This window comes from Schistocerca piceifrons, chromosome 4 (assembly GCF_021461385.2).
Source record: "Schistocerca piceifrons isolate TAMUIC-IGC-003096 chromosome 4, iqSchPice1.1, whole genome shotgun sequence".
NCBI classification, from domain to species: domain Eukaryota; kingdom Metazoa; phylum Arthropoda; class Insecta; order Orthoptera; family Acrididae; genus Schistocerca; species Schistocerca piceifrons.
This window is the reverse complement of record NC_060141.1, coordinates 543,623,920-544,777,352: the sequence shown is the minus strand read 5'-3', so window position 1 is coordinate 544,777,352 and position 1,153,433 is coordinate 543,623,920. Positions and strand designations below refer to the sequence as shown.

Sequence of the window (1,153,433 nt, the reverse complement as noted above, 5' to 3'; positions counted from 1 at the left end):
TTTTACGCACAGCACGACCACTGGTTGTAATCCAGGAAGCGAGTACGCATAAGATCATAACTCTCAACGCCTAAAAAAAACGGCTAGTCAGTCGTTGCAACATTGTGCAAAAAGATGGAATCATTCCTCTGGCACAAAATCCGAAAATACACCATCAGTCAACAAAAATGTTGTCCCATCAATGTCGGCAGCTATTCAGAAAACATATACTCTTGTTTGCTGGATCCTTCTCATTTTTAGTAACAAAAAATAAAAGTTCATTCTTTTGAGAGTATAAGTGCTTAAGTGGACTAAATAGCACTGCTTTTTATAATTTTGTGCTGCATAGCTAACATATTACTGGCGGCTTAGTTTTTCGGTGTCCGTATGAGCAATTATCTTACTAAATTTTATATCCGTAGTTACAAAACCAGTAGGAAATAAAAACTCGAACTCGGGTCTCTGTCGTGTAATACGGTCGTTGTAGGTTAAGTAAGCAATGTAAAGGCTATTAGGTCGACTCCACTGGTTCCACGACATTTTTGTCTGTCAGTTAAGGTGGGCTGTACTTCCGGGAGGACTCCGAGTGTGTTTATATGTGTGTGGTTCGTGTCAGGATGTCCTGGATCTCAAATGAAAGACTGTTAAAGGCATACCACTTCCAATAGCATCACGTCTAATAAATCACTGTAATGTTCAAACTAGCCTCTGCGTTTGTGAATACTTTACTGTTAATTATCTTCCTTTATACAGGATGGTCAGAAACAGTCTGAAAACATTGTAACGCTGTTCGAGGGTAGGATGTGGTGAGAAATGATTGCGAAGGAAGAAATTCCATATAGTTGCGCCGTTTCTGAGTTAATTAGCATTGAAGTTGCCGATCAGGCCGTTGCGCACGTAAATTGAAGCGGTTCGCCAGATCCAGTTAATGTTAGTTGTTCTCATAGCGAAAATGATAGCGCACGAGACCGCTCAGCCTTTGGCTCTTGTTCGATCCTTACTACCGTCCCATGTAAAATTTTTATATCGCTCTCTTTTTCGATTACAGTAAACCAATGAAGAACACGTTCTGTGGCGGGCAGTTTGAATTATCGCGCGCAACGCCCTGATTGGCTAACTTCAGTGCTAATTAATTCGGAATTTTTTCTTAACAGTTATTTATCAGCATGACTTACCCTTCAACACCCTTAAAAGCTTCTCAAGCTGTTTCTGACCGCCGTGTGTAACATTTAACTTATAGAGACCTGTAAATAATGTAGTCAATTTCTTCAAGATACGGGGTACGAATCTACCTCTGCTTGTATACCCTGCAAACCACTGTGAAGTCCACGGCAGAGGTATTTCCCATTGTACCACGTATTAAGGATTCTTGCCGTTCCATTCGCGTGTGGAGCGGAGAAAAACGATTGTTTAAACGTGTTGTGTGTTCTTTATTTTTTTGAACTCTCCGCACTTGCACATGTACAAGTTGTATAGTTTAATTGCCATCTTTGGCAACTGTAATAAAAGTCCTATTCAGACGAGACCAGGCGCGTTTCGCTTTATTTTAAAGCAATATAATTTTTTTCTCTTACAATTTCGTTTGTTTGTATTATTAACAGCTCGCATGCTTCACTTATTTTAAAACAGATTTTATTCTAGAATGAGATTTTCATTCTGCAGCGGAGTGTACAGTGATATGAAACTTCCTGGGAGACTTCAACTGTGTGCCGGACCGAGACTCGAACTCGGGATCTTTGCCTTTCGCGGGCAAGTACTCTACCATCTGAGCTACCCAAGCACGACTCACGCCCCGTCCTCAAAGCTTTGGTCCCGAGTTCGAGTCTCGGTTCGGCACACAGTTTTAGTCTGCCAGGAAGCTTCATACCAGCGCACACTCCGCTGCAGAGTGAAAATCTCATTCTAGAAACATCTCCCAGGCTGTTTGCTAAGCCGTGTCTCCACAATATTCTTTCTTCCAGGAGCGCTAGTTCTGCAAGTTTCGCAGAAGAGCTTCTGGGAAATTTGGAAGGTAGGAGACGGGACACTGGCGGAATTAAAGCTGTGAGGACGGGGCGTGAGTCGTTCTTGGATAGCTTTTAGCCGGCACGGTAGCTCAGCGTGTTCGGTCAGAGGGTTAACAGCCCTCTGTAATAAAAAAACTGAGTTCATGGATCAATGACGAACTTAAACGGATGTCTTACGACGTTCGCCACGAGCACAAGCAACGAACGTAAACGAACAAAACGAGATTAAAAAAAAAAAAGAGAGCTGGTTGGCCTCTGTAATAAAAAAAACTGAGTAAAAGGAACAAAAACGAACTTGAACGGATTTCATGTGGCGTCCGCGACGACAAAATAAAATAAATAAATGGTAGTGCACTTGCCCGCGTAAGGCAAAGGTCTCGAGTTTCGGTCGGCGCACAGTTTTAGTCTGCCAGAAAGCTTCAGTTTTTATTCTTTTCGTTACTCACGGTTTTTTGTGTTTTATTCCATTCATCTTCATCTTCCACATGTATGTGTCCAGTATTTGCATTTGCAAATTGCACTTTCATTGCACTACATACATTACACTTTTGTGCACTCTCTTCTCGCCATTTTGCGTGTCTTGTTTTGTTATTGTGGATTGCGTTCGTGTTTTGTTTCTGCTTTTAGTGATCGAGGCGTCTGCTGTCGATCTGTTAGTGTTTATATTTTCTAACAATGTAGAGAGAGGGAGAGAGAGAGCCAGAGAGAGAGAGAGAGGGAGAGATAGCGTGGGTGTATGTGTGTGGGGGCGGGGGGGGGGAGGGAGGAGGGAGAGAGAGAGAGAGAGAGAGAGAGAGAGAGAGAGATTACATTTTTTAAACTTTTTAATTATTTTATTTATTTATTTATTTTTATTAATATTTTTTGTTTAATATGCTTTTTTATTTAAGCGGGCGGTGTTTATCTTTGTGTGTGTGTGTGTGTGTGTGTGTGTGTGTGTGTGTGTGTGTGTGCGTGTGCGGGTGTGAAGGGAGCTAATACGTCCTATCTACGTTTTCTTGTAGGTGTAGTACGTTTTCTTGTAGGTGTAGGAGATGTTTGTTACATTTGCTAAAGACGGCAATTAACCTATACAACTCGGATTGTTTAAAAGTCTCTGTGCGCTCTGTACTTCACCTGATATTGTCTCTCTGTCCGTACGGGAGTCATACGTAGGGAGTTGCAATGTTTTCCTGCCTTACTTGAAACACTGCAGGCTCTCTGAAGGAAGTTGGTGTCTACATTCAAAAGTCTGTCCATTCATATTTTTCAGCACGTCCATGACGCTCTCCCGAGGGACAAAAAAATCTAGTGCTGCCCTTCTTTGCATGCATTAAATACCCCCTATTAGTCCTATATGGTATTGGTCCTACACATTTCAGCAGTACTCTAGGAGGGGTCGCACGAGTGTCTACAGGACTTATTGAATTTTCCCAATATCCCACCAATGAACCAAACAATTTATTCATAAATGTCTGTCCTGATCATATGTGTTATACAACTCACATTATCGATTTCGAGTTACTGCCAACATAAATCTGTCCCAAATATGAAACATGAGAACAGAAAATCATTAATGTGTCAAAAAGGCTAAATACACTGAAAACCTAGGAATACTTGAAAGTAAAGCCTTATATACCAGTCAAACGTACCATTAAAAGTATTCAGATACAAATATCACCGTAGAATAATCTGTGCACATGGGTACACAAAAGTGCTGGTAATGGTCTGGGAGCGTCATACACAAACAATTACGCCAGTAGGTGGCAAGAGCGCTGCGCCACATAACTGTTCATTATCAAACAATCTGCCATTTAAAATAGTACATGCAATGTAATTAATGAAAATAATTAAATACGGCCGGCGGGAGTGGCCGAGCGGTTGAAGGCCCTACGGTCTGGAACCGCACGACCGCTACGGTCGCAGGTTCGAATCCTGCCTCGGGCATGGATGTGTGTGATGTCCTTAGGTTAGTTAGGTTTAAGTAGTTCTAAGTTCTAGGGGACTTATGACCACAGCAGTTGAGTCCCATAGTGCTCAGAGCCATTTGAACCATTTTTTTAATTAAATACGACAAACAGCGCGTCTAACTATGAAATACAAAACACAGAAATAAAACCCATACTTGGAAGCTGAATAAAACATGCAAAAGGTGAAAGAATATTAATAGAAACCTACTGGCATGACACTGTAAATAATATAACACTGCGTGAAGCTTAGAATATATGGTTGCTAACCACGTTATCTTTCAAGTTTTCCTGCGTGTTCTGTATATTTAGCCTTTTTGTCATATTGTTGCTTTTCTCTGTTTCACATTTGGAGCACATCTGATGATGGTAATAAGCTGAAACTGGTAATGTGAATTACCCATGTGATCAAGACTGGCATTTATAAATGAAGTGCCAGACGTGATGGCGGATTCGTTTGAATACTACTTGTCTTCAATGGACACAACAGAACAGTACCGCCGACTTTCCCTACGATTGAAGGTAGGTGAACATTCCACTTCACTCCCAAAAAATTGTTGTACTCGGGTGTTTGTTGACTGATTCCAATTGTGACTCTGATATTTTAGTCGTTGGGTCGGCCTACTACATTTCTGTATTTCGTTAACTCCAAAGTTTAACATTTCTGAACATCTTAAGCGACTTATCAATCTTTGTACAACTTCGAAACTTACCTTTTTTACTGACGTTTCTTCTTTACACAGACATGCATCAATTAAGAAAATTCAGAGGTCGCCATTAATATAGTCTGCCAGGTCGTCTACATCCACACAAATACTCCGAAAGCCATCTGGTGGTGAGTGGCGGAAGTACTGTCACTATCTGAAATCCTCCCCCCCCCTCCCCCTTTCTCCTTCCCTGTTCTATTAGCGAATAGTGCTCGAGAAGAATGATTGCCGGTAAACCTCTGTATTAGGTCTAATTTCTCGAATTTCCTCGTGTGTTCATTTCGCGAGACGTATGTGGGACGAAGTAACATATTCTCCGAGTCTTCTGGAAAGTAGTTGTTGTGATCTTCAGTCCTGAGACTGATTTGATGCAGCTCTTCATGCTACCCTATCCTGTGCAAGCTTCTTCATCTCCCAGTACTTACTGCAGCCTACATCCTTTTGAATCTGCGTAGTGTATTGATCTCTTGGTCTCCCTCTACGATTTTTACCCTTCACGATGCCCTCCAATGCTAAATTTGTGATCCCTTGATGACTCAGAACATGTCCTACTAACCGGTCCCTTCTTTTTGTCAAGCTGTGCCACAAACTCCTCTTCTCCCCAATTCTATTCAATACTTCATCATTAGTTATGTGATCTACCCATCTATTCTTCAGCATTCTTCTGTAGCACCACATTTCGAAAGCTTCTATTCTCTTCTTGTCCAATATTTATCGTCCATGTTTCACTTCCATACATGGATACACTCCATACAAATACTTTCAGAAACGACTTCCTGACACTTAAATCTATACTCGATGTTAACAAATTTCTCTTCTTCAGAAACGCTTTCCTTGCCATTACCAGTCTACATTTTATATCTTCTCTACTTCGACCATCATCAGTTATTTTGCTCCACAAATAGCAAAACTCGTTTACTACTTTAAGTGTCTCATTTCCTAATCTAATTCCCTCAGCATCACCCGACTTAATTCGACTACATTCCATTATCCTCGTTTTGCTTTTGTTGATGTTCATCTTATATCCTCCTTTCAAGATACTGTCCATTCCGTTCAACTGCTCTTCCAAGTCCTTTGCTGTCTCTGATACAATTACAATGTCATCGGCGAACCTCAAAGTTTTTATTTCTTCTCCATGGATTTTAATACCTACTCCGAACTTTTCTTTTGTTTCCTTTACTGCTTGCTCAATATACAGATTGAATAGCATCGGGGAGAGGCTACAACTCTGGAAAGTACTATCTCAAAATTTCAATAGCAAACCACTCCGTGCTGCACAACGCCTCTCTTGTAGTGTCTGCCACTGGAGTTTGTTGAGCGTCTGTGTAACTCTGACGCACCGACTAAACGACTCTGTGACGAAACGCACCGCTCTTCATAGGATCTTCTCTATCTCTTCCATTAGCCCTATCTGATTGGCTCCCAGAGTTATGAGCAATACTCAAGAATCGACCGAAAAAGTGTTTTGTAAATCACTTCTTTCGTAGATAAGATATCTTTTCTTAAGATTCTTCCTATGAATCTCAGTGTAGCATCTGTTTGTCCTACTGCTTGTTTTATTCGGTCATTCCACTTGAGATCGCCCCGAATGATTAGTCCTAGATATTTAACGGTAAATACTGTATCCAGTAATTTGCCATCAATGGCGCAATTGTACAGTAGTGGATTTCTTCTCCTATGTATGTGCTATATGCTACGTTTATTTATGTTCAGGGTCACCTGTCAATCCCTGCACCATTCATTAAAATACAACACGAACTTCATTGGTTCCAAGCAACTTCCCTGAAGTTATTTCACATCTGTAGATGACTCTCTATCCAATACAATATGCTGCGCCCCGTCGACCCTTAAAGCCTCAATCTAGTCACAAATTTCGTTTGATGCCCCATATGATCGTATTTCGTTAATAAGCGTTGGTTTAAGGAAGTCATGAAAAACTGCATCCAGCCTACTGCCTTTATCCATGACTTTCAGACAGTCGTTTGAGAAAAACGCGAGTTTCACGTGATCCTGCTGGTTGGCATGGAGTAGGACATTACTTTAAGATTCCTCATTATGTCCTAACATTCTACAAAATATGAATGTCAGTAATGCCGGACAGTAGTTTGTTGGATCAGTTTGTTGGATCACTTCTGCTCCATGTTAATTTCTCACTGCTAAAACCAGTGAAAGAATGGTCATGCCCTCCGTCGCTTCTTCTTCCACAGTTTCAACTGTCTGAAATTTCGTTCCTCTCAATGCCGATTTCAGTTTTATGAACAGAAAAGTGTCACACGGAGCAATATTTGGTAATTAGTGTGGATGGTCCGACACAGCGATCCCATGCTTACCTAAAAACAACTTGACAACGTAGCATGGGACGAGGAGTTGTTCTGGTGCAAAATCTACGATCTGTTTTTCCACAATTCTGGTCATTTTCTTCTTACTCGTTCGCTGAGCATGGGCTGGACTTCAATATAATGTTTCTCATTTACAGTTCGACCTTCAGGCAGCCAGTTCACGTACACAGTCCCACAGACGTCGAACAACACAATTATCATTACTTTTGAATACATTATGGGAGTGACAATGATCAATATTTTATAAATATTTACTATTAAAAACATCTTGGTCACAATTTATTTAGTACGGTGACCGGTTTCGACCACTACTGTGGTCATCTTCAAACCAATGAGTAAGAACCTCCTCCAACTAGAGAATCACTACTAAAAGTAGTTGAAGGAGGTTCTCACTCACTGGTGTGAATATGACCACAGTAGTGGTCAAAACCGGTCACCGTACTAAATAAATTGTGATCAAGACTGTGTTTAATAGTAAATACAATTATCATTGCTCTGAATTGTCATTAGAGCTTTCTTCAGCGCACTGGTTCCCTCTTAGTTTCCAGATCTTAAGTGACCGCTATTCATTACATATTATTATTTATTCAAGAAATTTCGGTTACTTTTTGATGGTTTTCAGTCTCAGCACCAACATTCATTGAAGAGTGTTCTTGTTCAGGCATCAGGTTTTGGGCACCATTTTTGATAAAACAATCCTCGTGTGAAAATAATCGTGTAAAATCTGCAAAAATGTTTCTTGTCGATTTTTACGATATCAGCAACCGCACGAGAACACAATCGATGGTCTTTTGAGGTTTAATCTCCAATTTTTTTCCATGTATTCGTCCATTGTTCACGTTGAGGGTCGGCCTGGACGTGACTCATCTTCAACCTCTTCTCGCCCCGCTTCGAACCGCTCAAACCACTCAGAACCTCGAGTATGCAAAAGCCATTCGTAACTGTACACATGCTTTAACAAAGAATGGGACTCTGTGACGCAGTTTCCACGTTTCAGTAAAAATGTCCTATTAATCTGTTACCCACGTTGAACACCTGTAAAGTGAATTAAAAACTTGAAGAGATTTTTATTTACTGACACGTAACTACTTGCCGTATGTGTTGTACTTTTCACACACTAGTCTTCTGAAATCCTGTATATACTCGTATATCTTGACTGACAGACGTCCACCGACGGGGTGGCAGGAGCGGGGGCCGGGGGGGGGAGGGGGGGGGGAGATGTTGCCAGCTACCCTATCATGTCCAAGCTGCGTAACCAGCTTTCCCATATCCATTTCCATCTGTATTTATATCCTGTAAGAATTTTTATATACTGTACAGTGCATGGCAGAGGGTGCGTCGTACCAAAATTATCGATTATATTTCCTATTCAAAAATGGTTCAAATGGCTCTTAACACTATGGACTTAACATCTGAGGTCATCAGTCCCCTAGACTTAGAACTACTTAAACCTAACTAAACTAAGGACATCACACACATCCATGCCCGAGGCAGGATTCGAACCTGCGACCGTAGCAGCAGCGCGGTTCCGGACTGAAGCGCCTAGGACCGCTCGGCCACAGCGGCCGGCTTTATTTCCTATTCCAACAATGTATTGAGTCTGGGGAAAATGACTGACTGTTGTATTGACCTCTGTACATATGCTTGTCTCTGTTATTTTCATGATCCCTACATGAGATATACAATGGTGGTAGCATAACAGTCAGTCTATTTGAATATACACTATGTGGTCAAAAGTATCCGGACACCCCCAAAAACATACTTTTTCATATTAGGTGCATTGTGGTGCCACCTACTGCCAGGTACTCCATATCAGCGACTTCAGTAGTCATTAGACATCGTGAGAGAGCAAATGGGGTGCCCCGCGGAACTCGCGGACTTTGAACGTGGCCTGGTGATTGGATGTCATTTGTGTCATACGTCTCTATGCTAGATTTCCACACTCCTAAACATCCCTAGGTGCACTGTTTCCGATGTGATAGTGAAGTGGAAACGTGAAGGGACACGTACAGCACAGAAGCGCACAGGCCGACCTCGTCTGTTGACTGACAGAGACCGTCGATAGTTGAAGAGGGTAGTAATGTGTAATAGCCAGACATCTATGCAGACCATCACACAGGAATTCCAAACTGCATCAGGATCCACTACAAGTACTATGACAGTTAGGCAGGAGGTGGAAAAACTTGACTTTCATGGTCGAGCGGCTGCTCATAAGCCACACATCACGCCAGTAAATGTCAAACGACGCCTCGCTTGGTGTAAGGAGCGTAAACATTGGACGACCGAACAGTGGAAAAACGTTGCGTGGAGTGACGAATCACGGTACACAATGTGCCGATCCGATGGCAGGGTGTGGGTATGGCGAAAGGCCGGTGAACGTCACCTGCCAGGGTGCGTAGTGCCAACAGTAAAATTCGGAGGCGGTGGAGTTATGGTGTGGTCGTGTTTATGATGGAGGTCCCTGCACCCCTTGTTGTTTTGCGTGCCACTATCACAGCACAGGCCTACATTGATGTCTTAGGCACCTTCTTGCTTCCCACTGTTGAAGAACAATTCGGGAATTACTATTGCATCTTTCAAAACGTTCGAGCACCTGTTCACAATGCACGGCCTGTGGCGGAGTGGTTACACGACAGTGACATCCCTGTAATGGACTGGCCTGCACAGAGTCCTGGCCTGAATCCTACAGAATACCTTTGAGATGTTTTGGAACGCCGGCTTCGTGCCAGGCCTCACCGACCGACATCGATACCTCAGTGTAGCACTCCGTGAAGAATGGTCTGCCATTCCCAAAGAAACTTTCCAGCACGTGATTGAACGTATGACTGCGAGAGTGGAAGCTGTCATCAAGACTAAGGGTGGGCCGACACCATATTGAATTTCAGCATTAACGATGGCAGGCGCCACGAACATGTAAGTCATTTTCAACCAGGTATGCGGATACTTTTGATCACGTAGTGTAGGTTGCTTAAATTTACGCGGTAGGGTTTCATGAGAGCTACGACGTCTTTCCCATTTAAGTTCTCGGAGAATTTCTGTCACACTTTCGTATGAACTATACCGGTCTTCTACGATCGTAATACAGCATCTCTGAATTCGTTCGATGTCTGTCACGTCTATTTGATAAGAACTTGAAACACTGGAACAATACTCTAGAATTGGTCGCACTTGCGTCTTGTACGCGATGCCCTTTGCAGACGCGTTGCATTCTCCCAGAACCCTTCCAGTAAATCTGAGGCTTCCATTCGCCTTTCCTAATAGTGATGTAACGTGATTGTCCCATTTCATATCGATTCTTAGTTTTACCCCTAAACACTAAATGTGATGTGACGTTCTTAAGGTGTTCACCGGTAATCTTATCTTATATTATCGGATACTTTCTCTTTGTTAAGTGCTATACCTTACATTTATCCACAGTTAAAGAGAGCTGTCATTCGTTACACAAAGTAGAAATATTATCCAAATCATTCTACAATTCAGTACGATTGTCCAGCAATCGTGCCGTCCGATGTAGCCATTTGTTTCACGACTCAGATCGTGTGAGCACCTTTTCCGCTAGTTTCAGAGCTTAGGATATTCCAGAGTTTGAGAACCTTCAGGTAACACTCAGGCACGTCTTCCCCAATTTCCTATACTATTCGCCATTAAAATTTCAACAAAATTTAACAAACGTCAAATTTGAATAAAGGATACTAGGTGCTTGGATATGCAAAAGATAAGCATCTCAGTTGATGCCTCGCAAACTAGGTAGGAGTGACATGGTCTCCATTCATGTAATGAAAGGTTACACAGTGAGTTTTTCATTTGCAAATCACATTTGACTGTTGTATGGTTTCGAGAAGATCGTGTTATGCCCCCTGCAAAAAGGAGAGACGTCCACCAACGCATTCTGGAATTCGACAGCGCTGGACTCGCATTCGGGAGGACGACGATTCAATCCCGCGTCCGGCCATCCTGATTTAGGTTTGCCGTGATTTCCCTAAATCGCTCCAGGCAAATGCCGGGATGGTTCCTTTCAAAGGGCACGGCCGACTTCCTTCCCCGTCCTTCCCTAATCCGATGAGACCGATGACCTCGCTGTCTGGTCTCCTTCCCCGAAACAACCAACCAACCAACCAATTCGACAGTGGCGCAGTCATGGCTATGGAGAATGCAGTTTATCGTCCAGCAATATTGCTGACCCCGTTGGTCGGGGTCTCAGGACCGTCATGTGAATATGAAATCTATGGTTTCACGAGGGCCATACTCAACGCCATGTAGGAATTCAGCCACCCCACGCCATTATCGCCCTAGAGGACAGATATATTACATGCCGACTGCTCCGGGTCGTACAGCCAAGTCACTTAGCTTGCGTCTAGAGATGGGTCGAACTCGTTCATTCCCATGAACTACTTCATTCATTTCACTCTTTGCCTTGAAGCGTTCAAATGAAGTAGTTCATTCATGAAGTACGGAAGCCTGGCGAACTTGCCCAGTTCGCCGCTCAGCCGCGGCTGCGCTCGCTTCGCCTCGCTCGTACAATAAAGCTTCGTAATACTTCTAATTTTACCAACAGATGGCCGAACTATCCAGTAACGAACACGCAACGTTTTACGCTTTTACAGCGTCTGAGTTATCTTAAATAGAGCATGGTCGAGGGGGACAAAGGAAAGATAAACAGATGAGCCTGTCACATATACAGAAGGTATTACATTTAATCTTGCTCGACATTTTCTCATGAAGCGCCCAAAAAAGTCTTTATCTGCCAAATTAAACATTATTTGTTGTATTCATGGACTGAAAACTAGGGCTAGCAACGAAATGCAGTCCAATTTTATGTTCCTTTTAAAACTTAATCCAAAATAGAATGAGTATGTTTACCACTGTCACTAAGTCTATATACCTGCGTTAAGTAATTATTCAGAAGTTTTCCTGTAGATTTTATTTTTGTTGAGAATAATAACCCTTCAGATTCAAAACGTAAACTGTCACCTGTAGTCATTGGTACGATTTCACGTAAAATTCCTCTTTCAGTGTTACTAACAAACCTCTTATTTTCATGTTGGCTGTACATGCTCACACAGCCAGCCTCTTCGTTTGTATCTTTAATATTCATTTGTCTGCAAGCGCTGCCAACGGTAGGCTACCCGTAGACGCGAAGTTTAACTGCACAAATAGTCACGGGTAATGATGTCAGCACTGCAGGAAGCAGCTGACGCTGCCTTCCTCTCGCCCCTCACATCCCCAACCCCTCCTAAGCCGATCTTTACCCACAAACACCGCGCGATTCGTCGACAGGCAGTAGAGGGAGGGCTGAAGTGAAGGGAGAATGAGTGGCGTAGCGCCGATGTAGTGGGAGAGGGGGAGAGAGTGAGTGAACTAGAAAAAAGTGTGGAGTGTGCTATCTGTGAAGAGTTTGAAGTACCAGTTCATTGAAATTGAGTGGTTAGTTCACACTTCACTGGAGTGAAGCGTTCATTTGAACGACTCATTCACGAGCTCCCCATCACTACTTGCGTCCGGAAATGACTGTTTGCAGTAGCAGCATTCCTTGTTGCGGCAGTAAAGAGAGGAATGCCGACAGTGGTGCGTCCAACGACAACCTTGGCCACAGGAGTGGCATCACGTCCTCTTTTCAGACGAATTCCAGTTCTGTGTAGACCAACACGACGTACAGATAAGTGAGTGAAAGCTCCAAGATGAACGAACCTGGACAGATTCTATTTGCCGTCATCATAGTGTATTGCGTGGCGGTATGGGTTCTCAATGCGTACACAAAAAGGTCACCTCGGGTTTGATAACCAGTAATTTAAACAGCAGGCGTTATATTTCTCTTGTCGTAAGTCTGGTGGCTGTTCTGTCTTCGATATCTCCATGATGCTATTTTTCAACAAGATGGAACACTAGATCAAATGTTTACCATACTGTCTTTTCCTGCCTTGACACAAAAAGTGTTCCGCGTCTACCTTGGCCAACGCGTTCTCAAGATCTTCCATACACTGAAAACGTCTGGTCATGTGTTACCCAGAATCTGGCACACCACTACTCTCCAGGCACTTCGACTGATGATCTCTAGTATTAAGATGAAGCAGAATGGAATGATGTAGGGGAGAGCCGGACAAAGTAACCAAGGTGGGAAAAGTGGCCATTGGCGTCCTGGGGGATATAAGGTGCTGTCATGGCGCGGGAAATGCTTCAGTGTATTCTCACTGGAAAGCACAGTCACCGAATGAAGTCTAAGCTGTTTGCTGTGCCTCTTCTGAGAGTTATATTTTTTGGTTTTTAGTTATCCATATCCAAGGCAACTAGTCAGTTTTTGTATTTATCGTGAAAAGGGAACGGGACTTCCGTCTTTTGAATGAAATTGTGTTTAAAGTGTCATATCTTGACTATATAATCCTTCTTTAGTTACTGGCATTTCGGTGACGCTATTAGAGAGAACACAGATGAGGCCCAAGCGGCAATATCGACGGGGCTTCTGCCCACTTTGTATAGAGGGAAAACAAAAAGCAGTGGCCGAAAGAAGGGCTCCGCGGCGAAACTTACAGCAAGGCCTTAAAACAGTATTCTAAAAGCGGTAAATAAAGAAAGAGTAGAAAAAGAAAATAAAAATAAGGGAAAATGGAAAAGAAGAGAAGACAGTAAGAAGAAGAATGAGAAGGACATGAAACCTAGACCTAGAAGAGGTCTTTTTGGCGAAAACGATGAAGACAGAGAGTGCTTGTACTGCGAAAAAAAAAAAGTTTAATTCAAGGCCAGAAGAGCAGTGGATTTACTGCCAATTGTGCTCCCTTTGGGCCCACAAACTCTGTACAGGAGTTGAGGAACAAAGTTTGCCTTTTATTTGTGAAAAGTGTAAATAATTTAATTCGTATCATGTTTCACAATAAAATGTAGGGCAAACTCGACAAATTTCGTAGTACGGCTAATTTCGCAGTACCATACATATCCTTTCACTGCAAAATTATACAAGCTGATTTTAAGTACGCACATTCCACCACAGGTGGCAGCACCTATCAGAAAACAGCTACCGGAGCGCATTCTTGTGGTTGTAGAAGAACTTTTTCCAGTGTGGTTGAGAATATTTTCAATGTAGCACGTGTTCGGTGACAGATTTCTGGTTTTTTATCGATACTGCCGATATAATCTGAAGTATTTGTTACCTTTCCATCACACACCACTCATATCTTACAGCTGTGTGGTGTGTCCATGTTTGGTCCTCTAAAAATGGGTTGGAAAAGGAATGTGAGAGACTTTATGAAAACTTGTGGTTACAAACCTACAAGAGCGGATTTTTACCACCTGTTCAACAAGTCCGTGGACGAAACTATAACTCCAGCCGCCATCAAAAGCGGTATTTCTAAGACTGGAATGTATTGATGGATTCTGCACAGTCCTCTGTTTAATTTAAGGTCTTATTCACCATTTTGACACCAATAGTTTGCTCGTAATGCACTTTCGCCGGTACTGAATTTCTTAATGATTTCGTGCCATTGGCGGGCGTATGAAGCATTCGAGCAGCGCGCTAATCAAGTAAAAGAACGAATTTTACATGTTGTTATGCCGAATTAAAGTGCTTTCATGATTTAAATGCAATACTGACATTCGTAAAGGAAGGCTTAAGGTATTTATCGATTTAATTTGTTACAGATGTCTAAACCTAGAGGCAAATATGGAAAACAGTACAGCAGAAAGGACTTGGAAGAAGCTGTACGAAGGGTGTTAAACGATGGCTGGTCAGCTTATAGATCCAGTAAAGATTTTGGCATACCTTACAATACCCTAAAGGATAGACTAAGAGTTGGCAACTGCAGGCTGTGCTCCTGCAGGCTGTGCTCTCGTGAAAAAGGGGCGCCCCTTCTTTTTAACGAAGGAAGAGGAAACTAAGTTGGTGAAGTATGCAACTGAAATGCAAGAACTGGGTTTCGGATTGTCGGCGAGTGATATGCGTTATTACACTCACAAATTAGCATCAAAGAGACCTGAAGGGAACCCATTTGGGGAAGAAAGAGACAAGGCCAGATGAGACTGGTGGACTTCATTTAAAAAACGATATGACTTAAGCTCATTTCAGCCGGAAAATCTATCATATCATAGGGCCGCAGCTTCGAATTGTTCTACTCTGAACGATTTTTATGATGTGCTAAGTGGTGTGTATGAGAAAACAGGGTTCAGAACGAAGCCAAATCAAATTTGGAACCTAGATGAAGCGAGATTTTCAATACTGAATAAGCTGAGCAAAATTGTTTCACCAAAAGGAGCGAAGCGTGTCCACCGCAGACAACTGCTGAAAAGCGGGAGGCCACAACACTTGTGATTGCTGCCAATGCTATGGGACAAACAGTGCCTCCTATGTTTATTTTCAAGGGGATTCGTGTCACCGATAGCTTGAAGGAAAATGCTCCTCCATTCAGCTAAGTAGCAGTGTCAAAAAGTGGCTGTTAAATTCGAAAATTTTCTTGGAGTTCTTGAAGCACTTCATTAATCACATTCCTCCCACTTGTTTTGTTCTGCTATTGATTCAGAATAGAAACTGGCATTATTTTTGTTACCTTTCCATCACACACCACTCAGATCTTACAGCTGTGTGATGTGTCCATGATTAGTCCTGTAACAATGGCTTGGAAAAGGAATATGAGAGACTTTATGAAAACTTGTGGTTACAAGCCTACAAGAGCGGAATTTTACCATCTGTTCAAGAAGTCCATGGACGAAACTATAAATCCAGCCGCCATCAAGAGTGGTTTTTCTAAGACTTAAGACTGGAATTTTTCTCATGAATAGAGATGCCATTCCGGATATTGCTTTGAAGCTTTCCCAAGTTCATGAGACCTTTAATGCTGGGCAAGTAGAGCTACCTGAAAGAACAGTAGATGGATGCATATCAGCAGAGCAAGAAGAAGCTGTTGATAATGTGCCACCTGAGATAGATGCATCATCAGATCAAACTGAAAATATCCAGGAGGAAATTAACATGCCTCTTCCAAAATCAATAAAATCATGGAGAAAGAAGAAACATGCAGCTACCTCAACCAGAGCTATTGCTGACGAAGGCATGTTGGTTGCAATAGGTCTAAAGACCGCTGAAGAAAGGGAAGCAGACAGAGAAAATGCCAAATCAAAGGGGAATGTTCCTGCAGAAAGGCAACAAGGAAAAGTAAGCACCTCAAAAGCTAGAATGGGGAAACGGCATGCGTGCGCACAAGAAGTTCCTGTAACAAGACGATGTATGTCTGTACAGAGAAGATTAATAAGAAATGTAGGAAAGGATGACAAAATTTGTTCATCGTGTGGTTGAAATTACAAAGATGATAATGATGGCCGAGAGTGGATTTGTTGTTTGAAGTGCGAGTGCTGGTTTCGTCTGTCTTGCCAAAGGCTGAAGGCGTACTGTGCTTAGTTCACATGCCGTTTATACACTAAGGCTGATTCTGACAAACTTGAATCACATTTCCGATTTTATGAACTAACTTCAATTACATTTCCGATTTTAAGATTTTGTATGACTGCAGTAATGAAATATTATTTATTTTTATGTTAAAGTATGTAATTAATTAATGGTACCTTTGATTACATTACTTATAATAATTTAGTAATAGTAAATACAGTAAGTGTTAACTGTATGGTGTGTTTGGTTACATTATATCATGTTCTGATAACTCAAAAGTATTTTTTTAGAATTATAACTGCTACTGCGAAATTACCCGAGTAGTGTTGTGAAATTGCCCAAGTTCTTATCAATACGGTAAGTCAGCACTACATTAAGAAAGCTCCTTTGTATCTGAAATTTAACTTCCAATAATTAACATTTATACCATCAGATTATACCACTTTTACTTATCATTTGATACAAAAATTTCATTTTAATATATTTATTTTAAATACTAGAGGCAAAAAACCTTAATACTGCGAAATTAGCAGAGTTTGCCCTATTTAGTTCTTTGTCAAAACAGTTTTTATCCTTTATTTTTGAATTTAACACTAAGAGACCAATTTCTGCTCATGACAGACAAAGTGGCCATTTCGCCACTCTGTGAAAGTTGAATTGTTTAAAGTACTGATTATGATCCTAAGGTAATTAAACTATTCTATTTATACTTCAGTAGCTGCTGACTATAGTCACTCTTTCCTGTGCATTCTCGGGCACTGCTACTCAGCATAAAAAATAGGAATTCCTTAGTCTGGTCATTTTGCCCCACTCTCCCCTTCCTGTGTCTGTTATCCAAGCTCAGTTTGATTTGGTACCTATCTGTACTACAGCCAATGTTATTTCCAGAAGTGGCAGCTCAAGGTACCACATTTTGCACCCTATATACCCCCCCCCCCAAAAAAAACACATACAGATTTAAATATGTGTCCTTCCTATTAATCTGCATACCCAATAATTAAAATTTCGTTATTTGTTATCCTTCCAAGTGGAAATTTGTCGTAAGGACTATGGGACCAAACTGCTGAGGTCATCGGTCCCTAGGCCTATGAACTACTTAATCTAACTTAAACTAACTTACGCTAAGGACAACACACACACCCAAGCCCAAGGGAGGACTTGATCCTCCGACGGGGGCAGCCGTGCGAACTGTGACAAGATGCCTTTGACCACGTGGCCCTTTCTAGCGGCTAAGTTGTAATGGCCAGCATTCCATTTTTGTTGTCTATTATTGTGAAACTGTCAGGCAGTGCCGTTGCGTGTTTCCTGATATTGGACGAGATTGTGATAATCTTGGTTGTGTTTCAAAGTGTTGCAACAAATCTTTCTCAGTTTATGAAGGTTTTACAGTTTCTACTCTGAAACTGTTTATTTGTATTGTGTTTCCAGTTATTTTCATATTTTTCTTGATCTGTAAACACCATCACTTACAAACGATAAATATGGATCATCTAAATCAGAATCCAACTTTCTCAGTCGTTCTTCATTACTGAAACCAGTCGTTATACGAAATTTACAATTTTATGACGTCCCAGATGGTAAGATATCCATTTGAGTTAAAACATTTCATGTTATACGATAATACTGATCTTACTGTTAGTAACAAAGCTAAATTATTGTTCAAGTGTACGATGGATATAGAGTGATGCTGAAATTTAATAATTAATAACCAAGTTCTAAATATGTTTTGTAAAAGACATCAAAACCTTTCAATAAGGTATTGTACCTGATTTCCTGCATACCAAGATCAACTCAGTTAAGAAGTACAAGTTAATACACAGAATAGCTAGAAATATACAGCACGTAGGAGTGCAAGTACCCATAGCTGCGACCATGACTCAACTGACAATATCTCCCGACACAAGACTGTATCTAGATCCCATTCAGTTCCAAGGTGTCCAATCTTAATTTTCACGAAGCTATCACAAAAAATATTTGAAACTTGTGTCATTTCTCAATGTCATCTCCAAGCTGCGGTAGACATCGTTACAAACTTGATGACATGATTCCACGGCCAGAGTGAACGCTTCTTAAGGAGCCTGTTTTGACTACTGGAAAATCGCTGCTGTAATAGCGACACAACTGGAGAATATGCAACCATGGAGTGTGTCTTTCATCGTTGCAAAAACTCAGAAATCGTTAGAAGCCAGTTAGGGGAATAAGAAGTAGAAAGAAACGACCTCAAAGTTGTTTCTGCGAATAAGGTTCCGAGTCAGGTTCGCCCAAAGTGCTGGTGCAATGACTTTCTGAAAGAGCATTCGTGTTGCCTTTTCTGGAATTTTTTCTCGCAATGCTTGGAAGAGCTTGTACTTCGTGACATCTTAATACCTCACACCTGTAATCGTAGTGTCCTTTGGAACACAGTATATAAGGGTTATGCCATCACTGTCCCGAAACATGGCCACCATCAGTTTTTCAGCGCTGTTCCTTATCTGAATTTTTTTATGTATGGTTACGAGTCTTTGTGCTTCCACTGACCTGACTGAAGCTGCAATGTAAATTTTTAATAACGGCATCCAACTCTCATGCATTGGCAAAACTGCTTTTAAGAAAGTCCCATTCATGCTGTTATCAAGTTTCAATCCAAATAGACACCATCCAAACAGACCTTGAAGGCCAACTGTACCGACCGGCCGCCGTGTCATCCTCAGCGATTAGGCATTGCCAGATGCAGATACAGAGTGGTATGTGGTCAACATGCTGTTCTCCTGACCGTTCTCAGTTTACGTGACCAGTGTCGTTACTTCTCAATCAAGTAGTTCCTCCATGGGCCTCATAAGGGTTGAATGCACCCCACTTGCCAACAGTATGCGGCAGACCCAGACTGTGACCCATCCAAGTGTTAGCCAAGCCCGACAGCCCTTAACTTTAGTGATCTGATGGGAACCGATGTTACCACTACGGCAAGGCCATTGTAATCAAATGTCAATACCGCCTGGCAAAATGAGATGCACGCAGGAGTGAGTATGTCCATCAAGCTTTCATAGCACCCACCTGGCGCACACTTTCCGCATTTTCAGGACATCATGCAAAATTGTGTGCACAAATACCAAGGAAATTCTTTCGCACTCAGTGACAGTCCTGCAAAACGACTGTATCCACTCGTGTAATCATGATATCAAACCGGTTACTGCGAGGCCACACTTTCGATTTGCTGTCACATGAGGTTATGTGTGCCGTACAGTGCTGCCATATGTATCATGTATACATAAAGAGTGTCTGCGTATTTTTAGCCAAATCGCATGTCTCTGTCTGCTCCTAGAACTGAAGGAAAAAACTGGAGCCATTAGAACGTGAACAGATCTTGTACAGGCAACGTGGCATCCACATCATAGGTTTCATCAACAAGCCGAATGCGACTGTGACTGCGTTATGAGCACGGCATCAGAGAATTGCGGAGCTGGCGGATGTGGCGAACAAAGGGCGTCCCATGTGAAACATTGCTGTATATGTTGGTGGCCTCATGGCACACGGCAAAAAGTGCTGGTAAATAACATACCTCTAAAATTTCTAAAAATCATTGGGGGAAGCGGCAACTAAACAACGGTTCAATTTGACCTGTAGAATCCATGACACTTTTTCTTGTTTGTTAATATTCTTTATTCAGCAAAAACACTACACACATAAATGGGCCGGTCAGAGTGGCCGAGCGGTTCTAGGCGCTTCAGTGTGGAACCGCGCGACCGCTACGGTCGCAGGTTCGAATCCTGCCTCGGGCATGGATGTGTGTGCTGTCCTTAGGTTAGTTAGGTTTAAGTAGTTCTAGGGGACTGATGACCTCAGCAGTTAAGTCCCATAGTGCTCAGAGCCATTTGAACCACATAAATGAAAATCTAATCATCACATTAAAAGTGAGTTTCTATTCTTCAGTGTCTTTGACAAATTTTCTTCTTCTACAACCGTTCAATTACGTTTTCTAAAGTTCAACGTTTGCACTTGATTAATCATATACAATATCTCTCCTTAAGTTAAAAATAATAGTGAAAATGCAAGTATGATACATGTCATGGCTACCACCTGTAAAGCGTACTATGTCGCAGTAGTACAGAAACGGTAACATCAGCCGCAACCATTACATATATATATATATATATATATATATATATATATATATATATATGTGTGTGTGTGTGTGTGTGTGTGTGTGTGTGTGTGTGTGTTCTTCCGAATGTCTTATGTCTCCGGCGTTTAGACTGCAGTGCGACAATTGTCATGGCTACCACCTGTAAAGCGTACTATGTCGCGACATAGTACGCTTTACAGGTGGTAGCCATGACAATTGTCGCACTGCAGTCTAAACGCCGGAGACATAAGACATTCGGAAGAACACCACCCTCACAGTCCCGAAATAGCAAGAACAGAAAAATGCGAAAACTAAAGTACAGCTCATTCAAGCAAGCTGCTGACAGGAATCAGATACAGAAGAATGGGACAGAAAATTGAGGGTTTACAGATGACGATCAGTTTAGTTTTGGAAAAGGTAAAAACAACAGAGCGTCAATCTGACGTTGCACCTTATAATGGAAGCAAGACTTAAGGAAAATCAGAACATTTCGTAGGATTACTTAAACGATAAAAAAAACTTCTTTCAATATAATATGGTACAAGATATTTGAAAAACTCAGAAAAATAGGTATAAGCTGCAAAGAATGAAGGGTAGTATGCACTATGTAGAAGAACTATAAGGGGGAACAACAACAATGGATAACCAAAAACAAAGGGCTCGGATTACAAATGCTGTAAGAAAGGGCTGTAGCTGTCCACCACTACTATTCATTCTATACATCAAAGAAGTAATGATGGGAATAAAAAAAGAGGTTCAGGAGTGGGGTTAAAGTTCAGAATGAAAGGATATAAATGATAAGATTCGCTGATGACATTACCATCTTCAGAGAAAGAGAAGGAGAATTATGGGATCTGTTGAACGGAATGAATAGTCCAATTTGTACAGGATATGGAATGAGGATAACCCAAAGAAATACGAAAGTAATGAGTCGTAACAGAAATGAAACTAACGAAAAAAGTTAACATTGAAATTGGTGACCACGGAGTCTGTGAAGTGAAGCATTTCTGCAACCTTGAATGCAAACTGACACATAACGGATGAAGTAAAGAGTACATAAAACGCAGATTAGGACAGACGAAAAGGGAATTTCTGGCCAAAAGAAGTATACCATCATCAAATATAGCCCTTAATATGAAGAAGAAACTTGTGAGAACGTACACTTGCAGCCCAGTGAAGTGAATCATGGATTGTGGGAAAACTAGAAAAGAAGAGAATCGAATTGTTTGCAGTGTGAAAGTACAGAATGTTGAAATTTAAGTAGACTGATAAAATAACAAATGAGGAAGTGCTCTGCAGAATCGGTGAGAAAAGGAACGTGTGGAGAACACTGACTAGAAGAGAGGACAAGATGGAAGGACATGTGTTAAGACATCATGAAATAACTGCCATGGCACTAGAGCAGCGGTGGCCAAGAATTGTGCCATTCACTGGCAAGAGTGCCACAACGCTCAACATGGCTAGCACATTACCCCCACCACCACACTATGCTGTCTGACCGCAAAGAGAGGGAAGAGGGAAAAACTGCGAACGCGCTATATTTGAATAGCATACGATTTGTTTTTATATTTCATATTTCTTAACAACACAGATCAAAAGCAAAACAAATTTTCAGTATTATTCTATTATTTTTTGTGCGCTGAAGATATAGTTTTTTTTCTGATACAAACTATTGGATAAAGAAAAACGCAGTCAATTTCACAGATTTTCGCACTCAGATTGCCACATAATCGTGTCTTATTTAGTTTCGTAATCGAGAAAACGTCTTTCACACACATGTTTTTCGAAAAACCTGAGAAAAGTAATGTAAACGTCCTAGATAGTTTTAATACGAAAGGTATTTGTCTTTAAAACGGGTATTACGTTGCGCACATGCCTGGGGGCGCTTTCAACTGAAACGGCAAACGGTCCCGAAAACAGCTCGAAAACAGATGTAAAATTGTCAGTGTCCTCAAAATGTTTAGAAAACTGTCCTTGTAATTCTTTCAGTACCACAACCAACTGTTAAAACCTCGCGTTTTCTTTAATGCCGGTGACCAGAGGGAACTCGTCTATTTTTGTCAGAATAGCTCCCTTCGGCAACACGATTTTCGTTTTAAATGCTTCCCCACTATATCAAAAAGAAGTTCTTTCTCACCCTGCAGCGTCTTACTGTGGGCAAGATCAAGTCCACTTAAAATTGGAGGTCTGGAATTCATTCCGGATCTTCTAATATTCGCTCCTTACAATCCTTTTTCCTTCATAAATTCAAAAATAGTCAGTTTGTATCGAAAAATCCTTCCAGGCATATCCTTGACTTAACCGACGTACTTTGCAGTAATAATTTGAAGTCTCCATATTCTTCATTCAGTTGCAATGAAATAATGCGTGCGACATCAGAAAATTTAGTACGCGTACCACCACTTTCTGCACGCGCTCCATGCCTGTAAAATTAGCACGAAGTGCTCCTGGACGTATAGTGTGGAGTCCTGCCCTCTCGTCGCTTGTAGGGTGCCTAAAGGATGCTGCGTTCTCAGAATGCTATACAACAATTTAAGCAAATCAGATTAATAGTTTTTATTACAATAAAGAAGACAGACAATACTTAACTCTGTATTTACAAGATCGTGTCGCAAGCAATGCGCGAAATGCAAATAAGTCAGAGTCCTTTGCTATATACACACACATCAAAAAAACGTCTTGCGTCACGTCGGTTCCGAGAGTTCCGGAACCTGTACAGAAAATTGGAATAGAGATCAACATAAACATCATTTCCGCCCTTTTTATTGCTCATGAAAAATTGCTGACCACTCTAGTCGAGCGATGTCGTTATCCTGAAGGAAGTCATTCACAAGATCTGCACGATGAGAGCACGAATTGTCATCCATGAAGACGAATGCCTTGCCAATATGCTGCCCATACGGTTCCACTATCGGTCAGAGGATGGCCGTTACGGGGCCTTCCATGACCACCAGCGGCGTACGTCGGCCCTATATAATGCCACCCCAAAACAGCAGGGAACCTCCACCTGGCTGCACTCGCTGGACAGTGTGTCTAAGGCGTTCAGCCTGACCAGGTTGCCTCCAAACACGTCTCTGACGATTGTCTGGTTGAACGGATAGGCGACACTCATCGGTGAAGAGAACGTGATGCCAATCCTGAGCGGTCCATTCGGCATGTTGTTGGGCCAATCTGTACCGCGCCGCATGGTGTCGTGGTTGCAAAGATGGACCTCGCCATGGACGTCGGGAGTGAAGCTGCACATCATGCATCTTATTGCGCACACACACACCCATGCCCGAGGGAGGACTCAAACCTCCGCCGGAACCAGCCGCACAGTCCATAACTGCAGCGCCTGAGACCGCTCGGCTAATCCCGCGCTGCTGTCAGGGTTCCTCCGAGTCAAAATCCGTAGGTTGCGGTCATCCACTGCAGTAGTCGCCCTAGGGCGGCCTGAGCGAGGCATGTCATCGACAGTTCCTGTCTCTCTGTATCTCCTCCTTGTCCGAACACCATCGCTTTGGTTCCTCCGAGACGCCTGGACACTTCTCTTGTTGAGAGCCCGTCCTGGCACAAAGTAACCATGCGGACGCGTTCGAACCGCGGCATTGAGCGTCTAGGCATGGTTTAACTACAAACAACACGAGCCGTGTACCTCCTTCCTGGCGGAATGACTGGAAGTGATCAGCTGTCGGACCCCCTCCGTATATATACGCTGCTTATGCATGGTTGTCTACATGTTTGGGCGGGTTTAGTGACATCTCTGAACAGTCAAAGGGACTGTGTCTGTGATACAATATCGACAGTCAACGTCTATCTTCAGGAGTTCTGGGAACCGGGTGATGCAAAACTTCTTTTGATGTGTGTATATGCAGCAAGTAATAAGGCCTTCAAGACAGCTGAATTCTGTAAAATTATTTGAGGAAGACTGAAGTTCGCACACCTCGATTCCTTCAGCGCAGTACATCGCCAACCGGCGTCGCGAAAGTGACCAAAGAATTGAAATGTGTGTTCTTATAGGACAACTATCCAAGGAGTTCCACCCAATAATATCCAAACAGCAGACTCTGTACGCAATTTATTAAATTGCCAATACTAAACTTTTAAATAACAACAAATTCATATAACTTACAGAACTTAACAAATGGTTAAAAGAGTGAGCTTTAAAAACAATAACGTTAGCTTGCCACCATAAAATCAAAGAATCTTTTACAATAGTGCTTTTAGAGTCCACGCAAAAGACAAAATCCAATAATAAGTTAATTTGGCATTACAATTTAAAAAGATTTATATAAAAAAAACTTTGAGAAAGATAATGGCTCTTGACACCATCAAATGAAAGATGCGCAACACACAACCAATAAATATAATAACAAAATAATAATTTGATACAACCAAAGGGCGGGGGAACTCCCACCGCAATCACAGGCGAGCAAGCTCTCAACACTTCGGAGCCTTCCCACTAGAAACGGTCCCCGAAATAAACTGCTGAGAGCTCCGCGACATGCCTCCCACAACTGCCCACCACTTACGCACCTTGGTTATGTTCTGTAACACGCGACAGATAATATCAACACAAGATAAAATTCAAAAATACAATATAACATCCCGACAGCACATGATAACCACGGCGCCGTTAACGCGGGCGCTCTTAATAAGTGCCGGAAGCCAACAGACACAAATCTCAATAAAAAATTCTCGCTTCTTAAAACGAAACAATAAAAGTCAAGCGCACATGAATAGTCAAACCACAGTCTTAGAAGTGCCTTAACGACACCAAGCGCAACTATTCCACCAAGTTTATAATAACACACTGAGAAATATACAGAACATGCCACTAAATGCTGTTACACAACCAAATTGACGAGATCGTGTTGTTCAGGTCCCAGAAGACCACATATACCAAGCAGCAGTAATTCACTATGTATATACTGTACAAAACCGCCCTTCTTAGGCAGACTTTATCCAACACATCGAATGCCAAATATACCATACATGAACTCCGGGCAGGACTCCAATTGAGCAGATAAGTTAGTACCAACAAATGTCGTAACGAGCAACACACATACAGCAAAAAGCTCCAACAACGCCGTCCCACATCAGAATGAAGTTGAGAAACCGCTGCTGGAGCTTCCAGGGCAAAATCTGACGAGCCAACCGAGCCCACACCCTAACCTGGCAGACGACTCCAAAATTCAGCAACTAGTTGTCTCCGGGCCAGGCAAGAAGAACAAGTACGCCGACTCCAATTAATCACCACCGCATGGCCAGCACAGCGGCGAGTCGCCTCCGCCCCAGACCACTCTGCTCATATTGCGAGGCACAACAACCTTAGCGCTAGTCACTAGCAGGTCAGGCAGAGCGAACTTCACGTTCCGTGCAATACCCGGAAACCGACTACCCTCTCGCTTTCCGCGGGCCACCGCAAACACACGCCAGCGACGTCATAGCAGATCGCCACCGGAGCGCCACCCGCACCAGGACAGCGAACTATAATCGATTACAGCGCGCGCTCTGAACAAGATCACAGGATAGCGGCGCGCGCCATATCAAGAATGTCATGTACATTCTGGCTCACCGTCAGGCGCGGGGCCGAATCAGTCGGCCGCCCCACGCTGCTGCCTCGTTATGTAACAGGAGATGTTTCCCGCGCTGGGTCAAGTCGCCTCGAGCTGGCCTCCGCTACGTGGTAACTAGAGGTGGGTCGAACTCGTTCATTCCCGTGAACTACTTCATTCTTTTCACTCTTAGCCGTGAAGCGTTCAAATGAAGTAGTTCATTCACGAAGTACGGAAGCCTGGCGAAGTTGCCCAGTTCGCCGCTCAGCCGCGGCTACGCTCGCATCGCCTCGCTCGTACAAAAAGCTTCGTAATACTTCATAATTTTACCAACAGATGGCCGAACTATGCAGTAACGTGCACGCAACGTTTTACGCTCTTACAGCGTCTGAGCTAACTTAAATAGAGCATGGTCGAAGGGGACAAAGGAAAGATAAAGCCTGTCACATATAAAGAAGGTATTACATTTAATCTTGCTCGACATTTTCTCATGAAGCGCCCAAAAAAGTCTTTATCTGCCAAGTGAAACATTATTTGTTGTATTCATGGACTGAAAACTAGGGCTACAAACGAAATGCATTCCAGTTTTATGTTCCTTTTAAAATTTAATCCAAAATAGAATGTGTATGTTTACCACTGTCACAAAGTCTATATATCTACGTTAGGTAATTATTCAGAAGTTTTCCTGTAGATTTTATTTTTGTTGAGAATAATAACCCTCCAGATTCAAAACAGTTTAAACTGTCACCTGCACTCATTGGTACGATTTCAGGTAAAATCCCTCTTTCAGTGTTATTAACAAACCTTTTATTTTCATGTTGGCTGTGCGTGCTCACACAGCCAGCCTCTTCGTTTGCATCTGTAATATTCATTGGTCCGCAAGATGTCAGGAAGCAGCTGACGCTGCCTTCCCCTCGCCCCTCACCTCCACAACCCCTCACAAACCTATCATTTCCCACAAACGCCGCGCGATTCGTCGACAGGCAGTAGAGGGGGAACTGAAGTGAAGAGAGAATGAGTGACGTAGCGCCGATGTAGTGAGAGAGGGGAAGAGAGTGAGTGAACTAGAAAGAAGTGTGGAGTGTGCCATCTGTGAAGAGTTTGAAGTACCAGTTCATTGAAATTGAGTGGTTAGTTCACACTTCACTGGAGTGAAGCGTTCATTTGAACGACTCATTCACGAGCTCCCCATCACTAGTGGTAACCCGCTTTTGCTGCGCACTGTTACGACGTTATATGGTTGAAGTATCAGACAAGTCAGAAGACGCAGCCTCTCTCCACCCCCCCCCCCTTCCAAAAAAAAAAACAAATCAGAACAAAATGAAACAGGTCCGGATGTAGCCGAGGAGTCGTTGTGTTGCAGAGGGTGCTGCGTGCGACCGCTGCCGTGCTTCCCGTTCCCGAACCCGCCGAACTGCCCGCCGTGCCAGCCGAGCGCGGTGCTGACTTGCAAGCCGCGGTGCTGCCCGCCGCCGTGCTGCCCGCCGTACCCTTGCCCGCCCCTGCTGTGCCCGCCGTGCCGGCCCAAGCCGCGCTGCTGCCCGCCCAAGGGCTGCCTGCCGTGCACGGCGCCCACCTGCCCCAGCAACCAGGTGTGCGTCAAGCCGCCGCCCTGCCCGCGGCCCTCGTGCACGCCGCTCTGCATGCCCGTCTACGCGCCGCGCGCTCCCAGGGTGCCGTGCGTCGACCAGCGGCCCCGCATCGTCAACGTCGCCGTGCACGAAGTCCGGCCCAGCTCCGCCCTCAAGTTCGTCTACTTCAACACAGCTCCCGGCCTGGATTTCTGCCAGCAGGTAAGCTTCAAAACTTATAAAATTACACGTTTTCCCATTTCAGTGGTTTTCTCCCAGTACTTACTGGCTTGACGCGTTTCGACAGCGTGCTGCCATCAAGTACCAAAAGTAGCGGTTACACGCGCCATTATTTACGGTAATGAGTAGTCGCAGTTATGTTACTGCCAATATTGCTGCAGTGCGGCCGCAATAAACAACTACACTCCTGGGAATTGAAATAAGAACACCGTGAATTCATTGTCCCAGGAAGGGGAAACTTTATTGACACATTCCTGGGGTCAGATACATCACATGATCACACTGACAGAACCACAGGCACATAGACACAGGCAACAGAGCATGCACAATGTCGGCACTAGTACAGTGTATATCCACCTTTCGCAGCAATGCAGGCTGCTATTCTCCCATGGAGACGATCGTAGAGATGCTGTATGTAGTCCTGTGGAACGGCTTGCCATGCCATTTCCACCTGGCGCCTCAGTTGGACCAGCGTTCGTGCTGGACGTGCAGACCGCGTGAGACGACGCTTCATCCAGTCCCAAACATGCTCAATGGGGGACAGATCCGGAGATCTTGCTGGCCAGGGTAGTTGACTTACACCTTCTAGAGCACGTTGGGTGGCACGGGATACATGCGGACGTGCATTGTCCTGTTGGAACAGCAAGTTCCCTTGCCGGTCTAGGAATGGTAGAACGATGGGTTCGATGACGGTTTGGATGTACCGTGCACTATTCAGTGTCCCCTCGACGATCACCAGTGGTGTACGGCCAGTGTAGGAGATCGCTCCCCACACCATGATGCCGGGTGTTGGCCCTGTGTGCCTCGGTCGTATGCACTCCTGATTGTGGCTCTCACCTGCACGGCGCCAAACACGCATACGACCATCATTGGCACCAAGGCAGAAGCGACTCTCATCGCTGAAGACGACACGTCTCCATTCGTCCCTCCATTCACGCCTGTGGCGACACCACTGGAGGCGGGCTGCACGATGTTGGGGCGTGAGCGGAAGACGGCCTAACGGTGTGCGGGACCGTAGCCCAGCTTCATGGAGACGGTTGCGAATGGTCCTCGCCGATACCCCAGGAGCAACAATGTCCCTAATTTGCTGGGAAGTGGCGGTGCGGTCCCCTACGGCACTGCGTAGGATCCTACGGTCTTGGCGTGCATCCGTGCGTCGCTGCGGTCCGGTCCCAGGTCGACGGGCACGTGCACCTTCCGCCGACCACTAGCGACAACATCGATGTACTGTGGAGACCTCACGCCCCACGTGTTGAGCAATTCGGCGGTACGTCCACCCGGCCTCCCGCATGCCCACTATACGCCCTCGCTCAAAGTCCGTCAACTGCACATACGGTTCACGTCCACGCTGTCGCGGCATGCTACCAGTGTTAAAGACTGCGATGGAGCTCCGTATGTCACGGCAAACTGGCTGACACTGACGGCGGCGGTGCACAAATGCTGCGCAGCTAGCGCCATTCGACGGCCAACACCGCGGTTCCTAGTGTGTCCGCTGTGCTGTGCGTGTGATCATTGCTTGTACAGCCCTCTCGCAGTGTCCGGAGCAAGTATGGTGGGTCTGACACACCGGTGTCAATGTGTTCTTTTTTCCATTTCCAGGAGTGTATATTGTGGTACATATGAGCAATATTGCTCATGGAGCAGGCTGTGCCGAAGTAAGACCATGGTGGAGAATAAATCGGAAGGGTGCGTCATATACACGCTGTTAAAAAAGTACAGGGTGTCCGAAAAGTCTTTCCCTGATTACAGAAATTGATAACTCAGGCTAGAAGTAAGATACAAATATGGAACTAGTGTCTAATTGTTTACAAACTATCAACGTTTTCTTCACACATCAGTAAACTTCCACATGAGCACCCTTGGTAGCACGTAGCACATCTAGGCGATATTCAATTTCCGTCCACACATTATCCAGCATCACTGGAGGGATCGATTCAACGACTGTGGTTATCCGTTGCCGCACAGTTTCGACATCTGGTACACGTGTTCGGTAGACCTCGTCCTTGACATAACCTTATAAAAAGAAGTCTAATGAGGTTACGTCAGGAGAGCGTGGAGGCCAAACTGTTGGCCCATCACGACCAATCCATCGCCCAGGAAAGGTCATATCGAGATAGGCACGGACGTCCAAACCCCAATGAGGTGGCACATCGTCTTGCTGAAACAAGACATCGGGGTGATACTGAAGCAGCTGAGGAACAGCATACAGTTGCAACATGTCCAGATACACTGCAGATGTGATGGTAGCCTCAGCGAAGAAGAATGGCCCGATAATTCGATCGTGCAATAGCGCGCACCAAACATTCACCTTTGGACTGCCTCTGGTGCACTCCATGACCTCGCCAGGGGGTTGTGAACCCAAAATGCGCACATTATGGCGATTCACTACTCCACTGACAAAAAAGGTCGCTTCGTCGGAAAAGGCAATTCGTCTGAGATAACCATCATCATCCTCAATACGTGATAGCATTTCGACCGCAAAGTCATATCGACTTGTACTGTCATTGGGCCACAAAACCTGAACGATTTGCACTTTGTATGCACGAAACAATAAACGTTTGTTTAAAATGTCATGGAGAGTGCTTTTTGGCATCTGTAATTCACGTGAGGCCCTGCGCACCGATTTCTTCGGACTTCGCAGAAAAGACTGCCTTACGGCTTCCACCCTGTCTGCTGAGGTTCTTGGTCGACCAGACCTCGGAAGGTCAGCAACCGATGCTGTGTTCTTAAACTTCTCATACCAGACTTTAACGCTCTTGACATCAGGTGGATTCCTTCCAAATGTTGTCTGCAAGTGTCTCTGAACTGTGGTTGGTGATCGTGTCTCATGGTACCACAGGACACACTGGGCCTTCTCCTGATTGGTTGACATGGCTTCTTGAGCACTGCACCTCATCCACTACTTACATACTGCGAACCTAAAGCAGAAAAAAACTTTGATAGTAGTAAACAATTCCACACAAGTTTCATATTTGTATCTTACTTCTAGCCTGAGTTATCAATTTATGTAATGAGGGAAAGTCTTTTCGGACACCCTGTATATTCTATTTTGAGAGATGATAGTATCGACCAAAACAATACAAAAATGCTCAATAAACATGGACTTCAAAATGTATACCTTGAAAGTTACAGTCTTTTTCATCTTCGCTACTGTAAAACATCTCTTCTACTGCAGGTTCCTCGGTATTAAAAGACCCATAGAATCCGGTAAACAAAGGAGATCGCATTCCCCTGTTATTGCCCATGGATAAAGACTGCAGTACACATCTGTTACTGTTGTTACCCTACACTGCATTCACAGTTCTGGTTAAGTGCAGCTCATACATTACTTCAGATGGAAGTAGTTTGTGATTTGGTAAGTTTGTGAAAACGCAAAGATAACACAACACTATCAAAACAAGTTATCACAACACAAACTGGTCCCTTTAGATGTAATATATGCGCTGCACTCACCCAGAACTGCGAATACAGTTTACAGCAACAACACTAACAGAGGTTTATTGCGTGCTTTATCCTTGCCAATTTTCACGAGGTGCATTTCAGCTGTATATATTCTTACTTGTGAAAAAACCCGTTTCTAACTATATTTTTGAGAAACCTGTGTGGAATGTGCAATATACTTTTCGCAAAAATGTTAACATGGCATGAGGAATGAACGCACAATGGAACATGACGTACTACCAAAAACGCTTTTAAAGCTCTGAAGATGACAGTCTTACCTGCCGAAACTGGTCAATAAAAAACAGCTTTGAATGCTTTCTTGGCTATAAAAAATGTTTTTTTTATTCTCTTCTTAACCGAACGGCTTACCATCCACGTTTCAATAGACGTTAACAAGTTTCTCTTTTTCAGAAATGCTTTTCGTGCTATAGCCAGTCTGAAATTTATGTCCTGTCTACACTTCGGCAATCATCACCTCTTTTGCTGCCCAAATAGCAAAACTCATCTATTACTTTTAGTATCTCACTTCTAAAAACTAATTCATAAAAAAAATCGCTTGGTGTCATTCAACTACAGTCCGTCATTCTTCTTTTACTGTTGTTGATGTTCATCTTTATAACTTCTTTTCAAGACACTACAGCCGGCCGTGGTGGCCAAGTGGTTAAAGGCGCTACAGTCTGGAACCGCGCGACCGCTACGGTCGCAGGTTCGAATCCTGCCTCGGGCATGGATGTGCGTGATGTCCTTAGGTTAGTTAGGTTTAAGTAGTTCTAAGTTCTAGGAGACTGATGACCTTAGAAGTTAAGTCCCATAGTGCTCAGAGCCATTTGAACCATTTGAACCATCAAGACACTACTGATTCCATTCAACTGCTCTTCCAACTTCATTGTTGCCTCTAACAAAATTACAATGTCATCGGTAAATCTCGTAGTTTTTATTTCTTGATCCTGAACTTTAATTCCTTCTCCAAATTTTTCCTGGGTTTCCCCTTACTGCATGCTAAAGGTACAAATTGAGTAATATCGGCGATAGGCTACAATCCTGTATCCTCTCTTCTCACTCACAAGGCATTTCGCGTCCTTCGGCTCCTGTAATTGCACTCTGGTTCCTGTACAAGTTGCAAACCGCCTTTCCCTTCTTGTGTTTTATTCTTGCTGCTTTAGAACTTCAAAGAGTTTATTTCAATCAACACTGTCAAATATTTTCCCTAAATCTAAACATATTGAAACTTATTCGCCATTCGTTAATCTATCTTCTGAGTCGTAGGCTCAGCAATGCCTCTCATTTTCCTGCATTTCTCTGGAACCCAATCTGGTCATCCCCGATGCAGGCTCCTACCAGTTTTTCCATTTTTCTGTAAATAATTGGTGTCAGTATTTTGAAAACATGGTTTATTAAACTAACAGTTCGGATATATTCACAGCTGTTATCACCTGACTTCTTTGGACTCGTGTCTGTAAAAGTTTTAATTATCACCTCGAGAAAATCAAGCTACGACCATGAAGCAATTGCTGGTGTTTGTCCTTCTTAACAATATGACACATTTCTGCCAACGATCGATGACTTGGTGCAGACCTTTGCTGTTAGTGGAGACCTTGGGTGTAGAAATCGTCATTTCGGATGTCCAAGGAACGGTCCACATTGAAATCACTGCTTCGTAATCCTGAAAACGCATGTCACATAAATGTTTCTTCATTCGAGGAAAGAGAAGGAATACACTGGGAGCCTTGTCAGTGTGATGCGGGGGCGAGCTAAGAACCGATAGCCCAAAGAAACAGCATATGTAACTGTGTCCTGTGCAGAATTAGTTGGGGCATTGTCGTAGAGTCCCTCAGACAGCTTTCGGCGCCCCTTTGTCGTGATAACCTGGTCAGCGACGCTTCTGTTTCGCTTTGCGCCTTATGAGCATTATCACATCATAAAAGTCCCATAAAACACAGCGTCAATTGCCTAGTTATGGTAATGTCTTCGTCCTTTTTGGACGGCAGTGAATATATATCCTTCCGCTGCTTGCTTTGTCCTTTATTTCGGGGCCGTAAGTGATACACCCAGCGCTTGTCGACAGTGATTTGGAGGCTGAAGAACTAATGTGAATTGTCTTGACCCAGCTGCAACATTTGCGCTTCTTCCAGGACTCGACGACCGTTTCGAATGGGTGTGAGCAATCGCGGAACCAGCGGGCGACGAGCCTTCGTCATGTTCAAAATGTCGTGCAAGATACTGAAAACGGATTTCTGAGTGAGTCTCACGTTTTCCACTATCGTCTCGATTGTGATACACCAGTCTTCGAACACCAGGGCTCCCTCATACGTTCCCAGTTTGTTCATAGAGAGATGGTCTGCATCTTCGTTACTCGTCGTTCAGAATGGAAACGTCTGCATTGTTGCCGTACACTTCCATCAATTCAGCATAGATTTTTGCAGTGTCGTTCTCCTTCAAATTCAAAAAACGAACTACACATCTCGGTGATTCACTTTGTCAGTGGGCTGCACCGTTTTGATTTAGCTCCTCTTGCGTCGTGGGGACTACAGTGTTTGCCGGCCGGTGTGGCCGAGCGGTTCTAGGTGCTTCAGTCTGGAACCGCGCGACCGCTACAGCCGCAGGTTCGAATCCTGCCTCGGGCATGGATGTGTGTGATGTCCTTAGGTTAGTTAGGTTTAAGTAGTTCTACGTTCTACGGGACTGATGACCTCTGATGTTAAGTCCCATAGTGCTCAGAGCCTGTACCACTATTATGGATGGTTATATAGGCAGCATGGCTCAGTATTTGTGCAGAAGACTTCCAACGACTTGTTGATTCAATGCCACGTACAGCTGCTGCACTATGTCGGGCAGAAGGAGATCCGACACGATATTAGGACGTATCCCATGACTTGTCTGCCCTTTGTATATCAGTCTAGATACAAAGTGAAATATAATTTTATATTAATATATTTCGAAGTAAATTTATTTTAAATGCTAGAGCGGTTATCTGAAGATTACGTAAAACACGACTACTGGCTTTGATTCGACAAGTCATTGGCATATTTTCGGAGGTATGATCTCTACTTATAGATCCCGCAATTCCCCCTCTCGGTACATTTTTTTTATTTGAAACGGATCTGTGTTTCGCATTCCCAACATCAGTAACGCAAAAAAGTTCGAAAATTATACGGTATTGAACCTTGTGCCTTATGCCACAAAAATACTAACCAAGATTAGCTACCACCAAGTAGAAAAGAAAACAGAAGAAAGCCTGCAGACATATCAGTCTGGATCTGGAAAGGAAATCCGTTCTGAATACAATGAAGGAGTGTTAGAAGCTCAAAAAATAAATAAATAAAATAAAACTATTCTTGAGCGCTTCCACAGACCATGATAATGCGTTTGCTACTTAATTGGAATAAAATGTTCAAATTGATGAAGAATACATTGATACACAGTTGGGGCATAAGACTAACTCTACAGCTGTACAAGAACCAAAGCGCCGCCACGGCGAGGAAGGACAGCATTTACAGGAGTCAAAAGCAAGCAGCCAAGAGACGGCTATCTCCAACGCCATTCAGTTTGTTCGTATAATGTGCAAAGAAGCAATGTTCAGAAACCAATAGCACTGGGATAACCGTTACCGGGGAATTCATCAAAAAGACTAGTTTTCCAGATGATGGTTCCCTGCCGACCAGAAAAGAAGACTAACCGTAAAAGAGCCTTCAGTAAATTAATGGAATTTATAGAGTGATCATGGTACATCGTCCAACATGTGTTTGTACAACGAAAGAGGATGGGAGAATATAACAAGACGTTCCCCTTCCTAGAGCTGCAACAGAAAGAGAGTCACTGGCATCGAGAGAAAGCGACCGAGCCGGAAGGAACAAACAGACTGCGGTTGACTCAGGAGATTAGTGGCGTAGCGACCGTGAAGTGCCATCTCAAGAATAAGCGCTCTGCGCTTCTGCCGCTGTTCTCCGATGAAAAGCAGTCGCCGATGACGGAGTAGGATTCCTGTTACTGTCCTGATGAATTTTCTCTGCTTCAGAGCACAGCTTACCCGCAACTCGTCAGACAAGAAAAAAGCGTGTTATTAATATCGACAGATTTACTTTCACAGTTCACGAACATCATTGCAATTATGCGTAATTATTTCGCAAAACGAATGGCGAAAGAGGCGTTCATTTCAAAAATAATTCAAATTCCTACTGAATACTGCAGCAAAAATACAGGGAAGTCCTAAGGCGTACCAAACAAGCGTCAGGGAAGGTTTTCCCTACTAGGGAAAAATGATGAGCATCGTAAACCGAATTCACATCCTACACTGTCATACAAACAGACGTAGTAATCCAGCATTAGGCTGAGGAAAGTCAGAACTTGTAATGTGTATCGACCGGCAGCAAATACACCAAGCGCAATATTACCGTGCAGTCTCGAAAGTATTTCGCCGTTCGCCGCTACTCTCCTTGCAAATAAAAATGCTAGATGAATCGAAGTTCTAAAAGCTTCCAGTAGCATTGTAGCTTTAATTCTGCTAGTTTTCTGACCGGTGAGAGGTGACACAGAATGTTGCTTGGGGTCCATTACTTGTTCTCGGATGGCAGACGCAGATGTAGTTACAATGTGTCTGGTGCACAGTACTGCGATTCTCCTTTGCGGTGGTCGGACTTGGTCGACAAGAACCTTGACCAAGAGTATGCCAGCCATCACGTTACCGTCCAGGCTAACATCGAGCCACTGTCACATCCCAATGCCCCTCAAATGTGGATATTGCACGATTCGACCTGCCGGCCAAATGGTGACCCACAATGGGGTCTCTTTCCATCTTTGCCACGTGCTGATCAGCTGTCCCACACGATCGCGCGGATCTCTGTTGTGCTTCACCATGATCGATCAAACTTATAGACCCTTTCGGGCCATATAACAACACTAATGCACTCTGGTGACCGTCCTACCTGTCACAGATAATTATAACACTAAATCATTTACATAACAGCCGATGGTTTGTACGTGTACGAAGTTACATTTTACTGCTTTTTTTCTAGCAGTGTATTATAAAGAGCTATCTTTAGTACATTACGCGGTTAATAAAAACAATGTTCAATACTTTTTGCGAGAAGTTGTGATCGTTTCCTTCGCAAAGACTAAGGTGAGCTATAATATTAAGACTAGTTATGTAACACAACACAGTAGACGATTGGGCCTTGCGATAATGGGAGTGATGTGTTTAAGTATGAAACTGAAAGAGTTATTAAGCAATTCGAAGAAAGTCTGGTTTACGCAGAAAGATAAAAATAACTGTAAAACGCATAAGCATACATTTTTGTTAATAATTCGTCTAAACCCAACAAAACTGTATTATTTACAATTGTCATATTGTTTTCCTACTTCCACCATGTAATCACAAGCGCTGTACGAAGCACCTCTCCCGATTACGCCAAATTTCTCATGCGGTGAAGAAACAGATATAAATCACGCGCGCCGGCCGATGTGGCCGTGCGGTTCTAGGCGCGTCAGTCTGGAACCGCGTGACTGCTACGGTCGCAGGTTCGAATCCTGCCTCGGGCATGGATGTGTGTGATGTCCTTAGGTTAGTTGGGTTTAAATAGTTCTAAGTTCTAGGGGACTGATGACCACAGATGTTAAGTCCCATAGTGCTCAGAGCCATTTGAACCATTTTTTAGCCATAAATCACGCCTTGTCTGTATGTAAAAATATTGCCCACGAAAGTCTGCACTTCACAAATAAACTCGTTAGCTAGAATTCTGAACTACCAACTTCCCTGAGCCAATCTGTCGATACCCAGAAACCAAGTATTACACAGCAATGTATAATCGTTTTGGAAACATTGTAATTAACCGTACGATGACGAACACTTGTGTTTCATGTATTATACGACAGTCAATTCAAAAGTCCTGCACACTGTGCATGTGCGACCGTTATCGTGGAGTGATCACGTTGAAATTCGTGTCAGTTGTGAGCGAGACTTTAGGCATGACAGTTGCATATGTGTTTGACGGTTTGTATGGCTACATCGTGAGTAATTCAGTTTTAAAATGGAAGATCAAACTGAGTCAGGTGAGATAACACTTAGTGACCAGCGTCCCTACTTCAAAATCGAATCCCTACGTGGAAAGAACCCAACGGAAATTTACAACGCTTTGAGAGAGATGTGTGGCAGTAGTGTACTGATTCGAAACACAGTATCATAATGTCTGCTCGTTTCCGTGCAGGTGGGGTAAGAACTGTGGACAACCCAAGAAGTGGAAGGCCGTCAACCGCAACAGACTACATCTCTCAGGTCATTGTTGATGATATTTTGAGAGCCGATCGCCGAAAAACATGTGAAGAAATTGCGTATGAGGCCGGAAGAGCTGTCACTTCAGTCTGCAGAATCGCAACTGAAAAGTTAAAGATGAGAAAAGTTGCTGCCATACTGTTTACGCATCATCTAAGTGAAGAACAGAAAGCAGGTCGCAAAAGAATCGCAGAGGAATTGCTTCAACGTTGCAGAACAAAGGCAGAACGGTTTCCGAAAAGGATTTTTGTACTTGATGAAACCTGGATACGAGATTTTGAGCTAGAAGTGATGTCTCAGTCGTTACAGTGCAAAAGAATTAAAAATGAATCGTCACCCACAAGCAAATACTTCATAATTAAAATCTGTTCCATACTGTCATATACATAGTAACCAGAATGAATTAATGAAATCCAAAGATTCTTGTCTCTGAAGCATCTGTTTTCACTGGGTTTTTATATCCTAAGAATGGTATTTGTTGTTGTAATATTCAGTCCGGAGACTGGTTTTATGGGGCTCTCCCAGCTAATCTATTCTGTGTAAACCTCCTCACCTCATCATAACTAATGCAGCCCACCTACCTCGATCCTCATTACTGTAGTCAGGCCTTGTTCTCCCTCTACATATCCCATCACTCCCAAGATGACGAATCCTTTATGTTTCAGGATGTCTCCTATCAACTGACCCCTTCTTTTGGTCAATTTTGTGGCGTACGTTTACTTTTTCCTCAGTTCTATGCAGTACCTCCTCATAAGTTATGCGATCTACTCATCATCTGCTTGAATTCGACTACAAGCCGTTATGCTTGTTTTGCTTTTGTTGATGTTCATCTCATATCCTCCTTTCAAGACACTGTACATTCCATTTAAGTACTCTTCCAAGTCCTTTTTTGCCTCTGAACGGAGTTACGATGTCATCAGCAAACCTCAAAGATTTTATTTCTTTTCCCTGAGCTTTAATTACAAATCCAAATTTCTCTTTGGTGCCCTTTACCACTTACTCAACGTACAGACTGAATAACATTGCCGGCCGCGGCTGCTACTGTCGCAGGTTCGAATCCTGCCTCGGACATGGATGTGTGTGATGTCCTTCAGTCTAGGGGACTGATGACCTCAGATGTTAAGTCCCATAGTGCTTAGAGCCATTTGAACAACACTGGGGATAGACTACAAGTCTGTCTCACTCGCGTTTCAACCAGTGCTTCCCTTCCATCCCCCTCGACTCACACGTGCCGCTTGGTTCCTGTACAACCTTACGCATTCTGTGCTTTATCCCCGCCACCCTCAGAATTTCAAAGAGTGTATTGGTTCAAATGGCTCTGAGCACTATGGGACTTAACTTCTGAGGTCATCAGTCCCCTAGAACGTAGAACTACTTAAATCTAACTAACCTAAAGACATCACACACATCCATGCCCTAGGCAGAATTCGAACCTGCGACCTTAGCGGTCGCGCGGTTGCAGACTGAAGCGCCTAGAACCGCTCGGCCACAACGGCCGGCATGGATGAAGCTAAAGCTATTTCTATACCTAATTTTATCGAAATCTGTTCAGCGGCTTGGTTGTGAAGACATATCAGACAGAGTTACATTTCCGTTAATATTATTAGCATTGATATAACTTTCAATTGCGACATTTTTCCTGTGATCCGATTTTAATTAAATAAAGCCTACAAGGTTCCCAGGCTACAGCCAAGTCACCTGTGACAACAATATGAAAGAAAATAGTGTGTTAAAAACAGGCAAACAGACAAATATGGTGGTTTTAGATAAAACTGGAAATCACGATATCCGATTTCAAATAAATAAAGCCTATACGGTATGGGAGATATGATACTGCGTGAAGAGTTTGACAGAGCACTGAAAGACCTGAGTCGAAACAAGGCCCCCGGAGTAGACAACATTCCATTAGAACTACTGACAGCCTTGGGAGAGCCAGTCCTGACAAAACTCTACCATCCGGTGAGCAAGATGTATGAGACAGGCGAAATACCCTCAGACTTCAAGAAGAATATAATAATTCCAATCCCAAAGAAAACAGGTGTTGACAGATGTGAAAATTACCGAACTATGAGTTGAATAAGTCACAGCTGCAAAATACTAACGCGAATTCTTTACAGACGAATGGAAAAACTGGTAGAAGCCGACCTCGGGGAAGATCAGTTTGGATTCCGTAGAAATATTGGAACACGTGTGGCAATACTGACCCTACGACTTATCTTAGAAGAAAGGTTAAGGAAAGGCAAACCTACGTTTCTAGCATTTTTAGACTTAGGGAAACTTTTGACAATGTTGATTGGAATACTCTCTTTCAAATTCTGAAGGTGGCAGGGATAAAATACAGGGAGCGGAAGGCTATTTGCAATTTGTACAGAAACCAGATGGCAGTTATAAGAGTCGAGGGGTATGAAAGGGAAGCAGTGGTTCGGAAGGGGGTGAGACAGGGTTGTAGCCTGTCCCCGATGTTATTCAATCTGTATATTGAGCAAGCAATAAAGGAAACAAAAGAAAAGTTCGGAGTAGGTATTAAAATCATGGAGAAGAAATAAAAACTTTGAGGTTCGCCGATGACATTGTAATTCTGTCAGAGACAGCAAAGGACTTGGAAGAGCAGTTGAACGGAATGGACAGTGTCTTGAAAGGAGGGTATAAGATGAACATCACCAAAATCAAAACGAGGATAATGGAATGTAGTCGAATTAAGTCGGGTGATACTGAGGGAACTAGATTAGGAAATGAGACACTTAAAGTAGTAAAGGAGTTTTGCTATTTGGGGAGCAAAATAACTGATGATGTTCGAAGTAGAGAGGATATAAAATGTAGACTGGCAATGGCAAGGAAAGCGTTTCTGAAGAAGAGAAAGTTGTTAACATCGAGTATAGATTTAAGTGTCAGGAAGTCGTTTCTGAAAGTATTTCTATGGAGTGTAGCCATGTATGGAAGTGAAACGTGGACGATAAATAGTTTAGACAAGAAGAGACTAGAAGCTTTCGAAATGTCGTGCTACAGAAGAATGCTGAAGATTAGATGGGTAGATCACATAACTAATGAGGAGGTATTAAATAGAATTGGGGAGAAGAGGAGCTTGTGGCACAACTTGACTAGAAGAAGGGATCGGTTGGTAGGACATGTTCTGAGACATCGAGGGATCACCAGTTTAGTATTGGAGGGCAGCGTGGAGGGTAAAAATCGTAGAGGGAGACCAAGAGATGAATACACTAAGCAGATTCAGAAGGATGTAGGCTGCAGTAGGTACTGGGAGATGAAGAAGCTTGCACAGGATGGAGTAGCATGGAGAGCTGCACCAAACCAGTCTCAGGACTGAAGACCACAACAACAACACATACGGTGCCCCAAACTTAACTCAAATTACCTGTGAAAATCCCATGAAAATTCGTCTAGCAGTTTTGGATAAGAGTGTTCAAACAGATAGACATGAGAGTTTTATAGATTTATTGTTGGTATAGATTAGATACCGATGTCAAATGTAGTTTGTGCAATACGACTTGCTTGAGATTTGTTGACTGACAAATGTATTTCTGTTGCAGCCGCTTAAACTCAGCTACTGCTGCTGTCGAGCTACTAGGATTCACGACTGGGTGCAGTGAGTCTTTTCCAAAGGACTGTCGTCATTTGCGAACGAGAAGATATCGTGTGAATAATATTTGGCAATTGTATTTGTGTATTAACGTAAGTAGAAGCGTATGTTTCCTGTGGAGAATAAAGTAAATTTTGAAGTGCGTCCACTAGCACCTTCGTTCTCATTGTTTAATGTAGCAAGCAATAAGTGGACAACTCTTCCGACTCCGTGTGTGTGTGTGTGTGTGTGTATGTGTGTGTGCCATAGCGTTTAAGACGCTCAAATACCTCAACAATTTCTTTCACCTTACCGTGAGAGAGGCCGGCCGGAGTGGCCGAGCGGTTCTAGGCGCTACAGTCTGGAACCGCGCAACCGCTACGGTCGCAGGTTCGAATCCTGCCTCGGGCATGGCTGTGTGTGATGTGTCCTTAGGTTAGTTAGGTTTAAGTAGTTCTAAGTTCTAGGGGACTGATGACCACAACAGTTAAGTCCCATAGTGCTCAGAGCCATTTGAACCATTTACTGTGAGAGAAGCTTTTTCTTTTTCATTGTATATCAAATCTCGACTGAAGCCATGAAGAAACCGTGGTCTGGAATTCAAAATAACATCTCGAACAGCCTTGTGGCTGTTCGCTATATTGCAAATTATTGGCAACCTAGGGCATGAATACTTCGCAAGACCGAAAACAATCTCTGCGTCTTGAAATTCTAATAACAGTATACTTTGCATACATGAACTAGTTTACACTTCAAGTATGCAGGGAACCTCATCAGTATTAGCATATGACACACCAAACAACAGGTTTCAAAGTCTCAAAGTCTCTGTTGCAGTCATGTTAGAACATAAGCAGTTGCTCAGTGGAAACGATGTGACACACTGAGTAAGAAACATAATTACTCCTCCACCTGTTGTGTTAAATCTGACCAAAATCATGTAGATGTTGCTGCTTTTGTTCTCTTTTAACCGAACAAACGTGGCGATAGGGGTGGTAGAAATTTAAATGGCTGTCTGACATCCGATTCCCAATTGACAGGAACATTTCGGCTTACCTGCTAATCTTCTCATATCTTGACTGTAGCCAGAATCGGCCCTCATCTCTTCTAGAAGGGGTTTCTGATTATTAATTAAAGGGTTGTAGAAGGCAACATGGGAATTCTGCAGACCAGAAGTCGGACAGATCTGCTAATATACACTGAAACGCCATGCGCTTGGTTCGGCAACGCCTGTCTAAGACTACAAGTGCCGGACGCAGATGTTAGATCGGTTACTGCTGCTACAATGGCAGGTTATAAAGCTTTCAGTGAGTTTGAACGTGGTGTTACAGACGGCGCACGAGCGATGGGACACAGTATCTCCGAGGTAGCGATGAAGTGGGGATTTTTCCTGTACAACCATTTCACGAGTGTACCGTGACTATCAGGAATCCACTAAAACACCAAATCTCCGACATTGCTGCGGCCAGAAAAAAAGATTTTGCAGGAACGGGACCAACGAGGGCAGAAGACAATCGTTCAGTGTGACAGAAGTGCAACCCTTCAGCAAATTGCTGCAGATTTCAATGCTGGGCCATCAATAAATGACAGCGTGCGAACCATTCAACAAAATATCATCGATATGGGCTTTCGGAGCCGAAGCCCATTCGTTTACCCTTGATGACTGCACGACACAAAGCTTTACGCCTCGCATGGGTCCGTCAACACCGACATTGGACTCTTGATGACTGGAAACATGTTGCCTGGTCGGACGAGTCTCGTTTCAAATTGTAACGATCGGATGGACGTGTACGGGTATGGAGACAACCTCATAAATCCATGGACCCGGCATGTCAGCAGGGGACTGTCCAAGCTAGTGGAGGCTCTGTAATTGTGTGGGGTGTGTGCAGTTGGAGTGATATGGGACCCCCGATACGTCTAGATACCAATCTGATTGGTGACACGTACGTAAGTGTCCTGTCTGATCACCTGCATCCATTCATGTCCATTGTGCATTCCGACGGACTTGAGCAATTCCCGCAGGGCTATGCGACACCCCACAAATCCAGAATTGCTATCGAATGGTTCCGCGAACACCCTTCTAAGTTTAAACTCTTCCTCTGACCACCAAACTCGCCAGACATGAACATTATTGAGCATATTTGGGATCTCTTGTCTCCAGCCCCTCGTACTCTTACGGATTGATGGACAGCCCCACAGGATTCGTGATGTCAGTTTTCTCCAGCACTACTTCAGACATTACTTGAGCCCATGCCATGTCTTGATGCGGCACCTCTGCGTGCCCCTGGGGGTCCTACACGATATTAGGCAGGTGTACCAGTTTATTTGGTTCTTCAGTGGGTTTCCATAAACACACATGGAAATGCGAGGTAGTCTGTTACTATTAAAATATCGGATACTACACTCACAGGAATAGCGCAAAGCTGACAGGTAAATGTCCTGCTGCAGGACAAAACAAAGGGAACAATTTACACACGAACGATCGTCCTGTTAACTCGTCCGGCCCTTGATCAGAGAGAGTGGACGTACACTGGGAGATAGTGACACGAGAAAGGATAAACTGAAGCCAGGGCAGGGGCAGTAAATACTACTATCGAGCAAGCACAAAGACATACAAGTGGCAGCTACATCTGTGCTACTGAAATCCACGGACCTGCTCCAACTACCACTGCAAGCAACTGAGGATGAGACAGCCTCTCCCGCCAGTTTTTTTACTGAGAGTATCGCAGCCTTGTAAGCGTGTACCGGCAGAAAGAGGAGCCAACCTAACCAGAGTGACTGTTCAGTTTTGTTCCGGTCAGGAAGGCCTGGTCTCACGTTTCCGAAGATGATTTCCTAAAAGTAGTGGAAACTCGTCGAAAGGGGAAGGACAGACTGGTGTCCCTCCGCCACGAAGAAGCTGTGGTCTGGAATTCAAAATAACGGCTCGAACAGCCTTTGTGACTGTTCACTAATTTGCAAATTATTAGCAGTATTTAAATCAAGGCTGGAAACATTACTCCGCCCCCACTGGACAACAGGCCTCTGGTTAAGCAAACCTACAGTGATGTCTGACTGCCTGGGAAAATTAGCTTGATATGGTTTGTCGATTAATTCATCGTGTTTCTAGAATATTAATCGGATCGACCTTGCGATATATCAAATGATTCGTAAATTAGCGTATAGTCAGAAAGTCAAAATATATTTTGTGATGATACTCTCTCTTTGCAGGAGAGGTGGATTGGATGGCGGTCATTCCTGCTGCACACCTTGTGGTAGACTAGAGAAAAGTCCCTGCTCTCCAGTCTGCATTCTTTCCATTAGTTAGTGTGATACTGGAAAAAAAATCATTAAATCCATGTCCTCGTTTTTCTTAAGCAATCGTAATCTTTCTTAAGTATTTAACCATAATAGCAGCTAGTCAATCATAACCCTGTAAAATGCGGGCCCAAGTTTTGTAAATCTTTCGTGGGTCGTACTTTCGCTTTATAACATGGACTTTTCACAGCCGAAAGCTTCCTGTTGAACATTTACAGTGTTTAAACATTGTATGCCTGCCCCTGAGTGCCAAAACCCGGCCAGAGTGGCCGAGCGGTTAAAGGCGCTACAGTCTGGAACCGCACGACCGCTACGGTCGCAGGTTCGAATCCTGCCTCGGGCATGGCTGTGTGTGATGTGTCCTTAGGTTAGTTAGGTTTAAGTAGTTCTAAGTTCTAGGGGACTGATGACCACAGCAGTTAAGTCCCATAGTGCTCAGAGCCATTTGAACCATTTACTGTGAGAGAAGCTTTTTCTTTTTCATTGTATATCAAATCTCGACTGAAGCCATGAAGAAACCGTGGTCTGGAATTCAAAATAACATCTCGAACAGCCTTGTGGCTGTTCGCTATGTTGCAAATTATTGGCAACCTAGGGCATGAATACTTCGCAAGACCGAAAACAATCTCTGCGTCTTGAAATTCTAATAACAGTATACTTTGCATACATGAACTGGTTTACACTTCAAGTATGCAGGGAACCTCATCAGTATTAGCATATGACACACCAAACAACAGGTTTCAAAGTCTCAAAGTCTCTGTTGCAGTCATGTTAGAACATAAGCAGTTGCTCAGTGGAAACGATGTGACACACTGAGTAAGAAACATAATTACTCCTCCACCTGTTGTGTTAAATCTGACCAAAATCATGTAGATGTTGCTGCTTTTGTTCTCTTTTAACCGAACAAACGTGGCGATAGGGGTGGTAGAAATTTAAATGGCTGTCTGACATCCGATTCCCAATTGACAGGAACATTTCGGCTTACCTGCTAATCTTCTCATATCTTGACTGTAGCCAGAATCGGCCCTCATCTCTTCTAGAAGGGGTTTCTGATTATTAATTAAAGGGTTGTAGAAGGCAACATGGGAATTCTGCAGACCAGAAGTCGGACAGATCTGCTAATATACACTGAAATGCCATGCGCTTGGTTCGGCAACGCCTGTCTAAGACTACAAGTGCCTGACGCAGATGTTAGATCGGTTACTGCTGCTACAATGGCAGGTTATAAAGATTTCAGTGAGTTTGAACGTGGTGTTACAGACGGCGCACGAGCGATGGGACACAGTATCTCCGAGGTAGCGATGAAGTGGGGATTTTTCCTGTACAACCATTTCACGAGTGTACCGTGACTATCAGGAATCCACTAAAACACCAAATCTCCGACATTGCTGCGGCCAGAAAAAAAGATTTTGCAGGAACGGGACCAACGAGGGCAGAAGACAATCGTTCAGTGTGACAGAAGTGCAACCCTTCAGCAAATTGCTGCAGATTTCAATGCTGGGCCATCAATAAATGACAGCGTGCGAACCATTCAACAAAATATCATCGATATGGGCTTTCGGAGCCGAAGCCCATTCGTTTACCCTTGATGACTGCACGACACAAAGCTTTACGCCTCGCATGGGTCCGTCAACACCGACATTGGACTCTTGATGACTGGAAACATGTTGCCTGGTCGGACGAGTCTCGTTTCAAATTGTAACGATCGGATGGATGTGTACGGGTATGGAGACAACCTCATAAATCCATGGACCCGGCATGTCAGCAGGGGACTGTCCAAGCTAGTGGAGGCTCTGTAATTGTGTGGGGTGTGTGCAGTTGGAGTGATATGGGACCCCCGATACGTCTAGATACCAATCTGATTGGTGACACGTACGTAAGTGTCCTGTCTGATCACCTGCATCCATTCATGTCCATTGTGCATTCCGACGGACTTGAGCAATTCCCGCAGGGCTATGCGACACCCCACAAATCCAGAATTGCTATCGAATGGTTCCGCGAACACCCTTCTAAGTTTAAACTCTTCCTCTGACCACCAAACTCGCCAGACATGAACATTATTGAGCATATTTGGGATCTCTTGTCTCCAGCCCCTCGTACTCTTACGGATTGATGGACAGCCCCACAGGATTCGTGATGTCAGTTCTCTCCAGCACTACTTCAGACATTACTTGAGCCCATGCCATGTCTTGATGCGGCACCTCTGCGTGCCCCTGGGGGTCCTACACGATATTAGGCAGGTGTACCAGTTTATTTGGTTCTTCAGTGGGTTTCCATAAACACACATGGAAATGCGAGGTAGTCTGTTACTATTAAAATATCGGATACTACACTCACAGGAATAGCGCAAAGCTGACAGGTAAATGTCCTGCTGCAGGACAAAACAAAGGGAACAATTTACACACGAACGATCGTCCTGTTAACTCGTCCGGCCCTTGATCAGAGAGAGTGGACGTACACTGGGAGATAGTGACACGAGAAAGGATAAACTGAAGCCAGGGCAGGGGCAGTAAATACTACTATCGAGCAAGCACAAAGACATACAAGTGGCAGCTACATCTGTGCTACTGAAATCCACGGACCTGCTCCAACTACCACTGCAAGCAACTGAGGATGAGACAGCCTCTCCCGCCAGTTTTTTTACTGAGAGTATCGCAGCCTTGTAAGCGTGTACCGGCAGAAAGAGGAGCCAACCTAACCAGAGTGACTGTTCAGTTTTGTTCCGGTCAGGAAGGCCTGGTCTCACGTTTCCGAAGATGATTTCCTAAAAGTAGTGGAAACTCGTCGAAAGGGGAAGGACAGACTGGTGTCCCTCCGCCACGAAGAAGCTGTGGTCTGGAATTCAAAATAACGGCTCGAACAGCCTTTGTGACTGTTCACTAATTTGCAAATTATTAGCAGTATTTAAATCAAGGCTGGAAACATTACTCCGCCCCCACTGGACAACAGGCCTCTGGTTAAGCAAACCTACAGTGATGTCTGACTGCCTGGGAAAATTAGCTTGATATGGTTTGTCGATTAATTCATCGTGTTTCTAGAATATTAATCGGATCGACCTTGCGATGTATCAAATGATTCGTAAATTAGCGTATAGTCAGAAAGTCAAAATATATTTTGTTATGATACTCTCTCTTTGCAGGAGAGGTGGATTGGATGGCGGTCATTCCTGCTGCACACCTTGTGGTAGACTAGAGAAAAGTCCCTGCTCTCCAGTCTGCATTCTTTCCATTAGTTAGTGTGATACTGGAAAAAAAATCATTAAATCCATGTCCTCGTTTTTCTTAAGCAATCGTAATCTTTCTTAAGTATTTAACCATAATAGCAGCTAGTCAATCATAACCCTGTAAAATGCGGGCCCAAGTTTTGTAAATCTTTCGTGGGTCGTACTTTCGCTTTATAACATGGACTTTTCACAGCCGAAAGCTTCCTGTTGAACATTTACAGTGTTTAAACATTGTATGCCTGCCCCTGAGTGCCAAAACCCGGCCAGAGTGGCCGAGCGGTTAAAGGCGCTACAGTCTGGAACCGCACGACCGCTACGGTCGCAGGTTCGAATCCTGCCTCGGGCATGGACGTGTGTGATGTCCTTATTTTAGTTAGGTTTAAGTAGTTCTAAGTTCTAGGGGACTTATGACCACAGCAGTTGAGTCGCATAGTGCTCAGAGCCATTTGAACCATTTTTTTTGAGTGCCAAAAATCTGAATTCCCATAAACATTAAGTTAAATTTTTGCTCTAGTTTCTAAGTCAAGGAAAAATACCCAACGAAACTCTTAACTACTGAACTTCACGTCGATCAGTGATTGCACCTCAGTAAATACTTCCTGGTAATTCTCTGTTACTGGGTACGTGAGACTACGGATCGCAGGAGGATGAAAGGCCTGCTGATATGCACGTTTTGGTGGCATTTAACGAACTAAATCGCTGCATGGAAAACGTTTATCCACAGCGGTGGGGCGTACTCCTCAACTGCGTTTAACATAGAACACATCCTAATACTGTCGTAACTCAGGGATCATCATAATTCTGCAAGACTAAGGAACGCAACCTGTATATGCAATTGCTCGCATAGAAAGATTCAAATTCACAGAGAAGTTGAAAGAAAAATTCAGTGCTTTTCATTATCATATTCGGCTTGTGACTCACACCTAAAAGAACCACTAAAGTAAACTGGGCGCACGCTGCATGAAGTGACTCGCGGATGACTGAAAAATGAGTTCTGTTCCGTCTGAATCGTAAGTAAAACGGTAGCGAAATTTCACTCGCGAGAATCCCTCAGTGCTAGTAACGATAGGAGTTAATTGTTATGGAGATTCCTAATTCAAAACTGAAGTAACTCCCATCCAGATCGCCGTTCAGGCGCACACAGAAGCGGCGTGTCATACTTACAGAAGAGCGACTCACTGCTGCGACTCGTCTCCTCCGCGCCCCCATTACTTCTTCCTAAAATCCAAATTGCATCGCGTCTGGTGATGGGGCAATCGACGGGGTTTTAACAAACTAATAGCCAGTCGATATTTTTTTCGTTCACTCGGTTTTTTCAGTCGAATGAAACAATCGAATGAAATTAGTCTCTGCTAAAAGAATGTTTTCATCACTCCCTAGGTTTCATGAATCGTGACTAGGGTTGCCAACTCTTTCAGAGACAAATCACATTTTAAGGAGAAGTGAAAGAAAGTACATATCTAAAAATGAAGCAATTTCAAAATTTATATATTTATTTAGTTAATTACGAGTTTTTTCGTACTTCTCGGTGTTGGTGTTAAGAGGTTAATTACTGGTGCTAGGTTAAAAAATTTATACTGAAATAAATTGCCAGTTACTCTCTTGTAACTCTTCAGGCTTTCCCGGCGAGATCTTGACATGTGGAATAATCGGGTCTACTGCCGGATGTTTGTGTCGCTCTGGCACAATATTTCGGCCACGTAACTCGTTGCCTTCTTCAGGTGCTACCTGAGACTGCCGTGTTGGAGGATCTTGTCCAGTATTTATGCCCAGAGGGCGCTGGGTGCTCTCTTTGCCGTTCGCGCCCGCCTGGCGCTGCTTGTAATGTGTTGTCTCTTCCCCGGTGTTCCCTAGGACGTCCGCGCCCGATTTGGGCGCCATCTGTGGCAGGTCTCTCACGCCTGTCCTGTGTCGGGCGTTCCGTTTGCGGTACGAGGGGTCCTTCGGCTGTGCAACTCACCGAGTCTGCCGACCGTGCAAGGAACTCCCGAGAAGACGAGTCGCGGCCTGTCCCCCCTTTGTACGTCAAGTGCAAAGGCGGGTGGACAGCGCTGTTCGACACCATGACGAATTGCGCTCGGAACGAGGTGGTCTACGGGTCTCTCGATACAGACTCGCTGATCTGCGTTCGAGCCGCAAACGTGGCCGACCACAGGGCGATCAAGGTCGCAGTGGCCGACCAAATCGTCGACGCGCCGCCGGCGCGTGAGAAGGCACCTTCCGTAGGAAGGATGAAGACGACTAAGGCACTCCTCAGGGGGTTGCCTTGGTGCTGTGATGAGGCAGCGGTCCGGGAAGGGCTGCTGCGAGCCGGGTTTGGTAATGCAGCCGCAAGGTTGCACAACCGGACCAACAGGAAGAGGGCGCCGCTCTATGCCGTGACCGTGCAAACGGTCGACGGCGGGAGCGACATCTTCGACTTGCGGAAGTTGCTGGCCTTTCCGGTTACGACGGAGGCTCTCCCGACCGCCATGGACCCTCAGCCCCAGTGCTTCAGGTGCCAGGGCGAGGGCCATGTTGCGAAGTATTGCCGCAACGCGGCGCGGTGCGTCAAGTGCTCAGGTGAGCACGACAGCCGCGCCTGCGACCGCGGCAGCAACGCTCTGCCGACTTTTGTCCGGTGTGGCGGCCCGCACGTCGCCAGTTGGCGCGGTTGTGCGGCTTTCTCAAGCCGCAACCGTGTCGGGGGCGGCGAAGCGGCCGCGGCCGCACCGACGCAGCAGCAGAAGAGAAGACGACGTCGGAAACGGCGTAGGGCGCAGAATAGCCCGGTGCAGCTGACGGACGGCGCAGCAGCAGATCCACCTGCCAGGGGCAGGGACGGCCGCTCGGAAACGGGCAGCCAGGACGCAGCTCGCCCTCCTGCGAAGAGATGTGACCTCGAACTCGGCACCGCCGTGAAGGAGGCCACAGCAGCCCTCAAAGCCGTCATGGCGGCGGAGAGGGCTGCCTTCGCAGCCGCCGTGGCTGCAGAGAGGGAAGAGGCCTTGAGACAACTGCGAGCAGTCTTCGCCCAAGGCCTCAGTGCAGTCGTACCTGCAAACACTCCTGCGACCTCGCATAAGGACGTTCGCGCGCCTATCCCAGCTTTTGTTCCAGCAGCACCGCAGGTGAGAGGCGCGAATAAGACAACCGCCGCCCCAGAGGAGCCGGTGGCGACGCCGCCCCCAGGGGACCGAGAAGACAGAAAGGCAGCCGTCATCGCGCAAGCACGAGCGAACGGCGTGCAACTCTCTGACGCTGAAGCGGCGCGGATCACTGGACAAGCGGAGCAGCTCACAGCTGCAATGCAGAAGGGCTGCGCCGTGCAGTAGAGGAGGACGCTGTACGGTAGCCGATCGCCGTCGTTCTGCGCCAGCCTGATGAAGCTGCACCAAGTCACTGACGACAAGGCACAGCAGAGGGCCTAACAGCAGCGCATGCGTTGCCGCGCCGAACTTTTATGTTACAGGGAGGAAGCCACTGCGGCCGGCCCAGGAGACTACAAGCGAGCCCAGCCGCAGCACCGGACTGACCCAGCTAACGACCACGCAGTACATAGGTAACGTCGCACGATACCTCACGCTAACCACCCCTCACCTTGCATGCTCTGTCGCAGCTAGCAAGCCGCTACTGCCCTTACTACCCGTCCTACTGTCGCAGAGGTTTTTTTCCCTTGGCGCTGGCCTTGGCACTTTTTTTCCTCTGCCCTTACAACCGCTACCCTTCAATCGTTTTCGACCACTTCTATCTCCTGATGGACCATGTTAATGAGTAATCCTACCCAGACGCATGGACAACATCACAGACTGCATCCTGTGACGCCTGATTCAAAAACTAACATGTTTACGGAGGTGACAGTAGAACTTTTGTGTTGGTCACCACGTTGGTGCGGGCGTGGAGGGGACCCATCCTTTGTGAAATCCAACACGGCAGTCTCAGGTAGCACCTGAAGAGGGCAACGAGTTACGTGGCCGAAATATTGTGCCAGAGCGACACAAACATCCAGCAGTAGACCCGATTATTCCACATGTCAGTTACTCTCTTGTTTAAATTTACTGAATCCCTGCCTCTCTCTTCCCGCTAGTTTGCACCCATCACCGATAGTTCTATTTCCATATATGCTAAACTGATGTGAACAGACTCCATATAAGATACATTTCTTTTTAATTCTTTGGAGACTTAATCACTTGCGTTTTAAACATATAGTGTCACTTGTCAGAAGATTTTTTTGTGAGAAATGTTTCTCATAATTCGTTTATTTCCTCTGAATTTCTTTAATACAGTTACAGAATATGAATCATCTTTGCAGAAACGGTATACCGTACTGAACTTATCTTGAGGATTAGTCTTTACCCAGACATATGATTTTTTCCATCCCTCGCCACTGAGAGATTCGGCATATTGATGCAGACACAAAGTTCACTATTGAGAAAACGCCTGTTCATAAAAACAGACGAAAAATTGAACTAAAAGCTACTTATTGGCATTCAATAAGAGGCAGATATCGGAACGTCATTAACAGCGACGACAGGCAAGAACAAAGAGACGTCAACAATAATGATTTAACAATAGCAAAAAGATCGAATGTTTCCGCTCAGAACTGAATGCCTCAGACCGCGTCGTCTGTTTTCATTCGGATGCTCCCACAGCCTGGCTCCACTCAAAAGAATGAACGAATAATTCAACCATACTTCAAAGTACAAACGAATGAGTCGATTGTTTTCCACCAACCGATTGAATTCATTGTTTTCATTCGGTTATTCGAATCACTGGTCGGCTTTCGTACCCAAAGCAAACAAACCGGGTGTGGGCGCAGTGACCAATCACCCAGTTGAAGTTGCCAGTAGTAGTAGGCGTTGCCTCCAGTCAGAAGACAGGAAAGACAATGCCTGGTTCTTTCGCCTCAGAATTTTCCACTCTGTTTAACGTCCAAAATTCGAACATGGCGTCCTAAGCACGTGGATCAAGAGGAACGAGTCCTGCAGCTGCACATTTAAAACGTTTGTCAGACAGCTGTTGCGACTGCCTGGCGCCACGCCACGGCTTCGAAGATTGCTTTCAACCGCCTTTCCCACACTGCTACTGTAAGCTTAAATCAGGACTCAAGTATTTCTTCTGGATTCACCCAGTCGCATGCGTTGTACTTACGTCTACATTCATGCAGTCCAGCGATCATTCGTGTTTAGAACAGGTGGTTACAGGTAAGCAGTGTGCTGAATATCAGATGAAGTAAAGATGAGAACAAAACGCGGTCGGTCACTGTCAGCGTGATCTTCGTCCTAGGCATGTAAAAATACTGGAAAATGCAGGCAGAGATAAGACGTTCTACCTGCTTGATCAAAGCATGTGATTTTAAAGCCACAAAACTGTATGAAAGGTGGAAACCAAAAAATCATAAAATTACAAAATTATATGAAACATGGGTTGATTGACAACTTTCACCTGCTCTTGAAGTCTTCGAGTTGGTTCTTTTGCGTTACGTGTTGCTTAAGCATTGTGTCCAAAGTCCTATTGTATTTCAGAGAGGATAAGATGTTTAATGTAGTTTGTCACTGAATTTATTTATTTCAGAATCGCAATTTCGTCGCGTTGCCATTCTGAAGCGATTCCATTTAATGATACACTCCATATTGAGTTATCACGTGAAAATGACACACATGCAGAAACTGTGACTGTGAGATAAATTAGTTCTCTGACAGTACAAGCAAAAAGAACCTGTTGTAGTTTCTCAGATACTTAAAGAGTGGTGTCACTGATTAATTCGGCTATTTTAATGTTATTTCAGTTGGTTTAACACTAATAAAGAGACTGAAAATATGAGTATGATCTTCTTAGTTTTCAAGCCGCGTCAGCTCGAATAAAATTCTCGTGCTTTCGAGGGTCATCTCCGCTATCGTCGTCGGGAGTAAAACCACTGACTAACAAAGTTACCACATTTTTCCTGTTATATAGGCACGACTGCGGCCTCTGGCACCAATCAGAGGGGGCGGAAACGAGGCGTGTGCGGAAGCTGATTGGGCAGGTCATAGCAGCTCTGACCCGCCGCAGACTTCAGGTGTCGCGAGAGGCCGGACCCCCTCCCCGCATACAAGCGTCAAGCATTCGTCGTTGCTTTTTTCGACATCCAAGGCCCGCCCCCACGCCCTACTAAGTGTGTACTCCTGGTCTCTGTTAAAACTGTTGTTTCATTTTAATCTCCGTGGCCTCTTTTGTAACAGAATCCCAGTATGTCGACGCATGAGCCAAGACTCTCATGTTTTCAAATTGTATTTTGTGCCCGTTTCCCAAGAAATGCTCATCTATGGTCCTCCCCCTTTGCTTAAAGTGTCGCTTGTGCTCTGTATAACGCTCTTCAACTGTGCGAATTGTCTGATCTATACAGAGGCTGCCGCATTCGCAAGCTACACCACACACACCGGGCACCGATGATGTATCCGTCTTGAACAAGGCTCAGCATATCTCGTATCTTTGGGAGGGGGGGGGGGGGGCGGAGAACTGGTCTCAGTCCATGTCTCTGCAGCCCACGGCCTAACTTCCTGCTCGTTGCTCCACAGTTTGGCAGGAAAGTAGCCGGCTTGGCCTCTTCTGCCTATCCACAAGGCGCCCTTCTTCCATGTTGCTTGAAAGCTCTTCCAATGTCTCTCTTGCTACAGCCATTCTCTCTGAACACATGTCACAAGTGCCGCAATTCAGACTCTTGGTGGTCGTCGTTTTAAATAAGTTTTCCTCTGTGTGACAACGTTTCAAAAACGCGGAGTGGCCAATAGCTTGTAAACTTAGCTCCCCACACAAATACCGAGAGTGGCCAGTGGTGTGCAAGGTAGCCCCCCCACCTGAAAATGCGAGGTGGTCAATGGCGTGCAGACTTGGCTCCCCTCACCGGGCCATTTTAATTTTTATAATTCAGTTGCGCGAGTGCAGTCATTTACCGTCTGTACATCCGTTTACTACGAAGCGCCGCCAGCAGCAGCAGCGAGGCAGAAGGATTCTATCAGTAAGTATCTTTCAGTTTCCGTTTCTTGCTGTAATAATATGGGTATTTTGCATGCGCGCGTAACAGCTCTCCAACTTAATACTGCTTCCTTGCATGTGCATTTTACAGGCGTTCACGCATAAATTGATAACTTTTATACTTAGTTTGTTGTTATTGTTACAGATGAGAATGGAAGTTCCTGCTTGCACCGCAGCAGCAGCAGCAGTCACTGTCCACAAGATGTCTGCGGACCTGGTCTCATTCGACTAGGATGTAGCACAGCCAGAGCAACAGCAGGATGGCACAAAGGGCTACTACATAAACTGGCACATCCTCACCAAAATGATAACATTAGCTGTATTGGTTAAAAACAGTCTTGGTTGCAATATGGTTTTTTTATTTTTCAACGACGCGTTTCGCCTTATTTAGGCATCTTCAGGTAATCTTTTCTAGATGGACGCGAGAGGCACGAAGATCTGCATAACGCGTTCCCGCGTTACAGGAACGCGTTATGCAGATCTTCGTGCCTCTCGCTTCCATCTAGAGAAGATAACCTGAAGATGCCTAAATAAGGCGAAACGCGTCGTTGAAAAATAAAAAAACTAAAATTGCAACCAAGACTGTTTTTAACCAATACTGTTAAGCAGTGGTTTGCTGTATGCCACATATGGATTGGAAGAATTTCTACATTAGCTGTAAGCCAAATCAAAAGCAGAGAGTGCGAAGTCATATTTGGAGACCTGACGTCAAACGCATTCACACCACTGGTAGTGGTATCACAAGGAGCAGTAGTATCACTACCTCTACACGGAAACGCCAGAGAAACTGGTATAGGCATGCTGTTCAAATACAGAGATATCTAAACAGGCAGAATACGGCGCTGCGGTCGGCAACGCCTAATAAGACAAGTGTCTGGCGCAGTTGTTAGAACGCTTACCACTGCTACAACGACAGATTATCAACAATTAAGTGAGTTTCAACGTGGTGTTACAGTCGGCGCACGAGTGGTGGGACACAGCATCACCGAGGTAGCGATGAAGTGGGGATTTTCCTGTACGACCATTTCACGAGTGTACCGTAAATATTATGAATCCACTAAAACACCAAATCTCCAACATCGCTGCGTCCGGAAAAAAAAGAAGAACGGGTCCGTCGACGACAGAAGACAATCGTTCAGTGTGACAGAAGGGCAACCCTTCCGCAAATTGCTTCACATTTAAGTGCAGGCCCATAAACAAATGTCAGCGTGTGAACCATTCTACGAAACATCATCGATATGGTCTTTCGGAGCCGAAGTCCACAGGTGTACCCTTGATGACTGCGCGTCACAAAGCTTTACTCCTCGAATGGGCCCGTCAACACCGACATTGGACTCTTGATGACTGGAAAAATGTTGCCTGTTCAGACGAGTCTCGTTTCAAACTGTATCGAGCGGAGGGACGTCTATGGATATGGAGACAACCTCACGATTCCATGGACCCTGCATGTCAGCGGGGGACTGTTCAAGCTGATGGAGGCTCTGTAATGGTGTAGGACGTGTGCAGTTGGAGTGATACGGGACTTCTGATACATTTAGATACGACTCTGACAGGTTACATGTACGGAAAAACCCTGTCTGATCACCTGCATCCATTCATGTCCATTGTGCATTCCGACGGACTTGGGCAATTCCAGCAGTACAATGCGACATCCCACACATCCAGAATTGCTACAGAGTGGCTCCAGGAACACTCTTCTAATTTTAAACACTTCCACTGGCCACCAAATTCCCCAGCCACGAACATTATTGAGAATATCTGGGATGCCTTGCAACGTGCTATTCAGAAGAGATCTCCACTCCCTCTTACTCTTACGGATTTATGAATAGCCCTGCAGGATTCATGGTGTCAGTTCCCTCCAGCACTATTTCAGACATTAGTCAAGTCCATGAGACGTCGTGTTGCGGCACTTGTGCTCGCAGGTGCGCTACACTATATTAGATTGGTGTACCAGTTTCTTTGGCTCTTCAATGTATAAGCACTTTACACGTCAGACATACCCCTTGCCAACAACAGAAGAAAGCGTGCTTCTGTTTGCAGATGGCACCGCCTATTTGATAACTGTAAACCGAATAACATCCACCACCACAAACGAATCAAAAGTATACTTAAGAAAGGTAGAAAAATAGAAGGAAAATTGGCAAATCGAGCCGAATCCAACACAGATTCAAACAATATTGTACCGCCACAGACACCTTCGGAGGAACAAAGAATATAATGAAAGGGTTATTCACCTAACGTCATAGGATACTTCCCTAAGCTAAACAACACTGCCACATACGTAGGACTACGCCTGGGCCAAAATCTAAATTGAAAATCCCACCTACAATACTTGGAGAAGACAACAGCTTGCGAGGCAAGTGCAAGGGAAGTTTCACAGCTGTAGCATAAAGGCCGCTGTCCACAAGTACAAAACATACGTAAGACCTATGTTAGAATATGTAGCACCAGCACTGGTAGATATAAACAGAAATATCACATAGAAACTATATGCTACAAGAAGACCAGTAATGCGAAGTTTTGCAAAACTGCCATACTGGACCAGCAACCAAGAAACACATAGGACAACAAAAACAATACCTCTCTAAACTTGACTTGCAAACCTTAGAGCAAGATACAGAAGATGTATATAGTACAAGACTGTCCAGACATGGAAACTATAACACCAACAACAAAACCACCAACAACCACGAAACCAAAACAAAAATATATCAACCAGCCAGAACACCTTCACAAGATATAAGCAAAATACTCCGAGAATAACTCCTCACAATGCTGTCATTAACAGAGGGAGAACAAAGTTCAGACCACCTGAATGAACGGCACCACCGGAACCCTCACCTCCCCGTGAACTGTCACCACAGAAGAACAACATGAAAACACAAAATATCAAAAATGTAAATGTAAAATCGACCGAATCAACTGTCCCATACAAAGCCAGAACAAAACAATAAAAATAAAATAACAAACAAATAAAAAGAACAGAGATGACAAAACACAATCTGTAAAGAAACAATCGTAATTATAAGACAAATACAAGAAGAAACCTAATATTTGAGCGTTCCCAGATATTCACATGGAGAATGAATTACATTTTCGCCAGCACAGCATCTGCCTCTACCTTTGCATTTCTATCCTATGACATCTTAACGTAGCCAATAGTGGATAACTGACTGAATTTCAAAGAAAGTAATTTAATATCTTCAATTATAATTTTCAGTTTCGGGTATACAGTTTGTTGAGGTAGCAGTTTTTCTTGTTGGTAACATGTAATTCTTTTTATTTGTTTGGGATGATAAAATGAGAATTTAAAAGGGAGGAAAGATAACCATTCCGTCATTACAACTTATATAATGTACATGATCATATTATTTTTAAATTAATTTTATTGACGTTTTGTAGCAAATAATACAGCTATTACAATTGCTTAGGTTAGTAATTTAAGATAAATTTGAAGCACAATTCCATTTCATTCATATATAAAATTACAATCACAAATTCGGTACATTATATATCAGAGCTCTACCTCTGTCTTGTAAGTAACATACTAGTAAACTATAGATTTTGAGATCGTTTGCACTCATTGTTTTAATATTTGTTGTTAAAGGAATCTTTTTTTCAAGGTTTGGTCCAGAGTTTATTCCGATGTGAAGCATATTTGGAATATCCTAAAATGCTATGGTCTAGATCTCCGTTGTCTTCTGGATTTTCCACTGCATAAGGGAGAGTATATCTCTAAAATCCTTTAGAGGAGTGCAGGGAAACATGTATGTCTCAATCTTATTCTAGTAATTGATGTTACATAACTCCGAGAGATTTTTCTGACTGTACCACGGATTTTTTTGTATATTGCACAGGATTGTAGTACGAAAACCCCTTTTTCTGCTGTGATGTTTGCTACTGCTATTCCTCCTTTTTTGATACATGAAGAAAATCAGAATACGGAAGCTGTGTAAACATCGGGTCCACGTCTTTGATGCTTTCTTTTGCAACACCATCTAATTCTTCATCATCCCGAATACCTGAGTGCCCCTTTACCCATATTAGATGTACGGATTTATTTTGGTTATTAATTGTACCACTGCGTGTATACAACTGTTATCAGCTTTTCACTTTCGATGCTCTTATTGCTCTAAAACACAATCATAGTATATTATTACAGCATTACTTCTAAACATCATCTTTGGCTCCGTTTACTGAAATGAAAACATTTGCATCTCAGGTATCAAATGGAAGTGCGCGATGATTAAGTACCCACTTGCCAACCAAACGAACGTATTGATAGTGATGTATCTGCTGACTGGGCCGACGGTAGCATTTAACAGCCAGTGTGCTTCCACTGGTTTTGTCACCTTCTGTTACCGTGATTACAGTTGCTATAAAACTCACCCTGAACCTTATTCGATACTTGCAGTTTTTGCGAGGCAGTTAGACTGCGCACCACGGTACCTACTGGTTTGCGGTTCATTATGCACTGTAATGTCTGGCTTGGAAATGCTCCACGCAACAGAGAATGTGAGGACAGCGACAATGCTAATGAAGTAACAGAAAGAAAAAAAAAACGAGAAGATACATCTGCCAGTAAGAGCTAAGGGAACTGTCATTCATGTCAAAGGAACGCAAGTAAAGTCGTATTTCATGTTTCGTATATATATGAAGGATTAACGGTCTTTTATTGTATTGTTTTATTGATCCTCTTAACCATTTTTGTACATAGGTACAAACTGATATGAGACAAGACAACTTTGTGAGAAGATGAGATGAAACAACATGAATTAATGTTATAATTCTGAACTGCATACATATTGCAAACATATGAGTCTACATACAAAAGCTGTAAACAGTGTGGTCATAGTTTATGAAGTGTCGGCAGAAGTGCCAACACCGTGTTGTTTGAGGAAGCCGAAATGCACGCTATAAGCTCACGCAGGATGGCGTGAGGTCTGAAACAGGATACGTAATGAATGCTATAAAGAAAAGTACGTAGCTGCTGGAATACTTAACTTTAATCCACAATTGGCGAACATTGGTCTTGTTACTGTACATGCTTCATTAGATACATACCAAAGGATAAATGGCGCCTTGCTAGGTCGTAGCAATTGACTTAGCTGAAGGCTATGCTAACTATCGTCTCGGCAAATGAGAGTCTTCGTCAGTGTCTGTTGCTAGCTACGTCGGCTGTACAACTGGGGCGAGTGCTAGTAAGTCTCTCTAGACCTGCCGTGTGGCGGCGCTCGGTCTGCAATCACTGATAGTGGTGACACGCGGGTCCGACGTATACTAGCGGACCGCGGCCGATTTAAAAGCTACCACCTAGCAAGTGTGGTGTCTGGCGGTGACACCACAGTTTACAACATCTTTCTTGCACGAGAGACAACCATACACATAGTCATCATACTCTGACCATGAATTTACAATTAATCTATTTTTAAAAGAAGTTCGTAGCTTTTCCAGTATCATTGTCACCATAGTTTACAACTGTAGCTTTTTGTATGAAAGACACAAATTTGAAACTAAAAAATATTTACAATTTGTATGACATGATGAAAACGTGTTCTATGTTGTTCTACTCCTTTATGCTAACAAATATTTATTTATATTGTAATTATACTGTAAGTACATTTACTGAGGAGGTAGTTGTGCACAGATCCTTGAATTCTGCAAATTTGTTTCTGTGTTCCACACTTCACAAAATCTACAGACACTTTCTCTCAACATTTATTATAACAATAAAGTGCACATTTAGGTTTTAACCTGATAGATTCTCAGCTACATCTTAATAACAGCTGTTTTAAATGCTGAAATATCTTCGATCAACATGATGCAACAAGGTAGTTCGTTGTACAGCTTGTTTCCTGCTTGGAATGGTTCATTTTGTCGCACTGTTGTATTCGAATACTGAACATGTATTAGTATATTCCGATTTCTTCTTGTGCTATGAGAAGGAATACGCTGGTTTCTAACTACAAGTTGGTCATTATCATATAAGATTCTCCTAATAAAAAGTACCACTTGCAAAGCATTTAAACAAGGCAACTGAAAGACTTGAAGGTTTTTGAATGAAGACTTCCCCGAGCTTCTGGGAGATGTCCTTTCCATAGCTCGTACAACTCTCTTTTGGGCTGTGGAACAATTTTCGCTAGCGCTCCTATTTCCCCAGAAGATTACCCCACACTGCAGCAAAGAGTCTGTTTTGCCAAAGCACACAACTTTTGTTGTTTCCTTTGATTTGCAACTTGAAGGAATTCTTATGTAGTAACAGATGGTGTTCAGTGTATTGATTACGTGTCTTGTATACTGAACCCAGCTCAGGTCCTCCTGGATTCATACTGCAAGAAACTTTGTAGTATTTATATTTGCCAAGTTTCTGATGAACAACTCTGGAGGTGGGGCTAACGGTTGCTTATTCTGTACTGTGCATAGATTAATAGTAACCGTTTTTGGGGCATTTATTATTGGACTGTTTGCAAAACCCCAGTTTGTAAACGGAAGATCAATATAACCTGGTTTCTGAGGAAGTATTTTCTATTGCTGGTAGGAAGTGGAAGTTAGTTAATATAGCTTTACAGATACCAGCATAGAAAAAGTTGCAAACGAGTCTAAGACCACCTATGAAGGAAAGATATGGATTGCCTGCATGGCTAATCAAGAAGATGCAGTGCATTATTTACAACTAACGGTGATCGTAAATTTTATTCAAACACACACATCACGGAACACTTCAGTCATAGGTCCCAGAACACTTTTGTGTTGGGAAGTTCACGAAATTTCATTAAGAACGTGAGCAATATATTAAATGCAAAGCAAGAAGAAATTAATAATTGTCGACGCAGAGATCTGATTGACGTATAGAGCTGTTTTCCTTAGCAACGGGGTCCAACAGCCGAGATTAGCCCGCAGTGAAAAAGCCATTACCAGTCCTGTTGTATAAAAATGAAGAAAAATCACCTAATCGATGAGCTGTCGTTAAATCTATCAACTACAATTACGTCGAAGAAAAATTTATTTCGTCCACGGATCGGAAGATCGGCGACTAAAACTTCAGGGCTGCAATTCTGTCATCACTTCCACAAAGATTGCCCAGCAGCCGACGGAACTGGCACGTCTGCTACTCATCCGCCTAAGGCAAAAGTGTCAATATAACAGTATATAAACATCGTGTCATCTTACACACAGGCACACAACACCCGACTAGAGTGAATATTTGGCAGACGATTACCACATCGCTTACGTACACTGAGGTTACAAAAGTCATGGGATACCTCTTAACATGGTGTCGGACCTCCTTTTGCCTGGCGTAGTGCAGCGACTCGGCGTGCAATGGCGTCAACAAGTCGTTGGAAGTCCTCTGCAGAAATACTGAACCACGCTGCCTCTATAGCCTTCCATTAATGCGGAAGTGTAGCTGATGCAGGATTTTGTGGCGGACTGCCCTCTCGATTATGTCCCCATAATTGTTCGATGGCATTCAAGTCGGGCGATCTGGATGGCCAATCATTCGCTCGAAGTGTCCAGAATGTTCTTCAAACCAATCACAAACAATTGTGGCCCTGAGGCGTAGCCTTGGAGGCGGTTAAGTGGGAAATGCGTCTTAGAGCTGGATAGAGGCAGACGGTGACGCGAGACTGGACGCGCACGTAGTTTATGTATCAGCCGATAGTGGACAATATTGGATAGGGGGACTGTGATTTTAGTTCCGATTGTGCGCACTAGAGTGCACTAAAGTAATAGAATGTTTTTCATAAACTGTTCTGGTATTTTCATAAAGTATTATGTCTTTTTGTGTAGGTAAAATGTTATAAATGTGTTTCAGCAGTATGAATGATGCGTGAGTGTCGTTTAAGGTTAATATGAAGATAATTGTTTAACGAGTTATGTAGTGGGATTTAGTGTGGGAACATTTCGAAGAAGTATGGATGTGGACAAAGGGGATTTTTGTAGAATAGATTTGTAAAGTAAGTTTATGGTAAATGGAAAGTTAATTCAGGTATAAATAACAATAGTAAATAACTTTATGCATAAACAAAACTTCAGCATCTTAGATAATTGTAAAAAGTGCAGTCGTTAGGTTTACTATTTTGCGATTGGTTATTGATGAAAAGCGCGTATTGACGCGGGAGAATGTTGTTTTGCTATTGGCCGTTGAGTAAACTGACCAATGGTAAAGCGATATTCTTCGCGCGCCTTTCTCTGCTGGTAGAGAAGACTTAAGAGTATTCTACAGAAGAGTGGGAGCCTAGCCGCGAAACAGTTCGGACGTGTGTAATAGTAGTTCCGATGGAAACGATAAGTTGCCGGATCTAGCAGTGTTTCATACATCAAAAGTGTGAGGAATAATTATTCAGATGGGCGTGTAGAAATTTCGGATTTTTTAAAGTGAATTTTGTGGCGAGAAAAGACATATATCCCGCGTGGCGTATTGAGCAAGTCGGTGGCTAAAAACTGTGACTGCATTTGGTACCGACAGAGTTAATATTTGGCGAACATTATCAATCAAAAACAATCAGTATTTTTGTAGCTATTACGTTTTCGGGAAATGTAACACCATAAACTTGCTAACGTGAGTGAAAGGGATTGTGAGTGACTGTGTTAAGACTAGCACGGGCGTAGCAGTGATACTTGTTCACCTCAGTTTCAGAATACATTAATTGAGGACAAAATTTCCAGCCTTTCATTTCGTGTGAAAACTTTCTCCCGAAACGTAGATTAGTGACTTTTAATTGCAGCCTGATTCACGTCGAAGTACAGTAGGTTTCGCTCGGCTTCCCTACTGGTGATACGCTGAGACAATGTTCACAGGTAGGTGCAGGTTCGTCGTAAAAGGGACGGAAGGAACCGCGCCGCCGCAGCCTGATGACATGACATCGTTATTTGGGAACATGAAGTCCATGAATGGCTGCAAATGGTCTCAAAGTAGCCGAGAATATTCACTTTCGGTCAATGTTTGGTTCAGTTTGACCAGAGGACCCAGTCCATTCCATGTAAACACAGCCCATACCATTATTGAGCTACCACCAGCTTGCACAGTGCCTTGTTGACAACTTGGGTCCACGGCTTTGTGGGGTCTCCGCCACACTCGAACCCTACCATCAGCTCTTACCAACGGGAATCAGGACTCATCTGACCAGGCCACGGTTTTCCAGGTCTATAGTCCAACCGATATGGTCACGAGCCCAGGAGAGACACTGTAGGCGATGTCGTGATTTTAGTACGTTGCCATAGCCCATTAACGCCAAATTCCATCGCACTGTCCTAACGGATACGCTCCTCTTACGTCCCACATTGATTTCTGTGGTCATTTCACGCAATGTTGCTTGTCTATTAGCAATGACAACGCTAAGCAAATGCCGCTGCTCTCGGTCGTTAAGTGAAAGCCGTCGGCTACTGTTTTGCCCATTGTGAGAGGTAATACCTGAAATCTGGTATGTTGGGCACACTCTTGACACTGTCGATCTCGGAACTGAATTCCATAACGATTTCCGAAATCGAAAGTGTCATGCGTCAAGCTTCTATATTCCGCGTTCAAAGGCGTCGTGTGGCCATAATCCCGTCGGACATCTTTTAAGGTTAATCACCTGAGAAGACACGACAGCTGCACAAATGCGCTGCCTTTTTATACCTTGTGTACGCGATACTGCCGCCATCTGTATATGTGCATATCGTCTCCCATGACTAGTCACCGCAGTGTAATATGTGCCTGGGCAACGATAATCCAACCTACACCTGACCTCGAGAAGCTAAACAGATTCTTATCGTATAGTGTAACGACTCATGACAGACTACCAAAGGAACCGCGCCAACCCGTCAACACCGATTTCATCCAAGTGAGTGGTAAACAAGGCTTGGGCAGGAATGAAAGCGACAAAAGAGGGAGCTCCAGTTGACCAAAAGTTAGAAGAAAATAGCATTTGGGTGACTGGAAAGATGGCGCAGTGGAAAGAGGCCAGAACAGTAATCGATACTACTGTGTTCCATATGCGTAAATGTTTTAATTTCAATTTTTATGTTACTCGCGCTGCAAGTAAACTGTAATAATGCTCAATGTATTTGATTTATTAATATTTTCATAAAAGGCATGAAAAGAAAAGGCAGAGGAAAAATCACGATTGCGAATATTTTTCGAGAATGGATTTGTAATGGGTACACGAGAAATTCCTATAAAAAACTAGATACTTTTATTATTCAGTATTTCATGATTTACGCCTGCTGTGGTAATATTCACCGCAAGAAGAGGGGAAGGAGTAATTTTCTCGGTATCTTCACACGTTGTAAACGAAGCATTTTTACAATGATATGTTGTTTTAAAGTTTCTATATAAAAACGAGCTTAGTTTACATTCATAAATGGCTCTCTTTCATCGCACTGTTTGGCAGTACACAACGTCTAACGCATCATTTCTTCTTATGTTGCTGAGGAATCCTCGTGATGTACGTACAGTGGAATGAATGTATTTGATACAGTCTTCTCGGGATGTGATTTGATTTGCGAAGCTTTTTGATAAAATTCTTTAGCTGACGATAAAAATAAACATGGCAGGGTTGTCCTAGAGGTGTGAATTTTGGGAAATCATTTTAATATTGCACGACGTGAATCCTTCTTCATCTTGAAAAATCTTGTCATGTAAGTGTGGATTTGTTTGTCCTCCCTACTAATCAGTTAACAGAAGAAATTTGTTCTCCTGCACATAAGGTTTCATTCAATCATATACCATATACTGAGAGCATTACCTCTGATTATTTGCCCTCTGATTATTTGCTGTGTACATAACGTAAGAATTAAAAATAATAAAGTTTACCCGTATGAACTCTGTGGCGTTGCGCTTCATGTCACGTCTTGGTTAAGTGACAGTAGCGGGTAGATAGCTTCGGACATTGAGTCATGGTTATCAGATGACAAATGCGCTCCTATCCAGTAGCTAGCTGCATGTAGTTATGACTGTGGCCGAAAGGTATCAGCTTCTTATGGACTACGGAATTATCAAGTAGTTAAAAGATATTTTGGAAACAAAACTGTAGTTAATGTGATTATTGCGACTGATTGATATCTATTAACTGAGTACACGTTGGTGTGAGAACCGTGATTGTACAGAGAAAGTGAAGTACACACACAGGGGAATTTTGTAATGTACAACTAGCCAGTTTTGGGACTGGGAAAACAATAAATTTTTTACGATAATTCTGTTATTTAAAGAGAGAGTTATTTTGTTTTTCGAGGAGTTTCTAAATTTGTTCATTTAGTAAATTGTTCATATATCCTATTAAGCTGTGATTGGTCAAATGCTAAAAAAGCGGGATTGCGCGGTTTAATACTAATATCGGATTGGCTATGATGTGTATCGGACAGTCACAGTACTGTGGATTCGCGCGTGTTTTGTGGGTTAAAGAATTGCCTTGAGAGGTCTAAACAGTCAGTTCGGAGCTCAGCCGTCATCATGTTCCATGCGGATCGCTCTGAATACGTGTGATAATTTTGCAGAATAATGATTAAACTTGCCCTTGGAGTGCTGCAAAGTGGAGGCGAACGTGTGAGAAAAATGAACACGTAAAATTCCGATTTTAATATGTAAGCTGTGACTTCTGAATAACCAAACATCGGCGTGGCATGTTACACAAGCAGTGACCACTAATCGAAAATTCGTAGTGGTCAAATTGTGTAATATGAAAGCAAGCATTCTGTCACAGACAATCCGTTTGGTAATCCTTTTGAATACGGGTTTGGTCAATTACCATAAGCTGACTATTACGAGCGACTGATTTTGTGTGAATGTTGAACTTAATATTAGCACGGCCTTGGCTAATATATCGAAGTTTTCACTCACAAACCACCTTTCAATGAATCGTTCAGTTAACCTGATATTGACAAACATTTGTTGCAACCGTTGTATCCGCATAATGCTGTTGACTCTACTACAGTAAAGGAACATCGTTTTTAACGGGGAAGGCATCTTGATTGGACTACAGCAGAAGAAATCACCGCAAGGTGAGTGAACTTTATTTCTGTACGACGAGTACATAGCAACTGCGATGTTACAAGTTGCTTCCACGACCCTGGATTAACGTACTGTAGGTACTCATTCCGCTACGCCATCCGCTGCTTGGGAACAGTTCTAACGTGCAGTAAATGGCTCGTGCCTCGACCGACTGGTAAGAATCCTCAGGAACGAGTAGACGTATCAAGTTTAAATTTATGCCACATGTTGAAGTCTATGGTCCCTAGATAATGTAAATATTTTAAGCTTCTAAGTCAGTTTAAACAAAAGATACGGCTACTTATGTCACATATTTTGGTACTCTAAAACTGACGCATCAAAACCTATTGGGTCAATCTCGTTGACCTGGGATCATGAAATTTGACAACAAGCAAGTTTTTACAGTACAAGTAAAGGGAAAAAACCGAACCTGTTAATTTGTAATAATACCACAAGGAAAACATTTCTTTTGTCATTTGTTATTCGACTTCAAATTTGAAATTAAAACATTCTCTAAACTCTTGGTGCCGTTGGGATCGATATCTTGCCAGTACCAGTGTCGATAACAGGCAAAAATCGACAGTATATACGATTCCAGGAATTGATAAACTATCTATATACATAATTAAGTTTGTACGGAACCCTCAGTTTGCGAATCCTACTCACACCTGACAAGGACGAACCCAGGATTTTGGCAAACGGGGCAGGGGATTCAATTTATTAAAGAGGATCTTAAAAAGGCTCATTTTTTCATTTATTCTGAAAACACTTTTATTTATCTTTTTTATGTACATAATTTGCTTTCGGGTGGCCTTTATGCAAACATTACTTTGTCTATAAATTTAAGCAAGAAAACTTTTCCTTAAAAAAGTATAACAGTTGATAGATATAGCTGGGGAATACCCAAATGCACAATTAAATATCCCTTTATGGTACCTTTGATCTTCTGCCAAACGCATTAAGATTCTAATATAAAGTATTGCCTCTTTGCTAAAAAAACACAACTCGGTCCTCTAATACAAGATTCACTATCGCACAGCAGAGGTATTACAGGTATAACGTTGGGTTGAATAACTTATAAGGTTAACCAGGTTCAAATCTCTTTTGACAATAGTTATCTCTCCCCTGCAACAATCTTGTATTTATAGTTATGACTTACCAAAAAACCAAGTCAGAATTCCTTCAGCCATCGAAGCTTCCCAGGTTCCTTGGTTCAACTTGAAATTTTATTAAAGTATCTTCCATTCCAATAAATTCCTCGCTTTCCTTATGTTATCACGCACTTTTTTTATAAAAATATTATTTCAACAGTGAATCTGAGACTGCAGCAACCAAAGTTATTTATTAAGCAATAATGAATACACACATACTATGAGCTACAGTTACGGGATCTTAACATTGATTATTCGCGCATTGATTTCAACTGGTCTTACAATGTATGCGACCTCATAAATCAGGTTGTATTTATCCATGGTTATACAGCATTGATGCTAATCAAGCCCTCTACGATAATCAACGTACGGCGTTTATGTAACGTTAGAGTTGTGACGCTTGGACTTAACTGTTCGAAAGAAATTACAAATAAGACATCTCACAGCAGAACGTAGTTCTTGTAGTAAAACTTGGAGACATGATATGTCAGTACGTTCTTGAAAGAGATGTTCGGTTCGTTTTCGATGCTGCTCATTTCATTTAAGCAACTTTAAGCGATTTGGAATCTTTAAAAGGGAAGAAAGGAATTTGGAATGATTTGGCTCTGAATTCTAGTACGGGACCAACCACGGCATTTGCCTAAACTGAAAATGGGAAACCACAGAAAATCATTTTCAAGGCTGCCGGCGGATTGATTCCCCTCCAAATCCAGGGAAGGCTAACTCAGAGCAATAACGGTCGGTGGAGAATTTGGTGAAAACTGAGTGTTGTACATCGATTCAAAATAAAATAATATGCTTCATAATAAAAGATTCTGATATTGCACGATTTTCCTTTAACTGTGCTCGATTGTCATTTGGAAGTCAATGAACACATGCATATTTTAAGATTTAACTGTGCGTGGAATTTCTGACTTCAGTTATTATAATATTACTAGAGCGTAAATAGGTTCTTGGCAAAGGGCAAGGGGGGGGGGGGGGAGGGGGATGTGCACAAGGCGTGGACGAACTGAAGCAGCACGCTGAAAAAATCTTTCAGAAACGAACGAGCTACAGAGTGTATGTCGTCACACACCCATTCCGCTCTCCATAAACCGCTCCCCATTGTTCCGTCTCCGAACTGATTTTCATAACTGTGTACCGTCCTGGTGATCTGACTGGGCGATATTTTGATACTAGTGATATAATCGTCCTCCCCCCCATGAACCATGGACCTTGCCGTTGGTGGGGAGGCTTGCGTGCCTCAGCGATACAGATAGCCGTACCGTAGGTGCAACCACAACGGAGGGGTATCTGTTGAGAGGCCAGACAAACGTGTGGTTCCTGAAGAGGGGCAGCAGCCTTTTCAGTAGCTGCAAGGGCAACAGTCTGGATGATTGACTGATCTGGCCTTGTAACAATAACCAAAACGGCCTTGCTGTGCTGGTACTGCGAACGGCTGAAAGCAAGGGGAAACTACAGCCGTAATTTTTCCCGAGGGCATGCAGCTTTACTGTATGATTACATGATGATGGCGTCCTCTTGGGTAAAATATTCCGGAGGTAAAATAGTCCCCCATTCGGATCTCCGGGCGGGGACTACTCAAGAGGATGTCGTTATCAGGAGAAAGAAAACTGGCGTTCTACGGATCGGAGCGTGGAATGTCAGATCCCTTAATCGGGCAGGTAGGTTAGAAAATTTAAAAAGGGAAATGGATAGGTTGAAGTTAGATATAGTGGGAATTAGTGAAGTTCGATGGCAGAAGGAACAAGACTTCTGGTCAGGTGACTACAGGGTTATAAACACAAAATCAAATAGGGGTAATGCAGGAGTAGGTTTAATAATGAATAGGAAAATAGGAATGCGGGTAAGCTACTACAAACAGCATAGTGAACGCATTATTGTGGCCAAGATAGATACGAAGCCCACGCCTACTACAGTAGTACAAGTTTATATGCCAACTAGCTCTGCAGATGACGAAGAAATTGAAGAAATGTATGATGAAATAAAAGAAATTATTCAGATTGTGAAGGGAGACGAAAATTTAATAGTCATGGGTGACTGGAATTCGAGTGTAGGAAAAGGGAGAGAAAGAAACATAGTAGGTGAATATGGATTGGGGGACAGAAATGAAAGAGGAAGCCGCCTGGTCGAATTTTGCACAGAGCACAACATAATCATAACTAACACTTGGTTTAAGAATCATGAAAGAAGGTTGTATACATGGAAGAACCCTGGAGATACTAAAAGGTATCAGATAGATTATATAATGGTAAGACAGAGATTTAGGAACCAGGTTTTAAATTGTAAGACATTTCCAGGGGCAGATGTGGACTCTGACCACAATCTATTGGTTGTGACCTGTAGATTAAAACTGAAGAAACTGCAAAAAGGTGGGAATTTAAGGAGATGGGACCTGGATAAACTAAAAGAACCAGAGGTTGTACAGAGATTCAGGGAGAGCATAAGGGAGCAATTGACAGGAATGGGGGAAATAAATACAGTAGAAGAAGAATGGGTAGCTTTGAGGGATGAAGTAGTGAAGGCAGCAGAGGATCAAGTAGGTAAAAAGACGAGGGCTAGTAGAAATCCTTGGGTAACAGAAGAAATATTGAATTTAATTGATGAAAGGAGAAAATATAAAAATGCAGTAAGTGAAACAGGCAAAAAGGAATACAAACGTCTCAAAAATGAGATCGACAGGAAGTGCAAAATGGCTAAGCAGGGATGGCTAGAGGACAAATGTAAGGATGTAGAGGCCTATCTCACTAGGGGTAAGATAGATACCGCCTACAGGAAAATTAAAGAGACCTTTGGAGATAAGAGAACGACTTGTATGAATATCAAGAGCTCAGATGGAAACCCAGTTCTAAGCAAAGAAGGGAAAGCAGAAAGGTGGAAGGAGTATATAGAGGGTCTATACAAGGGCGATGTACTTGAGGACAATATTATGGAAATGGAAGAGGATGTAGATGAAGATGAAATGGGAGATATGATACTGCGTGAAGAGTTTGACAGAGCACTGAAAGATCTGAGTCGAAACAAGGCTCCCGGAGTAGACAATATTCCATTGGAACTACTGACGGCCGTGGGAGAGCCAGTCCTGACAAAACTCTACCATCTGGTGAGCAAGATGTATGAAACAGGCGAAATACCCTCAGACTTCAAGAAGAATATAATAATTCCAATCCCAAAGAAAGCAGGTGTTGACAGATGTGAAAATTACCGAACTATCAGCTTAATAAGTCACAGCTGCAAAATACTAACACGAATTCTTTACAGACGAATGGAAAAACTAGTAGAAGCCAACCTCGGGGAAGATCAGTTTGGATTCCGTAGAAACACTGGAACACGTGAGGCAATACTGACCTTACGACTTATCTTAGAAGAAAGATTAAGGAAAGGCAAACCTACGTTTCTAGCATTTGTAGACTTAGAGAAAGCTTTTGACAATGTTGAGTGGAATACTCTCTTTCAAATTCTAAAGGTGGCAGGGGTAAAATACAGGGAGCGAAAGGCTATTTACAATTTGTACAGAAACCAGATGGCAGTTATAAGAGTCGAGGGACATGAAAGGGAAGCAGTGGTTGGGAAGGGAGTAAGACAGGGTTGTAGCCTCTCCCCGATGTTGTTCAATCTGTATATTGAGCAAGCAGTAAAGGAAACAAAAGAAAAATTCGGAGTAGGTATTAAAATTCATGGAGAAGAAATAAAAACTTTGAGGTTCGCCGATGACATTGTAATTCTGTCAGAGACAGCAAAGGACTTGGAAGAGCAGTTGAATGGAATGGACAGTGTCTTGAAAGGAGGATATAAGATGAACATCAACAAAAGCAAAACAAGGATAATGGAATGTAGTCTAATTAATTCGGGTGATGCTGAGGGAATTAGATTAGGAAATGAGGCACTTAAAGTAGTAAAGGAGTTTTGCTATTTGGGGAGCAAAATAACTGATGATGGTCGAAGTAGAGAGGATATAAAATGTAGGCTGGCAATGGCAAGGAAAGCGTTTCTGAAGAAGAGAAATTTGTTAACATCCAGTATAGATTTAAGTGTCAGGAAGTCATTTCTGAAAGTATTCGTATGGAGTGTAGCCATGTATGGAAGTGAAACATGGACGATAAATAGTTTGGACAAGAAGAGAATAGAAGCTTTCGAAATGTGGTGCTACAGAAGAATGCTGAAGATTAGATGGGTAGATCACATAACTAATGAGGAAGTATTGAATAGGATTGGGGAGAAGAGAAGTTTGTGGCACAACTTGACCAGAAGAAGGGATCGGTTGGTAGGACATGTTCTGAGGCATCAAGGGATCACCAATTTAGTATTGGAGGGCAGCGTGGAGGGTAAAAATCGTAGAGGGAGACCAAGAGATGAATACACTAAGCAGATTCAGAAGGATGTAGGTTGCAGTAGGTACTGGGAGATGAAAAAGCTTGCACAGGATAGAGTAGCATGGAGAGCTGCATCAAACCAGTCTCAGGACTGAAGACCACAACAACAACAACAGATATAATCGTGAGCAATTGTTCGAAAGAAATGCAACCATCGCCCGTTTGGGCGATATTTTTGTTGATCAGCGCGATTTTTAGGCGACTAAGGCAAATTCAAATGTATTTTTATGCACTGAGTTTAATTTAATGTTACCTGTTATCATGTTTACCGCTCTGCTGCCTTCTGAAATACTGAAATATTGCAACACGAAAGTTCTACCAGCCTCCAAATAACGACAACAGTGCTAAAATTAAACTGCTGTAGATAGGTAATTAGGCTATTATAGGTATGTTGCATATTTGTAACTTTCTCTTCTTCTTTATTGTTACAAATTTATCCGTACCTAGAAATTATTACAAAAGCACTCAGCACAAAAACAATAAACAGCAGCACTTACATTAAATTCAACTGCGTGTACGAACTGAACTGATTAATAAAACAGCTGAGCGCAATGAAGGCCAACAATGAACAGCATTTGGCCTTGGCTACTGTAGGGATGGGCGACAGACAATGTTGTTGTTGTTGTGGTCTTCAGTCCTGAGACTGGTTTGATGCAGCTCTCCATGCTACTCTATCCTGTGCAAGCCTCTTCATCTCCCAGTACCTACTGCAGCCTACATCCTTCTGAATCTGCTTAGTATATTCATCTCTTGGTCTCCCTCTACGATTTTTACCCTCCACGCTGCCCTCCAATACTAAATTGGTGATCCCTCGATGTCTCAGAACATGTCCTACCAACCGATCCCTTCTTCTAGTCAAGTTGTGCCACATGGTCCTCTTCTCCCCAATTCTATTCAATACCTCCTCATTAATTATGTGATCTACCCATCTAAACTTCAGTATTGTTCTGTAGCACCACATTTCGAAAGCTTCTATTCTCTTCTTGTCTAAACTATTTTTCGTCCACGTTTCACTTCCATACATGGCCACACTCCATACAAATACTTTCAGAAACGACTTCCTGACATTTAAATCTATACTCGATGTTAACAAATTTCTCTTCTTCAGAAACGCTTTTCTTGCCATTGCAAGTCTACATTTTATATCCTTTCTACTTCGACCATCATCAATTATTTTGCTACCCAAATAGCAAAACTCATTTACTACTTTAAGTGTCTCATTTCCTAATCTAGTTCCCTCAGCATCACCCGACTTAATTCGACTACATTCCATTATCCTCGTTTTGCTTTTGTTGATGTTCATCTTATACCCTCCTTTCAAGACACTGTCCATTCAGTTCAACTGCTCTTCCAAGTACTTTGCTGTATCTGACAGAATTACAATGTCATCGGCGAACCTCAAAGTTTTTATTTCTTCTCCATGGATTTTAATACCTACTCCGAACTTTTCATTTGTTTCCTTTATTGCTTGCTCAATATACAGATTGAATAGCATCGGGGATAGGCTACAACCCTGTCTCACCCCCTTCCGAACCACTGCTTCCCTTTCATACCCCTCGACTCATATAACTGCCATCTGGTTTCTGTACAAATTATAAATAGCCTTTCGCTCCCTGTATTTTACCCCTGCCACCTTCAGAATTTGAAAGAGAGTATTCCAATCAACATTGTCAAAAGCTTTCTCTAAGTCTACAAATGCTGGGTTTGCCTTTCCTTAATCTTTCTTCTAAGATAAGTCGTAGGGTCAGTATTGCCTCACGTGTTCCAACATTTCTATGGAATCCAAACTGATCTTCCCCGAGGTCGGCTTCCATCAGTTTTTCCATTCGGACAGACAATAGTGCTATCGATATAAAGAGTTTAAATCTATCGGCGGCGGTATTTACTGTCGGTTGTGCGTAACCCTTTTTTCATCGTATGATTGAAAATCAAAATATTTTCAATCTTGCTACACCCCAACTAGGTCGTGCGTAATTTCATTTAGACGATGGGGGAAGGGAGGGCGGTTCCAGGCCCTGGACCCCCTCTTTGACTACGTCCTTGCACCCAACCAATTTTTTTTCCCCTAAACGCCTGATCTCTGGAGCTCCTACTTTTCTGTTACTTTAATGTCTGGCTTGTACGATAAATTTGGACGAAATCAGTGATGTTTCGTAGGTGACGTTCCCTTGTAAGCTGAAAATACATGTCATTTATTTCCCTATAATGCTGTCAAAATGAGTCTGCATTAGTCCCTTCGTTATTCGTTGCAAGAAAGTAAAGTTGTTCAATGGTATCGGTATTTTCGTAGCTAAAATTATGCTAAAGACGTGAGTAACAATGACAGTCGTGCTTGCAAAGCTATGGTGTCTAAGCTGTATATGTAGAGTAACGGTGATGGTAAGATGTGTCACTTGCTGTCAACTGTCTTGTGTTAGTGGGACTGTAGGAGTGAAGGGTCTGAAAATGTAAAAATGCATTCGGTTATCGCGATGCATACTCTTAACAATTACTGGCGTACTGCATTTCATTGTTAAAATTAAGATGCCTCAGTTCGCTGTTTGTTGTGCATGGTGTATTTCTAGCCGTACAGTTAGTCCACAAACGTTTGAAATAGTTTGTTTTCGTGAAAGTTAAAAGCGGAAATGAGCGCAACCGGAGATCGCGAAAAAGTAAAATACACTCAAATTTACAAAACTGAGTGGGAAAGTGAAGCTAAGTTTAAGAGTTAGCTACAACGTTGTAAAAAGGGTGTCTGAAAGTGAAATAAATATTTCTTTAAGAGGGAAATTACTCGTGGCAGAACAACTCAGAAGTATATGCGACGTGCTGCAAGACTGGTAAAGCAGAAAACTAACTTCATTTTCATTCCAAGACGCAAATCTGTACAACAAAACATATCTTTCAACATTATGGAATATTTGCTTGCATTATAAAAGTCAGTATGTTCCGATTCAGAGATGTAAAGCAGATTTTTGAAACATTATAAGTAGGCCTTCTTTGGATAGCTTACGTCTATCATCAGGAGTCTAGCTATAAAGTTTCGACAGCATCTCTGAGACACTCTCCCACAGGTCAAATAAACATGTGACTATTCATGCTGCCCTTCTCTGTATACGTTCCGTATCCCCTGGTAGACTTATTTGGTACGGGTCCCACGAGTGACTTGTGAGCAATATATTTTGTAGACGATTGCGCTTTCTCAGTATTCTACCAATAAACCTAAGTCTACCCACCTGCTACACCCACGATTGAACCTATGTGATCATTCCATTTTATATCCCTACAAAATGTTACACGCAGATATTTGTATGAGTTGGCCAATTCGAATAGTGACTCATTGATATTGTAGTCATAGGATACTATGTTTTTTTCGTTTTGTGAAGTGCACAATTTTACTTTCTGAACATTTGAAAAAAGTTGCCAATTTTTGCACTACTTTCAAATGTTATCAAGGTTTTCCTGAATATTTATGCAGCTTCTTTCAGACTGTACTTCATTACAGATAGCTGCATCATGTGCAAAAAGTCTTGGGTTAACATTAATGTTGTCCGGAAGATCATTAATATATAACATGAACAGTAAGAGTCCCAACATACTCCCCTTGGGCAGACCCGAATTTACGTTTAAATCTGATGACGACTCTCCATCCAAGATAACACGCTGCATCCTTCCTATCAAAAAATCCTCCATCCAGTCAGAAATTTTGCTTGATATCCCATAAGATAGTACTTTTGACAATAACCGTAGGTGTGGTACTGAGTCAAACGTTTTTCGGAAATCAAGAAATACTGCATCTATCTGACTGTCTTGGGTCAAAGCTTTCTATATGTCACGTGAAAAAAGTACAAATTGGGTTTCGTATAATCAGGAATCCATGCCAGCTGACACTCTGTTCGAGATATCTCATTATGTTTGAGCCCAAAATATCTTTTAAGATTCCACAACAAATCGATGTCAAGGATAATGGGCGGTAGCTTTGTGGATCTCTCCTGGCCTTCTTGTTTACAGGTGTGACCCGTGCTTTCTTCCAACTACTGGGCACAGTTTTTTGTTCGAGGGATTTTAACAGAGGGGCTAATTCAGCCGGAAATTCTATATAGAATCAGACAGGAATTAAAAAAAAACATCGTTCAAATGGCTTTAAGCACTATGGGACTTAACATCTGAGGTCATCTGTCCCCTAGAACTTAGAACTACTTAAACCTATCTAATCTAACCTAAGGACAACACACGCATCCATGCCCGAGGCAGGATTCGAACCTGCGACCGTAGCAGCAGCGCGGTTCCGGACTGAAGCGCCTAGAACCGCTCGGCCACATCAGACCCTATTTCAGCTGTTCCTCAACACCAAAAACACTAACACTTATTTCACTTATCGTTTCAGTGGTACGAGGATTAAATTGGGGCAATTCTCCTGGATTTTCCTTAATAATGTCCGAATATATCATTGCTAGCGTGCTGCTCGACATGGTCAAGTCGATTAAATGTCTACTCTAGGCGTAACGTCGCAAAGTAGTATGAAATGGAAGGAGCATGTAAGGATAGTAGTACTGAAACGAATGGTCGACTTCAGTTTATTGGACAAAGTGTGGTTCACCTGTAAAGGATGCCGTATACAGGGCAATAGTGCGACCAATCGTGGAGTTGTACTCGAGTGTTCGGGAACTACACCACGTCGGATTAAAGGAAAGCATCCAAAAAATTCAAAGGCGGGCAGTTAGATTTGTTACCGGCAGGTTCGAACAACATGCAACTGCTACAGAGATGCTTCGGGAACCCAAACAGGGATTACTGGAGGGAAGACGACGTCCTTTTCGAGGAGCACAGTTGAGAAAATTTAGAGAACAGGCATTTGAGGGTGACCGCAGAACAATTCTACTGCCGCCAACGTACATTCCGCGCACGGACCACGAAGATAAGATACGAGAAATTAGGGCTTGTAAAGAGCCTTAGTGTGAAAATCGCACCCAGCCATAAATCTGTGAAATTCGCACACAGTTTTGCTGGAAGCTACCTGATCAAGGGCAGAGCCTACCTGCGCTCCCGGGATTTGTCATCCACCGGAATCGATTGCTGTGGGGCACGGCCTACATGCATTCGGGAACTCCTCGTCCACTCAAGTGACTGACCGCTTGGCTAGTCACTATCAGTGTGAGACTAACTTTCGGAGTGTTCAGCTCGTTCGCCTTGTGTCTCTGTGTGCTTATACGTTACATATGGAACTTTCAACAACTACCCACGGTAAATCATGTGCCCACTATGATGGTTACTTATACTTCGTAAAGAGAACCGAAGCAGATGGGATTGTGATATGGCGCTGTTCGAAACATAGAACAACATATTGCCGAGGAATGCTTAAACCAAAGACTCTGTCGTGCTTACTTCAAACGATCATCAATGTGGGGCACCGGATGTCGCTCGCTTATAAGTAAAAAATTCTTTGAATCAGGAGAAGAAGAGATCATAAGAGAAAGAGACTTCGATTCCTAAAATATATATCGAAGAGTTACGCGAACTGCACAATCGAATGTATGATATTGTTACCGAAATGCCAGAACAGCAAGCAATGAAGCAATGAAGAATACATGCATGGGCGAAATCGCACGGCAATCAGAAAGAGCCAGAAACACGACAAGAAGTTGATTTCCAAGCAGAATTACTAACCATGAATGATGGCAGCAGTTTTCTCTTGAGTGATGGCAGCTATGGAGACAGGATCATAGTTTTTAGCGGAAAAGCAGGAAGAGAGGCTCTAAAGACTAAACAAGACGTTTTTCATGGATGAGACCTTCAAATGCTGCAGCAAGCAGTTTTCACAAATATACAGGGTGAAAAGTATTTAAACCGACAAACTCTGGGAGGTTGTAGGGGGCATCAAAACAAATATTTTTCCCTAATGTCATTTTTTCCTATGAGGAGTATTTAAACCGGTAGAGAAAGATTTCTCTGGCGGCAAATTAATTAAACTAACAAACACTTTTCAATTTTGGTATGGCCAAGAGACAACACATAAACACAACCCAATTTCAATTACAGTAGATTTTCAAAAATGCCTCCATTGACACGTAAACAAAGGTTACATCGTCGGATCGTGTTCTGTCTGACACGGGCAAAAACCTCAGGAGTATCCTGAATTGATCCTGCTGTTGCTACTATCCGGGCAACCAGATGCTCTTCTGATGCAACAGGAGTTGCGTAAACAAGGTTGCGCATCTCTTCCCACACAAAAAAGTCCACTTCGACTGAAATGTTCTGGCGTCCCGTCATGTTGGAACCACATGTGTTGTCTTGTAGGGAGTGGGACGTCTTCCAGCAATTCTGGCAATGCTCTGGCGAGAAAATTGTAATAGTGCCTGCCATTTAATGGCCTGGGTACTAGATACGGCCCAATTAAACAGTCTCCAACAACACCGACCCACACATTAACGAAGAACCGCATTTGATGATCGCTAGTAACAGTTACTGCAAACTTGCGAATTGTGCATGTTGAAGACTCCATCGCGCCCAACGTTGCTTCATCGGTAAACAACACAGAGGATGGAAATGTAGGATGCATTTCACACTGTTCCAGGTACCACTGCGAAAACTGCGCTCTGGGTGGATAATCAACTGGTTCCAGGTTGTGGACACGCTGTAAGTGAAATGGACGTAACAATTGCTCTCGAAGGACTGTTCTTACATTCTTCTGATTCGTCCCAATGTTACGTGCAATTGCAAGAGTGCCGATTGAAGGATCCCGCTCCACATGCTGCAAGACAGCTTCCTCAATTTGCAGCGTTCTTACCGTGTGACGGCGTCCCTGTCCAGGTAATCTGCTAAATGACCCGGTCTCACGCAGACGTTGGTACACAGCAGCAAAGGTCGTATGATGCGGGATACGGCGATTAGGATATTGTTGTTGATAAACCCGCTGTGCAGCTCGTGCGTTGTGGTGCGCTAGATAGTATGCACCAACCATTTCAGTGTACTCACTCCAGCTGTATCGCTCCATATGTAAACAAAGACAATGCATTACTACACTGATGGACAGCAGTTGCCTACAACTGAAGAGCGCAATACGCCCTCTAACAACTGAAGATCGTAATACGGCCTCTAACAACTGAATGGCGTAATACGGCCTCCACCGGTTTAAATAATCTTCATAGGAAAAATTGGCATTAGGGAAAAACATTTGTTTTGATGTCCTCTACAACCTTCTAGAGTTTGTCGGTTTAAATACTTTTCACCCTGTATACTATTCGTGCAGACTACGGAAGTTCAAATTATGAAACAAACATCTATCCGGTGGCTTTTGCATTATTACCAAACAAAAGAAAAGAAACATATATCCGTCTTTTCCGCGATGTTGTGGATAATGTATCAGAATGGAAATCTAATAATGTCACCGTTGATTTCGAATCAGCTGCGATTTCCGCGCTAAAAGTTGTGATCTCGTCGGTTCAGCTGCATGGCTGCCATTTCCGTATGAAGAAATCTCTCTGGGGGAAAGTGCAAGACTTGGGATTTACTTGTGAATACAGAGAAAACGAAGAAGTAAGGCTGCAAATTCGCGTGCGCGCTGCTCTGGGTTTCCTTAGACCTGAAGATGTCTGCCATGGCTGGCTCGTGATACATTCACAAGCACCGGATATCGCCAAGCATTCTCAGTTTTTCGATTATTTTGTAGCTAGATGGTTGGAAAATGACAAAAACCCGACCAGTCTTTGGAGCTGCTACAGACGGCGCCATCGAACAGCCAACACTGTAGAAGGTTGGCACAACAAAATTAATAATCTTCTCGGAAAACCGAATCCTAAAATTAAAAACATGATTGAGTGTATGAAGACAGAAGCAGAGAACTCGGTATGTGCATTAATGATGATGTTTGGTTTGTGGGGCGCTCAACTACGCAGTCATCAGCGCCCGTACAAATTCCCAATTTCTACACAGTTCAGTTTTTGCACAATCCAATCCCGTCACGAATGATGATGATGATGAAATGATGAGGACAACACAGAAAATCCCTAACCCAGCCGGGAATCGGACCCGGGACCGCGTGATCCAGAGTCAGTAACGCTAGGCACTAGACCACGAGCTATGGATGAGTGCACTGATGAGGTGAAAATTAAATATGGAAGGCAAACGAAAGAAAACAGCTTATACGGAACTTGATGAAAGACTGGAAAAAACATTAGAAAAGTATGAAGAGGATGGTGACATCAGGGCTTGTTTAAAGCAATCTCCTATGTCCAAAAATTTGAATGAAGCCATATGTTAGTGTTGGACGATATATATGAAAAGAATGTACAAAATGTAAATACTCATAGTAATTTACAAATTTAAAAATAAAATATAAAATTTAAAAAATTAAATACAAAAAATAAAAAATACAAAAAAACTGATTTTAAACACGCCTAAATGACAGTTTGCTCTTGCCATTTAGCCAGCCCAAAGCCTGAATAAAGTGTGATGGGAGTCTGTTTATTACGAAAAATCCAGAGACACAACATTATCACTATCTACAAGAAACGACGATTCATGCATGGAGTACCATGACTGATTGTTTGATGTTTTTTTTATTTTCTCTCTGACGCAATCACAAAATTTTCACATATCAGCCAAAGTCGTCCATCTCCAGAAACAATGTAAAACATATATATAAAACTACAAACATATAATTTAAAAATCGTATTCTTCTACTTGTCAAAAGCATACTTTAAAACAAACAAAATAAAGTATGGCTCATAATTACGGATGGTATATTATGTATATGAAATGTAAATTACATAACATGCGTTGTCGCATGTGCGAAAATGAAGGCGCCATGTACAAGGGCTGCGCGTATGTAGCGCTAGGTGTTACGTGAGAAGCGGTGTACAGCTAATTTCATCTATATTCGTGCCTAACCCTGGAGTTACAGTTAGTATGACAACGCGTCTCAAAGACATCCCATGCACCATATGCTCATCCACGGGACCATATTTTACTTTATGTTTATTTTAAAGTGTTCTTTGTGAAAGAGAAGTGGTTATATCTTTAAATTCTGTGTTTGTAAATTGGTTTTTCTGTTTTAGATCGTAGTCTCTGAAAATACCGTACTAAGAAAAAATCATCTAACAGAAAAAATGATCAATTCTCATAATAAATACTGTGGCATTACGAATCTTATTCGATCATCACTAGTCCTCTTCATCTGTAAACCACGTAAAAGTACGTTTACGTGGACTGTAAAGATTGGCTATTGCTGAAAATATAGGCCGGCAGTATTGTCTGGCAATATCACAGCCACACGAATTACAGCCAAATGTATGGCAATATTGCCGGCCACTGTCGCCCGGCAATGTTTGCGGCAAAATCCGGTTTCGAATATTCCGTTTAAAAGTAATTAGTCCGAGAATTGGTAAAACCAATACCATTATTATCTGCTATATACGAGTTGCAACCGCTCAGTTTTCGGGTAGTGGGGGTTGATACAGGGGTGTGATATTTCTCTTTCAAGAGCTGAAAAAATACATTTTTAAAAGTTTACACCAGAGCTGCTAGCAGCTAGGTATTAAGTGTTGGCTAACGAGTTTCGGGCATGGTCTATTTTCAGATGCCACCTGTTACAAAGAATAAAATTTGTAATGAGTCGATACGTCGAATGTGGATAATAAATGCAGCCTACCAGTAATAGTATGGTTCATATGGTAACTACTTTCGTAATTTGTATTTAAGATGTGTTTGGTGTGAACAGTTCTATTTATGTCATAACACTTACATGTATGTCAGATCCGCGTTAATACTATGTCACGATTGTAGTTACACCTTACTGTATTGTGTTAACATATCTGCATAATATACACTCCTGGAAATGGAAAAAAGAACACATTGACACCGGTGTGTCAGACCCACCATACTTGCTCCGGACACTGCGAGAGGGCTGTACAAGCAATGATCACACGCACGGCACAGCGGACACACCAGGAACCGCGGTGTTGGCCGTCGAATGGCGCTAGCTGCGCAGCATTTGTGCACCGCCGCCGTCAGTGTCAGCCAGTTTGCCGTGGCATACGGAGCTCCATCGCAGTCTTCAACACTGGTAGCATGCCGCGACAGCGTGGACGTGAACCGTATGTGCAGTTGACGGACTTTGAGCGAGGGCGTATAGTGGGCATGCGGGAGGCCGGGTGGACGTACCGCCGAATTGCTCAACACGTGGGGCGTGAGGTCTCCACAGTACATCGATGTTGTCGCCAGTGGTCGGCGGAAGTTGCACGTGCCCGTCGACCTGGGACCGGACCGCAGCGACGCACGGATGCACGCCAAGACCGTAGGATCCTACGCAGTGCCGTAGGGGACCGCACCGCCACTTCCCAGCAAATTAGGGCCACTGTTGTTCCTGGGGTATCGGCGAGGACCATTCGCAACCGTCTCCATGAAGCTGGGCTACGGTCCCGCACACCGTTAGGCTGTCTTCCGCTCACGCCCCAACATCGTGCAGCCCGCCTCCAGTGGTGTCGCGACAGGCGTGAATGGAGGGACGAATGGAGTCGTGTCGTCTTCAGCGATGAGAGTCGCTTCTGCCTTGGTGCCAATGATGGTCGTATGCGTGTTTGGCGCCGTGCAGGTGAGCGCCACAATCAGGACTGCATACGACCGAGGCACACTGGGCCAACACCCGGCATCATGGTGTGGAGAGCGATCTCCTACACTGGCCGTACACCACTGGTGATCGTCGAGGGGCACTGAATAGTGCACGGTACATCCAAACCGTCATCGAACCCATCGTTCTACCATTCCTAGACCGGCAAGGGAGAATAGCAGCCTGCATTGCTGCGAAATGTGGATATACACTGTACTAGTGCCGACATTGTGCATGCTCTGTTGCCTGTGTCTATGTGCCTGTGGTTCTGTCAGTGTGATCATGTGATGTATCTGACCCCAGGAATGTGTCAATAAAGTTTCCCCTTCCTGGGACAATGAATTCACGGTGTTCTTATTTCAATTTCCAGGAGAGTATATTTTCCTTAATTGTTGTGCCTTCGTTGCCCAGCATGATGTGATTCACATGACAACGATATTTTATATACAAGGGAGAAGTTCCTCAATGAACTACACTGTGTGTCATGGTGGCTTATTTATTGCGAATATTGTCACAATGACAGATGTTGATGCAACGAATTTTATTATGTCTTACATAATTTTTGATGTATTCAATTTGAAACATCTTTATTTAAATGTGTGTATGTCTGTACTTAAATTGCTGAATGACTGAGAAGATGAAACTTTTACGTTATTTGATTCTGAAACAGCTGAGTAAAACTGAATGTACTGAACGTACTTTCTCTTTACTTTTTCTTATCATGTCAACACTGACCCACAATATTCTAGCGCAACGTAATCTGACCTCAAAAAAATTACAACCTGACTTCAAATGATTAATTCAAAAGACGGGCCCTGACTAAAAAGAAATTCTAACAATAACCTATACATTTCATTAAGCACTTACCTCACAAAAATCTTCATTACGCGAACTACTGCAATACAGCAAGTGTCAATATTGCCAGCTAAATAAAAGATTCTAACTACTAAAGCCACTAACTACTAATAGGCATGTGGTTAGCAAAGGAAAGATTTTGTTTCAAACCAAATAATGTATCTTTTACCCTAATAATGTGACATCCGGTTCAGACAAGAGTATAAATCGTCATTGACATCTAGTACAAACGTATATAATCATGAATAATATTCAATCTCCAAGTCAAACCTGTAGAGATCATTAGCCGCTGCTAACACTTCGGACCTCTACCCTCCATCAATGCTAACTTCTCACATCTAACATCCGTCACTGCTGGCTGTTCACCACCATATGAACACCAGTACTTCCATCTCTGCTGGCGACTAACTTCCAACTTCCCAACACTACTGGCGATTAACTTCCAATAACGAGTCCAATCAACCACAGAGCCTCTTACAAAGGAAGCGCATTCAGAGATCCAATGCAAAGCGCTACACAGCGCTGCCAACACAGAACCAGCCTACTTACATAGCCCCCATGCTCCCCACAAAAAAATTTTACTAATTATTTTGGGCAGTGGTCAGGATCAATTTGTTAAAATTTTTTATATTAACAATATCAAATAGATCAAATGCACATAATTATTAATGCACTGTTGGTCAAAAGCAAAAATTGTACTCACAATCCCTAAAGACAGTTCTAATCATTTATCAGAGTAGTTGTCTATGACAATTTTATGTACAAAATCTGAGCAGAAGAATAAAATACACACGCAAGTAGTGGATCACCATGCAGTCTTGTAGAAGTGTTGTCCTCCCAACGGAAACACAGTGCTGACTCTTGACATGAAGATTGCTAATGGGCCACAACAGAGCATACCCACAGCAGAGTCAGTCGAAGTCTTGAAGAATATTTGTAGAATTGGTAGATCACCACAGAGCAGACTCACACTCACAGCATTTCTTGTAGAGATTATGGTAGTAGTGAGCCACCAAGGGTGCAGACCCACTGTAATCCTTGTAGAGATGGCCAGCAGCCATCCATTGCGACTGTGCAGGTGCACAATCACAACTGAAGAGTCTTGCGGATAATAAAGCAAGTCCTTAAACCACCACTTGTGCACTTTTGTTTTGTTTGGAAATGTCCTTAGAACCAGTAATACTGTTAACTAGTCCCTTGCTGTATTATCAACACAAGTCCAAACACTAACACAGACATTTAGCATCTTAGATTTTACACATACAGTATGACCAACAGAAATGTGTGCAGTAAAATGAATCCCTACTATTTACTTAATTTGAAGAACTGGTGTCTATACAGTTCACAATTTTATGGCGTAGGAACACAATATAAATGTACAGAAAACATCATTAAAGAACATGATAATACAGATAACATTTATAGAAATACAGGCTTTTAAAGGAATAGGAATAAGCATATACATGAGTATTCCAGGAATTGTGACAAAATAAATGAAAAATGAGGATATCCATTGAAATACTACCTCAACACACGGGCTTTAAAAGAAAACAGAACAGAATAAATAATGTCTAAACATCTTTCCAAAGTAAAGAATATTTTAGATTTGAGGATAACAGTATTCCTCATCATAGTAAATGCAGCTTAGTACTATAAGAGAAAAAATCAATTAATCTTATCAGGTAAATACACAGAGACAGGAAGAACACGGATACACGTGGGTACACATAAACACAGAGCGTCATAACACAAAAGGAAAGGACAGGGTTTGTTTTCAGTGTAACATGTGGTACTGCAGTACTTGTCATAATTTCCAATCAAAACTTCGTTTTCCCACAGATCTTTTCTACTTATTTCAACATTTGTTCCCACAAAGTAAAATCCTATTTAAGCATGCTTTCTGTATTTACTTTCACATATTTCTTACCTCATCATTTATTTTCCATTATCAAACCAAATAATGTTTTTTTTACCTTAATAATGTGACATCCAGTTCAGACAAGAGTATAAATCGTCATTGACATCTAGTACAAACGTATATAATCATGAATAATATTCAATCTCCAAGTCGAACCTGTACAGATCGTTAGCCTACGCTAGCACTTCATACCTCTACCCTCCATCAATACTAACTTCTCACATCTAACATCCGTCACTGCTGGCTGTTCACCTCCATATGCCCAACAGTACTTCCATCACTGCTGGCGACTAGCTTCCAACTGCCCAACACTACTGGCGATTAACTTCCAACAACGAGTCCAACCAGCCACAGAGTCTGTTACAAAGAAAGCGCAGTCAGAAATCCAATGCAAAGCGCTACACAGCGCTGCCAATACAGACGCAGCCCACTTACATGTTTACTACGCGATTGTATTAAGATCAATGACTAAGTCCATTGTAAGACAGTGTTCCATCTCGTCACAGTTGCGCGATAAATATTTCATTTCCTTTCAGCACCATTTGAAATCAAGAATATTGTTTAATTTGTATTTCGATGAATTACACGTACAATTGTATTCTGCTGTTGCAGTTCTCACTGTATAGATTGCGATTCATATGCTGATTAAGGTACTCTTGAAGGTTTCTATGCATCGTTTGTAGTCGCGTATTTGCTGATTAATGCGTAATGGAATGCCTTTCATGTGCTGATTAAGGTGCTATGGAAATTTTCTATGATTTTTCTGCTGCGCTATTCTATTTGTTGCTTTAACATTTCTTCCGGGAGCTTGGTCGTGTGACTGTAGATTTGTACAGGTATTTCATCTAGCATGTCCATCAATTACCCTTTGAAGACATCTGTAAAGTAGTGAACTTTCTCGCGATATTTTCATTGGAGTGTGTATTATTCTCTGAGGTGTGTGCTGAAAATTGAAAAGTTATTTTCGCTTCTGCTTATGTATCCAGTATATCTCGTTTTAAGCGGACGTGGAGCTAACCGGGCTGTATGTCTACGCTTCGCTTTCATTGAGTTAAGTAGGCTGTTTATGTTTTCTCTATGTAAGTAGGCTGTTTATGTTTTCTTATTGGCAACGTTACAAGTAGGCTGTTTATGTTTTCTTATTGGCAACGTTACGTAGCGCTCAATATGAAAATCACTGGCTGTGCTGTGTGCAGTCTGTGGCTAGTTTGCATTGTTGTCTGCCATTGTAGTGTTAGGCAGCTGGCTGTGAACAGCGCGTAGCGTTGCGCAGTTGGAGGTGAGCCGCCAGCAGTGGTGGATGTGGGGAGAGAGATGGCGGAGTTTAGTAATTTGTCATGAACTGCCATATTTATATATGATGATATCAAGGTAAATACATTGTTTGTTCTCTATTAATGTCTTTCATTTGCTAACTATCCCTATCAGTAGTTAGTGCCTTCCATAGTTTGGATCTTTTATTTAGCTGGCAGTAGTGGCGCTCGCTGTATTGCAGTAGCTTGAGCAGCGAAGATTTTTGTGAGGTAAGTGATTTGTGAAACGTATAGTTTAATGTTAGTCAGGGCCATTCTTTTGTAGGGAATTTTGAAAGTCAGATTGCGTTGCGCTAACAAAATATTGTGTGTCAGTTTAAGCATAGTCATGTAGAATTGTTCAAAAAGGGGACGTTTCATATGTCGACCCTTAGCCTAGGATACCTCACTGGAATCTTCTGATTTTTCTTGTAGTTTGTGTAATTGGTGTAAATGCATGTAGATTTGCACCAAGTATTTCGCAGCTGCGCTGGCAATTAAGTAGACATTATTTCCATTGCTATGTTATTTTATTTTGCTCTTCAAATTGTGCTTTTCTGTGTTATCGTGTGAAGTATTGTGACAATTATGGCGTGTGAAAAACGTAATACTAGGCTCCAAAGTAAACTGAGAAATGACAGTGAAGACGAAGGCAGTGTGTTAGCGCCGCAGAGTAATGATTTAACTAATGTTCAAAGTAGTAATTTGGTAATTGCGCATAGGGAAATGGAGCGGGCGGCAAACAATGGTGTAGACAGTGAAACAGGTAGTGAACAGGGAAGCGTTATCGATCGATTGGTCGGCAACAGCTCGCTTCAGGAATCGGGAATGACAGAACACAATATTGCAAATACTGCAGACTCAGGTTTTGGGTTCTCACCGTTTTCTCAAATGAGTCAAGACACATTTTCCGCTTGTCAAAATGTGAATGTTGCCGGTGCAACTTCACTGCCGAAAAGCACTGAGGAACATGTTTCAGACACCAGTGCATTGTTATTACAATTAATGCAACAAATGGGACAAAAGCTTGAAAAGTTAGACACAGTGGAACAAAATCTCAAGAAGTTAGACACAATGGAACAACACCAGAGACAAACACAGCAACAGTTAGACACAATGGAACAAAATCAGAGACAAACACAGCAACAGCTTCAAAAGTTAGACTCATTGGAACAAACTCTTGAACAAACGCGTGAAGATTTAACTACTGAGTTACATAACATTGAATCGAAATGTCAAAAAGTCTGTAATGACGTAAAAACGCAAATTTGTGAGCATTTTCAACCTATTTTTTCGCGGCATGAAAAGGCATTACAGAATCACGAAGCAGCCATAAAAGAACTGCAAATTATTGTTCATGAAAATCATGAGACCTTGCAAGCTAAATTTGACTCAGTTGCATCTACCGATTCGGTTACGCAACTTGCAAAAACTCAGGAAAACTTTAAGGACACAGTAGATACTCTGAAACTTGGTTCAGAAAAACACACTGAGGAAATAAGTACACTATCGGAGAAAGTAGCCGAACTTTTGGATCAGTTCACTAATTTATCTACGAAGGTAGATGATAATCTGATTGACGCAAGACCGGTAGTCTTTAATGACACAGAAGAGTGCGAACAAATTAGGAAATTCAAACAAAATCAGAATCAAATTAATACGCAACACCAAAGAGAAATCCGGGAAGTACAAGATCAGCTGACTCAGGTAATACAAGAATTACGTATTTCAGAGGCCACTCGCGCTCCAATACGGGAAGAGGGACTTAGAAACACGGAAAAGCCGCAAAATAATAACACAGGGCATTTCGGAAGTTATGAAAGAAATTGGCAATGTGCACCGAATTTTGAGATGGAACGGCCGACACGACCTAACAATGACCGATATGCGACTCGCCGACATGACGATTTTGACTATAAGCTGTTCATTACTACACGTAAATTCAAAACATTTAAGAATTCTGGGAACGACATTCACCCACAAGCATGGCTCCATCAATTCTCTCATTGTTTTCCTCCCAACTGGTCGTTGGAACACAGATTAGAATTTATGTGTGGCTACTTAGAGAATGAACCAGCTGTAAGAATGCGATCGGTCATTCACGATTGCCACAGTGAAGGAGAATTTTACCATGTCTTCCTCTCAGCATATTGGTCTCAAGCCAAACAAGACCGCGTAAAACATGGCATCATAATGATGAAACATTTCGAACAATCTGAATTCTCCAGTCTTGTGAAATATTTTGAAGACATGTTGCACAAGAATCAGTACCTGACAAACCCATACAGCCCCTCAGAACTCATCCGCATTTGCTTACTCAAATTGCCTGAACATTTACGGCATATTATTTTAGCAGGACGTTGCAAAGATGACATTGAAGCTTTTCAGGGACTGTTACAAGAATTAGAAATCGACACAGACAGTCGCGGGATGCGAAAACAGGAAAACAATCACTACAGGTCACATCCGTCACAATTCCGTGACGATAGAAACAATAACTGGACACGACAAGTCTATTCTTACAACGCAAATCGTGACCAAAACAGACACCACCCGTACGACAACCGTTGGCAGAGTAATAATAGTTACAGAGAAAGATCGCATTTCCGTAGTAATGACTATCACAGAGACAATCAGAGAAACAGACAATATGGGAACCAAAACAAGTATTATCAAGGGAGGCAGAATAACTTCAGACGCAACAGTTCGGCGCAGAGTTACGATTCAGGGAGAAATTCTCCACCACATGACCGACAAACAAGAAACTATGTAAACTACCGACAAAACGACAGACGTGAATTTCATCAGAACTGGCGGGATTCTAACAGAGCTGGGCCCTCTCGGCAAGGCGAATTTGTAGAAGTTAGGTCTCCTAATCCCAATAACGACGCGCGCCAACAAAGAGACAGACAATGACTCGCACCGCAGGCAGCCGCGTGCGCCGGCTGGCTCAGAGAAAAATAACAAAGACGCGAACCTTGAGAAAAGATTTAGCATTCTTTACCGATGTAAACAACATGATAATTGCTTTGAAGCTGAAAGTCTGCGTACTAGGAAGAGTAAAGGATTGCACTACACTTCACATGTAAAACCGCTTACTGAGAGATAATCTGCTTTTTAACTTTGTCTTTGCCATAAAACTTTCCACTTTACATTACTAGTATGCTTTGAAAGACTTAAGAAACTGTTAACCTGCAACAATGTTTGAAGTTAAATATCCAATCTAGAACCTAGGGAACATTTTTAAATAGAAATTACAAATGCATTGTTATAGTGAACAGACGACACAGTGTTGTTATTTGTACATTCTTGCTTGTTAGTTGCACGATTATGGAACGACTATAAGGCTTACATACTTAGAACATTTACCAGTACTGCTAATGAGATTTTAATGCAACATTTTGGTTTATTTGAAAATACATTCTGAATTTAAAGTGCTTTCTGAGAGATACCAGATGACACAGAGGTTAGTTTATGTGACAGCTACACGATTTTTATCACGACGCTACTAATGAGTGACAATTTACAATGTTGCTTTTGCGGTGTATCTGTTTTATATCTGCACAGTTTTCTGAATTCTTCTGGAAAGAAAAACATGTTTTAGTAGTAACTTTTGTGGTATAGCAACAATGAGACAGCCTTTTTCGTGGCACAACATTACGTTACTGTACACTACTTTCTTCATCACGCCAATAAGCATAATAACTACGATATCTATACGCAAAGCATTTCACTTTTGCTTATCATGAGGTAAGTACATTGGCTTCTGCAGAACTTAGCTTTCGGAGGAAAATAACTACGACACTTCCACAGAGATTATCTTACAACAAGATGCACATTTAGCGCTACAGGACACGCATTTCAGTGATCAATTTTATACTTAAAACATTTATTTTTAAAGATTTTTGAATTACAAAGAAAGTTTTCCGTGATGTATTTCATTCCATTGGTGTAATCTGTAACACCTGAGGGTATAATGACATTAATCCTCAGGGGGGGTACACGCTTACTTTGTGTACCATGTGTGTGGCAACCACATGGAACCCTAGCTAATATGGTATTTGCTTATACAACTTTACACATCGGTACCTTATTTCTCTAACACACAAATTACACAGCTATCTGATCATTTAACTGAGAGAGACAAACATTTGTTTTACTACATCAGTGACACATGTTTACGCAATTATACAGTTGGATAACTTCACACTTATGAAACTGTATTTTGTCTGTACTTTGTAAACTGTTCATATTTTTTCGGAATCATTGTGATACTATGAGAGCTTTGAATGATGTATTTGGTATGAGATCATGATTTTTAAAGTACGTTTGAGGCAGCTGACACTTTTGACATGAGCAGAGAATTTTTTTAGGCTTAGAAGTTATTGGAGGAAGTTACGACGATTTTGAGATTTGACTGAAGTGTTATGATGTTATTATTACGATGACGATGTGTATTATGTTGTTGAGGAATGTTTATTATGCTATGTATTTCTCACGATGAAATATTGAAGAAGTGTCGACGAATATGTATATGTATAATGAGGTAAGGAATAATGAGTAGTGTTTAGGGACTCTGATTTATGAAAAGGATGTTGGAAACCAAGAAACGTACTTTAAGAGTTATGAAATGTGTGACTGTATCACAATGCTGACAAATAATTTTTTTGGACACTTATATTTATAGGATTTTGTTTCTACAGATTTGCAACGCTAATTCTTGACCTGTGAAATATTTTTATATGAGACTGCCACGGTAGCAGAAACTGCTGTCGTAAATATTTCCGTACGAAAGTTAAGTGACCACCTGCACGTAATGCGTCACGGGCACCCAGCTGTGTCAGACGCCTGGAGAAAAAGCCATTATTGCGAGCCCTTTTCAGCGGCACAGGTAGAACAAAAAAAAAAAGGGGAGGCCATTATCCTTGGAAATATTCTTACATCTGCAAACCTGATAATGACAAGTGTCTTTCTCCGAGAGTTGAGTGCTACTGACTTACGAAATGCCACATGACTATTGAATGATATTTTTATGCTTTGCTTTTCATAATTGCTTATTTCATTTGATATCTGGTTTCCAGCTGTGTTGCAGCATTGCTTTTATAAAATGAAATGCATTTGCTAATGTGAACACTTTCTGTCAACAGATCTATTAAATAATTATTTTATGATCCACATTCTTTAAAAAAGGAGCACTTGGAAAGGAAAGAACAATAAGAAGGAACTAGTAACAGTAACACATAATTTTCTTTTCAAGTACATGGTAATATTTCTTTTTACAATCAGTTGTTGTGGTGCACCACTTTAATTACATAGACATTAAGATGTGAATATACATTTCCCTTATCTGCATTGTTATCTTTAGTGTATTATTTTTTTTGCTTGAGTTATGTCATGTTTAGATATCTGCTGTTTGCCAGGCATAGTGCTACTGAACTTTATTTTGTGTTACTCTGCTAAGCCAAATTTATTTTTTTGTTGCTGCACATTGGCTCATATTAGTTGTAATGTTACATTGCTTGGTAATTTAGATTTACTGTAGCTTGCTTTGCAATTTTCCAATTTTTTGGTCATTGCTGTTTGTGTTACTTATTTTGTGCTGCTGCATTGCCTCGTCCCTTAGTTTAGCATCTGAGCTCAGTAGATTTAAGTTAGCTTAAGAGGGGGTAGCCTCTAAGAGAATGAGTTGCGATGAATTGGAAGAAATGCATTGAGAAAACAGGTTTAGGTAGGATTTTCTTGGAAATAAATGTTGAGGTAAGAAATGTGTGAACATATAAATACAGAAAGCATGCTTAGATAGAATTTTTTTGGTGGAAACAAAGGATGAAATAAGAGGAAAGATATATGAAGTTTTGGGTTGGACTGCAGTACCAAATGTTACACTGAAAACGAACCCTGTCCTTTCCTATTGGTGTTATCCCACTATGTGTTTGTGTACCCTTGAGTATTTGTTTTCTTCCTGTCTCTGTGTAGTTTCATAGAATTTTTTCTTCTTTTAATATTAAGCTACATTCACTATGATGAGGAATACTGTTATCCTCGAATATAATTGGCATTAATAATATGTTATTTACTTTGTAAAGATGTTAGACATTATTAATTCTGTTCTGTTCAATGCTCATGTGTGAAGTTGATGTTTCAAAAGTTATTGTGATCCTTTATGTATGTACTCATGTCATAATTCCACTGATGTATATGTTAGTTCGATTCTTTTGTAAAGCCTGTACTACAAATGTTATCTGTATTATTATGTTTTTAATGATGTGTTTTGTACCTTTGTTGTTGTATTCTTATGTTATAAAATTGTAATTGTCACCAGTTCATGATATTATTAACTTGTTAGTTACATTTCACTGCACACGTTTCTGTTGGTCATAGTATATGGACAATATGTGAGAAGTAGGGACTGTTAGTGTTTGCACGTGTGTTAATAATTCAGCAAGGGACTGGATAACAGCATTGCTGGTTCTAAGGACAATTCCAAAAACTTTGTGAGCGCACAAGTGGTGGTTATGGACTTGCTACATTATCCGCAAGACTCTTTGATGGTGATTGTGCACCTGCACAGTCGCAACAGATGGCTGCTGGCCATTTCTACAAGGACTACAGTGGGTCTACACCTTTGCTGACTCACCAGTACCATTATTTCTACAAGGCCTGCAGTGGGTCTGCACCTCTGGTGGCCCACCATTACCGTAATCTCTACCAGGACTACAGTGGGTCTGCTCTGTGATGACCTACCTACAATATTCTTCAAAACGTCGAATGAACTCTGCTGTGGGTTTGCTCCATTGTGGCCCATTACCTATCAGCATGTCAAGAGTCAGCACTGTCTTTCCGTTGGAAGGACAACACTGCTTCTTCAAGACTCCATGGAAATCCACTACTTCCGTGTGCATTTTCTTTTACTGCTCAGACTTTGAGAAAAACACTGCTATTCTCCTGTTATGTACGATTAGGACTGTCGTTATGGACCGTGAGAAAATTTGAGCTTTTGACCAACATAATATCAATAAGTGTGTGCATTTGATTTCTTTGTTATTGTAATTACGATGGTGAAAAATTTTAACAAATATGTATTGGCCACTGCCCAAAAATATTTTGTAAAATTTTTTGTGGGGAGCATGGGGGCTATGTAAGTAGGCTGTTTATGTTTTCTCTATGTAAGTAGGCTGTTTATGTTTTCTTATTGGCAACGTTACAAGTAGGCTGTTTATGTTTTCTTATTGGCAACGTTACGTAGCGCTCAATATGAAAATCACTGGCTGTGCTGTGTGCAGTCTGTGGCTAGTTTGCATTGTTGTCTGCCATTGTAGTGTTAGGCAGCTGGCTGTGAACAGCGCGTAGCGTTGCGCAGTTGGAGGTGAGCTGCCAGCAGTGGTGGATGTGGGGAGAGAGATGGCGGAGTTTAGTAATTTGTCATGAACTGCCATATTTATATATGATGATATCAAGGTAAATACATTGTTTGTTCTCTATTAATGTCTTTCATTTGCTAACTATCCCTATCAGTAGTTAGTGCCTTCCATAGTTTGGATCTTTTATTTAGCTGGCAGTAGTGGCGCTCGCTGTATTGCAGTAGCTTGAGCAGCGAAGATTTTTGTGAGGTAAGTGATTTGTGAAACGTATAGTTTAATGTTAGTCAGGGCCATTCTTTTGTAGGGAATTTTGAAAGTCAGATTGCGTTGCGCTAACAAAATATTGTGTGTCAGTTTAAGCACAGTCGTGTATAAATTGTTCAAAAAGGGGACGTTTCAGAGTGTTACTCTTGATCTACAACGCGAAGGAAGTTGCGGTTTTGTACCAACACTGAATGACATTAACTAAAGCTGTGCAAGGAAAGCTATTTAATTATCTGTTATAGTTTAAGAAATACGACATTCTGTATAATAGACGGTTCACATTGGAGGCATTTGGTGAACATAGCTCAAATCATTGTGAAGATATATGTACCTAACGTCCGGAAAATGTAGTTTAGAGAGAATGAGAAAAGGAATCTTTTCTTACGCTGGACCGTTAGTGCTGACTTTCGCAATCCTGTCAGCTTCAACTACTTGCTGACAATCTTTGGCATTCAACACAGCTATCATATTATTTCCTGGTTGGATGCCTAGTAACTTGTCCATTAGTTTTGTCTTGTATGAATATAGTAACTGTTCTCGAAAGAACAGATACTATTGATGACCGTGCAGCTTCTCTAGAATAAATGATAATTAATTGAAAACCCTCAGCTGCCGACAGGTGTTGTTGATATACATCGATGGAGACAGCTGAAAATGCGTGCCCTAACTGGGACTCGAACCCGAAATCTTCTGCTTACATGGCAGACACTCTATCCATCTGAGCCACCGAGGACACAGATGAATAGCGCGAATGCAGGGACTTATCCCTTGCATGCTTCCCGTGAGACCCACATTCCCAGCTGTCCACAATCTACATACGTAATGTTCCTAATAGATGGGAGAAGTATCTATTAGGAACATTACGCATGTAGATTGTGGACAGCTGGGAATGTGGGTCTCACGGAAAGCGTTCAAGGGATAAGTCCCTGCAGTCACGCTATCCTCTGTGTCCTCGGTGGCTCAGATGGATGCCGGCACGGTAGCTCAGCGTGTTCGGTCAGAGGGCTGGGTGCTCTCTGTAATAAAAAAGCTGAGTCAAGAAATCAACGATCAACTTGAACGGATGTCTTGTGACGAATTGTATCGAAAAAAAAGATGGATAGAGCGTCTGCCATGTAAGCAGGGGATCCCAGGTTTGAGTCCCGGTCGGAGCAAACATTTTCAGCTGTCCCCATCAAGGTATGGCAACGACACCTGTCGGCAGCTGAGGGTTTCAATTAATTATCAGTTTTGTCTTTCTAATTACACCATCACTGAAACAGATGGCAGCATCCATTACACCTAAATACTGTCAATCGAGCAAACACTGTTTTTGGTACTCTTTGCCACACGCAGCTGTGAAACTCTCATTAGGGTTTGGTGTATGGTGTAGACATCTGCTATGTAATTTTGTATCTGAAAGGTCCCTGTATATTAGCTTAATTGTTTCCATGACTGTGGCAGGCAATAAATGTTTATGGTGATATTCCTTGCCCGTCGCTTGAGCACGGCTGTTTCGCAGACATTTGTTCAAAGACCAAACCAACAATTGAAAAGTAGATAAAAAGTACATTTTTGGAAACGGGAGAAATTTGCCTTACAGATGGTGACAAAAATATGCTTTCGAAAATTTCAGTTATTTCACGTGCAGGTCCCCTTAAAAGTCTGTCTGTCAAACTTATGCTTTATTACATTCGTTGGATTCGTTTTTTTAAATGCCAGAATAGTTACATAGTCATGTTTTGACTACTTTATAAATGATGTTGGTGCTGAGTGCTTTTCTGTCAAAATTGCGATAATTTCTGCAATAAATAAGCCAGCGTAATCCATTGAGAACAAATTCTCCACTGTAAATAAAATATCGTTGTCACGTGCATCACATCATGTTGGGTAATGAAGGTACCACAATTAAATATATATATTGCACATACCTTAAAATAACGCGGCACAGTAAGGCATACAATTGTGACATCTTCAAACGCAGATCTGGGATACATTCAACTGTGGTGACATAAATAGAAATGTCCACACCAAACACATCCTAAATACAAAATACGTAAATAGTTACCATATGAACCATATTATTTATGATATCTTTATGATATATAATCGACGTATCCACTCGTAACAGATTTTCTGTGTAAGAAGTATCTCGTGAAAATGGATGAAGTCCGAAACTAGTCAACCAACACTAAATAATTAATTAGCAACTTCGTTGTAAATGTTTAAAAATGTCTTTTCTTCCACATTTTGAAGCTGTCAGACGTAACGCACTGAAAAATCTTGTATCTTTAAAGTTCATTTCTCATCCGTATGCTTCTTGGTACAAGGCATTTGCAATGCTTTGGTGAAAGGACTCAAAGAATTTATTAAAATAGTAGACCAGAGTTGACCAGAGTTGTAGGGTGTGCAAAGTAATGTATACAAGTATCGCAGTAAAATAATAACAGTCGACTAGTTGATGCCCATTTAAAAAGCGTGATGAAGCTTCAAAAACGTTCAGGCGACTTAATAACCGAAGTAGAATACAATTTCTGTTCAGTACTTCAGAATTCGCTCTTGTATACATTACTTTTTGTTTCTTTCGCTCTAGTTGTAGATTATCACGTTCATGGATTTCCCGTTGATTGTCTCGTTTGCCCAATTTTACATACCTGTAGTTGCTTCTGTATTCTTAGAGCAGTGGTTCGTGTAATTCATTAGACGAACCTGATCTCCAAGAACGAAATAATGCTGTTTCACGTGACTTGACATTGCAACACTGTCTGCTAAGGAAGAAGAATCAAAGCTGAGAGTGAAAGGCAAACACATGCAGACAAGAACTGAGACGGATATGGCCTGGACATTGACGCGTTGCAGCAATGTTGCTGGCAACATTATTGTGGCCACACATTTCCGTAAAATGAGGCCTTCGGCTCTCCTACCTGCCGAGAAAATTGTAGCGAAATGCAGGAAGATCTGCAGCGGATAGGCACTTGGTGCAGGGAGTGGCAACTGACCCTTAACATAGACAAATGTAATGTATTGCGAATACATAGAAAGAAGGATCCTCTATTGTATGATTATATGATAGCGGAACAAACACTGGTAGCAGTTACTTCTGTAAAATATCTGGGAGTATGCGTGCGGAACGATTTGAAGTGGAATGATCATATAAAATTAATTGTTGGTAAGGCGGGTACCAGGTTGAGATTCATTGGGAGAGTGCTTAGAAAATGTAGTCCATCAACAAAGGAGGTGGCTTACAAAACACTCGTTCGACCTATACTTGAGTATTGCTTATCAGTGTGGGATCCGTACCAGATCGGTCTGACGGAGGATATAGAGAAGATCCAAAGAAGAGCGGCGCGTTTCGTCACAGGGTTATTTGGTAACCGTGATAGCGTTACGGAGATGTTTAATAAACTCAAGTGGCAGACTCTGCAAGAGAGGCGCTCTGCATCGCGGTGTAGCTTGCTCGCCAGGTTTCGAGAGGGTGCGTTTCTGGATGAGGTATCGAATATATTGCTTCCCCCTACTTATACCTCCCGAGGAGATCACGAATGTAAAATTAGAGAGATTAGAGCGCGCACGGAGGCTTTCAGACAGCCGTTCTTCCCGCGAACCATACGCGACTGGAACAGGAAAGGGAGGTAGTGACAGTGGCACGTAAAGTGCCCTCCGCCACACACCGTTGGGTGGCTTGCGGAGTATAAATGTAGATGTAGATGTAGTGGCGATACTACCTGCCGAGCGAAGATCGGACAGAGAGATTAGAGGACCTTTCATAGACCTTTTCTGGGTGCGAATTTCAGGACACCTAGAGACCGTCGTGTTTCCCCCGTTCTGTTTGCGAGCGGAACGGGAAAGGAAATGCCCAGCTATGTTATTGGGCACCCTCCGCCGCGCACTATATTGTGGCTTGTGGAGTATGTACGTCGACGTAAATGAACATTCGACAATAGAGTTAAGTACTTTGGTACCCTCAACTTCAGTTCCCGCCGCATTCGCGAGTGTCTGGACATTAACTTGGTGCCACGAACAGCCTTTACAAACAACCAGAATTTTTTGGATTTTGTGAAAGGTTATCTGACAGTATTCTGCTACGGTGGTCACTGAAGGCTTCCTGCATTGCTCTCTTGACAGGTAAACGCGTAGTCTTTGTTTCTTTATAAGTTTCCTTCTACCATGAAGCGTCTCTCCCATTATGAACTGTTGTATTAGGCGCATATCTATCCAGTGCAAGGTCAACTATTCTCTTAATTTTGAACTATAGTTGCTGTGTATCATTAGTTTCAAACCTACGGGGTCCGCAGCTCGTGGTCCTAGTGGCTAGCGTTGGTGCCTCTGGATCATGGGGTCCCAGGTTCGATTCCCGGCCGCGCTGGGGATTTTCTCCGCCCGGGGACTGGATGTTTGTGTTGTCTACATCATCATTCGTGAAAGTGGCTAGATTGGACTGTGTAAATAGTGGAAATTTGTACGGGCGCTGATGACCGCACAGTGGAGTGCCCCGCAAACCAAACATCATAACCAACCTACGGTAATTACCCCCTGAGGGGTAATATTTTCTGACGGGGAAAAAGGCCCTATTACGGGTCGTCCACGAAGGAAAATAACAATATTTTTAAAAGGTAACTGTTTCTGGAGACTCTAATACTGATTTCGTGAGTTATGAATAATAGTATTTTTCAAATACTAGCATTAAGACGTGACAATGTGGTGGAAGTTACAGCTTGTGAAAAGGATGTATGAGCAGCGTGTTCTTCACACAATCCACCCACTACAAGTAAACTTTGCACTTCGTACCATGCATATATGATAGCAAAACAGACATACGTCACATGTCTAAATGCCGGCCGCGGTGGTCTAGTGGTTCTAGGCGCGCAGTCCGGAACCGCGGGACTGCTACGGTCGCAGGTTCGAATCCTGCCTCGGGCATGGATGTGTGTGATGTCCTTACGTTAGTTAGGTTTAATTAGTTCTAAGTTCTAGGCGACTGATGACCTCAGAAGTTAAGTCGCATAGTGCTCAGAGCCATTTGAACATGTCTAAATATCTCATGAAAACGTATTCCCCAAATTGTAAGCAGTCTCAGCAAAGGACTATAAATTGCTTCATTATTCACATCACAACAATTATACGAACCAATTGACAGTACAACACAACAGTAAGTTTACAGTGATTACTATAATGCTATAGGGCCTACACAGTGAACATTGGCAGCCTGAGTTCTTTCAATATCTGCCATATCAGCCTATGTGGGCTGCTTGCTCTTTTCTGAAAAGGAGTTGTAAGCAGCACTCGTGATGCACTGAGAACTGTTTCATCATTCTGTAAAAAACGTTTTCGTAACTAAGTCGTATCAGTTGTCTCATTGACTCATTAGTTCCAGATTTAATAAAATTTTCACTAACTAAATATCAGCTACCTTTAGTCAAACTAAAAACAGAAGTGTTCAAAGAAGATTCTTTTTCATTCTTTAGCTTAGCTACGTGTTAATGTTCATAATATGGCGAGACCTTGGGAGGGGGGGGGGGGGGGGGGTTTGGGGAAGGGGAGGAGGGGAACTAGCTGGTATCTGATTGCACTCAGGGGTAAGGATCTCAAAAAGGTTGGAAACCTCCACTCTACATGCTCTTCCTGTGCAGAAAGTTTCAAGTTCCTCACTGAGATATGGCTATTGCTTTTTTATCTGATTGGCTGAACATATGTCTTCCTACTAGTTTCAGTAATCCCTGTCGCTACAGCCGCATAATGGTGACTGATGCCAACGTCGATGTGCATAAGTTTAAAGAGGTCAGATCTGTTTGTTGCCATTAGATCTAATATATTTCCATTATGAATGGGGTTACGAGCTATCTGTTCTAGGTCATTTTCAAAGAAGACATTTAGTTATCTTTCACAGATGTCTTATCTCTCCCACCACTAAAAAAACTAATTTTCCCAAATAATTGTTGGATGATTAAAGTCTCCACCGATCTTAGAGGAACTTAACGTACAAGCGAACTGAGGTTTTTCTTTAAAGTTTTCGGTTACATCAGGAGGTGAGCGTGGTGGGCAGTAGATGGATCGAATTACCAATAAAATGTCGCTAAAAAGAGACCTGATCGCATAAATATTTTGTTTAAAGTGGTGACCGGATTCGATCTATTATACTTAGATCATTTTAAAATCTTGTACTGTGCAAAGAGAATAGTAAACCAGCTTAGAGGTAAAACATAACAATAAAGCGAAACAGTTATACAATATAACTGCTATGAGTAATACAACCCTGAGTGTGACAGGAGTTGGACTGGCTCAGCAGGCTGCTCTAAAGAAATGTAATCGACCACTGACTGCGTTTTTTTCATTTTGTTTATTTGTTTATGTGCTGGTGAACAGGCCCATCGGCTTCGTCGGTTTTCCGTGCATGAGTTGATTTTAGGTCGAGCTGTTAGGACACAATTTATTTCACTTTTCAAAAATGGTTCAAATGGCTCTGAGCACTATGGGACTTAACTTCTGAGGTCATCAGTCCCCCAGAACTTAGAACTACTTAAACCTAACTGACCTAAGGACATCACACATATCCATGCCCGAGGCAGGATTCGAACCTGTGATCGTAGTTCACTTTTCACTTTGTGGGACATGGCCGTAATTTATTCGAACATAAGTTCGTCAGCCAGCAGCCACTGTGTTTGTGAAGGCTTAGTTTTGTTGGGATTCTGTGCCTGTGGAGGCTTAGTCGTGTTTTTCTTTTGGTGTTTCGTTATGTGAGCGAGAAGCATCTTGGAGCAACTGCAGAATCCGCCTGCAGATGATGTCCATCTCGCCCCGAATTCTCTTCTCGATTCTGCCGTTTATCCCAATCGCCGAGTGTGGTGTGACTGGGGAGGCAGGCGTCTCTTGTGTGGCGGCCTCCGACCTCTGCTGAGGGAAGACCGCCCTCTCGGATCTCGCTGCGGGTGGGGTGAGCTGTTGCTCGGCATCGGGTAGCGGCTGCTCTGCTGGCCTATTGTGGCAGACAGATGCTGACGCGTTCGTCGGTAGCTTTGCGACAACTTTGCCGACACACTGCAGATATGTGAGAGCCGGCGATGCTGGCTGCGTTGTTCTTTGGTCCCTCGTCGTGGGAGTAGCGTGCGGCCCGATCCCGGCGGTGGCGGTATTCACCAGCTGGAGGATTTCATCTACGGCTGTCATCGAGGCAGCCACGAACTGCTGCGACAGCCGTCCGATTGTCCCTGCCACCCTTTCGCGGATCGCCGAATGCTCCGTCGTCGTGTTGGCGTCGCCAGCTTATGGGGCGGGATCTCGTGGTGTAGAAGGTAGAGCAAGAGCGGGAAGTGTGGTCGTGTGGGCCTTCTTTCTGCGCTTGCGTCGGGGCTTCTTTTCGGGGCGCAAACCTGTTACGTACGGGCAGCAGCGATAGCTGGCCACGTGTCCGCCGCCGCAGTTGACGCATGTCGGTGGGGCGGCGCGAGGCTGGGAGCAAGCGCGCTTATCATGCGCACGTGCACACTTCGAGCATGGCTCGGCGTTACGGCAACACTTCGCTACGTGGCTCAGTTGGTGGCAGAGGAAGCAATGCTCAGTCTTTTCCACGTCCGGGGGCGTTGGCGTGATTTCGACTTCGAACCGCATCAGCCTCCGGACACGGAAGATGTCTTCGTTCTTTTTGTGCGAGGCGGGGCCTTCGAACAGATATACCGGCGGCCGATTCGTGCTTGTTGCCGGGCAGAGGTCAGCCTCACCGCAGAATCTGAGCTCGCTCAGCGCCCGAGTAACCTCCAATGTTGACACGAGCCAGGGAAGTCCACGTACGGTCGCCCTCACAGTCTCGCGCCATCTGAGGCCCCTGAGTACATTTTCAGTGACCAGGTACTCAGCCAGAAGCTCCTTGGCCGCGTCATGTGCTTCTTGGGAGCCAAAGGACAACGACAGTACTCCGCCGTCGCCCCACGTCCTAGCGCAGTAATCTCCACATGTCGCCTCGGCGATAGCGGCTTCCAAGTCAGTCCACGTCCTATCCCCTGTGTATTTCACATGTAGGACAGGAGGTGTGGCGTTACTGGAGTTGGTAGAGCCTTTCGAGGCCGTTTCGCTGGTAGTTGCAACCTCATCTCTGGAGACGATCATGCGAGTTGTGGCCGTGTAAGACACCTCCGCCTGATCTGTAGACGTGTCGGCCTGCCGCTTGCGTCGGCGTTTCCCAGACCTCTTATTGTCTGGCATAACGCGCTTCATCAGGACAATTTACTCAATCGGAGTAACTCGCTATTCCACAGCTCCCCGTTCAGCGTACGGCACGTGCTGTACCAACGGCTTCAGCGGCTGTGTCGGGTGGTTAAATAGTGATAGGCCCTCCCCCTGCCTCCATCGTGATGTCATTACTGGCCAATGGCTATAATCGCCAGTATAAGTAATAAAATCTGGTCTTAAAATATACTGACTTGTCCGTTAAAGTAAAAAACGAGAACAGTTATTCATTTTAAACTAAAACTGCGTATATAACAGTCAAAATGTGGATTAAAAACTTCGTTAACCACGTTAATGGTCGTGTAAGCGTTGGATGCCCTCTGCAGGTGACAGACAGATGGTAGGACGCTAGCTTGGTTACTATGGAAATGACACTTTACATCGATTCTTCTGTAGACCAAAGATGTTGTGAAGGCTGGCTGGTACAAAGGACTCCACCAGTAACCATGGAGACGATGAAAGAATCGATTGTACATCGATCATTGGTGAAACTGAAAGATACCGCTGTAATATGCAGTCAGAATGCGTTTATATGCATCAAATTATATGCTGGCTCCGTTATAAAATGTCCGTAATTACATTGCTGAAATTAAATTAAAATACAGAGTACACTGCCGGCAAGTGAGATGTGTGTACAAACACTAACATCAGTTATTACATAAAAGTACGAATAAGATAGAAAAACAGCTGTGTATATAACAGTTAAAATGTGGATAAAATGAGCGCAATTACATAGTTAAAATTAAATTAAATTAAAATACGGAATAAATTGCCAGTAAAAGAGCTGCATATACAAACAACATACACTATCGTCATTATTAGGTAAAGGGTTGCTTGATGACGACGAAAAATATCAAAATAGCCGCCTAAAATGTGTTCTAGTGTAGACTGTGAAAACAATGAGACACAATTTGCCAAGTGAATTTTAAATGTACTTGTGCAGCAAGAGAAAATACATAATCCCATGACTTATTTAAATGATGCTACCTACTTAGTTTCCATAGTTGCTGTAGGTGCCGTTAAGAATAACTGATGTAAATTGTCTGGAATTACAATGCGTACCTTGCCAATACAGGCGTGAGTAAAAAACACAAGCATTACCACTGCACACAGGTACATAACTAAAAGCCTACAGCACTTGGAGAAACGAAGTTGCAAGATAATCTGTAACGTCTAAGATATTAATAAGCACAGACGGAAGCAGTATTAACTGCATTTTAACGTAAACATGTATGGGGTCAAGTAAAATATAAATTCTTTTTCGTAAGGGAAACTGGAAGATGACCACTGAGAACGGGAAGAGTTAAGGATATTTCAGAGTAGATCATCGAATAAACCGAAGAAAACTTTTTCTCTAAAATTCAGTTGTTCCTTAAGAAGACCCTCCGACTCATTACCGGCAGTGTACTCTGTATTTTAATCTTACTTTGTACATACAGCGGTATCTTTCAGTTTCACGAATGATCGATAACGATCGATTCTTAAATCGTCTCCATGGTTACTGGTGGCATCCTTTGCACCAGTCATCCTTCACAACATCTTTGGTCTATAGAGGAATCGATGTAAAATGTCGTTTCCATATTTACCAAGATTGAGTCGTACCATCTGTCTGTCACCTGCAGAGGGCAACCGTCGCTCGCACAGTGTCATTGTTAACGAAGTTTTATCCACGTTTTAACCGTTATATATGCAGTTTTAGTTTAAAATAAATACATTTTCGTTCTTTTTACTTTAATGGACAAAATCAATGTATTTTAGGAGTAGCTTTTATTACTTATACTGACGATTCGTAGCCATTGGTCAGTAACGATGCCACGTTGGAGGCAGGGGGGGGGAGGGGTACTCAATCACATGCGGCTCAACCACAGTCAGCTCTATCTAGAGCAGGCTGGTTAGCCAGCCGAGCACCTGTCACCATCATGAGTGTATTATTCGCAGTAGTTATATTTTATAACAATTTCGGTTTACTATTATGATGACGTTGTTACCTCTAAACTGGTCTACGGTCCTATTTGCACAGTGCAAGGTCTTGAAGATGATCTAAGAGCAATAAATCGAAACCGGTCACCAGTTTAAATACAATATTTATGCGATCAAGACTGATTCTAGCAAAATCTTATTTATATACCTGAGATAACCCTATAACAGCGTTCAAGGAAAAAATTGATGCAATTACCGTTTTTATGCTCACCCGTGATACTGAGTTCTGCCCAAACAATCTTGCAGGAAGCTTCAGTTTCTCGGTGGATTTGAATTTCTTTTCTACAGCGATAAATACACCACCTCCATTATCCACTAGCCTATCCTCTCGATATATACCTTTCTACCCAAAAACCTCGCTGCTCTCAGTTTCAGGTTTCAGTCAACTTTCTGTACCTAGTATCATGTGAGCTTCACTGCTTTTCAGGAGTGTTTCACACTTTGTTGCGAACGCTTCGGCATTTAAATATCAGGATTTTAAGACTCTCACCTATGGAGAGGGCAGTCCGCAGCTCGTGGTCTTGCGGTAGCGTTCTCGTTTCCCGTTGGTGCCCCGGGTTCGATTCCCGGCGGGTCAAGGATTTTTTCCTGCCGGGTTCGATTCCCGGCGGAGTCAAGGATTTTTTCTGCCTCGAGATGACTGTTCTCTGAGAGGAGCACAGGTGAGCCAGGCTTTTAAGCAACTACCCTCCAGACGTTCCCGAACTTTCTGCAGACCGCGCTGGACGCCGCCTTCAAGAACCGACAGACGCCGCCGCGGCCCCCGCCACACCACCCCCTCCTCTAACACTCACGCCCTCGTCTTTGCTGCCGGAGACACCCTCTAACACTCCCACGATGACATCTTTAAAGTGTGTACGTGTGTAAAACGTGTGCTGCGCATATACAGTGTTTCCCCGAGTGAAATAGTGCGACACAAAATAATTCCGTCACCCCACTGGGAAAAGGTCTTAATGATACAATAAAAGCTCTTATTGTGCTCAGTTATAGTGCACATCAAGTTATAGCACCAACAAATCAGAGAAACGTCACACGCCACAAAGAATAATCACAAATAAGCTTTTTTTTAAAAAAAAAAATGAGTTCGTGGCCCTATAAAAATATTAAGAGTTGCAAAGATTCCTTTTTTTATCGTATGTCACTGCTCCTCACTCTCTCTCTCTCTCTCTCTCTCTCTCTCTCTCTCTCTCTCTCCCTCCCTCTCTTTTTCTCTCAACCACCATTCCATGACTAGCTCTCGCTAAATCATATATGGCTCCTTCCTGTTTTATATCCATATATATATATATATATATATATATATATATATATATATATATATATATATAGTCATGTTCATTGTTCATTAGATGTATGTCATAGTCAGTAAGCTAAAATTACAAACAACGCTTAAGAAAAGCCACCTTATGGCGCCAGATCAATTCTCTCCCTAATTATAGCAATTTTGCAGTGACAGCATAAACAGATTCAAAACGTCAAAACAAGAACTGAAAGAAAAACTCAGTGCCCCTTCGCCATAGACGCCTAAAGGATTAGAACTAAAACAATAGCCACAGTACCTTCACTAATCAATTAGGAAGCGAGCAAAATGTAACAAAATAGTTTATTTGAATGCCAAATTCGTGTATCAGAAAGCAACTACAGAGAAAGAAAAGAAAAAGACTCTCGAACTATATGGAAAATGTACACAAGAAACTTAAGACATATTTTCATCTGCACAAATGTATTGTTAACTTGTAAATAAAAGTTTATTACGTTACAAGAAAAAAAGGTGTTGTTGTGTCGTTTTCACCATCATCATTCATCCCCATTACGGTCGGAGGAAGGCAAACTACCTCCGCTGGCGGTGCGGGTCTCCTGCATCGTCCCCTAAGCTCCTCGGAGTATGGGACGTCATCATCATCATGGGGTGGGGGAGGGGAGTTAGATTCATTTTGGATCTTCTGGGTCTCCTACAGCTGTCGTTATCTAGAGTAGTTGGAGAGTCAGCTGATGTAAAAAAACTTTTGTGTGTACCCCACACGCAGTCAGTCAGGTTGGTAGCAGCCTCTGACATGTAGTGCACACCTGATCAATTTAGGGGGACACTACAGTTAACTCTCAACCCTGCGGCGCAAGCCCAGGAAGTCGCAGCCTAGCTTACCATAGAACCTTCGAAGTCTCTGGTTCAGTCCTTCCACTCAATTCAGAGGCCTGGGGGTCATGATCAGTTCTGGGAACAATGTTGTAGATGGTGCCCTTGGTTAAAACTCGGTGCGCAACGCTGGTCTTCTATTAGTAGCTAGAATGATCAAAGTATGACCTTGGAGCACAAACAGACAATGTGCCAGTACATGACTCTAGGGAGATCTTCCAAATTCACCGATTCGCAGCAGTTGCCAATCGTTTGACGGTAGTTAGGGCGATTTCCAGCTGCTTATGAACATCAATTATCTCATCCCCTGCTGGATAACACATTCGCAGTGGCTGGTGCAACGTTTTACAGTAGTAATAAAATTTGTGAGTTGTTACCAGAGTGGATATAGGACATGGAAAGGTAGGGGATGCATTTTTAGATCTCATTCCAATAACTGAGGCCTACAGCGTTAATGTTTACAACAACCTGATTGAATGCTTTAGCTTCAACAATATACCGTACGAGGGAAACCTATTACGTTTTGCTGGCGATGGAACTAATTTCATGATGGGCAAGCACAACTCCCTGTTTACCTTTCTGAAAACAGATAACCCTCATATGTTCACAATTAAGTGAGTACGCCGTTCTTCTAATCTGTTCTCCTCTTACGCTTGTGAAAAACTGCCAAAGGGCCCATGAAGATCTGGTTGGCGATATATTCAATTACTTTCATAATAACACTAAGCGCATAGCTGTATTACAGCAGCTTCAAGATATTGTGAGCTCAAACTGCACAAATTGCTACATCCAAACCAAACGAGGTCGTTGTCCCTTCAAGCGAAAGTTTCTCGAATGTTAGAGCAAAATTATGCTCTTGTTCTTTTCTTCGCCCAAGCTGGCTCAGAAGATGGTTACATACAGCTTGCACCATTTTTCAGAAACTGAAATGCCCTTATTATAAGCTATATTTAGGGTTCTTACAATTCGTTCCACATATTTTCAATCAACTGTATAAGTAAATACACAGCGAAGAGCCGCAAATACCTACATTAAGACACAGTATTTCTTCTTCACTGCTTATCTTACTTGGCTGTTATGCCAAACCTTAATATCTGCAGTCCTCGAATTTGGAGATAATACAATACAAAGTGTGGGTCCTACCGACTCGTCTCTTGCAGGGTGCCTAAAGGATGCTGCCTTCTCGGATAGCTATACAACAATTCAAGAAAAATCACGTTAATAGTTTTTATTACAATAAAGAAGATTGACAATACTTAACTCTGGATTTACGAGTTGTCGCAAGCGATGGGCTACATGCAAATAAGTCAGTGTCCTTCACTATATACAAAGTCCATGTAAGCAATGGATATGGATCACTATTAACTGCTTCATTGGTGTCCGTCTTCTACTGTCGCTTTACTGTCTGCCTAGGCTGGCAGGAGCGGCACTTATACCGTTTTCGTGTAGAGGCCGCTCCTGTCGTGGTAAGGTCCTAATCAGCGTACCATTGACCGACGACGTCTCACAGCCTTCTCTGCTCTTGCGTTCTTCATCTTCGTGCCGGCGCTTGTGGTTACGTCGGAACGCAAACAGCCTCATACCTTTATTTCTCTTGAAGACATGTGTTTCGTTGCAAAGATGCAGATAACCTTAGAAAAAAATTCGAGTCAGTATATTAAGGAGGTCGAGCTACATTGCTTCAATTTTTATATTGAGGCAGTCCAGCAAATTTTATCCCATTTCTCTTTTCCAGATCCTGCAATTAATTCACTGGAAGTACTGGATCAAGTTCATAGCTTCCAATCATTACACCCAGTTGCGGCGTATTTTCCAAGTATTGTGACTAGTGACGAACTTCAGCAATTGATACTGAATGGAGTCTACTCGGGAACTCCGAAGCTGCACACAACTCTAATATCAGGGTACAGGAATTTTGGAAATCTGTGAAGACTAAAGTGGACGCTGACTCAAAGCCCGTGTATCCTGTACTGAGCAATTTTGTATTGTGCTTGCAGTGTTCCCCACTCTCGTGCTGCACTAGAAAAAGTATTTTCTGCTGTTAAGCCAATGAAGACCAAAAGCAGAAATAAGTTATCTACCAAAACATTATGTGGGTTATTGCGCACACACACAGATTCATAAAAAAATTCAGAGTGTTTTTCCTTTGAAACTAAAAGTTCAACGATAAGGAGACATAACAGTGCTAGGTATGCCTACAGTGAGGAACAATAAACACACTTTTCAATCTTTCGTGGAAAAACTTGATGGCGGATATAAATGGCGGGAGATTTTTATCTGTTTCCATATACTGTATAATAAGCATTGTTACAGACTTCGCAGTTAATACTTCAGCTTAACTATATGAATAAGTGAATTGTGGGTGTCAAAATAATTCCGGTAGATAAGTGAAATGTCTCATAAAGCACAGGAATAAAAATCTTTGATGCCGCTCTCCATGCTACTCTATCCTGTGCAAGCTTCATCTCAAAGTAATTACTGCAACCTACATCCTTCTGAATCTGCTCAGTGTATTCATCTCTTGGTCTCCCTCTATGATTTTTACCTCCACCAATACTAAACTGGTGATCTCTTGATACCTCAGAACATGTCCTACCAACCGACCCTACTTCTAGTCAATTTGTGCCACAAATTCCTCTTCACCCCAATTTTGTTCAGTACCTCCTCATTAGTTACGTGATCTAACCATCTAATCTTCAGCATTCTTCTGTAGCACCACATTTCGAAAGTTTCCATTCTTGTCTAAACTATTTATCGTCCATGTTTCACTTTCACTCCATACAAATACTTTCAGAAACGACTTCCTGACACTTAAATCTATACTCGATGTTAACAAATTTCTCTTCTTCAGAATCGCATTCCTTGTCATTGCCAGTCTATATTCTATGTTTCTGTACTTCGACCATTATCAGCTATTTTATTCCCAAATAGCAAAACTCATTGGCTGCTTTAAATGACTCAGTTCCTAAGCTATTTCCCTCAGCATCACCTGATTTAATTTGACTACATTCCATTATCCTTGTTTTGCTTTTGTTGAAGTTCATCCTACATCCTCCTTTCAAGACATTGTTCCTTCCGTTCAACTCCTCTTCCAGGTCCTTTTCTGCTCCGACAGAATTACAATGTCATCGACGAACCTCGAAGTTTTTATTTCTTCTACATGATTTTTAATTCCTACTCCAAATTTTTCTTTTGTTTCCTTTACTGCTTACTCAATATACAGACTGAATACCATGGGGGATAGGCTACAACCCTGTCTCACTCCCTTCCCAACCACTGCTTCCCTTTCATGCCCCTCGGCTCTTATAACTGCCATCTGATTTCTGTACAAATTGTAAATGGTCTTTCGCTCCCTGTATTTGAGCCCTGCCACCTTCAGAATTTGAAAGAGAGTATTCCAGTCAACATTGTCAAAATTATTACATAAAGAGGTACGTAGGTACATTGTGAAACAACTGTAGTAGTAATTTCCTAAATTAAATCGATTTTTGCATATATACTATATTTATTAACATGTAATAGTGGATTATTAGCATGGAGATTGGGCTATCCGATACCTACTGCTACCTGTTGCGTTTTCGAGTTCCTATCTCCTTGTTTAAAGACTTTTGCATCCGGTTACGTTGCAGGCACAATGATTCAGCTTCCCGTCGACGTAGGAACGTGGTAAGCTATGCAAGAAAATCTGGTGATCTGTGTTTAATCCAAACTAGCTGTGTCTGTTGTGGAGTAGTTTAAAAGTGTGCGTATACAAAAAGCATTGATGGCAGAATGTGTGTGTGTGTGTGTGTGTGTGTCACAATCCTTCGTACTGCTGTAGGAGAAGAATAGTTGCAAATTATTATTATTATTATTATTATTATTTTTTTTTTTTTTTTTTTTTTTTTTTTTTTTTTTTTTTTTTTTTTTTTGCAGTAGTGACTAGAGGCAAGGAGGCGCACTTTCCAGATTTGTTTCAGAGTTCGAGTGAACAGAGCGCTAAAATGAATGTAAATAAGGCAGAACTGAACACTAAATTAGACACTACAAACGCAAGTATCAAAGCTCAAAGTATGAATACCGAAAAGACGTTGATCGAGACAAAGGAACGAACAGTTATTGAATTATACAATAGGTTAGAAATCGTAAGTTCTGATTACAAAGATAAAACAGATAGACGGGTCCAGGACTCGAGGAACAAATTGCCGAGTCTCGCAGAGAACACTTAAAAATTAACAAAATATCGGAATCAGAATCTACTATAGAAACAATACCAAGGGAGTTACCTTTTGGCGTATCTCTACGGTTTAATTTCATGGTAAATTCATTAATTACAGGGTTTGATGAGTTAAATATTGAATCAAAACAGAGGCGATTGTCAGTCTGGATGTTCCAAATCAAGACACAGGTTTTGGTCAGGCAGACGTTTCGTGTTCCACTTAATCAACTTTGGATGCGTGTAGCGCCGATTTACCCGAACACTCACCTCCTTGGCTAGAAATTATGGTCAATTAATCTATTTGGGAAAGTTTATCTGATTTTTCATGCACGATTACGGTTTCTTTGAGGTAGCATTTGACAAATTTTTGTCGAAAATTTCGACATCATTATTTGGATTTTTGTCTTACGGTTTATAAAAATGGCTCTGAGCACTATGGGACTTAACTTCTGAGGTCATCAGTCCTCTAGAACTTAGAACTACTTAAACATAACTAACCCAAGGACATCACACACATCCATGCCAGAGGCAGTATTCGAACCTGCGACCGTAGCGGTCGCGCGGTTCCAGACTGTAGCGCCTAGAACCGTTCGGTCACTCCGGCCGGCCTACGCTTTATATCTTTTTTCTGACAGGTCTGGTGTTTACTAAGATTATACACTGTGCAGCCAGAACATTATGACCACCGAACTATCGATATAAACACGTCCAGGCGATAGTAGGGCCACCTTGCGAGGGACGACTGCTAGTCAGACACGATCGGTACATGCAGTATCAGTGAGCGTGCTGTCCGTGATTACAATGGGGAAGTCGCGCGACCTATCTGAGTTTGACCTAGGGCGGATTGTGATGGCTCAGAGGCTCGGCACGAGCATTTCGGAAACTAGATGGCTTGTATGTGTTTGAGGAGTGGAGTGGTGTCTTCAAGAACTGACGGAAATCAAGGCGAAACCTCGTACAGACGTTGTGGGGTTAGGTGGCCACCCCTCATTACAAATTTCGGACACGCGGCGAACTGTGGCGGAACTAATATCAGACATTAATTCTGGCCAGAGTACAAGTGTGTCTGAACACACAGTGTACCGAACACTAGTAACGATGTACGTCCGCAGCCGACGACACATACATGTGCCAATGTTAAAACCACGACATCGGCAACTAGGACTGAAATGGGCACGTGACCATCGGCACTGGACGTTGGCGCAGTGGCAGGGCGTTGCATGGTCAGCTGAATCCTGATACCTTCTCCACCATGCCGATAAGAGGGCGCGAATCAGTCGTCTTCCACGGGAACAGCTGCTCGACACCCGTACTATGGGACGGAAAAAAGCTGGCGGCGGACCCATTATGCACTGGGGAACATTCACATGGGCGTTCAAGAGTCCAGTGGAGCTCGTGAAAGACACCATGATGGCCAAGGAGTATCGTACACTGGTTGCAGACCACGTAAGACCTTCATGACGATCATGTTTCCCTATGGCAGTGGTATTTTTGAACAAGATAATGCGCCATGTCACAAGGCAACGAGTGTGATGGAGTGGTTCGAGGAACACAGTGGCGGGTTCCAGTTGATGTGGTGCCCCCCCTCCCCAACCCACCAGATATTTACTTAATGAACACATCTGGGATGTGACTGAACGTGGCGTCACAGCTCATCGCCCCCCTTCCTGGACTTTATGGGAATTTGGTGATTTGTGTGTGCAGATGTGGTGCCAACTCTCTCCAGCGACCTACCGAGGCCCCATTGCGTCGCGGCGCCGCTGTTATCCGTGCTAAAGGTGGACATACCAGCTATTAGGTAGGTGGTCATAATGTTCTACTGATCAGCGTATATTGATATTCATAAGACTAACAAAGACAGGTCTCCAGTGGTGGGATCAAATTTTTGAAATCAGATAAACTGTGATGCAGGTTAAGAGCCCAGATATCACATCCTACAGCCATTCATCCTGGTGGGCCCTCGTTTGCGAGTAACTGACAAAGTGTTTCGGATTTTTGCGTGACCCTCAGTAACGTTAAAATTCTTTGACGTAATGGTTCTGTGGTGCAATGGACAAGGTAAGGGCATTACATGTAGGAGGTTGTGGGTTCGAATCTTGTCAGGCGCATTAGATTTTTGCATTTCTAAACCTTTATCGAAATGACTTTGGTCATTAACCTTATGAAATTGATTTAAATCTTATTTTTTTATTTTCATTTCTTTGTCACAGAATTGCAATAACCATATGAACTTTTCCATTTGTTTCATTTTTTCTTTATATCTTCCTTTTCTCACTCGGAATTTATTGAGTGTGAATTTAATTATATTTATCTATTACAATGTTCAGTTATTTGAAAATTCCTATCTATCATTTAAAAAGAAAATACGTAATAACCTATTTATACTGACTGTGGAAATACTTGAAAGGCGTTTTACGTTGCAAGACGCTTAAGTTATTTTGAAAGGAAAACATCAAATATTTAAAACATAGCACGGTGGACGAAGTAACACAGAAGGATTTACAAATAAAACAAAATTCAAGCAAAATGAGGAATAGATATAATGAATGCAATAACCTGGATGAAAAAAACAGGATGATAAAACAAAAGAAAGTAAATTGAAATTAATACATAAAATTAATTGAAACACATGAACAAAGATTTCAAGTGGGTGAAGAATGATAGGCAGAAAAATGAGAGCAAATGAAGTTGATATGATTAAAGCGATATGACAAAGCCATGAAAATAAAAAACATTGAAATTAGTTAACTGAATGAAAATGATCAGTCATTTCGATAATTATTTGAAAATTTAATGCACCTAACGATTCGAATCCAATCCTTGTGCAAGTGAGACCCTTACCCTATCCATTACACCATGCAACCAGACTATGTAAGGCGACTTTTTTAACGCGGGCGTCACGCAAAATTCCGAAATTATTTTTGTTCGTCAGTTACTCGGAAATGAGGGCCCCCCAGGGTGTGTGTATGCAGTGTGTGTGATAGCTGGGAGCCTAACCTGCGTAACTGTATACATGGTTTCAAAAACGTTGATCCCACCGCTGAGGACCTCTCCGAGAAATGATTTACTGTTAACTTTTAATAACTTAATTACTTTGGAGAAGTATGTCGTTCATGTAACCTACCACTTTGGGGAAAAATATGTGTTGCGCGACTTTCTGACCAGTGAATAGTGTTTGCGACGTTTTAAAGTATCTATTTAATTAGTTGAGTAATTTGAAATTGCATATTGTTAAAAAGTTTTTGTATTTTACATGCACGAGCGTTTGGATGGACGCAGCATGTCTGCAAGACAGCTTGACTGAGCTTTCCGTTACGTGGCGATTTGCTGTGGGCTTCGGAGTCTTTAAGGGGATCACACCCTGCCTATCTAACTCATGTTAATTTAGGCACGTATTTGACCCGTTTCTGAAAAAACTATTTGATGCAGGACCTTAATATTTTTACTGTATGTTACATGATGATAATAGAGTCAACTGTACTAAAATATAATTTATTCATTTTTTAGTTTTTAAGAAATACTTTTGTAAATTTATTAACAAAAATTAATTTTTTTCTGCAGAAAATAGTTTTTTGTAAACTTCCTAATGGGGGATATTAATGAATGTAGTACCAGCGGTGGCTTTTTATGTTATACAGGGTCTCTGAAAATTTCATTCATTTATCTATGATAGTTTCTGATATAATGGGGCATATGTACTGACAATTTTAGTTTGTGGGAAATTGACTTTAAAGAAAAAAATTTTGAAATTTTTTACTTACAGTTAACTAAAACTGTCCTGGTGCATTTGATGGTCCTTCTTTGGCCTCTAGTAAATCTTCCAGCTTCTTTTTCACCTTCCTGGATGTTTGTCTTGCTTTCTTGGCCATATTAGGTGCAGATCTGTCTGCATTGGCTATCCTCATTTTATCGCAATATTGCAGCCCAGTGATCGTATTTTCACCAGGATTAATTCCCAGCTTTTTCAGTACCCAACCCTTTCCAATATTACCACAATTGAATGTAATAACAGCATCATGAACTTATAGTTTCATTGTATGCATACCAACAAATACAGTTTTAGCAAGGCGGTTCCAAATTATGCTGTTGAAACATTCATTTGGGTTCTGTGTCTGCCTATGTAGACAATTCCTTAGAAGATCAGGATGAGTTAAGTCTCTGAAAGTAAGTTTAATTGCTGTTATAACAGGAGCAGGAAGAGAATGCTGGTGAGAATAAAATTCTCCAGTTGCCTGAGCCCTATTGTATTTGCACCACGAATTTTCTCCTGATGGACACAATCCATGACATGGCTTATCATTAGTAAAAGACTTATGGAAGAATATGGCCCAAACACCTCTCTTCATTACCTCCAGATTTTCTTTATTTCTCCTAATTGCCTGCCTATAGTATACCTGCAAGTTTTCTATTTCAGTTTTAGTTAACCGACCCTGTCCGGTCAACAATTTTCCATCTTCTAATTTTTTTTTCCTCTCATATCAACAGTTAGTTTTCTCAGCCTTGTTGCCAAACGTTTTTGAACATGGCCTACAAATTCTATTTTGCTAATAATGGCATCTCCATATGGTTTAGAGTTCACCATATTGTTGTATAGCTTACTGTCACCATAGCCCAAATATTTGGTGTACCGTATGCCTCTTGTTTCTACGGAGCAATGAAATATTTGTTGTACTCCATGAACTTCCATACCACCACTTGTTCCTCTAAAATTAGCCACACAGTTCTGTTCTTTATGTTCATTGACTTTACAACATTTGCAATATTTAGACATTATCTCCACATCTAACACTTTACCGTGGCAGTCACTACTCCATTCAGAGAAGTATGTCCTCTTTTCTGCCAACTTCCATCAAGTGCAACTGCAATATCCAAACTTCCATCATTTTCTTCCACTGCTTCCCTAGCAGCCAGTTTCATGCTTTCCTCACTGGGCTCACATACAGCTTTCTCTAATATTGCAGTCAGTTTTTCAAATTTATTTGGTGGTTGATGTAAGTTCATCACTGAACAAAATGTTCTCCCTGCAGCCATGCCCTTGGCAATGGATCGTAAAGCATAAACTGATCTAGTATTGATTTCATAAAGGGCCACTTGCATCTGGTTTTGAAGAACTCACAAATGAAATCACAGCTGAGCATTTAGCGCAAATTAAATCCAGAGCAATTGCTAGGCCTTTTCTCCCACTGGCACTCTCACAAATTTTCACACTCTGTGACTCACCACACTGTCTACATTGTACAAATTTAGAAATTACATCTGATAATATTCTCAAATTTATAATAATGTTACTGCACCCCTTGTCACTTACAGTAAATTCGTTGTAACTCTCTTGAAATGGTGAGAGCTTCTTTTATGGTGCACTTGTTGAAGAATTACGATTAGAAACATCGTTGCCAGGCGACATAACCTCTTGTACAGAAAGCTTTCTAAACTTGCTTCCTCTAAATTGTCGTTTCTTGAAAATGCTTTTATGTTTCGTCATCTTCAATAAACACAACAAAACACACGTAAACAAACACTGCAAACGTGAGTATAACAACTACTCCCTAACGTGCAATGTAGGGGATATAAAGATCTAAAATATATGCAGAAAAGTGGGTGACAGAAAAGTGGGCATGGCACATAAACACACATGGTAGGATAATGCTCTTTAAATGCTCAAAAAGAATTTTTTTCAGGAAAATCCTTTCCAGAGTACTTAAATAAAACCTTCATCTATCGAAATATGATGAAAACCAAAAATCGATTTTTTTCGACCTGAACCACGGTGGGGTCCCCTTAAGATGCACGAAGCACCGTAGAACAGAATTATCATAACAATGCGGATGATGTCAGAGAGAAACAAGATACCTGTCAGTACAAGCTATAATTCATGTCTAGCAGAACGCATGTAATGTCATAGTTCATGTTTAATGTATTTGTGAAGTATTACAGTCTTTCGAAGGGAAGATAGATATAATCTGATTTTTAAGAAAGTACTTTCTAGTAGGTATAAATCTGACGTTTGATAAGAAAGCCTTACAAATGTCAGCGCAAAAAAAATTGCAGATGAGGCAAAATCCACGTACGAAAGAAAGACAAGGATAACCTGCACGGCTAATCACGAAGATGCAATGCATTATTTAAAAGTAACAGCGATATAAATTTTGTCCAAGCATACACACATTTCAGATCACAGAACGTTTCAGTAGACAAAGAGCTGCAGCCAGTGATTCCGTATATACAGTGTGAGATAAATAGTATTTCTACGCTTTGGATGCCGCTGAAGACTAGCTGCCAAGTGACCTGAATTATTAGGTTGATGCAGTTAAGATTGTAGAATTTTTCCATAAGTTTAATGAACACAACAGATACACATAACAGAGACTGTTTACAACAGTCTGCAAACGCTGGGAATTACATTTCGATTCCGCGACTGTAGAAATCACGCGATTTTGAGGCGAAGAACTCGTTCAGCCGTCTTCGGAGCGCATTTTCATCTGGAAAGGAAGTTATTTGAAGGTTGTTTGATAGAGAGCTGAAAAGGTGAAAATCTGAGAGCGGAAGATCAGGTGAGTAAGGTGGGCGCGGAATGACTTTACAATCCAACTCTGTGTTGTATTTTTTGTCAGTCTGATAGAATGTGGGCAGGCGTTATCGTGGAGTAGCACGTCTACGTTCAGTCTTCCTGATTGCTGTTCTTGGACTGCGTCAGCAATACGCCTCAGTTGTAGACAATAAATGTTAGTAGTTATAGAGGCACCAGCAGCCTCGCCAGGCCGCCACAGCGCCCCGTGGAGCCAGCGCCCGCCTGCAATGCTCCGTGTCTTTGCGAATTCTGCCTGCTTCTTATTTTCTTCATGTCTGATCACTACCCTAAATGATGCTGCAGGATGGTTCACACCGGGGAAGCAATTCGTAGTACACCACACCGTTACTGTTTCTTGGCTGCTCGCGGATCTTTCTACGAGGAGTTGCTGCTCTGTTCCAAGACGCCATTTCTCGTCACCAATAACGATACAGAATAGGATTTGTCGGTGTTGTTCACGAGCCAATGGATGAGGAGCAAGCGGTGATGCACTGATTTTTGTGATTTTGGCATAAATCAGTGGTCATCGAACAGTGGCCCGAGTGCTGCATGCGGCCCGTTATCAGGTATTCGTGCGGTCCGCGATTCCCGGCGTATGTTATTGTAATATGCATCTAGCACCGTTAGTGTCAATGTTAAAACCTTCTGAAGCGGGCAGTTTTCCTGCTCAGTAACAAACAAAAATAGTTACAGAGACACTAATATTTTAATTAACGTTGGTGAATTCGATCGTGGGGTCAGAGACTGTGAGGGGGGAATGTCTTATTGTCTGTTTTCCAGTATTGAAAATCCAAGGGAGTGCGCCACTAGTACCTATCAGCTGCTACGTCATAAATTTTAAACGGAAGTAACAACGATTTGTAAATATACGTTACAGAGAAATCTTCAAATGCGGTGCACGCTTATACCTAGCAAGGAATATGAAAGTAAATTAAGGCTGTTGTAGTCCAACCCAATAAGTAGAAGAGAAACGACACTGGAAACATTTAGTAAGCATTTGTGATCGTGTCACATATTGTGTAATGCATTTAAATATAAGTGGAATTACTATTCTTAGTCAGTTTATCATCCGGTCATACAGATACTCCGTCAACCGATTACATTGTCACAACTTTGAGAGTGCTGAGGTTGGTAGCAACCTGAAACAGAACTGTCGACGCGAAGTGTTCCGAATAGCGCAGAATTTTAACGATCTTACGGCTGGCGGGCATCTTATCATGTACTTACGTGTAGGTTACCAGTTAATGAGAATGTAGTATTTAAAAGATCGTCATCAAACCGTGAAGGATTTACTGAACGTGGAAAGTCTCTAATGTCAAAATGGTCTTCCTTGATACGAGGAAAACCATTTTCTTGCCGTGTTCTGTCAAGTGGCATTATCCCCGAATACTTTCCTGTGCATATACTTGAAAAAATTACTTGATATGTTTTCTGTAATGTGTAAAAAACATTGACGTTTTATTTGTGAAGTGTATCGAATCAAAAATGTTCAATGTATGTGAATTCCTAAGGGACCAGACTGCTCAGGTCATCGGTCCCTAGACTTACACACTACTTAAACTAACTTATGCTAGGAACAACACACACACCCATACCCTCCGGCGGGAGGGGCGAAGTGACTCGAGTGAAAAGGACAAACACAATAAGCATCTGTGTAAACAATGGTTGAAGAAGACAATTTACACTTTGTTAGTTTTCATTTGTCTGATAAAAAGGAAGACAGTGTACTTTTTGGAGTAGTACCGCTCACCTAGCAAGATGTACTCTTCGTACGTTCCATATTAAGATGTCTGTAATAAGTACAACAATTGTTAATTTATCTAAATCGTTTTCATAATACAAAATGTTATTTGCTACTATTGAAATTATCTTTTATTTATGGAGAATTGTATCCTTTCCTGCAGTAGCTAAAAATTTAATTAGTTTCTGTCTTACCCTATTGTTGCTCGCCATTACGGTCGGCACAACTATTTTTGGTAATTTCGGCTCTTCTATCCCAGATGTTATTAAAATAACTAATTGAGACTAGGCATTTATGAAAATATTAAAGTGTCTCCATCATTATTTTCATTTTCTGGTGCACGCTTTGTCGTACTAGGCCACAAATACCGAGAACGTTATTTTTCACGTAGACGCAATTATAGAGAAAGCTATAACTAAATACTCTTCATGCACTTTTGTAACAAACCAGTGCGCTACTAATAAATACGTACAAATCCTAAGCTTCAAACTCTGAGATCAAAAAGAGATCATGTTCATATGTTTTTGTTGCTTTGGTGTGCAATAACGTATCTACACGATAACGTAACTTCAGTAAAAGGAAATAATTATAATCAGCTATTTGGCATACCGAAGTGTTTGCTATAATAAGTCTGTGTTAACATTCTTACAGTTTAAAAGATTTTAAGATCTGTGATAAAAATAATTAATCATTATCTACGTAGAAGATTATTTCATATTTTACAGTTATGCTACACACAGATCATTCGTTCACATTTACACACACAATACTGCTGCCGTCACGCTGTCACCCCTCTAATGAACTCAAATAGAAAAATATCTGAAATGCTGATTTTCTAGCGTCCACACTCCACTCACTGCCTCCAAATAAGAAAATAAGAATACGTAAACCTGCTATGAACTACAGGGTTATTACAAATGATTGAAGCGATTTCACAGCTCTACAATAACTTTATTATTTGAGATATTTTCATAATGCTTTGCACACACATACAACAACTCAAAAAGTTTTTTTAGGCATTCACAAATGTTCGATATGTGCCCCTTTAGTGATTCGGCAGACATCAAGCCGGTAATCAAGTTCCTCCCACACTCGGCGCAGCATGTCCCCATCAATGAGTTCGAAAGCATTGTTGATGCGAGCTCGCAGTTCTGGCACGTTTCTTGGTAGAGGAGGTTTAAACACTGAATCTTTCACATCACTATGCGTGAAACTTGCCCGCACGCGTTCAACCGTTTCTTCGCTCACTGCAGGCCGACCCGTTGATTTCCCCTTACAGAGGCATCCAGAAGCTTTAAACTGCGCATACCATCGCCGAATGGAGTTAGCAGTTGGTGGATCTTTGTTGAACTTCGTCCTGAAGTGTCGTTGCACTGTTATGACTGATTGATGTGAGTGCATTTCAAACACGACATACGCTTTCTCGGCTCCTGTCGCCATTTTGTCTCACTGCGCTCTCGAGCGCTCTGGCGGCAGAAACCTGAAGTGCGGCTTCAACCGAACAAAACTTTATGAGTTTCTCTACGTATCTGTAGTGTGTCGTGACCATATGTCAATGAATGGAGCTACAGTGAATTTATGAAATCGCTTCAATCATTTGTAATAGCCCTGTACAAGTAAAAAATGACAATCGGTAAATAAACCCACAGCAACAGGAATATCAATATGCAAAACAAAAACTGTAAGAACTTATTATGAATCAGCTAATAATTGCACCAGATGAGGTATGTTACTTTGCAAATCTCTCTCTCTCTCTATGTTGGTATGTTCCATCTCCATGGAAATAAAACAAGATCCCAAGTGATCAAACATAAGGTTCCTGGTTTAACAGGATATGGGCGCTTGTACCACAAGCAAAAAAGATCGGTTTTGTTCAATAATGTAAAGTTCTTCTCAGAGTTTTATTGTTGTATTTCCATAGGAAATTGTTCAAGCAAATATCCAGTAAAGAAGGCTGCTGCTTTCTTCAGAAATGTAAAGCTCTTATCAAGCATTTATTGTTACACTTCCATTGGAAATTGGCCAGGCAAATATCCGATGAAATAATTACGTTGTACAGCAACAGTAAATTACCAGCATCATATAAGACTGAAAAAAAGTGGAACAGCTTGCTTAAATGTAACCACAGGGGAACTGTATATGCTACAAAGTGATAAGCTGTTTCTACATTGGAAAATCTACATACATACTGTGCAAACAACCGTAAAGCGCGTGGCAGAGGACTCTTAGCATGGTACCACAGGTAAGGTTTCTACCTGTGTGTCGAGCAGGAGAAGAATGCTCAAATGCCTGAGTGTGTGTGTGTGTGTGTGTGTGTGTGTGTGTGTGTGTGTGTGTGTGTGTGCTGTAACTGTTCTAATCTTGTCTAATGGGTTCCACGAGCACATTGAAAGCAGTCTCCTTTGTAGACTAACTGCATTTTCCCAAAGTCCTGCCGGTAATTTACAAGAATGATTGCCTATCGAAGTCGCGGGGTCCAAACGATACATACCGAACGTGCGATCCTAAATCGATCACGCGACTCTGGTGGCGGGCGTTATGATCTATTATTTGTGATCATCATTTTTATCTTTTTTCCGTCGTTCCCTTAATTGCTCTATATTACGTACCTCCTCGAATTATTTGTGAGTTGGTAGGCAAACGCAGACGAATTATGTCGGTAGTGAGTGGAATGTCTGGTGTTCATGAAGTTTCTTCGTTGGATTCTCTCACATGGAAAAATCTAATTCTATGCTTATCCAGCGTAGGTAATTGTTTGACTTTTTGTCGCCAAGTATGGAGTACTACCGGACGAGGAAAGGAGGGACTATGTAGACTGTGGTAATGCGAAGTGGGTAAAACTTCGTAAGAAGAGTTTCGATGCTGAAATACCGTTGCAATTTCATTGCGGACAGTGCGGAAAACGAACGAGTACCAGGAAGAATAAATTGTTCAACTCTTCCAAATTATCTATCCAGACCAGCGTAATTCTTCTATCTTGATGGATTCCAGACGCCATCTTGCAAGCATGGAAAACTGACTTATCTGCTAATACTGTGTGCGACTATTGCGGGTTTTGCCAAGAAGTGTGTTACGTGGTAGTGACGAACGACAGTGTACCGATTGGTGAACTGAGTAAAGTTGTTGAAGTGGACGAATCTCACATTGCAAGAAGGAAGAATAAGAGGGGATGGCCTTCAAAGAGTGAAATCGACCATATTTGGGTATTCAGTGGAATAGAACGAGAGTCCCGGAAGAGTTTCGTTGTCAGAGTACTGTCCAGAGACAAGGTCACTTAGAGCATCTACCCATATTCTTGCGTGATATTGGTAGAGTTCACCCAGATTATGGCAAAAAGGGAATTGTTCCCTTAGCGTACACAACATGTGGACTTTCACATGACGGCAGAACCGAAGACGAGTAAGGTAAGTCGTCTCCTTGTAATTACAAGTATTTATGAAATGCTCTTCTTTTGTCATTACTGTAGTGACCACCGTAAACATACTCATATAGCCCGCCACCAGAGTCGTACGATCGATTTAGGATCGAACGTTCGATATGTATCGCTGACTTCGATAGGTAATAATTCTTGATAATTACCGTCTTGCCAATGAACCATATTCTGCCACTTGCCTTACCTATCCCTACAAATTGTTGCACTAAGTTACTTGTATAAGTCAACTAATTCTAGCTGTGAATAATTTGTCATAGGGTAGTACTGTTGCACAACATATTCAACTCCCCAGGTGTGTATATAATTTTCTAGTTATTACTTTGTGCAGACGACAGAGCGTCATGTCCGACTCGTACTGTGTGTCACCATCTGGGTCACACAAAGATTGTCAATGTTGCACGAGGCAGGGAGCCGCTTGTAATACGTTCCCACGCCGAGCCGAACCGTAATCAAAGAGCGCAAACGGCGCAGGGTGACAGCTCCCAATGCGTCGTTCTGTGAGTTATGCAATACGGTGCCATAAAATGAAACCCCCGCGTTCAGCCGCTCCACGCGATCCCAGCTCTGACAGGAAGTGTGAAGGCAAAGGGAACGAACAATAACTGAGACATCACGGTGGGGAAAAATCTGCTTACACCTCCAGATGCAGTCAATCTGGGTAACGTTTTGTCAGTCAAGGTATATTTGTACCACTTCACAATTTCTGTTTCAAATGGCTGGTGTTCCACTTACTGGCATTATTTTGTTCTAAAAGCAGTAGAGGTAATAAAATTGTTACGTTCAGAACGAAATAATGCAAGTATTAGAGACGCCTACGATTTGAAACAAAACTTGTAGGTGGTACAAAGATACCTTGACTGATAAAAGATTACACCGACTGACCGTAATGAGGGCAAAAGACCGCATCGCCAGTCACGATAACGTTATGTCCACCTTAAATACAATCGTTTCAGAAGCCTCAGACTCAGTGTCTGACCATCCCGTTTGCGTCTCTGAATGACAGTCTCCCTGGTTACAGGATAGCTTTGTTGGCGAATCGCGATATGCAGCCTGTTGCCGAGGGAAGACTTTGCCTCCGAGCGTCCAGCCAGCCGGCTGTGGAACGTAGCTGCTGAAAGCTGCCACTGTGGTTTGGTCACCTCTATGAGTGATAGTATATTTGGACGACCCTGGGTCTTCCCCTGGTGAAGGGCCAACCACGTGAGTGAACGCTATTGCCTACAACCTGCTGGGCGAGGCACTTGAGTACTGTACCGCATTAGTGGCTGTTCGTAATTCGTCTCCCGGCCTGTATGCTTTGTTGCTGATTTGGGTCCTGGGCTTCAAATTTGACACCCTCCATCGTGATATGCCATTGCTACCCGCTTAAGCGCTTGTCCGTCTTGGAGAGCGCCCCACACACGTAACTGGCGAGCCACGGTAGGCTTACGCCTACAGACTCCTGTTTCGGCTACCTGCATGACATCACCGCTTCGTCCTGACCGCAGCCGATTAAGCACTGTGTCCACACTCCTTGTTGCACTCGAGTGTGCGAATTAGCACGCCTTCCGCCGCAATGGAGAATACAGTCAACACTGTAAAGCCACAAGTAATAAATATGTTTATAGACAGCGTTGTTTCACTCTTGTCTTGGGCGTATGACAGCCACCCACACCAGCTCCTGAGCACGACTGTAGTGCCGCCACCTCATCTGCTCAGCCTCCAAGCCCACTAAAACTCCTGGCCCAAAGGGTGACCGCTCATTGTGCTTTATTTTTCATTTCGTGAAATGCGTAATTTAATTTTCCTTTCAATTTAATGCAAGTTGCTAGTCTTTGCACAACTGTGAAATGTTTTCAAGATCTGACTGAGATTTTTTATTTAATTTTTAAGGGAACAGTCAGTCATCTTCACAGTCAGTCATCTTCACAGAAGTGTTGTCTAATCAGCACATACGTACAGAAAAGAACCACAGATGCTTGAAAAAGTGTGGAGGATTGTGTGCTGAGCTTTGCACCAAAGTGTTGCCTCAATGCATCTCGTATTTAATGGTACCTGTTCAAAAGAAACAGTGATAGCCTGCAAAACTGTAGAAAATAATGATGGAAAAAGGTTCACAACAATAGAGTTCCGTGACAAACGTAAAAAGAATGATTCTTTATGCACTCAGTTCAAAGAAGTTTTGTGGTTCGATATGGCAAATGTTATTGCTGCGAAATGAAAGTAAAAAAACCCTAACAAAATAATCAAAAGATCAAAATCAAGCGAAAAAAGTGTGGCTAGTTCAAGATAGTGCATTGTTAGCTCCACCAGGCAGGAGGTGTGCTTTGTTGATGCTGCACATTTTCGCAATTTTAACTGAAATAACTGATGCTGTGGTCGCCGTCTTCCAAATGCCACTATAGAAACTGTCACAGAATCAGTGAAGTAAAAAATCCATGCAATTTGCACGTTTATATGTAAAAGTCAGATTCTAAATTTTCCTGTGTGTGAGACCACGTGTAGATTGTAAAAGAGACTTTGAAATCTCAGCTGTTGAGTTAGTGTCCTGGAAAAGTATTATTTTATGTGCGTATCATCTCCTGTTAGCAACATGTTTCTTTTTAAACAGCTGGAACTTGTTTCAGGCAAACTCAAAATAACTGGGAAAGCGGAGGTACTGTCTGGAGATTTTAATATTGACTATCTGAGTCACAACGCTCACAGAGAAAAGTTCTTAAATACTATAAAAACCTACACTCTGTGTATGACCGTTAACTCTCCAACACATGTACCAGAAACTAGTGTCACACTCCTTGATGAGATATGTGTAAAAATGGACAAGTGTACATCAGAAAACTTTTATAATGGCTACAGTGACCACCATTCGCAATTACTAACCATACTTGTAAAACACATTTCGACCAGTGTGCAAAATACTACCCATAAAAGGAGTTATACTCAGAAAAATATTAAACAATTCCTGTATCTAATCAGTGAACAATCTTGGAGAAAGATATATGATATCTCTTACCACTGAAAAGATGGAAAATTTTTTGAACATTTTGTAACATAACTTTGATATAGCTTTTCTAAAAAGAAAATTGATTTCGAGAAGCACAGACATATCCAAAAACTGTATTACATCAGGTTTTAGAATACAATGCAAAAGGAAACCGAAACTTTCTCTGGTCTCATACACCAACAGCAGTCTGGAATTTCTTAGTTATTTCAAAAAACAAAATTAGTTTTGAAACCTGTCATTAAAGAGGCAAAGAAAAAGGAATTTCCAGATTTATTATGAGGTCATCCAATAAAACTAAGCTCATGTGGGAAGCTGTGCACAACCTTATGGGGAAGAAAACACACAAAAATATTGTGTTAATCACAGGATGGAAAAAATGTCACTGATCCTAGGGCACCTGCAAATAATTTCAGTTCATTTTATGCAAGTATCGCTGATAAATCAGTGAAAGATAAAATTTGGTAATACACCCAATACAACGCTGAATGAGCTATACTCACATTTTTCAGTCCCGTATGCCCAACTGAACTCCTAAACACCATCAATTCACTAAAGATTAATCTTTCAGCTGGTACTGATGATATTCTGAGTTGCACAATACAAATACCAGCAAGACACATACTCCTTTATTAGATATGAGCGGTTCATCTTTGTCAAGTGGTGTCTTCTCAAAGCAACTAAAAACAGCAAACGTAATACCCTTATATGAAAAAGTGATCAGTATTGGAGGAATCAACAGGCCTATGTCACTACTGTCGTGGTTTCCAAAAATTACTAAAAAAAGTGGTCCTTTCACAGTTAACTACATTCTTCAACAAGAATATTATCATTTCTGATGTCAACATGGCTTAAGGCCACAGCAATCAACCGAAACAGCTACTTTCAAACTAATAAATCATTTCGTAAATGCGCGGGACAATCACAGAACTATATCAGATTTGTTCTGAGAAATTAACAAAAGCTTTTGATGTTACTGATCAATCTGTGCTCCTGAGAAAGCTTGAACAATATTGTGTAAGAGACAAGTGGATTAAATCATATTTGGAACGTCGCTCTCGTGTAACAGAAATAAAATACATGGAAGGAAATGAATTCCGCGTACACCAAACACGGGATAAGTCTTGGTGTTCCACAATTTTCAAGTCTATAGCAATTTCTTTTTTTGGTATACATTAATGATTTCCCGTTACATGTTAGGGATTCAGAAACAGTGCTGTTTGTAAATGTCACCAATTTAATGATTGGAGGAAATAAAGAAGAATATCTTACTGCATTTGCAAAAGACATTATGAAAGAAGTAGCTGACTGGTTTAGCAGAAACGGGCTTATAGTTAATACCCAGAACTCTGTACTCATGAATTTTCACACAGGTCAAAATAAAAATGTGTATACATGACCAAAACATTAACGCTGTTACTGAAACTAAATTTCATGGGACTCTTATCGACGAAAATCTTAAGTGGAGCTCTCATATCACATTCCTAAATTCAAAACTACCAAAAATGAGCTATGTAGTAACAATTCTTTGTAAGATTACTAGGGCAGAAATGGCTAGGGCTGCATACTTCGGTCATGTACATTCAGTACTGAAATATGGTATCACTTCCTGGGTAAATGCACACCAAACCAAAACAGTTTTCAGGAAGCAAAAGGCAAGTATAAGAATAATGAAACAAGCGAGCAGCAGAAAACCATGCAAATCTTTCTTTAAAAATCTAAAAATATTACCCCTTTCCTGCATTTATATATTCGAAATAGTTCTGCATGTCAAAAAAAATATACTGAGAAAAGAAAACCTTTTTCCTCAAAACAAAATTGTCCATGGTTACATTACCAGGTCAGACAGTGATATATATATATATATATATATATATATATATATATATATATATATATATATATATATATGGGTTGCCACCAATATATATATATATATATTAGCGATTGCAGCACTAAAACGATGTATATCATGTATGAACAAACCTGTACAACATATTACCAAGACATAAAATCTCTTTCTGAAGTACAAAACATTAAAATGTTTGTGACAGCCTACCCACTGCAAAGCTACTATTATTCAGTTTCAGAGTATATTATTCATGAAAAAACGTAATTCATAATTTTAATCGTAAAAATAAGTAATAAATGTAAAGTATTTTAGTCAAATTTGTAATTATTTACTGTATGGATCCACTTTGTTACAAAAATTTAAATGACATATGCTTGGAGACGTAAAACCAACAGCTAGAAAGGTTTCCTGTCCAACGTCTTGTATACGATATGTGTACTGAAAAAGATTTATGTGGACAAATAAATAAATAAATACCTATCAATATCCTCTTTCAATAATTTTGGTTGTGATGGAGTCCCTTGACTTTGCTATTATCACTAAAAAGTTTAAAAAAACACACATACAAACCTATGACATGTCTCTACTATGGCAGCTCAAGGTACAGGGTAACAGTTATTGAACTATACGAAATACAATCGTCATAACTTCTGAACGGTTTGCGTTAGGACGTTCAAACTGCACGACTGGCCACGGGGCATTCGGGAATTAGTATACCCATGTATGGTTTGCTTTAGCGACGAAGCCCACTTTCATTTTGGTGGGTTGCCACTAAAATAAACTGGCGCATTCGTGAGACAGAATTCGCATTTCGCGATCGAGAAGATATTCGAAAATGATTTCATCCCCATTATCCAAAGTGACCCTGATTTCGACAAGATGTGGTTCAAGCAAGACGGAGCTCGGCCCCATCGAAGCAGGAGAGTGTTTGATGTCCTGGAGGGGCACTTTGGGGACCCAATTCTGGCTCTGGGTTATCCATAGACCATGGCTCTGGAGTACCCATAGACCGCTGGCATGGGCCTCGATTAGCCCCCATATTCCCCAGATCTGGACACAGGCGACTCCTTTTTGTGGGGCTATATTAAAGACAAGGTGTACAGCAATAACCCCAAAACCATTGCTGAGCTGAATACAGCCATTCAGAAGGTCATCGACAGAGTCGATGTTCCGACACTTCAGCGGGTCATGCAGAATTTCACTATTCGTCTGTGTGCCACATCATCGCCAATGACGGCAGGCACATCGAACATGTCATAACCTAAATCGAATATCTGTAGTGACGTTTACGTGTCGAATAAATTGTGTGCACGCCTTAGTTTGTAACTGATTTACGTTATTTTTCATATAGTTCAGTAATTGTTACCCTGTATATCCCTCATCCAGGAAGTTGATTTTGGGTTTATTTTAATACTAGCTAAGTACCCAGTGTTGCCTAGTTAGGTATTTATTTCAGTTCTATAAGTCAATCTCCTCCTTCCCCCTCTCTCCCTGTCCATCTCCTCTAGTCACTCCCCACCCCCTCCACCACTCAATTCTCTGCTCATCTCTTCCTTTCCCTTTCTATGTCCTTATGTCCTTCTGCTACTCTCGTCTCTGTCTGTCTACCCCCCCCCCCCCCCCCGCCCCCAATACTCTGGCCCTCCCCTCCTTTCCATTTTCCATTTCTCTCTGTGCTGTATAACGATATAATTTTGTATATGAAAATAGTAACTGTTCTCGAAAGAACAGATACCATTGATGACCGTGCAGCTTCTCTCGAATAACTGATAATTAATTGAAACCCTCAGCTGCGAACAGGTGTTGCTGATATACCTCGGTGGGGACAGCTGAAAATGTGTGCCCCGACCACGGCTCGAACCCGGGATCTCCTCCTTACATGGCAGACGCTCTATCCATCTGAGCCACCGAGGATACAGAGGAATAGTGCGACTGCAGGGAATTATCCCTTGCACGCTTCCCGTGAAACCCACATTCCCAACTGTCCACAATCTACATACGTAATCTACCTAATAGATATTTGCCCATCCACTCATTACTCGCATACACTAAGGTAACGATTCCCGTAAGAGTTCGGGCAACCTGTGCGCATTCGCACACATTTTCAGCTGTCCCCACTGAGGTATATCAGCAACACCTGTCCGCAGCGGAGGGTTTCAATTAATTATCATGTATTCTAGAGAAGATGCACGGTCATCAATGGTAACTGTAGTTTTGAGAACAGTTACTATCTTCATATATATAGTTAAAGGCTCCCAGCCATTGACCTACGTCTGTGCAAAGGCGCACAGGTTGCCCGAATTGTCATCTTAGTGTGCGCGAGTTATGAGTGGATGGGCAAATACCTATTAGGTACATTACGTATGTAAATTGTGGACAGTTGGGAATGTGGGTCTCACGGGAAGCGTGCAAGGGATAATTCCCTACAGTCGTGCTATTCCACTGTGTCCTCGTTGGATCAGATGCCAGCACGGTAGTTCAGCGTGTTCGGTCAGAGGGTTAGCTGCCTTCTGTAATAAAGAAACTGAGTTAATAGATCAACGACGAACTGAAAAGGGTGTCTTGCGACGTCCGCCCCGAGCAGCTGCAACGAACGAACACGAACAAAATGAAAAAGCCGGCACGGTAGCTCAGCGTGTTCGGTCAGAGAGCTGGTTGGCCTCTGTAATAATAATAATAATAATAATAAAACTGAGTGAAAGGATCAACAACGAACGTGAACGGATGTCATGTGACGTCCGCAACGACCAAACACAACGCTCAACAAGGAATAAAATGCAAATAAGTATATAAGATCGATAGAGCGTCTGCCCGGTAAGCAGGAGATCCCGGGTTCGAGTCGCGGTCGGGGCACAAATTTTCAGCTGTCCCCACCGAGGTATATCAGCAACACCTGTCCGCGGCTGAGGTTTTCAATTAATCATCATATAATTTTGTAGCTACATTCAGCAGCATATGCGCATACTGTCAGCTAAATGTGTTCCAAATTAAACTGGTGTGAAAGAAGGAATAATCCAAACGTCACGCACATTGTGGCAGTTTTACACGCATCTCAGTCTTTATGACATCGTATCTCCTGAACTGTGTGCCTTACAGTGATATAATTTTGCCCTATATTCAGCGCTACATGTGGACACTGTCTGCAGGATGTGTCATACAGTCAGAAGTAATAAATTGCAACGTCGTGCCTGATGCGACAGTTTTACTGCATGAACAGCGAAAATGTAGTAAGCGATAAACTATTTCACTTCATCGTTTTGTGCGGTTGTGAGCGTGAGAAATTTTCATAAGGGTTTGAAATTTTGTGTGAAGTCCGTTACGAATCCCTAATTGCTCACCATTGCAAATCACTAAGTGCTCTCGTTGTCAAATATCGGATATTGTACATAGCAGCAACATATTATACAACATGTACATTAGGCAACAAATAGTGTGGAACTATGGATTGAACACATTGAAGATTGTATAACCATTGTATCCATTACTTTGAATCGTGCCACGCCTCTCACATCAATCAAGAAAACCATTTCTACAAATATGATAACGTTCAAAAGCCAAATACGTAGCAAATATTTTCCCTTAATTCGCGTAACATTCTTCGAATCAATATCTTGCATAACACACTTTCTAAAGTAGTTTATGTTCTTCGTCAGGGTTCAAGCTATCTTCTTACCAAATTTCACTGAAATCAGTTGGTGTCTGAGTAACAAAATTTAAACGTCATGCATGATGCGGCAGCTTTTCCGCATCTCAGTAGTAATGATATCATATATCCTAAATCCGCGCAGCGATTCTTCCCAATCAGTAAAGTGATGTATGTACCAAGTCTGGTTGAAATCCGTCCAGTTGTTTCGGAGGAGATGTGGAACATACACTCATTTTTATAACATGTATTAATATCGTTTTTCCATGAGCCGATTTTGATGAAATACAGCCTATACCGATCCCCATAGCTACGCTGAAGTTACCAGGGAAAATCCCATAACAATCCTTCTAGTAGTTTGGAGATTAGCGTGTTCAGACGGATAGACAAGAAAGTTTTAATGAAACTTTAAATAACGATATATTTTTTCCCGTAATCTGATTTTGATGAATCGAAGCCTTTACGGTGCCCCAAACTGCTCAAGTAAATAGCTATAAAAATCGTCTAGTAGTTTTGCAGATCAGCACGTCCAAATACAGACACGACGGTTTTACAGATTTACTGTTAGCATAGATTATTGCAATGTTATTAACAGACTAGCCAAAAATTAAACGTAAACAATATCACACAGCATTACCAAGCTCTACAAAAGATGCTCGAAAATTTCTGCAATGCTCGTCAAACTGGGGAATGCGGCCCGAATCAAGTATTCGTGCGGCCTGTGGTTATCAGTCGTATTTTGCAGGTAATATGCACTAGCAACCGGCCCCTAAAAGGTCAACTAACTTAAGACCGCCTTAACAATATAGTTTTCCTGCTCAGGAACAAACAAAAATACTTGCCGTACGGAGACAGCAATATTTTACGATGTGCTAAATTTTAATTCGTCCGTGATGAGTAAAATAAGCCCTTACCCCAGGGGCAGAAGGATAGATACCGTGGCCTCTACGGGGTTAGACGGCATGAGGCGGGAAATGTTTTATTGTGTGTCCTCCAGAACTGACAACTCACGAGCGAGCGTGACTTATCGATCAGCTGCTGTGGTATATATAAATTTTAACATGGAAGCAACACGGATTCGTGAATGTGCATAATAAAGACGATCACCTTCATACACTCCTGGAAATGGAAAAAAGAACACATTGACACCGGTGTGTCAGACCCACCATACTTGCTCCGGACACTGCGAGAGGGCTGTACAAGCAATGATCACACGCACGGCACAGCGGACACACCAGGAACCGCGGTGTTGGCCGTCGAATGGCGCTAGCTGCGCAGCATTTGTGCACCACCGCCGTCAGTGTCAGCCAGTTTGCCGTGGCATACGGAGCTCCATCGCAGTCTTTAACACTGGTAGCATGCCGCGACAGTGTGGACGTGAACCGTATGTGCAGTTGACGGACTTTGAGCATGTGGGCATGCGGGAGGCTGGGTGGACGTACCGCCGAATTGCTCAACACGTGGGGCGTGAGGTCTCCACAGTACATCGATGTTGTCGCCAGTGGTCGGCGGAAGGTGCACGTGCCCGTCGACCTGGGACCGGACCGCAGCGACGCACGGATGCACGCCAAGACCGTAGGATCCTACGCAGTGCCGTAGGGGACCGCACCGCCACTTCCCAGCAAATTAGGGACACTGTTGCTCCTGGGGTATCGGCGAGGACCATTCGCAACCGTCTCCATGAAGCTGGGCTACGGTCCCGCACACCGTTAGGCCGTCTTCCGCTCACGCCTCAACATCGTGCAGCCCGCCTCCAGTGGTGTCGCGACAGGCGTGAATGGAGGGACGAATGGAGACGTGTCGTCTTCAGCAATGAGAGTCGCTTCTGCCTTGGTGCCAATGATGGTCGTATGCGTGTTTGGCGCTGTGCAGGTGAGCGCCACAATCAGGACTGCATACGACCGAGGCACACAGGGCCAACACCCGGCATCATGGTGTGGGGAGCGATCTCCTACACTGGCCGTACACCATTGGTGATCGTCGAGGGGACACTGAATAGTGCACGGTACATCCAAACCGTCATCGAACCCATCGTTCTATTATTCCTAGACCGGCAAGGGAACTTGCTGTTCCAACAGGACAATGCACGTCCGCATGTATCCCGTGCCACCCAACGTGCTCTAGAAGGTGTAAGTCAACTACCCTGGCCAGCAAGATCTCCGGATCTGTCCCCCATTGAGCATGTTTGGGACTGGATGAAGCGTCGTCTCACGCGGTCTGCACGTCCAGCACGAACGCTGGTCCAACTGAGGCGCCAGGTGGAAATGTCATGGCAAGCCGTTCCACAGGACTACATCCAGCATCTCTACGATCGTCTCCATGGGAGAATAGCAGCCTGCATTGCTGCGAAAGGTGGATATACACTGTACTAGTGCCGACATTGTGCATGCTCTGTTGCCTGTGTCTATGTGCCTGTGGTTCTGTCAGTGTGATCATGTGATGTATCTGACCCCAGGAATGTGTCAATAAAGTTTCCCCTTCCTGGGACAATGAATTCACGGTGTTCTTATTTCAATTTCCAGGAGTGTATGTTGTACATATCTGTAGCAAGGAATATGAAATTAAATTAAGCTTGTTGTAACACAACGCATTGAGTAGAAGAAAAATGACATTCAAAACATATAGTAAACATTTTTGACCGTTTCTCAAATTGCATAATGTATTTAAATATCAATACAAATACTGTTATCAATGAATTAATCGTAACACAACAGTTATTCATCAAGCGATTATAGTGTCACATCTTTCGGATCACTGTGGGTGGAAACAGTCTGAAACCAAATAGCCTATAAAGATAGGCTATTTGCTGAAACTGACTGAAACAAACAAATAGAATCAAAGAGAACAGCCAGCACGAAGTGTCCCGAATGGTGGCGACTTTTAACGATCAATATTAAGGGCGTGGGTCGGCGGCTAACTATCAGGCCCGTATCATAGTCAATTGGCATTTCATAACATATTAATTCATGTGTATTACCTTTTAAGAATACGGTCGGTACATTGCAACCACAGAGCCACTCCACTGTGTCAGTATTGGCTCTTGAGCGAAATAGTATGATGACCACTGTTCTAGATGGACAAGTCACAATCTAATTTAATCCATGTTTAGACCCATCCATTTATCAAAGTAGTCAAACATTTTGATTTCTTCCTGTCAGGCTTATTATGGGTGTTGATCAGTTTAGTATCAAATACGTCAAAACATAAAGAAAAAGTTAAAAACATTTATATGGTATAATTTTTCTTGAGGAATAAGAACGGATGATTGCTTCAAGGAAATTCGTACAGTGCTTGGAGAAAAATGTCCACATAAATCTACTGTATTCAGATGACTCATGGTGTTTCAGAATGTAGCCAGAGTTTTAATTATGCTTTCTGCTTCTATCAAATCCGTTATCAAACACATTAGAAGTATCAATGGAGGGAGCCACCAACTCCCATTGCTCTTATGTACTGTGGGACTATGCTCCACATAATTTATTAAGTTGTATTGAACATATTTAAAAACTTCATTATTTACATTGCCTACGTCTGCACCGTGAGGTTCATAAGAGCAGGATCACATTAAATTTTGTAATTAGTGGCTATCAAGTAGCTTGACAAGGAATCAGACATCACATTGTGACTCATGGTGAATAGAATGTTTAAAAAAATAGAAAGGGGTACTACTTGCTCTGTCAATAACACCATTACCGTTGATGAAATCTGGATTTGCTTGAGCAATATTCCAATCAAGTTGCAAATTGTGTCGGATTTGGGAAGTACTGGTGAATCTGTTACACTCTTAAATCCATCTGTGTGAAGAAGAAATAATGAGTGTTTCCTTCACCAAATGGGGAAAGTGGAAACATATAAAATATTCATCAAAAAATGATAATTGGAACATTCCCTACCTTAAGTCATATACCAAGACCTGACTGATAGTTTTATTATTATGAGAATGTTCCAATGTATCAACACAGGTAACGTAAGCCCTTGTAACCCTCCAGTAACATACATTGCCTTCAGCTGTAGGATAAAAACAAATTGTGTTAACAACAGTTTTTCCATGCTACAAATAACATAACAAATGTTCTTTATAAAGGATAATTGTTGAATGTTAAGAATTATGAAAGTTACTGATGAACATTACTTTTTCACACTTGATTATTTGTAGTATAGGTAGTGGTATTCTGTTCTTAATACACAGTCATCGCAAAATTATAGTAAAATGAAAGAAATTAAGGGATTAATTTGTATTTAATAACTCAGTAAAGACACATAAAAAGATGACATAAATGGTAATGGTTAACGTTCATTTTGAACATACAACTGACAGAAAATTAGAATCCAAACATCACAGGTGCTGTTAGCTTGGTGCTTCTTTACCACTGTTGAATATAATCCAAAGAGTTAAGCCTGAGTGGAACATGTGGACAACACCTGTGTTCTATAGTTGGCCTTGCACCGAACCGTTTTGTGTTCCTCCGGCCGCTGCTAGGTGGTAGAACTCCTGGGTACATAAGATCGTAACATCGTGGTGGATAGCCTGGCTTGCAATATCCTATTGGAGGATGACACAGCTTGCAGTCTACCTCAGCTCTATGTTCTGGACAGACTGTTGGACAGCGTGGAAAGTAGTTCTTCAAGACTCTTTCATATGCTTCTTTGCCGGCATTCGGATTGTATCGCCGGCAACATGTCATGTTATAACATTGCTGGAAAATCAAGCAGCAACTTATGAAGTATTAGTATGTGAAAAAATATGACTGCAATATAGTTTACATATGATTTACTAAGTGCACTCAATAAACACTTATGAACTTACAAAATTAGGCACCAGTTAAGTGAAAATATGCACCTTATTTTAAAGTCGTCAGTTTATGAGTATTATTTTAATATTGCCGTACTCATGGTGAGTCTAGCCACAGCTAGGGGACAGGAATCTTGGGTACATAAAATATTAACATCGTGGTGGGTAGCACGGCTTGCAATGCACTATTGGAGGATGACACATCTTGCAGTCTACCTCAGCTCTATGTTCTGGACAGACTGTTGGACAGCGTGGTAAGTAGGTTTTTAATACTCTCTCATATGCTTCTTTCCCAGCATTTGGATTGTAACGTCGCCAAGGTGTTTTGTTATAACATGCCTGAAAAATCAAGCAGCAGCTTACGAAGTATTCTGACATGAAAAAATGTGATTGCAGTATAATTTACATATGATTTACTAAGTGCACTTAATAAACACTTCAAAACTACAAAATTAAACACCAATTAAGAGAAACTATGCATCTCATATTGCAGTCACCAATTTTTGAATATCGTTTTAATATTGCCATATACATGGTGATTCTGTAAAAGTTTGTTAAAAACAATGAAGAAACTGTAAATGTCTTGCTGCATATATTTTCATAAGAAACACAGAGCCTACGAAGCCAGGTGGATATACAGAAATGAAATGCCTGCTGACCTTGTGGGCTGTTCATATTATTTCAATTGCTTTAATTTCATTCATACATTACAACACTAACATTCACAATATTCAGCAGAGAATAACCAGTTCCTGTTTAATTATTACAGAATAACCCTGTATTGAATCTTTGCAACGAGCTAGTAAAATTATGTGTGTACAAGGTTTAAGAGAGATGACTAGTCAGTATTATATCAAAAATAATTTACCTAATATCGCCGCTGACAGTATTCTACATCGGGACGATTGGTATCCCTGATGAAACGAAGTTCACTAGTAGGTCGAATTTCATGTACCATAGTATTGGTGATGAGTGGTACACCTATTAGGTCGGGGGGACCCACACAACGGCAGAATCGCTGTAATAAGGGGTTATTTACTAGCTCTGTCCATTATTTAGAGGAAAGATTCACTAGTGTTGTAAAGTCATACAGTTTCTCAGTGAATCTTACTGTACAACAAACAATATCACAAATTTTTTGCAGAGTATTTCTCTCTTTTAATCAAAATGACTGATCACTGATTTTGCACAGAATGTTTCCGATAGGGGATGAAATTTTTCATTTTGTTTGTAATAAAATTACATCTATTTCTCAGACAGCATAACTTCACATCTGTAAACAGAATACTACATAATCACCTGCCTTAGGAAATGTCTCTCTTAAGTTAACTGTCACACCCCGACACACAATTTAAGAAATAGTCACATGAGTAGTAGAGATTTGTAAAAGCAAATGTAGTGACAAAAGAAGTTAAGTTGACTCCGAACCTGTTAAGACATATGCCAAGGAAGTGAAACTTGCATGCTTAAGAGTTCACAAACATTTCCAAAAGCTGTGGATTCATTGTCTCATTTTGTCTGTCTGCTTCTGGTTGGTATGGCTTTTTTTCCATCTTGATATGATACAGAGTTTTTGCAGTTTTGTATTATACTTCTCTGGTGTTGTCAGCTTTCTCTTTTCTCCTCATTAATTGCAATATGTCTTTTTTCCTTGAGCGGTCATGATTTTTTGAACCACTATGTGATCTCATAAGTACAATATCTTAACGGTTTCTTTTTTCAAGCAGCAGTGTTAATACATTACTTAATACTGAAATTTATGTGTATTTATGTCACAATTGATTTTATTCTTTCCATTGTCTCACAATTTAAAATCTCCTATCACCTCCAATTTACTATTTGTTGTTCTTGTATCTTTTACATACACATGTAGGAGTACTTATGAACTTAGTGCATATGTGATGGCAGTTTATAATTAATACCATGTGAAGTGTATCTGTAGTACCTTTGTAGTTATCTCAAATCATTCTTCAGAAATAGATAGTATTTGACAATAGTTACATGACAGTCAAAGTTCATGCTCTGAGAGTGATATTTCTGACATTTTCTGATAGATCTACTCTTCTTCGGGGAAACTAAAATTTCTTGCTACATCATGTACATATGCTTATCTCCATTCCACAAAAGAGACTTATGTAGCAGATGTGTTACTGTCTCTTTGTAGTAATAAGGGAACTGTCATGAAGAGCAGTTACAAATAAATGGAAATAGACACTTAAATTTTCTCACTAAGTTATAAACATGACACTGATAATGAAAAGGATTCATAGTGCAGATATTCTGTGACTATAGTTTGCAAAACATTACTCTTTCACTCAGTAAAACTAAAGTACAACTTCAGAAAGCCAAGATCGTTATTGTACAGCATTTATTGTGGCGACCAGTTTTAGCAAAATACACACATTAAAAAAAATAAAAATTGCATCACCTAAGTTCTGAGAGTTCTGAAACCTGTATAGAAAACTGGAATAGAGATCAACATAAACATCACTTCCGCCATTTTTATTACTCATGGAAACCACACATTGCATGTTGTACATCCATACTGCAAGACCTTCAGAGGTGGTGGTCCAGATTGCTGTACACACCGGTACCCCTTGCATTGATGCATGGCTGTATTTGTTGGGGCATACTATCCATGAGTTCATCATGGCACTGTTGGTCCAGATGCCCCACTCTTCAACAGCAATTCGGCATAGATCTCTCAGAGTGGTTGGTGGGTCACGTCATCCATAAACAGCCCTTTTCAATCCATCCCCGGCATGTTTGATTGGGTTCATGTCTGGAGAACATACTGGCCACTCTAGTCGAGCGATGTCGTTATCCGAAGGAAATCATTCACAAGATGTACATGATGGGGACGCGAATTATCATCCATGAAACTGAGTGCCTCACCAATGTGCTGCTGATATGGTCGCACTATCGGTCAGAGGATGGCATTCATGTATCGTAGAGCCATTGCGAAGCGTTCCATGACCACAAGCGGCTTACATTGGCCCAACATAAGGCCATCACAAAACAGCACAGAACCTCCACCCTGCTGCATCCACTGGACAGTGTGTCTAAGGCGTTTAGCCTGACCGGGTTGTGTCCAAACACGTACCCGACGAATGTCTCGTTGAAGGCATATACGACGCTCATCGGTGAAGAGAATGTGATGCCAATCCTGAGCGGTCCATTTGGCATGTTGTTGGGTCCATCTGTACCACGCTGCATGGTGTCATGTTTGCAAAGATGGACCTCGCCATGAACGTTGAGAGTGGTGTTGTGCATCATGTAGCCTATTGCACACAGTTTGAGTCGTAACACGACGTCCTTTGGCTGCACGAAAAGCATTATTCAACATGGTGCCGTTGCTGTCAGGGTTCCTCCAAGCCATAATCCATAGGTAGCACTCATCCACTGCAGTAGTAGCCCTTGGGCTACCTGAGTGAGGCATGTCATCGACAGGTTTTGTCTCTTTGTATCTCCTCCATGTCTGAACAACATCACTTCGGTTCACTCTGAGATGCCTGGACACTTCCCTTGTTGAGAGCCCTTCCTGGCACAAAGTAACAATGCGGACGTGATCAAACAGTCGTATTGACCATCTAGGCATGGCTGAACTACACACAACATGAGCTGTGTTCCTCTTTCCTGGTGGAATGACTGGTACTTTCGGCTGTTGACCCCCTCCATCTAACAGGCACTCCTAATGCATGGTTGTTTACATCTTTGGGCAGGTTTAGTGACGTCACTGAACAGTGAAAGGGACTGTGCTTGTGATACAATATCCACAGTCAACATCTGTCTTCAGGATTTCTGGGAGCTGTAGTGATGCAAAACTTGTTTTGATGTGTGTGCATTACCATCATCAGCTCTTCTGCAGTACATTTCACTGAACCTTGATCAAATGCATACTATACCATATTGTGTGTGGCGTGTTTTTTTAAGTAAGTACCGCTTTGAAATTAAAAACAGACGTGCTAAGACATCTCAATAATTTTATTTTTACATGAAAGCCTGTACCTCAATCTACTTTTTTGCATAATTTACGTCAATATTGAGGCACTTGTCACAACGTTGTACCAGTTCTTGAATACCCTCCTCATAGAAGTCTGCCACCTGACTTGTTAACCACTGCATCAGCACTGTTTTGACTTCATCATCGCCTTGAAGACGCTGACCACCCAGGCGTTTCTTCAAGTGCAGGAACAGATGGTAGTCACTGGGCGCAAGATCGGGGCTGTACAGAGGATGATCTTGAGTTTCCCATCGAAAAGATGTGATGAGACCTTTGGTCTGATTCACCACATGCTGACGGGCATTTTCTTGCAGCAAAATGATTCCCTTGCTCAACTTCCATGGAGCATGTTTCATGTTTCATCGCCCATAACAATTTGGCTTGAGAAATCATCACCGTCGTCGTGGTACCACTCAAGGAAAGTCATTGCACTGTCTAAATGTTTGGTTTTGTGCACGTCCGTCAACATTTTCGGTACCCAATGAACACACAATTTTCAGTAATTCAAGTGCTCGGTCACAATGCCATACAAAACACTACGAGAAACATTAGGAAAGTCATCCCAAAAGGAGGAAATAGTAAAGCGTCTGTTTTCTCTCACCTTATTGTCCACTTCCTGCACCAGACTTTCATTAACGACCGAAGGACGCCCACTCCATTGTTCACCATGCACATTTGTGCGGCATCTTTAAATGCTCTCACCCACTTTCTTACCATCCCATCACTCACAAGGTTTTCTATGTAAACTGCACAGATCTCATGACGAATATCGATCGCTTTTAGGCCTTTAGCACTAAGAAATCTTATAACAGCCCGTACTTCACAGTCGGCGCGACTCACAATTATTGGAGGCATCTTAAACACTCAGTACACAACGTAAACAACGAAGAATAAGACTGTAATGGCGTCAGTGTGTAGATTAAGGTACAGGCTTTCATGTAAAAATAAAATTATTGAGATATATTAGCACGTCTTTTTTTAATTTCAAAACGTTACTTACTTAAAAAAACACGCCTTGTATCATGCAATGATATTTCATAAACAGGAGAACAGTAGTATATCAGCAAGTCAGACATAAAATAACTACTAATAAATAATTATAACATATTCTGAAACAATGGAAAATCCAGGATGGAATGGAACAATATAATGAAAAGGATAGTTGCTGCTCACAATACAGCGGAGATGCTGAGTTGCAGAACGGCGCAACAAAAAGACTGTCAGACATACAATAACTACTAATAAATAATTATAACATATTATGAAACAATGGAAGATCCCGGATGGAATGGAACAATATAATGAAAAGGATAGTTGCTGCTCACAATACAGCAGAGATGCTGAGTTGCAGAACGGCACAACAAAAAGACTGTCACACAATTAGCTTTTGGCCAACAAAGCCCTTGTCAAAATTAGTCAGAATACACACATGCACACACACACACACACACACACACACACACACACACACACACACAGACAGAGCCACACACACACACACACTCATGCAAACACAACCCACACACATATGACTGCAGTCTCTGGCAGCTGGAGCCAGACTGTGAGCAGCAGGGCATTATAGGAGAGGCAACTGTGTGGGGGTAAGGAGGAGACTGGGGCAGGGAGAGTAAAGGATAGCAGGGTATGGGTGGGTGTAGTAAAGTGCTGCTGGGAGCGTGCAGAGACGAGGTGGAGAGTGGAGCAGCTACGTACAGTCGGGAGGTTAGATGGCGGGCGGGGCGAGGGGGGGGGGGGGGGGGGGGAGAAGAAAAAAGACTAGGTGCATTGGTGGAATAGAGGGCTGTGTAGGGCTGGAATGGGAACAGGGAAGGGGCTAGATGGATGGATGGTAACCCTCCTGGTCTCAACCTTTGTTAGTCATTGTTCTTACCCATCTAGCCCCTTCCCTGTACCCATTCCAGCACTACACAGCATTCAGTTCCACCAACACACCCAGTCATTTTGCTTCTCTGCCCTTCTGCTAACCCTCCTCCCCCCCCCCCCCCCCCCCCTCTGTCTAACCTCCCAACTGCACCTAGCTGCCCCACCTTGTCCCTGCATGCTCTCTGTAGCACTTCACTGTCCCCCACCCCTACCCTGCTATCCCTTCCCCACCCCACCCCAGCCGCCTCCTTACCCCCACCTGGTTGCCTCTCCCATAACGCCCTGCTTCTTGCAGTCTGGCTCCAGCTGCCAGAGACTGTGGTCAAGTGTGTGTGAGTTGTGTGTGTGTGTGTGTGTGTGTGTGTGTGTGTGTGTGTGTGTGTGCGCGCGTGTTGGCCAAAAGCTAACTGTGTGACAGTCTTTTTGTTGTACCTTTCTGCGACCCAGCATCTCCGCTATATGGTGAGTAGAAACTAACCTTTTCATTAAATTATTACATATTATGTTTGCTTGCTGATATTCTATTGTTCTCATGTTCATGAAATATTGTTCCATGATATGATACAATGTAAAATGCGTTTAATCAAGATTCACTGAAATGTACTGCAGAAGATCTGATAGGGCTCCTACAGAGGAATATAGACAGTCGTTTTTCCCTTGCTGTATTTGCGAGTGGAACAGAAAAAGAAATGACTAGTAGTGGTATAGGGCACACTGTGCCATGCACCGTACGGTGGCTTGTAGAGTATTTGTGTAGATGTAGATAATGGCAACATAGTTTGCTGAAACTGGCCATCACAAAAAATGCTGTACAACAGCGATCTTAGCTGTATGAAGTTGTACTTCTGTTTCTACGTTAATCTATATTACCCCCAACTTGATCATTTCAACCATATAAGTTTTTCACTTGGGTTTTTTAGTTATCAGTTTTTTGTCATTGTATGACGGCATCTTTAGAAAGGTGTTGGTCAAGTCTGTCTTTCCATTCTTGTATGTCTGTTTCAGTGCTTCATTTATTATTACCTTGGTGTGAATGAAAAAGTAAACTCTAAGTGTGGCGGAGGGTAAGCTGAACAAACTTTGTATTCTTATAATGTTAGTTGTATTCCAAACTTAACATACATGTAGCATTGTGTATTAAAATGGTGGAGGCTTACACAGTTCAATAACAGAGAAAAATGATTTGAGGCTGTCAGGCTTGAAAATCTACATCTACTGCTATACCCATACTCTGCAAATCACTATGAAGGATATGGCAGTGGGTGCCTCCCACTGTACAGGTTATTATGGCTTCTTTCCATTCATTTCATATATGGGACACAGGGAAGAATGATGGCTTAACCTTTTAAATGGGCATGACGGATATATCCGTCCATGCTCTACTATTGCACAGTGGGTTCGACGGATATATCCGTCCACTGCGTTCTGTGGCTAGTAGCTAGTGGCAATGACGAGTTATCGGCCTGCCGTTGACACTGTGGTATTAGTTGAGCTTCGTCCACTAGATGACAGCTCTTGTCATGCAACACAGCGTGTTCTAGGCTAGTTATAACATTGTCCACCCGAGCGCACGTCGAGAAAATGCGTCCTGTGAAGCAGCCGCAAAAGCGCGCCTTTTTCGTCTGTGTTTACCGCAGCGTTAGTGAGTGATCTTTTGCAGTGGCGAAAAGAAGTCGATTATAAGACTCGGAGATTGAGAAGCTGCTTTTAGAAAGTGACGATAATTTCAGTGACAAATCTGAAAGTTTTCAAGATACAGATGTTCGGGCTAGTGAAAGTGACTTCGATTCAGAAACATCTGACGACGAGACACTACTGCAGCAGACGGTACGTGTTTTGTGGATGATGCTTTGTGCACAATGATAGCGGAACAGACGGACTTATATGCAGAGCAGTTCACAGCTTCTCATCCCAATTTAGCAGCACGCTCCAGGGTTCACAGTTGGCAGAATACTACACGAGACGAGGTGAAAACACTTATTGTAATGCTTGTACTTCAAGGAATTCTTCACAAATCAGACCACAAAATGTACTTTTCAAAGAGGGAATCAATTGACACACATTTCTTCAGGAAAGTGATGAGTAAAAAGCGGTTTCATCTTCTATTGAAATTCCTCCACTTTGCTGACAATATCTCATATGATTCACTAGGCACTATCAGCACAAAACTATTCAAAATTCACCCCATTATGGAGCATCTGTGGCGTAAATTCAGATCAGTGTACATGCCAGAAAGGAACTTCACCGTTGACGAATCTTTGTTGCTCTGGAAAGGATGGCTTGGATGGAAGCAATATATTCCATCAAAGCGTAGCAGATTTGGCATCAAATTGTACGAACTCTGTGAAAGCAGTTCCGGGTATGTATGGGACTTTATTGTTTACACCGGAAAGGACACTAATTATGGTAGCCATTATCCAGACGAAAAAATAACCTCTCGAATTGTTTTGGAGCTTACACACGATCTGCTCGGGAAAGGCCACTGTATTTATCTTGACAACTGGTACACCAGTACAGATTTGGTGGACAAACTAACCAGCAATAACACCGATGTTGTCGGCACAATGCGGCAAAACAGGAATGGGTTCCCTGACTTCGTAAAAAAGGAAAAACTGAAGAAAGGGGAGTACATAACAGGGTACAAATGCAAGTAGATGGTAATGAAATGGAAAGACAAAAGAGACGCTGTTATGGTCAGTACCTTCCATGACGATACATTTGTAAATGTAAACTCGAAGAATGGAATCGTTCAAAAGCCACAAGTTGTCGTTGACTACGACAAGAATATGGGGGGCGTGGATAGGTGCGATTCTCAGTTACAAAGCTACCAGATGGCCAGAAGTAGGCTGAAAAAATACTATCAGAAGCTTTTCCGCCACTTGTTGGACATTGCATGCTACAATGCATACGTTCTGTACAAGAAGCATGGTGGCGAACAAAGTAGAATGAGCTTCCTGATTAGTTTTGGTGAACAGTTGACCATATCTCCACCACATCAAGGGACATCAGTAGGACGCCCACCTCGAACACCAAAAGCGACACTCCTTACAGCCAGGCATTTTCCAGACCTTCTGCCACCCACAACGAAGAAAAGACCAACAAGGAGTTGTGTGGTGTGTACGAGAAAAGACCTTCGCAAAGAGGCTTCATACTGGTGCGCAGAATGCGAAGTTTCCTTGTGTGCAGCACCTTGTTTTAAAATGTTTCACACTGAAAACGATGTGTAATATTGTGAAAATACAGTTTTGTTAACTTCTGCAATATATTTTATTCATTTCCACCCAGTATCAATTTACATTCAACAATGAAAACGCAAAGGAAAACATGAGAACAGTGCGCAGCACCACCGCGAACGGGCGCGCTGGTGTACATTACCCACTGTGGAAGAGGCGCGCGCATGCAAACTACCCACTTAACAGGTTACACACCTCTGTGAATGCTGTAAAATCTGATCTGTCTACACAATCCCTAGCAGACCAATGTGTAGGGGGTAGTAATACATTTCAACATTCATCACTTGAAACTGGAGCTTGAAACTCTGTAAGTATGCTTTCATGAGATAGTTCACTTTATTTTCAAATATCTACCAGTGCAGTGTCATCAGCATCTCTGTGACACCCAATGGTCAACAAATCTGTGATCATTTGTTCTACCCTTCTTTACTTTCATTTAGCATCTCCAGTTAGTCATATCTGGTAATGGTTCATATACTTGAGCAGTATTATAGGCTGGGTCACTACTCTGATATCCTGATCCGAGAGATTGAACAGCCTGCCAGAAGGCATGGACATAGACAACAGCTGCTAGCTGACAGCACTACAACAGGCGAGCCCTCCTGTCTGTGCCATAGTGCTGTGAGTGGGCCATGCAAGCCTATTGGCATGGAAGGCGGCCCTATAAAGCTGGCAGCACAGGGGCTCAGTCATGTTCTGACTGCGCCCTGGTATCATATGTTGTACTCATTGTTGTTTGGTTCCTTATCTTGCGACATCTAGCCTCTCGATTTGGTTCACTCTTTGGCTTGCCATATTGTTGTGTTGGTCCATAGCTGTTGTTGCCGTTGTCATCTTCATTGTTGTCCATAGCTGTTGTCTTTCTGTGGTTTTGGCAACTCACCGTCGACACCCTCGACTGGTCAGCCAATGTCTCCAAGGTATTCAGATTCTGGTTACTGGAATTGGTGAGGAGATAAAAGATTCCCGGTGCATTATGGACACGAAACTTGTACAGCTCATGGAAAAGCAACAATAACAGCTGCCCCTGCAGAGCAATTGCTACAGCAGTTCCAGCAGCAAACGGGCCTTTTGTGTAAGGAAATGCAGCTGCTGCTGGACCGATTATGGGAACAAGGTTCACAACCCGTCCTGACTGTGGTCACTTCCCAGACAGAGTCCCACCAACCCACATTTCTGCCATTTAACAATACCAATGAGGATTGGGACACATATTTGCAGTGTCTGAAACAGCACTTCGCAGTTTTTCGGGTTTCTGATGACGCTCTATAATGGTCGCTCTCCCTTTCTTGGGCTTCACTGGAGACAGTTTTCTTACTTAAGAAGTGCACTCCCCTTTCAAACACCATGGCACTCACTTTTGAGGAAATGTGTTTGTTGCTGTCGACCTATCACTCACAATGGTTCCATACTGTTGCATCATGCCTCGATTTCGACCAATACCACAAGCAAGTGGGCCAGTCTTATCAGACGTGGGTGACAGATTTGCAAGGTCTGGGTGATTGTTGTGATTTTACCTGTGCCAACCCATCATGCAAAACCTCAAATGGCAATTCCCTGATCTGTAACATCATGATCCAAATTGGCTCCCATTTCAGAAGTTCGCACTGCAGCCCTGAAGCTTGACATTCCTTCCTTGGACAACAAACTGAAAATCACGCACTCTTTCAAGACTGCGCAAGCAGCAAATGAACGTCTTATGGTCTGCCCCCAGATCGCTGTGGTTCAACCACCGCCATGGGGATGGAATTCTCACAAGCTTTCTTCCCGACAGTAGCTTAGTGATTTGTCTCTTTTGCGTGTATCAATGCACTTTTGGGTGTATCAATGACGGCTGAGCAGCCAATCCAGCTGTGTCGGCGCAAAAAGTGGGGTCAGTCATCTTTTCATGACTGTTTTGTGATACACCAATGGGCAGACTGCCCTGGTTGTTGGGTCACTGCACCCATTGTGGCAAGGATGGACATCTCCAAACTGTCTGCCATCTGCCGTCAAGTCAGGTTAACCCCACTTCTGACTAGCGTCATGGGGCGATGCATGAACTTCAGGCCATTCCCCAGGGCAATCCTGGCGCCCCCAAGTTGTTTATTGATCTCACAATCATTCGTCAGGATGTTCGCTTCCAAGTTGAGATGGGAGCAAGGTTTCCCAGGTCAATATCCCAACATGCACTCATCTGGGTTACCCAGCGTTGGCCCTGCCCTCTCGCAATTTGGTTGTGTATGGTGACAGCTCTGTTCCCCTCAGAAGTCAATTCACCACTATGGCAACATACAAGATGGTTATATGGTGACTAACACTGTATGTTGTCATCAGTCATTCCACTGGCAACATTTTCGGCCTGGATAGTTCCTCACTGATTGGGTTCTCCATCACGGAGACACAGTCCCTTCCAGGAAGTTGGTGACCTCTGTGCCTCTTTTGCATCCTTGTTTGAGCCAGGCCTGGGGTGTGCCACGAATTTTGAGGCACATATTTCTTTACATCTGGATGGAGTGCCCTGTTTCTGTCGAGCACGTCCTCTTCCTGTCTCCTTATGGACGGAAGTTAGGCTCGAACCCGATCTTCTTCATGATGCTGGGGTAATAGAACCGGTCAAAACTAGTGCTTGGGCCACACCCCTGGTCGTGGTCAAGAAACCAAATGGCTCCCTCTGGCCTTGTGGCGATTTTAAGTCGACAGTCAGATGCCCAAGCTCTGGTGGAAACCCACCCATACCACATGAAGAGGTCCTTCTCTCCAAGCTTGTTGGAGGTGAATGTTTTTCTAAAATAGACCTTGCTGATGCTTGCTTAAGATTCCACTAATGAGGAATCACAGTGCATTGTCGTCATCAATAAGCCATTTGGCTTATACAAATACAAGTTTTTGCCTTTTGGGATCTCTTCTGCTCCAGTGATCTTCCAGAGATACCTGGAACAGTTAACCAACTCCATCCCTGCGTGTAGCAATTACCTTAATGACTTAACTGTTACAGGTACTATGTGGTTAAACCACCTGCTTAAGCAATGTACGCTCTTTACTACGTTGCGTGATGCAGGGCTTAAGTACCAATTGCACAAATGCCAGTTTTTCCAGGAACAAGTGGTCTTCTTCAGCCACTTGTTCACCAAATACATAATTTAGCCCATTGACCATAATGTTGCTGCTATTGACTCTCTCCCAGGTCCCCAAAACCTACAGGAGATGCTTTTTTTTGGGAAAAAGTGAATTATTATTCTAAGTTCCTTCCACAGGCAGCACACATTATGCATCCTCTCAACCACTTGCGGAAGAAAGGTGTTCTGTTTCAGTGGTCAGCGACCTGTGAACAGGCCTTCACACAGCTGAAGCGCATGTTACGGTCTGTACACTGCCTTACACCCTTTTCCCCATCACACCCCTTGTTATGGTGGCAGATTTTTCTCCCTATGGCATTGGTGCAGTCCTGGCACACTGTAATGATGATGGTACAGAGCAAACCATCGTGTACGTCTGACATCTACCTAACTCAGTTACTCCCAGTTCGAGAAAGGGATCATATTTTCTGTGAAGAAATTGCAGGTGTACCTTTTGGATCCCAGTTTACTCTCGTTACAGACTGTAAACTGCCAGTAGCACTCTTGAGCCACACTCTCAGCTTTCAGAGTGGTCCACCCAAAGAATCCAATGTTGGGCTCTTTTCCTTTGCTCCAACAATTACACCATCAAATAAAAGCCTAATGCACAGCATGCAAACGTGGATGCCCCATCACGTTTGCCCTCAGGCCCAGACCCAGCATTTGACCATCTGGAGCTCTCGTGTTTTCACATTGCCATGGATGTGTGTCCCATTAGTGCAACTCAAGTTGTGGCAGACACGCACCTTGATCCTATCCTGCAGTGTGTCGAACATTATGTGCTCCTTGGATGACCCACTTGTTTTTTGAAGTCAGCTGCTCCCGAGCTCTGGGCCTGGGCCCACCTCCCCCATCATTTGTCCATTGTCTCGACGTGGAGGTGAGTACCTACTGTGTTGTAATCCCAATTATCTTACGCGCTCACATTTTGGGACTCCTCCATCGTGGGCACTGGGGTATGTCACAGATGAAAGCCCTTTCCTGGCGACCTGTCTACTGGCCAGGCGTGAACAAAGACATGGAGGCTATTATTTGACCCTGTTCCACCTGTGCTCGCATTGGGCTGCTCCGCCTCAGTCTTTTGCCCCCTGGACTACATCCCGTCACCCTTGGGATCGCATTCACATAGATTTTTTGGGCCCCTTCCTCAGCTCAGTGTAGCTTATTGTTGTGGACGCTTATTCAAACTGCCCCTCTGTTGTCAGCATGGCGTCCACCACCACAGCTGCCATGCTCAATGCCCTTCTGCAGATTTTTGCCATTGAAAGGCTTCCCCATACTATCGTAACAGACAACGTGCCCCAGTTCACAACTACGGCCTTCAAACAGTTCTGTGTTGCTAGTGGCATCGAACACCTACATAGCCATCTGTTTCTGCCTTCCTCCAATGGTGAACCAGAGTGGATGGTGTGCACATTTAAGCAACAAATGTTGAAGGCCATGGGTGTGTTTAACATGACAGTGGCACTCATCATGTTCCTGAGCACCTGTCCATGACCTTAGACCAGCAGAACTCCTCTATGGTCAACAGCCATGTACCCTTTTCCATCTCCTGGCACCCCAGCCCAAGGAACCCCAGACCCAACACACCAGACGGTACCCTCCTGGTTCCGCTGTTTGGGTGCCTTCCTATGGGGCAGAACCCTCATGGCTGCCAGCTACGGTAGTGGCCACTCATGAGCGGTGTCTTATGACAGTTGATAACCTGAAAGGTTTGGAGCATCAGCATTTGAACCAACTCTGTCCCCATCCTCAGCCTACCCCTCCAGCAGAGGGTTGCTCTCAGTTTGAGTCACCACCCTCACACATCCCTCCATCTCGTGAGTACCATTTTGACTCCAGGACCCTGTCAGCAGCTCCAGTAGGTACAGGTATGGAGGTCAAGACATTACCACAGCCTTCACCGGCTCCATGGTCATCCCCCACTCTGCAGTTCCCCAGCACAATGCCCAAAGTCCATGCTCCTTCTCCCAGCTAGCAGCCTCCATTGACAGGGCACCACCCGTTCATCTCCCAAAATATCGGCCAGGGCGCTTCAGGCTCTATGTGCCCATTTCAGGCAGGAGGTATCTGGTGTCCCACTCCAACACTTTGGACAGCCTGCCAGAAGACACGGACATAGATGACAGCCGCTAGGCAGAGCCCCTATGAACAGGCGATCACTGCTGTCACCGCCGTAGTGTTGTGCAAGGGCCACACCCGCTGTGCCAACCTACTGGTGCTAACAGTGGCCTATCAAGCCAGCAGCACAGGGGCTCAGATGTCAGTCATGTTCTGACTGCACCCTGGTACCATGTGATGTACTCATCATTGTTCAGTTCCTAATCTTCCTATGTCTAGGCTCTCGATTTGGTTCACTCTTTGGACTTGGCTTACTGTCATACCCATCCATACCTGGTGTTGTTGTCATATTTGTTGTTGTCCATAGTTGTCTTTCTGCGGTTTTGATGACTCACCATCTACGCCCTTGGCCAGTTGGCCAGTGTCTCCAAGTCATGTCTGATTGTGGCTAGTAGAAAATGAGTGTTTTGTAAGAAAGTAGAGTGATTACATTTCCCTACTACCACTGAACCAAAGTCTGCCACATGCTTTACCTATGACTGAGAGTATGTAATCATTCAGTTTCATATGTCTAAGAATTGTTACAACCAGATATTAGTATGAGTTGATTAATTCCATTTGTGGCTCATTGATATTTTAGTCTAAGGATACTACATTTTTTCTTTTTCTGAAGTGCACAAATTTACATTTCTGAACATTTAAAACAAGCTTTCATACTTTTCACCACTCTGAAACCTTATCAACATCTGACTGAACATTCTGGCTGCTTTTTTCTGAAAGTACTTCATTAAACGAGGGTAAGTCAATTATTATCTGCAATTTAGTTTTATTACATTTATTTTGGTAGTACTGTAGTCTTACATTCATGACGAATGTTGTGTTTATATGTTGTTACATCTTTGCAGTTATCAAGCTGATATCTTAGTTTCGTTATCGCTGCTGTGCTGTTAATCATGGCTGCTTTGCTGTCTACTTGCAACAAAGATGAGCAACGTTCAGTGATCCATTTTTTGTGGTCAGAAGACATATCAGGGGCTGAAATTCATCAAAAACTTTCGGTACAATACGGGAACAGTGTTTTTCTACAATGGAGTGTCTACGAATGGATTGAAAAATTCCGAAATGGTCACACAAGTGTTACGCATGGTGAAGGAGGTGGACGACCATTTACTGCCACAAGTGAAGAAACCATTGAATGTTCATGTGAAATGATTCTCTTAAACATACGATTAACTACTGACAAAGTGGTCACAGTTCTGCCTATGAAATCATCAACAACAGACTTGGGTTTCATAAATTTTGTGCAAGATGGGTCCCAAAACAACTCACACAGTTGCATAAACTAATGCACTTGGACATCTGCAAAAAACATTTGGATCACTATGGTAACGAAGGGGACAACTTCTTGGACAGGATCATTACTGGTGATGAGACATGGATCCATCATTACAAGCCAGAGAGTAAATGGCAGAGTATGGAATGGAAACATCCAAATTCACTATGCAAGAAAAAGTTCAAGACCCAACTGTCCACAGAAAAACTGACGCTTATGGTTTTTTGGGACACACAAGGTCCAGTACTGGAACATTATGGGGAAAGGGGCACAACGACAAATTGTGTACATTACAGTGAGATGCTTACTGCCAGGCTAAAGCCTGTAATTCAAAGCAAACACCATGGATTGCTGTCAAAAGGTGTTGTGTTGTTGCATGACAATGCCCATCTGCATACTGCTGCCCACACTGCTGAAACGCTCCAGAAACTGCAATTTGAAGTTTTGTGTCATCCTCCATATAGTCCTGATCTTGCCCCTTCTATCACTTGTTTGATCCACTTAGTCAGTCACTAAGGGGCCATTGATTTGCCTCGGACGAAGCAGTGAAAGAAGTGGTGCATTCCTGGTTCACTGCTGAACTGAGAACCTTCTTTTATGTGGCATCAGGAAGCTTGTACAATGATGGACCAAGTGCTTTGAAATGCAAGGAGACTATGTCGAAAAATTATGTTCTTGTAAGTTTCATATTTGATTACAATAAAATTTTATAACTTCTTTGTGGATAATAATGGACTTACCCTCGTAGATAACCACATTACTTGCGAAAAGTCCGAGGATACTATTATCATTGTCAGCAATGTTATAATTTACAGTCTGAACAGCAAGAGTCTCAACACACTTCCCTGGTGCGCACCTGGAGGTGGCATCCTCCCTATGAAGAAATCCTCAGTCCAGTCACAAATTTTGCTGGATACCCCTTACAATGGTGCTTTCAATAATAAGCATAAGTTTGGTACTGAGCCAAATGCTTGCTGGAAGGCATGAAATACTGCATCTACTTAGCTATTTTGACTCATAGATTTCAGTATATCTTGTGAGAAAAACAAGTGTTGGGTCTCACATGCAAGATTGATGCATAAGGAACCCAAGCTTGTGGCAATGGAGGAGGTCCTTCTGTTCAAGACACCTGATGCATTTTTAGCTCAGAATATATTCTAAAATTCTACAGTAAATGGATATCAAGGATATTGGACAGTAGTATATTGGGTGATAACTTTGTGGATCACTTCTGATACCGTTCTAAAGGTGCTAACACAGCTTCACATTTGGTAAAGAATCTGACAAGGATTCTATCGGGTCCTAGACCTTTGTTCATTTTTAATAATTTCAGTTGTTTCTCAATGAATGGATGAGATATGGTTAGCATATTGGATTCACATTTGTGAGGACAACAGTTCAAATCCCCAAATGGCCATCCAGAGTTAGGTTTTCTGTGATTCCCTAAACTGCTCCAGGCAAATCCCAGGATGGTTTCTTTGAAAAAGGCACAGATGGTTTCCCTCCCCATTCTTTCATAATCTGAGCTTGTGCTCAGTCTCTAATGACTGCACTGTCGATGGGATGTTAAACTCTAATCTTACATTCTTCCTGTTGTCTCTCAACATGGCTGACACAATATCTATTTTACTCCTCTGAGTATGCCTCAAGAATTAAACTGAGGTAATACTATTGGATTTTTCTTTGCAAGGGAACATTTTAAAACAGAGTTTGACATTTTTGCTTTTGTTTTGCTACCCTCAATTCCTGCTCCTATCTTGTCCATTAGTATGTTCACACTAACTTTGGTACGTACCACTAACAGCCCAACCAGACTTCCTTTGGATGTTGTGAGAGATTTTTCAACAATATTCTGTGACAGTAGCTGTAAAGTCTTCATGCATTGCCCTCTTGACAGCCAAACACATTTAATTTAACATCTTTCTATCTGTAGACCAAGGCTTTGTTTTACACCTATTATGCAGTAATCTGTTACTTTAAAAATTTCTTTACAGTGGTAGTCTACCATGGAGGGCTCTTCCATCATCAACCATTCTATCAAGTGCATCATCAACTGTTCTTTTAAACTTGAACTGCACTTCTACATGATCCTGTTCAGTGGTAAATGTTTCAGATCCCTCTTTTATCTGATCTGCTAAACATATCAATCTTTCCACATGTTTTAGTTATCTGTTGTACTGTGGTAATAATCTAAAACTGTATCTTGGTTGCTGATAGCAATTTCAATCTGGACATCCTCAAAGTGATCAGGTTTGTATGTTGCCATTAGAACTAATGCATTTCCATTGTGAGTGAACTTTGGACCTATCTGTTCTAGGTATTTTCTAGAGAAAACGTTTAGTAATGTTCCAGAGGATGTTTTCCCATGCCCACCACTTACAAAACTGTAATTTTCTACTTTGACAAAAACATAATCTTCACTTCCTGTCAGCCTATTCTTTGGTACACTTCTATCAATACTGGGTTTTAACCAGCTTTCTTCCCTAGTTTTACAATGAATTCCACTGCAAATTCTGGCTCATTGTGGCAAATGCTTTGGCAGTTAAATCACTAGGATATCAATACTTTCACCTGAGGTAGGCACTGCTTTGGACCTTACTCTGATACAGCTCCCCTACTGCTGTCGTTAGCTGGACTGGCCGAGAGTTGCCTAATCTAAATAACCGTTGTGTGCACCCTGCACGCAGTTAGTTGCTTGGGTTGCAACCTCTGATGTTTAGTGCATACCTGAACCATCTAGGAAGATTCTACCATTCTCAGCCCTATGGGACAAATCTAGGAAGTCACAGAATAGCTTTAAAAGCTCTACTTCAAGCTTTCCACTAAACTCAGAATCATGGAGTCACTATCAGTCCAGGGATCATTATGGCAGATTGTGATCGTCATTAAAACTCTGTGAGCAAGGCTGGTCTCAAGCTTCTCTGCCAGTCACTGGAATATCCAATTATGACCTTGGAGTCCAAACAACAGGCATGTCCATTTGAAATATTACATGTTTTATGTTTCTTACACCACACATTATTACAACTGATTTATGGTGTCACTATGTAGCATTATGAATATTTCTTGCAATGGCTGTGTTGTGGGTTGCACATGATCTGCACTATAACAGCCAGTCAATTGACTGTTTCAGTCAGGATGCAACAAATCTGTTGCATAAGTAACAATATTAAAATTCCCTGAATATTCCAGGTAATTGAGCATTACTTAATATGAACTACTGGTACTTACTGAAATGCCTTCTTAAAACAGAGAATGAGTGGTAACTAATTTCTTGTTGGCAAATCTTTTGCAGTTTTAAACATGAAATATAACACAGTTATCTGATGCTGCTTTTGCAAAGGGTCATCTGTCACAGTTCAGGAATAAAGGCATTTTGGAATGCATTACAAATATTTTTACCTTGGTTTAAGAAAACTAGTGTGCAAGTCTCCAGCCTTCATATTTGAAAATAACTGGGGTTTCGCATTTATGTGGCAGCTTCTGTATCTAGATGTCCTGATTTTTGTGGGATGTCCCAATTTTTATGGGTGTCATGACTCATGCCGAGTAAACTTTATGTGAAACACTACATATAACAACTTTTGACAAGTGCTTCCAAACCGACTTTCTGAAGGAATTCATGTCAGTAAGTTCGAATGTGGTGTGCCAGGTCGTCATCAGCCGACAAACTAAACAGGCTCCTCAGTACATGCTCAAAATGTACATTTCACAAACACTCAATAGCATGGCTTCCACTGCTGCATTATTATCACCATGCCATTAGTTTCTGAACAGTGTTTCATCTTATACTCCCACTTGCCCATTGTCTAGCTGCATCTTCCCTTGTCGCACCAGTTAGCACTTCTTTTACTTGTGCTGAAGCATGTCAGAAATTTTTTATTACCAGCCTAAACTTGGTACTTTTTATGACATAACAGTACTTTTGACTGCAGTTGCACCAGGGCACCTACTCTGTTCATTATACATCATATGGAAATAATCATCTAATGACAAAAGGTTTATGGCCTGTTTTTTTAATGACCCAACCTTTATGTCCATATCTCATTGATTTTCTAACTACCAGTCCTTAATCCCCATTTTCTGCTGACAGGATCTGAGAATACTAGTGGCAACATTCTCTTATGATTCATTTGGCAGCACTGCTCTATAATGTGCAATATTCCTATATTTTGCACACTCTTACACAGGGAAACAACCTGAAAGGAGCAATATAGAGAGAAAGAAACATGTCTTTTTTAAAGCACATCAGCAGTGTAGTGACCATCACTCTTTTTCTCTCCTACAATTCCTTGTGATTCATAGTAGCAGATTTGTTGTTTAGCCTAAAGACTGGTCTGATACAGCTCTTCACTGTAGTATATACTGTGCAATTCTCTTCCATCCCTGCAGACCTGTTGCAATCTATATCAATTTTAGCCTGCTTTCTGTAGTCAAGCCTTGGTCTATCTGTACAATTTTTACCCCCATGCTTCCCTCCATTATAAAATTATTGATACCTTGATGCTACAGGATGTGTTCTGTCAACCTACCAGTTATTTTTGTCAAGTTGTGCCACAAAGTTCTTCTCTCCCTAATTTGATTCAGTACCTCTTTCTTACTTACTCAGTCTACCCATCCAATCTTCAGCATTCATCTGTAGCACATTTTAAAAGTGTTTGTTCTCTTATTGCCTGTGGGCTATTGTTTATTTTCTATGTTTCATATCCATTTAAGGCTACACTGCAGTCAAATAGTTTTAAAGAAGCCTTCTTAACTCTTTGGTTTTTGTTAGATGCCAACATACTTCTCTTTTTCAGCAGATTTCCTCATTACTGTCTATCTGCATTTTGTATCCTCTTTACTTCTGCCATTTTAAGTTGTTTTTTTTTAACTTTTTCACTGCTTTTAGTGTTCTATTTCTTAATCTTGCTCCAAACTGCCTGACTTCATTCATTTATACTTCATTACTCTTGTTTTAATCTTGTTCATGTCCATTTTACAATCACTTTTCAAGACACTATACATTCTGTTCAACTGATCTTTCAAGAACTTTGCCACCTCTGACAGGATTGCAATGTCATCAATGAACCTCAAAGTTTTTGTTTCTCCTCATTGAACTTCCTGTTCCATATTTCTCTTCCTTTTTCTCTGCTGTTTGCTCTATACACTCTTAACAACATGAGTGCCTTTTCCATATTTCTCTACCTTTTTCTTTGCGGTTTGCTCTATACTGTCTTAATAACATGAATGATGGGTTACAACCCTGTCTGACTGCCTTTTCAATTATTGCCTTCCTCCTTTTTTGATTGATTCTGGTCTTTGCTGAAGTTGTAGGTAATCTTTTACTTCCTTCATTTGATCCTTACTATCTTCAGAATTTCAAAGAATGTACTCCAGTCAGCATCTTCAGAAGCTCTTTTTTGGATCTAAAATGCTTTAAGTCTAAGTTTGTATTCAATCTATCTTCCAGCACCCAGACTGATCTTCCCACAGGTTGACCTCTACCAATCATTCCATTCTTCTTTGGATAGTCAATGTGTTAGCATTTGCAACCATAATTTTTGAGCCGATGGTTTGGTAATACTTGCACCTGTCAGCATCTGCCTTCTTTGGTATTCATGTTACTACCTTTTCCTTTAAGTCTGAGCATATTTTGCCTGTCTCATATATCCCTCATACCAGGCGGAACAATTATGTCAAAGTTAGTTCTCACATGCATCTTGCTAACTCTGCATTCCCCATCTCATTTTCATCCAATAACTCTTTCCTTTCCTAAATACTCCCTTGAGGTACCTTTCCTTTATGTATCCCCTTTAAAAATTCCCACTGTGGGAATGTTAGGGTCACTGGCCAGAGAAAATGGCTCATAGTCCTATCTGATGGTTGACGGTAGCAGTTCAGTTTTCTCTATGACTCAAGTGTGTTATATCGTGTATTCTTGTATGTACCAAGTTTCTATAAAATAAAGTGTGTTGTGTACTCCATAACACTGTGATGTTTATCATTCACTATCACTACATACTGGAGTTCCATGTCAGCGTTGCCAATGTGGAACTGCAGTACATTGTGATAGTGAACAATGGACGACACAGTGATACAGAGTATGCTACACACTTTATAGAAATTTGTTACGCACAAGAATAGATGACATAACATACTCAAGCCACAGAGTGAACTGAAATGCTACCATCAATTGTCAGAGATAAGAATGAGTCATTTTCTCTGGCCAGTGATACTAACATTCCAGACCTACACTGTTCAAACCTTCTCTTCTTTGATTAGTACTCGCCTACCCTCTGAGTTCTTGAGGTTCACACAGCTGTTTCTCCTTGTGATAGCCCTTTCTACCTTGGCCAGCACAAACACACAAATCAGTTTGTAAAAACATTTTCAGTCAGTCACATTTGTCTGTGCCTGCTAGTATGACTGCATTTTGGGTTTGATCTGTTGGTGTCATACTGCTCTACAAAAAAAGTTCACTAGATAGGCAAATGTCTCAACACAGCAAGATAAGATATTTCACTGTACTGTTTAATTAACAATGATACTAATGTTTTCTGATCAAAAGATGTAAAACCACAAATCCACATTCTTCTATATCTCTTCAAAGTCTGCTGTTTATTGTGTAACAAATAATGCATAGCATTATGTTTAAATTTTACTGTCCACATGCAAAATCATCTATTTATTAATTCTAAACTAAGAAACGTTAAGGGGAGTTGGAACGCCCTATCCCAACAACGTTAAATTTAGTGACTTGGCTTCCTTGTATTTCAAGAACCACTGTAGATATTGACATGAAACTTTTACAGGACATTAAACTGTATGCTCTGAGTCTACTGAACTACAATAATTGCATTTCAGCGACTGCTTTCAGAAATAAAATTTCTTAATTACGCAGTTAACAGTTTGTGTACCTTTTTGTAAGTTATCCTAAATAATTTTAATTATACATAACATTATGTTCTTCTTTTAGTTCAGTAGACTCAGGATATGTATATTATTACTCTGTGAAAATTTGAATACTCTACTCACAGTGGTTTCTGAGAATTAGGGGAAAATGCAACAGAAAATGTAAATTTGCAGGAACTGCTTCTAAAGTTTCAAAAGACTGTAAATCACTTTATATATATATATATATATATATATATATAAACAAAGATGAGGTGACTTACCGAACGAAAGTGCTGGCAGGTCGATAGACACACAAACAAACACAAGCATACACACAGAATTCAAGCTTTCGCAACAAATTGTTGCCTCATCAGGAAAGAGGGAAGGAGAGGGAAAGACGAAAGGAAATGGGTTTTAAGGGAGAGGGTAAGGAGTCATTCCAATCCCGGGAGCGGAAAGACTTACCTTAGGGGGAAAAAAGGACAGGTATACACTCGCACACACACACATATCCATCCACACATCTGTATGCGGTAATTGCACCATGAATCAGGTCCAGGAGGACAAAGGTGTTGTACTGGTTTTTCATCAGTTAACAGTCTGTGGAAGAAGGTAACCTAAACTGCCTGCTTCGTTTTCAACAAATCCTCAGTATTATTTCTAATGGCCATCCTATAATACTGCCGTAGTTCATCAATCATTTTGTCTGTCAGCCTGTCTCTTATGGTTTTCCCATCATCAGAAAGTTTCTTGTCTCTCAAACTTTGTTTAAACTTCAACCTTGTGCCCATCCTCTTCTGGGCATGACCAACACAATTCAGTTTTGTCATAATCTTCTCACCATAAGGCTGAGTGGCTACTACACTGTTATATGCTTTTGAGTCTCCATCACCTAAGAACTTAGTGTAACACATTCCCCTTTTGTTCACAGATCAAATAAAAATTTCAGTAGCTGCAGTGGCCTCCATACCACCACTTGTTCCTTCATAATTTTTGTCACAGGTATGCCCTTCTTCATTCCCTAATTTACACTTATAACAATGTTTGGTTAAAATCTGGAAGTTTATTATCTTTCCAGTATCCACACTGGTCACTGTAGCAACAGAATTCTTAGAACTGTAGCTACACTTCTGCCAAGTGTCATCAAAAGCTACTGGTATGTCAGTCATACCATTATTTATTTCGACAGCTTTGATTGCAGTACACTTCATTGACTCACATGCAACAGATTCCACAGCAGCTCCAAAAATCCTTAATACTTGTCGATTTTACAAGGTGGGCATGGTATATTCATCACAGCACACATTGTTTCTGCTACAGTGTGTCCTTTGCCAATAGCTCTCAATCCATAAAACCACCTAACATTTACTTCAAAATAATTATCTTTAGACTTATTAGTATTCCAAAATTAAAGAGTATATTTACAACTGGCACAATTAATAATAAGTTTCCTTGCTAGTCCATTTGATACCTCACTGTCTTCATGTAAAGTAATTAGCCCTCTATATATTTTATAACACGCACATTCACCTAACACACTTGTTAGGATGTGTAAATCTATCAGAATATAACCTAACTTACCATTTACATCACATTCGTTTTGAGAAAATTGTGTATACAATGTTTTATTTTAATCTTTGAAGCACTAATGGGTGTTTCTCTAGATACCGTATTTACTCGAATCTAAGCCGCACTCGAATCTAAGCCGCACCTGAAAAATTAGACTCGAAATCAAGAAAAAAAAAATTCCCGAATCTAAGCCGCACCTGAAATTTGAGACTCGAAATTCAAGGGGAGAGAAAAGTTTTGGCCGCACCTCCAAATCGAAACATAGTTGGTCCATTGTAATATGAGACACAATTTAGGTCGAATGAATGACGATACAGCTACAGCAGGCTCGAGTCGTAAGCTTAGCAGTTAACCTTTACTAGGTAGCCATTGCTATGCGTCACGCGCTCCGTCCGTACATATACGAGTACCTTTCCTTTTTCACGTGTTACGTCTGGTTTGAATTAATTGCTTATTTTGCTTTGATCTGGTAAGTGCCGTTCTGTTTGTTATAGGTGTTTGCGTCACTCCAAGCTGAAAATGCATTACTGTACTGTGTCATGAATTGTTTGTCGCATGCTGATAATGAGTGTTTACGGCCTGTCCCTGCTCGCGGCATGGCTTGTTTTCGTGCGCGCTACCGCCGCTTACAATTAAAAAAGAGAGGAATTGTTTCATTAGCAAAACAATGGCAAGAGACTGCTATTTGTTGTTACTTACACTGCTGCTTACTTTGATAATTATCAACAAGAACCAAATAATATATTGCTTTTGATAGAAGACGTTCTGAACGAGAGTTTAGCGAAAATTTTTCTCCGTTTGAAAATCTTTGCAGACGCCTCTTTAGTACATTACATTCTGCACAGAAATTAGTCATCTTAGATTTAAAAATCTAGTCAATTGTCGTGCTTCATTTCTGCCTGTATCACTATTCGGCATAAGAATAATACGAATATAAACATATCATGATATGTATATTCTTCCGCGTTTGCTGTTGTCTCGCCCTAGTTTCGTAGTTTATTCGGCAGATAGGATTTAAATGAGATAGCAGCAAACACGAAAGAATACACGGCAAAACGTTTATATTCGTATTATTCTTATGGCGAAGAGAATACTGTATGTGATTCACAATTCATAAAAGTTCCTATTAGCAACCATCTCTTCTCACAGGTAGGAATAAATTCAGAACTTAGTGTTGGCCATATTGACAAACATCCCAAACAGTCTTGCCAGTCGGATTTTCGTACTACATTGAAATGCTGCTACATTCGAAGATGAACGATACGGAATTTGTATTTACTTCGTTGGATAATGTATAAAATGCAGTGGTCCAAACTCGGGGCGGAGAAGAAGGCTTGTCTTCCACCCTTTTTTTTAATTTATTTACTGACGCGGAGATTTTGGCGCTAGTATTTATCTTTGTGCTGCAAAGCATGCCTATGCAGCGCTACATATATTCGACGGCAAAGTCATTTGTGGCGGCACCTACCAACATTTTTCAGAACTTCCGCTTACTTTGCACTCGATTCTAAGCCGCAGGCGGTTTTTTGGATTACAAAAACCGGAAAAAAGTGCGGCTTAGATTCGAGTAAATACGGTACTGACGATTTTGCCTGTATTTCATTTTCTGTAACTTCACATGGCACATGTTCAACACAGTGTTTCCCTTTATTCGAAAATCTGTTACCATGAAACCCATGTTTCTTAAAAAGACTTTGTTTTGGCATCGTACCTTACTTTTTGAGAGATTTACCAACCTATTCGTCACTTTTCCTCAGAAAAACGTTAGCACTTTGACATACAACACGTGTTTATACTATGAAACGATACGATACTGTATTTGACAGTGCTACCAAATAAAACACGTAATTTAACCTTTATAACACAGTAATCTACAGCCTTCTATATAAAAAATTACTGATTTTTTAGATCTTGAAGTAATGCACATAAAAATTTTAACATCTTCAACCGATGTAGATTATATTTAAAAAATATACTTCTCACACGAGTTTATATATCATTTTATTTGGAAAATTGTAAATTTTTTAATGAGAAATCTGAAAACGTGAAAAACAAAAATTCTGCTCTAACTCTCCATAATTAAAATTCTTTTCACGTTACAAAGAATTTATTCCATGTGGGATATTATTGCTTTTGCTTCTCATATGCCAACTGTTAAATTATTTTGTCTGAAGCTGAAATACTTGGTATGTTGAACAAAATACCAAACATCAATAATTTGTCTGAAGACATCAGTGCTAATGTGGATTGTACATTTCAACTGTGAATGACAGTATTATGAAAAGGATAGACTGCTATTCACCACATAGTGGAGATGTTTAAGTCGCCAACAGGCTCAACAAAAAGACTGCCAAACAAACAAGCTTTCAGACAGAAGGCCTTCTTCTGAATTAGACAACATACATAAACATGATCATGCAAACGCAACACACACACAACCACTGTCTGTCACAGTGGTCATGTGTGTGAGTTGTGTCTGCATGAATGTGTGTGTGTGTGTGTGTGTGTGTGTGTGTGTGTGTGTGTGTATTGTATAGTTCAGAAGAAGGCTTTTTGCCCAAGAGCTTGTTTGTTTGGCAGTCTTTTTGTTGTGTCTGACTGTGACTCAGCATCTCCACTATATGGTGAGTAGTAATCTATCATTTGCATAATATTGTAATTATTTAATTGTCAATGAATGGACAAGAAGATTATCTCAAAAGCAATAATGAATCGGAAACATTTTTTGCTGTGCCACAATCATCACCATGAGTGAAACATTCTGTGCATACTCATGACAATGTGTGATATGAGACGAGTCTCAGGAAGTGAATCGTCAGTATCTAAATTGAGGATGACACAGTGGAAACGCTTGCGGAGACAGACTGATTTTACTGTGAACAGTTTTCTTTATGACAGTGCTTCCAATGTGAATGTAAAGTACATGTTAGTTTGTTCTATGTATTTTTTAATATTTTAGTGTACGTCACGTAATGGAAATATTGTATTTTTCTTTCAGGATCAAGGGATACTGAAAAGCCCTTTGCAGTAGTGGTTTCAGCACTTCTCTGTAGATTTCCTTATTTATGTATCAAAATTCACAGATTTATGTTCACCAGCAGTAGTAGTAAACCATTACTTAAAAATGATTTTTAGCATTACCATTTCTTTGGCGTAAATGAAATAGTGCGTGTGATTTAATATACTAGAATTTTAATGTATTGGCACAAAAGATTTAGTGTCCCAATAATATCCAGCATTATGTCTCGTGGCAGAATTCTTTCCTTCAGAAATCATTTTCATTTTGTAGATATTAACACAGTGAACATGGTTCAAGAATCATAAAAGAAGGTTGTATACATGGAAGAATCCTGGAGTTACTAAAGGTTTCAGATAGATTATATAATGGTAGGACAGATTTAGGAACCAGGTTTTAAATTGTAGAACATTTCCAGGGGCAGATGTGGACTCTGACCACAATATATTGGTTATGAACTGTAGATTAAAGCTGAAGAAATTGCAAAAAGGTGGGAATTTAAGGAGATGGGACCTGGATAAACTGACTAAACCAGAGGTTGTACAGAGTTTCAGGGAGAGCATAAGAGAACAATTGGCAGGAATGGGGGAAAGAAATACAATAGAAGACGAATGGGTAGCTCTGAGGGATCAAGTAGTGAAGGCAGCAGAGGATCAAGTAGGTAAAAAGACGAGGGCTGGTAGAAATCCTTGGGTAACAGAAGAAATATTTAATTTAATTGATGAAAGGAGAGAATATAAAAATGCAGTAAATGAAGCAGGCAAAAAGGAATACAAACGTCTCAAAAATGAGATCGACAGGAAGTGCAAAATGGCTAAGCAGGCATGGCTAGAGGACAAATGTAAGGATGTAGAGGCTTATCTCACTAGGGGTAAGATAGATACTGCCTACGGGCAGCTTTGGAGAAAAGAGAGCCACTTGTATGAATATCAAGAGCTTAGATGGAAACCCAGTTCTAAGCAAAGAGGGGAAAGCAGAAAGGTGGAAGGAGTATATAGAGGGTCTATACAAGGGCAATGTACTTGAGGGCAATATTATGGAAATGGAAGAGGATGTAGATGAAGATGAAATGGGAGATACAATACTGCGTGAAGAGTTTGACAGAGCACTGAAAGACCTGAGTTGAAACAAGGCCTCGGGAGTAGACAACATTCCATTAGAACTACTGACGGCCTTGGGAGAGCCAGTCCTAACACAACTCTACCATCTGGTGAGCAAGATGTATGAGACAGGCGAAATAACCTCAGACTTCAAGAAGAATATAATAATTCCAATCCCAAAGAAAGCAGGTGTTGACAGATGTGAAAATTACCGAACTATCAGTTTAATAAGTCACAGCTGCAAAATAATAACGCGAATTATTTATAGACAAATGGAAAAACTGGTAGAAGTCGACCTCGGGGAAGATCAGTTTGGATTCCATAGAAATGTTGGAACATGTGAGGCAATACTGACCTTACGACTTATCTTAGAAGGAAGATTAAGGAAAGTCAAACCTACGTTTCTAGCATTTGTAGACTTAGAAAAAGCTTTTGACAATGTTGACTGGAATACTCTCTTTCAAATTCTAAAGGTGACAGGGGTAAAACACAGGGAGCGAAAGGCTATTTACAATTTGTACAGAAACCAGATGGCTGTTATAAGAGTCGAGGGGCATGAAAGGGAAGCAGTGGTTGGGAAGGGAGTGAGACAGGGTTGTAGCCTCTCCCCAATGTTATTCAATCTCTATATTGAGCAAGCAGTGAAGGAAACAAAAGAAAAATTTGGAGTAGGTATTAAAATCCATGGAGAAGAAATAAAAACTTTAAGGTTCGCCAATGACATTGTAATTCTGTCAGAGACAGCAAAGGACTTGGAAGAGCAGTTGAACAGAATGGACAGTGTCTTGAAAGGAGGATATAAGATGAACATCAACAAAAGCAAAACAAGGATAATGGAATGTAGTCGAATTAAGTTGGGTGATGCTGAGGGAATTAGGTTATGAAATGAGACACTTAAAGTAGTAAAGGAGTTTTGCTATTTGGGGAGCAAAATAACTGATGATGGTCGAAGTAGAGAGGATATAAAATGTAGACTGGCAATGGCAAGGGAACCGTTTCTGAAGAAGAGAAATTTGTTAACATCGAGTATAGATTTAAGTGTCGAGAAATCGTTTCTGAAAGTATTTATATGGAGTGTAGCCATGTATGGAAGTGAAACGTGGACAATAAATAGTTTGGACAAGAAGAGAATAGAAGCTTTCGAAATGTGGTGCTACAGAAGAATGTTGAAGATTAGGTGGGTAGATCACGTAACTAATGAGGAGGTATTGAATAGGATTGGGGAGAAGAGAAGTTTGTGGCACAACTTGACTAGAAGAAGGGATCGGTTGGTAGGACATGTCCTGAGGCATCAAGGGATCACAAATTTAGCATTGGAGGGCAGTGTGGAGGGTTAAAATCGTATAGGGAGACCAAGAGAGGAATACACTAACAAGGGAACCTCCCCATCGCACCCCCCCTCAGATTTAGTTATAAGTTGGCACAGTGGATAGGCCTTGAAAAACTGAACACAGAGCAATCGAGAAAACAGGAAGAAGTTATGTGGAACCATGAAAAAATAAGCAAAATATACAAACTGAGTAGTCCATGTGCAAGATAGCCAACATCAAGGATATTGTGAGGTAAGGAGCGCCGTGGTCCCGTGGTTAGTGTGAGCACCTGTGGAACGAGAGATTATTGGTTCAAGTCTTCCCTCCAGTGAAAATTTTAATTTCTTTATTTTCGCAAAGTTATGATCTGTCCGTTCATTCATTGACGTCCCTGTTCACTGTAATAAGTTTAGTGTCTGTGTTTTGCGACCGCACCGCAAAACCGTGCGATTAGTAGACGAAAGGACGTGCCTCTCCGATGGGAACCGAAAACATTTGATCGCAAGGTCATAGGTCAACCGATTCCTCCACAGGAAAACATGTCTGATATATTCTATACGACACTGGTGACGGCATGTGCTCCACATGACAGGAATATGTTGTCGACCCACCTAACCTGTACACTTGGCGAATGGGTAAAAAGATTCTTCTACCTTTCCCGATTTAGGTTTTCTTGTGGATGTGATAATCACTCCAAAAAGTGATGAAAACATAAGTGTTTGTCACATAAACTGCAACAAATGAATGCAACAGTTTCACAGACGCACAATTTTCCTTGTGCTCTGTCAAAACATATGTTTTTAACGTTTTCAAATTTTTCTGTGTGTAGACCGTCAAATCCTGCATATGTCCAAGCAAATCTGAACATGTCCTGGAATTTTGGAGAGCGAAGTTGATTATGTGTGAGTGCCTGAACTTTGATAATTGTGTGAAAATAAAAAATTAAACTTTTCACTCGAGGGTAGACTTGAATAAGGACCTCTCGTTCCGCAAATGCTCACGCTAACCATGGGACCACGGCGCTCCTGAGCTCACATATTACTTGATGTTGCCTATCCTGCACATGGACTACTCAGTTTTTATATTTTGCTTTTTTTTTCATAGTTCCACACAACTTCTTCCTGTTTTCTCGACTGATCTGTGTTCAGTTTATCAAGGCCTATCCACTGTGCCAACTTATAACTAAATCTGAGGGGGGTGCGATGGGGAGGTTCCCTTGTAAGCAGATTCGGAAGGATGTAGGTTGCAGTAGGTACTGGGAGATGAAGGAGCTTGCACGGGGTAGAGTAGCACGGAGAGCTGCTTCAAACCAGTCTCAGGACTGAAGACCACAACAAATAAACAACAACAAAGTGAATAAAGATGTGAAAAGAAAGTTCAGATAATAATCAGCCCTGTTATAAACTTTTGTATAAACATTTATAGAAATTATAAATCGTAGTCCATCAATGAGCAGATGAGTCAATTTTCAGGAGAGTGTCACTTTAAAATAATCCTATACATGTTAGTTTTAACAGTGTTGTGACTACATCAACTTCTGGTCTTGTAATGTACTATGAAATGTACAAAGAATCCTCAACAAATCTGGGTGATGGAGAACTGGGACTTGGTCCTTCCATTGTTCACCTGCTGCCACAGACCATTCTTTCTGGAAACTTGATTCTAAATTAAAAAGAGGAGAATCAGTACAGACATCCCCAAGGCTGTGGCTAAGCCATGTCTCTGCAATATCCTTTCTTTCAGGAGTGCTAGTTCTGCAGGTTTCGCAGGAGAGCTTCTGTAAAGTTTGGAAGGTAGGAGGCGAGGTACTGGCGGAAGTAAAGCTGTGAGGACGGGCCGTGGGTCGTGCTTGGGTAGCACAGTTGGTAGAGCACTTGCCCATGAAAGGCAATGGTCCCGAGTTCGAGCCTCGGTCCGGCACAGTTTTAATCTGCCAGGAAGTTTCAACTTATTAGCTCTCTTGAAGCAACTTACAGATGGTTCTTTGTCTTTTGTTAATGTATAGCTTCACTTGTTCCACCTCAATGACAGTTCTCCTTTGTCATGGGATTTATAAACAACGATGAATGAATGAATTTAATTAATTGATGCATTTTTTCAGGTGCCAGACTGGGAGGATATTGCAACTCTTACCTTGGTGCACTAAGTTCATCTTTTTGATGGAAGTGTGGCTTTATTGAAAACTCCTCCATCATTCTGGCATTCTATTTCAAAATAACTTTATTTTGATAGGCAATATGTCATGAAGCATAATGACCATGTAGGATGCAAAAAGTTTAGAGTTGAGTACATAGACTTGTTTAAGCCTAACTTTGACTGGAAATTGCTCTGAGGTATAACTTCATGCAGAAGTTGATTTACCATACCATAATTCTTTGATCAGTACTACTGATATGCAGAGCAACAAAAGTGTTCTGAATTCATTGTAATTCAGACACAATGCAAAAGGCTTTTACTAGGTCACAGAACAGTAGGAAAAGCTATATCTGTTGTTTTCTCCATTTGTATTGTAGATTTCCGTCACAAAATATGATGTCAATGGTGTCTCTGGAGGAGCAAAATCCTCAATGAGACACAGGAAATAATTTTTTCTAGACAAGTCTGAAGCATGTTCTGCAGAATATTATTAAAGGGTTTTTGTCATAGAAATTAGAGATATATCACTATAAATGACATATACACCATCCAACAATAAATTTGAGACCAATTCTACTCCTGGTATAAAAGCGGCATCAGTGCAGTAACTACAGCGGCAGCATGAACTGACAACTGTAATGAATTGAAATGCAGTCAACCAGTCAGCTGTGACCACAATGCGTTAAGTAGAGGATGTGCAGCTATAATATGTCAACAATGTTGGGTCACAAATTTCAATGGAGCAACATGCATTGATAATATTTCACATTTTACTCAGTGACTCAGCTATGGAGACATTGAGTCCATGAAAAAGGCTAATAATGAAAATTGTTTAGGTCATGCATGAGTGTTCAAGTTTTTTGAATGTTTTAAAGGAGGACAGGTGTTGCGTGAGAACAATGAGAGGTCATCCACTTCATGTTCATCTGACAAACTTTGAGAATATTTATGATATTTTGAAAAGCAACCATCATCTCTCATGAGGTCTATTGCTGAAGAACTGAAAATTTCTAAATCAATCAATGGAAAATCCAGGATGGATATAGCGGAGATGCTATTCGCAGATGGCACAACAAAACGACTGTCACAAAATAAGCTTTCAGCCAACAAGGCCGACACACACACACACACACACACACACACACACAAATGTATCTCTCACACACACACAACCACAGTCTCCAGAATATTTTAAAGCTGATAAAGGTGTGTACAAGGTTTGTCCAAAACACATTAGTTCCTGAACAAAACAACAATGTGCGGATGCTTGCTATGTCTTGACTGAAATTAAAAACATGGACAGTTCTTTTCTGGATAAAATCATCAAGTGTGATAAGACACATTGTCATCAATATGAACAACAAATTCCAGAATGGGTTTGTGATGGTTAATCAAGAACAAAGATGGTGCAAATGACAAAACTGCAAGTAAAGGCAGTGCTCATCACCTTTTTTATGTTCATTGTGTTATCCACAGGAGCTTTGTTACAACTAGCAGCATTGAAAATTCGCCATATTATTTGGGTGTCATGGATCAGTTTTGCAAGATGATGCAGAGGAAACAACTGCAACAATGGAAGGACAAGGATTGCTTCTTGCTGCATGACAATGTGACTGCTCATGCAGAGTCAGTTGTAGTGCAATTTTTAGTGAAAAACAAGTGCCAGTTCTCAACCATCCTCCATGTTCCCCTTATCTGGCACTGAGTTACCTTCTTTTATCCCCAAAACTGCACCTACAAAACTGGCTACACGGCAAACACATGGTGCTTGAGATAGAAATATGTCTGGATGGTGGGTGGCTCCTACTACTCAACTCTATCAGACTTGTTAAAATGTCAGTCACAAAATTATTATTATTGTTATTCAAACCACCTTTGACAAACTGAACATTGCAGTTCAAGGTCTGAAGATGATTTGTAGAGGAGACTGAAATTGGTATTCACTAACAAAAGAAATTGTGATAATTTGGTATTCACTAACAAAAGAAATTGTGATCCAGGTGATGTTTGTTCATTTATTATAACAACTGAGACAACAATTTCTGAGGAATGGCATCAGTTACAAGACAGTCACAATGTTTATTCAGGTATTGGAAGACTTCCATGGAAAAGCTAATTATCTGATTAAGTAGTATTTGCTATGGATAATGTATTGAGTTATTGTTCTTTTGTGTGCTTATTCACACATGTGGCATTCTTTTCTTGGCCGTGTTACATGGGAAATCTTTGTTATGTACAAATTATTTATTAAAATAATTAAAAATGCATTTTTCTTTTAGTTGTCTTTAGTAACATTTTTCATGAGGTCAGTATATTACCTGAAATTTTTATCTATATTTTGTTGACTAAATTTTGTTCCATTTGCAAATCACGTTGGTTATATTGTCGAAGTGTTGACTCTTCATGTGAATTTCTGCACTTTGTTTTTTTTTTATGGTATGTTGCTATTGATAACACGAAGTGTCATCACCCATGATGATTTTTTCCAAAAGAGAATTGTCCATTTTTTGCGTTTCAGTCAAGTTGCACAGTCAAGTTGCAGCAGGTGCCCATGTGTCATTCGGCAGTCAATGTATGTGGGACAAACTTTGGACACTCATCTCTTCTTCAAAACATTCTGGAGAATGTCTTGATCACTTGATTTAGAGGTGTGATTTATGACACAACTATGCTGACACACTACGGCCACACGTCTACTGCTTAACACTGCCTGTTCACAACTGACTGGTTTGAATGCACATTTTCTGATTACAGTTGTTAGTTCGAAATGCCATCATAGTTACTGCACTGACATTGCTTATGCTCCAGATATAACAACAGTCTCAGATCTTTCTGGATGGATGGTATATATCTAAGAAAGCTTTCTATATTGAATAGTTACTCTTTGGCTGTGAGATAAAGTGCTCTCTAGTCTCTATAGAGTTTCTTTACTTTCGCATAACATTTTGCTAAGTTCCCCATACTTCCATTTTAGTTCTTTAACATAGTCCTTTGCAGTGGCAGTTGGTCCCCGAACAACGCATAAGCAAGCTTCCCTTTTCATCACTGATGAAATCTAAAAGTTTACTTGTTGCTTTTTATAAACCAATCTCATCTTTTCTTTTTCTCAAACACAATTGTTTCAACGGAACTTGCAAGATACCAGTAATTCAAGGGATAGTGTATTTCAGCTGCTCAACATTTGCCATGTTGATGGTATAGTGTCAGTGAGCACACTAAATGTGACAACAGAGGTTATCACATCACACTACTAGTGAAGTAGTAGTAGTAGTGAGCATTTACTCCAGTGCAAGAGGACTATTGCAGGAGCCTTGAGGAAGTGCTCACTCCTACTATATTCTGGTGTAGCCATCAGCTGGGCTCTTGAAAATGCCTTGAGGGGTCAAAAGTGGTTTAACCAATAAACAGTGATGTGACAATTAACTGATAACCTCTGTAGCCAGCTGAACTTCTTTCATATTGACTGTGATATGAGATAGCTGGTCTAAAATAGTTTGGCACACTGTGGTGACAGTTTCATACTAAAGTCTTAAAGTTTTGGATTTTTTGTTTGAGATGCTGATGAAATGAACACAAACTATCAGCGGACAGGGAACCTGAAATATCTGATACGAAGTCTTTGGTCTTTATAAGCATCATTGTTCCTTGTAGTTATTATGATGCTGCATTGTTGAGTGCTGCCAGTTCTGGAGCATTGATGCATCTGCTTAGCCTTTAAGCATTCTGGTAAACTTAACTAAATGGCCTGAATGTGTGATCAACAACAAGCTGAGTAGTCCTTGGCTTTACAGTTTCCTGCTTCTTGATGAACTGCGACACTTGTCCACCAGCAAGTGATAAGATGTACAAAACTAATAAAGCTGTGGTAGAGTTTATATGAAGACTACTTGTGTAAAAAGCCTTGAAAAAGTAAGGGCAAAAAATTAAATGCATGTAAAGGGAAGGCGAGCTCCTAAGATAAAAAAGAAGTGAACAGTGAAAGTGAAATCAAATCCCCCACTCCCTTACAATCTGTGTTAGCAATGAGTGAAAAACATCTTTCTTCACAATATGTAAAAAGGAGCGATAAATGCCAGTCACCACAGATGATGCATTGTCAATAAAAATGAAACATTTCTAGTGCAGCTCTCTCTTAAACTGTAGCATGCTTAAGATATAATAATAACAATAATAATAATAGTTATGTTTTGGAATGTCTAACAAAATTCATAATAATCTGTACACCATATCACATTATAGCTCCAGTCGCTGTCCATGTGACTTTTTTTCTGTTTTGGGCTATTCAGTTTGACAAATCTGATGCAGTTTCCAAGAAATTTGAGGCATCTGAAGGGCTTAACAAAGAATGGCCTGAATGTGTGATCAATAATAAGCTGAAATACTTCAGGAAGTGTATTTGAGAAGAAGACTATTTAAGAATGAACATGTAAATATGAAAGAGAATGATAAACATTTATGAGAAAAATGCCTATCTCAGCCATTCTTGAACAACTGTCACGTGTGTGTGTGTGTGTGTGTGTGTGTGTGTGTGTGTGTGTGTGTGTGTGTGTGTGTAAAATTTCTTAATAATTTATGACAAGAGATCTCTTACCGTGCAACGGGCAGGATTGCAACGAGGTACACAGTATCTGCAAGAAATAAACAATGAAAATTACAATTACAATTGTCAAAATGCACAGAGAATAAAACAAACAGCACCAATGTTTTTAAATTGTGTGTTTGATTTATAGTGTAATCCTGATCAGCTACAGGCTTGATTTCTAATCCATTATAGATATTTTAAAAATCAAAACAGAATTGCTTTTGTTTCACAAAAGGTATGACTAATATACAAAAACAGAACACGCTTTGAAACTCTATGGGAACCAGAGGCTGCTGGAAATGTACTTCATAATAATTTTGTGAAGGATGTAACCATATAAGAAATACAGCATTTATGTAAAATTAAGCAATCTTAATAACTTCAGATAAAATAGTATATGGTGTAATATTATTCTGCAATAAATCAAGTACAGTATGTCCAATGTAACAACAGCTCACGTCAGTAAAAGGCACATTCATCACTGAAAAACATTAAATTATTAAAAATTATAAAAATTGCAACTACTGAAGCCGTGACAATTAACCAAACCTATCATATGGTCAGAAGATCAGGTGAGAAGGAACCAGTAAACAGTTTATTGCTAACAGAGTGTGGATGCTTTTAGCCTGGATGTACTGAGTTTCAGTTGTACATTCACTCATCAAATACTGCAAGGACTGACTAAACAATAAACCAGTTGTAGTTTGTGTAAATCAAATTTTGCTAGAAAACGAATTTTTTTATGAATGAGTGGTACAGCAAGTAACTAGTTTCTCTAGAGTAACAAAAATTATGTGGACACTTATATTGCTTTATATAAATCAACTAATGGATGGACAGGGGCCGGCCGGAGTGGCCGTGCGGTTCTAGGCACTACAGTCTGGAATCGAGCGACCACTACAGTCGCAGGTTCGAATCCTGCCTCGGGCATGGATGCGTGTGATGTCCTTAGGTTAATTAGGTTTAATTAGTTCTAAGTTCTAGGCGACTGATGACCTCAGAAGTTAAGTCGCATAGTGCTCAGAGCCATTTGAACCAAACCGTGGACAGGGAAGTGTTATCTCAGTGAAACAGTTATGCTGCAGAGGGGGTGGCATGGGGGAAGGATAATTAATGGAAGGAAGTAACGAGTGCTTTGATCTTACTTCCACCACAGTTTCTCATGTGTGTGAATGAGCTTTAATTAGCATATAATTTAGAGCTAGTCCTTCACACTGATGAAATAACTATTTCAGTAAATTATATGTACAGTCATAGTAAAAATGTAACTAAAGGTTTTAAAGGAAATATTTTTCTGTAAATTATCTACACCTGAAGCCCTTTTTTTAAAAAATAGTGGCAACACCACTAATAAATACGATGCATAGCCAGAATTTAGGAGGTAGGCAGAATCAAATGTGGAATTGGTAATTGTAGGCTGCTATCAGTGTTGATGAGCTTCAGCAAAATTTAGTTGCGTTTAAGATTATTGATCATGAAGTTTTCTTGCACAATTTAAGTAGTTAAGAATTAGAGGCAAATCTAAAAAAAGAAATAAAGCACAAAAACAGAGAAACACTCAGAATTTTAAGTTTTACAGCATTGTGCAAAGAATCAGATATGAGTCAGTTCTGGAAACAGTCTTATTTCTCTGTTCAGTGTAAATGACTTGGCAGAAAAAAAATAACTGTTATAACCACAGTACCATCTGCAGATGACACAAATATTCTAATTAGATCAAACAAAGAGGAAATTCTGCAGAAAGCTGCAACAGTGGTAATGAAAAATTTAGCATAGTAGTTCAGAACTCCACCACAGCCGGTCCCAAGTCCGGGGCCTCATTTCGCAAGTGATGAGGAAGGAGGAGGGGGAGGAGTAACACCTTGTTAAAAAACCTGGGTCCATCTGGCTCCGGATGGTAGCACCCTGCAAGGGCCCCTGCCTAGGGTTACTAGGTGAAACCTGGTCAACGGTCTCAAAGGCGGAAGAGGAAGTTCAGATTCCCAACAGCGGAGCGAGCGAAAGAACTACCTCCAGGACTCACAATCTTGGTTGTATATTTTGTGGCCTTTGCGCCACACCCAAAATAACTTTCATCAATCATGGAAGTGTGTGATGTAAACTATTTTACCCCAGGTGGACGATCCAACGTATGCCAGTACGTCAGCAGACATTCAGATTCTGGGGAGTCTGCAACATTGCACAAAGACAAGTCGGAGTGTCTTGGAATCTCATCCAAATTTCAACATAGGCAATCAACCTACCTAGCAACTTTCAATGCAAACTCATTGTTGAAAACTGGAAAACTAAAACATCTAACAGGTACGCTAAAGAACCACAATGTACTCATAACAGCCATTCAAGAAACACGATACATGGATACAGATACCTTCGATTCCGAAGGTTTTAGGATATACAAAGGGAAAGTGGGACCGAGAGTAATGAAAAATGTACCACATCTTGGGACAGCCTTTATAATCAACAAACAATCTTGAACTCAATAGTTGGCTTTGATTCCCAATCAAAAAGAATCTCAAGTCTTACATTCACAAGCACAAACAAAATCTACACAATTATCAATTCACATGCCCCTATAAATGAGGATAACAGGAAAAACAAAGAAAAAGTGGAGTCCTTTTGGAATCATCTAGATGACATTATTCAGAAAATTCCAGATAAAAATATCATCATTCTTCTTGGAGATTTTAATGCACAGATTGGTAGAGAAAAATAGTTGGAAACTATCCTGCACACAAGAGAACAAACAGAAATGGTGTGAGACTAATAGAACTTTGCCAAGCACACAATTTAATTCTTAAATCCACAGCTTTCAAGAAACCACCACAAAAGACATGGGTATCCCCAAATCCTAGCCTTGGGGAATTTCAACTTGATCATGTGGCAATCAAGAAGATTTCTGGCAAAGAAATCATGAATGTTAGGGTACTCAGGGGTGCAAACTTGGATTCAGGCCACTACCTTTCTAAAATTAAGTTCAAAGTCATCCCAAACAGGAAACGCAGCATGAAACAAATTAAGGGTCAGAAGTATAGCACAGAAAAGATATTAAAATCAGATGAATTCACAAAAACAACAGAAACCATTCAGACACAAAGCTGGGGGGATATCAAGGAAAACCTCATTACTACAGCTGAACAGATAGCACCTAACAAAAAAAGTAAAAAACATGCCTGGTGGTCGCTGGAATGTGATGCCCTCATTGAAACAAGAAAACAGACATGGCAAAATTGGCAATCACAGAAAACAGAAGAAAGTAGACTGAATTTGATTACAGTTAGAAAACTGGTAGATAAAAATATAAAAAGGATTAAGAAGACACTTGAAAACAAAACTCTCCTCCAAATTGATGAAGAATTTGCTAAAAACAACACAAGAAGCTTTTACAGAACTTTCAAACAAAGGTTATCAAGATACAAAGCACCCACCCTCCAATTTCGAGATGTAAATGGGACCATCGCTCACAACAACACGGAAAATTGCAAAATACTAGCAGGCTACTTTGAGAAACTCTTGAATTGTGAACCCATCCTTGAAAAATTTGAATCCATCCCAAACAACCGTGAGAAGCCGGATTCAGAACCACCGACAACTGAAGAACTACAGAAGGTCATTTCAGAATTTAAAAACAACAAGGCGTCCGGAGAAAATCAAATAGTGGCCGAACTATGGAAAAAGGCTGACAAAAATGCAGTTATATCCCTAAAGTGTGTTTTCAATCAAATCTGGAAAGAAGAAGAGGTCCCTGCAGAATGGACAACAGCTCTCATCCACCCTATCCACAAGAAAGGTTTGAAGACAGACCCCAACAATTAGAGAGGAATATCACTGCTGGATATAACGTACAAGATTCTTTCTAAAGTCCTTTTGAACAGGGCAGAGCCGCAATTGGATCCGCAAATCGGGGAATACCAGGCAGGTTTTAGAAAGGGTAGATCATGTTCGGAACAAATACTAAACCTCAAAAATATTATGCCATACCAAAAATCAAGGGCAAAGACATACGCAATCTCCTTCATTGATTTCAAAAAGGCATATGATTTGATTGATAAAGAATCTCTGTTATCAGTCCTGGAAGAAATGGGTTTGGATAAGAAAACAACTAATATTATAAAAGCGACCCTTACAAATACATTCTCGAAAGTTAAATTTATGGGCGAACTATCGGAACCCTTTGAAATAAAAATGGGAGTGGGTTCAGGGCGATGGGCTCTCACTGTTGCTGTTCAATTGTGTGCTTGAGAAAGTAGTCAGAGAATGGAACACAAATATTAAGAGTGGTATAAGACTGGGTTGCAAAAAGAAGAACCTTAAAGTAAATTGCATTGCTTTTGCAGATGATATGGCCCTGTTTGCTGAAACAATGGAAGAAGCACGGGAGCAAATCCTTGAATTAAAGAAACAAGCAGCTAAAACTGGTCTTCACATCTCCTTTGAAAAAACTAAGGTATTGACAAACATCAAGCACTCATGTAAATACCTCTAAGCTCAAGAACAGAAGATTGAAATAGTAAAAGAATTCAAATATCTCAGAGAATGGATTAGTTGGAATGCTGGGGAAAGCAAAGCAATGGAATCCAGAAAAAATAAACTTGAATTGGCCTTCCAACTAACAAAAAATACATACAACAAAAAATCCCTTTCATGGGGGTCCAAAATTACACATTACAAGACAGTGATTAAGCCAGAAGCACTGTATGCAGCAGAAACACTTAACATGAATCTCAAAGGCCAAATAAAGAAACTTGAAGTAAAGGAAAGAAAAATTTTAAGAAAAATCATTGGGCCAAAATTTCAAGACAATAAGATTATATACATCAAAAATGAAACCCTCTACAAGAAAATTGAAAAACTTTCAGATTCTATGGGAAAAAGGAGAATAAATTTTTATGGTTATCTTCTCAGAATGAATTCCAACAGATTAACTAAACAAATCTTTGACTTCTTCCGTAACCGAAAAACGAAGCCCAACTGGTTTAAAGAAACTGAGAAAGACCTAGTGGAATTCAAGATTTCAGAAAATTCACTTATTGATCGAACTGCTAAATTACTAAAGATGAAAACATAAGGTTCCAAGACAAATCCACACAAAAGGCCAAACCCTTCATCTCGGAAGAAGAGAGGAGAAGAAGATCAGAAAGAATGAAGAAATACTGGGCCCTAAGAAAAGAACAACGCACAAAGAAATGATTGAGCCAGCGTACCCCAAAGAGGGTGAAACGAAAGAAGAGAGTTCAGAACTAACAGGCTCTTCATAAATAAATAAAAAAAAAACTGTGGCAATTAACTCCCCTACCACACAAAACCTGCTTCCTGCAAAATCTGTTTTTATTATTGATGGGGAAAAAGTTGCAAATGTGCGTGATACATAGATTTTAGGCTTATACATTCAGGATTGAAGATGCACCTTAGTGATATAAATAAAAAAACTGGATACACTCACATACGCTGTTAGAATTCTGACACAAAATACAAGCTGTGGAGGCAATGTGCCATGGCAGCACACACACAGTCATCATGATGTATGAATTATTTTTGGGAAGAATATCACAATTTGAATAAAAGAAAAACATTTTAAAATACAAATAAAGATTATCAGAGTGATAAAGGAAGCTAAATGGAGAGAGTCCTGCAGATAAAAATTTAAAAATGTGAAAATATTGCCTCTGCCTTGTTTGTATGTGTAGGAAATAGTAGTATTTCCATAAGAGAGCATCTTAAAAGAAGAAAGTGGTTTCAAACATAACTAGGATCTCCACTCACTTTAATGTAGGCAGAAGCTTAACCTACATGTAAACATTATAATTACAAATATATGCAAAAGTTTATTATGCTTTAAGAATTTTATGTGATGTTTGTCAATGATTATCTTGTTGACAACTCTTTAACATTTAAGAGTTTTAATCACAACTTAATTGTATAATTATAAGCACCTTGGTATAAACATCTTCTTCCAAATGCATGTTTTCTGATTTATCTGTTATGTACTGACACTTTTAAAAAGACACATACAGTCCATCATCTTTATACACTGCAGTAAATTGTTGTACAACATTTAGAGGTTCTTTGTTAATTTTAGCCTACTTTCTTCTATACGATAAACATTTTTTCTTCTTGTATTATGTTCATGATATTCTCCATTGCATTGCTGTTAGTCTGTAAGATGATAATTGTTTCATAGATATATAATGGTGCTACTGTTAAGATACTCAGCTCCCTGAATTTATTTCTGCAGGATTCTCTAGGTGATACTTTTGTAATGCATTGTACAGGTCTCTTTTGTAATCTTAATAAAGAGAGAGGAAGAGAGAGAGAGAACTCATCACTTTTGAAAACAAAGTACTAAGAAAAATATATGGACCAGTGAAAGAAAATGAACAGTGCAGAATAAGGAAAAATAGAGAACTCAACAATTACATATGCTACCTGACATCATAGTGAGTGTGAAAACTAGAGACTCAGGTGGTAGGGACATATCAGGAGGTGAGGGGAGAACACAGTAATAAAGGCAGTGATGGCTGGAGAAGCCAAAGGAACGAGATCACTAGGATGGCCGAGAACGAGATTGAAGGATAATACCATGGGAGACATGCAGATACTGGGTGCGGGAGATGAATATACAAATGGCAGGAACAGGTGGCAATCTGGAATGAGAGAGGCCAAGGAATAATAACTTAGATCTAATGATGTTATGTATAGCTCCTAAAAATCTTCCCCGAGCTTGGATTCCCATTATAATCTCTTTTTCAATAAGGTTTTGTTGGTTGATGTTGACACTGAGGTAAGTAAATGTGTCTGTCTTCTATATTGTTGGGTTCCCGACTGTTAGGTGGTTTGGTCCTAACTGAGCTCTTCTTCCTATTATCATGAACTTTGTTTTGTTTTCATTTATACTTGGACGTACTTTCATAGCTTCTTCCATGAGTACAGTTCCCATTTTCTCCTGGTCTTCCATCCTCTTTCCTCTCAGCACTATATCTTCTGCAAAAGCCAGAAAATCTATCTTTTTCACTATGGTGACTCATGCAGATTCTTGTGTTACTCTCCTCAGGGTGTCGTTGAGAGCCAAACTTGACAGGGCTGGTGATATAATATTTTCCTGTCTCACTTCTGTTTTTACCTCAAATGTTTCTGAGAACTCCCCCTGTACTTTCACTCTGCACTTTGATTCCATCACACACATTTTAGTTATCTTTATCAGTTTGTCTGGTATCCCACACTCTGCCATTATCCTCCACATCTCCTCTGTTACTATACTGTCATATGCTTTGTTAAAGTCTATAAACCACACCTGGGAGGAAGATGGTGGTCCCAAGCCCAAATAAAGTGGGAGGGTTAATTGTTGGACTAACTATTCAATACTGTAAAAGACTGGAGGCTTCCTATGCACTCACACCCAGACTCATATTGGAACAGACATTACAAAAAATGACCCAATCTTATGAATGAAGGATTGCAAATAAGAACATGGAATGTAAGAACACTGTATGCTGCAGGACAAAGATACTTGATGAAGAACTAACAGAGTACAAGACTGATATTACAGCCATGAAGGAGATAAGATGGCCTGAACAAGGCATGCACAGGGAGGAAAACTATACTACCATATACAACTGAAACAAACATGGTCCCCATATATTTGGGACAGTATTTGTGGTACATAATAAAATAATTATCAATGTAAAGACACTAGAACATGTCAATGAAATGATATGCTAAATCAGACTCAAAGGTAAATGCAGGTTGTTACAAAAAGGTACGGCCAAACTTTCAGGAAACATTCCTCACACACAAATAAAGAAATGATGTTACGTGGACATGTGTCCGGAAATGCTTAATATCCATGTTAGAGCTCATTTCAATTTCGTCAGTATGTACTGTACTTCCTCGATTCACCGCCAGTTGGCCCAATTGAAGGAAGGTAATGTTGACTTCGGTGCTTGTGTTGACATGCGACTCATTGCTCTACAGTAGTAGCATCAAGCACATCAGTACGTTACATCAACAGGTTAGTGTTCATCACGAACGTGGTTTTGCAGTCAGTGCAATGTTTACAAATGCAGAGTTGACAGATGCCCATTTGATGTATGGATTAGCACAGGGCAATAGCCGTGGCACGGTACATTTGTATCGAGACAGATTTCCAGAATGAACGTGTTCCGACAGGAAGACATTCGAAGCAATTGATCGGCGTCTTAGGGAGCACGGAATATTCCAGCCTATGACTCGCGACTGGGGAAGACCTAGAACGATGAGGACACCTGCAATGGACGAGGCAATTTTTCGTGCAGTTGATGATAACCCTAATGTCAGCGTCAGAGAAGTTGCTGCTGTACAAGGCAACGTTAACCACATCACTGTATGGAGAGTGCTACAGGAGAACCAGTTGTTTCCGTACCATGTACAGTGTGTGCAGGCACTATCAGCAGCTGATTGGCCTCCACGGGTACACTTCTGCGAATGGTTCATCCAACAATGTGTCAATCCTCATTTCAGTGCAAATTTTCTCTTTACGGATGAGGCTTCATTCCAACGTGATCAAATTGTAAATTTTCACAATCAACATGTGTGCGCTGACGAGAATCCGCACGCAATTGTGCAATCACGTCATCAACATAGATTTTCTGTGAACGTTTGGGCAGGCATTGTTGGTGATGTCTTGATTGGGCCCCATGTTCTTCCACCTATGCCCAATGGAGCACATTTCATGATTTCATACGGGATACTCTACCTGTGCTGCTAGAACGTGTGCCTTTACAAGTACAACACAACATGTGGTTCATGCATGATGGAGCTCCTGCACATTTCAGTCAAAGTGTTCGTACGCTTCTCAACAACAGATTCAGTGACCGATGAAGTTCTAAGAGGCGGACCAATTCCATGGTCTCCACGCTCTCCTGACCTCAACCCTCTTGACTTTCATTTGTGGGGGCATTTGAAAGCTCTTGTCTACGCAACCCCAGTACCAAATGTAGAGACTGTTCGTGCTCGTATTGTGGACGGCTGTGATACAATACGCCATTCTCCAGGGCTTCATCATCGCATCAGGGATTCCATGCGACGGAGGGTGGATGCATGTATCCTCGCTAACGAAGGACATTTTGAACATTTCCTGTAACATAGTGTTTGAAGTCACGCTGGTACGTTCTGTTGCTGTGTGTTTCCATTCCATGATTAATGTGATTTGAAGAGAAGTAATAAAATGAGCTCTAACATGGAAAGTAAGCATTTCTGGACACATGTCCACATAACATATTTTCTTTCTTTGTGTGTGAGGAATGTTTTCTGAAAGTTTGGCTGTACCTTTTTGTAACACCCTGTGTAGAAACATCTCTTAGTAAGTGCCCATTCCCCAACTGAGGACAAGGAGAAAGACATAAAAGACTAATTCTATGACACCTTAGACCAGATGTGCTCCAGGTTACCATAATATGACATCAAAATTGTCCTGCAAGACTTAAATGCCAAAGTAGGAGAAGAACACCAATGGCAACAATATATATTCACTTTCATCTTGTACACTGAATCAAATGAAAATGGTATAAGATTCATCAAGCTTGCCACAGCTAGAAACATGAAAATAGTCAGTACATCATTTCCCCAATGGATGGGCTAACTAGGAACCAAATAGACACTGTGTTGATACACAAAAAACGTAAGAAGGCAGTAACGGATGCTGGGACAATGAGAGGGACTGAGATAGGATCAGACCATTTTCCAATGCTAATAAAGATGAGGCAATCATTACCAAAACAACCAAGTAAGAGCAACAGTGGTAAAAGAACCCAATGATAGGATGTGAGTAGGCTAAAAGAAAAGAAGGTGAATTAATGGTTAAAGATTAAGCTTAGAAATAGATCCACAGAATTAGAGAATGAAACAATAGGAAAGATATCAGTACAAAATGGAACAAGATAACAACAGTTATAAAGAAGACAGCACAGAAACTATTAGGAGATAACAATAATAGCAGTATCAAGTGCAAACCATAGTTCAATAAAACAGGTAGAAAAGCAGTTCAGGCCAGGAAGACAGCCAGACAGGCAATGATGAGCAATAACAAATATGAAAACCAAATAAAATACAGGACAGCCATGAGAGAAATGAAGAGAACAATCAGGCAAGAGAAAAGGTCATTCATAAAAAAAGAAATAGAGAAGGCAGAGGAGGACTATAGCCAGAACAATAGTGAACATCTTTATAGGCAATGAGAAGCTATAGAAAGGAGTACAGAGCTAAGCCTGTAATAATGAAGGATGAGAATGGAAAACTGATCACTACAAATGAAGGGCATGTAGAAAAATGGCAGAGATTCTTCATAGAGCTGCTGAACAACCTAGTAGACACCTACGACAATAAAAACAGGGCAGAAAACAACCAGAATATAAAACCATTAGCCGAAGTACCAACTCTGAGAGACGTGAAGCAGGCAATAAAAAGGCTGAAAAATGGGAAGGTCCCAGGCATAGACATGACATTAGCAGAGCTCGTCAAAGAAGGGACAGACAAGACGTATGAATGGTTAGCTGAATTGGTTAAAAAGGTGTGGAGCAAGAAAGTAATGCAAGAGGAATGGAAAACATGCTGTATGTCCCATATACAAGAAGAGAGACAAAATGTTAACACAGAATTATAGAGGGATACCTCTACTATACATACGCTAGAAAATAAGATTAAGAATTATACTGAGCAGGCTCATCTCATACACTGAAGGAATAGTAAGCCTCAAAAGTAAAAAACGAGAGAGTTAGCAACCAACAGATTTATGAGAAATGCATTTGAAAACTGTGGACAAATACTCACGCTTTGGTGACTTAAGAGCACTACAGTTGAAGACTGCCAACTTCTCTAACTACTGCCCAATTTCATTGTTAACAAGTCTTTCAAAAATCCTTGAGAAACTTATGTACAATAGAATCATGGCTCACCTTAATAAATATAACATCCTTAATAAAAATCAGTTTGGATTCCAAAAGGGTGTTTCAACTGAAGAACCCATTTTCTCATTTGTCAACCAACTCCTTGAATCAATAAACAAGAAAATGTCACCAGTTGGAATCTTTTGTGATCTGTCAAAAGCATTTGATTATGTAGATCACAAGATTCTACTAAGAAAGGCTGTATGGCTTAAAAGATAAAGTAGGGAAGTGGTTTGAGTCGTATCTAGATGACAGAAAACAGAAGGTAGTATTAAACAATTGTGCAAAGGCACCTACCAGCTCTGATCGGGGTACATTAAAATGTGGAGTGCCGCAGGGCTCAGTGTTTGGTCCCTTACTTTTCTTAATCTTTGTAAATGACCTCCCATGATGTGTGACCTAAGAAGCACACTTCACCCTATTTGCAGATGACACAACCATTATGATTCACAAGGTACCCAACTGCAGTCTAGAGAACACTGCAACCACTATATTCCAAGAAGTTCTAGATTGGTTCACTGCAAATGGTCTGTCCCTCAATGTTAATAAGACTCATTTCATTCAGTTTCAAACAGTAAAAAAAAAATTGGAAAATGTTAAAATAAAATGTGGAGACAAAGAAATAGTGAAAGTTGTATCTTCCAAATTTCTGGGTTTATGTATTGATAACAAACTAAACTGACCTACGTAAAATTGCAATGTGTTTGTGACATGGAAACAATCAAAACTGCATATGTTGGTTATTTCCATTCACTTATGGCATATAACATCATATTCTGGGGAAATCAACCAAAAGCAAATAAAGTCTTTGTTGCACAGAAGAGAGTTATCAGGATTATGAATAGAGTGCATACTAGATCTTCTTGCAGAAATTTATTCAAACAGCTGGGGATCATCACCATGCCTTGTCAATACATCTTGTCACTAATGTGCTTTGTGAACAAAAATTATGCAATTTACAAAATGAGTAGTGCATACCATGATCACAATACAAGAAGCAAACATAATCTTCACACAGATTTAAAAAATCTCAGCATGGTACAGAAAGGAGTTCATTATTCAAGTACAAAAGTGTTCAGTAAACTTCCTGTCCATATCAAATCAGTCATCGGGGATCTTACTAAATTCAAAACGGAGCTAAAACTTTATCTTTTGGATAATTCTTTCTATTCTTTACAGGAATTCTTTGATAATGTGTAATACTTCTTGAATTTGTGTTTAATTTCATGCATTTCTAATAGAACTGATTATGTAGATTAGTAAATCACTTGTTGGCAGAATATTCAGAATATTTTTTAGATGAATTACTTTAAATTTGTTTATGTGATCATTTATGTCATTACTGCACTATTATTTATACAGTCGTCTATGTCATTACTGTAGTATTATCTGTGTTGTTATCTGAATTTTTGTGTGTAATTATATGACTTGTGGATGTCCTTTTTCATATATCTGCTTGTATATGTTAAACTGGTTGCCTCATGATCATCTACTTGTGGCTATTACTGTAATAACCTGACACATTCTACATCCTAGCGATGCATTTGCGTCAATGATCCACGGAACTCAAAAATAAATAAATAAATCTGAACAACAGAAAAAAGACAGCTCAGTTGCAACTCCTCAAAAAACTACTAGAACCTGAGTGAAGTTTTGTATACATTTTTAAATAATTTACAAATTATGGAAATGAAAACTAACAAACCTTCAGAAAACTACTAAAAATATCTCTTAACATTGTAGGGAAAGGTAGATTGCTACTTACCATCCACATCAAAACTGGTATCAGTGACCATGACATGGTTGTGTCTACAATGATTACCAAATTATAAAGGGCAACCAAAACAAGCAGAAAGATATATATGTTGAGTACACTTAATAAAAAAATCAATAATGTCATATATTAATGAAGAACTTGAAACTTAAAGCACAGGGCAGGAGTGTATGGAGAAACTATGGCTCAAGGTTAAAAGAATAGTTGACCACATTCTGGGTAGATATGTACACAGTAGAACAGTGGATAATGGGAGGGAACCTCCACAGTGTACAGTCACTGTAAAGAATTTTTTAAAGAAATAGGCAGTACTGTATAATAGACATAAAACCAAGCATAGGGCTATAAATAGAGAGATACTGAATGAAACATGTTTGACTGTCAAAGAGAGCAATGCATTATGCCTCCAATGACTATCGTAGCAGAATATTGTCAAATGATCTTTCACAGAACCCAATGAAATTCTGGCCCTTTGCAAAGACTGTTAGTGGCACCTAGTCAATGAGAGAGGAACTGAAACTGAGGGTAGCAAAGCAAAAGATGAAATGCTTAACAACATTTTCAAATGTTCCTTTACAAAGGAAAACCCAGGAGAATTGTCCCAATTTAATCCTTGTACCACTGAAAAGATGAATGAACTAAGTATTAGTGTCAGTGGTGTTGAGAAGCAGCTGAAATCATTAAAATTGAAGAAAGCTCCAGGGCCCAATTGGAATCCCTGTCAGATTCTATAGCGAATTTGTGGCTGAGTTAGCCCCTCTTCTAACTGTAATCTATCATAGATCCAACAAAAAACACGCCTAGTTCTTGGAAAAAAGCACAGGTCATACCTGTCTACAAGAAGGGTAGTAGAAGTGATCCATAAAACTAGTGTCTAATATCCTTGACATCAATTTGTTGTATAATCTTAGAATGTATTCTCAACTCAAACATAATGACATATCTTGAACAGAATAACCTCATCAATACCAACCACCCCGGATTCCGAAAACTTCAATCATGTGAAACTCAACTCACACTTTTCTCACATGACATACTGAAAGTTTTGGTTCAAGGCAGTGGGGTAGATGCAGTATCTCTTGGTTTCTGAAAAGTGCTTGACTCAGTACTGCACCTATGTGTATTGTAAAAAATATGATCATATGGGGTATCAAGTGAAATTTGTGACTGGACTGAGAACTTTCTGGGTGAGAGGATGCAGCATGTTATTTTGGATGGAGGGTCATCATCAGATACGGAAGTAACTACAGGTGTACCAGAGGAAGTGCATTGGAACCTTGCTGTTCATGTTGTATATTAATGGCCTTGCAGACAATATTAATATTAACATCAGGCTTTTTGTAGATGATGCCATTATCTATAAAGAAGTACTATCTGAAAGAAACTGCATAAATATTCAGTCAGATCTTGATAAGATTTCAAAGTACTGCAGAGATTGGCAATTTGTTTTAAATGGTCAAAATGTAAAATCGTCCATTTCAAGAAACAAAAAACTAGTATCCTACGCCTATAATATCAATGAGTCACTGTTGGAATCGGTCAACTCATACAAATACTTGAGTGTAATACAGGATGTATCAAAAAGAATCATCTGATTTAGCACATCTATATCTCTGAAACTAATAAACATATACAATGAATTTTGAGTTTTGTTGAATGGGAATGTCTATAATTTTTTTTCACACTTTTTCATAGGTGTTCAATATGACCCCCTAGATATGCATGGCATATGTCAATGCGGTATTCAAATTGTTCCCACACTGCAGCGAGCATATCTTGAGTTACAGCCTCCACAGCTGCTGCTGTGCAATGTCTCAGTCCATTCATTGTTGTTGGTAATGGAGGCACATAAACAGAGTCTTTTACAATCCCCCACATGAAATAATCACATACAGTCAGATCTGGTGACCTTGGAGGCCAGTAATGTAAGACTGAATCATTTGGTCCAGTGCAACTGAGCCATCATTCAGTAACCCTTTGATTTTAAAATTCCTGAAATTCCAGATGCCAGTGTGGCGGTGCCCCATCCTGTTGGTAAATGAAGTTGTTCGAATCAACCTCCAAATGTGGGAAAAGAAAGTTCTCAAGCATATCAAGATATGTGCTTCCTGTAACAGTGCTCTTGGCAAAGAAAAATTGACCCTACACAGTTTCCTGTGAAACTGCATAAAACAAATTAAATTTTGGAGAGTCCTCCTCATGTTGTACAACTTCATTAGCTTGTTCTGCACCCATATTCTCACATTATGACGGTTCACCTTTGCATTTAAATGGAATGCTGCTTTGTCACTAAACACTAAGCATGGAAGAAAACTGTTATCATCCATCTTGCCCAGTTCAAAATTACAGAACCCCACACGTTGTTACCTTCACAAAGTGCTTGCAGTAGCTGAATTTTGAATTGTTTCATGTGTAAACATTGATGCAACCACACCAGGTGGACATCGAGGGCATGTTGTGCTGTCAAGCTGCACGGTGAACAGATTTCTGTGGACTCCTTGTGAAACTATGGCAGATGTGTTCGACATCTGTGTCAGACTCTCAAGGATGGCCTGGCGTTTTCCCTTTACACAAACAACCTGTTTCTCACAACTGTTCATGCTATCGTCTAATGTTCTGTCCTGTAAGAGGAGCCACACCATAACTAGTACAAATGTCATGCTGAACAGTTATTACTGACCCACACTGTGCACAAAACTATTTCTGTTGTCCAGACACCACTTTTACAAGAACTGAGCACACTGCCTAGTGGGAACCATGTAAAGCTCTAGAGTTTGCTCTTTCCAACAGTACGCTGCTCGTGCACATAACTCAAACAACATAATAGTTATGATTTTTTTACCTCGGATTATTCTTTTTGATACACCCTGCACTTTGAAGGGATAAGAAATGGAATGATCACATAGGCTCAGTCATGGGTAAAGCAAGCGGCAGATTTCAGTTTATTCAATGGAATACTGGGGAAGTGCAATCAATCTACATAGGAGATGGCGTACAAATCAATTGTGTGACCCATTCTAGAATATTGTTCAAGTGTGTGAGACCCCTACCAAATAGGACTAACAGGAGATATTGAATGTATACAGAGAAGGGCAGCACAAAAGGTCACGGGTTTAAGTCATGGGAGAGTATTACAGAAATACTGAAAGAACTAAACTAGAAGACTCTTGAAGATAGATGTAAACTATTCTGTAAAATTCTATTAACAGAGTTTCAAGAACCAACTTTGAATGACGACTCTAGGAGTATACTACAACCTCCTGCAAATCCCTCACATAGATATCATGATGATAAGATTAGAAACGATTACTAAATGTACAGAGGCATTCAAACAAGCATTCTTCCTGTGTTCCACATTTGAATTTAATGGGAAGAAACCCCGATAACTGGTACCTTGGGACGTACCCTTTACCATGCATTTCAGGATGGTATGAAGAGCATAGATGTAGATGTAGAAAGATAATATGATAAGTTGCAGGCAGGCACAAGAGGTTCTGTTGCCCACCCAACCTCCACAACACCCTAGTCTATTCCTATGCCACTCCCAATCCCAACTCTTTGCCACAAGGATCATATCCTTATGAAAGACCCAGGTGCAGGACCTGCCCAATCCACCTACTCAGCACTACCTATTCCACTCTTGGCACAGGTTTATCCTACCCCATAAGCGGCTGTGCCACCTGCAAAAGCAGCAGTGTCATTTACCAGCTCTGCTGCAATCATTGCACAGCTTTTTATATTGCTATGACTACCAACCAGCTGTCCACCAGGATGAACGGCCGCCACCAAACTGTGGTCAAGAGCAAAATAGGCCATCCAGTGGCACAACATGCAGGTGTACTTAACATCCTTGATTTCAATAGCTGCTTCACTACCCGACCCATCTGGATACTCCCCTCCACAACCAGCTTTTCTGAACTGCTCAGATGGGAGTTATCCTTACACTACATTTTCCACTTCCATAATTATCATGGTCTCAACATGCGGTAACATATTGTGCCCATATCCTCCACCCAAAAGTTTCCACCTCCAATGTTCTATCACCTCCTCCCCATTCCCGTCTCCCACACTCTTTGTTTGCCACCTCCTGCCAACGGACCTGCCCATCTTTTCCTACTCTGTTTTCCCCACCTCCCTGCACCACAACCTCCTGACACTGAGCCTGTTGGCATTCTAGTCCCTGTACACTTCGCCAGACAGCACCCCTCTCTTCACCCACCCAAACATTGCTATTCCTTCCTCTTTCCCTTCCCTGTCTCCTCCACATTGCTGCTACCATCCCACGGGATAGTTACCTTCTGGTCCGAGCTGCCAGAGCTGGCGAACAAGTGTGCATGAGGTGTGCTTACTGTGTAAATGAATGGTGTGTGTTTCTCTTTTTCCATCGAAGTCTGTGCCCGAAAGCTTGTTTGTTAAGTGTCTTTTAATTGTGCCTGCTATCTAGAGTTTCCATTGTTCGAAGAAGTATCTCTTAAGTACTGCAAAAATCGCTGCAGAAATTGCATTAAGCATGACAGTGTCTTGAGTGAAGAAAAGAAAGTCTTGACGCTGTAACAGTCTCCTGAAATCTGGAAACAGATCGTCGCCGTCATTTAATACCTATTTCTCGCATATAAGCCTAGTAGGGGAGAATTTTATACAGTCTGGAGGATAGCTGGGCCGCTAGATTTGTTACCGGTGGATTCGAACAACACGGAAGTATTATGGAGATACTTCGCAAACGCAAATGGGAATACCTGGATGGAAGGCGACGTTTTTCCACGAGACACTATTGACAAAATGTAGGCAACCATTTTGAAGCTGATTGCAGAACGATTCTACTGGCCCCAGCGTACATTTCGCGTGCTACTAAAATGAAGAGAAATTAGGAGTCGGATGGGGGCACATACTATAGATAGTCGCCGTTCCCTCGATCTATTTGCTGTGGAACAGAAAAGGAAATGGCCAGTGTGGTACAAGGTACCCACCGCCACGCACCATCGTAGATACAGTGTACCAATGAACACATGATGTGGTCGGTGTTTCAATCTAGTGATCAATTTAAGAAGCACATGCAGGAACGCCGGTTAGAGTCCTGCATAAGCAGTTTTTTATGTTGAGTAAAATTTTGTATATTTTTAAAACTAGTTAAATAACATGGGGTCGGTTAAGCCGTACATCTTCAGTCGTGGACCGTCTTGTACCTTGAAGCGGAAGAAGGTGTTCTACCATAGAACACATGATATTTGCTAGGCTGACCAAACGTCCCGGTTTTGCCGGGTCAGTCCCGGTTTTCGCATAAACGGCCTGGTGTCCCGAGAAAATCATTAGGGACACATATTTGTCCCTGATTTCAATCGAGAAACAAAATGCGTGCAATAATATTTCTCATTGAGCTAAATATTTGTGAAAAACACATTTGTAGAAGTAGAAAGTAATAGAAATATGTATTTTCACAATATATACCGCATTTGGCTTAACTCATCTTATGCCTGAAGAAAGTAAGAGATTACCTTGAAAAGAAAAGCAGATATTACCTTTCCCCACCCCTATCTTACCAACTTTTTATGGCCCTCAAGACAAGTAAAACCAGAGCCAAAGGAGGTGTAAAGGACCATTACTTAAACTATTTTTCCTAACGGGACTGCAACCATATGGCAGTTAATTTTGTGAAGAACGTGAGCAGTGTAGCGTGTGTCAGCTTACTGAATATTGTTTGGCATGCTTGTCCTAACAGTCTGTAATAGAATGAGAGGGGGAGCATTGTTGGCAGATTTCACTCACTGATTGACAAAATTTCAAGTCCACCGATTACTGCAACAACTTACAACACTTCTGTCTCAGAAATTAAAGTCGGCGGATGATCAACTGTACGGACAAAGTTATTAGTCACCTACTATAGTTAGTAGTCAGTGAATGTATTAAAATCAGAAAGTGTGGTGGCTGGTCAAAATGCCGTTGTGGGAATGTTCAATTAATGAAACTTTAAAGAAAGAATTTCCTTTTCTTGAAGAAAGGGAAATGACTGATAATGATGAGTGCACGGCATGCAGATCGGGTTTTTCATTACGTCACAGTGGGAGAAGTGACATAAGCGATCACCTCCAAAAGAAGAAGCACAGGAAGCGTCATCGGGATTTACAAGCAGCTGGAAGATGAATTTGTTTAAGAGAAACGCTCCGGGAATTCCTGAATTAAAAGTGACTGCTGAAAATGGTACGTTTACGTATCATACCGTCTATGACAATCATACATTTCGATCAAATGACTGTACTTCTTTGATTTTTACGCTTTTCGACAGGTCTAAATATTGTTGTGCTAAAAATCTAAAACTAAAATTGAAGTAATTGTTGTTACTGTGTTTGCCTTCCATGCTCTTACAGTAATCGCTAACGAACTACTCAAAAGCAAAATATGTTTCTATAATGACTGCTGCATCAAATCACAAAGCAATGATTCCTTTAGTGGTTCTGGCATAAAGTCAAAGTTTTGGATATTAGCGATGTTTCAAACGAAGCAGCTGATACACGAGTTCAGTTTATTGAGAAAAAAAAAAAAAAATTTGCCGGCCGCGGTGGTCGTGCGGTTCTAGGCGCTCCAGTCCGGAGCCGCGGTGCTGCTACGGTCGCAGGTTCGAATCCTGCCTCGGGCATGGATGTGTGTGATGTCCTTAGGTTAGTTAGGTTTAAGTAGTTCTAAGTTCTAGGGGACTGATGACCACAGCAGTTGAGTCCCATAGTGCTCAGAGCCATTTGAGCCATTTGAGAAAATTTTGGCAATTGTGGTTTAATGGACAAAGTAATTGGATTTTTCTGCAGACAGTGCAAAGACCAGTTTTCGGGTATCCAACCGTAATGGAACATGTAATACAGATGATTACGAGAAACTCCAGGCAGAATTAAATAAATAATTTGTTGGTGTTGGCTGTAGTGTTCATGTTTTGCACAATAGTGTTCCGTCACCAGTAGATGATCTGCCAATTGATGTTGAGGTGATTCTGTTCAAAATTTAGAAATATTTTGAAACATATACTGTCAGAAACCACGCCTTAAAAGGCACGGATTGAAAGACTGCATATGGGAGATTGGCGTGTCATAGCATCTTGAAAGAAAATTCAGGAACTACTCCATATTGAAAGCGGAATGTTTCTGACGACAGTGTAGTAAGTTCATGGCGTCTTATTCTTGATAGATCAATACTGAAACACATAAAGCACTGTACGGAAACGGAAGCAAAACGTATTCTAAGAAACGAACTGTGGCGTGTAAGTGTGAAAGAACTGGAGGCCTTCATTGCCTTATTGTATGCTCGCGGTGTTCTTGGAGCCAATAGCACTGAACTTGGCGAACTGCTGTCTGGAAAGTGGAGGCTACCATTCGTCAGTGATACAATGGGGAGAAATTGTTCTCGGGATATTATAAGATTTTTGTTCTTTAACGTTAACGTTAGAAAAACAAGGTTCAGATAGCTTGAAGACAGGTAAATTTGCGTTACCGTAATAAGTTTGGAACAAATTCATTGAAAATTGTCAGTTGACATATATTCCAGGTGAAAATCTGACTGCTGATGAGCAGCTTTTCAAAAAACAATAAAAAATAAATAAAAAAGCCCTGAGTGCAGTATATGCCCAACAAACCAAATAATTTTAGTGTGAACCTTTGGCTTCTTGTGGATGTTGACTCAAAGTTTCTGTACAATGGATTCCCTTTCCTGTTCTACGAAAAGACGACCTCAGACTACAGGACGAGAGACTTCCCGAAAGTGCAGTAACGAAGCTGATGGAGTCGTTTGAATAGAAGGAGCGAAAAGTGAATACAGACAACATTTTTACAACAGTGACACTGGGCAATAAGTTGAAAAGTAATGGTACCAGCATTGTTGGAACAATTACACGATCAAGGAGAGAAATTTCTAATGCTGTGAAGGCTATGGAAGCTCGTCTTTAGAACTCAGCTCTCCTGAAACGTTCCAATGGCACTCTTAAAGAGTGACAAGGTAAACGAAACAAGAATGTCCTTGTGCATAGAACTTTGCGCTCAGTAGTTGAGCTTCAGGCTAGAGCTAGCCCCAAAAGAATTCTGGAAACAATTGACTTCTACAACAATACAACATATGGTTTTGACGTGGTAGATCAAATGATAATAAGATATACTGTTCGAGCCGGTATATGTATATGGCCAGTTCATGTATTTCATAACATTCTTGATTTATCGCTCGCTGAAATTACAGAGGAGCTTCGTTTGGGGTACTTGGGCTCGAAACCTATGTTGGTGGAAACAGAACCAGAACTTGGAAAGCCTGTGGAAGGAAATAAAATGCGGGGGCAATGTCAGATGAAGCAGTGCAGGAATAAGGCAAGCAATATCTGCACAAAGTGCAAACGGTGAGTGTGTGGTTCTTGCTAAAAGAACATAACTAAGGAGGTGGTTCCTGCTATTAAAGATACATGATTCACAACACTGTGTGCAAATACACTGAAGAAAAAGTAAGATCAAGGACAACGCATTTTACAGATATGTTATAGAATTTGTACGCGCAAAGTTGACACTCGGCGCGGTGGCTGATGGGAGCGGCTACAAAGGCATTTCCCATTTACAGACAGTCCCTTCAGCAAGCACTCCAAGTGTCAACTTTGCGCATTTGGCAAACATGGTTCATGACTTTAATTGCACTAAATAAAATATTACAATAATGTATAATATGATAATGAGTGCCTAACATTTGTGTCACCTTCTATAGGCTACTAAAAGAATTTGAAAGAACAACCGTGTTTATTAGATAAAATCGTTTCTAAAAGAAACAAATTCGTGTTTTTTTAACAAATGGGATATTATTAATTTTGCGATAAAATTATATAATTTGCCTCATTTTAGTATTAGAGTCCATAGTTAATGTTTTCTAAAATTAGTAATACATACATGAAACGATGATAATAAGACGATAATAATAACTGAAATACAGTGGTCAAGATGACAGCATCGGCGGTTATAGGTATACAATATGTTCCAGAGGTTCTAGCATTAAGACGACCGCTCACGATAAGCGGGAAATACGAATTCGAGTCCCACTCCGGCACAAATTTTCATTGTCGCCATTCCAATACACGACCCAAGGTGGTTCATATTCACAGCTGCGAATACATTTCCTGCAGAAGCAGTCTCTGCTAAGTCACAGAAAAACACGTTGATTGTCTTCTTGTTGCCTTGCAGAGAGTCCTGGATATTTTCTGAGGACTTAAGTTGTACTTTTTGTCCCTTGACAACTGCCCTCAGACTGTGCTAAATTTCTTCTCTAATAGCTCTTCCCCATTATATTTGACATATTTAGCAGATCAGTTAGAAGTTTTTGTTGCTACCATTAAAGGAATTGAGACTCGAAATATCTCACTCGTCATAACAGCAGTTAACGAAATGTTGAAAACTCTTGTGAAAGAAGAAATCACTAAACAGAAACTGTTTTATTCAACTCATTCGAAACATTTTTGATGACTACATAAAAAAGTGGATATCTTTTTGGCCAGTACTCAGTTCGACATTCAGGATCTATCTTGGATTCATTGCGACACACTTCCACATTGGCTTCATGTTCAGGATTCACTTAGGTTATTATCTGCCTGCTTTCAAAGAGAATTCAATATTCGATGAGTTTGGACATTTTAGAAGACAATGGAACGGCGTATCAAAGATTGGGTGACGAAGAAAACGCCCCTCAATAGTCTATTTAAAAAAATATGAAATTTGTAATGTTTCCTTGAAAAATGTAGAGAAAATTGTTAATTTTGCGTTACATCTGCCAGGTAAAAATGCTGCAGTACAAAGGATTTTTAGTTGTAGTGGCCTGATAAAAACGGCTGGGCTGGTTTTGATACAATGACAGCTATTATTATTGAGAAAACTAGTTTCAGTCTCTTTTGCACACAGTTTTACGGGTAGGCCTATCTTCTTTCAGACAAGGAACTGCTAGGATCAGTTCACTCATCTGATAAATTTAGCAAAGAAGGTAGTAGGATGAAATGTACAATTTGTATTTTGTTAGTAATATTTTTAGGATTAACAAATTGTAATTACTTACAACAGTAAGAGACTAAACATTGTAGAAAATATATCCAGCCTATTATAATAAAAAAATATATCATAGTTTTTAATTTCTGGAGAAAAGAATTTTTATGTATAAAGCATATACATTTTCCTTTCCAATTCACAAAATAGAGATGGGCCTACATCCTTGCTATGGGTTTTTCGGCTGCTATGTCATCATAGACCTATTAAGGATTTCAAAATATTACGATAACTCACAAGAAAGGTAATCAAGTGTATTAATGATACGCTAACTTCCAAGAAGCCTTGGGTATCAAAATCGCGCTCTCATTGCGGTTGGTACATATCGAACGCCCAACCTTCGAGTCACACTGAGTTAACGGATCAGCATTTCTTAATTATATCATGAGAGTTGGTAGGTGGATCAACATAAATAAGAGTCGCTCGTTTAATACATTAATCCACCTATCTTCTTCCGTGATTTAATTAAAAAACATTGCTTCACCTACTTCCTTCCATGGTTCAATTCAAGAACATGACTATTCACAATGTTATACCACATTCTCTTCCCAGACTTCCCGCCTCGACAGTTAACTGTTCGATACATATATCGCTCGCAGTGCGGATGCGACTTCGACAGCAAGGCTCCTTGGAGATCACCAAAAAGTTTAACACTTCCCTGCCTCTGTTATTTAGGTGCTGTTTTTAGCCATAGTCGCCTTCGTGTTTTCTGTCGCATTTCGTCACAATAAACGCAGCACAAATTGCCGATGGAGAAAGATATGCATATCAGACTGTTTGAAAAATGAGGCAACGCGTGGACACGAGAGCGCATAGGCTTACAATATCTTACGTTCCATTGATTTTGGTCTCACGCGTCTGCGCTTGCGCCCGAGAAAAGAGGCATCTTTATGTCGATCTGTTCGTGAAGATGACTAGACGAGTGCGTCTTGATTGGGGCTGATAATATTGTGGTTCCTATCCGGCAGATTTTGTTGGTCGAATTCCGGTCGTGAACGTCTCTTCCACCACAGGAACACGAACGGGTTACGTCTGCTAACGAAAAATGGTTGCAAAACACGATAGCACAGATGAAGCGCCCCAACGACTCAAAAGATAAAGAAAGACGGTTTTCAGATTCTGGCTACACTCTGACATGTAAGGAACGGAAGCAGACTGCCAGATTTATTTTAATTGGGCAAAAGAAAACGTTATCCTTATGTATTAACTTTTACGTAGACTGAGTTTCAATTTCTTGTTCTTCAGTGCAATAGTCATGAGAGAATGAAAGTGTAAGACTCCAAAGAAGATTTTACAACGTAAATTTTCCTTTCGACAGATTCTTCCTGCAGTGCATTGGCGATACTTTGAGCGTAGAAAATTCGTACATCATCTTCATAGGATTTCCCCTTCATTATAAAATATATTATGAAACTACTTACCCAGGCATGATGGTGTACGATACTCTTACAGATTTCCTTAAAGCCAAAAAGATGTTAGATTAAAACTTTTAATTTAGATGAACGGCCAAAATGTTGTTGCTGGCGACGCCGGCTGAACCGATGTAACTATTGAAACAACCGCTACATCGCCAAAGAACTCATATCACTGTTTTACGTGCCATGGTAAGTCTCATGGAAACTGCACGTCACATAATTATTCTAGCGAAACTATGATATTAAAAAAATAATTTTTTCGTCCACAAGATTTTCCCTCTTCTGATTTACTGTCAGATATTTCTGATAGATATTTAGATTTTTTTTTTTTTTTTTTTACGTGTAACTTTTATTCGACATCCACATCTCAGATAGGTTGCGCAAATTTGCTGTTGACGTGCTTCATACGCTGCAGTTCTCTCCATGATATTCGTTTAGCATATATTTAAGGCATAAAAGTACGTGGTATTATATACACATCAAATAAGTTTTGCATCACCTCGGTCCGAGAGTTCCGGAACCTGTACAGAAAATTGCAATAAAATTTCCGCCCTTTTTATTGCTCATTAAAACCACACACAACGTGTTGCACCACCACACAGCGACACCTTCAGAGGTCATGGTCCAGATTGCTGTACACAGTGGTACCTCTAATACCCAGTAGCACGTCCCCTTGCATTGATGCAGGCCTGTATTCGTCGTGGCATACTTTCCACAAGCTCATCAAGGCACTGTTGGTCCAGATTGTCCCACTCCTCAACGGCGATTCGTCGTAGATCCCTCAGAGTGGTTGGTGGGTCACGTCATCCATAAACATCCATTTTCAATTCTGTTCGATAGGGACCATGTCTGGAGAACACTCTAGTCGAGCGATGTCGTTATCCTGAAGTAAGTCATTCACAAGATGTGCGCAATGGGGGCGTGAATTGTCGTCCATGAAGACGAATGCCTCGCCAATATGCTGTTGGTATGGTTGCACTATCGGTTGGAGTATGGCATTCTCGTAACGTACAGCTGTTACGTCGCCTTTCATGACCACCAGCGGCGTACGTCGATCCCACATAATGCCACCCCAAAACATCAGGGAACCTACTCCCTGCAATCGCTGGACAGTGTGTCTAAGGCGTCCAGCCTGACTGAGTTGCCTCCAAACACGTCTCCGACGATTGTCTGGTTGAAGACATATTCGACACTCATCGGTTAAAAGAAGGTATGCCAATCCTGAGCGGTCCATTAGGCATGTCGTTGGGCTCATCTGTACTGCGCTGCATGGTGTCGTGGTTGCAAAGATGGACCTCTTCATGGTCGTCAGGAGTGAAGTTGCGCATCATCAGCCTATTGCGCACAGTTTGAGTCGTAACACGATGTCCTGTGGCTGCACAAAAAGCATTATTCAACATGGTGGAGTTGCTGTCAGGGTTTCTCCGAGACATAATCCGAAGGTAGCGGTCATCCACTACAGTAGTTGCCTTTGGGCAGCCTGATTGAGGCATGTCTTCGACATTTCCTGTCTCTCTGTATTTCCTCCACGTCCGAACAACATCGCTTTGTTTCACTCCGAGACGCCTGGACACTTCCCTTGTTGAGATCCCTTCCTGGCACAAAGTAACAATGCGGACGCGGTGGAACAGCAGTATTGACCGTCTAGGCATGGTTGAACTACAGACAAGACGAGCCGTGTACCTCCTTCCTGGTGGAATGACTGCAACTAATCGGCTGTGGAACCCCCTCCATCTAATAGGCGCTGTTCGTGAATGGTCGTTTACATCTTTGGGCGGGTTTAGTGACATCTCTGAACAGTCCAAGGGGCTGTGTCTGTGATACAATATCCACAGTAAACGTCTATCTTCAGGAGTTCTGGGAACCGGGGTGAAGCAAAAATTTTTTTTGATGTGTGTGCTATAAGAACACTTATTTTTTAGCGTTATGTCCCTTTCAATTGTTTATTGACGATGCTTGTTGCAGATGCTGACAAAAATTATTATCTTCTGGTTAAGCACATTTGTACGGAGATGAATGCCACTATTCAAAATATTACCATGTCTTTGAAAGCTTGGCTCTCTAAGGAAGATTTCAAGTATTAATTAACCATCTCGTTTGCAATTAATTCCTTGTTCACTGGGTCATCCTCACTGTCAGTCGAATCGTGAACTACCCTCCGGCCTGATTCATCTCAGGTGGTAGACAATAATATAATGAAACGCCACAAACCTTCATATTACCATGCCTAATACGGGATAGAAAAATCTTTGGCATTGAAAACAGCTCTCTAACTGGATAAATACAGGTTTCAAGGAAAAGTAGTGCCAAGTTCAGGTAATTATGATAGAGGTGGCTAGTGACCACACACCCCTCTCCGCAAAGTAGTCTATAAAGGATCAATAATATTGAGATCTGGTGACACTGATGGCCAGAAGAGATGCGACAGTTCACCCCTTTGCTCAAAAACCAGGCTTGGGCTGTGTGAGCTGTGTGAGCAACGGTCCTGTCGTCTTGGACCACAGCATCACCATTGGGTAACAAATATTATACCTGATCAGCCAAAATAGTCACACAATCCTTAGCAGTAATGCGACCATGGGAGTAACCATGGGATCCATGGAATACCACGATATTCTATAGCTACATACATACTCCACAAGCCATCGTATCATGTGTGGCGGAGGGTACCTTGTACCACTACTAGTCACTTCCTTTTCTGTTCCACCTGCAAATAGTGCGCGGGTAAAACAGCGCCTACATGTCTCCGTATGAACCTTTAACATGTCTTATCTTCGCGGTCCTTACGTGATATGTACGTTGGCGGCAGCAGCATAGTACTGCAGTCAGCTTCAAATCCCGGTTCTCTAAATTTTGTCAACAGTGTTCCACGAAAAGAATGTCGTCTTCCCTCCAGGAATTCCCACTTGAGGTCATGAAGCATCTCTCTAATACCCGTGTGTTGATCGAAACTACCGGTAACAAATCTAGCAGCCCGCCTCTGAATTGCTTCAATGTTTCCCTTAAATCCGACCTGGCGGCGATCCCAAACACTAGAGTAGTACTCAAAAATGAGATGCATTAGTGTTCTATATTCGGTCTCCTTTACAGAATAACCGAAGTCGACCAGTCACGTTCCCTACTACGGCCGTTACGTACTACTCCCATTTCATATCCCTCTGCAATGTTATGCCAAGATAGGTAATCGAAGTGGCTGTAACAGACCCTAGGCCTTAAACTACTTATGCTATTTTCGAACGTTACATGACTGTTTTTCCTACTCATCTGCATTAACTTACATTTGTCTCCATATAGAGCAAGCTGCCATTCATCACACCAGCTAGAAATTTTGTCTAAGTCATCTCGCCTTCTCCTACAGTCACTCAGCTTCGACAACTTCCCGTACACTACAAGATCATCAGCAAACAGTCGCTGCACGTCCGGTCCGTCACATCATTTATTTATACAGAGAATAAGAGTCGTCCTATCACACTTCCCTGCTGCATACCTGACGATATCCTTGTCTCTGATGAACATTCGCCGTCGAGGAGAACGTAGTGGGGTCTATTACTAAAGAAGTCTTCGAGCCACTCACTTATCTGGGAACCTGTTCTATATGCTCGTACATTTGTTAACAGTTTTCAGTGGGGCACCATGTCAAATGCTTTCCGGAAATCTAGGAAAATGGAATCTGCCTGGTCCCCTTTATCTATGGTTCGCAGGACATGTATCATGTGGTGCCAGATTATCACTGAGCCCTTGCCATGTTTCACGCTTGGGACGTAAACTCTGCCAGAAGTTGGAAACAGTATGAAGCAAGACTCATCTTTCCAAATAACAGTCTTCCATTTCTCCACAGTCATGTTTTATGGCTGCGGCACCACATTTTCCTTTTATGACAATTGCATCAATGATGTGTGGTTTTGGAATTCAAGCTCGCCCAGCACTTCCTTCCTTATGGGGCCCCCTTCGTGTTGCTTCGGTACTGACAGGCTCCCGCATGCGACATTCAGTTGTGCTGTGACTTTTTCTGCTGTCGACTTCTTATGTTTCATCACAGTCATCTTCAATGACCATCCATCAGGATCACTCGACGCACGCCTTCGTCCGCGTTGACTTAGCAGGTGATGTTTTTCCACTTCCCAGTATGCAGCATGAATTTCGATGCATTCTCTCTTGAAACACCAGATACTCCTGTTCACTCGGTTACGGAAGCACTCACAATACGAGCACCAACAGTTTACTAACTTTCGAATTTAGTTAGCTCCGGCATCATGCATGCACAACTACACACAACGCTGTTCTGACCACGGCTGACATTTGAGACGTATTAGGACACTGCACAGGTGCTCTTCGTGGTCAAACCCAACAGCGCAAGCCGCCGCTTCTTCACCTGCATTTATGTTCAGGCATGCATTTATCGAGGTGATTCAATATTTTTGTCCACTCTTAATTTAATTTTCAACCGGATCTTTGGTTTTAAACCTTAGGTGAATGAGTATTACTGTAGTCAAAGGCAAGCTCTTTTTTACGAAAGAGAAGCACTGATTTAGTGCGACAAGTAGTTTGCTTTTCATTGCCTCAGCAGCATGATTTTGATGATCGCTATTTTTATCATCATTAATTATTGTAGATCTCTGAAAATTTTGGATTGCGTTTAATTTTCTATTTTACATTGCCACCAACGGTATCACCATTGACATGCAGGGTTTGTCCAAAGAGATTTCCAGAGCGGCTTGGCGAAAGCACTGTAAAACGTTGTCTATATCTGTCACGAAAATTCATTCTCCGTTGATGATGCCCCGTATTGTTCCCTTTTCAATACGGTATACAGTTCAAACGAGTGTTTACACATACCTACAAACGTTATAGTATTAAGTACGTGCCATTCCAACGTTTTGCGATATCTTTAAAAAGCTTATGTTCTGGTAAATTTAGTGTGTGTGTGTTTTTTTTAATGTGGTAAGATATTTTTGTTCCATTCTGTGAAAATGTCCTACTACTAGACGACTTTTTATATCAGTTCTTCACCTTGCATTGTATATCCCAGAATACAATACCAATTGCAGGTTGCCTGTTTGACGACTTCCAGGGGCAACAAAAATTTGATTTTTTGCGTAATTATTGGCTGAATTTAAAAATTTAAAATGCTGACGTAATATACTCATTAACAGGTATAATCTTCCCAGAATGAGATTTTCACTCTGCAGCGGAGTGTGCGCTGATGTGAATCTTCCTGGCGGATTAAAACTGGTTGCCCGACCAAGACTCGAACTCGAGACCTTTGCCTTTCGCGGGCAAGTGCTCTACCAACTGAACTACCGAAGCACGACTCACGCCCGGTACTCACAGCTTTGCTTCTGCCAGTATCTCGTCTCCTACCTTCCAAGCTTTACAGAAGCTCTCCTGCCTCGTCTCCTACCTTCCAAACTTTACAGAAGCTCTCCTGCGCAGGAGAGCTTCTGTAAAGTTTGGAAGGTAGGAGACGAGATACTGGCAGAAGCAAAGCTGTGAGTACCGGGCGTGAGTCGTGCTTCGGTAGTTCAGTTGGTAGAGCACTTGCCCGCGAAAAGCAAAGGTACCGAGTTCGAGTCTCGGTCGGGCACACAGTTTTAATCTGCCAGGAAGTTTCAGGTATAATCTTATGTTAATAATTTAACACAAGTATTACATTTAGGAACGGCGTGTTTGTCTTGAGGCAGCTTACTGGTAACTGATGGCACGCAAATATCCGGACTTCGTTCATCCAGTATTTGAGAATGAGACTACTTTTGACTTCCAACCAGTTTTACACATAATTTAAAGTCTTTTCTAAACTTCTTCTCGCTGACATGCCAGCCCCTCCCCCTACACACACACACACACACACACACACACACACACACACAAAAGAAAGGAAAGAAGTTCATCGCGTACTGCATTTTCGATGTTCGACCAGCATCAGGCACAACGTATTTTATCTCATATTAGTTTGTTGTCTAATACTAATTGGTTTTATCAAACATTCTTTATTTTCTGATTTATGGCACTACTTCAGATTGAGTGTCAGGACTTTGCTTGTCTGTTCCACAGTGAGGTGACAAAAGTCATGGGATAACAATATGCACATATATAAAAGGCAATAGTATAGCGTACACAAGGCATACAAGGGCATTGCATTGGAGGAGCTGTTATTTGTATTCGGCTGATTTACGTGAAAAGATGTAAATCGTCATTATGGCTACTCGACAGGAATTAGCAGTCTTTGAACGCGGAATGGTAACTAGAGCTAGAGGTATCGGACACTCCATTTCGGATATTGTTAGGGAATTTAATATTCCGAGATCCACAGTGTCAAGAGTGTACTGAGAATACCACCTCTCACCACAGACAACAAGTCTAAGAAGCCCCTCACTTAACGCCCGAGATCACCAGCGTTTGCATAGAATTGTCAGTGTTAACAGACAAGCAGCACTGACTGAAATAACCGCAGAAATCAATGTAGGACGTACGACAAACGTTAGGACAGTGTGGCGAAATTTGGTGTTAATGGGTTATGGCTCCAGACGACCAACGCTAGTTCCTTTGGTAACAGCACGACATCGCTTGCAGCGTCTTTCCTGGACTTGTGACCATATCGTTTGAAACCCAGACGACTGGAAAACCGTGGCCTGGTCACATGAGTCCCAATTTCAGCTGGTAAGAGCTTACGATAGGTTTTGAGCGTGGCGCATACCCCACGAAACCATGTGCCGAAGCTGTCAAGAAAATACTGTGCAAACTGGTGGCGGCTCCGTAATGTTGTAGGCTGTGTTTACATAGAATAGACTGGATCTTCTGGTCGAATTGAACGGATCATTGACTTGAAATGGTTATGTTCGGCTACTTGGATACAATTTGCAGCCATTCATGGACTTCATATTCCCAAACAACAATGGAATTCTTTGGATGAGAATTCGCCTTGCCACCGGACCACAGTTGTTCACGACTGGTTTGAAGCATGTTCTGGACAATTCGAGCGAATGATTAGGCCATCGCTGGCCAGTGTGGTCGAGCAGTTCTAGGCGCTTCAGTCTGGAACCGCGCGACCGCTACGGTCGCAGGTTCGAATCCTGCCTTGGGCATGGATGAGTGCGACCTCCTTAGGTTAGTTAGGTTTAAGTAGTTCTAAGTTCTAGGGGACTGACGACCTCAGATGTTAAGTCCCATAGTGCTCAGAGCCATTTGATTTGATTAGACCATCCACATCGCCTGACATGAATCCCATCAAATAGTTATGGAACATAATCGAGAGGTCAGTTGTTGCACAAAATCCTGCACCGGCAACATTTTCGCTGTTATGGACGGCTATGGAGGCAGCAGAGCTTAATATTTCTGCCGGTGTCTTCCAACGATTTGTTCAGTTCATGCCACGTCGAGTTGCTACGCTACACAGGGCAGAAGGAGATCCGACACTATATTAGGAGGTATCCAATGACTTCTGTCCCCTTAGTGTATATCTGTATCTATAATCCACAGGGTCTACTTCTGGTATCACGAACTGATCCACAGGGCTACGCTACACAGGGCAGAAGGAGATCCGACACTATATTAGGAGGTATCCAATGACTTCTGTCCCCTTAGTGTATATCTGCATCTACACTCCTGGAAATGGAAAAAAGAACACATTGACACCGGTGTGTCAGACCCACCATACTTGCTCCGGACACTGCGAGAGGGCTGTACAAGCAATGATCACACGCACGGCACAGCGGACACACCAGGAACCGCGGTGTTGGCCGTCGAATGGCGCTAGCTGCGCAGCATTTGTGCACCGCCGCCGTCAGTGTCAGCCAGTTTGCCGTGGCATACGGAGCTCCATCGCAGTCTTTAACACTGGTAGCATGCTGCGACAGCGTGGACGTGAACCGTATGCGCAGTTGACGGACTTTGAGCGAGGGCGTATAGTGGGCATGCGGGAGGCCGGGTGGACGTACCGCCGAATTGCTCAACACGTGGGGCGTGAGGTCTCCACAGTACATCGATGTTGTCGCCAGTGGTCGGCGGAAGGTGCACTTGCCCGTCGACCTGGGACCGGACCGCAGCGACGCACGGATGCACGCCAAGACCGTAGGATCCTACGCAGTGCCGTAGGGGACCGCACCGCCACTTCCCAGCAAATTAGGGACACTGTTGCTCCTGGGGTATCGGCGAGGACCATTCGCAACCGTCTCCATGAAGCTGGGCTACGGTCCCGCACACCGTTAGGCCGTCTTCCGCTCACGCCCCAACATCGTGCAGCCCGCCTCCAGTGGTGTCGCGACAGGCGTGAATGGAGGGACGAATGGAGACGTGTCGTCTTCAGCGATGAGAGTCGCTTCTGCCTTGTTGCCAATGATGGTCGTATGCGTGTTTGGCGCCGTGCAGGTGAGCGCCACAATCAGGACTGCATACGACCGAGGCACACAGGGCCAACACCCGGCATCATGGTGTGGGGAGCGATCTCCTACACTGGCCGTACACCACTGGTGATCGTCGAGGGGACACTGAATAGTGCACGGTACATCCAAACCGTCATCGAACCCATCGTTCTACCATTCCTAGACCGGCAAGGGAACTTGCTGTTCCAACAGGACAATGCACGTCCGCATGTATCCCGTGCCACCCAACGTGCTCTAGAAGGTGTAAGTCAACTACCCTGGCCAGCAAGATCTCCGGATCTGTCCCCCATTGAGCATGTTTGGGACTGGATGAACCGTCGTCTCACGCGGTCTGCACGTCCAGCACGAACGCTGGTCCAACTGAGGCGCCAGGTGGAAATGGCATGGCAAGCCGTTCCACAGGACTACATCCAGCATCTCTACGATCGTCTCCATGGGAGAATAGCAGCCTGCATTGCTGCGAAAGGTGGATATACACTGTACTAGTGCCGACATTGTGCATGCTCTGTTGCCGGTGTCTATGTGCCTGTGGTTCTGTCAGTGTGATCATGTGATGTATCTGACCCCAGGAATGTGTCAATAAAGTTTCCCCTTCCTGGGACAATGAATTCACGGTGTTCTTATTTCAATTTCCAGGAGTGTATAATCCACAGGGTCTACTTCTGGTACCACGAACTGATCCACCCCTTCCAAGGATCCAAGGAGGCCCAATCCCTCGAGAAGGGGAGCGCCATGGCCTTCCCCCCCCCCCTCCCCCCCACCCCTACTAGCTCTCACGGAAAGGAAAAAGTGTAGTACAGTTCGATGATTTTCCTTGAAAAATGATTTAAAAGTCGGTATTACGCAGGTTTTAAAAGGGATGGTACTGAAATTTTTTTATGGCTACTTACAAGTCGCCATTCGTCCTTCAAAATGTTAAAAATATTTCATACCCCCCTCCCCCCCCCCAATTTGCCTCTTCCCCCCATACAAACTAGCGTATGGGCGTCCTTGGCCCCTTCCCTGTTCCACTGGCAAATGGTGCGGTGATTGTTGGTAAGCCTTTGTATTAGTTCTAATTTTTCGAGTTTTCTCGTTGTGGTCATTTCGCGAGACGTATGTGAAAGGCAGTAACATGTTGTCAGAGTCTTCCCGGAAAGTACTCTCTCGAAATTTCAATAGTAAACACTTCACGATACACGCCTCTCTTGTTGCGTCTGCCTGGAGTTTGTTCCACATCTCAATAACGCTCTCGCATGGACTAAACAATCCCGTGACCAAACAAGCTGCTATTCGTCGGATCTTCTATCAGTCCCACTTGGTAAGGGTCCCAGGCTAATGATAACTAATGATAACAGTCAATAATCGGTCAAACAAAGGCCTTGTGAGTCACTTTTTTAAATGATGAATGACATTTCCCTTAGATTTTTCCTCTGAATCTGTCCAACTATTTGTTTCATGTGTGTCATTCCACTTAAGATCGGTCTGAGGTGATACACCTAGATATCTTATGGTAGGTACCGTTTCCAGCAATTTAACCTCGATCGTGTAGTGGATTTCTTTTCCAATGTATACGCAATATGTTACATTTATTTACAATCAGTGTCAGTTGCCAGTTCGTGCACCGTTCGTGAGCCCTCTACATGTAGGTCCTTCTTATAGACAACTGCATCAACTGTGAACAGCCGTTAAGAGCTCCCCGTGACATTCTATTAGGTCATTATATACACTGCAAGCACTGTAAACAGTATCAGACGTATCATACTTCTTTGCAGTATCCCAGAAATTACCCTTACATCTGTCGATTTTGTTCCGTTAAGAGCGAGTTCTGTATGCAAGGAAGTCTTAAATTCAATCGCAAATCTGGTCCGATACTCGGTAAGCTTGCATTTTTCATTTCACTTACGGGCAGTGCAGGACGGTGTCAAATGTCTTTCTGAACTCGAGGAACACAGCATCAACCTGAGCGCCGATGCCTACAGTGCTGTACATCTTATGGAGGAATAGAGCAAGCTGAGTTTCACTAGGTATTCGCTTGCAGAATCCATGTTGATTTTTTATAGGGAAGATTGTCTTTCTCCAAAAACGTCGTAATTCTTGCGCATAATACATGTTCTGTAATTCAACAACTGATTGACGTCAACGGTATAGGCATTATGTGCATCTGTCCATCGACCGTTCGTGAAAACGGGGAGGTCCAGAGTGCTTTCTCCATTAGCTAGGTACCCTACGCTGCTCCAGCGACTACGATAAACTGATGCTAGAAGGGGAGCGAGTTCTTTCGCATGATCTCTACAGAATCTTACAGGCATCTGATCGTCCTCATGTCTTTCCACTACAGGGCAATTGCGGTTGTATTTCTGTTCCGCCATCAGTTATTTCAATATCTGTCATTTCGAAGTTCATAGGATGATTGGAAGAAAGGACCACATTATGATCCTCCGCCGTGAAACAATTTCGGAAGACCGAATTCAGTATTTCGGCCTACTCTCTGTCATTTTTCATTTTGGTGGCATTAATGTCAATGAGTGACTGCACAGTTGATTTCAGACCACTTATTGATTTTACGTATGGCCCAAATCTCCTACAGCTTTTAGCCTGATCGGTTGACAAAATTTTACTTCTAAAGTCATTGAAAGCTTCTCTGATTGTACTCCTTACACTAATTTCAGCTACGTTCACTTTTGTTTGGCAGCTAGTTCTTGACTTCTCTTGAATCTGTGATGAAGAGCTCTTATTGTTTACGTAGCAGTTTCCTAACATAACTATTAATCCACGGTGGATTTTCCCACTTACCTTAAAATTTTGCTTGATACATACTTGCTCAAGGTGTATGGAACGATGCTTTTGAATTTTTTCCATTACTGTTCCACAGCTTCGTCCCAGCACTGAATGTTTGATGCTGGCTAAGACAGATACTCTGCAATTTGTATTCTGTCACTTGTGCTAAGCTAAAATATTTTCCTACCTTTCTGAACATTCCTTGTAACCTTAATCATAAATGCTATCACCGCCTTATGTTAACAGATTCAATAAGTTCAGGACTGTTTTTTGCTAGGAGGTCTAGGACAATACCTTCATGAGTTGGTATTCTATCTATGTATTCGAAGTAATTTTCGGACAAGTGTTCAGAATAATGTCACACGAATCCCTGTCTGTGGCACCAGTTTTGCTAGCATGACTCTCTTGATCTATACATGGCAAGTTGAAGTCACACCCATTTACAACGGCATGGCCAGAAAAGTTGCTAAGGATATTCTGCATTTTCTCTCTGAAGTGCTCTACGACTACAAATCCTGACCTAGGCAGTCTACTAAAGCACCCGATTACCGTTTTTGACCCATCTTTGATGCTTAACTTCAACCGGATTAATTCTATTTGAAATCTATGGTAACTTCACTAGATATTATCGCAATCTTTGCTTCAATAAATATGACAGCACCATTGACGACTAACCTGTCCTTACGATAAATATTCCAGTTTGAATTTATGATTTCGTTGCTGTTCACTTCCAGTTTCAACAAACTTTCTGTTACCAATACTATCTGGGCATTACAACCTCGAATAAGCACTACTAATTCCAGGACCTTACCATGGATGCTCCTGCAGTTTTAATATCATATAAACCTTTTCTATCTTTGATATGCGGGACAAGCATTCTCTGAGAATAATGCAATTGTAAATGTAAATTTATTTATCCTGTAGATCATACATTGTGTGCAGAGATGTGCATGATGATACAGAACAAGTAAAAATGGTTAAAATGATGATGATCGTATAATCTTATAATGATGCAAATGTTCATATAATACGTATGTAATGCAAGGAAACAGAAAAGTGTGTGGGTGGATATCTTGTGAAAAATTCAGAATTGCATAATATTTCTAAATAAGATCACATTATTAAGGGAAAGAAACATATAAGCAAATAATAAAGAAATTCAAAAGTGCCATATACATTTAAAAATCCATTAGTAAAGTAAAACTGTAGTGTTGGCAGAAGAGCCAACACCGTGTTGTTAGAGGAGGCCGAAATGCACGCTTTTAAGCTCCCGCAGACTGGCGTGAGGTCTGGAACAGTTAAGGGAATTAATAGTAGCAAATAAAGTACGTAGTTGATGTAATACTTAACTTTAATCCATAATTGGAGAACATCGCTCTTGACGGTACATTTTTTATAATTTCAATATTAACTGGTAATGGTGCCTTGCTAGGTCGTAGCAATTGACGTAGCTGAAGGCTATGCTAACTATCGTCTCGGCAAATGAGAGCGTAATTGTCAGTGAACCTTTCCTAGCAAAGTCGGCTGTACAACTGGGGCGAGTGCTAGTAAGTCTCTCTAGACCTGCCGTGTGGCGGCGCTCGGTCTGCAATCACTGACAGTGGCGACACGCGGGTCCGGCGGATACTAATGGACCGCGGCCGATTTAAAGGCTACCACCTAGCAAGTGTGGTGTCTGGCGGTGACACCACAAAAACATTAAAGGTGAGACACTTCTGTATTCAGGTGTTCAATTTACATACAAAATACAGAACATGGACAGAATAAATAACAAGAAAATTCAAAAATATACATTAAAAATACTTTACTAATAGGAAAACACATTTCTTTATTACAAAGTTTAGGTTTTTGTACAAATGCATGGACAGAAAAAGTAACAATTTGAACAGACTCACATCGTATATAAGAAGAATGCATAGCACATGAACAGTAAAAATAACAGTTTAAACAGATTTACATTGTATAAAGAAGATGAGCTCTGAGGAGGAATTAGAGTTTTGTTTCAAGAAATGCAGTAATACAGCAAAAACAATGATTTAATAAAATTTATTTTAGTTTTGTTCTCATTTCCTTCAGATTATTAATTGTCTTGATCTCTGATGGGAGATAGTTGTAAATTTTTATGCCCATATATTTAGCACCATCAGCATATAATTTGGTGCTGTGTGCCATAATTTTTAACTGTGATTTGTTTCTAGTGTCGTGAGTGTGGCAACCTAGATTTCTGTGTAGGGCTCCTAAACACTGAGCTACAAAGAAATCAGTTCCATATGGTAAGATTTTTAATGCTTTAAACAGAGGTTTACAGTGTTCAGTTCTGTTTTTTTTTATGTCATTATTCTGGCCATTTGTTTTTGTAATTTGAAAATTGCACACGATTCAGAACTATTTCCCCAGAATATTAGGCTATAGCTCATGACGAATTGAAGCAGAGCATGGCTATGTGGGCTTCAAAGTGTCAACAGTGGCTGAATCTTTTATTGATCTGAGTAGGCAGCATATTTTGCTGAACTACTTTGCAACTGTCTCTAGATGCAGTTTCCAGTAGAGTCCAAGCAATTTGGTGTCCTGCACACTGACAATTTCATCTTTGCCTATATGTATATCTGCATTGAAGGGGGTAATATTCTGCCTTTTGTGAAAGTTCATGTTTACAGTTTTCTGAGTGTTTATTAGCAGTCTGTTTGCCTCAGACCAAGATTTTATGTGACAGGTGGTTTCATTGACTGTTTATTGAAGCACATCTTCTCTGTTGGATATTAAAATATTTGTATCATCAGCATACAAAAAAGAGCTAGCATTAGGGTTGTTTTCTGGGAGGTCACTGAGTCCAAGAACAGACCCCTGTGGGAAACCACAAGTTATATTTAGGGTTTCTGTCCTGCAAAAGGTAGAATCCTTGGGGTTTCTGAGTTCTACATATTGCCTCCTTTCACTTGGATAGCTACTAAACCCTATTGTGGACAGTACCACATATTCCAAATTTCTCAAGTTTTGCAAGGAGCACCTTATGGTTGACCACATCAAAAGCTTTATATCGGTCAAGGTATGTGCCAACAACAGGCTATTAATGATCAGTTAGACTTGAGCACTTATCTTAAAACTCATACAGTGCATTTATGTTAACCTAGTTTTGCGAAAACCATACTGAGAAGATTTTCAATGTTGTTGGAGTTTAAAAACTATTCTAATCTTGTGGAAACAAAGCATCCAAAAATTTTTGAAAATGCAGATAATACTGCAATAAGCCTATAATGCTCCATGGCAGTGTTCTCTCCTTTCTTCTACAGTGGTATAATTCTAGAAATTTTTAACTGGTCAGGAAATGTTCCATTCTCAAAAGAGGTGTTAATGATATTAGACACAGAGGCCTACAGATAAAACTGGAACACTTTTTAAGTAAAAAGCAAGGTGCCTTATCATGGCCAGCAGAGAATATATTTTTGATTCTTTTCCTTATAATATCCTCTATTTCACAAGGTGTTGCAGGAGATAGGAAAATGTAGTTCAAAGGAATATTGTTGTTACGATGAGTGTGTATAGTGTTTCAACAATCAGGCAATACATTTTTTAAATTTCTGAAAAATATTTGCTAAAACCATTGGCAATATTATGTATATTTTATGTTTTTTGTCCTTCTATGTTCAATTTAAATTTATCCGCTGTGGTTCTCTTTCTTCCAGTTCGGTTGTTTATTATACCCTATCCTGTCGCAGATTTGTTAGCGGAGTTCCTAATGGTATTGTCATTGTGGTGATTTATCTCTGAAATTCATCTCTCATCCCTGCAAATTCATCTCTGATCCCCTCAGAAGAGAAAATTACCCAACTGTGGTGATGCTGAAGTTGGGATGCATGCAAGATATAAATGGGACTAATAAACAACCACTAAAATCTGTTTTGTATAGTTCTCACCATAGCCTGATATCGCAAGATCATCAAGCTCTTAAAACAGAACTAAATAATTACTTGTCACTACAGATTAGGCATTCAAAAAACGCACTGCAAGAAATAAATATGCCAGCTCTAAATGTAAATAAACACTAGTCATTCAGAAAAAAACCAGCTAATGTTCACTCCTTGACAGAAGCTCCTTTGAAAAAGACACTGAGGTAAACTAAATGCTGGCATACTAACTAGGGATGTGTAGTTCATGAATGAACTGGTTCAAATGAACTGATCCGGGAAAGGAACCATTCAGATCGGTCTTTGTTTTAATGAACTATTGTTCTCTAGTTCTTTACCCCTCCATACCCATACCTACTGGTAGTTAGAATGCACATGTGTGAATCTCCCATTGGTATTCAGCACACTTGACTAGTCCACTCCCACAAACTAAGCTTCTGAACCGCAAACTATGTCAGATTGGAAGAGCAGAACCATTCCGATAGTTTATGTAGTTCAGTTCAGTCTCCCATTCCAATTACTCTAGACCTCACTCTTGAATTCCAGTTCATCCCTTGATAGCTAAAACAGGGATAATTTTAATGCAGTTGTTCAGTAACAAATAAATAAATAAATAAAAATAAATTTTGTGGGCAATAAAAGTGCTCTTATTTATTGGTACTTTCAGATTAAAAATGAACTATCCTCCCGTTCCTTGACCCGGAACCCATGCATCCAAACTCCTAGGCAGTGAACAGCGAACTATGGACTGAGAACTGTGTTGGATTGGAAAATCGGAACCATTCCATTAGTTCACTTAGTTCAGTCTTCAGTTTCGATATTCTAGGCCCCACACTCGCATCAAATTCATCACTATTACGTCTATAATAGACATAGTTTTCTTGCAGTTCTTTATTAAACTTGCATCTCCCCTCACACGGAGAGGTACACAGGTTTTCAAACTATCCATCTCATTGTGTTAGATAGGATTCCAGACATCACACTCTGCAGCCATTCATCCTAGTGGACCTTCATTTCTGAGTAATCAACGAAAAAAGCTTTCAGAATTTCGCTTGCTTTTCCAGAGCCATGACATCTGCAGTATTGTTCCAGTTGGCTGTGTGGCATAGTGTTTAAGATGTTTGCCTGATGTACACAGCATTGTTCCAATTGGCTGCATAGCGTAGTGTTTCAGATATTTGCCTGAAATACAGAAGCTTGTGGGTTCGAAACTCATTAGGAGCTTCAAATTTTTTTTATTTTTAAATCTTTAGGGAAATAATTTTGATCATTATTTTCTTTCAGTTAATTGGTCTAAATGTAATTTTATCATTTCTAATCCTTTACAGCATCATATGCATCATTGTACTGACTGCTTCATTTGCTCTCATTATCCACCAACCAATCTTTTTTCATTCGGAATCTTTGTGTTGAATCCTGCTTAGTCGTTGAATATGGGGTGTCTAGAAAACTCACTTTCTGGATCGCTAGACAACAATTTGAACAGATCATATTAATGAGTTTTATTATGAAAAATAATTGACAATGCTTATCTTTGAGAATTACATAGCTGTATTGCAAGCGAAGGGCAACATCCAAAATAAGCAAGTTTCTTCAGTATAGAAAATGCTACCTGGTACAAGTGATATAACTAGTCTTGAAGCTACTCTTGAACTGAGCCACAACCAATCATGTGTGGCTCTTATGTTCTCTTTGAATAGAGGCCGCTGCTGTCACGTTGTCATCCTGGAGAGGGGTCGAGCAGTGTGCAACTGGCTGATGTCTTCTTCACAGCCCTCTCTGCTTTCTGGTTCCCAACTGGCATGCCGGCACTTGACTTTACACTGTAACATTCCTCCCCCCACCCCCAAAGTGAAGGACCATCGTTGTGAATAGGGAGCATGACAACAGTGGGGGAGGCAGAAGCATGGATGCTGCGATGGACTGGAAGCTGTGCCTGCAGGGGAAGGCAACCTCGAGTCATACCCAGCCATCTTTCCCTTAGAAAACTACCAGAATGGCACATGTCCACATCCTGAGCCCATAACCAGATACAGAAGGTGTCAGTTGCTGTGGTGTGGTCAGGTCCAGCTCCATCTGTTGGACGAGAGGAGGTGCTAAGTTATTTTAATTTGAGCCAGTAGGTTTTAACATTTTTTTTAAAAATGTTGAAGATAATAAGTTGCCGTCTCTTCATCTATGAATAGATGATGAATGCAGCTAGCCGCTAATTTTGTGTAATGTCTTGTCTGTATAGACGTGTATCTGTTGCCTTTAAGATCCCTTCACCTTCACACATAAATCTATACAGTAAAGCAAGGGCCTCCCATTTCTTGGCTGATCCGTGATAAGACAGGCGAAAAGTTAGACTAATGGAGGATTATTAGTATTATCTCTATTTTCATTCGCTCTCTCTCTTTCTCTCCTTTATCTATGTACAGTTTTTAATATAATATTTTATTACGTGAAATCAGCCAAATAGAATCTTTGGTAGAGTCCTTCATCTTGGTAATCAGCAGCTGGCTTGCTGTAAGAGATCTTTACATTTATTATTACTGTTAAACACAGCATTCAGTCGGGAGAATCAATCGTGTGAACAATTTATTCCTTTTACGAAAGATTGTGAATTCCAGATGTGTACGAAGCCTTTTTGGACGATTTAACACAGACTCAGTGATTGCAGGCTCTCTTCGACACAGCTGAAACTTCTCCACTAATTACAGGGCCAACATGATCATCAAATGATTCAGAAAACTCATTCGTTCATTCACTCCAGAACAAAAAAGTCACAAACCTTATTTATGAAGGAAATTGTGTATTAAATCCATCTCCATTTCATGTCCAGATCTCCGGTGATTCCACGTCTTAATTATTTCCTGTTTACAGTCTCTTTCTCTTCAAACAAACTGCTAGCGGCACAAATGTTAATTGGCTCGCTTTAGCGAGAAGAAAAGCAGAATATGTATCTCTCAGAAACACGTCAATCCCTCAACAGATACTCCAGAAGCTGTCCTAGTTACCACTCTAACAACCATGGAGAATGCATATATGCATCTCTGTTATTTCAAAGAATAAACGCACTAGAAAATACTTTGGCGTCGTCGAGCTGTCGCCACATATGTTACGAGAAAATCAGATCAGATACTTTTCCAAAGTGAATGAATGTGGATGGTTTGATTGACGATGATTAATTGGTGCATGGTAGAGGGTATTTTCTGTGAGGACATTACAAGGTGTATGAGAAAAACTATTCGAAAGTTATCTGTTTATGAAAATCAAAACAATGAACCTAGCAACAGATGTTTATCTGCACCTGACTGTCAGCTGGTGACATAAGAATATTATTACTGGACTGGACTGCGACTACAATGAGTGGGACATGAGATAAGTACTGTTTTATTCTTTTATTATGATTCTGTGCAGTGACTGCAGTAGGGCTTCATGTATATTTTTTTTCTGTTATTGTTCTGTGGAAAAAATCGTACCAAGATGATGAAAGAAGAGTAAGTTTCAGACAGTCAGGTAGGGAATGATTCAGGGTCTGAACAAATATACGAAAATTAATTCTCAAGGGGAAATGTGATACTTGAACACATTACGAACAGATAGTGAACTGGACTATAAAATAGACAACTCAGATAAGAACTGAGTAATAAAACTGAAAACTGAAGTTTCAAAGTAAGAGATAGAAATCTGGGTGACTTAGACAGATAAAAAAACTGAAAACTCAAACAGTGAACTGAAATGTAAGTTAACTAATAAAATTGAAGAGTCAAAAAAATGTGGTTGATTATCAAAATTGACAGAAGCAGTGTCAACATTTGTGGTGGGGGGGGTGGGGGGGTGGGGGGGGGGGGTTAACAAGTGATGAATGAGTTAAAATCTGAGAAGCTCAATAACTGTGTGCGGGGCGGGGGGGGGGGGGGGGCACAGAGTGAGGGGGAGGGCAAAATCCCTGGGATCCAAGCCTCATGGAAGACCCAAGTCTCTCAAGGGATCAGATCCCCCAGGGTCCTATGTCAAAAATCAGACTGCTATTATAAAATAATTTTTGTATCATATTATAAATAAAAAAACATTACCTAGCACCAGCATAGCCAGTCTTATTTCTTCCTTTCCTTTTCAGGGTTAGGAGACTTACAGGACAATAGCATAAAATTCCATTTCGTGTTTAACCTTGAATGCACTAAAACCACCTTGTGCTTTCTTTAAATGTTGTTGGAAATCCTACCAATACATATCTCCAACAAATTTACACGGCAAGAGCTGGTAAACATCATTACAATTTGGTAGATCTAGCGATAAAATTCAAAGATAAGGCAATTCTGATTCCATCACAAGATGATTTTACATGAAAAACGAGTATGCAAACATAAAAATTTGTATTTGTATGTAGTGGTCCTGGAAAAGTTGTAAAGGTGAAGAAATGAAATGACATGAAAGATCTACATTGGCCATGCTGATGCTCAGAAGTAAAGAGATAATCTTCTATTTTTGTTTGTCTGTAGAGCAGCCAACTTACATTGGTAGTTTCAAGTGATTGATGTAGCATCATTTCTTGCTCAAAGAGGCTCACAAAACTGGAGATCCAAATAATGAAAATTTCCTCAGAATATTAAACCTCTTGAAACACTATGCAAGGTTAGAGACCGACAAGAGTCTGAAAAGTGTTTACAAGTGCTTTATCTGTCACATGATACTCAGAATTTATTTATATCTAGTTGTGCCCATCATGTCAGCGGTGCCATCTTGAAAGCAAGGGAGAATGAGAAGTATTATTCAATTATTGTTGATGCAACTCCTAATTCAAATCATACTGAACAAATAACATTCATCCTGCATTATATTTATTCCAAGAAGGAAATTGATAAATATGAAATAAATTAACAGTTTTTGGAATCCACAGAGTGTAATCAGAAAACGTGAGTTGTTAGTGCACATTTAGTTCGATCAATACTAAATTCCTATCACTGAATGCCCCATCAAGTTTATGATAACAGAAGTAATATTAGATAGTCGTATAAAGAAGCTCAGACAAATTTTCTTCAGTGAAATCCTCTTGCAAAGTTTTCTCTGCATGTTGTTATAGCCTTATGTGGAGTACATGCAGCTGGGAATTGTTATGAAGCAAATACTGTTTTCAGAGTATTCAACCTCTTTATGACCAGTTCAGTAACAGCCCACAATGACAGGACATTCTGAAACAGTGCTGGAAGTTCCTTATATTCCATGTCTGATACCTGTTGGACTGCTCAGATTAACGATGCAATACCAATTGCAGTTCACTCGGACAAGATTGCCATTGCTGTTGAAACTCTCAGTATGTTTAATTTGTTAACTGAAATATATTCTGTTGTACAGGATGTTTTGGATTATGTGATATAATTTGTTTAATCATGGCACCAATTGACTACAAGCTCGAAATACTACCATTGATGTTGAGGTAAGACACATTGAAAGCTTATTAAAAGACTTGAAATATCTCTGCAAAAATTGAGACACCATTTTCCCTGATTTAAAGTAGTTGCCAGTGCAATTAATATCGATCCTGCATTTCCTGAGGTGGGCACTAAGAAGAGAGAATAATTTTATGTTGAAGCCAAGTATGAAGTGACAGATGTAAATTCAGAAAATTTATTCAAATTAAATGTATTTTATATCATTATTGACGATCTAGTGTCTAACTTGAAAACCCAATTTGAAACAGTGAAGATTTTAGACGTACTTAAAGATGACTGGCAATCACATCACTAAGGCATGCAACTTATTTATCAATGAGTACCATTATGATGTCACAACAGGTTTATAAGAAAAAATTAAATATTTGGAAACAACTTATGAGTCAAACTCTGAATACATTACTTTGAAACCATTAGAATTCTTGAATAAGATGCATAAGCTTAAAATTGTTAGCCTTGTAGCTGTCACTGCCAAATGTAGATGTTGGAATGCAGTACAGGAATGTTGGACATGGATGGAAACTGGAAGGATGCGCAGTATTAAAACTCGGCCATGATCTTAAAGAGTTTTATTATTCCTAGCTACAGTGCCTTGTTCCCCTCTGTCTGCGTCACAGGGTCCCACGATGCCGAGGATGTCACTTCACTGTCTGTGAAACAGCTTTGCGTGGAAGGGCTACCCCAGCGACCCGTGCAACGTACTGCGGCATGCCAGCCATGTACAGCCATGGTTTTTGATGATGTCAGGATGCGCCAGCAGCTGACTCAGCGGCCTTTGTCCCCGTTGCCTCAGCTCCGCTCGCTAGGGGCTGCAGGGCGGCCCGCTGTGTGCTTCTTCGCCGTCGTGGTTAAGCTCACAGGCGACAACAAGCGCCTGCGATCTGACAGCCAAATCTGTGGCCCTCACCTCAGGGTGTCTCTGGCATGTGTTGGGAGCCAACAAGACTGACCGCGGTAGTGAGCCATCAAGTGGCCCACAGCTGGCTGGCTGCGGACCCCGTGTTGGCTTCAGAGGGTCGAACCAGCGATCCGCCATGGACTGGAACACTGGCGCCCCATCTGCTGCTTTGTGTAGCCAGTGATGTGACACACCCCGCCATCCAGGAGAGCTGCCACACTTGAATCCACCTTGCTAGAAATCCAGTACCTATTTATCTGCAGCTGTGCACCTCTGGTTTGCTAATGTGCCACTCCGAGTCACGTACTCATAACACCTAGATTGCACCAGTGGGCCCTCTTCTGCCTGTAACTTGCACCATGCAAACCGCTGCATTTACTCTTTTCAGCAGTTCGATGGCCCTTAGCCCTGTGGCCTCCATTCTACTTTGCAACCACTAGTAAGCGTAATTTACTGTCAACAGGCCCGCACCTGGCTGTAACATGTGCATTCAGAAATATTGCACCAAACTCAACTTTTTCCTACCTTAAACGGTGGTGCTGCTACATTATTCCCCCCTTTGGAAAGAGCTGGTCCCCAGGTCGACCTCTAACTACTCTTAAACATTTTTGGGTTGGCATGTACATATGACATGCTGTGAAAAAGAAAAATTGTGACAGTTGTAAGGATGAAATTACAAAGCTCAGCGAACGTGTGTCTAGTTTACAATTTATTATCAGTTCCTTGAAGATGGGTATCAAGAAACTTAAAGAAGTAAAAAGTGAATGGAACATGACAAAATCGCGCCATGAAAGTACAAATATGTCAGAGATTTAGACGGAAGTGAAGTACAAAAGATGCAAACAGATAATACAAGATACAGAAAACGATGAAAGAAATATAAATGTAGTGAACGAAAATTACTTCCAAGCTCTTTCGACTACGGATGTGACAGTGCTGTTAACAGTTCGAGTGTACCATGTGGAAAATCAAACAACTTTGGAATATTTCAGCAGCAGTTAGGCAAACAATCATATGCGAAAGTGCTCACAAAAAATCTTTCACCATTAAGCTGTTCTACTAAGACAATATCAACGTGTGTCAACAAAAAAAGACATAATAAATAGTGCCAAACAAGACTTCACTTACTGCACAGGTAGGCAGAAAACAGATAATCTCAGAACAGCAAGTTCCAGTAAAATTGAACTGTATGCCGACAGCAAAGGACGAAATATAGCCACTGAATTTCGGTGTACAAGCAGTCAGAATTTTAATCTTAGTTGTACAATAAAACCAGGAGCAAAATTCAGTGCTGCCACATCAATGAGTTAAGAAAAAAATTCCTCATTGAGCAAAAAAGACTTTTCCATCTTCCTGGCGGGATCAAATGATGTCGCTAGGAACGAAAGAAACGATCTCTTAATCTCGCTAAAAAGAAAACTGTATGAGCTGAGAGCCACACTGTTACGACTTGATAGAATGGTCCAGTGTAAATAAAGAAAATGAAACTGCAAACAAAGAGATGCAAAATATTTGCAAGTGGTTTGAAAATATAACATTTGTTTACATCAGCAATTTAGGGAAAAGATTTCACACAACATACAGTTCTCATCTAAATGTATTTGGAAAAAACGTAATAGTAACAAAAATTTTAGAACTAGTAAATAAAATCTCAAATGTGCAGTGTGATGATAGAAAAGTCATATCTCTTGTGGATAGGAAGTGTGTGTTACCTGGAGACTCAAGTGTGAAATCTGCTGTCAGTGAAGCTACACCTCTCCAAGACAAATGTGAAATTTTATTAATGCAAGTGAACACCCCAAATGTTAACAATTCACAGAAAGGCACAGCAGTTGTGGAACAACAAACACCAGAAATAAGTGAAACAGCAGTACCACCATCATTATCATCAGAAGCAGAAACAGCAGCAACAACAGCAGCAGCAGTAGCAGAACCAACAACTGGAGCAGCAACACAGAAATGCTTAAGGAGGAGCCAAAGGAAAAATACATCTGTGTCATTCAGTGATAATTTTTTATGGTTTCAAGCCAAGAAGAAAATAAAAATGTGAAAAAAAGCCTGCTAACTCATAGATAAGTCACAACAACATCTTATTTTTAAGCATTCAGGGTCTTGAAAGTAAAGTTGAAATTCCGGAGGAGTCATTGCCATAGAATAAGTATTCTTTCTTGTGTCCATCTGAACATTGGCTTAAACCAGAACAAATACAATACTATGTACCAGAAGGTTATAAACATGGAATCAGTTTTTGCAGATCTCAGTACTGTAATGGTGGTACTGTTATCTATGTTTCAAATGAAATAGAGTGTAGAGCACTAGATCTTAGTTGGGTATGTGTAGAGAAACACTTTGAAATTACCAGGATCATATGTGATATAATGAAACTTATCATAGTATATATCTACCATTCCCCTGACTCAGATGATAAAACTTTTTTAGATAATTTAGACAGTGTACTCTGCTACATAACAAAGAGGAAACAATATGTAACTGCAATTGGGGGAGACTTTAATTCAAGCTTTGATGTAACATGTAACAAACCCAGTGTAAATAAGTTACTGAATATGCTGAGGCAGCACAACTTCCATCATGTAAATTCAGAACCAACAAAACTAAAAGCGTGCTTGGGTAATGCTTTTGTCAACTGTGCTCATGATATGTACTCCATCAAGGTAAAGGAATTTGTTTTCTCGGACCACTCCAAGTTAACAGTAGAGTTAAGACATTTTATAAAAGAGGATGAGAGCAAGGCTGCACGAAAGTTAACAAAATATAATACTTTAATATTAACAAAACACAATCTCAGAAAACTAACACACCAGCTGAGCATAACTAACTGGGACAAATTATTTCAAAACTGTGATTCCAGTGCCCAAACAGTTTATGAAACATTCCACAGTTAAGTACTTTAAAAGCCCATCTTGTTCAAAAGAAATATCATAAAACAAGAAAGGGTAAATTGTGGTACACCAAAGAACTGGAGAATCTAAAAAATAAGCTACTGCTGTTGAAGCGCCTTGGCAAAGTAAATAATTCTAATGAAATTAAGGATCTCAAAAAAAAAAAAAAAAAAAAAAAAACACTAAGAAACTGTATAAGAAAGAGTTACAATTGGCGAAACAAAGATACAACACAAATCTCATAAAAAATAGTAAAAACCAATGCAAAACAGCCTGGTCAGTAATTAATACTGTTAAAGGGGAAGTCAGAAACTTTGACAAGACAGTCCCAATACCAGCAGATACATTCATCAAATATTTTGTAAGCTGTGCTGATGATATCAAAAAGTTGACCAGTAAACCCAGTGTAACATATATAGATTATCTTAAGAGTGCAAACCTAAATCATAATAGGACCAGATCATCATTGAAACACTTTAAAGAGGTACGCCAACATGAAGTTCTTAAAATAGTCAAAAAAAAAAAGAAATGAAAAATTCATACAGTACAGATATTTTTAATATGTCAAACAATCTATTGAAAGAAATCGTACATTATATTGCAGCACCATTAGCATATTCTATAAACCTGTGTCTCATAGAAGGGGTTTTCCCTGATCCTCTCAAACTATCCAAGGTGACTCCAGTCTTTAAGAAAGGTATCAAATCAGATTCAGCAAACTACAGATCAATTTCACTATTTCCAGTACTAGGAAAAGTCTTTCAAGGCATAATATATCAGCAGATGTATGAGTACCTAGAACTAAATGATATGTTAAGTGCATCACAGTTTGGCTACAGAAAATAAAGGTCAGATATACATGCCATAGAGCTCTTAGTCAGAGACATTTTAGCAGCACTCGAGGACCATGCTCACACACAGGTAACCTTATGTGATCTGAGCAAAGCCTTTGACTGTGTTGACCACTCACTTTTGCTCTCTAAACTCGAGTAGTATGGAATATGTGATAAAAGTTTAAAACTCATCAAATCATACCTCAATAAAAGGAAACAGGTGGTGAGTTCAGGAAGTCATCAGTCAAACACACTCGAGGTTCGACACAGAGTGCTGCAGGGATCTAAATTGGGACCACTTCTCTTGCTTGTACACATAAATGTCTTACCAGGAAATATACATGTAAAGACATATATGTATGCAGATGACACAACTTTTCTATCGGTAATCCATGTATTTGATAACCTTGTAAGTGGTATGAAATTGGCAAAAGAAAATGCAACATCATGGTTTAATGCAAATGGTCAATCAATAAGGAAAAGACTCAGAATATGTGGTTCAGTCTATCAAAGACTACAAAAATAGAAAAACAAAAGGCAAAGTTTTCAGGTATCATACTTGACAACAGTCTAACATGGAACTCTCATGTTGATCACATAGTGGTTAGGTTGTCAATAGTTATATATTTGTTGAAGAGACTGATGTGTTGTGTGACATTTGAGTACATAAGGACAGCGTACTTTGCCTTTTTTCAATCTGTTTTAAGGTATGGGTTAATACTCTGGGGGAAGCAGCAGAAAAATAAATGAAATTATGGTGTTCCAGAAGAAAGCAATCAGTGTAATGGCTAAAGTAGATAATAAGACACATTATAAACCACTGTTCATTGAATACAGAATTTTAACAGTTATTAATTTATATATTCTTGACAGTGTTAACAACATACTTGCTGAAGGCATGACTACTATACAAGAACCTGTACTTCTCTGCTGTTCCATAAAATAGATTAGCTAAAACTAACAATAGTCATACTGACAAATTATTTAAAGAAAACGTATGTAACTTCTTGTTAACTAATCCATTCTATTCATTAGAAGAATTTTTAGAAATGCCCAATATCAACTTAAATATGTAAAAATTTATTTTGTAAAATTAATAGGTGAAGTGGACTGACAAAGTCTATTGCATGTAATAATGCTAAATGACCAATAAAGAATCTGAATCTGAACGTGTTTACTACTACTATTAGAAAACTTAGATGTGGTCTAATTCTCTTAAAACATGTGACATGAGACAAAACGTAAAAATTCCTTAATGGATGACCACTCCACTTAAAGCTCAATCAACTCCTTACCTACCCGTCTTACGTCCTCAGTATCCAATCCAGTGGGATTTGGACTACCATCAGTATGAAAACAACACACAACAAAGTTAAGGCTGCAATGGCACTTGGCACAGAGGTGCTCAAAATGATTGTTACTAGTCGTTGCCTTTCCCCATATTGAGAAACATGCTGCACAAGGTGTTCAGCTGATATGCGCCCCTCTTGCTCTGAAATGAACTGGTTTACAGATCTCAACAGACCTGTCTCCAGAGTTTGATTTAACAATGTCAGATTCTGCCTTGGCAAAGCCTCTTAAGTTGCTTCTGGCCAGTACAGCTGTGGCTGTGTAACATTCAATTGTGTGACTCCTGAAACTGATTCTGGCAGATGGAAGGTTGGTCCTATTACGTTACATGCAGTTCCATTGATTAAAATTCCACTCCTCTCGAGCTATATATGTTTCACTTCTGCAAATACTCCCTGCTCAAAGCAACTTGATACTACTATCCCATTTCTGTAGGTGGAGAAAATCCAATGCATCCCGACCCGTTGCAAGCTCAACTTTGGCTTCGCAATGTCCCTTGGACAGTCTATTTCTTTCCTCCTGGCTAAAAATAACTGCACCGTGCACATGTCCGGATTGGTACTTATCACCCTGGCTGGACATACTGTTACCTTCCCTCTATGCCAGCTCCATAATTCCTCTCTCGTCATCTTGGTTGAACCAGCTGTTAACTGCCGAGATCAGCAATACCTACTCAGTTCTTGCTTCTACAAACTTGCTCAACGCTCCCCTTTTCAGTGATCTGAGGACAGGGATTACCATCGCCCTTCCTCCCTCTTCAAAAAGAATGCTGTCCCCAGCAGGCTCACAATACTCAAAAACACACACAACATATGAAAATACAATGCCTAATTAATCTACACAAACCTAGTGATACATAACAAGAAAACAAAAAAAACTGCAAATACTCTACTACTTTCTGGATTGCAAAGCACATGGTACATCTTGCTGTACTCTATCTTCCTGGTTTTCCCTGTGCTTAACACCTCTCTCCGCTCTCTCTTTCTTCCTCTTCCCTTTCTGTGACATGTCTGGAATCACATCCGGACAACCCTTCAATGGCTGCAACTGCCCAATGTGTACTATCATTGTTCTAGTTGGCAGCTGAAGCTTAACATTAACGGGGGATGTGGTTTCAACTACTTGGTATGGCCCTTGATACCTTGTGACAAACTTCTTCGTTTTCCCTTTTGGCATGTAGGGGCTGGACAGCATTAACCATTGCCCTACTCTGTACTACAGTAAACTTCTTTTCTGCTTCACTGCTTCACTGCATCTTCCTGCCTCTCCAAAGCCTTCATATTCACCTGTTTCCAAACATCCTGAATTGTCCTTGCAAATTTACGTACATATTCACCAGTCCTTCCTTTCTGTAGCTTCACTAAATCAATCGGAGACACCATTTTTTGCCATTACACTACCTCAAATGAAGACAAACCAGTGTTGGTATGCATTTTTGCATTGTATGTGCATATAATATGCTTCAAATACTTGTCCCACTGACGGTGATATGAACCCACATAAAAACTCAGCATCTTCCTTATTGTTCTGTGTACCCGTTCTGTCATTCCATTCACCTGTGGATGCAACGTGCCCATCCTTAACTTCTTTATGTTCAGCAATTTATACAGTTCCTTCATTAAATCTGACATGAATTTGGTCCCTTGGTTAGTAATTATTGTCTCCAGTACACCAAACTTCAAAATCCAGTTGTTTATTAATGCTTTCGCCACTACTGCTGACTGTTGATTTGGCATAGCCACCATCTCCACATACCTCGAAAAACGGTCTATTATTGTCAGAACAAATCTGTTCCCTGATGGTGTTCGACTGAAAGGTCCTAAGACATCAATTCCCAGCTTAGAAAATGGACATGTCGCTTCCGGCAATCATTGCAGCTGTATCTGTTTCCAAATCAAATTTGCTCTCTGCGCACATGTTATACAATTTTTGACATACATCCAGATCTACTTTCCTACCCCTCCATGAATACCTCTCTGCCACTCTCCTATTTGTCGCTCTACTCCCACCATGACCAGATAACACGTGATCCTGTGCTTCTTTTAAAACCTCATCTCTCAGCTTCACTGGCACTACTACCCTTGGACCCAACTTCATTTCCCTGCACAGAAGATCGACGTACATATTAAATTGTGGCTGTGTCCGATACAATTTACAATCGTTGTCAGTGTCCTGTAATTCTTGCCATACTGTTAGGTCATAACCTATACTTTTGCCACCTTTCTACTCAGTGTATCCACATTACCATGCTCCTTCCCAGGCTTGTGCACCACTTCGTAGTTGAATTTACTAAGCCTCATAGCCCACCTAGCGATTCTAGTGGACGGATCCTTCAACCCCAACAAGCACTTCAACACAGCATTATCTGTCACTACCATAAATTTTCTCCCATATAAATAACATTTAAAATATGTGATTCCTTAGATTATGCTAAGCATCTCCCTCTCTGTTGTTGAATAATTCCTCTCTGCTGCATTCAGCTGCCTAGACACATGGGCTACAGGATGTTCTTTCCCATCAATTTCCGTCCTAAGAACACACCCTAATGCTTGATTGGATGCATCGCATTCTAGAATAAATTCCTTTTCAAAATCTGGAAACACAAGAACCGGACTTCATGTTAACACTTCTTTCAGTTCGTCAAACACTTTATGACACTCTTCTGTCCACTCAAATTTCATACCCTTCCATAACAAACGTGTCAGTGGCTGTGGTAAATCTGCAAAACCCTTCATGAACTTTCAATTGAAATTGCAAATTCCGACGAATGATTGCACTTCCTTAACTGTTTTCAGCTCAGCTCCCCAAAATTCCTTACAGCCTGTACCAACCTTGGATCTGTTCACACTCCGCCCTTACTGATGATATGACCTAAATATTTCACTTCTTCCAATGCAAAATGACACTTCTCCAGGCTCAACGTCAAACGAGCTGCTCTTAACCTCATAAAGACTTCCCTTAACTGCTGTCTATGTTGTTCCATACTACTTGAAAACACTATAACGTCATCCAAATAGACAAGACACTATCGTGGTTTCAATCCCCTCAAGACAATGTCTAGCAACCTCTGAAATGTTACTGGAGCATTTTTCAGACAGAATGGCATTCTGATGTACTGGTAATGGCCTCCAGGTGTAGAGAAAGCAGTTTTTGGGTGATGCTCTGGAGCCACCTCTAACTGATGATAACAACTTGTCCAATCCATCGTAGAAAAGTACTGGCACTGACCTAAGTGATCCAATGTGTCCAATATGTTTGGAATGGGGTATGCGTCCATTACTGTCTTATTATTGAGGTATTGGTAGTCACACAGAACATGTATTTCTTAGTGCCACTTTTTTTTAGGCACAACAACAATGCCCGCTCCCCAGCAACTATTACTATGCTCTATAATACTGTCCGCAAACTGCTGATCAATGAAATGCTCCACAATCAGCTGCAAATACCTTAGCATTCTCTATGGTTTATGGTAAACAGGTGCTTCCTTCTCTGTTGGTATCGTGTTGAACTAGTGAAGTTGCTGGTAATGGCCCTTGCGGTAAAAACAAATCCTTAAATTCCCACAACAATTCTTCCATATGTTCTTTTTCTCCTCCTTTCAAATGCTTAACTTTGTTACACAATGCAGTTCCATCAGCAGTTAGTGGTTGATCGCTACACCTACCTCTCAAACACCAGTATTCGTCATCCGGTACATCAAAATTCGCTACTAAAACCCCTTTTCCGAAATTCACGTCCAAAGTACTAAAATTATCCACGTTCACGTTCATGGGGACTACTGGCCCATCATTTCCCTCTTGCACGCGTACAATACTACGTTTCACAAAACAACCTAAAGGATCCAAAACTTCATTATCCTCCAATGGTTCAATAACACATACCGTACCCACAGGAAGATTTGACTGTACACTTACTCACTCACCCAGTGCCACTAGACACACACTCATGCAAATTAAGCCTTAATGCTAATGTATGCGGCTCAATTGGTTTGTTCATTACGTTGAACACCCCTTGTGACAGCTCTGCATTGACAACAGTTTCCCCTAGCTTAAATAACATTTCACCAAACTCCACAGTTCATTGTCTGAGGTGAATTTTGGCATGATGTTGATGCAAGAAATCTACTCCTAAGATGATGTCGTAGCCCTCACTTACCCATGGTACTTTCTCTATGTATGCATCAAATCTGACTTTCCCTATGTGAAAGTCAAACAGCACTGACCCCAAAGGTGTGATCTCCTTATCCCCCACTCCACGAGACCTATAATGTGGTGTGTCTAAATTCCTTTGGCCCATTAAACCCTTAGTAGCCCCTGACACTTGCGCTCTTGTGTCCAACAAAATCTTAAACTTTTTAGTAACTATGAATCCTACCACTGAACATTCCACCTCTGCATACATATTTGTAGCATTGAAATTAAATGGGGCCCCCCTTAGGTGGGTCTTGAGCCCCCTTTGCCATTTAACAATTGTCCACCTCTACAGACCCCCTTTGCCATTTAACAATTGTCCACCTCTACAGACCCCCTTTGCCATTTAACAATTGTCCACCTCTACTAACTCCACTTCTCCATCCTTCACACTGCTGACTTCCACCTCTTCCACTATTTCTCAGTGACTGGGTGCATTGCCTCTGCACATGTCCTGTACTACCACACTTATAACATTTTATACCCAGTGTCAACACTGTTTGCCTCTAGTGGACCCCTGTTGCCACATCTATTTCCTCACATTGAATTGCCAGCTGAATGGCCAATACAAATCTTTCGGAGTCTCTTCATACACTTTCCGCTCCATATTCGCCAGTAACCCCCTCTAAAATACATCAAGTGCCTTTTGCTCGGACTCCTGCAACAGAACAACATTCACTTCATTGCTCTGACCTAACTTGTAAGTATATTCATTAATTTCTCTTATTCTGTCCGCAAATTTCTCTATCATCTCCCTCTGTCTCTTCGTCATTGTACTCAACCTCTCCCTAAAGTACTGAGCACTATTCTGTTTCTTGTACCTCTGTAAAATCCCCTCTTTCAACTGCTTAAACTGTCCTGACTTTCTTAAGGCCTGAGAACACCTTACATATGTCTTCGCTCCACTCGTTAATCTAATCTTGGCCACATGTAACAACTGTTCATCCGACCAACCATTCATCACAGCTGAAGTTTCCAAGTCCTCCACAAACAATAACACATCCTCAGATGCCTTGCCAGAAAACAGAATAATCAAACTTGCAGCAGCTGGAGCAATCTCCTGCTGCAGCACCCTAGCCTACAACTGATCATATGCGTTTTCCCACTCACTCCTAGATGTCAATTCACTTCTCAGTTGCATATTGTCTGCTGTCAATTGTGCTACCTTTTCCAACAAAATCCGTACCGCTTCTGGTTCTGACACACCTCGCATCCCTGACTCTGCCATTGTGTTGCTTTCGTTCCCAGTTACTCCCATTTTGACCTATAAAATCCCAAAGAAACAAAACATTTAACAACACGAATAAACCGACTTCCCACAGCTCAGGATCTCATCTTACGTTTTACGCAACGGTTTAATAGGGGAGATAAATAAAACATCATACTCATCCCAATACAAAAGTAACATAAAAAAGGCACTTTTTGTATAATACTGTATTTAACACTTCAATAATCACTCTTTACACATATTTCCATATATACAAATATTACACTGTATCACACAGTATTAATTCACTAGTTCAGTTAATAAATAAAATGAGACATAAATAAAGTAATTAGTAATCACCAATGAGTATTTTTGTTACGGTATTTGATTTTCATTGGTTTCAATTTTACAGCAACAGTCACTCAGCTTGACACAGTAAGCTGCAATTCTGACCACTGTCTGAACTACGACTGCTGACATACATTTTTTATAAAGACAAAATTAGGTAAAGCAAAGATAATACAAGTGTAAATAAAATAATGCTGCGGTACAGATCACAAACAAATGTCCATTATAACAGTACAAAATCAGTAAATAAATCACACTGCATAAGTTAATTGTTTTTCTTTTTATAATAGGCATTTTCACAGTCATGTATCAGTCTTATACCTCTTCTTGAAAGAGAAGAGAAAAAGTCATTAAGAAACAAAGAAAACAATCTTCCATTTTAGGAACTTATTCTGAAAATAAATGATGCTACAGTTAAAGACAAAAATCTTTCTAAAATTAAAAAATATTTGCCAGTTTTGCTCTATTTTAAAGTTATTAAACTGGAATGTCAGAACTACAGTTTCAATAAAAATGTGCCTGTACTCTTTCATAAAATCCTGAGATCTGGTTCCTCCACCCTGCCTTCCAAATTACTGACAAAATGTTAACACTGTGAGAAACTTGCAATGCCGAAGCAGTCAGCTGTGGATCACATAAAAGACAATCTATCAGTGAGATCTGTTATTCATGTTCAACATGACACATATTACCAATACATGTGAATGTACAATTGGAGAATCATGAGACAAGCAAAATAATGATTTTATTTCCCAGTTCAGAGGACCTGGAAAGATAAAATTGCAAACTAGAAAATATAAATCAATTTTAAGGCACTTGAGGAAAGTACAATTGACACTATTCAGTAGTGAACAAGGCTTTTCTCATTTTCATTACAATAAAAAGCATTATGCATGTCATTAAGAACACTACAATCAAAACTTTCAGGGATGACAAAGATCTTCTGTTCACTTCAGGAGTGGTAACCATATCGTGAACATCATCCACCCCTTCATCAGTAAGATCCACCTCTGCTGCTTCAGGAATGCATGGCAAGTAATAAACTGGTCTTCAGACACAGTCACCACCATCTGGTGACAAGTCGTACCTGCTGCGGAGCTTCCACAAGCGAACCGAGTTATCACTGCAAACAAAACAAAAGGATAAATTTTAAAACAATTAAGAAATGTACAATTGGACAAACTTTGAGCATTTATTGATCCATTAAATATTTTATGGAATTCCTGTGGTGTAGGTGCAATTAATTATTAAGATTGTTTTACAAGTACTGTTCTAAAAGAACAGCAATATAACTGAACACAAATTGCAGTAACAATGGAATGTTCATTCTGGTGCAACTTCTTCACAGACTCCAAATTAATTGTATGTTACGTAGATTTATATTTAGTCTGTTCTGAGACATTTTGGGAATTAATAAAATTTTAACTTCAAAGTAAGTAACCATCAAAATCACATTCATTATGAGTAACAAATGCTCACACTCCTAAAGGAGTAAAACATAGCTGTAAGTTCTCACACGACAGGTTCAGAAGGCTTTATGCATATGTTAACGAGTTAAATAACTGCTCTGAAGCTCAAAACAAGGAGTCAGCTTCAGTACTCTCTAAGTGCTTCTCTGACAGTCAGAGTTTTGTCTTTAAAATTATTCTGTTCTGTCCCTTAGTTATTAATTATATTTCATACGAGACTTTTCCACTGTCATAATAAAAACTATTTTTAGTATTTTCTTTAAATTTTCCATATGACATAGTATCAATTAGTTGTACTTTATATTTATCTCAGTTACATGTGACTGAGAAACGATTATTGTTATTTACAAGCACCTTTTCAGTTCTAGCTCTAGTGTCACATGGTTTTTACACAACAAACAAAGAATGAGGAGTTGAAATCTGATCAACAGAGGTTCCTGCGAGTGTACACTAAATCTGTAACTGTGACTACATAAAAATGAGCATGTTGCAGGCTAGTTAAGGGGAAAGTATGTTGTCTTAGAATGCCCATGGCATAAGCGATTTGCCTTCAGAATCTCATCGACTGAACAACTATTGCCTCTGACTCCACAGGTGTTGTATGGCACCTTGTCTCCAAATCACTTTGCGACTCCTCCTCCTTTTCTTTCTGCTTGGTCAAGAAATAATCATCCTTGGAGCAAGCAAAATATTTACTGCCCATATCCAAAATACGCAGCTGTTTGAAAGATGATCTGAGTTTTATCAATTATTGTCTTATCATTAGTACTGGAAATTGTATCCCATACTTCCTAAACACATCATTTTGCTGTGTAACGTTCATCTGATAGGTGTCACTACACAGAAATGACTTCTCCACCTACAGTTACATGCATTTTGTGTGTTGCAAGTATTGCTATTGCCAATTTTAATAACAAAAATGGGTAATCTCCACACACAAATTAACATACAAAACAATTCATGACGTTATAGATTGAAAACTTAAGAATTTATAATGCAGTATTCAAAAACCAAAACAGCAGTCTGCTAAATTATTGTGACGTATTTGAATTGCTTACTGGTGCAAGGAAGACTATTATATTTCTTCAAATCTGTTCCCTCATTTTTATCCTCTCTGTATTCAACAAGCAACTATAACTTCAAATAGAACATCAGGCCCCGACGTTCGCTTTTTGACAAAGAAAACTACAAAGGTACTAAAAGGTTGATTCCAAAATAATATTTTATGTTATGTTTTGCTTATCTGACACTATGATCTTTGCTTGATAAAACTAGTTAAAAAGCAAAATTCAAATTATCTTTCCAAACAGATTTCTTTTCATGTATATGCAACAAAGCTCTATTGTTAATGGCATCACGTTTCAGTCAAAGTTTTACAATAAATGTTAAAAGTTACATATACATTAAAAATTATTTGGTCGGAGCAACTAACCACTCCACAAGCAAAACTGACAGTGAATGCAGCCATGACTGTCAATGCACAAAAAATGAACTACTACACATGGTACATGGTGTCATGCATGATGTAAGCATGAAACATAACTCTTCAAGTATCAAGTTATTTCACTTATTAAAAGGTAAACAAAAATCCAAGATGAAGCAAACACATCTAGAAAACCATAAATAATCACATTATTTTGAAAAATGAACAAAATTTCTTCAATAAAATTGTTTTAATTAATTATTTGCACTTCAATAAAACAGCCATTGCAAACATTCATGACGAAAAAGAGAAAAAACTACTGATACATCTAACCTCGTGCAAATATTACTAATACAATGTCATACCAGGTCATTCAACAGAAGAATATTGTAATAAATTCTCTAAGGTACACAAAAAAGTGCCATGTGAAACAATTAAGCTATTTACAGTATATTGGATACATTTTGCTCCAAAATAGAATGATACATACAGACACTTTGAAGCAGAACTATATAACATTTTATTCTATTATAATTTTTACAAATTTATTATCTTCTTACAAATGAAAAAAAATATGTAAGACCAAACCTGACTAAAATGACAGACAGTGCAATTTATTTGTGTCATGAGTGAAATAAAATGAGGGCTTTTGCAAAACAATTATTTTGGGTCTCTTTAAACATCTATATGCCTTCTAGTGAATTACAGATATTCGTGTACAGCCTTGTCAAACACAGAAATACACAAACTTGCGAGACTAATAGCAGAGAGTGTGTGTGTGTGTGTGTGTGTGTGTGTGTGTGTGTGTGTGTGTGGAGGGGGGGGGGGAGGGGGTTATTTCTTTCTGAACCTCTTCAGTCTCTTCATTTTAAAAATCTAGAGGAATTTCCAGTTTGAAACATCATCACTGACTTTAAATGGAGGTACAAAGACAAATTTGATGATACAGTGAGTTACACCAACAACTTCATAGCTGCAGAGTTTGACAATGACTACGGTACTTTACTGTTTCTACGAAGGGACTACAGTAACTTGCAACACTGATGGAGATACAATATACTGCCATGTGGTTGAAATGAAGGCAGGCTGTATATCAGTTTCTGCACTTCAATCAAATGGGATTTACATCTCACAGAAGCTGTCCTTAAGACATTAAACAGTAACTTCTACCCTGAAGAGCCAATACACTTGCCTAATGTCGTGCAGGACCATGCGAGCATGCAGAACTACCACATGATGTGGCATGGACTTGACTAATGTCTGAAGTAGTGCTGGAGGGAACTGACACCATGAATCCTGCAGGGCTGTCCATAAATTCATACAAGTATGAGGGGATGGAGATCTCTTCTGAACAGCACATTGCAAAGCGTCCCAGATATGCTCAATAATTTTCATGTCTGGGGAGCTTGGTGGCCGATGAAGTGTTCCTGGAACCACTCTATATTAATTCTGGACGTGTAGGGTGTTGCATTGTCCTGCTGGAATTGCCCAAGTCCATTAGAATGCACAATGGAGATGAATTGATGCAGGTATCAGACAGGATGCTTACATACGTGTCACCTGTCATGAGTCTTGTCTAGATGCATCAAGGGTCCCATATCACTCCAACTGCACATGCCCCATACCATTACAGAGCTTCCACCAGCTTGAACAGTCCCCTGCTGTTATGCAGGGTCCATTGATTCATGAGCTTGTCTCCACACCTTTATACATCCATCTGCTCGATACAATTTATCAATGATGTTTCCTTGATTGGTTCAATTGCTGACACTTGTTGATGGTCCATCACTGAAATCTGCAGCAATTTGCAGAAAGGTTGCACTTCTGTCACACTGAATGATTCTTTTCACTCGGCGTCGGTCCCGTTCTTACATGATCTTATTCCAGCTGCAGCAAATTCAGAGGTTTGATGTTTTACCACATTCTTGATATTCAGTGTACGCTCACGGAATGCTTGTATGGGAAAATTCTCACTTCGTTGTTACCTAGGAGAAGCGCTCATGCGCTGACTATAACACCACGTTCAAACTCACTTAAATCTTGATAACCTTCCATTGTAGCAGCAGTAGCCGACCTGACAACTGCACCAAACACCTGTTGTCTTATATAGGCACTGCCGACCGCAGCAAAGTATTCTGCCTTTTTACATATCTCTTGTGTTTGATTACACATGCCTATACCAGTTTCTTTGGCATTTCAGTGTACTATACTTAACCTTACCACAGACTGGATGTCGAAAGAGGACAACAGTTGTTCTTTACAACTTTTATATTGAGGAAGTTTTCATTTATATCCTGAAAGCTGTGAATTTTAAAACCTTCTTTGTTATATAGTTTCAAGAATACCAAACAAAATGATGTAGTACATAATTTACACTCAGAACAAAAAAAAATAAATTAAAGAATGACATTTACATTAACTCACTAGTTCTATGCAGTATTGAAGATACTGGACTCAGGTCAATGCATTTATACTAATACTGACATAACTGTATGACCATGGTATCCATCTTCGTAAGCACTACATAGTCTATCAGAGTACCTAATTTTTGATGTAATATAAGATGACTCCTGAGAAATAAAACTTGTAAGATTTGTGCCTGTTACAATTAGTGAAATAAATAGGGATTAAAAAAATTTTTTTAAATGGGATAATGTAAAAATTTTAAGTCCTGTTAATAATTAAATAATTAAGCTGAAGCACAGGCTTGGATTGTGCAAGCATATGGAATGAAATCAGCTGTACCCTTTCCAAAGGAACTGTCTCACAATTTCCATGCTGCACTTTAGGGAAAACACAGAAAATCTAAATCAGGACGGCCAAATGGGGATTTGAACCCTGCTCCTCCTGAAAGTGAGTGCTATGTCTTTACCACTGTGCCACCATATCACATGAAAATAATGTACAAGGTTATTCAAGTTTATCAGTCCTACAAGTAATTTACAGTAAACACTGTCATTAAAACTTTCAGTGCAGTATGCACTGTATCAAGGGATGAACTGTTATACTGAATAGGCAATCCAGTACAATCTATACATGGAGTTTATGACACACCAGAAAAAAAGAATGATAAAGTAACTACAAGCAGTTCTGCACACAAAAAATAGTTGAACTATTGTAGCAGATGTATTTGAGTGGAAACTGGCAACATCAAGATGCTGTCTGTCATTAAATGAACAGTTATACAAAAAATATTATCTGGCCCTCTTTGGAGAAATTATATACGGCATTGTAATTTGGCACTTTGAAAATCACAAAAATACAGTATTAAAGAGAAAATACATTATTTTAAATTTGATGTTACTTTAAAGAAATCAGATAATTTGGGTAGTCTCACTGTTCAAGCATTAAGTGTATACACCTCATTTAAAACTTTTTAATGAATTCTGAGCTTTTTCATGACTTTTCACACTGATATAATGCCTGCACACATTGATTGCACATTAAAGTTTTACTTAGTTTAGGTGTTTCAAGATTCAAGTCATGATCACCATCTCCATAGCCATCATGGTCCACCTTTTTGATCATCACTGTGTTGTTGGCATACATCAGCAACAATCTCCTCATTCTGTAGTTCTGAAAATATGGTGAGATTATCATCTAAATGCATAAAACTGCCGAAATCTGCACCCTCCAGTAGAGCTAGCTCATTACCGGACGTGACTTCATCATCATCACCACCATCACCATCACCAATAGCAGTCTCTTCCGGAAAGGCACCAGCTTTACAGAAACAGTTGTTGATTGTGGACAATGACACCAGCTCCCAGGCATTCAAAATAAATTCCTTGGCTTGTAGTGAGTTAATGAAGAGATTTTCATTGCCTGCACCAATCAGCGTTATCAATGTTGAACCAGCTTTTTTGTCAATAATGCACTTTGAAATTTGCAATAATAGCCAAATCAAGCAGCTATGGAACACTGGTACAGTTTGGAGTTAAAAATTCCACTCAAACATTTTCCAAAATTAATTTAGGGTGGATATCTGCACCCTGATCCATAAGACCAGGACGCTTTCCCCCCCCCCCCCCCCCCCCCCCTCATGTCCATTTTTAATCACTGTTCCATTAAAATTACAGTCATCCAAGAATTTTTATTGGCTTCATATTCTGTAGGTTTCTTCTTTAGACCTTTGAAACAACCCAGAGGCTTAGATTTTCTTATCACAAGTGGGGGAAGTTTGTCAGATCCATCTACATTAATGGTGAGAAGAACTGTAATATGAGTTTTACTATTCTTCCCTCCATGGCGTGAATCACCATTTTCTGCTAATGTTTTACTAGGAAGCAGACAGTAGACTAGGCCAATCTGATCACAGCTGTAGATGTTTTGAGGTTGATAATCCCTTAAGATACCCGGCAGAACCTCATCAATTCAGCACTGCACAGTGATGTCATCCACAGCTTTCGATCTGTCAGAAATTGTTCTCCCTATGATTCCATGGCAATCTTTAAATCCTGTAAATGACTGTACTTACTGTAGTATAGGCAATTCATACGTTTGAAGCAATTCCAGATTTTCCTTTTGCTGTTCTCCATGGATGATCGAAAGCAACTGAACGATATAAACACTGTCCAACAATAAATGTTGGCTGGCAACTTTTAAGTTCTTGACTGTTACCACAAAAGGAATTCTCGGATTGCAGACAACAATGCCAGGAGTGTCTTTGTTTCCATGCCACCAACTCTTGTCAACCCACCCACCCTCGTCGACTGTGTCTTTGTCCCTTGTCACTGCAGTGCCGCCCACTTGCTGTACTTGCATATGTCAACAAAAGAAAGGAAAATATCACATTGTTTCTTTTCAAACAATGCTCATTACAATTATTCAAAACTCATTTTACTTCATTAGAATTTGTTATGTATAAGAGCGAATTACATAAAAATGCATTACGTGTATATAAAGTTTACTTAACACATTTTTAAATTATATTTTACTGGGAATGACAAAACTTAATGTATGAATAAGTATTATGTACACTGGAGTTACTTATAAAACATGTTCAACTGTAATACCGTAAGCAGTGAATACAGTGAAGCAGTCAACAGACGAAACAAAGAGTAATGATTACTATTTTCTCCAAATTCAATACTTCACATTTTCTTTTATCTCAAGGCCTCAGATATTACCTTTGTAAACTTTCGGTCCATCTTTTTATTTTTCATAAAGGCAGTCATTAACAAACCACAGTTCTTAAAAAAATGTCAGTATTCGATGTCATACTGTACAAACTACTAAGCTGCAATCAAATTTTCCCTTTAAAATGCATTTGTAGCGTTTTGTTCTGTGAAGGGTTATATAAAGTACTGGTAGAGCTTGTGGCACAAGGTTGTGCCCAACCTATTGGCCTCACTGCACGCAGAGTGTTGACTTTGTTTGCTACGGTTCTAGGAGGGGGAAGATGGCCGACCCATCACCTTTGCCACCATTTACCGAAGGAAAGATCCCTGGTACTAAATTTATTGCAGTTTGAGGGTACTTGGGTCCATCCTGGAAGGGTCAGAACAATGGGAAATCCCTTCCTCTATCCAGGATAGAATCCAGGACCCCTGCCTGATGCTGCAGTTTAGCGCTTTACCCACTAGATCACCATGGCCATATGAAAGATTATACACACATCAAAAGAAGTTTTGCATCACCTCAGTTGCGAGAATTCTGGAACCTGCATAGAAAATTGGAAGAGAGATAAACATCACTTCCGCCCTTTTTATTGCTCATTAAAATGACACATTGCATGCTGTACCACCATACTGTGAGACCTTCAGAGGTGGTGGACCAGATTGCTGTAAACGCCAGTACCTCTCATACCCAGCATAACATGTCCTCTTGCATTGATGCACGCCTGTATTCATCATGGCATACTATCCAAACGTTCATCAAGGTACTGTTGGTCCAGATTGTCCCACTCCTCAACGGCGATTTGGCATAGATCCCTCAGAATGGTTTGTGGGTCATGTCGTCCATAAACAGCCCTTTTCAATCTATCCCAGGCATGTTCAATAGGGTTCATGTCTGGAGAACATGCTGGCCACTCTAGTCAAGCGATGTTGTTATCCTGAAGGAAGTCATTCACAAGATGTGCATGATGGGGGGTGTGAATTGTCGTCCATGAAGATGAATACACTTCCCCCATGAACCACAGACCTTGCCGTTGGTGGGGAGGCTTGCGTGCCTCAGCGATATAGATAGCCATACCATAGGTGCAACCACATCGGAGGAGTATATGTTGAGAGGCCAGACAAATGAATGGTTCCTGAAGAGGGGCAAGCATCTTATCAGTAGCTGCAGGGGCAACAGTCTGGATGATTGACTGATCTGGCCTTGTAACACTAACCAAAATGGCCTTGCTGTGCTGGTACTGCGAACGGCTGAAAGCAAGGGGAAACTACGGCCGTAATTTTTCCCTAGGGCATGCAGCTTTACTGTATGGATAAATGATGATGGCGTCCTCTTGGGAAAAATATTCCGGAGGTAAAATAGTCCCCCATTCGGATCTCCGGGCGGGGATTACTCAAGAGGACGTCGTTATCAGGAGAAAGAAAACTGGTGTTCTATGGATCGGAGCATGGAATGTCAGATCCCTTAATCGGGCAGGTAGAGTAGAAAACTTAAAAAGGGAAATTGATAGGTTAACGTTAGGTGCAGTGGGAATTAGTGAAGTTTGGTGGTCAGGTGAATACAGGGGTATAAATACAAAATCAAATAGGGGTAATGCAGGAGTAGGTTTAATAATGAATAAAAAAATAGTAGTTCGGGTAAGCTATTACAAACAACATAGTGAATGCATTATTGTGGCCAAGATAGACATGAAGCCCACACCTACGACAGTAGTACAAGTCTATAAGCCATCTAGCTCTGTAGATGACGAAGAAATTGATGAAATGTATGATGAGATAAAAGAAATTATTCAGATAGTGAAGGGAGACAAAAATTTAATAGTCATGGGTGACTGGAATTCGGTAGTAGGAAAAGGGATAGAAGGAAACGTAGTAGGTGAATATGGATTGGGGCTAAGAAATGAGAGAGGAAGCCGCCTGGTAGAATTTTGCACAGAGCACAACTTAATAATAGCTAACACTTGGTTCAAGAATCATAAAAGAAGGTTGTATACATGGAATTCGGTAGTAGGAAAAGGGATAGAAGGAAACGTAGTAGGTGAATATGGATTGGGGCTAAGAAATGAGAGAGGAAGCCGCCTGGTAGAATTTTGCACAGAGCACAACTTAATAATAGCTAACACTTGGTTCAAGAATCATAAAAGAAGGTTGTATACATGGAAGAAGCCTGGAGATACTGACAGATTTCAGATTGATTATATAATGGTAAGACAGAGATTTAGGAACCAGGTTTTAAATTGTAAGACATTTCCAGGGGCAGATGTGGACTCTGACCACAATCTATTGGTTATGAACTGCAGATTAAAACTGAAGAAACTGCAAAAAGGTGGGAATTTAAGGAGTTGGGACCTGGATAAACTGAAACAACCAGAGGTTGTACAGAGTTTCAGGGAGAGCGTAAGGGAACAAATGGCAGGAATGGGGGAAAGAAATACAGTAGAAGAAGAATGGGTAGCTTTGAGGGATGAAATAGCGAAGGCACCAGAGCAGAGGATCAAGTAAGTAAAAAGATGAGGGCTAGTAGAAATCCTTGGGTAACAGAAGATATATATTGAATTTAATTGATGAAAGGAGAAAATATAAAAATGCAGTAAATGAAGCAGGCAAAAAGGAATACAAACGTCTCAAAAATGAGATCAACAGGAAGTGCAAAATGGCTGAGCAGGGATGGCTAGAGGAGAAATATAAGGTTGTAGAGGCATATCTCACTAGGGGTAAAATAGATACTGCCTACAGAAAAATTAAAGAGACCATTGGAGAAGAGAGAATCACTTGCATGAATAGCAAAAGAGCTCAGATGGAAACCCAGTTCTAAGCAAAGAAGGGAAAGCAGAAAGGCGGAAGGAGTATGTAGATGGTCTATACAAGGGTGATGTAATTGAGGACAATATTATGGAAATGGAAGAGAATGTAGATGAAGATGAAATAGGAGATATGATACTGCATGAAGACAGAGCACTGAAAGACCTAAGTCAAAACAAGGCCCTGGGAGTTGACAACATTCCATTTGAACTACTGACAGCGTTGGTAGAGCCAGGCCTAACAAAACTCTACCATCTACTGAGCAAGTTGTATGAGACAGGTGAAATACCTTCAGACTTCAAGAAGAATATAATAATTCCAATCCCAAAGAAAGCAGGTGTTTACAGATGTGACAATTACTGAACTATCAGTTTAATAAGTAATGGCTACAAAATACTAACGCGAATTCTTTACAGAACGGATAAACTGGTATAAGCTGACCTCAGTTTGGATTCCATAGAAATATGGGAACACGTGAGGCAATACTGACCCTACGACTTATCTTAGAAGCTAGATTAAGAAAAGGTGAAATTATGTTTCTAGCATTAGTAGACTTGGAGAAAGCTTTTGACAATGTTGACTGGAATACTCTCTTTCAAATTCTGAAGGTGGCAGGGGTAAAATACAGAGAGCGAAAGGTTATTTACAATTTGTACAGAAACCAGATGGCAGTTATAAGAGTTGAGGGGCATGAAAGGGAAGCAGCTGTTGGGAAGGGAGTGAGACAGGGTTGTAGCCTCTCCCCGATGTTATTCAACCTGTATATTGAGAAAGCAGTAAAGGAAACAAAAGAAAGATTTGGAGTAGGAATTGAAATCCATGGAGAAGAAGAAAAAACTTTGACGTTCGCCGATCAGATTGTAATAATGTCAGAGACAGCAAAGGACCTGGAAACACAGTTGAACAAAATGGACGGTGTCTTGAAAGGAGGATATAAGATGAACGTCAACAAAAGCAAAACAAGGATAATGGAGTGTAGTCGAATTAAGTTAGGTGATGCTGAGGGAATCAGATTAGGAAATGAGGCACTTAAAGTAGTAAAGGAGTTTTGCTATTTGGGGAGCAAAATAACTGATGATGGTTGAAGTAGAGAGGACATAAAATGTAGACTGGCAATGGCAAGGAAAGCGTTTCTGAAGAAGAGAAATTTGTTAACATCGAGTATAGATTTAAGTGTCAGGAAGCCATTTCTGAAAGTATTTGTATGGAGTGTAACCATGTATGGAAGTGAAACATGGACGATAAATAGTTTGGACAAGAAGAGAATGAAGCTTTCGAAATGTGGTGCTACAGAAGAATGCTGAAGATTAGATGGGTGGATCATAACTAATGAGGAGGTACTGAATAGGATTGGGGAGAAGAGAAGTTTGTGGCACAACTTGACTAGAAGAAGGGATCGGTTGGTAGGACATGTTCCAAGGCATCAAGTGATCACCAATTTAGTATTGGAGGGCAGCGTGGAGGGTAAAAATCATATAGGGAGACCAAGAGGTGAATACACTAAGCAGATTCAGAAGGATGTAGGCTGCAGTACGTACTGGGAGATTAAGAAGCTTGCACAGGATAGAGTAGCATGGAGAGCTGCATCAAACCAATCTCAGGAGTGAAGACAACAACAACAACAACAACAACAAGATGAATACCTCGCCAATATGCTGCCAATATGGTTGCACTATCACTCAGAGGACGGCATTCACGTATCGTACAGCTGTTATGGTGCCTTCCATGACCACCAGCGGCACATGTCGGCCTCACATAATGCCACCCCAAAACATTAGGGAACCTCCACCTTGCTGCACTCACTGGACAGTGTGTCTAAGGTGTTCAGCCAGACCAGGTTACCTCTAAACACATCTCTGACGATTGTCTGGTTGAAGGCATATGTGACACTCATCGGTGAAGAGAACGTGATACCAATCCTGAGTGGTCCATTCGGCATGTTGTTGGGTCCATCTGTACCACACTGCATGGTGTCATGGTTCAAAGATGGACCTCGCCATGGACGTTGGGAGTGAAGTTGCACATCATGCAGCCTGCTGCACACAGTTTGAGTTGTAACATGAAATCCTGTGGCTGCACGAAGAGCATTATTCAACATGGTGGCATTGCTGTCAGGGTCCCTCCGAGCCATAATCTGTAGGGATTGACTGTCTAGGCATGGTTAAACTACAGACAACACGAGCCGTTTACCTCCCTCCTAGTGGAATGACTGGAACTGATCGGCTGTCGGACCCCCTCCATCTAATAGGCACTGCTCATGCAAGGTTGTTTACACCTTTGGTTGTGTTTAGTGACATCTCTGAACAGTCAAAGGGACTGTGTCTGTGGTACAATATCCACAGTCAACGTCTATGTTCAGGGGTTCTGGGAACCGGGGTGATGCAGAACTTTTTTTGATGTGTATATATGGCACAAAACCTGCTTTGTACAGACACTTGCTAACATGCACTTGGATGATGGTACTTCATGCCAAGATAAAAGGTTCAAATCCCGATGGAAGTAAAATTCCCATCATGAGTTTTTGGCTGGCTATGAGACAAGAGATGCTTTTGTTAAGTGCATATCACCAAACACTTCGCCAGTGTCCTAAATTAAATTAAAACATCTGTGCAGTGTCTTCTTCTTCTTCTCCTTCTCCTTCTCCTTCTCCTCCAAACAGCTGCCATAATGCAGAATTTACTAGTAGGTGTCATAAGAGGTATATCCACTAGTATAAATGGAGTTGTAGGATTTGTCCTGTCAGTAGAGAAGCAGTAACAGCGGAATGGGTCAGCTAGGAGAGCTCAATGATTTCAAACATGGACTAGTCACAGAATATCACCTGAGTAACAAATCTGTCAGGGACATTTCAACCTTTCTAATGCTGCCCAAGGTGACTTTTGGTGATGTGACTGTAGTGGAAATGTGGAGGAACAACCACAGCTAAACTGAGATTAGGCAGAACTCTTGTACTGATGGGCAGAGAGAGTGAAACACTGGGGAAGGTGGTTGTAAAAAATGGCATGAAATTGGTAAAATGAATCATTCTTAAGGGTTACAGTTCTATCAGCAGTCCAGCTGGCACTATGAGTGTGCATGGGGAGTTAAAAAGAATAGGATACTATGGCTGAGCAGCTACTTGTGAGGCACACAATTCTACAGCCTATACTAAGAGATGCTTCAAGCGGTGAAAGAGTGACATCACTGGATAGTGGATGACTGGAAATGAGAGATGAATCACATTACACCCTGAGGTTATCTGATAGAAGGGTTTAATTTTGGCAGGTACCTGAAGAATGTTACCTGCTGCCATGTCATGCCAACAGTGAAGTACAAAGGGGGTAGCATTGTGATGTGGAGATGTTTTCCATGGTCAGAGTGTGGTCCCCTTATTGTGCTTAAGAGAGTGCTAAATGTGGAAGAATATGGGCACATTTTACAGCATTGTGTACTGCGTACAGTAGAGGAACAGTTCTGAGACAATGACTGATTTCACCCTGTTATAAAGCAGCAACCGTGAGACAACAATGTGCTGACAATAACATTTCTGAAATGGGGTGACTGTCCCGAGTCCTGACCTGAACCCAATGCAATACCTTTGGGACGAGTTAGAACTTTGACTTCATCCAAGACCCCCCAGAGTCCAAGAGACCCTCCTCTGGTTTCGGGTCTTGAGGAGGGAATGGGCTGCCACTTCTTTATTCAGAAACCTCATTGAAAGTGTGTCCAGAACAGTTCAAGCTAACAAGGGCAAAGGACAGGCACTACCATATACTAATATGGTGTCCGGATACTTTTGAAAAACTAGTGTACACATTTAAGAGGGAATATCAACTTCATAAAAAAAGTGCCATTTCATGTGAAGGAAGGAAATCTTCCCAGTAAGAGGGTTTAAACTACCTCTCACAGCCTCTTAACTAACAATGCCACAAAGTTGCACGTATTAAAATTATTTACCCATATGTCATTCTCATTACTTAAAATGAAAAATGCTGTGTATAGTGCTGTTAATTAATGGAATTACTACTTAATACATTCTTGAAACTCATGATTTAGCTTAATAAAACTATGTGTGTGTAAGCAAATAATTACTTCACACGAAATAATAGTCATTGCTGAGACCATAAAATCATAGAAACAGCAATAGTAAAATAGCATTAACAAGCTAACACAGTAATAAAGCATCCAAGTAGCACATGAATGCCCTAATCTGCAAAGCAAAACATTCTCCCTATGTCTGTCATGAACATTATGTACCTCAAATAAATATAAAAATAAAATAAACCATAAAATTTATTGCTAAACAGCATTCTCGGTTACACTCATAATTACATATACTTGTCAGCCATACATATTCACACAATGATTAGTGTTTTACAACAATTAAATTTCATTGTAAATGCACTCATGGTTAATAAAATGATGTCATGCTCAGAAATGTGTTATTACAACTTATGATTGCAAAACACTTTATCTAAGCAATGTTGCAATGGATGCTTCATGAAGTGAAATAACTGACTTTGCAAGACATAAAAAAGGCATACATGCAAGGAAATCAATGGTTTAAATGATTGTAATTAATAGTCTGACATCTGCAAACAACTATTATTTGATGCAGTTCAAGACATACTGCCACTCATACTTCAGTGAAACAACCATGAATATTTAGCAATGCATAACGTGCAAGAATGCACACAAGAATCACCTGCTATGTAATAAAACAAATTACATCTTAAAGCTTAGAGTGATTACTTAGGCATGGTGTAAAATGCAGGTCAGTAAAATTTACAAAAATATGTATACAAGAATTGCTATTACAGGAAAGAGAAACGCAGAGCAAAAGCACTGATTGAGGTTTTAACCACTAATAAACATGCAGTTCCACTGAGGAGAGAAAGTAGAATCACTTGCCATTAGTCTTCAGCTTTTGTTGATTGTGCTGTATTTTCATGCGAATCAGACATTTCACCTCACATACTTAATAAGTCATGTATGATGTTTATATGATTGAAGAGATGGGCGTTTTCACATTTATTCATAATGTAACAAAAATTTAAATAATAAAAAGGAAAACGGCTCTGTATACTAATAAAGAAAAAACTGTACTACAGCACTATAATAATGCTAATTACAACTTTAACAGCAGTATTGTGGATTTTCCAACAAATGGTGCTGTTGAAAACCAACTGCGTTACTGAACATTAAGCATTATGAACAAAATAAGCCAAAACAAAATAAAATATAGTTGTGAACAAACAACCTTCACATACAAACTAGTCTTTTTCGCTGGGCATAAGATAAAATTGCCAACATTCACCCCACTGTTAAACTCTTCAGCACTTAACTTTTTATGATTGTTATACATCTCATAATTCACATGCCATTCCATAATGTTCATTATACTTTCTGATGAACACTAGCTCCATATGTTCATATATTTACATGAGCATCAGTAAATATTAAACAGACAGACAAAGGAGATGATCATGATGAAGTCAACAGCAACAATAAAACACTACCTCAACCTCCGAAGAGGCATTTTGTTGTGTGTGTGTGTGTGTGTGTGTGTGTGTGTGTGTGTGTGTGTGTAGGCATCCATCCCTCTCCCTCCCTGCAGACATGCACATTCATAACGTCTTACATTTCATACAACAGTTTATATCAAAGCTGCAGCTCTGTTTCACTCCACAGTTTCCTCTTTCTTTTTTTAATTTCCAAATGCTTATAATTACAATATTTATTTAATGTTTCTGTTGGACACGCAATGATCATTTCCTTTGTTGGAAACTTCTTTTTTTCTGCCCTCTCTTATGTGTAACACTATCACTTTCACATTTCTCTTGCAGTTATAATTAACTGATGACAGCTATAAAAGGCATGGACTGTTTTAAAAGTTAATTTCAAAAATAAACACACAAAGTTAACAGTACAGAAAACACAAAACTTATCTTCAAACAAATATTCATTATTAGCAAATTCTGATTATTGATATGTAAGTTCAACAAAGTTCGATCATTTAATGATATGACTATAAATTTAATATCTAGAAAATCAGCATTTTGTTTACATTTCATAAACTAGTAATTTTGCTTATTTTATTTAACACACATTTACAAGCTATAAATGAAATATTTTATTTCATCTTTCACATAGGAAAAAGTATCCTTGAACTACCAGATGTATGTTAGTCTACAAAACAAAAAATTTCCGTGGTCCCGTTAATTCCCATGACCAGTGATTAATGCACCTGTTCAATACAGACTGAAGCAAGTCCTCCTCCCACTCCTAACCTTCTGCCAACCCTCCAAATCCTGCTCGCATCACATGGACAGCCACACTTCTAACTTACATAAGCCACCAATCAATTAGATCTTATGTTTTCCAATAACTGTTGAGTGTGATCAGTAATAGCTTATTTGTCACATTAAGCAGTTTTGATAAGTGGTACATTTCCTAGTAAAAACAACATTCATTTTGAATATTAATTTTTAAAAAATAAAAGAGTACAGGGAAGCCTTTAGAATATTCTTCAAAGAATTCCAAGAACATCTTGTTTTCATCAATATTAGATATACTAATTTTATTTTTCAATCACTTATGCCTGAATTCTCGAAGATGACTTAACCTGAATGCCAATATAAAACTGTAAAACAGACTTTCAACTCTGTGGTGTAACTGACAGAGATTTTACTTTCACCTCTTCCTTCTTAAATGCTGTACTGTATGCTAGTCTTTGGCTCACCATTTCTATCTCCCTTCTTTTTTGCATTTCCACGTTTCCCTTCCTCAACAGTGTTTGTAAGCTTCATGACTCTCAATGACGCAAAAATTTGTTACCCCTAATGATATTTTAACAATCTAAAAAAAAAGCCATAATTTACACATTAATTCAAAATGTATCCCAATTTATTGCAACCATGCTGCTAGTTCAAGCACATTCAGTTATGGATTTGTGGTAGCTCTTCTGTCTCCAATACAGGGGCTAGGACCAAGTACTTTTTACATTATACACACTATGAATGAGAATAGACAAAGTCTTTAAGAACTACGTAAAAAACATAACTTATGAACTACGACTCATTCAGTTTTAAGTTTTGTAACACTGCATAAATGGTATTCTATTTATTATTGTCAAGATTACAAAAAATGAAGCCATCTTTTGCCAAAGACTGAAGCAGAAAGCAAGACAAAGCTTGTAAAATAACAGTGGAGGAGCTTAGTCTACAAGCCAATGAAGAAGGAATAGCCTTCTGCATGGACAGACAGTAGAAAGAAAACAAAAAAACACCCCCTTTGCATTAAACAATGTTACATGCAGAATGGACAGCACAATCGTCTTCCATTCCTTCTTTCTTTTCCTGTAACATTATCCATCCCTCATATAACGCATCCTCTGAGTATTATGATATCATTTCCTCATTACCAGAATGTGTGTTTTATCATCCATAACAATAAAGTAAAATAAGGAAGCTTCATATTTCATTGAAAACATAACAAGTAGCAACAGTTGCAGTAGTAGTAGTAGTAGTAGTAGTAGTAGTAGTAGCAGTTTTAGTAGTCATAATAGTAACAACAACAACAAAAGCAATAGAAGAGCAGATACTAATATGAGAAAGCAGATGCTTTCAAGCTTGCAGAACAAACTTATTTTCTCTCAAACACATAAAGGAAAAAATAAAATTAGGTTTTAAATCACTTAGTGTCTTTGTTTCACATGAAACAAATGGGTGAGCATGACAATGGCTTGCTAGTGCCAGAGTACAAAACAACTGGAAAGAATTCATTTAACAGTAATTATTGCCAGGGACAAAAATATCTCTTATGCTTGTGCTACTGTAAAAGACAGTCACATTTACACAGCCTTTCCAGGTTGGCTTTCAAAATTGCTGCAACAGTCTGTTTTGTGGGAAAAAAAGGAATATTGACTGCAGTAGTGATGAAGTAAATAGTTTTTATCTTATTACATTCTTATTTCAGAAGCCCTACTAATAACTTAACATAAACTTTATGGCAGTAGCTGTCCTATTATTATTATTATTATTATTATAAATTACCATATAACAGTAAATGAACCTGCATAACATTTTTGACCAACTAGTATTTTCTGTGGAAAGAAAATCAATTTGTGGTATCAGGCACCATGCCATGTCTCTTTAGGATTAAAACATGTATCTGAAAAAAAAGAAGCTTTTATCTGCAAGGTAATGGAAAATATTGGAATGTAGCCGTACATTAGGTGTGTGTGTTTCTAGCTCGAAAAAGAAGTTATCCATACATTAGGTGTATGTGTGTGTGTGTGTGTGTGTGTGTGTGTGTGTGTGTGTAGCTCGAAAAAGTATTGATCCAAAAGCTAGCTAAATTCTTAGTGTAGTTTTTGTTGATCAATTAATACCGCTATCACTTGGTGAGTAGTTACCTTCACTCCTGAACATATCTCTGATTAAGTTAAAACTTATAAATATATATAAATAATCATATTCATCTTGTGGGCTATTCTAGTTTTGCTTCACAGATCAGAACATTCTTCATTCTCATGCTCTGTATAAACTAGTGAAAGGATAGACAGCAAGACTGTGGCAAAAAAATAATGATCTTCTCAGAAGCCACCATATGGTGGAAGCAAAAGACAAAGAGAAAAATCAGTAACCAACACTTATTTCTTTAAGCACTTCAACAGTCTGTCTTCAATTTTTTCATGTTTGTCACATTTCCAATAATTTTCTTTCACCTTTTGGTTTCTTTTCATCTTTTGGTTTCTTAGATTCAGATGAAGGAGAAACTATGAAATTCAACAATATTTTGGGAAGTATACATTGCTGCTCACTGTAAAAATGACGCATTGAGCTGCTGACAGGCTCAACAAAAAGATTGATACAAAGCCTTCTTCAGAAAGGAGAAAACACACACACACACACACACACACACACACACACACACAAGAAAGCACACTTTACACATTACGTCTATGTTCAGCTGCTCCATCCAGAATCAATGGTGTTATGTTGAACGGAAGCAGCAGTCCTGAGTGGGGTGGGGGAAGGGGCTGTGATAGCATGGTATAGGTTGGGTGGGGGCAGGGGGGAGATGTGAGGAGCAGAAAAGGGGAAATGACTGGAGAGTACATTGGCAGAGAGTAGTGTACAATGAGGGTGGAAGTATGTGAACTGGGAGAAGGTGATAGGACAGAGGGGGCAAGAACTGTTGGGTGGAGGATGTGGGGACAATACTTTACAGTAAGTTGAGGCCAGGATGATTTTATGAGTGGAGACTGTGTTGTAAGAGAAACTCCCATCTGCAAAGTTCAGAAAAACTGGTGGTGAAACGCAGGGTCAAGATGGCCTGGGTTGTGAAGCAGCCATCCAAATCAAGCATGTTAAGTTCAGCTGCATACTATGCCAGGGTGGGCCACCCTGCTCTTTGCCACAGACTAACGGTAGCCATTCATCCTGGTAGACAGCTGGCCATCTGCATCCTCCTCTCCACCACTAACTTTTCTGAACAGCACAGATGGGAGTTATCTTACAACACACTCTCTGCTTCCGAATTCAATATAGCAGTAACTTAACTGTCCCCACACCCTCCACCCAACAGTTTATACCCCATCTCTCATATCACCTCCTCCCAATTCATGTCCCCTCACTCTCATTGTGCTCTCCGCTATCTGCCATTGCACCTACCCATCCTTTCCCATTCTCTGCTGCTCTCCTTTTCCACTTCCCGTTCCCTGCCCCAAAGCCTCCTGATGCATTATGTGGCAGCCTTGACCTGCTGCCATCTAGTACCTGCACGCTCTGCCAGGCAGCACTGACTCCTCTTCCCCCACTCCCCGCCCCACCCCCATCCTGCTATCCCTCCCCCTTCCCTCTTCACTCCAGATTGCTGCTTCCACTTGACGTGACACCATTGCATTCTGGCTGGAGATAGTGGTCACGTGTTGCATGAGGTGTGTGTGCTTGTGTGTATTCCTTTCTGAAGAAGGCTTTAGCTGAAAGCTCTGTGTGTAACAGTCTTTTCAAGCCTCTCTGCAACTCAGTGGGTCCTATTTGCAGAGATAAGTGATCTATTCTTTTCATAACATTTTTGATACTCCAACCTGGACTTTCCATTGTATACACTTTGAAATTCAGTATCAATATTTTCATATAATCGTTTGGAACAGTGCAACCATGTTAACTAAATACACCGTAAGTTGTAATGGTCCAATAATGCAGCTGGTTTGAAAAGGCATATCCTCCAATTTACTTCTATTTATGTGTTACAATTAATCATTAACTTTTATCATTTAACAAAATTTCTGATTCTTGGACTAAATATTTTAAAATCAGATGTATTACAAGCAAAATTTAAACATAATTTCAGCATATAGACATTTCATACTCTCATGTTTGGAAAGACTACAGCACAAATGTTGAAAATCAATCTCAGGAAGATCAAATTAAATCAGTCCAAGACCCTAGGAAAGACAGTCCGTAAATTTATTTCATTATAAATTTCTTCCACTTCATTAAATGGGCAGAATGAGTGTTCATTAAACATCCAATGACTTTTTCATCACACATTTCCTATCATGGACATTTATTTTTCACAAAAACCAGTTTTTGTTGTGGAAGCAAAATATGATTACCTATTTCTTACATTTCAATCAGATGGAATTTATTTCCCTCTAAAAGGTGACTCATCAACAAAAATAATCAGTTTGAATTATATTTCCACTAAGAGATGAGTATGAAATGTCTACTTACAAAATATCACCATTCTAGAGTCCCAATTTTTTCAACTATAATCAAAGAGCTAACAGTTACAATACTCCAACAGCTTTTCAACTTTTGTTGCACTATTTGCACTCATATTCATGAATGCTGAGTGACCTTTGGTGGTTTCAAACCTAATATGAAAACTTATCCACGTTATGGTGCACCTATACCACAGATACCTTTGACAGAATTAGTGCCTCTTCATAAATGTGAATCTAATTTGTGTGTGTGTGTGTGTGTGTGTGTGTGTGTGTGTGTGTGTGTGTGTAAAAAATAGATGTAAGTGTCTTGTTTTGAATTTGTTTCACATCTGACCACTATAGCCCACTTTGCCATAAAAATCTGAATGTAGCACTTTTTGCAAAATGTTTTGATGGCTTACTAATTATAACAAATATGAATTTTTACTTAGCTATAGCACTGTTTTGTTTCTCAAGATGTGCACTATATCGATGCAGTTTTCATTAACACATACTCAGGATGCCAATTTGCTGCAAACATTATCCAGGTTTTACACAGAACTGTACTCTGTATTTGTAGAATTAATTTTTATCTTGTGTGAAAACACTGCTGTTTACAAGGAAAAAAACTGGACAACCGTCAAAATTTAACTGGGAGATTATAATTAAATTTCACTGTATTTAAACATTTTACACACATCACTGAATATATGATTTATGCTGCAAAGTTCCCAGTTGCATTTATACTACTCTAACATGGCCTTACAATTATGCAAATACACATACATAGGAAATAGGAAATTATTTTACACATAGAGTTTAAACAAGCAAACACACTGATCAAACGCCCATCTCTACAGATATAAGTACTGTCAATCAGAGACAGTGTAGAGGCATTTAAGAGTTATCAAAGTGAAAGTTCAAACACTTGACCAGTAGACATTGTCATTGAAGAAAACTGTGGTGACCTCCAGATCTTGACTTCTCCCGAACTGTAAGAAGTGCAAAGATTGCAGACTTACCATACTTAAAGCAGAAAAAAATATTACATGAGTCAGTACACTGGAAAACGTGTTAATAGTATCTTAGAATGCATCTGGTCCAGACATATTTTCACGGGCAAGTAAATAAATACTTTATTAAATATCTCCTTCAGCTGATACAGTACAGAAAAGGCTCAGAATTTCAAAAATGGGCACAGTATGTTGGCATATTGTTTATTTCCTTAAAGTAACTGTTTCTCAATTTCTGAGAAACATTTTATCTTCTTCATCATCATCATCATCATCATCATCATCTGCATGTCAAATAATAAAGTAGCAATCTAACATACATCCACTCCCCCGGTTACGTTCTTGTACAGTTTCAGCTTGAAAACACGTTAAAATGCAACAGAAAATTAGTTTTTTTCCCCCCACATCAAAATGCTGCTGCAGGTACCTATGTTCATAGTAAATGTTGCTTCTGTAATACCTTCACTATTGTAAAGGAGTGTAGTACTGACTGCAAATCTTACTCATTTGCATGGTTTCTGAACATTATTCTTTTACCTTTTTCAATTTACAAACTTTGACTTCTCAATTTTGTCTATGTATTATTCTGAAAATGTAATATTACTTCATTACAGAAAAAAACTGCCAACCAATTGTTTTATGTGCCCAGAGGTGCCTCTGTGTGTGTGTGTGTGTGTGTGTGTGTACTGCTGACAAAGGCCTTAATGGCCGAAATCTATGAGTGTGTGAATCTTTTTATTGTGCCTATCGTGACTCAGCATCTCCGCTATATGGTGAGTAGCAACTTTCCTTCTCTGGCATTGTTACATTCCATCCTGGATTTTCCATTGTTTGGTAGTAATATATCTTAATTCATAGTGTTATTCTAGCAAGGATTTTCTATTGTTGGTCTACTTAATAAATTGCACAGTCATGAACGTAGCCAGCAGCAGCTGTTTCATGGGTGTTAGGAAATTAGTCAGTTCAAGTTACTGATTCAGAAGTTACAGTTGAACATACCATTACTTTGATAAATACTACATCACATATAAAGTGTTTAGGTCAGAGTTTCTCTTTTCCAGTAATTTATGACAAAGGACAGTGAAGAGGATAGCACTCCCATAAAACTTACTATATATCTTTTGTTTAGCACATTAACCCAAAAGAACAGAAACAATTAATTATAATTTAAAGGAACAAGAGTTGCTGGTTAGTTGCTTATCATAACAGTGATTTAACCTGTCTTCTCATTAGATTCGATATTCTTTCAAACGTATTTTAGTCGAATGGTCACTTTTTCATCTCTGTATTTTTGTTTTATTTTACAATCTCTCACCTAATTCATTAAATTTCTGACAATTTACTTTGTCAAACTTTCATAGCTCCGCTTTTAAGATGTTTGACCAATATTTCCTCCAGCACTCCACTTTCTGTTTGTGAATTTTATTTCCTTCAACAATTCTTGCTTTACTCTTCCTCAATTTGTTTATGATGGTATTTGCTGAATGGGATCTGGTTTCTCTTTTGATGTTCTGTTAATTTTCACCATCAGAACAGTTATGAAGTAATCAAATAAGTGTCTTACTGGTTTTAGCCTTCAATTAGACATTAGTTCAGCACATAATTACCTTCAAGATTCTTGAGATGCCAATCCTTGTCCACATGAGTAACATCACATTTTCTTGCTCATTATTATGTTTGATAGTCATTTAACTAAATGACATTTTTACTCTTTAACTGTTTCCAATCCTATTTTTATTCTCACTGCAATCTCCCCAACTCCTACTCATTTTATGTGGGTACGGATATAAGGTGTTATGGGTTATTAAGTTACTGTTTTTTAAAACACTAAAAGCAACAGGACATCACCTGATAACTTTATTATTTTTAACACTAGTTCCTAAACTACATTTGTGTTTGTTTACGGTTATTTACAATTTGAAACTTCCTGTCAGATTAAAACTGTGTGCCGGACCAAGACTCGAACTCTGGACCATTGCCATTCGCGGGCAAAGTGCTTTGCAGGAGAGCTTCTGTGAAGTTTGGAAGGTAGGAGACGAGGTACTGGCGGAATCGAAGCTGTGAGGATGGGGTGTGAGTAGTGCTTGGGTAGCTCAGTTGGTAGAGCACTTGCCCGTGAAAGGCAAAGGTCCCAAGTTCAAGTCTCAGTCCGGCACACAGTTTTAATCTGCCAGGAAGTTTCATTTCAGCGCACACTCCACTGCAGAGTGAAAATTTCATTCTATTTACAATTTCTTTCTGTATGCTACTTCTTAAAACATTCTCCTGGATTAAGTCCATGTTTCCTCTTGCATGCTTTGCAGCAGAAAATTGTTTCTCTTCTTCCTCTTTACTCCTTGCATTTGCTGCAGAACATGCAATCCTTTGTTATTTTTCTGCATCTTGCTGTATACAATGCATCTTCCCATTTAGTCTTTTCTCAGAGTCAGAAGATGATGGTCTTCCTCTTTTCTTTGAATTTGTATTTGTCACCTGGCCAACTAGCTATCTCACTAGATTTCTTTTGTACAAAAAGTGAGTTTGCAGTTGTTCTCCACAGTCATTTCTGTCTATTGAGCAAAAAATTTAGCTGTTCACTACAGCAACTCCAATCAGCTAGAAGAACAATTTTTTCCACAACTTGTATGACAGTCTTGTAAAACCATAGACCCACAGCACTGATGCACTGATCAGTCCTGTCCACTGCTCCCTAAACTTCATGTATTCCAAAATAACAGTGAGTTTCAGGAACTGCACAGGCTCTTTCTTTCTGTAACCAGTGATCAATTGAGTTTGAGAACCACAGAATGTACTCAACACAGTTACTAACCTCTTCACATGCAATGAAAGACACACCATTTTCATCTAACTTTGACAGGCATATAACTCATATTCAGAAACTTAGGTCTTCTTCAAATCACGTGAAAAATCCTCGCTAGAAGGCATCACTGTACCTGTCCATTTTGTGCAATTTCTGAGCAAGTTGAGGACTTGTGTAGAACATGTCAGTAAAAATGTGACAGCCTGGACCAGCAGCACAAGCTAGCAATTGCTGCACCAAATAAACCACTATTCAGATTGCAAAAGGTAAACCACAATGAATTAGACTTCTCACATTCCATATTGTGGAAAGAAAACTGCACAATCATTTTCAGAATCACCCAGACAGAAAACTCACAAACACCCACTTCATAAGCTTCTTTGGATTCTAGCACTTGAATTCTTTGTTCGAATCCTACTGTGCTCTCATCTATAGCCATATTTCTTTTTGGTATGTAAGGTTCTTTGCATTTACAGTCAATACACTAACATTCTTCACCTTGCCCCCCCCTCGTACGTTGACGTCCCTGAGCTATGACAGGTGCAACTAATGCAGCATCCGAAGTATTTGGAAAAAGAAAAAACCAGACAAGAAAAAACATCTTTGACAAGTGGAGTTTGTTCTAGCCAGTGGTCTGTAAAATAGCCAGTTAATTCTGCCTTCAAATTCATGGCCATGTCCAATATTACACCAAGGAAAGCCTTCAATTCTTATAATGTAATATCACTCTATAAGTGTCATATTGAGTGGAGTGACTCTATATATTTTCTTTTCATAAATATTTGTAGCATTCAGAATTTCACTAATAAGGCTGTCAGTGAGAAACAGTTGGAAATACTCAAGTTTGCATTTTGGTCAAACATCATGAGAAATGGTGAAATCTTGTTGCGTGACAGAAATAGGAAACTTCATGTGACCACCCTCGCCATCACAATTAATTTTCCAAGTATTTACTACATGCTATTTCTCTTCATCTCTGTCCACTTCGCCAGTATATTCTGATTCACTAGAACCAATATCATTGCACATGGCTGAAGTTTCTTCCCAATCATTTTCATCACTAAATTCTCCTTTGTCCTCAATGTCTTTGAAAAGCCACCTCATAATATCACCACCACTTACATGATTTATACAGGCCATTATCACACTATAAATGTTGGCTGCAACATGCTTTGAGGTGTCAGATCTTCATACTAAGTGCTGCTATGTGATTACCAAATTCCAATAATTGAGCAAGTGGAAAGGACAACAATGGAAACATGTCAATCATCATTTGACATCGGAGTCATAGCGGAAAATCGTAATGTCGGACTAGTTCAACAGTAGAACAGAAAGGGTTAAGAGATTATAAGTGACGGTGAACATTTGTAACAAGTTAAAACTGTGTGTTGAGCGTATCACAAATACAGATCATTGCTTCATGGGTGATGCACTACCATTTGTACCATCCAAACACAGACTTGGGGTCAGACATGAAGTTTAGTCATGCTACTAATTCTTTCCTTACCTTCCCTACCCTACAGCAGCTCTCTCATGATACTGTAAGACCACCACCTCATTGAAAAAGGAGTGCAGGAAATTAAGTTAGTTATATGTTTAAGGTTTAAGTCTGTCTTTTGGGATTACTCAGACAGTGCACTACCTGGGAAAGACAGGTGTGGGAAAACTATCACAAATATGTAGGACTTTACACCATATCCTAACTGTAATAACAATAATCTGCAGTATTAGTCTTTCCATTTCTTTTATTGTTTTGGATGCATCCAAATAAACTGAAATCAGTCTTCAGTCAACGAAAGTTTTGGAATCTCTTTGAGAACTCACAATGAAATGTTTCAAATACTTAAACATAGTCATTCATGCCAGGTCCACAAAATACTGCTTCCAGTTCTGGGAAACATTAAATGTTATTAACTTGAAGATGATTTTTCCATAGGATTAATTTTTGTTTGCAAGTATCAATTTTGTCAACCATACTTGAAACAAAATGATTCTCCCTTGCATTAAGAGACTTAATGAATTCAAATAATTGCTGATGTTGACTGTTAAAGATTTTGTCACTACTCTACCTAACCATAATTAGGTATTTTCCCTAATGGCTGCTTCAGTTCAACCAGCACTCACTTGCAACAGTCAGAAGCCAAGTGCATCATACTATCTTTGTAGTTGTAATTGACATTCCAGTGAGTGTTTTCCCAGCTCATAATAGTGCAGTGGTATATTAAGCACTTTGCACGGCCTTCAAACTATACAAAAAGTAAAGTAATTCCCATTTCGCAATGAATGATGTAGCTAATGCACTTTTTCTTTTTTTTAGGTAAGTGCTTATACCACCACAGTATTACTAATGCAGAAAATAAAACTAATTTAACACAAGCATATTGGTAACAAATTGCTTGCTGTGTGACAAGACAACTGTCTTCTCTAGTGGCGTATGGCTGTAGTCTTGTTGGTCTTTTCCCTCCTCACTCCCAAGCCCCCAAGTGCTAGGCATGAGTACACCCAGAGCATTTGTGCCGACAGAGCACTGTTTGGCCAGGCCTGGACTAGACAGAACAACCTGAATGTAAATATTTATTTTTTTCAAGAATGTAAAAAACATGATGCCGATGTTAATACATGTACTGCAATTCACAGGCATACTTTCATTTTCAACAGAACCTAAAATTTTGCATCCCCTACAGAACCAACTATAAACAATGCATAGGTTTTTCAGTTCTCAAAACCTTCTTCTAGGAGATAAGTCATTGAGATAATCCATGGCAAATGGCCTCAAATACAATTACAAACATATCTGTGCTATTAATACATAGTTAAAGTAAAAAATTTAGCACCAATGTCGACTGAGTTTTCAGCACGTTAATACTGCTTAAGAGAGCATAGTATGATCAGCAAGATACTTAAAAATTGGAAAAAAGTGCCTGTTTATGAGACAGCATGGCTGCAATCTTGTAGTTTGCATGAAGCTTTAATAAACTGTCAACACTATGAACATAAAAAGCAAAGATAGAGCAATAAAGGGATGTGGAAAGAACTGTCTAGAGGATTGATTAAATAAACATCCTAACACTAGTCACACCAATGCACTTAATGAATCATGCATTTATTTTATAACAACATTTTAAAGGTTGGTATGTCCCATCAACACTTCATCATTTAAGCTGGCACACTAGGTCAATTACTAGGTGTGTGTGTGTGTGTGTGTGTGTGTGTGTGTGTGTGTGTGTGGGCGCGCGCGAGCGCGCACGCGCGTTACCCGTCCTTTTTCCCCCTAAGGTAAGTCTTTCCGCTCCCGAGATTGTTGGAATGACTTCTTACCCTCTCCCTTAAAACCCACTTCCTTTCGTCTTTCCCTCTCCTTCCCTCTTTCCTGATGAGGCAACAGTTTGTTGCAAAATCTTGAATTTTGTGTGTATGTTTGTGTTTGTTTGTGTGTCTATCGACCTGCCAGCGCTTTCGTTCGGTAAGTCACATCATCTTTGTTTTTAGATATATTTTTCCCATGTGGAATGTTTCCCTCTATTAATTCATAGAAAAAATAGTAACTATCACAGCAATGGAAACAGTCTATATTCCAAGTGCAAATGGAACAAGAGAGATGTAAAGCATCCTACATTGGGGGGGTGTGTTCAGCTGGTACTACGTAGCTGCACAGGTAGGAGTGTGTGCGTGTGTGTGTGTGTGTGCGTGTGTGTGTGTGTGTGTGTGTGTGTGTGTGTCTCAATATCACTTACTCCTAAAGTACTTACATTCTGCCAGAACTACTCTGCCACATTTATTTATATAATATTTACTTTACAGATACCTACTGCATATATGCATCTGCAAGGGGCTGCCCCCTCCTGGAATCTGGGGTATGCAATTTCTTTTTGTTAAAAAACTCACTCACATTTCTAGCAATGCTTGTCTGCAATTGTAGTAAACCAGAGATTTAGACATACTGTGTGTGATGGGAAATACTGTAGCTCTACCAATTACTATATTACTCAGATTTGTTTGGTTGTAACACATTTATTGGATATTATATTGTTTCCTTGGTATGGTGGCAGTTTCAGTAGTGTCTTATGTGAATGGGTGCAAAACTTTCCAGAACACAGCCAAAATAAAGAGTCTTCAATCTTTTCTGTATCACTCTATCATGCACACCTTATAAAACTGAAGAAAAGGACTTAGCCAATGCCTGGTGCAGAAAGTCAGGCTATCCCAGCACATTATAAACATGATGTGTACCTACCCACCTCCCATTCCCACAAGTATACCTCTCATCTTCCTGCACAATATAACCACAATGGTAATTGACTGCTTTCCTATAGACACAGGAGACTCTTAAAGGCTTGCTGAGTCTACATTTGGTTCTGAACCACATAGCTATTGCTGAAGACTCTTAAAGACACTATGCTTTGCATTAAGTGTACATTTATACATTTGAAGACCAAACTGAGTCAGTCAAGAAGAAAGAAAGAATGTTAAATTTCAACTTCAAAAGAACATGCCTTCTCCAGGCATTGGGACCTTCGCACACTTTATAGTATTAAAAATATTGTTAATAACTCATTGGATACTTTGGCTCTACTCGAAACAAAATGTAATTCCAGAACACTGATTTCTAAGCTGGCACTCACATTCATATTAATAATATAAAAACATGAAATTATCATATACTAATGGAATACAGTTACCATTTATGTACAAAAGTAATCCACCTTAAAAAAATATTGATAGGACACATGACAATCATTCGAGTACAATTAAGATCTGTAAACACAGTATCAATTTTAGTTCTTCGGGCAATACATGTTCTGTAACTGAATCAGTCGTCTAAAATATTTCAATTTTAAAATCTTGCTGCCCTCTTGGAGAAATTTCGTGGATGCCCATAATATCGATCCCAACAAAAAAAAAAAAAATACTATCCATTCCAAAAATAATAAAACTGTCACAAGATACACTTGATTATTTTCAAATAGGCATTTGAAATCAAAATTAATCTGATTACCAGTTGTAAAAATCTACAATTCCAATACATGGATATGAACAGAAAGATAAGTGACAGACACATTTCAAACACCTGTAAAAATTATTTGCATCAAAACACATTTTAACAAACAGAAATATGGATATTATTCCAGAATATCTCATTCTGGAAACATCCCCCAGGCTGTGGCTAAGCCATGTCTCCGCTGTATCCTTTCTCTCAGGAGAGCTAGTCCTGCAAGGTTCATAGGAGAGCTCCTGTAAAGTTTGGAAGGTAGGAGACGACATACTGGCACAAGTAAAGCTGTGAGTGCCGGGCGTGAGTCGTGCTTCGGTAGCTCAGATGGTAGAGCACTTGCCCGCGAAAGGCAAAGGTCCCGAGTTCGAGTCTCAGTCGGGCACACAGTTTTAATCTGCCAGGAAGTTTCATGGATATTATTGATTTTACTACACAAAATGGGGAGGAGAAGAGGGAGATGTATATATAACATAGGGACTAATTCCATGTGGGAAAAATATCTATAAAAACAAAGATGCTGTAACTTGCCAAACGAAAGCGTTGGTATGTTGATAGAGACACTAAAAAACACACAAACACACACAAAAATTTCAAGCTTTCGCAACCCAAGGTTGCTTCATCAGGAGAGAGGGAAGGAGAGGGAAAGATGAAAGGATGTGGGTATTAAGGGAGAGGGTAAGGAGTCATTCCAATCCCGGGAGTGGAAAGACTTACCTTAGGGGGAAAAAAAGACAGGTATACACTCTCACGCGCACACACACACACACACACACACACACACACACACACACACACATATCCATCCGCACATATACAGACACAGGCAGACGTGTAAATGCAAAGAGGTTGGGCAGAGATGTCAGTCGAGGCGGAAGTACAGAGGCAAAGATGTTGTTCAACGACAGGTGAGGTACGAGCGGCAGCAACTTGAAATTAGCGGAGGTTGAGGCCTGGTAGGTAATGGGAAGAGAGAATATATTGAAGGGCAAGTTCCCATCTCCAGAGTTCTGATAGGTTGGTGTCAGTTGGAAGTATCCAGATAACCAGGACGGTGTAACACTGTGCCAAAATGTGCTGGCCGTGCACCAAGGCATGTTTAGCCACAGGGTGATCCTCATTACCAACAAACACTGTCTGCCTGTGTCCGTTCATGCGAATGGAGAGTTTGTTGCCTGTCATTCCCACATAGAAGGCTTCACAGTGTAGGTATGTCAGTTGGTAAATCACGTGGGTGCTTTCACATGTGGCTCTGCCTTTGATCGTGTACATCTACCGGGTTACAGGAAGTCCCATGCACCCTCCCACCACCACCTACTCCGCTAATTTCAAGTTGCTGCCGCTCGTACCTCATCTGTCATTCAACAACATCTTTGCCTCTGTACTTCCACCTTGACTGACATCTGTGGACGGATATATGTGTGTGTGTGTGTGTGTGTGTGTGTGTGTGTGTGTGTGTACCTGTCCCTTTTTCCCCCTAAGGTAAGTCTTTCTGCTCCCGGGATTGGAATGACTCCTTACCCTTTCCCTCTCCTTCCCTCTTTCCTGATGAATCAACCGTGGGTTGCGAAAGCTTGAATTTTGTGTGGGGGCTTGTGTCTCTATCAACATACCAATGCTTTTGTTTGCTAAGTTACATCATCTTTGTTTTTATATATATATATTTTCCCACATGGAATGTTTCCCTCTATTATATATATACATACACCACAAAAAGGAATTATCCAAATAGGATAGAAATTGATAGATGCGATATACATGTACAGACAAACAAATGTTTGCAATTTCAGACAAATCTGCACGATTTATTCAAGAGAAAGAGCTTCACAAATTGAGCAACTCAATAACAAGTTGGTCCACCTCTGGCCCTTATAGAAGCAGTTATTCAGTTGGGCATTAACTGTAAGAGTTTTTGGATGTCCTCTTGAGGGATATCTGGCCAAATTCTGTCGAATTGTCATATCGGATCATAAAAATCACAAGCTGGTTGGAGGTTCCTGCCCAAACTGCTCCAAATGCTCTCAGTTGGGGAGAGAGCTGGTGACCTCGCTAGCTGCAACAGTGTTTAGCAAGTACAAAGACCAGCAGTAGCAAACCCCTCTGTGCACAGGCAGGCATTATCTTGCTGAAATGTATACCCAGGATGGCTTGCCATTGAGAGTTACTTAACAGGTGTAGAATGTCATCAACATGCAACTGTGCTGTAAGGGTGCCACAGGTGGTAACCAAAGGTGTCCTGATATTAAAAAATGGCACCCCAGATCATCACTACTTGTTGTCAGACCGTATGGTGGGCGACAATCAGGTTGGTATTCACCACTGACAGAGGAGTCTCCAGACACATCTTTGCTGGTCATCAGGGCTCAATTCAAAGTTAGGCTCATCAGTAAAGACAGATCTATTCCATCCAATGAGATTCCAGGCCAAATGTGCCCAACAACACTACAGTGGTGTACAGAGGTCGATGGTAGTCACTGCAAGGGGCGCTGTGAACTCAGCCTCCTTTCTGTGAAGTTAATGGTACTTGGGCTCACTGAAACACCAGTTGCTTGTTGGACTGATGATAATGACGAAAAACTGGGGCTCTGAGCGACTCTGACAATTGCTCAGTCCTTATGTTCCATAATCTCTCTAGGTCAACTGCTTCCTATTTAATGCTGTGTTCTGCCATGGTTCACCTGTTCCTGCCAACTTCGTCAAATAGTGCAATCACTCCTTTGAAATGTCGAGCGATTCACCAATTACTCCAGCCAGCTTGTTTGAGCCCAACTATACGTCCTCTAACAAAGGATGATATCTGCATATATTGTTCATGTACCTGTTTGCACGACATAGTTATTGTCCAACTGAGCACCCAGAACGAAATATGCAAAGACGTCATTCATGCCTTCGTACTGATATGTCTCATGTTTACTATCAATCCCAGCTGCATCACAGAACTGCGCTGCAGCATCACACATTCACCCATTGCCTGGCAAAGTTTACAATTTTACATTTTCAACAATGTAGGAAAAGATGATTGCTAATTACCATAAATACGACAAGTCAAGTTGCAGGCAGGCACAATTAAAAGACACTCACACGTGGCTTTTGGCCACAGCCTTTCTCAATACACACACACACACACACACACACACACACACACACAAACACAAACACACGACCGCCAAATCCCTCCAGCATCTCAGGCTGGTGTGATGTGATGTGATGGTGCGCGTGCGTGTGGGTTTTTTTTTTTTTTTTTTTTCCTACTGGCAAAGGCTGGGGCCAAAAGCTACATGCGAGTGTCTTTTAATTGAGCCTATAACTTGAAGTGTCTTCTTTATGGTAAGTAGCAATCTATCTTTTCCTACATTGTTGATATTCGTACCTCGAGTTTCCGTTGTTTGGATTTTGCTTCTTCTGTAGATACCTATATAAATATCAATTTTTGACTAATTTTGCTACTTCTTTCATGCTGTTTTTTTCCCCCACAGAAGATGATACAGAAAAAGTAGTACATAGTTATTAACTACACAGTTACTCACTTTATGCATTATGTCAATGAGGCATAAAAGTAGTCAGCAGGTTACACACACGTTGTATTTAAGAGTCTTTAATCTGAACATTGAACAAGTTGTGAAGGAAAGGTAGTAGAAATTCTGAAAGGGAATTAAAATTCAGGAAGGAGAAATAAAAACTTTGCACTTTGCCAATGACACTAATTCTGTCAGACAGCAAAGGATCAGAAGTGCAACTGAACAGAATGGACAGTATCTTGAGAGAAGGAGATAAATTGAACATTAACAAAGGAAAACAAGGGTAATGCAATATAGTCAACTTAAATCACGCAATACAAAAGAATTAGATTAGGAAAAGAGACACTAAAGTAGTAGATGAGTCTTGCTGTTCGGGAAGTAAAATATGAGGGGCGTTCAACAAATAATGCAACTCATTTTTTCTGAAATGGATTGATTTTATTCAAAATTCCAATACACCATATTATTCCCTACTCTTTTGGCTACGAAATCTTATTTTTCAATGTAACTTCGTTCAATGTGATGGCCTTATACCACCTTCCTGGGAGAGAGTGTACGCCCACACACTACCACTCTACTGGTCAACATCAGAGCCAATGTCTTGCAGCATCAATAACCTCCCCACCATCCATGCAGTGCTTCCCACAGAGTTCATTCTTCATTGGGCACTACAATACACTTCTGAGTAATTGTTGTGCCTTGAGGGAAGACATCAAACAGTAACACCTTCAGAGTCCCAGAAGATCATTACCAACTAAGAGTGCAGCTTTGAACTTTTCCTTCAGAGGAGAGGTGGCATTGCAGCAGTCCATGGATTGCCATTTTGTTTCTGGTTTGAAATACCAAACCCTTGTTTCATCACCTGTGATAATGTTCAACTAAAAATTGTCATAACCAACCTCATAACACACAAGCAATTTGAATAGGTGGTCCTTTGTTGCTCTTTATGGTCGTCTGTTGGGTGGTGAGGAACCCAGTGGACAAACACCTTTGAGCACCGTAACTTGTGGACGATTGTGTCTGCACTACCAACAGAGACATCCAGTTGTGCAGCGAGTGTTTGACTGTGATTCACCGATCACCTAAAATGAGAGTTCTGCAGCCAACAATGCAAGAGTCACAGCTGTGTACAGCCGACCGATGTGCAGGAGATCAGACTAGTTTGTGCCACCTGGTTACAATGATGAAAGACACCTTGCCCAGTGATTCGTGATGCGTTTTTTCACTGCCAGGTCTCTGTAAACATTCTTGAAGCATCTACAAATACCTGTGATAAACTGGTTTTCCACCCAAAGAAACTCAATAACCAATAACCAACATAGTCCGAGAATAGAGCTCTAACTGGGGAGAAATCACATGTGGTTCCCTGGAGCTCAGTTTTAGATTACTTTGTTCCTCATATATTTGAACAATCTTCTGTCTAGTATACAACAAGCGGGATTAGTTCTTTTTGCAAATGATACTTCTATTGCAATCAGTCCAAGCATATATGCAAAAACACAAGACACTGTAAACAAAGTTCTTAAAAGTATGAGTGTGATTGACTGGCTTTCTGTGAATGGTCTCACCCTCAATTTTAGAAAGACACGATATATTCAGTTCTGCACATCTAGGGTTCCTACACCAATGACAAATGCAACAGATGGTGAGGAAATAATAAATAGCATGGAAACTTCAAAATTTGAAGGTGTCAATTTGATGAGAATTTAAATGGGAAAAAGCACATTTTGTAACTCCTCAAACAACATAGTTCAGCCACATTTGCACTTACAACCACTGCAAATCTCAGGGAGATACTATCAGTAAGTTGACATATTTTTCATATTTTCAGTCAATAATGTCATACTGAATAATGCTCTGGGTTAACTACTCTTTAAGAAAGAAAGCCTTCATGTTTAAGTAGTTGGGCATTCTGACTACTGCTTCGCAGTATATTTATTCCCTCATGAAGTTTGTTGTAAACAATCCACTAAACTTTAAAAGGAACAATGATGTACAGAATTACAACAATGGAAGGAAAAATTTAAGATTATCTGCAGCACAAAAAGCAGAGTGCACAATGCTGCAACTAAAATTTTTGTTCATTTACCCAGTGACATAAAATGTCTGGCTGACAACAAAGTAAAATTTGAAAACAAACTGAGAAAGTTTCTCCTTGACAGCTCCTTCTATTCTGTAGTAGAACTTCTATTACCATAACGCGTAAAAGGTGGTAGGCAGGAATTACTAACTCTCATCTATATGTCTTTTTTTTGTTTTTGTATTAAAAAAACATTTTAGAAATGTTCAGGATGTAACCATACATACAAGTTAATTTAAAATGTGAGTTTAAAATGACTTGTTCAACATCATCCAATCTACCATGGGAAATGATCCATGGAACATGCAACTAACTAACCAACTAACTGGCAGCTCTCTGCTTGGAATGAAGGTACGTTACTGACACCATTTTGAAGGCTATGTACAGCACTGCCACTTATCAAAACTACAGGAAACTGCAGAGGCTGAACTGTAAGTATCCCACAACACATTCTGAATTTTTCTACCTGAAATTGGCAAAGGAAAAAATGTGATACATTATTTATTGAATGCCCCTCGTAATTGATAACAGCTGAAGTAGGTAGGATATAAAATGTAGGATGACAAAGGCAAGAAAAGTAATTCTGAAGAAGAGAAATTTGTTAATACCAAACATAAATTTAAGTCTTAAGAAGTGCTTTCTGAATTCATTTGTCAGGGGTGTAGCCTTGTATGGAAGAAAAACATGGATGATAAGCAGTTCAGAAAAGAAAAGAACTGGAGCTTTATAAATGTGGTGCAACAGCAGAATGCTACAAATTAGTTGGTTAGATAATGTAACTAATGAGGAGGTAGTGACTGGAATTGGCGAGAAAATAAATTTGTGGCATAACTTGATTAAAAAAGGTATCAAACAATGGAAAATCCAGAATGGAATGTAACAATATTATGAAAAGGTTAGTTGCTACTCACCATATATCAGATATGCTGAGTAACAGATAGGCACAACAAAAAGACTGTCGCAAAATGAACTTGGTCTCTGGCAGCTAAAGCTATACTACAAGTAGCAGCGCATGATGGAGAGGCAACCAGGTGGGGGTAAGGAGCAGGCTGGGACGGGGAGATGGAGGGGTAGCAGGGTAGGGGTGGGAGTCGGTGAAGTGTGGCTAGTGGGAGCACACAGGGACGAGATCAAGAGAGGATAGGGTAGCTACGCACAGTTGGGAGGTAAGACGGAGGGTGGGGGAGAGGCAAGGGTAGCAGAAAAGGAGAGAAAATAAAAAGACTGGGTGTGTTGGTGGAACAGAGGGCTGTGTAGTGCTGGAATGGGAACAAGGAAGGGGCTAGATGGGGAAGGACAATGACTAATGAAGGTTGAGGCCAGGAGGGTTATGGGAACTTAGGATATATTGCACGAAGAGTTCCCACCTGTGCAGTTCAGGAATCCAGATGGCACAGGATGTGAAACAGTCTTTGAAATGAAGAACATCATGCTGGGCAGTGTGCTCTGCAACAGGGTGGTCAGCTGTTTCTCGGCCACAGTTTGTCGGTGGTCACCATGTGGACAGACACCTTGTTGGTTGTCATGCCCACATAGAATGCAGAACAGTGGTTGCAGCTGAGCTTTTAGATCACGACTGGTCTCACAGGCAGCCCTACCTTTGATGGGATAGGTGATGTTTGTGACCAGACTGGAGCAGACAGTGGTGGGAGGATGTATGGGACAGGTCTTGCATCAGGGGTACGAGTCATGAGACAAGGGGTTGTGAGCAGGGACTGTGTAGGGATTGACAAGGATATTGTGTAGGTCTGGTGGGTGGTTGCATAATACCACTGGTGGGGGGGGGGGGGGTTCGGAAAGGTAATGCGTAGGACATTTTTTATTTCAGGGCACGACGAGTGATATTCTGCCACCCACCAAACCTACAAAATATCCTCATCAATCCCTACACAACCCCTGGTCCCAACCCCTTGCCACCCTGGTACTATCAGCACTTCACGGCCCCCCCCCCCCCCCACACCAATTACCCTGCTATCCCTCGCTATCCTTGCCCCAGCCTCCTCCCTATCCCCACCCAGTTATACCTCTCCCATCATGCGCTGCTACTCGTATTCTGGCTTCAGCTGCCAGAGACTATGGTCATGTGTGTTTGAGTTGCATTAGTGTGTGTGTGTGTGTGTGTGTGTGTGTGTGTGTGTGTGTGTGTGTGTGTGTGTGTGGTGTCTATTTTTGACATAGGCCTTGTTGGCCAAAAGCTCATTTTGTGACAGTCTTTTTGTTGTGCCCACCAGCAACTCAGCATATCTGCTAATACTGATTAGCAACTATCCTTTTCATAATATCTGTGTTGATCCATCATGGACAGGGAACATCAGCTGGTTAAGTAATTGTCAATGTCTATGAAATGCTCCAACAGGCCTGTAACTAAGATGTTATTTTATTTTATTTTGATGAAAACCAGTTTGGTACTCCACTATGCCCTCTTCAAACCCCTGTATAGTAAAATATTATACATGCAGTGTATTTCAGGGTACACAAAGCAAGCTTACAGAAAATGACAGGTAATCATAAAAGCGTTTAAAAGCTGCAAAATGAAAGTAATGGCATTAAACCAAATCTCTGTGTACATCCAGTGCAATATACTACAACATGCATACATATTTGTTAGTCATAAAACCACTGATTTACAAGAGAACATGTAAAAACATTAAAAAGATCAGAACTAGACAGTATACAATCAGGAGCTCTTCTGAAACAAAGCTTGCCTTAAAAAAAATATTAAAATAATAATAATAATAATTCTATATAATGCTTATAGATGAGGAAACCCATAGTATCTGTGAGGACTTATCTTCTTTTAAAGTAAAAGCTCACACAATAATCTATGAAATACAATAATATACATATTTATGGCCTAGGCACTGGTGATATAATTAGTTGTCACACCATCAAAAAAAACTTGCTAAGAATATTCACAAAGGTTATACAGCAAATCGAAATAAAAAGATACGATTTATAAAGAAGTTACTGGCCATGCTTTGAGTAGCATTGTTCATTCCACAAATACTTTATAATATGGTTCCAGGTAATAAACACTTTTTCGTGCGCCATCGGTGCCCTCTTGGGCATGTAAATACGTTACTCACTTTGTGGGATTCAACTTTGATGATACAGTGGTCTTTGCACACTCACTTATCTTTTACCTTTTTCCATACCCTCATTATCTATCGCGACAACTTGCTATGTCTTATTATTTAGATGGACTCATCATCTGGAGATAGCTCATTAGGGTATTTCCTCACACCCCCAGAGAAATAGTAGGACACTGTCAGATGAGTACTTTGAGGACTCCCCTTCGTTAAACAGGATTTGAGATCCTTATTGGTATGTTTCACTGTGGTAATGCCGACCTGTTAAATGATATAAAGGATACCAAATCATATCTTTTTATTTTGATTTGCTGTACAACCTAGGCCCATAAGGTACTTGTGAATATTCTTAGCATGCTCTTTGCATGCTGTTTTTCTCTTAATTATGTCATCTGCCATTGGGTTTTGCGTCAAGTTTTTTTTTTTTTTTTTTTTTTTTTTTTTTTTGAGATTTGGTTTAATGCCACTACTTTCATTATGTAGCTTTAAGTGCTTTTATGATTACCCGCCATTTTCTGTAAGGCTGCTTTGTACAACCTGGTATACACTACATGTATACTCTTTTACTATGCAGAGGCCTGATGATGGCATAATGGAATGCCAAAACTGGTTGTCATCAAAATAAAGTAAAATAACATATTAGTTGCGTGGCTGTTGGAGAATTTCATTGATATTGATAATTTTCATAACACTGCTAAAAAGGGGATCAGCTGATACAACATATGCTGAGACATCTAGGAATCATCAGTTTAGTATTGGAGGGAATGAAAAGAAAAAAGAGAGAGAGAGGGGGGGGATTACGGAAGGAAATCAAGAGATGAGTACAGTACGCAGAATCAAATGGGTGGGGGTTGCAGCAGTTATTTGGAGATGAAGATGCTTGCACATGATAGAGAAGCATGGAGAGCTGCATGAAACCAGTCTTCAGACTGAAGACCACAACAAACACAGCATAAAACATGCTGTGAACATCGTACATCAATTAAACATGTATTTAGATTCTATAGCTTATTGTTACTTCTTATTGGTAGTTTTACCACCTTCATCTCTGTTTTATTTCTATGTTTAAGTATAGCTATTTGATAAGCACATTAAAAAGCTATCTGCAACCTAATCATTTTATTTCTTGTAGGGACTGAAGTCCTATTATCTATTACATACATTAATATTACTATAATCCTTTTTTAATGAGGTACACAAAAATCTGCATCCTTTTGACGACATTTGCTCTTTATCTGTTATTTCCATACAGGGGTGCTTGAGAATGGGGCTGCAATCCATAAAGTTATAGGGGTGGAGAGAGTGGGTGTGGGGGGCGGAGAGAGAGTTGCAGCTGCGGAACTGTGCTTTCAAGGGGAAAATAGCAACATTATTGTCACACAGTGGCTATTTACATGCTAGAAAGTCTGAGATTGAGTGGAAGAAAACATATATATAGTTCCAATCTCTGCTATTTTGTGTGTTCATTTTCATGTGACAGTCTTTAAGCTATGTTAGCTGGTCATGGTTGCAACCATATGTTCTGTAAATATGTAAGAACTGAAAAACAAAGTGTTTAATTAACAGATAGAAAATGTTCAAAATGTACAAACAGTAACCAATGTGAATGACTCATTACCATAGGATCCCTATACTAGACTCCATTAATTTGCTATTGTGTTATTCTATTACAGTTTACTTAAACCAGACTCAGAAATCCTTTTTTTTTTTTTTTTTTTTTTTACGTAAATGTTTTAATTCCAACAAATTTATAAAATCTGATGAAATGTTGTGACCGTTTATTACTCTTTTCTGTCCCTTCATATCACAAATGTTGATTATTTTAATCCTCGAGCAGGCACAACGTTTTTCATAAAAAAAGCGGGTGCATGGCATACCTTGTATGCATGTAAGGAATAACTGTCTTTTATGTTACCAACGTGAACATATATGAGCAAAATCACTGTTCAATGAAACAATATAAAACCAATCTTAAATTATGTGAGCTAAAGCATTGTTAAATAAACAATAATAAAATAAACTTTCATTATATCACTCTGTTGCCACAGACAGGTGTTACCCCACAGTAATGACCCACTCAAAGCATTAAGTAGTGTTTTTGCATCAGATCCCAACCAACTGCTTATTCAATTACTAATTATCTTGCAGACAACAGCCTCATTGTAGGATTGTGCTGCTAGCCCATAATGTGGGTCATTTTCTTTCACAAACCATAAATTTTTCCTCACTCAGCTCGCTCAACTGCAAGCGTTACAAAACGATTTATTGTTTAGGTAACACAGTGATAATGAGGGGAGATGTACAGGCTCATAATTGTGAAATAACAATGGAACGGTGCAGAACAATTTTATTTGTGGTTGGTACACTTAATACATACATGTACCTGCTTGAAGGTTAATGTTAGTGTGCCCACTTTAAGGTCAATGTTAAACTTGCTATGGTCAGGCTATATCTATTTCTGAGGGAACTGCATATTTGTTCACAAGTCTGCCTTTTGAATCGTATGATTATTGTGCAACTTTGGATAAATACAAACAGCCTCCCCCCCCCCCCTCCTTCCCACCTCCCCCGCCCCCCCCCACCACACACACACACACACACACACACACACACACACACACACACACACACACACCGCATGCACTGCTGTACAGTGCTAGTCTTGTTACACTCAAAACTAAAAATGTGAATAACAGTTCTGCAAATTCATTTATTTCAAATTAAGTACAAAATGAGACTTCCTTCACTTAATATGGGTGTAATTTTTATTATTTTTTTAAAAAAGAAGGCTAAACTGTTGTCAAAAAACACTAATCTGACTCCACGAATAAGGTGAAATTCTTATTTGGTGTTACCATTGGTTCCCAAGCAGTTTCTTTCTGGTGACTGACTTAATAATCAAGTACTACCTTGTATATTACACTGTGCAATTCACTTATGGGGTCACTTTTTCAAGAACATGTTATTGTCTCCCATTGCAACACAGAAGTTTAAAATTTGGCTCAAATTTACCAACAAGCTTCCTCTGCAAGGGTGCAAAAGTGTGGTGTCCTGTGACATGACCATCAGGCTTGGCAACACATCAAACAGCATGATTTTGACACATACAAAGAAAGGCCACAGCTCAGAAATTCATTCGAGGTCCACATGTTTCATGGTTGCAAACGACAGTTTGCAGTGCGATGAGCAGTAGGAAGACATTCTCGACAAATGTTGACACTGCTGACAACCCCCCCCCCCCTCCTCTCCCCAGATGATTCAACCATTCTCTAAGCACATTGTGGGCATGCAGCCCTATTGAACATGATCACACCCCACAGGAGTGTAGTGCATCCACAAGCTTTTGCTCTGGTGTACAGTGTGGAGCCACAAGGGACCATTCAGAACCATTCAATGAAATTTGAACATGATCCAGAATAGCAAACAGTGTTTATGATTTTCAGCTCTCTTGTTTCACACCTTCCTGGGCTGTGATCATGGGGGGAGCAACATTGACACATGCATGAATAAAATAGCAAAGTGTCCCTCTAAGATCCTCAATTCAGCAACACCCTTGGTGCCACACGCACCCCTTTATTGCGCACTTTAAAAAGCACCTGTACAGATACAGCCAGCACTCACTGATTACCAGGTGCTTTTATGACAGGCAACCATTTCGACACCCCAAGTTGAGTAGTGCTGTGTCGCTGAGCTAGTGAGCTAGTCAAAAGTGATGCCAGTCATGCTGGCACCTATAAATCAATGACTGGCTCTCTCTCTCTCTCTCTCTCTCTCTCTCTCTCTCTCTCTCTCTCTCTCTCTGTAGAGATACATTTTTAAAGGGCTCAAGGGGGGGGGGGGGGGGCTTAGAGGGTCCCTTTGCCATTTATTTGCACATGTGTTATTGTTGCACTCCCTTGTAACGACATCACAGGAGAGCGCAAAACATGAGAGCTGAAAAAGTATAACACCTCTTGCTGCTTTGGATCATGTTCAAATTTTGTTGAATGGTTTTGAATGGTCCCTCATCATTCCACCCTGTACACCAGAGCAAAACTCATGGTTGCACTACACTCTTGATCGTGTATAATGTGGCTGCATGTCCACGGTGTCCTTCGAGAATAGTTGAATCATCTGGGCGGTGCCAGCAGTGTCAAAGGTTGTCAAAAAAATCTTCCTATTGCTAGTCACACTGAACTGTTGTTTTTTATCATGAAATGTGTGGAAATCAATGCCTCAAGGGAAAGGGTGGTTTCATCGATGCCTTTTATGCCAGCCCTAAGGGCCAGCCCTGAGACCTTCTTGTGTTGCTACTGAGCAGAAGTGTGTGTGAAATGTTTTCCTCAGCCACACATAAGAAAACTGTGTTACTTCTTACTTGGACCCTTACATACCTTCTCTGAACACACTTTTGGTAATTTATAACAAAATAATGTGATGAAACAATTTTTTCACCTACAGGACATAAGATAAATACTGTACAATGGCCATCCGCACAGTATTCTTTCTTAAGCAGTCTTCTAAATTTACATAGGTAAATGCCAGGTTCCAAATTCACATGTCACTCTAACATCTCCTCAGAGAAATAAAAAAAGGCATAACTGATGTTCTGAACCAAAAGTGTGGGAGATTTTCGTTTGGTTCACCTTTTGAATAATGGGTACATGATGTACGATGCATAGATCTGTAATTATGTTCCTAGACGGTGTCATGTAGATACAATTTGGGAGCTTGAATTTTAAACTTAAAAACTTAATAAAAGTACCCACATCAGTAGAAAAATGAACAAAGTAATTTCAATAATAAAGCCCTTACAAAGTATTATCTAAAGGTGTTATGTTGTTTCCTCTCCCTATTTCTCAACTTTTCCTTTATTGAGGTTTCTTTTTCTGCTCGTCCACACTTAAATAATAATAGCTTGATTTATATTAGCTGTTAGTGTATACCTGTGACTGCCTGCAACGGTTTACCTACATGAGAATGTTTCTTCAACTGCTACCAGTGTGTTGTCTATCTTAGCTGCACCAAAAGTTAATTTTTTACTATCTTTCACTTTGAGAAAAATATCAATTTACGTTGTAAATCAATTTATGTTGTAAATATTTTAAACATTTGTGATTTAAAAGTTACCAACTTTATACTACTATGCAGTTAACAGCAACCTTCAGTTCCACCCATCAGAAGGCAGGTATGTGTACAACCGTGAATGCCTATCCTGGCCTGTTCAGTTGTACTTTGAAGAACATTATATGTATTGCATTCATGTGTTTGTAGTTGTGTATAGAAGTTAGTTTGATTTAGGGCCTGTCATAAAATTGTGTGTGTGTGTGTGTGTGTGTGTGTGTGTGTGTGTGTGTGTGAGAGAGAGAAAAAATATATATATATATATAGACAGAGAGAGAGAGAGAGAGAGAGAGAGAGAGAGAGAGAGAGAGAGAGAGAAATCATTTCACTATTCCACTATATTTTTAAAATAATAACGAGGGCTTACCTAGAGGCTGTGAAAATATGTGAAGAGTTCGTGGTAATGGCATTAATAGGAGATCCATGAGCTTTCATTTCTCCCAATAAGCTGCAAGTGTCTGCTGACCACAGTTTAACCATGCCTGCACGGCAAACTGACAAGAGGATTTGACCACCGGGCATGAATGTCAGTCCACATACCCAATCCTTATGAGCGCCATTTAAACTCTATAAACAAAAAATTATCATTCAAACACTGAAAGAATCTGGAAAGGTAAAATATAGTTTACTGCAGTATTATGAAAATTATTCACATAATGCACTAAAAAATGCCTACAACTTAACAGATATTTACAGCAAGTTTGTCAAATTAATTAGATAATCCAAGCACACCTCCATGACTGACTCATACTCTCAATCACTTGTGTGTCTCTCCTATCACTTTTGAATGTCTTAACCAGATGTTCTCAGTCTTGCCATATGAACATTACCAATAAGTCCTGGCACGATAAGATACAGCAATACCACCCGCTAGCCTGGGGCCTACATAAGCAAAAAGGTGCAACAGCTTCATTAGCCTGTTGTGCTGAAGTTAATGCAGGTCAACAGTAGACTTCTGAAACTGGTCATGTGCAACATCAAACATGCACATGCACTCACAAACTAATGCAAGGAATATGGTGGTCATATGCCAGTCTCTCAGCAACCCATCACCGGCTGTTTACAGTATGTGAGACATCTGAAGAACATGTTGGATAGGACAACAGCAGAACACCCTCTGTATCGAGATCGATAAAGACAGAATGGATAATGTGTATTCTTGCATTATCTTCTTGAAAGATAATATCATAAAGGCCTCAAAGATACTGCATGGCCAGATGTCAGAAATGTAATGTCTGCTGTCAAAATTACCAACTGTAAATACCTAATGGCACTCCATGTGCTGTGCCACTCCTGCAGTCAGTGTTATTGCTGCATCCTCCACTGTCATCATGTCTCTCTGCACTGTTCTCTCAGGGAAGCTGTAACAGTGGCTGCCTTGTTGATAGTTGGTGCTGCTCCAGGAGTCAATGCACTATCTGTGTGGGTACTTACATAACAGCATACCAGCCCATTTCCTGACTAAAGGTGCAAGTCGCGACTATCATGTCGTGCAGCTAGGAGAATAATATGTCTGTCCTCTCAGAAGATAGTCACAAGGGGCTACTGAGATCTTTCATGGAACTGAATATGGCCCTTCTGAACCCATTGATTGCATATCCACATAGTTCTGGGATTCCGAGCAACGTGTGCAGCAATATTGTAGAATGATAAACAACGGCCTTGACAGACCATCATACAGAGAAGAGAAAAGTTGGCCCTCAGTTTTAAAGAATATAGCACAAGATCTATTTTTTTGCTTAGTTTGAATAAAATAGAAAGAAACATTCCACATGGGAAAATATATTAAAAAACAAAGATGCTGTGACTTACCAAACGAGAAAGCACTGGTAGATAAGACACAATAAAAAACACACACACACAAATTTCAAGCTTTCGCAACCCACGGTTGCTTCATCAGGGAAGAGGGAAGGAGAGGGAAAGATGAAAGGATGTGGGTTTTAAGGGAGAGGGTAAGGAGTCATTCCAATCCCGGGAGCGGAAAGATTTACCTTAGGGGGAAAAAGGAACAGGTATACACTCGCCCCCCCCCCCCCCCGCCCCACACACACACACACACACACACACACACACACACAGTCGACTGGCCATTGGCCATATTAACTGTATATATGGGGTGTTGTGAACAGTGATAGTAAAGAAATGTGAAACACAACTGTGCACCTGTCAGCTACATTACTTACAGTAATCAGTGTGTGCCATTTGGTAAAGGGTTGGGAGCAGGGGTTGTATAGGGATGGACAAGTATATTGCACAGGTTCGGTGGATGGCAGAATACCACTGTGGGAGGGGTGGGAAGTATTGTGGGAAGGACATTTCTCATTTCAGGACATGACAAGACGTAGCTGAAACCCTGGCAGAGAATGTAATTAAGTTCCTCCAATCTTGGGTGGTACTGATTTACAAGGGGAATGCTCTTCTGTGACTGGCAGTGAGATTTTGGGAGGCAGTGGGAGACTGGAAAGATAAGGCATGGTAGATTTGTTTTTGTACAAGATTGAGAAGATAATTATGGTCTGTGAAGGCTTCAGTGAGACCCTCAGTATAGTTTGAGAGGAACCGCTTGTCACTGCCGATACGATGACCATGGGTTTCTAGGCTGTATGGAAGGGAGCTTTTGGTATGGAAAGGGTGGCAGCTGCCAAAGTGGAGGATTGCTAGAGGTTAGTAGGTTTGATATGGACAGAGGTATTGATGTAGCCGTATTTGAGGTGGAGGTCAACAGTGAGGAGGACCAAGTGAATCAAATGGGGGAGAAGTCACTGGGGTTCTAGAGGAATGTGTATAGTGTGTCCTCTCACCCTTGATCCAAATCTCAAAGATGTCATCAAAGAATCTGAACCAGGTGAGGGGTTTAGGATTCTGGGTGTTCAGAAAGATTCCGCTAGATGACCCATGAATAGGTTGGCATACAACAGTGCCATACAAGAGCCCATAGACGTACCCTGGATTTGTTTGTACGTAGTGCCTTCAAAGGAGAACTAATTGTGGGTGAGGATACAGTATGGAGGTTGCTGGTTTGGAATCTGTCAGGCATTGATAAACGTAGTGTTTAATAGCGGTAAGGCCATGGCCATTAGGGATGTTAATGTAAAGGAAGGTGACATCAATAGAGGCAAGCAGGGAAACTTGTGGTAAAGGAATAGGAGCTGTGGATAGTCGGTGGAGGAAATGGTTAGTACCTTTTGTATAGGAGGGTATGTTCTGGGTAATAGGTTGAAGGTGTTGGTCTACGAGAGCAGAGATTCTCTCAGTGGGGGGGAGAGAAACCGGCCACAATCGGGCATCCTAAGTGGTTGGGTTCATGGACTTTAGGAAGCATGTAGAAGATAGACATGCAGGGAGTGGTAGGGGTGAGCAGAGAGATGGTCTCTGGGGAGGGGTTCCAGGATGGGCCTAGGATTTGAGGAGAGAGTGGAGATCCTGCTGGATTTCTGGAATCGGATCTTTGTGGCAAGGTTTGTAGGTGGAGTTCAAAACAACAGTGGTGGAGCCTTTGTTCACAGGTAGTATTATAAGGTCGGGATCAGTTTTTAGATGGTGGATTGTGGTTCTTCCTGCAGATATAAGGTTGGTTAGCCCGATGAGGGATTTGTGGAATGATGGTGAGGCAAGGTTCGAGGTTAAGAAAATCTGGAAAGTTAACAGGGTGTGATCTGGGGGCAGTGCATGTCTGTCATCTATTTTTAACAAAGGCCTTGCTGGCCGAAAGCTCATTTGTAACAGTCTTTTTGTTGTGCCAATTTGCAACTCAGCATATCTGCCGTAAGGTGAGTAGCAACTTTCCTTTTCGCAATCAACCAACAAAGCTGTTCCAGGTATGAACAGCCTTCCACCAAACCAACAGGAATACCACTTGATGGTGCCAAATTGAAACTCGGCAAACAAGTATGTAGTGAGTGCTGGAGGGTACACATTATGTTGTCCTGTGTTCTTCTAGTCTTGCTGTTCCATTCACAAATGGTGGATAAGAACAACTACAACTGCTGGTACACTTGTGAATAAGTACATATGTCTATAATGTTACTTCCAACTATTATGAGATATTTATGTAGAAGAAAGTGAAATACTTCTCGATTGGACTTGGAATGTTTGGTAATGCAAACAAAGCATTCTTTCAATTCACGTAGATTTCAGAAGACATCTAAGATAGCCTCTTTCCACTCTAACCTACCTGGTTTCAATAGCACTTTTAGCTATGAGTGTTGATACAAAATGTTTAATTATTGTGATGATTTAAATACTAGTCTCCTGGACCTAATGGTATCTGTTATCAACTGCTGGCCTACAATGAAAATGTCTCCACATCAGCCATCCCCCGAATGTGGGTCATCCAGTCTCATCTAAAATTATCCAAAGGCTCTGCTAGTCACTGGTACATGAGCCACATCTAGTCCTGATGTAACTGTAGCAATTGGCACCTTCCTGCTGGAGTCTACTGCAGGCTGACATCAACCAACTCCTGGGTGTCTCCACAGGGTTTTCTGATAGCAGACTGCACTTTGATGCCTTCTGCACCTGATTCACTGTAAGCTGCTGGCTGCATTTACACCTAATGGCATGTCCAGCCGACACCCAAATGCAGCTGTGCATCAGACTTCTGCAGCCCTGATGTAGCAGCATACTCACCAAGGCATTCACACCGTTCCTTTGTTGTGGCAGCCTTTCCAGCCAGGCAACGCTGTTGCCATCTCATGCTGCTCTGTGCATCACTGGGCAAACACAGCCTCCAAGGGTCATCGCATACCACTACGACACTGTCTACATTGTCTGTATCAATTCTGCTGAATAAACATGTTGTTACCATTGCATTTTTGATTCCGTTATGCCTGAGGAACTGGTTTTCATATCTGCTGCCCAGTCAACCATCCTGCATCTTCATCATGGTATATTATGAAGTCAGTGAGCCTGGCCTCTAATAAGACTGATCATTTAAGCATGTCTTGTGAGCTGTTCTGGATAGCTCAAGGAGTAAGACTATAGCCTATGAAATACAGGATTTCACATTCAAATCCTGGTGGCATGTACTTCAATCGATCAGTAAATTCATGCTTCTTGTATGTCTGACAGATGATTCTGATGTAACTGAAATAAGACCTAATTATGCCTGTAGCTATCATATATCCACTGACATAAAAATATTTACTCTATTAAAAATACAAAAATAAAATAAAAACTAGATGTAAGTAAATTCATGAAATAGGAAAGTTTCCTTCATGTTATACACAGGTCATTCAATAAAACAGTCGCAGACACAGATACACTTGTCAGTCATTCTTACTGAACAGAATTGCAAGTGAATGACCACAATATTTAAGGTACTCGACAACATTAGTCTCTATGACCTCCACTCCTCTTTCACAGTTTACACTATTTTCCCTCAGCAATACCTACTGTACAGATTATTATCAATATGATATTTCAATTCATACTCATTTTTGTTCCTGATTTACAGTATTTTAACAGCTCTCCTAAGAAGTAGCAACAGCATATTCATTCTCTGCAGTTAGCACAATGAGGAAGCATGCATAAATATCTCTACCAGGACAGCTGATTTTACTTGCTCGATTGCACAATTAACATTAGCTTTAGTCACACTTGTGGAAATTGTTAACGTTTGGTTTCACATATAGTTTAGAAAACTTGTATTTGTTGATGTCTCACAGTTAACTATCACTGTGATATAGTCAGCAACACCAAGTTCTTTCTCCATTAGAAAACTTCTGCTCCCTCTACTCTCAGATTCACTGACTACTTTACCACTTTACCACAGAATGCAAACCATTTGGCTGCACCGACCACAGGTATAATCATGATGAAACACAGTTAATAGAGGGGTATTAAGCTGTTGGTTCTATCCTGCAGAAACACTCAGATTATACAAAAAGTTTGAGTGATCACAGTTTGTAATGGTCTGATAATCTGTGTGAACATCCCAAAATGCACTCCTACAAGAGGCAGTGTTGAATAACATGCCGCATAAGGCATCACGTTTTCCGTCAGATATCAAGCCGAATATTTACATTGTCAACAAATTTTGATTTCTGTAATTTGTTACACTATTTCTGAGAAAGGTGCTCAGAGTAACGTAAGTGTCTATCTGGATCCATAGTTACGTCTATCTTGTTAGATGAACATCACTAAAATACTGGGTTATGAAGATTTTCTCATATTGTGATTTTGCTTATAAGAATGGTTGCACCAGTTACTGAACTGATTGTTACATGACTCTTCAAGTTCTCACACCAATACAAATTATATCCATTTGTCAAAACCAAAATCTCTTCCCTTCTCCAGCATGTTTTCTTGCATCAGAACTGTCCATATCTGACAATATCAATGTTTCCTTCATTTTCCTTCTATTGGGATAATCACAGTATATTTTAGCTGCCCTTCCATTTTGTCTCCATATCAGGATACTATCAAACTTAAAATATTGACTTACATGATATGCCTGCAGACAATCTCATGTTAGCAATGATAGTCTCATCTATGATGCTCTACTTTCAGGGATATCATTACCCCTAAAGCACTACTGTTAACTGTGTTTCGGTTCAGCGGAAATGGTATTAAATGAGTTATGTAGTTTAAAAGATATCTTGAAAGTAAATTATTGATGGTACCTGTATGAGTTCTTGCTTAGACAAATCCCACTTCTTTATGCACATATCACGTGACCCAGAAAATAAAATATCTCCCCTAATTGCCAGAGACTGGATTCCATCATAGTGTGGAGGATTCAGATTCATTTTAGGCTGGAAGACATTCGAACTCCCTCTGTTCACTTCAAAAACCTGTGAATGAAAATAAGTAAAGCTATATAATCTCTTCCATTACAAAATTATTGAAAAAAAGTTAAAGAACAAGCAAATATTACTTTTATATAATGATCTTTGGATCCTGTTACAACAATATCCTCATCTTCTGACAGTTTTCCGACTGCCAAACACATTACAGCAGCTTGGTGACCGCCAACAAGTTTTCCCACTGGCTCATATCTGCAAAAACAGTAAAATAGTTTGCTCAGTCACCAAAGAACCATAACACTGAAGAAAATAAGTACATAGAGTTTTTTTTTTATTTATTTATTTTTTTTTTTTTATTTTGCAGTTGATCAGATATTCTAATATTCTAAGCCAATACCTCATTTAATCAGGGTTTCATGTTTACTATCTTCATCATACTACAAAACATGCTTCAATTTTGATAGAAACAACTGAAAATAACTGTTTTTTACATCCTCTGATTCCTAACACTCCCACAGAATATGTGCATCACCTTGACTTAAACTTGCACTTCTGACAATTTTGTCTGTACTTGCTTCTTGCTTTTCTCTGCACTGCTAGTATTTTTTCTCACATCTGAGTCTATTTTGAGTTTATCCTTTGTTCTTATATGGCTTATCCACTGTCTTTAAAAAAAATCACTTCACTTTTCCATAATATTAACTTCCGGTTTGTTTCCCTTCCACCTTTCAGCCTTCTCTTCTTTGCTTAGTACTGTCCTGCCACCTGAGATCTCGTTATCTATACAGGCACTCCTATTATCTACAAAGGACTACTCAGTTGTGAGAGTGATCTTTGAACAGATATCCCACTGATGTGGTTGCCCCTATGGTACAGCTATACTACACTGCAAGGTATACCCAGGTATAGCCACAACTTTGTAGCGATTAACAGCAGAGAAATTGAGGAAGATGAAAAAAGTAGTGTGTGTTGAAGTAGAAGAGCAGAAAGATGGGAGAGAGAGAGAGTCAATACTAAAATTCCTTAGCTCAGTGACCAGTCAACAAAAATAAAAGAGTTGAGAACTGTTTGGTTCAAATAATTAAGGTGGGTCTGGACACCAAAGTTATTGTATGGGCAGAGGCAAGAATCTTAGAGATATCTCAGTAAATACTGCAGCTTAGTGATGAAAGAAGAAAATTCAGGACTGCTAAAACTAAGACAGGAAGCCAGCATTATAAGCTGCTCCAAAATAAAATTAACAGTAAGTGCAAAGAGGTTAAATCAGAATCATGAGGGAGACTACTGAAGAAACTGAGAAAAAGATTACTGCAGAAAAAAATCAATACATCTTACAGGAAAATCATGCACAACTCTGAAGACATGAAAAGTAAATGTAATTGAGTGACATTAATGTTGTCTAGACAACTACTACTGCACAGAGAGCAACAAGAATAAAGAAGTTTCCAACAGAAACTGTCATATAATGGCTATGCAAGTGAAGAACAGTCAAGGGAAGAGCTCAATGAAAAACCATTACCAGTAGAAGGGAAATATTTGTGGTTCATAAATAATTAGTTTGGTACTGGAAGATTAGTAAAAGAGTAAGACTGTAGAGATAGACAATGACTGGAACATGAAAAAACTAATTTCAGATAATGTTGGCCGTAACAGCTGCACACAGATGAAAAAGATTAGTACAGGAAAGAAAGAGATGGAAGATAGCATCAAAGTAGCTGAAAGATTAAGATTTTAAAAAGAAATTTAGAAAATGGTAAAGTAATGTAGCAATTATCAAGTACGCAATGACTATTGCTGGTAGTTAAATTTAATATCATTTCCTTTCCTACCACAATGAAGAATGAGTACTTTTTTCTAATAGTGAGGAAATCCTTACAGGGACAGACTGATGGTAAACAGATCCGATGATCTTTTGCTTTGATCGATAACAATTCCCCCCCCCCTCCCCCCCAATACATGTAAAGATGATTTTATCTTATATCAGGCTCTGGAGTCTCTACTCAAGTGTATTTGGAAAAATTAAATGTGGCAGTAGCTTACTGAAAGACATGTGTAAATAATTACTTTAAATCATTAAGTGATCAATATTATCAAACTTGACCTCTTCATTTACTGAAGGCTGTAGCTGCCCACTGTAGTAAACACAAACATTGTTGTCTCTGAAAAATCATTACTTCATATAGGTATTATCCATGCCACTTAATCAAATGAAGTCAAAATGCTACAGCCTCTTGTATGTGACTTGTCACAGGCTCAATACCCCCACAGCAGTAACAGAAAGAAAAGTAGTCATCGAGACAACAGTTAATTTGAACATCCCTGTCACGTACTAAGCAAGGCTTTATTGCTCTCTCTCTCTCTCTCTCTCTCTCTCTCTCTCTCTCTCTCTCTCTCTCTCTCACACACACACACACACACACACACAGTGCTGTAAAAAGTGAAACACTTCTAAATGCAAAAATTAGGCTAGAACCAGTCATAAATCAAATCATTAACTTTTTCATTCCTAATGAAGCATTGAATGAACTGAAACACAAGTCATATGGCAGTTGTAATGTACTACAATATCATTAATTTAACCAAAACCAAAAGGAAATTGCTGCTTATTTAAAGGCTACAGGACTCACACTAAGAAGTTTTTAACTCTTTGAGTTTCTCACAAAAACTGTAACAGAAAAACAACACAACTCCATACAGTTATATTTAGTTTTTGTGCCCCGTAAAAGTATTTGCTAGAAGCAACCAGTTGAGAAAAATGTGATCAATACTGTTTTCATCTGTCTCAAGGAAATTCATCATAATTCCATAGCCTCTTCATATAGACTAATACTCTTATCTTCAGAAGGAAGATAAACTGAATTTTCTGGTATTTCAAATTACAACTCACACTCCTGTATCCTTCTCTGCATCTACAACAAAGGTCTACAGTATCTCTACAATGAATGCACCAATGAAGTCAGTTACAAAAGGAAGATTTATGCAAGGATACTGGAGTTCAACAGATGCACACAGAACTCTCTAAGAACAATTTCATTACATACTGACTTGAACATAATATGTGAAATGTGGAAAGTGAATAAAAAGAGATGGTGAGATGGTAAGACAAGAACAAGACACTTTAATAGATGGCAAGAAATATTCAGTGCAGAGCTAATTTTACAGGCAGTAATTAAACTGTAGAAAGAAACAAACCCTTACTTTCTGAGATCCCATACACGCACACGATCCGAGGCTGCAGTATACAGCACTGTTCCACAATGGTTAAGTGCTACATCATTGAGGGGCATTTCACCCACTGGAGCCTGCAGCATTCTTGATGGAGTTGAAAATCCAACAGGTCCATCTGCTGTCATACCTGACGAGCTACAGAAAGAAAATGAAACATCATATAGTACAATACACAAGTAGAGAGAAAACCACAATATACAGGGTGATTCAAAAAGAATACCACAACTTTAAAAATGTGTATTTAATGAAAGAAACATAATATAACCTTCTGTTATACATCATTACAAAGAGTATTTAAAAAGGTTTTTTTTTCACTCAAAAACAAGTTCAGAGATGTTCAATATGGCCCCCTCCAGACACACGAGCAATATCAACCCGATACTCCAACTCGTTCCACACTCTCTGTAGCATATCAGGCGTAACAGTTTGGATAGCTGCTGTTATTTCTCGTTTCAAATCATCAATGGTGGCTGGGAGAGGTGGCCGAAACACCATATCCTTAACATACCCCCATAAGAAAAAATCGCAGGGGTAAGATCAGGGCTTCTTGGAGGCCAGTGATGACGTACTCTGTCACGGGCTGCCTGGCGGCCGATCCATCGCCTCGGGCAGTTGACATTCAGATAGTTACGGACAGATAAGTGCCAATGTGGTGGCGCTCCATCCTGCTGAAATATGAATTGTTGTGCTTCTTGTTGGAGCTGAGGGAACAGCCAATTCTCTAATATCTCCAGATACTGTAGTCCAGTTACAGTAGCACCTTCGAAGAAAAAGGGATCAAAAACTTTATTGGCTGAAATGGCGAACAAATGTACAACTAAATGAAACTTTATAGCTCCCTTAATTCGCCGACAGATAGTGCTTAGCTCTGACTTTTGTCGTTGCAGAGTTTTAAATTCCTAAAGTTGTGGTATTCTTTTTGAATCACCCTGTATTTTCAATATCTTGCAATTTGAAAGAAGAACAAAGATAAATATCAGTTCATTCTGTACTTTATTTACACCCAAAGTGTAAGCAAGGGAAAAGCGTTCAAAAATGGTTCAAATGGCTCTGAGCACTATGGGACTTTCTGGGGTCATCAGTCCCCTAGAACTTAGAACTACTTAAACCTAACTAACCTAAGGACATCGCACACATCCATTCCTGAGGCAGGATTTGAACCTGCGATCGTAGCGGTTGCAGTTCCAGATTGAAGCACCTAGAACCGCTCGGCGACACCGGCCAGCCAAAAAGTGTTCATTGAGGTCAAGTTAATTTGGTGCAAATAAATTGTGTTACCTTCTTTGTTGATATTATGCTACTTAAGAATCTCTTTCAACTGAGTCCCTTAATGAATAAAAGGCTTATTGTTCAGGTGCAGTATTTTATTATTTAGGAGAGACTTTAAGAGTATGTACCTAGCATAGTCACTTAAGCAATCACATATTTGTATACATCGGCTCCCGCCAGAGTGCTAAACTATTTTACATGAAACCCAGGGAAAGTAAACCAGCCACTGAAAGTCCTCACACAAACCATCAAAATCATTACAAGCAGTCAGTAACAGGGTTACAATAATTTCTCTATTGCAGTTGAAAAGTTGATGCAGAAACTGGCAACTAGCATGGAAAAGAAATTAGTGTAAAATTCATTGAAACCAACATATGTAAACTATGCTCCCTGAAAAACTGCTGTTATAATTATAATGTACTACAATTTTTAGTAGCTACAATAACATGCAAAAGTATAGCATTAGACTACAAAAAAATTGGAGCTGCTGTTTTTGTTGCAGCAACACATATCCAATGAGATAGAAATTGAAGCTGCAAGTGAGATTGTATAGCAAAGACTCAGTATCAAGGATGAGCATTAACTTTTAATTGGATCCTTCTACTGAACACCTGCCTCACTCTCAGATGTAAATGAAAATTTCAGAAGAAATTAAGTTTGCTAGTACACACATTCCCAATGATTCAGTCTTCATTGGAGGAGACTTTAATGAACCACCAATTAATTGGGATAGTTAAAGTTTTGTAATAGGTGGTGTGGTAATACTTGAGAAAAATTACGAAATGCTCTCAGAAAACTAATGAGAACATATGGTTTGGGGACCCACACATGATAGCAACATACAAGACCTAATTGCAACAAATATACTTTAGGCCTTCGAGGATGACCATATTGAAACTGGTATCAGTGACCACGAGGCAGGAGCATCTGAACTGTGGCTCAACTTTAAAAGAACACTTGGCTACACCCAGGTCAGATATGCACCTAGGATGAGCCATTATGGTAGGGAGCCTCCATGGTATACGGTCACTGTAAAGAACCAGTGGCTTTTGCATAATACTTGTAAAAGCATTGTGCCTTCGACAGAGATACTGAATGATAAAATATTTGGCACACACAAGGCACTGTATGAAGAAGCCTTCAATGACTGCCATAGACAAATTTTATCAAAAGATCTCTCACAAAACCCAAAGAAATTTGGATCATGTGTAAAGGCTATCTGTGGTACAAAAGTGTGTATCCAGATGCTCTAGAGTGATACAGGAACCGAAATTGAGGGAAACACAGCAGAACCAGAATTGCTGCAATACATTTCCAAATACTTCTTTACTAAGGAAGATACAGCTATAATGCCACAGTTTATCTTTCACATCTCTCCAAGGACAAATTATACACATTTTAGTGCCAGTGGCATCGAAGAACAGTTAAAACTGCAAGAAGTAAACAAGGTAACAGGGCATGATGGAATTTATGTCAGATTTTATACAGAATTTCAGCTTAGTTGCCTCCCAGTTTAGCCATAACATACAGTAGATCCATAACAATGGAAATTCCTGAAAGGATAATAAATAAATCACACACACACACACACACACACACACACGGCTGTGGCTGCAATGAGACTGACTGTTGATTATCAGCAGCAGTTGTCCAAGTAAGAGAGATGGGGATGGGTAGGGAGTGATGCCCAAGGTGGGGAGTGGTAGTGGTATGGTGTGAGACAGGTCTTTCGACATATGGCTCAGTGGCTGCATGAAAAAATGAAAGGATTTCAATTGGTAGAGCATATAATAGATAGAAAAAGAGGGAGAACGGTGGGCAGGAAGGGTAGGAAAGGAGAAGAAGGTGAAGATGATGAGGAATACAGGGAGTAGGGAGGGAAGACTGGAAAAGTGGGAGGGGAGGAGAGAAGAGAATACATGCCTGAGGGGAGGGGAGGGGAGGGGAGAAAGGGTGATGGGAGACAGCAGTTGATGAGCTAGATGGGAAAGGAGTGGGGTGGACAGAGGAGAGAAGGGAAAGGTAAGGTGAGATGAGGTGAGGTGAGGCAATGGCAAACAGGTTAGCAGAGGTGTAGGTCAGGGGGATTGCTAAAGTGCAGCATAAGCTAGAGAGACAATGTCCACCTGCCTAATTCAGAGAAACTAGTGCTGAAAGGGAGTATCCAAATGGCTTGGATAATGAAGCAACTATTGAATTCATTTGCATTGTGATGTGCAGCTTGTTCAGCAACTAGATGGTCATGGTTGTGGTTTGCCACAGTTTGGCAGTGGCCATTCATGCAAGTAGACAGTTGGTTACTTGCCATGTGCACACACAAGCTGCATAGTAATTGCAGCATAGCTACTCTTAGATGTGGCCCTGGCATTTATAGGGTAGGAAATGCCTGTGATTGGACTGCTGCAGGAGTTGGTCCATGGGTGTATAGGACACGGCTTACACATAAGGTCGAAACAAAGGTGTCATCAGGTGTGCCATAGGGAAGTGTGACAGGATCACTATTGTTTCCTACATACATAAATGATCTAATGGATAGGGTCACCAGCATTCTTGCAACTATTCACTAATGAATTTGTAGTGTATGATACAGTATCTTCTTTTAGCGATTGTGGAGAATACAAGATGACTTGGACAGAATTTCTATTTGATTTGATGAATGGCAGCTTGCTCAAAATCTGGAAAAATGAGATCAATGCCAATGAGTATGAAAAACAGTCTCATTATGTTTGAATATAGAATTACTGGTGAGCTATTCACTATAGTCATTTAAATTAAATTTCTAGGTATAAAGCTGGGAAGTGATTTGAAATGAAGCAAGCATGTAATACCAGCTGCAGGAAATAGTTATAGGGAAAGCAAATGGTCTGCTTAGGTTTATCAAGAGAATTCTAAAAAAGTGTAGCTCATCTGTAAAAGAGGTGCATACATAACCCACGTTACAACCCATTCTAGAATGCTGCTCAAATGTTTGATATCCCCTCCAAGACAGATTAAAAGAAGATATTAAAGCAATTCAGAGGTGTGCTGCTAGATTTATTACCAATAGGTTCATTCAGCATGCAAATAAAATGGAAATGCTCCTTAAACTCAAATGGGACTTAGTGGAGGGAGAAAACCATTCTTTTCATAAAACACTATTCATAAAGTTTAGGAACCAGCATCTGTGACAGACTGCAAAATGATGTAACTGTCACCAGCATACATCTTGCATAAGGATCACAAAGATGGAATATGAGAAATCAGGGTTCCATGTGGAAGCACAGAGACAGTCATTTCTCCACTGCTCTATTTATGAATTGAACAAGGAATAGAGTGGTTATTAGCGGTACAAGTATATGGTGGTTCCCAAAGTATGTATGTGGATGTGGAATATTCAGTTATATCTTAATAAGATTTCAAAATCAGTATAGGCAACATAACCATCTGGAGAGACTCAGCAGTTATTTAGATTATTAAGGTAATACTCATTTATTGTTCCATCTCATTGCACATTTATACTTTGATTATATATTTCAATCACTCTGGATCATCTTCAGATTTAAAACAAAGTAAAACTAAATATGTACCATCTAATATTTTTTTTTTAATATTGTACAATGAGTAGAAAAGACAAGAATTTTACATGAACTACAATTTACCTAAGTAGCTGCATCAGCAATCTGGTTTGTCTACTCAGAACCACGTATGAGAGTACTGAGTTTTGTAACTGCAGTCAATGTTTTAAACAGGTATATGTTGGAGATAGGGGGAAGGGGAAACGGAATGAGGCCGATTAGGGGAGGTGAAAGGAAGCAGGGAGGGGTGGTGGGAATATCTTGAGTTTAAAAAAAAAGGTCATGCTAAAATTATGCAACACATAATTAAAGAAAATTCTTGATGAAACACAAATAGTGTAGAACAACGGGTACACAAAATGTAATCAGCATAAAACAGTGAAATTACAAAATGGAGCAAGGAAGGACTGAGATTGAGCAAAGAAGACATGGGGGTGAGGAGAGGAGGCAGAAGGAGGGATAGTGGCAGGGATGTTAAGGGTTTTGCAAAAAATCAATAACGTAAAAAACCTTCTGTTAAGATAACAGAATGGATGCATAAAACCATAAATGGTGGCTAACATAGTAGATTATAAAAGTGGAAATAGTCGCGAAAACTGAATTAGTAGCTGAAGATACTCAAAGTATAAACATTGAAAGTATAAAGTCGCAAGTTCCTGCGATGAAAGTATGAAAATAAAATTGTAGAAAAATTATTTGCATTAAAATATTAAAAGTACAGCCCTATAAGAGTGAACACATAAACAGTGAAAGACACAAAGATAACAAATTATGCAAGTGGGATTATGTCGAAGGCCTAGGACTGCATGAATATTATGAATTTTAAAAAAAGCATTGAAACTATAAAGCTGTAAAAATGTGTAAAAATATATAAAAAATAATTTATAAAAGTGAAACTATGTGCTGCACTTAAAGTCATGAGGAACAGGGTGTGGCAATTATCGTTAATTGCATTTGCTTCTATTTGATGGCACTGTACAGCGTGCAGTTTTGCAGTATGTATGCTGCATGTTGCCCTGCTGCTAGGTCACTGTGAGCCAATGCACTGTGCTGTTTCTTCTCAGTGAGTGGGGCTGTCGATCCCACATGTGCTGCAATGAAATGGGCAGTTGGAAGAGGCTCTCAAAGTTTCTAGAAAATACACCGTTAATAAAAGCATTCTGCTGACTTAATGTGTTGTCAGGCACTTGTAGACAGTAGCATGCTTTAATTTTAGGGGATGCTCACCAAACACAGTTTTGTTACTATGAACTGAAACATGCCCTTTGAAGCGTATTTCAAACATCCTGCCTGTTTGACCTATGTCAACTTTTGGACAGATTCCACACTTTAATTTATAAGCACTTGCTGCCATTAATTTTGGGGTTTTTCTATTCACATGGTGCATCAGTGTGAAGCAAATAATGTCATTAGTTTTAAACCCTATATGCAAATTGGTGTTACAAAGTTTCCTAGCAATAACTTCTGAAACCCAGCCTTTTTAACTAATGGGCATGTACAAAAATTTCTTCCTGTTTACATGTCAGTGTGCTGCCACCGATTTTACATTGTTGTTATTTTTCAATTTTCTCTAGTAATTTAGTTATTGTTGAGATTGGATAACTGTTGTTCACAGAAAAGTGCTTTCTAATAGTGATTCTTCATTCCTCTCATGCTCGCTTAGTGGCAGTTTTAATAACTTATTCATCACAGATTGAAAATCAATAATATTATGAAAACAAACAGTTGAAACTTGAAACTTCCTGGCAGATTAAAACTGCGTGCCGGACCAAGACTCAAACTCATGACCTTTGCCTTTCGCAGGCAAGTGCTCTATAATCTGAGCTACCCAAGCACGACTCACAACCCATCCTCACAGTTTCAATTCTGCCAGTACCTGATCTCCTACCTTCCAAACTTCACAGAAGCTCTTCTGCAAATCTTGCAGAACTAGCACTCCTGAAAGAAAGGGTATTGTGGAGACATGGCTTAGCCACAGCCTGGGGGATGTTTCCAGAATGAGGTTTTCACTCTGCAGTGGAGTGTGCACTGATATGAAACTTCCTGGCAGATTAAAACTGTGTTCAGGACCAAGACTCGAACTCGGGACCTCCTTTCTTCCAGCAGTGCTAGTTCTACAAGATTCGCAAAAGAGCTTCTGTGAAGTTTGAAAGGTAGGAGACGAGGTACTAGCAGAATTGAAACTGTAAGGATGGGTCGTGAGTCACACTTGGGTAGCTCAGATGGTAGAGCACTTGCCCGCGAAAGGCAAAGGTCTCAAATTCGAGTCTCAGTCCGGGACACAGTTTTAATCTGCCAGGAAGTTTCATATCCGTGTACACTCCACTGCAGAGTGAAAATCTCATTCTGAAAACAACACACACACACACACACACACACACACACACACACACACACACGTGCGCACGCGCGACCACACGACCACAATCTCTGGCAGATGAAACCATATGCAATTTACATTCTATGCATCCACTGCTCTACACTATTAGTGTTTCAATGAGAATTTTTACAAAACTGCATGTTCCATAATTTTAGCACAACTTCTCTTGTTAACCTCATGACATCCCCACCACCCCCTCCCTAATTCCTTTCACCTGCCCCAATCAGCCCTTCCCCCTCCCCCCTACTTCACCTTATACTTATTTAAAACACTGACCACAGTTGCAAAAAAACAGTACTGTGATATGTAGTTCTGTGTAGCCAGGACAGGTTTCTGACGCAACTACTTAGGAAAATTCTACACTTATGTAAAATTCTTATCTTTTCTACTTACTGTAAAATATTAGATGGTACATAATCGAACAATGGAAACTCCACACAGCAACATAAGAAAATACAGATTGCTACTCACCATAAAAAAGACACACTAAGTTGCAGACAAGCACAATTAAAAGACACTTACACAAAGTATTTGACCACAGCCTTCATCAGCAAAAGAGAAACAGAGGGGCGCACACCAATCATACACACAACCAAGCACATCTCATGCTCACATGAGTGTCAACTCCAACACCTCAGGTCTTAATGGGCATTTGCGCATTCGGGTCAGGGCATTCGGGGGTGAGTTGCTGGTGTTGACAGTCATGTGTCCTGAGGTGTGCTTGCTTGTGTGTATCAATGGTGTAAGTGAGCCTCTGTTTCTCTTTTGCTGATGAAGGCTATTGCTGAAAGCTTTGTGTAAGTGTCTTAACTGTGCCTGTCTGCAACTTAATGTGTCTTCATAAGATGGTATATATTTAGATTTACTTTGTATATCTAAAAACAAAGATGGTTATAATAGAGGGAAACATTCCACGTAGGAAATATATATCTAAAAACAAAGATGATGTTACTTACCAAATGAAAGTGCTGGCAGGTCGACAGACACACAAACAAACACATCCAGTGTGGATGGATATGTGTGTGTGTGTGCGCGCGAGTGTATACCCGTCCTTTTTTCCTTTTTTCGCCCCTAAGGTAAGCCTTCCCGCTCCCGGGATTGGAATGACTCCTTACCCTCTCCCTTAAAACCCACATCCTTTCGTCTTTCCCTCTCCTTCCCTCTTTCCTGATGAGGCAACAGTTTGTTGCGAAAGCTTGAATTTTGCGTGTATGTTTGTGTTTGTTTGTGTGTCTGTCGACCTGCCAGCACTTTCATTTGGTAAGTCACATCATCTTTGTTTTTAGATATATTTTTCCCACGTGGAATGTTTCCCTCTATTATATTAATATCATAGATTTACTTTGTTGTAGATATGAAGATGGTCCAGAGTGAACTGATCAAAAATCTGCAACTAAGACAGAACAATAAATGAGAATTACCTTAGACTTCAAAACAGTATTAATTTTGGCCATGTGCTTTAAATGTTCACAAATGTAAAACTGTGAACATCACTAGATGTAAAAACATTGTATTCTGTAACTATGATATCAATTAGTCACTGCTGGAATCATTCAACTTATAACAATACCTGTGCTCTACCACTTCATTTTTAAAAGAGAAAACCGCCATTCGACTGTATATTATTATATTTATCTTTTGTAATTTTAGACTTCATTTTACTGGCAGGATACTGGAAAAACGCAGTCAGTCTACGAAGGAGACTGAACACATGACATTTGTACATTCCATCTCAGAATATTGCTCAAGGGTGTGGGACCATATTTCTTGTGAACACAGCCTTTTTACAGGTTACCTTCACAATGAAACTTAACTGCCTCAGTGGGAAATGGTCAAAACGTTCAACATGCACCAAATACAAGTGAATATTTTCAGCCTAAAGTTTGTCTTTTCAGAAAATTGGTACTTTGATATGCATTTCAGTGAACTGTTAGTTGTTTTGGATGATAATATGATTTTTTGTCTTTGTTTAAAACAATTTTTTGAACAAACAGAAGCGAGTAACATCCAATATTAACACCAAAGTATGAGGTACTTCATTGTCTATGTAATATAAAATGGCTCCTCTCCTGCGCATTTCCCTTGTCTCTGAATATGAGATATGAGTTTTATTTTTCACAAATTTCATATTTAAATGATATTTATAATATATCTCACTATTCTTTAATTATACAAATTGCCTATGAATAAACCTGTCACATTAGCTTAGGCTGAAACATAACTTACCATAAAGTTTTAATACATTTAGCTCCTCTGTCTCTGAGGTCCCAGACTTTCACATAGGCTGAGGATACACTATACACCAGGCGGGACTCTTCATGATACTTAACTGAAACAACATTGTTTGGATGACCACGAAGTGACTGTCTTTCAACACCAGTTTGTAAATCCCAGATTTTTACTGTGCGATCTGGAAAAGAAGTGATTGTGCTGTTGATCATTTTGAAGGAAAAAAATTACACAAATTAGAATTTGAATAAATATAACAAGTTATAAATAAACAATATTTTAAAGGGTGGAAATTCAGGACTATATCCCTTTTGTGGAACATAAAAGGAGAAAGATTTTTTGTTCAATCTTTCAAACAAATGTTAACACACTTTCATAACAAAGTGTACTTTCATCTGCAGTTAATCCAGCAACAGAAGAAAGAGTACAGCAAGAAAATGGTGAATGGAACACTATTATTAAGCATCTCCAGTAAACGAAGAATGTATAAATGAATAGAAAGTCCCAAGTACAAAACAAGGGGGAAAATAGACAAGTTTCTGTCAAGTTCTCTCATTATCTACTAATACTGGGTCACATGATAAAAATCACTGGCCAACAGAAATGCCACGAATGTAGTCAAAATACAGTTATGTAATTTAATGATTGTGTGCTAGATCAGTTATGGTTAATATGAAGAAAGGAGCGATTTATTTTGCTTCTCAGTGTTGCATCCTCTCCTTATTCACAAAATTTGATTAAAAAAAGTAAGCCTTTTTATCGTTATTACTTATTAATAGATTTGTGCACATGTTGGTGATTGTGAAGTATAAACACACAGAACTTACCTTTGGAGGCACTGAACAGCAAGTCATCAGTAGCATATACAGAGAGTACGGCACGTGAATGCCCTTCTGCAACATGAGTACAGATTAATGGAGCTTTCGCATTTACCTGTGAGGGCAAGCAAAACCATTAGCACACATTTATTTTCTCTGAAAATCAGCAATACACCATCCTTTTTGCCATAGAGTGCTACAATGAACATAACAGGGTAAAGTAAAAACGCATTGGAAATTCTGTTTGCATTGGTATTACATCATTAATACTGGTTTCACCACCTTCTTTACACACCTTCAAAATCGTAGGAAGCAAAAAAAAGGTTAAGCATTTAGTGACACTATCCAACAAGAAGGTGTGTGTGTGTGTGTGTGTGTGTGTGTGTGTGTGTGTGTGTATTGCTTACAAGCGCTCAATGGTGAGGTTATCAGCACCCTTACATGTATTAAAGGAAACAGATGTGGATAAAATGACCAAAATTGTTTTCACACAGTGAGGAAGAAATCTATAAAATGACACTCATTCACTCCCACTTAACTCACATTGGTACACACAATCACGCTATCCCACACATCTGAAGATAACGGAGAAGGGTGAAAGGTGCTATACCTGGGATTACAACAGAAACAAAAAAGAGAACGCCTACAAGAAAGGCACAGGGAAATTTGACTGGCTGACCACTTACAGAAAACATGTGTTACCCTGTTAACACATTAAGAACATCCCCCTAAAATTTTAGGACACGAGACAGACAGACCAAAAAACCATAAAACTCTCACCACAGTTGTTCGAACATACTTAAAAATAGGGTGGATCTTTCAGCAAATCTGCTGCCAACCTCTGGTCAGAAAATGAAACACAACCTAATGAAACATGGCACAACTGATCTATATGCCACTAGCACCACATATTGAAGGGTTCTCTCACCAGAGCAAGAAGCCATGGTTCATAGGGCTGTGGCCTGTGGGAAGACAAGTAACAAGAACCTCGTCCCATCTGTGCAGCTGGAAGGAAATATGCCAGCACTGCGTTGTGGGCTTTACTAGATGGAGTTTACTGTCTGTCACTTCCAGCCACTCATCTTCCCATCAAAGTATGACTCTGTATCTTAACAGTGAGACGAGTGTGTGCAGCAGGCTGGCACACTGAGCTAATGAAGGATCACAACACATCTCTCTGGCTTCTACATTTGCCTTTTCATTCCTGGTAAAATCCATTTGCCCTGGCACCCAGCATAAGGACACCACTTTCCCAGCCACTGTAGCAGAAGCAGGACATCCTCGATATCCTAGTCTACTCCATGAGCTGGATACAAGTGTTGCAGAGACTGAAGGGCACTCACAGAATTAAAATGGATGAAGAATTTAGCAAGCATGGCACATCTATCTGCTCCAGTGCCATTGCAGATAGCTTGGATCAAATATATTGAACTCTGGAGGTAATTGAATCTTCAGGACACAATTTGGTAAAACACTGAGCAACCAACTGAGTCCCACTGTTTGGACCTATCCATGGAGACAGTTACATAGTTATGGCACTGGTTTAAAATGTTGGAAAATATTATATTAAAAACAGAAGCAGGAGTGCAATCTCTCCTGTACTGCACTAAATCTAAAATTACTCTGGGCCCTGCAGTAACCAAGGATGCAGTTGGCTAAAACCCCGGATTTGAGCCTGTATGTGATCCATACCAAGGGTCTCCAGCACACACTTCAAATGGACCCCAAATGGCCTCGTTGGCCACAGATGATTCATAAAGAGGTGTTCCATAGCTGGATCAGCATTGGTGTGGTGTGCTGGAGAAGTGGGAGCACCGAGGAGTTGACACACCTTTGCCTCAGCTGGTCTTGTAAGTGCCGTGGCCACCCAGATCCCCTCACAGTGAACAGTACCAACAATTTTCAGGTACGAAAGCATTGTTGACCCAAAAACTCTGCACTCACAGTCCAGCCACGATCAAACAAAGACCCTATAAAACTTGAGCAGAAAGACACTTCACAATGTTCAGTGCCTCCTGGGCCCTTGCCTTCAGGTCTGGTAACCACGACAGTTTGGAGTCAAAATGAGGCCCCAAAACCCTGCACAGAGTCTTTAAAAGAGAGAATGTTGTTCCACACACACAATTCAGATAAATTAAAACTACAACGTTAACAATTAAACTGAACACACACACACTCTTCTCTGCAGAAAACATAAAACCAGTCTTTGTAGACCATCCCTCCAGCCTCCAAGTTGCAACTGACAGGTTGCTGTCGCAATACTGGATGAGGGACAGCACACTGGAAAACCTTCCACAAATAAGGAGTATTGTATGGGACCCCTCACGGTAAACATGATACTTTTTATGGATATGGCAAAGAAAAGATGGTAACACTTAAAACACTGCCCTGAAGAACACCATTCTATTGCTTGAAACTATTCGACAGCACATTACCAACTCAATACCAAAAAACGCACTTTGATAAGAAGAACTGAATAAAGATGGGGAGCTGGCCACAGAAGCCCCACTGGTAGAACTGCCCTAAAATACGGTGTCTCCAAATAGTATCGAATGCTTCACTAATTTAAAAAAATATACCTACGCAATGCTGTTTACTTAGGAAAGCCTGCTGGATAGCCACTTCTACTAAGATCAAGTGGTCGACAAATCTCTTTAAGCCATACAGAGCAATTTAGGAGCTGCCTCGTTGCCAACCTCTATTACAGATGACAGTTAACCATTCACTCCAAGGTCTTTCCTACAAAGCTCGTTAAGGTTTCACTCCAGTAACTATTGGAACACATTTGGCCCTTTCCTGGTTTGAGAAGAGCTGTCAAAACAGCCTTCCTCCATGAGCTGGGAAAGCTGCCTGTTTGCCTTATCAAATTAAATCATCATAATATTTCCACATCATGCCATATCGGATTTGGTCATGATCAGCTGTAGTATTGCAACCCACAGACAGCTCCCACGTGGAGAATGGGCACTTGTAGGACTTCAAATTGTTAGACCTGAAGTCCAATTCACCCATTTCCATGGTGGCACAGTAATAGCAGAATTCTGGATCCTGGCTAGCAGTGTGCAATAGTCAGCACAAAATGCTCTGCCATCGTCTGTGCGATATCTGTAGGTGGTGTTTGGAGATGCCTCTGAGTCAACAGTGCTGTTATAGGCAACTGATTGCCTTTACCAGGAATCCTTCTGATGGCTTCCCATACTTCTGTAGAACATGTGGAATGATTGATGGGTGCCTGCCATGAACTTGATGACGCATCAAGGCTTTGCCCTTGCTAAACAGAAGGTTGCAAGGTTTTCTGCCATTGATAAGCTCTTAAACTGTCACAGAGCAGCACACCTGACCCTAATGACTGAACAGCAATCATCATTCCACCAAGGGACACGTGGTCTCCAAGTGCGATGGAGAAGTCACCAGCAAGTGGATTGCCCGTGTGATGTAGTTCACCCAATCCTGGATGCCGGTGCGGCATTCAAACACAGCCAGCTGGCTCAACAGCATCCAGTTGGCTCTGCTGATCATTCACTGTAGTTGCATCCTTTCAGGGAGAGCTCTATCCAGTAGGCGAGCGCAGAGTGGGAAGTCGTCACTGGAATGAAGGTGGTCAATGATGTCCCGCTGAGTCTGGAAGGGCTCGAGAGCAGACAGAGAAGTCTATGGTTGAGAATGACCCAGTAGGTACACAAAAATGAATGGAAGTGCCTGTGTTGAGGATGCACAGCTCGTGAGCTGTCATGAGCTTTCCAAAACCCAACCCCAAGGACAAGTAGAGGCTGAGCCCTACGATACATGATGGCCATTGAAGTCTCACCAGTACGAGATATGGTCAGGATAGTTGTTGAATACAATCCGTTAATGCCTCAGAATCAATTGCATAGTGCACAGGTAAATGTAGTGAGCAAACATGTATTTCAGCTGTAATCGATTGCAGGTCAGTAGCTAGGGGGAGAGCACATAAGTGTTGCACTTTATTGACAAATATAGAAAACCCTCCCTCGGCCCTTTCCTCAGCGTTGGATGCTTTAAAGTTCTTTTCCTGCAAACAAAAGCACAGGGGACATCTTGTGCTGGAAGTTTCAGTCCCTCTACACATGTCCTAAACCCATTACATTCCAAAGTTGGATGGGAGCCATCTGCCATGGGGATAGCACCATCATCCTGATTTTCTGCCAGGGAGAAGAGCCCGAAAGGGGTGGAGACTCAATTGTGGTATGAGATGATTGCCCCAGCCTGACATCAAGATCCATTGCCTCTGAAGAAGATTAGAGAGAAGTCAGAGAGGATGACATCAACATTGTTGGACAGTGTACTTTCCATCTCCATCAGCGGACGATCTGTGCTTTTGACTTTGACTTTTTGGTCCGAGTAGGCTTCGGAGTCACAACCGTAGAAGTGGTAGAGGTAGCACTGGACAGTGAACCAGACAATCTTTGGAAGGACAGGGAGTTCCACACCATCAGCAACCATGGCTTTTTGTTAAATTCTGGGAAAGTGGCAGGCTTTAAAATAACTGCAACAGCATAAGTGGCTCTGCAACACAGGTACTAGTACTGACAATAGCAGCTTCCATTTGTGCACTGGTAGCATTGGTTTTCTGGACTGGCTGTTTAAGAATGGATTCAAAGGAAGCAGCAAATGTATGCCTTGTATATCTTTGGCCTTGTATATCTTTCTGGCATCACTATACAGGTTGTGCTTTGTCATTTTTATCTCCTGGACCCATTCTTCAAGAAAGACACAACTCGGGAACCCTGGGGTTGTTAAGCCTGTACTCAGCAAACAAATGTTGAGCCCATGAGGGCATTATCCAACCAAAAGGCAATAACACAAGAGCTACTGACCATAACTGCCACTACATAATAATAAATCAATACTCCATTCCCTCATACCAAAGCTGGCACATTCTGTTTAATTGAGATTAGGGATTCTTTGAAGTGACAAGAACTGCTCCACGCAATGAAGTAGCAAAACTGCACTATACAAAATTAAAATAATGGACATTTGCAGTAGAATTTTATTTTTGGATTTAATTTGTGCATAGCTATAATGTTGTAGGAAGAATCAATAAATGTGAGAAGAACCTCAAGGATGATGATGATGTCATCGTCATCACAGCATCGATTACGTTTACTGCTGTTGCAACACAAAGTACATTTAACAAGAAGATGCTACAAAAACAACATACGGCCGAAATATCTGTGAAGACAAAATAAATTATGCTGTTTGGATACAAGCATGATACAACTATGGACAAAATGAACGCCACCTGCAAAGCTTAAACATAGAAATTTGCCCAAATAATTACCTTAGTTGAGGACTGCAATGCCAAAATGTGTCATTAAAACAGTCAGCAAGGAAACCATGCACAGTGTAGCTATCTAAAGTTTGTCAATATGAAATGTCAGCATCCACTCAATGTCGAATGGACTACTCTTTGAACACAAATTGTCTACTATTCAGTCACACATTCATTTGACTCTTTATGGATAGGACTTCATACTGAAGAAATAGTTCATAAGCACACGCTAATAGAATCCTTTTTCCTTCAGTAGCTGTCACAGCACCATGTGTGTGAAAGTGTGAATCATAAACAAATTCTGGAGTACCACATACAGCCAGCATTGCTGGATACACGGATGTAGGATATTTCAGTTATCCTTCACAAGGATATATGTATCATACGATATGATACAAGACAAACATGAATATATGTGGGAGTTGGGCTTGGCAATTGTTTTAACTCTAAGACCAAGGCTCAAAAGCAAAATTAAGCAGACAGACAGCTAGTAACTCCAGAAGTATCAACATGAGCTTCATTTCAATACCAACCTTTACCCATGCGGCTGCACAGTAGGCATGCAGTCTCACCATTTAATTGCCCTATGCTGGATACATATATTTGAATATGCACAAGTATAACATATTTGATCAGTCATTTAAAAACTGCTATGTTTAAGTTCTTATGAGACTGGTATGTTTAAGTTCTTAGCAAATACTTGCTTTTTCCAGTGGATTACACAAGTTCGGGTAAGCACTCGCCTTATCTTGCTTGCAAAATATAGTCAGAAGTTCAACTGCAGGTGACAAATGCCATATGGTTCATTTATCTCTACACCGCACTTGGAATGTAACATTTGCTCATCGTAAGTGAAGCACAAAGTTTTTGAGATATTAGCTCAGATACTCCAAAGGTGAGAAGACATCACAACCTCAAAAATAAAAAAAATAAATAAAAAAAGTACTTTTTAATAAATTTGTCATCAGTTATGTGAGCAGCAAGAAGAACAAACATTTCCATATTATAAAGAACTTTTATCTTGTAACTGGTCTTTTCAGTAACATTAGAAGCAATGTAACATCTCAGATACTGACAGATTCCACAAATAATGTCAATAAAATTACTTGTTTGACTACTTTCTCTTCATCTAATAACCCAATGACATTTGACGTGGAATTGACAATCATCTTTTTAATAGTGTTTGGGGATGAAATACCACTATCCCATTGTTTTCTTTGCCAGATAGGGAATGCAGTCCAAAATTCGACAGCACTACAACACTTGTAGAAACATGGAATAGATATTCTACACAGCCCCTCTTCAATGAACTGTGTTTCTACGGGATTTTCAGCATATGCAAAATGCAAACTTTGATATCATGGTGCTTCTGCTGCAACAAGCAAAGAAGATTTACCTTAACAAGGTAGATCAGGTGGACGGAAGAGCCAAGCAGATGACGGTTTAGGCCTGTGTTCATTTTGGAGTCTGGAAACAAGTGTCATTGTGAATTGGAGCCCAAACAGGCAAGCTACACAAATGTTCTGGAGTATCTCTGGCCACAATCACAGAATGATTAACAACATATTTCATTCAAAAACAAACTTAATACAATTACTGTGCGGTGTTTTACCACCAATAGTTGTTTTATTTTATTGTTAATGATTAACTTTATAGGCATTTTGGATATTTTACTATTCAGATTTTATGTTCACTATCCAGCCAACAATGCCTAAATCCAAAATAGTAAAAAGAAAAATAAAGAAACAGTCGACTTTGTAGTAGACCATCATCAGCCAACAGTTAGGACAGCAGCTATGTTGGCATCGAGGTAATACCAAATTATATCAGTCAGAACCATTAAATATTTCCTGGACACCCACATCACTGTTGTCTATGATGGTCTATTAATCTAAGTGCTAGCAATATTAACATTAAATAAACATGTTGAGATGGTTTATTACAACTGCTGTAGTTCTATAGACATTGCTTCTAAAATTATCAAAATCCAGTAACACACACTGTTCTACAGCCATGCCCAACAGTGTCTGCTGAAGTATGCACAGAACTTATTGCAACAGAGGAGTAGCTGTTGATCAGCTCTTAACTGAATGAACCAGGATTTTCAAATCAACTGACTGCCAAAGTACATCATTAGCACAGGTCAGTGAGCCACTGAAAGGACAACATATTCCTCATTTAGCTGTCAAGAGCTTTATTTTTGCTATTGCAATGTTTATGTTATTGCCATTATCAAGCACCTACACACTGAAATTTATCAGGAATAAAATGTATCTGGGAGATGACAACACACTGAACAATAAGATCAAAAAAGTTCTGACTCTCATATGTTTAGTAGTAATTGGTGCCATGCCATGATGCACACTGTTTTCTATTAAGACTGGTGAAAGAAGGAAGATTAGAATTTAACATCCCCTTGACACCGAGGTCATTAGAGATGGAACACAAGCTCAGATTGTTTCAAATGACATGGACAGAAATTGGCTGTGCCCTTTCAAAGGATCCATCCCAGCATTTGCCTGAAGCAATTTAGGGAAATCATTGGAAACCTAAATCTGGATGGTCACATGCGGATTTGAATTGTCATTCTTTTGAATGCATGTCCAGTGTGCTAACCACTGTGTCACCTAGCTCATTGTGTTCAGACTGTTATCATCTCCCCATTATGTTACTTATGTCTTGCTGATATTGCTGTTTAGTAAATCTGTGAGGTGCATAAGACTCTCATTATTATCTTCACTACCATTCTGTGAGTTTACTTTGTATAGCTACATTTATGTTTCAAACTGCACAAGAAACAGCATGAGTTGAAGCAGTTACGTTTATTTAGTTATATTTACCAAGTCAGTGGTCACATCTGTCACTTCCATTGAAAGTAGGCTTTTTGTCATTTGCAACAACATCCTTCATGCTCAAACACATTTTGAACTTGTAGCATTATAATGCTATGTACGTATTGTGTGTTAACAGGGTTAGAATTTTAATCTTATATGTTAAGTGGTTGTAAATAGGGACATAACACAACAAGGTCACCATTATTCATAGCTTATATCTGTACAGTTACATTGCACTAGTAATTTGTCAGCAGTGCAATTAGCACATTCTTGAGGTTACTTTTCAGATTATTGTTGTCACCCTAACATGTTTTTATGTCTTCACAATACATTTATATGTGCTCGATAATGGCATAAATTTTGAAATTGCAATAGCTAAAATAAAATCATTCACAGCCCTACGTGGAATATGAGACCCCTTTCAATAATTTACGTAGGCTGTTGATCCATGTTAAAGCAAGTTCAATGAATGTTACCAATACACAAAAGATAGGAAACAGCGATAGCACTTCACATTATCAATTCTTTTCATTTTTTCTTTTTCCTATTTTAATTTGCGTAACTTTACTTTTACATCTCACTGACAGCTATACATCACAAACTACTTCCATGGCTCAATAAAGTTTTGCAATATGAATTAACCTTGGTTTCATTTGATGTTTGATTACATTATTTTTAAAAAAGTACAGGGGATGGGGGAGAAAGGGGATAACATAGAAGCTTAACTCAGGAATGCCTGAAGTGCTTCCAATCAAATTTAGTCTATACATGACCAATTATCTGTATACTTGTTTGTATAAAAATATTAGGGAAAGAAGAAGTGACTTGCAAAAATATTTGATAACGACCAATATTAGCATCAAATCCATAGTTTTTCAAGGTTGCCAGACTACTTCATTACTGTTACAATAATATTTCACCCCCTTAGTTGGGAGCAAGTGTGTGTGTGTGTGGGGGGGGGGGGGGGGGGGGGGGGATGATGATGGCACTTGCAAATACAATAACATATTAGCATATCTCTGTAATGACTGAATGAAATTCTACCAAAACTGGCAGACATTTCACGTAATACGTAAGAAAAATTAGTTATAGTAAGACAGTCCTTGCACAACTGTGGCCGAGGGTTTGAGGCGAAAAGACGTTACAAAAGCATAAATCAGGAGTGCCTGGAGGTGTTTCAACCATAACTGAATTATACACAACTCAACTCATTACTTGCATAAAAATGCTGTGGCGGTAACATACCCCCACTACTGCTAGGGGCAAGTGGGATTAACCTGTAGAAATGTCTGAAAATGACCTATTGGTACTTCTTTCCTGTAAGTAGCTGAATTTGAAGAATTTGAAAATATGAAGTGCTCTCCGTCTTTTATTTGCATTGTTCAATGTGTCATCTATATTGTGAGAATGAGCACTGAAGCGAGCCAATAATTTTGTTAGTGTGTTTAATGATGAAAGATCATGCTACATGGCTCAATATTACAGATACATTTTAGATTATCTCTCGAGCTGCATGGTGTGAAACAGTGGTGAATCAGGCAGTTGCCAGTGACAGTACTTTTTTAGAAACAAGAGTCAGTTACTGGCTGAATTACAATTTTCCTCAGAATTAGAGGAAAATGCAAGCTGATATTCGCTAGAAATATGGATGAATTATGTGTACAAGTATGTGTCAAATATATTAAATATTTGTGATATACCTATGACATATGCTATTTGAATTTCCCAGTAACACAAGTGGGCTTTCGAATTTCCCTCCATTTTGAACTTGGCCCAAGTGGGCTAGTTCCACCACCTTGGACTATCAGAGGGGTGGGGAGAAGAGGAAATCTTGCAATGCTGCACATCATAGAGGAAAGTACATCATCGGCAATTTGGTAACAAAGTGACTGCAACAAACTTGCGGGTATACCTTTCTATGATTACGTAACGGATTTCTATCATTACTTCACTGAACTGTTGACCACAACTTGCCTATCAAAAGTCGGCACAAACATGCTTGAAGCTCACCTGGATGGCAGAAAGCACTTATTGGTGTTACTAGTTCAATCTGACACTGCTTAGTTATAACAGTATGGGCATCAGTCACAACTGTCATTGTGTCTGAACACCAAAGGAGAGGCATGACACAAGATGCTGTGAGTACTGCAGAGGTCGAACTACACAGGGCTCTGATCTAGATTACACCTGTGGGTGGAGTATAGATGGTTAACATGCTTGAACTTCTTGCTGACAGCATTCAACCTATGACAACTAGATCAATAGTTAAAATATTGTGCAAAATGATGCAACTGTCAGCCTGGTGGGATGATCTGAAATACATAATTTTCATTTGGTTTTTGATGCTCTAAAAGCAGACATGTTTGTAGAACAATTTATAGGACTGGATTCTACCTCTTTTACAAAAAGCAAAGTCTCCTTACTTTAATTTTCTCATCCAAATGATGTGGAATGCTCATGATACTGCACATCATTCTTATGGAAAATCATGCAAATCTTTGTTTCATCCTAGATTTATGATATGCACTGTTAAAGATCAAGGAAGACAACAAAATCTTTAAACACTCCACATTTCTAATGATGTACAATGAAACTATGTTCTGCAAAAGCAAATAGAACCAGTCCTATAATCTATCAAAATATATCTAAATGACTACTCTGCAATTCACATTTAAATATGTGGCAGAGGGTTCTTTCAACAACTTTCAGACCATTTCTCTAGTGTTCCTCCGTTTAACAGCTCATAGGAAAAATGAATACTTCACTCTTTCTGCATGCTTGGTTGATGACTGTAAAATATTTTCAAATTCAGGGGAGAAAGCTGCTGGCTGAAATTTTGTGAAAAGATCTCACCACAATGAAAAATGTCTGTTTTAATGATTGCCACCCCAACCCATCTATCATTTCCATGACAATCTCTCTCTTATTTCACGATAATACAGTATAAGCTGCCCTTCTTTGGGCTTTTTCGATGTCCTCTGTCAATCCTATCTGATAAAGATCCCATGCTGCACAACAATACTTTAGCAGACGATGGACAAATTTAGTGTAGAAGTCTCTTTAGTAGGCCTCTCAACCTGTTGCATCTTTAAGCATCCTGTCAATAAAACAATCTCTGGTTTGCCTTCCCCAAAATATTATCTATGTGGCTGTTCCAATTTAGGTTGTTCATAACTGTAATTCCTAGTATTTAATTGAACTGACAGCCTTTAAATTTGAGTGATTTATCGTATAACCAGTATTCAACAGATTTCAACAATCTGTTGAGAAAGCCAAAGAAATTACAACTGCTGTAGAAGGTGGAACCCAAAAATTTTGGGACTGGTGCTGCCATCTGGAAAGTAGGAGTAGTAGATCTTTGCACCGCTAGGTGGCGAGAGCTGCATATCTGATGAGTCGGTGTGCGGAGTGGCATTCAGCTGGGAGGACGTGTTGCATGTCCCCACTGATTTCCGTAATACTCTGTGTTTGGTGTGTGGCGATCTTACAATTAGTTGAAGTGTGCACGGACCTTCATCTGATGATTCAACCTTCTTGTCATGGGTTATTACTGGCGAAGAGAGCTGGATTTACGGTTATGACCCAGAGACAAAGCAACAATCGTCCCAGTGGAAGAGCATGATCATCATTTTCTTTGATACCAAGGGAATTGTGCACAATGAGTTCATCCCACCCAACCAAACACTGAATTCCGCATACTACTGTGACGTTTTGAGACGGCTCCGTGAAAACGTGTGGCAACGACAGCCCAAACTTTGGTGTCAATGGAACTGGCTGCTGCATCATGACAAACGCCATCACACGTTCTTGCTCACCAGGACCTTTTTGGCAAAAAACAACATGGTGGTTGTACCCCACCCACCATACTCACCAGATTTGGCACCTTACGACTTTGCACTATTCCCTAAACTGAAACTCAAGTTGAAAGGCCATCGGTTTGACACTCTAGAGAGGATTCAAGAAACATCACTGACAGTAAGATGTCCAGCCATATTAGCCCTGTTAACAATGTAATATTGCTGCATCAGATTTCACAGGTGCGAAGAAGATGAAGAGGAAGGATAAGGAGAAAGCATGTGTTTCATAGTGTCTTGTTCATTAATATCTCCAACCAAAATTTCGTCAATACATTCCAATCTATAAAGGATGTAACAAAAACATAAAGCACAAATTGCAGGACACATTCCTTACACATAGACAAAGAAATTATGTTATATGAACATGGGTCTTGAAATGCTTTGTTTCCATGTTACAACTCATTTGATCCAACTCCTTGATCATGGGAAACACACATGAACAGAATGCACCAGCATACCATACACAAGTCCTTCTCACAGGACATGTTCACTATGCCCTCTGATGGCATCAATACATGCATCAACCTGCCATGATAGTATATCTCTGATGCACTGATGTATCCCTCGAGTACTGCATATCATCTTGCAGCCTTCCACAATATGGGCACAGTACTCTGAACATCTTGTACAGGGATTCCATACACAAGAGCTTTCAAATGGCCCGACATATAAAAGTTCAGTGGGTTTAGGACCACAGAGTGTGGAGGCCAGGCAATAACAGTTTCTGTGACTGATGGATAGGTCGAAAAAACCAACTGCCCAGCCTCCACACTCTCCCGACCTAAACCCAATGGGCTTTATTTGTGGGGGTGAGGTAAGTTTCTGTATGTGTTGCCTTTTAAATAAAAGGTTTTCAGGTCTGTGCCTGTGTTGTCATGTTATTTCTCTTGCCAGTGAAGTTATATCCAAACATATGAGTAATCAAAAAGTTAATGGAGATCAAGAAAATCATCGTGAGAGAGTGAACTGCCAAATTAAACATCATCATTAATAAATAACAAAAATAAGTGTATATATGTAAGGCATGAACATTTGCTAACATTGATCTGCAAATTCAAAGTACTAAATTAATATCATACCTTCCCCTGGTATACACTGATGACACCTTCCCCAATCTGCTGATCACTTGAAGCTGTAGTCCCAGACGTAAGGCGAGAAAACACGTTTTCCTCACGACTGTTGGTACGCCGGTATGTTGGGGGAGAGTTAGGTGGGCTTGCATCTAGACCCTGATCCCTGCTCAAGCCCAAGCATGCGTGCAGGCACACACATAGAAGCCTTGTGTTAGTTTGTGGTAGAACAAACATTCTCACAATGTTAAGCATTAACTAATGGCACAAAACAAAAGGACAATGGAACAATCATCAGCATATTAGTGGCAGCACACTGTTATACTCAGTTCAATTGTTTGTCACACATATTTTAAAGCTGCTCTCTAAGCTGAAAACAAACAGGTTATGGATAATTCTGTCATTCAATGGGAAGTTAATAGCACAGTTGAGTAGCTCAAATGTTTTCCAAAAAATTTTTGTAATTAGTTTATCACACAGCTAGTCAGGTGCGTAAGTGTTTGACTGAATGATCATGTTTCTTAATAAGTACATTCCCCCACACAAAGAATGATGTTTTTGGAGCATCATCCATTTCATAATTTAATTTGTCACACTGTCCATTCAGTTGTTTGAGCATGTGACTGAAAAATTATGCATCTTAGTTTTCCTTCGCTGTACTACACTCCAAGCTGCAAAATTCTCTTTAAAAGTGCAATGATGTGAAAAGAATCATTCTGTTCACCATTGTCACAGTATTAAACAAAACATTTTTTAAACTGGTTATTAGACAGAGAAAATATATATATACACACTCTTTTATTGCATTTATGACACTTTTCACTTAAGAATTCTAATTTTCCACCAGTTCTGGGAGAAATTTGTTATCTTTAAAGGCAACTGACAAAATAATACAGCACATTTTACAGAATCTGAAGGATGGAAGTCACACAAGTAAAATTACTGGAAACTTCAAAATAAATGTTTGTACACCTACAAGCACAGAATACTCGTATGCATCTTAACATTAATCCTGTGATGCTGCTGTTTGTACACACAATGTCCATAACCAGCTAAATAAAATCACAATTTCTACCAGGTATACTACCGTAATATTTAGGATTCTTCTGACATTCTGATCATGATTTCAATTCATGCAAAACATTATGAAATAAAGAATGTCAATTTTTAACATATATTTAGGGAGTTAAATAACAAAACGATCTAATATCAGCATTATATGTAATTTTTTACCATCATTCAATGATATACATATAGTACAGTCTGCTAAATATATTTACAAAATTAACAGATTAATCATGTCAGCATGTGAATTCCATTATGGATGTAGCAACACTTAACTTATTTAAAAAAAATAATTGTTCAGAAAACTTTCACAATAACACAATGAAATAATTTCACAGTATAATTGCAGACTGCAAGCTAAACCAGTGGTTACTTTCAAAATACTACACTGTGTCGAGAAAGAAAAGGAAAAAAGGGGGGGGGGGGGTTTCCAAGAGGCCAAGTAGGGAGGGGCAGACCTATGAAACCCCCTTGACAGTACAACGACATAATAACTAGTTCTTTTACTTAAAGGTTTTCATCAACTGGTGGTTTACAAATCAGAAATGCTGATGCTTTGTTACATACAAACTGATGTTAACAGAGTAGGCAGAAGACAGAATGAGAATATCCAGTTTCCAAAAAAATGCAGTAAAATGACAGTTAAGTGAAAGGGATTTGCATTGTTAGTAGCTTGACAGAAGAGCAATAGTAAAAAGAAAATTTCTGCTTCATTTGTTTAAGAGTCAAAATGTATGCCAGCAAAGGATAAGATTGCAGATAATGTTTCATACAAGAAATCAAAACAGAAGAACAGTACAACTACATGGAAGGATAAATGTTAATGTTTGCTGTGAAACAAACACCATCAGGAAATAGATAATCAGATACTCAGATCACTGTGGAAATACCAAAAAATATTCTCTCTCCGCTTTTAAGACTATTGTTTGCCATACCTGGTCGTACAATAGCAAATATATTTTCTTTCTAAAATTTTACTTTTTTAAGGCCTAAACCAGTGTGATTTAAGTCCCAAAAAACTGCCAACTTCAGGAAATACTCTTACAAATGAGCCGATCAGGCACATCTCATATGCACTCAGACAACTGTTTTACTACCAGCTCCAATCCATTTAATTTATACAGGCTGTTATGTAAAATCTGTTAGCAATAACCCAAAGCATCCAAGTGAGGTTCTGACCATTTGCACTCAATACAAAAGAAACCAAATTTTATTATGTTATGTACAACACAAATTTTGTATGCAGGATGAGATATGATAGCAAAATGGAAGCATTACTTTCAGATTACAAGTGTGGAATACCAATTCTTCAGTGACAAAGTGTAATAACTAAATCCATTTCACAAGATATGTCATCGGTGCCACCGAGGAAGCATGCGAAGTTGATGCATGCTGGTTATGCCACAATTAATTGTAATTGAAATGCTTATAGTACCATGTTTTGGAAAATTTGGGTAACTTTTAAGCTATAGTGTGTGTTTCTGACATGATTAAATAAATAAAACAAGATATTACAGCAAACTGATCATATTTCATCTGAATTATCCACACAATGTCTGCTTCCTCTTTATTCTTCATGTAACGTGTGGCACCTACAACATTTAATTGCTAAACAAGGACATATAACTTAGCGACTTCTTTGCCAGTATTACAGTGATTGGTATCACGGGTTAAATATCACAATCTGAATGTGAAGTGATTACCGGAATACTGAACCACTTCAATATAGTTTTACCAGATGGGACGAGCCTTTTTTATGTTAGACAGAAGAACAGCTAGCTGCCCATCTTCTTGTTTTCTTCTAATTATTACAGTGGAACACAGTTCTACAAACCAGCTTTTAATATTAGCAAGGCTAAGCTCAGAAAGCTAAATAAGATATTTTTTAATCTACTACCTCCTATATTCAATACAAAAAGCTTGTTGTGATAAACAGTTTCACAGCAACAACAATGGCTTCAACCACAAAAATATCTACAAACTAATTTTTAAGCAGCCTTTCATGATAAAGGAGCACACTGCTTAATACTGTTATAGCACTCATTTTACTATTTTACTGTCACTATATTTCTCACTAGCATAAGTCTTCACAACCATTTTATGTAAGTCATGCACTTACTACAGTTATTCAAGCATGCACCACTCCCACTTACATTGATCCCGGTTTGCCAAGCAAATTGCTCTGCAATGTGTTAAATGTACGGCGTGTAGTTCGAGGAGAAGTGGATTCCTGGCGGTCATAAGTTTTACGGCCTGCCACTGGTGAGGGCTTCGGTAGCTCAGTCTTAGTTACCAAATTTCTGGAGGAAAGATAACAGCTGTTAAAACCTTTTTGTCAGCGGATGACTGCATGTTAAAAAGTGGCCAAATATTAATGCTCTTGTGAGATTAGCTTGAAACACAATAAAAAAAGCAACAATCACGACAACCAAACATAACCTCCCCTCAATTTCTCTACAGACAAGTTCTCTTCATTAGTACAGGAATTCAACTGTGAAACGTAAACAGCATTCTCAGTTACAAAATCAAAATAAGCTGCTTACATTCTGTACAGATTTGCCCCCTCATGTCATTCAGATACAATATAGCCTTAATGCAGAATGAAAAGGCAACACACCCTTTTCTTTCAATTAGTGGAAATTGTCCCAGTTTCATGCTTTTGCAGTATAATTAGTGGATGAGCAATTGTTTATAACAACCAGAGTTTCTCACAAATGTTTTATCAAGTTGTTGCTCAACTTTGCAAGTGGAGGTACTTCTTGGAAAAACATTATTATATATTTTCTTTATTATTCTTGAAATATGGTTCAGCATAATAGAGTTACTCTCAGTGGACACTCCGTACCTAATGACTTTCTTCCTCCATTATAGAGTACAATGTTTCAGATGCACTCACTTGCAGTTATCACACTTTTTGTTTTAATACAATGCAATATGCAAACTCTTTTCCTGTGTTGAAAATGAAATTAAACTTAAACAAACTAGACAAGTGGGTAAACAAAACCCTTTTACAAACAAATGCTGAACAAGAAACTGCATCATCATCGTCTAAAAACCATTCATAATCACGAGCACAACAAAGTGCCCCCAGAAATATCATCTCGATGAGGATGACACTATTGTTTCGAAACATGTTTAGGACATAAGGAAAAAATTTTAATAATTTTACTTTGTTAGGGATATCTCCACTCTGAATTATGAGAAGAGGTAGCTTCTGTTCATAATTATTGTTCACTTTATTGATCTTGTACAGAATACCTAATGAAAATGTCTGTAATGGCAACATTTTGGACCAACTGTAAACATAGATACCTATCCCACTCCAGCAAACTTTCATGCTTTATTAGAACTGTTAATGACAGGAATTAAAACTGAAATAAGCAGAGGGATTATTGCAGAGATTAGGAGCAAAAATTAGAAATTTCATTCACTGTAATCACAAAGAATTACAATAGCCAGCATGGTACAAACTTTTTATGGGAATCTACATGTCAGCATGGGCAACTTTTTTTTCAGTGCGCATATTGCACCTAATCCGGCCCAAAACTATGTGACATTTGCAGGGACACAGTGTAATACTCAAAGTAACTTACTACAATATTAACAATTTTAGTAAACACTATCTGTTGGAGCCTACAACTTTCACCATTGATGTTATACTGTGGTCATCTCTCTCTGCTATTGTGTTTAGGTCCACTGTCAATATTTCAGTGAAGATGTGCTGCCTTCTCGGATCATGAGAAACTGCACAAAATCCTCACACTGAGAATCTTATGCCATCCAGAGTAAGGGAAGAACTCCACATGAAGTACTCTTATCCCACTAAAAGTAGATTGTTTAGCTGTCTTCTGGGCAGTTATTCCAGTCAATCAGTTGTCAACCTGTTTTGCTGTGGACACATCATATCATGACATCAGTATAAATGAGAGAACAACTTCATTTTTTTTATATCTGCTCCAGGCAACAGCTCTCCGTATTTCAGTACCCTGTAGTACGCTTATCTATGATGCTGAATATTAGACAGTTGTTTAGGATATATGGAAGCATATATGCATATTTTCTATTACATAACAAACAACTGATGGAAACACACACAGCGGGAGTACCTTTGTGGCAAAGCAACAATGTTCAAGACACAGAGGTAGTATTAGGATACTAACAATCACATCTTATTATTGAAATGAAGTCTTCATATTTTTATTGGGTTAAACATTTTTCTATTGAAAGAAATTGGTTTGGACTTTTTCATGCAAATGCCAATTTTTAACAACAATATTATAGACAGTAAACAATAAAAAATCCAGGATGGAATAATGATAACACTACAAAAAGGATAGATTGCTACGTACCATATACAGAAGATGTGAAGTTGCAGACAGGCGCAATGAAAAGACAGTTACACATCTAAGCTTTCAGCCAAAAGGCCTTCTCCCAAAGTAAAAAACACATGTAAATTCACATAAGTACAAATCACATACAAGACACTGTCTCTGTCCACATTAGCCAGAGACAGTGGTTATATGTGTGTGAGCTGTCCTTTTGTGAATGTGTGTGTTTGTGTTTGTATTTTGTACTTCGGAAGAATGCCTTTTGGCCAGAAGCTTAGATGTATAGCAGTCTTTTCACTGAGGATGTGTGTGGCTCAACATCTCCTCTGTATGGTGAGTAGCAATGCATTCTTTTCATACTACTTTTTATTCAAACCTGAATTTTCTAATGTTTGTAAATGCCAATTTTTTTGTATTTTTCTTCCCTGTATTGTAGGTACGTTCCATCAGTGGTCCAGACAATTGAAAAGTAAATGAACAAACAGAATATTAGCCAACAGTGTTGGAATTACTACAGATATTTTTGACAAAAATTAAATGTATAAAAGAATAAAACGATTACAAAACCATCTATTCTATCCCAAAGAAACATATCTGTTAACTGGATTACAACCTGCGAACACAAAATGGAAATACTGTAACAAAATCTAATCTCTAGATATTAGCACACTGCAGAGAACAAAATTAATTATTTCCAAACAAAAATAATTCATATTAAATTATCCCTTATAAGAATACTAACCAACAGGAGGCTGCTGTTTACCTGGGCAATACATACATGCTGTTAAGTTGAAAAACATTCTCGCTCGCACTCTCCAACAAACAATCATGAACTACCTCATGCACAGTTTATTACTGTAGCGACCCTGAATGGTATCCTCCATTTGTAAAGAAATGGCAACTATCGCACAACAGTTTTAAAATAAAGTGTAGTGCCACAGACAGAGATACATAAAATGGGCATGTGCATGTGTCAAAAGGGCAACACACGAAGCTTCAATGACTACTGTAGCAGAACTTTATTGTAAGAACTCCCACGAAACCCAAAGAAATTATGGGTGACACTGGAACCAAAACTGAGGATAGCAAATCAAAAGCAAAAATAATAAATTCAGTTTACAAATGGTCTTGTACAAAAGAAGAACCTGGAGTACTGGTCTAGTTTAATTCCTGCACTACTGATGAGAGGCCTATAGACTTAGTATCAATTGCATTGCGAAACAGCTCTAAAGAGAAAAGGCCAATGGTACAGACCCAACAGAATTCCTGTCAGCTTTTATACAGAACCATTATATACAGTTATTTCTTGAACAAATCCCTGTACCCAGTATTTGGCAAAAGAAATCACAGATTACTGTCATCTACAAGACGGGTTGCAGACATGACCCACAAAACTATCACGCAACAGCAAAGACATACATCTGTTGTAGAATCTCAAACGTAATGAGGTATCTTTAACAGAATGACCTTCTCCAAGCCACCAAGATGGATTCGACAAACATTGATCACACGAAACCCAACTTTCACTTTTCTAGGGATGGATTACGCTATTAATTATGAGTAATAGGTTCTAATACTCCAGTTCCACTCGAAAATAGGTTCCAGGAAGCTATTAATTAATTAATATGTTCCACATAAGAATGCTGAAACCCACAAAACAAGAAAACAGGATCAAAGTACAGTCATATGGACTACCAAGCAAAATTTGTAAGTACACTGAGAATTTCTTGTTAAGGAGGATACCTTGGACAAAGTGTCATCAACAGATGGCACAACTTCACACGTTTGCCAGGGAGGTATATTGAGACTCTTGTTCATGTTGCATATTAAGGACCTGGTACACAATATTAACAGCAGTCTCTCACATTCTGTGTGTGATGTGGGTATCTAAGCACAAGTACTATCTGAAGAAAATTGTACAAACAACTTGTCATACCTTGCTAAGATTTCAAAATGGTACAGAGATTGGGAGCTTACTCTATATACTCAGAATTGTCAAACTGTGGTCATCATAAGAATCAAAAATGTACTGTTCTATGACTCCCGTGTTAGTGAGTCACAACTGGAACCATTCGTCTCCTGTGAGCAGTTGGGTGATTAGTATCTGAAATGGAATGAGAACTTCTGCTCAATCAAAAGTAAAACAGGTGGCAGGCTTTGGTTCACTGGTTGAATACTACGGAAATGTAATCAGCCCACAAATGACACAGCTTACAAAACTTGTGTAACTCATCCTAGAATTCTGCTGAAGTGTTTGGGACCCACCGAAAGAAGACCGGAGGAGTTACTGAAGGTATATATAAGAGGGCAGCATAAAGGATCACAAGTTTGTTTGACACACTGGAGATGTTATGGTAATTATGAGAAACCTGAACTGGGAGACACTTGCAGATGTATGTCATATACCTTGTGAAAGCTTACAAAGCTTCAAACATCGGTATCCAGGGAGAAATCTATGAAATACCACAGACTGCCACATACCACTCTGGCAGGAACTGCAAAGATACAATTAGACTGCTTGCAACACACAGAGCGGCATTTGCACAGTTTTCTTTTTCATGCTGTATAGTCACATGAAAAGGGCAGAAACCGTAATATGTGATAAAAAATGTGAAGTACCTTTTTCCATGCACTTTACAACGATTTCCATAGTATCAATGTAGATGCATATACCTGGTGATTATTTGCCGTAAAACCAATACAGATCAATGTACAGATTTTGGAAAAAAGTGACTGACATTACCATCATTTTTTGAAGGTTTTGAGTCACCCTTAAGGAACAACCAAAACTACTAGGCAGGCTGGTATCTGTTTCACAGTTACCTACAAGAACAGATAGTCCACATATTCAAAGGATGATGATCCATCTTGCAAAGGACGGCACTACTTTATTGACATTACTGCTTCAGATTCTCTCTTTTTGAAAGTAATTATAGCTCAAACTGAAAAATTTCACATGCTAGGATTAACACACTAGAGGAAAAATTCATCAAAACAAACAATGTTGTGAATGATTATGATAGGCTGCATGGAATAAAGTGAAGTGAATAGATGGAGGAGAGGAACAGGTGGAATAGTAGGTGCTTATGATTGGAAGGAGAAACAGCATTGGTCGTATTTTTTGTTTTTGTTTTATTATCCGCAAAATCGATTTTCGGTCACTTAGTGACCATCCTCAGTGCTAGCAGTTAAAAATTTCACATAACGATCAGAGGGTATAAACCAGAAAATCACAACTACACCTGCGTATGAACGTAACACTTGGTAGGAACATAGCTGTAATATACAATTAAAATTGGTAGGCACTGGTATCAACAAGCTTAGAGCGATCACATAAACTGAGGCCGCTGTTTACATGCACCAGTTCAGCAGAGCTCAGTGTGACAGGGCTTGGAACGCCCTCTATGTGACGTGTCACGTGAAGACTTAATAGTAATGGTTTTGCGAGATATTAACACAAAATAACTCTTGTGCATTTGTGAATCATGAAGTAATTCAAATTTAAAATGTACGTAAAACACATAGCAGACGAAGAGGGAAGGAAACATCTAAAATACATTGGCATATTGTTTTTAAAAAAAACAAACTTACAAAACGTAAAACAGATCGATAATAAGTTGTCAGAGTGCAGGACAGGTAAAGGAGAAAAAGACAATGAAAAAGAATAATATATGAATAACACGAAATTAGGTATAACACAGGTTTTCAAAAAACATAATACCCACCATCTGGCGTGGGAAGTTAGAGGTACAACGTGCGTGATTTATGCAAAATGTTACGTTAAGACTAAGGAGTCAAATATATAAAAAATAGTAATAGTATGAAACTGCCATTACATAATAATTAAAATGCCGTGAAACACAATGTTCATTACAAAAAAGTTTGTAGGTGTGGATAAACAATTTTGTTACCATATTTAACCAACATGATGATGTACGTCTCGTTTGTCCCCTTGGACAAGCTAGCATTATTATAACAGTGGTTATACGCTTCCGCATAAGCACTGGGTCAGAACCCATACATACATGACATCAAATATACACGGTTGCTTACTGTAAAACATGGCACCCACCATTTGGCGTGGGAAGTTAGAAGTATATCGTTCTTGATTTACGTAAATATTATGTTAAAACTGAGAAGTCAAATATATAAAAATAGTAATATTACGAAAATGCCACTAAGTAACAATTCAAAAGCCATTAAACAATATAATTAACAAAAAAGGTTTGAGGGTGTAGAGTAATAATTTTGTTATCATATTTAACGACGTCATAATGTACATATCATTCGTCCCATCACTGGTTGTACGCTTCCACATCAGCACTGGGTCAGAACCCATTCATACATTCACAGGTTGATGAAACAGTAATAAAATTGCCAAGCAACCGGTTTTGAATACTAATAAAAATAATTTGATTTTACATAACTTATAGTTACAGTGGGACCCATATGACATGTAAGCAGACTTAAGAAGTATCTATAGTTCTAATTGTGTTGTTGAAATAAATTTAAATACAAGGTGCGAACAAGTAGTATACATCATACATCGAGAAACCATCATGAGGAAGGACAGGTAATAGTACCACTTATACCAGAAATATACATCGTACTTTAGAGAAATTAAAAACAGGCTATGCACGATATCCAGCACTTATTCAAACAGAAAAGGAATTGTTAACATACATTAAAAATAATTACGTAAAAGTGAAAACCGGTTCATATCACTTTGTGTCAGCACCTAAGAGATGTCGACTGTAGTAAAATTATGTTCAGTAGGCATCCATAAGTTCTAAAAATTAAGGTACAAAAGGGAGCATACTTTTTAAAAACTGAAAGTAGTAATGTTATTAGAACAAACTGAAACATGTGTGTCTATATGTTGAGATAGTTGGAATAGCAGCCATTGTAGGTGTTCTCGTAGCAACTATGACTGAGGCGTTGTATATAAGGGATAACAAGCAACTGACTACAAATTGCTAATTGTGATAATTGGCAACAAGTTGCTGACTTTTTTCATAGGATATCAGAGAAGCATTCCCAAAAATGTGTGCTTCTCGATATTGTTTGCTCGTTAAGTAGCGCGATATCTGGAGATTTCTGATGGCAAAAGATCTCCATGTCTTCCATAAGGTCGAGAAAGGATCCTTTTTTACCCTTGTGCAACAACTTCAATTGCGATGTCAAATCTGGAGTTGTATAACCAGTAGCTACCAGATGGGCTGCAAAATTCGATTTTTCTGCAATATCTTTCCTCTCAAGTGCAACGTGCTCACAGAACCTTGTTTCTAATTTTCTTCCGGTTTGCCCTATGTAACCTGCATTACAAGTGGCACACATAAGTTTGTAAACACCTGATTCGTGCAAGACATTGCGTTCATGAATGTTATTCATTAAAAGCATGCCTGTCTGTTCGTCATTGAGAAACCTACATTAATATTTCTCTTCTTTAATACTCTGGCAATTATATTGCTAATGGGACCATAGAAAGGCAAAGTCATAAATTTTTGATTTTTAGTTTCGCTTGTCTCATTCTGACTTAAATTATCTTTACTATATTTTTTGGATACCATCCCATAAATGTCCAAGATGTATTTCAACGGGTAGTATTTTAAATTTATTTCAATAACACAATTAGAACTATAGATACTTCTTAAGTCTGCTTACATGTCATATGGGTCCCACTGTAAGTATAAGTTATGTAAAATCAAATTTTTTTATTAGTCTTCAAAACCGGTTGCTTGGCAGTTTTATTACTGTTTTATCAACCTGTGAATGTATGAATGGGTTCTGACCCAGTGCTGATATGGAAGCGTACAAACAGTGATGGGACGAATGATATGTACATTATCATGTCATTAAATATGATAAAATTGTTACTCTACACCCTCAAACCTTTTTTGTTGTTGTAATTAATATTGTTTAATGGCATTTGAATTGTTACTTAGTGGTATTTTCGTAATATTACTATTTTTATATATTTGACTTCTCAGTTTTAACATAATATTTACGTAAATCAAGAACGATATACTTCTAACTTCCCACACCAAATGGTGGGTGCTATGTTTTACAGTAAGCAACCGTGTATATTTGATGTCATGTATGTATGGGTTCTGACCCAGTGCTTATGCGGAAGCGTATAACCACTGTTATAATAATGCTAGCTTGTCCAAGGGGACATCATCATGTCGGTTAAATATGATAACAAAATTGTTTATCCACACCTACCAACTTTTTTGTAATGAACATTGTGTTTCACGGCATTTTAATTATTATGTAATGGCAGTTTCATACTATTACTATTTTTTATATATTTGACTCCTTAGTCTTAACGTAACATTTTGCGTAAATCACGCACGTTGTACCTCTAACTTCCCATGCCAGATGGTGGGTATTATGTTTTTTTAAAAACCTGTGTTATACCTCATTTTGTGTTATTCATATATTATTCTTTTTCATTGTCTTTTTCTCCTTTACCTGTCCTGCACTCTGACAACTTATTATCGATCTGTTTTATGTTTTGTAAGTTTGTTTTTTTAAAAACAATACGCCAATGTATTTTAGATGTTTCCTTCCCCCTTCGTCTGCTATGTGTTTTACGTACATTTTAAATTTGAATTACTTCATGATTCACAAGTGCACAAGAGTTATTTTGTGTTAATATCTCGCAAAACCAGTAATATTAAGTCTTCACGTGACACGTCACACCGAGGTCTGCTGAACTGGTGCATGTAAACAGTGGCCTCAGTTTATGTGATCGCTCTAAGCTTGTTGATACCGGTGCCAACCAATTTTAATTGTATATTACAGGTATGTTCCTACCAACTGTTATGTTCATATGCAGGTGTAGTTGTGATTTTCTGGTTTATACTCTCTGATCGTTATGTGAAATTTGTAGCTGCTAGCACTGAGGATGGTCACTAAGTGACCAAAAATCAATTTTGCAGATGATAAAACAAAACAAAAAAATATGACCAATGCTGTTTCTCCTTCCAATTATATCCATTATATGGTGGTGGTGCACAGAACACTCCATGGAGTCGCCAATCAATAGTAGGTGTAGTTACTGCTTGTGTCACTAACTTCTCCTTCCTGACCTCTAAAGCACAAAAATAACAATTTGTAGTTGCAATGTCTGAATGGGAGAGAAAATGGGTAGTAGTATTTTCTAAAATGTTGCCTATGGTTTTATCTCACATAAATATTAATTTGCAACCCAGTATGTGACTTTTAAGTTTACGAAATGTCAAAAAAAATAAGGCTAATGAAGATTTCTAGATGTTTAATCTAATTATGACTATAAAATTAACAGTTTAGTAAGGTGATCTGATCCAGAGAAAACTTTTCTAAATTTATCTTAAAGAGCACAATTGAGGATTACTTTATGTACTCAATAAACCAAATCTCTTCAAACTGTTTAATGAAATAATTTGTAGCTAAGGCAAAACCATTCTTCAGCTCTGTTCAATGTGTTTTGTCAGTTTCACTCCCTCATTATGAAGTACTATGACTTCTTTAAATATATTTTTAAATGTCCCAGAGTTTTTTCTATTCTCACTCAGAAGACAGAACTATTTAATCGACGGCACTATGGAAAAAAGAACTTCTCTCTACACAGAAAACAAATATGTTAGCAGAAATTTAAACCATATATACTACTAAAAACACACATGTAAAAACAGGAACATATCAGTTCTGGGCAGTGACAGATTTTTTACATGTGCACACACAGGAGGGGAGAGAGGGAAAAAGGGGAAGGGGTCAGAGAGAGAGAGAGAGAGAGAGAGAGAGAGAGAGAGAGAGAGAGAGAGAGAGAGAGAGAGAGGTGGGGGGTTACAGAATTCCTGTGGGAAGGGCAGCATTCACAAAGCAGATTGTTGGCCTAGGAAGAGGGGAAATAAGTTAATGACTTAGAAGAAGAAAAAGGTAACCCAGTGAAAGACACAACTGAAACTATGTAAACAAATAAGCACGTCACTGACACTATTACACTAAAACAATAATAATAATAATATCCACAAAACAAAGCATCAACTATTGGAAACTACTTTTGGTACAATCAAACTCTAAGTGACAGTTTATTGTCTCCATCAAAAACAGTATTGGCCATGTTCCATTCTGCTGAAAACAATGTAGATTGGTTAAAAACAATTTGATGAAGTTAGCTGAATTCCTACTCTGAATTTTAAATCCCACACAGAAAACTAGTTTTAAAATCTTTTGTGCAATTTTGAGTTTTTTTTTACTCCACTAGAAACTAAGAGGAAGTAAAGTGATCTTATTTGTCCTTGTATACAGAAAAATTCATCAGGTGATTTAGTAAGCAATATTAATCACAGCAATCCTGCAATACAACAGGTGTTAGCATGCTACAGATGAGGTGTCAGATTTCAGAAATTTGTTAAAGGACAAAACTTCATTTCTCAATATCAGTCACCTTTGAGATGCATAATGACTTTAAACAGTCATTCCTCCTCCTCTCTAGAATCCAAAAGGCTATTCTAAATGTTTGGCCTAAACTACAGATAGTGAGAAGCTTCAATGCATTTCAGAATGTATGCAGTTGCAATGATTACTGTACAAAGACACCAACACCAGAGCTGAGATGGTATGCTGCAAGTAATAAACAGAAAATATGTAAGATACATTGACTATTTCATTTTGTACTTAGGTTTCAAGCAGCCATGTGACACATTTACATGGTAAATACTGTATGGTAATACTGAACAATGCTAAAAAATACTCTCATAAATACCAACCTGAAATTTTTACACCTATTAAATTCCACATATTAAAATATTTTTCACACCATACAGATAGTCTAAAAATTAGCGTACTCAACTGACAACTTTCATTTGATTATTTTTTCCTTGTGGTTTCATCCTACAGAAACTGGAAACATGAAACAGAAACTAAGGAACATGAACAAAGGTAAACAATGGAAGCTTTCTACCTCCTTGTAAGCAATCTTTGGAACAGAAGATATGAAAAAAGCCTAGGAAGCAAGAATGAGTTGTAATGAAGAAATAATCCATTCAAAACAACAGTAATCACAGTAGACAGAGTAGAAATTAAGACAATAGTTCTTCATAATATCGTCAAAATGTTTAAGTAGGCAAATTATTTACTGATGTTGCTGGCACCTGTGAGACCATCATCCACCAAAGAAATGAAATCCCCCCCCGACACACACACACACACACACACACACACACACACACACACACACACACAGAAAGAGAGAGAGAGAGAGAGAGATGATGAGGGGATATATGGAAAGCCAGAGGAAAGACAGATGCACAGTTACATAAAGACAGAAGCAGGCACATACACAGCAAACTGACTCACTTCAGTGAACCAGGAGCACTTGGTACTCGACTAATAGCTTTGTCTGGTGGAGGCATCAAGTTTTCTTCAGTTGGTTCATCTTGTGATTGGACCTCAGGAGCAGATGTAGTCATTGCATCTGGTGGGTACAACAGTTCTTCTGGGAGTCTTGTTTTTCTTCGTATTTTTGATGTTCTGGTCTGCACAGGCCTCACATTACCATTGCACCTGCAACAAATAATAAAAAACACTTTATCTCTCTCTCTCTCTCTCTCGCTCTCTCACTCACACACACACACACACACACACACACACACACACACACACACACACACACACACACACACACATAAAGAGACAGATGGAGAGAGAGTATTAATTTGTCTGTGCATCCTGACATGAATTCATAGCCATACTGACGATAAAAAAGAAGCAGCTGTAAGGAAGTAATAACAATGGAGTACAGCATGTCATTCTCAATTGAGAGGAGTCTTCCGAAGTAAGAGCGATTTCAGGTGTGCCGCAGGGGAGTGTCGTAGGATCGTTGCTATTCACAATACATATAAATGACCTTGTGGATAACATCAGAAGTTCACTGTGGCTTTTTGCGGATGATGCTGTAGTATATCGAGAGATGTTGTAACAATGGAAAATTGTACTGAAATGCAGGAGGATCTGCAACCAATTGACGCATTGTGCAAAATGGCTCTGAGCACTATGCGACTTAACTTCTGAGGTCATCAGTTGCCTAGAACTTAGAACTAATTAAACCTAACTAACCGAAGGACATCACACACATCCATGCCTAAGGCAGGGTTCAAACCTGCAACCGTAGCAGTCGCTTGGCTCCAGAATGTAGTGCCTAGAACCGCACGGCCACTCCGGTCGGCTCGTATTGTGCAGGGAATGGCAACTGAATCTCAATGCAGACAAGCGTAATGTGCTGTGAATACATAGAAAGAAAGATCCTTTATTATTTAGCTACAATATAGCAGGTCAGCAACTGGAACAGTTAATTCCATAAATTATCTGGGAGTAGTCATTAGGAGTGATTTAAAATGGAATGACCATATAAAGTTGATCGTCGGTAAAGCAGATGCCAGACTGAGATTCATTGGAAGAATCCTAAGGAAATGCAGTCCATAAACAAAGGAAGTAGGTTAAAGCACACTTGTTTGCCAACTGCTTGAATACTGCTCACCGGTGTGGGATCCGTACCGGATAGGGTTGATAGAAGAGATAGAGAAGATCCAATGGAGAGCAGTACGCTTCGTTACAGGATCATTTAGTAATCGTGAAAGTGTTACGGAGATGATAGATGAACTCCAGTGGAAGACCCTGCAAGAGAGATGCTCAGTACCTTGTTATGGGCTTTTGTTGAAGTTTCGAGAACATACCTTCACCGAGGAGTCAAGCAGTATATCGCTCCCTCCTACGTATAGCTCGCGAAGAGACCATGAGGATAAAATCAGAGAGATTAGAGCCCACACAGAGTCATACCGACAATCTTTCTTTCCAAGAACAATACAAGACTGACAAAATAAATCTTGGGTGAACAGCCTGGTATGAGTGTGCATAGGACACAATATTTCGGCAATCTACCACATTGCCATCATCAAGTGCACTGATGTACTGACCGGCGGTGGGCTGGCGCCAGGTATATCTAGGACAATCCCCCTCCTGCTCCTCCCTCAGGCACTTCCTAAGAGTCGGTGCGCCCCGCGCGGGGTCCAGGTACAGCGTCCATTCTCCCACCGTCTGGCCGCTGCGTCCTAGGCCTTCTCATTCAGGAGGGTCTGCCGGCACCACCTCTCGTTATTCTTCCCTCCTCCCCCGAAGTCAGTACACTCTGGGAAATATCCTTTTTCTCCTTAATCTGGGTGATCGTGGGTTCTCATGCCTTGCTAAGGATGTAACCACTATCACGATTTAGTTGTGGCTCCCTTACTCTGATCTCTATGGCTTCTTTAATGACACAGTCCCAGTATTTGGAAGTCTGTGTCAGGACTTTGGTTTGGCCATAATCCATGCTGTGGAGTTCTGACAGGCAATGCTCAGTGATTCCCAACTTACTGGGCTGTTGCAGTCTAGTGCTACAGCAGCAAGTGAACATGTGACCAGCTTCCCTGTTTCTGAGATACTTGTCCCCACAAGCTAGACCAACACAACCCAATCATTGTCAGATTAACTGACATCAGTGCATTTCCTCATTTATCATCCGTATCTCTGTCAGAATATTTCCCCCATTTGTCTCCATTTCACTTATACACCGCATTCACCTGGTTATAAAATAAGATTATTTCCTGAATTCATCATTCAAAAAATACAAGGTCAAGGCAGATTAAGCTCTGGTTGCTGGGGTCAATGAGGGGTCACCTCACATTTGAAGATGAAGCTTTGGTAGTTGAGGTCATGGACAGATTTAATTTCACAATTTCAGAAGTGTGGCATAGGGTGTGGTGGCACCAGTTTGGCCGAACGGAGAGTGGAGTGGGTGTATTGGTGAGTGGGAAGAGACTTTCATCCCGCTGCCAACAATGAGAATGCATCCTACATACCTTACTTTCTTTGAGTGTAACACATTTAAACTGCAATTCGTTTGAATCTAAATGTTTTCCAATTGGTCTGAAGCAGCCCACATGAATTCCTCTCCTGCACTTACTTCTTCATCTTAGAGTAGCACTTGCTCCCTACATCCTCAATTATTTGTTGGATCTATTTCAACCTCTGTCTTCCCCTACAGTTTTTACCATCTACAGCTCCCTTTCGTACCATGGAGATTATTCCCTGGTGTCTTAACAGAAGTCATATTATTCGTTCCTTTCTTCACTGATGCTGTGGTGAATCTCCTCATTCCTTATAAGTCTACCTAATTTTTCAACATCCTTCTATAGCCTTATATCTGAAACATTTCAATTCTGATCTGTTTCAGTTTTCCCATTGTCCATGATTCACTACCATACAACACACTGCTCTGAATGTACAATTTCAGAAATTTCTTCCTCAAATTAAGGCCTATGTTTGATGCCAGTGGATTTATCTTGGCCAGGAATGCCCTCTTTGCCTTGCTTCATCCATCATGGGCTGTTTTGCTTCCAAGCTACAGCAGTCCTTAACTTAATGATCACCAATTTTGATGTTAAGTTTCAGGCTATTCTCATTCTGCTTCCTATCATTACTTTCATCTTTTCATGGTTTACTCTCAATCTATCAACAAAAGCAAAACGAGGATAATGGAATGTAGTCGAATTAAATCGGGTGATGCTGAGGGAATTAGATTAGGAAATGAGACACTTAAACTAGTAAAGGAATTTTGCTATTTGGGGAGCAAAATAACTGATGATGGTCGAAGTAGAGAGGATATAAAATGTAGACTGGCAATGGCAAGGAAAGCATTTCTGAAGAAGAGAAATTTGTTAACATCGAGTATAGATTTAAGTGTCAGGAAGTCGTTTCTGAAAGTATTTGTATGGAGTGTATCCATGTATGGAAGAGAAACATGGATGATAAATAGTTTGGACAGGAAGAGAATAGAAGCTTTCAAAATGTAGTGCTACAGAAGAATGCTGAAGATTAGATGGGTAGATCACATAACCAATGAGGAAGTATTGAATAGGATTGGGGAGAAGAGAAGTTTGTGGCACAACTTGACTAGAAGAAGGGATCGGTTGGTAGGACATGTGACGAGGCATCAAGGGTTCACCAATTTAGTATTGGAGGGCAGTGTGGAGGGTAAAAATCGTAGAGGGAGACCAAGAGATGAATACACTAAGCAGACTCAGAAGGATGTATGTTGCAGTAGGTACTGGGAGATGAAGAAGCTTGCACAGGATAGATTAGCATGGAGAGCTGCATCAAACCAGTCTCAGGACTGAAGACCACAACAACAACAACAACAACAACAACAACTCTCAATCTGTATTCTGTACTCATTAGACTGTTCATACCATTCAAAAGATCCTGTAATTCCTCTTCAGCTTCACTGAGAACAGCGATGTCATCAGTGAATCTTACCAATGGTAACCTTTCATGTTGAACTTCAACCCCACTCCTGAGCCTTTCTAGCTTTCCAGTCATTGCCTCTTCAATTTACAGATTGGTACTTGTATAAATTATATAATACCAGTCTTCCCCCCCCCCCCCCCCCCACACACACACACACACACACACACACACACACACACACACACACACACACACACACATACATACATACCATCATCATCTAATAGAACCTCAGTTTTCTTTTCCATTCTTCTATACATTATTTTTGTCACCATCTTGGACACATGAGCTGTTATCTGACGGTGCAATAGTTCTCGCACTTATCTGATTTTGTGAGCTTCAGAATTGGGTGGATGATATTGTCACATAGTGGAAGGTGTAAGTAGATGAATGGCGAACACTCACTTCACTTAACGAAGGTTTATTCAGCACTTGCACATACAAGAGCGTGGAGCGAACTGCCTCCAGCCAGAACACATACGGTATATATACAGCTACAGATCATTCCAGCACAATGATTCTTGTCATTTGTGGATACTTCTAGAATGTACTCAAACCGAATATAGAAATTAAAATTTTTCAGTTCAGGTGAGTTTCGAACTCATGACTCTCCATGCAACAATCTAGTATCATAACCACTACACTACGGCAACTGTGCTAATCAGCTTCTTCTGCAAAGATATTTTCTTTGAAAGTCTGATAATATGTTGCCAGTCCCATAGATTCTACACATCAACTTGGGTAGTCATTTGGTTGCCACTCTTCCCCCCCACCCCCACCACCTCCCCACCCCACTCCCTATCTATCCCATCTACCTTATTTGATTTTAGGTCTTACAAAGCTCTTTTAAACTCCATTTCTAATAGTGCACCCCTCTCTCATGACTACTGATTCCTCTTTCTTCTTTTATCATGTCGTCAGAAAAGTCCTCCCCGTCATCGGGGCCTACAATGTACTCTTTCCAACTATCTAGTTGGAAAGAGTACATTGTAGCCCTCTATGACGGGGAGGACTTGTCTGATGACATGATAAAAGTCCTCTCCTCTGTGTTTAACAGTGGAATTCTCATTGCACTCCTAATGTTGCCATCCTTGTTTTTTAATTACATTGAGGGCTGTTTCGAGTTTTCTACATGCCGAATCATTCCCTCCGACAATCATTTCTTTTTTGGTTTTTTGAAATTTTTCATGCAGCCATTTCACCTTATCTCCCTTGCACTTCCTATTTATTTCATTCCTAAGTGACTTGTGTATCTGTATTCCTGAATTTCCAGGAAAATTTTTGTACTTCCTTCTTACATCAGTCAATTGAAGTATTTCTTCTGTTATCCACGGTTTCGTGGCCGTTACCTTCCCTGTACCTGTATCTATCCATCCAACATCCGTGACTGTCCTTTTTAGAGATGTCCACTCCTCAAATGAACTGGCTACTCCAGTATTCCTTATCGCACTACCAATATCCCTAGGATACTCACTACTTCAGTATCTCACTTCCTTCCATATTTATTCTTCCGGAGTCTTACTACGTTACTTCTGACATTCCATGCTCCGACTCATAGAACATTATTCTGTCATTGATTATTCCATCTTTTCCTCACAGTCACCTCCCCCTTGGCAGACCCTTCCAAGAGAACTGAAAGTAGGAATAAGCCAGAATCTTTTGTCAATGGAGAGATCACCATGACACTTTTTCCAGTTACAGGCCACATGTCGCCTGAATACACATTATGTGTGTCTTTAATGCAGTGGTCTCCATTACCTTCTGCACCCTCATGTAGCTGATCACTGCTGATTCTTGCGCCTTTTGAGGGCTGTTTCCAATCCCACAGACAAGAGAGTGCCCTGAACGTCTGTCTCTTTCTCTACCTCCTTTGACAAGGCCATTGGTAGTATGGGGTCCACATAGACTAAATTTATAAATGGACAAATAATGGGGATTAGGTCAGGTAATGACAAACCATCAAAGGTTGATGACAATGAGCATACTGTAGTAGGGAATCACCACTTAAACGGCAATCGCTAAAAAGATGGTGTCGAATACACAATCTAGATAAAATGATCTCCTCGTGACAAGAAGGCCAACAGGTCAGCCAAGCCATTGGGAGAGGTTTAATTCCCCAGAGCTTGTTTACGTGAAGAGAAGACCACTGGTGATGCCAAAATGACACTATCTGCCGACATATGGCAACATGGAGATCATCCAAAGGAATGGAAGAGCTAGCAGGCCAAGGCAGGATGACTGCAGCCTCGGCAGCAACAGCAGCAGATGCCTCATTTCTCTTTAGATTGACGTGACCAGGAAACCACATGAACATCATGGTGGCCCCTTGATAGTGAGCAGGTGTAAGTTTTCTTGGTTCCGTTGCACAAAGGAATGTACTGTATACAGTACACAGAGGCTCTGAAGAGAGAATCATAGCACATAACACCATTAAAAAGCCTGTTTCGTCTGATATGCTGGGTGGCCTGATAAGAGGATGAAGAGCTCTGCTGTAAAAACTGAGCAGTGTTCTGGAAGCCGATACCAAAAATGGTTGCTGCCAGTGACGAATGCACACCCGACACCACACTCAGTCTTAGAGACATCAGTGTACACAAAGATGCTATCGCTAAGTGGATGAAGGTCGAGAAACTTACAGCAATAGATCGAATTTGGAAAAATGTCTTTGGGAAGTGAATGAAGTCTAAGATGAACACATGCCCCTTCACAAAGCCAAAACAGTGAAGGGTTCACACCCGGAACGTGGCACATAGCATGAATTTAAGTTGCCAGAGCAGTAGCCGGAAGTGAACTCTGGGAAGTAACAGGGTGTACCCCATATTGGTAGTCAAGGGAGTCATTGAAAAAGGTGGCATAGGATGGGTGGATGGGCATGAAGGAAAAATGGCATGTGTATCCACTGAGGACAACATCATGCTGGTATGACAGTGGTAATTTGGCAGCTTCTGCATAATGACTCCCAACCAGGCTAGTGTAAGAGGTGCCAGAGGCCAAACAGATTCCAAAATGGCGGATTGTATTAAGGCAGCATAAGATGGATGGTCATGCAGATGAATAAACCAAACATCCTACTCTAGTTTTGAATGGACAAGGGATCAGTATAAACAGAGGAGTGTGGAACAATCTGCACCTCAAAAAGTCCCGCTTAGGACACGGAGGACACTGAAGGACTGGGTACAGCGTGCAGCGAGGTAAGACACGTGGGAGGAGCAATGAAGTTTCCTATTATGCATGAGCCCCAGGAATGTTGGTAGTTTCAGCAAATAGAACAGCAACAGGCCCAAGTTACGAAGACAGTGGAAGGAAGGCATTGTGTCATCAGAAATTCATACAAACGGTTTTGTTAGTGGAAAAATGAAACCCATTGTTGATAACCCATGAGCAAAAATGATCAAGACATTGCTGAAGATGCTACTCAAGGAGACAAGTCTGTGGAGAACTGCAACAGACCACAAAGTCATCGACAAAAAGGGAGCCAGAGATTCAGTCTGATTATGCTGTAAGAAAAGTAAATTGTAGCACCTGATAATGGATGCAAAACACAGGCTAACTGCTAACAAATGTGGATCTACATCTATAATCTGCAAACCACCATGAGATGCATGGCAGGGGATATATCTCATTGTACCAGTTATTAGGGTTATTAGGGTCCATTCATGTATGGAGCACAGGAATAATGACTGTTTATAGACACCTCTGTGTGTGTGTGTGTGTGTGTGTGTGTGTGTGTGTGTGTGTGTGCAGTAATTATTCTAATCTTATCCTCATGATCCCCATGCGAGCGAAACATAGGTGGTTTGGTACATTCTTAGAGTAATCATTTAAATCCGGTTCTTGAAACTTTGTTAATAGGGTTTATCACGATAGTTTACATCTATCTTCAAGAGTCTTCCAGTTCAGTTCCTTCAGTATCTCTGTGACACTCTCCCACAGATTAAACAAACCTCAGAGTATTCATGCTCCCCCTCTCTGTATACATTCAGAATCCCCTGGTAGTCATATCTGGTATGGGTCCCACACACCTGAGCAATATTCTAGAACTGATCACACAAATGATTGTAAGCAATCTTTTTGTACATTGATTGCACTGCCCCAGTATTTTACCAATAAAGTGAAGTCTACGACCTGCTTTACCCACTATTGAATCTATCATTTCATTTCATATACCTACAAACTGTCACACCCAGCTATTTGTATGAGTTGGCTGATTCCAACTGTGACTCAATGATAGTACTGTCATAGGATACTTGAACAATGGAAAATCCAGGATAGAATGTAACAATATTATGAAAAGGAAAGTTGTTACTCACCATGTAGTGGAGATGCTGAGTCGCAGTTAGGCACAACAAAAAGACTGTCACAAATAAGCTTCTGGCCAGCAAGGCCCTCACTCACTAACTCTCTCACTCTCTCTCTCTCTCTCTCTCTCTCTCTCTCTCTCTCTCTCTCTCATGCAAACCTAACTCACCCACATGACTGTAGTCTCTAGCAACTGAAGCCACACTGCGAGCAGCAGCACCAGTGCATGATGGGCTGCTGAGTAGCAAGCAGGGACGAGGTGTAGAGACGGTATGGCAGCCACAGAAGTATGTGGCTTCAGTTGCCAGAGGCTGCAGTTATGTGTGAGAGTTGTGTTTTGTTTGCACGTACGCACGTGTGTGTGGGGTTGTTTTTTTTTTTTTTTTTTGACGAAGGCCTTTCTGGCCGAAAGGTTATTTGTGACATTTTTTGTTTTGCCTATCTGTGACTCAGCATCTCAACTATATGATGAGTAGCAACTTTTCTTTTTATAATATTGTCATAGGATACTGTTTTTTTCCACTTTGTGAAGTGCAAAATTTTACATCTATGAATATTAGAGCAAGTTGCCAATCTATGCACCACTCTGAAATCTTATGAAGATCTGACTGAATATTTATGCAGCTTCTTTCAGGTAGTGCTTCATTGCACATAACTGCAACAGTTCCAAAAAGCCTGATTTCACTATTAACGTGTCTGCAAGATCATTAATACACAACATGAACAGCAAGGGTCCCAATACACTTCCCTGGGGCACATCCATAGTTACTTCTACATCTGACAATAACGCACTATCCAACATGACATGCTGTATCCTCCCTACCAAATATTCCTCAACGCAGTGACAAATTTCACTTGTTACCCCAAGTTATCATACTATTGACAATAAGAATAGGTGTAGCACCAAGTCAAATGCTTCATAAGCTGCAACATCATCGCGAAAAAACAGTGACCCGTATATGTAATAAGTTTCCTTTAATTTACGTCTATGGTAACAAACTTTTTGTTAACAGATTACCAGTTTCAGTCCTTATTGATCATCATCAGATCTGCAGCAAAAATGGGAAAAACATAAACACACTCGCAAACTGTATGCAGCTTAAGAACAATACATAGACCATAATGAAATGTAGTACTGACAAAATTCACATTTAAATATGAAGAGGCATACCTGTTTCATAAAAACAAAGTCCTAATGTATTGCAGCCATAGTAGCATCGTTAAATGTTAAATGCGGAATCAGCACCAGCATTGTCAAATACATATAAATAACATCACATGCACGAGTCATGTTTTCAGTAGTACTACTATTTAAAACAAGCTGCTGTACAGTAGCCACAAGATGTTTGTGTTGTAAGTTCATCAGATGTCGCTAATGTCGGCATACACTAGTTTTCAATAATTAATTGTAACAGCGAAAGTAAAAGGGGATACAATAGCTGAAGTCTGTAATAAGCTTATAATGTATAAAAGGCATTGCAGTAATAAAAAGCAATAGAAAGAAGAACATGACAAAAGTAATATTGTTAAAAAGTAGAAGAGTTAAAAAACAGTGGTTGGCATGTGCTCTAGTGCCAATATTCTAGATAATGACGTAAATATTAAACACCGTTGATAGTGTAACAGGTAATATTAAACAACCATAAAAAGGAGCCACAAATGAAAGAAAGCATAGTGCTGCAGATAATCTGCACCCTCTGTTAGCACTAACGCCAGAATTCCGCACAGGCGGGAAGTGGTTGGAGGAACGTGACCGGCAGAGGGCCCCTCTTACCCTGTGGTACTCCATTGCATGAAAAGAATGATGAAATTCCATAACAGTGGATGATCCACATTATCTGATTAATGTAGTCAATGAAATGAAATGCTTTTCAGAAATCAAGAAATGCTGCATCTACCTGCATGCCTTGATGCAAATTTTTCAGTAAGTCAAGTGAGAAAAGTACGAGTTGGTTTTCACATGATTATTGTTTTCAAAATCCATGCTGGTTGGCACTGAGGCCATTCTATTCAAGATACCTCATTATGTTTGAGCTCAGAATATGTTCCAAGATTCTACAACAAACTGATGTCAAGGATATTGGATGGTAGTTTTGTGGATCACTTCTACTACCATTCTTGTGGAAGGGTGTGACCTGTGCCTCTTTCAAAGAAGTGGGCATGGTTTTTTGTTTGAGGGATCTATGACAGATTATAGTTAGAAGAGGGACTAACTCAACCACAAATTCAGCATAGAATCTGGCCGGGATTCCATCGGGACCTGGAGCTTTGTTTAGTTTTAACTATTTCAGCTGTTTCTCAACACCACTGACACTAACACTTGATTCATTCATTCTTTTCAGTGATACAAGGATTGGACTGGTGCAATTCTCGCGGATTTTCCTTTGTAAAGGAACTTTTGAAAATGGAGTTAAGCATTTCGGTTTTTGCTTGGCTACCCTCAATTTCAGTTTCTGTCTCATTCACTGGGAACTGGCCATTAACTTTGGTGCCACTAACAACGTTTACATACAACGAGAATTTCTTTGGGTACTGTGAAAGATCACTTGACAATATTCTGCTATGGTAGTCGCTGAAGACATCATGCAATGCTCTCTTGACAGCCAAATGTTTTTCTTTCACTATCTACAGCCCTACACTTTTTTTTTTTTTTTTTTTTTACACCTATTACACAGTAATTTCTGTTTCTTTATAAGTTTCTTTACAGTGGCTGTATACCTTGGAGGTTCCCTCCCATTATTAACTATTCACTGGGTACATATCTATCCTGCGCATGGGCATCTACTCTTCTGAACTTGAGCCAGAGATCTACTACATGCATCTGTCCTGTGCTGAAAGTTTCAATTTCCTCTCTGAGATACGACAATACTGATTTTTTATCTAGTTTACAGAACATATGTATCTTCTGTTTCTTGTGTGTCTATCGACCTGCCAGCACTTTCGTTTGGTAAGTCACATCATCTTTGTTTTTAGATATATTTTTCCCACGTGGAATGTTGCCCTCTATTATATTCATATCATTAATTTGAACCCAACAATTACGTTTGTTATTGTCACTGTTGCATTTCGAAATCTTTCCTGTCATCTTATTTTCTCTTTCTGTTTTCACAAGTAGTTTCACTTTGTATTCACCTTCTCCTCTTTACCGAATCTACCATACAATTTTATCCCGCCTATATATACTCAATAATACGTAACCCACTTCCAAACCATAGCCTAAAAATTTTTTATCCGCTTTCAACACTACCGCTGCTATGAAATCCACCGTTTCCAGTTCACAAACAGTTCCTTTCAGCTATTAAACAGCCATTTCGGCGAGTTCTAATAACTTTCACTTTTTTCCATTTCCGTTTTTCCCACATCACTGATCTTTTTTAGCCGCTTCCCACAGGTTTTAACGTCATTATTTCCTCGTCAGACAATTGTTAGCCTCATTTTCACAATCTGCCACCACAAAACCACTCCTTTTAATACATTTACACGCAGTTTTTTCGAAATTTTCCCGAATTGCTCCACCCTTTAACGTGTTTTGGCGGAAACACAACCACCTAACCTTTCTGCACATCGTTGTCTATCAACCCAAGTTCACCACAGGATCAACATAGCCCAGCTATGACCAACACTTTTTCCCCTTTTTTCACACCAGATCTCCAGTTGCTTTCTAGTTCACCTTTATCTCTCCCCATACATTTTTATTTTCATTTTCATTTCAGCCTCATGTTACACTTTCCACCTTCTAATACCATGTCACCCTCACAACATCCCCACATCAACCCCATTAAGTTTTATTTACATTCCCTCTGCAAACATGCCTTCGCCCTAGCCAGATTACACTCCCATATTTTATTTTCTCAGGCTTGTCTGACATTTGGCATTACCCCCAAAGGCCTCACACTTAAAGTTCCCATCTCTGGCTGCAACCCTTCTTTCCATCACTCCCTATACCAGTTCCAAACTGATCAATCCATTGCCCTCACCCACCTAATCCTTCACCTACACATCAACTCAGCCAATGAACACACCTGTCAACTCCTATCCTTAATAAATGTCCTCAATCTTTCCTCTCCCACATCCACACCGGCTGTTCAGAGCATCCTCCTACAGGCCAACCACAAATTAGAACAGCATGCCACCCTCCACCTCAAAAAACTATCCAATCTCCTGGTTTCCCACCTCCGGAAAGGCAACTCACTCACCCTTCACAACTGTCAACCTCCTCTCATTGCACACAGACCCAGTCCCTCCCATCCACTCAATCTCCCAGTTCCAGCTCCACTTCCCCCAAAACCTCAAAATTCCAATCAACACAATTTGAAACCACAACACCCTAATCCAGTAGTTAACCTTTCCTCCAAACCTCTCTCCCAATCCGAAACCTCTGTCCTATCCAAAGGCCTCACCTTCAGCCCCACTCCCAGATTCAACCAAACAGCTGCCACCCATTCCACATCAAACGGTCCCTTCCCTACAGCCTAGGTCTTCGTGGCAAACGAATTTGCTCCAGTCCGGAATCCCTGAACCATTACACCAATAACCTGAAAACAGCTTTCGCATCCCGCAACTACCCTCCCGACCTGGTACAGAAGCAAATAACCAGAGCCACTTCCTCATCTCCTCAAAACCAGAACCTCCCACAGAAGAACTCCAAAAGTGCCCCACTTGTGACAGGATACTTTCCGGGACTGGATCAGACTCTGAATGTAGCTCTCCAGCAGGGATACGACTTCCTCAAATCCTGCCCTGAAATGAGATCCATCCTTCATTAAATCCTCCCCACTCCACCAAGAGTGTCTTTCTGCTGTCCACCTAACCTTCGTAACCTCTTAGTTCATCCCTATGAAATCCCCAAACCACCTTCCCTACCCTCTGGGTCCTACCATTGTAACCGCCCCCGGTGTAAAACCTGTCCATGCATCCTCCCACCACCACTTACTCCAGTCCTGTAACCCGGAAGGTGTACACGATCAAAGGCAGAGCCACGTGTGAAAGCACCCACGTGATTTACCAACTGACCTGCCTACACTGTGAGGCTTTCTATGTGGGAATGACTAGCAACAAACTGTCCATTCGCAAGAATGGACACAGGCAGACATTGTTTGTTGGTAATGAGGATCACCCTTGGCTAAACATGCCTTGGTGCATGGCCAGCACATCTTGGCACAGTGTTACACCGTCCGGGTTATCTGGATACTTCGCACTAACACCAACCTGTCAGAGCTCCGGAGATGGGAACTTGCCCTTCAGTATATCCTCTCTTCTTGTTATCCTCCAGGCCTCAATCTCCGCTAATTTCAATTTGCCGCCGCTCATACCTCACCTGTCTTTCAAAAACATCTTTGCCTCTGTACTTCTGCCTCGACTGGTGTCTATCGACCTGCCAGCACTTTCGTTTGATAAATCACATCATCTTTGTTTTTAGATATATTTTTCCCACGTGGAATGTTTCCCTCTATTATATTCATCTTTGTTTTTAGATATATAAACTTACAGTTTCCACTACAATCTCACTGCTATCAATTTGAACACCCACAACACAATCAGGTAGCATTAAATTTGTGTTGTGCAGTGGTCATAATGTTTAAGCTCATCAATGTGTGTAAAATAATGTTTATCATTTACATCTTAGGTATATCAGTGTAAAAGCAACAACTGAATAAGCATCAAAAAAATTATTAAATCACATCATCTTTGTTTTTAGATATATTTTTCCCACGTGGAATGTTTCCCTCTATTATATTCATCTTTGTTTTTAGATATATAAACTTACAGTTTCCACTACAATCTCACTGCTATCAATTTGAACACCCACAACACAATCAGGTAGCATTAAATTTGTGTTGTGCAGTGGTCATAATGTTTAAGCTCATCAATGTGTGTAAAATAATGTTTATCATTTACATCTTAGGTATATCAGTGTAAAAGCAACAACTGAATAAGCATCAAAAAAATTATATAAAGTAACAAATCTTGCAAAACTATACAAATCGTGAGCAGATATGATATAAAGCCTTACACACATACACATAAAAACACACAAACTATTTATGTTACCACTGAGTGAAATTCTTTGAGTTAGGAAGCACTTTTTAAACAGTATGTCACACTTCACTGCTCAGAATGTTTGCTGTATAGTGAACAGTTGTCTTTAATCACACCTATATAAGCTGAAATGTATGGGATTCCTATGACAAGAATTGTTTGTGGATTCACTGTATTTTAACAGAAAGAAATTGCGTAAGAGCTATCACCAATTTATCATGTATAGTGTCAGTTCTGAGGCATTAACTGTCAGAAGATAAATTCATTATATTATTGTCCAAGTAATAGAGCATTCAGATTCTGAACAGACTTATTACATGTGTAATTCAGTGTTCAACACTATTACATGTGTAATTAAATGGTCAATAAGACTGTTGAAGGCACAGCTAGCCTTTAACTGAACTTACGTATCTGTAGGTGAGTTAGATCTTGTGGATGGTACAGAACTGTCTGTTGAGGCAGCCGTAGTTTGTCCATTACCCATCGTTGAACTGTACATATCCAAATCAAGACCATGAGTCCTCAAAACATGTTGCAGTAATTGTTCTTGTACACTATTTTCTTGTGCTTTCTGCAAATACAAAAATAATTAAATGGTAGGAGGTACAGTATGATTAATTAAAATTTTAAATTTACATTTTTTCAAAAAAGGTATTAAAATTTTAATTATTTATTGCACATCACTTGTGTAGTATACAATAACGATCAACACTACACTGAAAGAACAGAGATGATTGATTGGTTGATCATGTTCACATGCTTGTAAATTGTTTCTTCAAAATGAACAAGATTCCCCAAAAAGGGCATACTTTTTATTCCATATATTGCCTGCAAGTGTATAGGCCATTGTACTCTTTTCTCAACTGCAAAATAACTGCAGTAACTCTGTCAATAGGATAGTCCAATACCTCTCTCTCTCAGTTCTGTACAGGTTGATTAAATGATTTACTTATTTATTTGTGGGAACAATTACAGAATCTCAATATACCTGACTTACTTATAAATAATTGATGCAAATGATAATTACCTGCTTCTGTGATAGACACTCTTTAATGCTATAAGATCACTTATTAATAAGATACTCCTTTAAACCCAGATCAAAGGAGCTTTCCTTAAACTTTTTAGGTGGTTTGGAAGGCTTTTATGCAATCTGATTCCTAAGTGACAAATGCTGCTATCTACAACTTTTACATTATGTCTTGGCAGCAAGTAATCACAACTTCCCAGTGTTATAAACATGTACATTTTTGGTTAAATTATTGTATTACTTACATTCTAAAATTAGGTGTGCTGCCTTAGAAATGTCTATTGATAGCAGCGTATGTAATTTTTTACTCTCTGGCATCCCTATACATGACTCATTATATCCAAGATAGCACAGAACTTATTTTTAAAATAATAATAATAATAAAGATTAATGCTTGATTTGTAAGCTGGCTGCAGTTCGTCCCCATGCTTCAATTTCACACAATGCTCTCACACCACTGAATTGACCATAAAGGACCAGATAACACAATTAGTTTGATGTGACAGCCTTGTCTGCCCTGTCTCACACTATATGACTTCCAAGAAAATTTTAGATGATCTACTTGGCTTGAGAACTAAGACAGATGTAGCCATCAGATGCATTACTCTTATCATGCTGGTGAACATGTGATGAAAGATCTCATACTAATTTTACACATGCCATGAAATAAATGGTGAATTTAACACTTGTGAGATAATCAGAGCTGCTTTTTTGTTTTCTGTATCATTTATCATTAACACATGTATTACAGACATTACAGTTTACAGAGAGTAAGGTGGTTAGGACAAGGGACAAAGTTACTATCAATACAATAGTTTTTCATGGTAGGCATGAACAACAGTGATTATATAGTGTGGGAGTTGTCTAACAAATGTATCACAGAACTTATGATAGAATTTGAGACAATATGCAAATAAATAGCATACCTGATGACACATCTGATGATGCAGTGCAGATGGTTCAACATCACACTAATCAACACTCCTAAAAGATCTCTGCCCATGAATATAATTCTTGTAGTATTCTATTATACAGCAATATAATTCTTGTAGTATTATTCTATTGCACAGCTGTAGTTGGTACATTCCAATGAACAATAAGAAAACAACATTTCATATGAGATATCGAACAAAAACTAAGTGCTTAGCAGTTGTTCTAGATTTGAGAATCAAGTCATCTATAGCATGTTCTCCCACAAGTAGATTTGTCTAGGAGCATGGACTTCATAAGACAAAAAAAGTAGATAAAGTGTTCATTAACAACAGATTCCAGAACAGTATTAACTTTGCTAATCAGATCACTTTCTGATCACTGGTATAACAGACATTAAACTGTAAACTAAGTTTGGGTATGGTGATAGAAGACCATCAGGTACAAAAATGAGGAAATTAAAAGAAAATGGATTAAGGTTTAAGTTCCAACAGCAAAAAAGGAGATAGTTTGGCTTCAAAGAATCAGATGAAATGGTAGGTGGATGGTATCAGCAAAGGCAACTATTAGAGAATAATGAAAACAGATGCAGCTGAAATCAGAAGGAAGACGAGACAAATGGTTACTGGATGTAATAAGCAAGGAGGTGGAGGGTAGGAAAGTTTCACTGAAGCCAGAAGAGAAACGGCAAGTTTAACATGTAACACAAAGAATATATTGTATTATTAAGGAACAAACCTCTTTCAGTTGGGCTTCCATTTCCTTCAGACAGAGTTCTTTCTGTGCTGCAGCATAACCTTGATTTATTGTCAGATTATATAACTTTTGTATTATATATTGTGCTTCTTCAACATTGTTCACACTCTGCATTAATGGTGCTATGTCCTGAAAAGAAAATAGTGTATCTGAAATATATTTTGTTAAGTGCTACAACATCTACTAACGATTTCAATTTGTGAATTTTGAGATTCTTTACTTTTATCCTCATTCATGAAACAGATATGATCTTGCCTTCTGCCAGAATAAAACCAACAATATAAAACATCTCTAGAAAATTACACAAAAAGGTAATGAATCAGAAAGCAATAAAGGGGACTGCAAAAACTTCTATAAATTATTAAAGTCACCTTCATTAAAAGATGAAATGAAGTACACAACACACAGGACCACTGATGTACCAAATTAAACTATTTCCTGAAGGTTTACAAACCCAATACTCCAAATAACCAACAGAAGTAGCCAATCACAACGAAGAAGAACTACTTCACTATTAACACTGAAATTCACAGTCAATATGAAAGCCTATGAATAGGCTAACTCACAACTGGCTTCTGACCTGAGATACTTGTCAGTAACATCAACAACAGAAAATGGTTCAAATGGCTCTGAGCACTATGAGACTTAGCATCTGAGGTTATCAGTCCCAGGCTGTAGCGCCTAGAACCGCTCGGCCACTCTGCCTGGCCATCAACAACAGAACTTTATAATGAAATTGTATGTTCAAACTAATAAAGAGTAATTTAGTGGTATTGGTATTATGAACAGATGACATAATTATTTAATAAAAGAAGAAGGATACACCTGAATTACACATCTATACAGTTGTTGTTATTTTTGTTGTGGTCATCCGTCCTGAGACTGGTTTGATGCAGCTCTCCATGCTACTCTATCCTGTGCAAGCTTCTTCATCTCCCAGTACCTACTGCAACCTACATCCTTCTGAATCAGCTTAGTGTATTTGTCTCTTGGTCTCCGTCTACGATTTTTACCCATCACACTGCCCTCCAATGCTAAATTTGTGATCCCCTGATGCCTCAGAACATGTCCTACCAACCGGTCCCTTCTTCTTATCAAGTTGTGCCACGAACTCCTCTCCCCCCCTCCCCCCCCCCCCAATTCTATTCAATACCTCCTCATTAGTTATGTGATCCATTTCAAAAGCTTCTATTCTCTTCTTGTCCAAACTATTTATCCTCCATGTTTCACTTCCATACATGGCTACACTCCATACAAATACTTTCAGAAATGACTTCCTGACACTTAAATCTATACTCGATGTTAACAAATTTCTCTTCTTCAGAAATGCTTTCCTTGCCATTGCCAGTCTACATTTTATATCCTCTCTACTTCGACCATCATCAGTGATTTTGCTCCCCAAATAGCAAAACTCCTTTACTACTTCAAGTGTCTCATTTCCTAATTTAATTCCCTCAGCATCACCAGACTTAATTCGACTACATTCCATTATCCTCGTTTTGCTTTTGTTGATGTTCATCTTATATCCTCCTTTCAAGACACTGTCCATTACGTTCAACTGCTCTTCCAAGTCCTTTGAGGTTTGCTGATGACATTGTAATTCTGTCAGAGACAGCAAAGCTTTTATTTCTTCTCCGTGGATTTTAATACCTACACCAAATTTTTCTTTTGTTTCATTTACTGCTTGCTCAATATACAGATTGAATAACATCGGGGAGAGGCTACAACCCTGTCTCACTCCCTTCCCAACCACTGCTTCCCTTTCGTGCCCCTCGACTCTTACAACTACCATCTGCTTTCTGTACAAATTGTAAATAGGCTTTCACTCCCTGTATTTTACCCCTGCCACCTTTAGAATTTGAAAGAGAGTATTCCAGTCAACATTGTCAAAAGCTTTCTCTAAGTCTACAAATGCTAGAAATGTAGGTTTGCCTTTCCTTAATCTTTCTTCTAAGATATGTCGTAGGGTCAGTATTGCCTCACATGTTCCAACATTTCTACGGAATCCAAACTGATCTTCCCCGAGGTCAGCTTCTACCAGTTTTTCCATTTGTCTGTAAAGAATTCGTGTTAGTATTTTGCAGCTGTGACTTATTAAACTGATAGTTCGGTAATTTTCACATCTGTCTACACCTGCTTTATTTGGGATTGTAATTATTATATTCTTCTTGAAGTCTGAGGGTATTTCACCTGTGTCATACATCTTGCTCACCACATGGTAGAGTTTTGTCAGGACTGGCTCTCCCAAGGTCGTCAGTAGTTCCAATGGAATGTTGTCTACCACTGTGGCCTTGTTTTGACTCAGGTCTTTCAGTGCTCTGTCAAACTCTTCACGCAGTATGATATCTCCCATTTCATCTTCATCTACATCCTCTTCCATTTCTATAATATTGTCCTGAAGATATCGCCCTTGTATAGACCCTCTATATACTCCTTCCACCTTTATGCTTCCCCTTCTTTGCTTAGAACTGTGTTTCCATCTGAGCTCTTGATATTCATGTGTCAAATACAATCCAATATGACTGACAATGAAACTCAGTTTTCACCACACAGAAAAAAATAAACATTTTTTTAAATATGGTGGATACCCTCCAACAAAAGTAAAACCATTGACAACCATTTCAATCACCCAATGCCGCAAACTTTCAAGGTTTGGATACAAACAATATTTTGGATATGGAGGACTTAAATTTTTTGGGACATACATAGAAATCCTTCAGAGAAAACAACACACAATTGTGAAAAAACTAAATTTAAAAAAATAATAAAGTAAATTAAGCAAACACACAGAAAAAGTAACAGCCATAACAAAGAATCAGGAAAACTGAAACATGATAAACAGAGATAATGCAACAGAACATGAAGACTTTAAAAGAAACTACACACAGCTCTTACATGGAAGAAGGAAAAAAAAAAGAACAACAAACGGCATACTGCACACTTAACACACTACAGTGTAAGATATCTTTGCCTTAAAATTATTTTTGGGTAACCGAGTAGTGGCTAGTATGCCAAACTGGTGTTGTGGCTGGAGTGCTGAGATGTAAGGAAATAGTTTGAAAGTTTGTGAATGGCCTGAGAGCTAAAGTGTTCAAATTTATATTCTGAAAAAAGGGCAAGTTTCAGTATAATAGACAGTGTTTTAGACTGAATTTCTGTGTGTGAAGAATTATTTCTTTCTTTCTGATTATCAATGAGCTCTACGACTTAGTGATCATCTGCCTTGTATTTATTCCTCCCCGTACAGATTTGAGCCTTACAACAGAAATATCTCTGGACCAACAAAACATCCAGAGACAAATTTGACACAGTTTGCTTCTATCAGTTAAAATGTGGTTTATGACATTTTGACTAGACAGATACAACAATTTTAAATTATAAAAATATGTATTCTGAGCACTTCAGGGCACTAAAAAGTGATAGTATGCACTCCATCTTATCACATCACCACAGAGGATGATTGCCTCATTGTGCAGGTAAGAAAACTAACAATGTGATAAAATTTTCACATGCAGTGAAAGAACTGATAAATGATTACACAACTACACAACAATATGTCATGAATCACTCTTTGCCACATTTTATTAACTACAAACAGACACCTTCAGAAAAAAAGTGAAGTTCAAGCACGGTCTATTATTCAGAATCCTCCTACCCATTCCTCCTATCTCTGTGCTGCTTTTTTAACGTACACGCTCACACGCTATCACAAATCATTGTTACACTTGCTTGGTACACACTCTGATCAATGTTCAAAACTAGTGCTCTATTAGAAAAAAAAAAATGTGTACTGTCAGCAGCAGCTGTAGTTGTTGTAGTAGTAGTAGTAGTAGTAGTAGTGGTAGTGTTCTAACATATCTCATCAGGTGTATTGCCTGATGTCTGTCTGTATTTATTTTATCAAAGTCCAGTATAGTATAACAAAAATATGTGAAGGACAGATTGCTACTCACCGTACACAGGAGGTGCTGAGTCACAGACAGGCACAAAGGAAAAGAATACTGGAAACATTTAAGCTTTCAGCCAAATACATTCCTCAGAAGGAGAATTCACACAACTACTACTTTCACAAACATCTGCTCTCTTCAGGTGCTACGGCCCGGCTGTGACTGCACTTGACATGAGTAGCAGTATGCTGGTTAGGTGTTGGTGTTAAGAAAGAGGCATGCAGTGGGTATGGGGGGGGGGGGGGGTGGGAGTGGTTAGCAGGGTAGGGGTGGGGGGACAGTGTCAGGGGTTGAGGATAATTATTTTGTTGTTATTACCTTAGCATCTTCAATTTGCATCACATTTTGTTGCGACTCTTGGATAACTTCTTGTATGTATGAAATTGTTGCATTAATATTTTGTATTTGTTCATCAAGATCCATCAGTGCCAGAGTGTTCCCTCTTTCTTCCTCAAATCTTCTTCTGCGTTTTAAATCTTCAAGTGAATGACAGAGTGATTCTCTCTCTTGCAGATTTCTGTAATTTATACATAAAGAACTACATATTTGTGCAACTGTGTATAGAAATTAATTACGGTCAGAATGGATCAGTGTTGAAATCTTCTTAGAGAATAAAAATGTGTTTCAATTTAAAGGCAGTTTGTATCTTTTTATGTAGGATGTTGTGATACAACTTGCTTCTAAATCATGCAGTGAATTTTTGGAACTTCAGTATCATCCTATAGAAGATCAAACTCCAAGCAGTAAACCTGAGACAATTAGAGTATTTAAAGAGCTCAAGCTGCTGCAGGTAGAAATAGGTCATTTGTCTAGATTAAGGTCAAACTTGCACAATCAGGCAAAATATTTAGAAGACACTGTACGTTTACAAGTTTTTATCTACGCCTCCAAACACTGCAGTGATTCATTTATTGTACAAACAAACTGAAGATATTTGGGGCATCCTGGCTGTGTAGTCAGCATAAATCAGAGGATTAAAATAAGGCTACGATGATTACTGTGTTGTGTCAAAGGGAGTATCAGCATCCATTTATTTTAAGCCTAGTTTGAGGCTCAGTAATTTGATACAAAATTTATGGTAAGTACTTAAACAGAAAACACTGGCAAGTAATATTGGAGAACCATGAAACCATTTGGACCAATTACACATTTGAGTATAATTTTTCATACATTACTGTGAATACACCTCACATTAATGTGAAGATCTTAATACTTTCCAACAGGTGTGACAAGCAATGAGCAAACTGTGTGACTGAACAAACATAAAGAGGTCAGAAAATTGATCTAGATAATGGAATGATAGGAAGGGCTGCAGTTAATGCAGCATCTGTCCACATCAACTTGAACATCTGCTCCTGTATGTTCCTGTTAAGTGGCTACATGCAAGATCAGCCACCAAAAGCACTCTGTGTAACTGAAGCACTGTGTTCAATCCCTCAGATTTGTAGATTTTTTGCAAAGCCATTTTAGGGAAAATCTTCTGAAGACATACAAATGCAAAATAAGTAACAGACAATCAACTGCAAAGCAAAAAATTTCACCTTGTACAGGACAAGGTTAACTAACCATAATAACCACTTTTATGTTATGAATTGTTGAACCATATGAAGATTCCTAAAGGGAAATGAAGAATTTCTTCTGTCAATATTAGAAAGTGAAAAGTCAAATGATGCATCTATATAAGTGTTATGCTTATCAAGACATGTCACTAGTAAGTAACAAAAATTAGAGGCTCTCCTTTAAGGTGAGAAGCCAGTACTATACTACTGTGGAAAAGAAAAGAAATTGTGACTGTACACAAAGAGCAAATTCAAATCTCAAGCTCCATATCTGAACAAATCTTTTTCTTTAAGTTATACACCCATATTACTGAATTTTGGAACAAACAAGCTAGTACTCTTAACTGTAGGCAGGCATCTCAGTTGCACAGATTAAACTCTGTTAAGGAACTGGAGGGTGTAACAATAAGATTATGTAAAAACAAATAGAACATGCAGTTTCTAATATCTAGGACTGTCTTGTTCAACACAGTAACATTTCTACGCACAACAGGGATTAATAGAGCAACAGACATTGGCAACTTTGTTGCATATATAAATGGCTGCATGAATTGCAGAATGTTGTTGTTGTTGTGGTCTTCAGTCCTGAGACTGGTTTGATGCAGCTCTCCATGCTACTCTATCCTGTGCAAGCTTCTTCATCTCCCAGTACCTACTGCAACCTACATCCTTCTGAATCTGCTTAGTGTATTCATCTCTTGGTCTCCCTCTACGATTTTTACCCTCCACGCTGCCCTCCAATGCTAAATTTGTGATCCCTTGATGCCTCAAAATGTCTCCTACCAACCGATCCCTTCTTTTAATCAAGTTGTGCCACAAACTTCTCTTCTCCCCAATCCTATTCAATACCTCCTCATTAGTTATGTGATCTACCCATCTAATCTTCAGCATTCTTCTGTAGCACCACATTTCGAAAGCTTCTATTCTCTTCTTGTCCAAACTAGTTATCATCCATGTTTCACTTCCATACATGGCTACACTCCATTCAAATACTTTCAGAAACAACTTCCTGACACTTAAATCTATACTCGATGTTAACAAATTTCTCTTCTTCAGAAACGCTTTCCTTGCCATTGCCAGTCTACATTTTATATCCTCTCTACTTCGACCATCATCAGTTATTTTACTCCCTAAATAGCAAAATTCCTTTACTACTTTAAGTGTCTCGTTTCCTAATCTAATTCCCTCACCATCACCCGATTTAATTTGACTACATTCCATTATCCTCGTTTTGCTTTTGTTGATGTTCATCTTATATCCTCCTTTCAAGACACTGTCCATTACGTTCAACTGCTCTTGCAAGTCCTTTGCTGTCTCTGACAGAATTACAATGTCATCAGCGAACCTCAAAGTTTTTACTTCTTCTCCATGAATTTTAATACCTACTCCGAATTTTTCTTTTGTTTCCTTTACTGCTTGCTCAATATACAGATTGAATAACATCGGGGAGAGGCTACAACCCTGTCTCACTCCTTTCCCAACCACTGCTTCCTTTTCATGCCCCTCGACTCTTATAACTGCCATCTGGTTTCTGTACAAATTGTAAATAGCCTTTCGCTCCCTGTATTTTACCCCTGCCACCTTCAGAATTTGAAAGAGAGTATTCCAGTTGACACTGTCAAAAGCTTTCTCTAAGTCTACAAATGCTAGAAACGTAGGTTTGCCTTTCCTTAATCTTTCTTCTAAGAAAAGTCGTAAGGTTAGTATTGCCTCACGTGATCCAACATTTCTACGGAATCCAAACTGATCTTCCCCGAGGTCTGCTTCTACCAGTTTTTCCATTCGTTTGTAAAGAATTCGCGTTAGTATTTTGCAGCTGTGACTTATTAAAATGATAGTTCGGTAATTTTCACATCTGTCAACACCTGCTTTCTTTGGGATTGTAATTATTATATTCTTCTTGAAGACTGAGGGTATTTTGCCTGTCTCATACATCTTGCTCACCAGATGGTAGAGTTTTGTCATGACTGGCTCTCCCAAGGCCATCAGTAGTTCTAATGGAATGTTGTCTACTCCCGGGGCCTTGTTTCGACTCAGGTCTTTCAGTGCTCCGTCAAACTTTTCACGCAGTATCTTATCTCCCATTTTGTCTTCATCTACATCCTCTTCCATTTCCATAATATTGTCCTCAAGTACATCGCCCTTGTACAAACCCTCTATATACTCCTCCCACCTTTCTGCCTTCCCTTCTTTGCTTAGAACTGGGTTGCCATCTGAGCTCTTGATATTCATACAAGCGGTTCTCTTCTCTCCAAAGGTCTCTTTAATTTTCCTGTAGGCAGTATCTATCTTACCCCTAGTGAGACAAGCCTCTACATCCTTACATTTGTCCTCTAGCCATCCTTGCTTAGCCATTTTGCACTTCCTGTCGATATCATTATTGAGACGTTTGTATTCCTTTTTGCTTGCTTCATTTACTGCATTTTTATATTTTCTCCTTTCATCAATTAAATTCAATATTTCTTCTGTTACCCAAGGATTTCTACTTGCCCTTCTCTTTTTACCTACTTGATCGTCTGCTGCCTTCACTACTTCATCCCTCAGAGCTACCCATTCTTCTTCTACTGTATTTCTTTCCCCCATTCTTGTCAATTGTTCCCTTATGCTCTCCCTGAAACTCTTTACAACCTCTGGTTCTTTCAGTATATCCAGGTCCCATCTCCTTAAATTCCCACTTTTTGCAGCTTCTTCAGTTTCAATCTGCAGTTCATAACCAATAGATTGTGGTCAGAATCCACATCTGCCCCTGGAAATGTGTTACAATTTAAAACCTGGTTCATAAATATCTGTCTTACCATTATATAATCTATCTGATACCTTTTAGTATCTCCAGGATTCTTCCAGGTATACAACCTTCTTTTATGATTCTTGAACCAAGTGTTAGCTATGATTAAGTTATGCTCTGTGCAAAATTCTACCAGACGGCTTCATTTCACCCCCCCCCCCCCCCCCCCCGCCAATCCATATTCACCTACTATGCTACTATGTTTCCTTCTCTCCCTTTTCCTACTGACGAATTCCAGTCACCCATGACTATTAAATTTTCGTCTCCCTTCACTACCTGAATAATTTCTTTTATCTCATCATACATTTCATCTATTTCTTCATCATCTGCAGAGCTAGTTGGCATATAAACTTGTACTACTGTAGTAGGCATGGGCTTTGTGTCTATCTTGGCCACAGTAATGCGTTCACTATGCTGTTTGTAGTAGCTAACCAGTACTCCTATTTTTTTACTCATTGTTAAACCTTCTCCTGCATTACCCCTATTTGATTTTGTATTTATAACGCTGTAATCACCTGACCAAAAGTCTTGTTCCTCCTGCCACCGAACTTCACTAATTCCCACTATATCTAACTTTAACCTATCCATTTCCCTTTTTAAATTTTCTAACCTACCTGCCCAATTAAGGGATCTGACATTCCACGCTCCGATCCGTAAAACGCCAGTTTTCTTTCTCCTGATAACGACGTCCTCTTGAGTAGTCCCCGCCCGGAGATCCGAATGGGGAACTATTTTACCTCCAGAATATTTTACCCAAGAGGACGCCATCATCATTTAATCATACAGTAAAGCTGCATGTCTCGGGAAAAATTACGGCTGTAGTTTCCCCTTGCTTTCAGCCGTTCGCAGTACCAGCACAGCAAGGCCGTTTTGGTTAATGTTACAAGGCCAGATCAGTCAATCATCCAGACTGTTGCCCCTGCAACTACTGAAAAGGCTGCTGCCCCTCTTCAGGAACCACATGTTTGTCTGGCCTCTCAACAGATACCCCTCCGTTGTGGTTGCACCTACGGTACGGCCATCTGTATCGCTGAGGCACGCAAGCCTCCCCACCAACGGCAAGGTCCATGGTTCATGGGGGGGGAATTGCAGAATGTCAGTACATAATGATTAAAGAAGAGTAAAACATTCTCCACAACTAGTTTTATATAAAAAAGGGAAATACTGTGAAAGATGAACAAAGGTACTGACACACTCACTCAAAATACAGACAGAAAATGTGCAAATTGGACTATGGGAAACTCTGTACCGCCCAGATATTGTAGATGCAAAATTCAATTCTTTCTTAAATATACAAGTATTCTAACAGCACTTTAAATTCAGTTCTCCATTAATGCAGGCAAAAGTAAATTCAAGCAAAAGTGGAAAGAAAATGCTGTTATCATCTAGACTCGATCAGTTGTTTCCCAGGAAGAAAGAATTTAATTTAATCAAAAAAATAAAATGGGATCTTTATTAGCCTTTAAATATACCTAGAGGTAGGGTAGTAACTGGAGGATGTAGTTTATTGTGTAGCTTCAAGCTATTTATAACTCCAGTGGGGTAGTGACAGTCTTGAAAACACTATGTCTAACTAGTTGATACTATTACAGAAAAAAATAGTATATGATGGTACTGAAGATTAACTGTTACATTTACTTAGTTCTTATCTAAACAAAAGGCAACGGTTAGTACACATCAATAAGAAGAACTGAGAATTCACGAAAATAATGAGGCATTCCACAGGACACTGTTCTCGGGCTCTTCCTGCTTACTGTGTGCGTTAATAATGTCTTGCATCATATGACCTATGATAATGACACATGGGGTAAAAAGCCAAAAGGGATCTCTTGTTGGCAAAGTCAATTGTTCACTGATATCATAAAAAGTGTTTTGCCTCAAAATTATCAGTGTTGGATTTTTTTTTCAACTTAATACACTTTACATCATCCTCTACAAACTACAATCAATAATAAAACAATTTTGAATAGATAAAATAGTCAAGTTCATCATTAAAGTAGTGCATGTTGAGCCTTGAGATAGGTACCTCTTTTTGTTTATGGAAAAATAATATGAGCCGACTAGAGATCCTTTTTAAATAATGGACTATGGCAATAAGCTTCACTTTGAAAACTACTCTCTCCTGAATGCTACTGTTACTGGTTTCTCTCAACAAAAGAAAGTTTCCTGATAACATTATGTCTGCCCCAATTACAGGTCCCTTTTCCTTTGTGGATTTACAAGCCAGTAATATTGCTGATATTCAGACTCCAGTTCTGCACATTTTTTTAATTACTTATTATGAATGGTTATTTATTTTAAACATTTATCATGCTGTATCTAGCTTTTGTAAACAAATATTTGTAAGCATGCAAACTGAAACTGATTAGTCGAACAACACAACTGATGGCATTTGTTTCTCACTTGTCTGCTGATTGTCTAGCTAAAATTAAAATTGATTACAAAGTTTAATGTGTCTACTTATGATTGACTGATGTGTGTCTACTAGAAATGAGTGAAGATAATGTTCTAGATATATTAAATACGACAGGTTTCAATGATTACAATACGCAATAATTATAACAACATCAGTGATGAAGATTATAAAGTGTACGCAGATTATTTTTCGGAAAGATGTTTTTGCAGTGATGAATCAAACACAGATGAAGACCTGCCTGAATAACAAGAATCAATTAACCTTTCAGGATTTCTTTGTCAAAAAACATTCCAAATGTGGATGACCTTTCAGCAAGTAACTCCAACAATCTTGTTAGTATAGATGATGATATAGCTGAAATATAAGGAACTCTTAATGTTCAAGAGGTAATTGATGAAATGATGGTGGGAATAATCTGGTCACAATTGATAACTGTGCTGATTTAGTTGACAGTTTTGATGTTGAAAATGATCATAGCCTTATGCCAAATTTTCTAGAAAATGGCTGTGGATATAAAGAAAATTTTTGACAATTACTTTCTGCTAATGACTTTTTGCTAATGTACTATGAATGCTCTGAAATCTATTATTACTAAGACAATGTTAATACAAACATTGAAAAAGTTTTTCCGTAACCCCGGTTCCCAGAACTCATGAAGATAGACATTGTCTGTAGATACTGTATCACAGACACAGTCCCTTTGACTGTTCATAGAGGTCACTAAACTCACCCAAATACGTAAACAACCACGCATGAGCAGCACCTGTTAGATGGAGGGGGTCTGACAGCTGATCAGTTCCAGTCATTCCATCAGGAAGGAGGTACATGGCTCACATCGTCTGTAGTTCAACCATGCCTAAGACAGTCAATACCATCGTTCCATCGCGTCCGCATTGTTACTTTGTACCAGTAAGGGCTCTCAACAAGGAAGTGTCCAAATGTCTCAGAGTGAAATAAAGCAATGTTGTTCGGACATGGAGGAGAAGCCTCGCTAAGACCGCCCAAGGACAACTACTGCAGTGGATGACCACTACCTATGGATTATGGCTCTGAGGAACCCTGACAGGAGCCCCACCATGTCGAATAATGCTTTTTATGCAGCCACAGGACGTCATGATACAACTCAACAGGCTGCCTGATGCGCAACTTCACTCCCGAAGTCCATGGTGAGGTCCATCTTTGCAACCATGACAACATGCAGCGCAGTACAGATGGGCCCAACAACATGCCGAATGGACTGCTCAGGATTGGCATCACATTCTCTTCACCAACAAGTGTCGCATTTGCCTTCAACCAGACAATCGTCGGAGATGTGTCTGGAGGCAACCCGGTCAGGGTGAACACCTTAAACACATTGTCCTTTTTTCCTCCTAAGGCAAGTCTTTCCGCTCCCGGGATTGGAGTGACTCCTTATCCTCTCACTTAAAACCCACATCCTTTCATCTTTCATAAATATTCAGAGCAGCATATGTCTCCTCTTTGTCGGACTTTGTTGACTGCACTGAAAAATCAATACCAACAACTAATGCTAATTGCACCTTGAGGATTGGAACTGAAAATGATGAGCTTCTTGTAAAAATACATGACCGGTTAAATTTTTTCACAACAATGGAGCTAAGAAAGTGTGACACAGTACTTTTAGTTCAATGTAGAGAACCAAGGTAAAGTGTGTTGCAAAATCAACACTGCAGGGAACGTGTTCATGTAGCAGATATTCCTATTATATGATGGACCTCACAGATTTCCCAATGAAATGACTCTGGAACGAATGACAAGGAAACATCAAGACTGTCTTCAATTCATCACACCATACTGCAAACATGAGTTCAAAAATGTTTTATGTTCACAAGTTGAATTTGAACCTGCTGCTGAAATTAACAGTAATGCAGCTGCCAATCGTAAGCCTAATTATCCTTAAGCACTTCCTGGACCCTCAAAGTAGCATCAAAAAAGCTCCATTTAAGGTGTCAAATTGAATAGTTGTGGAACACTATTAAACACTGTTTAAAAGAGGTCATTTGAAGCTATATTTTGGTATTAAATTAATTTCTTAAATGTAAAATATAAAGGCTCTTTATTACTTTGAACTTTTGAATGCATTTTCCTCAGTATGACCATTTACATTTAATAACATTTAATCATCATTATTCAGAATTTAATGCTTAAGTTGAAAATATAAATAAATCAGAAACAAAAATAGAGGTCTCTTTTTGCTTTCCACCTCACATATGACATTTATCGCATCACATGAGAACTTGGATGTAGTGACACAGCTGAGAGTAATAACCAGTGGTGCAAAGCTAACCAGCTATCTGTAAATGAGCCAACACATTTATTTTAATCTATTGCCACAATAGGGGGGGGGGGGGGGGGAGGGGTGTGTGTGTGTGTGTGTGTGTGTGTGTGTGTGTGTGAGAGAGAGAGAGAGAGTTGGGAGAGGGCAAAAAAGAAACTGGATTCCTGGGTTCCAAGCACAGTATATGCATCTACCAATTCATGAATAGCCTTACTTGTGCCACATGCCTGAAGATTCTCTTCATAAGGTACTTATAAAAAAAGTACAATGGGTAACTGATTGATTGAACAAGTGAATGGCTTAATGCACTGTGCAATGAATCAAATTCAAAGAGAAAATACGGCAAAGACATTTGCGGGCCACATCATTTTGGCTATACTGCATCCAAAATGAAATTAAATAATGTAACTGTGTATTGCAGCTCATTATTATGAAATCCATTCCAGCAATGTAGTGCTCGCATAAGCAACTGAATTAAAGACAACTGGTCTGCTGAAGAAAGAAAGACAAAGCACTCGTCACCACAAAACTACAATGGTTTTGTCGTCTGAAGTGGGTGGTATGTCAGTGACATATTCAGCAAGTACAGGATAGGCTGTAAGCACAGTATCAGTTTGTTTAATGAAGATTAAATTGTGAATGCCACACTGTCTCATTCAAGTAATGGACTTTCTGTATGTCACTATGTCAAAGGTCTATTGTGAATATCTCCTATTCAGGGAAAACTGCTTCAGCCATGGGAAACAACATATTGAAGACAAGGTTTGTTGTCCGATATTGTGGATTGTAACAGTGAGTACACAGGCTACAATGCCGAAGAATCACTTATAAAATGGAGCACAGCAATGTGAGCAAACCCATACCACTAGAATTGATAATTACACATGTACCCATGTCCATATGTCACAGACAAGAAATACTAATAATGGGAAATGGTTGCCTGGGTGCAATGCACATTGAAGGCAGTGTATGAGTATGTCAAAAACTACATGGAGTGAGCTATTTGACTGGCCAACAGGCACCATTAAGATGGGGGAAGGGGAGTATTTTACCCTACACTATATCCTGTACAGCTACTTGCATATAACCTGACACAGAGTGAAATGGCGCCCCATATGTCTGCCATAATCTATCTCTGGAAATCACTACCGGAAATTACTGTCAAATCACAATGACGTACTTCCTCACCTGTGGTTTACTGCGTGTGACTAGTGTCTAGCTAGAGAGGTGTGTAGGAACAGTGGCCAATCATAGCATAGCTTTAGTGGAGAAGTGTGGATTGTTGTCTTGATGCCTTGGCTGCATCACTTATCTTACAAGTTAATGTGAAGTTTTGCATTTAATTTCAGTGTTCACAATGCAATATCAATGTTTATCCAAAAGGTGATGTTTCTTGGTTTCGTGTGTCGAGTTGGGAGAACAACAATCAACCGCATCGTGGCGGTTATGGAAAAATAATTTGGACTGGTATGATCCTAATTACAAGTTCTAAATGAAAGAAACACATATTGTTTTGACTGGCTGAATATCACGAGCGCAGGGTACTTTCTCGTTTGTATATCGTACCCGAAAGTTTATGGAGCATCTGAATCATGATGCGGTCACACGCATGCTCGTGTTATAAGCTACTGAAGTGTTTAGTACTGATGGAAGAACTGTGCCAATTGTCGACTGATAAAACATCCATTGAACAGTGATTATTTTGTGTTCTACTCACCGTGTTTTTGCATTGGATGCCAACATTTAGACAGCAACTTCATACATCACAATGGACACGTACTTTGAGTACAAATACTGATCATGTCCATTGTGGAATAATGAAACTGTAAACATAGTAGCCCCATCCTTGTGAGTGTTTAACAGAATACAGTGAATTCTACCAGATCAACTTGGTATAGTTGGTGTGAGTGGCTCCTCTCCCTGCTAGACAATAGTTATTACAGGACATATCATAGCAGGCAGTGCAGAGAACAGCAGATCAAATGCCACAGGAAGGACCAGGTGCATGGGTTTAGGCACATGGTGTTAAATATCCAGCCCCATCCTGTGTTTAGGGAGTGCTGTACAGTCTACAGTGCTAAAGGCTAGCTTTTATTAGCAGTGCATATCTACCCCCTTTCCTTCCGGTCATGTTACATGGTGACATGCATTTCCAGGACTTGTAATCTTCGGTGATGAGGTGCAGATTTATTCGAAAATGGAAACAGTGAATAACGTGTAGAAACAATGACCCTATTTTGGATTGTTGTGTGACGTCAGACAGGCTGAGAATGTGCTGCGGACCAAGGAGTTTAAGTTACAGTAATTCTATTTGTCTGTTACAGAGTGCAGTCCAAAGACCCTGTGTTAAGAGAGTAATTCTACTGCTGCATGCTACATCATCTGTGACATGGGTGGCACCTATGAGCAACACAAACAACTACAAGCATACCACTGCTGCATTTCACCGACCGGCCAGTGGGTGGCAGTGCTGATCGACATAGCGACACGGGGAGCTGGTATGAAGTCAGGACCGAGCAAGTCAAGGGGCAGTCAACAACGTAAGTCTTATGCAGTATTGTGATTCCTCGCGCATTTAAAGGATACTTTAAGGTAACTGATTGGCAATGCAGACTCTGTCTAGCGAATTTCATGCAAATGGTGTTAAACGATTACAGTGGAAGCACTTTGCAAAACTGACGTCATGATCTGTTAACAGGTACTAGATCACAATGGAGACTTATTTAAATAATCTCAGGGAATGCAGCCAATGGTGATATAATACAGTGGAGGCAACTTATCGTATTGACATTACACTGATATTGGTCAATTAGGGTAGTAAAGTTAAAGGTCATTTCCCAGTCCTGCTGCAGTAGCCCAAGCAATATGCTTATATAATGCTGTAGCAGCAGTGAATATTTTGTGTAAATATAAGTGTACTTTTGTGACATTGATTCTGTGCGTGTCTGGTGCACTTCTTAGCATGAAAAATGGCGCTGAAGAGATACGGCATAGTCAATTGACTTATTGTTTTGCTCCTTTTCCATTGATTGTGTGACTTAAATAATTCATGATGTCAGACAATGAGATCAATGCAGCAGCAATAGTCAGGAATGTAGATGGAGATTCGTCAGGTGAAAACAGTCCGAAGGAGAAGAACGTTCAAGATAATAGTACTGAAATATCAAGAGATTCTGGTATGGGAGACACTAGTTTGTCGGTTGAAATGGGAAGCTCTGGTGCTATGTCATCACCAATCATAGCTACAGCCAGATGAGAGAAGTGTGGGCCTGACTCTGACGTGTTCATAACATTAATGAGTATGCTGAAGAAGAGATTCGAGGAAACCAATAGGCAGCTTGACCAAGCTAAAAGGCAGATTGACCAAACCAAAACCAAGAGGTAGATAGAAGAAACTAGTAAGCAAATGAAGGATGACAATGATCGAATGGAGGCAGCCATAAAAAAAAGTGGAAGACGAGTTTAATAACAAAGTAGAAAGACTTATGTCTCAATTAGATCAACATGTCTTAGAGCAGGCAAAACATTTTGGCAAGGTTGAAGCTGAAGTCAGCAAGGTAAAAGAGGAACTCAGCAAAAGGGTTGAGGTCCATGATATGGAATTTGAAAGACTGGATGAGGAAGTGCAGGAGCGTAAACACAAGGCGCAAGCTGTTGTACTGAATCAAGATGCTTATGTACGCTGTGTTGAGCGGGTGTGCAATGAAGTATCCAAAACCCAGTCACTTGTGAGTCAACAGGTTAAAAATGCAATAAAATTGTTACTGTGCAATGGAGGTGTAACAGGAGGCAGCACACTTGGCATACAAAATGACGAGGTCTTTCTTAGTGTTGGGAATTTTAGGAATTTTGATCCGAATGGAAAATGGCATCCGAGGGACTATTTAGACCAATTTAAGGGTGTGCTACCTGAACTGTGGAATGAACAGTGGAAGATACGCTTGTTGCATCGAGAATAGAAGGCAAAGCTGGTACCTGGAGAATGAGAACAGGACAAAAATCTGAGAGATATGTGGAGTTTAAGAGGGAGTTTTTAAAACAATATTGGTCTCTCTAAAGGCAGAATGATGTGCAAAACAGCTTATACCAAGGCATAAGGTTTGATAGAGGTCGCAACTGGACCCTAAAGAAGTTTTTCCAAGACTATTATGAAAGAAACCTATATTTACATGAGCCAATCAAGCTGGAGGCAACGGTATCTTTGATCATATGTAAACTACCAGTTTCAAGAGAAGTTGCTGGCAATTCCTGAGAACAATGTAGAGGTGATTAAGTCAGCTTTAGGACAGCTAGATACACTACGTGAACAACGAGGAACTGAAGAAGGTGGGCATAATAGAGATGTGCCAAGGAACAGTGAGAGGAATGCTGGTACATGATCGTGTAATGATAAAGAGTATAGTGGTCAGCATTGGAATCAAGAGGATGACAGAAGATTTGAACACAGTTTTGTCATGGAGGTCGCCGAGGACAATGAGGTGGGTACAGACACCACAACAACACAGAGCACATGTCAATTCAGGAAGCTGAGTCAGATGTCAGGATGCGGACAACAACCATTATATGTTATGGCATAATACGAGTGCAGAAAACTAGATTAAGTTTCTGATGCAGCCCAGTCAGGGACAAATGACATAGGGCCAGCAACTATGTCGATATGCAAGATAAGAGAGACAAGCGGTGTTATCGATGACTTGATGGAGGAAAACAGTGAAGAACCTGATGAGATAGTACAGCCTGTAGTAGAAGCGGATATTTTTGGAACACGAATATATGTTTTAGTTGACTCAGGTAGCCAAGTCAATGCTGTGTGCCAAAACTATATACCAAGAGCAGGGAAGAAACATACCAAACTTTCCAGTGCATGGTATACGTATTATGAGTTCTGTGGGTGTGAAAAGAAAAGTAATGAAGGAGCAAATCTTAATCACGATGAGGGGGTTAATTGTAAGGATTATGATGCAGCAGCACTTGTGGTGCCAGGGTTAGCATTACCCGTAATTTTGGGTGTTGACTGGTTAACAAAGCATAACGTTTGTCTGAATTTTGAGAGAGGTTGTGCTGAAGTGGAAAGGAAAGGAAAGGAAACGAAGCTGTCATTGACTTTAAAGGGAGAATCAATATTAGGGAACTGGTAGGAATGACTTGAGTTATGCTGTTTAACTGATTTGCAATTAGCACCACAGAGTAAAGGGAAGACTCAGCAGCATTATGCAAAAAGCAGTGGAGATGGAAAGGCAAGGCAGACACAGAAGATCTTGAATGTTTTTTTGAGCAGAAACTCTAGTTCCTAGAACAACAAAACCAGGAAGAAATGGAAGGTCTGATAGAGACCCTGAAGAAGTACAAGTGAGTTTTTTCAAATGAGCTAGGGGTGATAAAAGATGGCAGAATGTAAACTGCAGGTGAGGGAACATGTTCCATATTTTGTATGACCATAAACGTCAGGCAGTGGAGGAAGAGATTCAGAAGATAAGGATGAAGATTATCAAACGGTCAACTAGTCAGCATGATAAACTGCTATTTGTGGTAGAGAAACGTAATGGTGATGTCAGAATTGACTGGATGCATGCCCAGTAAATAAGATAATAATTCCACACTGGTATGGATCAGAAAACTTAGACAAGTTACTTCAGAATTGTCATGGGGCAAAAGTGTTTAGTAGTATTGCTCTGAGATTGGGGTATTGGCAGATCCCCCATCACAAGAATTCTGGGCAATATACCACATTCCTGTATGGAGGAATGAGCTACCAATACCGTGTGCTACTGTTTGGTCTGAAAATTTCTACCTCCACTTTTGTGAGATCAATGGACAAGGTTCTTGGTGAACATGTAATTAAAAAGGTGACTGTCTTTGTTGATGATATTTCAATTGCAACACAGACTTGGGAAGAACGTATGAGAGTAATCAAAGAGGTGCTCACAGCCTTTGAAAGACCAGGTGTCACAGCAAACTTAGAGAAGTCAGAATTCGGCAAGGACGAAATCCGGTTTGTAGGACATTTTCAATGCACAAGGAATCAAGCCTGAATGCAAAATTACAAGCAGTTGAAGATTTTCCAGCTCCGCATTGTAAAAAACAGCTAAGAGGATTCCTCGGGTTATGTGGTTGGTATAGGAAGTTCGTTAGTGGGCAGTTGCTTAACAACCCACACCTCTTGAACTTGTTGAAGAAAAAGGTGTTTTGGGAATGGACTGAGGAGTGCCAGCAGGCATTTGAGGAGATTAAGCAACAGCTATGTGATCCACAATTAATTTCACACCTGGATTTGAATAAATAATTTTACCTGGCCTGTGATAGTTCGGATTTTAAATTGGGCGTGCATTTGTATTAAGTGGATGAGGCTGATCCCAAAAACATTAAGACCATTGCATTTGCAAGCTGGGTCCTGACAGGATGTTAAAGACAATGAACTATAACAACTTGCAGTCCTATGGGGATTTAACAAATTCTGATACTATTTGGCACGCAGAGTCACAGTCCACAAGGCGTTGTCTTTCCTGCTTGAGAGCAATCTACATCTTAGATGCCTCACTAGATGGGCGCTCACCTTGCAAGCGTATATGTTTAGCATTTTCTACCGACCTGGAAACCAAAATATCATACCAGATGAACTTTCGAGGATGCCACCAGGTGTTGAAAATGTCAATGTGAGTAGTCCACAAGGGGTGGAATTGAACATTAATTTGATAAAAGGCATTCAATATGAATCCTTTGTGACCAAGCTGCTGAAGAACATTAGAAGGGAACAGCGTCAAGATCCTGCAGTGAAGAGTGTCAAGGTGAAGTATGGCTGTGCAGGGAAGAGAAATCGAGGAGGTACTACTTGACTAATTAAAATATTCTGTATCAGCATGTGGATGAGTCATCACAAAACTTGAGGTTGTTTATTACAGAACATGCAATCAAACAGCTGGTGTGGTACACACATTTCAGTAATGCCCATTTTGGTGCAGATAAGTGTTTAGAGAAACTCAAGGAGGAGTGTATATTTTTTTTAGTATGAATATCAAGATTCACAAGATTATACAAACATGTAATGTATGTCGGAAGGCAAAGACAACTACTGTCAGGCATCACGGATATTGTGGCAGTCTATTTACTCTGTGCTCTGCCGAAATCCTGTGGCAATTGCACACAACGTATGGTAATAATAGAGGTGTGTTCGAAATATGTGAAGTTCTAACGACTAAGGAGAGCAAATGGTAAGGTAATGTCCAGTAAATTGGAGAACTGTTACTTTGTAAAATGTCGAACAAGTCTTAATAGCAAAATACAGACTGGCATCCAATCTGGCAGTGAGAATTATTAAGGAAGTGAACTGCATGTGTCATACTTATTGCCACTGCAAGCACAGCAAAGGGAAGGATTGTTTAGAGGACTTCAAAGCAGTAATCAACAGTATGCCTCATGCCATGCCGGGATTCGCACCATGTGAAATTCTACTTAACCAGACACCTGAAAGTATATTTTCTGAGCCTTTGGTTAACTCCCCAGCCACAGACTGAACGTGGGATGAAAAGTTAGAGTTAGCCATGGAACAGTTATGTAAGAATGCTCAGCAGAGAAAGGAGAAGCGCGACACAATAGTGCAGTCCATCAGGTATAAGGTAGGAGATCTTGTGTTAATTAAGACTCATATGCATTCAAGCCAGGTAAGTAGAAAGATACAGAAGTTCCACCATGTCTACAAGGGTTTGAGTATCAAGTGTCAAGCCGTAAAGTCTGGTAGACATGAGGGCAAACATAATGTGGAAAACATTAAACCATATTATGAGCAGTATTGAAAACTAATATGTTTAAAGTCCTAAACAAAATGTAAGGTAACATAATTCACTGTGTATATGATTATATAGTTATAAATATAATAGAGGGAAACATTCCACGTGGGAAAAATATATTTAAAAACAAATATGATGTGACTTACCATATGAAAGCGCTAACAGGTCGATAGATACACAAAATTCAAGCTTTCGCAACCAATGGTTGCTTCGTCAGGAAAGAGGGAAGGAGAGGGGAAGATGAAAGGATATGGGTTTTAAGGGAGAAGGTAAGGAGTCATTCCAATCCCGGGAGCGGAAAGACTTACCTTAGGGGGAAGAAAAGGACGGGTATACACTAGCGCGCGCACACACACACACACACACACACACACACACACACACACACATCCATCCGCACATACACAGACACAGACACACCCACATCCTTTCATCTTCCCCTCTCCTTCCCTCTTTCCTGACAGAGCAACCATTGGTTGCAAAAGCTTGAATTTTGTGTGTATGTATGTGTTTGTTTGTGTATCTATCGACCTGCCAGCGCTTTCGTATGGTAAGTCACATCATCTTTGTTTTTGAATATATAATTATATAGTTAATATAATAGAGGGAAACATTCCACGTGGGAAAAAATACATCAAAGAACAAAGATGATGTGACTTACCAAACGAAAGCGCTGGCAGGTCGAAAGACACACAAACAAACACAAACATACACACAAAATTCAAGCTTTCGCAACAAACTGTTGCCTCATCAGGAAAGAGGGAAGGAGAGGGAAAGACGAAAGGATGTGGGTTTTAAGGGAGAGGGTGTGTGTGTGTGTGTGTGTGTGTGTGTGTGTGTGTGTGTGTGTATACCTGCCCTTTTTTCCCCCCTAAGGCAAGTCTTTCTGCTCCCTTGATTGGAATGACTCCTTACCCTCTCCCTTAAAACCCACATCCTTTCATCTTTCCCTCTCCTTCCCTCTTTCCTGACAAAGCAACCGTGGGTTGCGAAAGCTTGAATTTTGTGTGTGTGATTGTGTTTGTTTGTGTGTCTATCAACATGCCAACGCTTTCGCTTGGTAAGTTACATCATCTTTGTTATTTGATTATATAGTTAATTGTTTATGTAGACTGACAACTTTTGAACAGTATGAATAAGTGTTTATTTCTTATGGGAGCTGAGTGGTGGCACCGAGTTAAAGTAATATTTTTGGGTAGTACTGATAAGTGTTAACATGCTACGTGATTTGGCATTATGTTCATGTTTCGAGTATTTTATAGAGTTTGTTCTATATGTGTAGTTTTTTTATGTAAAGCTAGATGGGTGTGTTCCAAATTGTCAATATGATTCTTAATGTGGTTAACTTGCAGAATCGCTCCAACATGGAGTCTAGCTGCTATCGTGCTTAGGCATTATTATGTATATTTTCAGTGGACACAATATCTGCAGTGTGCACAGGCTCATTTTAAGTTTTGTAGATATTAGTTTAATTCATGTATTCTTGTAAAAGTTAGTAGAGCAAATTTTAACGCCAACTACATATGAGTAGATATCAGCTGAAGATATGATGCATAGGTCAAGAGTAGGTCAACACTGAAAAGGGACTGTTATGTTTGTTTCATGTGCACGATGGACGGATTACTACAAGATGAGAGTGGTGTCTGACATCTAGTTGTTAGAGTTCAGTATTGCTGTGTCCGCGGTCATTTAATCTATGACTGCGAGATAGCAGCACTGCAACAGATCAACCCTTTCTCCACTTTTCCATGTAATGAATGCCCTAGGGGTGCAGTGCTGTGAGTAATGAAGATTTTTTTGTGTGTGGATGACTAAGTGCTGATGTGTAACAGCAAAAAAACTTTTTCTTGTTCTGAGGGTGCCAGCGGTGTATTTAAAATCACTGTGTTAATGTAGCGTTTATGCATGTATACGTTCTTTATCAGGAACTTAAATGATATTGTATTTTGCTTTTGTATTTTTCTTTAGCTGCACTGTAGGTCAGTTCATAAGCATTTACCATTTCTTTGTATGTACTATAACATTACATTTCTTAACATGTGTTTGCATGTCATGGTATGGCTTTGCGGTAATCAGTCGAGTTTGACACTATCTGAGGGATGGTGTGTTCCACCAAACTCCTCCCCCCCGCCCCTCCCCAAATCATCACCACCAGAGAGGTTTCATTTTTTGTTTTCTTTTTGCAATTCTCTACTAGAATTCAAAAACTTCTCTCTGCAGGAATGTAAGCAAAAGAATTGTATCGTTCACTATTAATAGTCACCTCTCTACTGAGTGCAGAGGAACGGTTGGGAGTCAAGGTGTAGGTTTTGTGGAGTGTGGGCGAGTGTTGTGTTGATGTCATGGCTGCAGCACATATCTTACAAGTTATTGAAAATGTTTGCCACACAAGTTTTGCATTTAATTTCAGTGTTTATGATGGAGTATCCATGTTTATCCAAAAGGTGATGTGTGTCAGTTTCATGTGTCATGTCGGGAGAACAACAATCAACTGCATCGCGACGGTTACAGAAAAATAATGTGGACTGGTATGATCCTAATTGCAAGTCCTAAGTGAAAGAAACATATATTGTTTTGACTGACTGAATATCACGAGCAGAGGTACTTTCTCGTTTGTAATCACACCCGAAATTTTATGGAGCATCCGAATTGTGATTCAATCACATGCGTGCTCTTGTTATAAGCTATTCAATTGTTTATTTTTGTTGTAAGAACTGTGCCAATTGTGAACTGATAAAACATCCATTAAACAGTGATTATTTTGTGTTCTATGCACCTTGTTTTAGACAGCAACCTTGTACATCACAACAAACATGTACTTTGAGTACAAATACTGATGACATCCATTGTGGAATAATTTTAACTGTGAACAGTGCAGCCCCACCCTGTGCAAGTGTTTGGTAGAATACAGTGAATTCTACCAGATCAACTTGGTATTGTTGGTGTGAATGGCTCCTCTCCCAGCTAGACAATAGTTATTACAGGTCACATCACAACAGGCAGTGCACAGAGGAGTAAATCAACCATCATGGGACAGACCAGGTACATGGGTTTAGGCACACGGTCATTAAATATCCAGCGCCATCCCTGTGTCTAGAGAGTGTTGTATAGTCTCGAGTGCTGAAGGCTAGCTTTTATTATTACTGCATATCTACCCCCTTTCCTCCTGGATGTATTAGACTATGCCATCACTCCTGAATTATGTCGCAACAGTTTCAGGGCGTGAACCACATTGAGTGCATCTAAGGCATCATCAAATGAGACTTGTGCACCTCCATGTAATCCTCACGAGTTTTGGGTGGCAGTTTAATGTTCCTGGATGAAGATAGCTGTCTAACTCAAGTTATGATGCAACACCACTGCCATCAGATTGAAATGGGATGTTACAATGTTAAGCACACATCTCTAATGCAGTGGATTTTCCTCTTCCTCTAAAGGATTTAAGCTACTGACTGTTTCATCTTGACAAATGTTTCTTTCCTTCTCCACTTACATCTTCCCAGAGACTGCTTCTTTGAGGTGTGAATCAAAGAGCTGCTTTTGTAAGTCTATAATATCCATGCTTTCTCAATCGGCATCTGTATTCCTGCATTCTGATGTTCACTGCTTCAAATTTTAATCCCTGTCATATTTTCAGTCCCAAACACACAACAATGAGCTCAAACATTATGACCACTGCCCACCAAGTGACTGAATGGCACTTGGTTGTGTAGCAGGCATGTGATATTAAGGAAAGAAACAGAGTGGAGGTAAATGGGGAATCATTATAGTGCTGCTATGGGCCTAAAGGGACATCCACCAACACAAACAACTTTATAATTGTGGGCTCTGCAAGATCCATGAGCTATTTTATATTAATGTGACAAACCCTAATTCTAGGGCTATATTTTATTTTTGACACATTGATCTATGCCGACAATTGTAAAAACGGCGATGGTACATTAGTCCTTACTAATGTAAAATGGTTACCTTCTGAAGAAGACAAATTTATATTTGTCGAAACCTAGGTAAAGAATTTCTTTATCCATTGCAACTGGTTGGCTGTTTATAATTTTATTAGGTGAAACCATTGCTGTTGTGCAGCTATGTTTAAAATATAAACAACTTTGACAAAATGCACATTACATCCTCGTACCTGCAAACAAGCCTCTGACACAGCAAAACTGGTTGGCTGTTCACATGTAACATGCTACTGTCAAGAGCATCTATTGAAATTGATTGAAGGACAGTGAAACCCACAAGTAGGTGACAAAGTCTTTTATGTCCACACCTCTATCACAGAATGTAGAGCTTGCAGTCTAGCCCACTATGTGAAATAGGATAAGTGACAAACTGTGGCAGATCTGACAGAGTACACTACTGGTGCAGACAGAGGTGTTACGGAGCACACTGTTCAGTGCAAATAGTTGAACATGGTGCTCCACAACGATGGATCCCTGTGTGTTCCTGAGCTGATCCAATAACAATGACAATTATAACTGCAGCATAAGATCATCACAATTGGACATGCACTGCACCACAGATCCAGGCCAGTGGCAGCAGTATTGTGGTATGGTGAACATTCACCTGGGCTTCCAGGGGACCCATGGAAGTAACTGAAGGCACCACATCAAACGTGGACTACATGAACATTATTACACAACACCCACACGCCTTCATGCTTGATGCCTTCCCTAATGGCAACAGCAACTTCCAGCAGAGTAATTGTCCAAGTCACAAGGCCAGAACCACGTTACAAGATTTCAGGTTCACAATAGTAAACTCATTTTGATATCTTGGTCACAAAATTTGCCTGTTCTGAACCCGGCAGAATACATATGGGTCACTATTGGGTGCCAGAGCTCTGTGGCCACAAATCACCGCCCATAATTTATGGAATTGTGTGACCTGTACATGAACATCTAGTGCCACATTCCAGAAACCTTTCAAGGACTTCCGAAATCCATGCCATTTAGAATCGTTACTGTACTGCAATTCAAAGGTGAACCAACACATTACTAAGCATGTGGTCATAATGTTTTGGCTCATCTGCGTATCTTCCTTCACATATCCTTTAATCCTCCTTAAGAATCCACTTCACAGTCCTGCACTCTAGTCATTTTCTCTTTTTGGCATTCATCTTACTCAGACAAATGCAATGAGTAGAAAATGAGAACAGGCTTTCACTGATATGCAAATGAAGAATGAATTATGGAATGACTCTCAGTAATTGCAGTCAATTTCTCTTACCTTTCCATATCTCGTTCAATGACTGCTACTGTCTGCTTGTTTATGGCATTCTGACTGATAGTTTTCTCAAGTTCCTGCCACTTCTGTTTAGCTTCTTTTGGAGAAAAATGTAGTTTCCTGGCTACTGAAACACAATTAATTCAATCAAACTTATACAGTGCACAAAAACCATAAATAATATAATGTAGAACAGGTGCCTTTAACATTTTTGAGGACTTAAGTAATAGAAGAACAACAAAATGTAGAGCATGTAGTAGGCTTTTGTGATAAACGTGAAAGCAAAATTCAGAACACTTTGAAGAAATTTTATAGAAAAGTTACAGATTGAAAGTTTAGTAGATTTAGAAATGCATACCATTTCTGCCACCAACACGACCTGCTGCCTTGTTGCTCAGTCCTCCTCGAGCTATCCTCCGCAATGCTGACACTTCCTCTTGTTTCCTTCGTAACACTACTTCTTTCATTCGCTTTTCTGCTTCAAGAGATTTTATCAAATTTTCATGCTTCCTTGATGCTTTCCGCAGTTGTGCTATTTCTCTATTACGGCGTAATTCAGCTTCCTTATGCCTTGAAGTCTCCTCTTTCATCTTGTTCAGCAGCTTAACCTGAAAGCAAAAATTTATAATCATGAATTACAACACTCAATTCAAATTTTTGTTATCAGCAGACATGGCAATTTTGAGGTAATTATGAGTAGTATTCAAAAGAAAATATACAAAATAACACTGTGGGTGTAATTGAAGTCTTTATTCAAAAGTAATCACCAGAGCCCTGAGCACAATGGTCACACTGTTTCATGAGCCAAAGGATTCTCAGTTCCCAGCATTCATGTGGCTGTGATAGGAGACAGTCCTCCACTGTGTCCTTCAGTTTGTGTTGAGCTGAAGCATTTCCCTTTGAGACGGACTTTTTGCAGACCAAACGTATGGAAGTCACAGGGCAAAATGTCCCAGCTTTATGGCAGATGCTTGAACTGTTCCTACTTGAACTTTGCCATTCCACTTTGCGTAACATTGGTATCATGGGGATGAATGTTATTGTGGAGCAGAATCACTCTCTCCATGAACAGCCCAGGCTGTTTGCTTCTGATGGACTTGCATAGGATATGGTTTATCTCACAGTGTACACTATTGTAACTGGTTTTTCTGTGAGTATCAGAACTTTAATGTCGAAAAACTTGGTGACGATCACCTTGCCTGCTGAGAGCACAAATTTGAATTTTTTAGAAGAAGATGACACATTTGTGTCCCTAGATGTCTCCCTACATTATCCCAAAGCAACATGCACCAAATTTCAACTGGTTTGGTTGTTGACGATTTGTACCTTTTCATTTTAACTCATACTAATTAGTTCAATAAAAACAAATTGTCCAGGACCCAGGATTGGAGTGACTCCTTACCCTCTCCCTTAAAACCCACATCCTTTCGTCTTTCCCTCTCCTTCCCTCTTTCCTGATGAAGCAACCGTTGGTTGTGAAAGTTTGAAATTTTGTGTATGTGTTTGTATGTTTTTTATTGCGTCTATCTACCAGCGCTTTCCCGTTTGCTAAGTCATGGAATCTTTGTTTTTAATATATTTTTCCCATGTGGTATGTTTCTTTCTATTTTATTCATATAATTTAAGTTTATAGATAGTTTGATGCAAAATGAAATGAAAATAAATGAAGAACAAACTGGAAATTAAGATCCACCCCCCCCTCCCAAATTAAGAAATTTCATTATTTAGAGTGCATAGTTTCCCTAAGACTTAAATAATAGATAATAATGCACTTCAGTATTTCATACAGATTATCATTGAAACTTAATAGAATTATTAAGTAAAATTATGTTATTGAAACTAACAAGTGAAAACATTTATTGAGTAGGTCTATGTAAGTGAGGCAGTGAAACAAAATTGGTTTCTAAAAGAGAACAACACAAATCTAACAAGACAACACACATCAGCCCACAAGGCAATTAGAGGATTTTGAAAATGCTACTGAACATACAGGGACAAGATTGAGTGCCTAGAAGAAATAACTGAACACACTGTGCTGATGCAGACACTTTTCACATCTGCAAGTTCTTTTTTAAGGGTTCTGAGTTGATTCTTCATTCTGAGCTTGTACTTGCGTCAAGCTGTGGCTGTGGAAGTGGGCATTTGGGTGCCTGTCTGGTTGTATTTGTAAATGTGTGCACTTCTGCTAGAAAAAGAACTAGTGCTCGAAAGCTAGGGCGACTGCTGTCTTCCGTTGTGTGTTTCAGTGCTCCAGACATCAATTCACTGTAGATGAATATTTGCCTTTCCCTTATTTTACGTATTGCACCATCCAGGAGTTTCCATTGTTGTTATAAATTAGGAAAAAGATTTGCACACTAAATCAAGGTAGCTAGATAAAGATTTTAATCTTGTTCCTTCAAAATTCTCATTCTGTACAATCTATGTCTTGATCACATCTACATCTACATCTACATCTACATCTACATCCATACTCCGCAAGCCAACTGAGGGTGTGTGGTAGAGAGTACCCTGAGTACCTCTATCGGTTCTCCCTTCTATTCCAGTCTCGTATTGTTCGTGGAAAGAAGGATTGTCGGTATGCTTCTGTGTGGGCTCTAATCCTCTGATTTTATCCTCATGGTCTCTTTGTGAGATATACGTGGGAGGGAGCAATATACTGCTTGACTCTTGGGTGAAAGTATGTTCCCGAAACTTTAACAAAAGCCCGTACCGAGCTACTGAGCGTCTCTCCTTCAGAGTCTTCCACTGGAGTTTATGTATCATCTCCGTAACACTTTCGCGATTACCAAATGATCCTGTAACGAAGCAGGCTGCTCTCCATTGGATCTTCTCTATCTCTTCTGTCAACCCTATCTGGTATGGATCCCACACTGCTGAGCAGTATTCAAGCAGTGGGCGAACAAGCTTACTGTAACCTACTTCCTTTGTTTTTGGATTGCATTTCCTTAGGATTCTTCCAATGAATCTCAGTCTGGCATCTGCTTTACCGACGATCAACTTTATATGATCATTCCATTTTAAATCACTCCTAATGCGTACTGCCAGATAATTTATAGAATTAACTGCTTCCAGCTGCTGACCTGCTATTTTGTAGCTAAATGATAAGGGATCTATCTTTCTATGTATTCACAGCACATTACACTTGTCTACATTGAGATTCAATTGGCATTCCCTGCACCATGTGTCAATTCGCTGCAGATCCTCCTGCATTTCGGTACAATTTTCCATTGTTACAACCTCTTGATACACCACCACTGCATCATCTGCAAAAAGCCTCAGTGAACTTCCGATGTCATCCACAAGGTCATTTATGTATATTGTGAATAGCAAAGGTCCTATGACACTCCCCTGTGGCACACCTGAAATCACTCTTACTTCGGAAGACTTCTCTCCATTGAGAATGACATGCTGCGTTCTGTTATCTAGGAACTCTTCAATCCAATCACACAATTGGTCTGATAGTCCATATGCTCTTACTTTGTTCATTGAACGACTGTGGGGAACTGTATCGAACGCCTTGCGGAAGTCAAGAAACACGGCATCTACCTGTGAACCCCTGTCTATGGCCCTCTGAGTCTCGTGGACATCAGCACCACAGCTCTATAGTCTTAGGTAGACTTGGTCTTAACATAACAGATACAGGTCCACACAATGCACTGTACAGCTATTGAAAACATACAGTTAAACTCAAGACACAAATTATTTGTTACCTTTGTCCTTTTCATATCTGCAAGTTCATTTTTAAGAGTTCTGAGTTGATTCTCATGTTGAGTCTGAGCTTGCAGCAACCTTGCATGCTCCTTTTTGGCTGAATTCAGACGTTTCAGTTCCTTCTGCATATCACTGAGTTTCTTTTCATATTCATCACGAACTTTCTTGACCTTTTCAGTTGGTTCCTTTGACTGGTTGCCTGTATGAAAAAATGCAGTTAAATGCAATTTGAAAATATATGAGAACACATTCACCATACAAAATGAACACAAGAAATAAAAGCTATGAAGTGGACACTAAATCTCCCACCATTCTTAGAAAGGATGTACAATTCATTGTGCTCTGAATTACCCCTAACTTTAAATTGTCTTCGGTAAATTAGGTTGGATGGATTTCGTTTTCCTTCACTAATATCTTCCATATCTATTTCACATGGATCACAAGTTATGGAGTGCAGACTCAAATTATAAACAATGGAGAAGAAAACTGGCCATGCCCTTTATATAGGAATCATCCTGGCATTTGCCTGGAGCAATTTAAGGGACTCATGGAAAATCTAATCCTGGATGGCCAGATGGGGATTTAAACCATCATCCTACCAAATGTGATACTAGTATGTGAGTGAGGAAGTACTTCCAGTAATATAAAAAAAAAGTGAGGCTGGCTGCACTGTTATTCTCATTGCTCCAATTTCTGTACAGGGTGTCTGGCAATTAACTAGGTATGTGAATAAATTCTACATTTATAATGCTAATTTATTGAAATTAATATCATGCACATAGCGTTATATAAAAATGACGGCACCTGTGGCATCAAACAATCATCTCAAATGGCTAGGTATGGAATCAACAGTTATCTGGAAGGAGTGGGATATTGCTGGTAACCTCCTGAATCTGTGGTTCCAGTTCTTCCAATGTGCTAGGTTTTGTCTGGCATACCTCACATTATACACAACCACATAAAAGGAACTCATGTGGAGTCATGTCTGGACTTCCTGCAGGCTACTCTTGAGATTCATGTTTTCCCAGCCAATGCCCTAGAAACTTCTCACCCAACCACGCATGCACTTCACTTGCAAAGTGAGGTGATGCGCCATCACGCATAAAATAATGTCTTCGAAATTATCCCATGCAGATATTGAGGGGCCAAACAATATTTTTCGAGCATCCACAGATAGTGTTCTGCATTCATTGCATCACAGGTGATAAATGGCCCAGTAAAATTTGTGGCAGTCATTCCTCACCACACTGTCACTTTTCGGCAGGACTGTATCTTCTCCACCCTAACACCAGTATCCCATTCCACCGAATAGTGGCAACTGTGTTGATTTAGAGAACCTCCCATATGGAATACACCTCATCACTCAGGAAGATGTTCTTAAACAATTGGGACCAAACTTCATGCCAACTCAACATTGATTCCCCATACTCCATTTGACTATCACTGTCTTCCTGTGTCAGCTGCTGCACATGACGAGGTTCCCATATATGAAAACCCAATTCATTATGTAACATCTCATGTACCATGTACCCTGTTAGTCCACTTTCATTTGCAGCCTAGCATGTTGATTTGAAAGGGCTGCATACAAATAATTCCTTCACAGTTTTAACTTTATCATCAGATTGAGACATGGATGGGAAGACAGTTTTTTTTTTTTTTTTTTTTTTTTTTTTTTTTTTTTTTTTTTTTTTTTTTTTTTTTTTTTTAACCAGCCCACGGTTATTAACTTTCAGTGACAATTCTTTATTGTCTCTAGACAAATTGTGGCACTCACTTCACTTATCACATGCCACCACCTCTGCACCAGGACATCAGAATTCCACACTTCATAACATGCAGCAATTCGTGCTCACTGTTGAACAGTCAGGAAATTGACCATCTTTCCATTTGCTGTGTGCAGCTCCTCTCGCAGAAACTGTGAAGTGAAGAGAGTGAGAGGAAGGAGAGGAAATGAGGGAAATGAAACAAATGCCAAGCACGGAATATAAGTCTGGCATAGCAGCCATATGTTTGCATGGTAACAGTGCCAGTATGGCAAAATAACCTCCGAGCCAAATCGTCCCTGCCCGTGCCGTGACTACAGAAATCCAGACATTGTTGAACAATCTATATGTACACACTATTTCCATTATGATTCCATTGATATCAAAACTTTTACAGCCATTTTATAATATCTAGTTTTTTTTAGGACTACATTTTATCTATAGAATTAATTTTTATTGAAACTGGTTTCTGAATGTTACTCTCTTAATTCCTCTATAGGCATGATGGTCTTTTCACAGTATATAAAACTGTCTGAGCCCAATTCATTGCTCCACAATGTACACATTAATCCCTAAATATTTTCAATTTCACAAATAAATGTGGTAAAGTGAATACGTCCTATAAGATGGCTATACAGTTCCAAAAGAATAACTAGCTGCTCATTTACATTATCTCTTGTGCATAATTTAGCAGTTTAAACATCATTACTCTATTTGCAAAAATCAGAGTAAGTCACATTTAAAGAGTATAATGGTGTTAAAACCTCTTCAAACTCTTGCTGTGAATTCACTTTTGTAAGAAGAATAGTGTTTGTTCACAACAAAGAATAAATTCATTTGCAGCAATTCTCTTTTTAAAAAATGCAAAATATACATTGATTTTTAAGTAACTGTACAATGAAGTGCGCATTCTCCATTCAAATTTCATACTGCAGCAAAACACCATATGGCAAACTGTGATACAGCTTACTGTAACATAATTCCTGTTGCCAGTAGGGAGCAGGCACACATATCAGAGTGACAAAATGTACTATTCCACATTCTGTCATAAGGGTTCAAACAGTATTGCTGAGATTGCGAACCACACTAGGTATGAAAATTTGCACTGTGTTACGACCAACTTTTGAACAGTACTTGTCTAACTGCTAAATGTGACACTGATTTACATTTGGAAACAAGACTGTAGATTGTTTCCAGTCAATAAGACTGCAGTATTGGGCAACAGAAACGCATTTATCTGTGGGTGTCAGTGACAAAAATTACTGCATGGAAAACATGTATCTCATGGTATAAAGTGTAAGAGAACAACTTTGCAATGCAAGTAAGTCATTTCCCTTTTCAAAACAATTTATATTACATTCACTGTATCTTTTTATTGTCTTCAACCACTCATCAATCCTCCCCCTCCTCCTCCTCCTCCTCCCCCTCCCCCCCCCCCCCATACTTGATATGCTTTTTGCCATTGAGAACATTCACTCTATTAGCTGTAAAACCTCCTGGCCTTTCAGGTTAGTCTTCACTTATTGGACATAAGGCAAAATCATATGATGTAACAGCAATGTTATAACGAAGGTACTCCAAAATTTGGAAATCTCTTATATCTTGTCAATGTAGTTGTTTTAAGATTTATACTGCTGAGTTTTACTGATGACATTGTCAGTATTTGGACCTCTGTTTGCACAAATGATTTTACAAATATCTGCAATTTGAGGGAGGCATTGTTCCAAGTAACATTTTCCAGTGGCTGATTTTGAAATACAAGACCTAAATTTTACAAACTTCTTTTCCTAAAAAAAAAAAAAAGAGCACTACTACTTTTTTACTGTGATCTCATTCTGTTTTTCAACTGTTGCAACACTGTGGTAGTAAACTGAGTTTTTATTGCCTACAATAAGGTTTCCACATACTGAGATGATCATTTTTGAATACAAATTTGTGATAGCCATAGGGACAGTTATTATTCACTGACCACTAGCCCCTAGTCTCATTTCAGCTTAATTTTATGTAATCTGCAATTTATAGAAAGATTTTCTTTTTCGCCTGACTAATGTAATACACTGAGAATAGTTTTACTTACCAGAAGTCAGCAGGAATTATCTGTCTCACTTTCAACTTAGTATTGGAAACATAACGAACTCTTAAAATAATCACAAATTTAAATAATAATAATAATAATAGTAACAGTATTCTATTACTGGGACCTGCCTACTTTAAATCAGATTCCATAATATCGTATTTGGCAGGGGCACAAAGACTACATAATGGACAGTGCTCGATTAAAGAAACAGAATGCATTTCAAATTTGGTATTATCAAAGAACTTTAAAAATTACGAGGATGGATAAAGTATGAAATGAAGATGGGTCTATAATATAGGCAAGAAAAGAAGTCTATGGAACAAAATTACGAGAAGATTGGACAGACTACTGAGACATCTGAGACATCTATTGGAATAGTTGACCAACCTTGTGTGGGAAGGAGTTGGAAAGAGAGGAAAAATGCTAGGAACAAACCATGACTTTATAAACCAGCTCATAAAGAATACTGGGTGTAACAAAAGTATGGAACATCCAGAATGGAATAACAATAGTATAGAAAGGATAAATTATTACTCACCGCATAGAGGAGGCAATGAGTCACACACAGCCACAGTAAAAAGCATACTAGAAATATTTAAGCTTTCAGACAACATCCTTACTCAGAAGTAGAACTCTTAACATTTACACAATTTACACAACATGACTGCTGTCTCTGGCCTCTGGTGGTCCTTAGTGGCTGGAGACAGCAGCCATGCATGTGCAATGTGAGAGTGTTCTACATCTCAGGAAAGATATTGTCCATAAACATAAATATTTCTAATATGCTTTTCATTGTGCCTGTCTGTGACTCAACTCATGCTCTATGTGGTGAATAGCGATCTATCCTCTCTCTGCAATAATTACATAAAGATGAAAACACAATGAGATAGGAAAAGGTGGAGAACAGTATCGAATCACCTAAAGAATAACTCTCCCAGCACATCAGCCAATCCCAGAATAATAAGAGATGATAAGAAGCTCTTTAGAAGTATTATGATGCAACAGATGAGTGGCACGACTTCAGCACTTGAGGCACAACTGCCTTTCATAACGCACAGTAACCAGGAAATTGAAAGTCCACACAAAGGAAGAACTGATGGGATAACTGCTTGACGTGATACTTGAGAACCTCACCATGTAGGAATGCATGCTATGGTAGTCTCAAGGGAACACACTGTTATCCCACACGGTTCATGCACTGTCAGAACAACTGTTTGCTATGCAAGTGTTGAGGGGTAAAGATAATAAAGGTTCTCATTGTTGACAAATATGAATACTCCTCATCAAGCCCTCTTCCCACAGATGCCATCCTTTTGGTGTAGGCTATAAACTCTTAGCACAGGCGCACCAGTACCTTTTAAATGAATGTCTTTGAGATGAAGACACAAGATGTATTGCCTGTACTCAAAGCCGCATTTCCTCTGTATGAATCCTGAGCCAATTTATGTTTCACTGCATGGGAAGAAGGTTAAAGTTGTCAATGTCCTATCACTGATAAGGTCATTATACACTGAGCACAATTTTGGATCGAGAATGGTTAGGGAACAAAATTGGCTGGCCTTTCAAAAGAACTGTCCCAGCATTTGCCTTAAGTGATTTAGGGAAACTATAGAAAACATGCATCTAGATGGCCATATGGGGATTTGAATTTTCATCCTGCAGAATGTGAGTCCACATTGCTCTAAGTTTCATCCTCCCAAATGGGAGTCTGCCTTGTTCTCAGTACTTCACTGGAGTGAGGAGATGGAGGAGGAGGAGGAGGAGGAGGAGGAGGAGGAGGCGGCGGCTCACACGTGTCTTCCCTCTATAACACATGTATGTTGTTTCCAACATAACCACCACCTTCAGTTTGACACACTCAATATTAGTACAATGATTTACAGGTCATCGCATAACAATTACCTTCTCTGATGGAGGTGCATTCAGAATCATATGATACAAACTGACAAGTGATAAATCAGTAACATGAAATAACCATACACTAGTGTAATACCACTATTGATACCTTGTCCTTGTCTTCCCAATTATGAAAACATAACTTATGCTGTTTTAACTTACTGAATGAGGCTAGCACTTTATCCCGTTCTTCTTGTGTGACCCTGATACGTTCCTGCAACTGCATCATCTTGTCTTCATAGTGCTGGCGCATAGTGTGTATTCTGCGCTGTGACAGCTCTAATTCTTCTATTAGCTTCTGTTTGATGTTTATCTCTGAAGTGAGTTCTGCTAACTTAAGACCAAATTCTTCATTTTCAGCTTCTCCTATATCAAATGGAAAGAAATTGTGATACTAATAAATGATTATAATTGTTGAAGTGAAACTATGTTTCAAGTACTATTACCCTGCTTCCCACTTCATTTATTTCAAGCGTATCACGAGAAAATGTAATCAGCAATGACATAGTTAAAGCTTCCCGTCACATGCAAATATTTTTATTAAATGTACAGTGCACTAAAAATACTGATATGTGCCATTAAAAGCAACTCATTGTCACTAAAAAGAATGTGCTAAAAATTAGAGAGAACACAAAAATTAATTAGAAGTGCATAAATAGTGTACTTTTAAATTTTACTAAATCGCATATACCCACCTTTCTCTTCCGTATCAGTACTGCTGCTGTCACTTGCGTCATCATTCTCTGCTCAAAGAAATGAAAGGAACTTCAGGAATCAAAACAATGTGACAGAATTAAAGTCTTTGAAACAGTGTATACCGTTACAACTTCTTCCACTTTAAATAATATAGAACAACCTACCTTTCTCTTCACTGTCACTCTCACTATCTGCATCATCATTCCCATTTTTCTGGCCATCGTTTGATGTTTCATCATCAATTTTACTTTTTGCTAGCAATTCAATATCCTTTAACAAATCTTTCTTTGCTTCAGAAAGGAGATTATCTACAGATGTTACGTCACCAGGAGATATATCGAAGTGTCCTGGAAGAACAGAGATATGGGAAACTTAAATGACCTCCAGAATATAAAAGATAAGAATTATTTAGATTTCATACAACAGCAGTTATAGGAGTAATTCCTTCTCCTCCTCCTCATTCTTAGTCTTCTTCTTCTGTTTGATAATTTTTAAGACCTACTTCTTTAGTAACACTAACCCCTCCCAATCATTATGTGAATCAGTTACTGTAGATAAATTTCAAGGCAACTTTTAAGTTTCAGTGAACTTAATTACTTGCAAACAGTTTCCTCTGCAAGTCATTGATTAATCTGCTAAGTGACACAGCAGAATTTTCGTTTTTGCACTCGATTCATTTAAATTGTAAAAAGCAACTTTTTAGGTGTTTCTTTTTAGTTTTCTTTCCCAGTATAAAATTCTCAGGAAGAAAGAGTCACATATCCCTCACATCACACAGTAAATAACTCTTTGTTCTAATCTCATCATTGTAATTATCAAGGATTATGGACTGCATTTTGAGAGAGACTAAACATTATAATAAAATTTCATCACCTATACAAACAAATTTGGCTACTCTAGTTTTTCCACCTCTAGCTCGAAGTTACATACAAGACTCCACATAGTTAGAGGAAGGACTGCATCAATTTGCATGAACTGCCGTACTGATGTTATTAACATGACATCATTTAGCAATGCTGAATGTGCAGTAGATAAGATGTTTGCCTACCTGACATGGCAACATGAGGACTCAGTGACATTTTAGGTGGTTGCCTTTTGCGGAGTTGCTGACATATGGCTTCAGATTCCAACAATTTTGCTCTCAGGTCCTCTATCTCTTTAAGATAACCCTGTATCATTTCTGTGATGTCTGAAGTTTCACCTGTACATAAATAATACGAAATTTACTTTTATAGCATGAGCACATATAATAGGCTTTACAGTCACCACTTATTGGTTCCAATTCATACCTGAGCCAACCCAAGATCCCACAGCTCTCTCAGCCAAAAGCTGTGTGTTCTTGTTGCTGAGAGCATCTATTGTTTCCTGCATGGCTTTCACTCTGGTTCTCAGATTGTTGATCTCACTTTGTAACATTATGTTTTCATGGTACATATCATTTACAGATTCAACACCATCTTCACCAACAATTCTTTTCCCCTGAAAATTTATAGTTAATTTAAATATGGATTCTCTGCATTGTACAGAAGCAATTATAGCGAGAATTTTCTACAACTTACCGAGTACACTGTATTTTGCTCTCACATTCTGTCTTTTATTAATTAAGTTAACCTTTAGGATTCTGATGCCTACGCATATTATAAAACAATATTATAAGAGTCACTGATGCTACCTTCATGAAGCTGCAGCATTTATTGCCCAATTTATACATCTAACTGATGATGTTTCAACTGCAAACATTGTTTAGGGAAGTTTAATTATGGTTTTATCAAAAACCAGAAGGTCATTGGCATACTTCTTATTGAAATAATTTGGAAAAAATCAGTTTACATGCTGCATATGCATGATTTGTTTGCAAGTATGGGTACATATCAGTCCTTTACAGATTACTGAACAGCACACTGGCTTAAAATGAATAAGAATGTACCAAATAATAATTCAGATGAAAAAACTACAATAAGGATATTGTTAGCAACAGAGTCCTACAATTATTGGGGGGGGGGGGGGGGGGGGGGGGGGGGGGAGTAACTGATACAGACATGGAACCAAGATATTGAGTTTTATTATGATTCAGAGATATTTCAAAATCTTTCTTTTGTACGGTGGAAGATTACAGGTTGGTACTAACACTTCATATATCGTTGGATAAGAAATATATAATAGTAGCATCTAAATAAGTCAATAACTCACATTCTAGCATAGAATTCTTCTGTTCTAGCATAGAATTCTTCTGTTACTTTCTCTCTCATAGCTTTAATTACAATGTTTGTGTCATCTACAAATTATAATGCCGAAATCATCTTGTCCTTACCGAATTACTTATTCACTTCATCATTCATTTGCTTGCTCAAAATAATCACAAATCTTTTTTCAACAACAATCAAAGACAGCAGACCCTCATTTCATTCTCATTGCAGGTGGACACCTCTTGTCCTGGGGTCTGAGTGTCCTGCCCTTCCTTTTTAATATCTCCACTCTACTCCTCTCCCTTCCCCAAGGACGGAAATAATAGTTCCAAAAGCTAAGATAGTGTCATCTCTTTTACTTTCATGTGTATATTTATCAGCAGTATTAAACAGTTGCCTCCTTAAGGCAAGTACTGGCCAGAAATTTTCCTATTTTCCCATAGCCATTGTTTATTAATGAATGAGAGTTAACTTATTAGTCAGTAATACTACTTATTTAACTTCGCACACACTTTATTATTCTTTTAAGGTTCATGTGTCAGCACTCTTTAATTAAAAAACTTGGCTGTGTAATAGAAACAGTTGTCCAGAAGAATAGTTTTAGCCTTGACTAAAAATATCTGCATTGCTAAAGGCCAGATATTTTAGGTTTTTGGACAATAATGATCTTTGTGGCTGCTGGCTGCATACTGGACTACTTCCTGTTCCACTTATAGCTGCAGTAAGGAGGAAAGTAATTTTTTCATAGTGTTGAAGCTGTGGATACTTCTCAAACTATGTGGATTTACTCTACATTTCCCCCCCCTCTCTCCCCCCCCCCCACCCCCCACACACACACGCACACATACACACAGGTGAAGGATTAGTCAGAATGCATAAACCTTGAAGAGCCACTCCAAGATGACTGTCAATATATATAACATATTATCCTCACTGCTCACTTTCCTGCAATCAATACTTTCTTTTTAAGTGTGTGTCACCCCAGAAAATTGTCCCATTAAGAGATTAATGAATGGAAATATGCAAGATTTATATATAAGTCTGCTCATTTATGAGGCTGCTATAACTGAAGATAAAATCTTCTACATAATTAGATGTTCCTCTCCAATTCTCTTCTTCAGAATCAACATTTCAATTCACTTATCCTGTAGAATATTACAGCAGAAGAACTGAGTAGGTAAAAGGTAGTAATGCGGGGGGTTGCTGGTTTGAGAAGGATGATAAGGTCGGGTTGGTTTTCAGGTTACAGACAGCTGTGTGTTCCATAGAAGTGACGTTGGACAAACTTAGGAGGGATTTAGGAAAGAAAAATAAGGCCAGGTTGGAAGTGAGGAATTCCTGGAAGATAACTAGGGGATGACTACATGGAAGGGGAGGTGGATCACAGTTTGAAGGAGGTTGGAACCGCTTTAAAAAAAAGGTTCTATGTGGACTATTGTCAGTGGGTTGCATGGTGAAAAAACATTTGCACTATAGAGAATGAGTAAAGGAAAGAAGTTCTTTTACAAGTCCGGTATGGCTGAACTCAGCTTAAGGGCTATGGGTGAGGCCTTTAGAAAGAACTGAGACTTCTGCAAACATCAGTGGTTTGGCAGAAAGGTTGACAACTATGTTATGGGACAATTTTTTTTTTTTTTAAGAAAAGTGTGTTTCGTGGAGGCAGGAGGAAGTTTATGGCAATATGGAAGGTGGATAAGTTAGTAGGGTTTGTTCGGAAAATTATGAAGATTGACGAGGGGGTTGGATCTGAGTGGTAGGCTCTTCCTTGGGTATAGATAATCCCATGCGTGGGTAAGATGGGAGTAGCTAGGTCAGTTTCCTCAGATGGTGCTGGGAATGCTGTTCCAATTGTTTAAGGGCAAGAGAGTCTATTGCAGCAACAGAATTCCGCAATCCCCCAGTCCTATACCTCCACGAACTCACCTTACCTTTTTCCTCCTCTCTTCTGTCCACACCACTCCTTTCCCATATGGATCGTGTACTGCCTTCTCCAACTGCTCTTCCTATCCCTCCCTTCCAAGCAGGCGCACACACACTCCCTCCCTCCCCCCCCCCCCTTCCTCCTCCTCCCCCCCACCCCCCCAATCAGTTTCAGTTTCATAGATACTGCGAGCATGTATGTTTGTAAGTGGGTGGTTGTGTGCGAGAATGTTTGTTCTCTTACTAGAAAAAGAGCAAGAACTCTAAAGCTAGTGTTAAGTGTTTTCTATTGTGTGTTTCTGCGCACCATGCACCAGTCCTCCATAGTTAAGTGGTTGTCTTTCCCTTATTTCATAGATTTAAACAAACAGTTATAAATTATTTACAGAATAACCTGAATGAGGATGATAAAACAAAGCTTTTTTTCATCTGTACACAAACAATTATTGTCAGCACGAGTGAATTTCCCATTATCCTATCAATCCGTATGCTTGTTTAGTGACATTTTGGTAACTTACTGTGTTTAAGTCTGTCATTTGACTAATGTAGGATTACAGCTCCAGGGGTGAATAATGTTGTAATGTTCACTAGGTTTTCAGCAGTTCTGATTATGGCATATAAAACAGAATAAAGCCAGTTATTATTACTATGCTCAAAATTGAATAACGTGTCATGGGATTGCTAATAAACCACTAGTATTTGTTGTATATATCTGAACGGTATGAATGTTTTATTATCCTTATCTCATGAATAGTAGTCATGTTTTAAGTTGCAGTACTGAGTTAGCCAGTGGTCACATGGTCAAGTCTTTAAATAGATAGCCAGGGTACATCTCAGGGTCTTTCGTCTTCCGGTCAGTGAGGTTGGATTTGGTAAGGAATTGTTTGGCCAGAGTTCTTGGCACTTAGTGTTACTCAGACTTAAAAATATTTTGGATATCTGGCAGTTCAGGACATATAATTCTATCAGTGTGCACCAGTTCAGGACTTAGATATATTTATGGACTCTTTAGTGTGGGTGGTCATAGACATCATTGTATGTTATCTTGAATCTGTACCATCCTTTGCAACAAGCTATCTGAGAGCACCATTTGAATATATTTCTGTGAGATCTGAATGAACAAAGAATCAAAGATTAATCCTTTGGTAGTAGCCCACATTACCATCCTACAGGATCCTAATCTTAATGTTTCCCTTTTAACAATGTCAATCAGTATACTGATTTTAATTATACCACTATTTGTCATTGATAACCAAGATGCCTGATGAATGATCCATGCTTCTACAAGGACTTGAAACAACCGTGATGACCAAACTTTTTTGATCAGAAGAACCATATTCAAATATAAGGTCAAGTGCTCACCCCCGATGGTTAGGTAGCGACGAATTGATTCTGACTGGCAAGTAATTTCCCATTATCATCACTTGAGCCCCCACTGAAGTTGCAAAAGATGCAGTCGAGAAACTATGTCAAGATGCTGACTTGTTTGTTTTCCAGAAGTAACAATTGTTTCTGAAACTAGCAATTATACAAGGAGTAAAAGTTGCTGAACATAGTTGTTTGAGGAGCTCAGTAGTATTTTCCTTGATTTCAAGTCATCATTAGTATGTACACCTAAACATTTCTAGCACTCTCACTCATATGCTATATTAATTGTTGGTGGTGTTTTATTTCTTTTACGCAATTTAATATAGTATTTTTCCCAATAATTCTAAAAAACATATTCTTAGCATTTTCTCCTGTCGCTTTCTCTCTGACAGACTTGTGGTTGTCTACAAATTATATTGCTTATGTCATTTCCTCCTCAGTCAGTCATTCAAAATCATCAGAAGTCTCTTTTCTCTGCGAGTCACAATTTTTCAAATATTATATCAAATTTTGCAACAGCATATATCCCAAAACAGGATACAAAAATAAAATGTGATAAATTTCATTCAAGAATTACGATTAACACTTACTTTTAATGCAGCAATCTGTTTTAGAAGTCAGGCTTTCACAAGCATGCATAAAGCTCATTATGTTACACTTTTCTCCAAAACACTATTAACAAGAATAAAACACCCTTACAAACCTGTTTGTATTCCAACAGTTCTAGCTGCAGTTGCTGTATTTCCTGCCGCAGTAGTACTATTGTTCGTGATGACTTATCTTGATTAATAACAACCCTATTTTTAATGTTCCTTGCTCTATTTGCGTAATTCAGTGTGTTTAGTGTTTCCATAAAGTCTCTGTCACTTGGTGAGACACAAGCAATCATAACTGTCCGGCTGTTACCTAGAAGATAAAATACATTTTTTTTATATATTTACTATGTACACAACTAACACTGAGAAGAAATGAACTTTCACCCTGTCCACAGCCAGAAAAATAGATAACCATCATTAATTATGGAGCTTTCATGTTGCCTTACCTCCAAGTGAATCTTGCAGTAACCTTGTGAGCTTGGAATCTCTATATGGTACATGTGTGACTTTCCTCGATTTATCTCCAAGAGCAGATATCACATTGCCTAAAGCAAGCTGGGGAAAAATAATGGTGTAAAGCTGGATTTAATACTCAAAAACGAAAAATATAATATGTAATACTAGGGTTATTTACACGAGGCCATGCGCACCGCGCGCGCGCTACACACACACACACACACACACACACACACACACACACACACACAGAGAGAGAGAGAGAGAGAGAGAGAGAGAGAGAGAGAGAGAGAGTCACTTTATTGAAGATACAAATATACTGTCTTGTTCCAATAATGACTTAGGTCAATGTTTTACAAAATAATGTTTAACATAGATGGTAGTAATTAGTTTTTTGAATGGTAATTACAATAATGATAAAAGTAAACAATGCATGTCTGTATGATGTGGCTCTATACCAAACTACTTTATAGACACATAATTGTAATATGTCAAAAATTTCATTTTGTTCATTGCTATGTCAGGTAACTGTATTTTTTAGAATTACTGAATACTGCCATCATTAAAAACCACCTACAGCATGCCCGCCTGGCAAGATATAAAATGCTGAGGTTGCAGTTCAATTAGGCAGGTGGACATGGAGTGGGCATTGTGTCAGGCTGGGTGGTTGCAGTGAGAAAGAAGCATTAAGCAGGACAAGGGGCTAGGAATGGGTGGCAACTGACTGAGGAAGGTAGTGGGTGTGCAAGGTAAGAACATGGGAGAATGGTGTGGTAGCTGCATAGGCTTGGTATGTGACACAGAGGTACTGAAGCCAGTGGGGTTTGGCACATGATGAGTACGACATAGAGGACTGGATTGGCAGGAGGTGACAGGACAGACGGAGGGGACACTGTTGGGTGAAGAAAGTGGGGACAGTGGGTTAGCAGAGGCTGAGGCCATGAGGATTATGGGAATGAAGGGTGTGTTGCAAGTATAATGCCCATCCATGTGTTCAAAAATGCTGATGTTTGAGAGAAGGGTCCAGACTGCACAGACTTCAGAACAGTAACTGAACTCTTAGCATGTTTTGTTCAACAGAGTTGACATTAGGTGACAAGGTGGGTTGCTTCTTTGCAGCTGATTATTGGGGGTTGGTATAATCCACTGCGAAGGAGCACAACTCTTATCGACCAACTTCATTCCACACTGGAACAGCTGAACCACATCCTTTTGCATGACTGATTATTTATCACCGTGACCAGGAATGAGGGACATCCTATCCGAGATCCACCACACCTCTCCCACAGTGGTATTCCATTGCCCACTCAACCCACACAACATCCTCATCCATCCCTATGTCAGTTTCACTCCCAACTCACTGCTACAGGTGTCTCATTGAAAGATCCAGGTAGTTTTAAATGCTTGATCTACTCACCCTGAACAACCTACTCCAGTCCTGTCACAGACTCACCCATCACAGGCAGGTCCACCTGTGAAAGCATCTGTGAAATCAACTGCACAGCAATCACTGCACAGTATTTTTACCATCCAGTGGCACAACATGGCACTATGCAAAAAACATACTGGATTTCAATTGCTACTTCACAACCGATGCTATCTGGATCATTCCCTCTAACAACAGCTTTTAAGAGCTACTTAATTCCAAGATATTCTTGCAACACATTCTTCGCTTCCATAGTTCTCCTGACCTCAAATTCCATCCTATATCTACATCCAAACTCTGCAAGATAGGATATAGTGCTTGGCACAGGGTACCCTGTACCACTACAAATCATTTATTTCCCTGTTCCACTTGCAAATATTGTGATGGAAATGCAACAATCTAAGTGTCTACGTTCAACTCCCAATTTCTCTCATCTAATCTTTATGGTCCTTATACAAAATAATGTAGGACGGCAGCAGTAGACTCTTCCAGGAGTCAGCTTTAAATACTGGTTCTCTAAATTTTCTCAATAGCATTCCTTGAAAAGGATATCGCTTTCTCTACATGGATTCCCAATTGGGCTCTTGAAGCAACTCCATAACACTTGCATGCTGACTGAAGCTACTGGTAACAAAACTAGCAGCTCACCTTCCAACAAACGAAAGTCTACCATCCGCCTTCCCCACTACAATCCTCACACACTTGTTCCACTCCATATCGCTTTGCAATGTTTTGTCTACACATTTAATTGCCATGATTGTGTCAAGTAGCACACTACTAATGCTGTATTCAAACATTATGAGCTTGTTTCTCCTAGTAATCTGCATGAACTGACGTTTTTCTACTTTTACAGCTAGCTTCCATTCATCACACCATCTAGAAATGTTGTTCAAGACATCTTGTATCATCCTACAGTCACTTAACTACAACAGCTTCCCATACATCACAGCATTATCAACAAATAGCCACAGACTGCAGATCACCCTGTCCATCAGATCATTTATGTATGTATAAAATAAAAGTGCTCCTACCACACTTTCCTGAGACACTCTGATGATACCCTTGTAACTGATGAACACTTGCTGTTGAGGACAATGTTCTGTGTTCAATTACTTAAAAAGTCTTCCGGCCATTTGAATATCTGGGAACCTATTCCACATGCTCGTACCTTCATTAACAGTTTACAGTGGAGGACTGTGTCAAACTAGAAATTTGGAATCCACACATTTCCCTTTATCCATGGTTTGCAGGATATCATTTGAGATAAGGGTAAGTTGAGTTTCGCAGGAGCAGTGCTTTCTGAAACCATTTGTGGACAGAAACTTTTCCATCTCAAGGAACTTCGCATTCAAGAAATCTGCAGTAAACTGATGTTAAGGATATTGGTCTGCAATTTGAAGGTCAGTTCTTTTACCCTTCTTATATACAGGAGTCACTTGCACTTTTTGCCATTGCTTGGGGCTTTGTGCTGGGTGAGATATTTATGATAAATGCAAGCTAAGTAACGGGACAGTGCAGTGGAGTACTCTTTGTAAAACAGAACTGGGATTCCATCCAGACCTGGAGACTTTATTTTTTGCAACTCTTTCAGTTGCCTATTACTATGTCCTCCACACGAGAGTCTGTAAGATGATCAAATGACAGTATGTTTGTACGATCCTTCTGCATTAAATGTTTAGCTTTCTTTTTGAAATCTTCTATTGCTACACCAGACTGGTCAACAAGTGACTGGATAAAAGCCTGCAACCTGCTTAGCAATTTTATATAGGACCAAAATTTTCTCAGATCCTCAGCAAGATCTTTTGCTACAGTATGACAGTGGTAGCAATTGTAAGATTCACACTTCACACATCACTCTTTTTACAAGTCCATGAATCTCTACTAATTTTTGGATGTCATCTTTTGTGTATTCTCTTTTGAATCTGGAGTGTAACAGTCTTTGCTTCCTCAGAACTTTCAGAATTTTGTTATTAAACCATGGTGGTTCTTTTCTGTCCTTAATCCGTCACTCAGCACATACCGGTACCTCTCCAGAGTGCGTTTTACACTCTGTTTAAACTTCACCCATAATTTGTCAACATCCATCATACTGGGACTAAATGATGTCCATGCATTGTCTAAATGGGATGCTAACAACTGCTTATCTGCTCTCTCTAGCAAAAATACTCTCCCAGCCTTCCTGACTGATTTATTATCTTTAGTAGCCATTGTCACTATGATGACATTGTGATCACAAATCCCTGTCTCCATACTGACATCACTCATAACATCAAGTCTGTTTGCAGTGTCAAGGTATAGGATATACCCATTGTGTGCAGTCTCTCTAACTAGCTGCTCACGATAGTTTCCAAAAAATTTGTTCAAAAGTACTTCACAAGACTGCTTGCTCATACCTGTTGCAATGAACCCATGGGTGTCTGATTCTATACTCTGTAGGTTTAAGCCACCTCCAACTAATATTGCATGATCTGGGTACTTCCATACTACTGAGTTTTCTTTGATACCAAGGCAATTGTGCACAAAGAACTCATCCCACCCAACCAAACAGTGAATTCCGCGTACTACTGTGAGACTTTGCAACGGATCCATGAAAACGTGCAGCGATGACAGCCCAAACTTTGGCATCAAGGGAACTTGCTGCTGCATCACGACAACACGCCCTGTCACAGGTCCTTGCTCACCAGGACCTTTTTGGCAAAAAACAACATGTCGGTTGTACCCCACCCACCGTACTCGCCAGATTTGGCACCTTGCGACTTTGTGCTATTCCCAACACTGAAACTCAAGTTGAAAGTCCATCAGTTCGACACTCTAGAGAGGATTCAAGAAGCATCGCTGGTGGTGATAAACACCCTCAAGAACAGGACTTCCAGAAAACGTTTCACCAGTGGCAGAAGCACTGGGACAGTGCGTTCATGTGGATAGGAACTATCCGAGGGTGATGGTGACCATTAGTCCAAAGGTAAGGTTTTCAAAAGGTGATTGCACCAGTCCTGAATATTTCGGATAGCACCTCATACTTGTCTAGACAACTTCACGGCCACACTCAAATTCGACCTCAATAAAGAGAATATTTTTGTTGATCTCAATGAACACTCTCCCCCTCCCTCCCTCCCTCCTCCTCCTCTACGGGATCTAATCTGTCTTTCCAATATACATTCCATGATTTGCTAAATATTTTGTAATTTTCTACTTCAGGTCTCGGGCATCTCTCAGTCCCAAGAACAATCTGAAAGTGAGTAATTTACTGGAAGCCAGGAAATTCTGGAACTTTGTTACTCCTCAACCCAACAGATTCCCCCTCACTCTGTACTGTTCCGCCATGCCAGCCTACGCCTCCATGCATCCTCATGGTGCGTTGAACATCACTGGCTCTAGTACCCATCTGCCACATGCCTAGCCCATGCACCTGCCAACCCAACCCAAACCTCCTTCACTCCCATCTTGCACCCTTGGTACCTCCCTCCAAGCCATTAGCCACCAGTCACCAATCCCATCTCCTGCTTCCTACTTCTTTCTTCCTCCACTCAACTCACTCAACACCATCTCCACCCCCAGCACACCTGCTGAACTGCAACCTCAGCACTGTCCGTTCACCCAGCACAATGCAGATGCACCTCTCGACAACTCAACGCCTATGTTAAATAGCTACATCCTGCCAGATATTTCCCACAGTTTTTATATATATGTGGGTTCATGCACGATGGAGCTCCTGCACATTTCTGTCGAAGTGTTCGTACACTTCTCAACAACAGATTCGGTGACCGATGGAGTTCTAAGAGGCGGACCAATCCCATGGTCTCCACGCTCTCCTGACCTCAACCCTCTTGACTTTCATTTGTGGGGGCATTTGAAAGCTCTTGTCTACGCAACCCCGGTACCAAATGTAGAGACTCTTTGTGCTCGTATTTTGGACGGCTGTGATACAATACGCCATTCTCCAGGGCTGCATCAGCGCATCAGGGATTCCATGCGACGGAGGGTGGATGCATGTATCCTTGCTAACGGAGGACATTTTGAACATTTCCTGTAACAAAGTGTTTGAAGTAACGCTGGTATGTTCTGTTGCTGTGTGTTTCCATTCCATGATAAATGTGATTTGAAGAGAAGTAATAAAATGAGCTCTAACATGGAAAGTAAGCATTTCCGGACACATGTCCACATAACATATTTTCTTTCTTTGTGTATGAGGAATGTTTCCTGAAAGTTTGGCCGTACCTTTTTGTAACACCCTGTATATTATCACCTTTGTGAATTGCTCCCTTGCAGGAGATATATATATATATATATATATATATTATAATAGAGAGAAACATTCCACGTTGGAAAAATATATCTAAAAACAAAGATGATGTGACTTACCAAATGAAAGTGCTGGCAGGTCGACAGACACACAAACAAACACAAACATACACACAAAATTCAAGCTTTCGCAACGAACTGTTGCCTCATCAGGAAAGAGGGAAGGAGAGGGAAAGACGAAAGGATGTGGGTTTTAAAACACACACACACACACACACATATATTGCAAGTTTATAAAATGTTTTTCAATATTGCAAGTTAATATAATGTTTTTCAATAAACTGTTTTGTCTCTCTAACATCAGTGTGTTCAAGGACTCTTAATAACTACGGTATGTATAAAATGTTACAATTTATTCATTACTCACGAGTCCACAGTTGATTGATATCCCTTCTCTAGCTCTTTCTCCAGTGGCACCAGTTCTTTTCAGACGTTCTGAACCAGCCAGATCCACAAAATGAAATTTGGCTGTTAATGTCTCGAACTCTTTTCCACCGTCTGTTGGATTTTCATCATCATCATCTGTCTAAAGTACAGAATATTAGAGTTTACGGATGTATCAAAGAATAATAATCCATATAACCTCAGACTATCTTCATATAGTTGTATAATTAACCTTTACACAAATAAAGCTGCTTTGCTCTATTTTTTTTAATTACTCTTTAAGGCAAGCAGTTACTTATTAGAATTTGTCTATACACTGTTTTGATGTTTATAATAATAGATCCAAATTTTATGAATATATCTAGCAGTAGCAGTGAAAGATAAGCATTCAGTGGAGGTGAATTAAATCCTGTGACTATTTGTTTGATAACTGGTGCACAAGTACAATGGATCACCACATTAGTTAGACTGCTATGTGGGAGGAAGCAACAAGTTTTGTTTCCAATTACCTCTACTTTCACGAGCCTTTGCTGTTTGATGTGTAGGGTAAATATTGCATGTGATCTTGAAGACTGAGCATTCATCTGTGTGCTAGCAGTGGTTCTTGATAAAGCACCTAACCTAAGGCACTGTAAAGCCTCTTCTGCCGAGGAGACAGATTTCATTGTTACACCAACAACATAAATACCACCTTCTGCATCTTCATGAATTTTTATACCAGTTTTTCCCTGAAAACAATAATTTAAAGAAAATAACACAAGAAATTCAAATAAGGCTTTATGTAATTATTTCCTTGTACATACTCAATACATTTTAGTTTAATAATAAATACTGCAGTGAGTCTGGAAATTGTGTCTCACCTTTGTGAACTGCTCCCTTGCAGGATCAAACAAGTCAATTATTTCTTCATTGTAAAGCTCCATGAACTGTGCCATAATTTTAAATTCTGGTGGTGGCTGTCCCATCTCTTTTGCTTTCTCCACTCTCGAGGCAATGCCATTAAATAAATGATTAATAGCTCTTGGTATAATTCCCACCTGCGATGGGTCAACTTCAACATCAAATCCCGTCCCCATAGTGTAAGTCTTCCCTGAGCCAGTCTGAAGTAAAGAAGTATATAATATATTATTCTCTGCAGTATAGTGTATAATGGTAACATACTAGTGCACGGGCATAAAAATGTTTAATTTATTCTCTCTCAAACAGCTAGCTAAGAAAGTGTGAGGTCATTTTTCTTAGTGAAAAAAGGATTGAGCATAAAAAGTAGTAGATTTAATATTTTATAATAACTAAGCAATTTACAAAATAAAGGCTCATTCAGGTCCGTAAATCTGAAAGTTAATCACTGAAATGATCAATGGTTCACAATGACATTAATTTACTGGAACAAAATACACAGTTAAATTTAAGAAGTGAGAACCTAATGCAAGGTAAGCAGTGAAGACAGAAACTGAATTGGCATATATATAAATCATCACAGGAATGTCTCTTTAATTACCACTGGATTGTTGGATAGTTGGTTGATTGGTGGCTAAAGAACTAAACAGTGATGTTATCAGTCCTTAAGCCAAGAGAGCATTCATTCTGAGATAGTGACATCGGTCTGAAATTTGAACAGAGTATCAGAGTACACAGGAGCTGTAAAAACTGGGGTGTTTAAGACAAGACTGATGCCAGAGCTGAGAAATAATTTCCAGTGCAGACAGCAGAGCAAATGAGGGACTGCCTTTCACCACTCACTAACCCAACTGAAGACAGGACAGTGGCAGAGAGAATGGCTTCTAGATGGAAGACTCATAATAGTAAAAGTGAGAAGGTCAAAAATATAATGTAAATCAGTTGGAAAACAGAAGAAAGAAATAATCTGTCAAGTAGGTGGGTGGGGCAAGGTGAGTGTCCCCTGGCCTCTCCATGCAATAGGAAACATACCTCCCCAACCCATTATAAGCGAAACACTATAGAGGGAAAGAGCACCAATTATCATAACAGAAAACAGGGTGTGGTCAAAAAGAGCTGACTGCCTCTAAAAGCAATTAAAACAAGATTACAAAAGGGATGACTGATGTAGCTGGAGAAGGTGGTATTTCAAGGATGCCTCAGGCCTAGCATGCGGCAGGAGATGCCCAACCCCACGACCCCACCCCCACACCAAAAATAGTTTGTTACATTGTATCTTGAGAACAGAAATCACTTTCACAAAAAATAATCAAGAAACAGTTCGACGACCAAGCGAGGTGGCGCAGTGGTTAGTACACTGGACTCACATTTTGGAGGATGACGGTTCAATCCCGCGTCCGGCCATCCTGATTTAGGTTTTCCGTGATTTCCCTAAATCGCTCCAGGCAAATGCCGGGATGGTTCCTTTGAAAGGGCACGGCTGACTTCCTCCATGTCCTTCCCTAATCCGATGAGACCAATGACCTCGTAGTTTGGTCTCTTCCCCTAAAAACAACAACAACAGTTCGACTGCCCACGAGTCGCCTGTATGTACTAGAGGAAAAGAATCCTGAAGATCACACTTACCCTGGAGAGCCAGAAGGAGGGGGCATTCCACCAGAACGAACCACTATCTGTAATGCTCCACAACCACAACATGAGGGTGGCTCATTACATAAAATATAACAATGGGTTAACCTGGTATAATAGACGCAGAAGCAATACAGGATTCCTTCCAAGCAGAATGGAAGGAGGAGTGTAGTGCTGCAGTATTCTCCTAGATGGTGTGGAGGGGACAGTAGCCCATGAGTAGTTGTTTCATTGAGGGATGAGATATCTTATATGCACTTGCAAATCTGCACTAGGAATCACCAAAGCCAACATTCACTGAGTAATCACTTCTCTAGCCAAATGGTCAGCTAATTCATTCTCTGGGATGACTTGGGACCCAGACAAAATCAATTGAACAGCAAGCATGACTATGGTCCGAGAGGAGGTCATAAACAGCTCACCACAGGGTGACAGGAGTAATACAGATCAATGGCCTGGATCCCTGCTCACTGAGTCACTAGAAACTAAAATGCAGCCTAGGGGCATTTGCCCAACAAAATGTAGAGCTCTGATAATGGCTAACACATCTGTCGTAAAAGCACTCAAACGTCCTGTCAACTAATGTTGTTCCTAGTCAGCGTTGGTTTTAGGGCCAATAGTATTAATGACCATGGTATCCTGATAGTCCTGAATAACTGGAAGGAACAGACACCGAAAGGTCATGGGAGTGACTGACACTTTAGGACCTTTAAATAAATCAATATTAATTCTCAGTCTGGATATTAATAAAGGTGGGGTGTGCAGGAAAACATGGGGAGGATGGAAGGACATTCAAAGGAAGCTGAGTGGAGGTCCCAGTACAGGGGCATTCCTACTGGTAATCCCCCAACCAAGGGCAGGTGTAAGGGATTCAATGTTCCTCTCATGTAAAAGAAACCGGTAAGTTGGATGATTAGAAAATTGTTGGCTGGTGATTGCATAAGTGAGCAATAGTCGGTACAGTCAGAACTGAAGAAGGAAGAAAATCACTTGGGCAAGTAGGCGTGCTAAAGGACTAGTACAGAAGGTGCCAGTGGCTAGTCTTATTCCATGATGAAGGAGCAAGTAATGTGATCCACACTGCAAGAGGTGTCAATAATGAAGCAGAGAACATTAAGCTTCCACATGCAGTTCGTCTTTAGTGATGAATATGGAGCAGCCAAGTTAGCTTTTTATCAAAGGAGAGTCCCAAAACTCAGGACTATGAGAATGTACAAGTGGTGGGTACACAAATAGGTTTGGGATCAGGATGGACCACAATACGATGCACAAATGCATGACTTCCGTTTTCACTGGTGAGAAACTGAAACCGTGGAGAAGGATTCAAGCTGAGACACTCTGGATGACAACTCGGAGTTGGTGTTCAGCCAAGACTGAAGAATAAGAGCTACACCAAATGCAAAATTTGTAGATGTACAGTGCAGGGATGACCAGGGGTCCAATGGAGAACACTACCCAATCGATGGCAAGGAGGAAGAGTAACACTCTTACCTGCAAGAAAACATTTTCTTGAATATCTAGGCGGCTGAGAGATAATCAGTTCTAACCCAAAACAACCGCTGGGACAAAAACTGTCAAATAAAAATTGATGGGTTGGCTGAAGAGGCCCAGTGATTGAGGGTAAGTAAAATGTGTGTTGCATGCACTATGAAGATCAAAAAACTGTCAGGTGGTGTCGGCATTTAGAAAATGCCTGTCTGATTGACATTTCCAACCTAAACAGATGATTGGCTGTGGATTGTCCATCCCAGAAACCAAAAGGGTACAAAAGGCGACATAAATGCATTGCAACCGGTGGGCTACTATCCTTTCAAGCAGTTTGCAGAGTACGTTGGTGAGGCTAATCTGTCGGTAGCTGTGAAGGATTCTTGGGTCTTTGTCTGGGTTAAGCACTGGGACAATGTTACTACGTCAACATTGCAAAGGGAAGATACATTTGTGTGTCAAATACAGCTGAAGACCCTGAATAGGTGGAAGATGTGAGTAACATTCAGATGTTGAATCATCTCATTATGAATCACGCCTGGAGCCACATTATGTGATGAAGCAAGAGTGTGAAACACTTCCTCAACAGTCGAAGGTGGGGGTTGAACCATTGGGAGATGTCTTTAACTAGTAGTTTGTGTGTTTGAAAGGTTGCTGGAAAAGAAGAGGATGCCAATGCTGTCACGAAGTGGGACACAAGGTGTTCAGTAAGAACAAATACTTACAAATATCATCCTGAAGGATGATACCTGAAGGTATTTTTCATCTTTACTGTCCCAGAAGACTACAGAGCTTGGTCCAAGCCTAGGATCATGAGTCAAATGTTACCAAAGACGTGACAGAGCTCCCAGCATTCTTTGTCACTGCATTGAAGTAGATAGTGAGCTTTGATGCAAACAAAAAAAAAAATAAACAATCCAAGTTCTGGCCCCAGACTGGCCAATCCTCCTCCTCCTCCTCCTACCCACATGCTGCAGCTCCTTGATCCATCGGATGATGCAAAAGTGTGCGTGATTTACGACGGCGGCCGAGTTTAGGTTCGTTCTGCGCATCTGACGTCACAAAACACAGTCAGCCAATGAACAGAGAACGACGTTGCCAGAGCTTGACTGCAGTGCAGACCACGGACGAGTGGCTTCAGTTTCAGAAACCTTCGGTTATAAATAAAGTAATTAAACAAAAGCAATGTCTTGATAGCAGACTTTCTTTTATAGAAAGCTTGGAAAAAGCATTCTTTATACCAATTGCTTCATATTCTATTAATTAATTAAACCAAACAAGCAATTAGCCTCCTAATTCAGGAGATAGCAAGGAAAGGTGTTTGTATCATTCTCACGAACCGCTTTTTCGAAATAAAGAACAGCGGTAATTGTTTATTTCCTATTGTACTTCGACGAAACGTGAATAATTTATAGTCATATCATCAGTGTTTGTCGGTATTTTTCATGACATTCTACAGTCCTCCAGGAGTTTATTCAAATGATGAGCTGCGTTGGTGTAATGGTTAAGGTATTTGACTACAAAGTGAAAGGTTGTGTGTTCAAACCCTATTCGGTTCTTAATATTTTGTTTATTTAAAAACAATATCGAGGTGCCTTACTTCATGAATTTTATTTGTTTGAATGTGATTTTTTGAAATTTCTAGATCTCTTTGTCTCTTCATTATAATCATAATAAGTTTTCGGTTTTTTCTAATTTTGTCCTCCAATATTTCGAAAAGGCACACATACAATATTCATGTTATCTGTTTTGTTTGTATATCTTCTCTTCCGCAGTCGCTGTTTTACTATTCATATTGAAATATATTCTTTGCGACAGTGTTAAAAGTATTATTTATAGCAGAATTTCGGCTCGTACGTTGCCGAGTTACTTGATTGTCTGACGCAATTCTTTGCTTCGCTGCTTTGGCAACATCATCATATTCAATGTTTTCGTCAACTGATCTATGTTTTGGCAAGTATTTGCTGTCCATTGTGACAAACACAAATTTTTTGCGCGTTGCGCCTCACTGACAATATATTTTAGTGTCTACGTTTTATTACGTCCACAATTCAGTTTTGTGTACTTCACCAATTTTGTTTTAATCAGAACTTTTTAGAAAAAAGCGAAATGACTCTGGTATAAACAAAAGTTTTATTACAGTCGCGAAAGATGGAATATTTCTCAATATTACATACGACACCTATCTGGTACTTAAATTAAATGAGATATTGTTATAAAGTAAATTTTATATGAAATTTTGGTATATTGTCCAATTTCATTCTGAACATTGTGGCAACTAAAACGACCATACGGAAAGTATACGCTATGGACTTTTACCTCTGCAAACTCTTCAAAATTTCGTGCAATGGTTTACTACATTTAATGCTGCACAATAACTGCATTGAACATCGAAACAAAATTAAGTCATTTATGGGGGGGGGGGGAGGTATCACTCAAGAAGAAGCGTAAAAATAAAATTTTTGGGCCAAATAGTTTTTGTGACTCGAATGATAAGTGTGTCAAAGCAGTCGGAACACCATGTGTCTGCACAGGCGAGCAGTGCTGTGATGACAAAATCGCGCACAGTGCGGAATGCGGGGAGTACGTCTCTGTAGCAGCGAAAGGGTTAATGCGGCCGTGGTGGCTTTACTTCATAAACTGTGCGCTCCCCCCTAAACGTAAGTTTGCGAACTATACTATACTATACTATAGCGCTGCTTCTTTTGGCGTGTGCGTCGTTTGCAACTGGCAACGCAGCAGTCTCCCGCGTCTGGGCGGCCATGCGCGAGCTGCCAAGATAAAACAATTCAACTATAGTCCTCTGATCTGTGGGTTTTTATGGAGATAAGTAAAAAGAGGGAGCCATGAGTGGGAGGGGGGGTGGGGCAGTTGTAGATCCATTTGGAGAAAACTAAGTGGGAGGGGGTGATAGCTGTCATTTTTGCATAATTTGGTATCTCGACAGGATGTAGACGTTCGTTTTTCTTTCTCACCTCAGTAAATGACAGGGAATCAGATGATTTATAAACATATTTTCCTTTCTTTTTGCATACTGGGTAAATTGGTGAATATGGAGGAGGATGATGCATACAACTGGTACACAAAGGGGTTTGCTCGCAAGGATGATCTTCACGGAGTGATCAACCGCAGCTTTCGCATTTTGAGTCTGTCGTGCAGTGGGATGACGTACAGCTAAAGCATAAGAGTCAGAAACACTTTGTGAGCGGTGGGATAAAGTTTCGCGTCATTCCTGTACATCATGACTAATTTTTTCCCGGAGAATGAAAAAAATTCCTATAGAAACCAAGATTGAAGCACATGCACCTGTTTGATTATTCTTAGGACCAAGACTGAGGAGCATGCATCTGTTCGATTATCCTTGGGACCTTTTTGGATGCATTGGACTGTGTGTACATCTCACCTTTTCAGATTAGTTCTTAGCGTGTTGGCTGTTTGGAGTGTTAAATGTCTGTAAAAGCTAACTCTTAGAACCATCTTCAAAATTTCATTTGCAGCAGTAGTCACCCAGTAATTCATGTCTGAAGACCTCTAGATTGTGCAGCAGAGGAGGCTTTAATCAATTGTGATCCACTGTGTGTTTTTTGAAATGAGTAAGCTACTCCAAATTTATCTTCTATATGTTCCATAAATGAAAGAATGGTTTCATCACTGAAAGTATCTCCATCCAACCAAGGGCTCTCCCAACAGGTGTCACACAGCTGCAGTAAATGTCACCTGGCATGAGAGCCACTGGCATGCGTCCTAGTGTCCCAAGAAGACAGGTCACTATTCATTGGCGTGCATTGGAAGCTGGCAGCACAGGCATCACAGTTGTGGTCCCTGTATTGTCAGGGGACTTGAACGAAATGGTACATTAATGACCCCATCACATCAGGTTCACTAACATATGGGTGTTTAAGTATGGAGTGGAGTTTCCATTGTCACTGTGTGCAGATGATCTTTTGAACTGTAGCCAGTTAGTGCTACTCAAGGCATCCACCACAATTGGTTCACATACTCGAAAATTTAGATGACGGAAGGTCAAACTTAAAAGTGGACCAAATATTACTTCAGCCAAAAAGTGATGTAAAGGAAATGGATAAAGATGTGAATGAAAGAAAGCATAATCTAGTCAACATCAAAGACTGTCACCATGGTACAAAGGCTAAGAGAAGTATGGAACCATAAAAGGTGGAATCTTTTGTGGTTTTCTGTATAACAGTTTATTCTACTTTCTTTTCTTGGTGAATGTGTGTTTGGAAAAAAGAAGAAGAAGAAGAAATCATAGTTGTCATACTATCAGCATTCACAGGAAAGAATCCGAAATACATTCATGTAATAATATTATTATTGCAATCACTAACTCTTGTTTCTTTATATCCCATAAGTAGTTTTGTAGCTAAACACTCATTTTCTGCTAACTGTTTTTAGCGATTTAAAAGGCACTAAGTATTGTACTACACCATTTGTGTACACAATAATGCAAATCAATAATATATTGGTTTTCACAGCCATTTTTTCCTTATCACTTTCACTAACATTTACTCACAATTGTCATGCAGTGGGCTTTTTATTGGCATGAGCTGTAGCACAGATGTATAAAGAAGCGTGTTCCAAGTATCTGAAGATGAGCAATTATCAACTCCAAAACTAGTTATGCAATTTAAAACTGTGTGACTGGTTGTTGTTAACATAATAAAACATAAAATTACATTCCACAGTCACAGAGTTCAGTGTGATTCCAAACTTATACAACAAAAAATCAGTTCATCTTTAAAATAGATTGCTGACACGGAGCAAAATCGGATAGGCATGTAATAATTTTTGAAGTGGATGTGTGTTGTGTACCATTACAGTTTTCTGTTGCAACTGGTTTAGGTAATAAGCTGAATACTGATCTTGATGGCTCATAGTTGTCTGCCTGTATTTTTAAGTATTTGTAATTAGTCGAATTTTGGTTAATGTGTGCTATGCTGGGCTAACAAAACTGACCTTTTGAGCAATGTATCCCTGTTTTGCAATCACAGTAAACGGTTACTTAGCCGTTTTGAAAGATTGTAGATTTAAGATGTTGGTAAGATGCTAGCTAAATATCCTGCACCCTCTTCACCTACAATGTTTATCTGAAGTTCAAGCAGAAAGAACACACTGTTATAGAATTTATTCTTATAATTGAAAGTGCAAATGCAGCAGTGAGAGTGGAACCTGCTGGAATCCCAGAGGCAATACAGTACAATCTGCATTTGCAAGCTATATTCTGTGAGGATACACAACACTTTCACATTCAAGAATCATTTGTGAATATTGTGGAACTCGAGCTAAACAATGTTCTGGTGACAATGAAAATTTGTGCTGGACCAGGACTTTAACCTGTATTTACTGCATTACCTACGAGGTCGTCTTAAGTGCTTCCGCTATCTGTGCATGCTCCCTGGACAGATCCGAACTTCCATGTGTCTACATCCTGTGTCTAAATCCTGTGATCAAATAGACATTGTGAATCTTGCACAGGGAGAGACCTATGATTAAAGTGGTGGTCCTATTTTTAGGCATTAATTACTATATTGCAGTGCCTGCATCATTTCGATGAACTCTGCAATGTCTTTCAGAAATGTTCTTGCATGCATGCAAGGCTGTAACTTAATCACACATCCCCTGCACACTATTCACAGTACCTGTGTTAGTATAGAATGCACACAGAACTGGAGATGGGCAGTCAACATCTGAACTGATTCAAAGAACCAGATATTTTTAAAGAGTGAATTATGGATGATTAGGAAGAATGAGTGGGATGAAAATTCTAGAATAGGCTGCTGCAACAGTGGCCCACCCTGCATCCTTAATAAATGTTTCCAAAGCTACAAAAAATGCATACACCACATGCACCTGTGGATTTTCACACTTTACTATTACATAAAGCTTTCTCCTCCATGAAAACAGAAAATAAAGAAAGCTCCATTTCTTTCTATTTATTGGCTGGTGGGCAGTATCCATTCAGCTATCTTAGTAGTAATACTATGACAATATGAAAGTAAACACTTTACCCAGTCTGAAAGTCGAAACAAAATATTCAACCCAGCTAGGAATCGAATCTGGGCACCTTCGCTTCACTATCTGCCATACTGACCACACAGCTACTGGGACAAAAGAAAGAAGTACTTCAGGACATTACATTAAGGCAGAAAGCACTTCCAGCATCATGTTTCCACTCTTGAGTTCAAAAGAATATCTCAAATTTCAGAAGTTCAATACTTTTGAGTGAGTTGTTACTTCTTGTCCTCGACTTAGCACCTGACTCTGAATGTGTTGCGAGTGATCATAAAAGCTGTTGTCTTCAGCTACTGTGCGGTCAGAGGGTATCGCAAAGTGATCCAGGAATCACTCCCCTTCACACAGCTTAGGCTCCCCACCACTCTCACCAATCATATATTAGGCTGTCTCACTAGCTCACTGCTCTCCCCACCACTCTCAGGAATCAGACTGCAAAATAGCTCTCTAGCTCACTACTTCACACCACTCTTACAGATCAGATTGCAAGCTAGCTCGCTGCACCCCGCCGAGGCAACTAGCTCTCACGGTCAAGATCGCTTGGAGCAGCAGACCACATGGCGACTTGAGACGTCACTCCATTCTCTGTGCTCTTGGCATAATGATGCAGCTTGCAACTCGCTTTCTTAACTTAGCACCTCTCCATCCGAGTTCAGCTATTTATTCTTTGTATCCTTATTTGATTTGTTCTAGGCGTCCTCTTCTAGTGTTGTTGCTCTTGTTTTCTTGTAGTGCGGGAGTTCTTGTTAGGTGTTCTGTTATGTCTTCTTCTATGACTGTTGCACTTATAGTTGCTGTTGTTGGTGTGTTGGTAGCCTTTATGAAGGTTTTAATTACTTTGGATAGGTGGGATACTAAATATAATGGTATGCACAACACACAATTATTTTAACATACATGATAGTCCAAGTATAAAGGTTGTTTCAGGAGAAATGGTCAATATTCAGAGGAACTATCATTTGAAGCAAAAACCTAAATATGGACATATGCCCTATTCGAAATAGTTTCTGAAATGCAATATATTTAAAGTTACTTTTGTATGTTTTTCTTGAGCAAAACGAAATCTGCAGCCTCTAGCAAAACTTGTTGCAGTATAAAATTAAACTACATTAAATTTCCTTTAGAAAGGTCCAATTCATTTTTTCTCAAAGGCTCACAAGTTGCATGAAGAGAGCGAAAGAATTGAGGTGTAGGTAAGCCAGTTGCAGTAGTTTCCCGATCTGATATGCCATGTGCCCTACATCAAATTATTTGTCTCAACTTCATCTAGACCACTATGGAAATGAAGACCCATGCTTCTTGACAGAGCGTAAAGGAACGATACGCCAGACCCACACCACCACACTAGGCAAGCTTCTAATGGAAATGGTTTGCCGTTGCCTTCCTCCGACCATAATGGGGATGGATGGATGCTGATGATGACAACACCACCCAGTCATGTCGGGGCAGGTAAAAATCCCTGACCCTGCTGGAAATCGAAGCCGGGATCCAGTGCTCGGGAAGCGAGAACACTACCGTGAGATCACGAGCTGTGGACTACACTACTATGGTATGTTGTAAACAATTACAATGTACTGAACAATAAAGAAAATAAGTAACAATGTAAATTAAATATGTTCTGCCTCCAATACCATTCAGAATAGTGCATATGTCCACATGAAGTATTTTGCTTCAAACGATAGTTCCTGTCATGTCCCTGAATATTGACCAGTCATCCTGGGCCAACCAGTATACTAAGTTTAATTTCTTATTTATTCATTTAACCTGAACAGATTAATGCCATCAGGAGTCCTCTTACATCAGACCGGAGTTTTTATGTAATTATAAAACTTATTTACATCACAATTACTTAAAAAATCGTAATATTTTTAATATGATATCTCTTCTTCTCTCTGCATATATTAGCCATTTGTCTGTTATGCCTTGTAGGTTGAAATTGTTGATTTTCCTCAGTATTCCTAAGTATCTTCTGTTCACTTGGTAATAATTATCATAAAGTTTTGTAATCTGTCATCTTCCATTCTTCTGACACATTCCTTCTAGTTGTTTCTGTATTCTTTAACCTGGTCATTCAGGTTTCTCACTCTCAGCTTTTTTCTGATGTCCTCGTTCACTCTCCAGTCAGACAATGTACCCAGCTACTATTCTTAGCAATCGGGTCTTTAGTGCTTGCATTCTGATGGGAACGAGTGTTTCTGCTAGGTAAGAGATTCAATGTCTAGGGAGCAGTAGTGGGCCAACAACAAACTTGATCATCTGAACCGTAATGTCATGCTGTGCAGTATATGCTGAGCTAAAGGATATTTTGACAGCATTGTCAGGCCAAGAAAGAATTTTTCGCTACTACTATCATTCACTTCCACAAAGTAATCAATAAGTCTATGTTTTGTTTACAGTTTGTTGAAGGTTATTTCCAAAGTTAAGTAATGGTTTAATTCCTTGAAGGACAATGTGATCAGCTGCAGCTTCTACTTTGCCTACTCTTTGCTAGATCACAGAAGCTTTCCCATAGAACATCTGGTCTTTATGTTTAGGTTAATGTATTGCCATGTCTTTGTTTCTCTCATATGATTGACTCTGTTAGCTTTCTGGTTGTAACCAATTTTATTTTCAATGGTAGGAAGTCGCTTGTAAGCCTGATGTGTTGTGTCTTCAAGATTCATGAACTTTTTTCGCTCTTCTGTTAGCCAAGGTACAGTTTCCAGTCTTTGGAGGGGCATATTTATCGCGTAATACAGTTAGTTGGGTAATAAATCCATGGAGTTGGTCTTTCACGTCCAGGATTGGTATGCAAAATTTGGTATCCCAAATTATCTGTTGTGCCTCCACTACAAGTTCAGGCACACAGATACTCTTAAAGTCTCTGCAGGTTGGCACAGTTTATTCCTTACATATTTTACAGAGTAATGTCATGAATATTATGTTGTAAGCTGATATTCCAGGTACGTATATCTTTGCTTCTGGATTTCGTAGCAAATATATGTATGGGTGCCTGACTATAGTTTGCATTTTGGATAGGTGCAAGGTGAAATACTGTTTCATTTGAAGAGGAAACTACACACTTTAATTTGACAGTGAAAGGGGGGAATATTTATGTTAGTGTTCCTACCATTACTTATATCCTCCTAAGTCTAATCGAATTTTGACAGGTCAGTTCTGAAACAAGATATCCCACGTACTTTCTGACGTATGTAGAGGACGCATATTAGGCAAATTTTCTTAAGGAATTTGATATTTACAACATATATTTGACTTGTTTGTCTTCATTAGTAATGGATGTGAGAAACACAGTCAACAATAAGTTACGGCGTTTGTAAGCCACTACTCAACCTGCTCATCTGTAACTTCTGTGGTGTCTTAGGACAGTGGAGTCTATATTTAGGGAACTGGAGAGCATGCTTGGCTTGAGCCAGATGTTCACTTCATTAGAAGAAAGGCATGGTATTCTGAAATATATAGCGGAATTCGTCAAAATGAGTTGAAAGTGATGAGCAACTATATTCTACAGTAGCATTACAGACACACTGGTAGAGCTAGTGGCTGCATGAATAGACAAGTTCGTAGCTCCTATAGCACAGGCTTTAAGAGTTCAAATGAACTGCTTTTTTCCAGTCTTTATCTGCACCATTATCCTGCCAGCTTTTGGTCAAACACTATGTAGTCAAAATTCAGATATCACATTACTCAAAATTTTTCTTTCAGCAGTGAATTCTTCGCATATTATCAGGTTTGCCTTCGCGAGTTTCTTAATCACTGTAATTGTTTCACGCCGTTTTTTATATGATACAAACTTCACACGATTGTGGGTCTAGGTTTCGCAGATCACTACGTTCTACATCCTACACTATAACTTCTGATTGTAGAATGTGCTGCATGTATATCTGTTCTCACTTCAAGCTTTTACAATTTGAAATGGCTATGTTAATAGTAAATATTTTAATTTTAGAAATGTACTTTTCAGTGTAGCACAACAATATGTCATCCACATTGCCTTCATCTAGAAGAATTACGAGCCATGTTCGGTACCATTTTACCAAAATGGAAGGAACGGGAAAATGCGGCTACGGGTCAGCAGATAATTGCCATTGCCATGGGCTGTGGTCATCATCAAACCTGAAGAGACATCTAAAATCGAAGCATCCTACAGTACCTCTGGAACGATGTGGATCGCGAAGCCGATGAAGGTCGCAATCGATCGATGCAGAAATTCGAGAATTCATTTCTCGTGAACTGTCGTCACTGAGATCTGCTTCCACCTAGGGTGAAGGCATCCACCCAGCCACACAAATGACTGTCAAGCTGCATCCAGCCCATTAGTGTCGTCAAGTTCTGGACCAAGTTCTGATTTTTTCCTTTTGCGGTGCCCTCACCCTCAACTGCCCTTCATTTACAACAACCAGTAAGTAATTTATATAATTAAACAAGTCAAAACATGTAAAAACGTTGTCAAACTCTCTAATACCCAGTTTGCACCACGAGTTATTTGATAAAATTAAAAATGATTTGACCACCGCAACGACAGTCTGTCTCGGCAAGACTCACCGGAGGAGAAACACCCCTCTGAAGATGTCCAGCGCAGCTCTGGACGAAACGTTAGGAGCTGAAGAGTTTCATGGACCACGACCTTACATCCCGGAAGGTTTACCAGAAGATAAGCCTTTAAGGATTTTGAAAGTTTTCCATGAGGTAACCAAAGCAGTGTCCTACGAGGAAACAGTCTCTCTTTTAAAAATGAAAATCTTGCCAAGATGAATGAAACAGTAACTAAAATCTTTTAAAGACAAAAATAAAGATTATACTCAAGAAATAGCGAGTGGTTGATCATTTTCGTAAAGCGTTATCAGAGTGGTTTGGGGTTACCTCCAACAATGAACTGGTTAGTCAGGCGATGTTGCTGGACCCCCAATTCAAAGGCAAGGATTTTCAGACCACAAAGCACTCCAGGACTGCTAAGCGGAGGATAATGCAGAAATATAGGCGTTGGTTGTTTAACAAGATACAATAAGAGCTCATTTCTCAACCAGTTATCACTGTGACACATGAGGCTACTTCATCTGAGAAGAGTTCAATGAAACTACTCGTATTAGTCAGCTGCAAGGAAGTCAAGACCCAGAAAAAACAGCAACTGCCAAACTGGACAAATATTTAGTGGAGGGATATTTGCCTAAATACAGCAATCCCTTAAATTGGCGGGAAACAAGAAAACTGCTGTGACCAGCACTGTTTTATTTATTTATTTTATTTATCCATCCGTTGACAATAAATATTGTATGGATGTTGTCAAGGGTACATGTAAGCCATTTCAAAGAAATGGGACACAAACAATATATATACGTAAAAAAGTACAAAACAAAATAATACAATACCCTCAGACTTCAAGAAGAATATAATAATTCCAATCCCAAAGAAAGCAGGTGTTGACAGATGTGAAAATTACCGAACTATCAGCTTAATAAGTCACAGCTGCAAAATACTAACACGAATTCTTTACAGACGAATGGAAAAACTAGTAGAAGCCAACCTCGGGGAAGATCAGTTTGGATTCCGTAGAAACACTGGAACACGTGAGGCAATACTGACCTTACGACTTATCTTAGAAGAAAGATTAAGGAAAGGCAAACCTACGTTTCTAGCATTTGTAGACTTAGAGAAAGCTTTTGACAATGTTGACTGGAATACTCTCTTTCAAATTCTAAAGGTGGCAGGGGTAAAATACAGGGAGCGAAAGGCTATTTACAATTTGTACAGAAACCAGATGGCAGTTATAAGAGTCGAGGGACATGAAAGGGAAGCAGTGGTTGGGAAGGGAGTAAGACAGGGTTGTAGCCTCTCCCCGATGTTGTTCAATCTGTAAATTGAGCAAGCAGTAAAGGAAACAAAAGAAAAATTCGGAGTAGGTATTAAAATTCATGGAGAAGAAATAAAAACTTTGAGGTTCGCCGATGACATTGTAATTCTGTCAGAGACAGCAAAGGACTTGGAAGAGCAGTTGAATGGAATGGACAGTGTCTTGAAAGGAGGATATAAGATGAACATCAACAAAAGCAAAACAAGGATAACGGAATGTAGTCAAATTAAATCGGGTGATGGTGAGGGAATTAGATTAGGAAATGACACACTTAAAGTAGTAAAGGAGTTTTGCTATTTGGGGAGCAAAATAACTGATGATGGTCGAAGTAGAGAGGATATAAAATGTAGGCTGGCAATGGCAAGGAAAGCGTTTCTGAAGAAGGGAAATTTGTTAACATCCAGTATTGATTTAAGTGTCAGGAAGTCATTTCTGAAAGTATTCGTATGGAGTGTAGCCATGTATGGAAGTGAAACATGGACGATAAGTAGTTTGGACAAGAAGAGAATAGAAGCTTTCGAAATGTGGTGCTACAGAAGAATGCTGAAGATTAGATGGGTAGATCACATAATTAATGAGGAAGTATTGAATAGGATTGGGGAGAAGAGAAGTTTGTGGCACAACTTGACCAGAAGAAGGGATCGGTTGGTAGGACATGTTCTGAGGCATCAAGGGATCACTAATTTAGTATTGGAGGGCAGCGTGGAGGGTAAAAATCGTAGAGGGAGACCAAGAGATGAATACACTAAGCAGATTCAGAAGGATGTAGGTTGCAGTAGGTACTGGGAGATGAAAAAGCTTGCACAAGATAGAGTAGCATGGAGAGCTGCATCAAACCAGTCTCAGGACTGAAGACCACAACAACAACAACGATGAAATTAATAATAATACAATGAAATTAATATAGCCTACATACACCCGTGCTTGTTATTTTAAATGCATAGTCTGTTTTTCATAAGGCTTTAGTTTTGTCCTCCCTAAACGGCAAGTCCTTATATACACAACACTGCTTAAGTATATACTTACATCACACAACAGCTGTCCTTTAAGTATGTAAATGTAATGAATGATTAGGTAATGAATGATTAGGTACAGATAGAGTATTTTCCATTTTGCCTTTATAAATATCATCACAAAAAATTTATTAACCTACATAGTCATTTACAGAATAAAAATATTGTTCTACTTGAAATTTTTTAAATTCGGTTTTAAATTTGTTATCCTCTTCTTACTGCCTGATGTTGACTGGCAGTGCGTAGTACAGTTTTGCACCGATATGGCTCACATGCCTTTGTGTATTCGTTCTTTTTGTTCGTGTATTCGTTCTTTTTGTTCGCTGAGTAAGGAGTGCTGCGCTATTACGGGTATTGTAGTTATGAAAGTCGGCATTTGTCTGAAAATCTGCAATGTGGGTCCTGACATACAGTATACATTTGTATATGTATAATGATGGTATAGTAAGTGTTCTAAGCTTTCTGAAGAAGAAAAAAAAAAAGTTTTAGGCGCCCTGTTGAGGAACCCCAAAATATTATTCCGTATGTGGCAAGAGCCTGAAAATAGTCGAAATATGCCATTCTGGCACCCTCTAAGGTACAAACATTTGCAATAATTCTGAGGGCAAAACAGGCTGAATTAAGTTTCTGTGCAAGTTTTATTACGTGGTCATTAAAATTTAAGTTTTCATCCACATGAATCCCCAGCAATTTTGTGGCTGTCACTCTGTCTTAAGGCTTTGTCACCCCACACCAGATCGAGATTTATATTTTGACATCTTTTCCCAAACTGCTTATAATTTGTTTTATTTACATTCAATATCAACCTGTTTGCATTGAGCCAAGAATGGATGTAATTTAGTACTTTATCAGCAGTTGTTGGTAGCAATTGCTTTGGTGCACTTATTATCACAGCCGGCCGGAGTGGCCGTGCGGTTCTGGGCGCTACACTCTGGAGCCGAGCGACCGCTACAGTCGCAGGTTCCAATCCTGCCTCGGGCATGGATGTGTGTGATGTCCTTAGGTTAGTTAGGTTTAATTAGTTCTAAGTTCTAGGCGACTGATGACCTCAGCAGTTAAGTCGCATAGTGCTCAGAGCCATTTGAACCATTTGAACTTATTATCACACTAGTATCATCTGCAAATATTATTGCTTTGGCTGCATCATCTGAGGCGTGAAAATCATTTATATAGACAAGAAACAATATGGGCCCTAGGATGCTGCCTTGTGGTACTCCTATTTCTACATTTTTTGCCTCTGATATCAACTGGTTCTAAAAGAATTATGTATCATAGGAACATCAGTGGCCTATGAAGGAATATTTTCAAAAGCAGGCAAAATGTGCACTAAGAGAAAGAGACATTGACTAAAATTGGTAAAATTTCATTTATAAATGACAACTGTCATCAAGCGCCGGCACGTCGGCCTGAAACGTTACAGCAGAGAGGGCTGTGACAGGACGTCAGCAATTGATACGCTGACTAGGACGACACCACGACAGGAGCGGCCCCTATACGAAGGGAATGTAAGCGCCGCTCCCCCTAGCCGCGGACGCACTGGAAGACGAGCCGTGATATACACATTATAGCAGTGACTTGTGAACTGTATTATTTGCTTGCATGGAAGTTGTATACATCGAAGTGCACTGATTATTTGAACGTCGCGATTTGCTTGCGATCCATCTTTATAAATACGTAAAGTATTATCTATTTAACTTACTGTAATAAACTCAATTAATAAGATTTGCTTGAATTATTGTCTAGCTATCCGAGAAAATAGCTTCCTAGGCACCCTATATTAAAAGAGTGAGAAGGATACCACGTTGGCCGGAACAACAATATTTATTAATTTTTTTCTTTATGGGAACACATCATACAGTAATACTAACTGTAAGTCATGCTGCAGATAAACTTCAATTACAGCTGTTATAATTTTTGTATTTTTTTCCAATAAAAGAATCAACACATAACAAAAGAGTAGTCTTCATTCTTAAAATTTTTCTGCTTGATAAAAAATATTTAGGATTTTGTTATATATTTTTACAGCAAACGAAATTTAAAACGCCTATATCTGAAAATTACTAGGGACAAAATTATTACTCCTCTTTATATGTTCTTTGAAAAGCCCAAATCAGATAAAAATACAGATTTAGTGACCTAAATTAAAAAGGCAATCTTTCTTCTACTTATTTTTGTGGTGGATGTGAGTGCTGAGTCATGAAAAAGAGCTAGTTCAGTTCAGTGCGTCACCAGTTCAAAACTGATCTGTGAAAAGAATAGTTTTGCCAATCTATACGCAGAATGGTAACATACGGAAGTTTGGATTTGGCCGGGTCAAAGTGGCAAAGCGGGGAGTTCGCATCACGGTCCGGCACAAATTTTCATTGTCACTAATACAATGTGTATCTGGAATTTCGCCCTGTTCACAAATACAAATATAATTCTTACGTTCCGTACACCTGATGAGTGCAGCAGTGCCTGTTCCTTCAGATATGCATGCTCGTCTGAAGGAATCTAGATATAATGCCTTGACTTTCTTCATAAGTCTCTCACTGTTCGAGATTCAACATATGATTCTTATACCTCATACAGCTGATGGTCGTAGTAATGCCTGTTCCTTCAGACATGCGGGCATATCTGAAAGACGTTGCACGGTACATTGAAAAAACAGAGGCACTGCAATATGGGACTTTCACATTCAGACCAGATGTATAGTATGGCATCAAAGTTACCAGACATGTTCAAGGACAAAACGTATGTAGTTTGCATTATTATCTTGCATCTGCTGATCCAAGCGTAACACCATCACTTTTCTCTAGTAGATTCCCATATTATGATGCCAAACATTAGAACTATGCTAGTCTCACAATGACTGTCACTCAGTCCTTCACTGCGCAAAGATTTCGAACTTACTTGCCCATATGCCAGTACTGTTGCATTGTATCCTTCCAAGGAACCATCAACCAAACTGCTGACACAGGTACCATAAATTTCATCTTGCATTACAGGCATATCAAATACATAGTCATATGTGAATGCCTTATCCGAGCCCAGAGTCACCTGCGGCTCTCCTGGGGTCACAGCAGTACATACACGACACATGTCTATTACTTCTCGAGGAATCTGTGGTCGGATTCTGAAACAAAAATAAGAAGCATGCTCAGTATTCAAAAATAGATTACTTTTCTGCAGAGCTATGAGTAAAAGTTATTTTAAAGGAACTAACGTAGATGAATTATATTCTACCGGCTAAAAAAGTACGTAATTGGAAGTATCTCAATATTTAGTGCAGTGTAACTTTTTTAGGTGTCAAGGAGGGGGTGTGAGTTGAATGTTCTGTCAACAAGTAGGTGATATCACTGAGGTGCCAGTTCATAAGATGTACATTGTAAAGGGTAAACAGTGGATTTTGATAATGTTTTGAAGACAACTTAGACAAAAATTATTTAAACACGTTCAAAGCCATAAGAATAACGCTCAGAAAATTTATTAGGCGTTATAGATAAAACATTTAATGTGGGGGAGAAAGATAGGGGAGACAAGGAAAGAGTATGTGGTATACCCTTAAAAGGTCTAAGAACAATTCCAGTGACCTCTAAAAGTTTAGCCCCCAGTAGGCCTAACGGTCTCCGTCTCGGATACTTTTACGACCACTGTTCTTTGACCATGTTACATGGTTGCAGGCGGTACACCATTCCTCGCAGACACATCGGATCGACAACGGTAAAACAGCAACAAATCGGGAGGTTCATTCACGTACGCACAAGATAGCTCCTTCCTGCCATGTCTCCACAGTAACACATCTTACTGCGCTGCTTCCACTCATATGGCTGCCTTTTACCATTTCTACAACTTCTACAGAGCTCCAAAGCGATGAGCGTGCTCTTTTAAGGTAGTGACCAATATTTTGTCCCGCGATCTTAATTAAGAAACTATGTGTAAATATTTCTAGTGACTTTGTATGGTACGGAGAATAAACGTGTGAGCAACGTTGCTGCGCTATCTGCAGTGGGTGTCATTGGCGCTTCCGGAGATGCATTTGACGATTTTGGCTACAGCTGCCACTGCCTCACGAGCTATGAGCTATATACGCCAACATTCCGCGCGCCAGGTGTTTACTACGTACCGCGTCCTTGCAGGGAACGTTTCAGAACTCGCTTCGTGTCCTTTACAGGCAGTGAGTGACGCAGTGCGCACTACGAAGCTGTTTGCAACAGAACTTGTGACGACAACAACGGTGGGATGCTGCACAGATCGTAATTCTTACGCCTAGTGAGTGCCTGCAGAACAGTCAAATGAGTGTTCGACAACCAAATAAGCGGCAGAACACTTATTAGTTCAAGAGAAGTGTGTGTGTGTGTGTGTGTGTGTGTGTGTGTGTTTTATAGAAGTCCTCCCTTAAATTTCGGGTATGCAGCCGCGCAAACAAAATTTCTTACATTGATATATAGGCCGCGTGTCGTCTGAGGATGGAAGACATTTTATTTGCACGGCTGCATGCCCGAAATTTAATGGACTATTCATTAGAAATACCGTTCAATATCGGATATAGTACAATCAGTAACAACAGAGGTTGGCAAAAAAAGATGTTGAACTGAATGTTCAAAATTGATTCGTGTGCTAATGGGTTGGAAACCGCATGTGATCGACCTTTTTGTTTTGGTCATCAGTCTACTGACTGGTTTGATGCGGCCCGCCACGAATTCCTTTCCTGTGCTAACCTCTTCATCTCAGAGTAGCACTTGCAACCTACGTCCTCAATTATTTGCTTGACGTATTCCAATCTCTGTCTTCCTCTACAGTTTTTGCCCTGTACAGCTCCCTCTAGTACCATGGAAGTCATTCCCTCATGTCTTAGCAGATGTCCTATCATCCTGTCCCTTCTCCTTATCAGTGTTTTCCACATATTCCTTTACTCTCCGATTCTGCGTAGAACCTCCTCATTCCTTACCTTATCAGTCTACCTAATTTTCAACATTCGTCTATAGCACCACATCTCAAATGCTTCGATTCTCTTCTGTTGCCGGCCGAAGTGGCCGTGCGGTTAAAGGCGCTGCAGTCTGGAACCGCAAGACCGCTACGGTCGCAGGTTCGAATCCTGCCTCGGGCATCGTTGTTTGTGATGTCCTTAGGTTAGTTAGGTTTAACTAGTTCTAAGTTCTAGGGGACTAATGACCTCAGCAGTTGAGTCCCATAGTACTCAGAGCCATTTGAACCATCTCTTCTGTTCCGGTTTTCCCACAGTCCATGTTTCACTACCATACAATGCTGTACTCCAGACGTACATCCTCAGAAATTTCTTCCTCAAATTAAGGCTGGTATTTGATATTAGTAGACTTCTCTTGGCCAGAAATGCCTTTTTTGCCATGGCGAGTCTGCTTTTGATGTCCTCCTTGCTCCGTCCGTCATTGGTTATTTTACTGCCTAGGTAGCAGAATTCCTTAACTTCATTGACTTCGTGAACATCAATCCTGATGTTAAGTTTCTCGCTGTTCTCATTTCTACTACTTCTCATTACCTTCGTCTTTCTCCGATTTACTCTCAAACCATACTGTGTACTCATTAGACTGTTCATTCCGTTCAGCAGATCATTTAATTCTTCTTCACTTTCACTCAGGATAGCAATGTCATCAGCGAATCGTATCATTGATATCCTTTCACCTTGTGTTTTAATTCCACTACTGAACCTTTCTTTTGTTTCCATCATTGCTTCCTCGATGTACAGATTGAAGAGTAGGGGAGAAAAGCTACAGCCTTGTCTTACACCCTTCTTAATACGAGCACTTCGTTCTTGATCGTCCACTCTTATTATTCCCTCTTGGTTGTTGTACATATTGTATATGACCCGTCTCTCCCTATAGCTTACCCCTACTTTTTTCAGAATCTCGAACAGCTTGCACCATTTTATATTGTCGAACGCTTTTTCCAGGTCGACAAATCCTATGAAAGTGTCTTGATTTTTCTTTAGCCTTGCTTCCATTATTAGCCGTAACGTCAGAATTGCCTCTCTCGTCCCTTTACTTTTCCTAAAGCCAAACTGATCCTCACCTAGCGCATTCTCAATTTTCTTTTCCATTTTTCTGTATATTATTCTTGTAAGCAGCTTCGATGCATGAGCTGTTAAGCTGATTGTGCGATAATTCTCGCACTTGTCAGCTCTTGCCGCCTTCGGAATTGTGTGGATGACGCTTTTCCGAAAGTCAGATGGTATATCGCCAGACTCATATTCTACACACCAACGTGAATAGTCGTTTTGTTGCCACTTCCCCCAATGATTTTAGAAATTCTGATGGAATGTTATCTATCCCTTCTGCCTTATTTGACCGTAAGTCCTCCAAAGCTCTTTTAAATTCCGATTCTAATACTGGATCCCCTATCTCTTCTAAATCGACTCCTGTTTCTTCTTCTATCACATCAGATAAATCTTCACCCTCATAGAGGCTTTCAATGTATTCTTTCCACGTATCTGCTCTCTCCTCTGCATTTAACAGTGGAATTCCCGTTGCACTCTTAATGTTACCACCGTTGCTTTTAATGTCACCAAAGGTTGTTTTGACTTTCCTGTATGCTGAGCCTGTCCTTCCGACAATCATATCTTTTTCGATGTCTTCACATTTTTCCTGCAGCCATTTCGTCTTAGCTTCCCTGCACTTCCTATTTATTTCATTCCTCAGCGACTTGTATTTCTGTATTCCTGATTTTCCCGGAACATGTTTGTACTTCCTCCTTTCATCAATCAACTGAAGTATTTCTTCTGTTACCCATGGTTTCTTCGCAGCTACCTTCTTTGTACCTATGTTTTCCTTCCCAACTTCTGTGATGGCCCTTTTTAGAGATGTCCATTCCTCTTCAACTGTACTGCCTACTGCGCTATTCCTCATTGCTGTATCTATAGCGTTAGAGAACTTCAAACGTATCTCGTCATTCCTTAGTACTTCCGTATCCCACTTCTTTGCGTATTGATTCTTCCTGACTAATGTCTTGAACTTCAGCCTACTCTTCATCACTACAATATTGTGATCTGAGTCTATATCTGCTCCTGGGTACGCCTTACAATCCAGTATCTGATTTCGGAATCTCTGTCTGACCATGATGTAATCTAATTGAAATCTTCCCGTATCTCCCGGCCTTTTCCAAGTATACCTCCTCCTCTTGTGATTCTTGAACAGGGTATTCGCTATTACTAGCTGAAACTTCTTACAGAACTCGATTAGTCTTTCTCCTCTTTCATTCCTCGTCCCAAGCCCATATTCTCCTGTAACCTTTTCTTCTACTCCTTCCCCTACAACTGCATTCCAGTCGCCCATGACTATTAGATTTTCGTCCCCCTTTACATACTGCATTACCCTTTCAATATCCTCATACACTTTCTCTATCTGTTCATCTTCAGCTTGCGACGTCGGCATGTATACCTGAACTATCGTTGTCGGTGTTGGTCTGCTGTCGATTCTGATTAGAACAACCCGATCACTGAACTGTTCACAGTAACACACCATCTGACCTACCTTGCCATTCGTAACGAATCCTAAACCTGTTATACCATTTTCTGCTGCTGTTGATATTACCCGATACTCATCTGACCAGAAATCCTTGTCTTCCTTCCACTTCACTTCACTTCGACCTACACAACCACAATGATACCACCAGCAAGGTACCTTGGAACGCACACTTTCAGGAACTCATCTGATACAGGATGTTTTGGTGCAGCTCCACACGAAGTGTTCGTTTCATGGCAACGTTGCGTCGGAAATGGATCTGTCCTGCATCCTCGAACCTCATGCAGGGGTCGCTACTTCTAATGACTTCGTCGCCTATAGGACGCTCACCCCTTACTTCCCTATTTATGAACAGGTTTCCTAAAAATAGCTACCAATCACAATTTTTAATAATTTTGTTAATTATTTAATACTGTACTTGTTTCGACGTATAACACTACCAAGCAAAAAAACGGCAGTACAAAAGTATCTAACAAATGTACGTAGATCTTGAAGTACTAGTAATAGTTTTCTGTCTTTGCTTGTGTTTTGGTCTGTTCTGATCATTTGAAATGGCTGTCTTTTTGAGGCGTCTTCACTGTCGTCCATTGTTGTGGCTGTTCTGTTCATCTGAAATGGCTGTCTTCTTGTGGCGTCTTCACTTTCGTCCATTGTTGTGGCTGTCTGCATTTTTGCTGCCCATTGTTAACACACTTGTGACGAGCATACACTGAAGAGCGTGGAGGAGATGAGAGAAATCTTACTTGTGAGCCTTGAGGCTGTGTCCACTCTCCACAGCAATTGTCTGTGTTACATGGGAAGGCGAGAAAAGCTGATAACAGCTTTGTGAAGGTGTCAATTTTTCTCAAAACGACGTTTGTCTAACGACAAGATCATCGAAAAAGTTGCAATAATTGTCATTTACTGCGATTTGTCTATTAGTAAAAATGTAATACATCAAAAATTAAACTTCAAACTCAAACCGAAATCATTATATTTGTTTGACAACTGCTTCTACTCCACATAATATTTTAAATGTGTATAATGCGCGTATGTAGGTGTGTTTCACTGCAGTTCAATGGAAAATAACTATGCATAAAAAAGAATTACTGGTAGCACAGACTAGTACAAAAGACTATCGTAAAAGTTGTCACTATGATATCGTATTTTTCGGTGTCAACAAGCATTATGAGTTTAAACTAACTCGTTCGACACTACAGTGGGAGAACGCATTTATGATCCATTGAACAAGCTAACAATTAACAATCTTCTCTAAGTAACTCGACGGAATGCTGACCGATAACGTCGAAAACTACCGATGTCTCGACAGGTAACCATCCCTTTCATTTTATGGCATTTTGCAACTCGTGACAGGAATTTACATGTCGAAACACTGGAGTTTTTGACGAAGTTATCCAGCCGCATTCTCGGGAGTAATACAAGAGAATGGGAAAAGCTTAACTCTCTCTTGGGCAATCAGTTTAACATTATAGTTTGAATGCTTCACAGTCTTCATATTCCTAATCAATAACAGCTAGGAAGTTCTCATGCAATTGATATGACTAAAATGTTTCTAAACCACGAGTGTTCAAAGCCAAGAAAGATCATTACTTCACTGTGTTTCAAAGTCTACATCGTAATACCATCTGCTATCTGAGTCCATGCCCGAACCATCTGATGATAAATTTAGGATGATGCGTTCAAGACTTTTATCCATCTTCACCTCCTTGTGAAAGTCTTATTTCCGAAACTTTCCAGCGTGACACACACTGTGTGCCCTTGCCTGAAGGGGGATGTCGTCTATTGCTTCATGCACAAGTCACTACTGTTTTTCTTACACATAAATAAAAGTTTACTCTCAGGAACCATATCAGAAGAAGAGCATGCAGAACAAGTATCCGAGAATCTTCTTCTATGGGAACTTTAAAACCGCCAGTCCCATCATTCATTTTCCAGCAGGTATTCATGGAATGATTCTGATTCACCAATGTTTCACCAAGGTAATACACTGTAGAACTACTTCCTCGTCTTGTATCTTGCGTCTTTATAACGGACGTCGTTCTTGCTAGGTATTTTAAAATTATTTGCATTGACGAAGCGCTACCTTTGAAGCCAGTCTGCTCATGCATAATTCTGAAAAGTTTTTGTGATGTTACATATTCCCTTCTCTTATACATTTCAAACATGGAGCGTTTTAAAACTTCGTTGTCAAAACCACCTACTTGTGTCACAGGTTTCTTGCGATTTAGATGATTTTCAGGCGACACTAAAACAAATTTTCCTGGGGTTTCTACAGCTCCGACACTTTTGTTTACTATTTTCTATACAGTTCTCTTGCTAACACGTGCTTCTGCAGTTCGTTCTTGAGTCTCCAAAATGTCAAAAACTGAAGTACCGATTTCAGTTTCACATTTGAAGAAGTTGTAAATGCGGGACGTACACCTTGTGGACGGCTTGTGAAGCATCTTTCTTGCTTCTGCATGATTACTCTGCAATTCACAATTGTATGGCACAGCGTTCGTAGAACCACCTTCAAGTTATTCCCCCTTTCGAATAGCGCGCAGGAAACACGACCGCTTTAATCTTTCCCTGCGAGCTCTAATTTCTTTTATTTTATTATGATGATCAGTCCTCCACTACGTAGATGGGTGCCAACAAAGTATTTTCACACCCAGAGGAGAAAGGTGACGACTGAATCTTCATGAGAAACTCCTGACAACGAAAAACGCCATTGTTTCCATCACTGCCACCCCAACGCGCTTATGATATCCGAGGCAGTCCCTCCCCTACTTTGCGAAAATACGAAATGAGCTGCCCTTCTTTTAACTTTTTCTACCAATCCGATCTGCTATGGATCCCATCCCCAACAGCAGTAATCTAGAAGAGGATGGAAAAACATACTGTAAGTAGTTCTTCAGTAGACCTGCTGCATTTTATGATTGTTCTGCCAATAAACCGCAGTCTTTGGATTGTTTTGCACAACGCTATCTATGTGATGGTTGCATTTTAAGTTATTCGTAATTGTAATCCGTAAGTATTTAATTGAATTTACAGCCTTTAGAATGGTTTATTTTATCCTGTTAACTGAATTCACTCATGTGAATGACTTCAGACTTTTCATTATTTAGTTTCAATTGCCACTTTTCTCACCATACAGATATCTTGTCTAAGTCGTTTTCTAATTTGTTTTAATCTCTGATGACTTTGTAAGAAATGAGGGCTGCTCAGATTGTTTCCCACACCGTTTATTACATCGGAAACAGAGGAGCGCCTGTAACACTTCCTTGCAAACGTCTGATATCACTTCTGTCTTATTCGATGATTTTCGTCGATTACTACATACAGTAGGAAATCACGAATCCAGTTGCACAATTACGACAACACTCCAAAGACATGTAATTTAATTAAAGTTGCTTGGCGTCACGTGACACGGCAACAGCGCAGCATTCGGGAGAGACTCTCACAGTCTAGTTTGTAACTCGCAGCTAGCCGCTCGGAAAGAGAATGAACTTTGTTGGCTGCTAAACTGTTAATGGTTGGAGATGCGCAGAACGGCTGAAAATAGAGCCGCCTTCCAACATGACGCGAACTATAATATCGTGTTAGAGCCCCCGCCAACACGCACAAGTGCCTCCACTAATGTCTGAAATAGTGCTGGAGAGAACTGGCCCCATGAATCCCGCAGGGCTGTCCGGAAATCCGTAAGAGAACGAGAGGGTAAATATCTCTTCTGAACAGCACGTTGCAAGGCATCCCGGACATGCTCAATAAAGTTCATGTCTGGCGGCCAGTAGAAGTGTTCAAACCAGAGGAAGTGTTTTAACTCAGAAGAGTGTTCCTGGAACGACTCTCTAGCAATTCTGGGCGTGCGGGGTGTCGCATTGTCCAGCTGGACTTGCCCAATTCCGTTGGAATACACAATGGACATGAATGGATGCAGGTGATCAGACAGGATGCTTACATACGTGTCACCTTTCAGAGTCGTATCAGGGGTCCCATATCACTAACTGCACATGCCCCGCACCATTACAGAGCCTCCACCTGCTTTAACAGTCTCCTTCTGACATGCAGGGGCCATATTGATTCATGAGGTTGTCTCCATACCCGAACAAGTCGATCCACTTGATACAACTACAATAGGGGGGAGGGGGGGGGGCAGCTTATTACAGAGTAAAAAGCCATCGGTCAACCTGGTTTGCAGGATGGTACATTTCTGCCAAGAGAGGCGCAGCGAAGAACGTCACGTTGTGGGGCATCTCCTTGATCGCACGAAGTTTATTAGACATAGGGATGCCCCCCCCCCCCCCCCAAGAGTCGGGCCATGTCTGAGCTACCAGTGAGGTCACGGAAAATGGGGAGGGTAGGGGGTAGGTGGCTGCAAGTTCTCTTGACTTGATGCCACTTCGTAGACTTCTGGGGGTCCGTCGCTAGTAATTTATCCAAACAGCTCCCCCGTTTTTACCGAGGCTGGGTGGATCCCTTCACGTAGTTTTCCACCAATTATCGAATCTAGCTCCGAGTCACTATCCGGAAACGCTCCCCACTGAATCACGAAAGCAGTCATTCCGCCACGCATGGATGCGTACGCGTCGAAAGATTATCTGTATTTTGTGAAGATGATTTTATACGTTTGTTTTCTTCTTATTCGCTTTGAAAAGCAAACGAAAACATGTAAAACTCTTTTTTTAAAATTAGGACACCGAAAGTTTGCCACATTTGGCCGTTACTTTAGTAAAATCAATTCTCTGTTTATACATCACTTGTAGGCCGATATGAGAAGTTGTGCTGTCGTTCACAAGTACTAAAATGTTATGGACTGTACAATCTGCGAAAATTAAGCGACTAAAATGTGGAATTTATTTAAACTGAAAACGCATATTGCTATTTTATTTGAAAGCTAAGTTACAATTATAGCGTTGTACTTTTACGATTGTTTGAATCTACTGCCCACACTGCTACGGAAAAAAAGCTAGAAAAACGGCATCAGGTGACATTGGCCGACTACACACTTGATGTCGGTATCACAAGTGCACTGGCTTAAAGCTGTGTATTTGCATGTTGCAACCCGTGTCTAAAGCCTTGCTGCTTTTATAATTAATGCTGATACTATGTTATTAACACATAAATCACACTGCGTTGGAAGGACTCCTGGGATATTATCGTCATGCCGTTGGTGAAGTAATCCCCTAAGGCAACGCTGTGACTACACTGACAGGCTCCCAAACTTCGGTACTGATATTACGAAACTTGGAAAGGCTTTTAAACCAAGCGATGGTGTCACCTTCAAAGATCGTCACGAAATCGCGCAACCTGCCGCTCCTAGCCAACACTATTAAGTCACGGCTTGTCGTCACTGCAGCAGGCGGTGACGTTTTCAAGTATACAAACGCAGCCTTGCCTTTCGCCGCTGAGAAGACGTGGCACCATTCCTACGATTTCCTTAGTTACTGCTAGAGGATGCTTCTACATCACAAGGCTGTGACTAATGCCAGGTTATAGGAATTCTTATGACTGTAGTCTTCTCGCAAGACGTATCCAATTAACATTTCAAAAAAACAGTAAAAGAGCTTAGCATAATCGCGGATAGGCATCCAGATTGGAAAGAACTCTTGCTTTTTGCAGGAAATCTCTCGTGCCTACAGTAAATCCAAATATTAAGAAGAATATTTTCAACTCAAAATTTACTGCAGTTTTTAGTCCCACCAAATCGTTACAATTGTGATGTGCTTCAACACGGCAGAAATGGCGAAAATTTCACATAACTCGGGCTAGCGATCAGACGACTCGAGCTAGCGATGAATGCTTGCGTAAGGTATGTGTGCTACATTTGGCCGTTTGATCACATCAGTCCGGCCTACACTCTGGTTAGATGTGACAGGGTAGGTAGAGTGATTTTCGCTTCGCTCTGCTTACTTCATCGGTTTCTTAGTCAGCAGTGCCGTCAGCATCTCTCCTCACGTATTAGATACCTAATGTCATTCAGCGACTGAAATACCAGATAGAATATGCCTAGGATCTTGGCTGTACCTTTGCACAGCACTAAGTTTTTCTCCATCTCCTTTTCCATTTCAACCATACGACTATGGAACGAATTACCCTGCTACCCGCGTCGTATTCAAAACCATGCCGCAGACGAGAGGCGATTAAAGCTTTAATATTTTGTCATCGACGTAACTTCCGTCTCTATGCTTTTTTTCATCTCCATTTCTGTTTCCTTCTTTTTGTCTCAACTGCTTATCTTACCCTGTTACTTTTCGCTCTGCCTATGACTAGTAAACACTTCACATTGATTCCTTTCGCACTGCTGTCAGGAGTTTCTTATTGTATGATAGCGGAGCAAACACTGGTAGCAGTTACTTCTGTAAAATATCTGGGCGTATGACTACGGAACGATTTGAAGTGGAATGATCATATAAAATTAATTGTTGGTAAGGCGGGTGCCAGGTTGAGATTCATTGGGAGAGTCCTTAGAAAATGTGGTCCATCAACAAAGGAGGTGGCTTACAAAACACTCGTTCGACCTATTCTTGAGTATTGCTCATCAGTGAGGGATCCGATTTTGCACAACACAAACACATAATTTTTAACCCGTATTTTTGGGGTTTGTTTTGCAGATATACTCTAAAAGAACAGCGTCCACGAAAACCTACTAGCATTTCAAAATCAACTGTTACAAATTGTAAGCAGATATAATATGTTGCGGAGTTCGACATTAACTTGTTAAACAATTCAGAAATAGCTGCCAACTTGTCATTTGATTGTTTTCTCTGTTCCCTTGTCGCTCTGTTATCAAATCCGATAACAGACAGAAGAAAAAGAAACCGTTCCTTGGACACTGTTGCTCTAAATATTGGTCTTCCTGTTAGCTGCGTAGCAAAAAGCGAGTCTGCATTCTCATGATCAGATTTACAAGCAACTTGTGAGAGAAATCAATCCGAAAAAAACTCGTTTCTTCTAGACACACAAGTCGCAGTCACAACATAATTTGCACTCACTTCAGAAATTTGTGCGTTTCTGTGCTCTACTATAGTGTTCAGCATATCATCTGTAATAAGCAGAGACCATGCTTCAAGTGGTATAGAAGGCTTACATTGGCCAGCAGGACCAATCAGTCCCTGTAATTTAACAATAATATTAGATTTTCTCGTTCTAGAACTACTGGGCGGGTTTCGCGACCATTTAAACCTGTTTTGTTTCGCGACCATTTAAACCTGTTTTTCCCATAGTAGTCTTGTGAGACATCCAAATCAGAAATTGTTGTGTCTGTATTGTGAGCACTGTGTTCACTTTCGCAATCACTTGTATTGGAATCATGTTCCTGGTTTCGTTCTACTCTGTAACAAACAATGTCACGACTTGCACTAACACGTTTCCTTGAAGACAATTGACTTCTAAGAGAAGACATACAATCTTTGGCGCAAGAGAGGCGTCATTCCAGAGACAAATAAGATAATGTTTATGCTGGGGTAAAAACTGACCCTACGATAGTAACTGGGGGTTAATGCATGCAGGCACTTCACGGTAATTGCTAGTTTTATTTAGACAGAACTGGAATGAAGTAAGAAATGGTCGTGGCCGTTGTTTTGCATATTGTGCTGTGTTCGAGGTTTACTTAAAACAAATTCATAAAATGTGGTGATGCAAACTGACAATGCAGAAATGACTGAAGTTTAACAATACTCTCCCGCTGACGAACTTGTTATAATAAACAGCTAAAGAAATTACACTGACCGATAGGTTTCTGAAAAATGCTACAAGCTGTTGAAAAAATTTTTATCTATAGGATGAATCATACTATTAGGTCTGGGTGGATCCGAATTATATCGTCTTTTCGTGGTGTTCCTAAAGACAGAGGTGTCGTTATGTCCAGGGCTATGAGCCCGGCAAAAACAATGATTTATTGTCTGCAAATCGTAAGAAGACGTTTCGGATGTAGCACTGAAAATTATTCTCTCCCAGATTTTGCTACGTCGATAATAAGATTTTTGCAAGTAAGCACCCTTTTTTTAAAAAATTTTTGGTCCTAACTTGCCTCGATGTTCCGGAAGACAGTTATAATGCTTGGGAAACGATAGTGGTATACGAATGCGTCACAGCATTCATCGACTGCACAAGCAACACTGCCTTTTTCTCGATCGAAACGATGAAGTGCGATTTGCCCGAAACCTGACCGATTGGCTTTATATGCAGTACTTTTAAGGGATGACAAGAAACTTCGTCTTCAAGCCAGCTACGAATTTTTTCTATAGTATTACCTATCAACGACATTTCCCCTATACATTTACCGAAGTAAACCTCATAATTGCGCAAATCCTTCTTCCATGCGAATCCCTGACCTTTTTTAACCCTGCACTGCTACTGGTGGGTCTCCCGGACCCTGACTTGCGTGAGCGATTCGTTTTCGTTAGGTTCACAACACTGCACACGAGCAGCGTTCCTTGTAGCTTCCTACCTTACACAGCTGTGCCATTTGCTCGTCAAGTGACGGCGGAAGTCCACTATCAAGGAGTGCTTGTAGCGTGTTTGGGTCTGCCAGACCTACCACATCAAGTAGGCAAGTACTTGTTGGAGCTACAGGACCCAGAGTAGCAATGGTGGTATCATTTGTCCTAACACAAATACGTTCGTAGCGCACATTCAAATTGCTGAATCAGCCTATTTATTTCAGACGAGGGCTATAATGCATATAACAGAAGATCTGTGTAACAATGCACTGCGAAATGAAATCGTTAGTGACGAATCAGACGACGAAGGTGCAGACGTAGACGTCGAACTATATAGTGAACACGATACGGAAAGCGACGCAAGTGGGAATGACAGTGATAGATATCAGAACGATAAGAAATATTTTGTTAGTAGGGACAAGCGTACCAAATGGATGAAAGACATTCCTACTCCTCGTATCAGAAGGATGTCACATAATATTGTGTCATACATTCCTGGTGTGAGAGGACTGACAAAGAATGAAAGGTTTACAAATATGGTGGCTGTTTTTCACGGATGAAATAATGGATACAGTAGTGATACATACTAATCAATCTATCGAATCCGCTAAGACGAGATACTCTTCGTCTCAGACCTTCATTCATGAGATAGATAAATGTGAAATTGAAGCATTTCTTGGTCTGTTCTATTTGGGTGGAATCTACAAGGTTCGTAGGTTTAATTTAGCAGAATTCTGGAACAGAGATGGAGCAGGACTGGAATTATTCTACTCTACGATGACTCTACAGAGATTCAGGTTTCTGGCAGTGTCAGATTTGACGATAAGTCAACGAGGTCCGACAGGCGGAAATAGGATAAATTGGCTCCTATGCGAAATATATTTGACTTGTTCCCAAAAACTGCATAGAACACTATTCTCTTGGGGAATATGTCACTGTAGATGAAATGCTTGTCAAATTTCGAGGACGATGTAGTTTTCGAGTGTACATTCCTTCCAAACCTGGCAAATACGGAATAAAAGTGTTCGATCTAGCTGATGCAAGAACGGCGTCCACGTCAAATTTGGAAGTTTATTTAGGTGAGCAGCCAGATGAACCGTATAAGTTGATGTCGTCAAAAGGTTGTGTAATCATATTTCCAAAACATCAAGGAACATAACAATGGATAACTGGTTTACGAGCTGTGAACTGGCCCTGTCACTTCTGAAAGACAGTAAATTAACACTTTCGGGAACAGTGAGGAAGATCAAGACGGAAATTTCCCCAGAATTCGTGAACACAAGAGGTAGAAATGCTTTTACAAATATCTTTGGCTTTCAGAAGACGTGCACATTAGTGAATTATGTACCAAAGAAAAACACGTGCCTACTTCTAGTGAGTACTATGCACCATGACAACAAAATAGATACAACAACTGGGGCAGAAATGAAGCCGGAAATAACTCGGTAGAGTGCTACTAAAGGTGGGGTAGATTTAGCAGATCAGATGTGTGCCACCTATGATGCAGCAAGGACAACTGAAAGGTTGCCGTTGGCCTTATTCTCGTGCTTATTGAATGTAGCAGGCATAAATAGTATCATCTTCAGAGCTAACAACCATGGGGAGACCAAGAGGAGAGACTTTCTGAAATCACTTGGGAAGATTCTTGTCAGAGGCCAATTACTACACAGGGCTGGCAGTAAGCAAATCAACCGACCTCTCAAGAGATCATATATTTATATGGGTATGGTGTCTGTTCTTTCGGACATGTCCGAAAGAACAGACGCCATATCCATATAAATATATAGTTCTGGCAGTACCGACCATGACCTCCTCCTCCTGTGCGGATGCACACATATTCCCTGAACTCTTACGGGACTTGATAAGAATGTCTTCCACGAGTAATGAGTGTGTTGGGGTGGGACACTACAAATGTATTGTGTGGAGATGAGAATGTGGGTCTCGCGGGAGGCGTGCGCGAGATAGTTCCTGCAGTCGCGCTATCCTCTGTGCCCTCGGTGGCTCAGATGGGTTCGCCGGCACGGTAGCTCAGCGTGTTCGGTCAGAGGGTTAGCAGCCCTCCGTAATAAAGAAATGAGATAATGGATAGACGACGAACTGAAACGGGTGTCTTGTGACGTCCGCCCCGAGCAGATGCAACGAACTAAAACGAACAAAATGAGATATAAAAACAAATAAAAAAGATGGATATAGCGTCTGCCACGTAAGCAGGAGATCCCGGGTTCGAATCCCGGTCGGGGCACACATTTTCTCCTGTCCCCGTTGATATATATCAACGCCCATTAGCAGTTGAAGGTATTAATATCATTCTAATTTCGTTCTCAAGAGATTTGTCAACAGACTGGTGGGGGTCGAACAGCAAGACGATGGGAGTGTGTGAACCAGAGTACGGTGCCTAAGAGAGGACGGTGCTATGGGTGTCAAGATATCAAAACACAATATATTTGTTACAAATGCTCTAAGTTTACCAAAAACGACATGTGGAAACAGTACGTTCAAAAGACATAGTGGAGACTCCGTTTACTTACACCGTTTTCGTACGTGTTTTCTACTCGTCTGTTCACATTTGGTTTGGTTTTCGTAGCTTTCATTGTTCTACTTCGTGTGCTATGACACACAACAGTCACATTGTGTAACCATTTAACAAATCAGACTGATTCGCAGGTCGGGTCTGTGAGACCTCTCGTAGCAACAGTGGTACAAACGAAAACAGTAGAAACGCAGGGTTAAACAGGTCGAAGAAGCCTGGAATTCAGAAGTGTTCATCTCACTTGCAATTCACAGGGCCCAGTCTTGTTGGTCACCTGGTAACGGTGCTCTGATTCTCTCGATCAGTTCTAAATCTTTCGAATAGTTTTTCTTTCATACTTTTGTGAGTTTCGTAATTTATTTAAGTCATTCTTCCATTTATACAATTCATGTTCAGATTTTACGAAACTAAATCGGCTTTGCACACTGCTTGTGTAGAACAGTTTTCTCCCTCCGTTTAAGCAAAGAAATTACAGCCATTCTTTCTCACAGAAAGCAGTTATTGTACTTGTTTTCTTTGTGCTTGGAAAGTAATCTGTTTTTGTTCTGGACTTTAATTAGCATAACAATCATTCATCGATCCACAATTCATGGATCCGTCAGAGTTATTTCCGTTTGCTCTAATGTTTCCACAATTTCTAACGCAAATATCGACATCATTTGAATGAACGTCTAAGAAATTAACTAATTAAGTAAAACTTAATGTAGGACTTCAGGAAAGGTAAGTGATTTTGATTGCATACGACGTTCTTCATACTGTCTTTAATCCATGCAAGGTTGAGAACAATAAATGGATTTCATATTACTGTGAAACTCTGGAACCTGTACAAAACAGATGGTATTAGTTAGTCTATATGAAGAAATTACAAAGAAAATTAATTCAGTTTTATCTCCATTGTTAACACCTAGAGATACCGCAAGGGCAATACTCATTATTATGGACATTAAATGAGATACAAATTCGAGGGAATAGTAACTGTGAGTAATTATGTCACAGAACGTATCAAAGGAAACTGAAATTCTGCTTTACAAATTACTATCGCGTTGGGCCATGTTATCTGTTAACCGATGTGACGTCAACCAAGGATGTGTGCCCGCGGTATTGCGCATGTGCTGCCTGCTACCGCTACGGCGGAGGTATACATTTTTCCAGCTGCCTGGTGAGATAAGAATTTGACAAATTTCAAATAAAAAAAAAAAAAAACTTGCAGTGTGTCTCAGCAACTAAAATTTTGTCATAGTGTTTCTTTCGGTGTATTCTTCCCGAATAAAAAAGTTTCAGGGCAGGTTGCGACCTATCGGATTGGACACTTCCCTTGTATTAAGCTTATGATTCGTAATTCTCTTTGTGCCCTGAGCATCCGCTCTGTGTGTCTTTCAGAGAAAACAACAATAAGATAATTTACACCAACTACTTCCTCTGAATCGGCAGAGTAATTTTTTCTTTTTTTCTTTTTTAGACAAGATATTTTTGCCCACATTAAACTAATAGTGAAAGGATCAAACCTTTCCCTACACCTTTCCATTCAAATACTCTGATATTTCTTCCGATAGCATGACATTACAGACTATGCCACACGATCATTTCATTTTTCATTTCACAGACTACTTTTCAGTGATAGCGGTGGTACTGAAACAAAAGCATCGACAGTACATATCGGAACGTTCCTAGTAAGAACCAGTTTGCTTTAAATTTAACAAATTCTTTCTTAAAAAGAAGAGCAACTGATGTACGTGCATCATCATTTCTAAAGTCCAGAGCAAGGGCGGGTGTCGCGTAGGCGCGCTCACTGCGCATATTCTGAACTCGTAGCTAATCGACTTAGTTACACGGTTTGTCACGCAGTCGCCCAAGTTCTGTGTATTTGCGGCCATTACGTAAGTACCTGCACTTTGCAGTCGTCCTACAAGAGAGTCAAATATTGACTCGTGCCTCGAGCAACTTTCCCCGCTCTCCTGACCGTCCCTCTGTGACGAGACATTTCTAAATACGAATATATTTTGTAACACATGAGCACATACTCAGGCTGAAGTACTAACGCTTTCAGTCAGCGGCTGTACGCTGAAAAATTCTAATGGAACACTGCGGTGATGACACAGCCCGCAGAGAAATGGTGTCACAGTAAAAGAGGGAAACTTAAAATACGCTATTTACAAAACGTTCTTTGATAGGAGTTGGAAACCGTGTGGTTGACCGGGAAACAGATGTCCGGCCTTCCCAGATAAGCAAATCAAACACACTCCGCGAACCAAGTTGGAATTTAAAGTTTCCCATTTCTCCACATTTCATGGTCGTGCGGTTCTAGGAGCTACAGTCTGGAGCCGAGCGACCGCTACGGTCGCAGGTTCGAATCCCGCCTCGGGCATGGATGTTAGGTTAGTTAGGTTTAATTAGTTCTAAGTTCTAGGCGACTGATGACCTCAGAAGTTAAGTCGCATTTTTTCCACATTTCACACACAAGTTCTCTTGCATGTACTCTTGAAAGAAAATATACCGCGAACAAATGGCTCAGGCGCAGATAAAGCGACAAGTAAACCTTTGAGGGTGTTTTGCCTGAGCAGCTCAGTCCATAATACCTGCCAAAGGCAAAGTTCCGGGTTTGAGTCCCGGTCCGGCACAAATTTACTTCAATATATACACCTGTAGGCGTGTGTAGTGTGGATCTGTTCCACACAGATCTGTAGTCCCGGGGTTCAGTTATCCGCTCCCATGACTTTGTGACTATGCCTTCTTTACTCTATGATAATGAATTGTAATTTCGAAAATGCCGAGTTGCACCATGGCCTCGAATCTACGTTAAGCTGTTGCGGACCCGTATAATTGGCTAAGTCAGTTCAAAGGTTCGAGGTAGGCAAAGAGCAAATCGCCTCCAATAGGCCCGTGTCTTGAATGAAGGTTTGTAGTGTTCGAAACAACCTTCGGTTTGTGGGTGGTTTTACCATGCACCTACTGGGTGTATCACGGCGCTGAAAGAAGTACTTTGAGATAAAGAATGACACTTGGGAATATTTTAATTTTTATTGACATAAACAACTTAGAACTTATAATGGAACGTTAAGCTCCTGTAGCAACTGTTCAAGGGGACGGCCAGCTATCTAGATGCATATTTTACATCGGCACATACTGTATAATCTGACTGCACTCTCTCAAATTTTGCTGTTGTATGTTGTACAATGCGACACGCTGCTAGCGTCTACCAACCAGTTCCTCTTGACTTTCTGGTGGGGTTTCATACACCAACGTTTTGTAACCCTATAGCGAAAAATCCATAGGAATTAAATCCGGCGATCGCAACAGCCATAGGGCAAGACCTTCCCTTCAACGGTGTAAACGGGCATTAATAACAAAGTTTGAAACCGCACCACGTAAGTAGGCGTAAAGGCCTGTTATTGGTTGATTACACGATTTCCGAACCACCACAAGAAACAGTCACATTCATTATCTGGGAGTATGCGTAAATAGCGGTTTAATGTGAAACGACCACACAAAACTAATCACAGATAAGGTAGATGCCGTGTCAGCTCCATTGAAATAATCCTAAGAAAATTTGGTCTATCCACAAATAAAGGTATTACGCTCCTTCAACCGTTACTTGAATAATGCTTGTGAGTCTAGAATCCGTAACAATGAAGACTAATAGAGGAAATAGAGAAGATGCGAAGAAGAGCAGTAGGTTTTGATGCAGGTTCATTCAGCAAGCGTCACGGGGATGCACGGCAGACACTGCAAGAGAGGCATTCTGAAGTTCCGAGAATGTATTGTACAACACGAGGCAGGCATGATATTGCTTCCTACTACGTGTATTTCTCGAAATGATCAAGAATGTAAAATTAGAGAGGTTCGGGCTCACACGGAGGCTTATCAGCAACGGTTCTTACCGCGAACCATTCGTGGCTTGAACAGGAGAAGTGGGAAGTGACAATGATACTGCAAAACTGTCCAGAAAACAGCGTCGTGTTGGTTAACAAACAAGAACGGAAATCACGTGGCCGTGAAGTCTCCCAATCGTACAGTTCGGGCATATGCCTAGCGCCTGTAAGTCACATGAAACATAAATCAGTAGCACAGCAGATGCAAGAATACGACGGCAGACATCTGGTGTCTGTTATGAAGGAAAATCTTGAACTCCTTTAGGATGAGTTTAGAAGGCTGGAACTGACAAAAATAACAAGGCAGTGAAGGGCTTTGCGATGTCGCTGTTCGGGACTGCTCTTCTGTCCAAGTAATTTACCCTGGAATGAATACACAAGGATTTACTGAATGATTAATTTGGGTCTGGGAAATGATGATGAGGAACCTCAGGCTGCAGAAGAAGAAAATGTGCATGCTGAACTGCCATCAGTTGAAGGAGCTAAATGTGTGCTACTGCTAAAGACAATATCATTCCTCATTCTATGAATGCTGTAATTTATGACTGCAATTATCTGTCACATTAATGTCATTTCATTGTAAGCAAGCCATTTTTGTTAGTGTTTTTGTGGAATAAAAAAAAAAAGGAAGTCCCTTCAGTTCATCGACTGACCGCAATATCCTGCGCATCGTACTCTTAACTTTCGTAGTTATCACCGTCCACGCGTTCAAAAACTCATTTCGGAGTTTTCATGTACTCTTATCACTTTTCAAGTGAATATGCTTATATTTTGAATTGCTTACAAAGCGCAGATGTCGGTTCACGACACCCCTAAAAGTCTAAAAATCCCGAGGAAATCGGGACATCTGGCGACAACACCTCTACAAACCTCACGTAGGTTAGATGACTTGCAGGGAAGCAGTTTGCAGTGTTGTAATGAGTGTGGCTTGGGAACGGAGGAAGCTCCAGGGCAAGGGATAACCCGCAAGCACGCCGCGTCCACGTCCTGGTCATTAGCGCGCGCGTCGCCTCAGGCCCCCAATTAGCGACCGCGTCCCGTCAACACCAACCGGCCTGCGACGTGCTTATCTCGCAGGAGACAACACCAGTGCAGATCTCGAGCGCACTGCAGTGCGATAACGACGACAGAACTGAATGAGCCCAGTATGAAGCCCCGCGCGCTGCAAGAAGGCGTCCCTTCTCAGTTCTGTAGTCTTTAACGCCGGAAACTGGAACGTTCTTGGTGCCTTCGGGGGGTACTTTTGAAACAACAACAATAGACGCTACTTTCAGTATGGCAAGAACCGTATCACAGTGCTCTCACTGATAAGTTTGCACATTCTTTTTATCTCTTCTTCACGCATCTTCTGATGATTCATCTGATCAAAACAGACCATTAAATGATGAAAAAAATTGCAATCGAATATTATTTTGGATTGCTCAAGTTCTTGAACACTGGATCGCTGTAGCCTAATATGTGAGGACGTCACGCTAAGTACAGGGTCTTGTCAGGAGGTCCTTCATCACTGACAGAAAAGCCACTCTTTCCCTTTGAAATTTGCGAAAATCAGTGGCATACCTACCACGAAACTAGTTAATAATGTACTGCTTGTTATCAAGAAACTTAGCCGCCTACGAATAAGGGTTTACAATTTGAACCTTATCCTGTGTGTAAATTTGCGTGTGTTTTAACAGTCCGAGGCCTATACGGTGTGGCGCTTTTAATGCGACAGACTTCATAATCATGAAAGTGCACTCATTATCCAAGAGTCACTTTCATATAATGCCAAATTATTATTCAACTACATGTCAATATTCAATAGCAATTGATCTCTTTTATTCCAGAGTCTTCTTGTTTGTGCCAGTTCGCTTTTGATGTCTCCGACCATATTGTGTAATGATGAATGATTCTTCCACTACGTCGATTTGGAAATTCCTGACAGAGTAAAACACTATGATATGCTGGGACTCTTAACCCGACGCTTACGTTTCACTGACTAAGCTACATAGGCCATAGTCGGTTAAGAAATAAAGCCGTTTTAGCTGTAACATGCTACTACTGGTTTCACAGCACTTACAATTGCATCTTCAGATGCAAATTGGAGTCAAATCATGATACACATCACACACACTCTAAGACAAAGAAAATGAGGACCACGATCAAATTATCCGAGTGTGTCGGAAATCGGTAGATGTGATGTTACATGTACAGGCAAATAAATGATCACAATTTCAGAAGAATTGTATGATTTATCCAACAGAAAGAGCTTCACAAATTGGGCAAGAGAATAACGCACTGGTCCATATATGGCCCTTATGAAAGCAGTTATACGGCTTGACATTGATTCACGGAGTTGTTGGATGTCCTCCTAAAAGATATCATGCCAAATTATGTCCAAATGCCCCTTTGGATCGTCAAAATCCCGAGCTCGTTGGAGGAGCCTGCTCGTAATGCTCCGAACGTTCTCAACGGAAGAGAGAAGAGACAACCTTGCTGGCCAAGACAGTGTTTGGCAAGCACAAAGAAAAGCAGCAGAAACTCTCGCCGTGTGCAGGCGGGCACTGTCTTGCTGAAATGTAAGCGCTGGATGGCTCGGCATGAAGGGCAACAAGACGGGGCGCAGGATACCGTTGGCTTACCGCTGCGCTGTAAAGGTGCCGCGGATGACAACCAAAGGGGTCTTAGTACCAAAAGGGTAGCACCCCAGATCATCACTCGTGGTTGTCGGACTGTATGGGCGACATCAGGTTGGGACCGATGTCTCTAGGAGTCTGGTCCCTTCACTCCAACCAACCAACCTCAGGTTGGTATCCACCACTGCCCACAGCATCTCCAGGCACGTCTTCGCTGGTCACCGAGGCTCAGTTCGAAGCGGGACTCCTCACTGAAGACTATTCTACTCCAGTCAATGTGATTTCAGGGCGAAGACGTACCTGAAGATGCCATGGACAGCGATGAGGTACCAACCTGACTGTCGCCCGTCAGACGGCCCGACAACCCGCAGTGCCAGTTAATAGCAGAACGGAGTACTTTGGTTGTCACCCACGGCACCGTTACAGCACAGCGGGACGGGGGGGGGGGGGGGATGTTCTAAGTGCCACTCTGGGCAAGCATTTCAGCAAGGCCCCATCTTGGCCAGCAAGGTTGCCACATCTTTTCCTAACTGAGCACGTTTGAAGCATTATGGGAAGAGTCCTCCAGCCATCTCTTGATTTTGGCTAAGTAACGCGACAACTGGGCAGAATTTGGCAAATATCCCTCAGGAGGGTATCCAACAACTCCGCCAATCAATAAATGCTTGAATAAAAGCCAGAGGCGGACCAACGCGTTATTGACTTAGTCAATTTGTGAAGCTCTTTCTCTTGAATGAATTAACTTTTTCGGAAGTCTTAACCATTTGTTTGATCTACAGATTTCTGTCTCCTCTGGATAATTACTTCGGTGTGCGTCTTTTTTGGTTCTAATGGCTTTGAGCACTATGGGACTTAACATCTGAGGTCATCAGTCCCCTAGAACTCAGAACTACTTAAACCTAACTAACCTAAGGACATCACACACATCCATGCCCGAGGCAGGATTCGAACCTGCGACCGTAGCGATCGCGCGGTTCCGGACTGAAGCGCCTAGAACCTCTCGGCCACTCCGGCCAGCCGTCTTTTTTGCTTTAAGAGCATATTACGGGAAGACACAGCGTTCATAGTCAGTCCGAAGCAATTGATATCCTCAAAAAAGGCCTATGACCTAAAAGTAGTACGATATGGTGGAGAAAGCTCCGATAAAGCCGAACGTGTCACCATGTAGAGGTGAACGCCGACTATCACACGCTATCTAGGTGACAGTCCACTAGCTAAGTATGTGATAGCGGGCGTTCACCTCATGCTGACGTTCGGTTTCAGTGGCGTGTTCTCCACCATATCTTACTACTTTTAGGATATACACCTGTTTTGCGAATTATCTATTCCATCGGGCTGACTATTCCAGTAATACGTTTTGTGTATCATGACTTGAGTCCAATTTGCACGCGAAGATGCAATTGTAAGTGCTGCGAAACCGGTAGTGCCTACGAATAAATGAATTTTACAGCTGAATCGGATTATTTTTCTGAACATATCGTGGTTGTGGTTGCCCAAACTATAAAAGCTTTTTGTGATGAAATACTGCCTCCTTAAATGTTAATATACCTATAGAGAAAATTTCAAAGGCGGTCCAGGGGAAGTTCAGCGTTAAAACAGGTAAACGCCCGGTGCTTTAAGCGTAGAAGAAATATCTGCCTACAGAGCAGACTGAGAAAGCAGCTCCTCGCCTACAGTGCTAATTGCAGCGGTTCAGCACGGGACGGCGGCGGCGGTCGCTGCAGGGAACGGATTGCAGAGTCCATTTGCAGGCGCAGCACGCGGCCGGCGACTCAAAGCAAAGAGAAGCGAAACGGAACGGAACGGGACGGGAGAGAGAGGACAGAGAGCGAAGCGGCGTCCTCTGCAAGCGGTGGACCAACCTGGCGCGACGTGCGCCGCCTGCCGAGCTGCACAGGCCAGCTGCGAGCCGCGGGCCGGTGACGGTGACGTTACTGCCGCAGACACATCTGTGTCACCCAACCGAGTCCACTACATTTATTCATCACAACGTCCTTTCCTTCTCCGTGGCCAAGAGGTTCCCAAAGATGGTTGCCAACGCGAAGCTGCACGGCTTCAACTCGCCTGGTGACCAACTCGGCATCAACTGATGGCTTTATGAACAGGTGGTTTGAAACAGAATGTAAAAAGTTGTACTCAATAATTCAAAAAAATGTCGGAAAGGTAGAAAATGTCACTGACTTGGAGGGGATGGGGGGAGAATCACAAAGGCAGTCCCACAGGGTTCAATTTAGGGTCTACCCCTACCCCTTATACAGTATTTCACAATATATATAAATGACCTAGTAGATTATGAAGTTCCAAGCGGCTTTTCGAGGATGATGCTGTAGTATACAGAGAAGTTGCAGCACTAGAAAATTGTAGCGAAATGCAGGAAGATCTGCAGCGGATAGGCACTTGGTGCAGGGAGTGGCAACTGACCCTTAACGTAGACAAATGTAATGTATTGCGAATACATAGAAAGAAGGATTCTTTATGGTATGATTATACGATAGCAGAACAAACACTGGTCGCAGTTACTTATGTAAAATATCTGGGAGTATGCGTACAGAACGATTTGAAGTGGAATGATCATATAAAATTAATTGTTGGTAAGGAGGGTGCCAGGTTGAGATTCATTGGGAGAGTCCTTAGAAAATGTAGTCCGTCTACAAAGGAGGTGGCTTAAAAAAACATTCGTTCGACCTTTACTTGAGTACTGCTCATCAGTGTGGGAGCCATACCAGGTCGGGCTCACGGAGGAGATAGAGAAGATCCAAAGAAGAGCGGCACGTTTCGTCACAGGGTTATTTGGTAAGCGTGATAGCGTTACGGAGATGTTTAGCAAACTCAAGTGGCAGACTCTGCAAGAGAGGCGCTCTGCATCGCGGTGTAGCTTGCTGTCCAGGTTTCGAGAGGGTGCGTTTCTGGATGAGGTATCGAATATATTGCTTCCCCCTACTTATACCTCCCGAGGAGATCACGAATGTAAAATTAGAGAGATTAGAGCGCGCACGGAGGCTTTCCGGCAGTCGTTCTTCCCGCGAATCTTACGCGACTGGAACAGGAAAGGGAGGTAATGACAGTTGCACGTAAAGTGCCCTCCGCCACACATCGTTGGGTGGCTTGTGGAGTATAAATGTAGATGTAGATACATTGCTAGAAAAAAGTACACCCGGAAGAACCACTTTGATTTTGATCCGATGACGTCACATGCCACCTGGGGGGGAGTATGTGTACTGATAATGGTTTCAACATCGTCCGCCAAGAGATAGCGCAGTGGCGTTGCCGGGACAGCGCCATCTGTGTTTAATAGGGAATGCTCATACCCGAAAGTCCCCGTGTGGTGCAAATGTATGAAGCATATAAGCTAGGATAGCAACATTAGTGCAGTACTGCAGCGATCATCCACTCTGGGCCAGCCCGGTGCCAGGGGCATGTTCACCTGGATTAGCTCGGTGAACACGGCCAACAATGTAGGTTTATACAAACGCTGGCACACCTGTAACGCAGCAGGTGGAGTAGACTAGCATAAGTAGCAAAAACAGTCAAACATTGGTAACCTAAAACATAGCAGTAGTGTCCATAGTGTATGAGTAAAAGAACTAACATTCTTAGAAATAAGTTGCAGTAATAATAATTGTGTTGTATCAATTAGCACCCACTAATGTTTTAGGTGGTGGGTTGTTCATGTATCATATATATTGAAGAATAAAGAATTTTTTTTTATGTACGAAGCAAACTGGTAACCATGCCATGGAGACGCACTCGCGCATCCTACAGTCAACTGAGTGAGGTTGGAAGGGTCAAATGGTCGTCTTCCGAGTGGCGGGATGGTCATTTCGGAGAACACACGCGTAGACGATGTTCTGGACGTCCACGATTCACAGATGCCCGCCGGGATCGTCGTATTGTGAGGCCAGCAGTGGCAGACCGTACTGTTACCATAGAACAGACAAGAGGGCTTGCGGGCTCAGATGTCAACGCAAACTGTTGCGAACCGGTTATTAGCTGTGGGACTACGAGCAGGCAGACCTCTAGCCCGTCTTCCACTCACACCACACTATCGACGTACACAGCTCTACTAATGCCGTCAGAGGATCACTTGGAAGATGGAATGGCGCGCCATGGTCTTCAGCAATGAAAGCAGATTCAGCATGCACGCAAGTTCAAATGGTTCTGAGCACTATGGGACTTAACATCTGAGGTCATCATTCCCTTAGAACTTAGAACTACTTAAACCTAACTAATCTAAGGACATCACACACATCCATGCCCGAGGCAGGATTCGAACCTGCGGCCGTAGCGGTCGCGCGGTTCCAGACTGAAGCGCCTAGAACCGCTCGTCCACAGCGGCCGGCTGCACGCAAGTGACGGTCGTTTGCGCGTACGACGTAGAGTGTTATGTCGTAGAGTGCATTCGTCCAACACACACTGATCCCACCCCAGGCCTTATGGTCTCGGGTGCGATAAGCTACAACTCTCTTTTACCTTTGCTATTTTTCGAGGAGCCGCTAACCAGCACTCGGTACACGCAGAATGTTGTCAGACCCATTCTTTTACCGTTCTTGCAACAGAAAAGTGATGGGTTGTTCCAACAGGATAATGCTCGTCCACGACTGCCTGTGAAACTCAAAGTGTTCTGCAACACGTGCGGCAACTTTCCTGGCCATCACTATCTCCGAATAGTGTTGGATAATATGATGGGACGAGAAGTGACTCATGCGACTCATCAATAAACAATTCTTACAGAACAGCTCGAGCTGACGATCGACTGGGTACGAGAGTTACCGCCTGCATTATCGCCCGTGGAGCTAAGCCACGTAATAATTTTGGTGTTTCAGCGCGGGTCGATACCTGTTACCTCGGAACCGCTTGTGCTATTGAACGGTAAATGTAATCATTTCATGTACTCCAAATGCACTGTTTTAACAATAAATCTTGAGTGTATTGGAAACCTATAAAAGAGTGTACTAATTTTTTCCGGCAGTGTAAGTGATGACCTTCCACTTAACATTCAACAAGCAAAATTGGTCTTTCTGCAGACGATACTAAAGTTATAAAAAATCGCGTAACAGAGAAAGCAACAGAAGAGCTGTTAAATCATATTTTCCAAACAATTATTAATTGGTTCTCTGAAAACTGAGTGTAATATTTTTTACTGAGTCATTTCAACAATTGGTTTAGTACATGAGCAGGAGTCAGTAAAATGAGTAGAATGCTCAAAATTTTTAGGCGTACATACTGACAGAAACTTGAGTTGGAAGACGTATATTACTAAGTTTCTCAAACAATTACGTTCCGCTAGTTTTGCGCTTGGTGTGCTGACCACATTCTCCTCCATATCCTCATCCAATGACGCCTGGACCGGCCGATGTGGCCGAACGGTTTTAGGCGCTTCAGTCTGGAACTGCGCGACCGCTACGGCCGCAGGTTCGAATCCTGCCTCGGGCGTGGATGTGTGTGATGTCCTTAGGTTAGGTTTAAGTAGTCCTAAGTTCTAGGGGACTGATGACCTTAGATGTGAAGTCCTATAGTGCTCAGAGCCATTTGAACCATTTTTTAGCCGTCGTTTAAGCTGTCAGTGCTCAGAAAGGAGTTCAATATGCAGCAACCAAAAATTTTTGATCATTTTCCCAACAACATAAAATTTCTAATAGGTAGCGAAGCAAGTTTTAAATCTAATTTAAAATCATTTCTCTTGGACAACTCGTTCTATTCCGTTGACGAATTTCTACTAAGGTGAATTTCTACTTAAGAACTAGTAGCCAGTTAAAAAGAATGATAATACTAATCATGTATACATATCCTGACAATTGACTCATTCCACATCATTTCGATAAACTAATCGTTCAATTGATCTGTGCAGCATGTGATTAGCTAATGTGATGGAAAGTTTGGGTATATGCTCCTCACATGATCTTTAAATTGTGATCCCATTTTTATAAATTCTACTAAAATAATAATAAAAATTAGAAGCACAAGAACCGAGAAACCGATACTGGACTCTTCCATCTCCTCCGCCAAAGCGGACCCCCAGATTCTTGGCTCTGCATTCCCCTGAACGCTAGTGGAGCCAAGTGTAAACTGTAGTTTATGCTTCCACCACTTTGTAGCAGTGTGCACTTGTTATTACTCCTATATATGAGCAGGTAAGCCTTTCAACACATGTGCGTTGCGTTCTTGAATAGAAAGGTTTAAGGTTAATGTTTATGATAACAGGTTACATTTAGACGTCTGATTGAAAATTTGTGTGTTAGCAAAATGTAGGCTGTAGCTGCGTAAACTGGACCTCCCATTTGGTTCGGACCTCCCATTTGGTTCGACCGCTCTCCTTACTCTGTCAGTTTTGAAGTCTGTATTAGTACACATTCTTGCAAATTCCACGGCGATAATGAGGAAGGCTGACCACAGAAAGTGCAGTCCTTGTAGAATGACTGACGCTATCGGAGCAGTTAAGCAAAGGGATGTGTGTTGGAAGAAGGCCACGAAACAGTTTGATGTTGCAAAAGCAACACTTCCGTGGCTGTCCAGCATGAAGCACGGCACATCAGAAGAAGCAGCCAGCCAGACCTACAACTCTGGGTAAATATCTTGAAAAAGAGCTGATTTAATATTGTCTTGCTATGGAAGCTTCTTTCTTTCTCTCTCTGTGCTTAATCCCAATGACTTGTGAAAAATGGCCGTACAATTTGCAGAGAGGCATAATATTCAACATCCTTTCACAGACGAAATTGTTGGCGACAAGCGGCTTCCTTAAATGTCAAAAAACCTGTCAGGAAGAAAGGCTACAGGAGCACCCAATAACAGGGCTCAGCAAAGGAACCACTTAAAAATTCTATAACCTTCTGGAAGACATTATCCAATACTTACTTTGCACTAGGTTACGTTTTCTCTAATTTAATACATTTTCTCAATGTTGTTTAGTGCTATTTTGCTTATTTTTAGAACAGGCCCGATTTTGGTAACTATTTTTCAAACTTGCTAAGTTTAAATTTTTTGAATTTTTTTCGTAATTACTTGTAATGATTTTTTAAGAGAAAAATGTAAATGGTGCTTAACATTATAAAGTATATATTGTACACTTTTAAAGCATAATATTTTAGTATATTCTATTTAAAAAATAAAAACAAAACTGTGGTCTTGTTTTGAGCACTTTCCATCTAATAAAAAATAAAACCCAATCGAGTCCTGCCCCTGAGGGGAGAAATGTATGAGACATTCCTGCTGAAAGCATTTTCTGGAAGGCCACATTAAGTAAATAGAAACGTCAAATTAAAAAAAAAAAAAGAAATTAAAAGCAAAGGCGTCAGCATTAAGACTTTTAACGAAGCATTGTGTTCGTAATGTCAGCAATCGCGTCATTTTGAGTTTATGGCAGAATTTGTATCTGTGAAAGTACACACTTCTGTGCTTAATTTTCGTTCATCTTCCATGTTTGTTAAAAACAACGTAGTGAGTTAAGTCTTCTCCTTGCTGCACTTTTGTCTCCAGACCGCCACCACCCAGAAAGGTTCTATACGATTTATTATGTGTAAACTGATTTTAATTACATTATTATATTAATTATATAAGTATATATTTATTAATATTCATTTAACGTTTTCATTTATTATCAAAGTAATGCACTCCTACTAAACTTTAAGTCTGTGTTTCCATGTTCCAGCTAAGAAAACCGTTGGAAGTGGACGGTTTGCTAATGTGATTGTCGCGCGTCATCAACACGCGACTGGATGTACATTTACTTCTAAATCACGGTCTTACGTCACCAAGCTTTTCCATCTTCCAAAGACGAGACCTGAGCCTGACTTTGAGAGGAGTCTGAAATCTCAGGTAAACGAGTTTTCAGTGAACGCAGCAGGATTTAAACACAAAAATTCTACCTATTCATGGTATCCTCGTGCTCGCGCTATCGTCAGTAAGAGGTGTCTCACCTCTTGAACAATTAACATTCAAAATTTTACTTTTCATTTTGTGCGATACATGCAACAGACTGTTTGATCTAACAGAAGAAGAAATGGGACTTGATTTGAAACACTGTATATAATCTACGAAACTGGTGACACATCAGACTGCAGTAAAAACGGAAAGACGACATAATAAGCAGCTTGCACAAGCTAAGATGGCATTTCTAGCCAAACGAGATTTGTTAGTATCAAACATCGTCCTTAAACTCAAGATGAAAGTTATGAAAATTTACATCTGGGGCAAAGAATAGTATGGTAGGGCATCATGGACAATGGGAAAACTGGAAAGGAAGAAAATTGAACCACTGAGATGTATTGCTATACAAAAATCTTCAAAATTAGTTACACTAGTGACCGAACGAGGAAATGAACATGTGGAAAACATGGAGAATGTGGGGCTGGATGATGGTGCATCAGAAAGTGACTTCTATGGAACTAGAGCCAGCTGTGAAGGGTAAAAGCTGTACGAAAAGGCAGAAATTGAAATAAATCCAACAAATAATTAAGGACGTTGACTGCAGGTGCTGGTCCGAGATGAAGAGGTTGGCACAGGAGCGGAAGTGACGGTGAGCCCCATATCAAAGCAAGTCAGAAGACTGCTGATGTCACAAAAGTCAAGTAAGGCTTCCTCAATGCCAGAGCTCTACAGTTAAGGAACTGTACATGATCTGACTTCGAGATGGCATAAAGCCTGCACGTGCATCAATCAAGAGCCTTTAAACGTCGTGGCATGAAATCAAAGAGAACCATAATATATTCCTGGCTAATCTCCTCCGACGCCGGTGCACAATGAATATGCGATGGAGTATGTGAGTCGAATTCCTGAATTAGCGAATCCGTCACCTGTGAGAGAAGATATGTTTCCGCAGGCCTTCCTTACCAGTAATGTGCCCGTCATCTCCGAAGTCCTATCGCTTCAACGAAGACTGTCCTGACTGCAACGAAAGTAGTGGAGGACAGGTTTAGACACTGAAGTTTCAAACCAGTACATGAGAAAATAGTCGTCGGAATTGTATACGTGGCAAAACTGTCCTGCTGAATGACATATCAAATTTGGACGAGATTACATTAACGTAACACAAAGGCGAGATTTTAATACGGTCATTTCATTTCTTTCTGCTTAACCTGCTTGGTATTCTCGTGAAATACTGAGAACCGAAATCTGCATGTTCTGGCGAGGATTTCAATCTCTGTCCTCCCGAATGCGAATACAATGCACTTACAACTTCATCGCACCGCTTTGTCAGGAAAGAGAAGATCGACGGCGGGATTGTAATGTAATTATATGCCTCAAGATCCAACACAAGAACGATTGCTGTGCAAGATCGATAATGACTGATTTCTGCGAACTGAAGTCTCTTTCTCTATTTTCTGTAATATATGTAGGTCTACTTAGAATTGATTTTGATAGTATATTACTTCTTTGGCAGACATGGGTTCACAAATGATTCAGCAGTGACGTATTCGAACCACCGGATCATCCTATTTGGCACTATTTTTTAACAGAGCTTGTACAATATCCTCCAAGAGCGTGCCCAGAACTGGAGTTAATAGGGTGGTAGGGGGGGGGGGGGGAGCTGGGGCAAAGTAACTAACTAAAAACTATTGGAAAATTGTATATGAATCACTAAATATACTAACGCTACCACTTTATAGCACTTACTTCCTACCTAAAAAAAATGCTTAACTAAGAGACTGGACTGTGCCGCTAAAGCGGAGTTGTTGAACGCAGTTTTCCGAAATTCCTTCACCAGGGAAGACGAATGGAATATTCCAGAATTTGAAACACGAACAGCTGCTAGCATGAGTTTCTTAGAAGTAGATACCTTAGGGGTTGCGAAGCAACTCAAATCGCTTGATACGGGCATGTCTTCAGGTCCAGATTGTATACCGATTAGGTTCCTTTCAGATTACGCTGATACAATAGCTCCCTACTTAGCAATCATATAAAACCGCTCGCTCACCGATAGATCTGTACCTACAGACTGGAAAATTGCGCAGGTCGCACCAGAAGGTAGTAGGAGACCTACATCATTGACGTCGGTTTGCAGTAGGGTTATACTGTATTCAAACATTATGAATCACGTCGAAGGGAACGATCTATTGATACGCAATCAGCATGGTTTCAGAAAACATCGTTCTTGTGTAATGCAGCTAGCTCTTTATTCGCACGAAGTAATGGCCGCTATTGACAGGGGATCTCAAATCGATTCCGTATTTCTAGATTTCCGGAAAGCTTTTGACACCGTTCCTCACAAGCGACTGCTAATCAAGCAGCGGGCCTATGGGGTATCGTCTCAGTTGTACGACTGGATTCGTGATTTCCTGTCAGGAAGGTCGCAGTTCGTTCTAATAGACGGCAAAGCATCGAGTAAAACTGAAGTGATATCAGGTGTTCCCCAGGGAAGCGTCCTGGGACCTCTGCTGTTCCTGATCTATATAAATGACCTGGGTGACAATCTGAGCAGTTCTCTTAGGTTGTTCGCAGATGATGCTGTAATTTACCGTCTAGTAAGGTCATCCGAAGACCAGCATCAGTTGCAAATCGATTTAGAAAAGATTGCTGTATGGTGTGGCAGGTGGCAGTTGGCAGTTGACGCTAAATAACGGAAAGTGTGAGGTGATCCACATGAGTTCCAAAAGAAATCCGTTGGAATTCGATTACTCGATAAATAGTACAATTCTCAAGGCTGTCAATTCAACTAAGTACCTGGGTGTTAAAATTACGAACAACTTCAGTTGGAAAGACCACATAGATAATATTGTAGCGAAGGCGAGCCAAAGGTTGCGTTTCATTGGCAGGACACTTAGAAGATGCAACAAGTCCACTAAAGAGACAGCTTTTGCTACACTCGTTCGTCCTCTGTTAGAATATTGCTGCGCGGTGTGGGATCCTTACCAGGTGGGATTGACGGGGGACATCGAAAGGGTGCAAAAAAAGGGCAGCTCGTTTTGTATTATCACGTAATAGGGGAGAGAGTGTGGCAGATATGATACGCGAGTTGGGATGGAAGTCATTAAAGCAAAGACTTTTTTCGTCGCGGCGAGATCTATTTACGAAATTTCAGTCACCAACTTTATCTTCCGAATGCGAAAATATTTTGTTGAGCCCAACCTACATAGGTAGGAATGATCAAAACAAAATAAGAGAAATCAGAGCTCGAACAGAAAGGTTTAGGAGTTCGTTTTTCCCGCGCGCTGTTCGGGAGTGGAATGGTAGAGAGATAGTATGATTGCGATTCGATGAACCCTCTGCCAAGCACTTAAATGTGAATTGTAGAGTAATCATGTAGATGTAGATGATGTAGATGCGTTGTCGTGTGTTGTGTTCCCACAAGTGTCGTCTCTAGTTTGTATGATAAATCTGACAGACAGGTAACGTTCTGTCTGACAAAAAAGTTAACACAACACCTAGAAAAAGAGGAGAAGGAATGGATATAAAACTTCAAGGGCTGAGAGGATATGTGATGTTATTTCAGTGAGTACAAAAATCAAGTCAAATTCACAAAAAACTTGAGTGTGTGACTTTATCAGTATGAGGTTACACCCCATCTGGCCTGTATGCACGTGCTGATTCGGTTGGGAAGTATGTCATAAAGCCGTTGTATCCTCTTCTGAGGCAAGCTGGCCCTTGAACTGTTGCAACTGGTCTATGATGTCGTGGATACTGGCCCTGGGACGGACATAACGTCCGAGCACATATCTTCAGTCGGGGGATCTTGCTGGACACGGGAGTACCTCAGCATCAGAGAGAAGGCTCGGTGCCATGGGTCTACAGGCGTCTGTTGAAAGATGTCATCATGATACCGTCGAATGAGAGGTAACACCTGAGTACGTAGAATGTGCATGACGTACCGCTGAAGCTACAAAATACCGTCAGTCCCTACCAGCCGTGTGCTGAAGTCCAACGATGGCTACCCTCACCAACAGACCAGAAATAGCACTGATGTGCTTCTCCAAATCTCTGGAAGAATGGACCTCTCCGCGGGTGGCTGCCATACTCGCCGACGTTCATTCGAGGTAGTACAGAACCGCAAGTCATAGTTGAATACAATGCGACGCCATTCGTCAGCAGTCCACGCTTCCCTGTGATGGCACCACCCCAAACGCAGCCACAACAAGCGGTGTCAACGGCAGCCTACGCATAGGATGGTAATTCCCTACACCGGCAGCTGCTATTCTCCGACCAGCGCTGAAGGGTGTCTACTATTTGCTCCAGGTCAGCAGTAGCAGATGTCAAGGATTTACAATGCATAAAATGCGTTTGACGATCAGCTGCTTGCACTGTAAACCCAAATATCGACCGGTTTCAGTCACAGAGCATCTTCACGGATTAGGGTTAGAACAGTTTAAGCTGCTACGGTCGCAGGTTCGAATCCTGCCTCGGGCATGGATGTGTGTGATGTCCTTAGGTTAGTTAGGTTTAAGTGGTTCTAAGTTCTAGGGGACTGATGACCATGGATGTTAAGTCCCGTAGTGCTCAGAGCCATTTTTGAACAGTTTAAGCCACAACATCACATCTGTCATTACTTAAATAATGGCCACGTCTCATGCGTATAGCATGTCATGGAAATTTGTGGTAAGTTTCGATGAGACCAAATCGCTGATATCATCGGCCCCTAGGCTTACACACTACTTAATCTAACGTATGCTAAGGCTCTGAGCACTATGGGACTTAACATCTATGGTCATCAGTCCCCTAGAACTTAGAACTACTTAAACCTAACTAACCTAAGGACAGCACACAACACCCAGCCATCACGAGGCAGAGAAAATCCCTGACCCCGCCGGGAATCGAACCCGGGAACCCGGGCGTGGGAAGCGAGAACGCTACCGCACGACCACGAGATGCGGGCTAACGTATGCTAAGGACAAAACACAAACACAAACACAAACACAAACACAAACACAAACACAAACACACACACACACACACACACACACACACACACACACACACACACACACACACGCCCGAGAGAGGACTAACTTCGATGGGGGAGCCGCCCGAACCGTGACAAGGCGCCTGGACCGCGCGGCTACCCCGCGCGGCAGCATATCATGCATTCAAGTATACAACACAGAACTTTTAGAAGCAAACATACTAGTAACAATCGTTAACAAAGCAGATCATGGTGAGACAAGCATTATATACATTACTTGACGGCTGTTGATAGTCACCTTCAAAATGGTTCAAATGGCTCTGAGCACTATGGGACTTACCTACTGTGGTCATCAGTCCCCTAGAACTTAGAACTACTTAAACCTAACTAACCTAAGGACATCACACACATCCATGCCCGAGGCAGGATTCGAACCTGCGACCGTAGCAGCCCCGCGGTTCCGGACTGAGCGCCTAGAACCGCTAGACCACCGCGGCCGGCGATAGTCACCTTCCAAAAAGGGGTTACGATGTGCTTGGTGCACAAGGCTGCAGTCCTTCCTTGTGGTGGTGAGACGTTGTCGACCGGAACATTGACGAAGAGTATGTCTGCTCTCACGTTCCAACATGGGGCCAGTGTCACACCTGAATTTCTCCACCAAAAAAAACACAATGAGGCACATTTAACTCTATGAGCTGCTGATAACGCTGTCTCATTCGAAAGCACGGCATCTCCGTGTTCTTCACAGTGATCATTCAACACCTGACGCTGTTCGCGCTCCTTATATACCCTACTGGGTCCATAGTTCGATTAAAATGACTTGACAGTCCCACTTAACGCGTTGGAGCTGGTTTCCTTCAGCCAGAGCGCTAAACGGTCCGCTCGAAACGTTCGCCGTTGCCAAACTGCCACAACAACTTTTTGTCAGTCATTTTTTTCTTGATGTGTTTGGATCCCAAACATGGGTCTGCTACATTTATTTCGTATTTCATCATACATGACAATCATACCAAAAACAAAACACACACACACACACACACACACACACACACACACACACACACATAAACACAACGATGCTAATGAAGTACACAAGTTTCATAAGCAGAAATGATCACTACTGGATCCTTCCGCACAATACGCGATTCAGCGTCACTTATACGTTTACAATGATCACAGACATCGAATCGCATTACATAAGCTTTGCACAACATTGCGTGAAACCAAATTTTTGAAGGCCGCAATTCATCTTTACAATTGAAGCACAGCAGTCATAAATACGAGTATCAGTATTTTACGCAGCAGTGTCGAAGATCGTAGGTTCGAATCTCATCAAACAAATCGATTTTTTTAATTTTTAAATCAACAGATTTTCATTATTAGTTTTATTGTGTTAAAATGAAATTTAAATGTAATTTCTATATTTCTCATCCTTTGCCGCGTCATTTTCAACACGGTTTTGATTTATTTGCTATTATTTTTCTTCGTATCATTCTTTTTCGTTTGGAATATGCCTGTGTCGCCCATAATCTGCAACCAACTGCCAACGAAGACTGCTCATCGGTTGGTAACGCAGCAGCTCATGTAACTAGTGTGAGGGCAGTTTCAGGCAACCAACAATAGCGCGAAATTACAGTTTGCTTTTAGCGATGAAGTTGAAATTTTTCTGTCTTGAGTTTGCTCCTAGACGTTAGCTTTAACCGCCGTCAACAAAGCGATCGTGATTAGGTTTGGACACGACTTTAAATTCAGGACTATAAAACGCGTCGTCTACCGCACCTGAGTCACTGGTCAATTAAAATCACCTGTCGACAGAGCATCTGGCATTTCCGATATACCTCGCTGCGTCCGCTTCCAACATTTCTCCCCGTTACACATTAATAGCGTTTGTGAAGTAACCAGCCGTGTTTGTGTGTCACCAAAGCAGAGTGGTAGCCGGCAGCCGCTATGGCAACACTGTAACGGCAAGTGACAGACGTCAGCTATCAAGTAATTTTAACTGGACTATAGTAACAACACTAGAACCGAACAACACTAATGCACTCTGACGGCCGTACAACTTGCTACAAATGTTTGCAACTTCAATCATATACACATCCGCCGATGGTGTGTAGGTGTACGAAGTTACATCGACAACCGACCATATCTTTTGGAAGCTTCCCTTTTTTCTCTCTGGCAGTGTTAAGCGAAAACCTTTTCAATTTTTACTCCTTTATGGCACTGGCTGGTCACACGAGAGAAACTTACTTCTAGCTATGTGCAGCGGTGCATGATGAGAGTCCAGTTTGCCAAGATAATTTTTGTTCTGTAAGTGGAGGCACCTACCCTCCCCTGCCCCTTGTTGGAGACGCCTTATCAATTGAGCTAAAGTATCGGGTTGGAGCATCAATTCGTAGCCCTTTTCCGGAAGTTTAATAAACACAACAAATACACGTAACAGAGACATTAGTCATCAGTAACACATTCTCCTTCACTATTCACAACAGTTTATCAACGCTGAGGTAAGATTCCTATCCCGCGACTGTAGAAATCACGTTATTCTGAGGCGAAGAACACCATGTTTGTCAGTCCGGAACCGCGCGGCTGCTACGGTCGCAGGTTCGAATCCTGCCTCGGGTGTTGATGTGTGTTATGTCCTTAAGTTAGTTAGGTTTACGTAGTTCTAAATCTAGGGGACCGATGGCCTCAGATGTTAAGTCCCATAGTGCTTAGAGCCATTTGAACCATTCTGAACCACCATGGTTGGTGAAATCTTATGGGACTTAACTGCTAAGGCCATCAGTCCCTAAGCTTGCGCACTACTTAACCTAAATTATCCTTAGGACAAACACATACACCATGCCCGAGGGAGGACTCGAACTTCCGCCGGGACCAGGTGCACAGTCCATGACTGCAGCGCCTAAGACCGCGCGGCTAATCCCGCGCGGCAAAAGGTGCAAATTTGAGGGCGCAAGATCAGGTGAATAGCATGAGTGTGTAATGACTACGCACACAAACTGATGTATTGTATGACGTTTTTTGTCTGTCTAGCAGAATGCTGGCGGGCGTTATCGTGGAGCAGCTTCACTTCATACAGTCTTCCTGGTTGTTCTTAAGAGTGCATCAGGAAGACTTCTCAGTTGTTGACAAAAATGTCACCAGTGATGGTTAGACTTCGGGGAAGCAATTCGTAGTACACCACATCGTCGCTGTTCCACCAGATGCATAATGTTATCTTCTATGGATGCGCGCAGGTCTTTGTACGGGTAGATGCTGCTTTGTTTAGGGTGACCCATTTCTTCCTTAGTATGAAGACATCATTTCTTTTTACCAGTAATGACAGAAGATAGTAATGGTCGATATTGTTCATGAGCCAATGGGTGACGAACAAGCAGAGGCACACACATATATACACCCGTAGATTTTTGCGATTTTGGCTCAGAGCATGCGGTACACATACAGCCAGATTTTTAACATTCCCCTTGCATGCAAATGTCACACGATGGTGGAATGATCACAGTTCATCACATTTGACAGTTCTCGAGTACACGGACTGTTCAACTGTGTGTGAATTCCTAAGGGACCAAACTGATGTCATCAGTCCGTAGGCTCACACACTACTTAAAGTAACTTTAAACTAGCTTATACTAAGAACACACACACACATCCATGCCGGAGGGAGGACTCTAACCTCCAGCGGGAGGGGCCATGCAAACCGCGTCATGGCGCCTCAAACCGCGTCGCCACTCCGCGCGACGAGTACACTGACATGGGTCATTGTGGATTAATGCATTTAAACGATTTTCATCAAACCCCGAAGGTCTTCCTGAGCGCGGAGAGTCACTAATACCAAAACGAGAAAATTTTCTTGACGTGCTCCGTCCAGTTAACATTATCCCCATATAGGGCACAAATGTTTCTGGCTGTCTCCGCCGCTGCCATCCATCTATTGAACACAAACACACGCATATGTTGGAAATTTTCAGATTTCTACACTTGGCACTCCATTTCTAGGCTCCGCAGTTCCACTCACTATCACCAAATGACAATATGTAAACTCAAATAGTAACTACAAATAAAACATTACAATGGATATATAAACCCATAGCAACAGGAATACCAACATGCAAAACAAAAGCGCTACGAACTTATGCACCAACCTTATAGATTTGCAGTGTTCGTCTCAAAGGGAGCAAAGCTCGGATTGGGGAAGGTAATCTTCCGACTCTTTTACAAACGAACGATACTGGAATTGAGGAGTTTGGCCCAAGGAGGAGGCACCCCAGACTTTTTGGCTCTATTGAGTTGAACATTCTATCACATACAAAAAAAAGACCTTTCGTTTGGTGCAAGAAAGAGGCGGCTCCACCCACTAGCTTCAGAGAAATCCAACAAATGGAGCTGCCTGTACTCCGAGTTTGCATGAAAACAGAGGCAGCTCCAGGAGTTGCCTCGTTCTTCCCCCAAACAATAGCAGGAAGGAGGTTGTGTTACGTATTGTCCAGCAAACCGGTGTAAACATCGCTCGTTTCATGTCCCTTAAGTGGACCAGAGATTTACTTTTCACTTTGCTGACACGTTGAAGAAATTTTTTGCCAAGAGCCCTTATGTATCTTATCGAACAAGAAAAGAGGAAAATATTTAATCACGAAGTACAAAATATTCCTCTATGAACAGTCATACATCGGTAAAGGGATTATTCAAGGCAGTGCAACCGTAGGGATGACTGTCTTCGATAATGTGCAAATTTGCAACCAAGGACCTGCGAGTCTCGTAACAATGGACCAACTTCATCAAGCTTATGATTGTCTCATCCCGCTTAAAGGCCAAAAGTCTGAAGATGTCAAAGAGCTGGCCAGAAAGTATGTTGGGCAAAACGAAATGTGGCTTTACGACCAGTTGACGTCAGATGCTTCAAACGATCTTGAGGTGACTGAAGAGGAGCTAGAAGACCGAAGAAGAACTGTAGAATTAATGTACTACGCCAATAATGTTGTACTTTCTTTATTAATGAATGCTTTTTAAACTGAAATACGGTTAATTATGAAGAAAATGTCCATACAAAGAGTTTTTAATTCACTTTGGAGCAAAACGGAGGCAGCTCCAAAATTCAAAACTCTATTGCACGTACCTGAGTGCATGCATTTGTCTGTATTCTCGTCAGTAGTATTAGATACAACTTTTTCGTTTTGGTGAAAACTGAATTTTTGAAACTTTTTTTTAATTTGCCACAAACTGGAAAAAGTGGAGCTGCCTCCTTCCTGCACTAAACCCTTCAATTCCTTCTGTTATAGTCATGCTCCTGCCTCCTCCCTCCTCCCCCCCCCCTCTCTCTGTCTAACACATTATGTTAATGTCGTCATACACTGCAAACCTGAATGGCATCGTATGACGCAGTACCTACCGCCTTATCATTATAACAGCGCGGCTTTTGCCATAAAACACAAATACGCCCTGCGGGAAGACTGGAAACAATGCAGGAGCGGCCTTTAACAACAGGTCTCCGACCTAGGCGGCGGCAGCGGCGGCGGCGGCAGCTGTTGCTTTCAGAGCCACCGCCGCGAAAGGCAAACACCGCGGCGCCCGTGACGCACGGCCCGCGGCAACACATGCAACGCGCGCCCGCTGTTAACGTACCAAGGCTGCGCTGACTCGCTTACCGCTCTTCACAGGCCTTTTGCTTTGTTTACAGTGCAATGGCCTTACGCTGACGCTCTCGCCGAAGATGACACTCAAATGCGAGCAAAGAAATGTCGTACATAATCATATGAAGCAGCTCACAGGAGAATGTACATCTACTAGTAACACTGACCACTTCATCCAAGTAGTGGTGTTATGTGATATTCGACCTGAATACTGGTTTGATGCAGGCTTCCACGCTAGTCTATCCCGTGCAAGCCTCTTCATCTCTGCATAACAACTGCAACATACATTCATTCGAACGCTGGTTCCTCTTCACTTTTTTACCCCCGCACACTTCCCTCCTGCAACAAACTGACTGATTCCTTGACGCCTCAGGGTGTGTCCTGTCTCCTGACCTCTTTTTGTTAGTCAAGTTGTACCACAAATTTCATTTCTGCTGCTGATTAGTTATCTGATGTACCCATCGAATCTAGAGTATTTTTCTAGAATATCACGCTTCTGCCAATGCTTTTTTTCTTCTTGTCTCTACTACTTATCGTCGAGTTTTACTTCCGTAAAAAGGCTGCACTCCATGGCAATACCTTCAGGAAAGACTTTCTAATACATAATTATATTCAATGTTAGCAGTCTTTTTTTATTTTTTCTGAAAAGTTTCTCTTGCTATTGTCTGCTATTTATATCCTCTCTACTTCGGAAAATTTTGGAAATTTGTGGTAAGCTTCTATGGGACCAAACTGCTGAGGTCATAGCTCCCAGACGAAGGACAAAACACACACACACACTATATATATATATATATGCCCGAGGGAGGAGTCTATCCTCCGACGGGAGAGGCCGCACGAACCGTGACAAGGCGCCTTAGACCACGCGTCTCTACTTCGGCCATCGTCACTTATTTTGCTGTCAAAATAACAAAACCGATCTACTATGTTTAGTTTCTAAATGCTTAAGCTAATTCCTTATCTGACTACATTCCATTACCACTGCTTTATTTCTGTCGTTATTCGTCTTACATTCTCTTTTCAAGTTTATATCCACTTCGTTCAACCTGATCATCTTAAGTCCCTTGCTGTCTCTGACACAATTACAGTTTTATGGGCATACCTTAAAGTTTGCCTTTCTTGTTTCCACATTTCTCCTTCGTTTTCTTCACTACTTGCTAAATGTATGGACTGAATAACAACATCAGGGACAGGCTCACTCCTTTCGTAACTACTGCTTCCCTTTCATATTCATACATCTAGGCAGGGTTGCAAAATTGAACTGGCTCGGAAAATATATCAGGAACGATAAGATAGGCAACCCAACTTACAACATCAGCCCTGTGTGGAGATGATTACCAATCTTCAGGTGCGTAAAATATTTTCCGACACAGTTTTACATTGTCTAGTCACACTTTTGTTGCAAACAAGATGTAGACATTTTGATTACTGTTAAGGTTTGAGTGGTTTTCAATTACGCAAACTTGTACAAGCTTGGTATAACAAGCGCACCCTTGAAAGTGTAGGGTTATACAAGAAAGCGCCAGTTCCGGATGTCTTCGTAGCGCCTTTATGTAGAGCGATATGAACAAATCAGTCGCAAATATTTGGAGGTTATTCGAACGTGTTAAAACCAACCATGTTCGTGGAGCTACAAACGGAACGCCCATCACTAAAGTGCACTTTTAAAAGAAAATGTAGCGACTGACTCTTCTGTAACAAAGATATTAACTCAATGATAAATGCTTTGAGAACGAAATAAAGTAACTGGTAGTAGTCGCGAGAGATTATAAAGCTGTTGTCAGTTTTACGCGTGTAGTTTCAAGAGACTATTTTTCTCTTTAATTCAAGAATTTACGAACGCGCATTCTTGAAATATGTTTCTTCGTTCATTCTGTGATAGATAAGTTGATCACATACACATACGTACGCATATGTACATTTTCAACTCACTAGGAACATTAACATGGGAAAACAAGTTTCGTTTCGTTAACCTCTATGCCTGAGGTCAGAGCACATACTGTACCACTTATGGCCTTCAACTTTGTTTTCACACCTCAATGGGAATAAAGCCTCAAAAGCGACCGCGACGTCGGCAGGGTTCGAGACATACGAACAGCATACTGATGTTTGTATAGGGGTGTTTGGACTGTGTGGATGCGAAAAGAACACGGGCAATGCTTAATCGCAGGCCGCGGTGGTCTCGCGGTTCTAGGCGCGCAGTCCGGAACCGTGCGACTGCTACGGTCGCAGGTTCGAATCCTGCCTCGGGCATGGATGTGTGTGGTGTCCTTAGGTTAGTTAGGTTTAAGTAGTTCTAAGTTCTAGGGGACTGATGACCACAGCAGTTGAGTCCCATAGTGCTCAGAGTCATTTTTGAATGCTTAATCATGAAAACATGTCAACCTTGAACTTACACGTGTGTGTAATCCTTATTCCAGAGTACAAGTTACTCTGGAACTAAGCTGCAGCGTCAGTACACACTATGCTAATGGATAGTTTTCTTCACTTCCGAACAGCCAGGTAATGTCATTTAAGACCTTACTACGATTTCACAGTAGATACAGAAGTATGAGAAATGGTATAAATCTATCCACTTTGTTCATATGCGAATTGATATTATTTATAACATTTTTTGCCATTTTCTATTATCAAGGTTTTACTCTAGGCCGTGCGAAGCACGAGAGCGGTTCTGTAGCCTTTCCAGACTCCCAGTATTTCTGTGGCAGAGCAGTGCGACAGCCCTGTTCTGCTTGGATGTGGATCAGTTTCATTTCCACAGCTTCATCTGCACTATCGCCGCTCAGCTGAATTGTCGTGCCGAATTACATCTACAGAAGTTCGGATTTTGTTTACAAGCTCCGCGTCCTGGTCCTGCCGGCAGTTCAGTACCAGCAGGCCGCCATGTCGACAATGGTGCCATTCGGATGCCGCACAGATGAGCATGGAGCCAGCACACTGCTCTCCCGGCCGTTGTCAGCATTCCAGACGTCGGGGCCGCTCCTTCTCGTCACACAAGCAGCTTCTGAACTGGCATCATGACGCTGAGTGCACACCGTTCCAGAGCTCCCACCCAGTAAAAATCTCTGGCACTACTGGGAACTTAATCAGGGTCCTTCGTACAATCCTCAGCCACGCTGAGGCGGACTTATTATTTTATTTTTCTCTGTGTATTTCAAGCGCAATCATATTGTACAGTACGCTTTAGGCATACACATGTCGAGCAAAGTAGTGAGGAATGGAGTAGACCCGCCAGGGCACAAGCAGACAGCATCTCAGGTTTAATTAAAGTCAAGTTGACAAGCAAACGCGGCACGAAGCCAGAATGAATGTAACAAGAGTAATGCGGTAAATGCTCAGTGAATGTCGTGAGGAAAATTGGGCGCATTTGATTTTATCTCCCAAGGCGTTTCGACTTAATGAATATCCAGTTAACAAAAGTTGTTCAGTAATCATACTCACAAGGGAACCTCCCAATCGCACCCACCTCAGATTTAGTTATAAGTTGGCACAGTGGATAGGCCTTGAAAAACTGAACACAGATCAGTCGAGAAAACAGGAAGAAGTTGTGCGGAACTATGAAAAAATAAGCAAAATATACAAACTGAGTAGTCCATGCGCAACATAGGCATCAACAAGGATGAGCAAGCTCATGGGTGCCGTGGTCCCGTGGTTAGCGTGAGCAGCTGCGGAACGAGAGGTCGTTGGTTCAAGCCTTCCCTCGGGTGAAAAGTTTAACTTTTTAATTTTCAGTTTATGTGACAAACGCTCATGTTTTCATCATGTGACAAACGCTTATGTTTTCATCACTTTTTTGGGGGTGATTATCACATCCACAACAAACCTAAATCGGGCAAGGTAGAAGAATCTTTTTACCTATTCGCCAAGTGTACAAGTTAGGTGAGTCGACAAGATATTCCTGTCATATGACGCACATGCCGTCGCCAGTGTCGTATAGAATATATCAGACGTGTTTTCCTGTGGAGGAATCGGTTGACCTATGACCTTGCGATCAAATGTTTTCGGTTCCCATTGGAGAGGCACGTCCTTTCGTCTACTAATCGCACGGTTTTGCGGTGCAGTCGCAAAACACAGACACTAAACCTATTACAGTGAACAGAGACGTCAATGAACGAACGGACAGATCATAACTTTGCGAAAATAAAGAAAGTAAAAATTCTCACCCGAGGGAAGAATTGAACCAAGGACCTCTCAGTCCGCAGCAGCTCACGCTAACCACGAGACCACGGCGCTCCTGAGTTCGCACTAGCCACGATGTTGCTTATCTTTCACATGGACTACTCAGTTTGTATATTTTGCTTATTTTTTCATAGTTCCATACAACTTCTTCCTGTTTTCTCGATTGATCTGTGTTTAGTTTTTCAAGGCCTATCGAATGTGCCAACCTATAACTAAATCTGAGGGGGGTGCGATGGGGAGGTTCCCTTGCGAGGATGACAACGACGAAAAAACACTGAATTCGGTCGTCCGAAACTGTTACACTAAGGAAAATCATCGCATCAATGCTGAAATGAAATAAGTTTGGATAACTGAACACAGAATAAAATATATCTACAATCGCTGAACACAGAGAAGTCGACTAGTCCTGATGGGATATCTACACGATTCTATATGTGAAGTACCGTGCATTGCTTCATGTAGCGATTAATTATTGCCTTCTGGAGCAATGAAATGTTACATGCTAATTAAAAAAGTCCACAGTTTATTTCTGTTCTCAGGAATTCGTGAAAGGACGCAGAACTACAAGCTTAAATCGATCGATCAAATCAGTCAGTTTTAGTGTTTTCGATCACTTTTGATACATAATACATTTTTTTGAGACCTAAGATCTTCACAATATGGGTAACCACTAATTCCGCTAACAGTGATCTTGTGGAAAACTCTACTCACCCAAGACATCAAGAGCACGATCAGGGCTCTGTTCCTCCACTACCGGAAAGCGTTCAGTATTGTTATATTCCGTACCATTGTGAACAGAATTTGAGCTTCCACGTACCGAAACGGATTTGTGATTGGCTATAGGATTTCCCAGCAGACTGAACTCAACACATGATTCTTATCGGAGAAAAACTGACAAGAGACAGTTACTCCCGGCGTACCCCAAGAGAGAGTTACAACGGCGATAACATACAAAACCTACAGGTTTCACGCAGCCAGACAGCCAGCCAGCCAGCAAAGCCTTCAAATACCACGAGCAAGATTTCCTTACTCTCTCTCTAGCTACATGCTAACTGTTAGTCTTACAGAAAAATGAACAGAACCTTTTTGTAGGAAATTCAGTGTAGTCAAAAGTTGTGCTGAGACGAGTTTTCCCTCGAGGCCATAGTTTACGAATTGTTCAAGAAAAACGTACAAAACTGACCTTAAAAAGTGTTTTTCTTGAGTGACTCGAAAACTGTGGCCTACACCGAAAATGTACCCCAGCACAAAATTTAACTACATTAAAATTCCTTCAAAAAGGTTTTTTTTTTTTTTTTTGGTAAGACTAACAGTTAGCACGTATTGAGCGAGGGAATATGAAATATCATCCTTAGTTCTTGAAGGTGAACGGTCTGCCCGACGGTTTAAAAAAAAACTATCGATATGAGCCAGCACGGCTCAACCTACCCGACACTTTTTCGCAGCACGCTCTCATTTTCACTGTGCATGTTCTGAAAACAAAACAGAAGGAAATTGCCCGCGCCCTTTCAGAATCAATCACGCTGACTGAGCCTTCAACGACACGGGAAAATCTACACATGGACGGCGATTTGAGCCTCACTCCCTGAAGAATGCAACTCCATTATGGTAACTACTGCAGCATTTCGTTATGGCGAAGAAACTCCGGTGTGACGAAGTCATAGAAAATGATGTACTAACCCAGTTGGACAGTGGTGGGGGGAGGTTGTCTCCCTGGTGTCGCTAAAGGAAAGATCACGACCCTTGGGAAACAGTGAGAAGCATTGAGGAAGACTGGACAGGAAAATAACTCATGCTCCTTCTGTATGCACGTCCATTGTTTTAAAAAGACAACTCCACCCAGCTTGATGTTGCTAACGGAGGTATTTCCGAAAACGTTACGTGGCAAAGTTTCAGCCTTTTCCGTAAATCTACCCTGTTGCTTCCTAATCCGGGGACTATACTGATCACTGTTCAGTGTTGCGGTCAAACACCAGCATCTGACAAGCACGAGAGAGAGAGAGAGAGAGAGAGAGAGAGAGAGAGAGAGAGAGAGAGAGAGAACTATACATTTATGTCTGAAGCAACATCTGGTTCACTAGGAACACGCACGGATTGATTGCGATGTCTCTACGCTTTTCCTTATAGAAGTGCAAGTGCCAAGCATTTACATCTACATCTACATGGATACTCTGCACATCACATTTAAGTGCCTTGCAGAGTGTTCATCGAACCACCTTCACAATAATTCTCTATTATTCCAATCTCGAACAGCGCGCACAAAAAGGAACACCTATATCTTTCCGTGCGAGCTCTGATTTCCCTTAGTTTATTATGATGATCGTTTCTCCCTACGTAGGTCGGCGTTAACAAAATATTTTCGCAGTCGGAGGAGAAAATTGGTGATTGGAATTTAGTGAGAAGATACTGCCGCAACGAAAAACGCCTTTGATTTAATGATGTCCATCCCAAATACGGTATCATTTCAGTGACACTCCCTCCCCTATTTCGCGATAATACAAAGCGTGCTGCCCTTCTTTGAATTTTATCCATGTACTCCGTTAATCATATCTGGTAAGGATCCCAAACCGCGCAGCAGTATTCTAAAACAAGAGGGACAAGCGTAGTGTAGGCAGTCTCTTTGGTAGATCTGTTACGTTTTCTAAGCCTCCCGCCAATAAAACGGAGAAAATATTGAGGGAAGGTTAACCAAAGACTGTGTGTTGCTTCCAGTTTAAGTTGTTCGTAATTCTAATTCCTTGGTATTTAGTAGAATTTACGGCCTTTAGGTTTGATTGATTTATCGTGTAACCGAAGTTTAACGGATTTCTTTTAGCACTCTTGTGGATGACCTCAAGCTTTTCGTTGTTTAGGGTCAACTGCCAATTTTTGCACCATACATATCTTTTCTAAATCGTTTTACAATTTCTTTTTATATTCTGTTGGCTTTACTAGTCGATAAACGACAGCATCATTTGCAAACAACCGAAGATAGCTGCTCAGATTGCCTCCTAAATCGTTTCTATAGATAAGGAACAGCAAAGAGCCTATGACACTACCTCGGGGAACGCCAAAAATCATATGTTTTACTCGATGACTTTCCGCCAATTCTAGCAACTGTGATGTCTCTGGCAGGAAATCATGAATCTAGTCACATAATTGAGACGATATTCCATAAGCACGCAATTTAAAAAAAAAAAAAAATGGTTCAAATGGCTCTGAGCACTATGGGACTGAACTTCTGAGGTCATCAGTCCACTAGAACTCAGAACTACTTAAACCCAACTAACCTAAGGACATCACCCACATCCATGCCCGAGGCAGGATTCGAACCTGCGACCGTAGCGGTCACGCGGTTCCAGACTGTAGCGCCTAGAACCGCTCGGCCACCCCGGCCGGCGCAATTTCACTACAAGCCGTTTGTGTGGTACAGTGTCCAAAAGGTTCTGGATATCTAGAAATACGGAGTCAATTTTAAATCCCTTGTCAATAGCACTCAACAGTTCATGTGAGTAAGGAGCTAGTTGTGATTCAGAAGAACGATGTTTGCTAAATCGATGTTGACTGTGTTTCAATAGACATTCTCTTCGAAGTAATTTTATTATGTTCGAACATAATACATGTTCCAAAATACTGCTGCATATCGACGTTAATGATATGGGCCTCTAAATTAGGGGATTACTCCTGCTACGTTTCTTGAAAAGTATGGAGCTATTGGATCAGCATACTCTGAAAGGAACTAAGATGTATACGGTCTGGACCAGAAGACTTGCTTTTCTTAAGTGATTTAAGTTACTTCACTACTCCGAGGATATTTACTTCTACGTTACTCATGTTGGCAGTTGTTCTTGATTTGAATTCTGGAATATTTACTTCGTCTTGTTTTGTGAAGGCATTTCGGAAAGCTGTGTTTAGTAACTCTGTTTTGGCAGCACTGTCGTCGATAGTATCTCCACTGCTATCGCGCAGAGAAGGCATTGATTGTGTCTTGCCGCTAGCATACTTCACATACGACCAGAATCTCTTTGGAATTTCTGCCAGGTTTCGAGACAAAGTTTCCTTGTGGAAACTACGTATTATAAGCATCTCACATTGAAGTCCGCGCTAAATTTCGAGCTTCTGTAAAAGATCTCCAATCTATGGGATTTGCATCTGCTTAAATTTGGCATGTTTTTTTTTTTCGTTGTTTCTGCAACAGTGTTCTGACCCGTTTTGTGTACCAAAGAGGATCAGCTCCGTCGTTTGTTAATTTATTTGGTATAAATCTCGCAATTACTGTCGATACTATTTCTTTGAATTCAAGTCACATTTGGTCTACATTTATATCGTTAATTTGGAAGGAGTGAAAATTATCTCTCAGGCAGGCACCAAATGAATTTTTATCTGCTTTTTTGAATAGGTGTATTTTTCGTTCATTTTTGGAGGGTTTGGGTGTTACAATATTCAATCTCGCAACGACAATCCTGTGTTCACTAACCCCTGTATCCGTTTTGATGCTCATTATTGACTCTGGATTATTTGTTGCTAAGAGCACAAGTGTGTGGGCTCATGGCTAACTGTTCGAAATAATTTTCAGAGAATGCGTTTCGCACAATTTCGGATGATGTTTCATGCGTACCTCCGGAATTAAACATGTGTGTCACACGAATGATGTTTTCTAAATCCGTATTGACTATGTTTCAATAGGCTGTTTTCTTCGATGTAATTTATAATGTTCGGGCAGAATACCTGTTCCAAAATACTGATGCATATCGACGTTAATGATATGGGCCTCTAATTTCGTAGATTACTCCTATATCCTGTCTTGAATACTGATGTAACCCGTGCAACTTTCCAGTCTTTGGGTATGGATCCTTCGACGAGCGAACGGTTGTATATGTTGTTAAGTATGGAGCTATTGTTATCACCTGAGAGCGAACATGCATTTTGAGTCTGTTGTACGGTTTTTAACTTTTCATCACGTCAGGACGCAAAATTAGATCTCTCTACCTTTCTGAGAAGCCGTTCTTCTAGGAGCCCGGTTGCATTAAGGTTTTCTTCGCGGCATGTTTCACAATTCGCCTGGAATAATGAGCCGACAGAGACACGTGTGTGATGCCGCCGGCAACGGGGCTCCGTTAATTTAGCAAGTTATTCTCGTTGCTTCCTCAGCGTACTGTGGGCGACGACCTCTAGCGCCCGCAGGCGATGACATACGTATGTGAACAGCGATAGTGAGGGGCGGTTACTATCTGGTAACCGGCCGGAAGGTGTCAGTCCTCGCAAAACATTATCAATGCGGGCTCACAGGGCACGGCGAGCGAGATCGCACAAAGAAAAGTGTTGTGAAACGCTGACTATCCGAAACTCAAGCTATTCATTGCTGCCTTCCCGGATCAATATCGATGGCAAATTTAGGCGGCAATATCCGAAACAGAACCCCTTAAAAGTCAAATGTTTCATTTTTTGGTGAAAAAATGAATAAACCAATTCTCAACAGACTCCAGGAATTCCTTTTTTTTCGTACTCGTTTAAACAATTTCTACATTCGCTCTGTCACTCTGTAACAAGACTTCCAATACCAAAGTCTTACTGGGGTAAAACTTCACTCGAAGGGAAATCGAACTCGCGTCTTTGCCGTCCGTGGTCAAAGGACTACATGCGAGCGATTCACATACGCCTTAGGGATGGAAAAGGATCTGCCAGTGCCAGCTAAATATTCTCGTAGAGCCTACAACAGCAATCACTTCAATACAATAGGACCATCTAATTAGAATTCATCAATTTAAATTAGTTACTCACTGGAAAAAGAGGAAGATTTAAAATAATAGGTGCTAGTCTTTGATGTTCCACTGTTGTCAGTGACAACATGGTAATTCTTCAAGGGACAATGTACAATTAAGCGCAAGAGAAAACTCGTAAAAAGAAAAATATAACGTCAGAATTGACAAATTCTTTCTAAAGCTGAGAAACTTATCAGAGCTGGCAGACATATCTTTAATGCAAGTATTTCTGAAGAAGGTACACTAAGTGTTGTTCTATTCATCTAACGAGAGAAACCTCAAAACGTGCCGTGGCAGTAACATTATAACGAAAATGGCGATCTGCATCATTTCTAGTGCGTTTCAAAAAGTTTTTATCGTGATGTGTCGTACACAAGAAATGAACAGAAGTCTGCTGCAGGCTTAAGCTTAGAGTCGGTCCTTGATAAGTGTTCAGACGGTTCAACTGGAAGAACCCTTTTCCAGGAGCCTGTCGTGCCGCTTTCTTGTGCAGTATCATTTCCTATGATCAACATCGTGTGTAGCCCAAGCGAACAAGAATTTCATTTTTACTGTCGCTAAAATTGGTAGGCCTGAAAACTGGAATAACATCTCTCACAGCAGGACTTGCGTAATCGTTTAAGTTTAAATCGTTTAGGCCAACTTTTATCCATTCCGAGCTTTAACTGAGACCGCACCATTACACTCACGTAATCAAAGCCTCAATGAAGAGGCTAAAGGACCGCTATGCATTCATTTGCCCAGAAATACGAAGCAGAAAAGATCACCTAATTGCACAACGTGGATTTCAAGCCAATTGGCGACTAATTTTTCGCATGTACAAAGTGTTCCGTTGTATCATTTCCGAAGGTTAGTTACAGAAACTTTGTGATCGAATATCGTGGCAATGGAGATAACCATTAAGATCAACAAATTAAAAATAGTCTTCTTCCTCCAAATACCATTCGGCACCTCCATGAATGCTATAACAATTACAATTCGCTCCTCGTTAAAATGACAGACAGATGGCAGAACACGGTTGTGCAGCAGCTTTTGTATACTGGTTCTCACTCGGTTGTCAGCTACTTCAACTAACAGATCTATTTATGAGCGTGATCGAAACGTTTCAAAGCTCACAGAAGCTCTTCTAGCTCATACTGTTCCCTCACATGTCGACCTGTTGGAAAGATTACGGAGGTGGTACGATGGGTTACGCGATTTATACACAGCAAATAAATTATTGAAAAACACATTTAAACCAGAAAAAGATTATGAATTCTGTATTCACAGCCGGTTTCGATCTTCAGACTCTTTCAGTTATCCTAGCCAAGCCAGACAGGCCATACTACTACTACTACTACTACTACTACTACTACTAGTATATCAACAGAGGAAATCAGAATTGAATACCCGAAGATGATACGTGGAAACCAGTTGTGAACCAAAGAATTAATTAATTATTTATTTATCAACTGCTTTTGATGTGTCTTTTTTCCGAATAGTTACGAGTTGTGGGCATCACGTTCACATAATAAGAAGTTCACTTGACCAGGTAACACATTTGTACTCCTCCAGGGATTTTGTCCATTTCACTTCGCACACTACAAATGAACATTTTGTACGCAAAACTGAGTAAGGAGGTCTTGAAGCAACTCTGTTTGGAATTTAAGTGTGATGCATTTTCACCAGCGTTTTCTGTCAGGACCGAGCAGGAATGGTTAGAGACTACGTCGTGCAGTAATACAGTCTTAAAAAAGAAAAAAAGTCAGAAAAACACGCCTACGAAGGAATGGTCCTTATGGGATGGAGATCGGTAGACAGGCAAATAAATTTTCACAATTTCAAAAAAAACTATGATTTATTCAAGAGTAAGAGCTTCGCAAACGAAGCAAGTCAGTTGGTCCACCTCTGGCGATTATGCAAGCAGTTATTGACAGAGTTTTTTGATGTCCTCCAGAGTGATATCGTGCCAAATTTTGTCCAACTGGCGCGTTAGGTCGTCCATAACCCGACCTGGTTGGAGAACCCCGCCCGTAATGCTCCAAACGTTCTCAATCGGGGAGATATCCGGCGACCATGATGGCCAAGATAGGGTGAGAGTCTGGTTGGTATCCCATCACTATCCGGGCCTCTCCAGATGCATTTTCACTGGTGTTCAGGGCTCCGTTCGAAGCGGGACTCATCACTGCAGACAGTCCTACACCAGGAAATGAGATTCCTGGCCGAAGACATGTCTGGAGACGCCCCAGCTGGCGGTGGAACACCAACCAGTGTGTCACCTGCCATACTGCCAGACAACCAGGAGTGATGGTCTGGGGTCCCATTTCTTTTCATAGCAGAACCCCTTTGGATGTCATCCACAGCACCCTTACAGTACAGCGGTAGGTCGACAGTATTCAAGGTACCCTTTTGTTGACCTTCATAGTAAGCCATCCTGGGCTTATAGTTCAGGAAGATAATGCTCACCTGCCCATGGCGAAAGTTCCTACTGCTCGTCTTCGTGCTTGCCAAACCGTACCATGGACAGCAAGTCGCCAATCTGAACTGAGAACATTTGGAGCACTGTGGGCAAACCCTTCCAACCAGCTCGGGATTTTGACGATGTAACGCCCGAATTGGCACTATGTTCCTCAACAGAATATCCAACAACTCTGTTAATCCATATGAAGCCGAGTAACTGCTTGTGGAAGGGCCAAAGATGGACCAAGGCGCTATTGACTTGCTGAACGTGTGAAGATGTTTCTGTTGAATAAACCATCTCAGCTCTCTGAAATTGAAATAATTTGTTTGTCTTTATATGTACCTTACATATACTGATTTCCGCCCCATTGGGATAATTTCTTCGTGATGTGTCTTTTTTTTTGTCTTAAGAATACTTCGCTTTCTGGATCTTTGTCCTACATTTACATTCTGCAAGTAACCTTAAGGAATATACAGGAGGGTACTTTGTGCATCAGTATTATTTTCCTCCTTTCCTGACCCATCCTCGAATGCGGGCAGAATGAATATCGATAAGCGTGTATAAGAGCACTTAATCCGATTTTACAGTCATGGTCACTTTGTGAAATATTTGTGGGAGAAAGTACTAAGTGGCTTGCTGCTTCTTGGAGCACATATTTGGCCATTGCCGATAAAGCAGTACGGCAGCACGTATCATTGGTACTGTGGAATCTGCCAACCTCCACAAAATGATCATTAATACTGCTGAATTCAATTACTCCGTTGCCTCGCCGTTGCGACCCATGTTACACTGGCTGTAGGGGACAAGCTAGTTATTACACCTCCTAGGACGCACTGGAGTAATCTACACTTCAGGAACAGTTGCAATCCGATGTGCCTTTGTCTGTGGCATATGTAGGCGACTAAAATTAGGTACTAATCACGCCAAGCTTGTCCACGAAATTTCTGTCTGGAAAGAAAATAGCCAAGCAGAAAGCACGTTCCAGGTAGAAGAAACCCACCTATTTATAGTATGGTAACCCGATTGGTCTAAATTGCAATTATCGTAGACAGATTTTTGTCGTGTCTTTCGAACAGTGATGCAGCCCGCGACTTCTTCGCTTGCGAAAACCTCTTCGTCTCAAGAATAACAGGGCGAAACGTCCTCTACTACTTGTCGGACCAACATCGATCTCTGTCTTCCCCAACAGGTTTCGCCCTCTAGGGCTCCCTCAAGTATCATGAAAAGTTAATCCTAGAAAAGTCGTATCACCCTGTCCCCTCTCCTTGCCAATGTTTTCCATATGTCCATTTCTTCGCAGATTCTGCGGAGCATCACATTCCTTATCAGTACACCACATTTTCACTGCCCTTATGTAAATTCTTTTCCGGTTTGCACACAATCCATGGTTCACTTCCAACAACGTTGTCCTCCAAACGTACTTGCTTAGAAATTTCTTCCTCAAATTAAGACACAATATACTTGTAGTAGTGTCTTATTTTAGAGGGGAATGCTGCTTTCGCTGACCTATTCGCTGATCTGGTCTGTCATGCGTTATTTTGCTTCTAAGAAAGCAGAATTCCTTCATTTCATCCCTAATTTTATAATTTTATCGGTAATCTCATTTCTGCTACTCCTCACTATCTTTGTTGTTCTTTGCTTTACTCCATATTCTGTGCTCATTACCCTGTTCATACCAGGCAGCAGATCTAGTGGCAACTGTGAAAAAGCCGGCCGTAGTGGCCGAGCGGTTCTAGGCGCTTCAGATGGGAACCGCCCTGCTGATACGGTCGCAGGTTCGAATCCTGCCTCGGGCATGGATGTGGGTGATGTCCTTAGGTTAGTTAGATTTAAGTAGTCCGAAGTTTAGGGGACTGATGACCTTAGATGTTAAGTCCCACAGTGCTCAGAACCATTTGAACTGTGAAAAACATCGAGGATAGAAATGGCACCAGCTAATATCATAGGTGCGTACATGCATACTAGTCTATAAGTAATCGTGTCAACAACTGTAAAAACTCTGTAAACATTGCATTGTTATTAATAATTATGTCAGCCCATTTTAAATAACAGAGGTTTAAGTGTAACAAATTTATTTAAAAGTGTACGTAAAAAACGCACAATAATACTTCCGAGGGTACAGTCAAGCCAGACGCTAGAATAAATTGTTGAACCAAGTGCGGTCGGACTGTAAACCCGTGGACGACGTTGAAGCTTCACCAACTGACCAACCAAGACGCACAAAGAAAAGTATCCGATGGAAGGTCATATGGTCAGAAGTGTACGCCTTAGCTAACAACTAAGTAATCACAGAAAAGGTCTAGTGAAGCAGATATCTCACTAATGATAGCCGGCCAGTGTGGCCGAGCGGTTCTAGGCGCTACAGCCTGCCTCGGGCATGGCTGTGTGTGGTGTCCTTAGGTTAGTTATGTTTAAGTAGTTCTAAGATCTAGGGGACTGATGACTTCAGAAGTTAAGTCCCATAGTGCTCAGAGCCATTTGCACCAGTTCACTAATGATAATTATATAATGTGTTAACTATGAAACCTGGCATTTTTCGCCTGACAGATTATGAAGGTGGAGGCATTCTTTACGGCAGTTGATCTATGTCTACTAAGATTCAAGAACTGGGAAAACAATACGTACATTTTCTTTCCTCGTGGGAAAAGAACTTTTATTCGTTACAAAACACTACGTGCAAAGACACGTGAATAACGAGGTGACGCACTGTTGCGTTACCCAAGTGGAAACGCTAACTTTCTAGACGTGTCACGAGAGTTACGGCTCTTGTGGAGTCGTTATCGCGGTTAACACGAACGTGAGGTGACTTTGTCCTTCCACGCAGCTGACGAACTGAAGCACTACCATATCACTGGTACTGTATTTTCAGTATATATCATTCAAGAAGTTTTGACAAGCTGAGTGTTAACATTACGCTACCATCCCTAGAATTAAAATTCTTCTTTCTTAAGCATTCGGCTTTTACTATTTCAAATAACCTAGATTACTGTACGTGAGACTTTCTCCAAAGTTTGTAACTCAGTCAGGCAGTCATGACAGCAGTTTTCACGAGGTTATTGGTAAACTTGCTGAAAATTTAACGACTCGTATTAGAATTTCTTTATTCCCATTTCCAAGTAACCATGAAATGTTCTTGAGACACGGGGCCTACGATTTCAGCCTCAAACGACTTTGTATTGTTGCCCGCAGGCGGGAAAGTAGCGCTCACTTTTGTTTCTTTGTTTACTTATTTTTTAGAGTCAAAGACTACTTACCTACTTAAATAACCAAACCTGTTCCAATGCAGCCTACTTCTTGTGTACTGGTAGAAACCCATTATCTTGAGCACAGGGCACCAAAGCTCAATATGAGAGTCAAAACGAGCATTTAGCATATTCTGACACCACATCTTTTACAATTAGTACTTCACGCCTCTCGTTTACAGAATGTTAACTGAAGACTTATTGTTTTACATTATTTGCGGAAACTCATGACAGCTGTGTCTCAGTTCTCGATTTTCCAGAACCCACTGTTCTAACCATCTTTTTCAACCAATATGTACAATACGATATTGCAGTGCCTGTGTTATTCTGAACAAAAATGGAAACTTCCTTAGGACATGTATGCGTGTGCAAATGAACGGGCATTGCGGGTACAACAGCCGTTATGAAATACATGAATTGTGTTTGCAGTTCCGAATATGGACAACCATCAGCTGTAGAATGGAATGACGACAGTGAAAATTTGTGCCGAACCGGGACCCGGGTCCAGATTTCCCGCTTATCGCGAGCGGTCGCCTTACCATCTGGCTATCCGTGCACGGCAAACTTCTGTAGGTCGTCAGCCATTTCCCGATAAGGAGGAAATCCGCGTTCCAGCACAAATTTTCACTGTCGTCCTTCCATTCTATAGCTGATGGTTGTCCATATCCGCAATTATGAATACACTTAATGTAATATGTACAATGTCGAATCCTATTCGAGAATGGGTGACAAATCCTTACTGACTATAGAATATGAATTTTGCTGTGTTTCATGAAACTCGGTTGAGGAAAATGTAGAGACAGGCCCAAATGGAACGCCCACTGTATACGTTGTTCTTTTGACGTTATAGTTGTCCATTCGCACAAGTAGTCACTTAGCAACATATTACTACAAAGTTTCACTAGTTGCTGTAACTTGAGAGTCAAGCGTGATTAGAACGGAGTGGAAGGGCGTTCATCAGACGAAAATCGATATAAAGTTTACATCCATTACAGTAGAACAGTTTTAACAGCACTGGATTCATACTCAAGGCGAATCATGTAAATACAGCATGACACAGTTATTTGCCTTTTATTCTAAACGAGTACCTCTGTCGAAGAATGCTTACTGTAAATGTGTTCTTTTGTGCTATAGAAAAACTTGTAGCAACAGATGGCAAGAATGAGACATAAGAATATCATAAAATTTATGTCAGAGTTATACTTCTTTGGGGGTGGAAGATTTGTCCCCTACTGCTAACGTTTGCATTCGTTTTATACTCAAGATGGTACATGCAGACACCGAATAACTTCCGTAATTTGCCTTTTTTTCTGTCATTTTGAGTTAAAGCTTAAAATCCACAAAAGCCGTGAATATCTCTTGATAATGTCAGTATTGATGCTTCTTTTTCTTTACCATCGCCGTATCGATACAATTTCATGGCGTACATAACTGTAATGGAAGCACATATAGCACTGAAACGTTTCCACGCTCACAGAATGTCTGTGATACATTCTTCAGTCTGCCGGATTATTCGGGATCATCACGTCTGAATTGCTTCAAACTGTTCCTTTAATGTGAAGTGTGCTTCTAGATTACGTTAATATAGGTATAATTTTTTTCCATATATCCATAATGAGGTCTTCAAAGATGTAGAATACGTTATGAAGCAAGCATACATAATACGAATAGAGAGAAAGAGAGAGAGAGAGAGAGATATGCTAATGTCCCTTTCACAGATGCCAAGCCAAATGGGTCTCATTGGTATGCCGTAAGTCAAAAAATCTTTGACATATGTTAATTTAAGAGAAATTAACAATTTTAACACGACACGTGTGAATGTACGACACATTGAGGTGCTTTGCTTATGATAGCTACTACGCAATTGTAGCAACGCATCACCACGGAGAAAAATCAGTTTACAACACTTATTTACACTCACCATTCGCATTGAATTCTGGTCCGGCACATTCCTTTTTCTTCTTCTTCTTCTTCTTCTTCTTCTTCTTCTTCTTCTTCCGTTACGGCTTCTGTAGGACCACGGGTAGCCCCTTTGTGGACTGCATTTTCCTCTTCTTCTCCCAGAACCTCTTCATTCTCTCTCTTCTTCTCTCTCGCTCTTTTTCAGAGATCTTCAGTGCCCTTTTCTCCTGTCGGCTCCACTGGTGACACACTAATCTTTTCTGTATTCTTCTCTGTCGTTGATCTCCGGCATATTGGTTGGTGTATATTTGTTCCTCCAATTTTCCTTTCCTTCAACCTTCATCCCCAATTCCAACCAGTCCTTCCGAAGTTCAACAACCCACTTGATTCCTGTCTTTCCCCATGTCCTCCCTGTCGTATCCCACACTCTTCGTCATTCTGTTCCATACTCATCCTAATTACATGTCCAGCAAACCTTGCCCTTTCGAGTTTGACTTCCCCAGATATTGTTCTCATGTTCCGGTACAGTTCTTCCCTAGGTCTTCGCATCCATCTCTCTCCACCTCTTTTGGAACCTAGTATTTTTCTCTAGTTGTTCTGCCCCATTTCTTCCTAGTGTAATCGTCTCAGCAGCATATAATACTGCATCCCTCGCCGTGCCTTGTAGTGGCTTATCTTTGCCTCTGTGGAGGCAAACCTGTTACGAAGCATGAAATCAGTACGCATTCTGCTGCAGAGTGAATTTCATTTTGGAAATATTGTTACCAGCCGGTTCGACCAGTGTGTAGCTTCTACAGCCTGTGGGAATAAACTAAGAAAGACTGAGGCTTATACAAAAGGCATGTAAGCCTTCTATTTTCTCCTCGAGCCATCTGCGAGTGAAACGAAGTGACTAGCAATCACATGAGCAAGACAGTGCACCCTGTCATAAAGCGGCATCTGTGAGTCAATGGTTAGTCGACAGTAACATTCCTGACATGGACTGGTCTGTCCAGTCTGGCCTGAATCTTATGGGACACCTTTGCGATTATAATGTCGACTTCGTTCCATACCTCAGCGTCGGACCTTATCTAGTTTCGGCTCTTGAGGAAAAACGATGCCTCCGCAACCATTCAGGCACTTCACTGAAAGTGTCCCCATCCGACATGAAGCCGTCATAAAAGGATAAGGGTGAACACACCTCATATTAAAGCAATGCATGTTCGGATACTTACGATCAGCTGATATATGTAGACATCCACATCGACATACATAATTCGCAAGCCACCGTACGGTGTGTGGCGGAGGGACCCCGTACCACTACACGTCATTTCCTTTCTGGTTCCACTCGGAAATGAAGTGATGGAAAAACGACCGTCTATACACCTCCGTATGAGCCCTCAGTTCTCGTATCTTACCTTCGTGTCCAAGCGAAATGTATGTTCGTGGAAGTAGATGCGTTCTGCAGTCAGCTTCAAATGCCGGTTCCCTGAATTTTCTCAATAGTATCCCTCGAAAAGAAAGTTGCCTCCCCTCCAGGGATTCCCATTTGAGTTCCCGAAGCATCTCCGTAGCACCTGTTCGAACCTACCGGTAACAAATCTAGCAGCCCTCCTCTCAATTGCTGCAATGTCTTCCTTCAATCCGACTTGCTGCGGATCCCAAACACTCGAATAGTACTCAAGAACAGGTCGCACTAGCCTCTTATATGCGATCTCCCTTACAGATGAACCACACTTCCTCAACACAATCCAAAAGTGGACCATTCACCTTCACTACAATCCTTAACGCTCGTTCCATTTCATGTATCTTTACAAACATACGCCCAGATATTTAAACGACGTGACTGTATCAAGCAGGACACTGTACATACTGTATCCAAACATTACGGGTTTGTTTTTCCTACCCATCCGCATTAACTTGCATTTTCCTACATTTTGAGCCAGCTACCATTCATTATACCAACTAGAAATTTTGTCTAAGTCGTTTTGTATACCCCTACAGTCGATCGACTTCGACAATTTCTCGTACACTACAGCAACATCAGCAAACAACCGCAGGTTGCTGCCCATTCTGTCCGCCAGATCATTTATGTATACAGAAAATAATAGGGGTCCTATCGCACTTCCCTGATGTACTCCTGACGATACCCTTGTCTCTGATGGACACTCGCCGTCGAAGGAACATACTGGGTTCTATTACTAAATCTTTCACCACTCACATTTCGGCGACTTACTGCATATGCTCGTAGCTTTGTTAACAGTCGGCACTGTCAGTGCCGACCTTTGCGGAAGCATTATCAATAATTATACATCCCTTCTGCGCTTGATATAAAACACTATCACTATGAATTAGAGTCGTGCACACAGGAAGGCGAGGAAAGTGCGTCGCATACGGTCGCTGCGACGTGGGCCCCTTGGCGCCACGGGGCATCGATCGCGGACCGCCGGTCGCCGGCTCCGCAGCTGCCCTTGCCCCAGCACAGCTCTGGACTCTGCCGTCTCTCCGGGTCATCGATCCGTGGCTTGCGTTCCGCACTGTGGAAAGGTGCCACCGGACCCCCGCCCACTTTTCTCCGACGCCCTCCTTGCTTCTCTGTGTCTTGTTCTTTTCGCGACTCTCCTCCACCGTAACCCAGCGACGATGCCCAACCGCCTGGCGCAAAGCCAGTCAGGCGGGCAAAATAGCCATTAGCACGTATTGACTGCCATTTCCAGAAATGAGGATGGGAAAGAGGAAAGCAGTAATGACTACGGGAAAAGAAAAAGCCATGGAACTAGTATGATGTCTTCTATCTGACGTCAATGTTCCCATGTTTATGCAATACTTTTAACAGATTGTCAGTTTTTGCTAACACGTTTCGACTGCATGTTGTCATCATCAGGTGCTCTACAGTTGCATATACATTACATTAATCTGAAGTATGGTCAGTATTATTTCTTGGGTGTGACAGTGAGGTTATGCACCAAAATTTAAACTTGTAGAGTAAAATACATTTATTTTAGTGTGTGTGTGTGTGTGTGTGTGTGTGTGTGTGTGTGTGTGTGTGTGTGTATGTGTGTGTGAGTGAGAGAGTGAGAGAGAGAGAGAGAGAGAGAGAGAGAGAGAGAGAGAGAGAGAGAGAGAGAGTGAGTGTCTAAATCTTATCTTTAGTGTATTTACTTACATTTTTGGTGGAAATTTATGCACGTAAATACACTAATGAAATGTTTTGTACGTACAACTAACTCACGGTAAACCCTAAAGTAAATACACATTTCTGTACAGAGTTAAATTACGATACACAATCTGACTGGCACACCCAAGAAATAATACTTCAGATTAATGTATTGTATTGAAAGGAGTCTACTGGGGCACATTTGTATGTGGCACCTGAATATGATACTAATATTAAATTCAACCTAAAATGAAACTAGTATATTATAAACGATGTATGTCTCCGATGGACTTTATAATGGGGATCGCTGACTGTGTACGACCGCAGAGCCGAAGATACTGCTTATGTTTTGAGATTGTAGTGTTGGAGTAGAGGGAGCTTGGCGCACAGTTCAAATGGCTCTGAGCACTATGGGACTTAATATCTGTGGTCATCAGTCTCCTAGAACTTAGAACTACTTAAACCTAACTAACCTAAGGACATCACACACATCCATGCCCGAGGCAGGATTCGAACCTGCGACCGTAGCAGTCTGGAGCACAGTACTAGGTAGCTGTCTGTGAGTGAAAGAGTATGGAGTAAGCAGTTTGTGGTGTCTGTAAAGCCAACAAGTGTTAGATTAGTGTAGGAATTACGTGAACATGAGAGCAGAAGTCTTCTCGCGAGCAAGGTAAAGATGTTAAATATTTATCACTCTTGATTTGCCAGCGCGTTAGTATACATGAGTTGGCTGGTAACTATCAATTGTTTAGTAACCCCAGGATGTACGTAAACTGATTTGATGTAAAGGCTAGTTAGAGATTTTCATTTTGTAATGTTTCTAAGATTTGTTAACACAGCTATGTGTAATTTGAGGATTTGTATTTATGCCTTTTTGGTGAACTTAGGTAATACTTGCTGTATAAATCTCGTTGTTTGTGAATCAGTTAGCAAAAAGATGTAATTTTTCTGAGTAATGTAATTTCAATTGTCAGATGTTTTTGAAAAGCCTAACTTAACTTGCAATATAATTTCAATAAAGCTCAGTGATAGTAATTCACCACAATCAGTACCGCCTCCCTGTCCAGGTCATATGTTTTTGAAAAACATCGGATTTTTCTTAAATGTTTTCATCTATCAGCCAAAACAATTTCATGTATATTTCAAAGTATTACGGCCAGCATTGCACACCGCTGAGCCCGTAGCTAGCATATTTATATTCTTTCATGAGAAACCAGAATATATCGCGTTCCACCGTTGCTACTTCAGACGTAAGACAATTTAATTGCCGCGCGGGATTAGCCGAGCACGGTAGCTCAGCGTGTTCGGTCAGAGGGTTAGCTGCCCTCTGAAATAAAAAACTGAGTTAATCGATTAACAACGAACTTAAACGGATGTCTTACGACGTCCGCCCCGAGTAGATGCAACGGACAAAAAAGCGGTCTAAGGCGCTGCAGTCATGGACTGTGCGGCTGGTGCCGGCGGAGGTTCGAGTCCTCCCAAGGGCATGGGTGTGTGTGTTTGTGCTTAGGATAATTTAGGTTAAGTGGTGTGCAAGCTTAGGGACTGATGACCTTAGCAGTTAGGTCCCATAAGATTTCACACACATTTGAACATTTTTGAACAATTTAATTTATTTGTTACGTGCACAGGAACCAAAGTTATCAGTTTTCAACAGGACCACAGGATTCAGTGCCTAAGGGGCTGATTGTATTTCCTTATAGGTGTTGGGGGTTGCATTCCCCAATCAGTTCGTATAAAGTTTTGCTAACAGTAACACAGAGTAAGCACACCAGTTGCCGTTACAACACGCTACATGATAACTTCAGTTTTATATCCATTACACAGTCACGCATTCATTCAATAATCTTTAAAGAAAGTTACTTATTTGTTATGTGCGCACGTACTCACTTAAGTATTCAATAAGAATTAATAGAAAAACGTTACAGTATATGGTACTGTAGTGCACTTCATAATGACAGCATGCTAACGAAACGTGACTTACTAATAGTATTATTAAAAACTGGTCCAAAAAATTGAAATTATTTCATAAATTTGAAGTATAGCCGCGGAACGTAAATAATAAATACTTCCGTGAACATGAACGAAGTTAAATAAAAAAAGTACTTCCATCATTACTGTCACCTGGATACCTTCTTTGCTTTCGCCAATCTCAGAGGTTTGTAGCGAACCACCGGAGGAAGCAGGCTTCACCCTGTACGACAGAACTGTGGAGAGTGGAAGGAAAAAGCTTCACTACCTTCGAGTGGGAGTGCCAACAAATCAAAACTTGAGTAATCAGCAGAAACTCTTTTTATGTCCAAACACAAAGAAAGAAGGTTATGTGCTTCTTCAGTGCATTATTGCGAATGGTATCGTCAAGAACCAAGAATGCCATCATCGCACAATTTTGCAACGAGTCTTCATACATCAGCTAAAAACACTAAACATTTGAACGGCACTCTTTGATGATAACAGGCGCGCGCAAACACCGTTTGTCCGAAGTCTTCTCATCATGTCTACCAGGCGCGGCTCGAGGTTTCCATAATGGGAAGGCTGCGACATTTACCAATAGGAACTAACCTAGTCCTCGGACTACCCTACAGATCAGCCTGTCACCACAACGAATATTTCAGGACGGGGGAGAGGGGGGATATCAGACGCAACCCAAACGTTTTAGAAAAACTGTACCTACTTTCCGTTTTATAATCAACAACTAAATAACATCAAAAGCTAACTCCAATATAAAATCTGTAGGTAGCTTACTTATCGCCCAATGTCACATTTCCCGACCGTTTAGCACAACAAATCGTACTAGGAGGCGCTTCTTTATCTTTAATGCGGTGTACATTAGCTTCGCTGCATCCTTAATGTTTTTGGTATTTTCATTTCCAAACTTCGCACGTTTAATGTTCTGTACGCTCAAACCGAGGCGTTAATGAGTTCGCGTGACGAAACAGTGATTCTTCCATGAGGTCACTGATCTCGTGCTGTGTTTGGCTAGTATGAGCAACTCGAGCAACCGCCATGGTAATTTCCACACCGTATTTATCGGATTTATACTTACTCACGAGAACGTAAAACTCATTAAACTCATACAGAATACAGTCACAAATAGAAACTTGCTAAACAACGCCTGTTACCCGCAGTCAGCATGCAAGCACTCTGTGCGCTACACTCTACCGTAGTGTACTGCATTTGTAAACTTATTCCAACAGAATAGCCAATGACAGAAACGAATAAACTGCCTCAAAAACTATCAAAATAATAATACTAATTATCGATTAATGACGCGTGAAAGCGTAATAGAGATATACAGAGAGAGGGATTCCATAGTGAAATTCAGCAACTCTGTTCATTCCCTTTTGATGTAAGTAGTGGATCGTGAAAACTGTGCGCAGTTTGGTGTGACACCCTTAGGCTGAAACACCACAGCCTTCGGGAAGCCTGTAAGAGCTGTACTCCGAGGATGCTACGTCCCCAAACCTCTGCTACATAGAGCTTTAAGCGGCACTTTAATGCGCAGCCTTAACGCTAGCTACTATCTGCTCGCAAAACATGGCTTGATACCATATGTATCAACATTTGCAAAGACGTTGAACAGCATTGACAATTCAATAATACGTTATTGAGAAATTTATTTTAATATATTTGGAGCGTTCGGATTCACAGCCCTTAATTACGAGCCGCGCCTGATGTCTGCTTAACAGCAGAAAACCCCGAGGCAGAGAAACATATCGTGCATCGGAAACGTACATACTAACTGAACTAGTAGATAAATACGACCTTTATCTGCAGAATGGGGAGGGAAGTAATATTTGGCAAATACTAACTGGCTTTACGTTCGAACATCGGTTAAGACCCGGGAATAACTTGCATAGGAGAGTAGGGAAAAGATGATCCCGGACAGATGGCAATGCTGTTGCCAGCTTTGAAGTGAACGAACGGCTGCAGCGAAAACGGTAGTCGTCCTATGTAACTGCGACAACACTGGGGCCTTGATATAGAGACGTACAGAAAATCGCGTTACTTGATTGGTTGAGAGAAACGAGCGAACCAATCGCGCTAAGCCCGTTGCACCTGTGAGGGGTCATGTTTCGCTGACTGCGATGTAGAGGGAGTAGTACAGAGCAAAATGTGTAGGGGGAGAAATAATATGCAGGGCAAAAATTGATGTCACTGGGCGTAAAAGGATCCCTGGAACGAAGTGTATCACAGGAGGGGAAATCGCGGCAGACCGCATCAAACCAGTCACATGATTGATGCATATGAAAAAAGTACAGTTTAAAAGACTCGAGTCACAGTTTCTTATTTTGAAGTGAAATGTCTGATAGTGGCAGAACATTTCATTATCATTTTGGACAATATCCTAGTGAATATGGCTTGCTATTTCTTTCCTCCAGCATCTTGGGTAAAGAACAATAGCGTTGGTGGCGAATCAGATTCTCACATGTAGTTTGAGATCAGAGATGTTACAAATCAGTATACAAACGACTGTAAGGAGAAGGTGAACGCATTCCAATCCACATCCATCTCCACTCTTCTCGAAAAGACAGCAATCAATTTCAAAACAGAGAACTCCTATTGTAAATAAGGCATGTTAGAAACACTCCGAAACCCGACACTATTCACTGGATTTCGGAGAAGAACGCCGTTAAGACCGTCTTTTAAAACGTGCGATTCTAGCAGCAGGAATTGCTGTAGATCTGTTTGGATAAAAAAAAAAGACTGATACCTACAATACTGCAATTAATATATTAGAAATATTATCTTAGAACTCACTATCACGAAAACAAAATTACGATATCTGAAATGGTTGTGGAATTCATTGAGGGTATGAGGTTGTATGTCTCACATCTTGTTACACGTGCTAAGACCGAGAGTGCTGGGACAGGGACTTTCACCACAGGGTAACATGCAAATGCAGCCTAACGCAATGGAAATTGCAATGGGCAAACACGTCTGATTGGCACATTTAGCACATTTTCCGTCTCTAAAAGTTTCTCCACACAGTTAACAAGCTACATATCGCTGTATTCATCTTCTGAAGACTTCGCGAACGGCATTTAAAAGCACATATCTTCCAACTTACCAGAAAAAAAACTTATTCATTTTCTTTCTTTCGGCCTTTGTCTCGCTGCAACGCGGGGTCGTCCGTGTTCTAACGGATTTGACAGTGGTAGTTGCAGATGGTGGCCATATGTACTTCCTGTCGCCACCCCGAACCCCCGGGATTTAAGTAGTGTATCCCAGCTGTCTGCGTCTAGCGTAAGCCATGAAATAGTGCGAACGTTTTCAATTGTCTTTGACTTGTGTAACTGAGGTGGAACGTGGGGACCAGCCCAATATTCACCAGGCGGGATGTGAAAAACCGCCTAAAAATCACATCCATCCAGGCTGGCCGGCATGCCGGCCCTCGCTTTAATCCGCCGGTCGCGTTAGATACGGGGCCGGCGTGCCTACCCGAATTCAGGAAGCAGCGCATTTCGTCTACCCTGGCTGTAAAAACTCATTCAATATATTGGCACGTGAAGTATAATGAGAATAACGTAACACAATGGTCCATTTCACTACTATCAATTGACATGAACTGTTCCCCTATCTTGATCTGTTTATGAAATATTTAGAGCGTCCACGTTATTCTAAACCAAAATGTCGCTTTATTTGGCGATCGAAACTTTCCAGTAGCGCATAATCCGACAGTGCGCCACCTGCCTGAATGTCTTTGATTGTGATGCGCCGCACGCTCGCTTGTATGTGCTATTCCAACACACGCCTGTTGCGTCAAAGGTGCCTGACGCGATTTCCTGAGCGAAAGTGAAGACCTCGGTACAACAAGCTTGCGAATGTGACAGTTTACGTCTGTAAAACGGCCCTGTGGTCACAGGGGTCCACGATATTACGTCACATTACGGACGGACGTGCGCGTTTGGCATTTATCGCACGAAACTGTGAGGCAGCTCCAATAAAAAGAGCAAATATTATTTCAAAATATTATTCAACGTGCACACAAGGCAAAATGCTGTACCACTTTTCGACATAATCGCTCCTGTATTGTCCAACTTTGCCAGCACTTATAATAAATTGGATAGAATTTGGGAGTCTTGAGCAAGCAACCACTCGTTCTCTGCGTGGTGACCTACTTCCTCAGAATGGGAATTATTTCAGGCCAATATTTTCTTGGAGCTCTGTGAAAGACCTGGTGAATACGCGAATGCAAAAAACACACTGACATTGGGCTTATGATTGTCTGCAACTGTTGCACGGTTTTTTTGGAGTGCAGTAATACGTTTCTTGTGTGGGCAGTCCTTGTAGTTTCCCGATGACTGCCGCCTGAGGTTGATTTTTGAGCCTGTCTGAGTACGATGCAACTTTTAGAGCATCAGACCACCTCTTCCGTCTTAAAAGGAGGTCAACATAAAGTTCCTTCCTGATGGTTACGTTTGGAACTACTTTGATTTGGAAGGTGAAGTACACCATCATTGCTTATTGGCTCCTTTAGTTTCTGATTGGTACGGGATAAAAGTTTCGTCCGCAGTATAGACTGTTGCAAGAAAAGCATCAGAACTTCCAAAACAAATTAGAAAATTGCTGCGAAAATAGCTATATTCATGATCGTGGAACAAGATCTGGATTGAAATTCCATTTACCAACAAAGAACAAACATAAAACAGCGTTTTCTACCAACGAATAAAATTGTACATCAAACGCAAATAAAGAAATTTTAAATACAAAGTTATTTCAAAACGCTGTTGAGAAGTACCTATTAAGCAATAAATTCTGTCCAAGGAAGAACCACTTAGATAACATGGAGCTAGGGTTTGGTGAAAAAAAGTACACTATGGTTAAACCTCTGTCATCGCACAACACACTATTGCACAGGTGGTTTTTTTCCCCCAATAACATTACACTCAAGCTCTGCAATGGATAACGCTAACTGCCTTTTTCTGAACTCATTTCACTCATTACGTACAAATGCTGACTCACTTTTTAAGGAAGCAAATAGGATGTTGCAGTAAACAAAATGTAAAACAAACATCGTCATGGTCTCGATGTCCACTAATGGTGGGTGTATAATATGTGCAGAGACTGCTGTTGAGGAATGAGTGAGCGAGTGAATGGGGTAATGAAGGAACGAGTGAGTGAATTAATTAACAGTTTTTACATTAAGAAATAACTTCCTTGGAAGAAAGTAAAAGAAACAGTATAACATACTAGGGATAAACGAATTTTAAAGACACTGACTTTGCATTCCATATTTATGTCTGCCATAGTTTCCCTAAATTACTTCAGGCAAATGTCAACATAATTCACACTATTAGACCATGGTCGACTACATGTACCGTCGATGTCAAACTATATTGTCAAACTATATCTGAAGGTATGTAAATGCCTATATGTACGACTGACGGTGTTTCTTTGAAAATTTATGCTACTTATAAAAATAATTTACTACTACTATTACTACTACTATTGATTCAACGCACTGCAGACATTCTCGATTCGCTTCAACATGCCGCGGTCTCATTTACGAAATCAATTATTCGGGAGCGCATCTGGCTGACAGTTCATTAAATTGGAGCACATCACACACAATGTGGTGTACTGAACAATGATCACTACTTACAGTTGCTGCAGTATCATTCAGTATCATACAGCGGTTTTTCATTACGAATGTTTCAATGGTTGCAGTCTTTCGGGAAGATGTACCTGACCCGGAGGAAGGGACGATGAAAGAGTTATGAAAGCTATACCTCAGAGTTCCGTTTTTCTTTAAATTTTAATATCCGCCAACAGCAATGTATGTCAATAATTGCATCTGATAATAAGAGCTTCACTGCCTCAGTGATGGTCATTGTATGTAGACAGAAAACAGTTACGAACGAAAGGCGCCATACGCATGCAGATTCGATCACTCCCATTTCTTTAGTGCACACGTATAAGCTAGTACGCGTATGTTGTTGCAGTGAGACGCGTCCTGAGTTCTTATTCTACTCAGGGGCACAGTAACGAAGCCAGCCTGGGCCTTGCGTCAGTTTCACTGCACCTAATAATACGAGCAACTTTCGCAGCAAAACGAAGGGTGGTGAATACAAACTGATTACAAATATTACGCAGGATTCACCGATTATTGCCTGGCAGAAATGTCTCCAGTCCTCAGGAATGACTGTCCACTTTTTCCTATTCGCGTGGTTCCGAGTTTTACATGGAGGCCTTCAACCTCATGGACACCTCTGCTCGTCATCTTTCATTGAAAAGTTTTGATGCAGTAGTCATCCAAATAGAAAAACTTATCTTATTATAAAACCGGGATGCACAAAATCTAATACGATTGGCGGGTGCTTTAAACATTTGCGTATCACGGCAGCACGGTACCGAGGAAGCAACTGGATTCGCGTATGCGTTTCACTTTTCAACAGCATTAGCATTCCCTGGAACTCGCTGTTACTGAAAAGTTGGGCGGATAAGCGAGCGAAGTTGCTTAGTGTGTACGACGCTGTCAAACACACCGTAGAAGGAAAGCATGATTTATGACCTCTGCCTGTTTAATCCCAGTCGACTTACACCGGTTTACTTACTATTCAAAGAGAAATCCTATCCAGCGCCACGCTACTGGGACGGTGAACGCCCTGGGCGCTCAAATGCAAATTGGAGCTAACTAGCTTCCTCCTCCTCCCTCCCTCCCCCGCCCCCCCCTCTCTCTCTCTCTCTCTCTCTCTCTCACACACACACACACACACACACACACACACACACACATTGTGTTGCCACTTATTTCACGCGAGGGTCAGAACAGGACATCCTGGGCCCCAGACCTATATAGACATAGCCGGTCGGATCTCGTCTGTCCATCTTATGTATCTCAATCGATATCAAAATCCAGGGGCGGATCGAGGATTCCGTTCTGTAAGGGAAGAGGGCGGATCGAGGATTCCGTTCTGTAAGGGAAGAGGGTCACAGTTTCACACTGCTTCTTCTAAATATAGCATGCTCTCACTTTTAACGAGCCATACATGCCTTAGATTCAGGAAGTATTATAATAATAATCATAATACCAGTAATTATTATTATTATATTATTGCGTTAAAACATTTTACATAATTTGTTTACATCGCTTTTGCATAACTTTCAATAAATCGCGTTTCAGATAAATACAAATACATTTTCTTCGTATAACGTACCACAACGTAAATTTGTTGAACAGTTTATTGGTTCCATATCGGCTGTTGCTTTATTAACAAGTATTTAATTTATTACATTTCTCACGACTGGCCATTTTCGGCCTCACAGGCCATTCTCAAATCCTATAGGTGCCAACAACATGTAACACGAGCAGCGCTCAATAAGTAAGCAACACTTTTTTTTCTAACAGCAGGCTGGCTTTCTTCAGGACTCCAATACAACGTATTATTCCCCTTCTTTTGGCTACATAACACTGTTTTTTAACATATCTCCGTTCAATGCGACTGCCTTACACCACCTTACTGGGCAGGGCCTGCATGACCGCACTGTACCACTCTACTGGTCGACGTCGGAGCCAACGTCTTGCACCATCAATAACCTCCCCATCATCCACGTATTGCTTTCCGCGCAGTGAATCTTTCCTTGGGCCAAACAGATGGAAGTAGGAAGGCGCAAGATCCGGGCTGGAGGGTGGACGAGGAAGAACAGCCCAGTGGAGTTTTGCGAGTTGCTCTCGTGTGCGCAAGACTAATGTGAGGCCTTGCGTTGTCATGGAAAAGGAGAAGTTACTTTGCGCTTTTGTGGCGAAGAACACGTTGAAGTCGTTTCTTCAATTTCCTGAAGGTAGCACAACACACTTCATGAGGGAGGGCATCAAATAGAATAACCCCTTCAGAGTCCCAGATGACCATGACTTCACCGCAGGTTTGACCTTTTTCTTCGGAGGAGGCGTGATGTGGTGCCACTACATGGACTGCCATACTGTTTCCTGTTCGAAGCGATCAATCCTGTTTCATCGCCTGTGACGATGTTCGACAAAAAATTGTCACTATCAGCCTCGTAACGTGCAAGCAATTTCGTTGCTCTCTATGGACGTCCGTTAGAGGGCGAGGAACTGAGCGGGCACACGCCTTTGGGTACCCCAAATGGTGGGCGCGTGTGTCAACACTAGCAACAGAGACGTCCGGTTCAGCAGAGAGGTGTTTGTTTTTGATCCGTCGATCACCTCGAATGAGAGTGTCCGCACGTTCAACACTGCAGGAGTCACAGCCGTGTGTTGCCGGCAGGCACGCGGGAGATGGGACACGTTTGCGACACCTTGTTGCGATGATGACAGACGCCTAGCCCGACGACTCACAGTGCTTTTGTTCACTGCCAGGTCTCCGTAGACGTTCTGTAAGCTCCTATGAGTAACTGAACTGCAATGCTTTGGTTTTCCGCCAAAAGAAAGTCAGTGGTAGCGCTCTGCTTACAACGCACCTCCGTTACAGACACCATTTTGAATGCTACGTACGAAACGCGCCGTCACTTATCAGAAGTTAATGAAACTATATGAGTTCAAGTGAGAATATGCCACCATGACCCATAGCAAAATTACGAATTCTTTCAATCGAAATTGCCGGCCAGTGTGGCCGAACGGTTCTAGGCGCTTCAGTCCGGAACCGCGCTGCTGCTACGGTTGCAGGTTTGAGTCCTGCATCGTGCATGGATGCGTGTGATGTCCTTAGGTTAGTTAGGTTTAAGTAGTTCTAAGTTCTAGGGGACTGATGACCTCAGATGTTAAGTCCCATAGTGCTCAAAGCCATTTGAACCATCAATCGAAATTGGCCGAGAAAACAAATGTGCTGCATTACTTCATGAAAGCCACTCATATACCCGACTTTTAGCAGCGGTTATGGCAGTTCGAAAAGCAAGAACATACACGGGACGGCGTGTAGTTAAAACATAGTTATTAATGAATACAATAATGTTCATCGTTGAAAGTATTTGTACGTTCCTAGGTAATACATGTTCCGACTTTCGTAGTTACCGACAAATATTCGGACGTTCACTGGAAGTCATGGGATAGCGATATGCACATGTACAGTATCGCGCACAGAAGGTATAAAAGGGCAGTGCATTCGCGGGGCTGTCATTTGGACTCACGTGACTCCTGTGAAACGGTTTCAGAAGTGATTATGACTGCACTACGGGAATTAACGGTCTGTGAAAGCAGAATGATAGTTGGATGTAGAGGCATGGGACACTCAATTTATAGGAAATCGTTAGGGAATTCAGTATTCCGCAGAGTGTAGCGAGAATACCAAATTTCATGCACTACGTCTCACTACAGCAAAGTCTTCGAGGGAAGGACTTGAGCTACGAATTCATGACATTCAGAAATATATGGTCTCAGTATGCCAATATCGATTATATTTTAGAGGTGCATATGGTGCCTGATGATGGCATAATGAATTGCCGAAACTGGTAGCGAACATAAAATAAAGTAACATTTCAACTGCACGGCTGTTTGACGAATTTCATTGTTAAACAGCGAGTAAATTGTGTAGGCCTAAAAACGTGCAGTTAAACAATAAAATAAATGAATAAAAAAGGAATTGAGGAATAATAAACGTGAAAGGTATTGTATTGGCGCACTGGAAAAATGTACACACCCCACTTGGCATGAGTCGAAAATTTAATATATTGTGTAAAGTACCGTGAAGTTCCCAAAAAAGCGTTTCGAAACAAGTTAGACAACATATTATCGTCTATTCTAAATTTATATTTTGCAAGTATTCATTAGGATACGGAAATGAACTGCAACTGCTGCTAAACATAGCAGTTCATTTTCTATAACAGAAACTCTCGACACAGTGACGTTCATAGTCCAGATTGCAATTGGGATGTAGAGACGTGCGACCGATTGAAGGAGATACCGCATGCGACGGATCGTTTGCGGAGTCCTTTAGCTGCCATGATACTGCATTATTGAAAAGTTAGCTAAAAAGTTTGGAAATATATGTAAAAAAAAGGACGCTTTTAGTAAAATGTTGATAGGACTAGTCTCGATATTCCCCCACTGCCCCTGTCAGAGTCGCCACTAACTGTGTCCGCAGTCATTACCATAGTGGGTGAGGCGGTGATTAAAGTTAATTTCGATACGAATGTGAACAAGGTGAGGGCCACTTTTGATTCTCTGAACTGATGACCTTCCCAGAATCGATCGATCATGACCTTCTCAGAAGCAATCTATCACAGATTTTACGTAACAGAGCCGGGTCGTAACACCTTTGAATGCCGCAGCGAGTGGGGTGGCGAAATTAAAGCACGCGAGTCACGTTACGGAGTAGGAAAGTCCAAATTCCGTTTAAGTTTTCCATGGTATCCCTGTACCAATTTAGGTGAATGACGGGATGGTTCCTCTGAACGGCCGGGGTTGATTTTCCTGCAGCACCGTGTATCATCAACTGCGTCTTCGTCGACGCGACGTTAGACTCAAATGTTTATTCGATCCTTCGAAAACTGCACCCTATTACTAGCAACATGGATCAAAGATATCTCGTGGGTTTAGTATTAGATCTACGGTCCTTGTAACTCCTTACCACGCTGTGTCCACTTTAATACAAATCAATTCACATGTTTTGCTTAATTAATCATAGAAAAATGCGACATGCATGTTTAACAGTACTGCCGCTACTGTTGCAGAGGAAAATCTAATGGTGGTTTGTTAACGTAAACCGGAATTCGTACAAAAATTTGCATTTGTAATCCCCATGGACAATAGATATTCCGTCGAAGTAAGAAGTGTTCACAGTGCTCTCCTAGAAACGATGTCTATTGGGATATAATTTGCGTCTTTCGTCATGCTAGTTACTTCGAACCATTCGCAATCGGAAAGTTTTACTTGCTCGAGAATCGCAAAAATGTTGCGCTTTGCTGGATTAACCGAACTGGAAGCATTATTGGTACTCAAACAGTAGCAACTGGTAGCATACATATGCACACAAGAGAGAGAGAGAGAGAGAGAGAGAGAGAGAGGGGAGGGGGGGAGAGGAGGAGGGAGGGAGGGAGTTGAGGGACTTGTCGAGGAAGCTACGTATCTTCCAACCACGAGTAACAAAATCAGCCAGATGCGAGTAAGAGTCGCATACTGACGGTTCCGTAGAAACTTAATTATGTACACAGGCAGTTCAGGAAGAGTTCCACAGCTTTTCCTTGTTGTCGACATTGATACTGGCGAGATATCGGTGTCAGGGTTTCCACGATTTTCTAAAATATTTTTAATTTCAAGTTTGAAGTCGGCTAACAACTGTGAAAGAAATATTTTTTCGTGTGATACAACGACAAATTAACAATTTTCTCATTTTTCTCCCTTACTTTAACCGAAAAACTTTTCTCCTTGCTAAATTTAATGATTCTATGTCAAGGGGAAATACATTTTAGGTTTTAATGAATGAGTTCGCGAGTGTCAAAATATGTGACACAAATTACCGTATCCTTTGATCGAATTGACTTAGAAACTTCACTTTTTACTTCGCCAAGGGACTGTAGACCTCAATATGTGACAAATTTCAACTCGATACATCTACTCGTTACTGAGGAAAAGAGTCTTAATAGGCGGACAGGCAGACACGCAGACAACAAAGTGATCCTCTAAGGGTACGGAACCCTAAAAATTATCACGACATTGCTCCATCAGCTACACTCTTCTGGCTGTCAAGTTGCATTATGAGCAAGCAGATAACCAAAGGCTGGACATTTCGGAATCTCTACAGTTTTACTCATATCTGACAGTTACTTAGGCTCTCATGAAGATCCTCAAATCTAACTTCTTACATAAACAAAGTAACTACAATTATATAACAATTTCTGCTCAACGCTTGTGGAATGAAGCCACAATGATAAGTTACAGTTCTAAAAAAATTACTTCTCGTCTGCTAACTTCACATTATTTACATGGCTTAATATTCTCTTATTCATAATCATTTTGAAATGCTTATGTAAACTATTTCTGCGAAAGCAGTTGGGCCGGTGTGGCCGAGCTGTTCTAGGCGCTTGAGTCTGGAACCGCGCGACCGCTACGGTCGCAGGTTCGAATCCTGCCTCGGGCATGGATGTGTGTGATGTCCTTGGGTTTAAGTAGTTCTAAGTTCTAGGGGACTGATGACCTCAGATGTTAAGTCCCATAGTGCTCAGAGCCATTTGAGCCATCTTTGAAGAGAGTTGTGGCTAAATATATACTGTAGTCACGAAAATGGGAAATAAATTTAATCCAAGTTAGTCGAATGCAGGCGTATTCGAAATCAAGTAATTCTTCTCCGCTAGTTTCGTTCCTTCTTTCTTTAGCTTAAATTCAGGGGGAAAGTGTAATTGCACAAAATGGTTATTCCAGATTAGTAACGTAATGTCATTTGAATTCTACGATCAATAGAACTATCCCCTGGTGACGGAGTGGTTACAACACTTGACTGAAGTGGGTCTCTAACATCCACCCAGCCACCACGGTTTAAGTTTTTCACGGTTTCCGTGAATTACATGAGGCAAATGCAGAATGCTTTCCTTGTAGAACATCCTGGACTACCACTCCCTCCCCATCACTATCCAATCTTATCTTCAACTCCAGTTTTCTAAGAACTTGCTTTCCTCCTATAACCGTTTTCGAACGAACAGATCCTAACTCCCGGAACACCATTTGTTACAAGGTCGCTACTGGATTACCTAGACACATGAGCTGCACACCGCGATAGATCTATGAAGCAGTTAAGTTAGCACACACTCTTTCAGCAAATACGAGAGCATAGTTGCCTGGATAATGTTTTCATACTTTATCTCTGTTGTGAACCTCACGAACCAGTAACTGAGTCTCCCAGGGCTTAAAAACGTCCTTTGCAATCCTTTCCATCCTATGGCAAAACACTGCGCAAATATATCATTTTACCAGTAGTTGGATGCCTCTCTAACTTCTTTTACTTACTTTATTTTCTTTTTTTTGCGGGGAATGCACCCTGTAGCTTCTTCCTTGACAGAATTTCGGCTCGTGATTGGTGACACTGTCCGTAACCACTCGTTCCTGAAGATTACGCCGAGATGAAACGATTCTAAGGGACATCCGAAATGGGCAGTGTGTGCCATTGTATAAATCTCCGGAATTCTTTAGGCTTTCTGACACTCTCACCGCTGAACAAGATTGTTCTCAAAAACATGGTTCACTTTCAGACACTCTTCGCCATTGCCACTGACGATGTTAACAATCTCAATATTTAAACTAACTCATGATCTGAAGCTCACCATGTAACTTTAACAGTGAAAGACTCATTGCTCTGGAGTATAATCTGATGTCAGAGTAGAAGTAATCAACGGAAGTGAACCAACTGCACCCTAGACATTCCGCATGTAAATATTGAATGACTGGAAACACGCAAACGCTGGTTCCGTCAGCGGAATTTCCAGCTAAGCTGGGGGTCTCACGCTAAAAGGAAAAGACGGTCAGTGACAGTGCTTTGCAGAGTCAACGATGACCGAAGACATTGTTGATTAGCTCGACATTACAATCGCACTTACGCTAGAGCTTTAACATAAGATGAATTATTTTAACTCCACCTGCTAGACAAACATGATTCTTCTCGCCATAAACATTTACACTTAACTGAAACGCCGATCATATCTTTGCACAGGATGGAAGACTCTTCCGATGGCATTCACACTTGTCTGCGTCCAATCTTCTCCGGTAGTTCGGTTCGTGAATTCGAGCCGTCACTTTTCTATAGACCTTCCTACCGGCTTGCCAGAGGTGAAAATTATTTTTCGCGAACATTTTTCAAACATGTTTTGTATGACTGGAACAGCTGTGTTTGCATTTAACTTCCGATAGCTCACCATCCCTGCTTTGAAAAACACCCTTTTCGATTTGCGGCTTAGTTCGTGGCAACATATACCGGATAGTTATCATTAAAGTACAGCTATTCACAGAGGTCCAGCGTGTGGGCTGCAATTATCGTAAGGCAGTGACACTTTTACATGAGAAAAAGTTAGTGCTAACTTTGGCCACCAGATGCAAATCTGACGCTGAGAATGCAAGGAAGACGTACGGAAATGTTTCCATGTGTAATGGATTAAGAACTGGACGCGGGCAGAAAAGCTCAAACAAATGAGAAAGGCGTAGCGTTGATATTATTAAACACCGTGACTGCTAATTATTATTCACTATCGTCCTCACCACCACCACCACCACCACCACAACCACCACCACCACCCCCCAACTATGAAAAAATATGTATCTCATATATATATAATAATTCTTCGGCGGTGTCATTATCTTGGTGCACAATGTGGAACGCTCTTTGGGGTGTCTTCTACTAAACACTGTAGCTGAGTTGATTACGGCAATAACTGTCTGAAATCTCTTGTCACTAACCTGCAAATACACCGTTACCACATAGATAGTCGCTGGCTTACCTTTCATGTTTTAATGAAATAAAAACCACGTGACTACCACAATCGATCGTGTGGTAGCGTCAACTCACGCTTCGCTTATCCAGTAACAAATGTAAACCTAGGTACTCGGGGTTTTGGGAACTACTTAGTTTGGTTTTTGCCACATTGTTCTAAGTTCCCAGAATCGCTGTGTAGTTTGCATTCTGTGTTCGGCTGTGAGTCTCCCTGCATTGCGGAAGACGTCGTTAAGTACGGAAGACGTCGTTAAGATGTTTAGCCGGCTCGCACAAAAGGTGTCGAGGCTTTGCCTACCGTGCTAACAGATATACGGTAAACTCGCATAGGTGCTTCCGTTACAGATTCTCTGGTACATCAACTACGGACATTCGTTCCTACATCCTCTAGCAGTAGCAACAAAAGCAAAAAGCATCTGTAACTAATAAATGTACCTGGAGTAAGGCAAAACGTCTTCAACACCGTTCTCCATTTCACAGAACGACTGCGCGACTGACGTCTGTAATCCAGTTTCAACACTATGCAACTAGCGTGCACACTCATTCACGGCGCGCAGTGTAATCGCCGTTTATGTTTACGGACCATGGACCTCTGCTGTTTACGATAACGGGAATCTAGCGTTCAGTAAGTCCCCGTCGGCGTACGGCTCATTTCTGGACGTCAAGATTTGGAATCACAAGAACATTTATGACGTAGATTATTCAATACGTTTTGGTTATGGTAATTCTCGGCAGTTTCAGAACGCCAGTGGGAGGAAAGTCCTTTACCACATCACCAGGCAGTGCATCATTGTCCTATTTAAATCCGAACCCTCTCTGCAGCACACGAGGGAATCCATTAGGCAATACTGATGGTGATCCATCCGTCCCCAATGAACACTAAGCCCAGTTACTCTCTTGGTGTTATCAGAGTAGTGTGCGCTGACATCACCATTCCCTCCCTTGCATTTACATTGTCATCCGTGGCAAATATGCTACTACAATTGCACTCATCGCAGCTGGTAACTGATTACTCTTAACAACCAGACGTAAATTTTACTTGAGATTTGGGATGAATTGTTCGCTCAAACTGATCGCAGAAAATACACGTGTTGTATAGATTGCTGGTCTAGCATAACGTGAGAACAGTTCTCTAAGACGTACAGCGTTGCTAAATTAAGGTTTTTTTTGTAAAAGTGATTTATTCTGTATCTAATCCCAAGCTAAGAGGAACGAATTTAGTCAGTCAATAGATGTAACACTGACAATTTTTGTTGCTAATTTTCTTCCAGAATGAGATTTTCACTCTGCAGCGGAGTGTGCGCTGATGTGAAAGGCAAAGGTCCCGAGTTCGAGTCTCGGTCCAGCACACATTTTTATCTGCCAGAAAGTTTCACTAATTTTCTTTTTTAATCTTGGGGTGTCGTCTGAAGAACGAGGTACCACGAAAAAGTTGGTACATCACGACGGAAGCACAAGCAAGCACAGTTGCTGCCAGACGCAACGGCGAATGAGAGTGTTGGCGTAGACACGCCCTGAAGAGTTTCCATGCGCCGCCGGCCCTGAAGTCGAACTGGCGACAGAGCGGAATGCGGCGCAGCCCCCTCTGCAACCATCGCCGAAGACGACAGCATCCTCTCACTACACTGCCAACAGCACACACCCACGTACGAATATTTATGGTGAATTGTACATTGAGAGAAGAGACCATTATCCTGTATTCGATCAAGTGATACGTTAGTATTCAGTGACAGTAGTTAATATACTTAGACAGTCCTGTAGAAATGGATTGTTTGCAAGTATTTCACCTTGTTCAAGTTATAATAAACTGGGAAGTGGTCAATATTTTGTGTCTGTTGTTCAACCCACTCGGCCTCGTCCAGAAGTAAACCAAGAACCCACACATGTGAAGACGGCACAACAAATCTGATATAGTAGTAATTTTCCCTCATGTGCTCATGAATTGACTGGTCTCCTAAATTGCATTAATTTACTCTCTACTGCTGTTCTACATCTACATGGTTACTGTGCAATTCACACTTAAATGACTGGCAGAGGGATTATCGTACCATTTTCATAGTACTTCTCTACCATTCCACTCTCGAATGGCGTGTGGGAAAAAAAGAACACACAAATCTTTCCGTTCGAGCTCTGATTTCTCTTATTTTATTATGATGATCATTTCTCCCTACGTAGGTGGGTGTCAACAAAATATTTTCTCATTCGGAAGAGAAAGTTGGTGATTGAAATTTCGTAAATAGATCTCGCCGCAAAAAAAATCGCCTTTGTTTCAGTGACTGCCACTCTCAACTCGCGCATCGTATCAGTGACACTCTCACTCCTACTGCGCGATAACACGAAACGAGCTGCCCTTCTTTGCACTTTTTCGATGTGCTCCGTCAATCCTACCTGGTAAGCATCCCATACCGCGCAGCAGTATTCCAGCAGAGACAGACAAGTGTAATGCAGGCTGTCTCTTTAGTGGGTTTGTCGCAACTTCTAAGTGTTCTGCCAACAAAGTGCAGTCTTTGTTTCGCCTCCCCCACAATATTATCTATGTGGTCTTTCCAATTTAAGTTGCTCGTAATTGTAATTCCTAGGTATTTAGTCGAACTGACAGTGCTTAGATTTGTGCCATTTACCGTATACCCAAATTTATCGGATTTCTTTTAGCACCCCTGTGGATGACCTCGCACTTTTCTTTGTTTAGTGTTAAAGCTGGCTAAACATGTACACTGACGGAAAAACATTGCAGCATCGAAAACTAATTAATGTAGAGTAATGATATTTCGGGAATACATTTGTCACATATTTTAACATATTTAAGTGATTATTAACACTGCAAGATCACAGGCTAATGTAAGCGCGAGATAAGCAATTGATCAAGTGAAATTGTGATACATGCATAACCGGTGTAACAGACAGAATGTTAAATGCAAGCATGCAAACGTGTACGCATTGTGTTGTACAGATGCAGGATATCAGTTTGTGGGACGGAGTTCGATGCCTGTTGCACTCGGTAAGTCAGTACACGGACTGTCAATGCTGTTTGCGGATGACGCTGGAGTGGTCGTAAGATGATGATGTCCCGTACGTGCTCGATTGGAGATAGATCTGGCAATAGAGCAGGCCATGCAACTTGTCAACACTCTGTAGAGCATCTTGGGTTACAGCAATGGTACGTGGGCGAACGTCATCCTGTTGGAAAACACCCCCTGGAGTGTTGTTCATGAATGGCAGCACAACTGGTCGAATCACCCGACTTACGAATAATTTTGCAGTCAGGGTGCGTGGGATAACGACGACAGAGCTCATGCTGTCACAGAAATTCGCACTCCAGACCGTAACTCCAGGAGCAGGTAAGGTGTGTCTAGCACGCAGACAGGTTGGTTGCAGGCTATCAGCTAGGCTCCTCCTAACCAACACAACGCCATCACTGACATCGAGGCAGAATTAGCTTTCATCTGAAAACACATCAGACCTCCGCTCCGTCCTGCAATGAGCTCTCGCGTGACACCACTGAAGAAGGCAATGGCGGCGGTTAGGGATCAGTGAAATGCGCGCTTAAGAGCGCTTGGCTCGAAAATTCAACTGACGTTGTTTTTCAGTTGTACAACAGTTTTTCTTTCTTTCTCGCACACTACATACAAGTAGCGATAGGCTATATAGAATTATGTTTACCTTTATTATTCAGAAATGTTCGCAGGAAACCTTAGCAAACACCGTAGTGGTGGTAGTAGTAACAATATTAGTCACTGGACAACATTCATACGACGCTCTACAATTTTTGTTCTTCTTTGAGCTAAGTTCTTCAGACATACTCTGCATTTTCGGTGAAGGAACATTCATTCACACAGTCATGTGAAACTTTCCCTGCTACAAACAAAACAATGAATATTATCACAGTCCTCACAACGAAACATGTCCAACAACGTGCGAATGAAATTAGTCGTTCTCGGTGGCCTGGTATTAAGATACTTATATATGAATTGCGGTCAGATGACGGAGCGGAGGGAGGGTGCATTGGAATATATACGTCTGACCTTGTCATTTAAGTTTGTTAATTGATATTAAGGTTCTCATCCGCCCAAAGAAACGTGGCAACCCCAAGAAATCAGAATCGATTCGCAATAGTCTAACATGCTCCACAGAGAAAAATCTCGTGTCATTCAAGCCGATATATACGACGCAACACCGATAATGACCGTTTACTGCGTAGTTAATTTACATCCTGTTAAACAACGTTCTCGAATCTGGAATGTCATTAGAAGGTGAGACTTCACCATTACAAAGGGACCAAACGCGAGACTTGCGAATTTACTACATGAGGATCAGTTCTGCTTATCTTTCCTTGCTGATGAGGTGAACTGCAACTAGAAATTCTGTCTAATGTGCAATATGACTTGACAAAAGGTAGAGGCATCATCGAACACATTCTTTCAACCCACTCTTCCCCATTAAACAGAGGGCGCGGATGAGACTCCTTACAGAAAACGATGGGCGCTACTTCGGACATCATTCGTGAACACATTAGTGAAAGAAAAATCAACATTTAAAGTCCGTCCAAGGAGAAATACTTGACTGGGAAAAGACGGAGAAGGATATCGACCATGTCATTTTCGAACAAACTATCCGGCTATTTGATTAAGCGATTTAGGGTAACCGCAGAGAATCTAGGTTTGGATGGCCGAGGGGGATTTCAACAATCTTCCTCCCGAATCCGAATACAGTATTTTAACACTCCACCACCTAGATCGGTAATTCGCTCGCAGATCCTAGCCGAATAAGTTCGCGCCTGTAAAAAGTATTCGAGCACCTAGACCAGCAGATGAATGACACCCTAAGATGGAAAAACGTGTCATGGAAAGAAATTTTAAGTAGAGAGGGCTCACAAGCGCTTCCCCGGAAACCTATCACGAAAAAGTTAAGGAATTGTGTTACCTTGTTACAGAAGACAGTGAAACAAAGGCAGAAATGGCACATAAGCAGGAAAAAGTGGATTAAATGAAAAGCAACGTGCTACTTTTAAGTAGGAGTCTTAAACAACCGAAGTACTAGTTTCTGAAAAGCTATATTCTGAACACTGTGGATGTAAAACAAGGATTGTACGAGAAAGGATAAAGAAGTGGTGTGACACTGTCGCGTCCCGAACGTGAGTGGTGCTTGGGATTGGGCGACAGGTTTGGAGGAGAAAGGGAAATACGCGGTTGGCTTATGTGAGAGGGATCTTGGGACCTGACTGCGTTGTTAAAATTCCCTTATTACGAAAGGTAACCATTCGAATTAGTGCTGAATAACGAACACTGACTTTTTTTACAACTTAACTGACTTTATTCAGAGAATATTCTCAGCCTAGTATTCACATTTTCCCTAAATGAGTTGTGAAACAGAGTCTTTAAACAGAGACGGTGACTAAGTAGCACCGTTCCGTCTACTAAACCAACCTGTCAGCACTAACTGCGTCTGCACCCACGACACGAAACGCCGGAGACCTCAACTACCCAGCTAGAATTCCATCTACTGTTCCGAACTCTGCTCCGCCCTGGTCGGCTAATAACTTCGGATGTTTCTGTCAATACCGCTAACTCTCCGCTTCCACCAGGACCTGCCTGTCCTATCTATCCTCTGCTCCCGTCTGCTCTAAGAGCCGTGACTCTCTTCTTGGGGCATATGCATCGCAGTTCTAATCAATTTCCCCTCCGTCCCCGCCAGTCCCTGACTTGGCGAAATGCTGAAGCGCCCTCGTCATCTCATTGGCTCTAATTATGCACTGTTTTTCAGAAGCAGAGTGGAGGGAGGGAGGGAGGAAGGAAGGAAGGAAGGCGTCTCTTGTAAATTCACATCCTGGACCTGCAGTAGGCTCTTCATCAAGTATATGTGGGCCATTCCAGAGATTCTGTTGTCCCTCGCTTACTCTAGCTCTGAATGATATTTAGGGCTTACCGTGATATTTCTCAAGCATGATTGGTGTCACCATGGCGCCAAGTGCTGAAAAGATTGCTTCATTGTGAGTAGAAGCATCTTATATTTTATGTAAGCCTGTTGTCGTTTTCTGGTGCTGCTGCCTGTCTCCTATCATTTCCTTGTTATGCTCATGAGCCTTTCCGCTGTTTTTAAGACAAAACATCGAAACTAAGAAACTCGACTGCTGGCATCGCTATGGAACTCTTTACTGTGGGGAACTGTTACAGTGCACGACTGTTTTCTCACCATCCACAAATTTTTCATAGTAGTAGTGGACCTTTTCAGTGACAGGTGTGTTCTTGCGCTCCAATAGGAAATATAGTTGATGTAGACCAAGAAGGAAAACAGAAGAACACGGGTATAACGATAGGACTTTTCGTTAGTTGCTGTCTGATACACAGTCCATATACTTATTAAGAGTCATAGTTTTGCTGAAAAAGATTTTTCCAATAATTCGTTTTGCACTAGTAACATATCGTAATCCAGTTTTCACAGCCTGCAGAGGTTCTTGGTGTAACTGACGATTTTCAAACGGCAACGCCGACTGCACTGCGAGCTCAGGTGCCCCGACAAATGCAGCTGTTTCACGACAAAAAGAGAAGCGTTACTGTATCGGCAATTCCCAATTGCATCACTGGCATCGAGAAACAGTACCTCAGTTGGTAAGTCGATGCATTTCCGTTACTCTGTAAGGTTTCACCTTGAGTGTGTGCACAGTTCCACAAGCAGGTGCTCGTGACACACCTGTCTGAAGGCCTAAATGGCGCAACGATTTCCTCAGACTTCTTTCCGAGGCCGCTCGTCTAGTTCAGTTAGTACCGATGCGCCACCTGGTGCAGTCCGATGAATGGGCAGACACTTATGCTTTGCAAAAACAGACATAATGTCTGATGGAATAACAGCAATCAGTGATTTTATAATATTCTTATAATCCGTCTTGATTGCATTTTTTTTATTCATATGACCGGTTTCGGTTCATTCAGAACCATCTTCAGATCTGATATTTCAGTTGCTGGATTTGGACGGGTTACTCCTGTAACTGAAATATCAGATCTGAAGATGGTTCTGAATGAACCGAAACCGGTCATGTGAATAAAAAATAAATAAAAAAATTTGCAATCAAGACGGATTATAAGTAACATTAGACACTTATGCGTCGGTCAGAGACTGCCTCCCCGCTATTGGTTCCTCGCAACGCCAGATGCAGCGCCAGTGTCATGAGCAAAACACCCTTGTATTTTCTAATGTAAATTTTGTCTCAAGTCTTTCTTCATTCCTCTCCAACCTCTTACCGACTTGAACTAATTGTTCACTTCTTAAGTACCTAATTCGCGCCGTGACTTATTGCCCAGATGAACGGTACTTACTTTTCAGATATGGTCTCTGATTCTTGTCATCACACTAAAAATGTCCGGTTCAGTATTGGTCGGCGTCAGTACCTGCATTGTTTCCCAGTCGCAGATGTGCAAGGGGGCACTTATAGAGACTGATACGAAAATCTAGCGTGTGTACCCTATGGCCGGCCGCTGTTCTAGGCGCTTCAGTCTGGAACCGCGCGACTGCTACGGTCGCAGGTTCGAATCCTGCCTCTGGCATGGATGTGTGTGATGTCCTTAGGTTAGTCCCAAGCATATTGCAACAAACGGTGTATTTCTATCGCTGCTCGTTTAGTTTTTATTGCCGTTTCAAATATACCGGCCATTTTTGAAACACACTGTACTAACACGAATAATTTACAGACGAATGGAAAAACTGGTAGAAGCCGACCTCGGGGAAGATCAGTTTGGATTCCGTAGAAATGTTGGAACACGTGAGGCAATACTGACCTTAAGACTTATCTTAGAAGAAAGATTAAGGAAAGGCAAACCTACGTTTCTAGCATTTGTAGACTTAGAGAAAGCTTTTGACAGTGTTGACTGGAATACTCTCTTTCAAATTCTAAAGGTGGTAGGGGTAAAATACATGGAGCGAAAGGCTATTTACAATTTGTACAGAAACTAGATGGCAGTTATAAGAGTCGAGGGACATGAAAGGGAAGCAGTGGTTGGGAAGGGAATGAGACAGGGTTATAGCCTCTCCTCGATGTTATTCAATCTGTATATTGAGCAAGCAGTAAAGGAAACAAAAGAAAAATTTGGAGTAGGTATTAAAATCCAGGGAGAAGAAATAAAAACTTTGAGGTTCACCGATGACATTGCAATTCTGTCAGAGACAGCAAAGGACTTGGAAGAGCAGTTGACTGGGATGGACAGTATCTTGAAAGGAGGATATAAGATGAACATCAACAAAAGCAAAACAAGGATAATGGAATGTAGTGGAATGAAGTTGGGTGGTGCTGAGAGAATTAGATTAGGAAACGAGACACTTAAAGTAGTAAAGGAGTTTTGCTATTTGGGGAGCAAACTAACTGATGATAGTCGAAGTAGAGAGGATATAAAATGCAGACTGGCAATGGCAAGGAAAGCGTTTCTGAACAAGAGAAATTTGTTAACATCGAGTATACATTTAACTGTCAGGAAGTCGTTTCTGAAAATATTTGTATGGGATGTAGCGATGTATGGAAGTGAAACATGGACGATAAATAGTTTAGACAAAAAGAGAATAGAAGCTTTTGAAATGTGGTGCTACAGAAGAAAGCTGAAGATTAGATGGGTAGATCACATAACTAATGAGGAGGTATTGAATAGAATTTGTGGCGCAACTTGACTAGAAGAAGGGATCGGTTGGTAGGACATGTCCTGAGGCATCAAGGGATCACAAATTTAGCATTTGAGGGCAGCGTGGAGGGTAAAAATCGTAGAGGGAGACCAAGAGATGAATACACTAAGCAGATTCAGAAGGATGTAGGTTGCAGTAGGTACTGGTAGATGAAGGAGCATGCACAGGATAGATTAGCATGGAGAGCTGCATCAAACCAGTCTCAGGACTGAAGACCACAACAACAACAAGTTCTAGGGGCCTGATGACCTCAGATGTAAGGTCCCATGGTGCTCAGAGCCATTTGAACCATTTTGTGTACCCTATCGTGCAGCTCACCACATCCACAGAAATTGTCATTGTCATCTTGTAGCTCGCATCTTGATAGGTTTGTCTTCACTGATGCAACACGTGTTCAGAGTCTGTTGAGGTTACCTGTTGGTTCTTTTTGTTGTGATTGGTACCATTCGGGAGGTTTTATGTTCACACTGTACATAAAACTGCTTTAGGATTTTAATCTTAGTGGAAACTTGCTCTCTGCACAGTACATGACATGTATTCATTTAAGGTTGGTCTGAACTTTTTCGTGTATTTTTGCTAATCGTCGAATAAATGGGAGCAGAGAAACCAGCTGCTGCATGCAGACTATTTTCAGGATGAACGGAAATAGCAGCACATGCCTTCTTTGGTAACGAAATTATTATACTGATCTTGCACACGTAAGTTACTTTCCCTGTCTCAAAAGCCCATAACTAAACCATATGCTCCCCTCGAAAGAGCACACTGGTCGCCTTAGAGTGCTGTAGAACTGGTACCACACCCTGAGGTGACTCGATCGCAGACATACAGGGGTTGGACAAAAATATAACACCACCGCGTGAACATAATTGCAGATGCTACCCAAGCTTGTAGGTTGGGCGGACGGCATGTATGCAATGTCTTCAATACTTCGTGCAAATGTCAGTCGCGGTTGGGTTGGGTTGTTTGGGGAAGGAGACTAGACAGCGAGGTCATCGGACTCATTGGATTAGGGAAGGGCGGGGATGGAAGTCGGCCGTGCCCTTTGAAAGGAACCATCCCGGCATTTGCCCGGAGTGATTTAGGGAAATCACGGAAAACCTAAATCAGGATGGCCGGACGCGGGACTGAACCGTCGTCCTCCCGAATGCGAGTCCAGTGTCTAATCAGTCGTGGTCAGAGGAGTGTTCTGTGTAGTTATGAGTGCGTTATGTCGGAGTCAAGCGAAGTCGAATGTGGGCAGATTGTTCCTGCTCGTATAGTGGGTGTTTCTGTAACCAACATAGCCGAGGTGTTCGGTGTTTGAAGACGCACCGTATGTAAGATTTGTACCACACCCATGGAAAGCGGAAAATCATTATCCGTTAAGTCACAACGCGGACAAAAGTGTGTGTTGATTGATCATGACAAACTGTCATTGAAGAGGATTGTGACGAAAAATGAGAGGACGACAGTTGCAAAAGTCACTGCAGAACTGAATGACGTACCCGCGAAACTTTTCAGTATCAGAACAATACGAAAGGAGCTCCAGAAGGAGGGAATTGGCAGGCGAGCTGGAATTCAAAAGCACTGGGCAGTAACAGGACAACGTGGTTCAAATGGCTCTGAGCACTATGGGACTAAACTTCTAGGGTCATCAGTCCCCTAGAACTTAGAACTACTTAAATCTAAATAACCTAAGAACATCGCAGGCAGGATTCGAACTTGCGACCGTAGCGGTAGCACGGTTCCAGACTGTAGCACCTAGAACCGCTCGGCCACCTCGGCCGGCTGACAACGTGGTGCCGAAGCCATAAAACCTGGGATATGGAGCAATGGAAGAAAGTCATTTGGTCACTGATTCCAACTTATGGCCGAGATTACGTCGCAAGAGTGAAACATGGTGGGGGTTTCAGTGAGTATTTGGGCAACCATATTGTAGTATTCCTTGGATCCCATGGGTACCCTGCAGAGCCTGCCAAGATTTGTGTGATCATTATGGTTGATTAGGTACAATATGGAGAAGCTGTGTTACAAGAAGGCCCCCTGTTCACACAGTTCGCACAGGTCAGGAGCACGATGATGCATTGTCGTACCTCCCCTGGCCACCCCAATCAGCAGAACTCAGTATTATTATGCCTTTCTGGTCTACTTTGGAGTGGAGGATGCGTGATCGCTATCCACCTCCATCATCGTTACCTGAACTTGTCGCTATTTTGCATGAAGACTGCCGCGCGGGATTAGCCGAGCGGTCTGGGGCGCTGCAGTCATGGACTGTGCGGCTGGTCCCGGCGGAGGTTCGAGTCTTCCCTCGGGCATGGGTGTGTGTGTTTGTCCTTAGGATAATTTAGCTTAAGCAGTGTGTAAGCTTAGGGACTGATGACCTTAGCAGTTAAGTCCCATAAGATTTCACACACATTTGAACATTTTTTTTGCATGAAGACTGGTACAATATTCCCTTGAAAGCCATGCAAGACCTGTACTTACCTATTCCGAGTCGACTGGAAGCTGTTTTGAAAGTCAACAGTTTTCCTATGCAGTATTACACATTATAATGAGTTGTGCTTTTGGTTTTTCTGTATTCCTATCCACACCCTGTACGTCACAGTAGTGAAGTGCGCGTATGTGCCCGTTGGTTGTATGTAATGAGCGCAACAAGATGGGTTGACGTGGCGACGTGACAGAATTGCAGAAGCAAACCATCGTGCTTGGACACACCCATGATCGCAATGTAAATGATTGCCTGATTTGTTGATGCACTAACGACACCAGTCCAACAGGTCTAGGTCTACAAGATATGGTGTACCACCCGCAGCTGGACATAAAAACAGGGACCGGAGATGAGTCTCAATGCACTGTCATCACAGTCGACCAAAATGGCTGCTCTCTGTGAAACCAAGTCCATCTATACCAGTTTTCGAACGCACATTACGGAAGAAATTGCACAGAATGTATATTTGGAGTCTAGCACCTCACACAAGGTCGTTTACTCAATAGCAAAAAGTTGGACGTCTCCAAAGGGCTAAGCAACGCAGCAAACGGGTAGTAGCTGGCTGGAGATACGAAGTATGGACTACTGAGTCTTTTTTCTGTCTTTTCTAAAATGATAAATGGCGACGTGTGCACGTACCCCGACTGACACTTTTAACTCGCAGTGTGTGGAAAGTGTGGCTCAATCCTGAGGTGTTTTGTGGTGTTTTTTTGCCGGCCGTGGTGGCCGAGCGGTTCTAGGCGCTTCAGTCTGGAACCGCGTGACCGCTACGGTCGCAGGTTCGAATCCTGCCTCGGGCATGGATGTGTGTGATGTCCTTAGGTTAGTTAGGTTTAAGTAGTTCTAAGTTCTAGGGGACTGATGACCACAGATGTTAAGTCCCATAGTGCTCAGAGCCATTTGAACCATTTTTTGTGGTGTTTTGAGCGTGTTTTTCGCACCATTAACTGAGCTAGCTACTTCATGTGACTGAAAATGAACCATGCCAAGAGCCGTCTTCGTAGCAAAACACGCACGCAAACAAGGTCTAACACTCCAGCACCTTATCGGACCTCGACTGGGCCGCAACATCACCCAGTCTTCGTCCCGTACATTTTTGGAACTATTTCGAACAGTGGGTGAAAAGTAGCAATCACCATCACCGCAATTTTACCGCTCTGTAGGATCTAATCATCAATGAATGGCCGAAGCTGTGTACAGGTTGAAAATTATTTAACTCGACAAACTCTGGAAGGTTGCACGGGACACCGAAAGAAATATTTTTCTCTAATGTCAGATTTTGCAATGAGAATTTTTTTAAACCGGTAGACAGAGTTCTGTCCGCATGAAAATTAATTAACAACTTCAGAGAGTTTGCAGGGTCAAAGTTAATACTTTTTCGAATGTGTTTTTCTGTGTTTTAATTCTTTATTACCGAGAGGCAATAACACAACACAATTATTTCAAATACACTAGAGGTTAAAAAATGCCACCACTGAGTTGTAAACAGAGGTTGCCTCTCCGGACAACCAGATCATCTGATTCAACAAGAAGTGTTTTGTGAACAGCGTTGCACACATCTCTCTTCTCATAAAAAAAAAAAAAAAAAAAAAATCAGCGGTCGAGTAGGCCATAGTGCAGGACCACTTCAAATCCATTTTTCTGGAAACGTGTAGGTTCAAGAACCGGCATACAGGGCGACTGAAATATAGCGGCGCCCCGTCATGCTGGAACCGAATGGGCTGTCTTGTAGCGAGTGGCACGTCATCCAGCAATCCTGCCGCTGCTCTGGCGAGGAAATTGTAATAATGCCTGACGTTTAATGGCCTAGATAAGATGTATGGCCCAATTAAAAAGTCACCAACAACACTACTCACTCATTCACGTAGAACCGCACTTCATGAGCATGAGTAAATGTTGCACGTGGATTAACCTGACTCAAAACACGCGAACGGTGGATGTTGAAGATTCCATCACGCCCAAACGTTGCTTCATCTGTAAACAGCACCGAGGATGGGTATGTAGGATGCATTTGATATAGTTCTTTGCAGGGACCACCAGTGAAAACTGTGCTCTAGTGGATGATCATCTGGTTCCAGGTTGCGCATACATAATCATCTTATTCCAGGTTGTGTGTGCACTGTAAGTGAAATGTATTAACAATTGCTCATGAAGGACGTTTCTTACATTCGTCTCATTCGTCCCCAAGTTATGCGCAATTGCGCGACTGGTGAGAGCGATCACGCCCTCTATCGGATTAAAAAAATGTTAGTAGGTTATTATGACATCAGACAAAAATGTTTTGGTGTCCTCCAGGTATCTTCTCTCGATTGAGATATTTCACTTGTCTAATTTTTCCCGTGGTGCCACGGCACCTCATATCATCCTCATCCATTTCCTCTTCCCTTTTCCTTGCGAAAATTAGCAGTGTTGTTACGCTTCGTGGCGGAACGACAGCTAGAGATGTCATGAATTAGCACAGAGCATCGAGAAAAGGAGCCCAGCTACACGAGAAAACACCCTGCCAGTGAAAGTGGTCGGCTGCAGTGCGGCGGGTGAGCGCAGGGTGCAGTGAGAGCGAGTGTGCGGCAGCCTGCGTGTACACGATACAACAGCAGCCGGGCTGGCTTATGGACACGCGCGCCGGGCTCCGGCAGGGTCCGCGGGGCGGTCTGCCCACGTCGCGCCGCCCACGTGTCCGCCTACCTGCGGCCCAGGTCTACTGCCGGTCCCAGCCGTAGCGATACATCTGCATCGCTACGTGCCCGAGCGTAAACACTGCTCCAGCGCCGCCACCAGATGGGCATCGCCACTTGTAGAGTACTGGGCCAAGGGAAAAACACACAGCACACACAAAAACACGCAACACACACAAAAACACGCAACACACACAAAAACACGCAACACACACAAAAACACGCAACACACACAAACGGAGGGAGAGAAAGAGGCGGTGGCAGGAAAGGACATGACATGGAGCGGTTGGTTGATTTTGGGGAGGGGACCAAACAGAGAAGTCATCGGTCCCATGATTATGGAAGGACGGGGAAGGAAGTCAGCTGCGCCCTTTCAAAGGAACCATCTAGTTTGGAGAAATCACGGAAAGCCTAAATCAAGATGGCCGGACGCGGGTTTGAACCGTCATTCTCCCGTATGCGAGACCTGCAGCGGATCCACACATCCACATCATTCGTGCGCCCCGACCGGCGCACTATGTAACAAACAACTTCACGACAGCACCACTGCAGAGAGTCACACGCTTTAGGGCTGGAAAGCACGCGAGAGGTTGCTCTCTTACAGTTAGGCACTTTCAGATCGCACTCGCGGAACTGTTTGCACTACGGGCCAATTTTCGCTGATAATTGCTACGTGATAGTTCCTTCCGAGTTCTGGAAGTGTCTGGAAGTCTTGCGAGAGCAGATGTCGGAAGAATTTACACGCAGCAACGTGGAAGTGTCTGTGAGCGCTGAGAGATCACTACCTTCGAGATTTTTCTGTTGCAGTTCTGCGCGTGAAGGAAGAATTTGTGATGGAAGAGCGTTGGGTTGCAACTGCACTTTTGATAATTCTAGTGGCACAGAAAAAACGTAAACGACGATGTTCGTGTTGAATAAAAGAGCGGCGGTACGACTTTGGAGCATGCTTGAGTCTCAATGTAGAGACTGTGATTGAAAATCCGAAAAATGTCTAAATTTTACAAGAATGACAGTGACGGACATGAAAGAAATGCTCTTTGTAGGTGGGCCCGAAACTACCACTCTAGATAATACCATGCGTAAATCCATTAATGTTTAAGACAGACTGCTGGTGACACTGGTATTTCTACCAAGAGCTACGTTTAATGTCTTTAATGCATGGTGAAGTAACGATTACGATGAAATAACATTACACCAACTCCATCTTGGTACTCACAAGAGTTGAAAAGCTTAATAAGGCGAGCATCTGATAAATGAAGCATTTCCGGACATAGATTTATTTGAGCCTTTTCACTTGTGTTGACTTAAGGAACCACTCGTCAATTCCTGAAGGTCGTTCTTCAACATCCAATATATTAACACAATCAATAATTACCACGTCATACAAAGGGCACTTTACGAAGTTCCAATATTATTACTCTGAAGCATAACTTCACGTGTTTCTCTATGTTATAAAACTGCTGTACCTCATTCCTTGAAATCTGGATATTCTAGTAAATTTCTTCTGTGGATGGCTTCAAAACAATAGCCACTTCAGTCAACAAAATTTGCTTCTTATCTCAGTTTCTGTAGTTCAGTTTCTGTACATTCCATAATGCTGGCCTTTCTTCCTGCTAACTAAATTCACAACTTCGTCCTGAGTCCACGTCTTTGCAGCCTTCTTCATTTTTCCTCCCAGACACATAGCTCACATTCACTCCCAGTGCGTATCCATCGCCACAGCAGTCTCAACTGTCCAGGCAATGCCCGTACATATTTGCTGTGTTCAAGTGGTACAGTGAGTAGAGCGCGTCTGCATTCACACTTTCATATTAACACGCGGTCGAGTCTCTCAACTGACTTTTTTTTTAAATTTTCGTTTGTTAATTCTATGTAAGGTGCCTGTGGTGTTTTTATGTGTTATTTCCTGCGCAGTATATTTTAAGTCTAGAATTTTCGAAATAGGCTGACTGCTAGTACTGTCCGTTTGGGAAGTAAAATGGGCAATTTCTTCGCTCAGAAACATGTTACATCCACATTTTACGGCTCAAAACACGCAGTTACGTGAGTACTTTTATTTAATGTGCGCGTGACGGCTGCAAAATTTATTACCGAGATGTGGGAGCGTACGAACTTGAAACACAGTACAAATCTGAGACTCTCCGACTATTGTCAGCTCTCCTAACAATGCTGGCATAGTTCTTCTTGCCGAAGAGCTACGGCGAGCAGCTCTCGAGAGATGGAAGTTGCCATCTGTACGAGAGGTCTAAACTCACCGAGAGCGAGCGGAGCGACTATCTGAGATATTTCCCCACTCTCGGGCACTGGCGGCCAGCTGGCACTCGGCGCTGTTCACAAGACACGTATTACTCGCTAAAGATCTCTGGCAGGGAAAAACTCTCGCGTTTATACCTAGCTGTATCCATATTAACTCAGCGTTTTCGGAAGGCTCCACGATTTTTTCCTCGAGAAGTCGCGGTAGTAAAAGAAGCGTCATATCTAGCCTGGTGGGCATAAAATCGATTGTACAGTTAACGAAAGTTGGCTGAACCTGCTGACACGATAATCAGCATGTGATGAAGGAAGAATTTAAATTGGAAATTTGTGGTAAGGTATTATAGGACCACACTGCTGAGGTCATCGCTCCCTAAGCCTACACACTACTCAATCTAACTAACACTATGGACAACACATACATCAATGCCCGAGGTAGGACTCGAACCTCCGACGGGGGAGCCGCACGGACCGTGACAAGGGGCCTAAGACCGCGCGGCTAAGAATTTAAAGAAGTGATGACAAAATACAAGCAAATTCTGCGCCCACCAGGTACATAAAATGGAAGAAGAAAGTCAGAGGCTTCCACACACTCAGGATACAATGAAGAAGAATGTCACTGTGCGGAGGAGGGGCGGGGCGGCAGATTCCAGTACATGGAGCACGTCAGTGCTCCGCAGCTGAATAATGTGAATGTTAATTAAAACCTCAACTGCCTTATTTCAGTTACGTTCATAACAACACAACCGGTTTCATTCTAAACGGCCCTCTTTAGCTGTCCCAAACATCACCAACCGTTTCCCAATTTTCACAAAGAGGTAGAAATGTGCTGGCGTCGTGACTGAAAAAAAGATGCGTAATCACGATGTATAACGCTGTACGTCGAACACACTGAAAACACTTCGTCAACCGCGTAACACAAGCACAGGACGCGGTCCATCTAAGATACGTGATAGCACGCAGCGTTATACTGGACTCTTTTAGCAGCATATTGTGTCCAAGGTGTACTGATGGCTGTGGCTGTGCCAGGCGGGCGGCGAAATGTTTCACTGTGCTCGACGTGCTGCAGAATGCGTTTTTTGGAGTTGTGAATGATGATTATGCATTTTCAGGGATGACACTGGTCACATTTCTGCCTGTTTGTGACAATTATAGTTACGAAGCCTGTTGCTGAACTTCCAGTCACCTGACACACAGCTGTGGTTCTTTTAATTCACATTCAATACATCCGTATGTACATTGCTGAAGTTGTTGCCATCTCGTAGCGCTCAGAGACGATGCTGTTATGTATGAACAACGTCGTCGTCGTCACCACCACCACCACCACCACCACCACCACCACCACCACCACCCTAAGCCACATACATCCACTGCAAGCTGATGGTCTCTTCTTTTTCATGCATTGCGGTCTTCAGCTACATGTTTGCACGCTGAGTCGATATGTTTCCTAACGTCACGTAACGATTTTGCTTTACAGGCTTAGTGAAACTATTGAATCAAACACGTAAAATCAGTAGAAGGCAAGACGAATGGAAGAACTGAATTTTTTGGAAATGGCTTTGGTAAAGCGTAGTGCAGCTCTGAAGGAAGCCATACTCAGGACGTTAATGTGACCTTTTCTGCAGTACTGTTCCCTTGTTTAGAGTCTATCAATGACGGGGTCATCTGGTTTTAATTTACACTTTTTTTCGATAGCTCGTTACGCATTATTTTAGTCTTACTGTAATTCATTTTTACACCTACTTTCTAAATAAAGTTTTTGCATTCTTTGCTATTGTTGTTTATCTACACTTACAGTACAATGTTTAACAGAGTCCGGATTCGGAATCGACGTCGAGAAGGACGCACCAACATTGGCCGTACAGAGTTGAACGGATTCACGGCCGCAACGCGGACGCCGTGGACACCGCTTGAGTTGGCAAGACCCTCTGGCAGCGTAGGCAACGGGGAAAGTGAGCGTGCTTTGCTCTGCCAGTTGTGCTGATGTACCTGAAGCTTTATGGTCGCCGAAATTACTATGGACACACAGTGACACGCTTGTTGTGGCCATTTCTCTTGTTTATGCAGTTCAGGTTTTGTTCGCAAGCTGTTTACGATTCTAAGTCTCGCGTCTCTCATCCTCTACATTTTGTCCTTTCGGATGGGTGTTCTACTTGCCGTCGTCCACTTGCTTCTTTTCATCCGCATATCGTTCTCTCAGACCGTATAGTGGCATACCCCGCGTGGGTAGCGCATTACTAGAAGTGGTAGTCAGATATGATACATTTACACATAATCTTTCCTAGTTTTCCCTTTTTCGCATCTGAAAATGTGGTCTAGGACTGTTGAGCGTAGATTTGATGACATGGAATCTCCTTGCTCGATTCCTGTTTCTATCCTGAATATCCCGCAGCGCTGTAAAGTGTCACGAAAGCAGTAGGTCTGGCGTATAATTTCTTCTGTATACTGTAAGAGGTTTAATCAATGCCTTGTTTCGCAAGAGCTGTTAATACTGAGGAACCATTAATCTATGAATATTTTAGTATTGCACAGTCAGATTTTGATGAAGTATCAGCGTGATGCAAAGAGTGGCAACCAGCTATTTGCGTAGTGAACTATAATGCTGAGCCCATCACGAAATGTAAAGCTGTATTAGCCTCCGATCACACGGTTACCGAATCACGACTGTCATTTCACGTAAGCACCTGAGAGCGTAAGTATTCATGTGGATACGAGGGTCATTTGGGCTCGTTGTAGGTAAAATAGGGCAAGCTTTAATCCACTGACACAATTGGGTGGGTGGATGTTTAACCGTAGTTCGTCGGTGTAACAGATTCCTTGTAAACACTGGAATACTGTTCCGGTATATTTGGCCCATATAAGGTCAGAAAATATTGCGCATAACAAAGAGCAGCTTTAATGATCACAGACTTCCATGACTGGTGTAATTCTGCCATAGAAATACCGTACAATGTGAACTAAAATGTACGCTTTGGCAACACAATGTCTTATTAACTGTTTCCTGGATGAAATCTGCCGATATTATGCAGTCCTGTTCGTATTAATCTACTGAGGTACTAGAGATAGAATAACAACAGCTCGCACAGAGGCATATCAGCTTTAAATGTTATGATATACCAGTGAAGTGAGTGGCACGGAATAAAAATCCAACGCAGTGCACCCTCCGCCACGGTCTTTGCTGTTATTTTTAATTACAGATATATTTTATAGTTTTGAGTTCTTTTTCTTCCAGATAGAAGTGTGACACGTATGTTTTTTGATCTAAAAGTGCATGGATGTCGGTATTGATTTTAGCCTGCAATCTTCTTTTTAGTTTGGCTTACACACAGCCTTTGAAGCGGTACTCTTTTTACTAGCGAATTCACCGCAGCGGCAAAAGATGATCAGTGGGAAAATAATACTATCCGAACCTAACACTCTGCTCAGTGGTTTTTGTCCTTATGGTTGGGAGGCAGGTGCAGCTTCTTAACCAAAGGCACTACCTCTTTCGCGAAAACGGTAAGAAACAGACGGACCGATGCTATAACGCAGCGAACGTTCTAAAAAGCTTTACAGTAACGGGAAATACTTTGGTGCATGTAACACTGTAGACGAGGAGGAGAGAACTGGTTGAAACTGAACAACTAATATCCTCAATTCAGAGTGCAACGAGAATCTAAAAAGAAGGTGTAAAAGCAACGTGATATGCGTACATGTTCTGAACGTATTCTATGACTAACTAATAATAATAGTGACTAATAACCCGGTTTCGACTGAAGCTCTTACGCACATACGCTACATAACTAAATCTGTAAGTATATCGTTCTACAAAACTATGTGGACTAATAAAATGGAGGCTTGGGTATTAGGTCGTTTCTCGCGACTACTCCAATGACTTTAAGACAACTATGTGCTGTTAAGAAGCGCAGATGGTTGTCAGAGGTCTTATATTCCTTATCTCCGACAAGTCCGTTATGTCGTCCAGCAGTAGCGGTGCCTGAATGAGATCAGATAACCGTTTATCCTCAGATTACGTACACTGTCTAGTTTGCCAAGCATTGTGATACATGGTCAACAGAATACTGCAGTGTATTTGGTAAGGAACCCTTGTTCGTCGGTAGATCAGCTTTTGCACCTTCGGACTAATATTCCGAAGGTTCAGAATTCGATCCTTATGAGAATTTTGAAATTTTGTCTGTTAACTTTCAACGCAGCCAGTATTTGGGAACAAAAATGCCAAGCCATATTGTTGGGTGATTTCCTTGTTAACCGAATACCGGTAACTGAGGTATGCAATGTCCCATAGAACTATGCCAACTAAGCGTATACGTGCAACCCGATTTTGTGTGTGGATAAGCGCACAATTGATGGCAATTTCGGGCACATCCATCCTTGTTAAGCAGGTATATAGGACCACAGCCCATAGGAGTATTGTGCTTTTCAAGGCTACAAAAAAATGTTCAAATGTGTGTGAAATCTTATGGAACTTAACTGCTAAGGTCACCAGTCCCCAAGTTTACACACTACTTAACCTAAATTATCCCCGTATTAGTCCCACGATAGGTTATCAGCGAACCAGCAGGAATTTGGTGCATGTTATTGCTATTTAACAAAGCTCCATTGGCGAAGCGAAGCCTGCTAATGGTTTGCAAAATTCTTATAATTACGTTTTTCACCTGTATGTTACGATGTTTTGAAGTTTCATTCTTAAACCTCTGCTCCGCTCCATATGGCTGCATCAAATTAGTTCGCGCCTACAGACAGGCAACACAATGAACAGATGTGCAGAGCGAGCTGCTGTCGCGCCTTCCGCAAAGTGTAAATGAATTGCAAGCACATACTGATGTTTGCCGCGTCACAAACAGTGAATTAAATGTGAGTTAAAAATTTGTGAGGTCCTCTGTCGACACGTGCGTGTTTCGTGTAGTTTTTCGTTTTGTGCAGTTGTCTTCTGAAACCCCTGGAAGTACTTACCGATAACCATTTATGTCCTGCCCCTCCACACGCTGGAAAACGAAAAGGCGGGATTTTTCCATATTGTTACTTCTGAATAAGACATTAACTAAACAACCTTGCATTGCCTTTCACTCCAGAAAAAACGGTAGTGAAAGTGTTAAACCGTAGTATCAGCAAGTATGCATAATACATGGCTCTGCATTGGATGTACTTTTTATTTCGCCCTCTCGTTGCGTTTATCCCATCGTAAGGAGCCCGCTGTTTTCATAATTCGGCAAATTTATTTTATTTTTAACTTTGTGAGCGGATGCCCTTCCCGTCGCTTAAGCCGTCAGTTAACAAAAGGGGGCGGGGGGGGGGGGGGGCGGGGGGAACAGGTGTGGGACGAACAGGGAGGAGTGTGGAAATTAGTGTGATCGTCTTTCTGCGAATGGTGTAAATTTCGTAATGTGTGTAATCGTATTTTAAGTGTTTGTGTATCATATTTGCTGCAGCATTCACATTCTTTCCTTTCAACTTCCATTCTGCTAACGTTTTCTTGTTATTTCTTCCTCTTCCACGGAGCGATTAACTACTTCGTCAAATATTCTTCATTTCGGTACTGGTATCTTGGCTCTGTTTTAGCCTATCGCTGCTCCCGTTTAATAGCAAAGTTACCTTAAATGTTAACTGCACTCACATTATTGTAAAAAAGTAAGTGCATTACCATACTGCAGTCATCATTATTACTAACCCATTTATGAGGCAGTCACAAAGTGAACTTCACATTAACGTTAGTTTCTAATTGTATCTGGTTACATAGAAGAAATGTAATCGTGTCTGCTACAATAATTTCACACATTAGAAATGCAAGGCAATAAAGACACGTATAAAATAAGTCCTTAGGGATCGATTAAAAACGCGAACGATGCCACGCTTGCAGTCAACTACGAATAAATTGTTCAATTGTATGTTCCGCTCAACAAAATAATAGATACTGACAACAGTGGTTAGTATGGAAGAGTACTTTAACAACAATGCAGACAGCAGTGCTTCAGTGAGGATAATAAGGGTACCAACACAATCTCGAACTGCAATACCGGAAGTTCCGCTCTTCACGCTTAAGAGTATGTTTTCATTAAAGATGCCGAACACACACAATGAAATTGCAGCTAGCTGAAAGAGTGAATTGTTTTCTTCCGCCCTCCACCCGCAAATAGGCATACAAGAAAAGAATGTTACAAGAGCCAAGTGTTGTTCTTGAACACTGTAGGAGGCTGCTAATTCTTTTGTGAAGAGGAAAAACACTATTCTCAGACAGGTTTTCGTCTGAAGACACTGTAATACAGGGGTAAATACACCGTAGATATGTTTCCATAGTGGGTTATAGTGAGTAACTGCGAGCAGAGTAGTTATCCAGACAGTTACAAGCATTCGCGGCACAGTATTTCATAGCTACTTCTTTGAGAAACAAACAAATATAAATTACACCGCAATGCAAGAATTTCTACGTCTGCACTGAGGGCGCCACTGATTAACACCAAAAACACATTACCATGCCTTTGTCGGAAAACCATTGGCATTCAAAACAGCTTCTAGTCGTCTCGGAAAAGATAATACAGGTCCTGTGTGGTTTTCAAGGGAATCCTATACTACCCTTCCTGCAAACTAGTGACGTTCAGGTAACGATGATGGAGATGTATGGCAATCACGTACCTCTCTCTCCAAAGCAGGCCGCAAAAGCTCTATAAAAAGTGACTGGTGGCCAGAGGACATGCAATAATACCTCCTCGAGATAAAAAAAAAAACAGTCCTGGACGATGTGAGCTGTGTGAAGAGGGGCCCTGTCGTCTTAGGCCACAGCATTACCATGGGAACGCTCTAGTATGGGAAAGACCTGATAAGCCTAAATGGTCACATAATCCATGCCAGTAATGCGACCTCGCTGGGAACCACGCCCAAATAATCATCTAACCCCCTCCATGTTCCACTCTTCGGGTGTGAACTCGGCAAGAAGTTGGAAACAGTATAAAAAGGGACTCAATCTTCGATACTGTGCCTCTTGAAACACCAAGCACTTCGGCTACCATGCTTACCGAACTACCTACCATAAGAGCATCTACAATTAGCCCATATTCGAATTCACTTATTCCTACATAACGCACTAACAACTACACACAGCAGTGTTCTGACCACGACCGACACCTACAACGTATTGTGGACGCGGCACAAGTTGCCGTTCTTGGTCAAATACAACAGCGCAATCTGCAGACTTGGGTAGCATCTGCATTTAGGCTCAAGCATTCCATTACCCACAGTGTATCCATACTTACAACCTCCGCATAGTTGATTAGCTTCATCACCATTTTAGAATACTGAACACTCTAAGTTCCTAATCTGCTTCGCATAGTGCACGCTACCTTTTTCGAGTTTATCGTCCGCATTTAGTAACCATCTACAAAACGCTTTCATGCTCAGTTAATAAAACCATCACGGGCTGTCTCTCAAAGAAGCGCAACCTGCCCTTGCAATAGGTAAACACTGCACATTATAATGATTTAATTTATCAGATCAACAATATGTAGTAGAATCTGTTGTTAATTTTTGCAGGCATTCCTTCTCATGTGATCGTCAAAGCTATATTGATCTTTAGAGTAAGATTTACTCGTCTTACAAATGAAAGTATTAATGATTGTTCCTTACCTACAAAGAGATTGTGTCTTCTGCCACCTGGATGAGACGGGCCTATCAAGTTTACTGAGAGACCGTGCAAAGCTACACGAGGACTGCTCCACTAGCCCGGCACCTATCCCAATCCCAGCATCCCTGGTCTACTGCCCCCATTCCCCTCCTTCAATTCTACATCTACACCCGTACTTGTCAAGCCAACGTGGTCACTGCTCGAATTGTGTACTGGAAGAAACCACTATCTAGTTTTGCAACGTGAAAACTTCGAATTTTGAGATTAATGCTTTCTACTGTGCACATCTTTTTTCTTCTGGAGTCTCCCACCTTAATTTTTCCAGTGTTTCTGTACTAGTGTCATGCTTACTCAATAAACACGAGACGAATCTGGCATATCTTTTAAATACGTAACTATGAACCTACTCGATGAAGCCACCATACGGGGCATCGTTATTCGTTATACCCTTCTCTATTCCACTCGCGTATGGAGCGAGGGAAAAAACGACTGTCAGTATGAATAACATATGTAGCAACACGCTTCTGAACAACTTCGATGTCTTCCTTTAAACCGACACGGTGTGGATCCCAAACACTCCAGCAATACTGAACGAATGGCACACGTGTCCACTAGGTACATAAAATTTACTTTCCTAGACTTCTGCCAATAAATCGAAATCTACTATTCGGCTTCCCTACAACCGATCTCACTTACTGGTTCCTTTACATGTCGCTTCGCAACCATACGTTTAGATACGTATTTAACAGACATGATTGTGTCGAGCAGAACACCACTAATATTGTATTCGAACTGGACTGTTTTCTGCTCATCTGCATTGATCTACATTTTTCACATTAAGAGAAAGGTACCATTCATCACATCAAATACAAAATATGTCCAAGTCATGGAGTATCATCCTACAGTCTCTCAGCGACGACACTTTTCCCGTGCGCTATACTTTTCCGAGCATTTTAGTATCTTTAGCTGCTGCGCAACCTATCCCCGTTAAAGACATAGAGAAAATGAGCGATCCTATCACACTTCCCTGGGGCACTTCTGACGATACTCTTGCCTCTGATGAACATTCGCTTTCCAGGACAACGTACTGGGTTCTGTTAGTTAAGTCCTCGAATCTCTCACTTGTCTGAGAACCTACAGCACACTGTCGAACCTTCCTCAAGAGTCTTCTTCGAATCTCTTCTAGCGCTCCTACTAATTATACTCGATTAGGGTTCCATACTACCATATAACACTTGGAAATTAGACTAACAAGGTTTTTATAAGCGATCTCTTCTGTGCAATAATTACGCTTACTTTTGATTCTCTCAATAAATTTAAGCCTGTCAGTTCATAACTTTCCATGAACCCGCCCAAGTTAACGTGGTTATCAAGTGGTGAAACTAAGTGTAGTTTTCTCTTTAATACAAGAGAGTTTTGAATTTAGAGATGTTAAGAGAGTCAATTAGCACATATAACAAGATAGCAGATCTGTATCTATGTACCGTACTGAACAATCAATATATGAGTTAACCTAAATGTGCTGTTATAGTACATTGTTTACCTATATAAATACAACTTTAAACAAAATGTTTATACTCAAACACTTAATTGTTATTCAAATAATTTTCTTTGTAAACAAAACCCTGATGATGATGTTTGGTTTGTGGGGCGCTCAAATGAACAACAAACAAATCCCTGAAGGTGCCTAAACAAATACACGAGGCGTATTTGTTTGAATAGAAAAAATAATCAGTTGCAAAAGATGAGTAATAGGTGTACTTCTTGACAAGAGTAACAGTTTGGCAAATTCTGTTTGTGACAAACAGTGACAAGCTAGCAACTGAGAAGGAAGTGTGCAAATATTATCAATACAACAAATTCAGTTGGTCAGTCATCAACAATACAGTTACCAAACGCTATCGGTACCCTCTTGTTTTCTTATATAACCAATACAGCTTCACTTCACAATAATCACTGTCTGCTAAGAACAACAAACGATCCAAAAGGAAATTTTTTCATACTTAATAATTACTAACCATCATTTCCTTTGTAAACCACTGAATACACCTAAAACAGTTGGATTAAATAGTAAAAGTATGTTGCTAAAGACGAAAAGTCTTATCTTAAAGATCAACGCAGCATTGAACTGACAACTGAGAAGGAATGGCTGCAAAAAGAATTTGATATATTCTCATCTCATGAATGAAAAACCTTTATACTGTGACTTATCATTGGGACAAAGGACAGGTAATAACAAAGAACTACTGATGTTGCCTTCAGAAGGAAAAGAACAGGTGACAGGTAAGTCACAGTTTGATGTCCCGCAGATACACTACTGGACATTAAAATTGCTACACCACGAAGATGACGTTCTACGGACGCGAAATTCAACAGACAGGAAGAAGATGTTGTGATATGCAAATGATTAGCTTTTCAGAGTATTCACACAAGGTTGGCGCCGGTGGCGACACCTACAACGTGCTGACGTGAGGAAAGGTTCAAACCGATTTCTCATACACACACACAGCAGTTGACCGGCGTTGCCTGGTGAAACGTTGTTGTGATGCCTCGTGTAAGGAGGAGAAATGTGTACCATGACGTTTCCGACTTTGATAGAGGTCGAATTGTAGCCTATCCCGATTGCGGTTTATCGTATCGCGATATTGCTGCTCGCGTTGGTCGAGATCCAATGACTGTCGGCAGAATATGGAATCGGTGGGTTCAGGAGGGTAATACGGAACGCCGTGCTGGATCCCAACGGCCTCGTATCAATAGCAGTCGAGATGACAGGCGTCTTATCCGCATGGCTGTAACGGATCGTGCAGCCACGTCTCGATCCCTGAGTCAACAGTTGGGGACGTTTGCAAGACAACAACCATCTGCATGAACAGTTCGACAACGTTTGCAGCAGCATGGACTATCAGCTCGGAGACCATGGCTGCGGTTACCCTTGACGCTGCATCACAGACAGGAGCGCCTGCGATGGTATACTCAACGACGAACCTAGGTGTACGAATGGCAAAACGTCATTTTTTCGGATGAATCAAGGTTCTGTTTACAGCATCATGATGGTCGCATCCGTGTTTGGCGACATCGCGGTGAACGCACATTTGAAGCGTGTATTAGTCATCGCCATACTGGCGTATCACCCGGCGTGATGGCATGGGGTGCCATTCGTTACACCTCTCGGTCACCTCTTGTTCGCATTGATGGCACTTTGAACAGTGGACGTTACATTTCAGATGTGTTACGACCCGTGGCTCTACCCTTCATTCGATCCCTGCGAAACCCTACATTTCGGCAGGATAATGCACGACCGCATGTTGCAGGTCCTGTACGGGCCTTTCTGGAGACAGATCTCTCACCAATTGAAAACGTTTGGTCAATGGTGGCCGAGCAACTGGATCGTCACAATACGCCAGTCACTACTCTTGATTAACTGTGCTATCGTGTTGAAGCTGCATGGGCAGCTGCACCTGTACACCCCATCCAAGCTCTGTTTGACTCAATGCCCAGGCGTATCAAGGCCGTTATTACGGCCAGAGGTGGTTGTTCTGGGTACTGATTTCTCAGGATCTATTCACCCAAATTGCGTGAAAATGTAATCAGATGTCAGTTCTAGTATAATATATTTGTCCAATGAGTACCCGTTTATCATCTGCATTTCTTCTTGGTGTAGCAATTTTAATTGCCAGTAGTGTATTAATGTCATCAGAGGCGCAGGTCTGACAAATATTTTCAAGTATGGCTCAAATTGATTTAGTGAAATTATGCAACCTGTACTGGAGTGAGCACAAAAGTATTCGAAGCCCGCTGCTTCCTAATACGGGTTACAGCCCTTTAATGTGTGCACTGCCCCTCTCTTATCCACGAGAGTGAGTTTGCTGAAATGACATTTCCCCGATACACCCTGATGGTGTATTGATTTCTCGTAATGGCCTCTGATGAGCCGTCCGGCCTGACCCCCGCGTGCGACAGAGTGTCACGTACCAGGGCCATCGAGTCACGGCCTAGTACGCCGTGAATATTCATGCCAGACGCCAGTTCGTTCCAATCGATAGGGAGAAGGTCTGGCATCCCTCGAAAAGTCGCAGCGGCCGTATTACGTCAGGAGGTCACCTTTAAAGCCGCCATGCCTCGTGGTGAGGTCACGGAACGGTCGCTGGCTTTTTGTGACTTGACTTCAGTGTCCTGGCGCGCACGTGCTCGCTTTCGGTTTCTTTTTCTTGGAGTTCGGCAACGCGCCAAGAGTGTAGCTCATCAGCGTCGAGTTAGGCTAAATTTATTACAACCTGTGTGAAAAGAACACAGTCATTGCTGCGCCGTCAGCTATTTATAAAAGTCAATTCTGTTTAAACATAAATCTCAGTATGCCTTTTGGGTATCCTTGTGTCCACAGTACCAATCGCACACAAACGTGTAATAAACTTCTCACTTGAAGCTTGATATGTCCATTTTTATTCGCCAGTGTAAGCAGCACTGTCAGAATGTTAACTAACGGTAATTTGAACTCACCTATGAACTCTCCATGTAAAGAACAATTTACCACCACCACCCACCATCCCCGCCAGCACAGGTCAGATTCTTCACATGTTGCAGTCTTCGCCTACACGTAGCTTCTGTTTCCTAACGTCCTTCACTCTTCTTCCTTTAGATCGTATTCTATGTCGTCAGTTATGCAGCAGATTCCGTACAGTATTTGTGTCAGTGTCTCAGTCACATACTCTTTCTGCGTTCAGTCTTATCTGTTCTCCTGCCCCTCTCGTTCTTCTCAGGTCTCTCCTTTCCAACGAGTAAAGAGAAATTCAATTTTCTAATGTTTCGGGCTTAAGATAACACTAGCAGAACACATAATAGGTTACAGATGTTGCAGACGATAAACAGGTTTAGTCATTCAACTACTGTATGCTTAAAAATGCCACTCTTACCAAGATAAATGAAAGAAAAAAATTATTACGTCCATAACGGCGTTCTGCGAAAGGGTTATTGTGTCATATTTTATAACACAGGCATTCCATTCCACATTGGAAACGTACTTCGGAATTCCGCATTCAATTTCCAGAGTCTTTTTTAATCCTCAGTTTTTAATTCTTCCAGAGATCAAAATATCCCCTTCTTGAACTGTCGCACGTACACCAATTTGTCAACTTGTCCTTTATTATTCTTCAGTGTCGTATAGTTTGAAAATAAGTATGCATGTTGCGACATTTTTTGTAGCTGAATACTACTCACAAACTTGCCGAATGATTTGTACTTTCTGTACAAAAGTTCAGAATTCGAAGCAAAAACTAGTGTACTACGCAAATAGAAGACATTTCTGACGAGATTCATTGATTCGTACACCTCCTCCTCCTGAATCTCACGACGGCTATTTATAAAATCACTTCATCTGGAGCACAAGATAGGCAAGGTAAAACGACTGAGTAGTAACAAAATACTTTTTTTCAGTACAGGAATGTTTCTCTCAATTCAACCCAATAAACGTTCTACTGTTAATGGACATGCTCTTCAATAAATTGATACACACTGATTTTCCACTCATAATATAATTCTGGAATCCAAAGTCACTGACAGGAAAACTGAGTATGTAGTTACCACAGCAGTATAACGGGAGTCGGAGCGTACAGTCATGTCAATACAGAAGCGATAGCAGCGAAACGCGTCGGCCAGGACTGCATCCATTTCTGTTTCGGAAACCTGACATTTAATGTGCAAAGTATTTTTTTAAACATACTATTAGCTTTGTTATTAGTCCTCTCATCTACTCACTAAAGAAATTTGTTTTGGTGTTTAATTTACAGCGTTTATCACGTGACGTAAGTGCACTCAATATTTCACGGACGCTTCAAGATAACCAACTAGAGTTTGTAATACGCGAAAGGGGCATGTATTTCCTTGTATTGCTAATACTCTTAACGTTTGTATCAAGCGAGATACTGGAGAGATTGACTCAAACGAGACAGTATCATTAGAGAAAGTACTCGACAGATTCTTGAAAGAGAAGCTGGGTGGACGCAGCACAGGTTAATGTACATTAAGAAACTTTACGCAAAAGTAAGGACGATATGCGCTGACTGTGAGGTTGGAAATTGTCAACAAACCGCGGTTTTGTGTAGAATTCGCCTATCAAGACTGAAACTGCGGTTTGCCGGCAGACTTCGGTCTCTCACGTAACATTTATTAGCTATTTTAGGGCAACGTTCTACTATGAAAATTGCACTGAGATGACCAAAACTCAATGGACAGCGATTCGCATGTCTACAAATGGTTGTAGTAATACGTTCCCGAGGTATGAAAGCGCAGTGCATTAGCGGAGATGTCATTCGTATTCAGGTAATTCATGTGGAAAGGCTTCCGACGTGATTATGGCCGCACGACGAGAATAAACAGACTTTGAACGAGGAATGGTAGTTGGCGCTAGACGCATGGGACATTTCGGAAATCTTAGGGGAACTGAATGTTCCAAGATTCATAGTGACAAGAGTGTGACCCAGAATACCACATTCCAATCATCATCTCTCACCACAGACAACGCAGTGGCCGACGGTCTTCACTTACAAGACCGAAAATAGCGGCATTTGCGTACAGTAGTCAGTGCTAACAGACAAGCAACACTGCCTGAAATAACCGCAGAAATCAACGTGGGACGTACGTATCCGTTAGGACAGTGCGGCGAAATTCGGCGTTAATGAGCTATGGCAAAAGACGACCGACGTGAGTACCTCTGCTAACAGCAAGACATAGCCTGCAGCGCCTCTCCTGGGATCGTCGCCATATCGGTTGGTCCTCAGACAACTGAAAAACCGTGGCCTGGTCAGGTAAGTCCCGATTTCAGTTGGTGAGAGCTGATAGTAGGATTCGAGTGTGGCGCAGACTCCATCAGCTTATCATCATCAACGAGGCACTGTGCAAGCTGGTGGTGGCTCCAAAATAATGTGGGCTGTGTTTACATGGGACGCACTGGGTCCCATTGGCTCGAAATGGTTATATTCAGCTACTTAGACGACATTTTCAGCCATTCAAGGACTTCCTGTTCCAAAACAAAGACGGAATTTTTAATAAATAACAGTACCACCGGGCTAAAATTGTTCGTGATTAGTCTGAATGAAATTCTGGACAATTTGAGTGAATGATCCGGCCACGCAGATTGCCCAGCGTGGCTCCCGTCGACCATTTATGGGACATAATCGAGGGGTTAGTTCGTGCACAATATCGTGCACCGGCAACACTGTCTCAATTATGGACGGCTACAGAGGCAGCATAGCTCAGTATTTCTGCAGGGACTTTCAACGACTGTTAAGTCCATGCCCCGTCGTGTTGCTACATTACGCATGGCGGAAAGATTTCTGACACGATATTAGGAGGTATCCCCTAGTTGTCACCTCATTGTATTATGTACTGTATCAGAATGCTCTTTTCTAGTGCTATCAGTTGCCTTACAAACTCTTCCATTATAGAAATAATTCCTCGGCCGATAAAGTTACCAGTATAAACCACTAATATACATGCTAGCCCCTCTAATAGTGTATTTGCTAGGGATTCTTGTTCCGCTGTTCACGAAATATTACGAGAAATCACGTCACATAGTAAAATTTATGGTCGAGGCGGAGGAGCTTCTAAAAACATGCTTATCAGGAGCGTTCCGTACCAGTCACTAGCCATGTTACGTGGGAAGCCCTCTATGTTCGTCGTTATGGGAGCACCTTACGCTCTGTGTATCAGCGACGACCGTACCAGTATCTCCCCCTCCAACTAAATGCAATTGCTGTCTCTCTTCTACATCGTAGTAAGTTCTGGTGGAAACATACGACCCGTCCCACCGGCGTGGATGTCTGTCACATATGTAACAGTCACATATGCTATTCGAAGAAAAGTTGTGGGTCGAATAAAGCTAGCTTTTGCTTCGTGTCCCCCATGGCCCCAGGAAGTTACTCTTCAACGGAGGACTGGATTATTCAGCATAGCCTTAGCTGCAGCGGAGGGGCAACGCACGGACCTAGGACCGAGGCGTTCATTCTACTTTTTGACCCACATCGATTTAGTCTGTTCCCGATTCGTGACTTCTCTAGAGGTTGTGGAGGCCAGACACGCAACGCCTGTACTTAATGCGAGATATGCTGTTATAAGGCACTCTCCCAGCTTCGATGAACGGGCGAGATAGCAGCACTTCGCATGCGAAACCGTGCCAGTCTGCTACAGGGCAGTTACTTGGAGGATCTTACTAATTCACCCTCAGGGGCGTGGAATACATTATTACCGCCATAAATTTTACAGTACACGTGGTACTTCATTAGCTATATCCGTCGTTAGTGCTTGTAGAATAAAGCAATGCCGAAGTGCGCGGAGGAGGGGGGGAGAGGGGGAGGAAATTCTGTCCAACAATCTACCGCTCCTTTCTAGGAAAAAAAAGAGAGAAAGCAAATTACAATGTCTTTATCTAGACAGCTTTCCGAGTTACTTTAAACCAATCCTTCATTAGAAATAGCCATTTTTAAGTAAATACGACGAGTGTTCAATTATTAATGCAACACATATTTTCTCGGTCAGTTTCGTTTGAAAGCAATGCTTCAGCCCCTACAGTTTCATGAATTTCCGATGGATGGCGGCGGTATACACAGCCTTCAAAATGGATTTTGTAAAGTAGGTCCGTTCCAAGCACAGAGCTGTCATTGAGTTTCTTTTGACGGAAAACCAGAGCATCGCAGATAGCCATAGGCGCTTGCAGAATGTCTACGGAAACCTGGCAGTGAACAAAAGCGCGGTAAGTCGTTGGGCGAGGCACCTGTCATCATCTCATCAAGGTCGCGCAAAACTGCCCAATCGCCGGCGTGACGGACGGCGGAACACAGCTGTGACTCGTGCAATGTTGGAACATGCGGCCACTCAATGAGGGATGAAAATTGCACTCCGGGGATGCAGTACATAGATGATGGGGAGCGTATTGATGCAGCAAGACGTTGGCTTCGACGTTGACCAATACAGTGGTACCATGCGGGCATATAGGTCCTCCCAGTTCTTTGGTGTAATGCTGACGCATTGAACGGAGATTGTGTTGCAAAATAGTGTTTTGTAGCCAAAAGAGTGGGGAATAATATGATGTATTGGAGCCCTGAATAGAACCAACCTGCTTTCCGAAAGAAAATAAAAAATTGTTGCATTACTTATTGAGCGCCCTTCGCAGAATTAGCATTATTACAAATATTGCTTATATGAGTCTGCAAGACTGACCGACGCCCACTACATAGCCACTTTATCCTGTTCCTTATCTTAATCGCACACACGCAGGTGAGTTTCACCTTCACGAGAGAGTATGTCTACCGAACATCGATAAGCCACATTTTAGACAATGGCCTCAGCAAATCTGCAATGAACTTAAATTGGCAAAATACGAATAAGGCAAGAAGTTCGTTTTTTCGTTCGCAAAAACCCACGTCTTGAATGGACAGTCGTTTGTCTCATCAGACGTCAAACAAATGCAGATGATATCTGCTGTAGGTAGTACAACACATCTTTGTCGCCAAAATAAGTGTTGAAGTTTAAAGTGTTTCAAGTGACGTTACTGCAAGTAGGAATTCTATTGCAAAAGTGTGTTGAAAGGGACTACTTTGGTATTCACCTGAGTTATTTATGGAAACCAGAGGCAACCAAACCTTTCATAGGAGAACTGGCTGTTCAAAATTTATACTCAGACATGGCAGTATCGTTCGTGAGTCCACGCAGTTTCAACCGAATTGTATACTATTGACATATGTATTTAGCATGACATCGGAGCCAGGAGACTATTAGCGTAAAACATCGGTCTTGATTTGAGGGAAAAATTTCTGGGGACGTACGTTGGGAGGAGCATTGTATGGATGTGAACCTTCGACTGTTTGAAAACCTAAACAGAAGAGAATTTAAGTAGTTGAGATGTGGTGGTACAGAAGGAAAATTAGGTGGGCCAGTACGAGGTTCTCTGTAGAATCGGCTGGAAAAGGGACACTAGGAAAATACTGACGAAAAGAAGGGATTGAATGACAGGACATGGGTTACGACACGAAGAATAACCTTCTAAATACTAGAGGGAGCTGTAGAGGGTAAAAGTTGTAGAGGAAGACATAGACACGATTATAACCAACAAATAACTGAGGATGTTGCGTCCAAGTGCTACACTGAGATGAAGATGGTTAGCACGGGAGGGAGGGAGGGAGGGAGGGAGGGAGGAAGGGAGGGTGTGTCAGTTATGTCGGAGATAAAGATTTAATGTAGTTAAGTTTCGTACTGCGATACGTTTTTGTTAGACGCCGTAGTTTTCGAGTTATTCAAGAAATATGTACAAAACTAACCTTCAAACGGTCCCTCATTCTCACACTCAGACCCCAGCGGTCACGATTTCTAGTATGTCCCCACTGACAGGCCAAATCACGGGACTGGCTTATTCGTGCACTTATAGATTGGTAAAATTTACACAAACGACAATTTTGTGAATTTTACCGGCATAAAATAAACAATTACATGGTTTTATACGTCAGACCTTCTGACTACGAAACTACTGTGTTGGTAAAGGTTAAATTTGGATCAAATTGTCAACATAATTAGTTCTAGCGTAGCGTTTAGCAACCGTTTTTCTTTCATTAAACTCACGACCACGTTTAAATTAAAAATGTTAACGAAATAGTATTAGGGTGGTGCCGCAATAGCCCAATCAATTAAGACGAAAAGAGGTCGATATCGGGAATAGTTCGCGTAGTCGGCAGTTTTCGTACAGTGGGAGGGAATGTCTCTAACAACATGGTAGAAATCCTAATTTGTGAGGGATGAGCGTGGGGGTAGAGGTGCGTTTGAAGATCACTTTTGTACGTTTTTCTTAAATAACTCGAAAACCGTGGCCTTCAGCGAACACGTATGACAGAACTTTAATTACATTAAATTTTCTGCAACAATGTCCTGTTCATTTTTTACGTAAGAATAACATGTCGCGTGTAGCGCGCGAGAGAATATGAATATTTTGCACTTAGTTTTTGAAGGCCATACATTGCGGCTTGCATAAAACCACATCGGTAGCGGCAGCTGAATCATCCTGTATATGGATCACATCTATTTTAATGCTCTAAATAAAAATATCGAGTTGTTCACAATACGTTAGTGGATGTTCACCGAATAAAGATGCAGCTCCCCTGCAAGTTCTCATAAATAAATGCTGAATCTCTCACGACCTCGCAGTCAACAGTTAATTAAAACCTACTCCACCTTGAGCAAATCGTTAGAAGTGCTATACTTCGTATGAAAGCGGTGCAGTGCTTCTGCAAGTCCTGTGGAGGTTTGGGAGCTCAAAGGAAAGCAATTTTTATAAATAATAGACGTTGAAGATAACTTATAGCCTTTGTTCTCGCATGGGGGTAAATAAAAATCTTCTTAACCTTAGAATTACAATCATCTATGAAGAACTTCTAGTTTAATAGACTTGACTATATCACCACAGTGGGTGCACATTATTGCAAAGAGGGAGTCTAATCTGCGAGGATGCCTTGGAAAAGCAGTGACCGATAATATTCAGAGTAAAAAACTAGTTGTTAGTTGGTTCGGGATTTATTTGCCGATGGCTATCGTGCTGGGGAACGCACAATTAAGAAAGTGAGAGTCAATTTGCGGTGGCGCTCAAATCAATTTACAACGACGTGTTAACAGTGTTTATTGGCGGACGATAAGCAGGAGCTGGAAAGGACTCTGCAGCTAGCTGTGTAACACATTCAAGGGCGGTGTACTGATTCATCTGTACTGGGCAATAAAACGCAACGAAAAAGATAACATGCATAGGAAGATACATGCCATCCACCATGGTTCGAAAGCATTACATGCACACACAGTTCGCCCTCTTAACACCAGCTTAAGCAGAGGACCTAGAGCTGGGATCATCTTGATCAAAAAAATGGTTCAAATGGCTCTGAGCACTATGGGACTCAACTGCTGTGGTCATAAGTCCCCTAGAACTTAGAACTACTTAAACCTAACTAACCTAAGGACATCACACACATCCATGCCCGAGGCAGGATTCGAACCTGCGACCGTAGCGGTTGTGCGGTTCCAGACTGTAGCGCCTTTAACCGCTCGGCCACCTCGGGCGGCCATCTTGATCAAATTCCGGTGGTAAAATAAATTTATGCCGAAAGTTAAGTTTTGCAGCGCCCCTGGTGGCGTAGTGGTAAGACACTGGACTCCGATTCGGGTACACCGGAGTTTAAATCTTTTTCCGCAATCCTAATTTGCTTAACGCAAAATATAATGACGTCTTTCTTGGCGACACTGAAATTTCCCTTCCTTCGTTACTCCTTTCCAAGCCAGTAACACTCACGCGCACAAAATGCACTGAAATGAAATTAAACAAACGAGAATCGGCTCGGCTTTCCTCGCTATGTCTCTCACGATATTATTTGATATTATGAAGCAAAGGAAAACATATTTTAACGTTATTTCAAGGGAATTCATTCAGAAACATACATTTCGGTTGTAAACTGCATATTCAGACAAATGCGAGGAATCAGTTATTAGAATTTTTTTTTAAAAAATAGGCCTCTATGCTGTCCGAATCTTTCCTTTAATTGCAGATCCCACGTACCCTGACTACAAATTTGTACGTCAATCTGGTGATTCGACTTTTTGCGCTGCCACTCATTAACAGTATTCCAGAAGGTGTTTTGCAACAGGACAACGCTCGTCCATAAACCGCTGTTGTAACTCAACATGCTCTGAAAGAGTGTCGATATGCTGCCTCTGGCCTGCTCCATCACCGGACCTGTCTCGAATCGACCAAATATAGGACAGACACCATCGAGCAACTCCAGCGTGATCTGTTAACCATCCTTTTATTCACCGACCACCTGCAATAGGCATGGAACTCCCATCACACGAAATGACTGACATCCGGCATCTGCATGTTTGCATGATTGCACTGATCATTCTGGCGGTTACACGGGTTATTAATGTACCTGCATTTCACATTTGCAATGGCTGATCTCACGTTTACATTAACCTGTGATCTTTCAATGTTAATCACTTAACTGTGTCACCTAGACAAATGTATTCCCGAAATTACATTTTGGTGTGTCTCTAGGGCTGAACACCCTTACCAACTGAGCCTAGCAGGCGCCTAGTCGCGATACCGTCCAGGTGGTAGGCGCTGACGTCATCGGGCGCCGCCGGCGTTAATTGGCAGTGATCACTGCCGGTGTCGGCGCCCGTCTGATTAACACCGCACCGCAGTGACGCAGGCAGACATCCGCTTTCCTTTACAGGGGTCCTCCGTGACCCCATCACCTTTGGCGCTTCTTTGCTGGCATCGTTCGCATTACCATCTCAGGCACACCTCCACTTCGCGAACCAGGTAACTCTTATCCCAAACACTTCCTTGTGCCACTCTATAGATCATTGGTTCTGACAAACGATCGACGTTTAACCGCCTGGCCACCTCTGATGATGGTGATTTTGAAACGCTCGATGAAATGAGTATCAGCGCCCATATTAAATACAGGGTTATTACAAATGATTGAAGCGATTTCACAGCTCTACAATAACTTTATTATTTGAGATATTTTCACAATGCTTTGCACACACATACAAAAACTCAACAAGTTTTTTTAGGAATTCACAAATGTTCGATATGTGCCCCTTTAGTGAGTCGGCAGACATCAAGCCGATAATTAAGTTCCTCCCACACTCGGCGCATCGTTGATGCGAGCTCGCAGTTCTGGCACGTTTCTTGGTAGAGGAGGTTTAAACACTGAATCTTTCACATAACCCCACAGAAAGAAATCGCATGGGGTTAAGTCGGGAGAGTGTGGAGGCTATGGCATGAATTGCTGATCATGATCTCCACCACGACCGATCCATCGGTTTTCCAATCTCCTGTTTAAGAAATGCCGAACATCATGATGGAAGTGCGGTGGAGCACTATCCTGTTGAAAGATGAAGTCGGCGCTGTCGGTCTCCAGTTCTGGCATGAGCCAATTTTCCGCGGGCTACGCGTGAAACTTGTCCGCACGCGTTCAACCGTTTCTTCGCTCACTGCAGGCCGATCCGTTGATTTCCCCTTACAGAGGCATCCAGAAGCTTTAAACTGCGCATACCATCGCCGAATGAAGTTAGCATTGGTGGATCTTTGTTGAACTTCGTCCTGAAGTGTCGTTGCACTGTTATGACTGACCGAGTGCATTTCAAGCACGACATACGCTTTCTCGGCTCCTGTCGCCATTTTGTCTCACTGCGCTCTCGAGCGCTCTCACGGCAGAAACCTGAAGTGCGGCTTCAGCCGAACAAAACTTTATGAGTTTTTCTACGTATCTGTAGTGTGTCGTGACCATATATCAATGAATGGAGCTACAGTGAATTTATGAAATCGCTTCAATCATTTGTAATAGCCTTGTATGTATGTAAGAATTTAGGAGAATTAACAACGCGATTTTTCGTAACTGTGAAAAAAACGTTTTAGATTAAGTCTGTCAGTGCCAAAATTTGCGAAGGCAACAAGTGCCACCTCTCTGGTCGCTAATGCCAACACCGACTGTCCTAATGCTGTCTGAGCCTGGGACTTGATCGTCACTGGGAATACCACTAACAGTGGCGAATGACGTTCAAAATGACGACGGTCGCCTCCGAACGTTTATTTACAGAAATTCACGGCACGCAGCTGTATAGTTACCTTGTAGCATTCACGTCATTGTACGTGATACGTGCCCCATTTTCTGCCGCACGGGGTAGCCGTGCGGTCCAAGGCGTCTTGTCACGGTTCGTGCGCCCCCCCCCCCCCTCCCCGGCACCCCCTGTCAGAGGTTCGAGTCCTCCCTCGGGAATGGGTGCGTGTGTTGTACTTAGCGTTAGTTAGTTAAATTAGTGTGTAAGCCTACGGACTGATGACCTCAGAAGTTTGGTCCCACAGTCCTTACCACAAATTTCCAAATTTCCCATTTTCTGGATGCGCAATGAGCTTTTCTGACTCCAAAATGGATATAATGTGTAACTGATACAGGGCACTTTTATGCTGTAAAGATTGTCCATGACGGAATTCGATCAGAATAATGTAAATATTCATGCGTGTGTGTGCCATTATTTTTTTAAGAGTATTTGACGATACTTCGTCACTCGACTAACAATCTTAAACATCTCAATAAATTGACCTGCTTCTAATTTCGTCCTATAAATGGTGTCCTGACACCACTGGACCAAACTGACTGTCATGCCACCAGCCTCGGCAGCCCACTCCGCTAACTCACGTTTGTGCGGTGGCACTCACCACAATGGCACCCGATTAGAATTTGTTGCTAAGATAGTTCTCATCGCTAGCACACTCTAAGGCAGGGGTGACAACATATCGGCTCGAAGGGCATGCCCGGGCCCGAATGCCAAGGAGCTCAGCCTCGCTTCACATTTCCCCCACCGCCACGCAGCGACGTCAGAGCGCGAGAGAAAAAAAAAAAAAAAACGAACGGGCTGCTTTTAAATGTCTTACAGTCGTACTACATATGACCTGGTTTTATATTTCACATTTCTCAACAACATAAATCGCAAACAAAACAAGTTTTCAGCATTAATTATTTTTGGTGCTCTGAAAACATATTTGTATGATACAGACTGCCAGCAAACGGCCAGACGCAGAGGATTTAACAGAGTTCCGCACTCAAGTAGTCACGTAATCGTGACTTATTTGGTTTCATAAAGTAAAACACGTCTTTCATACGAATATGTCGATCGATATATTTTAGTACTTTTGTAACCTCATTATGGAGAGTTGAAAAACCTACCTGAGAAAATCAATGTAGATGTTCTTGACAGTTTTAACGTGAAAAGATTTGTAATTAAAACTGGAATTATCTTGTAGATCAGTCAGTTACATTTGCACATGCACAGGAGCGCTTTCACCTGAAACGGCAAACGGCCTCGAAAAGAGATATAAGGCTGATGGTGTTTTCAAAAACTTTGTGAAACTATAGTTGCAGTTCTTGCAAGGCCGCAATGAATTCTTCTAATCTCGCGCTCTCTTTAATGACAGCGAGCTCAGGGAACTGGATCGCTTTTATAAGAATGTGCCACTTTTACATTGTGATTTTCTTTTTAAACGCATTCCTATCAAATCAGAAAGAAGTTGCCATGCAAGGTCGTACTACGGACAGTGTGCAAGCAAGTCCACTTAAAATGCGATGTCTGCAATCCACTCAGGAAGGATGTTTTAATTTTCGTTCCTACTCCCCTTTTTCCTTTATAAACTCAACAATAGCGAGAATTACACCAGAAATTTTACTATTCGTACCACTAATTTCTTCAAGTGCTCCATGCCTGCAAATTTAGCACAAATTGCTTCTTCATATACAGCCTGTCTCTCGATCGTTGTAATTTTTTGCTCTTTTATAGTCATCTAAAAGTTAAAATTCTTTCGGCATGGTACTATAACGTCGTTTAGTAGCAAATAAGTAATAGTCGTCGCTTATGCGAACTGAAAATTCTCATCCCTCTCTTCTATCATTCCGACACATTTTAAACCATTGTGACGATAGATCGCTAGATTGCCTCTTTTGTGTAAAAAGCCACCGGGCCTGTGGACGTTCTTCATACCATGAACAAATAACTTAAACAGCGCTGATACCACGATTCTGCCGAACTTAAAGTTGTGCCGACCGCAATATGCCGCACTGCAATGCAGAGTGAAATGTCGCGCGATGTTCCGGGTATTTCCGAGAAGGACCGAGCAAAGCCGAGTCACAGGCCGGGACTTGACCCACCCGCGTGAAGTTTGACAGGCCGTGACATGTCCTGCTTTAAGTAAAAAAAGAACGACGACCCACGAACGAATTATCCAAACGGGACGGAAATTGGCAGTTGTGATGTACATGTACAAACAAACTAATGATTATAATTACCGAAAAAATGGGATGTTTTGTTCAAGAGAAGGAGCTTTACAAATTGAGTAAACGCATTGGTCCACATCTGGTCATTATCGAAGCAGTTATTCAGCTTAGCACTGATTGATAGAGTTGTTGGATGTACTCCAGAGAGACATCGTGCAAATTGTGTTCAATTGGCGCGTTAGATGGAAAATCCCGAGATGACTGGACGGCCCTACCCAAAATGCTCCAGGTGTTCTCAGTTGGGCAATCCGGCTACCTTGCTGGCCAAGGTAGGGTTTGGCAAGTAGAAACTCTCGCCGTGTACGGGCGGGCGTAATGTTGCAGAAATGCAAGCCCAGTATGCAGACCAACAAAACAGGGCGTAGAATATCGTCAACGTACTGCTGTGCTGTAGGCGTGCATCGAATGACAACAAAAGGGGTCCTTTTATGAAAATATCGAGGCTCAATTCGAAGCGGGGCCCACCAGTGAAGACAAATGTTCAAATGTGTGTGAATTTCTAAGGGACCAAACTGCTTAGGTCATCGGTCCCTACTTTAACTTATGCTAAGAACAACACACACACCCATGCCCGAGGGAGGACTCTAACCTCCGGCGGGAGGGGCCGAGCAGTCAGTGACATGGCGGCTCTAACCGCGCGGCCCAGTGAAGACAATTCCACTCCAGTCAATGATACTCTAGGCCGACGACATGTCTGGAGACGACCTGGACAGCGGTGGATACAAACCTGACTGTCGCCCGCCATACAGCCCGACGTTCTGGAGTTACGATCTGGAGTGCCATTCCTTTTCATAGTAGGAACCCTCTGGTTGTAATCCGCGGCACCCTTACAGCTAAGCGGTACGTCGACGATATTCTATGACCTGTCTTCGTGCCCTTTCATGGCAAGCCATCCTGGACTTACATTCCAGAAAGATAATTTTCGCCCGCACACGGCAAGAGTTTCTACCGCTTGTCTTCGTGCTTGCTCGACAAGGTTCGCCCGATCTCTCTCCAATTTAGAACGTTTGGAGCACCATGTACAGTGGCCACCCAACCGCTCGGGATTCTGACGATACAACGCGCCAACTTGACAGAATCTGGCACTACGTCCCTAAGGAGCACACCCAACAACTATCAACCATGACCAAACAGAATAACTTACGGGTTTGCTGCCGGGTGACGTCGTCGAACACCGCCGCTATTTCGACAGGAGCACACCCTGCCATTTTCAAGGCACAAACGCAAGGACGCAGAAATGTGTAAGGAAATTTAATACCTCGGGTCACAGAGGAGAAACAAGGAAGACACCACACACAGAACAAGTGTCAACACAAACAAAGATAACTATCGATATTTCTGATGTTGGTTATCTTTGTTTGTGTTGACACTTGTTCTGTGTGTGGTGTCTTCCTTGTTTCTCCTCTGTGAACCGAGGTATTAAATTTCCTTGCACATTTCTGCGTCCTTGCATTTGTGCTTTGAAAATGGCAGGGTGTGCTCCTGTCGAAACATCGGCGGTGTTCGACGACGTCACCCGGCAGCAAACCCGTAAGTTATTTGAACATTCAATTCGCCGGGAAAAGTTAAGGTCTCACAGAATAACTGTTATTGAATCACTCAATTTATGAAGCTCCTTCTCTTGAATAAATCATCCATTTTTTCTGAACTCGAAATCATTTGTTTGTCTGTGCGTGTACACCACATCTGCCGATTTCCGTTCCATTCAGACAATTCCTTCATCATGCGTCCTTTTATTATTATTATTTTTTCCTTTGAGTGCATTTGGTCGGCATGGCGAGTACACGTTATAGCGTACAGTCCCGGATCACCAGACTGCGTCAGTGTCCTGGGTTACATTCTAAACCTCTCAACAGCGTCTCATAGTGTGAGGGCTTGTAACACGTTCCACCCGACGGAAACGTTCAACTCTGTTGCCTTGGTATAATTCGCGAGGAGTTGACTGTGCTGCCATCCTGTCCCTTCCCTTAACAACGATACACACACTCATTACAATCTTTTATTTACGAAACAATTATGAGAAGAAGATCTAACGGGCATATCATCCATTTGTAGTCAATGAGCAAGTGCTTCAACCAGAACGTAAGCCGCAAGTGTCAGAGTATCACCAAGCCTCCAGCAGTTAAAGGCTATACTCACGTGACTCAAAAAAATTACACTGTCGAATGTTTACTTGCGAGTTTGACACAACCCTGAATAATAACACTCTACTTTCGTATCAATTGCCAGAGAAGTTTTATGTGATTTGTTTCCTCTTAGTGTTTACATACGTACATACATATATACATCTAGATAAGAAATCTCGGAATATTTAGACATGCAAAACCTTTCTGTTGTGCACAAATCACTAAATCGGGTCTTGTGCGAAATGCTACGGCTTCCTGCCCCTGGCACCTCGTCGCTGCCCGGCAGCACTGCCTCCTCTGACAGAGCGTTGACCACGTGACGGACGCAAGCGCACTGACTCAAGGCAAACACCTGTCAGCGCCAGAATAAAGACGATGAAAAACTGGCAAAACAAGTGACACAATCCTCGCTTCAGCAGCCTTGGTGTCCGTACTCCGCCTAACGACAGTTCCCTCTCAGTAGCAGTACAGTTCCCTTCAGAACTGGGGGTGAAACTACTACGTAAACGCCGGCCTGAGTGGCCGTGCGGTTCTAGGCGCGCAGTCTGGAACCGAGCGACCTCTACGGTCGCAGGTTCGAATCCTGCCTCGGGCATGGATGTGTGTGATGTCCTTAGGTTAGTTAGGTTTAATTAGTTCTAAGTTCTAGGCAACTGATGCCCTCAGAAATTAAGTCGCATAGTGCTCAGAGCCATTTGAACCATTACTACGTAAACCACCTTACAGTACGCGGCTGAGAGAACTTGTAGTACCAGTACCACCTCTTTTCCCGTTCTATCTCCGAACTCCGTAACTAAATTCATTGTTATTATACGAGGTGCAAACGAAACTTACTGATCTGCAATGGTTCTTTAATAATCTGCGACTTACCTTCATTAAATCAATATTAAATTTATATCTCTTATCTTAAAGCAGTGCACGACAGCTTCAAGAAATTGCGTGGAACATACACTACCAAAATGCTGCATATTTATACTTCGCACTGAGACTACTTTCGACGAAACTGTCACCCGGAAGAATAAGATTAAAGTGGTGTAAACTAGATGTTCATAATCAAAACGTTCATAAAAGTATATTTAAAATTGTAGAACCAAGTGAACCGACATTCTCTGGTCTTTCTTGGCGCGCAGGTTTCAATATCTCAGAAGTTTGCGTGTTTATAAAAAGAAGTGACTGAATAATTTGTTATACTACAGATATTCATTAATTACTCAGTTGATTTCACAGTAAGAAATATTAATATACAAGTTCAACTATCTTTGGTTCTCATAACAACAGATGTAATCGTAAACAATGATTACAGTTTACGTGAACTTAGCTTATGAATACATCTTCCTTTAGACAATTATTTTTTCAAATGAAAGCAAACCTGCAACGTACTTAAATTAGCACTATTTAGTGAACAATGATATTAATGTCATTGAAGTAAGATAAGATGATACTTCGACAGTTACTGCTGTCTGCAGAATCTTAACAGCAAATGGAGACTGAGTCCTTCAACGTAAATAATATAGGCAGCGATATGATAATTTAAACTGACGTACTGAGGCCTCCTAGACTTAGTTGAGATGGAGACGGTCAACACGGTCCAGAGCGACAGAATATATTAGATCTTCATTGCTAGGTATGCCGTAGTGTGCACCATCTCATAAGAGAACTAGTTTGTTGTTGGGTGTCATCGAGGTTTAACATGCCACTTTCAGTTAAAGGTCAAACCACCACTGACAAATCTAACTACAAATGTATGTCAATTTGAGGGATTTTAAAAGTTGGCATGCTCACATTACACAGTCTTTGTACCTGCTACTTGGCTAGATTTACATGTTGACTTCGTTGTCTTCGGACGTTTGTCGTCTCCGGATTTTTTAGTACCAAGAAATCAAACTTTTCACTACTGTAAAAGTTCGGTCGCTCACCAACTACGAAATAATCAATTTTCAGTCTTCTAAGTACCGTATTAATGAACACTTCGAACAAGTAGCTGACAAAATAACTTCCATCTGCTCTCAAGATTGGTTCAAATGGCTCTGAGCACAATGGGACTCAACATCTGAGGTCATAAGTCCCCTAGAACTTAGAACTACTTAGAACCTAGCTAACCTAAGGACATCACACACATCCATGCCCGAGGCAGGATTCGAACCTGCGACCGTAGCAGTCACGCGGTTCCGGACTGAAGTGCCTAGAACCGCACGGCCACCGCGGCCGGCTGCTCTCAAGAGCTATGAACCTGAGTTAAATACAAAACATGTCTACCCTTTACAAACGACTACACGACTATTTCTTACACATGCTTTTCCCACAAGGCGAGAATGAACAGCGATTACTTTCGCACGCAACGAATCTAATTATTTACATTACTGGCAAACATTGTATTTAAATAAACTAATGTATATTCTTTACGTAAAGGTTAACATAATTTACTGGAAATGATCTAAATCAATACAAACAAAATGTAAATGTTCGTTTGTTCAAAACGGTGAATCTCCGAAATATCTTGACCGATTGTTTTAAAATTCTGAAACACCGTTGCAATCTAATACAGGCGTGTTTACATAACATGCGACTTCTTGGAATATTTTGTAATGGCGTTTTACTATTATTAAATTTATAAAAGATTGTATATTAAAATTATTAAAAAATAGGTACTGCGTACTTATGCAATAAAAAGGGAAACAGTATAAAAATGTAAATGTTGGTTTTTTCACAATCGGTGAGCTCCGAAAGTCCTTGACCTATTACTTTGAAATTTTGACACAACGTACCAACTTTTTAAATATTTATATATAAATACGTACGTGTAATATATAAAAGAAAAACATTGCTACCAAATATCTCAAATATACCTTTCCAATTTACTTCAGATTTTTACACTTTAGGGGGTTATAAACGTTTAGATACATACAGACTATGTACTTTTTAATATATAAAATATACAATAGTGAAAAGTTGTTAGCACACAGGAAAGTTGCACTTATTATTTTTGGCCTATGGTGTATGATTAGAATACTACTACAAAAACAGAATTTGTAAGGACAAAAGCTCTAGGTCAGAAACAGAGAAAGAGGAGATGGATAGATCATAGATTATTTGGGACGAAACGGACATAAAAAACGGGGAAAGAGAAGATGGATAGAGAGATGGGGCAGGAAGAGATCACAGAAAGGCGGGGGGGGGCGATAAGAAGAGGGACAAAAAGGGGAGAAGAGGGACACAGAAAGGGAGAGGAGATGATGATCTGAAAGGGGGGGCAGGAGGAAATCGAGAAAGGAAGAGGGGAGGAGAAGATGGACAAAGAGATGAGGAGGAGGTGATGGACAGGGAGAGGAGGGGGCTGAGGAAAGGGGGAGGGGGTGATGGATAAAGACAGGGGAGAAAAGGAGATTAAAACCATATCCGATTCCCATACATATGAGGAACGCATACTTTCTCTTTTCTTTCTTTTCCATTCAAGCAGACCGAGCCAGAGCAAAGCGTGTCCAGGTACAGCTATAACTACAAAATTTACAGTTCTGTTTCTATTCACATCGAATGTAAGCATAATGCACAAAAGTTAACATTTTGAAGCTTGCACACGAAGAGAATAGAAGCTTTCGAAATGTGGTGCTACAGAAGAATACTGAAGATTAGATGGGTACATCACATAACTAACGAGGAGGTATTGAATAGAATTGGGGAGAAGAGGAGTTTGTGGCACAACTTGACAAGAAGAAGGGACCGGTTGGTAGGACATGTTCTGAGGCATCAAGGGATCACAAATTTAGCATTTGAGGGCAGCGTGGAGGGTAAAAATCGTAGAGGGAGACCAAGAGATGAATACACTAAGCAGAATCAGAAGGATGTAGGTTGCAGTAAGTACTGGGAGATGATGAAGCTTGCGCAGCATAGAGTAGCATGGAGAGCTGCATCAAACCAGTCTCAGGACTGAAGACCACAACAAGAAACAACATAACATTTACGTAGAAATAGTTTTGCACGAGGTTATTGTCTGACAAATGAAATTATCGTTACCCACCGGTATCAGAGAGTTCATAATGAGCATTAGGCTTCGTTACACCACAAGGTACAAACAGAAATGGCTTCGATAAGTTGACTGCTTGAAGAAACAGTTTTTTTTTTATGTAGCCTCGATGTGGTGCACTTCAATCAGTAGGAGCAGATATGGATTATTCGTTTAGGACAGCTGGCGAAAAGAGAAATGTGCATTGGTGTGTGTGTGTGTGTGGGGGGGGGGGGGGGGGGGGGAATGCGAGAGAGAGAGAGAGAGAGAGAGAGAGAGAGAGAGAGAGAGAGAGAGAGAGAGAGACTGGAGACTGATGTTGCGGCCCCTGAGTGAGCCCATGCGTGCCAGATTGCGCTGGCTGACATAAGGAACGCGCGCGGTGGCTGCCTCTGGCGGCTGGCGCGCACGCAGACGCACGTGCGTCCTTGCGAAACGCCGCGTGCGTGACGTGCCTGTCTCTGCGCTGTTTACCCGCGCCCGCCCCGCCCACCGGGGTCCCCGGTGCCGGTATGGGGCTTTTCCTTCAAATGGCGCCCAACTCTGGAATATCTGAGGCGTCCCATGTGAGAGGCGCGCCTCAGGCTGCCGTAAAAGACCCGGCGCAGTGATGGCCGGACTACTGAAACGACATATGGGGGACCACGAGGACCGTTTGGCAACCGTCCTGACCTTAAGCGGCCCGGCCAGCGCCAGCAGTGGCCCAGACCGTGACCCGCTTTTTGAGATGACTGAAGCAGCAGTGTGTCCCACAAACGTATGGTTTCCAAGTATCAAAGTTTGGCTTGTCATCTTTCGATCCCATGTTGACAAGGAACGTTTATGCTAATGTAGCCTTAGTTCAGCCGTATTAATTAAAAGATGAAATTATATAGTGCTGTATATAGAGCAACCAAAAGAAAGTGGTCCCCCCCCCCCCAACCACTTTTTGCTTATGGACTAACAGTGCTGTGTTATTCCTTCCCTCGTGTTGTGGAGTACTTGAGCCATTACAGGCCTTAAGTCAGCAAGTGATTGAAGCGTTGTCCATCGGAAACGATAACGGGTGATTGTAATGTTATATCTATACGACTGTATAAAGACAAGTAGTTGTTGAACATTGTTATTAAAATGTCTCTAAAAGTTCTTGACTGATGTACATCAATTTTTTACGCGCTACTCCAGTACCGTTTGGAAAGACATAAGCTATAAATTTTTGCCGCGCGGGATTAGCCGAGCGGTCTATGCGCTGCAGTCTTGGACTGTGCGGCTGGTCCCGGCGGAGGTTCGAGTCCTTCCCTCGGGCATGGGTGTGTTTGTCCGTAGGATAATTTAGGTTAAGTAGTGTGTAAGCTTAGGGACTGATGACCTTAGCAGTTAAGTCCCATAAAATTTCACACAAATTTGAACATTTATAATTTTTTTTTAAAGACAATGTACAGATGTTCTTTAAAACTGACAAAGAGTAAGAAAAGGCTATGCTGTGGGGTAAAAATGTGCAGCTTCACCCATATTGTTCTGTCTACTTATATATATTTTCGAACAAAAATTGTAAACACAACAATGAGCTGATTTGTTTCCTTCCTTGCTGTCAGTTTCACAGAAAACAGATAAGTTGTATTTGTGGTATATCCGGTTATGATTACAATCATACTACGGAATGTGAATCGTCCGAAACTTTGTAATCCTACCCATTTGCGGATTAAAACAATGCCAAATTCTGTCACTGAATGTATTATCCTCACAGATCCAGCAACTGACAAGGTATCTTTCTTACCTCGTATACCTATGACCCCAACCGATTTGCCCACTCATTTTAAGCGACTTCAATTCCGAATCAAAGTTTCGTCCGTAATACCAATAGACAGGATTCAAGGTCACAGAGAGGGTAAAAGAACAGAGAGTGGGGGAAGGAGAAGGTGATGCACAAAGAGAGGTGGGGGGGGAGGGGGAAGGGGAGGGGGAGGAGGAGGAGGAGCATGAGATGAGCAGAGAGGAAAAGGGCGCCGAAGGAGTTTATGATGTATATCCAATTCCCATATATATTTAGCAACTGCGAAACATTGCCGGATTCGCTAGAACAATAATTTCCAGGACCGGATTAATGTTGTGGCATTCAACCACACTGTATAACATCCATTACGTTACACAACAACGCGTTTCAAGAATCAAAACTATCATCGCCAGATTGCCGGCACTTACATCACACGATTAAAATTCACTACTACTGTCAAAATGCCAAACATAAAACGTCGCTTAACACCCTGGATATTTTATATTTTGATTGTAGCTGGGACATTTTCGAGAGCTTTTACTTTGGATACAAAAAGTGCATTGCGCTTGAATGAATGCTACAACGCTATCATCATCATCATCATCATCATCATCATCATCATCGACGAATGAGTGTGTCCAGAACGTTTCAAGGTGCGCTGTCGGGAGTCATCACATACTATTCTTTTAATGTCAGCCTCCACGGAAAAAAAAGTAATGTTCACCAACTGGACTCGGCGGAAGATGAACCGACTGCCTATTCATTGACGGTAGGTCCGAACATTTATTTCTTTGCATAGTCTCACAAATCTCTACGAGTGACTTATACAATACTCGCCTGGTAGTTGGGCCGATGCGACTGTGTTTCGGTGTCGTTCACTGATAAGAAGTTTCCTCTGCTCTCCCTTCAGGCAATCGCGAGGCATCAGGCATGCTCTACAGTCGTCAATAAGGGGAACGTTATGTCACTGTTCCTTGCTGCGTGCGGATCCTCCCTTCCCCACCTGACCCTGTAGCCAATATCCCAGCCTCTTAGCGAAGATGCCAGTGGCAAAGTAAAGTACTGTGCCATTATTCGTTCAGGGTCACAAGTGGGGTAGGAAAGGTTGAACCGCCTACTTAGAAATTCGTTTGCACACATTAGCATCTTTCCTTCACAAACTGTGAGTTTTGTGTCTCAAATGGAAAGCTACAGTTTGACCTCTTGCCGACGTCGAGGTCGTAAGAGAGAACGCTAGCTGAGTTGGTCAAGGACGGAAAAGGAACTTACTATAGGCGACAGCCTGGCATTTACTTGAAGTGATTTAAGGAAACGCGTAAAACATGAAAGGATAACTCAGCGGTATTTTGAGCCGCATCACCCACGATAGCGACTAGCAGTCTGTTTTGTCTGAGGTGTGACTGTGTTTTGTGGGTCACACTGTTTAGAGCACGTAGCGCGTCCTGTTTTGTGTTTATGGTAACGGTGAGAAATAGAGGAGTAACACGATGAAACACCTTGGCGCCATATCGTCTCCTCCTTTCGAATGGCACCGACAGAAGCGCTAAAATTAACAACCACTACCGACAGACCGAGCACCGATAGAGTTACGTGCCTTCACTGCACAGTACGTTGTATGGATTACATTTGGGACTATAACCGTCATCTCTCCTCCCCACATAAACCTAACACTCGCAATGAAGATTGTGACCATCTTCAGATATCGTAAAATTACTTATAGCAACCTAGATGTGCAACGTTCGTACTGGGGCTGTTGATAAAATATCTATACATCGATACCTCTTACAAACAGTTTAGTTTTTTGACCGATATATCTATCTATTGATTTCTAAAGGGCAATATCGAAGGCAGATATATTTTATAATATATATTTTTTCGCAATTTTCGGTAAATATTTGAAATTGTAGTAGAACGTAATTTTATTTCACTATGTGAAGGAATCTTATTAATTTTTGAGCTTTCACCTCGTCCGGTCTTTCTATTTGACTGTGTGGAAGCAAGTATAAGTGGCACAAAGAGGAAGTCCGATTGCACTGGGGGTGGCGGTATCAATGGAACAATAACAATGTGAAGAAACAGCACACCACTTGCGTAAAAAAAATAACGCAACTACTGTGCTATTTCTTCACAACGGCATTCTTCAAAAACAGTTGTTGAAAATGATGAACAAAAATCTAAATGACAATATTGGTGTTTGCGGTCGTCGGAGCCCTGTGAGGGAAATGCTGCAAATGCTGAATTAATCGGCGCTCGGCGCTACTAATAGAAACTGCAACGTACAACTACAACACGTAATTTTGTCACTACAACTGCTAGGTCGCAGGAGTCTGCAGCAATGAAAAAATATATATATATATATATATATATATATATATATATATATATATATATATATATATATATATATATATGAAGTGTTCCGAACAAATCCAACATGTCACGAAACCGAACGACGGGCCAATCGGACACATTTTATTGTGCTACTTACATGCAGTTACCACTGTTAGCGAAGTGGTTATCGGCAAGCGTGAATATGCATAGTTTTCCTTTCAATTCATGCTCTGAGGGGGATAAGCAGGCTGCTAGCTTCTTGATGTAAGGAATATCTAACAACGAATCAATACTTAAATCCCTGCTCCAAGTCCGGCGGTATGTTTCCAATGCGCAGCCGATACTTTTACAGGCCGTTACGTCGACATTTTTTCTGTCGGTATATCGATACTTTTTCTATATACCGAGGGCTGATGACGACTGTTTCTTGAATATTGATACATCGGATTCCCTGTATTTTTGGCGGGAAATAAAATACAGTAAAGCCACTCAGCGTCAGGTTACACGCAACATTTCTTTATTTTATTTGTCTATGCATACTGTACATTGAGCAAGCAGTAAAGGAAACAAAAGAAAAATTTGGAGTAGGTATTAAAATCCATGGAGAAGAAATAAAAAATTTGAGGTTCGCCGATGACATTGCAGTTCTGTCAGAGACAGCAAAGGACTTGGAAGAGCAGTTGAACGGAATGGACAGTGTCTTGAAAGGAGGATATAAGATGAACATCAACAAAAGCAAAACGAGGATAGTGGAATGTAGTCGAATTAAGTCGGGTGATGCTGAGGGAATTAGATTAGGAAATGAGACACTTAAAGTAGTAAAGGAGTTTTGCTATTTGGGGAGCAAAATAACTGATGATGGTCGAAGTAGAGGGGATATAAAATGTAGACTGGCAATGGCAAGGAAAGCGTTTCTGAACAAGAGAAATTTGTTAACATCGAGTATACATTTAAGTGTCAGGAAGTCGTTTCTGAAAATATTTGTATGGAGTGTAGCGATGTATGGAAGTGAAACATGGACGATAAATAGTTTAGACAAAAAGAGAACAGAAGCTTTTGAAATGTGGTGCTACAGAAGAAAGCTGAAGATTAGATGGGTAGATCACATAACTAATGAGGAGGTATTGAATAGAATTGTGGCACAACTTGACTAGAAGAAGGGATCGGTTGGTAGGACATGTTCTGAGGCATCAAGGGATCACCAATTTAGTACTGGCGGGCAGCGTGGAGGATAAAAATCGTAGAGGGAGACCAAGAGATGAATACACTAAGCAGATTCAGAAGGATGTAGGTTGCAGTAGGTATTGGGAGATGATGAAGCTTGCACAGGATAGAGTAGCATGGAGAGCTGCATCAAACCAGTCTCAGGACTGAAGACCACAACAACAACAATTTTACGCTACAGTACGAACGTTGGCATGGAGTTGTAAATAATTTTACGATACCTGAAGATGATCACAAAAAAGAAACCGTTAGTAAACAAAAATTTTTTGTCAGCAACTTTTGAGGTTTTGAAATATGACTTTTTGCAAGACCCGCAAGTTTCGAGACAGCAGACATGCCCAATTTAGATCCGATCTGTGAACGAGTTATGGAAACCTTTCGAGGCAATGCGGCGGTGCTTGAGATGGGCCGACAGTCCAAGCGACTGCTCAGGCGTGGGCGTTTTGAACAGCTGTTATGACACCCTCATTTGAGAAAGACGGAGATTAACCAGTGTGAAGCTTAGGGAGAGACGACTGTTGCTGTGACGCCCGTGAAGACGGTGTCGGCAACTTGTCGTCCGTGAACTGGTGCGGCGCGGCAGCCGGACCCAAATACGCGCCGTGTCGTTCTGGCGCTCGCGCAACCAGCGTCCGGGAAACGACGCTTTTAAACGCCGAGCGGCCCCGTGAGCTCGCTGGGGCCGTGTCGCTGGATAAAGAAACGCGGGACAAGAGCTGGCACCGCGACTATCTTTAGATCCAGCAGGGCTCTCCAGAGCTCCGGAACCTCGGCCTCCCACCCACCTGCACCGTATCACTGCCCCCCGCCCGCTACAGTGCTCTAGCACCTCCACACATTGCGGACTCCGCCGCACCTGCTGTCGATCTCATACCGACGGCTGGCTTCCCATCTGTACAGACAGCTCCCACATGGCGCCTTGCAACGGAAAACGCAAAACAGACGGCGAGGTAAAGTCTAATGATTTTTGGTTACCATCTGTATGCGCTGAGCATCTACAACAGTACTGCGCAACAAAATTGCGTGTCCCTCTGCCTACTATCATTTACAAAAAAAATGAAACTCGCTTCGATATCCTGAACTGTTCACGAAATAAAAGCGGTCCAAGTTGCAGGCGATTTCACCTATCTCTACGTCTATCTCTACATACACACTCCAGAAGCCAACATATGGTGTATGGCAGATACCACCTTGTGAAAGATTGTTATATTATGAGAAGTGTCAGTTTTGTCTGTAATATGGTTCAAGAACACAGACGAAAAACTATCAAGACATCAAACTGTTCGACACTGAGCTGTAACATACCATTTGCTACTCAGAAGTTTTTAAATGAAAACTAATTCGCATTGCAGCTCGCGAGATAACTTTCCAGTATTTGTCTTCAATGTTAATAAAGGCTTTGTGGCCAAAAGTGTATCTATGTCGGTCCTAGTAGAGACCTGTGTTCCTCCCATGGCGTGGAAAGGGAAGTGAACCTGTTGGCGTCGTACTTTGTTGCATCACATGAAGTCCTTCCATTTGAAGAGAGTGCTGGGGCCATGTGACCACCAGCGGGAGCAAGTTGTGCTTCATGTGCGAACTATCCGCCATTATGGTTCAAATGGTTCAAATGGCTCTGAGCACTATGGGACTTAACTTCTAAGGTCATCAGTCCCCTAGAACGTAGAACTACTTAAACCGAACTAACCTAAGGACATCACACACATCCATGCCCGAGGCAGGATTCGAACCTGCGACCAAGGTTCCAGACTGTAGCGCCTTTAACCGCTTGGCCACACCGGCCGGCCCGCCATTATGCCATCCACTATGAACGGGGGCTCACCGTATGGTACCAGTAATCCATTGCCGGGAGTCCCTGTGCCCCTGTCAGGATGGGCACATACTCCATGTCATACGTGAGGAGTGCGCAACGCAGGCACCAACAGTGTGATTCCTCTGTCGTCAGTGGGCTACCATCGTCGACGTACTTGACGAGCTCCCCACAACGGGATAGCTACAGCGCGAGGTTTTGGGTGTACGACGACTACAGGAAGGAAGGGTGACAGGGTTATAAGGGTACAGAGGCGGAGCGTACACCACAGTCGGCGATCTTCCCTGCACGAACGCACTTCTGTAAAATTTGGAAAAGATGACAGGTCAAACCCAATAATTGGGACCGTATAATCTTTAATGGAAGGTGAAGACAGCGCCGGGAGTTAAACTAGAAATCAAGACTAAAATCGGTAACCAAATCCAAGCAGCGTCTGCACCAAAAGGACCATCCCACGGAAAGTCAGGGAAGGTAAGACATAGCACAGAAAGAGGAAGCAATGCTTACAAAGGGTGGGGCCCTTTCGTAGGCTCATCTGACCAGGCCACGGTTTTCCAATCGTCTAGGGACCAATCGATATGATCACGAGCCCTGGAGTGGCGCTCAAACGATTTCGTGCTATTACCAAAGACACTCGCATCGGCCATCTGATGTCACAGCCCAATAACGCCACATTTCGGCGCACTGTCATAAGTGGTACGTTCGTTGTACGTCCCACACCGAATTCTGTGGTTATTTCACAAGCAGTGTTGCTAGTCTGTTCGCATTGACCACTGTATGCAAACGCCACTGCTCTCGGTCGTTAAGTGAAGGCCGTTGGCCACTGTGTTGTCAGTGGTGAGAGAAATGCCTCAAATTTGGTAGTCTCGGCGCGATTCCCGAAATAAAAATGTCCCACTAGTCTACCTCCAACTACCATTTCACGTTCCAAGTCCGTGAATTCCTGTCGTGAGGAAACCGTACAAACGACAGCTCCACCAATGCACTGCCCTTTTTATACCTTGTGTACGCGGTACTACCGCCATCTGTATATGTGCATATTGCTACCCCATGACAATTGTCACATCAAGGTACACCCGGAAATGGAAGACCATTCTTGTCCAAGGAACGATAGCGCATTAGACTGCGTTATATGCAATCAAATACCGACAGCCGTTTGCGCACGAGACCCTCTGACAATCAGAACTGCCTCCTTTACGCTCCATATGGGAAATATCTCGCTTCCTGGTGTCTTATATAGCAATTCATGCTGTCACGACAAATAAAGAGGCGGTGGAGCGAGAATAAGGCTGTGGGAAGGTCGGCAGCATCGTCATGTTGCTTAATACTGGAAGGTGCAATCTCTATACGTCCACAGCTCTGCAACTTCCTTAGTTTACCCTGGCGACATAACAGGATTGGAGTTCGACAAGTTTCGTAACACGTTTCGAATGTGTATCAATTAAAATGTTATACCATTGTGAGCTACAATAACCAAAAATGATGCGGCGCGAAGAGATTGTTAAGCTATCATGTATTCAGGTCCAGTACTTCGAACAAAAACTGAGCTATGCACAGGAACATCTGCGGCAATTCAACGTAAAACCCAAAGAAGGAATCACAGGAGCGCAGGAACGTGAAAACCCGCTCTTCTCGTGGATTAATCCTGTCATCGGGTTCCGCACATGGTGGGCAATTATTTAGTCACGTAGCCAGATGCCACTCCTGCTGCCACATCCTCATTGATCATAAGGGGAGATGAAAAGTGGTGTACTCCACTGCAGGTGAATCGTGTAAATTCGTTGTGTGCTTGTGTCCTCGTGTTTTAAATGTATGTGTGTGATTTTTCCGGAGACGGTGAAAGAGAAACGGCTCGTCATTTGCCGAGACAAAAGCCGCCTGAAGTTCCAGACTAACCGTCGTTAATACGCGCGCTTTTGTTCGGTGCGGTCTGACTCACCCCTGTCTAGCAAAACAGCGCGCTTCGCCTTAAAGCTATACGACCATCTCAGCACGAAACTGAAAATTACCTTACCCAGCCAGGTGGTGTAGTAGTTACGGCAATGGACTCAATACGGAGCAGCGGGTTTTAGAATCCTGTCAGAGTATCTACATTTACGTATCTAGTGTTTTCACCAAACCAGATCAGGTGAACCATGGTTCAGAACTGAGATTATTACGCACGAGTCGTGAAAAAGGTGAGTTATATTTAGGACATCATGTTTCGCGACTATATTATTCTATTACCAACAACAGACAACCTGAACGTTTGTTCGTTGATATCTTGAGCTTCTCCTCGACAACGGCTCGGTGTGGGGACTACCAACTTCGTTACAAATGTTGAACCTACGAAGGTACACACTCTCCGTATCACCTGGTCTCTCTTCAATATCTAGTACAGCAGCCGGAACTCGTGCCAGAAGATCGATAAAGGAGTCTTGCCCCACAAGAGGCAGTCCATAGGAGTTGATTCCGAGGATCGCGGCAACCACGCGGTTGGACCACCTGGCTGCTGCGAGATAAGAGTCTTTTATACCTTCATCTTTTTCTGTGATATTGCATGCCAAAATTATTTGTCCGAAGCGCACCGCTCAATGCTACTGACTTTAGGGGATACTGACAATTGCTACGACAGTCAGCCGAAAGCGTTCATTTGCAGACACACCTGGAAAACCACCGAACTTCGCAAAATGAGCAGAGCATCGGGTGGTTGGGCGTTATCTTGCTGGAATCCAGCGGCGATGATGTGACCTGCCACAGGTAAGTTTTTCGGGGCAATGACGGTTGGTCGTATTCTTCAGATGACTGGTAAAGGTCAGTAATATACGGAGTGTTCGGAAATTCCAGTACAAACTTCTAGGACTTGCAAAGGGGAGTGAGTACATAATATTTGGAATAGGAACCTATGTCGGGAAACGAACCGTTTCTGTTCTACGAGGGTTTCATTTCAGATGTTTAGTTCATCCACTTTCGCTTGGCGAATTGTATTACGCTTGACGCAGTGCAATTATTAGGTAACTATTCGAAATGAAACGTAACGAAACATCTGTTTATCACTTAAGCACATTTGTTTATATTAACGCTTTAGAAGTGTTTACGTTATTCAAATGGTTCAAATGGCTCTAAGCACTATGTGACTTAACATCTGAGGTCATCAGTCCCCTAGACTTAGAACTACCTAAAACTAACTAACCTAAGGACATCACACACATCCATGCCCGAGGCAGGATTCGAACCGTAGCAGCAGTGCGGTGCCGGACTGAAGCGTCTAGAACCGCTCGGCCACAACGGCCGGTTTAATTTATTCCAAAACCAAAATGAACACAACATCCTATATGTACATAACTGTAATGATGTATCAGAACAGCGGCTCGATGTGGCAACTACCAACTCTGTTACAGATATTTAACCTACAAGGCAAACACTTTCCATACTATCTGGTCTCTCTTCAGTTTCTCGTGCCAGATCTTCCTCTGTCTCTGCAGGAGTCTCGTATACTGAACTTTGCTGAAGGCCTCACTCACAATAAGTAGTTCATACAAGTTAAATCCGGCGATAGCGGTTGGTTGGTTGGTTGTTTGAGGTTAAAGGGACCAAACAGCAAGGTCATCAGTCCCTTGTTTCAAATAGACTCCATTCTGCTAACGGGACATCTCAGTATAGTCAGAAAAATAAAACGGATAAAGGGGAAACGTAAAAGGGCAGTCACGTTGTCATTAGTAAAAACAAATGAGGGAAGTTGGCAAGAGAACGAACCCAACACTATGCTGAAACAGCATAGGCAAGACCACCTGTGACTTAAAAGGTACAACTGCTATAATGCAGAAAGTACGTATGGGAATAGAAAAACTAACCAAGCCTTAAAAAGAAGGGGTAAAAACAGAGTAAAAGGGAAAGAAAAGAGGATTCCGGTCAGGGAGGTGAATCGGGAATCTCTGAACACTGCCTACAGTGGGAGACACCCAAACACTCACCGCCCTGCCCCAACACCAGAGGGAGATTAAAAACTTTAAAACTGAGAATAAAAACCACTCTCCCGGAGGAAACCTAGAACCAGAGAGACCATCCGGGAATCGTCAGCCAACATCAAAGGTAAAGTGTGGGGGAGTCTGTACTTAGCACGCAGAGCCAAAAGAAGGGGGCATTCAACCAAAATGTGGGCCACTGACTGGAAGGCTCCACAACCACATAGCGGGGGTGGCTCATCACGCAAAAGGAAACCATGGGTCAGCCTGGTATGGCCAATGCGGAGACGACACAGCGTGGTCGAGTCCTTGCGGGAGAGGCTAAAGGAAGAACGCCATGGGCCTGTATTCACCTTAATGGCACGAAGTTTATTAGACAGTGGAGTAGCCTCCCAAGAATTGGCCCATGACTGTGCAAAGTGGGATTTGATGTGAAGCCGTAAATCCGCTGCAGGAGGGGTTACAGAAAACGGGGGGTAAGTAACTGCTCCCCCAGCCAAACGATCAGCGAGCTCATTACCCGGGATACCCACATGGCCCGGGACCCATAGGAAGCCAATGGAACAAGCAGCACGGTGAAGATCAGCGAGATGGTCATGGATGGCAGAGACCAAGGGATGGCGCGAAAAACACCGGTCAATAGCAAGAAGGCCACTCATCGAGTCCGTACATAACAAAACGCGGTTGTGTTGGGATTGTTTAATAAAGGTAAGGGCCCGGGAAATTGCCATCAATTCCGCAGTAAACACCCCACATGAGGGTGGCAGTAGATGATTTTCCGTTCCAACAAAGGACGTGAAGGCATACCCAACATGATCAGCAGATTTAGAGCCATCAGTGTAAAAAACAACAGCATCCCGAAACTCCCATAAAATTTGGCGGAAAAAGGAAAGGAACACCACCGGGGGGATGGAATCTTTCGGACCGCGGCGGAGATCCATCCGAATTCGAGGCCGAGGAACTAACCAAGGAGGGGTGGAGGGGAGGGAGCGAGGAAGACAGGACAAAGAAGGAAGCCGAAAATCACGGGTAAGAGACGCAAGGCGCAGCCCAACCGGTAAACCCGCCCGAGGGCGGGAGTCAGGCGGGCGACGTCCATGGTCTGGGAATAGGATAGAATAGGAAGGATGAGCGGGAGAAGAACGGATAGTAAGGGCATAAGACACCAGAAGCTGGGACCGCCGAACAGAAAGGGGGGGGGGATCCCAGCTTCAACCAGGAGACTATCAACAGGGCTAGTAGGGAAGGCACCGGTGGCCAAACGGATACCACGATGGTGGACTGGATCCAGCACGTGCAGCGTGGAAGGAGCAGCTGAACCATAAACTTGACAACCATAGTCCAAACGTGACAGAACTAGAGCACGATAAAGACGGAGGAGGAGGGAACGGTCCGCACCCCAGGAGGAGTGGGCAAGGAAGCGAAGGACATTGAGTTTACGGAAACATCCTACCTTCAGGAGTCTGATATGGGGCAGCCAAGTGAGCTTGTTGTCGAAAAGAAGACCTAGGAAACGAAACTGTGGAACCACAGGCAATCTTTGTGCAGCGAGATAGAGTTCTGGATCAGGGTGGACCGTAGTACGGCGACAGAAGTGGACCACCCGCGATTTTAAAGGAGAGAATTGAAACCCGTGGGAGAGGGTCCATGCAGAGGCACGCCGTATAGCCACCTGGAGCTGCCGTTCTGCAGATGGCATCGAGGAGGAACTAACCCAAATGCAGAAATCATCCACATACAGGGCAGGGGCGACCAAGGGACCGACAGAGGCCACAAGTCCATCGATAGCAATGAGGAAAAGAAGGACACTCAAGACAGAACCCTGTGGGATGCCCGTCTCCTGGGTCCGTGGAGAACTAAAAGCAGTACCAACTCGAACTCTGAATGACCGATGGATCAGGAACCGGCGGATAAAAATCGGGAGGGGGCCCCGAAGACCCCACTGATGAAGGGTTAGTAAGATGTGATGGCGCCAGGCCGTGTCATAGGCCTTGCGAAGGTCAAAAAACACTGCAACCAAATGGCGGCGCTGGAAAAAAGCCTGCCGAACTGCGGATTCCAAGCGAAGCAAATGATCGATTGGAGATCGTCCCTCTCGAAAGCCACACTGGTAAGGGGACAATAGATCCCGAGATTCGAGGACCCAAGTGAGCCGACGGGCTACCAGCCGTTCAAGTAACTTACAACCAACATTGGTCAAACTAATTGGCCGATAGCTGTCAACAGATAGGGGGTTCTGACCAGGCTTAAGGACAGGAACCACAATGCTATCCCTCCACTGAGAAGGGAAGTCACCCTGGAGCCAGATACGGTTAAACACCCGAAGAAGATGGTGCCGTTGTGGAGCACTGAGATGTTGAAGCAGCTGGTTATGAATGGAATCTGGGCCAGGAGCCGTATCATGAGAAGCAGATAGAGCAGAAAGAAATTCCCATTCAGTGAAAGGTTCGTTGTAAGATTCTGACTCACAAGTGGTGAAACATAAGGTGACAGCTTCAGCCTGCTGTTTTTGATGAAGGAAAGCAGCTGGATAGGAGGCCGACGCTGATGCCACTGCAAAATGGGTCGCAAGATGTTCTGCGAGAACTAATGGGTCCGTACAAATGCCATCTGGGAGGTGAAGGCCTGGGAGGGGGGACTGCCGATGGCAACCTTGGAGAGAGCGAAGTGTAGCCCATACCCGTGACAGAGGGACAGTGGAACCAAGGGAAGAAACGAATCGTTCCCAACATATCCGCTTGCTCTGTTTGATTAAATAACGGGCTTTAGCGCGAAGGCGCTTAAAGGTAGAAAGGCTGGCTACAGATGGGTGCCTCTTAAAGTGTTGCAAAGCTCGACGGCGATCACGGATGGCAATGGCAATGGCCGTACTCCACCACGGGACTTGCCGACGACGAAATTGTCCAGATGAGCGCGGGACAGCAAGGTTAGCAGCGCGAACAATCGCGTCAGACACGTCACGTAGGACGTCATCAATACAACCCGACAAAGAGGGAGAAAACTCGACCTGTGCAGTATATAGAGGCCAATCGGCACGGTGGAAAGACCAACGAGGTAACCTCTCCATCGGGGAGCGGGAAGGGAGCGTGATAATCAACGGGAAATGGTCACTATCACAAAGGTCGTCGTGTGGCGACCAGTGTAATGAAGGGAGGAGAGAGGGAGAAGAAAGAGAAAGATCAATGGCAGAAAAGGTACCATGACCAGCACTGAAATGAGTAGGGGAGCCATCATTAAGAAGGCACAGGTCGTGGTCTGCAATTAATTGGTCGATAAGAAGACCTCGTCTAGATGGAAAGGCACTGCCCCACAAAGGATGATGAGCATTAAAATCCCCAAGGAGGAGGAAGGGAGGAGGAAGTTGCTGAAGAAGGGTGGTTAAGGCAGCAGGTGTAAGAGTCCTGTCAGGAGGGAGATAAAGATTGCATACTGTGACTGCAGAGTCTAAGTGGACCCTAACAGCAACTGCTTCCAATGTAGTTTGGAGAGGAATCCACGTGCTAGCAATGTCTGTACGGACCAACGTACAAACGCCACCAGAAGCCCGCAAGGGTCCGACCCGATTTCGACAGAAAACACGGAACCCACGGAGGGTCGGTGAGTGAGCATCAGTAAAATGAGATTCCTGGAGAACCACACAAGCTGCTGAGTAGGACGAAAGAAGGGATTTCAATTCCGGAAGGTGACGATAGTAGCCATTACAATTCCATTGGAGAACCACAGAACGATGGTTTAAATGAGGGCTGAACACGCTAAATCCAGTCATACCGCCGGGTCCCCACCCGTCACCGACAAGGAGGGGGCGACATCCATAAACGACAGGTCAGAATCCGGTTGTGAAGCCGGGGAAGGGACCTCCGGTGACACCAGAGGCTCTTTGTCCCGGGACTTATGTTTCTTCTTCTTTTCAGGCTGAGATCGAGGAGGGCTGTGTGGCATAATGGAGCCAGCTGCAGCAAGATCAGGAACAGAAAGAGACCGGGCGACCTGGGGGCCGATAGACCGCGGCTCTCGCGGTCGCCGCGCTGCAGCAGACCTTTGACCTGGAAGGTGCCGGGAAGGGGCATCCCGGGAGAGGCGCCCTTGACCGGCAGACGCCGAAGGAGTGGGACACTTCTCCGGCTGGGGAGGGGGAGCGGCGCCCAGAGGAGAAGGTGTGGGAGCCGCAGGGGAGGGGGGAAGGAGAGGGGTCCGGGACGGGGGTAAGGAAGGGGGAGGAAGGGATGAAGATGTAACCAAGGCGTAACTAGATGTCATGGACACAGGGTGCAATCGTGCATATTTCTTACGGGCCTCTGTGTAGCTTAAACGATCAAGAGACTTATACTCCTGTATCCTTTTTTTCTTTCTTATAGACTGGGCAATCTGCTGAACGTGGAGAATGACTACCATGACAATTTACACATACAGGAGGGGGAACACAGGGACTCCCCTCATGGAGTGGACGTCCACAGTCACCACAGAGAGGGTCCTGGGTACAGCGAGAAGACATGTGGCCAAAACGCAAGCACTTAAAACACCGCATAGGAGGTGGGATGTACGGCTTCACATCACAGCGATAGACCATAATCTTAACTTTCTCAGGAAGGGTATCCCCTTCAAAGGCCAGGATAAAGGCACCAGTATCAATACGATTATCTTTAGGACCCTTCTGAACACGCCGAACAAAGTGAACACCCCGCCGTCCGAGATTGTCCCGAAGTTCCTCATCAGTTTGAAGGATGAGGTCTCTGTGAAAAATCACACCTTGTACCATATTTAGAGACTGGTGAGGGGTAATGGACACGGGAATTGTGCCAAGATGGGTACAGGCACGAAGGGCCGCAGATTGGGCAGCCGAAGCAGTTCTTATCAGTAATGAACCCGACCGCATCTTGCTCAGGGAGTCCACTTCGCCGAACTTGTCTTCAATGTGTTCCACAAAGAATAAAGGTTTGACACTGGTGAAAGTATCTCCATCAGTCCTGGTGCAAACTAGATAACGGGGGAAAGGTTTTGCCCCTAGACGACGGGCCTGACCCTCCTCCCAGGGGGTAGCCACGGAAGGGAAGGCCGAAGGGGCAAGAGAAGCAGCACTTGAGGAATCAGTACCACGCAGAGAGACGGCCGCAGAAGAGCGGCCAGAGGTTTGGACCCTTATGCGTTTCATCTGCATAGCGTCCGCCCTGATACCACCCACTCCGATCAGGGGCTCTCCTCACGGGCGCCACCCAGCCACAGCAAGGGCCGTCTGGCACGGCGGCCATTGCCGGGAGTTCCGATGCTCCAGGATGACGAGCAACCACTCCAAGGCATGCATGAGGAGGTCACAGCTCAGGTATCGGAAGTGTGATCCCTGTGTGTTCAGGGGGCTCAACCAAAAGGGTACATAGCGACCCCACCACACGGGCTGGCTACCGTGCTGGCTATGCACCCTAGCATCAGACAACGACGTAGAAGAAAAGGTGGAATATACTAGGAGGGCACACGTCGGAGACACTAGGTAAGGTGCTCTTCCCCAAATGGCTCACACTACGGAAGAGAAATTTTGGAATGGAGGTCAAACCCCAGAGGGGGACCAAGGAATGCCAAAAGGAGGAAATGATTACGCAACAAAGCCAGAGTGTAAAACCAACAGAACCAGGAGGATAGCGGGGGCCAACATAAGCAAGGACACCAATAGAGGGAGAGGAGAGGGCGAGGGGAAAGGGGTATGGAGGGGAAAGGAGGGGAAGGGAAAGGAAATGCAGCCCGGGAGAGAAAGAAGGCTGCAATGGCTCGGGGCCCCGTGCTCGCCACGCACGTATCCACGAAAGAGTTGTGGACCCCCTGGGGGGGGGCGATAGCGGCGGCCACACGGTTGGTTCCCCTCGGCCTATCCATCTTTCACCATATCATCTGCCGAAAGGCCTCCGAACCGCACGTGCCAAGTGAGGTGGTGCACCATCACGTGAAACATTTCCTGATTGACACTCGGTGGCACTGCTTCCAATAACGCGTCCAATAAGTTCTGTACGCAGAACAAGTATTTAGGATCAGTTAGCTTGAGTAGAAGGAGGTATGGCGCATCTGAATTGAAACCTCTTAGAACTGCAACGGTACGTTCCAGAACATGGGTTCCTATTCAAAATGCAACATACTGACTGCCCTTTCCAAGTCCTAGAAGTCTGTAACGCAAATTTCCGAACACCCTGCATAGTGGCTGAGAGTCATGGCCTCTGTTTAACCAGTGGGAAGCTCTGAAAGGTATGACACACACGGGGAGCGCCGACGTCTTACAACAGACGTAACACGGCATAACAACAGCTTAAAGGATGGCGACATGCTGCCTCTTTGTTGTAGAAGTTCCCTCGTGGAATGATGCCACGCACGTATTTAGGCGAAATAATTTGCATTAACTCTGGACGACGACAACGGCCTTGCCGAATTGGTAACACGGTTTTCCGCCCAATCACCTCAGTTAAGCAGCGTTGGGCTCGGTTATAACTTGTGTGGTTGAGCGTACGGGGAAAACAGGGCGCCGATGGCTGGCGGGCACGCAAGCCGTTGAAGAGGCGTCCACACGACATTATTATTATTATAATTATTATTATTATTATTATTATTATTATTATTATTATTGTTCTGAACGACACATTTGACGAATAGTAAGCATGATAGCGTGGTGTGTCTAGGGTGCTTTCAGCGCCCAAGGCTGTTACGAACAGTAGATGTTCGAATAGCAATGTTATCCCCGTAAAATTATCGAAAGCAACGAGAGACATGCACTTCGACAGGACCCTCCTGTAATGTCTGAGCACCTTTGACGATGCCACAAATGTCGCTTCTTATCAGGTCTCATAGTTTCAGATACAGCTTACCTGAGCGAATGGGACAAGGTCATTCAGAATCTCTGTTTTCAGTATCCTCCAGAAGTAAACTTCAGCGAATTTTTTACTAGGATAGAACGATCCTGTCAGAAAGACATCGCACTGACTCTCCGCTTTCATGCTCTTAGTTCTCGTTGCATAACAGGATGGCGTCACCAAAGAATGTCCGCGATGCGTGTTCGATTCCGCAATCCTTGATTTGCATATTACGTGTGGAATGAGGTTTATACTTCCCTGAAGAATTGTCCGTCATTTTGCAACCATTCTTCCCGTTCACAAATCACGCTGGAGTGCTATTGTCCTCGCCATTGTCATTACTTTGTTCCGCCCACGAGAAGTTCGTTGAGAGCACACGTTATCTCTTCCGTCAAATATAGACATAAGCGGTTATCTGTGAACTCAAACAGGGAACGAGGTTTTTACGTCATGGGAAGAGTGATGAAAGAAATGTGAATACAAAACTGCGTCAATATTATTCAATCTCGCTTTATATACGTCACCAATCAATATTTACATCGTGCATAACCAATTGCTGATCGATTAGGTATTAAGCACAAAATGAGACAAAAGGCCTCTAATACAGCATTTAGGATATAGTTTTGTTAAAGCAAAAGGACCGCTACCTCGGCTTGCACATACTGAGAAAACAATGTGATCCATGTCAGATAAAGCGCTGCTCCTCGCGAATGAATGCCCAGTGTCTTTCAGCGTCATCTCGCTCGGTAGCGTCGACGAATTAAACGTAAATTTTGCACTTAGAGATAAGGAGGTTCGAAGTCGAGCAACTACAAGTTGAATGCGCCAGTAGGACGCAGTTTGTAATTTACCGAATACATGCTTTTTTTGTCATGTTCCACTCAGATGAGAAAAGCGGGCTGTTTCTGATCCGATTCATTCAAGTGTGCGGGCGGTCATTATCTTGCTGAAATGTAAGCCAAGGATGGATTGCCATGAACGGCAACAAAACGCGGAATATCGTCGAAGTACCGATTTGCTGTAAGGATACCGCAGATGACAACCGAAGGGGTCCAGCTATGAAAAGAAATAGCACCCCAGAACGAAGGGGTCCAGCTATGAAAAGAAATAGCACCCCAGAACTAATATCATCAGTCCTGGTCGTCGGGCCGTATGGGGGCGACAGTCGGGTTGGTATCCCACCGCTGTGCGGGGCGTCTCCAGACATATCGTCGGTGGTCAGTTCCAAGCAGTACTCATCATTACCAAAGACAATTCTACTCCAGTCAATGAGATTCCAGGCCAAATGTGTCCGATACCACTGAAAATGCGTTTGTTGGTGTACAATGGTCAATAGTAATCGGCCAGGAACCGCCATGAGCTCAGCGCCCTTTCTCTGAGTTACCTATTAATGGTCCTTGTCATCATCACTGAAGCACCAGTCGCACGTCGGATCGATGATAACGACGACCCCCGGGCTCTGAGTACCTCTTTAACGATTGGTCGGCCCTCTCCTGTCGTCTCGCTAGGTCGACCGCTTCCTTCTTGGCACTGTGTTCGGCCATGGTTCACTCATTCTTGTTGAAGTGTCTAGCGAGTCGCCGATTACTCTAACTGGCCTCTATGACTCAAACTACACATACTCAGTTGCTGACATATGCTTGTATTGTTAACGCACCTGCCTGCGAGATATAGTAACTATCCAACTGAGTACACGGAACTAAATTCGCAGAGACTGTATGCCCTGGTATGGAAATATCCCTTGTTCGTTACCCCTGCCGGCTGCGCGATGAAATTGCGTTGCAATGCCACAAATTCATCCAACGGCCACAAAAGGTCACAATTTTGCATTTTTTGTCGATCCTTGTATGAATATCAGTTTGCAACCAATTCCCATAACCCCTTCGTTGCTTTTAAGGCTGAAATGTAAGTCTGTACTCTGGCTCGAATTACTGAGAACAAAATACACACACTGCAAGCTGTCTGTGGTATCATCAGCACAACATTGTGCCGTAAGGTATAAAAACAGATCAGCACGAAGCTCTATGAAGAGCTAGCGGTTCCTGTCTTATCCTATGGAAGCGAAACCTGGGTTAGAAAAAATTAAAACAGCAGAGACGTGGTTCCTGAAGAGGGCAAAGGGCTGCACAAAAAGAGACAGGATCAGAACTAAAGACATAAGAACAGGATTAAATATTTTCAACATAGATGAAAAAAATTCCAAAGTATCGTGAAAACCGAGGACTTCATCAGAATGGCAGGCCACAGAATTCCCCAAAAGGTGGTGAACTACAAACCGATTGGGGAAAATAGATAGTGGAGGACCTCGATTAAGAAAGGACTGATTTTGTTTGTTTCTCGGACCAGGCAACGAACTAACCATTGAAAGGAAGATGATTATGATGCCTTACAACTGAAGGAATGAATGAGGGATTAGAGTTTGGAGACCCGTCGACTATTGATTCATTAAGCCGAGAGCGTAATCTCGGATTGGGGGGAAGGATGCGAAGAAAGTCAGCCGTATGAGATTTTCACTCTGCAGCGGAGTGTGCGCTGATATGAAACTTTCTGGCAGATTAAAACTGTGTGCCGGACCGAGACTCGAACTCGGAACTTTGCCTTTAGCGGGCAATTGCTCTAACATCTGAGCTACCCAAAGCACGACTCACGACCCGTCCTCACAAGTTTACTTCCGCCAATGTGAGGACGGGCCGTGAGTCGTGCTTGTGTAGCTCAGATGGTAGAGCAATTGCCAGCGAAAGGCAAAGGTCCCGAGTTCGAGTCTCCGTCCGGCACACAGTTTTAATATGCCAGGAAGTTTCAAAGTCAGCCGTGTCCCAGCATTTGCCTTGAGCGTTTTAGTAAAATTGCCCAAGCCTCTCGAATTTTCGTCACAGCCAGGGGAATGGAACTATTTTGTATTCACTTATAGAACAAAAAGAAAAAGGCGTAGTATGAGTATGTGTTGCTGTCTGTGTGCGAAACAGAGTAAAGTCGAGGACTTGTTCGGCATGAGCCAGTTTTTTATTATAATTTTCTTCACGTATCATCCACGAGGTTTGGAGAGCTGTTGTCGAATTTTGTTCTTTGCAACCAAATTTCAGGCAAGATTAGAGGAGGTAAAGAAAGGTACTAGTAGGAAATCTTTGGGAGTTCGTTTATAGTTCCGTCAATCGCCTGTCTGGGCGAAGACGTGATAGAAACATTCGACACAGGCGTACTTACCGCGTTTGTTTGCGAGTGATAACGTTTCCGTAGTAGCATAGCTTTTGTTTTCACAGAACATTCTCCCTGTCTGGCGTTCCAGAGTCAAGCTGCGGCCATGAATGGCGTCACGCGCAGAAAGATGCCAAAACCGACGGGGTGTGGCGCGGTGCTTCGCCCGGCGCCCCGGCGCTCTGGAAGGAGCTCTCTGCGAAACCTGCTCAGCGCCTTGCGGCACGTGGCAGACTTCCAGCACACACACACACACACACACACACACACACACACACACACACACTGGAGGAACCTCCCGCACCGCGTTGCTGACAGAATTATACCCACTCATTAGCGAGCCATGCCACAGAGAACAAAGCCTATTTGTTGTTAGCAATCTGTCGTTAGTTACATTGTATACAAATACTCCAATACAGGAATTACGTTACAGATAATTAATACCAAACAACAAGTTGGTTAACAGGCGTAGCGATTGTAATAGTGGCGATGGAGAATAACCGAAGTACAATTTCTGAAAACTCAAAAAACATGTAGTAATTGGATATGGCCACACAATTATACACAGCACACGACATGCAACTTATTGTTAATGTATCTACGTCTTCATCTACGAGTAAATGGTTTGCCTTCCCAGAACATTTTCTGTCTCTTATTTCCAATTTAAATTGTTCGTAATTGTAATTCCTAGGTATTTATTGAATTTTGATCTTTAGATTAGACTGATTTATCGTACAGCAGAAGTTTAACGGATTCTTTTTAGCACTCACTTGGATGACCTCACACTTTTCGTCATTTAGAGTCAATTGCCAATTTTCGCACTCTACAAACATGTTATGTCTCGGCCGTCCGTTACATTCGGTTAACTATTCCAATTAATTTCACCACATCTGGCCGTATGGTTATTTTTCTTCACTTGATTTTTTTAAAGATTGTCGTCATAAATTCGTTACGGCAAATTAGCCGTCTAACTTGGTTCTTCTTTTCTGCGTATTGTTTAGGTATATTTTTTCCATTTAATTGTTAGTATTTTCTCCTTGGAATGTCTCACAATTCAAGATATTTTTGTGATTTCTCCATATCTCCATCTATAACTCCACCAACTTTATTTCGTTAGCGTTTCACGAAGTACAGCCGTTATTGTCGTGGCCTGAAATACACACATCAAAAAAAGTTTTGCATCACCCTGGTTCCCAGAACTCCTGAAAACAGACGTTGACCGTGGATATTGTATCACAGACACAGTCACTTTGATTGTGCAGAGTTGTCACTAAACCCGCCCAAAGATATAAACAACAATGCATGAGCAGCGCCTATTAGACGGAGGGGGTCCGACAGCCGATCAGTTCCAGTCATTCCACCAGGAAGGAAGTACACAGCTCGTGTTGTCTAGACGGTCAATGCCTAGACGGTCAATACCGCGGTTTGATCGCGTCCGCATTGTTACTTTGTGCCAGGAAGAGCTCTCAACAATTGTTCGGACACGGAAATATGTTATACCTCGCTCAGGCCGCCCAAGGGCTACTACTGCAGTGAATGACCGATACCTACGGATTATGGCTCAGAGGAACCCTGACAGCAACGCCACCATTTTGAATAATGATTTTCGTGCAGACACAGGACGTCGTGTTATGACTCAAACTGTGAGCAATAGGCTACATCATGCGCAACTTCGCTCCCGACGTCCATGGCACGGTCCATCTTTGCGACCACGACACTATGCAGCGCGGTACAGATGGGCCCAACAACATGCCGAATGGACTGCTCAGGATTAGTATCACGTTCTCTTCACCGATGAGTGTCGCATATGCCTTCAACCAGACATCGTCAGAGACATGTTTGGATGCAACCCGGCCAGGCTGAACGCCTTAGACACACTGTCCAGCGAGTGCAGCATGATGGAGGTTCCCTGATGTTGTGGGGTGGCATTATGTGGGGCCGACGTACGCCGCTGGTGGTCATGAAAGGCGCCTTGATGGCTGTAGTGTACGTGATTGCCATCCTCTGACGGACAGTGCGACCCTATCGGCAGCATATTGACGCGGCATTCGTCTACATGGACGACAATTCGCATCCCATCGTGCACATCTTGTGAATGACTTCCTTCAGGATAACGACATCACTCGACTACAGCGGTGAGCATGTTCTACAGACATGAACCCTGCCGAATTTGCCTGGGATAGATTGAAAAGGGCTGTTTATGTACGACGTGACCCACAAACCACTCAGAGGGATTTAAGCCGAATAGCCATTGAGGAGTGGGACAATCTGGACCAACAGCGCCTTGATGAACTTGTGGATAGTATGTGACGACGAATACAGGCATGCATCAATGCAAGAGGATGTGCTACTGGGTATTAGAACTACAGGTGTGTACAGCAATCTGGACCACCACCTTTGAAGGACTCGCTCTATGGTGGTACAACATGCAATGTGCGGTTTTCATGAGCAATAAAAAGGGCGGAAATGATGTTTACGTTGATCTCTCTTCCAATTTTCTGTGCAGGTTCCGGAACTCTCGGAACCGAGGTGATCCATAACTTTTTTTTGATATGTGTATATTTTGTAACTTCTGTATTAAGGCGGTCATTAATAAATTATTTTTGATTCTAATGTCTTGTTTGGTCATAGCGATTTTCCTTTAAATGTTCAGACTTCCGCTACATGTAGAGTTACAATTAATAACAAATGGCCAAACTAGAACCATTCGGGGATGACAGTGAGAGCACTAACGATCAATTCGAAACTAAAGAACGACTATTGTGTGCATGGTTACGTTTTTAGCAGTGTCATTAAGACGTAATACACTCTTGGCCGTAAAGCCTGATTCGGTCGTGGTTTCTTTTTTTACAACTAACCTTTGTTGTGTTCCTTTTCTTTGGTTTTTCCTTTACTGATGAATGGATTGCAATTCATGTTTCTTCAGGCCGTACGCATTAATATTCTCTGGGTAACTTTCCGTAAAAAATTCTCCCCGTTTAGCCAATTTAGTAGGTGTTGCAAGCACTGCACTCAAGCTTCGAGGATGTGTACTAACATAGTTATAAGTTATAAGTTATACATGAATAGCATACTCCCGAAATTTGATCACTAGTTACCAAAAAGCGACTAACAGCAACCGTTTCCTTTACCTTCAAGTTAGTAAAATAGTCTTCGACCTCACAAATTTTGTGACGCCACGCTGGACTAGAGTTGTGTTTAAGCTCCAGTATGACACTGAGTTGGACGCTGAATACAGTACAGTGAAAGACAGAAGAAAATTACAGCAGGGGAGACATTGAAAAATTTTGGGTAAGGACAACTTACGCTCCATAGCTACAAATGCGGGCCCATTGCATACTGATAACATATTAGGCACTACTGTAGCTGTTACCGCAATGAAGACAGCTTAACAAAATAGCCATAGCATTTGTTCTGCAGCTGTTAATTAATCTCAACGGTAGATATTTTCGTACGCTTACTAACAGTGGACACATGCATTGCCGTTTAGAGGAGATAACGAAGTCAAGACAACTTTTCGCGATTGTGATCTCGCGCACGCACGACAGCAGGAAGCTGCTAAGGATGAGAAGGGAGATACAGGATATGGGCGATCGCATTTGGAGTCACCAAGGTCTCTGTTGGCAGCTACGAAGCCAGTCTGCATTTGTCACCCACGCTCGCTCTTTTCTTTGAGCCACTTTAAGGAGAGTATATTATTCAGTATTTTCTACGAACAACTGTGGTTTTTCTGATCACATATAACCTACTACTAATTATAACTGTCTCATTTTACTAATCCACAAACAAAACGCTAGATTATTTTGTTTGTATTTCACTGCCATGGGACGACAGCAGAACTTTGCAATAAACGCATGTCGTCGCTACATGTTTTCTAATTCTACGATAGCATTTGATATTTCTGTTTAATTGTTTTACATTTTATGATATGCCTTTCTGTTTTTTGACTGTAAGAAGTAGGCCTATCAGCAGTTTGAGTTTACGGAGAGCGTATTTACGTGTATATTAGCAAAATACGCCTTTGACGTTCACAATGTAGCACTTGCGAAAGCTAAACTGAAACTTCATGTAACAGCCTTTCAGCTTACGGTAGTTTTAACTTCTCCCAACTCAGTCACAAAGCACACTTCACCAGTAAACAAAATAAAAATGTGAGAACGGACTACGCAAAACGTTTGTATATTATGTGCTAGAAAAACTGACATCAGAACAAGGAAAAAATCTCAAGTCTGTGTGAACATATAGGGAATACTTTTAAGCTCCCGCCTCTAGTCAACTGTGTAACGTAAGTTTCGTACATTTTCTTCTTCTGTTTTTAAATACAAACATTCACTTTTTGTGTGTTGCGGCCTTTTTCTTTTACAAAAATTACTCGGTAAAAGTAATGTTCTTCAAAATGTGAAGAAATGTTCCAAGATGTAACCTGGTCATGTACCTAGGAATTTGAAAAATGTTTCAATTGAGAAAATTTTGCCGGTGCTATATTTAATAGTCTGTTTACATTACCACTCTACTACAGTACAATAATCAGCAAGTGAGATCAAATTAAGTGGAAACATTATCAAAATCACTTGCAAGTTAACTACATTTTTAAATAGAAGCTATTGAAAACCAACATACATTTCCATTCACAAGACTGATAAAGTTGATATGCGTCAAAGAAACACGGGTCATTTGCAAATATCACATGTTCCTTCACAGAATCTTCTTCAGTTTCATGGTATAAGAAGGTGCACGACCGTCAAGTATGACTGAACCGTGCACATTTTATGTGATTAATTTTCAAAACGTATAGAATTTTACTCAGCATAAAATTCTGTAGCTGAAGAATTAACACCTTTTTAAATAGCTTTAGTATATTTATAAGGCACTTGAATGAGTAGAACTAAAAATATTTACAAATGCTTCACAAACCACGACTCCATATCACATAACAAAAACAATAGAAAATGTCAGGAACCGCCTATGGCAACATCTAACGCATTGTTTCACGCGATTGTAAAATCGCTCATTAAACTGAAATAGCCAGCGCCTGTATAACGTGCTGGATGAACATATGGTCGTAGCAGGCAGTCGCCTACGAATCCAGACCACACACTAAGAAACTGCTGCCGGTGTTTAGCCTGAACTGGAGAGCAACAATTAAAACTGGCCACAACCAGAAGATTAGTTTGGAAACAGTGCTATCCTGGACATTGGTCTTCTGGAGGGCTAAAAATGGCTCTGAGCACTATGGGACTTAACATCTGAGGTCATCAGTCCCCTAGAACTCAGAACTACTTAAACCTAACTAACCTAAGGACATCACAAACATCCATGCCCGAGGCAGGATTCGAACCTGCAACCGTGGCGGTCGCGCAGTTCCAGACTCTAGCGCCTAGAACCGCTTGGCCACCACGGCCGGCCTTCTGGAAGGGGCGAAGGCCTTTCTCCAAACTCTAGACAGAGTTATCCAGACAGTTATGGGTGGACCTACAGTTATCGCGAACTCTGAATCCGGGCGAAACTTGAGATTTCAGACATCGGCAAATCTTTACCATAGGCGAAGGAAGCGAGGAAGTTTCTACTCAGCCCAGTCTCAACATTTTGTAAACATTTAACATTTTTCTAAAAATTTTAACTGGTTTGTGAGCTCTTTTCAAGACAGTAGAAAATAATTATATAGTTCACACAGAAGTAACCACCACCCCTCACCAATCACCCCGATTCTTTAAAGAATCCTACTTATATACAGCTTGAATGTTTATGACGTCATACTCCTGAACCGTATGTCGAATAGTGCAATTTTGTAGGTACATTCAGTGGTATATGTGGATGCTGTCGGGAAGTGTGTTGCGGTCAGATTTCGTGGTAAAGAAGTTATGTACTATAACATCATATAAACAGTAAAATGTAGTGTAATTATTTTGTGGGGAGGATCAGCGAGAAAAAGTTTCTAAAAGTTGTGAAGTTCTGTGTAAAATTTGTCGGAAGTTTCTAAGTGATCTCATTGTCAATTCCTAGACGAATATACTCTGGGCAATTTGGGAGCCGTGAGTTATGCTGCCACATAGTTTCTAACTGTAATACTTGTCTTATTATGCTAAAGCTTTAATGTAAGATTATACCTCTTACAGAGCATATTGTTACCTCAATTCGAATTTTTACGTTCGGTCGATAATTATATGAGATATTGAAAAATGAAATTTTTGTTGGCCCTGCTAGCCTTTAGATAAGCAACATGCAATTGCGTCTGAGTGAATGTTTTAGCTGTTTCGCTATAGTGAGTAGGAAAAACCGCGGGTATAAAACTGTATCGATGTTCTATAAAGCTTAACGCCAATATCGTCCCCCTGGTACAGACCTAGACGACATGCCTTTGCACAGGCTTTATACAAATGGCAAATAAAATGTTTCCAACATTAACGGTCAGTTTCAGAAGCGCATTACTGTTAGGCCTTAAGCAACTGTGGCAAAGGTGAATCTTTCTTTTAATAAGAAGTATTAACACTTCAGTTAACGAGATAAGAAGAAAATTTTGGTAACGATAGTAATTTCGGGATTTTAACCGGGCTTCCCTTCAGTGCGATTACCATGTTTTTCTGCGGTGTCATGTAACTCTGCGACCATAAATACCTATGGCGTCAGCTGCCAGACACGGATAAATCAGAAGACTGCGCGCTGCTCTCGGAATGTGACAGTCAGCAGCACCTTCTGCGACAAAAAACGTACACGCTGGAGCCAGCGCTGTGAGCGCTTGTCAGGTCTCAATCACTGAGGAGAAACATCTCGTGTAACTCGTGGATCTTGCGCTGTCGTTGACTCATGCCACGATTTAACAACTGGAAAACTTTCACACCAACCTTAACGGCGTGAGAACGTTCAATAATAACTGATCTGGTCGTCACCTTACATCACTGCTGTTTTTGCTGAAAGGGCACGTGCAGCTTTGTCCTGGCCTGCAATGAATACGGTTCCGAAGCAGCTTTCAGCGAATTCTCGAATTCTAAAGGTGAGCAGGGCGGTTTCTTGAGAGTTAACGTAAAAAAAGAATCGGCCTGGTGTTAGTAGGAGTCGCAGACCGAAGGTTACGTTCAAATATAATTAAGTATATAGCAGTTCATCCATCCATGAATCGCGAATCTCAACAATTTCTTCCTGTGATCGACCTTGATGTGGCAAGATATCGGTCCCAGGAATTCCAAGACTTTGTACAACTTTTTAACTTCACGTTTTTTGATTTCGTGATAAACTAAAAACGACATATTTTTTGAGATGTTATTGCTTATTAACAAATTTTATACTTTTTCCTTTGGTTGTAGAGTGAAACCTTACCTATTGCCAAATTCCATCACTCTAGACAAATGCGAAATACCCCATAGGTTTTGATGAGTCAGTTTCCGACCGTCAATATACAGGGGGACAATTATTGAACTACACGAAATAAAGTCGTCAGAACTTCTGAACGGTTTTCGTCACGACGTTAAAACTGCACGGTCGGGCGCGGGGCATGATGGGAATTAGTATGCCCATGCATCGTCTGGTTTAGCGACGAAGTCCACTTTCATTTGGACGGGCGCGTCAATAAGCAAAATTGGTGTATTCGGAGGACTGACAATCCGCATTTCGCGGTCGAGAAGTCTCTTCACCCTCAATGGGTGACTGTGTGGTGTGCAATGTCCAGTCACAGAATAACCGGTGCGATATTCCTTGATGGCACGGTGACTACTGAATGGTACGTGAAGGGTTGGGAAAATGATTTCATCCCCATTATCCATGATTTCGACAAGATGTGGTTCATGCAAGACGGAGCTCGACCCCCATCGAAGCATGCGTTTGATGTCCTGGAGGAGCACTTTGGGGACCACATTCTGGCTCTTGGGTACCCAGAGGCCACTAGCAAGGGCCTCGATTGGCCGCCATTGTCCGGATCTGAACACATGCGACTCCTTTTTGTGGGGCTATGTTAAAAACAAGGTGTACAGCAATAACCCCAAAACCAATGTTTAGCTGGAAACAGCCATTCAGGAGGTCATCGACAGCATGGATGTTCCGACACTTCAGCGGGTCGTGCATAATTCGCCTGCGCCCCATCTTCGCCAATGACGGTAGGCATATCGAACGTGTCATAACCTAAATCCGAATATCTGTGGTGACGTTTACTTGTTGAATGAACTGTGTGCACGGCGTAGTTTGTAATTAATTTACGTTCTCTCATATAGTTCAATAATTGTCACCCTGTATGTAACATAAATGGCCGTATCTTTTGGTTGGATTGACTTAGAAGCTTACGTTTATACAACCCAATATAAATATATATTTCAATTTCATAGGTCTAACAGTTCCTGAGGAAATGGTTTTTAACAGTCTGACGGAAAGACAGACGAACATACAAAGTGATCTTATAAGGATTCCGACGAGGTTCGGAACCATAAAAAGAGAAGCTAAGGCCACTACAGCGTATGGGCAGCATATAGTGGCAAAGCTTCTTCGTGCTGTCAACTACTGTTGTGGACCATGCAACTTAAATTGGAAGAGACAAGTGGCAGAGAATCAATCTAAAGTGATGTTTGTTCAGCTTGTAAGATTTTAGTACCGGGCATTTTCTGGGAATTTCAAATGGGTTGGCACTCATCACCTCGAATTAAGTGAAAGATTAACTCCATTTGAGTGCCTTGAACGTTTATTCTTGAATAGGAAACACGTTTGGGCACTTTTGCACTATAATCTCAATATTAAAGAAGAAAATTAATCACTTAAAAACATTCTACACCAAACTGTAAGTGATGAATCTAGGAATAAATTACAACCCCCTACGTATGGGTCCCAAACAGTTCGCTCTCCATACCTGAATGGAACGGTAAAGGCCAAATAACCAGTACAGTGGAACATACTCTTCGCTATGCACTTCGTAGTGGCTTGCAGGGTACAGATGTAGATGTAAAACTTTAAACCCATCAAATACTGATGCAAGGGATGAAGTAACTCATTTATCTAGTATCGCAATTCGAAGAACAGCATTTGTCACACATATTATAAATAAATTTCGAATGTAACAATCAAGCGAAACGATCTTAGCAATCACTTTCGAAGACACGAAAGGGGCCTAGCTAGTACAGTTACAACAACTAACTTAGACTGTGTTCGCTCTGGTGTAAACCAGGCTTTAACTGACAATGACGCGAGAGCTGGCGCCCAGGTAGTTTCCGCGAGATGTTTCAACGCCCTGTGGGCGGGTGATGTTCGCCGTAGTCTGCAACCGGAGGTGGTGGGCTGGTCTCCCCTTAAGCCACGTACAGTAGATTTTCGAGGAGATTCGCAATGCACTCAGATTAACCAGTGACGTCAGATATTTTTCCAGTAACACGAAGCGAAAAATTGCATGGTAAGTCGGCGTAGGAGACAGCATTACGAGAGACGAGCATTCGCGTGAGAAGGGGATGACTAATGATGTTGCGGCTTAGTGCATGTGCACATGATTAGGCAGAGGACGAGCCATTAGCGAGTTGCAGAGGGGTTTACGTAAGAGACGGGCTTATATGGTGTTCTTCAAGCAGTGTCTTCGCATGAAGTTTAATAATTGTCGTGATGTTTTGTGACTCTTGCAACCACTCCACGTCAGGTCGCACGTCCTCCAACACTAAAATAGAAACTACGAACAAGGCTGTGTAGAGTTTTATTAAGTTACACATCAGCGCCAGGTGTCAGAATATTTAATTTACGTTGATTAGAAATGTTGTAGTTTTACATATGGAAAATTGGCTCATCTTTTCAGACAAATCGACGTTTCATCTGTCTGGTAAAATCAATCGCCGTAATGTAACAGTTTGAGGTCGCAAAATCCCGGCGTCGCCGTCAAACATGGAAGAGACTCACAGAATCTGAGTGTGTTTTGTGCCGTTTCTATTCACGAAGTTTACTGAACTACTTTCTGCGGAGGAATTGTGACAGGAATGCCTTACCTGGGCAAACTGTAAAATTAGTTGTGTGCTCAACTTTACAAAGATTCCAATGATTTCGTTTTTATGCTTGACGACGCCTGGCCTTACTTTCACCTTGAGGCGCGGCGTTATGTTAACAATATTGGAAGAAACATCCTTGCAAATTAAAACTGAGTGCGGTGCAGAGACTCGAACTAGGAACCTTTGCTCTTGGCGGGAAAGTGCTCTAGCAACTGAGCAACCCAAGCACGACCCATCCACATAGCTTTGCTGTAATTCATTCTGGAAACATTCCCTTAGCTCTGGCTAAGCCATGTCTCCGCCATATCCTTTCTTCCAGTAGTGCAAATCCTGCAATTTTCGCGGAGAGGTCCTGTGAAGTTTGAAAGGTAGGTTACGAGGTACTGGCGGAGGTAAAGCTGTGAGGAAGGGTCGCGAGTGGTGCTGGCGTAGCTCAGTTGCTAGAGCGCTTGCGCTCGAAAACAAAGGTCTCAATTTCGAGTCTCGGTCCGGCACAGGTTTAATTTGCCAGGAAGTTTCATATCAGCGCACACTCCGCTGCGAGTGAATATTTAATTCTGGAAACAGAAGTGGACGTCAGGATCTTGTTCGTTGTTTTTGGTCTCCCAGGTCACCAGACCTGACACCTTGCGATTTTTTTTCTGTGGGGATACATAAAAGAGTCTCTGACCCACCTATGGCAACTATTCTTCAAGATCGGAGAAATCGAACTGGTGAAGCCGTCTATTAAATAAACAGGGACCTGCTGATTAGCGTTTGGAATGAGACTGACTGCCGTTTCGATGTTTCTCGAGTAACCCATGGTGCTCATGTTGAACGTATTGTATAGTATCTGTGCGAACACAAAATTTTGAACCTTCGTCTGTCCTGTGACATGCGCGATGTGTTTCTATCTTTCACAGTGTGTGCGTGTGTAGTAAACAAGTGAGGTGTGTTCTTTGTTTTTGAATCAGCCTGCACTTGCTGGACAGCTGGCTGGCGCTGTGGCTGCAGGGGTGAGAGCGAGGCGGTGGCGACCGGACGCCGCGTCGTGAGCAGGGGAGGCGCCGCCCGGCGTGGCCAGACGTGAGCCGACTGCCGCCTCCTGCCACGGCGCTCCGCTCGGCCTTACATCACTGCCCGACCTCACCTTGGGCTCGCGCAATTGCGCAAGCGCCGTACAATTCCTCGGCGCCACACCTTGTACACAGATGCCGCAGCTAGAGCAGATTTCACGAAACCTCACCTAACGCTCCGGCAGCTAGCCTGGTTCTGTGAGGCACGGAATGGAATCTTCGGGTCACTAAAATTCTACTCATCAAAAATGACACTGCTCGCTACATCTATCTAGCGTTCATTAAAACGTTCAGTTTGATGCTATGCATCTTTTCCTCTTTTATGCTAGTCTTTCCATCTCTACGGAACTACTTCATTCATAATGGGCTATTTTCCCATATTAAAAATGTGGTTTAGATTGAAACTTCCTGGCAGATTAAAACTGTGTGCACCGACCGAGACTCGAACTCGGGAGCTTTGCCTTTCGCGGGCAAGTGATCTACCATCTGAGCTACCGAAGCACGACTCACGCCCGGTCCTGTGATTATAAGACACAAATCGCAAAAAAATGGTTCAAATGGCTCTGAGCACTATGGGACTTAACTGCTGTGAACATCAGTCCCCTAGAACTTAGAACTACTTAAACCTAACTAACCTAAGGACATCACACACATCCATACCCGAGGCAGGATTCGAACCTGCGACCGTAGCGGTCACGCGGTTCCAGACTGTAGCGCCTAGAACCGCTCGGCCATTTCGGCCAGCAACAAATCGCACTAACGGTCAATATTCCCACAAAATCTCTCTTATTTTTATGTAATCAAAGCTTAAAAATAATTAAATATAAATGGTCGCGTGATCGAAAACGCTCTGTTATTGCCTGACGCTCTGGTGACGTCACAGAGTATAAGTAAGACGAGGCTATACGTGTGTTGCAAGTGTGTTAGCCGCAGTTACTAGATTTTTACGTACTTTTTCTGTAAATAATTTAGCTGTTCAGTGATGCAAAACGCATTTACAACTTTAAGTAAGAATAGAAAGCAATTTTATGATCTCTTGTAGTGGAAACCTTACAGAAATTGATGCGTTTATGCTCTACTCATTTAGAGCGGCGATATTTGGAATAACGGACATTCTTTTCTCTGCTCCCTGCAACATCATCAAACCCGCTCAGCACTACGGAACTGTGAACTTTTGCAAATGCGTCCCTGTATTATAATTAAATTGTCGAGTATTAGACATGAAATACGACCCAAAGCACAATAACATTATTCTTGGCAAATCTTAGTGCTCGTTTCCGCTACACAAGATTGCTCAGTAGAGGTACGACCACAAGCATGGGATCTGTGGGCAACGGATAGTGCGTGTAACTGCGGCTAAGAAACACCCAAGTTCGAATTCTGGAAGGGTCATATATTTTTTAAAAGTTTAAACGTTTTTAGCAAGAACTAATTGTAGCAGTTGTTTCGATGGTGGCATGTACTGTATATAGCTTCGCATTAGTCGTACATAGCTTCACGTTAATCTTCATCTGAGAAATGGACAATTGAGGACAGATCCATCTACTTTGCTTACAAGCAAGTATTGCGGATACCACCATACTCCTGTAGTACAACAAGGTGTAGGACGATGAGGTTTTGTATGCAAAGAGATGTAAAACATGAACAACACGCAGGTGACAGAAACGTAAGGGCTGAGCTGTTTGTGAGTGTAAACTAACGTCAGTTTCTGAAACAAACTTAACTTCATCTTATGTAAGATGATGAAACTACAAAAGCTTAAACAATAAGGATCCTAGCTGGGCAGTACAAAGATAAAAAAAAGATTGTTTCTAATAAAGTAAAAAGTGTTTCGTCACATTAATGTAAAGAGTATCTTTTTGAACATGACGTATGTGAACAGCTGAAAAACACAAAAATAATTTTTCAAGAGTTTTTATGGATGTATTTGTACAATGTGCTACTACATACACTTGTAAGCCATTTTCCGAAGCATAAATTCCAAAACAAGACATTACTGTGGCTTAGTTTTATGACAATAGAAGCAACGAGCCAGCCAGTGACGTCACAGGCATCACATGACTCCACATCTCTGTTTTTATAAAAGAATACTGAAATTCAAGAAGGAAAACAGCATGTTATGTGCATAAAATTACATAATTAACCATTTAAGACGAATTCCAGAAACAGTCAGATACCCTATTCTCTACAATCTGTTTTGTATGTTGTAGCCTGTCCATTAAATTTACAGCACCATAAACGAGGCATGCTGCAAACGTCAGATCAGCGCAAACTACATGCTCCGATATGGAAATGCTTGGCATCGTATGAGGCAATGACTTCATATACATTCTTCATACGAAAGATTTCTCAGCGCCTCCCGAATTGTTTGTGAGAAGGCTGTGCTCTGCCTCGCGTAAGGAGGAGTCATGTCTAGCGTGCAATACAACCCATCAGCTTTTACAGTTGGTGTCATTTGTGAACGTCATGTTTGTAATTCTGTCATGGAGGAATAATACAATGAGTTGTCTTGATGCTAGAAACTTGAAGCCAAGGCTCACGAGAGAACGACAGACCGTGACGTGTACGTCACATCACGTGACACAGCCGATCTTTAACGAGTGCCAGCATCCGTCTCCGGCGGGAAGCGAGTAACTATTTCAGGTAGTTTAATAATTCTTGACTGCGCGTTTAAATGCGTGCAAGCACGAGACAAAGTTTAAGATCTTTTGTGTGTGTCTTTTCAATTACATATTTATTTCCCGTAGGCCCTGCACGGACGCGAATGTTAGCTACGGGTGGCGGACAAGCCGACTTGGATGAGGCCACGAGTTCGTTGCGAGGTCCGTGTATCTCGTGGGCCTCGTTTACGACGCGGAATACTTTAGTCATAGGGTGTAACAAGGGGAGTTGTCCTAAAGTCACAAACTTTAAGCCAACATGCGTCATGTTGATTGCCACGAACTTACGCTTCTGGTGGACGTGTTTTTGGTTAAAAATGCCAGGCCACGTCATGCATGGGTGTAACAATCGCTTTGGTAACAGTCTAGCGCGTAAAGCAAAGGAAGCACATATAGTTCGTAAGTGGACTCGTTCGAGTGACATTTTCTTCTATACAGGGTGGTCAGAAACAGCCAGCCTGAAAAGCTTGTACGGGCGTTGCGGGCTAAGCTGCGCTGAGAAATAATTATTAAGAAAAATATTCGTTACGCTGTGCCGTTTCCGAGCTCATTAGAATTGAATTTCGACAATCAGGCCGCTGCGCGCGCGTATATGATAGCGCACGAGATTGCTCCGCCTGTGGCTCGGGCTCGATCCTTACTACCATCCCATTTCGAATTTTTATATGACTCTCTTGATCGGTTTTAGGAAACCAAACGAACAACATGTTTGGCGGCACCGTCTCTAGCGGGCCGCGGACCGCTAGAACTTGCGCGTGAAACGGCCTGATTAGCTAAATTTACGGCGGTACGTAATTAACTTTTTGTTAACAACTATTTCTCAGCACGACGTACACCGCATCGCCCTTACGAGCTCTTCAGGCTGTTTCTGACCCCTGTATATAAGGATTTTGGTTGCACTGTTTACTTTTACTATAGGAGTTTAATCTACAGGGTGGTCCATTGATCGTGACCGGGCGAAATACCTCACGAAATAAGCGTCAAACGAAAAAACTACAAAGAACGAAACTCGTCTAGCTTGAAGGGGGAAACCAGATGGCGCTATGGTTGGCCCACTAGATGGCGCTGCCATAGGTCAAACGGATATCAACAGTGTTTTTTTAAATAGGAACCCCCATTTTTTATTTCATATTCGTGTAGTGCGTAATGAAATATGAATGTTTTAGTTGGACCACTTTTTTTTGCTTTGTGATAGATGGCGCTGTAATAGTCACAAACATATGGCTCACAATTTTAGACCAACCGTTGGGAACAGGTAGGTTTTTTAAACTCAAATACAGAACGTAGGTGCGTTTCAACATTTTATTTCGGTTGTTCCAATGTGATACATGTACTTTTGTGAACTTATCATTTCTGAGAACGTATGCTGTTACAGCGTGATTACCTGTAAATACCATATTAACGCAATAAATGCTAAAAATGATGTCTATCATCCTCAATGCATTTCGCAATACGAGTGACGACATTCCTCTCAACAACGAGTAGTTCGCCTTCCGTAATGTTCGCCCATGCATTGACAGTGCGCTGAATGTTGTCAGGCGTTGTCGGTGGATCACGATAGCAAATATCCTTCAACTTTCCACACAAAAAATGGTTCAAATGGCTCTGAGCACTATGGGACTTAACATCTCAGATCATCAGTCCCCTAGAACTTAGAACTACTTAAACCTAACTAACCTAAGGACATCACACACATCCATGCCCGAGGCAGGATTCGAACCTGCAACCGTAGCGGTCGCGCAGTTCCAGACTTAAGCGCCTAGAACCGCTCGGCCACTTTCCCCACAGAAAGAAGTCCGGAGACGCCAGATCCGGTGAACGTGCGGGGCATGGTATGGTGCTTCGACGACCAATCCACCTGTCATGAAATACGCTATTCAATACCGCTTCAACCGCACGCTAGCTATGTGCCGGACATCCATCATGTTGTAAGTACATCGCCATTCCGTCATGCAGTGAAACATCTTGCAGTAACATCGGTAGAACATTACGTAGGAAATCAGCATACATCGCACCATTTAGATTGCCATCGATAAAATGGGGGCCAATTGTCCTTCCTCTCATAATGTCGCACCATACATTAACCCGCCAAGGTCTCTGATGTTCCATTTGTCGCAACCATCGTGGATTTTCCGTTGCTCAATAGTGCATATTATGGCGGTTTACGTTACCGCTGTTGGTGAATGAAGCTTCGTCGATAAATAGAACGCGTGCAAAAAATCTGTCATCGTCCCGTAATTTATCTTGTGCCCAGTGGCACAACTGTACACGACGTTCAAAGTCGTCGCCATGCAATTCCTCGGGCATAGAAATATGGTACGGGTGCAATCGATGTTGATGTAGTATTCTCAACACCGACGTTTTTGAAATTCCCGATTCTCGCGCAATTTGTCTGCTACGACAACAGCTAAAACACCTACTTGGGCATCATCATTTGCTGCAGCTCGTGGTCGACGTTTCACATGTGGCTGAACACTTGCTGTTTCCTTAAATAACTTAACTACCCGGCGAACGGTCCGGACACTTGGATGATGTCGTCCAGGATACCGAGCAGCATACATAGCAAACGCCCGTTGGGCGTTTTGCTCACAATAGCCATACATCAACACGAGATCGACCTTTTCCGCAATTGGTAAACGGTCAATTTTAACATGGGTAATGTATCACGAAGCAAATATCGTCCGCACTGGCGGAATGTTACGTGATACCACGTACTTATACGTTTGTGACTATTACAGCGCCATCTATCACAAAGCAAAAAAAGTGGTCCAACTAAAACATTCATATTTCTTTACGCACTACACGAATATGTAATAAAAAATTTGGGTTCGTATTTTAAAAAACGCAGTTGATATCCGTTTGACCTATGGCAGCGCCATCTAGCGGGCCAACCATAGCGCCATCTGGTTTCCCCCTTCAAGCTAGACGAGTTTCGTTCTTTGTAGTTTTTTCGTTTGATGCTTATTTCGTGAGATATTTGGCCCGGTCACTATCAATAGACCACCCTGTATATATTTGACGTTATATTTCCTATCAGTCCAAGTAAGAGGGGCGAACGCTGTTGAAGGAATACTGGAAACCGACGAAACATAGCAAAATATGTTCTCTGCGTTTTCGTGAAAAGGGCGTGGACTGGACACGAGTTTCGTCAGTCCCTACTTTAAAAAAATGCTGGATTACGAAACCAGCCTGTCTACATCACACACTTCTGTTCTTCGTTATTCAAAACGTATGACAAAAACAAAGTTACATTAACGTGGCCAAATGCGTCTTATTACTGGATCAAATATGCATTTGGGACCAGAGAAAGTCTGAAAATCCTTTCCCGACACTATCAGTCGCGAAAGCACTGTATCTTTTACCATTTAAAATAACTGTTGCGTGCACACGACAGAAATAAGAACCAAGAAGCAATCGTGAACAGGAGTCTACTGATGTTTTGGGGCATATCACATGACGGCGTCGGTTTCATAGCAAAAAATGCGTTTATTCTCTACTCATATATATGCAGCGATATGTGCAACAACGGACATTCTTTTCTCTGCTTCCTTCATCGTCATTAAACGCGTTCAAAACTACGGAATTGTGGAACTTTTGCTGTCTGTAGCGCCAACTCCCTCTCATTATACCTTCATGATTACAGCGAACGTTAAAGGTTACCTGTGGTTGTCTTCGTTCCGATCGCAAACTTTCGCTAATTTACTTCAAGTGTGTATAATTCCATTTCTTTCTGAGCAATTTTTAATCGTACGTTGTTTCTGGTATGATTTTTGGTTAAATAATCCTTCACGTGAACTATGACTGTAATTTTGATGTACATATTATCATATTGTTTCTGTGGCATATTCGTTTGTTTTCTTATCGTACTGTGTACCAGGGGCAGATGTGGACTCTGACCACAATCTATTGGTTATGACCTGTAGATTAAAACTGAAGAAACTGCAAAAAGGTGGGAATTTAAGGAGATGGGACCTGGATAAACTAAAAGAACCAGAGGTTGTACAGAGATTCAGGGAGAGCATAAGGGAGCAATTGACAGGAATGGGGGAAATAAATACAGTAGAAGAAGAATGGGTAGCTTTGAGGGATGAAGTAGTGAAGGCAGCAGAGGATCAAGTAGGTAAAAAGACGAGGGCTAGTAGAAATCCTTGGGTAACAGAAGAAATATTGAATTTAATTGATGAAAGGAGAAAATATAAAAATGCCGTAAATGAAGCAGGCAAAAAGGAATACAAACGTCTCAAAAATGAGATCGACAGGAAGTGCAAAACGGCTGAGCATGGATGGCTAGAGGACAAATGTAAGGATGTAGAGGCCTATCCCACTAGGGGTAAGATAGATACCGCCTACAGGAAAATTAAAGAGACCTTTGGAGATAAGAGAACGACTTGTATGAATATAAAGAGCTCAGATGGAAACCCAGTTCTAAGCAAAGAAGGGAAAGCAGAAAGGTGGAAGGAGTATATAGAGGGTCTATACAAGGGCGATGTACTTGAGGACAATATTATGGAAATGGAAGAGGATGTAGATGAAGATGAAATGGGAGATACGATACTGCGTGAAGAATTTGACAGAGCACTGAAAGACCTGAGTCGAAACAAGGCCCCCGGAGTAGACAATATTCCATTGGAACTACTGACGGCCGTGGGAGAGCCAGTCCTGACAAAACTCTACCATCTGGTGAGCAAGATGTATGAAAGAGGCGAAATACCCTCAGACTTCAAGAAGAATATAATAATTCCAATCCCAAAGAAAGCAGGTGTTGACAGATGTGAAAATTACCGAACTATCAGCTTAATAAGTCACAGCTGCAAAATACTAACACGAATTCTTTACAGACGAATGGAAAAACTAGTAGAAGCCAACCTCGGGGAAGATAAGTTTGGATTCCGTAGAAGCACTGGAACACGTGAGGCGATACTGACCTTACGACTTATCTTAGAAGAAAGATTAAGGAAAGGCAAACCTACGTTTCTAGCATTTGTAGACTTAGAGAAAGCTTTTGACAATGTTGACTGGAATACTCTCTTTCAAATTCTAAAGGTGGCAGGGGTAAAATACAGGGAGCGAAAGGCTATTACAATTTGTACAGAAACCAGATGACAGTTATAAGAGTCGAGGGACATGAAAGGGAAGCAGTGGTTGGGAAGGGAGTAAGACAGGGTTGTAGCCTCTCCCCGATGTTGTTCAATCTGTATATTGAGCAAGCAGTAAAGGAAACAAAAGAAAAATTCGGGGTAGGTATTAAAATTCATGGAGAAGAAATAAAAACTTTGAGGTTCGCCGATGACATTGTAATTCTGTCAGAGACAGCAAAGGACTTGGAAGAGCAGTTGAATGGAATGGACAGTGTCTTGAAAGGAGGATATAAGATGAACATCAACAAAAGCAAAACAAGGATAATGGAATGTAGTCTAATAAGGTCGGGTGATGCTGAGGGAATTAGATTAGGAAATGAGGCACTTAAAGTAGTAAAGGAGTTTTGCTATTTGGGGAGCAAAATAACTGATGATGGTCGAAGTAGAGAGGATATAAAATGTAGGCTGGCAATGGCAAGGAAAGCGTTTCTGAAGAAGAGAAATTTGTTAACATCCAGTATTGATTTAAGTGTCAGGAAGTCATTTCTGAAAGTATTCGTATGGAGTGTAGCCATGTATGGAAGTGAAACATGGACGATAAATAGTTTGGACAAGAAGAGAATAGAAGCTTTCGAAATGTGGTGCTACAGAAGAATGCTGAAGATTAGATGGGTAGATCACATAACTAATGAGGAAGTATTGAATAGGATTGGGGAGGAGAGAAGTTTGTGGCACAACTTGACCAGAAGAAGGGATCGGTTGGTAGGACATGTTCTGAGGCATCAAGGGATCACCAATTTAGTATTGGAGGGCAGCGTGGAGGGTAAAAATCGTAGAGGGAGACCAAGAGATGAATACACTAAGCAGATTCAGAAGGATGTAGGTTGCAGTAGGTACTGGGAGATGAAAAAGCTTGCACAGGATAGAGTAGCATGGAGAGCTGCATCAAACCAGTCTCAGGACTGAAGACCACAACAACAACAACTGTGTTTACGATACAATTTGTGTTTCAAAATGTTCAAATGTGTGTGAAATCTTATGGGACTTAACTACTAAGGTCATCAGTCCCTAATTTGTGTTTCAGTAGAGTTTCTGTATTGAGACTGTGCTGTATCAGTCGCGATTTCTGTATTGTGGAATGGATGGCACAGTTATATACAACGCGCGAATCTTGTAGCAAGAGGCGAGGGATCGTAATTCACCTACAAATTGTTTACAGAAATTAGGAAACACAGCTGATTATTGGAAATGCAAATACGCCGTACTCATATGAAGTTGAGCAATCCCCCTCTTTCAAGAACGTCTGTTTAATGGGGCACTGCAGACGTGATAATTTGTGGCGATCCATTAGACGTGGATCTTTGTTCGAAAGGTCGAGTCTGCCTTGGAACTCACCATTATGTTAACTAATCACTGTCAGGTAAGTTTCGTTTTTGCAATGAATCTAATTTTCTTATGTTTTACGTTGTCTAATATACCTGACAATTTTCGATACTGCGTTGCTTGTTTTCGTTATTTACGTTAGGCGTTTAATTCTTGTCGTTCCGTTATTTTTCGCTTTTTGTGACTATATCTTGTTCCTGTCTCTCTTGTCTTTCGTGTATTTTAGTATTACTGTGATTCTGAGGTTCTTAGTTTCCCCCCATCCAGAAACATTTTTTGCGGTTACCCAGTTAGTTTCTAATTTTTTTTTCATTAAGAATCCGGCGTTTCTGTAATTCGTGGATAGACCTCGGCGCCATGGAGACGTTTACGACTGGTTATCGCCATTTTGAAACCGTGCGTGTTCTATCTACGCGTCTGGTATGACGTCACTGGTCAAAGCTGACGGGTGAAATCGTGCACCACAGTTGAGTCGGCGTAAGTTGATCCCTGACAGTTGCAGTGGGATTGGCACGATAGCTTCGCCAACCTCAACGAAGAACGTAACGCGATTTTGTGAACATCTCTACGGGAACGCTTCAGCGTTGTCATAGCACTGTAGACAGCTACTATTTTCGCCTACAGACGTTAGCGCTTCGCAGCTGGAAGTGTTGAGAACTGCCAGGAATGTACTTACGCCGTCTCGAATATAGAATTTATCCAGAAGGAGAAACTTCTACCACCACACGGAATTCCCCACCAACAGGATCGTAGCTTATGGTTTATCGTTCCTTCATATTGCTGTTCGCGTTGTCGGGCGCCTATCATGTGAACACGGAATCGATGGGATCAGCAGAGCCGTACGCAGCGCCTAGCAGAATCTCAAAGCCCCACGCGAACAGCACCCGCGAAGACACGTACATTGTTCGTTCGCTGCACAACCACGTCACATGGCTTGATTCAGAATATTGGTTAGGTTTCGGTAAAGAGAAGCACCCAGTCAGTGTGGCGATGTCTGGAGCCCCATCAACTTTCTCTATAGTGAGCACTGTTGCGGCATCCCATGACGCGGCAGCAGTGAGCGAGATGCGGCGGACGACAACACTGAACACAACAGTTATGCCACGTCTTCTTTTAAAACAAGTCTCGGTAGTAGTACAGGACCACGATGAATGTATCAGTGTGTGGAGAAGAAAAACTCGTATTTACGGAATGCCTGGGTAAATTTCAACCTTACTGTATGGAAAATGCGTGTGGGACAGTCAAGTTCTATGTTACACTAATATTACGACGAATTTTAAGAGATATTTCTCTTACGTTTTATAATCTATATTTTAATGGTAAATAATTAACTAGGCAACTCTGAGTAATTAGCTAATTAAATTCCAGATATGTCTCAAATCGCTCAATAATGACACACTGTGAACAAACAACCTAGCGATGTTTTAAAAATGTAACAGGCAGTGGCAATAAATCACTCTACATAATAGCAGCTAAAGTAGTTACATGTGACTTTACTCTCTCGGCAGCTGTAGGAACACTATTATTCTCGACACGTATAAAATTCCTAATACTGCTTCCTGCACACTTGCACCATGATAAAAAAAGTTCGGGTATTTCACAGTTACAATTACACCTTGACAGTCAATGAAGGGCTTAATCCACGCTGTTTTCAGGAGTATGCAATTTCAGAGCTTCATCGCCTATCGCGGTGCCCCTCGGGGCAGCATGAATAAGAGATAACGAGATCAAGATCGGCGCTATCAGTCGCCACCATACATACACTGGCGATAAGAACGCGGACGTTAGAGAGTTAGATACGCCAGATGCGCTGTGCCTGGAAATGCCAGGCTGTTCTAAGTGTTCGTCTGGGACCATAAAATCCGATAAGGCAGTCGGAACGATTAATCTGACCTATTACCATGTATGGACCAACAGGTTTGAAAAATATTTTTTGTGAGGTAACACAGCAACCCAGTATTTTTTTTAAGTGTTGTATAGACTACGTTACTCTTTCTTTACACGAAATATAGTTCACGGATCATTTCACCCTTCATCAAATATTGAGACAATATTTGGCCTGTAGCTGCAAAGTCGTAACTAGGTACCGGTTCATGAACCTTCTCTTATCGGGAAGCATCGAGAAGATGTCCAAAAGGAACATAATCATCCTGCGAATCGGTGGCTTTACTTTTAATGAGTTTATAAAGAGATTTAACGGCGAGTTGCCTAGATGTGTCGTGTTAAACGTGAACTTGGCACGACCTCCTGCTGGTCACACAAAAGTAGGTTCACGTGTAACATGACGTCGTCGTCGTCGAGTCAGAGGCGGCGCATTAAGCCTGCTGAGGAGGAGGCAAGAGGAAACAGGCAAACCTTCTGGTAGGAGTTACTGGCATTCGCATGCAATGATTTACAGATATCCTGCGAAACCTGTGCCATTATGAACATCTGGGTCGCCTTAAACTTTATTCTCCAATATTGGGAACATACCCACAACCCATAAGAGCTAGTTTTACCATATTTTTGTGTACTTACGTCAAGATGCAGAAAATAGTACAAGGAAGCTTACCTGCAATAGAGGAAATTCAGTTATTAATATTATTATTAACATTTTAGTCTAGTACAAAACAAAACGCACACAGCCAATAAATAATCTAAAATCCTAAGATGTAATTTAGAGATGAGCACGTAAGACAACACGATGAGAGTATTATATGATCTGATTACCAGTGCCAGAAAACAACAGCAGCAGAAGTATTATTACATGGCCCAGTACGCGAAAGACACCGAAGTACTAACTTCAAGCATGGAAAAGAGCCGGTAAACTGACGTACAACAGTGTTCACGGATGATCTTTAAATACAGAAATGATACAGGATTTGGGCTGGACATAATTAAAAGAAAGGCGTTTTTCGTCGCGACGGAATCTTCTCACGAAATTCCAGTCAGCAGCTATCTCCTCCGAATGCGAAAATATTTTGTTGACACAGACCCCACATAGGGAGGAACGATCACCACGATAAAATAAGGCCAATCAGTGCTCGTACGGAAAGATATAGGTGTTCATTCTTCCCGCGCGCTATACAAAATTGGAATAATAGAGAATTGTGAAGGTGGTTCGATGAACCCTCTGCCAGGCACTTAAATGTGATTTGCAGAGTATCCCTGTAGAAGTAGAACAGCAGAAAATAATTGGCCACTGCGAGTACGACTCGCGCATTGCGGGTTCCGAACAAAATTACTTACATACACAGTTCATCCATTCAGAGAAAAGAAGATTTCCACAATTTTTGTGTGCTATCGACACTGATACGGGCGAGATATCCGTCCCAAGGATTCCACGAATTTCGAAGCTTTCAAGAATGTTTCAGTTTCAAGTTCGAATTCGGATCACAAATGACAAAAGAAAAAAGAAAAATTCTTTTTGCGTGATATAGTTACAAATTAACAGTTTACGAATTTTTTCCTTTGGTTGTAATGTGAAACCTCGCTTCTTGCCAAGTTTCATGAGTCTATGTCAACGGAGAATACCCTATAGGTTTTTGAGTGAGTTTGCGAGCACCATAATGTGACATAAACGGCTGTATCTGCATTGACTTAGAAGCTACGGTGCATTTTGTAGCCAAGGGACCATAGGTTTCAGTATACGACATAAATTTCAACTTGATACGTCTATCCGTTCCTGAGAAAAAGGGGTTTGAACTGCCGGACGGACGGGCAGACAGACAGACAGACGACAAAGTGATCCAATAAGGGTTACGTTTTTATCAAATGAGGTGCAGAAATCCAAAAAATCATTTCATTAGTGATTTTGCCACGAAGTGATGTGTAAATTTTCTCCCAAACTGCAGCCACTGGCGACTGTGTCCGAATGTTAACAAAATCATTAACACAATTTTCAGAAATTATAATTTGATTTGTTGAATTTGAAGTTCACTTCATCCTGCTCTGTTTCCATTGGCTTCGCAGGATGTGCGACGTTTCAACAACGCTACGTCTGTAAGTCACACTTTTTAGAGCCTTATGAAACCTGAGACACAACTCGCCTGAGTTAGTGGGTTATTTACCTCGGGGCATGAACTATGAAAGGAATAAACTATGATTTTACCTGCCTTACGCGGCTCATCTCTACGCTCATATCCCTGTGCTTCCGTTTCTACTGAGCTGCTTCATCATTCATGTCTGCACACTTTGAGACTGACTAATTGGAAGATAACAGAAATTAGGGCTCCTACAATGGGATACAGACAGATATCTGCGAGTGGAACAGGAAAGGAAATGACTAGTAACAGTAGCCGGCCGTTGTGGCCGAGCGGTTCTAGACGCTTCAGACCGGACCCGCGCGACCGCTACGGTCGCAGGTTCGAATCCTGCCTCGGGCATGGATGTGTGTGATGTCCTTAAGTTAGTTAGATTTAAGCAGTTCTAAGTTCTAGGGGACTGATGACCTCAGATGTTAAGTTCCATAGCGCTTAGAGCCATTTTTAGTAACAGTACAAGGTATCCTCCACCACGAAGAAACGACGCTTTTCTGCCTTCCGTTTAACAGGAAAGATGGATGGAATATGTAACAAGGGTCACTACAGGTGTCTCACAAGAGGAGTTTGGACGCGAATGTGGAAGGAAACAGTAATGGCGTCACGTAAATCCATTTAGGGATTCAGTGGAGGACATACATCTGGCTGGCCGGACGAGAGTTTGAAATCCGCTTGTCCTGAATGCTGATCCAATGTGTTAGCCAATACGCCATCTTACTCGGTCCCTCGTCAGAATAGTAATCTTGTTAGTTCCAACAGTTCGATCAGTATGCATCTGTTGGTCGTACACAGCACTGCTACGTTCACAACTGCTTTTACGGCATCAGGTATGCCCTATGCAGTCGTGCCATTTGTTGGATAGATATAGAACTTTAAGGACCTGCATATTTGCCAACTGAAAGTGCGGAGACACTTTATTAATCTTTTCCGGATATTCTTCACCTAGACTAGGCAGTCATATATAATGCTGAGAATGGTTTCTGAGTGAATCACACAAATCATTAAGAACAGCAGACAGAACGTCGTTAAATAGGTCAGCGGTCATAATGATCCACAAACACACAATTTTTTTCAGTCTTTGCCACACTTCATTACTTCTTCTTTTGGTAACGTGTTTCTGCTAACTGCCATCATTCGATGAAATTCATGATGGCAGTATTTGATAGGATGATGGCAATTAGCCGAAACGCTTTGTCAAAATAAGAAATACTAAAGCGTGCCAAGACTGAAAAAATTGTGCGTTTGTCATTATTCTGAGTTATTTTAATAATTTCTTTCTCATGGTTCTTTGTTTTTAAAGCCTGATCTCAAGCACCTACGGGAGCTCCGCTCTCTGTTCGCATTTAAATCTCACATACAGTATGTCTGCTCTATGTTTAACTTGTCCACGCGGATCAGGTTTGACCATGGAATGTTTTACACCATTTTACTCTTTCAGGAATAATCTCTGACGCTACATCAAACAGCATGCTTAGAACTCTGGGATATTCCGACGACGGAGCTTTTTATACATACATACACACACACACACACACTGCTCCGTATCGTGGCTTTTTAAACTCTGTCTTATTGAAAACAATATATTTCTATTCATTCACCCAGACATATTTCGACACCTATGTCTCATCTTCTGTGGACCAAATGCATTTCCGTAAAACATAATACACGTGAAGCTTCTGGTCGTTTATCCATTTTACACCTAAAAATTTTAACACGTGCAATTTGTTTGGTTGTTTCGAGCGCGCACCTCAAATTGCATTGCTAGTGAAAAGGCATTATGACAAGTCGGCTTTTTTGTGCCCTCACTTGTCGTTTTCACAGCATGTCATCTGCAAAGTAGCCATGAAGAAATTTGTGCATTTTTTAAACACTCTTAGGTAGTGGTTGTGTGTGTGTTACACCAAACTCGAAATCTTCATTTTTGACGGCCAAGAGGCATGTACTACCATGTATGTACCTATCGATCTTTGCAGTACATGTGTTGCCGTTCAGCCCCCAGCCCCAGACAGAGTAAACAAACATTTATCTGGAAGACTGCAGTAAGGAATGTTACACCGACGTACCACGATGCTGTCAACCATTTTTAATATTCAGACTTACATATGTGAATCAGCATTCCAGCTTATTTTGTTGTTATCAGGAACATTAACTGTATATATCTTGGCACTATACAAGGAACTACAGCATTCAAAGTTATGTACAACTCAGTTATTACGTGTACGTAGTGGAAACAAAACTATTTCTGTTCTAGTTTTTTTGATGATGTTTCTATTTCTTTGTCACTTCTCTACCGATATAACAAATACTAAGCAGCTGATGTCCAACATTAGTGACAAGAAATGAAGTACCTGTGTAGTCGTAATTTTCCAGGAGATAATGTGGACAGCTGGAGAGGCCTTCTATAACACGTATTGCAGTAACAGTTAATATGGTCGCGTGCATATCATTAGTTGCTTTGTCGAAACTTCGCAGACATTTAGCGACATCACCCTTCTCTATACGTGAGAACTTTAGCGAATCATCATCATCATCATCATGAACAACAACAAAAGATTCAGTGTCCCAAACTCATTGGAAGGACGTGGATACGCTGTCAATAGCGAGTAGCTCTCCGTTGCTTAAATGTATGCGGTACGTGTGTCTGTAGAGTTCTGGTAGAAACGGCTTCTTGACACCCCCCCCCCCCCCCCCCCCGTGGTCTTGAGTGGTGGCTTACGCTTTTGGAAACATTCTCCCTGCGTTACTTAAGGTCCACCCTAGATTCTGTTGGCCTCAGACAAACGAATTCTTGTCTACTCTCCGATATGCTGCACCGCATCCGTCTAGCAACGATTACCATCCCACGTTTGAGGTCGGTTATTTCGCGACGTGATAACATGTTCAGAACATAGCTGTCTGTAAAGGTACTTTTAGATGGGCCATAGTTTACGGCAACACCTGCGCGCAAAGCTGCTGCAGTAGATGGCAATTTTTCGGTGTGGTTGAGTAACATTGGTGATGTTGCAGGCTGTTGCAGTTAATTGCCGACGTATTGCTGAAGGGTTGCCGCTCTTGTCCACCAAGTGTGGAGAATATTTCGTACTGGAGGGCATTACCTCTCTCTGTCCTTGTCTGTAAATGCTTCCCTCTAGCTCCTACCTTGGTTTCCTACTTCTCTCACCAACAGCGCTGCAGTCCCGTATCCAAACGAAAACAATATCGGTTTGCTTTTGTTCGAAAATTTGCTAGCGTAGATATAACCAAATGTTTTGCAGTTGTTTGTTGTCGTGAGTTTGTTGTTTACAGCGCGACAAGTGGACAACAAGCAAACTATATATTTTATAAATGTGATTCACCTACGACCAGAGCTATGGGACGTTTACAGTGAAGTATGCATGGATCGCAATCTGAAAAAAAAAAAAAAAGAGATGCTCAGAATCACGCTTGATGAAGCATGCAGAAAAGCACAAAGTCTTAGAAACTGACAAAGGAGGCAAAGGAGGTCATATCAAGAGTAGATGCGTCAGTGTGGTTCTTCATCCACATGGTTTGCATTTGATTCCATGAGTTTCATACGTTCTCAACGCCTACATTAAGCAGGAACTAAAGTGTAAACATTAGTTTGTGTTTGTGTTTGTGTGTGTGTGTGTGTGTGTGTGTGTGTGTGTGTGTGTGTGTGTGTGAACAAAAATAAAATAAAAATTGTACTCTTATTTCAAACTTCATTTAATGAAATCTTTCAGCCCTGCTACCAAAGCACATAATACTTCTGTAATCAATACGGAAATTAAAAGTGGTATAATAAACTTATATACGAATCACCTGTATCTAAAAATCGAGGGGTGATCGCCAATGTAGCTGTAAGTGGTGTACACTCTTCTCCACATCGCTTTTAGCAATTCTCGGAGAAACTGTTTGTGCGAAATACTCGAAGTCTGATTTCTCATTTTCTCTCTAACTTGATTCTTTGCGTGATTTAAAAGCAGCAGTCACCTTCACTTGCATTAGCTCAATTTCGTTCAATTTTCTGGCAATATTGTCGCTCCTTGTACGAACTTACAGCCCAGTAATGTATTGCTGCATACACTGCCGAACATAGTCGCCGGTGATGTTGTTGTACATGTGGGCGATTGGTGTGACCGCAATGTTGCCGGAAATAGTACGGATATATTTTCCGCAATATGCAATTCTGAAGCCCCACCTTAATAGGCTGTGCTGATATAGCCACTACACTCACGCCATACGCCGCTCCTAGCCACAACGGTCAGGGAGATATACAGGGCAATGGGTCAAGCCTTTCCATGATTTTTGACGACTAGTGTTCATTACGGCAGTACGAAGGGAAAAATGGGGACGCATGAAGGGGAAGTCAATTGTTCACTGAACTAAAGTATTGAATACGACGATAATATAGCCTGTTTCCAAATCAAGTCGGTCCTCATACTAATTCTTCCTTCGCCTACCCTCCTCCTGTTACCAAGAATTTAATATGTATATAATGTTGTCCTAGCCCAGATGTAAGAGTTCATTTTCGCGAGTTCGTTGTTGGTGGAACGAGACTGTACACTAGCTGGTGAGGTGGCTATGGCTCTGGGATTCTACTGAATGGTCTGAGAAGTTCCAATTTATGGATGCATATAGCTTTCCTATTTTATTTGCAACATAAGAAGTAGGTAACACTGTAAACTGCTAGCAAAACGTTTTGCACATGTTCAATCAAGAAGTCACACGTTTCACCCTTCGTATTACAATCAGCTACAATACTATTACATCTAGTCTTGTACAAAATATGTTCACAGAGTTATTTCTCCCCTCTCCAGACGCCCCAGAGAGCACTTTTGGCGGCATCCAAGATGCACGGAGTGCTTCGTCTGAATGCCGTTATTCTACAGCTAATGAAAATTGTTATAAAACTGAGATCTGAAATAAGTACATTAACGCTTGCTATGGAGAGTGTAGATAGTAAAGTCAGAATTATCCTTCATCGGGTATTAATGAATGAATAACAAATTTGGCACGCTGACGCCTGTGTCGGCAGCCAATCAGATTGTCCTCCTCCTAAACTGCCGTAATTTCTCATGGAATTGGTACTCACGGTACCAACTGTAGTCTTCCTCTCGCCCCATCTCTTCATCTCTTACGTCATGTCTCATTTGCTGTAATCTTAGCCAAACTCTGGATTTGATCTTATCAAGGAATCTTATGGCTCCGAAGCCAGAAATATCATATTATGACCAGGAGAGCCGATCACGCTTCTTTTTCTACTTTACATGAGCTCTCTAGCAATCTTCTCTAACACCGACCACAATTCCTGCAGTTACATATACTAATTGCGAGCCGACATCATTTGCTGTCACTGTTGGAGATTCTCCCCGTTAACTAGAAGACACATCCACTCAACAAAGGTGACCCCGCCTGTGCTCGTAAAGACACAGTGGACGTAGTGCAAATGCGCAACCAGTCTCGTGAGTTGGTCACCTTGAAGCTTTTGCCAGGACGCTCTTGCTAGGCAGTCACACTGCGCATAAGCGACCCTCGACATGAGAGTTATCAGTCCACCGCAGGACTTCCTCATTAACGCTCATCTCAGCGCCGTGGTACGCCGACCTGGTTCTGCATTAAGCCACAGCATTCTCACAAGAGGACGCCACCGTGTTCGGATCACGGATTTTCCTCAAACTTTATGCACTTTTAGTAGTGCGTACGGTCAATATAATGTCCAAGTAGTAAGGCCTACTTAGAAAATGCCGAAAAAACGCAAGAGGAGTTTTACGTGTCAAATATATACTGGTGCTTTGCGACTCTGAGCACGAGATGGCGGCGGTCCCGTGATTAGCGTTCAAGTTCCATAATCGACGGACTGCTAGATCGAGTCTCGCTCATTTCCAGTGTTCTGTGCCTCCGTCGATAAAAACGGAATCTTTTCAAGATTACATTGTTGTCTGTCTCTCTCTCTCTCTCTCTCTCTCTGTCTCTCTCTCTCTAACCAACATAACAGACTCCTTTTCCGGGAAAGGGTAGACATGTCACACTGAAATTTACGTGACACATTAAGATCTACGGTCCCTTGGCGGTCTAAGAGATTTAAGCTTCTACCTCACTGCAATCAAAAAATGTGGCCACATCTGTCATATATTTTGATTCGCGCAGACCCATTCATCAAAAGCTATAGGGTATTTCCCGTTGACGTAGACTAGGTTTCACAATAGAAGTAAAGAAAAAAGGCCGAAAATCATTAATTTGTAATTACATCACACGAAAAAAATATTTTTTGTCACAGTACCTATCCGACTATCAGTCTGTGTCCGTCTGTTGAATCTCCTTTCATGTGAATGGGTAGACATATCAAGTTGAAATTTATGCCATATACTGAATAGAGATCTTGATAATATACGTATTTTTTTTTTCAAAAAATATTGATATACAGTGTGAGTCACTAACTATTGCCACCTAGAATAACTCCTAAAGTATGATAGGGGCTGAAAAGTTTGTGGGACAAACGTTGCATGGGACAAGGCGAACCATAATATGACATTGTTTTTTTGTTGCTGGGTGGGGTCGCTTTAGAGAGATATGAAGGTCAACTTTATTTTTTTTAAACGGGATGCTGTAGTTTGGTACTTATTTTCTTGTAGCGGCTGTCGAGACGAATCCAATTACGTGTAACAGTAAGGTCTTTTTGAAGGTCACGAAGGTGGCACGAACGTCCATTTACAGAAGGTGTTCGAAGTGATGACCATTGGTTTCAATGCAGTGCTTCAATCTTCTTGTCATCGATTGAGTGGTATTACTTATCACATCGGCACTTATCGAAGCACACGCTCTGACAATTCTCTGTCGCGTATCTTCAGGTGTAGTTGGAACGTCTTTATAAACAACGCTTTACACGAATCGCCACAAGAAAAAAATCCGGAGGCGTCAAGTCTGGCGAACTAGCCGGCCACGACACATCTTCTCCGCGTGCAATCCAACGATTTGGGAATTGTCTCTGCAACTCATTTCTAGCTATCAGCGAAAAATGTAAAATGTGCAAGACACCCACTGTGTTGATACCACATTCTGTTCCTTTTTCCTAAAAGTATTTCTTCCAATAACAGAGCTAATGTTCCTTGCAGAAATGTGGTGTACTTCCTACCATTAAGATTTCCTGTGATGAAATAGGGGCCTATAATTCCGTCCTCCATAATCCCACACCATACGTTCACCGAACACGTTCTTTGGTGTGAAACTTGCCGCAGCCAACATGGATTTTCAGTTGCCCAGTAATGCATGTTATGCAAATTAACATTTCCATGGTTCGTGAGTGTAGCCTCGTCAGTAAATAAAATCAAATTAAGAAATGTCTCAGCCCTCTGAATCTGAAATTGAGCCCATCAACAGAATTCAATACGACCCATACAATGCGTACCAGTTAATTCTTGGTGGAGACTGATATGGTAAGGATGATACTTATGGAGATGCAGAACACGAGCAACACTACTCTGGCACATGCCAGATTCCCTTGCGATTTGACGCGAACTAACAAAAGGATCTCGAACCTCATTGGAAAGAGTACCAATTTCCGTTTCATCGTTAGTAACTTTCCTTTGCCGGATGTGCTTCCGATGCGTTAAAGATCCAGTGCTCAATTTATCCTGTACATATTTACATGTACGACGTGTAGATTGAGTACGTTGAGGATATCTTTCAGCGTATAAGTCTCTAGCTCTCACTGAATTTCGTTGGCATTCTCCGTAAACGAGAAGCATATCGACTTGGTCTTCGAAGGAATACATCATTCACATTCGCTTGATTCGACGATACTAGTCTTACCATTCCTATTAGTGATGTATTGCGAAACCGTCGAATGGTGTTTACATGTCAATGGCACGTTAGACGGATATGCCGTATTCGGCGAATATTTACTATTTGCACGATATACGAGAGAGAATTGTCAGAGCATGTGCTTCGGTAAGTGCCGAAGTGATAAGGAATACCACTCAATCCATGATAAGAAGATTGCAGCACTGCATTAATACCACTCAGCCAACTCAATAGTGGAGGTCCCACAGCGCAGAAAATCTCCAACCCGGCCGGGAACTCAACCTAGGCCCCTTCGCTTAGCAATCCGCCGCACTGAACGACCAGCTACCGAGACGGAGAATATCGGTAGGTTCTCTCATCGCTTCTCCGCTTCTTCTTTTTCCTTGCCTTAACCCATGTCTTCACAGTTTCGGCATGTTATTACGGCTTTGGAACCAAGTGCGTGGGCACGTGCACGTGCGTACGTCACACAGTATGACTGTATAAATTATTTGGCAGTGCTCTGTGAAGGGAAGCTACGAATTGTTGGCAGGCTCTGCTTCGCAGCACTTTACACAAACGTCTGCACACTGCAACAAAACAGCAGCAGCGGGCTGAGATCTCGTTGTTCCACAGTTGCCTCCACTCTGCCGCTGCTTTAAGCGAAGTACGCCAGCAATCATCTGAGTGGTTGCATCTGCGGAGCTTCACAGAGCTATAGGGCAGAGAGCGCCAGCGTCACACAGCAGCGCCCGCTGCGACCTCTCAGCGCAGCACCTCGGGGTGCGGCGTACACACAGCGCGCAGGCTGGGCGTGTGTCGCGTGATGCAAGGGCAGCGTGCGTGACGAACAAGAGCGCGAGAAAGGTCCAATGGCAGGACGACGGGGCGCGCGCGCCCGCAATCCAACACCTGGCGGCAACAGCTTCACGAGCGCGCCGAACAAGGGAACGGGCGCTCAACTCACTCCGTCCGCAAACTACGTTCTAACGTCTGACTTTATAAAACTCCGCCTTCTGCGAAACACAACGCAATTCTTTTACTATTCGCCCAAACACGTTTCAACACCATTCGTCATCGTGTACGCGTCTCGATTTATTTATTTGAAAATATTATACAATGTTCATGGCTGTGTTTCTCTTTTAGGCGTAACAACTATAACACGCGCATTTTTTTATTTTTTGTCTCGAATGTTCGCCTGAAGTTGAGGTTACACTACTGCCCATTAAAATTGCTACACCACGAAGATTACGTGCTACAGACGCGAAATTTAACCGACATGAAGAAGATGCTGTGATATGCAAATGATTATCTTTTCAGAGCATTCACACAAGGTTGGCGCCGGTGGCGACACCTACAACGTGCTGACATGAGGAAAGTTTCCAACCTATTTCTCGTACACAAACAGAAGGTGACCGGCGTTGCCTGGTGAAACATCGTTGTGATGCCTCGTGTAAGGAGGAGAAATGCGTAACATCACGTTTCCGACTTTGATAAACGTCGGATTGTAGCCTGCCGCAATTGCGGTTTATCGTATCGCGACATTGCTGCTCCCGTTGGTCGAGATCCAATGACTGTTAGCAGAATATGGAATCGGTGGGTTCAGGAGCGTAATACGGAACGCCGTGCTGGATCCCAAAGGCCTCGTATCACTAGCAGTCGAGATGACAGGCATCTTATCCGCATGGCTGTAACGGATCGTGCAGCCACGTCTCGATCCCTGAGTCAACAGATGAGGGGGTTTGCAAGACAGCAACCATCTGCACGAACGGTTCGACGACGTTTGCAGCAGCTCAGAGATCCATGGCTGCCCTTGACGCTGCATCACAGACAGGAGCGCCTGCGATGGTGTAACCTACGACGAACCTGAGTGCACGAATGGAAAAACGTCATTTTTTCGGATGAATCCAGGTTCTGTTTACAGCATCATGATGGTCGCATCCGTGTTTGGCGACAACGCGGTGAGCGCACATTGGAAGCGTGTATTCGTCATCGCCATACTGGCGTATCACCCGGCGTGATGGTATCAGGTGCCATTGGTTACACGTCTCGGTCACCTCTTGTTCGCATTGACGGCACTTTCAATAGTGGACGTTACATTTCAGATGTGTTACGACCCGTGACTCTACCCTTCATTCGATCCCTGCGAAACCCTACATTTCAGCAGAACCCTATATTTCCGCAGGATAATGCACGACCGCATGTTGCAGGTCCTGTACGGGCCTTTCTGGATACAGAAAATGATGCCCTGGCCAGCACATTCTCCAGGCCTCTCACCAATTCAAAACATCTGGTCAATGGTGGCCGAGCAACTGGCTTGTCACAATACGCCAGTCACTACTCTTGATGAACTGTGGTATTGTGTTGAAGCTGCATGGGCAGCTGTACCGGTACACGACATCCAAGCTCTGTTTGACTCAATGCCCAGGTGTATCAAGGCCGTTATTACGGCCAGAGGTGGTTGTTCTGAGTACTGATTTCTCAGGATTTATGCACCCAAACTGCGTGAAAATGTAATCACATGTCAGTTCTAGTATAATATATTTGTCCAATGAATACCCGCTTTTATCATCTGCATTTATTCTTGGTGTAGCAATTTGACAGCATCTCATCTCCAAAGTAGTCTGTAGAATTTCCTTAGAGAGTTCTTAATTTTGAAAAACGTTTTCGAGAGTACGACTTTTGTATCTTGTGTACTTAGTTTCCCGTTCTGTTGACCATCTTTGGCGTGTGTTTTTTCTGCCATAACTACATACACTGTTCCCACATCTTTATATATTTTACGCTCGCGTGTTTTCACACGATTTTTACACAAAAATGGGATTTGAAATAAAGACTTATGTCGCCATACTTGTGGAGAGACGCTGTGTTATTGTCGCTATTCACCTGTTCACCGCTGCGCAGTGTGGCACTGGTTTTGAATTTTTCGTGAAATGTCTTTGCTTTAGCGTCTCGCCGCAAACGAACTAAACGCTGAACAGGTGAACGGCAACAATAACAGTAGCATCTCTCGATGAGCTTCTCAGATCTGCGTTTTGTGTAAAATCTTGTGAAAGCACGCTAGAGTGAAATACAAAAATACATGTTTCTTCTTTGTGTTTTACGCCTTTCCCCGTAGTCGCACGGTTGTATAGGTTGATTGCCCTCTTTAATAACTGTAATAAAAGTCTTATTAAGACCAGATGCGTTTCGCTTTAAATTAAAGCATTGTCAGTGGTCAGGTTCGTTTGTTGTTCACTGCATTCTCCTTCGTCTTCCACGTGTGTGGGGTGTGTATTTGCACGTGTATTTGGACGCACGCACACACACACACACACACACACAAGCGCGCGCGAGCGAATTTGAAGAGGACTGCAATGAACAACAAACGAACCTCACCAGTGACGACGCTTTAATTTAAAGCGAAACGCGTCTGGTCTTAATAAGACTTTTATTACAGTTACTAAAGTGGGCAATTAACCTATACTACTGAAATACAAAAAGACGTGGAAACACAGTGCATGTAATTAACACAGAAAATGAAAATAACGAAAGATGCAAAGTACAACGCAAAACGTAATTTTGTTTCCAAAATTAATAACTCTTTACGCAAATTCTTCCGGCAACCCTCGTCCTTTTTCACTTTTGAGACGTGAACTATGATAGAAGTTGGGAACAGTGTGAAACGAGAGTCATCCGACCAAATTACTCGTTTACAGTGCTCCGTACTCCACATCTTGTGGCATCGGCACCATGTTTTCCTGTTGCAGGCATTTACATCACTGGTTTCGGATTTCCAGCTCACGCTGCATTTCCATGCTTGTAGAGCTGCAAATTGAAATTGACATTTCTGGGAAGGTCTTACGGGACCAAACTGGTGAGGTCATCGGTCCCTAAGCCTACACACAACTTAATGTAACTTTAACGCTAAGGACAACACACACACCCATGCCCGAGGGAAGACTCTAACCTACGACGGGGGCAGCCGCACGGACCGTGACAAGGCGCCTGAGAAAATGGCTCTGAGCACTATGGGACTTAACATCTGAGATCATCAGTCCCCTAGACTTAGAACTACTTAAACCGAACTAACCTAAGGACATCACACATATCCATGCCCGAGGCAGGATTCGAACCTGCGAGTGTAGCAGTCTCGCGGTTCCCGACTGAAGCGCCTAGAACCGCTCGGCCACCACGGCCGGCGGCGCCTGAGACGGTGCGGCTGTAGAGCTGCCTTCGTATTGTTTTGATGCTGACAAGGTTCGCAAGTGTGACATTCAGTTCTGCAGTGACTTTTGTAGCTATCGCCCTCTTACTTTTCGCCACAATCCTTTTCAATGACCGTCTGTCACGATCACTGAATACACATTTTCGTCCGCGTTCTGACTTAGCGGGCGTTTTTTTTTTTCGATTTCCCTACGTGCAGTATAAATCTTTGATACGGCGCATCTTTAAAAACCAAACCCTTCGGCTGCCTTGGTCACGGAAACACCCACAATACGAGCACAACAATTTGCTCACGTTCGAATACACTTAGCTCTGACGTACTACACTCACAACTGCACAGAACACTGTTCTGACCTCTACTGACACCTGCACGTACTGATTAAACTGCACAGGTATCACTCGTGATCAAATAAAACAGCGCAACATGCAGGCTTGGCTAGTTTCTGCATTTATTTTCAAATACACATTTCTTGCGATGTATTCATAGTTTCGTCCAACCCCTGTACATGTACTTTTCAGTATATTCGTATAAACTGAATCATTATCTTATTTTTCTACGGGTATTAATGAAGATTTCGTTGAAACCGAGTCAAAATTTTTCTAATAATGTCTCCCAGGCCAAGTTTCCATTGTACTGGTTTATGTATATACACTGAAAAATTGTACCAACGCCGGGAATCGAACCCGGGTCTCCTACTTACTAGGCAGGTGCGTTATCCACTAAGCCACCACGGCCGAGCGGTTCAAGGTAAACATATACTTAAATTAATATCTCTATGAGACCATTTACGTTCGGTGCTGAGATGCTATTGCAGAACATGGAGATCCTCGGCAATTCTATTCGTGTGTAAGGGTGAATTTCAAGTAGACTTCAACGGCAGGGAGAACTGGGATCGAGGAGGGAGGCGTGCCAGGGTAATATGTGCAATTGTGTGAAACGCTGTGCCAAGGTGGCTTATGTGTATGGCTAGTAAGCAGGAGACCCGAGTTCGATTCGCGGCCTTGGTACAAAGTTTCACTCGCCGCTTGATTCTATACACAAAAAATCATATCTGAAACTTCCTGGCAGATTAAAATTGTGTGCCGGACCGAGACTCGAACTCGGGACCTTTGCCTTTCGCGGGCAAGTGCTCTACCAACTGAGCTAGCCAAACCCGACTCTCGACCCGTCCTCACAGCTTCAATTCCGCCAGTAGAGGGCAGATTGAGAGTCGTGCTTGGTGGCTCAGATGGTAGACCACTTGCCCGCGAAAGGCAAAGGTCCCGAGTTCGAGTCTCGGTCCCGCACACAGTTTTAATCAGCCAGGAAGTTTCATACCAGCGAACACTCCGCTGCAAAGTGAAAATCTCATTCTGAAAATCATGTACTGTATGAGACCATCAAGTGTCTGAAATTTTGTCATTTTCACCTCCCTAGACAGATTCTCCCTTTGCCTGACTAGAATAATTTTTTTTCTCTATTTGGTTGTACAATCTTGTTAACGTGTACCTGGACTTCCTAACTCTTCCTTTATTCTCATCGGAAATACAAGACGAACTATTACCAATCACAAACAAACACAGGTTACTCCGCCGTTCACTGAGCTGTTGGTCCTGCAGACCATAACCACTTTACCTTCTCTGAAAGCTTCTCGTCTCCAAGAACTGTGCTTTTCCGAATAGACGCCGCCTAACATCAAAGCAGCTTTAGTGCCCTGCGCTATTCACTCAACACTCTAGCTCGGGAGGCAACGCTACGGCAGACGTCAATACACAGAGACCTGGGGAACGTGGCGGGAGCAGGTAGCCAGTCGGCAGCAGCGTGTCGCAGTGCGACGCCCTGCTACCCACGCACTCACACCTCTTTATTAGCTCTTCTCGGGTGATTTTTAAGCATCTAATGCATGTTGTAATGAGAGAAATATCCACTCTTCACTCTCCTCAAACAACGGACCTGCTGCTAGCACTCTGTCACGGTATTATGGCTGTCAAGTAAAATCCAAATTTTTGGGGTGTGGTTGTGAGTGAAACAAGGTTCCCCTACCTCACGCAGTACTGGTACTACACTGTACTATGGGTTTTATACTCAGCATCACTACTAAGACAGAAGTTATACAACGAAGTGACAAACATTGAAATGATTCGTGATAGTGATTAACTAACAGCATGTTGTTCGTTGACGATAACAATACTTATAATTACAATACTGCATCATTTTAAGACAATACGGTTCAACTACACTTAAAATTTCAGTGTAATTCTTCTGGTTGTGCATACCGAATGACTGATAGTTTTAACACATTTTTGCAGATTTGATACATTAGATGTGCACGAAATGCATTAGTATAAGCAAAGTATAACTTAACAAAAACAAGTGGCGCAAATGTCACTGATTAATAGCCCTTAAGTGGAGAATAAGCTATGTTTTAGAAAACGCTTATTCGAATCTGATGCCTTCTACGGCACTGTTTACTTCCATAATTTCACATCTGATCACGTTAATGGATTTATTGCATTATTTCTTAAATTTGACTGGCACTGCTGAAGCTTAATGAAGCATGTTTCTGAAAGCTACATTTTTTAGGTTGCTGGTCTAAAGTACAACCTGGACCAGCATTCAACAAGATGAACGTGGCCGGCCGCGGTGGTCTAGCGGTTCTGGCGCTGCAGTCCGGAACCGCGGGACTGCTACGGTCGCAGGTTCGAATCCTGCCTCGGGCATGGGTGTGTGTGATGTCCTTAGGTTAGTTAGGATTAAGTAGTTCTAAGTTCTAGGGGACTTATGACCTAAGATGTTGAGTCTCATAGTGCTCAGAGCCATCTGAACCAGTTGAACCATGAACATGGAAAATATAAGACTCGAATTGACCGGTGCAACCAATTTAGCAGTATAAGATCAAACCAAGACGGTCTTTTGTCTTCCCAGTGGCTCATTACTGTGCAGCCACGCCCACTACACTGGTGAATACGCAATTCTACACTGAAGAGCCAAAGAAACTGGTACACCTATCTAATATAGGGTCCCTGCGAGCACGCAGCAGTTCCGCAACACGACGTGCCATGGACTTTTACTAATGTCTGAAGTAGTGCTGGAGGGAACTGACACTAAATCCTGCAGCGCTGTCCATAAATCCGTAAGAGTACGAGGGACAAAGATCTCTTCTGAACAGCACGTTGCAAGGCATCCCAAATATGCTCAATAATGTTTGGTGGCCAGTGGAAGTGTTTAAATTCAGAAGAGTGTTCCTGGAGCCGCTCTGTAGCTATTCTCGACGTGTGGGGTGCCGCATTGTCCTGTTGGAATTGCCACAGACTGTAGAAATACACAATGAGCATGAATGGATGCAGGTGAACAGACAAGATGCTTACGTACGTGTCACCTGTCAGAGTCGTATCTAGACGTATCAGGGGTCCTATATCACTCCAACTTCATACGCTCTCGACCAGCTTGTACAGTTCCCTGCTGACATGCAGGGTCCATGGATTCACGAGATTGTCTCCATCCGCTCGATACAATTTGAAGCGAGACTCGTCCGACCAGGCAACATGTTTCCAGTCATCAACAGTCCAATGTCGGTGTTGACGGGCCCAGGTGATACGTACAGCTTTGTGTTGTGCAGTCATCAAAGGTACACGAGTGGGCCTTCGGTTCCGAAAGCCCATATCGATTATGTTTCGTTGAATGGTTTGCACGCTGACACTTGTTGATGCTCGGCATTGAAATCTGCAGAAATCTGGGGAAGGAGTTGCACTTCCGTCACTTTGAACGAGTCTCTTCAGTTGTCGTTGGTCCCGTTTTTGCAAATGGCTCAAATGGCTCTGAGCACTATGGGACTAAACATCTATGGTCATCAGTCCCCTAGAACTGAGAACTACTTAAACCTAACTAACCTAAGGAGATCACACAACACCCAGTCACCACGAGGCAGGGAAAATCCCTGACCCTGCCGGGAATCGAACCCAGGAACCCGGGCGTGGGAAGCGAGAACGCTACCGCACGACCACGAGCTGCGGACCCGTTTTTGCAGGATCTTTTTCCGGCCACAGCGATGTCCGATATTTGATGTTTTACCGAATTCCTGATATTCACGGTACACTCGTGAAATGGCCGTACGGGAAAATCCCCACTTCATCGCAACCTCAGAGATGGTGTCTCTCATCGCTCGTGCGCCGACTATAACACCACGTTCAAATTCACTTAAATCTTGATAACAGACACTTGTTGCCTTATATAGGCGTTGTCGACCGCAGCGCCGTATTCTACCTGTTTACGTATCTCTGTATTTGAATAGACATGCCTACACCAGTTTCTTTGGCGCTTGCGCTGCACAGCACAACATACGATTACAAAGTGTCTCAATTTGTGAAGTTGAGACGAAGAACTTAAATTTCAGTTTTCTTTCCTCTCCAAGAGCAAAATAGTTATACTTTCTCTTAATGACTGATGCATTTGTGTCCACAGATAAAGTACAGATGAACATACACACGATATAGCATGATCATGTTGTTCAATGTCCGCTGCAATCGATCTGTGGCTGTAGTGAAATAACTGAATGCCGTCTCAAAGCCATCGCGGATCTTCTTCCACCACACTTCTGAGATCAAGTCTTGCAGCAGGAAGAGGGTGAGTGGGCGCTCTTAGTGGAACTGGAGACGGATGTTAAGACAGGTACATTGTAGCCAATTGTATTTTGTGCTCGGAATAGCCACCAGCGTGTTGGAATGGCCCTTTTCTGCAGCTCAATAAAGACTATGAAGAAGAAAGAATGAACGGGTGCTATTTTGGCAATGTTTTGTGAATTTTCACATCGCCCTTCACCGCAGTGCAAAGGAAATGCATAATCTCCAATGAACAGCGAAACAAGTTTGATTTCTTTCTTCCATGCACCTATTGACTGGTTTGATGCGTCCAGACACCAATCCCTCTCCTGCGCCAATCTCTCTTCATCTCGGGCAGCACTTTTATAGAACATTCTCAATTATTTGTTAGATTTAAACCAAACTTTGCGTTCCCCTGCAGTTTTAACCCTATGTAGCTCACTCGGGTGACGTGGATGTTACTTCCTATATCTTAGCACATGTAACTTTCTGCCAGTGTTCTCCGTTTGTACCTTTTCTCGCCGATCCTTCGAAGAACCTCCACGTTTCTTATGAGTTCACTTAATTTTCAACATCATGCTAAAGAATCGTATCCCAAATGGTACGATTGTCTTCTTTTCCAGTTTTCTCACAGCCCATAATTCACGCCCATAGAAATCTGTATTGTAGACGTATTGTCCCAAGCATTTTTTCTCAGATTAAGGCCGGTGTTCGATGAAACGTTATACAGTGGATGGTAAAGCCACATTATTCCATGCCACTTTCAGTAGTTTTATTGGGCTGGCGCATAAATTCCTAGCGTTTTTCCATAAGTTTAATAAACACAACAAATACAGGAAAGAAAGACTTTAGTCACCAATAAAATATTCTCCTTCGCCATTTCAACATTCTGTCAACGCTGGGTAACATCGATTCCGCGACTATAAAAATCACGTAGTTTTGAGATGAAGAACTCGTCGACCCATGTTCGGAGCGCATTTTCATCTGGGAATGGAGTTCCCTGAAGGTTTTCTGATTGTTAGCGGGAAAGGTGAAAATCTCAGGGCGCACGATCAGGTGAATAAGGCCGGTGTGGAATAATTTCCCAACCCAACTCCCGTATAATGTCTTCTGTCAGTCTAGCCCAACGCAGGTGGGTGGTATCGTGGAGCAGCATCACTTCACTTCACGCATCTTCCTGGTCGTTGTTCTTGGACTACGTCTCCAAGACATCTCAGGTGTTGACAATAAATGACAGCAGTGATGGTTACACTTGGGGGGGGGGGGGGGGGGGGAGCAATTCATAGTACACCACACCATCGCCGTTCCAGAAGATGCATAATATTTTCTTCCACTGGTGCGCACATGTCTTTGCACTGGGAGTTGCTTCTTTCTTTGGAGCCAAGCATTCCTTTCTTTTCCCAATGTTAGCATAAAGATACCATTTCTCGTCACCTGTAACGATACAGGATAGTTATGGTCGTCGTCGTTCACGAGCTACTTGATGACAAGCAAGCAGTGATGCAAATATGACTAGACGCAGATTTTTGTGATTTTGGCTTACAATAGATTTTCGAACCTTCCTCTCTGGATGCAAATGCTGTACGATGATGGAACGATGGCAGTTTTATCACATTCGCCAGTTCTCGAGTACATTGATATGGATCATTATGGATTAATGCTTTTAAACCATCTTCATCAAACGCCGAACGTATCCCTGAACTTTGAAACTCACGAAAGTCAAAAAGATTCTCCTTAAAATAAGAAAACCATTTTCTTGCCGTGCTCTGTCCCCATCTGCGAAGTAAATGTTTGTGGCTGCCTCCGCTACTGTCACCCCTATTTTGAACTCAAACAGAAAAATATATCTGCCATGTTCCGATGTCTCCTCTTGGGATTCCATTTTCTTACGCCCACAGCTCCACTCACCATTTCCACTCGACAGTATGAAAATTCAAAATGCAACAGTGAACAACAAATACAAAATTACAATAGATATACAAGCCCATAGCAACGGGAATATCAACAAACACAATAAAAACGCTACGAACTTATGCACTAACATAATAGATCTATCATCTAATACAGTCACTGACCGTCGCATCAAGAAATGTATGATAATCTATAATGAATAAGAAGTCTATAAAGTAGAGTCCAGGAGGGGGAACACCGCTTCCCTTGTCCCGATTGCCGGACTATACCCTTTTCGCTACTCTAGTAGAATCGCGTCTTTACTCGTGACTAATTAAAGCAGTTTCGCCTGTGATAACGCGCGCTCATGGGTTGTAGACATCACGTCTCGTAGTTGGTGCTAATAATGTGTAGACACGAGATTAAACATCCACCTTTGGTGGTCTAATGGATGACTCATCATTAGTGGAAGCCAAATAATGGATTACAAGGGGAAACTCACCCTGCTTCTGGTGTAGTCTGTTGGGGAGGGGGACAGACAAAAAGAGCTGCTGGAAATGTTTCCGGCTGCCAAAATAGAATGTCCCGACATCCTGTTAGGGAGGGGCTTGTAGCGATGATGGAAGGGGACAGGATGTTACAATAACGGGGAACTTTAATTTATGTCACAAATTGTCCCCTCAGTGTTAACATGTCGTTTCAACAGATATCACACAGGGCTTTAGACAAACCTTACCACGTGTAGTCCATGTGCAAATAGGACGATTCAGAAGAAACAGCACTGGTAAAAATTTCAGGAGGTGGCAGTATCGACTAATTCGAATAAAATATACCATTTTACATGTGTCCAGTTCTTATAGGTTACAGAGCTACAGCTGCTAAACTGTTACCTAAACGAATATTCACGAAAGGTGGGTAGCAACGGCAAATGATCAGTTCAAAGTTTATTTTCATAAATTCCACTTCCGAAGTCAATGAATTTTCGAGCTCTTTTCATAACACTACGTGTAACTCTTCTGATATCGTATTGGAGTTCTTTTCTGGTTGCAGCACTATTCATAATCCACGCAGTCAATTCGTTTGTTGTGTTTATTTATTCTTTGTAAACTTCGCATTTCAACTATATACACAGGCAAAAATCTAAAGCAGTTAAGATCCGAGGACCTTGTTAATTATCCGTCTTACCGGGAACGCTACGTTTAGATTGTATGTCACCTGATAACTAGAATGTGAAAGGCTCCGTCATGCTAGAAGAACATACTTATTGCTGTTGCCAAAAGCGAACTCTTTCAATAACGTCGCCAAGACTGTTTTCAAAAAAGTGTAGGTAACGGCGCTTTGTAAGACGATGCAATAACATAATAAGTCCTATCAACTGTCTGATAATAGCCGGCCGTGGTGGTTCTAGGCGCTACAGACTGGAACCGCGCGACTGCTACGGTCGCAGGTTCGAATCATGCCTCGGGCATGGATGTGTGAGATGTCCTTAGGTTAGTTAGGTTCAACTAGTTCTAAGTCTAGGGGACTGATGACCTCAGATGTTAAGTCCCATAGTGCTCAGAGTCATTTTTGTCTGATAATACAAGAAATCCAATCAACTGGCTATCATACCACACCACACATTTACAGGAAGAGTTCTTGAAATTGTGCCTCCACAAAGGCACACGAGCTTTTGTCCGACCACAGATGTGGGACAAGTGTCAGTGACACTGTCACGTGCGATAGTGGCTTCACCACTAAACAGTACTTGTGAGATTACTCGGCGATTTCCAATTAGCCAACCTCGAAATTCCAATCGTCTATACCCATCGCCTTCTCGAACGCGTTGTATGCGTTACAAATAAACAGGATAGAAGCTGTGCGTACATAGGTTTCCGACATTGTCTTTTATGTGAAACACATGCATGTGTTTGTTGAACGACTACTTTCTATCAACTTTATAATTTCAACTGCTTCATCCACATTTTGTTCGGATGAAATGTGACTGCTGGGCACTGCTCCAGTCTAACGGCGTCAGAAGAAATGAGGAAAGACTCTTCAATCTGATACTCTTCAGTTAGGAAATCGTATACGGTACTCTTCACAAGCTGCAGCTGGGCGTTCCCAGTACACACTGAAGAGCCAAAGAAACTGGTACCCATGTCCAATATCATGTAGGGCCCCCGCGAGTCCGCGGAAATGCCGCAACACGACGTGGCATGGACTCGACTAATGTCTGAAGTGGTGCTGGAGGGAACTGACACCATGAGTCCTGGTGGGCTGTCCGTAAATCCGTAAGGTTCGACCTTGCCGTTGGTGGGGAGGCTTGCATGCCTCAGCGATACAGATAGCCGTACCGTAGGTGCAACCACAACGGAGGGGAATCTGTTGAGAGGCCAGACAAACGTGTGGTTCCTGAAGAGGGGCAGCAGCCTTTTCAGTAGTTGCAGGGGCAACAGTCTCGATGATTGATCTGGCCTTGTAACAATAACCAAAACGGCCTTGCTGTGCTGGTACTGCGAACGGCTGAAAGCAAGGGGAAACTACGGCCGTAATTTTTCCCGAGGGCATGCAGCTTTACTGTATGGTTAAATGATGATGGCGTCCTCTTGGGTAAAATATTCCGGAGGTAAAATAGTGCCCCATTCGGATCTCCGGGCGGGGACTACTCAAGAGGATGTCGTTATCAGGAGAAAGAAAACTGGCGTTCTACGGATCGGAGCGTGGAATGTCAGATCACTTAATCGGGCAGATAGGTTAGAAAATTTAAAAAGGGAAATTGATAGGTTAAAGTTAGATATAGTGGGAATTAGTGAAGTTCGGTGGCAGGAGGAACAAGACTTCTGGTCAGGTGACTATAGAGTTATAAACACAAAATCAAATAGGGGTAATGCAGGAGTAGGTTTAATAATGAATAGGAAAATAGGAATGCGGGTAAGCTACTACAAACAGCATAGTGAACGCATTACTGTGGCCAAGATAGATACGAAGCCCATGCCTAATACAGTAGTACAAGTTCATATGCCAACTACCTCTGCAGATGACGAATAAATTGAAGAAATGTATGATGAAATAAGAGAAATTATTCAGATAGTGAAGGGTGACGAAAATTTAATAGTCATGGGTGACTGGAATTCGGTAGTAGGAAAAGGGAGAGAAGGAAACGTAGTAGGTGAATATGGATTGGGGCTAAGAAATGAAAGAGGAAGCCGCCTGGTAGAAATTTGCACAGAGCATAACTTAATCATAGCTAACACTTGGTTCAAGAATCATAAAAGAAGGCTGTATACATGGAAGAAGCCTGGAGATACTGACAGGTTTCAGATAGATTATCTAATGGTGACACAGAGATTTAGGAACCAGGTTTTAAACTGTAAGACATTTCCAGGGGCAGATGTGGACTCTGACGACAATCTATTGGTTATGACCTGTAGATTAAAACTGAAGAAACTGCAAAAAGGTGGGAATTTAAGGAGATGGGACCTGGATAAACTGACTAAACCAGAGGTTGTACAGAGTTTCTGGGAGAGCATAAGGGAACAATTGACAGGAATGGGGGAAAGAAATACAGTAGAAGAAGAATGGATAGCTCTGAGGGATGAAATAGTGGAGGCAGCAGAGGATCAAATAGGTAAAAAGATGAGGGCTAGTAGAAATCCTTGGGTAACAGAAGAAATATTGAATTTAATTGATGAAAGGAGAAAATATAAAAATGCAGTAAATGAAGCAGGCAAAAAAGAATACAAACTTCTCAAAAATGAGATCGACAGGAAGTGCAAAATGGCTAAGCAGGAATGGATAGAGGACAAATGTAAGGATGTAGAGGCTTATCTCACTAGGGGTAAGATAGATACTGCCTACAGGAAAATTAAAGGGACCTTTGGAGGTAAGAGAACCACTTGCATGAACATCAAGAGCTCAGATGGAAACCCAGTTCTAAGCAAAGAAGGGAAAGCAGAAAGGTGGAAGGAGTATATAGAAGGTCTATACAAGGACGATGTACTTGAGGACAATATTATGGAAATTAAAGAGGATGTAGATGAAGATGAAATGGGAGATACGATACTGCGTGAAGCGTTTGACAGAGCACTGAAAGACCTGAGTCCAAACAAGGCCCCCGGAGTAGACAACATTCCATTGGAACTACTGACGGCCTTGGGAGAGCCAGTCCGACAAAACTCTACCATCAGGTGAGCAAGATGTATGAAACAGGCGAAATACCCTCAGACTTCAAGAAGAATATAATAATTCCAATCCCAAAGAAAGCAGGTGTTGACATATGTGAAAATTACCGAACTATCAGTTTAATAAGTCACAGCTGCAAAATACTAACGCGAATTCTTTACAAACGAATGGAAAAACTAGTACAAGCCGACCTTGGGGAAGATCGGTTTGGATTCCGTAGTATAGATTTAAGTGTGAGGAAGTCATTTCTGAAAGTATTTGTATGGAGTGTAGCCATGTATGGAAGTGAAACATGGACAATAAATAGTTTGGACAAGAAGAGAATAGAAGCTTTTGAAATGTGGTGCTACAGAAGAATGCTGAAGATTAGATGGGTAGATCACATAACTAATGAGGAGGTGTTGAATAGGATTGGGGAGAAGAGAAGTTTGTGGCACAACTTGACTAGAAGAAGAGATCGGTTGGTAGGACATGTTCTGAGGCTTCAAGGGATCACCAATTTTGTATTGGAGGGCAGCGTGGAGGGTAAAAATCGTAGAGGGAGAACAAGAGATGAATACACTAAGCAGATTCAGAAGGATGTAGGTTGCGGTAGGTACTGGGAGATGATGAGGCTTGTACAGGATAGAGTAGCATCAAACCAGTCTCAGGACTGAAGACCATAACAACAACAACGAGGGGCTGGAGATCACTTCTGAATAGCACATTGCAAGGAATCCCAAACATACTCAATAATGTTCATGTTTATACTAAGATGGTATCTGTTCTTTCGGACTATGCAGCTCGTTAGAGTGAAATTACAATGAAATGAACGCCCTTAGCTGCTTACAGGCGTTGGCATACGTTAACGGGGACAGATGAAAATGTGTGCCCCGACCGGGACTCGAACCCGGGATCTCCTGCTTACATGGCAGACGCTCTATCCATCTGAGCCACCGAGGACACAGAGGATAGCGCGACTGCAGGGATTTATCTCTGCCATGCCTCCCGCGAAACCCGCATTCTCAACGTATTGTGTCCGAAAGAACAGATACCATCTTAGTATATAATTCAGGCTCACCGGCCACTCGACCATCTTCTTCTTCTGTGCGAATGCACGAACAGTGCCCGAACTCTTCCGGGAAACGGGAATCGGCAACGCGCCGCGAGTAATGAGTATAATGGGCGGGAGCACTACGAATGTAGTGCGGGACAATACGTTGAGAATGTGGGTTTCGCGGGAGGCGTGCCAGAGATACATCCCTGCAGTCGCGCTATCCTCTGTGTCCTCGGTGGCTCAGATGGATAGAGCGTCTGCCATGTAAGCAGGAGAGCCCGAGTTCGAGTCCCGGTCGGGGCACACATTTTCATCTGTCCCCGTTGACGTATGTCAACGCCTGTAAGCAGCTAAGGGCGTTCATTTCATTGTAATTTCAATGTTCATGTTGTTGAATAAAACCGGGTCCTTTGCATTTTCGTCACCAAAATTTGTTCTAGCTTCTCTGTCGAACAGAGATCTTTTTATTCCAAAGCCCTGTCGGTAATAACATGTGTCCAAAAGCTGAGCACTCGTCTGTTCCTGGTCACTTCCTCAGCTCAAATCGAAACTGAAAGAGGAAAGGTGCAAAATGACCTTGAGGCTGAAGGGAGATTGGAGCATGACTGCTTAGTGGTTTACCAAAATATAGCAATCCTAGGTAAGGAGATCATATCTCCGCTTGGTGGAAACTTCGAGATCATTGTCGAATAGAACTGTTTATCGTTCTCTATAAAAATTATAAGAATAAATGAAAAACGTGAGTCTTTTTACGGTCTTTCTTTACAAATCGGCGCCGCCGCCCCCTTCGACAAAATGCTGGCTACGACCTTAATTTAGGGCACCTTAATTTATCGCTATACCAGTTCCCCATCTTTCTTTCATTTCATTTCTGCTAACTTATTTGGTGGCAAAAGATATTAACTATCACTTGTCTGGGATAAAAAGTACATCTTAAAGTACTATCAATCGGAATCAAAAGCCATTTTCCCAAAAGTGGTTTTTGAGGAAATCAGATACTTATATTAGTCTTCTAGGAACTACCGGTTTCTCCAGCAACCCTGGTTGTGTAAAACTTCGCATCTTGCACGAAATAGCCAGTACACTGCGAGCAACATTTCTCTTCTTTGTAAACTCTTCCTACACCATTTACTAAATAAAAGCTAGTAAGCAAGTTTTTTTTTTTTTTAACTAATGATGAAAAAAGTTTTATGTATGTCCACTGTTTTATTTTTAAGTTTCGTATTTTCTTACATGATAACGCTCGTATTTGTAATTTTTTCCGTCTCTGCTACCTTTCTGTATCGTAACTGAAGTTCTTAAGATAGTCTGCAACCTTAGCTTTGGACACACATTAGTATTTAAGGAAAACATCGGCGACGAAAAGTAATGAACGTAAGTCTGATTTAAGAAAGTATTTTACTTCAAAGAAAGCAATTCCTCAGTTCAGAGGAGAGAAACAGAACTGTCGTGCAGAACAAGGAAGTTTGCCTACAAAGACATACATGTTTTTTTGACAGTCGTCCACAATGAAAGAAACTTCGTCTGCAGCAGCAAGTGTTTCTTTGAAAGAATACGAAGTTGCTCGTCTTCCTGACGGGCGAAAATAGCAGAGATCGCGCAAACAAAAATTAAATATTTATGCGTCCGGTTCTTAGACGATGTATTTAAACTTTTAAACGACTGATCAGAGAAAAAAAAATCAGTAAATTAGTCTGCAACTGGCGATTCCAAACACATACCTAGCGATTCTAATAGCTTATTTTCTATACAAGGAAGCAGTTACATCATTTCGTGAAGAGAGGGGAAAAAGAGAGAGCTGTGTTTCAAAACATCCGAATGGATCTCTGTAACACTGAGATTTAAAATAACCCGTTTTATGTTTCACTACGGTGTGAAATTGTAGGTTAGCAGTAGTTCTCCATCAGTAGCACACCTTGTATCTTAATGTAATCACGGTAAGGGGCGTGGGAGAGGCTGGAACAAGCGACGATTACTGCAGAACTGGTGGAGGTACTCTTCAAAAGCAAAATAGTCGACGGCTTTTCACTTTCCTTGCTTACGAAGTGAAAAAGCTCTGAGCTCGAGCTAGAGCTAGAAAATACATCCATCTGCACATTTTAGTGCGTCACAAACCGCCAAAGCCTTTTCTCTTTTCTTGCAATAAACACAGAACAAATTCCGATTTTTATTTCGTGGTTCCTTTCGTTTCCTGCACTCAACTCTACTTTAGCCTTTCCTTAGATCAGAATTCAGGCTTTTTTTGTAAGAGAAGTTTATTGAAGTGTCCACAGGTCTTATCTCCATACCCTGCAGAATTATATCCATTTCGGGGAGAACCCACCATAAGCGAAAGGTCCGCAGCTCGTGGTCGTGCGGTAGCGATCTCGCTTCCCGCGCCCGGGTTCCCGGGTTCGATTCCCGGCGGGGTCAGGGATTTTCTCTGCCTCGTGATGACTGGGTGTTGTGTGCTGTCCTTAGGTTAGTTAGGTTTAAGTAGTTCTAAGTTCTAGGGGACTGATGACCATAGATGTTAAGTCCCATAGTGCTCAGAGCCATTTGAACCATAAGCGAATGAAATTGGTACAAGCTAATCTGGTTACAGTCCAATACGCTCTTATCAAGCCTTTCTATTGGCATGAGCGTAGTGTACTGTGCATGTCATCAACATCAAACGGAAATAGTCACATGACCATCAACATTATACTGTTTAGCAATTATTGCAGTTGCAATTGTAAAGCCGGCCGCGGTGGTCTAGCGGTTCTAGGCGCGCAATCCGGAACCGCGCGACTGCTACGGTCGCTGGTTCGAATCCTGCCTCGGGCATGGATGTGTGTGATGTCCTTAGGTTAGTTAGGTTTAAGTAGTTCTAAGTTCTAGGGGACTGATGACCACAGTAGGTAAGTCCCATAGTGCTCAGAGCCATTTGAACCATTTTTTTGCAATTGTAAAGAAAGTTCGCTTTGGTCTTAAGGATAGTTCAATAACTCTTTAATATAACATTATCGATTTCGGGACTGCTGGTCTCATCTTCATATGCATCTTAAGTACACATCTAATGCGTGTTATGTGTTATTTTCCGGAACACAGCTGGCTGTTAACCGAATGGCAAGTGTGCATGTCCTACGTCCACAACACCACACAAAATGACACCTCACTGGTGGATAACAGTTATGGACATGGGGACTCCGCACTTGCCATTCGGCTGACAGCCAGCTGTGATCCCGGAAGATAACATCCAACATCGACTAGATATGGTACATAAAGAGCATCTGAAGATGGGATGCTTCACAACAAATGACTGACTTCAGACAGTGCATTTTTTTCTTTAACTGTGGAGTCATTTGATAGTGCATTAATGAATGCATATTTTAAGATTTAACAGTGCATGGTATTGCTGGCTTCAGTTATTACAGAATTAAAGGAGCGTAAATGGGTTTGGACGAACTTGGGAGGGGCGGATGCAGAGCGCAGTCCCGAAATCTGTCGTGTATTTAAAAAGTTATAAATCTGTCCTCGCAGCGAGAAGCTATGTTATTTATAAATGCTAATCATATGCTGCTGCGTTCCCACCATCCACTACGATGGGTTCCGAAGAGATAACTTCTTTAATATTTGCTAAGACAAATTTTAATATTACGCTGATTTGTCCCTTTTTTTTCACGCGCATTAGTGACTAACAACAATGGTGAATAATTGCTGTTTCAGACGCAGATCACGCGCAGCATTTTCTCTTCTTCTTTTATGACGAGCCGTTCTATATCCCGCCAGCTTTCGGCAGTGATCTGTGAAAAAGCTGCCTGCGTTAGTTCTAGTACGTCTGGCAGCTTAACAGACTTGTTACTTCTCGGGCCAAATCCCGCAGCTTGGCTCCACATCAGTTCTGTAGGTTCATATTGGAATGGTACAGTAGCAAATGTAAAAATGCAGCATTTGTATGATGTGCTCGATGCTGTGAAAACGATTGTTTTTCATGTTTCTACGATACTTATCCATCCCTGTGGTATAAAACGATGAGCATAGTCCTAATAAAAAGGGTTTGGTTTTTCATTTTTGCCTTATTGTTACGTTTTCTTAATGTAAACAATTTTATTAACTTTTCATAAAACATCGATAATTAATAATTTGTATTTGAAATGGAGACAGGAATTTCGCGTCCAATATTTAATTAGAAACAAGACGACGTGCGTTATTCATAAGCGGGCCGCGGTGGTCTAGCGGTTCTAGGCGCGCAGTCCGGAACCGCGCGACTGCTACGGTCGCAGGTTCGAATCCTGCCTCGGGCATGGATGTGTGTAATGTCATTAGGTTAGTTAGGTTTAAGCAGTTCTAAGTTCTAGGGGACTGATGACCACAGTAGTTAAGTCCCATAGTGCTCAGAGCCATTTGAACCATTATTCATAAACAATGATCAATTTGAAATAATTACATTTCGTAATTATACAACTGAACGAGTAAAAAAAAATGATACTGCGGAGTTGTGGGTTTGCTAATCAAGTGCATTATATACAACGCTGGGAAAACTTCACAGCCGATTATCTACGTAAATTTATGAAAAACATTAAGAGCGGCCTATTTCTCCGCACGTTTTACCGTGTTCCTCGAGGACGCGTGTTTAATTCACTACGGAACAGAAAGCAGCCTCAGCCATTTTCATGCTGCGCATTAACAGGGCGACAATCAGAGCACAACTGTACAGAGGCTGTGACTGTATACGATTTTTGAAATAAAAACTACGTAGTTACATTGTGATTAAGAAAAACGTTGATGGCTGCTAATACATTTGAATAACTTGAAGTTTCATTTAACGTAACTTAGTAATAAGATATCTAATACATCAGTAGGACCTATTTCCACGAGTGTAACACCACCAGTGAATGTGTACTACGGCTTCTGACGAATCATCGCGTTTGTGTTTGTTTGCATCATGTTTATTCTGATGATGAACCGATTATAGCAGCTAGATTGCCGACGGCGAATGCCGGACGCCCGCTGCGCATAACACGCATGTGGCGTGAACGAGTGCACCTGCGCAGCGCGGCGCAGCCCACATGGCACGAGACGAACTGGCGACCCCGTGGGATAATGGGGCAGTCGGCCGCCCACCAGCTACCGCCCCACGCCTCGCGGCCACGCAACGCCCCACCACCCGGCAACCTGATACAGCTTCTCGCCGCAGTGTCTGCATTTAACCGCGTGGCGTTCGGACAGTAAATTTCAAAAGGCGACAGTTTACGATCTACACGTTCCAGGTTATACCGATACTTCTTTCATTTCATCGGAATGGAAAATACACTGTCTGACAAAAAAAAAAAAAAAAAAAAAAAAAAGTTGCGATTCTTTCTGCTAGATAGAACGGCCACGGGACAGCATTACTGTTCATCGTGCTTCATGTAATACCGGTCCTGGTAGGGTATGTAAGGGAGTGTCAACAGTGCCCGATGTAGAGCGATCACTGAGATGCCGTGCGCTGATGTGCGATGGCGTTCCCAACATCTGACAGCGTTTGAATGGTGCCTCGTTTCCATTTGGCCATGAGGTCGAATCCCGCAACAGCCAGATTTATGGGGCATTCGCATTTGACAGTGGCCGTGCTGGACAACAGGCACACTCTTCGTCGTCAAGGTGCTGTCTACCAGGTCTGACCGCAAGTGCGGATCGCTGTATTGTGCACCGAAGACGTAGTAATCCCTATCACGTCTGCGCGTGTTATCCGAGAACAAGTAATGGACTCCCTACAACATAGTGGTATCCCCCAATATTGGTCGGAAACTAGCGGCAGCCAGACTAGGGAATCACCGTCCCAAATGTGGGTTGTCAGTAACACGAACACAGGCTGCTGATGAATGTCGTCGAATTCGTTCAGAGGTGAATCGTGGTTCCAAATGTAACCTCCTTACTCAACCGATTCGATGCAAATAAACTCAATTTGATAGCGAAACAGCCGGCCGGGGTGGCCGAGCGGTTCTAGGCGCTACAGTCTGGAACCGCGCGACCGGTACGGGCATGGATGTCTCGGGCATGGATGTGTGTGATGTCCTTAGGTTAGTTAGGTTTAAGTAGTTCTAAGTCCTAGGGGACTGATGACCTCAGAAGATAAGTCCCATTGTGCTCAGAGCCATTTGAACCAATAGCGAAACATTTAAAAGAAGTTGATTTACAGATTTTAACTGTAAGTTGACAAGGCCGAAATATTCTTATGGAATCAGGCCAATTAGAAAATGTGCTGTTAACTGTGCAATTATTTAAATTAAGAACTTTCACTTGTTCATAACTCAGTTTATTGTTACACTGAGAAATTTTAGGTAATGTTAATTTTGTACTGTTGTAACTATTTCCAGCTGTATTGTCAATGTTACCTAAAGCCAACTAAATAGATTAATACGAACATTATTCCCGTCGACCATTTTTTGGAGTACGGCGGCGACCTGAGAAAAGGTCTCATTCATCCAATGTTTCGGATAGGCACAGCGGTGTTGCGGTTGGCGTCATGGTGTGGGTACCCGCCAGGCATGACTTCAAGTCACGGCAGGCAGTCACTAACGGAACTCAGACGGAACAGCGGTACGTCACGGTCATCCTGCGTCCTCATGTGTCATGCGACACTATCGTGATCAATTTTCCAAGAGGATAATGCCCTTACTGCACATGGCACGTGTGTGTACCAGCTGCCTGAGCGGTGTTGGGGTACCCCATGGCCAGCAAGATCCCCAGACCCGCCCCGCTTGGAAATTTGTGGAACCAGCCTTGACGGCAAATCTGTGGTGGTAAGTTCCTATAGTACCAAACTGCTGAGGTCATTGGTCGCAAATCCGTCCCAGTACCAGTATATCAAGGACCAGGTACTGCAGTTGTGTGCCAGGTTGCCCCACGAGAGTATGCAATGGCTTTAGGACTCCCTTCCCAATGGAATCACTGCATGCATTCAGACCAAACGGGATGCAACGTCATATTGATATGTGGACTCATATTGCCAGTTCTTTGTAAATCTGACTAGGTTTTATAATCACTAACATGGTTTCACCTACCCTATCAACCCGTAAGTTTTCTTTCGTTTCCTCCTTCCTTCCTGTGAGCTTCACTTTCTAAGTCAGTATAAGAAGTCGCTGTGATCTGACACACAAACACTTCTACGACGATATCGTTCGTAATATTTTTATGAATCTCTGTGGTCTACCTGATTGGTGTTTTACACTTTAACGGCCTCTGAAACAGTTATCATTTCGAACGGAACACTTTTGTAACGTTATTTCTTTGAAAGTTGCACAGTAAACGAATCCGTAACCTCCAAAGCCTTCTCTGCATCATCTGTCACACGTGTTGGACGATATTCTCCATGACGCTCTCGCGCTTCATCAAAGGAACCCGTTACGAAACGCAACATTCTTCTTTCCATGAATTACATCTGCTCTATCAATACTAGTTTGTAAAGGCCCCATACTGCCAACCAATACTACAGAATTGGCCGAAGGAAGGATCTGTAAGTCACCTCTCTCGTGGGTGAATTACATTTCTTTAGGATTATTCCAGTGAATCTCAGCCCGAGATATGCTTTTCCTAAACCTCGTTCTGTACAGTTTTAAAATATTCATATCGAATATTAGATACTTTTAGGCTGTTACTGTTAGTAATGACTCACCGCAATTTGTGTAATCAAACAATAATGCATCTCCAAATGGTTCAAATGGCTCTGAGCACTACGAGACTTAACATCTGAGGTCATCAGTCCCCTAGACCTTAGAACTACTTAAACCTACCTAACCTAAGGAAATCACGCACATCCATGTCCGAGGCAGGATTCGAACCTGCGACTGTGGCGGTGGCGCGGTTCCAGAATGAAACGCCTAGAAACGCTCGGCTACAGCGGCCGGCAATGGATCTCCCCGGCTATTATGTGCCACAGGTTACTTTTGTTTATATTGAGCATCAAGTGAAAAATCTTAACACCCATCCCGTAGGTCTATGAGCTAGCCACGAAAAATCGCCATCGTTATGAAAGAGAGGACTCATTTAGAAGATAGAATCATTAGTGTTTTTCAATGCCACCGTCAAGTTATAAACATCTCCCATCACGTCACTCTTACGGGAGAGAAATCCTCATAAGCGAACGTAGCTTCGGGCGTACAAGAGAGTGTTTTAGCACAGTTACTTTCCGCTATAAACTCAAATTACTTGCAGGATAAGTCGAAAGTTTCGTAAGGCTGCTCGCAAACGATGCTGTTGTAAATAGGAAAGACGTAATTGGGAAGTCATGACACCAGAACATTTTAGAGTAATGCAGGGATCTGTGATAACTGTAAATTACTTAACATTTTTATGTATAACCACCACAAAGTTGCTAAATCATTTATTGTTCTCCAACTAGCTTCGACAGTATGTAAATTCGAATTTTAAATTGTTGTATGGCACATACCCATAATCTGAAAATACACAATTAAGTGAAAAAAGGGACGGGATAGCAATACCCGTACATAGAGATGGTGGTATCGCGTACACAAGGTATTAAATGGCAGTGCATTGGCTGTCATTTGCACTCCGATAATTAGTGTGAAAAGGTTTCCGACGTGATTATGGCCGCACAATGGGAATTAGGAGATTTTGAACGTGAAATGGTAGTTGAACTAGACACAGTGGGCATTCCATTTAGAAAATCGGTTGGGAATTCAATATTCCGAGAGCCTCAGTGTCAAGAGTCTTCCGAGAATACCAAGTTCCAGACATTACCTTTCACCAACGCAGTGGTCAACGGCCTTCACATTAGCGACCGAGAGCAGCTACGTTTGCATAGAGTTATCAGTACTAACAGACAAGTAACACTGCATGAAACCGCAGAAATCAGTTTGGGACGTACAACAAACGTTTCAGTTAAGATAGTGCAGCGAAATCTGGCTTTAATCATCCATGGTAGCAGACGACCGATGCGAGGGCTTTTGCCAACAACACCGCCTGCAGCGCCTCTTCTGGGCTCGTGACCATATCGACTGGACCATACACGACAGGAAAACTGTGGCCTGGTGAGACGAGTCCCGTGAGCTGACGGTAGGGTTCGAAAGTTGAGCACACCCCACGAATCTATGGGCTCAAGTTGGTAACAAAGCACTGTGCAAGCTGGTGGTGGCTCCATAATGCTCTGGCCTGTGTTTACCTCTAATGGACTGGATCCTCTGGTCCGACTGGACCGACCAGTGGCTGGAAATGGTTATGTTCGGCTACTTGGAGACAATCAGCAGCCATTCATGGACTTCATGTTCCCAAAAAATGATGGAGTTTTTACGGATGACGATGCCCCATGTCACTGGGCCACAATTCCTTGCGCCTGATCTGAAGAACAATCTGGACAATTCGAGCGAATGATCTGGCAACTCATATCGCCCGACATGATTCCCACAGAACATTTAACGGACATAATGGAGAGGGTCAGTTTGTGCACAAAATCCTGCACCAGCAGCATTGCTCAATATTTCTGCAGTTGACTTCTAACGACTGGTTGACTCCATGTCCAGCGAAAGGACGTCCGTCACTAGATTAGGAGGTATCCCATGACTTGTCACCTCTGTCTACTATCGAAACTAGATACATACCCGCCCGGATAGCAACACGCATTAACGCGCAGATTCTGGGATTCTCGGAGGCACGGCCGGCCCTGCCAGGCGGATTGACAAAGACGGTCGGTTGCTGCCCAGCGTCGAGTAGTTTTTAGGCAGTTTCCCACATCCGACTACACGTAAACCGGGCTAGTACCGAAGTTGCAACTTCGTTACACGATTAGTAAACATGTCGAAAAACTTTCCCGTATTTCCATGTGGATAGCACTAGACATAAACGGATGGAGCGACAGAACGAGCATCCGGCCATCCCCTACCACTAACATTACCAAATACAGATTAACATGCCGGTCCCGTAAAAATATGGGGCAAGGCAAGGATAAAGAAGGTCCAAAATAGATACAGAACAGCAAAGATTTTAGCTGCTTTTTGGAGCTTATACAGAAAAACGTAATTTACAATAACCATGGAGCACAACTTAAACAAAATTCTATGTAAATCATTTAGGAGTAAGGCGTTCGCGATGATATAATGTTGCACTGCTACATAAAGTTAGTTATAGGAAAGTAAAACGCCAAAAAGAATCTTGCGGAAATGCAATTCTTTGACGAAGGAGGCACTTTGCCTGCCTCGATAGGATCAATAGAGGGTAGTTGTTGTTGTTGTTGTTGTTGTCGTCTTCAGTCCTGAGACTGGTCTGATGCAGCTCTCCATGCTACTCTATCCTGTGCAAGCTTCTTCATCTCCCAGTAATTATTGCAACCTACATCCTTCTGAATCTGCTTGTCTATTCATCTCTTGGTCTCCCTCTACGATTTTTACCCTCCACGCCGCCCTCCAATGCTAAATTTGTGATCCCTCGATGCCTCAGAACATGTCCTACCAACCGGTCCCTTCTTCTTGTCAAGTTGTGCCACAAACTCCTCCCCAATTCTAATCAATACCTCCTCATTGGTTATGTGATCTACCCATCTAATCTTCAGCATTCTTCTGTAGCACCACATTTCGAAAGCTTCTATTCTCTTCTTGTCCAAACTATTTATCGTCCATGTTTCACTTCCATCCATGGCTACACTCCATACAAATACTTTCTGAAACGACTTCTTGACACTTAAATCTATACTCAATGTTAACAAATTTCTCTTCTTCAGAAACGCTTTCCTTGCCATTGCCAGTCTACATTTTATATCCTGTCTACTTCGACCATCATCAGTTGTTTTGCACCCCTAAGAGCAAAACTCCTTTACTACTTTAAGTATCTCATTTCCTAATATTAATTCCCACAGCATCACCCGACTTAATTCGACTACATTCCATTATCCTCGTTTTGCTTTTGTTGATTTTCATCTTATATCCTCCTTTCAAGACACTGTCCATTCCGTTCAACTGCTCTTCCAAGTCCTTTGCTGTCTCTGACAGAATTACTATGTCATCGGCGAACCTCAACGTTTTTATTTCTTCTCCATGGACTTTAATACCTATTCCAAATTTTTCTTTTGTTTCTTTTACTGCTTGCTCAATATACAGATTGAATAACATCGGGGACAGGCTACAGCCCTGTCTCACTCCCTTCCCAACCGCTGCTTCCCTTTCATGCCCCTCGACTCTCATAACTGCCATCTGGTTTCTGTACAAACTGTAAATAGCCTTTCGCTCCCTGTATTTTACCCCTGCGACCTTTAGAATTTGTAACAGAGTATTCCAGTCAACATTGTCAAAAGCTTTCTCTAAGTCTACAAATGCTAGAAATGTTGGTTTGCCTTTCCTTAATCTATTTTCTAACATAAGTCGTAGGGTCAGTATTGCCTCACGTGTTCCAAGATTTCTGCGGAATCCAAACTGATCTTCGCCGAGGTCGGCTTCTATCAGTTTTTCCATTCGTCTGTAAAGAATTCGCGTTAGTATTTTGCAGCTGTGACTTATTAAAATGATAGTGCGGTAATTTTCACATCTGTCAACACCTGCTTCTTTTGGGATTGGAGTTGTTATATTCTTCTTGAAGTCTGAGGGTATTTCGCCTGTCTCCTACATCTCGCTCACCAGGTGGTAGAGTTTTGTCAGGACTGGCTCTCCCAAGGCCATCATCAGTAGTTCTAATGGAATGTTGTCTACTCCCGGGGCCTTGTTTCGACTCAGGTCAGTCAGTGCTCTGTCAAACTCTTCACGCAGTATCGTATCTCCCATTTCATCTTCATCTACATCCTCTTCCATTTCCATAACATTGTCCTCCAGTACGTCGCCCTTGTATAGACCCTCTATATACTCCTTCCACCTTTCTGCTTTCCCTTCTTTGCTTAGAATTGGGCTGCCATCTAAGCTCATGATATTCATGTAAGTGGCTCTCTTTTCTCCAAAGGTCTCTTTAATTTTCCTGTAGGCAGTATCTATCTTACCCCTAGTGATATGCGCCTCTACATCCTTACATTTGTCCTCTAGCCATCCCTGCTTAGCCATTTTGCACTTCCTGTCGATCTCATTTTTGAGACGTTTGTATTCCCTTTTGCCTGCTTCATTTATTGCGTTTTTATATTTTCTCCTTTCATCAATTAAATTCAATATTTCTTCTGTTACCCAAGTATTTCTACTAGCCCTCGTCTTTTTACCTACTTGCTCCTCTGCTGCCTTCACTACTTCATCCCTCAGAGCTACCCATTCTTCTTCTACTGTATTTCTTTCCCCCATTCCTGTCAATTGTTCCCTTATGCTCTCCCAGAAACTCTGTACAACCTCTGGTTTAGTCAGTTTATCCAGGTCCCATCTCCTTAAATTCCCACCTTTTTGCAGTTTCTTCAGTTTTAATCTACCAATAGAGGGTATAGAAAAGATTTAAAGCAGGGCGCTACGTCTGGCAGTGGTTAGTTTAATTAGTGTGTGACGGTAACCGTGATGCTCATTCAACACCAGTGGTTGACTCTTCCAGAGAAGTGTCATGTATAACGAAGAGGCTCCTGTTAAAATTCTGAGTGAGCATCTTCCAAGAAGCGTTAAGCAACACCTCACAAACGCACCTCACGATGTGCCCTTGACGCATGAGCTCGAGATTCTGATTTTTAGTCGTAACCGACAGTCGGCCTTTCCGTGTAGCACACGTGGACGGTACAGTGAGATGTGAGCGATCCTGGTAAGCACACCGTAGGATGACTTACCAGTTGTAACTGCCTGTCTTTATTGTGCGTCAATAAATTGACAAGAGGCATTTTTTCTGACACTATTGCAAATTATAGTGGCCACCACCCGCCAGACAATGACCACTGACTTACATTCGGCAACAGCGCAGTGTCGGGAGCTAGGACGTCAGAAGATATTGCTGCTTCACTAATTGCACTTCATTTGTACGACTCCTCGACCTCTAGGGCGGACCTCCCACGAACAAGCGGTGCCCGTAGTTGAAAGGTACAGTCCGGCATGATTCCCTAACAAGTTGTAAGAATATAAGAAACAGACGCATATCAATCCTCATGTATTATACAGAGAACTTGGTGCAACCGCCTTCCATTTTTTTAATGCCTTAGTTACTGTCTCGTACAAAAAGGAACACATCCGTCGAGTACAGGTATTTACACTGAAGCGCCAAGGAAACTGGATTAGGCATGCGTATTCAGATACAGACATATGTAACATGCAGAATGCGGCGCTGCGGTCGGCAACGCCTATATAATAAAACAAGTGTCTGGCGCAGTTGTTAGATCGGTTACTGCTGCTACAATGGCAGGTTATCAAGATTTAAGTGAGTTTTAACGCGGTGCTATAGTTGGCGCACGAGCGATGGAACACAGCAACTCCGAGGTAGCGATGAAGTGGGGATTTTCCCGTACGACAGTTTAGCGAGTGTACCGTGAATATCAGGAATCCGCTCAAACATGAAATCTCTGATATCGCTGCTCCCGGAAAAGGATCCTGCAACAACGAGACCAACGACAACTGAAGAGAGTCGTTCAACGTGACAGAACTGCAACCCTTCCGCAAACTGCTGCAGATTTCAGTGCAGGGCCATCAACAAGTGTCAGCGCGCGAACCATTCATCGATAAACCATCGATATGGGCTTTCGGAGCCGAAAGCCCACTCATGTACCATTTATGAACACGCGACGCAAAGCTTTGCGCCTCACCTGCGCTCATCAACACCGACATTGGACTGTTGATGACTGGAAACAAGTTGCCTGCTAGAACGGGCCTCGTTTCAAATTGTGTCGAGCGGATGACGTGTACAGATATGGAGACAACCTCATACATCCATGGACCCTGTATGTCAGCAGGGGACTGTTCAAGCTGGTGGAGGCTCGGCAATAGTGTGGGACGTGTGCAGTTGGTTTGTTATGGGACTCATACATCTAGATACGACTCCGATTGGCGACATGCATGTAAGCATCTTGTCTGATCACCTGCATCCATTCACGTCCATTATGCATTCCGACGGACTTCGGCAATTCCAGTAGGACAAAGCGACACCTCACACGTCCAAAATTGCTACAGAGTGGCTCCAGGAACACTCTTCTGAGTAAAAACTTCCACTGGCCGCCAAACTCCCCAGACATGAACATGATTGAGCATATCTCGGACATGCAATGTGCTGTTCAGAAGATATCTCCATCCCCTCGTACTCTTATCGATTTATGGACAGCGCTGCAGGATTTATGGTGTCAAATCCCTCCAGCACTACTTCAGACATTAGTCGAGTCAATGCTAAGTAATGTTGCGACACTTCTGAGTGCTCGCGGGGGCGCTACACGATATTAGGCAGATGTACCAGTTTCTTTGGCTCTTCAGTGTATAACGGAATTGTGAGCTTGACACTCATTCTGCATGTATATCACAAGTCCGCAGCATCCCAAGTCACTTTGTAGATACAGAAAATTACATTAACAATACTGAAATCGGCTGTCTGCTGTGACTGCGGTTCTGTCGTGTCTTAAAAAAACAATTGCGTTGCGGTAGACACTTGTCAAGTTACATCCACAACTCAATGCAAGTTATGATCATTCAAAAATGGTTCAAATGGCTCTGAGCACTATGGGACTCAACTGCTGTGGTCATCAGTCCCCTAGAACTTAGAACTACTTAAACCTAACTAACCTAAGGACATCACACACATCCCTGCCCGAGGCAGGATTCGAACCTGCGACCGTAGCAGTCGCGCGGTTCCGGACTGAGCGCCTAGAACCGCTAGACCACCGCGGCCGGCAATGATCATTCATACTCTACTTGTTAAAGACAGTATTTTCTTCCGCTGTAACCATAAATTTTGCGCTTAAGGAAGTTCAGAATAGTAGCAGAGAAGATGTCATGAAAGTAGCTATTATTTGAGTGTTATGCATTTAGCAAACTGAATAAGAGCCAAATAAATTATGTGTATGTGTATTTTTGTTTGGGATTAGGAAAGGTGTGACGTGTAAGCATAACTGAGAAATTTCAAGCATATGTGGAGCACATATTAAGGCTTTCTATCAAGGAAATATTATTATGGGTGTAAGACAACCTTACCAACCCTAGATTTTGGTAGCAAAGTGTAACATGGAAGTATAACTGCGGTATACCTAGAGCAATTTTAGCGAAACTTAGTGCGTTTTACGACTTACTAATGGGGAAGAAATATGTTGTTAGGGTACAAATTTGGAAATTTGTGGTGAATTCCTACAGGACTAAACTGCTGAGACCATCGGTCCCTAGGACTGCACACTACTTAATCTAACTAAAAGTAACTTACGCTAAGGACAACACACACACGCACCCATAACCGAGGGAGAACTCGAACTTCCGACGAGAGGAGCCGCGCGAACCGTGGCAAGGCGCCATAGACCGCACGGCGTTGTTAGGGGTCGAACGCCCCTAGGACCCTCAGTGGCGGGTTTATGGTATGGAAGCTGGAGAGTGGGGGAGGGGAGGGAGTAGTAATGTAAAAATAACCGTAAAGAAATGACACTGCAAAATCCACAATTTTCGAGTTCATTACTGAATAGTTGCGATAATATTTCATCCCTTGGTGTGTAGTGGAGACGGGAAGAAGATTATGCAAAAATAATGGAAAACAGCAAATATCAGTGTATCAGTGTCGAAGCCATAGTATTCGTGATTGCTAGACTTATTCTGACAGATCTAATAAAAACTGAGCCACAGGAGTGGCGCAGTTGCGTTTTGGAGGGGGTACAGAACTGACACACCAAGTACAATTACGAAATTGTGTGGAGAAATTTAAATCAAACCTGGCACTCGTATCACTAGCTGTCTGAAAAACACTGGAAGGTAAGACAGTTCTCAGATTAAACTGAAGTAAATATGGTTTTCACGAAAACGACGAATTTTATTGACTTTCCTACTAGAAGACTGGAATTGATCGATAACCAGGTTACACCACCTAATTAATCAGGGAAAAAAAAGAAAAGAAATCCAATATCTTCGTCTGAGTTGCCTGTCAAGACTCTACACCAGAGTGAACTCGAATTCCTCCGTCAAAATTTCGGCGGTTGTTCAAAGATATTTAAATATTTTGATATAAACGACCTGTTGTCTCCTGTGGCTTTTTGCAGTGTAATTATGATATATTCACTTTGTCATCATAATTAATAATTCACAACAGAAAAAAATAGTGTAAAATGCAATGGCCAAAACACACGGTAATGCAACAACCCTTATATCCAAAAGTTCATGATGATGATGTCGCTGAGGAAACAGCGTCTTTGTGCCGCCCTCCGACTGTGTTTAGTGAACCCACACACTAGGCTAGTACTGGTCAACTCTTCATATGTAAGCCTATTGATAACGCTGTGCATTGTTACTAACAATAACTGATGATAACGGTCCCTTATACCCGAATTATCAGAAAATATCCCCGACCAACGTCGGAAATTTTGTCGGTGGAGTTGGGAATCCCTCAGTTCTGTGTGTAAATCTTAAATGGCGTGGAGACCCTCCCTAACAGAATAAAACAGACAGCAAGGGGAGCAGATGTGGTGGGGAATGTAGTAGCGTTCTAGCGACACCCTGTTCCCCCAGTGACATTCCGTGGCCAATTACGAGATGGTCTGGTTCGCGCTCTTTCCATATGGTTGTCGCGCTGCTGGGATTTAGTGGAGTTCCTTCGCCCCTACGGTAGTCCTTTAGCGCGCAGCGGGAAGTATACTTGCTAACAACTGCTATTTCTTCGTTCATAGGAACACGTCGGACCACTTCTCTACAGTCGTGGCATCTAGTGATAGTTTGCTACACCCGCTGTAATTTCGCGAAATATATCTTTATTACGCTCTTCGTGTCTGCAGCGCAGGGTCTTGTGGTTAACGTCGCTGCCTCTATATCGCTGCGTCCAGGGTTCAAATCCCGGCCATATCGGAGACTGGATGTGTGTTGTACTGACCATTTCGTCTCAGTTTCATCGATGCTCTAGTCGCTGGAGTAGCGTGAAATAGTAAGGCGAACCAAGTGGCCGAACAACCGTAGACGGATAATAGATTACGCCATCCAATCGTTTCATCTTCAACAGTGTTTTGAGGCCCGTCAGAAATATGCTCGTCGTCAAAGTAATTTTTCCAAGGGGCATGGGAAACCACTTCCGTTTTCTAAACTGCGGGAAGCATTCACATCCCCAATTTACTCGTTTTACTACTCTCATGGGATATGTCTTAGTACCTCTGGATGTGCCTGAAGTCTTGTGGTAGTACGCTGAAACAGGGGTACAGAAACTGCAGTCAATTTCTGTATGTAGTGGCGTCATACTGTCGTCATTTCTCAAATCTGGAAACATTTCTTCGTTTCTACAATACATACTATCAGTAAACCCCGATTCTTTAACGAATCGAACTCCCATGTATGAAACAGCTTCAAAGGTCTGATTACCTTGAAAATGACAGTAAGGTGTTAAATGTTTGGTGTTTAGCAACAATGAGCGACATAGTTTAGGAAAGGTCTGAAATTTTGTTTCAAGTTTTTTGGAAGCTGCTAAATGCTCTTACTATGAAACACTGAATGAATATAAATTGGGTAAATTGCGCTCCATTTTAAGCAAAAGCTAGTTTCAGGTCATATCTCAGAGATGTGCGTCGTACAATGACTTTTACAGGTACATACCGTGGTATATCAGCATACTGTCACCAAATAGTGACGCGAATAGAGTTAGTAGTAAATAAGCAGTAAATTAAAACCATGTCTGATGCTCAAGTATTACTACCTGGACAGCGAAAACATAGTAAGCGTTAAATTTTTATCTGTCATCATTTTGTGAGGTGTATCAGCGAGAATAAGTTTCCTAAAGGTTTGAAATGACGTGTGAAATTTGTTAGGAGTCGCGAAGTGCTCTAATTGTCAAATACTGGACGGATATACACTACTGGCCATTAAAATTGCTACACCACGACGATAACGTGCTACAGACGTGAAATTTAATCGACAGGAAGAAGTTGCTGTGAATGCAAATGATTAGCTTTTCAGAGCATTCCCACAAGGTTGGCGCCGGTGGCGACACCTACAACGTGCTGACATAAGGAAAGTTTCCAACCGATTTCTCATACACAAACAGCAGTTGACTGGCGTTGCCTGGTGAAACGCTGTTGCGATGCCTCGTGTGAGGAAGAGAAATGCGTACCACCACGTTTCCGACTTTGATAAAGGTCGGATTGTAGCCTATCGCGATTGCGGTTTATCGTATCGCGACATTCCTGCTCGCGTTGGTCGAGATCCAATGACTGTTAGCAGAATATGGAATCGGTGGGTTCAGGAAAGTAATACGGAATGCCGTACTGGATCCCAACGGCCTCGTATCACTAGCAGTCGAGATGACAGGCATCTTATCCGCACGGCTGTAAAGGATTGTGCAGCCACGTCTCGATCCCTGAGTAAACAGATGGGGACGTTTGCATGACAACAACCATTTGCGCGAACAGTTCGACGACGTTTGCAGCTGCTTGGACTTTTAAGTTCGGAGACCATGGCTGCGGTTACCCTTGACGCTCCATCACAGACGGGAGCGCCTGCGATGTGTACTCAACGTCGAACCTGGGTGCACGAAAGGCAACAAGTAATTTTTTCGGATGAATCCAGGTTCTGTTTACAGCATCATGATGGTCGCATCCGTGTTTGGCGACATCGCGGTGAACGCACATTGGAAGCGTGTATTCGTCATCGCCATACTTGCGTATCACCCGGCGTGATGATATGGGAAGCCATTGGTTACACGTCTCGGTCGCCTCTTGTTCGCATTGACGGTACTTTCAACAGTGGACGTTACATTTCAGATGTGTTACGACCCGTGGCTCTACCCTTCATTCGATCCCTGCGAAACCCTACATTTCAGCAGGATAATCCAGGACTGCATGTTGCAGGTCCTGTAGGGGCCTTTCTGGATACAGAAAATGTTCGACTGCTACCCTGGCCAGCACATTCTCCAGATCTCTCACCGATTGAAAACGTGTGGTCAATGGTGGCCGAGCAACTGGGTGGTCACAATACGCCAGTCACTACTCTTGATGAATTGTGGTATCGTGTTGAAGGTGCATGGGCAGCTGTACCTGTACACGCGATCCAAGCTCTGTTTGACTCAATGCCCAGGCGTATCAAGACCGTTATTACGGCCAGAGGTGGTTGTTATGGGTACTGATTTCTCAGGATCTATGCACCCAAATTGCGTGAAAATGTAATCACATGTCAGTTCTAGTATAATATATTTTTCCAATGAACACCCGTTTATCATCTACTTTTCTTTTGGTGTAGCAATTTTAATGGCCAGTTGTGTAGTTCGGGTATTTGCGCGCCGTCAGTTTCGCTGCCTCAAGACAAACTGTTTCCGACTTGCAATGCTTTTCTTTTGTGTTGAACTTTTAACGTAAGATCATACCTCTCAATACATAACTGCTTTCAAAATTTTTAAAGTCGATTAACAATTACGCGGAGTGCTGAAAATCAATTTTTTGTTGCCCCTAGTAGCCTTTAGATAGGCGATATCCAAATACACCACGGTTCAGGGGACAGTGACTTGCGCATCGCTGCACTGGTGGGAACGAGCAGAAATCGAAAAATTTTCCGTATCTGCCGCACAGGGAGCCTGTTTCTAGGGAGGTTTAGCACCATCAAGGGAATTTTGAACTTTGTGTAATGCCAACTCATCACAGCTTATAATAAGCGCAATTGGAAGAATGCTTACCGCCGTAGTTTTAGGTCCTAAATCACATATATTGGCGTATGTTTGAGTAGGACTCGCTCTCTGAGGTTGCCGTACAAACTTAATTACGTACAAAGGCAGTTTATCCACCCCAGGAGTCGAGAATGTCGACGGTTTTTGTCTATTATAGACGTTTGTACTGGCAAGATATCAGTCCCGAGCAGTCCAAGGCTCTCGAGAATGTTTTAATTTCATGTCTGAACTCTGATAACAAATCACAAAAGAAAAACTGTTTTCGTGCGCTATAATTGAAAATTAACAATATTCTGATTCTTTCCCTTTACCTGCACGCTGAGACTTCGCTTTTTGCCAGATTTTATGATTGTAGTTGAACGGGAAGTACCCTACATGTTTTGAAGAGTGGCCGCGCACTCTGAGGCGTCACGCCACGGATTGCGCGGCCCCTCCTGCCGGAGGTTCGAGTCCTCCCTCGGGCATGGGTTTGTGTGTTGTTAGCATAAGTTAGTTTAAGAAGTGTGTAAGTCTAGGGCCCGATGCCCTCAGCAGTTTGGTCCCTTAGGAATTCACACACATTTGAACATTTTTTTAAATGACTGAGTTTGCAAGTATCAAAATATGTGACATAAATGTCGCTTTCGGTTCCATAGCCTCGGAAGTTTAAGATTTTTACGCCATCAAGGGGCCATAAGCCTTAGTATGTGACATAATTTTCAACTTGATACGACTACTCGTTCCTGAGAACAATGGGTCTTACCAGGCGGACGGCCCGACACTCGGATAACAAAAGACAAATTTTTTTCGTGCGAAATAATTACAGAATAACAATTTTCCGATTTTGTCTTTAGGTGTACTGCGAAACTTTGCTTTTTGCCAAATTTCATAATTCTAGGTTAGCAGACGTAGGCTACATGTTTCGATGAGTACCTTTGCGAAAGTCAAAATATGTGACATAAAAGGCCGTATTTTTTTATGGCACTGACTTAGATGATTCATTTCGTTACACAGTCAACGTACTTTAGACCTTAATATTTAAAAATGGTTCAAATGGCTCTGAGCACTATGGGACTTAACAGCTGAGGTCATCAGTCCCCTAGAACTTAGCGGTCGCACGGTTCCAGACTGTAGCGCCTAGAACCGCTCGGTCACTCCGGCCGGCCTTAATACTTAAGTTCCAATTGGTAAGTCCACCCGTTCCTGAGGAAAAGGCGTCTTCACAGACAGACAGACAGACAGACAGACGGTCTGACAAAAAAAAAAAAAAAAAAAAAAAAAAAAAAAAAAAAAAAAAAAAAAAAAAAACCGAAAAAAAATAATTTTCTTTTCGTGTGACGTGATTACAAATTCACAATTTTCGAATATTTTCGTTTACTTCTACCGTGAAACCTTGCTTCTTGTCAAGTTTAATGATTTCTGTACCCTACAGGTTTTGCTGAGAGTTTTCGAGCATTCAAATATGTGGCATAAATGGTAATATATTTTGGTTGCAATGACTTAGAAGCCTCAGCTTTTTACATCCTTAAGGGACCGTAGACCTTAGCGTGTGACGTACATTTCAACGACATACGTCATTCCGTTCCTGAGAATTTTTTTTTGACTTCTTAGGTCATCAGAACTACTTAAACCCAACTAACCTAAGGACATCACACACATCCATAATCGAGGCAGGATTCGAACCTGCGACCGTAGCGGTCGGGCGGATCCAGGCTGTAGCGCCTAGAACCGCTCGGCCACTCCGGCCGACAGAAAAATGATTATTAACAGACAGACATACAACAAAGTGATGCTATAAAGGATCCATTTTTACCTATTGAGGTACGGAACCCTGAAAATAAAATTATCAATGATATAGTGAATTCGTCACAATTATAGTAAGACACAAAGATATTCACGTCAATGATTCGCAACAAAAAAAAAGCCTCCGCGAATAGGGTAGCTCTACGTCCTCTCAACTGCCTGACTAGTGCTGTTCTGCGAAGTGGTCCCCGCGTTTGGAGCGGCGTCCCGCCATCCTTCGCTCCCCCGCCACTCTGGAGTCGTCATCAGGCCACGCGGCTGCCACGCGCAGCCGGCAGCCGGCCCGGCACGCAACAATGCCTGCCGCCGCCCTCCCGGCTGCCTGCCTGCCTGCCGTATTGATTCGCCGGCGGCGCGGCGGCCAGCTCCCGCGAGGCCGCGTGTTTGCTCCCCTTATCACCCGACGCCTCCTGCAGCCGCCGAGATCGCACTGTGGCGCCCGCAATGCACTCTACGTCGAATCGGGTTTCGCAGTAGGCCAGCCGCTGTTTGCCAGAACGGCCAGCGCACGCCGTCTGCCGTCTGACCTCCCGCCGTCGCTGTCAACCGAGGGCGATCAATTACGAGGATTCTCATTACCGTCAATTCTCAGTGCTGCGGAAAGCGAAAAATTACATGGAGTAACGATTCCACTTCACCGTAAAGCTTGTAAGCACTAACAAATCGTCTCCAGTGTAATCCTTAACTCGATAAACTCGCAGCCACACTTGTTGCTTTCTATTGAGAGCTCACAAAAATAGGACACCATCATTAATTTTCCTTTCCTAACGAAAGGCCTGTCTCCTTTGCGGAACGTATGCCATTCGAGAAGCAGTGATGTAGGCAGAGCCGTCTCACCTAAGAAGCTAAAGCTTCCCAGTCATAGACAGATTGAGTGTATATATATATATATATATATATATATATATATATATATATATATATATATATATATATATATATACTCAATCTCAAGCAAGAACAACTGAATGGGTAGACGAGAGTTTTCTCATTGTCCAAAAAACTGAACTTTTCAGAAGATGCAAAAAAACATTCCTGGCCTTAAAATTATTCTGAAATTGCGGCTTTCTCCTCATTTTTCGTCAGTTAACATGAGGACTTTCTCAATATTTTGCAAATTTTGCAATAAATACGTACAAATCAATACTTAATTAACGTGTTATTGTTAATATGGCCAAAATCAAATTTGCCTTTTTGCCGTTCTCTTGGGAATTATACTCCACACACGCTTTTCATCCTTTGACACATGTTGGTCAATTCTATGTGTTGGTGCAGAAGTTCCGAAGGATTTCCTTCTTCTGGTAGGAATGGTAGAAATCGCCATAGGTAATGCACTTTCTTGGCATTATCGATTATTCCCCGTGTTTAAAACACGACTAAGAACTTAAAATTTTTTGAAATCCCATATCTTTATTACATTTGGGGGCTTCTCTTTGGTTTAGGCGCTATAAAATGGCCGGGTAACATAGCGAATGCCAACATCTCTATATCATCGGAACCAACGATGCCTGAAGAGAATCGTTCAGCGTGACAGAAGTGCAACCCTTTCGCAAATTCCTGCAGATTCCAACGTTGAGCCATCAAGAAGTGTCAGCGTCGAACCATTCAACGAAACATCATCGATATGGGTTTTCGGAGCCGGAGGCCCACTCCCGTACCCTTGATGACTGCACGACACAAAGCTCCACGCCTCACCTGGGACCTTCAACACCGACATAGTATTGTTGATGACTGGAAACATCTTGCATGGTCGAACGAGTCTCGTTTCAAACTATACCGAGCGAATGGACGTCTAGTGGTATGGAGACAAACTCATGAATCCATGGAGGCCCTGCATCTCAGCAGGGGACTGTTCAAGCTGGTGGAGGCTCTGTAATGGTGCGGGGCGTGTGCAGTTGGAGTGATATGGGACCCCTGATACGTCTACATACGACTTTGACAGGTGACACGTATGTAAGCATTGTCTGATCACCTGCATGCATTCATGTCCATTGTGCATTCCGACGGATTTGAGCAATTCCAGCAGGACAATGCGACACCCAGCACTCTTCAGAGTTTAAACACTTCCACTGGCCACGAAACTCTGCAGAAATGAACATTATTGAGCATATCGGTGATGCCTTGCAACGCGCTGTTCAGAAGCAGGGGGGTTCTGCAGGATATTGGGCAGGTGTACCAGTTCCTTTGGCTCTTCAGTGTAGTTGTGCACGTGCTTTATGAGTAACGTTTTAGAAGAAGCCAGGTTAGTAGCATTTACGGCACCTTATTTTAGAATCCATGTCACACTGATTATGCAGGATATTTATTTACTCATTTGAGTGTATTTAATAAAAAATTTTATGCATTGTTATAAACTTTAATCTGTGAAGATATATTACGCAGTAAAACTGACGTAATATAGAGGATAAAATTATTTTTCTATTGAACGTAGTAACTCAAATGCTTGGTAACTCTACATGTCCTGTATGAGACAAATCGTGTAAGTATTGAGCCCCAGTTCACTTTTATTTGGAGTGCTCGACGATGCGTATCAGACACTAGGTAGTTCACGATTAAGTATGAAAAGTAGTCTATTTTGTCAACAAGCCGTATAACCATGGTTCTGATGGAGGCTTGTGTTTACAGATCCACTTGCTTTCACAGTGTTGTAAGTTAGAAAAGGTTTTTTCCTGCCTAACAATGAAATACATATCGGTATGTACACTTTAGAAATAGCAATGAACAGACATGCCCAGTTTGTAAATTTTTAAGTCTACCATGAGGTACAGGGTGGAAAATATTCATATAAAAGAATCAGGACAAAAAGTTAGCCGGCCGCGGTGGTCTAGTGTTTCTAGGCGCGCAGTCCGGAACCGCGGGACTGCTACGGTCGCAGGTTCGAATCCTGCCTCGGGCATGGATGTGTGTGATGTCCTTAGGTTAGTTAGGTTTAAGTAGTTGTAAGTTCTAGGGGACTGATGACCTCAGATGTTCAGTCTCATAGTGCTCAGAGCCATTTTTCTTTCCTAAAAATTGTATGCTCTCGTTACGTACTATGTTCAGATCTGCCACATGATGACGTGGGTCGGAACCAATGAATAATATTCATGTAACTGGAACATTAGGTGGCATCTAGTTCAAATGGCGCTGAGCACTATGGGACTTAACTTCTGAGGTCATTAGTCCCCTAGAACTTAGAACTAGTTAAACCTAACTAACCTAAGGACATCACACACATCCATGCCCGAGGCAGGATTCGATGAGGATGATGATGATGATGTTTGGTTTTGTGGGGCGCTCAACTGCGTGGTTATAAGCGCCCGTACAATTACCCAATCTTTACTCAGTCCAATTTCGCCACTTTCCTGGATGATGATGAAATGATGAGGACAACACAAACACCCAGTCATCTCGAGGCAGGTGAAAATCCCTGAACCCGCCGGGAATCGAACCCGCGACCCCGTGCTCGGGAAGCGAGAACGCTACCGCGAGACCACGAGCGGCGGACAGGCAGGATTCGAACCTGCGACCGTAGCGGTCACGCGGTTCCAGACTGTAGCGCCTAGAACCGCTCGGCCACAACGGCCGGCGTGGCATCTAGTAAATTTGATCAAATTCCCTGAGAGGGTCAAACGATCTAACTATATTGTAACTGGGCGATCTGATTAGTGAATCAAAGCATCGTACGATACCCCGATGCAGAGATACCTACCAGTATCTCCAAAATATTTGCGTACGGCACTTTCATATACTATGGAGGTTCGTTTACTGCTCAAAGCAGTGATTATTAGGATTGTCCACATGCCTTTCCCAACATTTTGGCATATTCTGTACTTCATCCGGAGAAAAAGAACGGAAGACTTGAGAAACGTGTCTGATTGCCCATTAATTGCTTTTGTCGCCGACAAGCGTTGGCAGCATGGCCAAAGAAGCGGTGACAGATTGTCTCATGAGACAATAGTTCTGCTAGTACGTGGCCACGCATTTGTGACTGTTATTGGCAACTAGAAGAATCACCAGTGACCGGTATGAAACTCAACACTGGGCTATAAACTTGAGTAACTTAACCATGTAACACTATTCACACCTCTTCGACTTATAATCGGATGGTAATACCTTGTAGATTATGGAGAAATTGGTTCAAATGGCTCAAGCACTATGTGACTTAGCCTCTGAGGTCTTCAGTCCCCTAGAACTTAGAACCACTTAAACCTAAGTAACCTAAGGACATCACACACATCCATGCCCAAGGGAGGATTCGAACCTGCGACAGTAGCAGCAGCGCGGTTCCGGACTGAAGTGCCTAGAATCGCTCGGCCACATCGGCGGGCTCAACACATATATACATCTGTCAAAATGGTTCAAATGGCTCTGAGCACTATGGGACTTAACTTCTGAGGTCATTAGTCCCCTAGACCTTAGAACTAGTTAAACCTAACTAACCTAAGGACATCACACACATCCATGACCGAGGCAGGATTCGAACCTGAGACCGTAGCGGTCTCGCGGTTCCAGACTGCAGCGCCTAGCACCGCGCGGCCACTTCGGCCGGCTATACATCTGTCCTTGGGGACCATGTACATCCCTATATGCAGTTTGTTTTCCTCAGCACGATGACGTCTACCAACACGACAATGCAACGTGTCGCCCAACTCGTGGTGTACAAGCGTGGTTCAAAGAGCACCAGGATGAGTTTACCGTACTCCCCTGGCCACAAAACCCAATCAAGAAACTGTGGAACCATCTCGATCGGGTTGTCACGCCATGCTTCCCTGGTGGAGAAACATAGCGCGGCTGGCCACAGCACTGGAATCGATACGGTTCCACATCCATGTCCGTACCGTCCAGAACTTCAAAGTCTACAAATGATGCAAAAGGAGGTTATTCAGGCTTTGGACAGGTTATTAATATAACCGGAGTGTGCATAATAATCAAAGAAATATTGGCGCAATGCACTGCTTTAATAGTTTCTCTCTTCTGAGAACTTTGACTTCTTTAGTCATTGAATCCAGAACGACTCAAAACACCGTCAGAGGGTAAACATCAAAAAATTTTATTTACATACTTGCACGATCGTTTTCATGACATACTAATGTTTTTCCTAATAATTAATAGTGAATGTTTGGACAATGTCATTATTATGTGCTATCAAAGGAATTTCAGTCAATTTCCTCATCAACGATTCGACGCAGACCTCACCCCCCCCCCCCCCCCCCCCCGCGACTCCGATAATGGGAAAGACAGGAGTGAGGGACAGGGGAGTAGAAAATGTTGAACGAGGCCAAATTAAATTTGTAATCCTATAGACTACAACTGAAGTTGTAGAATTCAGGCAAAAAGTTTATTTGTGTTTTCTGTTTATGCAATACATCAACTGCATCCTGAATAATAATATAGATAGCCGGCCAGTGTGGCCACGCGGTTAAAGGCGCTTCAGTCTGGAACCGCGCGACCGCTACGGTCGCAGGTTCGAATCCTGCCTCGGGCATGGATGTGTGTGATGTCCTTAGGTTAGTTAGGTTTAAGTAGTTCTAAGTTCTAGGGGACTGATGACCTCAGAAGTTAAGTCCCATAGTGCTCCGAGCCATTTGAGCCATAATATAGATAAGGAAGGTATCATATATCAGCCTAAGAAAAAAACGTTATCGTTCTTTTAAGCACGAGCTACTCACAAGTATTACCAAGCTACGTGAATTATCACACAAGATAGATGACACTACAGGGCAACCGCAGAATTCTAAAGCTAACCATCTGACACGTAGGTGCTTAATTTGCCAGTATGTATTGTGGGTCCACTAGCCACATAGAAATTCAAATAGCTCGGTATCTGCACACATTTATCAAATATAGAAACCAACACACGGAGCGTCGTTGGCACTTGTGGCCTGGAATAACGTGTGCTATGCCGGTGGCAGCTGCCAGCCCACTGGGCCGCACGCGCCGCTGTCGCAATCGATACGCGAACTCGCGAGGGGGACCTTAAATACAGGACACCGCCAAAGTAAGAGGGGGGACCCACAATACGTCGTGTGCAGCACTCTAGCTAGGCGAACGACGAGAGTTCTACGTGCTCTCTACTCAGCAGTATCCCTCAGTTTATCTGGTAGCCTGCTGGTGGATAGAAGACCCCGTAACTGTGCTCGCATTGCTCTACAGTGCTCATTAAATTCAAGTTTCAACGTGCTCATCCTATAAACGCATTTTTTAAAGTCTTGGGTACATGGGATTCAAGTAGAATTGCGACTTTTCTGGAAGCGTGATGTAAACGGCCATTAATAGTTGTGCGTCTGAAGGTTAAAGGATCCTGTCCACATCGCTAATAAAACATGTGTAATGAAAATGGACAATCTTCATACAAACTGTCAACGTCCAAAGCTTCGTGTGATCAACGCCAGCCGCCCGGTGTGGCCGAGCGGTCTAGGCGCTTCAGTCTGGAACCGCGCGACCGCTACGGTCGCAGGTTCGAATCATGCCTCGGGCATGGATGTGTGTGATGTCCTTAGGTTAGTTAGAGGCAAGTAGTTCTAAGTTCTAGGGGACTGATGACCACAGCAGTTAAGTCCCATAGTGCTCAGAGCCATTTGAACCATTTGATCAACGCTATTTCATGAAATCGATCGCCATTTCTAAATTGCCATTTCACAACTAATCGATTAATATCCTGTGTTAGCTTCTGTAGCATGTAATTGGGTTCTGTAACAAGTTTCAACTAGTAATAGCGAATACCCTGTTCAAGAATCACAAGAGGAGGAGGTTTACTTGGAAAAGGCCGGGAGATACGGGAAGATTTCAATTAGATTACATCATGGTCAGACAGAGATTCCGAAATCAGATACTGGATTGTAAGGCGTACCCAGGAGCAGATATAGACTCAGATCACAATATAGTAGTGGTGAAGAGTAGGCTGAAGTTCAAGACATTAGTCAGGAAGAATCAATATGCAATGGAGTGGGATACGGAAGTACTAAGAAATGACGAGATACGTTTGAAGTTCTCTAACGCTGTAGATACAGCAATAAGGAATAGCGCAGTAGGCAGTACAGTTGAAGAGGAATGGACATCTCTAAAAAGGGCCATCACAGAAGTTGGGAAGGAAAACATAGGTACAAAGAAGGTAGCTGCGAAGAAACCATGGGTAACAGAAGAAATACTTCAGTTGATTGATGAAAGGAAGAAGTACAAACATGTTCCGGGAAAATCAGGAATACAGAAATACAAGTCGCTGAGGAATGAAATAAATAGGAAGTGCAGGGAAGCTAAGACGAAATGGCTGCAGGAAAAATGTGAAGACATCGAAAAAGATATGATTGTCGGAAGGACAGGCTCAGCATACAGGAAAGTCAAAACAACCTTTGGTGACATTAAAAGCAACGGTGGTAACATTAAGAGTGCAACGGGAATTCCACTGTTAAATGCAGAGGAGAGAGCAGATAGGTGGAAAGAATACATTGAAAGCCTCTATGAGGGTGAAGATTTATCTGATGTGATAGAAGAAGAAACAGGAGTCGATTTAGAAGAGATATGGGATCCAGTATTAGAATCGGAATTTAAAAGAGCTTTGGAGGACTTACGGTCAAATAAGGCAGAAGGGATAGATAACATTCCATCAGAATTTCTAAAATCATTGGGGGAAGTGGCAACAAAACGACTATTCACGTTGGTGTGTAGAATATATGAGTCTGGCGATATACCATCTGACTTTCGGAAAAGCATCATCCACACAATTCCGAAGACGGCAAGAGCTGACAAGTACGAGAATTATCGCACAATCAGCTGATGCATCGAAGCTGCTTACAAGAATAATATACAGAAGAATGGAAAAGAAAATTGAGAATGCGCTAGGTGACGATCAGTTTGGCTTTAGGAAAAGTAAAGGGACGAGAGAGGCAATTCTGACGTTACGGCTAATAATGGAAGCAAGGCTAAAGAAAAATCAAGACACTTTCATAGGACTTGTCGACCTGGAAAAAGCGTTCGACAATATAAAATGGTGCAAGCTGTTCGAGATTCTGAAGAAAGTAGGGGTAAGCTATAGGGAGAGACGGGTCATATACAATATGTACAACAACCAAGAGAGAATAATAAGAGTGGACGATCAAAAACGAAGTGCTCGTATTAAGAAGGGTGTAAGACAAGGCTGTAGCCTTTCCCCCTACTCTTCAATCTGTACATCGAGGAAGCAATGATGGAAATATAAGAAAGGTTCAGGAGTGGAATTAAAATACAAGGTGAAAGGATATCAATGATACGATTCGCTGATGACATTGCTATCCTGAGTGAAAGTGAAGAAGAATTAAATGATCTGCTGAACGGAATGAACAGTCTAATGGGTACACAGTATGGTTTGAGAGTAAATCGGAGAAAGAAGAAGGTAATGAGAAGTAGTAGAAATGAGAACAGCGAGAAACTTAACATCAGGATTGGTGGAGACGAAGTCAATGAAGTTAAGGAATTCTGCTACCTAGGCAGTAAAATAACCAATGACGGACGGAGCAAGTAGGACATCAAAAGCAGACTCGCTATGGCAAAAAAGGCATTTCTGGCCAAGAGAAGTCTACTAATATCAAATACCGGCCTTAATTTGAGGAAGAAATTTCTGAGGATGTACATCTGGAGTACAGCATTGTATGGTAGTGAAACATGGACTACGGGAAAACCGGAACAGAAGAGAATCAAAGCATTTGAGATGTGGTGCTACAGACGAATGTTGAAAATTAGGTGGACTGATAAGGTAAGGAATGAGGAGGTTCTACGCAGAATCGGAGAGGAAAGGAATATGTGGAAAACACTGATAAGGAGAAGGGACAGGATGATAGGACATTTGCTAAGACATGAGGGAATGACTTCCATTGTACTAGAGGGAGCTGTAGAGGGCAAAAACTGTAGAGGAAGACAGAGATTGGAATACATCAAGCAAATAATTGAGGACGTAGGTTGCAAGTGCTACTCTGAAATGAAGAGGTTAGCACAGGAAAGTAATTCCAGTCAGTAGACTGATGACAAAAAAGCATATAATACATTCTGGTACCATGGCGAGCAGTAGCCTTGTACGTCGCTGTCGTAACGGGCGTTCTCTGGAGCGATTTTCTTCCCTTACTATAGCATCAGAGTCTACTGTCACAACGCATGGTAAGAACTGAAAAGGGTGCATATTCTGAAGGCAGAATACTATAGAAATCGGATCGCTTCACTTACACAGATAAACGGAGAAGAAGCTAACACCAATGTGGTTGCCCGTTTCGTATGTAATCCTTTTTCTTATTCCAGATTTTTTAAATACCTTCGCTAAAACTGAGATGGTGAGACCCTGGTTGTGGAAAGATACATGCCAATTTTAACAAAGTAAATAACAGCAACCACCCACTGTTAATGATGTTATTTATTAAAAACAGCACCCTTATCGGTTTTGTCATATTCACACCCTCCCCCGGCTGCGACAATCCGTCTCGTGTAGTACCCTAGTACTACATATTTATTACTTTTCATTCCGTATGTCTTGTAGTCGATAAGGCACTTACTTGAGGAAAATATATGTCTGCTGCCGGGTCATTCAGTTGTCAACCACAAAAGATGAGATGAATTGATCGTAAGGCATTATTGACCAAGAGATCCCACCTGGAGTTGTTTGGTCGCGTGGTGCGAGTTATTTTATTTGACGCCACTTCGGCTAGTTGCACTTTGATGATGATGATGATGATGATGATGATGATATGTGAGAGGACAACACAACACCCAGTCTCCGAGCAGGTAATATCTCCGACCTGGCCAGGAATCAAACCTAGGCACACAGAATAGCAGTCAGACACTCACATGGTGCATGTAGTATCTGTGAGCGCGCTGACTGTGTGTAGAGTGGCGAAGGTACGTGATCTCTCTGTGTTTGACTTGGGGCTGCCTGTGATGGCCCAGAGGCTCGGCACAATCATTTCTGGAACTGCACAACTTACCGGGTGTTCAAGAAGTGCTGTGGTGAGTGCCTTCAACATGTGGCGAAACCAAGGTGAAACCATGTCCAGAGGTCGTGGGACTGGGCGGCTACCTCTCATTAAAATGTGGGACGTCATAGGCTGGGCAGTCTGGTAAAACTGGACAGGTGGTGAACTGGCGGAACTAACATCAGACTATAATGCTGGGCAGAATACAGGTCTGTTTGAGCACACAGCGCAGCGAGCGCTCCTAACGAAGGGCGTTCGCAGCTGACGACCCATGCATGTGCCAATGTTAAAACTATGACATCGGCAGCTACGACTGAAGTGGACACGAGACTACTGGCACTGAACGTTGGCGCAGTAGCAGAGTGTAGCACAATCTAATGAATTCCGATACCTTCTTCGTCATACTGATGGGAGGGCGCGAATCTGCCGTCTTCCAGGGGAACAACTCCTTGATACCTGTACTACGGGACAAGGGCAAGTTGGTGGCAGCTCTATTATGGTCTTAGGAACATTACTGTGGACATCCAAGGGTCCAGTGGAGCTGGTGCAAGGTACCATGACAGCCAAGGAGTATCATACACTGATTGCAGACCACGTACACCACTTCATCACGATCTTGTTTCCCACCACCAGTGGCATTTTTCAGCAAGATAACGCGCCATTTCAGAAGGGCAGGAATGCGATGGAGTGGTTCAAGGAACACAGTGGCGAGTTCCAATTGATGTGCTGGCCCCCAAATTCACCAGATCTGGACCCGATAGAACACATTTGGCATCGATTGAATGTGGCGTCTGACCTCATCGACCCCCTCCCGGCAATTAAGTGACTTGTGTGTGCAAATGTGGCGCCAACTACCTCCAGCGACCTATCAAGGCCTCATTTTTTCCATGCCACGACGCGTCGCCCCTGTTATCCGGCTGTTGGGTAGATGGTCACAATGTTCTGTCTGATCAGTGTAAGACTTCAATGTAGAGATTGTAAGAAATTCTTAGGTGACACTTGCATAAAATTCGCATTATATTTCTTTTGAAAAAGAATGAATATTTCTCATAATAAATGTTAAAATTGTTGTAATTTGTGGTATTGCGTTGTGATAAACAAAACAGGAGTGAAGAGGATTTCTGGTTGTGTGAGTTAAAAGCAACTAAACGAGAAGACCAATAGACGGAAAGACAGTTAAAACAGGTACTTGGAGAAACGTCCATAAAATACACTACTGGCCATTACAATTGCTACACCACGAAGATGTGCTACAGACGCGAAATTTAACCTACAGGAAGAAGATGCTGTGATATGCAAATGATTAGCTTTTCAGAGCATTCACACAAGGTTGGTGCCGGTGGCGACACCTACAACGTGCTGACATGAGGAAAGTTTCCAACCGATTTCTCATACACAAACAGCAGTTGACCGGCGTTGCCTGGTGAAACGTCGTTGTGCTGCCTCGTGTAAGGAGGAGAAATGCGTACCACCACATTTCCGACTTTCGTAAAGGTCGGATTGTAGCCTATAGCGATTGCGGTTTATCGTACCGCGACATTCCTGCTCGCGTTGGTCGAGATCCAATGAGTGTTAGCAGAATATTGAATCGGTGGGTTCAGGAGGGTAATACGGAACGCCGTGCTGGATCCCAACTGTCTCGAATCACTAGCAGTCGAGATGACAGGCATCTTATCCGCGTGGCTGTAACGGATCGTGCAGCCACGTCTCGATCCCTGAGTCAACAGATGGGGACGTTCGCTAGACAACAAACATCTGCACGAACAGTTCGACGACGTTTGCAGCAGCATGGACTATCGGCTCGGAGACCATGGCTGCGGTTACCTTTGACGCTGCATCACAGACAGGAGCGCCTGCGATGGTGTACTCAACGACGAACGTGGAGACACGAATGGCAAAACATTTTTTCTGATGAATCCAGCTTCTGTTTACAGTATCATGATGGTCGCATCCGTGTTTGGCGACGTCGCGATGAACGCACATTGGAAGCGTGTATTTGTCATCGCCATACTGGCGTATCACCTGGCGTGATGGTATGGGGTGCCATTGGTTACACGTCTCGGTCACCTCTTGTTCGCATTGACGGCACTTCGATCAGTGGACGTTACATTTCAGATGTGTTACGACCCGTGGCTCTACCCTTCATTCGATCCCCGCGAAATCCTACATGTCAGCAGGATAATGCACGACCGCATGTTGCAGGTCCTGTACGGGCTTTTCTGGATACAGAAAATGTTCGACTGCTGCCCTGGCCAGCACATTCTCCAGATCTCTCACCAATTGAAGGCGTCTGGTGAGTGGTGGCCGAGCAACTGGCTCGTCACAATACGCGGTCGACAGATCGAGCGTCGTTCGCTAAAACGGTCGACAACTCAGAAGGTAAACATAAATTGGAACGAAAGTTGTTTGAAAAAAGGGTATTCCTTCAGGAAATGGCAAACTGTCAAAGGTTAAGGGCAATGAGCAAAAAGTGGTGGGGGAGCACCACTTAAAAAATGGCGATGGCTAAAAAGATAGTGCCCAATATGCAACCTAGCTAAAATGATCTCACGGCGAGAGGGCCGATAGGAGGTCGTCCAAGCCGATGGGAGAGCTTTAATTTCCCGGAGCTTATTTCCAGAAGGAGGACCAGTGGTAATGCAAAGTGACATCACATGTTGACAAAAGGCAACACAGAGACCATCGCATGGAATGGAAGAACCAGCCTCGGCAGCAGCATCAGCAGCCTCGTTTCCGTCACACCGACGTACCAGGAACCCACATGAACATCACAGCGGCTCCCTCTGGAGTGAGGAAGTGACAGCTTTCCTGGACCCGTTGCACTAAGAGACGGACGACGTACAGCACACAGAGGCTCTGAAGGACACTGAGCGAGTCGGGGCAGATGACGCAATTGAAAAGACTGTGTCTCCGGATGTACTGCATGACCTGATACAGAGCGAAGTGCTCTGCTGTAAATACTGAGCAGTGTTCCGGAAGCCGATACCGAAAAACGTCGGTGCCAATTACGAAGGAAGACTCGACACCAAGGTCAGTCCGAGAAGCATCAGTGTACACAAAGTATTTTCGCGAAGGTCGTGAAACTTAACGGCGATAGAGCGAGGCTGGAGTAGTGCACGTAAGAAGGCCAAGGTGAATACGGGCCGTCGCACGAAGAGGAGCAAGAGCTAAAAGCAAACTCCGAAGGTAACAGAGAAGGGGGACGCGCCATATACTGACGATGAAAGGAGTCAACGAAGGAGGAGGCATAGGATGGGTGGCCAGACGTGCCGGACGAACGACATGCATATCTGCTGAGGAGGAAGTCACGGCAGTATGACAGCGGTAGTTCGGCTGATTTTGCATACAGACTCTCCACCGGTATTGTGTAAAAGGCGCCAGTGGCCAAACGGATGCCATGATGGTGGATTGCAATGAGACTGCATAAGATGGACAGATGTGCAGATGCATAAAGGAAATACCAATAGTCTAGTTTCGAATCGACAAAGGACTGGTACAAACGGAGGAGGGTGGGCAGATTCGCTCCCCAGGAAGTACCGCTGGGAACACGCATGACATTGAGGGAACACGTACTGCGGGCGGCCACATGGGAGGACGAAGAAAGTTTCCTATGAAGCATGAGCATCAAATTTCGTAGTTTCAACGAACGAAGAGCAACAGGCCCAAGACGTAAAGGCGGGGGAACAAACAAATTGCGCCGTTAGAAATTCATTGTCGTCAGTGGAAAAGCGAAAGCCATTGTCGATGCTCCATGAGTAAAGACGATCGAGACATCGCTCAAGACTCCGCTCACTCTTCACTCCTGTTCGTTTCGATAATATGAAAATATCGTATGTCACTTTAACTAGTTGACGGCATTTTTCTTCATTTTCGGTTAAGGTTCTCCATTTGGATATAGAAGGCTCGTTGGTGTTATCGTGTTGGGTGGTGTCCTTTAGATACAACCCATTTTTTTTATGGACAGCCATACGCTGTTTTAATTGCCATAACCTATTTGATTGCAGAGGGCACACATTGGAGAGTCTACCAGATCAATGGAGTGCAGTCTTTTGTTTGTTTGGAATTTTCTGTTGGAAGCGTAGTACCGTACTGCCCCCTTACATTGCTGGGTAATAGCGGGACGTGTATATTTTCCCATTTTTTTTTTGCCACTTGAAGTCTTTATACTTTCTTTCAATTTGCATCAAATTCTTGTACACCTCTTTCACTTTGGTCATATGTTTCTCAGAATTCTCATTTTAGTATAACTGTGTTCTACGAGGAAGTGTTTCATATGGATAATTCGTTCGGGATGTGGTGAACATCTACATGGCGAGGGAGGGGAGAAGAGGGGGGGGGGTATCAAGGGTTTCATTTAATAGTGATGCCGCCACGTTACTAGGCGACTTCTTCCTCCACTGTCTGTACGTTTTACAAATCTACAGCGCTTGTGCTTTATTGTATACATCTGTAAGATTTAATCCGCCATTATCTGTGGGCAATGTCAGAGTTTCATATTTAACTTTAAATACGTGCCGCGGCTAACGAACTGACCGATAACGGATGAAATTCTTTTGGACACATCTATCGGTAGTGGCAGGACTTGGTAAACTTCTACATAACGTTCAAAATAAATTATGTTTCACAAATCCACCCTCTGTATTTCGTCATGTATCCTTAGGTTGTGTTGACGTACGTTGGCTCGCATATTCCCCTGTAATTTATACCAACCGTGTGCCGTATGTTAAGCGTGAATTCTATCCCGATACATTTCATGTTGGTAATCTCTTTAATTTGTCATTGGGTGAGAGGTTTTAGCCCACAACCAATATTCATTATTCCAGACTTATTCCTGTCAAGTTTCGCGCCTAATGCTCGTTCGTACTTGTTTATCATTTGTAGTGCTTTTTCTACTTCGCTGGCGTCCGTTACCAGAAAGCCAACGTCATCGGCGGACGTGTTGCTTACGATCCGCTGATCACGTATTATTAACCCTTCAAAGTTATTATTTAGCTGAGCTAACGGACTAAAAATAGCTCACTCTCCTTCCTGTGGCAGTTTTGAGGTGCAGTCGGAAATTAAGATGGGCGCTCGTATTTTTTACAAACACTATGAAAATGGGTTTTCTTATATTTGCGCTGCCTACGTGCTTTAAAGAATCATTATTCAATTTCTATCATTTGAAGGATCAAAGCAGCAGCCTGTTCAGTAGCCAAACCGAGGAAGGTATACATTGAAGACGTTCATCAGACGGTTGTTCGCGTTTATTTCCTCAAATAATATCGATGTATTGTAGCAAAAATGTGATTCGCCCCAAAAGTCGACACGTTCCCATTGATTGACGGTCGAATCCCAATGGTTCCGTGCCCACGGCAATTTAACTGACGATGTCGTCGAGTCAAAATGTGAACACACACGAGTGGTCTGCTGCGGAGCTCCTTGTTTAACAATGTACGAAGAACGGTGTGCTCCGAAACACTTGTGCGTGCACCAGCTCTATGCTCTTTCGGCAGAGATGCCACACATCACCACCTATCCTACTTTACGGAGCAGACAAGTCGCCGACCCCACGTTCTGTGAGGAGTCGTGGACGTCCAACCATTTAGCGACTAGTGGTTGTTCCACTGTCCTATCTGTTTCCGTGGATGCTCACAACAGCAGCACGTGACCGTTCGACCAGCTTCGCCGTTTCCGACGACATACTCGTTCACAGGCTCTGCGTAATAATAATCTGCCGTCTTTCAAAGTCGCTTATCTCAATGGATTACACCGTTTGCAGCCCATATCTTCGCTAGAGTGATCCCCTTCCGTGTCTGCTTCGCTTTCATACTTTTGCTGCCGCGTCACGGGCCTGCAACGCCACCAGGCGGCATCCAACGTCGTGGTGGACAGTGGTCATAATATTTTGGCTTATCAGCGTATACAGAGGTAAGCTAATATTGCTATTTTTTTATTTTTGCTGAAGAGCAATGAAACGTGATATTTTTTGACTGAATAGCACGTCTGCTATTTAACGCTTTCCGTATTTTTTGTTTTACACTGCCGTGTATTACAATTCCATAAAAATCGCTGAAACCCATACAATACGGAGAAAGTGAGAAGACATTCCACTTCAATTTCTGCATTGTCTCGACACCGCCGGCGGCGCTACGCGGCCAAGCATTGTCCTGTGGAACGCAAAAGGAATACCGCGAGTTCATCCTCTCGCTGCAGATCGCCGCGCCCACTGCATTCTTCACAATATTTGGATTGTATAGCGCATAAGCTGCGCGCCTTCAATACACGTTTTCAATCACATCGGACACACTTACCTACCGATTATATTGCGTAAGCTACATATAGTTTGCTTTGTACTGAGTCGATAAGCACAGACCAAGCAACAAACACAGCAATGAACACAACTTGATTAAAGTGCACCGCAAAACGGAGAAAATTGTGGACCCCATCGGCACTCAACTAGAAGCCAATACGACAAAGATGAGTCTCTCTCTCTCTCTCTCTCTCTCTCTCTCTCTCTCTCTCTCTCTCTCTGTGTGTGTGTGTGTGTGTGTGTGTGTGTGTGTGTGTGTGTGTGTGTGTGTGTGTTTTGTTTTCAGAATGACAGGCCCAACGATACATCCCTAATCTCTCTGGCACTGCTTTAACTTTATATTTATTTATTTGATATACATGCATTTCAGTTCACTTACCAAGAAAATAATTTCTAAACTTCGTGTGAATGCCTTAAACATAGTACCTCGCCAATTGTCGATGATGTACTCTTATTTTTCATGGCACTGCTGCTCATAATACGGTTCTGCAGTGGATTTGCTGGTGGTGTTATTACAGCGGCAATAATATCAATATGTATAAATACCTATGCACGCATTAAAAATACATTTTTGCGTTTCAGAATGGCTCTGAGCACTATGGGACTTAAGGGGATACGGAATCACCTATCCCCGCAATGTTAATATATGCCTACTATAGGGAACATTTTCTCACAAACTACTGGAGACAGAGAGGTAAAAATTTTACTGTATGTGCATTCATATGTTACAACAATACTGAAACAACAGTTTATTGTCAAAGTATTTTCTTACAGAGATATTGTACATTTATTTTTAAGTAAATTTTTTCCATCGCTTTTTACTAGACTATCACCCCTAAGTCTTTTGTAAATCAAGTAATTAAAAAATCGTTGTTTCAGTATGTAATAGGGACCTATGTCACTACGTCATAAAAATTTCAGACTTCTAGGTTGACCAGTACCTGAGATAATGTTCCTAGATGAAGTAAAAAGTAAACTTACGGGAAACGGAGAAAGAAGATTAAAACATTCCTGATCCGTAGCTAATACCCCCTTCACAGTCTTCATAATCATCTTCAAGTCTTCTTTTGGCACCCCTCTGCACCTGTCTTGCTTTTTTCACTAATGTCTTGATTATATTATCAGCATGCCTTAGTCTGTGCTGATCTAAAAAGAACATAGCACGTACCGTACGGGAACCAACACACATACCCAACTTTTGAAGGACCTGGCATTTAGTTATATTTCCAAGATTGAAGGTTGCCACAGCATCATACACACCAAAATGTAGTGTATTAATTCCGACAAACACTGTTTTTGGGAGACGACGCCATATCACACTATTCAAGCACTCGTTGGTGTTCTGCGTTTTTCCGTGAAGACATTTCATCAGAAGACTTCTGTCAGCCAGATCTCTGAAAATGGGCTTTATTTCTGCCATGATGGCTGATGGTAGACTGTGGTGGTGAATGTATTTCTCTCCTGTTGTTAGTCCCCTATTGTATTTACACCAGCTGTTTTCACCTTTGGGGCACAAACCATGTTGTGGATGCTCATCCGTGGATGCGGTGTGGAAATATAAAGCCCATATAGCTCTCCTCATTTCTTCAAGATTGCCTGTATTTTGCCTGATTGCAAGGCCATAGCAGTTCTGAATGTGGTCTATTATGGAATCAGTCAATCTTCCTCTGCCATCCAAGGTTTTCCCATCATCTAGTTTTTTCCCTTTCATAACTGATTTTAACCTTCTCAGCCTGGCACCCATTCTCTTCTGCACATGTCCTATACATTCAAGTTTGCTTATATTTACACTGTTCCCATATGGTTTGCTTTCCAAAACTTCTTTGAATGCTTTAGAGTCACCATCTCCCAGATATTTGACATAGCGAACATTATACCACTGTGAAGAGCGATGAAAAATTTTCTTCACCCCAGCAACCTCCATGCCACCACTACTACCATAATAATTAGCAATACAGTCATCACTGTGTTCATTTTTCAGCCTGCCTGTGCACCTACAGTATTTAGACATTATTGCAACATCAATAACCTTGCCAGTATCAACACTAGTTGCTGTTACAACACCATTGTTGGAGGTGTGGCCCCTTTTCTGCCACGTGCCATCAAATGCCACTGTGAGGTCACGACTGCCGTCATTTTCTTCCACTGCTTCTTCCACAGCAACCTGCATTGACTTCTGTGCTACATCTTCAACTGCAGATCCTAGTACATAATTGTAAGCTTCAAACTTTGAAGGTGCTCTTGGAAGATTTAGAACACCACATAGCATATCACCAGCTGCTTTGCCCTTACCAATTGCTCGCAATCCATAAACTAACCTAATATTTACACTATAAAGTTCATTTTTCTTGTATCCATTATTTACAGTTACTGAAACCGAACTTGGAAACTTACAGCTGTATTTACAAACACTGCATATTAAATTAAACTGGGCAGCCAGGCCAACATGGGATTCTACTTTCAGAGAAACGTTTCCATGACATTTTTTGCAGCACAAACTGTTTTCAAGAGCTTCACACAATATATTCGTATCAATGAGTTCAAAAACTTCATTCCCTCTATCAAGTAAATTATATTTCTCTTCCAAATCTCTTAGTTTTTTATGAGAAGCACTGTTTTCATTTGGTGTAAGTTCGTTCGGCAAATCAGTAATAAGTGGATTCACATTTTCCAACAGTGATGATGATGAACTGCTTTGCTTTGCTAATGAATCATTATTTCTTTTCTTTTGCCAGTTCACACGCTTTTTAAATACTTTTGCTTTAGCTCTAGGCATTTTCACTGCGAAAAATGAAGCACTAAATACGAAATAACTCAACAACAACTACTTTCTTATATCACACTGTTTACAAAACAGTCCCGCCACAAAGTCAAAGAGTAACTTGAGGAAACCAGAGAGAAACATTTTCGGGCAACTAGTGTATAAATAGTCGCTGGAAACCGGGATATTTGAATTCATGTCACTTTAAAGGTACTGCCCAAAAAGTTCATGGTCAGCCACGAGAGACGTGTATAACTAAAGCGCAATACCCGATCTCACAAATATATAAAAATAAAATAGTTATAATTGTAGTAGAGCTATGTACGACACGTCATTTTAAAGAGGAAACATGGCAGAATATAATACGCCAATAAAAAAAAATTCGATTTTTTAACCCAAAATCCGATTCCGTATCCCCTTAACATCTATAGTCATCAGTCCCCTAGAACTTTAGAACTACTTAAACCTAACTAACCTAAGGACATTACACACATCCATGCCCGAGGCAGGATTCGAACCTGCGACCGTAGCGGTCACGCGGTTCCAGACTGAAGCGCCTAGAACCGCACGGCCACACCGGCCGGCTCTGAGTTTCATTGTAGAGCCCAATACCTAGTTTAACTTCTATTCGGCAAATAAAAAGTGCAAATGCTCTGCTGAGAAACACAGCTGCTAACATCCACAAAAAAGATAGAAAAGCATTCCACTCTTATTCATCGTTAATTTTTTAGACCAAAGCTACAGTAGCAATTTTCAAGTACAGTAAGTTGCGGAATGAATGAAAGCTCTTTAAAATAATTGTAGCAACCATTAATCAGTGTGTACAAAAGAGAAGTAGTTGACAGCATCACTACAATAGCATAAAGGTGTAACAGACAAACTACTAAGGTGCTGGCTGTACGAATTTATAAAATTCCTCAACAATGAAAATCCATTAATTGTGGACTTATGTTTAATCACATCTTTGTTGAGCTTGTGAACCTTATATCAGCGATCCGATTCCGCAATCTATGCTCACTGTCCGAAATGAGCCGTTATTTATTTTAATGCCGTTGGTATTGGATACAGAAGTGTCGTGCCAGTTCTATTTTGTAAGTACTTCCTCAGCAAACTTTAACATTCAGCCTTGTTCAGCTCAACTCGTATCCCGCGCATTTCGATACCCTGATGGCATTCTAGATAACACAAGAGCTTTGGTTCTCCGATGTAAGTGCACCAGTTCTGGAGCTGTTAAAGAAGCTCTTGAGGGTATTTTTGTTCCATCGTTACAATTACATTGGAAAATGCGTGTTGTTCTCATCAGATGCGTTTGTCTTTATTGAGGTAGAACATAATCCGTTGTCTGTAATGAAAGAGCCGGCCGAAGTGGCCGTGCGGTTCTAGGCGCTGTAGTCTGGAACCGCGAGACCGCTACGGTCGCAGGTTCGAATCCTGCCTCGGGCATGGATGTTTGTGATGTCCTTAGGTTAGTTAAGTTTAAGTAGTTCTTAGTCTAGGGGACTAATGACCTCAGAAGTTGAGTCCCATAGTACTCAGAGCGATTTGAACCATTTGTAATGAAAGATATTCACAATTTGATTTGCTTTTAAGATCGAAAAACAGTTCGTTAACAAGTTATTGCTCACGACTTACAGTATTCCCGCTTAGTTTCTTGCCTACATCAGGAAATGCCGTCTGCTAGCAAGTCTTTGGTTTCTTTCTTCACTACACACTTATACTTGTAGTCTAATTTTCTGCTGCTAGAAAATTGAAGATATGTTGGAGAAGATGTTACAAAACCACAATAATTGATAGTGTAATGAATAAAGACATCAGGCAATTGGTGGAAACAGGTAATGTGTATAGAAGTGGAGCACCTGCAATGGTATGCCCATATGAGACACATGGGTGGTAACACTTCCCTCGTAAGTTTGAGTGTGGAGTTCTGCAGGAAGGCGGAGAAATGTATACCTAGGAAAGACCGGATTGTAGGAATTTGAACGCCCATGCATAAAACACGATAGAATGCGGTGGACAGCCAATTATGCTCTAACTGCGGCTGCAATACACAGAGCGTTAGTTGTACGAGTTTTCAGGCGCATTTTCTCTGTTGTTTCGACAGATATGGGTAATTTCGTTTTTGCAATGAAGAGATGAAACTGGTCCAAATAAATGCTGCTCATCACAGATTCATGCGCCACCCAGCTTCTCGTTACAAACAAACCGTTTTTTTTCTAAACAAGCCATTTTATTATGTTTCCATTCAGTGAAGCGGTAGCAAACTAGAGTAGTGTCATGTCCATTTCGACGATGTGCGTTGTCAGGGATCGCAAAATATGAAGAATAACCAGTACTCCACTAGCGGCTAACAGGAAGTAGCGCCGCTGCATGGCGGTAGCGGGCAGACAGCGCGGCGCGAGCCGACACACGAGACGGGCAATGCGCTTCAGGCACGTGCAAGGCGTTTTCGCACAGCAGGCTGAAAGTGATAACTGTACCAGGCTGTACTAGTATTACCGGCAAAGCGGACTGCGAACCTGGCTACGGTCGCTGCACTGGCGTGTTTACGCCCGGGTAAGGGAACGCGGGTTACAACAACGTACATATCAGTATTCCGACAACTGGAGTGCTGGCACACGTCACACATCTGCACTGAAGTGACGAAAGTCATAAGACAGCGATGCGCACATATACAGATGGCGGTAATAAAAATGGTTCAAATGGCTCTGAGCACTATTGGACTTTACGCCGGAGGTCATGAGTCTCCTAGAACTTAGGGGACCTAACTAACCTAAGGCCATCTCACACATCCATGCCCGAGGCAGGATTCGAACCTGCGACCATAGTGGCGGTAGTACCGCGTACGTAAGGCGTAAGAGGACAATGCATTGGCGGAGCTGTAATTTGTACCCATGTGATTCGTGTGAAAAGCTTTACGACGTGATCAAGGCCGCACGACGGGAATTGACAGACTCTGAACGCGCATGGCAGTTGGAGCTAGACGCATGGGACATTGCATTCCAGAAATCGTTGGCGTATTCAATTTTCCGAGATCCAGAGTATCAAGAGTATGCCAAGAATATATTTGATAACAGAACGCAGGATGTCATTCTCAATGGAGAGAAGTCTTGCGAAGTAAGAGTGATTTCAGGTGTGCCGCAGGGGAGTGTCGTAGGACCGTTGCTACTCACAATATACATAAATGACCTTGTGGATGACATCGGAAGTTCACTGAGGCTTTTTGCGGATGATGCTGTGGTATATCTGGAGGTTGTAACAATGGAAAATTGTACTGAAATGCAGGAGGATCTGCAGCGAATTGACACATGGTGCAGGGAATAGCAATTAAATCTCAATGTAGACAAGTGTAATGTGCTGCGAATACATAGAAAGAAAGATCCCTTATCATTTAGCTAAAATATAGCAGGTCAGCAACTGGAAGCAGTTAATTCCATAAAATATCTGGGAGTACGCATTAGGAGTGATTTAAAATGGAATGATCATATAAAGCTGATCGTCGGTAAAGCAGATGCCAGACAGATTCATTGGAAGAATCCTAAGGAAATGCAATCCGAAAACAAAGGAAGTAGGTTACAGTACGCTTGTTCGCCCACTGCTTGAATACTGCTCAGCAGTGTGGGATCAGTACCAGATAGGGTTGATAGAAGAGATAGAGAAGATCCAACGGAGAGCAGCGCGCTTCGTTACAAGATCATTTAGTAATCACGAAAGCGTTACGGAGATGATACATAAACTCCAGTGGAAGACTCTACAGGAGAGACGCTCAGTAGCTCGATACGGGCTTTTGTTGAAGTTTCGAGAACATAACTTCACGGAGGAGTCAAGCAGTATATTGCTCCCTCCTACGCTTATCTCGCGAAGAGACCGTGAGGATAAAATCAGAGATATTAGAGCCCACACAGATGCATACCGACAATCTTTCTTTCCACGAACAATACGAGACTGGAATAGAAGGGAGAACCGATAGAGGTACTCAAGGTACCCTCCGCCACACACCGTCAGGTGGCTTGCGGCATATGCATGTAGATGATATCGCCTGCAGCGCCTCTCCTGGGGTCGTGACCATATCGGTTGATCCGTATCCTGGTCAGATGATTCCCGATTTCAGTTGGTAAGAGCTGATGGTAGGGTTCGAGCTATGTGCAGACCTCAAGAGGGCATGCACCGAAGTTGTCAACAAAATAAGGGTAGTGTTTGTTCCAAGACTCTAAATGCTTGCATACACAATTACTGGATGAATATACACTGATGACAGAAGTCATGGGATACCTACTATCTTCTCGGTCCTCTTTTTTTCCAGAGTAGGGCAGCAACTAGACGTGGCCTGGGCTCAACAAATTCTTGGAAGTTCCATACACAAATATTTAGCCACGCTGCCTCTATAGCCGTCCATAACATTGCGAGTGTTACTCCTGCAGTATTTTGAGCAGGAACTGACCTTTACATTATGTCCCATACAAGTTCAATGAGATTCATTTCGGGCGATCAGGGTGGTCAAATCAATCGTTAGAATTGTGCAGGATGTTCTAAAAAGGACGACTGATTGCTGCACTCTATAATTTGTAAGTCACGTACAGCCGCTGAGTGCAACCACTTTCCGAATGGAAGGTAACCTGATGTCCAGAATGTTCTTTTAACCGATGGGGAATAATTGTGGGCCAGCCGGAGTGGAACCGCGCGACCGCTACGGTCGCAGGTTCGAATCCTGCCTCGGACATGGATGTGTGTGATGTCCTTAGGTTAGTTAGGTTTAAGTAGTCCTCAGTTCTAGGGGACTGATGACCTTAGAAGTTAAGTCCCATAGTGCTTAGATCCATTTGAACCAATAATTGTGGTCCCGTGATATGATACATTGACATTCATAAACATTCTGTCGTTGTTTGGGAACATAAAGACCTTGAATGGCTGCAAATGGTCTCCAAGTAGACAAACATAAGGATTTCCAGTCGATGATCGGTTCAATTGGACCAGAGGACCCAGTCCATCCCACGTAAACAGAGCCCACGGCATTATGAAGCCACATGGCTTCGTGGGGTCTGCATCACACGCTAACTCTACCATCAGCTGTTACTAACTGAAATGGGTCCTCACCTGACCAGGCCACGGTTTTCCTGTCATCTAGAGTCCAACCGATTTGGTCACGAGCCCAGGAGAGGCGCTGTCAGCAACGGCACTCGCGTCGGTCGTCAGGTGCCATAGCCCATTAACGCCAAATTTCGCTGCACTGTCCTAACGGATAAGTTTGCCGTACATCATACACTATTTCTGCTGTTACTTCACGCAATGTTGCTCTTCTGTTAGCACCGACAACTCTACGCAAACGTCCTGCTCTTGGTCGTTAAGTGAAGTCCGTCGTCCAATGAGTTGTCCGTGGTAAGAGGTGATGTTGAAATTTTATATTCTCTGTACGCTCTTGACACTTTAGACCTTAGAATATTGAATTTTGTAATATCCCAAAAGAAATTTCCTGCATGTGTAGCCCCAACTACCAGCCTGCGTTCAAACCCTTAATTCCTGTTGTGCGGCCATTATCACGTTGGAAACCTTTTCACATAAATCACCTGAGTACAAGTGACAGCTCCGCCAATGTACTGTCGTTTTATACCTTGTGCACCTGTATATCTGCATATTGCTATCCCATGATTTGCCCCCTCAGAATGTTACACCAGAATCCACATAACAGAACGGAATTCCGGGTTCAGTATCATTTGCCACCACTGTTTGCACACGTTCAAGATAAGGGTGTAATTTCTGCTTCACACTGTACTCTTTGCATCCGCAGCTCGTGGTCTCGCGGTCGCATTCTCGCTTACGGAGCACGGGGTCCGGGGTTAGATTCCCGGCGGGGTCAGGGATTTTCACCTGCCTCAAGATGACTGGGTGTTTGTGTTGTCCTCATCATTTCATCATCATCATGAAAGTGGCGAGATTGGGCTGAGCAAAGGTTCGGAATTTGTACGGGCGCTGATAACCGCGCAGTTGAGCGCCCCACAAACCAAACATCATCATCATCATCATCATCATCATCATCATCATCCTTAGAGGTGTGCACTTCACGACCGAATTTACTTATTCTTATCGATAAATTCTCTTCCAAGTGATTCTCATTTTTCTTCTTCGTCTTTGTGTGCCTTAGCGACATACATTTTCGTAAATTTTTATTCATAGCGACACATTTCTTGTAATTACGATGTTTGCTGTGAAACATTTGTTTTTACATTTCTACCGGCTTTCGGAATAGTAGAGTCTGCTGTATCATACGTTAACCACATGTTCTTCAAGTGGCTGTAATGAGTGATGATTCGAAAACCAGGCATGGACTGTAAACAGTACTGAAATGCAACGCTGACACATCACATACAATTGTGTATTGTCTTTCAAGGTACCGGCCTCCATCGTCGACACGGAAGGGTGTGGTTTGTTATGGAACGTAAGCAGTTTACTAACACGTTCCTTGCACGCGTTATTCATCCAAGGCCTCGCAGCGTGTGAAGTAATTGCCGACCTTTGGTTTCTTATTTTGAAATACAAGATATAATGAAAGTAGATTTGAAATATCACTGAAAAAGTTTAATTAACATTTTCATTACTTTTCTCGTGTTTGGACAGAATTGGGAATTTAAAATTTCCCATTTAAAAAATGATATCCGACGAACGACGTTCCTTCCACTCGGATTGTCATGTTTCGCTCGACTTTTTAACGTACCAATGGGTAGGCAGGCAATTGCTTGGCTATCCGTGGACAATCTGTGTCACAATTTTGTTTTATATACCCCCACAAAAGAAAAAGAAAAAAATGTCGGGACGAGATATATCGGACGAATGCCACGGAAATCGCACCTGAAGGAGATAAGGTGCCAGAGAACTTTTCCAGAATACAAACATTAAAGTTCGCGCTGTGTGTGCTGTGGCTTCAAAATGGTTCAAATGGCTCTGAGCACTATGGGACTTAACATCTGAGGTCATCAGTCCCCTAGACTACTTAAACCCAACTAACCTAAGGATATCACACACATCCATGCCCGAGGCAGGATTCGAACCTGCGACCGTAGAAGCAGCACGGTTCCGGACTGAAGCACCTAGAACCGCTCGGTCACAACGGCCGGCTGTGCTCTGGCCCCATCTTGCTGAGACCAACATCGGTTTTTAATACTGGACAAAAAAAGTTCTCGAACATGTTAACAAATCACCGCAAATTCGTGCTCTTTTATTCCGCAAGGAAGTAATGGCCACGGATCCCTATTCTCGACAATCCACACCTAACAGTCGCCCGTCTGAATGAAGGGGTCTCTCATATTCTCTGGGGTTGCTAGCACTCCTGAAGCGCGTATTTTGTTTGTTCACGCACACAGGCAGATTGAAGTGTGAGGCTACTTTTCAAAATCTTCACATGCGTTTTTCTGTGGAACAAAGAAGTGTTCACAGCTGACTTTTACGCGTTGTCATCGTGAAGAATTCAGCTTACAGAACGGCCGAAGTCTAAGGGCAGCTGCGGGCTTGCTTGTCGAACCCCGTGGAGATGGCAAAAATGGCGGTGATATACGGACCATGGTATTACGATTTCGGGCGAGAATATTTAAGAGTGAACGGAATGTACGTCGCGCCGTGACATTCAACCGGTCGTTAGGACAGTAGACTAAGAAAACGCATGTTGCTCTATCGGCATGTTGCCGCTAGTGACATGGATGGTAGACCATCTCCCTAAGCCAACGATTCGTCTGAGAGCGCCCCACGAAAGCCTACAACGTCTGCCTTCATGACGTCCCGTTCAGAGCAGCAAGTTTCTTTACCTCACCTTGTACTCGGTTACTGTTTGCGTTTCGAAGAATGGTTTGATACAGCTCTCTTCATCAATGTGTAGGTCACGCTGTGCCATAAATTTATTTTTCCCCCATTCCATTCAGTACCACCTCATTTGTTATTCCATCTAATCTATAGCATTCTTCTCTAGCACCTCATTTCAAAAGTTTCTATTCTTGTCAGTACTCTATCGTCCAAACTCCAGAGAAATACCTGCAGGAAAGACTTCCTAGCACTTGAATTTATATTTCTCTTGTTTTAGAGACATTTTTCTTGCTACTATCATTATACATTACATTTCCTTTCTATTTTGGCCATCGTCTATTATTTCTCCGCTTAAATGACGGTACTCGCGTACTATTTTTAGTGGCTCATAACTGATGATGGCCGAAGTAGAGAGGATATAAAATACTGAACTGGTAATAGCAAGAAAAGCGTTTCTGAAGAAATTTGTTAACATCGAACATACACATAAGGCTCTACCCTTCATTCGATCCCTGCGAAACCCTACATTTCAGCAGGATAATGCACGACCACATGTTGCAGGTCCTGTACGGGCCTTTCTGGATACAGAAAATGTTCGACTGCTGCCCTGGCCAGCACATTCTCCAGGTCTCTCACCAATTGAAAACGTCTGGTCAAAGGTGACCGAGCAACTGGCTCGTCACAATACGCCAGTCACTACTCTTGATGAACTGTGGTATCGTGTTGAAGCAGCACGGGCAGCTGTACCTGTACACGCGATCCAAGCTCTGTTTGACTCAATGCCCAGGCGTATCAAGGCCGTTATTACGGCCAGAGGTGGTTGCTCTGGGTACTGATTTCTCAGGATCTATGCACCCAAATTGCGAGAAAATGTAATCACATGTCAGTTCTAGTGTAATATATTCGTCCAACGAATAGCCGTTTATGATCTGCATTTCTTCTTGGTGTAGCGATTTTAAAGGCAAGTAGTGTATCGCCGTTTCCTTTGCAGCACGTTCAGTGCACAAATCGAATAACATCAGTCATACGCTCACTCCCTTCTCAGCTATTGTTTACTTTTATGGCCATACGCTCTCAGAAATGTACAGTTTGTTCAGTATTGCCTCGCTTGTTCCTTAATTACTCCGGAAGCGAAACTGGTCTTCCATGAGGTCTGTCTTCACTAGGTTTTTTTTCCCTTCCTTCTACCATTGGTTAAATTTTGACACTGAAGGTTTGTGATACCCGGTGAAAGATGCCTTCTTTTGTGCGTGTCGGTCGCAGACTGCGCACGGAAGGTAACATGTGGCGCTGCTGGAAGTGCGCACAAAGACGTGACGGCATTGAGATGCCGGAGGAAGGAAACGAGCGTGTGTCATTACGGCGGAGGCCGGCGGTGCAAGGGGGAGGCCTGGGAACGCCGACTAGCCTAGCAGAGAAGCGGGGTAGGCGCAGGCCGCGCGGATCGTCTTTCGCCTTGTCGGGGCTTCCCGGGACTCTAGAGACGGCCGGTCAGCACGGGCAGCTGCCACCCGAGCACGCAGCCGCGGCCACGTGTCATATCGGCTCCACAACCGCAGTCAAAATACTGCCAACACTATTAGTATTACGATCGCTTCACACGGGACGCCTTGCATCCAAATGCAGTGAGCTGCAGCGATCCGCTTTAAGATACCTTTACAAATGTCTTAGAAACGGCACGAAATAGGGCAAATGCGGCAAAAGGGGTAGGAAACATTCCATCGGAATTTCTAAAGTCACTGGGGAAAATGGCAACCAAACTACTACAGTAGTCAAGTTGGTGCACAGAATCTATGAAACAGGCGACATACCATCTAATTTTTGGGAAAATACCATCCACACAATTCGGAACATTGCAAGGGCAGGTAAGTGCCGCAACTATCGCAGAATCAGCAGAACAGCTCATGCCTCGAAGTTGCAGACAAGAATAATATGTAGAAGAATGGAAAAGAAAGTTGGGTTCAAATGGCTCTGAGCACTATGGGACTCAACATCTGAGGTCATCAGTCCCCTAGAACTTAGAACTACTTAAACCTAACTAAACTAAGGACATCACACACATTCATGCCCGGGGCAGGATTCGAACCTGCGACCGTATCGCTCGCGCGTTTCTAGACTGAAGCGTCTAGAGCCGCTCGGTCACAGAGGCCGGCAGAAAATTGGGACTCTGTTGGTTTCGCTTTAGGAAAGGTAGAGGCAGTTCTTATGTTGCAGTTGATAACTGAAGCAAGACTGAAGAAAAATCAAGACAGGTTCGTAGTATTTGTCGACCCGGAAAAAGCGTTAGACTGTCAGATTGTGCAAAATGATTACGTACAATAATTTTTCTGTACATTACACTCCAGACAGACATATGTACTTTACACTACATTTACTGCGCACGAAATACTGTAATTTATTAAATACAGGTTTTTACTTTCCTGTAACTTAAATAAGTTGCTTAAATGTAGATTTGCTTCCTCATTTATTGCTATAAGGAGATAAACTCCAACTGCTAAAAACCGCTACAGCAGCTACAAATGTTTTTCAAACTTCAAACTACGTAATATTAGCTTTACACGTTCCAGAAAATGAATTGTTTCACAACAGCAGAAAGAAATCCTGCCATTAAACTGCTGGACAAGATTGAGGAGTGTTTTTTCTTCCTCCTGAATAATTTATGACCCCTGAGTTATACAACTTTAGAAATAAGTGATTCAATTCAGAAGAACAAGTACATATATGGTGTTACAGTGAGTACAGTGAGGAGTCACGTGAAATAACGTTATTTCGCTTCAGTTCGCTCGTTCTCGCACTACTCAGTTGTCTTAAAAAACGAAAGTGGACAAACGAGACAACCGTGAATTCCATAATTGTGATAGGTTTACCTGCGACTAGTGCTACGGAACACAGCAGTTAACATAAACAAACACCTAAATGTAAGAAAATGGGAAATTCTCACTACTACTGTCGTATTTGAAGATCTGAAGCGAAATAATATTGTTTCAGGTGACTTGGCACCGCAGCATTGTCAACGTGAGAAAAGGAACCTAGTCTGATTTTAAGTGAGTGGGAAGTACAGAGTATCCGAAAAGACTTTCCCTGATTACATAAATTGATAACAGGCTAGAAGTAAGATACAAATATGAAACTGGTGTCTAATTGTTTACAAACTATCAAAGTTTTTTTACACACATCAGTAAACTCCCACATGAGCACCCTTGTAGTACATAGGTGAATGTTTAGTGTGCGCTATTGCACTATCGAATTATCGGGCCATTCTTCTTCGCTGAGGCTACCATCACATCTGCAGTGTATCTGGACATGTTGCAGCTGTATGCTGTTCCTCAGCTGCTTCGGTATCACCCCGATGTCTTGTTTCAGCAAGACGGTGCACCGCCTCATTGGGGTTTGGACGTCCGTGCCTTTCCTGGGCGACGGATTGGTCGTGATGGGCCAACGGTTTGGCCTCCAGCCTCTCCTGACATAACCCCATTAGACTTCTTTTTATGGGGTTATGTCAAGGACGAGGTCTGCCGAACACGTGTACCAGATCTTGAAACCCTGCGGCAACGGATAACCACAGTCGTTGAATCGATCCCTCCAGTGATGTTGGCTAATGTGTGGACGGAAATCGAATATCGCCTAGATGTGCTACGTGCTACCAAGGGTGCTCATGTGGAAGTTTACAGATGTGTGAAAAAAACTTTCGATAGTTTGTAAACAATTAGACACCAGTTTCATATTTGTATCTTACTTCTAGCCTGAGTTATCAATTTATGTAATCAGGGAAAGACTTTTCGGACACCCTATATATACGGATAACGACAGAGAGAGGTATGGCCCGCCAATACGTAATACTGTCTAACCTTGATGGACGACGCCAGCAACATGTCGATAATACGTCGACGACTACCTGCAACAACCTATTCCTTCAGTAATATTGCCCGGCCAGACCTAATATTGCCGTGTACAGCTGAAACATTGCAGCTTCGTTGGCGGCGACACTCATGTAGTGACAGAATGCGGTGAAAAAATGGCCCGTGTAAGAGCACATTCACTTGCAGGTGAACTAAACGTAATGGAAAAAACCTTATACTGTGGCTCCACGAGTTGGGCATAGTGTTTAGTCCTCAACATCTGGCGTACCATTGGCTATCTATTGTTGAATGTGAAGCGGTAAAATTGTGAAGACTAATTCCGAAAAAAAGGAGGGGTTTAAATATCAGAGGGCGGTGTAACGAGGCCGTGAAGGGGAAAGGAAAGAGCGTAGCGGTATAGGACGATTATGAAACTTTGCCAACCGAACCTATAACAAGAGCTCAGCAACATTTGCATCACAGCGAGTTCTTTTAGTCCCATTGATCAGAAGCAGAGACTCCACACGATGGCTCGCAGACTTCAGCGAGGCGTTTTAAATGCAAAAGTCAGTATTGTACAGTCGACTGCGAGCGCCGAAAGGCTCGGCAGGCTATCCCCGACTGCTCCCCTCAGTGTATGTATGCCTGCACCAGGGGAAGATTAATGAGAGCGCTAGCCGGTAGATCGATATACCCGTGGGCGCAGGCAGCCACACTAACCCACACTCCCACTGCCGCTGCCGGCTGCTGGCTTTCCCCCAGTTCCAGGAGCCACGACTTGGCGCCGCCGATAAAACTGCGGCTCTTTCATCGATTTTGCTTCGCTTTCCGTAGCGGTGGCATAACTTCATCTCACGTAGAAGACCTGGCTTTTGGGCAAGCTGCTCCGTTTCAGAAGCCAGCTAGTTCAGCAGCAGACTGAAATAAAGTCGCAGATCATGAGCAGAGACACAATCCAGTTTCTGCTGTTCGAGCCCAACAGCCATTACTAAAAATTATTTATATCTGAGTCTCTGGATACCATTTCTCCGATATTCTGAGGGTAATGGTTGTCCAGCTGCCGTGCCACACTCCTAACACTCTATTACTTTCTGCTACTGGAGTATCAGATACTTTCCTATCTCAGTGGCTGTCCGTCAGGGATCCACTCTTTCTCCCCTTTTGTTCGTCACAATAATGGACAGGATCACCAGATATCCTCAAAATTAGTACCTGGGACCATTCTGTATGCTGCTATTTTACTTGCTACTGAAGACGAAAACAACATTTAACGTCAAGTACACGCATAGAAGAGCCACCCTGCACACTTCGCAATACTCCTAAATATAAAGAAATCTGAATGCCTGTTAACATATGCAAATATTAGACTGGTGCATAATTTCGTACCCTTTCTGTTTTGCATGCTGGTATTCCTGTATCTATTGGTATATTTATCGATTGTCTCCGCTATTTCAGTGTACATATTGTCATTTCGTCATCTGGATATAGTGGGAGGAGCTGTGGATGCTACAAATGGAATGCCAAGTGGAGAAATCGGAGCTTTTCCGACATATTAATCTGTATGAGTTCAATAGAGGTGTGACAGCAGAGGAGGCAGCCAGAAACTTTGCACCGTATATGGGGACAATGCCACTGGGCAGATCACGGCAAGAAAATGGTTTTCTCATTTTAAGGATGATCGTTTTGATACCAGTGACTCTCCGTGTTCAGGAAGACATTCGGGATTTGACATAGATCGCTTAAACGCATTGATCCATAATGATCCATGTCAGTGTACTTGAGAATTGGCAAATGTGATGAACAGTTATGATTCAACCATGTGCGATATTTGCACGCGATGGAGAATGTTAAAAAAATCGTGTGGATGGGTACCGCATCCTCTAAGCCAAAATCACAAGAATCAGCGAGTGACGGTCTTTATTCTAAAATAAGGAAAAGAAAGGAATTGTTGAGCCCAAACAAAGCAGAAACTTCCCGTACAAAGACTTACGCGCATCCACAAAAGATAACGTTTGCTTATGGTGGGAAAGAAACGGTGTGGTGTACTACGAATTGCTGCCCCGACGCGTAACCATCACTGCTGACATTTACTGTCAACAAATGAGTCGTCTTTCTGACGCGATCCAAGAACGACCACCACGAAGATTGCTTGAAGTGATGCCACTTCACAACAACTCCAGACCTCATTCCGCTAGACTGACCAAAAACACTGTACAGGAGCTCGGCTGTGAAGTCATTTCGCACCCACGATGTTTACCTCATCTGGCACCCTCAGATTTTCACCTTTTCCGCTGTCAATCGGACAACCTTCAAGGAACTTCCTTTCGGATTGAAAATGCGCTCCGAACATGGTTCGACGAGTTCTTCGTCTCACAACCACTTTATGTCTACAGTCGCGGAATCGAAACGTTACCCCAGAAATGGCAGAAAGTTGTGAACAGTGAAGGATAATATATTACTGATGACGAAAGCCTCTCTTATGTGTATCTGTTGTTACGAAATTTATAGAAAAACGCTACAAACTTATATACCAACCTAATAATACAGACACAATCAAGATTTTGTCAAGGACAAACACCTTCGAGTACCTTGGCTCAAAAACCGTTTCCGACGGCTTACTCTTTTTATAAATCGCGAACCAAGTTAGCAATGCATGGCTAAAATGGTGGACACCGACTAGATTGCTTTGTGATGAGATCCCAACCGATCATTACACCAGTTCTCACTTAAGGTTGTGAGGCCTAGATCGACGAAAGATATCAGAAACTCGTCGAGAAATATCATCAGCAGTAGCCCGGGATACTTCTGAAATTGAAATGGAAAGAGTGGCGTACCCATTTTTCTACCTTTTTTATTATCCTTCTACAGTGATTGTTAATGAGGCTTGCGACTCTATGAAACTATTATTTCAGCTTAGTAAGTACAAAGTGAGAGGTTATTTGTACATGACATGAGTGGAGCAAAATTCTAACTCTGTAAAAAACTAACAGTGATTTCAATCTTCAGCTTCTCCCGACTTAGTCGACAAGCGACCACTTTGACTTCATCAGGTGCGCAGGTGATGGTAACATTGTCGCATGCCGACACAGTGTGCCCGTTGGCCACTGATAACCGGCCGTTCACCCGTAAACAATTTCGTAACAGTGATTTGTTGCCTGTCACAACACCTCCACAGTACGCATATTAATCGTCGTCAAAACGCTAACCAACTAAAATTGAAGATCGGTGATATGGAGGCATTTCCATAAACTATTTGTATGAAAGAAATCGATACTTTAATCCGGAATGGTAGTGGAGTACATTCATATTCAGTGGCGGAATTGAATACAGGGGTCGCTTTCTGATAGCCAGGGCCGTAAGAGTGGGTGGGGGGGGGGGGGAGAGGGGAGGGTCAGAGAGAACCAGGCCGCCTCTGCGATGCGCCCACGGACGACCGCCTTCAGCTCCTACCTGTGATCACCACGCCACAGCCTGTACTTTCTGGCGAGCCGCATTCCTGTAATCTGCGCGCAGCGACCGACGAACACTTAAGTTTTGCGGATGGCACTGTAAGGAAGAAGCGACAGAAGCGAGATACTCCCTTACCTTTAGTGGCACTGCGAATTCCACGTCCTTACCCTGAAGCTCTAATACCAGCTGTTTACCGTGTTACTACTTTCTTCCTGACAGCTAGGGACGGGACGTTATTACCCACACTTTTTCATCTTGGCTGCAACTGAACAGTGACCGCTCACTTCAATGTAGTTTGCAGTTATGCAGGTGACATATTAATTTGGAAAATGGTGGAGAGCTGTAAAGCAATCCGATCGTCAGCCGTGCTTTGATGTTTAGTTTGCAACAGCGTTGCCCACGGAAGACACGGATCTGTGTCTAGAAGATAATTCTCCGAAGTTATAACAAATGAGTGAACCACTTCAACTATGTGTCACATTTTTAAGGAAGGTACTGCAATACTGTGCAGTCCTGTCAAGACTCCTACTTTTCTTTTGTTCTAATGGGGGGGGGGGGGGTTGGGTTGTTTGGGGAAGGAGACCAGACAGCGAGGTCATCGGTCTCATCCGATTAGAGAAGGATGGGGAAGGAAGTCGGCCGTGCCCTTTCAGAGGAACCATCCCGGCATTTGCCTGGAGTGATTTAGGAAAATCACGGAAAACTTAAATCAGGATGGCCGGACGCGGGATTGAACCGTCGTCCTCCCGAATACGAGTCCAGTGTCTAACCACTGCGCCACCTCGCTCGGTCTTTTGTTCTAATGGTTTCCACCTATTGCCACCACAGATGATGAACAGGTAGCAGCTAGTAAAGACGTAATTACGCTCTGACAAAACTTACACTGTGTTTCAGCTTTTCGCAAAAGTTGGTTGCGGTATTGAAATGAGACTTCAGCGTTTAACAAAGGTGCAGTAACTGTTTTGTCAGAAGATTTGCGCTAATTACAGCCATTGCGCGCCTCTTAGTATGAAATCAACGGGTCGACAAAAGTGCGGGCGAATTTCATACGTAGTCCTCTTAAGTCAGCAATAAGAGAAAGCTGAGAACTATATATTCCGCAACTGCAGCTTGGAACGACTCATGAAATAACTCGATCAAAAGCCTAACAGTCTATCATTGCTTCAAGCTCCACTACGAGTTTGTTACACGAACGGAACAGCGTATAGAAGGAAATGGTTTTGATGAACTTAGTCTTTAATGATGACGCCACACATCCTGTGAATGTTCCTGTGAACAGGCGAAGTGTACGCTGATGAGCCAAAACATTATGACCACCTGTTTAATGGCGTATTGTTCCAGTTGTCAAAAAACGTACAACAGAGATTCTGCATGGCACCGATTCTACAAGTCCTTATTCCAGATGTATGTGGCACCGGATGCCTACGCACAGATCAAGCAATTCACGCAAATTACAGAATGGTGGTTAACGGGCACGCAGCTGGCGCCCGATAAGTTTTCCAGTGGGTACCGATCAGACACATTTGCTGGCCAAGACATCAATGGTAGTTCGCTACTGCGAAATATTGTGTCACTGGTAGCTGAAACAGATATTCTTAAAATCTGGTGCGTATGTAACTCAGTTTGTTCAAAATAATAAACGTTGACCAGAGCTTATCTTTATTTCGTTGCTTCGCTGTAGTTGATATTTACTTGAAGCTTTGTAAGTGAAAACTGGCCAGAGAACACTATGGTTCTCAGAAGACGTGAAAGGTCACTTATTGTTTCAGATGTACAATTCATTACGACAGGGAGTGCTGCTCAAGATCTTACATCACACTGAGCCTCCAACACGATTTATTCTCGCGGCTCTTGCTCACAACTGATGAATAGTTGCGTACAGTAAATTCGCTAATAACAATTACAGAAATTCTTAATAGTTACAAAATACGTTACTATCCGGTGATTACAACTCAAAGACCGATTTACGTATCTTGTTTCCAAGGAAAAATAAATGAATCGATGCGAATAAATAATGTTTATTACATTTTTGTTAATCACATTGAAACTACACTATCTCAAGGATTCCTACCATGCTTCTTGTTTCAAATATGAGTGAATTATTTTTTAGTGTGAACAGAATTTCAACATATAATGCAACAGCCCAAATAAAACCTTTATTTACATCGTTAATCTGGTTTCGTTTCACGAATTACGAAGTAATTAGATGTCGTTATGTCAGCCCATAGCACAGCAAGTTGACAATACGACAAACAGAGTTTTTACAGGTTTCAAACATTATAATTACAGTATATTTGTCATCTCTTTTGTTACTCTATTGTTCGTAAATGAAACGCCCTAGTTGCAATGAATCACATTGACAATACATGTTACTACCAAATGGATGGAAGTATTATTAGTGAGTTCTTGGACATGAATTAATTGAAAACTATATTCCAGAGCTCAAAATGAATAATTACTTATATAGGTTCTTCCTAATGACATAACAATTAATCATGCAATCGAAATTAGCTTTGAAATCGCATGAAAAATGAGCTGTTAGGGCTACGTTTCAAGGGCCAGAACGCGGTACCTTACCGTACCTTACATTTCGGTACACAAGCCTTGTCTTCCTCTGCGGCTTTTGCCAATCACACTTCTCGCTTTTACCAAAATAATCATTCAATAATAATAATCTCCTTATAACTGCAAAGCCCTGTGATGTTACGTCAAAAACACATTCGGGTTTATTAGTAGCAGCGCTTCAACCACTTTCAATAATTCTGTACTTTGGTAAGAACTTTTCTGTCCAGGTATGAAAGCGCTAATGGCAGCTGATCTAGTTACAAACGAAGTACAGCACCGTCATCATCCATTTGACACCCAATGCTGGATTCAGGCGCTGTGAAGACTATTCCATGCACAACGTTCTTTATCTGCACGCATACGAGTTTATAAACATCTCTTACACATATCTCTGCCTGCAGAATATGAAGGACTGGAGAAGAATATTCTTAACACTTCGCTGCTTATGGTCCACTACTCTGTAGGCATACTATGAGTTATGAATCCCGGCAAATGGCCTAACATTCAATCGCCTCAGAGCTCATTACAGGCAACAGTGGAAAATCGTCAAACAGGCATTCTAAACACAGCACTTTTATTAAATTATTGCGGGTAACCAGCACTGCGAGGGATACAGCGAACGCGCCGTCACAGCGCGCACGCAACGAGAACCGCTCCAGTGCACTTTTTGCAGTCAACGAACGAGAGCGACACTTCCCGGCGGCAAGTGTTCCGTCACCGTCTGTTGGCGCATGGTAATGGAGGCACGAACGAGGCAGCTGACGATTTTTCTGTATTTAACTGTATTTACTTAAGCACTCGTCTACCGAAAGAAGGAAGATTAGGATTTAACGTCCCGTTGACGAGGAGGTCACTAGTGGCTGAGCACAGGCTCTTAAACTGGCGAATGATTGAGTGCCTCTTCGATTGGAACCATCCTGGTATTTGCCTCAAGCGATTTAGGGAAATCACGGAAAACCTAAATCTGGGTGGCCAGATGTAGATTTGGACCGTCGTCCTATAGTATAACAGTACAGTGCTTCAACAACACGACGCAGCTTCACTTGATATCTCCCGAAAGTAGCGTTTGAAACTGTGTCTATAGAGTATGAAAGAGACTTTTCTTTCTTTTTTTTCCTTCAAATAAGTAACAACGATGCGCGCCGCAGATATTTTTAGAAACTACTGTAATTTCGCTTTCCATGAATAATATGAATCGGCAGATATGGATGAATCTGATGCTACATGATAAACGATGAAACAAAGGGAACACGTCTAAGACACAGACGGAGAAAAAGAAACACAATACCAAGGAGCAGTAGCGCCACTCTGAGGCTGCAATCAGGTTCGCCTTAAATACACGATGTAACGGTCGTGGGCGTTAGTTACCTTTGAGCCCGCATCTCGTGGTCGTGCGGTAGCGTTCTCGCTTCCCACGCCCGGGTTCCCGGGTTCGATTCCCGGCGGGGTCAGGGATTTTCTCTGCCTCGTGATGGCTGGGTGTTGTGTGCTGTCCTTAGATTAGTTAGGTTTAAGTAGTTCTAAGTTCTAGGGGACTTATGACCACAGCAGTTGAGTCCCATAGTGCTCAGAGCCATTTGAACCATTTAGTTACCTTTGAGATTGGACGTGGTGAGTTGTTGTTAGTCAAGGACGCCTTTAAGGCGACAAAGATGTCATTATTGACACCCCATTGAGTTTGAACGAGGTCGTGCAATAGGAATGCGAGAAGCTGGATGTCCCTTCTCCGATAGCCGATATTGCAGAAAGACTTGGTAGGAATGTAGCCACTGTGAATGATTGCTGACAGCGGCAATCACGAGAAAGAACGGTCGCAAGAAGACAAGGGCTCCGAACGACCATGTGGCTACCAGAGGGGAGACCATCGTGTTCGGCGTATGGCTCTGGCGCATCGCACTGCATCTGCAGAAGCAATCTGAGCAACAGTTGGCACCACAGACACACAACAAACTGTTACAAATCGGTTACTTCAAGGACGGCTCTGAGCCAGACGCTCTGTAGCTTGCATTCCACTGACCCGAAATCATCGCCATTTGCTGCTTCAGTGGTGTCAAACAAGCGCTCACTCGAGGGCAGGGTGGAAGTCTGTTCTGTATTATGATGAAAGATGGTTCTTCCTCGGTGCCAGTGACGGCCGTGTGTTGGTTAGGAAGAGGCCAGTTGAGGGCCTATAACCAACCTGTCTGCGTGCTGGACACACTGGAATTACACCTGGAGTTATGGTCTGGACTGCGATTTCGTGTGACACCAGGAGCACTCTCGTGGTTATCCACGCACCCTGACTGTAAATCTGTACGCCAATCTGGTATCCACATGTTGTGTTGCTATTCATGAACAGCATTCCAAGGGGTGCTATCAAACGTCCGCCCACATACCGCTGCTGCAACCCAACATGCTCTACTGAGTATCGACATGTTGCCTTGGCCTGTTTGATAACAAAATCTGTCTCCATCTAGTACATATCAGACATGATCGGGCAACTCAAGCGTCATCCGCAAACAGCGTTAAGAAGCGTCCCTGTATTGACTGACCAAGTGCAACAGCCATGGATCTGCATCCCAGAAACTGACATCCGTCATCTGTACAACAAACGCCTGCACGTGTGCATGTTTGCATAAAACACTCTGGCGGTCACACCGGTTATTAATGTACCAGCATTTCACGTCTGCAATCGCTTACCTCACGCTTACATTAACTTGTGATCTTGCAACGTTAATCATTTAAATATACTGTCTGAACAAACGTATTGCCGAAATTTCATTATATTAATTATTTCTTGGTGTTGCGATTTTTTTAGTTAGTATATTTCCTAAGCAGTCACACATATTTTATAGACGGTTTGGTCACGTGACAATATTCACAGAGCGAGTGTTTTGCTTTAATAGTTATGTACAGAGATACAAAAGCAACTTTAGCTTTAATGGAATGTAATGGCAGCGGACGGCTCGCGAAAGAATGGAGTATGGTGACACAATGCAGGTCACAGCACTGAAAATGTTCACAAAAAGACCAGGAACTGTGCAACGGTGTGATCGATGTCTGCTGACACAGCAGTTTCAACACTGTTGTAATATGTTTGCAAGGAAATGGGACTGAAACAGCACCGTGTTAGCAGAAAATATTGGATAGTCCCTGTGAATTATTTTTTCTCTCTATGTTTTACTACTGAATGTACACGATATGTTCCTTGTAACTGTGGGTCACACAGCCATTGAAATCTACACACGAGATTAATGACAGTTTCAAATTCTTGTAAAGCCCGTCTCCCGTTACGGACGGCATCTGTGGTTCGGTCTGTCATTAGCTTTTCTCTCCATGGTGGTAGGCCTGCAGTGTTAGCAGAGAAGCCGCTGAGGGCGTTGGAAAAGACTGGAGACAGGGACACGTTAGGTTTAAAGTACACCAGTGAGCCATACATTTGATGCTTCACCTGAGAGTAAATGTCAGTGAACGTTAGGAACTTGGGCTCTACTTTCCACCTAGCACGCATTACCATCTTTCACGTATGTCTACAGTAACGAGGCTGCCGGACCATATACATCGCAATCACGAACGAAACATTTGGAAGTGGAATTTTCTGTAGATTACGGTCATTATACCAGAGTGATAATTCCTTTGCCACGTGCGTTTTTATCCCTTTCCTTACTCTTGCAACTCCTCTCCATTAAACTGGGCGCAGCGCATGGACGTGCGCTCTTTAAATCCGAGTTCTTTAACTGCTGGTTGGTGCCAGATCGGCCTTGACAATATCGCCCACCTCTTGCAAGTCGTGCGGGGGTTCCTCGCCAAGTGCTCACTTTGCACGACACGGACTCCTACCTTCCCGTTAGCGCCGCTCATTCCAAATCTTCCGAAGCGTCAATACTACTCGGGCGAAACTGTTCCGAGATAATGCAGAGTCAGGACACAATCAATTTGCCTGTTGATTCCGCTTCTGCCAGTATTCTTTACGCAAGCGAACAGCGATACGCTTTGTGTGTAGAGTTTACAAAACAGAGGAACATTCAAATTACCACTTTAGTTTTCTTAATACAAACAAACCGTCCAGCAGAGGCAAAAACTCGCTTAAAAAGCTCTTAAAAAACGTGTGTGGTATCTTATGGGACGTAACTGCGAAGGCCATCAGTCCCTAAGCTTACACACTACTTAACCTCGATTATCCTAAGGACACACACACACACACACACACCCATGCTCGAGGGAGGACTCGAAGCTCCGCCAGTACCAGCCGCATAGTCCATGACTGCAGCGCCTTGGACCGCTCGGCTAATCATGCGCGGCAAAAAGCTCTTAAGACCTTAAAGACTGTTGCCATAGACCCTCTCTTTCGTACGGAAGCATCCAGACTGCCCTCTAAAAGCGTTTAACGCCTGCCATTGATTTGCTTTTACTTTTAACAGCAGTCTTATTTTTGTTTATAGATGGATTTTTCACATTTCTCGGGTTAACATCCGTGATAGTGCACAAGCGCGATTCATCGCTCAACATGATGCGACACCATTCATAGGCAGTCAATGTTTCAGAGTCATGTTTCCAATCCAAACGCACCCGTGAAGTTGTGGTGTTAATGGTAGTCTACGCATAGGACGGCACTTCCCTAGCCAGGCTGCTGCTAGGCTCCTTACCAATGGTGAGGGATGACACAGAATGTTGGAGGGAGTCCATTACTTGTTCTTGGGATGGCAGGCGCAGATACGAAAGGCTTGTTACGTTCTTTGTACATAATACGGCGATCCTCACTTGTGGTGGTCAGCCGTGGTCGACCAGAACCTTGACGACACGTATGGTGTCTTCACGTTTCCACGGGGTACAACACCCGAATGCCTGAAGACTCGAATTCGGATATCCCGCCTTACGCGAGCGGACGCCTTTATCGCTTTGGCTATCTGTGCACGAATCACTGCCAGACCTGTTCCATAGGTCGTTCTTGTGTCACAACCCATGCTCGTACATACATTATGTAGTTCACGCACAAGGGAGGCCATGTCCGAAGCTACATTGCAGTGTTCTTTTTAACAACACAGGCACTGCAATACCGTATTTACATACCTGCCAATGGTGTATGCGTGTGTCAAGTTAACGTTCATTTCCGACGATGCTTTCTGGTTGATCCACTTCTTTATCAGGTAATGTACTTTCTCGTAGACAACAGTGTCGCACGCGAACAATAAAGTGCTGCTCATTCTACTCGTTAAGTCGTTTAGTTCATAGAGAATGTTAAAAGTTCCTATCACCCTTCTTTGATGCACATTATTGTTCAACATTAGCAGTTCTATTAGAGGAATATTCATGAGTCAATCCGTTATCTGCGGAGGTACTCCATATAATAGTACCTTGTTTAGCAGTCAACGATGCGGCAGAGTCGAACGGCTTCCGGAGATATAGGAGAACGGAACGTCTTTATTGTTCACCCGCATCCTCTGTTTGCAAGAGACCGTGTATGAATAAAGACTGCTTTATTTCGCAGTTTAATAGGAACTGCTGCCACAAAAATTAAGATCCGCTGGGACATACTGCCAGTTCACATTAAGGCCGTTTTCAAGTGATACTAGGAATCTTTCAAATTTAAAAGTTGTCAATGTTGCGGAACGTGACATAGTACATGTTCCAAATTCGTAGTGATGCTGGTAAACACATCTTTTTCACTACGCTACAGGATGTTTTAAAAATATTCAACTGATTTCATCTACATCTACGTGATTACTCTGCTATTCAGTATAAAGTGCCTGGCAGAGGGTTCAAAGAACCCCCTTCATGCTGTCTCTCTACAGTTCCACGCTCGAAATGCGCGCGGAAAAAACGAGCCCTTAAATTTTTCCGTGCGAGGCCTGATTTCTCTTATTTCATCGTGATGACCATTTTTCCCTATGTAGGTGGGTGCCAACAGAATGTTTTCGCAATCGGAGGAGAAAACTGGTGATCGAAATTTCAAGAGATGATACCGTCGCAACGAAAAACGCTTATGTTTTAATGACTGCCACTCCTATTTACGTATCATGTCTGTAGCGCTATCTCCTCTATTTCGCGATAATACAAAACGAGCTGCCCTTCTTTGAACTTTTTCCCTGTCACGCGTCAGTCCCGCCTGATTCGGATCCCACACTGCAAAGCAATACTCCAGAATAGCGCGGACAAGTGTAAGCAGTCTCTTTAGTAGATCTGTTGCACCTTCTAAGTGTTCTGACAATGAATCGCAGTCTTTGGTTTGCTCTACCCACAACATTATATATGGGATCGTTACAATTTAGATTATTTGTAATTGTAATCCCTAAGTATTTAGCTGACTTTATAGCCTTTAGATTTGCGTGGCTTATCGCGTAATCGAAATTTAGCGGATTTCATTTAGTACTCATGTGAATAATTTCACATTCTTCTTTCTTCAGGGTCAACTGCCACTTTTCACACCATACAGATATCGTATCTAAATCATTCTTCAATTCGATTTGGTCATCTGAGTTTACAAGACGGTAAATGACAGCACATTTGCAAATAATCTAACAGGGCTACTCATATTGTCTTGTATGTCGCTCATATGGATCAGGAACAATGGAGGACCTATAACACTTTCTTGGGGAACGCCAGAATTAGTTCTGTTTTACTCGATAACTTTCCATTTATTACTACGAACTGGGACCTTTCTGACATCAAATCACAAATCCAGTCGCACAACTGAGGCGATATTCCAGAGGCACGCAGTTTGGTTAGAAGACGCTAGTGAGGAACGGTGTCGAAAGCCTTCTGGAAAAAAAAGAAAAAAAAAAAGGAATCAATTTGACATTCCCTGTCGATAGCACTCTTTCATTACTTCACTTTCGAAAGACTCGAAACGATTAACTCGTCCTATACTTTTGCGAGCACGTCTGGAGTTACTGCACTCACTGCTGTTTTTATGCGGCATCGCGGTTCAGCCAAAGTTGTTGGAAAGAAAGTCACATTGATATACTGAAGAACTCTCGACGAAAAATCAGGAGGCACAGGTCTAATTGAACTGCAGCTGTTGAAATGGGGCCGGCCGGAGTGGCCGTGCGGTTCTAGGCGCTACAGTCTGGAGCCGAGCGACCGCTACGGTCGCAGGTTCAAATCCTGCCTCGGGCATGGATGTGTGTGATGTCCTTAGGTTAGTTAGGTTTAATTAGTTCTAAGTTCTAGGCGACTGATGACCTCAGAAGTTGAGTCGCATAGCGCTCAGAGCCATTTTTTTTGTTGAAATGGAGAACGCGAAACGCCATTTGTTGTTGCGTTATCGTCATACGACTCTACGCGTATTTTGGAAGGAAAGAACTCGCTACCTGCTCCAAGAGGAACCCCCCGCCCCCCCCCCCCCCCCCCCCCCAGTCTACAAGAAGAGCCAGTAACTTACAGCTGCCGCCAAGGTAAACTTTACCATCCAGCCGCAAATTAAAATTCACCCCAGTCTTTATCTTCGTTTATGTGAGAGACAAGTCTTGTGAAATCGGATAATTCTTTTGGAAACAAAGTCACATTGATATACTGAAGAACTCTAGACGAAAAATCACGAGAGTTCAATAGGTAACACAAAACTTTTTTTCTCCACCAATTTCGCTTGAAAAAAAGGCGGAATTTTTTGGAGGACATCGTGGAATATTCTCGATGCGGCCCCTATAGTTTCATGAAATTCATATAGGTGGTGGCGCTATACATACCCTTCAAAATGGAGTCTATAATGGAGGTGCTTTCCAAGCAGTGAACTGTCATTGAGTTTCTTTTGGCGGAAAAAGAGAGCAACTCAGATATTCATAGGCGATTGCGTCATGTCTACGGAGACCTGCCAGTGAACAACTCGGTGAGTCGTTGGGCGAGGCCTCTGTCAACATCGCAACAAGATCGCGTAAACCTGTCCAATCTCCCGCGACTGGTCGACCGCACACAGCTCTGACTCCTGTGATGATGTAACGTGTGGACACACTCACTCGAGGTGATCGACAGATCACAATCAAACACCGCGCTGCAGAACTGGACGTCTCTGTTGGTAGTGCTGACACACTCGTCCATCAGTTGGGGTACTCAAAACTGTGTGCCCGCTGGTTTCGCCGCCGCCTAATAGAAGACCACACAGAGAAACGGAGGACCACCTGTGCAAAATTGCTTGCGCGTTACGAGGCTGGTCGTCAAGAGTTTTTGCCAAACGTAGTCACATGCGATGGGTTTATCACTTCGAACCGGAAACAAAACAGCAATCGATGGAGTGGTACCCCACCACCTCTTATCTGAAGATAAAGTTCAAAGCTGCTCCCTCAGCCGGTTAATTCATGGCGACGATCTTCTAGGCCTCTGAAGGGGTTATTCTGTTTGATGTCCTTCCTCATGGTGCAATGATCATCTCTGAAATGCATTGTGCTGTCCTCAGGAAATTGAAGAAATGGCTTCAGCGTGCTCGTCGCCACAAAAAGCAAACGAACTTATCCTTCACGAAAACGCAAGGTCTCACAAAAATCTGCGCACCCGAGAGCAACTCACATAACTTCACTGGGCTGTCCTTCCTCATCCACGCTACTCCCATCTGTTTGGCACAATGAAAGATGCACTCCGCGGGAAGCAGTACTTAGGTGATGGGGAGGTTATTATTGATGTAGCAAGACGTTGGCTCCAGCTTCGACCAGTGGTGTGGTATCACGCGGTGGTGTACGGCCGTCCCACTCAACAGAGATATGTTGAAAAATTGGGTTTCTCGCCGCCAAAAGAGTGAGCAATAACATGGCGTATTAGAATCCTGAATAAACCCAACCTGCTTTCAGAAAAGAAAATGTATTACATTGCTTACTGGACGCCCCTCGTACATCGATTTGTGTTGGAGATACGTCCCGTTTCCGAAGTGTTTGACAGCTACTGTGACTGAAATATTCGTTTTCTTGTGTGAATGGATCCATCCCCAGGAGTGAAGCCGGCCTCTCATAATTTACTAACACATTTAAAGTTTTGACTAAGATGGATTCATGGTTTTATCCTCTAACTACAGGGTGGCGCACAAATGTGTTACCAATTGTTTCTTTCACAATTTACGACGCACATTAGATATCCCGCTGGGATCTCTACAGCAGTACCAGCAGAGCTTGGAAATACAAATGAGTTACGAAAAGACGTGTAATTCACGATACTGCAGCTAGCAGACTAGGAAGCAGCAATGACTGAAAATGGAAGACTGACGACATAGCAACGATCGACAAATGTGTTACTTTTTCAAGAAACGAAATGCCTTGCTGTGACTCAGAGGCTTTTTCCACAACAGTTTAACACACGATGGGGCCCTTGCAAGAAGATCATCCACAGGTTGTACGATAAATTTGTACAGGAAGGAACAGTATTGGAAGCGAAGCGACCTCGGCCTAAGCCTGTTTGTTCGCCAGAGAATATTGAAGCGGAACGAGTTGCTGTACAGAGAAGTCCTGGGAAGTCGTGTAGAAAGGCAGCAGTGCAACTGGGAATATCCAGACGCTCCGTTCAACGCATTCTTAAAAGTGACCTCCATATGTACCCATACAAGATGACCTGTGCACAGAAGCTCACTGAAGAACACAAGCAGCAGAGACTACTGTTTGCTCAGTGGGCGGAGGATAGGGAAGAAACTCTCAACAACGTTTGGTTTTCAGACAAGGCGCATTTTCATTTAGACGGTGTGGTTAACAAACAAAATGTACGTTTTTGGGCCACTGAAAACCCACAAGTGACTCATGAACGACAACATTATGCTCCGAGGATTACAGCGTGGGCAGCAATTTCCAGTCACGGACTTATTGGACCCTTTTTCTTTGAAGAAACTGTGAACGGCGAGCGTTATTTGAGCATGCTTCGCAATAGCTTCATTCCATAGCTTCTTGCTAGTGCCTTGCCCTTCAACACGCAGTGGTTCATGCAAGATGGAGCGAGGCCACATACTGCAAACACTGTGTTGGAGTTTTTACACGAGCATTTCGGCATGCGGATCATTTCACTCAGGTTTACAGGTCGCTTCAGTGACGGACAAAACTGCCCCCCCCCCCCCCCCCAATAGTCCAGACCTCAATCCATTCGACTTTTTTCTTTGGGGGTACACAAAGGAAAAAATTTTCCCGTAACGTCCACTTGATTTAATGGAGCTCAGAAGACTTATTCTTCAAGCTTGCAGTGAAATTACGGAAGACATGTGCCGTAGGGTAATCACTAACTTCAGTGTTCGTTTGAAGGAAGTTAGGAAACGAAATGGTGGACATATTGAGCAGGTGCTGAGTTAGAACAAATCTCCATGGACGGCTCTTCATTGTAGTATATGTTCCTTTCAGATTGTATTGACAAAGTTTATATTCAAAAACAAAATGGTAACACATTTCGTGCGCCACCCTGTAGTTCCTAGCGGCGTAGGAGTCTGAAGCAGTGACGTGGACTCATTAATTGTCCTATTTCTCGGTGGATTCGGTCAGGTTTTAGTCAGTTTTTCTTAGATTCACAGTCGGGAGAAGCTCTGTCCACTTCCCCTCCCGGCCATTTATATTTAGGTTTGCTGTGGTTTTCCTCAGCCGTTTAAGGCGAATTCCGGGCTGATTCTTGTGCAAATGATGTGGCAGATTTTCTTCCTTACTCGAGATTGACACTGGGTGTTGTGTGATGTCCATAGGTTAGGTAGGTTTAAGTAGTCTAAGTTCTATGGGACTGATGACCATAGATGTTAAGTCCCATAGTGCTCAGAGCCATTTTTTTCGAGATTGACATCTTCCTCTTCTTGTCCTTGAGCGAACTTTAAAACCTCACATAATTACTTCAAAAATTTCGTCTTGTGTGATCGGGAGGTGCTACTCTGAGACAAGCTAATCTTGCACTTCAGCATCACAAGCAGATTAATCCCCATACTAGTGTATTAGATACGATAACAACAAAAAAGCGGGGCTAACAATTTGAAAAACGCGCCAGTGTGTGTGTGTGTGTGTGTGTGTGTGTGTGTGTGTGTGTGTGTGTGTGTGTGTGAGAGAGAGAGAGAGAGAGAGAGAGAGAGAGAGAGAGAGAGAATAAGAGTTGGAGATAGATTTGTGGCTGACGCAGCGACAGGTAGGAAACAGCAGGTTTATTTGCGTGCGTTGAGTATGTGCTATTCCTGGAAGTGGGGTGTAGGTATAAACAAGTTAAAGGCGTGCCAGCCTTCATACGCTACTTTTCTTTTCTTAAAACAGCTTCCCGCGCGACGTTTGTGAGCTCTTCAACACATGCGGCCGCAGATACATTCTATTCACGAAGTGCGTGCTCAACACCACAAACAGCGCTCACACCAGCGGCTACTCGGTAGGGACAAATGACTCACGTTTCCACTATATCAGACGAAAAATTTGCTTTTAGACCATCACGTAGACAAATTAAATGTACAAGCGGCGAAGAATAAAAACTACTGCGTTCGCCTCCAATGAAGACTCTACTGTGAATCAACATGTGTAGTGCTAGCCGCTGCAGAATCCAAACAGCACTTAACTACGTACAGTTGCGTTCGCAACCGTAGTTGGTAGTTGTGGATGTGTTCATTTCACACGGTGTCCCAAACGTTTATGAACAGAGTTACAAAAACGGCGAAGGATCTTAAGCTGATCGCCATCGAGCTAACGCCCAGAAAAGAATGTCTCAGGCTGTAGGAGTCTGTAATGAGCAAAGCGTATGAGCCACGTATTTGCAAACTGCTCACGTTCCAAAACGAACATCTGCTTGCCGCATCGACTTTGGCGTCTCCACTTTCGAAGACAATACACAATCGTCTGCGATGTGATCACGGTAGAGTACACTTAACACTTTATGACTGGACGTCAAAGACCGGGAATTACTAGTTAAGAGAAACTTACAGTCACGCATGTAATATATGACGTCATTAGATTTAGTATACAGAAACTAGAATTAATGAATAAATGAACAGAAGAAACCTTCAGAATTGCCGGCATCCTAATGGATAAAAATGGATGAATGGGACACGGCAAGAAACTGGATTGTTCAAATACCTTCTCGATACGAATTTTTTTTTCATATAGCAGAGTTTGAGGAGATTGTGTTGGATCGTATGGGGTGAAGGCTGATCAGTATCCACCTCTCAGTTCTCCCGCGGAATACTCACTGTGGAGATATTGGTGGAGCAGCATGCACCGCATCATAAACAATATGTGCATACAACGATGTTAAATGGTTTTCAAACCGGAGTTTAGTTCTGTCTATGGACTATATAGTGCAGTGACGAACTACGTACAGTTTGTATTGTTCTGTGATGAGTTTCCCATTAACCGTGACATTATTTTCAACTATCACAATCGTCCTGTCTGGACAGATGAAAATCTGCAAACCACACTCGTCCCACATCAGGGACGATTCTTGTAACAACATTGTATTCGCTGGTAATGCATGCAACTTGACAGTTGATACGAGCTTTCCCTCCGCCGTTTCGCTACGTCACGTCTAGATATTTAATGGCCGTGACTGAATCGAACAGTAAAGGCTCTATAGCACTTTATTCGCTTTATTTTTACATTTGTTCATTTCCTCCTCCTGTTAAGCTGCCAGAAAGTGTTGCAAATTAAATTACAAAGCTGGTCTGATATTTGTTTAGAAGATGCAAAAGTGGAAAAGAACTAAGTATGACTACTTTTCTTCGCGTAGGTACCACAGTCTGCAAAATTTCTGAAACCAATATATTTTCCGCAATCGACTATAATTACAAATTATTAATTATTTTTCCCCTTTTGGCCAATTTCTGTTATTGTGCCGTATTTTTTATACGTAGTTGACGTGCATGATCACATCCCACCAAGTTATCCAACCATCAGCATATGGCAAAACACCCTGAGGAAGGTTATTTGCAACTTTTGGTCGAAACGTCGGAGAATTTTATTACTGACAATGCGGTCACATACTCTGAAGAATTTTATGGACAACATTTATTATCTTTTAAATTAGACGTATGTTTCTTTTGTAACTACAAAAAATTGTGTTCTGTTTTTTTTTCATTTAGTGGTGATCAGCTGGAGAATGTGTGACGCCTCCAAAGACCGAGCTGTGCCGAGTGGTTCAAATGGCTCTGAGCACTATGGGACTAAACATCTGAAGTCATCAGTCCCCTAGAACTTAGAACTACTTAAACCTAACTAACCAAAGGACATCACACACATCCATGCCCGAGGCAGGATTCGAACCTGCGACCGTAGCAGCAGCGCGGTTCCAGACTGAAGCGCCTAGAACCCCTCGGCCACATTGGCCGGCTGTGCCGAGTGGCTGATCACCATGCGCCGAAGGCCTTCGCTCTTCGGAAAAGCACGCGTGTATTGTCCTCTGGTCCGCTGCTCGTGGTCTCGCGATAGCGTTCTCGCTTCCCGAGCACGGGGTCCCGGGTTTGATTCCCGGCGGGGTCAGGGATTTTTCCTATGTCGAGATGACTGGGTGTTGTTGTGTCGTCTTCATCATCATCATTCATCCCCATGACGGTCGGAGGAAGGCAATGGCAAACCACCTCCACTAGGACCTTGCCTAGTAAAGCGGTGCGGGTCTCCCGCATTGGTCCCCTACGCTCTGTAAAGACGCATGGTACTTCATTTCATTTTAATTGTCCTCTGACGTTCTGTTCATTATTAAAACCAAGGAAATTAAAACATAACATATTTTCCAATGTATAAGTTTTACACGGTGTCCCAGGAGGAATGGTCAGTAAGCACGGATATGACAGGTGCACATGAGCTCTAAAATGTACACCTTAGGAGTTATAGAAGTGATGCGTGCCATTGTAGCGATGGTGAACAAGTGCTCATAGCTCTTACGGTATGCTCTTTAGACCCATGTTTTTTTTATGTTAACCGGGGACCTAGAAACGACGGAGAGGCTCCGTCCCCGCCGCATCCGCAGTGGTCCGCAACCACACGACGACTACCGCAATCCACTTCTTCACCCCTCCGCCGCCCCACACCGAACCCAGGGTTATTGTGCGGTTCGGTCCCCGGTGGACCCCCAGGGAACGTCTCACACCAGACGAGTGTAACCCCTATGTTTGCGTTGTAGAGTAATGGTGGTGTAAGCGTACGTCGAGAACTTGGTTGCGCAGCAATCGCCGACATAGTGTAACTGAGGCGGAATAAGGGGAACCAGCCCGCATTCGCCAAGGCAGATGGAAAACCGCCTAAAAACCATCCACAGACTGGCCGGTTCACCAGACCTCGACACAAATGCGCCGGGCGGATTCGTGCCGGGGACCAGGCGCTCCTTCCCGCCCGGAAAGCCGTGCTTTAGACCGCACGGCGAACCGGGACTGCAGACCCATGTTTAGTAAATGTTTCCTTCGAATGATCCTTCCTTTCATATTCCTGAATGTTGACCATTTCTCCTGGGACACGCTGTATACATTTGACTGTTACTGAACGAAAGAAAATCATGAAGCGACTGCTGTGATCTTGTTGAGTTATAATCAGATCATTTCGAGATGTATACAAGTTCATGATAATCTGGCGAAGCAGTTACCAATTTACGTGCATCTTATTTGGTTTATTTATTTTAATTTTGTGAAATGCGAAGTTAGAGGGAGACTAACAGCACATTTTAGCTGGTACATTTTCAAGTGAAGAATAGGATTTCAGTATTGGGAATTTAGAAAGTTTTTTTTTCGTATACAGTCTGTGCCGATCAGACGCAAGTTTTTTGATTTCACAGACGAGAGAGCAAACTGTAAAATTTAACGACTGTCGGCAGCCCCGCTGCTAAATACCATCTCGACTGAGTGAGCTCCCTGCTCCCAAACTTCGATTTTTCTCGGGGAACACCCCTGGCATATTCAAGGACTTCGCTGTGTGATATTAGCACGCTTCACGACGTCCCATCCGCCTGGTCGGTCACCGCCCCCCCCCCCCCCCCCCCCCCGTCGCTGACATGTGAGGAAGGCGAGTAGCGTTTCTTAGGGTTGCGCCAGCTCTGGAGCGAAAATCCTCGCTGTTCGCTGGACCGGCCCGGCCACGCTCTAGATGCCAAGGCGGCTGCAGACGCAGACGCCTCCCCTTGGCTTGTGTCGCCCTGGTCCCCATCCTGCAACGCCCGGCGTCCTCAATATTCTGAAGCGCTACAGCTGAAACTGGCAAACGCGGAGAACACACTGCGTTCATTGGGCAGCAAAGCACAAGGTCTGGATACTGTTGAAGCACGTTAAGACAGACTGATTTTATGCCTGGCTGTGCTTCAACACGGTGGCGCAATGATAACTGCAAATACAAGGGAAGTCTATACAAAAACAACGCCAATTAACGTCCAACCGATGAGGACCAACGGATCCTCATTCTAGATACGATGTCAAATAGCCGTGCGCCACTTCAATAAAACGAGCGCAGTTCATGAAACATACAAGAAGTAACAGGGACAGGTGATACTGTGAGATACTGGCTCAGCAGATGTCTTTCTCCTCTGATGACGGACTTTCTGACAATTATCAGTTGTCTTCTATCGCCAGAGGCAAATCTGCCCAAGGAATATACAGGGTGGTCCATTGATCGTGACCGGGCCAAATATCACACGAAATAAACGTCAAACGAAAAAACTGCAAAGAACGAAACTTGTCTAGCTTGAAGGAAGAAACCAGATGGCGCTATGATTGGCCCGCTAGATGGCGCTGCCACAGGTCAAACGGATATCAACTGCGTTTTTTTAAATAGGAACCCTCATATTTTATTACTTATTCCAGTAGAACGTAAAGAAATATGAATGTGGACCACTTTTTTCGCTTTGTGACAGATGGCGCTGTAATTGTCACAACCGTTTAAGTACGTGGTATCACGTAACATTCCGCCAGTGTGAACGGTATTTGCTTCGTGATGCATTACCCGTGTTAAAATGGATCGTTTACCAATTGCGGAAAAGGCAGTTATTGTGTTGTTGTATGGCTATTGTGATCAAAATGCCCAACCGGCGTGTGCTATTTATGCTGCTCGATATCCTGGACAACATTGTCCAAGTGTCCGAACCGTTCGTCGGATAGTTATGTTATTTAAGGAAAGAGGAATTGTTCAGCCACATGTGAAACGTCAACCACGACCTGCAACAAATGATGACGCCCAAGTATATGTTTCAGCTGCTGTCGCGGCTGATCAGCAGCAGACAAATTGCGCGAGAATCGGGGATCTCAAAAACGTCGGTGTTGAGAATCCTACATCAACATCGATTGCACCCGTACCATATTTCTATGCACCAGGAATTGCATGGCGACGACTTTGAACGTCGTGAACAGTTCTGCCACTGAGCACAAGAGAAATTACGGGACGCTCACAAATATTTTGCACGCGTTCTATATAGCGACGAAGCGTCATTCACCAGCAGCGGTAACGTAAACCGGCATAATATGCACTAGTGGGCAACGGAAAATCCACGATGGCTGCGACAAGTGGAACATCAGCGATCTTGGCGGGTTAATGTATGGGAGGAAGGATAATTGGCCCCCATTTTATCGATGGCAATCTAAATGGTGCAATGTATGCTGACTTCCTACGTAATGTTCTACCGATGTTACTACAAGACGTTTCACTGCAGGACAGAATGGCGATGTACTTCCAACATGATGGATGTCCGGCACATAGCTCGCGTGCGGTTGAAGCTGTATTGAATAGCATATTTCATGACAGGTGGATTGGTCGTCGAAGCGCCATACCATGGCTAGCAAGTTCACCGGATCTGACGTCCCCGGATTTCTTTCTGTGGGGGAAGTTGAAGGATGTTTGCTATCGTGATCCACCGACAACGCCTTACAACATGCGTCAGCGTATTGTCAATGCATGTGCGAACGTTACGGAAAACGAACTACACGCTGTTGAGAGGAATGTCGTTACACTTACTGCCAAATTCATTGAGGTTGACGGACATCATTTTGAGCATTTATTGCATTAATGTGGTATCTACAGGTAATCACGCTGTAACAGCACGCGTTCTCAGAAATGGTAAGTTCACAAAGGTACGTGTATCACATTGGAACAACCGAAATAAAATGTTCAAACGTACCTACGTTATGTATTTTAATTTAAAAAACCTGCCTGTTACCAACTGTTCGTCTAAAATTGTGAGCCATATGTATGTGACTATTACAGTGCCATCTATCACAAAGGGAAAGAAGTGGTCCAACTAAAACATTCGTATTTCTTTACGTACTACACGAATATGTAATAAAAAATGGGGGTTCCTATTTTTAAAAAACGCAGTTGATATCAGTTTGGACCTATGGCAGCGCCATCTAGCGGGCCAACCATAGTGCCATCTGGTTTCCCCCCTTCAAGCTAGACGCGTTTCGTTCTTTGTAATTTTTTCGTTTGATGCTTATTTCGTGAGATATTTGGTCCGGTCACTATCAATGGACCACCCTGTATTTGTTTGATACCGGGTACCACACGTCATTAGATACATTCGCTGAGTATTAGACAAATCTTCCTAACAAAATGCACTGGTGCGCAAAATTTAAGGACGAAAGTGACTTTCGTATAATATATCACTGTCAAGTAACACAGATCGATGAGACTTGGACCATACATAGAACGAACTAATACAGTATAGCACAGGAGGTACCTGAAAGAACACTGTAGTTGTTCCTTCCCCTTCAAAACTAATTAACTAATTACGATGACATGCGGAACATTCTTGCCGTGACACATTACTGCGTCAGAAATACTAATAGCGCAAGTTGTTCTTTGCTAATGGTTGCATGTGGACGGCTATGCTGACCAACTCATATCGAGGTGGTCCAGCAAACACCTCGCAATTTCCCCAGCTCGACAGACGGGTGTCTGCTTACCTCGTGTCTTCTAAAGCTGTCTCGATGTTCCCATCGGGTTTCTTCTGCGCCGGATGAATTGTCAATGGCAAGTGGAGAAACCTCAAAGTCGCTACAACAAAAGTCTCGAAATAATAGGATCCCACCTGATTTTATTAAAAATAAGTAAAAAATAGTCTTTACAGCCAGTCTAACACCCAACTTCGGGGAGTGTAATCTTCACTTATCGAGCACCATTCCAAATTGACAAAAGTCTCCCCTCGACTTTAATTCTCATAAGAAATCGCACAAACGCCAGGTATCATACAAACATTTCCCGACGCCGAATAATATTTTCACTTCGGTGAAATGACAGAAAACATCAATTGGCAGTAAATACATGGTACGGTTTGAAAGTTAGTAACTCTAGACCGCGTGAATATTAGTCGAAGACTCTACAGTGTGTAGTGAGCTAGCTTCAGTGTTTCGCGTCTGCCTGCACAGGGCGCGATTCTGACTGATCGGTTGAGTCGGCCAATGATTGATAACATCACATAAAACTAATATCTCAAGTTGATTTTGGAGTCACTGATATCATGGTTAGGAAGCTGTCAAGTCTAGAACGTCGACAGTCTAGTTGGGGGCGTATATAAACATTTAAATTATGAATACTAAAAAAAAAGAAGTTATACGGTTGCCGCCAAGCCTGGCCGTTTGAATCAGCGCATTCTCCATACTCTCCACTACGACGCAGATCCTACTCGCACCTTCATTCTCACACTTCGTGGCCGTCTGTCATTTTGTGGGGCAGGGAGCGCTACCGAGCTTAATTGCTTGCGGTCTTACAGCGGCGTGGTCCTATCAATACTGTATTGAAATATAACCAAATGTGGGCTGACATGGTGCATAAACTCCATAGTATGCAATGAGATCAACATGAATGACACTTGTATTAAAAGATAAGACACTTGGTTCACCGCCGTTGACGATCGTCCCCTGAACGTTACAAAAGGCGAGACACAGTACTTAGTACAGTGTATGACAACCACGGACGCCAGTGCAAGCTCTGCAACGTGCTCCCATGCTGGGAACAAGATCGGTAAGGAGTGAAGCTTCCTGGCAGATTAAAACTGTGTACCGGACCGAGACCCGAACTCGGGACCTTTGCCTTTCGCGGGCAAGTGCTCTACCATCTAAGCTGCCCAAGCACGACTCACGCCCCGTCTTCACTTTACTTGCGCCAGTACCTCGTCTCCTACCTTCCAAACTTTACCGAAGCTCTCCTGCGAACCTTGTAGAACTAGCACTACTGAAAGAAATAAGCCATGTCTCCGCAATATCCTTTCTTTCGGGAGTGCTTCTGTAAAGTTTGGAAGGTAAGAGACGAAGTACTGGCAGAAGCAAAGCTGTGAGGACGGGGCGTGAGTCGTGCTTGGGTAGCTCATAAGGTAGAGAACTTGCCCGCTAAAGACAAAGGTCCCGAGTTCGGGTCTCGGTCCAGCACACAGTTTTAATCTGCCAGGAAGTTTCATATCAGCGCACTCTCCGCTGCAGAGTGAAAATCTCATTCTGGTAAGGAGTTCCTGTGGCAGGGCTTTCCATTCCTCCACCAGCGGGGTTGACAACTGCTGGATGATCATTGGTGCATTTGGACGTGCTACAGTAGGATTTCCCAACACATCCCATACGTGTCCGACAGGGTTTAAGCCGGGGAAACCTGCAGCCCAGTCCATTCGCTCAATACATTCTTGCTCCAACAGCTTCTCGGCCTGCGCAGTTCGGTGCAGTCGTGCATTGTCATCCGTACAAATGAAATCAGGGCCAAAAGCACCTCTGAAAGACGCATGTGGAGTTCGGTGTCACGTTGACCGCTGAGTGTACCGCGTGCAAAGATTTGGAGGTCAGTGCGCCCGTCCAACATTATGATCCTTCACACCGTTAAAACCTGGACCACCAAAAAAATTATGTTCGACTACGTTTGTGGATGCAATATGCGTTCCCTTCTCTCGGCATATGAGAGTACGTACAGCAATGTCGAACAGGATCGTTTTGGTGGTCCAGGTGGTGGTGTGTGAGGAGGCACAATGTTGCATGGAGATACTGACCTCCAGTTCTTTAAAAACGGCACACGCGCCGATCAACGTTATTGTGACGGTGTACTCCTTGTCCATATATATCAAAGAAAGCAGGTGTTCACAGTTGTGAAAATTACCGAACCATCAGTTTGATAAGTCACGGCTGCAAAATACTAAGGCGAATTCTTTACAGACGAATGGAAAATACTGGTAGAAGCCGACCTCGGGGAGGATCAGTTTGGCTTCCGTAGAAATGCTGGAACACGTGAGGCAATACTGACCCTACGACTTATCTTAGAAGATAGATTAAGGAAAGGCAAACCTACCTTTTTGGCATTTGTAGACTTAGAGAAAGATTTTGACAATGTTGACTGGAATACTGTCTTTCAAATTCTGAATGTGGCAGGGGCAAAATACAGCGAGCGAAAGGCTATTTACAATTTGTACAGAAACCAGAAGGCAGTTATAAGAGTCGAGGGGCATGAAAGGGAAGCAGTGGTTGGGAAGGGAGTGAGACAGGGTTGTAGCCTATCCCCGATGTTATTCAATCAAAAATGGTTCAAATGGCTCTGAGCACTATGGGACTTAACATCTGAGGTCATCAGTCCCCTAGAACTTAGAACTACTTAAACCTAACTAACCTAAGGACATCACACACATCCATGCCCGAAGCAGGATTCGAACCTGCAACCGTAGCGGTCACGCGGTTCCAGACTGAAGCGCCTAGAACCGCTTGGCCACACCGGCTGGCTGTTATTCAATCGGTATACAGAGCAAGCAGTAAAGGAAACAAAATAAAAATTTGGAGTAGGTATTAAAATCCATGGAGAAGACGTAAAAACTTTGAGGTTCGCCGATGACATTGTAATCCTGTCAGAGACAGCAAAGAACCTGGAAGAGCAGTTGAATGGAATGGACAATGCCTTGAAAGGAGGATATAAGACGAACATCAACAAAAGCAAAACGAGGATAATGGAATGTAGTCGAGTTAACACGGGTGGGGCTGACTGAAACAGATTGCCGGCCGTTGTGGCCGAGCGGTTCTAGGCGCTTCAGTCTGGAACAGCGCGACCGCTAAGGTCGCAGGTTCGAATCCTGCCCTGGGCATGGTTGTGTGTGATGTCCTTAGGTTAGTTAGGTTTAAGTAGTTCAAAGTTCTAGGGGACTGATGACCTCAGATGTTAAGCCCCACAGTGCTCAGAGCCATTTGAGCCATTTTGAAATAGATTAGCGAATGAGACACTTAAAGTAGTAAATGAGTTTTGCTATTTGCGCAGCAAAATAACTTATGATTGTCGAATTAGAGAGGATATAAAATGTAGACTGGCAATGGCAAGGAAAGCATTTCTGAAGAAGAGAAATTTGTTAACATCGAGTGTAGATTTAAGTGTCAGGAAGTCGTTTCTCAAAGTATTTTTATGGAGTGTAGCCATGTATGGAAGTGAAACATGGACGATAAATAGTTTAGACAAGAAGAGAATAGAAGCTTTCGAAATGTGGTGCTACAGAAGAATGCTAAAGATTAGGTGGGTAGGTCATATAACTAATGAGGAGGTATTGAATAGAATTGGGGAGAAGAGGAGCTTGTGGCACAACTTGACTAGAAGAAGTGATCGGTTGGTAGGACATGTTCTGAGGCACCAAGGGATCACTAATTTAGTATTGGAGGGCAGTGTGGAGGGTAAATATCGTAGAGGGAGACCAAGAGATGAACACACTAAGCAGATTCAGAAGGATGTAGTTTCAGTAGGTACTGGGAAATGAAGAAGCTTGCACAGGATAGAGTAGCATGGAGAGCTGCATCTAACCAGTCTCTGGACTGAAGACCATAACAGTGCATATTTTTAGGGGGGCAATAGGCTCTGAGTTTATTTTTAAGCGTGATAATGTGCGACCGTATCGCCGCATACGTTCTCCGCCTGGGAATTGAATCAGATGACAACAGCGACCTTTGAAACCGATATCGCCTAAGTCACTGTTTCATGTACAATAAGAGATAGTCGCTCTGTGCGAGGTCGGGATTATAGGTGGGTTGCCGGAAAGTTCCGGACTGAAACGCTGAATCTTATCTTTAGCACAGGCTGTGTTGTCTGGGCTCGCCTTGGCCTGGAGTAGGCCTGCACGACAGTTTCCCGCGCTGTTGATTCTGGAAGGCGCGTCTCAGTTTGGTGAGCGTTTCGCAGTGCACCTCAGCTGTAACTGGTTCTCCAGGTTCAATTAAACTAACCAAATTACGCTTCTTTCGGCCTATGAACTTGTAGGCGTTATTTTACGACTCGAGTAAGTAGATTTGTTGAATTTTTTTACGTTTTAGCGAAGATGAATGGTGCTTTTGCATTCACTGTTGTTTTCACTGCGTTGGCACAGGATATCTACGTCTCGTTACTTTAACTATATGGGAATACAAATCATCTTGTTAACTGTGCCAAAATGTTTGTTCGTATGACATTCTCTTCTCTTTGACGGGCAAGCATTTTCGGCACCCACCTCGCATATAATTATCTATACATAACTTCTTCAGAAAATCATGTAAACAGTGACATGATCAGCGCGAGGAAATTATCAGGCACAGTACCAATCGTCGATCAAATCACAGCTTTTGGTCCAGTAGCCGCACGATTGCGTCGGTCTGGTTTCTGGTTTCTGGCTTGTAGGGCCACTTTGAAGTGTTGATACCATTAGCTAACCTTTCCTTCACTGGTAACTACATGCCGAGAGACTAGGAACCACTCGAGACGAATCTGAGTAGCTGTAGATCCTTTTACGCACACAAAATTAATTACAGCACGCACTTCGCAAATAGCGGGAGCATTTATTTTTGAAGCGATTGTTTACTTTCGCTCACTCGGACTACTAATGAATCGAAACAGTGACTTTTCTGGCTTCACAAACAATCGATATACTGCGCTGGGTTGGTGCAACTTCAATTCTGGGCTACTAACATTTTTAAAGAAAGCAAACGACCGTTCTATTTCGAATACGCCTCGTGTCTCCAAGTCGAGGAGCTTGTGTCCGTTATACATCGAAGCCTCGTAAACAAAGTAGGAAACGAAGGGAAATTCTAGGATCCTGTCGCCAAAAGGTGAAGCAATATCTATGCTTCTAGCCGACGTAGTAGCTTAGAATCATAGCTAACTGCCAGTTTTCAGTGTCTCCATTACGGTTAATAGTAAGATGATGAACCGATCATCGTATTATCAAATTCCAGATTAGCGCTTACTAGTAGGAAACATACGATACACATTTACAGCTTTTCGGCTGTGAATGACACACACACCAACTTCTTACATTATTTCAGAACTATTTTCAGGTTAGCCTTAACTATATAAAGAAGCTCTGTGGCATTATGGTGAACGAAGTCTTGGACGTTTCGACGAAAGAGGCTTCAGAAATGATCATGGAATCCTTCCTAGCGATATCATAATAATATAAGCAAAAGCCATGGAAGTCAGTAACAAAGAATTGAACAAATCCTCCATTACGGGGACGGAAGAGGGGGGGGGGGGGGGGATGAGCGGCCGAGCGTACGCACAATTATATACCCCCCACCCCTCTGACAGTTAGGTACATGTATGACGACTGCTAACGTACAAGACACTTCAAGAATGCCGTCGACCTCCTAAGCTTGAATCGTCGTTGCTTCAAGAAACAACTACGCACGCAGCATCAGTGAACACGATCTATGGCGTGTGCGTGTGGAGAAGGGGCTATCAAACAAAATGCTTTTACTGTTGTTTTCAATCCCATGTTACACAAAGTGTCGAACAGTTACAATACGAAGTTACAACATTTGCGTGATTTGAGACTGAAAAATAGTATAAAAGAAATCTGTTTGTGCTTGGTAGCCGTATCGTCCTTATACAGTATTCCTGGTCTATGTAAAGTTATAAATCGCTGATACTTCGGATATACGAATCTGGTTGTCTACGCCTAGTACTATACTGCGTTATCTTCTCAAAACTGAACGGCCCCCCACCTCTTTCAATAACGTTGATAATATCTGGAGAAATCTTAGGAAATATATGACCATACATGGTTTTAATAACGTTGATAATATCTGGAGAAATCTTAGGAAATATATGACCATACATGGTTTTAGTTTGGCTTTAAAATGAAGCTACTATCAAAGGGAGTGGTTAACCCTAACGTCTCAGTTATGTTTTGTAAATTTTCTTAAATGTTATCTGCTCAAGTCTTTCAATGTATTAGCTGGCCGTAACAGAAGTTATTCAGATACCAATAATAGAAATAAAACGGTAAAATTATGCGCATGACTATGGATACCGTTCCTTCTTGAGGATAGGCCATGCTTAAGTCTTTAAAACCACGGAAAAAGGAAGAAACGCTATTACACACATCTTTTTCGGCACCACAGCATCTTGACAAATATTTTGAACGTTTAATCTTGTGACTTTGCTGACAGGAAAAAATAAATATATTTCCGCCTTCCCCTCGGCTGGATGCACAGGCAGTCGTCATGCGCCGCGCACAGATTGGCTCTTTGCCGCTTCTGTGGATGTGATCCACGCGTTTAATCACATGCTATCACAAAAAGAGGCAGCACTTTCAGACTGGTTGTAATGCAGTGGCAGCCTTAGCGCTGGTTTTAAGCTACATCGCTGTCTTCATTAACTGCTAGGCCTATGAAATAGCAGGGCGTCGAATATTTTTCTAGTGACAACATTATCGTAAATACACTTAGTGCAGATTCTTTGTCTTGTCAAGACGGTAACTAAACCGGTGGGGATTTATACACTCCCAGAATTGGAATAGAATTGAGAGCACAAGCTCCAAATGCTCTTTCGGAGTCAGATACTTAACCAACGGCACAATATAGCGTTAGTATCTTCTCTTTTCCTATGGCTTTCACTCGTTTTTCTATAAGTTCTGTTAATATAATAATGCAGTCGTGTATTTCCCGTAACAGTCTATCTTATTAGTAGTGCGTATTTATTCTTCTCTTAACATCAGTTAGTTTCAAATTCCAGAATTAATTCTCACTCTACAGCGGAGTGTGCGTTGATACGAAACTTCCTGGCAGATTAAAACTGTGTGCTGGATCGAGACTCGAACCAGGGACCTTGGACTTTCAGTGGAAGTACACTATCGAGTGAGCTACCCAAGCACGACTCACAACCCGTCCTCACAGCTTTACTTCCGCCAGTATTTCAACTTCTACATCTCGAAATTCGCAATTCTCCCTCATACCATGCGGAACTAGCACTCATGAAGGAAATGATACCAAAACTTTTATAAATTACAAATGCGGAATGATAACTCTGAGACATGCCTTGCTTCTCTTAAGTCTGGAAGATAGGAGATGAGGTACTGGCGGAAGCAAAGCTGTGTGCGCGCGCGTCGTGAGTCGTGGTTGCCTAGATAAGTCAGTAGAACACTATCCCGCGAAAAGCGGTCAGGGACAGTTTTAATCGACCAGAAATTTTCAGTTTCAAATTACTTTAAGCACTTTATATTCAAAACAACGCGACATCTCTTTAAAAGGAGCAATATTGATAGCGGAAAACTTTACTACCAATTATTGTTAAAAAGGTGAAACAATAACGCAGGAAAAATTTTATATTGAAACATTAAAGTGTCCGTGTTTCAACACGAAGTATTAATGTGGTATGTGAATTACTTGGTGAACGCTGTGAAACAGTGTGCTCAAGCACGTGCACGATGAATATCTCTTCCTTCCTCTAGCAGAAAGTTTGCCGTAATTACCTTTGCGGAAGAAGATAACATCGGGAACGGGGTAACTTGTACGAGTAGTACTGTTTTCGTGGTGTTGAAGGAAATATCAGCACACAGGCTTTCTCTCCGAGTGTCGCCTATAGCTGAAATAAAACAGCCAGTCACGCTTGACACGGCTCTGCATTTTACCTAATGAAACAGTCACGCAGTGAGCACGTGGCCCTCCAGAAAGATTTACGATTTGCTCTATTACCGCTCGAATTGCTGAAACGCGAATGGCACTTATATTAATCGAAGAAGGGAGTTATGTCCCCCGTCCGACGAGCGGAGAACTGACAGTGACACATGCAGTAACTCAACATCGGGTTCTGGAGAGCTTTTCAGTTTAACACAGGACACTGGAACACGGTCTCGTGATGACGAACTGTTCTGCAGCTTTGTCGACCAAGGCGCGAAGAGGCTAACTTCCTTCCAGTATCAGGACTCCAAATCGCTTACAACCTCCTGGTTGATGCGCCACGGCACTAGCGCGATATATCGTTCACAGTTATGGAAACGCGTAAGTTTATATTGCACACAATTCTGTTATCAAGAATAACAGGCCTTAATTTACTGAAAAACATTATACTTCTATACAACCAAAGTAACCATTGGCATCGTATAAAAAAACCACGGTCCAAGTCACTGTTGGCTGCAGTCGCTTAGTAGTATAAAGGCACCAGGACCAGATGAGGTATCTACAAGATAGTACGGATATTACGCGTAAAAACTTGCTCCCCTTCTAGTAGCATTTTATCGTACATCGCTGGCGTAACCCTGGGTACCTAGCGACTGGAAAAAAGCGCAGGTCATTCCCGTTTTCAGGAAGGCTCGTGGACATACGCACGTAATTATAGGCCTATTTCTTTGACGTTGATCTGTTGTACAATTATGTAACATGTTTTATGTTAATGAATTAGGGCGCTTTTGGAGAACGAAAATCTTCCCTATCTACATCTACATGATTACTCTGCAATTCACATTTAAGTGCTTGGCAGAGGGTTCATCGAACCACAATCATACTATCTCCCTACCATTCCACTCCCGAACAGCGCGTGGGAAAAACGAACACCTAAACCTTTCTGTTCGAGCTCTGATTTCTCTTATTTTATTTTGATGATCATTCCTACCTATGTAGGTTGGGCTCAACAAAATATTTTCGCATTCTGAAGAGAAAGTTGGTGGCTGAAATTTCGTAAATACATCTCCCCGCGACGAAAAACGTCTTTGCATCCCACCTCGCGTATCGTATCTGCCACACTCTCTCCCCTATTATGCGATAATACAAAACGAGCTACCCTTTTTGCACCCTTTCGATGTCTTCGGTCAATCCCACCTGGTAAGGATCCCACACCGCGCAGCAATATTCTAACAGAGGACGAACGAGTGTAGTGTAAGCCGTCTCTTTAGTGGACTTGTTGCATCTTCTAACAAGGGAACCTCCCCATCGCACCCCCCTCAGATTTAGTTATAATTTGACACAGTGGATAAGCCTTGAGAAACTGAACATAGATCAATCGAGAAAACAGGAAGAAGTTGTGTGGAACTATGAAAAAATAAGCAAAATATACAAACTGAGTAGTCCATGTGCAAGATATGCAACATCAGGGAATGTGCGAGTTCAGGACGCCGTGGTCCCGTTGTTAGCGTGAGCGACTGCGGACTGAGAGGTCCTTGGTTCAAGTCTTCCCTCGTGTAAAAATTTTAATTTTTGTATAATCAACTTCGCTCTCCAAAATTCCAGGACATGTTCAGATTTCCTTGGACATATGCAGTATTTGACGGTCTACACACGGAAAAATTTGAAAACGTTAAAAACATATGTTTTAACGATCACAGGGAAAACTGTACGACTGTGAAACTGTTGCATTCATCTGTTGCAGTTTATGTGACAAACTCTTATGTTTTCATTACTTTCTTCGGAGTGATTATCACATCCACAAGAAAACCTAAATCGGACAAGGTAGAAGAATCTTTTTACCCATTCGCCAAGTGTACAAGTTAGCTGGGTCGACAAGATATTCCTGTCATGTGACGCACATGCCGTCACCAGTGTCGTATAGAATATGTCAGACGTGTTTTCCTGTGGAGGAATCGGTTGACCTATGACCTTGCGATCATATGTTTTCGGTTCCCATTGGAGAGGCACGTCCTTTCGTCTACTAATCGCACGGTTTTGCGGTGCGGTCGCAAAACACAGACACTAAACTTATTACAGTGAACAGAGACGTCAATGAACGAACGGACAGATCATAACTTCGCGAAAATAAAGAAAATAAAAATTTCACTGGAGGGAAGACTTGAACCAACGACCTTTCTTTCCGTAGCTGCTCACGCTAACCACGGGACCACGGCGCTCCAGCGCTCAAATTGTCCTTGATGTTGCCTATCGTACACATGGACTACTCAGTTTGTATATTTTGCCTATTTTTTCATAGTTCCACACAACTTCTTCCTGTTTTCTCGATTGATCTGTGTTCAGTTTTTCAAGGCCTATACACTGTGCCAACTTATAATTAAATCTGAGGGGGTTGCGACGGGGAGGTTCCCTTGTAAGTGTCCTGCCAATGAAACGCAACCTTTGGCTCGCCTTCCCCACAATATTATCTATGTGGTCTTTCCAGCTGAAGTTGTTCGTAATTTTTACACCCAGGTACTTAGTTGAATTGACAGCCTTGAGAATTGTACTATTTATCGAGTAATCGAATTCCAACGGATTTCTTTTCGAACTCATGTGGATCACCTCACACTTATCGTTATTTAGCGTCAACTGCCACCTGCTACACCATACAGCAATCTTCTCTAAATCGCTTTGCAACTGATAATGGTCTTCGGATGACCTTACTAGACGGTAAATTACGGCATCATCTGCGAACAACCTAAGAGAACTGCTCAGATTGTCATCCAGGTCATTTATATAGATCAGGAACAGCAGAGGTCCCAGGACGCTTCCCTGGGGAACACCTGATATCACTTCAGTTTTACTCGATGATTTGCCGTCTATTACTACGAACTGCGACCTTCCTGACAGGAAATCACGAATCCAGTCGCACAACTGAGACGATACCCCATAGGCCCGCAGGTTGATTAGAAGTCGCTTGTGAGGAACGGTGTCAAAAGCTTTCCGGAAATCTAGAAATACGGAATCAACTTGAGATCCCCTGTCGATAGCGGCCATTACTTCGTGCTAATAAAGAGCTAGCTGCGTTGCACAAGAACGGTGTTTCCTGAAACCATGCTGATTACGTATCAATAGATCGTTCCCCTCGAGGTGATTCATTATGTTTGAATACAGTATATGCTCCAAAACCCTACTGCAAACCGACGTCAATGATATAGGTCTGTAGTTCGATGGATTACTCCTACTATCCTTCTTAAACCCTGGTGCGACCTGGGCAATTTCCAATCTGTAGGTACAGATCTATCGGTGAGCGAGCGGTTCTATATGATTGCTAAGTAGGGAGCTATTGTATCAGCGCAATCTATAAAAAAATCAAAGTGTTTTCCGCAGAGAGAGATGCGAAACCCAGCTCGCTCCCTTCCTCCATTACATCCATACTCCTGTCGACAATGGCGCTCAAGTGGACGCCATGTTCCTTGACTTAACGAAGGCATTCGACACCGTTCCGCACAATCATATCATATCATACCCAGTTTCATCTCGTGTATCCTCCTGGGTATCCTCTTCTCCTCCATTCTCTTAACGTGTCGATACCATCTCAGCCTTGATTTCTTTCTCTCCTCCTGTAATGGCTCCACCTTCATTCTCTGATCCTATCATTTCTTAACCTGTCTATCTTTGTCACTCCAATACTGTTTCTCAAAGAATTTCACCTCAATAGTTTTACTTTGTTTTTCTCTCTTCCTTTCATAACCCAGGTTTCTGATGCGTATGTCAGAATCGGGACATAGTATGACTGGTATGTAATCTTTTTACTGATTTAGGGTACATTCTTGCTCCGTATCAGGCTTCTGACACTCTTCCGAAATGTCTGCTTTTTCTCTGTCTTTTTTTCCATCTTCCTGTATCAGGCTTCCTAGGTGCTTTAAAATCTCCACTCTCCTCAATCGTTCCACACCAATTGTTATTCCAGTTGTACCTCTCTCCTTCTTTCTTGTTGTGATAATCATGTCACTCTTACTTATACTAAATTTCATCCCAAATGCTTGTACTGTTCGTTCCCATACGTCCAACTGTTCTTGAACTTCCTCCTCCATATCCCCCAAATCAGCAGATCATCTGCAAACATCATAGCTTTCATATTCCTTTCACCAATTACTTGTGCTACTGTACTCACTGTATCATCCATCACTAAACTGAGGAGTAATGGTGAAAATGCACTTCCCTGCCTCAAGCCATTCTTCTGTTCAATACAAGCTGACATCTCTCCTCCCACTTTCACACAGCTCATACTTCCATAGTACTTTTCCCTTTTCCACCAAATAATCTGTTTTGCCACTCCTCTGTTCTCCAGGGCTTTCCACACTTTGCATCTACGTACACTATCACACGCTTCTTCAATGTCCAGGAAGGTCATTAGTAGACCTATTCCATATTCATAGTGCTGTTCCTGCAGTTGTCTTACAGCAAAAATTAGATCCACTGTGGACCTTCCTGTTCTGAAGCCATGTTGCTCTTCTTTCATTCTTCATTCTAATTTTTCCCGAATTCGTGCTTTCAAAATTTTCTCAAAAATCTTTGCACAATGTCTCATCAATGTTATCCCCCGATAGTTCAAGCACTCTTTCCTATTTCCCTTCTTAAAGATCGAGACAATTATTCCTTTCCTCCAGTCTTCTGCGATCATCATCTGTCTCCACACAATTTTCATTACTCGATATAGCCATTGTATGCCCACCGCTCCTGCTGCTCTCACCATCTCTACACCTAGCTCATCCAGACCTGGTGACTTCACTCCCTTCATCTTGCCCAATGGCTCTTCCACTTCTCCCCATGTAAGGTTTTTTCCAGTTTGCTGTTCCTCCTCTTTTTTCTCCTCAGCTTGTTCCTCCTCATCCAGGTCTCCATTCGGTTTCAGGAGTCATATAATGGAAAAAAATATACGAGCTATTCATGACTTCCTTGTAGATAGCACTCAACACGTCCCTCTTAACAGACCAAAACCGACAGATGAAAAGGTAATTTCCGGAGTACCCCAAGGACATGTGATAGGACAGTTACTACTTACAGTGTATATAAATGATCTAATGGAATGCGTCGGAAACTCTTTAAGACTGTTCATGGATGATACGGTTTCTATAAGAAAGTAACAGCGCCAGAGGACAATACTGATTTACAGAATGACCAGCAGAGTATTGGTGATTGGTACAGGCTTTGTCAGTTGACCTCTAACATAAACAGATATAACACTGCGCGTACATTGGAAAAGAAATCCACTGCTGTACAATTACACTATTGATGACAAATTGCTGGAAACAGTATATAGCGTAAAATATCTAGGAGTAACTATCTGGAACATCCTTTAAGTGAAATGATCACGTAAAACAGATAAAAGGGTCCCAGACAGATTCTTTAGAAGAATCTTAAGGAAATTTAACTCTTGCACGAAGGAAGTAGCTTACAAGGCGCTTGTTCGACTGATTCTTTGGTACTGTCTCTGAATCTCGGACCCTTGCCAGCTAGGACTGATTGAAGAGAGAGCTACAAGATCCAACGAAGAGCAGTGCGTTTCCTCACAGGATCGTTTAGTCAGCAGTTGCTCAACCCTCCAGTGGCAAATGTTACCAGAGAGAAGCTGTGCATCACGGGGAGATTTACTACTGCTTCTTTGAGAGAACACTTTCCGGGAATAGTCGGACAACATATTACTTCCTCACACATTCATCTCGCGAAATAGCCACGACGAGAAAATTAGAGAAATTAGAGCTAATACAGAGGCTTATCGACAATTATTCTTTCCAGGGAAGGGGCGAACAGTTAGTACTTCCAGAAGTACCCTCTGCCGCACACCGTTAAGTGGCTTCCGGGGTAAGATGTATATGTAACATTCACGCACATTCCAATTTGATCCATGGATGTGTGTGAATTCACTTATGACATCAGACTGCGAAAGCCACAATGTGTCAAATTACTTGAATCAACTGATCAAATTTAGTTAATTTTCTCACAGCTAGTCAGATACTGTCAACAAACGAAGTTTTTCTACACGAACTTTTGATACGCCAGGACTATAAGACTACAGAGAACACACACACGTTAACCCTGGCTTAGAGCTTGTGCAGAATATATACAGAACATTTTAACTAAAATTTCAAATAAAAGATTCCATTATTTTGGCGTTGTCATTAAGCATCGATTACATCCCGTCGTGAGACCAACGAGTCCAAGAATGATGGTGATAACTAGCAGAAATTCTCGATATAAATATGACACTTCAATTTCTGAAGTATCGGAGAAGTATTTGTCACGACAATCAGCTCTGCATTGTAAAGGATGACTTTTAGACGACTGTCAAAGCCTTTAGCGCTTATCAGAAGCTTAGATGATTTCTTCCCAACGAAATTTGTTGGGAAGAACGAAACTCGTGGCCTATTACAGCAGCTGAAAATAACACTGACGTCATTACACTTCATTTTTTTCTGATGATATGCATTCCTCAGCACAGTCCAGACACAATGCAAAGCGACTTAGCTTACTTTAGGAATTATTTTAAACTTTAAGGATGTCAAAGATATTGGCTGTTACGAATGTTATCAGCCACACCAACACGCAGCGCACCGTGCTCGGCCATGATGGACCAACAGAATTTTTTAAGAAGGTCACAGAGTTGTACGTGATGAGTGACTTATTGACCCCAATGGAAGTCACAAAGGTTGCACTGAATGACACCCAACCATAATAAATTAATGGCGTTACACGGAAAAATAGCTCTGTTGCAATGAGATATTATATATACTGTTTAGGGATCTATTCACATTCCTTCCGCCCCCTTTCCTCCCCCAGATTTAACCAACATTTCTTTAACAGTTTCAGAGAGAGGATTGGAGATAACGTCGTTCTACTTCACGCACTTCTGCGTCGTCTGGCACTTTGCTCTTATGTGCGCAAGAATCTTCTCAGGAGAGGACTACTTAGTTCCTACTAGGGAATATCAACAGGTAAAACTTCCTTCGCGCAATTTAAAAGAAACAACTAATACAAAACTACTAGTTGAACATTTATCTAAGGGTGTTTTTTTTGTTTTTTTATTTTTTAAGATTCACTTCCCATGAATTTTATTGCACATTTCTGTGGTTCCACGTTAAAACTGTTGCATGGTGTTAGTTTTTATGTGGAACCAGAAAAATATGCTTCCGTTTTAGCCACCATAAGCTTGTCACCCATGAAAACAAAGAGCCGAAGCGCCACATGAAAAGCTGCACATGGGCAGGGAGTACAGTGTCATAATAGCGTTGACTGGTGAGTGTACCGTTTTTGAAGAACTGGAGGTCAATACGCCCACGCAACATACGGGACAGCAAGAGAGCAACATTCCATAATGCCGTCTTATGTGTCCCAGCATGGCAGAATGTAAGGCAGCTACCTGCATGAAGCCGGGAGGAAATGACTGGTACAAAAACAAAGTGTTCAGAAAGAAAATGATTTCAATAGAACATCCGACTTTTTTTCTAACTGCTCTGGCTACCGAAAATTTTGAACGCAACTTTAAAAATTGTGTAATACATTTGAATGCAAAAATATATAACCCAAATACACGTGCTTCTATAAAACAGGCAAAAAAGTCTATATATTTACCCGCACTACAAAACAATGGCGAAACTGCAAGTAGGTCTATAGAAGTATAACAGAGTTGCGCAGGGAACTTTAATGGGGAATACGAGAGTAGTTAGCAAGTCTGATAAAAATGCAAGAACAAATATTTTCCCGTAAACAACTCACCTCTCTTTTGAAGGATGTACACTTGGTCAAGCGATGCTCCGGCTTTTTCATCCCATCAGAAAATTGTTTCTGTCAAATTCTACTAAATACTCGTCGACTGCAACTGTGTTTTTTTTCCCCCGACAAGCCAAAGTTTCAAGTTAGAGAACAGGAAGAATCACTTGGGCGTTAAGTAGGCTATGGTGAGTGAGATCGATGAGGAACCAATTCAAGTCCAATTCATGCACTTTCACTATAGTTATCACTGACGTTTGGGTGGTATACTATCCTGGTCAAAGAGCACTTTTTTGCGTGTCAGCCTTTGTCTTTTTTAAGCCAACGTAAGTTTCAAACTATTTATCAATGAGCATATTAGAGTCCACTTATGGTTCTGCCTTTTTTGAAGTGATGTATGTGGAGTACGCCTTGGGAATCGCAAAACACACTGGCCATGACCTTACTAGTTGACAAAATAGTCTTGCCTTATTCGGTGCACTTTCACGAGCCTTTGTCGATTGTTTTGATTCTGGTATGTAATGATGGATCCAGGTTTTATCAATAGTCACAAATCTACGCAAAAAGTATTATGGATTGCGATTAAACATCGGCAGACACTGTGTTGCAATGCTGTGCTGGATGCACTTTTGGTTGACGTTAATCACCACGCACACAGCCGATACTCTGTGCTCGATATTATGCACGCACTCAGTTGAGATGCCATCATGGATTTTGTCAATGATTTCCTTTGTGGTGACCTCAATTGGACGGCCGGATTGCGCTTCATCTTTGGTATCTGCCAGACCACGTTTAAATTGTTAATCCAAAAGTAAGCGGTCTTCGAGGATGGTGCAGAGTCCGCTTTAAATTCATCCAATTTTGTTTTGATTTGCGCGGCAGTACAGCCCTTCAAATGAATATATTTTTCCTCGATTTTTAATAGCAGTTGATCGAATAATTCAGATGGCTGCAATAAAGAACTGTACGCCGTACATTGTTTAAATTCTTCATACGATCCTTGGAATAATCAAGCTCACCAACCATTAAGGTGCAACAAAAATGTTCCATTCTTTCATGGAAATTTACCAGACTTACCAGACCACCCTCGTATTTGAAGGAAAGGCGGAATTGTGTCGTGTAGCTGTAACGAGACAGAGAGTAACAGACATGGACAGTGAGCTATTTTTTCTCCTTCCTGAAAACGCATTTGGAATAATAAGAAAAGCCCGTAACATTTGTGAGAATTACTCTTCGCCCCACACTGTACAGTGGCTTCCGGATTATATACACATCAAAAAAATTCATTTGTTTGGAAATCCTGGCTGAGTCACGAACCAGGATTTGTTCTCCGTTGATGAATTTTTTCCTTCGTGCAGAGAGAAGCTCAACGTAAGCGAGAGAGCCGCAGGATGAAACAAGTACCCCGCTATTTGCAAGCAACGAGGGCGAGGAAAGCAGCTGAGACGCGGTTCCCCGTAGAAAGCAGGCAAATGAGAGAAGGGCCGCCGCACCGCACCGCGCCGGACGTCGAAGTGTAACAACTAGCGGCGGGCGACGGCCGGCTGCCGGCGGAACGGCGTTTCCTTCCCGGACGACTGCCCAAGCCGCACACCTAGCGGCGTCTTCAGCCGACCTCGCCGCTGCAGGACATCTACATACTCCACCACACAATCTTTTGCTCTCTACTGTAGTTCCTGTTCAGTGCATATTTATCTACTTTAATAGTTTCAGAACATTGAACTAAAGGGCCGCCGTTAACAGTTTTAGTGTACTGTAATCAGACGTTCTCGATTGACTTATGTTTGCCGGACATCACATGATTTTCATTATGTAATATGAGCAGAGGACTGCCTCGTGGTGACTGGGTGTTGTGTGATGTCCTTAGGTTAGTTAGGTTTAAGTAGTTCTAAGTTCTAGGGGACTGAAGACCATAGATGTTAAGTCCCATAGTGCTCAGAGCCATTTTTGAGCAGAGGACACATCAGCAAACAATACAGAATATACGAACATACGAAGATAACAGTGCATTTAATGAACAAACAAGTCAAGGCCACTAAAGTGACCTACAGGGAACGTTCAACAAGTAATGCAACACATTTTTTTCTGAAAGCAGATTGGGTTTGTTCACGATTCCAATATGCCATATTATTCCCCACTCTTTTGGCTACAAAACCCGTTTTTCACCATAATCTCCGTTCAATGCGACAGCCTTACGCCAACTTACTTGAGGGCCTGTATAGCCGCATGGTACCACTACATTTTGGTCGACGCCGGAGCCAAAGTCTTGCAGCATCAATAACCTCCCCATCATCCACGTACTGCTTCCCACGGAGTGCATCCTGCACTGGGCCAAGCAGATGGAAGTCGGAATGTGCGAGATCCGGGGCTGAAGAATGGACGAGGAAGAACAGCAGGATGAATTTTTGTAAGCTCCTCTCCGGTGCGCAGACTTGCGTGAGGCCTTGCGTTCTCATGGGGAACGAGAAGTTCGTTTTTTGTGGCGACGGACATGCTGAAGGCGATTCTTCAATTTCCTGAGTTAGAGGGTGCAGCTTTGAACAGCTGGTGTTGTGCCATTCTCTGGACTGCTGTTGTGTTTCCGGTTCGAAGTGATAAACCCATCATGTGACTAAGTTTGACAAAAAATTGTCACTATCAGCCTCGTAACGAGCACACTGTTCCCGCACAGATGGTCCTTCGTTGGTCTAATAGTCTTCTGTTGGGGGGGGGGGGGGGGGATGACCCTGCGGGCACACAACTGTGAGTACCACACTGGCGGAAGTGTGTGTCAAGACCGCCAACAGAGACGTCCAGTCAGCAGCAAGGTGTTTGATTGTTATCTGTCGATCACCACAAATTAGTGTCCCCACACTCCAACATTGCAGGAGCCGCACCTGTGTGTTGCCGGTCGGCACATAGGAGATTGAACAGAGTTGCGCATCTTTGGTGCGAGATGACAAACGCCTAGCCCGGCGACTCAACGTGCTTTTGTTCACTGCCAGATCTGCGTAGACATTTAGCAAGAGCCTATGGATATCTGGAAGCCTCTGACTTTTCCGACAAAAGAAACTCAATGACAGCTCTCTACTTGGAACGCATCTCCGATAGAAACGCCATTTTGAAGGCTACGTATAGCGCCGCCACCAATCATTCATGAAGCTATGGGGTCTAAAGCGGTATTATTCCACGATGCCCCACAAAAATTCCGCATTTTTCAACCGAAATTGGCCGAGAAGAACAGGTGTTGCATTACTTACTGAACATCCCTCGTATTATGGTCAGTTTTGGCCGATTTATCCCATGTTCAGATTTAAAACTACAATGCAGGGAGAGATTCGCGGTCATCGGCGTGAGTTGGTGTCTGTCGTGGGTTTTAATGACACGCACTAAGTGACTCCAGTGGGAGCAAATGTCCTCCTACATTATTTAATTTTGACTCTGAATATGCCGTAATTCGGCCAAAACCGAGCACTTTATAAAAAAGTGAGTCGGACTGTTTTGTTTATAAAATTATAAGTTAATTTAAAGAGAGCTGCGATATATTACACCAAGTGGAAATATTATCCACGTGTTTCTGCATTTCCTTACGATTGTCCAACGATAATACACTGCCTGCCAAGAAATTGAAGAACCCAAAAGGAGAGGAGGAAACGAAACAAAGCTTCACGGGTTGAGAGGGCACGTGATGTCATTTCAGTGATTACAAAATTCGAGACAAATTTACAAAGAACATGACAGTCCACTTAGTATAATGTTGCATCCCCTCTGGCTTGGATGTCAGCACCGATTCGGTTGGGAAAGCTGTCAAAGTCGTTGTATCATCTCCCGAGTCAAGTTCGGTAACAGCTGTTGTAACTGGTCCATTATATCCTGGATACTGGCGATGGAACGGATATGATGGCCGAGCAGATCCTACTATGTCCTATCGGGGACACAGCTAGTGAACTTGCTGGTCACGACGGTACCACAATATCACGCAGACAGTTCATACAGACAAATGTCACGTGTGGACGAGTATCGTCCTGTTGAAAAATTGCACCACGATACTATACTGTCGCAGGAGAGGGACGCAGGATGTCCGTGACTTACAGTTGTGCCTCAAAGTTCCCAAAATCATTAGCAGCCACTACCTGAAGTCATGCCCGATGGTTTCCCACGCCACGATGCCACGAATAACACCGCAGTGCCTCTCCAAAACATTGCAAGAATGAGACCTCTCCTCAGGTCGCCGCCACTCTCACCGACTATAGTCATCATCAGAACCGCAAATGTAACGCCATTCATCAGCACTCGATGCTTCCCAGGCACTGCACCGCTCCAAAGGCAGCAGGTTGTGTTGTTGTGTTGACGGCAGCCTATGGATGGGACGGTAATTCCCTAGTCCCGACCAAACGAGATGACGGTGGACTCACATTCGGGAGGACTACGGTTCAAACCCGCGTCCAGCCACCCTGTTTAGGTTTTACGTGATTTCCCTACATCACTTCAGGCAAATGCCGGGGGGTTCCTTTGAAAGGGCACGGCCGATTTCCTTCCCCCTCCTTCCCTAATCCGAGCTTGTGCTCAGTCTCTAATGACCTCGTTGTCGACGGTGCGTTAAGCACTAATCTCCTCCTACTGCGTAGTCCGGCTGCTACTCCTCTCTGACCAGTCGTGCGTATGACACAGAATGTTGCAGGCTGTCCATCACTTGTTCTTCGATAGCAGGCGCACATTTGAAACGGTCACAACGTGCTTGGTGCACAATACGGCGATCACTTAGACGTGGTCGTCCCGTACCTTGACGAACAGTATGCTTGTTCTCATGTTCCCCTTGCAATCCCACTGTGACACCCGAATGCCTGACAAGTCTGGATATTGCACGATTCGACCAGCCGGCCTAATGGAGGCCTTTAAAACCGTCAGGAGCTGATAACGCTGTCTCTCACCAGTCAGCGGCATATCCGTGTCCTGCACAACGATAACTCAACACCTGATGCTATTCGCGACTCTTGTATACAGTAACAGACCTGGTTACCACAGTAACCGCAAACAACACTAATACTCTCTGCTGGCCGTTCTACACGTCAGAGAAAATTGCTGCTCGGATCATTTACACGCCTGCCGATGGTGTGTGCGAGTACGAAATTTTTGAGGTAGTGTATTTATTCTTCAGGAAACATAGGATGATTAGATTCTTTGATTCTCGACATGTCTTTTCTAAAGCTTACTGAATCTGAGAGGCGATTTTTCAGTGCAATGTATGTGAATCACATACGCATGATAGACTGAGGGCGAAAATTCACAATAACCGTCACATACAATAGGGTATCGTAAATCGTTCCCAATGAAGCTCATTTGTTACGCAGCGTGTAACAAAATCGAAATTTGTATGCGAATACGTTTCTGAAAACTGACTAAGAAAAATAGCATTATATGAAAAATCGCTCGAAACGAAAAACAGGTTTCTATTATACAAAACGAAAACGTCTATTAGAAGAGAAACCCCAAAAACATATGTGCACTCATATTCAAGTAAAAATATTTTCTCTTTAGGAGCCGCATCGAACAAGGCCGTGAAGTTTGAAACTAGCCTTAGAATAAGGCCGCAGTTAAGGCATGTTTAAACCAACTAGTATTTAAAACAGATCACAACATTTTCTCGGCTTTCCTCTTATTTTTATGGTTATGTAACTTTTACAGTTTAGTTTAGGGCCGCCTTATCTACCGGATACTTATAATTAGCTACTCACGGAGATCCCGTGTGGGGCTGCAGTTATAGTATGGCAGCGAAACTTGGTAGATATCCTAATGCGTAACCGTTTCATACTGCAAAAAATTAATTCCAATTTTGGAAACCAGGCCCAAATCTTGGACTTTACAGCATATCGTCGAGGTCTCCGGTGCTCGTATAAAACAAACAGTGTAAGCGGTTGTCAATAATAAAATCAACCTTACGCCTTTCTCACTTGTTTGGCCTTTTCTTTCGGCGTCCCGTTCCTAATCCACTGCATATGGAAACATTTCAGTATGTCTTTCTTGCATTCACAGAGCCAGATTTGCACCTGGTGCCCAAATCTGAACTAATTTTTTTCCAATGTAAAATGGTGTCGCATTAACGCTTACAATATCTACCACGTATCGCTGGCATACGATAATAACAGCCCACACTGGACCTCTATCAGCAGCTGCACTTTAATTATTAATATAACCACCCTGTATTAGCAAACAGACCACTCAAATGCGCACAAGATACTCTAAATAACTCCTTCCCCATCATTCACGGAACGGGTCGGAAATATTGGGCATAATGGTTGAACTTCCACTGAGTTATATCCAGCATGGGAAACGAGCCGGAAAAATAGCGTATCATGGCTGAACTGTCATTGACTTGAATCCAGCACGGGAGAAGCAGCTTCTGTTTACCCGCAAAATTGATTAAGTTCTGAAAGAAAGGCCATGTTCAGCCACTAGTAACTCCTAGAAAGAGAACGGTTTTCGGTTGCAGCCGCCGCACTTAAGATCAACCTTACTGGAATGTTGCTTTTTGCTATGAGATGTATTTTTATGGTTTTGGGTGCGACGGTATACGAGCGGTAGTTATAAAATTTTGATTGCATAAAAATACCAAATTACGTAATTAACATCATTGATTGCAGGTATTCGTCTGCAGCCTTGGTACGCAGTGACACCCCCGCGCCACATACCGTAGCACACCACTAGAGAATCATAAGAAAACCGCGCAGCCCATTTTCTCACTGATACAATGGGCTGAGATATTCTCTAGCGGCGTGCTACGGAACTGTGGCGCGTGAAGGCCACTGCTTACCAAGGCCGCAGACGAGTACCTGCAAACAATTATGATAATTACGTAATTTCGTGTTTTTATGTACTAATTAAAATTTTATAACTACCTCTTTTGCTATTTTTATGCGAAAAAGATTATGGCATTTCACTTCCAGGTTAACAAGTTCAACTGAGTACTTCCTATTCTGCTCATCTCTATTGGACCTTTTGGGAACACTAAATCCTTTTATCTTCCAAGTGCATTTTTCCACTGTTAGATGTCACCAGCTTCTATACAGGAAGTCAAGGTATTGGGAGTTGCCACCGCGAGGCGTTTAACACCTACTCGGATTTTCTGTCTGCAACACAGGAGAACTGCCACTATCTAAGTTCTATGTCTTCAGCTGAATCCACTGGTGGGGTGCGGTGGGGGATGAGCGGCGGGGGGGGGGGGGGGAGGGGGAGGGGGAGGGGGAGGGGATGGGAGGGGACGGACGACGATGACGACACGACTTCGGGAGAATGATGAGAAAAACACTGTCATAAACCTGTCGCACAGAGACCCAGTTTAAAATTATGCATTACAGTGGCAACTTAGTCTTCTGCATAGCAGTGAAGTAGAGTAAATCTGCCATAAACGCGAAGATTGTTTTGAACACCAGTGCTTCACTAAGGTCCCTTTGAAGGTGGTATGTCAAGTTAATATGGACTCCTAACCACTTTGCAGCAGTTTCACACTATGTGCCACACAAAAATCTTAGGAATAACCACGGGTCGCATCTCAGACCTCCGGATGTATTGTCTGGCGCTGAAACACCGAGTCACCACGCAAGGTAACGCAGCGAAGTATGCACTCCTAATCCCAAAGACAAGAGCCAAAGACATGAAATGTGCGTGTAGCTAGGGCCTTGTATCAGGTAGGCCGATCACCTTGTGCTAGTTGACACCATTTCGGCGACTAGCGTCTCGATGAGGATGAAATGATGATGAAGACAACACAACACTCAGTCCCCGAGCGGGGAATATATCCGACCCGGCCATGAGTTGAACCCAGGTCAATCGTATTGCTCAAAAATGGCTCTGAGCACTATGGGACTTGACATCTATGGTCATCAGTCCCCTAGAACTTTCCTGGAGATACAGCTGAGTTTAACACGGTTTCAATTGGGTCTCATTCTGGCGAAAACCAGTGACGATGCAAATGTTGGTGGCAACAGGAATATGCATGCTCTGGATTTGTATCTACGTCTACACTCAGCAAGCCACCTGATGGTGTGTGGTGGAGGGTACCTTTGGTAGCAATATCTTATCTCTCCGCCCCCTTCCCTGTCCTACTCGCGAGTGGCGCAGAAGAATGAATGTTGGTAAACCTCCGTATTTGCTCTTATCTCTCGCGTTTTCTCGTTGTGGCCATTTCGCGAGACTTATGAGGGAGGAATGTTTCGCAGCAGGTAATCCGATGCTACGGAAGAGAAAACTGCTTCCCTTTTGCTTTTCCTGGTTTGCTACACTTTCCCCATTGTTCCGCCAGAGGTGTAACGGGCGGCCACTTTCGCTGCGTCAGGCGGGAAGAGCCGGCGCCCCTGCGGTCACGGTGCAAACAACTGTCCAGCAATTACGGTGTAAACACTTGCTCAGTGCCAATCAAGCATCCCCCCGCCTTTACTATCATTACGACTTCAGCATGAAGTACGTTCTTCCTAAAGAACGTTACCTCCTACCATTATCTTTTCTCGGGAGCAACGAAATGAGATAAAATCGAATAATGTAACCACGCACACGACAGACCATATGTATACATTGGAGAGAGAGAGAGAGAGAGAGAGAGAGAGAGAGAGAGAGAGAGAGAGAGATCCTTTATTATGGAGGCCCCGTAATACCTCCGCATATCCCGTACTCCTGGGTCAAAACCGTAGGCTGTATTTGGAGTATTTACGTGTAAAAAGTATATATATACGGTGGATGTGGAAACACGGGAGCTTACACAAAGATCTATATGCCTCCACATCCTCCTCTCCATCTTGCGAAGCATCTCAGGAACTATGCTTCGGAGGGCTTCACTAGTAATTTTGCTCAATTTTTCATTAGTACCGACGTTGAGCCACATGGTATTTGGATTATGCCCCGTAATCAGGTATTTTGCATAGTAACGTTCGAACTATGTTGTGACTACTTCAATGGGGCTGGAGTTGTTGCTGAATCACGCCCAATACTGCAGCCTCGACATTGTTCATCAAGAACTCACGCACCTGACTTGCAGAGTCTGGTGGTGCTCCGCCGTGCTGTAGCCGCACATGATCACGACTCCGTCTTCGAGTACGTGTATTAAACAAATTTGCAACATGTTCAAATAAAACGACACGTCTGCCCATATAACTTGAAGCGGATACTTTGCCGTCTATGGCACAAAACGTGAATTTCCGTAAGACGGAAACTACAATGCTCTTGTGTCGTTGTTGTTCGTTGCCTTTTCCCGTTTTCTCTGCGCCGTTATATAGGCTGGGGCAGTGTTCATGACCGTGGATGGCCAGTTAGCCTTCCTGACGGCACCACTCTCCCGTGACGGAATGTGAGTACCTCATCTGTCTCCGTCTAGATTAAATCTCATACTGCAGTGCGAGAACGTTGTTCTAAATCTGCGATAATGATGAAAGCTGAAGAAACAAATTAAAATTTGTGTCGTGCCCGGGTTTTGAATCCCGGTCTTCCTGCTTACTATGCAGGTATGCTAGACATTACACTACCCTTGTTCTAAATGTTTGCGTACCGCGTATCTATGGCGGGTCGTGATTACCAGCTCAGTATTTACGTAGATAGATGTGGGAAACCACGCCACAGCTCTCGTCGGAAATCCGCGTGCCAGATTTGATACAGGAAGGCACGCCTGTCCGAATACCGGAAAAGGCGCGTTAACAAGCGCGGCTGTCCAGGCGGATTACGATCCTTCTGTGTGAACTACATACAACAAATCTTGCACGCCTCAGAAAGTAAGCGCGACACAACATTTGGAAACTGTGCCAAAAAAGCACGGCAGGCTGCTACGCAGTGATCCATGTCGTTCTCGGATGATTCATTCACAAACATCGGACTAGATATTTCCATTTTCTAATTTTTTAATGAGTATATACCGTGTTGTCCGCGGTATTTTAAGTTCAACTGGTCTTTTGCGAATGGATTTCATTGGGGGCTGCTCAGTTGATAGTGTACGTGTCTCCTCTTTTTTTACATCTGCCACGCGGCCTCTGTTTTGACAGGGCCTGAAACGAAACAACGTGCCTTTCAATCAAGCAAAACCAAAGCGGTTTCTAAAAGCACTCATTATGTCCGTCATTGCTTGTCTTGTCTGTAGACGTTCGGACATTTACACACACGCCACTAATCGCTCCGCAATAGTATAAATGTGTCCTGTCACATCAGCCATGACTTCGCACCTCAAACAAGAAGAAAAAAAATGAATACAAAGCTTTTCGTCAGCTTCAAATTATTGTTGTTGTCACCTCAAACAACAACAGTACAGAAAAAAATGATTACAAAGGTTTCGTCAGCTTCAAAGTGTTGCTATTGTTGACTTTAGTTCGAACACTGGTTTGATGGAGTTCTCCACACCATTCTATACTGTGTAAGACTATCTCCGAATAACTCCTGCAATCTATATACTTTTGAATCTGTTTACTGTATTCATCTCTTGGTCTCCCTCTACGATTTTTACTCCCCACACTTCCCTCCCATACTAAGCTTGTGATCCCTTGATGTCTCACAATGTGTCTTGTCAAGCAAGCCCTTCTTCTAGTGAGGTTGTGCCACAAATTTCTTTTCTCCCCAGTTCTATTCACTACTCCCTCGTTAGTTACGTGATCCACCCATCTAACCTCAAACATTCTTCTGTAGCTCTATATTTCAAAATCTACCATACTCTTCTTGTCTAAATCCTTTATCGTCTATGTTTCACTTCCACAGATGCCTACACTCCACACAAATACCTTTCGGAAAGACTCTCTGTTCTTCAGAAACGCATTTCTTGCCATTGCACAGACTACATTTTATATCCTCTCTACTGCGGCCATCATCAGTTAATTTGCTGCCCAAATAGCAAAATTCATGTCCTACTTCTTGAAAGTAGTGCCCCTAAAAGCGCTTGTATCTCTCCCAAACTGTACAAAGTCAAGAGGTGTTCGGGAGCTTCTCGGAAAACATGTACATTTACGTATACACTCCGCAAGCTACTGTATAGTACATGGTCCAGTGTACTTCCTACCATTGTTGGCGATTTTCGGTCTTGTTCCATTTGCATACTGAGCAAGGAAAAGTGATTGCTTATATGACTCTGTATATGCTCCATTCTACTCGCTATGCGAGATATACGTTAGAGGCAACAGAATGGGGGGTCTCTAAATTCACGTAACAGGATTTCACTAGTCGTCCTAAAGATTGCCATTACATTCCCAGGGCATCTCCGTTACATGTTCGTATAAGCTATACTGAGCCGTTACAGTCTCACCAACGGTTTTCTGTATTCGTGATGCCTTTTCTCATGCCTACTTTTGGCACAGAATCCAAACGTTGTAGCAGAACTGTAAAACAAGCTGCACTGCTGCCTTTCTTTTTTTTCAGTTGCGTTGTACATTATTATAACTTCAAAAATCCAAGTACTCCATTCGCCTTTCCTACTACATTTTTGTCCCATATATCTTTTTGTAGTATTAACCTCCAACCCCAAAGAAAGCAGGTGTTGACAGATGTGAAAATTACCTAACTATCAGTTTAATAAGCCACGGCTGCAGAATACTAACACGAATTCTTTACAGACGAATGGAAAAACTGGTAGAAGCCTACCTCGGGGAAGATCAGTTTGGATTCCGTAGAAATGTTGGAACAAAAAATGGCTCTGAGCACTATGGGACTCAACTGCTGGTTCAAGTCTTTCTGCACTTCTGTGTCATTCAGCGTCGACACTTCGCCTGTAGAAAGAATCATCTTCAGCGAGCAGCCTGGTAATGTTCACCCAAATCGTTTACGTTTATTGTATAGTTAGTGTCTGAAGGAGGCGCAGATGATAATTTCGTTTCTATTGAACATTCTACGTCCAGTATAAGGTGCTGAATTCTTTTACACGCAAATTCTTGACGCATGAAATATCTGCGAATATACTCAGTTCGATCGTATCGTGGCTATCGAGTCAAGTGCGCTGCACAAATTGATACACGTAAGTTCCGGTGTGTGTTTTTATTCTTAGCATAAGTTAATTTAAGTAGTGTGTAAGTCTAGGGACCGATGACCTCAGCAGTTTGGTCCCTTAGGAATTCACACACATTTGAAACAGTCATTAACACAACTCATAGTTAAATCTCAGTTACTGAGACTCCGCACTGCGTTTTATAAAAGGAAGGCAAATAAGACTTTACGAGTCGCATTATCAGCTACTTCTGTGGTTGGTCAGCGGCGCATGGTGATGAAAAGCTGGAGTACGGCAAACCACTTTTTTCAGCACGAAGACGCCCAAGGGCAGCGCCGACCTACAATGCCACTGGTCCTCGCAAGTAACGGCTGCTGGGTACTCAGATGCAAGAAAATGGAACTGTCGTACTACCATTGTAGGGAGGCAGTATGTTTGCCGCTTATGGTCTATCAGTTCTTTAACTGGCTGTATATAATACAATGCTTTCGCGTTATCACGCAGTATGATTGCATTACCCAGCAGTGACGGACGTTTTCGCCGTCACTCACAGTTGCTTGCAGTTCCGTGACACTGTGTAGCATTTGTGCCAGCAGAATGGAAAACTAGCTCAAACAAATTAATAATACTGTATGAATTACATTATATGGTGCCAGTAAGATACCTCTTTCTATTCTATTCGTCGATAGCGCTTAGAAAAACAATTGTCGGCAAGCCTCTACACATTATCTAATTTCTTTAATTTTCCCACTGCGGTCATTATGTGAGATGTATGGAAACGGGAAGCAATACGATTCCTGGGGCCTGCGGCTCTTCACGTTTTAAGAGGAAACGTTCTGTGATTCACAGTGCTTATCCTGCACAGTTCCCTACTGGTGTAAACTATTTGTGTGATGCTCTCGGGCTGAGTAAAACTCGCCCGCATCTCGTGGTCGTGCGGTAGCGTTCTCGCTTCCCACGCCCGGGTTCCCGGGTTCGATTCCCGGCGGGGTCAGGGATTTTCTCTGCCTCGTGATGGCTGGGTGTTGTGTGCTGTCCTTAGGTTAGTTAGGTTAAAGTAGTTCTAAGTTCTAGGGGACTGATGACCATAGATGTTAAGTCCCATAGTGCTCAGAGCCATTTGAACCATTTGAGTAAAACTCGTGACCAATTGCATAGCTCTTCTTTGAATCATCCAAAACTTGATAAAGATTCCGAAAAGGGAATACAACCCTCAAGAACCGTACAGTTAAAAGGTTTCGTAATCTATATCCTTGGAGGATGTATTCTACGATAATCGTGCCGTAAGTCATGGCAACAATCGTATATCGTGCAAACACGTAGCATCGCAGTAATCGCAATAAATACAGTCGACAGTCTGCGGCAACAGTACCGAAGTCAACCGACAGACTCCTGCCGCATGTGAGGGTGGCTCGGTGCCAGCGCCTGAAACATTCAGTGTGAGAGCTTGACCGTGCTACAAAATGGATGCAAGCAGAGTGGAACAGCAAGCACACGTGAAAATTGCCTTTCTCGCTGGCAGACATGCTGCTCACTGTCACGTGGAACTACGAGCAGCTGCGGGTGATGGCGAAAACGTCCGGCACTGCAGGGTAACGCAGGCCTACTGCATGATAACGCTACAGCCCACACAGCTGGTGTCATCGAAAATAGCTTAGAGCGTTGGGGTGGCAAATCATCCCCCATCCCTCCTACTCACTAGATCCAAATGCGTGCGACTCCGACCTCATGCCACAACTGAAGAAACAATTGTGTGGGAGGCGCTTTGCAAACGGGGCATCCTCACAGCATTTCGGTGGCAGACGGCACATAATGATGGCAATGTTGGTGACTTCCTGGCAGATTAAAACTGTGTGCCCGACCGAGACTCGAACTTGGGACCTTTGCCTTTCGCGGGCAAGTGCTCTACCAACTGAGCTACCCAAGCACGACTCACGCCCGGTACTCACAGCTTTACTTCTGCCAGTACCTCGTCTCCTACCTTCCAAACTTTACAGAAGCTCTCCTGCGAGTACCGGGCGTGAGTCGTGCTTCGGTAGCTCAGTTGGTAGAGCACTTGCCCGCGAAAGGCAAAGGTCCCGAGTTCGAGTCTCGGTCGGGCACACAGTTTTAATCTGCCAGGAAGTTTCATATCAGCGCACACTCCGCTGCAGAGTGAAAATCTCATTCTGGAAACATCCCCCAGGCTGTGGCTAGGCCATGTCTCCGCAATATCCTTTCTTTCAGGAGTGCTAGTTCTGCAGGTTCGCAGGAGAGCTTCTGCAAAGTTTGGAAGGTAGGAGACGAGGTACTGGCAGAAGTAAAGCTGTGAGTACCGGGCGTGAGTCGTGCTTCGGTAGCTCAGTTGGTAGAGCACTTGCCCGCGAAAGGCAAAGGTCCCGAGTTCGAGTCTCGGTCGGGCACACAGTTTTAATCTGCCAGGAAGTTTCGTATCAGCGCACACTCCGCTGCAGAGTGAAAATCTCATTCTAGAATGTTAGTGACATTCAGCGCCTTCCCCGTCGTTAGCAACACTGTCTTCATCCACTGGGGGACTATTTTGAAGGGCAGTTATTTTTTGATTCATTTTTGTTCCATTTGTACTCGTGCCCTTACAGCAGTGATAGCACCGATTCCCGTCAGATCTCCGACGGTAAGCGTTGTCAGGCTTGGCTAATATTTGGCTGGCCAACCATGTGGGTCTTCCGAGCGCTGTTAGCAAGTGGTGCGCACTCAGCTCTTGTGAGGTCAGCTGAGGAGCTACTTGACTGAGAAGAGGGGGCGCCGGTCACGAAAATTAACAACGGCCGGGAGAGCGGTGAGCTGAACACATGGTTCTCCGTATCCGCATTCAGTGAGGCCTATCGGCTGACGATGACACGGCAGTCGATCGATCCTGTTGGGTCTTCCGAGGCCTGTCTGGACGGATTAGTGTGTTGGGGATCATCCACCAGTCTTAACATATCGTTCTGCATCTAGCAACTATTTTATATTGTAGTTATCTCTCCGTATGAAACTACCTTTCGCAACAGCCACAAAGAGCCACGGACGTTACTACTTCCCGGTACCACTTATTGCAGGTGCTGTACGGAGCTAGGAAACCCCTGGGCGGTTCTACATCTACATCTACATTGATACTCCGCAAGCCACCCAACGGTGTGTGGCGGAGGGCACTTTACGTGCCACTGTCATTACCTCCCTTTCCTGTTCCAGTCGCGTATGGTTCGCGGGAAGAACGACTGTCTGAAAGCCTCCGTGGGCGCTCTAATCTCTCTAATTTTACATTCGTGATCTCCTCGGGAGGTATAAGTAGGGGGAAGCAATATATTCGATACCTCATCCAGAAACGCACCCTCTCGAAACCTGGCGAGCAAGCTACACCGCGATGCAGAGCGCCTCTCTTGCAGAGTCTGCCACTTGAGTTTATTAAACATCTCCGTAACGCTATCACGGTTACCAAATAACCCTGTGACGAAACGCGCCGCTCTTCTTTGGATCTTCTCTATCTCCTCCGTCAGACCGATCTGGTACGGATCCCACACTGATGAGCAATACTCAAGTATAGGTCGAACGAGTGTTTTGTAAGCCACCTCCTTTGTTAATGGACTACATTTTCTAAGCACTCTCCCAATGAATCTCAACCTGGTACCCGCCTTACCAACAATTAATTTTATATGATCATTCCACTTCAAATCGTTCCGCACGCATACTCCCAGATATTTTACAGAAGTAACTGCTACCAGCGTTTGTTCCGCTATCATATAATCATACAATAAAGGATCCTTCTTTCTATGTATTCGCAATACATTACATTTGTCTATGTTAAGGGTCAGTTGCCACTCCCTGCACCAAGTGCCTATCCGCTGCAGATCTTCCTGCATTTCGCTACAACTTTCTAATGCTACAACTTCTCTGTATACTACAGCATCATCCGCGAAAAGCCGCATGGAACTTCCGACACTATCTACTAGGTCATTTATATATATTGTGAAAAGCAATGGTCCCATAACACTCCCCTGTGGCACGCCAGAGGTTACTTTAACGTCTGTACACGTCTCTCCATTGATAACAACATGCTGTGTTCTGTTTGCTAAAAAGTAGACCAAACGGAGTTTCCTGCAAGTGTTAGTCGTTAATATCCCTAACACAACCCCCTGAATGAGTACATTACCAACTTAATTTTATATGGAACGTCGTACTGTTTTACGGCAAGCGTGTAGGAAACATTAAAGTTTTCCATTTTCTGCTAAGTGGTTGTGTACAAAGTGAATAGAGTAAGGTTACAGTTAGGGTTCTTTTATTTCAAGATTTGCGATGTATGACGCTCGAATGATGCTGTTGGCGGTGCGAGTGTAGACCCGACACCTGAGCCATATTTTAAGACACGCGCAGCGAACATGGCAACACGTCGCGAGTTAACGATTTCGAATGTGAAATGACGCAAGGGAAAATGGGTCATAGCTTATCTCACACCACAAAAGAATTCGTGTTTCGAGGTCAACAATGTTTGGGGTGGGTCTTGAATCGCAGAGACTTTGTCCCTACAACCATAAACCGCCGCGCACGACGGCCAGAAGTGTTTGCCGAACGGACGTCACGTCGCTTCCGCAGAGCCATAGTCGGCGATCTAGGTCTGCCTGAGTCAGATCGCCGCTGTTTTGAACGTATGGCGTCAGGAAAACGCCTGCAAACCTCCGATTCTTTAAAGAATTCAACTCCCGTGTATGAAACAGCTTCAAGCGCCTGATTACTTTACAAATCAGTTAATGTGTAAAATACACTGAGGTGACAAAATTCATGTGAAACCTAATATCGCGTCTGGCCTCCTTTTGCCCGGCATAGTGCTGCAACTCGACGTGGCATATACTCATCAAGCCGTTGGAAGTCCCCTGCAGAAATACTTAGCCACGCTACCTCTCCAGACGTCCACAATTGCGAAAGTGTTGCTGGTGCAGGAACTTGTGCATGAACTGACCTCTTCATTACGTCCCGCACATGTTCGAAGGGATTCACGTCGTGTGATCTGGGCGGCCAAATCATATTGCGCATCGTCATCCACAAAAATTACATCGTTGCTTGGGAACATGAAGTCATTGAATAGCTGCGAATGGTCTCCAAGTAAACTAATTCCAGCAACGATCGGTTCAGCTAGGCCAGCCACAGCCACAACATTATGGAGCCACCACCTCCTTGCACAGTGCCTTGTTGCAACTTGGGTCCACGGCATCGTAGAGTTTGCGCCACAATCGAACCCGACCATTAGCTTTTATTAACGGAAATCCGGCGTCATCTGGCCAGGCTACGGCTTTCCAGTAGTCTAGGATCCAGCCGCTATGGCCAAGAGTCCAGGAGAGGCGCTGGAGGAGATGTGCTGTTAGTAAGACCACTCCCGTTTATCGTGTGCTGCCATAGCCTATTTACGCCAAATTTCGCATCGCTGTCGTAACAGATACGCTCACCGTACGTCCCAAATTGATATCTGCGCTTATTTCACGCAATGTTGCTTCTCTGTTAGCATTGACAACCCTACTCAAACGCCGCTGCTCTCGGTCGTTAAGTGAAGGCCATCAGCCACTGCGTTGTCCGTGTAGAGAGGTAATGTCGTACTCTCGGCACACTCTTGACACTGTGGATCTGAATACCGAATTCCCTAACGATTTCCGATATGGAATGTCCCATGCGTCTAACTCCAACTACCACTCCGCGTTCAAAGTCTGTTAATTCCCGTCGTGCGGCCATGATCACGTCGCAAACATTTTCACATTAATAACCTGAGTACGAATGACAGCTCCGCCAATGCACTACCATTTTATACCTTTTGTGCGCGATACTACCGCCACCTGTATATGTGCATATAGCTATCCCATGACTTTTGTCACCTCAGTGTATTTGCCTTCAACTAGGTAAGCGAGAAAAAGTTTAGGAAAAGCTTGAAATTACACTTAAGGTTTGGCCGGCCGTTGTAGCCGAGCGGTTCTAGGCGCGTCAGTTTGGAACCGCGCGACCGCTACGGTCGCAGGTTCGAATCCTGCCTCGGGCATGGATGTGTGTGATGTCCTTAGGTTAGTTAGGTTTAAGTAGTTCTAAGTTCTAGGGGACTGATGACCTCAGATGTTAAGTCCCATAGTGCTCAGAGCCATACACTTAAGGTTTGTTGGAAGTCGCTAAGTGCTCTCATTCTCAAATACTGGATGAATGAAGTCTGAGTGAAACTTCCTGGCTGATTAAAACTGTGTGCCGGACCGAGGCTCGAACTCAGGATCTTAGCCTTTCGCGAGCAAGTGCCCTACCATCTGAGCTAGCCAAACACGACTCACGACCCTTCCTCACAGGTACTACCAGAATTGAAGCTGTGAGGACGGGTCGTGAGTCGTGTTTGGCTAGCTCAGATGGTAGAGCACTTGCTCGCGAAAGGCTAAGATCCCGAGTTCGAGCCTCGGTCCGGCACACAGTTTTAATCTGCCAGGAAGTTTCATATCAGGGCACACTCCGGTGCATAGTGAAAATCTCATTCCGAAGTCTGAGTATTTGCGCGCAGTCAGTTCCGCTGGCTTTAAACAGGCACACTGTTCCGAACTGTAATACTTGTTTTATTGTGTTAACTTTAGATTATACGTCTTACTGAGTAGACTATGCAGCATTTAAGTTTTTAAATGCGGTCAATAACTACGCTAAATTCTCAGAATCTAATTTTTGTTGTCCTTACGCTCCAACTGGTACGGGGTGCCGGAATAGGGTTTTAAAAATATAGACCTGTGCCCGGGCTGTACGGAGATGAATGCACTGCATGTTCTTCATCAGTCGGTGAAGCAAAACCACATCCAGTGGCTTCCCATGACTTTCCGTCCCTCCGTGAATATGATAAGCAGTAACGGTTCTCCTAAATTTCGTTGAATAGGAGTTGCATCATGTCTCTAGCTGCAAACGATTTATCTGTGGTACAACATTTTGATGTTCATCCAGATAATAAATCATATGCTATGCACGACGCTAATGAAAAAGTGGCATGCTTTTCAGAGAAATCCATCCCGGTTTGAAAATATCCAGCGACTAGGGCCAGTCGATCGTGACAACGAAAACCTGTAAGTGACGTATTTACTTAGTCAAAGACGTACGAATGTCGGAGACAATGCGATATTCTTCTGGGCAGGATCTCTGTGAATGTAGTTTTTCACTTATTTCTTCCGACCTTATTTCACGTACGTAGCGATGGTTGGCTAACAAGCGCCTGTGCAATGTAAGATATTCTTTTATGCTGTGAATACACGTAGAGAGGAACGGCAAAAGGATGATCCTCTTTGTTGGTAAACAACGTAGACCTCAGAGGCACTGAGGCTGCCGTCGAGCTCTATGTTGGTATGGGCGGATATCAACAATATCGTCTCCCTTCATGTCGTAGAACGGCACGGAGCGGTGTGGAATCCAACCCAAGATATCTGCATACTACATAGGTTTCAGAAACTGTAATCTGTCGATATTATTCCTTCGTCTGCGAATTCTGCAGACTGAACACACCTTCAGCACGGGGTCTCGAACCAGTTACGACCAGATCGAGAACCTCGGGGAATGAACGACCTCTACCATAGAGGCTCTGTAACTTACGCAATAGTTATGAAAAATGCAATTTATACCGTTAGCGCCATTGATTAGCCAGGATCGAACCCAAACCTAAATTGAATCTTCCGTCATGGCGACGCGCCTGGAATGTTCTCGTAACATTCATATTCATATTTTGTACAAAGATAACCTACTTACTACCTTATTAGAAAGGGTAAAACACTATACATACCTTGACACCGCAATAAATGAAAATAGGGATAACTCGCAAGAAACAAAGATACTCACCGGGAAAACAAAAGTGTGTTTCAAAATATGTGTTATCTTCAAAAGCCATAACTAACTAAGAACAGAGATCAGACTTTTGCACTGCTTTGTATATTCTGTCCTATATGGGTTGGAGATATTGACCTTAAATAAAAACACGGAGAAGCTGGAAGCCTTTGAATTGTGGCTTTATAGGCGGATCCCGAGAATACCTTGGACCCAGAGAGGGACAAACGTAGAAGTTTTGAGAAGAACGAACACAACACCTAAATTAATAAAGATAGTGAAATGCCGAAAGATGCAATATTTAGGACATATCAAGCATTATACAAACATATGATTTGCTACAAAAAATACTTCAAGGGCAAAATCAGTTACCATTTCGCCCCTTCTCTGTTTCATTCACGAATGGTGCCTAGTAAGAACACTGTCTATGAACTTTCGTGTGAGATTTAATTTGTCTGATTTTGTTGTCATAGCCATTTCGCGAGACATACGTCGGAAGAATTAATATTTGCCCGACTCTTATATACACACACACGTTCCTGGAATTTCTACAGCAACGCTCTCGGTGGTAACACAACGCCTCTCTTTTAGCGGCTAACAGCGGAGTTTGTAAAGCAACTCTGTTTAGCCCTCTCACCAAGAAAAAAATGCCCTGCCGAAACGTGCCGCTCTTCGTTGGATCTTCTCTGTTAATACTGCTTGGTAAGGGTCTAAAACAGGTGAACAAGTACTGCGAAACCGCTCGAACAAACGTTTTGTAAGCCTTTTGTTTCGTATATGGATTAAATTTCCGTAAGTCTTCCAATGAATCTCGGCCTGTCTTCTGCTTTTCCAACAATTAGTTTTATGTGGTGATTCCACATTCGATCGCTCCTACGTATTTTGCGGTTGTCATTGTTTCCTGTGATTTTTCGCAGAAGGAGTAGTGAAACAGCAATAGATCTCTTCATCTGAAGGTAACGCGATATGTTGCATTTATTTACGCTCAGGGTCAACTGCCAGTCCATGCACCAATCATAATCGACCCTCCCTAGGTTTTCCTGCATTTCGCTAGTCTTCTGGTGTTGCCAAGACAACAGTATCATCTACAAAAAGCTCATGGAGATTTCGACGTTATCCACTAGATCATTTATATACAGTGTAGCCGCGCGCGATTAGCCGAGCGGTCTTAGGCGCTGCAGTCATGGACTGTGCGGCTGGTCCCGGCGGAGGTTCGAGTCCTACCTTGGGCATGGGTGTGTGTGTTTGTCCTTAGGATACTTTAGGTTAAGTAGTGTGTAAGCTTAGGGACTGATGACCTTAGCAGTTAAGTCCCATAAGATTTTACACACATTTGAACATTTATACACTGTAAACAGTACTGGCCTCGTAACACCCCCCTAGCGGTATTCCCGAAATTATCTAGACATCTGTCGCTTTAGTCTTATTAAGAATAACGTACTGAGTTTTCTCTCTTACAAAGCCGTCAGTCCAGTCACTAATCTGGTCCGATACCAGGTAGGCTCGATCGGGATTCACTAAACCACAGTGCGGAACTGTGTCTAATGCCTTCCCGCAGTTAAAGAAGACCTCTGTACCCTTGTGTACAACGCTCTGGATTAAATGGACGAACAAACCGAACTGTGTCTCTATGTTTACGGAACCTATACGGGTTCTACAGAGCGAATTTTCGTTCTCCAGGGTCGATATAGAGCGTGAGCATATAATTTTGTAACAGACTGACGTCAGCGATATAGGTCTATAATGCGAAAACCTGTAGAAAAGAGAAGGGACGTTCAGCAAGCAATGGATAGAAACATGCTGCAAATTACTTGAAGGATCAGGATTTCAAATAATGAGTGTGCAATGTGGAGTAGTTAACATTTATGAAACTGTAATGGAGGTGGTACATACAGTATATGTAAACAGAGGCGTTGGTGGTGTCGTGCGGCCTCCAACCGAAGGTTCGAGTCCTCCCCCGGACGCGTGTGTGTGTGTTATTCTTAACATAAGTTAGTTTAAGTAGTGTTCAAGTCTAGGGACCGATGACCTCAGCAGTTTCTCACACACACACACACACACACACACACACACACACACTCGAGTGGGTGATAAATAGATCAAGAACATTTTTTGTTGCGTTGAAACGGATAAGACAAGAGACGAAGGCATACTCCACATTAAAGAACATGCGTTCGGCGCCAGACCGTAATTCACGGACAAATCGGGAGACGACTTTAACTAGCAGTAAACATAAAACAGCTCATGTTTTTCCATCACATTTACGACTTTTTATATCGCCCTCATCGTCGCCGTCGTCGTTGTTGTTGTTGTTTTAAGTCCGAATTATGCTCTGATACAGCCCTTCACGCTTACCGATCCTGTGCGTCTCTCCCCTGGTCTCCCTCTACAATTCTTACCTCCGCTTCCCTCCATAAGGCCGGTATTACACTATCAAATTTTTTTGTCATATGTCTTTGTCAAAGATATTTGATAGTGTAATAGGGACTTTGTCAAATGTCGTCCAATATTTGATCAAATCTAGGGCCTCGCTGTATATTTGATCAAAGAAATCGCTTGTCCTCTGTTCACTGCAATGTGACATGTTACCACATGGAGCGCTAGCATCGCTGCAGCGTTCTGTCGTCTGTAGTGTTTTTATAACCATTGCTGGTAAATACATTTGGTGTGTGCCGACAACTACAAAATTAATAGAGATGTCTGAAGCTGATGAGGCGCTTTACAACGTGAGGCACCCTGAATACAAAAATAGATTAAGAAGATTGGAGACCTGACCTGACCTAACCTAACATAACCCTCTCCTGTAGCAAGGAATCGGAGTGTTACAGTGAGCCTGTCTTCTGAAGATGTAGCAGTTCTTAAGTGAATATTGTGCTTTGTGATATGAGGGTGCACTTCATTGAGCACATACAGAGATGTATGCTCATCCATTCTTAAGTAATTGATGTACGACTTGACGTCTTCCACTGTAAGCTCATGTAACAAGTTTTGTTGAATGCTTTTATCGTGTCGTCGTAAAACCCACGGCTTCACCCAGATTATATTAGTTTTTCGTTCCATAGATCCGTGCTGAGGAGATCCTCGTGGATGTGGAACATGTCGATTTTCTTAAAGCTGAAATAACAATACTAATAGTATGAATAAATATAATACATCATTTGTTTCTATTAAAAATTTCGCCAATGGAGTAGGAGTTGGCCACTAGTAAGTCTTTCAGGCTCCTTTTAAACTGATCTTTATTTCTAACTAAATTTTTTATGTTTGCTGGCAAATTATTGAAGATTGTTCCTGAGTAGTGGACCCCTTTTTGAACTAAAGTAAGTGCTTTTAAGTCCTTGTGCAGATCCTTTTTGTTCCTGGTATTGTATATATGAACTGAGTTGTTTGCTGGAAAAAGAGATATATTATTTAGGACAAATTTCATTAAGGAGTAAATATACTGAGAAGTAGTAGTTAGTATACCGTTCTTTGAAGAGGTTTCTGCAGGACGTCCGTGAATTTACTCCACAAATAATACGTATTACATGCTTTTGGACTCTGAAAACTTTTGTTTGACTTCAAGACTTACCCCAAAATATTATCCCATATGACATTATGGAATGAAAGTAGGCAAAGTATGCAAGCTTTTTCATTTTATGTTGCCTATGTCTGGTAACACTCGAATTGCAAATACAGATTTGTTAAGGCGTTTCTGCAGTTCTGTGGTGTGCTCCTCCCAACTGAATTTATTATCAAGTTGTAATCCCTGGAATTTAAGACTGTCACCCTCGTATGTATGGTTCCTTCCCCCCCCCCCCCCCCCCCCACTTTTTTTCCGCATGTGCACACAATGCAATTGTGGTACATGCAACTGCTGCGGTTAATAAGTTGTCAGCCATCTTGAACTTTGACGAAAAATTTGATGACAGTGTAATACCCCTTCTAGCGCTACGTCAAAGATCTTTGTCAAATATATTTGACGGAATATTTGATCACATCTTTGATTAAATCTTTGACAAAGAAATTTGATAGTGTAATACCGGCCTAACCCTCAATCCTTGATGCCTCTAGGTGTGTCATATCAACCGACCTCATCTTTTAGTCAAGTTGTGCCATAAATTTACCTCCTAATTAATTACCCCATCCACGTCTTTTGATCGTCAGTCTCCTTCAGCACCACATTTCAAGAGCTATTTTCCTCTTGTGTGAACTGTTCACACAGGTTGGATATAAATATTGGTAACACTGTTATAGTTCACAAAGGTTTCATTGACAGACGTTCATCGTATTACACGCCCTCAAAATAATCGCCCTACACAAATGGAAAGCGTGGAACACCGTTGGCGTGTCTATTCTCTATCTCTGTCGATGTCTCGGCAAGGGCCGTCCTTTGGAACGCAAGGGCATTGGGTACTGCGTGCAATGACCGAGGTGCAACATTGACATCGTTATGCACTTATAATAGAGAGATTGCTCAATCGCTGCCACAGGTAGGTGTGTGTGTGTGGGGGGGGGTAAGTATGTGTGAAGGCTCCCATGGAAGGATCGTCAGTATGGACAAAACCTTCGCTTCGTCGTGTCAACCACGATTAAAGCGGCAGTCCAGTGAATGGAAACGGGTTCTCCTCGCCCACAGCAAGTGAAGTGATGGTTATTGTGGTTTATGATATACATGCGTTAATCCTGCATCACATCGTACCGACGGGGCACCTGGTCACTGCAGCCTACTTCTGGATTTTTTTGCGGCATCACCTTCGCCCCGCACTGAGAAGAAAGCGACGGCTCATTCTGGCACTGCATCCCATCATGACAATGCACAATGCCACACTGCGAATACTGTGCAGGAGCTCCTGCTGTACGTGGGGGTTGGAGATACTGGAACATCCACCGTATTCACCTGATAGGAGTCTGTGCGATTACGACCTGTTCGCCAAAATGTAGGAGCCTCTTCGTGGCGAGTACTACAACACAAGAGAAGACATCATCCGTGCCACAGGACGGTACTTGCGAGACGGCGACATAGATCGACGCGCTGACGCTGTACGACGCCTTCCACCTCTGACACAAATACAATATCAACGACAAACCTCTGAGCTCTTATTCTTCTCCCTGAACCTTCATGCCCTTCTCCAATTTCTCCTTGGGTTCCGTCACAATGTGGCCAATGTGCACAGAGGACAGGCTACACTTTCACTTAAAGTCTGTGGCTTGCTATATTCCCAGATTCATATAGATGGAGTCCAGTTTCGATTCATATTTCCGTATAACTCGTAACTGTTAGCTATCCTTGAAAGGCAATTGCGGAGAAACGGGATGGAATATTTAGGGTGCTGTTGACAGTCCATCTGGAAGCACAAACTGAATCTTTATGGATGTCATGAGCGTCTGAAGTGCTTCCGTTAACATTTAACAAGAAGATCGATACTGATAGCCCGCTACACGATTCCCCGTTCCCCTCTTCTGACAATCGCCCTGCCCTGAGTACGTAAACAGATTGCTGTATAGAGAAGACCGCTAACTGAGCTAATCGTAGTCAGGAGAGATGCTGTGTGAGCTCTATGAGGAAGTGTGTTGCAAATACGTTCCATTATATAACGAAAGCAAGTATACACTGTTGGACAGACTGCACTAAACGGTTATCAGATCTATTTATTGCTTGGTTTCCACACGCTACGGAAGGACAAAGTGTTCCCACTAGGCTTGTATTTGTATCACATCAGAACGAACAGTTATAGTCGAGTAGGTTTGTCTTCCAATCATCTGTGAGTCCGGAAGTCCGTAGGTGATGGTACTGTTGGCTGTGAGAGGTACGCCGTTTACCGCAGTGATCGATCCCAGGTAGAGCAGATTCCTCTCCTGCCATTTCGTCTCAGAATGTTCATTTCTACGCAGTCTCTTATCAATCGCTGTTGGGCGGCTGGTCACTTCAAAGTGAAGTGCCTTGCGATGGACCAGTGATCTCCAGGATGAGTTGTGAAAGGCCGAGGCCTCCCATTTGTCAACATTCATGTGTCACCTTTACGTCAGCCTTAACTGCGTCCTTAAATCGTTTCCTCTGGCCTCCCGCTGTTCACTGAGTTACACACTTGTTTCGGAATGCGATTATTGGGCACGCGGACTACAAGCCTTATCCAACACAACTAGCGTCTTACAACTACGGCTTCCATACTGGTTGTCTGTGCCTCTTCAACGATGCTGATGAAGCGCTGTCCTAGCCAATGAAACACTACATTCCTCAAGACATCCGGTGTACGGCGGAACACACTACATTTAGCATCTTGATCGTAACATGAAATATACGCAGGTGGATGTAGTATATTTATGGTATTGATAGCTACGATGCGCTCTGTTAGGTTAGCACTGCGACACAGACGACAGCGTCCTCTAGCCGGCGCTGTGCAGCTCTACGAGCGCAGCTCCGGATTCAGCCCATTTGATTCCGAGTAGACGACCAAGCAACATTGTTTCTATTTCATAGTGGGCGAGCCACTACAGATTTTGCCTTTGTACCTTCTAGCCGATGTCTGATGTACAGCTTCGCACCTACGTGCTCATCTCAGCCAAAGTTAAGTTACATTATATGTACTCATGTATAGGGTTGTGATATAGTAAAACCACTTTTAATAGCGGAACAAACACGAGTAGCAGTTACTTCTGTAAAATATCTGGGAGTGCGCGTGCGGAACGATTTGAAGTGGAATGATAATATAAAATTAATTGTTGGTAGGGCGGGTACCAGGTTGAGATTCATTGGGAGAGTCCTTAGAAAATGTAGTCTATCAACAAAGGAGGTGGCTTACAAAACACTCGTACGACCTATACTTGAGTATTGCTCACCAGTGTGGGATCCGTACCAGGTCGGGTTGACAGAGGAGATAGAGAAGATCCAAAGAAGAGCGGCGCGTTTCGTCACAGAGTTATTTGGTAAGCGTGATAGCGCTAAGGAGATGTTTAGCAAACTCAAGTGGCAGACTCTGCAGGAGAGGCGCCCTGCATCGCGGTGTAGCTTGCTGTCCAGGTTTCGAGAGGGTGCGTTTCTGGAAGAGGTATCGAATATATTGCTTCCCCCTACTTATACCTCCCGAGGAGATCACGAATGTAAAATTAGAGAGATTCTAGCGCGTACGGAGGCTTTCCGTTCTTCCCGCGAACCATACGCGACTGGAACAGTATAAATGTAGATGTAGAATTGCAGTACCGAAGCATTTCACCTTTTCCTGCTCCTACTAACTTCCTACATTCGGCCTACCCTTCAGTTTACGGGCCACCTTCCAGGCAAGGTACAAAAAGATTTTCCAACTCATTTCGTAATGCTGGCACTCAGTTTTATACGAACCAACAATGAGCATAGTTTTTCTTGTAACGTCTTCCATGGCACCGAGTTGAGCATTTCCGCCGAATTCATTAGGACTACAACCCGAGACGAATCGTCCAGCTCTACTTCGTCTTTTTCATCTCTTCCGTTAACCCGACTTCGTTAGGGACCCAGACTAGCGGACAATACTCAAAAACTGTTTGAAAAGGGTCTTGTGGGTGATCTCTTCCGAGCATGAATTACGCTTACTTAGGATTCTTCACTAAATTTTAAACGAGCATTTGTCTTCCCTTCGGCTAGGTTTATGTGATGGTTTCATCTTAAATCGCTTCTAACGTAAATTTCTATATACTTAAAGGCAGTGATTCATTCCAGCCACTGGTCGCCGTTCTCTTTGTTCTTTTCGTCTATTTACGCGCATTACGTCACATTTATTTATGTTAAGTATCAGCTGCCACACCTTACACAAATTTTCGATCCCCTGCACGTGCTTTTGCATTTCGTCGCAAGTCTCTAAGGATGTACACACCTGTGTACAACTGTGGCCTCCGAGAACAGCCTCGTAGGGCTACAGACAATTCACCCTCAATCCAAACTGAGGGTCGCTGGAAGTGTAGATATTTATTCTAAACTTAAGACAAAACCTGGTCATCTTGAATTTATACCGCTGATCATGAAAACAGCAAAACTAGGTAGGATTGCAAATAAAGTAATTTTGCTTCCTGTGTGTACACAATGTAGCAGTAAGAATACATTATTAAATTTCAAAGTATGCACGCTGCGAAATTTTTGTGTACAGATATGTCATCTCTAACAGCAATAATTGCTCTTATCCAACTCGAGTCGAACTGAACTAGCTGTTTCAACTCCGTGCCTGAGCTCATCAGCCGCACGCAAGGCGGGGTTCGGTGTTATTTTGGGCAGCCATAGTGCGGTATTCCGTGGGCTCCATGGTTATTGTGCAAGGTATACCAACGATTGTGTGACCATTTTAGCTGATGAAGTCCATCCCACGCTACAATGTTTGTTCCCCAACGGGATGCTGTTCTCAAAGACAAAAGAGCACCTGTTCACGCAGCTCGCATCGTCCAGGACTGATTCTGAACACGACAATGAATTGTCACATCTCCCCTGGCCACCACTGTCACTAGATTTCAATATTATTGAGCCACTGCGGTCTACTTCGGAGAGATGGGTGCGTAATAAGTAGCCACTTCCGTCTTCTTCATCTGATCTTGCCACTATTTTGCAAGAGGAATGGCATAAGATTATCTTGAAAACCATACAGGAGTTGTATTTATGTACTCCGAGACGACTAGAAGTGGTTTTGAATGCCAATGGTTTACCTACACTGTATTTAGGCATGTTAACGTGTTGTATTTTTGATGTTCACACATTTTCGTCGTCCCCCGATAAATAAAACTTTTCTGATTTAGATCACGTTTCGCTAAATACACTTAAAAGCCGCACGATATAAAGTTTACCGACACAGGCCTAACAGCAGGAAACGTGTGTGGCATGCTAGCTTTTCCACAGCCCAAATGCACGGGAACTTCGAGAACTCCTTTGCTCTGAGGCTGCTCGCCGACGTCTGTTGTAATATACGAGGAGCATTCAGAAGGTGTCCAGCCATAAATCGCGCTATTTGTGAGAAACTTCTCTTCACCAGACACCCTGAAAATGGGCGTCAACTCGCTGGACATGTTCATGACCATATCGGTAACGAAGCAGTAGTGCACTGCTTAAAAGCCTATATGCGCGCTGTAATTAATATTGTCTTCGTGGTACTTACAAGAGCATTACATAGGGAACTGCGATATATTGCTTGATTCCTTAATTAATACTTGTTCTTTAGACTTTGGTAGTAAGTTTTCGTGGGATATTGGGGTCTATTTTCAAGGGCCTGGCCAGTTCAGGTTTTTCAGCATTTCGGTGGCGCTCTCCTGTAAGTCCAAACCGTGATCATCCGTGCCACACTTGAGCAACATTCTATATAGTATGGGAGGCACGAATGTTCAATACGCTATCCTCTTTGTAGGTTCTTACTCCTACGACTGAAATCATTGCAGTTGTGACTTCACGATATAGCATACCATAAGGATATAATGTCTTTCCACTTACACATTCTATCGGGTTATGTGATAATAGCACCAACGGGGGCATCGAATTTGTTCGGGTCGTGGCTTACCCTGCCGCAGGGTTATAAAAATTGTTCTTGCTTTGATCCATGCTACCTCCTCCCAAAATATAGACAGCAAAGAGCTTGCAGTACACGTACTTGTTTCACAGTATTGAGGATGAAATGCTCAGAGCTCTTACGTTACTAGACTACTTTGTTTCGAATGATTGTTCCTGTCGTACCCCTCAATACTAAAAATTTCCTCCGGGGCACATGTTCAGCCCCTTGGAAGCCCTAATCTGACGTCGCACCTTGTGAAGCTACATCTTAGGTTGTACATGGCAAAAACTTAACAAGTAGGCACCGTTCGTCTACGCGCGCTTCTCATCACCATCGGCAACAATGCTCTGTCCAGTGAAAACTGACGAATGCGTGTAAATGCTTTCTGGGAATTTAAGTCGCTGAACTACAACAGACGTTCTTTAAGAACGTTGCATTCGAGTTATGTCACTACTAAGATCTAGATTATAACCTTGTTAAAATTTTCGAAACCGCAACCTCCAGACTAACCGACGAGGAAGAAACGTTTTTAATAAAAATCATTCGAGTATTATTGGGTCTTTCGTTTAGGTATATGTAACGACTCCTTATACCTGAGTCACCAATTACATAAAACAAGTTCTAGTAATAGTTTCGGAATATTTCATGCCTGGTTTACACTATTAATCAATCACTGATGGTTCTCTTCGACTGAGGGTGAAAACAGGAGATATAAATATGAACACTGTGTTCTGCATAGCCGATTCAATACTTGCAGAGACTAAAATGCCAGCACCTACACTAAAACTTTGAAGTGATTCGTCTTAAATTCATTCCAAGAATACTAACATCAGTTCGAAAAGGATATGCGCAATAAGATTTAGTAAAATGGGCGCATATCTCTAAAACAATTTCTTAAAGAACAGCATAATTCGAATGCAGGCGGAAATACAAAATGACAAAGAACCAATCAATGATGATTAAAAAAACAGATGTCAGCCTACGAAAATGGTACCAGTATTCTCAGATTGTATGTAAAGTAATAAATTTATGTATAAGTTTCAATGACTTTGCTGTTTAAGTAGAGCACGTTTAATTTATTCCCGTTTCATGTAAGCGATATGCGAAAATGAGTTCTTAAACGATGACAAATAGGTTCTGTAATTCGCTGCGGTTCTTAGTGCTGCATGCTAGCCGAGTGCGCGCATGTACGGCCTGCACATCCACACACGATATCATTTGAAAGATGGAACGCGGCGAAACAGCAAACAACAATAAGTATCAACTTATGAGTAAAATTAAACTTGATGTGACTAGAATAAAATGACTATGAAATAACGACATTAACGGATAATCATAGTAATAAAAATAACTGTAATAAAGAACAACAGTACTGAGTTACCGGCACCATTTAACCACTACTGTAATTACGCTTAATTAATTGTACACTTCTGAAACATGTAACTTCTGAAGACGTGGAGACCGTCGGTAATAATTAGACAATAAATGAATACTAGAGATAATTGACACACAAGAATAATAGCTGATAACTTACCTCACCGCCACTCTGACACTTGAATCTTCATCACCCATTGTGACAGTGTACTGCTATACGTTTAACACTAAGAAAATCACAGCCATGAAACTTCTGCACAATTTATTCAAGCACAGCAAATACTAAAGCTCTCCACAGCGAGATTTTACGGCGATAGTCCCTTTAACTGAGACCATTTCCTGTGTTCTACGCTGTTGTCGGAACTGAAATCTATTTTCTTTAAGAAATTTTTACACAATGACACAAAAATTATGTCTGAGAGGTGTTCATCTGGCAATCTGTAAACTTTCTCTTAACATTTAATGGAAAATATTAGAATTATCAAAATATTTGAGTCTCTGAGTTGTTGACACCTTGTGCTTTCATTCACAACTGATATAAACACAGCTCGACGGACGCTACGACTATAAAGGCGCCGAGTGCTATCGATACTCTGCACATACACACTATCGATACAACAGTCACAATCGAATACAGAAGTCGATCAAGAAGACGAAGAGTATACAACAATATAAATGGATCTTCCGAAAAATAGTAAACACTATGTTTTACACGAGGTGGACTGAGGTTAAATGAAAAAGAAAAAAAATAGTATGTGCGTCTAGGTACCAATGAAATAAAAGTACGTAAATAACTCCTGTCATTATAATCGTCAGCGCCTCATGCGACAAGTATAATGTCTGTTGCGGTGTAATAAAAATGTATTAACTTGATGAGTGATAAGCTAGTAGCAGCAGCTTTTACATACCGGTAATTTTAAGTCCACTTGATAAGGTTGTGGCTGGGGTGTTAAAATAGGAACCATCCGGACACTTGCCTGATGTCGAATTGTATTGTTCCAAGTAATCATAATATTGTACAATTTGCACATATGATTTTGGACAAGTCAGCATACATTTTTACAAACAATTTTCATAAATACATTGTTACAGTTTTAATTGTTTCATGAAAGTTTATTCACTATTACTAGAAGGTAATAGACATTATACTGTACTTTCACTTGTTCATACTTGAAGGAAACATGCACTATAATCAGGCCTAACATTTATTACCCTTTTTTATAAAAAATAAAATAAAATCATTTACTGTGTGAAAGTTTTGTGCCCCAAAAGAAATTTTTTAAATCTATGTGTGAAAACGCTTGGTATTTCTGTTTTTCAATTTCAATACATCCATATCCCAACACTTTTTGGGCAACAAGTTGTCCTGGACTGAAACATGTGGAGGTAAGACTGCTGTCTGTTTCGTTATAATGAATGTGTTCCTTTAATGTTAATGGGATATCTTTTGTTTAATAGGTAGGTGTTAACATTTAATGATACGACGGGAACCCTAGTAATAAAATTAGATTTATTTGCCAATATATGAATCAATACAGTAGTAATGAACACGTCATGTTGGCACAGAGTTTAGAAGATACACAACACAAGTTTCAAAATTACACAATTAGGCCCTACAGGAATATATCAACAAATTTAATGATTGTTGTAATGTAAGTATGGTATCTAAAAATATGGATATGCACACAGTTGTGTTAGCGTGTTACATAGAGTTACACGAAAATATCAACAGAAAATATTGCTTATTTATCTTAAAATAACTATTTCAAAACAATGGATACATACAGATGTAATCATCATACTTTCAAGTCAACAGAAGCCATTTGAAAAAAATTCACATATTTATCCAGTTACACATCTGAACACACTACTTTAATTTATAGCTTCAGTATCTGACTACATGATGATGGCGTCCTCTTGGGTAAAATATTCCGGAGGTAAAATAGTCCCCCATTCGGATCTCCGGGCGGGGACTACTCAAGAGGATGTCGTTATCAGGAGAAAGAAAACTGGCGTTCTACGGATCGGAGCGTGGAATGTCAGATCCCTTAATCGGGCAGGTAGGTTAGAAAATTTAAAAAGGGAAATGGATAGGTTGAAGCTAGATATAGTGGGAATTAGTGAAGTTCGGTGGCAGGAGGAACAAGACTTCTGGTCAGGTGACTACAGGGTTATAAACACAAAATCAAACAGGGGTAATGCAGGAGTAGGTTTAATAATGAATAGGAAAATAGGAATGCGGGTAAGCTACTACAAACAGCATAGTGAACGCATTATTGTGGCCAAGATAGATACGAAGCCCATGCCTACTACAGTAGTACAAGTTTATATGCCAACTAGCTCTGCAGATGACGAAGAAATTGAAGAAATGTATGATGAAATAAAAGAAATTATTCAGATTGTGAAGGGAGATGAAAATTTAATAGTCATGGGTGACTGGAATTCGAGTGTAGGAAAAGGGAGAGAAGGAAACATAGTAGGTGAACATGGATTGGGGGACAGAAATGAAAGAGGAAGCCGCCTGGTCGAATTTTGCACAGAGCACAACATAATCATAACTAACACTTGGTTTAAGAATCATGAAAGAAGGTTGTATACATGGAAGAACCCTGGAGATACTAAAAGGTATCAGATAGATTATATAATGGTAAGACAGAGATTTAGGAACCAGGTTTTAAATTGTAAGACATTTCCAGGGGCAGATGTGGACTCTGACCACAATCTATTGGTTATGACCTGTAGGTTAAAACTGAAGAAACTGCAAAAAGGTGGGAATTTAAGGAGATGGGACCTGGATAAACTAAAAGAACCAGAGGTTGTACAGAGATTCAGGGAGAGCATAAGGGAGCAGTTGACAGGAATGGGGGAAATAAATACAGTAGAAGAAGAATGGGTAGCTTTGAGGGATGAAGTAGTGAAGGCAGCAGAGGATCAAGTAGGTAAAAAGACGAGGGCTAGTAGAAATCCTTGGGTAACAGAAGAAATATTGAATTTAATTGATGAAAGGAGAAAATATAAAAATGCAGTAAGTGAAACAGGCAAAAAGGAATACAAACGTCTCAAAAATGAGATCGACAGGAAGTGCAAAATGGCTAAGCAGGGATGGCTAGAGGACAAATGTAAGGATGTAGAGGCCTATCTCACTAGGGGTAAGATAGATACCGCCTACAGGAAAATTAAAGAGACCTTTGGAGATAAGAGAACGACTTGTATGAATATCAAGAGCTCAGATGGAAACCCAGTTCTAAGCAAAGAAGGGAAAGCAGAAAGGTGGAAGGAGTATATAGAGGGTCTATACAAGGGCGATGTACTTGAGGACAATATTATGGAAATGGAAGAGGATGTAGATGAAGATGAAATGGGAGATATGATACTGCGTGAAGAGTTTGACAGAGCACTGAAAGACCTGAGTCGAAACAAGGCCCCCGGAGTAGACAATATTCCATTGGAACTACTGACGGCCGTGGGAGAGCCAGTCCTGACAAAACTCTACCATCTGGTGAGCAAGATGTATGAAACAGGCGAAATACCCTCAGACTTCAAGAAGAATATAATAATTCCAATCCCAAAGAAAGCAGGTGTTGACAGATGTGAAAATTACCGAACTATCAGCTTAATAAGTCACAGCTGCAAAATACTAACACGAATTCTTTACAGACGAATGGAAAAACTAGTAGAAGCCAACCTCGGGGAAGATCAGTTTGGATTCCGTAGAAACACTGGAACACGTGAGGCAATACTGACCTTACGACTTATCTTAGAAGAAAGATTAAGGAAAGGCAAACCTACATTTCTAGCATTTGTAGACTTAGAGAAAGCTTTTGACAATGTTGACTGGAATACTCTCTTTAAAATTCTAAAGGTGGCGGGGGTAAAATACAGGGAGCGAAAGGCTATTTACAATTTGTACAGAAACCAGATGGCAGTTATAAGAGTCGAGGGACATGAAAGGGAAGCAGTGGTTGGGAAGGGAGTAAGACAGGGTTGTAGCCTCTCCCCGATGTTGTTCAATCTGTATATTGAGCAAGCAGTAAAGGAAACAAAAGAAAAATTCGGAGTAGGTATTAAAATTCATGGAGAAGAAATAAAAACTTTGAGGTTCGCCGATGACATTGTAATTCTGTCAGAGACAGCAAAGGACTTGGAAGAGCAGTTGAATGGAATGGACAGTGTCTTGAAAGGAGGATATAAGATGAACATCAACAAAAGCAAAACGAGGATAATGGAATGTAGTCTAATTAAGTCAGGTGATGCTGAGGGAATTAGATTAGGAAATGAGACACTTAAAGTAGTAAAGGAGTTTTGCTATTTGGGGAGCAAAATAACTGATGATGGTCGAAGTAGAGAGGATATAAAATGTAGGCTGGCAATGGCAAGGAAAGCGTTTCTGAAGAAGAGAAATTTGTTAACATCCAGTATTGATTTAAGTGTCAGGAAGTCATTTCTGAAAGTATTCATATGGAGTGTAGCCATGTATGGAAGTGAAACATGGACGATAAATAGTTTGGACAAGAAGAGAATAGAAGCTTTCGAAATGTGGTGCTACAGAAGAATGCTGAAGATTAGATGGGTAGATCACATAACTAATGAGGAAGTATTGAATAGGATTGGGGAGAAGAGAAGTTTTTGGCACAACTTGACCAGAAGAAGGGATCGGTTGGTAGGACATGTTCTGAGGCATCAAGGGATCACCAACTTAGTATTGGAGGGCAGCGTGGAGGGTAAAAATCGTAGAGGGAGACCAAGAGATGAATACACTAAGCAGATTCAGAAGGATGTAGTTTGCAATAGGTACTGGGAGATGAAAAAGCTTGCACAGGATAGAGTAGCATGGAGAGCTGCATCAAACCAGTCTCAGGACTGAAGACCACAACAACAACAACAACAACATCCACTTTAACACCGTATGAAAAAAATTTTAACCAAGTGACAATTTACTTTTAAAATCAATATTTTCTATTATCTTTATTGTTGTTGTTTGATCTTCAGAGTTGTTTGATGCAGCTCTCGACATTACTTTATCTTGTGCAAGCCTCTTCATCTCTGGATAATTACTGCAACCTACATCCTTTTGAATCTGTTTACTATATTCATCTCTTGGTCTCCCTCTACAATTTTTACCCCCTGCACTTCCCTCCAATACTAAATTGGTGATTCTTTGATGTCTGAGGAGGTGTCCTATCAACTGATACCTTCTTTTAGTCAAGCTGTACCACAAATCTCTTTTCTACCCAATTCTGTTCAGTACCTCCTCATTAGTTACATGATCTACCCCTCTAATTTTTACTATTCTTCAGTTGCACCACATTTCAAAAGACCTCTTCTTTTCATGTCACAACTGTTTATCATCCATATTTCCTTCCATACAAGGCAAAACACTTGACAAGTACCTTCGGAAAAGACTTTCTAATGCTTAACCCTATTTTCAGTTTTAACAAATTTCTCTCCTTCAGAAACTCTTTTTCTTGCCATTGCCAGTCTACATTTTATATCCTCTGTACTTTGACCATCATCATTTATTGAATTAACTAAATAGCGGAACTCAACTTCTACTTTTAGTGTCCCATTTACTCTAATTACCTCAGGACTGTCTGGTTTAATTCAACTATGATCCATTACAATACCTTTGTACTGCTTTTGTCAATATTCATTTTATATCCTCCTTTCAAGACACAGTCCATCCCATTCAACTGATCTTCCTACTCCTTTGGCGTCTCTGGCATGATTACAATGTCATTGGTAAACCTCCAAGCTTTTATTTCTTCTCTCTGAACTTTTAATGCCTTCTCCAAATGTTTCTTTGGTTTACTGTACTGCTTGCTCAAGATACAGATAGGCTGCAACGATGTCTCACTCCATTGTCAACCACTGCATCCCTTTCACGCCCTTTCCTTTTCATAACTGCTGTATAGCTTTTTGCTCCCTGTATTTTTACTCCTACTACCTTCAGAATACCAGTCAACATTGTCAAAAGCTCAAGTCCAAAAATGCTATAAATGTAGGTTTGCCTTTCCTTAGACTGTCTTCTAAGAGAAATCCTAGGGTCAGTATTACCTGGCATGTTCCCACATATCCCTGGAATACAAAATGATCTTCCCCAAGGTCAGCTTCTTTTAGTTGTTTCCATTCTTCTGTTAGTAATTTGCAATCCTTACGTATTAATATGATGGTTCGATAACATTCACACCTGTCAGCAAATGATTTCTTTGGAATTGGAATTATTACATTTTTTCTTGAAGTCTTGCATGTATTTACTTGTCTCATACATCTTGCACACCAGGTGGAATAGTTTTGTTGTGGGTGGCTCTCTCAAGGATATCAGATAGTTGTGAGATACCATCTACTCAAGGGTCTTGTTCTGGCTTAGATGTTCCAGTGCTCTGTCAAATTCTTCATACAGTATCAAATCTCCCATCTCATGTTCATCTACATCTTCTTGCCTTTCCATAATATTACCTTGAAATTCATCTAGTTATTCGTACTGCCTTTCAGTTTTCTGTTCTTTGCTTAGTACTAATTTTCCATCTGAGCTCTTGATATTCATATAGCTGATTTCCTTTTCTCCAAAGGTGTCTTTAATTTTCCTATAGGTGATATTTATTTTTCCCATAGTTAAATATTCTCCTATGTCTTTACATTTGTCCTCTAGCCATTCCGGCTTACTCATTTACACTTCCTGTCACTCTCATTTTTTAGACAATTGTATCGCCTCTCACCTGCTTCATTTACTGCATTTTCTCTTTTCATCTGATAAATTTATTATCTCCTGTGATATCCAAGGATTTCTACTAGGGCTTGCCTGTTTACATATAGAGTCCTCTGCTGCATTTACTAATTGATATACTCAAAGCCACCCATTTCTGCTTTTTTCTTTTCCCATTTCAGGTAATTGTTGCCTAATGCTCCCTCTGAAACTCTCAGCAGCCTCTGGTTCTTTCAAATCATCCAGTTCCCACCTCCATAATTTCCTACATTTTTGCAGTTTCTTCAACAGTTCTTAGCTAATAAATTGTTGTCAGAATCCCTGCAGTTTAAATTCTGTTTCCAGAATCTCTGTCTTACCATCATATAATCAGTCTGAAGCCTTGTGGTGTCCCCAGGTCCTTCTATGTATGCAATCTTCATTCATGATTCTTAAACCGAGTGTTAATGATGATTAAATTATGCCCTATGCAAAATTCTGCCAGGTGGCTTGCTCTTTCATTCTTTTTCGCCAGTCCTTTTTCACCTACTATTTTTGCTTCTCTTTCTTTTCATACTATTGGATTCAGTCTCCCATCACAATTAAATTTTGCTCTCCATAAACTATCTGAATAACTTATTTCATTTCATCATACATTTTTTCAGTCACCTCATCTGTGGAGCTAGCTGGCATTTAAACTTTTACTACTACAGTGGGTGCTGGTTTCATGTCTGCCTTTGCTATGATAATGCATTCACTAAGCTGTTTATAGTAGCTCACCAAATTCCTATTTTCTTATTCATTATTAGGCCTATTCCTGCATTACCTCTATTTGTTTTCTATTTATAACATCACATTCACCTGACCAGTAGTCCTGTTCATTTCTATAACTGAACTTCACTTTACCCATTTTCCTTTTTAAATTTTCTTGCATACCAACTGCCCAATTAAGGTATCGAACATTCCATGTTCTGACCTGAAGAATGCTAGTTTTGTTTTTCCTAGTGATGACATCCTCCTGAGTAGCCCAACCTGAAGTCCAACAGGGGGGACTACTTTACCTCTGAAGGATTTTACCCAAGATGATGCCATCATCATTTAATCGTACAGCAGAGCTGCATGCCCTTGGGAAAGGTAACAGCTGTTTGGAGTACCAGTACAGAAAAGTCATCTTGATTGATGTTACAATGCCAGGTGGTAGGCTTTAGTTCATTGGGAGGATACCAGGAAAATGCAAGGATTGCTTACAAAACAGATGTGTGACACATCCTAGGATGTTGCTCAAGTGTGTGGGTTCCATGTCAAATAGGACTAAGAGAGGATATTGAACATGTACAAAGAAGGGCAGCATGAATGGTCACAGGTTTGTGTGAGCAGTGGGTGAGTATTACAGATATGCTGAAAAAATTGAACTGGCAGATACTTGAATATAGATGCAGATTATACCACAAAAGCCTATGTACATAGTTTAAAGAACTGTATTTAAATGATGAATCTGGGATTATAGTACAATCCTCTATTTATCACTCTCATACAGATTGTAAAAACAAGATTAGACTAATTACAGCTCTCACAGAGGCATTTCACCAATCATTCTTCCCGCCATCTGTTTGTCAAAGGAATGAGAAGAAGCCCTAGTAACTGCTGCAGTGTGAAATACCCTCTGCCATGCATTTCACAGTGGTTTGTGAAGTATAGTTGTAATTTTGCTGCTATTTGGTGCTTAATTTTGAGATGTTCAAACATACAGACACTAGCCACAGCAACATTATTGTGTTATGTAAAAATATGGGTACATTTTAGTAGTGATTGTCCATACTCAACAATACAAAGTTTTCCAATTCCAGACTCTAAATCTCCAGAGAATTTATAGAACAAGCAGTAAGAAAAGCAGTTAATTTGAGCTTTTACTTTGGGGATATTATCTGCAATCATGCTGAAAATATAATATAATTGGATAGATAAAAAAAAAAAAAATCTGCTCACTAAGCAGCAGCAGAAGAAAAGACAAACAAAAGTAAGTGAAATGAGCCAGTGGCTCATTCTTCCGGTGGAAGGACTGGTGGGGAAGGAAGAGGGCTGAAGTAAAATAACTGGAAAGGTTTAAGAAGTGGGGAGAGTTATGGAAATTGGCATGGAACCCTGGGCAGGGGAGAATTACCGGCCAGCAGGAGAAGGAAAGGCTGATCATTGGGGGCTGCACCAAAAGAGACCAAAATACTGACAATATTTCTTTTGCATCTGTATTGTTAATATTTATCTTTTAGCAGAACACTTTAGGGAAAGTTTAGAAAAATGGTCATTTGAAGCTGATTGCAGAATGATTATACTGAGAAATATGAAGACAAAATAAGAGAACTCAGGGCTCATGCAGAGTCATATAGATAATCATTTTTCCTTTGCTCTGTTTTTGAGTCGAGCAGGATAGGAAATCACTTGTAGTGGTACAAGATACCCTCCATCAAGCACCATACAGTGGCTTGTGGAATATGTATGTGGATGTAGATGTACTAGTGTTTGGAATGTAGGCTGTGGTGACAGTCTGGCCTATAGTGTGGCCTGAGATCTCATTTATGTTGAAACCTGACAGTTTGGTTATGGGTGGCAAAGCAGCATCAAATGCTTCAGTTAATCCCAAGTGTCACATCCATAGCATCCTGCATGTGGATTAGAATTAGATCTGACTGATCCTAATTCCCAATTGTGAAATGGGCTTGCCCAATTCATAGTCTTGGTGCCTGAAATTACAAGGTGGGGTATTTCCAGACTTAAAAACTTGGTAATAAAGGACACACAAACTCTGAAAAATAACTGAGACTGAGCAAGGAGGTATGACAAGAAATTGATATTGGGCCACATGAGACACCAACACACTGACTATAGTGTGTTGTGCAATCCTGCATCTACCATATGCATGTAAGTGCCATGAGAAACTATGCCCTGTCCTGAAGGTAGAGTAATACAGGTCCAGCACCAGAGGCAGTCTATTTAGACAGATAAAAGCTGCTCTTCTTTCTCTGCATCCTGTTTAACGTCAAGTTTCTCTTCTACAAGCACACTTTGTGTAATATTATTATTCCTGGAAACTGCTCATGATACCTAATGCAACTCATTTGTGGTACCTTCCTTCCTTGAAGGAAAATTTTTTATTCTCTGTCCATCTTTTATCTGTGACAAATGTGATTTGACAGTGATAAAACTTAATGATGTAAGGCACAAATTTCTGAAACATCTTCCATATTCGCCACATGTGACACCCTTTAACTTCTGATATTTCCATATTTAAAGAAATTTGTGTTCATACAATAATTTCAAGCTGAGGGAGGGGCTGTGTTGGCTGTGGGTACATACTTTACAGATCTTCCAGAGTCACACTCCAGTGATGAAGTTTGTTCATTAGAAAAATGTTGGTTAAAGTATTTTTACCTAAAAGATGACTGTCCAGAAATAAGTACTTTTTGGGCCTGAAATATGCTTTCAATGCTGTAGAGAGAACTTTCCTTTTTGATCTCATTCTCTAGTTTCCATAAATAAGGGAAGAATAATGAAAACTGCAGTAACTTAGGAAACTTGAATTGAGTAAGTTGCTACTGAAAGAGAGCTGTGTAACAGTGCAGACAACTACACAGTTGGTGCAGTGAGTGTGAGAGGAGAAGACTGGACAGGAACATCTGTAATATAATTCTTCCTCTGATACTTCAACTAAATGAAGCACCTAAGTAAATAAAGATACATCTTTTTCTTGGGGAAATGATACAATGTAATGTTTTCCTTTTGGAACATGTTTGTCAAATATTTGTATAACAATAATGGAAATTCCTGGATGGAACAATATGCAAAATAAGGGAAAGGCAACCACTCACCTATAGTGCACTGATGTGTGGAGCAAACAAACATGTAACAGAAAACAGTATTCACTCTAGCTTTTGAGCTCATACTCTTATTCTAGTACAAGTACACACATCCACACATACAGCCACATAGACAGCCAGATGCTCATTCTTGCAGCTGTGGTGAACCTGAAACCTAATGTGAAGATTGTTTTCTGTGAGATGTTTCTGTGCTCCTTATATCAGTCCACCACAGGTCAGTGGCAGATGCAGAAAAACCTAAAGGAGGAGGTGCTAAAGATATCTTGAGCTGCCTTTACTTTTATCATAAAAAATTAATCAAGTCACATGCAAAGTTTAAAGAAAGTTTTATTTAAACTGATTATTCACATATACAAGAAAATGCTATCTTATGATATAAAAAAGTTACAATTGTGGTTCTCTTCCTTAAATGATGAATTCTATGCACCTATTCTTCCTGGAAAATTGGTTAATAACATCATCAATAGGACAATCAATGTCAGGGTGAGTATTCAACAGAGTTAAGCCATTAAGTCAATCCCTATGTGCCAGACAGAAACATATAAAATAAGATGACATGGACACATGTGCTGCATGGGAAAGTACGACTACTCGATAACTTGATTCAGTCGAGTCGACTGATGAAAGAAATGAACGAATAGTGTGTGGGCTGACTGGCGGGGGAGGCGTGGGTGGCAATGTGGGCAGCCACGCAGGGGGGGGGGGGGAGGTGCCCCATGTGCCCCCCATATGTATTCGTCACTCCACAGGTGGAGTGGGTGGCTTTTCTTTGTTTTATGTATCATGTATTTATTATGATCAGTTTTATTTCTCTGAGTTCAATACCCATCCATTGTCAAATCCAGTTTTCCCACAGTTGATGCAGGATTGAGACAGACAATGTCTACAAAACTGTGTCTATACACTGTTTATACACTGTAAACCATCATCCCATGTGTGGCTGAGGGTAAGTCATATCAGTATTATCTGTTTTCTGTCCCTTTTCTTTTGCATCTGTATGCACCCTCATCTCTGTCATCTTTTTCTCTTGATCCGTACACAAGATATACAATGGTGACACAATAGTCTCTCAGTATTCTTTGAATAAAGGTTCCCTAAATTTACCCAACTGTGTTTCATAACAACTACTCCTTCTTTCTTCCAGGGTTTCCCAAACATTTGTGTTAGACTTTCAAATTGGCTATACAGACGTGTTACTATCCTAGCAGTGCATCTCAATATCTATTTTTGTGTCTGCTTTGTAAGAACTCCCAATATTGGAACAATACTCTAGAATTGGTTGTATTGCCATGTTGCAAGTAATTTACATCGTGAATGTGATGCAGCTTCCCAGAACCCTTCCAACAAGAGTAAGTTTACCATTTGCCATTTATATTACTAATTTGTGTACCAGAATTCTCATGGAGACATCGGAATACAAAGAAGAGCTCGCCCCTGTGGACAACAATGGCGGGTGTTGGAACTCTTAACCAGGTGGTGTAGTGCAGATGACAGCATTGCCCTAAATGCAAACTTCTGCCTTCCAACACAGAAGTTCAGCTGTTGCTATAGAGAGCCTGGGAGCAGGTCATCCGTTGCATGACACTGAGTCCACATGTGGAGGACATAGCATTCAGACCTGGTCTGCCGGAAGTGACAGCCTTGTCTTGTGTCAGCTGCTTCTTGACCCATAATCTAGTGGTGACTGGCATGGTCCTCGCTTCATGATGGGTGCTGCGAGACTGAGCATGTCTGTACTGGTTGATGACATATTTGTTTTGCAAATGCATGGCTTCCAACTACATATCAATCAACATCTCTGTAACTCAGTGATGTAGGAACTTCATGGCCTATCCAGCAGTTGTGTCACACTTTTGCTACATTGCCAGAATTGCGGGGTGCAACTCGGCCCATCTTGTTGTAGGTAAACAGACCTGTTGATGAAATTGGCATACCATTGCCTCAACACCAGTCGGCTGCCCATAATTTTCCACACAGCTGTAACAGAGCCACTACTTGCACAGTAGTGCTCATAATTTAGTGACAGCACATCTTTCCCGTATTGAAATACCTCAGTCTAGGGTCTCTACCCATGACTGGTCTGTAACAAAGGACTCCACATGCATGAACACAACAAATATTATTTACGGTTTCCTTCTTAAAATTACATGACTTGAACCACCAGAGGCTGTGCATTCACTCTAGAGTTCTAGCCCAGTGGCTGCTGCATCTCCATACTGATTCAGCCTTTCACACATTGTTATCTGAATCTTCCCCTATTATTGATAACTGCCCATGTATATTACCTGCATTATCCTTTATAATAACTACTAACATCATTTCTCACTCATCATGCTATCACGGCTCTTCTTCATTTAAGCAACTGACAATGTTCATACCAACCATTTAGTCAGTGCCCCATGCCCTCTGAGTTCCACACTTTCTTAATACTAGAATACACATCCCTTATGACAACATTCACGCTTATATGAAACTTCCTGTCCTCTAATCTTCTATTTTACATATGAGTAGTTGACCAGCCTAGTGGTATTTGATACACTGGAGCAGTCCTCCATCTAAGGTAGGTGAAGGCTGTGCAAAACAGAGTCAAAACTACCATCGTGTTATCGTGACATTCATACTTACAACTGTATGTAGGTACTCCTCATTGTATTGATGCACATATTCATCTCCTCAACCAAAATTCTTTCCTCTTGCATGTCTGTTAGCTGAGTCAAGAAAAGAACTACATCAGGATCTAATGCTTCATTCGGATAGGTCAAATTTTTTACTGAGTGCGGTTCTAGTTGCTTATCTGACCAGCACAATTGTGGCTGCATCATGTTTAACTTGGTCTCTCCTATAACATTGACTGACCAGTAAAATGTTAGCCCTGTAATCTCACAATCTGTACCATTAATTATTAATCCACTGCCATGCAATTCCAGTCACTTAACTCCGGCAAGCCTTCCCTGCTTTTAGCAGTTAGTTACCGCCACTGCTTTACTATTCATGAAGTGAACACTGTATGCTCCCATTTGGGCTGTAACACAGACAAACCTAGCTGTCATCTTATGTAAGCACAAGTGAATTTCACATGTATCTGTACCCTGGTCAGATAGATTGTAACCCCTTCCCTGTACCAGTGCTGAAGTTCTCCTTATGACTTCACTGCGTGCCTAACCCATACTCTGAGATCAACAAAACTTCCCTTACTTTAAGATGTAGCCATATTCCCTTATTTTAACCTGTACAAACTTTGCTAAGGTCCCCCACCTTAATGGGTAAGGGTGAATGGTGAAACACTTTAAATGTGTATGATTACTGGTAACTGGAAATCAAATCTTGTCTTGCCCTGGCCATCTTGGCCTTAACTGCTGCCATATGGTCACTCAATAGTAGATTCTACTTGCTCGACTCTGCATCTGGTGCCATCTCCCTCTTTACTGTCCATAAACCTAACAGGAACTGATCTTGTGCTACCAGTGCTGGACTCAGTTGTTGATGCCTGGCATGGAGAGGACGTTGTGAATCTGACACCACTACTTGCAGACCCCATATATGATTGGCTAACGGCTGTATCAGCCTCGCTCATTAACTTTGTGTCCAATGCATCCACCTGGGTACATACACCTCCCAGGTCCCAGTTCACAGTGCCCACCAGTGACTGTAATGGATATTCATAATATGTGTGTATTATTCAATCCTCTTTGCTACAGACTGGATAGCTGCATAATGTGCCATTCCATGGCTGCTTTATTACTTCCTGCCGTATCTACTGCTCTTACCATGCTACTATTTAATTCTTGGTCATCATCATCATTTGCAGACCCATTTTAATATCCTCCCTCCAGCATCCAACCAACCTTTCTTGTGTCGACATGAAGTATGAGGCACTACTTCCACTATCTGCTGCATCTACCCTTGTAACTGCTCATAGGACATATGCAATTTACTGTGCACACCCTACATCTTTCTACACATCTTCTTGCTTTCTGTCTCTCACTGTTGCCCCATAAATACATCTTCAAACCTCATCATCCTGTTACGCATCTCCCACGAATTTATAGTTCCAGCATCCATCAGTGACTGGTAAGAACCACTTCTTGTTGTCTAACAGAAAGCAATCTGCTCTCCAATTGTACTTGCAGCAGCCCCACTTCACTCCTGGTGAAGAACTGAAGCACTACCATGACTAGGGTTCCCCTCATCTCTACCCCTGGCATGTAACAAACTGGGAAAAGGGAGGGGCAGTCATTCTCCCTCCCTCCGGTGGGAAGAAGTGCCACCCAGTAAACACAGAAAGGGACACTTAATTACATAAATTGTATACATCAAACACAAAACAGTAGTACTTTCTTAATGAAATTCTGCTACCAAACCACACGTCAGCTTCCTGACACTTCCAATTTAATCCCTTAATTGTGCACAACACAATACCTAGCAATAGATAACCTCTCCTATTTCCTAGACCTCAATCAACATGAAATTTCAAGTGCAGGTTGCACAAGGTTCTTGCACTTATCTTCCTTCCTACTGTCCTTCTCATTCCCCACAGCAGATGGCGATAATGCCAATGCATCTGGGATGCATAGAAATGGTTGCAGGCATCCAGCATGAACTATTGTTGTACGAGTCAGTAATCGAAGTTTGATGTTAATGCTAGTGATGCTGTTTCAATTATCTGATATTGTCCCTGCTATCTGGTAACATATATTTTGGTCTTACATTCAGGATATAAGGGCTTGATAACATTACTTTTTGGCCTACCCTATAATGTTATAATTTCACCATACGATTCCATACCCACAGTGTTCCAAGGCTTTAGTGTTTGCTCTCTGAAAACTCCTCCATACTTCTCTCAATGTTTTTGGGCTTACATTGTCAGCAGTGGAGGCATCTTCCTTTCACAAACTACCTCATACAGAAATAGTCCAGTACTAGTATGGACCTTCAAAATACATGCAGCCACAACAAACAATGCATATGAGTCTAGGTTATTATGGACATTGTCACTCAACATCCTACTGGTAGTATGATGCATGTGCTCTGCCCTACCATTAGTTTGCAGTTGCAGCACATTAGTTCTTAATTTCTGAACCCAGAACAAGTGACATAGTTGTTCTATCAGATTGGACATAAAGTCATCCCTTGGTCTGTGAGTATGGTTGATGAGACTTGTGCTAGTGATGAAAAGGTGTTAGAATGAAGTAGTCACTTGTTCAAAATATTTTTATATTATATTGAATTGTTTTGGGCACAACCCATCATCAGAATGTCTAACAAGCAAAAGTATGGAACTATGAGCATAAGCATAATTTTCAAAAGTCATTAAGAGTAAATATACAAAAGACATTACAAAGAGCATTTAAAAATCAGAAATAACAGAAAGAAAAGTCTTCATACAAAGCGTGGAGTGATATGTGTCAGTCCTCAGCATCGGTACACAGGTGATGGAGAGAGAACGTTACAAAACTTAACAACCAGAGATTGTCGCAGGGTGGTGAGACTGTATTGGTTCAGTGACACTATCTGCACCCACAGGAATAAATGAACAGCTTGATAAAGAAATTAAAAATAGTACAAAAATAGGAACAGAAACCTAAATATCAATGTAAATGTACATTATAAATAACAAGAGTATACACAACAGTTTTTTTTCGCATTTTTTTTTTTTTTTTTTTATCTTATGGGACTTAACTGCTAGGGTCATCAGTCTCTAAGCTTACACACTACTTAACCTAAATTATCCTAAGGACAAACACACACACCCATGCCCGAGGGAGGACTCGAACCTCCGCCGGGACCAGCCGCACAGTCCATGACTGCAGCGCCTTAGACCGCTCAGCTAATCCCGTGCGGCTACACAGCAGTTCATAATACATACGAGGTACAGTCAGGGTCAGTAGAGAAGGGGAAGAGGATAGCGGGGGAGATGAAGTGAGGGCCAGGGACAATAAAGTGATAAAGTAACAGAATATTCACAATAGAAGGTTCATACAAGAGACCAAAATGTAAAGCAACAAGACTATTCAGAGTGCCAAGTGACAACCACAAGAACAGTGTGATAGATAGGAAAGGAAATTGAGATGAGGAGAAACATCTTTATTACATAAGTAGTGCCACTGAATATTCAGTACATAAACGAATTTTATATTGCTCAGTGACTCAGTAACCAACAACTAACACTAAACATCATTACATGATAAAGTAAAAATACTATTCAAAACATTAGAGTACCAACAGAAGGTTAACAGAGACCAAACAGTACTTAAAACACTGCTAAACATAGCATAATGTTAATGGCTATGAGAATATGGAGAACATGAAAAATATGTAACTTTCAATATTGAGAGCCTAGCCAGGTTTAGCATAATTGAGCAGGATGAGGAGACATGGCTGCAATAGTATAATGTCTTACTCCAAGTAGGGACAATAGGATCTGCAAGGATCAGCTGACATGTGTAACCAACCAAATAATGGAAAAAAAAAGAAAAAGAAACTGAGTGTTGTTCATTTTATACATTTTGTTACTTCACTGTTTTATCTGCTCTTAAATGTGCAATATCATTAACCAATAACTGAAAAGCCTCTTGTCTGGTGACAGACTGTGTTTTAGACTCTGCCGTTGTGGAATCTTCATCTCCAATACACATTAAATAAATCAGAACAATCAGCAATAGTTTATACATACAATACACTGATTATAACCTACATCGCGTCATGAACTATCTCAACTCTGTGCATTCTGTAGCCACATGCTCATACAATTAACACAAATTACAGCCAGTGTCTCAGTACTAGAGATAGAATGACATAGGGAAATACACTGACTACACCTCATCAGTTTCAGATATTGCCCCATAGTATTACTATGAATCCGAGAAACTTCCAATGGTTCTGATGACTGCACTAAAATTACCATCAAATTCCAGTGAATCTCTCACTTAGACTGCATGTTCTCTAATCAAAAAACAAATAGTCTTTTCACTCACCCCACTATGTGATGATAATGCAGAAGGAAGAGATATCTGTTGAAGTATCTAAAAAATAACAACAACATCCTCACCCCATCTGAAGAAAGATACATCAAGCAATATGTCAAAATCCTTAAAAAAAGTCTGGCAAAGCAAACAGCAAATGAAAACTATGTGGCAACATCCTCAAACAAAACCAAGGTAGTGTGGAACATTATAAGGAACGAAACAAATCAACAGCTATGTAAACATGAAAACACTATCCTGATCCACAACATCACCAGAGTTACTAATCCAAGAAATTGCAAGTATCTCCAACAATTACTATGAAAATATTGTTAAAAATCTGTTACAAACCTTCAACAAACCCACACCCAACAGACAAAACAAAATAACAACTCCTGTAGAATCTATATTCTTCTGGGAAACTACTCCTGAAGCGCAAAGTACCTCAAGAATAAATTATCATCTGGAATCGATGACATCCCAGATTTTATCTGCATAAACAAAATAGCTCTCCCACTCTCAAATGTGTACAACTCATCGTTGATGGCAGGTACACTTCCAAAACGCTTGAAAGTGGCTAAAGTCATCCTAGTCTTTAAGAAAGGTGAAAAACTCAATGCAGAAAATTACAGACCCATATTGCTGATAACTGTGTTTGGTAAACTTTGGAGAGACTAGTTCACCAAAGACTAATAAATTTTCTTGGTAAGAACCAGACACTATCTGATGCCCAGCACGGTTTCAGAAAAAACAAATCATCGACAACTGCCATTATGAGTATTTACACTGCACCCTAGATGCTCTAGACAAAAAACAAAAAGCAGTTGGGCTCCTCCTAGATCTGATCAAGGCATTTGATGTCATAGACCACAAGATTCTTCTCAACAAACTGGAGTCATATGGCATCAGAGGCACCCCACTAAACTGGTTTAGCTCATACCTGACAAATAGGAAACAAAAAGTGTCAATAAAACATAACAAACAAGGACATATCGAAACATACTACTCTGAATATTGCAATATTACATAAGGTGTGCCCCAAGGCTCAATACTTGGACCAGAGGTCTTCCTTGTGTACATAAACGACCTACCGTCAAACATCAATGCCAGCACCAGTACACTCTTCGCAGATGATACCAGTATCCTCATAACAAGCAAAAATGAACATGAACTCCAAGAGGCCATAAATGGAAGTACAGACAAACTTGGTGATTGGTTTGAGAAAAACAAGCTCGTAGTTAAAACAAAGAAAACCACTTATCTAAACTTCCGCCTAAGATCAAATAATATTATGCCTGATATGAAATTACATGGTTCCCAAATATCCCCAGATACAGAAACAAGATTTCTAGGCCTATGGATTCAGGATAATCTAAAATGGCAAACAACCATTAATAAAACTAATGGTAAGCTAAACCAAGTGTGCTATGCCCTACGAATCCTTGCATACTGCACAAGCCCGGAAACTGTTCACACAGCCTCCTATGCACAATTCCACAGTGTAATGCAGTATGGTATTATATTATGGGGAGACTCTACACATAGCCCAAACATCCTCCTCACCCAAAAGAGAGCTATAAGAATAATGAACAAGGCAAAATCGACTGATAGCTGTAGACCTCTCTTCCAAAAGTTGCTCATCCTACATCTTGGCAGCCTGTTTATACTAGAACTATGCAAATTTTTAAAAAGTAATCTTACAAAATTTAATAAAAATATAAATGTCCATGACTATGGTACTAGACAGAAAATGGAACTCCATGTTAAAGAAATGTGAACCTCTGCCTTTAAAAACTCTCCTTCAACAAAGGCATTAAAATATACAATAGCCTGCCATCAGAAATAAAAAACAGTAAATCCCTGACTGTATTTAATAAAAAATTAAAATCATTCGTACTTGATCATTGTTTCTACAGTGCAAGTGAATTTCTGCTCCACATGGGTGGAAAGAAACATGAAACAAATTGCAGCAAAGAATTTTGTAAAGAGTAAAACATTATTGCAAGTATGCAAAAATCTTGCATCTATATCATCTGCTACTTGGCAAAATAAGTGCAGAAAGAATATCCAACCAGGTACAGTTGTGTATATGTGTTAGAGGAATATAGCACTAAAATACAAATGTGCATGTTGCCACAGGTTGAGACCAGGATAATTACGGTAGCGGAAAATGTGTTGTAAGGGTAACTCCCATCTGAGCAGTTCAGAAAAGCTGGTGGTGGAGGGAAGGATCCAGATGGCTCGGGTACTGAAGCAGCCATTGAAATCAAGTTTTTTATGTTCAGCAGCACGTTGTGCCACAGGCTGGTCTACTTTGCTCTCGGCCACAGTTTGGCGGTGGCCGTTCCCACTGGTGGACAGCTGGTTGGTAGTCATACCAATATAAAAAGCTGTGCAATGATTGCAGCAGAGCTGGTAAATGACATGGCTGCTTTTACAGGTGGCCCGGCCCCTGATGGCATATGACTGGAATAGGAAGTGCTGGAAGGGTGGATTGGGCAGGTTTTGCACCAGGGCCATCCACAGGGATATGATCCATATGGCAAGGGGTTTGGGACTGGGCATGGCATAGGGATGGACTAAGATGTTGTGAGGGTTGGGTGGGTGATGGAACATCACTGTAGGAGAGGTGGGAAGTATCTTGGCTAGGATGTCCTTCATTTCAGGGCATGATGATAGGTATTCAAAGCCCTGGTTAAGGATGTGGTTCAGTTTTTCCAGTCCGGTTTGATGAAAGGGACACTCCTTTGTGGCTAGTTCTTGGGGGTGGTGGGAGGATTGGGGGTGTGATTAAATGGTATAAGAGATCTGCGGATAGTGCCTGTCTATGAAGGTCTTGGTGAGACCCTCAACATACTGGGCAAGGAAGTTTTCGTCACTGCAGATAACGCCATCACCAGGTGGCCAGGCTGATTGGGAGAGATCTTTTGATGTGAAAGGGGTAACAGCTGTCAAAATGCAGGTACTGTTGGTGGGTTTAATGTGGACAGAAGTGCAGATGGAGCTATCATAGAGCAGGAGGTCACACCTAGGAAGATGGGACACTGGGTTGAGGAGAGACCGCATGAAGCAGATTGGAGAGGAGGTGTTGAGGTTGTGAAGGAAAGAAGATAAGCCATACAGGTGCCCATGGTTGTGCCGTGGATTTGTTTATGTACGTTCCTTTCAAATGAGAAGTAGTTGTAAATTAGGATGAAGTTAGTAAGGTGTATGAGGAATGAGGCAGTGGGTTTGGTGTCTGAAGGGTATTGGGAAAGGCAGTGTTCAACAGTGGTAAGACCATGGGCATGAGGGATGTTGGCCTATATAGAGGTGGCATGAGCAGTGACAAGTAGTGATTCAGGAGGTAAAGGAGTGGGGATGGTGGAGAGTCGGTGAAGGAACTGGTTGGTGTCTTTGATGTGAGAGGCCAGATTATGGGCAATTGGTCGAAGGTGTTGACCGATGAGGACTGAAATTCTTTCCGTGGGAGCACAATAACCAGCCACAATGGAGCGTCCAGGATTGTTGAGTTTGCGGATTTTAGGGAGCATGTAGAACGTGGATGTGCAGGTCTCATAGGGGTGATGAGGGAGCCTTTGTCTGCAGGTGGGATAGTTACATCAGGATTTTTTTTTTTTTTTTTGGTGGTTATGTGTGGCTATTCTTTCTTCTACTGAAAGGTTGGTGTTCTGAGGGAGGGACATCAGGAAGGATGGAGAGGCTAAGTTGGAGGTAAGGAATTCCTGGAAGGTGACCAGCAGGTGGTCTGGTCAGATGCAGGGGGAGGATTGCAGTTGGATGGTGATATGAACTGGAAGAGGCATAGTTCAGTGTTGTAATTAGGGTGATGTTGGTTGGAGAGAGTGGCGAAAAAGAAGTGCTTCTATTGCATGGATTGGGAGAAGGAGAGTAGGTCTTTGACAAGTTCAGTGTGGTTAAATTTGGGTGTAGGGCTAAAGGTGAGGTTTTTGAATAGGACTGAAACTTCTGTGGAGGTGAGGGATGTGGTAGACAGGTTAACAACAGTGTTACGGGAATGTTTTGGGTCTTAGAGAATTTTTCCAGGCACGTCCGATGTTCATGAATGACACCATTCCAAAATGTTGGATTGGAAGAGGAGAAACAGAAGATGAACTTCATCACCGGTGGTTTCCCAGTCTCCAGACCTCACACCTTGTGACTTTTATCTGTGATGTTAAGTAAAAGACCACACTTTTATCCCCCCAATGCCCAACATTCTTGAAAGTCTGTGACATCACATTGTTGAAGCTGTGAATTTGATAAAAAGAGACCAGTTGTTTCATGTGATTCACCATTTTGATATTCATCATGTAACGCATGGTGGTCAAACTGAATGCATAAAAATTTGAACTTTTCTCTGTTCAGGAACATTGGAATTTTGTTTCTATCTTTTGTAGTTTGGAAGCAATGGATGTCGGATATCTGTTCATTTTTTTTTTTTTTTTTTTTTTTTTTTTTTTTTGAGTAGCCCTATATACATTTAATGTTTTGTCAAAATCTCCTTTCCTACTTTTTGTTTCGACCAACTCTTAGTTCCGAGTTTGTTGTGGACTGACTGCTTTTTGTGAGAGATGTGAGCTCTGGCACTTTGCTATGAGTACTCTGGCATTAAACAACTACTAATTTGGGATACTTATTCCCCGGATTTTCTTCCTGGTCTGTTGAAATAATTGATTTGTTTGATTCTGGTTTTTGTATCACGAGGTCTCAGAGCTTCTGGGGGGGGGGGGGGGAATCTGGGAATCTTTGTCACCTGAGTGACCATTGGACATTTCCAGCATGTAGTGCTTACTGAGGTCTAACTGTGTTTATTTTCTGGCATTTGATCAAGCCCCCATTAGCAGGCAGCCGTATTTATAAATGCTGTGTATATGGGCTTATCTTACTTTGTGTAGTTTCTTCACAGTTACTGGTTCAAGGCTTAATTTAATGTCTGAGGTGCTGTTGAATTTTAAATAACAAATATAAGTTTTTGAATTTTTTATTATTATTGATATCTGGCATCAACAGGAACATGTATCAGATATCTAATGAGCTGTAATGTGGATACCATCAGTGTTGTCACTACATGTTTACCTACAAATGAACAGTGCCATATGAAGTGATCCACAGCTGTAGTTGTCAAACCAACCACCACCTGTCACTCCCATCACTCTGCCTCCTTCATCTGTGGCAGTTCCCTTTGTAATGGTGGCTTGTAACATTATTGTTATAGCATTAACCAGGTTATACATCAGAATTCCAGTGTGTCTTTCAATTCAAATGATCTTTTATATGATTTCAAATTACTTTGAAAGACAATTTTATGGAAGACTCAATGCATTAAAGTAAAAATTGGGATAGCACAGAGTACTGGTTCTGTTCCATGCAAATTGTGATTATAATTTAATGACTGAACTGAGTTGGTATAAAGACAGAATGACTAAAATCATACAAAAATGAAAATGGCTATGCAATTTCCAAAAAATGTTAGAATTAATTAAAATAGTTTTTTTTAGATGAAAGTGATTATCTGAATCAAGGTTTTTTGACCCTCCACTGACACTGAGATACCTCAGTTGTTTCAAAAAGCATTTTAAAGAAAGTGTCAAAAAACAAGTTGAGCCGTGGTTTTGTATCAGGCATGGTGCAATCAGCTCATGACAGCTGTCCCCTAAAGAACCTATAACATCACTGTGAAATAGAGGTAGTTCAGTAGATGATGGTAATGCTATAAGAGCTGATGGAGTACATTTAAATAAAATGACTGATATGAAAACAGATGAATAATTTCAAGTTATCAGTAATTAGAAACCACATTTATATGTGAAAATTTAGGTCATCAGACAATGGAAAGTCCCGGTTGGAATAACAACAATATTATGAAAAGGATAGATTGTTACTAACAATACAGAGGAGACATGGAATGTATTCACAGTTGCAAATATGAACCACCTCCAGCTTGTAATGGAATGATGAGTATGAATATTTGTGCTGCACCATATCTCCAACCGAGATTTCCCGCTTTACACAATCGGTCAGCTTAACTGCTTCGGCTCTCTGACCATGACTCATGGCCAGACCCAAACTTCCATATGTTGTCATCCATTTGTCATACCTGTATTTGTACATCCCATTAACATTATTCCTGTACTAGGGAGACATTGTATTTGTAAGACGCAGGCACAGTATAAGCTGTTAAATATGAAATCATAGTGGTCGTGTTGTGAAGAAGTAAGATGGACATGAGTGCATGTCTGAAGGAACATTGCATCTTACTGCCTTACGACAAAGACTCTGCAATTTCATATATAGAGGAGATTTGAGTCACAGACAGACAAAACAATAATACTGTTATACATTTAAGCCTTCGGCCAGAAGCCCTTGTTCCGAAAGAAAGAACACCCCCCCCCCCCCACACACACACATTCACACAAGCACAACTCACACATACACTACCACTGTCTGTGGCCACCGTGACTGGACTGCAGACTACAACAGCACCTGACTCTAACAGCAATCTGATGTGGGTGATTGGAGTAAGGAGGAGGTGTGGGACAAGGAGAGCGAATGATTAGCAGGGTACTGGTGGGGGAAGACATAGTGCTGCTTATGGGAGTTTGCAGGGATGTGGTGGGGCTGCTAGGTGCAGTCGGGGGAAGGTGATAGGCAGATCAAGGACAGGGATTTGCGAAGTTTGAGGCCAGGGGTTTACAGGAATGTAGGATATATTGCAGAGAGAGCAGCTCAAAAAAGCTGATATTGGTAGGAAGGATGTATCCAGAATGAGATTTTCACTCTGCAGCGGAGTGTGTGCTGATATGAAACTTCCTGGCAGATTAAAACTCTGTGCCAGACCGAGACATGAACTTGGGACCTTTGCCTTTCGTGGGCAAGTGCTTTACCAACTGAGCTACCCAAGCACGACTCACGCCCTGTCCTCACAGCTTTACTTCTGCCAGTACCTCGTCTCCTACGTTCCAAACTTTACAGAAGCTCTCCTGCAGGTTGGTAAAGCACTTTCCCACGAAAGGCAAAGGTCCCGAGTTCGAGTCTTGGTCCGGCACACAGTTTTAATCTGCCAGGAAGTTTCAGGAAGGATGTAGATAGTGCACACTGTGAAGCAGTCATTGAAGTGAAGTACACCATGTTGAGCAGCATGTTCAGCAACTGGGTGCTCCAGGTGTCTCTTGGCCACATACCCTCTATCTGGCCACAAAGGAGCACTCCTCCAGGACTAGAATAATTATAGCACATTCTCTGCCAGGGTTTCGAGTATCTCTCATTGTGCACCCTGACATAAGAAATACCCTTCACTGTATCTTTCCCAGCATTCACACATGCTTCAAATCGTTGTCTCATAGCTCATATCCCTGGAATAGACTTAAATCTGTCCCACACATCCTTCCACCACCACCTACTCCAGTCTAGTCACAGGCATCTCCCGTCCCATCAGAGGCAGGCTACCCGTGAACAAAGCCGTGTGATCTACACACTGAGCTCTAACCATTGTGCTACTTTCTACTTGTGCATGACAGCTAACAATCTCTCTGTCTGCATGAACGGCAATCGACAGGTACTGACCAAGAGCCAGCTGGACAACCCAGTTGCTGAACATGCTACCCAACATGTGCTTCACTTCAATGACTGTGTCACAGTCTGTGCCATCTAGATCTTTCCTTCAGACACCAGCATTTTTGAACTGCACAGGTGTTTACTCTGCCTGCAATATATCCTATGTTCTGATAACCCCCCAGGCCTCAATCTTCGCTAGTCCCTATCCTTCACCCACCTATCCCCTATCATGCTCCCACTCCAGCACTACACTGCCCTCTATCCTGCCAATGCAACCACTAGTCTTTCTCCCCTTCTCTACTGCTCTCCTTTTCTGCCCCCTTTCTCCCCTAGCCTCCCAGCTGCACCTGGCAGCCCAACCCTTTCCCTATCACATACCTGGACACTCTCATAAGCAGGACTCAGGACTACAACTTCCCTCACCCTTACCCTGCTTTTCCTTCCCCTATCCACCCCATGTCTCCTCCTTATCTCCTCCACCCTCACCAGACTCATCAGCACCACACACACCAGATTGTTGCTCCCATCAGGTGCAATTGTAGTGCGTGCTCCGATCACAGTGGTCAGAGACAGTGATCATGTGTGTGTGAGTTGTGCTTGTGTGGATGTGTATGTGTTCTCTGTTTTAGAAGGGCTTCTGGCTGAAAGCTGAAATGTATAGCAGTCTTTTTGTTGTGTCCATCTCTGACTCGATGTATCCTCTACATGGTGAGTAGCAATTTGTCCTTTTCAAAATATGGTTAAAATTTAGATTATAATGAATGAAGAGGTTTCTGCTGGAATAGATGTAGATGTAGATTTACTTGCAGTCAATCTTAGACTGACAGAAGGAGGAAGAATTCAATAGAATTATATCACAGTGAATGTGAATTATCCAATGTGACTTTACAAGTCTCTGACACAGTCCTCAAAATGATGCTCCAAATCGACAGCTTTGCAGAGACCTCATGAGTGAGACTAGCTGTCTTCACTTTTCGAGATGCTGAAAATAACTGAGAATAGTATCAGAACCATGGGACAGACATAGTTTATGCTGATTTGAATGATGATCAGCAGCTGACTGTAGGCTGTGCTCTCAATTGCTCCTATAATACCCTTTTCTACCTTGTAGATAATCCCTGTTGGGGTATATACTGTGTGCACATTTGCATCACTTCCCTCTGAGGGGTCATCACATGCCTAAAAATGGAACTGCATACATCTAACAGTCCCTTATTTCCCCTCTGTGGTAACAGAGAAGAGACCACAGCACAAACAGAAAAGGCAAGGTCATTTAGCTCTGTCTCGTTATCAGCAGGAGGTAACACCTCAAACATATTTGTTAAGGATATGGAGCTAGTTTTTCAGCAAAACAGCTACTTATTCGCAGTTGACTAACTAATTTTGCAAAAAAATTGTCAATGTGGTCAATGCATGCAAACTGAATTTCCTATGTCACTGTGTGTGATGACCAGGGTTAGGGCTTTTAGATGCAAATTTCAGACAAAAGAAGGAAGGTAAAAGTTGCTAAAAAAAAGGATAAAAGGTGCTGGTTTATTCAACTAATTCAAAAATTTCTCTTTCTTCTATTCTAGTTTATTGAATTACAAACAAGAACATCAAATTATCACTCATCAAAAGGAGGAAAAAACATAAAGCTGTTGTACTTTAAGACATTAAGTATCTCTACATTTTTAAAAGTAAGTCTGTTTCTATTAGGAGATAGGATGTCTTTGTCGATGCTAAAGCTTCTTTCGACATCCACAGAAACCAGTGGTGCAAAACTTATAGTCACCCGGAATGGAAACTCCACAGATGTAGTGAATTCCTCAATGTCTTGATTCTTATGAAGACTAGACTCAAGTTTGTCTTTGGCAAAGCCATCTAACTGCTCCCTAATGGAAGTAAAAATAGTCCATAGTTTTTGCTTTTCCAGAACTAGTTGTTCTAATTGCTTAACAGCTACTTGTAACTATGGACACAATATAGTTCTCTCTGCAAATTACATATTTTCTGCAGTAACAGATGTTGGTAAGCCTTGAAAATTGCACCTGTGTCAGCTGGATCCAAAGAAAGCACAAACTCTCTAATTTTATCAAAATTCTCGTACAACATAGCTGCACGCTCAATGCATGATGCCAAATGAGCAATGACTGGGAAATCTGGAAGGGGCAGGCCAGTGATTTCCCTGTAGAAAACAACATTTTATTTATTTATTTGCACATCTAGTTCTGTAGGACCAGATTGAGGAGCAAATCTCCGAGGTCATGGAATGTATCAGTACATGAAATTACAACATAAAAGTAATAACAGATAAAATAAAATGTTTATGAACCCAAAAAAGTCAAGCCATAAGTTTAAGTAAATGCAACCAACAATATAACATAAGAATCAGCTTAATTTTTCAAGGAACTCCTCAACAGACTAGGAGGATTGACCAATGAGGAAACTCTTCAATTTTGATTTGAAAGCATGTGGATTACTGCAAAGATTTTTGAATTCTTGTGGTAGCTTATTGAAAATGGATGCAGCAGTGTACTCTATACCTTTCTGCACAAGAATTAAGGAAGTGTGATCCAAATGCAGATTGGATTTCTGTTGAGTATTAACTGAGTGAAAGCTGCTAATTCTTGGGAATAAGCTGATATTGTTAATTAGACACGACAGTAAAGAATACATATATATTGTGAGACCAATGGTCAAAATACCCAGATTAATGAACAGGGGTCGACAAGAGGTTCGCGAACTTACACCACTTATTGCCCGAACTGCCTGTTTCTGAGCCAAAAATATCCTTTTAGAATGGGAAGAGTTACCTTAAAATATAATACCATATGACATAAGCAAATTAAAATAAGCAAAGTAGACTAATTTTCATGTCGAACAATCACTTACTTCAGATACTGTTCGAATAGGAAAAATGGCAACATTAAGTCTTTGAACAAGATCCTGAACGTGGGCTTTTCGCGGCATTTTACTATCTATCTGAATACCTAGACATTTGAGCTGTTCAGTTTCACTAATCATATGCCCATTCTGTGAAATTAAAACGTCGAGTTTTGTTGAATTGTGTGTTAGAAACTGTAAAAACTGAGTCTTGCTATGATTTAGTGTTAGTATGTTTTCTACAAGCCATGAACTTGTGTCATGAACTGCACTATTTGAACAGAGCCAGTGTTGCAGACAGCATCCTTTACTACCAAGCTAGTGTCATCAGCAAGTGGAAATATTTTAGAATTAACCGTAATGCGAGAGGGCATATCATTTATATAAAAGAGGAACAGGAGTGGCCCCAGCAGTTATCCCGGGGGCGCCTCCCATTTGACCATAACCCACTCAGACCCCACATCACAGCCATTCTCAGAACTGTGAATAATGGCGTTTCGCTGTCTGTTGTTAAAGTAAGAGGTGAATCAGCTGTGAGCTACTCCCCAAATTCCGTAATGGTCCAACGTTTGGAGCAATATTTTGTGATCAGCACAGTCAAATGCCTAGTTAAATCGAAAAATATGCCTAGCATTCAAAACCTTTTGTTTAATCCATACAGTACCTCACAGAGAAAAGAGAAGATAGCATTTTCAATTGTTAAATGACCTCTAAAGCTGAACTGTACATTTGCTAGCAAATTATGTGATATAAAATGATCAGTTATCCTTATATACACAGCCTTTTCAATAACTGAAATGACTCAGAGCTTTCAGTAGAATTTTCTTCAGGACAGAGAAGAACTGATTTGCAATGTTATATTCGTTCCTTATGGATTCACAAACCTTGTGAAGGGCATGAACCAAGCACATCACATGCTTCAACTTTGGAAATAAAGGTTTCAATTGGTTAACAGCTGAAACCATGTATGGAGCCTGGTCCATAACCACAAGAAGAAGTTATTCAAAGTGGATACCAGTAGGCCGGAGTTTTTGGCAGAAGTGCATAATGATTACATTACTGTACTGGCATTGGCTTTCTGCAGCCCATACATTTTTAACAACATGGACTTAACTTTCTCCCCCACTAAGGAAAAATTAAAACTTTCAAAACATATCTTTCCATTGAGTCTATGGTTTCATCCACAGTGATTCCCACATCACAATAAGATACTTTCTCCTTGATTCATTGTAGGGTTTCTCGGTAAACAGGCTCCATGTAGTTTTTTCTTAAAATACTGTCATCAAGCATTCACATATTTGTGTGTTTTTCAAGAAATCTCTTGAAGGCTGGATGGTTCACCTTATTGAGTGGAATTTCTGCTTGTGTAAGAGCTATACATAAATCATTGTTTAATTTCATCAAATTTTAACTTTTTGAAGAACTCTGTTGAAATGCATTTCATAGTAGAGATTGCTGTTCATTTGATGCTTAGAGCTGGAAATGTGTTGTTTATGTGATCTCACTGGTGTTTTTCATCTAACAAAATTCTTGAATAGCAAATAGTACTCCAAAAGAAATGCACACTATTTTTTTTTAATTCATCTTTTGTTTCACATGTTTGAAAGTTTTACTGCATGTAGATACATCCTTTAGGAACAATATTTTCATTTCTCCACATAATTTCCATCCCTCTCAACTGCCTTACACCATCTTGGAACCAGCGCCTATATACCCGCATGGTAAAATTCTGGACCAACCTGTTGGAGCCACTTTTTGGCAGCGTGCACAAGGGAGTCATCATCTTCAAACATTGTTCCACAAAGAGAGTCTTTCAGTTTCCCAAAGAGATGATAGTCACATGGAGCCAGGTCAGGACTGTAATGCAGGTGTTTCAGTGTTGTCCATCTGAGTGATTCTGGTGGAATAGAATCACCCATTGTCAATTGCATTATTGTGAGCTACTTTATAGTATCAAAGTGAGAGAAAGAGGTTTTGTAGAACATGCAATTATTTTGCATTGTTGCAGGCATGCTTTCACCTCCAGCAATGCATTTACTGAAAGAGGGAGGCTTACTATTCGCACATACTGTAGTGCCTTGAGAATTTCGGGCTAAATTCTAGAGACCCTCATATTTCCACCATCTCGAATATGCATTATTTTAGAGATGATTGTGGTACAGTAGAACTGTGTCTACTGCACCACAATTATGTGTGTGCAGGACGGACGTGTGTCAGACAGATGATCGGTGCGGGCAGGTAGTCGCCAAGCTCGCCTAAGAAGTTACACGTCCAGCTCAAAGAATAAACGCACCGTACTCCATGAGACATCAAACGTTATTGTGTGAACATTTGAATGTTGTTGAAAGAAGAGAAGAGACAATTACTTATTCATTCATTTTCTTACTTTCAAAAGGCTCAGACAGTTGTCTTGTTAATCTTGGAGAGATTGTATTTATGGAAAAATGAATGTGATAGTTTCTGATGGACCAGAAGGTGTTGAGCTTACAAAAAATGTTTTAGTTGTATGAAAACTGTAATGTGTGATGAAAGTACAGTGAGATTGAGTTCAAAGTATTCTCGAGTGTACGGAGTTATTTTAAAAGTATAAAAAATTCCTCCAAAGTAGCATCTTGTCTTCAGAGTAGAAGTTGTGCCGGACATCGCAGCCAGCTATCCTGAAAAGAAGATCGGCGAAGCAACTCCAAGTAATTTCTATAGCCCAGGGTGTGTTTGAGTCTTGCACATCAGTACCACACTGCCACCCTTAATCACCGGAAACCGCCAGAATGTGGCAACCATGAAAGGACACGAAAAGGAGGAATTTCTTTGAAGAAGATTGAGATGAGAAAAAGTTTAGAGTTGCCCTAGCAACATATAATAACGAGATAAAAAAATTTGTCTGCAAGATTCGATTAAGAAGATTTGGTTGTGGGGAGGAAGCAATCCTCACACATGCAGTAACTAGCCAACGCCGATGCAGTAACCGGCCGACACTGACACAGTAATCAGTCGACACTGATGCAGAAACCAGCCGACGCTGATGCTGACGCTGATGCAGTCGCAGTAACCCGCCATCATTGCTGGTTGCTGTTTGAGTTGCTGACTTCGCGCCTGATCACAAAATCAAAGAAAATTAGGGCAATGGAGGAGGAACAACAACCTACAGAAACTGTAGAACCAGTCATGGTGATGACAGTGACTAAGGTCATGCCAGACTGGACTGAAGTAGCAAATTTAATTAAGGGACTAAGTCTGAAGTTAGAGTCAGTGAGTATTAAGTTAAATACAAATTTAGATGCTCGGAATGCTTTGTTAAATGAAAAAATAGATGGGCAAAGTGTAGCTGCCATTGCTCTTTGAGGAATGAAATAAGTGATCAGAATGTTGCTTTAAATGAAAAACTAGAAGCACAGAGTGCTACTTTAAGTGAAAAGTTAGAAGCACAGGGTGAAGCTTTAAATTCTAAATTTGAGATGTTAAATGATAAAGTGGAAAATTTACAAGTAGATTTAGAGAATGAATTAAGTAATTCTTTAACTGTACAAATGAATCAAATGTTTACGGACTTCAACCAAAAACAGGATGATCAGTTTCAGAAGTTAACCCAGAAATTAAAATTTGATGTTGGGGACAAGTGTACCACTACAGAGTTTGAATTTAATGAGAAGTTAGGGTAATTTCAAAGTGTGTGTAATGTTACATTCGACACAGTGAAACATTGAAAGACAAGGCAAACTGATCCCTACTGTCCAATCGCAAATTGCAGGGGTCAACACTCGTGTAGATGCGGTAGAGAGAAATTTTAATGAAAAGCTAACAACCTCAGACACCATAAAGATAAGTGGTCTGGAGGAACAGGTAGAGGAATTAATTGACCAGAAAGTTGCTGAAAGGGTAAACACAGAAACGTTCCACCACATTTAGTGTTGGAACTTGATGATACTAAAAAAGGCGTAGACAATTTGTGGAAGGAATTTGAACTTGTCCAGAATAAGATAAAGAAGGGGGTAGCTTCACATAATGTAGTGTTGACCAGTAAAGTGGTAATTGTTTTGTTGGGGGGAGACTTTCCCACAAAATATAACGAGAAGTGCTGGTCTGCACTTGCTCAAGTGAGGTTAAGAGCAGAGCCATGGGATCCGGGCGTAGTCACATTATTCCCCAGGGGCGTTAACATTCTGTCAGATCCCAAGTTGGGTTAGGTGTTACTTCCACATTCATTTTCCTCCATCGAATTCTCTTCAAGTCTTATACTATCCTGTATTCTGTTTTCTTCCTCTTATACTCTCGTATAGTTTAGTACTTGGGCATACTCCTCTAGATGTCGCGGACAAGCAGGTTTGATGTCAAGGTCATACTGCTTCTTGTGGAGCTAGTAATAAGTGATCTCATCAATATACACAGTCTTACTTGTTTTACGGGTGCTGTGATTCCCTGTTGTATATTCACTGTGATGAATTGGGTTTTTACATCGAGTCAAGACTGAAGCATTGGGTAATATTTCATAATATGTGAACTGACAGCGTGCTCCGCTCCAGTCTTGATGTGAAGGTGAGTTGACAGCATGCTCCACTCTAGTCTTGATGTAAAGGTGGATTGACAGCATGCTCTGCTCTAGTCATCAAGGATCTCAAATCTGAACATAGTTGGGTTTTATTTTTGTAGTAGTCTTTGAATGTAATCTCTTCACCAGTTTTCCATATGAACCTGTGTGCAGAGGTATTCATGGATGGCAACAGAAAAAAAATTATACCCACTGGAACATTCTCCTCGGTAATTACAGGTCTTTGTGACTGGTCCTGGGGTCTCGTTCGTAGTGTCAGCAGCAGCCGACGCAGTCTCCATGGATTGTTAGGTCATATTTTTGCCTAACCAGCCCATCTCTCCCACCATCCATGTACAGTTAGGTCATATTTTTGCGTAGTCAACCAACGTATAGTTGGGTTTGATTCGGGCCTAAACCATTGGAGCATACGATATAATAAGAATATTTCGATATTTGCAATAATATGATATATAGTTTTTTTTTACTTACTACTGAATATTTTATATCCTTTGTGAAAAATGATGTGAATGATACAGTACGGGGTGAGGGGAATAATGAGATATTTGTGATGATATGATACATAATTTCTACTTAGGATGATATGATAATGTAGTTTCTACTTACAATGATATGATACACAGTTTTCTACTTATTATGGAATAATTTATACCTTTTGTGAAATGTGATATGAATGAGGAGGGTCTATATAAATTTTGAAAGGGGTGGGTAGTGTAGGTACAAACATGACTAACACTACACACACACACACACACACACACACACACACACACACACACACACATCTCACCTTTCAAAAGACCCTCGCAGACAAGTATGACTGTTTCTTCACCATTGCCGTTCCATAGGAGTTTCTAAGATCGTTTTTTGGGGACTTCAAACGTGAAGGTGAGAATGTCCGTTCTGCAGGAGACGTTTAACATCATACCTCCTCTGACTTCTCACTCAAGTACTGGCGAAGTGGGGATCCTGGGGAAGGGAGGTGGGAAGCGTTTCCTTTCTTTGGGGCTATCTTCTTTCTCTTCTTCAATCTTAGCAACCATTTCTAGTTTTTCCTTTCTTACGTCTCTTTCGAATACCGGTCTATCTTCCCCTCTGTCCATATGCATACACTTCTATCGCTGAAGTCCTTCTCAATTTCCGTGGTTTTCTACAACCTTCAACTTATTTTCCATAAGCTGGCTGAAGAATGAGGCTACACGACTACCCATAAGCCTACACACTACGAAAAACAAAGACACAAACAGGAAGTGTTCAGTGTAAGATAATGTGGGAACCGTTATGTGTTGGAGGGAGAGAAGTGTGCACATAGTGATAGGTATGTGCACCTGGTTATGTGAGGTGACGGTTCCACATCACATAAAGGTGTGTACAGGGATATATTTATACATGTAAGAGCTAAGAGTATTTATGGTTATGTGTACAAGTATGTGTACATGAGAGAAGGAGGAACATATTGTGGTTCGTTATGCTACACATCGTATACTTAAGTGATATATATATATATATATATATCCTTTTGTCTTTCCTTCTCCTTCCCTCTTTCCTGACGAGGCAACCATTGGTTGCGAAAGCTAGAATTTTGTGTGTATGTTTGTGTTTGTTTGTGTGTCTATCGACCTGCCAGCGCTTTTGTTTGGTAAGTTTCATCATCTTTCTTTTTTTATATATATATATATATATATATATATATAATAGAGGGAAACATTCCACATGGGAGAAATATACCTAAAAACAAAGATGATGTGACTTACCAAACGAAAGCTCAAATGTATACATCTTTCCCTCTCTGTGTCAATAGTTCCTTTAGCACTGATGGTTTTAAAACCTGTGAACTATTCAAACTATCACCTACACTCAAAGCTGCCTGGGTCCACTCCAAAATTTTCATTAAGCCTAGCAAATGTCTGAAAGACTGAGGAAATGTCACGGTAGCCTACAGTTCGTGTTCAAAATCAAATCAGTGATGTCCCATATTCAATTCAGTTCAATTGGACTTATTTGCCTGTAGACAACTGTTGTGTTGTATAAGGCATCGTCATTTGTTACATAATTACACAGTTGGTTACACAAATTATACAAAAGGTAGATACATAATTCTACAGATGGTTAACAGCTAAGACCAGGGGGCTGTGAATTATCAGCTGTTAAATGCTGTATTCTCTATGATATTGGTTTCACAGCACTAAATTTTGAAACCATGCCATCTGAATATGCAAGTTGCTTTTTTTCTATTCTGCACAATGTTTTGTATTCAAGACCCTTAAGTGCAGGGAATCATTTGGTTTCCATTTATTTACTTTACAGATATCTATTTGATGCTTTAGTTTCAAACAATGGAAAATCCAGGACGGAATGTAACAATATTAGAGAAGGAAAGTTGTTGCTCACCATACTGCGGAGATGCTGAGACACAGATAAGCACAACAAAAAGACTGTCACAATACAAGCTTTCGGCCGCCAGAGGCTTCAGTTATGTGTGTGTGTGTGTCTGCTGTCTATTTTTGACAAAGGCCTTGTTGGCCGAAAGCTTATACTGTGACAGTCTTTTTGTTGTGCCTCTCTGAGACTCAGCATCTCCGCTATATGGCGAGTAGCTACTTTCCTTCTCGTAGTGCTGATGCTTTATTTTATTTTATTTTTTGTTGTATAAGTTTTTGAAGAAGTCTGAAAAGTTTCTTCCATTTATTTTCCCTCATCTTTAATAATAAATACTGTTTATGATATACAATTAATATCTGTGGTCAGAGTGTGACATCTGTGTTGATAATTGTTTTAGTGGTGTTACCAAGCATGTCTTGTGCTAACTCAGATCAACAATGAATCTTGATCAGTTGATCCTTACAAAGGAATGAATGTTTGCAGCATAAGACACACTTTACTAATGGACAAGCATCACTTCATTGGTCATGCAATAAATGGCAGATAAGAACGAGAGAACCAATGTGTCAGCCTGCCCCACATCATCATAAGTCCAACACTTTGTAGACTGCTACAGGTTTTCTAAATTCAGCCCAACTCGTTAAGAGCATTTCTAGGGGAAGAGGGAAGTAGCAATCTCACTAAATACCTCCTACTCTGTAATGATGACCATTGGCCTACATGGAAGTGACTAAGCAGGTTACAGCCTGGAGTTGAAAGATGCAAGAATAGGGTGAAAAGTTGGAGAGTATATTTAGGAGCCAACTATGTATGCTTGGAGAGAAGCAAACAACTGATCTTTTGAACTTGTTGAGTTGCATCCAAAAGGAGAGGAGAGTGAAGTTTTTAATGCAATTACATCATTTAAAGTTTTGTTTAGCAAGTAAGTTGTTCTTCATTCATTTCATTTGGGTGATCTAAGGAACAGCTTAATTCAGATCAGATTTGTATCCTCTTGTCTCTATCCTTGGCCAACATTCTTTCATCCTTATACTTTGCACCATGTCCTGCATGGCACATAAGTTATTAAATAACAATGTATTCAAAAAATCTGCAGCATAAGCATTTCTTACATATTGTTGAATGAAGAATAGACTGAAATTAGATGCTGATGTTTGTAAGCTATGGGAGTATTTTTGGATAATGTTAATTTAGCTCCTCTCAGTTTCACCAAGATAACAGTGACTGTTAAGATAGGTGTGAAGGATGATGCCCAGAGCACAAGAATACATCTGCTGGAGGTATTTAGCACTGAGGAGCAGCTGGGTAATGGCAATCTTAACAGATCTATAGCAGTTCCTAAGAACTCACAAAGTGACATAATTTTCTTTCTTTTTTTTAAATTTTTGTTGTTGTAAGAATCCCCTTTTAGGGTAGCAATATAAAAGAGCGTTAAACATGGTAACAGGTTATTTTGTTCCTGGAACCAAGGCCATCAATAGCACCTAGCAGGATCAGTCAGTCTCACTTTTGTGACTTTTCAGAAGCTGCCAACCTGTAATGTCCTTGTCACATAATCAGTGTCAGTCACAATGGACCTCAGGCGAGGTGCTATGTTGCTGAATGTCTTGTGCTGACAGTACGTGTAGCATACTCAGTGTAGTAATAGCAGCCTATGATGTACATTGTAAAACTTCCTGGCAGATTAAAACTGTGTGCCGGACCAAGACTCAAACTCAGGACCTTTGCCTTAAAGCTGTGAGGACGGGTTGTGAGTTGTGCTTGTGTAGCTCAGATGGTAGAGCACTCGCCCGCGAAAGGCAAAGGTCCAAAGTGCAGAGTGAAAATCTCATTCATGTACATTGTACATTCATTGCTTGTGAGGTGTCAATTACCTTTCTGATTTATGTGACTGGGTAGACAATTGCCCACCTGCATCTGCAGCTACAAGCCGGGAGGCTGCTGACTACAAAGTAGATAACACACTTCTGTGTTCGACTGTGGCCTGTCCACTGTCTGCAACTACAAGTCAAGATGCTGCCACCTACACTCTTAGGTAAGTTCTCATCATGTTATCCCATGGTTGCTTCTTGTAGCGTTCTCTTGATTATCACAACCCTACATTACCTTTCTACAAGTGATATTAACTTTGCTTCATTATTTTTAATTTTTTTTTCAACCTGATAACCAATACTAGTGCACTCTTCCTCTGATTTCATAGCAAAATATTTCTTTTGTTATGAATATAATAAAGGGAAACATTCCACGTGGGAAAAATATATCTAAAAACAAAGATGATGAGACTTACCAAACAAAAGCGCCGGCAGGTCGATAGACACACAAACAAACACAAACATACACACAAAATTCAAGCTTTCACACCAAACAGTTGCTTCATCAGGAAAGAGGGAAGGAGAGGGAAAGACGAAAGGATGTGGGTTTTAAGGGAGAGGGTAAGGAGTCATTCCAATCCTGGGAGCGGAAAGACTTACCTTAGGGGGAAAAAGAGGACAGGTATACACTCACGCACACACACACATATCCATCCGCACATACACATACACAAGCAGACATTTGTAAAGGCCCTTAGATATATTTCTTTTGTTAAGAAGATAAGATCTTTAGTAACAAAACATTTCAATTAGTGAGTCAAATTTGGCCTCATCTTGGTGTTATGGCCCTTCCTGTACATCCACCCCACAATTAATCAATGTTTCAACACTGACTGCTTGATTTACACCTGTTAAGTAGGATGGTGTGTGGTGCTTCTAAGCTGCATGGACTGTATCTGTCTCTTTTTGGGTTTTGTTCATTAGAACAACTGCTGGGCACGTTATATCACCATGTACTATTTGAACTATCCTTTTTATTTGTATTTAGTTGATTGTATTTCATTGGAATTTTTTTCCTTTGGAACGTATGTTAAGCATTATTATGTCTTTTTACAGTTTGTCAGCAGAAGAGGAATGTAGGGTGAGCATAAAGTCTTACTCTGATTATAAAAATTTATTTCTAATGAACTATGCTAGATAAAGTTATGCAGTTTGTTGCAAAATGGCGTCTTATCTCATAAAGTTTTTTAGGATACACTTCCATGGGTCTACGCAGTTTTTTTTTTTTTTGTTTCAAATGGTAGCTTAAGGAGTTAAGTTTTCATGAATACACTTCCATATGTGCACTGACAGCATTAGGTTTCTTCCCCCCCCCCCCCCCCCCTTCCCCTCTCTCATTGTAGGTAGTGTAATTTAGAAGTGTTAGTGTCACATTGGCATCCCTACAGGAGAAAATGCATGTGTTTTGTGATTTCATGGTGACTATTACAGTTAAGGGACGTCCCAAAGTGCCCACGGCGTAGGTCCACCAGATGGGAAGAGCACTAATACTGGAAGGGTCACTGACAAGGCAAGAAGTGGCAGACCAGGGATGAGTGATGAGACTGTTAACATTGTGCGTACAGCATTTCATTGCAATCTGCAAAAATCAGCGTGTCGTGTTTCCAGAGAACAGGCATAGCTCACACCATTTCCTTACATACAAAGGTATGCAAGCTTTGCAGCCAGATGATAGGCCCCAGGCATGCCAAGTTTGCTAGGAATGTGCTGGAATTAATCAATGCAGATGACTACCATAATAAAGTGACTTTTTACATCTTCATGTATGTAAACAGGCATAATGTACAGATCTGGTGGTTGGAGAACATACATATAGTGGTACAGCTGATAAGGAACTGCCTGAATGTGAAGGTGTGGTGTGGCTTGATGCTCAACACAGTTATTAGACTGCTCTTTTTCAGTGAGTGTACCATCAGGCAACAGTTTACTGGACATGTTGGGGCTTTACACTGCACCTCAGTTGCAGGTATTTCACCTACGATGATGTACCGCCACACTGGGAGTTATTTATTCACGTTTTGGATGAAATCTTTCTGGGCAGAGGGAATGATAGAGCCACCACATTCTCCTGACATAATCCCTCTTGACTTGTTTTGTCGGGTTACAATACGGATAAAGTGTTCTCTTCCCCAATTCCTGATTAACAAACTCTTCCGGCATGAATATAAGATGCTGTAGAGGCAGTGACTGAAGATGTTCTATGGGCAACAAATGTAATATGTGTAAGTGTATTAAAAAAACTTTTTGAGTTAAGCTACCATTTGCAACAAACCTTGCAGTTGTATCCAGAGCAGTTCCTTAGAAATAATGTTTGTATGCAGGGAAAGGGCTAACCTGTACAACTGTAAAAGATGTTTTTGTTAAGAACATCACAAGATACGATTAACTGGTAATAACAGTTACATACTGGTAAAGAAGTTGGCTATATAATTTGGAACTTTTATTTTTTTATAATTATGGGGGGGAGGGGGGGGGGGAGAACAGGCATGAAATGATCACAGAAATAAATAAAATACAAGTAACCTTTCTGAAATATTTATTTTCATTTATAAATATAACAAACATTGGCTCTTTTGTAGACTGAAAGAATTTTCAAGTTTTTAAAAATATTAGTATACTTAACACAAAAGGTTCTTCTGCACAAAGTCATACTATCTTTCCTTGGTACAAGAACCCAACAAAACAAAGGCCAACACAACACAGTATATAATCAAAATTATAACAAAGCAACCACACTACAGAAAATAAATCTTTTTACAAGTTCAAATAAAAGGCTTCTTGTATATTTATCATTTTCTCCTATTTTTTTCCTTAAAAATGAACAATAACAATTTTTCAGAACTCTTTTCAACAATACACCATACAACAAGACAATATATTCATTTTGGAACACTGTTTAATATTTATGACTCTTGTCTAATTTTATTTTACATTTCACTTATTTGCTGATAAATAATTACATTGCCACTAGTAAATAAAATTCTAGGCACCCTAGTGATATGACTGGACTAAATGCTCCTCACAATGGAAATGTTTCTCTCGTGACTTTGAAGAGGCCATCCTCTCCTAACTTCTTTTACCCCCTTTTCAAAACATTGCCATTTTCTTATAGCACCTTTGTAATATCAAGTAAATTAGTAATTATTTAATTGATATATGAATTAACCAGTGACAATATTGGAGAAAAAAATATTACTTATCGTCAGCATTCAGTTGAATTAAGTACAATTGCCCTGTTGAAATTTACAACTACTCATTTGCAAAGCATCAACACAATTTCTCAACCAAGAAAACACATGGACCATCCTGTTTTGGATAAAATTTTAAAGCTTGATAGTGGTCTATATTCCACAATGTAATATTTGTTTTATTACTGGGGAGAGAGAGAGAGAGAGGTACATTGTTAAGAGAAGAAAGTTACTTCATTCACAGCTTTATGAGGTATTTTAGCTGATGAAGTGGATTAGGATCATGAAACTATCCAAAAGGAAAAGGAGGATTGTTTTATGCCTTTGGAGATACGATGTTCAACTAGGTCACGGAGGAAGGAACAGATTGAACATTGTGTCACTGTTCTTGTAACAAGCAGTGCAAAAGAAGAGTATTTTTGAAACTGATCTGGTGATTTTTGGGGATGAGCACCTACCCTTTTTCAATTTTTCTAGTTCCCTTTTATGAAAGACAGTTTGGATTTAAATTCTTTGTTTTCATTGTATATTTTTCTTTTCTTTTTTTATGGTGTTTAGTTTGGATTTCAAACAACAGCCATTTACTCTCCTAGAATACATTCTGCTGGCTCAAATTTCATCCTGAATGTGTCTAGCTTCTCTGTCTTTGTATGTAACATTTTGGATGTGATGACTGTTTTCTTTGACAATGCTCATACCTGATGTCTGCTGGAGGTTTGTTTGGGATATGCTGCGGTTTCTGGAAGCCTTCGCTAATTGCCCTGTAACTATTTTAGTCCCCATCCAAAGCTGTGCTGTGTGGCTTTCGCACTGCGGTCATGCAAGACATTGGCATGCCAACAGTAAGATGGTCCCTGCAGAGACATTGCGGCTTCCATCAGAGTTTTTCGTACCAGCTGACCTGCTTCGCACTACACCTCACCTCATCATAGAGGTGCCAACATTTCGGCCCTACTCCTCACCTCGTCATAGAGATGCCAACATTTTACTTCAGGATTTGTACACATGCTGCCGTGCTATTCTAAGGACCAGCACTGTCCACTCACCACTACAACCTTCTTATACTCTCCAAGTTTGGAAGTGTAATGAATGTACTATTAAGCTAAACTTAAGACAGTGTCATTCAAAAGGATAAAGACACCTTAATTGTAACCCATCGATGACCTACCGACTTGGTACACAGATCTCCATTACCAGACTGACAAACGAGATCACCAACCCCCAAGTTCAGTGATGCATACTCCAGTGTCGTACTAAGAGATCCCGGTATCATTTCACAAGGACACCCCACAGGACATTCCCAGTTAATATGAGGGCCAGACGAGTTCAACATCAGTTTTCCTACATTTCTGGAGCTTTGTTCTACTGCAGGGGGAGCTGCGTGGGAATAGAAGTTTGACAAGTGCTTAGAGTGTAGTGTGTACTCTTTGGCTGACAAAGTGGATTGCTGTTTGCGCCAAGTGGCATAATTTAGTTAGTCTCTTGGTACTTCTTGGATTTGTTCATGTTATGTGTGGAAATTATAGTGGTATAAATGTTTCAAGCTCTAAATTTTTTTCTTATTCAACAATTCTGAGTGTGTGTTATTTTTTGCTGTGGTTAACATATCCAATGTCCCACATCTTCAAATAGAAAGTGGGTAATTTTTATACTTTTCTTATGATAGCCACTGAGTTGACAACCTATTAAATTTTCTGGTACATTGCTGACGATATCCACAAACAACAACAATGCTCAACTGGTGTAACAATATTACAAAACTAAATTCTAGACCACTGCCTTAATCTAAAAAAGAATCACACTGAAACACTGTAACAAAATCTGTATTTCAAATTATATTATACAATACAGCGTTGAATTTTTTGTACTTTATATTACCCATAAAAGTGCAATACTTATTCAGGGAAGAAATGGAACATATGCAATAGTTACCCCATGGTACGACAAACAACATTAACAAAAATATTTCAATAATTTGGGACAATATAATGACAATTAGTCAATGCAGCAGCACCAAATGGCATAGGTATTCCACATATTGACACTTTGCTGCATATATCAGTGGCAAGGAAAACAGTGAAACAGAATCTCATGGAATGCCCGAACTCTTACTTCTGTACAATAACTATCTAAATTCTGTGTTACATTTCACAATGGCCACCAGAACCACAAGATGCAGACATATTCTTGTTTTAATGCAGTCTTTTCAAAGCATCAACTTCATAAAAATACTTACATTTACAGTCTTTAAAGAATCTACTTTGTAATGGCAACGGCGACAGAAGATCACATGATTAGGTAGTGTGAAGGTAAAGGGTTAACCATTTTTTTGATAAATGCATTAACTGTAATAATCGGAATGGATTACAGGAGATATTATATTTTAAGTGCGACAGTTTCTCAATATTGTGATATTCGAAGTATTTAACAATACTGAATGGGTTATTTTTTTATTGCTCAAGCCAATGAATCTTAAACATTTTATATGTAACTTGATCTTCATTACTCAGATGGTTTCCTCTCATATTCACACTCTGCTGGTTTAGGTTCCTGAAAGAAATATACAATCAATAATCTAAGTAGCCCAGTTTCATTTACATTTTAGGACTATGCTAGCAACGTAAGTTGTCGAAACAAGGGGGATAAACACTAGCAATAAAACAGAATCTGAACACCCATCAATATTCTTGTGAACATTGTCTGTAATTGTTGGCTGTGTCATTTCAAAAGCTTCATTTTATGCCATTACTGTTTTTGATCTCTCACGTCCGTCCTCAGATGGTTAAATTTTCCAAATACATTAATGTATTCATTAGCAGCACACTATCTACTCCTGTAGAATATTCCAGTGGATGGTGTTTTGTCTTGCTTTGGTCCTTATGCCTTAGGTGTAACCTATTGCATGAGCTGACAGCATGCTGCTGAGAAATACAGGAGCAGGAGCAGATGGTATGCTGCTAAAGAATACACTAACGTATTTGTAAAATTTAGCCATCTGAGGATGGACATCATAGCCCAAACTGCTAATGGTATGAAATAAAGCTTTTTAAAACTATTTGCAGCTTCTTGCATTTTTCTGGTTATATTTTATATTTTAAAAATATACACACAAAGGAAGTTCAGACATTGGCTTGTAATCCCTTTGTGTCTTAATTCATAGTGGCTGCTGGATCAAAATGGTGTCAGACATGTGAAAGAACAGACACTACATACATATACATAAAAAAATAATTTTTTTTGCAGCATCTTGACACAGCAGTACATACACTAATGTTAAGTGAAAAGTTCTATTTGGGTGTAAATACTTTTGGAATAAAGGACACCATTCATTGAAAAGTGGCAGTGTTGAGCTGTCGATAAGCACACACACACACACACACAACACACACACACACACACACACACGGCCCTACATGGCACTGGCTGGACACACAATGCGACAAGGCAGGGAGGGGGTTGAGGGTGGGTGGCTAGCAGATTGGCAGGAGGCAGTTGATTTGCTGGTTAGGGATATGAGAGAAGAGGTGGCAGGTGCACAGGCCAGCCATGTGATACACAATTGTCAGAACTGATGGGTAGTGGCACACACTGGCAGTGATGCTGGTATGTGAATTTGGGAGGAGGTGCCAGGATGGAGGAAGGGGAAACTGTTGGTTGGAGGGTGGGGACAGTAGGTTACCAGAGATTGAGGTGAAAGATCTACATGTTTGAAGAAGCTGGAGATGGAGGGGGAGGATCCAGATGGCTCGGGTTGTAAAGCAGCCATTGAAATTGAGCACACTATGCTCAACTGCATATTGAGCCATGGAGTGGTCAACGTTGCTCTTGGCACCAGTTTGGCGATGGCCATTCACCCTGCTGGACAACAAAAGAAAGCTGTGAGGTGTTTTGCACTAGAATTGGTATAAGGCATGGCTGCTTCCACATATGGCCTAGTAGAACAAACTTGTCACAGGACTGGAGCAGAAAGTGCAGAGCAGATGGATTGGGCAGGTCTCACATTTGGGTCTCCCCCAAGGATATGATCCCTTGACTAAGGGCTTGGGAATGGGAATGGCATACGGATGGACTATGATGATGATAAAGTTTGGTGGCTGCCTCCTCGATCCCCCCTCCTTCAAGCTGCTAACCACCTATCCCCAATTCCCTGCCTGTCTCTCCTCTAGCTCAAAACAGAATTAATGTGAAAGCTATCAAGTTCTCTCTCTTTCCTGCCAAAGAACCAACACTTCTGCTTTTCAGTGAGTGGTCTCCTTTTATAGAAAAGTAATTTACACATATACTAAAGATGTTCTCCTCAATGTATCACCAATAAATGAAAAAAATAATTGTGTCATTGTGGAAGCTTTTTAAAGTATGACTCGCACCAGAATACTGCAACATTCATCACTGACATTCATGAAATGGTGGTGGTGGGGGGGGGGGGGGGGGGATAAGAAGAAGACAGGATTTCATTTGTATGGTACGATTTGCACATGGGGCATAAAATGCTAGGAACTACTTTCTGATGGAACTGTAGATATCTGTGATGCAGACTGCTTTCATCAAGCCTTTGGGACAGTTTTCACCTTTCAAAGTCTATACAATCAGATGGCAGATGTAATGTAACTAATGTACTTTGTCACTTGTCTACTGAGTTCACAAAATTGTCTAATAATGTTCCTAATTCAAAATACTCTAAAGTCAGATCAATAAATTCAATGGCACATAATTTAAGTTTCCTCAGAAATGCTAATGTAAATGTTAAGCTTTGTAACTTAAGGAAAAGAAGAAAAGTGATTTACAAGTAAATCAGTTGGGAGGAGGCAAGTAATTCTAAATATTACCACTAAAAGTTACAATTATGTTAAAGTGAATGACTAACTCAACTAGAAAGCAGACCAGATTGTGTCATGAATCTCCCATCTCATTGCTGTTTGTTTGCTCTGGCAGGGTTATTAAATAAGGTGATACAATGGTTAAAGTACTAAATTTGCAATCATGACAAGCAGGTTTCAGATCAATCCCTGTGCAATGATCTCAATTTAAGTGTTCTGCAGTTTTCCTAAACCATTTCAAGCAGGACAGACGTATGGTTTCTTTAATGAAGCCAAGCTTTCCCCTATTAAGCCTAGTGCTCTGTCTCTGCTTGCGTAAACATCAACTGACATTGAACCTGAATCTCCCTGACCCTCTATGGAGGTTGTGACATTTTTTCACTTATGAACAGTAAACTGACATACTCATTTAACTTTTCTTTTAAACAGATATTTGCTAGTGATAGAAGCATGCAACTGATGATTATAAATGTTAGTTCTTTTTTAGCCTTATTACCCACAATTTCAACACATTTCTTTCATTTGTTACTACCTGCTAAATTTTTGTTTTATACAACTAATTAATCAAACCTGTAGTTGTGAATGTTGACAAAAATCTAGTGTTTGTAAATTCAGACAAAAATGAAAACAAATATGAACACAAACTTTCAATTAGTCCACTTTCCACTGAATGTGTATTTCCTTAATAGATCAATGCTTCTAACATCTGTCTAATCAGCCTTTTTTATTTCATTCACTGCCAAGACCTGTCTTTTTTTGTCATATAATTGTGCCAACTGAATACTTTGAGAAAAGCAAACACACACACACACAAAAAGCAATCACACTTCACACACACATGACTGCCATCACCAGCAGGTTACCGGGAAAAACATTAGAGATGTGCAATGGGATTTTGCAGCATCATTCCACAAAGAAGCTCCACCAAAGCAAACAATACTTCTTTGGCAACAAAAATTGGATCCATTTTCGACGGAAAGAGGACAGGTCCAACCATTAAAATGACAACAAACATGTGCACCAGTGGCGGATTCTGTGACCAGATTTCCCATAAAATCATTAAGGAAAATATCTGCTGAACTTGAAATGCCAAAAACGACTAAGCTGACACACATGAAAAAAGACCTGGAATTAAAATCTTTTAGGCCAACATTCATGAAAGAGTTGAGCGATGAGGACATATCTTCTCATGTTTTGCTGAAAAGCGAAAACAGTGGTGCTCCTGCACATCATTGTGGCAAATGAGAGGCAGAACAGTTTTGAGGAATGGAAGCAACAAATGAAGATTGATATTGTCTCAAATACATCCTACATTAGAAGTGACCACCATTAATGGCACATATTTTGTAAGCACATACATTTGCAGCATTTTTCTCATGTCTTTTGTGTCAGACCTCACAAGCAACACTTTCTGGTGGAATACAAAACTGCTTATCCGTTGCTACTGGGTTGATAAATCTAGTCACAGTGTAAGGACACAGTTGAATATCTACAATAATATGCTACATGCACCATTTCTTAGTAATGTGAGCAAATTAGCTTCTTTTCAGCCGAGGCAATAAATGCATAATTATTCATCACACACACACACACACACACACACACACACACACACATTTCATACAAAAATGGGAAAGAATATATGAACAATAACTTCAAATTTCTTAGCAATATAAATGGTAAACATCTAGACCTATTTATTAATTCTTTATTATTCTGAGATTAAAACTGTGTGCTGGGCCAGTTCTCAAACCCAGTACTTGCCTTCTGCATTATTTTACTTACCGGATAGAGGTTGCAAACTTCTCCAAACAGATTCTTTAAGATGGCAGCCTGGTTACCCTGATTCTGTAAAAGACCAACAAAAAATAAGCAAAAATATAAAAGAAAATGGATAATATTGATATGCTCTACCCTCTCCTGTACACTGTACCATGGCTTTTGCACAACAGCACAGAGTAGCTGTGATTCTCATATTATGCTTTCAGGACAATGGTGTGGAGATGGCATATACCAACTCTGCACACCAGCCGCCTTCATGCTGAAGGTGCCATCAGTGCATAACCACTGGTACTGCCTCAGGCTCACAATGCGTAACTCAAGGAGACTGTATTGCCTGACCACCTGTGGTTAACTGCCAACTACCATCACATCAACCTGTTTACTTTTCACTTGATCACTGCTCAAAAACTTAATTATGACTGTAGTGCTCATTTGTTTGATGGTGTTTTTCCTCCGATGTATAATTATTTGCTATGGACATGAAGTTCTTCTTTTGTATGTTCTTGTACCCGCTAACAAATACCATACAGTAATTCTTTTTGTATTTTATGTAACCATGGTAGCAAAGACAATTGCAACGAAGAGATACTTTTTCAAGTATTCTGTCGGCTGCAACTGCAGCAAAGCCAGAAATTATACAGGCAGCAAAACCAGCAATTGGTAAAATACCTGCTCACACTACTGGAATGACTGAACATTGTGAATTAATCTCCAGCAATGCTACAATTCCCAGCATTTAATGCACAGATGACAGTCTCCTCTGAACATCAATTTTACATTTTCAGGCAACTCATCTCTCAGATTATTAGCTTAAGTATGTTTATTTGTCATCTTCTAATCCACATATTTACAAGTTGTGTCAGAAAATACATTTTGTTTAAGTTCCTCGACAGCAATATTACCAGTTTTAGGCACAATTACATCCAAGTTTTGCTTCAGAAACAAAAGCAAACAATGGAAAATCTAGGATGGAATAATGACAATATGGCAATCTGACCCTGGCAGCCAGAGACAATGGTCACGTGTGTACTAGCTGCATTTGCATGAATGTGTGTATGTTTTCTATTTCAGAAGAAGGCCTTCTGGCCACAAGCTTGTGTCTTTTTGTTGTGCCTGTCTGTGACTCAACATCTCTGCTACATAGTTTTGCTTCAAAAACTTACCCTTTTGATAGAACTCTGTGATATTCCATTTAAAAATATATTAGTAATTAGTAATAAATCCTCATAAAGGCAATTATACTGGTGTCCAAAAATTAAAGCAACAAACCGCTATTTCCCCATTTTGTGTCTAATTCATGATGTAATCATACAAACTGCCAACAGAGGTCCATACGATCATGTTCTGCACGGAAGGTGGCATTCCAGTCAACAGACAACCACACCAACAATGATGTCAGGGCACCTATCAAACAAGGTAATTTTTGTGGGTAGTACCTCTTCCAAAATTGCTGTGTACACAGTCACAGATGGCACAGAGAAGATGCCTACCATACTCTCTGTGGTAGAGCGCCATAGAAAGAATGAAAGCAGGACAGTCGCAAATTTAGTGGCCCAATGGCTTAATGTGAATTGTTCTGTTGTTTCTCATATGTGGTGATGGTTTACAGAGATCGAAACTGTATCCCGAAGACCAGAGCAGGGCCAATCATTTGTGGCATCAGAAAGAGAGGACTGTTATTTGACTGAAAGGGCATGACAGTATTGCCTTAGTACTGCACAGCAACTGGCATCTGATCCTGCAGCATCCACTGGATGTGTTGTATTGAGGCAAACGATGTACAGAGAGTTTTGGCAGAGTGGCCTTTATTGTCAGAGAACTGCTGTTTGTGTACCTCTGATGTATCTTTGCAGAAGGGAACATTTAGAGTGGAGTCATCAGCATGCTACCTGGGTGGTCGAACAGTGGGCCAATGTTCGTTTCATAGACAAGTCCCGAATTGGTCCGGAGAGTGATCCTCAATGGATTGGCATCTGAAGGGAACATGGAACTCTATTTCAGGACCCAAACACTTTAGAAAGAGACTGATACTGAGGGGATCCCCAATGGTGTGGGCTGGGGTTATGTTAACCACATGAATACCTCTTCATGAAATTGTATGGGTCAATTGGCAAGGTTTAACTGCTTTCAGGTATTGTGACGAGATCTTGGGACTTCATGTGTGGTTGTTGCGAGGTGCTGTGGGCCCAGACTTTGTATTGATGGATGATAATGCTCGATTTCATAGAGCATGAGTGGCTGATGTTCTCTTGGAAATGGAAGATGGTGCACCCATGGCGTGCGGCCTGCTCACTCTCCCAGTTTGAATCCCATAGAGTATGTCTGAGATGCATGGGGAGATGGGTTGCATCACGTCAGCTTCCACCAACCACTCTCTGAAACTTGCGAGCAGCTCTGCAAGGGGAACGGGTGTTGTTGCCTCAACATGAGACTGATTACATCATCCTCAGCATCCTCTATCATTGTCATGTGTGCATTGTTGCCAGAGGTGGTCACACCCCATACTGAGCACCTTAACCAGTTCTCAGAATGTGTGTACAAATCCGTTAAGTTGGAAAAACCAAAGAACATTTTTGTCTACCATTATGCATTTTGCAGTTGTTTACATTCTGTATTCTTTACATTGTTTCTACTTTACTGTTTTGTGGCAAAAGAAACCCAACCTTGGAAATTTTCCGTTTGTTGCTTTAATCTTGGCCACCAGCGTAGATAATAATTTATACAAAAAGAAGATATAAACAGTAAAATTCTAAGTGGGTACCTGGTTTATGAGATCCAAGTCAACACTATCAATCTAAATGTACGGATCATCACACGTCATGTACTGACATTTTTATTTGGGATGTTGTGGTTTGCCTAGCCCTAGATTATGAGGGTCAGATTTAAACTTTAAAATTCCCTAAACCGATTTAGAAGAAGCATTACTGAGAGTAACAGCTCACAAAATGTATAAAAAACATCAAGACTGTACTGCCTAATAATGAGAGTGCACGGTTTATTTTGACTGAAATCGTATCTATCTATTCAGTTCATGTTAGATCATTGCTCACAAACAGTCGATATTATCTAATTGTTGTTCAGTTTGTTTCAGATTATTGCTGTGGATATGGACTTCTCTGATCACAATGATTAAGTTCTTACTTTATGCAAACACATTTACTCCTTTAAAGCCTGTTCAATCTGGACAATAAAATACACACTGACACAGCTCAAACATGACGAAGCAGGAGTAACCAATAATACTTTGTAGGCCTAGCAATGTTCTCTTTATACACCTTAACGAAATACAGAGTTTGGTTATCACAGTGATGGCATTATCACTGTGATAACAGTCAAACAAGTAAACAATGCACTATTCTTATAATCAAATGCCATATTACACATTATAGACATAAAAACTACAAAAAATATTCAAAGTTAAATAATATAGGGAACGCCATCTGTACTAATTCGCATCAACTTTTACACTTGCATTCTGTAAATTCACTGACAGCTCTAAAGGTTGCCAAAAATATTTCTGCATTTGGTTCACTTGCTATCACACTTTTCATACAAGTAAAAGCCTCTTTCTGTTGCATCTGGTGAACCTGGAACATGCTCTACAACACACACCCAAATGCACTTTCATGCACCCACTGACATATTGTACCACAGTCATGACATGGAAGCACCCAACTTCATATGGTCAGACACTATGATCCTTTTATAAATGTTTATGTGATGATAATTCTACTCTTGTATAGCTCAGTAGCACACTTTCAAACTCAATAGCGTGATCAATATGATGAAAAGGAAAGTTGCTATTCACCATATAGCGGAGATGCTGAGTCGCAGACAGGCACAACAAAAAGGACTGTCACAATATAAGCCTTCGGCCAACAAGGCCTTTGTCAAAAACAGATGACTGGCTTCAGCTGCCAGAGGCTGGCAGGTGTGTGTGTGTGTGTGTGTGTGTGTGTGTGTGTGTGTGTGTGTGTGTGTGTGTCATCTATTCCTGACAAAGGCCTTGTTGGCCGAAAGCTTATATTGTGACAGTCTTTTTGTTGTGCCTATCTGCAGCTCAGCATGTCCACTATATGGTGAGCAGCACTTTCCTTTTCATAATACTGTTACATTCCATCCTGGATTTTCCATTGTTCAGTAGAGTAATCCTTTTATACAAGGTGTGCCAAACCTTTGAGGACAAAATTATACACATGGAAGACAACCCTAAAGTGAGTATTTTGAGATAAGGAAACAATGGAAATGAGTACTTCATAGGGTGTCTCAAAAAACAACACACTGTTTACAGTTCACAACTGGTCATTGAAAATGGAGGATTATGCATTACAGGAAAAGGCAAACATGTATTTAATGCACGATGTAAAAGGAAATTAAGGTACAGGCAAAAGTTTCGCAGCAGATTGCACTTTCATTGACAGAAATTTATAATTGTAGATAGAAACTTAGGAGAGACGAGGTCGTTTAAGCTACAAAGAGCTGGTCAAAATTATCAACAAAGACTTGTCTGCACATTATAATTTAAAGAGAGAGTATTGGCTTGTGAGTGAAGATTCGTCAACAGACACCGGTCAACTTTCCATGAAATGCACACTTTGAAGAATACAGTGTTGACAGTACTCGTTGAACAGCAATTGCACCTCAGTCAAAAGCAACATGTGCAAGTAATACACCCAGGTGACACCCACATGAAACCCAGAGTTCAATTTTTTCAATAGGCTAACCAGCACGGTATTCCAATGTTGAAGATACTACAGTTTGTATCATTCACAGCTGAACCATATTTCAATTGTGATGATATTTTCACTGGCTGCAATAGTCCTAGCTGGAGTGAAGGAGATTCTCTATGAAAATGTGAGCTGAAATTATGCCAAATCAACTAAGAAGACTCAATTTGAATGGTGCACATTTTTTTGTGCAGAGTTGAGATGAGCTGTCGCAGTGAGTACATTATCTCTCATTGCCTGTAAGTTGTTATGTTTTCAACATAACAGAGCACCATCCTACCTTAATATTACTGTCTGAGAGCACTGAAACAACAGGCATACTCATCACTAGAATATGAAGGGGTCTTGTCACATAGCCAATGTGTTTTTCAGATCTCTTTCTAGTGGACACCTCTCCTCCAGGGTAATGAAATTTTTGCTGTATGAAATGCCAGTAGGAACTGGTTGGCAAGGTCCTAGCAACACAGCAAAATATTCAACATTATAATGTGTACAGTACAACTGCCACTCATCGCTTCGAACAGCTGCTATGATCTTGAACTGTCGTGAAGTATTTATTGTTTGAGCCAATAAGAAACAGAATACTCATGTCTTACTATTCCGTACCTCAAAATACTGTTTAGAATCCTCTACCACCTGTATAATATGTTTGCAACACCCCTTATAACAAATATTCCAGTAACATATTACTTAATCACTTACACTGCATCATTAATATACCACTTGAGTTATTTTAATGCAATCAAAAATTATATCAATTTTTTTTAATATTTAAAAAATTCACTTATATAATGACAGTAAGCAACCATTATGAATTGCAATAAATAACTTGAAAACTGACTCATTCCAGGTCATTATGATGCATCAGACAAATGTAACATGAACTGAGTATAGAGCACTGTAAACTGATTACTGTATATTTACGTGGCTTCAAACACCTCTGTACAGTGCAGCCTAAACTATCCTAAACTAGGAAATAAATGTCATTCTTGTGTTACTTACTCCATTCAGTGTTATTGTTGGTATAAACGATACACTCGGATTCAAGGCATAGGTAGCATCACCATTTGCTTTTAGCAGCTCATTTCCTTCCCTTGCTCTTGAACACTGCAGAATTGGGTCCCAAGCAATACCGAGCTTGGTGGCACACTTAAAAAAAAGGAAAGCTAATTACACATGTTAGAAAACATAATGGATATGACAATTTACAAGTGTAACAACAGCAAAGAAGGGAATTGATCTATCAAGATGCTAACAGGAGTAAACATGGACACCACATCTGTAAAAATACATGAGAAAGCTCCAAAATGTGCACAATAAAAGTTTTTGTGTAATAGAGCAATCAATTTTCACTGTATATCTACTTCCAAAGCGTATGTTCCTATTTCAATTACCACGGTAATCCCATTTCAAAGTAGGCTTTGTAACAGAGAGTCATAAAGTTCTTTAACAGGTTCTTAAATTAATTCATAAAACATATCACACAGTTTTTAGTAATGTCTTGTAGTTTTCAGAGGATTTCGTTTTTTGTCATTCTCCCTCTAAGAACACATTACACAAAAAAGACAATCAGTAAAAATGAACACAATTCTATAATGGACCTAACCTCACATTATTGTCTTGGGGGAAAAAGGAGTGCTAATGGAAGATAAGTTTGTAAACATGCATCTCTTATATGCCAAAACTTCACAACCACATTTAAATATTTTCCCAATTTTTTGTAGCCATCCCCACATCTGAACATCAGTCTTTGTAATTGAAATCAAACAATGGAAAATTCAGGATGGAATGAAACAATATTATGAGAAGGAAAGTCGCTACTCACCATATAGCGGAGATGCTGAGTCGCAGATGGGCACAACAAAAAAAAAAAAAAAAAAATAGTGAAAATATTTTTGTTGTGCCTATCTGCGACTCAGCATCTCCGTTATGGCGAGTAGTGACTTTCCTTCTCATAATATAGTATTTATAATTGCATACTTTCACACATTCCAAATCAATCTGATTTGTATCTGGGGCTCCTCTTTCAATATCTTGATATTTCACAGGCAGTGTGAACCAAGGGGGTACTTGTGAATGAAGAAAATGTGTTTTAAAGACACTAATAGTGCTTTAAATGATACAATCTTTATTGCTACAAACAGGCAGCTGCATAGTGAGTTAGCCTGAAGTTTGGCAGGAGTCTTCATTTTTGCAGTGTATGTTAAACAACGTTAATCAATAAAAAAAATTTTCTTTGTACATCCATATTTAAATTGGATGGTGATGGGGCATCACCTGGTATAATTTTTATTGAAAATTAAACTCCTCCAGCTGTACTTAAGATTTCACATTTATTTGGTGACTAGTTTCGACGTTGCGTCAATGCCATCTTCAGGCCCGTACAGTTTGATGATATCAATTGTGTATGGCCGAGTACTAGAATTCCGTGGTGAGACCAATACATGCTCCACACAATTGGTATCATCAGAGCGTATGAGTCTGAAGGTGCCGTTGACGCAACGTCAAAACTAGTAGCCAATTAAATATGAAATCTTAAGTACAGCTGGAGGAGTTTCATTTTTAATAAAAAAATAAAATAAAAAAATGTATTCAGAAAAAAAGCAAGATAAATTGTGTACAGAAGTAACACAAATGCATTGTGTTCTGTTATCAAATAAAAATTTGGAGCCATGGTTCAAAGCAAAGAAACTTTTGAAATTTCATTTTAAAATTCTGATATTGTAATTTCTTTTACAGATGTCATGTTGTTTCAATGAAATATATATAAATGTTGTAAAATCTAATTTAGGCGTGACAGAGTATCAGCACAAGGTGACCTTCAGGAAAAAAAACTCTTGACTTGTTAAGTGGGTAGTTTGTGCATGCACCTCTTCCTCAGTGGGTAATATGCGCCAGCATGCCTTGCTGCAGTGGTGCCATGTACTTTTCTCACACATTAAAATTTTCCTTCAAGTTTTCATTTTTCAGTTTAAGATAATATTGGATGGGAATGGATAAGATATATTGCAGAAGTTAACAAAAAATTACTGTGACAATATATCACTTAGTTTTCAGTATGAAACATTTTAAAGCAAGGTGCAGCATGCAAGGAAACTTCGCACTGCGCGCCATTACAAAAGATCACTTACTAATCGTGCCGTAACTACAGATGAAAAAGGCACACTTTTGTGGCTGCTTCACTGGACACATACTGTTGATGCGTGCTCGAGTGGGAAATTTTATAACAAGCCCAGAACACATCGTGTCGCCTGAAGAGAGCTGCTATTATTGGATGAGGGTCAACTAATACCACTGTTTCAATGACAGGTCAATAACTCATCATTCCCACTAGCTACAAGCCGGAAACGAAATGTGTAGATATACCCGTCCAACCCAATATGAATTAACAGAGAATGGACGGATATATGTGTCACACCCACTTAAAGGGTTAAGATGTGGCTATTGTTCCTCAGAAAAACAAAAATTCAAGTGCAGGGCACAGAGTATGCACCAGTGTAATCAACAGTGCGCATAATTTTATTTCATATACAGTGACTATAGTTAGTTCTGGAAAATTAGATATTTTCCAAATGTTGCTAAAGTATTCCAAGGTAAAAAGAACTCAACTGCTCAGAAGGTGATCAACAGAAATTATGGAAAATTACTTCCCAACCTCTCTCCTTAAAGTTTGCTCCAAAGTAACTGAAAAGCATAGGCGTCTTGTACCACCATCAACTGATACAAATCATTGGCACTGGTTTTGATCGTTACTAATTTTAATCACTCATAATGATGATGATTAGTAACTGGTAAAATAAGGTTTTCATATCAGTTGATGATACTGTATGCTTAATATATTAATATCTGAAAAGATTGCTACAAAACAAAGTAAATATTCCTCACAATACAGATTTAAAAAAAAAAAAAAAAAAAAAAAGGTTAGCTTTCAGAAAGGGAACCACTATAAATATAACTAGCAAATTTTGCAAAGAAGAGAATCTTCTCATTAGATACAGCAATTTCTGTGACCTAACAAAAGCCTTCTCATCAGTGAATCATTCATTACTTCACTACAGATACACAGAATAAGAAGTAGTGCACTTCAGAGAACACTTGAGATTTGAGAACAAGAAATAAAGAGCAACTGTAACATCAATTGTATAAAATTATTATTTTTTAATTTGGTAAAACAACAATTCAATGTGTCTTGTTGTATTTGATACTATATCAATGCCAGTTGTTACATTGAAAGCAACCTGAAATTTCTTTTTTGTTTTGTAGGTGATACCCCACTCCCAATTGAAAACCGTCTCCCAGACCAGCTCCGGTCGAATGAAAAATAATTAACAAAATCTTTTACTCTAATTTCATCAAAATAAGCTAAAACTGACTTTCACAAATATTAAAACCAAACAATTATCACAAGTGACAAACATAAATATAACAACTAATGATGAGGAGGCCAATGAAACATGTCATTTGGAGTTTTCTGCTCCAAATTTTAATAGGAAAGGAAGAGGCGTGAAACTATTTTTCAAATACTGTAAATCATATAGCGTACATCTATTTTCATTGAATTAAAGCAGCACAATTTCAGTGTCTGTATAAGAAAATGACACATTTATCTGCAGATTTTTCTGACTATAATGAGCACTGCAGTAGTTGTGATGCACATAATATAGTAAAAAAACTATGTTTCACTGTCAATCTGCAATGTCTCCTTTAGACCATTTTCAAAATTGCAGTTGTTACAATAATTATTTAAAGAGCAAAAAATGTTTCAGTTTAAAATTAAGATATCTCCATTATAACAAATAAAATGACTTTGAACTTACACATATTTTTCATCCAGTGACGTAAATATGTATGTAGTCACACTCAACTCAAAGACAATGAAACTGAATCCCTATTTTTAATTCTATGTTACGAATTACTAAAGATCTCTATTTTAAGGAATCAAAAAATGTCTGTTGCAATCTTCACCTTAGAATTCGACAAGAATTAAGATGTGATTATAGTTTGGTAGAAGCTGCCAAAACTTTTCTTTAGTAACTATACACTGCCCCATAAAACAGATGTGATAAATACTATATGATACCAGAATGTTTCCAGAATCAGATTTTCACTCTGCAGTGGAGTGTGCGCGGATATGAAACTTCCTGACAGATTAAAACCGTGTGCCGTACCGAGACTCGAACTCGGGACCTTTCATTCATATCAGTGCACACCCTACTACAGTCCCCTAGATAGCACTGTCAACTCTCCTTAACTCCAGCCTAATACTCAAGTTTAGTTTCAATACCTCATAGAAATTTACAATGTGGTGGTTTCCCTGAAAAAGACAAATTTTTCACCTTATTCTGGTGTTCTCATATCAACAAAATCCTTATATGTTCTTGCTGTTTACTATCAAAAAGCAGTTTTTAAATGGGCAATCTATGCATGGCAGCCACTAGCACTGCATCGTGTGTGGGGAAGTGATTTAAACTGACCTGGGAATGAGCGAACAAACATATAAGCAATCTTTTGGAAGGTCCAATTTGCACCGCATAACAAAGATTCATAATATTCCTACATATCACATCAGAAGTTATGAAGAGAAGCATTACATACAAATCCATTTATGTGTGGTGCGCCACTTTTATGTTACATGAGCATGTATGAGATGCCAATGGACCATTTCTCAATGCATTTCTAGCAGACAAAGGTTGTATTATGAAATTAAATTCTTTCTTTCTTTTTCACTGCACAAAATTACTATTATACAGGATATCCAATGAGAAGCTACAGTAACTAGTGTTTAAACTTTGCCTGTGTCAGGCACAAGATAGAAACAGAATATTAAATGTAATGATGAGCGAAAACAGTACAAACATTTCCCACCACACGACTGAATGCTGCCTGGTGACACAGAGCATGTAACACAGTAATGAAAGGGATATAAATGGAGCAGAATGAATGGGAAATCATTCTAGTGATGATATGGGCTGCAAATACAGAAATCCTCTTCTGTTAGAGACTTTGACAAAGGGCAGACTGTTATGGCCTGGCACCCGGGAATGAGCATCTCAGAAACGACGAAGTCAGCTGTTAGTGTGCTAATGTCGTGAGCATCTACAGAAAAAGGGTTGCAGGGCAGTGAAACCATGAGTAAGTGACAAGATGCCGGACATCTAATCACAGAATATGGAAGTTGGGGGCATGCCCATTCCGCAAATCAGGATATGTGGCAACCCGTGGAATTATTTTAATGTTTTGGCAACAAAATTCATCTGAGCTGAACCTGATGTGACCAGTCTAACATTATTGGATACCAGCCCTGTGCCCATACACCACTGGCCCTCATTCTACAGGAACTGGATGATTTGTGTCTAGACATGTGGTGCTACATACCACCGAAAAACCTATCAAGAACTTGTTGAATCCATGCCTCGCAGAATCTCTGCTGTGATGTGTCGAAAAGTCAACCAACTTGCTATAAAGCAACTGCTCATAATGTTCTGTCTCATCAGATCATATGTATCACATATGAGTAATTGGATCCCCCCCCGACACACAGACAAATTTTGCCATTTAAGTATGCTGGTTATTGACATCAATGTATTACTTTATTAATATAGGAAGGAGCAAAGATAACATTTCACCATACTGCTGAGTCATTGAGAGATCAGCTGGCACACAAACAAGACTGAAAATTTTGCCATGCTTTCTCACGAGTCCTCCTTCAGAGTTGCAGCTTCTTCGAGTTGCAGCACCATCGGCAGTGGCAATGTAGCCATGCAGTTGTAAGTGTATTCTGTTAGAAGAACATTATTCGATAGTTTAGTAGTATTTTCATTTTTATGCATATTGACTACTCAAGACCTCAACTATGATGAATTGTTAGCTTTACTCCTTCCATTATATTCCACTAAAGATTTTTACCAGCAATTCTTTCACATTCATGAGCAATTGTAGAGTTTCTTTAGTGGAAACAGTTTCATTTCATGCTGATAACTGTTTCCAGTAAATCTATCAGTTTAAGTAACTTATATGTATAGTTACAAAACAGCTACACATTATTTTCAAAAGAGGTGACATCACAGGTGACAATGTGTCAATTTACTCAATCAGATGACTCACCCTTTCTCCAATTTCTTCTGGATTCATGTTATTGCTTATCATGCATGCTACATATTTCACTTGCATCTCTTTACTTCCAATGATGGCAGCAGCACATGCATGCACTTTATTACCCTGGCACTCTACGGGTCCATGTTGGCATGTAAATTCGTAACCAGTTGGTGTTTCTCTGGTCTGCACACAAATGAATAAAAAGATGAGTAACTCCTTCCATACAAACAATTCATTTACATAAGTCTAAAAATTCACTCAACTTATGTAACAAAGTTTAAAAGACTAGGTTAGTTATATTGGTTACCAATCACCAACATTGTAACAATTAAGGTATCACCACCACCACCACCACCACCACCTATTTCCATCATTAAATGATATGGCCTCTCCAAGTACTAAGTTCAGGTACATCTGCAACTTCTTCTTCTTGTTTGCAACAGCCTTGCACGATATTCAGCCAGCTCACAACACCGATCTTCTGCAGGTCTTTGTCCCATTGATCTGGCAGTCTACCTCATGGTCTGTCTGTCTATTCCATTCCAGTTTCACCCTTGTGCATCAGTGAATCATTTTTTCTAACACCATGACCAGCCCATTGCTATTTCACAGTTGCTATTCTCTCAAGGATATCTTTGATGTCAATAACTGATCTGATGTCTTCTGCCTTTTTTGCCTTTCCTTGTAAGTCACAACACAGACCTTTTCATGCCTCACTTTGCAGTTCTAAGTTTCTGTCTTATATATTCATGATGGTGACATACCAAGGACGGTTCTTCTCACCTGTTAAGTTTTTCTACTCCTATAAATAACCAAAGTTGTTCGCTAATTTTTATCTTATTTTCAATGGATTTACCTATTGCCAAGTAACACTCCTAAGAAAATCTCCAGATCTTATTTAGTGTTAATTTCACTTGAATTTATTGTTCAGGTTATTGTTTTGGTTTTTCTGTTTACATTGATACAATTAGCTTTTGTTAGGGCATTCATAATTTGAAAATATAAACAACTGATGTTAGTACTACAGTTCGCAACGTGCAAAATCCTATAATCCAATCATTACACTTGAGAACGGAGACCCATACTAACAGGAAATCTGACAGTCCCATTTTCCTGTAAAGTGCTTCAAATCACGTGAAATTAATTGCCACATGCAATAATTAACACTAGTCTTATAAACTTTGTCATTTCCCATGCCAGATTTTGTCATACCTATTGTTAGATTCTGATCTTTGGCTTTTGTGATTTTAATTTTTCTATAGTACTAAATGACATACAGCACTGACTAACTTGCTAATTAATAACATCATGTAATATATCATAAATTGTAATTGTAATTTGGAATATGGCTCTCACACATGTATACAAAAAGGACATATTGCAGAAGGATAATAATGTTCATGTATCCACAATGAGATTTTCACTCTGCAGCAGGGTGTGCGCTGATATGAAACTTCCTGGCAGATTAAAACTGTGTGCCGGACCGAGACTCGAACTCGGAACCTTCGCCTTTCGCAGGCAAGTGCTCTACCATCTGAACTACCCAAGCACGACTCACGCCCCATCCTCACAGCTTTATTTCCGCCAGTACTACGTATTTTTCTAAATTTCTAACAAATAACATTTTCTATAAGCCAAACTAAGATTAATTCTGTAAGTTTATCCATAACAGTAAGATCTAGCCAATTTTAAAAGTATGATGCAGTTTACAAAATAACAGTTTATTCTTATGGCCATATTTAAGTAATCAGGTATCACTCACAACTGTCAGTTGGCTTGTTTGTAATACCTATGTTGGGTACGCTCCCAGTGTAGACTAACATCATTACAATGCATCATGTTCTATATGCACCGATATTCTTGAACCTAAATAACATTAATGTTTAATAACTTTCGAGTGATTTCTGTATCTCAAATGAATAAACATTTTAACTGGGCTGTGTTGTAATTAACAATAATGTGTGTGATGTCATTGTCACTGGAGTGAGATACTGTTGGACATGGCAATTCTCATTACAGAGTGACTTAAATGAACAATCATAGTGTATTTTTCCCAATAACTACAGGCTAGAACTAAGTGTGAACCGTGACATTTCATGTAAATATGAACTGTGTTTTGTGCCTAAAAGAAATAATTAACTTTGCCACTGAACTGTTGATAGGGACATGTGAGTGCTGACATGGTTCTATGCAATAATAGTTTTTTATAGTGGATAAACTGATCATTGTCTCTAATAATTGGACTTTCTGGCATTGTACAGTAGCATATGTTTGAGTTATAGATTTTCTACTGTGCACTGTTTAATAGACATAACTTTTGTCTTCGAAAGGTTTATGTTCACTCCCAATGCCTGACATTCTGAAGTAGGATCCAATACCAAAATCTGTAATTCTTCAATATTATTTGGCCATAGCACAATGTCATCTACAAATCTCAAGTTGTTAAACCTCTTCCTGATGATTCTAATTCCATTTTATTCATAGTTAAATTTTGACACTATCCCTCCCAAAATGGTGGAGAACAGCTTGGGAGAGACGAGATTGCCTTGTTTCACTCCTCTGCGAGTTGGAAACTCTTGAGATGATTATTTAACACTGACATCAGCTGTAGAAGTTTCATACATATGGCACAGAACTTTAACATAGTCTAGTCCTTGCACAAATAAGGCTTCCATAACAGCAGGATAGCCAACTGAATAAACTGCCTTTTTAAAGCCTATAAAAGCTATACACACAGACATCCAGTATTAAGGTATAGTGCCATCAAATACACAAAAGACAAAAAGACAATGAATATTAAACCAGAAAGTTCTATTTCTTTGTCCATTTCTCATAACATTTTCTATGTATCCTTCGTTGTTCTCTGGACATATTTCTTTCTTTATTGAATCAGTTTCCATCCTACCGCTATTTATAATCCTCCCATGTTTCCCCTTCTCCCTAGCTTTTTGTTAGAGACGATGGTAGCACTATCCCAAAAGCTTGACTTCTTTAGTTTTGATGTACTATTACTGTTCCATTTTGAGTTTCACCTTTTGAATAGAACTTTCATTTATTTCTCATGCATTTACCATCACTACCTATACCATTACACTGATACTGTGTGATGGAAGAAACACACTTGTCAGTCAAGCCGACTTGGTTTTGAAATGTACACATAATAGTGGCTGAAACAGAAATAAGCAGAGAAGGTTGACACATATGAAGACAGAATAATAATGAATTATGATGTTGTTCCCTAGTTGTTCTGTTTTGTTGTCTAGTAATTAGGTGATCCTACTCTGTTTTACATGTTATTTGTTTCAGATTTTTATATTCTGAAATGCAAATAGATTTATGACGAGCTGAAATTTTACGACTGATATGTTCAGTAAGTTAAAGCTAGGAAACCACAGAAAAATTGTTTTACATCCGACTTGAAAGTTGTTATGAAATTGTGTTACTTACATAAATGTAGAAGTTATGTAGTGGACACTCTCTTGCATATACGAATGGGTTCAAAATGTCACGCAATACTTTCTTTTTCATTGGCCAGTTTCAATTAAAAAAGTGGAAATTTTTGTCGAACATTGTGGAATATTCCAATTTCAGCCTAAATAGTTTCATGAAGTTCTGACAGATGCCAGTGCTATATGTAGCCTTCAAAATGGCATTTGTGAAGCAGGTGCATCCCAAGCAGAGAGCTGTCACTGAGTTTGTTTTGGCAGAAAATCAGAGCATTGAAGATCGTCAACTAGTGGAGTGGTACTATTAGGGTACAAAGGCCCTCTCAGTAAGGTGTAATAAGGCTGTCACATTGAACAGAGATTATGTAGAAAAATAGGATTTTTAGCCAAAAGACTAGGAAATAATATGGTGTACTGGATTCATGAATAAAACCAAATGTCTTTCAGAAAAAAAGTGTTGCATTACTTCTTGAATGTCCCACATACATACTAGCATCAAAATATTCAAGAGTTTTGTTCATTTTCTAATATACGTTTCTGGAATTTACATTTCAGTTTTTATGATGAAACACATGTTAGAGGTAGCAAAGTGCATTTAAATATGGCGTGAACGCAAACATTAGATTATGTTACAGGTCAGTCTGTTATAACCTTTATGTGGTCCTCATATTCGTTGATTTTGGCAACTCACAACCTAATTATGAACTTTCAATGTAACCAAAACATTTGTTAGACTACAGATCAGTCTGTCAGCTAAGATTATTATTATTATTTTGGGTGGAGGCAGGGGGGCCGGATGTAGTATCATACTCTAGCCAACATAACAATGATCCAAATTCAAGAAAGGATGACAGATCATTATATTTTGTGTGAATGTGAGGGGGCATCACCCAATTATTAGCTGGTACACAAATAATGATGCTCAATGCATGTACATAAACATATGGACATTCATCATTAAAAACTGAGGGATGCAAAATTAAGGTTTAATGTTCTGTTGATAATGAAGTCATTACAGACTGACAATGAACAGAAGTCCAGGTTGGAAGGGAAGGAAAATAAAATCAGCTTTGACTTTCTTTAATTTTGACCACTGAAATCATTTCAGCATTGACCTTAAAACAAATTAAGAAACCACAGAAAATCTCAACCTGCATGACCAGATGGGAATTTAGCCACACCCTTCCAAACATGAATCCAGTGTGTTAACCACCGTGTCATGTTGCTCCGAATCACACACTCAAATTAAATATGTTAATAACAGCAACAGTTACATGTATTTTTTAATTGTCTCATCACACCAACATACACAGTGTTGCTGCATAAAAAGACCATTTTATACACAATTCTATGAGTGACTGCCACCAGGCCTGAAGCCACAGCAGACGGCTCTGCTGAGGTTACTGTTGGCCTCACTGCAGTTAGTGTGTTAAAAGCTTACTGTAAAATCAATGACACACATTTGAAACTGCACATGACAATTTGTCAATAATCGATACTGTGCTGAACAGATCCTTTCTTCAATAATGAACATTGATGCCACAGTGCTTGAGAAGAATGAATGTATACAGTAGGGTAACACACATTGGTTGTATGTCAGCAAGTGAATAGGGAAAGCAATCATTCAAATTTATTCTCCTGCAAATGTTTTTGAAAAGCTTTTAGTGGATGTTGTTTATTACTAGAATTCAGATTAATTTAATGAATACCTGGGAATAAAAATGTGTAAGAATTATTTGTGGTGCAAACTCAAACAAATTGCAGAGGTTTTGATGATGCAGTGTATGGAGAGCAGTGACCCGATGTTATATTTACATTAAAATGAACAGTTGAGATTGCAATAATATTTCTTTATTGATCAGTATCGGCTTATATACAAGCCATCTTCAGAATTTCTTGGCTCCCTACGGCTGGTGTTGACGGTGCCTCGGATCTCTCATGGAAACAATGCAGTGTACGATTACGGTACACTGAGAAATCTGAGGAGCCGTCAGCACCAGCCATAGGGGGCCAAGAAATTCTGAAAATGGCTTGTATATAAGCCGAAACCACTCAATTTTTGCAATCCTGACTGTTCATTTTGACGAAAACTTGCAGAGGCCTGTTTAGGGAACTAGGGGCATTAGTTACTGCTTTCAAATAATTTCTTCCTTAATGAAATCTTTCATTAATATATATGCCTGTTTTCAAACCAACATGAAATCAATACTAGAAGTAGGTTAATCTTCACAAAGTCTTGAAGTCATTTACTTTAGTCCAAAAAGGTGGCCATTATTCAGGAACACACATTTTCATTTTCAATAACTTACCGGCAGCAATAAAAAGTTTAACTGCCAATAGTAGAAACTACTGGTGTGTGTGTGTGTGTGTGTGTGTGTGTGTGTGTGTGTGTGTGTGTGGGCGCACGCGCAACTAATAATATAAAATAATCTAAATATTAGTGCAACCTTGACTTCTGCATAAATTCAGTGTAGTGTTGTAATATGATTCTTCTATTACGTGTTTATTACGTTATAAATGAAAATATGTTTTTTCTGCTTCAGACCATCTCCACGACAATCATTCCACTTGGGATCTGTGGAAGGTACATTAGTATACTCGTATCTGTTTTTCGTTGTAAAAATTCGTTGTGTATTCTTGTTGTTCTGACATGTTCTATATCCTTGAGCTCCTCACTATAGACCAATTGCAATGAAAAGTACATCTAATTCAACATAAATTAGAATTGTACAACGATTTGAAACATTGTTAAACACAGGTATTGATTTAAAAAATATAGTGAAAGCTGTAGACAGAAAAACATTGGAATATCTTATTAATGACAACTCTAGCATTTTCCACAAAATTTATATTTACATATGCATATTCTGTGATATTCTGAGTATTATGCCTTATACCTACACAGTATTCTCCGAGGGCTCACTTACAAGATAAGATTTTCTACAACACTTGGCACATTATATCTCATACTAGTCATTAATTGCTTACCTCGGCTTTCCCATATGGAATCAGAACAGGATTGATCAAACCAGGGCCTTTCAAGAATGCAGGCAGTAACTGCCTTGTAATGAAACTTCGTGAATCTGGGCACAGTGCTTCATAGTAAACAGCAACTTCAACAGGACTGAGAGGTGTTCTCAGAGAAACAAGACCACCACGGTCAAGTGTAGCAGGGCCCTGGAAAAGCAAACCAATATTGTGAACTAACAAGAGAAATTAAATAAAATACCTAAACAGTTCAGTCATCCTGAAATTAATTATTTAATACTAGAAAAAATTTCAACACTTAACAACTTTCATTAAAATTACATGTTGGTTTTTCACAAAGAAAAAGAGTAAGCCTACACACAAGTTTGGTATATGATAGTAAAACGCAAGTTTCGTTTGTAATGCCATGTGCTGTAACAAGATCATACTTCTTTTTATGTTTTGCTCTATAGATCAATTACACTGATGTGCGATGCTCCCCCTCCCCTTCCTCTCACCTCCCCCCCCCCCCCCCTCCTCCACCTTACTAATAGAAAATTCACTGTATTTCTTTCACTGATTGTGAAAAATAAAGGATAACAAATATCTACTATGTTTTCGAGGTTTTACTGTCAGTTGCAGAATGAGAACTGTAAGCTAACAACTGTATGCTGTCATATAACACATGGGGTTGAACTTACTGCGTTAGTAATTGAAGATAAACTTGGAACAGTCCTTAATGCTTCCCACAGTATAAAACAAATAACGGCGAACAAAATCAATTTCACGCGCATAACATTGGAAATCACAGCCATTTCGCACGCTGTAAGTAAAGACTATTTTATTACATTAATTTAACACACATATCCGCCTTCTTTTTCGACTATCACAGTAAGTAAATTCACGTCAAGACGGTAGGAACATCACAGCCAACCCAGGTGTAACGGCTGGCAGGTGTTAAACAAGCACTTTACTACTCCCTCATTTCATCCGCGTACAGCTTCCAGCTTGCTACTGAATCGGCATCTGTCCTCAGCTTTTGAAGGCGTAGGACTAGCGCGCAAGCGCTACCAACAAAACAGAACGCGAAAACTGTGAAAGGCGACTTCTTTTATTTTATTTTGGCTAAGTAATTTCAGTTTATTCCCTAAGCAAAGCATTTATTTTAAGAGGGGGCATATTTGGCAAACGGCAGTATTTTGATTCCCGAGTACCCAAGCATCTTCAGCAACACAATTTTAAAATTTTAATTGACGAATTGGTTGCCGAAACTAAATATGTCAAATAAACATTTAGAACTGGGATGACACGTTTAAGACCAGAAGACGTATATTCTGCATTTATTTCATTGTGTGCATTTCGCTCTTCTAAAAAATGAGTCGTGACATTAAATCCTTGTGGAGAGACATTTAAGATGCCGACATTTGCTCGTAATGCACTTCCGCAAATGAATTTTTTGTTTCAGCCTTACAATTCCTTTATTGTCACAGCTAATACAAACGTTAGGATATACACAATGACAACGATTACTCTTTCTTGGCTAAAGTTCACTTCTCATAACACTTTTAATTCTTCTCATCTCCCACAATTTTGTTTCTTATCATTGCCTCTTTCACGGTTTTATCGACTACATAATTTCTGAGCTTCTTTCGTTTCTTGTGAGAATATGTGCTATGGTACTGTAATGTTAATAACCACGAATCTCCAGTTTTGTGACATTTTATTTTACTGTACATCATTTAATTCATAGCGCGCTTGCTGCAAGACCACAGCAGTAGCTTTCACTTTCTCTCTTCAGTTTCTCCCTTTTTTCACGTTTTTGTCATTGTAGCTTTTGTGGAAGGAAAGTACTACTTGCAGTCAAATAGTACCCGATTTCCGCGTATAAATGTTTCGCCGTTGTGCACAATGCATTTTCTTGTGAATATTACCAAGTGTATCTACAGCAGCGTTGTATCTCGCGCTTGATTCGATGCTAAACGAATCCTACTTCCTTTCTCGGTTGACTGCTTAAATTACCCTGTCGCTTTGTGAGAGATCCGCAAAACTACGATAATTACGGCTTAATCTTTAATTCTTCATACTTATCATGTTAAAAGTTAATAAATGTGAGTAAGGAATCATCTGACAGCTAGCTTCCTCTTGCTCTCTACATGCAATGATTGGCGGTTACACATCATATTTAATAGTACGATTGTTACATGTTACTGTACACACGTCTCTAAATCTGGTCGCGAGCGAAAGAATATTGATGTCATAGTTCCCATTTTTTTCGCTGTTTTCAGTGTCCTTATCATAAGGAACCATTCAATGAGATGGAATACCACTTTAATGTGGTAGGCGTAACGAAGGTTAACATTTATCTCTAGCCATAAGTCGACTTTAATAGCAGCATAAGCATTAAACTGCTGGTTCCGTCTCGGCACCAACCCACCGTCTCTCACCTACACACTACTGTGACATGACGCTAGGCATCCACAGTTTAAATGATTTGTTACAGTAGGTTGTTTTTTATATAATCCTATTGATTCTGATATGATCTGCAGTGGACACATTTTTACACATGGTCGCTATTAGCTTCTAGTACGCGTGCGTTGCATAGCATTTAGCACTAGGTGTTACAGATAAATTTTCGTTTCTCGATGTTTTTCGGCAGCAATTGGCACAATATAACTCGCTGTGTAAATTTTATTACGTTCATTTGTACGTAAGGGTTTTTTTGTGAGTCAATGCATATTAGAGATCATAAGATTTAGTATATATTTTCGGTATGTTTTGCATTCACAGTTTCCTCGCGACAAACGGAATATGATGCGGACTGGTAAGTAGAGAGACTGACCGACTCATTCCCATACTAAAAACTATTTCGACCTGCGAAAATTTGATCACGTGATCTCGAAAGACCTTACGAAATTTTGAAGACAATTTCTAGCGGAAAATTCTTCCAGGCACAGTTTCAAATACCGGTATCCGTTTGCCCATCAGATTGAATGCAGGAGGATCTGGGAATCAAAATAAGAAAATACCATTACCAAAGTGGTCGTGCACTATCTTATTGTTTATAAACTTTCACGGCTTGTTTTATAACGGCAATAAGTTGTCGATTCATCGCTGAAGCATTATCCGTGTGATTACAATATCGTCCTTGACTGTCAACACATGGCTGTAGCCAGTGTTTCTGTTTGCAAGGTTTTATGCAGTTACTCCAAACAGATTCTAAATCAGATGATCCTGCTGACACTAATGAAGTCGTTTTCCGTTTCCCTTCCAGTAAACTTGAAATTGATGAACAGTGCATCTGCAAATCATAATATTTATGCTGTTGCTGCACTGCTTACTTTCTGAGAAATTACCATCTCATACTATCAACGAATGAGCGTCAGCTTAAAGTTGTGGATGGAAAGAGGATACCTATGCACATATCTGTTATCACACGCAATGTATCAACTGTATGTTGAGGTGGCAAAGTAGGAAAGTTGGAACACAGAAAGCCCCAACCACCGGTTTCAGAATAAATGTTACACGTTCGGCACATAAGATATTACTATGCAGTGCGAAATCGAAAGCGGATGAAACAAAGACCAAAGCGATGCGTGGACGTCTTCACTTTCACTGTAATTCAGTGTACGAACTGCCGAAGAAAATAAAGTGTTTCCAATTCCATGACAATGTATTTGATAATCCCTGAGCGCGCTACGTGGAAGAACCGACTTCGATCAGTAACGGTCATCTGTCGTGATATGCAAATGACATAGGAAACAGTCCACGTATTCACCAAAGCAGTAATATATGGTGAGTTAGCACTGCGAGCAGCTACATCCACTCCACATAGTTCAGCTGGCACGTACCTGGGCGTGTGCGAGGTTTATCGCACCTGCAATCGCGAATCCGTACAGCAGGAACAAGAGGAATGCCATGGCACACGTCCGAACAACAGCAAGGCAGCTGACGCTTTGCAGGCAGGCTGCGTCCACGCAGGCTCTTATACACTCGCGCGTCTGAAGGTGAAGCAAAGAGAAATGCTGAACCACTAACGTCTTAAGGCGCCCGTCGTAACCAGGTTGCCTCTAGCACGACCGACTTTCTACGGCTCATGTGAACTGTAGCTTCTCCGAAGCTGTTTACTATTCCTTCTTTACATTCGGTTTAATATCAAATAAACTGCGAAGTAAGAAGCGGTGTTTTAATTGTCTTTTAAAACACACGCGAGCTCGTACAAATGAAAACGTTAGCATGTAACTGGTGTACGTGTGGCAGTAAAACGTTTTATGTGCGATTGTGTGATTTCTGTCTTTTTAAACAACAGTTTTCATTGACCTAGTGACGGGGAGTGTATAGAGCTTCAAAGATGTTAGATAATGACGGTATTGTGGTGCCGGTTGCTTTAAGTGCGCACTCGCAAAGTTATCTTTTGACCAGTATTGCACGTATTCTTTTCCGCACTATATCTGGATGACGAATTTGAAACAGCGTGTCAGACATTATAACTGGCTCCGAGACCCATTCCTGAAACACAGTAATTCTTTTTGTTGGTCTAGCTACGACGAGACCATCAAGTTTCAAAGATGTTTGACAATGACGGCATTGTAATGCCGGAATGATTACTCTAGGATATACTACCCCCCCCCCCCCCCTCCTACGTATCGCTTACACAGGCATCGTAAGGATAAGATTAGGACAATTACTGCACGCACAGAGGCATTAATTCTTCCCGTGCTCCATACGTGAATGGAACAGCAAGAATCCCTATCAACTGGTACAACGGGACGTGGCCTTCGCCATGCACCTCACGGTGGCTTGCAGAGCATAGATGTAGACGTAGATGTCAAGTACACAATCGCAATGTTGTTTTTTGACGATTGTTCCACGAGTTCTTTCTTGCACTGTAGTTAAGATATTCAGTTTGAAGCAATGTGTCAGACATGGTAACTGGCTAGGAGACACGATAATAAAACACGGTGGCTCATAAAAGAACTTTTATTTAGCACCGTCCTATGGTCTAAATTCGTTAGTGAGTCTAGTTTTATTAAGTTATCTATTATATTAAAGGCAATGTCCGGACTAACTGACACATCACCCGGAACAAACCGCTAGAAATAGAAACCTGAAATTTGGACAGTGTGTTGATCTTGTACTGTCGGTGTCATTCGAGAAAGGATTTTTGGGAATTCCATCCCTAAGGGTGTGAAATAGGAGACGAGAGGTTTTTTGAAAATATGTCGCTATTAAAGCAACATTGTAGCTAGAACTACGAAAATTGTTATTTGGTTTCTCGGCCAGGAACAAAAAATACGTGTTTTGCCACTTTTGGAAATTAATCCGTATGAGGAGGAAATACTGAGTGAAAGATTTTGAAAATAAATCATTATCAAAGAACTACTAAAGCATTTATAAAGCTACATCTACGAAGATTGGTGTTTGAATTCTCGGTTAGAAAAAAATAAATAAAAAATATGCTTCAGTGTTTTTGAAAATTGAACCCCCATGGGGGTGAAATAGGGGATGAAAATTTCTATCAAATTATTTAATTATGAAACCATTTTTAAAACTAAATCAAAGAAAATTACCATTTAGCTTCTTGGTTAGAAATAAAAAAGTACTTGTTTTTGGAAATTCAGCCCCTAAGAGGGTAGAGTTGTGGAGGAAAGTTTTTATGGAAATGTTTGATTACGGAAGCATTTTTTGAAACTAAATCTGTGAAATTTGTATTTGGCTTCTCGGTTAGTAATAAGAAACATGTGTTTCAGAGCTTTAGGAAAATGAAAATTTGTATGAAAATATTCTGTTATATTTTAAAAAAAAAAACTTAAGGCTAAATCTATGAATACTGTCAAGGAATGAATACGTGTCAAGGAATGAAAGTGTTAATGGAAATTTCACCGCAGAATTAACAAAGACCTCCGACTGCAGCTACCAGAATCGCTTTTTGGTCAGAAGTACATTCGGAAAAGACCGTTCTTCTGTGGCCTTAATTAGAGCGAAAAGTTTAGAAGGCGTTGCATTTGTGAACAACATAAAAAGTCGATTAAAGAAAAAGAAGAAAAATTGCGCAGAACGTACAGCCTACGCGAGCGAAGCAGCGCGCGCCCGGAAGTCAAAGGATAATGGGAAAGTCACTATCTGAAAATCAGTTTCGATATAGGAAGTGTGTGGGTGCAGCGGACATTATCATATCGCTCACATTAATTGTAGAAACCGATTAAGGAAAAGATAGATGTCATTGTAGCTTTCATAGACTTTGAGGAAGAATTTGACATTATGTAATGATAACAAGATTATCAGGCGTTGAACGAGATACATGTTAAATATAACGAAGGAAACGTGGTATGGAATATGTGCAAAGCTCTGTAAGAACATATTGAGCTCTGGCAAGAGACATAGATAGAAAGAGGAATCAGATAAGAATATTCACTTTCATCAAGTTATTTTGGGTTCTCTCACAATAAGTCTCAGATGACGTAAGAGAAGAATTGGGGGACGAAGAAGTACGAGTACTAAATACTGTACAAGCATATAGAATGGACCTTTAATGTTTTGTGAATGATATTGCATTTCTTGCTGCATGTGTAAGAAACCCAAAAGAAACTGGATTGAAAACGAACAAATAAAAAGTCAAGGCAATTGTGAGTGAACACAGTATGATGCAGATACTTTTCATATATCCGAAGCAAGATAAATCTTATGACCAGAATTAACTCGGTTTCGAAAGCTTTCAACGAAAAGAAGAAATATTTCATCTCAAACAACATTAATATGGGATTAAAGACACAACTATCTGAGTCATATCTGTTCTGTTTCCCTTAAAAAAGAAAAGGTAAAGCTGACATAAGTATGAATGTCGGTTTCAACACCACAGTGCTTTACTAATCGTAACTTGGCATATTTTACGTTAACAAACATTGGCAGAGGTGAAAGAAGCGCTTAGCAGTAGATAAAATTCTTAGGGCGGAGTGAAGATCGAAGCCGAGACATGGATCTTTAAACTGTCAACCCAGCACTGAGCCACCGAGCGTTTCTTCATAGGTCTGAAACCTGGCAATAGGAAAGAAGTTTAGGATGTAACTTCCCGCCATGATGGAGTTATCACATAATAGAAGCTCGGGTTTTCGAACGGTCGGAAAGGAATCTGCCGCTTCCTTTCAAAGGAATCACGGCATAATTTTGTTTTACGGGGAATGACCTTAATCTGGATGCTCTGACACTGATCTGAAGCGCCGTTCCGAACACGAGTCCAGCATGTTAATGACTACACCACTTCGCTCGACGGGAAATTTGGAGAAAAGGGGAAAAGAGAGATACACTATCTGATCAAAAATATCCGGACAGTGCTATGTAATGTGGAAGTGACCACTAGATGTCAGGAGAGGCGGCCCGCCAACGTAAAGGAGGCGGGCAGTAGTGTGTTGTCAACAGAGTGACAGCAACAGCAGAATGAGTCGATCAGGAGAGATCAGTGATTTATTAAATAAACATTTTGTAAAGTACGAGGCGTGTTTTTTTAAGTAAGTGCCGTTTTGAAATTAAAAAAGACGTGCTAAGATATCTCAATAATTTTATTTTCACATGAAAGCCTGTACCTTAATCTACGCACTGATGCCATTACAGTCTGATTCTTCCTTGTTTACGTTGTGTACTGAGTGTTTAAGATGCCTCCGATAATCGTGAGTCCCGCCGACTGTGAAGTACGGGCTGTTATAAGGTTTCTTAATGGTAAAGGCTTAAAAGCGATCGATATTCATCGTCAGATCTGTGGAGTATACGGAGAAAACATTATGAGTGATGGAATGGTAAGAAAGTGGGTGAGAGCATTTAAAGATGGCCGCTCAAATGTGCATGATGAAGAACGGTGTGGGCGTCCTTCGGTCGTTAATGAAAGTTTGGTGCAGGAAGTGGACAATAAGGTGAGAGAAAACTGACGCTTCACGATTTCCTCCTTGCGGGATGAATTTTCCTAATGTTTCTGGTAGTGTTTTGTATGGCACTGTGACCGAGCACTTGAATTACCGAAAATTGTCCGCACGTTGGGTACCGAAAATGTTGACCGATGTGCACAAAGCCAAAGTTTAGACAGTGCATTGACTTTCCTTGAGCGGTACCACAATGACGGTGATGATTTCTTCAGCCAAATTGTTACGGGCGATGAAACATGGGTGGCCTACGTCACACCAGAATCAAAGCAACAGTCTATGGAAGTTGAGCAAGGGCATCGTTTTGCTGCAAGACAATACCCGTCCGCATATGGCGAATCAGACCAAAAATCTCATCACATCTTTTCGATGGAAACCTCTACATCATCCTCCGTACAGCCCCGATCTTGCGCCCAGTGAGTACCATCTGTTCCTGCACTGGAAGAAACACCTGGGAGGTCAGCGTCTTCAAGACGATGACGAAGTAAGAACAGCGGTGATGCAGTGATTAACAAGTCAGGCGGCAGACTTCTGCAAGGAGGGTATTCAAAAACTGGTACAACGTTATGGTTCAAATGGCTCTGAGCACATGGGACTAAACTTCTGAGGTCATCAGTCCCCTACAACTTAGAACTACTTAAACCTAACTAACCTAACGACATCACACACATCCATGCCCGAGGCAGGATTCGAACCTGTGATCGTAGCGGTCGCGCGGCTCCAGACTGTAGCGCCTAGAACCGCTCGGCCACTCCGGCCGGCTAAAACGTTATGACAAGTGTTTCAGTGTTGACGGAAATTATGTAGAAAAGTAGATTAAGGTACAGGCTTTCAAGTAAAAATAAATTTATTGAGGTATCTTAGCACGTCTTTTTTTTAAATTTCAAAACGTTTATTACCTAAAAACACGCCTCGTAAAAAAAAGCTTTTAATGCCTAGGGCAATTTTCCTATCGCAATTAAAGTACGATAACTACTCTGAAGAGCCAAAGAACTGGTGCACCTGCCTAACATCGTGTAGCGCCCCCGCGAGGGCGCAGAAGTGTCGCAACACGCAACACGACGTAGCAAGGACTCTACTAATGTCCGTAGTGGTGCTTGAGGGAATTGACACCATTAATCCTGCAGGACTGATCATAAATGCATAAGAGTAGGATGGGGTTGCAATGCATCCCACGTATGCTCAATAATGTTCATGTCTAGGGAGTTTGGTGGCCAGCGGAAGTGTTTAAACTCAGAAGAGTGTTCCTGGAGCCGCTCTGTAGCAGTTCTGGACGTGTGGGGTGTCGCATTGCCCTGCTGGAATTGCTCAAGTCCGTCGGGATGTACAATGGACATGAATGGATGCAGGTGATCAGACAGGAAGCTTACGTACGTGTCACCTGTCAGAGTCGTATCTAGACGTATCAGGGGTCTCACACCACTCCAACTGCACACGCCCCACACCATTACAGAGCCTCAACCAGCTTGAACAGTCGCTAGCGGACATGCAGGGCCCATGGATTCTTGAGGTTGTCTCCATCCGGTCGATGCAATTTGAAACGAGACTCGTCCGACCAGGCAACATATTTCTAGTCATCAACAGTCCAATGCCGCTGTTGACGGGTGGTCCAGACGAGGCGTAAAGCTTTTTGTCGTGCGGTCATCAAGGGTACACGAGTAGCCCTTTGACTCCGAATGTTGAATGTTTGTTGAATTGATGTTTCGTTGAATGGTTGGCACACTGTCACTTGTTGATGGCCCAGCATTGAAATCTGCAGCAATTTGCGGAAGGACGGCAATTCTGTCACGTTGAACGATTCTCCAGCCGTCGTTGGTCCGGTTCTTGCAGGATCTTTTTCCGACCACAGCGATATCGGAGATTTGATGCTTTGCCGGTTTCCTGATGTTCACGGTACACCCGTGAAGTGATCGTACGGGGAAATCCCCACTTCATCAGTACCTCGGAGATGAAGTGTCCTATCGCTCGTACGCCGACTATAACACCACGTTCAAACTCATTTAAATCTTGATAACCTGCCATTGTAGCAGCAGTAACTGATCTAACAACTGCACCAGACGCTTGTTGTCTCATATAGGTGTTGCCGACCACAGCGCCGTATTGTGCCTGTTTACGTATCTCTGTGTTTGAATGCGCATGCCAATACCAGTTTCTTCGGCGCTTCAGTGTAGTTTCGTTTGCTATTTGCACCAGTCGTCAGATCGTTCAGAATGTGAAGAAGCTGTCGGTATGCATTGGAAAGCATCATTAGCTGTAGTCATGCAATAACACATTCGTAAATACCAAGACAATAACAGTATGTGGTTTAAAAACATCACCCTGAGAAAGCCAGTTTATAGACCGTAATCTCGCAGGATGACGGTAATATAGGAAAATGTGAAGTCGCATGAGTAAAAAGTTGCATCAAAAGTTCATTATTTGCACTACAACAGCAGGTATTATCGTGAGAACAGTACATGCAATTTGTCAGCTTTTCTTTAACCTGGCTTGTAAAAGACTGATCCTGTATGGCATAAGAGGTAATCATCCTCATAAAGTGTGCACAGGTTGAAGAATAATTGAAAAGTGTTGCATGCCCGCCAGTCTGACAAGACACAATCTGTGTACATTTTATAAAGACGACTTTCTTCGAACCAAGCACAAACAGTGCGAGCTGTGTGACACGTTGCAGTGTCCTGCTGGTAGAAACCATCGTACCGAGGAAAAAAAAGTGTATGTAGGGGTGGTTCAAAATGGTTCAAATGGCTCTGAGCGCTATGGGACTTAACTGTTGAGGTCATCAGTCCCCTAGAACTTAGAACTACTTAAACCTAACTAACGCCGGCCGGTGTGGCCGTGCGGTTAAAGGCGCTTCAGCCTGGAACCGCGTGACCGCTACGGTCGCAGGTTCGAATCCTGCCTCGGGCATGGATGTGTGTGATGTCCTTAGGTTAGTTAGGTTTAATTAGTTCTAAGTTCTAGGCGACTGATGACCTCAGAAGTTAAGTCGCATAGTGCTCAGAGCCATTTCAACCATTTGAACCTAACTAACCCAAGGACATCACACACATCCATGCCCGAGGCAGGATTCGAATCTGCGACCGTAGCGGTCGCGCGGTTCTAGACTGTAGCGCCTAGAACCACTCGGCCAATACGGCCGGCATGTAGGGGTGGACATGGTCCCTAAGGTAAGACCCATACTTGTGTTGATCCATTATGCCTTAGAGAATGACGAGGTCACTCAGGCAATGGGACGAAAAATTCCCCAGACCATTACGCTTGTTCGATTGTTGCAGGGTGTTCGCTTTCAGATGTTTCGTGCCGTACACGGCACGGGCTATCTTTCCGATGCAGCATAAAACGTCATTCATCTGAAAAGCCCACCTGTTGTCACTCTGTGGACGTCCATTGAGGCAATGGTGAGCGAATTCCATGTTTTTTCGCCGACGAACTGCAGCAGTAAGCATGGGTGCATGACCCAGACACCTGCTGTGGAGGCCCATATGCAGCAACGTTGGCTGAACGGCCGTTGAGGAGACACTGTTGGTAGCCCCTTGGTGCATCTGGGCGGTCAGTCGCTCAACAGTTGAACGTCTATTCCGCCATATAGATCGATGCAGCCGTCGTTCAACACTTTCATCTGTAGCCCGTGGTGCACCACAGCCGTCTCAGCACCCGTTTTGGATAACGCCGTTTTGCCGTGCACCTTATACTACACCCACGGCGGCACACGAACAGTTTACAAACTTAGCCGTTTCGGCTCTGAGCACAATGGGACTTAACTTCTGAGGTCATCAGTCCCTAGAACTTAGAACTACTTAAACCTAACTAACCTAAGGTCATCACACACATCCATGCCCGAAGGAGGATTCGAACCTGCGACCGTAGCGGTCGCGCGGTTCCAGACTGTAGCGCCTAGAACCGCTAGGCCACCCTGGCCGGCTAGCCGTTTCGGAAATGCTTCCACCCTTGGCCCGAAAGCCAATGATTATTGCCTTTTGATGTCAGATAAATCGCTCCGTTTCCGCATTACGACAAAAACTGCACAGTTTTAAGTGTCCTCTAGACAAGCGTTATGTATACTCCTCTGCTAGTGCTGCCATCCGCCGTCTGTGAGTGGTTATTGCACCTTGACGTCGAACGTAGGCGGAGGTCACATTAATGTGACTGGACTGCGTAGCTTGTCGCAGCCGTTGTTGCATTTGTCGTAAATAGTATATGATGTCATAAATGCGACAGGAAACGGCAACGGCGCCCACGATTCAGTTTATGTGTGGACCGTGAAGCGGGAGATTCTAAAGTGATATGGTTTTTCCCTTTTCAGAACTTCATATGTAAGTCTCCTCTCCAAGCTCTAAAAGTCTGAAACACAATGCACACACTGATGAAGCAAAACATTGCGAGTAGTCTAGTCTCCTCCCTAACCACCAGAAGCTTGTAATAGGAATTCTGAAACACCATACATACGCTGATGAAGCAAAACATTACGAGCACAGCACAGCTCCAGGCTGAACGCCTCCTGTTGGCGCTAACGGCACGTGACACAGTAAAGGTGCGGGTCTACATGGTGCCTCTATTTGTGTTCAACTTTGCGCATGGGCATAATTTTCCAACAGCGCTACTATGCATGCGCATTTGTAATTTCTTGGAAATAAAAGCCGTACGTGAAGCACATTGTTACCCGCCTTAGGTGAGAATCTTTACGCTCTTAAGCAGACGACAGGCAGTTGGGGCTGTCGTCTGGAATGCCGCTTCTGAAGATCGTTTGAATAAAAATTCAAGATGTGTTGCCCTGAGCGTCATGTATTAGATAAAAAGTTTCCGATCATATTTCTGTAAAGAATAGGATGCTGCAAGTTTGGAAGTAGCGAAACTGAGAAGAATAAACCAAAGTTATGAAAAGTATATGTGAAAACTGTGGATGAATATTCATGCTATGGCGACTTAAAAGCACAGCTGAGAAGCCTGACATCTGAAGAAGAAAAGTGATGGGATATGTGTAGATCCTGAACACACTGATGGAAATACACTGAAGCGCCAAAGAAACTGGTATAGGCATGCGTAATCTAATACAGAGATATGTAAATAGGCAGAATACGGTGCTTCGGTTGTCAACGCCTATATAAGACAACAAGTGTCTGGCATAGTTGTTAGATCGGTTACTGCTGCTACAATGGCAGGTTAGCAACATTTAAGTGAGTCTGAACGTGGTGTTGTAGTCGGCGAACGAGCGATGAGACACAGCATCCCCGAGGTAGCGATGAAGTGGAGATTTCCCGTACGACCATTTAACTAGTGTACCGTGAATACCAGGAATACGATAAAACATCAAATATCCGAAATTGCTGCGGCCGGAAAAAAATCCGACAAGAACGGGACCAACGACGACTGAAGAGAATCGTTCAACGAGGCAGAAGTGCAGCCCTTCCGCAAATTGCTGCATATTTGAATGCTGAGCCATCAAAAAATATCATCGTGCGAAACCTTCAACGAAACAACATTGATATGGGCTTTCAGAGCCGAAGGCCCACTCATGTACCCTTGAAGACTACACGACACAAACCTCTACGCTTCGCCAGTGCCCCTCAACACCGACACTGGACTGTTGATAAGTGGAAACATGTTGCCTGGTCGGACGAGTCTCGTTTCAAATTGTATCGAGCGGACGGACGTGTACGGGTATGGAGACAACCACAGGAATCCATGGAGCCTGCATGTCATTAGGAGACTGTTCAAGCTGCTTGTGGTTCTGCAATGGAGCGGGGTGTGTGCAGTTGGAGTGATATGTGACCCCTGATACGTCTAGATACGACTGACAGGCGACACGTACGTAAGCTTCCTGTCTGATCACCTGCATTCATTCATATGCATTGTAGATTCCGACAGACTTGGACAATTACAGCAGGACAATGCGACACCCCACACGTCCAGAATTGCTACAGAGTGGCTCCAGAAACACTCTTCTGAGTTTAAACAGTTCCGCTGGGTACCAAACTCCGCAGACATGACCATTATTGAGCATATCTGGGATGCTTTGCAATGTCCTGACCAGAAGAGATCTCCTCCCCCTTGGTACTCTTACGGATTTACGGACAGCCCTGCAGGATTCTTGGTGTGAGTTCCCTCCAGCACTACTTCAAACATTAGTCGAGCCCGTGCCACGTCGTGTTGCGGCACGTCTGCGTGGTCGCGGGGGCCCCTCACGGTTTCTTTGGCTCTTCAGTGTAGAATTGAAGCACACTCATGATGCAAAAAAACACGAAACTAAATAACACAACTTCCGTTCTAGAGAATTCTGGCGTCTATAATTTTCAAATTTGTCGAGTCCCAGGACCTTCGTATCAATTTCATGTTTAAATACAAATGACGCTCTGAAGATAAATTAACCTTCACACAGTGACTAAGAACCCGCGTTAAGTATTTCTCAGTTTCAGGACTAACCACTTTTATTTCAATTTATTTATTTATTGGTGTTCCATTGTTCCAGTGCCCAAGAGAATTGCATGGGTATGGAAAGAGTCATAATTATACACCAGAACAGTACTTGCAGATGCTACTAGATACGAATTTTAATATTGTACAGGATAAAAAACGCTAATAAAGCTTAGGCATTTCCTACAGTGAAATAGAGGTACAAAACAATGAGATAATAAATTACAACTCTCCCACATTACAAGCTTCAAATCTGATACAATATAAATGCTTTGTTTTGAAACGAGGAATAAATGAGTATGTAAGTTACCAGTTCTAACTGACAAAGTTTTATCGCCAGTCTTATCGCTGCAGTCTCCCAAGCAGAAAACCTAAAATGTCGTTGTGACCTGGTGAAATTTGCAGACAAAATATTGTCTTCACTTTGTATTTCTCATGCGTCTGTTGTTTGTATACTTCTTCACTTACAGTCGCTTTTGCATTTTCCTTTTCTGTCGCCTTTTCAGTACAATAAACGCAACACGAACTCCCAAGCAAAGAAAGGGATAGCAGATTGCCTGTGGGATGAGGCAATGTGTGGACACGAGAACGCCCATGTGTACACGCGTTCTTTCCACAAATTTGTGTGCCTGCCCTTTTATTCAAAATGTTCAAATGTGTTTGAATTCCCAAGGAACCAAACTGGTAAGGTCATCGGTCCCTAGACTTAGACACTACTTAAACTCACTTATGATAAGAACAACATACACACCCACTCATGCCCGAGGGAGGACTCGAACGTCCGGCGGAAGGTGCCGCGCAATCTGGTACATGGCGCCTCAAACTGCCCGGCCACTCCATGTGGCCCATTTTATACCCGTTCATCTTGTGGACATGACGCGAGGGAAGTACCAGGCGTGTTTTTTTAAGTAAGTACCGTTTTGAAATTAAAAAAAGACGTGCTAATATATCTCAATAATTTTATTTTTCCATGAAAGTCTGTACCTTAATCTACTTTTCTACATAATTTCCGTCAATATTGAGGCACTTGTCATAACGTTGTACCAGTTTTTGAACACCCTCCTCATAGAAGTCTCCCGCCTGGCTTGTTAACCACTGCATCACCACTGTTTTGACTTCGTCATCATCTTGAAGACGCTGACCGTGCAGGTGTTTCTTCAAGTGCAGGAACGGATGGTAGTCACTGGCGCAAGATCTGGCCTGTATGGAGGATGATCTATAGTTTCCCATCGAAAAGATCTGATGAGATATTTGGTCTGATTCGTCACATGCGGACGGGGATTGTCTTGCAGCAAAACGATGCCCTTGCTCAACTTGCCACGTCTTTTGTTCTGAATTGAATGGCGCAGATTGTGCAATGTCTTACAGTAAGCTGCTGCACTGATTGTCTCATTACGAAGTGGAAATTCCAGAAGCAATACTCCTTTTCTGTCCCAAAAAACTGTACACATGATTTTCCGGGCAGAAATTGCTTGCTTAAACTTCACTTTTCTGGGTGAATCTGAATGCTGCAATTCCATGGACTGTTGCTTTGATTCTGGTGTGACGTAGGCCACCCATGTTTCATCGCCCGTAACAATTTGGCATAAGAAATCATCACCGTCATTGTGGTACCACTCAAGGAAAGTCAGTGCACTGTCTAAACGTTTGCTTTTCTGCACATCCATCAACATTTTCGGTACCAAATGAGCGCGCAATTTTCGGTAATTCAAGTGCTCGGTCACAATGCCATACAAAACACTACAAGAAACATTAAGAATGTCATCCCGCTGGGAGGAAACCGTAAAGCGTCTGTTTTCTCTCACCTTATTGTCCACTTCCTGCACCAAACTTTCATTAACGACTGAAGGACACCCACTCCGTTGTTCATCATGCACATTTGTGCGGCCATCTTTAAATGCTCTCACCCACTTTCTTACCATTCCATCACTGATAATGTTTTCTTCGTAAACTGCACAGACCTTACGATGAATATCGATCGCTTTTGGGCCTTTAGCAGCAAGAAATCTTATAACAGCCCGTACTTCACAGTCGGCGGGACTCACGATTATCGGAGGCATCTGAAATACTCAGTACACAACGTAAACAAGGAAGAATCGGACTGTAATGGCGTCAGTGCGTAGACAACAGATGTAGGTATCCAGTGCGCATGCGCATAACGCCGAACGCAGCACTGCAGTTGCGGTGTGGCAAAACGGTACTTATTTAAAAAAACACGCCTCGTAGATAACCACGAATAGCATCACAAAATATGAAGGTCAGCGGCTTGCCCACTCTGTAAAGCAGGTTAGGCGGCGATCTGTAGCAGATCTGATGGCAGAGTACAGTACTGGTGCAGGCACAAGTGTTTCGAAGAGTCCTTTCAGCACAGTTTGTTCAAGATGGGACTCCGCAGCAGAGGACCCCCTACACGTTCCTACATTGACCCAACAACATCGTCAATTATGATTGCAGGGAATGCGGAATCATGGAGACTGGATCGTGGGTCTATGGTAGCGTGTCGCCTAGTTGGGTGAATCACGTTCCTTGTTGTACGAGGTCGTTGGTCGTGACCGGCTGTGCCATCGTCCAAGCGAATGGTTGCTTGCTACTTCTGGCAAAGGCCGATGTTATGGCGGTCTTCACCCACAGTTTCATGGGTTCTGTGGTAATAAACGAAGGTACCGTGACAACTCTGGAGCACCTGAACAGTATTGCGGACCACCTGTAGCCCTTCATGTTTGATGTGCTCTCTGAGGGCAAAGGCATCTTTCAGCAGGATAACTGTCCGTGTCACAGCGCCAGAATCGTGTTACAGTGGTTTTAGGAGCACGATAGTGAACTCACGTTGATGTTTTGGCCACCAAATTCACTTGATATGATCCAGATGTAGAACATCTATGACTTTATTTGGCTTTAGCTCCGTGCTCACAAAATCACCGGCTCGTGATTTAGGGGAATTGTGTGACCTATGCATACATAGGCAGGTCGTGCTACATATCTTCTGATTCTTCCAAGAATTTCTCGAATCCATGCCACACAATATCGCTGTTGTATTGCTTTCCAAATGTGAATCAACACGCTACGAATCTTTGTAAGTAAATTACTGCATTCTGTAAGTAGAAGTGGCCGAGCGGTTCTAGGCGCTACAGTCTGGAACCGCGCGACCGCTACGGTCGCAGGTTCGAATCCTGCCTGGGGCATGGATGTGTGTGATGTCCTTAGGTTAGTTAGGTCTAAGTAGTTCTAAGTTCTACGGGACTGATGACCTCAGAAGTTAAGTCCCATAGCGCTCAGAGCCATTTTTTTTGTAAGTAGATTTTCGAGGGATACTTGACGTCTGTGGTCAAATGTGTGCCTGTTCATGTTCTTCAGGATCTCTGTGACGCTGTTCCCTTGGGTCAAGCAAACTGTGACCATTCGTGGTAGTCTTCTTTGTATATGTTATCGGCTGACATGTTTGTACGTGTTAATACTATTTGTTATGGGTCCCACATACTTGAGTAGTATTCTAGGATAGGCCGCAAGACAGTTCGCTAAGCAGTCTTCTTTGTAGACTCATTGCGTTTTCCAGTATCCTACCATCGAACCGAAAGTCTACCACCTGCTTTAATTCAATTGAGCCTATGAGATCGGTGCATTTAATATTCCTATATATTGTTACATCTAGTTATCCATATGAATTGTTCGTTTCCGACTATGACTGTCTAATATTTTAGTCATAGGTCACTATGTTTCCGTTTTTTAAGAAGTGCAGGAATTTACATTTCTGCACGCTTGCAGCAAATCGCCAATCTTTCCAGCACTTTCAGAAGTTATCAAGATCTCACTGCAAATCCGTGCAACTTTTTTCAGAAAATATTCCGTTATAAATATCTGCATCATCTGTCTGATGGTTTTAAGCTTTGCATGGTGACCATTAAGACAGGTCCCCTCTGCACCTGAGAAAACACTGGCCATTATATTTTTCACACATGAATTACACCTCGTCTTTTTTTTAAAGCAAAACTGCCAATATCCATCTGCTTTAATTGTTGATTTATTTGTGTCATTTAGTGTTGGATCAAGAATATAATAATTCCAATCCCAAAGAAAGCAGGTGTTGACAATGTGAAAATTACCGAACTATCAGTTTAATAAGTCACGGCTGCAAAATACTAGCGTGAATTGTTTACAGACGAATGGAAAAACTGGTAGAAGCCGACCTCGGGGAAGATCAGTTTGGATTCCGTAGAAACATGGGTACACGTGAGGCAATACTGACACTACGACTTATTTTAGAAGCTAGATTAAGAAAAGGCAAACCTACGTTCCTAGCATTTGTAGACATAGAGAAAGCTTTTGACAATGTTGACTGGAATACTCTCTTTCAAATTATGAAGGTGGCAGGAGTAAAATACAGGGAGCGAATGGCTATTTACAATTTGTACAGAAACCAGATGGCAGTTATAAGAGTCGAAGGACATGAACGGGAAGCAGTGGTTGGGAAGGGAGTGAGACAGGGTTCTAGCATCTCCCCGATGTTGTTCAATCTGTATATTGAGCAAGCAGTAAAGGAAACAAAAGAAAAATTCGGAGTAGGTATTAAAATCCATGGAGAAGAAATAAAAACTTTAAGGTTCACCGATGACATTGTAATTCTGTCAGAGACAGCAAAGGACTTGGAAGAGCAGTTGAACGGAATGGACAGTATCTTGAAAGGAGGATATAAGATGAACATCACCAAAAGTAAAACGAGGATAATGGAATGTAGTCGAATAAAGTCGGGTGATGCTGAGGGAATTAGATTAGGAAATGAGACACTTAAAGTAGTAAATGAGTTTTGCTATTTGGGGAGCAAAATAACTGATGATGGTCGAAGTAGAGAGGATATAAAATGTAGACTGGCAATGGCAAGGAAAGCGTTTCTGAAGAAGAGAAATTTGTTAACATCGAGTATAGATTTAAGTGTCAGGAAATCGTTTCTGAAAGTATTTGTATGGAGTGTAGCCATGTATGGAAGTGAAACATGGACGATAAATAGTCTGGACAAGAAGAGAATAGAAGCTTTCGAAATGTGGTGCTACAGAAGAATACTTAAGATTAGATGGGTAGATCACATTACTAATGAGGAGGAACTGAATAGGATTGGGGAGAAGAGAAGTTTGTGGCACAACTTGACCAGAAGAAGGGATCGGTTGGTAGGACATGTTCTGAGGCATCAAGGGATCACCAATTTAGTATTAGAGGGCAGCGTGGAGGGTAAAAATCGTAGAGGGAGACCAAGAGATGAATACACTAAGCAGATTCAGAAGGATGTAGGCTGCAGTAGGTACAGGGAGATGAAGCAGCTTGCACAGGATAGAGTAGCATGGAGAGCTGCATCAAACGAGTCTCAGGACTGAAGACCACAACAACAAGTGTTGGATCCGCACATCATCTGTAAAAAAATTAGCACGCGAAACCAGTTTGAATGATCTGAACCAACATTAAATTCCTATTCTTTTTACTGCTATAAGACGGGGAAACTAAACTCAGAGACATTCGAGCTCATACAAAGGATTTCCCAACAGCCGTTCTTCCGACGAGTCATTTGCGACTGTTACAGGGAGGATGAAAAGTAACAGTGTGACGAAAAATAATTCCGGGACACAGCGTAAGACCACCTGCGGAATGTAGACGTAGATGTAGATGAATATTCTTGAGAAATTTGTGATCACGGGTGTTTTTAGTCAAGATTGAACAATAGCAGCACCAATCTTAACGCAATGCTTTCAGAAAGCTGTTTTCCATCTGCACAACTAACCAGAAACATCATAAATGAAGGAGTTATTCATTACTGTTATGTTAGGTTTGACGGTTCATTGGAGAATATATTCCTGTACTTGCCGTTGCGCCCCAATCCAAGTTTTGCTCTGGTACGGCGGAGACTTATCGTGACGGCATAGAGGCTACTACGCAAAAATGTAATGCTGTACAAGGTGTATCAAAAAGAATCATCCTATTTGGCACGTCTGTATTTCTGAAACTCATAAACATATACAATGAATTTTGTTTTTAGATGAACGGGAAACTCAAAAATTTTTTTTCATACCTTTTCATAGATGTTCAATTTGCCCCCCCTCCCCCCCCCTCTCTTGAGATGCACGGCATATATTAGTGCAGTATACAAATCATTACCACACTGCATCGAGCGTATCTTGAGTTACAGCTTCCACAGCTGCTGTTGCTGTTATGCGACGTCTCAGTTCATTCATTGTTTTGGTAATGGAGGCACATAAACAGAGTCTTTCATAAACCCTCCACAAGAAGTAATCACATACAGTCAGGTTACGGTAACCTTGGAGGCCAGTAATGTAAGGCTGAACCATTTGGTCCAGTACGACCGATCCATCGTTCAGTAATACTTTCATTTAAAAATTCCCGCACTTCCAGATTCCAGTGTGGCGGTGCCCCATTCTGTAGGTAAATGAAGTCATTCGAATCAGTCTCCAATTCTGGGAAAAGAAAGTTTTCAAGAACATCCAAATATTAACATTTTAAAGAACATAGTTCTTATACAGGAAAACAGCGATCTGTAATTATTATAAATTAACTTTTTTAATGGTGACCGGTTTCGATCTTTTTCTCAGATCATCTTCGAACATGAATGTCTGCCGGAGGCGGTGGCGCATTGCCCTCCTATTGTTTGTGGCTGCTGGTATACTGCCACAAACAAGAGGATTGCCATGCGCCTCCGGCAGACATTCATGGTCGAAGATGATCTGATAAAAAGATCGAAACCGGTCACCATTAAAAAAGTTAAGCGATCAAAACAGTTTCCAGTTTATTTATATCCAGATATATTCATCCTGTAACAGTGTTGTCGGCAAAGACAAATGGACCATACACCTCTTCAAGTGAAACTGCACAAAACACGTTAAATTTTGGAGAGTCCCTCTCATGTAGTATAACTTCATATGGTTGTTCTGTACCCATGTTCTCACATTATGACGGTTCACCTTTCCATTTAAATGGAATGTTGCCTCGTCACTAAACACTAAGCGTGGAAGAAAACTGTCATCCTACATCTTGCCAATAACGAAATTACAGATCTACACACGTTATTATTTGTCACCTTCACGAAGAGCTTGCAGTAGCTGAATTCTGTATGGTTTCATATTTACACGTCGACGCAACACACGCCAGACGGACATTGGGGACATGTTGAGCAGTCGAGCTGTACAGCGAACAGATTTCTGCGGACTCCTTGTGAAACTACGGCCGATGCGATCGACGTCTGTGTCAGACACTCGGGGACGGCACTGCGATTTGCCTTTACACAATCAACCAGTTTCTCGGAATTGTTCATGCCATCGTCTAATGCTCTCTGTTGTAGGAAGATCCACACCATACCTAGTACGAAAGTTGCGCTGAACAGTTATTACTGACTCGCACTGTGCAAAACTTAGAATACAAAACGCTTTCTGTTGTACCAACACCATTTTTTACTAAAACCGAAGTGGGCGCGCACTGCTGCTACCTAGCGGGAACCATGAAAAAGTCGAGCGTTTACTCTTTCCAAGAGTACCATACGTTGTTCATGTACATATCTGAAATAACGTAATAGTTAAGTTTTTTTAACAATCGGATCATTCTTTTTGATACATTCTTTATTATGGCGTCCACTGGCCACCTGAAGGTGGTTACGCGATTGTAAGATGTAGTTGAGTAAAACATGTAACTGGCAGCTGTGGTGGACAAGGATGAGTTTATTTCTGATTTATTTAGCTGCTGTGTTTCGTGATATGTGTAAAATCCTTTGTCTGATGTTAGTGCAGTGGTTACGATGTGTAGTGAGCCACAAATAATATGGCCAAATGTTTTAGCGATTCGCTGAGCTGTATATCCTTGACCAACCGTATCACCTACTGCAGTTTGGATGTTTTATTGTTTTTCAAATGAAATTCAAATATTTGGATCGTCAGTGGAATTTTGAGATGGTTATCCTTATAATAACAAGAAAGCGCATTCGGATCAAAAGAGATATTCCTTTACATTACTTCAAAGCTCTCACTTTGAGTTGGAAGTTGCAAATTCGTCAAGTGATGGATAACTCTAGTTCTTGCGATATGCTGTGGAACGCGGTAGTGGCCACTGGTAATTAATTCGCCTTTCCGGATCGCCAATAAAGCTTGCGACTTTGAAACGTGCACTTTATCTCCTACTTGGCCTATCTGAATGGGAGTTACGTTCTACAAGGCGAGGAAAAATGCTATCGGTGGCTGCAGAATCAGCTGCTTGTTACTGTTACGTGCACGCCCTTTATCTCTCTGGCGACTCTGTATCCATGTACAGTTGCGAAGTAGCACAGCCCAGTTGTTGGCTATTGAAATGTGAACCACGGAAATCTTGCGTCTACTCATACTTATAAATCGATCCTGTATTTCAAACTTTTATTAGTTCTTCAGCTAGGAAGAACCATTCGTGGGAGACAGCATCATAAGTTTCGTTGGATCGAGCTGAGCTTATTTCAAAGCGAGTTACGAGGGATAGTCATAAAGTTTTAGTTATTAACTTATAAAAGTAAAGTTAAGTAATTAATTCGCAGCACTTCCTTGCTGCAGTTATGCCTTGAAAATGGCAGGATGTGCTCCCGTCGAAATATCGGCGGTTGTCGATGACATACGAGGTCAGTTCAGAAAAATCTGGAACTTTGTCCACGAACTTTTTCTGCGCATACCTTTTACTTATTGTGCATAGTTGAGCCGTGGCGGGACTGGCGCCAGGGATATCTTTGTGGAAGCGTGCTGGGCCCATAACCCAGAGGTCCGTGGATCGAAACCACGCTCTGCTACCATTGGTACTTTATTTCTATTTTGGACTGCAATTTCCTTAACCTTTAATATAAGGGGAGTGGAAGGACTTGACCCATACAGTGACCATTTCATTTCAATATATTTATTTGCATCATAGATAAATGATTAAGAGAATTACAATCATAAATCAGATAATAATTTCTTTAAGAAACGCCATTCAGTCAAACTTTACAAACTGCTTGTTATATAAAACCACAAATGAATTAATCTCTTTAAAAACATTTAAAAACCCGCCACTCAGGCCAATTTTACAAACTGCTTGTTATATGAAACCACAAGCGAATTAATCTCTTCGCAAACATTAAAAAAACCGCCACTCGGGCCAAGTAAATCATTTAAAATAAACTTTACATCAAATAACCAGGAAATCAATTATTATTTCCATATAGATTGACAACCGCCCCTCCCGGGCGAGATATTACCAGACAACTTTACAAGGTTATATACAGTTTGATCAACAATAACCCAGTTATTTCCCCATCAAAATTGACATACGCCACTAAGGCTGAATTGCACCGCAATTTTAGAAAACGGTTTCAATTAAGACACATTCTTCTAGAAATCCCTCAAAATTCATAAGACAAATATTTAAAGCATTTAACCCGGGCAACCTTGCAGAGCCACCACAAGTTTTAGAAAACTGCAGCTTGTACAATAACTGAGGCCCGAGATTGTGAGGCCGCGATTTGGCCACGAACGGTGGAGGCGACTGAGTAGTTATCTTCGAATTAAAATGTGGACTCCGTTTGTACTTCCACCCTGTTCAGAACACCGAAATCGGAACCAAACAGCACACGCGAGCTCAGGCGAAGTCCACCGCCCGTACGCCCGCTAGTAATTTAAAAGGGAGGCTCTGCACTTCGGTGGCCCACTGCTTCCGATCTCTGAAGCATAAATCAGAAGCGACAACAGGGAACCAAACAACTCTTCCTTCACCTTAATACTCAAACTTATACAGAAAACTACTTCGATAAAATTGACAATAATAAAACTGATTTCATTCCTTTAAGCAGAACCACGCACACGAATGATGCAAACGAAACTGGCTCATTAAAACCCAAGCATCACATGGATCACCTTAAGTGGACCTGTAAGGTACGACACGGCAATCTTTAGACGCGGAATATAGATCGTTCGGTAAGGCTGCGCACACGTATCAATGTTTTAGACAAAAATGGTTCAAATGGTCATCAGTCCCCTAGAACTTAGAACTACTTAAACCTAACTAACCTAAGGACATCACACACATCCATGCCCGAGGCAGGATTCGAACCTGCGACCGTAGCAGTCGCGCGGTTCCGGACTGCGCGCCTAGAACCGCTAGACCACCGCGGCCGGCTGTTTTAGACACCTGCCAGCTGAAGTAAGAACAATACTATTAAGCAGCGAAGCACACACATAATAAGAGGCATGAAATATCACATCACAGTCCTTGCAACGCTTTGCTGCTTCAAGAGCAATCATCATTATTTTGCACTTATCGTTGGTAGGATTTGAATTACTTAACCTGATGCCAGCTGGTGGATCGATGTGGTGAAAACACCATACGCTGCTTAGTCCGATAGTAACAGCGTCTTCCTTCACGGAAGCGAGCACATGCATAGCTTCACGAGGTTGTCAAGAAGCCACAGCGCCGGCCCGCGGTTACTGACCCCAGTAAGATCAAGCGCCAACTGCCGCCCGAACTCAGGCACACCTCGCTAATACCAGCACTTCCGCGTGCCGTTCAAAAATGGTTCAAATGGCTCTGAGCACTATGGGACTTAGCTTCTGAGGTCATCAGTCCCCTAGAATTTAGAACTAATTAAACCTAGCTAACCTAAGGACATCACAAACATCCATGCCCGAAGCAGGATTCGAACCTGCGACCGTAGCGGTCGCGCGGCTCCAGACTGTAGCGCCTAGAACCGCTCGGCCACTCCGGCCGGCCCGCGTGCCGTGCCCAACGTTGTTCCCCGACTTCCACTAGGCACTGCCCGCTATATCCTGAGCCGGTCCAGGCTCCAAAGACAAACTTCTGCCAGTGGGAATCGATAGTGCCTAAGGCAAAGATATCCCTGGCGCCAGTCCCGCCACGGCTCAATAGTTTCCTTCGACATACTCTCCTCCACAATTGATATACCGCTCCCAAAGCTGTTTCCACGTCCGGAAGCAGACTTGGTAGGCCTCTTGCTGTATCGCATGAAGTGCCATCTGCGAATTTTCTTTTATCTCGTCTATCGTTGCAAATCTTCGTCCTTTTAACGGGGGTTTCAACTTTGGAGATAAAAAAGTCCTCAGTGGCCAGGTCGGGAGAGTACGGAGGATGTGGTGGCACAGTGACTTTGTTTTCCGTGCAGTAGTCACGCACCAACAGGGATGAATGTGCGGCTGCGCTATCGTGAAGCTAGAGCCATGAATTGTCTCGCCACACATCAGGCCGTTTCCTTCTCACATTTCATCACAGGCATCGCAACACGATTAACAGTTTGTCCCTGTGGCACGAATTCATGATGAACAAATTCTTCAAAGTCAAAGAAATCTATCAGCATGGCTTTGACATTTGACCTGACTTGACGAGCATTTCTTGGTCTTGGAGATCCTTTCTCAACCCATTGTGAAGACTGACGCTCTCTCTCAACATCGCAATCGTAGACCCACGTCGCATCACCAGTTATGATTCTCTTAAGGAACATATCGTTATTTGCGTCATCGAAAAGCTCTTCACAGATTGCGAGGCGAATGTCTTTCTTGACCCATGAGCCGTGGGACGAACTTGGCAGCAATACGGTGCATGCCAAGATGCTGTCTCAGAATTTGATGACGTGATCCAACTGAAATGTTACATTCTTCTGCAGTCTTCGATTGGCACGCTCAATTTCGTTGACGTACATGACATGAGCGTCGTTGGTAGATGCCTTTAACTTCCGTCTGGCCAGTTTTAAACCGTGTGAACCATTCGTAACACCGAGTACGGCTTAAGCACTCATCACTCTATGCTTTCTTCTTCATTTTGTGCGTATCTATAAATGTTTCCTTGAGCTTTCCGCAAAATTTAATGCAGACGCGTTGCTCCTCTAATGCTGGCATCTCGAAATTCGCAAACTGTGCGATACAACGTTCTATTCAATACAGTACTGAACGATAACCAACATACATACAACAATGAAACTTCCGACGGTTGCACATTAAACACAGGCGTGTGCAGGGATGCCAACCCAATTTCGCTTCAACACACCATTGGAGCGAAATTAGGAATGCTTCGGAATTTTTTGAACAGACCTCGTAAACTCGACTGCTTTCTACATCTACACCCATACTCCGCAAGCCACCTGACGGTGTGTGGCGGAGCATGCCTTGATTGCCTCTATCGGTTCTCCCTTCTATTCCAGTCTCGTATTGTTCGTGGAAAGAAAGATTGTTGGTATGCCCCTGTGTGGCCTCTATTCTCTCTGATTTTATCCTCATGGTCTCTTCGCGAGATATACGTAGGAGGGAGCAATATACTGCTTGACTCCTCGGTGAAGCTATATTCTCGCAACTTCAACAAAAGCCCGTACCGAGCTAATGAGCGTCTCTCTTGCAGAGTCTTTTACTGGAGTTTATATATCATCTCCGTAACGCTTTCGCGATTACTAAATGATCCTGTAACGAAGTGCGCTGCTCTCCGTTGGATCTTCTCTACCTCTTCTATCAACCCTATGGTACAAATCCCACACCGGTGAGCAGTATTCAAGCAGTGGGCGATCAAGCGTACTGTAACCTACTTCCTTTGTTTTCGGACTGCATTTCCTTAGGATTCTTCCAATGAATCTCAGTCTGGCATCTGCTTTACCGACGATTAATTTTATATGGTTATTCCATTTTAAATCACTTCTAATGCCTAGTCCCAGATAATTTGTGGAATTAACTGCATCTAGTTGCTGACCCGCTATATTGTAGCTAAATGATAAAGGATCTTTCTTTCCATGTATTCGCAGCACGTTACATTTGTCTACATTGAGATTCAGTTGCCATTCCCTGCACCATGCGTCAATTCGTTGCAAATCTTCCTGCATTTCAGTACAATTTTCCATTGTTACAACCTCTCGATATACTATAGCATCATCCGCAAAAAGCCTCAGTGAACTTCCGATGTCATCCACAAGGTCATTTATATATATTGTGAATAGCAACGGTCCTACGACACTCCCCTGCGGCGTACCTGAAATCACTCTTACTTCGGAAGACTTCTCTCCATTGAGAATGACATGCTGCGTTCTGTTATCTAGGAACTCTTCAATCCAATCACACAATTGGTCTGATGGTCCATATGCTCTTACCTTGTTCATTAAACGACTGTGAGGAACTGTATGGAACGCCTTGCGGAAGTCAAGAAGCACGGCATCTACCTGGGAACCCGTGTCTATGGTCCTCTTGAGTCTCGTGGACGAATAGCGCGAGTTGGATTTCACACGACCGTCTGTTTCGAAACGCATGCTGATTCCTACAGAGTAGATTTCTAGTCTCCAGAAAAGTCATTATACTCGAACATAATACGTGTTCCAAAATTTTACAACTGATCGACGTTGGAGATATAAGTCTATAGTTCTGCACATCTATTCGACGTCCCTTCTTGAAAACGGGGATGATCTGTGCCCTTTTCCAATCTTTTGGAACGCTACGCTCTTCTAGAGACCTACGGTACACCGCTGCAATGGGGGCAAATTCCTTCCTGCAAGTTATTTGAACATTGCATACGCCGGGAGAAACTAAGGTCCCACAATTCGTTGTTTGTTTGCAGGTATATCTCTGCAGTGCTTGTACGCATTGAAATCCCGGTGACACAGTACCGTTGCACGGCCTAGAGGGACGAAAACAAAATGCCGCAGCCCACTGATAAGAGTGGAGTGTCGTGCGCTACTTCACTTCATGCATTTGAAGAGTAATAGCGCTGCAGCTGCCTGTGATGAATTGATGGAAATGTACGGCAACAATGCACCATCACATGGCACAGTGTTTAGGCGGCGCATGCGCTTTCAGTGTGGTCAAACGTGTCTGAATGACGCAGAACGAAATCGCGGACTATCTCTCTGGAAGGAATCTGGAAGTACAATAGAAGTGAACGCCCTGGTGCTATGGAGCATCACAATTGAGGTGATAACGGGAAAAGTGGAAATCCGTCGTGGATCACTTTTCAACGTCATGGACGACATTTTGAACATGATGAAGGTCGCCACACGCTGGTTCCCGCGACTGATCACAGCCGCTGAAGAAGACACCTAACCGAGGCAGCAGCGGGAATATTGGACCTTTTTTAGCAGCGTAATCACGATGGACGATTGGTGGGTGTATCACAGTGACACTGAGCTAAAGGGGCAAAGCAAGCAGTGGGAAACTGTGGATTCACCACCGCCGAAAAAGGTGGCAGCTGTTTTGCTAAAGTGCCAATAGCTTATGTTCGTAAGGGGCAAACCGTCACAGTGACATACTATCGTTGTGAGAGTACGTCAAAACGAAGCGTCTTGGGAAGCTATCAGAGGGAGCGTTTTCTCTCCATGACAACGGCCCAGTTCATTCTGTACAAGATCGGCCACAGCAAACAGGTGATTATAGTGTATTGTGAGTTGGCTTCGCTATAATATTGTGTGTCCGATGCTACTGTGTGTCTTCAATGTTAGTATTCAGTTACCGTCGTGAAGTTAGCTTCAGAGTATTGTGGCCAGGCAGACTAGTGGTGTAGGTTGTTGTGCACCGTTCGTATGTTCTTAGAAATATCCACTGTACTACTGTACGTTATAGTACTGTCTTCAAAATATTCGTTGTTCCTGAATCTGAACCGTGTACCTACTCATCCGCACCAGTGGGTGCACTTGTCAGATCACCTTTACCTCGCAGCACAGTTGTTATTTCGGTACTGATACTTTGAAACAATTCGGCCACCAAAGTCTCAAACAGAACCACACACCATTGTAAATTGCAACACCTGGAGCTATTAATGAAAGGCCGGCCAGTGTGGCCGAGCGGTTCTAGGCGCTTCAGTGTGGAACCGCGCGACCGCTACGGTCGCAGGTTCGAATCCTGCCTCGGGCATGGATGTGTGTGATGTCCTTAGGTTAGTTAGGTTTAAGTAGTTCTAAGTTCTAGGGGACTGATGACCTCAGGTGTTAAGCCCCATAGTGCTCAGAGCCATTTGAACAATTTGATTAATGAAAGTTAAGTTGCTCCTTAATATTGATAAAGTGTTTGTGCTTTACTTGTGTTAAATGTGTATTCTGATTTCTCTCCTTAGTTCATACACAACATATTTTCTTGACATTGCACCCACTGACTTCTTCCTCTTAGATCAAGAAATCATAGCGGACAAGCATATCCAAAATAATGCCGAGGTGGTTTTCGAGGTGAAACGTTTCCCGAATAGTCAAAATACAGAGTTGTACAACCAACGTCTCTGCTAAGTTATCAGTCGTTACGAAAAATAGTTGCATTTTAGGGTAAATATACATTGCATGACAGGAAAAATGAAGCCTCCAGGAGAGGAGGAGGATGCGAAACGAAATTTCATGAATTGAGACGGTATGTGATTATAATATCGAGCCAAATTTGCAAAGAACTTGGGAATATGAGCTCATTAAGTACACCCTCCGGCCTAGACATGTGCAGCGACTCGGTTGGAAAGGTGCCATACAGCCGTTGTATCCTCTATTGGGGCATGCTGCCACACAACCGTTGCAACTGGTCCTAGATATGCTTGATACTGAGCTGACGTGCGAGACTGTTTCACCCGCATGCTATCAAGTATGGATCTAATGATCTCGCTAGCTACGAGAGCACCTCAACATCACGCAGACAGTTCATAGAGAGTCATGCCTTGGGTGGAAGAACATTCTCTCGTTGAAAAATGACACCATAATATGTCGCATTAGAAAGTAATACTTGAGGTCACAGGTTGTTCCCTAAGCCACCACCGACCGTGACCTGATTGCGCACACCATAACGCTGCTGTGGCTCTCCACGACATTTGAGGAATGGAACCTCACTTAGGTCACCGACGGTAGTCGCAAAGATAGTGCAGAAACGCGATTCATCACTGAATGAAGTGCTACGCCGTTCCTCGACAGCCCGTGCCTCCACGTCTCGGCACCACTCCACACGTGGACAATGTGTTGTGATGTTAACGGCAGTCTATTCATGGAACGGTAATTCCCTGGTGCAGTTGCTGCTAGTTGAAGACTAATGGTGCGGGGTAGCACAGGATGTTGCTGGGAGTCCAGTACTGTTCTCGGATGGCAGATGCTGGTGGGAAGGTATTATGATGTACACTACAGGCCATTAAAATTGCTACACCACTAAGATGACGTGCTACAGACGCGAAATTTAACCGACAGGAAGAAGATGCTGTGATATGCAAATGATTAGCTTTTCAGAGCATTCACACAAGGTTGGCGCCGGTGGCGACACCTACAACGTGCTGACATGAGGAAAGTTTCCAACTGATTTCTCATACACAAACAACAGTTGACCGGCGTTGCCTGGTGAAACGTTGTTGTGATGCCTCGTGTAAGGAGGAGAAATGCGTACCATCACGTTTCCGACTTTGATAAAGGTCGGATTGTAGCCTATCGCGATTGCTATTTATCGTATCGCTACATTGCTGCTCGCGTTGGTCGAGATCCAGTGACTGTTAGCAGAATATGGAATCAGTGGGTTCAGGAGGGTAATAAGGAACGCCGTGCTGGATCCCAACGGCCTCGTATCACTAGTAGTCGAGATAACAGGCATCTTATCCGCATGGCTGTAACGGATCGTGCAGCCACGTCTCGATCCCTGAGTCAACAGATGGGGACGTTTGCAAGACAACAACCACCTGCACGAACAGTTCGACGACGTTTGCAGCAGCATGGACTATCAGCTCGGAGACCATGGCTGCGGTTACCCTTGACGCTGCATCACAGACAGGAGCGCCTGCGATGGTGTACTTAACGACGAACCTGGGTGCACGAATGGCAAAACGTAATTTTTTCGGATGAATCCAGGTTCTGTTTACAGCATCATGATGGTCGCATCCGTGTTTGGCGACTTCTCGGTGAACGCACATTGGAAGCGGGTATTCGTCATCGCCATACTGGCGTATCACCTGGCGTGATGGGGGTGCCATTCGTTACACGTCTCGGTCACCTCTTGTTCGCGTTGACGGCACTTTGAACAGTGGACGTTACATTTCAAATGTGTTACGACCCGTGGCTCTACCCTTCATTAGATCCCTGCGAAATCCTACATTTCAGCAGGATAATGCACGACCGCATGTTGCAGGTCCCGTACGGGCCTTTTTGGATACAGAAAATGTTCGACTGCTGCCCTGGCCAGCACATTCCCCAGATCTCTCACCAAATGAATACGTCTGGTCAATGGTGGCCGAGCAACTGGCTTGTCACAATACGCCAGTCACTACTCTTAATGAACTGTGGTATCGTGTTGAAGCTGCATGGGCAGCTGTACCTGTACACACCATTATTACGCCGTAATTACGGCCTTAGGTGGTTGTTCTGGGTACTGATTTCCCAGGATCTATGCACCCAAATTGCGTGAAAATGGAATCACATGTCAGTTGTAGTATAATATATTTGTCCAATGAATACCCGTTTATCATCTTCATTTCTTCTTGGTGTAGCAATTTTAATGGCCAGTAGTGTATTTGGTGCACAATACGATGATCCCCCCTTTTCGTGGTCAGATGTGTTCGACCGGAACCTTGACGACGAGTATTGGTGCTCTCAAATTTCCATGCAGCCCAGGATTGGGCCATTGTCACATTGGAATGCTCCTAAAATCTCGACGTTGCACAATTCGACCAGCCGACAAAACAGAGACCCACAATGACGCCCCTTTCAAACTCTGTCCGGTGCTGAAAACGCTGTCTCACACGAATACGTTTTATCTCCGTGTGCTTTGCAGTGATCACACATCTGGCGCTCTTCACAGCTCTTAGATTATAAGGCCTAGTAACGACGTCGGAAGTGAACAACTAATGCATTCCGTTGGCTGTTTTACCTGTCACAGAGAATTGCAACTTTAATCATTTACGAGGGGCCTTTGAAAAGTACGTGCAAAAATAAAAACTACTTACGTGTTTGGGGTAAACCTTTGTTTATTTTTCTACAAAGTCTCCTTTTAGACTTATACACTTCGTCCAACGCTTTTCTAATTTGTTGATTCCTTCCGAATAATAGGAATTGTCCAAGTCTGCAAAACAGCTATTACTTGCTGCAATCACCTCCTCGTTTCAATAAAATCTTTGTCCTGCCAGCCATTTCTTCAATTTGGGGAACAAATAGTAGTCCGAGGGGGCCAAGTCTGGAGAATAGGGGCGATGTAAAACGAGTTGGAATCCTATTTCCATTAATTTTGCGACCACAACTGCTGAGGTGTGTGCTGGTGCATTGTCGTGATGGAAAAGGACTTTTTGCGGTCCAGTCGCCGGCGTTTCTCTTGCAGCTCGGTTTTAAAACGGTCCAATAACGATGAATAATATGCACCTGTAATATTTTTGCCCTTTTCCAGATAGTCGTTGAGGATTATCCCTTTCGAATACCAAAAGACGTGGCCATAAACTCTCCGGCCGAAGCAATGGTCTTCGCCTTTTTTGGTGCAGATTCTCCCTTGGTAGCCCATTGTTTAGATTATTCTTTGGTCTCTGGAGTATAGTAATGTATCCATGTTTTATCCACAGTGACGAAACGACGCTTAAAGTCCTGCGGATTCTTCCTGAACAGCTGCAAACCATCCTTGCAACACTTCACACGATTCCGTTTTTGGTCAAGTGTAAGCAATCGCGGAACCCATCTTGCGGATAGCTTTCTCATGTCCAAATGTTGAGGCAAAATATTATGTAACCCTTCATTCGAGATGCCCACAGCACTAGCAATCTCACGCACCTTAACTCACCTGTCATCCATTACCATATCATGGATTTTATCAATGATTTCTGGAGTCGTAACCTCCACAGGGCGTCCAGAACATTCAGCATTACTTGTGCCCATATGGCCACTCGGAAAATTTTGAACCCACTTATAAACTGTTCTAATCGAAGCTGCACAGTCACCGTAATGTTTATCAAGCTTCTCTTCAGTCTCCTGAGGCGTTTTGCCTTTCATAAAGTAATGCTAAATCACCACACGAAATTCTTTTTCGTCCATTTTTTGACAATCTCTTGACTTCCTTGATTCACACGAATGCCAAATACAAAGAAATAGACGAATATGACAATATTTGTGTGCGTACTTTCCAGAGATGCTACTAACAAAACATGACGTCGACACGCGCCGGTGATGCCATCTCTCGGACTTTGCACGTACTTTTCAAACGCCTCTCGTACATATCCGCTGGCTGTAAGTACATGTAGTACATTACATTGAGATCTGACCATGTCTTGTGGATACCAAATAGGCTTCGGAATGCCCAATGGAACCGATCGACTGCCGTGTCATCCTCAGCCGATAGGCGTCACTGGATGCGGATATGGAGGGGTATGTGGTCAGCACACCGCTCTCAAGGGCCGGCCGTTGTCAGTTTTCGTGAACGGGGCCGCTATTTCTCAATCAAATAGCTCCTCAGTTCGCCCCACAAGGGCTGAATGTAGCCCGCTTGCCGGCAGCGGTCAGCATATCCGGACGGTCACCTCTCTAAGTGCTAGCGAGCCTGACTGTGCTTAACTTTGGTGATGTGGCGGGAACCGGTGTTACTACCGCGGAAAGGCGCTTGGCAGAAGGACTAACACTGTCACCAATGTCGTTGGGGGCACCTGGCTTTTATCGAGGTGACAAATAATAGTTTGGGACTACCTCTCTTAAACAATACGATGACTGTTTTTGGAACGGATCCTACTAATCGCTGCCGTTTCCAAAAGTAAGATTCGTTCCTTCGTTGTTCACTTTTATGCTGTGGACGTATCGACATGTTTACACACTTGCATCTTCATCTGTTTTCTGCTAGTCATTTTGTTGACGCCGACCTACACAGGGAGAAACGATCACCATAATAAAATAGGGAAATCAGAGCAAGAGCTCGCACGGAAAGAGCTAGGTGTTCGTTTTTTCCGCACGCAATACGAGATTGGAATAATAGAGAAATGTGAAGGTGGTTCGACGAACCCTCTGCCAAGCAATTAAATGTGATTTGCAGAGTATCCATGTAGATGTAGATGTACGGCGTGCGGTGGATGATACATCGAATATCATTAGCATTCTCTCTTTTCCAGTCCCTTTGTGAACGGCGCTCGGGAAGAATGACTGTCAGCTAGTCTCGATATAAACGCGATTTTTACTTCAAACCTCTCTGTTACAATCAAAGCTTGTCTTGTAGCTTCTGTCACTCGTATTGGATGAGCGTCTCTGTAACGTTTTAGCGCCTAAAAACAAAACTGAAGAAACACGCAACTTTTCTTTGAATCTTTTCTGTCTCCTCTATTAACCTATCTGATAAGGGTTCTAGAACGCCTTGCAGTATTCCCAAAACGGTCGAATGAGTGTTTTGTAAGCAATTTCTTTCTTGGGTGAATAACATTTTCTTAGCAACCTTCCAATCAATCTCAGTCTGGCAAGTATTTTTGCTACCGATGAGGTGGCGCAGTGGTTAGCAAAATGGACTCGCATTCGACGACGTACAGAATTCCGTCCAGGAGGAAACCTCAATTTGGTTAATTAAACTGGTTGGATACTCTGAAAGCATTTTCAGTTTGGGTGGATTGTGATGAGATGCTGTTAAGCGACCTGTGCTGACGTTTTGCGTAAGTGAATTCAGTTCGAAGTTTCTCTTGAGAAATTTGTCTAGATGTTGGAATGACTTTCTTCAAACGTCTGCTTTCTTCAGACTAACAAGTCGAGCTTTCAGATTGGAGATTGTTTCTTATACTATTGAAGCACTTACGAAGGGGGCGCAGCAGCAATAGAAACACCTACGATCCAGTAAAACTCCCATAATGAATAAAACAACTGGCGCTTGTTTCTATAAAGGCGCATTAGTGACAAAACAGGAGTTCAGGTGGCATTACAGCTGCAGATCACTTTGGAATTCTGAGATCCAAAAACGGAGATGCATGCCTCAAAGAGTGGCGATCGTCTTCCGAGATCCCGCGGACGAGCGTATGCAGAAGAGCCAAAGAAACTGGTACACCTGCTTAATATCGTGTAGGGCCCCCGCGAGCACGCAGGAGTGCCGCAGCACGACGTGGCACGGTCTCGACTAATGTCTGAAGTAGTGCTGGAGGGAATTGACGCCATGAATCCTGCAGGGCTGTCCATAAATCCGTAAGAGAGGGTGGAAAACAGCACTTTGCAAGCCATCCCAGATATGCTCAATAATGTTCATGTCTACGGAGTTTGGTGGCCAGCGAAACGGTTTAAATTCAGGAGAGTGTTTCCGGAGCCACTCTGTAGCAATTCTCGACGCATAGGTTGTCGCATTGTCCTGCTGGAATTGACCAAGTCCGTCCGAATGCATAATGGACATGAATTAATGCAGGTGATCATACAAGATGCTTACATACGTGTCACCTGAGTCGTATCTAGACGTATCAGGGGTCTCACATCACTCCAACTGCACACGCCCACACCATTACAGAGTCTCCATCAGCTTGAACAGTCCCCTGCTGGCCAACAGGCTCCATGGACTCATGAGATTATCTCCATAACCGTACACGTCCATCCGCTCGATACAATTTGAAACGAGACTCGTCCCACCAGGCAACATGTTTCCAGTCATGAACAGTCCAATATTGGTGTTGACAGGAGCAGGCGAGGCGTAAAGCTTTGTGTCGTGCAGTCATCAAGGGTACACGAGTGGCCTTTCGGCTCCGGAAGCTCATATCGATGATGTTTCGTTGAAGCCTCATCATCAAATCTGCAGCAATTTGCGGAAGGGTTGCACTTCTGTCACGTGCAACGATTCTATTCAGTCGTCGTTGGTCCCGTTCTTGCAGGATCTTTTTCCGGCTGCTGCGATGTCGGAGATTTGGTGTTTTACCGTATTCCTGATATTCACGGTACACTCGTGAAAAGGTCGTACGGGAAAAGCCCCCGTCATCGCTCGTGCGGCGACTGTAACACCTCGTTCAATCTCACTTAAATCTTGATAACCTGCCATTGTAGCAGCAGTAACAGATCTAACAAATGCGCCAGACACTTGTTCTGCCTGTTTACATATCACTGTACGTGAATACGCAATCCTATACGAGTTTCTTTGGCGCTTCAGTGTATATACACTCTTGTTAACGTAGTGTCGTTGGGATGACAAGCCATGCTCTCAACTGTTTACGCCGACTACCCGACTTCCACCAGGAATCATGTCCATCGCACTGATCTGGCTAGTGGAGAAGAATGGGATGTGAAACACCTCTAGTTTCGTCTTGTTCGGTCCTTTGCTAAGCGACTTGGTGGAACTGCATCTGCCCCTGCTTGTGAGTGGTCAGCACGGCTGACTGGAGGATCCGGTTCGATTCCCGGTGCTGCCAAGGAGTTTTCCTTGGTGGGAAGACAGGAATGGGGGTGCACTCAGATTTGTGATGGCAGCTGGGGAGCTATTTGACCGAGTAGTTATAGCTCCATGTCATGATACAATCGGAGTTCTACCTGAAAGACGTGGCACATATTAGAGTGGCATCAATTAAAAGTATTGTATGTTAAAATAGTGCATATTCCACGTGTCATGAGTCTTGTACTAAGCGCCAGAGAATGGGAGAGGGAAGAGGACTGCGCATGCCTGCGTGCATCTCTCTCTCTCTCTCTCTCTCTCTCTCTCTCTCTGTGTGTGTGTGTGTGTGTGTGTGTGTGTGTGTGTGTGTGTGTGTGGAGAGAGGTTGCTCCTGAACGTTTATATGATAGTTAAAATGTGATAATAATTAGTGAAAAATATATAATAATATGTAATGCAATATTTTATGTTGTAAAATATTAAAGAACCTGTAGTTGACAGTAAGAGCATCGGTTCAGAAGCCATTTAATTTTTAAAAATCCACGTGGATGCTACGTCAGCGTAGATTACACATACTAGACCAGCCTTTCTCAGCCGCCATGGTGCGACACATTGCTGTGTTGCGAGAATTTAAAACATTTGTCCCTATTCGAGAGTCTTCGTTATAAATTTATAAAATCTGTACCTCGTAGTCGTTCCACAAAAAAAAAAACACATAGTATGTATTTATGTGTTCGCTTTTTTGCATCTAGGAAAAAAATCACATGTGGAGATGTCGCGAACGTCTGAACCGTACTTTGGTGTGCACGAAAGGAAAAAAAGGTTGAAAAACGCGGTACTAGACAATGCCGCAACTACAAGGTTCGCAGAACAAACTGTTCTCCTGTCTCGCACTGTGTCGTAGCAACAGAAGACATTTTGAGCATTTCCCTGGCGATTGTTTATTATGTTTGCAACAGTCTCCTCGTATGGCATCGAAAATCTATTGATAACATATTGAAATGGTAGGTTTCTGTAAGTCACACCAAGGGTGTACTCTCTAACAAATTTACTACTCCATCGCATAATACAGAAAATTAATTGGGTTAATTAATAAATACTTTTAACCAGATTATTTTTGTAGAAAACGCGCTAGTAATTTCATCACAATGTTATCGTTGGAAGTATTAACGTACAAACAATGTCTCAAGTGTTTGTGTGGCTACTAGGAACGATACGCTAGTCTCGAGTCAGTAAAAGAGAAATAAAATGACACTCATGCTGCAGTTTTTGTTAATTGTGGCAATAATCGAAAGCATTTTTAGTAACAAGCTACTTCATTTTATAAGAGAGACAGCACCGTATTGAACGAAACGTAAACCAATACTGAGCTATAGAGAAACCAATACAGAGCCTCGAGGTGTTAGCCGCGATTGCATACATAACTTTTTGACAATTATACATTTTCAGTTGTTGCTTGAGGATATGCATAGAATTTCATATGAGATTTCTTGTGATAGACTGTTTGGCATTTTAAATAACATAATTATTATCATGATATTTCATTAACATTTCCCTTTACTGACGAAACTACCAACATTTCCAACTCCATCTTTCATTACTTTTAATTTAATAATTTCCTCACTTGCTAAGTACTTTAACACCCGAATTTTTAGAATGCCGTTGATGTAGTGGTAATATAGATTCTCATAAAATCGTCATTTATTTGAGGAAAATTATAAGATTTAAGTGACATGAATAATGCAGTGCTCCACACATACATGGGATGTTATTTGTTGACATTATTAGTTTAACTACTTACTAGATTCAAATTTTAGATGAAGAGAAATTCCATGAAAAATAATCCAAATTGAGAATTATCTATACAAAACCAAAGTACAATGCTTAGAGTGAAGAAATAAATTGCGAATGTGTCAGTTTGTATGTTAGTTTCGTGTATCGTGTACTAAAATATTACATGACATTGGGAGTTACATTAAACTGTCACTACAGTCATTGTTATTGCTACCACTAATAAAAACAGTAACAGTAGCAGCTATATGTAATCACTACCATGGACTGCCTCCTCTATTTTGCTTTTCGTTTGCATAATTTCGCATCTCACCTTTCACGTGCGTTCTTCCTTCTGAATATCTTTTGAAGAGTGCCTTTCCTCTTGTCTTGTACTCAGTCTCCGTGTCTCTTTCATTAGATCTTGTCGGCTCACAAATGTGAGAAAGCCTACTGCCTACAGAGAGCGCATGTCGTAGCGATGCTCGAGGCACTTTCTCTGTACGTCTTTGACGGTTTTCCGAAGTGTCACCGCGCCGTTCGACTGAATGAAGCGACTCAGTGGCTACGGTATGCTGCTGGACTCGCAGTTGCAAGAAGCATGGTTCAAATCCCCGTCAGACCATCATGATTTAGTGCTTCCGTGATGTTCAAAAATATCGTTAGGAAAATACTGGAATATTTCCTGCTAAAAGACGCGGCAACTTTGCCATCCTTGTCAACTTGAGCTCGTACTCAGTCTCCGACGATAGGATTTTTAACTTAATCTGTTAGTGAACTGAAATAAGAATTACAAAGTCTTAAAATATTTACACATATGCAAAATGTGTCATTTCCTTCTCTTACATTTAAAACAATAGTAAAATTTTAAAAAAAGGTTACATCAAACAACAACTTCTCTCTGTTGCATTCTGAAAACCAAATGCGTTTCAAATCTTTTTCTTTGTAACTTAAAATGATTTTCTCAAACGTCCTACTCCATCAGGCGATTATGTTACTAACTAACGCGTACTCTTCATCGTCATTCCCTTTCTTAACCTGTCTCGAGAATCACACGCAGATAACTGTGGACTGATGGTCCATATCTGGTTCCTAGATGCGACTTAAGGCTTCAGTGATGCAAAGACAAATAGTCGGTAAAGTCCAGCATGTTAGTGGCCTTGAGGTTGGGGAGGAAAAAAGTCAAGTGTCCAAAAAGGCAGGAAAATGCCGTATGATAAATAATTTTATATTCCAGGTAATCACCGCTGTTGAAAGGCATGATGTTAGAAAGAACTCCATTAACGCCTATGATCTTTTAACGATGTTGCTCCTGATGAGGAGGCCTTAGATCGCCAAACCGATTTTGTTTTAATAAACAACGATTTCACTAGCTGTTAGCGGAGGTCTTCCTCACATCATACAAATGCATTATGTTTAGCTCCCGGGAAAAATTTCTAATCTTGTCGCAAAACTTGTTCGACGTTTGTTTTATTTATGGAGCTTCTTGTGATAATAGGTATGCTTTTCTCTTACCCGGCTCCAAATACTAATCGTTTCCTCGTGTCGATATATGTGTTCCATGTTCGCTTCAGCCCTACACACCTCGCATAAGGCGTAGCAAGAGTTGGGCAGTTTAGTTGAATATCTAGCTACATAACATTTGTAGGTAAACCTTTGTCTGGACATTTCTCCGTAGTTGTGACCATTTTGTGTGACGATATTTGATTGCCAATACGGATGCTTAGGAACGCATTGGGTTAATTTTTGGTAGACTCTTGCTGAGGGCTGCTACAGTGTGTCCTCTTCTAAGTAGATTGTTTCTAAGTAGTAGATGTGGACATATTAGTAAATTTTACATTCTGGATCGACACAAATTGGTGGCGTTAAATCTGAGGGTGGAACATATGGGTGATCTTTTCTGTGATGCTTCCTAAGTCTGCCCTGAGTACTACATACTAATTTTCTGGTCTTTTTTCCAAATATTTCGAGCAGAAATTTCTCATATCAATTTGGCAACCGTTCCACTTACGCTGTGGGGGCATAGCTACCGGCATTCTCGCGCACCTATACTAATTATTGTGAAAACTGAAACACCAGAGTCATACCTTTAATAAGTACAAACAGTATATCGCATTATGGATAAAAGACAATATACAACTGCTTAGGATTCAGGAACCATTCATGATTCCTAACTTTGAAAATTCGTTATAATGTAACGGTACTACGTGTTGAAACTAAACTCTGTGAATCTCGCGTTATGGAATAAATGAGGGTCCATACAATCAGTTCCACAAGAAAGTGTTCGCCATAATGTTAAATGTAACGTCCGCAGCGACATACCTGTAGTGATCTCGAATTTGTATTTTAATGCGCTTTTGCACAGTCTATGGATAAACAGTGTGAGAGTTGAATGTTTTGTTTTGTCGGTTGCAGTTTTGGCTATTCGCACCTTTTTACAGCCAATTTAAACGCTGAAAAAATGTGCAATATTTATAAAAAATTCCTTCTGAGGTCTAGTAAGAAGCTATTTGGAACGAGGCAAACTGGGTGCTTCAAGAGAATAATGATCCGAAACATCGCAGCCGTCTCTGTACAGCGTAGAAACAAGACAATGGGGTGTCCACGATGGATTGGCCTGCAATGTCTCCGGATGCAAATCCGATGGAAAATGTTTGGTAGTGTATTAAGATGAAGATCAAAGGAAAGCCAGTATATACTTTGAAGCAGCTGTCATTTAAAAACAGGACGATATGGAGATCGTTACCGAGAGAATATGCAGAAAATATCTTGAAAAGTATACGAAAAAGGTGACAAGCTATAATCGATCATGGCGGCGATTGAGTCAACTGTTAAGTAATTGTGCAGTTAGTAATAACTTGTATTTTCGTGCAAACATATATTTATAATAGTGTCTTTTACTTCATACAGATACCAGCGTACACTTTCATGTGGAATTGACTGTACCTCTTTTTAGAGGATCTGCCTCCACACGCTTTCCGTGCGAGTGAAAGTTTCAGCAGCTGGTGACAGAGGTCTCTGGTGAAAAAGTATCAGACCAACCACGTACCAGACACGATCGGTGGACGATATGGCCAGAAAACGTGGAGACTAGGAAAGTACCTGTAGTTGCTTGAAGAAGCCTTGCACTTTCCTCGCCACTCGTCACCGGACATTGTCCCGCTGAAGTTGAGGAGTCTCAAGGAGTGGCAGGCGGTACTTCGAGATCTAAATCCTCCAGCCTGCTGTTAGTGCTCCCCTCAGTACCTAAAAGTAATTGATACCGCAAACCGCCACACTTCATATTTAACCGCTATGCGAAACCGAAGACTGGTTTTGATGCGGTCTATCATGTGCAAGTCTCTGCATGTTTGCAAAACTACTCCAACTTGCATGCACTTGAATCTGCTTACTGCAGTTAACACTCTACAATTTTCACACCCCGCACTTCCCTCTAGTAAAGTAAGCAAGTTACGCGTCCTGGCCCTAGACGGGCCAATCGGACGCGACCAACCGCAGTGTCACCCCTGCCAATAACGTCATTGGATACGATACGGAGGGGCACGTGGTCAGCACACCACTCTCCCGGTCGTTGTCGGGTTTCTTGACGTTGGAACCGCAGTTAGTCGGTCAAGTATCTCCTCAGTTGGCCTCAGGAGGCTGAGTGCACCCCGCATCAGTCCTCCCACCAAGGAAAAGTCTCCGGTGGTACCGGGAATCGAACCCGAGATCGCCACATGACAGTCGGCAGCAATAGCCAAGGTGAGACGGGCAGCACTTCCCTTTGCCACTCAATAATGCAATCCAGCGAGGTTGTGCAATAGTAAGACACTGGACTCGTAATCGTAAGTCACCGGTTCAAATACCAGTCCGCCGCTCTAGATTTAAGTTTTCCACGGTTTCCCTAAATAGCATGACAGACGTGCCGAGATGGTCCCTGTAATCAGGCCAGGAGCGATTTTCTATTTCTTTTCCCAACGCAAGTTGCACTCTATCTCTGAGGACATGTCGTCTACAGGACGTTAAGCCTTAGTCTCCCTTCCTTTACAAAAATGCAGGGTGCGTGATGACGTAACGTCTAACATATTAATTCACAAACATTTTTTGTTCCGGGCGTCTTTGGTATATCAAACTTTCCGTGGCGCCTCAAGTCAAAACATTGCTCTATTTCACGCAGTTGAAGTACGCAGTTGATACTGTTAGTCTAGTTTACAAATACAATAAACGAAAAACGTGTTTTAAATTGGCAAAACCTTATGGTTCACTAAACGTCTATCATATGGCACACTGGTTTGAGGAAATGCTGCAAATGTGCACACACAAAGGGTACAAGATTACAAAAGACAGTCGTACGGCGCATCGCAATAGCATAACCTAGAGAAACCCGCGGAAATAAATTCAATCAACTAAAAATTTCAACAGTAGTTTCAGTGCATATATGAAACAATTATCTACTTGAAAATTTACTGCACTGCATCGCTAGAACATAATACAAGAAGAAAAAATGACCATCTTATAAAATTAACAGACAAAGAACCTACAAATGCTGCACGCATGCTGTATAACAGTTTACCACAGTGTAAAAGATGACAGAAAGTATGTCTCTTTTTAAAATAAAATTAAAAAGCCATCTGATCAATAATTGCCCTTACAGCGTTAAAGAATATCTTAAAATAAAAAAATTAAATAGTATGCCAGTATACATTGCAAAGGGAAGATGTAACAAATTTAATATTGTAACTTATATAGAATCACTTCCAATATGTAGGGACGTATGAAATAATATTTCGTGCCAAAACGTCGATGCTGCTATCCTTTACTTTTTCTCTGTTTTTCTGGCAGTGCTGAGTGAAGACCAAGGAATGACAGGAAAATGAACTATATTGTCATTGCCGGCCGGGTTGGCTGAGTGGTTCTAGCCGGCACGGTAGCTCAGCGTGTTCGGTCAGAGGGTTTAGCTACCCTCTGTAATAAAAACTGAGTGAACTGATCAACGAACAACCTGAACGAGTGTCATCGGACGTCAGCCACGAACAAAGTGAACGAACAATAAGAACAAAATGAGATTAAAAAAAGAAAAGCGGTTCTAGGCGCTACAATCTGGAACCGCGCGACCGCTACAGTCGCAGGTTCGAATCCTGCCTCGGGCATGGATGTGTGTGCTGTCCTTAGGTTGGTTAGGTTTAAGTAGTTCTAAGTTCTAGGGGACTGATGACCTCAGAAGTTAAGTCCCATAGTGCTCAGAGCCATTTGAACCTTTTTTTTTGTATTGCCATTGGTGCCTTTTATAACATACATTTAATGACATTTTCGTGTAAGTTCTATAACAAGTGATATATTTTTTAATTATTTTTTTATCTTCTTATAACTAGCAGGTAAGTTCTATAACAAGTGATATATTTTTTAATTATTTTTTATCCTCTTGTAACTAGCAGATATATGTAGCAGTCAGATTATAAATGTAGTAATAACTGGTATATATCACTGTATTCTCTATGCATATGTAAGCTTTACGTAAACGTGACATGTCCAATATCGTTGTAAGAAATGATCCACGGACAAATGAAGAATAAAACTAAACTAAACTCTTCCATAACAGGCCATGAAGGCTCAAAGGTACCGACTGGCCGCCGTGTCATCCTCAGACCATAGACATCACTGGATGTGGATATGAAGGGGCACGTGGTCAGCACACCGCTCTCCCGGCCGTACGTCAGTTTCCGAGACCGGAGCCACTACTTCTCAATCAAGTAGCTCCACAATTTGCACCCCGCTTGCCAACAGCGCCTGGCAGACCGGATGGTCACCCATCCAAGTGCTAGCCCAGCCCGACAGCGCTTAACTTCGGTGATCTGACGGAAACCGTTGTTACCACTGCGGCTAGACCGTTGGCAGTGAAGAATAAAGAATAAACAAATAAAACTTAAACAAACAGGTTGTAACAACTAGAATTAATGTTCGTTAAGTTTTACCACTGAACAGAGGTTTCCCTGATATCCATGAATTTTGAAGTTTATGTAAGTATCTTACAACGGATTGTGAAATGAATTGTACGTACTTACACAGTAACAATTTAAAATTTAACTATCCAGCTGCGTTTTATTTAGAAATAGTAGATGAAATATCACCTCCGAATAGCATTTTGGATTGCATGTACTGTATCCATATTTTTCAGAGCCTGTCACCAGAAGTAAAGGAGCCGTATTGTTCAATGACCAAACAATTCGAGCTTGATTTGTGCTCTTTCGTTAATTGTTCTCTTAAAAGGCAAAAAACCTGTCCTCGTCAGTACCTAAGACCGAGTATGTTAATTCCGACATTTTTTTCAGGTGAGGAATTTTAGTAAACTTTCAGGGCCAGGAGTCACTGAAAAATGACGGCACACAACGAAAACGCCTTGGCCTGAGACAGAATTATTTTCTGGTTTGGCATGGGTATGGTTAATGGTATTTCTTAGTCTTTTCAGATCACCAATAATTGTTTATGAAAGTTATTAATAATACTTATGAGCTCAATACATAATCCCATTGCTGTTGGAATGTGCCTGCCTAACGCGACAAAATCACACGCACGAAATCTTTGAATTATTCACATTCTTCACAGCCACTTAGCTCGAGAGTTGTTCCTTTGTAGAGCTTCCTCTATCGAGAGGGTTGACACCTCGAAAATATGGTTTTCGAAGGATTCAATAGCTCCTTGCGGTGTTGCAAATCTCTGTTCACACCCTTTTGGTTTTATATAAGCGTGCAAAAAAGTCGGTAGGCGATAATTGAGGTGAATCGCTGCAAAGAGACACTAATCCGATGTTTTTCTCCATCAAATAATAAACTGTGTAACACGCTATGCGACGGATGGCACTGTCAAGATGAAGAATGATAAGACGTCTTCCACTGATTTCCTGAGTTCATTGATGACTTGTGGCAACTAATTGTTGTCAGTCAGCATTCCATTCCTACATCTACACACATATCCTTCGAGCCATGCAGGGGCTACCCTGCACCACTGCTAGTCAGTCTCTGTTATTTTCAATTCACAAATGGAGTGAGGGAAAAATGACTATCTCTAAGCCTCAGTAAGAGTCCTAATTTTTCTTATCCTGTCTTCGCAGTCCTTAAGCGAAATGAACGTTGGCGGCGGTAGAATCGTTCTGCAGTCAGCCGCAAATATTGATTTTTCAAATTTTCTTAGTGAGAATGACGTCGCCTTTCCTCTGAGGATTCTCACTGAATTTCACGAAGCATATCCGTAATACTCGCGCGTAGATCTAACCTACGGGTAGCAAATCTAGCAGCACGCAACGAACTGCTTCGTCGTCTTCCTTTAATCCGACTTGGAGGGGATCCCAAATACTCGAACCGTACTCAAGAGTGGATCGGACTAACCTTCTAACGCGGTATCCTTTATAGATGCGCTACACTTTCCTAGAATTCTCCGAACAAATCGATGTCCTCCATTCGGTTTCCCTACCACCGCCATTACGTGCTCGTTCCGTCTCATGTCACTTTACAGCGTTACGCCTACATATTTAATAGACGAAACTGTGTCAAGCAAGATACTAGCAACCACTGCATTACAGGATTGTTTTCCCCACTCATCTGCATTAACTTACGTTTATCTATATTTAGAGCAAGCTACCACTCATCACATCAAATAGAAATTCTGTCCATCCTGTACCCCCATACAATCACTTGCCCGCGAAAGGCAAAGGTCCCGAGTTCGAGTCTCGGTCGGGCACACAGTTGTAATCTGCCAGGAAGTTTCATATCAGCGCACACTCCGCTGCAGAGTAAAAATCTCATTCTGGAAACATCCCCCAGGCTGTGGCTAAGCCATGTCTCCGCAATATCCTTTCTTTCAGGAGTGCTAGTTCTGCAAGTTTCGCAGGAGAGCTTCTGTAAAGTTTGGAAGGTAGGAGACGAGTTACTGGCAGAACTAAAGCTGTGAGTACCGGCCGTGAGTCGTGCTTCGGTAGCTCAGTTGGTAGAGCACTTGCCGGCGAAAGGCAAAGGTCCCGAGTTCGAGTCTCGGTCGGGCACACAGTTTTAATCTGCCAGGAAGTTTCATATCAGCCCACACTCCGCTGCAGAGTGAAAATCTCATTCTGGAAGCTTCAAATAGTTCAACCATCTTGGTATCTTCACGTAATCTCATTGTCCCGGTGCAGAAGTAGCACGCCAAGTACTGAGTCAGTTATTTTTGATGGGAGGCTTTAAGGAAGTACAATGAAACTGGCTAAGGTTTTTGTCTCACGTAAATAATGAAGTCGGTAGTTTATAGGGATGACAGCTACTTTTATTATAAACATATTCAGTCACACAAGATAGCAAACTGACCTCTACAATGTTGCGTAATGATGAGTACGCCTATCAAGTTCTGAAGATAAAACATCATTAGTCTCATTACATAAAATTCAGTCTTTTTCCACTTTCATACTAAACAGTACATATTATTATCAAGTCACAAGACAAATTAAACATTTCTAAACTCATAATATAATCTGCTTTCCTCGTAGATGTCCGAGATTAACCGCACATGTCCTAAAACCATGCCATCATACTTGGCACTGCCTGGTTGGCGCGAATGACTTCGCTGTGCGGTCATTCTTTACAGTAATGATGGCACAAAAATGATTCGCGTCTCCTTAGAATATAAACTGTTTATCTAAAATTAATGTAACACATCATAACAGTGCGGTATTGAGAGGGTCTCCCATGCAATTTTGGTGTATATGTATACACCAAAATTTTACGGTCGCAGGTTCGAATCCTGCCTCGGGCATGGATGTGTGTGATGTCCTTAGGTTAGTTAGGTTTAATTAGCTCTAAGTTCTAGGCGACTGATGACTCAGAAGTTAAGTCGCATAGTGCTCAGAGCCATTTTTTTTGTAGATTAATGTAGTTACCATTGATACACTTTACGACAGAAAACAACGCACCATAAATGAATTATCCGAATTGGATGCAAACCGTTAGATGTGATGTACATGTACAGACAAACAAAAGATTACAGTTTCAGAAAAACTGGATGATTTATTCAAGAGAAAGAGCTTCACAAACTGAGCAAGTCAATAACGCATTGGTTCACCTCTGGCCTTTATGCAAGCAGTTATTCGGCTTGGCAGTGATTGACGGAGTTGTTGGATGTCCTCCTGGGGGACATCGTGCCAAATTGTGTGCAACTGGGGCGTTAGCTTGTCAAAATCCCGAGCTGGTTGAGGGGTCCCGGTCCTTAATGTTCCAGATGGTCTCAAATGGGGAGAGATCCGGTGGTCTTGCTGGCCAAGACAGAGTCTGGCAAGCACGAAGGGTGCCGCGAATAATAAGCAAAGCGGTCATCATGATACGAAAAGAAATTGTACCACATGGATGGTTCAAACAGCTCTAAGGGCTATGGGACTTAACTTCTGAGGTCATCAGTCCCCTAGAACTTAGGATTACTTAAACCTAACTAACCTAAGGACTTCACACACATCCATGCCCGAGGCAGCATTCGAACCCGCGACCGTAGCAGCAGCGCGGTTTCAGACTGAAGCGCCTAGAGCCGCTCGGCCACACCGGCCGCCACAGAGGGTCACTACTGGGTGTCGGGCCGTATGACGGGCGACAGTCAGGTTGGTGTCCCAACGCTGTTGGGGGCGCCTCCAGACGCGTCTTCGGCCTGGAATCTAATTGACTGGAGCAGAATTATCTTTAGTGATGAGTCATGCTTCGAACTGAGTTCCGATGACGAGATAAGACGTGCTGGAGACAGTTTGGACAGTTTGTCTGCACATGTACGTCACATCTACCGATTTCTATACGACTCAGGTAATTTCTTCATGGTGCGTGTGTTTTGGAGTGTAAATAAAAATAAACGATTTGCCGCCCAGACAAGAAGATAATCACTTCTTGCTTTCAGTATAGCAGACAATCAAAACGCAAGTACTTTCTGTCGGCACAATTTTCCACGAATGCCGAGTCACGCCAGCAGCTTTTGTTGACGTTGCCTCATCCCAACTCGTTACGTCATACGTCTGTTATGATAGCCTCGCTCAGATGAGGTGTAATCTGTTGGAATAAAGTAGTGGCTCCAAGGCGCACAAACGCTACTCAGTGTGATGCTGCGCTTTACCGTGGTGCTCGGTGGATCTTCCCTTAGTGCTTATCGCGCAGCGCACAACGGAGCTTCAAAATTGTCTCGATGTAGCGGACAGCATTTATGATCAGCCCAGATTCAAGAAAATAAATCAGAATGGGACCATTTGCATCCCACAAATGCTGTCTGTAACTTGCGCAGCAGATCACGTAGGCCTTTTTTCGCAGGATCACAGTGATGGAACTACCTTCCACACCCCATCACAATATTCATCAAGAAACTGTCTCTTTCTCTTATGGTGGCAATCGGCAACCGTTATGTTCAAATGACTGAAATGGCTCTAAGCACTATGGGACTTAACATCTGAGGTCATCAGTCCCCTAGACTTGGAACTACGTAAACCTAACTAACCTAAGGACATCATTCATAACCATTCCCGAGGCAGGATTCAACCTGCGACCAAACCAGCAACGCGGTTCCGGACTGAAGCGCCTAGAACCGCTCGATATGTTCCGAGGGGCCAAACGTTACGTCCTCGTTGCTAATGATAATCGGGGGGAAGGTGGCTAAAGGGATCTGTGACCGTAGGAATCTGGAGAGGCAAGCGAAAGATTAGTTGACGCAAGCGCACTTTGAATAAATATATTTTAGTCAACTTGTTGCTGAAGAACTGCTACAGTGTTGACAACTTTTGGCAGCCAGGATAGCTACAACCAAAGGCCCGACATGGGCGTGCGTCTCTGTACAATGAATGTTTACTTGCAGAGCGAGCGATCAACAGCTCGGTGTAGCGTTCGGCAGCAACTAGCAACAGGAAACAAGTCTCGAACTAGACGACTAGTGCCCGGGTGCCCGCCGCTTATAACACCGTCCGGGCGGTCATCAGTGGCCGGCGGCCTGAAGGGTCTCCGGTGGCCAGGTTATCCTATTGGTGGCGATGTTAAAAGCGCCGTTTGCGACAGCCGCAGGAATCTTAATCGAGGTGCCGGCTCCGTCAGTATCGATAAGCTACCATACTACACTTTTATTTCTAAATCTCTGAAGAAGGCTCTGGGTGGTGGCTTGTCGCTGGACTTTGGTGTCAATGCCTGTAAATACGGGACTGAAAGGACACAAAATTTTCAATAACCCAAACTTCGAATCATTTCTGCATTGCACTATATTCTGTTGCAAAATTTGTTGCGGTTTCATTCCCATAGTCATGTCTGTCTGCTCTAATCAGCGTGTCAGCTCTTTCCTTGTTACACGCGGTGGCGGCAGTTCGAGTGCAAACGCTACAGGGCCCACCTTGGATGTCCGTGGTCCACTCTTTGACGTGTTTCACCTATCTCCTAACACTGCCGGCGCCCATGCACACATCTCCATATGCACGATGAAGTCTGATATGAGTTCATCAGTCGAAACGAACATCGATGTCGGCCATTCTGTAAATGATTATGCGACAGAAGATACTGACGCCACGATGTATCAATTCGTAGTGTAAACTCCGTAGATTATGAAAATACAGACATTTTTATTACACTGATGTAATTGATGTCTTTCAGAGTATTGTTTCTGAATAAAGATATTTTCACAAATGTTCAAATGTGTGTGTGTCTTAAATCTTATTGGACTTAACTGCTAAGGTCATCAGTCCCTAAGCTTATACACTATTTAACCTAAATTATCCTAAGGACAAACACACACACCCATGCCCGAGGGAGACTCGAACCTCCGCCGGGACCAGCCGCACAGTCCATGACTGCAGCGTCTTAAACCGCTCCGCTAATCCAGCGCCCTAGACCGCTCGGCTAATCCCGCGCGGCTTTACAAATGTTAATGTATGATTAGTAGATAGCTTATGAGTCCCCCTCCATATTATTCATAGCAACAAATGCTCAACATTTTGTCCTTACTTCTTGGTTTGGTATTCAGTTCGAAGACTGGTGCGATGCAACGCTCGAGCTGGTCTATGTTGTGCAAGCCTCTTCATCTCTGCATAGCTACTGCAACCTACATCCATCTAACCCTCTTACTGTAGTCAATCCATTATCTCCCAGTGTAATTCACTGCCCCACCCCCCTCTCCTCCCACTTCCCTCTATCGGGGGCGTCCGCAGAAATTTATCTAAAAGGGGACAGATTTCAAAAAGTGCCCTTTCTTTCTCATATAGCTTTGTTGACTTTGAGAACCTGTCGTGCCCCAAGAAATAAATTTGATCGGATGTACACAAAGTTACTGAACCTTATACGCTTGAAGCTTATTCATAATTTTTTTTTTGTACTTGATTACGGTTATACTGTAAAAAGAAGATTAAATCATTCGTAAATCCAAAGTACATCTTTTTATGTTAGTAGATTGAATGTGAATGGAGGAAAAGCATAAAATTTGTCGGTAGTACCAACTCCTAACACCCTAGAACTGAACAAAAATGGTGTACCCATGGCAACTAGACTGCGAAACTCGTAAACTCCATGGCTGCAGGTCGCAATGGTTTGCGCCTCATATGCTAGTTTAAGAAGAACGCAACACTTTTTCGATTTTGATACTTAACATTTTTTCCTTTCTTATAGCATAGAAAATGGTAACAATTCTGCATTTGAGATCACAGATGAAGCATAGGCGAACAAGCCTATAGTACAGCGCGACTGTTTGCTCCATACTCTTTTACAAACGCTCTACCTTGTAAAACTGAGTGCATTCACTTTGTCCAAGACAAACACTGAGCCCGCCGCGGTGGCCGTGCGGTTCTAGGCGCTGCAGTCCGGAACCGCGGGACTGCTACGGCCGCAGGTTCGAATCCTGCCTCGGGCATGGATGTGTGTGATGTCCTTAGGTTAGTTAGGTTTAAGTAGTTCTAAGTTCTAGGGGACTGATGACCTAAGATGTTAAGTCCCATAGTGCTCAGAGCCATTTGAACCATTTGAACAAATACTGACTGTCGAGATTAAGCTGAGCAGTGGAAGGGGTTGTCTTGTGGCAACTGGATAGACGTGTCGGGCAGGTATACCGCAACAATAACGTACCAGGTATTGGAAATGTCCCACTTTTATAAATCGTTGAGTTCTGTAGAAGGAAACGTCAGAGAAAAGATCGGGTGCTCTGTTTAGGTGCCGTTCTGGAAAGGTTCACATTCGTCGAGATTGCAAAACATGCTGAGACCGACACCACAACAAGAAAACGGTATTATTTCTCGTTAACAGCCTGACAACCAAACAGTGTTAAATAAGCAATAGTGTTTCCCTGTGCACTCGGCAACGGTAAATCTGCTGTTTAATAGAATCACAGACAATCATTTCTAGAAATGCACGAGAATTCTGTAATGAATAAAAAGTTTACCCCAGATTCCAGGAGTGGGCAAGCACACACACCCCCCCCCCCACTCACCCCCCCCCCCCCCACTCACCCCCCCCCCCCAAATCCTATCAATCGATCCCTTACTTTAGTCAATTTGTTCCTTAATTTCTTTTCTCCCAGTTCTGTTCAGTACCTTCTCTCTATTCATCAGATCTAATCACTTAATCTATGCCGGCCGGAGTGGCCGTGCGGTTCTAGGCGCTACAGTCTGGAACCGAGCGCCCGCTACGGTCGCAGGTTCGAATCCTGCCTCGGGCATGGATGTGTGTGATGTCCTTAGGTTAGTTAGGTTTAATTAGTTCTAAGTTCTAGGCGACTGTTGACCTCAGAAGTTAAGTCGCATAGTGCTCAGGGCCATTTGAACCATTTGAACTTAATCTATAACGTCCTGCCGTAGCACCACATTTCAAATGCTATTTTTACTTGACCGAACTGTTTATCTTCCATAGTTCGTTTCGAAGAAAATGACACTGCAGACAGATAACTTAAAAAAGGCATTGCTAATACTTTAGTGTTAACAACTTTTCTTTTCCAGAAACGCTTTTCTTACTACTGCTAGCCACGTGGTCTGACGTGTCCTGTCACGGTTCGCTCGGCTCCCCCCGTCGGAGGTTCGAGTCCTCCCTCGGGCATGGGTGTGTGAGTGTTGTCCTTAGCCTACGTTAATTGATGTTTGATTAAGTAGTGTGTAAGCTTAGGGACCGATTACCTCAGCAGTTTGGTCCCATAAGGTCTTACCACAAATTTCCAAAATTACTATTGCTAGTCTGCGTTTTATATCTTTCTATTAGGTTGGTGCATAAGTTCGTACCGTTTTTGTTTTGCATATTCGTATTCCGGTTGCTACGTGTTTATTTTTCGATTTTCATTTTTTATTTTTAGTTCACTGTTGCTATTTGAGTTTACATTTTGTGATTGTGTCATTTAGAGGTACTGAGTGGAACTGTGGACGTTAGAAAATGAAGTGCGAAGTGGAGAGATCGGAACATTTTCCACGTATTCGTCTGTTTGAGTTCAGTAGAGGGAAGACAGCACTGGAGACAGTTCGAAACATTTGCGACGTTTTCTCATTTAAGGAGAACCGTTTTGATATTAATGACTCTCCACGTTCAGGATAACCTTCGGGGTTTGATGAAGATCGTTTAAACGCATTAATCCACAGTGATCCACGTCAGTACACTCGAGAACTGCCAAATATGTTGAACTGTGATCATGTAAATGGTTCAAATGGCTCTGAGCACTATGGGACTTAACATCTATGGTCATCAGTCCCCTAGAACTTACAACTACTTAAACCTAACTAACCTAAGGACAGCACACAACACCCAGTCATCACCAGGCAGAGAAAATCCCTGACCCCGCCGGGAATCGAACCCGAGAACCCGGGCGTGGGAAGCGAGAACGCTACCGCGCGACCACGAGCTGCGGACTGTGATCATGTAATGCGGAAGGTTGATAAATCGGGTGTATTGGTTCCGCGGGCTCTAAATTAAAATAACAAAAATCAGCGGGTGGCCGTATGTGCATCTCATCTTGCTCGCCATCGATTGGCTTCTGAACAACACTAACCATTCCTATTCTGTATCGTTACCGGTGACGAGGTATGGTGTCTTTACGCTAACTTCAGAAAAATAAATGAATGGTTGATCCTAAACAAGGAAGCAACTCCTCGTAAAAAGACCTCGCGCATCCACGAAAGATAATGTTCTGCGTCTGATGGAACAACGATTGTATGGTGTACTACGAATTGCTTTCCCGAGGTGTAACCATCTCTGCTGACATTTAGTGGTAACAACTGAGACGTCTTGCAGACGCAATCCAACAACAACGACCAGGAAGGCTTCGTGAAGTCTTCCTACTCCAAGATAACGCCCGTCGGCGTTGTGTCAGACTGACAAGAAACGCCATACAGGATTTGGGCTGGGAGGTCATTCCGCACCCACTTTATTCACCTGATCTTGTGCGCTCATATTTTCACCTTTTCTGCTCTCTATCGAATAACCTTGAAGGAACTTCCTTTCCGGATGTAAATCGCTCCGAGCATGGCCCGACCGGCTCTTCGCCTCAAAACCACATAGTTCCTACGGTTCCGGAACCGAAAAATTACCCCGGCGTTGGCAGTCTGTCATAAATAGTGAAAGAGATTATATTTTTGATGATTAAAGTCTCTGTTATGCTTATATGTAGTGTTTATTAAACTTACTGGAAAACGCTACGAGCTCATGCACTAACCTAATACTTCTAACATCGTCAGATATTTTACTCCCCGAGTAGCAAAACTCATCTACTGCTTTCAGTATCTCGTTTCCTAATTTAATTCCCTCATTATCACGTTATTTAATTAGACTGTATTTCTTAGTTTTGTTGATATTAGTCTTATAACCTCTTTCCATTCCGTTCAAATGCTCTCCCAAAGTGTCTTGTCGTCTGTGACAGAACTAATTTGTCGATTTTGTGATACTGCAGCTGCTATTCTCTTTATTTCATGTACGATTCTACAGCTTCGGCCTTCGGCTATTTTCAAGTATCTAAAACGGAAGCGTTATACAATCGATACGTTAGTGACACTTGTGATTTTGTCATAGGAACAAGTCATTTCTGTGGATACACTAGGAGCATTATAACTTACTTTATGGATGATTCTTTAGTAGTGAATTATGCCATGTACGTCCTTGCTCCTATAACTGCATATTATCCTCATAAAATAAATTAGAGTGGTTTTACGCTATTTTAGGAGCACGTAACTTTCGAGAAGTTGTTGCAAGGTCCATTTATAAGGCCCATGTTTTACCTTAGTTAACATTAGGACGATTATAATTATTTTACAGAAATTCGTAACTGCAGCCTGGTTTCTGCACGAATTGTCATTAACCTTTTCCTTCCTGTATTTTATTTGAGATACCTTCAGATTATGCCGGCCGCGGTGGCCGTGCGGTTCTAGGCGCTCCATTCCGGGGCTGCGCTGCTGCTACGGTCGTAGGTTCGAATCCTGCCTCGGGCACGGGTATGTGTGATGTCCTTAGGTTAGTTAGGTTTAAGTAGTTCTAAGTTCTAGGGGACTGATGACCACAGCAGTTGAGTCCCATAGTGCTCAGAGCCATTTTGAACCTTCAGATTATAAAAGATTGTATTCCTGTGAACACCGTCAAAATATTTCCCTAAATCTGGAAATGCTATAACCGTATGTTTGTCTTACTTTAACCTATATTTTAAGAAAAGTGGTAGGGTCAGTTCAGCCTCGTGTGTTCCTGATTTCTACAGAACTTTAACAGATCTTCCCCGCCGTCAGTTTCTACTAGTTTTCCATTCTCCGATAAATAATTCGTATCAGTATGACTTATTAAACTGATAATTTGGGAATATTCACACCTGTCAGTATGTGTCTTTTTCGGAATTAGAATTATTGCATTCTTCTCAAAATCTGAGGGAATTTGTTCTGTATCTTGGTTCAAATGGCTCTGAGCACTATAGGACTTAACATCTGAGGTCATCAGTCCCCTAGAACTTAAAACTACTTAAACTTGACTAACCTAAGGACATCACACACATCCATGCCCGAGGCAGGATTCGAGCCTGTGACCATAGCAGTCACACGGTTCCGGACTCTGTATCTTGCAAACCTGGTGGAATAGCTGCTCTCCCGAGGACTCAATAATTTTAAGGGCATATCACTTGTCTCATCTTCATTTACTTCCTCTTTCTTTTTTATAATATTCTCGTCATTTCTTTCCACATTTCAATTTTTCCTTCTTTTCTTAGTACTAGCGTACCAACTGAGCTATTAATATTCGTAAAGCTCCTTCTCCTTTCTCCAAAAGCCTCTGTAATTTTCTTGTAGGCGACGTCTATCTTTCCCCTAGTCATGCGTTCTTCTACAGCGTGGCATTTGTCTTATAGCCATAGTTGCTTACCCGTTTTGTACTCCTGCTTTTTTTTCAGTCTCAGTTTTAGTCTTCTCTGTCGAGCGCTTCATTTGATGGATTTTTATATTTTCTTTTCGTTAACTAAATTTTATACTTAAGGATTATTCCTTCGGTACTTGGAGAAACATAGGCATTACTAAATCTGGAATACACCGTATTATTGTGGAACATTAATACTGTTTATTTTAGATTTTAATAAATCGAATGATTTTTACTGTGCCTCGTCTTTTTACCTATTTGCTCCTATGATGCCTTCACTATTTCATCTCTCAGAGCTACCCTTTCAGCGTCTGTTATATTTCTTTTTCAATTCAATCATTGTCTAATGCACACTTTGAAATACTCGATAGTCTCTGGGTATTTCAATTTATCTAAATCTCATCTTCTTAATTTCTTACTTTTATGCAATCTATTGGGTATTAATCTGCAGTTCGTAATCATAGATATCATTTCCCAGGTCAACATTCCTTTTTTTCAAAACACACTAATTGTGCAAGGATGAATTGAAATTGTTTTTCAATCGATTTCTCACATTGCATACCGATTTTGCGCTAAACCAACTATTTGTGAAAAATTTTTACTTGAAAGAGACTTTTAATTGTCATGGGCAAACGGATATCATGGAAGCCCAGTTTCATACCTATATTTTACGAAACTAACCAAGAGTACGTGAGGATTAGGTTCTTACCTCACAAAATTATGTGCGTGGAAACGTATATACAAGGATGTATTGTAGATTCGTGATTATTATTTCACGTCGTTCGGTTCATTTTTTAAGATTTTTTCCGCCTTGACTCCCGCGAATATCTTTAGCTCAAGGATGGCACTTATTCCAAATAGTGTCATTATTTAAAAATATAAAAGTGCGAAAGTTTCGCACGGCACCCCTGGTCAATAATTTGTGATCAGAGTCCACGTCTGCTCCTGCAAATGTTGTATAGTTTAAAATCTCTATTTCGAAATCTCTGCCTTACCTCCCAGTATCTCCAGGTATCGTCCACGTGTACAACCTCTTTCATGACTCGTGAATTAACTGATTAGATTATGTTCAGTACAACAAATTTGCCGGGCGGTTTCATCTTTCAGCTGTATGTGGCATTTCTGTATGTATACATTTTGGAAGTTTTGCATGATTCCAAATGGTGTGAACCTTTTCATTACAGAAAAAAATTAATCAGCTTTAGACAAATGTTAAAAGAATAAATACGAGCATTGAGCACATATGTCCGCAACCAAAAAAAAAAAAAAACACATAAACACAACATAACAGTAATAAACTGCAGGAAAGCACCAGCATAGCTGTCCCAAATATACGAACTAAATCTTCCAAAATAGAAAGCGTCACAATACGGAAATATTGTAATGGGATCTGATAGGAGACATGGAAAACACAGATATAAACACCCAGTAACAGCGCTATCACTTCATATGCAAAATATTTACACATTCATACCTACTATGAAAGCAGTAGAAATTACAGAATAAGGAACGTTCCATCGTACAGTAGCGTGACTCCAGAAGCAAAACCTAACTAAAGACATGAAATAGTTATGAAACACACACGCACAGAAAGAGAGAGAGACAGACAGAGAGTGAGAGTGAGAAATAAAACCGCTGACCCTAGACATCATCATAAATACATGCAATAATGGGTAACAGTACAGAAAATAACACATAATGATATGACGGAGAAGTGTGTGTTATACATTTTGCGTTCTGTGCTGGCGAGGAGTTTTAGTGTAGGAAGTAGAAGATGCAGTTGCACCAGGTGAAAATCAAGCACACAAGTAGTGAAAGGCACACTGGAATCGATAATACATGTTTTAAGTCTAAAGGTGCCAGTGCCAGAACTGTTTTAATGTAAATATATACAGGGTGTTTATAAATGAATATCGGGGTTTTAACGCTTTATAATATTTATTACATTAAACTTAGAGCTATAAATGATGTGTCAAATGAAAGAGCAACTCAAACAGTTTTACCAAGAACCTTATAAATCTTCACTGGCATAGCGAAGTACGCGACTGGATAGGCCACAGGGGCCCAATGACAGGGCTTGCTTTGCATGGCCTCCACGTTCACCCGACCTAACGCCATGCGATTTTTTTCTTTGGGGCTTCATCAAGGATCGTGTGTACGTGCCTCCTCTACCAGCAGACCTCTCTGAATTAAGAAACCAGATTGAAGCAGCTGTTGCTACAATCACTGAAGACACACTTATCAACGTTTGGGAAGAACTCGGCTATAGACTTGATGTGTGCCGTGTGACAAATGGTGCTCACATTGAACATTTATAAGGTTCTTGGTAAAACTGTTTGAGTCGCTCCATCATTTGACATATCATCTATAATTGTAAGTTTAATATAATAAATATTGTAAAGCGTTAAAACCCCGATATTTATTTATAAACATCCTGTATTTTCAGCATACAAGGCAAAGAGCTGCATGTAATATCAATATGTATACAGTCTGTCATCAACAAAATAAGTGAATGAATTGCTGGTGTGTGATGTAGTAGATAATAGTGGCCCACGGCCAGTCACTCATCTTTCAGGAAGCCTTGTATTTGTCTATACGTGTTGTTTCTTTGTACAGCTTGCGTAATTTAGGTGAAGTGTCAAGTGCGAAATGGACCAACGTAAAACGTGGAATTATGCTTCAAGCTTTGGAAAATTGAAGGGGAATGTCAAGGCATGCTGGCATGCTGCACCAAGTGTATGAAAACAAGCTAGAAAATTTGTCAAAGCCTGCTGTAACTACTAAAGAGAGATTTTTGGGATCTCCAATATATGAGACAGAACTAAAGGTTACGTATCGACACAGCTCTTCATTCGAAGACTCAACGGTAATGTCTGTTAGACAGTCTTATCTGTACGCGCAGCTACCACCTTCTGTTGCTGTTTACCATTCATTCATCGTGACGTGCGTAGTAGTGAGGATTAAAGTAAACCGTAGACCGTCAGTACGACTACCGTATCGCAAGAGTAGTCGAACGCATTACTGAATGGAGAGATCAAGGAACTTAAACTTCGGGAGATTTAGACAAGGCAATGCATGGAGGATGATAAAATTCGTGTGTAGCAGGACAAAGAAGATTATTCTTCACCTGGCAAAGAAATTCAGTGTGTTTTTAGGATAAAATTTATTTTGCGACAGATTGTCCTTTTACGTGAATCCACTTTGTGCAAAGGATTTCCAGTGAGTACAATTCATCCTAAAGCGCAATTCTGGCAGAGCTACAAAATACGTATGTGTGGCTACCATAACCTCGTCACTGGACTCTACGTGCAAGCCTCAGAATCTGAAGGGTTCTTCGCGTATCTCACTGCATATGAGTCCGCAAGGGCCGCGGAGAGGAGGCCAGTTGGAGCAATGGCTCCCTCCTGGAATGTGTTTTACAGATTTTGAATCCATTACAGAATTCTTCCGTATCTCTTGCAATAATTTTCTGCGCATGGCTAGGTGCAACGGAAAAATTACTGCTTTGGATTTAGCCACCACTATAAAACTTGCAGAATTTTACACTGGCGAATATTTTTTCTAGATCAACAAATCTTCTTAAATATTGTTTCCATTATCAAGCGCAACGTCAGACTGTCTCTCTGGAACTTTTATCTTTCCTAAACCATACTGATCGTCATCTAATAAATCAGAAATTTTCTTGATGAAAGATATTCGAAATTCTCAGGAAAATAGGTGTAAGCTGTAGGAAAAGACGCGTAATACAGAATACTGACTGACAAACACGGCGTTGTCAGTGTACTCATTTTGCAAATTTTCTGTTAGAAACGGAAACAACCGGCCGGGGTGGTCGAGCGGTTCTAGGCACTAAAGTCTGGAACCGAGCGACCGCTACGGTAGCAGGTTCGAATCCTGCCTCGGGCATGATATGTGTGGTGTCCTTAGGTTAGTTAGGTTTAAGTAGTTCTAAGTTCTGGGGGACTGGTGACCTTAGAAATTAAGTCCCATAGTGCTCAGAACCATTTGAACCATTTTGAAACGGAAACAAAGGATGAACTGTGTTTTTATTGTAAAATCCCAGACAGTTTCTATAGGCTGGGCGCAGCTGCTTCGCATGCCTACAACACGATTTTGTAAACGTCTCTATGGCAAAGCTTTTACATAGCTCTATAGATGGCGACTCTTTTCGCCGACAGCCGTTTGCGCTTCGCAGTTGAAAGCTGTCAAAGGCTCTGCTAAGTGTCAGGGATTTCCTTAAGTCGACTCGACTATAGGAGTGTGTTAGTAGTAAAGAATAAATGTATTAAAACTTCGCGCATTATGGGGCATTCTTTCACGCAACTCAGTGTTTATGGTGTCATTTCTACTGGACGATGTGTGGTACTGTGATCCAATTTTGTAGGTGCTTTTAGCGGTATATCTGGATACTGTTTGCGAAATTTATTGCAAATAGATTTACAAGCATAGAAGTAGTAAATTTAAATGTCACGCATGATGCGGCAGTTTTTCACGCAAATCATTGTTTGTGACGTCATACCTCCTGAACTATGTTAGGTAGGTGGTTCTTACTCCCACAGCGATTGTTGCCTAAGGGTAAGGGATATGTGCACAAAGTTTGATTGACCAAGAGGGAAAAAGAAGAATAAGAGGCCAAAAACGAAGTATTCGGATCGGAAAGGATGTATTATAGGGATGTATTCTTTCGCCCTACTGTGCAACCTATACATCGAAGAAGAAATGACGGAAATAAAAGAAAAGCTCAGGAGAGTGACCGAAATTCAGGATGAACGGGTGTTAATAATAATATTCGCTAATGAAATTGCTGAGCATGCAGTAAAGGAAACGAAAGAAAAATTCGGAGTAGATACTAAAATCCATGGAGAAGAAATAAAAACTTTGAGGTTCGCCAACGACATTGTAATTCTGTCAGAGGCAGCAAAAGACTTGGAAGAGCAGTTGAACGGAATGGACAGTGTCTTGAAAGGAGGATATAAGATGAACATCAACAAAAGCAAAACGAGGATAATGGAATGTAGTCGAATGTGATGCTGAGGGAATTAGATTAGGAAATGAGACACTTAAAGTTGTAAAGGCGTTTTGCTATTTGGGGAGCAAAAGAACCGATGGTGGTCGAAGTAGAGAGGATATAAAATGTAGACGCAATGGCAAGGAAAGCGTTTCTGAAGAAGAAAAATTTGTTAACATCGAGTATAGATTTAAGTGTCAGGAAGTCTTTTCTGAAAGTGTTTGTGTGCAGTGTAGCCATGTATGGAAGTGAAACATGGGCGATAAATAGTTTGGACAAGAAGAGAATAGAAGCTTTCGAAATATGGTGCTACTGAAGAATGCTGAGGATTAGATGGGTAGATCACATAACCAATAAGGGGGTATTGAATAGAATTAGGGAGAAGAGAAATTTGTGGCATGACTTGACTAGAAGAAGGGATCGGTTGGTAGGACATGTTCTGAGACATCAAGGGATCACGAATTTAGTATTGGGGGGCAGCGCGGAGGGTAAAAATCGTAAAGGGAGACCAAAAGATGAATACACTAAGCAGATTCAGAAGGATGTAGGTTGCAGTAGGTACTGGGAGATGAAGAATCTTACACAGGATAGAGTAGCATGGCGAGCTGCATCAAACTAGTCTCTGGACTGAAGACCTCAACAACAACGACACAACAATGAAATTGCAATCCTCAATGGAAATCAGGAAGAATTGCAGGAGCTGTTGAACGGATTGAACAATCTAATGAGTCTATGGATTAAAAATAAACCTAATCAAGACGAAAGCAATGAGTTCTAGCGGAAATAGATTAGTAATAAACTTAAAATCAGTGACGGTGACCACGAAGTATACGTAATGGAATTCTGCTACCTCGGAAGAAAAATAACATATGGCGGACGAAGCAGGGAGGATATGAAAAGCAGATTGGCACAGGCAAGTGCCCATCCCTGGCTAAAAGAAGCTACTAGTTTCAAACATCTGCCTTATTTTGAGGAAATCATTTCTGAGGATGTTCGTTTGGAACACAGCATTGTATGGAAGTGAAGCATGGACTGTGAGAAAACTGGAAGAAGAAAATCGAAGCGTTTGAATTGCTATAGAAGGATGTTGATAATTAGTTAACTGATAAGATAAGAAATACGGAGATTCTTTGCAGAGTCGGCGAGGAGAGGAACATCTGGAATACTTTGACAAAACATAGTTAAGACGTCAAGGAAAAACTTCTGCGATACTTCCGGGAGATGTAGAGTGCAAAAAGTACAGGGGAAGACAGCGATTGGATTGTGTGGAGCAAATAATTGAGGACGCTGGGTACACGTGTGAATTTGTCAACATGGGGTGTTATTTTCTTGACACGGCGGAAATTTCGGTACTGTCTCGCAGTCAGTGCGGATGCGCACCTTCACAGAGTAGTGTGGAAATAGATTGGGACAGATGGACACCCCTCTCCTTACTCATCAACGCAACATTAACTTTGCTGAAGTACAATTGACCAAAGCCTGTTTCCAGTTCCCACAAGCACACTTGCCCTCGCTACGCTGCCCAATTTAATCATAAGAGTAGTTCACCTTCCTCCGTGCACAAAAAATAACTACGGTGGCTTGGTGGGGCTATATTCAGTCTTGTATGGCAGACGGTCCAAAAGTAAAAATTATCAACATACCGTAATATTACATGGCAGAATAGTTTTAGTAAACTGTAATAGACAGCTGTGTTATACTATAGATGTACCCACTAACGTGGATCCAAATGAAACCGTCAGAAAGTGAGTGGGAGAGAGATAATTTTGCTCTAGAAAAGGTGTAAAATTTCAAGGTCGAGAAAAGGTTGTCTGCTCCTAGACTTAGTATCTTCTTGAATTCAATGGAGTACAACAACAGCGGAATATGCAGTCACGCAGCTAGGAGTTCTGCAACTCAGTTGGCATTGCTTCAAAAAATGTTTCAAATGGCTCTAAGCACTATTGGATTTATCATCTGAGGTCATCAGTCCCCTGGACTTAGAACTACTTAAACCTAACTAACCTAAGGACATCACACACATCCATGCCCGAGGCAGGATTCGAACCTGCGACCGTAGCAGCAGCGCGGTTCCGGACTGAAGGTTTCAAACTACGGAAACAAGGTTCCTCACATTTATGTACACTTTAAAGAGACATCCAGAAATGTAACTTTCGTAACAGATTTTGTTCAACTTCAATTGTGTCTGTTAATATTAACGTATAGAAGGTGTGGAAACAATCCAGTAAATCTATTAACATGATCCTATGTGAAACTTTGTAATCCGACAAGGTATCGTAGATTGTGTCAAAGTTGTATCGGCGAGTTTTTAAAGTTTATTTCTTGTTTCTCCATTTTTTTAAGAGTATTAATCAGTGAAATGTTTTGCTGATCATTTTTGTTAATATCCCACCATATTTTTCTGTCGTTCTGACGTTTTTCTATTTAAGGTTTTTAATTTTCGGTGTCAATCAAACATTATTGGTATGTAGACAGAAGTATATTTTGTGAAGATTTTGTAGCTGTATTTCCCAACTCGATGGATATATTCGATCTGAACATATGAGGATGTAATGTCAGATCATTAACTCGAAAAGGCGACCTCCATAATCATGTTAATAATATCAAAAGATGTACTTTGCCTATACTAATAAAATCTGCTTTCTTTTTAGGTAACTTCACAAGTATTTTGACTTGATCTATCAATCGTTTATCGTGAATTATATTTAGTGAACTGCTTGTCAAATACAATTCTTGGCGCACGATAAGGCCCAAATTCATCGAATTAAGTGTATGAAAAATGATACTTTTAGAATCTTGCCCCCCTCATGTATAAATTTCTACTGACGCCCATGTATCACTGACTAAAGTCAAAACTGGAATATACACTGTTAGTAAAATTTCTTTTGATACGCCTCAGAAGCTTAGTTTTGAAGATTATGTTTAGTTTACCACAGGAAGAATCGGTGGTTTTTATCCTGGTAAACTAGTTCTATGATTTTCTGTTCGATGTATTGTTTATTTACTACACTTGTTTTACTGTACAGATTTTCAGCGCTACTTTCAAAGTTTCCCCTATAAACTCTTCTATTCTTTGTTGAAGGTCATCTGCACTAACCAAGCAGTATCCACAAAATGCAACTAGTTCAAGTACGCTCCTTTACTTGCGTTACTTATTTGCCATAGCCTGGATGCTCTTTGAGTTTATTTTCCGACTATCTTTATCAGGTGTTTTGAAGTGGTCGCATAAATATCGATCCATTAATATGAAGTTCACACGTAGTGCATCTGAGACCGATGGGTAGGCAAGTAGCGTGTGCAGTCATAATTGATGTGAAGTAAGGCACTATCAAAATGTACACAGTTAGCCATTAAAATTACAACACCGGGAAGGATAGCAAATCACGAAATTTTAATTTTTGTGTAAGTGCAGTATACTGGGAAGCTTGCGTGATAAATTTGTACATGACTTTGGGGTACAAAGAACGACCTACCACGAAGCCCTGCTAGCCTTCGAGTCGAAATGAGGTTGAATGGCAGATGTATAGACATCATTCCACGCTGCTTCAATTCTAAGCCAGAGTGAATTTATCATGGTGGCTGGCGAGTGGTGGCAGTCTCTCGGAAAGTCGTAAAAGGTATTTTCAGGTGGTGAGAGATCTGGAGGACGTGTTGTCCAGAGAAACTGTCGAACACAATCTGTATCAAGACAGGTCAGGTCAACATGCGGTAGGTCATGTTAACAAGCTGTACTGCCTTATCTTGTTGTAAGATAACGGCACAGAGACCTCGATACAGAGCGCAGCCACCGGCCTTCACACGTCAGAAATGTAGCAGCTACTGTCCAAATTACCGACTGTGAGAACCTGAGGGGATCTCAATACGTTGAGTACACAGTAGCACACGATACCATCACGGCAGGTGCTGGATCCGTATGATGATGCGGAATGCAGTCTGGTAACGTTCTTTCTTCTCGGAGCCTCTACACAAGGATACCTCCATAGTGATGCTTTATGCTGAACAGGAACTCATCTAAAAAGATGAAGTGGAATCCTTGGTGCTTCAGAAGCCGTGGATACTTTCCTGCTGCAAACAGGTCCATTTCCTGACGCAAGGTGTGTGACACTGCTGTACGATCCTACACGGCCGAGCGAACAATACTTCTGTCCTCTCTGGCGCTAGTCACGTGGGTCGTTTAAGATCCGGCATGACATTACGTAAGGTCCTTCTGAACCCATTGACCATGTTCGAACACGTCTGAGATCCTGACCAACTCGAGCAGCAATATAGTGGAACGATAAATTTTAGTCTTGGTAGACCACGGTACTGCCACTGTTGAATTATGACACTTGATATCAAACGTTTTTCCTTCTCACAACCAACCAACATTTTAAAGCGATGTCTAAATGAGGACTTTGCTGCGTAATCTTTCTGATACGCAGTTTATGGATGGTGTTACCCGTACCAGCGCTGTGCATTTGCATTTGGATATTCAAGCATGTAGTGCACTTCATACGGATTTGACGTCTGTGGCATGGTGTCGCAGTTTTGATGACTAGCAGTGCACTACAAAAAACGACATGATAAACGTAACATTAACGACGGCATACAAGTAGAGACGAGTTGCACATAGGAGATTGTCGGCAGCGCAAACATCAGGGACAAGCCGGATGGAAGTCGTCGAGAAAGACGGACGCTGTTGCTCCAGTCGACCGGTGCAGAGGGATGTCGCGTGATGGGACAGAAGGGGGCACACGGCTTAAATGTGTGAATTAATATCAAGTGGACTGCAGTGATACGAGTGTCCGGTGGAGGTGCGACTTCTGTATGGTGCTCCCCAACAACTGCGAGAGGTGAAGATGCAGTACAGGCCTCTAATCTCCGTCCTAGGGCTGTTGGTAAAAATATCGATACAAAGATATTTTTTTGGAAAGATGTCGATACATATAGGCGACATTTTTTCCCCGATGTATCGATATCGAAATGACAATATCAAGTGCCGATATTTTTATTTTATGTTATTTTTTTCTCAATTTCCGGTAAATATATGAAATTATTCTTCTGGAATTGTAGTAGAACATAATTTTACTTTCACTGCCAGAAGGAGCCTCATTACTTTTTGAGCTCCCATCATGTCCAGTGTCTTTGACTGAGTGAAGCAAGTATAGGTGGCACAAAGAAGTAATCCGATTGCGCTGGTGGGTGGCGGTGTGAATGGAATAACAAAACTTCCTATGTGAGAAGTAGCACACCATTTGCGTTAAAAACAGTTTTTAACGCAACTAGTGTGCTATTTCTTCACATTGGCATTCTGCAAAAACAATTGCTGAAAAAGATGACCGTAATATAAATGACAAGATTGACTTTTGCGATGGTCAGAGATACACTAACGTAATCGGTGCTCGGTGCTACCAATCGAAACTGCAACGTTTAAATTCTCTGCGCAATTTTGACACTACAACTGCTAGGTCGTTGGCGTTTGCAGAAATGAAAAAACGGGGAAGTCGGTATCAAGTGTTCAGACAAATACGATGTGTGACGAAACCGATTGAGAAACCCATCGGAGACCCTTTATTGTGCTACTTACATACGGTTACCATTATTAGCAAAGTGGTTACCGCCAAGCGGGAAAGTACGCCATTTTCCTTCAATTCCTATTCTAAGGATGACGAAAAAAAAAAGTTCAAATGTGTGTGAAATCTTATGGGACTTAACTGCTAAGGTCATCAGTCCCTAAGCTTACACACTACTTAACCTAAATTATCCTAAGGACAAACACACACACCCATGCCCGAGGGAGGACTCGAACCTCCGCCGAGACCAGCCGCACAGTCCATGACTGCAGCGCCCCAGACCGCTCGGCTAATCCCGCGCGGCGAGGACGAGCAGCCAGCTAGCTTGTTGATGTACAGATGTACTTAAATATACAGACCTAAAATCGGGAGTATACCTACAATATGCAGAATATATTTTTATAGGCCGGTACGTCGATACTTTTATCGATGTGTTTTTTCGATTTATTGTGTGCCGATTATGACATTTTTAAATATCGATGCATCGGATACCTGGTATCTTTAAAAATATCAACAGTCCTAGTCCAGACGTCGGCGCAAGCGCACACAGAGCGATCCGAGCATGCGAAATAGCCTACAAGGAAATATTCTGCTGTCTAATTCACTATCACAATCGTGTTAGAATATGCAGGGTGGGGCAACTGAAAGTGGCGTGGACGATTGGATACGATTAGACGCGAATGTATGCCTATAAAATCGCCCTGTGACGAGCACACCACGTGTACCACCGCCACGCGATCCACACCGCTTCAGAGCGTAGTGCAGGCTGTGTCAGTGTGAGTGGAGCAGTTGTAAGCAGAGGTAGGCTGGTCGCGGCCCTAGCTGGCCGCCCAGGTCACCTGAGCTGTCGGTGTCCGATTGCTTCGTGTGGGGAGCCCTCAAGTCTAAGGTGTATCGCAAAAAAATGGTTCAAATGGCTCTGAGCACTATGGGACTCAACTGCTGAGGTCATTAGTCCCCTAGAACTTAGAACTAGTTAAACCTAACTAACCTAAGGACATCACAAACATCCATGCCCGAGGCAGGATTCGAACCTGCGACCGTAGCGGTCTTGCGGTTCCAGACTGCAGCGCCTTTAACCGCACGGCCACTTCGGCCGGCTTAGGTGTATCGCAACAACCCTCATAGTCCTCAAGAACTGCAGCAGAACATTTAGGATGAGACTGCAGCAACTCCATCAGTTCAGTTTCGATCCATCTTCAGCAACTTGCTGACCAGGACTCAAAAGTGTCAAGAGTTGAATGGGGGTCATTTTCAACATCTTTCACAGCCTTCCGAAATGCCTTCACAAAGAAGACGAAGTAAATATTCCAGAATTCGAATCAAGAACAGCTGCCAACATGAGTAACGTAGAAGTAAATATCCTCGGAGTCTTCTGGTCTTCTGGTCCAGACTGTATACCAATTAGGTTCCTTTCGGAGTCTGCTGATGCATTAGCTCCATACTTAACAATCGTCCGCTCGACGAAAGATCCGTACCCAAAGACTGGAAAGTTGCACAGGTCACACCAATATTCAAGAAAGGTAGTAGGAGTAATCAACTAAATTACAGGCCCATATCGCTAACGTCGATATGCAGCAGGATTTTAGAACATATATTGTGTTCGAACATTATGAATTACCTCGAAGGAAACGGTCTATTGACACACAGTCATCATGGGTTTAGAAAACATCGTTCCTGTGAAACAACTAGCTCTTTATTCACATGGAGTGTTGAGTGCTACTGACAAGGGATTTCAGATTGATTCTGGATTTCCGGAAGGCTTTTGATAGTGTACCACACAACCGGCTCGTAGTTAAATTGCGTGCTTATGGAATATCGTCTCAGTCATGTGACTGGATTTGTGATTTCCTGTCAGAGAAGTCACAGTTCGTAGTAATTGACGGGAAGTCATCGAGTAAAACAGAAGTGATTTCTGGTGTTCCCCAAGTCAGTGTTACAGGCCCTTTGCTGTTCCTTTTCTATATAAACGATGTGGGAGACAATTGGAGCAGCCTCTTCGGTTGTTTGCAGATGACGCTGTCTTTTATCGTCTAAAAAATCATCAGAAGGTTAAAACAAATTGCAAAACGATTTAGAAAAGATATCTGAATGGTGCTAAAAGTGGCAGTTGACCCTAAATAACGAAGTGTAAGGTCATTCACATGAGTGCTAAAAGGAACTCGTTAAACTTCGATTACACGATAAATCAGTCTAATTTAACACATAGGTATTACAATTACGAACAACTTAAATTGGAAGGAACACATAGAACATATTGTGCGGAAGGCTAACCAAAGACTGCGTTTTATTGGCAGGACACTTAGAAAATGTAACAGACCTACTAAGGAGTCTGCCTACACTACGCTTGTCCGTCCTCTCTTAGAATACTGCTGCGCGGTGTGGGATCCTTACCAGATAGGACTGACGGAGTACATCGAAAAAGTTCAAAGAAAGGCATCACGTTTTGTATCATCGCGGAATACGGGAGAGAGTGTCACAGAAATGATACAGTATTTGGGCTAGACATTGTTAAAAGAAAGGCATTTTTCGTTGCGATGGAATCTTCTCACGAAATTCCAATCACCAACTTTCTCCTCCGAATGCGAAAATATTTTGTTGACACCGACCTACAGAGGGAGGAACGATCACCACGATAAAATAAGGGAAATCAGAGTTCGTACGGAAAGATATAGGTGTTCATTCTTTAAGCGCGCTGTACGAGATTGGAATAATAGAGAATTGTGAAGGTGGTTCGATGAACCCTCTGCCAGGCACTTAAATGTGATTTGCAAAGTATCCATGTAGATGTAGATGTAGATCTGCTTTAGTCAGGTTAGCAGTGTATTTCCTTTGGTGTGCTGTGTTTCTTTGTACCCTGGAACTCTGTTCTCCGGGCCATTTTCATTTGCCTTACTGAGTAGAAGAAAGCCTTGATCGCATTTGCTTTATTCAACTGTTATTGGCTTGTTCTGCATTTCTGACACCTAATAAATCGTAACAGATGGATACTACCACCACTACAGTGTCAGCCTTTGGATACCTTTGTTATACGGCGCTTGTGGACAGATTAAGAGTTGTTGGAGATGGGTCACAGGGTCTAAACAGTTATCATCACCAGTACTTGTTACGCTCTCGTCCTGCGTCAAACAAATTCTTCACTTCATCGACGATATAGTCTTTCAGACTCTCTCTTGCCTCTAGGTTTATATTGGAGCTCTTTATACCTCACCGGTTCTCTGGCATCCCCATAACATTCTGGTGCCATTTACATGTACATCAATGTACATACTCCGTAAGCCATCATACGGTGGATGGCAGCGGGTACCTTGTACTGCTGTTAGTCGTTCCCTTTCCTGTTCCACTCGCAAATGGACAGAGGGAAAGAGTCTATATGCTTCCATACGAGCACTAAAGTCTCTTATCTTCTCGGTCCTTATAGGAGATGTAAGTTGGTAGCAGTAAAATTGCTGTGCAGTCTGTCACACATTCGGCACCGAGCGAGATGGCGCATTGCTTAGCACACTGGCCTCACATTCGGGAAGACGATGGTTCAAATCCCTGTCTGGCCATCCTGATTTAGGTTTTCCAAGATTTCCCAAAATCGCTTCAGGAAAATGCCGGGATGGTTCGTTTGAAAGAGCACGGTCGGCTTCCTTCACCATTCTTCCCTAATTCGACAGGACCGATGACTTCACTGCTTGGTTCCCTCCCCCAAATCAAGCAACCACAAATTCCGGCTGTCTAAACTCTTCTTCCCTCGAGGAACCCCAGTTTGAATACACGGAGCATTTTGTAATATTTTTGCACTGCTCGAACCTACCGGTGACAGGTCTAGCACCACGCTTCTAAATTGCTTCGATGTCGTCCTTTAATCGGACCTAGTGGGGATCCTAAACATTCCAGCAGTATTCAAAATGTGTCGCACAAGCGTTCTCTACACTATCACCTGTTATAGATGAGCTATTGTTTGTTAGAATCCTCCCAATAAACCGAAGCCGACCATTCACCACTCGTACGACCGACTTTACCTGTTCGTCCCATCCAAAGTCGCTTTGCAACGTTACTCCTAAATATCTGATCGACGTGGCTGTGTCAAGCAAGACATCCCTAAAACCGTAATCTAGCAATACAGGTCTGTTTTTCCTACTCATCTGCATTAACTTACATTTTTCTATATTTGAAGGAACCTTCCAGACAGAAGTTTTGTCCAAGTCATCCTACATCCTGCTACAGTCACGGAACGACAACATTTTCCCGCACACTACAGGGCTATCAGCAGGCAGTCGGCGATTCAGACTTGTACATTTGCACATCGTATACTATTTCTGCTGCAAGTCAATGTTTCGTTATAGTGCTCACTCCATCCCTCTGAGATATGTCGCACAGGGAACGTAATTATCTCATCCATACTCTGTTCTTTTTCTTACTGTAATTTTATCGACAAGTCCAACGTTCAACACCATTTTGGAGAACCTTCTTTGATATCACTTTGTGATATCTGGTTTGTTTTTCTTGTCTCATTTCTTTGCCGTAGTTCCTTTGCAATATTCCATTTAATGTATTGGTGTTGTGGTATTCAGTCCGAAGATTGATTCGATGCAACTATCGACGCTAGTTTAGTCCGTGCAGCATTCTTCATCGGTGTCACTTATAATCCGTCTTGATTGCAAAAATGTTTATTCACATGACCGGTTTCGGTTCCTCTAGAACCATCGTCAGATCTGCAATTTCGGTTACAGGAGTAACCCGTCCACACAGAGCAACCTTCACATGCTGCGTCACATTCTTCATCGGTACGTAAATATTGCAGTCCACATACACTTGAACATACTACTGTAGTCAAGTGACAATCTCCCCTGACCCTCAGGTTTCCCTCAGTTGCCAAATTCAATATTCTTTGAAGCCTCAGACTGTGACCCATCAACCGATTTTCCCGTCAGCAACTGTGGTGATAAAACATATAACACGTCAGCCTCAGTTGCAAATAGAAACCAATCTTTACCTAGATTTCAGCCAAAATAATTTGGCCTTCTTCAGAAGCTATTGACACTTTAAGATTGCATATTCTACGAATAACAGCCTCAAAAAGAACTTGGTCCACTCGTTAAAGAATACCAATGACAAATTATCTCGTTCTGGGGTGTACAAAATCACCTGTAGTGATTGCCCGAGTTATTACATCGGCCAGACAGGGAGAGCCCTCTCAGCTAGATGTAAAGAACATGTACCCACGAAAAATGGTGATGGCACGCGTGGCTCTACTTCTACCGAGCACCTTGTTCAATTGGCCCACGCTCCCAATCCACCAAATCACACAGAGCTATTAAATTGCGAGGTTAAAGGCACTAGGCTTGACATCCTTGAGGAGTTGCAAATCTTTAAACACCTGTTGTTTGATAAAGAAAATCTACTTAATGACCAACCACAATTGAGAAATAAGAACTTTTTCGAAGGTTTTCAACCTTTTCTTCACCGGCCCTGATGTTACGTTGCCTTTGCAGTCATCGACGCCCGACTCCAATTTCTTTAGTCGAATAGTAATGTATTCAAAATTGAGGAATAATTTAATCGAGTAAAAGCTAGTCTTTCTTACGGGCTCCGAATCCGTTTATAGGGTTCCCGTTCTCCTCAGAAAATGGCTGGTTCAAATGGCTCTGAGCACTATGGGACTTAACATCTATGGTCATCAGTCCCCTAGAACACCCCGCCGGGAATCGAACCCGGGAACCCGGGCGCGGGAAGGGAGAACGCTACCGCACGACCACGCGCTGCGGACCTCTCCTCAGAAGTAAGTACGGCTACATAATACGCCATTAACAGTTTTAATGGTTATATTAATCCAGTTCCTAACGTAAAGGTAGCTACTGTTATGCACCTATATTTCCACGCGCGCATGCGCATGACTATCAGCGGTACTCGGTACATAGCTGCTCGCTGCGATTAGTTCCGGAGCACCTCTCTCGGCCTACCGACCTCGTCCGCGCAGTGGAGCCTGCTATGTCTCTTCAGCCCAAGTAATGTAGTTTTATGACTGGGTACTACGGTGCTATAATTTTATACTTGACATGGCCAAACTTTGGCATGCAATAGTTTAGTTTCAATAGCTTCTGGAGAAGGTCACATTATTTTGGTTGAAACCTAGGTAAAGATTGGTTTCTATTTGCAACTGAGTGTGGTGTCACCGTCAGACACCACACTTGCTAGGTGGTAGCCTTTAAATCGGCCGCGGTCCGTTAGTATACGTCGGACCCGCGTGTCGCCACTATCAGTGATTGCAGACCGAGCGCCGCCACACGGCAGATCTAGTCTAGAGAGACTTCCTAGGACTCGCCCAGTTTACAGCCGACTTTGCTAGCGATGGTTCACTGACTACTTACGCTCTCATTTGCAGAGACGACAGTTTAGCACAGCCTTCAGCTACGCCATTTGCTACGACCTAGCAAGGGGCGCCATATTCAGGTTGGCAGCCCTGCAGCCAGGCGAAGAGCGCGAGTTTTGGTGTTCTCGTAAAGATAAGTCATTTTAGATTATAAAACATATAGATTAGTACTGATTACGTGGTAAATAGGTGTATTAGCGTGCCGTTTAAGTTTACCATTAAAGGTTTCATTCTTCTTTACGTAATATAGCAGAAAACGCGAAAAGACCGTACAGTCGTATTTTCTGTTTACGTTCTGCTGCAGCAAATCTATAGAATTTCGTTTAGTTGTTCCTTGCTCTCTCCAGCAATTTAACTTAGCGTACCTCTTCATTATTTAACTAGCATTTCCGGAAAGTAGCGTAAAGTTTAAGTTGTTGTTTCAGAAACTTTGCACTTTTGTTTTTTTTACACACAGTTGCGTATAGGCCAAATTTGTGTAACCATATTTTCGTGATTATCTGTAATTTAACTGACTTATTCTTAATAAACTATTACGTTTATCATGAGTGAAAAGTGCTTAACTTGCCGTAGAATTGTTAGGTCGGGGCTTTGGTGTGATGGGTGCTGTAGTTTTTTCCATGTGGGTGACTGTAGTGGCGTGGGAATAGGGGAAGTAAATGAGACTCATCAGTGGTTTTGTAGGATTTGTAGTAGAGATAGGAAGATACTAGAACAGGAGGGGAAAATTGCCGCCCTTCAGGCTGAGTTAGACAAGGCCAGGGGAGATCTTGACAGATTAAGGAGGGAGAAGGGTAAAGAGAGGTGAGAAGTGGCAACAGGCAACAGGAGGAACAGGCCTAGAACTTTGTCTGACAGCTTTATGGTGAATGTGGAAAATAGATTTGACCTGTTGCTTCAGTTAGAAGCTGGTGAGCCTCAAGCAGTTGCAGGTGTAGACAGGGCGCAACAAACTTTCAGCAGCAAATTGAAAAGTAAGAATGTAGGGACATCAGTAAAGAGAAAGAAAGTGTTGTTGTTAGGTAGGTCCCATGGAAGAGGTGTTGGCCAACTTTTGCAGGATGAACTAGGATCAGAGTACCAGGTCACCAATTTTTTTAAACCTAGTGCTGGTCTGGAGCAGGTGACAGAGGATTTAGGATCACTTTGCAAAGATTTCACTAAGGAAGACACCGTGGTTATAGTGGGTGGGGCAGGTAACAGTATTGACAGAGATCCTGGGTACAGTATAGAGTGTGACCTGGCGAAGATTGCATCAGCATCGAGGCATACAAGTGTTGAGTTTGTATCTGTTCTTGGGCGCCATGACCGACCTCATTTGAACTCTTCTGTCAATAGAGTTAATTTGGAGCTGGAACGGCTGCTCAAGTCAAGTGCGGGGTCACACATTGGTGTGGTTCATGTTGATTCTCTCAGTAGGTGGGATTATACTAGACATGGCCTTCACCTCAACAGGAAGGGGAAGGGTAAATTGGCTGGGGAAATAGCAGGAAAGTTAAAGGGGGGAGGCACTGTCATGAGTGGTAAAATACCAGTGGTTATAGGGTTCAGAAAAGACCCTTCTTTAGGGTAGGGAGGACAGAAAGAAAGCAAATTTTAAGAGAGGTTAGAACTGAGACAAACCTTCAATTTGAGAAAAAAATCAAAAAACACAATTCCAGCTTATTACATCAGCATAAACAGCCATTGGTTAAGAATTTTCAAATGTCAGCAGATATTTTAACTCCACCCAATTTTAACTCAGTCAATGTGAAATGTCGGCTATCTTTATTGCATCAAAATATTCGAGGACTGAGAAATAAAATAAATGAATTAACTGTCTGCATGGATGAATTAGTCTTCAAACCCAGCTGACATAATCTGCCTCTCTGAACATCATGTGACCACTGGTATAGAACTTTTAAGTGTTACAGGATTTAGGTTAGCATCTCACTTTTGTAGATCAGAAATGGAGAAAGGAGGAGTTGCCACATTCATCAGGAACTGTCATAAATTTAAGAACATAGACATTCATAAATTTTGCCTAGAACAGCATATGGAAGCATGTGCAACAGAATTAGAATTTCACAAAAAATCCTTCATAATATTAAGTGTATATCGAGCACCTGCAGGTAACTTTAATCTGTTTGTAAACCACCTTGAAGCTGTACTGGCCCATTTAATAACCAAAAACAAAGAAATAGTGGTTGCTGGTGATTTCAATGTGGATTTCCTTAAAGACTCTTCCAATAAGAACTTATTTGAGTTAGTAACACTATCATTCAACTTAATTCCCACTGTAAAGTTTCCCACTAGGATAGCCACTTGCTCACAAACAGCCATTGATAATATCTTTATAGAAAAGTCCAATGAACAAAATTATATTACAAAACCAATAGTCAATGGCCTCTCAGACCATGACATGCAGTTCCTTCTGTTAAATATTAATACTGAACAGGATATGAAATCTGTTAAATCTGAGCTCAAGAGGGTAATCAGTAAGCCAAAAATTGATTATTTTAGGACACTCCTCAGATACATTCACTGGACTGACATTTACAGTGCTCATGGCATGAATGAAAAATATAACATTTTTGCTAATAAAGTGCTTACCTTATTCGAACACTGCTTTCCCCCAAAACTTACCAAGGTTAGAGCAAAGTCTACAAAGAAGCCATGGATTACTCGAGGAATAGGGGTATCTTGTAAAACAAAAAGAAAACTATCGGTCAATCTGAAACATTTCCAATGTTGATGCTATAGCACATTATAAGAAATACTGCAAAATATTAAAGACTGTAATACGGATGTCAAAGCAAATATATTACAAGGAAAAGATAGTCATATCAGATAACAAAATAAAGACAATATGGGATATAGAGAAGGAGGAGACCGGTAGAACCAGACATGAAGCGGAACAAATAGCATTAAGAGTAAATGATACATTGGTGACAGATGTGTATAGTGTTGCAGAACTTTTTAACAAACATTTTATAACTGTTACTGAAAAGATGGGGTTGTCAGGTTCGGTAGATGCTGCTATGGATTACCTTAGACCAGACATATCAAGTAACTTCCATAATATGAATTTGACCCTCACTACCCCAACAGAAATAATGTCCATCATAAAATCTTTAAAATCAAAAACATCTAGTGGGTACAATGAAATATCAACAAAGTTAATTAAAGAATGTGATTCTGAGCTAAGTAACATATTAAGCTATCTGTGTAACCAGTCGTTTATCAGTGGAATATTTCCTGAGTGGCTGAAATATGCTGAAGTTAAGCCACTGCTTAAGAAGGGAGATAAAGAAATAGCATCAAATTTCTGTCCAATTTCACTGTTGCCAGCATTCTCAAAAATTTTCGAAAAAGTAATGTACAGTCGTCTTTATAACCATCTTATCTCAAATAACATACTGTCAAAGTCACAGTTTGGATTTCTAAAAGGTCCTGATATTGAGAAGGCTATCTACACTTACAGTGAAAATGTGCTTAATTCATTAGACAAAAAATTGCAGGCAACTGGTATATTTTGTGATCTGTCAAAGGCATTTGACTGTGTAAATCACAATATCCTTTTAAGTAAACTAGAATATTATAGTGTAATGGGAAATGCTACAAAATGGTTCAAATCTTATATCTCTGACAGGAAACAAAGGGTGTTATTAGGAAAGAGACATGTATCAAGCTATCAGGCATCATCCAACTGGGAACTAATTACATGTGGGGTCCCACAAGGTTCCATTTTGGGGCCCTTACTTTTTCTTGTGTACATCAATGACCTTTCATCAGTAACATTACCAGATGCCAAGTTTGTTTTGTTTGCTGATGATACAAACATTGCAATAAATAGCAAATCAAGTGTAGTCTTAGAAAGATCAGCCAATAAAATATTTGTGGACATTAATCACTGGTTCCTAGCCAATTCTTTGTCACTAAACTTTGAAAAAACACACTACATGCAGTTCAGAACTTGTAAGGGGTGTCCCAAGAGTATATGTCTAACATATTATGACAAGAAGATAGAAGAAGTGGACAGTGTTAAATTCTTGGGATTACAGCTTGATAATAAATTCAACTGGGAGGAGCACACCACAGAACTGCTGAAGCGTCTTAACAAATCTCTGTTTGCAACGCGAATTTTGTCAGACATAGGGGATATAAAAATGAAAAAGCTGGCATACTATGCTTACTTTCATTCCATAATGTCATATGGGATTATTTTTTGGGGTAATTCATCAAGCCAAGCTAAAGTTTTCCGGGCACAAAAACGTGCAGTAAGAGTTATATGTGGTGTGAACTCAAGAACATCCTGCAGAAGCCTGTTTAGGGAACTAGGGATACTAACTACTGCTTCCCAATATATTTATTCCTTAATGAAATTTGTCATTAAAAGTATATCACTTTTTCAAACCAACAGCTCAATTCATGGAATCAATACTAGAAATAAGAATAATCTTCACAAGGATTTAAAGTCACTTAGTCTTGTACAAAAAGGTGTGCATTATTCAGGAACACACATTTTCAATAAGTTGCCAGCAGGCATAAAAAGCTTAACAACCAATGAAATTCAGTTTAAGAGAAGTCTAAAGGATTTATTGGTGGCCAACTCCGTCTACTCCATTGATGAACTTCTTAGTAAAACCAACTGATTTGTATAAGTACAACATAACTTCTGCACAATTTCAGTGCAGTAATGTGTTCATTGAAAATTTGTGTGTGTGTGTGTGTGTGTATGTGTGTGTAAGTATAATCTAACTTCTGCACCATTTCAGTGCAGTAATGTGTTCATTGTAAATAAGTATTACAGTAGTTGTATTACATGTTTATTACCTTATAAATAAATAAAAAACTTTTTTTAAAATTCAGTGCATTAATATTTGTAAAATGACTATTAGTGTTCATTAAAAAATGACGATCATTCCACTTAGGACCTGTGGAATGGTACATTAGCTTACTTGTTTTAGTTGTAAATATTTGTCGTGTATTGTTGTTTTTCTGACATGTTCCACATCCTGGAGGACCTCCTCACTACGGATCAATTGGAATGAAAGTAAATCTAATCTAATCTAATCTATGTCTTCTGAACAGATAATATTGTGACTCATGTACCGTCAAGAGCGACGTTCATCATTAACGGACTAAAGTTAAGTATCAAACTAGTTACGTCCGCTTTCTGAATTCTAATTCCTTGTCATGTTCCAGACCTCACGTCAGTATAGTCCTTCCCTCCTCACGCCAGCCTGCGTGAGCTAAAACGCGTGCATTTCGGCCTCCTCTAGTAACACGGTGTTGGCTCTTCTGCCAACCCAACACTGAGGCTGACGTGTTATATGTTTAATCTTTCAGAGTACTCCCCGCCAGGAGATATACATGGCGGAATATTTTACCTCCAGCGTATTTTACCCCAAGAGGATACTACGACCATTAAACCACACCATAGAGATGCATGTGCTTGGGAAGTGTAACAACTGTAGTTTCCAGTTTCTGTGAACCGCCCATATTACCAAGATGGGCAGTGCAATGTTGGCTGATATAAGGCCAGATCATTCAGTCACCTAGACTGTTACCTCTGCAATTACTGGAAATGCTACTGCCCGTCTTCAGGAATAATATGTGTATGTTGGTTTGTCGTATCTACTGATGCCACTCTGATGCGCTTGCACCTGCGGGAGGGCTGCCTGTTTGGTTGACGCACACATGCCACCCCACCGCAGCAAGGTCCTTAGTTGGTGTATTATACTTCGTTAAATTCTGCTCTGTGTCTGTTTGGTATGTTAACTGTGAAATATGGTTACCTAAATATATGTTGTTACCTTTTCTAATAGTTCATTATTGATTCTCAAATGGTTCAAATGGCTCTGAGCACTATGGGACTTAACCTCGGAGGTCATCAGTCCCCTATAACTTAGAACAACTTAAACCTAACTAACCTAAGGAAATCACACGCATCCATGCCCGAGGCACGATTCGAACCTGCGACCGTAGCAGTCGCGCGGTTCGGGGCTGAAGCGCCTAGAATCGCTCGGCCACCGCGGCCGGCTATTGATTCTCAATTTTGCTTGTGAAAGATTATTTCCAGTTACTGCCATTGCTTTTGTTTTAGTTTCCGAAATCTTCGTTCAGATACATCTATCTAATCTAAGTTATAGTATGGTACATGGCTGAGAGTACTTTGTGTACGACTCTAATTTCCCCGTTTCCCGTTCCAGTCACGAATGGTGAGCTGTAAGAACGACTATTGGTAAGGCTCCGTGTCATCTCGTACCTCTATAATTTTACCTTCACTGTCTTTTCGCGAGATATACAAAGGATGAAGCTATACAACGGCTGACTCTTCTAGGAATTTTATCAGTACATCACACCACACCAGTAAACCACACCGTCATGCATAGTGTCTCTCTTGCAGCGTCTGCCACTGGAATTCGATGAGCATCTCCATTACGTTTTCGCATTTACTAAATCAACTTGTGACGAAACGCGCTGCTCTTATTTGGATCTTCTCTATTTCCTCCATCAATCCCGTTCAGTACTATCCCAAACTGACAAGCAATATTCAACTATTGGTCGAACGAGGCTTTCGTACGCTACCTCCTGGGTGAAGTGCACTTACGAGTTGCAGTCCGGAATCTGCCTTACCTGCAATTAATGTTACGTGCTCGTTCCGTGTTAAATCGTTCGGTACGCATACTCCTCAATATTCAATGGATATGAGTGCTTCCAGTGATTGTTCCGCAATCGTTTAATCGTACAATAACGCGTATTTCTCCCTGTTTATGCGCGAGGGTTAACTGCCATCTGCACCAAGAGCCAATCCTCCGCTGATCTTCCTCCATTTCACTGCGGTTTTCTTGAGTTGCGACTTCCCTCTGTATAACGCCACGATCAACGAATAGCCTTGCTGAACTTCCGACATTGTCCACTGAGTCGTTTGTGTACAGTATACTGTGACAAGTAATGGTCCTATGCTACTCTCTTAGGGTGTGCCCGAATTTACTTTTACGTGTAAAGAATTACATGCTGTTCAAGTGGTTCAAATGGCTCTGAGCACTATGGGACTTAACATCTGAGGTCATCAGTCCCCTAGAACTTAGAACTACTTAAACCTAACCAACCTAAGGACATCACACACATCCATGCCCGAGGCAGGATTCGAACCTGCCACCGTAGCAGTCATGCGGTTCCGGAAATTATATGCTGTGTTTTGTTTGCTAAGAACTCTTCAATCCAGTCATAGAGCTGGTCCTATATTATGTACGCTCCTATTTTATTAATTGGGAGTCAGAGCGAACTATCTCGAACGGCCTCAGGAAGTCAAGGAGTACGGCATCAACATCGGCGCCGGTATCCACTGCCTTTCGGGTCATTTGTGCGAATAGAACGGACTGATTTTCGTATGGTCATTGTTTGCGGAACCCATGTTGATTCCCACAAAGGAGCTTTTCTGTCTCCAGAAACACCATAATATGCGAACATAGAACGCGCTTCCAAAATTCTACAAGAGACTGACGTCGGCAATATAGTGCTGTAGTTTTGGTACTTATTTAAAATATCCTGACGTTTGTATGGTGACCACTGTAAATTGTCTTCGCTTTCAGTCATCAATATATGACCGTCTCCAAAAAATATCGTTCGCAGCAATGTGTGTTTTTGTCAATTTTTACACAAGGCGGCTAATTTGTTTCCATTTCTATTTATGTAATTGGTCAAGATACGAAATAAATAATAGCAGTTGTAGACCACATCCTAGTCTAAGTTCCTGATTAATTTCGATGGTTTCTGTGTATTTGCCGTGGTAACAGTTGAATAAACGAAATGTCGTTGTGACTGTCAATAATGCTTCTTTGCAACTGCCATCTAATGGCAAATGAAAGTTTTGTAACTAAAGTATAATATCAGTACACTGCCACGTCAAGTGCTCAATATTAGCGAAATTAGTTACAATTTTACGAAACATAAATATGATGCCTTGTATAACTTTGAACTTATTATTTGTTTTTGTTACGTGATCACTTGTATCCAACTATGACGTCTTCATATGAATGAGTGAACAGCTGATCACTGTTTCATTTACTAAATCAAGCCTGTCATCTGGTACGTATAACGAGTTGTGACACAGTTACAGTTCTTTATTTCACTTCCTTTTTTCGAAAATTATTGCTATCGAATATCTATTTATGTACATCTGCGGTCACGTTTCCTACATTGGCGGATCTCGATCACTACCAAGCAAAGCATCTACCAAAAGTTATTAGTACTACATCCTAATGTACTATATTATCTTACGCAATACCCACCACTAATTTACATTTACTGCAGAACAAAGTGTTAGATCAACATCGACTGCTACCATCATAGCATCATAAGCGCAAATCGACACGCTTGGCTAAAATCATACATATCAGCTGTCGGGTCCAGTTCTAGTTCCTCCAGCGGCTATTGATGTACAGTCATTGGACGAAAGGTACTTAATTTCATTGCTTTGCAAAATCGTCTAGGTGTGTCAGCTATGCTACTAAGCATAATTCCTTTATTTTGCCTCTGACCTTTCCTGGCTGAGGCAATCTTGTAAAACTGTTAGTCATTTCCTTTCCTGTTCCACTCACAGAGCAAGGGAAAAACGATTGTGTTAATGCCTCCGTATGAGCACTAATTTCTCGTATCTTATCTTCGCGCTCATTACGCAAAATGTGTATTGGCGGCAGTATGTAATATATTTTATAAATGAAAATAATAAACGTAACTATAGTGAATATGAAAAATGTAATTGTTTTCGTAAATGTCCGTTTTGTGCTTAACTTAGTTTCATTTACCGATCGGACTTCGCTGGAATGCTTGAAGCTGCAGGCAGCGAAGGCCTCGTTGGACACTGGCACTTCTCGTAATTAGAAAACAATTCACTTCACATACTTCAATAAATAAAAATGCTTAATACTGCTCTTCAAAATTGTATTGTTCACTCATACAATAGAATACATCGCTATCACAGTACGTCGTCCTGCTACATACTCGAAAGTCTGATTCTCTCTCTCAAAAACAAAAAACAACTATACAAAAAATTGAATGGTAAACAGTTTTTTTTTGTCTGCGCCTTACCGCGCATTCCTAATTAATGTCTTTGCTAATGCGTCTGTTCGATTGGTATTCCATTTTTGCTTTGTTATTAAATAAATAGTAAGTTAGCGGCATCCCGGGGGGGATCTTTCATCATGTTCCTGTACAAGTAGCATCGTTCAACAGTCAGCTTCAGACACCGGTTCTCTAAATTTTCTTAGTGGCGTTCCTCGAAAAGCACGTCACCTTTCCTCCAGGGACACCCATTTGAGTTCCCGAAGCATCTCCGTAACACTTGTGTGTCGTTCGAACCTACCAGTAACAAGTCTAGCAGCCCGTCTCTGAATTGCCTCATCTTCTTTTAATCCGACCTGGTGCGGATCCCAAATACATGAGCAGCTCACAAGAATGAGCCTCACTAGCGTTCCACATGCGGTTTCTTTTACAGATGAACCACACTTCCCTAAAATTCTCCCAATAAACTGAAGATGACCATTCATCTTCCCTACTACATCCATCACGCACTCGTTCCAATTCATATCGCGTAGAAGCGTTACGCTCAGGTATTTAAACGACGTGACTGTATCGAGCAGGACGTGATTAATGCTGTTTCTGAACATTGCGGGTTTGGTTTCCGTACCCATCCGCATTAACATACATTTTTCTACTTTTAGAGCCAGCTGCTATTCATCACATCAGCTAGGAATTTGGTCTAAATTATTTACCATCATCCTACAGTCATTCATCTTTGACACCTTCCTGCATACCACAGCATCATCAGCGAACAACCACGGGTTGCTGTTCATCCTATCCACCAGAGCATATATGTATGTGGAAAGTAATAGCGGCCCTATCACAGTTTCCTGGGGCGCTCCTGACGACACCCTTGTCTCTGACGATTACTCGCCGTCGAGGACTGTATAAACGGTTCTACTTCTTAAGAAGTCTTCCAGCCACTCACATATCTGGGAAAAATAGTAAGAAAATGATCTGGGTGTCCACAGAGACAATTTGAATAAGTAGTACCGAATAAGTGTCGATAAAGTTAATACTGACAGCACTTATACTTCTGTACTTCCTACAATAATAATAGTACTAATAATAACAACAACAATAATAATAATGTTCTGCCAGTCGTAAAAAGGTGACGAAAAGAACAAACCACTAATAGGGCTAAGCCCCCTTTTAGTGTGATTAGTTGGTTCAGGACAGAACTAATGAAGCCTCGGACAAGCGCTGTCATGGTCGGTGACAACGCTTGAACCCTATGCCCGTACACAATCGTAACGACACTGCTAGCAACACGGAAAATGATTTAAATCCAAATAGAGGTGTTTTGCAGGATATGCTTCCTGCAACCACTCTAGAAGGAAAACAAAGACAGAGGATGAGATGGTCAGATGAAGTTAACCGACACCTCATGTTCTGTTATTACCAAGCAAGAAACTTAGGAACCAACACAAATGGATACATATCACAAGTATACACAACATTTATTCCAGATACGCAGAATTAAAATTTTTAACAGAACAACGACTAGCTGATCAGATACGTGTAATAATCAAAAATAACAGGATACCCCAGTCAGAATTAGAAAACATCAAACAACAAGTACAACAAATACTGGAACAAAATAATGTGCAATCAGAAGAAGAAGCAAATACAGTAATGGACTCAAACATCCCAGAGCAAACAAACAAAGAACAACACACATCAATTAAACAATCAGAGGAAAACGAAATCTTAAGACAGCCACCAGAACAAGCACAAATAGAACACAAAGTGACACACATGTTAGATATAGAAGAAAAATTTCAGCTGACATATATAGAATACAAAGACACAAATACAGACATTAGACCATTCTTGCATAGACCACCAAATAACCCACAAGTCGAAACAACAATAACAACTATCAACTCAATCATACACAACAAAATAAATGAAAATACTGTAACGGCTCCATGTAAGCCGCTACATGGCTCGACCCCACAACTAAAGACACCTGAGTGCCCTTCCGACACTCAGGGAAGAGCCTGATGATAATTAGTAGGATAGGGTTATTTAAATATAGACGATCATTTTAATATTAGATATGGTAATTGTCTGCAAAGTGTGAATGCGAACGTATGATGAGGTATGCGTGAGATGTCGGCTGTGGGTGTGCTATAGGCATAGTGGAAGTGTAGCCAACCTCGAATCTAGTAGAGCGCGACTGCACTGGACCAGAGAGGCATAAGCTCCACGCGCGTCATTAGCGCTCGTTAGGTTGGCAAATAACCGTGTGCGGTATCTCTGAGTCCTTGCGGCCACGATGTGTGGACCCGGACGAGGGAGACCGTATCGGGGTTGTTGCTGGGAAGACCTGGGTGAGTAAGCACGCTCTGCTCTATCGCTCCGATAGTTAGCGAAGATTTAGAATTCCATGTTCACTTTGAACTTGGAAGCAGCTTCCCTGCTGAGGAAAGCCACTATGGTATTTCCTAGAATCATCTCGGTTAGGAGAGATAGGGAGATGATTTCTTTTGCCAAGTAATTTCATGGGAATTTGTGTTCACTGCACTTGGGAGTGAACAGGCGCTCATTGCCGAGTAATACTCAGAATTGCTCAATTTGCATTTCAGTGTGAGTGTGAAGTATATATGCAAAGTGTATTTTATTTAAATGTGTTTATTGACTACTGATTGTGGAGAAATTGGTAACACGTGATCCGCAGACCCCGTGCATTTCTTGGTGAGAAGCTTCAGCTCGACGTAATCACATTTCGTGATCGAGCTGGCTCTTCTACGTAAATTCACGCGTGTGATTTAATTGTTCCTTCATAATATCCAGTAAAACTCACGGAGTTAGTTAAACGTGAAGACGGGACTTGCCCGAATTAAAGTTACAGTTGGAACCATGTGCTCTCTCCCAATGTTGTCCCACTTGGTGTATGGGAACCTTCCTCTTTTATCTGTTAGATAAAATGAATAGAGTGAATGTTAGTGTGTGTGTGTGTGTGTGTGTGTGTGTGGCTAAATGATGATAGAAATGTGCAGGCGGTAGTCATTGTCGATTCACGGCACATGTTAGCCGGATGTTTAACTAAGTTTACTTAGATATGATACTATTTGTATCACGCCAGCATTCCGTGATAAGTGAGAGGGAATATTTGAGATGGTAATGTTTATTGAATAAATGTGATTGTGTTATTATATAAATATGTTACAGTGACTTCTCCCAGCCACACCATATTCCCTTATCATTTCACAGAATATTTGGTATGCGTATTTCAGTTAATCACCTGTCTATGTCCCACTCATGGGCATATTTCATTTAATAAACTCTGCAAGGTGGTATTAAAACTACGTTATAATAATATTCTAATTCTAACTTGATCAAAACCACCAAATAAAACCTTAGTTTGAGTATTGATGCTTGTTGCTGCAAATGGCCGCCGGCGTCTTCTATAGTACAGGTCCCATTTATAAAATTGAGGATGTCTGCCGAAGGTGCGGAAAGCAAGTATCATGCAATACAACTATGGAAGAGTTACAGCTACTGATTTATATAGGAGCACTCACTACGTTAAATATACACACTAGGCAGAGATCAGAACCAACCAACACACAGAAGAAACCCACAAAACCAGAATGGCAACACAGGCTACAGATCAGAATAGAAAGCCCGCATCTCGTGGTCGTGCGGTAGCGTTCTCGCTTCCCACGCCCGGGTTCCCGGGTTCGATTCCCGGCGGGGTCAGGGATTTTCTCTGCCTCGTGATGGCTGGGTGTTGTGTGCTGTCCTTAGGTTAGTTAGGTTTAAGTAGTTCTAAGTTCTAGGGGACTGATGACCATAGACGTTAAGTCCCATAGAGCTCAGAGCCATTTTTTTTTTCACAATAGAAAAACTGAGAAAAGATATCGGGCAGATAACACAATTTATAAGAAATGAAATATCAGAAAAAAAACGAAAAAGGTTAGGTAAAATCTCACAACAAGAAGCGGTAGAGCAATTAGATGAAAAGAAGCAGAAATTACAAGCATTGGCCAAACAACTTAGAAGATTCAAAAAAAGTGAAAATAGAAGGAAACAAAACCAAACATTCAACACAAACCAAAAGAAATTTTACCAGACAATAGAAAACACACACATTAAAATGAACAAACCACCAAACATAACAGACATGGAACACTTCTGGAGCAACATATGGTCAAACCTGGTACAACATAACAGACATGCACAGTGGACACAAGCAGAAACAGACACATACAAGATGATACCACAAATGCCTGAAGTGATAATTTTGCAACATGAAGTCACCCAAGCAATTAATTCTACGCACAATTGGAAAGCCCCTGGAAAAGATAAAATAGCAAATTTCTGGCTAAAGAAGTTCACCTCAACACATTCACGTCTAACTAAATTATTTAACAGTTACATTGCAGACCCATACACAGTCCCTGATACACTTACACAAGAAATAACTTATCTGAAACCTACAGATCAAGCAGACACAACAAACTCAGCAAAATATCGCCCCATAACATGCCTACCAACAATATACAAAATATTAACTTCAGTCATTACACAGAAATTAATGACACAACACAGAACAAAATTATAAATGAAGAACAAAAAGGCTGCTGCAGAGGAACATGAGGATGTAAAGAGCAACAGATAATAAATGCAGAAGTGACATATCAAGCTAAAACTAAATAAAGATCGCTACACTACGCATACATTGATTACCAAAAAGCTTCTGATAGTGTACCCCACTCATGGTTACTACAAATATTGGAAATGTACAAAGTAGATCCTAAATTGATGCAGTTCCTAAACATAGTAATGAAAAATTGGAAAACCACACTTAATATCCAAACAAATTCAAATAATGTCACATCACAGCCAATACGGATTAAGTGTGGAATATATCAAGGAGACTCATTAAGTCCTTTCTGGTTCTGCCTTGCTCTGAACCCACTATCCAACATGCTAAATAATACAAATTATGGATATAATATTATTGGAACATACCAACACAAAATCACACATTTGCTATACATGGATGATCTAAAACTACTGGCAGCAACAAATCAACAACTCAACCAATTGCTAAAGCTAACAGAAGTATTCAGCAATGATATAAATATGGCTTTCGGAACAGACAAATGTAAGAAAAATAGCATAGTCAAGGGAAAACACACTAAACAAGAAGATTACTTATTGGATAACCACAGCGACTGCATAGAAGTGATGAAAAAAACAGATGCCTATAAATATCTAGGATACAGGCAAAAAATAGGAATAGATAATGCAAATATTAAAGAAGAACTAAAAGAAAAATATAGACAAAGACTAAAAAAAATACTGAACGCAGAATTGACAGCAAGAAACAAGACAAAAGCTATAAATGCTTAAGCTATACCAAAATTGACCTATTCATTTGGTGTATTGAAATGGAGTAACACAGAACTAGAAGCACTCAATACACTTACACGATCACAATGCCACAAATATAGAATACATCACATACATTCAGCAACAGAAAGATTCACATTAAGCAGAAAGGAAGGAGGAAGGGGATTTATCGACATAAAAAACCTACATTATGGACAGGTAGACAATTTAAGAAAATTCTTTATAGAACGAGCAGAAACTAGCAAAATACACAATGCAATCACTCATACAAATACATCGGCTACACCATTGCAATTTCATAACCACTTCTACAACCCTTTAGATCACATAACATCAACAGATACGAAGAAAGTAAATTGGAAAAAGAAAACACTACATGGCAAGCACCCGTATCATCTAACACAGGCATATATCGATCAAGACGCATCCAACACATGGCTAAGAAAAGGCAATATATACAGTGAGACGGAAGGATTCATGATTGCAATACAGGATCAAACAATAAACACCAGATATTACAGCAAGCATATCATTAAAGATCCCAATACCACAACAGATAAATGCAGACCTTGCAAACAACAAATAGAAACAGTAGATCACATCACTAGCGGATGTACAATACTAGCAAATAGAGAATACACCAGAAGACATGATAATGTAGCAAAAATAATACATCAACAACTTGCCATACAACATAAACTAATAAAACAACACGTTCCCACATACAAGTATGCACCACAAAATGTACTGGAAAATGATGAATACAAATTATACTGGAACAGAACCATTATAACAGATAAAACAAAACCACATAACAAACCTGACATCATACTCACCAATAAAAAGAAGAAATTAACACAACTAATCGAAATATCCATACCCAATACAACAAATATACAGAAGAAAACAGGAGAAAAAATTGAAAAATACATCCAACTGGCTGAGGAAGTCAAGGACATGTGGCATCAGGATAAAGTTGACATTATACCAATTATACTATCAACTACAGGAGTCATACCACACAATATCCACCAGTACATCAACGCAATACAGCTACATCCAAACGTATATGTACAACTACAGAAATCTGTAATTATTGATACATGTTCAACTACCCAAAAGTTCCTAAATGCAATGTAACATATACCGTACAGTTAAAAGGAAGTCACGCTTGATCAAGGTCCGCGTCACTTTCCATTTTTAACCAGACATAACGTCTGAGAAAGGAAAGAAATAATAATAATAACAGTAGCAGACATAAAAAGAATTATAGGCGTGCAAAATAGTGATAGTGGCAGTTATAAAAACAATTTATGGGTGCACAAAATAGATATTTTCTGATATAGCGAGGTCTGGGGAAGAGAAATTTAAGGAGACTGCATCAGATAAGAGCACCGGGAACTGAGAAAGATCGGGTTGGAACGAAGGACGTAAAGGTGTGCTTACAGGTAAAATGGTAGTCATTATTGTTGCTTCAGTAGATGTGACATTAACTGTCTTTTCAAACTGGAAATGTTATTCAGTTCTCTAATACAATGACGTAGGTAATTCCAGAGTCGTGTTCCTTCTGCTGAAAAGATCTAGAATGTGGCTGAGCGATGATGTGGGACAGAAAGGATTTTGCTCCGATAGGAACGGGTGTTTCTGCCATGTTGTTCAGACAAGAGCGTTAAGGTCGATGAGAGATGTGAGGGACAGTGAACGTTGATAACACAGAAGAGGAGACAGAGTGCGTGGACTTCTCTGCAATTGTGAGTACGCAGGGGGTCAGCTGCACACATAGTTGTGAAATATGATCAAAGAGGCGAACGTAACAGATATATCGAACAGAGGCTTTCATAACCACTTACAGGCGCCGCGAGCTTTCCGGAGTAAGTCTTCGCAGCACAGCGTCGCTCTGATCAACTATTCGAAGCATATCTTTGCACAAATTTCTTTCCAGGTCAAGAAGGAATAGCTTTCGTAAATTTTTGTTGGGCATGGAGAAATGCTGATGCCTTCTTCCATATTGCAGTTACGTGCTTCACTTTTTCATCTATTATTACTCCCCCCATGAACCATGGACCTTGCCATTGGTGGGGAGGGTTGCGTGCCTCAGCAACACAGATAGCCGTACCTTAGGTGCAACCACAACGGAGGGGTATCTGTTGAGAGGCCAGACAAACGTGGGGTTCCTGAAGAGGGGCAACAGCCTTTTCAGTAGTTGCAGGGGCAACAGTCTGGATGATTGACTGTTCTGGTCTTGTAGCATTAACCAAAACGGCCTTGCTGTGCTGGTACTGCAAACGGCTGAAAGCAAGGTGAAATTACAGCCCATGCAGCTTCACTGTACGGGTAAATGATGAAGGCGTCCTCTTGAGTAAAATATTCCGGAGGTAAAGTAGTCCCCCATTCGGATCTCCGGGCGGGGACTACTCATGGGGACAGCGTTACCAGGAGAAAGAAAACTGCCGTTCTACGGATCGGAGCGTGGAAAGTCAGATCCCTTAATCGGGCATGTAAGTTAGAAAATTTAAAAGGGGATGTGGATAGGTTGAAGTTAGACATAGTGGGAATTTGTGTAATTCGGTGGCAGGAGGTTATGTACTGTAGATTAAAACTGAAGAAACTGCAAAAAGGTGAAAAGGGTTATAAATACAAAATTAAATAGAGGTAACGTAGGAGTAGGTTTAATAATGAATAAAAAAATAGGAGTGCGGGTAAGCTACTACAAACAGCATAGTGGATGCATTATCGTGGCCAAGATAGACACGAAGCTCACGCCTACCACAGTAGTACAAGTTTATATGCGAACTAGATCCGCAGATGACGAAGAGATTGATGAAATGTATGATGAGATAACAGAAATTGTTCAGATAGTGAAGGAAGACGAAAATTTAATAGTCATGGGTGACTGGAATTCGATAGTAGGGAAAGGAAGGGAAGGAAAAGTAGTAGGGGAATATGGAATGGGGGTAAGGAATGAAAGAGGAAGCTGCCTGGTCGAATTTTGCACAGAACATAACTTAATCATAGCCAACACTTGGTTCAAGAATCATGTAACAAGGCTGTATACATGGCATAAGCCAGGAGGCACTAGAATGTTTCAATCAGATTATATAATGGTAAGACAGAGATTTAGGAACCAGTTTTCAAATTGTAAGACTTTCCAGGGGCAGATCTGGACTCTGATCACAATTTATTGGTTATGAACTGTAGATTAAAACTGAAGAAACCTGAAAAAGGTGGAAATTTAAGGGTATGGGAACTGGATTAACTGAAAGAACCAGAGGTTGTACAGAGTTTCAGGGAGAGCATAAGGGAACAATTGACAGTAATGGGGGAAAGAAACACAGCAGAAGAAGAATTGGTAGCTTTGAGGGATGCAATAGTGAAGGCAGCAGAGGATCAAATAGGTAAAAAGACGAGGGCTAGTAGAAACCTTTGGGTAACAGAAGAAATATTGAATTTAATTGATGAAAGGAGAAAATATAAAAATCAGTAAATGAAGCAGGCAAAAATGAATACAAACGTCTAAAAAATGAGATCGATAGGAAGTGCAAAATGGCTAAGCAGGGATGGCTAGAGGACAAACGTAAGAATGTTGAGGTTTGTCTCACTAGGGGTAAGATAGATACTGCTTACAGGAAAATTAAAGAGAACTTTGGAGAAAGGAGAACCACTTGCATGAATATCAAGGGCTCAGATAGAAAACCAGTACTAAGTAAAGCGTAAAGAAGGGAAATCAGAAAGGTGGGAGTACATAGACGGTCTATACAAGGGCGATGTACTTGAGGGCAATATTATGGAAATGGGAGAGGACGTAGATGAAGATGAAATGGCAAATATGATACTGGGAAAAGAATTTGATAGGACACTGGAAGACTTAAGTCGAAACATGGCCCGGAAGTAGGCAACATTCCGTTAGAACGACTGATAGCCTCGACAGAGCCAGCCATGATAAAACTCTTCCAAGGTGAGCAAGGTGTATGAGACAGGCGAAATACCCTCAGACTTCAAGAAGAATGTAATAATTCCAATCCCAAAGAGAGCAGGCGTTGACAGGCGTGAAAATTACCGAACTATCAGTTTAATAAGTCACGGCTGCAAAATACTAAACGAATACTTTACAGACGAATGGAAAAACTTGTAGAAGCCGACCTTGGGGAAGATCTATTTGGATTCCGTAGAAATGTTGGAACAAGCGAGGTAATACTGACCCTACGACTTACGTTAGAAGCTAGATTAAGGAAAAGCAAACCTACGTTTCTAGCATTTGTAGACTTAGAGAAAGCTTTTGACAATGTTGACTGGAATATTCTCTTTCAGATTCTGAAGGTGGCAGGAATCATATACAGAGAGCGAAAGGCTATTTACAATTTATACAGATACCAGATGACAGTTAGAAGAGTCGAGGGACATTAAAGGGAAGCAGTGGTTGGGAAGGGAGTGAGACAGGGCTATAGCCTATCCCCAGTGTTATTCAATGTGTATGTTGAGCAAGCAGTAAACAAACGAAGAATATGGAGTAGGAACTAAAATACATGGAGAAGAAATAAAAACTTCGAGGTTTGCCGATGACATTGTAATTGTAGCAGAGACAGCAAAGGACTTGGAAGAGCAGTTGAACAGAATGGACAGTGTCTTGAAAGGAGGATATAAGATAAACATCAACAAAAGCAAAACGAGGATAATGAAATGTACTCGCATTAAATTAGGTGGTGCTGAGGGAATTAGATTAGGAAATGAGACACTTAAAGTAGTAGACGATTCTTGCTATTTGGGGAGCAAAATAACTGATGATGGTCGAAGTAGAAAGGACATAAGATGTAGACTGGCAATGGCAAAGAAAGAGTTTCTGAAGAAGAGAAATTTGTTAACATCGAGTACAGATTTAAGTGTCAGGAAGTCTTTCCTGAAAGTATTTGAATGGAGTGTAGCCATGTATGGAAGTGAAACATGGACGATAAATAGTTTGGACAAGAAGAGAATACAAGCTTTCGAAGTGTGGTGCTACAGAAGAATGCTAAAGATTAGGTAGGTGGATCACATAAGTAATGAGGAGGTATTGAATAGAATTGGGGAGGAGAGAAATTTGTGGCACAACTTGACTAGAAGAAGGGATCGGTTGGTAGGACACGTTGTTAGGCATCAAGGGATCACCTTATATTTTGGAGTGAAACGTGGACGATAAATAGTTTGGACAAGAAGAGAATACAAGCTTTCGAAATGTGGTGTTACAGAAGAATGCTGAAGATTAGGTAGGTGGATCACGTAACCAATGAGGAGGTATTGAATAGAATTGGGGAGGAGAGAAATTTGTGGCACAACTTGACTAGAAGAAGGGATCGGTTGGTAGGACACGTTGTTAGGCATCAAGGGATCACCTTATATTTTGGAGGATATAGGCTATAACCTCTGTCCCGCCTGCCTGATTTAGGTTTTCTATTATTTTCCTAAACCACTTCTGGTAAATCCAGGCATGATTCCCGCTACCAGGCCGCAGGTGACCACCTGTCTCATCGTTGTCAACTAGACTCGTACGTATGCAACTGTCTGTGTAAATGAATTACGTTTGTTTGTTGTGGTGTCACCGCCAGACACCACACTTGCTAGGTGGTAGCCTTTAAATCGGCCGCGGTCCGTTAGTATACGGCGGACCCGCGTGTCGCCACTGTCAGTGATAGCAGACCGAGCGCCACCACACGGCAGGTCTAGAGACTTACTAGCACTCGCCCAGTTGTACAGCCGACGTTCATAGCAATGGTTCACTGACAAATACGTTCTCATTTGCAGAGACGATAGTTAGCATAGCCTTCAGCTACATTTGCTACGACCTAGCAAGGCGCCGTATTCAATCGATAATTAATATTATGAAGCATGTACCGTAACGAGAGATGTTCTACAATTGTGGATTAAAGTTAAGTATTACATCATCTACGTACTTTATTTACATTTCTCAAGATATTGTCCTGTTCCAGACCTCACGCCAGTCAGCATGTAATTAAACGCGTGCATTTCGGCCTCCTCTAGAAAAACAGTGTTGGCTCTTCTGCCAACACTACATTTGTTCTCAACACTAAATACCGTGCTATGTCCAGAATCGTTGCAGAAGTGATCGACGGGTAAATAAAACGATTGCTACAAATGCACACGACTGTCTTTCGTCTTTGAACTGCGTCCTTAGGTTGTTTTCCGACGTGCTCTATCAACTCGTGAACAGTTTTCTGGCGTTGTTACTCTCTGCCGGAGAACGTCGTACACTAAACATTAAAGCCAGGTAAACGTAAGGTTTCTGTGGGACCTAATATTAGAAATTTGTCAGAAGGTGGCAGAGGTTTACGGAGACGAGTGCTTGTTCTCACTTGGCGTATGAAGTTTTCTGTGAACAGGGATTGTGAAAGACGACGACCAACGAGTTCGTAAGCACAACTCAGAATCAAGGAAAACATTGCGAAAGTTCGCAGAACAGTATGGAAAGACCCAAGACTGAGTAGTCCTAATACTGCTGAAATGTTGCACGATGTATACGACGCATTTCAACAGAAGATTTGCGGGTGACAAAATTTTGTGTGAAAACGGTGTTTGCCTGATGAACAAAAGGCAAAGAGAATGGAAGCTGCTTCTGATGTTTTGGAAGGGATTAATGAAAAGCCCAGTTTTTTTAAAGAGTGTTAGTACATTTGATGATACTGGAATGTTTGCGATTGATCCATAAACCAAAAGACAGTCTTTGCACCTGAAAACCACCGTCTTCATTTTAGGGAAAAATGAGTCGTTCGAATATCAACACAATATTTATCATTTTATCGATATACACGTTATTATTACAGCAGAATGAGTACCCAGAGGTGAAACAGCAAACCAAAAATAGCAGAAAGAAGTTTTGGAAAAATTTATGACTTATGAGATAAATGCTGAAACGGCTATTTTTTATTATTAACGTGTATGCATTGATCTGCATATGCAATTATTTGTTCATTCTCCAATTTTATTGTGTAGAATATTCCTTATGTTGTTAATGTATGTCTTTTGGAGAACTGTCGAGTTGTGTTCTGTGTAAAACGTGTAGATTATCATGATATGTAAATATTACCCTGTATCTAAGGTGATGTGATGGTACAGTTAAGGAAATATTTTTATCTGTGGAAAATGTCGTCAAGATTAATGATCTGTAGCGTAACCCCATGGTCGTTTCGGAACCTTTGTGGAGTATTTTCGAAATGTCCCGATTTTCGAGGTAGTGGTTACGCAACACTCTAAGGGTACAGTTTAAATTTTAAGGAATATTCTGTTTTATATGATAACATAATCCACAATATATTCTATTATCCCGCCACGTAATTACACGCATTCCACATCATGACGACGTTTGTCGAAAACTGTACATTCCCTCCACTGTCTTGTCTGCTATTCGAAACATCATTCATCATGTTCAGTTCCTATCATTAACCGCAGAAACAGTTACCAACAACAACACAAAACGGAAAATTAACCTTCACCGTAAGTGCACTTTCACCAAATGGGTGTGATTGCTGCGGAAAAAATCTCCAAAGATTTTTGAAGATTACGCTCGTGGATTTGAACTACGTGGGAGGTGGGCATTCAATAAGTGAGAATTCCTGCTAAGAACTGTGAACTGGTGGTATGCTGAAGTTTATCGAACTGTTACCTGTTCTTCGGGGCTATGTTAAGGCAAGACTAAGATTTTAAGCAAACGACTTTTGCATGCACAGCAAAGTGAAGTTTAGATAGAAACTGGTTGCATGGGCCACTCGCACATTTTACGTGTTGTGCCTATGTGGAATAAAATATATGTGCACGCTCTGTTCAAATAAACTTCGAACGGGCGTGCATTGCCCTCACTGAACAATGCTCGTTTCCTCGCATCCTTCGGTGATTGTTGAGGCTTTCATGGCACAAACTGTCGAACGGTAGGCTCCCAGCTTAGAACTCCATCACGTTGAATTTTGATCTGCTACTAACTGGAATTAAACATTGGTGGTAAGATATTACCAAAGTTCTTCATTTTATCTTGTTGTTTCGGCAGTCGCAGTTCTTATTGCAGCATTATGGAGGCTACGTTATCCCAAGAAATGACTTCTTGACACCTTTCTTTTTTTTTTTTTTTAATGAGACTCAGTGGTGACAACAAAAACGGTGCAGTTATTCAGAACCTTGAACGTCAACTGTTATATTATTTCCTGCAGGTAACTAAAAAAAGAACAGAAAACAGGTAATATTTATCAAGAACTTTTGAAGTACCAGAGATTGCGTGTCTATCTGAATTAGTTCTCTCAGTCGTCTGTTGTCAAGAGTCATTATACGAGATAGCATCACAATCAATCTCACTGATGAAGGCTTCTGTAGACGTACATTTTGGCTGCAAGTCTACCGCAATTTAATCTAATATTCACAATACCGTGTCGACGGTTATTTTTCTCTATTCATTCATCTGCGGTCATTGTAGCACACGTTACTAATTTTCATTCATCTGTTACTTTGAAACTGTGAAATGTTATCTGAATACCTTATTGTCCAGTGTGATTGAGAGACCTAGCGTTTGCAGATTGAGAGACAATAATAGTAGTGGGACAAAGTATGTGTCAAGACACGCTGCATTGTTGCCAAATTTATTCCAGATGGCGGCGATGACTCATTTATTCTAGAGAAGGACAAGTTGCTGAAGGCAGATTTTTTCCCCAGTATTCTATTTGGATGCTTTAGTCATGTAATATAGCCAGCGTTCTAGTCGTATGTGGCTACGTGTTCGGTATGTGGTTTAAAGCACTGTCTACTTGCGGTCGTTAACGGTGAACCCGTCGGTCATCAGAGGACTTCCATCTCATGTGTGATGAAAGTTGACACATTCCTCAAAACGCACTTTGATTTACGGGAACCCCACCCTGTCGCATGCTTGGTGTAAAATCGAGAGTTCAGCGTCATAACTAAGTTAGCTGTAGGTATTTGTGAGGGGCTGTAATCAGTGTGTACACGCTTACCCGACAGACGGGTGTTTACAGAGTTGGTGACGGGATGACTTGTAATTTTCACATGTTTGACGCTGCTGTTACGCGTATCTGTTTGCTTGTAGGATGTACCGGCTACTAATAACTATCATTTTTGTATAGACCTGATGGAGTAAAACTATTATTTATGACTCGTGATCTGGTGTGATCATTGGGCACTAGACGTGTCCGCAGGGCTATATTGGGCTCGTATCATAGAAAGGAAAAGTTTTACGATTGGGGTAGAGATAGCTCAGCATAGGGTGACTGGGAAGAATGATTTATGTCTGACAGGACGGAAAAGAAGGTTATTGCCCGTTTTTAAGTGCTGAACGTTCTAGTCTTAGGAGTGTGTGTGTGTGTGTGTGTGTGTGTGTGTGTGTGTGTGTGTGTGTTTATGTTCTCTCTCTCTCTCTCTCTCTCTCTCTCTCTCTCTCCGACCGGAATCTTCGATGCACCGATCATGGACTCTAGAACAATACTTTACACATGATAGATTGGATGATTTACTTAAAAATGTATGGAACTACGTTGTGTATAAATATCGCTCCGTTCTTGTTCTTCTTAACTGTATGCTATTAAATTAAGGCACTTTGAGATCTGTTACTACAGATCGATATGGTGTGCTAAGCTCCAAGACTTTGTTACATTTCGAGAAATGTGGTGCAGGGGTTAGGACTAGGAAAGCTCTATTCAGTCAAGAGAGGTGGAGTGTAGCTGTATTCGTCTGCTTGGTAGAGGAATAATTGGATAGCGATGTTGCGGGGTAGGTTGGTCAATGCCGAGGTGAGGATGATCTTTTAACATAAGAGGATTAGATAGCTCTGTGACCGCCATACGCATAGAGATTGATCGAGTACCATACGCGAGGTCTTAGAAATATGTATAGCGTTGTCTGGTATAATTTGATCGTCTTTATGCGTTCGAGAATTAAGTGTGAATGGACGTGCTGAGCAGTCATCTATGAATGTTCACAATGATACTTGCAAAGTAGAGGAAGTATGGTTTAGCTATGATACTGAAATTAAGAAAACAAGCTGTCACATGATTGGCCAGTGTTGGACTTACTGTATTATTTTTCGCGATATCAGCTGTGATGGATAATATTACAGTAGATCGGTGGTGTCTTATCCATCGCATCTGTGCATTGGGTATCACATAATGATTGCCTGCTATGCTTGCTTGTGTTGGGGCACAAATTTTGGTTGATGGACCGCAACTTCCGGGGTTGCTAGCACCGAAAACGGTGATCTCGTACTTGTGTGCAAAACTGACCAGTCACTAGAAATGGAACGCAGAGTTATAAACTGTTTGGTCAGTGCGGCATATTAGTTTAAATGTAGAGGTGGTCAATCACTTTCGAGGGAAGTCGCTACAACGCCAGCAGGGTCTTCTAGTTTCCTTGTGTTGTGGCTGTCCTTTATTTAAAATCATTTAATGTTATGCTATCGACTGTAAGAATATGATTTACAAGGTGCAAGGTATAGTTTCCTGTGAGAGGCTGTGTATCAGTCCGTGTTAATGTCTGTTTAGAATCAGACACTGACTTCGAAGTCGCGGCAGAAAGACGAAATGCTCGGCACTGGGCAAAAGCGTGTTAGAAAACACTGTTTGAACAAGGGCCAGAGGCAGCTTCTCATTCGCTTAGAGTATGGGTGATCAAACTTTAAAGGGGTCTCTGCAGCGTGTGTGTATATTTAATATGATCTTGTTCATATAGGCATCTGTAGTCTGAGGTGTCGGACTTGGCGAGCTGTTAGGAATTCTTGGATGGTCGCACTCTGAGTTATTCAGGGGGAGTATTGCGAATTCTGTTTGTCCACGCTGGAGGTGGATGGCATTCGTGCCTTCGTGACTTTTTCACTGTTTGATGGTAGAGGATAAAGATGATAGGGTGTTGAGAATCTGTTGTACTTGTACCTAGTTTGAGGCGTACAGCATTGCGCACATTTCCGTCGTATGGTCAAAACAAGGTGCTGTTCTAGTAACTGAGATCGTTCTGTTTATAGACAGGTTGCAGAAGGTAATATATATGTCTTTCTCCGACTTAAATTGCAGAGATCAGATGGGTGAAGATAAATGCATACTCATCTATGCTTAGAAAGGGAGAATGCTTTTTTATTATTAAGTGAGTTTTGGCAGGAGTGAATATGGTTTTATATATGCGAATGTTTAAGATTTGTGAGTGGAAATTGTCAGCGAAAAGTGAATGACGTCGGGTCCGCTGGCTGGGGGAGACACTGTTTACATGTCCTGTTGGAGATGCAAGGGGGAGATAGAAAAATGGTTCAAATGGCTCTGAACACTATGGGACTTAACATCTATGGTCATCAGTCCCCTAGAACGTAGAACTACTTAAACCTAACTAACCTAAGGACAGCACACAACACCCAGTCATCATGAGGCGGGGAGATACAGATCTGCGCTATTCAGGAATCCATTTGTGCACTGTATGTCGTTAGACAGTAGCTGGAGAGCAGGTATAGGGAGAGCCTACTTCAGCATTCAGGTCCTGGGGGGCTGAGTGGACGGCTGTTTAGAAGGACAGCTATGTGGCTTTGACATGCCGCCGGCGGCGCTCGGACACTCGCTTTGTAAGGCGCTATGGGATTAGTTTGAGCATTTAGTACTTGTTTCGGTGGTTATTGGATTAAGAACTGTAATATTGAAGGCCATGTCCTCAGCGGGACCGCTGTGTAATTGAGTAAGTGTGTTTACGTATTTGAAGATATGTTTCGCGAATGGTGATGTTAAGTTGATGGCGCAATTTAGCTACCACTGTAAAAAAAAAAAAAAAAAAAATAGCTGTCTGCTGCTGAAAGAAAGAAAGAAAGAAAGAAAGGGGTGACCTCGCCCTCAGACCTGATGGATGAGTTATAAGTTAAGAGCAAGTGGTAGTTGAATGATGCTATGTGTTGGGATATAGGAGTCTCTAAACTGCGGGGCGAGATTTTTTTTATGTGGAAATTTATGTAATCTATAGATAGTGATATTCGACCGCTAGTGACAACAGTTAAGAGCGGAAAAAATAGGTACAAATCGAGCGCTGGCAGAATGTCATGGCGATGGTACTAATATTTAATTCAAGGTGGAGGTGGTAAATATGGACCAGGCTTTGAATGTTGTCGTATGTGCTTGATGCTCTGTATAAAAGTTTGACTCTTTATTTGCGTTTGGTATTTCTAGGTGTGTGTAAAATTAATTTTACTGTTGAAAGTGCGAGAAAGATGAGTTGATTGGTGTTTAGATAGAGGCTACGTTTGTAATTCTCAGAGAGGGGATGAGAATGGTAAATTGATTGATGGGCATGGTTTGTGGGGTGATATATGAGTGTCAAGACAGGGTTGAGGACGTTTGAGAATGTTGATTGTGGGACGGGTGTGAGGTGTAAATTAGATCTTATTTATTAAAAAAAATGTTGTTAAGTAAGAATAATATCGAGAAGGTTTTAGATGGCTGGTCACGCGACGAGACGAGAGCATGGATGTGTAGTTATGTTTAGTTAAAGGGCCGTGTAATGTCGTGTGAGGAGCAATGCGCAGTGTGCTACAGTGTCATAGGAGGTAAAGACATGTGCTGCTATGACGTATCTAGCGTATGGAGGCTACGCTTTGATAATTATGCTACGTTGATATAAAGTTGACTTTCACCAGCGTTCGGTGGTAGCGGCTCGGGGTTGTGATGGATTGCGGTCCTGGACGGATGTATGTGTGTGCTTTGACCGCTGACGAGCGCGTTGACCGCGCTAACTCACGCTTGCGGAAGCTGAGCAGGGGCTGTGCGAGCTCTGAAACCAGACGGATGGGTGACTTCACGATCCTGTGGGCAGGGTGCGGAGTGGGGGGTACCTGCGCACGTCTGCTGAGTTATTTTTCGAGCGGATCTGCACGCTCTGCTATGCGTTATTAGGATAGTTTACGAGTACTGAGCGTAGCTACACATCTGCATGAGGTATTATTTAGTTGCAGTTTGCTGTAGTGTGTACTGAAATTATGATTGGGTGCGTGTCTGTGGGCTGTGGAACATGGCCCAGGGCACATATGGGTGGGTGTTTTGTGATAGCGTGATAGATATACTGTATGGTTAAATAAGTTGTTCGAAAAAATAAATAGTGTTGTCAATCATTACACCACAGCGGCGTTATTCGTGTGTGTCGAAGAGCTATGCACTATTCTGACAATAGACGTGAAGGCAGGTCCACACGTGAGACGCCTGCGGTAAACATGAGAAGAATAATGCAGCTTTCACGTGTGTCAGATGAGAGTGCCCTTTCTGGTCGGCTGTGAGGAGGGAGCGCTAGGAAGCTGAACTTGAGTGAAGGCTCTGGAACGCCCTCCTCCGCCGACCGCACGCGCGCGCCCTGGGCCTGTCTGGGAGCGTAAGCTAAGGCGCATAGGCGATATCAATTTCTCCGGAGTTAGGCGCGAATGTGACTGTGCTGAGGTCATGTTTGGGGGAGGCCGAGCAGAGACTTTTGGTCGGTTTAGCAGCTGGGGGTGTTTGGGCGCGTCTGTTGGACTATTTTTTTTTTTTTTGCGAGCATGTTTGTGCACTGTGCTGTGCTTTATTTGAAGAGTTTAAGAGTACAGAGCTCGTCTGCTGATATTGTGTACTACGTTATTTAAGAGCTGTTTGCTATTGTGTGGTGAAATTAGGAGCTGTTTACGTGTTTGTGGCCTGTGTCAGATGACGACAGTCAGATCAGTGCGGGTGTTTTGTGACAAATATACTCCACAACTAAATAAAAGAGCTTGAAATAAATAGAGTGCAGTCCTTCCTTACTTCCCCGAGCAGCACAGCGCAGTCTGAGCTGTTTTTGCGCAATAACAGCAACCTGGTCAGACGGTGAGTGAGTCGACAAATAACTGGACAAATTTATTTGTAGAGGAGCTACAGGTCTGGATTGGAATGAATACCTTGATGGGTGTGGTTGCGTTGCCAAGTGTAGTGCACTACTGGAGTTCAGAACATGCCTTAGGTCAGCCTTACATATCGAAACCTATGAGAAGCAAAAGTTTCAAAAAAATATATCCCAAATAAATAAAGTACACTCGTTCCTCCTTCCATCAGCCTATGCACTGAAATTATTGCGGAAAATTAGCAGTTGTTTAGCTATTTGGACGTAAATGTTTTGCATCATTTACGAGCGGTTCGCATGTCTGTAGGCTGTGCTATGAGTTATTTTTAACTGTTTACAGTTAGCAAGCGTGTGTCTAGAGCATTATAAATGAATTAGGAGTGTTTTGCAGGTCTGTACGGTGTGGAACATGTCGGTGTGATACATACGCTCCATGCCTAAATAAAGTAAATTGATTCCTCCATCCATGAGCCTAGTGAAGGGTGAGCCCTTTTAGCCGAAACGTGTAGGAAGAGGTTGAGTGCTGGTGGCTTAGTTTACTGGTGATGAGCATCGTTTGCAACAATTTTCTTAGGTTGGTGGCGGGAGCGCAAGTGAGCTTTGTTTACTGACAGATTTCAAACTTGGCGCTGCTTCCTAGGAGGTTGGTACAAATGCCCTTTCTTTACTGCCAGAATTCAAACTCAGCGCTGGTTCCTAGGAACAGGTGGCTGTCTGGTCCTCGAAAAGTAGTTGAAATTAGGTGGTTGAACACCTTTGCATATGTATGTGAAATTGTAAATTGAATTATTTAATATGATTAAAATCGAAATGGAATTAAGTAGTTAGGTATTTACAGAAGACTATGTCCGTCGCGTGTATGGAGGGTGTGTGATGGAAGCGCGGCGGCGGCGCAGCGGTTGTAGAGTTATTACGCGCGCGCGAGAGCGAGTCAATTAGCGAGCGTTCTAGTGCGGACCAAACGTGCTGTTATATAGTCATGGCGGATTCCACTGTCGAGTAAACTTTGCCGCCAAAAGTTTAGCACTGCGTTCTCGATCGCACAAGGGCACGTGGTGGATGGTGAGTAGTCGGCATCGACAGGTTTGAACGTGCCCAGGAAAACAACTTTGGCGCCAAAAGTGTGGCAGGGAACGGCCGACCGTTGTGTGATTGAGCTCTGAGGCAAACAATTTTGGCGGGAAACGTGCGGAGGCGACGAATAGACATGGTGAGTGGACAAGGGGCCGCTGTGACGTCAAACTCGGCGCGTTCCAGCATGTCCAGCGAAAACATGTTTACGACGTGGGAGCGATTGCTGGGCTCGCCCCCAGCGCAAGTGACTGGCCGCCTCACGTGACAGGCGTCGGCAGTGTCTCCGTGCGCTGGCCAGAGGGTGGCGAGGATTTGAACTAATTCAGCTGGAGCGGGGACGTCGTGGTGACTGCACAGCGATATCAAAGATGTGTGTGCTGACTGTTGGAAAACAAGTGATCACCGTACTGCTTGCAATAAAGTCTTCAGTGCCTTCCCCCCCGCAAAATCAAAGGACGTGACTTACGTTACTATAAGTGCAGTTTGTTGTTCGACGCGATTATGATAGGCTACCAGTGAAAAAAGATAAGTGACGGAGAAAGCCCATAAGTGTGATCAAGTATGGTGTTGGGATTTGAACTTGTGATATATTTTTGTTATGGATGTAAGGAAAATGGCTTTCTCGCCGAGAAAATCGGACATCTTGAAAATATAATAAATGATAATATTAAATAGAAGTACAGTTTTTGAGACATAATCGTGCTGGAATTGGAATTTTGCGCAATTTTCTAGTGGAGGTAGGCCTATAATAATAAATAATAATAATAATAATAATAAATGATAATGAATGATAATAAATGATAATGAATGATAATAAATGACAATGAATGATAATGAATGTTAATAAATGATAATGAATAATAATAAACAAAAGTAAGGTTTTGCAGCCATTATCGTGTTGGAATTTGAATTTGGATGGAATTTTCTAGTGGAGGCAGGTCAATAATAATAAATAATAATAAATGATAATGAATGTTAATAAATGATAATCAATAATAATAAAGACAAGTACGGCCTTGCATGCATTATCCTGTTGGACTTCAAACTTCCCGCCATTTTTTCTTGAGGTTAGGTTAGTGGATGTAGCACAATTGGCCTATTTTCCCGCCAAAATCCGCTATCTTGGATGACGTCATGTGATGTTGACAAGTCTACATGCAGCCATCTTGGATGACGTCGTCGCCGCCATCTTGAATAAATTTGGCAACAGTGCATCTTGTCTTGACCCATACTTTGTCCCACTACTGATAATTATAAGATGATTCCCATAGATCGCTGGTTCGAATCTAACTCGTAAGAAAATTTTAACTTCTTTGTAAAACGACTCGACAGTACTCTCATATGAAAACCAAATCACGATTACAAACCTGGACTAAACAGCGAGGTCATCGGTCCCTTAGGATTCGGTAAGGATGGGGAAGGAACTGGGCCATGTCCTTTCCAAGAAATCATCCTGACATTTGTGTGAAGCGATTTAGGGAAATCACGGAAAACCTAAATCAGGATGGCCAGACAAGGGTTTGAACTGTTGTACTCCCGAATGCGAGTCCAGTGTGCAAAAATCCGAACCATATCTTAAACATAGGAAAACAGCCTATTGTCACAACAAACTAGACGACATAGCAACTACATCCAGAGACGGGGTCGAATATCAGTGCTTTGACGCGTTCACTTTTATATTAGAGAGAGGAGATTCAATACAACATTTTTTATTTATTTACTAAAACAAGATCACAATTTACATTTCATGTTTGCACTCCGTAATGTTCATCTGTTACGCTTTTGACGGATGATGAATGCAATGTATGTTCAATTGTCAAAAGATATTTTTTATGGGATACAATTACAATTTAGCAAATTTCAGATTTTTTACTTTGCTTGTGTTGTGATCCTTTGCTTCTTGTCGAATGTCATGAGTGTAGGTCAATGGGAAATGCTATATAGGTTTTTATGAGTGATTTTGCGATTATTAAGATATGTGGAAGAAATGACCAAATCTTTTGATTACAATGAATTAGAAGCTTAAATTTTTTACACCGCGAAGGGACCATAAACATTATTACGTGTCATAGATTTGACCTTCACACACACCGTGTCCCATAGAAAAGACAGACAGGCAGACGAATAAAAAATGACAAAAAATAGTGTTTCGTATTATACAGGGTGATTCAAAAAGAATACCACAACTTTAAAAATGTGTATTTAATGAAAGAAACATAATATAACCTTCTGTTATACATCATTACAAAGGGTATTTAAAAAGGTTTTTTTTTCACTCAAAAACAAGTTCAGAGATGTTCAATATGGCCCCCTCCAGACACTCGAGCAATATCAACCCGATACTCCAACTCGTTCCACACTCTCTGTAGCATATCAGGTGTAACAGTTTGGATAGTTGCTGTTATTTCTCGTTTCAAATCATCAATGGTGGCTGGGAGAGGTGGCCGAAACACCATATCCTTAACATACCCCCATAAGAAAAAATCGCAGGGGGTAAGATCAGGGCTTCTTGGAGGCCAGTGATGAAGTGCTCTGTCACGGGCTGCCTGGCGGCCGATCCATCGCCTCGGGTAGTTGACGTTCAGGTAGTTACGGACAGATAAGTGCCAATGTGGTGGCGCTCCATCCTGCTGAAATATGAATTGTTGTGCTTCTTGTTCGAGCTGAGGGAACAGCCAATTCTCTAACATGTCCAGATACTGTAGTCCAGTTACAGTAGCACCTTCGAAGAAAAAGGGACCAAAAACTTTATTGGCTGAAATGGCACAGAAAACGTTCACCTTAGGCGAGTCACGTTCATACTGAGTTGTTTCCCGCGGATTCTCAGTGCCCCATAGGTACAGACATTGTGACGGTTGACTTTCGCGTTAGTGTGGAAAGTTGCTTCATCACTAAACACAATCTTTGAAACGAAAGATTCATCTGTTTCATTTGAGCAAGGATAAAATCACAGAAATCGATTCTTTTAATCTTATCAGCTGCAGACAGTGCTTGAACCAATTTCAGACGATAAGGTTTCATAACTAACCTTTTTCGTAGGACTCTCCATACAGTTGATTGTGGAATTTGCAGCTCTCTGCTAGTTCTGCGAGTCGATTTTCCTGGGCTGTGAACAAATGCTTGCTGGATGCGTGCTACATTTTCATCACTCGTTCTCGGCCGTCCAGAACTTTTCCCCTTGCACAAACACCCATTCTCTGTAAACTGTTTATACCAACGTTTAATACACCACCTATCAGGAGGTTTAACACCATACTTCGTTCGAAATGCACGCTGAACAACTGTCGTCGAGTCACTTCTGCCGTACTCAATAACACAAAAAGCTTTCTGTTGAGCGGTCGCCATCTTAGCATCAACTGACGCTGACGCCTAGTCAACAGCGCCTCAAGCGAACAAATGTACAACTAAATGAAACTTTATAGCTCCCTTAATTCGCCGACAGATAGTGCTTAGCTCTGCCTTTTGTCGTTGCAGATTTTTAAATTCCTAAAGTTGTGGTATTCTTTTTGAATCACCATGTATAGTTACAAATTAATAATTTTCGGATTTTTTTCATTACTCGTACTGCGATACCTTGCGTCTTGCCAAAGTTCATGATTCTGGGTCAATGGGAAGCAACCTATGAATTTTGATGAGTGAATTTTCGTGTACCAAAATACGTGACATAAGTTGTTGGTTGAAGTGACTTAGAAGCTTAAAATTTTTACACCTACAAGGAACCATAGTCATTAATGTGTGAAATAAATTTGATCATGATACGTCTATCAGGCCCTGAAAAAAAGGGTTCTTAACATTCGGACAGACAGACGACAAAGCGATTGTGTAAGGGGGCTGTTTTTACAGACTGAGGCACGGAACCGTAAAAATGAAGTGCTAGCAGAGGTAAACAAAAAAAAAAAAAACTATCTTGTTGACACATTCTGTGACCTTAACGAAGGCTTTGGTTGTGTGGGTCACAACATTGTACTTACATGGAGAGGTCCCCAGCGATGGAATCGACTTTTTGAAACCAAATAAACGATTATGTAGCTTAAGATCACAGGTATGGCGCACTCAGGCTATTCGCCCTGGTGGGCCCTCATTTGCGAGTAATTGATGAAAAAAATTTCGGGATTTTGTTTGACAATCAGTACCGTTAAGAAAGTTGCGTCACGTAGTATGGTTGTTTGGTCTAATGGATAGCCGGCACGGTAGCTCAGCGTGTTCGGTCAGAGGGTTAGCTGCCCTCTCTCTGTAATAAAAAAACTGAGTTAATCGATCAACAACGAACTTAACGGATGTCTTACGACGTCCACCCCGAGCAGATGCAAGAAAAAAAAAAAAAAAAAAAAAAAGGAAAGGATACTTGCTTTGCATGCAGGAGGTTGTGGCTTCGAATTTTACAAGGTCCAGTGTATTTTATTTTTAAATTTGTATCGAAATGACCTTAATCATCATTTTTATTCAAGTAGTTGATTTAAAAGTAATTTTTATACTGTGTGAAAAGTTTGACAGAGCACTGAAAGACTTGAGTCGAAACAAGGCACCAGGAGTAGACAACATTCCATTAGAACTAGTGACAGCCTTGGGAGAGCCAGTGCTGACAAAACTCTACCATCTGGTGAGCAAATGTGTGAGACAGGCGAAATTCCCTCAGACTTCAAGAAGAATATAATAATTCCAGTTCCAAAGAAAGCAGGTATAGACAGATGTGAAAATTACTGAACTACCAGTTTAATAAGTCACAGCTGCAAAATACTAACGTGAATTCTTTACAGATGAATGGAAAAACTGGTAGAAGCCGACCTCGGGGAAGATCAGTTTGGATTCCGTAGAAATGTTGGAACACGTGAGGCAATACTGACCCTACAACTTATCTTAGAAGAAAGATTAAGGAAAGGCAAACCTACATTTCTAGCATTTGTAGACTTAGAGAAAGCTTTTGACAATGTTGACTGGAATACTCTCTTTCAAATTCTGAAGGTGGCAGGGTAAAATACAAGGAGCGAAGGGCTATTTACAATTTGTACAGAAACCAGATGGCAGTTATAAGAGTCGAGGGGCATGAAAGAGAAGCAGATGTTGGGAAGGGAGTGAGACAGGGTTGTAGCCTCTCTCCGATGTTATTCAATCTGTATATTGAGCAAGCAATAAAGGAAACAAAAGAAAAATTCGGAGTAGGTATTAAAACCAATGGAGAAGAAATAAAAACTTTGAGGTTCGCTGATGACATTGTAATTCTGTCAGAGACAGCAAAGGACTTGGAAGAGAAGTTGAACGGAATGGATAGTGTCTTGAAAGGAGGATATAAGATGAACATCAACAAAAGCAAAACGAGGATAATGGAATGTAGTCGAATTAAGTCGGGTGATGCTGATGAAATTAGATTAGGAAATGAGACACTTACAGTAGTAAAGGAGTTTTGCTATTTGAGGAGCAAAATAATTGATGATGTCGAAGTAGAGAGGATATAAAATGTATACTGGCAATGGCAAGGAAAGCGTTTCTGAAGAAGAGAAATTTGTTAACATCGAGTATAGATTTAAGTATCAGGAAGTCGTTTCTGAAAGTATTTATATGGAGTGTAGCCATGTATGGAAGTGAAACGTGGACGATAAATAGTTTAGACAAGAAGAGAATATAAGCTTTCGAAATGTGGTGCTACAGAAGAATGCTGAAGATTAGATGGGTAGATCACATAACTAATGAGGAGGTACTGAAGAGAATTGGGGAAGGAGGAGTTTGTGACGCAACTTGACTAGAAGAAGGGATCGGCTGGTAGGACATGTTCTGAGGCATCAAGGAATCACCAATTTATTATTGAGGGCAGCGTGTAGGGCAAATATTGTAGAGGGAGACCAAGAGATGAATACACTAAACAGATTCAGAAGGATGTAGGTTGTAGTAGGTACTGGGAGATGAAGAAGCTTGCACAGGATAAAGTAGCATGGAGAGCTGCATCAAACCAGTCTCAGGACTGAAGACCACAACAACAACAAAAAATTCGATTTAATTTCTTTTAGTTTATCGTAACTGCTGTAAGATAACGTGGGTTTCTCCAGAACACGTTACCGAAAATCAAATAGACCACATAGTCGTAAGCCGCAAGTTCCGACACTCTCTGTTAGATGGCAGAAATAGAAGAGGGGCAGACGTTGGAAGTGACCACCATCTAGTTTTGGCGGAATTCAGACTGAAGATAGTGGCAAATAGAACCAAGCTCAATCACAGGTGCAAGGAAATAGATGTGGCAAGATTAAAAGACCAACAGATCAAAGAAACATTTGCCCTTGAACTACAAAACAGATTCCAGGTCCTCTCTGAAGAAAACTTTATGGAAGAGGGAATTGAAACATGCTGGCAAAAAATCAAAGACAGTTATTTAGATGTGGGAGAAAAAATCTTAGGAGTTAAGACACATCAAAGGAAGGAATGGATCTCCGATGCTACGTGGAATGAAATCAGCCACAGGAAAGAACTAAAACTTAAGTTAAATTTTTGTAAGACAAGAGCGCAGAAGAGCGAAGCGCATAAGGAATACATGGAGGCGAACAGAAAAGTGAAAACATTGCTACATCGAGATAAAAGGAAATGGATAGATGAGCAAGCAAAATTAGCAGAAGAGGCAGCAAGACAAGGAAACATGAAAGAGCTCTACAATATTAGCAAACGGTTGTCAATGAAGAACTTCAGATATGAAGGACCAGTTAAGAACAAGGATGGGGTGATGCTTACAACGCAACAGGCACAGCTACAGAGATGGGAGGAGCACTTTAAGGAACTGTTAAATTGTGAAGACAACCAAGAGGAACAAGTAAGAGACGTTCCAGAGGAAGTAGAAGAAGATCAAGATATAAATTTGCAGTGCCCCACAATGGACGAAATTAGGATTTCCTTGAAAACACTAAAAAATACAAAGGCTCCAGGCCTAGACAACATAGCACCGGAGCTCTTAAAAGCTGATATTGCAAGTACTGTTAAAATGCTCCATCCTTTCCTGAAGCATATTTGGCTTGAAGAGAAATCTCCAAAGGAGTGGAAAAATGGTTTGGTGGTAAAGCTCCCAAAAAAGGGAAATTTGTCAGACTGTAACAACTGGCGTGGTATTATATTGTTGTCAGTGCCCAGTAAGGTCCTCACCAGAATTATTTTCAATAGAATTAAAGAATCCCTTGAAAAGAACAGGCCGGTTTTAGGGCACAACACAGTTGTGTTGATCTTATTAACACTCTTAGGATCATTTGAGAGCAAAGCAAAGAATTCCAAGCAACCACATACCTGGCATTCATTGATTTTCAAAAGGCCTCCGATTCCGTGAAACATAAGTGCTCTGGCAGGTGTTGCGGAAGTATGGCATACCACAGAAGATCTTAAACATCATAAAAGATCTATATGATGGCTACAAATGCTGCGTACTCCACAAGGGAAATATGACAGAGCCCATAAAAGTAACAACTGGAGTCCGTCAGGGTTGCATTTTGTCACCAACACTTTTTCTACTCATTCTAGACTCTGTTATGAGAAGAGTCACAGCAGGCAGGAGACGAGGAATCCAGTGGGGGATCCATGAACGTCTGGAGGATTTGTATTTTGCAGGCGACATACACTCCTGGAAATGGAAAAAAGAACACATTGACACCGGTGTGTCAGACCCACCATACTTGCTCCGGACACTGCGAGAGGGCTGTACAAGCAATGATCACACGCACGGCACAGCGGACACACCAGGAACCGCGGTGTTGGCCGTCGAATGGCGCTAGCTGCGCAGCATTTGTGCACCGCCGCCGTCAGTGTCAGCCAGTTTGCCGTGGCATACGGAGCTCCATCGCAGTCTTTAACACTGGTAGCATGCCGCGACAGCGTGGACGTGAACCGTATGTGCAGTTGACGGACTTTGAGCGAGGGCGTATAGTGGGCATGCGGGAGGCCGGGTGGACGTACCGCCGAATTGCTCAACACGTGGGGCGTGAGGTCTCCACAGTACATCGATGTTGTCGCCAGTGGTCGGCGGAAGGTGCACGTGCCCGTCGACATGGGACCGGACCGCAGCGACGCACGGATGCACGCCAAGACCGTAGGATCCTACGCAGTGCCGTAGGGGACCGCACCGCCACTTCCCAGCAAATTAGGGACACTGTTGCTCCTGGGGTATCGGCGAGGACCATTCGCAACCGTCCCCATGAAGCTGGGCTACGGTCCCGCACACCGTTAGGCCGTCTTCCGCTCACGCCCCAACATCGTGCAGCCCGCCTCCAGTGGTGTCGCGACAGGCGTGAATGGAGGGACGAATGGAGACGTGTCGTCTTCAGCGATGAGAGTCGCTTCTGCCTTGGTGCCAATGATGGTCGTATGCGTGTTTGGCGCCGTGCAGGTGAGCGCCACAATCAGGACTGCATACGACCGAGGCACACAGGGCCAACACCCGGCATCGTGGTGTGGGGAGCGATCTCCTACACTGGCCGTACACCACTGGTGATCGTCGAGGGGACACTGAATAGTGCACGGTACATCCAAACCGTCATCGAACCCATCGTTCTACCATTCCTAGACCGGCAAGGGAACTTGCTGTTCCAACAGGACAATGCACGTCCGCATGTATCCCGTGCCACCCAACGTGCTCTAGAAGGTGTAAGTCAACTACCCTGGCCAGCAAGATCTCCGGATCTGTCCCCCATTGAGCATGTTTGGGACTGGATGAAGCGTCGTCTCACGCGGTCTGCACGTCCAGCACGAACGCTGGTCCAACTGAGGCGCCAGGTGGAAATGGCATGGCAAGCCGTTCCACAGGACTACATCCAGCATCTCTACGATCGTCTCCATGGGAGAATAGCAGCCTGCATTGCTGCGAAAGGTGGATATACACTGTACTAGTGCCGACATTGTGCATGCTCTGTTGCCTGTGTCTATGTGCCTGTGGTTCTGTCAGTGTGATCATGTGATGTATCTGACGCCAGGAATGTGTCAATAAAGTTTCCCCTTCCTGGGACAATGAATTCACGGTGTTCTTATTTCAATTTCCAGGAGTGTAGTTTTATTAGCTCCAAGGCTGACTGATATGCAAGCTAAATTAAACTTGCTGAAAGAAGAAGCAGAGACTGCTGGCCTCAAGATAAATATAGGTAAAACAAAGGAAATGAGAGCAAATTCAGGGAACATGGAGGTGCCATTGTTAATAGGTGAGCAGCAGGTGGAGACTGTCAACTCATTCCTGTATCTGGGTAGTATAGTGGCGGAAGATGGTGGAGCTGGAAATGACGTGAAAAACCGCATTAAAAAGGCAAATGCTGGCTTCATACAATTGTATCCAATATGGAAAAATATAAATATCATGTACAAAACAAAAATCCGTATTTTTAATACAAATGTGAAGGCTGTCCTTCTGTACGCCAGTGAAAGCTGGAAAATGGATAAAAAGATAACATCCCAGTTACAAAGCTTCACAAATAGATGTCTTCGACACATCATGAATATCTGCTGGCCAGAAGAAATATGTAATGAGGAGCTCTGGCGAATAACAAACCAGATACCTGTAGAAGACCAGATACGAGAGAGAAAGTGGGGCTGGTTGGGGCACACCTTGAGAAAACCAGATGGAGCCATCGAGAAAAAAGCATTGGAATGGAATTCCCAGGGAACAAGGAAGGGAGGAAGACCAAGGGGCACATGGAAGAGGACAGTGGAAGGGGAAGCAAAAAGAGTTGGCAAGACCTGGGCAGAACTGAGGCAAATGGCCAAAGACAGAGACGGATGGCGAGTTCTCCTGGATGCCCTATGCCCCCATAGGGGCCAAAGGAATTAAGTCAAGTCAAGTTTAGTTTATCACCCTGTGTTTTCTTTCACAGTATTGCATTCATTGTACCTATTTCTCATTTTGTTTGAATTTCGCTATACTTACAAACCCTTCTTTCACTCAAATATTGATCTGCATTATTTTGTCCATAGTGCAAGAGGTATTTAGGTTTTAAATCTTTGTGTGACGATTTCCATGCAAAAAATATGTTTTTCACACCACTGCATAGTAAATATAAATAATTATTTGGTACTTTATTTTTAAACTGACATATTGGAATTTTCAAATAATTGAATATTATGATAGGTAAACATAATTAAATTCATATTCATAAAAATTGCGATCGGAAAAAGAGTGATATAAAGAAAAAATGAAACAAACGAAAAACGTTCATATGGCGATTAAAATAATGTGACAAAGGAATACAAATAAACAATTGCATTTAAACCAACTAACTGAACAAAAATAGTGATCAAATTCATTTCGATAACGTTTTAGAAATAAAATAATTTATTGCACCTAGTAAGATTCTAACCTCTTTTTTAAAGTATTTATTTGTTTATTTATTTGTGCATTTATTTTACCTGGCAAGATTAGGGCCTTTAGGCCCTCTCTTACACCTAACCAGGCATACTCAGACTGAACGAATTTCAGATTTTACAGAACATTATGGACATACCACATGTCATACAGTCTTAATGTTAAAGAAAAAGATAGAGATTATAACAGTAGTACAAGATTAATTATAATTATCAAAAATAATTATAACAATCAAGAATAATAATAATAATAATAATAATAATAATAATAATATTAATAATAATAATAATAATAATAATAATAATCAGGATAAAGTTGACATTATACCAATTATACTATCAACTACAGAGTCATATCACCCAATATGCACCAGTACATCAACGCAATACAGCTACATCCAAACGTATATATACAACTACAGAAATCTGTAATTGTTGATACGTGTTCAATTACCCGAAAGTTCCTAAATGCAACGTAACATATACCGTACAGTTAAAAGGAAGTCACGCTTGATCAAGGTCTGTGTCACTTTCCATTTTTAACCAGACATAACGTCTGAGAAAAGAAAGAATAATAATAATAACAATAACAGTACATAATGACAGAAGATGAGATGGTCAGATGAAGTTAAATGACACCTCATGTTCTGTTATTACCAAGCAACAAACTTAGGAACCAACACAAATGGATACACATCACAAGTATACACAACATTTATTACCAGATACCCAGAATTAAAATTTTTAACAGAACAATGGCTAGCTGATAAGATATGTGTAATAATCAAAAATAACAGGATACCCCAGTCAGAATTAGAAAACATCAAACAACAAGTACAACAAATACTGGAACAAAATAATGTGCAATCAGAAGAAGAAGAAAATACAGTAATGGACTCAAACATCCCAGAGCAAACAAACAAAGAACAACACACATCAATTAAACAATCAGAGGAAAACGAAATCTTAAGACAGCCACCAGAACAAGCACAAATAGAACACAAAGTGACACACATGTTAGATATAGAAGAAACATTTCAGCTGACATATATAGAATACAAAGACACAAATACAGACATTAGACCATTCTTGCATAGACGACCAAACAGCCTACAAGTCGAAACAACAATAAGAACTATCAACACAATCATACACAACAAAATAAATGAAAATATAACTATGGAAGAGTTACAACTACTGGTTTATATAGGAGCACTCACTGCACTAAATATACACACTAGGCAGAGATCAGAACCAACAAACACACAGAAGAAACCCACAAAGCCAGCATGGCAACACAGGCTACAGATCAGAATAGAAAAACTGAGAAAAGACATCGGCCAGCTAACACGACATATAAGAAATGAAATATCAGACAAAAAACGAAAAAGGTTAGGTAAAATCACACAACAAGAAGCGATAGAGCAATTAGATGAAAAGAAGCAGAAATTCCAAGCATTGGCCAAACAACTTAGAAGATACAAAAAAAGTGAAAATAGAAGGAAACAAAACCAAACATTCAACACAAACCGAAAGAAATTTTACCAGACAATAGAGAACACACACATTAAAATGAACAAACCACCAAACATAACAGACATGGAACACTTCTGGAGCAACATATGGTCAAACCCGGTACAACATAACAGACATGCACGGTGGATATAAGCAGAAACAGACACATACAAGATGATACCACAAATGCCTGAAGTGGTAATTTTGCAACATGAAGTCACCCAAGCAATTAATTCTACTCACAATAGGAAAGTCCCTGGAAAAGATAAAATAGCAAATTTCTGGCTAAAGAAGTTCACCTCAACACATTCACATCTAACTAAATTATTTAACAGTTACATTGCAGACACATACACAGTCCCTGATACACTTGCACATGGAATAACTTATCTGAAACCTAAAGATCAAGCAGACACAGCAAACCCAGCTAAATATCGCCCCATAACATGCCTACCAACAATATACAAAATATTAACTTCAGTCATTACACAGAAATTAATGACACATACAACACAGAACAAAATTATAAATGAAGAACAAAAAGGCTGTTGCAAAGGAGCACAAGGACGTAAAGAGCAACTGATAATAGTTGCAGAGGTGAAATATCAAGCTAAAAATAAACAAAGGTCGCTACACTACGCATACGTTGATTACCAAAAAGCTTTTGATAGTGTACCCCACTCATGGTTACTACAGATATTGGAAATATGCAAAGTAGATCTTAAATTGATACAGTTCCTAAACATAGTAATGAAAAATTGGAAAACCACACTTAATATCCAAACAAATTCAAATAATACCACATCACAGCCAATACAGATTAAGTGTGGAATATACCAAAGAGACTCATTAAGTCCTTTCTGCTTCTTCCTTGCTCTGAACCCACTATCCAACATGCTAAATAATACAAATTATGGATACAATATTACTGGAACATACCCACACAAAATCACACATTTGCTATACATGGATGATCTAAAACTACTGGCAGCAACAAATCAACAACTCAACCACTTACTAAAGATAACAGAAGTATTCAGCAATGATATAAATATGGCTTTTGGAACAGACAAATGTAAGAAAAATAGCATAGTCAAGGGAAAACACACTAAACAGGAAGATTACATACAGCGACTGCATAGAAGCGGCGGAAAAAACAGATGCCTATAAATATCTAGGATACAGACAAGAAATAGGAATAGATAATACAGATATTAAAGAAGAAATAAAGAAAAATATAATCAAAGACTAACAAAAATACTGAAAACAGAATTGACAGCAAGAAACAAGACAAAAGCTATAAATACTTATGCTATACCAATATTGACCTACTCATTTGGAGTAGTGAAATGGAGTAACACAGAACTAGAAGCACTCAATACACTTACACGATCACAATGCCACAAATATAGAATACATCACATACATTCAGCAACAGAAAGATTCACATTAAGCAGAAAGGAAGGAGGAAGGGGATTTATCGACATAAAAAACCTACATTATGGACAGGTAGACAATTTAAGAAAATTCTTTATAGAACGAGCAGAAACTAGCAAAATACACAAAGCAATCACTCATATAAATACATCGGCTACACCACTGCAATTTCATAACCACTTCTACAACCCTTTAGATCACATAACATCAACAGATACGAAGAAAGTAAATTGGAAAAAGAAAACACTACATGGCAAGCACCCGTATCATCTAACACAGGCATATATCGATCAAGATGCATCCAACACATGGCTAAGAAAAGGCAATATATACAGTGAGACGGAAGGATTCATGATTGCAATACAGGATCAAACAATAAACACCAGATATTACAGCAAGCATATTATTAAAGATCCCAATACCACAACAGATAAATGCAGACTTTGCAAACAACAAATAGAAACAGTAGATCACATCACAAGCGGATGTACAATACTAGCAAATACAAATACCCCAGAAGACACGACAATGTAGCAAAAATAATACATCAACAGCTTGCCTTACAACATAAACTTATAAAACAACATGTTCCCACATACAAGTATGCACCACAAAATGTACTGGACAATGATGAATACAAATTATACTGGAACAGAACCATTATAACAGATAAAACAACACCACATAACGAACCTGACATCATACTTACCAATAAAAAGAAGAAATTAACACAACTAATCGAAATATCCATACCCAATACAACAAATGTGCAAAAGAAAACAGGAGAAAAAATTGAAAAATACACCCAACTGACTGAGGAAGTCAAGGACACGTGGCATCAGGATAAAGTTGACATTAAACCAATTATACTATCAACTACAGGAGTCATACCACACAATATCCACCAGTACATCAACGTAATACAGCTACATCCAAACGTATATATACAACTACAGAAATCTGTAATTATTGATACATGTTCAACTATCCGAAAGTTCCTAAATGCAATGTAACATATACCATACAGTTAAAAGGAAGTCACGCTTGATCAAGGTCCGCATCACTTTCCATTTTTAACCAGACATAACGTCTGAGAAAAGAAAGAATAGTAATGATGATGTATATGAAAGTAAACATATTTTTCTTTTATGAATGTCTGTCCTGTTGCTAGTTGGGAATTTTCTCGTTATGTTCTTGCAGCTTGTGAGTTATTCACATCAAGCAGAGACATAAGACGATAGAATGGGGTGAGAGAGATATAGAAGAGGTGGCTAGGTTAAAGGAAGAGAAATAAAAGGATAAAGTTCGAAGCTATGATGGAGAGGAGAAAGAAAGGGATGAGAGGGGTACAACAATGGTGGTTATACCGTCCATAATATGTAAGTTTTGAGTTCCCTCTTGAATGTTGAGTGGTTCTGGATAAGAGGCAGATCACAGGGGAATGGGTTCCATAGTTGTATGGCTGAGATGGAGAATGAGACAGAGAAAGATTTTGTGTTATGTAAAAGCACAGCCAAGATGCTAGACGTGTCCGATCTGGTATTGCGGTTGTGTAATGATGATAGGTGTTTAATGTGAGAAGATAAGTATTGGGGGCACCAGTGACTAAGAAATCTATGAAGTAAGCACATCGTGTGGAGATCGCGTACCTTATGTGGGCGTACCCAACTTAGCTGCGAGTATGAAGGACTGATATGATTATACAACTGTATATTGCACACATATCTAGCGCAAACATTCATCACTAGCTCGAGGCATCTAGAATTTTCACTATTTGTGCCGTGTTGAAAAAGATTAGGCAAGACTAGTGTTTGGACTAATGTTTGTTTAACATGGGTTGGAAATATTTTTCTAAATTTTTGGATTGCATCTAGGGAGCAGAGCGATTTCCGGCAAGCTGTGACTATTTGTTCTTCCCAGTTTAGGTGTTCATCCAAGACTATTCCAAGGTCTTTTACTGTTTTTTGGTATGGTAGTTGGGTACCATTGAGGAGTACTTTGAAGGACTGTTTCGCGAAAGTACCGCCTGATTAATTTTGGATGAGATATAAGAATGCCCTGGGATTTCTTGGGGTTTAGTTTCAGACCCAGGTTCTGTGCCCATCGAGAAACAGAGCAAATATCTGCGTCAGCAATGTTCTTGGGGATTGCACTTATGTGCAGTTGGATGTCGTCGGCATATAGATGGTAGTTGCAGGAGTGTATCACTGAAAAATTATGATTAATGTACAGTGAGAAGAGTAATGGACCTATGACGGGGCCTTGGGGAACTCCAGAGCGCACGTTTTTCCATGATGACTTCTCCGACCCACAGATGACTTGTTGACTTCTGTTTTTGAAGTAGCTGTCGAACTAGTGTATTGCGCTGTTTGAGAAATTCAGCTGTTTCATTTTAATTAGTAATATATCAATGTCAACTGTATCAAAAGCCTTGCTAAAGTCAGGCAGTGTTGGGATGGTAGCTTCACATCTGTCCATAGCAAGTTTAATGTCTACAGTTACTTTGATTAATGCAGTTGCTGTACTATGGTGCTTTCAGAAGCCTGACTGACATTTATCATGGGTGTTATGAGTTTTGAGGTAATCCGTCAGGTGTTCATGGACGATAAATTTTAGGGCTTTAGATATTGCAGGTAGTATGCTGATCGGCCTGTAGTCAGCTGGCGACTTTGAGTTGTCAACCTTGGGTATAGGTTGAATTAAACTTTGCTTCCACTCAGTAGGATATGTACTATTGAGAAGACACAGGTTGAAGGTGTCTGTGATAGCTGGAATAATAGTGTCTACAACGTTTTTAATCATGCCAATGCTCACTCCATCATTTCCTACTGCCTCGGAAGAGATTCTCATAATTGCCTTGTGTACTGTGCCTGTAGTGACATGTTTTAGGAAAAACTTGTCTCTCGAGAGATTGATATCTGGGGCTGGTAATTTGTCGCTGCGTGACAGTTTACAGCTGTTGAGAAGAAATCGTTGAATTCTTCTGCAGACGCTTGATAAACAGCGTCAGATCTTCGCTTCCCTGTACCGAAACTGCGCAGCTTTTTCCACAGTGCAGCAGGTTTCGATATGCCGCATACGACAGAGCGCGCATGTCTGATTTTGGCATTCCTTACGCTTTGCTTAGTTCTGTTTCGGAGTTTCCTGTAAGCTTCATACGCCTCGGGAGTTGGGTTACGCTTGAAGGCCCTATGTGCAGCATCACGTTTATTCATTAACTGGCGTAATTCAGTGGTGAGCCACGGAGCGGGAACTCTCTTTCCGTTGACAGTGCGTTGAGGAGCATGTTGCCGACCGCGGTGGTCTAGCGGTTCTAGGCGCGCAGTCCGGAACCGCGCGACTGCTACGGTCGCAGGTTCGAATCCTGCCTCGGGCATGGATGTGTGTGATGTCCTTAGGTTAGTTAGGTTTAAGTAGATCTAAGTTCTAGGGGACTGATGACCACAGTAGAAAAGTCCCATAGTGCTCAGAGCCATTTGAACCATTTTTGAGGAGCATGTTTGTCATACAGTGTAATAATTTTGCGACATAATTTCCGAATTTTTCCGTCTAAAGTCGGTTCATTGCTTATATCAAGCCAAATGATGTCTGAGCAATCCTTTTGAAGAGCGTCATGGTTAACATTTTTTAGGTTACTAGGTGAGATTTTTCTTTGCTAGTATGCATTGAGTAATTTAAGAGTATCACGTCATGAGCAGAGAGTCCCGGAGCGGATGTCTGATTGGCGCGAATTATTTTGTCTGGTCGCTTTGTTGCTATTATATCTATGAGTGTATGGCTGTGTGGCGTGTGATGGGTTGGGTCCAGCGGTGTTATATCATTGGAGTGGAACAGTCTCCTTAGTTTTTCTGCAGAGGGAGATTTTAACTGTAAGTCGATGTTTGTGTCGTCCATAAAGTTCATGTGTTCATACTGTGACACGAGCGAAGACAGGGCAGACTTGAAAGGAGGACATAGCACCGACGTTTGGAGGTTTATAGATTACTCCAGTTAGCACATTCTGATTTGGTGTGTTTATTTCGAAAAACAAGAACTCTGATTCTCCTTCGCTCTTTGCATCCGATGTGCATAGTACAATAGGTTTCAGATCAGAGCGAACATAGGCACCTACACCACCCCCGCGTCGTGTTTCACGATCTGCCCTTAAGAGAGAGTAACCAGTGATTCGGATAGCGTCGGAAGAGATGTTTGGTTTCAACCAAGTTTCAGAGACATGGATAATATGGATCAGCGACTGGCAGAACAGGTCACAGAACTCGTCGAAGTGAGCCGTTAGCGACTGCGCGTTCGCGTGGGCCACAAAGAGCCGCCGCCGGAACCGGCCTGTCCCATTGTGGCCCTCTGTAGAACCGAGCGCGCTCCGTTTACCTGCTGGCCGGAAGAGAGACAAAAGCTGGAATTCGCGGGGGAAGAGATATTTGCAGGTGTGCCCAAGGTCGCGGCTGACTCAAGCGTCTGTGGGCTAAAGGTGAAAAACAGGCTGGAAGTATCGGAGAAGGGAGCGAAAAGAAAGATGGAAAGTAACAGTAGTGGTTACGAAAAAGATAATAGTAGTAGTAGTGGTAGTGACGAAGATGAAAATAATAGATATACAGGGTGTTACAAAAAGGTACGGCCAAACTTTCAGGTAACATTCCTCACACACAAATAAAGAAAAGATGTTACGTGGACATGTGTCCGGAAACGCTTAATTTCCATGTTAGAGCTCATTTTAGTTTCGTCAGTATGTACTGTACTTCTTCGATTCACCGCCAGCTGGCCCAATTGAAGGAAGGCAATGTTGACTTCGGTGCTTGTGTTGACATGCGACTCATTGCTCTACAGTACTAGCATCAAGCACATCAGTATGTAGCATCAACAGGTTAGTGTTCATCACGAACGTGGTTTTGCAGTCAGTGCAATGTTTACAAATGCGGAGTTGGCAGATGCCCATGTAATATATGGATTAGCCGTGGCGCGGTATGTTTGTATCGAGACAGATTTCCAGAACGAAGGTGTCCCGACAGGAAGACGTTCGAAGCAGTTGATCGGGGAGCACGGAACATTCCAGCCTCTGACTCGCGACTGGGCAAGACCTAGAACGTCGAGGACACCTGCAATGGACGAGGCAATTCTTCGTGCAGTTGACGATAACCCTAATGTCAGCGTCAGAGAAGTTGCTGCTATACAAGGTAACGTTGACCACGTCACTGTATGGTGAGTGCTACGGGAGAACCAGTTGTTTCCGTACCATGTACAGCGTGTGCAGGCACTATCAGCAGCTGATTGGCCTCCACGGGTACACTTCTGCGAATGGTTCATCCAACAATGTGTCAATCCTCATTTCAGTGCAAATGTTCTCTTTACGGATGAGGCTTCATTCCAACGTGATCAAATTGTAAATTTTCACAATCAACATGTGTGGGCTGACGAGAATCCGCACGCAATTGTGCAATCACGTCATCAACACAGATTTTCTGTGAACGTTTGGGCAGGCATTGTTGGTGATGTCTTGATTGGGCCCCATGTTCTTCCATCTACGCTCAATGGAGCACGTTATCATGATTCATACGGGATACTCTACCTGTGCTGCCAGAACATGTGCCTTTACAAGTACGACACGACATGTGTTTCATGCACGATGGAGCTCCTGCACATTTCAGTCGAAGTGTTCGTACGCTTCTGAACAACAGATTCGGTGACCGATGGATAGATAGAGGCGGACCAATTCCATGGCCTCCACGCTCTCCTGACCTCAACACTCTTGACTTTCATTTATGGGGGCATTTGAAAGCTCTTGTCTACGCAACCCCGGTACCAAATGTAGAAACTCTTCGTGCTCGTATTGTGGACGGCTGTGATACAATACGCCATTCTCCAGGGCTGCATCAGCGCATCAGGGATTCCATGCGACGGAGGGTGGATGCATGTATCCTCGCATTTTGAACATTTCCTGTAGCAAAGTGTTTGAAGTCACGCTGGTACGTTCTGTTGCTGTGTGTTTCCATTCCATGAATAATGTGATTTGAAGAGAAGTAATAAAATGAGCTCTAACATGGAAAATAAGCATTTCTGGACACATGTCCACATAACATATTTTCTTTCTTTGTGTGTGAGGAATGTTTCCTGAAAGTTTGGCCGTACCTTTTTGTAACACCCTGTAGAAAGGCGGATTTAAGGACATTCCTGTTAATGGAGAATGTTAATTCCCGTTTGACTGACAATATGAATGTACATGAGCACTTATGATAGAGAATTAAAGAAGCAATATTTATGTGAAACAATTGACTTAATTTCAACAGAGTACTTATGGTACTTAGAGAAACAACGAAGCAATATCTACGTTAAAAAATGAAAAAAAATAAAAATTAACTTATATTAGAGTACAATATGAGGCTTTGTGTCTCACGAGATTTCGCTCAGTCTTTCAGTTCGAACATGTTCGTCACCGTTCTCCTCCCTCCTTCCATCTTGACTAGGATCCTGCCATCCTGGGTCCATACATTTTCAAGGCCGAACTGTGTGATCGCAGCGTTCAAAACTTCTAGTCTTTCGCGCGTCAGATCTTCCCTGAGGGTAACCCCACTCTTGGCGAGTTTTCTTTTCTGAGCAAACACTTCAGCTCTTTTCCGGTAGGACACAAATTTAGTTATTATGGGCCTGGGTTTCAAAGCACCTGGTATCCTGCGCCCAGCACAGTGGCTTCTGTCAATATCAGCCACGTCGACCTGCACGCCAAGTTTCTCACGCACGAGGCTAATGACCAGGTCGTCGGTATTTTCACGATCGTTTTCGGCTACCCCGAACAAGCGCAAGCTGTTCCTTCGCTGACACTGCTCAATTTCATCGGTGGCCGCAGACAGTTTAGCTTCTAGGTCGGCGGCTTTTGTCTCTTGTGCGGCCAGGGACTTTCTAAGAGACTGGATTTCGGCGCTGTTGCACCCAACAGACTCTTGCAGTTTGTCCAATGAATCGCAGTCTTTGATTTGCTCTACCCACTGTACTGTATCTCCTGGCGTGGTCATGACTTTGAAATGTATAAAAGCGAAGTAGTGATAATTATTGCATGAATAGCTGGCGATGTACACCAGAGAATAATCAAATGCATTGTGTTGTAATATATGCCATGGACATTCGATATTCTGTGACTGAACTCTCTTTTTTTTATTTTTTGGTCTTCTTCTGTTCTTGGACTCGAAGAGGAAAGAACAATTGTCTGAGGTTCATCTTGCTGTAACAGTCTATGTAAGTTGTAAACGAAACTGAAATATACTTGTTCATGACTTAAAATTACTGCACAGAACGCAATAATTTGCAAACCTAAACCTTGCTTGTCCTGAGTAGACGTGACCTTAGCGGAATATTGACCATTGTTAGGCTCCATACTAGAAAATAATTAGTAATTTTCTTTCAGCTCATCTTCGAGACGTGCCGCCGGTTAGGACACAAAACATTCTTTCAGATTCCACGAACTATGCGGCCGCTACGAATAATTTAATATATTTCACTTACAGTTTCTTTCAAGGTTGCGAGAAAATATCCCAGGTAGAAAGGCCTGGTCACAGGATTCTAGTTCTAGTAAAAGAATTCACCTGCGAAAGATTATGCTTGTTTTCTTATATTGGTATTCGAGAGGAAACCACGATCTGCAGTTACAGGTTTTATTACCTCACACTGAACTGTCATACGAAATACACACATAAAAAAGGTTTTGCATCACCTCGGTTCCGAGGGTTCCGGAACCTGTATAGAGATCAACATAAACATCAATTCCGCACTTTTTATTGCTCATGAAAACAACACATTGCATGTTGTACCGCCATACAGCGAGACCTTCAAAGGTGGTGACCGAGATTGATGTACACACCGGTACCTATAATACCCAGTAGCACGTCCTCTTACATTAATGCATGCCTGTATTCGTCGTGGCATACTATCCACAAGTTCATCAAGGCACTGTTGGTCCAGATTGTCCCACTCCTCAACAGCAATTCGGCGATCCCTCAGAATGGTTGGTGGGTCACGTCGTCCATAAACAGCCCTTTTCAATCTATCCCAGGTTTGTTCGATTGGGTTAATGTCTGGAGCGATGACGTTATCCTGAAGGAAGTCACTCACGAGATGTGCACGATGGGGCCGCGAATTATCGTGCATAAAGACGAATGCCTCGCCAATATGCTGCCGATATGGTTGCACTATAGGCCGGAGGATGGCAGTCACATCTCTTACAGCCTTTACGGCGCCTTCCATGATCACCAGCGGCGAACGTCGGCCCCACATAATGTCGCCCCCAAACATCAGGGAACTTCCGCCTTGCTGCACTCGCTGGACAGTGTGTCTAAAGGCGTTCAGCCTGACCGGGTTGCCTCCAAACACGTCTCCGACGATTTTCTGGTTGAAGGCATATGTGACACTCATCGGTGAAGAGAACGTGATGCCAATCCTGAGCGGACTATTCGGCATTCCGCGCTGCATGGTGTCATGGTTGAAAAGATGGACCTCGCCATGGACGTCGGGAGTGATGTTGCGCATCATGCAGCCTAATGGGCACAGTTTGAGTCGTAACTCGACGTGCTGTAGCTGCACGAAAAGCATTACTCAACATGGTGGCGTTGCTGTCAGGATTCCTCCGAGCCATAATCTGTAGGTAGCGGTCATCCACTACAGTAGTAGCCCTTGGGCGGCTTGAGCGAGGCATGTCATCGACAGTTCCTGTCTCTCTGTGTCTCTTCCTGTCCGAACAACATCGCTTTGGCTCACTCCGGGATGCCTGGACACTTCCCTTGTTGAGAGCCCTCCCTGGCACAAAGTAACAATGTGAACGCGATCGAACTGTGGTATTGACCAACTAGGCATGACTGAACAAGAGACAACACGAGCCGTGTATCTCCTTCCTGGTGGAATGACAGGAACTGATTGGCTGTCGGACCCCTGCCGTCTAATAGGCACTGCTCATGCGTGGTTGTTTACATCGTTGGGCGGGTTTAGTGACATCTCTGTACAGTAAAAGTGACTGTGTCTGTAATAGAATATCCACAGTCAACGTCTGTCTTTAGGAGTTCTGAGAACCGGGGTGATGCAGAACTTTTTTTTGATGTGTGTATTACCTGAAGCTATAAGCACATGAGTTTTACCTTTACTTTTGATATGTGTTGAGGAATATCTGTGATGATTCAAGAGAGAGAGACAATTAATTATTTATAATGCCGTAACCACTCTGAGTACTGAGCTGGTTTGCTGATTGCTGATCCATGTCGGGCTAAATTAAATTAAATTAGGCTCTTCATAGTATTATTAGAGTTATTTCTCTTTTGTTTTGACGTCACTTTATCAAAAGCTGTCAAAGCATATATAGATTTTAATAAATTACATTACACCACAACATTATTTATCTATGTGATCGTTCCTAAGTATTTAGTCGAAGTTACAGCCTTCAGATTTGTGTGACTTATCACGTAATCGAAATTTAGCGGATTTCTTTTGGTACTCATGTGAATAACTTCACACTTTTCTTTATTCAGGGTCAATTTCCACTTTTCGCACCACACAAATACCTTATATAAATCGTTTGCAATTCGTTTTGGTCATCTGATGACTTTATAAGACGGTAAATGACAGCATCATCTGCAAATAATCTAAGAGCGCTACTCAGATTGTCTGTTATGTCGTTAATATACCCGGCCGCGGTGACCGAGCGGTTCTCGGCGCTTCAGTCCGGAACCGTGCGACTGCTACGGTCGCAGGTTCGAATCCTGCCTCAGGCATGGATGTGTGTGATGTCCTTAGGTTAGTTAGGTTTAAGTAGTTCTAAGTTCTAGGGTACTAATGACCTCGGATGTTAAGTCCCATAGTACTCAGAGCCATTTGAACCATTCGTTAATATAGATCAGGAACAATAGAGGGCCTATAACACACCTTTGGGGAACGCCGGATATTGCTTCTGTTTTACTGGATGACTTTCCGTCTATTACTACGAACTGTGACCTTTCTTACAGGAAACCGCGAATTTTATTTACAAAAACAACAGTACTGTGATTTACAGAATATACCATTTATGTTACAATGGGAAGAACAGATTTCCTTTTCTGTTGTTTGATAGTTCTCATTTGTTGATCAACGTCTTTAGATTTTCTATTGTCCTCTTTTTTCACATAATTTTTGCTGATAACAATTGGTCTATCAATTTTTTAAAAAGTTGTCAGTTTTTTGTTTTATATTATTTTGTTTTATATTATTAGCAGTTTTTAATCAGTTCATTTGTTGTCCTCTCAAGAACTTTTAGCGAAATGGCGTTTACAAAAATATGTGGGAAAGGTCATATTTGCGAAACGAAACGACAAAATAGTTATCTTACATTTTGGCGTTCTAGACAAATGGTAGCCAATTAAGGACTGCCTGATTTTATGTGAAAGACCATAAAAAACTTATGGGTGATAAACAAAGACACAATAGCGGGTATGATATCTAATAACAAGCAATAAATGTAATAGTGAGACAAGATTCATAATTCATTACACAAGAATGTAAAACCATGTGGAACAAATGTTGAGTAGCATAAAAACATACAAGTGAATGATAAACAAAATACACAGAATTACCCAGTAAAGAGCAAAATATATACAGAGAGGAAGGGATGAAAAAAAACCGACAAACTATTGCATGTGAAGCTATTATCCTATCCATTACACCACGCAAACAGACAATATGAAACGACCTTTTTAACGTTATTGAGCACCAGGCAAAATTCCGAAATTTTTTTCGTCAGTTACTCGTAAACGAGGGACCATCAAAGTGAATGGCTGCATGGTGTGATACCTGAGATCTTAACCTACATCACCGTATATTTGGTTTCAAAAAGTCGATCCCACCTCTGGGGACAATTCCTTTTTAGTACATTGTAAAATGTTGTGGCATTGATGACATATATCTTGCATGGATGGAATCTCAGACAACAGGCTGTATCTCAAGCACAAAAATAACCTCAGTATGGGGGGAACATAACATGTGGTGTGCCACAGGAATCAGTACTGTGTCTATTCTTGATTCTAACCTACATAAATGATCTTCCAATGACGTTAAAGGACAGTTTAAAAACTGTAACATTCGGTATTTACACAAGCATAGTAATCAAGGGTGCAAACTCAGCCCTAGTGGACACAGCGCAATGATAGCAGAAGTGGTTCACAGTTAATATTTCAAGTCTTAATCTTACAAAGACCCATTAGATACAACTTCAAACAAGCAATACTGATGTTTTAGTTCAAGAAGTAGACATTATTGGTCACACACTGAACGAAGCGCAGTGTCTAAAATTCCTTGGCGTCCAGCTGTATACCAATTTAAAATGAAAGTCAGCACACAGCAAACTAATCGAGAAGCTCAGTTCAGAGTGTTGTGCCTTTAGGAGAGTCTCTTATTATGTTAATTTAAAGACAAGAGTGCTGACTTATTTTGATTATTATCGCTGTCTATTGTCTTACGGAATTATCTTCTAGGTCAGTGCACCTGAAATAAATAATATGTTTTTCAGTAAAGGCGAGCCATAAGAATACTATGCAATGTAGCTAATCGTACATCTTGCAGAATCTTGTTTAAGTGCTTTGGAATTCTTACACTCTCTTCTCAATGCATTTACTCCTCAACGGTCTTTGTCTGCCGATAGTAAAAATCAGTTTCAACTGAAGTCATACACATAGTCACAATACAAGACGTAAAATTGATTTTCATGTACACTTTCAAGGTTCAGAATGGACTTACATACTCTGATGGTAAGTTATTCTGGCTAACATAAAGCAACACATTGCGAATTCCTGCAAATTGAAAAGAAAATTGGAAACATACCACTTTCCACAAATTGTCTGGCCGGCCGCTGTGGCCGAGCGGTTATAGGCGCTTCAGTCCGGAACCGCGCTGCTGCTATGATTGCAGGTTCGAACCCTACCTCGGGCTTGGCTGTGTGTGATGTCCTTAGATTAGTTACGTTTAAGTAGTTCTAAGTATAGGGGACTGATGACCTCAGGTGTTAAGTCCCATAGTGCTTAGAGCCATTTGAACCACAAATCTGTCTGAATATCTGGTTTCAGGATTAAAATGTTCTTTTAGCTACATGGGAAGCAGTAGTGTTTGTTATGAAGCTGTATGACAATATACAATTTGCGTGCCCTAAAACTCAGAAACGAGTCCCTGTACGATAAAGCGAGTTATATGGTGTGGTAGCACACTATCCCCCATCCATGATGAAGGTTCCCTTTTTTACCTGAAGGGCGAGCTTCTGAAGATATAAAGGACTGGGAAGTTTCGGCCTCTAGAAATTTCTAGAATATTCCAAAACATTCGAGTGTATTTGAGAACTAGAATATTCGAGAGCATTCGAGGGCATTCCACAACATTCTAGAATGTTTCTCTAAGTAGAGAATGAAACTTTGTGAGTATATTTGCCTAGGTAACACATTTAAGTGATTTACATTTCAAGATCACAGGTTAATGTAAGAGCGAGATAAGCTACTGCAATTGTGAAATGCTGGTACATTAACAACCGGTTAACCGCCAGAATGTTGAATGCAAGGATACAAACGTGCATACATTGTGTTGTACAAATGCCAGACGTCAGTGTGTGTGATGGGTTTCCATGCCTGTTGCACTAGGTGGGTCAATACGGAGACGGTTAATGCTGCTTGTGAATGGCGGTGGATTTGTCATCCCATGTGTGCTCGATTAGAGACAGACTTTGCGATCGAAATTCTGCAGGGCATATTGGGTTACAACAGCGCTATATGGGCGAGCGTTACCCTGTCGGAAAACACCCTCTGGAATGCTGTTCGTAAATTGCAGCATAACAGGTCGAACCACCAGACTGACGTACAGATTGGCAGTCAGGGTGCGTGGGATAACCACGAGAGTGCTCCTGCTGTCATACGAAATTGCGCCCCAGACCATAGCTCAAGGTTTAGGTCCATGGCATCTGGCTCGCAGACAGGTTGAGTGAAGGCCATAAATTGGCCTCTTTCTAACCAATACACGGTCATCACTGGAACTGAGGCAGAAGCAGCTTTCTTTGGAAAACACAACAGACTTCCATTCTGTCCTCCAATGAGCCCTCTCTTGACACCACTGAAGTCGCAAATGGCGGCGGTTTGGGGTTACAGGGCGTCTGGCTCGCAGCTGTACTTGAAGTTAACAATTTGTAACAGTTCATTGTGTCACTGGAGAGCCAACTGCTGCTCAGATGGCTGTTGCAGATGCAGTACAATGTGCCTCAGCCACATGCGGAACACACTGGTCTTCCGTCTCGTAGTGGCATGTGGCCATCTAGAGCCCGGGCTCCTTGCGATTGTACATTCTCGTGAGCACTGCTGCCAGAAATCATGTGCAGTGGCATATTTCTGCTATGTCTTTCTGAAGTATCGCAGAAGGACCATCCAGCTTCTCGTAGCCGTATTACACGACATCGTTCAAAATCATTGAGGTATTGATATTGGCGTCTTTATCACCTTAGAGGTATTCTTCACTAACATCAACTCACCACCTCCAATCCCAAAGGTAACTAACGCTGACAAACGTTGTAACGTGTATTTAAGGCAAATCTGATCGCAATCTCATAGTGGCGTTACTAGCGCCACTCTCACGCGAATGGCGCGAAATCTGAGTAGACTCGTGCTCATGAAGTAAGGATAACTGCAGAATGTTGTGCCACACAAGGTGCCACTACAAAAAACTGGCGCTAATAGCATAGGCACATAGGAAACACACACGACACAGATCTGTAAGTCCACGGTATTAGTAGTAAGTTGAGAAAAACGTCCCGAAACACATGTGCTACAAAATGCCACTGAAACTGCGCATGTACCGTGACATCACTATGGGATATGATCACCATGCACACGTACACAGGCCGCACAACGGGTTGGCATTCTCTGGATCAGGTAGTGTAGCAGCTGGTGTGGTATAGCCTCCCATTCTTGCACCAGTGCCTGTCGGAGCTCCTGAAGTGTCCTAGAGGTTTGAAGACGTGCAGCGATACGTCGACCGAGAGCATCCCAGACGTGCTTGATCGGGTTTAGGTCTGGAGAACAGGCAGGCCACTCCATTCGCCTGATATCTTCTGTTTCAAGATACTCCTCCACGATGGCAGCTCGGTGGGGCCGTGCATTATCATCCATCAGCAGTAAGGTCGGACCCACTGCACCCCTGAAAAGGCGGGCATACTGGTGCAAAATGATTTCCCGATACACCTGACCTGTTACAGTTCCTCTGTCAAAGACATGCGCGGGTGGTGTACGTGCACCAATCATAATCTCACCCCACACCATCAAACCACGTCCTCCATACAGGTCCCTTTCAAGGACGTTAAGGGATTGGTATCTGGTTCCTGGTTCACGCCAGATGAAAACCCGGCGAGAATCACTGTTCAGACTACACCTGCACTCGTCCGTGAACATAACCTGGGACCACTGTTCCAATGACCATGTACTATGTTCTTGACTTTGCGGGCTCTCCTGCGAGCAGGGGTCAGTGGAATGCACCTTGCAGGTCTCCGGGCGAATAAACCATGTCTGTTCAGTCGTCTGTAGACTGTGTGTCTGGAGACAACTGCTCCAGTGGCTGCGTTAAGGTCCCGAGCAAGGCTACCTGCAGTACTCCGTGGCCATCTGCGGGCACTGATGGTGAGATATCGGTCTTCTTGTGGTGTTGTACATTGTGGACGTCCCGTACTGTAGCGCCTGGACACGTTTCCTGTCTGCTGGAATCGTTACCATAATCTTGAGATCACACTTTGTGGCACACGGAAGACCCGTGCTACGACCTGATGTGTTTGAGCAGCCTCCAGTCATCCTAGTATTTTACCCCTCATAACCTCATCAATATGTGTTCTTTCAGCCATTTTCAACACACAGTCACCATTAGCACGTCTGAAAACGCCTGCACACTTACTCGATGCACCGTACTCTGACATGCACTAATACCCCTCTGCGTATGCGGACTGCTGCCAGCGCCACCGTGCGACGACCGCAGGTCAGATGCACAGCATCGTCATACCCCGAGGTGATTTAAACCCTCAAACCTCCCACCAGAGCGTTGTTTCACCATGTATCAGCATTATCCTTAATTTATGAGCATGAGTGTAGAAACATGCCGACCAACTTTCGTTTATGTCGCACAGCTCCTTCTTGGCCTCGCGATTTTTTTCCGTCAGCGTATTTATGTCAATAATGATTGTACTGCCAGTTCTGTTTCTGCAGCTTTTTGTGGGAGAGACGCAGTATTTCGATGAGGCACCGATCCGTCATTGGCGTGATTTTGCTACTAATTTTCAACATATTTTTTCTCTTATCGTTCAACTTGAACCGGCAGTCGTTTGAAGAGATAGTCCGAGAATTTTGACTAAGTACATTACATAGAGCAATTATCAGGTGGCGATAGGCAATTTATATTCTTATGCATTCCATCGGTCTACATATTTAGTTGCGCGGCTCCAACACCAGTATGGGACCACTATAACTATTGGTTCGGAGGTTATTTAGTGAGCGGGGGTGGAAGCCATCTCACACTCTTTACCTTTATTTTGTAGGGAGAAGGGAGTATGACCACTGTAGTAGACATGCTTCTCCGTGGAAAATATTGGCTGGAATAGTGAGAAATACACTCAGCGAATCGAATCAGAATAGTTAGCAGATAGCCGTCGCGGACAGCTCTGCAATAAAAACTTCGTATCTAGTCGGAACTTGAATTCTTAAAATTGTCCTTGGGAAAACGGTGAAGCAGTGACTTTTTCCTTCTGGGAACCTTCAGTGCACAATTACGTTTTAGCTAATAAACAATATGTTTACTGGAAGATAAAAGTGGCTGTAGTCCTCTTGCTGCGCGCAAGTCTCTCACCGATAACGTTCTAAAGAGAGAAAATGAAACATCTATTGTGCTGTGCGCCGAAGACGGCTGTGTGGTAAGACGTCATGTTTCATAGTAGCTGCAGCTTACGGCCCGTTGTGAACAAAACGTCTGGTCTAGACAGTGTTTGGTTTTACAGCGCAGCAAGTCCACTTGATAGACTTATCACTAGCACGTGGCGCTCGTTTCACAAAGCCGTTTACGAACGGCGGAAAACTTACAAATGTAATCTGCAGCTCGAATTATCTTCGTCTGGAGGCACCGTCCTGACAAGTGCGGGCCACTGCTGGGAATTTCTGCTATATAAAATGTTTCAGGAAAAGTGAGAGACATTTCACGAGGGAGTGGCACTCAGAATTTCCCGCTAAAAATTTGATACAAACATACCATTTACTCAGTTTTCAATGAGTTTGGAGTAACTTGTTTTAATGTCAGCATTTAAGGAACATCACCAGAAGACACTCATTACTTGTCATAAGTTTACTAACAAGAAATTTCGCGAGTAATTCGTGACAGATTAATTAAAAAAGAATCTGCCTTTTGTATAAATACACTTTTCAACTCTCTTCACAACTTCAGGTATAGCTTGTGTAAAAGCATGTCAGTGATGGAGCCACATAACATCTGAGTAAAATCAGAGCATTCAAAAATTTGCAGCACTTTCATCGTCAGGAGATAAGTTACTGCTGGGATAAAAAGAAATGGTTCAAATGGCTCTGAGCACTATGGGACTTAACTTCTTTAGTCATCAGTCACCTAGAACTTAGAACTACTTAAACCTAACTAACCTAAGGACATCACACATATCCATGCCCGAGGCAGGATTCGAACCTGCGACCGTAGCGGTCACGCGGTTCCAGACTGAAGCGCCAAGAACCACACGGCCACACCGGCCGGCCTGCTGGGATCGACAGGTCTACAAAATGGCTCTGAGCACTATGGGACTCCACTTCTGAGGTCATTAGTCCCCTATAACTTAGAACTACTTAAACCGAACTAACCTAAGGACATCACTCACGTCCATGCCCGAGGCAGGATTCGAACCTGCGACCGTAGCGGTCTCGCGGTCCCAGACTGCAGCGCCTAGAACCGCACGGCCGACAGGTCTTCCCTGGGATTGTTTTCCCATACTTGTTTCGGATTAACCCCTGTGACTTTCGCCTACTTGTGTGATCGGCATTGGTTGCTTCACATTCATGATTGTGTACTCCAGATGCACGTTCTGTTTTGGGATGCATTTTGCGTTATAACTACAATGCTGGGGATAAAAGAATGTTGTTCCAAGGCCGGCCGCGGTGGTCTAGCGGTTCTAGGCGCGCAGTCCGGAACCGCGCGACTGCTACGGTCGCAGGTTCGAATCCTGCCTCGGGCATGGATGTGTGTGATGTCCTTAGGTTAGTTAGGTTTAAGTAGTTCTATGTTCTAGGCGACTGATGACCACGGTAGTTAAGTCCCATAGTGCTCAGAGCCATTTGAACCATTTTGTTGCCCCAAAAACAAAATAAAGATGATGTTAATCGTCTTGTCGTAACTTTAATGGTAGCTCTAAATAAAGTTCTTGTAATTTGGTAGGTGTAACTCAATGTCTTCAGAATAATAAGTAAACTTATCTTGCTGTTGAGGCTTCGCTGCAGATGCTGTTTCCAGTTTCCTGGAAGTCTGTTAAGTGAAAACGGACCGTAGAACTGCATGGTTTTCAATAATCATGCAAAGACGGATTTGTTCAGGTGTACTACTTATTACGTCACAGAGCACTCGTCGAAATCTTACATCGTACTGGCCGTCCTGCTCTCCATTCTACACTCTTTATGTACTTTTTATAACAATCAGCACATTGTTACATTCAGCAAACTTGCCAATTACAAAAGTTATCGGCAGTTACAAAAAATAACATCATACGATAGTTACAAATGAAATGTATACAATGTGATACCAGTTCAACCAGACTTTTTCTATTTTTAAGGGAATATCGTCGAAGTGCTTTGAATAAACAATGCGGATTACGTTTTTGATAATTACGCAAGAACTACCCCATCACGAATGTTCCTAACATGTTTCTGATTTCAAATATGTGTACATTATTTTTTGGTCTAAATAGAATTTCAATAAATATTACAGCAGCCCAAATAATCGCTTTGTTTGCATTGTCGGTAAGATTTCATTTTATGAGTTTCAGTAATTACTAAGGAATTAGGTGTTGTTATGATTAGCAATTGCATATTAATCTGACAGTATGTCAGTCAGAATTATTAGGTTCCAATGGCTCTGAGCACTATGGTACTTAACTGCTGAGTCATCAGTCCCCTACAACTTAGAACTACTTACACCTAACTGACCTAAAGACATCACACACATCCATGCCCGAGGTAGGATTCGAACCTGCGACCGTAGCGGTCGCGCGGTTCCAGACTGTAGCGCCTAGAACCGCTCGGCCACACCGGCCGGCCAGAATTGTTAGGGTTTCAAACGTTACAACAACAGTATTTTTGATGTCGCTTTCATTAGTTCATTGTTCGTAACTGAACGATTCTAATTGTAATTACGTGAATTGATTACACATGTTCTAAGCAACAGATGGATGTGACAGTGACGACTGCTTTGATATGGCGTTATTGAAAATTACATTTCGGTGTTCATGAGGTGAAATTACCTATTTGGATGCTACGTAATGGTATAACATTTAATTAAGCAACCTTAATTAGCTTTTGTGTCGTGTGAAAGAAAAGCTAAGTTATTTCTTGAAATCACGTGAAGAATGAGCTGTTACAAGTTCTAATGTAGAGACATTTGTGTTATTGGCATAGGAGAGCCACTGGCCATTAATGACGTCCTCTGTTTTCGTTGCTTTGTCGTAACAGACTGATAAGTAAGTTCCTTGAAACCTGTTGTTTATTGCAGAAGTCTGCTGCAATTTTGTGGAATATATCTATTACTAGAGGTTCTTTCACAGCCTTGTGGAGGTAGACGGTGCAGAAGCTGTTTGGAACGAGAAAGATTTCTGAAAACGTTATTAGTTACTCGTTGATCTTCCTAATGCGGATTTTAGCTGCGCTGCAGCGCGGTGGACAAGCATTGTCATTACTGGAGGAATGCGTACCATGTAGTTGCGCAGTCGATTGTTCATTAAGGAGCGAGTAAAAAGTTGCTATTGTGTGTGACGCGCTGCATTAGGTTTCTTCGCTGTGCTGCCTCCACTATAGTCTGTGTCAAAGATTCCATCTACGGATTTTGCAGCCGTGTGCCACGGAATATCTGCGTCGTAGAGCTTGACAGTGGTGATGGTTCGTATGGGTCGCCTGATTAGGAGTAATGCAAAACTGTTAGTGGGTTTGAAGTCAACACACTCAGATGTTTAGGACGGGTGGTAGGGACAGAGTATCGAGTGACATTATACTGAGTGCACTATCCGAAAATTACCTCGAGCAATTAAACAGAGAACCGACTCGTGGAGATAACATCTTGGACCTACTGATAACAAACAGACCCGAACTTTTCGACTCTGTATGTACAGAATAGGGAATCAGTGATCATAAGGCCGTTGCAGCATCCCTGAATATGAAAGTTAATGGGAATATAAAAAAAGGGAGGAAGGTTTATCTGTTTAGCAAGAGTAATAGAAGGCAGATTTCAGACTACCTAACAGATCAAAACGAAAATTTCTGTTCCGACACTGACAATGTTGAGTGTTTATGGAAAAAGTTCAAGGCAATCGTAAAATGCGTTTTAGACAGGTACGTGCCGAGTAAAACTGTGAGGGACGGGAAAAACCCACCGTGGTACAACAACAAAGTTAGGAAACTACTGCGAAAGCAAAGAGAGCTCCACTCCAAGTTTAAACGCAGCCAAAACCTCTCAGACAAACAGAAGCTAAACGATGTCAAAGTTAGCGTAAGGAGGGCTATGCGTGAAGCGTTCATTGAATTCGAAAGTAAAATTCTATGTACCGACTTGACAGAAAATCCTAGGAAGTTCTGGTCTTACGTTAAATCAGTAAGTGGCTCGAAACAGCATATGCAGACACTACGGGATGATGATGGCATTGAAACAGAGGGTGACACGCGTAAAGCTGAAATACTAAACACCTTTTTCCAAAGCTGTTTCACAGAGGAAGACCGCACTGCAGTTCCTTCTCTAAATCCTCGCACAAACGAAAAAATGGCTGACATCGAAATAAGTGTCCAAGGAATAGAAAAGCAACTGGAATCACTCAATAGAGGAAAGTCCACTGGACCTGACGGGATTCCAATTCGATTCTACACAGAGTACGCGAAAGAACTTGCCGCCCTTCTAACAGCCGTGTACCGCAAGTCTCTAGAGGAACGGAGGGTTCCAAATGATTGGAAAAGAGCACAGATAGTCCCAGTCTTCAAGAAGGGTCGTCGAGCAGATGCGCAAAACTATAGACCTATATCTCTTACGTCGATCTCTTGTAGAATTTTAGAACATGTTTTTTGCTCGCGTATCATGTCATTTCTGGAAACCCAGAATCTACTATGTAGGAATCAACATGGATTCCGGAAACAGCGATCGTGTGAGACCCAACTCGCCTTATTTGTTCATGAGACCCAGAAAATATTAGATACAGGCTCCCAGGTAGATGCTATTTTTCTTGACTTCCGGAAGGCGTTCGATACAGTTCCGCACTGTCGCCTGATAAACAAAGTAAGAGCCTACGGAATATCAGACCAGCTGTGTGGCTGGATTGAAGAGTTTTTAGCAAACAGAACACAGCATGTTGTTGTCAATGGAGAGACGTCTACAGACGTTAAAGTAACCTCTGGCGTGCCACAGGGGAGTGTTATGGGACCATTGCTTTTCACAATATATATAAATGACTTAGTAGATAGTGTCGGAAGTTCCATGCGGCTTTTCGCGGATGATGCTGTAGTATACAGAGAAGTTGCAGCATTAGAAAATTGTAGCGAAATGCAGGAAGATCTGCAGCGGATAGGCACTTGGTGCAGGGAGTGGCAACTGACCCTTAACATAGACAAATGTAATGTATTGCGAATACATAGAAAGAAGGACCCTTTATTGTATGATTATATGATAGCGGAACAAACACTGGTAGCAGTTACATCTGTAAAATATCTGGGAGTATGCGTGCGGAATGATTTGAAGTGGAATGATCATATAAAATTAATTGTTGGTAAGGCGGGTACCAGGTTGAGATTCATTGGGAGAGTGCTTAGAAAATGTAGTCCATCAACAAAGGAGGTGGCTTACAAAACACTCGTTCGACCTATACTTGAGTATTGCTCATCAGTGTGGGATCCGTACCAGGTCGGGTTGACGGAAGAGATAGAGAAGATCCAAAGAAGAGCGGCGCGTTTCGTTACCGGGTTATTTGGTAACCGTGATAGTGTTACGGAGATGTTTAATAAACTCAAGTGGCAGACTCTTCAAGAGAGGCGCTCTGCATCGCGGTGTAACTTGCTCGCCAGGTTTCGAGAGGGTGCGTTTCTGGATGAGGTATCGAATATATTGCTTCCCCCTACTTATACCTCCCGAGGAGATCACGAATGTAAAATTAGAGAGATTAGAGCGCGCACGGAGGCTTTCAGACAGTCGTTCTTCCCGCGAACCATACGCGACTGGAACAGGAAAGGGAGGTAATGACAGTGGCACGTAAAGTGCCCTCCGCCACACACCGTTGGGTGTCTTGCGGAGTATCAATGTAGATGTAGATGTAGATGTAGATGTTCGTTTCTCTTTGTTCGAAATCAGGCTTCTTGCTGGTGCTATTCGACTGTAGTTAGCCAGCGACTACGGTTGTAAACGTTGTGTCGCCGGCATGTACTACTCCTAGGATCCTTGCCGTCGTCGGTCAGTTTGTTGGGCAGATTATGTAGAGGATGAGCACCAGCATCGACTACTGAGGCACGACTGCTTGTACAATGTTTTTGGTCGATTGAGTGTTTACCAGTCAAACTACGAATGTGAGCTTGCGAGATAGGTCTGATGTAGGCTCCTGGGAGGCCATATTCGTGAAGCTGGTGCAGGAGTCCCTCATGACAGAACTATCGAATGCTCGTGATACGTCGAGAAGGACGATCCAGCTGAACAGCGTTGAGGGAAGTTGATAGGAACTCTACAAAAGCTCTCACATCCGTTTATTACTGAATAAATGAGTTTCAACGGCACTTCAAATTTTGCGAGGGCTAGTTGAAGTACCATCTGATGAAACGGCAGAATGTAATAATGCTATCGCATAGAAAAGTGCGAAAATATCAGAGTGATGGCAGTCTCGTACGAACACAAAAATATTTTGAATTCAGATCTGTATATCAAGAAGTTTAGCACCTCTAGTGTTCCGTCGTTGAAAAAAGCGTTTTTGTAAATATTAATGTATAATCTAAGGAATTTGTGACGTCATTTTTTGACTACAAGCAACGTGTGGCGTCGCCATTACACCCTGGCGACAAAGTAGCACTCGCAACAGTGGGCTGACTACGGTGAAAGTGCATAGAACGAATGCGGAAAAACTGATGAAGACTGGCTTCGAAACAGTTGTGTATCAGCTCTGCTCATTTTATTACTTGTAAATATCTTTTGAATCGTATTGGTTTTCTATTAAGTTCAAGTTTCTTGTATCACAAATAACCCAAAGGCGCTTACTTCATGACTTAGTATGCTTTGCAAAGCTAGTTGTAAGGCGCTCTGTATTTCAAACAAGATATATTGAAGCGAATACTTTCGACTAGTTTAATTTTCACTTAGCTCGTTCGTATGTTAGAAACACTCATTATTTCGCTCTAGTGTGTTCATTAACTTCTTGAGGAACATGTCTCCAAGTTCTATAAATTGTTTGAAAGAGGTCATATCTTTCAGCTGAGAGAACGCGCAAACATTAGCGAGAATTGCAAATTCTCATTCAGTGCTCACCTTCATATTAGCAAATATAATACAAGAGAAACTAATGAGTTTCTGAAGATACTACTCAGATATGAGAAAGGTAAATACTGAGATTCATGTCGCCTTCAAAGTACAACCGGATTAGATCCGCAATGAAGGAACTGAAGTTTGTTTTTGCGTTCCTTAGTCCGAAGACTGGTTTGATGCAGCTCCCCACGCTAATCTGTCCTGCGCAAGCCTCATCATATCTGCATAACTACTGTATCCTACACCCGTTTGAAGCTGTTAATTGCAATCAAGTCTTGATTGCCCCCTTCAATTTCTATTTCCACTTCCATCTATTACCATATGGGCGATTCCTTCAGCCTCAGGATGTGTCATACCAACAGATCCCATCTTTTAGGCAAGTTGCACCATAAATTCTTTTTTACCCAGTTCAAAAAATGGCTCTGAGCACTATGGGACTTAACTTCTGAGGTCATCAGTCCCCTTTACCCAGTTCCATTCACTACCTTCTCATTCTTATTAGATCTACTCATCTTTTCTTCAGCATTATTCTATAGTGCCACATTTAAAATGCTTCTATTAACTCCTTGTTTGTACTGTTTATCGTCAACATTTCACTTCCGTAAAAGGCTACTCCCTTTACAAATACCTATACAAAAGAATTCTTAACACTTAAATTTAGATTCACTCTCAGCAAATTTCTCTTTTCTAGAAACGCTTTGATTGCCGTTGCCAATCCGTATTTCGTGTAGCCCCTGCTTCAGCTAACATCAGTTACTTTGTTGTCCAAATAGTAAAATACCTGGATTACTTTTAGTTCCCCATGTCCTAATCTAATTTTATCAGGGTTGACCTTAGTAACGAGATATTCCTCGAGTGCTTCAAACATATACTATCATGTACATCATGCCTATACTGCTAGATATGCAGCCTTTAATTTTTACGTCATGTGGCCATTCCGTTCAAGAGCCTAAAAATATGACTTTTTTTAAAAGGAAAAAAGTATTTTCCGGTGAGTAGGGTAATTATGATTAACCCAACATGTGGTGTTGAAAGGAGAATTATTTTCTGGTGGTAAAGAAATACGTTTTCCGCTGAACCAAATGGACCGAGCCCTATGGAGATTGTAACGAGTGAAATGTCGCACCGCTAAGACAATGAGCTCTTATTCGGAGGACGACGTATCAGATCCCCATCCGGCGATATAGATTTATACTTTTCGTAATTGCCTAAGTCAGTTAATCCAAGTGACAAGACGTTTCCTTTGGAAAAAAATGGTTCAAATGGCTCTGAGCACTATGGGACTTAACATCTGAGGTCATCAGTCCCCTACAACTTAGAACTAGTTAAACCTAACTAACCTAAGGACATCACACACATCCATGCCCGAGGCAGGATTCGAACCTGCGACGGTAGCGGCAGCGCGGTTCCGGACTGAAGTGCCTAGAACCGCTCGGCCACAACGGCCCGTCCTTTGGAAAGATCACGACCAATTTCTTACCCCGTGCTTCCCCAATTCGAGCTTGTGCTCCGTCTCCGATATCATCGCTCTCGAAGGGTAATTAAACCGTAATCTTCGCTTTTTTGTGGAGATAATGTTGCTAACATTTACTACGTTTCTTAATTACATTTATCAAGTAAATATTCATAGATTCTGTGCTTTATTGTTTATAACTTTTTATCGTCCATTTTTCTCTTGACAGACTACAATGCTTCTGTGGGGAGTGAATCTCGTACGAACAAATATCTAACAAGCGAAAGAAATGTAACATCTTAATGTAATACATTAACCTAATAATGGAAGGAAATGTGTATCAGTATTTGTAGCACGAGTAGTAGTGTAGGGGTTACAGATGTAATTTTGAAATCAAATTGATATGCTAATTAATAAATTGATCAATTAATACCCCAGCCGAACGGTCTAGGGCGCTGCAGTCACGGACTGTGCGGCTGGTCCCGGCGGAAGTTCGAGTCCTCCCTCGGGCATAGGTGTGTGTGTTTGTCCGTAGGATAATTTAGGTTAAGTAGTGTGTAAGCTTAGGGACAGTAGCAGTTAAGTCCCATAAGATTTCACACACATTACACATTGTATACAGGAGGTGGAGCTACGACAACATGTTCCTACTTCCACCGAGTGGTCAAAACACACTCCTACAGCATTAACTCAGCTCACTCTGTTTCTACACCTGTTGCAGAATGTGGTGGATACTGCTCTCTCCGACTTCTGGGTAAAATTGCTAAAACTGATCTAGCTATCAACTGCAGTGTATATTACAGTACATCGCTCCATATCAATTGTGTCTTCCAGTCCCATCCGTCCTCTGTGTACGCTGTTGATTACCGCACAATGACTGACTGACACCACTCCGTTGAGATGGAGGGAACCTTGGCGGAACACTGGATATCTGATACTTGTCACTGTGAAACATGGGATTAAATGTAGAGATCATCACCTTAATACAGTTGTTTGGAAGCGTTCCTCATTGCTACAGACTCATCCTATTTCCATATGTTGTGAAGTCATCCACATTTTTTTTTCACCAATAAGATAACAGTACCTCTTTTTATTCGTGCTACTTCACACATGTTGTGAACAGCACCTTCTGGCGATGGTCAACACAGGAACAGTAATCATGTATGTGACTGCAAAATGAAGGACCAATGGTTTTCGAAATGGATCACTGAGACATTCGCTACCCTGTCGATGGGAAGATGAGATTAACTGTACAGGTAATCACCTTCGAATAGCTGTTGGAAGCGCTCTACAATACCGCAAACTCGTTCTGTTTCCATATGTTACGATGTCTTCCACATTTTTGTCAATGAGAAACATTGCGTCTATGTTTTATTTCTACCAGCTTGTGTATGGTAGCTGTATAGTTTATGCCATGTGATGTTCAGTTATCTGTGAGAGGATAGAAACGTGTTAATGTCGGTTTAGCAGCAACTGACATAGATCTCTAAGTCATGGCAGAAAAAAATAAAGTGTATGGCGATGTACACTGATTGGAATGTATTTAACTGTTTATGTAGGAGCAATACAGGAACCCTCTCGTGTGATTGATAGTCTGTTGGATATGGTACAGGTGATGAAACTTTACATCGGTCTGTGGAAGTGACTTCGATCACGAACCACCTGCTCCAATGAACCAATACCTGTATACTGAATAGGATCGCCACATATGTATGGGTGATAGACATGAATGCACCCTGAGAGACACAGATCTCCTTCAGACTACCTGTATGTAGTTTGGAGATGTGTCGCAATGCAGTACAAAATCTTCGTCCTTCCTCCATGCCATGTGCGATGTGCATTCTTCCTAATTTTCCAGACAAGAAACACCACCGTAACTGCTCGTACTATCTCCTCTACTCTCTCTTGGTGTAGGAGAAAGCTTCGTTTGGCGCTGGCCTTACACACTGTTGGTGGAGCTATGATACCATGTTCCCATTTCCACCGACTGGTTAAAACCTGCTCCTGTCGCATTAACTAAGCTCGGCCTGTTTCCCCACAGGATGCAGGTCTTAGATATAACGCTCTCTAACTTCTGTACTGGTCAGACTTAAATTTGGACGATCAGATAGACTGAACTCTAGGTGGGGCAGGGCAGAGACTTAGGAGCAGTTAACAAGATGCAGAAGGACTGTCTAAAAACAGCATGGGAGTTCTTGGAGTATGGGATCCTTAGCAGATAGTTTCGAGAAAAGGTGACTGGTTGGTTGGTTGGTTGGTTTTGGGGAAGGAGACCAGACAGCGTGGTCATCGGTCTCATAGGATTAAGGAAGGATGTGGAAGGAAGTCGGCCGTGCCCTTTCAGAGGAACCATCTCGGCATTTGCCTGGAGTGATTTAGGGAAATCACGGAAAACCTAAATCAGGATGGCCGGACGCGGGATTGAACCGTCGTCCTCCCGAATGCGAGTCCAGTGTCGAACCACTGCGCCACCTCGCTCGGTGAAGGTGCCTATTTTCGAGACACGAGAGTGGCACAAATATGATTCACCAGTGGCTGTAATCATTAAGAGACGTGTCTACAGGATACAATGCAAATATGTGGCTGAATGGATAGATTTGATTGCAAATTGCGGACAGCATTTCGGACAGCATTTCTGCCTGAAAGCGTAACACTATCAGCGATCGTATGTGCCTGTAAACTCAAGAGCGCTTTTTATGCAGTGTGATGGTAACCTAGGCATTATGATCGTGTTTTAATAGCACGGTCCTTACGTGAAATGTAGGGTTGTAGAATCCCTCTGTGGTCAGTTTCAGACATTTCTCAATAGTGTTCCTCAAAAGGAACATCGTATTGCCTCCATGGATTCCCAGTTGTCCTACTTGGCGAATGTAATCCGACTGCTGAAAAAAATAATTACTCGCCATAAAATGATCAATTTAATTAATTAGCCTATCAAATTGATATCAGTGACGTGCCGCCTGGCGGTTGGAAGAGATGGCTAGGGCACCACAGAATGATTCTTGACAGGCGTTTTTTTTTTTTTTTTAATTGCGGCGATATCTTTTAACGAAATTTCAATCTCCCACCTACACAGGACGAGACAGGCTCTCACAATTTGTTTCGTAAACGCTAGTATGATATAGCATTGCTTTGGTAAAAGGGGACCTTTCATAGTGTACAAAACAGCTACGTTCTCTTGAATTAATAGCTTCTTGTTGTCAAACGTGTAATGAATGTGTGTTTTTTCCCGGCATGTGTGCCAATGGCGTGAAACATTGTCTGAAATGTTTGTAATACACACATGCATGACAGTTTATTTACAGACAGTGAATGTGAGAGACGCTCTCACGTCGTGTAATTTGTTCAACAAGCTTAAAGAAATTGCTTAAATAGATTTTTTTTTCTGCAGTCGAACGTAAAAGCTATACCGAGTTTACTCATAAATCTAAAAGGAAATGGACTTTGCCTATTTTAGTGGAAGGAGGACATTTATTATGGTCGCAAATGTGTTTTCTTTTTTTAAATACATGCTTCATTAATGTGTTGACATCAAATGAAAGTGTTTTGCATCGCAGAACGAGGGGCCTATTGGAGGCGTTGGGGGCAAGTCTGTGTCAGATCGCCGCCACAGGTGCGGTCCCTAACCATTAGCGGCGACTGTGTCACTATACTGTAGACAAACAAGTTGCACACGAGACAGCCATCCTTTTATCTCCTAGTGTTTAGTTGACTATACACGCTACTGTGTTGGTGTAGGAGCATCTCCTTAAGGCGGAGGTCAGATGGTGGAAAGCTGAATGCTGCATGCCACCTGGACCATTCTCTGGATGGACGGGGTCATGCTACTTAACTTCCCTTTTGTGTTGTCTAGGACTGCCGCCTGATTGGATGCTACGTATCGCGAGTGGCGCAAAGGGGGTGGCAGCAGGGGTGCGTCTGCTGTTGGCAGTCGCTGGACACAGCCACTCTTTGCCTAGGCGGTGGTGCTATATTTTAGACGAACAAGTTGTACTTTATTGTGTTGACGTAGGAGCATCGCTCCAAGGTGGTGGCCAGATGATGGAAAGCCGAGTGCGGCCAGCGACTGCAGAGGATGGCAGCAAAGTGCGGGCAGCGAGGGCACAGAGAAACTATAAGACGCAGAGTGGAGCAGCTGTCCGTTTCAAGAAGTCTGCCCCCCCCCCCCCCCCACGTAGATGCGTGGATGGATGGAGGGAGGGGTGGAATGAGGGAAGAAGAGGGCCTCGATTTTCGGCAGTTCGTTTACGCCTATCAAGGAGAACGAACGTTCAACTATCGACCCCTCTGCAGTCTTTTAGGATGACCATTTTCCCCAGTGCATGAGCTGCGTTATGACCTGTTCATTACGAGTGCTGGCTTTTTCAAAACAATTTCGAAGTGTAATTAAAATTGTGACGCATTTTTTTCCATTAGCTGTGGTATCGTGTTTGGGAATCGGTTACGTGGGCTGTAAGTGGTTTTTGAGCAGGTGTCTGTAGCTAACTCTGACGTCAAACAATGATAGATACTGTATACTTACATGTAATGCACTTTTTAAACTCCTGTCCAACACCAGAATCTAGTCTGTTGAACATTGTTCCTGCCCACTAGATTGTAGGTTTTTTTTTGTTTGTTTTGGTTTTAGGGCGCAAAACTGCTATGGTCATTAGCGCCCGGTCCGTGACTTAGGAAACAGTAAAAAACCGAAAATGGAAACCAGCGGCAATGGGAACGAAAGTCATAAAATTGGAGAAACGAAAAGCAGAAGGAAGGCTTAAAAATCCACTACAGAAAGGGGTGGTTGTCCCCAAAAAAAAAAAGCTTCAAATGACTGACGTCATTTCACTGGCACTAATAAACTCGAGAACGCGATCGTCCGAGCGCGTGTCATCTGCTAAAATCGACGATATATCAGGCGATAGCTGTAGACGGGAGCGTAACGGATTAAAATAGGGGCACTCAATTAAAAGGTGTCTTACCGTCCACAGCTGAGAGCAGTGGGGACAGAGTGGGGGAGGATCGTCGCTTAAAAGATGTCGATGGCTATCCGGAGTCTAGTTAAAATTACCTCCTCCCGACGACGCGTTCGGGAGGAAGAGGTCCAAGCACAAGGAAGAGCTTTCACGTCCCGCAATTTATTATGGGGAAGTGTCGACCAATGTGCGTACCATAAATGGAAGAACACGACGACATAAAACGCTCCGTAGATCGGCGAAGGGAATCGATTGAATAGCTGGCCGGAGAAAAGAGACCGCAGCCTTGGCTGCAATATCGGCCGCCTCATTTCCACAGATACCAACGTGTCCTGGGAGCCAGAGGAACGCCACCGAGACGCCCCCCAGGTGGAGCAAGCGCAGACAGTCCTGAATCCGGTGGACCAGAGGGTGCACAGGGTAAAGAGCTTGGAGACTGAGGAGAGAGCTGAGAGAATCTGAGCAGATAACGTACTGTATCCGCTGATGGCGGCGGATGTAGTGGACAGCCTGGAGAACAGCGTAAAGCTCCGCAGTATAAACCGAACACTGGTCGGGAAGCCGAAAGTGATTTGGGGTGTCGCCAACAATATAGGCACTCCCTACACCTAACGATGTTTTCGAGCCGTCGGTGTAAATTAATGTGGCTTCTGTCATTTGTGCACATAGAGCAGCAAATGCCCGACGATAAACAAGTGAAGGGGTACCTTCCTTGGGAAATCGACAAAGGTCACGGAGCAGGCAGATTCGGGGACGGAGCCAAGGCGGTGCTGTACCCCAAGTTGTCAAGAAGGTTTTAGGAAAGCGGAAGGAAAGAGAATGGAGCAGTTGACGAAAGCGGACTCCCGGTGGTAGTAGGGAGGAGGGGCGGCCTGCATACCCTACATCAAAGGAGGCGTCGAAAACAATGTCATGGGCTGGATTAGCAGGCATGGTAGACAGATGGCTAGCATAACGACTCAGAAGGACTGCTCGCCGATTGGACAGCGGAGGTTCAGCAGTCTCAGCATAAAGGTTTTCCACAGGGCTGGCGTAAAAAGCTCCAGACACTAAGCGTAATCCACGGTGGTGGATAGAGTCGAGACGCCGAAGAATAGACGGCCGAGCAGAGGAGTAGACTATGCTTCCATAGTCCAATTTCGAGCGCACTAAGGCGCGATAGAGGCGGAGAAGGACCACTCAGTCCGCTCCCCAGGAGGTACCATTCAGGACACGGAGGGTATTGAGGGATCGCAGACAGCAAGCCGAAAGATAGGAAACATGGGAGGACCAGCACAGTTTTCTGTCAAACATAAGACCCAAGAATTTAGCGACGTCTGAAAACGGAAGGTTGACAGGACCTAGATGTAAGGAGGGCGGAAGAAACGCCTTACGTCGCCAAAAATTAACACAAACGGTCTTACTGGGAGAAAAACGGAAGCCGGTTTCGATGCTCCAAGAGTGAAGGCGATCGAGACATCCTTGAAGACGTCGTTCAAGAAGGCTGGTCCGTTGAGAGCTGTAGTAGATCGCAAAATCGTCCACAAAGAGGGAGCCCGAGACATCAGGAAGGAGACAATCCACAATTGGATTTATGGCAATGGCAAACAGTACAACACTCAGCACAGAGCCCTGGGGTACCCCGTTTTCTTGGGAGAAAGTACGGGAGAGAGTAGTGTTCACCCGCACCCTAAATGTGCGCTCTGCCATAAATTCGCGAAGAAAAAGGGGCAGCCGACCTCGAAAGCCCCAAGAGAACAGTGTGCGGAGGATGCCTGTCCTCCAACAGGTATCGTATGCTCTCTCCAGATCAAAAAATATTGCTACTGTTTGGCGTTTCCGGAGAAAATTGTTCGTGATATAAGTGGAGAGAGCAACAAGATGGTCAACTGCAGTACGATGCTTTCGGAATCCGCATTGGGCAGGTGTTAAAAGACTGCGGGATTCCAGCCACCAAGCTAAACGGTAATTCACCATACGCTCCAAAACCTTACAGACACTACTCGTGAGAGAAATGGGGCGATAGCTAGAGGGGAGATGTTTGTCCTTTCCAGGTTTCGGAACAGGAACGACGATAGCTTCCCTCCATCGTCTGGGTAAAGTACCGTCGGTCCAAATTCGATTATAAAGGCGAAAGAGGTAACGCAGACTATGGGTTGATAAATGCAGCAACATTTGGACGTGGATACCATCCGGTCCTGGGGCGGAGGAGCGAGAAGAAGAGAGTGCATATTGTAGTTCCCGCATGGAGAAAACAGTATTGTAGCTTTCGCGATTTTGAGAGGAGAAAGCAAGATGTCGCACTTCCACTGCACGTTTCTCCGGGAGAAACGCTGGCGGGTAATTTGAAGAGCTCGAAATCTCAGCAAAGTGTTGACCTAATGAGTTAGAAATTGCGACGGGGTCCACTAATGTATCATGCGCGACAGTGAGCCCAGGGACCGGGGAGAAACTAGGCGCGCCTGAGAACCGTCGAAGCCGACTCCAAACTTCCGAGGAGGGAGTGAAGGTGTTAAATGAGCTAATAAAGAATTTCCAGCTTGCCTTCTTGCTATCGCGGATGACACGACGGCATCGCGCACGGAACTGCTTATAGCGGATACAGTTGGCCAAAGTAGGATGGTGGCGGAAAACGCGGAGAGCACGTCGCCGCTCACGTATTGCGTCACGGCATGCCTCGTTCCACCAAGGAACTGGGGGGCGCCGGGGCAATTCGGAGGTGCGTGGTATTGAACGTTCCGCAGCTGTAAGAATAACGTCGGTAATGTGTTTGACCTCATCGTCGACGCTGGGAAAGTGACGGTCATCGAATATCGCTAGAGACGAAAAAAGTGTCCAATCGGCTTGGGCAAACTTCCAGCATCGCGGGCGCATATATGGCAGTTAAGGCTGCAGTCTAAGGACACATGGAAAGTGGTCACTCGAGTGTGTATCATCAAGGGCGAACCATTCGAAGCGCCGAGCTAGCGGAACAGTACCGACCGCAAGGTCCAAATGAGATATATTTGTCGTGTAGGCAGACAAAAATGTAGGGACCCCAGTGTTGAGGCAAACTAGATCCGCTTGGTGGAAGACGTCTAGCAATAGTGAGCCACGTGGACAAGGATGTGGAGATCCCCAAAGCGGGTGGTGGGGATTGAAGTCCCCAACCAGCAAATAGGGAGGTGGAAGCTGACCAAGAAGATGAAGGAGATCAGCTCGTGCCATTGGTGTGGACGATGGAATGTATACAGTACAAAGAGAGAACGTGTATCCAGAAAGGGAAAGACGGACGGCGACAGCTTGGAAGGAAGTGTTTAAGTGGATTGAGTGATAATGGAGAGTATCATGGAGAAGAATCATGAGTCCTCCATGGGCTGGAGTGCCTTCAACAGAGGGAAGATCATATCGGACAGACTGAAAATGAGGGAGAACAAAGCGGTCATGGGGACGCAGCTTTGTTTCATGAAGACAGAAGATGACCGGCGAGTAGGATCGTATGAGGACCGACAATTCATCCCGATTGGCTCGAATGCCGCGGATATTCCAGTGGATAATGGACATAGGGTGAACAGAAATGGAGAAATGTGACCAAGGTCGCCGTCAACTCAACGACTGCTCAGAGCTTGCAACCGACAGTATGGAATGGCATTCAGCCAAAGGCAGAAGATCATGATCCATAGGTTGTTCAGGAGCAGCTCCTGCCACCAGCGATCGGCCGGTTGATCGGCCGCCAGCAGTGCGCCTCGGCGACACGGAAGACGGCCGAGGGCGATTTCCGCCAGGTGGTGCTGTAGATGGGACACGCCTTGGCGGAGAAGGAGATGAACTGGGTTTCTTTGTAGCCTTCTTGGAAGTATGATGTTCAGATGAAGGAGGAACCGATGGGTGTGAAGTTGGGGTACGTAAAAAATCCTCACGAGTATGCTCTTTTTTCGAAGTCTTGGTGTCTGACTTTTGGGCTCGAGATTTAGCAGAACCCGATGTAGGGTGAGCCAGAGAGTGAGCAGGCGAAAGTGGTGAGGTTGAACGGGCGATCTTTGCGCTGGCCGATCTGACGACCGTGGCACTAAAGGTGAGGTCGCAAGTCTGCGTGGCCGCCTCCTTTGTTGGCCAAGGAGAAGCAAGGACAGTGCTGTATTTTCCTGTCTGAGGCACGGTGGGCTGTCGACTGGCGAATAATTTTCGAGCAGCAAAGGTCGACACCTTTTCCTTCACTCTTATTTCCTGGATGAGCTTTTCGTCCTTAAAAACGGGGCAATCTCAAGAGGAAGCAGCGTGGTCACCCATACAGTTGATGCAGCGAGGGGATGGAGGTGGACAAGCACCCTCATGGGCATCCTTGCCACATGTAACACATTTGGCCGGATTGGAACAGGACTGGCTGGTGTGATTGAACCGCTGACACCGATAGCAATGTGTAGGGTTTGGGACGTAAGGGCGAACGGAAATTATCTCACAGCCTGCTTTGATTTTCGATGGGAGTTGAATGTTGTCAAATGTCAAGAAGACAGTGCGGGGTGGAATGATGTTCCTGTCAACCCTTTTCATAACTCTATGAACAGCTGTTACGCCTTGGTCAGACAGGTAGTGCTGAATTTCTTCGTCAGACAATCCATCGAGGGAGCGTGTATAAACGACTCCACGCGAGGAATTTAAAGTACGGTGCGGTTCCACCCAGACAGGGAAGGTGTGTAGTAGTGAGGTACGCAGCAATTTTTGTGCCTGGAGGGCACTGACTGTTTCTAACAACAGGGTGCCATTCCGTAATCTGGAACAAGACTTTACAGGACCTGCAATTGCGTCGACACTTATCTGAATAATGAAAGGGTTGACTGTGGAGAAGTCGTGATCTTCGTCAGACCGAGAAACAACAAGGAACTGTGGCAACGGTGGAAGAACTGCCTGTGGCTGAGACTCAGTGAACTTACGCTTGTGAGCAGACATAGTGGAAGGTGAGGAAACCATTGCGGAAGAATCCCCCATGATTACCAGCGTCTCTGATGGCGCGCTCCTCCCTTGTGGGGGCCCTCTCTGAGGGCACTCCCGCCTTAGGTGATTGTTCACACCTCAGGTCACACCTCCCGACAAACGGACGGAGGGACCAATCGGCACTTTCGGAAGGTATCAGCTCGGGTAATCACCCCTCCCTGGGCCTGGCTGTTACCAGGGGGTACGTACGTGTCCTACCTGTCTACCCGGGGCGGGGAATTACGCGTTACCCCGTCACCGGCTACGCATGGAAGTGCGTGGGTCGGCCTTCAGACACGCACAGGGAGGAAAAAAGAGAAAGGGAAAGGAAAGAAGAGGGGTCTCAAACGCCGCAGCGGAGAAAAGGGCAAAGAGAAGAGGGAAGGAAACGAGGACAGAGAAAGGACGAAGACTTGCAAGTGTAGGAAGCAAGGAATTTGTAACAGTTTCGAGCGTCCGTCTCCGGACGTAGGCACAAACCATACTCCCAGAGGGGGAGAAAGGGAAGGAAAGAGCCAGTGGTGAGGGGGGGGGGGCGAAGATGGGGGACGGGGAAGGATGCGGAAAGGGAGGGTATGCAGCCCGGAAAGGAAGGAGGGTCACATTAGCTCGGGGTCCCGTGTTCGCTACGCATGTATCCACAAAAGCGTTGTGGACCCCCTGGGGGGTAGATTGTAGGTGTAGAATAGAGTTGAGTGTGTCTGTTGCTAGTTTTGAGTGGTATTGCGAAATTTTTTCCCAGCAGGATAACACCAGTTGTAGGATATCGTCAGTTTTTGAAATGTATTGTGCTTTTATGCTGTCCTTATGTAGTGCTATGCATGTAGTTGTGTAATTAGGCCAGATATTCGTGATTAATTACGTAACCTTCCTTTCCTGCATCTGGACAGTTTCCATGTGTTAGAGGATGAATTTGGGCTTTCCATCCAGTAGAATCAGGTTTCGTGTCCCGAAAAGGGCACAGCCATTTTATAATTTCCCGTCAATTCCAAACGACTGTGGTGGTTTTATTGTGTTAGCGGGGTGCACTTGCCCACGAGGACCGGGGTTCGAGTCCCAGAAAGGGTACTGCCAATTTTAATTTCTCGTCAGGTCCCGGGTGGGGTTGGGGTGGGATGTCATCACAGACCTGGGACAAAGAAATTCCCGCCAAAATTCGAAATCCCCACTAAAATTCGAAATTCCCACCAAAATTTGAAATTCGCACCAAAATTTGAAATTCTCACCAAAATTAGAAATTCCCGCCAAAATTAGAAATTCCTACTAATAGGATAAGTTGGGGGGAGGGGTAGGGTGGTGAGGGGTGGGGAGGGGGATGAGGGGGCTAGGTCACACGAGCAGGCTGAGAAAACACGTCATGTTATCCGGGGGTGGGGATGGGCGTGGTCGGGGGCGGCGGTGGGCGTGAGTGGTTGTGGGAGCGGGGGTGGGTGGGGGTGATTAATTGATCAATTTAACTAATTTGCATATCAATTTTATATCAAAATTGCACCCGTAACCCTTTCATACTACTCCCCACAATAAACTAAGAAGTTTGCACTACACGCAGCTGAAGAGAATGAAAGCCACTTGAAAACGTATTTCCACGAGTATTTCGTCAACAAGGAGCAGGAGAATATGTGTAAACGGTAGAGAAAGAAGGGGGATATACAGTATACACAAGAACTAAGACGTTAAAATAAGAATGGAAGATAAAGAATGAAGTGCTCATTTTGGAAAGAACAGAACACAGGGATGTAGTTTTGGCCGTTACTCTTCAGTGTAAACATCGAGGAAACGATGACAGAAATGAAGTTGCGGTACTGGGATTGAAGTTCAGCGTGAAAACATATCAACAATAAGATTCGCTGACGTCATTGCTATCGTCAGTGAAAGTGAGGAAGTGAATGGAATGAACTGGAGCACACACTGCTGATTAAGAGTAAACTAAAGAGAACGAAAGTAATGAGGAGTAGCAGAAATGAGATTAGCTATTAACTTAACAGTAAGACTGGGGATCAGAAGTAGATGAAATGAAGGAATTCTTCTACGTTGGAAGTAAAATAACCCATGATGGACGAGCCAAGGAGGATACAGGCAAATATGGCATTCCTGGTCGAAAGAAGTGTACTAGTATTAAACACAAGCCTTAATTTGAGGAATAAATTTCTGAGAATGTACGTTTGGAGCACAGCGTTATCTGGTAGTGAATCATAGTCTGTTCGAAAAAAGGAACAGAAGAGAATCGAAACATTTGAGATGAGTTGCTACAGAAGAATATTAAAAATTAGGTGAACTGATAAGGAATGAGCAGGTTCACCGCAGAATCGACGAGGAGAGAACATGTGGAAAACATTGACATGAAGACGTGGTGGAATGGTAAGAAATATGTTAAGGCATCGGGTAATTATTCCATGGTACTAGAGGAGCTGCAGATAGTGAAAAATATAGGGGAAGACTGATATTGGAATCTATGCAACAAATATTGTCATCTTCAGATCTTTAAGTGTTACAAATATGTTACAAGGCTTATAATTATCATAAGCAATTTTGAAAGGACGTTAATTAAGTTTTACATGCCATCGGATACGTGACTTATAAAGCTCCTACGTGTGGCTTATTGGCGTGCAACCATTGAAAACTTAGAGGTGAACTGTAAACAAATATTACGTAAAAGAAAGCGCTGAAAAAGTTTATGGTGATTTCACCGTCATAGACTGAAATAATATTTACCTCACAGAAAATACAATCCCATGCAACACTAAGTACACTAAAATAAAAGCTACAACTGTATCAGCACAGCACAGAGGAGTCAAATACGTCACATAGACCACATCCACTGCTGTCAGATATCCGTATGTTGATAACCGGCTTGGTACTGCCGGAGAGTTGTCAAAAGGACTACGTAACACTACAGGGTATCACCAGGTGGCAGCAGTCACTTACATAATTATAACATGTAATGTAGGAACAACGTTTAGCTATATACAAAGTAGTACAATTTGTTTACATCACCAACAAGCTTACAAAATTATTGCCACATTATAGAGCCTGTAGAATTTTATTATTTATAATATACAAATAAAGCATGTTGAGATACATGACGTCATATAATTGCAAAATCTTTGAGATGATAGCAAAACAATATGTGTATAAGTGTGTGTATTATCTTATTGACAATATGCACTCAGGCTAGAGCTGAGATTATCAGTGGTCAACATATTGTTGTTACTAATGCTATCTCGTTGCACATGGCTTAAAACGACGACAATATAAATTTGCTAAAACTAGTTATCAGGATATCTGTCAACTGTGATCTGAGAAATAAAACTTGTATTTTGGGAGCGTTTTTACATTGATGTTAACAATGTCAGGTAATTACAAATAATATTGAGGACATTGTGTACGAGAGCTACTCTGAGATGAAGAGGTTAGCAGAGGACAGAAATTCGTGGTGGGCCGCGTGAAACCTGTCACGAGAACGATGACAAAAAAGCAAGAACCAATGGGTGAATAGAGCAAAAAATTAGATTTTTAGGTTACTTCGCAATTACAAATGGACTGTATGATTTGCCTTATACACCCCTGCTCACCTGAATTAGAGGTAGATGCTGTGTTGTAGAGAATCTCTCTTGTGACCACGGCGAGTAGGATAACTCGACGCGTGCCGTGACTGGAACGTCGTTGTCGTGACAGTCGTGAGCGCATTAATCGCAGCCAGATCGTGGGTGCGCGACAGAGGTGTACGCATTGCGCTTTTAACCTGCCCGTGCTTTCCTATTAGCCAGACAGGCAAGCTGCCACACGTTATCACAGAACGGGTTGGCTGCTTTAAGGCCGGTTCTCACAGAGAGCGTCAGCGCCAGCGACAAGCTTTTTCCGCGGTGACGCGGCGGCTCGAGAAATTGGCGTTCCCACCTGGAAGCGGCGGAAGGTAGAGGTAGCTAATACGGGCTGATGTAGGTGGGGACCACCAAAACGCGTGACACGTTTCATTAACTGTACCGTGATTCTATACGAAATAAAGGCGAAGTTGGGCGAAGATATATCAATATTTTATCTTCTTTGCGAAATATTCTTTCACATATTCTATTATTAATGTTTTCTTATTTCAAATTTGATGAAGTACCGTTCCTAATTGTTCTCCATCTCATTATATAGTAGTTAACATTTAGAAAAGCGATCGCCCCAGAAAAAACTTGCTGTGACTCTCATAACAGTATATCGTACTACAATTTGCGGTACCTATTTGCAGTTTACTGTAATGATAGTACATTACCTTTTAAGCGGTAAGTATTTATATATAACTGAAAATGTCTGACATTTGATCTTCAATATTTGCTGTATTAAGATCATATGTTTTAACCATGGTGTGAGTGTCAGGTATTGAAACAATCAATCAAATAGTATCACAAAATTCACCTCCATCTCTAAATACCATTAACATCGTCATAGCCAAGATAGGCATAAATGCAACACCCACACACCGCAGTTGTACAAATTAACATGCTTAACAACACTACAGATAATGAACAGATTGTACGATAAGACAAAATGAATTAATCAGACAGTTAAGAGAGACAAAAATTTAAAATGTGATGAGAGACTGGAATTCGGGAACAGGTATAGAAAATAGTATGAGAATATGGATCCAGGGGAAGGAATGAAAGGGGAAGCCACCAGGCTGAATTTTAGACACAGCATAATTTAATCATCGCTAACACTTTACTTAAGAATCATGAGAGAAGGATGTGGGTGTAAACAGAGTTTCGGAAAACAGATTTAAAATTGTAAGGCATTTTCAAGTGCAGATGCAGACTGACGATAGTTCATAGGTTATGAACTGCAGTTTACAACTATAGAGATAGCAAAAGGTAGCAAACTAGGATGGAAAACGAATACGTTAAGACCCAGAGTGTTTAGATGGTCTTAAAGGGAAAATCAGGCAACGACAGCTGAAACAGAGGAAGAATTTCACTACAAGACGAATGGGTACTGTGAGATAAAAAGTAGTGAAGGCAGCAGAGGATGTACGGTGGGAAAAAGATACAATAGAAATCCTTGGATAACCAATAACATATTGAATTTAATCGACAACCAGGGCAAACATAAAAATGCAGCAAATCAAATAGGTCATAGAGAATAGACATGTCTAAATGATGACACTGACAGAAATTCGAAAATCGCAATTTCGATTTTGCACTTACAGAAGATAGATGCCGAAATTAAATAAAAAAAAAAAAAAAACAACAACTTTGGAGCAAAGAAGCTACTGTACGAATATAAAGAGCTCAGATGGCAAGCCAGAACTAAGCGAAGAAGAGAAGGCGGGCATGTGGAGGATATACGTAGCGGGTAGAGGAGGGGGAGGAGTTATGCAAACTAACATGAGCACTGTGTTAAGATTCCTACGATGTTTGTACACGCAAGGCATTACTGATCCTACCACTTACATAGCAGGTAGACTGAAGAGAAGCAAACCCGTGTTTATAGCATTTGTAGATTTAGAGAAAGTTTTGACAATTTTGACTGAAATACACTCTTTGAAGCTCTGGATTTAACATGGATAAAACGCAGGGACACAAGATTATCTACAACTTGTACAGAAACCAAACTGCAGTTGTAAGACTTCAAGGACTTGAAAGGGAAGCAGTAGTTGATAGGGCAGAAGACAGTGGGTATAAAATGCAGACTGGACATAGCAAAACAAGCGTTTCTAAAAAAGAAAATCTGTTGCCATCGAAAACTAATTTAAATGTTGGAAAGTATTTTATGAAGATATTTGTGTGGAGTGTGGCCTTGTATGTAGGTGAAACATGGACGACAAACAGTTCTGTGAAGAAGACAATGACTGCTTTCGAAATGTGGTGTTACAAAAGAATGCTGAAGATCATATATGCAGATCGTATAACTAATGAAGAGGTACTGAATCAGACTGAGGAGAAAAAGGAAATTACGGCACAGCTTGTCTAAAAAAAGGTATTGTTTGACAGGGCGTGTTCTGAGGCATCAAGGAATCGTCAGTTTGGTAATGAAGGCACAATTGTAGAGACCCGAGACCAAAGTTTAACAACGGTAAGCAGATTCAATAGGCTGCAGTTGTTATGCAGAGGTGAAGAGGCGTACACAGAATAGACCTGTGTGGAGCGCTGCATCGACACAGTCTTCTGGCTGAAGGCCACAACAAACAAATAGTGAGATGAATTGAATTTCTTGTTAACGCAACCCAGCAGCAACTAGCAACACCTTTGATTAGCTAGGTCAGTTGTGTATTTATTTCCAGAATATGTGTTTATTATAGACTCCAGTACATATCACTTGTGGTGTATTTGTGCGTACATCTCTACCACTCACTGCAAACAGCCTTGTATTAAAAAATGTACAACTTGAGTGCTGTTTTCTTATGGCGACTGTGAGCAAATGATAAGATTGAATTACTTTTTCGCCAACTGTGAAATTTGTGGTATTTTTCTTAAGACATGTATTTCTTCATGAACCAACAACCAGTGATTGGTCATGTATTATCCATAACTTCCACATGCACTCGCACTTCTCAAACAGTAGAAGTTATCGATGTCAAATACATGGTAATGCTGTTCTGCATATGCTGCCATACGTTTTTTGTGCAGGGGAGGATTTTCCGCTGACTTCAAATATCATGTGACCATTCTCAGCCTATTAAAGGATGCATTAACGTCGCATGAAACTATTTTTAATCATAATCTGCGTCGGAGTAGCGGGTTAACAAAAATAAAAACGGCATTTCGGAATCAAAAATCGACTCGAACATTGTATCATAACAGATGATGTGATTGCTATAAAGCTAATTGTTATGGCTGGTCCTTCATAATTACTTCGAAGACTGAGGTCAGTGAGGATGCTCATCTAGTATGATATGTTGTCCTTCAGTGCTTATGGATACTGAAGACGATGAACAGAATATTATATTTGGTTCTTTATACCAAGGCGTTTGGCACAAAAATGTGACCATAGATGCACAGTCTCTCGGTAAAAGAAACTGACTTATCACAGGCTAGACGTATATTGTGTCTGTAAAGACTATTTTAGCGATGCTGGAAAGAATCATTGGCAAGCTGTTGTTATTACATCTAGTTGTACAGTATTCTAAATGTTGCAACTAAACGAAATGTCATAAAGCAAAACGAAATAATTAACAAGTTTGTTTGCGTGGCTATTATCCACAACAAACACAAAATATTCGTTTTGTAAGTAACAAACATATTTCCCTTACTGCAATGTATTTTATTCGTTGCAGAAGTGTTTCGCCTTTTACTTTAGGGCATCTCCAGTAGAATCTAGAATGACACAATTTTGTTTTGATATGCGATATTTATATATTACAAAACAGTTCACATCTTATTTTTCACATTAATAAGTGATTGCTTCTAGTTATTAGGATTTTTGGCTGGCATCTGCGTTTTCTCTCATCTGGTCACATGCTGGAGGTCGCTCTGTAAATTCACTTACGAAATACTGTGTTCTTCACAATTTTCATTTTCTTTGAGCTAATTGCTGTGGAGCACTATTATTCTTTTGTCGCTAGCTGTAGATATTTCACCGAAATTAGTGAGAGAAGAATAGTAGTGGCCCATTGTAATATGCGCAAAGAACATGAAAATTGCGAAAGAAAAAGGTTCATGCCTCCAGCATGTGACCAGATGAGAGGAAACGCAGATGCCAGCCAAAAACTCTAATAGCTGTAAGTAATCACTTATGTATGTAAAAAAAAAAAACAGACATGAACCGTTTTACAATCTACAAATGTCGCATATCAAAGCGAAACTGTATCATTCTAGATTCCACTGAATATGCCTTAAAGTAAAGGACAAAACGCACCTGGAACAAATAAAATACAGCACAGCAAGAAAAAGGCGCTTTCTATTTACAAAACGAAATAATGAATACTTTTACATACTTAGCAATTACTTCTTATGAGGTACCAGCAAATTAGATTAAGCTCTGTAGGTCTATACAGAGTATTGTAAATGTTAATGTGTTCCATGTCAACGTAGGTCTTATTTCACATGCTGTTAAATGCTGTTTAAGAAAATACATCAATCCATTGAAAAAAAAAAAAAAACTATAGCTACTTCTACATCTCGAGAGATAGAAAGGTTTAGTGTATTTACTATGAGACAAAATATGTGACTCTTTATGAGCTATCATTTACAAAAACCCCGTTTCGATATCTTAGACCGTTTACGAAATTTGGGGCTGATACAATCACATGATTCAAGACGAGCATGGCAGCCCCGGCGCGGCCAGCCCGCCAACATCTCATTCGATATCTCGAGAGCAGTGATAGCTACTGTTTTGCTGTCAACTTTAAAAACAATTTCCATATGTTGACTAAGTTTCATATGCGGTAATGTATTGCCTAAAATGAACTATACGCAAAATCTACGCAATGCGTTTCTAGGTCTGCACACTCAATAATAAGCGAAACAGCAAGTAACCATGATGGATAACGAAAAGAAATTCAGCCCTTTATCGAGCGAAGCCTTCAGGAGGAAGAATAAAATTTTTTCATGGAGTGGATTCCTTGAAATGGGATGATAAGTACTTTAGTTGCCGTTGCGTCTGCGCCAGCGCTTCGGCGGAAGTTCGCGTGGCCGGGGTTCTGTACATGACGTCAAGCACAGTGCGTTCTGTGACTGGTGCCGCATACGCTGCAGCTGGGCACGCGGCAGCAGACGCGGTTCGACACGGCCAAACCGCGACGCAGAGCCGGCATTGCTGAGGGTATTTCCATGGCAACCTTGACGCTGAGGCGACGTTTTGCCGCACGGCATCCCTGATGGGAACTGTGTTTTCCTCCCATCTGAGCCAAGCTATGACCTACCTAAGCACATAAAGGAATCTTGCTTGCCGCCTTTCTTTTCGCTAGGCTATGCTATATTTATGTTTATTCTGTACGCTTTCATGGTAGTGTTATGAGTAGGATTCGGAAGTTGATGACAAGCCTTTTTTTTCCTGAGTATCACAAGACAAGACTCAATGGAATACATATTCATTTTCGGTCACTGAAGGCCAGAAAATGGTGTATTTTGTCATTTTTTCCCTTTTTAGCATTTCGATATGAATGATTTTTGCTGCAACATGACCCTCTTTCGACTAGGACTGGCTATTCTCAATTCGAGTCATCATCAGGTCACCTCTGATATATGTATTCTTTAGTCAGGGAAACCATCTCTGAGACACTGTGCTCTAGAGTCCTGCAGGACCGATTAAGCGAGCACAAAATAAGAGATGAGGCAAGCACACCCTAACTGGTTAGGCTGCCCACACTAGTTCTTGTGACAGCATAGAAGCCGTGACCGAATACGTAGCACTTAACTTCAAACACATTACATGTGTCATTATCCGTGTGAGGCTGCAGCCAGTATGGGCTTCTCATTTGTGGTGTGTCTCTCTCTGTAATCATGTAGCGTGAGGTAGAAACGGGAAGGTCTAAAAAGCCAAGTATGGAGTACATTTCTGTTGGTTGTAGATGAAAACAGTGCTTTTGCTGGGTACGTGTCGTGCATAAACTGCTCAACATTATTGTGTTTCCAGTCGGGAACCACTCATTTAAAGAAACACAGTTGCAAGAAACCTCCAAGATACCTCACAAGATACCGCACAAGATACAGCTCCTTGAGGGATACCGGCAGTAATAAAAAACAGTATTACAGCAAAGTGTGTTGCAATGTGTGCTAAAGATATGAGACCTTTTAATGCTGTTTCCGGTGAAGGTTTCAGAGAACTACGCCAAGAATTAATACATCTAGATGCACATTATGAAGAAGTTAACGTGGCAGATGTCATGCCACATCCCTCTACTATAAGCAGAATTGTCTATGAACAAGATGATGCAATACGAAACAGCATAATGCCTTCTGTTATTAATAAAACGTGTTGCGACAGTTGATATGTGGGCGGATTCGCAAAATCAGGTGCACTATTTGACGCTTACAACACATTACATTAACACAGATTGGTCTCTTGTGAACAATGTTTTATTTACAACAAAATTCGTGGACGTTAAGAAGACGGGAGTAAATATTATGAAAGAAATTGAAGACAGGATGGCTGATTGGGACATTTCGCCAGGCGTGTTGCACAGTTTTGTTTTTGTCTCCGACCAGGGTGCCAATGTAATAAAGGCTTTGAAAAATCACGAAAGGATTCCTTGTGCTGCTCATTGTATAAACACAGCACTTTCGATGAAGATAGCTTCTTGTTAAATCATGCCCCGAACATCGCATCAACATTAAATACTGCAAAATGCATTTTTCGGTACATTAAGAAAAGTGGCTTCTGCTCGTCTTTGAAATCGCTGTTGAAACAAGAGGTCTGCCCACGCTGGAACAGCTTGTACACTATGCTGGAATCCTTACACACTCAGTATAATGAAGTCGCTGCTTTGCTGACGGTAAAGGACTCCACTTACAGGTTGCAAGGATTTGATAATGAGCTTGCAGGAAAAATTGCGCATTTTCTGAGATCATTTAAAGAGGTCACTGATGAATTAGAAGGCGAAAAAGAACCGACAATCCAGTTAGTTCTTATTTGGTTTCACAAACTGCAACAAATTTGCAGTGCCAATGACACTGACTGTCAGGTGATTAGTTACTGCAGTTAAAAGCACTGTTTCATTATGATACGCTGTAGATTTATAATTAACTAGCGCAATTGATGTGTACTGACAGATATGTGTTTTTTAACAGGCGATACAAAGGATTAAAACTCGAGCCTTGACTTTCGTTTGTGAGAAGGTTGTAGTCACTTCCAGACATAAAATTGCTACGTTTCTTTGGCTGTCTTTCCGTGATCTTAATATGCTTGAAATAAATGAAAAGCAGGAAATTCTTAGCAATGTGCGACAAATATGTGCTACTTACGCAGGTACAACATGCAATAATTAACATAATCGTTTTTGCATTGTTAGTGGATGGTCTATTACAGAGAAACGGGAATGTTATAATTCGTATTAACGTAAAGCACCTCGATTTAAGGGAACGTTTCTATGATTTCCACATCAGTTCTGTATTACTTGTCTCTTTTGTTTATTATCAAAGATCCTTCAAGTAATGTGTCATCAACACCCAGAAAGAGAGATCGTTTCAAGGAATGGAGGAACAACAGATCATCGGCAGCAGATGAAGTAGATCTCCACATTTTACTGCACCCCGGAGATGATGATAACATCTTAAAGTGGTGGAGCAGACGTGAAACAGATCTGCCAGGCCTGGCTGCAGTAGCAAGACGTATTTTATGTATCCCAGCAACAAGCGCATCTAGTGAAAGATGCTTTAGTAAAGCCGGCATGTTACTAACAAATCGCCGCAGCCAATTAAATCCGGAACGCGTTAGCGATTTACTGCTAATCAATAATAACTGTAATTTTGTTTCTGTTACAAACAAGTGAAAAGTATGACAAGTTACGTCTGTAAATGTTTAATGTTCTGTGTATGCTTTCTTTATGAAGATGGTTGTCTTCTAGATTACAGAGACAGCACATTTAATGTTTTCTACTAATGAAAGGAAAAATATATCTTCTGTTTGGAAATGAGACTCGTCTTCTATCCGTGATTGTATTGAAATATCATTTTACTTTCCAAGTGCTTTATGAATTTAGCTGTGTCACATACTCGTTCTTGGAAACGTTACTTTTGTATTAAAAGAGAGACAGACAGAGATAAATACATTGTGTGTGTGAGAGACATCAGGCATGGGGCGAGTACGTGACCGAGCCGAGTCGTGTGGGGCCGGACACGAGCGACTCGGTCCCCCCGTCAACAGGCGAGCAGTGACCGGTCAAACATTGAGCGTTGCAGCACTCTAGTGTGCTCCGTTGCAGGCTCTTAACTAAGGCACGAGCATGCGGAATAAGCTCACAGATATGTGAGTGGTTCGAAGACTTCTTAAGTAACAGAACCCAATAATCTGTTCTCGTTTGCGAGGTTCATCGGAGACACGGGTATCGTCAGAAGTGCCCCAGGGAAGTGTGATAAGATCGCTGTTGTTCTCTGTACACATTAATGATTTTGCGGACAGCAATCTACGGTTGTTTGCTGATGACGCCATGGTGTACGGTAAGGGGTCGAAGTTCAGTGACTGTAGTAAGATACCAGACGACTTAGAGCAAACTTTCAGTTGGCGTGATAAATGACAGCTAGCCCTAAGCGTAGAAAAATAAAAGTGAATGCGGATGAGTAGGAAAAACAAACATGTAATGTTCGGATATGGTATTACTAGTATCCTGCTTGACACAGTCAAGTCGTTTAAATATCTGGGCGTAAAGTCACAGCGCGACCGCTACGGTCGCAGGTTCAAATCCAGCCTCGGGCATGGGTGTGTGTGATGTCCTTAGGTTAGTTCTAAGTTCTAGGGGACTGATGACCTCAAATGTTAAGTCCCATAGTGCTCAGAGCCATTTGAACCATTTTTCAAAGTCGCAAAGCAATATGAGATGGAACGAGCATGTGAGAACTATGGTAACCGAAGACTGGAAAGTTGCACAAGTCACACCGATATTCAAGAAAGGTAGTAGGAGTAAACCACTAAATTACAGACCCATATCATTAACGCCGATATGGAGCAAGATTATGGAATATACAGGGTGGTCCATTCATCGTGACCGGACCAAATATCTCACGAAATAAGCGTCAAACGAAAAAACTACACAGAACGAAAGTTGTCTATCTTGAAGGGGGAAACCAGATGGCGCTATGGTTGGCCCGCTAGATGGCGCTGCCATAGGTCAAACAGATATCAACTGCGTTTTTTTTAAATAGGATCCCCCATTTTTTATTACATATTCGTGTAGTACGTAAAGAAATATGAATGTTTTAGTTAGACCACTTTTTTTCCCTTTGTAGGTGTCGCCACCGGCGCCAACCTTGTGTGAATGCTCTGATATTTGCATATCACAGAATCTTCTTCCTGTCGGTTAGGTTTCGCGTCTGAAGCACGTCATCTTCGTGGTGTAGCAATTTTAATGGCCAGTAGTGTATATTGCAGGTTCTCTGTACTCATTTTAAGTGGCCATAGTAGTACTTTCTAAATTCCTTAAATGTATTTTAGCAGACACGAAGTTCACTTGTCAATTATGTAACTCTATAAGGTACATGTTTGAGAGAAGAAGCTTTTCTTTCGTACTAAGCTTTCTTCGCACTACGTTGAACCAGAATGTGGTTTAAACATACACTCAGCTGGAGTTTTTTACTGTTTTAATCAATGTTTGCCTTAAATTTAGAAAGCCTATATATTGCTAAATGGCCTCAAGTTCTTAGCACACATTTCCACCATTTGTCAGCCACTGAGTCTTTGTCCTCTTTTAAAATATTTATGGAGTGAGAAAACTGATTGTCAGATTTACAAACACCTCGTAACATACTCAAGGTTTAGCAAATTGTTACATAATTCGCGTTGTGAGACACCTGCCACTTTGTTTGAAGCTGCCTCACAAACACACGAAAACTTTTCCCCTGTTGGACTTGAGATCTGTTTCATAACTAGTGTATATACCCAAATTCTTATTTCGCCTCAATCTCCCTTAAGTTTGTTTTGTTCATTTTGCTGCTCCCACTGTTGTGGTAAATGAGCTGCATTGGGACTACCTAGGCGAACATATACCTGGCTAGTCACGTTGGACTGATAACGCCACCTGCTTTCAGGTGCAGCAGGCTGAACGGGTCCCGTGAAGCTCGCCAGGCCTGCACAAACACTATTTGGGCTGCCTTCACCACTGTGCTTCACACTGCACTTGTACTCTTGTGTCTCCCTTGTGGCCGGCCGAAGTGGCCGTGCGGTTAAAGGCGCTGCAGTCTGGAACCGCAAGACCGCTACGGTCGCAGGTTCGAATCCTGCCTCGGGCATGGATGTTTGTGATGTCCTTAGGTTAGTTAGGTTTAACTAGTTCTAAGTTCTAGGGGACTAATGACCTCAGCAGTTGAGTCCCATAGTGCTCAGAGCCATTTGAACCATTTTTTTTGTCTCCCTTGTGACGAGTTCTGGTAGTTAAAAGGTTGCAGCGGAGATAGGGGCAGGCAGGCTCGATGGAGAACTTGTACACTTCTGGTACATGAGGCATGGGACACTACGCCTCCCAGGCCTCGCACGCACTGGCTTTCCACGCGCCGCCGTGTCAAGGGAGTACTGTGAGAACGTCGATTCGAGGAAAACAGCTGCTGTCATTGTCAAATGGTTCAAATGGCTCTGAGCACTATGGGACTCAACTGCTGAGGTCATTAGTCCCCTAGAACTTAGAACTACTTAAACCTAACTAACCTAAGGACATCACACACATCCATGCCCGAGGCAGGATTCGAACCTGCGACCGTAGCGGTCTTGCGGTTCCAGACTGCAGCGCCTTTAACCGCACGGCCACTTCGGCCGGCGCTGTCATTGTCAACTGCTGTGGACAAGAACGGGGGTCGCCGGCGACTAGCGCCGTTTGTAACAGTGGGCGGAGAAGTTGAAGTGCAGAAAACCGCTCGCCAGCCCAATGCTGGCTGGGCAGCGACAGCACCCAATCAGCAGCTTCGTATTATAGAGCCATTTATTTGTTGTGGTGTCGAGGAACTGTGCCACAGCACACCACAGGGCACGGCTATCATGGGTGCAGGAACACCACCGCTGGACGCTCGAATTGATTAAGCCCGGTATTTGTTAGTACACATCAATGTCAGGGTAAGGCCATGCATAGTATTGTAAGTAGGCTGTTTAGGTTTTCATGTTGGTAACGCCACGTATGAAAATCTCTGATGTGCTGTGTCCAGTCTGTGGCCAGTTTTGCATTGTTGGAATTTGCTATTGTAGTGTTGGGCAGTTGGCTGTTAACAGCGCGTAGCGTTGCGCAGTTGGAGGTGAGCCGCCAGCAGTGGTAGATGTGGGGAGAGAGATGGCGGAGTTTTGATAGCGGATGATCTGGACGTGTGTCGATCAGAAAGAGTAAATTTGTAAGACTGGATGTCATGAACTGATATATATATCATCACTTTTGAACACTATTAAGGTAAATACATTGTTTGTTCTCTATCAAAATCTTTCAATTGCTAACTATGCCTATCAGTAGTTAGTGCCTTCAGTAGTTATTAGAATCTTTTGTTTAGATGGCAGTATGGGCGCACGCTGCATTGCAGTAGTTCGAGTAACGAAGATTTTTGTGAGGTAAGTGATTCATGAAAGGTAAAGGTTATTGTTAGTCAGAGGCATTCTTTTGTAGGGATTATTGAAAGTCAGATTGCGTTGCGCTAAAAAAAAAAAAATTGTGTGTCAGTTTTGATCGGCATAAGTAAAGAGAGAAATGTCTGAGTGCGTTCAGCTGTTTGAAAATCAAATAACGTAAGAGGTTTACCAGCACTGTCATTCTTAAATTTTCTAAGGGGTGGTTTCATATAGCGACCCTCAGCCGAATCTTCTGATTTTTCCTTGTAGTAATTTGCGTAGTAGTAATTTTAGTAATTAGCGTAGCTATTGTTTATTGCTAGCGCGTAATTGTAGAGAGAATCTTCTTTGTAGTTGTAGTTTTTCATTGTTGTACAGTAAAACAGTTGTGGTATGCATGCAGATTTGCGCCAAATATTTCGCAGCTGTGCTTGGCAATTAATTAGATATTATTTTCAGTGCTATTTTAATGTCCTTCCTTATTTTACTCTCCAAATTGTGCTTTTCTGTGTTATCTTGTGGAATATTGTGACAATTATGGCGTGTGAAAAACGTAATACTAGGTTCCAAAGTAAACTGAGAAAGAACAGTGAAGACGAGAGTAGTGTGTTAGCGCCACCGTGTAATGAATTAATTAATGTTCAACATAGTAATTTGGTAATTGTGCGTAGGGAAATGGACCAGACGGCAAATAATGGTGTAGACAGTGAAACAATTAGTGGACAGGGAAGCACTGACCATCGATCGGTCGGCATCAGCTCGCCTCAGGATTCCGTAATGACAGGACAAAATTTTGCAAATACTGTAGATTCAGGTTTTGCGTCTTCACCTTTTTCTCAATTACGTCAAGACACATCTTCTGCTTTTCAAAATGCGAATGTTGGCGGTGCAAATGCACTGCCGAAAAACATAGAGGAACAGATTCCACCAGACACTAATACATTATTATTGTAATTAATGCACCAAATCAAACAAAATCAGAGATAAACACAGCAACAGCTTCAAAAGTTAGACACAATGGAACAAAATAAAAAACGATCACAACAAGAAATGGAACAATATCAGAAACAAATTAAAGAAACACTACAACAGACACGTGAAGATTTAATTACTGTTTTACATAACATCGAATCGAAATGTCAAAAAGTCTGTAATGACGTAAAAACACAAATTTGTGAGCATTTTCAACCTATTTTTTCGCGGCATGAAAATGCATTACAGAATCACGAAACAGCCATAAAAGAATTGCAAACTATTGTTCATGAAAATCACGAGACCTTGCGGGCTAAAATTGACTCAGTTGCATCTACCGATTCGGTTACGCAACTTGCAAAAACTCAGGAAAACTTAAAAGGACACAGTAGATACTCTGAAAATTGGTTCAGAAAGAAACATGGAGGAAATTAGTTCATTATCAGAGAAAGTAGTCGCACTTTCGGATCAGCTAAATAATAAATGACACAGAAGAGTACGAACAAATTAGGAAATTCAAACAAAATTAGAATGAAATTAATACGCAACACAAAAGAGAAATCCGGGCAGTACAAGATCAGTTGGCACAATTATTACAAGGATTACATATTTCAGAGGAGACTCGCGCTCTGACACGGGAAGAGGGACTTAGAAATACGGGAAAGCCACAAAATAATAACACAGGGCATTTCGGAAATTATGAAAGAAATTGGCAAGGTGCACCGAATTTTGAGGTGGGACCGCCGACACGACGTAACAATGTCCGATATGTGGCTCGCCGACACCATGACTTTGACTACAAGCTGTTCATTTCTACACGTAAATTCAAAACACGTAAGAATTCTGGTAACGACATTCATCCACAAGCGTGGCTTCATCAATTCTCTCATTGTTTTCCTCCCAACCAGCCACAGACTGCACACAGCACAGTCAGTGACTCTCATACAGAGCGCTACGTGGCGTTACCAACAGAAAAATCTAAACAGCCTACTTACAGTAGTTGCCAACAGGGCGCCATCCAGGTTGGTAGTGGAAATAGTGAGAGATGTGATCACTTGGGTTCTCGATGAGACTGAGTAATTACACTAATTGACCAAAATTAATTAAGCTCTCTGAAGGGGAGGAGCAAGCGAAATGAAACTTCACCGGTTGAGGGAGTGTCTGATGTTATTTCAGTGAAATTTATGAAGAACTCGACGATATGAGCCTACTTATCATTATGCACCCTCTCTGTCGTGGATGCATGCGCTTGTAACGCCGGAAATGCATATCCTCCTATTTCCATCTATTGTACTATAAATTTTTTCCTTATTTTGTTACCTCAAGATATGACATTTCTATGTCTTCATATATTGTAATTGTTTTACTATTTGTATATATATATATATATATATTTATGCATTTATGTCGATGTATAATTGGTGCCGGCCGTGGTGGCCAAGCGGTTAAAGGCGCTACAGTCTGGAACCGCGCGGCCGCTACGGTCGCAGGTTCGAATCCTGCCTCGGGCATGGATGTGGGTGATGTCCTTAGGTTAGTTAGGTTTAAGTAGTTCTAAGTTCTAGGGGACTGATGACCTTAGAAGTTAAATCCCATAGTGCTCAGAGCCATTTGAACCATTTTTGTATAATTGGTTGGTTTTGTAAATATTATTTGTATTTTTACGCTGGGTCTTGCCTAGGGAAAACCATGCTATCGAGCGAATACATCGATAGGGCGTGTGGAGAACCAAAGTGTTTAGGATCTTTGGTAGTGTGAACTCGGCCGCGTGGAGCGCGGGCAGAGCGGGGTCTGGCTGGAGTAGTGCGGTTGAGCAGGTGTGTTGTGTGACGCTCCCGCGAGTTGCCGCGCTTTCGGGGTTTGGCAGCATGTAATTGCGCTCGACTTGCTATGATAGTTTCTGACACGGTGTCGCGGACGGGAAGCATTAGCTGGCGCACATCAAGAACCCGTTTCGCCTGGTGACAGTGTCGAGAAGAAGGCGCGCCACATCCAGCTTCTGCATCAGCGACGGCCGACAATGAGTGACTGTCGCCACCTCCTCGACCGACGACTTCAAACCTTGAATCAACCAACAAGGAAGACTGGAAGCACGTAAAGTTTTAGAACTGTATGGCAGACCTCAGCTTTTAAAACTGTTGCGTCACAAAATACAGCAACTTAGCATGAACCTTTGTTGCTCATTGTCCAAATTGCATTACCAAGCAGGGTCCCTTCCTTTTCTGGAATGAACCCGAGTGTCGTTGAAATTCAAACGCCAGCATTAAAGTAATATCATTCCATTTCACTGCTTTAATTTCAAAGTTCAGTTAAAGTATTCATAGCTGGCTACAATATTTAGATTACGCAAGCAGAAATTAAGAGTGAGAGTTTTGTTACCGTATTTTAGCTTACCTGTGACTGCAGCTCAGCTTGCTACGTACTAAATGTTACTATTGTTGATTGCCCAGAATCATTTAATTCAAGTTCAAAGTTAAATCTCGTATTTCTAAATTGCATAGATTCAAGTAGCTTTTGAAATGATTGTTGAGGTAGCCCAAGACTAACCTTATTTTACTGAATTTCGTAATGCTCCAGAAACAAATCTCACTATTAATTTGAGTCACTAAATTAACTTTCAATTTTCCGGTTTTAGTAATTCTTTTGCTAAATTAAGTCAGAGTGTAGCGAAATTTATTACTTCTGACAAACTTTCAGTTTTCACACAACACGTGTCAACCTTCAGTTGCCACTGTTTTAGTGCTAATTATATGTGCAATAACCTTTCTTTTTCAGTTATTATAGTAGTTGTCCATAGGACTGGCGACCGTAATTTTCTCCAAATCTCAAATATCTAATTAACGCCAATTAATTGTTAACGTGACGACCGCACATTTACTTTATTTATTAATTTTACCCGTTTCTCAAAATTAATTTCCACCAATTTCATTTGCATTTTTCCTTTCATTTAGATGTAATCCTCTCCTCCCTCTCTACCGACAGATTAACTTCGGCGACGATTGCTTTCCCCAAATTTCCATTAGGAACACGCGGTTTAATTTTTCACTGTCATTGAGGTCTATAAGTGAGGGGGAGGTTACACACTGATTCGATTGGGTAGGATTCTCTCCTGACAAGAGTTATCTATAACTGCTAAAACTTGTTCTTGATCTCCTGGATACTGGAAATGGGACGGATTTGCATCGGAGCTGGCCCCACAAATGCCCTGTCAGGGACGGATATGGAGAGATCGCTGGCCATGGGAATACCTCAGCATCACACAGAGAGTTCTTCAACACACATGCCATGGGCGTACGACCGTCGTCCTTTTGAAAAACGGATAGACGATACTGTCAGATGAGAAGTAACACACGAGGATGAAAGATATTGGTGATGTACCATTGTGCCGTCAGAATTTCCTGAATCACTACCAGCCTCGACCTGCAGATGGCTCCCCACAGCATAACACCAGGAGTAACACCGCTGTGCCTCTTAAAAACGTTGAGAGAATCAGACTTCCTCCAGGTCGCTGCCATACTCGCCGACGATTGTCATCTGAGGTAGTGCAGAACCGCGATTCGTCACTGAACGCGCCTTCCATCCACTGCACCATTCCAAACGCAGCAGTCTATGTTGTGGTGTTACAGGCAGCCTACACAAGAAATAATTTCCTAGCCTGGCTGCTGCTACTCTCTGACCAGAGTCGTAGGATGGTATAGAATGTTGAGAGGGTCCATTACTTGTTCTGGGATGGCAGGCGCAGATGTAAAGAGGTTACGATGCGGTTGGTGTGCAATTCGGCGTTTCTGTCTTGTGGTGGCCACATGTAGTGGACTGGAGCCTCGACGACAAGTATGCCTACCTTGACGTTCCCATGCAGTCCGACCTTGGCCCACTGTGACATCTGAATGCCCCAAAAAATCTGGATATTTCACGATTCGACCAGTCGGCCAAATGGAGACCGACAATAAGGCCGGTTTAAAACTCCGTCAGGCGGAAATAACGTTGTCTGACATGAGTACGTGACACCTCCGTGTCCTTCAAGGTGATCAGCCAACATCTGATGGTTCTCACGCTACCAGGACTGGTAAAAATACTAACCAAGAACAACACCTTTGCACTCTGACGTCCGTTCTACATGCCACAGAGAATTTAACTCTAATCAGTTACATACTCAGGGAAGGTGCGCATTTGCACGAACTTACAATGACTTCCGATCATGTCTTGTGGGTGCCTGTCGTCACTGAAGGCCAGAAAATGGTGTATTTTGTCATTTTTTCGCTTTTTAGCATTTAGATATGAATGGTTTTTTCTGCAACTTGACCCTCTTTCGACTAGGACTGGCTATTCTCAGATCGAGTCAACATCAGGTCACCTCTGATATATGTATTGCCGGCCGGTGTAGCCGAGTGGTTCTAGGCGCTTCAGTCTGGAACCGCGCGACCGCTGCGGTCGCAGGTTCAAATCCTGCCTCGGGCATGGATGTGTGTGATGTCCTTAGGTTAGTTAGGTTTAAGTAGTTCTAAGTTCTAGGGGATTGATCACCTCATATGTTAAGTCCCATAGTGCTCAGAGCCATTCGAACCATTTTGAAGAACATGACTGGGTCTCTCTTCGAAATACTATACATAAAATGGAAATAACATATCGGCTGAACAGCTGGAAACATATTTGCTTGGAATGATGTGGGGCCCCTGACATGTTTGCCATCGTATCTGACAGGCAAACGACAAGATGAACCTACTGTCCAGTCGTGTGTCTGCACTTGTTCCCTTAGAGCAGGGGTCTCCAAATTACGGGCCAACACCGGCCCGCGAACTCAATCAATCCGACCCAAGGTACTGGGTCAGACACGCATAGTATCCGGCCCGTCGTAATTTTTTTTCCTTGCAGTCGAAACTTTCTTATCGAGTGAGTAGAAGAAAATGTAAGAAACTGACTCGCTTAACAAACGGTGTTTCATTTAAAGTGCCTTTTAGTGTTATTTTTTTAGTCTTTAATAACCATAGCGCCTTCTGGCTTGGATCGGCCCCTTTGGCCACTATAAATGCACACTGAATCACAAGGTCTCCTACGAACTACCGCTCTGTAAAGTAGATGCTGCGGCAACGCAGTGTTCAGTCGGCTGCACTAATCGTAATCCGCCTCGCGGCGCAGTTGTCACCCGTAACACTGCTAGGGCTTCCGCGACGATGTTGCGAATTCTCTGCAACGATATTGCAAGATCTTTTATTCGCCGGCACATGATAACCCTTTCCCTTGCAGTATCTGTTTATGAATTCCAATTTGATTTGTCGTCGTTAACTAACACCAATTGATTAAAGATGCCCATAAGGCAGTTGCTATGCATGCTACGAATTTAATTAACGATAATGCTATTTCGCTTTTACGAGAAATTTTGGAGCACAGATATAGACAAATATCTTTAAAGAACCTTCTTCTAAAATAGGATGTATTGTACTACAAATATAAAATTACAGTTCTTTAATATAAATCTGTTTGACTTCCTGTTTTTCGAAATTCACCTGTTATACATGGTTCCTACGGAAAGAAAGTGTTCCATTTAACGAGGGGTAATTACGAGTAAGATTCAGGAACGAATCATTATCATTAAGCGAAATAACACTGTACAGTGTAAAATTTACAATGCAAATAAATCACACAAAATAGTACAATACTCAATTTTTTATTTGATAACGAATTAACATATACATTAACTGACATACACAATGTAACTGAACATTTTAACTGTAATTAATTACATGAGATTTCCTGAAATTTTGCTGTACTTAAGTGATGTACATGGGCAATTTACTTAACGAATTAAGCACTGTAATTATGAAGCTGTAATTTCCCACTTAAAAATTGTTAGCAGTTGTAGATCAAGTTTACTAACGGAAATTATCAGCAGCGACTTCAAATGCTCATTAGTTTAGATAAGTAAATATTTTTTGCGTATTTAATTTTTTAGAATGTTTTTTCTTAGAGATACGTAGTGCCGAAAGCGAAAAAAACCACGAGCTAACTTATGCAACTGATCAAACTGTCTGAGCGGAAGACGGTTACAAAATTCCAGGAATGATGAATTTAAATATTTATCTTTATAAAAATCGCTACATTACAAATCAGCCATTTCCATTTGCTGTTCTGGGGCAAGAGTTTCTATATCGCCGTTAAAAGGATTTTGAAAAAATCTTGGTATCGTTTCCAATTGCATCAAAGTCTAAAAAATGAGACTCAATTTATTTTTAAGGCACTAAAAGTTTCAGTTGGAAGTACTCCGGAAATGGAGTCTCTGACTGCTGACTGAATGTTTGGGATCTATTAAAATGCGTCAAACATTTTTTGTCGAAAGGATTTACAAAGAGTGTACAAAGCAGGCAGTAGTTGGTTTTCTCCTTGTAATTTTAAATTAAGGTCATTCATATGTTTAGTTACATGTGTAAAAAAATAGTTTCCACAACCGCTCACTGTTTGGTGACTCTGCCAGAGGACGACTTCTTTCATTCAAGTTGTTCGGAGCTCGACAAATCGCGTCAGAGCTTTGCCACAGCTACGTCAGTGTAGTGTTGCCTAATATGCTATGTCGTTTTGTTTAATGTCTTCAATAAACTCACGAAACTGATGACGACTGACAGCATGTGTTGTTACATAATTAACAGCTGACATGGCCGGCTTTAAAACTTGTGATGTATCCAAGCATTTTCAGCACAAAGACTGTTGATGAATGATGCAATGTACCAATAATGGTTTTGATCCACAGCCGTTTTCTACTACCTATCTACATCCATACTCCGCAAACTACCTGACGGTGTGTACCTTGAGTACCTCTATCGGTTCTCCCTTCTATTCCAGTCTCGTATTGTTCGTGGAAAGAAAGATTGTCGGTATGCCTCTGTGTGGGCTCTAATCTCTCTGATTTTATCCTCATGGTCTCTTCGTGAGATATACGTAGGAAGGAGCAATATACTTCTTGACTCCTCGGTGAAGGTATGTTCTCGAAAGTTCAACAAAGGCTCGTACCGAGCTACTGAGCTTCTCTCTCGCAGAGTCTTCCACTGGAGTTTATCTGTCATCTCCGTAACGCTTTCGCGATTACTAAATGATCCTGTAACGAAGCGCGCTGCTCTCCGTTGAATCTTCTCTATCTCTTCTATCAACCCTATCTGCTACGGATTCCACACCGGTGAGCAGTATTCAAGCAGTGGGCGAACAAGTGTACTGTCACCTACTTCCTTTGTTTTCGGACTGGCTTTCCTTAGGATTCTTCCAATGAATCTCAGTCTGGCACCTGCTTTATCGACGATTAATTTTATATGCCCATTCCATTATAAATCACTCCTAAAGCCTACTCCCAGATAATTTATGGAATTAACTGCTTTCAGTTGCTGACCTACTATACTGTAGCTAAATGATAAAGGATCTTTCTTTCTAAGTATTCGTAGCACATTACACTTGTGTACATTGAGATTCAATTGCCATTCCCTGCACCATGCGTCAATTCGTTGCAGACTCTCCTGCATTTCAGTACAATTTTCCATTGTTACAATCTCTCGATATACCACAGCATCATCCGCAAAAAGCCTCAGTGAACTTCCGATGTCATCCACAAGGTCATTTATGTATATTGTGAATAGCAACGGTCCTACGACACACCTCTGCGGCACACCTGAAATCGCTCTTACTTCGGAAGACTTCTCTCTGTTGAGAATGACATGCTGCGTTCTATTATCTAGGAACTCTTCAATCCAATCACACAATTGGTCTGATAGTCCGAATGCTCTTACTTTGTTCACTAAACGATTGTGGGGAACTGTATCACATGCCTTCCGGAAGTCAAGAAACACGGATCCGTGTCTATGGTCCTCTGAGTCCCGTGGACGAATAGCGCGTGCTGGGTTTCACACGATTGTCTTTTTCGAAACCCATGCCGATTCCTACAGACCAGATTTCTAGTCTCTAGAAAAGTCATTATACTCGAACATAATACGTGTTTCAAAATTCTGCAACTGATAGACGTTAGAGATATAGGTCTATAGTTCTGCACATCTGTTCTACGTCCCTTCTTGAAAACGGGGATGACCTGTGCCCTTTTCCAATCTTTTGGAACGCTACGCTCTTCTAGAGACCTACGGTACACCGCTGCGAGCAGGGGGCAAGTTCCTTCGCGTACTCTGTGTAAAATCGAACTGGTATCCCATCAGGTCCAGCAGCCTTTTGAGAGATTTTAATTGTTTTTCTATCCCTCTGTCATCTATTTCGATAGCTCCCATTTTGTCATCTGTGCGACAATCTAGAGAAGGAAGTACAATGGAGGACACAGGAGCAACGACACATTTTTTCCACACATATTTTTCCCACCATCACTTGTGATACGCCGTAAGTTTTTTCCATTGAAGAATTTTTTCTGAATAGAATTTTCTACACCTTTAGAAATCTCCCGTGGCCGTGCCGTGAATGCTATGAATGTCAAAAAGCTCTTCATACAATTCATTTTTTTTAATCCTCGAATAAAAATTATCACCAGTGCAATATCTGAAACATCTGTTGATTCATCCAGAGCCAAAGAGAACCATTGTAAGTGTCGAATTTCCTCAGGCTATTGAGTTAATATGTTTTCAGCAATATCATTTACTCTTAGAGTCACAGCGTTCGCCGACAACATCTTGTTTTTAATTAAATTAGCTTTTGCTGCACACATTTCTTCAACTGCAGCAATCACGAAATCCTGTTGTTAATTCCCCACCAGTAAAAATGGTTTTCCACGTTTTGTTAGGGAACGAGCCAGTCGGAAAGTAGCACGCATTGCTGCTTCTTGGTTATTTTTTTCTCTCTTAAACAACATTTGGAAACGTTTAAAAGGATGTACTAATTTTTCTATTCGGCGGTTTATATGAGGATTCTGAAGTCGTAATTAGGTGTAAGACGGAGATGAAAATAATAATGTCTATGGAACGTTGTAATAGGGGAAGGAATAGAAGGCAAAGCTGCGGCTGGATATGGGCTCGGTAGTATGAATGAGAGAGGAGAAAGACCAATAAAGTTCTGCAATAAATTTCAGATTGCAATTGCGAATACACTGTTCAAAAATGGTAAGAGGAGACGGTATACTTGGTAAAGTCCTGGGAACACGGGAAGATTCCAGCTAGATTACATCACGGTTAGACGTAGGGTCCAAAATCAGACATTGGACTGTAATGCGCACCCGGGATCAGATATAGGCTCGGATCACAATCTTGTAATGAAAATTGGACTGAAGTTTCAGTGTGAGAATACCACAAGTTGGCAGAATACAAAAGGAATGGAAAAACAGGTACCATTAGTAAGATTCGGTCCAGGGACCCCACACTTACAAAACTTAACTGCTTATTCGCTTAGCTACGGACTCCTTGGATGCTAATGAGCATCCAACGTGTGTACGCACGCCTAAAATTTTCAAACTCTATTCTCTCAAAAACGGTTGAGATTTGCCGTTTTCCTCTTTACTTACGTTGAAGTCCTAGTTGTCGCCTACAACCCCTGTCGGTATAAATCAGATCGGTGAGGGAAATTCGTACGTTCCTCCTGTGAACAGAAGAAGGGACAGGATAGCAGGAGACGCTTTAAGACATCACGGAATAACTTTCATAGTACTATAGAGAGACTTACAAGAACGAACTGTAGAGAAAGAGAGATACTGGAACATATTCAATAAGTAATCGAGGACGTTGGTCTAAGTTCTGCTCTGATGTGAACGGATTTGCACAGGAGAGAAAGTCGTGGCGGATTGCGTTATATCAGCCGGAAGACTTACGAAAAAAAAGAGTAACACCCAACAAATCTCTTCCGTTTGACCCGCTAGTATAAGATTCGATAATTAAATCCAGCACAGAACATTTAATTAGCCGGCCTTCCCGTGATAATTCATGAATGAAACGGGAGATAACCTAAACTGGTGCAATGGAAAGTGCCCTCTGTCATGCAGGACGTAGATGTGTAAGTAGACGTTTGGTCAGTGGGACGTGACGTGACGGTGGCATTGTGTCTTGCGTTGAGCGACAGTCATTTGATGGGAGACTGCCGTTTCGTCACGCGACGTCGCATGTGAACGCACCTCATGCGAATTGAGCGTCGCCGCCGCTTGCCCGTACTTTCGTCGCCGCCGTAGCTGACGTGTCCTTTATGCGAAGGAAACCGAGTTGCGGGACGCCCGCTGATGTCCTTGCGCGACAACGAAGTCGCATTTTAGCCGCTACGGGGCTTAACAAAGATCTCACGTAGCGCTGCAGGAGCGGCGAGCCAGGTACGTACCGCGGACAGCACTCCGCCAGTCTTCCGTGCGTCATACTTTCTTCCGTGACTTGGTTGCTTCTGATTCGGAGCGTAGTACTGTAACTGTCAGTTGTTTTACGCCTTTCAGTTTTCTTAAATGCGTGTGTCTCAAATAGGGCACATACAAATGAATGGTGATCTCTGTGTAGCAAACTCACTACGCAAACAAATACAAACTTAAGCGAAAAAATAAATAGTATTTCATACTGATACACTGAAGAGCCAAAGAAACTGGTACACTTTTTTAATATCGTCTAGGGCCCCGCGGGCACGCAGAAGTGCCGAAACACGACGTTGCATGGACTCGACTAATATCTGAAGTAGTGCTGGAGGATACTGACACCATGAATCCTGCAGGGCTGTCCATAAACCCATTAGAGTATGAGGGGGTTGAATCTCTTCTGAATAGCACGTTACAAGGCATCCCAGTTATGCTCAATAATGTTCATGTCTGGGGAGTTCGCTGGCTAGCGGAAGTGTTTAAACTCAGAAGAGTGTTCCTCGAGCCACTCTGTAGCAATTCTGGACGTGTGGGGTGTCGCATTGTCCTGCTGCAATTGCCCAAGTCCGTCGGAATGCACAATGGACATGGATGGATACAGGTGATCGGTCAGGATGCTTTGATGAACTTGTGGATAGTATGCCATGACGAATACAGGCATGCATCAACGCAAGAGGGCGTGCTACTGGGTATCAGAGGTACCGGTGTGTACAGCAAACTGGACCACCACCTCTGAAGGTCTCGCTCTGTGGTGGTACAATATGCAATGTGTGGTTTTCATGAGCACTAAAAAGGGCGGAAATGATGTTTATGTTCATCTCTATTCCAGTTTTCTTCTCGGAACCGAGGTGATACAAAACTTTTTTTTATATGTGTATTTGCTTTCTGTGTTCCCACCTCTGTAGGTCATCCCGGAAGATTATTAAAGGTATTTTATAGTAGTTACTGTTTTTAGTTATTTGTCGCCAGTAGTGTAATCGAACATTACGTCGCACACCTGATGATAAATCCTCAGTAAATAAATGTTCTATAGAGGAAATCGTATAAATACTTATTTATTTTCGACAACCGATTTCGGAGGGCTTTGCTATCATCTTCTCGTCTTCAAAACTTTTTGCTACAAAACGTGTTTACTATGAGCTGGAACCTTATGCCAAGTTTTCATGTTAGTAGATAAAATGTAGCACATTACACAAAGGTTTGCAAAAAATAAAATGTTTTCAATCTCAAATCACCTTGTAAACATGGCCATGTGCGTATATGTAAAGCTCGCAGATGATTGTTACGTCTTAAAAAACACAGCACACAGTAAAATATAGAACAGGGTATCTGTTTACGTTAGCTTGATACGTTCCAGTCCAAACTGATTTGGAATGGGACATGTCAAGTTAACGCAAACGGATGTGCTATTTTACATTTGTCTGTATATTGTACTTTTTTAAGACTTAACAACTATCTGTGAGCGCATCATATACTGATGGGATGAAAGACCTGGTAGGTCCTCCTGATGTAGTGTCGCGCCACCTTTTTCCGGCGTAGTACAGGAATTCGAAGTGGCATGGATTCAATAAATCGTTGGAAGTCCCTTGCAGAAATACTGAGCCGTAATGCGTCTATTGCCGTCCATAATTGCGGAAGCGTTGCCAATGCTGGATTTTGTGCACGAACTGACATGTCGATTACGTCCCATAAATGTTCCGTGCAATTCATGTCGAGCTATCTGTGAGGCTAAATCATTCACTCAAACTGTCCAGAATGTTCTTCAAATCAATTACGAACAATTGTGGCACAGTGGCATCGCGCACTGTCGTCCATAAAAATTCCATCGTTGTTTGAGAACATTAAGTCCATGAATGGTTGCAACTGGCCATTACTTGGCGCAGTTGGACCAGAGTTCCATTACATGTTACACTTCACGATGGAGATAGAAAAGAACGAGGTACTGCCTTTTCTCGACGTGGAAGTTTACCGCAAGCCTGATGAGAATCTTGGTCACGGAGTTTATAGGAGGCTCACCAACACACGGACAGGTACCTTCATGCATCCTCCCACCACCATCCTACGCAAAAGAAATAGGACCTGCAAACTTTAGCTAAGAGACTCTACAGGATCAGCGATGAAAACAATCTCAAAGCTGAACTACGGAACCTCAGATCCATTTTCGGAGCTAAAGGCTACGACATGAGGATGATACATAAAACTATGGCGTCAAAAGAGGTGGGCAATAGGGAAATGCTGAACGAAGCACGAAACACCTTCCTGCTACCATACGTACAAGGGTTCACTGTACGTCTGGGCAAAATTCTCCGTCGGACAGGTATGAAGCCGATTTTTCGTAGCAGGCTGGCCGCGGTGGCCGAGCGGTTCTAGGCGCTTCAGTCCAGAACCATGCGGCTGCTACGGTCGCAGGTTCGAATCCTGCCTCGGGCATGGATGCGTGTGATGTCCTTAGGTTAGTTAGGTTTACTTACTTCTAAGTCTCGGGGACTGATGACCTCAGATGTTAAGTCCCATAGTGCTTGGAGCCATTTTTTTCGTAGTAACAACAAAATAAAAGACGTTTTCGGCTCGATGAAAGATACAATTGACAAGTTTCATGCCACCGGAGTTTATGAAATCGAGTGCGAGTGTGGACTGGTGTATGTAGGCGAGACAGAGCGTCCAATAAGCACAAGGTTATCTGAACACGAGAGGTGTATCCGCCTCAAACAGTTTAAGAAATCAGCGGCGGCAGATCACCAGGAACAGCGTAGGATGAAGATCGAATTTCGAGAGGCCTGCGGCGTACTGGCGAAACAGCCGTTTAGTTTCAGGAGGAAGATCAGAGAGGCTGTAGAAATAGCCAAGGGACCCAACAACGTGAATAGAGAAGATGGGTACCGACTTCCAGCGTCTTGGTTGCCAGCAGTGACAGCTTTGCGGATGAGCAGCTCTCGCAAAGCAACAGGCGCGCGGTACGCCACAACAGCGGAGGGTACAAAGCGTGCTGACGCGCCCTCGTCGATACTAGGCAGTTAGAAACAGCGCTACGGTGCAGACGCCGCTCAGTTTCCTATCCCCCGATTTCCACCAATGGCGAGCAAAAAGGAAACTCCAATTGAAAACGTCTATTTCAGCCAATGACAACACGAAATGCAAAGACCAATAAAAGAACGCCTGATACCCTTCCCTCTCACCCTCACATCCATTGACAGCACTTCTCCATAGTATATAAGTAATCAGTCTACCCAGAGGAAGGCGTCTTGCAATATTCGCCAAAACGTCGGAATTTTATAGTTGACAAAACGGCCCAAACCAAGAAGAATTTTAATGACTGTAATTTGTTGAGTTTGTTCCGTTGAGAGAGATGCGTTGAATTCTATCTACAAGAAAGTCTTGTATTCGGTCACAAATCTGCTCCGATACTCAGGGAACTAGTGTTTCGTTCGCTAAAAGTAGTTCGGAATTTTATCGAATGCCTTCCGGCAGTCAACGAGCACAGAATCAGTCAGAGCGCCTTCCGCAGCGCTGTGGGTCTCATTCACGAACAGAGGGAAGTGAGTTACGAAATATCTGTTTCCATCAAGTTCAAATGGGTGTAGCTAGCATGTAGTAGATATACAGGCATGAAAAGCTTATGTAAAACAGACGTGGTGACCTGCATCAAACCAGTCTTCTGAGTGATAGCAAAAAAAAAAAAAAAAGGTTCAAATGGCTCTGAGCACTATGGGACTTAACTTCTAAGATCATCAGTCCCCTAGAACTTAGAACCGCAGCGGTCGCGCGGTTCCAGACTGTAGCGCCTAGAACCGCTCGGCCACTCCGGCCGGCAGTGATAGCAACATCAACATCATCATCATCATCAACAACAACAACAACAATAACAACAACAACAACAACAACAACAAAAACCTTGCTTCTACAAAGCGTTCCATGTTCTGCACGCTTCTCAAGTTAACCGACAGTGGTGTGCAAAACATAAGGGCGAAAGTAATTGCCGGCCGCTGTGGCCGAGCGGTTCTAGGCGCTTCAGTCCGGAACCGCCTGACCGCTACGGTCGCAGGTTCGAATCCTGCCTCGGGCATGGATGTGTGTGTGTCCTTAGGTTCGTTAGGTTTAAGTAGTAGGGGTATGAAAGGGAAGCAGTGGTTGGGAAGGGGGTGAGACAGGGTTGTAGCCTATCCCCGATGTTATTCAATCTGTATATTGAGCAAGCAATAAAGGAAACAAAAGAAAAGTTCGGAGTAGGAATTAAAATGCAATGGAGAAGAAATAAAAACTTTGAGGTTCGCCGATGACATTGTAATTCTGTGAGAGACAGCAAAGGACTTGGAAGAGCAGTTGAACGGAATGGACAGTGTCTTGAATGGAGGGTATAAGATGAACATCAACAAAAGCAAAACTAGGATAATGGAATGTAGCCTAATGAAGTCGGGTGATGCTGAGGGAATTAGATTAGGAAATGAGACACTGAAAGTAGTAAAGGAGTTTTGCTATTTGGGGAGCAAAATAACTGATGATGGTCGAAGTAGAGAGGATATAAAATGTAGACTGGCAATGGCAACGAAAGTGTTCATGAAGAAGAAAAATTTGTTAACATCGAGTGTAGATTTAAGTGTCAGGAAGTCGTTTCTGAAAGTATTTGTATGGAGTGTAGCCATGTATGGAAGTGAAACGTGGACGATAAATAGTTTAGACAAGAAGAGAATAGAAGCTTTCGAAATGTGGTGCTACAGAAGAATGCTAAACATTAGATGGGTAGATTACATAACTAATGAGGAGGTATTGAATACAATTGGGGGAGAAGAGGAGTTTGTGGCACAACTTGACTAGAAGAAGGGATCGGTTGGTAGGACATGTTCTGAGACATCGAGGGATCACCAATTTAGTATTGGAGGGCAGCGTGGAGGGTAAAAATCGTAGAGGGAGACCAAGAGATGAATACACTAAGCAGATTCAGAAAGATGTAGGCTGCAGAAGGTACTGGGAGATGAAGAAGCTTGCACAGGATAGAGTAGCATGGAGAGCTGCATCAAACCAGTCTCAGGACTGAAGACCACAACAACAACAACAAGTTCTAGGGGACTGATGACCTCAGATGTTAAGTCCCATAGTGCTCAGAGCCATTTGAACCATTTTTCGAAAGTAATTTTTGCATGACGTGCCACTGTCAACTAACAGCTCTATGATACTTGGGCCATACATACAAAGCACTGCGACAGTATACTATAGAAGGTAAATTAAAGAAATACGCCTTGAAAAGAACACAAATACACGTTTATTCAAAGACAATATTTACACCGATGTCACTGCGATGTATGATGCTCCCCCAGACGTTACAAATGTTGGGACATGATTATTAATAGGGCACGTGATCACCACGGACGGCAGTGCGTGATCTGCGTGTTCCCATGCAGGCCCTAAGGCAGGCAGCGAGTTCTTGTGGTAGGGCGTTCAATTCCTCCACCAGCGCAGTTGCCAACTTCTGGATGCCCATTGATTCTCTGGACGTGTTGCAGTACAGCTCCCAAATGCAGCCCACACGTGCTCGATGTGATTTAAGTCGGGGGAACTGGAAGGCAAGCTCATTCGGCGAATATTCTGTTGTTACGAGAGCTTCTCCACCTGCACATTTCGATGCGGTCGCGTATAGTCGTCCATAAATATGAATTCAGGCCCAAATGCACCCCTGAAAAGATGCACATGGCAAGGAGTACAGTGTCTCAATAATGTTGAACGGTAAGTGTACCGTGTTAAAAGATTTGGAGGTTAGTAAGCCCGTGAGATATCATGTCTCCCCCTACTATAGCACCTGAACCACCAAAACGATCATGTTCAACAATGTTCCTGACTACGTTACGCCTTCCAACCTCCCGCCATATGAGGGTACGTCCAGCGTTGTGCAGGTGGAGGAACTCATGGAACGAGAGAATATTCGACGAATCAACCGGTCTGCCCGTTTCCCCTATTTAAATCTCGTCGAGCATAGGCGGGATGAGTTTTGGAGACGTATTGGAGAACTTCCACGTGTACCAACGACCATCCAACAGCTCTTAACCGAGCTGGTCGAGGAATGGAACGCCCTACTACAAGAACTCCTCACCAACATTGTGGTGTGCATGAGAACGCGTTCCAGATCATACATTGCTTTCTGTGGTGATCACACACCCTACTAAGTACCATGTCTCAACTTTTGTAATGCCCAGAGGACCATCATGAATCACAGTGACTACGGTGTAATTATTGTCTTTGAATATAAGTGTCACTTCTATTCGTCATATTCTATTTTTTTCAAATACCTATCTTCTTTACTATACAGGGTGTCCCAGCTATCTTGTCCACCCAAAATATCTCTGGAACAATAACAGCTATTGAAAAATGACTTTCACCGGTATCAATGTAGGGCTGGGGCCCATGAATGTACATATTTGGAAACATTCTAAAACGAAAGCATATGTGTTTTTTAACACAAACTTATGTTTTTTTAAATGGACCTCCTATATTTTTCCTTCAGCAATCCATAGCATGACAAAGCACATACACAATGGCGTTGATTGCATCGCAATATTCCCATTACATCCCGAGATATTGAGACGCGAAGTTGACGCTTGAAACACCCGACGTGCGCTGCTAGCGCACGTCCTGAGGCTCAGGCGTGAACCCCATGCTGCCCGTAATCGCGATGTGATTGACATGTGTAATCACACCTCCATACTTATCAAGAGGTCCGAAACGAATAATATGGTCTGCTGCCATCAACTCTCATAAGCACATAATGGTTTCCCTCTTGCACGTTTTACGTATCTACGTATACAATATGAACCAGTACCGATCGGTGAACACCCGTCAGGTTGTCCTACTTATCCTGCACACCCAAAATAAGGTTTATCTAATGCGTTATATGACCCATTGTGCCTGTCGCGCAGGGCCTGGCTCTACCTAGTCAAGTGTCCAACGTAGTTCCCACTACTGCCACAGTTACCACTTCGCCTTGTTTATGATTTGCGACCCATGCAAACTCCTGTACTCCACCACCCTCCGAGCATCCCATTTGTTGTTGCTTTGGCGTGCAGTACACCGCTTGCCAGTGTAGTTGTGCATCAGAGTAATCTAGTGACGGCACGGAGGTAGTACACATTGTGAATAAACATTGTGTTGTGGAACTTATACTGTAGAGTATAATGTACACACATGAAGATATGGTAGAAATGCTGTTGATCTATGGAGAATGTACGTTGACGGGAAATACGTTATGAGATTGCTTGTTTGTTGATAGTACTGTTAGCGAACATTATGATTATTAAGTTAATATGTCTGTTTTCTACCCTACTCTACATACCTGTACTGTACCCTGTTCAGCATAACGACTGTTCAGAAGACGATTCCCTGACAAGCCATCGCCTTCGCGCCGGATGTTTGGTCGTCTCACATCTCGTCTACGTGAAACGGGAAGCTTAAATCCAAGACCTCGACATCGTCCCAGAACACGCACAGATGAACGTGCTGAAGTTGCAGTGCTCGCTACCATAGGTGTGAATACTCAAATCAGCACACGTCAAATTGAACGTGAAGTTTGTGTGTCGGAATCAAGTGCACAGCGTATTCTTAAACGTCATAAATTTCATTCTTACCATGTTCATTTACACCAGGATCTTCATGGAAATGACTTCCGCAATAGGGTAACATTTTGTCGGTGGGCTCAGCAAAAACTTCTGACTAATCCAAATTGTTTTGCAGATGTTCTCTTTACCGACGAGGCATCATTCTCCAACAAAGGAATTGTCAACATGAGGAATATGCATTATTGCTCCGCAGACAATCCGTCAGGTAGAGCATCAACGTCCGTGGAAAGTTAATGTTTGGTGTGGGATTATTGGAGATACCATTATCGGACCTTTCTTTATAAATGGCATCCAAAATGGCAGACAATACTCCAGATTTATACGACATAATCTTCCTGTTCTCTTGGACACCGTACCTCTGAACCGGAGAATGGTCATGTGGTATCAGCATGACGGATGCCCTGCACATAACGCCTTACGAGCACGACGACTTCTGAACCGTAAGTTCCCTGGTAGGTGGATTGGACGAGGTGGCCCAGTTAGGTGGCCTGCCCGATCACCGGACCTTGCACCGCTGGATTATTTTCTTTGGGGAGCAGTGAAGGATGCTGTTTACCAACATGAACCAACAACACCAGAGGACATGAAGCAACGCATTATTGATGCTTGTACAGCCATCAAAGAGGAAACAGTAGCACCAAGTAGGGCATCCTTCATCCGCAGAGTGACCCTATGTATGCAAGCCAATGGGCATCACTTCGAGCATGAGATGTGAACGCTATGTTTAGTATGTAGTGCTGGTATCACAGTGGAAATTTCTACAAAGGGCCATTTTATCCAGTGATGTTAAGAAACATTTGTTTGAAACAATTTGTCATTTAACGCATTAGATAAACATAACATTGATAATTATGTGATAATAAAACTAATTGGTTAAACATGTTTACATTCATCTTCTATGTCCTACCTGAACTTCCCAAATCAAAACATTTTTACCTAAACAACGGTAAAACTTTTAGTCCACTTGCTCGTTTCACTAAAACCATCGACATGAATTTTACTATTACGAGTTAATGATTAACTGTCACTTGCGCTAGATCTACAGTAAAGTAAAGTTTTAACGTTGAACGGCATTAGCTTTTTAGTAACGGATTAACGATAAACGAAGTTAACTTTGTGACTAACGTTGCGGTACACAGATATGTTACAGAACCGCATCACCCCTAGCCTATGGGATAAATACCTGCTGGAATGTAAGACGTTAATGCAGGATGGCAGCAGACCGTATTATTCGTTTCGGACCTCTTGATAAGTATGGAAGTGCGATTACGCATGTCAATCACATCGCGAATACGGGCAGCATGGGGTTCACGCCTGAGCCTCAGGACGTGCGCTAACAGCGCATGTCGGGTGTTTCAAGCGTCAACTTCGCGTCTTAATAACTCGGGATGTAATGGGAATATTGCGACGCAATCAACGCCATTGTGTATGTGCTTTGTCATGCTATGGATTTCTGAAGAAAAAATATAGGAGGTCCATTTAAATAAACATAAGTTTGTGTTAAAAAACACATATGCTTCCGTTTTAGAATGTTTCCAAATATGTACATTCATGGGCCCCAGCCCTACATTGATACCGGTGAAAGTCATTTTCCAATAGCTGTTATTGTTCCAGAGATATTTTGGGTGGATAAGATAGCTGGGACACCCTGTATTATACGGGTTGTTCAAAAAGCCTCTCCGCAGTGCCGTATGATTGTTAGCCGCGCGTGCCGTATGCCGCAGTGAATATACCGAAATGAAAGTCAGTGAAATACAAGTTATTAATTTATTGAATATTCATTTTTAGTTACAAATTTTCACATTAAATGTTGAAAGTGTCCCCCCTGTTGTTGCATACACAATTCAATTCGTCTAATCATGTTTCCAAACACAAGATGTAACATTTCTTCTGTAACAGAAGCAGTGAAACTGGATATTGCAGTTTTCAATTCATCGATGGATTTTGGACGGTTTTTATAGACAGTTGCTTTCGCTGCACCCCAGAAGAAAAAATCAGGTGGAGTTAGGTCAGGTGATCGTGGAGGCCAAAGTCCCTGTGAAATTACGCGATCACCAAAAACATAAGCAAGCAGTGACATTGAAACGAGAGCTGTATGCGCGGTTGCACCATCTTGTTGAAAATAACCGTCCAGTATTTCACTTCACACAAATTCTCCTATGAATGGGTACAGAATATCACTATAGTATCGTTGTGCGTTTATTGTTTCGTTGAAAAATATGGGACCCACAATCTGACGTCTATAAATTGCAATCCAATCTCCTATTTTCACAGAATGAAGTGGTTCCTCATGAATGCACAATGGATTTGCAGTACTTCACATACGAGAATTTTGCGAGTTCATGTACCCGGATAAATGAAACCACGCCTTATCAGTGAAAAACGTTTCATTAAGAATATCCCTTCCATTTTGTTGAAAGAAATTTTTGAACCATTGACAATAATACAGTCTCTTGCCATGATCAGTATTTTTCAGTTCTTGCACGACTGTCAGTTTGTATGGAAAAAGTTCTAATTTTTTCCTTACAGCTGTGTGGGCCGTTCCGACACTAACATCGATTACCTGGGCGAGTTTTCGTACTGACTTGTTCGAACTCATGGACATTTTATCGGAAATATCGAGTAGTTTCTCTTCAGACAAAACGCTAGGACGACCACTTCTCGGAGCATCTGTCACTGAACCCGTACTTCGAAATTTGTTAGTCAAATCTCGCATAGTATTGCGATGTGCGAGTGTTGTCTCCGGGGAAACTGAATTAAATGAACTGAAACTGTGTATTTACCGCCAGGTTTGAACACTTGTTAGACTAAAAACACACGTTCTTCAATAGTTACCATTTTAACAGTGACGAACAAAGGAGCGTCAACACGTAACGACTCACACCAACGATACTACTGACGCTGGCTGAGATAAACGAAACAGTGGAATGTTGGGAGAGTCCACTTGAAGGGAAGTAACCTAGGCAGGCGATCATACGGAACACGCGGCTAACAATCATACGGCACTGCGGAAAGACTTTCTGAACACCCCGTAGCAGTCCTTTCTATGCATGGTCAACGTGTCATCCAGCTATCTAACTTACTAGTGACACAGTGTGCGAAATTTACTTTCGTCGTAATATTTTACACATCAGTGTAGCAGTATGGCGGGACTTAAAAATAAGTTAGGTATTATTATTGAATGCTACACTACACTTCAAAGTGACACAGATATAAGACGCTATTTTTCAACATAATCACCAATTGTCTGCAAACAAAAGTCAGAATGTTCTACCAATCGTTCAATTCCTCGTCTATATAAATCAGTTCCTTGGTCACGGAGCCATTCGAAAATCGCTGTGTGAACGTCCTCATAGTCGTGAACTTCGCAATTGCTGCGAATCAGTTCCTCGATTGCCTGGACGTTGTCGTCTGTGGTCGATGCCGATTGTCTTCCCGACGAGCAACACCCGCATCTGTGCGGCCTGAGTAAGACTGTTGGCACCACTATGGCTGGACGTGAAACTGCATTTGGTCCGCATACCGTTTCACGGTGGATTCCGTGTCCAATTTATATATTGTGTCCTGAGGAATGGTACTACCATCTAGGGATGGAAGAATAACTAACGAAATTAATAGGAGGTTACAGAAGGGAGGCAATTTCTACCAAACAATAAAACATCTGATTTGGAACAATGAAGTTTCAGAAAGAGCAAAACTCCTTATGTATAAGAATTATTACATCCCTATTGTCAGCCGGCCGCGGTGGCCGTGCGGTTCTAGGCGCTCCAGTCCGGAGCCGCGCTGCTGCTACGGTCGCAGGTTCGAATCCTGCCTCGGGCATGGGTGTGTGTCATGTCCTTAGGTTAGTTAGGTTTAAGTAGTTCTAAGTTCTAGGGGACTAATGACCACAGCAGTTGAGTCCCATAGTGCTCTGAGCCATTTGAAACCCTATTGTCACCTATGGTGGAGAAACATGGACAATGACAGAAAGGGACTGGAGCAGACTGCAAGCAGGGGAAATGAAATTTGTCAGAGCAGTTAAGGGAAAAACAAGAATGGACAGAGTAAGGAATGTAGAGATTAGAAAGGACCTCAAACAAAAAAGTATGAGAGAAGAAATTGAAAGAAAGAGATTAAGATGGTATGGGCATGTTAAGAGGATACATGGGCAGAGACTCCCCGAAATTATGGAAGAACTAAAGATGAATGGGAAAAGACCTAGAGGGCGCCCAAGAAAACGGTGGAAAATGGGAGTGAGAATATCTGTTGAAAGGAGAGGTGTGACCTGGCAGCAAGTGGAGGAAGAAATGTGGTGGGAGGACCGAGCCAAATGGAGAGGACTTGTCAGCACCCAGACCCGGCAGTAGCTGGAGCGGGATTCGGATATAGATAGATAGATAGGAATGGTACTGTCCTGCGTACCTCAACTTTGGATTACACTTCCAGTTACCGCGCCATTTCACTCCCACACTGTTATGCACGTGTAACCTGAACCGCAACAAACTTTACTTGCTGGAAATACAGAACATATTCTCTCTTATGACAATGCGCAACACTTGTTGCATAATGTGCTTAGCGTGGGACGACATGTATAACGTATTTCTGCAGTCCCCTCGTAATTATATTGTGAAGATTGCGTAGTTATCAAACTTCTGAGAGTTTTTGCTGTTACAGTTCTTAAATTAACTGCGTGACAGTCGTACTTAACAAATTTTCGGACGTATGCTTTTTAAAGGTTATGTTTTCCAGAATCGCAATTTCTTGGACGGTTTACTGAAGCAATGTATTATCCATTGATGTAAAAACTATCACAATTACATTAAAATATTTTATATATGTTATGGTAACTAAACAATTTTTTACATTAAACAACTATAAATACAATGAAGGGCCAAACTCGTGTAGGCATGCGTATTCAAATGCAGAGACATGTAAACAGGCAGAATACGGCGCTACGGTCGGCAACGCCTATATAAGACAAGTGCCGAGCGCAGTTGTTAGATCGAATACTGCTGCTACAATGGCATTTTACCAAGATTTAAGTGAGTTTGAACGTGGTGTTATAGTTGGCGCAGGAGCGATGGGACGCAGCATTTATGAAGTAGCGATGAAGTGGAGATTTCCTCGTACGGCCTTTTCATGAGTGTACCGTGAATGTCATGAATCAGGTAAAACATCAAATCGCAGACATCGCTGCTGCCCGAGAAAGATCCTGCAAGAACGGGACCAACGACGAATGAAGAGAATCGTTCGATACGAGAAAAGGGCAGCCCTTCCGCAAATTGCTGCAGATTCCAATGCTGGGCCATCAGCAACCGACAGCGTGCGAACAATCATCGTTATGGCCGTTTGGAGCCAAAGGCCCACTCGTGTACCCTCGGTGATTGCACGACACAAATGCGTAAGCCTCGCCTGAGCCCGTCAACACCGACACTATTGGACTGTTGATGACTGGAAACATGTTGCCAGGTGGGACAGGTCTCATTTCAAATTGTATCGAGCGGGTGGACCTGACCGGGTATGGAGACAACCTCATGAATACATGTGAATCAAGGAAGTCGAGTGATTGTCAAAAAATGGACGAAGAAGAATTTCGTGTGGTGATTAAACATTACTTTATGAAAGGCAAAACGCCTCAGGAGACTAAAGAGAGGCTTGATAAACATTACGACGACTCTGCACCTTCGATTAGAACAGTTTATAAGTGGGTTCAACATTTTCGGAGTGGCCATATGGGCACTATTGATGCTGAACGTTCTGGTCGCCCTGTGGAGGTTATGACTCCGGAAATCATTGATAAAATCCGTGATATGGTGATGGATAACAGAAGAGTTAAGGTGTGTGAGATTGACAGTGCTATGGGCATCTCGAATGAACGGGTACATAATATTTTGCATAAACATTTGGACATGAGAAAGCTATCCGCAAGATGGGTTCCGCGATTGCTCACGCTTGACCAAAAACGGAATCGTGTGAAGTGTTGCAAGGATGGTTTGCAGCTGTTCAGGAAGATCCGCAGGACTTTAAGAGTCGTTTTGTCACTGTGGATGAAACATTTATACTTTATTATACTCCTGAGACCAAACAACAGTCTAAACAGTGGGTTACCAAGGGAGAATCTGCACCAAAAAAGGCGAAGACCAGTCCTTCGGCTGGAAGGGTTATGGTGACTGTCTTTTGGTATTCGAAAGGGATAATCCTCATCGACTATCTGGAAAAGAGTAAAACTATTACAGGTGCATATTATTCATCGTTATTGGACCGTTTGAAAACCGAGGTGCAAGAAAAACGCCTGCGATTGGACCACTAAAAAGTCCTTTTCCATCTCGACAATGCACCAGCACACACCTCAGCAGTTGTGGTCGCAAAATTAATGGGAATAGGATTCCAGCTCGTTTCAAATGCCCCCTATTCTCAAGACTTGGCTCCCTCGGACTACTATTTGTTCCTCAAATTGAAGAAATGGCTGGCAGGACAAATATTTTATTCAAACGAGGAGGTGATTGCAGCAACTAATAGCTATTTTGCAGACTTGGACAATTCCTATTATTCGGAAGGGATCAACAAATTAGAACAGCGTTGGACGAAGTATATAAGTCTAAAAGGAGACTATGTCGAAAAATAAAAAAAGTTTTACCCCAAACACGTAAGTAGTTTTTATTTTTGCACGGATCTTTCAAACGTCCCTCATATTGTGAAGTAAAAATAAGCAGAGTGCTCCAGCTTTTTAATTTTTACATCAGTCTTGTCTGAAAACATTCCCATTGCAAGTAACAAATCTCATGCTTTTCATCAGTTCTGATGTATGCTCCTCCCCAGTGAATTTCATACCAAGAATTTAACATTGCTCTTATATCTGCATGTCGTCGCATTTTACACTCGGGAATCTCTTGCTGATTCGTAACTTTCCAAGTTTTTTCAGTGTTGTATTTTTACATGAAACCATTAATTAATGTATACGACTATTTCATTAGTTGCTCTTTCTAAAGATTTCCTACGTGTTGCAAACAGTACAAACTTGCATCTCCACCTGCAAGTATACTCTGCAACCCAGCTTAAGATGCATGGCGGAGGGTACTTTGTGTACCTCTGCCACTTCCCCCTTTTCCTGTTCCAGTCGTGAATGATCCGCGGGAAGAGCGATTGCTTGTTAGCCTCCCCGTGGGCTCGAAGGTCCCTCATTTCATCTTCGTGGTTTTCTCGCGAGATATACATAGAAAGAACCACTGTACTTGTTTAGTATTTTATCCACCCTCAACTGTAGTCGTATATAATGCAATAATAAGCAGCCAGTTGCATAAAAGAAATCTAATTTCTTTACCGGTTATAGGCATTTAGTGCCCTTCCTGAGAAGGTTATACCTATCGCATTATTTGCGAGTGTCAAACAATAAGATACATATAGCACTAAGTGCTCGAAACCGGTAAATAAATTAATTTTTTATGCAACTGGTTGCTTATTATTTCGTCATATTTTGCATTGGTTGACAATTCTAGCAACGTACAGTCTCGGAATTTTAATGGTAGACAAGCGAAAAACATCTTCGCTTTAATTCGTGTGTCACATCCGTCGCACTCTCTTCCTTATTTCGCGCCAATACACAACGAGCTGCCCTACTTTGAATTTTTTCGATGTCCTCCGTCGATCCTGTCTGATGCGGATCCCCCACCGCACAGGAATACTCCAGAAGAAGGCGGACAAGCGTAGTGTAAGCAGTCTTTTTAGCAGACCTGTTACGTTTTCTATGTGTGCTGCCAGTAAATCGCAGTCTTTGGTTTGCTTTCCCCACGACATTAACTCTGTGATCACCCCAATTTAAGTTATTCGTAATTATAATCCTTCAGTATTTAGTAGAGTATACAGCCCTTAGATGTGTGTGATTTATCGTGTAACTGAAATTTAGCGGATTCCAAAGTACTCATGTGGATGACTTCACTCTTTTCGTTATAAGAATCAATTGCCACTCTATGCACCACACAGATGTCTTGTCGAAATCATTTTGTCATTTGTTTTGATGATATGATGACTTTAAAAGACGGTGAATGACATCAAACTATCCAAGAGGGCTGCTCAGATTGTCTCCTAAATCATTTAGGCAGTTCAGGAACAACTGAGGGCCTATAACATATCCTTGGGGAACGCCAGATATTACTTGTTTTACGCGACGACTTTTCGTCAATTATTACAAATTGTGACCTTTTTGACAGGAAATCACATATACAGTCACACAACTGGGACGATACTTCATAGCCACATAATTAAATTAAAAGTCGCTTGTGAGGAACAGTGTCAAATGCCTTGCCGAAATCTAAAAATGTGAAATCAGTTTGACGTCCCGTGTCGACAGCACTCATTACTTCGTGAAAATAGAGAGCTAATTGTGTTACAGAAGAACGATAGTTTCTGCATCTGGTTCAAATGGCTCTGAGCACTATGCGACTTAACTTCTGAGGTCATCGGTCGCCTAGGACTTAGAACTAATTAAACCTAACTAACCTAAGGACATAACACACATCCATGCCCGAGGCAGGATTCGAACCTGCGACCGTCGTGGTCGATCGGTTCCAGACTGTAGCGCCTAGAACCGCACAGCCACCGCGGCCGGCTTTCTGCATCTGCGTTGGCTACTTGTCAGTAAATCGTTTTCTTCGTGGTGAGTCATAATCTTAGAGGACAGCATGTGTTCCAAAATCCTACTGCAAGTCGACGTTCGAGATGTTTGTAATTCAGCAGATTTCTCCTCTTTCTTTTCTTGCGTATTGCTGTCACTTGTGCAACTTTCCAGTCTTTGGGTGTAGATCTTTTTGTGAGCGAGCGGTTGTGTGTTATTGCTAACAGGAGGAACTCCCCATCGCACCCCCCCCCCCCCCCTCCCCTACCACCAACACCCAGTGAATAGTGAAACAGTGGTGAACGGTCGAAGCTTAAAATGTGAGATATCGAGCGAGGTGGAACAGCCCTGGCGTCGTGGTCATGTGGTCACTGTGTTGGATTGCGAAGGGGAAAATCATTGGTCAATTCTCCTACATGCCCTAATTTTTTTCTCGAAAAAAATATGAAGTGTCCGTCCGCTCATTGACGTGTCTGTTCTCCTTCTGCAGTCTTGTCAATTGTCATACTACACACTGATTACAGGATATGAGTCATGTGGTAAGAATATATTACCGTCGCAAGGAAATGTGACATGTAGTGAGAGCAGACGAGATGCCGCATAGACATCTCACGGAAATGAAAACAACAAAAAACACTGACATAAAAAATCTGGCATTTATCAACTCCAGTGAAACAGCTGTGTTCTACACACGGTACAGACCAGCAGGAATTTGAAACAATATTTAAAGTACATAAAAGGGCAAGTAAATACTGCACCAGGCATTCAAAATTTTCAGAATACCTCGGACGAGAAAACCAGCCCCAACCACAATAGAAACAGTTGTGATAGTAATCAGAATGAGAAGCAAAAAAAAAAAAAAAACACTTGGCACTCACGAAAACTTGCAGATTCAAAAGGCAATCACAGAAAAGGAAGACGTAATAAGCGATCAAACAAACATCAGCAAGCCAGCGGCTGAAGCCGAGCGGTTCTAGGCGCTTCAGTCCGGAACCGCGCTGCTGCTACGGTCACAGGTTTGAATCCTGCCTCGGGCATGGATGTGTGTGACGTCCTTAGGTTAGTTAGGTTTAAGTAGTTCTAAGTCTACGGGACTGATGTCCTCAGATGTTAAGTCCCATAGTGCTTAGAGTAATTTGAAACATTTTTTTGAAACATCAGCAACCAAACGTTATTTAAACTAATAAAAGATATAGTAGATAAATAATAAACTGTCCAGCCACCACAAAAACAGTAGCAAATAAAACCGCCAACATACCCACTCAGGATCACCTACCACAGTACTCTACTAAAATAGCTTTAACAAAGTGTACACAATGAAGTTAGGACTCATATCCCACCTCTAGATTTTCTGTCACACACACAAACGAGTACATGTCATGCCGCCTAATACGAAAAAGGAAAAAATGCCTATAGACACACACACACACACACACACACACACACACACACACACTAGTCAAAAAAAAAACACACAATGAAGAAGGGCAGACACTCCCACAGTCCCACGAGGTGAATGTTCCTCATATCAATGGCAAAAATCTCAACGCTAAAAAAGAATTAATTTACAACAATGAAATTTCGGGAATACATTTCTCTAGGTAACATATTTGATTCACAATCCAAGATCATAGGTTAATGTAAGTGCGAGTTACGCCACTGCAAATGTGAAATGCTGGTACATTAATAAGCGGTGTAACCGGCAGAATGTTGAAGTCAAGCATGCAAACGTGCATACATTGTGTTGTACAGGTGCCGGATGTCAGTTTGTGGTATGGAGTTCCATGCCTGTTGCACTTGGCCGGTCAATACAGGGACGGTTAATGTTGCTTGTGGATGACGTTGGAGCTGTCGTCCGATGATGTCCCATATGTACTTTCTGGAGAGAGATGTGGTGACCGAGCAGGCCCAAGCAACATGTCGTGTCAAAGCAACATGTCGTCACTCTGTAGAGCATGTTGGGTTACAACAGCGGCATGTGGGCGAGCGCTGACCTATTGGAAACACCCCCTGGAAAGCTGTTCAGCATAACAGGTAGAATCACCAGAATGTACAGATTTGTAGTCAGGGTGCGTAGTATAACCACGAGAGAGCTCCTGCCTGTCGTACGAAATCGCACTCTAGTCCATAACTCCAGGTGTAGTTACAATGTGTCTAGCATTCAGGCAGGCTGATTGGAGGCCCTCGACTGGCCACCTTGTAACCAGTACACGGCAATCACCGGCACCGAGGCAGAACCAGCTTTCATCAGAGAACACAACAGATTTCCAACCTGCCCTCCAATGAGTGTCACTACTGAAGTTGTAAATGGCAGCGATTTTGGGTCAGTGTAATGCACGTTACAGGGCGTCTGGCTCGGACTTGTCCTTGAAGTAACCGATTTGTAACAGTTCGTTGTATCACTGTGGTGCCAGCTGCTGCTGAAACAGATGCAGTACGATGCGCCAGATCCAAATGCCGGACACGATGGTCTTCCCTCTCAGTAGTCCCACGTGGCCGTCCGCAGCCCGATCTTCTTGCGACTCTACATTCTCGTGACCAACGCTGCCACCTATCATATCCAGTTATTTCATACCTGTAGTATCGCAAAAGGAACATCCAGCGTCTCGTAACCCTATTACAGGACCCCTTTCAAAATTAGTGACATGTTGTCACCTTAAGGCATTCTATTCTAAGATCAACTCAATATGGTTCAAATGGCTCTAAGCACTATGGGGCTTAACATCTGAGGTCATCAGTCCCGTAGACTTAGAACTACTTAAACCTAACTAACCTAAGGACATCACACATATCCATGCCCGAGGCAGGATTCGAACCTGTGACCGTAGCAGCAGCGCGGTTCCGGACTGAAGCGCCTAGAGCCGCTCAGCCACAGCGGCCGGAAACTTATGTCCAGTCTCAAATGTAACTAGTGCTCACGACTGTTACCCCGTCTATTTGAAGCAAACCTGATATGCATGCTCATAGTGGCGGTACTAGCACCATTCTTATGCGACTGGTGCGAAATTTGAATGGACATCGTCTTTCAGATGTAAAGACACGCCTACAAACTTTCGTTTATGTCTCACAACTTCTTCTTGGTGTAGCGATTTTTTTCCGTCAGTATATATATATATATATATATATATATATATGCTATTTGTGGAGGAACAGTAGGAATGCAGTAGGCAGCAAAAAATCGTAAGTAATCGTTGTGATTTACCACTGTTTAGTAGCAGTGATGTGAACCATGAGAACTGTTTACCTTCTTGACAAACAGATTTTTAATAGAAACCAAATTTTTTGCAGTGGCCACTGAAGATGTTTTGAAATAAAGCGAAATGCGTATAGTCGAAATAATAATTTTATTGCAGTCGCCAAAGACGGAATATAACCTATATTATTTGTGTAACTGCGACTGCGGGAAACAGGAGGCTAAAAGATAAAAAAAAAAAAAAACATCACTTGTGAACCAAATTTAGCACTTGAAGGCGTTACTCTTGAAACGTCATTTGTATAAACGAAATAAGATACGAACGCTAAAAGTGAACCCTTTTCTGCAGACTTCTATCATCTTGTAGATCGATGAACAAATGTCTGACGGTATTACCAGGTACAGTAAAAAGCCTTTTTATTTCATAACCTATTTTGCAATAGTTTTTTTACAGATTTGAGTTTTTTGTTCTGACGGGTTTTCTTTGTCATTATTTACCTTTGTATTAGTAAGCGATAAAAAGGTATAATAAGGAAGGAAGTAACGGAACCTAAATATACTGTGTAAGTAATTTCGGCAAAGTTAAAGACACACCAGATTGTGACTTAAACGAACAGCAAAGTTAGCTCAGTTTAAAACGAGTCCAGGAATGGGAAGGAACTGCAGCAGATCTATCGAGAGCCTTACGCGATCAATCACAGACTGCCGTGCGCCCGCCAACGTCTATGCCAAAGTACTCTCGCCGAGACTGTTCGGCGTACTTCAAGTTGCGTCGGCAGTGAGTGGAAATTAAGAGAATCTGACGCTTGCATTCCGTCAGGAGTGAGTTTATTAATCACGATTAGAAACTGAACGCAGATCACAGTTACTTCCCTCTTTTGCCGATCCGTTCTTTTGATTTTTCTTTTTGACTGGAGGAAATATTAGATTCCACAGTACTGGCACTGATAAGTTCTTTTCTAGCAAACACAATTTCGTAAAGCATTCGGCGTGACTAAGTTTAATGTTTCCTATCGAACAAAACTGGGGGCTATTCTAACATCAGATACCAAGAAAATTAAATCGTGAGAAGCATGGTTGGTACAAAGCAGAGACTTACTGTTGTGTTGGCAGAAGAGCCAACACCGTGTTACTAGTGGAGGCCGAAATGCACGCGTTTTAGCTCACGCAGGCTGGCGTGAGGAGGGAAGGACTCTACTGACGTGAGGTCTGTTCAGAATAGTAACTGAATATGGCGCCTTGCTAGGTCGTAGCAAATGACGTAGCGGAAGGCTATGCTAAACTGTCGTCTCGGCAAATGAGAGCGTATGTAGACAGTGAACCATCGCTAGCAACGTCGGCTGTACAACTGGGGCGAGTGCTAGGGAGTCTCTCTAGACTAGACCTGCCGTGTGGCGGCGCTCGGTCTGCAATCACTGATAGTGGCGACACGCAGGTCCGACGTATATTAACGGACCGCGGCCTATTTAAAGGCTACCACCTAGCAAGTGTGGTGTCTGGCGGTGACACCACACTTACTATTTAGTCAACTGCTGTCATCTGACTTACGACCTATTTCACCTTCCAGTATGACGGGATCACTCAGGGAATGCGACGAAAACATTCTACAAACCATAACGCTCCCGTAATTGTTGCTTTCAGACGTTTCAAGCCCTGCATGCCAACAGCCATCTGTCCGATGGGGTATTGTATAAAACGTGATTCATCTGAAAAGGCCACCCGGCACCATTCACTGGACATCCAGTTGCGATATTAACTATGAACCGCAGTCACCACGGGTGCGTAAACAAGGCGCTTGCTGCGGAGCCTCTTGGTTTGTCTGCGCCGTCGGCTGCTCAACATTTGCACGTCTATTCGCCCGAACACATCTCCGCAGCCGTCATGCACTCCTGTTATCTATAGTCCGTGGTGCACCACAGTTGCTTTAGCACCAGTTTTGGATAGCACCACATTGCCGTGCACGGTGTACCGGGTGATCTAAAAGTCAGTATAAATTTGAAAACTGAATAAATCACGGAATAATGTAGATAGAGAGGTACAAATTGACACACATACTAGGAATGACACGGGGTTTTATTAGAACAAAAAAAAAAAAAAAAAATACAAACGTTCAAAAAATGTCCGACAGATGGCGCTTCATCTGATCAGAATAGCATAACAAAGTAAGACAAAGCAAAGATGATGTTCTTTACAGGAAATGCTCAATATGTCCACCGTCATTCCTCAACAATAGCTGTAGTCGAGGAATAATGTTGTGAACAGCACTGTAAAGCATGTTCGGAGTTATGGTGAGGCATTGGCGTCGGGTGTTGTCTTTCAGCATCCCTAGAGATGTCGGTCGATCACGATACACATGCGATTTCAGGTAACCCCAAAGCCAATAATCGCACGGACTGAGAGCTGGAGACCTGGGAGGCTAAGCACGACGAAAGTGGCGGCTGAGCACACGACCATCACCAAACGACGAGCGCAAGAGATCTTTCACGCATATAGCAATATGGTTTTTTTTTGTTATAATAAAACCCCATGTCATTCCAAGCATGTGTGTCAATTTTTACCTCTCTATCTACATTATTCCGTGGTTTATTAAGTTTTCAAATTTATACTGACTTTTTGATCACCTGGTACTTTAACCACGGCGGCACGCCAACAGTTTACAGATTTAGACGTTCCGGAAATGCTTCCAACCTTGTCCCGAAAACCAATGCTCATGCCCTTTTGGACGTCAGATAAATCGCTCCATTTCCGCATTACGAAAACGACAGCACACTTTTCCGCGTCTCCCCGTCCCCGACAGGCTTTATACGGGGTGTTCAAGAAGTCTCTCCGCAGTGCCGTATGATTGTTAGCCGTGCCGTATTATTGTTCGCCTGCCTGGGTTTTTCAACGAAACAATAAAAGCACAACGATACTGCAGTGATATTCTGTACCCATTCATAAGAGAACTCGTGCTAAGTGAAATATTGAACGGTTATTTTCAACAAGAGGTGCAACCGCGCATGCAGCTCGCGTTTCAGTGTCACTGCTTGCTGATGTTTTTGGTGATCCAACAATTTCACAGGGACTTTGGCCTCCACGATCGCCTGACCTAACGCCACCTGACTTTTTCTTCTTGGGTGCAGCAAAGCAACTGTGTATAAAAACCGTCCAAAATCCATCGATGAATTGAAAACTGCAATATCCCTTTCACTGCTCCTGTTACAGCTTGTGTTTGGAAACATGATTAGACGAATTGAATTGTGTATTCAACAACAGAGGGGACACTTTCAACATTTAATGTGAAAATTTGTAACTAAAAATGAATATTCAATAAATTAACAACTTGTATTTCACTGAGTTTCATTTTGGTATATTTACTGCGGCATCGGCATGCGCGACTAACAATCATACGGCACTGCGGATAGACTTTTTGAACTATGATGTACTAAATGAACAAACATATTTCACGCACACACAGTTCTTACATTGATACTGCAGCCAAAGGCCGTCGGTGAGTGGTTACTGTACGTTGACTTCTAATATAGGCAAAGGTCACATTAATGTGACTGAACCATGTAGAACTTAAAGAAGCTCCATGACGCTGAAGCACATCGCTTTTTGTGCAGCTAAAAGAAAGTTGTCTAGCTGTTCTATTAATACATTCCAAAAGAAGCAAGTAATAATCTCCTTTAAATCGTTCGCTCAAAATGACCAGCTCGCATAGCTTACGGCGCGGTGTCCTTGCTTGCAAGATACAGTTAAGGCAGAACGCATCGAACCCACCCGGTGCGTTAACGACAGTTTGTCTGTTAGACTAGCTAACTAGTGTTTTTAGGCTGTTTTCTCCACTCTACTCCTTAGGAAATAAGGTACAGGATTTGTAGTGCGTTTTCAATGTTGCATGAAGTCCCAAAACGTGCAATCATGAATATTTTGGAGCAATTTGAAAAATATATATAAACACCAAGGATTATTCCTATGATATACTAAATGAACAAACAGATTTCAGGCACTCACAGTTCTTAAAAAAATGTATTGAGATTTTGTATACGGATAACGGATAACCAAAACACCAGAGATTACAAACGCATCAGTAACAGTTCCAGATATATGCGAACTACAACAACATAAATATCTTTGAGTAAAAAACTAGCTGTCTAACTTGAGTTTCTACAACTGTCAGTAAAAACATAATATACGTGCAACAGCAAATTATCGAACAGCTTTAAAACGTTGCTGAAAATATTACAGCCAACAACTACAGATAGCAACAATGGTTTATTCGAAGATGCCCTATGTCCATCTACAACGTCAGGGCGTGAGTACAACACCAAATGTAAAAATCCCTTACAAATTTTATGTTATGTAAATTATAAATCAATGCGATTGTTTGCAGATGTACTGATTGAAGGTAATAAAACCAAAATAAGCGTATATACTAAAATAAAATATCAAGCAGCATACTATTTTCCAATACTCTGCATTCTTTTGAATGCATATGGTTTTGTGAGAAGATTGTGTTATGGTTCGTGAAAGGAGGAGGATTGTCTACCACTTATGGCTGCAGCGTGACCTGTGGGGATTATGGTTTATCGCTCTGCGATGTTGCTAATTTCTTGGTCGGGATAGCAAGACTGATATGCTAATATGGAATTTACCTGTTCAGGAGGGTCAGATTGAATGTCATCTGGAATCGCAACGTCCCGACACGACTAATACCTGAGGGATAATATATATTGTTTGCTAGTCTGTGCAGAATCATAAACCCATGTATCTTGCGTCAGGAAATGGTTTTGCCTGCAGCATGAAAAATATCCACACAGACAGTGGGACGACATCTGGAATACCACGGGTTGTCCTTTGATGAGGTAGCAGAAAGAGGCGAGACGACAGCAGTGCATTCAGTGACACTCTCGGAGAAAATAGCGTCGCTATGGGCACCGCATGCGACCTCTCCTGGTAGTCCAGTAGCTTGTTTTCGATGCACAGCAACCCTTTTACTGTAACCCTCGCGCCCTCACATTGACGATGCAACATAGAAATTGCGTCGCAATTGAAAACTACATTCTCCATGCCATCTTCCATCCGATGGACTAACGTGGCTACAGTCAACGAATAGTAGCCCTCCTGGGCGTCCAGAAGTTTGTTTCCGATCCACCACAACCCGTTTACTGTAACCCCCACACGCTCGTTGTATTTTAGATGGGTCCTGGTTCTGAGACCAGCTTCACGATGGACGTATCCTTATGCGCAGACTCCGAGGAGAACTACCGTCGCTAGATTGCATCAGTCGTCATTAGATACGTCCAGCACCCGGCTTGTTAGTGTCTGTGCCGTTGCGTACAGAAAACGATCACCTCTAGTTTGCAGAGGGGGTTCTTCGCACAGCGGCCGTTACATTTCTGTCACATTGAGACCGGTGTCTGTGCCCTATCTTCGTGGTTTCCATGGCGTTATCTTACAACAAGGTAACGCCAGTCCGCATGTTGTCAGTTCTGTCCTGACCTACCGCGATACACAGGTTGTTGGACTGTTGCCTTGCTCAGCACGTTCTCCACATCTCTCACGCACTGCCGTGGGTTGTCAAGAGACTGGCGCGCCCCCAGTTGTTGAAACTCTGCCACACAGCTGAAGCAACGTTGAATGAGGTTCACCTGTCTGTCAGCTAAACACAGTTCGACCCGGTGCCCGGGGGGTCAAAGCCATTGTTACGGCTAGAGGCAGTACCTCTGTGCACTAAATTTCGAGCCCTGTGCGTCCTATGATCACCTACAGATTTATATATGCTTTCTACTATAACGCGTTTAAAATTAGTTGCGACTTTTGACAAAAGTTCAGTACGAAGTGAGTAGAGGGAAGCGTAGTTGCTGCGTAGTGTGCTGAGCGGTGCATGCGCCAGTGAAAAAGCCAGAAAGAAATATTCATAAATCCCTCATATCTCCTAAACCGTCTCAGATATGGAAACAAGATTTTGGCAAATGATAGCACTCAAAGACGAGAGTATTTTGCCACATGATTAATATGTGGGACTTTCATATCCGTCGCACATTCAAGCAACTACAGATTTTTTCAATGTAATAACGTAATTTTTAAGGACCGTCGATAGCTGGTGAAACGAACAGCCGGCCGCGGTGGTCTAGCTGTTCTAGGCGCTCAGTCCGGAACCGCGCGACTGCTACGGTCGCAGGTTCGAATCCTGCCTCGGGCATGAATGTGTGTGATGTCCTTAGGTTGGTTAGGTTTAAGTAGTTCTAAGTTCTAGCGGACTGATGACCACAGATGTTAAGTCCCATAGTGCTCAGAGCCATTTGAACCATTTCTTTTGAAACGAACATTGCTGTTGGTTTCGCAACAATATAAGTGAATTAGTTACACCTTGATTTTTGTACTGAGAATGGTTTTTTTTTTGTAAACTATTGACCTGTCTTGCTCTCAGTTGCTAGTTCAATATTATACTGTTTGAGGATTCTCTCGGTATTTCTTTTTCAGTTGCGTTAGAATGTTAGTGACACTCTGCTGCATTCTACCAAAAAAGCAGACAATCTTGTTGGCAGAACATCTGCAACTGAGCATTATAGCTGAGGTTGAAAATACCGCTTCAGTTGTAAATTACTTTATTTTCACACGACCGGTTTCGGTCTGTTATAAGCCCATCCTCAGGTGTCGTTGCTGTGCTGTGGTCCCCGAGTGCCGCGTTCTGCGCCCATAGGCAGCACACCGCGCCTGATAAACGCGGCGCTCGGGGACCACAGCACGACTACAACACCTGAGGATGGGCTTATAACAGACCGAAACCAGTCGTGTGAAAATAAAGTAATTTACAACTGAAGCGGTATTTTCAACCTCTGCCAACAGAAGCAGATTTTAACATGGTAACAAAAGTTACGTACTATTCAAAACTCGTCACAGTCCTTCCTGAATCCCTCTCTTCAACCACCTTCTTGGTATGGTTGACAACTCGAGACCAGTCCTGTGGTGTGACTCTTGCAATGGTTTCTTTTCTTAGCATTTAAACCCCTCCGAGCGTGAATTTCTTGTTGTTTCTTGCCACATTACTTTTCACCTAGGCCCATATGTTCTCTGTCGGATTTAAATCAGCATGATACGAAGAAAGTATGGTCAAACTACGCACTTTAGCGTTAGCTAGTTCGTCGCCCACATAGTGTGCTGCAGCGCTTGGCCTGAACAGCAGTATAAGTTCCATTAACTCTGCCTTACACAAGCTACGTTCAACTTTATCCAATGGGACATTTCTTTCTACCCAGAGCAATATGTCTGCTTTTCTCCACTGGATTGTTGGAGCTTTATCCATCACAGTAGAGTGGTATGCTCATTGCCCACTACTGTTATCGAATTCGGAGGAATATGATGGAGTACAACATTACCTTCACAGCCGGTGAACGTGTTCTTGGGCGACAATTTTTAAAGCGAACCTCGTGTTCGGTCGGCTGCACTGTTGTTATTAACGCGCCAACATAAAACACTGGTTCACAATACCTGACGGCTGCAGAACACTTGAACACTTTACAACGAGAGATAATGAAGAATTTGCGCGACTCCACGTGGTACTGTTTATCCAAGGAGTGCCAACAGCGGCGCTTTACCAACCGAACTGCTGGCGGTGTGGTAGGGAAAGCCGGCTCGCCATTGGTTTTACTTGGGCAACGGCGTCCATACCCTTCGTTGAGCCAAACAAGAGCCGCAAGTAATTTTAAACCACTATACAGCTTATACGCACAGTAAGCCAGATATGGTATTGTCCCTCTTGGTGTTGCAACGTACAGGGTGACCCAAAAGTGCGTTAACATTTGAAAATGCACTAGTTCTCGGAATATGTAGGTAGAGAGGTAAAATTGGACATACATGTTTGAAATGACATGGTGTTTTATTGAAACCAAAAATGCATAAATCGGCCAACAGATGGCGATGGACAGCGACATGTCAGTACTGCCGCAGGAGAAACGTATGGAAAATGATTCGAATCAAAAACAGCCCACAGTTGCATTAAAATCTGTTTACTTTAAACCTTGACCATGGTTTCTGCTATAATAATATAGCCTTCTTCAGAAGTCATACACACTAATATATGAAAAATGTCTTAGCCCAGCGGCTGCGTCAATACCAGTAAAATAACTGCAAGAGACATAAGCCTGTTTCGAACGTAAGTAAAATTACAGATGTCCTCCGCCACTATCTTTGTTATACTGTGGGCTGTTTTTCATTCGAGACAGTTTCATAACGGTTGCTGTTGTCGCTGCCATGATGAAAATAGTGAAATATATAAAATGAGCTGTAGTGAGAGAGGGGGCCAGATGTGCAAGCAATCGCAGCATATTGACTTTACCAGAAAAGGCGCTGTTAGTGAAGTTTTACTATCAGAATGAGAAATCTGCTACTGCAGCTTTACGGTCCTATTGCCATTAGAAGGTTCTGCGCTAAGCGTCGCTGTGAAGAGGACCTGTGAATTCCCTCAACTTTAGAATTTGGGCTACCGAAAATCTTAGAACTGTCCTAAATTCTTTACATTTTTCCGTGGCTACAGTGGACGCTCACTAGAAAGTCGCAATGTGGTGTGGATTTAACGCATCAGTCGTGATCGGACCCTTTTTCTTCGAAGAAATACGATGGTGCTGCTTTTAAAACTGTTATCATGAGGGGTACGAGGTACGCCGACGTGTTAAAGAACCGCGTCATCCCTAGTCCGTCTGCTACACACCTGCTGGAAAGTAAGGCTGTTATGCAGGAAGGCGCTTCACCCCACATTACTACACGTGTGAAAGATCTCTTGAGCACATCGTGCTCAGCCGTCACTTCCTTCATACTTGGCCTCCCCGGGTCCTAGACCTCAATCCGTGTGATTGTTGGTTGTGGGATTACCTGAAGTCGCAAGTCTATTGCGATTGTCCGACCTCATTACGGATGCTAAAAGACATAATGCGACAGCAATTTCTCACTTTACCTCCTGATATATTGTACAGTGGCTGTTCACAACATCGTCACACGATTCCAGATATCGTTGATGAATGACTGCCTGGCTTGTTGAGCATTTGCCGTACAGACCATCGTCTTTGCTAAAAATCAATTGTTATGCTAACTATGCTTTTGTATCGTATGACACGCCATCTGTTTTTCATTTTGTGCACTTTTTTGTTTCAATAAAACCCCATGCCATTTCAAGCATGTGTCTCAGTTTTTACGTCTCTACAACATTATTCCGTGAAGTAGTGAATTCTCAAATGTTAACGGACATTTGTGTCGCTCTGCAGATTGCAAAGTGTATAACCATTGCAATGTTGGTAAATGTTCTCGGCTGTTCCTGCTATGAAAAGTCGCTGAACATGCAAATGAAGCTTCCATTTTGCTTAAGCGAACCCATCATTAACAGCTCACCGACTGTCGTAATACATGGCGATTATAAATGAAATCACGCGTCAGGTTGACGCCGACATCCTGGATGAACAAGGCTGCTGCCAACTTTACTAACTGGAGGAATTAAGCGAATGTAACGTGGCAGTCCTTGAATGAAGGCATGAAGGACTACGTTAGACGTGTAGAAAGAAGCAAACTCATTCACAAAAAAAGAAGAAAAACCATACGCAACGGACATTAAGAAAATTGGCTGCTGCCTTGCTGGAACCTGTTCTACGTACGGTTCTCGAATATATTTTGTGCTTCAAAACAATGACTTCATTCCGGAAAAATAGTCTCTCGATGAAATCATTGATGGTTCCAAGAACTTACTGGATCAGTTGAGCAGTTTGTGCGAAATTAGAATTTGTAGACAGAGATACATGCATGTAGTTGCTACCTCAGCTGTCAGTCTCCGCTTGTGAAGATTTCTGCGAAAGTGCGCAATTGAAACATGCTGAAACTCGGTATCACCCGACTTATAGCCACCCACTTTTTGTTTAAATGTTGTATTTAGCCTTTTAGTCACTTAACCAAGGCTCAGACTGTAACTAAACGTATAAATGTGTTCTAAATTCTTTAAATTTTTTTCGTGATTACAGTGGACGCTCATAGTAACGGCACATGTGAAATCCACACTCAGATGGAAATAGGATTCGAGCTGTCGACATTAGTAGCGATGTTACCCTTAGACCACAAACGATTTCGACACGTTGTGACGATTAAAATTCCTTTCATTACAGAATGAAAGTACTCCTATTGAGTGCAGTAATGAGTTCATTTCAGAAATAGCCTTATAGACAGAAAAGTTAACTCTCACAGTTTAGGTTGTCAACAATGAAACAACTGAAAAACGCCACTGTTGTTCGTCGCTGGCGTTAGCACTCAGAATGGTGGCATCCGCAATGGAAAACGCGTATGGTGTCATGAAATGCGCAAAAATATAATCAATAATCGTTCTTCAAAGACTTTTCGCACCAAGTTTGGTAGAAAACCACAGGATGGCCATGGTGATGTACCGTTATGTTGCGACTCCCAGCCGGTCGAGGTGGTCGAGCGGTTCTAGGCGTTACAGTCTGGAACCGTGCGACCGCTACGGTCGCAGGTTCGAATCCTGCCTCGGGCATGGATGTGTGTGATGTCCTTAGGTTAGTTAGGTTTAAGTAGTTCTAAGTTCTAGAGGACTGATGACCTCAGCAGTTAAGTCCCATAGGGCTCAGAGCCATTTTACGACTCCCCAGGTCGCCTGACCTTACACAAATACTTTTTTTTCTTTTGGGAATGTGTGAAGGATATGGTTTATGTATCCTCATTTCCGTAGAACTTAAGCACCTAAGGCAGCGAATAGTTGCTGCAGTTAATACCATAGGCCGGGTTACTTTGGAACGTGTTTGGCTGTGTCACAAATGTGAATGTCCATAGGAACTGTGAGAGTTAACCGTTCAGTCTATATGTGTATTTCTCAAATAAAGTCATTACTGTAGTTACAGAAACACTCTCTTTTTACCCCATTCATTTTGAAGCACCCTGTATTTTAAGTAAGCTTGAGTGGCAAGTTCTGCCTTACGTTTCCTGAGTGTTCTCACCCAGTGAGGTGGCTCAGTCATGAAGACATAGAACACGCTTCCGGGAGGATTGTAATTCAAGTTCTAGCCCGTCCATCTAGATTGAGGTTTTCCGTCGGTTTCCTAAATCTCTTAACCCAAATGCATGGACAGTTCCATTGAAAAGGACCCAGTCTCCTCCTTGAGTGTTCTACAAGAAAAACGTTGTCATGTATTAGTACTTATTCATCGCCCCAGCTTTCAGAATATCGTACATTTGTCAAGCGGTTGTTTCTTACAGACCTTTCTGGAGCATTTAAATCCCCATTCGGTCAAACAGGTTTAGGTTTTCCCTGATTTCCGTATGTCGCATTAAGGTGTATGTTGGGGGGGGGGGGGGTTGACTTTAATGGGCACAGCCGATTTCCTTCCTGAACCCGAGCTTATGGCCCCTCATCAGTGGGACGTTACTTCACTATTTCTCTTCGTTTCCATTCTTGAACGACCTCACAACCGTCTCCGAGACGGAGGATACTACACTGCCTGACAAAAATGTGGACTAGTCAGAAGGGGAGGAGAAAACGAAACGAAATCTCATGGATTGAGGGGATATGTGAAGTTATTTGGCTCCGAGCACTATGGGACTTAACATATGAGGTCATCAGTCCCCCTAGAACTTAGAACTACTTAAACCTAACCAACCGAAGGACATCACACACATCCATGCCCGAGGCAGGATTCGAACCTGCGACCGTAGCGGTCGCGCGGTTCCAGACTGAAGCGCCTAGAATCGCTCGGTCACACTGGCCGGCTGAAGTTGTTTCACTGATTACAAAATAGAGTCAAATTCAAAAAGGACTCAACAGGATAAGCCTACTTTTCAATGTGACCCTCTGCCCTGGATGCATGCACTGATTTAGTTGGGAAGGGTGTCATAAAACTATCGTATCCCTTCCTTAGGCAAGTTGACTCACAGTTTTTGTAGCTAGTCCTTGATATCCTGGATACTGGCAATAGGACAGTTGTCGTTGAAGCTTGTCCCATACAGGGTCCATGGGAGAATGATGTGAAGATCTTGTTGGCTATGGGGTTACCTCAACATCATGCACAGTTCATTGTGACACGTGCCATATGTGGCGAGAATTTTCCTGTCGAAAAATGGCACCACGATACTGTTCCATGAGAGGTAACACCTGAAGACGCATAATATCCACGACGTACCGTTGTGCCGTCAGAGGTCTTTCAGTAACTACCAGTTGTGGCCTGAAATCAAACTCGATGGCTCCCCACACAATGACGCTGGGAAGAATACCGTGGTGCCTTTCCAAAACTCTGGAAGAATGGGACCGTGGCCGACGAGTTGAGAACCGCGATTCGTTCCTGAACACAATGCGACACCATTTACTGGCAGTCCATGCTTCCCAGACACGGCACCACTCCAAACGTATTCGTTTCTGTTGTATTGGTTAACGGCACTCTACGAAAGAGACCGGCTGCTGCTAGTCTTCGATCTATGGTGTGGGATAACACAGAATGTTGAAGTCCGTTACTTGTTCTCGGGTGGTAGGCGCAGTTACGCAGGGGGTTACGATGCGTCTGGTAGACAGTTCCGCGAATCCTCACTTCTGGTGATCAGATATCGTCGACCGAAACCTCGATAACAATATGACTGCGCTCAGGTCCCCACATAGTCCAACATCGGGCCACTATCGCACCCGAACGCTCCACAAATCTGGATATTGCAAGAGTCTCTCAGCTGGCCGAATGAAGATCCACAATGAAGGCTCCTTTCGAACTCTGTCTGATGGTGCTCTCACACGAGTGCGGGGCATTCCCGTGTCCCACACTGATCACGCAACGTCTGACGCTGTTCATACCGCTGATATACCCACCACACATGGTCACAACACTAATGCAATTTGGAGGTCGTTTCACCCATCACAGAGAATTGAAACTCTAATCATTTCCGTACTCAACGATGGTTATTACACTGGCGTCTGACCGTGTCTTGGAGTGCTTCACTTCTTTTTGCCAGGCAGCGTAGTTCAGTGTTCCGTCTGACCGAGTAATGATTAGTTCAGTCCAGTCATGGAAGGAATTTTAATCGTCACAATGTGTCGACATCGTTTGCGGTCTAAGGGTAACATCGTTGCTAATGTCGAGAGTTCGAATCCCACCTCCAACTGAGCTTTAGGTTTACATGTGCCGTTACTGTGAGTGTCCATGTAATCAAGAAACTAAATTATACGAATGAGAACACATCTGTGTTTCCAGTTTCAGACTGAGCCTTGATTAAGTGACTGAAAGGCTAAAGACAACACTGAAACTAAAAAGAGAGTGTCTGTAAGCTGCGATACCCAGTTTCAGCATGTTTGAATTACGTATTTTCGAAGAATTCTTCACAAGCGGAAATTGACAAGTGCGTTAGCATCTACGTGCATGTATCTCTGTCTACAACTGCTAATTTCCCACGAACTGCTCAACTGTTCCAGGAAATCCTTGGAACTATCAATGCTTTCGTCGAGAAACTATTTTTCTTGGAATGAAGCCATTGTTTTGAAGCATAAAATATATTCGAGAGTTGTAAGTAGAATAGGTTCCAGCAATATAAGAATCAAAAATTTGTTAATGTCCTTTGCGTATTGTTTTTCTTCTTTTTTTGAGTGAATGAGTTTACTTCTTTCTACACCTTTTCGATAATTCTTCATGCCTTTATTCAACAACTGCCACTTTACATTCGCTCAATTCCTCCCATTCGTAGCCGGCCGTGGTGGCCGAGCGGTTCTAGGCGCTTCAGTCAGGAACCGCGCGATCGCTACGGTCGCAGGTTCGAATCCTGCCTCGGGCATGGATGTGTGTGATGTCCTTAGGTTGAAATAGTGCTAAGCTCTAGGGGACTGATGACCTCAGATGTTAAGTCCCATAGAGCTCAGAGCCATTTGAACCATTTTGAACCTCCCATTCGTACAGTTGGTAGCAGCCTTCTTTATCCAGGATGTGAAGTGTGATTTCACTTATAAGTACCCAACATAGTAATGAGATTCGAATGTAGTTCTTTGCGATGCTTCTTTTTTCTGTCAGAGCTGTGGAACCAATAGGCTAACTTTTTTCAGCCTAATTTGCGAACATATAATGAAAAGTTAGCTCTTTGTGTCAGACTTTGATTATAGAAATAAATGCACGAGGAAGTTAAAATAAAACTATCTCGTAGCATCATTTTGCATGGACTATGGACGGACCCACTCCTAGACAGCAAAGTTTCCTCTTAACGTCGAGGGCAGCTGTTTGTGTGATGAATGGTCCTTTAATTACAGCCAAGGACACAAAGGGGAAAGCTGAAAGTTTGTGCGCTTCTGTGAGTCCTCTAATTCCTCTTACTTAATAACGTCGTCCTTACCGGAATAATACGCAGTCAGCAGCAAACTGCAGCACAGCACTGTGTTTTTCTTGTTCGTAACCGTAACTAGTAACATAAGAGTGGAAACACTTCCTTCAGTAAAAAATTTTTCTGCCGTTGAATAGCTTCCAACATAGCTATGTAGCGCTATGGTCGGGGCCCTGCACTCGAACCGAGGCTCAAATGTTTCTGTTTCTCGTGATTAAACTTGGAAGGCCAAAATGAAGTATGTAATTGAGTGGACTACAGTTGCAAGATTTGTTCGAAAGACAACAATACGGCTACCGGCTGAAATAAGAGTACGCAGTGTGAGACATCTCAAACTGGTCACCCCAAATTTATCCACGACTAGTTACAGGCTGTTTCAAAATGAATATACAGGTTTTAAGGCTCTGTAGCATTTATTACATTCAACTTAGAATCATAAATGATGCATCAACTGAAAGAGCAATTCAGTTTTTTTTTCTTGTTGCAAGTGCTCAAGGCGATCAGCATTCGTCACATATCGCGTCGATAGGCGAGTTCTAGCCAAACCTTGATCATTGTGTCTGGAATGATTGTTGTAACAATGCTGTTTATGAAGTTGGGTAGATCAACTGGTAGCAGAGGTACATGTACATGATCCTTTATGAATCACCAAAGATAAAAATCGCGTAGCGTCGGATCGTGTGTGAACGTGGAGGTCATGCAAAACAAACAGTGTCATGCGGTCCCTTACTGCCAATCCAGCGGTCGGGTACAATGTCGTTTAACCAACGACGTACTGAGCTATGTCAGCGAGGTGAGGAAAGAGGCACAGTTCTAGCGCGTCAAGATAAGAAACACCAGTTACAGTTGCTTCACTGAAAAGGAAAGAACCATAAACTTTCCGCCGGGATATGGCACAAAAAGCATTCTGTTTAGAGGAGTCGCGCTGCAAATGTACCTTCTCGTGGGGATTTGCTGACCCTCAGATGCGCATATTGCATGTGTTCACATTTCCACCTAGAAGAAACGTCCATTCATGAATGAAGACTACACGATCCAGAAAATCATCATCGTCATGTATCAACATTTCGTTTGCAAAGTTGGCACGTAGATCGTAGTTTGTAGATTGTAGAGCTTGTAAAAGCTGCAAATGATAAGGACGTCGTTCTAAGCGTCTCCTTGAAAGTCTTCACGTTGATGTCATTGGAATTGCTAATTCACGACTAACCTTCCGAACTCATTTCTTGGGGCTACGCGTGAAAGACGTCATCAGGTACGGTTCGTGTATTTGTTATTGTGTATTTGTTATTATCACTGTCCAACTCGTTCAACACGTGCTTGAGTCGTTCTTTGGTCGCTCCATACTCTTCCCTTACCGCACAGGTGTGCAAACAAAACTGAGTTGTTCTTTCATGTGATGTATTATTTATAATTCTAAGTTGAATATAAGAAATGGTACAAAGCCTAAACACCCTTACATTCATTTTGGAACACACTGTATATCGGGGTACGGTTTCCGCTAAAGTTATGGCTGACAATGTGGCGACTTTTCCGACGCAGGGAAGTAATTTTAAACGTTTTTAACTGTTGAATTATGGGACAGATTTTTTTATGGGAACTATTTACTTTTTTCTTTGACACTGGAAAGAACCTTCGAAGAGCACTTCAGCGACGTGAATGTGTAGAACTTGGTCAAACAGTAACAAAATAACAGCACTGCAGATCACTGCCCCTACTACACCAAATGTAAGCAAACACGTAACTCAAGTACAGTTCGTGAATTTGTTATTATCACTGTCACATAAAGCGCTCAAAATGTTGACCTTGAGTACTGACACGTGCTATAAAGCGATTCTGGATAAACATTGTTTCACAAAAACATTTGGACTTATTGAAGCAGGAGCTGGAGTTTCAGTTTTCCACACAGATAAAATAGGTCGTTTTACGTGCCCCAAACAATCGGTCCAGAGATAACCAAACATTCTGTTAAAGGAGCCTGTAATTGTCTGTGCAAAATGGGCTGGCCATTTGTCTTGTCATTACCACAGGAAGTGCTTTATGCCCATAGGGATATCTTAGAATAACTACGGCAGTATATTCGTTAGGCACTGCAGAAATTATTGACTATTAAGAGTCACATCAATAAAACAGGGACAGTGGTGCGATGCCTGAAAAAAGCCGGCACTACACGTGACAGGTCAAGGTTGTTGTTTCTCCAAGTCTCTCACCCAGCGCGCATTTTCAACTAACCAGTAGCGCACAGTGTGAGGACCAATTTGCCCTTGTTTTTTAAACAATGCTTTATGTACAAAAAAAAGACTACTTGCATAGAAATGCCCCATAACTTCTAAGTTTTCGTTGGCCGCAGTCTAAGAACTATGATCGATTATGAATCTCACTGACATAAAACATTCGATGGTTGGGAAGGTGGAAAGGATGAAGTGCGTTCAAATGCAGCATTCGCAAAACACTCATTTGGCTGATTCTACACGCACACCAAAAGTGGGCTGTAGAAACAGGTGGATTGTATAAAATGGTAGTTGCATTTCTCTCATCAATTACTTTTCTTTTTTGTTGACATATTTCCGTCTTCATATTTCCAGTTTCTTGAAATATTTTATAATGCTGTAGAGATAGCTCGTGAAAACTTGGCGCAACAGAATACCCGTCAACATACAACCGCACCGCAACTCTTAACAGTTTGGCGGCATTCGCCATACACAAAAACCATATCCAATGTTTCGGCTGTTACTTGCATCATTAGACCTTGGATAACTACTCGAGCAAGTTGCTTGAACATTACAAAAAATGGCTCTGAGCACTATGGGACTTAACGTCTGAGGTCATCAGTCCCCTAGAACTTAGAACTACTTAACCTTACTAACCTAAGGACATCACACACATCCATGCCCGATGCAGGATTGGAACCTGCTACCGTAGCGGTCGTGCGATTCTAAACTGTAGCGCCTAGAACCGCTCGGCCACCCCGGCCGGCTGAACATTACAATAGCAGAGCATAGATTGATGGTCTTCAAAGACACATGTAGACACAGGAACCTTGACTGAGTTATACAGGGTGTGGGCAAAATTATGGAAACGCCAAAAACAAACTTTACCACTTCTAAAACGACGTAGGACATCCATTGGTTTTCAAAACAGCTTACAGTCGTCTCGAATGGGTAAATACAGCTCCTGTATGGGTTTCAGAGGCATCTTATATGCTTCTTCCTTCAAAATAATGGCAAGTTCAGGTAACGATGATGGAAATGGATAGCGATCACACGCCCTTCTCTCCAAAGCAGACCACAAAGGCTCAAAACTAACGAGATCTGTTGACTGTGGTGGCCGGGGAGATGCCACAGTTCATCCCCGTATTTACAAAACCAGTAGTGGACGATTCGAGCCGTGGAACAGGGGCTTTATCGTCTTGGAACACAGCATCACCAATGGGAACAAACATTGTACCGTGGGATGGACCTCATTAGCTAAGATGGTCACGTAATCCTAACAGAGTAAGCATTGGGTCCATGGCGTACACGATATGGCTGGCCAAATCATCACCTAACGCCTGCTTGTTTCACTCTTTGGACGTAAACTCGAACCAGAAGTTGGAAACAGTGTACAGTAAGGCTAATCCGACCAAATGACACTCTTCCATTGCTCCATAGTCCAGCTTTTTTGGCTTCGGCACCACCTCTTCCTGTTAAGGTCATTTGCGTCACTGATGAGTGATTGCGGAATGCCAGCTCACCGCGTAATACCCAGCTTATGGAGCGCCCTTCGTGTTTTTTGATGGTGACAGGATTCACTAGTGGAACATTTAGTTCTGCAGTGACTATTTCAGCTGTCTGTCATGATTACTCAACGCACACTTGCGTTCGGCAGAAAATTCTACGCTTTGTCCGCTGCAACTTAGCGAAAACCCCATCTGGATGTATTTACGCATTGTCGCTGTAGACTCTAAAAAGGGCGCATCACGGAGCTATGCAGATTGATCACAGGTATCGACGGAAGCAAAATTGTAATCTTTGGCTGCCCATGGATGAATGTGTGACGCTGCTGAGCAGTTTCACGGCGCAGCTGGCAAAGATGGTAAACTGGGGACATTTCGGTTCCCAGGGTGTAAAATCTTTGAGAATTTCACTCTGTGTTCTCAGCTGGACAGTAACTATGCCTCACAGGCAGGCGTGTGTACTTTATACCCAGATGTCAAAATTTGAGAGAGAACGGCTAGAGCAGTAGGCGAATCGCTCTACATTTCAAGACGAGCGATGCCGTTATTCGACGGTGCTGGCAGGAAAGAGTGAACTACGGCCGAACACAGCGTGAAGACCCAGAGAAAAGACAGAACGCTGGAACCGACCAATCGTAAAGTAGGCACTCAGAGCCCCGGACTCAACATCTTCAGCGATCCGACGTGCAACTGATGCTCCAGTGACTTCAGGGACCATTAATACACAGTTCAAAGAAAGGAGACTGAGCTCACGGTGCCCCTTGCTCCTGCTACCATTGTTCTCTATACATCAACAAACCCGTTTGCGGTAGCGTCGGTTACATTCGCCCTTGAATCTCACTGACTGGAGTAGAATTGTCTTCAGTGATGAGTATTGCTTCGAACTGAGCCTCAATGACCAGCGAAGAAGTGTCTGGAGACATCTACATCCACGTGATTACTCTGCTATTCAAAATAAAGTGCCTGGCAGAGGGTTCAATGCACCACCTTCATGCTGTCTCTCTACCGTTCCACTCTCCAACGGCACGCGGGGAAAACGAGCATTTAAATTTTTCTGTGCTTTTCATGACTTCTCTTATTTTATCGCAATGACCATTTCTCCCTATGTAGGTGGGTGCCAACAGAATGTTTTCGCAATCGGAGGAGAAAACTGATGATTGAAATTTATTGAGAAGTTCCCGTCGCAACGGAAAACGCCTTTGTTTTAATGATTGCCACTCCAATTCTCGTATCATGTCTGTGACACCATCCCCCCTATTTCGCGATAATACAAAACGAGCTGCCCTTCTTTGTACTTTTTCGATGTGATCCGTCAGTCCCACCTGATGTGGATCCCACACCGCACAGCAGTACTCCATAATAGGGGGGACAAGCGTAGTGTAAGCAGTCTCTTTGGTAGACCTGTTGCATCTTCTAAGTGTTCTGCCAATGAATCGCAGTCTTTGGTTTGCTCTACCCACGATATTATCTATGTGATCGTACCAATTTAGGTTATTTGTAATTGTAATACGTAAGTATTTAGTTGAATTTAGAGCCCTCAGATTTGTGTGACTTATCGCGTAATCGAAATTTAGCGGATTTATTTTAGTACTCATGTGAATAACTTCACACTTTTCTTTATTCAAGGTCAATTGCCACTTTTCGTCCCACACAGATGTCTTATCTAAATCATTTTGCAATTCATTTTGGTCATCTGATGACTTTACAACACGGTAAATGACAGCATCATCTGCAAACAATCTAAGGCGGCTACACAGATTGTCTCCTATGTCGTTAATATAGATCGGGAACAATAGAGGGCGTATAACATTTCCTTGGGAAACGCCGGATATTACTTCTGTTTTACTCGGCGACTTTCCGTCTGTTACTACGAACTGTGACCTTTCTGACAGGAAATCACGAATCCAGTCGCACAACTGAGGCGATACTCCGTAGGCACGCAGTTTGGTTAGAAGACGCTTGTGAGGAACGGTGTCGAAAGCCTTCTGGAAATTTAAAAATATGGAATCAATTTGACATCCCCTGTCGATAGCACTTATTAATTCATGAGTATGAAGAGCTAGTTGTGTTTCACAAGAACGATATTTTCTGAATCAGTGCTGACTATGTGTCAGTAAATCGTTTTCTTCGATGTATTTTATAATGTTCGAATACAGTATATGTTATAAAACCCTACTGCAAATCGACGTTAGTAATTCAGCGGATTACTCCTACTTCCCTTTTTGGGTATTGGTGTGATTTGAGCAATTTTCCAGTCTTTAGGTACGGATCTTTCTGTGGGAGAGTGATTGTATATAATTGTTAAATATGGAGCTATTTTATCAGCATACTCTGAGAGGAACCTGACTGGTATACAATCTGGACCGGAAGCCTTGCCTTTATTAAGTGATTTAAGCTGCTTTGTTACACCGAGGATATCTACTTGTATGTTCCTCATCTTGGCAGTTGTTCTTGATTGGAATTCAAGAATATTCACTTCATCTTCTTTGGTGAAGGAGTTTCGGAAAACCGTGTTTAATAATTCTGCTTTAGTGGCACTGTCATCAGCGACTTCACCGTTGTTATTGCGCAGTGAGGTATTGTTTGCGTCTTGCCACTGGTGTGCTTCATGTATGACCAGAATCTCTTTGGGTTTTCTGCCAGATTTCGAGACAGAATTTCGTTGTGGAAATTATTAAAAGAATCTCGGATTGAAGTACGTGCCATATTTCGAACTTAGGAAAACTCTGCCAATCTTGTGGATTTTGCGTTCTTTTAAATATGGCATGCTTCTTTCGTTGCTTCTGCAACAACGATCTGACCAGTTTTGTGTACCTTAGGGGATCAGTACCATCACTTATTAATTTATGTGGTATATATCTCTCAATTGCTGTTGATACTATATCTTTGAAAACATCCCAGGGACATGAGTTGGATACCGAACTGACTGTCGCCAGCCACACTACCCGACAACCAGGAGTGGTGATGGCCTGGGGTGCCATTGCTTTTCATAGTAGGAACTCTGTGGTTGTCATCCGCAGCACTCTTATAGCAGAGTAGTACGTGACGGTGTTCTACGTCTGGTTTTCTTGCCCTTCATGGGCTTACATTTCAGCAAGATCATGCTAACCCGCACACGACGAGAGTTTCTGCTGCTTTGTATTCGTGCTTGGCCAGCAAGGTCACCGGATCTCCGCACAGTTGATAACGTTTGGAGGATTATGGATAGTGCCCTCTAATCAGCTGGGGATTATGACGATCTAACGCGTCAGTTGGACAGAATTTGGCACGATATCCGTCAGGAGACATCCAACAACTCTGTCAATCAATGCCAAGCCGAACAACTGCTTGCATAAGGGTCAGAGGGGGACCAAAGCATTACTCAGTTGCTCAATTTGTGAAGCTCATTCTGTTCAATAAATCATTCAATTTTTTGATACTATAATGATTTGTTTGTCTGTACATTTACATCAAATTTACTGATTTCCATCGCATTCGGATAATTCCTTAGTGTAGCGTCGTGTTTTTTTTTTATGTCTTAGAGTGTATTTATAGTGACCTGTCTTACCCGCCCCAACCTCTTACACTGTAGTGCACATGAGCGGAGTTCTCCCCGCCCTCCACAACCAACCCCCCTTCAAATAGGAAAATATCTTCTGAAACGGAACTTCTCGAATTCTGCCCACTATGTACACAGACATATCGATTCAGTGTCACTTTAAAGAGAGGCAATTGTTTTTTAATACTTAGGGGGAGGGGGGAGGGAGGAGGGGGACGGCTGACGGTACGATATATGCTACATCACTGAAAGACTGAAAGCTTAAGCGAAATAACTGACGAAAAAATACAAAGAAACCGAAAAGGAGTTTTTCTTGGGAAACAGAGATTCAGCATATGTCAAAGTTAAAATAACTTTCGGAAAACATAAAAGCAAGGGCATCAACGTTAAGAATGCGAAAGGAATTGCAATAGTGGACGCATAGGAGAGAGCTAATGCTGCTTTACGTGAAAGTTCACTTATGAATATAATTTTTGAATTATGAAGCTTTTTTCTATTTGCCTTTGGAAATTTGTCCGGTTATTTGTTACTAAGCTTACTGACATTGTGATTAAAGTACTAACATTGTGATTAAAGTAACAGTGATTGAAAATAATCATATTTTATTTCTTTCTCTGATACACAGTCATGTACACGCTACAAAAATCGTGTGCTTGGATTAGTTGAATGGTAGATATTGTTTACTTGATATTATACGTACAAGAAATGTTTTATAATTATATATAAAACAAATATTCCTCAAACGAATGTACGTCGCTTCGTATGCACTGAAGTCATTCATAGCCAGTAACATTGCTGAACTTATAGGTTACATGTAGCAATTGTAGCACGGCTGTGCGATTTTTCTTAAGAATTTGGATTGTTTGGGGGAAGAGACCAAACAGCGAGGTCATCGGTCTCATCGGATTAGGGAAGGATGGGGAAGGAAGTCGGCCGTGCCCTTTCAAAGGAAGCATCCCAGCATTTGTATGGAGCGATTTAGGGAAATCACGGAAAACCTAAATCAGGATGGCCGGACGCGGGATTGAACAGTCGTCCTCCCTAATGCGATTCCAGTGTGCTACCACTACTGCGCCACCTCGCTCGGTGATTTTTCTTAAGATTTTATTTCCTTTTTTTTTTTTTTTTTTTTTGTACTTGCAACCAAACAGGATATGATACGTTTTGTCTTCCTGCCCATAAGAGCAATTACGTCTATCTGACACACTTATACATATACGTCCTTTTTAAAACATCCTTGACTCTGCTGTATGTCGTGCAGCCATTACTGAAAACTTTTTGCAACAGTCATGAATTGTCTGCCATTGGTATTAAGTCTGCAAATAATCTTGCAAGTACTTGTATTTTTACAGTTGAGTCTTTAATCCCCTTTTTGAATTGATCGTAAAATGAAAGACAAATACTACGTTGCTGTATTACAATTCGCGGAAAACTACTAGTTTTAGGGCCCTGAGACTTGAGTTCCTAAGGTTGTACAAGGCACTAACTGAGTTATTGGTACCGTGAAGAAAACATTTAATTTGTTGTGCTTTATCATGTCCTTTACTGTCGCAGAATAATGTCTTGCTGGAATTTATTGACACTTTGTTTTTTCTAAGCACTTAACAAAAGAGCGTTGGTGTAACCAGTAATGTGCACGGACTGCCACTTGATCTTACTGGCTTTCCGAGAAACCTATAAACAAGTAATGTGTGGGTTTCGTTCGGTTTCTCGGTAATACTGAGGTCTGAGGTGTTACGAGTGAAACTGAAAGACTGTGAACATTTTCCCTGTTTCTATAGCTGAGCAATACTCTGTTTTAGACGGTAACAGTTCAATAACAGAATTATGACCTATTAATCTTGACCGAAGCTGTAAAAAATTCTCATTTCATCTGAAAGGAGTCGAAATGAAATGATATTCTCAGTGAAACCTTGAAGTATTTTACTGTTGTGACCCATGGTCTATACGATTACTGCAGTTTTCTGAAATGCTATGTATCCAATTCTTTTCAATGTAAGCAGAAAGATCTGTTCCTGATTGAGGTGACACCCAATAGATTGTAGTAGGCACGAGTGATTTCTTGCTATTTGTGCACCAGATTATATTTCAGTGAAGATAGCGTTGGGAGCTGTTTCTGGGCTAACTATTATGTTAATTTTTCTTGGATGGGGTATACAGTCAAGCAAAACTTTTTAAAAGACGTATTCACCTCCTTTGACCGTTAAAATTATTTATTCATAAAATCCACACTTGTAATTAAGGCCGATTAGCAATCTTCAGATAGACCATTGCGAAAGTTTTCTCTGCATTCTACTTGAAAACAGCAAAACAATCAAAATCACCATAATCGATTTTATAAATAAATAATTTTAACAGTCAAAGGCTACGATGATGTATTTCGAAAATTAGCTATTGTATTTTATGTTGGCTATCTACTGACATCTCAGGTCATGACGCGTAAGGTAAAGTATCATTCATCGAACCCCGGTTGGTCCGAAAAGATACAAAGCTTCCTACGTAACATAGACACATGTAGCGTACAATAAATAGTATAAGATATCAAAATAAGATTTTCGCCTAATACTGCACAGGCGGCTGTGTATTTAATATTCATAACCTTTCTCTCGGCCACGGTTTCTGTTGAACTAAAGCTTACTTCGCGGTTATGTGGTCAATTCTGTGACTCAGTCATACCCTATGGCACCTGTAACTTTTATTAGACCAATGCACAAGAAACGTAGTGTTTACGAAACCAAATCCACAAATAAATTCTCTCATTGTTTATTTTTTATTGTCCACGTTTCACTGCCGTAAAAGATTAAATTCCAAATAAATATCTTCAAAAAAGACTTCCTAACACATTTATATTCCATGTTAACATACTACTTTTTCTCAGAAAAGCTTTTCTTGCAATTCCCATTGCACATTTCATATTCTTTTTACTTCTGCCGTCGGCAGTTATTTTACTGTCCAAACAGCGAAATTCGTCTACTACGGTAGTGTCTCATTTTCTATTCTAATTCCCCTAATATCGTTTGTCGTATCTCGAATTATTCAGTGTTTTATTTCTATTGTTCATCTGTCCGCCACCATAGAAGCGTGGTCAGGGCAGCAGAATACCATGCCAGAGGCTGGCTCAGAGATGTTCTCCGCTCGGGGACCGGCTGTTGTGTTGTCTTCATCATCGTATCATCCCAATCGATATGCAAGTCGCCAAAGTGGCGTCACCTAAAAATGACATTTCATTGATCATATTATAACCACTTTTCAAGACACTGTGCATTCCGTTCAGCTGACCTTTCAGGGTCTTTGCCGCCTCTAATAGAGTACGACATCTTTAACAAACTTCAGAGATTTGATTCCTTCCCATTCTACTTGAATTACTTTTCCAAATTTCTCCTTGATTTCCTTCACTGTTTACTCAATGTGTAGACTGAATGGCACAAGAGATAGGTTACATTCCATGTTGTACTCCGCTTTTCTGTACAAGGTGTAAGCAATGTTTCGCTCGTAATACAGGGTGATTCAAAAAGAATACCACAACTTTAGGAATTGAAAACTCTGCAACGACAAAAGGCAGAGCTAAGCACTATCTGTCGGCGAATTAAGGGAGCTATAAAGTTTCATTTAGTTGTACATTTGTTCGCCATTTCAGCCAATAAAGTTTTTGGTCCCTTTTTCTTCGAAGGTGCTACTGTAACTGGACTACAGTATCTGGAGATGTTAGAGAATTGGCTGTTCCCTCAGCTCGAACAAGAAGCACAACAATTCATATTTCAGCAGGATGGAGCGCCACCACATTGGCACTTATCTGTCCGTAACTACCTGAACGTCAACTACCCGAGGCGATGGATCGGCCGCCAGGCAGCCCGTGACAGAGCACTTCATCACTGGCCTCCAAGAAGCCCTGATCTTACCCCCTGCGATTTTTTCTTATGGGGGTATGTTATGGATATGGTGTTTCGGCCACCTCTCCCAGCCACCATTGATGATTTGAAACGAGAAATAACAGCAGCTATCCAAACTGTTACGTCTGATATGCTACAGAGAGTGTGGAACGAGTTGGAGTATCGGGTTGATATTGCTCGTGTGTCTGGAGGGGGCCATATTGAACATCTCTGAACATGTTTTTGAGTGAAAAAAAAACCTTTTTAAATACTCTTTGTAATGATGTACAACAGAAGGTTATATTATGTTTCTTTCATTAAATACACATTTTTAAAGTTGTGGTATTCTTTTTGAATCACCCTGTATTTCAGCCCTCATAAACTTAGAAATTCTAAGAGTGTATGCCAGATAAGGTTGTGAAAAGTCTGCTCTAAATCCTCTAGGTACATGAGTTAATTATCGCTGTTTGTTGAACAGAAAACATATGTTTGTTTTCGTAGAATAGCATAAGATGATTTACTGAAAGTAGTGTGCTTTGGCAGCTACAACTTTTTTCCATTTTCGGGTGACAAATGGTTTGCGCGATTAAAAAAATTCGAGTTCTTTTGAGGTGACCCACTAATGGCGCCAGTTTTTGAGATCGTTAAAAGATGTGAATAGGTTTTCAGGAAGGTCACGCTGCACTGACTGAAACTAATGTTAATCAGAAGCGGCGAAATCTGGTGAATATGACGGATGGGGTAAGACATCCCATTGAAGTCCCTCCAAAGTTTTCTTCACTCGGTTTGCAACATGTGGATTGGCATTGTCATGAAACTGAATGACTTTGTCAGTGTGCCATGCAAATTGAGTAATTGTGCTTCGCAGTGTACAGCATTCACTGTTTGACCTGGTTGCTGCGACTCATGGTACACAACACCGCTAAGGACGCAGTTTGTCATTCACCTTAAAATCGTTGTCTCTGAATAGTCGAAACCAATCTCTGGCACGTTGATCGCGACAGAGCATGTACTCCACACACTTCCACTTACAATGACTTCCCGTTGCAGAATTTCTTGGATAGAATCACAAGAGTAACACTTTCCGCTAATGCTGTTTCGAAAACTATAAATGGTTGGTTGTTGTGGATTGATAAAAGTGAGGCGTTCTACCTGTTGCCGTTTCCCCTATCATGACATTAAAATGATTTCACCTGATAGTCTTCAGCTCTCTGAATCGTGGAGACATTGGAGATAAACCAATAGCACATAGAAACGCGAGGCAGTCTCAGCGCAAAAAAAGTAGAATCTTGCCAGTCCAGAAATCTGGACTACACTGCGATCCGCAGGCTTGTTGTGGGCCAAGCCAAAAGAACGTGAAAAGATTGCCTGTTGGCTTCCATCTGTGGTTCTTTGTCTAGCGTTTGTGTGATGATTTTTCTGACATTTCGCCAGCATGAGTGGTTGCCATTGCCAAAGTTCACCCTCCATTGCTAGCGGCGGACTGAAGTCAACTCGCGAACCCAAACTGGTGCGCCAACGTCCGAGGGCTTTTCCGTGGTCATTTTCGCTGTGGTTCTCCCCTTGCTGGCTGCAACGGTTGTTCGCTGCAGCACAGAAATCCAAGATCCGTTCAGCTTGAGTTTTTCCTCTTTCTTGTTGAAGGTGTTGTCATGTTTGTAGATTTCTATAGCTTCTCTGAACAAGCGGGCTCGGTAGCTCTTCTCCACAGGAAGAACTTACGCGTTGGCGAATTTTATTATGTGGTCGGTCTCAGACAGCGCGTGCTCCGCCACGGCCAATTTCTCCACCTGCCCCAGCCTGCAACGCTGCCGCTACGGTCGCAGGTTCGAATCGTGCCTCGGGCATGGATGTGTGTGATGTCCTTAGGTTAGTTAGGTTTAAGTAGTTGTAAGTTCTAGGGGACTGATGACCTCAGATGTTAAGTCCCATAGTGCTTCAAGCCATTTGCACCATTTGAACCAGCCTTCAATCCCGCTTAGGTGCGGTGATCCGGGCGCTGATTGATCGTCCAGTCAATCCGACATACTTTACCACTTGTACATGATATTTAGTATACACTGAGCTCACAGAAGTCATGATATACGTCCTAACATCGTGTCGGGCCTCCTTTTGCTCGGCGTGATGCAGAAACTCTACATGTCATGGACTCAACAAATAGCTGGAAGTCCCCTGCACAAATATTAAGTTATGCTCCCTTTATAGCGGTCCATAACTGCGGAAGTGTTGCTGATGCAGGATTTTGTGTACGAACTGTCTTGATTATGCCCCATAAATATTCGATGGGATTCATAACGGGTGATCTGGGTGGCCAAATCAATCACTCGAATTGTCGAGAATGTTCTTCAAGCCAATCACGAACAACTGTGCCCTAGTAATATGGTACATTTTCATCCATAAAAAACTCCACCGTTGTTTAGTAATATGAAGTCCATGAACGGCTGCAAATGGTTTCCAAGTAGTCGAACATAACCATTTCTAGTCAATGATCGCTTCATGTAAATACAGCCCACACCATTATGGAGCTACCACCAGCTTGCACAGTGCCTTGTTGACAACTTGGGACCATGGCTTCGTGGGGTCCGCGCCACACTCGAATCCTACCATTAGCCATTAACAACTGAAATCGGGGCTCATCTGATTAGGCTTCGGTCATCCAGTCATTTAGCGTCCAACCGGTATGTTATGAGCCCAGGACAGGTGCTGCGGGGGATGTCGTGTTGTCAGCAAAGGCACTCGCGTCGGTCGTCTGCTCCCATAGCCCAATGACGCCAAAATTTGACTGCATTGTCCTATAGGACACTTCCCTCGTACTTCCCACATTGATTTCTATGGTTATTTCATGCAATGTTGCTTGTCTGTGAGCACTAGCAACTGTACGCAAAAGCCGCTGCTGTCAGTTGTTAAGTGAAGGTCATTGTGCACTGCGTTGTCAGTGGTGAGAGGTAATGCCTGAAATTTGGTGTTCTCGGCACACTCTTGACCCTACGGTTCTTGGAATATTGAATTGCCTAACGATTTCCTAAATCGAATGTCACATGTGTCTAGCTCCAACAACCATTCCGCATTCAAGGTCTGTTAATTCCCGTCGTGCGGCCGTAATTACGTCGGAAACCTTTTCGCATGAATCATATGGGTGCAAATGACAGCTCCACCATACTACCGCCTTCTGTATACGTGCATATCACTATCTCGTGACTCGTCCGATATTTCAAATGAGTCCGTTTTGTTATTTACCGATCTGAAACAACTTCTGGTCTGCTTTGTCGGTTTGCAAATATCTTTACGCCGTATTTGCGCAATATGCGGCTGATTTTATCCATCACCCTGGGAATGTATGGCAGAATGGCTGTACCTGACATTTCTTCTTCCGATGTGTCACTTCACAGGGTGTTTGGTTCCGTGACACATCTTACGTAACTGGTGGAGTAAGCATTGCTACCTAGAACGTTCGAGCTGCGGCTAACATGTTCGTTTTGCACTTGTTACGAGCGAGTTGATCATACTTGTTTTCTGGCTCAGGTGGTGTCGATTCGATACATGCTGTGTCCCAGGTTTTCATCACCCCTCGTAACCAACACATCTAGAAAGGATGCTGTTGGTCCTTTTCTATGCCGATAGTAAATTTTATGTTGGCAGACAGATTCTTGGGATGCCTTAGGAAAGTCTCAAATCACCACCTGAGCCACAAAAAGGAGGGGGGGGGGATGATTAGCACGCTCGTAATTCGTGCAAGACGAATATGTGAGTAGCTGCACCCTAGACAGCAAGGAGAACGGATCCTGGGTTTAGATGCTGCAGCGAGGACTGTTGTAGGTACCAAGGGGTGATGTCCACAGAAAAATTCAGTTTACTGAAACATTAAACTTTATTTATTCAGTTGTATTTTTTGCTAGACATGACTTTTGTAATAAATGATTTGTTTCTTTTAATTACATCATAAAATTCACAACAAGAAATTTCTGAATTAATTTTAACATTTGGCAGATATATAACAAAAATGGTTCAAATGGCTCTGAGTACTATGGGACTTAACATCTGAGGTCATCAGTCCCGTAGAACTTAGAACTACTTAAACCTAACTAACCTAAGGACATCACACACATCCATGCCCGAGGCAGGATTCGAACCTGCGACCGTAGCTATCGCGCGGTTCCAGACTGTAGCGCCTAGAACCGCTCGCCCACACTGGCCGGCAGATATATAACAGTATATATTTAAAGTGTACGCTTTTCTGCAGACCAAGTATTCCCTGTCACTGACAAACTCTCTCAATTGTTATTCCCATCTTTGGCTTTAAAATGAATCTCTTACGTTTGGCGCTGAAGTCATGGACTGTGCGGCTGGTCCCGGCGGAGGTTCGAGTCCTCCCTCGGGCATGGGTGTGTGTGTTTGTCCTTAGGATAATTTAGGTTAAGTAGTGTGTAAGGTTAGGAACTGATGACCTTGGCAGTTAAGTCTCATATGATTTCACACACATTTTTTCTTATGTTTGGTGCAACCGAAGTTGTTTTTACATGGTCTTTAATATCACTCTTTCCTCTGGGTTAGTCTGACCAAACGACCCGGTTTTGTCGGGAGGGTTCCGATTTTCACATAAATATTCTGGTGTCCCCAGTAAATCACTCGGGACCTATAATTTTCCCTTTTTAATCGAGAAACAAAATGCGTGCAATAATATTTTTCATTTAATTGAGTATTTGTGAAAAAATGTTTCCTAGAAGTAGAGCGTGATGGAAATAATATTTTCACAGTATATAGGCCTACCGCATTTGGTTTTTGCCTAAAGAAAGAGTAAGAGATATGTTGAGAAGAAAAGCAGGTATTACCTACCCCCGCCTCTAACTTCCCGACCTTCCACTTTACGGTCCGCAAGGCAAGTAGAAACAAAACCAGATGAGGTATAAAGGAGCATCACATAAACCATTTCTCCTAACGGGACTGCAGCTATATGGAAGTTAATTTGGTGAGGAATGTGAGCGATGCGGCGTGTGTTAGCAGTGCGTATTGAATATTACTTCTTATGTATGCATGCCCTAACAGTCTGAAACCTTAAATTTCAGTATGAACTGTATAATTTGTATCTGGTTCCTGATCAGTAATTTTACATAGTTTTTAGGAACAACAGATTGCATCTAAGTACCTAGTATATGATTAAACATTGCAGAAAATATATCCAGGCTATTACAATAAAAAAGTGTATACCAGTCTGTTTTATTTCTGAAGAAAAGGATTTTATTTATATATAATGTGCCTACATTTTCCTTTCTAACTCACAAAATGAAGATGCATTCTTGCCAAGGGCTTTTCAGCTGCTGCATCGTCATAGGCCTATTATCAGTTTCAGAACATCACAACTAACAAGGAAGTTAAACGTAAGAGTAGTAATAAAGTTAGGTGCAAAGGTAAACACAAGTGTCTCGGTTTTTTCTCCTTGAAATTTGGTCAGCCTACTCTGCTGCAACAGAAAATTCTCCGATGTGTATTATGCAATAGACACGTTCATTTTTCTCTTATTACAAAATTTTAAAACTTTGTATTCCTGAAAAAACGAATAGATATAAATGTATCAAAGAAGTGTAGATGAGTTACTTCACACACGTAAACAACACAAACACATTGTCGCTGATGTGTTGCCAATAGACAACGTGGCAAATGTTGTAGCGGAACCGGTAACCACGCCTCTACATCGACGTCAGCGCGTCCTCCAAGGTCGGCTGAGAAAAACGCGGCCTTCAAGAGAGTGTTTAAAAACGCGATGTCGATCACATACGTCTAAAATTAAAGAAAAGGAAAACCTCACCAGTCATAAGACTCCGAAATCCTGGAAATTTTCGCAACCCTGGACATTACTACGGCACTAAAAAGTCCAGGACTCTCTGGGCCAATTCCGGACATATTGTAAGCCTACCTTTGGGTCTCATTTACTATGTTTTGGGTAGTATTTTCCAAGTTACGCCATTGCTCTTCTATTTTAACCTTCGTTTCAGTAAACTCTAGCTCTTGTTTAAATCAGTTACGCTAAGTTAGCTTACATTGTTTTCAATGAGAAGAAATCCCTTATACATTTGTTCACTTTCCACTTCTTAGGAATCCTTTTCATTTTTTTCACCCAGTAAACAAATTTATTTCTGAAACTGCTACCCGGTACCTTTTATTCTGTAAGTGCTGGCATCTCTTATTCGCTCAGCTGTTCTACTCTTTATCAGTTATTTCTCTGAGGACTCCGCCTGTCCACTTTTATGTATTTTCTAGTGTCTTTGTAATTATTAAATTATGAAATGTCGCACAGTCCCTTAGAACTTTTACTTTTCTCTTGCATGTTCTTGCAGGTTCGACCAAATTTGAAAAGAAGATGATTATTACAGTTATTGGGTATCCTCATCGTAATTTGTTACTTACGCAACTATGTCATAAATGTTCTATATTTTTCCAGTTGCTTGTACATCCTTTTACTCTCTCTCTCTCTCTCTGTTGAATGTTTAACTCCGTTTTTGAAGATTGGTGTTACAGAACAAAGCTGAAGACTAGATACGTAGGTCGGATAGCTAACGAAGAAGTACTTAATAGAATAGGTGAGAAAATTTCAGAAAGAATTTTTCACTCTGCAGTAGAGTCTGAACTGAACTGAAACTTCCTAGTAGATTAAAACTGTGTGTCGGACTTGAAGACTCGAAGTCAGGGCCTTTGCTGAAGGACATAAAGTAGCTACAGTAGCTCAGTTGATACAGCACTTTCCCGTGGAAGGCAAAGGTGTTGAATTCGAGTCTCGGTCTAGTGCAAAGGTTTAATCTGCCAGGGAGTTTCAGGTGACCGAATAGTGTTGTCACCAAAATAATATCAACCTAAAGAACCCAGCGCACCAAGTCTTGTCACACAGTGAGGAAAACAACTCTTATAAATAGAATATCAACGTTTGTTTTGTGAAAGTTATTTTTTCACTCAGTATGTAACACACGTAAATGAAGCGCAAAGCAGCATCAAATACAACTACGGTAAAAAACTACAAACAAAAGACTTTAACCTGTACTATTAGTCCGATCAAAATTACTTGATAGTTGACACTTCGCGCGTTGGAGGTGTCTTCCTCCAATCAGAGCGCGCAACGTCACGCACGAACTGTTTGCACTGCCACAACAGACGGTCAGTTCAGTTCCAACTACTTGTCTGGCTTTTCTCCTTGTTGTATTGGGAACCCGAATGCTGGGTCCGGCCCTTTTATCATGCACGATAAACACACTAGTAACGATAGACGCACAATTCGTACACATAACTAGCCAAAGACTACTTGAATTATCACAGAGATCGGTCTACAGTAGATAAAGCTCAAAACACATGGCATAAAACCTAAATTTTTGAAGACAGTGAATGACCATTGCAACTGGGTTTATAGAGAAATATGTATATGAAAATGACTCTATTATTATTTTCAGTTAATTAGTTCCAATGTAGTTTTTTTGTTTTGAATCTTTTGTCGCATCATTTCCACCATCTTATTGACTTTTTGATTTACTTTTGTTTTTCTTTCTATAATTCTTTTTTGGGGTGTCTGGCTTCTGCTTGTGTCGCCTGCAACCTGTAAACGAGTTCCATTCAGGATTACTAATCCATCGGTGTCGCGTCAGCTGGCGTAGCAAAAATGAGATGTTACAGTTCACTTTTAGCGCTGAAATTGAATTTTTTTCTGTCTTGAATTTGCTAGTACAGGTCAGTAAGCAGAGCGATCGTGATTAATATATCTGTTGCACGTTGCCGACTACTGTTTCCTCGGATACATTGCACGTCAAGAAGCTGTGGTTAGGTTAAGACACGCGTGTAAATCCACGGCTACAAAACGCGGTGTCTGCCACGGTTCAGCCATTTGTCATTTTAAATCGGCTGTGGAGAGAGCATCTCGCATTCCCACCATATCTGACGGCAGCAGCTTCCAACACTGCTCCGCGTTAGAAGAACAGCATTTCAGCTCTTGTGAAGTGACCCACAGTGTCGTCTTTAACGAGCGGTAGCCGTAGTGGCAACATTGTAGCGCCAAGTGACAGACGTCAACTATCAAATAGCCGGCCGGAGTGGCCGAGCGGTTCTAGGCGCTGCAGTCTGGAACCGCGCGACCGCTACGGTCGCAGGTTCGAATCCTGCCTCGGGCTTGGATGTGTGTGATGTCCTTAGGTTAGTTAGGTTTAAGTAGTTCTAAGTTCTAGGGGACTGATGACCTCAGAAGTTAAGTCCCATAGTGCTCAGAGCCATTTGAACTATCAAATAATTTTAATCGGACTATAGTAAATACTGTGGCGACTCGATACTCATCATTACACATGGACGCTGCGGCCGTGTTGACACTCTCTTCCTCTCTTGGGTGTCTCTCTCTCTCTCAATAGCTGCGCGCTGCCCCTTAAACACAAACTGTGAACATCCATTACGTTCTCTTCTTTCCTCTCTCATCCACAAACACCTAAAACCATCTCGAAGGATTTCATGTCTTCGCCATCTATGCCTCGCCGCCTGGGGTGACCCACAGTTCCTACTCGAGAATGTCTAAGCGAAACACCTCTCAGCCGTCGAAATTTCCAATTGCTGTTTTATTGAGCAACCAATTTCGGCAACATGCTACGCGATCTTCAGGCCCCATGACCGGCGTGTAGGACGAACCCCACGTCTGGTCGAGTCGAAATAGGGGCCAGCACATTCAATGACTGGTATCTGTAGACTTCTGATCTCATCGATCTTCACTTGCCGACTAGTCCACAGATACCAGTCATTGAATGCTGGCCCCTATTTTGACTCGACCAGACGTGGGAATCGTCCTACACGCCGGAAAGAGGATCTGAAAATCGAGTAATAAGTTGCCCAAATTGGTTACTCAATAAAATAACAATTGGAAATTTAGACGGCTGAAAGGTGTTTTAATTCGACATTCTTTGCTGAACAGTCGAGGTCCCGCAGGCATCAGTATAAGGCTGGACGTACAGAAATTCCTATTCGTGTTTGCTATCGCAACGCACAGTCCAATTCGGCGTAGTAAATCTATTCATTGCTGTAGGACCGCAGTATATTCGATTCGTATTTGTTATTGACTACAGTCGTAAAATTAATTCCTAGTGGCGATGTTATTCTGTGTTTGTCATATTGTAAAACTAAATTGTTGATAATAGATGATAAAAAGAAGCGTTGGCTTAAAGGCGTTGCAAAAATGTCTTGCATCGAAAGGTCAACGCTGGTTCGCTCGAAAGATGCGTCCTCGCCCTCAAAGATTTTCGATCAAGACTATGAAATTCAAGAACGTGATGTAACGGCTTCAAGCTTCATGGTTTCAACGAATAAGATATCTAATGACACACTGAAGGTGGAAAAAATAAATCATGACGAATCTTACATCCCACCTCTCTGCATGTTAATGTAGCAAATTATCTCAGAACAGTATCAGGCAGTACTGACCCTACGACTTATCTTAGAAGAAAGATTAAGGAAAGGCAAACCTACGTTTCTAGCATTTGTAGACTTAGAGAAAGCTTTTGACAATGTTGATTGGAATACTCTCTTTCAAATTCTGAAGGTGGCAGGGGTAAAATACAGGGAGCGAAAGGCTATTTACAATTTGTACAGAAAGCAGATGGCAGTTATAAGAGTCGAGGGGTATGAAAGGGAAGCAGTGGTTGGGAAGGGAGTGAGACAGGGTTGTAGCCTATCCCCGATGTTATTCAATCTGTATACTGAGCAAGCAATAAAGGAAACAAAAGAAAAGTTCGGAATAGGTATTAAAATCCACGGAGAAGAAATAAAAACCTTGAGGTTCGCCGATGACATTGTAATTCTGTCAGAGACAGCAAAGGACTTGGAAGAGCAGTTGAACGGAATGGACAGTGTCTTGAAAGGAGGGTATAAGATGAACATCAACAAAAGCAAAACGAGGATAATGGAATGTAGCCTAATTAAGTCGGGTGATGCTGAGGGAATTAGATTAGGGAATGAGATACTTAAAGTAGAAAAGGAGATTTGCTACTTGGGGAGCAAAATAACTGATGATGGTCGAAGTAGAGAGGATATAAAATGTAGACTGGCAATGGCAAGGAAAGCGTTTCTGAAGAAGAAAAATTTGTTAACATCGAGTGTAGATTTAAGTGTCAGGAAGTCATTTCTGAGAGTATTTGTATGGAGTGTAGCCATGTATGGAAGTGAAACGTGGACGATAAATAGTTTAGACAAGAAGAGAATAGAAGCTTTCGAAATGTGGTGCTACAGAAGAATGCTGAAGATAAGATGGGTAGATCACATAACTAATGAGGAGGTATTGAATAGAATTGGGGAGAAGAGGAGCTTGTGGCACAACTTGACTAGAAGAAGGAATCGGTTGGTAGGACATGTTCTGAGACATCGAGGGATCGCCAATTTAGTATTGGAGGGCAGCTTGGAGGGTAAAAATCGTAGGGAGACCAATACACTAAGCAGATTCAGAAGGATTTAGGCTGCAGTAGGTACTGGGAGATGAAGAGGTTTGCACAGGATAGAGTAGCATGGAGAGCTGCATCAAACCAGTCTCAGGGCTGAAGACCACAACAACAACAACAACAACATCTCTAAATAGTTCCATGGTACCTTTAGAGACTACACACCCCAATTTTAAAGAAAATATACAAGTATTTTTGTTTATAAGAAAGAGCAGTTACTAAGAAGTCAAAAAACTGTGATGTATGTGACCCAAACTGTGAACGAAAAGGCCAAGGAGGCATCTTATTTGGTCAGCTAACACACTGCACAAGCGGGCAAAGCGCACACTATCGCTGTGTGGCAGACGTGACACAATATATGCTCGATTCAAAGTCTGCAAAGGATGGTAATTTTTCATGTCTACAGTATAGTTACCCTGGCGACGAACAGTTCTTCCAACGAGAAACCAGTTTGATGCCAGCGCCGTTGTAGAATTTCTGACATTATTGACAAAGTGGGCAATCCATACCAAGTGGTCTCGCACTGGTTGCTTGACCATTTCAGAAATTATATTTCCTGGGTGAAATCCCCAATGTTTAGTAGTAACAAAAATATTTTTTTCAAAAATTTATAGTTTATTATTTTCAAAATGGCGGCCATATTTGTTCCTGGCCGCATGCGTTTTTTCTTATTTGCAAGCATCTACATTTTTTAGAATTATTCAGTAATGGATTGTCCTAAGCCTTTCTGATAAAATGCATTTAGTTCAACACACTCTGGGCTTCAAATTAACATCATTATCACTTAGCTGAATGTATTATTTAATATATTTTTAATAGTTCAAAGTTATCAGCCACAAATTAAAGAAACTCCAATTTTGAACAGCAGTTTTCCAAAGAAAAATTAGTTTCTCAGCTTTAATATTTTTTCTGCTATTTCAATGTATAGCATAGTTGCTTTTTATTGAGTATCAATGATGAGCAGCTTACACTTAAAAAATACAGTTTTAAAAATGGATTGTTTAAAAAAATTTCCATTTTCTGGCCTGCAATGTCTTTGTTGGCGGACCAGATAAAAATCTTAAAAAATTTCAGAGTTAATAGACCTTTATGATATCAAACTTCAGTATAAATTTCAGCTTTGACATTCAATTGGAAGTTGTGGACGCACAGCCTCGCCTCTGCTTGCGCCGCTTCGTCACTGTCAGAGAGATGTCCTCTAAGGTGTTCTTTATGTTTTAGAAACAGATGATAATCGGATGAGGCCAAGTTGGGACTGTATGGAGAATGATCGATGGCAGTGGACTTAAGGCGTCAGATTGTTGCAGATGTCGCAGCGCTAGGCGTGATCAGGCGTTGTCATGTTGAATCAGAGTGTGCTCCATGTGTTGAAGAACTTTTCGAATCCGAAACTCGATTGCAGCACGCTGTTTCCCAGGCACCGACATGGTTAACATTGCACACCGCAATACAATTCGGAGCCCTCTAGCGACGAGGGCTGCAAGTATATTGACATGAAGAATAAAGATGTAGTCTGTTAATAGTGTTTGTTTTATTTATAAAGCTTTAAGATTTTCATATAAACATTCGGAGGCATTAATCTTCAGCATGCACTCGTACATAAGAATGTTAATAGAAATACATTTAAAAGACGGAACCGGAGATGTTAACATGATCGGAGCTGTCACCACGCTTCCTTTCTTTGATTCCTTATCTACTTGGTTTTGTGCCCTGTCCCCCCTGTCTCGTGTTGAAACGCTACAGATCTTGAAGTAGATGAAAAAGCACTGACGAAAGTCATTTGTCCGGTTTAGCGGTTGCTTAGGGAGAGACTTCTTCCCACAGGCAGCACAAAGACACCACGCAACAGGTGCAGAGGCGTCTCGCTCAAGGCTGACGTAATCCCCGCATAAAAGTAGCGGAACTCCGTCAAAGCGTGTAACACATTACTCTGCGGCAAGTCCTTGGCTATCCTTAGACGCACGTCGCTACTGTAGCACTAGCTCACCTACAGACTCCTACAGAGCGCACGACGTTCTCTGAACTGTGGAGCGGCAAATGGTGCTTCCTGTTTCTACGATTACCGCCAAGCCATCTGAGATATAAACCAGCAGCTTAAATTATTGCTGCATGAATAAATATCGCGGGAATCAAATGGAAACAATTCAGCTGCTCTAAAATGTCAGTAAAGCTTTGGTATCTGAAAATGATCTTAGCAGTATATGTGGACTTAAGGTAACTTTCGAAGGTAGGGTACTCTGAGTAGCGTATCTGGAATAATATGTCCCATGATGCATTATTGAACGCACAGATGGAATATGTATCATGGGAAATACGAACAGATTCAGATTTCAGTTGTGTATGGATTGTTGCAAGGACTGATAGTTAACGCAAAGCGTCAATAATTGTAACGTATTGGAATGAGATCCATTATTATTCGATTACGCCACTGGAAAAAGAAACGATCGAAGTGAAATGACCGTATAAAACAAATTGTAGGAAAACAGGATGGAAGGCTGATATTAATTGTAAGAAACGTAAGAAATTGTAAGTAATTCACTAAAGAAGTGGCTTTCAAGACGGATTCTTCAGTATTGCTCACAGTGTGGGACCCTTTCCAGGTTGGGTTATAGAAGTGGTAGGGAATACAGAACGAAGAGCGTATGTTTCGTCACGAGATCGTTTAGCAGTCGCGGGATGATCAAGGAGATACTGCTAGTAGCAGACGCAACAAGAGAGGAGTTTATATCACGGAGAGATTTATTGTTGAAATTACGAGAGCATACATTCCGAGAAGAATCGGGCTTCCTCCAGCATAAACAGGGGGCGGCAGCGAATCGGGCGATTTTAAAAGTGTTATCAAAAGTGAATGGATTACACTACTGGCCATTAAAATTGCTACAGCAAGAAGAAATGCAGATGATAAACGAGTATTCATTGGACAAATATATTATACTAGAACTGACATGTGATTACATTTTCACGCGATTTGGGTGCATAGATCCTGAGAAATCAATACCCAGAACAACCACCTCTGACCGTAATAACGGCCCTGATACGCCTGGGCATTGAGTCAAACAGAGCTTGGATGGCGTGTACAGGTGCAGCTGCCCATGTAATCAATGGCACCCCATACCATCACGCCGGGTGATACGCCAGTATGGCGATGACAAATACCCGCTTCCAATGTGCGTTCACTGCGATGTCGCCAAACACGAATGCGACCATCATGATGCTGTAAACAGAACCTGGATTCATCCGAAAAAATGGATTTTTGCCATTCGTGCACCCAGGTTCGTCGTTGAGTACACCATCGCAGGCGCTCCTGTCTGTGATGCAGCGTCAAGGGTAATCGCAGCCATGGTCTCTGAGCTGATAGTCCATGCTGCTGCAAACGTCGTCGAACTGTTCGTGCAGATGGTTGTTGTCTTGCAAACCTCCCCATCTGTTGACTCAGGGATCGAGACGTGGCTGTACGATCCGTTACAGCCATGCGGTTAAGATGCCTGTCATCTCGACTGTTAAGTGATACGTGGCCGTTTGGATCCAGAACGGCGTTCCGTATTACCCTCCTGAACCCACCGATTCCATATTCTGCTGACAGTCATTGGATCTCGACCAACGCGAGCAGCAATGTCGCGATACAATAAACCGCAATCGCGATAGGCTACATTCCGACCTTTATCAAAGTCGGAACTTGATGGTACGCATTTCTCTTCTTTAAACGAGGCATCACAACAACGTTTCACCAGGCAACGCCGGTTAACTGCTGTTTGTGTATGAGAAATCGGTTGTAAACTTTCCTCATGTCAGCACGTTGTAGGTGCCACCACTGCGCCGACCATGTGTGAATGCTCTGAAAAGCTAATCATTTGCGTATCACAGCATCTTCTTCATGTCGGTTAAATTTCGCGTCTGTAGCACGTCATTTTCGTGGTGTAGCAATTTTAATGGCCAGTAGTGTAGCTTTGTTTATTTGTAATACACAAGAAAGCACAGTGAACATAAACGCATTTTACTTTCAATTGAAAAAAGTACAAAAAGTTTTTGTGTTTCCTAAAATAACGTCTTTTGGATGCCCACCATCCCTCCGTTCGCACTCGGCAAGTCGTCTGCTCACATCGCCCATTACGTGTTGCTGCATCTCGACAGCAATTCGTTAGATTTCTTCTCGAATTGGACGATGCAACTACTGAATTGTGTGTGGTCCTGGAGAACTAAACAGTTCTGATTTCAAGTAGCCCCACAGAAAAAAATCACAGGCTGAAAGGTCGGGGGATCTGGCCGGCCATCCGATATCACCGTGTCTGGAGATTACATGATTGGGTAATAGGCTCCTCACAGTTGCCATGGAATTTCGTACGGTGTGACTGGTCGCTCCATCTTGTTGGAAGAAAGTGTTTGTTGACAGGCAGATGAGCAATTATAGGAGCGAAGAATGTCTCCAGCATGTGAACATAGCGTTCCCTTGTCACCGTTACAGCCCTTTCTCTCTCATCTTCAAAGAAGAAAAGATCAGTAATTGCAAAAGAAGATGTCGCACGCCATACAGTAAATTTCAAGCTGTGGAGTGGTATCTCGTGGATTTTTTTGGGGTTCCTGTTAGGCCAGTAACGGAACTTTTCTTGTTAACGGATCCTGACAAATGAAATGGGCTTCGTCACTCGTCAGGAGGTTGTTAACAAGATTCTGGTTTCCACTAATCCAGTGCAGAAGTGTCTGACAAAATTGAAGTCTGTGTCCGTAGTCCTATTCCTGTAGTGCGTGAACAGTTTGAGTCTGTAAGATCCGTCAAATGTTGCGGTCTGAAAGCCCGAATGCCAGAGAATTGGCCTCAGTCGGAAGGATTTTAGCATTGGGCCACGGCGGATTCTTGAACAGCTGCAGTCCGTGCATTAGTGGAGGCACAACCTTCAGAGCGTTACCCGCAGTTCTCGGAACCGGCGATCCGGTCTCACAGTACGTAAACAAACGTGTGGATTTCCGTGCCGGGCCTCGTTCAGGAAGTCCGTGAGCTTTCGGCGAGCCGGTGGCCCAGATGCCACTCCGGCAGAACGGCGCGCTAACGTCTGCTGCCCTGCAATTTTTCCCACATGATTATAAAGTAACAATTCGCTAGAAAAGTGGTTTTCTGTTAGTTATTGCTTTATATGTCAGTTTCATGGTCAAGTGGCTATTATTTCATTAATGGTCATATTTATTGTGATACTTCGCATATACACTGAAGAGTCAAAGAAACTGGTACACCTGCTTAATATCGTGTAGGGCGCCCGCGAGCACGCAGCACGACGTGGCATGGGCTCGACTCATGTCTGAAGTAGTGCTGGATGGAATTTACACCATGCATCCTGTAGGTCTGTCCATAGATCCGTTGGAGTACTAAGAAATACGCGCCTAGGTGAAAAGTAATGTCGAAAAAAAAAACAAGAAATTTACACTCAGTGAGGTTGAAATGCTGTCAGAAACTTCCACTGTAATTGTTGCACCACAGGACTGGTCTCGAGTTGACAACTGTACCAAGAACGTAGTTGAGGAGCCATGGATTCATGAATGATTGTGACGAGTTTTGAACAGCATGTAACTTCTGTTGTTGCCATATTAAAATCTCCTTCTTTTGCCAAAACACAGCAGAGTTTAGAAATATTCATCTTACTAACATTCTAATCCAGCCGAAATTGTGACATAGTTCTGAAACAATGTTTTATTAAACTAGCAACTGGGGGCAAGACAGTTCAATAGCCATGAAAAAGCCCATTCTCAGTTTAAAAATAAACCTGTAACTTCTTGCAACACCCGTAGCAGTTCTCGTTTCATCAGCTATTGATGGTACTAAAAAATTACATTATTTCATTTAAAAAACTGTAGCTGCTTGAATATCGCGGTAGATATGAGAGTTTCGCGTGTTAATCATATGGCAAAATACTCTCCTCTTTTCGTGATACCATTTGCCAAAATCTTGTTTCGGTATCTCAGACCGTTTATGAGATATGGGAGATTTATGAATGTCTCACTCTGACTTTTCCACTGGCGCGTGAGTTCGTGACGGAGCTTTTTACAGTTTTCTCGATACTGAAGACGGGTAGCCATATACCAACAAGTTTAAAGAATAATTCAATATGTTATTTACATTTTGTATGCAGCAACATATGAACTAACGAGCATCAAAGGCAAATTCATAGCGACCCGTATTTTTCAGTGTAGACAGAATTTCTTGCAGTAGTTTAGCTAATATCGAAATGTCACAATAACTATGACCATTAACAAAATGATGGACAATTTATCCTGAGGCCGATGAATTAAGCTGTAAGATGCGTGAGAATCAGAGTTTATTACCGAATAGTTCCTTTAAAATAGTTTGAGAAAGATTGCAGATCGACGGGGTTGCTGTTGACGCAGTCAAGCAAGCCTGCCCGGTTCCGCACTGGCATTATTGTCACCTGCTGACGCCTTCAACACACGCTGCAACTATACACTCCAGTCGGTCCGTAGTGAACTGTCGAAAGTCGCAACTAGTTTTAGACGCAATATAGACGCCGTCGACGGGGCCTGTACGTTAGAGGGGAACGACAGGCCTCAGATTTGAGGGCCAGATCCATCTGAGATACCCGCGGAACAGACCCGTGGTTCCGGCTCGTTGCGGAAATCCGCTCGTGTGCGGACAGAGCGGCGTGCACCCCATTCAGCGGCCTCTCTCACTGCCGCTATGTCTCGGGTGTACCCACTGTTTTGCCACTACCACCTCTCTTACTGACTGTCGAACTTGTGGCCTCGAAGTTTCCTACCCAGATCTTGGTGGCAATGGGTGACGGAACAGCATTATTACGATGAATCTCGACATTCATGCTAAGCGATCACGTTACTGTTGCCATTTTTATAAAATGCCTTTGAAGCATAAGCATGTTGCTCCTCTCCACTCCCCATTATAACTAACAATCCTACATTGGCAACTGAGCTTGTTTCTACAAAGCCCGCATCTCGTGGTCGTGCGGTAGCGTTCTTGCTTCCCACGCCCGGGTTCCCGGGTTCGATTCCCGGCGGGGTCAGGGATTTTCTCTGCCTCGTGATGGCTGGGTGTTGTGTGCTGTCCTTAGGTTAGTTAGGTTTAAGTAGTTCTAAGTTCTAGGGGACTTATGACCACAGCAGTTGAGTCCCATAGTGCTCAGAGCCATTTGAACCATTTTGTTTCTACAAAGTGGTGACAGCATCGTTCTCCTCACTCCCGCCAAACGACTTTGGCTGCCGCGCCACAAAATGGCCACGACGAAAAAGCCAAAGAAAATTTCGTACGGAGATTTATCGATAGTCTTGCTTCTCGAGCAACATTTGTGAATGTGATGTTGGTGCCAGAAGTTCCCTCCGCCACACACCGTATGGCGGCCTGCAAAGTGGAGAGGTAGATGTAAAAGTGCGGAACGTTACTTTCAAAATTTATGTATGGAAAAACCGTTACCCTGCACTGCTGTACAATACACAGCTAAGAGATGGTATTGCCCGAATCAAGATTACTATAAAGATTATAGAACAGGACAATGATAATACAGGGTGGCTCAAAAGTTACTGGACACTGGTTACTGATTTAAACAAAAGATTGAATTTATGTTTCAATAGAAATACAAACAATACTTACAATTATTTCTTTATGTTAAAGCTGTTTTCCGTCTTCATTAATACATCGTTGAAGTCTTTTTGGAACACTGTTACATACTCTGTGGCATAGTGTGATAACCTTGTCCGAATCAAGAAATGCTTCGTGTATGTAATTCAGCAGTGGTCTGAGGCTTCTCAGAATAAACAGACTCGTTGACGACACCCCTTAGGAAAAAATCCATGGGCGTGACATCTGGTGAACGTGGAGGCATGTCAATATCTGCCTTTGATCAATCGTTTTTCTTTGGAAAGTTTAGTTTAAATAATTGCGGACGGCAGTGGCATAATGTGGTGGAACACCACCGTGTTAAAAATAAATTTCTTTGAAAGTTTTTAGCATACGTCATAAGTCCTGGTACCACGTAATTCTCAAGCATATCCAAATAGTTATTTGTAGTGTTGGCAGAAGAGCCAACACTGTGTTTCTAGAGGAGGCCGAAATGCACACGTTTAATTACACGCTGACTGGCGTGAGGTCTGGAACAGGACAATATCTTGAGAATTGCAAATAAAGTACGTTGATGATGTAATACTTAACTTTAATCCACAATTGTAGAACATCTCTCGTTACGGTACATGCTTCATAATATTAATTATCAATTGAATACGGCGCCTTGCTAGGTCGTAGCAAATGTAGCTGAAGGCTATGCTAACTATCGTCTCGGCAAATGAGAGCGTATTTATCAGTGAACCATTGCTATGAACGTCGGCTGTACAACTGGGGCGAGTGCCAGGACGTCTCTCTAGACCTGCCGTGTGGTGGCGCTCGGTCTGCTATCACTGACAGTGGCGACACGCGGGTCCGACGTATACTAATGGAGCGCGGCCGATTTAAAGGCTACCACCTAGCAAGTGTGGTGTCTGGCGGTGACACCACATTATTTATGTCTTGTCACGGTTCCTTCAAAAAAATATGATAGAAGTATGCCGTATGATGATGATCTGGATCATCTTCAAGTAACCCATGTCGTAAACGTGGAATGTAAACTTTTAAAGACCTGTTTGAGTAACATCCTTTCCACTGACTTTCGTGATAAATCCAGCTCAGTTGCCGATCGTCTGGTTGATTTCCGTAGACTTTCAGTCACAGTTAAACGTACCAGCAGTTTATTTTTCTCAGTTATGACTGTTGTTGGGCGGCCAGATCTTGGTGCATCCAAAACAAATCCGTGTTCTTCAAATCTATCTCGTATGTTGTACATTGTTTGTCTAGACAGTGGTTTTGATTTAAAAATGTATGGTCCATTCGTTAACAACTGCAGTAGCATCACTTTTATAAAATGTTTTTTACGCGGAAATCCTTTTTTCTTTTGGTGACATCGTGACAATTCGGAAAACTACGGCCGTAAACACGTCTCACTGACCACGCTTTCAGCCGGCCGTGGTGGCCGTGCGGTTCTAGGCGCTCCAGTTCGGAGCCGCGCTGTTGCTACGGTCGCAGGTTCGAATCCTGCCTCGGGCATGGGTGTATGTGATGTCCTAGGTTAGTTAGGTTTAAGTAGTTCTAAGTTCTAGGGGACTGATGACCACAGCAGTTGAGTCCCATAGTGCTCAGAGCCATTTGAACCATTTGAACCACGCTTTCAAACGATTCACTAGGTTGATTAGTGTGGTTGTTTTGTTTGTCACTACATTTTTACCAACTTGACCAGGCGTAATTTGGTAATAACAACTTAGCGGGTTAAAACTTCCGACTGTACTACGTCTTGCAGTTACTTTGGTTTTCTTTTAACCAACTGCCCAGCGACTTTTGCGATACCCTGTAAATTGCCACCATTCTTGGAATTCATAGAGCATGAAAAATCTTATGCTTCAGTTTCAACAAAATGTTTACTACGAGTCCTTGAGAAACAATACATTGATTCAACATAGTTCACCGAAAAAAATTATGGATGCATACTGCCGATTCCATTATACTTCATCGGGATAATGAGCAGTTAATAACTGAAATAGGTGTCAAAGAGATAGCCTACCACCAAAACAATTCCTAGATGTACAAGAGGAGATTTTCAGACTAGTAATCTGAGTAGACGAAGAAGCAAAACCTGTGAATGGAATATGTCTGAACAAAAACTGAATCTTTTGACTCCGCAGCGGCGCATGATCTATGTCTTAAAACTTACTGACGAATTAAAACTGTATGCCAGATCGTGACTCTAAACTGAAACCTTGCCTTTGGCGAGTAATGCTCTTGCCCATCGAGCTATCCTTTCATGGCTCAAGAACTCTCCTCACAGCTTCAGTTCTGGGTGGAGATAACTGGGACGAATGGAAAAAGTTAGTGGACATGGACCGGAACTTAGAGGACGTGGACCGTAACGTCAAAGGTGCATGGTACTGGGCGATTCGACAACATATTCCACGACACCGTTGGTTTTGGTTTTCCAGTACGACGGTTACGAAAATACTGAAGTCAGATTTAGGTCTTGTTTGTGTCGCTGTGTGAAATAATTGAATATGGTGAAGTGGGCTCTGCCTGAAGCCAGATAAAACAAAATCAGTAATGCTGCGAGGACTGAAGCCGTGAGCACGGATCGTGACCCTTATCTTGGTAGCTCACTCATTAAAAACTATTGCCCAATAGAGGCAAGTTTCCGGGTCCGAGTTACAGTTTTCTTTTTTTTTCCTTCATTACTCACGCATCGCATTCTGTAAAGCCCGTCGCGAAGGTGAACCTTCACGGGTGGGAAATGAGTCAAGTTATACATTAAAAACCAGATGTAACCATTCCAGTGTACTTCTGTAAAGTGCACTAACAACGAGTAATGATTATATCCGGGTCAGAATGCCAAAGTGACTGACGGTAAGTTTTCGGGCGACAACGGAACACTGGTGATTCGATTTCGTTGTTTGCATTCCTTATTTGTTTGGCATGTTTTATTTGCGCGACAGAATATCCTGAACTAGTTGGGAAGCGCGCGCAAAAATGAGAAGACTATCTATACCAGCCTGCTAAACGAATCTAGTACTGCATGTTAAGGGGCAGGATGTACACGAATGCAGAACGAAAACGCCCGGCTGTTTCTGCCACAGCCGTATTGTGAGAGCAGAGAAACGTAAACCGAGTACATCGCTCCTTCCATGCTCGATTGTCAATCACTTTGTTACTTTGATTGAAGTATAGTGCTAAAAAAATGTGTGTGTAATCTGATGGGACTTAACTGCTAAGGTCATCAGTCCCTAAGCTTACACACTGCTTAACCTAAATTATCCTAAGGACAAACACACACACCCATGCCCGAGGGAGGACTCGAACCTCCCCCCAGACCGCTCGGCTAATCCCGCGCGGCTATAGTACTGATGTTCTCATACTGATAATTACAGAAACTGCTTCTTGCTTATGTATGTACAGTATTTTTCATATATTACGCAATTTGTTTTCAAGTTTACAACACTATATTTATTACTTTTAATATCGATTGTCATTTCGGGTATTTGATCAGTCGTTATTTGTGCATTTAAGGATCTCAGATGCCATGGAGCAATTCACGTGTTATCGTTGTGAAATCTCTTTACAGAACCTGCGCGTGCTATGCAGAGGTACATTTTCATCCCTGTGGGTTTGTTAACCGACAAAGTGCCGCATTTGTGGTCAAGGAAACCCTTGGGCGAGCCAAGAGAGTCAAATGTATCCACTGCGAGCCACAGTTTGGTGTGATATGTGGGTGGATGGTGTGATCAGCCACTTCTTTTTTGAAGTTTCGACGGTAATGCAGTAACGGTTAACGGTGAACGTTATCGTGACATGATCAGAAACAACTCCTGGCCTGCTCTGGGTGATGTTCATACAGCCAATACGTGGTTCCAGCAGGACGGGGCAACGTGTCACACATCCCGCAAGACAGTAATCCTGCTCCATGAAAAATTCCTTCAGTGTGTCATCTCACTTCGTGGAGACTTGGAATGGCCTCCTAGATCTTGCGTCCTTACTCCATGTGATTCCTTTTAATGGAGTCATGTAAAGTCCATAGTCTACGAGAAGAAACCACGAACAGTTCTCCAAGTTTAGGAAGAAATTCAATGTGTCATCAACGACATCAACAGAGATGTCTGTGAAAGAATCAGCATTAACTTTATAGATAGAGTAATTGCCTGCCGACACAGTTGGGGTATGGGGTAGTATGTAGATGAAAACAAACAAAATATGTATTCCCATGCATTTTGAGTTAATTATTGTATTTTTAAAAATTTGGTAATATATGAAATACCCCTTATATTGGAATTCGGAAACGCTATGAAAAAAAATCCCCTACTTCTTCTCTTAAACTACTCAGCTTCAGCTTTTCTAGTAGTTCAAACAAAGCATTTATGTTAATTTTCACAGAAATCTATCAGCAATCTGTATAGTAGCAAAAACAAAGTTTGTTCGATAAAAATATTAGAGCTAAAAGTGTTTAAGGAGACCATAAAGTCTGAGACTCACCTCCAGGACAGGAGAAGTGTACCTAATCTGCCCGTAAATAAATTCTGTGTGCAAGTGTGAAAAAGTGTCGTAAATGTTGGTGTAGCTTGCACCTGAGGCGGAATGCGTGCACCAGTCCGGCATTCACCTACTGCGATGTGGGAAACCGCATAAAAACCACATCCAGGCCAGCCGGCACACCGACTCCTCGTCGTTAATCCTCTGGGCGGATTCGATCTAGGGCCGACATATTTTCTCATCTCAGAAACGGCTGCCCGGCTGGGTCTTTAATTCCTGAGCCCAGGTATTCTGATACATTGTCGAATGAGTTGCTGACAAGGTATTCTTTCATGTTGCTTTTGAATGTCTAGTGATTTTAAATTAACTGCCTGATGCCCGCTGGCGACGTGTTATGGACTGAGCCATTGATAGGTACGCACAGTTTACATACAAATTTGTTTTGCTTTTGTGGTTGTGAATTGTGCAGTTCATTCTATATTGTTATCAAGCACAAATACCATTATGGGGCACGTATTTACAGAAGTCCCTACATCCCTGAAGAGCCTTTTGCAAGATGTTCGGTTATCAACTTCACACAATACTCTTATTGCGTGCCTCTGCGGAATAAAATATATATCGTATCTTATCTGCGTTGCCGGAGAAGATAATGCCATTGAATGGTATTGAGGAAAAGAATGCAACGTATGCTATCGCTTCATCTCCAAGTCAACACAGTGAGAGAAATTTCTAAAAAATGGTTGAAATGGCTCTGAGCACTATGGGACTTAACATCTGAGGTCATCAGTCCCCTAGAACTTAGAACTACTTAAACCTAACTAACCTAAGGACCCCCACACATGTCCATGCCCGAGGCAGGATTCGAACCTGCGACCGTAGCAGCAGCGCGGTTCCTGACTGAAGCGCCTAGAACCGCTCAGCCACAGCGGCCGGCGAAATTTCTTACAAACCAGAAAGAACTGAACTTTATGATCGTTACATCAACTTGCTGCTCCCATCTCAATCTATAATCCATATGAAAGTCCAGGGATACAAGACGTGAAGCCTCATCCGTGTGTACTCATTGATCTCAATTTCCTATGCCTCCAACCATTTTTATTTGTGTGGAATTACAGAATATTATTCTTTTTAAGATTTCGGGATAAAATATTTGCTGTGAACCAGCTGCAAGAAGTCCCACTATTCTCCTGGCTGTGTCTTATGTCGATATCTTTTGGCTCTTTATCAGTATACTTGTGTCACCAGCAAACATCACAATTTTTGAAGCCTCCTCAGATGTTTCGAGTAAAACATTTATGTAGGTCAGGGTGGGGAGTTGGCACAAAATTATAAGCTGCCGCGAAGTTCCACATCTGAACAAACTTCGTTTTGCTGTTGTTTGCTGTGTGTCAGTAGTGCAGTTAAACTACAAAAATTAATGGAGTAACGTGATAGAGAACGTTTAAATGGTCGAAAACCGTTTACGACAAAACAAATAATATCTAGATCTACATCTATACTCTGCAAACCATCTTACGGTGTGTGGCGGAGTGTGCTTCTGGTACCACCAACTGATGCGCCCTCTCCTGTTCCATTCGCTAATGGCGCGTGAGAGTAATGATTGCCGGTTAACCTTCCTATTAGCTCTGATTTTTCGAATTTTCTCGTTGTGGTCTTTTCGCGAGACGTGTGTGGAAGGGACTAATATGTTGCCCGATTCTTCCAGCGACGCACGCTCTCGTAATTTCAACAGCAAACCTCTCTCTCTTCTACCGTCTGCCACTGGTGTTTGTTGAGCATCGCGCCGACTAAACGATGTCGAAACGTTGCGTTCATTGGATCTTCTCTAACTTTCCTATTAATCCTATTTGGCAATGATCACCCTAATGAACGGCACTCTAGAACCGCTCGAACAAGGATTTTCTAGGCTTTGTGTTTCATGGATAAATTACCTGTCCTTAAGATTCTTCAAATTCATCTTAGATTGCATGAGTTTTTCCTACAATTTGTTTTATATGGTAATTCCACTTTATATATATATAAAATGTGGCTCACCGGCCATTTGACCATCTTCTGTGCCGATGCACAAACAGTGCCCGAACTCTTACGGGAATCAGCAGTAAAGCCGCGAGTAATGAGTATAATGGGCAGGGGCACTATGAATATATAGTGCGGGACAATACGTTGCGAATGTGGGTCTCACGGGATGCGTGCCAGAGATAAGTCCCTGCAGTCGCACTATCCTCTGTGTTCTCGGCGGCCCGGATGGATGCCGGCACGGTAGCTCAGCGTGTTCGGTCAGAGGATTAGCTGCCCTCTGTAATAAATAAAAGAAAATTTAAAAATTAAAAAAAAAACTGAGTGAACGGATCAGCGAAGAGGCTGAATGGGTGCAATCGGACCACCGCCCCGAACGAATTCAGTGATCAGTATAGAACGAAATGAGATCAACAAAACACCTGTCCCCGTTGATTTATATCAACGCCTGTGTGCAGCTAGAGGTATTCAGTTCATTGTAATTCCACTTTATGTCGCTTTGTTTGGTTATTCCTAAGTACTCTCTAAGATAAGGAAACGACGCATCACGAAGGGCCTATCCGAATGGGACGGAAATCGGTAGAGGTGATGTACATTTGCAGACAAACAAATAGCTAGTTTCATAAAGATTTGATGATTTAGCCAAGAGAAAGAGTTTCACAAACTAGGCCACCTCTGGCCCTTATGCAAATAGTTATTCCGCTTGGCATTGATTGACTGAGGTGTTGGATGTCCTCCTGAGGTATGTCGTGCCGCATTCTGTCCAATTTGCCAGTTGTTGTTGTTGTTGTGGTGGTGGTCTTCAGTCCAGAGACTGGTTTGATGCAGCTCTCCATGCTACTCTATCTTGTGCAAGCTTCTTCATCTCCCACTACCTACTGCAACCTACATCCTTCTGAATATGTTTAGTGTATTCATCTTTTGGTCTCCCTCTACGATTTTTACCCTCGACGCTGCCCTCCAATACTGAATTGGTGATCCCTTGATGCCTCAGAATATGCCCTACCAACCGATCCTTTCTTCTAGTCAAGTTGTACCACAAACTTCTCTTCTTCCCAATTCTATTCAGTAGCTCCTCATTAGTTATGTGAACTACCCATCTAATCTTCAGCATTCATCTGTAAAACCACATTGCGAAAGCTTCTATTCTGTTCTTGTCTAAACTATTTATCGTCCCTGTTTCACTTCCATACATGGCTACACTCCATACAAATACATTCAGAAACGATTTCCTGCCACTTAAATCTATATTCGATGTTAACAAATTTCTCTTCTTCAGAAACGCTTTCCTTGCCATTGCCAGTCTATATTTTATATCCTCTCTACTTTGACCATCATCAGTTATTTTTCTGCCCAAATAGCAAAACTCATCTACTACTTAAAGTGTCTCATTTCCTAATCTAATTCCCTCAGCATCACTTGATTTAATTCGAATACATTCCATTATCCTCGTTTTGCTTTTGTTGATGTTCATCTTATCTCCTCCTTTCAAGACACTGTCCATTCCGTTCAATTTCTCTTCCAGGTCCTTTGCTGTCTCTCACAATATGACAATGTCATCGGCGAACCTCAAACTTTGTATTTCTTCTCCATGGATTTTAAATCCTACTCCGAATTTTTCTGGTGTTTCCTTTACTGCTTGCTCAATATACAGATTGAGTAACATCGAGGATAGGCTACAACCCTGTCTCACTCTCTTCCCAACCACTGCTTCCCTTTCATGCCCCTCGACTCTTATAACTGCTATCTGTTTTCTGTACAAATTGTAAATAGCCTTAAGTCCCTGTATTTGCCCGTTAGATCGTCAAAATCTCGAGCTGGTTGGAGGGCCCTGCCCGTAATGCTCCAAACGTTCTCAACTAGGGAGAGATAAAAAAATGGTTCAAATGGCTCTGAGCACTATTCAAATCTGTGTGAAATCATATGGGACTTAACTGCTAACGTCAGCAGTCCCTAAGCTTACACACTACTTAACCTAAATTATCCTAAGGACAAACACAGATACCCATGCCCGAGGGAGGACTCGAACCTCCGCCGGGACCAGCCGCACAGTCCAGGACTGCAGCGCCCAGACCGCTCGGCTAATCCCGCGCGGCTCTCTGAGCACTATGGGACTTAACTTCTGAGGTCATCAGTTCCCTAGAACTTAGAACTACTTAAACCTAACTAACCTAAGGACATCACACACATCCATGCCCGAGGCATAATTCGAACCTGCGACCGTAGCAGTCGCGTGGTTCCGGACTGTAGCGCCTAGAACTGCTCGGTCACCCCGGCTGGCTTAGGGAGAGATCCAGCGACCTTGTTGGCCAAGGTAGGGTTCGACAAGCTCGAAGGTAAGTAGTAGAAACTCTCGCCGTGTGCGGGTGGGCATTATTTTACTGAAATGTAGGCCCATGATGGCTTGCCATGAATGGCAACAAATTGGGGCGTAGAATATCGCCGACGTACTGCTGCATTGTAAGGGTGCCACGGATTACAACCAAAGGGATGCTGCTATGAAAAGAAATGGCACCCCAGACCTTCAACCCTGGTTGTCGGGCCGTATGAGGGGCGACAGTCAGATTGGTGTACCACCGTTGTTCGAGGCTCATTTCAAAGTGGGACTCATCACTGAGGATGATGTTATTCCAGTCAATGAGATTCCAAGCCGAAGACCTGTCTGCACACGCTCCGGGCAGCAGTGGGATACCAACAGGACTGTCGCTCGCCATACAGGCCGACAATCAGGAGCGATGGTGTACGATATCATTTCTTTGCATAGTCCGACCCCCTTTAGTTGCCATCCGCTGCACTCACACGACACAGTGGCACGTCGATGATATTCTGTTTCCCGCTCTGTTGCCCGTCGTGGACAGAACGCGGCGAGAGTTTCTACTGCTTGTCTTTGTGCTTGCCAAACCCTACCTTGGCCAGCAAGGTCGCCGGATCTCTCCCCAGTTGAGAACATTTGGAGCGTTAAGGGCAGGGTCACCCTACCAGCTCGGTAATTTGACAAGTTAACTCGCCGATTGGACAGAATATCGCACAGATCTGTCAGAAGGACATCCAACATCTTACACAGTAAATGTAAAGCCGAATAAATGATTCGTAAGGGCATGGTGAACCGACGTGTTATTGACTTGAACAATTAGTGAAGCTCTTTCTCTTGAATAAATCATCCAATTTTTCTGAAACTGTGATTGTTTGTGTCTGTAGATGTACATCATATCTACCGATTTCCGTCCCATTCAGATAATTCCTTCGTGGTGCGTCGTTTTTATGTCTTGAGTATATATTATGGTAGGGATTGTTTCCCGTAGTTTGTGACCAATTGTGTAATCGTACAGTAGTGGATTATTTCATCTCTTTATACGCGATACGTTAGATTCATTTACTTTCAGGCCAAACTGTACGAATCATCGGTCCTCTGAAGGTCTTTCTGCAATTCGCTACAGTCGTCTGCGTTCCTACCCTCTTATATACAACCACATCATCTGAGAACAGCCTTATTCAGCTTCAGATGTTATGTGGTAGATCATTTGTACATATTACAAAGCAGTAACATTCCTGTCACTCTTCCTTGAGGCATCGTGAAATTAAATTCTTCATTTGTTTGACCTTAGTGTGCGTAGTTACTTAGTAATTATTGAAGGAATTTTAAATGCGTCAGTGCAGCTCCCAGGAAGAGCGTATTCTTGTCACCAAACTCGTTTCGTTTTGTTGATATAAAAAGTACTGATCGACAGAAACAATTCGTTTTAAAAGACGTTACTTACCGTAAGTAGAATAAACATCTCTTGTAACGAATTGTTTTCTTAGGTTTGGTAGTAGAAAGGAAACCAGATTGTAAATATGTATCATTAGAAGTCACTGTTGATGTTCTAAATCAATAAAATGAAATGCGTTTGGGGGGTGTGAAAAAAGTAAGTATTTTCTTTTAGCTGCACATATGGATATGAAATACCCTTACATTTGTCGATTTTGTCCCGTGATCGGATACTCAGCAAGCTGATAGTCTGTTCATTAAACGACAGTGCGGAGCAACAGATGGCTTTCTAAAGTCAAAGGACGCGATATCAACCTCTGCGCCGAATAGTAAGGCGTCCTGGATCTCATGGACGAACAGAGCGGGTGTGTTCCGCAAGATTTCAGTCTGCGGCATTCAAACTGATTTTTATAGGAAGGATTTTCGTTCTCCAGAACAGTCATAAATTATACCGCCTGATGAAAAAAGTGAAGTCCCCACAAAGAGACATGGAAGCGAAACTCAGCTTAGCGGATTGAAACGGTATGTGATCACAGTTTCCAGCTAAATTTACGAAGAACTTGGCAGTATGAGTCCACTCTTCAGTTGGACGTTGCACCCCCTCTGGCACGGACGAAACCATTCTTTCGGTTGGGAAAGTGTCCTAAAGCAATAGAGCCTTTTCCTGACCAAGCTGGCCCACCAGTTGCAGCTACATGAAATGCGTTCGCAGTTCAAAATATGGACAATCATCAGCTGTAACGGAATGATTATAATGAAAATTCGTGCTGTAGCGGGAGTCGAACCCGAATTTCCCGCTTTACGCGACCGGCCGCCTTACCCTTACGCTACCTGAGCTCGCCTCAGGGCAAGACACAAACTTTGTTACAGCATCAACCATGTATCTACATCCTGATTCGCACATTCATCTTGTACACTACTGGCCATTAAAATTGCTACACCAAGAAGAAATGCAGATGATAAACGGGTATTCATTGGACAAATATATTATACTAGAACTGACATGTGATTACATTTTCACGCTATTTGGGTGCATAGATCCTGAGAAATCAGTACCCAGAACAACCACCTCTTGCCGTAATAACGGCCTTGATACGCCTGGGCATTGAGTCAAACAGAGCTTGGATGGCGTGTACAGGTACAGCTGCCCATGCCGCTTCAACACGATACCACAGTTCATCAAGAATAGTGACTAGCGTATTGTGACCAGTCAGTTGCTCGCCACCATTGACCAGACGCCTTCAATTGGTGAGAGATCTGGAGAATGTGCTGGCCAGGGCAGCAGTCGAACATTTTCTGTATCCAGAAAGGCCCGAAGAGGACCTGCAACATGCGGTCGTGCATTATCCTGCTGAAATGTAGGGTTTCGTAGCGATCGAATGAAGGGTAGAGCCACGGGTCGTAACACATCTGAAATATAACGTCCACTGTTCAAAGTGCCGTCAATGCGAACAAGAGGTGACCGAGACGTGTAACCAATGGCGCCCCATACCATCACGCCGGGTGATACGTCAGTATGGCGATGCCGAGTACACGCTTCCAATGTGTGTTCACCGCGATGTCGCCAAACACGGATGCGACCATCACGATACTGTAAACAGAACCTGGATTCATCCGAAAAAATGGATTTTTGCCATTCGTGCACCCAGGTTCGTCGTTGAGTATACCATCGCAGGCGCTCCAGTCTGTGATGCAGCGTCAAGGGTAACCGCAGCCATGGTCTCCGAGCTGATAGTCCATGCTGCTACAAACGTTGCCGAACTGTTCGTGCAGATGGTTGTTGTCTTGCAATCGTCCCCATCTGTTGACTCAGGGATCGACACGTGGCTGCACGATCCGTTACAGCCATGCGGATAAGACGCCTGTCATCTCGACTGCTAGTGATACGAGGCCATTGGGATCCAGCACGGTGTTCCGTATTACCCTCCTGAACCCACCGATTCAATATTCTGCTAACAGTCATTTGATCTCGACCAATGCGATCAGCAATTTCGCGATACGATAAATCGCAATCGCGATAGGCTACAATCCTTCCTTTATCAAAGTCGGAAACGTGATGGTACGCATTTCTCGTCCTTACACGAGGCATCACAACAACGTTTCACGAGGCAACGCCGGTAAACTGCTGTTTGTGTATGAGAAATCGGTTGGAAACTTTCCTCATGTCAGTACGTTGTAGGTGTCGCCACCGGCGCCAGCCTTGTGTGAATCATTTGCATATCACAGCATCTTCTTCCTGTCGGTTAAATTTCGTGTCTGTAGCACGTCATCTTCGTGGTGTAGCAATTTTAATGGCCAGTAGTGTATAATGAACGTACGACTGCAGCTTGCAGACTCACGGTTCACGGAATATGGAAATTAGGGTCGGGTCGTGAAACGTGCTCAGGTAGCCTTAAGTTACGTTGTGCAAGACGCGACAGTTGGCTGCGACTGCGACGCTGCCCCCTCCTCTTTTCCCACCCTGGCAGACGGCGACACGGCCGCAACACGACTGGAGTCGTCGCCGTTTCCCAAGCTCCAGTCGGCGGCGGCGGATTCAAATACATAAGAAAAATAAGAACTCCGATTTTCTTGCTGTAAAAAATACTGTATGTTAATGCAACAAAGTTACATCGGCTCCCAGAGTTAGTTTTTCGATGCAGATTCTCCTTTTACTTTAAAAAATTGAAAAGTATCTCTTCCGGTTTTAAGTGTTTTTTTTCGCTGTATATTACTTCTCAATCAATTGTGTGGAAAGTAAAAGGCACAAAAAATTGATGTTTGCGTATCTTACAGTTTCACATCACAGCTTGATAATGAGGAGTCTATTTTTCCGATATTCGTCACAGTTATCCCGATACTTAATTTACAAGTAACCTACTGCATAAAATTTGAATTGTGTACAGTGAAAAATGTGGTCGCTGGCTACTTTACGTATGGTTCACGTTAGGTCATACATCGTTGCCGATGAAAAGAAGCTAACATATCGAAATTATTTTTTAAGTTGAGATCAGATTGATATCGATCTCCGTTTCCGAGATTTGGGCTCATATATCTCCGGGAGCGTCGCGACTAGCCGCCAGTTCTGTCGACGCGCAACGAGAATCGTGTGGTCATCACACGATAGAGAATGCATTTGTTTTGTTTCGCTGACACATTTGGACCTAATGAAACCATTTTATGTCATATTCCTCCGGTATGAGTTACTAATATTTCTCCATATGCTCTTGACAATTTCATTTAAAATGCCACGAAACGTAGGTTTCTTAAAGCCAAGTGATCAAGTAGAACCCATTTTCTTGGTTTTGCTGAGGCATCTGAACCTGTTCCAAGCTTTCTTTCTCGTTTATTTCTCTGATACGAGTCCCGAATATTCCTCCATCTGTTTTTGCACATTTCACCTAAAATTCCAATGAAAGATAAGTTTATTAACAATAAGCGCACGCTAGCTTCATTGCATTGTTTCAAGTTCTTGACAACGAGATAGGGTTACACCTTAAACATCTCTAGAATTTTGATTCTGAACGTCTACAGTATACACTGGCAGAAATGTGGAAGAAATAATGTCCATGCTTGTTCACAAAATTTCCCCAAATTATACTTGTCAGTTTCTCCCATGCAGAAACTTTTGGAACAAGCTAAGGCAACTTTCATAGCCGACTGAATCTTTATTCCCATCGAAATGAACTTCCATATTCTTGTATTCTGACAGCATACATCGTTATGGATGACATCAACATTTAATCTTGCCAAGCTGCACTCAAAAGATGACTCCAGGATTTACAAAAGACGAATTTCAATTGTGAACTGTGTCAGACCAGAAGGGCCTTGTAAAACAGTAGTGCACTTTTGGCACAAGTTTTTTGAGCACCATCTTCTACCAATGAATTGAAGTGAATGTGACAAATTACTTATTGCAGCATACTGTTTGCGCAATCTGTTGAGAAACGCCTTCCTCAAAAACGAACATCTATTGATTACAGAAAGCTGTACAACAATCTGGTGGTGGTTTTTCACAACTAGAAGGTATCATCAAGACACCAATCTACCGTTTACTTTCAAAGTGAAGGTATTGTAAAATGTAACTTTCTCGTTGTACTTTAGATTGTTCATTTTATAATGTATTTGCCGTTTTCAATTTTTATCGTCACAAAAAAGAGTAATGCGAAAATTGACCTTCAAGTTCATTTTCATCATTCTAATTCTACATCTGCATGGATTATACTGATTTTCATAACAGGCCTGAAAAATTTGCATTAATGGGAAAATATTGTATATTTCACTCACCTGCCAGTTTCAACTGTGCACCAATTTCTTCCCAAATTCTGTCTCTGAACATAGTGTCTCTATATTTAGGGTTCTTCAAATCGTAAAGGCAAGGATGTTGCGAGACCAGCTCACAGAGCATCACATCCTGTGAGTGGCACATTTCAGTTTTCCTTGACTGGCTCGACATCTTTCTCGCAGCCGTACGTCTTTGTGTCGTGCGACTTCCGTCGCAACACTGCTCACTGGTGCAGTGCTGCGACAGCTGCCGCAACAGTCGCGCGTCGCATCCCAAACTCGAACTGCGCATGCACCAGCGGACAACTTCTGACGTCACGTAGCGACCCGTCGCAGTCGCTAGTGTGCGTCGCGTCTTGGACAACGTACCTTTAATGGTAAGGTGACCGCTCGAGAAAGAAGCGGGAAATCCGTGTTTAAGTCCCGATCCGACACCAATTTTCATTATAGTCATTCCATTATACCGCTGACTGTTGTCCGTATTCACAACTGCAAACACGTTTCATGTATTTGGTGATGGCTGTTGTTGCCGCAGTGACTCTTCCTTCGGGCCACGGGAGTACCTCAATATCATACAGACAGTTTATAGAGACACATTCAGTGGGCACTGCGGCGTCTAGAGTCACTACCAAATACATGAAATGTATTCGCAGTTGCAAATACGGATAACAAACAGATCGACACTGTCCTGTTGAAAAACGGCGTCACAATACTGTGCCATGAAACGCAACACATGAGGATCCAGGATGTCCGTGACGTAGCATTGTGCAGTCAGATGTCCTTCAGTCACTACCAGCGGTGACTTGAAGTCATAGCCGATGGCTCCCCACAGCGTTAAGCCAGGAATAACACCGCTATCCTCTCCAAAACATAGGAAGAAAAGGTCCTCTTCCCAGGTCATCGACGTAGTCACCTATGGTGGTCATCCAGGGTCGTGGAGCACCTCGAATCTTCGTTAAATACAAGGCAACGAAGTTCTGCCCTGTCACGGCATCACCTCAAATGTAGCATTCTGTGTTGCGATGTTAACAGCAGGATGATAATTCCCTAGTCCGTTGCTGCCAGTCTCCGAAAAACGGTGTGGGATGACACAGAATGTAGCATGGAGACTACACTGGTCAGCTAGACCATTATGACCACCTACTTAATAGCAGGTATGCCCTCGTTTGGCACGGATAACAGCGGCGACGCGTCGTGGCGTGATGGCAATGAGGCCTCGGTAGGTCGCTGGAGGGAGTTGACATTACATCTGCACCCGCAAATTCCGGGGAGGGGGACGATGAGCTCTGACTCCACATTCAATCACATCCCAGATGTGGTCGATCTAGTTCAGATCTGGCGAGTTGGGGGGCCAGCACATCAACTGGAACTCGCAAATGCATTCCTAGAAACACTCCCTCAATCTCCCAGCCTTGTGACGTGGCGCATTACCTTGTTGAAAAATGCCGCTGTTATCAGGAAATATAATCATCATGAAGGGGTGTACGTGGTCTGCAACCAGTGTACGACACTCCTTGGTCATTACGATCCCTTACACAAGCTCCAATGGACCCATGGATGCCCAAGTGAGTGTTCCCCAGAGCATAATGGAGCCGGCACAAGCTTGTCTCTGTCCCTCGGTAGAGGTGACAAGAAGCTCTTCCCTTGGAAGACGACGGATTGGCGCCTTCTCATGCGAATGATGAAGTAAGTGTCGGGATTCATCAGACAACGCTCTGTCACTGCGCCAACGTTCAGTGCCAATGGTCACACGCCCATTTCAATCCTAGCTGCCGATGTCATGGAGCTAATATGGAAACATGTATGGGTCGTCAGTTGCGGAGGCCCATCTGTAGGAGTGTTCGGTACACTGTGTATTCAGACACAGTTGTACTCTACCCAGAATGAAAGTCTGATGTTAGTTCCGCCACTGTTCGCCGCCTTTCTTTCTTTAGCAGTCTGGTCAGCCTACGACGTCCAACATCTGTAATGTAAACGAACCTCACGACGTCTGGAGGTGGTTTCATCCTGCTTTCTCCACATGTTGAAGACACTCACCACATTACGCCTCGAACATCCGACGAGTCGTGCAGTTTCCGAAATAATCGTGCCGATTCTCCGGGCCACCACAATCCGCCCTTGGTCAAACTCATATAGATCACACGCCTTAACCATTATACATACGACAGCACGTTCCTTGATACTACATGCACCGTGCGTGTCTCTGACTAGAAGTCATTCAGCGCCAGGTGACGCTGCTATGGCCTGGACGGGTTTATATTGATAATAGGTCGGTGGTCATAATGTTCTAGCTGATCACTGTCTAACTTGTTTTCAGGTGCCAAGAGCAGATGCGAAGGGATTACGTTGTGCTCGGTGCACTATACGGCGGTCTTCGCTTGTGGTGGTCAGATGTAGCATGGTTGCCCTCACGTTCCAGTGCAATACAACATCGGACCACTGTTGCATCCGAATGGCTCACAAATCTGGATGTTGCACAGTTCGACTATCCGGACAGATAGAGACGCAAGATGAGGCTCCTTTTCAAACTCTGTCAGGTAGTGATAACGATGTCCCCCACGAGTTCACTGCACCTCCATGACATTAACGGTGATCACTCATATCTAAACCCTTCACGGCCTTTGTATAACCAACCTGTCCCGGTGCCGTTGTTGTTGTGGTCTTCAGTCCAGAGACTGGTTTGATGCAGCTCTCCATACTAGTCTATCCTGTGCAAGCTCCTTCAGCTCCCAGTACCTACTGCAGCCCACATCCTTCTGAATCTGCTTAGTGTATCCTTCTCTTGGTCTCCCTCTACGATTTTTACCCTCCACGCTGCCCTCCAATGCTAAATTTGTGATCCGTGGTGCCTCAGAACATGTCCTGCCAACCGGTCCCTTCTTCTAGTCAAGTTGTGCCACAAACTTCTCCTCTCCCCAATCCTATTCAATACCTTCTCATTAGTTATGTGATCTGCCCACCTAATCTTCGACATTCTTCTGTAGCACCACATTTCGAAAGCTTCTATTCTCTTCTTGTCCAAACTATTTATCGTCCATGTTTCACTTCCATACATGGCTACACTCCATACAAATACTTTCAGAAACGACTTCCTGACACTTAAATTTATATTCGATGTTAACAAATTTCTCATCTTCAGAAACGCTTTCCCTGCCATTGCCAGTATTGCCAGTCTATATTTTATATCCTCTCTACTTTGACCATCATCAGTTATTTTGCTCCCCAAATAGCAAAACTTCTTTACTACTTTAAGTGTCTCATTTCCTAATCTAATTCCCTCAGCATCACCCGACTTAATTTGACTGCATTCCATTATCCACGTTTTGCTTTTGTTGATGTTCATCTTATATCCTCCTTTCAAGACACTGTCCATTCCGTTCAACTGCTCTTCCAAGTCCTTTGCCGTCTCTGACAGAATTACAATGTCATCGGCGAACCTCAAAGTTTTTATTTCTTCTCCCTGGATTTTAATATATACTCCGAACTTTTCTTTTGTTTCCTTTACTGCTTGCTCAATATACAGATTGAACAGCATTGGGGAGAGGCTACAACCCTGTTCACTCCCTTCCCGAACACTGCTTCCCTTTCATGCCCCTCGACTCTTCTGACTGTCATCTGGTATCTGTATAAACTGTAAATAGCCTTTCGCTCCCTGATTTTACCCCTGCCACCTTTAAAATTTGAAAGAGGGCATTCCAGTCAACATTGTCAAAAGCTTTCTCTAAGTCTACAAATGCTAGAAACGTAGGTTTGCCTTTCCTTAATCTTTCTTCTAAGATAAGTCGTAGGGTCAGTATTGCCTCACGTGTTCCAACATTTCTACAGAATCCAAACTGATCTTCCCCGAGGTCGGCTTCTACAAGTTTTTCCATTCGTCTGTAAAGAATTCGCGTTAGTATTTTGCAGCAGTGACTTATTAAATTGATAGTTCGGTAATTTTCACATCTGTCAACACCTGCATTCTTTGGGATTGGAATTATTATATTCTTCTTGAAGTCTGAGGGTATACATCTTGCTCACCAGATAGTAGAGTTTTGTCAGGACTGGCTCTCCCAAGGCTGTCAATAGTTCTAATGGAATGTTGTCTACTCCCGGGGCCTTGTTTCGACTCAGGTCTTTCAGTGCTCTGTGAAACTCTTCACGCAGTATCGTATCTCCCATTTCATCTTCATCTACATCCTCTTCCATTTCCATAATATTAGCCGTTTTGCACTTCCTATCGATCTCATTTTTTAGACGTTTGTATTCCTTTTTGCCTGCTTCATTTACTGATTTTTATATTTTCTCCTTTCATCAATTAAATTCAATATTTCTTCTGTTACCCAAAGGTTTCTACTAGCCCTCGTCTTTTTACCTATTTGGTCCTCTGCTGCCTTCACTACTTCATCCCTCAGAGCTACCCATTCTTCTTCTACTGTATTTCTTTCCCCCATTCCTGTCAATTGTTCCCTTATGCTCTCCCTGAAACTCTGTACAACCTCTGGTTCTTTCAGTTTATCCAGGTCCCATCTCCTTAAATTCCCACCTTTTTGCAGTTTCTTCAGTTTTAATCTTCAGTTCATAACCAATAGATTGTGTTCAGTCCACATCTGCCCCTGGAAATGTCTTACAATTTAAAACCTGGTTCCTAAATCTCTGTCTTACCATTATATATTCTATCTGATACCTTTTAGTATCTCCAGGGTTCTTCCACGTATACAACCTTCTTTCATGATTCTTGAACCAAGTGTTGGCTATGATTAAGTTATGCTCTGTGCAAAATTCTACCAGACGGCTTCCTCTTTCATTTCTTACCCCCAATCCATATTCACCTACTATGTTTCCTTCTCTCCCTTTTCCTACGCTCGAATTCCAGTCACCCATGACTATTAAATTTTCGTCTCCCTTCACTACCTGAATAAGTTCTTTTATCTCATCATACATTTCTTCAATTTCTTCGTCATCTGCAGAGCTAGTTGGCATATAAACTTGTACTACAGTAGTAGGCGTGGGCTTCGTGTCTATCTTGGCCACAATAATGCGTTCACTATGTTGTTTGTAGTAGCTTACCCGTACTCCTATTTTCTTATTCAGTATTAAACCTACTCCAGCATTACCCCTATTTGATTTTGTATTTATAACCCTGTATTCACCTGACCAAAAGTCTTGTTCCTCCTGCCACCGAACTTCACTAATTCCCACTATATCTAACTTTAACCTATCCATTTCCCTTTTTAAATTTTCTAACCTACCTGCCCGATTAAGGGATCTGACATTCCACGCTCCGATCCGTAGAACGCCAGTTTTCTTTCTCCTGATAACGACGTCCTCTTGAGTAGTCCCCGCCCGGAGATCTGAATGGGGGACTATTTTACCTCCGGAATATTTTACCCAAGAGGATGCCATCATCATTAATCCACACAGTAAAGCTGCATGCCCTCGGGTAAAATTACGGCTGTAGTTTCCCCTTGCTTTCAGCCGTTCGCAGTACCAGCACAGCAAGGCCGTTTTGGTTAGTGTTACAAGGCCAGATCAGTCAATCATCCAGACTGTTGCCCCTGCAACTACTGAAAAGGCTGCTGCCCCTCTTCAGGAACCATAAGTTTGTCTGGCCTCTCAACAGATACTCCTCCGTTGTGTTTGCACCTACGGTACGGCTATCTGTATCGTTGAGGCACGCAAGCCTCCCCACCAACGGCAAGGACCATGGTTCAGGGGGGTGATGGGGAGGGGGCGGGGGCTCGCCCGGTAACAACGCTAAACACGAAAATAACGCTAATGTACTTTCGTGACCGTTCTGCCTGTTACAGAAAACTGTAACTCAACTACAGGGATTTATTACAAGGACTGGAAAAATATAAAATTTTCATTTTTCAGGAATAAAAAAAAACTGCCCACCATTCAAACTCAAGCATGAAAAGCGTTCAAACGATATTAATACCATGTTAAATAGGAACACCTTTTTCACTGCTGTTCGCTTTTATGTGTACGGTTTATAGTTAATTCCTAAGGCTCACTTTTTCTTTGTCCAGTATTTGTAGAAAATTAAGAAAGGAACGCTCTAATATTTTTCACTGGAATAATTTAATGTGTTTCAAAATTCTGTCTTGGAGTATGTAACAATGAACAGAAGAAAATATTATCTTCTCTATCACAAACTGAAAATAAAAGTTAAGTTATCCGTACTGTTCAAATCGTTAGATGTGATCAATCCTCACACCCTTTACTGTTGTCATCAAGATCAACTTACACCTCATCTTCTTCATTAAAATTTTCGTCTGAGATACCACAACGTACGAGGGTTGGAAGCAGGTTACTAGCCTTACTTGCCCCGAGTCCCATTGGGTTTTACCCCTAACAGTTGAGGGACTAACCGGTGGATTTGGTAGTCTTTGCCGTATGAGCACAAAGGTGACCACGACTCAGAATATGTCCGAGATGCCTAGCCTTATTCCAAAGTAACTGGTATCCCGACTGTCGGGACCACTTACTTGGCCGCTCATACGTTGCCCGTGGTTCATGAACTAGGACATGACTATGGGAATCCACACCATGAACTTTAATAGCCGGCCGGAGTGGCCGTGCGGTTCTAGGCGCTACAGTCTGGAACCGCGTGGCCGCTACGGTCGCAGGTTCGAATCCTGCCTCGGGCATGGATGTAAGTGATGTCCTTAGGTTAGTTAGGTTTAAGTAGTTCTAAGTTCTAGGGGACTGATGACCACAGCAGTTAAGTCCCATAGTGCTCAGAACCATTTGAACCATTTTTTTTAACTTTAATAGTGGCAACTATTTATTTACAGTTCGTACGAAATACACTCCTGGAAATTGAAATAAGAACACCGTGAATTCATTGTCCCAGGAAGGGGAAACTTTATTGACACATTCCTGGGGTCAGATACATCACATGATCACACTGACAGAACCACAGGCACATAGACACAGGCAACAGAGCATGCACAATGTCGGCACTAGTACAGTGTATATCCACCTTTCGCAGCAATGCAGGCTGCTATTCTCCCATGGAGACGATCGTAGAGATGCTGGATGTAGTCCTGTGGAACGGCTTGCCATGCCATTTCCACCTGGCGCCTCAGTTGGACCAGCGTTCGTGCTGGACGTGCAGACCGCGTGAGACGACGCTTCATCCAGTCCCAAACATGCTCAATGGGGGACAGATCCGGAGATCTTGCTGGCCAAGGTAGTTGACTTACACCTTCTAGAGCACGTTGGGTGGCACGGGATACACGCGGACGTGCATTGTCCTGTTGGAACAGCAAGTTCCCTTGCCGGTCTAGGAATGGTAGAACGATGGGTTCGATGACGGTTTGGATGTACCGTGCACTATTCAGTGTCCCCTCGACGATCACCAGTGGTGTACGGCCAGTGTAGGAGATCGCTCCCCACACCATGATGCCGGGTGTTGACCCTGTGTGCCTCGGTCGTATGCAGTCCTGATTGTGGCGCTCACCTGCACGGCGCCAAACACGCATACGACCATCATTGGCACCAAGGCAGAAGCGACTCTCATCGCTGAAGACGACACGTCTCCATTCGTCCCTCCATTCACGCCTGTCGCGACACCACTGGAGGCGGGCTGCACGATGTTGGGGCGTGAGCGGAAGACGGCCTAACGGTGTGCGGGACCGTAGCCCAGCTTCATGGAGACGGTTGCGAATGGTCCTCGCCGATACCCCAGGAGCAACAGTGTCCCTAATTTGCTGGGAAGTGGCGGTGCGGTCCCCTACGGCACTGCGTAGGATCCTACGGTCTTGGCGTGCATCCGTGCGTCGCTGCGGTCCGGTCCCAGGTCGACGGGCACGTGCACCTTCCGCCGACCACTGGCGACAACATCGATGTACTGTGGAGACCTCACGCCCCACGTGTTGAGCAATTCGGCGGTACGTCCACCCGGCCTCCCGCATGCCCACTATACGCCCTCGCTCAAAGTCCGTCAACTGCACATACGGTTCACGTCCACGCTGTCGCGGCATGCTACCAGTGTTAAAGACTGCGATGGAGCTCCGTATGCCACGGCAAACTGGCTGACACTGACGGCGGCGGTGCACAAATGCTGCACAGCTAGCGCCATTCGACGGCCAACACCGCGGTTCCTGGTGTGTCCGCTGTGCCGTGCGTGTGATCATTGCTTGTACAGCCCTCTCGCAGTGTCCGGAGCAAGTATGGTGGGTCTGACACACCGGTGTCAATGTGTTCTTTTTTCCATTTCCAGGAGTGTATATACGTGTTTCAAAGTTTCACTGATCTTCAAAGTAGTCACCGGCATTGTGTACAACCCGTTGCCAGCGATGTTGAAGTCGTAGGATACTCTTAGCAGAGCCAGTTGTGTTGACAGTTCGAGCGACATGATCTATTGCCCGACGATTTTGTAGAAGTTCTGAAGCGAATGCTGTGAAGTGTTTCCTTCAGTTTAGAAATCCAGTTGAACTCACGAGGGCTTACGTCAGCCCCATCAGTCAAACAACTCAGTAACAGACTGCACTGTACGTGCTTGAGCATTGTCCTGCAAAATGATGATCAGGTCCTGCAGAAAGTGTCATCACTTACGACTCTGTGCTGTTCATTTTTGGAACACAACCTACGACCAGCTTAGAGACAGAAGTGATGACACTTTATGCAAGAAGTGACCATCATTTTGCAGGACAATGCTCAAGCACGTAGAGTGCAAGCTGTTACTGAGTTGTTTCACTGATGGGGCTGCTAAGTGCTATATCACCTACTGCAGTCCCCTGCACCACCTCTTAAGTTCAGCTCGATTTATAAACTGAAGGAAACACTTCACGGCATTCGCTTCGGAACTGCTACAAATTCGTCGGGCAATAGACCGCGCCGCTCGAACTGTCAACACAACTGGCACAGCTAAGAGTAGGCTACGACTTCCACATCGCTGGCAAAGGGTTATACACAATGCTGGTGATTGCTTTGAAGATCAGTGAAACTTTGAAACACGTATATATTTCGTACGAACTGTAAATAAATAGTTGCCACTATTAAAGTTCATGGTGTGGGTTCCTGTAGTCATGTCCTAGTTCATGAACCACGGGCAACGTATGAGTGGCCAAGTAAGTGGTCCCGACAGTCGGGATACCAGTTACTTTGGAACAAGGCTGGGCATCTCGGACATATTCTGAGTCGTGGTCACCTTTGTGCTCATATGGCAAAGACTACCAAATCCAGCGGTTAGTCCCTCAACCGTTAGGGGTAAAACCCAATTGGACTCGGGGCAAGTAAGGCTAGCAACCTGCTTCCCTTGTACTTTAAATATGATGCTGGCAACGATCAGAGAAAAATGCCTCGGACCTTTGGAGGTGACAGAGTCCCACCTCTAACTGACAAACCAGGGACTCCTAAGATACGACTTGGCAAACAAATGGTAATGAGATGGGGAGCTATTAATATCAATGGGGGCTACTCTGGGAAGAAGGTAGAGCTGGCAGAGGCTGCAAGTAAGATGGGGCTGGACGTTTTAGCTGTTAGTGACATTCGGGTAAGAGGTGAGAAAGAAGAGGAAGTGGGAGAATACGAAGTCTACCTGTCAGGAGTCAAAGCAGGAATAGCACAATGGGGTGTAGGGCTTTACATCAGGAAAGAAATGGAACCCAGCGTAGTTGCAATAAGGTATGTAAACTAACAACTGATGTGGATAGATTTGACAGTGTCTAGCAAGAAAATTAGGATTGTGTCAGCATATTCGCATTGTGAAGGGACAGATCAAGATAAGATGGGTAGTTTTTATGAGGCACTCAGTGATGTAGTTGTTAGAGTAAAGGACAAGGACAGTGTCCTGCTCATGGGTGATTTTAACGCCGGGATTGGAAATCGAACAGAAGGGTATGAAAAGGTTATGGGTAAATTTGGAGAGGATACGGAGGCCAACAGGAACGGGAAACAACTCTTGGATTTCTGTGCCAGTATGGGCTTAGTAATCACAAACTCCTTTTTTAAACATAAGAACATTCACCGGTATACTTGGGAAGGCAGGGGAACCAGATCTGTCATTGACTATATAATAACAGATCAGGAATTCAGGAAGGCTGTGAGGACACACGTGTATTCAGGGGATTCTTTGATGACACCATTATTTAATCTGTAGTGAAATTGGGATTGTGAGGCCGAAAGTGCAGGAGGTCAGGTCCATATGTAGGAGGATAAGGGTGGAGAAACTTCAGGATAAGGAAATCAGGCACAAGTACATAACAGCGATCTCAGAAAGGTACCAGCTAGTTGAATGTAGTCAATTACAGTCATTGGAAAAGGAATGAACAAGGTACAGGGACACAGTACTAGAAGTGGCTAAAGAATGTCTTGGAACAGTAGTGTGTAAAAGTAGGATGAAGCAAACAGCTTGGTGGAATGACACAGTCAAGGCAGCCTGTAAAAGGAAAAAGAAGGCGTATCAAAAATGGCTACATACTAGAACTCAGGTAGACAGAGAAAGTTATGTTGAAGAAAGAAACAAAGCCAAACAGATAATTGCAGCATCCAAGAAGAAATCTTGGGAAGACTTTGGAAACAGGTTGGGGACTATGGGTCAAGCTGCTGGGAAACCATTCTGGAGTGTAATTAGCAGTCTTCGAAAGGGAGGTAAGAAGGAAATGACAAGTATTTTGGACAGGTCAGGAAAACTGCTGGTTAATCCTGTGGATGCCTTGGGCAGATGGAGGGAATATTTTGAAGAGTTGCTTAATGTAGGTGAAAATACGATCAGTAATGTTTCAGATTTCGAGGTAGAATGGGATAGGATTGATGATAGAAATAGCATCACATTTGAGGAAGTGGAGAAAATGGTCAATAGATTGCAGTGCAATAAAGCAGCTGGGGTGGATGAAATTAAGTCGGAACTCATCAAATACAGTGGAATGTCAGGTCTTAAATGGCTACACAGGATAATTGAAATGGCCTGGGAGTCGGGCCTCTTAGAGGTTGTCAGAACCAGATCTTTAGCTTACGGCAAAAAATGGAGAAGTGTTACGAGTGGAACAGGGAATTGTATCTATACTTTATAGATCTAGAAAAGGCATATGACCGGGTTCCTAGGAGGAAGTTATTGTCTGTTCTACGAGATTATGGAATAGGAGGCAAAATTTTGCAAGCAATTAAAGGTCTTTACATGGATAGTCAGGCATCAGTTAGAGTTGACGGTAAATTGAGTCCACGGTTCTGAGTAGTTTCAGGGGTAAGACAAGGCTGCAACCTGTCTCCACTGTTGTTCATACTATTTATGGATCATATGTTGAAAACAATAGACTGGCTGGGTGAGATCAAGATATGTGAACACAAAATAAGCAGTCTTGCATACGCGGATGACTTAGTTGTGATGACAGATTCGATTGAAAGTTTGCAAAGTAATATTTCAGAGCTAGATCAGAAATGTAAGGACTATGGTATGAAGATTAGCATCTCCAAAACGAAAGTAATGTCAGTGGGAAAGAAATATAAACGGATTGAGTGCCAAATAGGAGGAACAAAGTTAGAACAGGTGGACGGTTTCAAGTACTTAGGATGCATATTCTCACAGGATGGCAACATAGTGAAAGAACTGGAAGCGAGGTGTAGCAAAGCTCCCGGGTTCGATTCCCGGCGGGGTCAGGGATTTTCTCTGCCTCGTGATGGCTGGGTGTTGTGTGCTGCCCTTAGGTTAGTTAGGTTTAAGTAGTTCTAAGTTCTAGGGGACTGATGACCATAGATGTTAAGTCCCATAGTGCTCAGAGCCATTTGAACCATTTGTAGCAAAGCTAATGCAGTGAGCGCTCAGCTACGATCTACTCTCTTCTGCAAGAAGGAAGTCAGTACCAAGACTAAGTTATCTGTGCACTGTTCAATCTTTCGACCAACTTTGTTGTATGGGAGCGAAAGCTGGGTGGATTCAGGTTACCTTATCAATAAGGTTGAGGTTACGGATATGAAAGTAGCTAGGATGATTGCAGGTACTAGTAGATGGGAACAATAACAAGAGGGTGTCCACAATGAGGAAATCAAAGAAAAACTGGGAATGAACTTTATAGATGTAGCAGTCAGGGCGAACAGGCTTAGATGGTGGGGTCATGTTACACGCATGGGAGAAGCAAGGTTGCCCAAGAGACTCATGGGTTCAGCAGTAGAGTGTAGGAGGAGTCGGGGCAGACCAAGGAGAAGGTACCTGGATTCGGTTAAGAATGATTTTGAAGTAATAGGTTTAACATCAGAAGAGGCACCAATGTTAGCACTGAATAGGGGATCACGGAGGAATTTTATAAGGGGGCTATGCTCCAGACTGAACGCTGAAAGGCATAATCAGTCTTAAATGATGATGATGATGATTAAAGTTCCAACCCTCGTAGATCCTTGCAGAAGGCCTTGCTTTCTTCCTCCAGATAACCAAATTACAAAGATCTCTGGCATTAGCTGGCTGAGTAACTGGATTCTTATGGTACAACTGATGTAGATACAAAGTAGTACACTCTGCGGTAGGACTTCTCTTAACAATGATATACCTATTCCCTGGCCCGAAGCAAGAGTTTCTCGAGAAGACACAAAACCTGTCTTGCACATCATAGCGAATCATTAATACCTGCAGTAGTGGGGTGGAGGTTCAGACGCTTTCAAGCAGAATGGCTCACCAGCACGTTTAGTATTTAAGAAATCGTCATATTTCATTATTTTCAGCTGAAATGAATGAGGTAATGTACGAGCTTCAAAAGTTTTTCTGAACCAAGTTTCAGGAATTTCTACAGTCTTATGTCCTATCGGTGAAAAGTCTTGATTATTTGGTAAATGGCTGTGTCTTCGCATTGGAAACAAATATATGATCGTTTGTAGAAACTGGAAATAAAAATGTGAGCCTTTTGTAGATCTTCATGTCTGTTCGATTTGCTAATGGAATATAGCTCAAAATCATGGATGTGACTTCATTACCACCTTTCCTTCTTTCATGTTCAGGACAGCAGTAAATTGAAACTGAGTCATCTGCCACATTGTGAATCTCAAAAACATTGTATCATAATTGCCTTGCATAGTAAATGACATTGGACCTAAGCAAGGAAGGGGCAAGTTTTGCATATAATCAAATAAAATACAGTTAATGAGCCCTTGTTTTGCTTTTAGAATATAATTTCGTTTCATGCTTACAAAAGCATCTGGACTTGTCCGGATTTTGTAGAAATAACAAAAAACTAGTTTGCTTTTTGTAGAAGTGCAATATTTTCAAATGGATATTTCTTTATATCTCATAGCTTTTGTCGAAACAAATTCGTCATGAAATAGATGTGGTTACAGAGAAGAGCATGACGGTATTAGCTCAAAAAGTCCGTTTTTGGACTTCTCCTGTTTTCGTAATAAGCCCTACCGAAGGTGGGCACATGTCAGAAGTAGCATTGACCTGCGACAATGTCTTCTGTATGGCTTCACATTTTTGATCAGGCGGCGTATGAGAAATATAGTATGTATCCAACATATCGAAAAGAAAATAGTAACTATAAAAAATGAAGTCATATAACCCGATGATGAGGTTTTTATGTAGTGCAGCTACTGGACCGATAAAAAATAATGTAAAGGAAGGCGAAAATCAGTAAGAAACTGTGAATTTCTCAGCTACTAGAGGAGAGGAGTATGTTGAAATTTACAAGACTACTCAGGAAAAAAGTGGAACTGTGGACAGACTCTACTGGAAGCCATAATAGTGACTGTATTGGTAATGAAATTCAGCTGTGCATGACTTATAGCAAGGGCGCTGTTTACTTGTTCCGAGAGACGAGAATATACTGTGGCGACAACCTAATACAAGGGGTGCAGATAGAATAAGAGTAACGTCGATGTCTGTTACTGGAGACCGTAATGCAAGGAAAACTCGAGGGAGGGACTTCCCCCGGCAGTGGATGATAAACGTTTGATGATGATGAATGTAGTGGCAGACAAAGATTGAATACGTTGCCGCTTACGTAAGATTGTACAGATAATAGACATATAGGCATGATAAGATTACACACAACTGCTTACGACCTCGCTGGCTGAGTTTGAGGTATTTTAGCTGGTTAGCTTAACTACTCACAAACAGCTTGGGCTGGACCACTCGACTACGCCACTAAGCAGCCTCCTAACAACCTCTGAACGGTTTCAGAGTGAAGATAATTGGTCTCTTGGTTGGCTAAGAAGCGCAGCGTCGTCTCGGTGTATAAAGGATCGGTAAGCGCTAGGTCGGAAGCGAGGACCCTTCTGTAATCGTTTTATAATGGCAACGACGGTGATTTTCGTCATCTCTAACATGTGGCGCACTGCCGATAACTTTCTCTCTTATTCGAGTGAAACGCCGCATGTTATCGCTGTTTGACTTCACTGTCCTTATCTTCATGAGAATAATTTTTATCACCGTATCTATCAATCTGAAGTGACTGACCTACAGATGTGCGGTCTATGGACCTTCGACGCGCTGACCACTACTCTCCAAATAATTGAACCAGGCGCTACATAAAAGTTCCCTAGACGTGAATTTTACATGAAGTACATTTTGATTCACAATTTTCTTTATCACGTTGGTAGATTTTTGTCAGTTTATCGGTTGAGGCTCTTAAGAGTCGTCATTAGAACTCGGATGGGGTGAAATGAAAGTTTACTCATTTAATACCAGTAAATGAAACGCTCTAGTTTTTTCTACAGTATTAGTTTCATTGTGTTAACAGGTTTCCGGCTTACAAAGCCATCTTCAGACATTTACTGTCTGTTGTCGCCAAGGAAGTTACAATGTTTGAAACGACATTGGGAAAGAAGTTACACATCTAGATTGAAGCACAAACGTACAGAAAATAACATCTCTGCCAGTGTGGTGGTAATGGGATGTAAAAAATAAAAAGTGGAACAGTAAATAAATATATTTATGCAATGTAAATGCAATGTAAAAAGTAAGAAGTTGAACAGCAAATAAATATATTTATTTACTGTCCAACTTTTTATTTTTTACATTGCATTACCACCACATTGTCAAAGATGTTATTTGGTTTACGTTTCTGCTTCAGTCTAGTCGTGTAACTTCTTTTCCAACGTCTTTTAGAAGCTTTGTAACTTCTTTGGTAACAATAGTCATTAAATATATGAAGATGGCCTTGTAACCCGAAAACGGGTTAACACAATAAAAGTAATACTGTAGAAAATAGCAAACTAGCGCTTTTCGTCTATTATAATGTTGTTATACCAAGAACCGACGGAAGATTCAGTTAACATTTAATAGCAGTTATGTGATCAACATCTCCACAAAGTTTGATAAATATCGGCCTGGAGCAACAATTTCCATTTGCGTTAGTCTGTGTCGAGGAATTATACGCCCTAGTACGCTCGAAGTTACTTTAATATTTGATAGTTTACATACATTAAAGTTGAGATCTACAGTTCTATTTGTTAGCGAGTTCTCACTCTAGTTCCAATGCTGGTTCGATATTCCATAATCTCGTATTTATTCGCTTGGCCACAGGGCGGCATCGTATGTAACGTCTTCCTAAAATCAAGGGCCACGCCATCAACATTAGCACTGCTGCCTCCTGCTTTCTGGACATCATATGGTACCAGAGGGACTAAATTTTATAGTATCGCTGCCTCTGAAATTCGTATTGATATCAATATGTTTTTTCGGGCTCTATATAGTCAATAAAATGCGAGAATAAATATGTTTCATAATTCTATAATAGGCCAGTGTTGCTGACGTAGACTGATAACTTTCAGCACCTAATCGGCGGTCCTTCTTGGATACGGAAATGAGCGGCGCCCTTTTCCAGTCGCTTGGAACCCTTCGTTGACCCAGCGGCAAACGAAAAACTGCCGCTAAGAGAGCAGAAAGCTCTTTCGCATAATGTGTATACAATCAGCTTGAAACGATACATCAAGCTGGTATAAATTTTTTAATATTAATGATATTAGGAATATGTAGTTAAATGGTCCTTTATGCACATGGCCAGAGAAGACTAACTTAATCTATGTCAGTAACTGCGATAAAAATTTAAAAAATGCTGTCTCTGAATTTTTGTAAGTTGTTCATCATTTGTTTTGAGACATTCTTTTTCCTCTTCTGCTTCAGTTAGCCTACTCTCTTCTGCCTTGGTCATTGCTTATGTGCGCATTTGTAAAACTTAGCTGATAATAATTGCATTAATTGGAAATAGTATACATATGTTTATTTTAAAAACAATAATTACCATTTTTACAGATGAGCAACCAAAACTTCCGGTTTCTGTACGTACTTGTAACACCTTCCGGAATAACGGCTTGCCGAGGACAATTATTAATCAGTTTCAACCATTTTCCAAGAAATTTCACCATTTCGTGAAAATGAACTGCTCTGTTCAGCAGCAATGGCAATGCTAAGTGTGTCAAGTACATCTTTCCGGTCTGAGTTACACAAATACGCCTTGAAATCTTCAATTTCTGTATCATTTATTAGTCTTGTAGCGTAACAGAAAATATATACAGAATGACTCTGCAGTCTCGATGTGCCTATAAACATGTAATCAACAGATCTACCGAACGTCCATTACATCGATCCTATGTGATACAGGTACTAGAAACATGAAGTACTAGCTACTGTCGATAATTTGCTGCCAATCATTTAGTTCACGGAATTCCATTACAATGAGTCATAAATGTCTGACTAATATGTCGGAACTGTGGCATCTCAAGTCTTCTTACTGTCTCCATTCCCTGAAATTACAATGACAGGGATGAAGAAAATCACGTGTCAGCGTGAAGAGCTTAAAAAATACACAATTACCAATCAGTCAGAAAATCCGTTTGCGAGCTGTGCATCAACGCACATAAAAAAGCGAACATCACAAAGAAAGTTATTACTGGTTGTGATGATAGTAACTGATTATTTTATTTCTACGTTTTATAGTAGAAGAAAATGGCCATTTTTGTCAACGGGATTTTCTTTAAGAATTGTCCCTAACTTCGGACCGGTTGACATCTGCCTTTTTGTTTCTTGTAAGGTACAGCTGACCACATGTGGGTTGATAGTGTGGTGGTTGCACTGTGTCTCCTAGCTTGTTATGCTGTGCAACAGACAGTAAATTCTGGTTTTCTGAATCAGAAAATGGCAAGATGTCTTTCGAATTTTGTCGCAGACCGTACATTCTAAAAGGAACGCTCGTGTTGTTAAGGTACTGGAGAGTTATGGTTACCACTTAAAATCACAGTGTTGTAGATCATGGTGGGATAATATTCGAAGAACAAAGGTAGGTACCAACTCGGTAGTAGCGGTAATTGCGTTAACAGAGAAATTGGAGCATCATTCATACAAACCTTCTGATTGTATTCAGGGGGCGTCCTAAACTTTTATATCATGTATTGCCTCGGCTTCCTGTATCAAGGTATAAATAAAGTCGGCATATTCTCTACGTATTCCTGTCCCAGTGCCCATGTCAAAGACCATGTCAACAATATAGACAACTGTATATGTGAATGAAAGACTAGTTGAGTTTAAGAGTAAATTTCAGCTGGTAATATCGAATACTCTGTTCACGGGAAAGAGGAGGAGCTGTAATTGGAAAGAAGTTTTAGTTAGATTACGTCATGGTCAGGCAGCGATTCTGCAATTGGATATTGGATTGCAACGCGTATCCAGGAGCAGATATAGATTCAAATAATTTAGTAATGATGAAGAGTAGGTTAAAGTTTAAGAGGCTAATCAGGGAGATTCAATGCGCTAAGAAATGTGATGCGAGGGTAATAAGTAATGATGAGATACACTTGAAGTTTTCTGACGTTAAAGATACTGCGATAATTAATAGCTCAGTAGGCAGTTCAGTTGAAGAGGAAGGTACATCTCTAACAAGGACAATCACAGAAGTTGGAAAGAAAAACGTAGGTAGAAGGAATTATGGAGAAACTATGGGTAACACAAGAAACTCTTCAGTTGATCGACGAAAGAAGAAAGTACAAAAATGCTCAGGGAAATTTAAGAATACAGAAATACAAGTCACTTAGGAATGAAATAAACAAGAAGTGCAGGGAAGCTATGGCGAAAAGGCTACGTGCAAAACGTGAAGAAGTCATTATCGAAAGAACTGAACCAGCATACAGGAAACAGCCTTCGGTGAAAATTGAAAGCAAGGGTGGTAACATTAAGAGTACAGTGGGAATTCCACTCGTAAATGCAGAAGAGAGAGCGGATAGATGGGAAGAGTACATCGAAGGCCTCTATCAAGGAAGGACTTGTTTGATGATGTAACAAAAGAAGACACTAGAGTCGAAAGGGAGGGATAGGGGGGATCCAGTACTAGAATCTGAATTTAAATAAGCTTTGGACGACTTAAGATAAAATAAATCAGAGGAGATAGATATCATTCCATCGGAATTGCTAAAATCATTGGGGGAGGGAGTGGTAATAAAACGACTGCTCTCGTCGGTGTGCAGAATGTATGACACTGCCGATATAACATTTATTATTATTTGGAAAAATATCATCCATGCAATTCCGAAGATAGCAAGAACTGACAAGTTCGAGAATTATCGCACAATCAGTTTAACAGCTCATGCATCCAAATTGCTGATAAGAATAATATCTAAGAATGGAAAAGAAAATTTAGGATATGTTAGATGACGATCAGTTTCGATTTAGGAAAAGTGAAGGCACAAAGAGAGACAGTTCTGAAGTTGCGGTTGATAATGGAAGCAGTCTCAAGGAAAATCAAGACACTTTCATAGGCTCTGTCGACCTGGAAAATGCGTTCGACAACGTAAGAAAGTGCACGACGTTCGAAATTCCGCGAAAAGTGGGGGTAAGCTACAGGGAACGACGGGTGATGTACAACATATACAAGAACCAAGAGAGAGTAATGAGACTGGAAGACCAAGAACGAAGTATTTGGATTAAAAAGGGCAGAACATATGGATGTAGTCTCTCGCCCCTACTGTTCAAACTATACATCGAAGGAGCAATGACGGAAATAAAAGTCCAAGAGTAAGATTAAAATTCAAGGAGAAAGGATTCAATGATAAGATTCGCTAGGCACATTGATACTCTCAGTGAAAGTAGAGAAGAATTACAGGACTTTTTGTATGGAATGAACTGTGTAATGAGTGTAGAATATACACTATATGGTCAAAAGTATCCGGACACCTGGCGAAAATGACTTACAAGTTCGTGGCGCCCTCCATCGGTAATGCTGGATTCAATATGGTGTTGGCCCACCCTTAGCCTTGATGACAGCTTACACTCTCGCAGGCATACGTTCAGGCAGATGCTGGAAGGTTTCTTGGGGAATGGCAGCCCATTCTTCACGGAGTGCTGCACTGAGGAGAGGGATCGATGTCGGTCGGTGAGGCCTGGCAAGAAGGGTTCTATAGGATTCAGGTAAGGACTCTGTGCAGGCCAGTTCATTACAGGGATGTTATTGTCGAATAACCACTCCGCCACAGGCCGTGCATTACGAACAGGTGCTTGATCGTGTTGAGAGATGCAATCGCCATCCCCGGATTGCTCTTCAACAGCGGGAAGCAAGAAGGTGATTAAACGTCAATGTAGGACTGTGCTGTGATAGTGCCACGCAAAACAACAAATGGTGCAAGCCCCCTCGAAAAACACGACCACACCATAACACCACTACACACGATGGCAGATGACGTTCACCGGGCATTCGCCATACCCACACCCTGCCATCTGATCGCCATATTGTGTACCATGATTCGTCACTCCACACAACGTTTCTCCACTGTTCAATCGTCCAGTGTTTACACTCCTTACATCAAGCGAGCCGTCGTTTGGCATTTATCGGCGTGATGTGTGGCTTATGAGCAGCCGCTCGACCATGAAATCCAAGTTTTCTCACGTTCCGCCTAACTGTCATAGTACTTGCAGTGGATCCTGATGCAGTTTGGAATTCCTGTGTGATGTCTGCGTATTACACATTACGACCCTCTTCAACTGTCGACAGTCTCTGTCAGTCAACAGACGGGGTCGGCGAGTACGCTTTTGTGTTGTACGTGTCCCTTCACGTTTCCACTTCACTATCACGAAGGAAACAGTGGACCTAGGGTTGCTTAGGGGTGTGGAAATCTCGCGTTCAGACGTATGACACAAGTGACACCCAATGACCTGACCACATTCGAAGCCCGTGAGTTCTGCGGGGCGCCCCCATTCTGCTCACCCACGATGTCTAATGAGTAATGAGGTCGCTGACATGGAGTACCTGGCAGTAGTTGGCAGCACAATGCACCTATTTTGGGGGTGTCCGGATACTTTTGATCACACAGAAAAAAGACAAATATATTGAGATGAAGCAAAAGTGAGAATACCCAAGAATTTTAACATCAATATTGAGGATCACGAAGTATACGAAGTTAAGGAATTCTGCTAATTTGGAAGCAAAGCAACACATTACGGACGAAGAAAAAAGGACATAATAAGCAGACTGGCACAATCAAAGGGGACATTCCTGGCGAAAAGAAGTCTACTAGTGTCAAAAATTTGCCTTAAATTTGTGAGAATGTACGTTTTGAACACAGCATTGTGTTGTAGTGAAACTTGGGGACTGTGGGAAAACCGGAGCAGAAGAGTATCGAAGGATTTGAGATGTGATGCTACAGAAGAATGTTGAAAAATAGCTGGACTGTTAAGGTAAGGTTGAAGAAGTTCTGCACAGAATCGGCAAGGAAAGGAATATATAGAGAACAGTGACAAGAAGGGACAGGATGAAACGATGTCTGTTAAGACATAAAGGAATTACTTCCATTGCACTAGAGGGAACTATAGTGGGTAAAATAAATAAATGTCTTGTGACTAGGGTCTCCCGTCGGATAGACCGTTCGCCGGGTGCAAGTCTTTCGATTTGACGCCACTTCGGCGACTTACGCGTCTATGGTGATGAAATTATGATGATTAGGATACACAACACCCAGACCCTGAGCGGAGAAAATCTCCGACCCAGCCGGGAACCGAACCCGGGCCCTTGGGATTGACATTCTGTCGCGCTGACCACTTTTTTTTTTGTTGATCTCATTTTGTTCTATATTGTTCGTGGAATTAATTCGGGGCGGATGTCTGATGACACCCGTTCAGGTTCTTCGTTGATCCGTTCATTCAGTTCTTTTATTATAGAGGGGTGCTAATCCTCTGACCGAACACGCTGAGCCACCGTACCGGCGACTGCTCAGCTACCGGGGGCGGACAGTGGGTAAAATCTAAAGAGGAAGACAGGAAAATATCCAGCAAATAATTGACGATGTAGGTTTCAAGTGCTGCTCTGAAATAAAAAGGTTGGCACAAGAGAGGAATCTGATGACTCAAAAAATGTGATTGGTTCTTAGTAACTGTCGAGCTGTGTAATACATGGACTACATAGACTCAGGTACTGAGGGGGCGTCAAGAGAGGCCCATTAGCATAACGCAACCATGAAACGGCAGTCTTGTATAAATCGTGTTAAAACTTGACAGATTAGTTGTCATTCTTAGTTTTACATTAGAGTCTGCAATTTTAATTCCTTAATATATGAGGAGCAAATTTTTAAAGCTGTCTGAGCGCTTGGGACGGAACGGGTTTGCCACAAGATTTCTTCGAACTCAGTTCCTGAAAATCCGGTTTGGCGCGCCTCGCGTACGGAATGCTTGCCGAACAGGAGCGCTGTACCAAGGTTATTTATAAATTCCCCTACCATCTACGGGTCGCTAACCTTCTCGTCTCCGATCGACAGCTTTGAATGCAGCATCGATTCCCGTATATCTGGGACATGAGGTTGTCTTGCAGATGTATGGATATTAAACGTGCACAGACCTGCGGATGTTTCAAAAGCAAATGTATTTACTCTAACGGTTGTCAAAGTTACAGAACCGCAAAGGATACAAGTTACTGGAGTGGACTTGACATCAAAGATTTTGTGCGTAACTATAAATGAAAACAAAATGAATTTCACGAGAGAAAGTCAAAAAGTAAAGAAAGTTTTTTAAGGAGAAACTTTTTATTGGGAAACAAAACTGCATGTAACATAATTTCTTTACATAATCTGCACTTGGTCCATCTTTTAGCAAGCTTCCTTATTCAGCCGTGGCATCATGCATACCCAGTGCTGAATCACCTCCACGACATCGTCATCTGAGAGAACTTGGATTCACGCGCGTGCTCTTTCATCGAACCAGAGATATGTAAAACACTTGGAACTAGGTACGGACGGTGCGGTGGGTCCAGCAGCTCTAAACCAATACATTAAATGCACTGGATTATCTTCCCAGCTGTATGAGAGCGGACATTATCCTGAAGCAAAATCACACCTTTTGAAATCTTCTCCATCCTCATCGTTTTGATTTCAGATTTCAGATCTTGCAGTAGTTGACTATAACCTTCATTATTCGCTGTTTGACTTTTACCAGTGTACTGAATAAGCAACGAATCTTTCACGTCCTAGAACAATGTCAGCGCCAACTTTCCTGCAGATTATAGGCTTCTGAACCTTTTTGCCGTGCGCGAAGATGGATGTTTCCACACCTCTTGCTCCTGGTTCGTAGCGATGGTACTACGTCTCGCCAACGCTTGCTATCCACCTGAGAAATTCTTTTAATTCCGTTTCAGAATGTCTTATACATGATTTGGACATTTTCAAACGTTCCTGTCTGTTTTTGTCCTACCATTTTGGATGGATGAAACAAGAAGAACATAAAATGCAGACTAGCACAGGCTCTAGTAGACTGTGAAAGAAGAGAAGGGGAATGAAAGAAGAAATGAAAAATTTTAATAATTATATATTAATTATGATGACTGTTTTGCAATTTTCCACATCGTTATGCAGTGTGTAGATTTAGACGCTGAAATGTTTTTTTGCCTATCCGTGATAAACAGACAAGTCGAAGAAAAAGTATTTAATAAAGAGTGGGAGAAGGTAGTCGAAGAAGTCGTCAGATTTTTCGATGTCTTCTTATTCACGAGAAATATAATTATATTAAATGGACTGTAGCATCGGCCTCGGATTCATTCACATGCAGATTCTCTGCCTATCCACTGGAATCTTCAATGTTACTAGACAAACGTTTTTCAAATATATAATGAAAATATGTTATCAGCACGATTACAAATTCTTCTGAGATACAGTAAACACCCGTGACTAGCATAATAATCGCTCTTTAACATTTAGGGAAAGGATGGTACTAGCGCTAGCCAAACTTGTCTAATTTGTACAAGAGCCTATCACCGAAAGAGAGATGCGTGGAGCGCAGCGGAAATACACCGAAAATTTGGAGAGAGAGAGGAAGACTGCAATTGTAAACAAACTTAAACACGTGTGGGTATAATAAGGGATTTGTCATGACGTCACAAATTAATGTGAAACAGACGTCTGTCATGTTAGTTGCATCAAAAATTAGCTTCTGGTGGAAGTGTTTTGATAAAATATACACTATGTGATCAAAAGTATCCGGACACCCCCAAAAGCATATGTTTTTCATATAAGGTGCGTTTTGGTGCTACCTACTGCCAGTTACTCTATATCAGCGACCTCAGTAGTCATGAGACATCGTGAGAGAGCAGTATGGGGTGCTCCGTGGACCTCGCGAACTTCGAACGTGGTCAGGTGATCGGGTGTCACTTGTGTCATACGTCTGTACGCGAGATTTCCATACGCCTAAACACCCCTAGGTCCACTGTTTCCGATGTGATAGTGAAGTGGAAACGTGAAGGGACACGTACAGCACAAAAGCGTACAGGCCGACCCCGTCTGTTGACTGCCGACAGTTGAATAGGGTCGTAATGTATAATAGGCAGACATCTATCCAGACCACCACACAGGAATTCCAAACTGCATCAGGATCCACTCCAAGTACTATGACAGTTATGTTGGAGGTGAGAAAACTTGGATTTCATAGTCGAGCGGCTGCTCATAAGCCACACATCACGCCGGTAAATGCCAAATGACGCCTCATTTGTTGTAATTAGCGTAAACACTGGATGATTGAACAGTGGAAAAACGTTGTGTGGAGTGAAGAATTACGGCGATCCGATGGCAGGATGTGGGTATGGTGAATGCCCGGTGAACGTCATCTGCCAGTGTGTGTAGTGCCAACAGTAAAATGCAGATGCGGTTGTGTTAACGTGTGGTCGCGTTTTTGATGGAGGGGACTTGCACCCCTTCTTGTTTTGCGTGGCACTATCACAGCACAGGCTTACATTGCTGTTTTAAGCACCTTCTTGCTTCCCACTTTTGAAGAGCAATTCGGAGATGGCGATTGCATCTTTTAACACGATCTAGCACCTGTTCATAAAGCACGCCCTGTGGCGGATTGATTACACTACAATAACATCCCTGTTATGAATTGGCCTGCACAAAGTCCTCACCTGAATGCTACAGAGCACCTTTGGAATGTTTTGGAACGCCGACTTCGTGCCAGGCATCAACGACCGACATCGATACCTCTCCTCAGTGCAGCACTCCCTGAAGAATGGGCTGCCATTCCCCAAGAAACCTTCCAGCATCTGACTGAACGTATGCCTCCGAGAGTGGAAGCTTTCATCAAGGCTAAGGGTGGGCCAACACCATATTGAATTCCAGCATTATCGATGGAGGGCGCCACGAACTTATAAGCAATTTTCAGCCAGGTGTCCGAAAACTTTTGATCACATAGTTTACGACCTTGCGTCATTTATGGGTCTACTTATCATTCTGATTACTGTCTAAACTATAAGGAAATCTCGTTTCTTTCGTAAGTCGACTCCTTCAAGCGATATTTTCTTTTACATACATGGATTTTAGTAGCGCTGTTTACATTTAGTATAGGGGTTTTCTTTTTATCATTTGACTTTAGATTTCCTGTCAGCCCAGCTCTAAAAGCTCTCTGGGTGAACACTTTGAGAAGGAAAGACTGGAAACCGACCAAACATTGCAAGATATATTCTCAACATTTTCGGGACGAGGGCATAGCCAGTACATCAGTTTCGTCAGTCTGTATTTAAGAAAATACTGGATTACGAAAGCAGCCTTTTCATATCACATACTCCTCATCGTGGTTGTTGAAACGTATGACAAAAAGAAAGTTTCATTAACGAGGCAAAGTGCGTCGTATTAATGGATCAAATACGTGTTTAAGACCAGAAAAACGTTTGAAAATGACTTCCTATGTTAGTCACGAAAGCACTAATATTTACTATTTAAAGCAGCTGTTGCGTGCACACGACAGAAGTTAGGAACAAGAAGCAATCATAAACGGTAGTCCGCTACTGTTTGGGGAATCTAACGTGGCGGCGCCAGCTTCGGAGAACCGTACAGCAAGTCTGTAGTGCCATCTCCCCTTGTTGTACCTCCATGGTTAGACACATTAAGATTACTTCTTACAAAGTTAATCACTGCTCCCGAAGGAAAATGACTGAATTATTCTTATAGTTCATTACGTGGGGAGTGAATACTACGAGGCAAAGACGGCAGTCTTGGCCGAGAGAAGTCTAATAATGTCAAACATCGGCTTTAACTTGAAGAAGAAATTTCTGAGAATATAGATTTGCAGCATAGCATTGTGTGGATAACCGTAGCGTCTGAGATGTGGTGGTGTAGAAGGATGGACGAAAATTAGGTGAACTGGTAAGAAATGACGAAGCTCTCCACAGAATCGTCGAGGAGAGGAACGTATGGAACATACCGAGGAGAAGATGAAGGCACAGGGCGATAGATGCATTAACACATCAAGGAACAATTTCTATGGTACTTCAGAGATGGTAAAAACTGCTAGTGAAGGCAGTCATTGTTCTATACACAACAAGTAATTTAGGATGTTGCTACTCTGAAATGAAGAGGTTCGGAAGGGTGAGAAATTTGTGTCAGTCCGCATCAAACTAGCCAGAGGAATGATTATAACCCTCCCATAAAAAAACAGAAATAATTTAACTATAATATTATGTGCAACATAAGATCCGTTATCAGTTTTATTTATCTGTTTAACCTGATATAATTAGGGCCACCGGGCCCTCTCTTACTTCGGACCAGTGTTCACATATACAGCACCTTTTTAAGTTATTATTTCACAAAAACATATCAACTTTAATATGACTATTAATATTAAAATGGTTTGAGTGTCTAAAGTAGCAATGTGAGTAAGTATTCCAGAATGAGATTTTGAGTCTGCAGCGGAGTGTGCACTGATATGAAACATCCTGGCAGATTAAAACTGTGTGCCGGACCGAGACTCGAACTCGGGACCTTTGCTTTTCGCGGGCAAGTGCTCCACCATCTGAGCTACCCAAGCACGACTCACGCCCCGTCCTCACAGATTTATTTCTGCCAGTACCTCGTCTCCTACCTTCCAAACTTTACAGAAGCTCTCTTGCCAGTAAAGCTGTGAGGACGGGGCGTGAGTTATGCTTGGGTAGCTCAGATGGTAGAGCACTTGCCTGCGAAAGGCTAATGTCCCGAGTTCGAGTCTCTGTCTGGCACACAGTTTTAATCTGCCAGGAAGTTTCATATCAGCGCACACTCCGCTGCAGAGTGAAAATCTCATTCTGGAAACATCCCCCAGGCTGTGGCTAAGCCATATCTCCGCAATATCCTTTCTTTCAGGAGTGCTAGTTCTGCAAGGTTCGCAGAAGAGCTTCTGTTAAGATTGGAAGGTAGGAGACGAGGTAATGGCAGAAGTAAAGCTGTGAGGACGGGGCGTGAGTCGTGCTTGGGTAACTCAGATGGTAGAGCACTTGCTCGCAAAAGGCAAAGGTTCCGAGTTTGAGTCTCGGTCCGGCACACAGTTTTAGTGGGTAAGTATTACTGACTATGAACTAATAAAGTTAATGCTGGCAGTTCTTGTACTACTGCACTTTGCTGCCACTAATATAGTAACAATTACAAAAACAATGATGACAGTGGCAAATATAAAAAGAATTTTCCCCAGAACTCGCTTTAATGAGACTGCACCAGCTAAGAATACTGTGAAAAAGAGCAAGATTTGGTTGGAAAGAAGGATGTACAATGGTAACGAGTGCGTACAGGGGCAATGGTAATCCTTACTGTTACTTTAGTTGATATGTCATTAACGGTCTGCTGAACCTGGATCGCTACGGTCGTAGATTCGAATCCTGCCTCGGGCATGGATGTGTGTGATGTCCTTAGGTTAGTTAGGTTTAAGTAGTTCTAAGTTCTAGGGGACTGATGACCTCAGATGTTATGTCGCATAGTACTCAGAGCCATTTGAACCATCTGAACGTGGATGTGTTATTGAACTCTCTGACGTAATGTGGGAGATTATTCCAGAGATGGATTCCTGCTACTGTTATGATATCTAGATAAGACTAAACGTAATCAGCAGTTCTAATAGACGATCTCCGTAATTAAGTGCCTATCTGTTGCAAATTAGACGCTTATTTACGTGGCCTTTCTAATTAGAACGTGTTTTTATTTTACCACGTCCTCAAGAATTTACTGCTGCTCCTGCTATACCTCGTATGAAAAGTAGTGCGTGTTGTGGCTTTCTCTGGCGCCTGCTGCCGCAGGTCCCTGTCCGGGGCAGAGCTGATCTGCCGGTTCCTTATTGCTCGCCTCGCATGTTGCGCATATCGAGCAGCGTTACGTCACTCGCTCCCTGACAGCCTCTACTATGCGGCAGACCGGTTCTGGAGCCGCGGGCCGTTGCGAGAACTCTTGAGAGTTCACAGCACCCAGACCAGAGGAGGCGATGAGTGCTGCAAGAAATGGGCCGTCTGCATTTGGAAGCTAACTCTCAGTCTGCTTGAAGACGTAGTGAGGATTTTACGGTGTTTCGAAAGCTCATATTAACCATTTCTTGCAATAACCACTTAACCGCCCCCCCCCCCCCCCCCGCCCCCAAAAAATACAAAAACATTTATTTTTTGATTAACTTCTCATGACGAGGGAAGAAAAGCATACTTCAATGTATTTTACTTTTGTATGTTTTATAAATGAAATATAGCCTCGACATTTCATTGTATCCGAAACTTGTGATTTATTGTATCAATCTCCTTCACCAGTAATTCATAGAATTGTACAGTTATTTTAGATACTTACCGAAAAATATTTTAAACAATTTCGATGGAATAGTATACATATTTACTTAGCCCTGTTTGCTATACTAGAGCTTGCTTGAAGGATGCATCAAATATTTGTGCGGAGGCATTAAGATGTTTTATCAGAATTTATGGTGCTACACAGTAAATTGGAGTGCTGGCGCACGTTTTACGCCATTTACATTCGTAAAGTTTATACACATACAAAGTATTATGTATCAGAGCTCTGTCTTCATCTCATTTACGAGCACTTAAGTCAGTGTGAGAGCTTATTAACAGAAAACACATATATTATCCCCTATTATGTTATAAATAATTATTCCCATCCTGTCCTACTGCCCATTACAATCATAGCACTATTTAGTAAGCTGTATGATGTCGACAGATGAAAAGACTTTACGATATAAAGCTTGTAAGTTGTATCCTTGGTGTGCACTATCTTTGCTACGTGCACAGGCAGTATCTTTAGTAAATGTATTTTCGCGCCAACTGACGTAGCTCCACATGTTGTCAGTGCACCTGAACTTGTATGAGTAATAGATTATTAGAACGATGGTAACATCGACAGTTCAGTATATATTTAACAACGTATTAGGATGTAATAAGTGTCGTTCTCATCAGATCTTGTGGGACTCTCACAGTCAAAAGGCCGCATTTTGACAACGACATGTACTCATGTTAGATAGTTTTATATTCTGACAGAATGTAAGTACTGTACATTTATCTCCAATTTTTATAATTAAGCTATTTTCTTAATGAAATGAAATGAAATGAAATGAAATGCTTGCTTAATTATGCTTCGTTTTTGTGTTTAGGTAACTTTGCAGTGTTACTTGGAAATGGCCATAAGGCCGAAATTGCAATAGTAACAATAAATATTTTATACAGTCAACAGCGACTATGATGTCTTTTAAGAAAGATTTATGTTTTACTTGTATCAGCTTCCAACTGTCTCAGATAACATTTGCTAAATAAAGTAGCACGAAAGCTAAGAGTCTCGAAAACGGCAAGGAATTGCAGAAGTTAAAAGGTATCTTTAGCACAGGTTACTTTTCGGCTATTCGCATGAGAACCAGCCGGATGCATAGGTTTCAGCTAGGAAAAGTCGGCTATTCACAGGGTGACCTGCCATGACAAATCCGACACGATCCGCAAGTCCACAGGTACACTGGCGTGCAAAATTTAAGGACCAAACTAACTCTCGTGTGATCTGTCACTGCCAAGTAACATAGGTCAATGATACTTGGACCATAAATAGAAGGGACCGTTGCAGTATAGTACAAAGATAACGGCAAGAAATACGCTATGAGACGAACAGAAATGACCCTTTTATTGAAAGACAATAATTATAGTGAAGTCACCATGATTAATGGTGGTTCCTTGGACATTAAAAAACGCGGGACGTTATTCTTAATAAGGTATCTGATCACAAATTTTTAAAGGTATGTAGTTCAGAAATAGATTTTTTATATCTGAGTAATCTGTTGTATAGAACTGTTCCTGTATGATAAACACCGTTTGCAAAGGGACTTGAACTCTTAGGGCACTGTCCGCTATTTATAGAAGGGGTCTTGAATGCCATGTGGATCTGGCCGTTGAATAACCAGAAACGGGGATAAATTTGAATGATTTCGTCTCACACTGACTCAGATGTGATTCTGATAGCTGTACGCAACGGAAACTGAAATAATTTATTGTGTGGCCCTAATAAATGAGTCGTGCTGTATTCCTACGCACATCTTTACTAAACATAAGTGAACCAGTGTCATCGTCCTACTGTAAATTAAAGATGGAGTTACAACTCACAATTTATTACAAAAATACAGGTAAATACATAATGTAAGAGGTAAGTAGATTGCCACTCTTCTCTCTCGGAGATTATATACCACACACCTAAAAAACTCGAAATTACGCAAGCAATGACAAGACTGAATCCCCGATGAAATGAAATGTCATGTGGCGAAGGCTTCCCGGCGGGCAGACCTGATCGCCTGGTGCAAGTCTTTTGAGGTGACGCCACTTCGGCGACTTGCGCGTCGAAGTTGAAATGATGATGATTAAGACGACGCAAGCACCCAGTCCCTGAGCGGAGAAAATCTCCAACCCAGCCGGGAATCGAACCGGGCCTCCGCCCCCCCCCCCCCCTCACGGGCATGACAAGCCGGCACGCTGTCGCGGAAATCATTCAACGACAAGACGGAATCCGCGATTCTTTAATAAGATAAATGAGTTCTGCAAGCTTTACTTGTAATGGAAGTAATTTGGAAACGAAATGGGACTGTGGTGAGCCACAGCCAATGAATATTGGATTGAGGTTCTGTTTCATTCCCTGAAATCAAAAGTTAAATGCGCCGAATGAATTAAGCAAGCACTCCAAGCGTTGTGGACGGGACAGCGTACTCTTAGCTATCGAAATCGAAGCCCGCGAAACTTAGCATCGAAGGCAGGAACCTGAAAGCTCGCATCCAGATCATCGCCCCAGATCTCACTTCTCTCCAGCTCACCTAGAAGCCTCGATACCCTCTCCCTTTCTAAAAGTTAAGTTACTCTTTCTCCAGTCAGGGTATACGTTTAAGTTAAACTATATGAACAAATTCTTGTTAAACTCCACTCCTCTACAGTACTACAAGGCCGACCAATCAACGGAAAGCTGCTGGCTTGCTCTCCCACCAGCCAACATTTGACATATGTGGTGTCGGTTCTTTCGGACGTGTCGGAAGACGCAAAGGAATTAAAGACGTTACCTGCAGGTGGCATTGATTTATATCAATGAGGCTAGACGAAAATTTGTGTGAGACCAGGATTCGAACGTGAGTCTCTTGCTTGCTAGGCATATGCGCTGACCACTACGCCATCCGGACACAGTGGTTACGACAACTGCATGGATTACCCTAGCATGCCTCCTGTCAGAGCCAAATTGTCAATTTGTACCACACACTACTGATGTAGTGGCCCTGCTCATTAGCCTCATTACTCGCGACATCTCGCCGATTCCCGCAAGAGTTCGATCTTAGTGTGCGTCTGCACTCAGGTAATCGTTGGCCATCATTACCTTAATTATGTATATGTAGGTGACTGTCCTTTCGGATAACACGACGATTCCCGTCATAGTTCGAGCTTGGTGCACTGAAGCCATCATTGGCCGTCATCACCTTATGTTGTTGTGTGGTCTTCAGTCCTGAGACTGGTTTGATGCAGCTCTCCATGCTACTCTATCCTGTGCAAGCTTCTTCATCTCCCAGTACCTACTGCAACCTACATCCTTCTGAATTTGCTTAGTGTATTCATCTATTGGTCTCCCTCTACGATTTTTACCCTCCACGCTGCCCTCCAATACTAAATTGGTGACCCCTTGATGCCTCAGAACGTGTCCTACCAACCGATCCCTTCTTCTAGTCAAGTTGTGCCACAAATTCCTCTTCTCCCCAATTCTATTCAATACCTCCTCATTAGTTATGTTATCTACCCATCTAATCTTCAGCATTCTTCTGTAGCACCACATTTCTAAAGCTTCTATTCTCTTCTTGTCCATACTATTTATCGTCCATGTTTCACTTCCATACATGGCTACACTCCATACAAATACTTTCAGAAACGACTTCCTGACACTTAAATTTATACTCGATGTTAACAAATTTCTCTTCTGCAGAAACGCTTTTCTTGCCATTGCCAGTCTACATTTTATATCCTCTCTAATTCGACCATCATCAGTTACTTTGCTCCCCAAATAGCAAAACACCTTTACCACTTTAAGCGTCTGATTTCCTAATCTAATTCCCTCAGCATCACCCGATTTAATTCGACTACATTCCATTATCCTCGTTTTGCTTTTGTTGATGTTCATTTTATATCCTCCTTTCAAGACACTGTCCATTCCGTTCAACTGCTCTTCCAAGTCCTTTGCTGTCTCTTACAGAATTACAATGTCATCGGCGAACCTTAAAGTTTTTATTTCTTCTCCATGGATTTTAATACCAGCTCCGAATTTTTCTTTTGTTTCCTTTACTGCTTGTGCAATATACAGATTGAATAACATCGGGGAGAGGCTTCAATCCTGTCTCACTCCCTTCTCAATCACTGCTTGCCTTTCATGCCCCTTGACTCTTATAACTGCCATCTGGTTTCTGTACAAATTGTAAATAGTCTTTCGCTCCCTGCATTTGACCCCTGCCGCCTCCAGAATTTGAAAGAGAATATTCCAGTCAAAACTGTCAAAAGCTTTCTCTAAGTCTACAAATGCTAGAAACGTAGGTTTGCCTTTCTGAATCTATCTTCTAAGATAAGTCGTAGGGTCAGTATTGCCTCATGTGTTCCAGTATTTCTACTGAATACAAACTGATGTTCCCCAAGGTCGGCTTCTACCCGTTTTTCCATTCATCTGTAAGGAATTCGTGTTAGTATTTTGCAGCCGTGGCTTATTAAAGTGATAGTTCGGTAATTTTCACAGCGGTCAACACCTGCTTCCTTTGGGATTGGAATTATTATATTTTTCTTGAAGTCTGAGGGTATTTCGCCTGTCTCAGACACCTTGCTCATCAGATGGTAGAGTTTTATCAGGGCTGGCTCTCCCAAGGCTATCAGTAGTTCTGATGGAATGTTGTCTACTCCCGGAGCCTTGTTTGGACTCAGGTCTTTCAGTGCTCTGTCAACCTCTTCACGCAGTATCGTATCTCCCATTTCATCTTCATCTACATCCTCTTCCATTTCCGTAATATTGTCCTCAAGTACATCGCCCATGTATAGACCCTCTATATACTGCTTCCACCTTTCTGCTTTCCCTTCTTTGCTTAGAACTGGGTTTCCATCTGAGCGCTTGGCATTCATACAAGTGGTTCTCTTTTCTCCAAAGGTCTCTTTAATTTTCCTACCCCTAGTAAGATAAGCCTCTATATCCTTACATTTATCCTCCAGCCATGCCTGCTTAGCCATTTTGCACTTCTCGTCGATCTCATTTTCGAGACGTTTGTATTCCTTTTTGCCTGCTTCATTTACTGCATTTTCTCCTTTCATCAATTAATTTCAATATCTTTTCTGTTACCCAAGGATTTCTACTAGCCCTTGTCTTTTTACCTACTTGATCCTCTGCTGCCTTCACTATCCATTCTTCTTCTACTGTATTTATTTCCCCCATTCCTGTCAGTTGCTCCCTTATTCTCTCCCTGAAACTCTGTACAACCTCTGGTTTAGTCAGATTATCCAGGTCCCATCTCCTTAAATTCCCACCTTTTTGCAGTTTTTCAGTTTTAATCTACAGTTCATAACCAATGGATTGTGGTCAGAGTCCACATCTGCCCCTAGAAATGTCTTACAATTTAAAACCTCGTTCCTAAATCTATGTCTTACTATTATATAATCTATCTGAAACCTGTCAGTATCTCCAGGCTTCTTCCGTGTATACAACCTTCTTTTATGATTTTTGAACCAAATGTTAGCTATGATTAAGTTATGCTCTGTGCAAAATTCTACCAGGCGGCTTCCTTTTTCATTTCTTACCCCCAATCCATATTCACCTACTACGTTTCCTTCTCTCCCTTTTCCTACTACCGAATTCCAGTCGCCCATGACTATTAAATTTTCTTCCCCCTTCACTATCTGAAGAATTTCTTTTATCTCATCATACATTTCATCAATTTCTTCGTCATCTGCAGAGCTAGTTGGCATATAAACTTGTACTTCTACAGTAGGCATGGGCTTCGTGTCTATCTTGCGTCGGTCGGTGTGGACGAGCGGTTCTAGGCGCTTCAGTCTGGAACCGCGCGACCGCTACTGCCGCAGGTTCGAATCCTGCCGCGGGCATGAATGTGTGTGACGTCCTTAGGTTAGTTAGGTTTAAGTAGTTCTAAAGTCTAGGGGACTGATGACCTCAGATGTTAAGTCCCATAGTGGTCAGAGCCATTTGAACCATTTTTTCTATCTTGGCCACGATAATGCCTTCACTATGCTGTTTGTAGTAGCTTACCCGCACTCCTATTTTTTATTCATTATTAAACCTACTCCTGCATTACCCCTTTTTGATTTTGTATTTATAACCCTGTATTCACCTGACCAAAAGTCTTCTTCCTCCTGCCACAGAACTTCACAATTCCCACTATATCCAACTTTAACCTATCCATTTCCCTTATTAAATTTTCTAACGTACCTGCCCGATTAAGGGATCTGACATTCCACGCTCCGATCCGTAGAACGCCAGTTTTGTTTCTCCTCGCCTTATTTATATATATATATATATATATATATATATATATATATATATATATATATATATCCGTAGAACGCCAGTTTTGTTTCTCCTCGCCTTATATATATATATATATATATATATATATATATATATATATATATATATATATATGTGTGTGTGTGTGTGTGTGTGTGTGTGTGTGCGTGGCTTCCGAAAGAACACACACCACATATAATAAGGCGACGACGACCATGATTCCTTCAGTGCAGATGCACACCAAGCTCGAACTCTTAAGGGAATCGGCGAGATGCCGAGAGTAATGGGGCTACTGAGCAGGTGCACTACGTCAGTAATGTGTGGTTAAGTTGACAATTTGGGTCTGACGGGAGGCGTACTAGGGCAGTCCGTGCGGTTGCGGAGACCAGTGTGTTCGGATGGTGTAGTGATCAGCGGATCTGCAAAGTAAAAAGGGGATCTCGGTTTGAATCCTGGTCTGACACAAATGTTCAACTTCTCCCAGTTTTATTAACCAGTGTCCACTGGCAGCTAATGTCTCTAACTTCTTTGTGTTTTGAGACATTTAATATTGCTCGCCCATCGCTGCCGAGCTCTCGGTTTCCCACGGCCTGAAGTAAACTCTCTAGACTTGGCGACAACAAACTGGCAAAAGCAAAGTAACATTTCCACGAGCTGGCTAAAATGTTTACCGGCGTTCTTGTAGCTTTGACCTACATCCAGTTGCCTTTCGCAGTGCGCCCAGGGTGTGGACGCAACTGAATACTTCGTTCCTAAGTGAAAACACTCAGGCCTCACGCTGTGCCAGAATACCGTATCATGCTGCAAACTCAGTCACCCCACTACACGCTCCAAGAGGTACCCACCAAGAACAGACAGCCACGGAGTACTTTAACTAATGAGACGCAGGAACGTCTGACAATCTGGCGTTGTCGTTTGATCATCTAAGCCTGCGGTTGCAGTGACGCCGATATCGGTTGATTCTGTGGACCGACATCGGCCGAAGACGGCCGATATTTTCAAATCAGTGCGCCTCTACGTGCGCTGTCATAATGCAACCAGTCTCGTAGCCCAAAAGTACAAATTTCGGGCGACAATCGGTGAGATTCAAATCAGTTTATTTTCTTCGGTCATATCGACCGACACGACACAAAATATGGGCTGTGAGTAGCTGGTAAGTTTAGACAATAGGGGTTTCTGGCATCGTGAGGATGAAAAATATCATAATCAGAATGTAGTTCAGACTCTATAGACTGGAATCGAAAGGTTATTGCAAACCACAAATAGGCTAAAACTTTAGCCGAAATTCTTGGCTTAAATTATAACATCAAAAAAATAAATTGTTAAGCTGAGAAGCGTGGTGTATCTCAGACTCAGAGATACTGTAGTGAATCTATTTTGGGTTGTGGTAGGTAGATATTAGTTGCCTACAAGTTATTATGGCTGCTTACTGGCGTTTTTATGTAAGTAGAGCAGTGATACTGTTATATTAATTGGTTTGCAAATGTGGTGTATGTGTTTCCACTTTTCAGCGCCTTAAGGTTTTAGAGTACCGTATTCTAAACTTTATGTTAGTCTTTCACGTGTATGCTGAGCGGCAGTCATTGAAGATTAATCAACATTTAAATGAATTTGCAATTGCGAATAAGGACAACCGTCAACTGCAGAATGGAATGACGACAATGAAAATATGTACCCGACCGGGACTCGAACCCGGATTTCCAACTAATCGCCAGCGGTCGCCTCACCATTTGGCTATCCGTGCACGACTAACGGTCAGACCCAAACATCTATATGTCGTCAACCATGCGTCATTGTCGTCATTCCATTCTGCAGCTGATGCTTGTCCTTATTTATAATTGCGAACTCACTTACTTTATTTCATAAAGGCTGCAGTCGCCGCAGAATATGAGAGTAACACAGGCACTAAACTAAAAAAAATTAACTCCTCCCGAATAGGCCATGAAGGCCCAACGTCACCGACCGGTCGCCGTGTCATCCTCAGACCATAGGCGTCACTTGATGCGGATATGGAGGGGCATGTGGTCAGCATACCGCTCTGCCGGGCGTATGTCAATCTCCGAGACCGGAGCCGCCACTTCTCAATCAAGCAGCTCCTCAGTTTGCCTCACAAGGGCTGAGTGCAGCCCGCTTGCCAACAGCGCTCGGCAGAACGGATCCAAGTGCTAGCCCATCCCGACAGCGCTGAACTTCGGTGATCTGACGGGAACCGGTGTTGCCACTGCGGCAAGGCCGTTGGCAAACTGAGGCACTGCAATGTCGTATAACTGACGTTTGTCTGCACTGCTTCGAATAAGTACACCAACACAGAGTGGTTTTAATTTTTCCGAAACTACTTCACCAAAGAAGACAAAGTAAATATTCCTGAATTCCAAGAACAACTGCCAAGATGAGAAACATAGAAGTAGATATCCTCGGTGTAACAAGCAGCTTAAATCACTTAATAAAGGCAAGGCCTCATATCCAGATTGTATACCAGTCAGGTTCCTCTCAGAGTATGCTGATAAAATAGCTCCATATTTAGCAATTATATACAACCACTCGCTCACAGTAAGAGACGTACCTTAAGATTGGAAAATTGCTCAAGTCACACCAATACCCAAAAAGGGAAGTAGGGGTAATCCGCTGAATTACAGGCCTATATCACTAACGTCGATTTGCAAAAGGGTTTTAGAACATATACTGTATTAGAACATTATGAAGTACCTCGAAGAAAACGATTTATTGGCATATAGTCAGCACGGATTCAGAAAATATCGTTCTTGTGAAACACAACTAGCTCTTTACACTCATGAAGTAATAAGTGCTATCGGCAGGGGATGTCAAATTGATTCCATATTTTTAGATTTCCAGAAAGCTTTCGACACCGTTCCTCACAAGCGCCTTCTAATCAAACTGCGTGCCTACGAGGTATCGCCTCAGTTGTGCGACTGGATTCGTGATTTCCTGTCAGAAAGGTCACAGTTCGTAGTAATAGACGGAAAGTCATCGAGTAAAACAGAAGTAATATCCGGCGTTCCCCAAGGAAGTGTTTATAGGCCCTCTATTGTTCCTGATCTATATTAACGACGTAGGAGACAATCTGAGTAGCCGTCTTAGATTGTTTGCAGATGATGCTGTCATTTACCGTCTTTTAAAGTCATCAGATGACCAAAATGAATTGCAAAATGATTTAGATAAGACATCTGTGTGGGGAGAAAAGTGGCAATTGACCTTGAATAAAGAAAAGTGTGAAGTTATTCACATGAGTACTAAAAGAAATCCGCTAAATTTCGATTACGCGATAAGTCACGCAAATATGAGGGCTATAAATTCAACTAAATACTTAGGGATTACAATTACAAATAACCTAAATTGGAACGATCACATAGATAATATTGTGGGTAGAGCAAACCAAAGACTGCGATTCATTGGCAGAACACTTAGAAGGTACAACAGGTCTACCAAAGAGACTGCTTACACTACGCGTGTCCGTCCTATTCTGGAGTACTGCTGTGCGGTGTGGGATCCGCATCAGGTGGGACTGACGGATGACATCGAAAAAGTACAAAGAAGGGCAGCTCGTTTTATATTATCGCGAAATAGGGTAGGTAGTGTCACAGACATGATACGTGAATTGGAGTGGCAATCATTAAAACAAAGGCGTTTTTCTTTGCGACGGGATCTTCTCATGAAATTTCAATCACCAGTTTTCTCATTCGATTGCGAAAACATTCTGTTGGCACCCACCTACATAGGGAGAAATGGTCATCACGATGAAATAAGAGAAATCAGGCCTCGCACGGAAAAATTTAAGGGCTCGTTTTTCCCGCGTGCCGTTTGAGAGTGGAACGGTAGAGAGACAGCATGAAGGTGGTTCATTGAACCCTCTGCCTGGCACTTTATTGTGGATAGTGGATGTAGATGTATATGTAATTTTAGTTTTAAGGTCACACGAGTATGTAACAGAACGTTTCTCTCTTCATTTCATAAAAGTATTCGTAAAACTTGCCTGGTTACTGCAAAATTGAGTATGGGGTGTACTGTACTGGCCATGTCCTTTTCAACATGGATATAGTACATTCATATGCATTCGGCATCTTCGTAATAGCAAAAGCTACACTGTAACACTCGTCTCCAAGCACACAGGCGACGTGGTATCCTTTTCACCCCAGGAGGTTGAAACGCAATCTGTACTGTACTTCATACATAGAAGAGATTCTAACCAAACCTCTTTGACCCTGTAAGAAACCGACGAAGAAGATCGGACGCACTGTGATCAAGCCGACCCCTGGAAACTGTGTCCGACGACAACTTACCGGTGCCACTGTGAATGTCGCCTTAGCCGATTCCTATAGTGCCTCCGGCCTCGCCGCCGAACCGGCCCACAGGTCGTTCTCACCCTGTGGAAATTACAGTGGCTTTAGCCCAAGCCAGACCAGTATACCAAGGGCAATCGTGTATTAAGAATACAATACCACATTAAAATGTATAGAATGCCAATCAAAATGTTAGAACTACAGCAAGCATGTCTCCTGCATGTATTAATAAAATTTAAAATACACGATGTAACGAGCGTTGCTCAAGGAGGACTTGACTACACTCTGAATTAAGTAGATAATTTAATAAAAGATGAAATTGTGGTCAGAGACTATCTTGCCACATTTTACGTTTTGGTAGAGCGTGAAGTTGCTATGAATAACACGAATATCTGTGTTTGACGTGGTACTGTAATCATCTTACATCAGTATAATCTCTTAGTTACACATAAATACTTCCGGTTTATGAATGCAGGGAACAGGTAAGATTTTTAGATTATTAAAGAAAGGTTTGAAATTTCCTGCTTCTTGCTTGTTTAATTTATCTTATAACTGCCTTTTGTTTCCTGAGAACTGTAATGGTCTGGTGTACATTTCCCCAGATTACGATACCGTACCTCAGTAATGAATGTACGCGAGCAAAATACATGGCCCTAAGTGTTTCAGCACTGGTTCTATTGAAAAGCATTCTTACTAGCTCAATTTTGCTAGTTTTGAATTTAGGGATGTGATTCGAGAACTCCATATAAGAGTTTCTTGAATATGAACAGCAAAAAATTTAGTTTCTATAACAGCACTAATGTTCTTGTTCCGCATACATATTTTTGGATGTGCTGCATTTTTATTTTAATCTGTAGGAAATTTCTTGAACATTGTCTTCTTGGGATTTGTTATTAGTCTGTTTCTAGTAAGCCGCTCAGATACTTCATTCGTAATATCTTTTACAGATGCAGTGAGATCTTCTTGGTTATTCCCTACGATCAATAGACTGATGTCATCTGCAAATGGTACTCGCTCTGAATCCTTAACATGTAACGGGAACTCATTTACGTATACAAAAATGAAACAGACCTAGAATTGAGCCCTGTGAAACACAGTGACTTAGTACACACTGTTCTGAAAGGAGTGCTTAGAGTTCATTTCCTTCCATATACTTTATTTCGGTTCATGAGAGTGGTATTCCAAATACGATTTAACCCACTCATTTAGCATGTTTCTGGCACCATATCGTTCAAGCTTTCTCAGGGGCACAGAATTATCAGCCATATTAAATTCTTTTTTTTTTTTAGAACTATGAATAAAACTGGGATTTCTCTGTGACAGTTCTCTGCATTTAAGATACGGTTCATTAGGTTGAAAGTAGCTCTTTCAGTTGAGCCTTGTACCCCGAAGACATTGACAAGCAGAAATAACATTATTTTTATCGAATAATGTAATCAGCTGCAAAAGACACACTTTTTCAACAAATTTTGAGAGTAGTTCTATAGTTTCCCATACAGTGCTGAGGGCACTGTTTTTAATAGCTTTCGGAAGACAACACTTGATAAAGATGAATTACAGATATCTAACTAAAGAGGGAGTGTGTGTCTTCCTGATATTTTTATAATATAATCTGTCATGTCATTGATACCAACCGAATATTTACTCTTCAACGAATAAATGGTATTCAGAAGTTCAAATAAGCCTACTGGGCCGAGACAAATGATAGATTATTTATTTCAGTACGTGTAGATTCTTTAAATGTCGTGTTGGGTGCATTTCCAAATTTTTCCTCTACTGATTTATCAGCAACAGTTGTATGACGCCAAATTTTTCTTCCACTGATTTATGAGCAACGGCTGTATGATAAGAACTGAATTTGTTTGCAGTAGCCCTAGGATCAGTGACATTTTTCCCATCCTGTGGTATCACAATGTTTTTGTGAATTGTATTCTTCTCTGTAAGACCCTGTATAGCTTTCCACATGGACTTTGCTTTATTGGGTGACTCCATAATATCATTTTCCTTTACTTTTGCCTTTTTTATGACACGTCTCAAAACTAACCTGTATTTTTTGAAGTAACTTAGAAAGTGGAACGAATACATAAAATTAATCGAAAGACTGAGATTTTTGGAAAGAACGACATTTCAATCGTACTGGAGACGCCGACAATACCTTGCTTTGAAAGTAATTTAGTGTCCGAAAAAATCACAATTCCAACACGCTTTTGAATATTTCTCGGGTATTCAGCCGGCTGATGTCCAGGAAATTTTCTGAATCTTGCTACGCCGGGAAAATCTAAAAATACACATTAAGTAGCTCTACGGGGAGGAGATACACAGTACAATTCCAATAAGAAATAACCGGTTTCGGCTGTCACCGTTCATCCTCAGATAATAAGACAGATGCCGTGGTTCACTCCCACCACTGTGTAACGTCATTGTCAATCAGCTGACAACGAGGTTTCAGCAGCATTGGAGTGAACCACCGCATCTGTCACAATCTGAAGATAAACGGTGAAGGGCGAAACAGGTGATTTTGTATTGGAAATGATGTGACTGTGTCGGACAACAGATTATTTTCAGACTGTTATTCATTGGAAGAATCTTCAGGAAGAGTATTCACGAACGAGGTAACTTACAAAATCATAAGGAATACTTGAGTAGTGCTAGTCTGTCTATATTGACAATGAAAACAGAGGGAATCGAAAGGCGAACAGTACGCATCGACACAGGTTCTTTTAGTAAGTGTAAAAGCGTCACAGAGATCTCAACTCCACTGGCAAACGTTACGAGAGGCGTTGTCAAGTTATACTTTCTCCTGACATACGTAGCTGTAACATGATTTTTTTATTTTTCTCTTTTCCAACTTATTAGAAACCCAATGGCAACGGTTGCGAATGTATGTGATGATTAATAAGATTCCAATTATTTTCTCTCTCTTAATCTGCAACGGCATGAGAATGGACTGTCGTGAGATGCTTCTACAGGACGAAGAAGGCGTACTTTTTGAACGATGCAATGAAACAGAGCTCAGACAAGGGCTATACAAATCGCCAACAGAGAGCAGCAGTGGATCCAGAGACTATTAATAAAGCTGACCTTTTAAACAAAGAAAAGCAAATTGAAATGACTTTCACAGAGTAATGCAAGGTACAAAGTTTTGTATAAAAGATACAGGGGCGTAAGTTATTAGAAAAAGGGAATACTTTCGAAAGCTAAGAACATCTGGTAATGTTATGTAAACTACAATTTCTATTCTAGGTTTATTTATTTAATGAGCTGTGAAGTTTCAAAGGTTGTATTCCTTGTTGTTAACTAACGTTCAATGATACTTGAAACTTTATCTTTTAATAAGGTTTATAATATTCATCTCACTAAGCAAACTGAAATCTTCATTATAGTTCATCTCTATACTGCATTTTGAACAATCGTGATTACGATCTGGTAACATAAAAATACAGTAAATACATGTAGGCTGCGATCGAACATACAGGAGCAGCAACGTGCGTGGCGGTTCTTTTACATCGCCGTTGCAGTGTGGGGCAGGGTTGACTAGGAATGACACAGAACAGTGGTTCAAAAATGGCTCTGAGCACTATGGGACTCAACTGCTGAGGTCATTAGTCCCCTAGAACTTAGAACTAGTTAAACCTAACTAACCTAAGGACATCACAAACATCCATGCCCGAGGCAGGACTCGAACCTGCGACCGTAGCGGTCTTGCGGTTCCAGACTGCAGCGCCTTTAACCGCACGGCCACTTCGGCCGGCACACAGAACAGTGATATGGATCTTCAGAAACACACACTGAAAAAATGTCTACAGTTGATATAAACACTGTTTTTCCACAGAGACTGTGGGCAGACTTATTAAGCAACGCCGAAAGGTACTCAAAATTTATCGCGTAAATATGAGGAGATGTGACAGCATTGTACACCATGGAGTAGTTTACCGTTAAAATTCGGTGAGCACACTTTCCAAGAAGAATCAACCAATACGTTGCTTTCTGCTACATGTCTTTCACGGAAACTCTATGGAGGCATAATTAGAAAGTCGAACCTGTTTCGAGACTCATCAACAATCGTTCTTCCCGCGCACTATTTGCCATTGGACTGGAAAAGAGATGTGACCGAGGTACACGGAGTACCCTTCACCACACACCGTAAGGTAGCATAGAGCGTGGATGTAGACGCAGGAACGCTGATTCAGAAATGACTGAATCGCTCGTTACAAAACCAGATGCCTCCAGCGGGAAACGAGAATGTGCGAATCGCATGTATGATGTAATACATTCACTTATTACGTAAGTAGCTGCTAACATTGTGGCGTAGGTAAACCTAACCTTGATGTAACCCTACATCATGAACAATGGGGTCAGCAGCTCGTGGGCTTGTGGTTAGCGTTGCTGACTCTCGTCGATTACAGGGCCGCGGGTTCGATTTCCGTTCTGGTCGGAAATTTTCTCCTCTCGGGACTGTGTGTGTGGCGGAATGCGTGCACCGATCTGTTCTAACACCAAAGGTCTTTAAGATTATATGTTAAGTTGTAAGGTTACCATAGGTTTTCTGCCATTGTAAATAAATCACCTATGCTGTGTCCGCCCCTGGTAGCTGAATTCAAAAAAAAAAAAAAAAAAAAAAAAGAAAGAAAAGTGGTCAGCGCGACGGAATGTCATACCTAACGGCCCGGGTTCGATTCCCGGCTGAGTCGGAGATTTCCTCCGCTCAGGGACTGGGTGTTAGGTTGCCATAACCATCATCATTTCACCCCCATCGACACGAAAGTCGCCCAAGTGGCGTCAACTTGAAAGACTTGCACCAGGCGAACGGTCTATCCTATGGGAGGCCCTAGCCACACGGCACGTATGCTGTGCTGCGACAAAAATGAATGAGCACGCTGCACGAGTAGTGAATAAGATCTTTGACTCTTTGTTTAAGTTTTGTCTGTGATTTGCTTGCTCTCCTGTCTGTTATGCAGCGCTGGGGCATTCTTATTTGAGGCATAGTAACGAGCAGTTGAAATTTTAGAGAAGGAGATTTGGTATCTGTGAATCAGAGTGACATTGAAACGTCCCCTTAGAAACATTATAAATGACTGTGCTTAAACTGACACACAACACTTTTAGCGCAACGCAGTCTGACTTTTAATAATCCCTACAAAAGAATGGCCCTGACTAACAATAACCCATACCTTTCACAAATCACTTACCTCACAAAAAACTTCATTACTCGAACTACTGCAATACAGCGAGCGCCAATACTGCCAGCTAAATAAAAGATTCTAACTACTGAAGGCACTAACTACTGACAGGCATAGTTAGCAAATGAAAGATTTTGATAAAGAACAAACAATGTATTTACCTTAATAGCGTTCAAAAGTCATAATATATATATCAGTTCATTACATCCAGTCTTATAAATTTACCGTCTCTGATGGACACACGTCCAGATCATCCGCTCTCAAAACTCCGCCATCTCTCTCCCCACATCCACCACTGCTGGCGGCTCACCTCCAACTGCGCAACGCTACGCGCTGTTAACAGCCAACTGCCCTACAATAGCGACTATTGCAACAATGCCGACCAGCCTCAGACTGCACACACCACAGCCAGTGATTTTCATACAGAGCGCTACGTGGCGTTACTAATAAAAAAAACCTATACAGCCTACTTACAATATTATTTGTAATACTTTATTACAGAGATTGTTAACTTATGTCAACATACGTTATTGATTCTACACTAATAAGCCAAAACATTATGACCACCGCCCACTGCGACGTTGAATGCCGTCTGGTGGCGTGGTGGGCCCGTGACGCAATAACAAAAGTATGTAAGCAGAGCAGACACAGACTGGGGATCACCGTAGCGAAGATATGGGCTGCAGATGCGGAAATCCGTTGAGATAAGCGACTTTGACAAAGGGCAAATTATTATTACGCAGACCCTGTGAACGAGTATCTCGAAAACGGTGAAGGTGGCCGAATATTCACGTACTACTGCGGTGAGCTTCTATGGAAAGTCGTAGAACGACAGTGAAGCTATAATCCGTTCATCATAAGAATAAACCTGATGTAAACAAACTCAAACGCGATGATTGGTCAGAAGCCGCAGCACACGTACGCTGGTGTTGTTACGCTCTCGGAAGTAGGTTTACTTCCATATTAGAGATCTTATTACTAAGTTACATTAAATGAAACTTTAAAATATTCAAATGTATTAACTGGCATCAACGTATTTTCTTAATCGCGCTTTAGCTACGTAGTTTTTATTTTAAAAATCGTGCACAGTCTCAGCCTCTGCAGCATTGTGCTTTGATTGTCGCGCTGTGAATGCGCAGTATGAAAATGGCTGAGGCTGCTTGCTATTCCGTAGTGAAACAGCGTGTGGAACACGGTTAAAAAGTGGCGAGAAACAGGCTGTTCATAATGCTTTTCATAAATTTACAGAGATAATCGGCTTCGAAGTTTTCCCAGTGCTGTTTATACTACAACGTGCAGCGTAGTCGGTAGTCATCCAAACGCCGTTATTCGTGTGTTGGTTCAAACTCCCTATCATTTTTTTTTCTCGTTCAATTTGAAATGCCTACATATCGTAATTATAAAACTCATCATTTTTTATAAATAATACACGTCGTCTTGTTTCTAATTACATATTGAATGCGAATTTCCGTTTTCCATTTCACATACAAATCCGTAATTATCGATGTTTTATGGAAGACTGTTCATAAAAGTTGTTTAAATTAAGAAAACATAACAATTTAATTTTTTAATGAAAAAATGAAAAACCAAATCCTCTTTATTTGGACTATGTCCATCGTTTTACATCACAGAGGTAGGTAAGTATCGTAGAAACATGAAAAACAATCATTTTTCACAGCATCGAGCAGATCATACAAATGCTGCATTTTTACATTACCATTACAATACCATGTACCATTACAATACAAACCCAACAGAACTTATCTGGAGCCAAACTGCGGGATTTGGCCGGAGAAGTAACAAGACTGTTAAGCTGCCAGACGTACTAGAACTAACGCAGGCAGCTTTTTCACAGATCACTGCCGAAAGCTGGCGGGATATAGAACGGATCGTCGTAAAAGAAGTAGAGAAAACGCTGCGCCTCGTTGGTTTCGTGGATTCTGTTGTTGATAGGCTCCTTATCAACTTAGCAAGTGACACTTCCAGAAACCACATGTATTTCTCGGATTCGGATGGGGAAGGAGCTAAGGGATTACCAGACGACTGACACTCTCTTACGTTACACACACCTCATGCAGAAAACAGGAATTTGCATCATTCTTGTTTTTAATTACAAGAGTGCGTTAAAAAAATTAGAAGGAAGGTCAGCAATGGCCGTAATTTTGATGATTTATTAACAGGAAAATCGATTTTCGATCACATAATGATCATCTTCAGTGCTGGAAGTTTTAATGTACAATTTTAAATTTGAAATATTCAATTAATGATTTGCAAGTGCACATTTGATATTTTGTGGTAATCTCTTGCCAAATAAAGTAATGTTAAGTCTTCACATGACACACCTCACATAGAGGGCGTTCCTGGCCCCTGTTACACCGAGTTCTGCTGTATAGGTGAATGTAAACAGCGGCTTCAGTTATTGTGATCGTTTCGTAGCTTCTGTTACTAATAACTAGACGCCAGTGCCTACGAGCTATAATTTGTACGCTAAAGGTATGTTCTTACCAACAGTTGGATTATACTAAGGTGTATTTGTTGTCTTTTGTCTCTTATTCACTGATCGCTATGTGAAATGTTTAACGTCCAGCGTTGAAGATGATCATTATGAATCGAAAATCGATTTTGCTGTTAATAAATCATCAAAATTACGCCCAATGCTGACCTTCCTTCTAATTTTATTTATCTTATGGTCGTTGTGGACACAGCAGTCTATGGAGTCGCCATTCAATAGTACGTTAGCTAAAAATGATAACGTGTTGCGGTTTTCGTCTAGTCGTGTAAGGTGTGTATTGTGGGAAATTTGCAGTGTATTATTTTCATTTTGCTTAAAATGACATTCGAAGCCGTATTGTTCCTCCGCTCGTCTCTTTTTACGTGTGAACTGCCGCTAGCCAAGTCACTGCAGGCTAGCTGTACCAGCTGACCGACCAGTGCTGTCCAAGTTAAATGCGCCGGTATAGCTGTTGTCCCGTGTTATCGCTAAGTCGATGTGCGCGTAACGCACAGCACAAAACGTACCCTTATTATCGTATTTGACAGTACTCTAGACAGCTTGGCTGCAGTCCCACATGAAATGGAAATCCAATGAGGTTCCAGCAAATGCGGAAGAATACGTAGTGCAATGTTTACATCAGGTTTATTCTTATGAACAACGGATTATACCCCCGGTGACAAGTGGTTAGACGTCCACGACACTTCACCGAACTTGGGATTTGAACTCTTGCCTACTCTGCGAAGCAGTCTGTGGGATCCCTGCCCAGAAAACACAACACTGGTGCACGCACAATTGTTTCGGAGCACACTATTCATTGTATATTGTTGAACATCGAGCTCCGCAGCAGACAGTGATCTCTATATAAACTGGATGTAGAAGTCTGGTGTCTGAGAGTAGAACTGCAGCGTGTCTGCAAATCACGTGCTTTGGATCGTCCGCCATATTGTAGTTTGGCAAACAAATTTCCATCGGTCTGCATGTGACAAAGAATTGCAGGGTGATGTCTTGTTTTGAACTTTATGTCAACATATGATGTAATAGGTAGGCTGGTGAGGGAGCGGAATTGAAAAGTATTTACTTTTCGTGTTCCAGTGACATTTCCTAACAGCCATGTTGTAGTTTGGCAAGAAACGAAATATGAGCATACGAGCATCTATGGCTGGCACGATCAGATAGCTGAAGTTCAACATCCAGTGAGTACAGAGATCACTGGCAGCAGACCAACCCCCCCCCCCCCCCCCCCCCCCCTGTGTTAACCCAACGACATCGTCAATTACGGCAGTGGCTACGGGACCAGCGGGATTCTACCGTAGATCGATGGATATGTGTCAGCTCTTCAGATGAATCACACGTTTGCTACATTAGATCGCTGGTCGTCTCCACTAACGCCGTCATCGAGATGAACGGCGGCGCGAAACGTGCAGTGCGCAATGGACGCGGGCTGGTTGGAGCAGTATAAAGCTATGGAAAACATTCTCCTGCGCTTGCATGGGACTTGGCGGTAGTAATCGAACACACACTGACGGCTAAGGACGACCTGAAACCCTTCATGCTCGATGTCTTCCCAAACGACGATGTCATCTTTCAGCAGTATAATTGCCCGTATCTTGAACCAGAACCGTGTTACAGTGGTTTGAGGGGCATGAACTCACATTCATGTCTCGGCGACCAAATTTACCAGATGTATGGAACTCATCTGGGTCGGTGTAGGGCGCCATCACCGCGTACGCATATCAGCGGCCCGTTATTTCCGCGAATTACATGATTTGTGCGTAGACATGTAATGCCGCATGTCTCCACAAACCTACCAACAAACTGTCGGGTCCCTGATACGCAGAATCAGTGATATACTTCGTTCCAAAGACGGACAAACAATCTATTAAGCACATGGTCATAATGTTTTGGCTCATCTGTGTACTGATGGAGAAGATTTTTTAAAAGAATTTTTCAGGGTAACCAATGCATACCCGAGAATCAGATGTTTGTTTGTCAGAACTATTAATTGAAGGAAATCGTTGTCCCTCAGACAACTAATAACATTCATCGTTAGTGTTAATTTGAGTTCTTTGGTTTCATAATGTCACAAATAAATCAGTTTGTTGGAATGTCTGTAATTTTTGAAGAGAGAATTTCGTAGTTGTCAGGGTCTTCTTATGCTGTACGGTCTATTTTGACAATAATTAGATCAATTTTTCAAGAACGACTTTCATTAAAGCGAACTTCTCCTCCATCATTCTTAACAAAATTTTGAATATTCTGTCGTGTGTGCATTGCACTTTACCCCAAATGAAGAGACAGAGTGTTTCTGAAAAATAGCTGCAGTGAGTAGTTTATTTTTTTTTTCTTTGGCTTTTGTATCTGCTGAATTCTATTTGCTTTGAGAGCGTCTGTACACTAGACACAAACCAAGCTGAGGACGATGTAAGTTATTTTCATTTCAAGTCAGATCTCACTTTGCATTCTTATGAGAGTTCACACTCAGAATTATCAGGTGTTGTGCTAAGCAAGCAGATTAATTTACAGTGAACAGTGTAGGTAATCTCAAACAGTTATTTTTACTGACTGGAACAGTGTTTTATTTTTGTGAACATCTCAGGTCAGGAATTGCACTTCATGTCACACACATTTCATAACGTGCTTCAGTATTGAGTTTCAGTGTAACAGTTTTCACTGAGTTAGTTTTGGCATCAATTAGATTAGTTTTCATTATTTCAAATTTAGTATTTCACTAAGTTTAAAGTTCTGATGATGATGATGATGAGGTTTGGTTTGTGGGGCGCTCAGCTGCGAGGTTATCAGCGCCCGTGCAAAGACCCAACTTTGCACAGTCAAATCTCGCCACTTTCATGAATGATGATGAAATGATGATGATAACACAAACACCCAGTCATCTCGAGGCAGGTGAAAATCCCTGACCGTGTCAGGAATCGAACCCGAGACCCAGTGTTCGGGAAGTGAGAACGCGACGGCGAGACCACGAGCTGCGGAATTTAAAGTTTTGTTCCACGACATTGTTGACATGCACAACGCAGGGCCAACCAACATTCAGTACTGCTCAGCAGCTGAATACGATAACTAAAGCACATGTTACACGAGGAGAACACTTTTGAAAGAAGAATATTCAGTATTTTCATTTCTAGATAAATTTTTGTAGGAAGCTTACAAAGTGCGCGGTCGATGAGCCTTTGTGTATTGGTGTCAAGGAATTGTGTGCTTAAGGCCAAAGTAACACAAGCCGCCGCTTGGGGCGTCAAGCGGGAGGGGTGCCAGAGGTGCCAAAGAACAATATTTGTATGCAGGTGTGAAATTGTGCGAGGGACCCGCAGGGAGGAAGGACGCCAAATGATAAGTCGCGTCTGTGCAAAAACTCGAACCGACCTGGCCCTCAGAGCGGAGGACTTCCTCGTACACCACGCAGCAGTCCTCGCGACATGTGGCCCAGTGCTTGGAAGGGGTGGGGGATGGGCGAGAGGATGGTAGCGCAGTACCTCAGGACGAAAATCATTGTTCGGTGGCTTACATAAATCTTTAGCTCTGATGTAGGTGTGAGGAATTCTTTAGGCCACTCGAATTAGTAATTTCCGTGCAGTTATGTTTGTTTCGTAGTCAAGAAATTGATGAAGCTCTACCTTTTCTCACCTTTGTAGTATAACACTCTGAGGTACAGGTCGTTTTGAATTGGCCACTCAGGATGCGAAACAGTACAACCAACTCCTATTAAGAAACTCAAGTATCCATACTTTCTCATCCGCAGAGTGTGGCGGGTATAGTACAGGACGGAGGTGATTCTGTGGCTTTTCGGCGACATTTTGCGTCCCATATCATGAGCCCCCTCTTTCAGGTTACAGTGAGGATGAACCAAGATGTTTACTTTAAACATTGTCGGTGACCGAATGTTGGCCGTTCTACGAAATCTTCACGATAAATGTGCTGTGGACACGCCCTTTTTCCAAGATGACAACAGCCGTAATCACAGCACCGCACGCATACGTTCCTGGCTTGAATACGACTTCGGCACCCAGTCGCAATAAAAAACTTTCTGGGGAGGGAAACCACGAAGAAACGCACTCGGCATTCAATAACCATTCAAATTACGAGGGCTATTTGGAAAGTAAGTTCCGATCGGTCGCGAAATGGAAACCACTGTGAAAATCAAAAATGATTTATTTGCAATAGTTAGCTACGCCTTACAGCTACTTCTCTACATATTCACCGCTCCGACTTAAACATTGGTCGTAGTGTTATGTCAACTTCCCAATACCCTTGTCATAGAAGGCAGCCGCCTCTGTTTTCCGCCAATTCTCTACGCTCGTCTACAGCTCGTTGTCTGTGCCAAAACATTGTCTTCATATCCAACGGTTCATGTGAGCAGAGATGAAACTCAGGACGAGGCAATTGCGGGCTGTATTGTGGATGATCGAACACTTCCCTTAGAAAAAGCTGCAGGAGCGTTGTTATTGCCCCTGCAGAGTGCGGCCGAGAATTATCATGAAGATCGAAACGCAAGACAGTTATGTTATGGTTGGCTGCACGACTCAGCCCCGGATCTACGATGTTTCCGAACCGGGGCAAAAACTTGATATTGGCGCCCACCCACCCTCAAGTGTTTGAGATGGGACGTCAAAAATGTAAAAATTTCGATTTTTTAAAAATATGTTCATTTTGAAGCGCACATCTTTCTGAAGACTTTGATATACAAAACATATATGTTCGAGGAAACGTAAGACATGTTATTCGGTCTTATGTGTGCCAAACTGCAGCGCCACGCCTCTTCACACAGCATTCTTCTATCGCACGTCACTGTATTTCGCTTTGTGGAATTCAAACGTGTATATTTTGTTATGGAGGCCATCAAACCTTTATTCAGGGCACTGGAAATTAAAATATCCTGTCGTGCCTCTCCTGCTCCCAGTTAACCGTTTTGACATCCTACCACGTCTTTTTTTCTTAAAAAAAAAATTAATACTGGGTGGGACTATTTCTGACCAGGAGAATAAGACCTGGTCAGGAAATTTGCACCCTTTATTGCCCATTAGCTAATAACTTTCTCTTTTGTGTGACATAAAGTTAAATATCGCAAACATAAAACCAGTAAAGACAAAAGCCAAGCAAGGTAGTACACATTTCTTCAATTCTTAGGTCCCAGCATTTTTTTTCTCACTGATCTTGCTACAGTTTTACACGGCTTTCTGCGGATGAATCTATTACCTCACCAAAGTTCGTCAAGCATTTTGTTACATGAAGAATCAAAGTGTCGTCTAATACTGAAAAAGCTGTTAATACGAATAGTACAAAAGACTGCTGTGGTTTTTTTATTTGATTACATCCATTTTGCCATCGTCTACTAGATAAAAGGAAATAGGCCTTTCAAATATTGCAGCAGCTGTAACACACGTCAAATAAGTGAGACTGTTGTGGCGCAAATGGTCATTTTTATGTACTTCATTCACTTAAATAAAACGGCATAACATAATTCACCAAACCCGTACTAGCCCTACTACAAGCAAAAAGCTTTAAATTAGCAAATAATTCCACGTTTCATTCATACGCTTCACTTTCTGAAGCATGCGATCGAAACGTAGTAATACGAAATTTTTATATAAATTTGGAATCGTCATATTCTTCCTTATAATTTATATGAAGCCCCATGTCTTCTTCTTCCTCGTTCTAACAAACAATCTTGTCATCACTAATTCTGTAACTATTCCTGCCGCGTTTATTCTCAGGCAGGCGTTTTTACATGTTCGTACAATGCGTTTTCCGCTCTATACTGAGAACAGAACTTAATGAGGCTGCTAACCGGGGAGGTTACAACCGGTAGTTAGCGACCTGGCAAAAATTTTCTGTCGAAATTTCATTTCCTTGGACACACCGAGAATATAATGTGTAGTATTTCTTATTGTTATACTTGTTAGTCGTTTATTTCCACTCTGGCAGTTTGAATTTACGGATTTCTCTAATAATTATTACAACGCTGATCGTTCGCACACCCAATCAACATAAACAAACAGCGATTGGCATTCACCAGTTTGGGTTCACGCGGCTCAGCTCCTACAGCCTCATCCCATTTTGTCTGCGAGAAAGTTTTTTTATTTCTAGACGCGACGAAGATTTCCCTGGAAGAGACATCACGTACGCTAGGCACGCATTCAAAAACAACGTATGATTCGTTCAGAAATCAACTTAACATGAGTTCAAAACACAACCGCGATGCGATTCAGTCATATGAAAGATCGATAGACCAACATGCGCTGGACGCTAAGGTGCTTTGTGAAAAATATGAATTTGGCGCCCCGAGAAATTGCCACCCGGGGCAGATAGCCCGGTCTGCCCCCAAAGGCGAAATCTCTCAGCAGGCCCTCATACTTGGCGGGAGACACTACTTTCTACGCATCTTTACGTGCTCACTGTGCGCTCAGAATTGTAAAGAGCGACGTGCCGCGATCCACGGGTATTATAGACACACTACCCAACACATCTGTGCAAAACTTCATCGGATTTTCACAGTGGTTTCCATTTCGTGACCGATCGGAACTTACTTTCCGAATAGCCCTCGTATCATAAAAATTAAGAAAGTCGAGAATGATGAGGCGTTTGCAAGAGTTACATAGCTGTATGAAGGTGCTTTACTCGCAACTACGGGTTTCACGTCATTATAGACGCGCCTTGAGGTTTATAATTGTTATATTTTCATAATGTAGTTGGACAAATATCATATCGCACCTGCTAAACCAATCGATCTTAATGCCCTGGAAATATCTGGAGCTCTAGAACTATTTGTAATAGCGAGTGAAACGCATGAGCCAACATCATCGAAATGTGGCAGATCTGCAGAATCTAATAGTCAACCATTCAGCCACCAATACATTAAGGGATCGGACTGCCATGTTTAAAACAGCTACAAATGCCTGATTATTTTACAGATGAGTTAGTGTGTCAAATATGAGGTGGTTATGGTTAAACTTCTGCTCCCTGAAAGGGCCCCCAAGAAAAATGAGTGACTGTAGGACGATGAAACTTCGTCGAAACATTTGCAAGGACATGCAGCAGAGAAATTGGTTCAAATGGCTCTGAGCACTATGGGACTTAATATCTGAGGTCATCAGTCCCCTAGAACTTAGAACTACTTAAACCTAACTAACCTAAGGACATCACACACATCCATGCCCGAGGCAGGATTCGAACCTGCGACCGTAGCAGCCGCGCGGTTCCAGACTGTAGCGCCTAGAACCGCTCGGCCACACCGGCCGGCAGCAGAGAAATATTGAATCAGACATTCAAAGAAACGCATTTTAATTTACACATGAGAGGGTAGCATTTGTCAATTGTGTGCCGCGTTTACGTTCCAGTTTACAAAAGTGCTCAGTGTCGCCACCGTCTACATCTACGACAGCCTGGAATCGCACTAGAGATTGCTCTGGTGTTAGACCATGGGATGTGTCAGCTGTCGTGACTACTCGTACACTGCTTGAAGATAGCACATTACGCCCTGCATTCTCAGCCATCGCAACAGTAACTATTTCAAGAATCTGGCACAATTGGCCGTCGGCCTCTCCCAGAAGCACTTTTGAAATCGCCAGTTAGTTCGAATTTCCGATTCATTTTCTTCATCTCTGGTGTGGAACGAGAACCTTTCCACACTCTCCATATTCCTTTAATGTGTCGATACTCGCGAAGAGCAGCAGTACTGTTGCTGTTGTTGTGATAAAATAGCTTTACGAGTAAAGCTCTGCTCACCTTGGCCAGACCCATGTTGACTGTGTGCATCTGGAATGCACACTGTTCCTATTGTTGCAACTCTACTTCGCAAGAACAAGGAAAAAACATGTAACAAAGCTGGGGTATTACATCTACATCCATACTCCGCAAGCCACCTGACGGTGTGTGGCGGAGGGTACCTTGAGTATCTCTATCGGTTCTCCCTTCTATTTCAGTCCCGTATTGTTCGTGGAAAGAAGGATTGTCGGTATGCCTCTGTGTGGGCTCTAATCTCTCTGATTTTATCCTCATGGTCTCTTCGCGAGATATACGTAGGAGGGAGCAATATACTGGGTTGGGTTGTTTTGGGGGAGGAGACCAGACAGCGAGGTCATCGGTCTCATCGTATTAGGAAAGGAAGTCGGCCGTGCCCTTTCGAAGGAACCATCCCGGCATTTGCCTGGAGCGGTTTAGAGAAATCACGGAAAACCTAAATCAGGATGGCCGGACACGGGATTGAACCGTCGTCCTCCCGAATGCGAGTCCAGTGTGTTAGCCACTGCGCCACCGCGCTCGGTGCGCAATATACTGCTTGACTCCTCGGTGAAGGTATGTTCTAGAAACTTCAACAAAAGCCCGTACCGAGCTACTGACCGTCTCTCTTGCAGAGTCTTCCACTGGAGTTTATCTATCATCTCCGTAACGCTTTCGTGATTACTAAATGATCCTGTAACGAAGCGCGCTGCTCTCCGTTGGATCTTCTCTATTTCTTCTATCAAGCCTATCTGGTACGGATCCCACACTGCTGAGCAGTATTCAAGCAGTGGGCGAACAAGTGTACTGTAACCTACTTCCTTTGTTTTCGGATTGCATTTCCTTAGGACTCTTCCAATGAATCTCAGTCTGGCATCTGCTTTACCGACGATCAACTTTATATGATCATTCCATTTTAAATCACTCCTAATGCGTACTCCCAGATAATTTATGGAATTAACTGCTTCCAGTTGCTGACCTGCTATATTGTAGCTAAATGATAAGGGATCTTTCTTTCTATGTATTCGCAGCACATTACACTTGTCTACATTGAGATTCAGTTGCCATTCCCTGCAACATGCGTCAATTCGCTGCAGATCCTCCTGCATTTCAGTACAATTTTCCATTGTTACAATCTCTCGATATACCACAGCATCGTCCGCAAAAAGCCTCAGTGAACTTCCGATGTCATCCACAAGGTCATTTATGTATATTGTGAATAGCAACGGTCCTACGAGACTCCCCTGCGGCACACCTGAAATCACTCTTACTTCGGAAGACTTCTCTCCATTGAGAATGACATGCTGCTTTCTGTTATCTAGGAACTCTTCAATCCAATCACACAATTGGTCTGATAATCCATATGCTCTTACTTTGTTCATTAAACGACTGTGGGGCACTATATCGAACGCCTTGCGGAAGTCAAGAAACACAGCATCTACCTGGGAACCCGTGTCTATGGCCCTCTGAGTCTCGTGGACGAATCGTCTTTTTCGAAACCCATGCTGATTCCTACAGAGTAGATTTCTAGTCTCCAGAAAAGTCATTATACTCGAACATAATACGTCTTCCAAAATTCTACAACTGACAGACGTTAGAGATATAGGTCTATAGTTCTGCACATCTGTTCGACGTACCTTCTTGAAAACGGGGATGACCTGTGCCCTTTTCCAATCCTTTGGAACGCTACGCTCTTCTAGAGACCTACGGTACACCGCTGCAAGAAGGGGAGCAAGTACCTTCGCGTACTCTGTGTAAAATCGAACTGGTATCCCATCAGGTCCAGTGGCTTTTCCTCTTTTGAGCGATTTTAATTGTTTCTCTATCCCTCTGTCGTCTATTTCGATATCTACTATTTTGTCATCTGTGCGACAATCTAGAGAAGGAACTACAGTGCAGTCTTCATCTGTGAAACAGCTTTGGAAAAAGACATTTAGTATTTCGGCCTTCAGTCTGTCATCCTCTGTTTCAGTACCATTTTGTTCACAGAGTGTCTGGACATTTTGTTTTGATCCACCTACCGCTTTGACATAAGAGCAAAATTTCTTAGGATTTTCTGCCAAGTCAGTATATAGAACTTTATTTTCGAATTCATTGAAGGCCTCTCACATAGTCCTCCTCACACTACATTTCGCTTCACGTAATTTTTGTCTGCAAGGCTTTGGCTATGTTTATGTTTGCTGTGAAGTTCCCATTGCTTCCGCAGCAGTTTTCTAACTCGGTTGTTGTACCACGGTGGCTCTTCTCCATCTCTTACGATCTTGCTTTGCACATACTCATCTAACACATATTGTACGATGATTTTGAACTTTGTGTACTGATCCTCAACACTATCTGTGCTTGAGACAAAACTTTTGTGTTGAGCCATCAGGTACTCTGAAATCTGCTTTTTGTGACTTTTGCTAAACAGAAAAATCTTCCTACCTTTTTTAATATTTCTATATACGGCTGAAATCATCGATGCAGTAACTGCTTTATGATCGCTGATTCCCTGTTCTGCGTTAACTGTTTCAAATAGTTCGGGTCTGTTTGTCAGCAGAAGGTCTAATATGTTATCGCCACGAGTCGGTTCTCTGTTTAACTGCTCAAGGTAGTTTGCAGATAAAGCACTTAAAAAATTTTTACTGGATTCTTTGTCCCTGCCACCCGTTATGAGCGTTTGAGTCTCCCAGTCAATATCCGGCAAATTAAAATCTACACCCAGAACTATAACATGATGGGGAAATCTACTCGAAATATTTTCCAAATTGTCCCTCAGGTGCTCAGCCACAACAGCTGCTGAGCCAGAGGGCCTCTGAAATCTGCTTTTTGTGACTTTTGCTAAACAGAAAAATCTTCCTACCTTTTTTAATATTTCTATATACGGCTGAAATCATCGATGCAGTAACTGCTTTATGATCGCTGATTCCCTGTTCTGCGATAACTGTTTCAAATAGTTCGGGTCTGTTTGTCAGCAGAAGGTCTAATATGTTATCGCCACGAGTCGGTTCTCTGTTTAACTGCTCAAGGTAGTTTGCAGATAAAGCACTTAAAAAAATTTTACTGGATTCTTTGTCCCTGCCACCCGTTATGAGCGTTTGAGTCTCCCAGTCAATATCCGGCAAATTAAAATCTCCACCCAGGACTATAACATGATGGGGAAATCTACTCGAAATATTTTCCAAATTATCCTTCAGGTGCTCAGCCACAACAGCTGCTGAGCCAGAGGGCCTATAGAGACATCCAGTTACCATGTCTGATCCTGCTTTAACCGTGTGACCTTCACCCAAATTATTTAACATTTCGGATCTCCGCCAATTTCCTTCGATACTATTGCACTTCTTATCGCTATAAACACGCCTCCCCCTTCACTGTCCAGCCTGTCTCTGCAGTGTACATTCCAATCTGAGTTTAGAATTTCATTACTGTTTACATCTGGTTCCAGCCAGCTTTCTGTCCCTAATACTATGTGGGCATTATGACCGTTTATTAATGAGAGAAGTTCTGGGACCTTTCTATAGACGCTCCTGCAGTTAGCAGATTAATATTGTTATTCCCTGTTGCAAAGAACTCTGCAAAAGACAAACTGAAAAAACGGAGTTTGATGTCACCAAAAATGTAATCTAGCACACGCCAAAACAAAAGCAGTGAGAGAACACTCTTTCGACGTCTAGGTCGGGATATGAATACATATATCAACACCAGAAATGCACAGACGTTCTCTCAACAGAATACAGGTATGAGCACCAGCAGCCCGCCTCGCAGAAGCAATCAAAACAAGAGCGTGGCGACGTGCAGTAGCCCGGAGGCAACAATTTGGCTGTTGACCACAGTCTCCAACGAACATGAATCCCCTGAATAGTTGCAACATTGTGCAAGAAAATATTTTAGCCCAACAGATTACATCGACGATGTGCGTTTCTGTGGCGCCATGCACTACAGTGTGGTGAGACACATCAAACACGAACTGTTCCAGTGGACAACACTCTAAACGGCGACCGTTCTTAGAGCAGAACTGGAAGAGGAAGCCATTAGTAAAGAAGGCCTTAAAAACAACCCACTGCACACAACAGGAGGGCATAAAAATGACGATAGACATCCGAGACACGGTCATGCACACCAAGAACAGGATCATGGCACAGTCGTTAAGCACAACACACCACACTTAACGGAAGTGCATAAAAATGACGATAGACGACCGAGACACGATCAAGCTCACCCAGAACAGGATTATGACACAGGCGAAACGCAGTACATCTAGAAACACCGAAAGAACATAAATGTAAATTAGTTCTTCCCTCGCCAGAGGACAGGTTCCTGTATAATGAAACAACAACTTCAGAAAAATATCAATGAGAAACAAAGGCAAACAGAAAACTTCAAACAGCAAAAAGTGACCACACACCATATGGGTAGTAAAAACAACATGAACCAAAAAAATGGTTCAAATGGCTCTGTGCACTATGGGACTTAGCTTCTTCGGTCATGAGTCCCCTAGAACTTAGAACTACTTAAACCTAACTAACCTAAGGACATCACACACATCCATGCCCGAGGCAGGATTCGAACCTGCGACCGTAGCGGTCGCGCGGTTCCAGACTGTGGTGCCTAGAACCGCTCGGCCACTCCAGCCGGCCAACATGAACCCACAAAAAGCTCACACTGAAAAATCACAACAATCTTCAACTGACGAGACGCAACATCACCCAAAACCGGAAACTGCATCAACAGATAAACACCACGACCCAGTACTTCAAACAGAGTTACGAAGCTATGAAGTAAGAAACAAAACAGACTACAATCACATCGAAGAAAACTTGTGCCTAAGGTGATTAGAAAAGAAAGGAGTTTTTCAAACTGCACTCAGACTGGCAACAAGACTAAATCACCCATTGGGCGACACTATATGCTCCCCTATGACTGAACAAACAGACAGAATGATTCTAGGAACCGAAAACCTACCAACAGACAAACTCTAACTCTGTAATCTTTTACGCAAATCATGGGAACGAAGAAACGGAGACCTCAACCTTGACAGAGTCTACGAGGACCTGGTAAGGGATCATGGACGCGTGTACCTCGATTACACACAGATCGGGCCAAAGTTCTTTGTTGTTACTAAATTTCCATAGTGAAAATCTTGCGGCTAAACACTATGGGTAGCACGACAATGGACGCAGAGCCTGGCAGGCCGGCGAACGAGGTGTGCGCGGACTTATTGTTATCTACCAGAACCTTACATACGAGGTGGAAGAATTCCAGGCCTTCCGAGGGAGTACATACAAACCACAGGTACAAACAAGGCCAAGGCTGCAATCATTGCAGTAAACACTAACATTATAGTAACACAAATAAGACAATTAAGCACACAGCATACGGTTACAGTAGAAATAACTTCAGGCAGGGAAACATGGATCTTCTCATCGATCTACGCCCAATACTCATTTGATATAGAGCCTTTTGCTGAAGTAATAAAAGAAATTGCGCTATTTGCAATTGGCAGACTGCTAGTTATGTTAACAGTCGTAAATGCTAGGTCAACCCTCTGGCACTCTGACAGAAAGGACGCCAGAGGACAAATAATAGTCGACGTTATAGACGAATGTAATCTTTTCCTTTTGAAAAGCCAACCGACAACTTACCACGGAAATAGAGGCGTTGGCACCAACATAGACATTTCTCTGCCAAACAGCGCATCATTAATACAGGTAGCGAACTGGCAGGTGCTCAATAAGAGAGTACTCAGTGATCATAACGCATTAATTATACACACTAAAACAAACACAGACGCAGACGTATCACAACATGCAAGGTTGCTGCTACGCAAAGAAAACTGGCAAAAACTAAGACACGTGATTGAAGAGTTTATGTGTCGCCCGAGGAAGCATAGATCACAGAGCCCGCGTTTTTACAGACGTCTTACAGAGAGCACAAGCTACATCAGTACCTGCAGAACGTGACGCACCCAAACAAAGGGCACCATGGTCAGTACTATTAACAAGACTAAGAAAAGACGCGCGTGATAAACGACGATATTACCAAAAATCAAATACAGTACAGAAGGAAAAATTAGACTTCAACATTATCGCGACGCTAAAACACGATACAAAGACGAACTGCATAAGACCAGGAAAACCACTGGGACACATATGTTAGGTTACAGAGCAACATTTGGAGGGAGCATACTGGAGTTATCAAGACCCCTACAGTATTATCAACATAGAGGAAACTAGATGGTACTAACACAAGAGGCTGGAGATGCACAGCACAGTACCTCCTCAATAAACTACCGTCTGACAATGATCATACTCTGAACTACTAACATCACACCGCCCTACGCAGATGCAAACACGAAAACGAAGGTATGACCATCCCATTTGCTGGCGAGGAAGTTGCATTGGCAATACACAAAATAAAGGACAAAAAGGCACCGAGCTCTGGTGGCATCCATTCCCAAACAATCGAACAAGCTGCTCCGCTTATCGTACCGTACCTGACAGACTTACTGAATGAAGCTCTACTAGAAGGACGAATACCGAATTCATGGAAAACGGCAAATGCGGCTATAATTAAGAAAGCAGAGGACAATGACCCTAAGACATACAGACCAAAATGCCTCACTGACATTCTGACAAAGGTACAGGAGAGGCTACTGTTCGACAGACTGCGACAGATTTCAGTCGCATCGGCAGCTCTTCGGCATTATCCCACAGCAGTTTGGTTTTCGAGCTCATAAATCCGTCGACGACGCTCTAAACTGGACCATAGAAATGACACTGACAATACATGACAAATACATTGTAGCAATACTAATTGACATAGCTGGTACTTCCGACAATCTCTGGTGGATGACGCTTTTTGCAAAACTTAGGGAGATGAATATTTCACTGGCTCTATGCAACAGCCTTAGAGATTATTGTAAAAGAAGATAGTGGAATGGAAGACTGATCGCCAAAAAGTTATAAAGAGGTTGTCCGCAAGGATCTATATGTGGACCGATTTTCTGGGACGTAGCCATAGAACCACTACTGAATACACTAGGAGACAACGACATGGCTAACGGGTTGGTTGTGTAATTAGATGACCTTATGGTCATGGTATCTGCAAACTCGACGTCCCAATTAGAGAGTAAAGCCACGCGGCTCCTCGCGTTCATCGGTGAATGGTGCACGAACGACAAACTCACAATAGCAAATAAGAAAACTGTTTACCTACTCCTAAGAGAACACGTCTGTGCAAAGGAAAGCTACAACAAGATTCCTCGGCATTTGTATTGACGAACGTTTATACTTTAACGAACATGCCAGACTGACAATTAACAAAACGACGAAACTCATGCATTAAGTTGCAAGACTGAACACAGTAAGATACAGAAAACCATTGCGGACAATGAAGACATATTACGCTGCACTCTTTGAGCCAATAACTTGTTTTGCGGCTAGTACCTGGGCACATCGATTATGCTTAGGTGGGAGGAGCGGGCAGAGGAGTGTCCTTCTCAAGATTCTCCAGGGCTATCGGCACGACTTCGATTCAGACACTGTGTGTGGTACTGGGAATTTTCGCTATAGATATTACAATTCGTCACAGAGCGCTCAAGAGAGGAAGACGCGACAAAAAAAGAGAAATAACTGGACAAGACATAATCGACAAACGGAAATTAAACAAGTGGACAACTGATACATAGCAGACAGAATTGTACATAACAGATAAGGGAAGACGAGTCTACTCTTTCTTCCCTCGCATTGCTGATGAATTTGAAGTACTTTTTCACGGGCCACGGCCCATATCCTGTGTGACTCCACAGGTTTGGCCTAAAACAGACTTACACTTGTGTCTGTGGCGAGAATGGCACATCTGAACACATAGTGCTCATCTGCGATGCCCTAGGACATAAAAGAGTTCAGGAAATCACGATATAGGGCGGATAATACGCAGACAAGACGACTGGAACTCTATAAATAACACCGCAGACGAAGTATCGCGAGCACCATATGCGGCACACAAACAGGATAGACCATACCCTAGAATACGAGGGCTGCTGAATATAGAATGAGCATAATTTTGTTTGACAACATACCTTCACTCATCCTCTTAATTTTGACGGTCCTTCTCGAAGTAGACTCCCATGAATGCGATGCACTTTTCCCAGCGTTTCTGCCAGTCTTCAAATACATGCTGGAAACCATTTTTTGAGAGGTCCTCCAAAATCGCCCCCGTTGCCTTCACCACAGCTTATGATGATCGATAGTGCCTCCCACGGAGGCGTTTCTTCATGTTACGGTATAGAGAAAAGTCACATGGGGCTAAATCCGGACTATAGGGATGGTGAGGGATGCACTCCACGTTGATTTTTGCAAGATATTCAGCAACAACATTGGCAATATGCGGTCGCGCATTATCGCGGTGCAGCATCCAGCCTGCTTCACGGAAATGTGCTCTTTTGGGCCTGATGTGGACTTGCAATATTTTCAGGACATCCCTGTATTATTGTCCAGTTACTGATGTGTGTGTAGGTACAACATGCTGATTAACCATTCCATGAATATCAAAGAATGAGATGACCATAACTTTCCCAGCAGAAGCAACCACTTTTACTTTTTTGGGGAGGGGGGGGGGGGGGGGTTGATGATGAAGGAGATTTCCACACTGAGCTTTGCTGTTTGCTCTCAGGATGAAAATGATGAAACCAAGTTTCATCAGATCTTCCTCTAACATAACTTTAACTGCATGCGGACCTGCACGCGAATGTCCTTTTGTTCGGGAATCAACAGTCTTGGTACCCATCGCACACAAACACGTGTCATATGTAATTTTTCTGTCACCAACGCGTGGGTGGCACCCAATGAAATGTTCAATATTTCAGAAAGTGATGTTAAGGTAGGGTGACCAAATTATTTTCGGTGAAAACCGGGACACATTCACCCGGGTGCCAATGGACACCTCATTCCACATGTACCCAGGTTTCTTAATTTTAAATATTAATGTTTTGTTGATACATTTTGTTAACCCGATTATTATAACTAATAAGAGGATACAAAAGATTGATATAATCTAGATTATCTGTATAATTAATGACACATTTATTTTTCTCAAGATCAAACATTTTGATAGTATTCATACAAAACCTTGAAATTTCGTCAGATTTTTCATTAGGTAGGGAACTCACCTTCAAATGTTTGGTCTGAATTCCCTGATTAATATCGAAAAAGTAAACAACCAACGGAAATATTTTAGTGGCCTTATGATTGCTGGCATCAGTGGATATCCCGTAGAAGACTTTTTGATGTATTCAAGGCTTTCCTTTACACTCTGGGGAGCAATAACTCCTTTCACTAAGGCCGACACTTTAGTTCTTGCTGAACTTAACTTTTTTGCAATGGAAGAATCATCAAACATAATGCTGTTAAGCTTATTAGTACAATCACTAGATCTATAAGTTTGTGGTGATGTTTTTCTGTGTGGTAGGCTAGTGTAAGCTCGGCTGCTCGAACTTTCGACTCTTCACTTGACTGATGTTTCAATAGTTTTGTTGAGTTTTACTGCAGCTCGGTGCACTGTATCTGTTAATGTGTTTCTTTGACCTGATGTGATCAACTATGTCGGAACGTCCACCATGACTTATGCTAATAAAACAGTTACATACGGAACACTCTGCTTCGTAATCAAAACGACCTTTCTTGATGAAATTCCATTCCTTGGAATAACAGTCACTGAACTTGCAGGCACGTTTCGGCATTGCGTTTGACAGTACTGCAGCAATAATACCACTAATATGAGAAAAAACTATTGCAGTTTGTCTGACAAAACATCAACTGCTACACTGTTCTGACAATGAGTGTGTGAGTAAGTGGCGCGACAATCGGACGGTTTCATAGCTCTGTTACAATAATACAACTTGCTACTTGTTGGCCAAAGTACCGCTCAAAGTGAATTATTGCCTGAGTGTATAAATACTGATACTGTGATTACTAGTATGGGACAATGGAGGTTTTAGACAAATAAGCTAAAATATATTAATTTCTTGTGTTGTATTTCCTTCAATATAGCGAAATCCCAAAAATTTGAGAAAGTTTCACGAAAACTGAATTCCGGGACTTTTGAGCGTCCCGAAACAAATTTTCGGGACACCGGAATACAGCGATGAAAACCGGGACAATCCCGGTTTTCCGGGACGTTTGGTCACCCTATGTTAAGGTAATACGTCGATCCTCTCGCAATGACAACAGCAGTGTTGATGTTTTCTTCCGTAAGAGCAGCAACTGGAGCATCGGGTCCACCTTCCTTTGAAATTGATTGTCTCCCCTCTTTCAACATTTTAAACCACCTTCGAGCTGTGCTGTAGGGAAGAACAGACTCTCCTTAGGCCTCCTGTAATATTGTAGAGGCCTCAGCTGAAGATTTGTGGAGACGAAAGCAGAATTTCACAGCCGCGTATTGTTCCTCGCGAGCTACTTCCATTGCAGCGGTAGGCGGTACTGAACACGTCTGATCTTGCCTGCCTTTCACAGGCGGGAACCAGGAGTCCCAACAATGAAACTACTACTCCGTGTTTCCACATTAAGCTAACAGAATATCATAAGATTAAATTTTAGCACGAGAAATTATGAACATAAAAAATTATGATCATTCTTTATCGAACAGCCGTCGTAAGACAGCTTCCACATGAGACAGATCAGCAGTTGATAGTTAAGCACACAGATACAGACGCAGGAGGTGAAGACGAGATAAACAGATAATCATACAAACATAGCAAAAGTAAACTGTAACTGTGTATGTAGCTGGTTGTTATACCATTTCAAAGCATGTAGCACTATCTGAAGATGTGATATTTCTCCTTCTTTCGCTGCATCAAGTGTGACTGGCTCGAAGTTTTGCCGAGCCCTCGCACTTGATACAGCTGACTTTGACATTTTAAATAAACTCCCAATCTCCACTGTTATCTTAAGTTTGGAAACACATTGTACCCTAATTAATCAACCTGATAATTAAGTACTACCACAGTCAAGACAACATAAGTAATAGATGTAACCATATACAGGGTGTGTCATAATTAATAGCGTGAACGCATACAGTTGAAAGTACACGATACTAGAAGCAAAAAAGTGTCGGTAAACACAGGGTCGAAAATGCATACCTTACGAACTACGAGCAATTTTTCATCTTCGATACTGTGAAGCAAATCTCTTCTACTGCAAAGCTCTTTGCTTTCCACATTTTGGGATGTAGTCGTATGGACCTAAACAAGGAAAGATGTCCACTAAACATTTGCTCTAAAATGCATACCTTAGAAGTTATGAGCAATTGTTCATTAGAAGAGTTGTGTTTACAAGTAGCAAAGATGAGTACGTGTTCATAGCTCTTAAGGTGTGCATTTTAGAGCACATGTTTACTGGACTATTTTTTTTGTTTTGCTCCGCATTACCATTTCCCAAAACATGGAAAGCAAAGAGCCTGCAGTAGAAGAGATTTGCTTCACAGTATCGAAGATGAAAAATTTCTCGTAGCTCTTAAGGTATGCATTTTCGCCCCTATGTTTACTGAGACTTTTTTGCTTCTAGCATAGTATACTTTCAATTGCACGAGTTTACGCCATTAATTATGACGTACCCTGTATATTGAAGGTACAAAGGACAGAACTGACACATCATTTCTAAGTCAAATTGTAATGTCTTGTTTCTTCCATTAAAAACACTTTTCATTTTAACTTAAAATACGTCCATAACCTATTATGTACCTTATTTATTATCATTATATAAGTTACCAACAAGTTTAAATAAAATTGTATATATACATTTGTATCTTTTTATATATTTTTTATTTTCTATTTTTAAATTTTATCCTTTTGTGAAATTCTCAAAAAATGTATTTGTAATAAAACTGAGTTTGTATGATATAACATGTAAAATCACACAATGTACTAACTGCTATACAACAATAAGCAGCAGATATTTACTTGAGAAGTAAATAAATCTACTTCACCTTACCAGTTTCGGCGCCTAACAAGAAGTCACGACGCTAACGCAACTAACAATGCAAATTCTGCACCGCACGATCTGAACATCATTGCTATGGTGTTGTGTATCCTGCGGTAAATAGTTTTCCCTCTACACTGGCTCAAGTAGCGCAAATATAATAACAACCATCCTGTACTTCCCTTTAAGCACGTAAGGGAGAAAAGTTTAGGAGAGGTCTGAAATTATCCTTAAAGTATGTTGGAAGTCGCTAATTGCTCTCATTAAGAATCAATAAAAACAGGATAATTTACCCTCTGTTTTATGCAAAAGGCAGTTTTTCACGAATCTGAATGTTTATGAAGTCAAATCTCCTGAACCATGTGTCACACAGCGATATAATTTTGCAGGTACATTGAGTGATATATGTCGCAACTGTCTGCGAAGTGTGTTTCTAATAGAGTTAGTAGTAAAGAACTAATAAATTAAAACGTCACGCCCGATGTTGTCACGCCCGATGTTGAAGCTGCACTGCGCACCATTTTAAGAAAAAACAAGTTTTTCGCATATCCAAACGTTTATGACGTCATATCTCTTGAACTGCGAAGTTTGTTCCAAAATTTCCGCAACATTCGTATTTACGCGCCAATGGTGTGTTGAAGAGAAATTCGGTTGGCATCCCTGCACACGCTTGTGTTTAATGTGTAACCGCCGCAAGTTTCATTGTGTATGTCCGTTAGTGCTGTATTGAGTACAACGTTATTTCGCACAGTTTGCGAATTTCGAGATGGCAGGGTTAGAGTAGCAACGCGTCTGCATTATATTTTGCTTGAAACTCAAGAAAACCTTTACAGAGACACGCTAGATGATGCAGGAGGTCTAGGGTGATAAGTGCTTAGGCCGTAGTCGGTGGTACGAATGGTTCACGATTTAAAAAATGGTCGGACGGAAGTTAAAGAGGACCCCCGTTCAGGACGCCCTTCGACGTCTGCAGAAGACGCTCATGTCAGGAAGGTGAACGAAACTGTAAGAGCCAAGTGAAGACTGACTGTCTGAGAGATTGCAGAAGAGTGTAACATTTCGGTTGGATCCTGTCATGAAATCCTGACACAACATCTTGGAATGAATGGTGTTGCCACAAAGTTTGTCTCGCGGCCCATGAGCCATAAGTGATTATTGCACAAAAAACGAAATCAATGGGCTGCCTCATCCTCTGTACTCTCTAGATCTGACCCCCGTTGAAAGGACGAAGATTTGCAACGATCGCCGATGTAAGAGATAAGTCGGAGACGGCGCTTCGCGCGGTCCAGCAAGAGGCGTACCAAGACTGCTTCCGTAAGTGGAAACGGCGTTGGGAGTGGTGTATCAATTGTGGAGGAAAGTATTGCTAAGGAGACCATGCACAATAAGTAAAACGCATCGTTCAGTCTGGAGCATAGCCCCCTTATAAAATTCCTCCATGATCCCCTATTCAGTGCTAACATTGGTGCCTCTTCTGATGTTAAACCTATTACTTCAAAATCATTCTTAACCGAATCCAGGTACCTTCTCCTTGGTCTGCCCCGACTCCTTCTACCCTCTACTGCTGAACCCATGAGGCTCTTGGCTAACCTTGCTGAACCCATGCGTGTAACATGACCCCACCATCTAAGCCTGTTTGCCCTGACTGCTACATCTATAGAGTTCACTCCCAGTTTTTCTTTGATTTCCTCATTGTGGACACCCTCTTGCCATTGTTCCCATCTACTAGTACCTGCAATCATCCTAGCTACTTTCATATCCGTAACCTCAAACTTGTTGATAAGGCAATCTGAATCCACCCAGCTTTCGCTCCCATACAACAAAGTTGGTCGAAAGATTGAACGGTGCACAGATAACTTAGTCTTGGAACTGACTTCCTTCTTGCAGAAGAGAGTAGATCGTAGCTGAGCGCTCACTGCATTAGCTTTGCTACACCTCGCTTCCAGTTCTTTCACTATGTTGCCAACCTGTGAGAATATGCATCCTAAATACTTGAAACCGTCCACCTGTTCTAACTTTGTTCCTCCTATTTGGCACTCAATCCGTTTATATTTCTTTCCCACTGACATTACTTTCGTTTTGGAGACGCTAATCTTCATACCATAGTCCTTACATTTCTGATCTAGCTCTGAAATATTACTTTGCAAACTTTCAATCGAATCTGCCATCACAACTAAGTCATCCGCATATGCAAGACTGCTTATTTTGTGTTCACATATCTTAATCTCACCCAGCCAGTCTATTGTTTTCAACATATGATCCATAAATAATATGAACAACAGTGGAGACAGATTGCAGCCTTGTCTTACCCCTGAAACTACTCTGAACCATTAACTCAATTTACCGTCAACTCTAACTGCTGCCTGACTATCTATGTAAAGACCTTTAATTGCTTGCAAAAGTTTGCCTCCTATTCTATAATCTCGTAGAACAGACAATAACTTCCTCCTAGGAACCCGATCATATGCCTTTTCTAGATCTATAAAACATAGATACAATTCCCTGTTCCACTCATAACACTTCTCCATTATTTGCCGTAAGTTAAAGATCTGGTCCTGACAACCTCTAAGAGGCCTAAACCCACACTAATTTTCATCCAATTGGTCCTCAACTAATACTCGCACTTTCCTTTCAACAATACCTGAGAAGATTTTACCCACAACGCTGATTAAAGAGATACCTCTGTAGTTGTTACAATCTTTTCTGTTTCCATGTTTAAAGATTGGTGTGATTACTGCTTTTGTCGAGTCTGATGGAACTTGTCCCGACTCCCAGGGCATTTCAATTATCCTGTGTAGCCATTTAAGACCTGACATTCCACTGTATTTGATGAGTTCCGACTTAATTTCATCCAACCCAGCTGCTTTATTGCACTGCAATCTATTGACCATTTTCTCCACTTCCTCAAATGTTATCCTATTTCCATCATCATTCCTATCCCATTCTACGCAAGCGTAGAAAAATTTTCTGGCCAAATTTCCGAATTTTTTGAACAGACCTCGTATGTGTTGCACAATAACATAAATTTGAAGAAGCAATAAATTAAAACGTCATGCCTGATGGTTAAGCTTGGCTGAATGAACAGCAAATATGTAGTAAGCTATAAACTTCTCTTCAATTCATCTTTTTGCTTGGGATGACAGCTAAAAAAAGTTTCGTAAAAGTTTTAAATTACGCGTAAACTTTGTTGGAAGTGTCTAAGTGCTCTTTTTTCAAATACCGGATGAATGATGTCCACGTATTTCTGCGCCATGAGTTAAGCTGACAAGACAAACAAACGGTTCCTAACAGTAATACCTGTCTTATTGTGTTAAACTTTTAACATCAGATTATACCTCTTAATAAGTAGACTATGACGGAATTTAAAATTTTTAAATTCGCTCAATAATTATGCAAAAGACTGAAAAAAAATTTCCGAGCAAGAGCTTTACCACTTGTCCACCACGTCCGACATGAAAATTGACTTTTTGTCTGTGGCACCTAAGCTGCAATTGATTTTCGGAATAGCGTTTTAGTGGTGTCCTGTAAACTGCACCCAGAAAAGGTCGATGAAGTGTCCACTAACCACCCTCGTCCCAGCTCCGCGACTTGCCGGGAAGATAGAAGGGCCGCGGACCCAGGTGGGCCTACCCATACGCAATGTGCTGGTAAAGAGACCTGATGATCCATCAAGAACTGTAACGCCTACATTTTTACAGGTGGAAGTGCGCATATTTTTTATTTTCTGTTGGATTCAATAATATTTTTTCACTTAGTGCCAGATCTTTAGAAAACACAATGGGAACACTGAAACTGAATTACAGACATAGATTTTAAAAATCGTATCGCATCTACAGGACAAAGTATACTTTTAAATAAAATTTGGTCTATAATGGCGGATCAGTATCTGGTACATGTAATGTACATAAGATGCGTTGTCATTCTAACGGAAAGGGCATTATGAATTTGTACAGGATAAACTAGAACTCCACAGACAAAATTTCGTGGGATGTCCAGGGATATTTTCCGAGTGTTTTGGTAAAAGGGACACATAGTGTCTAGTAGGTCAATTCAGAGTACAGGTAATTACATTTCGTTTTATTTCTTACCCTTTGTACCGCTAATGCACTAAAAACATCTGCCAAAAGTGAATATGTCTACGGTGTGCGTTGCGTGCCTTGTTTGAAAACAAACTTGTTCCATTCTCCCACGGTACTTGCCGTTGACTCTCGATCTTCAAGCCTGCATTCACTACTTCTCAGTCTTGTCTTGAGCTGGCTTTACTAGAAGTATTAGTTGTATGTAAACAGTGATACACAACCGTATGGATAGGTTTATTCGTGAAGAATCGGGCGATATGCATCTCGTCTTTGGGTTCAGTGAACACAATGGAAAAACGGCACGACGACGATGTGTTCAGCTGTTGCGGCAGCGACGGCAACCACAGAACAGTAGTTTTGCATCTGTACATAGGCGACCACGAGTAACCGGATGCTTTCGTGCTATTACTTTTTCGTGACCTGATGTTACAGGATTTTTCACTGTTCCGAGCCGGCCCCTGTGACCGAGCGGTTCTAGGCGCTTCAGTCTGGAACCGCGCTGCTGCTACGGTTGCAGGTTCGAATCCTGCCTCGGGCATGGATGTGCGTGATGTCCTTAGGTTAGTTAGGTTTAAGTAGTTATAAGTTCCAGGGGACTGATGACCTCAGACATTAAGTCCCATAGTGCTGAAAGCCATTTGAACTGTTCCGAAAGTATTTTTACCGAAACGAAGATAATTCCGATAACAAAGCCAAAAAAAGTCATAATTACATTATAACCGTGTAACGAGCCATTGGAGACCTTCTACCGAAATACTCGGAAAATATCCCTGAACAGTCTACGAAATTTCTCCGATTCCTAGCGCAACGACCGCGCGTCTTCTGTATGTGACTTAAAAACCTGAAATAATTTTCTTTATAGCAATATATCTACAAATACATCTACATTAATACTGTTCAAACCACTGTGAAGTGCGTGGCGGAGGGTATTTCCATTGCACCACTTATTAAGATTTCTTAGCATTCCATTAGCATATGGGACCGATACGTCAGAGTTATAGTGTATTCCTAGATTCATCATTTAAAGTTGGTTCTTGAAACTTACGAACTAGGCTTCCTCGGGATAGTTTGCCTTGATCTTCAAGCGTCTGCCAGTTTAGTTTCATCAATATCTCCGCGGCATTCTACCACTGATCGAATAAACGTGCCACCATTACTGCTGCTTTTTACTTTGTTGTTGAATATCCCACGTTAGTCGTATTTGTTATGGGTCCAACACACATGAGCAGTATTCTCTGATGGGTCGCACGCGTCTTTTGTATGCACTTTCCTAATGTCCTACCAACAAACCGAAGTCTGCCAGCTGCTTTACCTACGACTGAGCCGATGTTATGGTTGTATTTCATACCCCTATAAATTGTTACACCCAGGTATTTGTGTGAGTTGATCGATTTTAGTTGTGATTCGTTGACATTGTAGTCGTAGGATACCATGTTTTTTTCTTTTTGTGCAGCTCACAATTTTATATTTCGGAACATTCAAAGCAAGTTGCTCATCTTTGCACCATTTTGAAATCTTATGAAGTTCTAAGTGAATATCTATGCGGCTTTTTTCAGGTAGTACCTCATTATAGATAACTGCATTACCCGCGGAAAGTCTGATGTTACTAAAACGTCTATAATATCATAGCTATACATTAACAAAAGTATTATCGACACACTTCCCTGGGGCACACTTCAGGTTACTTCCATATCTGTAGATGACTCTTCATCCAAGATAACATGCTGTGTCCTCCCTACCAAAAATCTTCAACCTACTCACAAATTTCGATTGACATCCCGTACGATCGTACTTTTGATGTAACCTACATGTGCTACTAGTCCAAATGCTTTTCGGAAATGGAGAAATTCTGCATCTATTTGACCGCCATGTTCCATGGCTTTCAGGATGTCATGTGAACCGCGCGACTGCTACGGTCGCAGGTTCGAATCCTGCCTCGGGCATGGATGTGTGTGTTGTCCTTAGGTTAGTTAGGTTTAAGTAGTTCTAAGTTCTAGGGCACTGGTGACCACAGATGTTAAGTCCCATAGTGCTCAGAGCCATTTGAATCATTTTTGTAATGTGAAAAAAACTGTGAGCTGGATTTCACATACTCGATGTTTTCGGAATCCATGCTGTTTGGCAAGGGGCACGTTTTTTTAAAGGTTGCAAAGCATAATGATTTTTCATATTAGGGCAGAATATTCATGGTAATGTTACCCAAGAAAGTGCCACTAAAGCGGAGTTACTAAATTCGGTTTTCCGAAATTAAAGTCGAAGTCACGTCGATTTGCAGTAGGATTCTGGAACATACGGTGTGTTCGAACATTATGAATTACGTGCAAGGAAACGATCTATTCACACGCGCTCAGCATGGATTCAGAATACTCGTTCTTTTGAAACCCAACTAGCTAGTTGTTCCCACGAAGCAATGAGTGCCAGCGACTGGGCATCTCAAACTGATTCCGTATTTCTACATTTTCAGAAGGCTTCTGATACTATTTCTCACAAGCGATTTCCAATCAAACCTCGTGACTACGGGATATCGTCGCAGTTGTGGGACTGGACTCGTGGTTTATTGTCTTTTTTGTAATAACTGACGGTGAATCAACGACTAAAGCAAAATCGATATCTAGCTTCTCTATGTCCATTCTTGTGATTGGAGGTCGGAGGGACTTCGGCCGTTCACTCACGTAAGAAAATGAAACAGCTATAGCCGTTCTTACGATGTCATTTACTGTATCGCTACCAGTTTCGGTGGTTCAGTGCACCATCCCCGGATCAAAGCTGATGCTGAGGCGGTTAACAGCATCAGTGGCCAATATCTATAACTGATTACCGTAGACATCGCGATTACAGGAAGTCTGCGAAAACCAGTTGGCCACTGTGACATCGCGTATACGGATGGTGTTAACCCAGCAGCATCAGCTTAGGCCTGAAGATGAAGCACTGAAGAACCGAAACTGGTAGCCACCACAATACATGACATCGTAAGGATGGCTGTAGGTGTTTCATTTTCTTGCAAAATTGATATAAGTCGTTCCACAAGGAAGTGGTGTACGCCCTTTGCCGTTCGTAACCTGTGTAAATGATTTAGGAGGCAATCTGAGCAGTCATATTGAAAGGTGGCTACACTGAGCCACAGCGCCAGAGATTGCGCCAAACAGTATTATTCAGCCGCCTCCACTGGCAGTGTTGGTTGAGATGTGGTAGTGGAGAGTTCTTGTCGAGAAGTGGCAGTAGGCAGTGCTTATTGAGATGTAGCAGTGGTGAGTCGTTGTTGAGAAGTTCCCATGGAGAGTGCTTGTTCAGAACTAGTAGTATTGTTTTGATGGGCTAGACACCAGATGTTGTTGGATTAGGGATGCTGTAATGTGCTTTTCGTCAATATATATGAAAGTAAAAAACTCCGTTTTTTTTCATTATTTCCATGTCTTAAACAATAATGCCTCTTGGTCACAGGTTCAGTCAACAAAGCATCTGGCTCGTGTTCTTGTATTAGACTGCATCTCTGGTTTCTATGTGCAATTATAGTATTTCTGTTTTTTTTAATTACTGAAGTATAAATGGTGTTTAAAATATCTGGTCTTATTGAGGAAGAACCATGCCAGATGTGTACGTTGAATCACACATCCACACACAGAACAGCGACACTTCTGTTTTGTTGTTTCGTAGGTTTGTGTTAACGGAAGTTTTCTTTCATTCTTTGTTGTTGTTCTATGCAGTCGGATTGCGTACAAATACTGGTCAGGGCCAACCGTTTACCAGACAGCGTAACCGAACAGACAGCTACTAAAAATATTTGCATTTTAAATAATTAAGCCCCCATGCACATGGCGACCGCTGCTTCGGATCGTCCCTTGGAATTCTTTTGGTAGTCAAAATAGCAGACAGTAGGATTGTTGTAGTAATTTGTAGTTTAGTAATTGTAGTCTATATTGCATGTGTAGATTTGGTAATTAAACATTTGTAGTTGTCTTGTCATTCTTCTAATGGTATTTTTGCAGAATTTAATTTTTGATGTCTGGTATAGGGGTTTGACAATTTTGTGCAATTGTGAAGGTTTAATTGTTCGTTAGTTGTGTTTGTCGGGAAGCAATTCGTGTGAATGGTATTGTTGGAGATAAAGTGTCATTGTGTGTAATTTTCGTATAGTGACGAGTTTTGTATGTTTTGTAAATGATTACGCGATCGATGAAAAAGGCAAAAATGATGGATAGTGGGAATGACGAAACTGTTGACATGGCGGACTCGCCAACACAGGAGAACAGTATGATGAATAATGAAGTTGAAAACAATAGTCGGGAAAATAGTCCGCAACCATTTCAAAACTTTTCACAATCAAAAAATTGTCAGAATACGAGATTAACGACAGAAGATTCTGGAATAGTATCGAACACAGATAGCCTTACGGCTATGTCGAAAGAAGTTAGTTTTACGGGAAATGTTAGGGGCGAAAAGAATTTCGAACAAGTTAACATGGAGCAGTTGATGAGTGCAATATTAAATTTGGGATCACGGTTAGAAATTGATATGGGAACAATGGAAACACGGTTAGACTCACTGGGATCACAAATAGGAACAATTAAAACAGAAATAGGAACAATTAAAATTTATATGGGAACAATGGAAACACAGTTAGGATCTGAATTAAAAAGAGAGACGGGAACTTTGGCAACACGGTTAGACTGACAAATAGGAACAATTAAAACAGAGATGGAAACAATGGAAACACGGCTAGATTCACAAATAGGGACATGTTTCAAAAACATGAAAGATGAATTAAAGAAAGAAATTAGAGAAGAAGTACAACCGATTTTGAATTCTCACAATAATAGATTAATTTCAATAGAAATCAGACAAAAGGAACAGGATAGAGAACAGGAAGAAAGAGATCGCGTAATAGTACAATCATTTTCAGAGTTTAATTTACAACGTGCACACGATAAGGAAGAAATACTTGAAAGAATCGAGGAATCCGTACCAAATGACAGAATAAATAACCTAACACAACAGTATGAACAGTTAACTACTAAATGTGTCAATACTGAAACCCGAGTCCCGACACTTACGGAAGACGTAAATAAACAGAAAGAACAAATAGGTGACTTATCGGAAAGAGTTGAGGAGATTGCAGATAAATTGACAAGTCTTAGTTTAAATGGGGACAGAGATTCAGATGATACAGCTCCATTGCCATTTGCAGAAACCGAAGAGTACCAGAACATAAATAAGCATGTTGAAAAACAGGGAAAATTTAATGAACGTGTTAAAAGGGAATTTGAGGCATTACAAAAGCAAGTCAAACAAATTGAAGGCGAAATCGTAGGAAAAGACAGCAGAAGAAATTTAGAATTACAGATAGCAGAGGGCTTTGAAGACAATAATTTATTTCATTTACGGGATGCAACAAGAGAGCGCCAGGCGCGCGAACTTGACAATAATCGACATTCGGACTGGGACAGACGCGGTAGGTCTTTGACGCCACGAGGAGAAAACTTTGACTATAAACACTTCTTAACTGTTCGGAAATTTAAGATCTTTTGCAATTCTAAGAACGACATACATCCATGTTCATGGTTAGATTTATTTATGTACGCACTTCCACCAAATTGGACAATAAGTCACAAACTGGAATTTCTGTGGGGCTATTTAAGTCCTCAGGGGATTCGCTACACTAAGTGAATATGTGCTGTAGCGTGCACAGGGCCCCGAGTTGTAGTGGTGCTATTTCCCTTTTAGTTTTCTGCACCGCTGCCTACTCTTTTACTATTCTCTGTATCTATCAAAACAACTCTTCAACTATCAATCTATCCAGAGAGTCGGTAAAGAATAACCGGATACGACTATTTTACCCAAAAGTGATTTCGGAAATTACCGTTTGGACTTACTTTATCTTCAGCAGCATTCATTCGTAGTTTAAACAAAATTTTACCTGTTTATCTTCGTAACAATATTACTTCATATGTTGACGATATTCTTATTGCTAAACGTTCTTGGAGTGAGCACAACAAAATTTTGGATTCATTATTACGTATTTTTGCAAGAGTTGGCATTACAGTGAACTTGGAAAAATCTGAATTTGGTCGTTCTCAGGTGAAATTTCTTGGTCATATTATTTCTACAGAAAGTATTCTTCCTGATCCAGAGAAACTATACGCTATTCGTAATTATGCTGTTCCTACTACAAAACGTGATGTTCGTAGTTTCCTTCGTATCTGTAATTTTCTTAGACGCTTTGTTAGATTGGACAATTTGGCAACACCTCGTTTATGTGAACTATCTGGAAAGAAATCTAATTGGTGTTGGGATGAGGAAGCTCAATCAGAATTTGAACAACTTCGTGATGCTTTAGTTGCTGCTCCACTTCTTTCACATCCGGATTTATCTAAAGATTTTTGTTTGGCGATGGACTCATCATACAAAGGCCTAGGTGCACATTTATTTCAAGAGATAGAAGAAAACGGCGTTGTAGTACAGAAAACTATTGCATTTGGAAGTCGTGTTCTCTCTAAAGCAGAAAACAATTATTCGATTACGGAACTTGAAGCCTTGGCTGTTGTTTGGGCTTTCACAAAATTTCGCATATTTTTGTATGGCAGACATACTAAGGTTTACACCGATCACCGAGCTCTGGAATTTCTTATGTCAGCAAAATTAACACATGGAAGATTGTCACGATGGGCGCTGTATCTACAGGAATTTGACTTTAGTATTGTTTACATACAGGGTTCTTCAAATATTGTTGCTGATGTTTTATTACGTGCACCTATGGGTTTGAAACAAAGGGCTGAGGAGGACTGCAAAGAAAACAATTATTGTTTGATGTATATTCAAGGTGTTGCGTTTGAGAATTTTATTTCGTCTTCGCTCCAGGACATCGCTAAGGAGCAAAACAAGGATCCAATCTGGAAGGACATTAAGGAGAAGTGGAGGAGAAAGGAAAGCGTAGCGATTAGACAGTATTATTTAGTCCGCAATGATATTCTTTTTAAACGAAAATCGGTTGACAACTCTGTTTGGTTAGTTTGTATTCCTGATGAGTGGGTCAATAAATTGATTTGGTACACACATTTCAGTTATGCACACTTTGGTCCCAGAAAATGCTTTCATAAATTACGAGAAAATTGCTACTTCAGTAATATGGAAAAACGTATTCGATCTGTTCTTGCCAAATGCAAATTATGTCAAAAGGCTAAGCTGCCAACTATTTCTCACAGAGCACCGTTGTTTCCTATCATTCCAGCGAAATTAAAGGAGATGGCTGCAGTCGATTTGTTCGGTCCAGTGGTTCGTTCTACTAATGGTTTTGCGTACATTTTGGTAGCAGTGGAATTGACATCAAAATATGTGTTTTACACCTTTATGCAAAGCAACAGCTCGTTCAGTATCTAATGCTTCCATCAAACATTTTCTTAAAGAAGTGGGTCATGTTGATAAAGTTATATCAGATAATGGATCGCAGTTTCGCTCTAAAATTTGGCTTCGTACTCTACGGCGTCGTAAGATTAAACCAATTTTCATTTCACTTTTTCACCCTCAATCTAACGCTTCAGAGAGATGGATGAAGGAAATCAATAAATTTTGTCGTCTTTATTGTCATCAGAATCACAGAACTTGGGATCAGTATCTTCATATTTTTCAAAACATTCTGAATGAACTCCCTAATGATTCAACTTCTTTACCGCCTATATTGCTATTAAAAAATAAAGCACCGACAAATCGCATTTCTGAAATCGTTCCTTTTCCGCCTTCACGAAAACTGTGGCATTCTGAAGTTGTCAACCTGGCTCTACGAAATATTGCATCTGCGGCTGCTAGAAGAGAGAAATCAGCTAAACGTCCTGGTAGTTTAAAAATCTTGTCAGTTGGTCAAAAGGTATTAATTAAGTCTCATCGTTTGTCTCACAAAGGAAAAGGCTTGTGTCGCAAATTTTTGTCTGCTTTATAACGGTCCATATGGGATTCGCAAAATTATTCATGATTACACTGTCGAAATAGAAACTCTTAAATCTCGGCGCTCTAAGTGAATACATCATATATGGAATGACATACTTTAGAGAAATAACAGTTATACATAAACACGCAGAGAGTACAAGGATACCGCGCCGTGTTCCGACGGCGGCACATACTCAAAGCATCAGTCAAGTCTGCGCGCCGCACAAGGCAGTCGTTGACCGCAAACAATTACTTCCTACGTCACGCGTACCTACAGCTGATCGAGCGCTCAGTGCGAATGCACTGACAGCCGTAAACAAATACACAGTCTAATTTCTCTGATTAAATTCAGTATAAAGCTATAGTGACTTAATAAATTATGTTATTAAGGTTCAGTATTTTTCAGGATACGGTTGTATAAAATATTTAAGACCTTCATGTAAATTCTGTGTGTGTCCGACGTTAAGAGGACTTCCTATCGAGAAATTTTCAGGAAGAATGTCATTTTGAAGAAGAAAGTAATAAACTAAAAAGGTAACTATTAATTGAGTTTATTTTTCAGTTAACATATTTCCACTTGGTACGTACTTTAGACGTAATTTGCTGCTCGCGATTACGTGATTTATACTTTGTGTTAGCTGATATTGACAATGATTGATTAATGAACAGGGTTGTTACTTGTGTATATTATGCATCGCTTGGCTGCATTGCTTTTTCACTTATGTCATATTTTTTTATTATGTGCCTGCTGTGCTTATTTATTTAAATTATAATTGTCACCTGATTAATTGTGCTGTTATGATTACGTATGTAGGTTATACCTTGTGATTTATCTGCTTGCGCCTCCATGTTTACTTATTAAGATTACATATGAACATTTATTTGCTTATGCTGATATGATGCTAATGACCTGTTTATTATGTAAGATATATATTTGCTGCTTTGCGTATGGATTGCATATTTACACATTTCTGTTTTGTTGTCATAACTACTCTTTAATTTGGTATATAGAAATGCTGATATACTGTGTACGAACATAGAGTTTAGGTTACACTATGGTATTAATTATTGATTGTTTGCTTGGCAGAGCCTCGTTGTAGGGATTGTGCTGCATCCACTTGTTGACATTCTGTTCTCTTCTGGTATATTTACTGGCTATTCCATGTTTTGCTTACGCTCAGTGCCTTATAGTTTTAAGATAAGAAAATGAACTGCTATAATTCGACGAACGACATTAGTACAAGAAACTTCATAGAAGTTACATGAGCTGGAGGTTTTATGGAAGCTGTATAAATTTATGCTAATAGGAAGGAAGCTAACGACATGACATACCAACACTAGGTTTAGACCATTGACAGTTCTTACACTACATTCTTCGTGAGCAATTGAAATAGCAAGTGACACTTGACACAAGAAATACTCCACATGTTTGCTTCTGTTTTGCCATGATTCTTAAAGTGGAGTACACACTGTGAATTATTACTATCATTCACACTCCGTACTCGTACTTACTTACTGAAAGTTATTCAAACTAAAGGCTGTTAGAGGTCATGTATGCATTTCTTTTATTTTATGATGGACAAGGTAACCAAAATGTATTTTATGATTGATAATGAGTAGAAGATTTGGGTCAGATGGATTACACAGAGGTTGTGTGTGGACATTGTATCTTCGGATTGTATGGGATGATGAATTGAAGTTTGCACTAGGATTTTATCTGTATTTGTTCGAGGAGACTGACTAGAGGAAAGAGTAGTTATGGAAGTGAAATGATATTGGCGATAAGGTTTATATGTATCGACGTATTGAATAGGTATTATTGAGGTATTGACAATGTGAGAAGTTGATGATTATTGGAGTTTTGGTGGACAAGATGTAAGGTAAATGATATTGATGATAAGGTTTATATGTATCGACATAAGAGGTATTATTGAAGTATTAAGTTTATGTGATGCTGATGATTATTGGAGTTTTGGTGGATAAGAGGTAAAGTTAGTGAGGAGCATATTTTTTTGTTGGTCTATATGGAACAAGGAGGATGAAGATAGCAGACTAGAACACTCAAGTGGAAGGAAGATTGTCTACACACACACTTTGTTAAATCACTAAGCAGTACATACTTTTTTTTGGAGAGAGGAAGTATTTGCATATGTTGGCACACTGACAGTTGTTCAGAAACCGTACATTTGATTTGGCTTGGCAAACATTGGTCTTGACATGATGACTACGACGTTGACTAACTATTATTGACTGTTATACATTTCTGCCACTACTACTTGATACACAAGTTGAACATAAAATTTTGGACAGAATTGCATTTACACAGTTAACACTATTCAATTACACAGTAGTACTTAATGTGGATGAAAGATGAGTGAGTGTGTTTTGTGTGTTTTCCTTTCCTAATCCCAAATAATTGGTACCGACCTATCTCCTAATTATTATTTTACTTGTTTGTTGTGGCTTGCACTGACACCCATAAATATTATAGGTTTACTGATATTTGTGTATTTGTGATATTTAATATGACAATTATCTGACATCATTTGTGTGTTTGTTATAAATTGTATGTTTAGTATAAGAGCATTGATGATAATTTTGTAAAAGCAATTGTGTGTGCATTCAAACTGTTGTTTGTGTATACACGTATTAACATTGCTGGGTGCCACTTGGAAATGTTTAATTTCTGCTGATAAACTCTAATGAACAGTGTGATTAGTGATAGTGAATATTATGGACTGCTGTCTGCACCTGCTCAACATTGCTGGGTGCAATTAATGGAACTGCTTCTACTGACATAATATCACTTGTTGGTGTGTGCACCTGTTCAACATTGCTGGGCGCCACTGATGGAAATGCTTCTACTAACATAATGTCACTTGTTGCTGTCTGCACCTGTTCAACATTGCTGGGTGCCACTGATGGAATTGCTTCTACTGAAATAATGTCACTTGTTGGTGTCTGCACCTGTTCAACATTGCTGGGTGCCACTGATGGGACTGCTTCTACTGACATAATGTGCACCTGTTCAACATTGCTGGGTGCCACTGATGGAACTGCTTCTACTGAAATGATGTAACTTGTTGGTGTCTGCACCTGTTCAACATTACTGGGTGCCACTGTTGGAACTGCTTCTACTAAAATGATGTTACTTCTTGCTGTCTGCACCTGTTTAACATTGCTGGGTGCCACTGATGGAACTGTTTCTACTGAAATAATGTCACTCGTTGGTGTTTGCACCTGTTGACCATTGCTGGGTGCTACTGCTGGAACTGTCAACTACTTGTTCATTGATATATTGAAGGGGTTTTATGTGAATATTTGTAAGAACAGATTTTTAGTGTGTTTACTGTTTATAAGATGTTATGAGGCTCTTACCTATACATATTCGTCATTGCTGACGCTATTGATTGAATGGTTTAACCACATGATACTTGTGTAAACTACTATGTAAAATCACATGTATGAAAACATTTGTATTCCTTACTGTATTTTATATATTAGGATATGGAACGGTCAGTGCAAAGCCAAAATTTTAGCTTGTTATGTGATATTTAATTATTAATATTATCTTTTATTTTTGTCTGTATTTTTTTTTGACGAATTTGGTGGTATTTTCACCACCAATGCCGGCAAAAATACCATCAAATTCTAGCCCGTGGAGGAGGGGCATGTGAAAGGTGGCTACACTGAGCCACAGCGCCAGAGATTCCGCCAAACAGTATTATTCAGCCGCCTCCACTGGCAGTGTTGGTTGAGATGTGGTAGTGGAGAGTTCTTGTCGAGAAGTGGCAGTAGGCAGTGCTTATTGAGATGTAGCAGTGGTGAGTCGTTGTTGAGAAGTTCCCATGGATAGTGCATGTTCAGATGTTGTCATATTGTTTTGATGGGCAAGACACCAGATGTTGCTGGATTAGGGATGCTGTAATGTGCTTTTCGTCAATGTATATGAAGGTAAAAAATTCCGTTTTTTTCATTATTTCAATGTCTTAAACAATAATGCCTCTTGGTCACAGGTTCAGTCAACAAAGCATCTGGCTCGTGTTCTTGTATTAGACTGCATCTCTGGTTTCTATGTGCAATTATAGTATTTCTGGTTTTTTTTAATTACTGAAGTATAAATGGTGTTTAAAATATCTGGTCTTATTGAGGAAGAACCGTGCCAGATGTGTACGTTGAATCACACTTCCACACACAGAACAGCGACACTTCTGTTTTGTTGTTTCGTAGGTTTTATAGTTGCTGGGGACTTAATTAATTAATTGTGTTAACGGAAGTTTTCTTTCATTCTTTGTTGTTGTTCTATGCAGTCAGATTGCGTACAAATACTGGTCAGGGCCAACCGTTTACGAGACAGCGTAACCGAGCAGACAGCTACTAAAAATATTTGCATTTTAAATAATTAAGCCCCCATGCAATATATGATTATTTGCAGATGATGCTGTCCTTTATCAACTAGGTTGGTCACCAGAAGAGGAAAACCAACTGCATAATGGTTTAAAAAAGTCTGTATGGTTCGAAAAGTGGCAATTGTGACCTAAATAATGAAAAGTGTGAGGTCATCCACATAAGTGCTAAAATGAGTCCACTAAATTTCGGTTAGAACATTAATCATACAAATCTAAAGGCTGTCAGTTCAACTAAATATCTAGGAATATAGATAATGTTGTGGAGAAGGCGAACGAAAGACAGCGTTTTAATGGAAGAACACTTACAACTAGTGAACTAAAGAGATTGACTACACTACGCTAGTCCGTCCTCTGCTACGGTATTGCTGTGCGGTATGGGATCCTTACTTGACGGGATTGACGGTGGACATCGAAAAAGTTCAAAGTAGGACAGCTGATTTTGTACTATCGCGAAATACGGGAGACAGTGTCACGAATTTGATACGCGAGTTGGGAATGGGAATTATTAAAACTAAGGTGTTCTCCGTTGCTCCGAGATCTTTGCACGAAGTTTCAGTCACCAACGTTTTATTGACACCCATCTATGCAGGGAGAAATGATAATCCTCATAAAATAAGAGAAATCAGAGCTCGCACAGAAATAATTCTGAGCTCAATTTTCTGGCGCACTGTTCAAGGTTGGAACGATGGAGATATAGTGTGAGCCGAGCACTTAAGTGTGAGTTGCAGAGTAGTCGTGCAGATGTCGATGTGGAAACAGGTGTCCAGCATAAAATAAGAAAAAGTTGGATATACAGGTCAAAACAAGTAGAAGCAGTGCCAGATGCTCATGTAAGAGGAAATGTCGTAGAACGTTATGTAGATAATTGATAGCGCTCTTGCTCTCCTTCCGGCAGCAGGATATTTTCTTACGTTGTTCATTGGCAAGGCGGCGTCGACGCATCTCCGGACAGGGCCTCACGGCATCCCACTACGGCGAAGGGCTGAGCGAGGACTCGGTTGCAGGTAGGCTCTGACGTAGCGAGCAGATAGTTTCCATGTAAACTGGGTGTAAATTTCACAAATTTGTGGTTGGGTGCTAATTCCACTGGGTATAGTTTTCATATATCCCGTTTGAGTAGTGCAGAGTTTCCCAGGACGAAAGCTCAAATGTGGATGACATCGGAAGTTCACTGAGGCTTTTTGCGGATGATGCTGTAGTATATCGAGAGGTTGTAACAATGGAAAATTGTGCTGAAATGCAGGAGGATCTGCAGCGAATTGACGTATGGTGCAGGGAATGCCAATTGAATCTCAATGTAGACAAGTATAACGTGCTGCGAATACACGGAAAGAAAGATCCCTTATCATTTAGCTACAACATAGCAGGTCAGCAACTGGAAGCAGTTAATGCCATAAATTATCTGGGAGTACGCATTAGGAGTGATTTAAAATGGAATGATCATATAAAGTTGATCGTCGGTAAGGCAGATGCCAGACTGAGATTCATTGGGAGAATCCTAAGGAAATGCAATCCGAAAACAAAGGAAGTAGGTTACAGTACGCTTGTTCGCTCCGCTGCTTGAATACTGCTCAGCAGTGTGGGATCCGTACCAGATAGGGTTGATAGAAGAGATAGAGAAGATCCAACAGAGAGCAGCGCGCTTCGTTACAGGATCATTTAGTAATCGCGAAAGTGTTACGGAGATGATAGATAAACTCCAGTGGAAGACTCTGCAGGAGAAACGCTCAGTTGCTCGGTACGTGCTTTTGTTGAAGTTTCTAGAACATACCTTCACCGAAGAGTCAAGCAGTATATTGCTCCCTCCTACGTATATCTCGCGAAGAGACCATGAGGATAAAGTCAGAGAGATTAGAGCCCACACAGAGGCATACCGACAATCCTTCTTTCCACGAACAATACGAGACTGGAATAGAAGGGAGAACCGATAGAGTTACTCAAGGTACCTTCCGCCACACACCGTCAGGTGGCTTGCGGAGTATGGATGTAGAATGATGTAGATGTAGAAATGTGTGTGAATTCCTAAGTGACCAAACTGCTGAGATCAACGGTCCCTAAACATACACACTACTTAAATTAACTTATGCTGAGAACAACACACACACCCATGCCCGAGGGAGAACTCGAACCCCGGCGGAAGCGGCCGCACAAACCGTGAAATGCCGCCCCAAACCGCACGGCCACTAAGTGCAGCGACGAAAGCTCAGCATACAGGGATTTGACAGGAGCGTTCATGCGAAGTAAAAAAAGTAGAGTAAACAGGTCTGTAAAATGGATACCTTACGACCTATGAGCACTTGTTCATCTTCGGTACTGTGAAACACATCTCATCTACTGAACAGCTGCTAACAGCCGTTAGAAGGCCCGTGTTTCTTAGACAATTTTTTCTTGTCTTAGCCCATACTACTTCTTCCCATAATATGGAAAGCAAAGTAGAAGAAATTTGTTCCACAGTATCGAGGAGGAAGTAATGCTCATAGGTCTTAAGGTATACACTTTAGAGTCGTGTTTACTAAACTTTTTTGCTTCGAATGATCGTTACTGTCATATCCCGAACACTGTTCTTTCCTCCTGAAAGACCTTGTATAGATGAGCAGCGTCAGAGACATACAGCATACTTAACGAAACTTGTCGATGCCCTCCATCGCCGAATAAAGGCCCTTGTCAAGACGGCGATGACGCACGGTGCCTCCTGGAAGCGTCTAATTTTGTGTCTGCTGAGTTTGTTTAGTTAACTGAATGTCTAAGCACATTATAACAGAGATTTTTCGTATTTCAGTGTTTGAAATGGAAAAATAAATTTTTTAACAAATAAAGCAGAGTGAAGTGGTCGGGTGGTAAGACACTAGAGTCGCATTCGGAAAAAGCGAGGTGCAAATACCATCAGATATGATGATGTAGGTTTCCCATAGTTTGCCTACATCACTCACGACGAATGATTGGATGATTCTCGCGGAAAAAATACTGCCTATTCAGTCCCCGCCGGCCGGTGTGGCCGAGCGGTTCTAGGCGCTTCAGTCTGGAATCGCGTGGGACCGCTACGGTCGCAGGTTCGAATCCTGCCTCGGGCATGCATGTGTGTGATGTCCTTAGGTTAGTTAGGTTTCAGTAGTTCTAAGTTCTAGGGGACTGATGACCTCATATGTTAAGTCCCATAGTGCTCAGAGCCAATTGAACCATTTTTTTTACTTTTTTTAATTCAGTCCCCACTCTTGTATAACACTCGCTCGTACTCCGTCTGTAATGTCGTCGCTGTCGATGGAACATGAAACCACAACCGCCATTCCATGCTTTAGCTTCTGTTAGAAAACATCCATTTGTATATACTGAAAGGTGGCTACACTGAGTCACAGCGCCAGAGATTGCACCAAAGAGTATTATTCAGCCGCCTACACTGGCAGTGCTTGTTGAGATGTGGTAGTGGAGAGTTCTTGTCGAGAAGTCGTCGTGGAGAGTGCATATTGAGGAGTTCTGATGTAGCCGTGACTAGTTGTGAGCATGTTGTATGCAGTTGATCTGATGGGCTAGACAGCCGATGCTGTTCAATTGCGGATGTTGTAATGACCAGAGTGTATGTTTCGTCAATATATATGAAGGTAAAAAAAATTTTTTTAATTTTTCATTTCAAATGTCCTAACTAACAATGTCTCTTGGTCACAGGTTCAGTCAACAAAGCATCTGGCTTGTGTTCATGTATTAGAGTGTAATTCTGGTTTCTATGTGGAATTATAGTATTTCTGTTTTTTTTATTACTTCAGTGTAAATGGTGCTTAAATTACCTTGTCTTATTGAGGAAGAACCGTGCCAGATGTGTACGTTGAATCACACTTCCACACACAGAACAGTTACACTTGTGTTTTGTTGTTTCGTAGGTTTTATAGTTGCTGGGGACTTAATTAATTAATTGTGTTAACGGAAGTTTTGTTTCATTCCTTGTTGTTATTCTATGCAGTCAGATTGCGGAGGAATATTACTCAGGGCCAACCGGTTACGAGACTGCGTAATCGGACAGACAGCGACGAAAATTAAAAATTATTTGCATATTTATTTAATTAAGACCCCATGCACGTGGCGACCGCTGCTTCGGATCGTCCCTTGGAATTCTTTTGATAGTAAAAGTAGCAGACAGTAGGATTGTTGTAGTAATTTGTAGTTTAGTAATTGTAGTCTATATTGCATGTGTAGATTTGGTAACTGAACATTTGTAGTTGTCTAGTCATTCTTCTAATGGTATTTTTGCAGAATTTAATTTTTGATGTCTTGTATACGCGTTTGACAATTTTGTGCAATTACAAAGATTTCAATTGTTCGTTAATCGTGTTTGAGGGAGGCATTTCGTGTGAATGGTATTGTTGGTGATAAAGTGTCATATTGTGTGTAAGTTTCGTATATTGACGAGTTTTGTATGTATTGTAAATGATTATGCGATCGATGAAAAAGGCAAAATGATGGATAGTCAGAATGACGAAATTGTTAACATGGCGAACTCGCCAACACAGGAGAACAGTAGGATGAATAATGAAGTGGAAAACAATTTAATAAGTCGGGAAAATAGTCCGGAACCAGTTCAAAACTTTTCACAATTAAAGAATTTTCAGAATACGAGATTAACGACAGAAGATTCTGGAATAGTATCGAACACAGATAGCTTTACAGCTATGACGAAGGAAGTTAGTTTTACGGGAAATGTTAGGGGCGAAACGAATTTTGGACCAGTTAATATGGAGCAGATATGGAGCAGTTGATGTGTGCAATATTAAATTTGGGATCACAAATAGGAACAATTAAAACCAAGATGGAAGCAATGGCAACACGGTTAGGCTCACAAATAGGAACAATTAAAACCGAGATGGAAACAATGGAAACACAGTTAGGCTCACGAATAGGGACATGTTTCAATAACATGAAAGATGAATCAAAGAAAGAAATTAGAGAAGAAGTACAACCAATTTTGAATGCTCACAATAATAGTTTAATTTCAATAGGAATTAGACAAAAGGAATAGGATAGAGAACAGGAAGAAAGAGATCGCGTGATAGTACAATCATTTTCAGAGTTAAATTTACAACGTGCACACGATAAGGAAGAAATATTTGAGAGAATCGAGGAATCCGTACCAAATGACAGAATAAATAACCTAACACAACAATATGAACAGTTAACTACTAAATGTGTCAATAATGAAACCCGAGTCGCGACACTTACGGAAGACGTAAATAAACTGAAAGAACAAATAGGTGACTTATCGGAAAGAGTTGAGGAGATTTCAGATAAATTAACAAATCTTAGTTTACATGGGGACAGAGATTCAGATGATACAGCTCCATTGCCATTTGCAGAAACAGGAGAGTACCAGAACATAAATAAACATGTTGAAAATCAGGGAAAATTTAATGAACGCGTTAAAAGGGAATTTGCGGCGTTACGAAAGCAAGTCAAACATATTGAAAGTGAAATCGTAGGAAAAGACAGTACAAGAAATTTAGAATCACAGATAGCAGAGGGGTTTGAAGAAAGTAATTTATTTCATTTACGAGAAGCAACAAGAGAGCGCCAGGCGCGCGAACTTGACAATAATCGACATTCGGACTGGGACAGACGCGGTAGGTCTTTGTCGCCACGAGGAGAAAACTTTGACTATAAACACTTCTTAACTGTTCGGAAATTTAAGATCTTTCGCAATTCTAAGAACGACATACATCCATGTTCATGGTTAGATCAATTTACGTACGCACTTCCGCCAAGTTTACCACTACGTCACAAACTGGAATTTATGTGCGGCTATTTAAGTCCTCAGGGGATTCACTACTCTAAGTGAATATGTGCCGTAGCGTGCACAGGGCCCCGAGCTGTAGTGGTGCTATTTCCCTTTTAGTTTTCTGCACCGCTGCCTACTCTTTTTCTATTCTTTGCATCTATCAAAACAACTCTTCGACTATCAATCTATCTAGAGAATCGGTAAAGAATAACCGGATATGACTATTGTACCCAAAAGTGTTTTCGGAAATTACCGTTTGGACTTACTTTATCTTCTGCAGCACTCATTCGTAGTTTAAACAAAATTTTACCTGTTCATCTTCATGACAATATTACTTCATATGTTGACGATATTCTTATTGCTAAACGTTCTTGGAGTGAGCATAACAAAATTTTGGATTCATTATTATGTATTTTTGCAAGAGTTGGCATTACAGTGAACTTGGAAAAATCTGAATTTGGTCGTTCTCAGGTGAAATTTCATGGTCATATTATTTCTACAGAAGGTATTCTTCCTGATCCAGAGAAACTAGACGCTGTTCGTAATTATGCTGTTCCTACTACAAAACGTGATGTTCGTAGTTTCCTTGGTGTCTGTAATTTTCTTAGACGCTTTGTTAGATTGGACAATTTGGTCACACCTAGTTTATGTGAACTGTCTGGAAAGAATTCTAATTGGTGTTGGGATGAGGAAGCTCAGTCAGAATTTGAACAACTTCGTGAGGAGAAAGGAAAGCGTAGCGATTAGACAGTATTATTTAGTTCGCAATGATATTCTTTTTAAACGAAAATCGGTTGACAACTCTGTTTGGTTAGTTTGTATTCCTGATGAGTGGGTCAATAAATTGATTTGGTACACACATTTCAGTTATGCACACTTTGGTCCCAGAAAATGCTTTCATAAATTACGAGAAAATTGCTACTTCAGTAATATGGAAAAACGTATTTGATCTGTTCTTGCCAAATGCAAATTATGTCAAAAGGCTAAGCCGCCAACTATTTCTCACAGAGCACCGTTGTTTCCTATCATTCCAGCGAAATTAAAGGAGATGGCTGCAGTCGATTTGTTCGGTCCAGTGGTTCGTTCTACTAATGGTTTTGCGTACGTTTTGGTAGCAGTGGAATTGACATCAAAATATGTGTGTTTTACACCTTTACGCAAAGCAACAGCTCGTTCAGTATCTAATGCTTTCATCAAACATTTTCTTAAAGAAGTGGGTCATGTTGATAAGGTTATATCAGATAATAGATCACAGTTTCGCTCTAAAATTTGGCTTCGTACTCTACGGCGTCGTAAGATTAAACCAATTTTCATTTCACTTTTTCACCCTCAATCTAACGCTTCAGAAGGATGGATGAAGGAAATCAATAAATTGTGTCGACTTTATTGTCATCAGAATCACAGAACTTGGGATCAGTATCTTCATATTTTTCAAAACGTTCTGAATGAACTCCCTAATGATTCAACTTCTTTACCGCCTATATTGATATTAAAAAATAAAGGACCGACAAATCGCATTTCTGAAATCGTTCCTTTTCCGCCTACACGGAAACTGCGGCATTCTGAAGTTGTCAATCTGCCTCTGCAAAATATTTCATCTGCGGCTGCTAGAAGAGAGAAATCAGCTAAATGTCCTGGTCGTTTAAAAATCTTGTCAGTTGATCAAAAGGTGTTAATTAATTATCACCGTTTGTCTCACAAAGGAGAGGGCTTGTGTTGCAAATTTTTCTGCTTTATAACGGTCCATATAGGATTCGCAAAATTATTCATGATAACACTGTCGAAATAGAAACTCTTAAATCTCGGCGCTCTAAGCGAATACATCATATATCGAACGTTAAAATTTTTGTGGAATGACATACTTTAGAGAAACTAACAGTTACACGTAAACACACGGAGAGTACAAGGATACCGCGCCGTGTTCCGGCGGTGGCACATACTCAAAGCAACAGTCAAGTCTGCGCGCCGCACAAGGCAGTCGTTGACCGCAAACAATCACTTCCTACGTCACGCGTACCAACAGCTGATCGAGCGCTCAGTGCGAATGCACTGACAGCCGTAAACAAATACACAGTCTAATTTCTCCGATTAAATTCAGTATAAAGCTATAGTGACTTTATAAATTATGTTATTAACGTTCAGTATTTTTCAGGATACGGTTGTATAAAATATTTAAGACCTTCATGTAAATTCTGTGTGTGTCCGACGTGAAGAGGACTTGCTATCGAGAAATTTTCAGGAAGAATGTAATTTCGAAGAAGAAACTAATAAACTAAAAAGGTAACTATTAATTGAGTTTATTTTTCAGTTAACATATTTCCACTTAGGTACGTACTTTAGACGTAATTTGCTGCTCGCGATTACGTGATTTATACTTTGTGTTAACTGATTTGACAATGATTGATTAATGAACTGGGTTGTTACTTGTGTATATTATGCATCGCTTGGCTGCTATGCTTTTTCACTGATGTCACATTTTCTTTTATTGTGTGTCTGCTGTGCTTATTTATTTAAATTATAATTGTCACCTGATTAATTGTGCTGACTGTGGTTATGTATGTAAGTTATACTTTGTGATTTATCTGCTTGCGCCTTTACTTATTAAGATTACATATGAACATTTATTTGCTTATGCTGATATGATGCTAATGAACTGTTTATTGTGTAAGATAGATATTTGCTGCTTTTGCGTATGGATTGCATATTTACACATTTCTGTTTTGTTGTCATAACTACTCTTTAATTTGGTATATAGAAATGCTGATATACTGTGTACGAACATAGAGTTTAGGTTACACTATGGTATTAATTATTGTTCGCTTGGCAGAGCCTCGTTGTAGGGATTGTGCTGCATCCACTTGTTGACATTCTGTTCTGTACTGGTATATTTACTCGCTATTGCATGTTTTGCTGACGCTTAGTGCCTTATATTTTAAGATAAGAAAAAGAACTGCTATAATTCGACGAACGACATTGGTACAAGAATCTTCATGGAAGTCACATGAGCTGGAGGTTTTATGGAAGCCGTATAAATTTATGCTAATAGAAAGGAAGCTAACGACATGAAATACCAACACTAGGTTTAGACCATTGACAGTTATTACACTGCATTCTTCGTGAGCAACTGAAATAGTAAGTGACACTTGACACAAGAAATACTCCACATGTTTGCTTCTGTTTTGCCATGATTCTTGAAGTGGTGTACACACTGTGAAATATTACGATTTATTTATTCAAAGTCTTATGTGATCTTTCATACTACGTACTCGCACCTACTTACTGAAAGTTATTCAAACTGAAGGCTGTTAGAGGTCATGTATGCATTTCTTTTATTTTATGATGGACAAGGTAACCAAAATGTATTTTATAATTCATAATGAGTGGAAGATTTGGCTCAGGTGGACTACACAGAGGTTGTGTGTGGACATTGTGTCTCCGGATTGCATGGGATGATGAATTGAAGTTTGCACTAGGATTTTATCTGTACTTGTTCGAGGAGACTGACTAGAGGAAAGAGTTGTTATGGAAGGGAAATGATATTGGTAATAAGGTTTATATGTATCGACGTATTGAAGAGGTATTATTGAGGTATTGACAATGTGAGAAGTTGATGATTATTGGAGTTTTGGTGGACAAGAGGTAAGGTAAATGATATTGATGATAAGGTTTATATGTATCGACATAAGAGGTATTATTGAAGTATTAAGTTTATGTGATGCTGATGATTATTGGAGTTTTGGTGGATAAGAGGTAAAGTTAGTGAGGAGCATATTTTTTTGTTGGTCTATATGGAACAAGGAGGATGAAGATAGCAGACTAGAACACTCAACTGGAAGGAAGATTGTCTATACACACACTTTGTTAAATCACTAAGCAGTATATACTTTTTTTTGGAGAGAGGAAGTATTTGCATATGTTGGCACACTGACAGTTGTTCAGCAACCGTACATTTGATTTGGCTTGGCAAACATTGGTCTTGACATGATGACTACGACGTTGACTAACTATTATTGACTGTTATACATTTCTGCCACTACTACTTGATACACATGTCGAACATCAAATCTTTGACAGAATTGCATTTACACAGTTAACACTATTCAGTTACACAGTAGTACTTAATGTGGATGAAAGGTGAGTGAGTGTGTTTTATGTGTTTTCCTTTCCTAATACGAAATAATTGGTACCTACCTATCTCCTAAATATTATTTTACTTGTTGTTGTGGCTTGCACTGACAGCCATAAATATTATAGGTTTACTGATATTTGTGTATTTGTAATATTTAATATGACAATTATCTGATATCATTTGTGTGTTTGTTATAAATTGTATGTTTAGTGTAAGAGCATTGATAATAATTTTGTAAAAGCAATTGTGTGTGCATTTAAACTGTTGTTCGTGCTTGCACCTGTTCAACAATGATGGGTGCCACTAGGAGATGTTTAATTTGTGCTAATGAACTCTGATGAACTGTCTAATTAGTGATAGTGAATATTATGGACTGTTACCTGCACCTGTTCAACATTGCTGGGTGCCACTGTTGGAACTGCTTCTACTGAAATGTCACTTGTTGGTGTCTGCACCTGTTCAACATTGCTGGGTTCCACTGATGGAACTGCTTCATCTGAAATGTCACTTGTTGGTGTCTGCACTTGTTCAACATTGCTGGGTGCCACTGATGGAACTGCTTCTACTGAAATGTCACTTGTTGGTGTCTGCACCTGTTCAACATTGCTGGGTGCCACTGATGGAACTGCTTCTACTGAAATGTCACTTGCTGGTGTCTGCACCTGTTCAACATTACTGGGTGCCACTAATGGACTGCTTCTACTTAGATAATGTCACCTGTTGGTGTCTGCACCTGCTCAACGTTACTGGGTGCCGCTGGTGGAACTGCTTGTACTGAAATGTCACTTGTTGGTGTTTGCACCTGTTCAACATTGCTGGGTGCCACTGATGGAACTGCTTCTACTGAAATGTCACTTGTTTGTGTCTGCACCTGTTCAACATTGCTGGGTGCCACTGATGGAACGGCTTCTACTGAAATGTCACTTGTTGGTGTCTGCACCTGTTCAACATTACTGGGTGTCACTAATGGACTGCTTCTCCTGAGATAATGTCACTTGTTGGTGTCTGCACCTGCTCAACATTACTGAGTGTCACTGATGGACTGCTTCTACTGAAATAATGTCACTTGTTGGTGTCTGCACCTGTTCAACAATGCTGGGTGCCACTGATGGACTGCGTCTACTGAAATGATGTCACTTGTTGGTGTCTGCATCTGCTCAACATTACTGGGTGCCACTGATGGACTGCTTCTGTTGAAATGATGTCACTTGTTGGTGTTTGCACCTGTTCAGCATTACTGGGTGCCACTAATGGACTTCTTCTACTGAGATGTCACTTGTTGGTGTCTGCACCTGCTCGCCATTTTTGGGTGCCACTGTTGAAGCTGTTTAAATATTGCTGATGAAATGTTATGAGACTGCTATTTGCACCTGTTGATCATTGCTGGGTGCTACTGTTGGAACTGTCAACTACTCTGAGGAGTTCTACTTGTTTATTGAACTATTGAAAGGATTTTATGCGAATATTTGTATAAACTGATTTTTTATGTGTTTACTGTTTATGAGATGTTATGAGACTATTAGCTGCACCTATTCATCATTGCTGACGCTATTGATTGAATTGTTTAACCACATGATACTTGTGTAAACTATTATGTAAAATCATATGTATGCAAGCATTTGTATTTATTACTGTATTTTATATATTAGGTTATTGAAGGGTCAGTGCAAAGCCAAAATTTGTCTAGTTATGTGATATTTACTTATTAATATTATCTTTTATTTTTGTCTGTAATTTTTATTTCTTCTTTGGACGAATTTGGTGGTATTTTCACCACCAATTCTGGCAAAAATACCATCAAAATCTAGCCCGTGGAGGAGGGGCATATATGAAAGGTGGCTACACTGAGTCACAGCGCCAGAGATTGCGCCAAATAGTATTATTCAGCCGCCTCCACTGGCAGTGCTTGTTGAGATGTGGTAGTGGAGAGTTCTTGTCGAGAAGTCGTCGTGGAGAGTGCATATTGAGAAGTGGGCAGTAGGAGTTCTGATGTAGCCGTGACTAGTTGTGAGCATGTTGTATGCAGTTGTTCTGATGGGCTAGACAGCCGATGCTGTTCCATTGCGGATGTTGTAATGATCACAGTGTATGTTTCGTCAATATATATGAAGGGAAAGAAAATTTTTTTATTTTTTCATTTCAAATGTCCTAACTAACAATGTCTCTTGGACACAGGTTCAGTCAACAAAGCATCAGGCTTGTGTTCATGAATTAGAGTGTAATTCTGGTTTCTATGTGCAATTATAGTATTTCTGTTTTTTTTATTGCTTCAGTGTAAATGGTGCTTAAATTACCTTGTCTTATTGAGGAAGAACCGTGCCAGATGTGTACGTTGAATCACACTTCCACACACAGAACAGTTACACTTGTGTTTTGTTGTTTCGTAGGTTTTATTGTTGCTGGGGACTTAATTAATTAATTGTATTAACGGAAGTTTTGTTTCATTCCTTGTTGTTATTCTATGCAGTCAAATTGCGGAGTAATACTAGTTAGGGCCAACTGGTTACGAGACTGCGTAACCAGACACTCAGCTACTAAAATTAAAATTATTTGCATTATATTTAATTAAGCCCCCATGCAATACTTGTGAGTGCTATGAGGGCCATTAGTTGATTGTTTCAAACTAGGATATTACTTATGCTGTCAGAGAAGTTTGATCAAGTACTTCTTTCCACGATTTTACTACACACTATAAGACAAGAAAAAAGACGCACCACTAAGGATTTATGCAAACTAGTCAAAAAGTGATATTCATACCGGTATCGAAGGAAAATGCAAAACTGTATACTCTGGTGGCCGGTGGATGAATGTGTGACACTGCAGCGTAATTTCACTGCGCAGCTGGCAAAGCTAGTTAATAAGGGACATGTCGACTCGAGGGCATAAAGTTTGCCGCGCGGCGTGGCCACGCGGTTTGATGCGCAAGGTCACGGATTGCGCGGCTCCTTCCGCCGGAGGTTCGAGTCCTCCATCGGGTATAAGTGTGCGTGTTGTTCTTAGCATAAGTTAGCTTAAGTAATGTGTAAGTCTAGGGACCGATGACCTCAGCAGTTTAGTCCCTTAGGAATTCACACACATTTGAACATTTAATAAAATTTTTTGCGAACTGCGTTCCGTGTCATCAGTTGGATAGTATCTACGAATAGATCTCGCATATAGGCGCGTGACCAATACACGCAGATTTCATCATTTGAGAGAGGACGCGTTGATGGACTCAAAGAATCCGGTTGGTGTAATTGGCGAATCGCTCGGCCTTTGAATAAAGCCTAGTTTACACGACGACATTGGGTTGCGCCACTCGTTGCGTGGAATGAGTTGCACGCAAGTGTTTTCATATATGACTGTAGACACGGCTACACCAGTATACACTTCAGTTTCGTAGTTTTGTGGGTCCCTGAGTCGTGTCTGAAAAGATAGTTTTGGCAGCTGCACGTCGCACGAGTTGCGATGGAGTTAAAGCTTGTTGCGTGGAATCGCTGCATAAGAAAAAAATAAGAAATGTGTTTCGATTCGTGACTGGATGAAGAAAAGACGTCAGCTCAGTTGCTTAGCATCCTTGCTGAAATAATTTATAACAGAAGATCCAAGAAGTTCTTTCAATTATCTTAGAATGTTACCAGAACTCTTCACGTTTCTTCTAAATAGATTGTGCGATAAGGAATAAAGGTACTGTAATGCATGAAGCACTGTCGCCAGAACTGAAATTACATATCATATTGCGTGCATTACAATGGAGAACACTCGGCATGCTATAAGATACAGTTCTAGTTGGTGATGACGCTATTTCATTAACACCAATAATTATTAAACTTAACAGTAATAATTATTAACATTAGCAACAATAATTACTCGAAGCAGGCCGCATTAAGAAGAGAATGGTTTGCAAACTACTCTCTTGAAGACAAATCTTTACAGTGGCAATATTTCAAAATTCTAACATATGTGAATTGAATGGGAAGCATGGCAGCAAAGTTTTAAATAGATGAATATTGAATAAAGAATGCAGCTTCTTGAATTGTATAGCCTTCCCTCCTGTCAACAATATTCCTTAGCAAAGAGTTGACTAACTCGAATGATGGGATTTTAGGCTTATAGACAAGAGCATTGCCACAGCTAGAATCACACGTGCTTGTATTTTTCTTAATTCAGTTGTATTTGTGCTCATAACTCAATAAATTTTGCCCTGCAGCTCAGACATTGTCAAAACATCTATGTTATGGTCGCACATGACGGTCTCAGCGTCAGCAATATGTTGCTTATTTTTGTAATCAGCATCACTGATACAAACACCTATGCAAAGCATAGATACCCAAAAAGCGAACATTATTCTCCGTTCCCCACTTCATATTTCAGTTTGTCTACACTCTACGAACACACATAACCTCAAAACTCATGCAACTAGTGTCGCCAAAGTTGGAACACGCCGAAAGTTTTAGTTTCACCAACGAGTTGCGCAAAGACGCTGTGCGCATGCGCAGTGGCCGGTAGCGCAGTTGCCTGCAACCTAGTTTTGTCGTGTAAACTAGGCTTAAGAGCGATTCCACTTTTCGATAATGCTGGCAGGAATGGGTGAATCACGGTCGAACACCGCATGAAGAACGAAACGGTCGACCTAGAGAGACGACGTAAGGACTTAGCAATCGTCAGAGAGGCACCCAGAGCCATGAATATCATCGATCAGGCATGTAACTTGTGCTTCAGTGACCGCAAGGGCCATTGATAGGCGGCTGACAGAAAGGAGGCTGAGCTTACGGCGCTCGTTGCACAGACCACCACTAAATCCTGCACACCAACAAGCCCGTTTGCTGTGGTGTCGACCACATTCGGCCTGGAATCTCATTGAATTGAGTAGAACTGTCTTCAGTGATGAGTCCTGCTTCTAACTGAGCTCCGATGATCAGAGAAGACGTTGTAAGAGGTCCACGACTAAGGAATTCACTGCTAGCGCTCTCGAGCAGAGGTAACTTCGATGGATTGCTCACGCTCTGCCTGCGATATGTAGGCTACAATAGAATCGCAGACCAGAGAGCAGTGTCGGCAGCTGTAGTGGTAGTAGCTCGCAGTCGGGCAGTTGGGCCGGTCGTGGACAGCGATGGCAGTGCCTGGGCGATGTAGTATAAGGTAAAACCAAGGATTACTATTCATAGCCTCGCGCATATGTAATTTATAACACCTGATTTTGTACTATTGTTATATCAAGTCCTATGTAAATGCTTTTTTTAAAAACATCTTTTACTAATAATCTTTCTTATAAAATTAAATTTTGACAACATTCATCTGAATTTAAAGATTTTACTAATCTCTCCTATCCATGGTCATCCCGATTATCGTAAATAAAAATCATTTGTTTCTTTTTATACATGACAAATCCGGCGGCCAGCGTTGCACAAGTGTAACCTCCCAACAGATAAATTCTTTATGACATTCACATTTAGTGTAACCTCCCGACAGTTTACTTCCGTAACCTCGGAATAATAAAATATGACTAACCTCTCAATAAAATTGTGACTCATATATATAACCTTCCAATAATTAACTGACTGAATCTAAACTGGTAAATCTGGACGTCAGCAATGCTGCGTCATGGCCCCGAAAAATTATTCTGAATAAATTGGAAATTCTTACCTCAATGAAGTTGCCGGATAACGCATATATGTCTGCTCCTATAAGAAATTTTTCTAGCATAGCCCTGTGCAATGCTGGCCGCTAGATTTGTCATGTATAAAAAGAAACAACGGGTTTTCTTTACGATAGTCGGAATGACCACAGATACGAGAAATTAGTAAAATATTTAAATTCAGATGAATGATCGTCAAAAGTTCATTTTATAAGAAAGATTATTATTAAAAGATTAAAGAAAACATTTACATGGGACTTGACATAACAGTAGTACAAAATCAGTTGTTAGAAATTACATATGCGCGCGGCTATGAATAGTAATTCTTGGTTTTATCTTGTACTACATCTGAAACCTCCCCTTAGAAAAATTTATGAATGACAGTACTGGCAAACCCCTTACGTTATTTGATTTTCAAACAGCTGAGCAGAACTGAACGTACTCAGACATTTCTCTCTTTACTTATTCTGATCAACACTAAACTGACGCACAATATTTTTAGCGCATCGCAATCTGACTTCAAATAATCCCTACAAAAGAATGGCCCTGACTAACAATTACCTATACCTTTCATGAATCACTTACCTCACAAAAATCTTCGTTACTCGAACTACTGCAATACAGCGAGCACCAATACTGCCAGCTAAACATAAGATTCAAACTACTGAAGGCACTAACTACTGATAGGCATAGTTAGCAAATGAAAGTTTTTGATAGAGAACAAACAATGTATTTAACTTAATAGTGTTCAAAAGTCATCATACATATATCTAGCAATTCATGGCATCCATCTTTACAAATTACCTATTTCTGGCGGACACACGTCCAGATCGTCCACTTAAAATTCTGGCATCTCTCCCCCCACATCCACCACTGCTGGCGGCTCACCTCCAACTGCGCAACGCTACGCGCTGTACACATCCAACTGCCCAACACTACAATACCGAATAGTCCAACAATGCCAACCAGCCACAGACTGCACACAGCACAGCCAGTGATTTTCATACAGAGCGCTACGTGACGTCACCAACATAAAAACCTAAACAGCCTACCCGACTGCGAGCTACGACTACTACTGCTGCCGACACTGCTCTCTGGTCTGTGATTCTATTATAGCTTACACATCGCATGCAGCGCGTGAGTATTCCATTGAAGTTACATCTGCTCGCGTGCGCTAGCAATAAATTCCTTAGTCATGGACCTCTTACAACGTGTCTGGAGACGCCCCAATAGGAGTGGGATACCGACCCGACTGTCGCCCGCCATACGGTCCGACAACCAGGAGCACGACATTTCATTTCATAGTAGGACCCCTTTGGTTGACAGCAGTGGCACCCTTACAGCACAGCGGTACGTCGATGATATCTTCGCCCCATTTTCTTGCCCATCATGGCAAGTCCTCCTGGGCTTACATTTCAGCAAGATAATGCCCACCCGCACACGGTGAGAGTTTCTGCTGCTTGTCTTCACACCAGCCAAACCGTATCCTGGCCAGCAAGGTTGCTGGATCTCTCCCCAGTTGGGAACGTTTGGAGCATTACGGGCAGCGTCCTCCAACCAGTGGGATTTAGACGATTTAACACGCCAATTGGACAGAATGTGGCACAGTATACCTCAAGAGGACAACCAACAACTCTATGAGTCACTGCCAAGACGAATAACTGCTTGCATAAGGTTCAGAAGTGAACCAACTTGTTACTGACTTGCTCAATTTGTGAAGCTCATTCTCTTGAATAAATCATCCAATTCTTCCATTCCATTCGGATAATTCCATCGTGATCCCTCGTTTTTCCTGTCTTAGTGTGTATGGCCTGTAACGCTGTAAAGCTGTTCTCCACGTCTACCTCTTTATTCTGCATTTGTCCCTTTTTCACTGACGTGGCTACCAAAACGGTTGCACTATTACGTTGCATCTTAGGACGTACAAATTTTATTGTGTCTCTAATGACCTAAGTACTTCATAATGACTCAAAGAACTCAGTAAAGTTGAGAATGATGTCATGTTTCCTGGAAGCAATGAAGTTCCATCACATCGTAATCTCTTAGAACGCGAACACGTAACACGCTGTTAATGGAGGTTGAGGTAAATGGTGTCGTCAACTGTTACGTACCTCTCGCTGTTCCTGAAAAGAAGTTAAGTGCACCGCCTTCCTTTCATTTCCATGCTCTGCCACATCTACAAGCGTACTACACAAAGCCCCATGCAGTACGTGGCGGCGGCTACTTCTTAATGTTATTTCTCACATTATGGAGCGCAGCAAATATGACTGAATGCCTCAGTACTCGCCCAGAGCTTATTCATCTACGTCTAAATCTACATGCCTACTCTGCAATCCACATTTAAGTGTTTAGCAGAGGGCTGATAGATTCATTTACAGACTATTTCTCGACAGTTTCACTCTAGAATATCACGTGGCAGAGATGAACACATGCATCTGTTCGAGAGTCCTCTGGTCTCTTTTATTTTATTAGTATGGTTATTTTGCTGGTTTAAAGTGTACAAAATATTTTAGCATTTGAAGAAGAAAGCTGGCGAATGAGACTGCCTCCCCTAATTCGCAATAAGAAGAAACGAGTTGCCCTCCTTTGCTCTGTTTTGGTGTCCTTGATGGTGGGGATCCCATGTCGCACAGCAACATACTAGCAGAGGACAGACAAGGGTAGTGTAGGCAGTCTCTTTACTGCACTGGAAGTATGAATTGAAAAACGCCTTCAGTCACAAGTTTTCGTGTTTTATTAAATATACGATGCAGTCGGACCCTGTGGGTCCATCATCAGGTGTAATATGTCTTAATACATGGTTTCTTTTTTCTCTTCAATGAGGTTAAATGCATCTTCCTGTCAGCGAAAGATTTGATGTTAGGTTACCTGTTGCATCTTCTAAGTGTTCTGCCAATAAAAAGCAGTTTTTGGTTTGCCTTTCCTACAACATTATCTATGTGCTGATTCTGTTTTTAAGTAGTTCGTAGTTGTAACTCTTAGATATTTAGTAGAATCTACGTGATGTATTGTGAACCGAAATTTAAGGGACTTTTTTTTTTAGTACTCATGTCAAGAATTTCACACGTTTTATTGTTTCGTCTCAATAGGCACTATTCACGTCACACATACCATGATTAATCATTTCGCGATTCGTTTAGTCAGCTTATGACTTTGCTAGAGGGTAGACGACAACATCTGCAAACAATCTAAAAAGGCTGTTCAGACTTCCAAATCGTTTAGATACAGGATGAGTCGCGTAAGAGAACGGTTCCAGTTAATCGAAACGATGTTTTCGGCAAATGGTAGTACGCTCTCATAGGGGTATGTACTTTGATTTGTGGTAAAGTATCTTAATTCTTGTATCGATCGAGATATTTAAGCAAGTCTGACTTTTTAAATAGAATGATATTCTTCTTAACGGTAACCGAAGGTGCTTGAAAAGACGAGTTCTTTGATATAATGCTTGTTAATGTTAGCTCGGTTCAAATGGTTCAAATGGCTCTGAGCACTATGCGACTTAACTTCTGAGGTCATCAGTCGCCTAGAACTTAGAACTAATTAAACCTAACTAACTTAAGGACATTACACACATCCATGCCCGAGGCAGGATTCGAACCTGCGACCGTAGCGGTCGCTCGGTTCTAGACTGTAGTGCCGAGAACCGCACGGCCACTCCGGCCGGCAATGTTAGCTTGAAAATCTTCGCAAAATAATCAGAGAAATGTATTAAAAATGGAAAGCAATCCGGCCAGTGGCAGCTACAGCCAAGTAAACACCGCTAAGCAGTGCTCTCATGCGAGGTTCCGTCGTTACATGCAGAAAGACAGACCTACGATGTGAGGACAAACTTTATTTCCTATACGACATACATACGGGATCAGCTATGATTTTTGTAAATGGAACTACGGCTTATGCTAGTTTCTGGCGCATCAAATGAGCTTAGGAAAGAAAGATGACATAGCCGCAGGGGAGGATATCAAGCAAGAAGGGACGCAGGTGGTTCGCAGCTGTCTACGTGTCTTCGATTACTACTGCAAGTCACTTGCAAGTGCAGGAGAATGTCTCCCGCAGCATAATACTGCTCCCACCAGACTGCGTCCGCGGCGCGCTGCACGTTTCGAGCTGCCATTCACCTTGATTACGACATTTGTGAAGACGGCCATCGACCTAGTGTACCAAAAATATGATTCACCCGAAGAGCCAACACGTTTGTGTGAACACTGATAAGCCACTACCACTTGTCCGCAGCTCGTGGTCGTGCGGTAGCGTTCTCGCTTCCCACGCCCGGGTTCCCGGGTTCGATTCCCGGCGGGGTCAGGGATTTTCTCTACCTCGTGATGACTGGGTGTTGTATGCGGTCCTTCGATTAGTTAGGTTTAAGTAGTTCTAAGTTCTAGGGGACTGATGACCATAGATGTTAAGTCCCATAGAGCTCAGAGCCAGTTGAACCATTTGAACTGATAAGCCAAAGCATTGTGACCAGCGCCCACCGCGGCGATGGATGGCGCCTGGTGGCGTTGCGGGCACGTGACGCGATAAAAAAGTATGTAAGCGGAGCAAACACGGACAGGAGATCACCCTAGCGAAGATATGGGCTGCAAATAGCGAAATCCATTGAGATAAGCGACTTTGACAAAGGTCAGATTATTATTTCGTAGAGCCTGTGATCGAGTATCTCGAAAACGGCGAAGCTGGCCGAATTTTGACATGCTAGTGACGTGAGCCTCTACGAAAAGAGGAAGGACAGCGAAACTACCACTAGGCGCTAAATGGTTGGACGTCCATGACTCTTCACAGAACGGGGGTTCGGAGTCTTATCTGCTCTGTAAAGGAGGATGAATGGTGATGTGTGGCATCTCAGCCGAAAGAGCACAACGCCGGAGCACGCACAAGTGTTTCGTAGCACACAGGTCATCGCACAGTGTTGAACGGGGAGGTCCGCAGCGGATTACGTCTACGTGTTCACATGTTGACACTACATCGTCAATTACAATAGCAGTGGGTACGGGACCAGCGGGATTCGATCGTCGATTAACGGAAGCGTATCGGCTCTTCGGGTGACTCATAGTTTTGCTACACTAGGTCGATGGTCGTCCCTGCAAATGCCGTCATCGAGGTGAATAGCGGCTCGAAACGTGCAGCGCGGCACTGACGCACTCTGGTGGGAGCAGTACTATGCTGCGGGAGACATTCTCCTGCACTTGCATGTGACCTGTGGCAGTAATCAAAGACACGCTGACAGCTGCGAATCACCTGCGTCCCTTTACGCTTGATTCTTCCCCAGCGGCTATGTCATCTTTCAGCAGTGTTAAATGTCCGTGTCTCGGAGGCAGAAACGTGCTACAGTGGTTTGAGGAGCATTATAGTGAACTCACGTCGATGCATCGGCTACCAAATTCACCTGACGTAAGTCCTACAGAAATTAATTAGGTCGCTGTCAGTCGCCATCAGCGCGTACACAAATCAGCGGTCAGTTCTTTAAGCGAAATACATGACTAGTGCATAAACATATAATACCACATAGCTCTACAAACCTACCAACAAGCTGTCGGATCCCTGATACGCTGAATCAGTTACGTATTTCGTTCCAAAGGCGAACAAATAAGCTATTAAGTAGGTGGTCGTAATGTTTTGGTTCATCAGTGCGTGTTTCCAGTGTTGTCAGGCGGTTTCTTATTTCAGGCATCCCCGTCGCCGCTTACTTGTCCAATCGAAACAGAAACGTCGGTCACTCATACTTCATAATGATCATTCAAGGGATACAGGGAAACTACTGTATTATCTCTCTTAGATATGGAAAAAAAGAAAGAAATACCGACACTTCTTAGGCTGGAGACGCCTGAATGCTTCTTAAACCATCTGCTGTCGGACAACTGTGTCTATACTTAATACTCGAAAATTTATCTAGACGGAATACACTTCAAATAAACTAAACAGTTTATCTAGAATGGTTGACGATATGTCACCTACAAAATAAAAACTTTTCTTAAAGAAATATAATTTTAGACTTTACTCAGGTATGTGCTCAAATAGTTTACTATTGACTGCAAGGCACATTTACAATCGCCGTTAGAGACAAAGATGGGCAGACGAAAATACATTAGCTGATATGCCTTTTCCATGCTGTGGCGATTCGACGCCGCATATCACCTGGCGTAGTTGGGACTTAATGATAGACTGCATCTTTCAGTGTTGTCCAAAGGAAGATATCAAGAGAAGTTAAAGCAAGAGCCCTGGCCAGCCATTCCATTCAACGATCAGGAAACTTTACATTTCAGTATTTGTGTTGTAACTTGGGAAGAGTGAGCTGGGTAGTCGTCATGTTGGAACCACATAAAGTCGTTAATCGACCGTTGGCCTTTGTAGTCTGGTCCCTTCAACCCCCACAAACCAACCGAAGTCGCTAATTCGTAAGAAAGTGTGCACACGTATTTCCATTTAACATCGCTGGGATGAAGTAAAGTCCCACAATGGAATTTCCTATGATGCCGCACCATACGTTTAGGCTTCACGGTCGTTGTGGTACGAAACGAAGCCAGTGTAGCTTTTCAGAGGCTAGTGGATATTGCGTAAATTTATATTACCGTGGTCTGTGGACGTTGCTTCGTCGGTAAAGACCACACGTTGGAAAAACATGGTGCCATCTCCCATGCAATGCAGAGCAAACCAGCGAAATTCTATACGACTTTCGTAATCACGTCCTTGGTCTGCCTGATTTGGTGACAGATGATAAGGCTGAAATTTACACCGATGCAAGATGAGAACGACACTCCTCTGGCTGACCCCATGTTCCTTGGCAGTATTTTTCGTGGCACTACTCGCCGTACAAAAGAAGCACGTCTCATTTCTCCTTATTGGTGTACATGTCTGCATGCAAGAAATGTTTAACCAAATATGACCTCAGTTCCTGCTGGTTCTGCAGTGCAGACAAGTAAACAATAGAAAGGCTTGATACGACGGCATAGCCACACATGAGCGTGTTTACGAAGCAATAGCCGATTCCGGCCGACTTACCTTTCAGTTTTACAATATTTCTCGTATTATTGTGCGAAGAGTTTTGACCTCAACATTAGTAAGCACTATATCACTATACTAGTCTTTTCAAGCGCTTTCGGATGCTGTCGAAAAAAGTATATCACTCCGTTTAAAAGAAAATTACTTGCTTCAATATCTTGATCGATACAAGAGTGAAGACTTTTTATCAAATACCAAAATACATACCCCTTAGCGTACTATAATTTGCCACAAACCTCGTTTCAGTATCTGGAACTGTTCACCAAATAAAAGGGTGTTACGTCTTACGTGTCTCACCCTGTACATTAAAACAGCAGAAGTCGCAACATTTCTTTGGGGAACCCCAGGTATCTTTTCAGTTTCATCGAATTACTTTCCGTTAGTAACTACGAAATTTTGACGTTTCTGAAAAGGAATCACGAATCTAGCCACACACCTCCATAGGAACGCAAGCCCACTATAACCTGCTTGCGTCAAAAGCCTTCTTATAAAATTTTCTCGAGCTTTCAGTCGGGTGAAGTGTTAAAATGTCCACGAGCTTTTAGTCGAGTGCTCTTCGGCCATTGTCATGTGATGGCTGTCGTGTGGCTACTCAAGGATGGGTCCCCTCCACGCCCACACCAACGTGGTGATCAAATCAAAAGTTCTACTGTCACCTCCGTATAACATGGCGTCTGGGTAGGATTACTCATTGACATGGTCCATCAGGAGACAGAAAGTGCACGAAAGCGATCGAAGGGTAGCAGTTCGTAAGGGCAGAGGGAAAAAAGTGCCAAGGCAAGCGCCAAGGGAAAAAAACCTCTGCGGCAGTAGGACGGGTAGTAAGGGCAGTAGCGGCTTCCTAGCTGCGACAGTGCATGCAAGATGTGGTTATGTTAGTGCGAGGTATCGTGCATCGTTACCTTCGTCGTTGCGGGTGCTCGTTGTAGGGCCTGCTGAAGCTACTGCGTCCCTGTTACAGTTCAAGGTCGTCATACATTAGTGGGCGATCGGTCATAGATCAGCCCGTAGTGTAGGGTGTGTGTGTGGCTGGTTTGCGTGCTGTGTACAGTATAGCTTCCCGGCGATTGCCTGTTTTTCGGCGGGTCGAACATCAGGGGTTGCCAGTAGTAGCTGTGTTGCAGGTGCTCGCCAGTACTGTCGTGTTAACGTGCTATGGACCATAGATGTTTAGTTTCTTGCTAATAGTGTCTTTGGTCTATTATGTTTCCATCTATGGTTGTGGTCGTAGTAACCCAGAAAGAGGATAAACGGCTTACGCGAGTGCCTCGTGTTTCTGTACAGTCGTGTGGAGAGTGTTTGGAATACCTGCAAGATGGTATCTAGCCGATATTCCCGGTGAAGATCCGCGGTGCGTGTGTAGCGCGGAGCGTTGTTTATGATTCTGACAAGGGAACCTCCCCATCGCACCCCCCTCAGATTTAGTTATAAGTTGGCACAGCGGATAGGCCTTGAAAAACCGAACACAGATCAAACGAGAAAACAGGAAGAAGTTGTGTGGAACTATGAAAAAATAAGCAAAATATACAAACTGAGTAGTCCATGGGCAAGATAGGCAACAAAAAGGAAAGAACAAGCTCAGGGGTGCCGTGGTCTCGTGGTTAGCGTCAGCAGCTGCGGAACGAGAGGTCCTTCGTTCAATACTTCCTTAGGGTGAAAAGTTTAACTTTTCAATTTTCAGTTTATGTGGCAAACGCTTATGTTTTCATCATGTGACAAACGCTTATGTTTTCATCACTTTTTTGGGAGTGATTATCACATCCACAAGAAAACCTAAATCGGGCAAGGTAAAAGAATCTTTTTACCCATTCGCCAAGTGTACAAGTTAGGTGAGTCGACAACATATTCTTGTCATATGACGCACATGCCGTCGCCAGTGTCGTATAGAATATATCAGACGTGTTTTCCTGTGGAGGAATCGGTTGACCTATGACCTTGCGATCAAATGTTTTCGGTTCCCATTGGAGAGGCACGTCCTTTTGTCTACTAATCGCACTGTTTTGCGGTGCGGTCGCAAAACACAGACACTAAACTTATTACAGTGAACAGAGACGTCAATGAACGAACGGACAGATCATAACTTTGCGAAAATAAAGTAAGTAAAAATTTTCACCCGAGGAAAGACTTGAACCATGGACCTCTCATTCCGCAGCTGCTCACGCTAACCACGAGACCACGGCGCTCCTGAGCTCGCGCTATCCTTGATGTTGCTTATCTTGCACATGGACTACTCAGTTTGTATATTTTGCTTATTTTTTTATAGTTCCATCACAACTTCTTCCTGTTTTCTCGGTTGATCTGTGTTTAGTTTTTCAAGGCCTATCGAATGTGCCAACTTATAACTAAATCTGAGGGGAGTGCGATGGGGAGGTTCCCTTGTGAGTACTTTGTTCTGTATGAGCTGCAGACGGCGCATGCGTGTGGGCGCAGCGTACCCCCATACGGGAGCAGTATACGTCATCAGAGGTCTGATAAGTGTGGTGTACATGGACCTGGACACCCTCCTATTCAGAGTGCTACGCCTGTTAAGCATAGGGTAGAGTTGTTTGAGCCTCGCGTTTGGTTTGTTGGTCACGTGTTGATTGTTGTCCCCCCAGAGTAGTTTCCGGTCCACCAGACACCGAGGTACTTGACCTTCTCACGGAAACGTACTAGGCGTGCAGGTAGTGTTATTGGGTTGCAGTGTTGATGTTTGCGCAGTAGTTTCGGTATTCTAGTGAACAGAACGGCTTCGCACTTGTCGACGTTTACTCTAACACGCCATTTCACCAGCCAAGGCTCTGCCGCTCTGAGTGCAGTCTGTAGCCGTGAGTTAATGTTAGACGGTTTCCAATCTTGCGCGAGGATGGCAGTGTCATCCGCGAAGATTGCCACCATCGTGCTGCGTGTAGCTGGGAGGTCATTAATGTAGAGGTAAAACAGTACGGGCCCTAGGATGTTTCCTTGGGGTAATCCAGCCTGGACACCAAGTCGTGTTGATTGTTTGCTTGCACGTCGGTGTTGAAACTCCTGTCCGTGAGATATGAGTGTATGAGCCCGTCGGGGAACTCTGCGTCGCTCAGTTTGCGTATGAGGTCGTTGTGCCACAGACGATCGAAGGCCTTTTCGATGTCCAGGAACACCGCCCCAGTTGCTTTGTTTGTGTTGTATCCGTGTATTATGTATTCAACGACGCGGAGGAGTTGTTGTGTTGTCGAGTGGTGATTCCTGAAGCCGAATTGCTCCGGCCTTAGGGTGTCGTTTGTAAAGCAGTGCCTAGTGAGTCGTTTTAGTATTACCTTCTCAACGATCTTGCTGAGCGCGCCCAGCAGACTGATGGGTCGGTAATTTTGTGGGAGGGAGTGGTCTTTCCCCGGCTTCCTGAACATCAGGACCTTGGCCGTCTTCCAAAAGGCGGAGAAGTGTTGGTGTTTAAGTATGGCATTCGTGATGTGTGTGAGGTATTCCACTGCTTTATCCATGAACTCCTGTCGTGTGACTGCTGCTGCCGTTCTTATATAGACACGCTGCCTTGTGTGGCGCCCCCTGCAGTGCCCGCAGCCGCCATGTTCACTTCAACCCTCTGCTGAGCTGATCCCAAGGTCTGCTGAGCTGCAGGCCGTGGTCTTCATTGAAGCTATCGTCATAACTGTCAGTTCGTAAGACTCCCAGCGAAACAGAAGAAGAAACTCGTTGAGAAATGAGCCACTCTCTAGTAAAATCTAAGCCACCAGCTCCGAACTTGGTAAGAACTTAGAGCAATGGCCTTCAAGTGTTCCGCAACGATCCTCTCACGTAGCCCTGCCAGCTGACAAGGGCAATGTAGCATAATGGAAAAAGCCGACTGTGACATGAAGACCCGGTTGATGCTCGAGAAGGTGATGTACCAACTATTGTCACGGGATCCCACATACAGAATAATGCGGGAGACATCAGAGCTTTTCGAGTGGCCAGTACTAGAAGAGAGTGTAATTAGAATTCTCTTCCCTAAGACGCCTCATCCACTTATGTTCTACGGCCCGCAAAAGCTCAGAAGAAGGCAACATCGTTACGGTCCATAGTGAGCATCATTGGATCACCGACTTGTGAAACATTCAGCCAGCCTCCTTATTCTGCACATTGGTTACCGTGTGTACTATATCAAGAACACGACTGATTCCATCAGCCGAATTAAACGTTTGCACCTTCAAGAAGAGGCTATTATGGTGAGCTTTGAAATGGTCTCAAGTTCCTATAAAGACTCTATAGATTTGCTGTCGAAGTTCTTTGACAACAGACTTGTGCATTTATTTAATCACAATTTGACGTAATCATATTTTTTGCTTCATGGTGAATATTTTAATCAGACGGGTAGAGCCCAGTAACTCCAGTTGTAGGCAACTTTTATAGCCATCTTGTTTATCTAGGGTGATGAGGACATCATCTTGGACACGGCTCCTGCAAATCCTAGTTGCTTTTGTTATTACATAGATGACACATCCGTTGTCTGGCTTTAATGACTTCGTCCTCCGAGAAGCATATGTGTGTCTCAGCCCCAGCGTCTGCCAAAAGTCCACCCACACGAACTGGTATCTGCACGCTACAAGCCGACACCACCAATTTCTGAGGACGCTGAAAATTTACCGAAGAAATTGACCCACTTATTGAAAGTGTTCAAGGAAAATATGTACAACAGCCGACATATTTTGCTAGTTTTATGTCGGACAGACTATGCGTATTACTGAGCAGCGCCAAGTGGAATGCAAGGGATGTTTCAGCCTACAGTACCTTTAGAAATCAGCGGTAGCAGAACAGGCTCTAGAAAACGGACGCTAATTGCGTTCGACGAGATATCTGTTATAAAACAAACAACTGGTCTGTGATATAGTTTCATAAAAAAACGATCAACACTCTCAACAAAAGCTGACTACAGCTTGCGATCCAGATATCGGAAAGTGAAACGGGCGCAGCAGATGCACAACGAAAACATAACCAAACCACACACCGACAAGAACAGTGACAAAACTCAAAAACGCAACACTTGAGAGCAACCGACTTTAAGAATTTTCTAAAAATTATACTAAAATAGTATAAGCTTCTTTAAATCTGAAGTAAGTATTTTTTGCAGTAAATTCCATTACATTCTTTACAACAATGATATGGACATGAAGTTATGTTCTCCTTAAATGTGAGGTGTTATGAGATAATTATTAATTAGTTCTTTGAATTGTGTCGCTTTTCTTACTTTTCTAAAAAAAAATTTTTTTGTTATAACCCTTCATATAATACTATTGCCACTTTTCCACCCCAAATAATAGTGGTTTTTGTTACTGTAATATAATATGACGTTTGAACCTCCATCAGGCAAAATTAGTACATAAGGAGTTAGAATAGAAAATGAAAAACAAGTTGAAATTGCTTTACTAGAAAAATACAAAATGCAAAATTATAATTTATGAAAATTAATACAGATTAATGAGGAACATCAATTAGGCGCAATTTAAAGAATACAAATTACGAAAACATAGATTCACAAAAGGGCTCATATAATGTAGCAGTACTTTTCGCCGAGAAAAAGGATACAATATGAACATGCTTTTTAGCGAAATTTTCCAGTTTTTATTGAACGTCGCAACGCACTAAATTTCGTAATATTTACAACAGCTGTCATCTTCAAAACAGTGTCTGTCTGAAGGAGATTGTAATGTAAGATGCAGACACTGTATAAACACAGACATTGAAATAGTCACTGATATTATTTCTCCTGCGACAGCGAAAACATTCTGTTGGCACCCACCTACGTAGGGAGAAAAATAAGTGAAATCAGGGCTTGCACAGAAAAATTTAAGGGATCCTTTTTCCCGCGCGCCGTTCAAGAGTGGAATGGTAGAGAGACAACTTGAAGATGTCACACTGAGCCCTCTGCCAGGCTTTTTATTGTGAATAGCAGAGTAATCACGCAGATGTAGATGTAGATACAGATATTAAAAATTACATTCAACTTATAAATGAGAAGTGTCACAACTCAGCATGTGGTGCTCTTTCTGAGTGACAATCGCACCCGCCTGTAGCAACGTTGAAGCGACATTATTCTTGTCGTGGCGAATCATGAAGCAGTCTACAATACTCACTCAAATGCCCTGAAGCGCACAAATTTCGAAATAGAGTGACGTTTAGCGTGCACGTTGGGGCACTTCATGCGAATTTTTCAGTGAAATAAACTAAAAATGTCCGTTTTTTTTTTTTTAACTTGTGTCACTTTTCTTGTCGGACTGCGATTTGTGGCGCTGGAGTGAGCACCAGTGACATAATAGAATGCTGTGCTGCTATGCCAGAACGGCAATCAAGACTTGACAATGGACGAGGAGAAATCAGCCGAGGGCTCGTGGACATTTAGACACTTGACGCAACCGAAATCTCGAGAAAATTTTATCAGAATAGATCTCCGTAAAACTATACATTCGTACAAAAGCCAACTGGAAATGTAGAAACATGTAATCAACATGACATCGTCTGTCGATAACGTGTATTGCTTCGTCTGAATGGAGAGCTACTTGTTTTTCACGAGAACGATATTTTCTGAATGTTTGTATGACCTGTTTAATTTTATAGTCTTTAGGAAAGGATCTTCCCATCGAGTGAGCGGCCATACAGGGTGATTCCGTCATGATGTTACAAACTTTCAGGAATGATGGAGAAAGGTAAATGTATCAATTTGAGGTAGCAGACCATAGTCCGCAAATGATTGAGTCGAAAGTTGCAAGTGAAAATGGTTAGGATACTGGATCTTTTCTGCTGCAAACTCTTTGGTTTCAATATTGTGAGAGGAGGTAGTATGAATCAAAACAAGAAAGAACTGTCTGGTAAACATGGGCTCTAAAATGCATACCTTAAGAGCTATGAGTACTTGTACATGTTTTTAACAGTAGCAAAGATAAACAATTGCTCATAGTTCTTAAAGTATGCACCAAAAAATGGAAAGCTTATAGTAAAAGAGGTCCATTTTCAGAGGTATCAGAACGGTTTTCGCCTATAACTTTCGACTCTCGTTTCTGGATCAGGTTCCCTTACATCAAATTGGTGCATTTACCCTTGTCCATATTCCCCGAAAGTTTGTAACATCATCACGGAGTCACCCTGTGTATGATTATGGTCATTGTGCGAGATATACAAGGTTCGTTAAACGTTAGCGCATTAAACGTAATCAACGGATCCCTGCGATATCTACCTCCGTACCGTCTAGCGCTGACGTGCACTCGTGCAGTTGCACTCTACGCAGAGATAGCCGGTTCGAACCCTGAACGTGAACGACAGTTTCATAACTAATATTTGGCGGGCAAAGGAAGGAGAGGTGGTGGTACGAATTTTATGATAGCCAGAATTTGTGTCAGTATCCTAGATTAAATTCTAAATCTGTGGCACTGTTATTGGTGGCACAGTGGGGCCATCGGAGGAGACATTAAGTGCGGCAGTCCGTAGTCCCCTTGATCCTTTAAGACGCAGCCAGACGCACAAATAAGACACTAAAGTTGCATACGCACAAATCACAGTCACTTAACTTGCCAGCTAAACTTAAGAAGTTCTTCGCAGAGGAAGGATGCAAGAAGAATTAAAAGCTTTCTAATTATGCAGCTGAGTCTCACAGTCCTTAGAGCCATTTGAATCAAAATGCACGCGATTTGTTTTGATAGACATTTGTCTTGAATCTGGATAAGGATCGCATGCAGACCTTCAATTGTGACATTTTTTCTTCACCCAGTATATTGAAAATAACAGTTATCCTGTCACGTTTCCTTGAGGCACTCCAACTGTTGTCTTTAATTTTCATGCACGCACAGAAATATCGCGACATGGTTACAATAAATTTTCATTATTCTTTAAGAGGCTTATGTAAAGAGCAAATAACGAAAATAAATATTGTTGTTGTCGTACAAAATAATCCAGCTTATAAACGCCGAGAACTAGAGAACAGGGATCTAAAAAATAAGAAAAGAAACGTTCCTCGCAACACTTCAGAAGGAAGAAATGGAAGAAGGGAAATGAAGGATGTATGCGTCCAAACGGACCCACAGGAACAAGTGGCCGCCCCCCTCTCCCTATTGCTGGGGACCGTGAGCGCCAGGAAATCAGGCAATTTGTGACAGGCGTCCTGTAGCAGTGGGCCGACGAGCGTTTGTTCAAGGGAGCCCTTTACTGGAACCGCCAGTGCAGGTCAACACAATCAGCAGTTCAAACGCAGATACAGTCAGTAATACAAATGTCAGCACTGACTCGAGACAACCAACAGCCGGAAGAACAGCGGTTGATCCGGTCAGAATATATCCAAATATAGAACATTCCCTGCAACTATCCCGCCTGGAGGAGCCGGCTGTCCTGACCACCGCACTGCGACACTTAGTGCGGGTGGGACATAAATATGGGCGTAAGGTCACCTTCTCGGCCATAGAGGCTGTTAACAGGGTACAACTAAAGACTATGAATCTTCCCACCGACTTCGGCGCCCTGCGTGACCTAGTAAAGAAGGTATTCGAAAGAAGAAACGAAACTTTCAACCTAAACAAAATATACAATCAGTCTGTCCTATCCAATGGGAGAATAGCTTACGACTGGACGAAAACCTTTCCGGAATCTTATGTACATACATACTTCCCATGACTACAGAAATACAGATAGGGCAGCTAAATGCACACAGTAGCAGGCTGGTCATGCAGGAGCTTCGGAGAGTGGTGGCGGAGAGGAGCATTGATGTGCCCTGTTTGCAGGAGCCATACTCTCTTGCGCGGAACATAGCTTTTGCTGCCATGAGTTGGCAAGTAGTAAGTTTCGGAGACGACCCGAAAGCCATCATTCATAATAACCAATAAGGCACTGCGGTTAACAGTGCTCTCACACCTTTCGGACGATCACTGTAACGTCAGTCACCAATCGGCATCATATACCTAATAAATATGTACTTTCAGTACGGCACAAATATTGAAGTGTACCTTGATCAACTTACGTAGGTGGCAACGGTGCTGGGAGGAAGAAAGGTTGTTGTGGTGGCGGATGTGTATGCCAAATCCCCCCTGTGGCACAGTGGCACTCGAGATGAGAGAGGAGGCAAGCTGGAAGAGACTATTATGTCTCTACAGCTTCTCATTGCCAATAGACCAGGACCCCCCCCCCCCTCCCCCCCCCACCTATACGGGCGGGGGAGGCGAGGGAACCAACATCGATATTACGATGATGACAGCCAACATCGCTGCCAATGTACAAAACTGGATAGTTACAGACAGAGACACAACCAGCGATCATAACCTAATCACATTCACAATTTCAGATCGGGAGTGCCCCTGAGACATCGGGTGGGAAGTACAATTAAATTACAAAAAGACGAATTGGGAGCACCTTGCAAGAGAGTTTGGCGCCCCGACATGGCCAGATGGTGACGAAGATGTCAATAAACACGCCTAAGAGCTGATGGGCGCACTCACCAGGGAGGTGAAGGCTGCTGTACCAACCAGGAGGAGAGCCGTAGCGGCCTCTCCATCACCATGGTCTGCAGAACTTGGGCAGATGCGTCAGTTTGTCAGGAGGGCGAGGAGGTATTACCAGCGATGTGTCGTCTGGGAGGAAAAACAAAGATGGCTACAAACATACAGAGAAGGCAAAGAGCAGTTCCAGAAGGAACTACGAGCAGCCAGGCTGCAAAGCTGGGAAAAATACGTGCACAGCCAATTGGCTATGAATCCCTGGGGCACTCCTTACAAAATAGTAAGGGAGAAAATCAGATCGCCAATGGTGCTCTCCACAGTCAGGAATGGAAACCGGATGACTGGGTCTTCGCAGGAAACTGCTGA

At 41.8% G+C, this 1,153,433-nt stretch overlaps 3 protein-coding genes, 1 non-coding gene and 1 pseudogene across 7 annotated transcripts; 1 reads left to right on the top strand and 4 right to left on the bottom strand.

Moving 5' to 3' along the window:
* Positions 1–15,732: 15,732 nt before the first annotated feature.
* Positions 15,733–54,816, top strand: LOC124795988 (protein diaphanous homolog 1-like). The gene is made up of 3 exons (XM_047260069.1): positions 15,733–16,151; positions 27,347–27,776; positions 54,730–54,816. The coding sequence occupies exons 1-3, from the start codon at positions 15,733–15,735 to the stop codon at positions 54,814–54,816; spliced, it is 936 nt and encodes a 311-aa protein (XP_047116025.1).
* Positions 54,817–228,319: 173,503 nt separating this feature from the next.
* On the bottom strand, positions 228,320–721,685 carry LOC124795495 (kinesin-like protein KIF21A). Of its 3 annotated transcripts, none has more exons than XM_047259545.1 (28): positions 721,332–721,685; positions 406,161–406,383; positions 387,227–387,466; positions 386,876–387,094; positions 386,350–386,508; positions 380,245–380,353; positions 379,906–380,108; positions 375,018–375,207; positions 374,777–374,929; positions 373,893–374,075; positions 373,728–373,775; positions 373,195–373,398; positions 367,296–367,495; positions 363,941–364,190; positions 363,586–363,709; positions 341,835–342,033; positions 337,552–337,698; positions 335,264–335,427; positions 320,535–320,741; positions 309,015–309,161; positions 305,806–305,962; positions 292,752–292,857; positions 291,922–292,105; positions 282,463–282,627; positions 279,396–279,516; positions 279,142–279,312; positions 272,886–273,085; positions 228,320–229,544 (listed from the first exon to the last, which is right to left on the bottom strand). In XM_047259545.1, the coding sequence occupies exons 1-28, from the start codon at positions 721,367–721,369 to the stop codon at positions 229,472–229,474; spliced, it is 4,584 nt and encodes a 1,527-aa protein (XP_047115501.1). In that variant the 5' UTR covers positions 721,370–721,685; the 3' UTR covers positions 228,320–229,471. The 3 variants fall into 3 exon arrangements, with proteins under 3 accessions (XP_047115501.1, XP_047115502.1, XP_047115503.1); XM_047259546.1 differs by having other exon boundaries at positions 363,586–363,706; XM_047259547.1 differs by lacking the exon at positions 309,015–309,161.
* Positions 598,984–599,057, bottom strand: Trnat-ugu. Its single transcript has one exon. It is a non-coding gene; the product is annotated as a tRNA-Thr (tRNA).
* Positions 721,686–760,427: 38,742 nt separating the features above from the next.
* LOC124794796 (gamma-interferon-inducible lysosomal thiol reductase-like) lies at positions 760,428–789,924 on the bottom strand. 2 transcript variants are annotated; one of them, XM_047258453.1, is made up of 6 exons: positions 789,779–789,924; positions 785,952–786,140; positions 779,527–779,700; positions 773,425–773,571; positions 767,699–767,761; positions 760,428–763,646 (listed from the first exon to the last, which is right to left on the bottom strand). In XM_047258453.1, the coding sequence occupies exons 1-6, from the start codon at positions 789,845–789,847 to the stop codon at positions 763,599–763,601; spliced, it is 690 nt and encodes a 229-aa protein (XP_047114409.1). In that variant the 5' UTR covers positions 789,848–789,924; the 3' UTR covers positions 760,428–763,598. The 2 variants fall into 2 exon arrangements, with proteins under 2 accessions (XP_047114409.1, XP_047114407.1); XM_047258451.1 differs by lacking the exon at positions 789,779–789,924 and adding an exon at positions 786,632–786,951.
* A 40,089-nt stretch (positions 789,925–830,013) lies between these two features.
* On the bottom strand, positions 830,014–830,131 carry LOC124797051 (annotated as a pseudogene).
* Positions 830,132–1,153,433: the final 323,302 nt, after the last annotated feature.

What these genes read in the sequence shown, in the direction of transcription:
- LOC124795988 (XM_047260069.1), top strand. Translation starts at nt 15,733, where the DNA reads ATGAATAGAGATGCCATTCCGGATATTGCTTTGAAGCTTTCCCAAGTT. An exon ending in AGAATGGGGAAACGGCATGC is followed by an intron (nt 16,152 to 27,346) that starts GTGCGCACAAGA and finishes GTTGTGTTGCAG; the next exon opens with AGGGTGCTGCGTGCGACCGC. An exon ending in GCCTGGATTTCTGCCAGCAG is followed by an intron (nt 27,777 to 54,729) that starts GTAAGCTTCAAA and finishes TTATTGTTACAG; the next exon opens with ATGAGAATGGAAGTTCCTGC.
- LOC124795495 (XM_047259545.1), bottom strand. Translation starts at nt 721,369, where the DNA reads ATGGGTGATGAAGATTCAAGTGTCAGAGTGGCGGTGAG. An exon ending in TCCTCATGTTGCCATGTCAG is followed by an intron (nt 374,076 to 374,776) that starts GTAGGCAAACAT and finishes CTGTTCTTCCAG; the next exon opens with GACACTTCGATATATCTCCT. An exon ending in ATTGAACGAGATATGGAAAG is followed by an intron (nt 342,034 to 363,585) that starts GTAAGAGAAATT and finishes TATAAATTACAG; the next exon opens with AAATCTGCAAGAGAGAGAAT.
- LOC124794796 (XM_047258451.1), bottom strand. Translation starts at nt 786,745, where the DNA reads ATGGCTGTGATTTCCAATGTTATGCGCGTGAAATTGATTTTGTTCGCC. An exon ending in TTCCATATGGGAAAGCCGAG is followed by an intron (nt 779,701 to 785,951) that starts GTAAGCAATTAA and finishes ATTTGTGTGCAG; the next exon opens with ACCAGAGAAACACCAACTGG. An exon ending in AAGTTTGCAACCTCTATCCG is followed by an intron (nt 763,647 to 767,698) that starts GTAAGTAAAATA and finishes TATTTCTTTCAG; the next exon opens with GAACCTAAACCAGCAGAGTG.